Raw genomic sequence first — 1,153,433 nt, 5'->3', positions numbered from 1 at the left:
TATAAAAAAAAACGAATCATAATTAATTATAATCTGGTTGTCATCCTGCGCAGACTTCTGTGATTGTTGCTTCTTATCAGGAGCTAACTCTTCAGTGAAGGTGTCAGAGTGCCAATAAAAGTATCTTGCTGAATAAATCTGGGCTCATCATGAGCAGCACTTTGTGATGTTTGGTTCTTATCTGGAGCTAACCCTAAAATTGCTTGTGTTTATACAAAGTATGCTGCTGAACGGACCAGGGTATTATCAGAGGCACAGCCCGAGTATAGCTGAGTATTATCAAGAGCAGCTCGGTGATAGAGATTTGAATTACAAGGAATAGAATGGCTACTGGCATGCAACAATTGATGAGCACATCTGGAGACATGATAAGGCCACTGCGAATGTCGGAATCAAAAATTGAAAGAAGCAACTTGTAATTATGAGATCTAAAATTTCAACTGTTGCTGATAGTAAATGATGGATCTAGTGTGTAGCTCATAGGGTGACCAGATTTATTTTAAAAAACCGGGAGAGGCCATAGACATAGAGGTAGGACTATAGTAAACACAGTCCTACATCTATGTCGCTGGCCTGTCGCGGGGGTGGGTGCTGACAGGCACACTCCTCTCATTGGAGGAGAGCGGCCAGGGAGGGGAAGGAGGAGGGAGGAAATAGGAGCGTGAAAAGCATTCACGCACCCATTGACGCGCGAAGAGTTGCGCCGGGCCCGATTTTGGGATTTCAGAATCAGTTCCCGTCGAAAACCGGGACCGTAGCCACCCTCCCTTCCAATCCCGGGATGGGGTTTATAAAATTAAAATACTCCCGGGACAGAGGGAGATTTCCCAGGACTGTCCCAGGAAAACTGGGACGTTTGGTCACCCTAGTAGGTTATGCTGGCAAAGAAAGTAATTCAAGAAAAATTCTCATTCTGGCACTATGTAACTTGACTTTGTAGTTTGTGAATCCCGCAAAATGTCTGCCGTTGGTGAAGTCTTCTGATTTGATTGCCGACTCTCCCATATTTAGAAATAACTTCCAAAACCAAAAATCGTAATAGCGACATGGAATGACCATAATGCTGACCTTGTCTGGAAATTGGAGATGTTATATTGCTGAGCCTAATGTCACTTATGCTCTGTAATGCACTTTGGTTTGAGGTGTAGTTTCTCCAACATGCTCATCTCCACAGGGACCCCTTTATCATATATATTACGAACTAGGAATTGCATGTTGCGAAATTAGTCAATTACAGAAACTTTAATCTTTGTGGATTAGTCAATGTGTCTGTTTTTATGACATTGTTCAAACAACTACATCCCAAACACGGGAAAGTTCCTTATTTAAATGGTGTCATCCGGTCTGTCGTCTGTTCCTCATTTGCACGGCGGAGTGCAAAAGGGAAGGGGGGAAAAACAGGCATGCACGCTGGTACGCTGCCCTTTATCACTCAGCCGTACAAATGAAGGAAATGACGTCCGCTGGGGTGTGCATGGCAGGCCTTGTTTACAATGGATTCCTACAGAGTCTGCCAGCGGGTGCAAAAAGCCAGCAGACTCCATAGGGTCCCCAGATTTTGCGCCGGCATGACAATCCATTCCATCACAAATGCTGGAGTATTTCTATGGCGGCGGAAATGTAGGATCCACCATACAAAGGAATGAAAATATGGAGCACCGTAAATGAAATGCATAAATGCCTTACTCACGGCTCCGCGCATGTCATTTATGGTACTCCAGGAGCAAAATGAACTCTCTGGTGAAATATTTACTCTTATGTATACCCTGTTTTAATAGCAGTGCTTCCTAATCAGACCCTAGCAGCCAGCTTAGGAAAGACTTCCCCTTTAAAGAAACAAAGTTGCAACCTTTTATAATGACTGGAGACCCTGGAAGTACATTGATGCTGAGGGAAACCTGTGTTATTATGAGCCCTCATGTGCACACCTTGGAAGCCCTTTGGATCCAAAGTTGTCTATACAATCTGAAAACCAACAAATGAGCTTGATTAAGATTCGGTGGTTGTTAGGCTGTGCTTGCCAGCGCCCCTCTATATGTGTAATTGTCTGATTCCTTTGTGTCCTACTGATTGGTACTGAGTGCTGCTTACCACTGGGGAAGGCTAACAACCTGGGCCTTATAGCAAAGAATGTGAAAGAAAAGTCCCCCGTTAAGCGCAACTCACAAATAATCCATGTCATGCGGTTTATATATTGGTCAGATTTATACGCAAATTCTGTTATTTACATCACAAATTACAGTGGGTTAATAACTCTGTGACTTTAACATCCTGAAATGTTGGTTTAATGTGCCGCCAACTTGTATGCCAAAACGTTTCGCCCATTGGGCTTTCTCAAGGCGGTTTGTAAATAATAAATCTAATCCTTCATTGCTTAGATCTGGTGTGTTCTTGACATTCCCTTTTTTGCTGTTTTAAGTCTAGTTAAAGTTTCGCTGCCTTATATCCTTCATGATTTGCATGTGCTTGTATTCGTCTGTGCCATCATTGTTAATATCCTGCAGTAATCTGCTTCATTTCTATGTTTGTCTTAAAGTCAGGGGTTAAACCCCCGTCCTGGGCTGCGGCACGTTCAGGAAGTGGCTATGTGTCGGTTTACAAATGAACGTCTCCCACTCCTGTTAACATTGCAGCAGCTACGAATTTGCAAATACCGCATAATGAAGGAGTTACAAATAAAACAGTTTCACATGCTTACACAAGAGGTTCATTGTTTTACATTTACATAAAGGGAAAGTAAAGGCACCCGGAGTAAAGCAGGTACTGACAACAGAGGCTCTTGAGGAAGAGAAGAAGACCTCACACTTGTATAAAGCAGTTTGTAAATCCAAAATGGTAGCAGACCTTAAAGTAGCTGTAGGCCAACCCACTTCCAACTCACATGATCCCAGGCACATAGCCCAAACCTAACACAGGACAACCAACACTACACAGGCGAAATACACATCCCTGAGTACCACCTAATAGGAGGAGGGACCACACTATAAAAAGCAATCAATTGAGTTTGGCAGGATGTTGGATTTGAGAAAGAACTGGAGGAGGCTGGCAAGCGAAAGGACTTTTAAGAAGAGAGCGCGAGGTTGGAGTAGAGAACTAGAGGTTATAGAATCTCAGAGAGGCAGGGGAGAGAATACATACCATCAGGAGAAGATATTTAGAGGTTGTATGGGGAGGATTGAGGAGGTGGGATGAGGAGTTGGTTACACCTGGAGAGGGCGATATTGAGGATGTTAAAGGAGAATGGTCACCTGCTATGAAGGAGGAAAGGATGTTGGAGTAGAGTAGAAACATTACCATCTGGGGGGATGAGTGGGCAAAGCTAGAGGAGGGGATAATTAGGCAGGAGTACAACTGCCACTGATAGCAGGACAGTTCCAGTGGACGAGGTCAGTACAGGGCAGACTTCAGAGGTGTGAGGAGACTTGATACAGTCTCGCCAAGCGTCAGGGGGTTATGTCATATACTGTTAGGAGGGGACTGTCGCATGGGGACTGCTGCAAGGACTCTTAACTCTCCATCTGTTCTCATTCTACTTAATCTCTGCTCTGCATTTGATACGGTCAACCATTCCATCCTCATAAAATGGCTCCACGATACCCTTGATATCTCTGAGCGGGCACTGGACTGGCTGACCTTCTTCCTCTTTGACCGTCCCACCCAAGTTATCCTGTGCTCTTTCTCCTCCCCCAACTCTATCTCCACCTGTGGCGTTCCCAAGGGCTCTAACCTTTCTCCCTTGCTCTTTAGCATCTATCTTGATCCACTTCCTCACCTAATTTCCACTTCTTCCCCTTTCTTCCTGTGTTATGCCCCCAATGATCTCCGCCTCAATTTCAGCAAGACTGAGATCCTTCCCATTGGGACTCCTGCTCCCTCTTTCTTCCTTTCACGCTGGCCACACTTTATGAGCTCTCCCCCTTTTCCTTCTTCTGAAGCCAGAAACCTCAGAGTCACCTTTGACTCCTCGCTTTCCTTCCTCCCCCAAATCCAGGCCCATGCCAAGAAGGCCCACTTTCAACTCCACCGCCTCAAAGCAATCCTTCCTTTCCTCACTTTCCCCCAGAAGCTCAATGTCTCTAGAGCTCTGGTCTTTGCTAGGCTGGACTACTGCAACAGCTTCTACTTTAATCTACCCTCTTCCTCTCTGCACCCCCTCCAGTTTATCCAGAAGAGGGCAGCAAGATTTATCCTTGGCCTCAAGTCCAGGGACCGCATCTCTACAGCCCTAAAATCACTCCACTGGCTCCTGGTCGCTGCAAGGATCAAATTCAAATCCCTCTGCATCATCCATAAGGCTGTCTGGAGCCCGGGACCACGTTATCTACTTCTGGCTCTCACCAAATACTCTCCCTCCAGATCGTTACGCTCCTCCGGCGGCAACTATATGCGTGTCAAGCACTTCTCTAAACAGCGAGCTGGTGGCCGATCTCTTTCCACAGCTGACTCCCTCCTCCGGAACATCCTCCCCTTCCTCTCCATCTTGTGCCAGATCTCCTCAAATTCCGGAAGCTACTCAAGAATCTCCTTTTCACCTTTGCTTTTCCCCTCTCCCTCCCTTGCTAAACCCCGCCGTCACAAGGATTGGTGACCAGGGACCTTTTGTGTCCTTCTGGGTCCTGGCCTGCCCCCCCCCATCGCTTTTCAGCCTCTGCCCACTCAGACACACCCCTGTAAACCATTTCTGCACCACACACACCCCTAAGTTAGATCTGAACTCCGGCTGCATGTACGCTCCCCTAAATCCAACATGCAATCTCACCCCTGCGTGGTGACTCCTATGCGCAAGTGTCTTTACGCCTGCCTTCAGGTGGCGTATAGAATGATGGCCATGCGTGGGCATTTACCCGACGAGAGGGTGAATGGATGGATCCCTGAATGCATCTCGTTCAGTGCATTTGTGGGTGTGCGATGGACTGCCTGCGTGATGTCCTTCGTAATGCCCACATTTTCCCTTGTTCTTCCTCATTTTCCTAATTCCACCCCCTACTCTGCCCTCTGCGCGATGTCTCGCACAAGGCACTTGGCTGCTCGCCGACACGTGACGAGCCTGCGCTAAGACGTGGCAAAGTACACAAAAGTACTGCACAGTCGATTCCATGAATCAACAAACGCTGTTTCACGTGCGGTTTGGCGTGCAAAGCCCCTATTTACCGCGCAGAAAATTCCATGAAAAGGCCCATAGTGTGCAAGACGAGCCCAGATCTTGTAAGAGATTATTTGTTTTGAACACAATTCATTGCTGGAGACTAAGGGCCCGACCATAGAATTTTTTGCACGGTTCAAAGTGGCTTTGCACTGCTAAAAAGTGGCTTTGCACTGCCGACACAAACCTTGATTCCTGGAACTGTGCAAAGTGTATTTATGCAGTGCAAATTCCGTGAAAAGTCACTTTGTACTGCAAAAATGACTATGCGCTGACGTTTCACTGAATAAATACATTTTGCACTGTTTTTTCACTACATGTTGGTGAGTGATTCACGAAGAGAAAAGAGTGTAGCCAGAAAATGAGTTTGTATCGTTTCTTTTCACTTCAGGGTGAATCCCTGCTTGGGGAGTTCAGACTAACACCACCAGTGCAATTCCAGCCACTTGAGTAGTTCACAGAAGAAGCGTGAGGCTAGAGGGCAGTTCTACCACGGGCTGTATTTCCACTGGGAGAACTATACTATTAATTGCAGAAATATTGAAACCGCATCGGGGCACCACCGGGCCCTGCCCCGAACGGGGTAACATCACATTGGCTCATGGAGTAACTACCACCTCTGTCTTTAAAATCGATCCTTGCACATTGATTAACCCCTTCCCTGCTGAACGGGGGTGTATATGTGAAAGGTTTTAATAGAAACACATGTGGTACGCATGATACATTATTACACCATGAGGCCGCGTTACCCACATTTTACTCCTATGTGCTTTCATCGTTTCATCGCGCCTTGAAACACTTGTGTATAGGCGCCTTATAAATGCCATATCATATCTCATCACATCTGTGTCATCCAACCTAGATATACAAGCCCGAAAGAGGTGGCAGTTTTGCCTGTACAATGTACATGTTTGTTGTGGGCAGGAAAGTCCTCAGTAACACAGCCCCCATTTCTCTTTAGTTTGGGCTATTGGGTGCCGCTTGCGACACCGATGAGCTGAAACTATTGCATTGGAGGCCATATGAGGAGGGACACAGAGTGTATAGGTGTTTTTGGTTATGTGACAACCCATTGGCTACCCATGGCCATGCTAATCCCTATGGCCATTCCCACCCATTCCTGCCTCTCTCCACCCAAAACACCTCCTCATGGGAACTCTTTGAGCTCGCTTTAATCAAGCCTTACCATCAGGATTTGCATTCGTAGTGCCTGCCAGTGTTTGTTCAAAGCAGTCTTCTGAGAGTTAATGGCTTCATTGGAGTTGTAAACACACTACTGGCATAATACAAATGTCTTACCAGGCCTGGCTTCAGCCACTCCGTTTATAAGCAATCTCCATGTCCTTCCCTGAAGTCCCATTAAAAACAAGCATTAGCAAAGCCCACATGTTTGGCTTGGGCATACGTGTTAAGCTTTTGCCAGGCACTGCTAATAGATGCCCAGGTACTCGCACTATTTTGCACCTGCTGGCATCAATGGTCAGTAAATACTACCACATCAGTGCATGGCAAGTGTCTATATCATGGTTACACAAAAGCCTAAACCGTTGGCTTTGTCAATGCTGGTTTTACATAAGCAGGAGGGGACCCTAGACAGTGGGCGTTTACAAAGTCAAAATAAAAATGTGCTTTTTAGTTCTTCAATATGTCAAACATTCCCCCGACCCTGCACGCGCTGCAGCTGACAGAATTTGGCTCACTTGCCACAACCCCAGGGTCAATACAACTGCATTATTCATGCCCCCCGCCCCCACCGGAACTTCTGCGGCTGGAAACACAGGCCCTGGCTCCTGTCCTGCTTTCATGAGTAGAACAGCAGATTACCCGTGATAATTCCTACAGGCAGGCGATCTTATCACACAATTTATTTTGTGGTGTGGCTTTAAGAGTTAAAATGATGTTGCTGTAAAAGCAGGCTTTTGTCGGACTCGCTTTACTTTGCATTCTCGGGCTTCGTTTCCATGCAGGGTGTGGGAAGTAAAACTACATTTATGCTCTTTTTGGCTTAAAACGTGCATACTGAACTGTTCAAGTAATTGGTATCAACTGCAGCTCAGAAGATGTGGGGCCAAGTGCCTTCATTGGAGAGGTGGTTACATTCCCAGCTTCATTGCTTTTCCAAGGTGTGTGATCCTGGGTAAAAATGTAATCTCACTGTTATTTAACTACAAACATTGGGAGACTCTACAAGTGATTAAGTTAACATGATTAAAAACGCCCCCTTACATTGGTCCAGTTTAATGCTTTCTGGCAGAAAATGGTGCCCCTAGCACGCTCTGTTGCTGGTGGCTCCTGTTATTATGGCCCAGAGTCTCGTTACTCTAGTACCAGGGTAGCCTCAGTCCAAAATCTCTTGATTTGACAGGATTCAGAGATTCTAGTATAGTGGACAGAATGCATCAAAGCCAGCATTCCTTTGGTAGCCACTGATATTACCGAACAAGTAATAACGAAAAACATTTTTATCGAAACATTATTACTCAAACAATACAGAATTTCTATTAAATATATATATGGGGCAGGTAAGTGGTTAAAACTGGTGGGGAGGGGTTTGAAGTGGGGTTATAAACACAGGGTAAAGGGGGCTTGGTGGGACCCCCTGAAAAAAAGTCAGTATTTTTTCATGAAAAATGTTTCGTTCAAAATGTTTTCGTTATTTTGCAATTCACCAGCATGTCTTGAGCCAGGCACAGTTTTACCCCACAGGAGAAGCGGGGATGCTCTTCCCCGTGTCCTACTATGCTGTGTCACTGTGCACCTTATAGCACCACCTCTGCCATTTTCAGGGTCTCTAAGAGCTCCGGGTTCTGCAGGAGGTAGGGTAAGGGCCTAAGCTAGGAGCAGAGAGGCCCGAGCAAGGTTGCTTTCTTGCAATGTTGATGTGCGCAGATCTGAAAAGGTGGGGCTGCACGTGGTGTGTACGCTTCAGGCATTTTGCGAGGCGTCTTGAGCAGTGGTTAATGTGCACGCCAGGTGTCTAATCCCAATTATTTAGCTGGTGTCTCAGGTGTCTGGCGGAGTGGTGTTTAAGATAGGGTGTTGGGCTTCTCAGCTTGTTCTTTCTACGGTTGCACGAATTCATGTGTGCACCACGTGGGCATAAACTGAAATGCTAAGTGAATTTTGATAAAAGGCCTGTTACTTGTGTTTTTTTTTTGCAAACTAAAACCCGACTAGTTGTGCAATATTTTTATGAAATGTCAGCCATGTACATGTCAAGTTTAGGCTTCAACCTTTAGGTAACAATTTTTCCAAATAAATACTTGATTGGAAATAAGTTTCCTAACATTTGTGTATCAAAATAAATCTTTTTTTAAAAAAAAAGTTTTAAAATGTCTGTGTGTTGAAATCGGTAGACCGGGGCCATACATGTGTACTGTTTGCATTTTACTGAAGAATGCACAGTCCGTTTAGTTGTTGTTGAAATTGACTAATGGTAATTCGGTGGGGGGGAGGGGCGGGGTAGTGGTTGGGCGCCAAGTGATTGTGCGTCTCCTGGGACCAAAACTATAAGGCTGCCCTGGAGCTAATCATACATCAGTGTGAGGGGTTCACCCTAAATTCATATATGCAAAGGGTCCCCCTAGTGTCGCCAGTGCATCGTTTGCCTTGGTGCACAGCCCGAGAAATGCACAGGTTTCCTTTGTAAATGAAGCGACATGTAATAATCGGGCATCTGAAAACGGCTCATTTCTGTGCTAATTTTAGATGCTTGATTTCTTTGTGAATCGAGCCCATTGTGTTACTGGCGTTGTAATCCGGCAAAGTAAACAATCTTAGTCATTACCAGCCACCTGGCTGCTTATGGTGACATATGTTTACACATGTTCTTACATGGTTAGTTTAGCCTGTTATGCTATATTATATTAGGTTATTTCATATGTAATGCTACTGGGATTCATTGCTATGTTTTGTTTTGTTGTTCTGTTATGTTGCTGCCATTTGCATGGTCTCCAGCTGCTCTGGCAGTTCTGTGTTGTGCAATGTCATATTAGGTTATGTTGTGTTGTGCTATGTTATGTTACCGAGATTCATGCTGTATTTTGTTTAGTTATGTTATGTTGCTACCATTTGCATGGTCTCCTGGTGCTTGGACATATCTGTGTTATGTTATGTCATATTAGGGTTATGTTGTGCTGTGTTGTGCTAAGTTATATTACTTGGATTAATTGCTCTGTTTTGTTTGATTGCTGTTATGTTGCTGCCATTTGCATGGTCTCCAGGTGCTCTGACGGATCTGTGTTATGGTATGTCATGTGCTGTATTGTGCTATGTTATGTTACTGGGATGCATTCCTCTGTTTTGTTTGCTTGCTGTTATGTTGCTGCCATTTGCATGGTCTTTGGTGCTCTGGCAGATCTGTGTTATGGTATGTCATGTGCTGTATTGTGCTATGTTATGTTACTGGGTGTCATTTCTGTGTTTTGTTTGGTTGTTGTTATGTTATATTGCTGATATTTGCATGGTCTATGGGCGTTCTGGGCGTTCCGGCAGATCTGTTTTACGTTATAATATATTAGTTTATGTTTTCTTACTGGGATTCATTGCTTTGTTTTGTTGGGTTACTGGTATGTTATGTTGCTGCCATCTGCATGGTCTCTAGGCACTCTGCGCATTTAAAGATGGGGGAGGTGGGATGTGTGGGTTGGCTACTAGGAAGAGAGGGAGAATCCTAGATAGCAGAAGTACCTGGTTACTGTGTGTGGGTCTGTTTCTAGATAGCTTTGCTGTTGTGTTTGTGCATGCAGGTCAGAAGCACCCGGCTACTGCTTATGGGTCTGTTTCTGGATAGCGTTGCTGTTGTGTTGGTGCATGCAGGTTAGAAGTACCCGGCTAATGCGTTTGGGTCTGTTTCTGGATAGCGTTGCTGTTGTGTTGGTGCATGCAGGTCAGACGTACCCGGCTACTGCATGTGCGTTTGTTTCTGGATAGCGTTGCTGTTGTGTTGGTGTGTGCAGGTCAGAAGTACCCGGCTACTGCGTGTGGGTCTGTTTCTAGATGGCGTTGCTGTTGTGTTGGTGCGTGCAGGTCAGAGGTACCCGGCTACTGCGTGTGGGTCTGTTTCTAGATAGCGTTGCTGTTGTGTTGGTGCATGAAGGTCAGAAGCATCCGCCTACTGCTTATGGGTCTGTTTCTGGATAGCGTTGCTGTTGTGTTGGTGCATGCAGGTCAGAAAAACCCGGCTAATGCGTTTGAGTCTGTTTCTGGATAGCGTTGCTGTTGTGTTGGCGCATGCAGGTCAGAAGTACCCCGTTACTGCGTGTGGGTCTGTTTCTGGATAGCGTTGCTGGTGTGTTGGTGCATGCATGTCAGAAGTACCCGGCTACTGTGTGTGCGTCTGTTTCTGGATAGCGTTGCTGTTGTGTTGGTGCATGCAGGTCAGAAGTTCCCGGCTACTGCGTGTGGGTCTGTTTCTGGATAGCGTTGGTGTTGTGTTGGTGCATGCAGGTCAGAAGTACCCGGCTACTGAGTGTGGGTCTGTTTCTGGATAGCTTTGCTGGTGTGTTGGTGCATGCAGGTCAGAAGTACCCGGCTACTGCGTGTGGGTCTGTTTCTGGATAGCTTTGCTGGTGTGTTGGTGCATGCAGGTCAGAAGTACCCGGCTACTGCGTGTGCGTCTGTTTCTGGATAGTTTTGCTGGGGTTTTGGAGCATGGAGTTCAGAAGTACCCGGCTACTGCGTGTGTCTCTGTTTCTGGATAGCTCTGCTGGTGTGTTGGTGTGTGCAGGTCAGAGGTACCCGGCTACTGCGTGTGGGTCTGTTTCTAGATAGCGTTGCTGTTGTGTTGGTGCATGCAGGTCAGACGTACCGGGCTACTGCGTGTGCGTCTGTTTCTGGATAGTTTTGCTGGGGTTTTGGTGCATGCAGGTCAGAAGTACCCGGCTACTGCTTATGGGTCTGTTTCTGGATAGCGTTGCTGTTGTGTTGGTGCATGCAGGTCAGACGTACCCGGCTACTGCGTGTGCGTTTGTTTCTGGATAGCGTTGCTGTTGTGTTGGTGCATGCAGGTCAGAAGTTCCTGGCTACTGCGTGTGGGTCTGTTTCTGGATAGCGTTGCTGTTGTGTTGGTGCGTGCAGGTCAGAAGTACCCGGCTACTGTGCGTGGGTCTGTTTCTAGATATCTTGGTTACTGTGGTTAATGTGTGTGGGTCTGTTTCTAGGTGTTGACAGTTTCATGCCTTATTGATATAATAAAGTTGTGTATTTGAACATAGAAGGGTAGTTGACCATTGTCAGCTCTTCTTTATTACACAATGAATTAACTTCTCTTTTTGGACATATTTCACTTTATATTAAGTGTTCCTGTACAACGTAGTAAACTTGGGGTAGCACCGCCGCTTTTAATGCAGGGCCACAAAACCTATTAGCAGTCTTTTTGCAAGTACCCTGTCAATATTGCTGCAAGTGTGCTTAAAGGTGCAGCGGCTCTAAAAAAAATAACTTCTCTGGAAAATTGCATTGATTAAAAAAGATTACACAATTATTTAACAAAACAAAATCAACTTGCAAGACATAGACAAAAGCATTCAAATGTACATGACTTCAAGAAGTTCAATGCATTGTGTTTGTCTTGGATGGCGGGTGCGGTGATGCCCTTGAGAAGATGTCCAAAGTGCAAGCTTGCTGCAATGACGTCCTCGTGTGCAAGCCTGGTGCAATGATGTACCTCTGTGTAAGACTGGTGAAACAACGTCCTCCTGAGCAAGCGTGGTGCAATGACGTCCTCCTGTGCATACCTGGTTCAGTGATTTCCTTCTGTGCAAGACTGGTGCAATGTCGTCCTCCTGTGCAAGCCTGGTTCAGTGATTTCGTTCTGTGTACGCTTGGTACAATGACGTCCTCCTGTGCAAGCCGGTTTCAATGACGTCCTTCTCTGCAAGCCTGGTTCAGTAATGTCCTTATGTGTAAGCTTGGTGCAATGATGTACCTCTGTGTAAGACTGGTGCAACAAAGTCCTCCTTTGCAAGCATGGTGCAATGGCGTCCTCCTGTGCAAGCCTGGTTCAGTGATTTCCTTCTGTGTACGCTTGGTGCAATGATGTACCTTTGTGTAAGACTGGTGCAACAACGTCCTCCTGTGCAAGCCTGATGCAAAGACGTCCTCCTGTGTAAGTGTGGTGCAATGATGTACCTCTGTGTAAGACTGGTGCAACAACGTCCTCCTGTGCAAGCCTGGTGCAATGATGTACCTCTGTGCAAGACTGATGCAATGACGTCCTCCTGAGCAAGCGTGGTGCAATGACGTCCTCCTGTGCAAGCCTGTTTCAGTGATTTCCTTCTGTGTACGCTTGGTGCAATGATGTACCTCTGTGTAAGACTGGTGCAACGACGTCCTACTGTGCAAGCCTGGTACAATGACGTTCTCCTGTGTAAGCGTGGTGCAATGATGTACCTCTGTGTAAGACTGGTGCAACAACGTCCTCCTGTGCAAGCCTGGTGCAATGATGTACCTCTGTGCAAGACTGATGCAATGACGTCCTCCTGAGCAAGCGTGGTGCAATGACGTCCTCCTGTGCAAGCCTGTTTCAGTGATTTCCTTCTGTGTACGCTTGGTGCAATGATGTACCTCTGTGTAAGACTGGTGCAACGACGTCCTACTGTGCAAGCCTGGTACAATGACGTTCTCCTGTGTAAGCGTGGTGCAATGATGTACCTCTGTACAAGACTGTTGCAACGACGTCCTCCTGTGCAAGCCTGGTGCAATGATGTACCTCTGTGCAAGACTGATGCAATGACGTCCTCCTGAGCAAGCGTGGTACAATGATGTCCTCCTGTGCAAGCGTGGTACAATGATGTCCTCCTGTGCAAGCCTGGTTCAGTGATTTCCTTCTGTGCAAGACTGGTGCAATGACGTCCTCCTGTGTAAGACTGGTGCAACAACGTCCTCCTGTGCAATCCTGGTGCAATGATGTACCTCTGTGTAAGACTGGTGCAATGACGTCCTCCTGTGCAAGCGTGGTACAATGATGTCCTCCTGTGCAAGCCTGGTTCAGTGATTTCCTTCTGTGCAAGACTGGTGCAATGACGTCCTCTTGTGCCAGCCTGGTTCAGTGATTTCCTTCTGTGTAGGCTTGGTGCAATGACGACCTCCTTTTCAAACCCAGAGCAATGACGTCCTTCTGTGCAAGCCTGGTGCAATGTCATCCTCCTGTGCTAGCCTGGTGCAATGATGTACCTCTGTGTAAGACTGGTGCAACAACGTCTTCCTGTGCAAGCCTGGTGCAATGACGTCCTCCTGTGTAAGACTGGTGCAACAACGTCCTCCTGTGCAATCCTGGTGCAATGATGTACCTCTGTGTAAGACTGGTGCAATGACGTCCTCCTGTGCAAGCGTGGTACAATGATGTCCTCCTGTGCAAGCCTGGTTCAGTGATTTCCTTCTGTGCAAGACTGGTGCAATGACGTCCTCTTGTGCCAGCCTGGTTCAGTGATTTCCTTCTGTGTAGGCTTGGTGCAATGACGACCTCCTTTTCAAACCCAGAGCAATGACGTCCTTCTGTGCAAGCCTGGTGCAATGTCATCCTCCTGTGCTAGCCTGGTGCAATGATGTACCTCTGTGTAAGACTGGTGAAACTACGTCCTCCTGTGCTAGCATGTTGGAATGACGTCCTCCTGTGCAATCCTGGTTCAGTGATTTCCTTCTGTGTATGCTTGGTGCAATGATGTACCTTTGTGTAAGACTGGTGCAACAACGTCGTCCTGTGCAAGCCTGGTGCAATGACGCCCTCCTGTGTAAGCGTGGTGTAATGATGTACCTCTGTGTAAGGCTGGTGCAACAATGTCCTCCTGTGCAAGCCTGGTGCAATGACGTCCTCCTGTGTAAGACTGGTGCAACGACGTCCTCCTGTGCAAGCTTGGTGCAATGATGTACCTCTGTGTAAGACTGGTGCAACAAAGTCCTCCTGTGCAAGCATGGTGCAATGACGTCCTCCTGTGTAAGCGTGGTGCAATGATATACCTCTGTGTAAGACTGGTGCAATGACGTCCTCCTGTGCAAGCCTGGTTTAATGAGGTCCTCCTGTGTAAGATTGGTGCAACGACGTCCTCCTGTGCAAGCCTGGTGCAATGATGTACCTCTGTGTAAGACAGGTGCAACAATGTCCTCCTGTGCAAGCCTGGTGCAAGGACGTCCTCCTGTGCAAGCCTGGTGCAATTATGTACCTCTGTGTAAGACTGGTGCAGCGACATCCTCCTGTGCATGCGTGGTGCAATGATGTCCTCCTGTGTAAGCGCGGTGCAATGATGTACCTCTGTGTAAGACTGGTGCAACGACGTTCTCCTGTGCAAGCCTGGTGCAATGACGTCCTCCTGTATAAGAGTGGTGCAACAACGTCCTCCTGTGCAATCCTGGTGCAATGATGTACCTCTGTGTAAGACAGGTGCAACAATGTCCTCCTGTGCAAGCCTGGTGCAAGGACGTCCTCCTGTGCAAACCTGGTGCAATTATGTACCTCTGTGTAAGACTGGTGCAACGACGTCCTCCTGTGCAAGCGTGGTGCAATGACGTCCTCCTGTGCAAGCCTGCTTCAGTGATTTCCTTCTGTGTAAGATTAGTGCAACGACATCCTCCTGTGCAAGCCTGGTGCAATGACGTCCTCCTGTGCAAGCATGGTGCAATGATGTCCTCCTGTGCAAACCTGGTTCAGTAATGTCCTTATGTGTAAGCTTGGTGCAATGATGTACCTCTGTGTAAGACTGGTGTAACAACGTCCTCCTGTGCAAGCCTGGTGCAAGGACGTCCTACTGTGTAAGACTGGTGCAACGACATCCTCCTGTGCAAGCCTGGTGCAATGATGTACCTCTGTGTAAGACAAGTGCAACAATGTCCTCCTGTGCAAGCCTGGTGCAATGACATCCTTATGTGTAAGCTTGGTGCAATGATGTACCTCTGTGTAAGACTGGTGTAACAACGTCCTCCTGTGCAAACCTGGTGCAAGGATGTCCTACTGTGCAAGCCTGGTGCAAGGACGTCCTCCTGTGCAAGCCTGGTGCAATTATGTACCTCTGTGTAAGACTGGTGCAACAACGTCCTCCTGTGCAAGCCTGGTGCAATGACATCCTACTGTGTAAGCGTGGTGCAATGATGTACCTCTGTGTAAGACTGGTGCAACAACATCCTCCTGTTCAAGCCTGGTGCAACGACGTCCTCCTGTGTAAGACTCGTGCAATGACGTCCTCCTTTGTAAGCCTGGTGCAATGATGTACCTCTGTGTAAGACTGGTGAAACGACATCCTCCTGTGCAAGAGTGGTGCAATGAAGTCCTCCTGTGCAAGCCTGGTTCAGTAATGTCCTTATGTGTAAGCTTGGTGCAATGATGTACCTCTGTGTAAGACTGGTGTAACAACGTCCTCCTGTGCAAGCCTGGTGCAATGACGTCCTCCTGTGCAAGCATGGTGCAATGATGTCCTCCTGTGCAAACCTGGTTCAGTAATGTCCTTATGTGTAAGCTTGGTGCAATGATGTACCTCTGTGTAAGACTGGTGTAACAACGTCATCCTGTGCAAGCCTGGTGCAAGGACGTCCTACTGTGTAAGACTGGTGCAACGACATCCTCCTGTGCAAGCCTGGTGCAATGATGTACCTCTGTGTAAGACAGGTGCAACAATGTCCTCCTGTGCAAGCCTGGTGCAAGGACGTCCTCCTGTGCAAGCCTGGTGCAATTATGTACCTCTGTGTAAGACTGGTGCAACGACGTCCTCCTGTGCAAGCGTGGTGCAATGACGTCCTCCTGTGCAAGCCTGCTTCAGTGATTTCCTTCTGTGTAAGATTGGTGCAACGACATCCTCCTGTGCAAGCCTGGTGCAATGACGTCCTCCTGTGCAAGCATGGTGCAATGATGTCCTCCTGTGCAAACCTGGTTCAGTAATGTCCTTATGTGTAAGCTTGGTGCAATGATGTACCTCTGTGTAAGACTGGTGTAACAACGTCCTCCTGTGCAAGCCTGGTGCAAGGATGTCCTACCGTGTAAGACTGGTGCAACGACATCCTCCTGTGCAAGCCTGGTGCAATGATGTACCTCTGTGTAAGACAAGTGCAACAATGTCCTCCTGTGCAAGCCTGGTGCAAGGACGTCCTCCTGTGCAAGCCTGGTGCAATTATGTACCTCTGTGTAAGACTGGTGCAACAACGTTCTCCTGTACAAGCGTGGTGCAATGACGTCCTCCTGTCCAAGCCTGCTTCAGTGATTTCCTTCTGTGTAAGATTGATGCAACGACATCCTCCTGTGCAAGTCTGGTGCAATGACGTCCTCCTGTGTAAGCGTGGTGCAATGATGTACCTCTGTGTAAGACTGGTCCAGCAACATCCTCCTGTGCAAGCCTGGTGCAATGACATCCTCCTGTGTAAAACCGCTGCAACAACATCCTCCTGTGCAAGCCTGGTGCAATGATGTACCTCTGTGTAAGGCTGGTGCAAGATGTCCTGCAGTGCAAGCGTGGTGCAACAACGTCCTCCGTTGCAAGCCTGGTTCAGTGATTTCCTTCTATGCAAGACGGGTGCAATGATGTCCTCCTGTGCAAGCCTGGTTCAGTGATTTCCTTCTGTGTACGCTTGGTGCAATGACGTCCTCGGGTGCAAGCCCAGAGCAATGACGTCCTTCTGTTCAAGCCTGGTGCAATGTCGTCCTCCTATGCAAGCCTGTTTCAATTACGTCCTCCTGAGCAAGCTTGTTGCAATGTCGTCCTTTGGTTCAGTGATGTCCTTCTGTGCAAGATTGGTGCAATGACGTCCTCCTGTGCAAGCCTGGTGCAGTGACGTCCTCCTGTGCAAGCCTGGTGCAATGATATACCTCTGTGTGAGACTGGTACAACGACGTCCTCCTGTGCAAGCGTGGTGCAATGATGTCCTCCTGTGCAAGCCTGGTTCAGTGATTTCCTTCTGTGTACACTTGGTGCAATGACGTCCTCCTTTTCAAATCCAGAGCAATGACTTCCTTCTGTGCAAGCCTGGTGCAATATCATCCTCTTGTGCGAGCCTGGTTCAGTGATGTCCTCCTGTGCAAGCCTGTTTCAGTGATTTCCTTCTGTGCAAGCCTGGTGCAATGACGTCCCCCTGTGCAAGCACCGAGCAATGATGTACCTCTGTGTAAGACTAGTGCAATGACGTCCTCCTGTGCAAGCCTGGTGCAATGACGTCCTCCTGTGCAAGCCCAGAGCAATGATGTACCTCTGTGTAAGACTGGTGCAATGACGTCCTCCTGTGCAAGCCTGGTGCAGTGATGTACCTCTGTGTAAAACTGGTACAACGACGTCCTCCTGTGGAAGCGTGGTGCAATGATGTCCTCCTGTGCAAGCCTGGTTCAGTGATTTCCTTCTGTGTACATTTGGTGCAGTGATGTACCTCTGTGTAAAACTGGTGCAACAACATCCTCCTGTGCAAGCCAGGTGCAATGACGTCCTCCTGTGTAAGCGTGGTGCAATGATGTACCTCTGTGTAAGACTGGTGCAACGACGTCCTCCTGTGCAAGCCTGGTGCAATGACATCCTCCTGTATAAGACTGGTGCAACAACGTCCTCCTGTGCAATCCTGGTGCAATGATGTACCTCTGTGTAAGACTGGTGCAACGACGTCCTCCTGTGCAAGCGTGGTACAATGATGTCCTCCTGTGATAGCCTGGTTCAGTGATTTCCTTCTGTGCAAGACTGGTGTAATGACGTCCTCCCTTGCCAGCTTGGTTCAGTGATTTCCTTCTGTGTAGGCTTGGTGCAATGACGTCCTCCTTTTCAAACCCAGAGCGATGACGTCCTTCTGTGCAAGCCTGGTGCAATGTCATCCTCCTGTGCAAGCCTGGTTCAGTGATGTCCTCCTGTGCAAGCCAGTTTCAGTGATTTCCTTCTGTGCAAGCCTGGTGCAATGACGTCCTCCTCTGCAAGCCCGGAGCAATGATGTACCTCTGTGTAAGACTAGTGCAATGACGTCCTCCTGTGCAAGCCTGGTGCAATGACGTCCTCCTGTGCAAGCCCAGAGCAATGATGTACCTCTGTGTAAGACTGGTGCAATGACGTCCTCCTCTGCAAGCCTGGTGCAAAGACGTCCTCCTGTGCAAGCCCAGAGCAATGATGTCCTCCTGTGCAAGCCTGATTCAGTGATTTCCTTCTGTTTACACTTGGTGCAATGATGTACCTCTGTGTAAGACTGGTACAACGACGTCCTCCTGTGCAAGCGTGGTGCAATGATGTCCTCCTGTGCAAGCCTGGTTCAGTGATTTCCTTCTGTGTACACTTGGTGCAATGATGTACCTCTGTGTAAGACTGGTGCAGCGACATCCCCCTGTGCAAGCCTGGTGCAATGATGTCCTCCTGTGTAAGCGCGGTGCAATGATGTACCTCTGTGTAAGACTGGTGCAACAACGTTCTCCTGTGCAAGCCTGGTGCAATGACGTCCTCCTGTATAGGACTGGTGCAACAACGTCCTCCTTTGCAATCCTGGTGCAATGATGTACCTCTGTGTAAGACAGGTGCAACAATGTCCTCCTGTGCAAGCCTGGTGCAAGGACGTCCTCCTGTGCAAGCCTGGTGCAATTATGTACCTCTGTGTAAGACTGGTGCAACGACGTCCTCCTGTGCAAGCGTGGTGCAATGACGTCCTCCTGTGCAAGCCTGCTTCAGTGATTTCCTTCTGTGTAAGATTGGTGCAACGACATCCTCCTGTGCAAGCCTGGTGCAATGACGTCCTCCTGTGCAAGCATGGTGAAAGGATGTCCTCCTGTGCAAACCTTGTTCAATAATGTCCTTATGTGTAAGCTTGGTGCAATGATGTACCTCTGTGTAAGACTGGTGTAACAACGTCCTCCTGTGCAAGCCTGGTGCAAGGACATCCTACTGTGTAAGACTGGTGCAACGACATCCTCCTGTGCAAGCCTGGTGCAATGATGTACCTCTGTCTAAGACAAGTGCAACAATGTCCTCCTGTGCAAGCCTGGTGCAAGGACGTCCTCCTGTGCAAGTCTGGTGCAATTATGTACCTCTGTGTAAGACTGGTGCAACAACATCATCCCGTGCAAGCGTGGTGCAATGACGTCCTCCTGTGCAAGCCTGCTTCAGTGATTTCCTTCTGTGTAAGATTGGTGCAACGACATCCTCCTCTGCAAGCCTGGTGCAAAGACGTCCTCCTGTGTAAGCGTGGTGCAATGATGTACCTCTGTGTAAGACTGGTCCAGCAACATCCTCCTGTGCAAGCCTGGTGCAATGACATCCTCCTGTGTAAGACTGCTGCAACAACATCCTCCTGTGCAAGCCTGGTGCAATGATGTACCTCTGTGTAAGACTGGTGCAATGATGTCCTCTTGTGCAAGCGTGGTGCAACAACGTCCTCCTTTGCAAGCCTGGTTCAGTGATTTCCTTCTATGCAAGACGGGTGCAATGATGTCCTCCTGGCAAGCCTGGTTCATTGATTTCCTTCTGTGTACGCTTGGTGCAATGACGTCCTTCTGTTCAAGCCTGGTGCAATGTCGTCCTACTATGCAAGCCTGTTTCAATTACATCCTCCTGAGCAAGCTTGTTGCAATGTCGTCCTTTGGTTCAGTGATGTCCTCCTGTGCAAGACTGGTGCAATGACGTCCTCCTGTGCAAGCCTGGTGCAGTGACGTCCTCCTGTGCAAGCCTGGTGCAATGATGTACCTCTGTGTGAGACTGGTACAACGACGTCCTCCTGTGCAAGTGTGGTGCAATGATGTCCTCCTGTGCAAGCCTGGTTCAGTGATTTCCTTCTGTGTACACTTGGTTCAATGACGTCCTCCTTTTCAAACCCAGAGCAATGACGTCCTTCTGTGCAAGCCTGGTGCAATATCATCCTCTTGTGCAAGCCTGGTTCAGTGATGTCCTCCTGTGCAAGCCTGGTGCAATGACGTCCCCCTGTGCAAGCACAGAGCAATGATGTACCTCTGTGTAAGACTAGTGCAATGACGTCCTCCTGTGCAAGCCTGGTGCAATGACGTCCTCCTGTGCAAGCCCAGGGCAATGATGTACCTCTGTGTAAGACTGGTGCAATGACGTCCTCCTGTGCAAGCCTGGTGCAGTGATGTACCTCTGTGTAAGACTGGTACAACGACGTCCTCCTGTGCAAGCCTGGTTCAGTGATTTCCTTCTGTGCAAGACTGGTGCAATGACGTCCTCCCTTGCCAGCTTGGTTCAGTGATTTCAATCTGTGTAGGCTTGGTGCAATGACGTCCTCCTTTTCAAACCCAGAGCAATGACGTCCTTCTGTGCAAGCCTGGTGCAATGTCATCCTCCTGTGCAAGCCTGGTTCAGTGATGTCCTCCTGTGCAAGCCAGTTTCAGTGATTTCCTTCTGTGCAAGCCTGGTGCAAAGACGTCCTCCTGTGCAAGCCCAGAGCAATGATGTACCTCTGTGTAAGACTAGTGCAATGACGTCCTCCTGTGCAAGCCTGGTGCAATGATGTACCTCTGTGTAAGACTGGTACAACGACGTCCTCCTGTGCAAGCGTGGTGCAATGATGTCCTCCTGTGCAAGCCTGGTTCAGTGATTTCCTTCTGTGTACACTTGGTGCAATGATGTACCTCTGTGTAAGACTGGTGCAGCGACATCCTCCTGTGCAAGCCTGGTGCAATGATGTCCTCCTGTGTAAGCGCAGTGCAATGATGTACCTCTGTGTAAGACTGGTGCAACGACGTTCTCCTGTGCAAGCCTGGTGCAATGACGTCTTCCTGTATAAGACTGGTGCAACAACGTCCTCCTGTGCAAGCGTGGTACAATGAAGTCCTCCTGTGCAAGCCTGGTTCAGTGATTTCCTTCTGTGCAAGACTGGTGCAATGACATCCTCTTGTGCCAGCCTGGTTCAGTGATTTCCTTCTGTGTAGGCTTGGTGCAATGACGTCCTCCTTTTCAAACCCAGAGCAATGACGTCCTTCTGTGCAAGCCTGGTGCAATGTCATCCTCCTGTGCAAGCCTGGTTCAGTGATGTCCTCCTGTGCAAGCCTGTTTCAGTGATTTCCTTCTGTGCAAGCCTGGTGCAATGACGTCCTCCTGTGCAAGCCCGGAGCAATGATGTACCTCTGTGTAAGACTAGTGCAATGACGTCCTCCTGTGCAAGCCTGGTGCAATGACGTCCTCCTGTGCAAGCCCAGAGCAATGATGTACCTCTGTGTAAGACTGGTGCAACAACGTCCTCCTGTGCAAGCCTGGTGCAATGATGTCCTCCTGTGCAAGCCCGGAGCAATGATGTACCTCTGTGTAGGACTAGTGCAATGACGTCCTCCTGTGCAAGCCTGGTGCAATGACGTCCTCCTGTGCAAGCCCAGAGTAATGATGTACCTCTGTGTAAGACTGGTGCAATGACGTCCTCCTGTGCACGCCTGGTGCAATGATGTACCTCTGTGTAAGACTGGTACAACAACGTCCTCCAGTGCAAGCGTGGTGCAATGATGTCCTCCTGTGCAAGCCTGGTTCAGTGATTTCCTTCTGTGTACACTTGGTGCAATGATGTACCTCTGTGTAAGACTGGTGCAACGACATTCTCATCTGCAAGCCTGGTGCAATGAATTCCTCCTGTGTAAGCGTGGTGCAATGATGTACCTCTGTGTAAGACTGGTGCAACAACGTCTTCCTGTGCAAGCCTGGTGCAATGACGTCCTCCTGTGTAAGACTGGTGCAACAACGTCCTCCTGTGCAATCCTGGTGCAATGATGTACCTCTGTGTAAGACTGGTGCAATGACGTCCTCCTGTACAAGCGTGATACAATGATGTCCTCCTGTGCAAGCCTGGTTCAGTGATTTCCTTCTGTGCAAGACTGGTTCAATGACGTCCTCTTGTGCCAGCCTGGTTCAGTGATTTCCTTCCGTGTAGGCTTGGTGCAATGACGTCCTCCTTTTCAAACCCAGAGCAATGACGTCCTTCTGTGCAAGCCTGGTGCAATGTCATCCTCCTGTGCAAGCCTGGTTCAGTGATGTCCTCCTGTGCAAGCCTGTTTCAGTGATTTCCTTCTGTGTAAGCCTGGTGCAATGACGTCCTCCTGTGCAAGCCCGGAGCAATGACATCCTCCTGTGTAAGACTGGTGCAACAACGTCCTCCTGTGCAAGCCTGGTGCAATGACGTCCTCCTGTGCAAGCCCAGAGCAATGATGTACCTCTGTGTAAGACTGGTGCAATGACGTCCTCCTGTGCAAGCCTGGTGCAAAGACGTCCTCCTGTGCAAGCCCAGAGCAATGATGTACCTCTGTGTAAGACTAGTGCAATGACGTCCTCCTGTGCAAGCCTGGTGCAATGATGTACCTCTGTGTAAGACTGGTACAACGACGTCCTCCTGTGCAAGCCTGGTTCAGTGATTTCCTTCTGTGTACACTTGGTGCAATGATGTACCTCTGTGTAAGACTGGTGCAGCGACATCCTCCTGTGCAAGCCTGGTGCAATGATGTCCTCCTGTGTAAGCGCGGTGCAATGATGTACCTCTGTCTAAGACTGGTGCAACGACGTTCTCCTGTGCAAGCCTGGTGCAATGACGTCCTCCTGTATAAGACTGGTGCAACAACGTCCTCCTGTGCAAGCGTGGTACAATGATGTCCTCCTGTGCAAGCCTGGTTCAGTGATTTCCTTCTGTGCAAGACTGGTGCAATGACGTCCTCTTGTGCCAGCCTGGTTCCGTGATTTCCTTCTGTGTAGGGATGGTGCAATGACGTCCTCCTTTTCAAACCCAGAGCAATGACGTCCTTCTGTGCAAGCCTGGTGCAATGTCATCCTCCTGTGCAAGCCTGGTTCAGTGATGTCCTCCTGTGCAAGCCTGTTTCAGTGATTTCCTTCTGTGCAAGCCTGGTGCAATCACGTCCTCCTGTGCAAGCCCAGAGCAATGATGTACCTCTGTGTAAGACTAGTGCAATGACGTCCTCCTGTGCAAGCCTGGTGCAATGACGTCCTCCTGTGCAAGCCCAGAGCAATGATGTACCTCTGTGTAAGACTAGTGCAATGACGTCCTCCTGTGCAAGGCTGGTGCAATGATTCACCTCTGTGTAAGACTGGTACAACGACGTCCTCCTGTGCAAGCGTGGTGCAATGATGTCCTCCTGTGCAAGCCTGGTTCAGTGATGTCCTCCTGTGCAAGCCTGTTTCAGTGATTTCCTTCTGTGCAAGCCTGGTGCAATCACGTCCTCCTGTGCAAGCCCAGAGCAATGATGTACCTCTGTGTAAGACTAGTGCAATGACGTCCTCCTGTGCAAGCCTGGTGCAATGACGTCCACCTGTGCAAGCCGAGAGCAATGATGTACCTCTGTGTAAGACTGGTGCAATGACGTCCTCCCGTGCAAGCCTGGTGCAATGATGTCCTCCTGTGCAAGCCCAGAGCAATGATGTACCTCTGTGTAAGACTAGTGCAATGACGTCCTCCTGTGCAAGCCTGGTGCAATGATGTCATTCTGTGTAAGCATGGTGCAATGACGTCCACCTGTGCAAGCCTTGTGCAATGACGTCCTCCTGTGCAGGCATCGTGCAATGACGTCCTCCTGTGTTAGCCTGGTGCAATAATGTCCTTCTGTGCAAGCCTGGTTCAATAATGTCCTTCTGTGTAAGCCTGGTTCGACATTGCTCTCTGTGCAAGACTGCCGTGATGCTGCTCTCTGTGCAAGACTGGTGTGATGATGCTCACTGTGAAAGGTTGGTGCACCAATGTCTTCTTGTGCAAGGCTGGTGCGATTATGCCCCCTCTGCAAGCTTAGAGCAATTATGTCCGTCTGTGCATGCCCAGTGCGATGATGCCCTCTGTGCAAGCCTGGTGTGAGGATGCATATCTGTGCATGCCTAGTGCCCTCTGTTTTTATCCCTGTGTGATGATGACGTTTTTCCAATAATGGCCTGATGATGCCTTCTGTGCATGTCCAGTGAGATAATGCTAACTTTGTAAGCTTCCTGCGATGATGCTCCCTGTGCAGGACTGGTGTCAGGATGCCATCTGTGCACGCCTGGTGAGATAAAGCCCTCTTTACATGCCTTGTGAAATGATGTCCTCCTAGTGAAAACCTGGTGCAATTATATCCTTCTTTGTAAGCCTGGTGATGACACCCTCTATGTTATCCCTGTGTGATGATGCTCTTTTGCAAGATTGGTGCAATGGAGCTCGCAGTATATGCCTGGTGCTATGTTGCCCCCTGTGAAAGACTGGTGTGAGAATGCCATCCGTGCATACCTGGTGAGATGATGCCCTCTTTACATGCCTTGTGAAATGATGTCCTCCTAGTGAAAACCTAGTGCAATTAAGTCGTTCTGTGTATGCTTGGTGTGATAACACCCTCTCTGTTATCCCTGTGTGATGATGCTCTTTTGCAAAACAGGTGCAATGGAGCTCACAGAATATGCCTGGTGCTATGTTGCTCCTGGTGCAAGATTGGTGCGAAGATGCCATCTGCGCATGCCTAGGAAAATGATACACACTGTACAAGCCTGGTGCAATGATGTCCTCCTATTGCAAATCTGGTGAAATGATGACCCCTGTGCAAGCCTGGTGTGATGATGCCCACTGTGCAAGACTAATGTGTTGATGCTCACTTTGTAAGCCTGATGCAATAATGGCATCTGTGCAAGAGTGATACAATGATGGTGTGTGTGCTTGCCTAGTGAGATGATGCACACTGCTCATGCTTGGTGCAATGATTCCCCCCTCTGCAAGCCTGGTCTGTGGATGCCTGTTGAGAATTGTACTAGTGAGCTGGTGACCCCTGTGCACGCGTAGTGTGATGATGCCTATTGTGCAAGCATGGTCTGTGGATGCCTTCTGTGCATGCCTGCTGAGAATTCTTCTGGTGAGATGGTGCCCACCTGTGCAAGCCTAATGCAATGGTGCCTACTGTTCAAGCCTGGTGCAATGATGCTCCATGTGCAACCCTGTGAGATAATGCACATTGTGCAAGCCTAATGCAATGATGCCTATTGTGCAAGCCTGGTGCAATGATGCTCCACGTGCAAGCCTGTGAGATAATGCACACTGTGCAAGACTGGTGCGAAGATGTCCATGTGCAAGCCTGGTGCAATGAGGCTACCCAGTGGAGGTCCACTGCAGAGCGCTCCTGTATTGCTTTTTAGAATTTTTACAATGGTGTACAACTCTCAAAAAATCAGGTTACTTCAGATATGTGAGCTTCCCAGGGTTCTTCTTTAAGTATTTCAAATAATATTAGGTTATGCTATGTTATGTTGCCTTGTTTCGAGCCTCCTCATTGGCTTAGGGGCTTCCACGCCCCCCGTCGGGAACAAATGCAGGCACGCCAGTACGTCCACGAGAATACCGTGTGGTATGGCTCGGAAAAGAGCCAATCCATGTGTAGTATTTCCCATGGACCGAGAGTGCTGGATACTAATTGGATGTATACAAATCACTATGTCTATTGTCTACATTTTAAAGGAGGAATTAAGGGTAATAAAAACACATTGCAGCAGGCTCGATCCATGTGGTGCAGAAACAAGGAAATACTCAGCCATAGCGGCGTCACCATGATCGTCAGAGACATGTGTGCAGTAGCACTTTTTGGGCGTATCTATGCACAGAATGGGATTGCCAAATTAAACAATCGTGGACCCAATAACCAGATAGACAGAAAGAATCTGTCAAAGTAGTACTTTATTATCACATCAATAAAGTAGGGCAATCTGGCGAACAGCAAATTGTAGTTCATGCACTCACACTTAAGTTTTGATCATACAGAGGTCTTATACCCCAATGTGCGTCAGCTACGACGTTGTCTATATGGCAAATAATAAAACCTACCCGACAAGGGGATTGGTTAGGGGAACATGTCTACATATAGAACATATAAGTGTTACTGACTTTATTGGCTGCCCCTTGTCTTGCGGGCAAACCTCGAACTTCCCTCTAACTACGTATAATACATATTATAGCAGCATAACAGTAGCGGATTGGCCTATGCAATATTGTATGCTCATCGTCACATAGGCTCTCCAGATAGGTTGGCATACTCTCCCAACCTTGGACACTCGGCTCACTAGCCGACTAGTAAACAAAACGAAACTCAGGTGCAGAGAACAACGTCAGACCACCGCCCACTTGCCCAATTAGCTCTTCCATCCCTCATCAGCCAAGCCTTCAGCCAAGGCTTTTAACATTGTACTTGACCGCGCTGGATGTTCTCTTCTCCGGAACATTAAGGGAGTGTAGGTAGATTGCTATCTTTGGCCAAGGCTTATGAATAGGCCTTGTTTTCGAGTCTTGTACTATGTGTGAAGAGACCATAATTTAGTCCATTTCGCCCTTTTGTTTAGTGCTATTTGATTCGATTATTTCAGGTGTCATTACCCTCTTTGGCCTCTGGAGATCTGGTTGCTCTGTCTCACATAGGCTTTTCTGCAGCTCTAATTGATCATACTTGGCACTCATAAATGTTCACTCATTTACTTAATCTAAGAGAAATATGTCCTGTGTACATTGCTTATCCTCTGTAACTCCCTTTGTGCCCTTCAGTAGCTTTTCGCTGTGGCATCCTTGAACTCTGGCCAACAGCTATTCTTGGTTTATGCATGAATTTGTTTTCCCAGCTTCTGTCGGGTCTGCAGTTCTGGTCTCTCACGTCTGAGCTCTTGGCTTACTATCATTGAAAGACGGCGTCCATTTTTTCAACATGGCCGCTCTACCATGTTATATTTTCCTCTGTAGCAAACATCTATATGACTCTTCTACCTGGCGATTCTGAGTATACTTATTAGTCAGCTGGTTACTTTATCTTCTTTAGATATATGATTAATTCTTACTTGTGTGCATGTTACTCTGTTGCTTCAGTTATATCTTCCTTCTTTGAGTATTCTTATATCATTTTGGTTCATCTTTATATCTTCTCCTTATGACATCACTTTGCACCTGGCAGATTCTATTTACAGTTCTTCAATATTCAGTGGTGTCTGCAATTCTCCTGCTGCCACTTCAGTAACAGGGTACATTCGACATGGCTGTCTGAGTGCATAACGTCTCTCATACACTCAATGCAGCATTGGGATGATACCTGGTCGCATGTACAGTGGCTTCCTGTCTTTCATCCAGTATGACGGGAAGTGGGGGGGTGGAGCCTATCAGTGACGTACTTGTCTGCTCCTTTACACCTGCTGGCCCGACTTTCTCTAGATCCCTGATGATCAGAGGAACTGGGAGAATAGCATCAATGCAGGCATTTGGCCACTGGAAATTCTGCCTGTTTAGGTGAAAAGCCACCAGAGACAGTTAGCTCTGAGCTGAAGAAGGAACATTCCATCTCAGATTGGCCACCAAGGAATTATGAGCCAGCTCAGCTACCGGGTAGACTCAACTCACTGGGGTACCGGGCACTTTGGCCTCAACCACCACCGCTACCCACTGAAGGGGAAGCAGTGCACTCAATAGGAAGCAGGGCTGGCTTCAGGGCCTTTTAACCTTTTCAACTGAAATGGGCCCCACACATTGGGGGGCCCTTGTGATTCTGACAAAGCAAACGTAGTCGCTTTTCTAATGTGGAGGTTGAGGGTTTCAGCTCCTCTCCCTGCAGATCATAATAAATATGTTAAACAAAGGGGGTTCTGGGAGTCTCTCTACCTGCACGAACACAGGCCATTGACCTGTTCTTGGGTGGATGGCCCCTGGGAGAGTATCAACCAATTCTTTAGCTTACTGTCCCTTTCACAGAGAAGAAATATCCCTGCATATCAGTCTTTGTCCTGTCCATGGGCAGTCCAGCACCAAAATGCTAGGCAATTCTCCTCTGAACAAGAGTACCAACAGCAACCCCATACAAGTGTTTCAGCCTTGTTGGGCATGATCAGTGAGGTGGAGCTGTGCTTCTCTGAGAACAGTGAGCAAGGGATCCACGTCTGGATTCCCATGGCAATTTAGCGTGAGACCCAAAGTTACTTATTATGCAAAACAAAGGGTGTTCTGGGAGTCTCTCTACCAGCACAAACACAGCCCATTGACCTGTTCTTGGGAGGACGGCCACTGGGAGAGTCTCAACCAAGTCTTTAGCTCACTGACCCTTTCACAGAGAAGAAATATCCCTGCATATCAGTCTTTGTCCTGCCCAAGGGCAGTCCTGCACCAAAATGCTGGGCAATTCTCCTCTGAACAAGAGTACCAACAGCAAACCCATTCACATTTTCAGCCTTGTTGGGCATCATCAGTGAGGTGGAGCTGTTCCTCTCTGAGAACAGTGAGCAAGGGGTCCATGTCTGGATTCCCCTGGTAACTTAGGGTGAGACCCAAACAGATTCACACAGATGACACCCCACTATCCTAAACGTATGTGTGTGTGCGCTCATACTTCATGCCACCCCTGTATAAGTCAGTGCCCCACTTGGGCCACCCCAGTCAAAAGAGTCTGGACACGCCACTTGTAGGAACATCTCCTCTCTTGTGTTATTTTTCAGGTGCTGGAGATTACATTTTTGAGTCGCTCATTTCTCCTGTGCACTTTCTTGGTTAGGAAAGGCCAATTTAGAAAACCTTGCAAATTTCAATTTAAGATATGGTCACTTTAAGACTTGTGCCCTGGTATTAAGAACAGTTTGGTCAGGAATGTGGATGCAGAAACGTTTGTTGGCACGATGGAAACACAGTCTACAGTCACAAAGATAATGATTATATGAATTTATCATCAATTTCTGTGTTTTTGCCAACTTGGCAGCACTGTCATGACGTTCGTGCTGTCGCTGGAAGCTTTGTCGAGACGTTATATGCAGGTGATGGTACAGAAAAGTAACGTGATGGTAGACGCTGCACTGCTGATCCATCTCAGCTAATTTTCCTTTCTTCCATTGGCGTACACACTGCATAGTCTCCAGCTTTACAGTTACATATCCGAAATGTCACTCCATTGTGTCTGTATTAGTACCGTCTGTCTTAATGCTCTGCTTTTGCCTCAGTCACGTTCACTGGGCGTCTATTCACTGCATCCTCAAACCTTCCCGTACAAGAATGAAAATCGAATGTGATGCCTGAGTGTGACGAATTGACTTCTGCCCTGCAGGAGTGCAAGGATGAGTAGAGGTTAAAGGGCTCACTCGGCCCTCACATTTCTACAAACCAAGAGCCAACACTATTTTTGGTAATGTGGGCCGAGGGAAGGCTATATTGTCAAGAGGGATGTGAATGTGATTCAGTAGCAACCCAAACAGCGAAGCATAACAGTCCAAAATAAAGGAATGTGCAATCAAGGTTCTAACAAAATATATACAATTAAACACACCATGTACAATAATAACTAACTAGAAAAACACTTCACAAAACCCACCACTGAGGAAAGAACACAGAATAAGTAAAGATAGATGATGCAGCACTCAGGGTAATGAATGCAGATAGAAGATGCAGAACTCTTCCTACTTGACAGACCAGTGAGTGCTTTGGTGCTCGCGGCTGCATTTTTTGAAATTTAACTTGGAAAAGTCCTTTGCAGCCCCCAGGCCTCTCGTGTGCTTGCATTTCCCCACAGAAAGCCCTTCCTGTGTTCCCCTCCACCTCCCGCCTCCCTGCCCGCCCACCGTCCATGATTGGCTCCCCACCAAGTTCATAGGGGACTTCTCCAGGGCAGCCCTCTGCAGCGAAGGGCCCCAAGGCAAAGGGCGACTCCTACAGAGGCGGCTCCAGATCTTGTTTGCAGGTGTCAGCAGGGGAAGCTATTGGCCAGCCATCAACCAGCATCTACTAGGACCAGTACAGTAGGAGTGGCCTAGAAGCCCATCCACTGTCAAACTCCAACTTAACCTACAGCAGTACAATAATACTGCAACTAATTCACCCTCTCCCTCTTGCCACCTCACAGGACTTTCAAATCTAGCTGTACCCTATTTCAAATTGCATTGTCTGGTATTCAAAATGCATTGTTGACTGTAGGCCTCTCTCCCACTATACAGGACCCTCAAACCTAGCTGTACCCTATAAATTGCATTGTTGGCTGTAGGCTTCTCTCCCACTATACAGGACCCTCAAATCTAGCTGTACCCTATTTCAAATTGCATTGTTGGCTGTAGGCCTCTCTCCCACAATACAGGATCCTTAAATCTAGCAGTACCCTATTTCAAATTGAATTGTCTGATATTCAAATTGCGTTGTCGACTGTGGTCCTCTCTTCCTCTCTTCCACTATACAGGACCCTCAAATCCAGCTGTACCCTATTTTAAATTGCATTGTCTTGTGTTCAAAATGCATTGTTGACTTAGGCCTCTCTCCCACTATACAGGACCCTCAAATATAGCTGTGCCCTATTTTCAAACTGCATTGTCTGATACTCAAATTGCATTGTTAGCTGTAGGTGACACAGTGATTGTCAGTTACGCCCATTAGAACAATTCTGTAGTTAACTAGCTCTACCCTTCTTCACACCACATAGTTTGTTTACTGCAGTAAACCTCTTCCAGGGAGACCCACATTAGGGACAGCCACTGGAATATCCCAATTATTTAACCCTAACAAACCTCCCCTACCTTACCTGAGACAGAGACTGAACAAGCCAGCAATATCAGCTGACAAGACCACCAACAGACTGAGCCCAGACCTGTATCGGGCAATCCCCCACACCCAGTACAACACCACAAGACAGCCGGACCAAAGCAAAAACCAACTCAGCATCAACAAACAGAAATAAAAACCAACAAAAAACGCTAAAGCTCAAAATGCAGTGCAAACTAACTGGACCAAAGGAAAGACAAAGAACAAAAAGACCAAACACAACTGAACACCACCGAAGACCCACAACTGTAGAACACACTCCCACAGACGGGAACGACAACAGAACCAACGCTGATAGAAGAGAGAAATCCCTCTTCATAATTCCATACCTCGCAAATAACCATTCACCAGAATGAGCCAACCCAACGTACGAATCAACAAAAGCAGACAACCAAACACAACCACGCAGAAGAAGAAAGGACAATGCTAGAAATAACAAGAACATAATTGACGCACTGACTCCTTACATCACCAAAACAAGAGGAACTTCCACTCGACAGCCACACATTTTTGAAGAGGAACCTGATGAAAACAAAAACCCAAGACTGAACCTAGAAGAACTCTTCGACGACACAGATACAACTGTGCCAACACCTCAAAAAGAGACCAATCTGGAAGGAATTCACAAAACCACTCAGAAAACAACACCGACAATAAAACACAAACCAAACTACACCTTAAAAATCCACTGCAACATAGTAAACGCAAGATCCATGTCAAAACAATAAACAGATCTTTCACCTTCTCTGCAACAACGGCATTGACATACTATTAATCACAGAAACATGGCTGGACGACAACTACAAAATCACACTCTAAAGCTGCCTCCTGACCAACTTCAAATGCCTTCCAGTAAACAGGAAAAAAAAAAGAAGTGGCCTCGCAATAGCATTCCAAGGACAACACAAACTAAAAACAGACGAACCTCTCAACATCATCAACTGCAAAACCATGGTCATACACCTATCAGCGAATCCAAAAACCAACATCACATTAATTCTGGTTTACAGACCACCGACATACGATGTAACCTTCGTCGACTACTTCATAGAAGTCATCACCAACATAGCCATCAAGCATGAACATCTAATAATCCTGGGTGACTTCAACATTTGGTTTGAAGAAAAACATGCCAACTCCCAAAACTCACTAATTGAACAACTAACAACCATGAAACTACAACAGTTGGTCAAAGGGGCAACACAATCTGCAGGACACACCCTTGACGCAATCTTCGCCAAAGAAAAACTTATCATCACGTCACCACCGATAAAAATACTGTGGAGCGACCATCTCATCATCCCATTCGTGATCACACTACCAACTCAAGTCCACATCCAGCCCCCCAAGCTCACAACCATCACTAAAAGAAACTGGAAAACCGTCAAAGAAATCAACCTAATGAAACAACTGGAGATGACCAAACCCTCAACTGCAGAACTAGAGCTGGCTGACCTAGACAGGATAGCAGAGCTACTCCACAAATGGATTGCTGATACAATTGGAAACATCACCCCGAAAAACCATTGACCCCCCCTCAATAAAAAGGGCAATGACAAAATGGTTCACCCCGCAACTAAGCACCATGAAAAAGGACAACAAGAAGATGGAATTGGGAAGAAGGAAAGAATACAACCAAGACAAGAAAATACTGTTCCAGAAACAAATCCACACATACAAGATCGAACTACAAAAGGCCAAGAGAAGGCATTATGATGACAGAATCACCAATGCCACTAACACACAAAAAGAAATGTTCAACATCATTAAAGAAATGAGAAACCCACCCGATTGCCACAACACTCCAACTCCCTCTGAGAAACTTTGCAACGACATGGCAGACCATTTCAAGAACAAAATCAACAACATCTGACAAATCATACAGAACAGACCAACCAACCATAACACTCAAACAACCAGACCTAACGAAGAGCCACAGCACAAACTCCAAACCTTTCCTGAAATATCAGCAGAGGCAGTCGCCAAGCTGGTAAAACACAGCAAGAAAGCAGGATCACACATGGATCCCTGCCCCCCTGACATCTACAAATCAATCCTCGCACAAGTAACGCCATCAGAATATTACAGAAACCTCCTAAATCTCTCACTCACAACAGGAACTTTATCAAGATCCTTCAAATCAGCATACATGAAACCGCTTTTAAAAAAACATAAGTGGTGATGTGGAAGACCTCTCCAACTACAGACCGATTTCAAACATTACCTACCCGGCAAAACTCCTAGAAACATACGTATAAAATGAACCCAAGAACATGTAGAGAAACACCACCTGCTAGACCAAGTCCCAGTCGATTTCAGGACAACAAGAGGAACAGAATCGGCACTACTATCCATCTTAGATGACCTAAAACCAAACGCTGACTCCAACACAACCTCAGCTCTGATTCTGCTCGACCTCTCTGCAGCCTTCGACACAGTTAGACATGTAACCCTAACCAAAAGATTATAAGATATAGGGATAACGGACATGGCACTACTCTAGAGCAAATCATTTCTAGCAGACAGAAAAGAAACCATATGGATAAAACCCTTCAAATCTACCTCAAGAGTTACCGATTGTGGAGTACCACAGGGATCCTCACTAACACCACTATACTTCAACATCTACCAGTAATCAGAATCTTCAAAAAATACAAAATTGCATGCTACAACTACGCAGATGACACTCAAATCATCTACAAAAAAATCAAAGGCACTCAAGCCAATCACTCAACCCTAATTGATTGTCTAAAAAAAGTCTTTAACTGGATGAGAACACCACCTACATTCCCTGGCCGACGGAAATGGGAATTGCGCCAACACCATCTAAGGTAGTAAAAGTCCTGACAACACCCTAACCTTAGAACCACAAATAAATACAATAATCAAGAAATGCTTCTTCCTCCTTCACACAACACTAAGAATCTTGCCTTTCCTCTCCACCCACAAAACACTCACAATCGTCGCCCTCATCATGTCAAGAATCAACTACGCAAACAGCCTCTACCTCGGGATGCCATAATACCTCCTGGAAAAACTACAACGGCTCCACAGGACTGTGACTGCCGACCACTGCCACATCTGGATGGAGTAGCGTTGGTTGACCGATGCCGCGTATGGACTGGATCGTGAATGCTATCACAGCCAGATTTGGATGGAATCACAAACACTTGCATGCCCCGCATACAGACAGGTTTGATGGAGGTGATAGGGGGCCGAACTTGGACACAGTTATGCATTTGGGCGGGCGTCGTGTATGGAAGGAATCGTGGGTGTCAGCCAGTGCCGGATCTGGATGGAGATGCAGAGATGTTCGAGCGCTGCACCTGGAGAGAATGTGGAAGTTTAGCACTTCGCTTCCAGGCTGCAATGGCAATTAACCAATCCACTAACAATTTCTCCCCTCTGCATATACCTCTCAAACTCGCAAACAACCAAACAAACCACACATAGACTTGTACAACAGCACACGACAGCTACCTACCGGAAAATACCCCAAGCCCAGCAAACGTTTGTTATCCGGGTTGAGGCTGCCAAGCACACATCACTGCTCTCTTGCACTTTACCCCGCTTATTCCCACTAACTCACTCCCCCCTCCCTTTTTAGAGCTGCCAGAGTGCCAGGGGACCACTCCGGAGGTGAAAGTGTGCGGTAAAAAATATCCTTTAACATTAACGTTAACATTAACATGAATCAGTGGTGAATGGCAAGCAAACGCAACAATGTTCTTGAAAAATATGCAAAAAAGGGTCAAAAGTGACTTTACAATTCTGTAGGGCCCAAAAATGGACCAACGGGGCATTTAGCAGTCACTAGTACATTCTTTGCAGTTCTTGGAGGTTAAGCAGCTACAAACTAGACTTCTCTGTGCCGATGGCAGCGTCGGCTCTAGTCACGGATGCAGCAGTCGCGATGGCACAGCGGCAAGCTGGTGTCGGGTCGTAGTCGAAAGGAAGGTGTCTGCGGTCTAGAATCATCTACTCGCCCGGTGCGGATCAGAGGGTCCCCAGGTTCAGTCGGCAGTCGCAGTTTGATGGCAGTAAGCTGGTACCAGGATGCGCAGGTGAGTGGATTCTATGCAGAGGCTCGGAGGTTGCTCTTCGCGGAACACTAGGGTCAGGTCGGTCAAGTTCCTGGGGTGGCGTGAAGAAGCTGGTGTTTTGGACGGCGGTTCGAGCAAGGCAAGGCAGTGGTACTTCATGGTTCGAGCCAGGCAGCGACTTACATTTGCTGGTGTGGTGGTGAAAGGAGTCGAACAGCGGACATCGGTTCAGTGAACAAGTGACAGCAAAGGGCAGCATTGAAGAGTCTTGTGTGATTGCTCATCGTCGAGTACTCTTGAGTCATGGCTCGGAGTGGGTCCTCATCGACAACAGGGGCTTAGGCTGATCTGGCTTCCAGGTGCTGTGAGTCTCACTCCATGGTCTCAAGGGCCAATGTCTGTACTTTTCTCAGGCTCCCAAACATGGGGCAGGCTGGCACACAACTTCAGGGAATGAGCAAAACAGTGATGCCCTAGGAAACAGAGCGGGGGCAGAGAGGTAGGCATATGGTCCAGCAGCAAAGATCAACCCAAATCATTTCTAGGGATGGTTAGAGGACAGAACTGCTATCTGCCTTGGAACAGTTGCCTCCACATCACAACTGGAGGACTTTAGAGAGGTCTGCTCTCTCAGCAGGGTCCAGAGAAATCTTCTCAAGTGATGACCCAAAGATGATTCCCAAGATGATGCAAAGAAGTGGTGGGAGACCCCTTCTTTTATAGGAAAAAGTCTACAGGTAAATGGATTAAAGCTAGCCTGCTTTAGGGGTCTAATTCCTGCTCTGAAATGTGTTGACGTTGCCATTATAATGTCACACCCAAAGTACTTTGCTTTCACAGGAAGTGGAGAGGACAGGAAGGAGAAAGAGAAGCAGAGAGAATAAAGATGGCAGAACCCACCCAAAACTTTACAGATCCATCTCTGGCTCCACTAATGCTGCCCCTTTCCTTCTGAATAGGATCAAAGGCCTTTAGAAATGCAACCCCTGGTGTGAGGCCTGGCTGTCTGTAAATGGGTGTGCATCTAGGTTACTGTTCCCAGGTCAGTGCCCAGTGGGGTGGATATCCTGGGGAAAAGGTTGTTACCTGCCCTTACAAAGGAACACAGAGAAGCAATTCCCGAAGGCAACAGTCCTTTCAGTGGACAGGGGTGGGCCCTGTCTGGGAGGAATAAACCTAATCCTTCCACAGCTGAACTGTACCTGCAGGGCTGACACATGTGAAAAATCAAATTGGATGTGGCTGTAATAATTATGGGAATACCATTCATCATACTCTAACTCGGGTATGGCTTATGTTTAAAGAGTATTCTGCCACCAGGAGGTAGACCCATAATTTTAGGGTGTTTGGAACAGGGGTGCATATTTTAAATGCAGCTCATGTGCTGCAAAGACTCGGGTGTCACTGCAGCTATCAAAAAGGCACTTGTGACCTTTGAACTTGCCCTGTGCCACTGGTAGAACAGGTGCTGCGAATCAGGATACTGATGCAGCAGGGCACAGGCACATACTATGCTTTGGCATGGAACTTATGAAATGGGAATCTGATTAGCACTCCTGCATAATTCTATTATTTAATAAGTATTTTAAAAGCCATGACTTTCACACCCTTGCCAGATGGCAATCCATCGCACTGAGCCGCTCTCCCTCAAGATAAGACATCAAGTTCTAGGAACACTGGAATTCTTAGTATGGACTGAAAGGGGCATGGCCTAAATCAAGTGAAGGACTGGGAAGGACACAGCCATCGCTTGGTGCAGGACCCAAGGAGTCGACCATGGACAAGTGAAGGACTGCGAATAGCTCAGCCATGACCTGGTGAAGGAGTGTGAAGGGACACACCATGGCGTGGTAGAGGATTGGAAGGGAAAACGGCCCTAGCCAAGTAAATGACTGTGAACGACACAGCCATGGCCTGGTGAAGGATTGAGACAACGCCATGGCCAAGTGAAAGAGAGGGAAGGGCACAACAACCCTGACCTAGTAGAGGACTGGAAGGACATAGCCATGGGCTGGTGAAGGATTGGAAGATACTAGGCCATGCCCAAGTGAAAGACTGGGAGTTCACATCCCTGGCTTGGTGGTAAACTGGAAGGGAAAACACCCATGGCCTGATGGACGACTGGAATGGGGATATTTTAATAGCCAAGTAAAGGACTGGTAAAAACACAGCCATGGCCTGGTGAAGGATTGGAAAATACAAGATCATGGCAAAATCAAATAATGGGAGGGACACAGCCTTGGCCTAGTGGAAGATTGGGAGGGACATGGCCATGGCCATGTGGAGGACTGGGAGCGACACAGCCATGACCTGGTGGAGGACTGGAATGGACACAGCAATTGTCTGGTGGAGGGCTGGAAGGGACACAGTCATGGCATAGTGAAGGACTGGGAGGAACTCAACCATGGCCTGGTGGAGGACAGGAATGGACACAGTGATGGCCTGATGGGGGGCTAGAAGTGAAAAAGAAATTGCCTAGTGGGAGGATGTAAAGGAAAACACAAACAGTGTTTGGTGCAGCACTAGAATGGACATATCCATTGCCTCTTAGATGCAGGAAAGGAGCATATACAGAGCCTAGTAGAGCATTGGAAGGGAACACAGCCAGGGACAGATTCAACACCTGATTCTGGTCAGAGACAATAAGGAACACAACCATTGACAGGTGACTGAATGGGGGGGACACCGTCATGGCTTGATGGGGGATTGATGGGGCGAAGGCCTGGGCTAGTGGAAGACTGGAAAGTGCACATCCATTACCGGTGGAAAACTGTAAGGGACACAGTCATTGCCTGGTTGGCTGGGGGTAAGTTCTGGAAGGGACTCCACTGCCTAGCGGATAGATGGAAGGGACACAGACATTGCCTAGTGAACACTGGAAGGGGCACTGTCATTTTCTGGTGTAAAGCGAGAAGTACCATAGACATTGCCTAGTGAATAGCTGGACACAGACATTGCTTGAGGGATTGGAAGAGACAACTGACTGCTGGAGGTCTGACAGGACACATCCAGTATTCGGTGGAGGGGTGGGTACCGAAAGGTACAGAACTATTGTGTGCTGGAGGGATGGAAGGGACACAGATATTGTGTGGTGAACACTGGAAGGGCATTCTTCTTATTGGTTGTGGGTTGGAAGGAGCACAGGCGTTGCCTGTGGAAGAGCGGATGGGTCTCAGCCATTGCCTGGCCTACAGACATTGCCTGGTGAAAGATTGGAAGGGAATCATCTACTTATTGATGGAGGGTTGGAAGGAGCACAGGCGTTGCCTGTGGAACAGCTGAAGGGACTCATCCATTGACTGGTTGTGGCCTGTGACAGGAAGAGTGGGTCCCTACCATTGCATGGTTAGGGTGTGATGGGGTGTGGTTGGAAGAAACTATGTCACTACCTGAGAAAGAAAGCAAAGGAACACAACCTTTGCCTAGTAGGCACTGTAAGCAGAGAACAGCCATTGGAAGGGATTTGTCATGAAGACCAGACCAGGCCCAGCAGCCCCGGAAGCAGGCATCATGCCACTTGGAGCATGCCCAAAAGCCCCAGTTAGGGGCTGTTTTGGTACAGTCCTGGCGCCTATGGCGCCAGGCTCATAAAGATAAAGTCAGTCCTGGCGCCATGGGCGCCAGGCTCATTATTGATAACTTACCTGAAGCAGACCATGCTGCATACTCACCTGAGGCAGACCATGCTGCATGAAGACTCAAGCCAAATGAGGCTTAGGAGGGACTATTTTACTGAAGGGACTATTTGTTACTTGGGTGGGGCTGTGGAAGAATACTTACCTGGATCTTCTTCCAAGGCTATTTAAACCACGCCCGGACAGCCACACGTGCTTCAAGTTATTCTGCATGCTGCAGCGTAACGCTCACCGTGTTTTCAGCCGCTCCAGACAAAAAGGATACAGGTTAGAACAGGAGTTTTAACTTTAATCCTTACCTGAATCCTGATCCATTTCGCCACGGAACTGAAAGGCAGAAGTCTTTGAAGCATTACTTCGCATTCCTACGGCGCTGCGCTGAACTCACCTGCTTGGCGGTACTTCAGCATTCCATCACGCTCTCTCCATCTCGCGGCCGCCCTCCGACACCTAAGGAGACAAAGACAGAAAGGTGAGCAAGGGGATTCTCTAAGGCCATACAAGCTACCCCCAAGGACTTACCTGATTTACCACAGGAGGTACTCACCTCATTTCGGGTCGGCGCAGTCAACTCTGCTTCATCGCTGTACCCCGGCCCCTAAGGGGAGAAAGCAAGGACAATACCAGTTACCCCCCACAAAACTTACCTGATTTACCACGGGGGTCTCACCTCATCTCGGGTCGGCACAGTCAACTGCTTCATCGCCGTACCCCGGCCCCTAAGGGGAAAAACACAATAGACTTACCTGAATGTTACCGAGTGCCATTTGGAAATCTTCGAGTGGATTAATCGGCAACCTGCAAGGAATCGGATAGAGTGAAGAGCAGACATTTGAACTCTTATGAACAATTGGACTTTAGAGTCAATACTGGAACTCACCAATTCCTCTACGCCAGTGAAGTAACTGGTCATCAACGCGCCCCTGCGGTCGACGCAGGATGGAGAGCTCATCCTTCCAAACCATCAGGTGAGACTAAGGAGTGGACATCAAGAGTGATCAGTGGGAAGACAACGGGAGTGGGGAAGGTGGGTTGACACTCAATTCCACGGGTGGTTAATTCCTCTTCTCCTTTGCAGAAGAATATTCTTGCGAGCCGGACACACTAGGCTGAGCGGGCCAGTCCAGTCAGTCATCTCGGCGCTACACGTCACGCTGGTGGAAATAACAGCGGCCCAGTTCCGGTCGACGCCCCCGTGGGAACCAGGTGAGCGTAACAGAACGCGAAGCCTACCCACAAATACCCACCTGGGCGTCATGGAGACCTCGGAAACTGATCAGTTGGCCCAATTATTAGGGGAATTAAGGGCCGAAGTGCATTCCGGCCACCAAGAAACCAATGCCCTCAGGAGGGAACTGATAGTGTCAAAAGAACGAACTGATGAGTTGTCCAGACAACTATTACAGAGCCAGGCTGGACAAACACCTCTACCAGGACTTGGGGCTAGTCCAGCTCCTGTACCATCGAGTAACCCGATGCAGATAAATTTACCCGGAGCCGTTCCTTTGGCTCCGCCTGAACGCTTTGCCGGAGACCCAAAAGGGTTTGCAACATTCATGAATCAATGCCGCTTGCACTTTTTATGTAGACCTGGAGCTTTCCCAAACGATCAGGCCAAGGTAGCCTTTGTACTGTCATAGCTCAGCGGCAGTGCGGCGGATTGGTCCATTCCACTATTTAACCAGGATGACCCGATTCTTCGAGATTTCCAGGGTTTTCGAACAAGCATGGAAAGACTATTTGCCCGACACTCCCGAGGACAGGCTTTGGACAACGAACCTTTATCCCTACATCAAGGTAACCAGGATCTTTTATCTTACATTGCAACTTTCAATAGATTAGTAGTGGAAACCGAATGGTCTGAAGCCAAACGAATCACATTATTCCATCGGGAACTTCGAGGAGAACTCAAAGATGTTTTGGCCCAAATCGTGAACCCGCCTCAAGACTGTGCTGAATATATAGATCTAGTGGTCCAGCTCGATCACAGACTTCAAACCAGGAAGGCTGACCGAACCAAGTTTGAGAACAGGGTGTTGGTTAAAACCCACGTAAGCTCCAAGGGAGAAGATGTCACAGAACCAATGCAAATCGGGGGGGTTAAAGGACCCCTAACCCAAAAGGAGAGAGATAGAAGACGGCAACTGCAAATAAGTTTATATTGCGGAACTACTGGTCATTTTCTTCGGAACTGCCCTGTAAAACCACCCAAGAAAGTTATAGGAGCAGTAGACGAAAACCATGTGAAATCTGACTCGGTAAACGACCACGCCCGGCAAGCGTAGAGGTCCGCTTGCCGAGCTTAAAGAAGGACACTCTGACCTCGCATTTCACCATACCCATGGTCCTTGTAGATACAGAGCAGCCATCACGCATGCACGCGGTAAAGGCGTACGTAGACAGTGAAGCCATAGGAAATTACTTGGACTGGGAATTGGCTACCAGGATGAATCTATCTTTCACCCGAAAGACCACGGCCGATGTTGTCACCACTGTAGATGGAACAGAAATTGCCTCTGAAATTGACCCGTAACTCATTCTACTGCAGAGATGACATTGCTGAGTCAGGATGGGCATCGAGAGGTTATGATGTTTGACTTAATCAAGGCCCCACAGTTTCAGCTGATACTGGGGATACCTTGGTTGGAAAAACATAATCCCTGTATTGATTGGCGAGAGAAGAGACTAACCTTCCCAGAATGTGCTCACACCTGCTACCCAAGGAATACTCAAAACTCAGTCCTGGCCCCAGTAATTCCAGTAGCCATGCAATTACCTGTTGAATACCAAGACTTTCAGGATGTCTTCCAAAAGGAACAGGCAAACACCTTACCACCTCACAGATCGTATGATTGTCAAATAGATCTTGTACCTGGAGCACAACCACCTTGCAGCAGAATCTATGCCATTACGGAACCCGAAAATCTTCATTTGCACCAGTACATAGACCAGTACCTGGCTAATGGCTTCATTCGCCCGTCCAAATCCCCTGCATCGTCAGCTTTGTTCTTCGTACCGAAAAAGGAAGGCGACCTTAGAACATGTATAGACTACCGCGCACTGAATCAGATAACCATCAAGAATCGATACCCACTGCCTTTGATCCCAGAACTACTAGACCAGGTGCAGGATGCTTTTATATACACGAAACTAGACCTTCGGGGGGCATATCATCTGGTACGTGTCAAAGAGGGTGATGAATGGAAGACTGCTTTTCGCACCAAGTACGGACTATTTGAGTACCAGGTGATGCCCTTCGGACTATGCAATGCACCAGCAGCCTTCCAGTTCTTCATGAACGATGTCCTCCGAGAGCTTATCGACGTTTGTGTGGTTGTTTACATCGACGGCATCTTAGTATACTCTTTATCAGAATCTGAGCATGTAAAACACGTCCGAGCAGTCGTAGAGAAGTTACGCCAGCATAAATTATATGCTAAACTGGAAAAATGCATCTTCCACACTACGGAAGTGGAATTCCTTGGATTTATTCTGACCCCGAGAGGAATCCGGATGGATACACGAAAAGTGGATGCCATTCTTAATTAGCTTTCGCCAAGTTCAATCAAAGGAGTTCAAAGCATGCTTGGCTTTGCCAATTTCTACCGCAGGTTTATCCTGGACTTCTCGCACATTGTACATCCCATCACAACACTATTGCGAAAAAATAAACGCTTTGTGTGGACAGAGGAACCTGAAAACGCCTTCCAAGAGTTAAAAGCTAAATTCACATCTGCTCCCATATTAAAACACCTGCGCCCCGAGCTTCCCTACATAGTGGAAACAGATGCATCCAGTTCAGCCATGGGAGCAGTCCTTTCCCAAAAGGATCCCGAAACTAACCAGCTTCACCCAGTGGCGTTTTGGTCAAGAAAACTTTCAGCCCCCGAATTAAACTATGCCATAACCGACAAGGAGCTGCTGGCCATCAAGTCCGCCTTCAAGGCTTGGCGGCACTATCTACTGGGTGCCATACATACCATCACGGTCATCACCGATCACCGTAACTTACAATACCTAAAGACAGCCAAAGCCCAATCTTCGCGCCAACTCCGTTGGGCATTGTTCTCCGCCGAGTTTGATTTTGTAATAACCTATCGACCAGGTTGTAAGAATGGTAAAGCAGACTCCTTGTCCCGGATTGGAATGGGAGAAGCAGAAATAACTTTAGAACCCGTACCCATAATTCCGGAACAGAGAATCCTTGGCCTGACTTCCATACAGACACTGGAGAACATTCAAAACAAGATCCACCAACTCTTTGATTCCGTTGCCCTACAGGACTGGGCAAAGAAAGGTCCAGAGTACTCTGTCATCGATGATTTACCTTATTACCAAGGCCGGCTATTTTTACCGCAAAAGGAACTACAGGAACTTGTCATTTCCCATTATCATGACACCTTAATAGAAGGGCATCCGGGTATTGCAAAAACCGAAGCTAAAATTAGGAAGCAATTTTGGTGGCCTACCTGGCGAAAGGATGTCAAGTCATTTGTCATGTCTTGTGGCATTTGCGCACAAAATAAAGGGCAAAAGAAAAAACCTGCTGGATTATTGCAACCATTAGACATACCACCTACCCCTTGGCATACCTTGTCATTACACTTCATCACAGATTTACCCCCGTACCAAGGTTACAATACTATTCTAGTTATTGTAGATCTTTTTTCTAAAATGACCAACTTCATTCCTTTAAAAGGGATACCTTCAGCTTCAATCCTGGCCAAGGAATTCCTTGAAAATGTTGTCCGCCTGCATGGCTTTCCTTCAGTGTTAATTTCAGATCGGGGCAGTCAATTCATTTCACATTTTTGGAGGAAATGCTGCCAACTGGCACAAATTGATGTTAGGCTTTCGACCAGTCACCACCCTCAGACCGACGGCCAAACGGAGAGGACCAACCAGACTCTTGAACAGTACCTCCGTTGTATGCTACATCAGTCTGAGGGGAATTGGAAAGACATTCTGTGGATCGCAGAGTATGCGTACAATAATTCCGTACACTCAGGAACTGGACAAAGTCCTTTTTTTACCAATTAAGGGCACCATCCTCGAACCTTGGATTTGGACTCACCCCAGCATTTAGAGATGCCTGCAGTGGACCATCTCCACGCTGTTATTACACAAGCCTTTAAAGAAGCAACCATCCATTTGCAAAAGGCTAAGGAAAAATACAAAAAGGATGCGGATCAGCACAGAAGTGAAGCGCCTCAATACCAAATAGGGGACCAAGTATGGTTAGTCACTAAGCACTTACCACTGAAGGGGACTCGGACCTTTAACCCCAGGTATTTGGGACCTTTTTCTGTCAAGGCAATTATTAACCCAGTGGCCGTCAAGTTGGACCTACCTGCTCATATGCGAACCCATCCCGTTTTCCACGTGTCTCTTTTGAAGCCAGTGCAACCAGGAACAAGGCTAACCACTCCACCTGAACCTATCCTCATAGACGGGGAGCCCGAGTTCGAAGTCAAGAATATTTTGGACTCAAAAAGAGTGAGATCAAAACTCTTTTACCTAATTGACTGGAAAGGTTATGGTCCACAGGAAAGGTCTTGGAAACCTAGTGACCACGTGCATGCACCTCGTTTGGTGAAGAGGTTCCATCTGGAATTTCCAGACAAACCATGGCCAAGGGGGAGAACGACTTTAGGAGGGGCCTTGAGGGGGAGTGCTGTCATGATGCCTGCCCCGGAAGACCAGACCAGGCCCAGCAGCCCCGGAAGCAGGCATCATGCCACTTGGAGCAGGCCCAAAAGCCCCAGTTAGGGGCTGTTTGGGTACAGTCCTGGTGCCTATGGCGCCAGGCTCATAAAGATAAAGTCAGTCCTGGCGCCATGGGCGCCAGGCTCATTATTGATAACTTACCTGAAGCAGAACATGCTGAATACTCACCTGAGGCAGACCATGCTGCATGAAGACTCAAGCCAAATGAGGCTTAGGAGGGACTATTTTACTGAAGGGACTATTTGTTACTTGGGTGGGGCTGTGGAAGAATATTTACCTGGATCTTCTTCCAAGGCTATTTAAACCACGGCCGGACAGCCACACGTGCTTCGTGTTATTCTGCTTGCTGCAGCGTAACGCTCACCGTGTTTTCAGCAGCTCCAGTCTTCAGCCACGCCCGCTTCAGTCCTGGGACTCCTGAAACAAGAAGACAAAAAGGATACAGGTTAGAACAGGAGTTTTAACTTTAATCCTTACCTGAATCCTGATCCATTTCGCCACGGAACTGAAAGACAGAAGTCTTTGAAGCATCGCTTCGCATTCCTACGGCGCTGCGCTGAACTCACCTGCTTGGCGGTACTTCAGCATTCCATCACACTCTCTCCATCTCACGGCCGCCCTCCGACACCTAAGGAGACAAAGACAGCAAGGTGAGCAAGGGGACTCTCTAAGGCCATACAAGCTACCTCCAAGGACTTACCTGATTTACCACGGGCGGTACTCACCTCATTTCGGGTCGGCGCAGTCAACTCTGCTTCATCGCCGTACCCCGGCCCCTAAGGGGAGAAAGCAAGGACAATACCAGTTACCCCCCACAAAACTTACCTGATTTACCACAGAGGTCTCACCTCATCTCGGGTCGGCACAGTCAACTCTGCTTCATCGCCGTACCCCGGCCCCTAAGGGGAAAATCACAATAGACTTACCTGAATGTTACTGAGTGCCATTTGGAAATCTTCGAGTGGATTAATCGGCAACCTGCAAGGAATCGGATAGAGTGAAGAGCAGACATTTGAACTCTTATGAACAATTGGACTTTAGAGTCAATACTGGAACTCACCAATTCCTCTACGCCAGTGAAGTAACTGGTCATCAACGCGCCCCTGCGGTCGACGCAGGATGGAGAGCTCATCCTTCCAAACCATCAGGTGAGACTAAGGAGGGGACATCAAGAGTGATCAGTGGGAAGACAACGGGAGTGGGGAAGGTGGGTTGACACTCAATTCCACGGGTGGTTAATTCCTCTTCTCCTTTGCAGAAGAATATTCTTGTGAGCCAGACAAACTAGGCTGAGCGGGCCAGTCCAGTCATCTCGGCGCTACACGTCACGCTGGTGGAAATAACAGTGGCCCAGTTCCGGTCGACACCCCCGTGGGAACCAGGTGAGCGTAACAGGATTGAGTCATTGCCTGGAGGATGGCCGGGAAGAAGTAGGTACGGTTTGGTGTAAGGATGAGGGGATAGCAAGTATTGCCTAAAGGACAAGTAGATCTTAAGCAGGCATTATCTGGATGAGTTTGACATCATTTGACTACAGTAATCCTGGGTGGTATTTAACATAATTTTAGACATATATGGAAAATTCATATTAAAAGCTCAGTATCGGGGAGCCCAAATGGGTGAATGTCCACCCTTGTACATGTCTCATTTAGGTAACGCAAATAGGGTGGAAATCAATACATATAAGACAGCGGCACAGTTTCTGTGAGCCCAGAGATGCCGAAAAGAACACTTGTTACAGCGGATAACCATCAGTAAGACGCAGGTCTTTATGGCACAAGTGTTTGCACATGACAGTTAGCCATATGCTACTGTATTATTTTGCATAATGATGAGAATATCTGATTTTATTCACAGACTCTTGAATCATCCGATCTAAATCTTGTTGGAATATGGAGACTGTACGCTGTAAAGTGTACAACTACTAGTGAATATCTGTACATAGACCAATTGGAAACGTCTAGAAGGTATGTGCGGATATGCAATTTCCTGAAATGTATCCTTTTCAATCCTTAAGTTAGTTGTTTGGGCTGCTGAGCATTACAGTCTTTTGTTTACCGTAATTCTATATTTTTATTTTCTTGTCTACATATCTCTACAGCACAAGTGCTCATTGGCTGCAAATATCTCAACTACTACCCAGTTGCCTGTGAGAATTCGTGGCAGCCTCTATTTTGCGGCAGGTCAGGTATGCAAGTTTTTGGTTTCAGCAATCTTTGGACTTCTAATGATTTTACAGTTGGGTTAAATGGCCCACACATGGTGCCTTGGTCTAATTGTTGACACTTAAAGCAGTGGATAGAGTTGGCACACCCTGGTGGTGGTCTGTCCCCTTAAAATCTAACACCACGATGGAGAGATGATGGTGACGGTCTGTAGACACACTTTGAATTGAACTCTTGGATCACTACGTATCTAACATCACAATGGAGAGATGATGGTGATGGTCTGTAGGCACACTTTGAATTGAACTCTTGGATCACTACGTATCTAACATCACGATGGAGAGATGATGGTGACGGTCTGTAGACACACTTTGAATTGAACTCTTGGATCACTACGTATCTAACATCATGATGGAGAGATGATGGTGACGGTCTGTAGGCACACTTTGAATTGAACTCTTGGATCACTACGTATCTAACATCACGATGGAGAGATGATGGTGATGGTCTGTAGACACACTTTGAATTGAACTCTTGGATCACTACGTATCTAACATCACGATGGAGAGATGATGGTGACGGTCTGTAGACACACTTTGAATTGAACTCTTGGATCACTACGTATCTAACACCACGATGGAGAGATGATGGTGATGGTCTGTAGGCACACTTTGAATTGAACGCTTGGATCACTACGTATCTAACATCACGATGGAGAGATGATGGTGATGGTCTGTAGACACACTTTGAATTGAACTCTTGGATCACTACGTATCTAACATCACGATGGAGAGATGATGGTGATGGTCTGTAGACACACTTTGAATTGAACTCTTGGATCACTACGTATCTAACATCACGATGGAGAGATGATGGTGATGGTCTGTAGACACACTTTGAATTGAACTCTTGGATCACTACGTATCTAACATCACGATGGAGAGATGATGGTGACGGTCTGTAGACACACTTTGAATTGAACTCTTGGATCACTACGTATCTAACATCACGATGGAGAGATGATGGTGACGGTCTGTAGACACACTTTGAATTGAACTCTTGGATCACTACGTATCTAACATCACGATGGAGAGATGATGGTGACGGTCTGTAGACACACTTTGAATTGAACTCTTGGATCACTACGTATCTAACATCACGATGGAGAGATGATGGTGACGGTCTGTAGACACACTTTGAATTGAACTCTTGGATCACTATGTATCTAACATCACGATGGAGAGATGATGGTGACGGTCTGTAGACACACTTTGAATTGAACTCTTGGATCACTATGTAGTGGAAATATGAGTCTGTAAATAGGATGTGGTGGATCACTACAGCATATTACATGTTTATGTTCATAAGATGACTCTGTAAATTAGAAATAATGTAAAGAAGATGTGAGTCATTGTGTTTGTTTATCTGCAGTTGAGCTCCCAAAGAAGGGGAAAAGGTCCCAAAAACGCACTGAACAGTCCATTGATCTCTGAAATATTAAAGAAACACTCCGGGACGAAGTGGACGTCTAAGTGTCAGTCTACAGTCTGCCTTACCAGCCCCACCTACTGCTGCAAGTTTTTGAGTCTTTCTATGCTTGTCGCTGCTGTCTAAACGCTGCGTCTGCCTCACTTCTTAAACATCATTATGTGGACGTGTAAGTGGCAGCCTGCAGTCTGCAGGTGGCTGACCAAGGGGCAGAGGTGGTCTTCCCTCCCTGGCATTCTTTTTTTAAAATTCTGTGGCTAACTTTGTCTACTTCAAAGGGTGAGTGCTGTGCTTGCCCTTCCTGAAGGAACTGTTGGCAATTTGCTTTCTGAATGACCTGGTACCTGAAGTTTTAAAGTTTTTTGTGGTATATTTGCCCTCCACGGCCAGTATCTTTGGAGAGTAAGCAACTCGGAGAGTTCATGATCAAGGGACTGTGGGGCTGCTAACCCAGTGACCTTGGTCGCTGCAGACGGCTGTAGACCAGGCTGTGTAATTGAACTCTGGGGAGCAACGATCAAGAGGATGCTGGGCATTCTGCCCCTTTGATCGTGGTCATACGCTGCTTGGAAAGTACCTTGAATAGCTGGACCTAATATACGCACTTGTACCTTATTCTTGCTATTTATTGATACTTTTGCCTGCTATATTTTACCATCATGAGAGCAGGTCTTAGCAGCCAGGCCCCCCTGTGAAGACCTGTTGGAACGTGTGGCCCCAAAATCTTCAGGGAACTGTAGTAATCTGGCTGCGTTGGAATTGCCCAGGCTGCAACAATCTATACTGATTCCAATAACAGTTATCAATTAACAATGTGAGCCCCGCTCATTGGAAGATTCAGGGCAAACCAGTGCCCCAATACCCAACCAACACCAATGGGGGTCAAGGGGTGGCGGCCAAGGGTAGGAGCAAAGGTAAACATTTGGGGCTGCAAGTAAATGGGTAAAAGAAAGGGATTGAGCCCAAAACTCCAGGCTGACTACCTCCATTTTCCCCTACTGCTGGACAACGCTTCATGGACCACTATTGGTTTAAATCCGTTAAATCAAGTACCAAACTCAAGTCAGTGGCTCTGGATTTGTGTAGTGTCATCCAGCAGACTTGTGACGCATCAAATCTTGGCTCACCTACTGACCTCACCAATTTCATCGACAAATATTCTATCACGAATGAACCTGACGAGCCCGCTCGGCTAAGGGCTGAATCGTCTTCTGATGGTGTGGATCTCCTTGAAAATTGTTATGAAGTTGTCTCACTGTATGTAAATAGTTATGGCCATACGTGCTATTCATAGAGAGCAGGGTGTTTATTATGTATGATGTATATTTCTATGTGGAATGTCACAGTGTAATATAGTTCTGAGCAGGGTGTCGAAGCGTGCCCGTGGACAGAGAATTGTTACTCTTATTGTTGCTTCTATTACTGTTTGCACTAGCCAGCCAGGTGTAAGGTTGGGCTGGGGGTCTGTACTTCATGACCTGTACTGAAAATTCTTAACAGGCGACAATGCACCATAACTTATGGGAGGTCGATGAAAGGATTTGACTGACCCATCTGACGGTTTTGTCTCTGAACATGGTCCTAGGTTTTCATTCGTCGCATTACATGATAATATTTGGAGCAAACTTAAATCTACTTCCCTGCTATTGTTGGAGGTCAATAACAAATTGGACCTTCCTGGCCCAGGTTTGTTCCCTCAGCCAGGGCTGCCTCTTTTGGGCCACTGCAATACTAAATTGGATTCCCCAACCGGGAATGGCATCACTCAGAACGATCTCTGTGAACCAGAGCTGACCAAGCTGATTTATTGGTGGGTGTTAATCAGGCTGTGCAGCCCTGTATGGCTTTGAGGCGACCAGAGGGTGTTGGGCCAAATCCTGTAATTCCAGGGGGAGGTGTGATTATTGATTTAACCAATGAATCTCCCATCCAGGGGCCCATGGGTGGCCAGGAGGTTTCCTCTGAAGGGCCAGTGCCTAAGTGTCCTGTTGCTTTATCACTTAAATCGATCAAAGTAAAATTTGCTAAAACGGCCAAAAAAACCTAATATTGGTCTGGAAGAAACAAAATAATAAAAAAAAAAAAAATTGACCTTGTACCCTCAGCCGACAAATGTTCTGCCAACTATCGCAGAGGAAAAGAGACAGTTGAATGAAATAAGGCAAAAGGTTGACTTCACGGCGCAAATGACCTTGGCTCAGGTTGTCTCCAGGAGGGACTTGAATGGAGCTCCTTCCATCGTCTACCCTGTTGTATCTAATGTGATGCCAACTGGACCTGGGGATCTCCCTTGCTTGAAACTAGCTTTGCTGTGTCTGGGCGTTACCTCTAATTCATCAAAGCAGGGGTGCCTCTCAGGGGAGAGGGGCAACCCTGCCTCTCTGAGAAACCTCAGGGTGGACGTATGTAAAGTGGACAAAAAGTGCTCTGATAAGGGGGGCTTATGGAAGTCACTTGAGCCTCTGAAAGCCATGACATCTGATTGGAAGGTACCAATGGTACCACTGTTGAGTGACGATCTTTGGCAGATTCTGCACTGCCCCAGTGTTTTTCTACCTGACTATTCCAAACTGTGTAGTCCCTCTCTACAGATGGCATTGGATGAGAAACTGGCCAGCTAACTGAATACGTCTGAACAACTGGCCCCCAAGCCGATTGGCGTAGATTTGCGGACAGGCGCATTGGGCAAACCCCCACCCTGCATGTACCTGTCCCTAGCAGCTGAGGTGGGGAACCTGCTGGACAGACTACACTTGGTACAGGGTAATAGGGCTAATCTAACGGCGCGGGATAAAGGGGGCCACAATTAATGTAATACCTTATTCGATCCCTTGGCACCCGGTAGGCGCAATACAGATTATCCAAGCAGGGAAGAAAAGAAAAGTCCAGCGAGGAAAGAGCAACACGCTGTTAGATTCACTTGTGAGCTGAGGAGCAATGCATCGATTTGTTCAAACAGAGGAACCTCTTTGCTGATATTTGGTGAAATTTCCGATCTAGCGTTGCTCTCTTCCTGATATTGAGCGGGCGGCCTTCCCAGATATCTAAAACCCTAAAGCTTCTACTATATATACATTTTAACTCGGAACTAGTAAAGAAGCTGGTACTTTCAAGAAGTGTAAGTTTACAGGAACTTGGATTTGATGTATGCTCGGCTCAACAACAGGAGGGAACAAGAAACGTCTTTCTATCCCAATTCCATGCACCCCACAGAGGTCTGGAACTGAGGGCAACTCAGCTCCCATTTGACATGGTTACTATTCTGGGAGGCCTCCACTCACGTCAACCCTCTGGAGAAAATTTGACCCATAGTGAACAACAGTATGGTCTGAATCCAGAGAAAGACATTTTACTATGTATTACATCTTGGAATACCAGGGGGTGCCACCACCTTCTCACTAATCTTGTTGTCGTCGAACTACTAAAAGTGGCAAGCTGCCTTTGCCTACAGGAGACTTGGCTAACTCAGGATTTGATCTTGGATGGATTACAGACGTTTTCTCAGTTGGCCAGCCTTAGTGGGGGGGGGGGCGGCCTCGGGGGTCTCTTGATTGCGATGGAGTCCGCCCTGAGAATGATAGCCACCGCCTTGGCCGGGTCTTCCATTTGGTGCTATGGCGGTATCCCTAATAGCGAAGGATTCAATCTTTAACTTGCTGGTAGTTAACATCTGCTGGCACAAAGGGATTGCTGATTTAAAACCATTTCTGGATACGATTTCTGAGTGCATTTGTAATTGGTCAAACTCTAACCTCGAGGGGAGAGAGATTGTGGCTGGGGACCTGAACTCCCTGTGCGACTTCCAGGATTTTGAAAAGGAGTTATTAGAAACGTTATCTGATATGTTATCACAGAATTTTAAATCCCAAATGGGTAGGAGCTGGTGCATGGCCCCTTGAGGCATTGGGGCTCCTCCCATTGAGTGGGGCCGACTTTGGTACTGGGTCCAGGATGCACACTTGGTTTAGAGCCAACAGTGCTTCTACACTGGACTATCTATTCACTGACGATTTCTTGCTAAACAGTTGTACTTCTTTCTCAGTCTGAAAAATGATTGGAGTGACAAACAACATTTAAGTAACTATTGGTAACTTGGTGGAGCGTGTGGAAAAGAATTGCACCTCATGAGTTAGGAACGTTAGGAGACCTTCCCATTTCCATAACGATGAGGTCGCAAGGGCCAAAGCCAACATGAGAAAGGATATCAGATGGGTTAAGGCTGCTGTCATGAATTTAGATGATAAACTAAGCTTGATTAAAATAATCAAGCAAACATATAAAAAAATACTGTAAATTCATGAAAGGTATGCTGCTGCAACGAGAGGCAAAGGTATGCTGTCCATTCTAATTGCGGCAGATATGGGTCGTTTTGCTCCTCGATGCAGAATCATGACCTTTTTATCAACACAGTCCAGATGAATGCTGTTTTCGGAATCTCAGTGGGTTGATTATTTGAAGACTATGGGCCTCATTACGAGGCTGGCGGCAGGGGTGCCGCCGGTATTCATTTTTTTCGGCACCCAGAAAGGGCAATTAGCGGGTCATTACGACCTTGCCGGACCCGGTAATTGCCATTTTCTGGGTGCCGGCAAAAATTCTTCCCCATTCCCATTGAGCCCTATAGAGCTCAATGGGAATGGGGAAGGTGGTAGCACCAGTACCGTTAATAACGGAACCGGTGCTACTGTCATGTTCTGCTCGCAGTGCCGATATGGCCACCAGGTCAGACCTGGTGGTTGCAAAGGCACCCACGAGCGGAACTCGTAGTTTGCCGGTACGGTAACAACGGTACTGGCAAGCTTACGGTACCGTTGTTACTGTACCGGCAAATTTGTAATGAGGCCCTATGTATGGCAATGGCCATGGGAATAAGGAAAGTGTTATAGCAATCCTGAGGATTCCAACCTTTGAACACCTATGGTCCTTCACACTGGATAGAGAAAACATTCTTAATCTGTTAAAAAAGTGTAAGAAATCGAGGGCCCTGGGGCCAAATGCACTAACTGATAACACCTTTAAGGCAGACCCAGTGAACGGGGCCTTTTTCTGCAGTTTGGAAGCATCCTTGATACATGCCTAATGCCAGCTTCAAGGGGTTCGGCAATTGTTGTGCCAATATTTAAAAAGGTAATTAGGGCTGAGCCAAAAAATTATCGCCCGATCTTGCTCATTGACCCCGATTGTGAAATCTTTGTGACTCTACTCCTCCAACATTTGGAGGAATTGTCAAATAGTAGACATATGTTGAACAAACTTCAAACTGGTTTCCGTAGAGGTCACTCTACTAATATCAATGGTCTCTTGCTGTGAAGTATACAGGAAACAGCATGGGGTACCAAGGCAAAATATACATTCTTGGTCTCCATTGACCTCTCAGCCTCTTTTGACCTGGTAGATCGGAATCGTCTTTGGTCTAAATTGGCTAATTGGCTACCGGACAGTCTCCTACAGCTACTGATGAGTTTATATCAGAACTCACGTGTTCTGATTTGGTTAAACAGGGAAGGAGATCTCTCTGGGGAAATAAATACATTTACAAGCCTACGACAAGGGTGTGTCTTGGTGCCTTGGCTCTATAACCAATACATGTCAGATGCTGGGAAACATTTAGATATAGCAAGCCCGATTACTCTAAGCGTGGGCAATTGCAAAATTCCTTGGCTGGCCTAGGCAGATGATTTCCTTCTCCTGGATCACTGAAAGGTAGGCCTTCAGAGACTTGTAGCTGTCTTCGCTGCATACGTCAATGAGAATGGGCTAGTTATTAATCCGGAGAAAACCAGGATTTTAGCATTCTTTAGGGGAAGGAAACCCAATAATGTGCATGTATGGTCCTTGGGAAATACTCCAATCAAGTCCAATCCTAGCTTCACTTATTTGGGTTTTCATTTCTGTGCCAACCCAGGACTACGGCAATCTCAAGAGATCACACTCCAAAAGGCAACCGTTCTGCAAAAACAATTGGTGAGGGTAAATAGTAAATGTGGGCGATTTTCACTAAAACTGGCCTTATTATTCTATGAGGTCAAAATCGTCCCAAAACATACCTATGGTTTGGAGATTTATGGGCCCTGAATGGACAACATTTTGGACCAGATAGAGGCCAGGCTGTGGTGCAAAACCTTGAGGGTCCCGAATTCGATCCCAGGGGCATGTATAAGATACAACCTGGGTATTTCATCCCTTAAGGCCAGAATTGAATGGAGTATGTTGGCTTTGTATGCACAATTGATAACTCCAATCCCGGGGACGATCTACGAGGCCCTGAGCCAGTCATTGCCAGGGGGGACTGGAGCTTTGGTGGCTCCTAACCACATAGCTGAATTCGGTGGGAGATATGAAGCTCGCCTCGATGGTATAGCATGTGATAGAGATTGTATCCTACAGAATCCAACCAGAGTGAAAAGAAACTTGTTAGATCTTGATTGGTGCAAAACAACTGACTGCTTCCATGTTTACCCGTTGATGGGTCCTTAAACCCATGAACATAAAAGACGAGGGATGATCTTGCCAATTTTTAAACTATAGGAATATTCTGATGAGTTTACGGTGGAATCTACTCCCTACAAGAGAGATCCAATTGAGGAGGAAGCTCATTACAGTGGATAAAAGCTGTTGTCGGTTTTGTAACTCCGATGCGGAAACAATGAGGCATTTATTGCTTGAGTGTAAGGCCCTGGGGCCCTTGAGAAAGAAAAACATGGAGAGATTTCATGTGCTAGAATCCATGTTGGCTGATGAGTTTTTATGGCTCCGCTGCCTGGACATCCAGTTTCCTCGAGAAGGGATGGTAAAGGAAATAATGTAATTATTCTCTAGGTTAAGTGGGGAGATGGTGCGTGGAGTCATGGTGACGTGTCTTTTCAAAGAAGTGTATTGAAATAAGGTTGTCATTTTGGATTAGATTGGACTCCGCCTGGGTCTCCAAAGCTCGATATTCCCTCCCCATAGAACACGGAGCATGATTCTTGCAATGAATTGAAACCTGCTCCTAAATCAATTGATTTTTTGAGACAGTGTTATTTGCTGGTTTCTGTTTTAACTTGATATGATATGATCGCTAGATATCTGTTTTAATTGCTGCTTCTTCTTTGCTTGCTCTGTTCTATTTCTTGTAAAATATTGATTGTGTATTATTTATATGAATTGAGCTGTTTTTTGTATGTGTATTGTAAAGGTTTGATTATTAACTGTATGCAATCAATAAATACATACATACAAAAAAAAACTCCTGTTGGAACATACGCCTTGGTGGAAATCATCCTTGTGAAGAAATGACAAAAAATGACATGTAAACTATTGTGAGCTGTTTTTTTCAGCCCTATGGTGTGCAGGGGACGGGTGTGTCCATAGATTGTGCACTATTGTGATGGAAATCAATAGTGAACATGTACTGGTAGTGGCTCTGAAGGAATCCAAAAAGGCCGAAGATTTGAAGAGTAGGGATGTAGTTGGCGACAAGTACACCAGATGCAGGAGGTGGATGTGACAAGTACAAGCGTGGCGACCATATGCAGGAGGTGGCAGCAACAACAAGCATACCATGAGTAAGCGGTAGAGGTGGGAGCTGGAGGCAAAAACTAGCCTACCATGTGCAGGAGCTGACTGCAACAACAAGCATACCATGAGTAAGCGGTAGAGGTGGGAGCTGGAGGCAAAAACTAGCCTACAATGTGCAGGAGCTGACTGCAACAACAAGCATACCATGAGTAAGCGGTAGAGGTGGGAAGTCGAGGCGAAAACAAGCCTACAATGTGCTGGAGCTGACTGCAACAACAAGCATACCATGAGTAAGCGGTAGAGGTGAGGAGTCGAGGCGAAAACAAGCCTACAATGTGCTGGAGCTGACTGCAACAACAAGCATACCATGAGTAAGCGGTAGAGGTGGGAATAGCAAGCATACCAATTGCACGAGATGGAGGAGGTAAGAACAAGCATGTCACATGCAAGAAGTGGAGGTGACAACAAGCACACCACGTGCATGTGGTGGAGGCACAACAAGCACACCACATGCCGAAGGTGAATGCAACAACAAGCATGAATAAGAGGCCTGGGTGGGAATAGCAAGCATACCACATGCTGGAGTTGGGGGCAACACAAGCATACCCTGTGCAAGATAAAGAGGAGGAGGCAATAACAAGCATGCCATGTGCAGACAGTGGAGGCGACAACAGGCATGCCATGTGCAGGAAGTGGAGGCGACAACAAGCATGTCATGTGCAGAAGGCGGAGGCGGCAACAAGCATGCCATGTGCAGAAGGCGGAGGCGACAACAAGCATGCCAGGTGCAAGAATTGGAGGCGACAACAAGCATGCCATGTGCAAGAATTGGAGGCGACAACAAGCATGCCATCTGCAAGAATTGGAGGCAACAACAAGCATACTTCACGCAACCTGGTAGGGAAGGAAGGGGATGGACAGTTAACCATTGGAGCTGGCAAATGAGACTAAGGCTGTCTACGGAAATAAGCCCTGGCTGTGACTTAATCAGAAATAGAGGAAAATGTGACTTATAAAAACTATACTCTGTTTGCACTATAACACTTATGGTTGGTATGACACCCTGCGTGTCATCCCAAGTCACTGTTTGATACGCACTTGCGCTGAGTGCTAAGAGGCTTCTTTGTGTAATAAGGGGGTTCGCTTCCACTTTTGTGCTCTTAGCATTGTGATATGGAAGGCTGACGCACCAGGGCCCCAAGCCGTGAAGTATGACAGTATCCTATTGACGTGGTTATCAGATACTCAAGAGTTCAATAAGGAGAGTAGAAATTCCTTTGTCTGAAGGGACATTTCAATATGTATAACTGTTATTTCCTCTGAAATACTTTAATTTAACATATTTCAAACATTCTACAGCAAGATGGAAAGTGCAGGGTAAATGTAATGTTACTTGTCTCGTATAGCTTTAACCATAACAGGAAGTTTAACAACGGATAGCATGTTATACTAATTTACCAATAAAGTGTTTAGGTGAAAATATTCAGAACAATTTAATGTCAGCAACACCTGCATTTGCCCCATTATCAGTTTCCAGGTAGAGAAGGTCCTTACCTTGAACAGGTATTGGGGTTTATCTCTTGTGACAGGGTCATGGGATTTTATCCTGCCAACGGGGTCACGCCAGCACCTAGTATACCCCTGTGTTGATTTGAGTGAATGGAAGGGGGGCCACTGTGGCCGGCTTGCTGGTATACCTGGATCGATTGATCGATATTGGTGCCCCTTTCTTGGTGTCTGGGACTCAGGTCGGCAGAGACAAGGACAGGCTGGCCGCAGGGGTGTTGTGGGTACTGTTGTGGGCACTGGTGGGGAGAGACAAACAAAGCTGCAACCATACAAAAGGCTGCTTTGCCCCATGTGCAGGAGAAAGAGGTTAAAGACTGCATTTCCCAGCAGCCGGCGCCAAAGGACTACAATCCCCAGCATGCCCAGGGACGTTTTGGACCAATCGGGGACCAGGAAGAGAGCGGCCGCCCCATCGCGCATGCGCAGAGCCCCGAGCACGGGGCTTGCGCTTGAGACTCCATGCCGACAAGACGTTTGGACCGGAGCTCCAGCAAAACTACACGCGAGGGGCCCAGCCCCACCCGAGCAGCAGCCCGGCCCCTCGCCCACACGAGATAAGTACTCCACCTTGCTAAGAGCCCAAGGGGATCGAGGGGGAAGTGCAGGGGGGGATCGCTTGCCCACCCAGAGCCCCTGCACCGCTACGAAAAGCTAAGTGGCCTAACTTCGGCGCTAAATGCGCCGGCGGCATTCTTTTGGGTTAAATTAACCTGTGCACGGGCGATTTGTCATTTGGGATGTTTCCGCCTCTTGGAGACCATAGTAAACCCGTGAGGCGAAAACACAGCACTAGAGATACCTACCACAGATTTAAAGCACCAATTGGTCACGAGGGTCTGCAGGAAGACCGCTTGTGCATTTTATCACGTTTGCAGGGGTCTGCAAGAAGATCGCTTGCGTAGCATAGTGCGAAAGCACTATACAGGTCTTGAGGGGGGCATTTTAGTGTGTGTCTGTGTGAGTGGAAGTTGCATGAGGTGAATGCAGACAATGACAGTGGGCATGCTTTAATGCTTGTTAATTTCTTTTAGCTTGGACCATTTGAAAACAACCCTTCAGACGTGCCAAGGACGCGACCGCTCTTCATGGACGAGACACAGAACCAGAGCTAAGTTGCATGCTAACTCCTGTACCGATCTGATGACTTAGGGTTAGGCAGTATAAGAATGTTCTTATGTGCAAAATGGTGCTTATGTATAAGTAGTTAGTAAGGGCTGAGGACACCAGAACAAAAGTGCGCAGCAACCAATCCTTCCCTGCAAAATACCCCATTCCCACCCATAACCTCTACCTCACCCTCAATCCGGTTTACCTAACTCCCTCTACCTATCCAACCATCGAGACCCTAACCCTCCTTCCCTGCTCTGGTCCAGGAAACCCGTGTAAGCCCTGACTTGCGGGCTCCACGACCAAAGTGGGGGTGGTTGGTGCTACGTCGCTCCTGCGCCTTGGATTCTGGACTTCGTGACACTCGGACCCGATGCCCATCAGCTTTTGTCCTGGTCAGGTCTCTTTCACGTGGATCCCAAGAAACTACAGCTACCAGAATACACCAGGCTCCACAGACCCATGATCGGATAATGGCTTCTGGGAAGCAGCACTGTCCAGAGAAAAGCTAAAAGTGCCACAATGCATTTGGGCCTTCCAGACAAGAACCAGGTGCTTTCCTTTTCTGGAGTCAAGATTTAGAACAGGTGGAACAGACTGGCTACACAAATGGAAATGGGTTATTCTTCCCCATTCAGGAGCTCAATGGGAGAAGGAAAACCTGTCCAGAAACCCCAGATGAACTACAGGGAAGCAGTGGGGAAGCGACATCAAACTGGAACTAGTCGGGAACTGCACAGAAATAGGGGAGACCCAGGAATATTCCCCAAACCTTGCCTGGACGTTTCCGTACTTGATACAGGATAAAACCAGAGAACACACGACCTCAGTGACCACATGAAGGCTGTCAGTAATGGAGACTGGAAAGGGGGAGGAGCTAAAGCTCCTTACTGGGGAAATTCCAGCCCAGAGGGGTTGGAGGAGGGAGGAGCTGGGATTAGCTAAAACAGAGATTGGCCCAGGAAAACAGCTGACTGTTGACAAATAGGAGCAAAGAGAATCTTCTAGACTGGAAAGGGAGCGCTATAAAATGCCAGCAGATTCAAGGAGTTTGGGTGAGTCCAGAGAGGAGGGTGTAGCAGGTGGAGGAGGACTTAGAAGAGACCTTTGGAGTGAAGGTATGGTGTTGGGACTGAGAGGGCGGTGCCAGTTTGGTTGTTCTTTGTGTGAGTGACATAGTAGTTAGTTTTTGAGGGAAGAGGTTTGACAGTAGAATAGAGAGTGAGAGATAGGGATGTGAGAGGCAGGAGGGGAGAGGAGAGTAGAGGCAGGGGTAGTGTGAGGAGGAGTGAGATCAGGACAGAAGTGGATAAGAGGAGGAGGGAGTTGGAGGGGAATAAGGCCAGGAGACAGTGTTAAACAGGAGAGAGAGAAAACAACGAGACAGCATGTGGAGAGGAGAAAGCGAGACAGAGAGACAGAGAGGAGGGTGGAGAAGAGAGGAAACAGGCATAGGGAGACGAGAGTGAGGAATTGTTTGGAAGACAGACATCAGGATGAAAAGAATGCCCGGGTGATCAGTATACCATGCCTTGTCGCCTGGGGCCTCCCTTAGGGAGTTCTCTATATAATCCTATTGCCTTTAAGCCCTCCTATAGCAGGTCTAACCGAGACAGTAGGGGCCACCTAGCTATAGAGAATCTGTGCTGTTACCAGACCTGGTGGGACCCACCTTTAAGGATATGATATGATAGGTTATTTATAACGCGTTTAATACCCAGAGGTTTCAAAGCGTGGACTTGGGGATTGAACCTGTGTGGCTCTGTGTCGTCCAAGGCGAGCACATTGCCCCTGAGCTATCCTCCCGAGACGGATGCGGGAAAGGGCACCGGGACCACTTATAGTCTTGGAGCCCCAATTCTCTCCTTTTGTATATATTTTTGTTATAAAAGCTGAAAGCGTATTGGAATTGCCTTGTGACTTACTGAGCGTGACATGCAGAATGAAAAGCACATTATAGCGCATGGTGTCATTTGGAAATGTGTGGAATCATGCAGCGCTCTGCTGAGGAAGAAGCTGCGCATGGGTGCAATCAATGGCTCCCACTACGTTTAGCAAATGACTAATTGCAGAGAAACCAGCTTATGCATGCACGTGCTTTAACCGTGCAGGCAAAACCGCTTCAAAAACATGGCGACTGCAGGTTGAGACGCACTGGCACTAATCACCACCTGCAGCACAGAAAAGCAAAGCTGCAACCCACATCACCAACACAAACTCCAAACATTATTCTTGTAGGGGTTGGGGACTTTTGCGTAATAGGCGCTCTACATGCAATTGATACAATGTCGAAGTATGGGATTCAGATTGTCATGTTGTGGTTACAAAAAGCTCACGACCACTTTTATTTTGCAAGTTTTTTAATAATGATACTAGGGTGCCGACACGTGTTTCGACCACTTGGGGGTCTTTATCAAGGCATGTGGATCGTGTTGAAGAACATGATTCAAGGATAGTCCTGTACTTGGCAATTCGAATGGGCACTGAATAGTGTGTCTGTAGTAATGCGAGCTACAGTAGCTTTGGATTCTCTTTATTCTTTTCCATCAGGGCCTCATCACGAGTAGGGTGGTTTGGTAAAAAGGTGGCAGTAATAGTGTTACAGCCGTATTACCGCACCAGCCACCTATGAGTTGGGTGGAAAGTTGGAGGGTTCAACTTCAGCGCTGCGCTGGAGATAAATTGGTTCCATGTGTTAAAATCGCAGCAAAAATGGCCGTTTACATTGCAGCAAAAAGGCTGCGGTTTTGCCGCTGCAATCCATGTACAGGATGCGGGGGCACCCCCGCAACCCCCAGACCCATTATACCATTTAATGGGAGCGGGGGACACGCCCGCAAGTCTTGCTCCCCTTAAATGGTATATTGGGGTAAACCATTTACCGGGTCAAACACATTTTTTGTAAAGGCGACTTTTTTGACTCGATTTTATTACTGCATACCGATAAATCCACCGACTTTCCACCCATCTTCAGCACAATTACTGTGGCTGAATTATCACCGCAGTAATTGCCCCAAAAATGCCCCAATGAGTCCAATGGACTCAATGGGGCATTGTGGGGGCAAAAATGGGGATTTATACCGCCACTTGTAATACGGCCATGAGTCTTTCTGTAATCAGACACTTACATGCTGTGTCGTACGCGCACTAAGGATATTGTAGCATGCACATGGACTTTTGTAGCATAAGATCAAATTGTTGTGCCACAAACAAATTGTGGCATTTTATAGCACATTTTTGTAAAGTCGGTGGTTACAGAGGTAGACAGGGAGCATGAGTGAGCGTTAGAGTACAAGAAAGTGTGTGTGTGTGTGTGTGTACAAGTGTAACTGAACGCAGGGTGCATTCTACAGAACCAGAGTTTGTGTGTGAGAGAGTAAGGGTGCAGGCACGAGAGCAAGGGTGCATACACGAGGATAAGGGTACATGCACGAGAACAATGGCGCAACAACAAGAGCAAGGGTGCAGGCACGAGAGCAAGGGTGCATACACGAGGATAAGGGTACATGCACGAGACCAATGGTGCAAGAAAAAGAGCAAGGGTGCAGGCATGAGAGCAAGGGTGCATACACGAGGATAAGGGTACATACACGAGAACAATGGTGCAAGAACAAGAGCAAGGGTGCAGGCATGAGAGCAAGGGTGCATACACGAGGATAAGGGTACATGCACGAGACCAATGGTGCAAGAAAAAGAGCAAGGGTGCAGGCATGAGAGCAAGGGTGCATACACGAGGATAAGGGTACATACACGAGAACAATGGTGCAAGAACAAGAGCAAGGGTGCAGGCATGAGAGCAAGGGTGCATACACGAGGATAAGGGTACATGCACGAGAGCAATGGTGCAAGAAAAAGAGCAAGGGTGCAGGCATGAGAGCAAGGGTGCATACACGAGGATAAGTGTACATGCACGAGAGCAATGGTGCAAGAAAAAGAGCAAGGGTGCAGGCATGAGAGCAAGGGTGCATACACGAGCATAAGGGTACATGCACGAGAGCAATGGTGCAAGAACAAGAGCAAGGGTGCAGGCATGAGAGCAAGGGTGCATACACAAGAATAAGGGTACATGCACGAGAGCAAGGGTGCAAGAACAAGAGCAAGGGTGCAGGCATGAGAGCAAGGGTGCATACACGAGGATAAGGGTACATGCACGAGAACAATGGCGCAACAACAAGAGCAAGGGTGCAGGCATGAGAGCAAGGGTGCATACACGAGGATAAGGGTACATACACGAGAACAATGGTGCAAGAACAAGAGCAAGGGTGCAGGCATGAGAGCAAGGGTGCATACACGAGGATAAGGGTACATGCATGAGACCAATGGTGCAAGAAAAAGAGCAAGGGTGCAGGCATGAGAGCAAGGGTGCATACACGAGGATAAGGGTACATACACGAGAACAATGGTGCAAGAACAAGAGCAAGGGTGCAGGCATGAGAGCAAGGGTGCATACACGAGGATAAGGGTACATGCACGAGAGCAATGGTGCAAGAAAAAGAGCAAGGGTGCAGGCATGAGAGCAAGGGTGCATACACGAGGATAAGTGTACATGCACGAGAGCAATGGTGCAAGAAAAAGAGCAAGGGTGCAGGCATGAGAGCAAGGGTGCATACACGAGCATAAGGGTACATGCACGAGAGCAATGGTGCAAGAACAAGAGCAAGGGTGCAGGCATGAGAGCAAGGGTGCATACACAAGTATAAGGGTACATGCACGAGAGCAAGGGTGCAAGAACAAGAGCAAGGGTGCAGGCATGAGAGCAAGGGTGCATACACGAGGATAAGGGTACATGCACGAGAGCAAGGGTGCAAGAACAAGAGCAAGGGTGCAGGCATGAGAGCAAGGGTGCATACACGAGGATAAGGGTACATGCACGAGAGCAATGGTGCAAGAACAAGAGCAAGGGTGTAGGCATGAGAGCAAGGGTGCATACACGAGAGCATTATTGCGGAAAGATTTAGGGCCTGATACATGGATTTATTTGCGCGGAAAATAGTGACTTTGCAGGCCATCCTGCACGCAAAAAATCCCCTCCATCAATTCATGAAATCGACTTGGCAGGACTTTTTTCCGGACCTTGTGGGGACCCAGCGCAGGTCTGGCACATCTCTGTGAGCAGCCAGATGCCTTGCGGGAGATTCCACGCAGAGTGTGGGTCGGGCCGGCGCAGCGTTTAAAATAGGGGGCAGAACATGCATATTCCCTATTCTCCACGCAGAATGAGGAAGAACATGGAAAAAAGTGGGCATGTCGAGGCACGGCGTGCACGAGGAAATCGTACACCCACCACCACGGAAAACCAAGCGTATTCATGGATCTGGCCATGCAACATCACGTTGGGGAAATCATCATGCAAAGCTCCTGATCACACCGCCACGTGAAAGCAGGCACAAGGCCCCAATAGGAATTAGTGCCCAAAGGTAAGGTCTGATCGGGTATTTAGGTCACGTGTATGCAGTTGGGGTGCCGATCACAGTTAGGGGTGCACGTATGCAGAGTAGCAGGGTGCAGCTACAATTTACGGGGGTTTCGCATGCAGATTTATCGGGTACTGACTGAAGTTATGTAAAATGGTACGGATGATACGCATGGTTGACAGGGTGCTGTAAATAGTTACAGGGGACCCCATGCAGTGTCGCCAGGGTTCTGCCTTGGCTGGGGGGTTCGCACGCGGTATTGCGGGGTGGATTACTTCGCCGATGAGGAGGGCTCAACAGTTGATATACATGCCTGTATTTGCTTTGTGGGGGTGCGTGTTATGGGCGTTCCGGCCGCTACTTGTGCATAGGGTTACTTTGCGGTCAAAATTCCATGAAGACGCAGTGCACGCACAGAATGTTTTACAAGCAGTGACGCACAAAGTCGTGTTCGGCGCGGGGGCTTTGCGGGATCAATGCGCACTTTCCCATGAATCGGAACCTAAGCATTTTAACTCCTGATTTCTTACAATTACAAAATCACATTAAGCTGTTTAAGCGCCATGAAGCAATCGCCAATAAATATACAAATAAGTCTTGGGGTCGGGGAGAGTGTGTCTGACTAGTGGAGAAAAAGCAGTAACAATAAAACATGTTGGGCTCCAAGTCCTTTAAAATGACAGCCAGCAATTGCATGATGGCATCATGGCACAGCCTGCATACCTTCAGTACTTGTTCGGATTGGGGTCACTATTCTGCTAGTCATCATTCTGCAGTACCTTTTTCCGCTCCTGTTCCCTCCTCTCCTTTTACTGTTTTTAGCGGAGGAAGGATAGCTCAGAGGCAACGTGTTTGTCTTGGAAGCAAAACAACACAGCGCAACACAGGTTTGAATCCCGATCCCGCACTTTGAGACCACTCGTTGATATTAAGCGCGTTATAAAAGAACAATTATAATAATGAGGGGGTCGCTGGACAACCTTCCCTCCCATTGCATTTAAGACACCTGTTTTGGTGATGATTTAAAAATCAGGATCACAATTATTTTTTTGCAGAAACATAATGGGCCTGATCTCATTAATTCGTCCAAAATGTCCAAAAAAGGACTCTGCACCAATACATTTGCTCCAGGTATGGCCACGTTTGTGACGCACATGGTGTGTCTCTTTTATTCGTGGGTCTGGTTGCACAAGCATACCTGCAAGTCGAGCATCGGTTGTCCAGGTGTTGCTCACATCACTTCCTGCCACCTGTCTCGCCACAACGCTTCCTGTGGCATAGGGTGGTGCCCCCCGCAACCTCCATAAGGCCGCAGCTGCAAAAGTCTGCACTGGATTCCACTTTCAGCTAGACTAAAATTCTTAGTGCTTACAATTGTCTTCGAGAACCTGCGTAGAGTTAGGAATAGGCCCACATTAACCTTCGACAAGGTCCTCCTCGGAAAGTAACACTCTGTGGTCCTCCTTATAAATTTGGCGGTTCAGTAAAAAAGTAGAAGTGACTCCATTACTTTTTTTCAGTGTTACCCGAATTACTGCTGTTTTAACTGCACCGCTCAATTCCGAGTTTGACAGTGGAGAAAACTGAAACATCAAGAAGATAAGAAAATGGCAAGGAAGCCACACAGGAACGTTTAAGGAGAAACATCGAAATGAAATGTTAGACAACCAGGAATGCCTGCAGGAGGGGATGTGGTCTAGACGCTGACCTGGAAATTGGGGATCTGGACTGGAATCAAAGCTTCACCACTTGACAAAAGAATTTCAAATCACTTCCCCAGTGCCTCAGATTGTACATTTGTAAAATGTAAAACAACTGTACAGTATACTGTCCTAACTATATGCACCGCCCCTCCACTAACCCTACTGTGACCATGAAATTCCTGATTATTCAATCAGGCTCAGCTGAACCCCTCACACCGGGCTGTCCTGTCATGCTCATCACCCCATCTTCAGAATCCTCCTTTTACCATGCACATCATGTGTAAAATGTTCTCCTGCTCCACCTTGTAGCCAGGTGAGTGTTATCAAATAACTACAATAATAATAAATTATATGATTGTGAGGAATTCAACCATTCGCATGGTGGGTGTGTACTCACCTGGGCTTTTTTGAAATTTTGAAGGGAATTGATTGATGGTAGATCAACCTCCGGAAAATGTGTTGGGCTAATCCCCACACATTTTCCTATGCTCACTGCACAGCCTACACATAGACCTGTGTACCCTGGGTGGAAACAGCTAGAGGCGCCTTCACCCCTGTCCTATTTAGTTGGAATATGACAGCCAAGAGTACATCAAGCCATCTCAGAAGGAGGAGGGCAAAACCTTCCTCCTGCCATGTCCAACCTAATTAACTAACAAAGGCTCAATGAAGCCGCCCTGCCCTTTGTTAGCTGCTGGTGGCAGCTTTGCATACTAATCAGAGTTACTTCAAGCAGGCCCACGTTGGTCCTGGCTGCAAAGCTTAACAAAAGAGACAGGAACCCCAATAACTGTTGATATGCACTGTGTCAACCTCAAGCCAGCTTCCACCTCTCAGTATCAAGGGCAGTGACCTGTCATGTCTGGGACTTGTGTTTACAGTAGGCAACCCCCACAGGGGAACCCCATTCAGAAGGTACGAGTATGTGGATTGATGGAAACAGAAAGTCTGTTCTAGGTGCAGCTTCAAGGGAGACCTGCTGCTTTCATCAGGAACCACAGAGAGCTCAATTAACCAGAGAGACCCCTTGATCCACAACAGAAAGGAAGATGGGTGTGACTAGGTATTACATGTTTTCACCCCTTTACCTTTTCTGTTGTAAAGCACTCTGGTTATGACCTCAGACATACTGGAGATTGATGGTGGGGACCCAGGATTGGTTCATTAAGGTAGGCTTAGACTACACCAGTCACTGTGGCCCATTTGGCTTTAAAAGAGGGCTGAGTCCCTCCTTTAGAAGATCATCTGAAGACTTCACAAGGAGTAGCAGAGGAACTCAACCTTGTACCCTGGTTGAAGGTACAGTCTGCCTTACAGCTTCCGCCAGTGAAGAAAGGCCTGGCTGTCCAAAGTGGGAAGCAAGATCCATCCCCTAAAAATCTCCCATGGAACAGAGGGAGATGATGAATCCAGAGGACCCTTCGGCAGCTCCAGAACCGGTACCGAGCCAGCACACAGGGTGCCCTGGTAGGCACAGCAGCAAGCTTCCTAAGTGGGAAGTGCCAGAGAGGCTCTGAACCAAACCAAAGAGAAGGCAATTGCCTGCAACACTCTCCTCAGCTTTGGGCCTTCTGCATTAAAGGACGACACAAGCACAGTGAAGAAGCTCAGAGGAGTGCAGCGACAAGCATCAACCAGCGTCCGCCTTAAAGGATATTTTCGAGCTAGTCAAGCCCACTTAGCTGCAGCCGACTGCACCGCTGACAGTTGTTATGCCGCAGTCGCTAAATATCGTCCGAGACGCCTCGACCAGTGCTGCAGACCCATCGACCAGCATTGAGACAACAATACCTTACCCCGAGCTGCCATGTAGCCCAGCCTGCAGCCGTTCGTCCACCCTCGCTGCCCGAACTGCCTGACGCCTGATACCTGCAGTTGTTTCCCGTCTTGAACTTTGTCAGAGAAGCTGCAAAGCACCCTGAAACCGACTCTACACTGTCGAGCACCAAGCACCTCTACAAGCACAAGGTACATTGTGGTTCTGTCCCCCTCGTTCTTTTCCAAATGACCCTAGGGACATTTTACACACATTGCTCCATTTGTGTTGAAACCAAGAGTCCTTGAACTATTGCAATTAATTAATTTACCGACTACCCTCCTATCAGTATCCAGAGTGCATCCCTTTTCATTCTTGAAACTGTATGTCCTCTGCATTCCTTTACTCTGTGGGGTGTATTTTGTAGTGTGTTAGAACGGTCTGTTGTGATATAATAAATTAGATATTTGTATACAGCCTTGAATGGACAGTCCCTTTATCGTTGGTTAATAATTGTATTTTCGCTGTGTTGTAAATAACAAATGACCCATGACCTTGCAGAGATAAGCCTGCCACTCCGTCCACGTTACCAAAATTGGACAAGGATCTTTATAATTTGTATGGGTTTCCAATCTGTTCGGATCCCTTCTGGTGTACTAGAGATGTGGGGCTGATTGATGGTTTAGAAACTGATATTCATCCCGGGATCACTGGTGCCCAGGAAGTTGATTCGTCACAAATGTCATTAAGAAATCTTGTTCACAGACACTTACTGTTAAAACTGACTCGCAGCGGTTTGAAGCGGCCTTTGAAAGTCCAAGACACTATACAAATAAACTATGACGTGGTATTTTGCATTTACTCCACGAGAAAGCCATTATGTATGCTTCAGTGTTAAAAACACATTTTTCAACTTCTGAACAATGCTCCAACTCGAGCTACTCCAGCAAACACCCTGGTACCGCCACTCAATCGAGCCCTAGAATGCTCCTTAAACCTAATTTCTGATCATTTCTTGCCTGGATTGTCGGCTAGATTTATCCAGGTGCTTCTTTCCTAAAAGGCTCAATAGTATTGTTTTGCTATTGCATGGGGATTTATGTTCAACGTCTCCTGTGTTTGAATCCATTTCATTTATTCCACTCAGAGAGACTCCAGGGAATATGAGAAAGGTTACCCCCAGCACTTAACATAATCACGTAAATTAACATTTCCTCGTTTCTCTGTAGAGGTTGGATAACGCAAAGGACATAAAATGTATTTAATACAAATATGAAAATATATTCTTTTATTTTGATCCAAACATACACAGATTGCAACACTGTGGAATGAGATTGTTGTGATATATTCCACTGTATACCGTCTGGGGAGGATAGCTTAGGGGCAACATGCTCGCTTGGAAGCAAAACGAACAACACAGTTTCGATCCCCGGGTCCGCGCTTAGAAACCTCTGTGTATTAAGCATGTTATAAATAACCTATCATATCATATCATTTCCCCTGAAGAAGTTTCATTATAATCATCAATAGAGTTTATGGAACGAAACATGTTGGGCTGTTTGTAGGTGACAAAAAGTGGCCTGTAAACAAAAGATTGATTTCTAGGACAATGCACACAACCATTTCAATAACCAGTTGGGGTGTGGTGTATAGTAAACTATTTCTTGAGTTACATCCGGTTCATCCATTTCATTCCAACTTTTTTTGTTTCATTTTATTTTTGCATAAGTGCTTTCACTGCAATGGAAGCTATTTTTATTTGCATTGTAAGTTTAAGTGATGCTAAATTGTCAGTCATACTACTCTCCGAAGTGAATTGGCATGTATTGAAATGCGGTACAACACTCCTATCTATACAAAATCAAATAAAGAATTGTGGTTCCGACAGCAGACTGTGCACTGTTGTGTTATGCGTGGTTGGAATTGACTAACTTTACCCTCTTTCCTGAGGTCATTTGTTCTTCTCGACAAAACTTTCTAATGTCAGAATTAGTTACTTTTCTTTTTCTTTTAAAAATCCAAGATTCTTGAGGCACAATGTGTACTGTCCAACAAAAATGCTTACAATTAAATCAGCTGGACATTTGATTCTAAGACCAAACCTACGTTGAGCTCCCTGTTTAGCTACAAATGATATTTACTGTAAATCCAGACACCCCCTCACCACAGCCTGGGCCGAGTTCTGGCAAAATCTGAATAGCCAATTGATAACCTGGGCGGGCTCGGCAGTGTTAGATAGTAGGGCGGGAGTTCATTTCTGCTTGTTAGTGGGTCCCCTCTGTATTGTCAACGTAGTCGACCATTCAGCCTGCAGAGGAATTTCCTAAAATAAATGTGCAGGTTTGAGGGTTGGACGGGTTTTGGTGGTGTGGTTGTGACTCTCTCTTCTTATGTTTTCCCTTTCTAGGCACTCCTAGTAAGGCACTGTACCCTCACCCTCATAGAATTTGATGGTTATTTGTAAATGCTCAAGCAGGGGAGCACGGTTAACAAAAGTGGGCCATAGGTGTGTATCCCACAGTATTATCCAGACAAATATTGATGGAACATGGTTTTTTTAGAGCTTTACAACATGTACTCAGATTGGGTTTGTCTCTTGATGAGGAGGGAAGCTTGTTCTAAATCCTGGAACCCAAACTGAAAAAAGTATATACCCCTCCACAAGCCCCTGCACTCTCCCGTAGAATTGAGCCTAAATCTTGGTGGGGAAAGAAACACGAGGGAGGATGCCCGGCGTGGTTGATTAGCAGGATCGCGGGTCACTGTGCGCGTAAGATAGGAAGGAGCCTTGTCGTGAATGCACTTATGTTTAAGGGAGATCTTAGCTGAAACCGGCAGCCAGTGAAGCTGGTGTTAAGTTGGAGTGAGGTGCGCAGGGTAGGGCAAGTTCAAAGCTATCATTGCAGTGTTATTCTGAAGGATCTGCTATTCAAAATGGAGGGATATAGGTAAGCCGGCGTAGAGTGCATTACAATAATCTAACTTTGAGCAAATTATGGAATATGCAATTGCTGTCAAATGATCCTGCAAAAGATAAGGGCAAATCTGTGTAAATAATCCTAGATAATTAAGAGGTACTACTCACAATCTGGTTTATTTCTAATGAAAATTCTAAAATAGGATCAGCATACATGAAGACTTGACCTTGTTAAGACTGCAAAAGGATCAACGCTAGGAGAAGTAAATAATGCAGCTCCAGACTGAGAGTGACGGTGAGGGTAGACGTACAGAAGATCGGTCCTAACAGTATTAAGACTGTGACAGTGATTTTGGATAATTCATTTGGATCGCCCACTCAGCCAACCTTTATCACCATGCCACAGATGGTGGCCTCTGTTCATTATAACTCCAATTGGACGATCCTCCCAAACATGTGGCTTACATGTATGGAACATGTACATTCTTCTTGGCACACAATACATTCCAAAATGCACACCTCTGCAAAAAGAATTGGTTTCCCTTCATCGCATGTAGACTGCATCTCGTTGCCTCAAACTTTTCAATTTTCCAAAACAGCTTTTCTAAAGGTAGCAACTTTTCATTCCCCTGGAATTCATAACGCCACCCAACCTCCATGAGGAATTTCATCCAGGTTGCTCACATGCGACTGCACTGGATGCCAACGCTAAGTCGCTCTACGAATTACTGGTCAGCCATCCACCATTACATCATTAACAACATCCTTCCATCTGAGTTCAACACGACTTAGGTCCTCTCTTTACTGACGGAAAGCTCTCTGGGTTCAGTGTACATGTCACATTGCAGGCCTGCCTCTAGCCTGTGCAGCTGGTGTTCATGGATGAACCCTCATGGAGAATAAAGGCTTCTTGGGCCCTCTTCATGCGGAGTGACCGCGAGTAACCTGGAAGCAAACCAGGGACATGTACTCGACTGGTGCCATGGGACCTCCCTGCGGCTCTTGATATGATCCCTCATTCTTGTCTGGTCATCGGAGCTGTCCGGTAACCATGCACTCCCAAAAGTCTAAAGTATAAGGTTAAGTGGAGGAAAAGTAACACCTCTTCTGTTCCTCACTGTATGTAACAGGTCTGACAGCGCCCTGATGCCTAAGGGTTTAGGCGCTTTACAAATGGAAAAATAAATAAATAAACCCACATTTTTCAACAGCCTTGAAGGTGAAGACTCAAAGTAGTGCCAATCTCTTCTGTCCTCCGACTCTCCTGCAGTGAGGGAACAGAGGATTTGCATCGCCTCCTCTGTTTGTCTGTTCCTCTTCCCCTCCTTGAATACGTCCGTCGTTTTTGTTCTTTTTTAGCTTGGCTGGTGATGCTCAACTTACTTATCCTCACCCTATGTTTCACCCCGGCCACCAAGCATCACATCCAGCATGAGTGCCATCAACACCTGGATGGATCTTGATAGTATGGAAGTGAACCCTTCTAAGAAACACTTACTTTGAGCAATGCCTCTACTTGGCCTGCCTCGCTTGGCTTCAGCCCAATTTCTTGCTCCCAATGTACAGCAGTGATAATAAACCAAGGGCGTTCACTTTCATCGCTCATCCAGTATAGCAAGCTCATACCGGTTCTATCCACTTACATCGCCAGGTTTTTTTCGCCAGGTTTTTTGCTGAATATTTTCAGGTGAAATAACTCATCACATTTTTTTTATTTGTTTATTTGAAAGGTCCACCCCCACCCCAAACCCTCCTTCCATATAACCTAGTCCCTACTGCCCCTACCCCTTACCTCTTATATCCCCTTCCCTACCCACCCATATTTTTCAATTCGATTTTTCGGCCCAAAACTTTCAGCAAAAAAAGCCTGTCGATGTAACCACCTGATGATGCCGAGGAGACTACTGCTCCCACACCTGGACTCTCCTCGCAAGGGTCATTGCCATGGTAACCCTCCCGCCCTTGATTCAAGTCTGCCTACCTCACTGTAACGCACATTCCGGGGAGCTTTTGGTGCTGTTCCCGCACCTGGACTCTCCTTGCAAGGGTCATTGCCATGGTAACCCTCCCGCCCTTGATGCAACTCTGCCTACCTCACTGTAACGCACATTCTGGGGAGCTTTTTGGTGCTGTTCCCGCCCGCACCTGGACTCTCCTTGCAAGGGTCATTGCCAGGGCTTTAAGTGGGCCGGGGCCGAAATTTCGTTTTGAAGCGGGGCCCTGCCGGGGCCCACTAATCTCCCCTGGCAGCCCCGGCCACTACACGAAAAGGCATTTTTTTCTACAGCCTGAAACTCTCGGTCGTGTGCGAGAGCTTCAGGCTTCAGAAAAAAATGCCTTTCCAACATAATGGTGGCGACGCACCTACGAGGCATCCCTTTAAGCAAGGGATGCCCGTGGGCCGGCGCCACCATTATGGAGACAACGTGAGGCCACTGGAAGCAGAGGCCTTGCTTTCTAAATACTGAAGCTCCCGCAGATTCGCGGGAGTTCCATTATTTAGGGAAAGGCCTCTGCTTCCAGCGCCCTCACCCTTTCAGCCTTAATGGTGACGCTGCCCCTCCCCAGCTGACAAGGGGCAGCGCCACCATTAAGGCTGAATAGGCGAGGCGCAATCCCCTGCCAGGTTAGCCTATAGAAAATAAATGTAGAGATCAGCACCCTCTCCCCAAAGGGGAGAGGGTGCTGATCTCTACAAAAGGCTGGCTTCCTGGCAGGGGTGCCAGTAGCTATTGAGCCGAGGCTCGTGGGGGGGGCGTGGCCTAACTGGCCAGCGGGACCCCCGCCGTTAGGCCACGCCCCCTTGATGAGCCCCGGCTCATTTTGTGGTGCCACTTAAGGCACTGGTCATTGCCATGGTAACCCTCCCGCCCTTGATTCAGCTCTGCCTACCTCACTGTAACGCACATTCCGGGGAGCTTTTTGGTGCAGGGACCATCTTTCACCAGTGCTGAATGTCCACCACTGGATTCCAGTTTCCAAGACTGTCCGTTTTAGAATGGCGTGGCCCCCGGGCCATCTATGATAAAGTTTGGAGTAAAGTGGTTTTCAGGCAGTAAAGAAGTAGCTCCCATTGCCAATAGGTGTATTCTTTAGGCAAGTAAAAACATGTACAACTGACATATGTTTGCAATCCTTACGTCTTTGCACCACATCCTTTATAAACATGTACAGATGCATTTGTACCGTAATGGTTTTTTTCCACATCAGCCAGAAATAATGGTGGAGCTGCTAGCTGTGGCGCTGGTACTGCTGACCCACACATATTCCTATGGCTTGTGGGCAGGCTCCTTGTGTGTCTGTTTTCTATTTTGTGTTCATTTTAACTCCCTATATTTAGATGTGGCTAATAATTGACAGAGCCAACTCTCCCAAAGTAGTCCTGTGTGTATGGGTCTTTGGACTGGTGTAAGGCTACATTGTGGTTTGGGTCTCTTTCCTTCCTAATGTGCCTGCATCCAAGCTTGATGTATGCTTCCTATCTTTTGGTTTTGACACACATAAGCAGCACCTTGTGGCAAATATAATGTTACAGTGAAGAGAGAAAAGGGACAGCATGCTGAGAAGCAGTCATTCTCCTTTATCATATTTTATCATCACAGTCCTTCATTCTCCTTCATCGTAGTCATTCTCCATCTCATAGCTCTTTCTCACAATCCCCTTTTTCCACAACCTGTCTTCAGTCCTTCTCCTGTGTTACAATCTTTAATCACAGTCTATGCTTCTGCCTTCTCCTTCCTCATAGTCCTACTTCATCATAGTCTTTCGTCCTATTCAGCATCGTCCTCCTTTGCAATAGTCCTTTGGAACAGTCCTTCTTTGTCTCCTGCATGAGTCCCTCTCCCTTTGGCACAGTCCTTCTCCTTTGTCCCCTGCCCCAGTCCTTCTCCTTTAGAACAGTCCTTTGCCTTTGTACCCTGCACCAGTCCCTCTCCCTTTGGCACAATCCTTCTCCTTTGTCCCCTGCCCCAGTCCTTCTCCTTTAGAACAGTCCTTCTCATTTGTCCCCTGCACCAGTCCCTCTCCCTTTGGCACAGTCCTTCTCCTTTGTCCCCTGCCACAGTCCTTCTCCTTTAGAACAGTCCTTTGCCTTTGTCCCCTACACCAGTCCCTCTCCCTTTGGCACAATCCTTCTCCTTTGTCCCCTGCATCGGTCCTTCTCCTTTGTAATGTAAAGTGGTCTTATACAGCACCCTCCTACTTTTTCAATGTCTTTCCCCCTCATCAGTCAGTATCCTTTGTCACATTCCTTCATCATAGCTCTGAACTTCATCACAGTCCTTCTCCTTCATCACAGACCTTTTCTATCACCATAGTCCTTCTTCACTACAGTCCTGTGTCAAAGTCCTTATGGTACACCACAGTCATTTTCCTTTGTCACAGTCCATCTTCATCATCAGTATTTCCCATTCCTCACAGTTGTTCGTCATAATCATTATCCTTCATCAGTCCTTCATCACAATCCTTCTTGTTTGTCACAGCCTTTCCCCTTTATCAGCCCATTTGCTTGATTGCAGTCCCTCTTCATTAGAGTATGTCTTCTTTATCACAAGCTTTTTCCTTCATCACAGTCCTTTGTCACAGTCCCTATCACACATCACAGTCTTTTATCACAGTCCTTATCCTTTGTCACAGTCCATCTCCTTCCAAAGATCTCATCGCCATTATAAGTCTTTCGTAACAATCCTTCACCTTTGTCACAGACATCTCTCGTCATAGTCCTTCACCTTTGTCTTAATCCTTTGTCACAGTGCTTCTACTGTCACACTCATCACAATCCTCTTTCATCACAGTCCTTCTCCTTAATCACAGACCTTTTCTTTCATGATAGTCCTCCTTCACTACAGTCCTTTGTCACAGTCCTTCTGCTATACCACAGTCAGTTTCCTTTATCATAGTCCATCTTCATCATCAGTATTTCTCATTCCTCACAGTTGTTCTTCATAGTCATTATCATTCATCAGTCCTTCATCACAATCCTTCTCTTTTGTCACAGCCTTTCCCCTTTTTCAGCCCATTTGCTTCATTGCAGTCCCTCTTCATTACAGTGATTCTCCTTTGTCACAGGCGTTTTACTTAATCACAGTCCTTTGCCACAGTCCCCATCACACATCACAGTCTTCTAGCACAGTCCTTACCATTTGTCACATTCCATCTCCTTCCAAACACCCCATCTCCATTATAAGTCCTTCACCCTTGTCACAGACCTCTCTGATTTGATTTGATTTTGATAGTCCTTCACCTTTGTCTTAATCCTTTGTCACAGTCCTTCTACTGTCACACTGATCACAATCCTCCTTTAGCACAGTCCTGTTCCTTTTGTAATAGTCCTTCATCCTTCATCCTAGGCTGCCTGTCTCAGGCAAAGTCTCTGTCAGTCTGAGTCCCCTTCACTCTATCCACCTGCATCACATTGTCTCCCTTTTCTTCTTTTGCCCCTCCACATGTGCCTCTTTGTCTCTCTCTGTCTCATTTTTCTCTTGCTTGCTATCTCTTTCTCTCATCATCATCACTTAAACGAGTAGCAAAAGATATAACACAATACAATTCCATCCCAGAAATATACACTAAAATGACAAAGGGTAAAATGAAATTTGTAAAATAAGAAATAGTTCATGTGAAGGCTTTGAAGCAAAGAAAAGTGTGAATGGAAATTTTGAAAGCATACAATGTGATTGTGACAAATCAACTTCCGGGGCACCAGTGGTCCAGGGATGAATATCGGTTACTAAACCATCAATCAGCCCCACACCTCCAATTCTACAGAAGGGATCCGAACAGATTTTAATAACAAGCAAATTATAAACGTCCTTGTCCAACTTTGGTAACGTGAACAGAATGGCAGGCTTATCTCGGAAAGGTTGTTGATCGTTGGTTATTTGTAACACAGTCAATTATTACCCAATGATAAAAGGAACTTAAATATCTACTTTATATCACAACAGACAATTCTAGCCACACTACAAAATACAACCCACCCTGTAAAGGAATGCAGTGGATAGACAGTTTAGACATTTCCAAAGAAGGAAAAGGGATGCACTCTAGATACTGACAGGAGGAGGCCAGTCAGTATGGTTATAGATCTCAATATGTCTCTATTTGCTTTCTGGGAAGGACGAGGGACAGAACCACAATGTACCCTGTGCTGTAGGTGGTCTTGGTGCTCGACAGGGTCGAGTCAGCTACAGGGCGCTTTGCAGGCTTCAGTGACAGAGTTTAAGATGAGAGTCAGCTGCGGGCATCAGGCGGCAGGACGGTTTGGTCGAGCAAGGCTGGACGAATGGCTGCAGGCTGGCCTATACGGTAGCACAGGGGTCAGGAATCGTCTCCGTGCTGATCGGCAGTTCCGAAGCACTGGTTGAGGCATGTCAGATGTCCTTAAGCAACTGCAGCTTGACAATGGTCGGTTGCAGCTCGAGGAACTAGGCTGGCTCAAAAAATGTCCTTTAAGGCGGACATCGGTAGATGCTCATCAAGGCACTTCTCCCAGCTTCTTCAATGGGCTTGTGTCATCCTTTAAGGTGGACAGCCCACAGCTGTGGATTGGGTTGCAATCAACGGCCTTGGTTTTAGGTTCAGAGACTGACTGGCAGTCACTGTCCAGCAAGCTTGTTACAGAGCCTAGCAGTGCATGCTGTGTGCTGGCTGAGTAGCTGTTCTGGAGCAGCTGGAGAGTCCTCTGGGCTCTGAATCTCTCTTTGTTCCCTTGGAGATGTTTTTTTGGGGGTTGGGGGGTTCTTGCTTCCCTCTTTGGATATCCTGCCCTTCCTTCACTGGTGGAAGATGTAAGGCAGACTGTACCTTTACTCAGGGTCCAAGGTTGAGTTCTTCTTACTGACTTCTTGTGAAGTCTTCAGATGATCTGCCAACAGAGAGGCTTGGCACTCTTTTTAAGCCAAGTGGGCCACAGTGATTGGTGTAGGCTAAGCCTACCTTAATGAAACAATCCTGTAGTCCCTAGCAACAATCTCCTGTATGTGTGAGGTCATAACCAGAGTGCTTTGCTACAGGAAAGGTAAAGGGGTGAAAACAGGAACAAGGTGTGCCTCAGAACTAAAATGGCTGAAACCTTCTCTCAACAGAAATAGATCTGGCCTTGTGATACCAAGCCCCACCCTTCTTCCTGTTGGTTAATCAAACAGTCTCTCTGGTTAATGGATCTCTCTGCAGTTCCTGATTAAAGCGGCCGGTCTCCCTTGAAGCTGCAGCAAGACCAGACCCTCTGGCTCCTGCAAACTACATTCGTTTACCTTATGAATGGGGTCCCCAGAGCGGGGTGGCTTGGTGTACCCATCAGTACCAGACACGACAGCTCACTGTAATTGATACTGAGGGCGGGAGCTGGCTTCAGGGTCAAACAGTTACATATGAAAGGTTGTTGTGTTTCCTGTCTCCTTTGTTAACCTCTGCAGCTGGACCCCAGTGGGACTGTTTGAAGTACTCTCTATTATTATGTTAATCACTGCCACCAGCTGCAGGCCCTAACAGGGCGGATCCATGGAGCCTTTGTTAGTTAATCAGGCTGGCCATGGGAAGGGGAAGGTTTGACCCACCCCCTTGCCCCCTGTGCCTGTAGGCTGTGTCCACCGAGTACATTGGTCTATGCATTTGTTGTGGAGTGAGCATAGGAAAATGTGTGTGGATTAACCCCACACATTTTCCTGAGGTTGGTCTACCATCATTCCATTTAATAAACAATTTAAAAAATCCCAGGCGAGCGCACGCCCACCATGCGGATGCTCGAATTGCTCACAGTGATGTCATGTAAAATAAGTTCACTCTGTTTGTGGTATTTCTACATTGTGCATGTGGGGCCCTGGCTTGGATGGAGGTTTGGAGTATGCATGGAACTTTCCCTCTGTTATTAAGTGTGAAACTTGCAGGCAGGGAATGAGTAGAGCAGTTGCCCAGTTTACCCAAAGATAAATGGCAAGGCATGAATGTTTTCTCTTCCGCAAAAGGGGCCTATGGACTTCATGGCATAAGCTCTTCTTTGCATCAGGTATTTATTTGTATTTATTTATTTATTTATTTGCATTTATAAAGCGCACAAGCAGCCCGGAGCATCGAGGCGCTGTTACAGGAAATAAGCTTAGGTACAGGTTGATGAGCCTCCGTGGGTACATGATGTGTCACATGAGCATACTTGGGTACACGGTGTGTTACGTAGCATGTAGAGGCAAAGCATAATACATTGTACTGATCCATGGTGTCGGCTTGGTTACAGGAGGGAGGAACGTATATGGATACAAGATATTTGGTAGGTTACATAGTGGCCTGCAGCTGGTGGCAGTGATTAACATAATAATAGAGAGTACTTCATGTAGGGCATATCATGTAGGTATAATAAGCCTATTGACATGAATTTTACTGGTAAACTGGTACAGGGTCTGGGTACAGTAAAATATTCTCCTCTTGCTGTAAACAGTAAGTATGCCTTTTGGCACATGCACTCGTATATCAAGCACCCCTGCATTCTATTTCAGAGAGGTACGGGCCTACGTTTTGCCATGTAGTGAAACCATTGTTAGGGGTCACGCCTTTCATCTGTCCACTGGTTGCAGATTTGGTAATTGGTACTTAAAGATGTGCTGTAAACATGGTCGGTGCTCCGCTGAATGATAAAGTGATCAACAATACTGTATGGGTGTTTACAGCAAGCTGGGTAAACTGACAATTTAAAATGCTGGACGTATTTAATAAGCCAGCATTCTAACAGCTGACATAATAATAGTTATTTGATGACCTCTTCTGCGTGCATATTCTTTGATCCGGGGCCATTAATTATGGCAACAACGCAAATGCATGCTTATAAATGTAAAATGCAACGAAGAGCCGCAAAACCCAAACCTATTGGCTTAGCCAATGCTTACTTATGTTAGAATTACTGGTCTGTATTTAAGGCGTAAAAGTGGCCAGTGTGCCGCTTATTTGTGAGGCTGAATACAGGACAAAAGGCTGCAGGAACAACTCTGAAAAACTCTGCTTTAGCAGGGAATCCGAGGCAAAGAGAAATGTTTGCTTGACATTTCTGAAGCACTTATCATGGGGTTAGAATGTTAATGTTAAAGATACTTGTGCAGCGCAGCGTCAACACCGAAGTGGACCCCGGGGGCCCTGTCGCATCTGAAAAGGAGAGTGTGGAAAAAAGGGGGTTTTGTGGAGGTTTAGTAGGGTGTAGTGGGAATAGGAAAGTGAGGTTAGTGATGTTGGGTTGGTAGCTTCCGTTTGGTTTGCACCGTTCGCTGAGCTTAAGTGTGGTTAACGGGTCTGTGCGGACTCCCATGTGCTGTTGTGCTTTGGGTTGTTAGTCTGTTGTTGCAATGCGGTGAAGCGTGTGTGGATTGCTGTGCAGAGAGGCGCTTAAATAAGAGCTCCAGAGCAGTGGCAAGTACTTTTCCGGCACACACATTTCATTTATTCTCCAAGCATTGAGTAAACTGCCTCTTTGTTTAGCTAATTTACATTTGTCCTGTACATGCCTGAGTAAGGCTTAGAAAAAACGCCTATATAATGCCTTGGGTTTTGACTAGGGATCTCCACGCTCTGAGTCCTGGAGTCAAGGTATCTTAATGTACACTGTGGCCCTGCTGTGGCCTGTCACATGTGCTGTGGCGTAGCTCCGAAGCTTGGCACAGCCACCTAGGATATTAAGCTCCCGCGCAGTCAATTTGTTACACAGGTCAGGGCTGCACGATGCCTCGCGTCTGCGCCCATTAGGGGAACCGAGGCTGCGACCCCATTGAGGGCTTATCTCCCTCAGCACAGCGAGTCTTTCCTTTGTGCTTTTCGACGCGCGCGGAAGCAAGGACGCTTCAGGGGACGAGGCGGACAGAATTTGTGAAAGAGGAGTTCAGAGGAGGGTGGGTGCTGGGCTCAAGCTATTTAACGCTGAACCTTAAAATGATTAAAAAAAAAAAAGCATCCCCTTCCTCGCCTGATGGCCATTACTGCCCCTGCCCCCACCAAAAACCTGGCATCGCTCCCACCCTCCCGCTGGGTTCTTTAAACTCCCATAGTAAGAGCGCCAGGGCGCCCCTGCAGTGGTGATAGTGCGCTAACATTAGAAGCGGGCCTGGGTTTGAATAGTTCACAATCCAATGCTGTATATGCACCATTTGGCGGTAATGGTGGAGCACGCCGGCTGCCGCGGGCCACCACCATTAATTAATTTATTTATTTATTTAATGCATTTATAAATCGTGCAGTACACTGGAGCATCATGGCGCTCAGAGAACCATGCTCTTCTCCCGCTACCCTGTAACCAACCACGCGACCCAGCTCTCTTACAGGACCTAAAAGCACTGGTAGGCACCAGTGGGCAAAGCATACCACAGAAGCCTTCATCTATGAGAGCCCATGATCATGAGGCTAGAACGGTTCAGCACCACAATTGAGGGATCATCCTTCTGCATGAGGTCCGCTTGGGCATGCGCGGGAGCAGAGTCGCTGCTGGAAAGAGGCATACGAGAAAGCTTGCAGAGGCCCACTGGGAAATCTCCAGAGTTCCCTATAGACCAGTCCAGCCCTGGTCATGATCCTGGCAACCACTTCTATACACTGAAAGAAAGAAATGTAGACATGGGAGTTTATCGATGTGTCTTCATTAGCCAACAAATACAAGAATAAGAAAAAAGCAACAGAATGGGTAGAAGGATGCCAGAGTAAAAAAAAGAAAAAAAAGGGACAGGGCAACTAACATAAAAGTAGGACTAACTCTTGAAAGTAGCTGTCAAGGCTTTACACTTCAGCAGCGGTTGGAGGAGAAGGGGGTTTAAGTGTTACTGTTCAAATAAACACATATTATAATTAATGTATCACTAATTTATCACAAACTAACACTATCTTAAGTTGTAAAATGCAACATCTCTTCTGTGCGAGCTGTGCCTGCCAGCTATGAAGGGCTACTACCAAACACCGGGACCACTGCTGGATCCAATGGAAACATAAGGGGGACAGAGCTCTGATTTCCGGGAGTCCTGGCAAAACCGGGGCGTCTGGTCACCCTAGTGAGTGCGCGTGAACGCCCATGCACGTAAAAGTCCCTTTCCTGTCCGTGTGGCAAACTCACCAGTTCTCATGCCACGCCCCTTTCTAAAATCTTCATATTGGCGAAGTACTGACCTCTAGCCCTGTCACTCACCTTTTTAGCCTGCACACTGAAAATCAGTGTATCTACACAAATTCAGTAAATGTTTCTTTGGTGAATATTTCCTGATGATTATATCCAACTAAAATACAGTGAAAATCAAAGTGACTATAATCAGGACTGTGGAATCCTAGAGAAAAAAAGTCTCAAAAGTTACGTTTTGCATTGCTTCTCTACAACCAGTAAATATTTCCATAGAGAAAAATGGGAGGAGCTGCTAAATGCTTTGGTGCTTTTAGGGTCTTCTGTGGGGTCTTCTATGGCAGTAAAAGGGAACACACTCCTCTGCTTCCACTCTCGTAGCAGAAGAAGGAGAATGAGGGAGTCCCTGATGAAGAACCCAGGATGTAACACAGGATTTAGGATGGTCACGTGTCTGAAATGAGAGCCCAGCACTGGAACCACCCAGACGGGACTCCCTTTCAGGGGTGGACTGGCCTATAGGGAACTCTAGATATTTCCTGGTCGGCCTCGGCACCCCGGGCCTCTTTTGTGTGGTAGTTCCAAATGTTCCCATAGGTAAAGGGTTGGTCTTGCTGAAAATATGTAATATGGGGCCACTTTGAAAATTATTTCCAGGGCCTTTTGGTTCCGAGTCCACACCGCCTCCCTTTCCCTGACTAGCCTGCACCCCCTGCCTGTGAACCTCACTATTCCCTCTCTCCATTGACTTTCAACTCCACCTGCGATAGTCTAGCCTCCAATTGTGTCCATGCACTTGTATCCACTTGTCGTTCAGCGCTTTCTTGCTCCACAGCTAGGTTTGTGCCGGGAACAATCCAACCCTTATTGAAAAGGGCATGACTACCGAGGTATGGCGGGGTGAGAAGAAGATGCTGGGTGGAGTTAAGACTTGAAACTAAATGCATTAAGAGATTCTCAGCATACATTGCTGACCCCATTAAGAGATGTCTAGATTTGGGGCCAACCCTTCCGATGGTTTACCCTGATTCCTGGTGCTCCGCATGTCTTTGCTGGGGATATGTAGCATGGTTCTCATATACAGCAGATTTATTTATTTATTTATTGGACATTTATATTGCACTTATACAGCAGAAAGTGTTTCCAGGCGCCACAGGACAAAAGGGGAGGCGGAACAGGGGAGGATAAACAACCAAAAATGGTCCTGCGAGGCCGTGTGGCATTCGTATCCTGCAAGTGCAGGACTCAAAGTGCAGGGGGGGGCCCCAGGGCTGAGTCAGGGTAAGTGCTAGGGGAGCCCATCAGTGTCTCCCTAGGTCCCCCCACCCCCGAAGCTCCCCCCACCCCGAAGCTCCTCAACAAAGCACTGGAAGTGCCACACACCAGACCAGCCAGGACCACTATTCGTGTGCAATGTCCATGATGGTCTTGCTGTTGCAAGGCCACGTGCACACTCCGCTCGGTAGAAGATGCATGCTTTTTTAATCAAAGTTTGAATCTTTCACCTAGTGTAAAAACAAGGGGTACAGTGAGTGGCCTCTGGCACCCCTATGTACTAGCCACCAGTGGCGACTGGTGAATTATATTATTGGAGGGCTGTAAATATTTGTCACAAGTATGGAAGAGCGACCAAGTGTATTGAGGGAGCCCAAATCAATGAAAGAGGGATCGGGGGGGCTCTCCCCCTGAGAAAAAAACCTTTCAATAATGGGTTAAAATGGTGCATTATACAGAACACTTTTAGTGAAAAATTAGGTAAAAAGTCAGACAGTTTGCAATTGTTTTTGTTTGGTAACTCATGAAGAAATCCAATAGATGAAAGTCACCAATAGTGTAGAGGAACATTTTCCAATGCATTTTCATGCCTTTCCCCACAATATTCAGTGGTCAAAGTGGGCAGAGCGGTTGGAAGCAGTGCTCCTTTTGTTTTCTTTATTAAGTTTTACCGTTCTTATACTTTTATTTTAAAAAGAACCCCCTCCAGAATGGTTATGTTTTAAAATAAAAGTAAAGTGTAGGAGGAAGTTGAAACTTGCACTTCAGTGCACTGCGCCGAATGTTCCCTTAAACAGCAGGCGTGTTAGTTTGGGGTTTGTATTGCGCATGGGAGGGGACATGGCAAAGTGGTTTACAGGGTTACAGGGAGCGGAGGCAGGCCAGCAGCAACCATAGTTCCACTGCTTCTTTTCACACACTCCGACCACTGACATGTGCCAGTATGAAAAATATGTTCATGCTCTCTGTGCTCATACATTTCCATGTTGGCTGCACCAATATATGCCACTACCTCCTCCTAAGAACATACTCCTTTTGGCATTACCATTAAAAATGCCATACTACAATAAGAAAACATGTACAAACTGGGTCCAATATAGGCCAATCTGGACATACAAATATGCTTATGGTTGCTTTTTCGTAGATGCTCAGTCAACAAATGTAATGCCACAGTAAGAAATAGCTAGACTGGCAGCACCAACATGCCAGTCTATCCATCTAATAAAACATATCATGCTTGCTTTCTTTATCATAGATGCCAGGTACGAAAGCTCAAACGAGGACTGGCTGCACAAAAATGCCAGCCTAGCCACATAATAACACACATCAAGTTGGCTATGCCCATAAATGCCACTAAAATATGCCATGTAACTTAAGGAAATGTCAACATTGCTCCCATGCTCATCGGGCCCACCAGTGGCTCACACACACCGATAATCATATTTATACCCATTCACCCACCAGTCACTCACCCTTACACTTTATCTCACATTCACTCACATGCACCCAGATTATTCACGCTTCCTTCTTCAAACATGCCTCACAACCACATTCATACCCATTCACACACATACCCTGTCTCTCAAAATTCACACACATGCATCCAGGGAATTCACACTGTATTCTCTAAACATGCACTCACAATCCCATTCATACCCATTCACCCACCAGTCACGTGCCCATAAACCTTCTCTCACATTCACTCACACTGCATTCTCCACACAGCACCCTTCCATCCAGAACATTGAGTCACACTCATACCCATTCACTCACCTATCACTCATCCAAACTCCTTTCACAGTCACTCACACTGCATTCTACACAAAGGCACCAGCCAGAACATTCACAAACACACACACACACACACACACAATCACATTCATACCCATTCTATTACCCATACAACTTCTCTCATATTCACTCACGCTGCATTCTCCACACATGCGCTTACTGACGCAGAACATTCACAGTTACATTCATACCCATCCACTCACCCATGCACCTTCTCTCATAGTTACCTATGCTGCATTCTCCACATGGGCATGGGCACCCACCCACCTAGGCACCCACCCACCCAGAGGCATTCAGTCACAATCATACCCGTTCACTCACCTATCACTCATCAATATCCCTTTCATATTCACTCACGCTGCATTCCACACAGGCACCCACTCAGAACATAAACACACACACGTATACATGTTCTCTCACTTTTACTCACAGTGCAATGTTCACCCGAACACCCACCAAGAACATTCACGCACACAATCACATTCACACCCATTCACCCACCAGCCACTCACGCATACATCTCTCACATTGATATTCACTCACACTGCATTCGCAACACGAGCACCCTGGAAATTCCTCCACACACACTTCATTCTCAATGACATGACATGAGCACTCACCACCCATGCATACAAGCACTAAATACAAGCACCATTCACATGCACGCGCACATAACCATACTTACATGCACCCATACCATCAAATACACAATCACAACAGGCACGCAGATACACATACAGGCCTCCGGCTCTGGTGCGGCACACAGACAGGAATCGGGGACCCTACTTACTGTCTGATGTGCGCAGCGAGTGAGCCAGAAGCGGTGCAACTCCTTCGAACCAGCTGCAGTCAGCCACAGCTCAGCCCCCTTACTGAAAGTCAGGGTGATGGCTGGACAGGGCCCCCCTCGACCTGGGGCGGTGAGGTCCTCCATCCAACAAGGGCTGTGGGGGTCCCTGTTATGCCAGTGGTAAACTGTTTCTTTTTGTAACTATTTCTGATCAAAACACACAATATGTGCAATCAATAATTACAAACATAAACAGAAATGCAAATGAATAATGCCAGAATCTGCATAGCCTCTTGCTGTAGGACACGCAGAGGATCTGTTGGAGGAAGACGAGAAGATGCATGGCAGTGCTTGTGGACCAGGATATATATAAGGCAGGTAATTATGTAGTGCCTAAAGGACTGACAAACACCGGGCATTGACCAGGGTGGAACCAAAGTCAACAGAAGAACAAGCTAAGTAGTCTGCTAGTATTAGTAGCAGTCTAGGGCAGGAGCAAGGGCATGGGAAAAGACGGTCAAGGGTCAAGAGGTCTGGTAGGGTAGGACATCAAGGACCTTAAGTCACTGCATAGAGCTTAAGAAATTGCAGAGTAAAGACCAATTGAAGAAAGGCTTACTACATTGTGTCCTGGGCCCTCCCTTTGAGTTACTGACCAGTGGGACAATCCGTATGTGAAGGTCCAACGTGATTTCAGACGTTGTCTTACATGACTGCACTTGATCAGTGTGACTGCACTGTGTGCAGCTATTTGTAGATTATGGCGCTGGCCAGTGCTGAAAATGGAGTTACTATCTCTGGAAATCATACCAGCGGGCAGGGTGTGGGGTGGTGTCGCTGGAGTTCACGGGATATTTTTCTAAGGCCCTCCATAAATAAACATGTCCATTTCAGGAGTTTAATTATTAACACCTGGGAAATAACCCAAGGGGTGGGGGTGTTTCCTATGACGGTGCAAGCGAAGTATAAAAGATGCACACCTTACAAACCTACAACGCTTGTGTAAGTAATTTCAGCAGCGTTCAATCCTAACAAGCATATTCACTTGTATTCTAACCAGAGGTTCAAGGGGTCTAGTGGGTACTTTTATCTTCGAATCCCAAAACAATAGATCTCTTGAGAGTTGGAAATGGTGATCCGGAGACATATTTTGACGGATCCCGGACAATGTCAGTAGCAATGGGTGCCAATCATTTTTGGAGGCAGGTGACACTATAGGAGGCACCGTGGATCACAATGGTGGGCAGGAGGCATGGAATGGAGCTCGCTGCTAGCCAAACACCAGACCCCAGAATGCGGAAGAGACCTCGGCCACCAGAAAGCTGAGGAATCCTCGTGGGATGCCAGCAGCATCCTAGAAACAGCAGGAATCCATTGCCAGACCATGTCGAATCTAAATCTGCCCACAATGGAGCAGGAACGCAAAACCTTTGGGAAATCAGCTGGTGTGATAATTGGTGCCATTTGCCTGTGATAACCACAGCCTAAATGCAAGAAACCAGGGGTGTTGCTAGGTCTGGAAAAGATCCGGGGCTATGCTAATGTCAGGACTGCCGGGACTCGTGGCTAGGTAACCTTTTGGTTGTAGCCCCTGAGATTCTATCCGGGGCTACAACCAAAAGACCCGGGGCTTTAGCCCCTTAAGCCCCCCCCCACCCCTAGCAACGCCTCTGCAAGAAACAAAGCACTATCGTTTGACTTCTTGCCTTTAATCCCAATTTAAGGTGAAAAAGCGTCATTTCACAGCGGGAGAGCAAGGGCCCACATGAAGATACAGTTGCAATCAATGTGCAGGATTTCACTCACTGCAGAAGCGCTGGTTCAGTCACTTGCTTTCAGGGCAGAGGCTGGAAGGAGAGGCAGCCTCCTAGCATTCTGAACAGCCCAAAAGTATGTCCTCTTCTGGATGCCTTTTTGAAACGTGCACTGTGTTGGTTCAGTGTGAGCCCATGTAGGGTTTTGTGTAACATGCCTCCCTGGCAGTGCCAGTCACACCCTAACTCCAGCGCTGGTCAATGAGCCGGATTTTGCTGGGTCCGGTATCAGATGACTGGCCGGATCTCGGACCCGGCCTGTGTCAGCCCCGACAAGTCTTTTACAGAGCCCCCAGCTTTGCTGAGGGAAACTGGGGACTCAGTGATCTAATCTGCACAGTCACCCTTGCTCCCGCCGTCACTCGCGTGTTTGCGGGCACTCATTTCTCAGCCTGTTTCCTTTATTCTGGCCTGAAAGGGACAAACCACGGGAATCAATGGGCCATCACAATCACTGGGGTGAGGGGACAACACTGTTAAAAAAGGCTTTCCACGTGCTGGGCACACTATTGTTTTCCAAATACACATCTTACACTTTCATAAGAAAAAGAAAAAGTCATTTCCAAACTCAAAAAATGCTGCTTAAATTTGCATTTACTAGTTTTCTTTGAAATGTGTTTCTTCTTTTGTCGGACAACCACACAAATACCCTGTAATTTTTGTGCCCCTGCCTGCCTTTTGCGTTTTATTACAGGTTATATTTATAAAGATGGTATATGCTTGCCAAACTGCTTAATCACAAATAAATGCTTCTGGTGTGCGGACAGCAGTAATACGGAAATTAAACTGTGTGTTCATGGGTGCCAAGTTTTGATTTTCACGAGAGCAGCGGAAATACCTCCACTTCCGCCCTAAATATAAGCAGGCGACCACCCAACCCGGGCCCTGGCCAAGCGCCTTTGATTGCACTTGTTATTTTATAAGGAATTGCAAAAAGTCATACGATTAGCCACCATATCTTAATGTATAACATCTCAGCAATGGTCTCTCAACCTGCTGAGCTACCTGGGTAACCTTCTACTGTAAAGCGTGTCTGTGGATCCCTTAATGTACTAAAACTCACTGCATTATCAACAGTATTTTGGGTGGCTGCCATGGAAGCGATTTAAAGTGGAATTGGTGTAGAGTGTGGAGTTAGGAAACAAGCAGCATGAAAGAAATTGCCCCATTTTAAAATTATTATTATATTTACTTTGAGCGGAGCTCGAATGCCAACTCTGCCTCCTCCAAACCCTGGCCCCGCCCTGGCCCTTGTGGGATTCCCCTTTACATTTTTTCTATTTCCACCACTGCCTAACCCTCTTGCTGTGGGGGTGAGCACTGGCTTCTGAGTGCCTTAATCTGGTGCCAAATCCCATCCCACAAACAGGCACACATTCAAACACGTGTTAATTTTACCTGGGTTGCCGTCTCTGGCCAAACTTCATTCAGGGCTGTTGCTTCTGGTCTGACTCCAGTCAGGGCCTGGCCACCGGGCGGGGCTAGAATAGCAAGAAGTTCTCTGCTCGTTGGGATTGCTGGGCTCTTGGTTTCTTAGCAACCACCTTCAGAGAGAGTGTCCCGACAAGGGAAAGAAAGTCTTGCACACTGCGCTAGTGACAGTGTGAGGCGTGTGGGGTCTCCCGCATAGTGGGGGCTCTAGGGGCCCGGGTTATGCCAGTAGGGCCCATGGATGGCAAGTGTGCAGGGAGACAGGGGTAAGGGTAAAAGTGTGAGGAACAAGGGTGGACCAGTCTCAGTGGGCTAGTCAAGGAAAGGTGCCCGAAGGCAAGAGCTGGTAATGGGGTACTGTGCAAGTCTGGTGGGAGGAGGCCCTGGCGCCTGTAAGACTCAGAAGGACAGCAAGTCATAGTAGGGTTGCCTTTAGCAGGGGAGGGGGAGAGGGAAGGAGGAGGAGGAGAGGAAAGTCTTGAGGAGCTTCCAGAATTTAAGGAGAACCAGCTCGTGTGCAAGGTGCAGGGAAGCCATTCCAAAGGGAGGCTGCTGCCGAGGAAATAGATCTACCCCCACTCTCTGCTTGGAGAAACGTTTGGCCTGCAGAGAGTTAGAGCCAAAAGGACTCAAGCAGAGATTGGGGGTAGATCTATTTAGGGAGGGGGAGTTGGATATATAGTGGAAGGCTTGTGGATGATGCAGAGGGTCTTAACTTTGATCTTTGCAGTCACCTGGAGCCAGTGGAGAGATTTTAAGGCTGGACAGATGCAGTCCCTGGGCTTGAGGCCAAGGATAAGTCTTGCAGTCCTATTCAGATGAAAAGCACCAGACCAGAAATGTTTTGGGACCATAGACGAGGGTAATTCATAATTCAGGGACATTTTTACTAAGACTGGGGCTTTCATACAGAATGATTATTTTCACAGCAAGGATGATGGGTGCCTGATAGTAATTTAACGGCATGCACCAAGCATAAAAACCTCAACATGTATATATGTATGTAACATGTCTGCTCCCCGTTTAGCTGCCATGAAATCACATGCCTTAATAGATAAACCAGGAAGAAGATCTTCAGTTAGGTACTGCAGGATTACATGGCACGAAGATCAAGCTGATGTAATACATGCTATGGTTCCTGTCTTCACCAGACAAGAAATTCCATGGAGATATTCCCCGCCCACCTTCCTGGTGACCTCCTGATTGACTAATGTTACAGATGGCCGCAAGAACACCCCAACTCACAAGCACATTTCAAGGGATTTCATTTTCAGAAAAGTCAAGGGGGATCACTAGGGGACTTTCCCCTCTCTCTCTCTCTCTCTCTCTCTCATCTAGTGCGGCCCATGGCCTCCCTAGCCCACACTTCCATCATCCCTAGGCTTGAATCTAGAGATCAGTCTCCCCTACTATCAAGGAAGCTGTCTGTCTGGTTGTGATGGACTAAAGACAAACGCATTCTCTATCTAACTCCCTCTGGGAACAATCTAGGTGTTCCATGAGCTCAGTTCCCCTATGCAGCATAACGTAAGAATTGGCGCTTTCCAGACACTCAGGCCCCACTTGGTCCTTTCATTCCATGCCCTGTTATTCTTTTCCATATGTCTCTCCATCGCTCTCCCTTTCCTCATCCTACTCTGCTCTATACTACTTTGTCCACCGTCTCTCCTCTCTCTTCCTGAAACTCCCTTTTTCATCCCTCCGAAGTTCACCTCTCCACCGCCTAGCTCTTTCTCCGATCTTACTCCCTACTACTCTCTCTCTTTCTCTCCCTCCTCTGCACTACGGCTACACTCCCCTCTCCACACTATTGCTACTATTCCCTCTCCACAGTACTACTACTCTCCCCTCTCCCTCTCAACACTACTGATCTCCCCTCTCCACACTACTAGCACTCTACCCTCTCCACACTACTGCTCTCCCCTCTCCACACTACTACACTCCCCTCTCCACACTACTAGCATTCTACCCTCTCCACACTACTGCTCTCCCCTCTCCACATTACTACACTCCCCTCTCCACACTACTAGCATTCTACCCTCTCCACACTACTGCTCTCCCCTCTCCACACTACTACACTCCCCTCTCCACACTATTGCTACTATTCCCTCTCCACAGTACTACTACTCTCCTCTCTCCCTCTCCACACTACTGCTCTCCCCTCTCCACACTACTGCTCTCCCCTCTCCACACTACTAGCACACTACCCTGTCCACACTGTGCTACCCTCCCCCTCCATACTACGGTCTCCCCTCTCCACATTATTACACTGCACCCACACCTTCTCTAATACTCACAATCCTTTCACTTCCCCAGTCACCTTCTCATTCACTCTCTCCCCGCTCTACATTAGTTTCACTTACACACCTTGTAAGGACACTCAAATCAAAATATCACTTTCTCCCACCAACCAATACCTCATCTTGCCCACTCCTTGAACAATCCTCCTCTATGCTCTTCTACACCGTCCTTCTTCCGCTTGGTCTGTTTGACATTCTTCTACTCCCTTGACCTCACCTGAATAACCCACACCTTCCTGTTTCCTCCCACTTCTTTTGTCTTTCCTCTTCCTCTTCATTGGCTCACTCCCCCACCTGGTTCCCCAGGTCAACTGCTGCCTTTGCTTTCTGCAGAGAATGTCTTACAAGTGAGCCAAAGCATAAAAGAGGTCTTAAGCCCCACCACTTTCTTGTACGGGGGACTGACCGCTTTAGTCAATGGCGCCTACTGCAGTGAGAATCCATTTCAATGCCCCAGTTAGTATGCAAATTAACAAGGGGGGTCCTGGGAGTCCGTCTGCCAGACATTAGTCCTGGTTACAATAGACTTACCCAGATGCTTTCGCTATCTTTCACAGAGAAGAAATTTCCCAAACATATCAGTCTTTGTCCTGCCCTGGGGCAGTCCAGCACCGAAATGCTAGCCAATTCTCCTCCGAACAAGAGTACCAACAGCAGCCCCATACACGTGTTTCGGTCTGGTTGGACTTCATCAATAGGGTGGAGCTGTGCCTCTCTAAGAACAGTGAGCAAGCGGTCCACGTCTGGATTACCCTAGTAACTTAGGGTGAGACACAAAGTTACTTAAATATGCAAAATAACAAGGGGGGTCCTGGGAGTCCCTCTGCCAGACATTAGTCCTGGTTACAAGAGACTTACCCAGAGTATTTAGCTCACTATCATTCACAGAGAAGAAATATCCCAAAAATATCAGTCTTTGTCCTGCCCTGTGGCAGTCCAGCACCGTGTCGAATGCAGGTGTGATAGGGGGCCGCTCTGTGTCCCATTGCAGGCACGCGTGTTGCCCTTGGTGGCGAGCCTGTATTGAAACGTTGCATGGAATGCTCTCCGGTCTTGTGATGGATGCCATCCTTCTATGAGTCTGGGTTGCGAGGGGCACTGGGATTGCTGGATCATTCTGCAGTCTGCAGCTCTTTCGCTGTTTCTCTCCCGGTCGGGCTGCTTGCACGCTCTTCCACCGCTGGGTCTTCTGGGATCTGTAGTTTCCTTGGGGAAACAGAAACAGACTGGCTAGCACTGTGCACGACAGGTATGGGGCCAAGAAAAGGCAGTAGTCCTATCAAACATACAGACGCATGTAGAATGGGAAGGGACTGGGATACTCCCAACTTCCACACCCCACCTCTGGGCAGGTCTGGCTCTGGTGTAAACCCTTGTAGTCCCCCCAACCCAGGCTGAGAGAAGTCCCCACCCCCACCTGGCAGGGTCAGGTAGCAGACTCTATCTCATTAATAAGGTTACCATGGCAAGTGGTAGCTAATCTGAGGGGGGAATAGTCACAACCCAGGATGGTTCAAGCTGCAAAGGAAGGGCATGAGGTGAGCAATAATCAGAGGGGATTTCTATGTAGAAGATGATACCATACTTATACCTGCATAAGGGTTCAGACAGGCAGGCGCTTTATATAGCAAGAACCTAGATGTGAAGCAACAGAGCACCGTGCAACCAGGGGATGCAGCGATAGGGAACAATAATACGGATCCAACGGTAGACTCTTCGGAGAATGTGTGAAAGGTCATGGAGAGTTGGTAGACAGAGGGTTACAGCCACGCTTGATTTGTGAGGGTGTTTGCCAGGGCTCAGCCCCCAGTCAGAGCATCCATCCACTCCAATGAGCAGGTGTGAGCTGTAGCTCAAAACCAAATGTGTCAACACGGTGGGTAGCAGCTGTGGGTGGTGGCAGCCACTGTGGGGAAATCCCTGCCTGCAGTGTCACAGGCGTGCTAGAAACCATTTGGGCACTGCCATTTATTTCTAACAAATTAAACACTGGATATAATGTTTCTGTGTTTCTCTCCAAGATTCCGACCTTCTCTTTATAATCACTTGGACTGGCAATGCCTTTCACTTGGGGTCAACCAGAAGAAAATATCTAATTAATGAGTACTTACTATATTGCAAGGTCCTATGCCTAAATAAATAGTGGCACGGTTGTTATGCTCAATTGCTAAATAGCATCCTGACAGGGCTCGATGGGAAGGCCTAACACCTAAGAAAGCTATTATATGTGGGGTAGTGGGGGCGCAGGGGGGAGTTAATATGAAGATTTAAGTGGGACTTGGTGTAGGACTGCTGGAGCTGCCCACTGGGAGAGGAGACAGGCCCTCAGATCTCAGGACAGGCCGCAGACAGATCAGCACAGGTCTCACAGCTTGGTTTTATGGAACAAATGCAGACAAAAACAACTGAAAGCACAGGGTAATTATACACTCAGAGAGGCCTCCACTTAATATGTGCCAGTGTTTGCCGGTGGCCAACACCGGCACTCTTTTTTCGGGCCCGGCACTTTTTTTGGGGAGATCTGACTGGTCCCAGCAGTGGGTACAGACATGTCTTCAAAAATAAAATATGACAGCAACAATGAGGCGGCGGCCCATGCAGCGATGGCCACACAGTAAATCAACTCCACCAGCTCAGCTGGCCTGAGCACTCCATGATGTGCATAGCAGGCCAGCAGCAGCTGCTGGACTTGCCTTGTTGCGGGGCCCGGGGCTAAGGAACAGAGCCAGAATCCGCCAGCCAAGGGAGGAGATAGGCCGCCGGGCCGGTCCGTGACACTCCTCCGACCCCTGCAGCTCCTATTGCAGCAGTGGCTGTGTGGCGCCGCAGTGGCTGTGCGGCACAGCACGGGCCCAGAAGCAATGAAATGCGCATTGACATCACTGCAGCCAGGCCCAGCATATTTGCTGCTAGGAGAACTAGTACATGATATTACCGGGCCTGGCCCCGGAGACAGCAATGAGCATTCCATTGCTGCCAGGCTAGAAATTAGCATAAATGCTTGTCGGGCCAAGGACCCGGCCCATGGGTGCTGCGGCAGGTGGGTCCTCCTGCTCCTGGAGAGAATCCAACCCACTTTCAAGTACTTTGGCCCGCCCGCATTCCTCCTTTCCCTGGAAGCCGGGGTGCTGTCAGGGGTGATAGGTCATCCAACGTGTGCCGGCGTGGCCCACGTGACTGTCGTGTGTGCCAGCCAGCGTGCGCAGACTCAGTATGTAGAGACACACCCTGGCTGGTGCGCACGTGCCAAGAGCGGCAGCAAATTAATTAAACATCCTTTTTTTTGGGCCAGCCAGTCGGGCCTCGACAGGACCAGTAATCCTCTGCTCCTCTACTCTTGAGTCGGCTCACCGAGTCGGACTGGACCGGTGCCAGTGGGGAAGAGGGAACTAAGGCAGGAGAGCACCAGAGACTAACATAACATAAGTTAACTGTAAAGTTAAATTAACAGCCACGGCCCAATCACGGTGCCCATCCGCAGCTAGGCAAGGCAACACACTTCCACGCACGACGATTTGCTGCAACTCGTTCAATATCACTGTGCGTGCGTCCCCATGGACGTGGGAAAAAGGGAACTAGTGACGACTACTGGTGGTACTGGCTACCTGCAAGCAAATCCTGCTGGCTGCTGCATCCAAAGAGGAGGGAGTGGGATGGACTCAGGCCCGGAGGTTGTCGAGTGGGTTGGGTTGGGGGCTAAGAGGATCACAAACTTTGGCGCAACTAGTTGGATTTCAAGGTTTACAGTAATAATATCAAGAATTTTTTTTTTTTAAAACACATATTTCATAATAACACCACATGGCAACATGTAAATCCTTTATAGCAGCATGTTGTTAAGCCAAAAGATTATCATTGTGGCTTTAATTTTCACATCCTGAATTCCAGCCAAAAGATTATCATTGTGGCTTTAATTTTCACATCCTGAATTCCAGTGTTAAACTATAAATCCCAGAATGCAAGATAATGCCAACCTGAACAATCTAGTTAACTCCAAGGTACTTTCAGTGATTTTAATTTCAGACCTGTAATAAAACAAGTTGTGTAATAAGCCAAAATAGATAACATATGCAGATTATTTGTCACAAAATTCCAGCACGTTGCTATTCATGATGTTTAAAACATTTAATTAGTGACTTGAAGCCACTTTATTGTTTTGCATATCAGGATAGTAGACATCATTGCGTATAAATACATCTTCAATTCAAGAAACAGGCGCATTCTACCTGCACCTGGTGCAAAGCCGACATAGCAGATCTAGTACAAATGTTCTGGGGATGCATCAGAGTGCGGCGTCTATGGGCCGAGGTGGAACAAACATGCAGGAGGGCAGGCATGTCTCGATACGAATGGTCCCCAAACGAATGCCTATTAGGAACTTACCCTAGGCTAGCTAAAATTAAGCATGTTGTGAAACTCATGGACATTGCATGTTTGCTAACTAAAAGGACCATCGCAATCTCCTGGAAACGACCTGGAGGCCCGCAACATAACTCATGGTATGGAGAGCTGGAGCGCTGGCTTGAAGCTGAAACCAAAGCTTGGGAGGATAGTGTCTCCAGATCGCCTGAAGAGGTGAGTATTGCACTGGACACCTGGAAAACAATGACATGGCGTATGTTTCATCCCTCAGACGATAAGCCCCCCTGAGCAACTCACTCCACCGTCACTGGAACTGGCCAGCTACGAACAAACTGGGAACATCTGCTCCCCGCACCTCGTTTTCGCCCCCTCCCTTTCTCCATTCCTTGCCCTTGCCTGGCTCCCCCCCCCCGTTCCGACCCCGCTCTTACTGGACTACATCGTCCACCACCCGGAGATAGTTTTGTTGGTTTATGTTACTGTTTTGTTAATCTCTTTATAATAATTGATACTATAGCATGCCGCTTGCACATGCTGCTGTTGTACCATTAATAAATGCCAATAAAGACATTTTAAAATAAAATAAATACATCTTCAAATGGGCACTTTGTGTTTCTCACTTTAACTATATTTGCAAGTTAACAGGTGTTTTGTGAGCTCTCTTTGAGTTGGAAATGATCCATCATGCAAATGAAAGGCTCTGCCACAGCCACTGAAATGTGTTTTCAACCTGAGCACCTGAATGACCTGCAGCATAGCCAGGGACGCTGCCCTGTGTGGGTCTGCCTAGCTGTGACTTGGGAAACGGGCAGTGCTTGAATGTCCGGCCTAAGGCGATTCTATATTTGGCCAGAAGAAAGACAGGACGTGTTTAAAAATTAAAAGAGCTAGAGGTACGGGGTACTAATGATTTATACTACACTTCCATCTCTGCCCTAACCTGTAAAAATTGCCAGCCCCAGTCCTTAATCTTTCTAAATGGTCAGCTCCTCAGAGTAGTTTAGTTCTCAGTGTACATACGTCAAAAAATCTGCACTCATGGTTTAATTGGCAATAGCACTACTTCAAATATAGTAATAGGGAGCTCTGGCATATAGCGCTTCACAATTTGTTTCTTGGCGCACTCATGGCAACACTACTTAAAGAAATGGGACCTCTAACTAATCTGTATCGCCCATCAATGCTGTGGTATGTGTCTTCCACTCATGGCACCACGCATGTCACTTACATCAATGCAACACCATTGTACACTCGGTGAAGCCGCTAATCCGAGTTCTGTGTCGTGTTGTACTACAGGCACTAGGGGGGCACACACAGAGGACACAACCACTCTTCACCCATATCACTGCTATACAAATCATAACTTCAAAGGGACATAAAGTTCAGCGAGATTGACACTAGCTGTGCCGCCGGCATTAGTGAGCCAACATTTTTTGGTCACTGGCACTTTTTTTTTTATTAAGCACTGGGACGACCCCCTAGATCAGGACAGGCCACAACAGCATTAGCATGAGTCTCACAGTTGGGCTTTCATGCAGCAAAAACGCAGAAAACAACTAAGAACACGGCTGGAGGTGCTCGCTCCAGACAGGCCCCACAACATGAGCAACTGCGCTGTGGATCTAAGACAGGGCTTGAGTCAGAGGCGAGGCACAGAACTCACCAGCAGCAGGATGCAGAGCAAGGTAACCCACCAAAGGGGATTTAAAACAGTCACCGGACCCTAGCAGGCCTATCAGAACTCTCCATGTAGCTAAGGTGCTCTGCCGGGGCACAATCAAAGTTATAGCCCTTGTCATATGCAAAGTGCTTTGTTTGTTAAATGTTAAATGTTAAAGGTATTTGTACCGCGCACCGTCACCAATGGAGTTGGTCCCTAGGCGCTCTGACGGATCTGTAAACGAGAAGGTGGAATGGGTTAGTAAGGTGAAGAGGGAGTAGGATAGTGAGAGGAGTGGAGTTCTGTTGGCAGCTTCAACTCGCTATGCACCGTGTGCTGAGCTTTGGTGCGAGTATCGTATCAATGTAGCTCCTCTTCTGCTGTTGGTGCAGCTTATGTGTTGTTGCGGTGTGGTGAAGTGCGTGCGGCTTGTTGTGCGAGAGATGGATGTGTGAGTTTTTTGAGTGAGAAAAGTATGCAGAATGTTTGAGCTTTTTGGAAAGTGGGTTATATAGCATTTAACATGCTAACATTCACAGTTCCATCTGAGCGTGACACATGTTAACATTCACAATTCCATCTAGGTGTGGCGCTTGCTAACTTTCATAATTCCATCTAAGTGTGGCACTTGCTGACCTTCATAAGTACTAAATAGAAATGAAAATTGCTCCAAAACGGACTCTCTGTGCCATTTAAGACACAAGGGTGTTGGTTACAGTGTGCTAGTCTTAGATAAATTCACAAACAACGTGAAAAAGTTGTAGCAGAAAGATGCAAACATCATAACACTTCCAAACATTGGATGACACGATGCTTAACAGCATAGGGGGGCCTAGAAAATCAAAACATTGCAAATTGGTTGACGTGAGGTGGAAGTGAGAATCCTTGTGAATATGGTTCTCTCTCTCGCACTCTTGCGCTTCTTCTCTCTCTCGCTCTTAGTCCTCTCTCTAATCTCCATCTCACGCTCCTTCTCTCTCTTGCTCTGAGTCCTCTCTCTAGCTCTCTATCTCTCACTCCTTCTCTCGCTTGCTCTGAGTCCTCTCTCCAGCTCTCTATCTCTCGCTCCTTCTCTCTCGCTCTGAGTCCTCTCTCTAGCTCCCTATCTCTCGCTCCTTCTCTCTCGCTCTGAGTCCTCTCTCTAGCTCTCTATCTCTTGCTCCTTCTCTCTCGCTCTCTGAGTCCTCTCGAGCTCTCTATATTGCTCCTTCTATCTCGCTCTCTGAGTCCTCTCCCTTGCTCTCTATCTCGCTCCTTCTCTCTCGCTCTCTGAGTCCTCTCTCTACCTCTCTATCTCGCGCTCCTTCTCTCTCGCTCTCTGAGTCCTCTCTCTAGTTCTCTATCTTGCGATCCTTATCTCTCACTCTCTGAGTCCTCTCTAGCTCTCTATCTTGCTCCTTCTCTCTCGCTCTCTGAGTCCTCTCTCTAGTTCTCTATCTCTTGCTCCTTCTCTCTCGCTCTCAGAGTCCTCTCTAGCTCTCTATATTGCTCCTTCTCTCTCTCTCTCTGAGTCCTCTCTCTTGCTCTCTATCTCGCTCCTTCTCTCTCGCTCTCTGAGTCCTCTCTCTAGCTCTCTATCTCGCGCTCCTTCTCTCTCGCTCACTGATTCCTCTATCTCGCGCTCCTCTCTTGCTCTCTGAGTCCTCTCTTTGGCTCTCTATCTCTCGCTCCTACCCTCTCGCTCTCTGAGTCCTCTCTCTGGCTCTCTATCTCGCTCCTTCTCTCTCGCTCTCTGAGTCCTCTCTCTGGCTCTCTATCTCTCGCTCCTTCTCTCTCGCTCTCTGAGTCCTCTCTCTGGCTCTCTATCTCTCGCTCCTACCCTCTCGCTCTCTGAGTCCTCTCTCTGGCTCTCTATCTCGCTCCTTCTCTCTCGCTCTCTGAGTCCTCTCTCTGGCTCTCTATCTCTCGCTCCTTCTCTCTCGCTCTCTGAGTCCTCTCTCTGGCTCTCTATCTCTCGCTCCTACCCTCTCGCTCTCTGAGTCCTCTCTCTGGCTCTCTATCTCGCTCCTTCTCTCTCGCTCGGAGTCCTCTCTCTAGCTCTCTATCTCTCGCTCCTTCTCTCTCGCTCTGAGTCCTCTCTCTAGCTCCCTATCTCGCTCTCCTTCTCTCTAGCTCTCTGAGTCCTCTCTCTAGCTCCCTATCTCTCGCTCCTTCTCTCTCGCTCTCTGAGTCCTCTCTAGCTCTCTATATTGCTCCTTCTCTCTCGCTCTCTGAGTCCTCTCTCTAGTTCTCTATCTCGCTCTCCTTCTCTCTCGCTCTCTGAGTCCTCTCTCTAGCTCTCTATCTAGATAGATACAAATAGACAACGTGCAACATGTATCAGGGAGCGCTAGGTGAAGAGCAGGGTAGCTGTCCGGGAACACCAATCATTTGCCTCTGTACTTTGCTAGGAGTTCTTGGCGGTATGGGCATTTAGGTTCCTAGGCCCCCATTTATCCTTGTCGTGTTGTGCAAGAGACAGCATTGATTGAGAGGGCGCCATCTTGCCCAGGGGCTTCGCTTGTCTGGGTAAAGTATAACATTTGAAGAGCCGGATCAAGGGGCAATCAAGTTGCGCAGTGGCACCTGGGCGCTGCAGGGTGGCGCCCGCTATCTGCAGGGCCCCCATGTAAAGTGTCGGTCAATGAAGCGTTACATGACAGTGAGCGACAGAGGCGCAGCGACAGAGGCGCAGCGCCAGCGCCTATTCAGGAATCATGCCGCACCATGGCGTTCTGGTATCTAGGAGGTAGTTCCTAGCCATTTTCCCCTTGGTCTTGCCCCATTGCCTCCTGCAACCCGCAAGACCCTGCCGGGCAAGCTAGTAGACCTAGAATGTGTGAGTTGATGGCTGGCAAGGAACACAAAAAAGGCCCTGAGGAAGGACTTGTAATCCACAGAAAGTACATAATACAAGGTCAGGACCAGCTGGTCAAAATTCAAAACATAGTTCCAAAAAATAAGGGTCTCAAAACAGTCATTCCATAGTTAAATAAAAGAGACAATCCCACCAGAAGACTCCAGATAGTTTGACAAATAACTGTTATCTCTGTTATTTTATGCATGTATATTAGCACATAATGACCGGTTTCTAGCTAACTCACTTAGCACATCATGACCGGTTTCTAGCTAACTCACTTAGCACATCATGACCGGTTTCTAGCTAACTCACTTAGCACATCATGACCGGTTTCTAGCTAACTCACTTAGCACATCATGACCGGTTGACATTATGGCCAGTCATCAAATGATCTCATGCCAAATTCCATTATGCCCAGCAGAAGTGTCACTGTAGATGTTCAGCACTTGTGGTTTACAGTCTGCCCACCTTGTACATTATTTCCAGTTTCTTACAGGCCCCAATATCATGCCCTGTTTTCATCATGCTCATTTAACTCATCGTTGCCCGGCATGAGTGGCCCCTTCCAAATATGGTCTGCCTTCTGTTGCTAGTGCCAGGAAGAAAGGAGGCCAGGGGCAGGGTCTACGTACTCAACAGTCAGCAATGCTGTGACCGGTGCAGGCAGGGCATCCCACCGCAGCATCGGCTATGGGTTTGCAGGCTGGATGGGTGGGCTGGATGATCAGAACCAGCCTGCAAACAGTTAGGTCTGTTTGGGGTACACCTCTGCAAACTTCTCTATGGCACCCATACAGGCGTGAAGTACAACCAGCCCACAGGCCCACATATCACCCATCTAATAGCTGCATCTTGTGCTGGTTGCATTAACACTGAAATAACTGAATATGCATGGGTTATGCACCGGTGCAGTGCTGGAATTTGCAACATTGAAATCAGCAGTGCAGCTCCTATCTTTGGGGCCAGTGCTAAGACTAGAATCATTGCATCTGCAATGCTGATTGAAGCACCTCCACAATGACCAACCAGGTCTGATATTCACACCGGTACACTGGCAACATTTGCACCAGTGTTCACACTGGAAATAACAGCATTAACACCTTAAATCCCTTAGTCACCTCTCTGCCTCCCACCTTCGTTTCTTTCCAGCCCCGGGAGTCTGTCTGCGAGTGGGCCGGGGCACAAAGAAATCATCTTTAGCGCACTGTCCAACATTTCCTTTAAAAAAAATATAAAGTGAACCTCAATGTCCCTTCAAGCAAAGCTTTTTCACTGAATGCATCCCTAATGTCAGCCATGATGGGAAGGGCTGGTATGAACTTTTCTTCGCCAGAGCCCCTGCTCTTGAAGACACTTTGACAATGTTGAGTCCATTTGTGATCATTGCACCGTTGGTTAGTCTCGGGAGGATAGCTCAGGGGCAATGCGCTCGCCTTGGAAGCAAGACCACGGGAGCAACGCAGGTTCGATCCCCGGATCCGCACTTAGAAACCTCTGGGTATGAAGCGCGTTATAAATAACCTATCATATCATATGCAGTCATTGTATCAGCCCAAACACTGATGCAACTCCTTAAACTGTGCCGCGCTCAGACCAGCATGAATGTGGCTGTGACGCTGGCCCTGAAACCAACAATTCAGCCCCGCCAAAAAGGACTCCCGGAGGAATGCTAACGAGAGTCTCAGTATACCCCCAGTTTGCACATGATATACAAGGCATACCATATGACATCATGATAGCTATGATTTCCCTTTGACTCAATGGGGTGTCCTGGCATGTTCTGGCACCCCTGGATGACCTTTACCCTTACCCTTTGATCTATCCAGGGGGTCATAAATCAAGAAGTTTGGGGACTCATTAACAAACACAATGGGATGTAACGTTCCCAGAAATTAGATTATCAAAGTGATATGTGCACAATTTATTGAATTGGATTTGGATAACCACCTTAATTGCACGGCATTTGTAATTGTAATTGGTTAGTTATAATGCTCTTAATACCCAGAGGTTTCTAATCACAGACCCGGGGATCAAACCTGTGGTGCTCTTTCTGGGTTTGCTTCCAAGGTAAGCACATTTCCCCTGAGCTATCCCTTGACAATGCCTTTCATAAAATCAACACACCCAAAACCAAGAGAGGACATTTTGTTCTAATGGTGTTTTTGAAAAGGTTTAAAGGTGTGCATGTTTGAAACTCCAAGAACCAATACCAATGTTTTCCCTGGAACTTGCAGTACCAGAATGGGACATTTCCCCTTTAGTTTGTTATTTTTCATCAGGTGATATAGTGCAGTGGTGAAGCGTCCCAAAGTCATCGTTAATTCATAGATTCAAAGAAGACATTCAATGTTTCGCATTTTTGCTGGGGGGGTCCTTCTCCACCCAAGCGTGTACCCTCGACTTGAGCCCTGGGTCTATCCTGCTTTCTGACCGTTGCATGTCTCCTCTTCCCATTCCCTGCCTCCACCAGTCTTTTCTCCTCTTGGTTCTTCTCTTGTCTCTCTCAGTTCCATGGCTCGCCCTACCGCCTCGGCTTCACCCATCCCCCCTTGCCTACTCGGTGCTGCTATCGCCTGCTCTCTTGACTCCGCCACTCTTATTGTGATTGGCCCAGAGGTGGCTCCCTGATGCCGTTGGTACTGCTGGCTTAAATCGTGGTGTCTGTAACCTCGCCTATCCTTTTTCACTTTTCCTCCTTTGGGCCTTCCCTGATCCGTCCCCCTCTCACTCACATCTGCTCCCCGGATCGGGACGGGTTCTGGGTGTCACCAGCAAAGGGGATAATGGAGCGAGCATCCAGTGTGCATGCCAGCTGCTGTTGGCTTTCCCAGCTTTCCCATCTATGCCAGATTTATGATCCAAAACCAGTTCCCTCGAGGGTTCCATGTGATAATGTCCCCTCAAAAATAACGCCGTGCAAAAGAAATCGCAGAAAAATGGCCGTTTTTTTGCAGGGACATTATTAGATGGAACATGCGGGGGACATCCTGCAACCCCCAAACCCTTTTTTTTTTCAAGGGGGCGGGGAAAACCCCTGCATCCACTGCTCCCCCTGTCTCTATATATATGGTCACCTATATAATGTCGCCACTATACGGCGACCATGTATATAGGGATATTATTACCTGATACCCCCTCGAGTGGGTGGGGAATGGTCATAGGAGGCGCCAGTTTGTGGGCACAGAGAGATGTGAGGCAGAACTGGGGGAAGCACACACATATATTGTTGAGATAGAGCACATCATTTGCCTTGGGCACGAGCAATAGGAAGGGACACCGCGAGAAGACAAACCGCATGATTTCATATGGACAGGGGGAGCAGCATGGGCATATTGCATATCCTGTTGAGACAGCACACATGATTTGATTTGGGAACTAGCAGGGGGAGGGGCAAAGACATACCAATCCGCATGGGGGGTTCAGTTTCAGCACAATGCCATACATAGAGTAGAGAGGAAACACTCGGAGATTCCGTTCTGCAAGTCTGTGGCTGCTGGGGGCCCCTGCCCTCCAGTAGGAACCCACAGTACACTGAGGGATGGGGAGGGGGGTGGGCGGCAGCCAGCAGGATGTCCTGTTCTCATTTGTGCGGGGAGCAACACGTGCAATGCGGTAACTGAGCTATATCAGAAAAAAACAACCATGTGCTCACAGTCTGAAACCCTTCCTCCTTGGTATTACCCAAATTGATTGTTTACAATTGTTCGAATGAACAATTGACCGAATTTAAAGGGCCACAATTGACCTTTTCACAATTGACTGCATATATATATATATATCGCTTTGGTAATATATATATATATATATATATATATATATATATATATATATATATATATATATATATATATATATATATAAAAGAGGAGAGGGGCGCACTCCAGTTCCCTGCACAGTAAACCTTCTCAGCTACAGGTGTTCTCCTCCGACCGGTTTCTGTGCCAATACACGTCATCAGGGAGGCTGTCTTAACTTGCAGCTCACAGCAAGTGCAGGTGTTAACACTTAGTGATGATTCTGCTGCAAGGACTTCTGGTAGCTGTAGTCATCAGGTTTGCAAGGAACAAACTCACACCCAATCCCATAAATGGGGAAAGGGGGGGAGTAGCCTACAGTGAGGCACTCCAAAGTTGGGCATATGTTACCCCGGTGCAGCACCCTATAAGATTTCTGAAGATTCCACCCTTCAGAAAACTTGCAAATGTGATGAAAAAGAGGAGAGGGGCGCACTCCAGTTCCCTGCACAGTAAACCTTCTCAGCTACAGCTACAGGTGTTCTCCTCCGACCGGTTTCTGTGCCAATACACGTCATCAGGGAGGCTGTCTTAACTTGCAGCTCACAGCAAGTGCAGGTGTTAACACTTAGTGATGATTCTGCTGCAAGGACTTCTGGTAGCTGTAGTCATCAGGTTTGCAAGGAACAAACTCACACCCAATCCCATAAATGGGGAAAGGGGGGGAGTAGCCTACAGTGAGGCACTCCAAAGTTGGGCATATGTTACCCCGGTGCAGCACCCTATAAGATTTCTGAAGATTCCACACTTCAGAAAACTTGCAAATGTGATGAAAAAGAGGAGAGGGGCGCACTCCAGTTCCCTGCACAGTAAACCTTCTCAGCTACAGGTGTTCTCCTCCGACCGGTTTCTGTGCCAATACACGTCATCAGGGAGGCTGTCTTAACTTGCAGCTCACAGCAAGTGCAGGTGTTAACACTTAGTGATGATTCTGCTGCAAGGACTTCTGGTAGCTGTAGTCATCAGGTTTGCAAGGAACAAACTCACACCCAATCCCATAAATGGGGAAAGGGGGGGAGTAGCCTACAGTGAGGCACTCCAAAGTTGGGCATATGTTACCCCGGTGCAGCACCCTATAAGATTTCTGAAGATTCCACCCTTCAGAAAACTTGCAAATGTGATGAAAAAGAGGAGAGGGGCGCACTCCAGTTCCCTGCACAGTAAACCTTCTCAGCTGAGATGACGTGTATTGGCACAGAAACCGGTCGGAGGAGAACACCTGTAGCTGAGAAGGTTTACTGTGCAGGGAACTGGAGTGCGCCCCTCTCTTCTTTTTCATATATATATATATATATATATATATGGGGTTTTGGGCGGGTTTGGGTTGAGTGGGGGGTTGCGGGGTGTTTCCCCCCGCATATATGTTACAATTGACCTTCACAATTCGGTCAATTGTGAAAAGGTCAATTGTCATTCGAACAGTTGTAATATGAACAATTCGTATACAACCTCCTCCTTGGGCCCTGCTTGGGAAAGTGTCCTACCGCATTTCTGAGAAGCAACAAGATGTTGGTAGCTCGCAGTGTTGGAAATGGACAAAAAGTACTAGGGGAACTCCTCCCCCCCTCCACTTCGCGTGTGGTGGGGCGGTGGGACGGATTTCCACTGGTGTGGGTGGGATTGGGGTCAGATTGTCAGTGGTATGGGTGGGACTGCTGGGCAAAGCTAAGTGTTTAATGATGTGCGTGCTCTGAAAATAGAATGCTGGCTGTTTTGCATAAAAACAAAGTGCATTTTGGGAACAGAAGAATGACCACCAATGTTTCAAACATGTCTATGCTAGTAGAGCATGCAATGCACGCTTGGCATGGGGCTCATTTCCTCTGTCGGAATAGTCACCCTGACAGTTTAATGTGCACAAAGAATGAGGCATATATACAGCTTTGGTGAGTTAAATGGTTTAAGTTTGGGCTGTTGAGCAAAGGATGACTCACAAATGCAGTTTGATTGAGACACAGCAGCCAGGAGACTCGTGAACTGCAGTGAGGGCTTTTCAACTGTTTCAAAGGAAAGGGGCCTCAGGGAGCCCACAGCAAATACCCCCATATTGCATGTCAGCAGTGTAATAACAGGGGCTTACAGTGTTGCTTGGTTACCCCATGTCAGCCACTTGCTAACAAAGAAGGATTCCTAGCTATTCAGTGTTTCATCTCCCTGCTGTCTCGTGATGATTGGTGGCTATTATGTTTATCTCCATCATGATGCATGCCCCCACGCCCCCACAGGTGCCTCAGACTGCTTTGTGCTTTAAGGAAGGTGGGTCCCCAACCAACATGTTGAAATGGACCCCATCCATCTCCAGCCAGGCCTGGAGGGCTTCTTCAACTTGGAGGGGAGGGGGGGGGGGTGTTTGGTCTCGTGTCTACACAAAACAGCACTCCGGCAAGCCAGTTTTTGCGGAAGCGTAGCTCCGTCTTGTCGTGGCCCAATTCCTAACCGGGCAGCACTGGCGTACCAGGGGCCCCACCAGCACATGTCCTAGGAGGGGGCCCCACTTAGAGAGAAAAAACATGAAAAGTATATTTTTTTTTCAGCAAAAACAAAATTCTTTTTGATTTCACTTTGCATTCATAAAGAAATTATTTCTATAACAGAAATAATTTCTTTATGAAGGCAGAGTGACTACAAAAAGAAACTCTCTTTTTGAAGTACAAGGGATACCCCACCCCATGCAATGGAAGACCCTAGGCTGGAGGGCTCCATGTCATGGGGTGGGGAAGCCCTACGACTTCAAAAAGAAACAGCGGGCCTCATTATAAGTTTGCCGGTCTGGGAACGACGGTACCGGTAAGCTTGCCAGTACTGTAGAACCCGGACCGGCAAACTACGATTTGTGCTCGTGGGTGCCTTTCTGCCCACCAGGTTTAACCTGGCGGGCAGAGTGGCACCCACGAGCACAGCATGTTGGATGCACCGTTTCTGCAGCTCAATGGGAATCAGGAGAATTCCATTCTGGTGCCAGCGAATGGGCAATTACCGGGTCCGGCAGGGCAGTAATGACCCGGTAATTGCCAATTCGCGGGCGCCGGACATTTTCAGAAGTTTGGCGGCAGCTTCTAATGACGCCCAGTATCTTTTTGAAGTCACTCTGCATTCATAAAGAATGTATTTCCGTTATGGTTCGGTCCTTAACGGAAATACATTTTTTATGAAGTCAAAGTGACTGCAAAAAGAAACAATTTCTTTATGAAGTGGTAGGGCTCCCCTCAGCCCCATGACGGGTGCGTGTGTGACTGTATGGTGAAAGGGTGCACACTTAAATATAGGTGTGACTGCCTGGGTGTGCCTGCATGGTGAAAGGGTGCACACTTAAATGTACGGGGGGTGTGCCTGGGTGTGCCTGCATGGTGAAAGGGTGCACTCTTAAATGTATGGGTGGGTGCCTTGGTGTGTGTGCCTGTATGGTGAAAGGGTACACACTTAAATGTACGGGGGGGCTGCCTAGGTGTGCCTGTATGGTGAAAGGGTGCACACTCTGCCTGGGTGTGCCTATATGGTGAAAGAGTGCACACGTAAATGTATGGATGGCTGGGTGTGCATGTGTTTATATGGTGAATGGTGTGTGTGCTTGCGTTCAGGGGTGCAACAAAACCTACATTTCGTGGGGCTAACCCTTCAAATGTTGGGAGAGGCGCTAACTTCACGGGCGGTGGGGGAGGGGCAAACTTATTTGTGTGGGGGCATCTCATTTCTTTATGCATTTTAATGTGACTATTCTAGTGCAGCTTCAGTGTTACAAGCAGTTAACTCTCTCCTTTAAGGTTGAAAGCTCCCACTTATGGACTGTTGCGAGAATTGAGTGGTCTCCTCCTATTCCCTCTCTATCCTTCCAGTCACTCCCCTGGCATGCAAGTACTAAACCAACATGACGATTTTAATTGCCTAAAAAATTATGATTTTAATGCAGGTACTAACAGGGAAATGTTTTATGTTAGTAATTGATGGGCTCTTGTTAACAGCGAACCCAGAACCCAGGTGCCGTTTAACATCTTTGTCCTGTTCTGTCCGGCAACTGCTCTGAAGGTCAGCAAGGTCGAGTCAACATAGCCCAACATTTCGCGGGCGGGGAGAGTGCTGAATCCGAGTTAACTCATTGGTGTTGCACCACTACTTGTGTTTAATGGCTTGGTTACTTATTGGTAATCGTCATTACTCCTAGCCCTTTTCTTCCTCGTCCCAGTACTTGTGCATTAGGCACTCTGCCTCATACACAAGTATTGGGATGAGGTGGAGGTACATGGAGGTAATGCCTGATTTAGCTACTTGTAATCTTCATTACTCCTAGTCCCACTCTTCCTCATCCCAGAACTTACCTATGAGTCAAGGAGCCTCATACATAAGCTTTGGGACAAAGAAGAGGGACGTGGAGGTAATTCTGGGCCAAGGAGCTACTTTTGGAGGTTGGGGTAGGGGTGTGAGGGCGAGGGGATGTTTGTGGGGGGGCTGGATTGTGCAACAAATCATAATGGTTGTACATGTCCAAGCTAAGCAGGCATGATATGTGGTATTAGTGGCTAGAGAGGCATTTTGGTGCAGCCAGTCTAGTCATTCCTCAGTTAGGTATGACTTTTTTTAATAACTGGGCATTTCTGATAAAGCAGTCCTGCTAAGTGTAATTACCTGGCTAGACTAGCATTTGGGTTCTGCCAGATTAGTCATTTCTTACTGGGGAATTGTATATTTTTTCTGGGCATCTGTGATAAAATCATATGAAATAAGTCATTTATAACACACCTGTATACAAGTGTTTCTAGGCGCGCCAAGACGCGGGAGGGAAGACAGAGGGAGGACAAGGCAAACAATCTTACTAGGCCTTGTGTCATTCAGATCGTGCAGGTGCGAGAACGAGAAGTACAAGGGGAAACGGAGGGGGGAAGTGCAAGGGAGAAGGGAGGGAAAAACAGAGGAGCAATGGTAGCCCAACAACCAGTCGGTACAGCAGACAGGTAGGTCAGGTAGGCCAGCCGGGGAGGGAGAGAGCGAAAGCAGAGGAGAAGAGAAACATTTTTAGCTGCTTCCGGATCTTCAAGTGGTCCGCCTCAAGTTTGAGAGGGGCAGGGAGACCTTTCCAGAGGGGGGCACCTGCATAAGAGAGAGATCTACACCCCACTCTCTACCCGGGGAAGCGTCTAACCCTTAGAGAGTTGGAGGTAGCTGAGCGAAGGGCTTGAGAAGGAAGGTATTTTGGAAGAGAGCGTTGGATGTAGTGTGGCCCCGTGCCCAGAAAGTTTTTTGGACAATGCAAAGGGTCTTGAACTAATTTGATCCTTGCAGTAACCGGGAGCCAGTAGAGAGATTTTAGGACATGAGAGATATGATCCCTGAACTTGAGGCCAAGGATAAGTCTTGCAGTCCTATTCTGGAGTAGTTGCAGAGGGCAGAGAATAGAGGAAGGCAGGCTGAGAAAGAGGCTGTTGCAGTAGTCCAGCCTAGAGAGAAACGGGGCTCTGGAGCAGAGGCGTTGCTGGGGGGGGGGGGCTAAGGGGGCTATAGCCCCTGGTTTTTTGGTTGTAGCCCCGGATAGAAGCTCAGGAGCTACAACCAAAAGGCTGGCTAGCCCCCAGTCCCGACAGTTAGGACATTGGTGTAGCCCCGGGTCTTTTCCAGACCTAGCAACACCCCTGCTCTGGAGACAGTGAGCTTCTGGTGTAAAGTGAGAAAGGGAAGAGTCCCTTTGAGGAGGAGCGGCTGGTAGTGGGACTTATTGCCAATGTCCTAGATGTGAGGAGAGAAAGAGAGAGTGGAGTCAAAGATGACAAAAGTGTTTTTTGCCTCGCATGAAGGCGAAGGAAGAGGGCCCAAGGTGGGCGGCCAGAGTGTGAGAGGGAAAGCAGGGGCAGGAGTTCCAATGAGATGGATCTCCATTTTACTGGCATTAAGGGAGAGATCGGTGGATGCGCCGTAATCCTGAATCGCAGATAGACAATCAGGAATGAGAGAGAGAGCAGAGGAGTCTAGGGGAGCCTGAAGGAAAGCTGAGTGTCATCTGCATAAGAGGAGAATGTAAAGATCATGCGGGCCAAAGGGGCCAAGAAGAGGTTGAAAAACTAGGGTGAGAGGATGGAGCCCTGAGGAACGCCACAGGTATAGAGAGATGTAGCAGAGAGAAAGGGTCCAAGTTGCACCTGAAAGGGGCAGTCCAAGAGGAAGGTCGTCAGCCACTCAAGGCCTGATCCGTGATGCCCAGGTTCTCATGGAGTTGACTGATCAGGATGGTGTGGGTGACTGTGTAGAAAGCAGCGGAAATATTGAGGAGGATGCGGACAGAAGGAATGCTGTAATCAAGGTTTGAGAACTGATCTTCATGGGTGTTCAGGAGAACAGTTCAGGAGAACAGTTTCCGTGCCTCTGGCAGCTCTGAAGCCAGACTGATGGTCATGGAGACAACCAACAGATTGAGTGTGGCGAGTAAGCAGGATATGGCCAGTTTTTTCCAACAGTTTGCCCAGGAAAGGGGTGATGGAGATTGGGCGAAAGTTTGTGAGACAGGCAGGAAAGGCAGACGGCTTCTTGAGGAGTGGGTGCACAAGGGAGTGCTTAAGGGGAAAGGGGAACGTTCCAGTGGTGAAAGAGTGATTACAGAAATCGGCCAAGGCTGGAGCGAGGGTGTCAATATGCTCCTTGATGGTTCTAGAGGAGCAGGGGAGCACCTGTTTGGACAACACTTTGATAGATCTGACTTGTCTAGAAACCTCTTCAGGTATTGTCAGAGAGAAAGAGGAGAAAGGAGGAAGAGAAGTAGGGCTGGTCAAAGAGGGGCCCAGAGAGGAAGAGGGAGAGGAAGAGGAGATGGGGGACAGGATGTCCTGAGTTTTAGCAGAAAAGTGAGAGAACAGAGCCATACAGAGGACCTGGGAGGGAACAGGAGAGGTAAAGACTGCGACAGAACTGACCAATTACTTGCAGATTTGAAAGAGTTTGGCTGTGTTGTTAGAGGCCGCAGAGACCCGGGATTGAATGTGTGCTTTGATGAGTGTTATTGCTTTGACTGGCATTTTGGTGCAACCAGTCTAGGTATGTTTAAATTTGACCTGGCATGCGTTATTATAATATTACGTGTCTACACTGGTCTACATTGTGCAGCCAGTGGACATGTTTTCATTGTGGCATGGCATTTTTTAATAGCAAAGCATTAATGTTCCTGTGCACTGTTGGTGACTTGCATGTATTGGATTAGTGTTACCCTACAAAACAATAGCAAACACTGTGGCTTTATAGCCAATTATTCTCAGAAAGTGTGCTGTATATTGCATTAAAACACATATTTATATATTTCTCCTAGTGCAGTGTGTGGCATACCTCTTCAACAGCACATTTGTGCATATTGCCCAAGCGTGATAATCTAGGCGGCCCTGAGTCTGGCGCGACCCCTTATTTGTTGCTGAGTTGGGGGGCCCCCGCAGCATGGCTCGCAGGGGGGCCCCCACATTTTGTGTTACGCCACTGCGTAGGTCTGTGTACTTTGAGAGAGGGGGTTCGTACAGCGACAAGGGGAGTACAGTGTAAGCCCCTGTAATGTCAGGAAGACACTCCACTTCTGGTGCCAGTGTTTGTTCCTACAGCCAGGGGCGCTGAGTACACAGGTGCTGCGGGGCAGGGCAATTTCGTGAAAGTCCCCTATACTTACAATGGGACTTTCTTTGTCGCTCTATGCCTGCAGCATTGCATTCCTTTGCTTGGCTAAATATAATCTCATACGTACCTTAAGATATACAGCATAACCTCTCCCAACCAGTGGTTAGCTGCACGTGGACACATGCATTTTAATTGAATGCGTTCCTTGCTGACTCCCCGATTTAGCTGGCCGAAACAGAATGTCATTGAGAAAAGCAATTGGCAGGCCTTGGAAACCACGTGGTATGTCCGACAGGCCGGCTTTACTGCCTCTAACGTCGCATCCAGTACAGGTCTAAGCCTGTCATGTGACTTGTGTTAGGGAGAATTCTCTGTAAAGGCTAATTTCCTAAACCTAGTGAGTCCCCCAGCAGCTTTGCTGGATTTTTGGGGTTTATTTTTTCTCCTGCTAAGAGTGAGACTCTTTTTCTCCCACTCTTAGGCATGATTTGAGAATGTCCTTTGACTTTGTAATGTGTTTTATGGGCTATGTGGTCTTTTACTCCATATGGCTTCATGTGTTTTTGGTAAGTGTGTTACACAGCACCCTCAGTGCAGTAACACAGGGGTGTCATAGTGACCCCCAAACATAGACTCCATACCCTGGGACTGACTACTGTCTCCCAGGGCATGTAAAGTCACCATTGACTTTACTAGTCTTAAATTGTGGACAGAACCAGTACAAACCATCATATTGTGGAAGTACTGGTAGGGGTAATTCGATTGCCCCTGGATCTGTTTTTCAAGGGGGCACTGTCCAGTCCCCCCTTGTCGAGTTTCTGGCTGGTGGCAGTGGTTACCACGCGAAATATTCCACCGGAATATTTCCTATAGGATTTTCCCATTCATTTTAAACGCACCACTTTTTTTGGTGCAATGTTAAAGATACCGCTGGGTTATTTATTTAATATTTATTCCCCGGTTGGGTCTTTTTGCTAGGACTCGGTTTTAAAATGGCGTTCGTGTTCGCCTCTGTAACTCCAACCCAAGTCGAGCCCTTTGTTCCACTTTTGGCGGGATTCTGCACAGAAGCCTCCAAAAGTGGTGCCACTCTGTCTGGGTCTACAGGATGTGTGGGAGGGGGGAATAGGCACCCTGGCCTGAGTTGCCTTGGCAACTCAAGTCGCAGTCTTGTGTGATTGGCCCAGTGGTGAGCCGCCCGGCTCACCACTTCGCATGTTTGATTGACTTGACAGCTAGGCTGATGAATGGGGGTTTTGCTGCATAGAAGCAGGGCTTTGGGGACTGGAACTTCAGATGTCGCCACAGGACCTAAAGAATCCAAAGAGGGTAGAAGCTGAGCAATCTACAACGACGACACCACCGGTGGAGCCCTGCTGTACGAAACTCACCACTTTCCCGACGACAGAGAAGATCTTCTTCCAGGAGAGTCTTCTTCCCTTTGAGCTGGTGGGACCAACCACTTCACCTTTTTCGCCTTCCTGGATCGTCTCGTGGTCGAATCACCTGTGCCAAGCACCCCGGCGGCCGGATAGCCACGCTTCACCACTACCGCGAATAAAAGGGTAGTACCTTTTAACCGGGAAACTCCGCGGCTGGTTTCTTCCCTGGCAGTGCAACAATCTCCAGCTTTCCTCCACGTCGAGATCTTCTCTTCCCCTGGACGAAGCACTGACTTGCACCCGCTGCCAGGAACAACTGCCCCCGCTGGAGCTTTCTCACCATTTCAGGTACTGTGTCCCGCCTGGTCTCCCTTGCAACAGACTGTCCAAGTTGTCCTGTAAATCCTTGACTCTCTATCCTGGGGTGACCTCGGGCCTGTTAACATTACCTTTCTAACTTGATCCAACCTCTTTTTGACTTTCCTGCAAAGACTTTTAGTGCATTTCCACTATGTGATCTTGGGCACATTCCGCCTTGCTCTCTCCAAGAGTGGGCCTGGCATATGAACTTTTTGCTCTACAGTAGACCCTGCCTTTCTTGACTTGCTGTGGTTCTTTAAAAGTGTTGGTATTGTGTGTTTTTCCTATTTCTGCCTTTTCTCTCCCTTTTTAAATAATTATTGGAGTGCCATCTATGGTTACGCGCTCACCCCTGTTTTGCTAAATAAGTGTTGTATTAACCTAGACTTGTCAAATAATTAATTAGGGAGGTGTATATATTTCTAGTGACTGTGTTTGAACTTGCTTGACATATTAGTGCCAGTGTATTTTTACAAGTGTGTTTTTAAAATAAATAATTATATACTTTTATACCAAAGCTCTGGTCAGTGTTTGCTTGTACTACTGTATTTTGAGCCCTATTGTGTATACTCTACATACTGCCTAACTCTTCTTGAGAAAAGTCTGACTGCTCAGCCACAGCTACCAGGTAAATCTGGGTGGTACAGACTGCTACCAATTGGGTTTACTGCTAACACCTGTAGTATTAAACTTTTTGCAGTGGTCCCTAAGGGAACTGCACAGGTTTCTGCCTAACAACTTGCTTTGTCCTCTCAGAGATGCCTGCAGGTTAGACGTCTTTCAATTTCCCTAGGGACCCACAAACTAGCACGGTAGTTCGGGGCTCTGGGGCCCGGATATAAATCCCGCCAGGGCCTTCTCAGCCTTTCCCTAGTTGATAAATTGGACAGAAATACATTACAGCGCGTAGAAGCTGGAAGGCCCAGGCATTATGCACTATAGAGCAACGTGGTGATATTATTATCATTACTGTGCTCTGCGTCCTATTGTGCAGTGGAGCGTCCCAAATGTAGAGGGGTTCCAATTAAATAATTCTCATGGTCTGTATGTATAAGTGTAACCAGAGCCACTATCCAAATCAGGCGCTCTCTGCTCATTGGCCACTCGGAAGTAGAGTCCAAAATCCAAACCCTCAACGCATTCTGTCACCCATATTAATTCCCTTCACTGGCTGCCAGTGGCTAGGCGTCTTCATTTGAAATCTTTAGCTCACAGGGCCTTTTATGCTGCTGGTCCGGAGTACCTACAGCAGAAATGTCGACCCTATGTTCCTGCCCGCGCGCTCAGCTCTGGGGACCGCTCTCTTTTGGCTGCCCCTAAGGTCAGTCGTGCGAGAACCGGAGGCTGTTCTTTCTCGGTCAAAGCTGCTGTTCTGTGGAATGCTCTCCCAGCCTCCCTTCACGCAGTGTCTGGTCACTTACAATTCAGAAAGGCTCTAAAAACTCGACTTTTTTTAACTTCTTTTCTTCATGATTCTTATGCTTTCAGTCATAGCGCCAGGTTGCCTTTTGGTGTTGGTTGCGCTGTACTTCGGTGCGAAAAACTATAACATAGCATAACATTGTAGCAGGCCCCTGGTGGCTAGTGTTTTTCATTAATTTCATTGTGTCCAGGTTAATATCACCTGTCCTCAGGACTTTTTACCGAACTTGACATTGGATGGTCAGAGAGTTCGTGGCTTTGAGTTACCTACCGGCAGTGGGAACCCAAAGACCACCCAAGTGACTTTTCAATATTTTCAGGAGACCCTACTGGGCTTGGTAAGGTCGGGGTCTGGGGTCTGTAGAGATTAAATGGTTTCATTCTCGATAAAAGTGTATTGGGGAGTGGAGAGTGTGAGATCAGGGCGTTTAGCGTGGCAGTGTGCTCTACGGGGTGTTGTGGCAGGGGCATGAGCCAGTCACCATTGTGGAGTAGGTAGGTAATGGCAGAGAGGATGTGGCCAAGACTAACGAAGAAGGTGTTCAACTGGGGTGCTTCATTAGTAGCTGGTTTTGGCACAGCAGACAATGTCGGCAGTAATTTGGGGTGGTGCAACTTATTTTGTGTGATCCTGGGCAAATCATTTAATCTCACCATTCTATTTGCCAAAATTGGGAGGCTTTAGACATGATCAATTTGCAATTTATGCTATTGAATAAAGCTTCAGTTAGTGTATACTAGGCTGCACTATGGCACTAACCATAGCCAGTCCTATATAGCCGACCACAAACCTATTGGCTTCTTGACTTACTCATAGCAATTTCTTTTATATCACTTAATCATTCACACCCTGCAGAAAGGGGTTGGGTTTGGGCCAAGAGACAGCCATGGGGCACCTGGATGGGCCTGCAGGGGCCAGCAGCAATCATTGAATGGGTGCACAGTGGAGGGTGAAGTAGGGATGGTACCGCCACCTCTGAAAGTGGGGTTGGGGCGCTGCTGAATGCGGCGCACTCTGGATTTTGGAGCAGGAAAATGGGGATGGGGCTGCGAGGGGGGACCAACAACATTTTTGGGATGGTGGAGTGTTGAATGTGGAATCTGGTGAAGGGGCATGTCCAGGGCGTGGCTTGGGGTGGCACGTGCTACCCCTGGAATCTGATTGGCCACACCATTATCCCAAACTATGATAATTATATGTGTGTGTGCTCATACTTCATGCTACCCCTGCATAAGTAAGCGCCCCACTTGGGCCACCCCAGTCAAAAGAGTCTGGACATGCCACTGATCTGGGATGAAAAACGAGGATGTCCGCTTAGCTCTGGGACCGGTGCGGTAGGCCACTGGCAGATGCTTGGAACAGGGGTGGGGCTGGAATGCTGCAGCCACAAGCACTTACCTTGTGCAGCAAAATTATCCAAGGTCACAGCCGGTCCATCGCTGCTCCACTCCACCATATCAAGCCATTGAAAACCAACAAAAACGGGAAGTGATTGGAAGACTCCCTGTCCTGCCCAAGCCAATCAATGAGTGGCAGAGCGGTGTGAGAGGGCGTCAGGAAGCAGTCCCCCTGTGCTCTAGCACCTTGTGGCGTCTTTTGTGCTAGATGGAATTAACAATAAAGATTTCAGACCAAATAACTGGACAGACTCAAGGAATATGGCAAACTACTACTCTATTCTCAATTTAATGACTGGCAGACATCAAACTGATGTTCGCACACTCACAAACAAGCTTCATTAAACAGAGGTCTTATACCCCAACGCGTAATTTATGACATCATCCTACATGGCAAACTGTAAAACATATTGACAGTAGGGATTGGTTAGGGGAACATATCTACTTATAGAATACATATGGGTTAGTACTTCATTAACTGCCCCCTATCTGTATGACACACCTTGATCTACCTCTAAATACATAAAATACATAAAATCCAGAACCATCAAGGACAACATTGATATTCTCACCCCTGCCTTGGCTGACCTCTTCAACCACTTGTTTGCCACAGGCTCTTCCCCTCAACCTCTCAAGACTCCCTTGGGAACCCTCTCCTAAAAAAGCCATCTTCTGACCCCTTTTGTATGGCTAACTATAGACCTATCTCTATCACCCATTTCTTCGGGAAACTCATGGAGAAGCTGGTCATTCCCAAATTGACCCTCTACACTGAATTGGCTGGCTGCCTCCATGACCACCAGTCCGGTTTCAGAGGCATGGAAACCACTCTTCTGAATACCTGTGCAGACCTACTCTCCAATCCAATCTGGACTCAAACTCTCCATCTGTGCTGATCCTCCTCGATCTCTCCTCAATCTTTGACATTGTCAAACACCCCATCCTCATAAACCTTCTCCGTGATACCCTAGGCATCACGGACATGGCACTAGCGTGGCCTACCTCTTCCCTCTCTAACAGACCCTCCCACGTTCAAATGGGTCTGTTTCGGTCCTCCATCTCACTCTCTACTTGTGGGGACCCTCAGGGCTCTGTCATGGTTCTTCAACATCTTCCTGGCCCACCTGATCTCCACCTACTCTCCTCACTTGCAGTGCTAAGCAGACGACACACAACTCTCTTTCCAGCTGCCTTCCACTACCTCCCCCTCCTCCTCTTCCTGCCTCATACCTAACTGCCTGACTGCTATTCAGGCAAGGCGCTCGACCAATTATCTCTGTCTCAGTGCCAGCAAGACTGAGATCATTCTCATTGGGACACCTGCTCCCAACTTCCCCCTCACTCTCTGGCCAGACTCCTTGGGTCCCCTCCCCTCACCCACTTGTGAGGCAAAAAACCTTGGGATCATCTTTGACTCCTCTCTCACATTTACAGCAAGCAATAATACAGCAAATACATCTAGTCAAAATGTATTTTTTGACAGAGAAAAGTAATTCAATTGTAAATGAAGAGGTGCAGTATGTATAGTTTTGTTAAAATATTCAGTGGTGTGTGCGTGTGTGTGTATGAGTGTTTGGAGGGGCCACTCTGCAATCACTAGTGTTTTATAGTGACAACGCTTACATATTTTGTGGGCAAAGTCAGTGGTATAGCACAAAAGTTGGGGGCCCCCTGCGACCCATGCTGAGGGGCCCCCATGGCCCCAGCTCAGATACATATCACGGGTCGCACCACACTCTGGGCAAATGTGCTGCTGCAGGGGTACACTGCACTAGGAGATATATATAAATATGTTTTTAATGCACTATACAGCACGCCTTCAGAGAGAAATTGGCTAAAAAGCCAGCACGTTTGCAATTGTTTTGTAGGGTAACACCAATAAAAAAATCCAATACATGTAAATCGTCAACAATGCACAGGAACGTTACTGCTTTAATTAATTTAATGCTTTGCTATTAAAAATGCCATGCCACAATGAAAACATGTCCAACTGGATACACAATGTGGACCAGTCTAGACACGCAATAACATTTTACAGTAAAGCATTCCAGGCCACATTTAGACACACCTAGACTGGTTGTAACAAAATGCCAGTTGAAGCAATAACACGAATCATGGTTATTTTATAACAGATGCCCAGAAACATATACAATGCCACAGTAAGAAACAGCTAGACTGGCAGCACTCAAATGCCAGTCTAGCCAGGTAATTACACTTAGCAGGACTGCTTCATCAGAGATGTCCAGTTAAAAAAAGGTCAAGCCAAACTAATAAATAACTAGACTGGCTGCACCAAAATGCCTCTCTAGCCACTAATACCACTTATCATGCCTGTTAAGCCTGGACATGGATGACCATTAGGATTTATCACACAATCCAGGAATATATTATGTCCACAGGCTTAATCAAAGTGTTTTACAGTGGCAACGCCGGCATATATTGTAAGCCCCTGCATTATGAAGCTAAGCTGTAAAATCCCCCTTTGTACGTGGTCATTTTGCATCTATTGGATTTTTTCAAACTCTTACTTATTGAACTGATTGCAATTTGCATGTGTTCTTACTAAATGTAAAAATGTGCTGCAAAATGTGCCATTTCAACCCACCATTTAAAAAAATATTTCTTGGTGGGGGCCCTTCCAGGTTGTAGTCTGCTCCTTCGCAATGCATGGTTGCACTAATTCAGGGGAAATATAGAGGGTAAATGTCGAAAGAACAAGCGGGTGGATGGCGTCTGCCCACGTTTTTCAGAGGGAATATCCCCCTTGTGTTTTTTCATTTGATTTTTTTAAGTGCTCCACCTTTTTTTAAAATAGAGATTTTGTGGGATTCAAACCCAAGTCTCGAGGCTGTGAGGCAAGAAACCTTGCCCCAAGACCACACAAATCACTCAGCAAATTTTGGTGAAACATTCTTGTTGACTTTCTGCTGCACAGGGCATGTTTTCGTACACAATATATGGCATTTTAGGTGCACATATTTTCTATTTATCGGTCAATGTTTTAAGAAAACCTGTTCTCTTGGGAAATACTTATTAGTCCTGTGAACTTTCTTGAGTTGGTAAAGACATTCTAAAATAAAGTATACATATTTCTTTCAATGTTCATTCACTGCCTGTGACATCACTCCGAAAGGCATATGTTAGAGTTTCCCCCATTTTTTGTATGTAGGAGCCCTGGAAAATAAAATAAGAAATCACAGCCCAGCAATTCCATTGAACTATTATAATGGATGTGCCTCCCCATAGGAGCCCAAGGCCTCTCCTGGTCTTCCGCGCCAAAGGCTGCCTCTGCAGTGGTGTACTGAGCAGGGAAGCGGAGGAGGGGCAGCTTGCCCCCCAGCGGCTCTTTTAGAGCTAGACATGTGGCACTGAGACACCTCTCCCGTTCCAACGGGAAAGGTGTCCCGCTGGCAACACATTGTGGGTGCCAGGCACGGTGTTCCTGCTTAGCACCCTCATTGTCCTGGCACAGAACATTACCATGGGAGCCATTAGACATTAATGGATGGGTGGGGGGGCAATTAGGAGGAACTTGTGTCCTTTAGAAATGTGAATGGGGTGATCAGCAGTGAGAAGGGTGCATGGTGCTGCAGGCTTTATGAAATAATGACTATGGCTTTCAGACCCAAGGGGGATTTGTTAGGGTCGTATTAAGCTGCATGATGCTATTGTGATTTTTGTGAATTGTCTTTGAACTTGGCCTTGCAAAGTATCACTGCTCCTGAGAATAGAAAGGAGTGCGAGCATGTTCTTATCTTCAAGTCTCTGTACTGCTTGCCCATGTTCTATTTTCATCTATCCCATGTGACAAGAGACTGTGTTTTAGCTCCTTCTTTGCATTTCATGATATTAAATGAATAAAATTTGGCACTTATAATGTCTTTCTATCATACTTTAACAAGAGCTTGCCTCGCTTCTCACGTTCTTTGTAACTCCTTGAATAGATAACCAGTTCTTCGCTGCCCCAAACCTTGACACTGGGCTAGACAGCCTTCTCGATCCGTCCTTGATTTTCAGCTGTTTTCTGTGCTGCGCCATATTTTCAGCCCATTTCTTTCACGGGCACTGTGTTACTAATGCTGCAACATCGAATATCCAGATTCTATACATGTATTTATATTGGCGGCACCGCCAACAGTCTATTGACGACTTATAGCCAGCCTTCCTGATTACTTAGTCTACTTGCGTTGTGCATCTGTACAGTTATAAAACAGCTTGTATTTTCTTCAGTGCTCTTCACATGTGAATCTTCATTCTGCACATGAAAGGTTACTCCATTCTTTATTTTGTCCTCAGATTCCATAACGTCTATACATTTTCTTTTCTGACTATTATTCTTAGTGCATCATCTTCACCTCATGTGATGCCACCCATCTTCTCATTCATTCACTTTTACACATCTTCAGGGATCTCTCTTAAGAGACCATCAATTCTGTGCAGGTACTTCTTATAGGGCTTTCTCAATTGATACCTTGTTTCAAAGATCTTTCGTGGTATAGGTATAATTACTGGCGTTGTGCATCTCGTAATTTCCACCTTCCTACATGTAGGCAGAATAGGGGTGGGACTTCTGGTAGAAGCATTTGGCTCCTCCTCTACAGTCCCCCCTCTGGTCGATTCATCGACAACCCCCCCATCATTCTTCACTTCTAGACATCCTCGGCTGAAAAAGTGCTTCTTTGGAGTCCATATCTTCATTACTCCTTTCAGAGAGCTTTTACATGGTCAACACTCCAGGTCATGTGACTACATTGCCCATTCGGGCTGGAGTAAATCCATCGTCCCGCATAATTCTTGTGGTTCCTCGGATACAGGAACTTCGTTCCCTGAGGTGCTAGAATGCTTTCTTCTATATATTTTCTGATTTTTTCATCTGTCAGCTCCTTGGGTCCAAACCCAGACTCGCCATCGATCATGACCTTCATTCCTACTGCTTTCTTTGCTGTCTTCTTACACTGTTCTCCTGATCATACAGAATCCAAACATGATCATCACCAGTAGTTCTCCAAGAAACTTGAAGATATTCGCCATCCATTGTGAAACCCATGAGAAGATCGATGAAAACCAGCTGTCATCTGCAATATCTTCTACTTCATCTTCCATCTTGATGTGCAAGCTTGTTAGCAACGTTATGGCCTCTGTCAAGGTCCCATTCTCATCATCGTGACAAGGTATGAATGTGCAACATGATTCCGCGATTTTGGCACAAATACCTCCATCCATTGCTGTAATCATGTCCAGGACATACTTATTCTTGAGAGTCATCAGTCTTATGGCTATGAATTCTTTCCTGATAGCGTTAAATCCCTTTATAGTAGTGTTGAACGTCTGCAGGGGCTCCCAGTGAGTGATTTGCAAACACTTCTCATTAGCCATCGTCTGGATCCCTGGCACAAAGATAGTCGTGAATGCTGCAGCAGTCTGACTGAACAGCCAGTGTTTATACAGAACAGCATCAACAAATTTTATTGACTTAGCTGAAAAGTAATTCTCCCTTCTTGTCAGATAGAGAAATCCAAATAATCTTCTCTTCCTCATATGAGCATCTGCTTTTGTAAACTCTCCAATGTTCAGGTCACTCTATGGAATCACTAATGCTGGAACATGAATAAATACTATGGAGCACAGCCCTCCCCATTCTTTGGGCAACTTCATATAAGCTCTGGATCCACAAGCCCAGTAGGTATCCATTAACACTACTGTTCTATCCTTCATGCCTGGTACATCGAAAATTCGGCCACCCTGCTGATTCATTCCAACCTTTCTCGTGCCATTGTTTTTGAAACACATGGATGCATTTGCTAGAGGTACTATCTGCAAAGTTCCTCCTTTATCATCGACCCACGTCAGCAACTTCACAATTTTCGACCAATGATGCTTGCATTCATTCTCTGCAGTATCTATGACTGTCTCATAATATCCTGTTAGTGCTAATGCTTTGCATATGATCAGGCCTTCAGCCCATCCTTTTGGAGTCAGAACTGTTCCCCTGATTTGCAGCTGACCTCTTTCCTTGCATCTTTGTATTTCTTCATGGTTCTTTCCTTGACAATTTAGCATTTTGTTTTCTTCTGCTGGTCTGATAGCACAGCGAGTAGAGCGCTCGCTTTGACATCTAAATCCCGGCAGGGTCAAACTCAGCTTTTCATCCTTCCGAGGTCCATTAATGGGCATCACACACCATTGGTAATAATAAGCTGCACTCAGATGCCTGAGGGTTTGTAGCGTTATATAAATGCTAAATTATTATTATTTCTCTTCTGATTCCTGCTCCATTTATTCCAGGCTGTTCATATCTTATCACTCGATTCCTTGTCTCTGATTTCTCTCTTGTTTTTAAATCTTGCACATAGTCATCTTCTCTTGGAGATGTTTTCTCAGTCACCCATACCAAGGATGCTGTTCAGCCCTGGAACTGACCTCTTGTCTGGCAGAGTGCAACGTGCGTCAGGCAATGAGCTTTCTGGACTGTTACTTCTATAGCTATAAATATTTTGGAAGTCCCCATGACATAAGGTATGAGAGCACAAATATTACAACTCTCTTTGGACATTCTCTCTCTACCTTTTCCTGTGTTGATACCACATGTTATTGCCCCAGTGTGCTGTACTGTCTAGATCATTGTTTAATTCATGATCATCTTTCCATGTGCTTCTCTTGTGCCTCCCTTTCACAAAGTAAGTTCTTGCATAATAATCATGAAGCATATCAGAAAGAGTTCTCCCTTGTAACGCTCACCTGGTATCCATGGGGACGTCACTCAGCCTGTTCTGACCTCTTATGACCTCGAACCCTTCCCTGGAGTCTACTCGACTGGAGACTGGGCCTGAAACACAGGATTGGTAGAGTTTAACTCCCTATTGTCTCTGTGTGCTTGAACCCCTTCTTCCCCGGGGACCAACCCTTCCCTTTGATCCACAGCTCACCTTGTTTTCTTGGAAAGTGTGCTCTCTGTCCTGCTTTCAGCACAGGGGCGCGTTGATTGATGCAGGCTCATTGCTGTGCAGTTACTTCACTGGCAAGAGTCCGACAGGTAAGTATAATGAGTCTTTTGAACAGTTCTCTAACTTCGTTCCTTTCCTTCCTTAGATGATGGCCGGCATCCGGGGATGGCGACATGCGGCTGAGATGAGTAGCGGTGAAGGTGACAGAGAGCGCGATGCGAACCTTTCGTATTTGTATTGAACTGAGTTCTTTTTCTGTGTCTTTTAGGTGCCGCAACGTTTTCCGCATGAATGCCGGTTATGAAGAAGAAATGCAATGAGTAAGCGCGGTATGCGGCGCTTCTAGATGTTTCCACGCTAACCTGCAGGGTCTTTTCCCTCTTACAGATGGATGAGAAGTTCCGGAGACAGAGTTCCCCCAGAGCGGCTGGGATTCAGGTAAGCGTTTGAAGCTCGTACAGTCTTTAATAATAAGCGAAGATTTGCTAAATGCTTACCAATTCCTTCTTTCTGTTCTTTTCCCTTTTCATTAGGAAGCAGGGTGCCGGGATGATAATGACACCGCCGAAGATGCCCGCAGAACAGAAGAAGCGATGAATGATGGGCAGAAGTGCTGCAAGGTAAGGCTGTTCCTAACAGTGTTCTTGTTCTTGCAGGAGCTGAGCGCAGAAGAAAGATGCAGGTCTACTGGAGACCGAGCCGAACACAGTGAGTGTCACGCTGCAGGTGCACAAAGCATGTTTCTCAGCCTGGGCATCGCTTAAATAGTCTCTGGGTATCCCAGGTGTCTCTGGGCTGAACCACACCCAAAAGACTAGACTGCACATGCAGTTCTGGGAACCGAAATATGTGGGGGCATCCATCTTGTCCCCATCAATGCACTACAAGTCCTATCTCCAGTGTTATCCTATGGGAGTGAGTGAGTCTGGTGCCACAAGCGCCAAGTCGGACTCCAAGTGGGTCTTTGGAGGGATGGACAGGCCCTTGAGGGCCATGTAGGTGATCATGGCCTGGCTCCAGCCTGACATCTTGGAGGGCTGGGGACATGAGGGGCAGGAATCATGACATCCCTTCAGGGAGAACCATATGAACATTTGTCTCAGCAATAGGCAACCCTTCACGAAGTACTGGCCTTTCAGCAATAGACAATACTACGTGAGTCACTGGAGTGGTTAGAATCAAGGGCACTTCTACTTTGCTTGGACCAATGAAGTGAATGGTATGGATCAAAAGAACCAGGAAAACAAGGATAAATGCTGAGCATGCATATATTATACACCAATACATTAACCTCCACCATTTACGATTCTCTGAACGTTGTTGGGCTTGCTCACTTTCAAAAACAGTACCATTTTCAAAGTTCCTCATTGTGCCTGTATACTGCTTTAAGGAAGGAAAAAACCTTTTAAATCAGGCATTCAGGTAAATCAGGTAGCTGCAGGATCTGTTCAACTATCGCCACAAGCAACCTCCTTATCGCAGTGCCATTTTTAGGATCATGCAGACAATTAAGTATGCTGACACTACGCCCAACAAGAGCAGGATAAGCTTGAAGAATAAATATGAAAAAAGCGAGTATGAGCGTATCAGCATCATCGTTTGTCAGAATCATAGACTCAACCAAACAATTGCGTGGTATGAAAAGAATCAGCGTATTGTTCACGCTTCCAATCTCTTATTAGATGTTGCCGCTCAAGCATTTTCATAACATGTCAACAACTTTCTAAAGTTCATTTTTCAAAGATTCCTGCGGCTCAAGAACTCAGTTTGCACTCTTGCTATAATATATGTCCGGGCCGAGCCACTGTCCAAATCCACACTTGCATTCTTTTTTCAGCAACCTTAGAGCTGTTCTTCCTCGTCATTGAATGGCTCTGCATGCACTGAACTTCTTCTTCCAGTCTTCCTTCCGAATTGATCATTAGGGGTGCGACGGTCTCATCAGTGTGGAGTTGCTGTCGTCCAGATGGATCCAAGCATGTCTCCTTTGAACTTTCAGTGCTGAGGGAGTAACATTCTCCACAATATAAGGTCCAACAAAGCGCGGCTCATGCTACTTTCTGGTGATGTTCCGAATCAATATTGTGTCTCCAGCAAAAGGTCTAGGTACAGGTAGTAGTTCGGAAATTCCGTTTGAGGAATGATCTTCATCTGTGTTCTGAGACCGACCCCCCTGGCACTTGATTGATCTGAAATGACAGAGATACTAGCAGTCATACATGTCAAATATGCACATAAACCATTTCCTAACATTTCTGCAGTCTTCTAGGCATCACTTCTGCTCTTCGAAGGAGGAGACAAAGGCGTTCTCGTTTGCCTCCCTGGGGTGTGAGATGGTGGTCTGACCCAGGCTGATTCCCTAAGGCATATAAGGCTAGGGGTAGGCAATATAGCCATCCCTTCTTCAGTGTCAATTCGAGCTTTGCGATCCTCTCTTTAAGTAGACCATTGAGTCTCTCACATACTTGCGGGTGATAAGCAGAAGAAAACTTGTGCTTCATATTCAATAATCGGCTAATCTGTTCAAATACTTCATTAACAAAATTGGGCCCATTATCGGATCTCAGCACCTCACACACTCCCCATCTTGGAAAGATTTGTCGTACTAAAAACATTGCTGTGTAAGTGGCATCAGGGACTGCTTCGATCCACCTGGAGAAGGGACACAACACCACTATCATATACCTATATCCATTATATACTTGCAGCATATCAACATAGTCAATAAGTAAATGCTGAAAAGGACCATTCGGTCGAGTGTATGCCCAGAGGTAAACCTTTGACATTTGATGCAATTTACTACATAAAATGCAATGTGTTCCAACAGGTTCGGTACAAATCAGTCCTCCACTGTAGTTGCTGCGAGGCTTTCTCTAGTTACAAGCACAGGGTAGTGCAGCTCTTCAAGCGTTACATTTAACAATGCTGCTGGCATCACCAGCTTACCAGTGCTGTTTTCTCTCCATAATACTTTCATGAGGGATAAAGAACACCCCCTTCATTTCCATAATGCTTGCTCCTCCTGTGGTGCACTGCCCTGCATTTCCATCAACTGTGTTCTCGGTAAATGATTAAACCCCTTACTCAATAACATAATTGTGACTACTTTCTCCTTTACATCTGGAGTATCAAAACTTGAAATATCTGGTGAATATGCAACCTTTTTGGCATCTACTTCTGCGGCTTCGTTCCCATGAGTAATAAAGTCAGTTCGCTTAGTATGCACTGTGCATTTAACTATCGCTATGGCTACTGGGATTTGAAGTGCTTTAATAAGCCTGTCCAATAATGCTGCATGTTGCACTGGAGTGCCATCCGCTCTGAGGCAGCCCCCCTTTTTCCAACGTGCTAGTCCTGCATGCACGGTTGATGTCACATAGGCCGAGTCACTGTACACCATCACTTCCTGCCCTGCATGATTTTGGAGCGCGACAACAAATGCTACCAATTCTGCCACTTGTATTGAAAAGTGACACAGTAGTCTTGCACTTGCTACAACCTCAAATTCACTGTTTGCTCTATGTCTCACCACAGCTGGACTAGAATGCCTTTCTCTACTAGCTTGATCGATTTTTGAAGACCTTTCAATAAAAAGAATCCTCCCGCATTCTCTTTTATGCACGGAATGTCATCGTAAAACTCTTTGTAGTTTGCGCAATCATGCACATGCTAGCCTTATGCCATAGGCTCAGCTACAAATGTGGCAGGGTTCACTATTTTACATCTGACTACTTTAAACGCTGCATTTCGATATGATCACCTCATATGCAGAAGCTCGCTGAGATGTCAATGTACCCTTAGGTTTCTCCAAAATAGCAAACAAGGTTTCTCCAAAACAGCAAAAAAATACCCCATTACAATACTGTTAGACTTCTAAATTGTGAGCGCGGCTGACGCCAGTGACTGTTCGCAAGGAAAGTGTCCCTTCATAGCTGTATCTAGAATCCCACTGTAATATGACAGAGGCTTATACACTAGTGTAGTCCTCTGTGTAAGTACTGCTGTCATGACTATCCCATTTGTGTGTGAAAATAAAAAGAACTCCTCAGCATAATTGGGAATTCCTAAAACGGGAGTTGTACAAATTGTTTTCTTCAATTCTTCAAACCCTCCCTCCTTTTCCTCAGTCCATTCAATTTTCTCATTGTTTACCTATCCTTCCTTTAGAGCTTGCAAAAGGGGTCTTGTTGTCACGACTCGCTCCCTTCGCTCCCGTTCCCACCACTTGGGGGCATGATTTGGGGTTCATTCACTACTGGACTTTTCCTTCGAACATTATGCTACAGTGCAGTGATGAAGTGGGAGCGCTAAATCCCTATTTTCCAGGCTACTTCCCTTCCGGATCCATTCCAGGTTTTTGGCAGCCAGCATGCTTCTTTAACCAAATGACTATGCTTCCCAGAATGCCTGGCCCACTGCTCCACCTCCACCCTGTGGAGGTGGAGGATAGGTAACAGCTGTGGCTGCAGGTGCAGCAATCAACACACCCGAGGCGTGTGCTCGTTAAGCAGCTTTAAAAGCCTCAGTCTTACTTCAGTCCAGCGCTGGTCATCGATCGCAGTGTTCCTGTTTTTGACTAGTCCCTGGTTCCTGGTTCCTTGCCTTTGTACCTACTTCCTTGTTCCTGTTTTCTTGTTTCCTCCGCCCTGAATTTCGGATTCATGCGCTAATTGATTTCTGCTCCCTTGATTTCCCTTTTTGTCTTCCCCTGTTTGCAGGCAGCAATTCTCAGTGCTTTCCCCTTTTAGATGCAGCCCAGTTTGTCTGTGTTCTATATTTCTTTGACTCTGTCCTTTGCTGCTGTTACCCATTTGCCTTAGCCTTCCTCTTAGTTTAGTTTCCTGTCTTTTCCTTGGAGGGGTAGGGAGAAGTTTGTATAGGTTATTTCGTTTTTCCCTGCTCCTGATCCTTACTTTCTAGAGGATCCATTCCATGTTTTCCATTGCACTTCTGCATCCATTTCCCATTTGATCATTAGGTGTGGTGTGCGGTGGTAGCTAGCTCCTGTGTGAATGCTTATGTTTTCCCCACTAATTTGTAATCCCTATTCCAACTTAGGTATTTAGTTTTCTGCAGCGGATCACGCTCCGCTGCCTTCCAGTCTCCGCCCTTGCCCTGCGGGCTCTCCACATAGCAGCGGATCACGCTCTGCTGCCTTCCAGTCTCCGCCCTTGCCCTGCCGGGCTCTCCACATTGCAGCGGATCTCACTCTGCTGCCTTCCAGCCTCCGCCCTTGCCTTGCGGGCTCTCCACATAGCAGCGGATCACGCTCTGCTGCCTTCCAGTCTCCGCCCTTGCCCTGCCGGGCTCTCTACATTGCAGCGGATCTCGCTCTGCTGATTCCCAGCCTCAGCCCTTGTCCTCTGGGCTCCCTGCCCGGCAGCCTGCCTCATTCCGGCTGCCTTCAGCCCTTGTCCTCTGGACCTCCCTACTTCTCCCATTGCTGTTATAGCCTTTTCTGGGTCCCAGATTCATCAACAGGATTCGTGGGCTAGCTGACATTCAAGAGGTGTATCTCGTCCTCGTGAGTACAGTTCTTAAGTTCCCTTATGTAATACCATCAAGAGTGTTAGTACACAGATCCTGTCATTGCTGGCCCTCCACGTGGGTTTAGCGCTGTCAGTACCTGTAACAGCAATTGGGGGTAAGGTGCTTGCCGACTTTCCTCGCGGTCAGGTGCTTACCCCACATCCCTTTTCATATATTGGTTTTGATGTCACACTCTATTAGCACTCCTGGGTTCTAGCATACCTGAGTCGTTGTTCCTGGGTGCACATTTCCCTTGCCATATTTGCTGCCTTCGTACTCGCCTGACTAATCCTGACAGTATGACCAGCCAAAAATTCCCATTGAATATGGCAAGTTTAAGAAAGAAAGGCAGCAAGGCCTCTAACAAGTTTGTACAGAAAGCTTCCCCTACATTTACCTGTGACAATCAAATCACTAGTCCTGACTCCAATGAACTCCTTGTCACGAATGGGCATTTACGTGCAAAGTATTTTTCCCATAGGATGGCACATCCTACATGGCCTGCTCCTAGTTCTATCTTTGGTTTTGATCCCGATTCTATGTCAGCACAAGCCTTAGCCGCAGAAAACAACACACTGTTAGACTTATTATACGAGAGTACCTCTGTTGTTGAACCCCATGATTCCAGTTGTGCTTCACCTCAGATAGAACAGTTTCATGATACCAACATAAAGAATGGAGGGATTTCTTGCATAACTTCTGTTTTCTACCCTCAGTCTAACGCATACTCTGTTGCACAGGTACAGACTGTAGTCCCTAATGCCAAGAGGTCTAAAGTCAATAGTTTGTTTAAGGGAAACACAGACCAAGTTGGAAAGACAAACTATAAATCACAGAACCTGCAAGCAGTAGAGGACAATGTACAATCGATGCATATTCAGATTGCTGGTGCAGGATTCAGTCCTGATGCCACTATGCTTCCCCCTGTGCCTACTGATAGTGATGTACAGTTAATGCAGGGCATGCTAAGAGCTAAACTTGAGGAGTTAAGACAAAAACTCATTTCTGCACAAGAGGAAAATAAAACCTTACACTCTTTACTGAATACACCTCAGACTTTATCTGTTGATGTGGAGGAAGTGAACACTGTTCAGCCCCTGAGTGTAGAGACTTTGGTAAACCATGATATTTGTCGATATGTTAGATCTATTGGGAGTGAAGGTCTTTCGTCTAGCACAGCGCTTAATCTAGGCACGGGTTCTAACAATTGTTCTGCTGTTTATCAGGGATTGCAGTTAGCCGAAGAGTTACAAGCCACTCCTTTACCAAAAATACCCTGTGTAGCAGTTTTTCATAATTCTGAGCTAGCACACATACAAGCCTCTGATTCCCAAACACAATCCACAATGGTGGCATACACAGATTCAGTCACTACCCTAGGCTTAGGCCCTGCTCTTGATACAGCTGCTGAGACTGAAGTAGATGTTAAAGCTGATGTTCAAAACAACGTTACCTCTGGGTTCACTCTTTCTTCTGCCACTTCTGATCAATACGAACAGTCAGAGACAGTACAGATTTCATGTTCTGATGGACTCATTCCACAGTATACTGAACCAAAGAACCGTCAGGCGGTTCCTGAACTGTTGATTGATAATCTGCCTCTTTCAGAAGCTAAAACTGAGGAATGGACAATAGACGAAATCCTGATTAACAGAGACTTTACTATGGTGATTCCACTGATTGATTTGGACTTCTACAAAGAAAAAGACTCTGTGTCACCCACTAAAGAAAGGGACTGCAAGGGTACAGCTCAGTCTTTGGTTACTGGTGCCAAAGAGTCTACTGCCCTAAAGGTGCCCTTCATTCCTAAGCCACCGATGGGTCTGTCAACTTCTGAGACTTCTGTCTGTCCTCCTACAACCATTGACTCTTCTATAATTCAATCCACAGCCCTGCCGTCATCTTTGGCACACCTGTCTTCAACCAATGAACCGCAGCCATGTCTGCCATTTACTCAAGAGCCAGTCCCAAAGACCTGGACATGTTTGTATCCAGCAACCGAGATTGCTCCAGCTTGCATGCCTTCAGCCTCAAGGTTTCCCCTGACCTGCCTGTCTTCAGCTACAGTGACTCATCCTGCAGATCATCCTTCAGCTTTAGAGCCTCCGGTAGTCCATCAAAAGAGCATGTCTTCAGTCCCGGAGTATACTGAGTATTTGCCTTCAGTTCATGAGACACCTGTATCCTGCATAGCCTCGCTGCCAATATCAGAGGCATACCTGTCTACATCAAAAGATTCGGCTGTGTTTTCTTCTGCGCCAGCGATTCCTCCTGAATCCCTACCATTTACAGTCGATGAACGTCTAGCCTGCCTTTCTTTTGCTTCAGGAGGAGCACCAGAATGCCTGCCTTTTCCACAAGACGATTCTTCCAACTGCTTCATTTTAGCATCAGTGCCTCCTAAAGATGCAGCATCAGAGTTTGAGACTTTTGCCAGCTCCCGCTTCAGAGTCATCAAGCTGGACCAAGTGGTGAGTCAGAACCACTCACTTGGGTGTGCACAAGGGGTGGTGCAGACCGGCGTATTACCTACAGGACTTGTGCAACAGAATTCCGCCAAGAAGCACCAGTCGGGTGCTAGTAGCCAAAGGAAGGGAATGACTGCTGCAGTTCAAGATGCGTCTGTTATTGCTCCTTCTGCGAGTCTGCCTGAAATACCAAGTACTGCGTCTATCACTCCTATCAGGATGCCAAACATCCCTGCTGTGGTATCCCACGTGAAACAAGGTGGCTACACGACTGTCACCAGGAGTACTAGCCTTGTACAACCCATTGGACTTTCAGGTCTCCAAGGCGTAGAACATGTGCAGTCAAACCTAAGTCACTTTCAACCAAAAGCCTTTTCCCAGATGGATGACAGAAGGAATTCTGAACCTCTACCTCAGCCACCACCTTCTTTAATGGCTGAGCATAAACCTTTCCTGAAGCCAGCATTTTCCTCACCTCCCGCATGTCCACTCTCGGCAGAAAGGCTAACAGAACTTCTACCATTGCCTAAGGCATGTTGCACCAGCCTGCCTCTCTCCTCAAAGACTTATAAGGGTCCACTCCCAGTGACTGAGCTTCCTGGACCTTCCAACTCTGCTTCGGGTCCTGCAAGTCCTTCATGCCTTTCTTCGAACCATGTGTCTCTTCCTCATCAGAAACCACCGTTTCCAGCAGTACCACCTCCAAAGACAAAGCACTCCTATCATGGAAGTCCATCTGCCTTTGTCCACAGACCACCATTTCCATCAGTGCCACCTCCAAAGAAAAAGCGCTTCCATCATGGAAAGAAGACGGCCGTAGGAGGGGGCATACTGTCACGACTCGCTCCCTTCGCTCCCGTTCCCACCACTTGGGGGCATGATTTGGGGTTCATTCCCTACTGGACTTTTCCTTCGAACATTATGCTACAGTGCAGTGATGAAGTGGGAGCGCTAAATCCCTATTTTCCAGGCTACTTCCCTTCCGGATTCATTCCAGGATTTTGGCAGCCAGCATGCTTCTTTAACCAAATGACTATGCTTCCCAGAATGCCTGGCCCACTGCTCCACCTCCACCCTTGCAGGACAAGGTTGGGTGGAGGATAGGTAACAGCTGTGGCTGCAGGTGCAGCAATCAACACACCCGAGGCGTGTGCTCGTTAAGCAGCTTTAAAAGCCTCAGTCTTACTTCAGTCCAGCGCTGGTCATCGATCGCAGTGTTCCTGTTTTTGACTAGTCCCTGGTTCCTGGTTCCTTGCCTTTGTACCTACTTCCTTGTTCCCGTTTTCTTGTTTCCTCCGCCCTGAATTTCGGATTCATGCGCTAATTGATTTCTGCTCCCTTGATTTCCCTTTTTGTCTTCCCCTGTTTGCAGGCAGCAATTCTCAGTGCTTTCCCCTTTTAGATGCAGCCCAGTTTGTCTGTGTTCTATATTTCTTTGACTCTGTCCTTTGCTGCTGTTACCCATTTGCCTTAGCCTTCCTCTTAGTTTAGTTTCCTGTCTTTTCCTTGGAGGGGTAGGGAGAAGTTTGTATAGGTTATTTCGTTTTTCCCTGCTCCTGATCCTTACTTTCTAGAGGATCCATTCCATGTTTTCCATTGCACTTCTGCATCCATTTCCCATTTGATCATTAGGTGTGGTGTGCGGTGGTAGCTAGCTCCTGTGTGAATGCTTATGTTTTCCCCACTAATTTGTAATCCCTATTCCAACTTAGGTATTTAGTTTTCTGCAGCGGATCACGCTCCGCTGCCTTCCAGTCTCCGCCCTTGCCCTGCGGGCTCTCCACATAGCAGCGGATCACGCTCTGCTGCCTTCCAGTCTCCGCCCTTGCCCTGCCGGGCTCTCCACATTGCAGCGGATCTCACTCTGCTGCCTTCCAGCCTCCGCCCTTGCCTTGCGGGCTCTCCACATAGCAGCGGATCACGCTCTGCTGCCTTCCAGTCTCCGCCCTTGCCCTGCCGGGCTCTCTACATTGCAGCGGATCTCGCTCTGCTGATTCCCAGCCTCAGCCCTTGTCCTCTGGGCTCCCTGCCCGGCAGCCTGCCTCATTCCGGCTGCCTTCAGCCCTTGTCCTCTGGACCTCCCTACTTCTCCCATTGCTGTTATAGCCTTTTCTGGGTCCCAGATTCATCAACAGGATTCGTGGGCTAGCTGACATTCAAGAGGTGTATCTCGTCCTCGTGAGTACAGTTCTTAAGTTCCCTTATGTAATACCATCAAGAGTGTTAGTACACAGATCCTGTCATTGCTGGCCCTCCACGTGGGTTTAGCGCTGTCAGTACCTGTAACAGCAATTGGGGGTAAGGTGCTTGCCGACTTTCCTCGCGGTCAGGTGCTTACCCCACATCCCTTTTCATATATTGGTTTTGATGTCACACTCTATTAGCACTCCTGGGTTCTAGCATACCTGAGTCGTTGTTCCTGGGTGCACATTTCCCTTGCCATATTCGCTGCCTTCGTACTCGCCTGACTAATCCTGACACTTGTGTACGAACTATTAGTAAACTGTCACGCTCACCTGATTCCCACGGAGGCGCAGGTCTGGCTTCGAGTGCTGATGCTTCTTCAATGGTGAAGCGCAGGACTCTGAAGATGGACTCACTGGCTCGCAGGAATATTCCCCTGTGCGTGAAAAGGGAGTATTGCCTACTGACGGAATAATGCTCAAGCCTCCCACTCCCTTCCAACCCTCCACGATACCCTTCCTCAATTCCCCGTGATGTCTCACCTTAGGGTCAGGAAGGCTGAGCTCTCCATCCTGCTTCCGATGCAGGGGCGCGTTGAAACCCAGTTACTTCACTGGATTGAGGTTTGATGGGAGTTCAAATAAGCTTGACTATTCAGGTAAGGCGCTGTAAGAGTTCTGTAGCAAGTTCAAAAGTTCAAGCTTAATAATAATGTTCATTGTCTTATTGCAGCAAGCGCTAACGCTTATGTCTTTTTCCCCTTAGGGGCCGGGGTTCGGAATGCCGGAGATATGGCGCCGACCCGAAGTGAAACGTGCAGTTCCAGTAAATGACAGGTAAGTTCTGGATGAGCGTTCGGGTAATGTCTTTGCATTCGCTCATTCAATGTCTTTGTCTTTTTTCCCCATAGGGGCCGGGGTCCGGAATGCCAGGAAGCGGCAGGACCCGAAATAAAATGGGAATTACCCAACAGGTAAGTCTTAGAAGGAAACTGAGCTTTTCCTATTCCCTTCCTTCTCTCACCTTCTGTTCTTGTCTTTTTCTCTCTAGGCTCTGGGAAGTGGCTGCGGATCTGGATGATCACTGCTGAAGATGGAGGTGCCCAGGAAAGGTGAGTGAAATGCAGCGCTGCAGCGATCGAAGCGAAATGCTTTTAAAATGATGTCTTCCCTTTCAGGATTGTCGGTGTGATGTCTCTGTGATGCTGCTTTAGCAGGTAAGGTCTTCTTTCTCTCCAATTCTCTCTTAGCAGGTGACCCAGGATGCTGACAGGCGTGGCTGAAGTCCAGAAGCAGGAGCTGACACGGTGAGCGTCCAGCTGCAAGGAGCAGAACAACGCGAAGCGTGAGTTGCTGATTGGGTGTGGTTTAAATAGCTTTGGAAGAAGTTCCAGGTATGTATCCTTCCACCGATCAGGTATGAATCCTTCCCCGACCACACCCAGGAAAAGTAGTCCCACAGGTAAAGTAGTTCCATTCAGGCCTCAAGAGGGCCTGGATGTAGCAGCATGGTCTGCATCAGGTAAGTGCACATTAAAACACTTGAACACATGTCTAGCTACATGAGCCTGGCACCTAAGGCGCCAGGACAGGGGTCCCACATGAGCCTGGCGCCTAAGGCGCCAGGACTGTGTCCAAAGGGCCCCAGCTTGGGCCCGCTGGCACTTCCCTGGGGGAAATGATGCCTGCCTCTGGGGTTGCTGGGTCGGACCTGGCTCCTTGGAGGTAGGCATCATGACAGTACCCCCCCTCAAGGCTCCTCCCAAGGTTGTTCCCTCCGGGGGTTTTGGCTTGTTCGGAAATCTCCGGTGGAACCTTTGTAATAATCGAGGTGCGTGAACATGGTTACTAGGCTCCCACGATCTCTCCTGAGGTCCATATCCCTTCCAGTCAACAAGATAGAAGAGTTTGGACTTTAACACCTTGGAGTCTAAAATATCTTTAACTTCGGATTCTAATTCCCCTTCAATTTGAACTGGGTCTGGAGGCTTGGACAGTCGGGTCCCTGGTTGTACTGGCTTCAAAAGTGATGCATGAAAAACTGGATGAATACGCATGTTGGACGGTAAATCCAGTTTAAAGGCCACGGGATTGATTATAGCCTTGATGGGATAAGGTCCTATGAATCTGGGATTGAAGGTTCGCGGGCCCTTGATTGGTAAATGTTTCGTTGCTAGCCATACCTGGTCTCCTACTTGGTAAGGAGGAGTTTTACTTCGATGCAAATCAGCGTTTTCTTTATACTTTTTCTTGGCTTGCTGTAAATGAGTTGCAGCTTCTTTGAAGGCTCGGGTTATTGTGGAATGCAAATGATTTACTGCGGGCATTTCCAGGGTCAGAGGTGGATCTAGGTCAGAGGTCCGAGGATGGTGACCATACAAAGTATAAAAAGGAGTTTGTCTGGTTCCAGAATGCACTGAATTGTTGTATGCATATTCTGCGATCCAAAGGATGTCTTTCCAATTTAACTCGGATTGGTGTAACATGGACCGAAGATATTGCTCGAGAGTCTGATTGGTTCTTTCGGTTTGTCCGTCGGTCTGGGGGTGGTGGCTGGTGGATAACCGCACATCGATTTGTGCTAGTTGGCAACACTTCTTCCAAAAATGGGAGATAAATTGACTTCCACGATCCGAGACTAATATGGAAGGGAAACCATGTATGCGAACTATATTCTCCAGAAATTCCTTGGCCAAGGTGGAAGCTGAAGGCAAACCTTTTAAAGGGATAAAGTGGGCCATTTTGGAGAATAGATCCACAATTACAAGAATAGTGTTGTAACCAGCACAAGGAGGCAGGTCAGTTATAAAGTCCATTGACAAGGTGTGCCATGGTGCCGGTGGAATATCCAAGGGTTGAAGTAGGCCGGCTGGCCTTTTCTTTTGACCCTTGTTTTGGGCGCAAATTCCGCAAGACAATACAAAAGACTTTATGTCTTTTCTCCAAGAAGGCCACCAGAAGTGGCGTTTGATTTTTTCCTCCGTTTTAGCGATACCAGGGTGTCCTTCCATTAATGATTCATGATGATGGGCAATAACAAGTTCTTGCAATTCTTTACTTGGCAGAAACAACCGCTCCTGGAAGTAGGGTAAATCATCCTTAACGGTGTAATGAGGACCATTTTGACTCCATTCCAGTAAGGCTGAAGAGTCTAGAAGTTGTTTTACTTGCGTTTGGATGTCCTCAATAGTTTGCAATGAAGTTAGGCCTAAGATTCTTTGTTCAGGTATGATTGGCACAGGTTCTAAACTCGAATTGGGTTCTTCCATGCCAATCTGGGATAAGGCGTCCGCTTTACCATTCTTGCAGCCAGGGCGATAGGTAATTACAAAATCAAATTCCGCAAAGAATAGAGCCCATCAGAGTTGTCGTGAAGATTGAGCTTTGGCCGTCTTTAAATACTGTAAATTTCTGTGGTCCATAATTACGGTGATGGTGTGTCTTGCCCCGAGAAGGTAGTGACGCCAAGCCTTGAAAGCAGATTTAATAGCCAGTAACTCTTTGTCGGTAATTGCGTAGTTGGTTTCAGGAGGAGAAAATTTCCTGGACCAAAAGGCCACTGGGTGTAGTTGGTTAGTTTCTGGGTCTCTTTGCGACAGGACAGCTCCCATGGCCGAACTGGATGCGTCGGTTTCCACAATATAAGGGAGATCTGGGTGCGGGTGCTTTAATACAGGTACAGAGGTGAATTTGGTTTTCAGGTCCTGAAAGGCTTGTTCGGCCTCAAGAGTCCATTCAAAGCGTTTGTTTTTTTCTTTAGGAAAGCTGTGATGGGTTGGACTGTTCGGGAAAATTCCGGGATGAATCTTCGATAGAAATTGGCAAAGCCGAGCATGCTCTGAACTCCCTTCACCGAGCTAGGAGATGGCCATTTGAGGGTGGCGTCCACCTTTCGCGAGTCCATTCGGACTCCTTGTGGTGTCAGGATGAATCCGAGAAACTCAACTTCTGTGGTATGAAAAACGCATTTTTCGAGCTTAGCAAATAGTCTGTGCTGGCGCAATTTCTCAAGAACTGCCCTAACATGTTTTCTGTGATCGAATTCTGAAGAAGAGTACACCAGGATGTCGTCAATATAAACAATGACACAGACATCAATAAGTTCCCGAAGAACATCATTCATAAAGTACTGAAAGGCGGCAGGTGCATTGCAGAAACCGAAGGGCATCACCTGATATTCGAAGAGCCCAAATTTGGTGCGGAATGCAGTCTTCCATTCGTCGCCTTCTTTTATACATACCAGGTGATAAGCTCCTCGAAGATCTAACTTGGTGTACACACTAGCGTCTTTCACCTGGTCGATAAGCTCAGGGATCAGGGGCAGAGGATAACGATTCTTAATCGTTATTTGATTTAGGGCGCGATAGTCTATACATGTTCTAAGGTCGCCCTCTTTTTTCGCACGAAGAACAAAGCTGAGGAGACAGGAGACTTGGACGGGCGAATAAAACCATTGGCTAGGTACTGATCTAAATACTGACGCAAATGCAGGTTCTCAGGTTCCGTAAGAGCATAAATCCTACTACAAGGTAGTTGAGCATTGGGTACCAGATCGATTTGGCAATCATAAGACCGATGGGGAGGTAACGTGTTAGCCTGTTCCTTCTGAAAAACGTCTTGGAATTCTTGGTATTCTGACGGTAGCTGTACAGGGGTGGAAGTTGCTGAGGCTAGACCCATAACTGGATTTCTTGGATAACAAGTTTGTTCACAATCAGGAAAACTTATCTTCTTTGCTCGCCAGTCAATTCTGGGATTATGTGTTTCTAACCAAGGAATTCCAAGAATTACTTGAAATTGTGGGGCCTTGATCACATCAAACACAATTGTTTCCCTATGTCCATCCTGACCCACCAGTGTCATTTCAACAGTGGAATGCGTTACAGGCCCTGAGGCTATTTCGGTTCCATCTACTGTAGTAATGACATCTTAGGTTACTTTCGGGCGGAAAGGGAGCTTAATCTTGGAAGCCAATTCACGGTCTATGTAATTTCCAATAGCTCCACTGTCGATGTATGCTTTTATAGCATGCAACTGCTGAGGCTGTTTTGGGTCCACGAGCACCATTGGCATGACAAAATGCAAGGTCAAAGAATCTGTTTTCAAGCTCGGCAAGCAGACCCCTACGCTTGTCGGGCTAGGTCGTTTCCCGAATCAGGTGTCAATAAATCGTTATCAGTGGCTCCAACCACCTTCTTAGGTGGTTTAACCAGACAATTTCGAAGAAAGTGACCGGAAGTCCCGCAATACAGACAAAGTTGCATTTGCCGTCTTCTCTCTCGTTCCTTCTGCGTTAATGTTCCTTTAACACCGCCGATTTGCATAGGTTCGGATACGTCGGTACTCTTGAAGTTGGCGTGGGTTTTGATCGGTACTCGGGTTCCGTACTTGAACCGATCTGCTTTTCTATTTTGAAGTCTGTGATCAAGTTGAACCACCAAGTCTATGTAGTCTGCGCAGACCTCGATGAAACAATGTGATCCTTTTGTTTTCTGGCCATCCAGTTTCCACAAGCAGTCTATTAAAGGTGGCAACGTAGGACAGGAGATCCTGATTACCTTGTCGTAAGGATAGCAGTTCGTTATCAAGGGCCTGTCCTTGAGAGTATCGAGCAAACAATCTTTCCATGCTGGCCTGGAAACCCTGAAAATTCTGGAGAATGGGATCATCCTGATTTACCAATGGAATAGACCAATCGGCAGCACTGCCACTGAGGTAAGATAGTATAAAGGCTACCTTGGTCTGGTCGTTAGGGAAGGCCCCAGGTCTGATTAGAAAGTGTAAATGACATTGGTTCATAAAGACGGCATATTTCTTGGGATCCCCCGCAAAACGTTCAGGCGGGGCCAAAGGCATGTGTCCAGGTAGATTGATTTGTACCGGGTTATTCAAACCCATTGATGTGGAAGTACCTCCGGAATTAGGTAAAGGAGTGTGCCCTGCCTGGGCCTGCAATAACCTTTTGGCCAGGTCATCTGTTCTTTCCTTGGATAGGATCAGTTCTCTTTTGAGAGCGTTAGTCTCCTGGCGGGCTGAGTGCACTTCTGCCCGTAATTCCCCCAAAAGCTGGGCCAGCTGATCTGTCTCGGAAGTCTCCATAGCGCCCGGGTGGGAAATTGTGGGTAGGCTTCGCGTTCTGTCACGCTCACCTGATTCCCACGGAGGCGCAGGTCTGGCTTCGAGTGCTGATGCTTCTTCAATGGTGAAGTGCAGGACTCTGAAGATGGACTCACTGGCTCGCAGGAATATTCCCCTGTGCGTGAAAATGGAGTATTACCTACTGACGGAATAATGCTCAAGCCTCCCACTCCCTTCCAACCCTCCACGATACCCTTCCTCGATTCCCCGTGAAGTCTCACCTTAGGGTCAGGAAGGATGAGCTCTCCATCCTGCTTCTGATGCAAGGGCGCGTTGAAACCCAGTTACTTCACTGGATTGAGGTTTGATGGGAGTTCAAATAAGCTTGACTATTCAGGTAAGGCGCTGTAAGAGTTCTGTAGCAAGTTCAAAAGTTCAAGCTTAATAATAATGTTCATTGTCTTATTGCAGCAAGCGCTAACGCTTATGTCTTTTTCCCCTTAGGGGCCGGGGTTCGGAATGCCGGAGATATGGCGCCGACCCGAAGTGAAACGTGCAGTTCCAGTAAATGACAGGTAAGTTCTGGATGAGCGTTCGGGTAATGTCTTTGCATTCGCTCATTCAATGTCTTTGTCTTTTTTCCCCATAGGGGCCGGGGTCCGGAATGCCAGGAAGCGGCAGGACCCGAAATGAAATAGGAATTACCCAACAGGTAAGTCTTAGAAGGAAACTGAGCTTTTCCTATTCCCTTCCTTCTCTCACCTTGTGTTCTTGTCTTTTTCTCTCTAGGCTCTGGGAAGTGGCTGCGGATCTGGATGATCGCTGCTGAAGATGGAGGTGCCCAGGAAAGGTGAGTGAAATGCAGCGCTGCAGCGATCGAAGCGAAATGCTTTTAAAATGATGTCTTCCCTTTCAGAATTGTCGGTGTGATGTCTCCGTGATGCTGCTTTAGCAGGTAAGGTCTTCTTTCTCTCCAATTCTCTCTTAGCAGGTGACCAAGGATGCTGACAGGCGTGGCTGAAGTCCAGAAGCAGGAGCTGACACGGTGAGTGTCCAGCTGCGAGGAGCAGAACAACGCGAAGCGTGAGTTGCTGATCGGGTGTGGTTTAAATAGCTTTGGAAGAAGTTCCAGATATGTATCCTTCCACCGATCAGGTATGTATCCTTCCCCGACCACACCCAGGGAAAGTAGTCCCACAGGTAAAGTAGTTCCATTCAGGCCTCAAGAGGGCCTGGATGTAGCAGCATGGTTTGCATCAGGTAAGTGCACATTAAAACACTTGAACACATGTCTAGCTACATGAGCCTGGCGCCTAAGGCGCCAGGACAGGGGTCCCACATGAGCCTGGCGCCTAAGGCGCCAGGACTGTGTCCAAAGGGCCCCAGCTTGGGCCCGCTGGCACTTCCCTGGGGGAAATGATGCCTGCCTCTGGGGTTGCTGGGTCGGACCTGGCTCCTTGGAGGTAGGCATCATGACATAAACACCCATGCTCTAACATAATTGCACAGTCCCCAAAATGGCTGCATTTGCTTCACCGTGTGTGGTTTTACAGTTTTCATGTTCGCCTCAGCTCTTTCCTGTGTGACCCTTTTTCCCTCATGTGAGATCAACTGCCCTTTGTACAACACCTCTTCTTGACAGTACTGTAACTTCTCTTTGTCTGCCTTCTAGCACTTGTCTACTAGTATAGTAATTAACTGGATCGAGTATTGCCTTCACTCATCTTCGTAGTGCTACAAATCAGAATGTCATCTACGTACTGTATCACAATGCTCTTCAAATCAATATTGCCTAGGTTCATCTGAAGGATCCTATTAAAGATTGACGGGGACTCATAGTACCCTTGGGGCAAACTAGTGTGTTTCAGTAGTATTTGAGGGAACAAAAAGGAAGTCAAGTCTTGTGAGTCCTTGTGCAACGGGATTGAGAAAAATGCATTTATCAAGTCAATCACTGTGAAATATCACACTTCTACTGGGATACTTCATAGTATCGTCACTGGATTATGAACTAAAGGAAACTCTGCCTACAATCTGGTTAATCGTCTCATATCTTGTATAAATCTCCACAACCCCCCTTTGATTTTTTGATCGGATACACCGCAGAATTGCATGATGATTCTGACGGTACCAGAATGCCTTGTTCCATCAGTGCTGAAATAATCTTAAAAATCCCCTCATACGCCTCTCAAGACCTGGAGTACTGTCTTGCTTGAGGTAAAATTTCTCCTGGTTTCAACTTTATCTTACCCTCCCCTAGCCCCTTCAAAAGGCCTAAGTCATAGGGGCATGTAGTCCATAAAATGCTTGGCACCTTTTCCAAGTCTTCATCAAAAAATGCTGGGTGCTGCTTCACTATCACCATTCGCTGTGGGATATCTCTTTTCTCTATTCTAATCCAATATGTAATGCTCATCTCGAATATTAATTCATCATCTGTTGGATCATCTCTAAACATGTCATTGTCAGTGACATCATTCAGTCTACACCCTTTCCCAATGACAATCACTGTTCTCCATGGCCTGCCCTCGTCATCTGTTCCTTCGAGCATTGCCATTTCCCCTCATATCATGGCTGCATTTAACTCTAGATGAATAGTCTGTCCCCACTCTGCATCCATCAGTTTCTGTGGTCTGAACAAGAATTCATCAGGTATTCTCATAATCTTTCCCACTAAGCCACGGGTAGCCATGTCAACAGAATGTGTACCCCATAAAGAAAAATGTGTGGTTCCAGTGGCATCCCTCACAAGTGCCATTTGCCCTGTAAATGCCAATATAAATGCACCCACATTCATATAATGCAGTGGTCTTCAAACTTTTTAGGCCTGGGCCCCCCCTGAGCAAAGTTTGGGCAGGCCGGGCCCCCCCAAATGTGGCAGATGGGCAGTATGTAGAAATCGCTATGAACCTTTGCGTGCCGTCACCGCACCCTACTCCCAGTACAGACCCTGGGCTCTCCCCACCCTACTCCCACCACTATCCCAGTGCTGCCGCCCATCCTGCTCCCACCACAAGCCCACAACACAAGCATATAGACATCCATACACATTTAAATAAAAAATAAATCGCCATAAACGTACCTTCTGAAGGGGCCTGCGCGTGGTTGCTAAAATGCCACGCTCCAGGTTGCGCTGCCCGTATATGCGAGGAGGCGCAGGAGCACCTCCTCGCACATACATACATGCAGTGCCCCAGCCAGCATTTCCAATGAGCTATGCAAGGCTGGTGAAGCAAAACACCCGCAGCGTTACATGGCTCAGTGATCATGTGCGGCTGGGGAAATGAACTGTCAAAGGCAAACAGTGTTTCCCTTTGACAGTTCAGCCAGCCCAGGAACACTCCCTCGGCTGGAAAAAGCAGATGAGGGAGTGCTCAGTGTTTCACTGGGCTGGCTCCTCAGGTCCTCCATAATGGGTGAGATGGCCAGTGGGTGGACGCCCCCTCACCCATTATGGATGCGCCGGCAGGCTTGGACTGGCCTATAGGGCAATAGGGCGATGACCATACCAAAAATGCAAAATGCTAGTGTAGGCCAGTCAAAATGGGCCACTTTTTTGGCCAATGTAGGCCAGTTTGAGGAGTTACTTCACTATGCAGCTAGTACTTTTGACCATTGTTGCTGAATAAATATTCTTTAAAGATCACAATTTGTTTACATTTGAACAAGAACAACCCCTTGGGTACTATTCAAACAGTCTGTGACTAAAGGACTGAATATCCATTTGCAACTGCTGGCCATTTTTTCATTGGTGCCTAAGACCGTTTTATGGTCCAGTCTGACCATGTGCGCTGCCCCTTCCCATTTCCTCCAATCTAAAAGAATAAATATATATATATTTTGTTTTCTTTTTTTTTACACATTTCATGCTGGGCTCTGGTGCCCCCCCTGGGATGTGGCCGCACCCCCCTGGGGGGGAACGCCCTACAGTTTGAAGACCTCTGATATAATGTATCCCTGGAGTAGAGCACACTATGCCTTCATCAGTAAAATAAATCGTCATGTTAAACTTTGTCATTAAATATTGTCCTAGAATGTTAACTGGTGTCTGCCGTGAATACAATAATGGAACAAACATGTCACACTCTCCTATGGAAACTGGTAATTCATTAGTAAAAAGGAACTTAACTCGTAGCTCCAGAGAATCCCTGAGCATTCATGGCAATTCCCGATATTGGGTAGTTCCCCTCTCGTATACATGAGCGAGTTGCACCAGTGTCTACCTACTAAAAAAAAAAAGATGTGCCTCCTGTCATCACGTCAAACCTTGGTTCCTTTTGGGGGTCTGGTGTCACTGATAGTACTGAACACAATAAGTCGCCCTGTGAGCTGTCTTATTGTGGATATATACATACCCCTGTACCTGTGAAAGGACTTCCTCCCACCACAGTGACATCCCCTATTATAGGTGTCAATAATTGTCCTGAGTTTTCATTCTGCTGTATCTTCATGGGTGGATGCTGTGACTGCCCTTGTGGTGGATTCAATGGTGCTTGCTTTGTCTGCAATGCCTGTTGCATTTGCAGCACTTGTTCCTGGTAAACTGATCTTGGGCAAACCCATCCCTAGTTTGTGAGCTATATGCTGGAGGATAAGCTGTCCCCACTCTTGAGCATTGCCCATTCTGTACATACCCTTTGCTCCCACATACGCGCGTAATGTGCCCTGTCATCCCACATGTCCAACATACAGGAGGAGCCCTTCTGACTAGCCCGCCTTGGTTAAATCATCCTTGCACATTCTGATTATCATTCTGCATACTCTGAAAACCGCTTTGATTGTTCTGAGACCCATCTTGATTACTCTGAAAACCACACCTTCCTCTATTTACCAGTCCTCAGCCTTGTGGCACAAATCCATTCCCTCCTTGGCCCATCTGGCGCTGATTATTCGCCTGTGATATACACACTGCTTGCTGTATTCCCAGTCCTTCTCCACTTGTCAATACTGCCCTTTCTATGGCCTATTTTGACAATTTATTCTGAACTAACTTGGCTTCCTCAAATTTTCTAGCATCTTCCTTCTTCCTATTTTTCTCCTGTAACAGGTGACAGTGATGCACTATAGTCAACGGTATCTCTTCCCATGGGTTCGCTTCCATTCCCACTAGTTTCTTGGGCTGCCTCTGTACCTGTTCGGGCAACCCCTGACATAAAATATGGTAAAATACTGCCACTGTTTTTCACCATGTCTCGTGAGTTTCAAGAGTACAGTGCTCCTGAATGTCCTGAATGTAAGCAAGCAGATCCTCGTCTTCTTTCATCTTACATGTCATAATTGCACCCATATCTGACGTGTCAGGATACTGCACCCTGAGATCTCTCCAGACATCTGCTCTACAATTATTAAATGGCCCTCCATTGTGCACTATGGTCTGTGCCATGACACTTGAATAGCCTGCTCTCGTCCAAATGTCATCAGCTCTTTCCCCAAAAATGGCTGATAGGAGACCCTTAATGTCCCTTATTGCCAGAGTATTTCCCTCTGTCATTTTCTGTAATTCATAAATCCATTTTCCTGTACCCCCCGTTAAACTATGGAGTTTGCATCTTAAATTATCCTTATCCATTTGTGGCCATGGAATATACTGCGGTCTGGCCCCTCCTTTCTCCAATAAAGGGAACTGCGCGAATCCCAATCCACAATCGGCTCTTATCGTCTGGCTATCCATAGTGGGGACAGTGGTTCCTGATTGCTTTCTACCTGCCAATGACCTCAGTCTGTTCACATATGGCAGTTACGCTCCCTTCTCGCTATACAATCGTCCTCTAGGATGCTCTGGATATGCTACAGGATCTGGCATCCTATCCTTAGGTTGCTTAAATCAGACCTTACTTCCTTGTCTGTCTTCAAACATCCCTCGGGCCACATGCACTTCCTCCCTTCTCCCCACAGAACATTTCTTTCTCTTCGTCTGACACATCTAGCCCCCAGCTGGTATGGCTCTCATCTGATTCACCCTTATCTAAAGTCAGCCTGTCTAAGGACAGAGCTCTATACTCAAGAGTGAATGGGTCTCTTTCTTCGCTTCATGATTGGAAGACCAGGGATCGATTTCCCTTCCCTCGGCTTCCTGATTTGCTACCTTCCCTTAAGTCTTGATAGGCCTTATCAATCCTATCTCCAGTGCTCCCTGTGTCAACATTCTCTTCTAAGGATACTCTAGATGGTCCTGGCATTGCCTCCTTTAATGGAAGAAACTCCTCTATATTTCCCCATTGTATTACTGGACTCGGTTCCATGAACTCCTTCTGAATGCGATCAATATCGCGCTCCCGCTGTCTCCCTTTTGTTCCAATTCTTCGTCTAATTCTCTTCGCTTTCTCGCGTCCCATTTAATCCTCTCCTTTTTCCTGCCTTTTCTCCTCTCTTCTTTAGTTCACTCTTCCTCTTCCCTTCGTCTCTGCATGCTTTTATCCCTAAATTTCTGTGATTCCTCCTCTTCTTTTTTCCTTTCTTGCCTATCTCGTTCTTCGATCATCCCTGCCTGTTGTCATACTTTCATTGCTCCTCCACCCTTTCTTCTTCTGTCCTTTGCTGCTCTTCCTGATACATCTGTTCTCGCCTCTGTCGCTCTTTCTCTTGTGTTCATCCTCTTTCAATCTCTGTTCTCGTTCTGTCTTTTCTGTCCTGTTCATCTTGATTTTCCCTTTGCCTGACTTCCTCGATATTTTTCCCATTGAGCTTGAGTAATATCTGTCCTTTCATCTATTTGTTCTGTACGAGCCTTACCCTATCAGCTTTATCCTTCTCTCCTTTCCCTCTCTTAATCTCTCATTCTATGTTTGATGTCATATCGATCTCTCACTTTTCTCCTCCTTGTTCTGCACGATCTTAAAGATCTCCTCCTTTCTTTTGGTCTCTTCTGGACTATCGTCACTGTTATAAGCAGACAGTTCGTATATCGGATTACTATACCCTAGCGCCACTTTCAGTTCCTTTAACGGATCCAATCCTACGTCTTCTGTACTTTTGCCGTTCACTTCTGGCGAGGTATGGGGAGCAGAAGGCTCAACACCTTCCTCCCTGCACTTAATACGAATCAACTACTCAGGCGGTGGATCCTCTCTCTCCTCTTGGTACATCTTCCAAAGCTCTGAAATAGCTAACCTGTTCTACAATTTCTTCCCCGTGTACGTAGCGTGCAAGTATGTGTTCATGTGTTGAAATACCACATTTGACAGTGATCCCTCTTGCGGCCATGGCATATACATTTTATCTGCTGTGCCCTTTACCCACCACTCCGCACTGTACTGTTTGAGCTTGGGCATGTGCTTTGGCAGTGTCTTGCATAGGGGCATCAGAGGTGTAATATCTCCCATTGTGACGAGTCTCAATTGACTGTCAATACTTATGTTTTACACAGATATTTTTATAAAAACAACAAATATGAGCGTGCTCCCACACTCGCCGTTCAAACCCTCTGTTTCTCAATGACCTCAACCTCCTTCTTGGTAGGCGTCGACAATGACCTTATATAGGCAATAACTTTTTATGTCTATTTCAACTTTACACAACTTATTCTTGTCGTTCTTCAACACCTTTTTTCTATTTCAGAACACACAAACAGACAGAGTAGTCGACTCTTTTATGCTTAAACCACTGTACTCATCTTCATCATCTTGCCTCTAAAATACTCTGTCGAGAGTTTAAATCATCTTCTAACATAAACCTGTTTATGCGCTGCCTATTTTACCCCGGTTGGGGTGTGAGATGATTTCTTCTAAAACTCATTGAGCTAGGAATCCCCGCTCTTCGTCACTTTTATAATCAACCCTGTTAACTTTTCTAAACTACCACAATCCCATCCCCACAATTTGCCATTCCTCTCAGTCTACTCACCATTCACTCGTTCAGCTCAAAGCCTTCGATATCGGCTCCCGTCTCCAATCGACCACTTCCGCCTTCCGTCCGCGAAGCACCTGTAGAAACAAGGTGGGATTTCGTCAAAGAAGGACCCGTCCCACCTGTATTGATTTTTCTTGCAAGAATTCTATGTCGCCCGCTCTACACAGGAAACCCTGCGATCTTCCGGCTAGACAGCGAAGGGTGCTCAATCATCCGAAATACTGGAGTTCTACTTAATCGATGGGTCTTGAACCATCCTATGCTACCACGTGAACCGTTAGGCCCTTTTAAATGAGGTAGCGCATCATTAGATGGATGGGGATGCAGAATCACTCTTACACCAATAACGAGACCAGGAAGGATATGTCATGTCATGTCATGTTATGTTATGGTATGTTACTTGGCATTTGTATAGCACTCTACATATCATTGGTTTGACCTCAAAGCGCTGGTAGGTTGAACTCCAGTCGGGAACCGCAGTTCTGGTCAGTAGAGAAAGATAGTGTCGTAGGGTGTGTGGGTGCACCAGTTATGTGTGGAGCTGATGTAATTGCTGCATCCTAGCGTTAGGTGTGGTGCTGAAGATGCCAGTTGGAAGTGTGCAGTCGGGTGGGTGGACACCTAGACTGGGTTCTGTCTGCGTTAGGCCTGAAGGACGCTTATGTGAGCAACTAGGCCGGAATGTCATGGGATTGCTTTGTTTTATTAGGGTGATGTAGTGTCCATGGGGTAGTGTTCGTGTGTGAACAGCTAGGCCAAATTTATCAGGGGTATATCTGTGTTCCAGTTGTGTGATGGTGTACAGTAGAGAGTAAGCTTAGTGGTGTGATATGATATGATGGTTCATATTTAAAGCACCCGAGACCAGGCACGTGAACAGGATGGCAGGGAACACAGTGACACACAGGCACACAGTGACAGGGGGCTGGTTTTACAGGTGGCAAAGGTAATCTGTTTTATTCTCAATTGTCTAAAACAAGGAGTACAACGGATGTCTCACAGCATAATCTCAACGCATCACATAAAAAATAACACTTTTATATCAAAAACTCATCATACGTGATGTCATACTACGTGGCAAACTAAGAAAACTTATTTAGGATTGTGGTTGCTCTGAACCTCTAGGTATACTTTCTATAGGGGATTAGATTGTGATTGGGTCTCTATAGTCAGATGGACAATGTATGTCCACCCCTTGTGCAAGTCATCCTCAATATTCATTAGATACACAACACACCATTGGCTCTCAAACTATAGGGCTTTTCAATACATGGCCCTCTATAATTTGTTGGCACGCTTGTACCCTTCTGGAATATTCAACTCGCTAGCAGCACACAAGCTGGTACCACAGATTCCGGTCAGTGGACTTGACCATGCCTCCACACCCAATTAGCCCATCATCCATCATCACTCCTGCCTTCTGCCATTTGAATTGTCTTTGAACTTGGCCTTGCAAAGTATCACTACACCTGAGAATAGCTTGCCCATGTTCTATTTCCATCTATCGCATGTAACAGGAGACTGTGCCTTAGCTCCTTCTTTGCAATTAATGATATTAAATTAATACAACTTGGCATTCATAGTGTCTTTCTGTCGTACTTTAACAAGAGCTTGCCTCGCACCTCACGTTCTTTGTATCTCTTTGTATAGATAACCAATTTGTGGCTGCCCCAACCCTTGAGACTGGGCCAGACAGCTTTCTCGATCCTTCCTTGATTTTCAGCTGTTTTTTCTGCTGCTCCATATTTTCAGCCCTTCCCTTTCACGGGTCGTGGCTTACTAAAGTTGCGACACCGAATATCCATATTCTATACATGTATATATATTGGCGGCACCGCCAGCAGTCTATTCACTACGTATAGCCAGCCTTCATGATTACTTACAGGCCGATTCATGGAATTAATGTGCACCGAAAATTTCGGCTCAAGCGTGCGAAAACGTGCGATTCGCAGTGAAAGAGCGAAAATCGCAGTGCAAGTGCGAAAATCGCAGGAAAACCAGCGCACATCGATTCATGGAAGTCCGTGCGCGAGAAAAATATTGGATGTACGCTGAAAAAATGCGCGGCGCACGACGGCGCACAGGTCATCTAACGGCGTGCGCCACGGCCACAGCGAAATCGCACATAGCGCGGCGCACATAACAAAAGTAGGCGGAACACGGGGCGTAACACTCGGAATGGGGAACAACGTGTGAAAATATGGGCGTCACGGGGGAAGTACAGGAGGCAAGTGCGCGGAGCGCCCACACGCTCGCCTACAACACGTATTCATGGAATCGAATAGGGCAAACCAGCGCACGGGCAAAGACGCGCACAGGCCCAAACACGTCTGCCACAAGAATGCAGGCGGTAGCGTCCCTGTGCCTGAAATAAACCTGCGCCAAAATGTGCGCTAACAAAAAGCACCTATATACAGCTGTGATGAATGTCCCATACTGTGGCCCTCTAGGACAAATGACGTGCAAAGGGGTATGCAACAAACACGGACACCTGCTGCGTGAAAAATAGCGTGTGCATGCATTTCGGGGTGCGCGGGAAGTTTCACACGCAATCACAGCAGGCTACGTGTATTCCGGGGTGCACGGGAAGTTCCACATGCGATTACAGCAGGGTACGTATACTTCGGGGTGCTTGGGAAGTTTCACACGCGATTACAGCAGGGTACGTGCACTTCGGGGTGCGTGGGAAGTTTCACACGCGATGACAGCAGGTTATGTGTATTCTGGGGTGCGCGGGAAGTTCCACACGCGATTACAGCAGGGTACGTGTACTTCGGGGTGCGCGGGAAGTTTCACATGCGATCACAGCAGGCTACATGTATTCCGGGGTGTGCGGGAACTTCCACACGCGAATACAGCAGGCTACGTGTATTCCGGGGTGCGCGGGAAGTTCCACATGCGATTTCAGCAGGGAACGTGTATTTCGGGGGTGCCGGGGAGTACTACACGTGAATTGGCCGTGTGGGTCCTCCCAGGTGTTCCCTCTACACCCTCCACGGCCCCTGCAGGCAGCCCACACCACAGGGGACTACCCTGCACCCCTGGTCATGTCCCGCAGGCAGCAAATCCACCATGGCCATGCCCCCCAGCCAACCCACATGTCACCTTGCACTACTGATCACCAACACATGTCTCCCAGCACCCCCACCCCCCAGCATCCAGGGGCACCCTCCACCAGGCCCCCACTCATGTCCCACACATGTCCCCCTGCACCCCCATCCCCCAGCACTGCAGGGCACCTGCCAGCGGACCCCCACTCATGTCCCACACATGTCCCCCTGCACCCCCACCCCCCAGCAGTGCAGGGCACCTGCCAGCAGGCCCCCACTCATGTCCCCCTTCACTCCCGCCCCCAGCAGTCAGGGGCACCCTCCACCAGGCCCCCACTCATGTCCCACACATGTCCCCCTGCACCCCCACCCCCCGCACTGCAGGGCATCTGCCAGCAGGCCCCCACTCATGTCCCACACATGTCCTCCTGCACCCCCACCCCCCAGCAGTGCAGGGCACCTGCCAGCAGGCCCCCACTCATGTCCCCCTGCATACCCACCCCCCAGCAGTCAGGGGCACCCTCCACCAGGCCCCCACTCATGTCCCACACATGTCCCCCTGCACCCCACCCCCAGCAGTCAGGGACACCTGCCAGCAGGCCCCCACTCATGCCCCCCTGCACCCCACACCCCCCAGCATTGCAGGGCACCTGCCAGCAGGCCCCCACTCATGTCCCCCTGCACCCCCACCCCCCCAGGAGTCAGGGGCACCCTCCACCAGGCCGCCACTCATGTCCCACACATGTCCCCCTGCACCCCCACCCCCAGCAGTCAGGGACACCTGCCAGCAGGCCCCCACTTATGTCCCCCTGCACCTCCACCGCCCTGCAGTGCAGGGCACCTGCCAGCAGGCCCCCACTCATGTCCCACACATGTCCCCCTGCACCCCCACCCCCCAGCATCCAGGGGCACCCTCCACCAGGCCCCCACTCATGTCTCCCAGCACCCCAACCCCCCAGCAGTCAGGGACAGCTGCCAGCAGGCCCCCACTCATGTCCCCCGGCACCCCCACCCCCCAGCAGTCAGGGGCACCCTCCACCAGGCCCCCACTCATGTCCCACACATGTCCCCCTGCACCCCCACCCCCCCCCCAGCAATCAGGGGCACCCTCCACCAAGCCCCCACTCATGTCCCACACATGTCCCCCTGCACCCCCACACCTCAGCAGTCAGGGGCACCCTCCACCAGGCCCCCACTCATGTCCCCCTGCACCCCCACCCCCCATCAGTCAGGGGCACCCTCCACCAAGCCCCCACTCATGTCCCACGCATGTCCTCCTGCAGCCCCACCCCCCAGCAGTCAGGGACACCTGCCAGCAGGCCCCCACTCATGTCCCCTTGCACCCCCACCCCCCAGCAGTGCAGGGCACCTGCCAGCAGGCCCCCACACATGTCCCCCCAACACCTCATGACGATCCACAATCATGGTCCCCATGCCCCCTCAATACACCACCCACGCCACCCCAGTCCGAACACACCACCAGGATGACATCCACCCCACCAAGAAATCACCACCACATGATGCATCCCAAATGGCTAGTCTGCACATCAACATATATCCGTCAAACCCACACAATGAGAGCATGTGAATGATAAAACACACATTGTGACATGCATGAAACCAAAGAGAGAATACCACATATTGAAGTACCAAATGATAATGTATAAAACAGAAAAACAAGGGAATGAAATGGAACAAAAGAAAATGGAGATAAGAAATGAAATCCTGCATGTCCAATAAATGAAAAAGATGCATGAAATCCAAATGAAAAGCAATCCAAAAGCAAGTCTGCAAGGTGCAAAAATAATAAAAAAACCATTGATCCATGGAAGAAAAAAAATTAATAATCCAAATCCATTGTCAAACTATTTACAAAGTGAACATCCAGGGTCCATGTGCCCAATCCTTAAAATGAAACCTATGAAATAAAACCCTACCTAATGAAGAACTATATACAAGAAGTGTGGGCATTGTCCAACCGCCCTAAAAAAAACAACAAAAAAAAAAAAAACTAAAGGAAACTTAACCCTAAAGAACTATTTACAAAGGCAGCGGGCTAGTCCGACGGCTCACTTCTGGATGTTCCGGGCCAGAGCATCATCGAACTCCTGCTCAATGTCCCGGAGGCAGTCCTCTTCCATGACTCGAGGGTCCGCAGGGACGACGACATGTTCTCCTCCAACTCCCTGCGGATTGCCTCGAGGCACTCAGCCCGCCTCAGGGCCCTCCGCATGGAGTTCTCCGCCCTGACCATCGTGAGCCATGCCTCTTCCGCCCGCTGCTGCTCCGCATCTATGGCGTGGCCCATCCGCTGCCACACGGAAGACACTTCCCGTCCTGGGTCCTCCTGCCCTCCGGCCGATGCCTGCCCCTCCGATGTCGAAGGCCCTGAGCCATCATGGCTCCCACCTCGTTGCTGCTGCTGCTGTGCCTGTGCTGGTGCTCCTGCTGCCTGCACATCCTCCTCCGGCTGGGGTGCAGTCATTGATGTGGCCACCCCTGCTGGACGTCCGACTCCCGACTGTGGCAGGGATGTGTCCTCCACCAGCCTGGCCGCACAGTCAGAGGCAGCTCCACAGGGCACCCAGGTGACAAATGGGTGTAAAGATGGCAAGGAGGACGACTGGCGCATAGGGTGTTCAGTTGAGGAGGGTGTCGGAACAAGCTCCAGCAAACGGAGGAATCCGGCCTGGGTGACCCGTCCCAGTAGGCCAACGCGGTCAACAAGCCATTCGAGATGACGTGCAGTCTCCTCACGAAAAGAATGCATGTCACCTCGCATGGCCCGTTGACGCAACGCCACACCAGTCAGGACAGGCTCAACCAGTACCTAGATAGCCACGTCCGCAGGCAGAGGAAGGCCAGTTGTTGTAAGCTCATCCCCTGCCTGAAAACGGGTCTGGACATAGGCATCCTTGCTGGTGTAAGATGATGCAGTGCCAGGATCAGGGACAGGATTGCACACAGGCACCTCCGCGGCGGCCTGTGCTGCCTCCTGTCCCTGGTCCTGCACCGCACCACTAGCACCAGTGGAATCCCCACCTCCAGATCCCGTCTCTGTCGCTTGCACGGCCTCCTCCTCCACCAAAGCCCCCACCAACCTGGATGACTCCGTGCCATCTTCCGCTGTCGGGCCCTGTGGGGTCCTAGCTGCCCCTTCTGCTGCCGGGGAGTCCAACTCCGACCTCTGCCTCTTGGACCTCCCCTTGGCAGCTGCGGCCTGGGACGCGGCACCAGACTCCTCACTCCCCGACGAGATGACAACCTGGGAGGGGAGCCGGGCCTTGTGTCTCCGGCTGGCGGTGCGATCCCTGCCGCTGTGCTCTACAGCACCTTCTCCGCCCTCTTCATCAGTTGACGCAGCAGACAGGGAGAAATAAAACACAGGCATCAGGGCACTGTAAAATGGACTCATACACACATGACAGTGGTACATGAGTGGCATTGGCAAACCTCAGACATGTCATCACAATCACCAACACACATGTCATTTCAACTTGCACACATGAGCTATACCACAGCCATATCGCAACAGCCAGCACCATCCATACACATACAACAGCATGAGCAGGCAAAGGTGAGCCAGACATCACATGCAACACAGGGAGTGGACTACACATGCACACACGCCACCACACTTGCATGCATGTGTACACCTCCGCCAACTGTCGCAGTGTTGCGATCGGCATCCATGTCACATCTGCCAATCAGTCTTCCACATCCCCCTGTTGCATCACTGTTGCACCCTTGTCAAATACACACACATGCACATGTACACGGTGCAGATACATGCAGCTGAAACCAACATCCATGTGTGACATCACGACCATGCCTACTTACATATACATTCATTCAAACATGTGTCCTCACACATCTGCATTTGGCATGCAAGCCTACACACACAAGCACCATCCATGTCTCACACATGAGAGCCCTCGCATGTGTTAGCCTCACGGACCTGTACACACACCCCCATACTTGGCCCCATAAAACCACATGTGCAACCTGCATACTACTGGCACACCACCACACGCACAGCTTACAATCAGTATGCATGTACACTTACCGCTCGACTCCAAACCTGTCGGCCTCTCAAGGACCTGGACGTGGAGCGCTGGGGATATGCGTTCCAGGACCCGCATCTGATCTTCCGACAAGTGGCCCCGGCGCCCCTTAGCATCCGCTGCCTTCAAGAGGCGCCGGGCCTTGTTCGGGGTCCTGGACCTGAAGTCCTCCCAGCGCTTCTTGGCATGATGGAATTGTCGGACTGCCACCCCCTCCGCGTTGATGGCAGTCACGATATCCGTCCAGATCCGAGTCCGTCCTTCCTTGTTGGTGCGCAAACTTCCGAAGAGGGCATCATACTGCCCCAGGACTAGCTCCACCAGGACACCAACTTCAGTGGCAGTGAAGCTGGTGCCCCTCTTCCTCTCTGGCTGGGGGTTGCCAGTGGTACCAGATGGTGTAGTGCCCGACATGGCAACCCCAGAGGAAGGAGTGGGTGGGCAACTGGGCCCTGGGGCTGGGCTGTGGAGCGATGGAATCCCAGTCAGGAGTCTTCGGTTCCAGCAGGGGTGGTCACAGCAACAGCACCCCTGGCTGATGTGCAGGAAGCAAATGGCAGGGCACGTGGGCAGCAGGCAGTCAGGCAGCAGCAGATGGCAGGTGGGAGCGTGCTCAGGGCTCTGGGGGACAGTGATTCGGCCTTCTGGGCAGGAGCGTGGTCTTCCGTGTGCTTACGCGTGGCCAGCTTGATACGGAGTGATTTGGCACATGAAAATCCAGCACGTCTGCGTGTAATTCGAGGAAAGGCCCTTAGCAAGCGTGTCAGCACACGTATGTGAATTCATTGGCGCAAAGGCCCTCAGCGTGTAGGCGCGTCTATGATGTTACGCGCACGGGCGTTTTCCATGGCATGTGGAAAAAATAAGCACGTCCGAGTGTCAAAGCGTGTAATTGGTGGATAGACCCTTAGCGCGTACACGCGGAAGTGACGCTCGACGTGTGGGCATGTTTAAAAGGCACGTGTAGGATGCCATTTCCTTGTACGTGCTTTTCGTGGAGAGCGAGTGGGTGAAATCTGTACTTCTTGTCGGTTCACACGGGATTTACTTCACTGCGTTTCAAGTTCGTACTCCCTGTTACCTCTGACAGCTTTTTCTATTTTTGTCTTTTTTCTGGTCCTGTTTCCTCAAACAGCGTACACTTCTTCTGTTGTCCTATCTCCTCAGACAGCGTACAATTCTTCTTTTGGCGGGGGTGTTGCCACCGCGCACACGTGCGTCTTTTTCACACTATTTTTCCAGGCAGACGGTGAGTCGCGCACGTATTTGTGCTTGCCCCGTGTGTCGCGTACCCCTTAAGAGGTCATTCTAGGCTGCGTGTGACACGCATACGTTCATTTTTGTGTTTCTGGGTGCCACAGCGTAGTGCAGGTTTATTTTTCCACGCCTGTGGTCTAGCAGGGGTTGCGTGCACGTTATCTCCCTTTTTTGGGGTGCCTGTGCATTGCGTGACCCGTCATCTTTCCCCAGGGGTCACATACAGCCTTGCTAGAGCACTGGGGTATGAATTCCATCTAGTACCCTACCCCTTTGACCCCCAATTGCCCAGGACAATAGTTTACTGCAACTCCCATACGCACAACAACATCAGTGCCATGGTTGGGAGGCGAGTACGCGGTAAGGGTGGCAAAGGTGGCTGAGCCTCAAGAGGTGGGCGTGGTGGATACGGTAGGGGACGTGGCCGGGACTTGCAGGGTGCCCCTAGCCCCCCATGTGTGGAGGACCAGTCAGGGACACCCATGCCCCCCCTGGTTGAGGGTAACGTGGCTGACACCATCCCTGCTCAGCCCTTGTTGGACCAGCCCATTGTGGCACCAGACCTGGCACAGGGTGACTCCCAGGCTGACTTCCAGGTCAGCAGGTCTAGGCCACTTGTGGCGGTGCACGTTAGTGTCAACAGGCCACGTGGATCAGGGGCAGCTATGTCATCTGCTGCCCCAAGTAGGCAGGGTGTGGAGGCTGCAGGGGCAGCTGCGGCTCCATCCACCCCAGCTCTCACTCACCCAGCCAGGACAGTGTCGGTCCCAGTCCATCCTGCTGACGTTCCCCCTGACTACATCACACTTCAGCTAATGCCTGCACCAAGTCCCATGCTCAGTGTTCATTCCCACACTCCTAGTACACAGTCCACCGGGGCTCCTGCCCCTAGTGTCCAGAGCGGCGTAGGACACTCAGGATCCCCACCACCTTCCAAGCGGAAGAGGAAGAGTGCTCGTCCAGTACAGGCTGATGCCCCAGACACGGCTACACAGTCCGGCACCTCGAGGAAGCCTAGCTTCAGTGAGGCCGAACGTGATGCACTTGTGGAGTATGTGTCCGCACATGACCGGGAAATGTTGATTACTGCTGGGTGCAAGACGACACCTACTCAACGTCAGGCACACTGGCAGACGATCGCGGAAATCATAAGTGCCCTTGGAATCGTGAGGCGCACAGCTAATGATTGCTACAAGCGCTGGAATGACCTGAAGCACAGGGCAAAGAAAAAGCTGGCCTCAAGTCATGCCGCTACTCTAGTGACTGGAGGTGGGTCTCCAGCAGAGGACATTGAACTCACTCCACATGAGTATGTTGCTGGGACCTACGTCACGGAGGAACAGATCCAAGGCGTGGGAGACCTGCCAGATTACGAGGCATTGTCCGGTGAGTGCACATGCATGTATGTGTCATCCATGTGCATGGTGTGTGTGTGAGGGCTTCTGATTGAGTGCCAGGTGAGGGTGTGTGTACCTGGGTAGTCTGGGTCACCCATGTGCTTCATCCAATACATTCTGCGCACCAGGATTTGGGTATTGCAGTATCCCTTCTGGCAACAGTAGACATTTAGCCCAACATCACGCCAGTTGCCCTTGAAGTGTCATCTTGCCACAACATTGTTGCATATTTTTCTGTATTCATTCAGGCTGATTGTTTGCATTCCACCACTTTCACTAGGCATTTCTCAGGCCTATTGTCACATGTGTGACATGGCTATGGTACATGCCATCTGTGTGATGGCATGTGTCATGTATGTGTATTGGACATGCCAATCACAGGCCAATGTGTGATGGCACTGCTAGCCAGCATGCAGCAAATGTGATGATCTTCCATCTTGGTGTCATCAATGTGTGCCATTTGCCTCCCCTTCATACACAGTGACGGTGCATGCATGGGAGGGTTATAGTCATGTGGGACATGTGTCAATGAAGTACTGGTTCTGTTGCTTCTGAGCCCTAATTGTGTGCCATGGTGCTAATGCCTGTTCCCATTTCTTTTCTTTCATGTCTTTGCAGGGGATGACGCACTTGATACTGCTGGGGTTGTGGAGATGGTGCAGACCTAGGAGGGGTCTCAGGGCCGACCGGGCACCAGTGAGGGACGTGGTGTGGTGGTGGGTGAGAACCCACACTTGCTGCAGACCATTCTCTCAAGGGGTGACTCTGGGTGCACCTCCCCCGAGCTCTATTCAGGTGTCGATTCAGATGATGAGACCTATGTGCGGTCGCAGGGAAGTGTTTCTGTGAGGGATTCTGTTCTGTCCGACCCACCTGCGCCAGGGGTAGAACCCTCAATGGGGATGTCAGTGTTGGTATGTGCGCCTTTGGTGGTAACGGATGCAGGGTCACACTCCGCAACATCTGATCCTGTTCCTGGGCCAGCAGATCAGAGGGGGAATGCAGTCCTTCAGCCTCAGGCAGTGCCGGCACAGCAAGGCGCAGTTCGCCTCGCCCCAGACAGGTGTGGTGCCCGCCGACGCGGTGGCCGTACACTACCTGGCAATACTGCATGGGAACAATCCATATACGGTATGGCAAACCAACAGACAGCATCAGCTGAGATGATGGCTCAGGCCATGGATAGGGTGGCCACTTCCATTGTCCCCCAGGAAAGGCTGATGGAGCAACTACAGCAGGCAACAGACTCCATTTGCCAGTCACACAGGGAGGACATGTTGGGGTCCAACAGGGACAGACGGGCGGCACTGGAGACGCTGCGAGAGCCATTTCTATAGAGTCCCAGGGCCACAGGGAAGCCCTGAGGGTGGAACTCCCTCACCTCAGGGTGACTCTTGTTGAGCTTGAGGCTTCAACTGACACGAGGACAGAACAGCAGCTGGGGCGTCTCACACGTACGCTCTCAGCTGAGATGCAGGCAACTCGGGAGGAGGTCCGGGCATCCTGTGAGTTGTTGCATGGGGACCTCCGCACGATTATCCTCCAGAACCAGACCTTCCACACCAGCATGCTTGCTGCCATGGAGGCCCAGACTAGGGCTTTGCGTGGGCTGCCTCCCATAGTGCCACCACCTCCTGATGCAGCTGCAGAGGGTGGGGAGAGCGACAGCAGCGATTCTCCCACAATAGGGTAGCCGCGCAGGCCATGAGCCCATGGAGGTGGTTTTTTTTTGCAGAATCCACACAGGTGGGTTTTGGTGTGCACCCTGTCCTTGGACCTCCTGGGTGGCCTCTCCCCCCCGGCCCATACATGGCCATTTTTGATTTTTGATTTTTGATTTTTGATTTTTTTTTCAGTGTGTTGCCTTGTGTGGCTCCCGTGGGCATCCGCTGTATTGTGGCTGGGCACATGCAGGCTTGTCCTGAATTTGGGTTAGATGCTTGGGTTTGTAAGACACACACCCCTCCTGCTTCCCGTTTCCATGGGCTTGCAAAGGGTGTGCCCAAGTAACATTGACTTACACAGTGACGTTGGACTCCCATGTGCTGTGTGGTCAGTCTGTAGTCAAAACTGTGTATACATTCCTAGTGCATATTGTTGTTGTATTGTACACTGCATGGTGTATTGATATGTGCCTCTGCATCCATCTCATCCTCCTGATTTGCAGGTCCATTCCTCATTTCTTCACAAGGCCGTCTACTTTGGAGATGGAGTCCATGTTGTAAGCAGTGCACCTACACTTTTCGTGGCGCCAACACTGTACAGTTGGAAGTGGTCGAAGTGCTGGCATTATCAGGTAGTGAGACTACACATTTTTTTAAATTCGTACTGTCATGTTTATGGTAGGCTTGAGGTTGTGTAGCTGATTTGTATTATTGCTAAATATTTGCTCATGTGTGTTGTTGGCCCTGCATTACTGTGAGCATTTCATGTGTGGCCAGTTTCCATTAGGGACACTGAACTTTGTGACACTTGTGTCATGTTGTGGGGATTGCTTTGTTTGATCTCACATTGCATGACATGCCATGGTGTGTTGTGTGGCGGTGCCGGGGAGGGGTTGGGTGACATGGCACTGTTCTCATGTTGTATTTTGCAAGTGGGTATTCATTTTAGCTGCATATAAGTGTGTCTTTTGATGACACTGCATTTGTGGTGTTTGTGTAGGTAGGGATGCACACATTGTAACACTTCCAGGAGAACAATATCAGACTGCTATGGTTGTGACAGTTGACTGTCCCTTCATTCATCATCATTGTCTGATTGAGGCATCATTGATTGTCAGATGGTATGGGCCAGGGCTGTGTGCACTCCACAGGGGTGTGATTTCTATGTGAAGTAATTAGCCACCAGCTGCGTACGGGCTGCCTCACCCCGTGCCCTTTCCCCTCCCATGCGCAGCGGGCGTGCATGTGGTTGGGGATGTGGAGGCACCACCATGTCCACAGCCAGGCCCCGGCGTGTTGCAACATTGTGCAGGACACATGCTGCCACTATGATCCTGCACACTACTGGGGGAGCGTATAACAGCTGCCCGCCAGAACGGTCAAGGGAGCGAAAGCGTGAATTGAGCACTCAGAATGTGTGCTCCACTATGCCCCGGGTTGCAATATGGGCTGTGTTGTATCTTACCTTGGGAGGCGTGATGGGGTTCCGAATTGGCATCATCATGTGGGTGCTCAGAGGGTAGGCACTGTCCCCTGGGGAGGTGGTGATGGGTATCATTAGTGGGGTAGTGACATTACTCTGGATCTGACATGCATGCATGTGCAGTGGCATTTATATTCACCAAGCATCCATGCATCCCCATGCCGCACAGCTTCCATGTCCCGGTTTAGGGTTGACATTCTGTAAATGAAGCTGTCGTGGGTAGACCCTGGATAGTTGGCATATACTCAGGTGATGATTCCCTTGGCATCACATACTACCTGGACGTTGATGGAATGCCAGTGCTTGCGGTTTCTATAGATGTGCTCAGATGCCCTGGGGGGACATAGAGCCACATGGGTGCAATCAATGGCACCTAGCACTTTGGGAAATTGTGCCACCCCATAGAAATTCTGGGCGGCAGCCTGCCTTTCTGCAGGTGTTCTGGGCAGGTATATGTGCCTGCGGACTGATGGGCGTGCAGTGATGATGGCCAACACCTGGTGTAGGCACCGTGACTGCGTGGCCTGTGACACCCCCCCCCCCACTATGGCACTTGTCCGCTGAAATGATCCAGTAGCCAAGAAGTGCAGTACATTGAGGACCTTCTCCAGGGGGGTGAGTGCTTGGGAGCACAGGGTGGGTGATGTGAGGTCATCCTCCCACTCACTGACCAGGTCAAGTATTATGTGAGGTGGAAACCTGTACCTCCCATAAACCTGGTCATCAGGCATCCCAAAAAGGCTGGTTCTGGGTGTGAAGATTCTGGCCCTGACTATCCTCCTCCTCCTCCTGCGGTATCCCACGGCCACTGCTGCTAGGAACGGTATATTCATCCTGGCGTATGAGCTTGTTTCTTGTTTGTGCGCACTTTTATGCTGTGCGTGTCAACGTACGCCTGCTTCCTGCGAGTCGACGTACGCCGGCTTCATGCTGGTGTATGTGTTTCTGGATTGGACCGTCTTTTTTGGCGCGTTGTAGGCAACCGTGTAAATCTTCCCGACCACCACAGGAATACATGTAGCCCACTCTCCCAGGCCCAGTCGCGTGTGAAACTTCCCGCGCACCCCTGAAATACACGTACCCAGCCCAATCACGTGTGAAACTTCCCGCGCACTCCAAAATACACTTACCCTGCTGGAATTGCGTGTGAAACTTCCCGCGCACCCCGAAATATACTTACCATGCTGGAATCGCGTGTGGCACGTTCCGCGCACCCCTGAAATACATGTACCCAGCCCAATCGCATGTGGCACTTCCTGCGCACCCCCAAAATGCACGTACCCTGCTGAAATCGCGTGTGGCACTTCCCGCGCACCCCTGAAATACACGTACCCAGCCCAATCGCGTGTGAAACTTCCCGTGCACCCCGAAATACACTTACCCTGCTGGAATCGCATGTGGCACTTCCCGCGCACCCCGTGAAATACACGTACCCAGCACAATCGCGTGTGAAACTTCCCGCGCACCCCTGAAATACACGTACCCGGCACAATCGCGTGTGGAACTTCCCACGCACCCCTGAAATACACGTACCCAGCCCAATCGTGTGGAACTTCCCACGCACCCCTGAAATACATGTACCCAGCACAATCGCTTGTGGAACTTCCCTTGCACCCCGAAATGCACGTACCCTGCTGAAATCGCGTGTGGCCCTTCCCGCGCACCCCTGAAATACACTTACCCAGCACAATCGCGTGTGAAACTTCCCGCGCACCCCTGAAATACAAGTACCCGGCACAATCGCGTGTGGAACTTCCCACGCACCCCTGAAATACACGTACCCAGCCCAATCGCGTGTGGAACTTCCTGCACACCCCGAAATGCACGTACCCTGCTGAAATCGCGTGTGGCACTTCCCGCGCACCCCTGAAATACACGTACCCAGCACAATCGCGTGTGGAACTTCCCACGCACCCCTGAAATACACGTTCCCCGCTTGGCGTTTGAGTTTGGCAGCCCTGTAAACTCATCCAGGGTTAGCGCAGCCCTTTGCGCTGAATTGGGACTTTTGATGGATTTTCCTTGCGCGAGGGCGTTCCTGGGGGCGTAACTGGCGCTGCTGCAGGGTCGCTGCACCACTCTGTGCCACGGCTGGTTTTGTAGGCTAAAATCCATGAATACGCTGTGCGATGAAATGGATTTTATCGCACGCGGCTGGCGCAGTCTATCGCACGGGAACAGTGTGCGCCAGCCGCATGCACCACTTTTGTGCGAAATTCCATGAATTACTCCCTTAGTCTAATTGCGTTGCAGCATCTGTACAGTTCTAAAACCAGCTTATATTTTCTTCAGTGCTCTTCGCACGTGCAATCTTCATTCCGCACATGAAAGGTTACACCATTCTTTATTTCATCATTAGCTTCCATAAGGTCGATACATTCTCTTCTTTGACCATTCTTCATAGTGTGTCGTCTTGACCTCATGTGACGCCACCCATCTTCTCTTTCGTTCACCTTTACACATCTTCAGGGATCTCTCTTAAGAGACCGTAAATTCTCTGCAGGTACTTCTTATAGGGCTTTCTCAATGGATACCTTGTTTTGAAGATCTTTCGCGGATTAGGCATCATTACTGGCGTTGTGCATGTTGCAATTTCCGGCTTCAAACATATAGGCGGAATAGGGGCGTGACTTCTGGTAGAGGCAATTTGCTCCTCCTCTACATAGAGCATAGTTAGTTTGTTATGAAAGCCTAGTTTATTATGTAATGTGGTTTGCTTCCAAGGCATTGCTATAAAGTATTATTTAAGCACATGAAAGCAAAGCACGACCTTAATAAATAACTTTATCAACTAAACCTGGGAAAATGTGCTTAGTTGTTTAAATTGTCCACATAGCTTATGTTAAAAATAAACTTATGATTATAGCGTTGCTCCATATATAATAACAGTGAAATGTAGGTAACTTACAGCAACTTATTCTGAAGTCACTTCCACTGTGCGTCCAAGCATCAAATACTGCAGATGCTCCTTACAATGACCTTTTCTGTGAAGTCACTTTTGTTGGTGCAATCCATATGCAAATGTGGAGGTTTGCATGTAGTTTGCCCCATAGAGCCTGGACAGAGCTTTACTACATGAGTTTCCTGCTTCTCCAAGACTAATGGTCGGGCAGTTTTATTTTTTACCTTGTGTATATGTATTAAAATACCAACTGCCACTAATGTCACCGAAAAAGTTGATTGGGGCTGGAGGTGGGGAGACAGGGCGGGATGGAATCACGTGCACTGCATTTGGGTAGGCGCTTGTTCTTCTTCTTGCTGATAGGTTTTTGTCCATCATCGGTGATTTTTGGATACCGAGGCTTGAGCCTCATTACTCCATCTTCTCGGGTTGAGTATGTATTTGCGGGTTTGTATTCTTCTTGGTCTGTGTGGTCTTGTCACTATAGGGGTAGGGTGACCAGATTCTTTTTTTAAAACAGGACAGGCCATAAACATGGGAATAGGACTAAAGTAAGCACAAATATAACGGTAGTCCTACTTCAATGTTGCTGGCCTGTTGTGGGGCATGGAGGGGTGTGCTCACAGGGACACTCCTCTCATTGGAGGAAAGCGGCTGGGCAGGGACAGGGTGAGGAAAAGGGGTCCATTCACACCCCATTCATGCTCAAGAAGATCCGCTCTGGGACCAATTTCGGGATTGTGAAATCGGGTCCGGCAAAAACCAGGACTGAAGCCACCGACCATTCCAATTCCGGGATGGGGTTTGTAAAATTAAAAACTTCCCAGGACCCCCGGGATGGAGGGCGATTTCCAGGGACTGTCCTGGGAAAACTGGGACGTCTGGTCACCCTACATTTGGGGGGGAGGGGGGCAAAAGTAGCAGGAATGTGTTTGTTGCTCGTCAGCTCTCCCTGCCCCCACTCTCAATTCTGGATACTCTCTTGCGCCACTGCCACTGTTTTATAGGCAACTGTCTTACAGGCTTTTTTTTCTTTAAGTTGTACAGTTCCTATACTTTCGTTTTAAAAAGAAACGTTCGGACAGGGGTCGCCGCAGGGCACACGGCTGATCAAAATGTGCCGGGCGGAGGCAAGACTTCTGGTCTCGGGTTTCTGAACAGGTGACGTCTGCTAAAATCAGTGGCCTTTCTCGAGAGCTTCCTGCGTCCTGTGCGCGCCAGCAGAGTGCTTCTGAAAGCAGGAATGAGCTAATGATGTGCCAGTTACGGCCTCACCCTGACCTAATGGCCGTCTCAGCAACATGCAAGCACGGTGGAATGTTTGTTCAGCCGTGCTTATCACACTGAGGCACAATTGAATTATTGATGTTCTGCTACTGTAGGTATTCTGTGCGGGAGGTCGATAAACAGGAGTGCACATGTAAGAATTAGGGGGACCAGATTTTCACAATAAGACACCGGGAAAGGTGTTATTCTTATCAGTGCTTAAAGTGGGCCGGGGCCTGCCGGGGCCGGGCCCCGGCAGTCTCCAAAAAGTGTGACTGAGCCGGGTCCCTGCCGGGCCCCCGTCCAACCGCAACATTGGCGGAATCGGCCGCAGACGGGAGATGCGCCTGTAATGAAGTCAGGCGAGCCGACAGAAGTGGCAGCCAACCACAGTGATGTTATGACTGGCTGCCACTTCCGTCAGTCATAGTAACTGCCTTTGGTGACCCCTCGCGCGAGAGGTCACCAGAGGCAGTTACTGTCCTTTTGTTTCCCCAGGTTGCCGAGGCGTCTTTAACCCTCGGCGAACCTGGGGATTCCTCGACGTTTATAAAAGATGGCTTTGAAAGTACACATTTCAAGCCATCTTTTATAAAACTTTGCCGATGGACAATTTTGTCCGTAGTCAAAGCTTTGTAAAAGATGGCGTGAAATGTGTACTTTCAAAGCCATCTTTTATAAACCCGAAATCTTTAAAAAAAAAAGATGGCCTGAAAACTAGTCAAACCGTAGGGTATACACACAAATATATATAAATGTTATATATTTGTGTGCGTACCTTACTATGGTTTGTGTACTATGCAAGCCATCTTTTATAAACGTAGAAATATGTTACATATCTCTATGTTTAGAAAAGATGGCTTACATAGTACACAAACCATAGTAAGGTACGCACACATATATATATAACATTTATATATATTTGTGTGTATACCCTACGATTTGTGTACTTTTTAGGCCACGCCCCTCCCACAAGCCACGCCCCAAATGAGGCCCCCCCCTCGATTTCTTACCCCACTTAAAGCCCTGCTTCTTGTTTAGGGTCGCTGTTCAGCGTGTTACACTTGTGTAACCCCCTGTTTTTTTAAGAGCCCTGAACAAGAAAGCCAGCCATTCCGAAAGCAAAGAGCCACATGGCGCTACCCACAACCTAGGAGCATCCATCTAAAAATGAACAAAAAAAGAATGCTTTTGTTTTAAACATTTTTTTAGGAGTAGCAAGGGAGACCATAGGGGTAGCAAGGGAGACCTCAGGGGTTGAGGTTGCGACCCCGGCAACCCCTAAATAACGTCCCCGGGCCACCCTGTGGTGTAAAGTATTTTGCTGGCTCTGTAGCTTGTTACAAACTCCTACTAACATAAAATAAACATACGTGAACCGGCTGGCGGGTCACAACAATTTGGCAAGGTGCAAAACCAAGGGTGTGGGGTCATGAAATTGGTGCGTGGTGAGGCTAAAGACACTTACATTTTATAACGTTCCCAAAATAAATGTAATCAATAATGGAAGAGAATGGACATACTAGCAGTTTCTAAATCTCTTTGTTTACAGTGTGTTTACCTCTGGTTGTCAGAAGAGCTTGCATCTTTTTGCAATCTGAATGCTCTCTAGAAAGTCATCAAGTGTGGAAGTTTCCATACCAATACATATTGGCAACTTCAGTATTAGGGTTATAATTGAAAAAAATAGACACCCCTTTTACTCACCAAATAAAAAATGAAGGCACACCCTAGAGATGTCCTGAGCAACTGGGCGGGTGGGGTTAGGGGAGGAATGGTAGCAGGCCTTTAGAAAAAAAGTAAATGGATAAAGAAAAACCTAGCACAGCCAGTCACTGCTCTCCTCCTAGCTCCAGCCTGAATCAAAGTCCAGGGCGCGGGGAATGGGGAAGGCTCCACGGACTTTGTTGCTGTGCTTGGGGTGCATGCATTGTAGTTGCAAAGCATGTGGGACCTTCCCGATTGTAACACTAAACTACATAGCTAATGCAAGTCAGGGGCTGACCCTCGACACATGAAGGGGACCTAAGCGGGCAACCACCTCACTTGATCCCCCTTCCACCACCACTGTTCCTCAGGCAGGCCTTACATATCCCCTTTAAGAAGAAAAGAAATCACCCCTCCCACAAAGGTTGGCAACGCCTAAAGACTTCCTGTTGCTAGTGCATGGTGCATGACAAGATGCGTGTATGTTGCACCATAATCCCGTGTAAGCCTGGCGCTATGGGTGTCTTTGAGGTGTCAGTGGGCCATCAGAAGGATGGTCCCAGGCAACGGACGACACATTATGGGCCCAGAATGTGTGCCCAGGCATAGCATAACCTGGCATAGCATGGCTTACCATAACATTGTATAATACAGCATATAAAGGCATAAAAGCTGTAGAAATAATCATTTATGTGAGCAAAGACAACTAAATGTAACCTCCTTTGATTTTAATAATGTAAAAAAAAGGTTTTCAGTAGTTTTTGCGTGGACTGTTGGAGAATGTATGGCAACATTCCCCTCTAAATCATTCTTCCTCCCTCCCTAACCAACAACACATCTTTACACATTACTGCAACTCCAAAACAACACATGTTATGTTAAGTGTATTTTATCCCACTGCAATCACAACCGCAATGCTGTTACAGCCCTGAGACCTTGTCCAATAAATAGGGGCACAGCGACCCCACCAGAGATACCTAGACCATGGTCAAGAGCAGTGGTAGTCAAACCTTTTCATACCGAGCCCCCGCTTGAGTAAAAATATTGTTTCTGGACCCCTCACCTAGGGGTTTGGCCCTTCTATGGGAGCCAAAGATGTCCAGGGGGGCTTCCGGCTCTTTAAAACATAAACAGATTACCTACTGCTTATATGTTCAATTGAAAGCAGTCACCTTCATTCTTTTTTTCATATTAAAAACTGTTATCTTAATCTATTTCTAAAGAGCCTGGGAACTCCTTAGACATCCTTCGGGCCCCCTAGAGAGTCAAGCCCCTCCCAGTTTGAAGACCACAAGTCTAGGGTAATTAAGTATAGGAAGGAGGAGCAAAACAATGGAGGCAAAATTAATGAGGCGAAGAGATGACTTGAGTCAGAAAGGAATGAACACGATGGGGAAAGAGGTAGTGTAATTATGTGCTGTAAGCGATATTCAATCAACACTACAGCCAAGTCAATGCCTAGTCTGGGATGCTGAGGAAAACCCTTATTGATGTATTTTTATGTCCAGTTCAGTACTCTGGATGACAACCCTTGTATAACACCCCCCTCCTAGAATACCCCTGACCCCACTGAGCCAAGGAGTAGGTTTGTTTTGCAAATTAAAAGGTTTATTTGAAAATGTAAACAATATATATATATATATATCACACTTCTATAAATAAATTGATAATGGATATTACACTTGTGAATATGAGCAGTAATCAGCAAGAGGTAACTTATGAATAGGAACAGAAGAATAAGATGGGAAAGAATGCTTTATATGGTTCAAGGAAACGCAACGATTAATGAAATGCAGTACAGAAAATAACTTGATATGGCTTCAACAAAAGACAATGTAATCACTTTTCCTTGACAATTCACTCCCCCCCTATGCAATGTAAGAAATGGAAGGAGAGCACACAGTCTTCAAGAATCCCAACAAAATGCAATACGAAATGCAGTTCCCCCCCAGCAAGCTTAGAGGAAAACAGGTAGAGGTTTGAAACACAGGCCCAAAAATGCTTTGAATGTGATGACAATGAAGTGAGAAATGTGCTAAAAATGCTTTTAATTCCCTCTAGATATTCAGGGTGAGTGAGAGATGCTTGTTGGTATTAGTTCAGGCTCACTTTAGCAATGCTCTATGAGTTATTACCAGGTTGCAAACAGATTTTAACAAAGGAAAGAACGGAGCTGCTATTTTGACAAGTGGAGAAATTGAGCCAAAATCGCAAATCGCTGTAAATTACGTATAGGGAGTAGGAAGTCGGTTCTAGGTTCATTGGAAAGCCTAGAATCACAGCTTTAGAATGAAAGTTTCGTTCCTAGCCCAAACGGTTCCAGCGATACGGACGATTTAATAACGGTAGATTTTCGGATTTAAAGTAAAACTCAAAATGACAGGTGACAGCTTGCAGCTTCAGAATTGACAGGTGACAGTTGTGCAGCTTTACATATGACAGATGACACGATTTCTAGGAGGCTGTTCTAATTAGGTTAAAATAGTTTGGATTAGATTATTTTAACTAAGAGATTGGGTTCTGCACAGTTCTGGCGGATACTCACTCCTAATTTTCAAATGAATGGGCCTCGTCACGGATCTGGTCAACTGGACTGGACTGGGCGGTTCTGCTCACAGCGTCTGGGTCAGCTCTGCTCTGCTGGTCTAGCCTCTCTGGATATGGCGGGTCAATCAGGCACCGATTCTGCTCACATTAGTCTGGGTCTGGTCTGCGGTTCCGGCAACAGTTCTTGGCAAAGAATTCAAACAGCTCGCCTGGCTGTTGAATAGTTTGGTTAGGTTTGCTGGATTCTGAAGGCCTGCTGAGAATACTTTTGCTTGCAGTGGGCCTTCTAGGTTCAAAGCTCTGTAGTCTATGTTTAGCTTGGAAGTCTAAGTGTTGGATCTCTGGATGTGAAGTCGTCGGTCAGCATGCTCCGCAGCAAATGGAATTGAATGTCTCTACCTGTCCCAGCAGTCTCTTTTTATGTGTTTTGGAAGTGGGTGTGTGCGTGGCATAACTGAGCCTGCCCCTCTCTACTTGTCATTGGCCCAATTCTCCCCTCTCCCGTGATTGGGGGAATTGGGTTGTGAGTCAGAGTGATGAGGTCTGTTTATGGGTCAGAGGATCCTCCTCTGGTCAATTTGCCCACAAATCTATATTTGATTCAAATACATATTTCCCAGGTACACAAGTGGTTGACATTACATGTACATATGGCACCTTGCTTAAGGTAGTCTCTGTTCCGCCTCTGGTGTTTCTAGGAGTTTGCATTAAAAAATGGCAACTTATTTTCGATTTTAGTGGGTTGTGCAATATGGGATTTTCATCAAAAATTATACAAAGGTACATTTCCCTTCCACATATATCCCAGTAACTTTCCATGTCTCTAGCTTAAACACATTGTCTACAATAATCATAATTAGCGGGGTTTTGCCCCAGAACATGGTACAAATTGGAGTTTGGACTCAAATCGTGAGGGCATTTTTCAAACTAAGACTCTCAAAGTTGTACATTCCTGTCATTTAGTTACAATAAGTTATCACAATTTCTATAAAATATATATTTGTTGCAATTCAACTCCCCAAGTGTTTGGGTCCGCCTCCAGAAGTCTGGGTGGGTCAGTGATCACATATCTCTCCTTGCTGGCAGAGGGCTGTTGACAGGAAACACTCAAAATTAACATGCCCCATTCAACAGAAAGAGCCTTTTGTGTGGGCTCCAGCAGGCTGCCTGGAAGTCTCTCAATCAATCAACAGGGTCATGTGATGTCCTGCCTCCTGGTGTGGGAATCTCTGAGGTGTTAAGAGTTCTCAGCCTCTTGGCCTCTTGGAACAGAAGGTGGCTAAGATTTTCAATTAACCAACAAGCTTTGAAGTCCCTGCCCCTCTTGCAACTCCTAAATACAGTTTCCCTGTCAGAGTTTAGACCGCTAGCGCCACCTTGGGGAATTTGTCGGTACTGCATCCATTTTTGAGTTGTCTTGATTTACTGCATTTCAATAGAGTGGTCTTTTGCTTGATAGTATAGGACCCTTGTTTAACATTGTTTTGATGGCATCCTTACAGTAGAGTGGTGATGTGGAACCCCCCACAAGAAGGTTGTATCTTTGGAGTGGTCTCGTGCCAACTGCGCAGTCTCCTATTCTGGCATGAATGTGGGCGGCGATAGCTCATCCCCACATCCACCCAGTCTATTGATTTAGTTTGTTCTGGGATTGAATAATGGGCGGCAACAGCTCATCCCCACATCTACCCAGTCTATTGATTCAACATGGGTCAAAACCCTTGATAGTGCATATGAACATGCATTGTGCGATGTTGGAAAAATAGACACGATGAAAGAAAATGAAAATGTGATTCCTCGCAGAAATTATCATTTTCCTATGAAGGCATTTTCCCAAAACTTCAGAGAAGTGTTTGGGAAATTAGTGAAGCAAATAAATGGGTGATGGACCAATGTAGTCCCTGATAGCACAATGGAACGTACACCGCCGCAAGACACGTGTCTACACTACATTTCCCTAAGCACTACACCAACCCACCACAGATATGCCAACACAGGCCTCCACAATCTCCTTGCATATCCCTGTGCCAGGCACCACAGACAATCACGCGCAGTTCACATTACCTAAAAGGTACTGTCATGAATCTGGTGGAGTCCACACAACAACCTTACCTAAAGCTAGCCCGTCCGACAGTGAGTAGAGCGCTTATTTTAACATCTGTGCAGAGCCTACTGATGCAGGTTCAAATCCCGGCAGTGCCAAACTCAGCCTTTCATCCTTCCGAGGTCAATACACACCGTGGGTAATAATAAGCAGGGCTCAGATACCTGAGGGTTTGTAGAGCTATATAAATGCAAAATTATTATTATTATTTAAGCCTCCTCCCAGGAAGACGGGGAAAGGCAAATGCTTCCTGGGGGCGGTGGTAGCTGGGAGGATCAACTGAGAGGAGAAGGGCCCCACGGGAACAGGAGGACTTTGTGGGATGAGACTGGAATATCCATGCTGCCAGAATATGTAATGGCTTGCTGTCAGCGAAAGCTTTTATTTTCTCAAATTGATAGTCAGTGGGGAGGGGGGTTAAGACAATTATAACCTGTCATGTATTAGGAGAAAGAAAAGCCCTAGAAAGAAAGGCTTCCATGAGTCCCAGAGAAATAAGGAAGAGGAGTCTTTAAGTGTTACCAAAGTAATCCTTAAGAAATCCCCTTCTCCTGTGAAACCAAACATTTTAAGCAATCCTTATGGTACTCCTCTGGGGATTATGTATAAGGCGAATAATGAAGTTGGTGATGATAAATTCATAGAAAAAGCTGAATTTGGCTTTGTGGACTTCAAGTTCCAGAATTCCCAAAATACTGGGATCAAGAATAGAATTGCAGAGGCACAGGACTGCAAACCGCAGTCAATTAGGACTAATGACCCACACCTGAGGGAGACTGGGAGGCATAAGAAGCTCCCTCAGGTGCAGCCCATAGAGAAACGAAGGTGAAGCAAAGCAGCAGTAGAAGCTGGGGTAGTTTTTCTACATCCACGTGGCAGCAGAAGCAGAACTCAGCTGTGAGCAGAGACACCAGGGCCACGCAAGTGTGCAGAGTAAATGCTGGTCCTGAAAGGGTCTCCTGGACATATGTGTTCAGCTTCAGAGGTCGTGCAGCGGAAAGTGCCCATATTTGTAGTGTTTCCCACTGTCAGCCCAGCACGAGGAGCAGACACTGTGGGAGCCAGGAAAGCTCTAGTACTGGCACAGGAAACTGCAAGGAAGATGTGGCGGGCCGTAGAGGGAAACCGAAGCAGAATACTTGGACGCAGCAAGGTAAATGGACGCGCACCCCAGTCCCAGTGAGTTACATTGTTTCCCCAGAGTGCTCGTAATCGCATGTTGGCCGAGACCAGGAAACTAATCTGTAATGTTGTGAACTGTAACAAAGTAACAGTAAAGAGAAGGAAACCTTTTGAATACTGAACAAATGCGAATCAGGCTAATTCATTTGCTATAAACCAAGCTGATTTCAAGAGACGCAGATTAAGAACGTGATACTCTTACCAGAAAGGTGTGATTGTGTCACTGTGGGGGGATAAAGAGAGTCAGAATCAAGAGACAAACCATCATTGCCAAACCCAAAAGAGAAATGTAACTAGGCAATTGAGAAATAACCTGAATTGCCCAAGCCAGAAGAAGGCAGTTGAGAAGCTCAATGTTGCTCAAAACTATTGCCCTTATGAAAAAGAGGTTGTGAGAGAAAAAGGGCTCCAACCCACATTGCCAAAGCCAAACAAGTGTGGAAGTGGAACAGAATTCCTATCAGCCATTGGTTAATACATAAGGGCAAGAAGGCCGCTCTTTTGAAGGAAGAGGTTCAGAGCGAGGAGAGCTTAACTTGCAGAAAGCGTGGCAACTACACAGGTGTAACAAATAGCATCAGCATGGTTTCTATTTCCCTTAAAGAGTTTCTTAAAATTGAGGTTGTGGAACAAAAGACATTGCTAACCTGTTTGAGGTTGATCTTTACGACAGAGGTACTTACAAGTAGCAGTTTGTCCTGGCCTGGCAGGAGAGTACACCAGGTCAGAAAATGTTGTAGTAGTTTGATCTGTTTTGGCAGGAGAGTACACCAGTAGCAGGGGCGGGTGGACATTAAAGTTGATTCTGCTGCAATAAGTCCACTGCAGTAGAATATCTGGTCATAGTATATATCCCCTTGCAAGTTAAGTGGTATGAGATTGAGACAGGCACAGTGTTACAATAAAATAACTCCAGGTGACTGCCCATGGAACCATTAGCAGAGGAGCACAAAGGGACACCATTTATTTTGCTAAAACATTAGATCTTCCCCATTGTAAGGGAGGCTTTTTTATGAATGAATTATAGCTTCTCCCAATGTTGGTAGATAAAAAGGTGAGATTAAATAATTTGCCCAGGATAACACACTTGATTAAATAGTTGAGCCAGGATTTTAACATGCTCTTCAATTTACCCACTTGACACAACACATTCCGAGCTGTAGTTGTTACAAATATTTAGGTTTTAAATACCTACAATAATACTGTTGTATAAGGAATGCTGACAAAGTATACAAATCGCATATTCAAGCAACCAAAAAATATGGAATTCCTTATAGACCTATGTTAAGGAGAAAGAGAATGTTTTTAGCTTTATTTCGCATCCTGAATGGACGACTAAGGGGATTATGTTAATTATAATGCAAGTCAGAAAAGAATGCCAATACATGTGTTACTGTAATTCTATTTCCCCATCCGCCTCATTTTGCTAAATTTGTTTGGGACAGTTGGGGCATAACGCCCCCTCCACCATACAAATGTGTGTGCATTAACATGAACATGTATTTTCTTGGTGCTCTTAATGAAATGGATTCCTATGGAATCCGGCTGAAATGACACCTCGTAAAACACAGGTGGATCACCCATAAGAATCCATTGCAAATGCTGCCTAAAAAGCACACTTTGCAGGCGGCAATTCAACTTTTCTATTGACGTGGTGGAAAAGTGAGTAGTGAAGGTGATTTCACCTATGTTTTACTCTTCTCTTTTCCACCACTTAGTGGAAAGGAGGAACGTTTCACAGAGAGGACTTTTTGCACGATTATAATTGTTCTTTTATAACACACTTAATACCAGAGACCAGTTTCTACGGGGATTCGTACCTGCGTTGATATGCATTGTCTTTTTTTCGAGACAAACGCGTTGCCCCTGAGCTATCCTCTTAGTACAAAAAGAGCCACTCCCATCTGGAGCAATTAACATGGTAATGAAAATGTCCCACTAAAATGCCAAGAATGCAAAGTATTGCAAGTGTCTAAAGACCCCCCTGTTGACATCACTATAAGGTTACATTATAGTAATAGTTTAGTACAAACATTCTTCTTGCTGTGATGTGCAGTACGAAGAAAATATGAACATTCGGAGCTCTCAAGTGTACCTTGGGTGAGATGAGTTAGAAGTCCATCAAATAATGTTTCTTTACACTTTCGATTCTGCGACTTTTAGTTTTTTCTTTTCCATTTAAAATTGAGGAAGATTACAAGTGCCAGAATTTACAAAAAGGGATTGGATGGCCTTCTCATGCATGGCCACGGGAATCTTGAGAGAGATCTCTGTATTCTGTCATGCATGGCCATGGGAATCTTGAGATCTCTGTATTCTGTCATGCATGGCCACGGGATTATTGAGATCTCTGTATTCTGTCATGCATGGCCACGGGAATCTTGAGATCTCTGTATTCTGTCATGCATGGCCACGGGATTATTGAGATCTCTGTATTCTGTCATGCATGGCCACGGGAATCTTGAGATCTCTGTATTCTGTCATGCATGGCCACGGGATTCGTGAGATCTCTGTATTCTGTCATGCATGGCCACGGGAATCTTGAGATCTCTGTATTCTGTCATGCATGGCCACGGGAATCTTGAGATCTCTGTATTCTGTCATGCATGGCCACGGGATTCTTGAGATCTCTGTATTCTGTCATGCATGGCCACGGGATTTGTGAGATCTCTGTATTCTGTCGTGCATGGCCACGGGATTCTTGAGATCTCGGTATTCTGTCATGCATGGCCACGGGAATCTTGAGATCTCTGTATTCTGTCATGCATGGCCACGGGATTATTGAGATCTCTGTATTCTGTCATGCATGGCCACGGGAATCTTGAGATCTCTGTATTCTGTCATGCATGGCCACGGGATTATTGAGATCTCTGTATTCTGTCATGCATGGCCACGGGAATCTTGAGATCTCTGTATTCTGTCATGCATGGCCATGGGAATCTTGAGATCTCTGTATTCTGTCATGCATGGCCACGGGATTATTGAGATCTCTGTATTCTGTCATGCATGGCCACGGGAATCTTGAGATCTCTGTATTCTGTCATGCATGGCCACGGGATTATTGAGATCTCTGTATTCTGTCATGCATGGCCACGGGAATCTTGAGATCTCTGTATTCTGTCATGCATGGCCACGGGATTCGTGAGATCTCTGTATTCTGTCATGCATGGCCACGGGAATCTTGAGATCTCTGTATTCTGTCATGCATGGCCACGGGAATCTTGAGATCTCTGTATTCTGTCATGCATGGCCACGGGATTCTTGAGATCTCTGTATTCTGTCATGCATGGCCACGGGATTTGTGAGATCTCTGTATTCTGTCGTGCATGGCCACGGGATTCTTGAGATCTCGGTATTCTGTCATGCATGGCCACGGGAATCTTGAGATCTCTGTATTCTGTCATGCATGGCCACGGGATTATTGAGATCTCTGTATTCTGTCATGCATGGCCACGGGAATCTTGAGATCTCTGTATTCTGTCATGCATGGCCACGGGAATCTTGAGATCTCTGTATTCTGACATGCTTGGCCACGGGATTCTTGAGATCTCTGTATTCTGTCATGCATGGCCACGGGAATCTTGAGATCTCTGATTCTGGATAAAACGTACTTTTTGTGTGTAAAATATTGCGGACACCATGCATAAACACTTAGCTTTTTTTCTTTTTGATGCCCTTGTTTTTTAAAAAGGCCCACATATGCCAAGTTACTTCAGCTCTCCTGCTGCCATTTAGATGGCAATGCCCTTTGACGAGGCAGTTGCCAGGCCCTTGTTAAGTGCTGCAGCAAGTGTCCAGCAGATTATAAACCTTTTGCCTCTCCATAAGAAATCTCTGGAGGCAGAGAGGTCAATGGGCCGAGGTGAGAGGGGGCGGAGGACTCTGAAACACAATGCTTTTGTTGCTGGCCAAAGAGAAAGGGCAATCACATAAAAGGTGCAACACAGGTTGCAGGTGTTGCACCTGAAGAGCCACTAGTTAGTAAACCTTGAGCACAGGACACGAGTACATATAGGGGTGTAAATATAATATGCGATGAGGGGTCACTGAGAAACCCACCAGTCAAGACATACACACAGTGGTCGAAGTGAATAAAAAAGAAACTCCTGTGAAAGAAAAGCATTTCAATGACCACCATTATTGTGTAATTGTCCCTCACAGCATGCAGCTTTAGGCAACCTCCCCTTCCAATCACCCACATTTACACGTCTCAAGGGACACACGCATGACTATAGCCACTCACACACACATTCCTGCCATTAGCTGCAAACACTGCTGTGCCCAGGGACGCAGGGACGTTTTTATAGGAGGGCAAAAGGGGCACTTGCCCAGGGCCCCCACCTTGGAAGGGGCCCCACAAGGCTGTCTGATATGAAGAAGTAAGATTCCATTGTTCACCAGTCTTACATAGCACACGTCAGGATATTTTATGGGGGGCTGCTGAGGCTCCAAACCCATTGCTGTTCTGGTTTGACAAGTACATATTGCTTTCTGTGTTGACTGTGGTATACATAGTTTGTGTGTTCCTTACGGCACAACTTTGTGGCATTCTTTCCTTCCTGTGACAATTATGTTGATCATGTGCAATAGGCAACAGTGAAATGCATATTGATAAATCGAGTGCCACAATAGTTCAGAAGTTAGCTCAGTGTGTGAAGCACCCATTGCAGAGTTATTTGTTCATGTGCAAAATTAGAATATCACATTCCAGCAAGGCTGGCTGAGCCTTTCCTATGTCTGAAGTTTATTAACCTGCCTGCATGTGTACTTGGTTTTGTAGAACAACATCTGCTATTATCAGCAATGTACCTGCACCAGATAGGGACTGCTATAAAAACGAACATATCATCCGTATGGTGACGGTCTAGAAATTGGTTTGTTCAGATGGGGTGTTGTAAAACCTAGGCAATCGCCTACAACGATGGCATAAACTGTTAGTCCAAGAGGTGAATAAGTATCCAAATTCAAGACTATGAACCGAAAGCGTTCATGCTTGTATCCTGGATTTGCCAGCAGACGGTACAGTGATCCTGGTCAAATCATCTGATATATCTTACATTACTGTGCTGTCTTCTGTGAGGTTTGCCTTCTTGCATGCTGCTGGTATCGTTTAGCCCATTACTTGATCTTTCTTCTTATGTTGACCATTTGGGTGGAAGGGTTGGTAGACAGAAGAGAGCGGACCAGATGTTGCAGGCCTCAGGCAAGCATATTTTAAGGTCTGCTTGTTTGGCACAAAAAACGGTTTGCTTTTTGGTAAAAGCCAAAGGTTTTTAGGCAGGTTTATAAATGAAAATGTCACAACCCATTGTTTTGGAAGTATGTAAAGCTGTAAAATACAAAAGACAAACCCAGATTAAATGTGTTAAATCACATCGATTGGTATGCTGACACTTATATACTTTCCTTGATGATGAAGAGAATGAAGCTAGAACCATTCCCATTTTGCATAACACCCATCTATAATATTTTGTTTAAAAATTGTCATGTTTGGTAATGTTATTTGTGTACTTTCCAAGTCCGTTTTTATAAAATGAGATTGTTTTAGTTCATGGTAAGAACTGAAAAGATGGCACAAATCCCAGCTTCACCCCTTCACACCTTAACCAATGTGTGATCCTGGGCATCTCATTTAATCTTATATTGCCTAACCTCTCAATATTGCCAGACCCTAAACCTTTAAAAATTGTCAGCCCTTCAGAGGGATTTCCTTCTGATGGTATGATCTTCATAAAATACTTATTCATGGTTTCACTGGCTATAGGGTTGCTTCAACTTTAATAGTGAGCATATTTATATCGCACACCTCAGGCATTTGTTCCTTTGATATCTAATGGCAACACTATTTGAAAACCATACCACAATTCTAATCTCAATCTGTCTGGATAAAGACACCTTTCTGGTAGCTTCTAATCTGCATCCACTATCCATGCTACAGTTTGTGTAGCTTTCACCTTCCTTCCAATTGGTCCCCTCTGTCCATGCATGAGCACTTTTGCATTCCGTGAGGCAGCTAATGTTCTCTGTCAATCTATGGGTTACATGTACCTTTTACATACAGTCTTGCATTAATACTACAGGCTGCATACCTTCCTGGATGTTATTGATAAAAATTGTCCTTTATGTACTAAAACAGTCACCTCTTCGTAGACTGCTAATGTTGGTCTTCAAATGCTACTTGTTTATCATTCTGATTAGAGCAAGAATGAAGAGGGTAAGGGGACTTAAAGGGAGTAAAAATGCTTATTATGCGGCAAGACAGGATATCAACATATAGTTTGTGAGCGCGACGGGTGTGGGGTGCGACCTGTATTCTTGATCCATTCATTTGGTTTGGTGGAACTGGGCCCCACAGATGTCCGTGCCCAGGGCCCCAAAAGTGCTTAAGATGGCCCTGCAGGGACGGACTGGGCCATGCAATTGTCTCGGGCACCAATGTGGGGGGGGGGGCGGATGGAACCGGAAGAAAACTTAGAGTCAACAGAAAACAGAACCAATAAAGTAAACAGCCATGTTTTCAGGTTCCTTTTGAAGGACTCTAAATTAGGCTGAGCTCTTTGAACTGGGGGTAGGTTATTCCATGCCGTGGTGGCTGAAAGATAAAAAGCTCCTTTTACGGCCCTTCTGGTTCTGGTTCTAGGAATACTCAGGAGTTTCAGGTTACTGGATCTTGACTTTGGTTTGGTCCATTATAAATTGTCTAAGATAGCTGGGCCCTGGATACATTTGAGGGTGATCACCAGAAATCGATAGAGCACTCGGGCCTCCACCGGGAGACAATGCAGGCTCCTTCTTGCCTCATAGACATGATCATGGCGCGTAAGCCACGTCACGACTCGGACAGCACCATTCTGTATAAGTTCAAGTCTGTTCATTTCTGTTTTATTCAGGCCTGCCAAGAGACTACAAAAATAGTCAATGTTGGCTCTGATAATCGCTCGATCAACAGTTTCCACATTGGCCTGATTAATAAAAGGCCTGAGATGGGCTAGTAATTTTATATAAAATGTTATATACGAGGGGAGAAAAGGCATTCAACCGATGACAATGCTCAAAAGGACATTTCTTCAAGTTGTAAAAAGGGTTAAAATGACCTAACCAGTCTCTAGGTCCCGAAAATGGACCAGGGGGCAGACATGAGTCAAATACCTTCTGCAAATGTCTTGGGGGTTTCGATAACATCGAACCAGGCTTCTCTGAGTTGACCGTGGTGTCGGCTTTGGTTGCAAAGTGTGGCAGTCTTGATGGTGCAGCAGCAAGCAGGCGTTGAGGCGGGGTCGCATGGGAGAGGAGCTGCAGTCTCGAAGTCTCCACTCAAGCTGTGAGGATCGGGTGGTTACCAGGTCTGGATCAGCGGTTGAATATCGGTGTCGGTCAGGTTGGTACCAAGATGTGAGGCAAATCATTTCCATTCAAAGGCTCAGAGGTCGCAGTTCAGTGAACACCAGCTTCGGGTTAGTCATCTCACTAGAGAGGCAATGGAGAAGCTGGCGTTATGGATGGTGATTAGAGCAAGGCAAGGCCGCAGTATATTGTAGTTCGAACTGAGGCAACAATGTGCGTGTTGAGGTGGCAAATAAGGCTGAACTATGAACGCCTGCAGCCCGTCATCCACCCAGCATCCACTACCTTCACTGGTACCCTCCAGTGGCTCATATTGTCACACCCTGAAGGGATACAGATGCAACACCCGCTTTGGGCGTTTCTTCACTCTAAGAAGTCTAGAAAGCGATGTTAATAAGACTTTCCCCTCAAGAGCGCAGCCTGCAGGAATATAATTCACCTGAGATGCCAGGGGCTTCAGTGAAAAGGCAGGAGCAGCAACAACAGAGCTAGGGGAACAAAGAACACTACAGTAGTTCAGAAAAGCAGCCAGATATGCCAGAATACAGCAATCACCACCCACAATTACCCACTCTTACCTGCTCAGTTAAGAAGAAGGCCAGTAACCTACTTGGAGTCGGAGGGCTGATGATGAAAGTGGAGAGTGAAAAGGATATTCCCAATTCCAGGAAGTCTGTGCAATCCCACCTAACCCGAACGACACGAGGGCGCAACTATTGAGCAGTTCAAAACCAATCCCAGAGAAAATCAGCAAAGCGTTCCAAAGTGTAAATAACCAATCCAAATAGTGACCGTGTAATCTGGAGAGCGTCCAAGAGGTCACCTCAATAGTTAGAGCAGTGTTCCTTGTGATGAACAGGATAGCTTCTATAGTATATCCAGTAGATGAAGGGTTCTGTGAGTTAGTGAGGGATAGGGGGTCAAGGAAATGATTGGAGAGAGCAGCCAGCGGTGACACAAAAGGTGCTTGGAAACGGGAGTCCAGCGTTAGAAAACTCTAAGCTTAATCCCCAATGATAGTGAGATTCACAGGTCCGGAAGCGTCACAACAAACAAGGGCAAGTTAAAGAGCAATCCGATTGAACAGCAAAAGGTTTGGTAGCCGGGGGAAACAGCAGAGAGAATCAGGCGTCTGGATATCGTGAGGACAGAGACTGAAGAATAATCCTTGAAAGCAAGCCGGGTCGAGGAAACAGGTAAGCAAGAATATCAGGATATAACGCTCTCGCAAATAAATAATTAGTTTAGGAGCACCCGTTACGGGCACTGGCAGGAACTAAATACCTGAGTCGCCCGAAAACACGGAACACGTTACGTGTGCATCACGTGATCAGGAACATAGGGTTTGATGGGAAATGTAGTGCGGTAAATCCCATGGACCGAGTGCAACTGCGAGAGTCGCCAGGGCAACCTCCAGGCGGTGACAGGCACCCCAGATATCTACATGCAGGAAACCGGGTCATGACACATATGAAGAGGTAAGCCCCATTTGGGTTTATGTGCACAATTTCTGGCAACATCATGTGTGCGTTCTGCTCAACGGCTAAATTGTATACTGATAATACCTGCCTGCATAATAAGACTGAGATGCCTCTTGTCCTGGGCTAACACATGTGTGTGCACTTGGCACCATTGCGTGTGTTACTTTGTTCTCTTTTCATGAATGCCGCCCTCATCCTCAGCACCAAAGGGCTTCCGAGGGCTGCAAAGGTTGCCAGGGTGCTTCGGTCCACACGAAGTTCCTGATTGGCTGCCCTACCTTCTCCAGGCCAATTACAAGCTGGCAGGTGAGGGAAGCCGGCCCCCAGCCAAGGCCCACACGAAAGGCTGCTGTCTCAACCTGTCTGAGCATGGTGGAGCACCACCCCATACAAACATTTCACTCAGAACTTTCAGCACCGATGGCTCCATGAGAAACTCCACTCGTTTGGTAAGCTACCATGAGTCAGCACGTTACTCCACCTTTCCTGGCCATTAACCCTCCTTTCACTACTTTGTACTCCTGTTTCATACTTATCGACAGCTCACTGTCCACCACTAACAACGTCTCCACCTTGTAATGCTTACCCAAGGTGCCTTGCCTGAATGAAAAGTAAAACAATTTATAAAATCTATTCTAGCTGTTTTCGCCTACATGCAGCCATGCTCATTTTGTGCTTTAAGAATGCCCTGTTTGTTACGCTGACCTGCGGAACCAGACAGGGATGCCCACTGCCCCCGCATCTATTTGCCTTGATCATGGAACCATTCGCCCAACACGTTAGACGGAACAACCTGATCAAGGCTTCCGAGCTGGTCCCTCACACCATAAACTAGCGCTCTACGGGGATGATGTCCTCTTAACCATCACGGACCCCCGCAGCTCTCTACCACAGGCTCTAGCGGAAATACACAGTTATGGTAGGGTCACGGGATTCTCTATTAACTTCAACAAGTCAACAGCACTGGGGATAGGGATCTCCCAGAGAGAGCGAGAGAATTTGATTCCCATGTGCCCAATCCAATGGAAAACGAAGGTGATCACCTATCTGGGGGTCCAGATCCCAGCCAACCCAACAGACACTTATCACGTAAACTTTCCCCCACTCTTTAAGGAGCTTGAAACGGACCTGAAACGCTGGGCGACACAGGAAATCTCGTTAATGGGTCGGATCACAGCAAGTAAGATGAACCTGCTCCCGAGATTTCTATACGCATGCTCTGCCCTTCCTGGCGCGATCCCGACTTCAGCGCTCCAAAAACTGCAGAGAAAAATGCTCCAATTCATCTGGAATGGGAAGAAGGCTAGAATCCCCAAAACCACGTTGCTGGGAAACGCAAAACTTGGAGGCATGGGGTTCCCGGACCTGCAGAACTACCAGATGGCAGCCCAACTATCCTGCATTCAGGCATGGCAAACAATCACCAACCGCTCCAGGTGGGTGGATCTGGAACAATCGCGTTTGGCTCTTCCCCCTACGCTTTCTCCCCCACGTTCCCCCAGCGACAAGGTAGCAATGACAAGAACTACTGTTGGCTACTAGACACACCATTACCATCTGGGACAGAACTCTGAGGCAAAAAAAGATTCCAGTACTTAACCCCTCATCCCCGGTGTTCCTAAACCCCACCTTTTCACCTGGAGCAGCTCCCCAGAATTTCAAAAACTGGATTGCGGTGGGTGCTGGAGTCCTTGTGGCATCTCTTCGAAAGAGTGCGGTTGTCCGCCCTCGAACGATGCAAGGAACTCTTCCAACTACAGGAACAAGACAGGTTCACATATCTCCAAATGCGCCACTGGTGCTCCCACCCACAAACACGCCAGGCAGTAACTCCCCCCCCCCAACAGCAATAGAACTAACCCTCAAGGACCTACCAACATGGGGCAGAATTTCCATGCTATACAAACGCCTTCAGAGAGACTTTCTTGCTTTCAGGACTCGAGCTATGGCACAATGGGCACAATGGGAGGCAGACCTGAGTCACCCTGTGGATGACCAGGCTTGGGTTGCCATTTGGACCCGCGCACATTCATCATCTGCATGCGTTACAAACAGAGAATGCGCCTACAAGATCTTACTTCGATGGTACTACCCTCCCCTTCGTCTCCATCACATGAACCATACTCTGGATCCAGCCTGCTGGAGAAGATGCGGCCTCATAGGATCCTTTTTTCATATGTGGTGGACCTGCCCCAAAGTCCAAAGCTTCTGGAGACAATGCTTGGGGGCCATCGCCGACATCACACAAACTGTACTCCCCTTGGACCCTGAGCCTATCCTCATGGGCCTCCCGGTCCCCGGGACGTACTCAAGGACGGGCCCCAGGTCTAAGCTCCTGTCCCAATGTTTGCTGGTGGGTAGAATAGTGGTGGCTCGCACCTGGAAATCCGCAGATGGCACCCTCCTACCCCTCTGGTGGGCGAAGCTATGGGATGTGCTGATAGCAGAAAAAGTGACGGTGGCTAGAGCGGGCCTCCTCCACCGCTTTCGGAACATTTGGAACCCTGTTCTTGACTATGATAGAGACTTTCCAGCTCTGACGTACAAACCCCAACTGGCCAGGAAAGACCTGGAAAGCGGAGGGGCCCCACAGGAGCAAGAATGAAGGAGGGAACCTCTGAGAGACCTGATAAACTTGTGTAGGGTGGGGAAAAGTGAGATGTTGGGCTTTTACAATAATGCATTTTAATTATTGATAAATATCGACACTGTTATTATCCTGCCTTTTTAAAAAATAAACATGTTAAATAAAAGAATGCCCTGTTTGAAAAACAAATCTAGGTGTTTTCACCTCCTTGCAGCCATGTTCGCTTTCTACTTTAAGAGTACCCCTCATGTGGGTGAGACCACCCTTAAGTGCTCACTACTTACTTAAACAGCAGAGGGAATCAGGGTCTGGATATCGTGAGGACAAAGACTGAAGAATAATCCTTGAAAGCAAGCCGGGTTGAGGAAACGGGTAAGAAAGAATATCAGGATATAACACACTAGAAACTAAATAATTAGTTTAGGAGCCCCTGTTACGGGGACAGGCAGGAACTAAATCCCTGAGTCGCCCAAAGACGCGGAACACGTTACGTGTGCGTCACGTGACCGTGGACAGAGGGTTTGATGGGAAATGTAGTGTGGGGAATCCCGCGGACCGGGTGCAATTGCGAGAGTCACCAGGGCAGCCTCCAGGTGGGGACAGGCACCCCCAGACTTCTACACGCAGCAAACCGGGGCATGACAGTACCCCCCCACAAAGGATGCCCACTCCTGCGGTCACGTAACCATTCCAATCAAAATGCACGCAGGAGTCGGGGAGCGTGTAGATTGGAGGCCGGTTCCCTCCTCCGGGCCATAACCCTTCAAATCAATCAGGTAGGATCGCACTCCGTGAGGTAGGTGGGTTTCCAGTATTGCATGCACTTCATATTCGTCCTCCCCCCGTACAGAGATCGGAGCAGGAGCAACAGGAAGCTGGGTGCCAGCTACAAAAGGACAGAGCAAGAAAACATGAAAAATGGGGTGTATCCGCCAATGAGCTGGAATGTTCAAATGGACAGCAACAGGAATTAAACAGTGTAGGATCTTGTAAGGACCTACATAACAAGGCAATAGCTTCTGTTTACCCCGAATGGCGAGGTGTTTAATTGAGAGCCTAACGCGATCACCGCGGGCATAAGAGGGAGCTGGTGAACGACGTCTGTCCATCTGTAGTTTTGTCCAGGACTGTGCAGTTTGTAGATGAGAAATGACTGATTCGTGTATGGCAACAAGAGAGTCCCTCGTGGACTTTGCTGCAGGGACCCGGTCTAAGGAAGGTAGAACAGGGGGAAGGATCCTCGGGTGTAATCCATACAAGGCATAAAACAGAGAGCAACCTACTGACGAGTGTCGGGAGTTATTGTATGCAAACTCAACGGTTCCCAAAACCGATAACCAGTTTGATGTTGTAAGCACAAGCAACGGAGGTACTGCTCCATGGTGCCATTGGTACGTTCGGTATGTCCATCGGTCTGTGGGTGGTAGGCCGAGGACAGCCGTGCATCTATCCCAAATGATGGGTATGGGGATGCCAAAATCATGAGGTAAATTGGGAGCCACGATCGGATATCATGATCGTAGGTAGACCAAAGAAACGTACCACATGATTGAAAAACAAACTTGCCAATAGCGGGGCAATAGATATACCAGGGCACGGTATGAATCGTGCCATTTCTTTGAACACGTCTACCACCACGAGTACAGATGACATGCCCTTGACCAAGGGTAGTTCTACCACAAAATCAAGAGTGACCGTATGCCAAGGATGCAGAGGCAGGGGCATATTCATCAAAAGACCTACGGGTTTCCCCGGTTGTCTCTTACACTGCATAAATATAGCACATTTGGAGACATATTGTTCAGTATGCTTCTTCATACCAGGCCACAAGCACCATCGGTGCAGCATGTCATAGGTTTTGGTTTGACCCGGATGTGCCGCTAACTGGACGTAATGTGACCATTCATGGGCATTCAGTTTGGTTTGGTTGTCTGGAAGGTACAATAACCCATGAACATAGGGAAGACCCGTAACAATTTAGCACCCAAAACTTCGAGAAATGAGGCATGATCCCTGGCCCACTGCCGCAATCTGTCCAGGAGTGATGCAGAAACCGAACATACACAAACAACTGAACCTGAGGGCAAAATTGGCGATGCTGGTTTTTGGGTGTCTTAATCGGTACCAATGTGGGATAAGGCATCCGCTTTTCTATGTAAAGGCCCAGGGTGAATGGTTACTGTGAAATCAAACAGCATGAAAAATAAATGCCAACGTATTTGTCGGGCGTTGGTGCATTCAGCATGAGACAGTGCCTGGAGGTTCCGGTGGTCGGTATACACTGTTACTGGGTGTCTTGCCCCCAGGCGATGGTGTCTCCATTCCTTGAACACCACTTGGATTTACAGTAGTTCTCTCTCCATTATTGTGTAGTTGCGTTCAGCTGGTGACAACTTTCGGGAATGGTAAGCCACGAGATGTAGATGTTGCGTAGAGGGACATATCTGTGAAAGGATGGCCCCCATCGCAATAGCGGAGGAGTCTTCTTCCACTATAAAAGAGAGCTACGGGTTAGGATGCTGCAGAACAGGAGCGGTAGTAAAAGCTATTTCAAAGCTTCGAATAATGACTGGGCTTCGTGGTTCCAAAGGAATGGAACTTTGGGACTAGTAAGACGGGTGAGTGGAGCTACAATTTCATAAAACGAGGCGATGAAACGCCTATAGAAATTTGAAAAGCCCAAGAAAGACTGAAGAGGTTTCACTGAATCTGGAATAGGCCAGTCTAATACCGCCTGGACCTTGAAAGTACATATGAGCACCCCTTTTGCGGATATCTGAAATCCCAGGAACTCAACTGAGGATGCATGGAATATGCAGTTTTCTAATTTAGCATACAGAGAGTTCTCACGCAGACGTTGCAGGAAAGAGCGGACATGCTGAATGTGTTGTGTGAGCGAATCTGAGAATATCACGATAACATCCAGATAAATCACTACGTAACATTCTAGCATGTCTCTAAAGATGTCATTGACGAAATGCTGAAAAGTAGCTGGGGCTTTACAGAGCCCAAAGGGCATAATGCAATACTCATAGAGCTCACAGAGACCAAACTTTGTTTTGAATGCAGTTTTCCACTCACCCTCACTTCGCATCCTCACCAAACTGTACGCACCCCTTAGGTCTAATTTGGTGGAGATGGTGGAGGATGTCATTTTGTCGAGTAATTCCGTGATGGGGGGCAAGGCGTATTGGTTTTTAACTGTAACCTTGTTCAAGGCTCTGTAATCCACATAAGGACACAAATCCCTCTCCTTCTTTGGAACGAAAAAAATTGGAGATGCTGCAGGGGACCGAGAAGGTCGGATGTGTCCCAAACGCAATGCGTTCTCCACGTTGTTTTAGTTGTTTAGTTGGTCCTCGTACTCCTTTAGAAAGTCCTCTTCTTTTAGGGTCAAGGAGTAAACACGGCCATGAGGTACGACTGCTCCAGGTAACAAATCAATGGGACAGTCATAACACCGATGTGGTGGGAGTTTTTCTGATAGCCCCTTGTCGAATACATCGGAGAACTCCCTGTATACTTATGGGAGCTCTGGCTTAGGGCTATTCAGTGTGGCATTAATGGAGGGGATGTTGGCCACCAATGCCAGACAAGGAGACAGGGCTGTCAAATCCTGGGTTCGAAGACACTGTTGGATACAAAAAGTGGAGGAGAACCATACCGTATTTTCGATCCAGTCAATTACAGGGTTATGAGTCTATAGCCAGGATAGACCAAGAATGATCCCGAACTGAGGAGCAGAAATGAGGTCAAAAACAACCTGTTCAGTGTGGCCTTCCGTAGTAGACATTTGAAGCGGACCCGTCTGTTCTGTTACCCATCCGGATACCAGACGAGAACCATACCGCATGCACCTCCTCAGGTCTTAGGAAACACGGGTAACCCATGGTGCTTTGCTAATTGTATGTTCGTATAGTTACCACTAGCCCCTGAATCGATCATAACCGGGTTAGTGAAGGACTCAGTACCAGGGGTCGTGAAGCACATAGCAAGGTAGATATGTGAAAAGGGAAGGCATTTGTCTGAGCCATCCACCTGATGATTCATCCTAAAGGCTCGGCTTAAGGATGAGTCTTGGTGTTTCCCGCCGTCTTGACTGGTCTCTTGGGACATACACGGATGTAATGGCCTGACTGGCCACAATAAAAGCATAGGTTGTTGACCATACGCCTTTCTCATTCGGCTTTTGTTAGCGGACCCCTGATTGCCCCTATTTTCATGGGTTCAACATCTCCTACCAAGGCAGGAGTGGCCGAGACTGATTTGGACGAGGAGCAAATGTTGGGGAGACGGCGTTCACCACGTCTTTGCCAAAGCCAGGCATCGACCTGCAGGACCAGGTCCAGTAGTTCAGGGAAACCGGACGGTATAGCGGGTACCACAGACAGCGTGTCTTTTAACTCGTCTGAGATTCCCTTATAGAATACGGCCGCCTTCTTTTGTTCAGGCCACATGGTTTCTGCTGCTAGTTGATTAAAGCGAGCAAGGTAGAATGAAAGGTCTGCTTTGCCTTGGTTGATAGCAAGGAACTCAAGATCTGAGGTTTGTGCCTTATATCGCATGTCAAATACACTGTTCATAGCCTGAATGAGGGCATCAAATTCGTACAGGGCTGGGTCATTTGCTTCCAACAACGGAATAGCCCATGCCACTGCGGTTCCTCCCAAATAGGAAAGAACAAACGCTGCTTTAGTAGTAGCATCTGGGAACGCCAGTAGCGACAAAGAAAATGCAGACGGCATTGATTCACGAAAGTCCGGTAGGGTTTGGGATCTCCCGAAAAGTGCTCCGGCGGGGCCAAAGGGAAAGGCACAGGAAGTACAACTGGCTCTGAGCAGGTGTTTGCGCCTGGGGTACAGGAGGAGGTGCTGCGAAAGCAGCATCACCAAACTCCTCATTGTGAGACAAAAGCTGCACAAAACTCTGTAGCACGTCCATGCGTTTATGGAGTGTTGCATGGGCGGATGCCATGGCGGTGCATAAAGCAGTAAATGCCTGCATCAGGGCAGCCATTGGATCGACTTCAGGATCCATAATTGACAGGCAATAATAGGCTCCTAAATCTGTCACACCCTGAAGGGATACAGATGCAACACCCGCTTTGGGCATTTCTTCACTCTAAGAAGTCTTGAACGCAATGTTAATAAGACTTTCCCCCCAAGAGCACAGCCTGCAGGAATTTAATACACCTCACAGGCCAGGGGCTTGAATGAAAAGGCAGGAGAAGCAACAATAGAGCTAGGGGAACAAAGAACAATACAGTAGTTCAGAAAGGCAGCCAGGTATGCCGGAATCCAGCAATCACCACCCACAATTACCCATTCTTACCTGCTCAGTTAAGAAGAAGGCCAGTAACCTACTTGGAATCGGAGGGGTGATGATGAAAGTGGAGAATGAAAAGGTAGTCCCAATTCCAGGAAGTCTGTGCAATCCCACCTAACCCGAACGGCACGAGGGCGCAACTATGAGCAGTTCAAAACCAATCCCAGAGAAAATCAGCAAAGCGTACCAAACTGTAAATAACCAATCCAAATAATGACCGTGTAATCAGGAGAGCGTCCAAGAGGTCACCTCAGTATGCAGAGCAGTATTCCTTGTGATGAACAAGATAGCGTCTATAGTAGATCCAGTAGATGAAGGGTTCTGTGAGTTAGTGAGGGATAGGGGGCCAAGGAAATGATTGGAGAGAGCAGCCAGTGGTGACACAAAAGGTTCTTGGAAACGGGAGTCAAGCGTTAGAAAACTCTAAGCTTAATCCCCAATTATAGCGAGATTCACAGGTCTGGATGCGTCACAACAAAAAAGGGCAAGGTAAAGAGCAATCTGATTGAACAGCAAAAGGTTTGGTAGCCGGGGGAAACAGCAGAGGGAATCAAGCGTCTGGATATCGTTAAGACAGAGACTGAAGAATAATCCTTGAAAACAAGCCGGGTCGAGGAAACGGGTAAGCAAGAATATCAGGATATAACGCTCTGGAAACGAAATAATTAGTTTAGGAGCACCCGTTGCGGGCACTGGCAGGAACTAAATACCTGAGTCGCCCGAAAACGTGCGCATCACGTGACCGCGATCAGAGGGTTTGATGGGAAATGTAATGCGCGTACCCGCGGACCGGGTGCAACTGCGAGAATCGCCAGGGCAGCCTCCAGGCATTGACAGGCGCCCCAGACGTCTACATGCAGGAAACCGGGGCATGACACATATGAAGAGGTAAGCCCCATTTGGGTTTATGTGCACAATTTCTGGCAACATCATGTGTGCGTTCTGCTTAACGGCTAAATTGTATGCTGATAATACCTGCCTGCATAATAAGACCGGGATGCCTCTTGTCTTTTGCTAACACGTGTGTTTGCACTTGGCGACATTGCGTGTGTTACTTCATTCTCTTGTCATGATGGCTGCCCTCATCCTCTGCACCAAAGTGCTTCTGAGGACTGCAAAGGTTGCCAGGGTGCTTCGGTCTACACGAAGTTTCTGATTGGCTGCCCTGCCTTCTTCAGGCCAATTGCAAGCTGGCAGGTGAGGAAAGCCGGCCCCCAGCAAAGGCCCACACGAAAGGCTGCTGTCTCAACCTGTCTGAGCATGGTGGTGCACCACCCCATACAAACATTTCACTCAGATCTTACAGCACCGTTGACTCCATGAGACACTCCACTTGTTTGGTAAGCTACCATGAGTCAGAACCTTCCGCCACCTTTCCTGGCCATTAACCCTCCTCTCACTACTTTGTACTCCTGTTTCATACTTATCGACAGCTCACTGTCCACCACTAACACCATCTCCACCTTGTAATGCTTACCCAAGGTGCCTTGCCTGAATGAAAAGTAAAAAAATAATACAATCGATTCTAGCTGTTTTCGCCTACATGCAGCCATGCTTGTTTTGTGCTTTAATAATGCACCCTTTGAAAAACGAATCTAGGTGTTTTCACCTCCTTGCAGACATGTTTGCTTTCTACTTTAAGATTACCTCTCATGTGGGTGAGACCTCCCTTAAATGCTCACTACTTACTTGTCCCTCGCCTTCTCAGTCATCACTGCATGACAGCCTTACTAATAATGCCCCTCACTCACTGAGGTTAGTCCCGGCCACTCTGTACAATCATACCCATTTGAAACATATGCTGCCTGATGTAGCCCCTGTAACATGAGGTGAGGCTTTGTCAGTCTGTGTAATCTGACCTACTTCACTTATATGCTGCCTGATGTAGCCCCTGTAACATGAGGTGAGGCTTTTCCAGTCTGTGTAATCTTACCTATTTGACCTATAGGCTGCCTGATGTAGCCCCCCATAACATGAGGTGAGGTTTTGTCAGTCTATGTAATCTTACCTATTTGACCTATATGCTGCCTGATGTAGCCCCCCGTAACATGAGGTGAGGCTTTGTCAGTCTGTGTAATCTTACCTATTTGACCTATATGCTGCCTGATGTAGCCCCTGTAACATGACGTGAGGCTTTTCCAGTCTGTGTAATCTTACCTATTTGACCTACATGCTGCCTGATGTAGCCCCTGTAACATGAGGTGAGGCTTTTCCAGTCTGTGTAATCTTACCTATTTGACCTATAGGCTGCCTGATGTAGCCCCCCATAACATGAGGTGAGGTTTTGTCAGTCTATGTAATCTTACCTATTTGACCTATATGCTGCCTGATGTAGCCCCTGTAACATGAGGTGAGGCTTTGCCAGTCTGTGTAATCTTACCTATTTGACCTATATGTTGCCTGATGTAGCCCCCCCCCCCCGTAACATGGGGTGAGGCTTTACCAGCCTGTGTGTACACACCCTTTTTTCATGTCTGTAAACATATGCGTTTTCTTGCACTAATATACCATGCACTTTCTGTAACTAGTGCCTAGATGCCTCAGGGATTTGTGCGCTGAAGGAAATGCAGAAAATAAATAAATAGAGAAAATAAAGGGTAGCGTTAATGGGTCCTGCTGGACAGCTCAGCAGCAAGATGCGCTCGAATCACGGTTCGATCAGGTAATTCTCGACAACACAGATCTCCACTGTTCTGGCTTGCAGGTGCTGTGAGTCCCACTCCAGGATCTCCAGGGCAAATGTCAGTCCGTTTTCGGGCTCCCAAACACAGGGGTGGATGGCACACACCTTCAACTGTGGATTGTTGGTCAATTGCATAAATGGGAGCATACTGAGGTGCATGCAAGATAACATGTCATGGAATAATAGAACGGTTATCACCGCGCTACACCTATATATGTATGTCATGCAACAGAGCGCAGTAGTACACAGGATCTGTTGTTCGATGTTGCAATATGATAAGAGCAATTTCTTCTTCATTAACAATGATGCCCATGTTGTGTAGGGTATGGTTAACCCCATGATTCCTGCAGAAAGTCAACACATACCTTATATGTGCACAAGTGATCTCCAATTGATTAGGAGATAAATACACCAGAAATTGAATGACGAGTAAGAATGGTGGTGCTTCCATTTTATTTACAAACCTATAGGAATGTCAAATTCAGGGCTCGTGATAATAAGCTCATAGATATAAATCCTGACAAAATATGCAATTTGTTAAAGGGTCTTTGTTCTTTTATGTGTTTCTATCAGGGATGACCCTTCCTGTAGATTTCCTTGAAGTCTCTCATTGGTTGATGTACGCACCTTGAAAGGACCGGCAGCACGGTGAGGTCCTAGGCACTGGGTGGCTGGCAGAGAGATAGACTTCTGTTCCAGCCATAGTGTTCACCCTCTGTGGTCCCTGGGGATGTATTGGGAGCAGAACTTGTTTCTGCCTTCGGAACCTCTGCCTTTACTCCACAACTGGAGGACTTTATAAAGGACTGCTCTCTCAGCAGGGTCCAATGAAATCTTCAGGATGATTCCAGATGAGTCCAGATGATTCCAAGAAGTGGTGGGAGTCCCCTTCCTTTATAGAAAACATTCCCCAGGTAATTGGACTAAAGCTAGCATATTTCAGGGGTCCAATCCCTGCTCTTGAAATGTGTACACGTTGCCATGATGATGCCACACCCAAAGAGCTTTGCTCCAGAGGAAGTGGAGGAAAACAAAAAGGTGATGGCTGGAAGGTTTAGAATTAATCTTAACCTCTGACATTACTCTGGGCAACCCTCCAGACCATCGCTGTTCAGCCTGCCAAGGCATTACAGAAGGGAAAGATCATATGCAAAACAGGCTTGGTCCCACCCCAAAAGGGGCTGTCCAGCCCGAACTACTTGGTCACATGCCTTCTGCACGAGATCACAAGCATCCCCAAACATGTTACGGCCTAGTTAGACAACATCAGTGAGAAGTAGCTTGGGTCTCTAGGCCCAGCAGGCTCCGAACCCACGTCTGGGCATACCCGTCCCACTCGGGGTGACTCAAGCAAAACAAAAAGGTGATGGCTGGAAGGTTTTGAATTAATCATAGCCACTGGCACATCTCTGGGCAACCCTCCAGACCATAGTTTGTCAGCCTGCCAACCCATGACAGAAGGGGAAAGACCATATGCAAAACAGATTTGGTCCCACCCCAAAAGGGGCTATCCAGCCCGAACTGCTAGGCCACATCCCTTCTGCACAAGATTACAAGCATCCCCAGACATGTTTCGACCAGAGAATGTGGAGGGACAGGGAAGAGAAATAGAGGCAGAGCGATCAAGCTGGCGTTAACATCCAAAACTATCAACAGCCTTTAAAAATGCATTGCCATTGTATCAGGCCTGGTTCTCTGTGAATGGGTGTGCTTCTTTGTGCAGTAGCCCCTGGAGCATACCAAGTGCTGGATGGGATTACCACATTAACTGATTTCAGGCCCAAATAAATGGACAAACGCAAAGAATATGGCAAAATACTACTTTATTATCAGTTCAATAAAGTAGGGAAACCTAGCGAACAAACAAATTGTAGCTCACACACTCTTGAATAATTTTCAGTTACACAAAGGCTTTATACCACAAGGTATGTCAGCTATGACGTCATCCTACGTGGCAAATAGTAAAATCTATCGGGGGGAGGGATAGGTTAAGGGAACATATATACCGATAGTTTAGTTAGGTGTTTGTAACATCATTGGCTGCCCCTTAGCTAGCAGGGACACCTGGAGCAACCTCTAACTCCATATGCACAGATAATAGCAGAATAACAGCAGAGGATTGTATTGTATTCAGATTTGTAGAGCGCAAACAAAGACCAAAGGGCATCTAGGCCCTTGACCAAAGCAGGTGAGGATGGTTGCGAAAAATGGGACCAGAACAAGTGTGACTTCAGGTTCTTTCGAAACTGGAGATGATCTGGAATGTGGCAAAGATTAGCCCGCAAAGAGTTCCAGAGCATGGGGGCTAACACAGAGAATGATCTACCTACAGCCCGAGCCCGATGAAATCTAAGGATACTTAGCAGGGACTGGTTGGAGGAGCGAAGTGATCGCCTCGGGGTATAGGGAGTGAGCTTTGACCTTAGGAATTCTGCGCCAAGGCTGTGGTTTGCAAGGTGAGCAAGATATACGACTTTGAACTTGAGCCGGCTCCTAATAGGAAGCCTGTGCAATAGACAGAGTAGATCTTTGGAATGGGACAGTGTGGGGGCTCAAAGGGCAAGGTGGGCAGCTGAATTCTGAAGAGTGTGTAGGCGCTGCACCACAACTTCAAGTTGCCCAAGATATATACCATTACAGTAGTCAACAGGTTAACATTGAAATGACAATCTTAACCTTAGCTTCCAATGGAAGGAAAGGTAGCACTTTTTTTTTAGGACTTCGCAGAGTGCGGAGTTTTGAGCTTCTCTGGAGCCATTGGCCATACGTTTAATTCCCAGGCTTTTTACAGTGTAAACAGGTTTGGGACAGGAAAGCAGTGAAGATGGCCAGTAAGTGGCTTCTGCAACAATGCATAGTCCACTGCTGCATAGGCCCTCATGATTGGTTGGCACTCTCTTCCAACTTTGGACATTTGGCTCGTTAGCAGCACACAAGCAAAACGAAACCCAGGAGCAACATCAGACAACTGCCCACTTGCCCAATCAGCCTACCATCTCTCATAATGCAGTCCCTCGTCCAAGCTTCTTCTTTGTAGTTGAACCTGCTGACTGTTCTATTCCTCAGCACTTTAAAGGGAGTGAAGGAGCATTGCTATCTTTGTCTGGAGCTTTATGAATAGGCTTTGGTTTCTGGTCTTGCACCACATGTGATGAGACCATGATTTTGTCCATTTTATCCTCCTATTTAGTGCTATTTGATTCAACTATACTGGGTGCTTTTACTCTCTTTTGCCTCCGGAGACTTGGTTGCTCCGTCTTGCATATGGTTTCCATATCTTTAATTGTACAATACTTGGCACTCACAAATGTTAACTGGTTTGCTTAATCTAAAAGAAATATGCTATACGTATATGGCTTGTCCTCTTTGACTCCTTTTGTACCTTGCAATTGCCTTTCACTGTGTCATCCTTGATCTTTACCCAAATATAGTATTTCAGTGTCTATCAGCTCTGCAGCCTTGATTTCTCTCCTCTGGTCTTTAGACTACTATTATACGAAACCGACATCCATTTTGTCATCATGGCTGCTTTACCTGTGTTATATTTTCTACTGCAGCAGGCTTCTATATATCTTATCTACCTTGCGTTTCTGAATATATATATATCTACTGCATCTCTTGTTGCTTATCTTCTAACTACATATATGATTTCTTCGTATTCCCATATTTGTTTAATTTGTTACTCCGGTCTCATCTTCATTCTTTAAGTATTCGTATATCGTTTCAGTGCGTCCTCGTCTCTTTTCTTCATGATGTCACTGTGTTATGTAATAATTGTGTCCTGTCAATATATGTCTGTTTAGTTGTATATATTTGTTTTTAGATATCCATGTGCAGCATTTTGAAGCCAAGTAGCCTTCACAACAGCATTTGTCCCTAAGAAGGGATCATGTGTCCTAAAGAAAGCCTTAAACCTTCACCCATGTTTTGAGAAACTAAAAAAGGCTGATTGGTTTCTATAATAAGGCTTGAAACAGAGTTTTACTGTCAACACTGTCATTTGGGGGCTTCTTGTATATATATAAAAGAATGATCTCCCAAACAAGTCACCCTTAGGTTACTAACATCACCCTTATTTCCTTTGCCCGTGGCCAAGTGATCTAGAGCAGTCAAATCAGTAAATTGTTATGAAACATCCACATGAGTTTGTTTGCTGTATATGTGCTCTATATGCGTTTTAGTTTGACCCTTTGGGTCCGTTTTTTATGATGTACTATTTTGAATACATTTTTGTATATAATTTCAGACACCTGACCACTCCATCCTTGATATTTGTTTGACAAGATGGTATAATCACTCTTTTTGTTAACTTTGGTCTCCAACCTATTGTGCAACATCAAAGGGTAGCTATCTGTGGCATTCCTGTTCTTTGTTACTAGCAATGTCCTCTCCCATTTAGCCCCCCTCAAAAAAGAGGACCCCCCCATGTGCTCTTTGAGTATATACATATTTGCAACATAGCCACATAATATATATGTAGATGCTGAAAAGGACCATTAGGTCTAGGGATTGCTACTCACACTGTGTGCAAGGTCTGCTTGCTGTGAACGTCTGGCAGACAATGCAGTTCACAATAAACTGTGCAATGTGTTCTAACAAATTTGGTTAAAACCAGTCTTCTGCAATCATGGCAGCAATATTCTTTCTGGTTGTATGCGCAGGATAGTGAAGCTGATCCAGCGCATCTTTCAATAATGCTAGAGGCATAACTGTCTTTCCAGTGCTATCTTGTCTACAAATATCCTCATTGGGGATAAAGAACACCCCCGTCTCTGCCACAAATCCTGCTCTTCCTATGGGGCTCAACCTTGTAGCTCAATTAACTGTACAATGGGTAACATATTAAAACCTTCCTTCACCATCAAACATCGCTCTAATATTTGCTTAACATCTTTTACTTCAAAATCAGAAATATGTGGAAAATGAGCTGCCCTTTTGGCTTCAACATCTGTGGGTTCCTTACCAAGAGAAATCCTTTCTGCCCTCTTAGTATGGGCTGCGCATTTCACCACGGCAATAGCCAATGGGAGCTTTAGTACCTTAATAAGCTTGTCCAATATAGACGCATGTTGCATCGTGTGCATAGTGGCAACCCCTCATTTTCCAATGTGACAATCCTGCGTGTACGGTTGACCTAAAAGCCCTCAGACTAGAGAAACGAAAAAAGGAACAAATTTGTAGACAAAACCCCACTGACAGCAACAAGCTGATCCTCAACAAAATAGTCTCTACCTACAAAAATGAAATCCGCCTCGCCAAACAAGAATCCTACAATTTGAGAATACTGAATGCCAAATCCAGCACTAAAGAATTGTTCACCATCCTTAAAGAGCTACAGACTCCCATCCCGGTCCCAGACACCTGCAAGAAAGACAAACAATGGTGCACCAGCATCCAAAATGCCCTTTCTAATAAGGTTGCAGGCCTCCAAATCAAAATTAACAAGAAAGAGAATCTATCCAAGGCCAAACCTAACAACACCCCCACACGCACCATCCCTCAACACCCTCCCCCCAACCTCCCCACTCGCTTCAGCTTCTCCAAAGTCTCCACGCTAGAAGTGGAAAAAATCATACTCGGCCTCAAGCCCTCTAACTGCCAAGGCGACCTATGCCCACCTCAAATCATCAAAGACGCGGCCAGGGACCTATCTCCATTTATCACCAAACTCATCAACGCCTCCTTCTCTTCTGGTACCATCCCCAACAACCTCAAAGAATCCTGGGTTCTCCCCCTACTAAAAAAACCCACACTTGACCCAGCCATACCCACTAACTGCAGACCCATCACCACCGTCCCCTTCCTACTAAAAATCCTCGACAAGAAAGCCTTCAAATTCAAAAATTCCTTGAACAAAACCACCTCCTAGGAGTCCGGCAATCAGGATTTAGACCCCAACACAGCACAGAAACCGCACTCATCGACCTCAATGCCCAAATTGACACGCTGAGAGATAATGGGAAAACTGCCCTATTGCTCCTCTTAGACCTCTCTGCAGCCTTTGATCTTGTTGATCATAAAATCCTATGTAGCCACTTAGACTCGGCGGCCCACTTTTCCCAAGAAGCTATAGGCTGGATTACATCATTCCTAAGCAATAGATCCATGCGCGTCTTCTCCACCACAGCCTCTGCTGATCCCATACCCATCACATGCGGGGTCCCTCAGGGGTCATTTGTCTCCCCCACACTGTACAACATGTTCACTAAGCCCCTGTTTAATGATTTCGACGGTTTGGGTATCACCTACACTAATTATGCTGATGATAGCCAAATCCTCATCCCGTTGACGTGAGATTACAACACGGATTTGGCCTTGGTGAACAAGGTGTACCTCATCATCCATGCATGGATGGCCTCCCACAGTCTATGCCTGAATGATGACAAGACCAAACTCATCATCCTAGGATCAGCCACGAACCTAAACAAACTGGACCTCAACTACTCCAGCTTCACCATTGACGGCAAACCCTATAAAGGTAGCCAAGGAAGTGAAAACCCTTGGCATCTATCTCGATTCCACCCTCTCCTTCCGTAAACAGGTCAGCTCCATGGCATCCACTACAGCCTACACCTGCAAGCTTATACGCTCTGCCAAACCCTTCCTCTCCACCCAAAGTTGCATTACTCTAGCCAGGGCTCTCATACTATCTAAACTGGACTATTGTAACTCCCTCTATGTAGGCACCAACAAACAGATTATCAATAAAATCCATATCCTATAGAAAAATGCTCTTAGAGCAGCGCTTAGCTTCCCTAAAAGAGAACACATCTCGAATACTAGGAAAACCCACAACTGGCTCACTACCTCGGACAAAATCCTGCTTAAGGTAGCCTCCCTCACCCACAAATGCCTTAACAACGCAGCTCCCCGTTATCTCTCAGACAGAATAACCAGATACATGCCCAACAGACACACCAGAAATAGCAATGCTAACCTGCTCGCTGATCCCATATTCAAGCGCATGAAAATGGGCGGCAACAGCTTCCAGGTTAAAGCAGCCCAACACTGGAACTCACTACCACCCTCCGTCAGAGCACCTCAAACCTACCACCAATTTAGGCGTAACTACATCCATTGGCTTAAGAACAAAGACCAATAATGAGAGCCAATAATGACACCATGCTACTACTGCACATTTGTTCAACCTGTAACTATGTCGTAATGTTACTCTGTATCCTTGTAACTGCTTCTACTCACTGTAACTGTATCTACTCACTATGCATAATAATGTAAATAATGTACAGTATTGTAACTAAGTTGAGAATATTCTTGTAATGCTTGTGCCCTCATACCTTCTGGTCCGGTGCGCCATATAAATAAATAAATAAACAAACAAACAAACAGACATCACATAGGCGGAGTCAGAGTACACTGTCACTTCCTCATCCTCATATCTCCAGAGTGCGGCAATAAGAACCACTAATTCTGCAGCCTGTGCTGAACAATGTCAAGGCAATGTTGCACTTGTCACTACTTGAAATTCACCATTCTTTTTAACTTCACTACTGCTGTTCCAGTATGTCTTTCTTCTGTCATTTGAACCTTTTTTGACGAACTGTCAATGAATAGAATGTCCCCTCTCCGAGAGCATTTTCTCTAACAATATCATATCTAATATCATCGTAAAAATCAGTATACGTTGTGCAGTCTTGTACATAGGCCTCCTTCTCTACTGGTAGTCCTATGGATATTGCTGGATTCAATAGCTGATGCTCTTTGTGTAGTCAATGTGCTTTTGGGTTTCTCCAAAATCGCAAATAAGGAATGTTCAATGAATAGCGTTATTGAACACCCTATTGTAATACTTGCAACTTTTTCAATCCCGAAAGTAGCAGCAGCTAATGCTTGTTTGCAAGGGAAATGTCCTTCCATTACTGGGTCTAATATCCCATTATAGTAGGCTAATGGTTTATGTCCATGTCCTAATGTCATTTTCTGCTTGAGTACTGCTGTCATCACTTCTCCATTAGAATCTTCGAATCCTTCAGTCATTTCATCTGTCCACGCTATTTTACCTTTATCTATCTGTGCTTCCTTAAGTCCTTTTAAAAGTGGTTCAATCTATGTACTGTAATAAAAAACCCAATCCCTGCAATAATTACATAGGCCTAAAAAGCGTTGCATTTCCCTCACTGTCTCAGGTGTTGGAGTTTTCTTGATCGCTTCTGCTCTCTCAGGTGTCACCTTTCTCCCCTCTTGAGAGATTAATTTTCCTATTTACAGGACTTCTTCCTCTCAATATTGTAGTTTACCTTGTCTACCTTGTATCCTTTCTCTGCTAGTACTGTCATTAATTGCACTGAATCCTCTGTTCATCTTTCCTCTGTCTCACTGCACACTAATATGTCATCTACGTACTGAATTATTGTGCTCCCAAGTTGTACGTTACCTAGATCCAATCGAAGAATCCCATTTAAGATCGATGGGGACTCAAAGTACCCCTGCGGTAATCTTGTATGTATCCAGCGCTGATTTCCCTATGAAAACAAAGTAAAATCTTGTGAGTCTTCATGAAGGGAAATTGAAAAGAAAGCGTTTTTTAAATCTATGACTAAAATATTTAGCTTTGGCTGGGATATTGCATAATATTGTAGCTGAATTCGGATCCAGCAGAAACTCTGCTTCAACAATATTGTTTAGAGGGCATAGATCCTGAATAAATCTCCACAACCCACCTGTTACTTTCTTCACCAGGTACACAGCAGTGTTACATTAGGATTCTGATCCCACCAATATTCCCTGCTGTATTAAAGCGGAAATGGTTTCAAATATACCATCATCTGCTTCTCTGGCCATGAGGTACTGTTTTGCTCATTGCAAAATTGCTCCTGATTTGAGCTCTTTTTTAACTGCTCCTGCTCCTCTCATTAGACCCATGTCATATGGACTACTGCTCCATAAAATGCTTGGCACCTTTTCTAAATCTCCCTGAAAATAGTCTGGTTTCTTTTTTACCAAGGCAATTCTCTGTGGTATCTACCTATTTTCCACTTTGATCCAATAAGTGAGACTAATGAAATACTAATTCATCATCCGAATAATCATCTCGGAACCATTCTTCATCTGTCAAGTCTGTTAGTCTGTATCCTTCACCAAGAGCTACTTCCTTTACTTTACTGTACTTTACATATTTGTACCATGCACCTGGAGACCCGGAGGCTTATGGGCGCAAGGCAGACAACAAAAGTATAAAGGTCAGAGGAAGAATACAGATTAAGATAATATAATGACAAAAATACAAGACTATCTGAAAAGCATCATCTTCAGTTTCTTCTTAAAAATGCAATATCCTTTTCGGTGTCCAGTCAAATGGTCGACAGTGATTTGGTCGACAGACAATTGGTCGACTGAATTTGGTCGAATGCCAAATGGTCGAATTTTTTTTTTTTTTATATATATATATGTGTTTTGTGGGTTTTCGTGTGGGGAAAAAAAATAAAAAAGAAAAAAACGGGGGTTAGGGGGGGGGACCCCCCCAAAAAAAAAAAAAAAAATGGGTAAAAAAAAAAAAAAATTCGACCATTTGGCATTCGACCAAATGGTGTCGACCAAATTGTCTGTCGACCAAATATTTTCGACCATTTGACTGGTAACCATCCTTTTCCTCTCTGAGATCTGGAGGAATTGCATTCCATGCCTCAGGGGCTGCAGCAAGAAAGGCACTCTTACCAACTTGTGAAAGTGTACATCTACGCTCCTTCAACTGATGTCTATTGTTGGATCTCAGGGTCCTAACCTTTACTTCAGTCGGCAGTGCCTCACTCAAATAAGCAGGGCTACAGCCTGCTAGGCATTTATGCACAGAAACAAGGCGAATATTTCCTCCATACAAAAATACTTTGGGGTCTAAAGGGACCCCTCGTAATGCCTTTTGGCCTGTAAATGCTAATATAAACTCTCTTACAGTTATGTAGTGTATGTCTGGAGTGGACCACACTATCCCTTTGTCAGCGAAAGATATTGTCATGTTTAGTTTTGTCATCAAGTCACGTCATAATATGTTAACTGGTGTCTGTCGTGAATACAATAGTGGCATAGACACATCATGGTCTCCTATGGAAAGTGGTAATTCAACAGTAAAGGTAACCAAACTCATAGCCTAAGAGAATTCCTGTGCATTCATGGTGATCCCAGACATTGGGACATTCCTTCTCGAACACAGGAATGAGTTGCTCCTGTCTCTCCAACGAACAAAAATGCCTAGTCTTCGATTGTTACCCTGACCCTTCGTTCCTCTTGTGGGTCTGGTGTCACAGATAGTACTGAACACATCGAGGTGCTCTGTGGGTTCTCCTACTGTGGTTATAAATCCATCCCTGCACTTTCAAAAGGATTCACTCCCACTACTGTCACACTCCCTATCCTGGGTGTTGGTATTTGTGGGGCTCCTATATTCACCTTTCATTGTGGCACTGTTTCTTGTTGTATCAGAGTGTACTGTGGTTACTGTGTCTGTACTTGTTGTGTTTGCATAGGTGATTGCTGTGGTTGCCCTTGTGGTGATGTTGTTTGCAGCAGGATCTGTTGTATTTGCTGTATTTGCTGCGCACATGTCTGTTACTTTAGCATAATACTCCTGCAGTTCTATATTATACTGTGGAAAATAGCCCATTCCCCCTCTTGGAGCTTGCCAGTTATGTTGCATGCCTCCTCTACTACTAGACGTGCAGGACATATGTCCTATTCTCCCACAATTCCAGCACTGTCGTGGCTATCCTCCATTAAATCCTCTTCCCCTCGAGGGTTTTGAAATCTGCCTTCGTCCTCTAGATCCATTCGCTCTACCTCATGGCCATAAACTGAACACACCTTGATCTATAGGTACCCTGCATTGCTTGGCTGCGCTGGCTGTAATTCATGTGTGGCCACGCCTTCACCACTTGTCAGTACTGCTCCTTCTATAGCAAACTTTGACAATTGTTTCGGAGCAAACTTTGCTTCCTCCGATTTCTATTCTCAGCTTTTTTCTTATTATTCTCTTGTAATAATCGACAATAATGTACGATAGGCAACTATATTTCTGGTCATGGCTTCGCTTCCATCTCTACCTGTTTCTTCAATTGCCGGTGCACTGTCTTGGGCAGTTCCTGACATAGAATATGATCAAATAATGCTACTGTTTTATCCCACGGTTTCCTCGTCTCAAGACGCCAGTGTTCTTTAATCTCCTGAATAAAAGCATCAGGATCTTCATCCTCACCCATTTTCCTTGTCATAATCGCACCCATGCCTGATGTGTCAGGTATTGTACTCTAAGCGCCCTCCATATGTCTGATCTGCAATTTGTAAATGGCACTCCGTCATGTCTCGTCTTTTGTGCTGTCACACTCATATCCCGCTCATCTCCAAATGTTGTCAGCTCTCTACCCTGAAATAGCTGCTAGTAGGCCTTTTAAGTCCCACTGCTAACGTAATTCCTGCTGTCATTCTTTCTAACTTATAGATCCATTTTCCCACACCTGCAGTCAAACTTGGTAATTTACATTTCAATTTTTTTTTAAATCCTTTTGTGGCCATGGTATATATTGTGGTTGTCCTCCCCCTTTCTCTGATAATGGAAATTGCGTAAATCCTGTTCCACAATCGTATCCACCTACGCTCCTTGTCTTCCAGTTGGGGCTAGATTCTCCCGTTCATCTTCATCCTGGCAATTACCTAAATCTACTTACATAAGGCGAGGATATATACCCTGCACTATGCAACGGTTATTGTGGTTGTTCAGAATATGGTGTAGGTGCTGGTGTTTTTTCTTTTTGGTCTTCTACGTCTACCCCTCTTTCTATGTTCGGATCTACCAAAAAGCCACATGCGCCCTCCCTTTGCGCTCCTTCGCTTTCTTCCCTTTTTTCATCTGACATCACTATACCCCAACTTTGACATCGTCAATACCATTTCCATCTAATTTGAATATTATCTGTCCTCCCATCCACTCATTCTGTACTATTGTCACTCCACTAGCTCTGTATTTCTCTTCTTTTTTTCTTTTTAGCTTTTTCTTCTAGCTCTATATGCCTGTCCCTTCTTTCATCATGCTCTTTATGTTCATCACGTGTAGACATATATTTACATTCTTTATTTTTGCTTACTTCCATGTAATCTTCACTACTATAAGTGGGGGGTGCGTATGTTGGATTAACATACCCCACCGCTGCTTTTAACTCCTTTAGAGGATACATTCCCTGTTTATCTTCAGATATACTATCGTTCTCAGGAGGAGGAAGAGGAGCCGAGGGCATTATGTCCTCCTCTTTTTGCTGATTGGGCATCCACTCCTTCTCAGGTGGGTCTTCTCTCTCGCTCTGACACATTTTCCATATCTCCAAAACTGCTAGCCTTTTCTGTAACTTTTTCCCTGAATATGCAGCAAGAAAGTATGTTGTCATATGTTGCAATACACTTCTCGATACATTTCTGAACAAATATTTTACTACTACTTCTCGATAGTGAACCTTCTTGTGGCCAATGCATGAACATTTTGTCAGCTGTGCCTTTTACCCACTCGGCATGATATTTCCTATTCTTAGGTGTGTTTCTTGGTAATGTTTTGCACAAGTGTAAAAGGGGAGTGTCCCCCATGATGGCAAGCCATTTTTAACTTGTGTACGAGCGTGATACAAATAAAATATCATATCATATCATCAACTGTCAATAATTACCAGTCATTTTGTAGTCTGTTATTACTGTGATCAATTATACCACAACAATCAATTCGAGCTAGCACCATCAATTGCTGCCCATTTCCCAAAATATCATTCAAACAATTTTCAAGATTACACAATGATATCCACTTAATTTCGTTGTTTATAGTTCTATCAATTCATACTATCCTGCTTTGATTATTGATCATCAAAGAATCTTATTTTATTCTATTGTTTTCTCAACTGCTACCCTCCTATGATTGATTGGCGCTAATCTCTCGATTTTTAGGGTCCGTTAACCAGTCAAATGTTTTACTATCATTCTATAGTTTCAACCTAGAAGCTATATTATCACAACTAATCCAAAACATGGCAACGTATTACACTAATATTAAAATGTTTTAAAATTGCACAATAATTTCTCAATTTTGGAGTGTGTTATTTTACACATGTTTTTTCTTCTACTCTCCACAGGAAACTTTGCAGTCTTCTGGCTGATGGTGGAAGACATCAAGAATCCGAGGGTCTGGATCTTGAACCACCCACACTGTTACTAAAATGTGCAGTAGCACCTGGAACATAGCAAGTGCTGGACGGGATTACCACAATAACTGATTTCAGCCAAAAAGTAACCGGAGAGATCAAAGAATATGGCACAATACTACTTTATTATCCATTCAATAAAGTAGGGAAACCTGGCAAACAAACACATTGTAGTTCACACACTCTCAAATATATTTCAGTTACTCAAATGCTTCATACCTCAATGTACATCAGCAATGTCGTCATCCTAGGTGGAAAATAGTAAAACCTATTAGGCGGAGGGATAGGTTAAGGGAATACGATATGCCTATAGCTTATTTAGGTGTTAGTAATATCATTAGCTGCCCCTTATCTAGAAGGCATGCCTGGAACAATCTCTACCTACGTATAATGCACATAATAGCAGAATAAGAGAAGCGGATTGGCTTCTGCAACAATGTACAGTTCACTGCTGCATAGGCCCTTATGATTGGATGGCACTCTCTTCCAACCTTGGGCATTCGGCTCGTTAGCAGCATGTAAGCAAAATGAAACCCAGGTGCGGGGAACAACGTCAGACAACTGCCCACATAGCCAATTAGCCTACCACCTCTCATCAGTTAGGCCCGCAGCCAAGGCTTCTTTGTAGTTGACTTTGCTGACTGTTCTCTTCCTCTGAACTTTAAAGGGAGTGAAGGTACATTGCTATCTTCGTCTGGAGCTTTATGAATAGGCCTTGGTTTCTGGTCCTGCACCACGAGTGGATACCATGATTGTGTCCACCTTATCCTCCTATTTAGTGCTATTTGATTCAATTATACTGGGTGCTTTTACTCTCTTTTGCCTCCGGAGACTTGGTTGCTCCAGCTTCCATATGCTTCCCATGCCTTTAATTGTACAACACTTGGCACTCGCAAATGTTTACTCCTTTGCGTAATCTAAGAAAAACATGTCATACATACAAGGCTTATCCTCTTCGACTACTTTTGTGCCATGATGTTGCTTCTCACTGTGGCATCCTAGATTTTTCACCAAACAAATATTCTTTGTTCTTGCACAAATTTGTATTTCAGTGTCTACAGCTCTGCAGCCTTGAGTTCTCTCCTCGGCTTCTAGCCTCCAATTATACGAAACCAACACCCATTTTGTATCATGGCTGCTTTACACATGTTATATTTTCTACTGCAGCAAACCTCTATATATCTTATCTACCTTGCGTTTCTGCATATATATATCTACTGTATCTCTTGTACTTATCTTCTATTCTACGTATATGATTTCTTCGTATTCGTATACTTTTGTTTACTTTGTTACTTCAGTCACATATTCATTCTTTAAGTATCCGTATATCGTTTTAGTGCGTCTTCGTCTCTTTTCTTCATGACGTCACTTTACACCAGTCAGACTTTACTTATAGTTCTTCTATGTCCAGTGGTGTCTGCAGACTTCCATCTACCACATCAGTTCGAGGGTACATTCGGTACGGTTGTCTGAGCACATAACGTCTTTCATATATTCAATACGGTACTGAGATGATACCAAGTGTCATGCACAGTGCTTTCTTTCTGTTATTCCAATATTATGGAGGTGAGGAGGTGGGCTCCATGAGTGACGTGTACATCTCTTTCTCTATATCTTTGTTTCTGTTCCCAAGCCAGCATCCAGTGGAGTGGCTCTCCTGGGCGAAGTGTGTCACCTGCCCTTTGTAAGGGAAGCATGGTATCACAAGCATAGACTGACACAAAAGAATTAAGTTATCAAAACCTTTATTTAATATTTGTGGGGTTGGAAAACTCCTAACTTGCCCTAATACTAAGATGGGAGTAGTCTCAACTATCAAAATAAAGTTCTAGTGAGTCGTTTAGTCAAAATAAAGATGGCCTATACTAAAAAACCTAATGCCTGCCCTAAAAAGGAAAAATAGTGTAAAAAAAACTGCTGAGCAACTTCTGTTCCCCATGTTTACATAGCACGGGGTAAGGTGTACACTCTGCCTGGTTGACACACTTTGGCTCTGATTGCAAGGATACAGTTTTCAATGTGGACCAAGGCGTACTTAGCCTTTGAAATTAATATTCCTTGTTCTACAGTTCAAACATGACTTGGTTTCTTCTTGTTTCACAGTTCAACAAAGTTCCCAATATTAAGATTCACATTGCAATTCTTGGTTGGTCTCCCTCCGTCGGACTCGGACCTCTCAACCACAATGCTTAGGGGCTCCCTTGCCCAAGTTTCTATCATTAACAAAAGTTTCTTTACACATTTTTCCTGTTGAAGACTTTCAAATATGCAAAGCTTTGTCAAATACCTCTGCAGGACCACTTCGACTTTCGTTCCCTTTTTAACTTTTAGCTCCTCTCCCAATGCCTCTTAGTGCCTGTAGTTTCAAGCTTAAAATTTCCATTCAATCTTGTACTCTTTTGGTTTCCGTCGGGATCACTTCTTCAATTTAGCGTTACAAAGTTCATTTCACATATCTCACATTTCTTTCACTCACTTTGCTGCATTTATGAGATCAAGACACGTCGCTGAGACTTTGGACTGGGCAATCTTTCTCTGCCGGACCACTCCATTACTCTGTATCTCTCCTTTCCCAACTGGACTACAAGTCCCATAAGGCCTTGCTCGTGCCTCTTTATCTTTGGTGCCTTTCGCCAACCAGACTCTTGTTTCATTCACTCACTCACCGGTAGCGTTCAGGCTTTCCACTTCATCAAGCTGGTTTGTGGGCAAGGCCTTGAGCAACAGCCTCTCTGCTCCTCTCTAACACTCTTGTTTACCCAAGAGGAGAAGGGCCCATTTCCTGACACAAAAAGGGATGCTTTTTCCAGCTCCTTGGCTCCACATCACAAAACCTTCTAGCCTCTTGTAAGCATGGTTGTCCCGCCTGGCTTTCTTTTGCTTTCGTTTGCAGCTGAACAGCCCCTCGGCCTTCCGTGCTCCGCTGCCTGGTCCTTTTCAGGCCCCGCTGAGCTGCTCCTTCTCGTGTCAAGCCTTGCTCCTTGAGTGATTCTGATTTGAGTAGGAATCCTCTGCCAGAGCCAGCCTTACAGCCTCCCTCCTTTCTTCCCAAGAGAAACTGCCTTCTACTCTCTTACAGGCTCCTTTTAAACACCTGTGAGAGGTTAATGTGCTGCAGGTGTGTGGTCAGGGTTGGGCCTGCTTGACCTTGCCTGTCCTCGTTTACCTGACAGCCTGGTGTCAAAATGAGAGTATGTCCCTCTTTGTCTTAGTGTGTGGTTTCTCAGTACTCTTCATCCTCTCAGTTCCTTTCATCCTCGTCCCAGCGTTTGTGTAAAAAGGGGGCAGTGGGGTTGGGGAGTCAGAGTATCCTAAGAAATAGGATGGGGTAGGGGTGTTGAAAAGGGGGAAATACCACGTCCACCCCCACTCCCCGAGGACCCCTCACCCAGGTGATCCTCCCGCACTGGTCCACCCCTAGGGACTGGTTCCAAAGGCGATGGCCATGCCCTGGCCACCTGGGCAAGACATTCCCGGGGACTAGACGGTGAGACACCCTCTGGTTTCTCACACCTTACAAAGGAACAAAGAGAAGCAATCGCCCAAGGCTAGTCCTGTCAGTGGACAGGGTTGGGCCTTGTCTGGGAGGAGTGCACATAACCCTTCCACAGCTGAACTGGACCCACAGGGCTAACACATGTGCAAAATCAATTTAATGTGGCCGGGATAACTCTGAAAGATGCTGACCACCATAGCCTAACTCAGTTATGCCCTATATTTACAATTGGATGTGCCACCAGGACATCATCTTCAGGGTTATGTCGTTTTTGGAACAGGGGTGTATATTTTAAATGCAGCCCCACTGCTGCAGAGACTTGGGTGTCACAGCAGCTGTCAAGGGGGCACCTGTGGCCTCTGAACCTGCTCTGTGCCACTGGTGGAGCAGGCGCTGCAACTCAGGATACTGCTGCAGCAGGGCACAAGGACATACTATGCTTATGGCATGGAGCTTCCGAAAGAGGAATCGGATTAACAGATCTCCCTTTCAGAGATGTGGTTACTCATATCATTTTTATTATTTATTAAAAATCAAAAAGGTCAGGGCTTTCACACCCTTGCCAGATGGCAATTCATCACACGCCCCCCAGCCAAAAAAGATGAGACTCACCCTTCTAAGGGCCAGGCTCATCCTCAAGGTGAGAAAATAACTAAATGTCATCTGCACTAGCATGTTGAGGTACAGACCCAAGCAGCAGGTCCTTTGAACTCTCTGTAGAGAGATGTCCCAATGCCCAAGCTCTAGAATCTTCTCATCGATGTCCCAGTTTATTTCGAATCCCACCTGAGAAAGGTAATGAGCAACAACTAGGCTCAGCTTCAGTCCACTCCAATTCCAATTGTACAGGTTCCTGCCTGACCTCTATTTCCCTGCCCATAGTCTTGGAGTTCTAGATCAGGGGCCCGGCTTGAGCCAGCTTTCCTGCGCTGGAATGTGTTTTGGCAGGCAGAGGCCTGCTGAGGGTTCTGTGGTGTCTGCACAGCCACAGAACTGACAGGGGGCCCTGCGATGAATCCAGCAGAGTCATCACTGATTTCCCCTTGGTGACCTCCTAACGTGTGGCAAGGGGAGGGCAGTCGCTGCCTAATCCAACCCTGGGGGCAGCTACCTGAGGGCAGGGGACAATTGCCAGGGGGTGGTGTTGACCCCATCGGATGAGATGCAGTATGTACCCGCTTTCCCCTGAGGAAGACTCTATACTACCCGAGACCTTAATGGCTTACTATCACCTAGCAGTTTCACCCTATAGTAAAAATCAGAAAAGCTTTCCTTTACATTACTCTCGTCAGGCTCCTATCTATGATTCAAACACTCATAACTCCTACATAACATCTTCTGGTTTTGATGTGTCTTTTTGTGAGACTTTTGAACAACACCGACCAATAAACTCAGTAACATCTATGGACTTTCACTCCCATAAACCCTCAGGTACTGAGACGAGAAGGAAGGAGTTCATGCAAAGCTTGAAGTCTGACAAGTCTGACATGCAGGGTAGTTGTTTTGTTGGATCAAAAGTGAGCGGCACATTGAAAAATGGCAGAGGCAGTGCAGGAGTGCACTGTGCTGGAGAGGATGAGGAACCCCGTGTTGGGGCTCCTGACCACGAGGTATCAAGACCGGTGTGGCGAGACGGGGAGAGAAGCATAGGGGAAGGAAAACCATGGAGATGCTGCAGGCCACACAGAGACTCCTGGAAATACGACCGCATAGGCAAACAGTGCTCTCCGATCCAGGGAAGCCTGCAGTTGCTCGTGAACCAGCATCGGATGCTGACAGAGCATCTGCACATTCCCGAGGGGGAAGGAACGATACCATGGAAACACAAGCATGTTTAAAAACGCAAAGAAGGCACGGTGGGTCTACCACGCGCATGCTAGCAAATGTTTTAACTGTATGAAATTGCAAATGACAGGAAAATACAGAGCTTGTTTAAATACAACCAAGCAAAAGCACGAGTTCAAATAAGAACATTTGAAAACGAACAAAACAAAGTGCTGCAACAAGTCCCAGGCAGGTTGTGGATGTAATAGATGTCAATGGGGGAGAAAGCGAAGCAAGTGCCATAAGCAAATATGCTGAACACCTCAGGGTATGTGCTACGGTGATACAGTGAAAAGAACAGTGACACCAATGAGAGGTCCTGGCAGAGATCTCTGATGAGAGGTACAACGGGGACCTGAAGTTGTATAAAGAGTTTTCCATTGTGGGAAGATACCTGGCAGAGAAGTATACCAGGAGGTCTGAGAAGCCTGTGAACGATACCCTGGCAGGGGAGTACACCAGGCATCTGAGGTTGTATGAAGAGTTTGGCATTATGGGAAGATACCTGGCAGAGGGGTATACCAGGGGATCTTAGAAGCCTGTGAAAGAGACCCTGGCAGGGGAGTACACCAGGCACCTGAAGTTGTGTAAAGAGTTTGGCATTGTGGGAAGATACCTGGCAGAGGAGTATTCCAGGGCATCTGAAAATCCCATAGAAGGATTCCTGGCAGGGGAGTATACCAGGCCATCTGCAAAAGTAGTAGGAAAAGCTAAAGAAAGACTGTTATGAATGTATTGTTTGAAGTTAAAGAAAGATTTTTATGGGAATAATTGTTTGAACACAAACTTGTGAATTCAGTACCGCAACACAAAGGAACTGTTGGATAAAAAAGACACTTGGTACAAAGAAGCTGTTGGGTAAAGAGACAGTTTTGACAAAAAGGGGCTGTTGGGTAAAGCGACAGTTTTGACAAAAAGGAGCTGTTGGGTAAAGAGACTCTTTTGACACAAAGGAACTGTTGGATAAAGAGACACCTTTTGCAATCCTACTCAAAATCCCAGGGGAAGGCAATCCCCTCTGGATCCAAGGATCCTTCCTTCGACACCCCTTTTTGTTGAAACTAACCTTATATTTTTGCTTGTGAACACTTTTTGCTAATATCGCGTAATAGACATTTCCATGCACTCTTCGATGTTTTTTTTGTTTCTAGTGGGAGGGGCAGCTTACAATGTTTTGGACAGAAGGACAGCTTTGAAGTTACTGACTACTTGACACAAACAGATCCTTCATTTTAGTTTTCCAGGTAGGGAGAATCCTCTTTAGAATAGGGATAGAGGGGCATTTTTCCAAACCTTTTCTGTTTAATAAGATGTCTGCCTTTAAGAAGAAAAAAAACCTTTGGGCCCGCCTCTCATTTCTGTTGCTTTTCTTCTCTCACGACCACCTAGCCCCAGGTAGTGGATGTAAAGGGGTCTGGTGTGCCTCTCCTGTCCAGATGAGGATGCCTCAGGGCCTTCGCCCTCAAGGGCATCCTCCTGTGCTGCTCATCGAGCTTGCGTTCTAAGTACTGCCTCAACTATGTCTTGGTCTGGTTGGTTATTTCCTGAAAAACACACTACTAGAATGGAGTTATTGACTGCAACACAGTGCATGGAGGTGTTACCCCTCGAACTAAGCTCTACCATGGCCAGGGGACAGTAAGTCAAACCATCAACCCCTCTTACTGGTTCTTTGGTCCTGGAATGTACTATCCTTCCTTCACCCATTGTCGCCCGACAGCTATGATACTCGCAGCATTATCCCGTAAAGCAGGAGACTTTTCCCCATTTATGGACACACTGGCCAGACATATCTGAGTATTGGTGGGACCTGGAGCCCTCTCAAAGGATTCAGGACAACAAGACTCAACTCTTAGTATAGGGCTGTACTACCTGAGTATATGGTAGCGCAGACAGAGCAGCCAGGCCTTTCTTACCAGGGAGATGTGAGCTGTAGGCAAGTACACTGAACCCAGTTAGTAATGTACATCAAAGAAACAATTACACATACATTTATATTAAAATATAGATGTATTAAACTTACACAAGAATCACTGGTAAATACTTAGCACAATAAACCAACACACATAGGTATAGTTTACAATACTTTCAAAAGGCCACTTCTTAGTTGGTAGTTGCTGAACGTGCACAATTGTTACAGGATTTTGGCAGGTCTCTTGTACTATCAGTAATAATGCGCACCCACAAAGTAATACAGTCATTGCATTTAGTCAGCATACACAAATAAGATGGTGATTTTTGGCAAGGAAAACAGCGGGTTAGTGTTATCCTAGCAGAGCTTCGGGTTGCAGAGGCAGTTTCCCTGCACAGCAAGTCTTTTAAAGTCCAAAACGCAACCCTAGCTAAAAGGCAGTTCGGAGAGGCTTAAAGTCTTGAAAAGCAGGAAAAGTCGAAAGTTCCTGTAGATCCTTTCGAGCCTATAGGAAAGAAGATACAAGAAGACTTAGCCAACGTTGGAGACCCTGTTAAAGTACTTGCTTAAGCGACACAAGCAGCGGCTTGAGTCCAAGGTAAGATAGGGTTGCCCTGGACACCTCTACATTCACTCTAACACTCTACATTGACTTTCTGGAATAAGGTAAGCAATACCTTTTTCCCCACAGTACCTTAGGTTTGAAGAAAATGTTCGTGCTGGATGCTCTGCGATGTTGCAGCTCTGGACCCGGCCTCCGGATTCCTTGGTCTGATGACTGAAGGCAGGAGAATGGATGTGATCTCTCAGCAACAGTCTCTAGGGAGGACCTCTGGCATGGCGTTCATCAACTTCTTTGGTCACTCTGTCGTTTTGGTGCCTTTTCTGCAGCACCAGCAAAGGACATGCTTCGCCTGGTCAATCTTCTTCGGGTCCTGCACTTGGATGAGGGTGTCTGGACAAGTTGGATTGGGTCTCTGTAGTGTCCTTGAGGGCTCACCAAAGACTTGGAAGGATTCAGCCTTTCCACGATGATACACCGAAATGGGCAGCATGTCTCCTGATATTGGGGTTCCGCAGCTCTGGAAACTCACAGGACCTCGGGAGATGACTCAAATCAAAGTTCGCCTTGGGACGGGTTGTTCCCACCAGTCAAAGGAAAGGAGTCGCCCTCTTGGGAGTTCCTCTGTTACACAGAAAACCTGGTCAGGACATTAGTGGTCAATTCACGGTGTTGCAAAGGGTCTGCAGGTGTCTCTGGTCGTCATCTTCTTCAGCTACTTCAGCTCCCGGTGGTCAACTACCTCTTCATCTTTCAGGATCAGACTTTTAAGCAGGAAACCAGCCAATCAAACAGACATGCAACATTCAAACTTGGGGGGTTTTGGCAGTCCTTTTAGGACAGCCAGCCGCCCAGTTTGAACTGGATTCTCGCAGGCAGGCTGGAAGACAAAGGGCTGTAGAGTTTTGGCCTCCTCCCTTGCTTCCTGCCTTCGCAGACACTCTGGAGCCTGGGAGAGCTTGACCAAGGTCTCCCGCCAAAGATAACAATCACACAAAGTAATTTCCTACCCTGGAGGGCAGGGGAAATAGCAAGAAAGGACAAGAAGCAGGAAAATGGCAAAAAGGAGGTTGGGGGGCAATTTTGGTAAAATGGGCACCCATGGGGGCCTTTACTGTAGCTGTGAAAACATCCTGCAGCAAAGGTGCAACGAATTTGTAAAAAGGTTCACTGACACCAGCCATTTAAGTTACGCTTGTCCTTGTAATAGAATTGTTACAGTGTTAGTGAGAAAGGGGATACATAGTATCTCCCCAGCACTCCACATAAGGTGGGGTGTGCTGGTTTCTCCTTACAAAATGTGGAGGCATGGAAATACCCTTTCTACCCTTGGGAAATGTAGTTCTCACAAGGTTAGCCTGAGAAAGTAAAAGGGGAGCCCCACAGGGTAACCCTGTAACAATAAAAAGGTATATATTAAAAGTTGTCAAAGACGATACCATTAAAAGGACACTATCGAGAGTCTTAGAAATGACACCCAAGAAAAGAGTAAAAGGATCTGTGAATGTGGAAAAAGATTCCCACTAATTGAGGTATAGGGAAAAATAAGTTCTGGGGTTCTCACAAGTGAGGTTGATTTAGCACTATGGTTAAAATCTTACCTAACAGTCCCTCACTCTTCTTTTCTGTGGGCTCTGACAAACTACAGGACTTGGTTTTCCCTTCCTGTTTTTGGGGGCCTTCCTTTGAGAAAGGGCCAGAACCTCTGTCATTACCCTCCTTGTGCTGGTTATCATTTCCCTTGTCATCTGAATTACATGAATGAGCCTGGCCATGTTACTGGACTTGAGTGCTCACATACCTGTCAGCAGCCTGGGTAAGCGCACTAGGGTCTGTGATTGTCATGTCCACTAAATGCGACTGTGGCTCCATCTCACATTTTTCAGGGATACTCTCACAAGCAATCAAATTGAACATGCCCTGGAATTTGTCAACTTTGTAACCCATAAATCATCCGTTCAGGTATTTGAGAGATTGATGAGCAAACGCCTCAAAGGTTTGTCCTGCTTTTTCGGTGACCCCTCTAAAGCTCCTGCGGTACTACTCGAGGATGGTGACCTCCATTTTCTAATAAATGGGCTGTTCTTCAGGTACCAACTAATTAATAACATCAGTACCAGCCGTCACTAAACGGCTCATTAGGGCTTCACCCCACAGCTCTACTTCCACATCCTGCATGCGGAAGGCAAGCCACAGGCCCTCAAACCGATTGATTATGTCCTTCCCGATCTCATATGGAGGGACTAAGTCCTTGGGATTGCAGTGCCTAGTCTTCCCTTGAGTGCCACTATCAGAGGTACTCCCTTCCCCATTGGTAGACCTCCTTTCTTTCCGGGAGCACAAAGTCCTGCTATTTCTGCTCCTCCAGTGCAATAGCAGCTTTCTGCTTTGCTCTGTTAGGAGTCTCAATCCTGTACCTCCACTGTTACATCTGGCTCACTCCTGTACCTTCACTGTTGTCAAAACGAGCTACCTCCTGTACGGGCTACCTCCTGTACCTTCACTGTCAAAACTGGCTATCTCTGGCACCTTAACTATTAAGAATCTCAATCCGGTACCTCCACTGTTACATATGGCTCACTCCTGTAAATTCATTGTCAAAACTGGCTACCTCCTGTACCCTCACTGTCAAAACTGGCTATCACTGGCTCCTTAACTATTAAGAGTTTCAATCCGGTAGCTCCATTGTTACATCTGACTCACTCCTGTACATTCACTGTGAAAACAGTCTACCTCCTACAACTTCCCTGGCAAAATTGGCTAGCTCTTGCACCTTAACTATAAAGAGTCTTGCACTGCACTGTTACAGTTGGCTCACTCTTGTACCTTCACTGTCACACCTGGATAGTTCCAGCACCTTCACTATTAAGTGTCTCAATCCTGTACCTGTACTGGTACAGTTGGCTCACTCCTGTATCTTCAGTCACAACTGGATAGCTCCGGCACCTTAACAGTCTCAATCCAGTATATCCCTGTTACATATGGCTCACTCCTGTACATTCACTGTCAGACCTGGCTAGCTCTTGTACCTTCCCTGTCAAAACTGGCTAGCTCTTGCATCTTAACTATTAAGAGTCTCAATCCGGTACCTCCACTGTTACAGTTGGCTCACTCCTGTACATTCACTGTCACAACTGGCTAGCTCTTGCACCTTAATTATTAAGAGCCTCAATCCTGTACCTGCACTGTTAGAGTTGGCTCACGCCTGTACCTTCACTGTCACAACTGGCTAGCTCCTGTACCCTCCCTGTCAAAACTTGCTAGCTCTTGCCCATTAACGATTAAGAGTCTCAGTACAGTACTTTCACTGATACAGTTGGCTCACTCTTGTACCTTCACTGTCACAACTGGCTAGTTCCAGCACCTTCACTATTAAGAGTCTCAAACTGGTGCCTCCACTGTTACATCTGGCTCACTCCTGTACATTCACTGTCAAAACTGGCTACCTCCTGTACCTTCACGTTGAAAACTAGATAGCTCTTGCACCTTAACTATTAAGTGCCTCAATTACGAACCTGCACTTTTACAGTTGGCTCACTCCTGTACTTTTACGGTCACAACTGGCTAGCTCTGGCGCCTTCACTGTTCAGAGTCTCAATCCGGTACCTCCACTGTTAGAGTTGGCTCACTCTTGTCCATGCACTGTTAAAACTGGCTATCTCTGGCTCCCCTTATCTATTAAGAGTTTCAATCCGGTACCTCCACCGTTACATCTGGCTCACTCATGTACATTCACTGTCAAGACAGGCTAGCTCCTCTAACTTCCCTGTCAAAACTGGCTAGCTCTTGCACCTTAACTATTAAGAGTCTTAATCCTGTGCCTGCACTGTTACAGTTGGCTCACTCTTGTACCTTCACTGTCACAACTGGATAGGTCCAGCACCTTCACTATTAAGTGTCTCAATCCTGTACCTGTACTGGTACAGTTGGCTCACTCCTGTATCTTCAGTAACAACTGGCTAGCTCCGACACCTTCACTATTAATAGTCTCAATCTGGTACCTCCACTGTTACATATGACTCACTCCTGTACATTCACTGTCAGAACTGGCTTGCTCCGGTACCTTCCAAGTCACAATTGGCTAGCTCTTGTACCTTAACTATTAAAAGCCTGAATCCTGTACATGCATTATTACATCATGCTCACTCCTGAACATTCACTGTCAAAACTGGCTAGCTCCTGCACCTTAATTATTAAGAGACTCAATCCTGTTCCACCAATGTTACATTTGGCTCACTAGTGTACATTCACTGTCAAAACGGGTTATTTCTGTCTCCCCTTAATTATTAACAGTCTCAATCCAGTATATACCTGTTACATATGGCTCACTCCTGTACATTCACTGTCAGAACTGGCTAGCTCTTGTACCTTCCCTGTCAAAACTGGCTAACTCTTGCCCCTTAACTATTAAGAGTCTCAATCCTGTACTTGCACTGATACAGTTGGCTCACTCGTGTACCTTCACTGTCACAACTGACTAGCTCCGGCACCTGCTCTATTAAGAGTCTCAATCCTGTACCTGCACTGTTAAAGACGGCTCACTCCTGTACTTTCTCTGTCAAAATGCCTACCTCCTATACCTTCCCTCTCAAAACTGGCTAGCTCTGGCACCTTCACTGTTAAAAGTCTCAATCCGGTTCCTCCACTGTTACAGTTGGCTCACTCCTGTACATTCACTGTCACAACTGGCTAGCTCTTGCACCTTAATTATTAAGAGCCTCAATCCTGTACCTGAACTGTTACAGTTGGCTCACGCCTGTACCTTCACTGTCACAACTGGCAAGCTCCTGTACCTTCCCTGTCAAAACTTGCTAGCTCTTGCCCATTAAAGATTAAGAGTCTCAGTCCTGTACTTGCACTGATACAGTTGGCTCACTCTTGTACCTTCACTGTCACAACTGGCTAGTTCCAGCACCTTCACTATTAAGAGTCTCAATCTGGTGCCTCCACTGTTAAATCTGACTCACTCCTGTACATTCACTGTCAAAACTGGCTACCTCCTGTACCTTCCCGTTGAAAACTAGATAGCTCTTGCACCTTAACTATTAAGTGCCTCAATTACGAACCTGCACTTTTACAGTTGACTCACTCCTGTACCTTTACTGTCACAACTGGCTAGCTCTGGCGCCTTCACTGTTAAGAGTCTCAATCCGGTACCTCCACTGTTACAGTTGGCTCACTCCTGTACATTCAGTGTCACAACTGGCTAGCTCCGGCACCTTCACTATTAAGAGTCTCAATCTGGCACCTCCACTGTTACATCTGGCTCACTCTTGTACATGCACTGTTAAAACTGGCTATCTCTGCCTCCCCTTATCTATTAAGAGTCTCAATCCGGTACCTCCATTGTTACATATGGCTCACTCCTGTACATTCACTGTCAGAACTGGCTAGCTCCTGTACCTTCCCTGTCAAAACTGCCAACTCTTGCACCTCAACTATTAAGAACCTCAATCCTGTACCTGCACTGTTACAGTTGGCTCACTCCTGTGCATTCACTGCCAGAACTGGCTAGCTCCTGTACCTTCCCTGTCAAAACTGGCTAGCTCCTGCACCTTAATTATTAAGAGACTCAATCCTGTACCACCACTGTTACATTTGGCTCACTACTGTACATTCACTGTCAAAACTGGTTATTTCTGTCTCCCCTTAATTATTAACAGTCTCAATCCAGTATATCCCTGTCACATATGGCTCACTCCTGTACATTCACTGTCAGACCTGGCTAGCTCTTGTACCTTCCCTGTCAAAACTGGCTAGCTCTGGCGCCTTCACTGTTAAGAGTCTCAATCCGGTACCACCACTGTTACAGTTGGCTCACTCCTGTACATTCAGTGTCACAACTGGCTAGCTCCGGCACCTTCACTATTAAGAGTCTCAATCTGGCGCCTCCACTGTTACATCTGGCTCACTCCTGTACATTCACTGTCAGAACTGGCTAGCTCCTGTACCTTCCCTGTTAAAACTGGCTAGCTCTTGCACCTCAACTATTAAGAGCCTCAATCCTGTACCTGCACTGTTACAGTTGGCTCACTCCTGTGCATTCACTGCCAGAACTGGCTAGCTCCTGTACCTTCCCTGTCAAACTGGCTAGCTCCTGCACCTTAATTATTAAGAGACTCAAATCTATACCACCACTGTTACATTTGGCTCCCTCCTGTACATTCACTGTCAAAACTGGTTATTTCTGTCTCTGGCTAGCTCCTGCACCTTAATTATTAAGAGGCTCAATCCTGTACTTGCACTGATACAGTTGCCTCACTCGTGTACTTTCACTGTCACAACTAGCTAGCTCTGGCACCTGCTCTATTAAGAGGCTCAATCCTGTACCTGCACTGTTAAAGATGGCTCACTTCTGTACCTTCACTGTCAAAATGGCTACCTCCTATACCTTCCCTCTCAAAACGTGCTAGCTCTTGCCCCTTAACTATTAAGAGCCTCAATTCCGAACCTGCACTGTTACAGTTGGCTCACTCCTGTACCTTTGCTGTCACAACTGGCTAGCTCCAGCACCTTCACTATTAAGAGTCTTAATACTGTTCCTGCACCGTTACAGTTTGTTCACTCCTGTACCTTCACTGTCACAATAGGCAAGCTGCGGCACCTTCACTATTAAGAGTCTCAATCCGGTACCTCCACTCTTACATCTGGCTCACTCCTGTACATTCACTGTCACAATTGGGTTGCTACGGTGCCTTTACTGTTAAGAGTCTCAATCCGGTACCTCCACTGTTACATATGACTCAGTCCTGTACATTCACTGTCAAAACTGGCTATCTCTGTCTCCCCTTAACTATTAAGAGTCTCAATCCGGTACCTCCACTGTTACATATGGCTCACTCCTGTACATTCACTGTCAGAACTGGATAGCTCCTGTACCTTCCCTGTCAAAACTGGCTAGCTCTTGCACCTTAATTATTAAGAGCCTCAATCCTATACCTGCACTGTTAGAGTTGGCTCACGCCTGTACCTTCACTGTCACAACTGGCTAGCTGTGGCACCTTCACTATTAAGAGTCTCAATCCGTTACCTCCACTGTTACATATGGCTCACTCCTGTACATTCACTGTTAAAACTGGCTACCTCCGGTTGCTTCCTGCTCAAAACTGGTTAGCTCTTTCACCTTAACTGTAAAGAGCCTCAATTACGAACCTGCCTTGTTACAGTTGGCTCACTCCTGTACCTCCACTGTCACAACTGGCTGGCTCTGGGACCTTCACTGTTAAGAGTCTCAATCCTGTACCTTCACTGTTACATCTGACTCACTCATGTACATTCACTGTCTGTCAAAACTGGCTATCTCTGGCTCCCCTAATCTATTAAGAGTCTCATTCCATTACCTCCACTGTTACATATGGCTCACTCCTGTACGTTCACGGTCAGAACTGACCAGCTCCTGTACCTTCACTGTCAAAATGGCTACCTCCCATACCTTCCCTCTCAAAACGTACTAGCTCTTGCCCCTTAACTATTAAGAGCCTCAATTCCGAACCTGCACTGTTACAGTTTGCTCACTCCTGTACCTTCACTGTCACAATAGGCAAGCTGCGGCACCTTCACTATTAAGAGTCTCAATCCGGTACCTCCACTGTTACATCTGGCTCACTCCTGTACATTCACTTTCACAATTGGCTTGCTACGGTGCCTTCCCTATTAAGAGTCTCAATCCGGTACCTCCACTGTTACATATGACTCAGTCCTGTACATTCACTGTCAAAACTGGCTATCTCTGTCTCCCCTTAACTATTAAGAGTCTCAATCTGGTACCTCCACTGTTACATATGCTCATTCCTGTACATTCACTGTCAAAACAGGCTACCTCATGTACCTTCCCGCTCAAAACTGGATAGCTATTGCACCTTAACTTAAGAACCTCAATTACGAACATGCACAGTTACAGTTGGCTCACTCCTGTACCTTCACTGTTACAACTGGCTTGCTCTGGCACCTTCACTGTTAACAGTCTCAATCATGTACCTCCACTGTTATAGTTGGCTCTCACTCCTGTACATTCACTGTCACAACTGGCTAGCACTGGCACCTTCGCTATTAAGAGTCTCAATCCGGTACCTCCACTGTTACATCTGGCTCACTCTTGTGCATTCACTGTCAAAACTGGCTAGCTCCTGTACCTCCCCTTTCAAAACTGGCTAGCTCTTGCACCTTAACTATTAAGAGCCTCAATCCTGTACCTGCACTGTTATAGTTGGCTCACTTCTGTACATTCACTGTCAAAACTGGCTAGCTGCAGCACCTCCACTATTAAGAGTTTCAATCTGGTACCTCCACTTTTACATCTGGCTCACTCCTGTACATTCACTGTCAAAACTGGCTATAACTGTCTCAATCTGGTACCTCCACTGTTACATATGGCTCACTCCTGTACATTCATTGTCACAACTGGCTTGCTGCGGCACATTCACTATTAAGAGTCTCAATCCGGTACCTCCACTGTTACATATGGCTCACTCCTGTACATTCACTGTCAAAACTGGCTAACTCTGGTAACTTCCTGCTCGAAACTGGATAGCTCTTGCATCTTAACTATTAAGAGGCTTAATTACGAACCTGCCCTGTTACAGTTGGCTCACTCCTGTACCTTCAGTGTCACAACTGGCTAGCTCTGGCACCTTCACTGTTAAGAGTCTCAATCCTGTACCTCCACTGTTACAGCTAACTCACTCCTGTACATTCACTGTCAAAACTGGCTATCTATGGCTCCCCTTATCTATTGAGAGTCTCATTCCATTACCTCCACTGTTACACATGGCTCACTCCTGTACATTCGCTGTCAGAACTGGCTAACTTCTGTACCCCCCATGTCAAAACTGGCTATTTCTTCTACCTTAACTATTAAGAGTCTCAATCCTGTACTTACACTTATACAGTTGGCTCACTCCTGTACCTTCAGTCACAACTGGCTAGCTCCAGCTCCTTCACTATTCAGAGGCTCAATCCTGTACCTGCAATGCTACAGTTGGCTCACTCCTGTACCTTCACAACTGGCTAGCTCTTGCACCTTAACTATGAAGAGCCTCTATTCTGAACCTTCACTGTTACAGTTGGCTCACGCCTGTACCTTCACTGTCACAACAGGCTAGCTGCAACACCTTCACTATTAAGAGTCTCAATCTGGTATCTCCACTGTTACATCTGGCTCACTCCTGTACATTCACTGTCAAAACTGGCTATCTCTGTCCCCCTTAACTATTAAGAGTATCAATCAGGTACCTCCACTGTTACATCTGGCTCACTCCTGTACATTCACTGTCAAAACTGGCTATCTCTGTCCCCCTTAACTATTAAGAGTCTAAATCAGGTACCTCCACTGTTACATCTGGCTCACTCCTGTACATTCCCTCTCAAAACGTGCTATCTCTGTCCCCCTTAACTATTAAGAGTCTAAATCCGGTACCTACACTGTTACATCTGGCTCACTCCGGTACCTTTACTGTTACAACTGGCTAGCTCGGGCACCTTCACTGTTAACAGTCTCAATCATGTACCTCCACTGTTACATCTGGCTCACTCCGGTACCTTCACTGTCACAACTGGCTATCTCGGGCACCTTCACTGTTAACAGTCTCAATCATGTACCTCCACTGTTATAGTTGGCTCACTCCTGTACATTCACTGTCACAACTGGCTAGCACTGGCACCTTCACTATTAAGAGTCTCAATCCCGTACCTCCACTAATGAAACTACTTGGTTCTTGGAAGCAGCCGCTGGGAGCCATGAGCTGGATTGCAATGTAAACTGGAGCTGCGGTCATGCGAGTAGGAAATTATCCATCATTGATGTCACAGGGGAGAATCTATTTTGAATCGATTTACCAATTTTATAGCTGCGTGACCATGCACATTGTTCAGACACACATGAATGGATTTCGTCATTGTACAGAGTACAGTACTGTAATCACAGCGCATGGCAGGAGGCGCCATACAGACATAGGATAACACACACGTGAGCATCGATAATATCAATGTTCAATCACTTATTCTCTGTTTCCCGTGAAGTTTCCAAAGCACGTGTTTTATTGTAAGGAGGTACATGGAGTGACAGCAGGAGTTGCACAGAGTGACCGTTTCTACGATCCTGACAGACGTGTTGGGTGTCTTAGAATTGTGCCAGCTGTGCCACCCCACACGCTCCGAGACCAGTGCATTTTCCCTGCTGCCACCCCAGTCTTCCCAGCTTTTCCGCCTCTGCCTTTTGTTTGCGTGGACTCAGTTTCTTGCCAGGTGCATAAATCACAACTGATAGATAAAACATTACAGCGATCAACAGTATTGACACAAATGCCACTCTTAATACACGTGCGTAGGTTTGTTTGCCAGTTCATTGATACATGGGAAAAGCTGTGAGAAATGAGTTACCCATCTGGTGCGCCCAGGCAGGCTCACAACCACGGCCTGACCTTAACATGGCGCTTCCAACCACGGCCTGACCTTAATATGGCGCTTCCAACCACGGCCTGACCTTAATATGGCGTCCCTAACAAATATGATCACACGATTACCCAAACACTCAGTGTTGCGCCACCTATAATCTAGGACAGTGGATATAGAAAGAAGCTCAGCCTACATGTGTATGACTATGCACCCTTTATACAAATGCACGCCCAGGGATACAATTGGCCTTCAAAACACAACAAAATTGTAAAAACATCTTGTTTTTACTTAAAAAAGAAAAAAAATGTTTGGACTCATGTTTAACAAGATGGAAACTGAAAGCTTTATTGTTCCTTCTTCTCTGTCCCTTATTTTAAAATAAGCTTTGAGTTTCCCTCTTGAACAGTGTAGGTTGAGCTTCTTTCTATCCTCTGTCCTAGATAGGCACCCGTCACCGCGTACTAGGGAAATTGTGCACCCATGAGGGAACGACTCGTTCTTTCTATAGGGTAAGAGGTAGTGACTTCTCAACACCAGATACATTTAAAAGATTTGTTCCTTTATGTGTCATAAGTCTACTTAAGAGCTTTAGAAAGAATCAGAGTACCTGATTGGCCTTACGTTAGTGTGCGGTAACTGATAACTCCACCTTGCCCTTACTACTCTTACATACTACATAGCACAACATACCTAACACAACATGTGTAAAGCACCCTCTTGGCACCAGATGTTATTTTCTGTGATGTATACCGCGCATCACTGCTATTTGCATCGCTCCAGGGCATACATGCCAACATTCCGAGGCACCTGGGAGGGAGATTTCGTCCGCGAAATCGGGAGACATAAAGTTTCCAATTGGAATGAATTGGGGCTGGAATTATTTTAGGCGGGAGAACGTGAAAAATAGCAACATTTTTCACATAAAAATCGGGAGTCTCCCGCCTGAATCGGGAGGGTTGGCATGTATGCCAGGGGTTCTGGTAGATTGAAAAGATAGGAGGGGTGGGGGCTAGGTGTGTGTGGAGAAAATGCAAAATGGAGAAAATGCAAGATAGATGTATTGCTGTGGGCATTTAAGAAGTGCCCAGGGCCACTGGGTGTGGGTCTGTTACTAGGTCACAGAGCAGTGATAGGTGTTGTGGTGTTGTGTCCCTTTAAGGACAGGGAGCCCCATTGAAGCGCCAGTGTGACCACCATGGGCGGACAGGGTGCCCACGTCTGTGGATGTCGGCTGGGTGCTCCCCGAAGTCCTCGGGCTGGCCTGTGAGTTCGCGAGCCAGCCAGCAACTGTTCAGGCCAACGTGTCTGCTGGGTGCCCCCAGGTCTACACAATAATATGTTTATTGTTATCCAAATAAATGGTGATCATTTCTATGCGCCGCAAAAGGATAAATGACTGAGTGAACTTGCTGGGAATCGAACCCGTCGCCATGAGATCAATCACAGATCCCTGTAGAGGATTTATTTGTCACGCAAGCCACACACCTTGGTGATTACTGGAACCCTGGAAGACAAATGTTCCAGTTTATAAGTCTTATTTCTTTAAAGATTAACTCTGCGCATGTTGTACTCCACTAGCACCCAGCATAGCCTGTATTTCCGGTTTTTTTAAATTACTCTTTGTTTGGGCTCGTAAATACGGGTACTAGTGAACGCCAACAATAAAGACAACATTTCCCACCAAACACTAAACCTGTCAGCTGGAAGGACCTTTTTCTCTGCTGAGGGCTCGTGGGACTTGGAAGATAATTATTTATTTATAAAGGAATTAAGCCAAAGAGCTTTACATATTTACATACAATTATCCTCCAACCGAAGTTGGTACTCATTTATTGAACTCGGAAGCATGAAAGGCGGAGATGGGACTCGAACCTGAGACCTGCAGCTCACAGACATATTGCAGCGAACGTGTAACTAACTGAGCTATTAGAGCAGCATGAAAATTGTCTATCTCTGTAAATCAAAGGAAAAAAAAACATTCCCTAATATCCTTTCTGGAAAATATATAACCTTACATTGAAGACATATGTGGAAGGAGATTGCCTGTGTTGCTGCAACCTCATTCTATGTACAATCTTGGTTTCATAAACCAACATCAGCGTGTATTGCTGCTGCAGGTGCCACTGTCGCTGCTGCAGGGGGCACTGTTGCTGCTGCTGGGGTCACTGTTGCGTGCAGGTGCCACTGTTGCTGCTGCAGGTGCCACTGTTTCTGCTGCTGGGGTCGCTGTTGCGTTCCAGGTGCCACTGTTGCTGCTGCAGGGGCCATTGCTGCTGCTGCTGGGGTTGCTGTTTTGTTACAGGTGCCACTGTTGCTGTTGCAGGGGCCACTGTTGCTGCTGCAGGGGCCACTGTTGCTGCTGCAGGTGCCACTGTTGCTGCCACTGGGACCGCTATTGCGTTGCAGGTGCCACTTGCCGCTGCAGGGGCAACTGTTGCGTTGCAGCTGTAGTGAATCTCGCTGCTACTGGTTACAGGTCCAAGTTGTTTATTTATTAGTGTTAGTATTTTTATGTGGGAAGTTCTGCCTGGAGGCTTTTGTTCTTCTGCCAGCCCCCAGCCGTGAACTCTACGCTACAGTTTAGTGCCCGTCTGCCACTTGACCAGTCATGAAAGGGTCGTTTTGTGTCTTTAGCTCCCCCCGTTGGTATATATGGAAACCATTCTATCTGACTAGTTGCCCTCTATCTTCTTGAGAGCAATAGAGTGACTCCAGGGAAGAACCATAACTGCCTTCAGCTCAACAAAAACATAACGGTAATCTCACTGGGCTGCCCTATTATTGACTTGACGTGTTCCATGACTTTCAACCGCCCTTGTAAGTGCCATGGACCAGCCCTCTCTCCAACTCTAATCTCCACTGAAACCTGCTGCGTTCACCCTGTTCTGCTTCCCTGGTGGTCAGATGTCTAAGACCTGCCGCCACCTGTCCTCCACCACAGATGTTGGCTTCCTCCAAAAGGCTTCTCCAACAATCGATGGCAGAGAGAGAAGGCCGGCTGTTATGAATAAAGGCTCTTGTTCTTACCTTTCTTGACTTACCTCGTTGTTCCCACAATGGCAAAGGCCTCTGTCTCTTGCCTTCGCACACAACCAGTTCTACTCCACCCATACCTGAAGGGCCGCCTCAGACCACCGCCTACCTTCTCCTCCATACAAGGTGAGCACCTCCATCTACTTCAGGGTGATTCTCCAGCTCCTACGCCTACCTGTGGCTCCCTTGTCACAGTCCTTGTTGCCCATCTGCTCTGTCCGTTCAGGACATTCTACTGCGGGCCCAGTCTCTACGCCAATCTCACCATTGGTCTTCAGCAACCCTCTGTTTGGGCCACTGGCTCCTCAGGTCTTCCTGAGCCGTCCTACCTGACTCCTACTTGGTGCATCCTCCTGCATTTCGCCCCCACCCTCCGCTGCACAACCATTGGCATTCAAGTGCTGTCCTTGCGTGCACCATCAGTTCCTTCGCTGCCCCGCTCAAGGGCCTGTGTCTCTGCCCGGCCTCCCGCCCCTCACAAGCGTGTTGTTTCATTGGAATTGTAGTTCCTCTTGCAGTTTACCTTCTGCCAGCACTGGTTTTCTCAGCATCTCCCACTCTCAGGGCAGGCCATGTACCTCAACCCTATAGTTCGTCTTGCAGCTCCTTGACTACTACAGCAACCCTGTTCAGCTCCCTCAACCTTCAGAGCCTGCCAGCACTTCACCTTGATCACTTTCCTCGAGCGATCTGGCTGCAGCTCATGTTTCCAGAGACAGTGTACCCTCTGTGTATCTGGAAACCACCAACCGGGAAGATGCCCTCCTATTAAAGAAGATGGCCGCCAAGCTCCTCAAGCACAAGACTGCGCCCATACACTCACCCTCACTAGTGGAGACGTGAATGTCTTTCAGGACCTAATCGCCTACTGTGCAGCAAAAGTTGAGAAATCGAAATTGTATGTACTTCCCTTGCACATCACTGAAGTATCATATTGAATAGGAACTGTAAACTGCCATGTTTGAACACTGTTTTTTGCTCATGCAAGGCGAAGGCTGTAGCGTGTACTGTGCATGTCTTTGCAAAGAAGGCCCTCGCCTAGCCTGTTGGAATGCACACCTTCACATCTCTTGCTTCTGATGTGTTTCCCTTTTGGCATATGTAAGCGTGTTTTAGGCTTGCACTTTCTTAGGAAAAGCAGTACTAGTAGGCGGAAGTCGTCATATTGCAAGTGCTCTCGTCTGCTTCAAAGTACTTGAAAATCTTTAAGGAGTATATTCACTGTGACTAACTGAATTACGACAGGTTGACCTTTCTAACATTAGCTAACATGAAAGAACGCAGCTGGTGTAAAAGGCTTGTATAATGAGTCTTTGTTCTCCTAGCAAGAGGAGTTCAGTGAGCAACCTCGACCTTTTGGAACCACCCCTTTCACTTGAGAGCATGTGTTCCTTTGGGTATAAGAGAACGCGCACTAAGGGAAAGGGAACTTGGACCAGGGTCTCGTTCTGCTTAAGGTCTGTTCTCTTGTTGCTTTTTACTAATAAATTGTTCACCAATTCCTCGGATTCGTGAGTGGTCATTTCTCCGCCACACTTCCTTGACAAGCACTACCTGCCTAAACTCAGAGTCACTATGGAACCCCACCAGTTCTTCACCAAAACAAAGAAGAGGGGTGAGTCCATCAAGGAGTATTTCACCCCTATGTCCCCAAGGACCATTGGGTCAGAACAGCACTGGACACTGTGGACCCATTTGGCGCCATTCGCTGCAAGAACTGTTTTGCACTGGTGCCCACTGACTATTTCTCAAAGTGGTCAGAAGTTAAGTTGGTTGAGAGTGCTGATACCACAGCCGTCACTTACCTCATTGATGAGGTCTTTACAAGTAAGGAACCCGAAATTGCTTGTCACCGTCAACGGCATGTAACTGACATCCAAGGAGACGGTGGCCCTTCTCGATTCCTGGGAAGTCACTCACCATACTGTGGCTCTATCATTTCTACAGACAACGGACTCGTCGAGCGTTTCAAACGTGTTTTGAGCAAATACGTCCAGAGAGCCCTGTCCAGAGGTCTCTATGTTCTATGCTCAGGGAGAAGTGAAGAAACCTGTGACCTGGTACCTAAGTGTTTCTCAGCCACAGGCCTCACCTGAGAAGTGTTTCGAGAAGGTGCAGAGAAGAGGTAAGGCCTGTCTCCCCGAATAGACACCCAACCTCTCTGAATAGGTACAGAGGGCTGGTGGAACTCCCCGGGAGCACAACCCATAACAAGGGAAAAAAACAACAGAAGTTGAAAAAACTCTGTGTGCAGATGATCGTGAAAGATGGCATGCAGGTCCCGTGAATGTCCTTAGACAGGGACTGAAGAGCTTGGAAAGCAGTGTAAGAGACTAGGGACTGCAAACTGGAATCAGCAGACGAGCATGGGGACCAAGCAGAAGAAAGGCAGAAAGCAGAGCACCAGGAAGCACAGGAGCGAGGAAACAGAGAGCCCGGAGGATGGCAAGGAAGAGCAGGGAGGAACGGAGCGTATGGCAGCCAGGAGTAGCAGAGCCGTTGTTCCATTTTGGAATGGAGCACATCCTGTACTGACACCAATGCTTTCAGACAGAAGAAGAAGGGGACAGTCTCCAAACCAGGGGCCAACAAGGCAAAAGTCAGACAACGTACTGCACTCCATGACCAAGGTGTCCACTTTCCCCTCGCAGAGAGCAGAGGTTGCATGTGCCTGGTGGTGCACAATTATGGGCTGTGGTGGGGAAACTCAGCTCCTCGAACTGTGCCCAACGATCCCCAAGCGGCGAGAGGCAGTATTGATGAAGTCAATGCCAAAGCTCTCTGCGATCGCTCCAGAGGTATCAGCCAACCATTGTTTCATATCAGTGACATTATCAAAGTCAGACTCCCAGGTCATACAAAGAAGGGCCAGTGGGAGTCTAAATATAACTCGCCCCTCAGAATCACTGAGAATCACTGAGAATCTCAGGTCGGCTATGAGCATCGAGGACAGCAAAGCGTGGAATGTTAAGAGGGCAGCAAAGTACCCAAAGCTACTCAACTAGCTTGCATTATCACGGCCATTCCAGCTTTAATCCATTTGACCTCTTAAATACCCCACCCACAGTGCTGAAAATGGAAAACATTGACTCTGGGAACTCCCCCTCCTTTGGGGGCAGGGGAATATGTGGGCAGGGCTGAGGGGCTGAACCCAAGCCCAGGTCATGCAACACCCTATCTCTTCAAGGAACCCAAGCCTGGTGATTTGCATAAAAGCAGAGAGCATTTGAGGAACATATGAATGATTTGATATTTGAATGAAAGTTTGCCTCCCTGCTCTTTTCATTGGTCACAATACTCACCCTAACAAATAAGTGTCTGTAAATTGCAAGACATATATACCAGTTTAGACAGCTTATCCGCTTATCAACCGGACGTGAGGCTTTGGCTGTTTCTGCACAGAGCTCATACTTCTTGTGCCCAGTCTTGTGTGAATAGAGCGGCGGGGGGATAACGGGGTACAGCATGCCAAACTGCTCTCCTTCTTGTGGCTGAACCCCAAAGAACTCGCCAGATGCACCCACCAGTATGTGATATCCGATCGTTGGAAGACCTCAGATCCATCTCATCCAGAATCAAGAGTGATGCACAACTCCATTCCACAGTGGTTCCGGGACCGCCTTCGCCAGCAATGCCACGCTGCTCTGGCCCTGTTATCCCCACCGTAACCTTGTTTTTGCCTTGTCACCCTTGCCTACTTTTATAGCTTTTTCATTCCTTAGTTATTTTCCAGTCCCAGGTCCCTCACTCCCTGCTCCTCTCAAAGGAGGATGATGTGTCCTGTCCTGCACACCCCTCTCGCCCACCCTTTTCTCTTCTTCCTTTCACACTCTCGACCATGGGCGGAGGCAGGCATGGCTTGGGAGGGCTGAACCCTCCTACTTTGATGCAGCAGTCATCAATCTGCTTTGAGGCCAAGGCGGGCTCAGATGGCAAAAAGCGGTCACATTTGTCACCCCGGAGAGCGATGTATTTACTTACTTTTAAACATGATATGATGATATGGCATTTATAACGCGCCTATACACAAGTGTTTCAAGGCGCGATGAGGCAAGGGAGGGGGAACAGAGGGAAGACGAGATAACGATCCTACTAGGCCTGGTGTCATTCAGATCGCGCAAGTGCATGGGAAGGGGGTAAACAGACAACAATCTTACTAGGCTAAGTGACATTGAGATCGAACAAGTGCAAGAAACGTTTATACTTTAAGTAAGTAAATACACCGCTCTCCAAGGTGAGAAAATAGTCTTTTACTGTGACTGACTATATGCTGAGGACGACAAAAGCCTGCCCAGGGGATGATATCAATAGACCCCCTACGTGGAAGCTAAAGGCTTAACTGCTGGGCTCAACCTTTAGTTGGCCCATGAACCCATTGATTAGCTTTCCTTTGTTTAACTAAATAGCCTGTGAGATGCAGAGGTGTAGCTTTTTTGTTTGTGTGTATGTGTGGGCATGTATATATGCATGCATGTGAAGGTGTGTGTAAGTGCGTGTTTGTAGGTGAGGGGGTGTCTAAGTGCATGTGTATGAATACATGCATTGCAAATGGTGTACATGGATGCAAGTGTGCTTGTGAATTAAAGAAGCTGTATGGGGATGTGTGTGTGTTTGTGTGTGCTAGGCTCGGACTGGGGTATAGAATTCTCTTGGGCACCAATGAAAAAGTGACCCACAGTTGCAAAAGGCAATTCATTCCTTTTGTGACAGACTGTTTGAATAGTACCCAAGGAGGAGTTTTTTGATAAAATGTGATGCAAATTGTACATTTTAAAGAATATGTATCCAGCAACACTGGTCAAAACTACTAACTGCATAGTGAAGTAACTCATCAAACTGGTCCACTTTGGGCCAAAAAATGGCCTTCTTTGACCAAAAAAACGGTCCCACACTAGCATTGTGCTTTTTTGGAGCATGGACATTTTTTGACAGGGACATGGCATGCTTTACTGGAATTTTTGGGCAAGGCAACTTGGGTGTTATGTGAAGGAGGGGTTGCAGTAGGGGAAGGGTACTGGAATGGGGCTGGCTGGGTCAGTCTATGGCATTTAAAGTTGTACTTGCATTAAGGATACAGCCAGCTATGTGAGTATTCATACACAGGTCGGGAGGGTGAGGGCGGGGGCTTTGTGCAGCCCGTAAAGCGATACTGTTGCATGATATTTTCTACTGGCATTAGGGGGCAAATACAACATGCTGAGTGTTCATTTATGGGGGATTTGTGCAATGATCATTTTGTTATTTATATAGCACTTCCGCAAAGCACTGTACAGAGAACATATTTATATTAAAAGATCACCCAATCGAAGTTGGTACTCATTTATTGACTTCAGAAGGATGAAAATCAATCGTAGTGGGCCTGGCTGGGACTTGAACCTATGGCCTGTAGAGCACAAACAGATTGCATCAGCAAAAGCTCAAACCGCTGAGCTATTGTACCAGCTAACCAGCAAAGGCATGTTTTCTTACTGTGGCATGGCTTTTTTTTTAGCTGGCATTAAGGGAAAGCCAACAGAGCATGTTCTTACGTGGGGATACAGCATATATTGGCAGAGTCAGCATGAACAGGTTTTGTCATAGTATCATTACTGGTATCATGGGCAAAGCAAACATTAGTATTTTCTGATGTGGGAACACTGGCATATATAGGTGCGACAATGGACGTGTTTGGACAGAATCAGTAGGAAAAAATGTTGTACACTTCCGGGGTACTAGCATACAGTGGGCAAAGGCCTTATGAAAATGTGTTTTGAAAATGCTCCTGGGCACCCTACAAAACCGATTGTGAACTGTGTGACTTTTAACCTAATTTATCACAGAAAGTGTCCTGTAAAATTCACAATTTCAACCCCTTGTTTAAACATTTTTCTCTGGGAGAGAACCCCTCTGGACCCACCTGGATTGGTTTGCTCTCCCTCGCTACGCTTGGTAGCTCCTACGGATTCGGTCGGGGGCAGAACATGCCCATTTCCCTCTTCGGGCTCCCCTTAGGGTGAGCCCTACAACATTAGCTCAGGGCCCCACTTGTTACATAATCCTTGTTTTGCCTCCGGTGAGTTGGGGCTGAAAGATGCATCTAATGGGCCAAAGGAAGGCGTAATATTTACACAGCCGACTGGGCTCGGGGTGGTCAACAACAGCGAAATAGGTTTAATGACCCCACTCACTATCAGCTTTCAAAACTTACATGCAACCCCCTCCTCCCCCCGGCCCAAAATGTTGCAGCTGGCTCTGCCCCTGCTCGCGACTGCCATCTTCCTGGAACCTCCTGCTAGATTCCCCAGAGTGTTCCCTGACAGCAGAGAAAGGAGGGTGGCTGTTATGAATAAGAGTTCTTGCACTTACCTTTCCCGACTTACCCGTTATTCACACAAGGACACAGCCAACATCTGCCCGGGGCCGCAGTTCCTTCACGCAATCCTCGCTGTGGTCTGTTCATAGTTTCCACCCTCTAGACCGTCCAGAAAGCTCTTTGGGGTTGCCAAAAGGATGTGTGCCCCATTAGCCAAATCTATAAATAAAATGCTTTACTTGCTTTTTAACAGCATGACCTTTGCCCTTAGGGGTTTGGCAATCCAGCATGGCACCGAACTTCTAATACGACAATAATATGTATGGTAGTGTTTTTAGAGTACTCTCTATGTAGCAGAGCCAGACATAGGCGGTACAGGGGAGTAACTTTTCATTATGTGTGCATAATTCGCTCCTGGGATCCCTCGGGTTTTCGCAAGCAATTTCATATCTCTTGTGTAAGTTGTAATTGTCAAAACAGAGACTCTCCACTTTGCACTCAGAGGCAGGGCCTGGAATCTTCCTTCACTTGCAACTGTGACCACAATTGACCTGTAACTGACTCGAGTCACAGACAATAACCACAGGCAGGCAGTGTGCAGTTGCTTCCCTGTGTCATAGGATTAGTGAAATTAACTAATGGAGGGTCAGGTCAGCACGTGGGTGCATGGAGACTCATGTGCGGTGTCTCTTGTTTTTTCAATGCAGGTTTTCACTTCCTAGGAACCACTATGGGAAGTGTCTGAAATAAATACATATCAAAAATAATCAGGATGAAAGATCCTACAAGCGATTTGTCATTCTGAATGTTGATATTTATTTCAAAACAACATGGAACATTTTTTGGTGACTCAATAGTTACTTTACAGTACTTTCGATAAGAACGAAGGTTTTTAGAGCACAACGGACAAGGGTGATTATATTCAGTGGTAACACAGGTCAGTGTCGACCTCAGAGATATTGAGTCACCAAAAAATGTTCCATGTTGTTTTGAAATAAATATCAACATTCAGAACGACAAATCGCTTGTAGGATCTTTCATCCTGATTATTTTTGATATGTATACATGTACCCACCTGGGTAAATCAGGATTCTGCCAGGCGCCCTTATTTTCTACGTGTCTGAAATAAATACTAGAGCTTTCGCAGTATAGTCATTTTCATTCCAGTGACTCTGCCCACCATTGATAGCTCTTGCATGCTTCATTTGAAAAGGTTGTCTTTGATTTCATTTATGGCCTGTGGATAGTTTGCATCATACAAGTCTCTCGCTCGCACCATAAGCGATATCTCCAGATACCGAATGGCTGTGGTTGCCAACTTAAACAGAGAGATGCCTAGTAAGCCCTGGAGTTCTTCATGTCCCAGGGATGAATTCAGTGGCTCGCATTTATCAAGATGTATTTTATACCCGGAAACCGCTCTGTAGTTTTCTAAGAGCTCAAGCGTCGGTTGGAGCGATTCTCCCGGTTTAGATAGTGCTAGAAAAATATTGCCTGCATACTGCACTATTTTGTGTTCAGACCCTCCATAATTGATCTCCTGAATTTCCTTATTGCCTCTGTCAATGGATCCACCAAGAGCGCAAAGAGTAGGGATGAAAGTGTTGCGCCTGTCGTGTACTCCTGCTTACCCGAAAGCCCTGGGTGTCATGATGCCTACCCCCGGAGCACCAGGCCAGGCCCAGCACCCCCGGAAGCAGGCATCATGCCCTCGGGTAAAAGCCCAGCGGCCCCTTATAGGGGCTCTTTGGCCTCAGTCCTGGCGCCTTTGGCGCCAGGCTCATGTTGGACATCAGTCCTGGCGCCATGCCATTGGCGCCAGGCTCACAAAGGGAGGTGTTTTGTGCACTTACCTGATGCAGACCATGCTGCACGCTTCAGGCCTCCCTGAGACCTGAAAGTGACTATTTTTTCATAGGGACTATTTTTTCACTCGGGCGTGGCCAGGGAAGGATACATATCTAGTTGGGGAAGGATACATACCTGGGACTTCTTTGGAGGCTATTTAAGCCACGCCCAGACAGCAGCTCATGCTTCGCGTTGTTCTGCTTCCTGCAGCTTAACGCTCACCGTGTCTGCTCCTGCTCCTGGACTCCAGCCACGCCCGCCTCGAACCTGGAAGACCTGCAAGGAAGGAAGAGAAGAGAAAGGTGAAAACCAAGGACTATTTCAAATTTCTTACCTGCATCCGGAATCTTCTCGCCAGCATCCCTGAAGAAAGACTTCCATTTAAAAGCATTGCGTTTCTCGCTGCAGCGCCACGCTTCACTCACCTGTCCTCGAGACATCTCCCGGCTCCATCGCAGCTGTCAGCATCGGACGCCACATCTCTGCACCTAGGGGAGAGAGGAAGAAACAAAAGGTGAGCAGAAGGAACACAGAAGGAAAGCCTGATTAACAGCCATAATACTTACCGGCTTTTCTTCCACATTTCGGGTCGGCGCCGCCCCGTTGGCAGGTACCATACCCGGGCGCCTACGGGGAAAGGACAGGAGACATTTCTGGGGATTGATAAGGACATTTAGAGGGATCGCCCTCATCACTACTCACCTCGGCAGTTTAACCCCTCGACGCATCGCCTTCATTCTGCACCTGAAATAAAGGACAGATCACAGGTTAGAAAGACAACATAAAGGGGGCCTCACTTGAACTTTGAACTTTCATACTTACGGCGCATCGCTCAGGAAAGTCAAGTGGATTTTCCCAGCGCCATTCTGAAAACCAGTGAAGTAACTGGACGAACGCGCGCCCCTGCACCAGAAGCAGGATGGAGAGTTCATCCTTCCAAACCATAAGGTGAGCTTAAACCGGGGTTTGGAGGAAGTTAGAGAGGAACGAAGGGGGAAAGGGGGGAGCTAGCACACTATTCTGCAGACTGTTAATCCCCTTTCTCATCTGCAAAAGGATATTCCTACGGGCCAGGCAAGCACGATTTGGAGGTCCTGTCCAATCGGTGTTCCGGGTCCTGCGCATCACGCTAGAAGAGGCCACAGCAATCCAGACTAGACCAGCGCCCCCGTGGGAACCAGGTGAGCGTTACACTGGGAGAACTGACTATTAACCACCACCTTTCCTGTTAGAGTGTTGTACAACTCAAACACCCCCGTTATGAATTGCTTGCCCAGTCTGAATTTATGCAGCACCACTCACAGGTAGCCCACTCCACCCTGTCAAATGCCTTTTCAGCATCTAAGGCTATTAGCATGGCTGGGATCTTTTTAATATGTGCAATATCAATAAGATTTATGACCACCTGGTGTTGTCTGCCGCTTGCATCCCTGTCATAAATCCTGATTGGTCTGTCGTCGCCAGGGAGGGCAGGACTGATCAAGCCTGGTCGCACGTATCTTGGCATACAGTTTCCTATCGCTGTTTAGTACTGCTGTGGGACAGTAAAACGAGCAATGACTTGGGTCTTTGCCCTCCTTAAGAATCACTGAGACCCTTGCTTCTTTTATTGATCCCGGGACGAGAAAACATCTCTAAATTGTGTTGAATAATGCGTGCAGTGGTCCCAGCAGCACACTGAAATAGGTATTGTAAATTTCTGGGGCAAACCCATCTGGCCCTGGTGCTTTGCGTGAATTGAGGGAGCTGATGGCTTTTAAAATCTCCTCCTTTATTAGTTCCCCGTCTAACCTCTCCCTTTGCTCGGTCGTCAGTTTAGGTAGATTTAATCTGTTTAAAAAGGCTTCTATCTGCTCAGGCTCAGGGAAGTCTGATGTGTATAGATCCCTGTAAAAGTCATCAAATAATTTGCGCTTCTCACACTCCGCAGAGACGTAGCCTCTACTAGGAGTCTTCATTCCTCCCACCACCCTCTTATTGGTCCGGGCCTTCAGCTTCTAGGCAAAGCAGTTTGCTCGCCATATTCCCATGCTCATAATATAGCTGGTTAGTTTTTAGTAGGGCAAATTCTGCTTTATTTACCTCGATCAAATTGACCTGGCTCCTGATTGTTTGTAATTTCCGGTAGATCTTTTGCGAGACAGATTCCCTATACTGCCCTTCCAAGTCTTTTTGCTGCGTCAAGAGGTTCTCCCTCTCTAGCGCCCATGTTCTACAGAGCCCCGCTCCCTTCGAAATCATCACACCTCTAATATAGGCCTTGAATACTTCCCAACGTGTCGCTCTGTCCCCCTGGGCATTCTCTTGAAAGAAACAGGCAATCTCTTCACCAATCTCTTCTTTGCACACTGGGTTGGTAGGAATGGAGGTGTTGACCCTTCAGTAGGGGGATCTGTGTTCCCATGGCTGCAAATTCCATGTGATGATAACTGGGGTCTAGTCTGAGAATGTTACTGCGCCAATCTCTGACGCTCTCACCCTGGCTGCATAGTTTAATCCCACCATGATATAATCCAACCGCGAGTATACCCTGTGCACATGCGAGTAGAATGAGATCTCCCGCCCAATAGTATTCAAGCTTCTCCAGCTGTCTACCAGCCAAGCCTCCTCTAACCCCATAATGAGTGCTTTGGATGGTTGTGTTGCTCCCATATCCGTGCTTCTAGAGACATCCCAAGTGGGGCCAAAGGTCAGGTTGAGATCTCCTGCCAGCAATATATCACCAGATGCAAACCCATCCAGCTCTTTAAACACTGCACAATTTATTTTGGCCCAAGTTTTCGCTGAGTTGCTTTGTGTCCTGGACTAAGTCAACAATTGATGTATTAAGTTCTTCAGCGCTGGACTTCTTCTCCACCTGAAAAGACTTCGTGTGTGCCTCCTTGAGCTTGGTTTTAAGGCTCTGAAGGCAGTCAATAGGTTCCACCTTGGAGAGCCCTGCAGGCGAACTCTGCGTTGTTTTCTCCATCACTTCTTCCGTTCTTGCTGGTTCTGCACCCTGTTGCGCGGATTGCTTCACTTCTGCTACCTCCTCTAGGGCAGCCCACAAGGATCTAAGAGGAGACATCCACTATCTTAGTGGTTTCAATGGAGATACCTTCCTTCGGGAGTGATTATCGTTCCTGGGTTTGTCTGCTGTCGCCACCAGGGCACACGTGCACTTGAAACACCACTCTGTAGGGTTACTTCATCCGCACAGCCACTTTCTGTCCCTGCATCCGGGAACCAGCTGTAGCTACTGTGTGCAGTTTACGCTTTGCTCCACACTGCTGGACAGTTACCAATGTTCACTGCACTTCACTGCCCAGAGAAATTATCTTGTCTAGAAACCTCCTGAGGCTGGAGTCCTTCAGAGCGTTCACTGCTGCACTCATGCCTTGTTACACTGAGGCAGTACTGCTGAAGACTGCTTAGTGTTCGAAGGGTTAGAATCCTTGGAGCTGCATGAGGGCTGACCACCGTTGTGATGCTGTTTGCTTTCTGCTATTGTTAGATATTTTGTTATCTTTTTTTTCTCCAGACCTGACTTTCCCCTGCCGTTGCTGCCTTCGCCTCACCACCGCTTCAAGCTCGCTTCTCGCTCTATCCCCAGGGTGGGGGTACAAGCCTCCAGCCCCCGTGGGCTGCCCCATGGAACCCGCTGTTGCAGTCATTGATATTGTTAAGGGCACTGATTTCGAGGCCCTGGGCTGTAGTGCCGGTGTCCCTGTATAGGGCTACTCCCCCCTCACTGGTAGACTCCATAACCACTTCTCCCACGCCACACCACACTTGCCTGTAATCATTGTGGCCTACAATCACTGTGGCCGCTGTGCGGTCTGGCACTCTCTGGTCACCGGAAGTCTGCTCACACGCAGCCGCGCGGTCGGCTCCAGCCTGCTCTCTGCTTCTCATGGCCTACTGTGGCGGACAGGGTTGTCCCGCTTCCTTGCAATCATTTCTGCTGGCAAATACACAGTCGCTGCTGGAGGGCTATCTGGACACAGCTCTCATCTGCTTAAATGAGATGCGGGCAGAATTTGCGCTTTTTCAGCACCTGCTCTCCTGATGGTATCGGAGCGGCTAATTTAGGAGGTCATCTTCGGCGGCTCTTAGCCATGCCCCTCGTATTTTTTTCAATTAAAGTTTAAATCTTTCACCTAGCGTAGAAATAAGGGGGCAGTGCCTGGCCCATGGTACCAAATGTACCAGAGACATCTGTGCATGGCCAGCAATAGAGCATTGTTGATACCATAAGAAAACATATCCATGCTGGCTCTGCCAGTATCTGCTAGTATCCCCATTTAAGAACATACTCGTGTTGGCTTTGCCCTTATTGCAAGTTAAATATATCATGCCACAGGAAGAAAGCATGTTATTGGTGGTTGCTCATTTGCTTCCCACCCCACCACGTAAGAACACTCCTCATGTTGACCTTCCCTTAACATTAGCAGAAAATGCAGTACCACAGTACGAAAACATCTTGTTGCTGCCTGCACAAATACCCCCCCACATAATAAGACTCATGTTGACTTGACCCCTAATGCTAGTAAAAAGAGCCATGCCTCAGTAAGAAAACATCTCTGTGCTGGCGGCACAAATACTCCCCCTGCACTCGCACCCCACACCATGTAAGTACAATCATCTTGGGCGGATAGATCAGGGGCAACATGCTCACCTTGGAAGCAAGATGACAGAGAGCTACACATGTACGATCCCCTGGTCCGCGCTTAGAAACCTCTGGGTATTAAGCGCATTATAAATAACCTATCCTATAATGTTGACTTTGCCCAGGGCCTTACGTCAGTAAAAAAAAGCCAAGCCACAGTAAGAAAATATCTCCTTGGCTAACTGCACACACTCCCCCAAACCACAAAAGAACACTCTTCATGTTGACTTTGCCCTTAACACCAGTAAAAAATGCAATGCAGCAGTAAGCAAACATTTCCTGACTGGCTCCACAAATGCCCCGCCTGTTTCCAATTTAAGAACAGGCATCATATCGACATGACCTTGTCCTTAAAGTGAGGAAAATGCCACCATACCACAATAACAAAAATGTGCAAGCTGTCTGCCCAGGTCCAGCTGACGATTTGTCAGGTGTCGTGTGGGCCTGCATCTTATCACAAGGGCGGGCAGATAGTGGGGAGCTGAAATGCTGAACAGTCCACTGAAAAGCTAGTAATTGCTCTTTGTCAGCAAGGTGCAAATGCAGATGAAACCGGAGTAAAAAGCAGTGAGGTGATAGCAACGCTACTGGATGCTGGCGCCAGCAAAGACAACCTGTAACGCGGGTGCGGCGAAGCCCACATTTAATGTCTTGAATTAGGACAGCAGTCAGGAAAGGCTGTCTGCACCATGCATGCATCCATGCATAAATCTAATGCCATGAACTAAAGAAATATGTTGCTGTGTAGCTATATGGCCAACAACGGGGCAGCTGCTTGGGGACTCCCTCGAGGCCCATTTCAAGTGAAAAACCTGAAAGACTGTGCCACCGTCTCTGTGTTTGCCCCATTGAAACCCTGATCCATTCCCCCTACCCGTAATAACACTCATCAAGTTGGCTTTCGCCAAAAGTGCAAGTAAAACATGCCATGTCAACAATGCTCCAGTGCTCCTTTGACCCCCAGAGCCTCACATGCACACATAATCACATTCATACCCATTCATCCACCAATCACTTAATCATACACCTTCTCTAAAATTCACTCACACACGCACCCAGAACATTCACACTGCGTTCCCTACACACATACCCAGAATATTCACACTGCGTTCTCTACACACGTAGCCAAAGCATGCACATGGCACGCACACTCACATCCATAAATAAATACACACCATTCACATTCCCAAAAATATACATACATACACATCTGACACACACACATAATACACCCACATAGACATATAGACATTTTAAAAATGCTTTCTTACCTATTTTCGACCCAGCTCTGGACTGTGAGACTGGATGCTGTCTTCACTCAAAGCCTCTGGCTCCCGTGCTCCATGCAGACAGGAACCAGGAAGCCTATCGAGCTTCCTGGTTCCTGTCTGACATGTGCAGAAGAGCCAGAGCCAGAGCACCACATCCCTCGCCGCAAGCCAGTCGCCAGCGCTCGGCTCTGCCCCAGCCCTAGCCAAGAAGTTAGTCTGGGTGAGGGGTGAGACGGGACCCCCCCCCCCCCGACATGGAACATCTGGGCTTCCTGCACCGCGGTGACTGCAGGGACTCTTCCCTGCTATGCTAGTGCTTTTGTCTCTATTTACACAAACTGTTGCCCTTTTCTGTCTTATGTTGTGTTTAGATTTGGAACCCAACCTATTAACAGGTTTGCCAGTAGAATAGCGCAGTGGGTTAATGAAGATGCTGCAGAGCGTTGTGTGTCACCTGAAAGTGACAGGTTCAAATCTGTCCTGCTCAGCTCAGGGATCCATCTTTTTCAGGATATTATTGGTGATCTATTTAGCATTTCATGAAAATCTCTGCTAGTTTCTAAGCACTCCATTGGGGATCGAATTCATGTTGCACAGCATCGTCCTGTTTCCAAGGTGAGCGTGTTGCCCCGTTGCTCCTGGATAGACCAATGGCATAGGTGACGATAGAGCTTGGAATTAAACCAAACGACAATGACTATTAGTACCTACAGGAGAGGCACCAGGAAGTCAGCTGGTCAGGAATGCAGTCTTTATAATCCCATCATCGCAGCCCATGTTCCATGCTCGATATTCTCTTTCTGCCCCTTGGCCCTGCTGCTCCCCGTGCACCTCCTCAAAACCCGTACCACCCCACATCCCTGACTCAGACCGGCACCTACCTGATACTTGTGTCTTGTGCAACTGCCAAACCTCTGCACGACCATGCCCCCCTCCCCTCACCACCATGAAACAGTTATCATGTAAGCCATGAGCAAGCCAGAAGCCATTTCCACAGTGGCCATCTTTCTTCTCGAGTTTACACACAATTTAAATGGCCCTTGTCACTCTGGCTATTTGGCCAGGGGGTGCCAATAGCATTAATGCTGAGTATTGGGGCTGTACCAGGTGGTAATGGTGTTAAGATGGTCTGGAAAACCCCAGTTTAAGCAGAGCACAGGAGGCTGGGAAATCCCGAACTCAATAATGGAAATAGTCAAAGTGAAAGGCAAAACCCGCTTTATTAACAATCCACATAAAGCAGGCACAGAATACAAGCATTAAGAATCTCGTATCTCTCTCAGAGCTCTCAGAAGAAACACGTCATGATGACGACATAACACTAGAAAACCTATGGGGTGAGGGGATTGGTTAAGGGAACTGACTATATATGTATAATATAACGGTTAGTATTTTAATTGGTTCTTGCATATCTGGTGGCTCCTCCTAGGACCACCTCTAAATTGGTAATAGTGAATAGATGCCATCTCTGAAGCAGATGACTGGTTAATAACACATTTACTGGGCGACTTGACTTTGGAGGTTCTGATTGGTTGGCATTCTACAGACCAACTTTGGGCAACTGGCAGGTCATCAACACATGAAGCTAACTGGGAGTAGGGGGAGAGATGCCTTTGATCTGCTTTCCTTTCAACTAAAAAAATATACTATCCCTTATTCTTAGGCCAGGAGCCAGGGTGATTCCTCTGTATTTGGCCTTGCATGGCGCCTCTCCATCCGGGAATAGGCGTTAGGAGTAAGGCAGAATGCTATGCTTCCCGGCACCATGTGCTGGAATTGCCCCTCTTTCTGATAACACTGGTAGAACCCGCTGCTGTATGTTGTGAGCTACCCCCTGTTCACCCACAACTTTTGCCTGTGCGGCTTCATGCTGTTTCTAATTTTTGTTTTCAGCTTCCTCCGTCTTTTGGTATGCCCTTCTGGTCCTCGCCATCTCAAAGAGACTTCCTCTTGTTCTCCAATATGGCGTCCATGTTCTTTTCACATCAGTGCTAGAAATGGAAATGATTAACTGTGGGATCCCACCAGTGGCAGCAGGGGAGGGAGGCAAGGTTTGGGGAAGATGTTTCTCAATTGGGGGTATGAGGGTTCTGAGAACTACCCCCCAATAAATAAGCATTTCCATTGCAGGAATTTAATTGGAGCGTTTCCAATAATGTTACAAGCACCGAATAAAAGGTGCGCATATTTGAATCATACAAAGCTGTACTTAAATAGTTTCTGCAGAATACAATCCTAAAGTATATTCTCAAGGTTCGTAACCAGACGTTGCAGTGGTCTAGTGAGTAATTCAGTGGAATTTGGACCCGAGTTTGAAATACGACTTTGGCAATACAATCAGCTCTATTAAATTAAAGGGTGCAAATATCTTTCCTGGGTCCAAGATCCAAGAAGACATTTTTTGCTATAACCAGGATCCGGGAAAATCCAGTCCAATGGCCAGCAAAGGTTGACAGGGCATCCATCTTGGAACGCCTCTTCCAGATTGTTAGCCACTTTTTTCCATGTTCACTCAAAATCACATTCTTAATCAATTTTCACTCAAATTCGAATAGTTTCTTTGACGGGAACCATTCAGACATGTCATGTCAATCCTTTTAAAGGACCATTAGGCAAATGATGCCTCACTATTTTTATTGAGTACAGACACAGAGGTGTGAATGTGCAAACAATGTCACAGCCCTTCATGTGCTGTACAGACAGACTTTAATCTGGTTGTTTGGTGGGGAGTGGTGGGCTGAGCAAAAAAATATTTAGAATGTGCAATGACATGTCTCTGTTCTCCCCTGTATTTTGCAGTTGAGAATCATTGAGCTGGAACAAATAGTTCACAAAGTTTCTATTGGAAAATGGTATTTTCATTAGGGGTTTATTGATTTGCCGATGACCTGTGTGAGTAATCTGAAAACTACAGTTCCAATCCAATCCCACAAATTCCCAATCCAAGTAATATAAGTAAATGGATTAACATAACTTCTGCAGACATCCCAGGAAGTTGCAAACCCGGACCAAAATAGCTCAGGAGCTAGAGTTCCTGCAGCAAAGGACTGTATTCAGCCTGCAGGTCAAGGTTATGAAGCAGTGCGCCAGCGGTAGAGATGTGCTTGTGATATCGAAACATAGGATACCCCCCAACTGTCTCATGTTGCCCAAATGAGTCCCTTTGAATTGGGTTAAAGTGACAGATGTTCTTTACTAAAGAATGTGGCTATGGAATAGAATTATTTTCTTTAAACAACATGCCTCTGTCTGTGGCAGCAGTAATATTCCACCGAAACCTTAGGGAGTTACAAAAGGTGGATATTGATGTAATACAAGTTTACAATTAAGAAACATGGACCAAATGCATTTACAAATGAATCGGATAAGTAGAATAAACATGCACGAGCCAATAAAAAAATCTGAAAATCAGCACTGTCCCTTCCCTATAGGGCCATCCGAGAACCATGGAGGACTCAGTGTTGCCGATATACTTTTAGCTGCCATCTTTTTCCATGCCCGAAAACACCACACACATATACGCCACCCGAAAAAACAAAGAAAAATCTATAATCTATCTATTAATAAAAAGAAAATGTTCAAATGTCTCATGTCCACTCAGTAACACGGGTAGAAAGCATGGTTTCAGCCTCCTGAAGGTTTGTTTTCAGTAGCACTTCAGCAGTTAGCAGGGTCCACATTGATGCCATCACTCCTTTTGTGCCTTGCTGGAGCCAGAAGGTTCAACATGGGCGGGCCCAATAGGAACATCTGAAACTATGAGTAGACAGTCTTTGCTCACAGTGCACGCACGCACGCACGCACGCACGCACGCATGCATACTATACTTTTGAGCTAGTATTTTGGGATACTCTTAGGTCCTTGGGCCCTGCCCAACAAGCAACACCTATGAATACACAAAAATACAAACTGTGCTGTTATTGAACAGTTGATTTTCTGATAATGTATTCCTTTCATGGTTTACACAAACATCTTCTGTAGACAAGAAAGAAGAGAAATGCAATAAAGAATGGATGTACATATTTTAAAGTGTGATTTTCTTCTCTACATAACTTTGTTTATTAAAAAGGCAACTATTTGGCTCTGTATTAAGCTCCGGCTGAACACTTGTCCATCTATTTGGTATTCGGCTGAATTCTTAAATCTATGATTCGGCACACCGCGAATGAAAATGCCAAACTATATCACCCGGCTGTGCAGTCTGTTACTAATAGTGGTAATACCACAGTCAACACATGGGATATAGTGCCTGATCCTTGCTAATTCGCCCTTATCTTCGGCTGCGGGCACATAACTCCCACTATTGCATGCATCCGCGGACAATACAGCGTAATTATGGCAGCTTTTTTCTCCCCAAGCAATCTTTTTATTATATGGTTCGCTAGTGAGGTGCGGGGGACGTTAAAGACAGGCTGCACCTGTATCAGACTCTGTAAATATTAAAATATTTCCAACCAATATGTTTTTTCTGGTAAGCACACATTAGATGCTAACACTTCTGAAAGGCTGTTGTTTTAAGTGACCGAACCTCTTGTGTCATCATTCTGTTTGCATACGCATGATACAGGATTAGCTCGTGGTTACAGGCTCCAGTTACAGAGCGTACAATGCAAAGAGTGTGGTGGTTTACAACTCTTTCCGCATAAGGGTAGTCCCATGCCTGCAAGTTGCATGGGCTGCTGCAGATAGTATGCCTTTATCAGTCTAAATCACACAGCTTTGACTCTTAGCTTCCAAGGGACACCTATGCCAGATAGTAGCTGTCGCAGCAAGCGACCTATATGGTCTTGAATGGGAGCAGACACATATATGAGCTCTTTGTGATTTCATTCTTCCCCTTTAAGCAAGCTTTACCTTTTCTATGGCTAGTAGGGTATCCTTCGTAGTTCCCTGTTCCAGTGACCTGGGAAGGGGACCCAGTCAGGGGCGTTATGATATGATAGGTTATTTATAACACGCTTAACACCCAGATGTTTCTAAGAGTGGACCCTGGGCTCGAACCTCTGGCGTTGCGTGTCGTCTTGCTTCCAAGGTGAGCATGTTGCCCCTGAGCTATCCTCCCGAGACTTTGCTAGGTTTGCGAGTGTTGCTAGGTCTGCAAAGGTTCTGGGGCTATGCTAATATCTAGACTGTTGGGACTCAGGGCTAGATAGTTATCTGGGGCTACAGCCAAAAGCCCCGGGGCTATAGCCTCCCTAGCGGTCCCCTCACCCCGCCCCAGCGAGGCCTCCGGACCCAGTTGTTTAAAGTGTCTTTAGCACAGCCATATGTGCTCCTTCGATTAGGCTGTGGATACGGGCAGTTCTGGTTTCATCTTAATGTGTTATCTTGTATTTTCCTATCTGTGCGCTGGGGGTTCCCTGGATAAAGAGAAATGCCTGATTCACATTCCTCAAACACTCTCCAAGCAGCTGCATCTTTAGGTAACACTTCCCAAGCAGAGATAAGCATGTCTCTTCTACTAGCAGTTCATTTATCCTCTAAGCACTGTGTAAACAGCTTACAAAATGTTCGCTGTTTATTTCGCTAATTTACATTTGTTGTGCTCAATAGATGCCCAGGCAGAGCTTCGTAAATGGTATTTTAAATGCAATTTGCTTGCTTTGGCAGCGCTTAAGAAAAGGCTTTCATTTTGACGAGGGATGTTGAGCGATGTGTGTTAAACCGCTGTTTCATTCCACTGATGGACTGGCACCCGTGCAGGGAAATTGAAGGAGACATACTGTGCTCCTTTACATGTGTTGATCTCTTACGTCGATGCTGACTCAACCGGAGAGGTCTGTTTGAATGAGCCAAGTATTACTTCTTCAAAGTATTTGGAAACACTTATTTTGTAATGGACTCAGAGACCCATATTACATAAATGAACTGAGTTAATACCACGTGGTAACAATGGGAACCAGCTGGCCGCACACTACTACTACGCGGTAAATACAGCGACCATATACTGGGCAGTGGCGAGTGAACCGCCCCATCCGTTGGAATTCCTACTGAGGGGGGCCACCACTCGTTCTGTTCAGTTGTAGAGATTACATTTGCCTGTGATTTGTTGGGGGCAAGCCATGAAACTCCATAACACTTGCAGACCTGGGACTAAGATGTTGGGAATGTCAGTGCGAATTTCTCTACATGAGAAGGCTACACATCGCCACCTCCACTCACAGAAAAGTGTTTTCTTCCGGAACTCCAGAGGCTTGCTGGTCAGAGGGGGCTGGTGAATTCTTTTATTGGAGGGGTGTAAAGGTTTCCAACGTATATCCGGGAGTAAGTGAACATATCGAGGGTGCCAGAACCAACGAATGTTGGTTCGGGGAGGGCTGTATACTTGGTGCAAGTAAATAATGCCATGCCACAGTAAGAACTTATTTCAAGGTTGGTAGCACCAATATAGGCCAGTACAGCCACCTAGGAACACTCAGCATGTGGGCTTTACCCTGTAAGCAGGTATAAAATGCCATGCTACACTAAGAAAACATGTTCAGACTGGCTGCACCAATGAAATAACATTAATTATGCTGGCTTTACACTTAATAGCAGTAAAATGTGTTATACTACAGTGAGAAAACATGTACTGGCTTCAGCTGCACAAATGCCCCCCCACAAAAACACACACAGAAGACCACTCATTACTCCTTAGGCCTAGTAAAAAAATGCTATTCCACGGTAAAAAAGAAAATCCAGACTCCTTGCAACAATGTAGGCCAGTCTAGTCACATAATAACATATTTGCTTTATCTTTCATGCCCAGTAAAAGAAAATACCATGCCAAAGTAAGAAAATATGCACTAATGTAGGTCCATCTAGCCAGCAATAAAATATGTTCTGCAGCCCCCAATCAGAGGCCCGCTCCCCAGTCAGGCACACACGCTTTAATTCATACACCCTTACTCTCTTTTATTCACATACGCATACCACATCATACACATGCGTACCCATACCGCATTCATGCATGTTAGGCAGAATCCTGTACAGTGCCCTTAGGGACCATTACACACAATTAAGACTACAGGTGGTAATTCAATTTTTACCTTTGGTACAAGCCTGTACTACTATGTTAAAGTGGTAGCAGTAGCGGAGCAGCCAGGCTTATCTGAAGAGTATATGAGCAGTAGCAGAGATTACACAAAGGGACCACAATTACTGTGACTCAAGCAAACACTGACTCAAGGTTTCAGGTAAAAAATATAAGTACATTTATTTTTAAACTGTTTGTTATAAACACAACACTTATATTGATTCAAAACCACACGTAAAATGTACTACAACCAACCAATTCGCTTTGTACTGTATAACTTCAAGGTAAGTACCCTGTCTTTTAACAGACTGGTGTTGTGAAACAAAAGACGTTACCGGGAATACATTTGCGATCACTTTTTGACAGTAATGACAGTTCGGTCTTACTAAAGAAACATGTATCCGTGGCAAGAAATGTTACCGGGGAAAAACACACTTAGCACCTGAGATACCCAGAGAGAGTTGGGAGCAAAAATCATAGGCAATACTTTTGTCAAGGCAGACAGAATCAGAGAACACTCATGGACAGAAATTCAAGAGTCAATAGGCCGGAGCCAGTGTCAAGTGGAACCGGGTTCCTGTTGTCGAGGATCACACAGTCGGACAGTTCACGATTCAACGTAGCCAGGAGTACTTAGATATTGTCAATGGAGGAAGCAAAAGTTATAAGAAGGAGGGAAGATAAGGGCAAGCCTTGTAAGAGGAGAAAAAGGGCTTCATCCGATTTCCTCAAGCAGAACACAGTACCTTATTGAATAAAGAAGCTGGTGCCACGGCAGTTGTTCCTGGTAGTTTCCTGCAGACCCATGCTTCCTGGAGCTTAGGCAAGAAGGAGGAAGTCTGGAGGGGTCTGCACCACACAGGGCTGAAGCCGGCAGCAGCGACGGCGAATAAAAGGTGCGCTCCTTAAAAACAGGAGAGGCTCTTCAGATGGCTATCCGGAACACTACAGCAGTGTGCAGCAATTTCGACCACGAAGAGTATCCTCTGACTGTAGAAGATGAGCTGGTTATCCCCACCAGGTTCAAGGGAAGAAGACTCCGGACTGGATCTTCTCTGGTCGACGATGGGTAGATAGCTCAGGACTGCAGTAGGGCTTCACCGGGACGGGATAGTTGCAGCAGCCAACTTCTTCTCCGCTTCTCTTCAGTTCCTTGTAGTTCCAGTGACGACTCTGACTTCTAGCCCAAGAGTCCTGCCTTTTATGCGAAAATCCCCCATTCACACAGCCTGGCTGTCAATCACGCAGCATGGGGGTTGTCCAGCCCGGACAACCACCTCAGCCAATCATGGCGAAGTGCGATTCGGGTGTCCTAGGATACCCTGTGCAGGGGGTGACTACACTCACATTCAGCCCATCTAGACACCCAGGAGCCTAGAGGAGGGCTTCTTGGCAGAAGCCCGCCAAAGACAGTGAACAAAGAAGGCAAACCTGGTTTGCCGCACAAAGTAAAACACAAGAAGGACTTTAACAAAAAGAAATGGCGAATAAACCCGACCGGAGCCAAAAGAAAAAGTATTTGGTCAAGCGGGTTTAAGTTTGAGGCTAATATAATAGCCTACAACAATACCACGTTTATATAGTATAATCGCGGTAGAAAAGTTAGGGTAGATACCACTGCCACCAGCCAAGTCTAAATGTTAAAAGAGCGAAACAATGCTCTAGGAGGTACAGATAAAAACGGCTAAGAAGTAACCCTTTCCAATACTCCATGTAAGATAGGGTGTACTGGATCTGTGGTTAAATGACTAAGTAAAGTTAATGGCAACTTTACCCTTTTCTGGGGGACAGTAGTCAGCCCCAGAAATGGAGTCGGTGGGAAGTCTAAAAGATAACCCTGTGTCACTGCACTGAAGGTGCTGTATAACACACAAAAGAAGGGGACTACTGAAGTGGTGTACTCCAGAACCCACAATCACAAAAACAGAGGAAATACACATGGCAAAACATGGGTAAGAGTGGGAGGAAAGCTTACACTCCTACCAAGTGGAAAAAATAACTCCAGAAATCCAGCAAAGCTGCTGAGGTACTCACTAGGTAAGGGAAATTACCCATTGAATGAGAATTCTCCCTAACACTCGTCCCCCCCAGACTAAGATACAGGAGGATTTAATCCACTCCAGGATGGTTCTCATACCTCTAGTCAGTTACAACCATCCTAGAGAGACCATCAGCATTTTGGTGGTGACGTCCTGCTCTGTGCTCAATAGAAAAATCAAATCCTTGCAGGCAGATTGACCATCTGAGTAGCTTTGGGTTTTCCCCTTTCATTTGCATCAGTCATCCCAAGGGTTGGTGATCAGTCTGAATGATGAAGGTAGATCCATACAAGTATGGTCTAGACCTCTTCAGTGACCACACAATAGCAAAAAATTAACGTTCTATTGTTGCCCACCTTGTCTCAGGATCCTTTAACTTCCAGCTGATGAAACAAATGGGGTGTTCCCTACCTTTCTCATCCAGTTGACTAAGGACTGCAGCTATACCTACATTAGAAGCATCGGTTTGTACAATGAAGGATTGGTGATAGTCAGGAGCTATTCGGACTGGAGCTTGACAAAGGGCTTTCTTCAGACCTTCAAAGGCTTGATTGCACTCCTCATTCCACCTGACTTTTTTAGGGACTTTGGGAGAGCAGATGACATTCAAGGGAGAAGCTATGGTCCCATAGTTCTCTATGAAGTTCCTGTAATACCCAGTGAGACCTAAGAAGGCCCTCACTTGGGTTTGAGTATTAGGGGTGGCCCAGTTTTGTACAGCTTGTACTTTGCTAGGAAATGGCCTTATTTCACCTCCTCCTACCTCATGTCCAAGGTAGACCACTGTATTCTGACCAATGTGACATTTGCTTACCTTTATGGTCAGATGGGCCTGTTTCAGAGCCTGCAATACACAGCCTAGGTGTTCAATATGTTCTTTCCATGTAGGGCAGAACACTGCAATGTCATCCAAGTATTCCATGCAGATGTCCTCCTTCCCATTCAGATCTTGATTGAATTGACCATCCTCTATGTAGCAGGTGCATTCTTTAGTCCAAAAGGCATTAACTTGAATTGGTAGAGGCCAGCTGGGGTGGAGAATGCAGTTTTCTCCTTGGCATGGTCTGTCAGGGCTATTTGCCAATAGCCTGACGTTAGGTCAAATATGCTGAGGTACTTGGCTGCACCGAGTCTGTCCGCCAGGTCATCTGCCCTAGGCAAAGGATGGGCATCAGTCTTTGTGACTGTATTTAGAGTTCTATAGTCCATGCAGAATCCCAACTCCTTGGATCCTGCCTTTGTACAAGCACAACTGGGATAGACCATGGGCTAGTAGAGGGCTCTATAATTTCGAGATCAAGCATCTTGTTGACCTCATTCCTTATATTAGTTCTTACATTGTCTGACATTCTGTACCCCCTGCTTTTGACAGTCAAACAGTCACCAGTGAGTATATCATGTTGGCCCCAAGGGGTCAAGCCTGGTGAAAGTGAGAACAGGGAGGCAAACTGATTTAATAGTAACTTGCACTCATCCCGCTGGTCAGATGTGAGACTGGAAGAGAGATTAACTCCTTCCACTTGCTCATCTAAAGGTAAGCCTCTGAGGAGGTCAGGCAGAGGTTCACTCTCCTCCTCCTCCTCCTGAGCTGAAGCTAGAAGCAAAGCTCCTATGTCAGGTCTAGAGACATAAGCCTTCAAATGGTTGGTGTGAAAGGCTCTGGGAGCCTCCTTATGATTGTCTAAGTCCACCAGATAGTTCTCCTCTCCAGGTTTACCCACAACTTTGAAGGGTCCTATCCATTTGTCCTGCAAGGCCCTCTGCCTTGTGGGGACCATAACAAGAACAAGCTGGTCATGAGTAAACTCAACCATGTTAGCCTCCTGGTGATGCCAATGTTTGACCTGTAAGAGGATTCAATTCAACACTACAGCTAAGTCAACGTCTAGTCTATAATACTGAATGAAAACCCTTATTGATATATCTTTATGTCCAGTTCATGCGTTCTGGATGACTACCCCTATATAACACCCCTCTCTTGGAATCCCCCTGACCCCACTGAGCCAAGAAGTAGTTCTGTTTTGCAAGTTAAAAGGTTTATTTGATAATTTAAACAAGAGATGTATATATCACACCTTATAATAAATTAATAATTGAATAGCACACTTAATCTGATATGATAAAGATTAACAACGGAGAATCTGGCACTAACACACTTCTTTATAATCACCAATGAGTTGACATGAAATGGATAAGATAGCACACTGGTAAATATGGACAGAAGAATAATGTGGTAGAGAATGCTTTATAGAGTTCAAATGGATGCAAGGTTGAATGAATGAAATGCAGTATAGAAATACTCAATATGATTTCAACAAAACAATGTAATCACTTTTCTCTGGCAATCCCCTCCCCCCCTTGATGCAAGGCAAGGAAATGGAAGGAAAACACACAGTTCTCAGAAATGCAATCAAATGTGATTCAGTTCACCCCAGCAAGCTTAGACTACAGAAGTTTGAAAACACAGGCCCAAATTGCTTTGATATGTGCTGGCAATGAATTAAAAAATATGCTAAAATGCTTTTGATTCCCTCTAGAGGTTCAGGGTGAGTGATATCTAGTTAATATTAGCTCAGACTCACTCTTGCAATGATTCAGGGATAGTTTTTATGAGTCAAACGATTTTCTGGCAAATGGAAGGCAAGCAGCAGCTGATTTTACATGTGGAGAAATTTGCAAATCGCGGTAAAATTCGCGGATGCGTGTTTCACGATTACGGCAAAACTATATGCGGTTCTTAGTGCGATTAAAAGCTTAGATTCTCAACTTTCAGATGAAAGTTACTGCAAGTCTCTAGCACAAACGGTTGCGGAGATATGAGCGATTGAATAAAGGTCGTTTTTCAGATTTGAAATTTTAAAAGCTCAAAAAGACAAGTGCAGCTTGCAACTAGAAAATGACAAGTGACAGCTATGCAAATGACAGGTGACAGTTAGGAGACAGTTCTACTTAGATTAAGCTAGATTGAATTAGATGAATTTAAACTAAGAGCTTTGGTTTGGTACAGTTTGGCGGTACTCACAAGAGATTTTAAACAGGAAGGCGGCTTTGTCACGATCTGGTCAACAGGTCTGGACTTCGGACGGTCTCTGGGCACAGCGTCTGGTCTCTGGAACTGCTCACAGCATCGGGGTCAGCACTCTGGATACAATGGCTTGGTCTCTGCTAGGCACCGGTTCTCTGGGTCGAGTCCTGCCTTCTCTTTGGATATTTCTGTCACCGGGTTCTTGCAAAAGTTCTTGGCAAAATTCAGACGGCGTCAGCCGGCTGTCTGAAGAGTTCAGTTGCAAAAAGATTTTTAGGCCTGCTGACAAATACTCTTGCTGGCAGTGACCTTTTTGGTTAAGGTTCTGAAGTCTCTGTTTATCTTGGAGTCTAAGTGTTGGCTCTTTGAAGTTTGATGGAGGTAAGTATGGATTTTTCCGGCAGAGCTTCCAGCGGCAGATGGAATTGAAGGTCCCTATCTGTCCTGTCTGTCTGCTTTTATGTGTTTAGAATGTGGGTGTGTTCTAGCATCACTGACCCTACCTCTCTCTCAGCTTCCAATTGGTCAAACTTCCATTTCTCATTTGATTGGGGAAGGAAGTGTGTGTCAGCGTGATGTCATTTTATGGCTTGCAGAGAGTCCACTCCTCCTGTCAACTTACACACAAATCTAGATTTGAAACAAATACATATTTGCAGAGGTACATATTGTTTTAAAATCATATGCACCCATCATGCATTACAGGAGGTATACCCTGTTCAAACTCTGCTCTTCCTGGGAGCTTGCATTCAGAAATGGCACATATTTCACTTTTTAACTGATTTTGCAATTTCTGACATTGACCCAACTTTACATACATGTGCGCAGGGAGTATGGACATTAACTGATGAAGTTTCAGATTTTTAGCATGCATACATTTAGAGTAATATCCACTTTTCCGCTGACACCCCCCTGAACATACCACCGGTTCTAAAAACCTCTTAAACTGTGGGCAGAAAAATCACAAGAATTATGGTATCATTTATAAAATTTTCACATGTCCGCTCTATGAATGATCCATCTTTTTAAAGTTATGTTCTGGCTCCAAAGGGGTGTGGTTTACCCTCAGCACAAGGTTGAATTTCTGGTTTTTCCAGTTCTGCCAAGCCAGCTTGCTCTCACAGGCAGTGCCCCTCCCAGCTTCTGCCAAGAGGAAGCTACATTTTACGACCGCTGTAATAAAACCTTTGCATGAGTGAAGACAGGCTTTGTTCAGAGCTCCTGTAGAGCACAGGTAATTCAATTATCAGATAGATGGCATATTCTTAGTGTGAGCAGCAAAAGGGCAGCTAGGCCTGGGAACACAGCTGTGACTCAAGTTTCACTCCTGATGGGGGTAGTTGTCAAGCAAAATCAAGTTCCTTAAGCCAGACTTTCAGCTAACTGTCATGTTTTTTGTTGCTTTTTAAATTAACTTGCAATTTTACACATGCAGCTAGAATGCTGATTCTAAGTTTAAACTATGACATTTAAACAATTGCAAAGGCATGTGACACCAAACATAGGTCACTCATTTAATCTAAACATTTTCGATTTTAGTGTCTTTAAATCCAGTGCAACTTAAACTGCTGACTCCATAGCTCAGCCAGTTTTGTTATAAGCATGGTTCTGGGCTCTTCATTTCCCAGATTTTGTAAGCACACAAAACCTCATTCTGCCAAATGTCTGCTGGTGTTCAGTGAATATTTTGCACATGTTGCAATGTTTGAAAATAGGCATTTTGAGCCTGCCCTCAGAGAAACACAGGGTGGTTTTAAACTGCCGGCTTTTGGATAGTGGTGAGTACTGGTACTGCACCCATTTTTGGGATTTAAGAAAATGAATTCCCAACAGTTATGGGTTTGCTTTTGGCAATCAGCATTGCCATTCCCAATGGTTTCAGACTACTGTGTGGGTAGTCCAATGGTGGTTTTAGGCAGTTTCCTTCTGTGCCCATAACATCGGCAAAAATGAGTGGCAGCCTATTCTTCATGCATTTCCCTGTGCATTTTCTGGGAAGCTCTGGCCATCATGATGTTTTCCATGTCAGTACTGCACAGTTTTGAGGTATGGCTCGGATGCATGGGTAAATACATCCCACAAGCCCCCCTCTTGCGATGGCCATTCTATTTCACGATGGGACTCGCAAGATCTGGGATGTTTCCTCATCTTCTTCCTATAGATGGCACAGTTCAGCATCTTTTCCTCCATCCGGTACTGGTCGATCGGTTCTCCTCGCCGGTCCTGATGGGAATATTGGGCGGTACCCCGGGCCCGTTGCGTCTCTGCTCCCGGTCTCCGGATCGTCCTCCTTGGTCATTCTCCATGGTTTCATCTCTCCTAGGATGATAAAGCAAAAGCGGCAATACCTGCTCATAGACGTTTTTCCACCACTGTTGAGATAGTGGGGCAGCATATGCATTTCATCATAACGAAACATTACATTCTTATTTTGAAAAAAAACAGTATAACTAAGAGACAGTTTCATGCAAATCACAATATTTTAGAGACTAGATGTGGTATGTTTTATGATTGGAACTGAATTAGTCTGAGACAGTACCCGCTAGGATTCCAGAGGATTCCTCCAGTTGTTGCAGAGTGTGCCTGGGATGGCAACATTTCAACTGGTTTATGTGGACCCACTTGTCTTCTCCCTCTGCCAAAGGACCTTTGGGGATGTGGATTTTGTAGGCCACAGGGGAGATTTTGTCTATGATCTCGAATGGTCCCTTCCATGTAGGCAAAAATTTGCACTGCTTGGCCTGGTTCCTTTGGAAGTTGTATAGATAGACCCGGTCTCCCACCTGATATTCCTTCCTGGAAGTTTTCAGGTCATAATGGGTCTTCATGCTATCAGCTGATCTTTCTAGATTCTGCTGAGCATAAGCAAAAGCATGTTGGAGGTGTTTCCTTAAATTCTCCACATACTCATGAGTAGTGGAGGCATTTATCAGTGTCTGCTCTTGGGTCCTGTAGAGCAAATGCTGAGGAAGCACCATCTTGCGCCCAGTCATCAACTCAAATGGTGACATTTTGGTTGCAGATGAAGGGGTAGATCTGATAGCCATTAGGACCAGAGGTAATCGGATATCCCAACTTGGCCCAGAATCTGCCACAAACTTCTTTAATATGCTCACAATTGTCCGGTTATATCTCTCTACTGCCCCAGAAGAAGCTGGTCTATAAGCAATATGCAGCTTTCTCTTGACCCCCAGTATCTCTCACATTTGTCATTACTTCACTGGTGAAGTGGCTACCTCTGTCTGACTCAATCCTTTGAGGTAGACCAAAACGGGAAAAGATGTGGTTAATCATCAAGGCAGCTGCAGTTTCTGCCTTGCAATTTGGGGCTGGGAGACATTCCACCCACTTGGTAAACAAGCATGTCACAGTCAACATGTACTTATTCCCCCTAGCCGAGCGAATCACAGGGCCTACAAAGTCGATTTGTAAATCTGACCATGGCAGTGTCATCCCCCTCTTTTGTAAAGGCGCGCGGTGCGTGAGGGATGATGGCTGAAATTGTGCACACACAAGACACCCCTTCAAATATTGGTCGAGGTCCTGCCCCATGTGTGGCCAGTATGCAACCTCTCTTAAGATTTCCAATGTTGTGTGAAACCCCCTATGACCGGCGGTGGCCGCATCATGGGCGTGACTTAACATCAGGCTTCGGAATGAGGTAGGAACCACCCACTGATCGTGGCCAGCTTTGGATTTCCTTACCAGCAACCCGTCTTGGATTCTGAACATTTTTGGACATTTCATCAACACTCTTAGGTCCTCTTCCCCAGTGTAATCGGTATCCGTCAGGGGAAAGTTCTCAGGGTCCTCAAGGTGCAGGTAAAATTTACCAATTATTGGATCCCCCTTCTGAGCGGTAATCAAATCAGCATCAGGGGTCTCCTTGCTCCATTGTGCAATTGAAAGGTCGTTGTGAGCATTTGTCTGGGACCTAGTGATAGCAGTGACCTGGATTTCCCCCAACAGGGACTCAATCTCAATTAGACCCCCTTGGATGGCCCCGGTTTTGGCCAGCTGATCAGCTAAGTCATTTCCAGTTTTGTCTGGTCCCTCTACTTTGGAATGACCCTTAATCTTTTTCCAATAGATGGTCATCCCATTCGAGGTGACCAGATCATCAATGTTTTGGATCAACTTCCCATGTTTCAAGGGTTTGTTGTTAGCACATAACATGCCTCTGGTTTTCCAATTAACCAGGTGCTCCACGAACCCGTTCCGTACATAATCCGAATCTGTGATTATGACCAGTTTGTGGAGTTGATGCTGGACAGCAGTGAGGATGGCCTGATGCACAGCCATCAATTCTGCCACCTGACTACTTCGGGGACCAATTTTGTTTCCAGCGGAGGGTTCTGGGGACTCATTCACCCATGCATTCCCTATGCCGGCCACCAGTTCTTTCTCCCCGTTGTTGTCAACATGGTAAGAGCATCCATCCACATAGACAGTGGGCATTCCCTCACACTTGTCTTCTTCAAAGACTTTGTGTGGGGAATTAAGGTATGCCTCCATGTTGTCCTTGATTTTGAGACTTTCGTCCTCGAGACAGTTTTCTCTGGCACAATCATGCAGGTCAGCCAGACCTTGCGCGAGGGGACTCTTCTTGTTTTGGCCATATCGGACCTCCACAGGAAAGCCTTGCATTGACAGAATCCAGGAGGTAATTCGGGAATTACTCACATTTCCGGCCCGGATTCTGTCACTTTGGAGATATTGCAGAGGCTGGTGTGGAGTCTCCACTATGATGTGTTCCCCCTGGATAAACGGGCGGTAATTCTTCAATGCCCACACCGTTGCCAGGAGTGCCTTCTCACAATCGTTGAATTTCTCCTCCACAGAGGATAAAGTTTTGCTCGCATAGGAGATTACTTTATTGACCTGGTCATGCTTTTGGTATAATACGGCCGTCAAGCACGTATTAGAGAACCCTGTCTCCAGGAAGAACTCCTTGTTTCTGACAGGGTAAGCTAGGCAAGGCGCTTGTGAGAGGCTTCTCTTGAGTTGTCTTACTGCCTCGGATTGTTCTGGACCCCATTCCCACTTGACCCCCCCCTTTAGGAGATGAATCAGGGGTCTGGTGATCTCTGCGTAGCCCTCAATGAACTTTCTGCTGTAATTAGTCAGTCCAAGGAGGCTCCTTAGTTCTCGCAGAGTTGTGGGGTCTTTCAGTTTCTGAAGTGCTTCCACTTTCTTTTCCTGGGGACAGAGACCCTGAGGAGTAATCTCATGCCCCAAGAAATTAACACGGGTTCTACACCACTGTGCTTTCTGAAAGGAAAGTTTTGCTCCGGCGGCCCTCAACTGTGTCAGAACATAACGGATCTCCGCTATGTGTTCCTCCACAGATGAACTTTTGATGAGGACATCATCTACATAAGCCAGGTTACCCCTCGCACCCAGGTCGGGCATGGCCTTATGTAGGAAAATGTTGAATTCATTGCCGGAGTTGAGGTATCCGAAGGGAGTCCGGGTCCATGTGTACTGCTGGCCCCCAAAGGTAAAAGCCAGTTTGTATTGGTCCTCCCTGCTGACAGGCACGGTCCAGTATCCATTGGTCAGGTCTATTCCAGTGAATACCTGTGACCCCTGAATCTGGGCCAGCCCTTGGTCAATGTAGGGCAGAGGCCATCGGGAAGTATGGACCCGTTTGTTGAGCTCCCTAAGGTCGGCGCAGAGTCTCCACTGGCCGTTTGGCTTCAATATTCCCAGCACCGGATTATTGAAGGTGCTGTGGACGGGACGGATTATTCCCCGGGACTCAAGGTTCTTAATTATTTCGGTAAGGGACTCCATTGATGCGAGAGGCAAGCGATATTGCTTCACAAACACAGGAGTCATGCCAGGGTCCGTGGGGATTGTTGTTGTGTGGATGTCAGTGCGACCACAGTCATATGAGTCTACCGCAAAGAGATCTTGGAAATCCAAGAAAACTTGTTTCAACTTTTGCTTTTGTTCCAGAGTCACACAGGCATCAGCTAGGTTGACTCTCTCTTCCACCATCTGCCTGAAGCCTGGAAAGACTTCTGGTTTGGCTATCTCCGCGGCCTCCTCCAGCTGGGTGGAGAAGTCCCTGGTCAGAGTGCTGATTTGGACCGGAGGCTTCAGGTGGGCAAGGCAGCCTTCATGAACCTGGAAAATCACCTCATCCCTCCTGAATTCACAAGTCACATCTTCCTTACCATAAGGGCAGGAAGTGTACACCAGGAAATTCCCCCCATGCCGGGTAAAAATCCTGTCTGGTGTTGTATTGTCATCACTGCCACTGTCAAAACAGTCCTTGGGGATTGGTCCTAACAGTTCATTTCCAAGATCAATGGAGAAATGTCGGTCATCAACCGCCATTCCAATAATGGTGCCTGCGGCTGTTATCCACCTCTATTGGAATGGTGTCATGTTCTATGTTGATTAATGGAGTTGGGTTTACCCCCAACCCTTGCTGTTGGAGAGAAGCATTTAGATGTATGTAAGCATCAGGGTTTTTCAACTCTTGTCCCCTTTTGACTTTCACTTCCAGGGAGAATTGTCGGGTCCTTTCTGGGATGGTGACTTCCTCTTTAACCTGAATTTCAACTGCATAAGGTAGCAATTGAGCTGACCTAAATGCTTTTTCTGGATCATCAAAGCTCATGGGATTATCCGCTAATCGGGACCAAGCTTTGAAGTTTATTAGGTCCAAACTAATGGCAAAGCGATTGAGAATGTCACTGCCTAAGTAAAAGGCGGCAGGGACGTCTCGCACGACCCAACAATTGTGGACTATGCTCTTGTTGCCAATGGAGATTTTGAGCATGCACCTGCTTGGCAGGAGATGTTTGGAATTAGGTGCTTCCAGGTCCATTTCCCATTTGTCTATCAGTTTGAAGGTGGGAATGGCTGGATCCTTTGGGAGTTGGCGAAACATGGCTTCGCTGATGAAGCTCTTACCATTGTTCACGCACACTCGAGCGAGAACAGAGTCCTTCCCATCATTTAACTGAACAGGGATGAACAACTGCTCTCCAATTTGCTGAATATCAGCCAGGCTCTGAGCTGATTTCACATCTTTCTGGACTATAGGAGTGGGAGTTTCTGATTGTGGATTAGTATAGAATTTCAGAGTGTTTCCTTCCAGCGTGGAATACCACCTTAAACTGGAAGGAAGGTTGATTTTCAGAAATAGAGAGGACCCCCCATCACCAGTCTGTTGTCCTACGGCTATTACTGTCACGTCTGGAATCTGGTTGTTCTGGAAGTGAAATTCTACTTGGTCAGATTTTTGTTCAACCATGTGGCATGTGCCGTTTAAACTAACATGGTTGACATTCTGTTTTAATTTTATTGGTCGGCTAGTCTGGGTCCAGAGGACCTCGTTTACACAATCTATTAGGGGTGACAACCTTCTCAGGAGGTCATTCCCTAGTAAACAAGGGGTGCCCTCCGGGGTCACAACTATGACCGGGTGTTTCAACTTATGTCGCCCAATTTTAATGTCCAAGTCTGCAGTCCCCTCAACGGGAATTTCCTTCCCGTCAAAGTTCTGTAGTTGTCCAGGAAGAGAGGTGAGAGGAATTTGGTAATTCTCTCCCCTTCCTGCATTCAGTTCGTCAAAGGCCCTTCTGGACAGAAGGGTAGCTTGAGATCCAGTGTCCACCAGTGCCAAAATTGTACCCTGCCCCTGTACTTGTACCGGGGCATAGTATCTTCCCTCCTTCTCAAGGGGGCACAGATAATGTACGTTTTTGGACAACTGGTGGGCTAATTTTCTGGTTTTGGACATCGCTAGCGAAGAGATTTGGGCAGAATTCTGTGGAGAGCCTTGGGAATCTGAAAGAAAAATTTGGCAACTGGAGATCAGAGCCATTTTGGGTTCCCCTGGCTCCGGTTCTGGGCCGCCCCCCCCTTTTTGGAGGCAGTCACCAGGATGGGTTTGAACCAGGGGATTTTCTTGCTGTTGGTTCTGGGATGAGATGGTGGGCGGCGGTAGCTCAGTCTCCACATCTCCCCAGTCTGGATTTGCATCCCTAGGGACCAATTTTTCTTTGGGAGTAGTTCCCCCCTCTCTGAAGGAGAAGATCCTTTTCCCAGGATCCTCTGGGGATCCCTCTCCCTCAAATTGGAAGATCTGTACCTCCTCCTCAAACTGAGTCTGTTTGGGTCTTTTGTTTCTCCTGCCCCCCCTCTGCTCCTTAGGAGGCAGACTTTCAGGGGCAAGAGATTTTGTTTCCGGTTCCTGGGTTTCCAGGGGCTGTTTACAAGTGAGGAAGGAAGCTTCCTCCAAGGCTTTACACCCCCCTTCCCTTTGTGCCTCCTCCCTGGGAACCGGTGAGTTATCGGGGTGCTGCCCCTGTCATTGTTCTGGGGCACCAGGTCCAGAGTTGGGTGCGTTCTGCGCTGGCACGCCCGTCTGAGGGTTCTGCTGAGCCCTCAGTATGTGACCCAGATCCCGCGCCATGTTTTGAACCTGGCGCTCTAACTGGGAAACCCGCTCAGGCTGATACGGGGCCCTGTTTTCTCCCCTGTGCTGATCCCGGGAAGGGTAGCTGTCCCTCCTCTGGTAATACCCCGGGTTGGGAAGATTTGGGTACCCCTCCACCCTTGGCCTCCCCTCTCCCGGATTCAGTGGTCTGGGCTCAGGGAATTGGGGAAAGAAGGATGGATGGTTTTGGGGCTGAAAGTCGGGTGGATATCTGGGGAAAAAGTTCTGCCCAGGGTTTAGAGAATTTCTGCCCTCCTGTGGGAAGTTGGGAGGGAAGTTCCCTGGGTTAGGTGCTTGGCTGGATCCCCCCCTTGGGCTGGAGGAGTCCACACATAACCCAGGATGGGTCGATTTCCCTTGTAACGGGGACTTACATAATCAGGAGAGCGAGGGACCCCATTTGTGGGGCTGCCTCCCTGGCTCCCTGTCTGTGACTGACCCGAGGACCTCCTGGGCCTAGCATTATTAGGTGCAGGTAGCTTTTTAGGCCCCCCCATCTCCAAATCCAAAACGGGGGTGACCTTTACCTCTGCCACCTTGGCAGCAGCAGGGGTGCTGTTGGCTTTGGGGTTTTTCTGGGCATTACTTTTGCTATCTATCGGTTTCTGCACCTCATAGATCTGGGTAGCCTGTTCAATGACCCAGTCTAAGGATCTTTTCTCGTGAAAATCCCTCACGAGCTGGGTCATGATGTATTTGGGCAAGGCATGAAAAAATGTATTAACGAATTCTCGACTGTCTGTGCGCACCCTTCTGGTGGTCTGCGCAAAAGCACGCTTTAACTCCTGCACAAATTCTTGTGGGGCCTGATCCTCCCCACATTGCAAATTGTAGGCCGCCTTGCGAGCCTCTTTAGGATTTCTGTGAACAGAAAAATGTTTCAAGATGGCCGCCTTATAGGTGGACCATCTTAAATGATTTTGGTCCTCCAGCCCCGCAAAGAAACTGGAGTATTCCGGGGAGAAGGTCCACTTTACATATTGAATACAGCTTTGGCTGTCCTTCAAATGGAAAGTCTCCATCATTTGTTCAAACAACTCTAAGTGCTCCCAAACAGAATACTTAGCGTTCTTATGGTAAGGCGTGATGACGCTCCTGAGCGCCTTAATCTGCTTTAAGGGGTCCTTAAGCAAGGCCCTTTTTGCCTTATTGGCCTTTTTGGTTCGGGTAACCCTTGTCCATTCGTCCTCGGACTCAGAGGCACTGCTCCCAGAGGTTCCCGTCTGTTCTTCCAGGTTTTCCCGGATTCTGCGAGCCTGGGAATGGCTGGCAGAATGTGGGGACCTGGTCTCCTGTGTCCTGCGCAGTTCAGAGGAGTCTTCAGATTCCTCCTTGCTGCCAGGATTTGATGGGTACCCCCTCCACTGACCTAACTGGGCAGAGGTTTTCAGGATGCCCTTAATGGGCCTACTCTCCTGGGGTTCCCCACTGAACTGTACTGTACTTGGGTGCCCATACCCGGATGCCCACCCCTCCATTCCTGAGTGGTACTGGCCTATGAGCCCCATACTCTTAGCTGGATAGTAATCTGCCATCCCTGTGGCCCTGTGCTCATGTGCGCCAGGGGACATGGGGGTGGTAGAGTCCAGGGACTGGGGGAGATGAAGGCCCCTGGTGTTAGGGCTCCTGCGGTTATGGTCAGGAGTCTCTCTTTCCCAGCGGACCTCATCTCTATCCGCCCCTGCTCCCTGTTGCAATGCAAGAGCCTGCATTTGTGCTTTCAGTTCCTCTGTTAAGGCCTTACTCGACTCTATCAGTTTCTCCTGCATCGCTACCTGTTGCTGGAGCCTCTCATTGTGCTGGCAGAGAGCCTCATTTTCCCTCTGTGCTTCCTGGTTGGTCCTGGAGAACTGGGCCAGTCTTTGCTGCAGGAGGTTTACCTCCTGAGCTGTGTCCCTATTGGCCTGCTCCTTTCTTGCTAGAGCATCCTCCACCCTCCTGGTGTGCTCTAACAAGTTCTGGTTTTCTTTTTGGAGGTCACCCAGCCCCTGGAGGGCCAGGTGATTTTCTTCCATTTTTCTTTTTAAATGGCAGACTTCCTGGCCTAAGGTATCCCTTTCCTGACTAAGAGCCTGCATCTGTGCCGCCAGGTCGTCCCTTTGCCTTTGGAAGGCACCAGCATTCTGGCACTCCTGATCAAACTCTGCCTGGGTATCCAGGTCTTTCAGAATTAGTTTGTTGCTCTCTGCCTTCACTCTATCTAGGTGGCCTTGCAGGGTGACTACCTGCTCAGCACATACCCTGTTGAAGTCCAGTTGTTGCTCCAGCTTTTTCTGGTTTTGCAGTAGGGAGTCCAAACCTTCTTGGTATTCCTTCTGCAAGGCCAGAAATCTGGTATCCTGTTCTACCTTTTCCTGTTGCAGCACATCCATATCCTTCTTTATTTTAATGATGTGCTGCCTACTATCATCTTCTGACTCCTGGCTCCTCTGCAGCCTCTGCTCAGAAGAGACCAGGTCAGATTGGACCTTCTCTAACGCCATCTGTTGCCTATTTGCCAGATTTTGGCTTTCAGCACATCTATCCTGCATGTCTCCCATATATAGGTACAGGTATGCCGCTATCCTAACAATCTTGTCGTGTTCATCTTTGGCCTTAGGAGCCATATATAGTTCACTCCGGGCCACATGTAATGGACCCTGATCTCTCCATAAGTCTGACCCTGTTTCAGTGACCTGTCGCGTGATGGCCTGCAACCAGGCATCCTGGCCCTGCTCAGCCCATTCACCTCTCACAAATAACTTATGTAAGAAGTGCTCTCTGGCTATTTTCATGTCTACTAAGGTCGTCATTCTAGAGATTGGTCTCTGTCCTGACTTACAGAAGTTTGTATTTTATTTTTGCAGAACAGAACTTTTCTTGGAGTGTCCCTTTTGAGGAATGCTTCACAGCGTAATGCAGCGTGGTGATCCGACCGGATGTATGTATCCCGTCAGTTAGCACACTGTATTAAGCTGCACAAGTGGTATTCTAACCCAAACGTCCGGCCGAGCCCCCAGTTTGTAAGAGGATTCAATTCCACACTACAGCTAAGTCAACGCCTAGTCTATAATACTGAATGAAAACCCTTATTGATATATCTTTATGTCCAGTTCATGCGTTCTGGATGACTACCCCTATATAACACCCCTCTCTTGGAATCCCCCTGACCCCACTGAGCCAAGAAGTAGTTCTGTTTTGCAAGTTAAAAGGTTTATTTGATAATTTAAACAAGAGATGTATATATCACACCTTATAATAAATTAATAATTGAATAGCACACTTAATCTGATATGATAAAGATTAACAACGGAGAATCTGGCACTAACACACTTCTTTATAATCACTAATGAGTTGACATGAAATGGATAAGATAGCACACTGGTAAATATGGACAGAAGAATAATGTGGTAGAGAATGCTTTATAGAGTTCAAATGGATGCACGGTTGAATGAATGAAATGCAGTATAGAAATACTCAATATGATTTCAACAAAACAATGTAATCACTTTTCTCTGGCAATCCCCTCCCCCCCTTGATGCAAGGCAAGGAAATGGAAGGAAAACACACAGTTCTCAGAAATGCAATCAAATGTGATTCAGTTCACCCCAGCAAGCTTAGACTACAGAAGTTTGAAAACACAGGCCCAAATTGCTTTGATATGTGCTGGCAATGAATTAAAAAATATGCTAAAATGCTTTTGATTCCCTCTAGAGGTTCAGGGTGAGTGATATCTAGTTAATATTAGCTCAGGCTCACTCTTGCAATGATTCAGGGATAGTTTTTATGAGGCAAACGATTTTCTGGCAAATGGAAGGCAAGCAGCAGCTGATTTTACATGTGGAGAAATTTGCAAATCGCGGTAAAATTCGCGGATGCGTGTTTCACGATTACGGCAAAACTATAGGGGATAGGAATGCGGTTCTTAGTGTGATGAAAAGCTTAGATTCTCAACTTTCAGATGGAAGTTACTGCAAGTCTCTAGCACAAACGGTTGCGGAGATATGAGCGATTGAATAAAGGTCGTTTTTCAGATTTGAAATTTTAAAAGCTCAAAAAGACAAGTGCAGCTTGCAACTAGAAAATGACAAGTGACAGCTATGCAAATGACAGGTGACAGTTAGGAGACAGTTCTACTTAGATTAAGCTAGATTGAATTAGATGAATTTAAACTAAGAGCTTTGGTTTGGTACAGTTTGGCGGTACTCACAAGAGATTTTAAACAGGAAGGCGGCTTTGTCACGATCTGGTCAACAGGTCTGGACTTCGGACGGTCTCTGGGCACAGCGTCTGGTCTCTGGAACTGCTCACAGCATCGGGGTCAGCACTCTGGATACAATGGCTTGGTCTCTGCTAGGCACCGGTTCTCCGGGTCGAGTCCTGCCTTCTCTTTGGATATTTCTGTCACCGGGTTCTTGCAAAAGTTCTTGGCAAAATTCAGACGGCGTCAGCCGGCTGTCTGAAGAGTTCAGTTGCAAAAAGATTTTTAGGCCTGCTGACAAATACTCTTGCTGGCAGTGACCTTTTTGGTTAAGGTTCTGAAGTCTCTGTTTATCTTGGAGTCTAAGTGTTGGCTCTTTGAAGTTTGATGGAGGTAAGTATGGATTTTCCGGCAGAGCTTCCAGCGGCAGATGGAATTGAAGGTCCCTATCTGTCCTGTCTGTCTGCTTTTATGTGTTTAGAATGTGGGTGTGTTCTAGCATCACTGACCCTACCTCTCTCTCAGCTTCTAATTGGTCAAACTTCCATTTCTCATTTGATTGGGGAAGGAAGTGTGTGTCAGCGTGATGTCATTTTATGGCTTGCAGAGAGTCCACTCCTCCTGTCAACTTACACACAAATCTAGATTTGAAACAAATACATATTTGCAGAGGTACATATTGTTTTAAAATCATATGCACCCATCATGCATTACAGGAGGTATACCCTGTTCAAACTCTGCTCTTCCTGGGAGCTTGCATTCAGAAATGGCACATATTTCACTTTTTAACTGATTTTGCAATTTCTGACATTGACCCAACTTTACATACATGTGCGCAGGGAGTATGGACATTAACTGATGAAGTTTCAGATTTTTAACATGCATACATTTAGAGTAATATCCACTTTTCCGCTGACACCCCCCTGAACATACCACCGGTTCTAAAAACCTCTTAAACTGTGGGCAGAAAAATCACAAGAATTATGGTATCATTTATAAAATGTTCACATGTCCGCTCTATGAATGATCCATCTTTTTAAAGTTATGTTCTGGCTCCAAAGGGGTGTGGTTTACCCTCAGCACAAGGTTGAATTTCTGGTTTTTCCAGTTCTGCCAAGCCAGCTTGCTCTCACAGGCAGTGCCCTCCCAGCTTCGGCCAAGAGGAAGCTACATTTTACGACCGCTGTAATAAAACCTTTGCATGAGTCAAGACAGGCTTTGTTCAGAGCTCCTGTAGAGCACAGGTAATTCAATTATCAGATAGATGGCATATCCTTAGTGTGAGCAGCAAAAGGGCAGCTAGGCCTGGGAACACAGCTGTGACTCAAGTTTCACTCCTGATGGGGGTAGTTGTCAAGCAAAATCAAGTTCCTTAAGCCAGACTTTCAGCTAACTGTCATGTTTTTTGTTGCTTTTTAAATTAACTTGCAATTTTACACATGCAGCTAGAATGCTGATTCTAAGTTTAAACTATGACATTTAAACAATTGCAAAGGCATGTGACACCAAACATAGGTCACTCATTTAATCTAAACATTTTCGATTTTAGTGTCTTTAAATCCAGTGCAACTGAAACTGCTGACTCCATAGCTCAGCCAGTTTTGTTATAAGCATGGTTCTGGGCTCTTCATTTCCCAGATTTTGTAAGCACACAAAACCTCATTCTGCCAAATGTCTGCTGGTGTTCAGTGAATATTTTGCACATGTTGCAATGTTTGAAAATAGGCATTTTGAGCCTGCCCTCAGAGAAACACAGGGTGGTTTTAAACTGCCGGCTTTTGGATAGTGGTGAGTACTGGTACTGCACCCATTTTTGGGATTTAAGAAAATGAATTCCCAACAGTTATGGGTTTGCTTTTGGCAATCAGCATTGCCATTCCCAATGGTTTCAGACTACTGTGTGGGTAGTCCAATGGTGGTTTTAGGCAGTTTCCTTCTGTGCCCATAACATCGGCAAAAATGAGTGGCAGCCTATTCTTCATGCATTTCCCTGTGCATTTTCTGGGAAGCTCTGGCCATCATGATGTTTTCCATGTCAGTACTGCACAGTTTTGAGGTATGGCTCGGATGCATGGGTAAATACATCCCACAGACCAGAGCTTAGCCAGCCTTTCAAGTTATCACTTGTCTCTGCCATCATGTGTGACATTCTCCTCTGGAGACCTATCACATAGTCAGTCACTCTGACTGGCTTGGGGGAAGGAGCACTCTCCAACCCCTCCTTAATCAGGGCTAAAGGGCCTCTGACTGGATGGCCATAAAGAAGTTCAAAGGGACTGAATCCTACTCCCTCCTGAGGGACTTCTCTACATGCAAAGAGAAGGCATGGCAATAGAAGGTCCCACTTTCTTTTAAGGGGTTCTTCTAAAGCACCTATCATGCTCTTCATAGTTCTGTTAAACCTCTCCACCAATCCATTGGTTTGGGGATGGTAGGCAGTTGAGAACTTGTAGGTGACTCCACAGGTTTTCCATATGGCTTGCATGTAGTGGGACATACAATTTGATCTCCTGTCAGATATCAACTCCTTAGGAAAACCTACTCTGGTAAAAATACCAAGTAGGGCCTTAGCCACAGCCGGAGCCATAACAGCCCTCATAGGTATGGCTTCAGGAAACCTAGTGGCATGATCCACTACAACCAGGATAAACCTGTTGCCTGAAGATGTGGGAGGGTCAAGAGGACCACCAATGTCAATCCCAACCCTCTCAAAAAGAACTCCTACTACTGGGAGAGGCACCAAGGGTGCCACATTCTTGGCTCCACTCATGCCAGAGGTTTGGCAAGTGTGGCAGCTTCTGCAGAATTTGTCTACTTCTGAGCCCATTTTAGGCCAGTAGAAGTAAAGAGAGAGCCTTTCCTTGGTCTTATTAAAACTTAAGTGACCCGCCAAAGGTATCTCGTGGGCTAACTGCAGAAACTGGAGTCAGTTCACTAGAGATACTACAAGTTTTTTGCAGTCTCCAGGGGTTGACTCAGGTGTTCACTGTAGAAGAGGCCATCTTCCCAGTGCAACCTATACTTCCCAGGCTCAGTCCCATTGAGCTGAGAAGCTGCCTGTAGGCGAAGACCTTCCAAGGTAGGACACTCTCTTTGTCCCTTGCTGAAATCTACCCTGTTTGGCCCACCTTCTGCCAGTAAAGACTGCAGCTCAGGATGGTCAACAGGGTTAAGATCTCCTACAAGAGTAAGATCTTTTTCTATATCTGATTCCTCAGTATCTAGCTGAACCATACAGGGTTGAACCTCACACTCAGCCTCAGCTGATGGAGGAGACACAGATGTGACCTTGGACAGCCTTGGAGATGTCCTTCTTGGCACAGGAGTGCTTGCTGGTTTCTTGCTGGCAGACCTGGGTTTCCCCTTTGTCTCTTTCTGACCTACAATAGCAGTAAATAAGTTCTGTGGACTTGGGGTGATAGTTTCCTCTATCATGTCCCCAGGAGAGCCTCTCAAGGTTCTCTCCCTTGCAGACCTTGTGAGCTCTTGCTTCTTTCTGTTGGGGTTCCTGGGGGTACTAGACACAACTCCAAGAGTTTTAAGGTCATTACCCAGCAGGACCCTCCCAGGTACGTTATTCTGCACACTTACAGGTATTCTGACAGTCATCATTACACTGGATGAGAGCTGGTAACTGGGGAACCATTTGCACAGGGCCTCCAGCTAACTTGGTTAGGTGTTTGGGTGCCTTAGCAACATCCTCCACCTTGAAAAAACATTCATCAGCCACAGTTATGCTGGCTCCAGTGTCTCTGATGGCAGGGGTTTCCTGGTCATTCACAAGTACACTATCTTTGTAATACTCTTTAGTATTATCTGGGATTGAGTTATAGACATCTAAGTTCTGTTGTTCCCAAAGACACAAGGACACTAAAGAAACACTAGCTGAGACACTCATGGCTCATCAGCTAGCAACTGAAAGTTTTCACTGGCCATGGGTACTTCATTCACCTGGGAGAAGGCTAAGGAGGCAGTGTGGACCCCTGAAGGTTTAATATTACATCTGGGATCCCCTTTCACATGGTCAGGTAACCCACAAACAAAGCATTTTCCAAATGCTCTCTGGAATGGAGCTTTGTTCTGACCTCCATCTGGTTTGGGACCAGATGGTACACTAGCCTGATTTGGTTTCCCTTGTCGCTTACCCTGGTTATGTTTGGGGCCCTCTTGTGGATTGGAATTATTGGAATTCTCTTTGTTGTCTTTCTTTGGCTGCTTTCCCTCATCCCTTTTCTGAGTTACCCCAGAATCCTTGTGAGTATCCCTGTTGACAACCCACAAGTCAGCAGCCTTAGCTAGCTTCTTGGGATTTATCTCCTTTGAATCAGCCAAGTGATGTCTAAGCTCAGGGGAGCAGACATCAAAAATAGACTCCAGCATTACAAGATTCCTCAAACCTTCTTAAGTGTTCACTTTGTAACCCTTAACCCAACCATCTAAATGTTTCAAACACCCAGGTAGCCCAAGGGGTACCATCATGCTTTTTGAGGGTTCTAAACCTCTTAAGATACTGGGGAGGGGTCTTCCCAAATCTAGCTATTAATGCTAGCTTCACACACTCATAATCCTGTTTATCCTCCTCCCCCAACTCCATTACAGCATCACTTGCAACAGGGGGAAGCCCAGAGAACAGCCAGGGAATCAGCTAATTCCCTGAGATACCTTGAATCCCATGATTGTACTCCAACATTGCTAACCAATCCAAAACATCAAGTTTAGTCTCATACATACCAATCATTTCCTTTGGCATACGGGGTCTCTTAGGGCTGTAAGACCTAGAAGACTCTGGGAGAGAAGCATTTTCTACTATTTCTTCATCTCTAGTTCATGATTCAGCTCCATTTCTCTGAGCCTTAACTCTTGATGTTTGAGGGCAGTTTGTGCATCAATACGTTTCACTTCCAATTCAAGTCTCATTTTCTCAAGTGCAATAAACTCAGGAGTAAGTGTAGGACCTGTGGGGGTCCTTGTGGACAGAGGTTGTGCCTTCTGAGCAGGCAAAGGAGTTGTAGGGTTTCCTAACAAGGACTCATCTACTTCTTCTAAAGTAACACTCTCAGAATCAGAAACATGAGTATCCACATTTGCTGGAGGGGTAGGCCGTTCTGTCCCACTCTCCAGACTTTGTTTTCCTATTAACTTTGCAATCAATTCAGATTTCTGTCCTTTACCAGAGAGACTACTCTCCCTACACATGGTTCTCAAAACCTCAGCAGTGTAGTTTAAGAGACCCTCTTCAGTGTAGCTTTCCATATTTGACATGATTTCTCAGTTAAATAGAATTATTGGTGTTAGCCTTGTGGTTAGTTGAACCCAAGCAATAGCAGCACTCTAAGTGTAATCACTCTACTTCCAAATCCTCACCGCTGTAAACCAGTGTTAGGCAGAATCCTGTGCAGTGCCCTTAGGGACCACTACACACAATTAAGACTACAGGCGGTAATACAGGTTTTACCTTTGGTGCAAGCCTGTACTACTATGTTAAAGTGGTAGCAGTAGCGGAGCAGCCAGGCTTATCTCAAGAGTATATGAGCAGTAGCAGAGATTACACAAAGGGACCACAATTACTGTGACTCAAGCAAACACTGACTCAAGGTTTCAGGTAAAAAATATAAGTACATTTATTTTTAAACCGTTTGTTATAAACACAACACTTCTATTAATTCAAAACCACACGTAAAATATACTACAACCAACCAATTTGCTTTGTACAGTATATCTTCAAGGTAAGTACCCTGTGTTTTAACGGACCGGTGTTGTGAAACAAAAGACGTTACCGGGAATACATATGCGATCACTTTTTGACAGTAATGACAGTTCGGTCTTACTAAAGAAACATGTATCCGCTGCAAGAAATGTTACCGGGACAAAAACACACTTTGCACCTGAGATACCCAGAGAGAGTTGGGGGCAAAAATCATAGGCAATACTTTTGTCAAGGCAGACAGAATCAGAGAACACTCATGGACAGAAATTCAAGAGTCAATAGGCTGGAGCCAGTGTCAAGTGGAACCGGGTTCCTGTTGTCGAGGATCACACAGTCGGACAGTTCATGATTCAATGTAGCCAGGAGTACTTAGATATTGTCAATGGAGGAAGCAAAAGTTATAAGAAGGAGGGAAGATAAGGGCAATCCATGTAGGAGAAGAAAAAGGGATTCTCCCGATTTTCTCAAGCAGAACACAGTACCTTATTCAATGAAGAAGCTGGTGCCACGGCAGTTGTTCCTGGTAGTTTCCTGCAGACCCATGGTCCCTGGAGCTTCGGCAAGAAGGACGACGTCTGGAGGGGTCTGCACCACACGGGGCTTAAGTCGGCATCAGAGACGGTGAAAAAAAAAGGTGCGCTCCTTAAAAACAGGAGAGACTCTTCAGATGGCTATCCGGACCACTACAGCAGTGTGCAGCGATTTCGACCACGAAGAGGATCCTCTGGCTGTAGAAGATGAGCTGGTTATCCCCACCAGGCTCAAGGGAAGAAGACTCCGGACTGGATCTTGTCTGGTCGTCGAAGGGTAGATAGCTCAGGACTGCAGCAGGGCTTCACCGGGACGGGATAGTTGCAGCAGCCGACTTCTTCTCTGCTTCTCTTCGGTTCCTTGTAGTTCCAGTGGCGACTCTGACTTCTAGCCCAAGAGTCCTGCCTTTTATGCGAAAATACCCCATTCACACAGCCTGGCTGTCAATCACGCAGCAGGGGGGTTGTCCAGCCCGGACAACCACCTCAGCCAATCATAGCAAAGTGCGACTTGGGTTTCCTAGGATAACCTGTGCAGGGGGTGACTACACCCCTCCCTCACATTCAGCCCACCTAGACACCCAGGCGCCTAGAGGAGGGCTTCTTGGCACAAACCCGCGAAAAGACAGTGAACAAAGAAGGAAAACCTGGTTTGCCGCGCAAAGTAAAACACAAGACGGACTTTAACAAAAGGAAATGGTGAATAAACCCGACCGGAGCCAAAAGAAAAAGTATTTGGTCAAGCGGGTGTAAGTTTGAGGCTAATATAATAGCCTACAACAATACCACGTTTATATAGTATAATCACTGTAGAAAAGTTATGGTAGATACCACTGCCACCAGCCGAGTCTAAATGTTAAAAGAGTGAAACCATGCTCTAGGAGGTACAGATAAAAAGGGCTAAGAAGTAACCCTTTCCAATACTCCATGTAAGATGGGGTGTACTGGATCTGTGGTTAAATGACTAAAGAAGGTGGCTATTGAAGTGGTGTACTTCAGAGCCCACAATCACAAAAACAGATGAAATACACATGGCAAAACATGGGTAAGAGTGGGGGGGAAGCTCACACTCGTACCAAGTGGAAAAAATAACTCCAGAAATCCAGCAAAGCTGCTGAGGGACTCACTAGGTAAGGGAAATTAGCCATTGAATGAGAATTCTCCCTAACAATACACTCTCTCATTCACAAGTGCATCCTAACACCATACATTCTTTCAATCACACACAAACTTGCAGACACAAACACTTGCATGCACGTATGCATACACACATTTGTTTACTTACCTGCAGCCGCTGTATGTACTCCGGCTGCAATGATGACCCTCTGGGTCCCATGCAGCACATAACAGGAACAAAGGAGAAGAGAGAGCTTTCTGGGTCCCGAGAGCATGGGTGGTGGAGCTGGAGTGCCTCCTTCATGCTGCCTCTGTACGCCTGAATGTGCGGTGACATGCAAGAGAGACCCGCTATGCGCATTGAAGCCTGCAGTACCCCAGTATGCATCCCCACTGTGCCATGGCAAGACTAGGGAAGCAAACAAATGGTACGGCCTATTTGTCATGTACGTTGGATACTGTAAACTGTCAAAGGGAAATGTTGTTTCCCTTTGACAGTTAAAGCTAGCCCAGGAGTGCTTGCTGCAGCTGGGGGGTGGAGGGGCCGCTCAGTGCTTTCAGTCGGCTAGCTTGGCTCGTTCATAATAAGTAGCGGGTCAACGCCTTGTCACCCATTATGGACGAGCGGCCCCTACTTGGTGTAAATGTGACTGCTGAACCGAAAACCTGCGCTTCCCATTTTTCTGCTAGACCTGGAGGAGGAAATGACCTTGTGTAATCCGCCCTCTAGCTACATTTTACCCCTGAATATAAATATATTCTGCCCGGCATGAAAAGTACCTCATACCCTGACATACAAGATTTGACATGTCATTCTGGGATTTGATACCTATAGATTGAGATCCAAAGGGATTATGAAATTTTTAATTTGGCATTAACTGCTCAAGGAGTCTGACATCTTTCAGTGATTTCGCCTGCTCCGCTGCTGAATGTATTGTTCTGATCATATTTATCACACTGTATCTGCCAGAGCAGCACCTAGAAACAAATCAGTCTTTAAAGAGCTTAGCACCGGAAATGTATCTCTTTCTGATCAGTCAGACCAGATGCTGGTTAATCTCCTTCCAATTATTAGTTATTTAACCATTGGCCAATACCAGACACAGCATGGCTGATGCTGACCAGAGAACTACCACACCACCAACACATACACACCTCTACAGTCCCTGCATGGAGGACACTCTTCAGAGTGTAGAGTAGCATGCTGTGCCCAATGTTAGATTCTCTCTTGCCGGTGCGCCGGCGGAAGAGAGAATGCATGTGGCCCCGCGTGGAAGGCCCGGGTGGGGAGAGCAATGACAAGCACGCGTAGTAATGGTCGTGCCCGGAACTGCCTCGCTCATGGCGGGGCAGGCCCTTCATTTACAGGCGCCTTACGTCACTGCGCTCGCGGGACGTAAGGCATACATAACAACCAACACAGCACTTAAATACCTTTCAGCAAAATGGACATCATTTCGTGAGACGAGATTTGTGAATGGCTCTTTATAAGACAGCCCCCCCCAGTCAAATGAAAGCCATTTCTTTAGCACCAATTAAGCAAACAAACTGTTCTTAAAATGCCTTAAGTAAAGATTTACGTAGCCCGAGCCAGGCACGTATAGGACACGAAAAATGTAAATTAGCTAAATACTTAGAGACATTTTTATTAGCATTTGTAAGCAGCCAGCGAACTCAATGCTCGAATAAATTAACTGCTTGTAGATGAAAAATGCTTATCACTGCCTGGGAACTGTTATTTGAACATTCCAACTGCTTCATAAGTGCTTGAGAACGGTTAAGCAAGCATTTCGCTTTGTCTAGGGTCACTGATAACACTCATCGTCTGCATAGGTGGTCAGGCTGCAATTGTTTTGCTATTTCTGCTTGCATTACTTTTATGCTGGCCTCTGGCTGCGCGGAGGGACGACAGTACAAGTCTTTAGCGCTGTGACAAGGGAGACATTGACGGGAGAATTGAAAGGGCTGTTTGTTAAGCATTAAAACCACTGCTCTGGCAGTAGGGTGGGGGTAGCACAAAGGGAGACGTACGAAGAAAGGATAGCAATACACGGGATTCCAGGCCTGGGATCGACATAATTAAGCAAATGGCAAATGATTGCACAATCACAGTACACTGTAGCTGATTAGCAAGCATTGTTTTTAGTACCATGGACAATAATTTCGAATTAATTATGTGCCACTTCACTTTGATTTTTCTGGGGGAGAAGTTTTCGATTTCTGAATTTTAAAGGCGAGAAGCCACAAAGACTGATTTTGTATATGTGTAATCACTTGCGGTGCACAAACATGCTGCCCTGTGGCTGAGAGCCAGTTCTGGAAACGTGGGCGGGACCCTGCTCAACACAGGGAGGTCGTCAAGCATATCGGCAGCAGCGGGCAGGGGAAGATGTCAGAGGGTTTACTCTGTAAAATTAAGAAATACTCCAGCCCCCTTAAAAAAAATAGAGAGTAACAATTATGCATGTGATTGCCCCTGCACTGCTGTGTGGATGTGTTCAGACCAAAGGCATCAGCAATGCACGCCACAAACAGAAGCCCCTACCATTGTGTTATTCTCTGATGCCCCTCCCCCACCCAGCAGATGGCTCCTCCTCAACGTCCTTGTTCTGAGCTGGCCTTGGACTGCCACGCACTTGCTCTCTGTGTCAGCTGCTGATCACCACCGCACTTACTGGCTCCCCTTCTTTAAAGTGGCTGCCGTCTTTCCATGCCCAATGCCACTGTTGAGCCACAACACGCAATCAGGTAGGTTACTGCAGCTGTGTTTATTAAGTATACCATACAAGCCCCAGCTCCAGGTCATCCACTGCTCTCCAACCCTTTAACTGTTCTCACTGGCCTCACACTCTGGTACCCTCACCACATATCATTACTAAACATTCTAGTTGCCACGGAGCAGGTAATACATGACATACAGAAGATACAACACATCTCCTTTCCTTACAATATACAGCTCTATATTATATTTCTATTCTCATTACAGTTAAACTATATGCAAACATTGGCACATGAAAGAATAAGTACAACTCTCTTTAATAATCTCACCTGGAGTATGTAAAGCAAAACAAAATTAAGGCAACTTATATTTGTAGAACTCTTCTCAAATTCCACACCTTTCCGTTCTCTAATCTTATTGCACCACTCAATACTTCCTTGACTCTTTCTGGAGGACCATAATGGACACATTATTATCCTTCACCTTCTCCACCTTCAGCCTCACCACGTCCTTCCTCAAACACAGCTCTGTTGAAATACTTAATGTGATACTGTTCCTTAGCCTTCTCTTTCACCTACACCCCCCTTCCTCCTACTTTGCTAGCACACACCCAGACTTCGCACAGGAGCTCCGTAACCAAGGAGCACAATCTTTGGTACTTGCCTTTCTTCATCTCATTTCAAATAGCACAACATCTGTCGTGGCATGTGGTGCAAACCGTAATGCCTCAACCCTTTACCACATCTCCCCCTTTACCACATCTCCTCTTTCCAAACATTCCCTCTCACATCAGCAACTCTCACACCTTCCATCAGACATCTATTCACCCTTTCCACAACACCATTGGTCTGCGGATGATATAAAGCCATCCGTTGGCGCTTTATACCATGCCTCGTGTGCCATATCAAAAGATAACGTCTGCTTTACAAGCAAGCAAACACTACTCCCGTGGCAAAACCCTGCTGCGGCCAAATGGCTCTTACCACTTCCCCTATTCTAAATTCACAAATACAATACCAACCAATGTATTTCTGTAAAATAGAACCAGCTACATGTGCTGTGACAGAAAAGAAACAGCTATGTCCCTGTAATGAGTAAAGGTAGTGTACCTGAGACGAGGAAGCCCTACGGGAATGTCTGGAATGCACATGAGAACCGTCACACATGTTCTAGTTCTTTTGCCAATAGAGAAACCAACTGGAGAATAAAAAGGGAAGTAGGATGAGACTTCGGACAAAGCAGAAGCAGTTCGGAGCAGAGAGGTTGCAGAAGTAGATGGCTAAAGAGAAATTGGCGAAAGCAAACAAATAAAGAGAGTTGAAGGCAGAGTTCCAAGAACAACCGAAACCGAGTCACAAATACCCAGCCTGATTCAGGGTCTCCATAGCAAACGATAGATCGGGGGAGACATAGGAGGTGTTCATGTGAGTAACCTGCTGGACTAGAGACACTGCTGAGGCGAGACAACAGAACCTCGCGGGTGTCATAACTGCAAAGACCTGGGTCGAGAATGCAGAGCCACGCGGATGCCGAACTGTGCCACTGCACAGCAGAGGAGAAGCTCCAGAGCTGTGGAGCACGAGAGGGAGCGGCAGGCCAGATCTTCAAGATCGAGGCATCAGTACAGAAGGCAGGAGGCAGAGGTCCATTAAGAGACTCTGGGAACAAGCCGAACCCTAGCAAGAGCTCTGAGCACCTGTAACAGGGTGCTGGCTGGAAGGGAGTGATGAGAGAAGCAGTCCTTGGCAGGCAGGTGAACCAAGGCGGCCATACTCTGAAAAGGCAACAACAATACAAGGGTATAGCCATAACCCTTTGAACTGTGAAATGTAGGATGAACTGAGCGCCATTGAGATGGGCCAAGTAAAAGACGCACATCCATTACATTGGGACTCTTGCTAGCTAAAGAAGTACCAGTGAGAAAGTGATACATCTTTTGTGTTATGAAACATTCTTGAATGATCCTGGAAAACAAAGGAAACCTAAAATGACTCAGAGGGGGGGGACAAATCACCTCCTGAACGTTGTGGAACTTTGTTTTGATACCACCTTGTTTTCATTGGACCTTTATGTTGAACCACACAACACTGGGCAACTCAGGAACCATCGAGGGCTTCTCCCTTGCGTTCAATCCCTTTCCTGAGTCGTTACAACCTGAACATGCTTTCAACCTATCTTCCATAAGCCTGTTAAAACCAGGTAACCTGTAGTCCGCTCTCAGAACATCCTTGGTTTTGGTTATTCCAATATAACCCTCATGTGCCATATATATGTTAATCCTTCTCTCATGGACCTATATATTAAATCATCCTCTACACTGAGCTCACTTCTCACATGCCAAAATGTCCTTTGCTCTTCACACAACACAGCCTTCCTCCACACGGGATCCCATCCTCGTCACCAATATGTTGAGTCACGACACGCAGTCAGGTAGGTGACTTCAGCTTTGTTTATTAAGTGTGCCATACAAGCCACTGCTCCAGTTCATCTACTGTTCTCCAACCCATCAACTGTTCTCACTGGCCCCACTGTTCTCTCCCCATGGACCTCACTGTTTGTTACCTTTATTTTGAATTTCTGTTATTCCCTCCCCCCGGACCTCACTGTATTTTTGTATTTGTATTTTAATATATTTTATAACCACTTTTTACCAAAGCACTTCACAGAGAACAATCAGCAGTACAATAAAATCAGCATAGAAAATTGTGTTTGAAATCAACCAGTAACAATCAATCAGACAGGTGACTGACGTAAGTGACTTTTTAAGGAAGAGCAAAACAGAGAATAGGAGGTTAAAGAGCAGAGAGATAGAGGAAGGAGGTTCCAGTGAAGAGGGACCAGCAGTTGGAAAGATCGAAAGCGAGATTGTGCACAGGGGGCACGAGGAACAGTAAGTAGGAAAAGTCCAGCAGAGTGAAGAGGCCAGGTGGAGAATAGAATGAGAGAAGAGTAGCAAGGTAATCAGGGCCAAGACCATAGTGAGATTTGAATACTAGACAGAGGAAGTTGAATTTGAACTGAAAGTGAAAACAGTGCCATCCAAGAGAGTCAAGAGAAGAAGAGATTGAGTCACGGTAGGAAAGCAAACAAAGTGAACGAATAGAGGAGTAATAGATTGATTTAAGAGGGCCAAGGCGAGAACAGGGAAGACCAAAGAATAAAACAGAGCAGTAGAAAATTTGAGAAAAGACAAGTGAGGAAACCAGGAGCTTAGTGGCATGAAAAGTGAGAAAGGGTGAATTTTACGAATGTTGTAGAGGTGAAAACGACAGGCACGTGAGGTGAGCGAGATATGGTGGGAGAAGGAGAGATTAGAGGCAAGGTAAAGACCGAGGTTGCTAGCAGCAGGAGAAATCAAGAGATTAGAGGGAGGAAAAAGGATAGAAGGAGGATGAGATGGGGTGGAAGAACATTAGCAGGTAAGAAAAGGACTTCGGTCTTTCTGGCATTTAGGGTAAGAAAAAGAGAAGTCATCCATGACTTAATGGCAATAAGGCAGGATGAAAGGGTAAGATGGATATCAGGTGTAAAGGATGAGAAAGAGCTGAGTGTGATCTGCGTAGAAGTGATGTGACACTCCGAAGGAAGAGATAACAGGGGCAAGAAAGGAGGTGTATAAGGAAAAAAGAAAAGGACCGAGAACAGACCCTTGTGGGACTCAGTGATCGAGAGGGAGAGAAGGAGAAATATTGCCACCCCAGGATACAGCGAAAGTTCGATTAAATAGATAAGATGAAAACCAGGATAGTACGGTGCCACGAAAACCAAATGAGGAAAGAGAGTCAAGAAGCAAAGAGTGGTCCACAATGTAAAAAGCAGCAGAAAGGTCAAGAAGTATAAGAACAGAAGAATGTTTTGAGTAATGAGCAGTGAGAAGAGAGGTATGTACAGAGGTCAAGGCGGTATCAGTGGAGTGACGGGACGGAAACCAGAATAAGTGGTGGGAAGAAGGGATAGATCAGAGACAAAAGATGACATTTGTGAATAGACAATATGTTTGAGAAGCTTGGTTAAGAAGGGTAGTAAATAAACAGGGCGAAAATTGGAGGCAAGAGAAGGATTTGCTGTAGGTTTCTTAAGAATAGGTGTGATGGTCGCATGTTTAAAGGCCGATGGAAAAGTTGAGGTAGCGAGGCAGATATTGAAAAAGGAGGTGAGAAAGGATACCAAAAATACTTGTTACCTTTGTTTTAAACTTCTCCTGTTGACTCCCTATGGACCTCATTGTTTGTTACCTTTTTTGTAACTTATCTTGTTCCCTCCCCCGGGACCTCTGCTTGTTACCTTTCTTTTGAAATTCTCCTGTTCCCTCCCCTGGACCACACTGTTTGTATCCTGCGTTTTAAACTTCTCCTATTCTCTCCCCAGGACCTCACTGTTTGTTACCTTTGTTTTAAATTTCTCCTGTTCCCTCCCTCTGGACCTCGCTGTTAGTTACCTTTTTCGTAACTTTTCACGTTCTCTCCCGCTGGACCTCACTGCTTGTTAGCTTTGTTTTAAACTTCTCCTGTTCCCTCCCTCTGGACCTCACTGTTTGTTTCCTTTTTTGCCTGAAAAGAAAGGCGTTGTATCTGCTGTTTTCAGGAAGGCCCTTTAGACGATGGACAAAGGGCTGAAATAATGATTTACTGGAAGGCAAAGTACATGGCCCCATTTATTGAGTTTAAAACACAGTCTGCCTGTTTATTATGTAATCTGCGAGGTTTCAGGATATGCTTCTTGGGTAGACCCGTGTAGACTGAATTGCAATAGCCCAGGGGCAGTCATATGAGATGGAGGAGACCAGGAGATCCTCACATACTGATCAGAGTGCAGGGCAGACTTTTTAAAGATGCGACCCTCTCCCAGTTTACAATATGTTTTGCCAGTGCTTTAAGTGGGGTGAGAAATTGAGCGGAGGGGTGGGGGAGCTGGAATGAGGTTGTGTGGCCTAAATTATGGACGTGGCCTAAAGTTTCCCCAGCACTCAATAAAAAAGAAAAGTTGCTGGATTACTATTTTTTTTATTGTCTCGGCGGTGACAAGGCAGTATTGAATTGGACTGTAATGTTTCATTGGTGCTCAATTAATTTTGTTTCATTCAGTAGGTGTGTCAAGCAATCAACAGAATTAATTCAATAAATCCCATCACCGACGAAATAGCACAGTGTGATGTGACACTAGCTTGTCATCAGAAGAGCTCGGGTTCGAATCCCAGCACAGGACAATTTAAAAAAGTGCTTTTCCTGGACAACACCAAAATCGAAGTAGTGACCAACTTCAAATAACTAGTGATACAAATGGACAGTTCCAGACAGAAAGGAGCCTTCAAAAACAAATATGGGAAAAAACAAAACGCCTGACCTCCCAAATGAGAGCAATTAACCGAAAGTTCGGCAAATTTTCTCTAACACCGGCATTATACTTTTATAGAGCCAAAGTAGTCCCGGCTTTGATCTATGGCATAGAGGCTTCGTTATACTTTCCACGCAACTTCTGGTCAAAAGCCGAAGGGCATGTGTGGAAAACGGTGCCGAGTTTACCAAAATCATCGCCTATCCCGGCCATCAGGAGAGAGCTAGGGCTTGTGTCTTTAGCATCTATGATAGACCAAAGTGTGATGCGTCTATATAGAAGAATAATTATGTTAGACACACTACCCATCTTCAACATCATACGGGACGAAATGGAAACAGGCAATTGTGCGGCCCTGAAACAGTGGACCAAGGCTAGAAAAGACGATTTGGCAAAAATACAATGTTCAGAAATAGACCAGAAAGAAAACCCAGATCGGATCAAAAGGAAAACGGAAGAAATGGACTGGATCTTTACCATGGAGAAAGCCTCAGGCTACAAACTCTTAAATCACCTACCGCCAACATTTAATAAAGCGAAACAACCACTGAAGTACTGTGTAAAGTTTCCGGATAAGAAACTGAGAAATTCCATCATGAGAGCAAGACTCAACTTGATGCCAACCATGGAAATTCTAACAATCAGAGGAGACTTATCCGAAAAGCGGTGTCGCCTATGCAAAGAGGACTCATCCATTGAAACGCTGAAACACATCGTGATTGATTGCGAAATTACAAAGAAAAATAGAAACATCTACCTCACCCCGTTGGGGGAAAATCTTTGGATTTTTGAACCAGATGAACTATGGAAGAGACTGATCTCCGGCGAAAACACGAGATGGACCCAAGCTCTGGCAAAACTTATTGAACTCACTTTTGACCAGATAAACCGTAATAGATCAGACGGAAAACCTGTTATGGGACCGGAAGCGGATTGAAGCGAGTGGAAAGTAAAGGGTGTTCAAGGTTCTTGACCTGACAGGCTAGTCGGGCGAGGTTCTGGACTTTCAGTCTCCGACTTCGAGTTTTGGTCTTCTAGACGCTGGGAAATGTATGTGTTGCAGTGTTTGGCAGCACTCTGAAGATAATCTGAAAATTTGACAAAACTTAGTTAACTGAGTAAAGTTCAATAAAATTTTTTTTTTAAAAAGTGCTTTTATTTATTTTCCCGAGCTAGGGATTCCAAACCGAGCCCTGCCGTGACAAACCAGTGTTGCAGCGCACTGTGCTATTTCATAGGTGCACAAATTCTTTTGTTTTACACAATAGACTGCTTGACACATAAAGCCAATTATGGGCCTTTATATGTCAAGCAGTCTATGAATGAAACAAACGAAATCCACCACCTAAGTAATAGCCCAGTGCACTCACCAGCAGTGTGCGGTACGAATCCTGTGCTCAGAACAAGAAATAAAAGTGGTTGCTTTGGCTGTTTGCAGTAGTATGAGCCTCGGCTCGATTGAGAGTTCGGGAGACTGACAGGACTCAGCCCCAGCAAACGTAAAGCCCTGGGTTTTGCACACCACCATCTGTTTCCGCAATCCCTCGGGTGTAGAGGGCAGCCACCCCGGAACACTGATGCAATGTCCTCATCCAACATGTTGTCGCTGTTATATTCAGTTAATCCGGCCTGTCGCCATATGTAACAGTTTGGAAGGACGGAGGGTTGTGCATTCTGGTGTCTTGTGATCATTCTGAATAGCACTTTGAGTCAGGTATTTGCTTGCTCTTCTGGTTTCAGTCCAGTTTCCATCTTTCCCGATGCCCTGCTAATCTTTGCTGTGTCCTCATTTCTTCCTGACTCTTATTTGTCTCCCAACCAACTACTTGTCATTCTCTTTCAGACACAGCTCTCTCCAGCCCTCTACATCAGCTCCCCTGGGAGCCTATTCCTTCAGCTGCAGCACAAGCAGGGGTGGACTAGCAACCAAAAGAAGCCCTGGAAATAATGTTCAAAGTGACGCTGTGACCAGAAGGGGTCTCGCCCACTAGTCCCCAGGGATCTGTGATCCAGGTGTCCAGGACACGGACATTGCTTTTGGATTCAGTTCCGGGGGTGGACCAATGTGGGAGGATCACATGGGTGAAGGGGCCTTCTGGGATTGGGAGTGGGACACCGGATGGTAAGATGCAGTATACCCTTCCTTGTAACACCTTTACCCCATCCTACCAGGTAGGATATTTCAGCACTCTGGCCCCCCGTCCCATTTCACAACACAAACACTTACTCACCGACAGCCCGCTCGAAGAGAAAATAGACTGACACCCGTGTACCTGATATGTCCCAATACTGAGGTCAGGCAATTAACGAAAATCACTCACACCTGACTTCTATTACACTTCCGAACACGGATAAAAGGCAGTGCACGAGAGCACACTCTGAGCGAGGCAAAACACACAAGGAAACAGCAGTTACGAGATGGCAGTTTAACGAGAGAAGAAAGATGGCGAAACAGAAAGGGATCGCAAAGAGGGATAGGCCCTTGACCTTTTTGACAAGGAATCATTGCTTTCATGAGTCCTCGAGATTGGAAAGCGCAAGACCAGGAAAACAGGCTGAAGAATCCTGCATTGTGTGTCAGAGATACCCGGGACCCTCACGTGTCAATAATCAAAGTGGGAATAATTATCAGCCACTGTGGTACTGTCCTTGGCTCCAGAACAAAGCAACGTCAGTGAAATCAACACAGCCGGTGAGTTGGGGAGACCGATACAGGACCAGTCTGTGTTAAAGCCAAGGTTGCAAGCAGCAACATTGTATGGCGAGTGTTGGAACGAACATTGTTAAAACGTGTGTGATAATAGACGCGAGTGAAGTTAAACTGCTGATGAGTGATTGAACTGTAAAGCAAGCTACTATACCTTTGACAGAGTGATCCGGCACCGCGTGGATGCACAATCGAAGGTCTCTTTAAGGTATACAGCTGAGGAGTAACAAAAGTAGATACATTTGATCCAAGCCTGGCAGAGGGAGATCATTTGAAAGTGAACGAATAAATGTGAATCAAAGTGGTCCTCCAATGGGTCAAGCTAAATCCTGCGCACAGTCTAAAGTCTTCGATTTTGATGAGAACATTTAGAAAAATACATGAGTCTGGTACGAGCCTGGCAGAGGGAGACCATTTGAAGATATTGTGTAGAAGTGGGTCTGAGCCCAGCAGAGAGGGGCCTGGAGTGAACAGTGAATCACCCAAGAAGGTTGTGTGTTGGAGTGGGTCTGAGCCCGGCACAGTGTGAGTTGAAAATCACCCAAAATGTTGTGCATGAGAATCCTGAAGAGAAAGGAACTGTTGAATGTTTGTTTGTCGCATCAGGCCCTCTGAAGTAAGAGACTTTGAACGGCAAAAAGACGTCGGTATAGAAGGCCCTGATACTGAGATTTGAATTGCATCCTCGGGCTAGAGAAGACAGAGACTGTGCTAAGCTTGTGTGTGCCGCCTTGTCCCAGGCTGAAAACGTGGGGAAGGGAAGCCAATGGCTTGAATATCCTGACATATCATTTCTTGAGCACTTTACTTTTGCATAAGATTGTTTCCCACAATATTTTTATTTAGAAGGATTGGCAATAGGTTTATTAGTATAGGCCCTTTTATTTTGACAAGACACTACTAGGACTGTGTTATTATTTGATGGTCATAGCTTGCTTCCATCTTTAGATTTAAGATTAGATAGGCGTTTTTCAGACCCTTTTGAAGTGGTATCCAGTCATTTTATTGCAAACAAAACAGAGTGGTACATAACAGAGCAGACAAAAACACAGAAAAGATTAAATAAATATATAAAGGGTAGTGGGATAAGGGGTTAACATGGGTCTGGATGGGGTCATTGGCTTTAAAAGGGTGCAAAAAAAGTAGGCTTGCTGGGACACCCCCCCCCCCAACCCCCGTATTCTGTCCACAATTAAATTTACCACTCTGTAATTGTGGTCGGTAAGATCACATATAATGGTTGAAGTTCAATAAACACCCTTGAACTGTGATCTCTTGGTGTCTGTCTCACTGTTTGATATCATGGCTTCCTTACAGCGCATATTGCACATTTTCAGCAAGCCAAACCCTTTTTCTATGGGGAATAAATTAGGTTACCAGATAAACGAGGCCCAGGGTGCAGAGGCCTCTGGGGATTCTCCAGAGTTCCATATAGGCCAGTACACCCCTGAGCACAAATCACAGTTCTCAGGGTCTGCATCTAATTGAGGATTTGTATATGCTTAATTTTACCATTCCTTTTCTCGGATGCAGCCCTATATATTTTGCTGTAAGCCCAAATAGACACTATGACAAAGTGTCTGAACACATTATTCGAGGTGGTAAAGGTCATATGGATTACATGTTTTCCATAGAAAATGTCACAAAGTTAGACTTGAGATCACAGCAGCCCACACCCTAAATATTGTCAGCCACCCCACGTGTAAATCTCTAACCAGTTGGGAAGGATTCACTCCATCCCTTGGTGAAGGAGTCATTAAAGAGGTTTAATAATTATTATAATGAGGATATTAATGGAGCATGAACCTGGATGTTATTTAAACATTCCAACTGCTCGATATGTCCTTGAAAAAAACTTGAGCAAGCATTTCTCTCTTTCTAAGGTTTAAGACGTTAAAGAGGTTTGGGCGGTCCACTGCACCAAATGCCGTAAAGGAATCTAGCAGGATGTTTAGGCAGTCTTCTCCTTTGCCACAATTGTGCAGTGTCTACTAGGACCAGACTGGAGGTGGACTCTGTGCTCCAGAACCTTTTGACAACCACTAGGTATTCTCAACGAAGGTTGTTCTTTGAGATGTGTTGAAATGAGCCAGGAAGGAGAGGCCATGATGTGGCAATAGGTGTTTGAATCAAACTGATCACGGTAGGTTTTTTAGAGGGATAATTTGTCCCACTTGTAGACAGTTTGGGAATTACTTGAAGCAAGTGATTTCTTAATAAAATAAGGCCAGTGGCCACAGCACCCCGGCCCTCAGGGAACTGTACTGGCTCCCGGTGCAAGCACATACCACCTTCACATCCGGCTGCATCATTGACAAGGCCGTAGCCCAGTTAGTTCCCTGTTTATTTAGCTAATTCACATTTTATATTCCCTATACATTCGTGGGTAGGACAGTAAACCCTTCAATACACATTTTGGAAGCAGTTTGTTTGCTTAGTCAGTGATTAAGAAATGCCTTTCACTTTGGCAATGGATGGCATTCCCAAGCACAGAGGAGTATAGGCTCAAATGCCTTTAGAACAGCACTAAACTAGTGAAGATCTAGGACTCTACACCACCAATGGTGTCATCCCACTAAAGAGCACCCCAAAGTTTATATTCTATCTCCCAAGTTGTTCACCATTATTGCTGAGTACTTGCCTAGCTGGTACCCACAGTACGCTGACGATACCCACCTCTACATAAAGATCACAAGAGAACCAGACATCAGATCCTTGCTCAGCGCTCATGGTGTATCCAAAACTGGATGTCTGTCCACTACCCGAAGCTCTACATCCTGCTTTACTGGTCTTGGTCTTTTATCCCCATTCAAACCGTGATGGTTGCATCCTCAAAATTTGGATTGGGCAGCTCTCTTGTCACACCTAGTTAGGGAAATTTCTGGTGGTCGGCAGAGCCGTACCCAGGGTCCGCAGACCTCCAGCTCTCGGAAGGCCCCAACTCCTTTCGTGTCCCAAAGAAGTAGAGGGGCCACACAAAAGCAATTAGTTACTGCTGGTTATTACAAGAAAACAGGGACAAATACGTGGAGCGTACGTTCCAGGCAACTTCTCATCCTAGTCGGGTTCGTAGGCCCTTTTTGTAGCTGAGTGACGTAACAAATTGCGTCATCTGCGAAAGCTCATCCCCAAACCCATCGCCACTTCGGGTTGGCTCCTCGAGTGGTAGGTTTAGTATAAGACCATATAGTGAAAGGGTTTATTAGTAGAGTAGAGGTCAGGTGGTACGCTTGATTCGTCTCTAAACATTTTTACTTCTAAAAGGTTACATGGAGAGAGTTAGTGATTGGTTGTATGGTAATGTCGTCAGTGGTTAGCCCCCTGTGCCCAGATTGGTCCATCAGCGAGCCACCAAGCCTGGGACCATCGTCGCCCCCAGTCCGCGATGTACTTGGTGTTTGCAACAATGTATGACTATGTGTCAGTGGAAGACAATGGACAGGTCCTGCTACTGCCATTAGAGCGCTCCTTTCCCATCGCCGCCGGTGTCTGAGTTAAGACTTTTTTGCAAGCGGGGTCCCAGACGTGGGACACCAGTGCTTCTTCAGTCTTCGAAAATTGGCGTTGTATCAGGTCGGCCCGGTCACGTGTTGAGAGACCATGGCTGAGGCAGAATTATGGGGATTTCATTTGTATTTTGCTTTGGGTCATCGCAGCAGTGGCAGGAGTCACCTTGGCTTGGAAAGTGCGGAATGTGGATTGCAACATTGCAACCTTGGCTGTGGTGGCTCCAGCCAGGGGCTGTTCTGCATGCTCAGCACCATGTGGCTCCGTACGAGCTGCTCCAGGCTTGTCGACTCTGGTTTGAGGCCTACTTCGGCTTGGTTGCATATTGTGGCATAGATTCTTTAAGGCAAGGGGGTGTGGGGATCCTCAATGGTTCCATGTACATAGGTCCGTTTATAGTGTCTTGTCTCCAGGGTAGTAGCATGAAGCCTCTGCAAGCATATTAACAAACTCTTCTGGCGTCTTGCATTTCTGCAAAGCGATTGCTGACCTATGTGCAAAATAATAACGATGTACATATGTGAGTGTACATGGTCCGCTACGTCATAGCACTGAGCTTGTTCTTCATGTGGGTTGGTGTGTCTCTGATCCAGGTGCATGGCAGCACATGTGTTTCTGTCTGTTGTGGCTATGTCGTTGTGTCATTTCTAACAATGGTAGTTTAGGTTGTGAAACGTTTAGTCAAGCTGGTCCATGTGATCGGTCCCAGCAGCGTCTTGGTTTCCACCCTGTGCTTTGGGTGGGATGGGGCCTGGTTTAGCCGGTGGAGCAGGATCATGATGTGCGTTGGCACCCGGGACAGTGGGAAAGGGTGTAAATCCGTGTGGCCGGAGGTTCTTTGGCTGTGATGTCATTTTCCAAAGTTTGTATGTGGTTTGGGGGAATGGACCGTCCCATTTCTCCTCTTCAAGCTGCTAAATCACAGAGTTTGGTTCTCGACAGATATTTGCGGCTTGAACTTTACAACATAACTTTTCGATCCAAGTGAACCAGCTTCAACATTGTCTGCTGAAAATGTTAACGGTTTAGCCAAGTCAGGTCATTGCCAAGGAGTCAAAACCATAAAGAACGAAATACTTGACTATGCAAACCCCCTCCTAACAAGTCTTCCCAAAAATCATCTTGCACCAGTGAAACCGCTTCAAGATGGAGCCGTACTCCATCCCTCCAGTTGCCACCGCCCTTACATGGATCACTATAGAAGCCCAATAGGCTTGATAGACAGCCTGCCTAGCACAATAAGCCATCACGATAGTCCCCAAAATACCTGGCTGACAATGTTGTTATCTTTGAATGCTGCAATGCACTCCAGTTTAAATATACTATTTGAGTGGAACTTTCAAAAGCAGGAAACTTTCAGTCAATACTTTTTGGGCAGTGCCGCAATGATATGGTTCTTGCAGCCCCAAATGTTACCCTTCATCTACTCCAGGAAACGACCGAAGACCCTTTAATTCAATTAAAAAAACTGTCACACAGGAGCAGCGTATACCACCCAACTCCTATGTAAGAAAGTTGCCATAGACAGGGGCCAGCAAGCAATAGTTATTGTTACGTATCCAGGGAGCCACCCCCTTGGGACTAGGGAGGTAAGAACGCTAAACACCATCTAGGGGACAGGACGAATGGGATCTCACTGTATGTGATGCCCCGCTTAGAGAACAGGAAATCCCTAGGTTATCCTCTCTAATCTCAAGCTCTCAGTATCTTTGTTGGCTTGTGATAATTTAAAACTTCCTGTACCAATGACTGGTATGGTTTCTGACCCTCTGTATTCACTGTTCTCGCTGGGAACGAGAGAACAGTGGATAGCCCCGCCCCCTAGCAGAGGGAGACATAAAGAGCCAATTAAAGCAGGAAAAAATAGACCTTCAGAGCCAAAGAAGCTTGGAGGCCACCCACAGGGAAGTGTGGCAGGACAGAGGGAGCATATGCCAATATTGAGAGACCAAACCACCGTCGAGCCAATGCAACGATCATAGCCCCTGCCAGGCCTGAAGAGTGCAGATGAGCAAATACCGGCCGAGGCGTCGACAATCAGCATAATGAGAAGTCATCACTGAAATACCATCAGAAGTCAGTGGTAAGAGAGGGCAAGCAATGCTGACGCAAAACACCTTGGAGAAGCCAAAGAAGCAGAGCCACTTTGGTCAAACTCACTGACTCTCCCGAGGAGCACTGCCTGGAAACCAGAGGTATGCAGTGGGAGGACGGTGACGAGGTGAGAGAAACAAGATCCCACGGCAGGTTGAGAGAAACAAGACGCTAAGGTGGATTGAGGCAAACATGACCCCAAGGCTCTATGAGAGGAATGAAACTGCAAGGCACGGTGAGAGAGACAAGACTCCAAGAAAGGGTGAGAGGGACAAGATCCAGAGGTGGGGTGAGAGAAATGAAACCCTAAATCGGTCTAAAGACAAGGAAGTCCCCAGGTGGGGAGAACGTAAGGAGCTTCCTTGGTGGGGAACACAAGGAGAACACAAAGAGTGGGGATATGGGTCAATAGTCCCCAAGTAGGAAAGAAAATAAGTGACTGAGACAAAACCCTGGTGGGTGAGAAGAAAGAGAGATCAACCATAGACTGGTAAAAGCAGAAAAAGTTTGAAGAGACATTCAGTGTACTTGGTTGAACTGTGCATCTGGGTGAGGAACCTCTTTTGGATTAAGAGAAACCAGGGTGGGGTCAGAATCCAGCAACTGTTCTTATGTTTGGGCAAGGGCACTACTCGTACCTTTGTGGAATTTATGTTTTCTTTTGTAGTGGTAGGAACAGAACTCAGGTTAGCATAGGATTCTGGACTGGGGATTTTTCTTGTTTTGTATGACCACCTGACAGGCACCCTTTTACCTTTTCCTTTATAGAGGAAGACAGAGAATCCTAGGCTTAGGGACAGCTCAGGCCTTGTGTTATAATAAAGAAACAATCAGCCAAAATGCCACCCTGTCTGTTGCCTGATTCTGATCTACCACCCTATCCAAATGTTTTGGAACATGAACCCTCACCATTAGTTAGGCTGGCTCGGGTTGATAGGAGTTGTAGTGCAAAACATCTGGAGAGCCAAAGGCTACAGACCCATGCTCTAGATAATTCCAAATGGCTTTATCCCCACAAATTGCAAAGTTGTAAGTTACGTTGCGGTAGGTTTCATCATGCAATTTTCATTTATTTATTTTAAGCAGTGGACTCCATATACACCTGTTCCCTCCTAATACCTACCCAGTCCCCTTTCCACACCCCTATACACTCTAAATATATCTATCCCCTCAACAAAATATACCACGGTGTAACTTAACACTTTGCAATTCGTGGGAAGGAAGCCACAGAATGTGGCTATAGACACACTATAGCTGGACTCGTCTAACTTTCTATCTCCTGATAAACGATAGCTCACCTTAGCCCTGTTCCAACATCTCACACCTGCTCTTGTGCAAAATCTCACTCCGCTCATCCTGCACCTGCCTCCCACCTCTGACATCCACCTTGCACCCATTGCCCTGAATAAACAATTGGATTATCCAACCATATCTGTCGCCAGTCTTTCTAGCTATTATCTGTCCTTGGCTTAACTTCTGAAGTCCTCTGGGATATCTCCCTTCCTACCACCTTTTTTCTAGTGCCAGTGTATTCAACTTTTCTCTTCCCTGAACCTCCATCTCTCTGACCTAGAAAAGGGTCCTAGAGCTAGCCAGATGTTGCTTGCTAAGTATGCATTATGTTAGGGTCCATGGTCCATATATATCATACATTAAGCAATTGATTAATTCTGTCACGTATTTTTATGTTATGTTAATTTACTTTTATACTGCGCACATCACCACCATAGTGGTCGTAAAGTGAACTGTCATCCCACCCAGGGTGTAAACTAAATCGTGGTCTGTGTATTGAAAAGGAAACTAGGAAAAGGTAAGCAGGAAATGGTAAGGAGGAAGAAAGTCTATGAACAAAACCGACAGACATAGGTCACAAACTAAATGGAAACATAACACAAAGTTGGGTGATAGTGATTGCTGGGATGCATGTATGGGGTTAGACCAAAAGAGGGCATGAGAAGAATCAAGAACTATTTATACTGGACAATTCACTAGTCACTTAGCAGCGCATTTTTGGTATGTGTGCTGGCCTTGAGATGTGCTCAAGAGTTCCTGTGAGTTGTGGTGGCATTAAAAAACAGGTATTCGTAATGAGTTCCAGCATAAGGAGTACTCAAGAGACCTAGTAACGCTATGCCTGCTGACGAGAGGTGCCAAAGCCAAGGGTTGGCTGTGTCCTGAAAGAAAGTGGGGTGGTAAACAAAAGGAAAACATGACAAAGAATCTACCCATCCGAGTCATACTAGGATAGCTTCCAGTGGAGGGGAGAGAGCGAGTGTGACAAGAGTAAAATAAAATAAACACTTGCTGTAGGGGCCCAATGGACATTCTAATGAACATAGAACTTTGCTGTGCAGTGTTCTGGCTCGATGCAGTGGTGGATTACCAGAGAAACCCCAGTGACCATTCCTGAGACGGGAGCATGCTCAGTGGCAGCTGATAGTACACTATGCCTGTAGGTATTCCTTTACATTGGAATTGACAAACTTCACTTTAAACATAGTATAGATATTTGGCACATCTCTGCTTAAAATGGCAAAAGGCTAGGCCAAAATAAGCCAACAAGTGACCGTACTGAATAGCATTGCCTATGACAGCATTACGTAGCACTTTGCATCATTGCATAAGGAATAGCCCTCCACTAGAAAAAAGAAAGGCACCAAAAAGCATAATCTGAGTCCGACGGTAGCAGCGCTGTGTTCCATGACACATGGCAGCAGAACATAGCATGGGCGGGCTTCTCCGAATACCGCTATTTTACAGCATTGTATAAGAAGGACATGTGACAGAAGGGATAAAAACAGTACCCGACAGAATATCATAACATGGAGAAGATGGGCAGACTGAGATAGGAGTGGCAAACGATAACCTATGAAATGTCAACCAGTCATATATAATGATGTCCACACATCATTCTGCTATGAGTTAAACGGGATGTGCAGTGTCACAAATTCTCAGTCTGGCTAGCATAGCTGATGATGGGTAAAATGTCATAAAAGGTATGTATGCGTCAATCTGATCCCTAGTTAACAATCATAAAGAAGATAATATCGTATGAAGGAAAACAAACTTATCTCCTGTCGAACAACTATATATACATTCAGTGTAGTCAAGGAAAGCTAAATTGAACAAGCCCAGTGCAATAAAACCTCCCAAAACTCAGCAAAAAAGCCCCAGTTGAAGCAATTCCAAGGTAAAACAATGCAATGCAACAAAACCCCTGAAAACTGGAAAAAGAAACTCCAGCCGAAGCGACGTCAAAGCACTGACCCGACGGCACAAAACATCCCGAAGCCTGTCAAGCAACATACCCGCGCCACCTCAATCACGATGCCCCCACCACATGTCTCCTTCAGTCTTGAAACTTGTACCTTAACAGTACAAGGAAACCTGTTTTATAACTTGACTCCCCTAAATGGAAGGTCCCTTTAAGAAAGCAATAGGTCTAAATCCTTGTTTTGTTTCTGCTGCTCCTTACTTTCTTGCATTCTGATGTCCCTAGGAGCCTTGTACAGGCTTTATAAAACTTTATAAAACTGCACAAATAAAAAGTGGCTTGCCAAAAATATTGATATGTATAGGGGTGGATGGCAAATGTCTACGAATACACACATCTGACTTAAATGATGTGTTACTGTTTGCACCTTTTAAATGTTTCATCCACTGTGATTTGCTGAAAGGATAACATTCTGTGTGTGCCCGAGTTGCAATTGGTTTCCTGTTGACAATGTAATATAAAGTGTTTCACTAATTTAACCCGCCCCCCTTCTCTTACAATCGCCAGAGCAAATTTAGACCATAAAAATGGCAGTAGTCAATTACAGTTGCCACCATTCCTACTGACACCTCACAATTTAGCTGGACATGACCCAGTGATTGGCCAGGGACAAAAACAACTACACACCACATCACAATCACAGAATTGCCAGGAACCAATGAAAAAGTGCAGTTTGCTTTTAAATCTTTTTCCGTTTCGGGCAATGTCACAGGTCCAGTGTGTTTAATGTTGCAGCTACTAATTTGGACCTATAGAACCATACACGCCAACCCTCCCGATTTAGGTAGGAGACTTACGATTTCTTATTTTAAAATATTGCTATTTTTTATTTTCTCCGACCTAAAATAATTAGAACCACAATGCAATCCTGCGAGAAAATGAATTACTCCCGATTTCAGTGGTGAAATCCCCCTCACAAGTGTTCGAGAATGTTGGCATGTATGTAGAGCACACAAGCATTCCTTGGGGGGGGAGGGGAAGGAGGCCTCCTGCAAATAACCTTTACTTGCCCATGCACGGTCACTGAAGGTAGTCCCCCACCCCCAATCAACCCTCCCAATTCAGCCTGGAGACTCACGATTTTTCACGGTCTCCCGCCTAATATAATTCTTTCCCCAATGCATTTCTATGGAATAATCTTTTCCGGATTTCACAGTTGAAATCTCCCTCCCAGGTGCGTTGGAATGTTGGCAAATATCTCATATCAGTGTGCAATGGTATCCAGTATGAGCTGGCAGGCAGAGATAGCTGGAGTTGTGCCCCCCTCCCCCGTTTGAAGTGTTAGTCGTCCAGGCCCCAAAGTTTTGGTCTAGTTGAGCCTTGAGCGTGTGTATAATGGTAATTGCAGTTATACATATAATCACAGTGAAAAAAAAGAGAGTGTGGGTGTAAAATGTGTGGTTGGGGTGCTAGTAAAGGGGGGGTTCGAAAGGCAAGACATATCTTTGGTTGAAAAATGCTACACGAAGAAAATGGGAGGGAAGCAGGGGGAGAAGAATACGAGTAAAGAGGGCATGGGGGAGGGGGATGCACAACTGCAGCTATCTCTGCTAGCTCATACTAGATCCGCTGCACACTGCTCCGACCTGAGAGCTAGGCCGTAATCTGCCATCCACGTGCGTTTGGAGATTTGAGGGTTTTTTTTTTTTTTTCGAGAGAAAAGCAAAACAAAATGAAAGAAAAAAAAATGGATCTGAAATGAGGCGGGCTCCTGCAGAGCGAGAGAGAGAGAGACCGGGGGAGTCGCCGGGCGTCGTTAGCTGCTGCGCCTGCCTGGGGAGGGACGGCAGAGGATCCGTCAGGAGGGAGCCGAGCGAGCGAGGGCTGGCTGGCTGGCTGGGGGAGGGGACCTGCAGCCCGTCTCCTGCCTGCCTGCCTGCACTTCCGCTTCTGCCCGCCGCCCGCCGCCAGCGAGAGACACGAGTCCTGAGCGTCCGCAGAGCGCCGCACACACAGGTACGCGGGAGAGGGGCCCCCGCTGGGCACCCCCCCGGGGGGCTGCCTGGAAGGAGGGGGCGCTGGGCGTACAGGCAAGCGCACACGCGGTAACATGGCCCGGCGAGGCAATGCTGGCCGATCCTGAGAACTGCGTGGCTGCGCCTCACGTCACGCGGCTTCTGGATCCTTCTGCGACCCTCAGGCGCGGGATTCCCGCCCAGCGCACGCGGCGGGCGCCTCCCTCAGGGCCCCCTGACTGACTGACTGCGACATGTCGCACCTGCAAAGCCAACCGGCCTCGCGCTATTCTGAGGTCCATCACATCTTGGCTCGGGTTCAAAAGTGCCACATGATGCCCACATCTCGACTGCAGTGCCACGAAACGGCAACATGGGAGGAGGGAGCGCTATGTAGAAAGTTCTGAGTACCCATTTGGAACAACCCAGATGTTCTCTTTCTCTCCCAAATTCCCTAAAGTTTGGGGGTAATGGACTAATTGTATCCATTGTAGGTTGCTGCCCAACGAGCTGGTGAATTGGCCCTGAGTAAAGTGCTCATCTCAGTCTGCATTAAGGGCACACGTTTGAGTCCAGCAGGGCCTACTCGGATCGATGAATTGAGTCCAGCAGGGCCTACTCGGATCGACGAATTGAGTTCATTACATTGGGGAATAATGAGTATTTGGGGGGGTTCGGCAGAACACAGACACTATGTGTAGTTATGAGTATGCGGCGGCAGGTGTTAGTATTCCGGGCTCCACTTGTGCACTCCCCTACGCGCCTCGTATGACGTCCATTTATTTGGATCACGTCATGATGTGGCCCTTACCATGTCCCCTAAAGAGACCATACTCCTCCTTTTTCATAACGTTAAACAAACCAGTAAAACTTCAAATAAAAACAACACACAAATATCACTCATTGGGTATATTCCAGTACTCTGCCACTTTTCTAATTGTCAAGCACACAGTCCTGTAGGTATGGTGGGCATCCACTTTCACAGGATATCTTTGGTTGTCACACTTATCACCGTAGGTCAATTTCCTTACCCCTAGCTGTACTGGGACCATCTAATTGTCTATGGACCTAAAATCATCCCTCTCAACACCACCAGTGAGCTGACCCTCTGGTACTTCATCTGCTAAAATTCCACACTTCAGAAAAAAACACAAATTCAGTGTCACTGTATCACATCCATTCGATGTCATCACCATCAATCCCATCGCATCTACTACTTGAAGTAGGTCAGGTTCAGAGGTCAGATAGTTTCCCTGCCAGCTGTCTAGACTTCACCAACACCTCATCTCCTAATGCTAGTGGGTATTCGCAGCCTTCTCCTTGCAGTCTTGTCATCATTGGCCCTTCTCCTCTCATCGGCCACTGCCTGATCTTCAATCTCGCCAGGGACCTGGGTCTCTGCATCTGGGAAGAAACCTCAATGACACCTCTGCAATAATGCTTCAGCCGTGGGCACTCTTGTTGAACAATGAGGTGTGGTGCGATATTCCAGTATGAACTAATATAACGCTCTTTTGAGGCAAGTCCACAGACCATGTGCGATCCTGAAAACCTATATTCAAAGACCTCATAAATATTTCAGTATCCCTTTTTGCTCTGGGCCACACTGGTGTTGTTTTCCTGTAATGGATTCCATGTTTTTGCATGACTGACACAAAACCTCACTGAAACAGGGTCCCCATTGTCTGAGTAAACCTCACCTAGTAGACCATGGGTTGCAAACACCTTCTCCATCACCTGTATGACATCCGAGAGGACGCTGGAGATCACAAATTCCACCATGAGTATTTAGACCATTGATCGACAATGAGCAGAAAGTGGGTGTCCCTGCTGGTGGAACCTAAGTCGGTGTACTACCTCCCATGGCATACAACTGCATGAAATTGACACAGTTCTGGGTTCCTTCTGCACGGAACAGCAGCCTGACACCACACAACTTTTTTACTAACTCTTCTATGCGCTCTTCCAGCCCAGGAAACCATTCCTTCATCCACAGGGGAGCCTTCGCATTGGCCGTCCGCTGATGTCCATGGTGAGCCAAAGTGATGACTCTGGGAATGAGCTTGGATGGTATCCCAATTCGGAATCCCCTTAGTAGCAACCCCTACTCTGTGAAAGACGAGTCACTCTTGACGTGTCACAACTGCTCCAATGACCTCCATGCATTCTCAGCGCTTATCCAAGCTCTCCAGCACACACTTCTATCGCCTTTCGTGATGGCAGTCTGCATCACGTCGAAACTCATCATTCTAAAATGCTAGTCTGAGTTGCACAACTGACATGGAGTTTGGGATGTTGCTTTCAGAGATCATCCTGACAAACTCTTGTCTTGTGACAAATCAATTTCTGGGGTACCGGTGGTCCAGGGATGAATATCAGTTTCTAAACCATCAATCAGCCCCACACCTCTAGTACACCAGAAGGGATCCGAACAGATTGGAAACACAATCAAATTATAAAGCTCCTTATCCAATTTTGGTAACGTGGAGCTAACGGCAGGCTTATCTCCGCAAGGTCGTGGTTAGCTGCAAGACAGCAAAAATACAATTAATTGCAATAGTTGAAGGATAATTCTTTTCAGCACAAAGGGAGCACTGGATCGTAAAATGTCTCTAAGGGCCTTTGGAGAAGGACCAGGGGGACAGAACCACAATGTACCTTGTGCTTGTAGAAGTTCTTGGTGCTCAACAGGGTTTCGGCTGGACGGATAGCTGCAGGCTAACCTACACATTGGCTCAGGGTCAGGAATTGTCTGTGCTAGCTGGAAGGTTTGAAGCACTGGTTGAGGCATCTTGGATGACATTAGCGACCGGGGTGTGACAACAATCAGCGGTGTAGTCGGTTGCAGCTCAAGGGGCCCGACTGGCTCGAAAATGTCTTTTAAGGCGGACGCTGGTTGATGCTTGTCAATGCACTCCTCCTAGCTTCTTCACTGAGCTTGTTTTGCCCTTTAAGGCAGACCGCCCAAAGCTGAGGAGAGACCTTGGTTTGGTTCAGAGACTCTCTGGCACTTCACACCTAGGAAGCTGGCTGCCAAGCCTATCAGGGCGCGCTGTGTGCTGGCTGGATACTGGTTGTGGAGCTGCTGGAGGGTCCTGTGGATACAGTATCTCCCTCTGTTCCTTGGAAGATGTTTAGGTAAGGGATTTTACTTCCCTCTTTGGAAATCCTGGCTTTCCTTCACTGGCGGAAGCTGAAAGGCAGACTGTGCCTTCAGCCGAGGGTCCAAATGAGTTCTTGTTACTCTTTGAGAAGTCTTCAGATGATCTGCCCAAAAGAGGGGCATGACACAGTGATGGGTGTAAGCTAAGTCTACCTTAATGAACCAATTGTGGGTCTCCACCAACAATATCCTGTATGCATCAGGTCATAACCAGAGTGCTTTTCAACAGAAAAGGTAAAGGGGTGAACACCTGTAATAAGTTCCACCCATCTTCTTGTCTGTTGTAGATCAAAGGGTCTCTGGTTATTTGAGCACTCTGGCTCCTAAACATAGCGGCAGGTCTCCCTTGAAGCTGTAACAAGACCAGAGTTGTGGTTGCTGCCAAACCAAAAACTCGTGCCTTTTGAATGGGGTCCCCTTGTGGTGATGACTACCATAAATACATAGTCCCAGACATGACAGGTCACTGCCCTTGATACTGAGAGGCGGGAGCTGGCTTCAGGTTGACACAGTGCATATCAAAAGTTGTTGGGATTTTCCTGTCTCTGTTAACCTCTGCAGCCAAGCCCCATGTGGGCCTGTTTTAAGTATACTCTCAGTATTTTAATTGCTGCCACCATCTGTGGTGCTTACACAAAAGGACAGGGCAGATCCATGGAGCCTTTGATAGTTAATTAGTCGGGCCATGGCAGGAGAAAGGTTTTGCCTTCCCCCTTCTGAGATGCCTTGATGTACTGTTGGCTGTCATATTTCAATTCAATATGATGGGGGGACAGCGCCTGTAGGCTGTGATGTTCCATTTTCGAGCATGCAAAAATATTGTCACTTATGTTGATGGCTCCTTGAATGCCGGCCAATGCACTCCAAACAGTATTCTCTGCCATTGTGGAAATACCAAAGTTTTACCGCTTGTAATCATATAGACACTTGTATGTGGTGAAGTTTGTTATGTAGTGGGACGCTGTGCGTAGGTGTGACGAATCAACTTCCGTGGGGCACCAGTGGTCCATGGATGAATATTGCTGTCTAAACCATCAATCAGCCCCACACCTCTAGTACACCAGAAGGGATCCGAACAAATTGGAACGCATTACATTCCAATCCTCCTTGTCCAATTTTGGTAACGTGGACGGAACAGCAGGCTTATCGCTGCAAGGTCGTGGATCGTTGGTTAGTTGCAACACAGCGAAAATACAATTATTACCCAATGATAAAGTCAAGGTTGTATAAAAATATCTACTTTATTATTATTACAACAGACAGTTATAGCACACTACAAAATACTGTCCACCCTGTTAAGGAACACAGCGGACAGACAGTTTCATGAAGGAAAGGGAGGCACTCTGGATACTGATAGGAGGATAGTCGTTTAAGCAATCAGTCTTAATGGTTAAAGATTATTTGGTTTCAGCACCAATGGTGCAAGGGGTCGTAAATGTCAAAAGGACCTTTGGAGAAGGACCAGGGGGACAGAACCACAATGTACTTGGTGCTTGAGATGATCATGATGCTCGACAGCGTTGAGTCGGTTCAAGGATGCTTTGCAGCTCCTGCAACAGAGTTCTTCGGGAGACAGGTGCGGGTATCGGGCGGTAGGCAGTTTGGCAAGAGAGGCTGGATGGACTGCTGCAGGCTGGCCTACACGGCAGCTCAGGGTCAAGAATTGTCTCTGTGCTGGTTGGCGGATCTGGAACGCTGATCAAGGCATCTTGGACGGCTTTAGTGGCTGCAGCGTGACAACAGTCAGTGGCGCAGCATGTCGCGTTCGAGGGCTTGACTGCCTCGAAAAAAATGTCCTTTAAAAAATGGACGCTGGTTGATGCTTGTTGTGGCTTGTCCTAGCTTTTACGCAGGGCTTGTGTCGTCCTTTAAGGCGGATGGCCCAAAGCTGAGGAGAGTGTTTGCATGCAACGGCTTTGTCCTTTGTTCATAGACTCTCAGGCACTTCCCACATAGGAAGCTTGCTGGCAGAACCTAGCAGAGCACGCTGTGTGCTGGCTCAGTACCAATTCTGGAGCTGCTGGACAGGTCCTCTGTGTCTGGTATCTCCCTCTGTTTCCTGGAGATGTTTAGGTGATGGAACATGCTTCCCTCTTGCAAAATCCTGGTCTACCTTCACTGGTGGAAGATGTATGGCAGACTCTTCGGCCAGGGTCCAAATGAGTCCTTCTTACTTCTTTCAAAGCCGTCGGATGATCTGCTAAATGAGGGGCTCAGCCCTCTTTTAAATCCAAATGGGCCCCATTGATTGGTCCACGTTAAGCCTACCTTAAGGAACCAATCCTGGGTCCCCACCAACAATCTTCTTGCGTGAGGTCAGGACCAGAGTGCTTTGCAACAGGAAAGATAAGGGGTGACAACATAAAGTCCCACCCATCTTCCTGTCTTTTGTAGATCAAAGTGTCTCTCGGGTTAACTGAGTCCTTTGTGACTTGATCAAAGCACAGGTCTTCCTTGAAATTTGTGACAAGAGCAGACTTTCTGTCTCCCTTAAATCAACTACTATTACCCTCTGAAAGGTGTCCTCTCTGCAGGGGTTGCCTGCTGTAAATTGTGGACCCAGACATGCTGTTCACTGCCTTTCATACAGAGGGGTGGGAGCTATCTTCAAGCTGACACATTGCATATCCAAGAGGTTTTAGTCATGCCTCCCTGGTCTGTTCTGCGACCAAGCGTGTCGCAGGCCTGTTTCAATTAACTCTTATCAGTGTGCGCTGCCACCAGCCGATTTAGACAATAGCGAGGCAGATGCATGGAGCCTTTGATATTTTAATTACGCTGGCCATGGCCGAAGGAAGGTGTGATACTTTTGATGTACCCATGGCTGTCACATTCCAACTGAACATGACCGGGAGGACTATGCCTCTAGGATGTAGGATGTGCCCCCCACCCCCTCCGGAGTATATATGACTATGTGTTTGTTGTGTGGTGAGCAGGGGAAAATGTGAGCGGATTAGCCGCTCACATTTTCAGAGGTTGATCTCCCATCATTCATTTTCATTTAAAAAAAACCCAGACGAGTGCACACTCCCATGCAGATGATTGAATTCCTCACAGTAGGACCAGCTGATGGTATAGCCCTCAGATCTAGCTTGGCGAAAGATATGGGCCTCCTGCAGATCTTCAACCACGTCATCAGTCGTTAGCGTGAGGTACCTCTCCCTTTTATCACCTTATTGGGAAGGAGCATGTCGACACAGATGCGGAATGCGTTTGGTTGTTTAGGCTTTCGTACCACCACAATCGATGAGACCCACGTGGTGGGACCATCCACAGGCTCGATGATATCCAGTTCTAAAAGCTTTTCTAGTTCACATGAGACCTGCTCTGAAGTGGAAAGGTATGCGCCGATGTTTCAGGCTATCGGCTGGACTGTCTTGTCAATATGAAGATGAATAGGCCCTATTTTCATCATGCCACTTCCAAATAATATGTCCTGGAATCGCTTGATGAGTGACTGCACATTCTCTGTACACCCCAAACACGAAGTTCACTATTCTCAATGCCTCCGCCGTCGTGCAGCCAAGTAGTGTTACGTCGCTCACTTTTTTCCCTAAGAACTTGACTTTGATATTCCCTCCTTCGCGTTGTTCCGCCGTCACAATCATGCCCTCTATGGGTAAGGATGTCTTCCCACCAAAACTACAGATGTGCATGCAGGGATTGTTTATTGAGGGAGGATGACCTAGAGCAGTGTATTGAGAGAACGCCATTCCTTCACTGATGCAGGAATGTCTGTTATTACTGCAAACTATATATTTAGGCTGACGTTTCTTTTTCTTTCCAATTTCAAGTACACTTGAGATGAAGAAAACATCTTCGCCAGCTACCTGCTCATCTTGCTTTTCAGCTGGCCCAACCTGCGCGATCTTCTGCTTTTGCTGCTGATTACCCTGTTTTGGCTTTCCCTTGCCTCTCGAGGGCGTGGCCGTCACCGGGGCAAGGCACACTTTCGCAAAGTGATTAATCGCCTACAAATATGACTCTTGGCAGGGCAGTTACCCGCCATACCCAGATTGTGGGCATATGGGAGTACGCTCTGTAAGATTGCCATTTTTGGGTCCGGTGCCTCTCCTGAATACTCTGCTGGGCTGTTGTCTACCCACTGCGCATACTTACTCCAGCTTGTTGGTCTTCATTGCGGTCACCCTGACCTCAGCCAACTCGATTGACCGACCAAGCTCCAATATTCTCGCCAACGTGATACCAGGTTTCCACAAGATCTGCCTTCTAATCTTCACTGAAGAGTACCCTCGGATGAGCTGTTGTCCGACTTCCTCATTAGCCACGGCACAGGAAAACGTCAGCTGCCTCAGCCTCCCATGAAAGACATCCAACGTCTCCCTTTCGTTCTGTTTCGCCGACCTCATCACAAACCTCTCGTAGTCAACTTTGACCATTTGTATAAAATATTCTTTCAGCGCAGCCGTGGCTGCGGCATAGGAATTGTCTATTGGCTGAAGAGTAAATACCTTGTGAACTGCCGTGCCCGCAGAGTAAAGCAACATGCACTTCGTGGCCTGATCGTTCATCTCCCCTGTGGCATCAAAGTACATTTTGAGCCTCTACCCAGAGATTCCAGTGTTGGCATAAGCTCGAGGGGGACAATCAACAGGGCAAGTGACCCTTGCTGACCGGGCATCCTGCCAGCACCCGGTGCCTCTTCATCTTGGTTAGCCATGTTGTCATATGATGCTTAGTGACCACTTAAACTTGTCAGCATTTGCACAGGGGTGCCGAACACTCTAGGATAGTTCTTAACCCTTGGCAGAATCGGTTCGGTCCTAGCAGCAAGTTCACATTGGCGTGGTGCACGTTCAAGATTTGCACACAGAAATGCTGAACGCCCTGGGTGAAACAACAACTCTGCACTAAGTATAGAGAAAAAATGATGCTTTACAAGGCGCACAAGCACTCCTTTCTGGTGCCGCTACCTTTGCCGGCACTTTCAGGTGTACCTGTAATTTCGGTTATCCAGGGTTGGGCTTCTGTTTCTCTTTCTCAATTGGGAGCACACATGCTGTGCTGATCATCACTGTTGGGGCACAGCAGGCCACTTGTGCAGTGAGCACCCACAAGGACATGGGTACACCACGCTCACTGCCACCAGGCTTGGGTGAGTGCACCCGGAACTTTGCATACCGCTGCTGGCGAAGAAGCCGCCCACTGGGTATGTTCGGGCCATGACCACTGTCCCAGTCGAAGCAACCACCTCGTCGCCATTGTTGGGGATGGGAGGGCTCGGGGAACATCGACACTGTGTAGTAATCGGTACACGGACACAGATGTTAGGCGCCTAACATCTATGTGCATCACATGACGCCTATTTATTGGAATCATGTCATGACGTGGTCTGACCACGTCCCTTAAAGGACCACACCAAGAAGCAGGTGACACTGCAATGAAGCACAGTATAAAATGGATTGGTGACAAATGGTCATCTGTTTAGGAAGACGTGAAACCTAATAGTCCAATCTCCAAAGATTGGACTTGTGTGGGGGTTCCGTGCAGTAGAGTAACTTTGCTACACCCATGTTTCCATGATGATTGCACTAGTAAAAATTTCGTCAGGAGCGGATGTTTTTTCAAACGTGAATCCGGACTAATTTCAAGCCCTTTCCCCAATTATTGAAAGAGTGGAGGTGTACTAGCAATTAACACAAGTCGTACAATATGTTGGGAAGGATTTGTAGGAGTTACAGTTTAAACATCGCCAGAATGGCCATGTTTGGCTGGTGACTTTTTCATATAAAACCACCAAAAGCTTTGCCTTTCATAATCTACGGTTGATCGAAGAACCCATTTCAGAAGTGTTGTAGTGTGCCATTTACAGTCAGTCAAAGTTTGCTCCGATTACATTTCAAATTGTTAGACTAACTTTTTTTAAAAAAATGTTGTAACCTTTATTTAAGTAGACAGGTTGGACCAGGTCTCATGACCCTGAGATTTCAAACAATAAACATACATGTAGTCTTGGTACAGTTAACACACATAGCTTACATTGCGATTGTCTCTGAGTCAAGTCCTTGCTGTGACTGTATCGAGGTATGACCGGAAAGGTTCCAATATGTCCCTTGGTCTGCTCACGGCCGGCACAGGCATAGCGTACCCCACATTTTTTTCTTTTACAAATGTCAGATCTCTTATCCATTCAATTGGTGTGGGCACATTTTTCAATTTCCATATAAGTAATATACACTTCTTTGCCACAATACACAATATATTAAACAGTTTACGTTTTAATGTGGAGATTTTCACAATATCCCCCAGCAGGTATTTTAGTGGGATTAACGTGGGTGGAACGCCAATCATGATATGCAGCGCTGTCGCTACCTCTTGCAAGAAACGCGCCACCGCTTGACAGGCCCAAAACGTATGATACAAATCTGCACCCTCTGTCCACATTTCATGCATTTATCTTCGATGGTTGGAGAGAAGCGTGCTACCCTAACCGGGGTGTAATGCAACTGATTCAAAACTTTAAATTAAGCCTCAATCTTGAGTTTAAAGCAACTTCCCTCGTCAGGAGGCAGCACCTGCGCCACTTCATATCATCAAAGCTCCCCCACCAGATCTTTCTACCAGATAGACTTAACTTTAATTTTAGTGGGCTGAGCATGCTGCACCACCTTGTATAATCGTGCAACCTGGCTCTTCTGTCTTACCCTCAAGTGACTTCCCCAATACATTCACCTGAATCTGGCTCCTGTGGGAACGATGGCCATCTGCGGCGTGCTTCTGCTCTGAGACTGTAACAACCTAATCAGACTCACTCCCAGATTCTCATTAAATTCATCTTGTGTTACAAACCTGCCCCTGGAAATAGGTCTCCTAGCACCATCTCTTTACCCGGGTCCCAGGCATTTTGCATGTATGCGTCGTAAATGGGGGGTGGGGGGATAGGGAGCGAGGGGCAATTGAAGAGTCCAATTGATCTGTTACATGGGACCGCTATTTCTAAGCACTTGAACAGTCAAGTCCATGCCCCTACTGTCGTGCGCCCTGAGTCGTATACGCACAAGTCTTTTTATCAGTCATCCAAGATGACCGGCTTGAGGTCTGTTGGGGCAGCCCTGTAACGCTGCATGTCTATATGTATTGGTTTGGGTGTCGTGTTATACCAGAGGCAAACTTTTAATAAGGTAACATTACCAGCAGGACATTGACATTTGGCCTAATCTGGTTTAACAGTGACATCAAACAAGGGAAAAAGGCTGCCTTGAAGGGATTTCAGACATTATAAAAGTGCACACTACGAGGCATAATTTAAGTCTAATTTACCAAATATCTTCTTGCCACATAAGTGGTAGAGGAACAAGTAGAAAAAAACCACTCCATTCTGTGGGTGGGCTTATTTAACAACCTAGAATTGAATGCAGAACTTCCCCAGCTCATGTAGTTTTACTGACCCCAGAATCTTAACATGCAATTCGCATATGGGAGCGTATCTCTTGTTTTCAAATGGATGCATTCTCTATGTGGCTGTTTCACCTTCCTCGTCACAAGCCAAGCACAGGAGAAAATGCAGTGTAGTTATGGGCTTCAACTCCCTCCTTGCATTGCATTGCAATAAATAATCATTGGTGCAATGCAAGAGCATTACTAGCGATCTGTCTAAAATATGTTTATATTGCTCCACTCGTCCAAAGGCTTCGGGGCGCTCACAAGACGGACTGAACATAAAACAAAAAGAAAGTTGCGTGAACAACTCTTGCAGGAAAAAGGACGTGGACCAATCTAGGCCTCTAATCAACTCGTTGTCTTAGTGCAGCTTTTTGTCAAAGAGGAATGTTTTTAGACATTTTCTGAATAGTCGAGTAGAGACGCAGCCTTTAATGTCCAATGGGAGCGAGTTCCAAAGAGACGGGGCCCAAGCATTAAAGCTTGCTCCACCAATCTATTTTAATGTTACGTGTGCCTGTTCCAATATTAACCTGTTATTTGAATGTAGGGACCTGTGAGTAAGTGTTCTTTTCACTCTAGAGGCGAGATATCACTGTGCTTCACCCATCAAGCATCTGAATGCGCTGTTCGATCGGGAGACAGTGCAGTTTCCTGCAGGATGCCGAAACATGAGATCGAAGATCAAGCCCACAGACAGCTCGAACTGCACAATTTTTGCGAAAATTGAAGCTTCTTAGTGCTGCCTTGCGATGTCCCTAACAAAAAGACTTTCACGGTAATCCAACTTCATGTTCACTATGGCCGCCACAATCCGAGCCCTATTAGATTCTGAAAAATAGAGATGAATCTGCCACAGCAAGTGGGCATAGTATGAACACGATGATTTTAAGTAGGAAATATGTTTTTGAAAGGAGATGAGTAGTGTCTTTACTGAGTCTGACACTGGGATAATGTTCCCATTTATCTCAAAGCTTTTATATTGTATGTCTAGTTTTTTCAGACTTTGAGGTGTGCCAAGAATAAGTAGCTCAGTCTTCGAATCATTCAAAGCCAGGGAGTTCAAGGCTATCCATTTCTGGATTGCCTTAAAGAGTTTAACACATTCTATGTCATCCTTGTAGACCCCAGATACCTTAAATACTATCTCGGTAATATCTGCGTAGTTGGCCAATTTTACTCCCAAAGACCGCAGAATATCGGATAGGCATTTAACATATATGTTAAAAAGGAATGGAGATGAGCATGACCCCGGAGGCCCACCGCATGTTAGGCCTACTGTCCAGGAATTAAATCTTTCTTTAATACAATATTGAAAAGATATGTCTAAATGATGTATTATTCACACATAGGCCACAGTTAAAATAGGAAACTAGTGTTTACTTCTACAAGTAAGCCTCTTCTTTTAAATTGTCATTGTGAATGTTGAAAAGTATGTGTTTTATTTATGACAAATGCAAAGTGCGTGGCTTCGCTTTAGATTTCTCGATCACAGTCCTGTGCTGCATTGAAGTCAATGTGACATGCTGTTGTCTCCTTAAATGAAATGGTAGCTTTTCATATTTTATGAAACAGCATTTTCATGCACACAGGTCTTTCTCAGGCACGTTTTCCTTCACTTGAGCACCTGTCCATTTTTATTAAAGTTGAAATAGGCCCATTTTTGTTTCTTCACTAGGCCTTATGTCGGAAATCAATGTTTGAACTGGCCTGCATATTCAGATGGGTTTTAACATCAGCTAGCTTCATTCTCACAATCGGGCCTTGTATGGCCTCGTTGTCTGTCACTCGGGGGGTAAATGTACACCCCACAGAATTGTATGGAAATGTCCCTTCAAGGCTCGCCAGTCGCAATGTGTTCTCAGCACCAGTGTTTGTGGAGGGCTGACGCGCAGCCCTCTAGTCTTGAGGGCATAGGGGGTGTCAAATGCATGGACAGGCAAGAAGCAAGACCCTTGCTTTTCGCAGCCTGGCCATTATACTGCATGCAGGTCTCGCTAGTGAACCCAAGGACACAAGTGTAGACCATGCAGGGAGCATGATGCGACGAGCAGTTTGCTGCTTGCAGCCTGCTCCTGGCATTTCTTTTGTCAATCTGTCCTATTGTCTGTCGGCACAGTTCTGCTCATGCTGCCTTTACAATTAGAGGAGTGAGATAACATGTAAATGGACGCTAACCAGATATATAGTTGAAAAGATGGTCTTACGCAGTGGTGTAACAGGCAATATGGGGGGCCCCCCTGCGAGCCCAGCCAGGACACACTCCTGGCCGGCCATTGCGAATGATGATCATTTATTGGACTTTGTATTTCATTGAATTTAAGAGCGCCTTTCGCTAAAGGCACTGATCAAAGAGTATCCAAAAAACAGTACAATTCATAATGATAAAAATTGAGCATAGCTCCAAGTTACATCAGAGGAGAGAGAAAGCAACGAATTTAAGAGACAAGAGAAGATGGAGAGTAGAATTTGAGATTTGTTTGAAAGATGCAAAGAGATGAGGTGGAACGAAGTGGGAGGGGGAAGTGTGTTCCAGTGTTTAGGAGCGATAAGAGTAAAAGAATGGAAACGAGACAAAGCACAGGGAAGATTAGGAACAGTTAAAGGAAAATGGTTCTGTGATTGTAAGGAGCGTAAGGGGACATAGAACGAGAGTATGACGGGGAGATAGGGCGGGGTCAGGCCATGAGTGCATTTGAAAACGATCAAAAGAAAGTCATACAGAAGACGAGATTCGAAAGGAAGTAATGAGATTGTGAGTAGGGAGGGTGTGATGGAGGACCGGGGGGCTAAGGAGAAAAGGAGATGAATTGAGGAATCGTAAATTGAACGAAGAAATAGAATGCAGAGGAAGAAGGTGGGAGGCAGGGAGACCAAGCAATACCAGGGAGACCAAGCAATACAGATGAGCGATAGTCAATGTGGGAAAAGACGAGAGAAGCAAAGGAGTTTAGTAGCGTGAAAATAAAGATGGGGCGAGCACCACAAATGTTAAAAAGAGCAAGCACAAGAGCGGACAATGGGAGAGGGGGAGGGAAGGTTCAAAAGTAATGCCCAAGTTGCGCTCTGTTAGCAAAAAGGCGAGAGAGGATCAGGGGACGCAAAGGTGGGAGAAATAATAGATGAGGGAAAGAACAAACCTCTGTTTTTGAGGGATTAAGATGTAGGAAAGGAGAAGACATCCAATTCTGGACAGCAGAAAGTTAGCTTGAAACAGTAGTGGTGCAGAGCAGAATCCAAGGAGGAAAAGGAGATAAAGATCTGGGTGTCATCGGTGTACAAATGAAAAGGGAGATGAAAAGGGAGATGAAAGGTATAGATAAGGGCAAAAAGAGGAGCAGTGTAAAAGGAGAAAAGAAGAGGCCCGAGTACTGAGCCTTGAGGGGTCATGTGGCTGCATGTGCACGCTGCATGCTGTACTAGGTAAAAGATGCAAGTATGTGTTTTAGTCAAACCTTAAATCTTTGTCCTAGCTTATAAAACAAGGGGAATGTGGCTGGCTCCAAATGTACCTGCCAACTCTGCACCCCCCCCCCAAGAACATGTTTTGAATTATTTGTATTGTTATTATTGGAGTATTTATTGAGTGCGAACATAGCTTCAGGCAGCAACAGAGCCATTTACAATCATAGGGATAGGTGAAAGAACACAGTGAAGGAAATAGGGAGCAGGGAGCTGACAACAGGAGAGGGGATGGCGGGCAATTTGGCAGCAAGGGATCTACAACCAGGAGTGTGAATATTGGGGAGCAGATCACCAGTCTCGCGTAGGGTGGGGAGTTGCGGGTGTGTGGACCTAGGTATTATGTGGGAGCCATTCCTTCAAGAAGAGGGTCTTGAGCTCCTTTATGAACTGTAAAAGTAAGAGGGCGAGTCTGATGTTGCCAGAGAGTAGTTTCTTGAGTCTTTGGGCATTGACTGATATGGACTGTCTCCTGGTTCTTTCATTCTCAAAAAGTTGAAGTCTGCAAATGTTCTTACTTCTGGTGGACCGTAGGCTTCCGGAGATGCTGAGTTTCTCAGGGAGATCGCTTGGGGACATCAGTGTGACAGCCTTGTAGATGATGCAGCAGGACTTTAAGATGATTCAGGCTTACAGCGGGAGCCAGTGCAGTTCAATGAGGGTCTGCGTTATGTGGTTGAATTTGCAGAGCCCTTTGATGAAATGTGCTGTGCATGCACATCTCAGATGTGTCATGGTAGTCACAGGATGACCTTCCAAACGGGGATTTCCACCATCCAGGTGGGAGAGGACCAAGGCTTGGACAGCAGATCTCGCGTTGTTTTCTAAGATTAAGGGCTTGGTAAGTCAAAGGATAGAAAGTTGGGTTAAGAGAAAGCAATGGGCTAAACTGGTGCATTATATTGTTCAATTTCAGCAAAATAATTAAGATTTGTTGACCAGGAGCAAAAAGCAGCTGCTGAGTATCGGGCATCGCCCATTAGACAGGAGCTACCTCTGGGCACCCAGGAGCTAGTATATAGTGTACAATAGCAAACTAACATTTTTCCTATTCTGTATTATCCAATACATTGTAAATGTGCCTTTATGTGAGTCCTTCATTCAATCTTATACACATTCCTAAACCTAAAGGACAGTCAAAAATAGCTCCCGGTGCTGTTGGCTTCAAGCTAACCAGGCTCTCCTTGGCTGGAACAGGAACGAAATAGCTACTGGCAATTTTGAACCCTGCATAATATGTACACCCACATACAGTGTACAGATCTGGACCGCATTTGCAGTTAGCGATATATCAGTAATTGATTACTCGTGCCCAATGTGTTACCCTAAGCTTTATCGCATTTCTGCCATTGCAACATCACGCAGAAGGGTTATAACCCCTTTTTGCACGCAAGTTTTATTTCCACAACTGTAAAATGGCAACACCACATTGTTCAGTCTATATAAATTTCACACTTTGAATTGCCCAGGAGGAGAAAATTGCAATCCAACTTTTGAAACCAGAAGCTGATGGAAGATACCAATTGATGGCAATCTTTGCACCTAAACTATTCAGCCGAGTTGCCGCTTCCAGGAGGGACATGTGGACATGTTTCAGATTTGAAATTACTTCCGAGAGACATTGTTCCAAGTCGTGAAATAAGAATTTTATTGTTATCCATAACCATGGTGCCTGCCCAGCTTGTCTCTGTGCACATGTTGATGTGACAACTGGAGTGCCTTGACCCTCATTTTAAGGACTGTACTCGTCTTGTATTTTTCGAGATATGTTTCCAACCTGATGAAGGCTTGGCCTGTTTAGAGAAATGTTGGGCCTAGCGCCGGAGCGTGAGTAGTCGACCAATGAAGGGACATCTGTCCATCTAAAGGACCAGCACATTTTTTTTTTGCCCTAGTGATGCATTTACACATACGTGTTCATTGTGAATTGTAAGACTCATGAGATTTTTTTTTAGTTTTTTTTTTTTTAGTTCAGTAGGTTGAGTTTGAGTGAGTGTGTGTGTGTGTGACTGACCATGATTGAGTATATATGCAATAACTGTTAACTCTATTGACTTTTGCACAAATGTTGTCACATAGCAATATCTTTGATTGTTTGCATGCTTTATACTATACCAATACAATATAACAATATTTATAATTATCACCTTGTGTGACGTTAAATTTGAAAGAATCACTTTGTTGACATTTAAATATGGTATGGGAGAGTATGACTATTGTATTGAACACATACAAACATGCATGCTTGTGATGCAACACCCTCGCACGCACACACATTTACAAAAAATATGTTTTTCTCTCCATAATTCCCCACCCTGAGGGTCTCCTCTCCAGCCATCCCTCTGGCTCCCATGCTGTATGCAGACAGGAACCAAGAAGCAGGGAGAGCTTCCTGTTCCTGTCTTGCGTAGTCTCGCGCTGCAACCAGAACGGCAAATCATTTATTTCTGAAGTAATTCCGAAATTATCTCGTTGTGAACCAGAAGGGAAATAATTTATTTCCCCAAATTACTTATTTTTCAAGTCTGAAGCCCCCTCCCAGAGTCCCTGCTACGCCAATGATCCTATGCTATGTTAATTCAATGAATCAATTTTGCACCCTCCATTGCGTGTCCATCGCAAGATGAATTTGATTGCACTGCATGTCCTGCCCCACTGCCGCTATGGGGGACATTCTCAAAACCCCTGCCCAATCCTCGCTCCGTAACCTTCCCTGATACCTCCACTCCCCCAGTCGCTTGATGTCCCCCTCCCAGGACCATCACTCCCTGCTTCTTTCTTGCCTCTCCTACTCCTCTGCTGATCCGCACAGTCCTTTTTTTGACCTCCAAGCTTTGTGCAGCGGAAGTTTCGCACAGAATTACATGGCGTGTGCCAAAAAAAAAACATTAAGGCTTTTCCTAGGAGAATTGTGGTTCACGTCTTTACAGGCAAAAGTGGAGTGTCCATTCCATGTTCATGGTCCTGATAACCTACACTGTGCTGTAAAATCGCTAAAGATTTCTAGACCATAGCTTCCAAGGAAAGCGCAGTGCTGAGCGTTTAAACAGTCTTCTATGCTCTAGATGAGGGATTTTAAAGGGGATTTCTTTGAACCCAGGTAGCCACTTTTTGCCAGGGGGTGCGGTCTCGCCTACGGATCCTTTTAGTTAATCTCCCAATGGAAAACATACGGTTTGAGAAAGTTGCTCCATTTGAAAGCGCACTATTTCACAGAGTCTGAAATTGACGATTTCATGGGACGGTTGGAGTGCAGCCGCATACCTGGACATTTCACTTAAGTTTGAATGCTCATTGAGCTGCGAGTACCGGACGTATAGGAAGATGCTTTTCCCCCGCTGCCCACCTGGGAGATTGCAATATCACCACTTCTATTTTAATCTGGTCTGACTCTCGCCTTGCACTCCCCAGTGGACGCGCTCTGTCACTCACCATTGTCAATGCCATCTAAAGCCCCAGCAGACAGCTAGAAATTGGAGTCTAAGCTGCATGACAGTGGCCATCTTTAAATAACTGTGAGAAGTGGGTCTTGTTCAAACAGGTACTGCTACTGAATTGAACGAGTACAAAGCCCAGAAATTGAAAAATAACTCTCCACTATACACTCATTAGCAGTTGGCTATGTTATAAAAACTAGACCTGTTCTCTCCCGAATTAGTAATTCTCTCGCTCGACCAAAGAATGACCATATTGGATAAATCCTGGATCAAAAGAATAAGGAAAGACACAGTCAACAACCAGAGTCCTTGCCGGCTTTGTAGCAAAGGTAAAGGTAAAAGAACGCTTACATCACAATATCTTGTCTGGAAGTTGTTTTTGTTTTGGGGCTCAGGGCTTAGTGTGCCATTAACACATCAAGGCTCACTTTTGAATAACCACTAAGGTGAAGTGCACCAGCCCATGGATTAATAAAAATCGTGAAAGGACTATTCCACCCGGAACCTTCCAATTCTGTTAATTAATGGAAACAGAAAAAGGTCTACCATATCAGAAGTGTTGAAGATTTCAGAATAAATACTCTTTAAGATTGTATTTCCACATCATGTAATCGAAACCCCTGAAAATAAATCGGCACCCACAGCCTGAATATTTAATGAAGTATTCATCATCTTATCTCCAGTCAGAAGCTACTTTCTCCAACTAAATGTTCCCTGCTACTGACCCTCAATTGCAGGGTTCCACTAGACTTGCTCTGCTGGGGCCTTCTTGACAAGCGTCATATGTACTGCCAACTTCAACTTTTGAGAACTTTTTACTGCAGGGTTCTGCAACCTTCAACCCTACAGATGTTTTGGAAATTAGCCCTTTCTTTTTGGCTATGCTATACAGGAGTGATGGCATCTGTTTTCCAAGACATCGGGAGAGCCAAATGATACAGTTCTACGGGAGAATTTGAGCGATAAATCATTAGATTGTGTCCCCCGCCCCATTGGCAATTTGGGAGGGAAATAAGACACCGGCATAGATTGTCAAATCACGAGGTTCCCTCTTAATTAAGGGGTAGTTGGCTCAATGTCTTCCATAGACTTCAGTAGCATCACAGACTCTTAAGATGGAGGGGTGTGAATGAACTCGCATTTGAGATCCTCCAGCACACTTGCTACTCCATACAGGTTACAGTTTTGCCCCCATATAATTTCTTCAGGGAGACTCTTAAAGCTGAAATAAGTGAAGTAGATCAGTAAGCCAATGAACCAGCCTACACACAACTCCCTCCAGGATACGGTTTCCTCGGTTTCATCCAAAAAGACTGAATTGAAAAGACCTACCCAACCAAAAGTCCGAAATAAGGTACTACCAAATGTTCTACCTTTTTAAAAGTTTAACTTTTGGTTGGTTAGGCCTTTTCAATTCGGTCTAGGGCTGCGGGGTTGTCCCCCAGCCCCCTGCTCACTATACTACATTGAGCAAGAGATGCGGGAGATACCGCCGCAGCTGACCCAGGGGAAAAAAAAAACCTCCTGCTGAAAGGGAACCGGCAAGTCAGAGGCGCGGTGAGGGTGTGTTGGGGGGGGTAGGGTGGTGAGGGCGGCGGTTTGGCCAAGTCTGAAATTTTCTGGGGAGAAAAGACTGAAGGTTATTTCGAAAAAAATAATCTTCAGTCTTTTCTCCCTCTGAACATTTTTACCTCGGTCATTCAACCCCAAACCGGTTTCCTTCGTGCACATCCATCCAGTGGACCCATTATTTTTGCATTACCTAAAGTTACTTCACTGTCCAGAACCCATGGCTCCCTTACAATGTGACAGGGGAAGGTTAGAAACATAGGTACCCCAGCATTGAAATCCTTTACCGTCCCACAGCAAATAAAAAAAATAAAAAAACCTCTCAAACATTCCAGAGCATTCGCCTTCAGGTAACCTCCCCTCATAGTCGATCACTTTCACTCCATAAACAAACCCACATGATGTGCCATTCTACTCACTGGATCTATGACACTTCTCACATGCCTTCTTAGACATCAATATATTCATAACCTTGGTTATGGTCATAAACTCATGGGCCCGCCTTAATCTGCCAGCTTGTTTATCAACCGCAGTGAAACGAGCCAAAATGAAAAGGATTTGACCAAACATTTCAGGCATTAATAGCATATAGAACGTTACTCCAGGATATATTCAATACCCAATCCACTCCCTCCTGGCTCCTGTACTACTTTCTACTTGTCTGAGAGTGCCTTATCTAGACCATCTATGACGCATTTATCCCTTTTCAAGAAGGGATATATTCTGAACCCATCCTTCTCTGGCCATGCACTTAAGGTGTGGAAAACTCTCCCACGTGAACTGCAGTCTGCCCCCTCGGTCCCAACCTTCTGCAAAGAACAGAAAACTTTATTTAAGAATTGCCTTACAGCTAGCACACACCTTTCCTAATTTCTCGCTTTATCCCCCCCCATGAAACCATCTGCTCTGTACCCCTCATCCTCTTTCACATTCTGAACAGCGGCCCAGGTGAATCATGTTGGTTTCCCCTTGATCTCTTACTCCGCCACCTTTTACTTATGACTTCACTGGTAGCATATCCATCGTCTTCCATATTCCTGCATTACATGTCTATGACCTTTGCGTCCAAGTGCACCATTCTTCATATACCCAGGATCTGCTTAAGTTACCCATTGACCTTCAGCCTGATGCTCTCCCAATGATCCTTTTCTGCCCTCCCCCTATGCCTTCTGCCCCAAATACTGATGGCTTTCCTTTGAGCATGCTCTTCATCTTCCGCTTATACTTGCTTGGAACCCTATCCCCGTCATTTCCCCCATCTGCATTTTTTTGGCATCTGATCTAGCATGGACATCCCATGTCCTCTTCTTTGAACCCTCTCAAACCTGCCTGCTTTCTTTTGGTCTCATCCTCTCCTACCTACATTGTAGCCAGCGTTTGGGTTGGCATCTTATAACGTTACCACAGTACTGTGAGTTGCGGTCTGTGCGTCCATTGGGGTTAGTCCTTAGTCGGGTGTTGTCGAAAAAGCCATGTTTTGAGGGATTTGTGAAATTGGAGAATTGTGGGGGCATTCTGAGCTGATACTGAGTCGAGTTCCAGAGTGTGGGTGCCCGAAAAGAGAAGGATTGTTTGCAGGTCCTCCTGTGCGGACGAGTCTGTGATCAGATGTTGAGAGAACGCATTGGGGACACCTAACCCCCAACAGCCTGGAAAAGGCTCAGAAACGTGTGCAGAGCCATGGCTTTAGAAGGGCATACTTTGGAGAGTGAGCGAAAGATGGGGGTCCCCAAAAAGTATCAACAAAGCCCTGAGACCGAACATGGAGCCCCCTCTGCCTCTCACAAAAAGTAATCCGAACCTATACATGCCCACCTTCAAAAGAGCCAAAGCGGGCGGCTACAGCTTCCCATTTTAGCTCCTAAACAATGGAATGTCCTCCCTATCACCGTTCGGAATGAGACCTCCGACCTGGCTTTCCGCAAAGCACTCAAAACAAGACTCTTTAACTAGTCCTCATCTCACCCAGGTTCACCCAGATTTCTGCTCCAGGAATGTATTATTCTTCTCTCTGGTTCCCCTGTAACCACTGAACCGCCAAGCCCCTCTACCATTGAAACTTTGTCACTAAGAACTACCACCTGTCTGGTATTGGGCTCACTGTAATCACGAGCCACAGACGGGCGGGCTGTCTTGCCATGCTTTCTTTCATTCTGTATCCTGAAACTAAGTAAGTCCCGATTGTAACAGCGCCACGATGCCTGAGGGCCGCTTGGTGCGCTTTATAAATGTAAAAAAGAAAGAAAGAAATAGAAGGCTGCTGCAAATACAAAAGGCACTCAGACTGAGGCCCTGACAACCTTACCAGAGAGGAGTGTATACTAACCGGGCCTGTCCCCGAAGCAATATGTTCTGACCCTGAGAAACCCCCAAGGGTGAGCTCAGTTTGCTCTGGACAGGTGTACTCTTTTGCCACTGGGACCAATTTTAAGGAGAACATGGGAGGATGGAACCCTGTGAGGCTGTGATGTGTCCTGCTGGAGGCTTCTTTCTATATCTCACGCTGGCTTTGGCCAAAAATGTGAAGGGTGTGATGGTGGCAAGGGAAAAGCACTGGAAATACTTTCGGTCTCCCCAGCAGACAGAACGGGCTGAGAAAGAATAGACCCCCGTAGGTGGGAAGAATACCGTTTTAGTCAAATGGCGCAAAGGAGATAATGAGGTGGTAGTCGAGGGGCCTTTATAGAACGGTTGTAGCGTTGTGGGGGTGAACAAGGCAGTGGAAAGAACAATGTCCTAAGGTTCTGCCTAGGGGACCCTCTCCTAAACTGGAACTGAGGCCAACATTCGATACTCTCGATAATGTAGCGGGAAGAACACTTGGGTTCACTTCCGCCCCTCCCCACACCCTCTTGACAAATTTCCTTATCAATGTAAGTTGGCCAAAATAATGGAATGGCGACCGTGCGCTGTGACCGCCCTCCTATCTCCCCTGGCACCAACATGATATTCTAATCTCAAAAATATGTATTTTATTGGTGTGAAAGATCACGAATAACATGTACCAGCAGCTTTTGTTGCTGAGTTGGGCTGTCCGCCTTCAAATAGTGCTGAGTGACAGCATTGTATTGATTGGTGTGGCAGTCATAGCTGATCACCTAAACGTTACATTAAACAGAGTGGGGGTCTAGGAGGTCACCCTTGTTACACCCCACATCAGCGCTAGAACAGTGGCAAAAAAAGTGACCAGCCCTCACTTTTTTTGGTGCAAGAGAACTAAAGCAAACATTTCTAGTGGCACCCCAATTATCATCCCCCAATATCACCCCACAGACTTATTAATGCCTTCTCCCAATAATCGGTGATTATAACGAATATAAAATAAAGAATGCATTTTTAACAAACAATGGACAAATACTGGATTCTTAAAACAAATGTGTGGTGCGTTAAGGGTTTAAATCTCGTGGGGAAGGGTTTGGGGAGGAGTTTTAAACATGGGGAAACGGGGTACTTGGGGGGGGGGGGGGACGGGGAGGGGCGCACCCCCCCCAACCATTATTTGGTATTATTTTTATTGTTTTGGGTTCGGTAAAAATTCATTATTTATTCATTAAAATCACATAGAACCGCTTTTCCCGTAGTTAAAACCTTGTGCATCCATACTGGGCTGCACGGATCAGATGGGCATGGTACAGGATTGACATTATTACCCCATTAGAAACATATTAATTGGGAGATCGGAAATTGGTCAACCTTTCTCGGGGAAGGGAAGTACCCAGGCTAGTTTTTTTGTTATTTTTCAGGAGTAGTAATACCAGTGCTTTAAGTGGTGTGGTAAATAGAAGGGGGTGGGGGGATCTTGTTAGGGGGTGTGACTTAAGTACAAGGACTTAGACCATGCCCTCTCCAACAAGAGACCATGCCCCTCCAGCCCTTGAATTCAATGAGCTGTGGTCAAAGAAATGCCTGTGGGGGTCGCTGACCCTCCCAGGTAACCATTTAACCACACAGCTCCTTGAATTTATTTGTTTATTGAGCTTTTGTTAGGAGCTTCTACAAAAAATGGTGCCGAATGCAATGGGCTCCATGATGTCTCCTTATTCCGAAACAGGAAGAGGGCTGTTGGCCAGCCTCTCCTTTGTTTCTGAGTAAAGAGCTACCGTGCAGTGGAAGCCCTTTATCCAAGCCCTGGGTGCAGTTCTGGAGGGATGCTTGTTCCTTCAGGTCCAGTGGTGCTGCAGTGGCGTCCTCTGGCTTGTGTTTTTATTGGGTATTTTAGGGTGAAGCTGTAAACTCCATCACAAATATCACACTGGCTGAGTCTGGCTGCTCTTTGGTTAGTCCCGAGAAGGTCCAATTAATTTTTTTATGCATTCGGCTCCTGGGAGTGAATAAGACCTTGCGGGGGCTGGAAACAAATTGTTGTTTGCCATTCAGCCTGTGGTAGGTCAGGTATAGATTTGGTTCCAACTGATTCACTTTATTAAATTAAAGAAGAAATGCCTCTCCTATTCCTACTACTACAATGAAGGTACCCTATTCTAAAAAATAATAAAAGGGTGTTTGTTAGTATATCTTAGAAAGGTATAATCCTTGCGCTCCGTCCAAACCTATGCTATCACACTAACTGAACCTACCACTAATAAAGGAAGGCAAACGTTGGCTTGGAGAAGTGTCCCTACTCCCCACTTTTTGGCTTTTGCTGATTGGTGCTTCTCTTTCTCTTTCTCTCTTTCTCTCTCTCTTTCTTTCTTTCTTTCTCTCCCTCTTTCTCTCCCTCTTTCTCTCCCTCTTTCTCTCCCTCTTTCTCTCCCTCTTTCTCTCCCTCTTTCTCTCTCCCTTTCTCTCTCCCTTTCTCTCTCCCTTTCTCTCTCTCTTTCTCTCTTTCTCTCTCTCTCTCCCTTTCTCTCTCCCTTTCTCTCTCCCTTTCTCTCTCCCTTTCTCTCTCCCTTTCTCTCTCCCTTTCTCTCTCTCTTTCTCTCTCTCTCTCTCTCTCTTTCTCTCTCTCGCGCCTTGTTTATTCATGAAGATCAAATGTCTCTAATGGCTAATTGTTGGAGCTTCAGACCAAAGCTTATTCATACAGTTCAAAATCCAAGCCCCTTGCTTTCCTCCAGATAAGGAGACTCCTGACCCCTTTTAACAAAGTCTTATTCAAAGCAAAGTTGTTATTTTCTTAATTCTGCAAGTCCTTTAGCTCCGGTCCACCCGCTCTGAGTGTCGGTCTCATTTTCGGTAACCCCTTGTGGGTTTTTGGTCTTGCTTTTAATACCCTCAGAATATTCTCTTGTTAGTATTCGGTAACCCCTCATTGGTTATGTTTAGCTTCGCCCCTTTGGATGGTTATTTTGTACTTGGTAACCCCACATGGAGTAGCTCCTTGTGGGTTGTGTTTGGAATATTCTCCTCTCTTGTCGGTATTCAGTAACTCCTCAGGGGTTATGTTTGCTTCGCTCCCTTGGAGGGTTGTTCTGGCTTGTTGATATTCGGTAACCCCATCGTGGGTGATTAGCTTCACCCGCTTGCTGTGTTCTTCTCTCAGTATTTGGTAATCCCTTGTGGGTTATGTTTAGCTGCACCTCCTTGGAATATTCTTCTCTCTGTAGCTTCAGTCCCTTGGATGATTTTTCTGGCTTGTTGGTGTTCGGTAACCCTTGGTGGGTGGTTTAGCGACACCTCCTTGGAATATGCTGTTACATCCGCAGTGGGAAGTGACGTCACAGAAATTGATCCTATCCTAATGTGAAATATGCACATTTATTTCCGTTTTTTTTCCAACGGAAGGAAGTGCACAGGACAAATGAGCATTTGCGAAGAGAGAATAGAATTCCCCAATGACACTGCTTGCTAAGTAAAAAAGGGTGTGCACATGTTTAAGAATCTGTAATAAAGCGTGTCCTTTATAGCAGAGGTTCAGTGCAAGACATTTTACAGCATCATGATAAAATAAAACGAATGCACTTGTCAGACCTAGCAACTGCGCGGCCTGGTTTCGAATCGCAGCCACAGCAGATTTTCTTTTTGTAATTACTTGAAAACACACGGGGGACGCAGCCCGCTCTCTGAAAAAAGTCACCGGACACTGTCCACCCGCGCGGTCCCCAGACTTGTGCCCTGCTTTCTTCTAGACGTTCTTCCCAGGCTTTAAGAAACCTATTCATCCCTATTGGAAACCGAGCACAGTTTAGTTCCCGAGGCAAATTCCAGAACGGTGTTCGCGTTTGAAGGGCTTTTTTTCTTAAAATAGTGTGTTTTAGTGGCACAATTGAGGAAAGCTGAGATCATACAAATCCACGTGGCTATATTGGTACAAACGCGGAGACTGTTCATGCTCCTAGAAGAATGCTGGTGCATATCTGCTGAGGAAGGAACACGGGCAAAGGACCTGTTCTCTGGAAAGAGTTCCTGCCGGGGGTCTTCACCATGCTAAGTTCCCTGCTCCTTGCATCTGTAGGGTGTTGTTACAGTTGTGGGAATGTTAGAAGGCGCGTTTCTAGAGCACATTCAGGACTTTAAGTGGTAAGGGTCTTGCTAGATTAAAGTCCCGGCAAAGCTGCTAAAAGTCCACCAAGTGGTGTCCCTATTTCAATCTGATCTGTGCACTAAAAGTGGGAGCATGAACCATGGTGAAAAGGTTAATCTGCACCAGACGCCCCTAAAGAACGAAGGGCCCCCTCCTCCCCAGTGACCAGGATGATGAATGTTCTCACTTATACCCATCCCCTGATAAGCTGTCACGTCCACGCATGCTGTTTTCGTGTAGTGACGTTTACACGTGTAGAACGTGCACTTGTGCCAATAAAGAATATTTGAATCTGTGACTCCAGTGAAGTAAGTGGGGAGATGTCAGGGTGCTGGAGAAGGAAGTGATAAAGAGGGCGGCCCACCCGTCTAGTAGGGGGAGGTGGTGGCCCTCCTGACCCTGACCTGGGCACAGATCGAAGAACATCACCCAGCGCGTTTTTCCTCTTCATTCCACTTAGACCCATGTCTGTGATTTGTTAGCTGGAATTCTCGTCCATTTTGGGAAACGGTGCTAAATACGTGACCCGTTCTCTTGCCTCTCGGCCCAGTACTATGTAATGGCGCACACAGACATGGGAACAACAGCAACCGTGAGTAGGAACTCTTGGGTGCCATATTCTGTCTCTGCGGGTGCCCCTGCAGCAATCTGGAGTATATCTACTGGGGGTAGGTGGCGGGTGCACTACCAATGGCAGGAAGCGGGGCTGATAAAACCTTTCCGGCTTCTCAAAGGAACCCATAGAGAAGCCTAGTGGGAACTGTGGCCTGCGCTGGCGGGAGGGCTGGCATGCACTCCTTTCAAGTCCTGCCAGTTCTGCGAACGTTGTGTGCTCTTGGGCACATTTGTACTCTCTGTAGCCTTCAGATAGGTGTTTCAGTGTTCCAGAAATTAAGTATATGAAAGCAGATGAACTCAGTAACTAACAAGAAATAACTTCAGAATCCAGTGAGTGGAACGTGCATGTGCTAGCTGTAGTTTTAAATGACACATTTTATTGGAACCATTTTATTCAGATGTCATCAAATAAGTAAACCTACAATAACTTCAACATAAAAAAACCTAACCCCCCTAAATTCACCAATAATTAAACCAACCCCCCCCCCCCCAACCAACCAACCTACACTATAAAGTCCAAACCTAAGATCTGGGGGGAAAGGGAGAATAAGGAACACGAATACATAAATTAAACATACTTGACCACAGCTAAATTCAGATATAAAGAAAGTGCCAATCTATATATGCCCTTGGTTATAAAGAGCTCAGTATCAGTGCTTAACCCATTTCTAAGTGCTCCCTATTTTGACAGCCGTGTGCCACAGCGAAACACGGTACCATAACTTGTGGAGGATCACACAGCGCCAAGAAGGTAAAGCTGGGATTTTAAACCCAGTGCACTATAATCCTCTGTGACAATTTAAATACTTCCTTGTGCCACCACATCCTTACTCAGGAAGTGCACGTCGCTGCGAGTGGCCAACTGTGGGAGGATCTATGAGAGAAACAAGAGGCTGATGTCTGGCTTTCCCAGTCACAAGGTGACCACTGACCTACACAAATTGGTTCCGAAATCAAACACCTGATCTAAGGTGTATAAAATGAGACCATATTTAAAACGCATGGGCATACGCAGGAGCAGTGCGGTGCTGGCAAGAGAAATTGATGCGCCCTGGCCCAATAGAAGATTGGGAGATCGCATCGGGGATTCCCAGCAGATTGGATATGACGCTGAGAAATTGATCATGGCAGAACAGCAACCTTGATCGCCCTGTGCAAGGAGGCATGATACACGTTAAGTACTATAGCAGAATTCCTGTGCCAGGAAGAGAAATGCCATTGGTATGGCGGCATCTTATGGAAGGCGCTGCCAGTGCTTTATGTTGGGTGAGAAATAGAGGAGGTGGGGGGCTGCAACGCCGGAATGTCTAAATGAAGTGTCCCCATCACATGACAATAAAAATAAAAAGTTGCCCGGTTACTTTTATAAAACATTTTTTTATTAAATATTCCCGGGTTGGGGATTCACCCGAGCCCTTCCGGTGACAAGCCAGTGTCGAATTGCACTGTGCTGTTTCATTGGTACTCAATTAATTTTGCTTCGTTCAATAGACTTTGGCAAGCAGTTAGTTTAATGAAACCAATGGAACCCAGCACCTACAAAATGGCACATAGCGATGTGACACTGGTTTGTCATCAGCAGGGGATCGTTACGAATCCCCAACACTGGACAATTAAAAAAAAATGTTTTAATTGTCCCATGCTAGGGCTTCCAATTTGAGCCCTGCGCTGACAAACCAGTTTTGCAGCACACTGTTCTGTTTTGTCACTAACTCCAGTAATAGCACAGTGCAATGTAACACTGGCTAGTCACTGGCAGTGTGCAGGTTCGAATCCTGCACTCGGAACACAAAAAAATGGTTATCGGCGCTGTTTGGTGTAGTGTGAGCCCCGTGCATAACGAGAGGTGATGGCTGGAAGGTTTGGAATTAATCCTAACCTCTATCATTGCTCTAGGCAACACTCCAGACCATTGCTCTTTTGTTTTGCTATACTCAACCCCAAAAGGGACGAGTATGTCCAGACGTGGATCGAGGCCGAAACATGTGTCCAGATGCCTCAAGGCTTGGCGCGCTTTATAAATCAATACAATACAATGTCTGGGGATGCTTGTGGTCTCGTGCAGACGGGATGTGACCAAACATTTTGGGCTGGACTGCTCCTTTTGGGGTGGGACAAAGCCTGATCTGCATATGGTCTTTCCCCTTTTGTAATGGCTTGGCAGGCAAAGAACGATGGTCTGGAGGGTCACCCAGGGCAATGCCAGAGGTTAAGATTTATTCGAAACCTTCCAGCCATCATCCCTTTTGTTTTGCTATAGTCGGCCCGAGTTGGACGGCTATGCCCAGACGTGGGTTCCGTGCCTGCTGGGCCTACAGACCCATGATAATAGTGACTGATGAGACCCAACAAGGCCAAAACGTGTTTGGGGATGCTTGTGGTCTTGGGCAGAAGGGATGTGACCAAGCATTTTGGTGTGGACTGCCCATTTTGGGGTGGGACCAAACCTGATTTGTATATGGTTTTTCCCCTTTTGTAATGGCTTGGCAGACAAAGAACGATGGTCTGGAGGGTCGGCCAGGGCAATGCCAGAGGTTAAGATTAATTCGAAACCTTACAGCCATTACCCCTTTTGTTTTGCTGTAATGTGAGACCCGGCAGAGCCACAGCTCGATCGAGGTTTTGGGAGACTGCCCTGGACGCTGCTCAAATATGATAGCGCTGTTCAATAGGACACACTGCTGTCCCGAAGAGAGGAGCTTCCCTGTTTCGGCAATATGCTGACCACTGTAACGCAGTGACGTTTCATTCGAATCGGGGGCACCTGATGGAACAGAGAGTTTCCAAACATGGCACTCTGGCTTCAGTTATCCCACAGTGCTCCACCTGTACTATGGGCTGCCAATAATAGTCAAACACAACATAATATAGCATAACACAATGTACCATTGCATGCTCGTGTGACTCAAAACAGATTATGTCGAAAAAAACGGGATGGCTGTGGGAGTGGGGGCCTGGGAGGGCCAGGAGGGAGGATAAGTTGTAGATATAACGAAAAAGGAGCCTTAATAGTGAAAAATGGCCGTTGGTAAGAAAATCTAAATTTGGAAGGAAAAATTCAAATGAAACCTAAGAATGGAAAGAAGTGTTAGTCCAACAGAGGTAGGTAGGTGTGTGTGTGTGTATTCACACATGCATGAAATAGTAATGTTAGTGTACAGTGTTAAAGATATGTATACCATGCACTATCCCCGGCACTCTGGTGGATCTGAAAGGAAAGGGGGTAGGATGGGTTAGTGGGGCTGAGTGGGAAAAGTGCAAGAGAGCCGTGATGTGCTATTGGCAGCTTCAGTTCGATTAACACTATTCGCTGAGCTTAGGTGTGCTTTTCAGTTGGTAGCCGACGTGTGCTGTTGTGCAAGGCTATGTGTGTGTGTTTTTTTGTTGTTGTTTTTTTTGTCTTGTTGCAGCGTAGTGCGGTGCGTTCCATTTGTTTTTTTGCTTTTAGAGGTATGGTTGTGTTTAGTCAGAGTTTGAGAGGTGTGTGCAGAGGGGTGAGATTATTTAGTAGGGTTGGTTAGTGACATCATTATCTAGGTAAGGCGCATGGTTATCTTCACAATTCTGTCCAGATGTGACACAAGGCTAATCTCTGCAGTTCCGGCTAGATGTGACGCAAGGCTAATCTCCGCAATTCTGTCTAGATGTGACACAAGCTAATCTCCACAATTCTATCCCATTCCTACTAGCTCAAATGCAAACTGCGGCTGAAATAACACAATTGGCATGATGCAAAGTGTGGTCAGCTTACATAATGAGGCTGAATTTCAAGATGGCTACCAGTGAGGTAAATACTGACTATGGTGGATAGGCATGCATAGAAAGCTGACATAGTGGTGTACTTGCGAGGTGATGTTGCCATGTCACTGTGGGTACATGCATGAGACTATACATATTAGAGAGGTGAGGCCGTTTAGTGGGGTGCAGTGATGGCTACACCCCCTGTCTACAACACACTTAACTTGTCAGTCACTGCTGGTTGACGGCACCAGGCTTCCTGCTTCCCCGGCAGACACACTCTGGAGCTGCTACTGTAGGAGCTGTCCTTTTCCTCGGGGCCCTACACTGGAGGAGCTGCATGGGCAGAGGGGCTGCCCATGGCGCTGTACTAGTTGGGAGGAGGGCTATGGGAGGAAAACTGACCCACAAGGAAGCAGGCGGTGGAGAGTGAGATTTGAGCACAGGGGTGCCGAAAAGTTTGAAAGGAAAGCCCAAGGAGGCAAAGAGGAGGACAGGGGACACAAGGAAAGGGCTCTCACTCACCTGCATTCCAGATGGAAAGATGAAAACAAGTGGGAAGGTGAATGCATACATGAAAATATTAGTGCACCAATAATAATAATGTTGTACATATGGGATTGTTCATGCATGCACAAGAATGTTAGTCAACCTGTATTAATGGTAGTGCACACATGGAACTATCCAATCGTGCACGAGAATATTGGTGCTCAGAGGTGATGCTCATGTAGATGTGGGATTAATTAATGCATTATACAGGAGAATTGTACTACACATATTATAGTGCACACATGTAGCATGCAATGTTAGAGCACCTGTAGTAATTTTATTGCACCTGTGGTACTATTAATGCATGCAGAAGGATTTAAAAAAATTGATATTGTTTGTGCACATGTGGGATTTATTATTGCCCGCGAATATTAGTGCACTTATAATAATGGTAGTGCACACATGTCGATGCATGCACAAGAATATCAGTGCACCCTTGTAAAAAAAAGTTGGTGCACCGCACGTGGAATATCTTATGTAGGTTTTAGGAGTTGTGTGGTACGACAGAGATTGCCCGTATCGCCAGTTTTGTTAAATGCTGCCATTACTTTGTTGAAAGAGGCGTGATCGTGTTTGAAATCTACCAGTAGCAACAGCGACATTACTAGCCGAAGTTGGTCGTTTGCGATTGTGTAATTTTCGTTTACTCCTGGCTGTTACTGAACTAGATTTGAACGTGTTTAATTGAGAATAAATGCTGTCCCAATAGAAACCTGCCATCTTACCACCTTCATTTAGGGAGCCAGGGCGTCTAACCTGCGCCTAAGATCCCAAAAAAGAACTGCCATAAAAGACCCACACCTAGCATCATGCCTCACACAGGGCTTTAAGTGGGCCAGGGCTCAGTCCTGGCAGTCTCCAAATAATGTCCTTGAGCCAGGGCTCTGCAAGCACTCTTCCCTAACTAGATTTGTTACTGCAGTAATGTAAATAAAAGGTTGTGTGGCAATAGTCCTATTAGCTAGTAGATGTCACTATCATCCTTGTAAAATGGCAATATCAGTTGAAGGTATTTCGTGTTCGATTCTTTTCAAACATGGAAGGGAAATTGTAAGAGAATACATTGTTTGATTTTTGCAACGCGATGAATTAAGCAATTCTCATTGAGAGCGCCTCGAGGCTGCCCTTTTGTGGTAGCGGTGTGCAGTATAAATCAATATAACATAACATTACAAAGTACATAAGAATCATGGATTTCTTTCAAAACTGTTTCATAGTGCCCTTCCCTATTTTGAGGAGAGATTCTGTTTTATATTCGAGTATATTTATTTGGGTCAATATGTTTGCAGCACATTAATGATATAATAATGCATCTTTTATAGTAGGTCTTGATCCCTTTCGATGCACGTGTGAAAAATGTATTTGGCCTGCTTGGTCACTCCATGGATTGCATAATTCCACCTCCTTTTAAAGGTTTATTAGCTACTTAGTTGAGGTTACGACAAACCCTTTTTAGGCCCAAACCACCAAAATATTGTATCATGACATGTTGGAGGCCCCCCTCGATTTCTTATCTCCACTTAAGCACTGGACTCGCTACAACACAAGACCCATACCTGGCGTCCTGCCTTCCCAGCTCCCCATTAATCAAAACCCATACCAGGTGTCCTGACACTCCACCCCACCCCCTCCTCGCCCCCACCCCCCCCCCCCCCCCGACAACACAAGAGCCATACCTTGCATCCTGCCTTCCCAGCTCCCGACAAATCAAAACCCATGCTAGGCGTTCTGCCACTCCACCCCCACAACAAAGTTCCCATACCTGGTGTTCTGCCTCCCTATTCCCCCACCCCCTCACAACAATAGACCCACACGCGGCATCCTGTCACTCCACTCCTCCCCCCACAACAAAAGACAATACCTGCCGTCCTACCCCTCCTAGCCCCACAACAATAGAGCCATACTTGGTGTTGTGCCTCTCGAGCACCCCAAAAATCCATACCTGGTGTCCTGTCTCCCCAGACTACACAACTCAAAACTCATATCTGGCGTCTTGCTGAACCATCTCCCAAGATGAACAACCCATACCTGGCATCCTGTCTCCCTATCCCACACCACAAAAGACCCTACCAAGTGCATTGACCTCCCCCTCACCCTCCACAAAAAAAGGCCCATACCTGGTATCCTGCCTCCCTGACTCATGCCTGGTGCCCTGCCATTCCACTCCACCCACAACCAAAGAGCCATTCCTGGCACCCTGCCTCCCTTACCCCCAATAAAAGACCCATAATTGCTGTCTTGACCCCTGCGCCCTCTCTACAACAAAAGGCCCATATCTGACACTCTGCATCCCTATTCCACACAACAAACACCCATACATGGCGCCTTGCCCCCCTCACCGTCCACAAAAAAAAGACCCATACCTGTCGTCCTACCCCCCACCCCGACCTCCCACAATCAAAGGACGTATACCTGGCACAATTTCTCACCAGCCCACGCAAAAAGACCCCATATCTGCTGTACTGCCGCCCCAATACCTGGTGTCCTGCTACCCCATCTCCCCTCCCAATAAAAAAAAGACCCCACACATGGTGCCCTGCCTCACTACCCCTCCCCCCAATAGACCCATGTCCGGCGTTCTGCCACTCCACCCTACATCAAAAGAACCTTGCATGACGCCCTACAAATCAAAACCCATACCTGATGTCCTGCCACTTCTCTGTCCCCCAACAAAAAAAATGACCTATACCTGGCACCCTTCCCCTTCTAGACGCCACATCAAAAGATCTATACCTGGCAACCCAATGGTGGCAGATAAGACACACTGAGATCAAATGCTTTTCCAGGATCAGCCTGGGTTTGAGCCGGGCTGCACTTCAGCCACTAGACCGAATCTTTTCTCAGCATGTTTTAAGTGGCGTCTTTAAAGAACTAATATTACAGCAATTAAAGTTGAAAGGTACTCAAAACACATTCTAAATTAAATAAGGCTCTCGTATTTTTTTCTTTCGCAATTTGCATGTGTACTCGTCAATTGTTTTTTAAATGTTTTGGTATTTATCCACATTTATGTTTTGCTCAGTAAAAAAAAGGATACTGGCATTTGTCTACATTTCTTAAAATGAAAAATATAGCGCTTTGATGCGTGTATTGGGGGGAGCACAGAGCTGGGTCCTTGCAGATCAACTCAAGATCCCTTTTCACCTTGAAAACAAACGGCTGCCCCTGCTTTGGCACCTGAGCAGAGCAGCATCTCTGCAACCATTTCAATGGAAAATACAGTCCATATTTAGCCTCTCCATTGTATTCTTTTGCACACCCACTGGCCTGCAAGGCATGAGTGACAACAGGAAAGCCTAAGCAATTACACATTTTCGTTTTTTTCTGTTTTGCAAATACTGAAAGGAAACCGGGCGATTACTGTATATTACTGCAAAAAATCAGTAAAAACAAGACACCTGACAAATGAACTAATCCTTATGTTTAGCAAAAACGTTGATTAAAAGTTATATTTCTCCATCCGGCATGGAAGACTGCAAGTACCAGAATTCAAAGTAGTGACTTCCTAAAAACTCGCCTGGATGTTTGCAGCTGTAGCTTTCAAGACTGAAAAGCAGAGCCATGGCCACCTGTGTTATAATCCTAGTTTGACACAGCCATGTAGTTTATTATGGCTAAAAGATCCTAAAAATAAGAATACATTTTTTTGTGCTAGTCAAACTGCCAGACCCGGAAATAAACTACACCGTTTGAAAAAAGTGTGGTTTATTGTGTGACTCGACGGTTTAATTGTCTTCGAAGGAGGCAGAGATTGGTTAGTCTGTCGAGTCGTGGGGGCGCTTTCAGGTCCAGCAATGCCTTTGAAGGTGTTACTACCCAGCTCGCCAAAGAGCGCTGCTTTTGCTGACGAGGAAACCCCCCTTCCCCCGGTTGATATGCTGCTGAACAAAGAAACGTGCAGAAAATATATTTCGGCCCCTTTGCGGCACGACTCTTCTGACTGTTGGTGAGAGCGAGGGGCCGAGGGCACCAAATATTTAAGGACCTCCATGATGGAAGCCCTATGCTGGGGGTTGGAGAGGAAGCGAGGCCGCTACTGCCCATGCCCCAGGGCTAGCAAGCAAGGCTCGGCTTTTATTTCAAGAGCCAGTGGCTTGAAACTCGAGCCAAGCTCAGGGTCCACCTCTAATCGCAGAACTGCTGTGATGTTGCTAACGCATTATCCCTCCGCTCGATTACTGCAATGACCTAGAACTTATTTTCCAAAAGGAAAGGCTGAGCAGAATCCAAAACTTAGATCCCAAAGATCTCATTAGATTTCCAGCGCTGTACCGGGTCCAATTCGATTCCCTTAGGGCCCCTGTGCCTCAGCTATTGATGCTGCATGGCACCCCCAATAGTGGCGCTCCAGGAGCTACCTCGGGACTGGGAAAAGCAACATAAACATGGTGGAACTAATGTACCCATTCCCGTGCGGCGAGCAGCTTCTGTACTGGTCGCAGGCCCAAAACGCCTGCCGGCAGACTGATCGCTATTGATGCAATTATTATTTTTAAAAACCTGCGGCACTGGAGGCTGCACACGTGCCCTGACAGTGTAAAGCTGGAGACACAGTAACATCTGCCACTTATTACAAACTGTGCCCGTTACAAACCACCACCAAATTTAGTATTACCATGATTGCCAACTAAGGGATGGCAATATTCTGTTTCAATGGCTTTTTTTTTTAAAAAAAAAGCAACTGCATGCTGCATCACTCCCTTTCCATACTCCCTGATAATGGGTCTTTGTTGAATTTAAAGCTGCCACAGGAGACAAATGACCTCCGCTCTTAGGGCCTTTTTAGACACCAGTTTTTAGTTTTGGCTATCAGTGGCGCTAAAGCTCTACCTACAAGCCAAAACTATTGCATTACAGTACAGCTGGGGAGAAATAGCATATATTAGGAGGAACACAAAGCTTGGAGGTGTGGTTTGGTTATTTACCCTCCAATTGACTGACGATGGCCATGCTAATCCATATGGCCATTCCCATTCACGTCTTGCCGCTTTCCACCCAAAGCCCATCCTCCTGGCGATCTCTTTGAGCTAGCTATCTCAAGCCGTACCATCAAACTGTTCCCTCGAAGTGCCTGCCACTGTAAAGTAGTCCTCTGAGAGTTAATGACATGATTGGAGCTGTAAACTTGCTACTGGTGTAATGAAATCTCTTGAAACCAGGACTGCCATCAGCCACTCTATTTTATAAGTACTATTAGTGTCCTTCACTGAAGTCCTGTTAAAAACAAGCATTGGCAAACCTAACATTTTTGCCTTGTGTATATTAGGCATTTGCCAGGCACTGCCATTTTGCAGCTGCTAACATTGCTGGCCAGTTAATACCATTACGGCAGTGTCTGGCAAATGCATTCCCCATGCCTACACAAAAGCCAAAACTGTTGGTATTGCCAATGCTTGTTTAATGTTGTGTAAGGTACCCCAGACCTGTCCGCTCTCACGAATATACCTATACTGACAAATCACACTTTGCTGACATGAAATTGTGAAACAACCAACCCCGGCTTGGAAACAATCCCATACTAGGTGGTTGGGAAGCCTCCAATAGCAACAGCTATCACCCAACCTCACAGGACTGGCACCCGAGAAGAGCCCATACTGCGAAAGGGACAAGCAATTGAGGAAAGTTGCATTTTGCAAATGTAACGTAACATAGCATAACATAACACACTTAGCTAGTATTGCTTCAAATTGCTACAAATAACCCTTCTCATTATCTCCTTGGAAAAAGAATTTTATTAAAATCCGCATTAGATAGTATGAAAAGCTGCCTCTTGTTTAAAGGGACCTGTGCTCTGTGAATTGAGCGCACGGCTCATTCGCGCGTCATCTTATTACTATTTGCGATGTTTAAAAATGTCTCCCGTGCGCGGAAGACCGTTCCATTAACCCATCCCTTTCGTACGAATGAGTGTGAACGTTCACATAGCGCATCTAGGCACTGTTCTTGTGGCCGAAGATGGAGGGTGATATTGGCAAGAAAAAATGTGCCTTTTTTAATTGCTTCTAGAGGAGGAAGTGAGAAGCAGTTAACTGCAGATGTCCCTGCTGCTGATTCCAAAGTTTTATTTTAAGGACCGAGAACCTTCCGTCGCCTATAGATGTCTCAAATCTATCTCCACTATGCCTGCATACATTCATCGAATAACATTCCAGCCCCCCTCACCCTAATGACTTCTACACTTGACTTTGTCGCACTTCCACCCCAGGGCTGTTTTTGGCCATTACTTGATTACTCTGAATCTGCCTTCCTTGACCACGGGAAAGGTTGCCTGACTTGTACCTACAGTCACTTGGTTTATGTTTGTTGTAATATAACTAACCTGCGAGCCCCAGAATTTATGTAATCGGTGGTTCTTTAATAAAAGCTTTACTCACATAACTGTCAGCGCGGATCTTGGATAAGAACTGTAAGTAAGCCGACTACTCTGGCGTGTAATCTGACACAATGCTTCCTATTGCATATATTTTGGGCTCACTGCACAAAATCCCAGACTGCTTGAAGTGGAAAAGTTTGCTTTCATGTGACAGGCCACAGCTTACAAATGCAAGGTAACCTGGATCCCTGGCCTTACAGACTACAGATCAAATAACAATCGCCAAAACTATTAAAGAATTCATCACTTCCTGCCCCTTGCTCCCTCCCCTTCTCCTCCATTCCTCTCAACCTTCATTCCAACTTTATCCCTGAGGCAACTCCAACGCCCCTCCTTCTTCATAACCGTTCCCCAACTGTAACTTCCCCAGCCTGTCACACCGCCACTATCCGGCCCCATATAAACAGCCACCCCACATCCTCCAACATCATCCCTAAAAACAAAAGGGGAACTTCAAAAGCCTCCCCGACAGAGACCAAATTAAAGGGCGGGAGGGAGGGGGACGCACAAAACGCCATCAAACGTTGCTTGCACCTAAACCTTCCCTGCGTCTTTTAAACCCCCAGGAAAGGGGTCACGCTATCTGTGCAGCACCCAAAAACACCCCAGGAGCCCCTCATTGGAGTCACTGCACAAAAATCCCAGACTCGCTTGAAGTGGAAAATGCCACTCCTAATGTGACGGGCCACAGCTTACAAATACACGCTAACCTGCCTCCCTGGCCTAACAGATTACAGATCAAATAACAATCAAACATTTAATGAATTCATCACTTCCTGCCCCTTGCTTGCTCTCTTCCCCCCCTTCATTCCCACTTTCTCCCCCCTCTTCTCCCCGAGGCCATGCCCCTCCTTCAATACCTCTTCCCCCTCTTTGTACCCACCGGGCTAGCCTGTTTGTGAAAACAGCGCCACCCCCTCCTTTACTGCACTACTACTCCTTTCTGCTTCCCCCAACCATCCTCCAAAGGGCCACAACCCTGGCACCAGAAAAAACCCTCCCCTCAGGTGTTCTTTCCGCCCGCCCAAACCCCTCTACCTCCACCCCTTTATGATAGCTTTCTCCACCAACCTAACGCCCATCAAATAGTACTGGTTCCCCATCAGTGACAAATTAACTCCATCCTCATGAAACAAGTGAAAAGCCACTCATCTGATCTCCGGGTGCCCAAGCGTCTGTACCCCAAAGTCCTGCAGAACTTCAACAGCTTCCTGTTAATCTTTTTCCTTGTCCTTTATTTAATTTATTTATTGTGCCTTTGTTAGGCCCCTATACAATAAGTAGATTGTTTCAAGCACCCACGTGGCAACAGTGATGGAACGTGGGATTGAAACAGTATATAAAATGGAGGATAAAGACAAACCTACTATGACTTGTGAGTATTCAGAACATGCAAGTGTAGAGAGAGAAGAGGGGCGGAGGGAGTGGGGATGCACCACCCCCTCCTTCACAGCTCCCCTCCATACCTTCGACTCAGTCCAAACCAAAATAACCTCCCCTCTTCATCTTCTTTAACAGCGCCACACCAGTCTCCCTAACCAGATGGTTCTCCCCCCGCATGTAACACCAGAGCCGCCGGGACCCCATGAAGTTCTCTCATACCCGCCAGTTTAGGAAACATTTTAACACAGCCATATCATAACTACACCCTAACTAGGGACCGAAAACCCTGTTTGCCACATATTTTCCCTGCCCATTTTACTATGGAGTGTCTGCATATACATATCTGAGGCAATTCAGCACTCCTCCGAGCCAAATCTAAAAAAGAAAGAAAAGACCATGAGCCTCCCCTCTTATGAACACCCCCACCCCAGCCCTTTGTTTCCTAAGAGCCCCCTTTTCACAGATCTCTGATGTACCCTTTATACTTTGCCGATCTCCAGCGCCCCGAGCTCTTCATCTTCTCTTCAGACAAACGAAGCCTGCTTCCTTTGGACGCCGCCCTCATCTTGAACGAATGAGTCCCTAAATCCTCCGCTTTCTCCCACCACAATTGGAGCCCTCCTCATCACCCCAAAACCTGAGCAGCCGTCACCCCCTCAATGTTTTCATGCTGAAAAACCAAACCCTCCCTTCCCCTACATCTCTCCTGTCACAGTACTACCCGTATTCAAATGCACCCAAAAACCCCTGCCCAACTGATCTGTCTTTGATTGCACATTTTGATAACCACGCTGTCCTCCGACAGACTGACATCCCTCCACATCAGTCACCCCCCCAAAGTAGCAACTCTGACACCTGAAATGTCCCAAAAAACAACCATATACAACACGCTGAAAACATGTTCTTTCCCACAGTGAGCAGCATATCCCCTCAAGAACCTGGGACAACCTCCTTAAAAGGACCAATGACACTGGCCTCCTTCCGTCCTTCCCCTGTTCCCTTGCCCATCCTTCCAACATCATATGTGCCTTTTCTCCCCCATTAGGCTGAAAACCCCAGAACCACTTCCTATAAAAAGCAATGCGGGCCAGCTTCCCCGCTATTGTTGCCCTGGACCATCCCCTACCCACACAGCTAAATATAAAGGTTGATCACATCCTCCCTTATTCTCTCCTCTGCAACCTCCAACCCCTTCCAACAGCATGCCCCCCCCTCGGAAACGCCAACCACGCTCTCTTGTTTGCAGCCCCGAATGCTGGAGCCAGTGAACCCTCTACTAAATGCAGGGCTCTTAATCTCCTAGCTGCCACAGCTCCTCCAGGGTCTGGTGCCCCTACTCCTCTGGTTCCGGTGTCAGCCCACAGAATCTCTGCCACTGAAAACGAGATAATGCATCGGCAATTCTGTTATCCTGCCCTGGCATGTGTGTCGCCTTAAACAACACATACCATTTCAGGCACTTCAGCACAAACTCCCTCGTTAGCCTAGTTACCCTCTGGTGCTTGGCTGATTGCTTGTTCACAATGTTAACCACTGCTTCGTTACCCTTCTTGAAATTCACTTTATATCCGCAACCCTCTGCCCCACAGGTCCATCGCCACTAGCAAAGGGAACAATTCCAGGAAAGCTATGCTCCTTCCTCTCCCCTTCCACTGCTCAGGCCCTCTGTGCACCATCTACCCCTCCAGTACACACCAAATCCTCCAGCACCTGCTGCATCAGAGAAAACTTGCACCTCCCAAGCGACTGGGTCCCCTTGCAACCACATAGGCACACCATTAATTTCCTTCAGAAATATCAGCCATACCCTACAATCCTCTCTGGCAGCCCCTGAAACTCTGATGTGGGTGCCTCGCCCCTGCCATAGAGCGGGCCATATTACTACAAAAAGTGCGACCTGCAGTCACAACCCGACAGGCAAAAATTGAAGTGCCCTACCAGTCTCTGCATGTCCACCAGCATCATTTTATGCGCTGCTGCCGCCCTCTGCAGCAACTGTACCAGCTTACTCACCTTGTCGCCCGGCAAGCGTGAGGTCATGGCTACGGAATCCAGCTCAATTCCCAGAAAAGTCAGAACCACTGCCAGCACCTCAGTCTTATCGACCCTCAAACTGCATCAAAAATCCTTGATGCACCAGCAACAACCGAAAATTAGACTCGATGTCACACTTGGTCATAAAAGCACCACACCCTTTCTTCCTCACCAAACCCACCGCCTGATACACACTTGCTTAGGACACCCCACAATCCTTCGGGGCAATGAAATCATTCACGGGCATACCCTCTGGCAATGACAAGTGGTGAATCAACGTGAACTCAACGGCTACTTTTATTAGGCACAACCCCAAGGGGGCACCACAGCAAATACGGAAATGGCCAAACCACCCTTTCCTCAGCCACCTCCTTCTGCAGCTTCGCCCTTGCCATCTCTGTGTTCTCCCATGCCGACTTCAGGATTTCTGCCCGCTGCCGCATCCTCGGCCCCTGGTGCCCCAACCTAAAGCCCTCCCGGAAACCCACACCCAAAATTCTAGCCCCTTCCCTATCTGGGCAAAAAACAGCACCATTCCTTCAAAGCATCCACCGCTGGAGTATAGGCCTTTCACCACCAACCATGACCCCGGTCCCCTCCTTCTGTCTCCTGTCACAAAACATTGCGTGACGGGACGGCATCCTGCACATCTGCTGCACTCATGTCTAAATTTGCACACTGGCCTCGAGCAACCCTCTTTATTAAAGGCCCAGCAGGCCACTGATGGCTGTCTCCTGCCTCCTCCCCCACCCCATCTAAGGCAGGCAACCAGAAAAGGGCCATTAAGGCACAGTTCAACCGATTGCTGTATGAAGTGTTTGGGCTGGGCGTGTGGGCGTCATCCACAAGTCCATATCAATCTCCCCCCACCCCAACTCCACCTGCTTGACCTCACCCTACCTCACCCAAGCAAAACCTCAAAAACTTGTAAACGCTTTCCTAATGACATCCATTTATTTAAACAAAGCTACACACCTCTCTAAGTACTTCTCACAGTAAACGCTAGCGTATATTTTAAATGCTGATGTCCAATTGTCGATCATGACCAGTACCGGTGGCCTCGCCGCCAGCTCCCACTCCTCTTCCTTCGACCCCTCTTTAGCTCTCACTTCTCTTTGTAAAAGCTTGATCACGTCTACAAACTCTCCAGCCCAAAATGTTTCCTTTTGTAGACCCCATCAAATGCATGCCCAACGGCTTTGTAATACTCATATAGGGTAGGCTCTTAGCCTTCTGTGAGTTTGCTTCCATACCTTCAGTAGGCACCTCCTGCACCACAGGATTTGAGACTGTATCCGTCTGTACTTAGATTGATGCTACACCTGTCACAACCCCGCCTCAGGTATGCCAGCACCGCCTTTGTGTGCCCCCCCACTTTGCCTCCCAATCTGGCCCATGCCACAGTCCCTTCCCTGCTCACCTCTTGCTGCCCTGTCCTCACCCATCCGCGTTACCCTGGCCTCCACACCACTACTCCTCATTTTTCCCTCAACGGGCTCCTACTGCGGGAACAAAAAATATCAGCAGAGACTCCAGCCTATCTTTACTGCATTCTCCCCATACTCCCAGGCCCAACCTCCCCTTCAAACATCTCACCACGTCGTCCCCCTTCTCTCTTCTGACCCACTCCCCTTGGTCCATCACCTCGCACACCAACCAACCTTCCTAACCCCCCTTCATCTTCCCCAGCCATTTACCAGTCACGTTGCGTATGCGTGCTCGGGCAGATCCTTCTCGGGACAACACGGGACGTCCACCCCGATGCTCCTGTGTTGTCTTCTCGCCAGGGCCGCAGCAGCCCCTTCCTGCACCTCTTCCCGGGCGAGGTGTTCCCTCCTCTACCATGTGTTCCGTTGTGCTAGGGGCCATACGACAACCTTTAAGCTGCCCACTTCTTGCCGGACGGACTGCTCCGAAGTCCTCTCCTTCCTCCTCCTCTGCTGCCACGTGGGAGGGCGTGCCTTGCCCTCATGCGAGGAGGTCGTCCTGTAACCCCTGTCACCGCCATCTACCGGGGAGAGTGTCCTCCTCCTCCCACCTGCACTCTTCTGCAGGCATTTCCTACATTTTCCCCCTCTTTACCGCTGCCCCCACTTGATCCGTCCTTTCCTCACTGAAGCGCCCCACGCCCTTTTCCGCTCCAAACCTCCCTCGCCCCTCCACCTCCCACATCTCCAGACCCACACCTTAAACCCCCACCATCTGCTTCCCTGCTCCTTGCCGCCCTCCTAGGCATGTCCACGATGCTCCTCCTGTCCCCTTTATCCCAAGATTCCCCCCTCCCCTCTGATGAGCTACAAGCCACCACAGCCCCATCCAAAGCCACTCAGCGCTGTGGTATCCTGCCACCGGTCCCCTTATCCCCCGTAATGTCCTGCACTGCCCCTTCTAGCTGGACTTTAGACGCCCTGCTGATAATGCTCAGCGCCTCCCGCAAGGCCTGGGCATCCACCACACTCCCCAACATAACTCCTAGTCTCCAATTCTTCCCCCAGTAAAGTATTCAAATGAACCTGCCGCAGTGATCCCCACCCAACCTGTGCAGACCAAATCAACCGGCCGCCTGACCTGCTCTAGCACAAGAAAGGTCCCAATAAACCCTGTTTTTTTTTTTGTTGCCCCCCACTGCGCTCGAAGCAGCCCCCCCCCGAACCCCACACTACCAAATGGCCATATCAAATAGACATGGCCCTACACCAGAGAGACCCCACTAGGGGCACGCCTGCACGTTCACCCTACTAACTCTGCTTCTCCTTGTTCTGGTTCCAATTAATTATATTATCCTTTATTATTTTCCTATCCTAGTGGCTTGTTTGTTATTTATTTAAAAAAAATGTGTATGTTCTGCTCAGGCCCCCACTTTGGCCCTGCAGTTCATACACTGACGAATCCTGAGCATGATCTGCACACCACACCGTCCCCTGGTGGCCTTGCTGCACACCACACTCCCCACAAGGACCGGAGCAGCCGGCATGATCCCCTGCCCCCAACGTACACTCTGCACACTCCGACGTCACCACAAGGGCCCTCCTCACACATGCCCGACCACTGGCACCCACCTAAGCAATGCAGCCCGCCTAAGACCGGGAGCGGAACAGCGCTAGAATTCCCCTGCGTTCCACACCACCCAGCTAAAGCGAACACTGCCAGGAGCGGCCCTGTGACCTAAAAGGACCGGCCCCACCACCCAGGTAACTGAAGGTGGGGCTTCATTTACAACATCACCAATAACATATATTTATTGGTGAATCTCTATAATGTTTTTTTTTTTTCTGTTGGTGGGCCACCAGCAACCCCCCACTTTCTTCACCCCCGCAACCACCAACCGCTACAACACCCAACAAGGCCCACACGTCAGGGAAGGCACAGGAGCAGCAACTGGACGCACGAAACGCCACCAGTCGTTGCTTGCTCCCGAATCTTCTCTGCCCCTTTGCAATCCCCCAGGAAAGGGGGCATGCTATCCCCAGGCCACCTCGCTGGCCTGTGCAGTGCCCAAAACCACACCGGGGCGGGGGGGGGGGGACTCTTGCACATCCCCTTTCCCCCCAATCCCTCCTTCGCACCTCTGTATTGTACCTGATGGCCTAGTATGTTTTTCCCAGGTGTTCTTAAGTGACTCTCCCACCCACGAGTTACTACATTATAAAATTCAAAAATAAATAAAGTAAAGGGGAGCAAATAATAATAATAAAAAACATGGTAGAGCATTTAGTTCTAAGAGTCATAATTGATAGGTTGCCTTCCAATTGCAGATCTGTCCCCAGAGAACGTGCTCAGGCAGCCTCTACTGCATACATCTCACGCATTTATTCACTTAAGTTTATTTGCCCATCCCAGATATGAAAACATTCTAATACACGTTGAAGCTTTGTGAACACACATAAAGCTACACTTTTTTGAGCGTGTCCCTTGTCCCATTCCACCACCTCCTTGCCCTCCCAAACTCCATTTCTCTAACACACCACTGGGAATGACAGATGTTGATGATTAGGAAGAATTTTGATGAGCGCAGGTTACGCAACTGTGGGTAACTTACTCCAAAACGTACACCAGTAGAAAAGTTGCAAATCCTTTTGCGAATGCTTTGCAAGTCCTTTTTATACATTTGTATTTCGTAACTCGTGAGTAAGTGAATTAAGTTAATGACTGGGGAAAGCTGCCAGTGTCCGCCCAAGGCTGGCTTGCAGATGTCTCAGGGCTTCCTGTAAATAAACGTATGCACTGAGCAGAGAATTATGTATTTATAGCGCCACCAGCAGCGAGTTGAGTTTCCTCTTGTTAGTGGGGACATGATGACTCTTTATTGCGAGGTGCCCTGAAAAGTAGCTGCCACTCTTAAGACTCAAGAGTGTCTTACCTAGGAAACCCGCCTTCCAGGGACCTGCCTAAGTCAGGGCGTCGGCTGACAGTCACCCCAGGCTCGTAGGCTCACAAGTACAAATGGTGTTACTTTTCTTCCTTCCCTCCTTTTGGAAGCAACAGTTCTTTGCCGTAAGCACATGTTTATCTTCCTTGAAGATGACTCAAGTTTTGTACCCTAGTGGGGCGATGGAGCGCACAGGACATCACTCTGCACTGCGATTTCCTAGCCATTATACTTTCATTGACTGTCTAACCCAAATTTAACCTATCCGCCTTATTACGGGTGCATGGAAAATTCACTGAATTACTCTGTCCTACTCAAACTACATTGGCTTCCTCACCTCTGCAGGATACTGTTCAAGACTGCAATGTATCGCCGAAAAATCAGTCACAAATAGGCTTTTTCAACAACACCTGACCAAGGACTAATCCCAATTATTACTTGGCGATGATCAATGAGCTTGTAAAAAGCAAGCTCATTGGCCCTCACGCAGGCCTTATCTTGCTGAGAAGGCTCCGAGCACCTCCAGTGCGGAGTTCTTTCTGGGAGTGGCCGCCATGGAAATGGAGAGTCCCTTCACCCCTTCCCTGGTGGCCATTTTCTTTATTTTATTTTTACATTGATTTCAACGGGCGCCCTGATCCCTGGCGGCCTTATTTTGTTTTTTTTTCCCCTCAAATCAAGTAATGGTCGCCGCGCCGTTTCTCGACTCGAGAAACATTGCCATTTGTAGCCCAATACAACATGCCGGGGTACTTATGGCAATGGAACCTGTTGCTTCGCTCAGGCTTCTAACTGCGGCCCCAGGGGCATTACTCGTCCAGTAATGCCCCCTCCCCGGGTTCCATTGCCCAATGAACGAACAAAAGGACACACAAACCCCAACTCACTGTACTGCCCTAATGTTTAAAGATGCCAGCCCAAACGCTGGCTATCCTCTACCTGTACAGTGCTCCACCGCTTATAGCACTGTACTGCTCTCGAGCTAAATCCGCGCTTTAAACAATAAAATAAAAATAAATAAAATAAAAATGTTGGTGCTGGACATCCCATGTGGGCGGGACAAAGACTGATATGCAAATGGGTATTTACCATCTGTGATAGGCATAGCGAGCAAAAAGCAGATGGCTGCAAACTCTCAAAGTGGTTAAAAATCATTGAACAGGTTATCATGCCGTGTTCTTTCCAGAGGGGCGCCTGCTACCTTTTTTGTAAAAAAATAAAAATGGAGTTGCCACAAAAAATGGATGTCGGAAGCATCAATATGTCGGTGTCAGGGACCTTCTAGGACAGATGTTTGCTATCAGTTAGTGGCTTTCTAGATGTGTTGCAGTAAGAGCATAAGGTTGCTGGCACCTGTCCATAGATTGTAATTATAATGGGATAAACAGGAGTGAAAAACTGCTCCTGGATATCTAGCATTAGCCAGTTACCAGGAGCTACCAGGGAGGGACATGGAGGTACCAGGGCAGGGTCAGGAGCTAGTACATAGCGTTCCGCGAATCTAAATTCCACGTAAAATGGTAAAATATAATTTTGTGCATTAACTATGACTTCTTATATTTTAAATGTTGGATGGGCCTGTCCTGGTATTCATGGATTATCCCAAATGCAGATGTGTACGTTTGTTCTGCATCAATTGACCTGGGGAGCCAAAAGTCGCTCCTGGTAGCCATAGCGTCAAGTTAAGCAGGCTCTTCTAGGCTACAATCAGGATCTAAATAGCTCCCAGCTACCTTCAATTTCGAACCTTACCGGAGACCCTAAGCAGGTGGTCTGTGCTCTGTTTGCATTGTGATAGAGCCGACTCTGTTGCCCATTGGTGTTTGCTCTGCTCGGCAGCTCTTGCTGAGGCTCCAGTGGGCAGAGACGCTGTCGGTGTTTATGCTGGATACGAATGTCATTCTTGAGCTGTCAATCAGGTTGGCGTCCTGTTGTTACAACTCTCTAGTGTTTTCCTGAACTAGGATTGATTTCTCGAGCTGATCCCTAGTGTACAAGTAATGTAAGATTAGTTGTAGCCTACTGTCCATGCTTTGGTTATTAGGTGACTGCGGATATGCAAGCATCGGGTAACATAGCTCAATGGGTTAAGGGCTGCAGTCAGGGTTCTGTATAAGGTGCGACAAAGGCTAAAGGCAAAGATAATCCAGCCAGACGTTGAGTCTTGTTATATCAGATCAAATGAGTAGCATTGGGCTAGGGGGGGTAATCGTAGCTCACGTGTTTGCTCAGCAGGTGATATATTTTCTTAGGTGTGTGTGTGTATGTATATATCAATAAAAAAAACTGGCGTTCGCATCCAGGGAGATCTGCTCAGTCTTTGTCCTTGTGAGGTGGGTCATGCTTAGTGGCCATGCAACTTTTCAGTGTGGGCTATTTAAGCTGAAACTATTCCAATGGAGTACAGCTAGTGGGGAATTGATCTGTGAGGAGGGACACAGCTTGAAGGTGTTTGGTTATTTACTCCCGCCACCCCCCCCATTGATTGATGACCCATCACCTTTCCCGCACTAAGCACATCCTCCTGAGATTTAGTTCAGATTGCTCTAACAAGCAGTAATATCAAACGTTAGCCTGCCGGTGTTTTTTCTAAGCCGTCTGCTGAGAGCTGATGGCTTTATTGTAGCTGTACATAGCTTCTGATGTCGTAACCAAGCCTGCCTTCAGCCACTTGATTTATGGCTCTTCTGTGCACCCAAAACCTGCAAAAAACAATACATGACAAAGCCAACAGTTTTGGCTTTAGGAGGTATAAGATGAAAATTTGCCATGTACTGACATCGTACGCTAAGGTAATCGCTCCATTTCCCAGCGGTTGCGATCTTATGTCCAGGTAGTACTATTATATGAGTGCATAGCAAATGCCTATCCAAAATCCTGTTGGCTTTGCCAATGCATGTTTTCCCATGCCATAGTGGATGCTCCTTCACATCTGTATTGCAGTGTGTCAAATTTCAAATTTGTACTCGCCTTTGGCAAGTATGAAAGGTTATGCTGCAGGTATGGAGAGTACTGAGGGGGTGAGTGACTTTGTATGCTTGGTTAGAAGCTTACAACTTGAAATTGTTTCCCCTCAATTATATATGTTTCATTTAAAAAATGTTTTAACAAAGGGACGTACTGTTTGAAGCGCAAAACAAGAAAACCCCACATTTGCGAGTTAAGGTTCCTAAATCAATCACAACTCTGCCATTACCATCCACTGCTCTCGACACCTCTCGCTGTGCTGCTTGATATGGAAAAGTGGGTCCTGAAAATGATTTCCACTTGAGCCTTGTTGTGGTCCTCCAATGCAGGGACGGCCCAAGGATTTGCGGGACCAAGTGTGGCAAATGAAGTGCGTGGCCCTTTCATTTGCATTTGATAACATCACTGGATGTGACATCACAAAAATATTGCCACTACGTATGTAGGCAGCAGCGAAAACATGGTAATCTGAGAGGAGAATTTCCAATAACTACACTGGCAAAGTATAAAAGGCGCCCACCTTTTAAGCCCAATAATTTATAATGAAATATTCCAAAGAAAACAAAATCCAAACATGAGACGTGCGTTTTAATGGCACTTTTATGTGTTCTTGTGGGTAAGCGTCTGCATTGGAAACATGACAACCTGGTGTGGAATCCTAGTAGCTGAACACGTGAGCAAGCACACTCTTGTCACATCCTTGGTAAATATTCATGGCTCACTTGCATGCTTCATGTATAATGTGAAGAAAATGTTCCATTCCACTTCAACTCTTTTTGGCTTGGTAAATATAAACATGTGGACATAAGGCAAATAGCTAAAACGGTTTTCTGCAATATGTTTAATTGTGCTGGAGGAAGGCAAAGATTGTAGACAACTAACTGCTGCTGTGCATGTGCTTTCAAAATAAATATTCCCCTTTGCCGTTCTCAACACAACAATGGTTTCTTGAATAGGCCATCAATAGCAAATTGCACCCACTTTAAACGCTCTGCTTTAAGAAAGAAAGTGATCAGCTGAGGCCTGTAGCGCCTATTGGCCCGCTGGGAGGTGGGTGATGTTTGTCTCCCCAGAGTCACAGCAGGAGGTTGACAGGTGACAGTTGCCTCCTATTAGATACTCAAAATTATGTTTGGTAGCTCTAATGTCGTTTTCGGTTCGCACTAAATTTGCAAATTCACACTAAAAGAACAATTCTAATTTGGCATTACTCTTTTCCTTCACAATAGAAACACTCTTTTCTACACGTTTTGTCAAATAGAAATAATACTTTAATAATCTACTAAAAGCATTTACATTTTGGATAGTTTATGGTTATTTCCCACATCCACATTTTTACAAGGACTCTAATGGTGCATAAACATAGATGATCACTTTGTTTAAAACATCTTTATCTTAATTCATAAAAACGATATTTCATCTCTGTTCTCTATTTTATTCCATCATACATTCATAATTTCAATCCTTAATTAACATGCATTCTTCTTTTCTCAACCTGCTCCTTTCCTTCTTGTTCTATTGCAGTTCAAACTATTTAGGACATTTTTCAGGGTTATATGTTACACCATCTTTACAGTCCCTCAATTGTTCTGTTGTGTTGTCTCATTAATTGGCTTTATTTTGAAACAATTTGGCTCATTAACTCTTGTAGCTTCCCACTTTATTCGATCTTCCTTTTATGAGCTGTCTTGCCCAAATAGTGTTTACCTGCAACAACATTAACAGGTTTCAATTTCCATAATCTAAAAAACCACTTCATTCTTAGTTTTTTAATCACTGCTCATTAGTGTCGGGAGATCAATTCCCTTATTTGTGGCTTATTGTGCGGCACAGCTCTATTTGCATGAATCGACTATGGACCGTTGGAAATTATTCAAAGCTTATTCTTGTTCCGGCTTTTTTTACTTTGTTGTGTCTTCGATTTATTCTACACACTACCCATGACTCGCCACTCGGTTTTCTTTTCAATTGCCCTGAAAAATAGGCAAAGCGAAAACGCGTGGGTTTTGAATGGAGGGTTAGTTAACTTAGCAGGTAAATATTGTTGTTCTCCAATTCATATGTTGCAGCATCATCTATATTTACTTGCTCTGACTTTCTTTTTGGCATTTTTTATATACATCTTCATATAACCAACTTGTCGGACTCATTTGCTCAATAAAGAACATATTTTTTATTATATATATAGTTCTTAACTCAACATTATGTTGGGTTTTGGATCACACAGGGTCCTAAATTGTCCTGTTGATCTTAGGTGATCATTTGCGTGCCTCGCGTGTGTTTTCCTAGCTGCCTCGCTAGATTCCTTGTCATACGAATGGATAATGGACAAAATGAGGGATAGCTTGATGTTGTCTTAAAAATCATGGGCATTCGCTCGACTGTATGCATATCAGCTCAATTCTCTTTTCTATAGTATGGGCGCTTTAATATTTTTAAGTCTCACATTGGTAGCAGTGTATTTACTTTCCTGTTTGTTCACGCTTCGCTTTCGTCTCGGGTCGCGGTCCCACTTCCGGTTTCCCGCATCAGCCCATGGCTTTCTCATATGCCTTCCATTATGCGTTCTTATTACTATGGTTCCGGCGTTGCGTGGCTGTGCGTGTTGACGTTAACAGGTACTTCCTTCTCATTTTGTTATTATACGCTTATCGCCATTGCCTAGGCAACCCGCTCTTTGTGTATTCCTCAGTTATTCAAACAAACCCTTTTCTTCGGCGTGTTGTTTCAATAGTTATGTCCAGATGCTCTCACCTTGTTATGCGATGCAATACTCATATTGGTTGTGTTTTCCATTGTCATTTATACAGAATTTGCATAAGCTCTTATCCGGTAAAATTACCTCTGCATTCCCTTATATATTTAAATACTGATCTCTATAGTCTTTGGGTCTTTTCTCTTATGTTAATTGACTTCTGGATTTACAGCCTCCGTACATGTTTAGTCGTCCCTCTCATTAAGTCCTGTTTCAATACTCCTAGTTAGAAAAATAAACTTTCTTTTTGTAGTAAATCTTCTTTTGTCCATATTAATTTCATGACTTTTTTTAATTGGTACACAATTGTCCATGTTAGGTCCTCAGCTTTCTGTATAAATTCGATAAAATGCCTTGCTAGAGGTCCAGTATGTATTCTTTTTTTTTTTTTCATTTCATGCAACTCTTATGGTCAGTGATGCATGTTTTAATTTTCCTTTCCGTCTTCCCTACGTATAGCGTGCCACATGGGCACCATATGGCGTACATTACCATTTTTGAGTTGCAATTTGTCAAATTTTGCTGGTTCCATGGTTTTTCATGGCCTAAATCTACCTGTGTGCTTTTCATAGTTTGTTTACAACATGTAAAATTGCCACATGGGAAATCCCTTCAGGCTCAATATACTCCAACTCTCTGTAATGGTCGGTTGTTTTTGTATTTGAACTCTAATATTTTCTCATTATCTGGTCTTTTATTGTTTTACTCCTTTTTAAACGCAATTTTTGGTCTCCTCAAAGGGAATTTCCCTTTCCCCACTATTTTCCAATTATTGTCAATGACTTTTTTTGATCGGATTTGAGAGGTTCGCGTAAGTGTTGATGAACACTAGTTTGTCTTCGTGTTCGTTACTTTTCAACTTCACGTGATCTAAAAGTGCTTCTCTGTTACAATGTGTTCGTTTCATCGATTTCTGTGTTAGATTTGGATGGTATCCCCTTGCCTTCTCTTTCATAATCTTCTCGATTAGTACTATTCCTTTTTCATCGTAGAAATTGCCCCAGTGCTAACTTGTCCCACACGTGACGTGGGTGAAAGTTGTTATAGTGCAAAAGTGAGTTCTTATCCGTCGGTTTGTTGTATGGTTTTACATACAGTTGTTTTTTCTCCATATCCACTTTGATCGTCAAGTCTAGATAGCCAGGTCTTCGGTATAGGCAAAGCTTAGATGTCTGTTTTGTCTATGTATCCATTCATGGAATAAGGCTGCTGCTTCTTTATTGCCTCTCCACAGAATAAGAACATCATCTATATAGCGCCCCCCTGCGCGTATATGCTTTCTGAAGGGATTGGTTTTGCTATATATCGAAATCTTTTCAAAGAATTCCATGTAAAGATTTGCAATACTCGGAGCTAGTGTTTTGCACTGCCCTGGATCTGTTTATAAAGTTTCCATTGAAATGGAAATGATTCTGTTCGGGCGATCTGTGTGTACCATAAGATGAAGGACAAAGGAGTATTGGTATTGGCTCTTGCAATAAGAAAGAAAAGGGAGCCAAACCTCGAGGGAGAACAGCCAGTTTTGAAAAAGATTTGCCGGCAAGCTTTCCCATCAACATGCATGCTGGAGCATGTGCCGCCTGTGTGCTCAGAGTGTACTGCAGCAAGCTTATGGACTCTGAGTGCAGCGCCAAGTGCAGCTGCACATGCTGCACACGCCAAGTGCCGGGCCTGCTCCAATGAATTCAGAACGGACCTCCATCAGTCTAGTTTTCCTTAGATGCGTTTCTGCCTCATACCCTGCAGGAACTGGCGGGGGGAGCGGGCATGGGGCATGCAAGTGTCCTTTTCTATTGGCATATGTCACGATATGAGCCGTTTATGGTGGGGGCTGTGCTTTGATGCTTGAGAACCTTGTGGGATGTGGTTGCTTTGCGCTGCAACCAGAACTTCCCTTTATTCAATCAATTTCAAGGGGTATTAAACCCGTTTTATTTTATTTCGCAACATTATTTATAGAGAATTTCCCAGTGCATGCGTTTCTTTCCAGCCCCGGGAGTCTGTCTGAGAGTGGGCCGGGGCACAAAGAAATCATCTTTAGCGCACTGTCCAATATTTACTTAAAAAAAATATATAAAGTGAACCTCAATGTCCCTTCAAGCAAAGCTTTTTCACTGAATACATCCCTAATGTCGGCCATGAAAAGGAGGGCTGGTATGAACTTCTCTTCGCCAGAGGCTATGCTCTTGAAGAAACTTTGACAATCTCGAGTCCATTTGTGATCATTGCACCGTCTGTTAGTCTCGGGGTTGGGGGGGGGAAAGCCCGGGGGCAACGCAAGACGACTCGGAGCAACACAGCGCTTAGAAACGTCTGGGTACGTTATAAATAACCAATTATAATTATAAAGCTGTAAAGAAGGGTGTTGCGTGTTTGCGCTCATACCTCAACGTCCAGCTTGTTCTTTATAGCTTTTAGCTACCATATTGTCTTGGGGAGGAGGGATTGCAGTGTTTGGAGATTTTTGTTCTTTACGTTATAAGAAAGTGTAATTTTCCCTTGAGCCTGGATCAAATGTAGCAGTTCTTACAGTCCTAAGTATCTGCCCCAGGCACCCTAAAAAATAATTTTCAGCCAGAATTCTAATTCGTTGGCTATTTGTGCCTTGCTCTCTCAGGCGCTGTCAACCATTTGCAGTCCTTGCATCACAAGATTGTGCTCAGCCGATCCACTGACAGCCAAACGTTGCCCACCTGTATGCTACTAGTAATAAGAAATCAAACAAAAATGTTTCTCCATTTGTTGTCAAAATTGGTACACACCCCTTCCACCCCGCAGCACAAAAAACGATCAAATGTTTGCTTACTTTGATTTTGTCCGGGACGCAGGGCTCTAGGTCAGATTTGAAGTGGGATTATTTAACTCAATATTTTTTGTTATTGGTAGTACAAAATATATTTGGGGGAGTAAAAAAAAAAACCTATGCCCTATGGGGTTATTTAGGTAAGTAAAAACAAATAACTGAAACTCGGGAGGATAGCTCATGGGCAACGCGCTCGTCTTGGAAGCAAGACGACGCAGAGAAACACAGGTTCGATCCCCGGATCCGCACTTAGAAACCTCTGGGTATTTGTTGTAAATAACCTATCATATCCATTTGATGCCTTTTTTGCAGTAACTCAAATTGTCATGCTGCGATGGGAAATGCATTAATAAGTCCCAAATACCATCTTCATCAGGTGTTGGGCAACAAACGAGGAGGAGAAACCACAGTGAGAGTTCAGCCTCCAAGGCTGGCCTGAAGGAATGCATTGCTGTGATGTCTTATCCAACAGCTGTACAACTACAATAAAGGGTCGTTTTTAAGACTTAGAAAGCTAACGCTTGTTTTCATTGCAGCATAATATTTTTAGTGAATACCCCAAAAAGTATACCAAAACCAAAAAAAGTATACACTTGAACATCTTTTTTTTTCAAACTGGACTGCGTGGCAACAAACCTTTTCTGCACACCTGTTTGCACCCATTAATTCATGAAAATAAAAGGCTTATTTTACATTCCCGTTCCTCTTTAGATCAGCCAGTAATAGCATTACATCTCGTTCCTATGGCAGCACTCTCGGTGCCCCTGATACAAACATGTCCACATAGCTGAGTGCTTGGACGGTGGGGGAAGGCTCCCTCCTCTGACTGTTGTTTCCTAGTTTGTGTTGGCAGTATTTGGACTCGGGAGCATGTGCCTGTTTTTAGAGATGAAAAGTGGCTGGTATGCCATCAAATGTTCAATCGTATTGCATCCTCCAGCTAAGTATTACATCTCACCAACTTCATTTCCGCACCTCGGACACTTTGATGTTCCCTTGCATAGATTGTAATCCTTTTTTCGGTGAACATTAAAGTTGATTGGAAACAAGAACATAATGCTTCTTAACGTAGGCTGTATACTATGTTGATGCCTTTGTTCATTGTAGCTTCCTGTTAGTGATCTTCACTGTTTTCGAAAATCCTACAATTTCCAATCAAATCTTCTTTGGTTTTAAAAAGTGATTAATTTTCTAATGTTTAAAGTTGCTAATTGGAATTTTCAATTGAGGCAGCAAACTCCATAATCGAATATCACCTGCCAGAAAATACTTTATTCTTATTCAGACTTTAATTTACTCCCACCCGTTGTATCATCCTCCTTCAAAAACCTAGGATGCCCCATTAGCTCAGACCTGACCCTCTTGCACCACACATCGATGCCGTCTCCAGATCATGCACCTCCCATCTCCGCATTCTCAAGCAGATCGTATCCTTTCGTACCTCCATAGAATCTTTGCAATGATGGCCATCATCCTCTGTCGCCTCAATGACTCCAATTCCGTCTATCTTGGCGCTCCTGCCTTTCGACTCCGAAAGCGTCAACGGATCCAAAACTCTGCAGCAAGACGCCTCCTTGCACGCTCCCCTAGAGATTACATCTCCCCTGCACTCCGGGGTACTCCACTGGCTGCCCATCAGTCAACGGGCCTCCTTCATGTGCATTACCCACCGTGCCATCCACAAGAAAGGCACTGAATTCCTCCAAAACAAATGTACTTACTATCACCCCAACCGACTCCTAAAGTCAGGTTCAGCACACCTACTGGTAGTCCATCCCCCTTTCAAGAACTGCAGACTTCTCGGTCCTAGCACCAACCTTCTGGAACTCCCTCACCCTCTCCTCTTTCTCATACAGGATCACCTTGCTTTCAGTTCAGGAAGGTCTTAAAAACTTGGCTTTTCCCACCCGCATCCTGAACCCGCCCTCTCTCACACTCACTGATCAGTGGTTGGCACCACCTCCTGCACACCCGCTCCCCCCTATAAAATTCTGCTTCTGCCTTTCACTTCCCCCTGAGTCACTATCGCCCCTTCCATCAAAGACCGGGTACGGCGGCCAGCGGAGTCAAGAGAGAGTCCGGTATCTCACACTAGATATGGGGGGGCAGACATTAGGTTGAGGGTGGGCAAAGGATCGCCTTAAACGCACCTTTTAAGATGAACAATGTTGTCACAACTGGACTGTTGTGGAGGAGGGCAACTAGCTGCTTTTGGATTGCTTTGAAATGGGCAATGTGTCCTACCCTGATGCATTTGAGGTTGGGCAATGTCGGTGCACATGGACATTTTAAGGTGGGAAATGTACTGCAATTGAAAGGACCTGGGGATGGGCAATGCATTGCACTTAAATTAACACTGAGGGTGGGCGTGGTATTGCACGAACATGGATGTTGAGAGTGAATATTATTTTTGCGCCTAGATGGAATGCAGGAGGTGGGCAATGTTAACTGTAAAGGTAACTTATTTATTTCTTACGCACGCTGCACCTTTGGGACTTATCCAAAGGCACTGCCTGCTTTCGCACACATCTGCTTTCACATATAACTCAAAAAACACCTTGCACAATACCCGTGCCATACCTTTCACAACAAAATTCAAACAGTTGGATAGTGTTGCACACAGCCTCCAGTCTAGTCCTCTAGTGTACCTCTCTCCACCCATCCACATGGCTTTTAGACATGGGTGACTAGCAGGGACTTGGCCCTCCCTCATAGCTTTAAAGGCCATAATGACCACATGCATAATAGCACTTCCTAATTTCCCATACTTTGGACTTTGGTCCCTCCGGGGGCGTTCAACCTACAGTGCGTTGGGAACATACCCATGGTGAAAGGCGCTATGCAATGACAAAAATGAATGAATGAATGGTTTGTCTTGAAACCTGTCAAACACTGTAGCAGAAACATGCATCCATTTCGACTAAACATCTAGAGGAAAGAATCTGAGAGATTAAATGCTTCAATAAAGTTACTCTGAGATAACTATGGCAGAAAGATGTGGCTTTTCTCTTGTTAGTCCTGGGATCCGCTCTTTAACGTTACTGACCATGAAAGCCCCTCAACCTGAAGATTATTGCTATTAGCATCACAGGACCTTTGTCAAGGCTGCTAATTGCCCCTCCCCCCTTTTTTAAGGGCCATCCCCGCCTTCCCTTGCTATTTCTATTGGCACGAAGCGGGGGCTTGTGCAAGGGAGCGAGGAGCAGGCAGAAGCTAACGGATTAGTTTGGGAGTGTGGTGGTTCATAGAAGAAGGACTTTGGCAGGGGGGGGGAGACGGGCCATGGGGGGTGGGGGCACGGCTTGTGGGCTGCGGCACTGGTGAAAATGTGGCCGTCACCCTTGGCAGAGGCGCAGATGACTATGGAGAACATGGACGGTCCCTGATGGATTCCGCCTGCGTTTTGCGCCGACTGATTCGGCAGCCGTTCTTCCTGGGGTGCTAATTATGCATGCCACATTATATAAAAAATGAAGTGGTAATAAAAACGCGTAGTCCGAAGCTTAATGCTGCCTCCTTTCCTATAGGTTCCAGCCCCTTGGGTATAATCTTAAATGACTTTAATTTGAAAGTCTGTATTTTCCTCATGAACTTTTGGTTGAATTGACCAATTACATATACATATCGTTTAAAGTGGATATAATGGCTTGGGCAAGTTATAAAAAGGCCATCACTGAGAGGGAAGAGGAATTGGGCAAGGACATGTGAAATCAGCTTTTTGTGGTGGTTTCTGCGAAGGATTCACGCAAAATTCTGGGAAGTGGTGAACTGTGGCTCCCGGTACAGTTGGAGTAATGACAGCATGGCCACTACTGTTGGGGATGTCGACTGGAATAGCTATTCTTCTATGCTTTATACAGCATCCTCTCTACCGTATATAAATGGCGAATTTAACGATGAAGCGTGCATATTCGAAAAATAGTGGGATCTCCGTGGCGCCCATAGTGACAACCAATGGCAATCTGCAATTTTCGGTAGAGGAAGTTACTTTAGCGAACTCTAAACCAACTCGCGATCGAAGCCTGGGTCCAGATGGTATTTCGGCTTACCTATTTAGAAACCTCCCAGAACTCTGGGGAACAATTGTCATAATTGGAATCCATGCTCTGCTACATCAGGATGTCATAGCATGTAAGTGGAGGCAGAAATCCGATCTATAAAGAAGGAAAAAGGGATAGTTCTGCAGCCTATGGTCCAATCTCACTTTTAGATACATATTTTAAAAAAATTGAGTGGGGCTCTTTTTTGACGAACTAGAGCAATGGGTTGAAGAAAATAAAATGTCATTTCCAACTGGGCTTTCGGACGTATCTGGGGACCTCGGAAGAGGCACTGAACCTAGATTTCATAGTGGCAAACTCTCTATATTAAAAAAAAAAAAAGAGCCCATTTACTTGCCATTCATGGACCTTTTGGAATGCGTTTGAAAAGGCCGTTGGGTCCAAATTATGGATTAGAGTACTATTACTTAATTAGACCAACAAAATATAAAATGCTGTAGTGCTCATTTATCAGGGAATGGAATCTTGTGTCGAAAGTGGAGGAAGGGCCACTGCGCATCATACATTCAAGTGCGAACTGGGGAATGGTAGGGGGGCGTTTTGGTACCCCTGCTCTTTTCTCTATATTCCCTGAATTCATACAGTGTTTCTTTTGTAACAGAGGCACCCCATCTCCCTTACGTAACCCACATCTCTACCCTCCCAGCATCCACACCCTACTCCCCTAACCCTATAAACACATATGTCATTCAATCAATCTGTTTATTCGGATACAATCCATAAAACAATAACATGACAACCAAGAAACATGTATAAAACACTTTAAAAGAAGTCCAAAAATATTGCATACAATGTAATTGCAGGAAATCCGAGTGCGCGCCTAAGATTAGTTGGCATCGTCCAACAACCAAGAGAGTGCCCATCTTCAAAAAGTAAAAAGAGCCACTCAACATTTAACAAAACCTATTTCTCTCAGACACGGGGTACCCGCGTTGTCATTCTTATATGGTCATATGCAGAGCAGAAGAAAACAAAGTGCAATAGATCTTTGACAGAGAGACCACAGGGTAAACGAGCACTTTCTTCCAGGCTACCTGACCAAACAGCCTATACCACACTCCGGGGTATACAGTAAATCTGACTGTGGTCTACAGTTGGCTTTATCTTGACTTCCCAGAATTGGAAACAAAGATTTACCAGTGTAGTTTATGTTGACGATAGTTTTGATGGGCTGCGCTTGGAGAGCCTTACAGAAATGAATGAACAAATATACATGCTTCATGAAGAATTGAGATTTGATGGCCAACCCTTCTTAATCTGTTATCCCTGTGTATCACAGGTCAGGAAGGCGAATTAAAATCCCAACCATACTTTCGTAATCCCGGTTGTGAAGAAATTGGATTTATCTGGGAATTCGTTTTCATGAAACCTTACCTGGCTCGAGCCATATTGAGGAGCAGCATTTAAGAATGAAGCAGGCTTTTGGAAGTGTTGTCCGAGTCTCAAAAATGTGCACGTCCTAACCAATGAATATGATACTAGAAGTTTATAAAAAGAAAACCTTTTCGGTAGCCAATTATGGGTCTTCTCTTTGGAGATTTGCGAAATAACTTCCCTACAGATTACGCAAAACGAATTTATTAAGGCTCCCACATTCTTTACCGAAGCTTGCAGTTCACTAAGAATTAGGGCTGAACTTTGTAGAGGAGGACCTCTCCCTAAAAACAGCTCTACACTGGCTGAGGATATAGTGTAACAAAAAGGCCAACTTAACTCTGGGAATTATTAAGTCTCTTCTTTGTTAATCTGGGGCATTGTCTATACCTTGCTTATGATATATTAAGGCATCTCATACCAAGGGTAATACCCCCTGGCACTTTGCGAAACCGCTTCTTTAAAACAGAGACACGCTAACACACTTGAAAAGCCAGCTAATTTACCATTCGAGGGATGCACAAGAAGGGACGAAACTTATGAGAGTGGCGATGTGGGTTAGGGAGGGGAGATGGGGTACCCTCCATAACAAAAGAAAACACTGGTCGAACTTTTGTAGACCAAAAGTGCACACAAAAATGCAGTCTTTCAAATGAGTGTTTCAAAACACGTAGAAACACTTTAATAATTACATTAGTGATTTTTCAGATCCGTCGGACGGTGTACACATAACCTCGGACCACCGCCATGCATCCAATCTGGTTCTCATTCAGGAATGCAAGTAGGAGAGCTCTTCCCACCTATTGAATCTCTTTTACTTCTACAGTCGGTCCGATAGCTCAGAGAGTTAAGCCTCTATGGTGCCCCAGTAATTCATAAGTGTGAATCACGAAATGGCCAGCTCAGCCGCTCATCCATCCAAGATCAAGAAAGAAGAGTAACATTAACTTGGCTAATAGGAACACCTGTTTGCAGTGCAACACAATCTCAAAAGGTGTCTTCAATACCTTGAGATGGGCTTTAGGCCAGCCAGAGGTGTGGTAATTCATCAGTATGTCTGCATTGATGTATTAAGTTATTTCGTGTCTTACAGTGATGCTTATGTCATTTGCATGAAATCGTGGCACTTGGGTGAGAAAGCGGCTGTCTGTGTTGGTTGCCCTCTTGAATGCTTGGCTTATAGGAAGCGTTGCACCTCGTTAACCATGCTGTAGTAGAGACCTTTCGTACTGCCAGATCAACAATGGCGCTCCTCTGTACTCCGTTATGTTTAATATGCATGTTTTCCCCCTTAAGTAGCTTATTTGCACCTCCTGTAATGTGTTGAGTTTTTCCACTTTATATTTAAAGTCCTGAGTGCTATGGATTTTCAGTTCAGTGCCTGTTGGGCTGCTATTAGAAGCTGCGGGCACCTGCTTTTCAGTTCAGTGCCTTTTGAGCTGCCATCACAAACTGGGCGCTATCACTTTTCAGTTCATTCTCTTAGGGGGCACCAGCAAAATATCTGTGCTACCACATGACGGTTCAGTTAAGGCCGGGGCCGGGGCTGCGATCAGGAGCTGTGTGCTACCAATTTTCTGTTCCTGTTTAGACGCATTCTAAAGGCTGGGTGCTACTTCTTTTCAGTTCAGTTCCCCTTGAAGTTGCTATCAGAAGCTAGGGGCATGTAGCATAGAAGAGCATTTTGAGAACATAAAATTGAGCACAGTTCGTTATTTTTGACAACGAAAGGGCTGTAATTCTTGTCATCATTGAGTACATAATGCATTCTGAGCTTAGTGCTCATTTCAATTTTTAGAACACTCAGCCTAACATTAATGTGTGGTGACCAATGAACTATGTATACTCATTTAACGGCCTCACGATGAGCAAAATGGCTGCGAGATCTGTCGCTCCATTGTTGCCCTCTGGCTTTTCTGCTTCCTGTTTCTGGAGAATTTTGGAAGGGGATTGTCTGGATTTCAGTTTGAACATGCTGAGTCCTCAATGCACAGGCAGTTGTATTACAAGTAGTGGAATCTCCACTTAGGCATGGCCGATATCCGTTACATTTGCCCCCGCTCCATGCGTGATTGACTGCACCTGCTTATACTGTACTGTAAAACATCTGAGATCCTAGCTTGCCCCTGAGGTTTCTGATCCACCCCACACCCCCAAGATGAACTCATTTCTGCCTTTGCCAGCTTTGAGTTCTTGTATAGACCTACCCCACTGCTGCCCCCTTCCTTGCAGGCCACCGTAGTGGCAGCAATCACGTCCTCCCTCCTTGATCACGAGCTTCCGACTGTGGCACCTGTGATGCAGGCACAGCCCGTCAGCCCCTCTCTTCTCCTTTGCTTTCAACTGTGTCCACATCGCTCACTCCTTCCACGCCCTTCACCGGCTACCCGAGGCCGGAGCTCAGTGTTCCTTCCACCTGTAGCTGATGGCATCTTCCACATGCTAGGCCTACCATTTCTGGCCCTGAATTTGGTACGCTAGTCTACAAGGCCATACTAGCACTTCCGCCTCTCTGCCCCCACCTAATTTTCTCAGTGGGAACATGGAAAAAATAAGTCTGGAAAAATGAAGACTACGAAGAATAAGGAGGTGAAAATTACTTAAGCTATTTATAAATCCGTATATATGACGTGGAAATCTATTTCCCTCCCTTACACTATCACATCAATTGTGATTGTACACCACTTCGGGTCTTAATGCTTAACAAATAATCAGTATTGAGCACCAATTCCTTTTTGATCAGAATTTCATTTTTATGCTCACATTCTTTTTAGTTTTTCGCATAAATTGTGCAAGACAATCACATTCATATCAACAATCTCATCAGCAATCAACAAAAACGCTCTAAAATGTGTGCATAGGGGTTAGTACACAGTGACTTTATCAGATACAGTACACCGTTTTCTACAAACGGGTAAGGACAACATTTTGTAATTTTCAAAAAAACGATTACCACATTGTTCCTCTACCATGGGAGGTCAAATAACACAAGATTGACCTAGTCAGATTGTTTACCTAGGATTACGTTATACAGACACTAACCTCTTGTGGTGTTAGGACCGGGATGTTTCAGTATCCTATCTGGAAAAAAGAGAACTAGACCCAAAGTATTTTATAGTCATATGCTGACACGTGTTTCTGCCCCTCTTAGGCTTTTTTCCTGGCGTTCTCAGATTTGTTGGGTCTTCATCCGGACAAGAATATTGCTTGGGGTTGAACTCGAGCTGGAGTACCCCCAATTGTTGGTAGACACTCTTTAAAAACGTCAAACACTTTTTTTACTACTAAAAATCATTTTAAACTGTGGTTTTTTGAGCCTACAGAATTATAGTCTTTGGCAGGTTAGGGGTCTACTAACCTTAGTCTTAGCACAGGATGTTTAGGGATTTTAGATCGAAATCTTCTGTCTTCATAAAAATATATTAGAACCACACTCATTACATAGCCCATTCATTTGGGTTGTCATATTGCTCACCTGCCCCAGGAGAGTGGCTCATGCGTTATTCGTGTAGTTTTACTTTTCTAGGTGTATGTCCTTATGCATGAATGGAAAAAAACACAGAAAAAGGGCTCTACTAACTGCGAGATACTGCATACATACAATCATTTTTTGGTCTGTGTACCACTGACCTGGGTTTTGCAAACAACACTTGCGACGAGAATGCAGCTGCCCGATCACCACTCCTGCGATGTTCTCCAATTCGGGTGCCACTTCTTACTGGGTTTTGTTAGCTCTGAGAGACAGAAAACATTGAGGAGTGATCACTCTACGGACCCTACCCCACTTTCTTCCTGCAGCGGATGTTTATAGTGTAGTTCGCAAGCCATGCCTTAGCCCCCGCAAGTCCTTTCCGACTCGATACAGAATGTTCATAAATCTACAAATTAAAAAAGCAAAAGTAACCAAACTATAATATTTCATTTAAAAAAAATCATAAAGTAGACTGAAACAAAAAGAAAAACGTGTGGCCTGGGGTAGCATGAATTTCAGCAGGTAAAGAGGACGGACGAGAGTGAGAAGTGTCCTTGAAACGATTTCACCCGTTTAGTAAATTATAGCTTCGCTGATGGGACTAGGTAAATGCCAAAGAGGGACTGAGATGAGCTGGGTGGGCACAAGTAGATTTACCACCATACTACTAAATAGGTAAGAAACCAAACATAAATATATATATGCTGTTTCCCCAGTCTCCCCCCCCCTTTTTTTGCTCTGCACATACCGTGCAGGTTATTGTTATTATTAAAATAATTTTTACATTCTTCACATATTGTGTGAGCATTGTGCATTCTTTCTGGGGGTCCTCTCCCCTTTTGGGATTGTGGGACCCTTTTGGATCCATGCTGAGTGCGGTCCGCCTTTCTTCCTTCAGTTTCTCTGATATATATATATATATATATATATCAGAATTTCCTTTTTATCCGCAAAAACAAGTAAAACAATACCCTCGGGTCGATAGTGTTTCTGTTAACGTTCCTTTAAACGTAAATTGAGTTGTTTTCACTGCTTCATTTCCAGGTCCAGTTATGACTGCTGGCATCATTTAATATAGAATGTTTTTGTTGCTCTGTTTCTCACCCTTTTAGACCCATGGCAGGGCGGCTTTGTTTCTCTGCCTTCACTGTGGCTGCCGCCCTGTCTTGTAAGCACGTTGCATTTCATCCGTCTCCCCTCGAACCACGAAGCCAATAGTGATTGTGTTGAACACTTTCTGTGTCCTAGAGGCCAGTTGGAAATGGCGACTGTAATTCTGGTTGAGTTGGACTCTCTATAGCAGGAGCACTTATTGGGTTCATACTGTTGGTGACACTTGACGAGAGTTCACAACATGTTACAGTAAAAATGAAGCCCTGAATCTTTTGGACAGTAAAATGCGACTTTGTCGGGGAAAGGAAAATGTAAAGGGGGGATGGTCCCAGCATTAATGTTCAACTTCAATTCCTACCTACAGATAAGTTTCCTCTCTCCTACAATCCAACCCACTGGGCGGATTGGTGCTAAACATACGGGAGTAGAGGTTATCTGGTCCAGAACGTGTGCGTTCTCACATTATGTGAGAAGCAGTACAGAGTACTTTTTTGTTTTAATTTTTATTTTTTTAAATCTGTCCAAAACCCAATTGGCTATTTTGGCCCATTCACAGGCAAGCTGGGTGCAGGGTTCGTGTGCCATCTTCAGCGTGATCCTGGCTCATGGACCCAGCAAGCGGCAACATGATTGGTTGCTGCCAATAGTCAGTCTTGTTGGTTGACGGAGGGGCAAACGTTTAGACTGGGCACCATTGAGGCGGACAGACTTTGACACGTTCTGGCTTGTAAATGGAAAGGGCCTTGTTGTATTTGTATTTATGTTCATATAGCGGTTTACGCCTGCCTTTCCCTGCAACCTTCCCTGCACGCATGGAATGCTAGGAGTGACTGACATGGAGTGTTGTGTGAGGGAATATTATCTTCTGAATGGTTCTGAGAGTGTCAGTCGGAAGATGGGGTGACTGGGGTGATGTGTATCTGTAATCTGTACCCGAGACTGGAACTTCAGTGAAGATGTTTCCTGTTCCTACACCAGTCTCATTGTCATCTCTGGCCAAGATGACGTTACAACAGCCCTCTTGGGGTTGGCTCGACCCGAGGGAGGTCAAGGGCAAGTCCATGATGCGGCATATTGTGCCACAAAATAAAAAAAACAATGTTGGTGGACTAATCCGTGTGCCACCACCTGTTCAAAGGGCTACATATGACCTCAGCCTCGGGTCGCAACACAGACAAGATTGGTTGGCCCTAACCCACCTGGAGGCCCATGGGCCACCAAAAGGGCCATTGTGGTCACTGGACTCGGTTCACTGTGCCAGCGGCGTATCTCAGATGGCAGTTTATAGGGGTCAGAATTTTTATCTCATCTATTGGTCCTACGTTCGCTCAACAACTTCCATTCTTATGTCTGACTTTGGTAGTCCATTTATTTTTTTTCCTGTTCTTTTTAACCTGTTGGGTAAAATATAAAGTTTGCTCTGACGTGTCTAGAACTAGTGGCACAGAGCTTTCTGGTCCACTCCGGATTAAGTTGTATAGCGCCAATGGACAAAATTCTTGGACAATTTGTAGCGATAAACAAGAAAAGTTCACCAGTCAACTCTGTCACTGTAAAAAGAATCCTAACTAGGTAACTGTCGTGCACTTCTCATGGCGTATCTCTTGTGCGGACCCTGAATTGGGGTCTACACACTTTTTTTCATGTTCGAAGCAGCTTTTAGGCAAGGCTGCAGGCCATGCAAGTGGGACTAACTGGGTGTCTTGTGGGTTCTGGGGTCACTGTGCCCGCTGGACCTGGCTGGAGCCCAGACACAGTGGCCACTTTCGTACAAGAAGCCTGTGGTCATGCCAAGTCAGTGGGTGTGAGGGTTCAGGGTCGAAAGGCACGCCTTGGTCCAAATGGGCAATGGGCATGACCAAAGGCCCAGGGAGAGGGCTTGTAGATGGCAACGGCCTTGCCCTGGACAAAAAAACATTGAAATTCAGTGAAAAACACAACTTGGCAACCTCCGTGTACTTTCACTTGACGGCGGCAATGAGATGTACGTATCCAACTTCACACAGGACTTTACCAGCAAATAGCTAAGGAAAAGGGCAGTGCCCCAAACTGGCTAGAGTCCATTTATATTTCATGTGACAGCCAACACACACAAAAAAGAAACTGAAAAGACTATTTGAATAGCCTTCTCCACAGGAGAGTCCACACGCGTGGGCCATCAACGATACTGTATAGCGGACTCAGAGTTATCGTTGTTTTAGAGTGCCAGTCCAAACCGGTGATGTTTTAAGCGCCTGCTTTGTTGTTTTTCACCGCTATCATAAAGTTACTTTAGTCGATTTTCTTTTTTTTCTTTTTTTTTATTGGATTGAATTTGAGTTCAAATGATATTATTTGCCCAAATTCAGTAGGGCGGTGGGCCTGTGGGCAGGGAGCTTTCAACCCTGGTTCTATGAACATCGGAGCAAACCTTATTTTTAACCCAGAATAGTATGATAAACTGTCCCTTGGGACGTGCTGCTGGCACCATGAAACCATTCCCCAAACTGGTAACCTTACAGAATGCATATTCAGAGGACTGTATGTCACCAGGGCCAGCATACTCCAGTCCTGGGTTTTATTTTACTTCAGTTGTAGTTTGATCCATTTTATTCAATGGAAGTGAACCAGGACTGCTTCTTCCAGAATGCAATGCGATTCCGTACTGCAGCATGAAGCTCTGGGCGACATGGAGTCATCTGGTAACCTTACCTTGATTTATGTCCTTGATTAGACACAAGTGAAAACGCAAATACACCAGACGCCTACAGTGACTGTGACCTGAAACTTGGAACACCATAGGGACTTCCTTTGAGATACGAAGGGCATTTACGATGGCACGCTTTTGTAGGTCTTCATCGTGAATAAACTCCCATCATGGGTCCTGGCCCTTGCTGACTGCCACCTAGTTTGTAATCTGTTACCATCCCGTGATGGCAATTTGTTTCTGCTTTTAGCATTAATCCCCTTTTGTCTGCGACCTATGCCACCATCTGCCAAAGACAGGCCACCGGAGTCTATGGCCACTGAATTTCATGTGCCATGAAACCTCTCTGTGTTGGCATTCGGCAAATAAGAGACCGTGTTTTCACAGGGTAACCTATCCAGACGCGGCTGGATTGGGGTGAACTATGGGGTTGATTGGCCATTAACTTAGTTTGGGAAGCCATTTTATCTTTCCAGGGAAGGCATTTATTAGTTTGGGCTATTTATAGGCCGAAATTATTGCATTAGAGTACAGCTAGAGAGGAATGGCATATGAGGAGGGACACAAAGCTTGATGGTTTGTACGCTTATTTACTCGCCCATTGACTGGCCATGCAAATCCCTATGGCAATTCACACGCACTTCCTGCCCCTCCCCGCTCACAAATACCTCCTCATGGGAACTCTTTGAGCTTGCTTTTATCAAGCCGTATCATCAAACTGCGCACTGAGGTACCAGCCAGTGTTTTTTCAAAGCAGTCTGTTGAGAGTTAAGGACTTACTTGGAGTTGTAAACCTGCTACTGGTGTAATAGGTCTGTCTTCAGACACTCGATTTATAAGCACTATGCGTGTCCTTCACGTAAATCCTGTTAAAAACAAGCATTAGCAAAGCCCATAGTTTTGCTTTGTGTATACGTATTAGGCATTTTCCAGGCGCTGCTATTAGATTCCCAGGTACGCACACTGTTTTTCACCAGCTACCATCAATAGTCAGTTAATACCACTACGGCTGTGCCTGGCAAGTGCTTTTCTCATGCCTACACAAAAGCCTGTTGGCATTGTGTAATAAAGACGAATGGTAATCAGGTAAGTTCGTAATGTATATCTTTATTGTCTCTTAGGTAACATCTTAGGTAACATGGAAGAGACCCTGGCAATCCCACCCGGCAGGCAAACTTCCAACCGTCACCTCTCGAGCCCACACACGTCATCCCCCACACCAACATTCTGACTCTAGGAAACGCGCGTGTACTCCCACCAGATAAACAACACTAATTACTACACTTCTCCCCCCGATATTTTCTTTGAGACAAACATTTCAAAATGCACAACATGTGGCCACCATGCTGTACACTCGACCTCTAACGAAAAGCACTAACACCCCTACACCCATTATAAGACACGGGTTAGAAAGGTGCAATAAAGACCACTCTTGGATAAATAAAACGGAGCGGCTAACCGGCCTTACCGTATCCTCGTACCCAGGTGATCCAACCATAACTACAACAACCAACAACCACCCACAACGTACAACATCAACGAGATGGGAACCCACAAATACCAGTTCAATAAACTAATTTCCTTACCGACATCAACGGGACTTAAAACCCTCTAGAACAAAAACAACAAAAGGAGCTCTACCGCCAAACCCCGAGCTACCCCTCGAGGCTCAGGCCTGCCACACCTGACATACCCTAAATCTCACACTAACCAACCTACCCTTCCGTGCAAACTACACCTTCTACCCCATGCTATCCCCCCAGGGCCTCCAGCCTGCCACACCGGAGCACTAACTAACCTGTCAATGGACCCAACTGGCCATCCACAACCCACAACAGGCACAGCACTAAACCCGAGATACACCAAAAGGAAGTATAGAACCCAAATCCACTGGTACACCAAAAGAGAACTAAAAATAACCACTGAAATCTATCTAGCAATACACACCATACACCTCCCGTATGGCCCCAGGCCACTGCCGCCCAAAACAACCACACACTGTGGTAAATTTCCACTAAATATGACACTGGACCACTGCAACACCATCACGCCCATAGCCACCCCCATGGCCATCACACTGCTGCGACACCACTCACACCATGGCCCCAGGCCACTGCCACCAGCTCTACTCCTCAATCGTAACTTGCGACACTCACCACTCACACAGTGACCCCAGGCCACTGCCACCAAGACTGCTAACTCAATTGTAACCCCGGGCCACAACTGAAAACGCCTAAACCGCCTCAATAAAAACGCCAACGACTGTGCACACAAATTACCCAGGATGGGCCCACCTGGCTGCCCACCGTGTTCCAACACAGAACACTACACAGTCGACATATTGGCAAGAAACTCACTCAGGAAGTACATACACACGTACTCCCAAACACCGGAATGCACTTAACACGCATCATGCATTCACATGAAGTGCATTGCATACACCAAGTCCATAAATCCCATTTCATAAGTACATGGCCCTCCCCTACAAAGAAAACATGAGATAAACACACTACATGAATGTATTCCAAAAGTTCATGAATCTCCTTTATGCTGAGAACCTCCGCCCACCCCTGCAAACGAACACATAAAAACGCTGGCATGAACGAATCCAAAAATTCATAATGTCCCATATTATGAAACCTTGGCCCTCCTCTACAAAGGAAAACTTGAAATAAATGCATTACATGACTGTTCCAAAGGTCCATAAATGTCCATTGGTCTGAAAAACTGCGCCCTCCCCTGCAAAGGTATACATGCAATAAACACATTACAGGAAAAGATACAAGGAAAAAATCATGAGACCATTCACCCCCTGCAAAGAAAATATTTCACTTAAGCAGCAAACAATAGCACATATGACAGGACCACAACACGTACTATACAGTCACTCATGCCATACAGCCCCAAACAGGAACAACTACAACAGAGGCCACTACACAAATACCCTCACACACCCATCCAGGCTCAAACACAACACAACCATTAATCCTCACACAATGTAGGTCAGGATCGAATTCTTCCAAAATGGAAAGAAATGAAGTACATCTGTCACAGTACTCCCCAACGTGACAATCCTCCATTCCACATGACACACAAGTACGGTCACACTTCTTTTTAGGGAGAGCACAGTACTTGCCACGGCCGTCCACTTCTAAAGACCTCTGTCGTGGAGCCTGATGAAGCCCCACGACTTCCTCCACGACGTGACCAGACTGACTATCTCCACTCCGATGCCCTGGATGCCACATGTCGTTGACTGCGCGGCACCCATTCGAAAACACCATTTGGGGCGAGGGCTCTTCGCGGCACATGGAAACCCGAACTGACACTGGGGCACCAATGCCACATGCCCCCTCCATCGAGCACTCCTTGGCCGTGCACTTTATCTGCTGGTTCGCCATGATGCCCGAAACAAAAACGTTTCCACCAAGCACCCGAAAACAAGTGTTCCACTATGGGTCAGGAAGGGACATAGCAATATCCGCTGGGATTGCCCAACTCCTCCTAATGGCCACGCGCCACCTGCTGGATTCTAAAAAAAAAAACACCAGGCTTGGCGAAATCCACCGCTGCTGCTGGCCGCCTGCGACGACGGCGCAGGGCCGGTTTGGTAAACAGTCCCTTCTTGTGCAGTTCAGACTCCCGCCATCCCAACAGAGAGCCTCTGCAACCTAACAGGAGGCCGCCCGCTTCTGTACCTTGTCACAGGTGACAGGGAAGGAGCTGGGATTCACCAGGCTACCGGCGCACCAGAACCCCGTTGGCACCTAGGCTCTGGGCTCACAGCCGTCGCTCACCGACCCTCGACACCCCGGGTCTGGACCCAGGGGTACGCTCTCCCGTTGCAGACCACCGCAGACAGCTTCCCTGCCACTCGACACTCTGGCTCTGGACGCAGGGGTACGCTCCCCCACTGCAGACCACCGGAGCTCTCCAGCCGGCTATGGCTCCAGTTTGCTCCAGTCCTGTAACTCGACGCCGGCACTTACACTTGGTGTAGCCACACTGGGGTTCTGCCCGAGCCAAAAGCAGACCAACACTGCCCCTCCCAATGGCCCGGCGACCCCCCGGGTGGGATTTCACATCGGAGGGCAGTGTCACCTTCTTCGCTGCTCCCTCTCCAGCAGCCCCAAACCTCGTCGCCAGTGTAATAAAGATGAATGGTAATCGGGTAAGTTCGTAACATATGTCTTTATTGTCTCTTAGGTAACATCTTAGGTAATATGGAAGAGACACTGGCAGTCCCACCCGGCAGGCAAACTTCCAACCGTCAACTCTAGAGCCCACATACGTCATCCCCCACACCAACATTCCGACTTTAGGAAATGCACGGGTACTCCCACCAGATAAACAACACTAATTACTACACATTTCCAATGCTTGTCTTTTATGGCGGCAGGAACATGTATCTTTCTGGGAGAGGCCTGGAACTTTCTGGGGAGTCTGATCTTTCTATGGGATGGCATGGGTCTTTGAGGTAGACATGGTGTGGCATCCTGATGTGCCCAATTGAGCCCCCAGCAGTGTTCTGGTACAGCAACATCTTCTTTAAATTTAAGACATTAAATGTGCACTTTGCAGCGCACACACTACAGGTTGCCTTTGCTGGTGCATTCAGGTCATCACCTCGGCTCTCCCAATATCCAGCAAACGTTCTAATTACATATATGCCTTACTACTCCGGTTTCATCTGTATGATCTCTTTGTCAACAAAGTGCTAAACCGATTTGCAGTGTGCATTTAGTGTTTCAGCTCCCTCTTGGCTACCTGTCCAGGGATAATCAGCACCTTTTAACACCTTGCCACGTTCCTATGTCGCCATTATAATTTAAGCACCCTAAATACTGTGGCAGACCAGAAGGAGTCGAACTCATAGAGGACATGTCAAGGGAGTTTAATCAAAAGTAAAAGTACAAATGCCTTTCTCTAAGAAGGATTCCCCTACCTAGCAAACTAAACTAAGGCTGCTGGCCTGTCATCCAAATACTACCTATAACCTTTAGAGAACCACAGAAAAGTTGTCAGTGCCCCGTGCGTCAGGTGTAGGCTTCACCTGGTCCAATGCCACTTGGATATCTCCCCAAACAGTTATTCTGGTTTCAAAAAGAAAGGGGTCCATTAAAGATCGCCAGAAAGAGGTGCTCACTTTCCCCAATAATAGTTATTCATGTGAGGTCAAAGTCGTACTCTTTTTACCAAGGGGTGGGAGGAAGGCTCCCTTTATTCTTCCTTCACCAACTTGTTTGTATTTCCTTTAGGATTGAAATGGGTGAACCCTCCAAGTTCTTTTCTGCTTGTGATTTGCTATATCCCTTGCTTTTATAAGATCTTACAGGTTTTGATATTTCTCGTCTTGTATGTGTGTGTGTGTGTGTGTGTGTCCCTGGCCTTTGCCAAATTTCAATGTTCAGCTTACTAGGGCTCTCCTGGCCCAGATTGCATTCCAACTCTTTTGCTTTCTCGTTCCTCCCTCTTCCCTGGTACCTTCTCCCCTCTTGGAGGTGCTGCTGAGGGTTGGCGTCTGTTTCTCTCTTTAGTGAAGGATTTGTTCATCCATGTTGCTCTGGTCTCCCCGTTTGTTGAAGAACCCCTGACCCACCACAGCTGTCTCGTGGTTATGCCACAAGGTGGGACGGATCGGCTCTTCTGTCTCTGCCCCCCTCGGCTGTCTCTGCATTTCAATGCTGAGCAGAGGACTCGTTCCTCCATATTGCTATCGTCACCACGTACGTTCGAGTGCCCCAGGCCCACCACGGTTGTCTTGTGGTCATGCCACCAGGTGGGGACGGCTCTTCTGCCTCTGTAGCGGTTACTCCGCCACTCTTGTTGCAGGCCTTCCCGCATCCTTCTCTGCTCGCTCAGCTTCACGCCAAGGCTGGATCCCTGTGCGGTGCGGCTCTACCTCTTCATGACATTCCATCAGTGGCTTGCCGCTGCGTATGATTCTCTCATCCTCCTACAGTGTTCCTCGTCGTTTTAAGTTTGCTTCTGTGTTCCAAAGGGTCGTGTTGTTCCTCTGGCTTTTGTGGGAAATCCTGCATTACATAAAGCCAACGAGATGGAAACAATGTTACTGTTCATGGAAGGTAATACAGCAGTAATGGCAAGCTTTTCAGTTTCTAAGTAGGCGGACAGTGTTTTTTCAATAGGGAGTTCCTTGCGGAAATGGGAGTCCATCTAGGGAGCTTTTTGCTTAGTTGCTTCACCTCCCAAGCCTCAAAGGGGGTGGCTACCCCCTGGGGATAAGGGACGAATAGTCCAGATTCGTCACCATACTCAATTTGTCCCAGCTGTAGGCAGGTGGCCCCAAACATCAGGTTGAAATGTTCCAGCAAGAGCCCTGAGTTCTCTTCAGCCGGCCTTTTGGTGGTTCTGTAAGTGCTTCCTATACGTTTTAACTATTGGCATGGTTAATGAAGGGATGGGATGTGAGGAGGGACATACGGGAGGGCTTTGTTTCACTTTTTACCCACCCACTGACTGCCGACCGCTCATAACCATACTAGTCTCTTTAGTCATTACCATACACGACATGCCCAGCCCACACAACACCCACAGCGTGGATCTCTTGGAGCTGGCTCTGGGCTTTTAAGGAAATGCCACTGCAATTTTTAAGAAGTCTTCTGAAAGCTAATGGCTTAATTGTAGTTGTAAAACAGCACCTGGTGTTATAAAAATGTGTATTAACCAAGTGTGGCTTCACCCACTCCATTATAAGTAATGTGTTTCCTTATCTGTTCGTTGCACTAAATTCCTTTAATTAAAAAAAAATGGCAAACCCAGAAGTGTTCGCACTTAGTGTATAGATGCAATATAAATGCCAAATAAAATAAATAAGAACTTGTGTGGGCATTAGATAGACATTTGCCAGGGTCTGCTGTAGTATGCCCAGGTAGTAACACCTTTTGCTAAATGCTATCGTCTTCTGGGACGGGTGAATATTGTGTGTAGAAGTACTACGGGTCGGGAAAATGCATGTATTTCTTGAGCTATGCGTCCTTTGTTTCATGGGTGGGCACAGACCTTTTTTGGTTTTGGCATAGATCTTTCTGGAGAAGGCATTGATGGGGGTCGGGGGCGGGGGCATGGCCTTCACTGGAACAGGAACTGAATACTTTTGTGGGGGATGAATAGGAGCAGAACGAAATCATGGCTCTTTATTGGAGATGGCCTGTACTTTTAGTTTGGGCTATTAGGTGTCACTTGTGACACCTATAAGCCAAAACTATTGCACTGGAGTACAGATGGGGAGAAATGGCATGCGTGGAGGGACACACAGCCTCTGCGGTTATTTGCCCATCCATGGCCCTGCTAATACCTATGGTCATCCCACTCAGTTCCTGCACATCCCGGCTCAAAATACTCTGTATGGAAACTCTTTGAGGTCACTTTGTTCAAGCCTTACGATCAAACTTTGCACTCTAAGTGCCTGCCAATGTTTTTTTTAAGCAGTCTTTCAAGAGTTAATGACTTGATTGGAGTTGTAAACCCGCTACTGGTGTTATAAAAATCTCTTAACCTTCTGCCTTCAGCCAGTCGGCTTATAACATGCGTGTCCTTCGCTGAAGTCCTGTTAAAAACAAGCATTGGTAAAGCCAACCGTTTTGGAATGTCTATGATTATTAGGCATTTGCCATGTACCCCTATTAGATGCCCAGGTACTCGCATCATTTTGCACCTGCTACCATCAATGGTCTGTTCATACCACTATGGTTGTGCCTGGCATGTGTCTTTCCCATGCCTACACAAAAGCCCAAACCGTTGGCATTGCCAATGCTTGTTTGGGTTGGGCAGGGAATGTCAGAAAGATCTTTCTGGTGGAACTCGCTTACTCTTTAAAGAGTATCCATGAGCAACTCTTTATTAATATTAACATGCCACCCACTACAGGCCTTCTGAGAGACTCAAGAAATGCAAGCCTTTACAGGATTTACAAATGTAGACGGTGCCAGCAAACCGAGCCAATTTAGTCTTCCCCTTTCAGCACTCGATGGCCCTGCTTAGCTCCGATTTGCCTGGGGTGCATTGGCCCTTGAACAGAGCAGGTACTCTCCTACCTGTCCCACAGCATGAAAGCTTCCAGGGCGCGCCGGTCCGCTTATGTGGTCACTACACCCACTAAGCCAAGGACTGCTGCAATAGAGACAACACCGTACAATCGTGCATTGTTGGTTAGCATAACCAAGTACCTGTGACTCTTAAGAAACCACCTCTCTCCTACAGCCCTCATGATAAACCGATATATGTTTACTACATAGCTGAAGTTTACTTGCGAGATATGTAGCTCACTGAGTTATGTGCTTGCTGCGGATATCTGTGTTGACACTTCAGATCCATTGTCAAAGTCCCAGAAGGGCCAGCTCAGCGGTTGATAAATTGTCTATCCTTAAAGTGGCTGATATTAACACAGACGCTGCGAAGCAGAAAGCAAGGACTACCTCTGCGCATTGGCCCAGGGCAACGTGTGGCAGAATATGCATTCATTACCTGGTGACGGAGCCATTTTTTTTTTTTTTTTTTTTAAACTTTTATTTTTTAACAGCTTGGTAGGACAGATACAGGTGAGCATCAAGAGCATGTAAAATCAAACAACTTAATACAACACAGTCTCATAGAACAGGTCGAGGGTTCACCTCGCCGACAAGGGGGAGCAGCAGAACAGTGCAAGACCCGGTAAAGGGCCATTCAGGGGAGAGCTGGGGGTCAACAAGAGGATGGCTCTGGGGATGTAGGACCTGAGTCGGTGTCGGGAAAGGACATAAATGATCGGAACCTCAACCAGATGTCTCTGGGCCTAGAGCAGGCGGGCTGTTGTACCGCCCAAGATTCCTCCGTGTCGGAAGCCCAAGTAACCGCTCTAAGCCACTTTGCATGTGTCGGAGTGGTAGGTCGAAGCCAACAAAGTAGTATCGCCCGAACAGCCAGAAGCATACAGAGGCCAGCCAGTCTTCTAGAATCTTGATGGAGGTCGGGAAAGTCATGGAATAGGCATTTCATTGGGGTAGGGGGATGGGGTGGTCAAGAACAGACGAGATGGTGGAGCAAACGTCGTCCCAGAATTGGGTAAGGCGGGGGCATGACCATATCATGTGGAAGTAGCCGGCTCCATCAAAGCCACACCTAGGGCATCTAGGGGAGGAATTATTCGACATACGATGTAGTCTGGTTGGGGTATAATGGTATCTATGAAGTAGCTTAAATTGAATTAATTTAAATCGGGAGTTGAAGGAGACCCTCTGAATACGTGAGCACATATGGGACCACCGTTCTTCGGTCATTTCCACACCAAGGTCAGACTCCCACGCAAGCTTCAGTTTAGAAAACGAAGGGGGCGATCTGGATTGTAACAAGGCGTATAGTCTGGAAGTTTTTCCCCTCATTGGGTAAGGTGAGGTCAATTCAGTGATCGCTAGTTCATCCGGCGGCAATGCTGGGAAGCAAGGGTACTTATGTTTGAGGACTCTACGGAGGGATGAATATTGAAGCCATACTGAGGGACGTTGTCTGAGGGACGGAGGGAGGTCAGGCCATTCTATGAAATTACCATCTACAAATATGTCTCGGAGCAATTCAAATCCTGCCCCTGCCCATGTGCGGACAACCGAAGGGGGAACCTGTGGGATTCCCGGGAGAAAGTTCCAGATCGGGAAATTACCATGAAAGGGATGGGTGGTGCCCAATACTTGCCAAGTTTTGGATAAAGCCAGAGATGCGCACCTCACCGGGTCTAATGAGCCTGGTCCCATTGGGATAGGTGTGATCACCAGGGATCTAATATCGCGGTCACCAACCGATAATCTTTCTAGCCTGACATGGGGAGGGGGGTCAGATATGTTGAACCAATGTGCAATGTGTTGGAGCTGGGCCGCCAGCCAGTACTTGAGAAAGTCAGGCGCACCGAAGCCACCCACCTCCATCGGTGAAGCAAGAGTCTTGAGCTTAAGGCGGACTGCACCAGAATGCCAGAGGAAGGTGTTGAGGGTTCGTGTCAATGACTGAAAGAACTCACCTCCCGGCCACTGTGGGATATTGGCGAATCTATACAATAGCTGAGGGAGTACCACCATCTTCAGTATTCCAACCCTCCCTGCCAGTGAAATAGGGAGGTTGTTCCAACCCTGAATCTTTTGCGTAAGATTTGTAAGGTATACTAGATAATTCTTCTCGAGAACCCGATCAAAGTGTCGCGACACCACTACACCTAGGTATGTAACCTCAGATTGGGCCCACGTGAATCCAAGAGTATCGGGAGGGGGGAGTGTGCTGGGGGTGAGCGGGAAAAGAGTTGATTTAGTGCAGTTAACCGTCAGGCCAGAAATACGGCCGAAGAGGACAACATCCTCCAAAATTGGGGCAAGGTTGATCTCAGGGGAGCGAATAAAGAGTAAAGCGTCGTCAGCGTATAGGGAAACTATATCCGAGACCCCGTCGGTGCAAAGGCCTCTATGGGAATGAAATTGGCGAAGCATGTCCGCGAACGGCTCCATCGCTACGGCAAATATTAATGGAGAGAAGGGACAACCCTGTCTAGTACCTCTGGCTATCTGGAAAAGAGAAGAGCAGCGGTCCTCGGTGCGAACTCTGGCCACTGGGTTTGAATATAGTAGCTTGACCCAGGAAAGAAACGTGGGGCCGAATTTGCATTTGTTGAGTACTCGCCACAGATAACTCCACGAGACGGAATCAAAGGCTTTTTGCATATCGAGGGTGGCGGCCACTGCGTGGACATCCGGACTCACCCTGCTTATAACATTGAAAAGGCGCCTCAGATTCATGGAGGTAGAGCGTCCCGGAATAAACCCCGCCTGGTCAGGGTGAATGATATGTGGCATGAAGGGGGCCAGGCGTAAAGCCAGTAACTTAGCATAAATCTTGACGTCGCAATTGATTAACGAAAGTGGACGATAAGAACCGCATTGAGTGGGGGATTTACCCGGTTTTAACAGGACGGTAATAGTGGCTTCGCGGAGCGTGGGGGGGAGCTGACCCGCCATCAACGATTCCTCCCAGAGCGCGACCAACGAGGGAGTAGCAAAGTCTTAAACCGTTTATAGAACTCAACCGGTATACCGTCAGATCCCGGGGATTTGCCTGATGAGAGGGAATCTATGGCCTCCGAGAGTTCCAAGGAAGTAAATGGGCTCTCAAGGGCTTCGATGGTGTCGGGGGGAAAGAACCGACAGGGGAAGCTTGTCCAGAAAGACATCTATTTCAGCTATGGAGGCTTTATCTGCGTTAGCATACAGGGACTGATAAAAGGAGAGGAATTCGGAATTAATATCACCAGGGGAGGTGGCTAGGGATCCGTCAGGTCTCTCAACGCCAGGAATGGGTGGAGCACCAAACTCACGGCGGAGAAGCCTAGCCAGGAGACGAGACGGGCGTTCACCCTCACCATATCTCCTTGCCATCCCAGGGTTGTCGAGAAATCTCTGCTCGCGATCCGCAAGAGCGCGGTAGGTGTCTAACTCCGTGCCGATCAAGGCAAGGGTCTCAGGAGTTTGATTTAACGAATATTGGGCCTCCAGCTCGGACAGTGTGGCTTCGCTCTCGGCGATTTCCCTACGGATGGTTCTGAGGATGCCATTTTCTTTAGAGAGGGCGATGCCTCTGATGTAGGCCTTAAAAGTTTCCCAGAGGGTGGCCTGTGATGAGACTGAACCAGAGTTGATCTCAAAGAACTCCTCAATAGCCGACTCCAATTCCGAGCCGAAGACCGGGTCGAGGAGGGAGAGTGGTTTCATCCTCCAGTGTCTAGTACGGTCGTGATCCGGGCCCCAGGATAGGGTAATGGTCACTGGTGAATGGTCGGAAAGAGTCCTGGGGAGAATCGACAAGTTTGAAATGCTTCTTATGAATATATCAGAGACTAGCCATCTATCAATGCGGGAAAAGGAATCATGCACCGAAGAATAGAAGGAGAAGGTGCGGGAGTCGGGGTAAAGAAGCCTCCATGCATCAAATAGGGCCAGGCGGGGAAGTGAAGAAAGTGCAGCATATGCTGCCTTAGTGAGGTGATGGGGGCGAGAGCCAGATCTATCGAGATCCACCTCAAATATTGTATTAAAGTCGCCCCCCCAGAGAATGGGCACCAACGGGAATCCATCCAGAAGGGACGCAAGATGTATGAAAAATTCGGGATCATCAATGTTGGGACCATAGATATTAAGTAGGATCACTTCCCTATTCTGCAGTATGCCATGAAGCAAAACGAATCTGCCCAGAGGGTCTATTGTCGTGGCTATGGGGATATATCTGATACTCTTATGAATTAGGGTCATAACCCCCCGGCTTTGTGTGGAGTAGGAGGTATAGTACCTCTGTGGTCCCCATACTTTAGCGAACTTCTCACAGTGCTCAGTTACCGCATGTGTCTCCTGAAGAAACAGGATCTTAGTTCCATGTCGTTCAGCCTGAAGCTGTAGTAGTCTCATTTTCTTGAAGTTCCCCAACCCCCGCACGTTCCAACTCAGGAACGTAAGGGTTTCCTCACCCGACACCCCCGAAGCAGACATAGAAAAACACAGGTGGATGGAACAGTGCCCCCCAAAAGTGGACCCAATTGTTGTCAGGATCATGGTGACATAGATCCCCTGGTGCTCTGAACTCTACCCTCTCCGAAACTACCAAGCCTTTTTTAACATAAACTCCCCTACCCCCCACCCCCACCCACATCCCTCCCCCAATCAGAGAGATGAAAGCCCCAAAGACAACAAACCCAATCCAAAACAATGGCATCAACGCCTGGGGGGCCTGTGAGTCGGCCTGACGGCGGAGCTCCGTACCTTAAGGCAATTTGAGGATAAACATAATGCCTGGCAATAAAGGCGGGACACATATGGGGATGGCCCCGCGGGGGGGGAGGCAGGCATGACCGTCCATAATGAACCAATTTAACGGGATTACTAGGGGTTACTACGGAGGCTCACAACCCACACCAACAGATGCATCGCATAGAGAAAAAACAAGGACATGCACATTTTCTGACACAGTGACCACTGGAAGAGGCAGACGGCATCACCCGGGTCCAGGAGCCCCTGCGAGGACGCAACCAGGATTGGCGGCACGTTGTGAGACCAACCGGGTTTTGGGTTAGGACTACGTAGTGCCGATTCCACAATAAGAGCATGTCGCGTTTGACTAAAAGTGGAGCGTGTGGGCCAATGAACCAAGACCCAAGCAAAGGCAGGGATTAATGCAAGTGTGGTTTAGCCGGGAAAATGTTCATCCATAAACTTAGAAGCTTCCTCCGGTAGCGTGAAGAAATATACTCGGTTCGCATGCTCAATTCGGAGTTTGGCGGGATATAGCATAGCGTATTTGACCTGGAGGTCGCGCAATCGTCTCTTCACCGCCAGGAAGGATTTGCGCTCGCGTTGGACCGCCATCGAGAAGTCCGGGTATAGGTGGATTCTGGCTGCGCCCAACAAAAGGTCTCCCTTGATTCTCGCCGCCCTGAGAAGGGTATCCCGGTCGCGGAAGTTTAAGACCCTGGCTATTATCGGGCGAGGAGGAGCGCCAGGCCTGGGCCTCGCTGTAAGTGCTCGGTGGGCTCTCTCGATTGCAAATTGTGAGGAGAGTTTTGGGGAATCGAGGAGTCGGAGAAGCATGCTCTCCACGTAATCTTCCATGGGTTCTTGTATGCCATCCTCCGGAACCCCGATTATACGGAGGTTGTTGCGCCTCGAGCGGGACTCGAGGTCCTCATTCTTCTTCTCCACCTCTTTCAAGCGTGTGGATAATGTGGAGACCTCCGCCCGGAGTGAGCCCAGACCATCCTCAGCGGTACCCATACGCGATTCGATCTCAGTCACACGACCATCCGTCCTCTCCATGTGTGCCTTAATGGAGGATATCGTACCATTCATGTCGTCTAGTTTACTATGTATTGTGGTGAACCCTTCCCGGATGAATTCCATCATTTTCTGAGAATCGGATGGCTCCGGTTCATGTGCAGTGGATGGTTCCTGTGAAGGCGTCTCAGTACCAGCTCCCCCCGGAGGTTTAGCGAACATATTGATAGAGGATTGCTTCTTTCCCGTCCTCGTTGACATGATGTCGGCGAAAGTTGAAGTCAGGTCCGGAGGGTCGGAGGGGGAGGGAGGGAGGGAGGGAGGGGGAGGGAGGGAGAGGGAAGGAGGGAGGGGGAGGGAGGGAGGGAGGGAGGGAGGGGAGGGGTGAGAGACGCCGGGAGAGAGCAACAGGGCAGCAGCCGGCTAGTGACAAGAGATGCAGTGTTGCCGGGCCAGGGGCAGGAGTGTCGTCCTGGCCAGCCGATGTATGTGATGGTCAGTGATCCACAAGTATACCTCCGGGAGCCTGAGGAGGGAAGGGCCGAGGAGACCAGCTAGAGAACCAAGAGGGGCTTCCGGTAGCCGCTGAGTTGCGGTAGGACAGCCAGGCGGGCAGCCCTCTAGTTGACCAAGAAAGCGAGTATGACCGGAGTCAAGGTGGATCCTTAAGGAGATTCAGGGGTCGGGGTGCACCTCGGCACCGCGGAGTGACCAGCAGTAGGCAGGTAGGAAGGAGCAGGCGCCTCCCGCCGGCTCCCGGCCAGTCTATGATGCAGGTTAATGGGCCCGGGGAACGGGGCAGCCGGGGAGGGTATCAGGATGCTGACAGTCTGTGTTTACTGCCCCAAGCTTGGCGCTGCGCTTAAGGGCAAGAGAGGGAGTCCAAAGAGCACAACGCCGGGCCAGCGCACCTCAGGAGCGGCTCCACTCCAACGGAGGCCGCCTGCCAATACGCTGTAGTCCGCGGGGACCAGGGGCACAACTCACCGCCCGGGGCCAGGAATCGCGGTCCAAATCGGCACACCGCCCAGGATGGGGCGGCGGAGCGAACGCTCTCGGATCCCGTGAGGTCCAGGGCCCGTCAGCCGCCCTCCCGAGAGGCCGTATGAAGCGGGCGCGCAGGGCGGGAAGAACGCCCCTCCCCCAACTGGAGGCCGCGAGCGGCGGGGCTCGGCCGCAACTCCCCGGAACTCCGATGGGGGTCGGAGGAGGCACCCGCTCCCGCTCAACCCGCAGGGGGCCGAAGCTCAGCGGCAAGAGAAATCCAGGGGACAGGACGAAGCCAGCAGGGTCCCCGACACACCAGCCTTCCCCTCCGCGGCTTAGATGGTGAAACGCCAAGGCAATCAGGAGGATTTCAATAAAAGGAGCGCCTCGCGGCACGGAGCTGATCAGAGGGCGGCCATCTCCATCGAGCGCAACAGCGCCCCCCCGACGGAGCCATTTTTTAAAATTTATTTATTTTTTTATTATTATTTATTGAATATAGTTGAAATTACATCAACTTTTTCAATTTTTTCAATTTATACAGATTAGAAAAATTCATGAACAATTCATAAACATAAAATCTAGTTAAGAAAACCATATAAATTCATAACATACTGTACAATCATCATCATTCTAGGTTCAAGGCCTGTAAAAAATTAATCGTTGCAATTCTTATACTCATACATTCAGTGGCTGCCAAGGCGACCCATCTATTTTTTGGATCAAGTTGTGCAAAGTATGCAAAAAGATTAACAAAGTGTAATTTTCTTAAAGTACTAAGTGCCGGACATTCCAATATTAAGTGTTGAAGAGATTCTACAATCATAACATTTTTACAGAACCGACACCAGTTAAGGTCAGAGGAGATTTGTTTCCTTCTTGTTTTAACCTCACGGGTGGGCCAGATGTTAAACCTCAAACGAAGAATGGCAGTTCTTAAAGCAGCAGATGGTGCTAAGCATAAATAAGACCCAATGTTTTTAAAACGTTTTGGGCCAAAGATTGTAGAATCAAAGTCTTTATAGGTTAGACACTGAGTTCTGGTGTCAATCCAGCCCATCATATACACCTTCTTCTTCGCTTGCTCTGGATGAGCAATAAGGAGTTCAAGTGAAATGTCGGCATGCACCATGATTGTTAATATTTTCGTAGACCAGTATTTCGGAAATATTTCTGTAGAATTGAGCAGATAGCTTGAAATGGTGGATAATGTGGAGTTACCATATGTAGATAATAGACATTTGCGAAATAAGGCACATAGGCGCCAGTTATATAATGCACTTAGAGAAATTATTCCCAATTCATATCTTATTAACACACCAGGAATACATTGAGGTAAATTTAAAATTGCACGCCAAAACTTGGCTTCTAATAGATTCAGAAACCCTACGGGGACAATTAGTGTTTCCAGACCATAAAGGATGGTTGCTACGACATTCTGGTCCCAATAAGTAATGGCCGCTTTGATGGAAAATGTACCATATTTAGAAGTGATTACTCGTGTCTGACAGATTGCCGTGGTTAACTTCTGCTTAATTTTATTTAGATGTGAGTCTAACGTTGGGCTGCCCTCAAAGATAAGGCCCAAATAAACATAATTTGGTACCGTCTTTAAGGGAGCCCCCTCGATCTGCCAGTTCATTAAGTGTTTGCGTGAGCCTTTAGGAACATACGCGACAATTTGTGTTTTACTCGTGTTTACTACCAATTCATTTTCTTTGAAATAAGAGCATAGAGCTGACGGAAGATTGCGTAAACCACTTGAAGTTTTTGATACCAACACAAGATCGTCCGCATACCATAAGGCACAGATTTTTACATTGTTCAATTTAGGAGCATCAGCGATTACTTTGCAAAAAATGTCACGTACATCATTAATGAAGAAATTGAATAAGGCAGCTGCTAAAATGCACCCCTGTTTCAGCCCTCTATACATTGGAATTGGGGTTGATAGAAGCCCCTCAGAGTTTAGCCTTACATAGACCTTGGTTTGTGAGTGGAGGGCAAAAATAATGTCAATAAGAGTAGATGGGCAGTCCGCTTTGATTAACTTATCTATAACTTTTGGTCTTGAGACCGAATCAAAAGCGGAATGAAGATCTACGAACGCAAAATATCTGGCTTGCTTCTTATGAATTGCTTGTTGTTTTATAGCATTTAAAGTAATTAAATTAGCCCCCGTGCCTAGACCTGCCACGAAACCAGTTTGTGCTGGGTCAAGTTGATTTACTTTATTCGACCAAGCATTAAAATCTCTTAGCACCAGTCTCCAAAAAGTTTTCCCCGGCACGTCTAGTAACGTTATTGGACGATAATTTTTAGGATTCATTCGATCACCTTTTTTATAGACCGGAATGATTACAGAAGAACGCCATGATTGCGGAATATTTTTCGTTTGTAATATATGATGAAAAGTATTATTCAAGATTAGTGCCCACCCTGTTATGTTTTGTTTGAGCATTACATTGGTCAGCCCATCCAGGCCTGCCGCTCTAGATGATGAAGAGGCTTTGATAAAGGCTTGAATAGCAAATCTTGTACAATGTAAACAACTGTATACAACGTTACTATTGTAGTTATAGTGATTCATCATAGGATCGTCGTATAAGGACGAAAAATGTGTAACCCACATCGATTCAGGTACGCCATTGAGCTGCACATGATCTTGGGATGAGATGTTACATTTCTCCAGCATGGGGTCTGGCATGGATTCACATGCTCATGAATATTCCCCGTCGTCAGGCTGAGAATCCTCGGTAAAGAAAAAACCAGTATCAGTTTCGTTTCTGATCTGTCTTTCGTAGTAATAACCAATCACTGGTCTCTGCGTCATACTGACCACAGCCAATGACTGCCCTCTACCTAAGCACCGCCTCCGGCAGCCATCTTCAGATTTTTACCGCACGTTCATGTGTTGGGATCCTCGTGCTATTGCTCTCGAGAGTTAGTGCTATTTTTTTTCATGTTTTTTCTCAAAAACTTCGTTTTTCGGTCAAAAGAGCCTCAAGCTCCACCGACTCACCATCCGATCAACGGGGACCCGTTTCGGATTCGTCTACGCCCCTCAAGGGTGAAGATTTCGTCGAGCTACGCTTTTAGAGGACTCCAGAAGTTTCTCAGGCCCGGCCATGGCCCAGGAGAAGGGAAGCTCGACGCCCGGAAAGCTGTTCAGGGTCTGCCCTGGATGCCAGCTGCAGAACGTCTTCAAGGAGGACGAACACTCTTTTTGTCTTTACTGCCTACATGAGGACAAGACGCACGTGGAGAAGGACTGTGCGTTTTGCGGCAACATGTCGGAGCGGACCATGAAGGACCGCCATCAACGTCTCGCCAACTGGCTAGAAGGGAAGAGCCCGTCCGGCGAGAAGAAAAGGAAGAAATCCGAGCGGTCTTCTAAGACCTTTGAGGACGCCCCGGCGACGGGGGTCCAACATAAGGCCAAGCACCGCGAGTCCGCTGGCACCGGGAGCGCCGAACGGTCGGGCTCTACGGGCGCCAGGCAGGGCGCACCCTCCCCGGCACCATCAACCACGAGCCAACGCTCTGGGTCGGGTAAGAGGAAGGCCGAGCACCCGGCGAAGCTCCTGGAGAGACCCCGGTCGAGCTCGAAGGCGGAGGGGGAGCGAGGCAGTGTCCCCCCCTCAAGGATAAGGCGGTGAGCGCACCTAAGGTGGTGAAGGCCTTAATCCATCCGGCCAAGCCCTCTATCGAAACTGTCGCGGCGCCCTGGCTCAGCCTGTGGAGGCTACACCAGTGGTGGCGACCTCGGGGCTCAGAGTCTCCCTGCCACCTCGGAGGGAGTCCTCTTTTGTGCCCATCGATAGGACCCCCGTGAAATCCCCCGTGGGGAAGAAAAAGGGGGGGCAGGGCGTCGTAGATTCGGCCTCAACCTCGGAGGAGGAACTGGTCGAGGTCTTAAGCCACGGCCTCAGCGTGGAAGAAGACCGGCCCGTCGGGATGGATCCCGACGCAGGTGACGACGACATCGTCGAGGGTACCGACGGGGCCCCTGATCGCCCGTCGGATTTCCCTCTGCCAGCGCCGCGAGACAACTCGGCGGCCATTTTGTTGGCTATACAGTCCTTGTGCTCTGAGATAAGGATGAGACTACCGTTGCCGACGGAACCTCTCCCGTCGGGGGACCCAGAACCGGGACCTTTTGGTGTCCCCCCTACCAAGAAAAGAAGGATCCACCCTCCACCTCCTTTTCAGCCGTCGCGCCCCTTCCAGCCCTCCTCCCCGTCCACCCGAGGGGATGATACGGGGACTGACACGGCAGCGACGGGTACGGACGACGAGGTATACGATGAGGATGTACCGTCGTCGCCTCCCACCAGGGCTTCTCCTCCCGACGAGATTGGATCGTTCCACTCAATGATCGCCAGGGCATCCGAGCTTTTCCAACTCTGCCCTGAGGAGAAGAAGAAGGAAGGTTTCCTTTATCAGCGGCGCGAGGCCAAGAGGAAGACGGTCCTCGCGGTGCCTCTATTGGACGACATTTGGGATGAGGGCCTCACCCTCCTCAAGAACCCGTCCACGACGCCAGCTAGAAGAGACCGGTACGAGAAAAAGTACCGGGTCCCGGACACGGCCCCCCTGTGCCTCCGGGCGCAGCCTACTCCGGACTCCGTCGTCTCCGCGGCGGCCAGGAAAAAAGCGGGGGGGGGTGCGGCCTCCACATCGACTTCCCCACCGGATGGCGAGGGAAAGAAATTGGACGCTATGGGACGCAGAGTCATCTCGTCTGCAGCAACGACGATTAAAGCTGCCAACGCCTTGGCTATCGTGGCCCGATACGACAGGGAGCTCTGGTACAAACTGGCTCCCCTGCTGGACTTCTTGCCGGACGACAAGAGGGCAGAGGCCCTGGAGATCCTGCAGGAAGGTGAGATGGCTTCGGACCACGCCATTACCGTTGCGACGGACATCGCCGACACTGGGTTCCGCCAGTTGGGCAACGGCGTTTGCCTTAGGCGGCGTGGATGGCTCAAGGCTACGGACTTCCGTCAAGACGTTCAGACCAGAGTCCTGGACATGCCCTTCGATGGGAACAACCTGTTTGGGAAGACGGTGGACGATTCCCTTCAGGCCATTAAAGCGGACACCGAGACGGCCCGGGCCCTTGGAGTTCTGCAACAGCGACGGACGCCCTTTCGGAGCAGCGGAGGCAAGGGTGCCTCCAAAGGTTCCGGCGGCGGTTTCTCCTCCTACCGTCAAGCGGCCCGCTCATCATCTCAGGAGGCCTACAGAGGACGAGGCAAGCCTGGCGGACCCCGCCGTCGTCGCCAAGGACAAGGCGCTAAAGCCTCGTCGAAGCAGGATTGAACCGGCCGGGGGGTCGGGCCCCCACCGAAGCACCCCGGTGGGAGGCCGGCTGGCGAGCTTCGTCAGCGTGTGGGAGTCCATCTCCACCGACCGTTGGGTGCTGGACGCCTTGGCCCGGGGCCACGCGCTCGAGTTTCAAAGAAAGTGTCCGCGCGTCCCCCCCGTGGCCAGGAAAGAACTTCACGTCCCTCAACTTCTCCTGGAGGTGAAGGCGATGCTCAAGAAGGGCGCCATCAAACTCGTCCCAAAGAGGCTTCGGGGCTCCGGAGTCTACTCGAGATACTTCCTCGTGAAGAAGAAGACGGGGGGATGGCGCCCCATCCTGGACCTGCGGCGTCTGAACAAGTTCATCAAGACGCAAAAGTTCCGGGTGGTCACCCTCCAGCACGTCCTGGGTCAGCTGGAGGAAGGAGACTTCCTGTCGTCGTTGGATTTGGAGGATGCCTACTTCCATATTCCCATCTTGAAGGGGCACCGAAAATTCCTCAGGTTTGTGGTCCAAGGGCGGCATTACCAGTTCAAAGCCCTCCCCTTCGGTCTACGGTCGGCACCCAGGGTGTTCACCAAGTGCCTCGCACCGGTGGCGGCTCAGCTGCGCCGCGAAGGGATCCACGTCTACCCCTACCTGGACGACTGGCTCATCCGGGCCAAGACAAGGGAGCTCGCCGTGGTTCACACGGCAAGGACCGTCCAACTTCTCACGGACCTGGGATTCTCCGTGAACTACGCCAAATCCCACCTGGTACCCGCGCAAGACACTCTGTTTCTGGGAGCGAGGCTCAACACAGTGTCCCTTCTGGCCTCCCCGTCGGAGGAGAGGACCAGGACCATCCTGGGCAAGGTGCAGCGGATGTTGGTGGCCGACATGGCCAAGGTGAGGTCCATCAAGTCCCTCCTCGAAATGATGTCTTCCTGCATCTACCTCATTCCCATGTGCAGGCTCCGGATGCGCCCGTTACAGGAGTTCCTGGACGCGCGCTGGATCCAAACGACGGGCAGCTTCGAGGAAAGGATCACACTCGACGAGAGTTTCCGACGAGCGATCCGGTGGTGGGGCACCCGCGCGCATCTGACGGCGGGCATGGACTTCCAGACCCCAGCCCACCAGGAGACAGTGACCACGGATGCCTCCCTGGAAGGGTGGGGAGCGCACACCGAAAATCTGCACGCAAGGGGCCTTTGGCTCCCGACAGAGAAATCCTTACATATCAACGTCCTGGAGCTCCGTGCAGTGTTTTGGGCCCTCAGGTCCTTCCTTCCGTCCCTCAAGGGCAAGGTGGTGAGGATCTTCACCGACAACACCACCACCATGTTTTACATCAGAAAACAGGGCGGAACCAGGTCCCCAGCACTGTCCAAGGAGGCGCAGGACCTGTGGCATTGGGCAGTCGCCCAAGGGATGTTTCTGGTGCCGTTTCATCTGGCAGGGATAAGAAACACCATCGCCGACTCACTCAGCAGGGAGCTGCGCTCGTGCCACGAGTGGGAACTACGGCAGGATCTAGTGGATCGCCTCTTCCGACGGTAGGGCACACCCCAGATCGACCTGTTCGCGACGGCGACGAACTCCAAGTGCCGGAGGTTCGCCAGCAGGTTTCCCCAGGCGAGGAGCATGGGCGATGCTTTCTCGTTCCCCTGGGAGGGCCTGTTCCTCTACGCGTTCCCTCCTTTGCCACTGCTAATCCGGCTCGTCAACCAGCTCAAGAGGTCACGGTGCAGGATGATCCTCGTCGCACCTGCGTGGCCGAGGCAGATATGGTTCCCGGACCTTCTGGACTTGTCAGCGTCCCCGCCAATCAAGCAGCCGGTGGACGCGGATCTGCTCTCCAGGGAAGGAGGCGCCATCCTCCACCACGACCCGAAATCGCTGAACTTGCAGGCCTGGCTCCTGCAGCGCTAGAGTTTGGAGGATACGACATACCGGCTGACTGCAGAGAGGTTCTTGCAAAGGCCAGGGCGTCCTCGACTCTTAAATGCTACGGACACAAATGGGAGAGGTTCTCTGTCTGGTGCCACGCACAGAAGATTAACCCTCTACGGATTACGGCTCCCCAAGTTCTGCCGTACCTGCTGACGCTGGCTAAAGCTGGACTGGCACACGCGTCCATCAAGATTCATCTTGCTGCGATCTCCCGATACACCAGAACCACGGGACGGACGTCCTTGTGGTCTCATCGTCTGGTGAAAGAGTTCATGAAGGGACTGTTCAGATCGTTCCCGCCGGTGAAGGCTCTGGCCCCGGCGTGGGAGCTCAACGTGGTGCTGACCAAGCTCATGGGACCTCCATTCGAGCCTCTGCACTCGGCCCCGTTGAAGTTTCTGTCGTGGAAAACAGCGTTTCTTGTGGCCATCACCTCCGCACGACGGGTGGGAGAGATCCAGGCCCTTTCCTGCAAGGCCCCGTACTTGACTTTTCACGACACGAGGGTAGTGCTCAGGACGCACCCCTCCTTCATGCCCAAGGTACCGTCGGACTTCTATCTCAACGAACCCTTGGTGTTGCCTGTATTCTTCCCGTCGCCTTCGTCGCCGGCTGAGAGGACTTTGCACTCGCTGGATGTGGCTAGAACGCTGAAGTTCTACGTGGACCGCACGAAGTGTTTTCGGAAGACGTCACAACTTTGTGAACTTTGGACCTGTCAATCAGGGGAAGGCTCTCTCGAAGGCTTCCATTTCCAGATGGCTCTCCGGCTGTATCATGTACTGTCATCGGTTGGCAAACCGACCGCTGCCCGGCCGTCCGAGAGCCCATTCCACCAGAGCGATCGCAGCTACCACGGCGTTCCTTTCTGGTGTGCCCCTGCTGGACATATGCAGGGCTGCTACGTGGAGGTCGACGCACACCTTCACGAAGTTCTACTGCGTCGATCGGGATTCCAGGGAGGAGTCCAGGGTCGGCCAAGCAGTGCTGCGCAACCTGTTCGCCTGAGGTGAGCCTGGTGAGGAGGTAAGATGCTTAATGTTGAGTTTGATGCAATGCTTAATGTTGAGCCTTTGCCACCTCCCGTGGTTGTGCATGTGTGTACTGCTATGTATTCTTTATTCATGAGCATGTGAATCCATGCCAGACCCCATGCTGGAGAAGGAACAAGTTACTTACCTGTAACTGTTGTTCTCCAGCATGGGTCTGGCATGGATTCACATGCGAACCCTCCCGCCTACCCCTCTGCGGCTCTTCACTTGGTCATACTGCCTCTTCACGTGCTTCCAAATCTGAAGGTGGCTGCCGGAGGCGGTGCTTAGGTAGAGGGCAGTCATTGGCTGTGGTCAGTATGACGCAGAGACCAGTGATTGGTTATTACTACGAAAGACAGATCAGAAACGAAACTGATACTGGTTTTTTCTTTACCGAGGATTCCCAGCCTGACGACGGGGAATATTCATGAGCATGTGAATCCATGCCAGACCCATGCTGGAGAACAACAGTTACAGGTAAGTAACTTGTTCCTTATTCAACAGCTCCCAGATCAAGGCTGAATTTTTACCACGGCAAGCTGATAGAAAGCATTCACTATCTAGTTGATACAAAGTAGCTCTCCTTGCTCGAACCCAATTTCGATATCTCGAAGAAGCAACTTTAACTGCCTTAATTCGATCAATTATGGGTAATTTCTGATAAATTCTGATCTCTCTTCTGTAGGCTTTCTTTCGTTCGTTCACAGAGAGCTAGATCAAAGCCATGAACATATCTTTTAACTGGTTTACTATGAGCAGGATAAAGATTCGCGAAGGTGCTTAAGATATCTATATAAGAACCAGGCTTGTGTGAGCTTTGATTTTTTAGAATAGCATCATTCAAGGCTAGTAATTTGTTGGCAGACCATTTGAATCGATTTCTGCCATTGTTAACAGATAGAGTTTGTTTATAGTACAAAGCAGTTTTCATGTGGTCACCACTTTCCACCGCCCAAAATAAGGCTAAGAGGTGGTGATCACTGGATATCTGTTTGATTATAACAAATTTGCTAGTGTTCGTAAATATGGAATTAGATACAAAGATATAATCGATGGTAGATTTGGAGGAGCCTCTTTCCCAGGTATTCATAGGTGGAATATCACCTATGATTGCACCATTTACCAACTTTAAACCATGATCTTCCATAAAGGAATTCCATCTTGCACCTTCCCAAATCCAATTCCTCTTATTCGAATGAAAACAAGAAAAGTTCAAATCACCCATTAACAATATTCCTGAGACATTCATTTGATTTGAGATATGTTCGAAAATACAGGAAAGAGCATCATAAAAGCTGTCATCGGTAATGCCTACCGGGTTTCTATAAAGATTAATAAGTGCGTATGTCTGTGAGTTGAAAAGAATCTTAACCAATTGTATGAATTTATTTGGTGTTTGCCAGAGGAAGATTTTCAAACCCCTGCTCACTTTCACTGCTACTAACAACTCAGCTGTGTGTCTACCTTTACCACCATGGGCTGCTGGCAGTAAACTAATCTCATGATCGTCCCATATAGGGGGATTTAATAACCAAGTTTCTTGTAGGGCTACAATATCGTAACTATTCAAACCATTATCTAAATTCCACTGCAAATGAGAGTAACCTCTGGTATTCAAACTAGCAAGTGAAAGTTGGTTGGTGGAGATGGTTGCTCGTGGTTACGAACGGATGTTGGGTCCCACATTGGGATCTGATGACGATTGGTTGATGAAATAATTGCAGGTACATGAGGGTTCGAAATTAGTGCCACCAATAGGCTTATTACCATCAATCTCCTCAGATTGCTGTCGTGCTGGATCTTGAGCTAACAAGAAACCAAGATTAAACAATTCCATTCTGGCGTGCCATAGTGTATTACGAACAATACCAGACTTTATCCAAAGCCTAACGATGGAAAGATTCTTGTCGCAGAGAAACTCAACTTGGTTCTCATCTGATGAAGAAATGGCTTCCAGTCCCTCTATATCTCCTAATATGTTGAAGACACTGGCACGACATAAATCGTACTTTGGGAAGGACCCATCACGACATTTCAGGATCAGAGTATGATACTGGTTAAGTTTCTTTGAAAATGCAGCACTATCGTCATTTATGTAGTGTTTACTACTGCCATTGCGTATATTCATGTTACTCCTGTTTCTATCTTTAGGTGGATCTTGAAGGCGCTGACTATTAGAAGAAAGAGGCATGATTTTCGTGCAATTATCTGATCTGTTTTTGAAAGCTCGGGTATCATTTTGCGAGTTTTTATTAACATTATGTATATGAGGGGGATGTTCATGTGGAGCTTCAGATAGCACTTCTGATATTCTATTAAGTAAATAGGAATCCACCACAGTTCTTAAAGCACTTAAACGATCTTCCACTTTCGCCATCGGAGCGAGGGGAGGAGATAACTTGACCGCACCTGTCGAAACGACACCATTTTGAACAGCTAATGTCGTTAGTACAATCGGGCAAGATTGTTTTGTATGTATATTATCAGGTTTGGATGTTAAAAGAAGTACCAGCTCATTCAAAGGATCATAATTAGAGGATGACTTGAGAACTTCTTTTGGGATACCTTGAGGGGGAACAACCTGAGAGGGAGGAGGGATGTCTTGCAAAGCTTCATCTACACACGAAATGCTAGCTATATCGACTAAGTCGGTATTAGTTATCTCATTGCCTATAACTGGCGAACCAACATCACTGTGAGTGAGAGATTTCGTGACATCTGAAGAAAGATGTATTTGAGGTAGTTTTTTTAAATCTGATAGAGCTTTTTTATTTCTTTGTATAACTTTAGATGACAACAATTTTATTTTTCTATTATTTAACAAAGATCCTCCTATCTTTTGTACATTTTGGGTAACGCCCCCACGAGATTGACATGGTATAGATTGACCCACAGTTCTCATAGGAGAATCAATACTAATCCAAGATTCGTTATGTTTTACTGTGTCATCTTCCTCAACACATTCAATAGGTCGAATAATTTTAGCAAACATTGGTAAAGCTGGCGTAATTGTTAGAGGATCTTGGATCATACTCTCCAAGTGTGAGATACGCTGAATAATAGATGGTCCTGAGTGTACATTTGAACCTTGATAAGCTGACAAATTGGATTCAAGCTGTACAATTCTTTGCTCCAGATTTACTAACGAAAGCTCTTTAGAACATTTAAGTGAGGTGTCTCTCATCCAGTCACTTATATGATGTATCTTGTCGGTTTGAACAGCTAGCTTCTGATCCAAGGAGTTAAAAAGCTTGAATAGAGTAGACATAGTAGTGTTAATAGCCCCCAAGGTGACTTCTAATAGGACAGGATTTGGTAAAGTTACAATTGATTGTCGTTTCTTATCAGAGGTTTGACAGCGACGAGGGGTAGGTTGCAAAAAAGAGATCTCCTCATCTTGTCTTGTTGAATCCATGGAACAAGCTTGTGCATAGTCAGTCATGATCGAAACTCTTGAGCTTTCAAGGTCTCTACATTCAGGGGGAATTTGTGAGGGGGATGAAGGAGACTTGTTATTAGAGACTTGTCCCACGTCTTCAATAATTACTGAAGCCAATGTAACATTCTCAGACGGTGAATTTTGTGCTGTTTTTTGGTTTTCATTTGTCATCGCATCAGAGTCTAGAGGTGACTCTTCTAAAACGGTGGAGAAAATTTGCATAGGTTTAATAATTTTAATAGGCGAATGAGGTACAGTTAATAAAGTTTGATCTGAGATGGAAGAGCTCAAAAGAGGAGCAGGTGCCTCATTATTTAAATTGGGAATTTGTATAGGGATCAAAACATTTACATCACCATTAGGTAGTAAAGGCTCTGCAGGGATCGATACAGAAGAAGCCAAATCGGTCAAATTAGAGATTATTGAGACGTGATTTTTTTTACATAAAAATTGCGAATGTCATTTGGATTTTTATTGATTGGAGTTAAAGTGATGTTTTTTTTTGAGGTGCGAGTGCGACTTTTGGTTTTTTCCTGTGATTTAGGAATGTTTTGATTAATGGGAGTTTGAGAGAGCAGCGCTGAGTCCGGTATATTAGGCATGATAGATGATGGAGTAATTATCAGGTCTCTAGTTATCTCTGATGGCATGCCTGTTTTTAGGGTGAACATAGAATGATATATAAAAACACTTTCTTTATTGAGTTAAAACACTATGTTGTCTTTAAAATATGAAACGACAACCTAATATATTGATGACCTTGATATCTAGAGGATTCCAAAATTCACCACAGTGCTTGGTTTGGTAATCTGGAATAATTGATAACGTTGGTATCGAACTGTACCTTAGGTGGGGGATTCTCCCTTGTGACCAGCCGCACAACAGCCAAATGGCTTGTCCCCGCCAGGCTTAACGCCGCAAGGGTGGTTAGTCCGTGAATAAAAGGACCTTCAAAGTCACGTGATCCGTCACGTGACCGCAGTCAGGTCGGCCTCCTCCAGGAAGCAGAAGGGACCTCGGCAAGAGCCTCGCTTGCAGTGCCGAGGGAGCAAAGTATGCTGGAGTAGCAGCCGTGGAGCACAAGCGTTTAAACAGAAAAACGCTCCTTCAAGCAGTATGAAACCGGTAATGACGGAGCCATTTTAGCAGCAGCGGGTGTAGTCTTTTTCTTTGTTCGGAGTGCAGAGGTGTTCATAAGGGTGAGGCGTGTGTGTTTTCATATTTAAGAGTTTCAGAGCTGGGGTGCAGTCTAATGCTGGGCTTATCTGTTGCCCTGAGCCAGTGCTTTAAGTGGGGTAAGAGATTGAGGGGGGGGCTCATTTGGGGGCGTGGCTTGCCTGGTGGGTGTGGCCTAAAATCCGAAGGCGTGGCCTAAAGAAGAGCATGTACAAATTCACACGGGTGGTCTTGTCTACATACTGCAACACTGCTGGTAGAACCAAAACGTGTGTTCCTGTGCAAATCATTTAATTGCACTGTTGAGGGTGAGGCTGTTTAAAAAGAGAGAAAATTGACTGCTTTTAATATAAAATACAAGCAGTCCCTGCATTCGGGGAGTGGGGCCTACCAACAACTTCTTTCTCAGGGGGCTCGACATAAAAAAATGTGTATACCACTGCCATTGCCCAAGGCCCCACGCCTTCAGGTTTTGCGGCCAGAGCAGGGTTGCAGAGCACAGCCCCTGAACGTGGGTGTGCTGCCGACAGGGTACGGTGACAGGTGGAAGATGTTGGCTACGAAAGCACACTACAGGGGACCCTCATATCCCCCCCCCACCCCAACAAGCAAACAGAAAAGTTTACAAATGGTTCTGTCTTTAAATACACTGGGGTGTCCTCTGGAGTGAAGGCCGCAATGCCTGCTCACGGGGTGCTGTGTAAGAAACAAGACGGTTATGACAGTGTGAGGAAGAGAGTGTGTGAGCAGGGAAGGAGTGGGGCAGAGGCAGTGTGTTCTGCTATAATGGCCCCTAAAATAACATCCCAGGCTCCCTCCCTCCTCTTCCTTCCTTCCTTGCCTCCCGCCCCCCCCCGCATTCCCTCATAAGGCCTCCCGCCCCCCGCACACCCCCATAAGGCCACCCACCCCCCCCCGCATTCCCTCATATTCCCTTATAAGGCCTCCCACCCCCCTCCCGCACTCCCTTATATTCCCTTATAAGGCCTCCCACCCCCCTCCCGCACTCCCTTATATTCTCTCATAAGGCCTCCTATCCCCCCCACCCCCATTCCCTCATAAGGCCACCCACCCCCCCCCGCATTCCCTCATATTCCCTTATAAGGCCTCCCACCCCCCTCCCGCACTCCCTTATATTCTCTCATAAGGCCTCCTATCCCCCCCACCCCCATTCCCTCATAAGGCCTCCTGCCCCCCCACCCCATTCCCTCACCTGTCCCTCCTGACTGTACTTATTCTGACATCTGTCTCTGTCACTGCCCCCCCCTGCCCCTGCATTGTGTCCCTCTCCTGCCGAGCGCTGCCGCCCCCTGGTTTTCCCGCTTGCACTGGAGTTCCGTCATGGGGTTAATGGGTCAAACAGTAACTCCCTTTTGTCTCCACTCCTGTTGTACCTGTTACTCTCAGCCCTACACTGTAAATGGCACAACAGGGAGTGGAGACAAAATGGTGGGTGGGAAGTGGCAGCCAGCCCCAGCTTCTTGCAAACTCGTTTGAGAGAAGCTGTGACTGCCCTGCACTTCTGTCAGTCACAGCTGCCTGCCTTGATGATGGTGGGGATCCTCTCACGTCGCGGCTGCGGCTGTGGCGGGACAATGACCCGCCATCAAGTGGTGGGACCGGGAGGGCCCCAGCAGGGCCCTGGCTCAGCCTCACTTTTTGGAGACTGCCGGGGCCCAGCCCTGGCAGGCCCCGCCCCACTTAAAGCACTGCCCTGACCCTTTATGAACCCGTTCCTCTTTTATTGCCTGTCTCTCACCCGGGCGCTTTTCACTCCTGTATTGTTCAGCGGCATCTTTACCCATTTATGTCACAATCCAAACACATGCTGTTTTTGAAATATCCTTTCCGGGCCCATTTCTAGGGTCTGGCGAAGCTGGCGGCTACCCAGGGCGCCAGGTTAGAAGTGGTACCGCAAAGGCGCATGTGGCTCCATCTCCTGCCTGATGTTTTTACCCGATTAATATCCAAATGGGGCAGTGGAAGAGGGTAGGAGTCTGCTCTGGCCCGTCGGCTTCAATGCCACCCCTACATGCAGTCAGTATATATTTATTTATCACCCGTCCCCAGCATTAGTCTAAATGGATGCTAGGTGTGCACATGTTAACTGTCCCCACACCCACGTGGTGGGTGTTGCGTGGACTGAGGGGGTGGGGGCACTGACGGTCCATAAGACGATACACCCCGTTTTGGTGCCGCTGTTTCACCACGGGCTGGTTTGGCGCAGCCTTTTTTCGGCATGCCCATTTTGGCGCAGGAGCCTTTCTGGCGCTATCGATTTGGCGCGAGGGACGTTTGGACGTGGCTGACATTGAAGCCACAACTAAACAGCCTGGTCCCAAACAAAATGGGTAAAAAAACACCCAAACCAGCCCACAGCGAAATCAGTCGGGCACTATGGTTGTTACCGACTGTGCTTTCGGTGCAACTGCTGTCTACGATGAGGGCACTTTCCCTCTAGCGCAGCATCAGGACACATAAGGGCTCCTCGCCAGGCACAGCACTAAAGGCCAGAAGCGCCGCGGCCTACTTTCTTTTACAGCAGGCGTCATCACCCGTGATCCGCAAGTTGCACAGCTCCAGAGCATGGGCTCTGCATCGCAATACCGCCGCGGGTTCAGTTGAAACGAAATTGTCGCTGTCAGCCCAAGGCAACCTGTGCATTCCGTATAAAATGCCAAGCTGTGGCAGATTTGAAACGTAACCCGATGCAGAAGCAGGCAGTCATGCTGGCCAGTGTGATAAACTGCCCTACATGGAAGAGCTGAGAAAAGTCATCTGTTTAACCCAGACTTTTTACTGCAGTGATAGTGTTTTGAATTAGATCACTTTCCAGCAATTCTCTCCGCGCACCAACCTCCTCGTACAGCCTGCCGGCTGCCACAAAGCTTTAACAGGGTCTTCATCGCATAGTGCAAAGTTTCCAAGGCCACACTTTTGAATTACCGAGCTGCTATCCACGGGGGCACAGTTTGCCACAGATGTTTTGGCAAGGAGCACAGGTGATGCCGACAGACTAATGTTCTCGGCAGAATCACATCCTTGAACTTACTGTGTCCTGTGCGAGCACGGGACTGCAGTCCGCTGGGAATCCAGTGCTCCTCCACCAGACTGACTCTTGAGTCGGGCAGTTTTATTTGACATATCAGTTTTATTTATTCGCGAGCCATCAGGCACAGCGCCCTTAGATTTAGATAGTAGATTATATTTAGTTTTCAATGTATTACGAGACGGCATGTCAATTGGGGAACTGAGAGGCAAGGGTTATTATCGCCCTGTGCAATACGCGTGCTATGGTACATTGCTTCTAAAACTAAATAGCACTTATTGTCACACGATATGGAGAATAGCATGAGATTAGGATCCACATGTGTTTTCGCTCCCTCACTGCCCACAGGACCCGCAGGCGGGCTCCACGAGTCAACGCTTCGTGGTGCACCCCTTTTTCTGACCATATCCCTCGCGCGAAAAGTTCCCTGTGTCGAACCGACCCAGCGCCGAACTGGGCGCGCCCAAATATCGCGCTGAACTCGCCACGCCAAATCGTCCTGCTCTGCCATAAGAAGCCAAAATGGCGCAGATAATGGCAAGAAAAGCCAAATAAGACTAAAAAGAAAGCGACGTGAGAAGTTCGTGGTAGCAAGAGGCGGCGAAAAGGCAGAAAGGATGAGGTTAGAGACTGCTGAAAGATGAAGGGCATGAAAACAGAAACGAAGGAATGAAAGGAGGACATTGAGAAAGTTAACGACAAGGAAAGAAAGGAAAGGGATAAAGGAAAAGGAGAGTATTAAAGCGCGCGAAACACTTGAGGAAAAAAGCAGAAGCAGCAGAAGATAAAGGACAGAAAAGCGGGGAATCGAAAAAGAAAAGGTTAGAGTGGAATAAAGAAAAGAAATTGGAGGGAGGGTACATTGAAGGCGTACTGGAAAGAGGACAGCAAAGTGGCAGGGGAAGAGAAGCAAATATGTACAGCAAGGAGGGCATAGCGGGGTGCTAAAGGAAAAGAAGAGGGGATGTAGAGTGAGTGGTGATTGACAAGTGAGGGAGCAAGAGAAGATGGGTTACCTAGGCAGATGGTGAGATAGATACAGTATTCCCGAGTGTGGATGTGTAGTGGGTAGCGGGGTGGTTTGGAGGTGAGATGCTCGCACACTGGGGAATATTTCTGTTTGCCCTTGACACCATGTTGCCTTCAAACTGCCCTGGTCCTTTTCTACGATAAAGCTATATATTTCTCACCTGATCTGGTGATCCTTTATCTGGGCGGATTTCCAGATGCATGTGTTGGATGAACACCGCGGGTCACCCTGTGTCTACACTTCTCTTCCCTCTTACTCACAAGCGGCCCTGGCACTTTGCCAGGCCAGTGAAATTGGGAGACGTGGAGGTGGGCCAACTGCGCGGGGCAACTGTAGGAGGATGCACCTCCCTGGCGCTGGGCGGGAGGGTGACTTCACTGGTAGGTGCCTCCGCCCGGCACCAGAAGTGTAGGGCTTGGGGGTCCCAGGCAGATATAAAGAGAGGGGGAGCTATGTGCCCGCCCTCTTTTCTCCACCTGGAGCCGGTCTTCTGCTTGGTAGCGTTTTTCGTTCTGGTTGGTGATTTTCCAGCAGTACAAACAAGAGTACTGTTGTGGGTGGGGGTAACGTCTGCGGGCTGTAGAACAGGTTGAGGAGGAGTGCAGGTGTTGGCATAATCCGAAGGGGACATCCAAGAATTCACAGGTTTCTTCCACCGGGGGCGCCTGTAGAAGGGTTGCAACATTTCTGAATATGTATGCACGATTGATGGGCCGCATATCTAGGGTGGGGATTCTTTGACGTGAGTGTTCCATAGGAGGGGGCACATCAGGGAAGAGTCATTGTGGTTCTGATGGTGTCCAGGGCTCAATGGGTCAGAGGTCAGGGTGTGGGGCCGTATTTGGTCTCGAGTGATGCGCACGAGTTCTGTTCTGGAAGGGATGGGGAGTGCCCCTGGCCTGTAGGCCAGTGGCCCTGTAGGTTGGAGCACATTGCAATTGATTGAGCAAGGGGCTCAAACTTTTGGGTCATGGAAGATTTATTGCTGATTTACATTAGGGCTCTTGGTTCGGCGCGGACCAGATGTCGGGCCTGGGGCTCATAAAGCTGTCCTCACCGGTCTGTGCAAGGGGAGAGCGGGTCTGGGGGTCTGGTTAGTTTAGGGGTTCACATATTTCCCTCAGGCCCGTCCAGGAGCATGGCTGGGCGATTGCGCCAGACAGCTCCCACACTCTAGTATGTAATTATGAGGTAATTGATGATGTAATGACAATGCAATTGATCTACTACCTCCTCTTCCTCCTCTTTCATTCCTGATTGCCTGTCTGCCATTCAGGCATGGTGCTTTGCCAACGATCGCTGTCTTAATGCCAGTAAGATGGAGATCCTTCTCATTGGGACACCTGCACCCTCCTTTCCTCCTACTCTCTGGCCACCCTACCTGGGCCCTCTACCCGCACCATCCTGTGATGCCAAAAACCTTGGGGTCATCTTCCACTCCGCTCTCTCCTTTACCACTTACATCATGGACCTTACCAAGAAGGCCCACTTCGAGCTCTACCTTCTCAGACGCATTCTCCCTTTCCTCACTTCACCCTAGAAGCTCAAGGGGGCTCATTAGAAGTTTGTCGGTAGCCTTGCCGGTAAAACCGCAGACTGCCACTAAACTTTCCATTTTTTCTGGCGCTTGCAAATGGGCAATTATCAGGTAATTACGGCCCTGCCGGACCCGGTACTTGCCCATTCACGGGTGCTGAAATGGAATGCTCCCCATTTCCATTTGAGACCCATAGGGCTCGATGGGCATGGGGAGGTCGGATGCACCGGCACCCCGGTGCATACGACATGCTCTGCTCGCGGGTGCCGGTACGGCCGCCAGTCAGACTTGGCAGCCATAATGGCACCTGCGAACAGAGCTCATAGTTTGCCGGTCCGGGAACTTCGGTAACGGCAAGTTTACCGGTGCCGTAGTTAACGGACCGGCAAACTTGTAATGACCCCCAATGTCTCCAGAGCTCTGGTCCTCTCTAGACTGGACTACTGCAACAGCCTCTTTCTCAATCTACCTACGCCTCCACCAGCTAATCCAGAATAGGGCTGCAAGATTTATCCTTGGCCTCAAGGCCAGGGACTGTATCTCTCCAGCACTAAATTCTCTCCACTGGCACCCGGAGGCTGCAAAGATCAAATCCAAGACCCTCTGCATCATCCACAAGGCTTTCTGGGGCCTCGGACCATGCTTTCTCCAACTTTCCCTCCCTAAATACTCCCCTGCTAGAGCCCTCCGCTCCTCTAACTCTGATTGTCAACCGCTCCTCCAAGCAGAGAGTGCGGGGGAAGGCCTCTCTCTCCTTGGCTGGTTCCTCCCTTTGGAACAGGCTCCCTGCCCCTCTCAGACTTGAGCCGGACCTCCTTAAGTTCCGGAAACTGATAAAACTCTGCTTTTCTTTACCTCTTTTTCCATTCTCTGCTAATGCACCCCACTGCCGCTGAGACTGGTGGACTTGTCCTCATGAACCTCACAGTATACCAGGTATTTCTACCCAGTTGAAACCAGCATCCCCCTAACCCCCACTGCACTGCCCTTGTGGGCCCCTGCTTGGCGGCTCCTCATCCCACCCTTGGGAGTCACCTGCACTAGCACTTTGTCTGAAGCCTCCGCCTTGGCTCATCTTGGTACTTCCCTCCCGATACTCCCACCAGCATTTTCTATTCCTTGCCCCCCCAATCCATCGCTATCTCCTGCACTTCTCTTCCCTGCACTTGCACGTCCAAATACCACAAGGCCTAGTACGACCACGACTGTATATTTACTATTTTGCCAATGTTTTTTCTCTCCCTTGTTCCTTTCCCATTTACCCTTGTGGTACTTTGAAACACAATTCTGTTGTATAAGTGCCTAACAAATGCTCAATAAAATAAAAATAAGATAAAATAAATGACGTAATTGATGATGTAACCATCTGATGATGTAATTCATGTATGGCCTTGTCGCATTTTGGTGATGTAAGATATATAATGAATGTGGCCTAATGCCTTCAAAAATATGAACATTGGTGTTTGGTGTCCCTCACTGGCCCTTCAGCCTGCGTCGCCCACAAAAGCTGCCCTGGCACTATGCCAGGCCAGTGGATTAGTCAGTCGTGGAGGCGGGTCAACTGGGAGGGGCACCTCTAGGTGTAGGCACCACCCGGGCACCTGGTGGTAGGACAACGTCACTGGCAGGCAGAAGTGTAGGGCCTAAGGATCCCAGGTGGGTATAAAGAGAGGGGACACCTTCCCTCCGCCGGGATAGTCGTTTTCCCACCAGCACACTCTTTAGATCAGCAGGCGGAGAGTGTTGTGGTAGGTTAGAGCACATTGCATTAGAATGAGGAAGGGGCTCAACCTTTTGGGTCACTGGAAGGGAGATTTATTGCTGATTTACACTAGGGTCCTAGGTTCGGCGCGGAACAGTGAGGTGTTGGGCCAGGGGATCATAGAGCGGTCTTCACCAGTCCTTGCACGGGGAGAGCGGGTCTGGTCGGTTTTGAAGGTCACATATTTCCATCAAGCCTGTCCTGGAGCGTGGGGGGCGATGGCTTCGGACACCGCCCACGGTCTAGTACGCAGTGATGACGTAATTGATGATGTAATGATGATGAAATTGATTCCATAACTGTCTGATGATGTAATTCATGTAGGGCCATGCTGCATTTTAGTGATGCAACAGATATAAAATACGGCCTAATGTCTTTCAAAATATGAACATTGGTGTTTGGTGTCCCTCACAGGCCCTGCTACCTGCATCGCCCACCTTCATTGTGTGACTTGAGCAGTGCACGAGTTTCGTGTCAGGGCGGAGGCATACCCATAAAAAGTGAGGAGCAGTGGCTGAACCAACCGGGATGAAAAATCCCAGCTCTTTGACACATTCTGTATAGATCTATATAAATCTCATGTGAGATACACATACACATATTTTATACATGTGCATCCGAGATATTGTCAAAAATAGATGGGGTCTGAGGCACAGGCCTGAAAGGTGGCTTGCCCACAATCACAGAAGTTTAGGGTATCACTGCATATTATTTCCACCAAAAATATCGCTGTGTATGTGGTGGTCTGGAACGGCCATAGGTGATAATTTTGGGGGGGGGGGATAATTTTGGGAGCGGAGGTTGCAGGGGTGTCCTGCACCTTTAAAAATAATGCAGGGGTTGCGGGGGTGTTCCCCGCTGGCTCCATGCGTTAATATTGCCGCAAAAATATGGCGATATTTTTGCATGCCAATATTTTTGTGGGGATATTAACACATGGAACAAAGTTTAGTGATGTAGAGAAGCGGGGCCCGGAACTTATGTCCACTTGCTCCCATTTCCAAATAAAAATATATGATAATTGACACTCGTTATAAGCCCTCCTCCTGCACAAATAAATACATATTTGCCAATATCCCCATCTTGTTGTTCAGCAAATGTCCATTGAGTCCTGCTTTAATTTTTTACGTTTGGTACCTGTAGTCCCGGATTTGTAATGTGAAAAGCAAGACTGCAAGTGTTTTCCGAATGACATAGGCATGTTGGCTTGTATTTATATATTGTATTTTGTATACAGGGTTCGAACTTGAGGTTCGATGACAAGGAGCTAAAACTAGCTCCTGGGTGTCTGGGATCACCCTGTAGGCAGCAGCTACTGCAGCGGAACCAGGAGCTACCAGAGCTGCTCCTTTAACTTTTTGTCCATTTTGTGTGTTTAAAATGTATATTGGATGTGTTCTAATTCTTCTTTATGAATTTTGAAACATTATATCAATTATTGAATTCTTCTTTATTAACATTCTGAAATACTCAGTTAATGTCACAATTGCATGTTTGGAAGGCACCAGTTGGCCCTAAGAGTCAAAAGTATCTCCTGGTTAGGGGTGTCACGGTATTCGTTTTATGACGGTACGATAACCTTCTTGCCAAATGACGGTATATCATGGTTATCGCGGTATGGCAGGTGGAGTTAACTGAACTTAACAAATATTTTCTAAAAGGTCATAAATTGACAGATGTATCATCACAAACAAAACCAGGCACCCAGGGCCAGAATTGGGCTTTTCAACATAATTTCCACTGAAATGCCTTGCTTCAACCAAACACAAACACACGTGGGAGGAGGGGGTGGGGTGGAGGCCTGCTGCAATTGGCAAAGCAAACTGAATAGCTTTTCTTAAGTGGTCATTTAGGCTTTTTGCTTCCCCACTGGCTACTGGTGAAGATGAACATGTTGCCATCTTGATAACCTGCATGCCACAGATCAATGGAGGCTGATGGTAGTATACGCTTGTGCGCGCACACACACACACACACACACACGCACACGCACACGCACTTTCTCTTTACGTTACAGCCTTTAGTTTACTTGCGGGCCAAAAGGTGTTCAGTAATCACTGACATGTTACCCTTTGGTATGGCATTCAGAGATGAGTGAATTTCGCAGTGTGACTTATTATATGTAAATTCAATGATAGAACCAGGGAAATCCCCCATTGTCATATGTTTAGAGAACATTATCCATTATAAATATATAAACCCCAAAGCCGCCACCCGAAAGTAAACCCTTTTCCTTCTTGGCACTGTATCTATTCTTCCTATTGCTAACATATTGATTTTGTGTAAGGCACGTGTGGTTTATGGAATGGCATTAAAAACTGCTCCAACTGAAACTACTTGGCAGATGGCACATCCAACAGTGCAAAACCAAGACTGTGCAGCAATTGCTTACTGCAGCCTTTCCAAATCAGATTGAAAAGCACACTTAACGGTATGAACGGTATAACGGTATAAACAATGTGACGGTTATTATTGTTCAATTAAGTGGTTCACGGTATCTGTAACGGTATACCGTTATACCGTTACATCCCTACTCCTGGTAGCTGTTGGATTCAAGCTAAGCAGGTCTACTATGGTAGAAGCAGAAGGTAAATGGCTCCCAGTTGCCCTCAGTTCCAAATCCTGTGTATAGAAACAATTAACATTCTATCCTTGTTTAACAGCGGAGTGGAATGACCCTGCCCTTAAGCTATCTGTGTTTGGTGTTCTCTGTTCTATCCCAACCATTTACACATCTCTTTCTGTGCAGTAGAAAATCAGACCGTTTTTGACAGTATAATGCTCCTGAAAGTGCAGTAGAGCAGGGGTTGGCTCAGTCGGACACCAGGATTCTGGGCTGTAACTGCCCAACCTTCATTTCAGTGGCATTGGCATGTTGTTAATTCTCCCAGCTCTGCTCCGCGTCTGTCTCACATGGGCCCTTTTTGTACATGTGTGAAAATGTGATTAAATTATCTGGCCAAAAGCAGACCCTGTGCAGTGGGTGCAGGCCAGTTAGTGCCATGGAATGCTGGGCAGAATGCCCGAATATAAGGCCACATTCCAGAATAGCTGAATGCTGCTCCCCATCATGCCAGGCTAACTGATGCAATCTCTGTGCTCTGCTGCCATACCTCCCACTCCCCTGCCAACAGGGTGCTGGACCCAGTTCTGAGGGATCCCTTTGTTCTCTGCCTGCTTCACCCCTGCTCAGAGGACCATGACCATACTCCAAGGAAGCAGGGTGGGATCAAAGGCAGCTCTGCCACCACAATGGGGAAGTCTCTCAAAGGGATAATTACTGGAGCCTCTTTGATCATGCAGACGTGGTGTATATGGGAGCTTAAGGGAGGACCTAACCCCAGAAGCAGGGTCCTGCCATCTTGGAAACGTTTATGCACCCCTTCCTCCTATGCCCCCTCCCAACTTCCTGCAGACATGGCACTCTGGGAATGGACATTGGAAGGCAAAAGCTCTTGTTACAACAGTTGAGAATTGTCCCTTGCAGAAGGGTTGAGATGGACCATCGTCTGTGCCTCCCGCCTCCTTAGTCAAATCATATTTGGACTCAAAAAGGATTTCACTGGATCCTTAATGGGATACCAGTATGCCCAAAGTCCTCTGCCATTGGGGTAAAGATAAGGACTTCAAAGGAAGACGCACGTCCCAACCGGTTTCCCCGTCGAATGCACTTGAAGGGGGGAAGAAGCAAGTCCAAGTGCCCCCCACCCCTTTCACCCATTGCCACTTCAGAGGAACACTTGGGACTGACCTGCTGTTGGTAAGCCACCTGCTACCTACTGAAAAACTCTGCCTGCTGAAAGTAGCAAACCAACAAAGGGTTCTCTGGCAACTTGTGGCTGGCAAGGGCTTGTTTCCTCTGAGACCCTGGACCAAGTCTTTGGGCTCTGTTTCTCACTACAAACTGTTCAACTGCTCTCTTCATTTCTGAGCCCCTACTGAACGGAGTTGCCCTTGACATTCTATGCTCTGAAGCCACTTTGAGCCCTTTCAAGCCTGTTCTCCAGCTCATCGAGCTAACTGCCGCTGCTGAGCCGCATTGCTTCGTTGGACTCGGTCGAACTGGCTCACCAATGCATTTAAGTCAACGTGTTGAGACACCGCTGAACCGTAAGTACATACACATCACCTGTTTCCAAGCTTCTTTTGAGTCTCAAACAGAACGCTGCTTGTTGAAGAGTACAGTATTTTCCTCCCATTGTATCAACTCACTGTCTCGGTGCCGACTCCACCACTGGAAAAGTGCCTGGCTCGACGCTGTTGAGCCCAAAGAAGATTTAAAAGCATTCATATTCGTTCTGCCCCAGGCCTGGTTTACAAAGCCCTATTGACAATTAAAACTCCAGATCTTTTTAAGAAACATACAGTTGAACTTTAACTTTATTACAAAGACAATTGCTTGCATACCACCGCCTTCATTCAGAAGTGTGCATACCCTGTGTATTTCTTTACAAGGTTGGGTTGTTAGTTTTTAATGTGTTTTGTATTTTTAGTTTATTCAAGACTCCTTTTTTATTTATTTATTTGCCATTTGTATAGCGCAAAACCACTGACCTTAGGGCTTAAGGGCGCTGACATACACAGAACGAACAGAGGCTAAAAGCCACAAAAGAGAGTACAGGTGCAGAAGATGTGACGGTAGTACTAGGATAGTGTAGATCTTCAGTCCTTTTCTGAAAACTCTATTGCAATTTTCAGCTCTCCCTTTCAGGGGGAGATTGTACCAGGCCATAGGTGCCGCAGAATAAAAGGCTCCCACCCTAGCCTGCGTCAGTCTGCAGGCCTGGACAGTTAGCTAGGAGTGGCTATTTGATCTGAGACTGTATTTACTCATCTTAGGCCTTAATTCCTCATTAAGGTAGATGGGACCAGAAATTTTCATACAGTTGAAAGAGATGGACGGGAGATGAAAGAGAGTTTGTTCCTTAATAGGGAGCCAGTGAAGCTCCCTTCTCGCCTTATAAATATGATCTGATCTCTTCTCGTCCAGAACAACCCTAACAGCGTTGTTCTGCACCACCTTCAAACTGTTGACTTCGCAGTTTGGAAGGCCGATCAGGAGACTACTACAGTAATCTATCCTAGAACTTATCAGTGCTCTGGCTAACGTTTCCCTACTGGTTTGTGAGAGAAAGGGGTGGGCATGAGATAGCAGTTTAATATAGTAGGAGGACGAAGCCACCAGACTGCTAACCTGCGCCTTCATGTTGAGATTGCTGGCAAAATAGATGCCCAATGTCTTGACTTTTCGCTTAACCTTTATAACACAGTCATCAATCACAAGTTGGGAATATAGGTCTTCTAGTTTGTGGATTTTAAGATCAGTACCCACAAGCATAAGTTCTGGCTTGCTTTTATTAAGGGCCAATCCATTGGAGCACATCCAGCTTTGTATGAGAAGGTAAATTCTATTGATATTAATTTCATCATCCGAAAAGACACCCGTAATAGGGATGATACACTAGGTGTCATCGGCATAGTTTGTAAGCTCTATGTTGTTACTATCCAAGAAATCCAGAAAGGGCACTGTAAAGATGTTATAGAAAATAGAAGAGACATGCTTCCTGAGGGACTCCTTTAGTCATATCCTTGGGGTTAGCATCTGTCAGATTGCTACTCACTCTCCAATGGCGGTCTTTCACAAAAGAGGCAACCCAATCAGCTGCTGACGCTGAGAAACCCGCCTCCTCCCTCAACCTGGATACCAACACAGTATGGTCTACCAGGTCGAAGGCGGCAGATGGGTCCAACAGCATCAGCATGCTGGGGTCGCCTTGATAAGACATTTTCTTTATTTTGATACCACAGTATTGTTGTTGGTTTGGATACTTCCTCTCAGACCGCTTTATAAGACTACAACATACCCAAAGAGGTGAAGGTGTTATATACCATTGATGTTGTGCATGTTATGCTTTTGATCACTGCTAAGTAGTATTGTGTGGCTCAGTAGAGGTTTCGAAACGGCTACACCTCTCTCTACTCCACTGACCAGTAGTAACTGTCACAGTGGCGGCCCTAAGCCCTCAATAAAACCCTGCTTTCATGGCCCTTTCTGGTTCGGCCTAGTGGAGCCCATACTTGCCAACATGCCCCATTTCAATCTGTAGGTGCTTATCCAGTCTGGTTTTGTGTAGGTGCTTATTCAGTCTGGTTTTGTGTAGGTGCTTATTCAGTCTGGTTTTTTCTTTGCATTCTGGGATTTGTACTTCCACTTTTCCCATTATAAAACTGACTACAAGTCCCAGAATGCAAAGAAAAAAAACAGGACTGGGTATGCACCTAAAGATTAGAGTGGGTCATGTGGCAAGCAAGCACAGCTTTCAAAGTCCTCCCTTCTCAGGTTTGATGACACTTGTAGTTATATTTCACCATAAACTCCGGTCTTCAAGCACTAGAATGCAAAATGGTGGCAGCCTAAAAGCTTCCCCTTTAATATCTCAGTAAACTGTCCTCTGGGTTGCGCTTTTAAGACTGAACGGCACACGCCTTTTGATAAAGACACCTCTTTGCCTGCGCTTCCGTCAGTCTGATACGGACATGCACGTTGATATGCATGAAATTAAATGATGCAGTCTATACAAAAACATGAAATGGATTACACAGCTTTGCAAAGTTTGACAAAAAGGCCTTTTATTCAGCGTCGCATTTGTTTTATTAGAAGGAAAACCGATATAGTGGATAGAAGTAATTGGCAGACCACCAGCTAGCGGAAAGCCACGCAACATTCTCAACGCGGTACATCACAGCGCTGAGGAGAAGCCGGAGAGGCCTCGGCAGCCATATTGCAATACAAAGATCTCGGATTCTGTTTCTTTGGGTTTCTGGGGAAAAAATGAGGAAATCTCCAAGTCCCAGAATTCCAAGGAGAAACATGACTGGGTGGCCTTTTCACGTATGGCCACTGGAAACTTGGGAGCTGACCAGTACCTAAGCAGGGTAGTGGATCAGGGCAACCATCTCTGCCCTCCACTGAACTGACCCAGGTTTGCAGATGAGTCTTCAGTTCTCCCTCCCCACTATCTCTTCAACCGCTCACTTCCACCCAAGGAGCAAGCCAGGTCTGATCCCCAGACGACGTCAAGCCTGGCATTGAAGTGATTTCTCTAGCCAGGCGACATCATTTGAGATAGCTTGGTAGGTTAAGTCACGTGCTTGTGCATGCCAACATTGTCCAATCCGGAGAATTCTACTCCAATCCTGGCTTTTACTCTGCATTCTGAGACTTGTAGTCTTCGTTTTCACCATCATAAACTCGGGACTACAATTCCCAGAATGCTAAATTAAAACGAGGACTGGCGCAGCGTAACTGGAATGAATCATGTTGGCACATATGTGTGTCTCAGAATTGTGCGTGCAAGCTGCAGCTCCAGGCCCAATAAAATAGCCTTGAGTTAACGCACATGTAACGTATATATGCCTTTAATCTGCAGGTTACTGTCAAAATGGCTCCGTGAGTTAAGTTGCTAGCTTTAGAGTACTGCGCGTAAAATTGGACCTGGTGGTGTTCCATTCTTCTGAAATCATAACAAAAGAGAAACATCGATTAGGGTAATACTAACGCCTGTTACTTACACGGATATCAAATCAAAATAATGTGTTTGAGCAGACGCTCTCTCTAAATCAATGTATATAATTTCGGCTTCAGCGTGAGTGCCATTGACTTGCCTGCCTTGGCTCTGAGTGCTTGCAGCTATTGACACGACCACGTGGGAGGCTCCTCTGCATCTCGCGGACAGCTGTAAATGCCAGGGGATTAAAGACCCATTTCAAAACCCAATTATCTGCAGCAGACGCTAATTTCATAGACTGCAAGATACACAACGCTATCTAGCTAGTACTCGTGGCTCAGTTACTATATTGACAGGTGGGTGCCTATGCGATTTTTCTAGTGGTCTGTAAAACAGAGGATTATTTTAAATCTTGAAAATTAAACATTGACAAACATTTGCACTCAACAGAGCTGGACAAATTTGTGGTGAAATGCCTGAACTGCAGACTAGACTGAAACCCTGGCTTCACGACTTAACCATAATGTATGATCTGTGCAAATCATTTAATCTCCCTGTGCTTTAATTGCCAAATGGGTATTGCACAGCAGCAATGAAAGCCTTTGCGGCAGCCACATTTAGGGGCTGTGGGCCTGATTTACGAAAGTACTTTTCAGTGGGGGAAAATACCCTCGAAAAACGTTTTGCATACCAGGCCCTGTGCTTTTATGTAGCCAGTGTACATGAGCTAGTGAAAGGTAATCCATTTTTGCGATATTGGTGCCCACTCCGCTTGAATTAGTTCAATGAAATCAGCTATTTGTTCGTATTGCGTTGATCTTGTAATGTTGGGGCTGGGTTGCATTGAGAGGCATGCAGTATGGGTGTCAGGTGCATTGTAGTGTTCAGTCTGGGTGCTATATGGTATTGCAGGAACAACTTCACATTAGAAGGTTTATGGCTAGTGGAGTTATTCTTTCAGTCTTCGTGAGCTGTGGATGGGACCAGCGTTCCACCAGCTTCTTTCATGGACCAGAACAATCATGGGCGCAACTCGTGCCTGATTTTGTGATGCACCAACCAAACCTTTCTGCTTTTTACACTTTTTTCAAGCACATTGCTTGCCTTCCCTGACTCCACCTGTACCCCTGCCCCCTTGCTCATGCCACTCCCACAACCCCAAAGGAAACTTCCCAGAGAACACATTTGCCATTTCCAGCACCAATTTGGTGTCTGTTGATACTAGAGGTTGTGTAATTAGCCTAGTAAATGGCACACACTTTGCAATTATTTTACCAGCTTCCAGAAGGCTGCTATCAACTACAACAGTGGCATTAACCCACCAGGCAGTTTTACCAGCCTATTTTTCCTTTACAGTACTGTAAATGGGATTTAAGGAGACTGGGTTGTCTGGTTATCCAGCTCAGCGTGTATATTCAATATTGGAGGTGGTTTCTAGAAAGGTAACTATATTCGATACCTAGATCAAGAAAACATATTTTGTAGATTTCATCGGAACGAGCACGCTTCCTTCTTCAGTACAATGGACTGAAAGCAAGTTTGCAGTTCAACAATGTGAGTCCTATCACCTATTGACTTCTAGCAGAATTGTCTGTCTTCTTTGATCATGGAATTAAGGTAACGTTCAGAATTACCTGAAGCCAATCGAGACAAAGAAGGACGTTTGTTGAATATAGTCATTACAGGAGATGCTAAAGTCTTTCCAACATACATTCAGGCAGAAAGGGTGGTTTGCACTGGTAGTTCTGTTGTGGAATACTGCCCAAGGGAAGAGTCACTCCCTGTGAGGTTCCACTTGCCCACAGGGATGGTCTTGTGGAGCTGGCTCACCTCCCTAGCCTCAAAGGGGGTAGTTCCCCTCTGGGGAGAAGGGATGAATGGTCTAGATTCGTCAGAGTGCCTGGATTTCAGATGAGTCCTTGTTTACACATGACATAAAAATGGTTCTCCATCCTGCCTTCCTGGAGTGTAAAGAAAAGACAAACCCACTGAAATTACTGCACAATTACACTAACTTGATTAAAAAATAATAAATGAGCAGAAACAAGGCTCTCGTGTTGTCCCGGGTAAGGGTTGGGATGTGTGACAAAATAACCACTGTTCTCCAGGAAAATCCAAGTTGGTGAGACCCCACTTGTGGATTGTAACTTTCTCCTTGGCTATTCTGACTCTACTTCCTGCTTCTGTATACCTACACCAAAAAGCTAACCCCCACAGAGACTTCCTGAGCCCTGAACAAGGTAATCTTTCTCAGAGGGATCAAAGTGCCTGAAAGGGATCCAAATGGTTTGATTTTGATTTGATAGGTTATTTTTAACGCGCTTAATACCCAGAGGTTTCTAAGCACGGATCCGGGAATCGAACCTGTGCTGCCCCATGTTGTCTTGTTTCCTAGGCGACCACGTTGCCGCTGAGCCATCCTCCCAAGACTTTGGGTGAAACCAGTTCAGACAACTGAATACACAAAGGGCACTTTCATGAATGAGTTACTGCCCACCAAGCTGACAACAACAATATATCAATAGGTTTTGATCAATATAATTGTGGCGTCCTAGAGATCACCATGTCATAACTAGACATGGCTTATATTTAGCTTTGTCATTTGCCACCAGATTGTGGGTTGCACCATTATATAATTGAATGTATGCTAGATTGCCCTCAGTTGAAGGTAGATCCTGGCATGCTGGAATTTTGGTTCCAATATTTGCTGGCAGGAGTGCACTTCTTTTTTTAAAATTCTTTTTTAAATTTAATTGCATTGAAATATTTTACAGAATTTAAAGAAAAACCTCCATTAAAATCTTCTTCTTTAAGTCACTACAATTAGACAGAAGTGGATCGAATTAACTTTTTTCTTTCTTCTCATACTTGTTTTCATTATTTCATGATCATTCCAAATTCAGAGACTTCAGAAACAATGACACTCCAATCACACCTCGTCTGTTATTTCCACCTGTCAGAACAGTCCAGAGGTCGTCTAAATCATATGTTCAAAAGTTTTTCATTGGGTCCACAAGGAACCTATTTCTTTCTGTTTTCAGGCCTTCACATTCAAGTATTAAATGTCTGCTGGTTTCAACTTGAAAATTTTCTTCACAGTAGCGACATTTGTTTGATTGGACCTGATTTCGTATCCCTAAAATCTTCATTTGTTTTCACCTGATTTAACCAAAATCGTAGAAATGTTCTACTCAGATTTTTTCCCGAGTATTGTTTTAGATACCCTCTTACTTCGTTAAGCTTCATTGGTGTAGTCGGAAAATTTGCGATCAGGGAGTGTTTGCCACTTCCAAAGTGTTGATCCAGTCAGCTTCAAAACGTTTTTTCGAGACTTTGTCTGGATTTCACAGCAGCATTTCTACAGACAAGTCCAGTTCTTTTAAGATGTTCAAGTTGAGCTCTTCCCAATTTTCTAGCATCCGATTCTTCCCACATTCCATCTCCTTTTTGATTAAATCTAACACTTTAGACCTTGGAGCGTTGATCACTTTTCTGTATAACATTAAGGTAGCTCTCACCTTGGTGGCCAGCAAAGATGACAAACATAATTCCCTTCTACTCAGGGGCATAGGTATCGAGTTTGACAACCCCAACACACCTCTCAATTTGACTGTTATTTTGAAAAACCACAAGACAGCTGTCGTGCGATGTTGGACAGCGCAGCAAAACAAATTCATGAACCATATATTTTTTTTAGTAGGGAGCATTATGAATGGGGGTGAGGTGGGGGGTCGGATTAGCAGACCTCTCTGAGCTACCAACATAATATTTTACAAACATAATTTTTTATTAATAAAGACCTAAACAGCTCAGACTACTACACCCTCGTAGCTGGCATTCCATCACAGGATGTTTTGAAGATGCAGATTTTTCACTCCCGTCATTCTGTACTCTTTGACAGTCTCGCTAATGGGCCAGCTGGAGATGCCCTTCTCTAGGGCGATCAGTTTTAACTTCACCTGCTGTTTGATACAGTTATGCGTCTTATTGTACATGAATAAAAGTGCAATTCCCACATAAACTTAACATGCATTAAGTTGCAGAAATCCACTGTTTCAGTGTGAGACTGCAGGGTTGCCTTCTGAGAGGTTGGGATTGGAAGCAAGAAAAACAGTGCAATTGGTTTAAAAAAGCCAGCCAGAAACATGTGATCTTGGTGGGCATTTGTAGGCAGCTTGCTTAAGCAATCGTGTGCTACCTTGACCTCACTTAGTGAGGTCAAGGGACCTGCATGCTTCTGCTCATTTGAGCTTTGATGGTTGGGAGATATCCTTCACTGCTCAGAGCAAGAAAATCCTTCCCTGGCCAAGCCTCCTGGAGTGCAGCTCCTCTGATGCTAATGGCCATGTAGTTGCCCTCTGACAGCAGACAAAAACCCCTGGACATGGGTGGACTCCTAATCAAAAAGAGGCCCTGGAAATAATGTTCAAAGTGCCCCCATAGTACTTTGAGCAAGCCCACCACCTTTCCTAAAATAAAATGTGGTCATAGAACAGGAAAGAGGCCCATGATGCAGAAGCCCATGATGCAGAGGCTCACCGGTTGCCTGTAGGCCAGTCCACCCATGCCCACTTTATCCCTAGCACCTCTGGAAAGTCTTTCTTGCTTGGGTTGGGGGCAGCCGAAGCCTGCTTTGGCTGAGCCGGGCTGCCCTCTAGTGCTGGGCCTCGGTAGGTAAGGCCCAGCACTAGAGGGCAGCCCCAGCACCCTGCTGCAGTCGCTACCCCTCCTGTTGCCTTCCAGGCTCTTTGCAATGCCCTTGCCTCTCACTTCATTTCAAAAACCCAGGACATCCTGTCCACCCTCTTCACCCACACCCCTCCTCTCCCCTCTCCATCTGTGCTAGCAGACCCTCCTTTAGCCACCACCCTTCTCTTCCTTTCCTCTTTTCTCCCCTGACGAGGTCGCTAGACAAGTCCGATCTATGAAAGCCTTGTCAAAACGGGTTTATCCCTGTTCCTCTAAAACAATCAAGGACCACATTGACACCCTCGCTCCAGCCCTTGCTAATTTTTGCAACCACTCCTTTGCCTCAGCATCCCCCCACCCCTCTGAAGCACTCCCTTGTGCATCCTCTTCTCAAGAAACCCACAGCTAATCGTTCTTGTCCAGCTAACTATCGCACAATTTCCATTACTCCCTTTCTGGGCAAACTCCTGGAAAAGTTGTCCATCTCTCAGTTTAACCTTCATTCGAATTCTGTTGGCTGTATCCATGACCACCAGTCTGGCCTCAGAGCTGCCAGAAGCACGGAATCTGCTCTCCTGAACATCCGTGAAGATCTGTTCTCCACCCTTGACTCTAACATTCCCTCTGTCCGGATCCTCCTCGATCTCTCTTCTGTCTTCGACACAGTTAACCATACCATCCTGCTCAACAGTCTCTGTGAAAACCTGGGTATCACTGATCAGGCTCTGGCCTGGCTGACCTCTTTGTTCTCTGATCAACCCTCCCAGGTCCAACTTGGGTCCTTCCTATGATCTATCTTCCTCTCTACCTGTGGTGTTCCCCAAGGGTCTAACCTCTCGCCCTGGCTTTTCAACCAATACCTGGCAACTCTCGCCCACTTCATTTCCATTATCTGCTCAAATTTACAGTGCTACTACACTGACGACACTCAACACATTTTCAGGCTGCCCTCGGCCAGGCCACCTCCTCTCCCTCTCTGATTGCCTAACTGCCATTCAGGATTGGTGTGCCGCCAATGATCTTTGAATGCCAGCAAGACGGAGATCCTCCTCATCAGCACACCTTGATCATCCTTTCCCCTCCCTCTCTGGCTGGCTTCCCTTGGCCCTCCTCCCACCCCCACCTGCGAGGCTAAGAACCTCGGGGTCATCTTTGACTCCACCCTTTCCTTCTCCGCCCACATCTGAGGTCTCAAAAAAGTCAAACTTCCTACTGCACCTCCTCAGAGGTACTCTGCCTTTCCTTTCCTTCCCCCAGAAGCTCATGGTATCCCAAGCTCTGGTTGTCTCTAGGTTGGACTATTGTAACAGCCTCTTTTTAAATCTACCTGCCTCTACTCTCCGCCCTCTGCAACTAATCCAGAACAAGACTCCAAGACTTGTCCTTGGCCTCAAGCCCTGGGATCGTATCTGTCCAGCTCCGAAATCTCTCCATTGGCACCCAGTGGATGCAAGGATTCAATTCAAAACCCTCTGCATTGTCCACAAGGCTTTCTAGGGGCTGGGTCCAAAATACCTTCAGCTATCATTCCCTCTCAAGCTCTTCGCTCCTCTACCTCTAACTCCCTCAGGGTCAGTCATTTTTCAAAGAAACGAGCGGGGGGTAGATCTGTCTTCAGCTGGTGCCTCCCTCTGGAACAGCCTCACTGCTGCTCTAAAACTTGAGGAGAACCATATCTGGTTCCGGAAGCACCTCAAGACCTTCCTCTTTTCTTCTGTCTTCGCTCCCCCTCTCCCCTGCTGATCTTTTCTCTCTTGGCACTGTGCACCTAGCCACCCTCTGTCCTCCGGGCCCAGGTACCTGTTCACCCTGCCACCCTCCCGCACTGCCTCTGGGCCACCCCTTGCACTGGGGTCTGTATCTGTACCAATACACCCCCCTCTTTTTCTTCCTGCACTTATCAGACCTACCCTGTCTGCTGCCTTAAACCTAGCACTTGCAAATTGCTGGCTACCCTACCACCGTTTGTTGCCTTTATTATTTATTTATTTATTATTTATCTGTTTCTCCTCTGCTTTGCACTTTCCACTGCTCCCCCTTCCATGCACTTTTCCCCCTCCCCCTCTTCCATGCACTTGCGCGTTCTCAATGTCACTGGGCCTAGTAAGATCGCTGTTTTGTTCTCCCATGTTCCCCTCCCTTGTCTTGTCGCGCTCTGAAACACTTGTGTACGAGCGTGATAGAAATAAAATATCAATATCAATATGGGTGAGGGGCAGCCGAAGCCTGCTTTGGATGTCCCGTGCTGCCCTCTAGTGCTGGGCCTTGGTAGGTAAGGTAATGGATGCCATAGGGTGAGTGAGTGACCAGAATGTCACCATCACTTTGGACCCAAACAAGTCATAAAATCATATTGTGGTCTGGACCTTAGAACTGTGTTCCGGGACTAAAAAACCTTCGTTAAAAAAAAGCAGCATAAGACGGGTGGCATGTTTATTTCGTACACTCTGAAACACACAGCTGTAACTAAAGGAGTGGCTTGACAGATGTGGATCTATTACAAAATATAGCTTAAATTAAATTGAGGGAAATATATTTATAGAAATGCGTTGGAGAGAAAATATTCAGTAGCCAAGAACATCGACTAGAATAAAAAATTATATTATTTTAAAATCTAATAAAAAAGGTCCATATACCGGTGAGTAAGTTCAAAGTGTGAATGTTCCTCCTGCGACGTAGAGATGCATGCAACCTGCCATCCCAGAAACTGGGCTAGTGATCCTTTCTGCAGCTTCGGCGTGTTACTGCAGGGCACCGCTGCCCTCACCGAAGGAACAGAAGAGCTCTGCACCTCTGCCCCAGCTCAGAAAGCTGAATAAACTCCCAATTTGCCGCTCGTATGTAAAAAAAAAAAAAAAAAAAAATGTGAAACCCGCCTCCTAGAAGGCACATTTGAACTAAAAGGTTTTCCTTCTAGTAATTCTGTGAAATACTCAGTGTGGCGGTGATGTCACAAAACTGCTCCTTTCGGGTTACAATTGAGCCGGGGGCAATAAAGGTTAAGTTGCACCGTGGCACAAGTGGCAGCACGTGGAAAGGACGGTGACTCTTCACCGATGGAGCCCCGTTTCAAGGCTAATGATTTTCGAAGCATGCGGATCGGAAGATTGGTGGCTGGATGTTTCTGAATAAACCATAACCACTAGCATTGCTTTAATCAATCCGGGAAAACATAATTTTCAAACCATAAAAAAGGCCAAGGAGTGCTCCCCTTAAATCTCTGGGTGTCACTATTTACAGCTGGATCTGGGAGACTGGTTGGTGAGTGAGACCCCCATGTAGGATGGGCTGGGTTCAGGTTAGTACAGCTAGACATGGGGAGTGGGCAGCAGTGTGTGGACACTCTGCCTGACAGGCCCTGTGATGGGAACGTTTACAGGGTTGTCATGGGCAACGGGATTCTGGAGTAGTGGGGTTGGGGGTCTGAGTTTACAGAAATTAGTGGAGAGTAAACGTTGGGACACTGTACAATCTTGCTGCCCCATAAGAAGATGGCTGGGAAAAGACAGGGTAAGGTTAACATCCCAGAGTGGATTGGTGGCTCTGTGCTGATGTTTTCAAGAAATCTCTTAAGGCTGCTCACAACAGACTTCCCTCGCACGATCATTGGCTTTTCCTCAGTCCTTGCACCACCTAGACGAGTGGTCGGCACCATTTGGCTGGCTATGTATTTTGGACTACAACTCCAAATCAGCCCTTGCCAGCATGGTCAATGGTGAGGGAATATGGGTGCTGTAGTCCAAAAGATCTGAAGAGCCACAGATTGCAAACCTATGACCTAGATGCTCGTGGGTGTTCAAACCCCAAAACCCAAGGTGTACATACCAATGTAAGCATGTGGTGCACTGTATGGTACCACACGTGGACAACTGTAGTTTAATCGCTAACTAAGGGGGCAGTTTTTATCCCTTTCACGTGGTGGCTAGTTAACAGGTAAGTGGGCACCAAGAGTATATACAGCTCAAGAAGGCATTTCCCCATGTTTAATCACAGCCGTTAACAGCCGTTGCCTCCAGAATTAGAAAGAATAGAACTATTTTGGGTGTTTGGCCGTGATTATTGACATCATCACACCTTTCGTTGGGGCCTCATTCTCGGCTGAAATCCCTTGACATAGGGGGAGGCGCACTTCTGGTGATGAGACGATAAAGACATTGGAGGTAAAATGTAACTGACCCAAATATTGAAAACTGAGTTTCGAGACGCAGCTAGGGAGACATTCTTTATCTCTAAGATGCCTCAAAATTGCAGATGCTGTTGTGAGGAATTCAATGGTGGGTGTTTGCTCGCCTGTTTTTTTTTTTAAATGTTGAAATGAAATTGAATGGTGGTAGACTTGCCTCAGGAAAATGTGTGCGGCAAAAATGCTGTGGCTTGACCCGGTAAAGGTGTACCCCATTATGCCATTTAAGGGGAGCGGCAGGTGCAGGGGTGTCCCCACTCCCCTTAAATAATATGATGGGTCCAGGGGTGGCAGGGGTCCTCCCCGCATCCTTTACATGACTGTGGTGGCAAAATCACAGAATTTTCGCTGTGATATTTTGTATTCACTGCCATTTTTGCCACGATTTTAAGACATGGAACCAATGTGTGGGGCTAATCCGCACACTTTTTCCTAGGCTTACCGCACGAAATACGCATAGACCCATGGACTCTGGGTGGACACTGCGTAGAGGCGCCACCCCCCCCTTCCCCCGATGTCATATTAAGTTGGGATATGACTGGAGCAGTACACAGTGCATCTCCAGAAGGGCGGAGGCCTAATCTTTATACCCCTGCCATGGCCAGCCTTATTAACTAACAAAGGCTCCATGGAACTACCCTGTCCTTTTGTTGGGCCCTGCAGCTTGTGCCAGCGATTTGCATGCCATTCATAGTATAATTCAAACAGGCGCACATGGGGGCTGGCTGCAGAGGCTAATAAAGGAGACGGAAAACCCCACCAACTTTCGTATGTAACTGTGTCAACCTGAAGCCAGCTCACGCCCTCAGTATCGATTGACAGTGAACTGTCATGTCTGGGACTGCATGTTTACAGTAGTCCTCCCCGTGGTGGGACCCCATTCATAAGGTATGAGAATGTGGTTTGCAGTGGGCCAGAGAGTCTGGTCTCACTGCAGCTTTAAGGGAGACCTGCCACTTTAATCAGGAACCACAGAGAGCTTTGTTAACCAGAAAAACCCTTTGATTCACAACAGACATGAAGATGGGTGGGACTTGGTATTGCATGTTTTCACCCCTTTACCTTGTCTGTTGCAAAGCACTCTAGTTTTGACCTCACGCATACAGGAGATTGTTGGTGGGGACCCAGCAGTGGTTCATTAAGGTAGGCTTGGCCTACACCAATCCCTGTGGTCCATTTGTCTCTAAACGTGGGCTTAGACCGTCTTTAGGCAGGTCATCTGCAGACTTTGCAAGGAGCAGCAAGAAGAACTCATCATTGGACCCTAGCTAAAGGTACAGTGTGCCTTACAACTTCTGCCAGTGAAGGAAGGCCAGGATCTCGAAGAGGGAAGCAATATCCCTCCCCTAAATATCTCACAGGGAACAGAGGGAGATACTGAATCCAGAGGACCCTCCAGCAGCTCCAGAACTGGTACCCAGCCAGCACACAGCATACACTTCGAGGATCCGCAGCAAGCTTCCTAGGTGGGAAGTGCCAGAGAGTCTCTGAACCCGAAACCAAGGACAAGGCAGCTGCCTGCAACGCACTCCGCAGCTTTGGGACGTCCACCCAAAAGGATGACACAAGCCCAGTGAAGAAGCTGGGAGAAGTGCCTTGATAAGCATCTACCGCCCTCTGTCTGTACATTTTTGAGCCAGTCGAGTTCCTCGACCTCCAACCGACTGCAACGCCGACCGTTGTCAAACCGCAGTCGCTTAGATATATCAGAGACGTCTCGACCAGTACCTTAAAACCGCTGATCAGCACTGAGACAATGATTCCTGGCCCTGAACCACCGTACGTCCAGCTTTGTTCACCAAACCGTCTTGCCGCCTGATACCCTCTGCTAACTCCCGTCTTGAACTCTGTCACTGTAGCCTCCAAAGGGCTGTGAAGCCGACTCGACCCTGTCGTGCACCAAGAGCACCTACAGCACAAGGTACACTGTGATTATGTCCCCCCTGGTCCTCAGCCCACCAAATCCCCATCCTCTGTGGCGTCACACAAGGTTCGTGCGTCTCGCTGACCTTATACAATATCTTCACAAAGCTATTGTTCGACCGCCTGGACAACGTGGGTGTCACATATGTGTTAACCTGCCGAACGAAACCACTGCTATGACTAACCAGTACCTTAATGCCCCTGCACTATGGCTTGAACACTTCGCAAATAAACCTACACCTAACCAACCCTGTTCACCTTGCCTTAGAAATAAGAGATTAGGACCCAGATTCCTCCGCCATACTGGTCTTATTAAGAATCCTTGTCCATTCCCTAACCCGTCTTCTCCTAGCCTTTGTCACCAGTTACTACCCACACTCATCACGAAGACTAAGCACAACATTACTATCCCAGTATGTAAAGATGTACAGATTAAGGGTGTCTTTGTCAACACCAGATCCCTTTCAGCACATGCACTTGACATGGCTGATTTGATTAAGAGTCAAGATCTTGACTTTATAGCTATATCCGAGACCTGGCTACATGCAGCCTCAGGCCCTGCACTCTCCCTCGTGATACCACCCGATTATTCCATCATCAGATGCGAACGCAATACTGCACAATCTAGAGGAGGTGGAGTCGCCTTTATTCATAAAAATTCTCATGGTCTGAGAGTTATACCTAATATAAATATTGATTCCGCTGAGCTACTGTCGGTCAAACTACCACTCTCTCCCAATCAAACGGCTACTATGCACCTTATCTACAGACCGCCTGGCCCTGCTAGTTCCTTCGTAGATGAAATCACAACTTTACTTGTGGACAAATCTAAAACTAAATCTCAAATCGTCCTCTTAGGGGATCTCAACTTGGGCCACCAAGATCGCTACGATCCGACGGCATTAGACTTCGCTGATACCTTAACTGACCTTGGATTAACCCATCACATCCAAGAACCTACCCATATCAAAGGGAGGACTCTTGACTGGTTAGCGGATGTTAATTGCAATGTTATTCTACTATCCAATTCTCCTTGCATATGGTCAGACCATCATATTATTACTTTTAACATTGATGCAGTCCTCCACCCTTCACCTACAATTGCGCCTGCCTTCCCAACTAGAAACAAGAGGGACATAACTAGAGATCAACTTCTCCCTCTTATCCTTCCCACCCTTAATAAAGTCACAGATGCATGCTCTGATACAACTATCTTAGCTGACACATACAACCATGCTATGCTAACTGTATTACATGTTATCGCTCATATTAAACTCAAGAAACCAAAACAGCACAGTCACTTGAACTCATGGTTCACGCCACAGTTAAGAGTGCTCCGTAAAGCTAAACGCAGCACTGAAACCCTGTGGAAAAGCCATCCTTCTGATGCCCACAAGGACAGCCTTATCCTAGCCTCCTTGAATTAGAAAGAGGCTATCTTCCAGGCTAAAAAAGAGTCATACAATAATCGCATTATGCAAGCAGACTCAAACACTAAAGAACTATTCAAGATTCTAAAGGAACTCGAATCACCAGCTATGCCTCTAGATACCTGCACCAAAGATAGTAAATGGTGCACTAACATACAGTCAGCATTATTGGATAAAATTGCATTGCTCCAAGCTAAAATTAAAGTCAAACAAAACCGCCTGCAAACAGATAAACCTCAGGTCACCTCTTCCAGCGACTTCACTCATGCTACACCTATTACCTGTCACGATCTGGACTGATCCCAAGGCTCAAGGATGGATCTGGGCCGAGAAACTAGCTGCGTGGCACACGCCCAGGCTGTTGCCTGTGTAGCCCCTTCCAAAATGGCCCCCGGGACTGGATAAGTCAACAGAATTCAACATGGCCGCTAGAGGGCGATAATACAAGATTCCCTGATGGTCTAGTGGTTCTGGGGGGGCCCAGGGCTATATAAACCCTGCCCTGGGCCACACCCAGTGCTTAGCGCTTTCTCCGGCTGCCAGTGTGACGCTTGCCTGCCTCGGAGCTCCTCGTGTTGCACTACGGATCAAGACATCCTGAAACCAGCTCTGCACTACTGGTCAAGATCAGTTCAGCACGGACCTACGCGACGTGAGGCAAGATCCATTGAAACACTTACCGGAACCCGTGCAGACCGCAGACTTCTTCCGGCTCTGTTTCCTCATCATCCGCTGGATTCTCCTCGCGCCTCTGCTCTCCGCGCACCGCAACATCTGAAAAAGACACAAAAGGGCATAAGAGTAAACGGAGATTGTTGCAACTGATCTCATCCCGCCCACCACCCACGCATTACTTACCAAAACAGCTGGGCTCAGGAAAGGCGCTGCAACCTCCGTGCCGACCTTTTGACACACCGTGCCTGGGGGGAAAAAGCAGAAAGACATTAGAACACTTGAACATTTATCTATACGGAAAGGTGGATAGAGGGTGTTGCAGCTGGACTGGACATTCCACTGATTTAGTGGAGCAACTGGTCATCCACCTTGCCTCAGTGAAGGAACTGGGGTGAAATAGGACCAAACTGGTACAAACCTAGTGAGGAAACTGGGCATCACCATTTAAGAGCCAGTAACTACAAACTGGAAAGACATTGGTGTAGACGGCTGGAGGTGCAACGCAAACCAGAATCAAGTCTTCCAGATCACTCCTGCCTCTCTGACCACTGGGTGTTTAAACCTGCAGTTAGCAGAGGGGAGGGAGAGTTTTGGGCAACATCAGGAGGCGTGCACAGACCGAACCAGCACTCGCCGACAGACCGGACCAGGCACTCCGGCAGGGCCCCAGAGGTATGCGTTACATTACCAAATGATTCTCCTTCTCTCCTCTTACTATTGAGGCAGTGGAAGATATCATAAACAAAATCAAACCTTCTAACTGTCAAGGGGATTCTTGCCCTGCTACCATAATTAAGGAAGCTTCACGTGATCTCGCCACCTTTTATCACAGCCTTCATAAATGCATCCTTCAAAACAGGCACTGTCCCGGACAATGTTAAGGACGCTTGTGTCATCCTTTTGAAAACCATCTGTAGACCATAATATACCAACAAATTACAGACCTATTACCACAGTCCCTTTCATGCTTAAAATTCTAGATTGCGCGGCCTATCTCCAGATCCAGGAATATGTTGAAGTTAACAATCTCCTCGGGTTGAGATAATCTGGTTTCCGCATTAGGCATGATACGGAAACGGCCTTGATCGATCTTAAAACACAAATTGAGGTCTTGAAAGACAATGGGAAACTAGCCATGTTATTACTACTAGATATCTTTGCTGCCTTCGATTTGGTCAATCACCAAATCTTGTGCCAGCACCTTGGATCGGCCGCCCACTTTTCTGATTCTGCCACTGCCTGGATTAGTTCCTTTCTTTCCAACAGATCTATGCAGGTCTTCTCTCCCTCTGCCTCTGCTCTACCCTACACTCTACAATGGGTTTACTAAACCACTCTTTGATGTTGACTATCTGGGTGTCTCATACACTAACTATGCTGACGACACCCAGGATACTCATCCCTATCACAGGAGATTATACAGTTGACACCAAGTCCTTGAATGACATTTACCTGGTTATTCAGGCTTGGGTGGCCCAACATGAGCTCTGTCTTAATGATGAAAAGACTGAGCTCCTCATATTGGGTAACACTCAATGCTTCAATAAACTAGACCACTCCTTTAAGGCCTTCATCATTGATGGTAACCTCATAAAGGTATCTAAAGACACAAAAACATTAGGTATCTATCTTGATTCCACCCTATCCCTGACCAGACAAACCAATGCAGTGCGGTCGGCCTCGGCTTACACCTAGAAACTGATCTCTGCCTGCCAACCCTTCCTGATCTTTGAGAATTGTATCACCCTGGTGAGAACTCTCATTATGTCTAAGAGAGACTATTGTAGCGCCCTCTATTTTGGCACTAGTCAGTCCAATATTAACAAACTACAAATCACACAAAATAATGCCATCAGAGTGGCCTTAAATATTCAGAGAAACCAACACATCCCTGACATCAGGTTCAACCTACATTGGCTCCCAGTCAAGCATAGAATCTTGCTGAAAATCCTTGCCCTGATGCACAAGTGTTTAGCTAACAAGGCCCCTCCCTACTTATTTAAGCGCCTTACCCTTCACACTTCTGCCCGCCCCTTGAGAGCGGCCCAAGCACACAGCCTCTCCCTGCCTCGATTTAAACGACAAAAAGCTGGGGGTGTGAGCTTCCCTATCCTGGCCACCAAGCTTTGGAGCTCCATACCTAACGACATCAGAACTGAGCCTTCCATCCATTCTTTCAAAAATAAAACGAAATCTTGGCTCTTCCCACAAACTATCTGATTCAGCCTGCATAAACAGTTTGCTCATCCCTAACTTTGAGTCATAGATCTTATTGCATTATGGTCTCTGTGTATGATCTGTTTCTTACTGTTTGATGCCTTATGGTCCTTCTGGCTTTATATATATAATGTCTCTGTAATTAACTGTTTTTTGTTCTTTCTGTATTAGTTGATACTGTAACATCTGTTCTTCAAGCTTATGCACCCTGATGCCTGTGCGCCTGGTGCGCTTTACACATAAAATAAATACAAATACATACACTAATTATGCTGACGATACCCAGTTCCCGTCTCCCTATCAGGATGCTATGAAGAGGACTCCACACGGATTAACAACCTCTACCTGGAGATCCAAGCCTGGATGTCAGAACATGGCTTATGCCTTAACAACGAGAAAACCGAGCTCCTTCTCATTGGCTCCCAACCGCGGCTAAACAAACGAGACCCCCCGTTATGCCTCTATCAACATAGATGGTAACCTAATCACAGTGGCCAAAAATCAAAACCCTAGGGGTTTACTTGGACTCCACTCTCTCGCTCAGAAAACAAGTAAACACCACAGCCTCCTTCACGGCCTACACTAACCAGCTCATCAATGCTTGCAAAGCCTTTCTCTCACCTGCCAGCTGCATTATTCTAGCCAGAGCGCTAGTGCTCTCAAAAATCGACTACTGCAATACTCTCTTCCTTGGCACCACAGAGCGCAATCTGAACAAACTACAAGTGCTTCAGAACAATGCCCTCAGAGCAGCCTTCAGTATCCCGCGGCACTCACACATATCCAGCTTCAGGCAAGATGCCCAAACGCTCCCGGTTCGAGACAGAATCACCTTAAGATCTCTCGTTATCGTCCACAAATGCCTCTCTACTGACGCCTCCAAGTACCTGGCAGACAAGTTCAACAAGCACACATCAGCCAGACCAACCAGAACGCTGTATTCCCATTGCCTAGCCATCCCTAAATTCTCCCTAAAAAAACTCAGGCGGATCCAGCTTCCCAATCCTCGCTGCCAAGCTGTGGAACGCTATACACATGAACCTTAGAGCTGAACCTGCCTACTGGACGTTCAGAGCAAAAACGAAGTCCTGGCTTGCCAACAAGAATGCCCCCACGGTCTGACTTACTAACCAATGTAGTCTCCCCTGTGTCCATCACTTGACCACTCTGTAACCCCGTCATATGCACTTACTGTTATCTTGTTGTATGTCCATAATTTTCTGTAACCTGCTCTGAGTCTCCGGCGCCCAGTTACCTCAGGGTTTGGCATGCGATATAAATAGAGAATCTAAACTAAACTTCTCTGATGGCCCCTAGAGAAATGTTTAAACCCATTGCTCCCTTTGTGCTGAAGCCCAGTATCTTTAAACTGTTGGATTATTAACTATACCGACCGCCCCCTGTCAGTATCCAGAGTGCATTCCTTTTCTTTCTTTGAAACTGTCTGTCCTCTGCATTCCTTTACCGAGTGGGGTGTATTTTGTACTGTTGCTAGAACTGGCTGTTGTGATAATAAAGTAGATATTTTTATACAACCTTATAATTGGGTAATAATTGTATTTTCGTTGTGTTGCACTAACGATCCACGATCTTGCGGAGATAAGCATGCTGTTCCGTCCACGTTACTAAAATAGGAAAAATGAGGTTTATAATTTCCTTGTGTTAACAATCTGTTCGGATCCCTTTTGGTGTAATAGGGGTGTGGGGCTGTTTGATTGGTTTAGAACCCGATATTCATCCCTGGACCACTGGTGCCCCGGAGGTTGATCCGTCACCACTGTGCTATACAAGGCAACATTACATAGGAAAGGGAAGATTGTGATAGATGAAAAGATGGTTGTCACCTGTCATAGCTCAGGTGGCTTCATATAGAGTGTGATAAAATTAGGGCACATCCAGATTAGTGCACCATTTCTTACTTGCTCAGAGTGAATTCTCACTTGCCTTTGGCTAGTGGTGAGTGCACATTTTGTGGCCCAGTAATGTTATAAGTTACCTTAAAAAGGGAGCGATGCCCCCAGCAGCATTACAAAGGATTTTCTGGATGCATGGAGTTGAACCCTCTAGGAGTCTAGGCTATGGTCCGGATGAACAACTTTGGAGTTAAACGGGGCCCGTTCAAACGCTGGTATGATTGAAGCCTGCCTTTCAACCTTTTTGCAAAGCTGGTAAGATAGCTCCTTGCCTTCAAGTCTCAGAAACCTACCGCTCAGAGTTTAGATTCCTGGCCAAAGTGACTTGGCTTACCAACTAAGCTTGGCTGATCAAACGTACTATCGGAATGGATTACATCAGCTCTTGATGAGAGCTAAGAGAGAAGTTAGTTTATGGTGTACGGTTTATGAGTAACCATTCTGGTGTTGGTGGGCAGCGTATTCAGGTGCCTCGCACCACGGCAAGATGAAACCTGGCAGAGACGACTTTACACAAACCATCACAGCACATGTGAAAGGGTTGGCACCATGCATGTCCACGAGTCGAGGAACAGGCTGCACCAAAGCTGACAAGCATCCTCTTTTCAGATTGGTAAAAGGTACCAAACTTTACTGGATGATCAGTTTCCGGCTAGGGTGACCAGGTAATTTCTTTTTAAAAACCGGCCAGGCCTTAGACATAGAAGTAGCACTAACATAAATAAAAATATAAATATAGTCCTACTTCTGTCGCTGGCCTGTTGCGGCGGTGGGAGGGGGCGCGGAGGGGGTGTGCTCGCATGCACACCTCTCTTATTGGAGGGACGTGGCAGGGGAGGTTAAGGGAGAGGAAATAGGGGCGTGAAATGCTTTTCACGCCCCCATTCGCGCATTTAGAATTGCACCGGGACCCGATTTCGGGACTTCGAAATCGGGTCCTGGCAAAAACAGGGACCTTGGGCAAATGAAAAAACTCCCGGGACGGATGGCGATTTCTCCGGACTGTCGCAGGAAAACCGGGACGTCTGGTCATCCTAGTTTCCGCACTTATATAGAGTTGTGGATGCATAGCTTTACACTACAAGAATCTACTCCATCTAGCAGTCTCAAGAGTCATGTGATAGATTGAACCTTGGGTCGTCTAGCATGTCCCATTGATCCCAGCGATGGAGTAGTCCCTTATTTGAAACGGACTCTTCTCTAATTTACTGTGGTGTATGCCCACCCATACATCCCTTTACCACCTTCTGCGCTGTCACCATGGACCAGAATTGTATGTGGAGAGGGGGAGGTAAGACGGGACCGGAAGATTGATTTAGCTGGGCCGCTGGGTTTCGCCCTTGTGTATAATAAGGTCCGAGGTAGAAGAGAAAATGCCCCCCTCGCCCCTGCTGTGACATGATAGAAGTTGCTAATGAATTCTATCTTCCTCTGATGTGGCGTCTTAGCACGAGGAGACTACATTTTGAAAAGAAAAAAGTTGCACATGGCTTACATAGGGAGCTACACATACGAGGGAGCACTATTACCAACTAGTTCTGTCACCGCACTACACAGCCTCAAAGAGTAAAACATTAAAACGGGATGCTTGCTAAATGCTACCCATTATGTAATGGTTAACTGGCGGCATAGGCCAGCACAAGCTTGTGTCTCTAGGCCTAGCAGGCTCGAGACACAAGCTACACCTCACTGATGATGCACAATGAGGCCAAAACATGTCTGGGGCTGCTTGTGGTCTTGTGCAGAAGGGATGTGACTAATCCGTTTGGGCTGCCCTTTTTGGGATGGGACCAAGCCTGTTTTGTATATGGTCTTTACCTCTTCGTAATGGCTCAGTAGGTGAAGAATGATGGTCTGGTGGGTTGCCCAGAGAGCTGCCAGGGGTTAAGATTAATTCTTAATCTTCCAACCATCACCTCTTTTGTTTTGCTCTGCAATCTGGTTGGGCAGCCTTACGCCTTGATTCCGTGAGTTAAACTCCATATGCCGTTTTAAAAAAATATATATGTTCATGCCTGGTTGCAATTTTTATTCCCACGACCTAACGTCCTCAATGGCCAAAATAGCATTGTTAACCAACATGGAGTCGCCTCTCGCTTCCAGGATTGTTGGCAAGTTGGTAGCTCACAGGTTATCTCTTTTGAAAGGTGCTCTTCTTTCGCCGCAATGTACACACATTTCTTCTGTGGCTTGGCGTTTCCAAGTGTGGCATTATCCGATCATGGCCAGAGAAAACCGATTAAACCATGTTCTTCCCCTGTTCGCTTCGTTTCTGTGATTGATAACATGAGGTAACACAAGGGTTTTCTGTGGGCAGTGGTGAAACTAGCAGGGGGTACTTCCCTGGGCCACAGTAATAGGTCACTCGAAATCATCAGGGTTAGTTTTTCAGGGGGCTATCTAAATCTGACATAACCATTTTCTTGGGGAATTGTAGAAAATGGTATGATGGTGTGCTTAGCTAGCTGGTTCAAAACTAGAGTGGCACTATTTGGACTGGCCTGACATTGACAGGGGTGATTAGCCGAGGCAAGGTGAGACTGGCTTGTCGGTGTGGAAATGGGCATGACAACTGCCAGACTGGCACAGTGACCTCAACTCGCCGGGCAGATCTGAGGGTACTGTGCCACGGTGTATTTGGGCAGCAACTATGTCAGGTAAACAACCTATTAATGGAAACACCCAGGAACATGTTAGCAACACTTTGCTATTGTCAACAGGTCAGTGGATTTTTGTGTGCAATACTCCCATGTACTTTGGAATGGGAGCCTGTCCTGTGGTGGCATTCAACGTGGCTGAGATTGCATATTGTAAAATACGATCAACATTTCCAGAACATAAAACACTGACACAGCAACAGTGGAGTGCAGCAAAATAGCCGGGCACAATATTTCAAACTGGTGTAATATCTTGCGGCAATCAGTTTGATCGAATTTTCCCCACTATGGTAGTGGCTTTCTGTGATGTGGCACAAGAACATTTTGCTTACTGTGCATCCAGTGTTTATTTCGTGGCAGAAATTTCCAATGGGGCACATACATGATTTGCTGCTGTGAAATGCCCCTGTGTACGGTGGCAGCCCTCATTGGTATTGGCATAGCTCAAGCATTCATTCTTAAATTGCCTGTCAACCCTGTGGTGCTTTTCCATCCAATTTCTACCGAAAATTGTGCTGCAAATGGCCCCATTTTCACTGATTGTTTTTACACCTCCGTTGAAGGGAAAACCTATAGAGGTTCCCATGAACTGGGGCATCTGTCTCGCTCCCGCCAATTCAGAATCAATGTAGCAATGTGTCGGTATCCGAATGCCTTAGAGCAGCAGTATTCAAACTGTGGGGCGCGGCCATGCAGGAGGCTGCGGGGCTGAGAGGCCGGCATGAAATCTAAAATGAAATGGCTGAAGCATGAAACTGTCTCAGGCACCAATGAAAAAGTGGCCCACAGATGTAAATGGATTTTCATTCCTTTAGTCACAGACTGTTTGAATAGTATCCAAGGGGGTGCTTTGTGTTAAAATGTAAGTAAATTGTGATATTTAAAGAATATTTATTCAGCAACAATGGTCAAAATTACTAACTGCTCAATGCTCAAAATTTAACTGCATATTAAAGTAACTCATCAAACAGGCCCACATTGGCCAAAAAGGTGGCCCATTTTAAATGGCCCACACTAGCATTTTGCATTTTTGATACATGCATTGCCCTATTACCCTATAGGCCAGTCCGAGCCTGGCGGCTCATCCATAATGGCGAGGAGGTGCCTACCCAGTGGCCCCCTCGCCCATTATGGAGGAGCTAAGGAGCCAGCCCAGTGAAACAATTAGCACTCCCTCAGCTTTTTCCAGTTTATAGCTCATTGGAAATGCTGGCTGGGGCACTGGATGTCTGTATGTGCTAGGGAGAGGTCCTGCACCTTCTTGCACATACGGACAGAGCAGCCTGGAGCAGGGCGTTTCTGCACTCACGCGCAGGCCACTGCAGAAGGTATGTTTTTATGTTCATTTTTTTAAATGTAAACGTGTATGGATGCGTGTATGCTTTTGTTACGAGTGAGTGTATGGTGATGGATGCTCGTGTGAATGATAGTGATTGCTGTATGAATGTGTGTGTGTGTTAGTTTGTTTTGGTCCGTTGAGCTGACTTTGGCACGTGGTGGATAGAGGAGTGAAGGAGGGTTGTAAAACAAAGGCATTTTAAAAATGCTTAAATGCCTTTGTTGCACAATCCCCCTACACACCTGCCAAAATCAGCTCTCCTTCTGAGGCGCTGTGGAGCCCAGGGGAAAGGGATGGTATTTTTCAACTAGATTTCCATCATAGATGTCCATCCAAAAATTCCATGTTTTCCCCCTTGGCACCCCAATGCCTTGCATACACACATAATCACGTGATTGTGTTAGGCCCAGTGGGGCTCAGAGGACAGGTGTCCAGTAAAACATGTCATGCCTGCCCCCCGGGGCCTCCCAGCACCAATTGCAAACTGTTTGGCTGTTTACCCATTTTTTTTTAAGGTATGCTCTACAATGCAACATTTGAACCCATTATTTTAGAAATAAATCACAGGGAAAACCCCCGAACTCCATTTGATTGGTTCAGGCTCCCTCACTGCGCTCGAGCGCTTAGGCTTTTATGGGGGAAATAGTTATGCCCCCCCATTTCAAAAATTCACCAGCCGCCACTGTCCCTCGGACTGTGTTGGGAATGGGATGGGGCAGCCCAGGGACTGTGGTGGGAGCAGTATGGGTGGGAACCATGGGATAGTGGTGGGAGCAGGATGGGGAAAGCCTCTCGTGTGATGGGGTGGGGAGAGCCCAGGGACTGGGTAGGAGTGGGATGAGGGAGCCCAGCGACTGTGATTGGAGCTCGTGGGGGCGCCCAGGGACTATATGATATGATATGATATATGGTTTGCAAAGGTAGCGGGCACCCCTCTCTCGATAGAACAAGGCTTGATAACCTGTTCAGTGGTTATTAACCACTTGAGAGTTCGCAGCCACTGCCTTTTCTCACTGTGCCTTTCACAGATGGGAAATATACATTTGCATATCAGTCTTTGTCCTGCCCAGGGGCAGTCCAGCACCGAAATGCAATGGCAATTCCAACCTGAACGAGAGTACCACCAGCAACCCCATACACGTGTTTCACCCTTGTTGGGGATCATCAGTGAGGTGAAGCTGATGCCTCTCTAAGCACAGTGAGAGGGAGGCCATGTCTGGTTGCCCCCAGGAGACCTAGGGTTACCAATCCCAGGTTCCTTGAAATTTGGTTTGCAAAGGTAGCGGTCGCCCCTCTCTCGATAAAACAAGGCTTGATAATCTGTTCAGTGGTTATTAACCACTTGAGAGTTCGCAGCCACGATATATGATATATGATATGGCATTTGTAACGCGCCTATACACAAGTGTTTTCCTATATTGGGAGTAGGGTGTGGTGACAGCACGCAATAATGGTGACAGCCTGGGAGGATAGCTCAGCAGCAACGTGCTCACGTTGGTAGCAAGACGACACGAAGCAACACAGGTTCGATCCCCGGTCCGCTCTTAGAGACCTCTGGGTATTAAGCACGTTATAAATAACCTATCATACATACTGTCCATTTGGCACTTTTGGGGGGTCCTGGCCTGTCCAAATTTTGCTCCGGGTGGGGACTACAGCCAAAAAAGTTTGAAGACCACTGCCTTAGAGTAAAGCACCTAGTGACGTACCTAAATGTGCTAGCAGTGCGTTTTGGAGAAAGGCAACCCATTAGTGATGGCATGGCTTCTGCGCAGTCCTTGCCCGCAAGCTGCAACTGCCAATCTTCAGTCGCTCCTCCAGCTCCTGTTCCATCTGGGACTGTCGGTGAACTGGCGGAAATTGTCTTATGGTTGTTCAAGATCTGGTTTTTCTAGGTTTCTGTTGGGATACTGTCGGTACCAGAGTGTTCCTGACGGAGGACAGAATTGCAGACCTGTCAAGCACTTGCCAGCTATTCTTACAGTCCTCTCATATGTCGGCCTGTGGTTGCGGAGACTCCTTGCCCTTATGGCCTCTTGCTTGCTAGCTCTACCTCTTGCAGGGCTGAAATTAGGCACACTCAGCATGCTCTTTGAAGCTCCTGGTCTCAGGCTATGGACCCAGACTCCAAGATGATTTCAGTTCCATTCTCTCGGTGGGAACCTTCTTCTAGGAACCCCGCTCAAAGGTCACAGTTATCACAGACTCCTCCCTCCTTAAGTGGGGAGCGTTGCAGGGTCACCTCGAGGTGGACGCTCCAAGACAAGCGGTCCCATATCAATTACCTAGAGCTTCTGGCAGTTTTTCTAGCGCTTAAAGCTTTTCAGCCACTTATCAACAGTGTGGTTCGCATTTGCACAGATCATTCTGTATCGATGTTCTACATCAACAAACCGTGGGGCACCAGGTACCCTCCGCTGGTGGATCTAGCTATCCAAATTTGGAATTGGGCAATCCAGCACAATGTCTGGCTTCAGACAGTGCACATTCTGGGCCACATCAATGTTGCCGCTGACTTCCCCAGCCGCCAATCTGCGGCAAGTTACGAGTGGGAGATGAACACAGATGTTCTCACCAAGATCTTCCAGCAATGGGTTGCTCCAGTGGTGGACCCCTTTTCAACCTCAACTAACTGGAAACTTCCTCTTTATGCTTCCAGGGATGGGCTCGGAGTGTCTTTCTTGGGGCACACTCTCGAGATCCCTTGGGACAACATGAAAGCTTACTCCTTCTCTCCTTTGCCACTGCTGCTTCGGTCGCTCTGGAAACTCGGGAAGGCTTCCAACTGAACTCTCCTCTTCATAGCTCCTTGGTGGCCCACCCGATCAGGGTGCCGCAGATTCCTAACCTTATTCACCAGAGCAATCACCAGTTGTGGCACACCTCCCCACAATCCTTCAGCTTGGCGGCCTGATATGAGTTCCGGTCCTTAGCACCGTTTGAACTTTCAGATGATAACGTGCGCATAATTCAGGTGGCACGTAAGCCTTCGACTAGGGCTCTGTACAAGAGCAAATGGCTTTGTTTTTGTCATTGGTGTCTAGCTAAACGGTTTGATCCCCGGCAAGCTTCAATTAACTGTGTCTTGTCTTTTATATCAGACCTTGCATCCTCTGGCATCCATGTCTTATCATGCAGTACATACCTATCCGCCGTTGCGGCTTATCTGTCTAGACAGTTGCTCTTTTTCACTGGCAGACCCAGTCATCAAGAGACATTTTGCAGGTCTTCTTCATCTTTTTCCTCTGATTAGGCCTCCTCACCCAAAATGGGATCTGAATGTAGTCCTCACTGCTTTGCGTCATAAGTCTTTTGAACCTATGACCACTACCGAGCTCAAGTACCTTTCTTGGAAAGTGGCCTTCTTGATTGCTGTAACGTCTGCGAGAAGGATAAGTGAGCCTCAAGCTCTCTGTCGAACGTCTGTTCCTAAAATTCCAAAAGGATAAGTTTGTGCTTCGCACTCATCCTTCTTTCCTTCCCAAGATGAGTTCCACTTAAACCAGTCAATATCTTTACCAGTTTTCTTTCCGAACTCGGTCTCCGATGCCAAGAGGGTTTTACACAACCTAGACATTGGACGAGCTCTGAAGTTTTACCTCGACAGAACAAGCGAACTTGGAAGTTGTTCACAACTCTTTGTGACTCAAAAGGGAAACCTGCCTCGAAAGAGTCCATCTCTCGTTGGATAGTTTCATGCATCTCCCAGGCCTACAAGAGTCAAGGCCTTTATCCCCCAAAGGGCATTGATGCACATTTGGTCCGTGGCAAAGTGGCTGCTGTTGCCTTCCAGAAATATGTGCCTTGGGAGTCCATAGCCAAGGCTGCTACTTGGCTTCCCCTTAGGCTTTTTGCAGACATTGTCTTGACTGGAGCTCCGGGCCTGCTGCCCAGATTGGCCAGGCAGTTCTTAAGAAGTAGTTCTAAATAAGTGAAAAAAGAGATTTCTGCACCCATCTATTACTGCGCCACAGTGGAGTTCAGGTATCAAACAAAGCTAGTTTTTCTTAGTTCATCATATATTTATTGGTGGCCCATAAAGATGACACGTGTTTCGGCACCCTAAATGTGCCTTTTTCAAATCTCGGCATTAAAGATTGTTTGATATACTATCATCTGAGTACACAATACATCCTCTATTTTGCTAAATGGTCCTTGACCTGGTTATAGTCCAGGACTGAAGGGCGCTGTGTGGGATGGAGCTCAGGAAGGCGGGGCTACGATCACATGCGGTGGCCCTGTGTAAAAATAGGACAAAACTGTTATTTTGTTATGCTTACAAAGTACTCCGGTCCCGTCCCGATGCATGGACTGTCCCACAGATATGGAGGAAAGGGGACTATGGACTAGGAGTAAGGTAGTCACTACGGTGAGTAACTTTGTCATTCCCTGCCTCAAATAATACTAAGGAGTGTCTGGATGTCAGTCTAAAGCAAAGAGGCCACTGTCCTGTGTCCAAAACCTACTTGCGACCTTACACTAAATACACAACTAAAGAAAACGGTTGGTCTTCATTCCGAAGAATGGTTTCTTTCTCTGGGATGATAGCTGAAAGTTCATTTCTCAGTGATTTAAGACAGATACAAATTCCTTGGATTCAGGTTCCAAAAAGGCACATAGAACAGTCTCGTATGTTCACAATGTCAGGGGAAGGACCCTCATCTCTGGATTACTTTTGCAAGAACCACAAACGCCAGGGGATGTGTCTCACCTCCCTTGGTCTTTTCCAAAATGCTCACTGTATTCACAGCCTCCTGGTTCACTATCCTAGCAGGCACTGTGACTATAACAAAGGTTTTGTGTGTAGTTCTTTATTGGATGTGGTTCCCAATTCCTTCCTCACTTTTCCTGATTCTTAATAGTTTGTATCTGGTACGCTATCCTGACCGATATTCTTGATGTTGGGTCCCAGACCCCTGTGGTATTGGCTTCACTCTCTTGGGTACCAAGCCCCTTTGGTTTCTTGATTTCGGGTTCCAGGCCCCTTTACCTTTCTACCTGTTCACTATCCTGCCAGGGATTCTTATTGTCGGGTCTCAGACCCCGGTGGTATTGACTTTCATCTCTTTTGGGACCCAGTCCCCGTTGGCTTCTTTCTCGGTACCCAGACCCCTTTTGGCTTCTTTCTCTCGGTACCCAGACCCCTTTTGGCTTCTTTCTCTTGCCTTTTGGCTTCTTTCTCTAGGGTCCCAGACCCCTTTTGGATTCTTTCTCTTGGGTCCCAGACCCCTTTGGTTTCTTACTCTCAGGTCCCAGACCACTTTGGTTGTTTGCCCTTGGGTCCCAGACCCCTTTGGCATCTTGCTCTCTTGGTCTGGGCAGCCCCAGTCTTTCACGATCACAGGGACTGCCAGGAAGAAGATGGCTCTGGAGGATGCGGGTCCCGACCCATGTCCCACCGCAGCATTGTCCCTCAGGGTTCCTAGCAAGCCTTCTGGTTTTCCAACCCTCCTCTGGTTGCTCACCGGTCTCTGGCGGCTGCTTCTCGGTCGCTGGCCTGATTTCGTGGACCTCCTACTGCATTTGAGTTCTGTGGCAGCTTCCTGCTTTCGGGTGTCACGTCCCAGGCTGACCATGCTCTCCAGCTCTCTTGATCAGCTGGCGCTTTGTCTTACTGCTTACAAGAATGTTTAGATTTGAAGGATTTGAAAAGGTTATTGTAACAGAGAAAGATCTGCTTCTGGTTATTTATGAGATGTTTAATCCAATTGGAGCAACTGATAAATTATCCATGATAGATTTATCACCATCTTACCATCATATTGAGTTGCTCCAAGAGTCAAGAAAATACACTATTGTTATTACTCCATTAGTGATGTACCACTATTTGGGAATGCTGTTTGAGTTAGCCTCGCTGGCTGCAGTATTTGAAAGGATGTTTCACATGTTAGGTGATATGGAAGGTGTAAAGATATTCCAGGATGACCTACTAGTATACGGCCAGAGCAAAAGGCAACACAATTATTGTGTAAAGTGTTAAAGAAGCTGCAGAGTAAAAGGTTGACAGTGGGACATAGTAAACAAGGAGAATTAAATTAACTAGGATATACATTGTCAAATAAATGGTCGATATAGACCAAAGGAGAACATAATGCAGGTGGTGTGAAAGCGCCATCAGAGAGGCATAAGGAAACTTGCACTCGATTTTAGGATTGCAGAATATTAGAATTAAAATACGTTTATCAAGGGATTTGCTGAGCTCGTGCACCCTTTGAGGGGAGTGAAAAGTGGCACAAGTAAACTACCATTGGCAGGAGGATTTGGACCTGGGAGAAACATCTAGAATTATGGTGGATGCTAGTTGCAAAGGGCTGGGGGCTGTGCTTTCCCCAAATGGAAGGAGATCAAGAAAGGATTATAACCTTTGCATCAAGAGCAGTCACTGCCACTGAGACAGGTTATTCTGTTATCGAAAGAGAGTTGTTAGCTTGTTGTTGGGGAGCAGAATATTCCCATCCGTTAATTTGGGGAGAAGTTTATCACAAAGGCGTACCATAAGCCCTTAGTAGAAGTTTTGATTGTTCCAGCTATGTTTAAAGATATCCCCAGAATTGCAGGATTAGGGTTAAGATTGCAAGAATGCAATTGCCAAGTAGAGTATTTACCTGTTAAGAGGAATAGCAGATTGTCTTTGAGGAAAATAAATCCAGGGAGAAGGATGACCAACTGGAAATGGAAAAAGGGGGAGAAGGTTTGTTGAGTGCAATAAATAGTAACGTTTGGGAAATGCAGCGGAAAAGATATAACATTCTTAACACAGTTGATTGGGTCAAAAAGTGGTGGCTGGATAAGGACCCGTTGGATGAATGTTATAGAGGATACTACGTGGTTCAGGAAGAGTTGACAATAGAAGGAGATTGGTTGATGAGGGGATGTAAGTATTATACCTCCTGTTCAGCTTAGAGAAGGCCTTATCCAGCTTACTCATGAAGGACACCCTGGAATTACTATAAACAAAAGGAAGGTTAGGGAGAGGTACTGGTGGCTGGGAATGAACGGAAGTAGAACGGATAAGGTATTGCGTGCCATGTGTGAATTGTGACTCAAATATCTCTCTACATGCAAGTTACTGTTGAGTCCACATTTAGGAATAGACCTTCTATGGATGTATCGAGGGTTAGGGCTGGGTAACAAATTCTTAGTAGTTCTAGTAGATACATTTTCTCTGTGGCCTGAAATTGCACGTATGGACAGAGTAAACTCGAGCAACATAGTGACATTCTTAGACACAATTATTAATAGAGCATGGAGCCAAGAATCTGTATTAAGTGATGACGAACCTCAGTTTGTGGCAAAGGAAAGGAGGCAATTCTGTTATTAGATAGGATTTGTTTGGAAGTTTACTTCAGTGGATCATCTTGATGCCAATGACATGGTGGAGAGAATTAATCGAATAGTGGGGAATTGCATTCAATAAGCGTTGGCTAATGATCTTGCCTGGAGAAGAACACCAAGTGACATGGTGTTGAGTATGCGTGTAGGGGCAGATAACCGAATTATAAGTTCTCACTCGTGGCTGACTGAGAGACGAGGAATAAAAAGAAATGAATGAAGGGTCTGTAGCTGGCAAAATATTGGTAACGCAGAGCAAGGAATACCATGGTAATTGTTTCCTCCTAATAAAAGAGGGAGTATTTACAGGAGTAAAGTTGGAGATTATGTCAAAATAAGGGGGCGGGGGGAGATCAGAAAAAAAGGCAAATCTTTTAAAAAACAGAAAAAGGCAAATCTTTTAAAAAAAAAACGCCATAAGAGTGGAGGATGGGACTGTGTGGAATTTAAATGATGTGGTGTGTGATCAAATAAGAGGTGGGATGAACACAGCCAATGAAAGGGCGGTTTAACAAATGTAGTGGTATAATTTCGGTAGATCTATTCAGTGGGGAAGGAGCAGTGTGAAATGCGAATGGAAGGGGGTGAAGAGGACGGAAACTCTGAAATAAAGGAGACACTCGAGAGTTGGAGATAGTGACTTGGAGTGCAGAAGCAAGAGTCTGAGAAGAAGGACATTTGCAGGGAAATTCTGAGTCTTCGAGATGTATGCGTACGAAGGGAAAAAAGGAAGGGAATTTCTAAATAGTCAGTCTTAATTGTGTTGTTTAATTTTTATGTTTTGTTTTCCACGTGGCTATAGGTAGATATTCATAATTGCTGTTAAGTATTCATTGTATGCAAGAATGAATGTTCATGTAACTCCTCTCATAAGAAAGAAAATGGAAGGCAAGGGGATGTGTAGTGATAAGTTGTGTAATGATAAAGAGGCCATTGGAATGTAGGATATGTATTGGAATGCTGGGTCCAGGAGAGTTCTGCAAGTGGGTATGAAGCAAAGACGGCTGAGGTGGGGAGAGACGAGCGCTTGTGGAGAGGTGACCGCGCATTCATACTTGATTAAATAAATTGCAGTTGAAGTCACCTGCGCGTCAGCCCCCATACATCACTCTCCTCCTCCAAAAACAAACTCTCCTCCAAAACTCTGTACGCTCACAAAATGCTGAGGCATTGCTTTAATATGTCCACACTTGCATCACATTATCCAACATCAGTACTTTGACGGCATAGAAAATGTATTTAAAAAGTACCCGAGTCCAAGTATGTGAGTTTTAGAAGCAGTTGGCACACATTTGCCTTTCCCCCGCGCCAAGATCCCATTCACCTCATTCTTTTGCCCTTGTCTTAACTTGTTCAAAGTAGATGGCTGAATTGCACGGGGAGGGGGACTACATATGTTTGTGGCTTTAAGTCTTGCTTTGAATTAACACTTTTAGTTAACAAATAACAGCAGAGGGCAAGTCCCAAAATGTGGGGCCTCATTAACATATGCAATGGGATGCAACGTCACCAGAAATGAGCATATCATGGTGAAATATGCACATTTCATTGAATTGGCTTTGCAAACCTATAACAAATTGCACAAGACCAATGGTACTTGCCTTTCATAAAATCAGCACACAAAAAAAACCAAGAGAGGATATTTTCTTCTAATAGTGTTTTGTTACTGCCGTCTTTCTGTAACAACTCATTGGTTCTTTCCCTCCACCCCTCAAGCACTCCCTGGTGCACCCTCTCTTTAAAAACGCTGTCTGCTGACCCCTCCTGCCTGGCTAACTATCACCCTATCTCCACTACCCCCTTTATAGGGTAACTCTTGGAGAAGTTGTTCCTCCCCTAACTGACCTTCCACACTGATCTTGTTGGTTGCCCTCATGATCATCAATCTAGTTTCCGGCATCCAGAGGCACTGAAACTGCTCCCCTGATCACCTGTGAAACCATGACCGCAAATCTTGACTCCATCTCTCCCGCTGTTCTCATTCTCCTTGATCTCTCCTATGCCTTTGATATGGTCAACCATTCCATCCTCATAAAACGACTCAGGGAGACCCTCAGCATCACTAACTGGGCACTGGTCTGGCTGACCTCTTTTCTCACTGACCACCCTCCCCAGTTGCAACTGGGCCCTTTCTCTTCCACCACCTCCTGCTCTACCTGTGGTGTCCCCCGGGGCTCTATCCTATCGCCATGGCTCTTCAATATCTATATTACCCCTCTTCCTCACCCGATTTCCTCATTCTCTACTATTTTCCAGTGTTATACCGATGATGCACAGCTTTCCTTCAAACTTCCCTCTACTATCTCCTCTTCCTCCTCACTGATCCTTGACTGTCTGTCCGCCATTCAGGCATGGTGTGCAGCCAACAATATCTGCCTTAATGCCAGTCAGACGGAGATCCTTCTGATTGGGACACCTACGCCCTCTTTTCCTCTTACCCTCTGGCCAACCTCTTTGGGCACTCTATCCCACCATCTTGTGAGCCTAAAAACCTTGGGGTCACATTTGATTCCGCTCTCTCCTTCATCCCTCACATCATGGATCTCTTTTTCAAACTCTTTTTATTAGTGGAAACACACGAACAAGGCTCGTCATCGCCTACAGCACACGTTTCAAAACAGATTATCAACGTCATGAATATAGCAGTTACACATGTTTACATAGATTTGTCATCGTCGGAGGACAGGTTGCATAGGTAAGTTCTAAAAGGACCCCATATGTCTTTAGGTCTGCAGGCTGTGGGTCGGGTCATCACATATTGTTCTTCTGATTCATTTACATAGGTCAGTTCACATAGAAATTGGTTTGTACTGGGGGGGCAAGCATTTTTCCCCTTAAGGAGGATACATTTTTTAGCAACTGTGCATGCAACATTGAACAATCTTCTCAATTTCTATGAACATTTACCTATGTCCCCAAACAGATATTTTTGGGGCTTCAGGTCTGGGGGGGGATCTGTGATTTCCTCAAGCATTACAGCAACTTCTTTCCAAAAGTTCATCACCACACGACATTCCCAGTACATGTGAAAGTCTCCTGCCTGTGGCATATTACATTTTGGGCATGCATCCGACGCAGTGGGGGTGAATTTCGCAATTTTAATTGGAGAGTAATGTAGTCTGTTAAGTATCTTGAATCGGATTAGCCGCAGCCCAGCATTCAGGGAGACCTATTTAGTCAGGGAACAATATCTATGCCATTTCGCGTCTTCAATGTGTGTCTGTAGGTCTCGTTCCCACTTTTCTTTCACCCGGTGTATCATGGGGGTGTGGGCTGGGACCTCCGTGTATAATCTAGATATACCCAGGCCTCCTGTAGCGGTTACCATCTGTAAACGGGTGTGGCTGGGGTTTGTCCGGGAATAGTGGCCATTTCTTCTGGAATGCTGCCCGCATGCAGTAGTATTGAAGTGTTATGAGTGGCCCACCCCCAAACGCTCTAGTTATTTCCCCCAGAGTCGCAAACTTGCCATTCATAAACATATCACTAATTTTAATTTCCATATTGGGGTCCCAGGCTCCTTGTATTGCGCTGTCATGTGTGGGGGGTATACCAGGGTAGTTCCAAAGAGGTACCTCTGGGTTGTACGGTCTTTCAATCTGCAATCTTCTATATATGGCCTCCCATGCTCTAATCGTACAACTGACCGGGTTGTATTCGCAATTATCCTTGTACTGTGTATCGAATATGACAGATTGGATGTTAGTGAGATGTGTGGTGAATTCCTCTATCAGTGCATGAGGAGTCTCTTGTGCAGTGTCATACCAGTGTTTTGCAAATTGTGCTTGGGGCCACATAATAATAGAGTTCAAAATCAGGAGCCGCTACACCGCCCGTGGAATATTACTCAGTCATCTTCTCCCAGCCAATCCTGGCCGTCTTCCCGTTCCAAAGGAACGTCACCACCATGGAGCGAAGCTTAGCGAAGAAGGATCTGCCCGGCCATATGGGGATATTGACGAACAAGTAAAGCAGTTTAGGGAGGATTACCATTTTAAGGACCACTACTCTACCATATAAATATAACGGCAAGCTACCCCAAATCTGTAGCTTTGTGGTGATGGACTGCAGTGCGGCTTCATGATTGTCCAGGTATAAAGTGGACCTGTCTCTTGAAACTAGGATACCCACAATCTTATATGTTGATCCGACCATTTGAGACAGTGTAGCGTTGCAGGGCATTCAATGTTTGGCGTGAGCAGAAATATTTCAGACTTGGCTCTGTTAACCGTGTACCCCGAGTACTCGGCAACATTTTTTATTTCCGCCATTATGGGAGCTATATTTGCGTTAGGGTCACGGATATATAATATGGTGTCATCGGCATATATAGCGAAATCAATTGAACGGATCCCTTTATGTTTATGCCTTTATCAGTGTGTCTCAGTCTAATCGCAGCTGTCATTGGCTCTATGGTCAATGCAAACAGCAGGGGCGAAAACGGACAGCCTTGTCTGGTGCCTCTACCCAACAGGAAGAGTGCAGAGATGGACCTGTTTGTCAGAACACGAGCTCCCGGCTCGGTGTATAATAGCTTAACATATCTAATGAAGCCGGGCCCCACCCCAAACGCCTCCAGCACCTTTAGGAGATAGACCCAGGAAACCGAATCGAAAGCTTTCTCAGCATCTAGGGATATTGCGGCAGCGCTTCTCTTGGGGTCTATTTGTGCCATCAGCCCGAAGAGCCTACGGAGATTCAGGGCTGTTGACCTAGCGGGAATGAACCCATTTTTATCGGGGTGGACTAGCGAGGGAACCGCTGGTAAAAGTCTATTGGCCATTACTTTAGCGAATAGTTTTGCATCTGTGTTTATTAGTGATAGGGGCCTGTAGGAGGACACATCTTGTGGCGGTCTCCTCGGTTTAGGGAGCACTGTGATCACCGCCTCCCTCATGGTCGGGGGCAGAATGTTGCATTCAAGGGATTCTTCCCACACTTGAAGGAGTATCGGGACCAGTTCCTCACGGAATTCTTTGTAAAATTCTGCCCCTATCCCATCAGATCCCGGTGCCCTACCCGATGACAACCCTTTAATAGCTTCCACCAGCTCTTCCGCAGATATCGGTTCAACAAGCGCCAAGCGATCTGCCTCTGCAAGTTGGGAGAGGTTGAGAGCAGCGAGGTAATTTACAATGTCTGTGGGCGATTATTTTATCTTGGTTCGAGTACAGTCTGGTATAGAATTTGACAAATTCTTGGTTTATCTCCTCTTCCTTTAGGAGTATGTCCCCCCGTGCCGTCTGTAAGATAGTTATTTGGTGTGGTTTCCTATCGTGTTTGAGGAGATTAGAGAGTGTCCTGCCGGCCTTGTTACCTTCCCCGTACCTGCGTGCACGCACGGGGCAGCCACGTACTGCACTTCTGTAGATGTGTATGTATATCTGTTAACAGCTCCATGTTCTGTGTTCGAGTATATCTCCCTTCCAATACCTCCAGCTTATTTTCGATGTCCGCCAGTTCGGCGCAAACGCTTTTCAGCATACCAACCGACTTGGACATCAGCACCCCCCTGACCCACACTTAAAATGATTCCCACACAGTGGAGTACCTGTTTACCGTTCCCACATTGTGAAATATTCAGCTATCTCGACATGTAGTGTTTCCACCACCCCGGGGTCACCCAGCATACCACTCAGCATTCTTCATCTACGAGCGGGACAAGGTGTGTCCTGGATTTTAAATTCTATCATCACTGGGGAGTGGTCAGAGAACGTACGGGGCAAGATTTCACAATTCTGCAGCGCAGGGGACATGTTCGATGTGACAAACCAGTAGTCTACTCTGGACTCGGAGTTGTGTACCGAGGAGTAGTAAGTGTATCGTCTGTCTCCAGGGTGAATCATAAGCCAGGCATCTACCATCGACAGCTGTGTAAGGATATCACTCAGGGTGAAGGTTGTTTTACTGGGGGTTCTAGTGACCTTGGAGGACCCATCTAATACAGGGTCAATTACCACATTGAAATCCCACCCCATATCACATTTGAAAGCCCATTGGCAGCGATCAGTTGGTACATGTTTACATAAAATGAAGGGTCGTCCATATATTGGGCCCATATGTATTAACTAGAAGTATTTGCTGGCCAGCGAGCCTGGCCCATACAACCACATATCTTCCTTGCTGATCCACCTTATGCCCATCTGGGCAGAACCCCAAGCTTGGATGTAAAAGGGTGATTATACCCCTGGCCTGCGTGGAGTAGTCTGTGTAGAAACGCTGAGATCCCCATTTGGGCAGTATGTGTAAGTTGCTGTTCCTCATCATATGTTTCTCTTGCAACATTAATATCCGAGGGCCATGTCTGGTAACATAATTAGCAATTTTTCTGACCTTAACCTGGTTATTCAGACCCTTGACATTCCAAGTAAGCAGTTTTATTATTAGCCCGTCACCAGTGCTATGTAGCTGCAAATCTTTCTGATTTCATGACCCTTGATATAGTATTGTATGCGCCAGCCGACCAGCGCCGCTCCAAATGCATCCACTTTTTTCTTTTTTTTTTAACTTTTGTTTATTTTAAATCAAGGCAGGATGGTAATTGCACACATTACAAGCAATGCTTTTTCAGGCATGTTGATCCCCAGTCCTTTTTCCCCCACCAGGCTTCCTACCTCTCACCTCCCTCTGTCCCCTCCACCCCTCAGTTTTGGAGGCGGAATTTTCCCTCCTGGGCTACCCAGTTTGCGCCTTAGCGTCTATGTGTCTTCCTCAGGGCTCTCTTGGTTTTTCAGGATTCATCGGGCCCTGATAGGTTTATAAGTCGGGGCGGGGAAGCGCTGGTCGTATTCAAGCACTGGGCCCCAAATATTCTGGAATCGATGGAGAGTTCCCGCCTGTGCTGCCGTCACCTTCTCCGCAATCAGAATGTTCCAGAGTTTAGTCCACCATTGGGCTATGTGAGGGCCTTCTGGGGATTTCCAGGCACGGACCAACACCGTTTTCCCCGCTAGTAGGCAGTGTGTCAATAGTTTCGATCTGGTCCCGGAGCACGGGTAGATCGCGGGGATCGGAGCTCCCAGCAAAACTGGTTCTGGTTCCAGAGGAATCGCCATTCCGGTAATTTGTGTTATGGTCTCCAGGCATATCCTCCAGAACTGTTGGATCTTTGGGCAAGCCCACCACATAAGGAAAAAGGAGCCTGGGTGGCCACATCCTCTCCAACAGGAATGATCCACTTATGGGTTCATGTGGTGAAGTCGAAGGGGCGGGTAATACCACTGCAGCAGCACCTTGTACGCACATTCCCTGTTGGTAATGCAGGTGGATGAGGTGTGTGTTCTGGTCCAGATGTCTACCCAGGTTTGGCTCTCTTTTGGATGACCTAGGTCCGCTTTCCACTGGGCCATACAGCGGGCCTTTGTGGACAGGAAGTCGTTTAAGAAGCGCCTGTACAGGGTGGATACTCTGCCCCGGGTCGGAAGGTCTCCCAGTGTGAGTTCCAAGGCGGTGGGAGGGCGTGTTGCTGCTTGCAGAGTTTGGGGGTGTGAGCACCAGTGGCGTAGTTGGATATTGGTGAATCTGTCCCTTTCCTGGAGTTGGAACTTCTCCTTACATTGGTCGAAAGTGAGGGGTATCCCTCCCATATATAGCTGGTCTGCATCCACTTTTTTCTTAACATTAAACAACTTGATAACCATAGTCAAACCATAACCTGGGTCACTCTTTGCAAGGTGATCAAAGAACGACCAATTCCCCTTCCCTCGCTTTGCCCACCCACCCTCATCGTCAACCCCAACTCGACGATGTGCCCAAAATAACTCTCGGATCATTCCAGGGGAAGCCGTGTTGCATCACATGGCCGCCCAATCGTTCCACAACTCCGTCAATCATATAGAGTGGAGCCGCCGTGTTCAACGAACTGCCAGGGCTGTGGCCCTGTTGGTATAACAGTACAGACGGTGCACTGCTAGGAAAGTACCTTAATCCTCTGGCATGGGCCTGTTGTTTTGGGCCGGTCTACCCCCTCTAGGTGGAAGGGGTATAGAAGATTCGATGTAATGTGTGGCCTCAGCTGGAGACTCGAAAAAATGTGCCCTGCCTGCATGCTGAATCCTCATCTTGGCGGGGAACATTAGAGCATATGGTATCTGCCGATTCCTTTGGACCTTTGGATTCTCTTTACTGGTTCGTAGGATCTTCTACTCGCCTGGACACCAGCCGGGAAGTCAGGGTATATATGAATCCGGTTTCCATCGTGTTGTAGTGTTCAGCCTCCCTAGCCATACGCAGGATTGAATCCCTATCCCTATAATTGAGGAGCCTGGCAATTATTGTGCGTGGCGGGGCCCCTGGTTTAGGGACCGGGGCCAGTGTGCGATGTGCCCCCTCGATCAAGACGTGTTCAGATAATGCATCCTGGCCGAATATCGCCTTAAGGAGCAGTTCAAGTTGTTTTTCCATTTGGCCAATAATATCCACACGGATATTATTGCGTCTGGATCCGGATTCGAGGTCTTCGCACTTATTTTGCATTTTGGACATAGTCTCTTTTAGTTGGGTGATATCCTGACTGGTGTGCAATCGCATCTTCGTTGGTGCTTATTCTGTGTTCTGCTTCAGTTACACGAGCACTCTCTTTGTCCACCCTGGCCTTCAGGGAACCAATGGTGGACACAAAATCATCAAGCTTTCTGTTGACGGCCTGGAATCCATCTTGCACTATAGTTGTTAGCCTGTCCTCTTTCTTGCTGTTCTCCCAACTCGGCCTCGGTGTTGTTGATGGGTTTGTCCGCCACAGTAGATTGTGTTTGGCTGACTGTATATACATCCATAGGGCCTTTCTTTTTGTTGCTGGGGGTCTTGGCCGCCTTGCCAGTTTTTTGAGGTTTCCCCATATTACTGTCCGTGGTATGCTGTGCTAAAATATCTTTTCCCTGGCCGTGGCATGTGTCTACTTTCTGCAAGTTCAAGCCCCGCACTCCGCCTTATCGCCGTGCCAACAGCGATGGACTGTATTCTCCCACGCATTACCAAATAACGCTCTCAATAGAATGGTTCTAAGGAGCACTTGAGTATTGCCAGTGTCCAATGCAGCTATCCCGCCACAGAAGGATCCTTGTCTGTCTTGCCCTTATCTGCAGAGCTGCGCTCCGATCAGGGGGTAACCTCAGGGAAGTCAGCAGAGGATGTAAGTGGGGCATGCAAGCAGAGGAGGGCTGGCAGAACCCGCACCACGATCGTAGCACAGGTCAGCGGGTAGCAATTTAGTTAAGCGGGAGCACAGCCTTTCTCCGGCATCGTATGGGGACCGGGTGCCGGCCGGAGGTCTCGGACGCGGGCTCGACACCCGCTCAGTGTTCGTTGAGGCGTGCCCAGTTGTGCAATCGTTCCAGGCTGGATCGGCAGCCGGGTCCACTGTAGATGCTGACCTCGGCTACCAGCCGTATTGTCTCCCCAGAGAGTCGCGTATGCGGGGGGAGGATCAGAGCCCTGGTGTCCAAGACAGGCGGGGCCACGACCCCAACAAGGATCTGAGTCAGCGCTTCCCCCAAAGCAGCACGGGCAAGCCGTGTCATCCGGGCGGTGAGTCGCCGGGGCCTCTTACCTGATAATGGTGTCGGAGTCCCCCGTCTTTGGGTGCGCCGAGGGCAGTCCTCAAATCCGCCCAGTTCCTCTGCACGGGGTAGCCGCTGTGTCGCTCTCGACCGGGGCGCCTCAGGGTGGTCAGGCTGCTGGAGTTCTTCAGTAGCAGTGTCGTGGAGTAGCGGCGCCAATCCTCCCGTACCGGCAGGGAGCCTTCCAATACTCTGCGCCTAGCCCAGAGCACGGGCCGGATCCACAGGCCCCGCCCACCTCAGCCCAGCAGCAGGCCGCTACAGCGGTCTGCAGTTGTTAACGCCCGGAGCTCTCAGGCGGGCCGCGTCCGCAGCATCGGCCGGCAAAATCTCCGACCTCCACAACTACAGAATTCCACACTGCAGCAGGTCAGGATGTGTAGGGCCCACAGACGGGTCTATAGCGCTTCTGCACCTGAAATCTGGAGTGCAACGGCGGCTCCGAAAAGGTTTAATTAATTGCAGGATTTTATGACGGAGCGGGAGCTCGTAATTCAGGCGGCCATCATGACAGTGTGCAACAGCGCCCCCCCTCACATCATGGATCTTACTAAGAAGCTCAACTTCCAGCTCCTCTCATGTGTTTTTCCTTTATTCATCTTCCCCAGAAGCAAGTCTCCAGAGCTCTGGTCTTCTCCAGGTTGGTCTACTGCAACAGCCTCTTTCTCAATCTCCCTCTTTCCTCCCTACTCCCCCTCCAGCTTTCCCTCCATAAATACTCTCCTGCTAGAGCCCTATGCTCCTCTAACTCCAACTCTGACTGTCAAGCGCTTCTCCAAGCGCAGAGTGGGGGGCAGGTCACTCCTCAGCTGGCGCCTCCCTCTGGAACAGCCTCCCTGCCCCTCTCGGACTTGAGCCGGACCTCCACAAGGTCCAGAAACTGCTCAAAACCCTGCTATTCTCGACTTCATTCCCTCTTTCCCTTCCCTGCTAATCACCCCAGCAAAAGTGTGCATGTTTTAAACTCCAAGAATCAATAGCAATGTTTTCCCTGAAATATGTAGTCCCGAAATGTTTCAGTTCATCTTTAGTTGTGTGCTCTTTTCCATCAGCTTGTCTGGTGCAGCAGTGAAGTGCCTCCACTGCGAACCTGGCCACCATGGTTCGAGGACAGGCAGTACATTCAGAAGTACGCAAAAAGACGAAATGTTTCTCATTTTACACATAGCATCTAAAATACCAATGGGGATGGCGGCTGCCCACTAAAAAAACAAGTGGGTGGACCTCGTGTACGCTCAACTTGAGCCCTGAGTCAGTGATTTCAAAAACATATATTGATATTTTCCCATGCATATTTTCCATAATTCACGTGATTCAATAGAATTAACCCCAAATTACGTCATTTCCATGAATTGCAGATTACAGCTGGTGAAAGCCTATAATTAATTAATGCATATTTTACAATGTTGACCAGTCTCTAACTGGGTCACCGGGATTTGAACCTTTGTTGCTCCGACTTGTCTTGCTTCCAAGGCAAACACGTTATCCCTGAGCTTTCCTCCCTGCTGGTATTTATAGTAACTTTTATTATGGTACAATAATGCTCTCTCTGGCTCTTGCGAACATGTTCAAACCCCCTACAGCCGCCCTCGTGCATTATCGTGGCATCGTGTATGGGATAAACTCTTCCAAATCATACATCAAAAGGATAATGAGGAGTTCTGCGACCATGAAGAAGCAGACGGTCTCAGGATAAGTGCCTTTTTATACAGCGGTTGCACTCAAGAGTGCCTTGCAGCAATCTTTCCATGGACTGCTGGGGGTCGTTTATTTGGAGTACCCGGTGTGGTTTTGGAGAATATTTGTAGACTCTTTACTGTAGGAATATTAGGATCTGGCTTTGTATTTTAAAAGAAGTGATAACATGCGCATACGTTCTTTCTCGCCCGCAGTATGCTCGTCCAGTCCACTGAAGGAGCATTCACTCGTCTAATGACTCTTAATTACCAGGGAAGAATAGTTCAAAATAAAGGAATCTGACATGCAAACATTCCATTAATTAAGTGTTCCAATGGCAGCTGGTGATCTGTTCGAGGAGCCGATTTTGCACTCAACGCCTGAAAGACCCTAAGGCAATGGTGTCAAACAAAAGCCCCACGGGATGGATTAGACTACCCGTCCACCTCCAACCCCCCAAAGCTCCTTTAGCAGGCCCTATACATGGGCAGTGCGCATTTCCAAGAAATGAACCCCGAAAGAGAAGAACAAAGGAAAGGAACCTATGTTGCAGTGGCTTAAGTTTTCGAATCCTGAAGGAAAGCGGCTGTTGCCAGCATCGGATTCTCTGCAGATCGTCTGGAAGGCCCTCCAGACACGCAATGCAGTGACGAGTGAAAATGCAATCCACTAAATGAACACAGAGAAACAGTCTCCTTGGAATGAAGCAGCTACTCTCGTTTGACCAAATGCCTAACGGCATTTGTTTATGCAGCCACCTGTACAATTGTGGCACCATTCGTAAGGAGATGATTGCTCTGAGCTCAGCGAGATAAACAAAAGCACACTATCAAACATCACTGTTGCCTGGAACACACCGTTACAAGGATGGCATGTCTAATACTTGTTCAATGACTGAATTAAAGATCAATGTGCAAACATTATTTAATTATCAACTCTCATCAGGGGAGCCGATTTACGAATTTCCGGGTTGGGGTGGGGGGCGAATACAGGAAGTGACATCACTGGCAGTTATATGACTGCAAATTTGCATGTAGTCGCCAATTTGGTGCAGCGGCGCGCAGTGGAGTGTGGGGGCGCGCGCAGTGCAGCGCAGAACAGTGGAAACATTGGCTAGCATGTACTGCATATACTAAAGTCAAGTAAGAAGGAGATTTAAGCCTTCGCGTTGCATTCCAGGAAGCCATCACTGCCTCCACTCCACCCCTCTATAATCATCCAGGTTGTAGTAGCTCTCCCTCAAAAGGCAGAGCAACACAACTAGGATGGGAGAAGGAAATGCTTGCTAAACAGAAGGTGCAGCTGCAAGGTGGGGTACCACCACCACCAAAAAAAAGTTCCCAATTCAAGGGAAACAAGAAGTAAAGACGTTTCCCGATTAAAAACTACCAAGCAAGATGTGTGTGGTGCCATAGTTCAGTAAAACATCAACAATTCAAACTTACAATAGTGCTGCTGTAGACTGGCCAGCCACAAGTGGCATTTGCTAAGATGTTACCTCTGGCTAACCAGATGGAGTTAGGGATGTAGTTTAATCTTAAACCTTTGAGTGGACCCATCAGATGTTCTGCTGAAGTATAATGCAATCCTGGCTGAAGTATAATGTGTGGTATCAGATTTGGGGGGGGGGTAGCGGGGTCGGAGAGTGTTAACTGCTTTTAACATTGTAGTTTACAAGAAATTCTGGTAAAGTAGTGTACAACGTTAAAAAGCAGTTACCCAGGCTCACCCTGCACCCAGGTGATGTTTGCGACTGATGGAAGCACTCGCGTCTAAAAGTTGTAGCCATGGTTGTCTCCATGTTTTAAAAACTCCCACTTTCCTGGTTTTCAACATTCATTTGAAACACCCCTTATTCAAAAAATAAAGGAGTCAGTAAAAAAAGTACACCCCACTTATGCTTAATAATGTCTTATCTTCCAAGAAACAAGCATACACCTAATATGTCAGGGACTGCTATTAGAGGCTCTGGTACCCGCACCATTTTGCACCTGCTACAATCAATGGCCAGTTAATACCACTATGGCTGTGCCTGGCAAGTGCCTTTCCCTGCCTGCACAAAAGCCCAAACGGTTGGCATTGTCAATGCTTGTTTGAGGTTACTGTAGACGGATGAAGAGAGAATTAAAGTGTACAAAATAAAAAACGGCATTCACCGAAATATTCCAAATTGCTCAAATGACAGCAAACCCTATCAAAAACACAACTCTATGTAGCGACACGAAATGAGGTGGACCATAGCCATAGCCATGTGGCCCTTCCCAGATGTTGCCCATTGCGATCAAAACACAGGACTGGGATTACTGGAATTAACAGACAGCTTTAACATTAGCTTTAGCAAAGCCAACAGGTGTAGCTCCTTTGCCAGCACAGGCTGCCCAACCAAGGGTCCTGGAAAGTGCCATCATGGCTGAAGGACGGGAAATGCCATCATGGCTGAAGGACGGGCACTGGAAAGGAGGGCATCAGCCACGTACTCCGATATCCCCCTCCTTGGTCCGGCTTTGCAGAAATGGTCATCAACTGCAAGGAACATTCTCCATTCCCAGCTACTAATCAGGTGCTTGCACAATTGTCAATTAAACTACCTAGATGTTTGCAATATTGCCAAGAAGGAATGGCAACTGACCAGGAACCTGGGCCATGGACAATGGTTTCCAAAAAATACCTAGGAACTTGCTCCATTGCCATCAACTGCCATGGCTTTCACCCTAATCGAGGATTACCATCAGCTGCCCAGGTATCTACTCCATTGCTAAGGATTGTGATCAACTGCCTAGGTATTTACCTCTCTGCCATCAAATACCTAGCTACATGCTCCATCAATAAGGACTGAAAAACTGCCCAGGTACTTGTGCCACTATCATGGATTGCCATCAAAAGCCCAGATAACAACGCATTGCCATCAAATACCTAGGAAAGTATCCCCTTTGTTGCAGATGAGCCTTTAACTGCCCAGATACCTGTCCAGTTAAAGCCATTAGTGCATGCGTGCATGCCTGACACCTACTCTGCTGCGAGGGTTTTGTGCGCTGCTATAAATGTAGAAAATAAAAAGGTCATAAGGAGGAACTATTACTGCAGTGCAGCTCTAAAGGCCCCAGTGTTCATATACACAAAATCTCAAACAATACTGAATCCCCCCTATTTTCCCTGCAGCACTGAAGGGTGATTTAGTTTGCACTGTAAATGAAAATGCACACGCTGTGTCTACAGGACACAACCCTCTTCCTACATTGCTGGTGCTGTATTTCCTATTACTGGGGCCCATGTATAAGATTCATGGTGCCTACGGATTTTGGACACATTACCGGCACAATATTGGATAACTAACGTGGTCCTGCTGAAAATAGAATTTCCCAGCAGTGCTGGAGTGGAGAACGGTTTTCCAATGGATGCAAGTACATAATGTGTGTCTGTTCTTATCCCAAATGTATTGCCCAGTAGATAAGGGGGGCCATCCCAGCACTGAATTCCATGCATACTTTTTCCCTGTAGCCACCGGCATTTAAAAGTGAAAGACGTGCCCTTCCTTTTTTCATTTAAATGATGTCCAGCACTGTTTTTTTTGTAGCTCATTTAACCATCTGATGAAGAAGACAATGGCACTTTAAAAGCTTGTGTATTTTACCATCTCAGCATAAGATTTTCATTTAATCCAATAAGACGGTGTCAAAACAAACTTGAATTGCGTGCCCACCTTTCCTGTCAATTCTCTGGGCACCGTTGTTACGAGAACAATTGCTTTTGTACACAAACGACACAATTAAAATATTAAAAACATACAATAAAAAACCTGTGGGTGCAAGTAGTGAGGAATGAGATGGCCACAAATGTAAAAAGAAAAAAATAACTTACTTGCTGTTTTCCGACAAACGTGCTGCTCTCTGCTTCGCTGGCTGGAATAGAGTCTGCTGCTCCTGCCGCTCCTGCCTTAAACACGGGCGAACCGGAAGCAAAATACAGAAGCTTCCGGTAGCCCCTAAGCCCTCCCCTCCAGGACCATACACCAATGTGAGTCCTAGAGGGGAGGGCTTAATCGGATATTTTCGCGCTTTTACCCGCCGGAGAGAAGTGATGCAGTATCGATGGAAAGGGCAATCGATGCTGCATCACTTCTCTCCGGCCCGGGGGGGGGACTCAGCCCCGACTTGATTTGCCTGGGGGGATGGGGGCGGGCCCTGGAGCCTCCCCGTACTCGCCGCCCTTGACTCTCATTCCTTCAGAGTCTAGTGCAACGTTTTTGGTGCAAAGTAATTTGCATCATTTCTTTAAAAAAAAAAAGTGCTTAAAAAGGTCACCTTGCTTGAGAAACTCAAACTGTAAACATATGCCACTACAGTAAATTACAGTTCCAGTTTGAAATCTAGCTCATGCAGACCGGTACATGTTTCAAGATGGTGCAATTTGCACGGACATTTTCTCGTGTGTTACTGGCCCCTGTATTAGGATCAGTGATGGAATGGCACACATTTAGATTTGCCGGTGTATCCTTTTTCTTATACGGGGTGCACAATGATCTGATGTACACAGAAATTATTTTTTGCAGTGAAATGGCCCTTTGTACTGTTGGTTGCCACCAGAAGTATTGCAATACTCTTGGCACTGTGCACCTTGCCACCCTCTGTCCTTCGGGCCCAGGTACCTGCTCACCCGGCACCCTCTTGCACTGCCTCCGGGCCACCCCTTGCACTGGGGTCTGTATCTGTACCCATACAGCCCCCCCTTTTTCTTCCTGCACTTATCAGACCTACCCTGTCTCCTGCCTTAAACCTAGTACTTGCAAATTGCTGGCTGCATTACCACTGTTTGTTGCCTTTTATTATTTATTTATTGTTATTTATCTGTTTCTCCTCTGCTTCGCACTTTCCACTTCTCCCTCCTTCCATGCACTTTTCCCCTCCCCCTCTTCCATGCACTTTTGCGCGTTCTCAATGTCACTGGGCCTAGTAAGATCGCTGTTTTGTTCTCCCTTGTTGCCCTCCCCTCCCCTCCCTTGCCTTGTCGCACTCTGAAACACTTGTGTACGAGCGCAATAGAAATAAAATATCAATCTTTCAATTAATATGCCAAGTGTTTCCGTTCAGAAGGTTTTGCAATCCAGTGTCATTTTTGTTCCAATTTCTCTTGAAATCAGTGCTGTAAAGTGCACTGCTTCAACCTAATTTATTTTTTATTTCTTAGGTGGCAGGACCACACTAAACCTTCTTGAGTGGCTCATTTCACTTGTACTAAAGGCTTTAACATGCCACCAGCCAGCACTGTATTATTGAGGTTTTAGATTTTCATGGAGCCAATGGTGTAGTTCACGACCGCCGCTTTATTTATTTAAATTTTTTATTTTTGTTCAGAGAGTTACATCGAGACTGAACTTGCCAGCAAACAGCGCATTAAAGCAACCAATACAGTACAAGGAAGTACACTTATCAATTTACATATGCCATATTGTGCACGTGTGTTTAGGGAGGCAAAGATGCATTGTTTTCTTCTTCCGGGAGCATGTTGCATAGATAAAGTCTGAACAGTGCCCGTATGTCTTTGGGTTGGCATGCCGTTGGTAGGCTTATTATAAACTGTTCCTCACATTCGTTGATCATTGGTAAGTCTCAAAAAGTCTACCCTCTTAGGGGCTTCCATGGATTTCCAGCATTTCAGTATGTTACGCTTTGCAACAACACATGCCACTTTAAACAAATGTCTGGTGGCTTCCGCCACCTTGCCGATATCCCCAAATAGGTACTTCCGTGGAGAGCGTGTGGCTGGAATTGTGGTGATGTCTTCAAGGATTTCTGCCACCTCCCCCCAGAATTTAGCCAGTACATATGGTACGAGTCTGCTTTAGGAGCAACGCACTTGGGTCATTTCCCAGTATGACCTTCATTTCCCAGTATGACCTTCTACAAACTTAGCCAGTTTGACAGGGTATAGTGAAGTTGGTTTTGTTTTTAAATTGGATCAAGCGCAGCCCTGAGTTCATAGAGACATGTTCGGTCAGATGGCAGTACCTCAGCCAGGTGGTTTCACACAGTTCTACCCCCAAATCCTGCTCCCAGGTCTCTTTAATGTTGTTCCTCGTCTTGGAGTGTGTTTGAATTAAGTTGTATAGTGCAGATACACTCTTCCTGTGCCCACCTGTTTCTGTGATGGCACTGATACATTCGTGTATGGGTGGTTCTGCTGGGAATGAGGGGCATTTAGCAGTTAAGGCGGGTTTCATTCTGTGAAATTGAAATTGTTTAAGGTACCCTCCACCCACTGCCTCAGTAAAGTCCTCTAGTGCACAAAATTTGCCTCCGGGAACATGCCCTGCATCTTAAACTGTTTCTCCAGGTCCCATGGCCCTTGTAGTGTCTTATCAAATGTGGGTGTTATACCAGGGAAGTTCTATAATGGTATCGCTGGGTCGTATGGGGTGGCAAGATCAATTCTCCTGTAAATCTTAAACCATGCTCGTGCAGTAGTGCTCACGGGGTCATATTCGCAGGGGTCTTTCTGCTCGGGATCAAACATCACTGCTCGTAGATCTGAGGGGGATGCCGTGTATCTTTCCAAGGGGATATGCGTTGCTGTATCCTCCGAGTCATACCAATGTCTAGCAAAGTGTGCCTGTGATGCTAAATAATACAGTTCGAAATCAGGCGCCGAGATTCCTCCCTTTGCGAAAGGTTATGTCATTTTGGACCATTTCAGCCTTGCCGGTCCCCCCACAATCCCCACACCAATGTTTTGGTTAATGTGTTGAGTTTTGTGAAGAATGTTCTGCCCGGCCAGATCGGGATGTTACAGTAAAGATATAATAGTTTGGGGAGCACCACCATTTTGAGAAGAGATATTCGACCGTAAAGAGAGATGGGGAGTTTGGCCCAAAGTTACAGTTTGACGGAGAGGGATTGTAATAGTTCCCCATGGTTAACAGCGTATAGTGTGCTTTTTCTCTTGATACCATGATCCCCAAATAGCGGACGCGCACAGGGGTCCTTTTAAACCCCTGTATGTTGGACATGCCTCTAGTGTTAGGAGTAAACGGGAACAGTTCAGATTTGGATATATTGATTTTGTATCCTGAATACTCGAAGAACCTCTCGATCTTCGCCATGATGGGTGTCGAGTTTTCCTCAGGGTTTCGATGTATAGTAGAGTGTCGTCTGCATACAGGGAAATTATTTGTGGTGCCCCGGTCATTCTAAGACCCCTGTGTGCATGGTTATGTCGCACGTAATCAGCCATAGATTCTATTGGGAGTGCAAATAGAATGGGGGAGAAGGGGCAGCCCTGCCTGGTACCTCTGCCTAGCAGGAATAATGGTGACATAGTTTGGTTGGATAGTACCCTGGCACCTGGGCACGTATAGAGTAGTCGGACACATTTTACAAAGTATTGTCCTAGCCCAATTCTCTCGAGAACCAAAAAAAAGGTAGGACCAGGAGACAGAATCGAAAGCCTTCTCAGCATCTAGCGACGCTACAACCACATTCGCCCTTGGGTTTATTTGTGCCATCACTCCGAATAGTCGTCTCAGATTTAGGGCCCTGGACCTAGTTGGTATGAAGCCGGCTTCGTCAGGATGAACCATTATGGGCATATAGGGCAATAGTCTGGTCGCCAAACTTTTTGCAAAGGTTTTCGCGTCTGTAGTAATAAGTGAGAGGGGTCTGTACGAGCCCATGCTATGTGGGGGTTGCCGGGGCTTGAGGAGGACCGTTCTCACTGCCTCGAGTCCGGCAATATTCCCCGTTCCATTGCCTCTTCCCAAACTTTAAGCAGAGCTGGGGCTAGCAAGTCTTGGAATCCTTTATACAGTTTGGCACCTAGACCGTCAGTACCAGGGGCCCTGCCTGGGGTTAACCCTTTAATCGCTTCTGTTATTTCCTCAAGTGATATGGGGGTGTCCAATAGCATTCGTGTTTGTGAGGTCAGAGTTCGTAGATTGAGTGTATGTAAATAGTCTGTTATCTCATCCTTTGATTTGGTGTCTTGGTTGGAGTATAGTGTCTTGTAGAATTCGGTAAACATAGCATTGATGTCTTGATCACGATTAGTTATGTTACCATTGGGCGTCTGGATGGCAACGATGGGGGGGTATGGTGGCTCTCAGCCTTGAGCATCTGAGCCAGAAATTTACCGGCTTTATTGCTTTCCCCATATCGTCGGGCCTGGGCAGCCATGTACTGGTCCTCCCGCTCTGCATGTTTATTAAATTCACCTAATGTCGTGTGTATGTCAGAAAGGGCTTCTCGAACTACTCGAGTTTGAGTACACCACCACACATAGTCTTCGTTCGTGCTGATCCTGTTCTCCGCGTCCGTGATACGCACGCTTTCCTTATCAACTCTAGCCTTCAAGGAGCTAATTGTTGTCACAATATCATCCAGCTTAACATTTACTGGCAAGAATCCATTTTGCACCATAGTCATGGTCTTCTCTAGCGTCGGGTGGAACCTCAGCCTGGCTGTCTGAGTCCATTGGTGTGATGGCAGGCGACCTGTGGGGTTGGGAACTTGCAAAGGAGTCCATTGGGCCGTTTTTTTTGGCACCTGTGCCTTTCTTCTCATGGCGGCCCATGTGTTACCGCTGTTAATCGAGAGTGGGTTGTGTTCTCCCACATCTCGTGATGTTATGGGACCTTTTCCTTCACTTAGTCTTGTCCGGGTGAATATGGTGTCTTTTCTATATGTTCAGCCCCGCTGGGTCTAACCGTGATAGGGTTTGCTGCAATTGGCCGCAATGATAGTTAAGTCTAGTACTGATGGGTCATGCCTCACGGGCCCCTCCTAGTCGTTGCCTAGGGTCCATTATATTTTGGGTTTTAACACTCGGGCCAGAACTCTGCACGCTTCTTGGTTGAAAGGAGTCGTTCAGTTCCTTCTGAGGGTAGGCCTGTATATAGTTTCAACCCACTTGCATGGGTGGCTTATCGCGCGTGCCCCCTACGGCAGCCATATGTTCAGCCACCCTGTTGCCAAAACGTTTTAAGGTGGCTTGGGCCTTCTGCAGCGAATATGGGGCCCAAATCTGCAGAGCTCAGTGTCCCAATGTGGATTTCTTGGAAGTACGTAGCGTTAAGCCAGGGGCCTGCTTGGGATGGGGCCAATGAACATTGGATATTGGAAACTGGGAGGCTAAGACATCAGCCGCAGCGTGGTCACTCAATGTATTGGCTTGGCTTGGGCTTAAATACTGTCTGCGAATTATGTGACCCCTGGGCCCCAACTTTAACAGACATTACCGGGGCACACATTCATTGTACCGAGTCCTACATCCACGTGTGGCTGTTACGGGGTGATTACTGCTGCTTGGGTTGTCTCCCCACACGCACTACAGGGCCACAGGGTGCTGCCTATCCGGCGTTCTCTCCTTCCCCCTCCGTGCAGGGCCCGTATCTCTTTGCTGTGGGTGGGCCTCGTCCGCTTCTCCACCTCACTGGTGGGTCCGCGGTCAGGACGGCTCCTTCATCTGCTCCCCCGCGGCCTTCCAGGGGGGTACGGGTGGCCGCGGGAAGCCGGCCGGGGGTTAGCAGCCATCTCCGCGCGGTCAGTGGCACTCCCACCAGAACGTAGATGCGGGGAGCAGGGGGGCCTCCTCCTCTCGTCCCAGGATCTGCTGCGCACCGGTGGAAGGAGCCCCCTGGGAGATGGTGTTGGCAGCTGGGGTGGACGGGCGCATCCGCATCAGTGGGCTGGAGGTAGCACCCCTCCCCCAAGCGGCCCTGCTGTGATCTTGCAGCGCGGCGTGGCTCAGGTCTCCTGCAGATCTGTGCAGGAGATTGTAGACAGCGGGTCATCCCGCCCCTTCTTAGTTCGCTACGAACTCTGCAACGGGGCTGCGGTTTTCCCTCAAAGTTGCTCCAAGTATGCAGTACACGATGAGGCTTCGGGCCAAAAGGGAATTTGTTGTCTTCCTGGCCCCAATCAGGATTGATTTAGTATCAGGATATTCAGGGGATCGGAGCTCTCAGCTCAGGTGGCCATCTCGATTGCACGCAACAGCGCACACCTCCGCATGACCAAAACATCTTAAATGATCACTTCATCACTGCCTCCCAAATTTAAAAAACATTTTATCGAACAGTCCTCATGCTAAGAGGAAAATAAAAGCTGTTGTTTTCTTGTTGCTGCAACCTTCTAAAGGTTTTTTCAGAGTTATCTGTGATTTTGCCTCCCCGACACCCGATTAAGAGTCATTCAATATTGAGAAAACTATACACAGTCCGGCATTCTTGCCCATGTGGGACAACTTGCTTAGTGTACATGTAATAAAATGTTATTGTCATTTGTATAGCGCCTTTCACCATTGGTTTGGTCTCAACACGCTGTAGGTTGAACGCCCTCAGGGGCCCAAAGTCCAGGGGGTTTAGAATGCGTGTGTGCATTTGAGCCAACAATTAGGTAGGGGTGGCCAAATCCCTGCTAGCCACCTATGTCGAGCTGCATGTGGATGGGTGCAGAGAGGTAGCCTGGAGAGTATGCAAGAGCAGGCGAATCATTGTGTGCGCAGCTAGACCGAATTTTTGATCGTGGAGAGATAGCTGCATTTTTAGGGCAGAGGCGTTGTGCAATGTGTCTTGGAGTAGTGTATGATAGCACATGCCTGTGGCAGTTCGCTGTGCCGTCGGCTAGTTTCCATAAGCATGTACTGTGATACATACCTGTGTGTCCTGGCTGGTAGTTTGGTTGTGTAGATGCATTGAGCCTTCATGTTTATTTTTGAGTGCAATAACCGAAATGTGCGTCGGCTGGTCACTCGCTGTAAACAAGATGACATCATGCAAGGGCTATGAAAACAAACAGCAAAATATGTCTTGCTGCTCTATATTTTCACAGTATCACTGAAGTCCTGTAGCTCGGTTAATGTATATGTTTGTTTATTTAACGCCTGCTTGTGGCCTAAAAGTGCCTAATTAGCTTCACATCAACAGTTACCAGGAGCTACTTCTACCTCCCCAGGACCACTGGTGTTTTTGGAAAGGTGTATGAAAGAGCATTCGAAAAACAGAATAGCGGTGGCTGGATGGTTTGCGTTACTCTGGGCAACCCTTGTAGAGAAGACACAAGCGACACCTCACTGATGACGCCAATGAGGCCGAAACATGTCTGGCGTTGCTCGTGGTTGTCACAAGCCGTTCGGGCTAGACTGTCCATTTTGGGGTGGGGCCAAGATTGATCTGCATATGGTCTTTCACCTTTCTGTAATGGCTTGGTAGGCTGAAGAACATTGGTCTCGCAGTTTGCCCAGAGCAATTGTCAAGTGGCACAGCGAGTAGAGCGCTCGCTTTGACATTTAGTGCAGAGCCTGCGAACGCAGGTTCGAATCCCGGCAGCGCCAAACTCAGCGTTTCATCCTTCCGAAGTCGATAAATGAGCACCACACACCGTGGGTAATAATAAGCAGCGCTCAGATACCTAAGGGTTCGTAGCGCTATATAAATGCCAAATTATTATTATTATTATTATTATTATTATTATTATTATTATTAATTGTCAGTTATGTTATGTTAAAGGATATTTATAGGGTTGTGGGGTCAGGATTCATTCATAGCCTTCCAGCCACTAACTTGCAGTTTTGTAAAAGAGCATTATATCCCATCTAGAAAGCATGTAAAGAATAATTATGGAAGCAAAGTTCTTGTTTGATGCTCACTTGCTATGATTCGCTCAAATGTGTACAGCGCGCTGCTTCCCTTGATCTAGGTCCGCACGAGCAATAAAATAAATAGAAAGGAAATAATCCTGTGTTATATCCTTTTTAGACGTTTCAGATCTTTTCACTTGGCGCTTTAACAATGTGCACTTTGACGCATGCACTTTATTAATAACGACCCTTAGTAAACGCCTGTATTTGGGTTGGAATAGAGGATGCCCATTGGAGGGTATATAGCTGTAAAGAAAGGGTGTTCATTCACGAGTCAGAAAGCCAAAGAGAGAGGCGTTTTCTGTACAGAGTTTTACATGAAAGGACTTTTGGGTAAATCTCATAGATAAATGCCGCTGGGCGGAACTGGTGGTTTCACTTAGCCTTCAGAAAGCACTTTTCCTATAAAAACACAATGATGCCGCATTGCTGCTTAGCCGAAAATGGTAAAAAGATGTCATGTCTTCTCTGTGACCATACTGTTTATATGTTTTGGACATGCAGGTAATGTGGCTGCTTTAATAATCAAGAAATATACATGAAACCCTGCTGCTTGGTTCATCCAGGGTCACATGGCAAGACATAACTTATCCCTATAATGTCCGTGTTCTATTATTCGTTACCTCCTATACAACCGAGACTATGATATGCCAGAGGCAGTATTCGAAAATGGGCGTCGACACAGGGCGTGCCAGTAATACTATCCCTTGTGTGACGTCCAGTGTACCCAAGATCCCTCACGCGTCTAGGATCCTCAGATTGTTTTTTTCCACCATACTGGTCGGAAGCTTCTTGCGGAGTCCCCTGGCCTTAGCCATACTTTTGCTAAAATTTAAAAATATTAATCTATTGACATCCTTCCCCCACCCCAACGTCGAACTTCGACACTCGACGCCGGCTGGAGAAGAAATCGACCGTCGGCTGCTGCACGACGGATTTGGGCCTCGGAAGGCTGCTGGCCTCAGCCCGGGCCTGGTAGGCCGCTGGCCTCAGCCCTGCAAGTAGGGAGAGTGGGGGGTGGTTCATACTCTACACTCTTGGTATATAGGTACACCTTATACATTTCCTACACTTAACAGCCCGCTGCCTCAAGGTGCGTATGGAGGGTACCCCTTTTCAATTCTGCCCCAAGTGCAACCGCAAATACCCTTGGGTCGACAGGCACGCCACGTGCAATCTCTGCTTGCTGAGGGACCACCCCGAAGCGAACTGCAGAGCGTGTAGTAGGTTTAAACCTAAGACACTTAAGGACCGTTCGACGAAGCGTTGGGCCCATCACGCCAGGCAGGCGGCCATGTCAGCGGAGGGCGCCTTAAGCGATGGCAGCGACGCCGTACTTTCGGACGGCGAGGGCATTACGGCGTCGAAAGACAGCTGAGCGCAGGTCCCCGACCTCGGAAGGTCGTCCGGCAGGGCGGCTATGGTGAAGACCCCCGGCGACGCAAGCGCTTCACATACTACACACACTAAACACACTAAGTCCAACCGAGACTCGACGACGTCGAGTTCTCGGAAAGAGGCACAGACAGAACGGTCCGATTCGGTGTCCTCTGGGCGCTCTCGATCAAGATCGCCGCATGACTCCAGGCAATCATCCACACTTGCCAAGAGTGCCTCGCTCCCTAGGCTAACAGAAGTTCGATCGTCGGAAGACGAAGACGACTTCCACCCCCAGGCTGCGCTCCAGGAGGCTGAGCCTGCAATTAAAGACGGCGAGGCCCCACGCTCGAAGGACAGGGACACCTCTCCCGATCCTCGACGCCAGGCGTCGAAAAACTCCGGAGCCACTAAGGGACAGGGAAAACATTTTTCTACGCACGGGGAGGGGGGGAAAACAGCAGAAGAAACTACCTGTACATTCTTCCACACCTGTGAAACACTCCACCCCTCCTAAACAGACAGACAAGCCCAGGTCTGCTGATAGGTCCACAACCAGCAAAGCTACTCAAGATAAATCCCATAGACTTGCTGAGAGAGTCATTCCCAGTTCCAAAAAATGGTCCAGTGAAGACATAGATAGGGTCATGTCAAGAATGTCTTCTTCGACTGATTTTTATGATAAAAATCCAGAACATTTCCTCTCGTATGATCCTCAAGGGGCCACACCCTCAGGCTCTACTGATCCTATCCCCCCGAGTAAGAAAGCCCGGTTTGAAACCCCGATGAGGTCTGAACCCTTCGAGGTACAACCTTACGCAACACCATACTCGCGGTATCAAGGAGAAGCTTCCTTTTGTGGAGACCAAGAATTTGGTATGATAGAAGAGCAAACCGGGACGGGCTACTATGGGGATGATGAGGACCAGGAAGAAGAAGAGGATGACCCGGAAACATACAGAGTAGATTCCCCGGTAGAGAACGCAGCCCCGGTTACCGACTCCCCGGTCGATAACCAGCCCCTCCTAAATGAGGTTCTCGCTCGCGCAGCAGAACATTTCCACATTGACACCCACGGTGTACAGGAGGAAAGGGACTTCGCAGAAGAGTTAGTGGGAGAAAGGAGGCCGGTTGCCCAGACCATCCCTATCCTTAAATCCATTCAGCGGAGAATAGATCCGTCCCTGGTGAACCCAAACCTCACCAGAGCAGTCAATCCCAGGGTTGAAAAACTTTTCAGGGCAGCTCAGTCTGACCCTCTCTATATAAGAGGACATCTGAAGCCAGACTCCCTAGTTGTTACCAACACTCGTAAGAGGGCTGGAACACCCTTGTCTTCGTCAGAAGCTCCTCCCGACAAGGAGAGCAAGAAACTATACGGTTTCGGCAGGAAGGTAGCCTCAACGTCCGCCTATCAAGCAAGGATTGCTAACTCCACCACCCTGTTGGCCAGCTACAACTGCCATCAGTGGGAAGAAGTCGCGGCTCTCATAGCCTCTGCTCCTGAACCGTTAAAGGGCCAATTAGCTCGGATTTCCGCAGAGGGTAGAGCCGTGTCTGGTTGCATTTTGAAAGCAACCTTCGACGCCGCGGATAACGCAGGCAGATTGATAGCAGAAGGTACTGTTATCAAGAGACATGCGTGGTTACGGCAGTCTGGTTTTAAGGCAGAAACTCAGGCATCATTGTTAGACAAACCGGTGGAAGCCGATCTGTTGTTTGGTAAGGCGGTCGAAGACGCACTGAAAAATGCCAAGGACGAATACGAGACACTCAAATCCCTTCGCCAGTTAACCAATAAACCCCCTAACCAGAGAGGGAATAGTAATTTTCGTCGCCCACGCGGCCAAAATTCCCAGAGAGGGTCTAACTATTCCCAGGGGCAGGGTACACAGTGGAACAACAACCAACAGTCTACCCAGGGTTACAGCAGAGGTAATAGGAGAGGTCGTGGTAAAGGCAGAGGCAGCCCCAGCAAGGGAGGTGGCACGCCTCCACCAAAGCAGTGACGCTCAGTTCAGGGTCCCTTCTCACGCAACCCCAGTAGGGGGACGCATTTCAAACTTCACCCAGGCTTGGGAAGGGATCACATCAGACAGATGGGTGCTGTCAACAGTATCCACGGGATATTGTATAGAGATACTGCAGCGTCCCCGGAACCATCCTCCACGACAAAGAGTACACTCCTTAGAACATCAGAAGATTCTCCTCGAGGAGATCGCCATTCTTCTACAAAAGGACGCGATAGAACTCGTCCCGGGACAACAGGTAAACAAGGGTATTTATTCAACTTACTTCCTTGTGCCAAAGAAAGACTTGACAATGCGCCCAGTATTGGACTTACGGCCTGCCAACAAGTATGTCAAGCCCCAAAAATTTTGTATGACCACACTACAAGAGGTAATCCCCCTCCTAAAAAAGGGGGATTACATGGCAACCTTGGATATGAAAGATGCTTATTTTCATATTTCCATGTTCCCAGCGCACAGAAAGTACTTGCGCTTCAAGGTGGACAGTCGGCACTACCAATTCAAGGTACTGCCCTTCGGGATAGCTTCAGCACCAAGGGTATTCACCAAGGTACTGGCGGTGGCGGCTGCACACCTACGCAGGGAGGCAATCCCAGTGTACCCTTATCTGGACGACTGGCTCATAACGGGGGAAACCCCAGGAATTTGCAGGACAAACATTCAAAGGACTATCGACCTCCTCCACGAGTTAGGCTTCTCAATCAACGAGAAGAAGTCAAGCCTGGTGCCAAGCACCTCAAAACAATTCCTAGGAGCAATCCTGGATACCCAGCAGGGGTTGACCTTTCCTTCAGAAGAAAGAATTCGGAATATACTACTGCAAATTCCGCATTATCAGTCCGGTCAACAAATAACGGTACGCAAAGCAATGCGTTTACTGGGCATGATGGCGTCATGCATTTATCTGGTCCCCAACGCGCGCCTGCGCATGCGTCCCATGCAGGAATGGTTGGCGAAAGTGGTCTCAGGCAAGTGGTCAGTGGGACGATCTAGTGGTCGTTTCGCCAACACTGGTACAAAGCCTTCACTGGTGGACAAGAGAAAATCTCGCATAGGGGAAACCCTTTTACGATCCAGAGGTACAGGCAGTAGTCACTACAGATGCATGTCTGACGGGGTGGGGAGCTCACCATCTCCACCACACAGCTCAGGGTCTCTGGTCTCACTCAGTGGCCAAGAACCACATCAACCTGCTAGAGCTTCTGGCAGTATTCAGAGCGCTTCAGGCGTTTGAGCCCCACCTACTAAACCTGTCAGTGCAAATCCGGACGGACAGCACTACAGCCATGTTCTACCTGAACAAGCAAGGAGGGACTCGCTCGCCAAATCTGTCCAAGCTTGCCCAGAAAATCTGGATATGGGCACTCAGACGGAACATCTTCCTGTCATCACAACATGTTCCAGGGGAGCTCAATTCCCTAGCAGATGCTCTGAGCAGGGACTCCCTCCTGGAGGAACACGAATGGGTCCTTCACAGAGAGGTCGTAGAAGATCTCGTCTCTCAGTGGGGTTTCCCCACTATAGACTTATTCGCCACAAGCGAAAACAGACAATGCCCAGGATTTGCATCCAGGTTTCCCCCAACCAGACTCCCAGGGGAACGCCCTGTGGATGAACTGGTCAGGGATGTTTGCGTACGCTTTTCCACCAACTCCTCTCATCAGGAAAGTGGTGAACAAGATGAACAGAGAATCGATGACGCTCGTCCTAGTTGCTCCCATGTGGGCAAGACAACCCTGGTTCCCACACCTACGCCGGATGGCGGTGTGCGAGCCCATCAACCTACTGTCCCAGCACCAAGGTCAAACAGTGCACCAGCAACCCAACTCAATGAACCTGGCAGCATGGCTCCTGAGGTCATAGAGTTTGGACACCTCAATTTGCCACAGAGGTGTATGGACATCCTAAAAGAATCTAGGAAACCAAACACAAGGCACTGTTACTTTGACAAGTGGAAGAGGTTCGTTATCTGGTGCCAGAGTAGACAAATCAACCCAGTTGATTGCACCCCTTCCACTATTGTTACATACATGCTCCACCTGCTAGATGCAGGATTGGTTTTTAACTCACTGAAAGTACACCTGGCAGCCCTCTCGGCTTACACCACTTCCCATAGCAGGTGTCATGGTGGAAAGTACCAGTAGTTCAAGCCTTCATGGAAGGAGTAAAGAGACTTCAGCCTCCTATTTCAAACCCACCGCCAGGGTGGGACCTTAATGTGGTGCTAGCCAAGCTCATGGGCCCCCCTTTCGAACCCATGTATAAAAGCAGTCTCAAACACCTGACTTATAAAACGGCCTTCTTAGTAGCTATTACTTCTATAAGAAGGGTCAGTGAAATTCAGGCTCTGTCAGTGCAGGATCCCTTCTTTACTATCCATAAAGACAAACTGGTTTTACGCACACACCCTAGGTTCTCACCTAAATTTATATCCAAATTCCATGTAAACCAGTCCATCGAGCTTCCGGCTTTCTTCCAGAACCCGCAAAGCTCGGCTGAGGTGAAACTACACACCCGAGATGTGCGTAGGGCGGTCCTCTACTATGAAAATAAAACAAGACCGCTAAGGAAAACAGATCAACTGTTTGTCTCCGTAGCTACAGGCAGAGAGGGGGATCGCGTCTCTAAAGGTGCTATCTCGAAGTGGATTATTAACTGTATCCAGCTGTGTTACTCACTCTCTGAAAAGACTCTGCCTTTTACGCCAAGGGCCCACTCTACTAGAGCATTGGGGCCACTCTGGCTTTCATTGCAAATGTTCCCCTTGACACCATTTGCAAAGCAGCTACTTGGAGCTCTATTCACACTTTTACTCAGCATTACTGCATTGACACCCATTCCAAGGCAGATACACAAGTGGGACAAGCGGTTCTAAGACACTTATTTGCTCATGACCCTTCTCACATCCCACCTCCTTCTTCTGGTACTGCTCGCTAATCTATGCACAGCATGTGATCTAAGCAGATTCCACAAGCCTCAGAAGGGATACATTACTCACCGTAATCGTATTTCTGATGCTTGTATCTGCTTAGATTCACATGCGACCCACCCTTCCTCCCCTCCGAGAGAAGGCGCATGATTGCTTGTAGTCTTACCTTTCTGTCTATCTGCTTGGACTATCTGTACTCACGCTACTCCTCATGCTACCTCATGTCATAAAAAATACAATCTGAGGATCCTAGACGCGTGAGGGATCTTGGGTAAAGTGGACGTCACACTAGGGATAGTATTACTGGCACGCCTTGTGTCGACGCCCATTTTCGAGTTTCGAAAAACAAACTGTAATACTCCGCAGCTTCCACTAGATGTCGGCCTATGCACAGCATGTGAATCTAAGCAGATACAAGCATCAGAAATACGATTACGGTGAGTAATGTATCCCATATATATATATATATATTTTTTTTTTTTTCCAGTAGGACCACTATATATCCTAAGCCAACAGCTCCCTCTAGCAGAGACCACAGGTGAAGCGACTGCATCGGACAAACCTACTGGGACAAACATACATCTGGCCTTTTATTATATTGTTAGATTGGATACTGTGTACGAGCAGAGCGGACTCTTGGCCTGATTTACAAAGCGTTTCACAATGTGATCCCGCCATTGTAAAACGCTTTCTAAATCAGACCCACAGTCTGTTAAATATCGATACATTGCATAATAGTTACACCTATTCTTTGGAAACGTGAAAGAAAAAACATGATATCTAATGTAAGCACGAAATAGACGAGTTACTATTATTCCATTTAAGGGGCAAGTGTTGCCCACCAAATCAAAGGGATTTTATTAAGCACTTTCTAATAAAACAAACTGCTTTCAAAATACATTTCAGCATGTATTCATCCCTACCCAGGCATGTATACCGCACGAAAAATGTAGAGTGGCTAAATAAACAGAGCACAGTTTACTCAGTGTTGGGCAAGACTGTCTGCAGGAACCCTGTGGGAGACTACGCCAGCCTTGCCCTCTTGGCAATAGGTACCCCAACATTTGGTATAAGTCTGTACTACACAAGTTGGTACAGTAACTGAGCAGCCAGGCTGATCTCAAGAGAGCTCCATGTGAGCTGTAGGGTTGTAACATAGAGATTCACACTGACATGTATTCAAATAAAACTTATACTCAAGGTTTCTTGATAAAATAATGATTTGTTAATTTAACAGTCAGTTTTAAAGAAAGCCTTCTTTAGAAAGGGTCAATATTTAACAATAAAATACACTTCAACAATTTAGTAAGTAGATACACTTTTGGGATGGCACACAGATACTTCCTACAGCCTGAGGTGACTTCAATGGCTAGGATACTGTGGACATTGATATGTCACTTTTACACTTAATGCAACACTGAGGATTTGGGAAAAGGAAAAGGTTAGGGAAGGGAACAAAGGTTAACATGTTTCTCAAACAGGTAAACCGTTTTCAATCCCCGAATGAAATATAGGTTAACTCTTTCCCAGCTGCACAAGTAAGGTATGTATGACTTTTTGACGGGACAGTTAAACACAAAGTCAGTCTTCGGGGAGGCAGGACAGCCAATGTCAATTGAGCAAAGTCTAGGAGAGCTGAGGCACTTCTTGAAGATAGCACAAATGTCTTGCATAATATTAAAGAGAGGTTTGTTGTAAAAAATAATCACTGTTGGGCCACAAGCTGGGAGGCTTGTGAAAAGCAAAGCTGCAAGCAAGTCTGCAAAGGGCAGCCAATGCAAGTCTCCAGTGAGAGCAAGCAAGCTACACACAAGAGGTAAGTACCCCTAGTAACAAAGTACCTTGAGTCTGAAGAAAATGTTCCAGCTGGCTTCTGTTACTGTTGTAGTCCTGCAGATCCTGTTGTTCCTGGGCCTCAGTCGTGGGGACAAGAGGGAGGACGTCTGGGGTCTCCTGCACTACGATTTGAAGGTCGGCGGCAGCAATGAGTAAAATTCAGATCAGATACACTTCATGGTTTCAGCTACTTGCAAGTAGCACAACCGCGGTTCTTTAACACCTTGTGGACTTTTCTTGTTTCTGGTGTCCAGCACTCTGTTGAGGTGACTCTGGCTTGGTTAGTCCTGCTTCGAAGGAGTCTAGAGGATCTTCCTGGAGCTCGGGTCTGGCTTACAAACGATGCACTTGATTCTGGTGTTCCTGCCCTCTGGCACTCGGTTCCAGCAGCAGCGAAGAAGTACAGCCAGCAGGGAGAGGTGTTCCGGTCAAGTTTGTCTTGGGGCTGGTTCCACCAATCCAAGGGGAGAAGTCGTCCTTAACGGGCTTCTCTAGTCGATTAGAAATTCAGAGCTTCAGCACTGCAGCAGGGCCTCACCGGACAAACAAACGGTCCAGGAGGGTGCAGCAAGCTTCTCTTCCAGTTTCTTCTTTGGTTCCTTCGTCCAGTGGTCGACTCTGCCTTCCTTGCAAAAGACCTCGCCTTTTATGCAGGTTTCTCCCATTCATTTGCAGTCTCGCTGTCACTCACACAGCAGGATGTCGTCCTCCAAGGACCGCCAGCCGGCCAATCACCTTCAGGTGCATCCCTATAACAAAGGAGACTAAGCACAGGGAGTTTCGGGAACCTCCCTCACTTCCTGCCCTGCCAGAAACGCTGAAGCCAGAGGTGGGCTTCACCAGTAAATCCCGGCAAAGACGAAACGAACAAAGGTACCAAACCAGGTTTTGCGCGCATAGTAAATCTCAAGAAGGACATTTCCAACAAGAAATGGCGACAAAAGAAGGCCAAATTTGACAAAATGGGCACCCATGGGTGCAATACTGCAGCTGAGGATTTAGCCTGCGGTAAAAACGCTTAATGGTAGGAACATTAAACCACTGCCACCAACCATTAATTGTAGAAAGAGTAACACAAAAATGTTACATGAGAAGGTAGACAAATGGAATATTAACTAATGATAATGATGTGTTATTTATATAGTGCCTTAATCCAAAGCGCTTTACAGAGCACATATTTACATACAATATCACCCAACCGAAATTGGTAGTCCTGTATCGACCTCGGAAGGATGAAAGGCTGAGTTGGCCTTGCCGAGATTCAAACCTGCAACCTGCAGATCACGCTCAGATCGCAGCAGCGAGCGCTCAACCCTCTGAGATATCTTACCGGCATAACTAACTGCCCCCGCCGCCCTCCAGCACTCTATGTAAGATAGTGTGTGCTGGGTCTATAAAGAGGAAAAGGAAAGGAAAGTCAATTACTCTTGGAAACAGTTTATCCAAGAGAAGGTATTTAAACCGTAGCAGAAATCCAAAGGATTTCTCTGTTACACTGCACTGAAGGTGCTGTGGGTCACAATACAAAAAGATGATGCCTATGGAGTTTGTCAGACTCCAAAACCAAAAGAAACACAGGGTTCAAATCAGAATAAAATGCATGAGAGACTGGGAAAAAGGTCTTATTCTCTCCAGAATTAAAAATTAAAGTCCTAAAGTCCAGCAAAAGAGCTGGGGGTCTGTAAGGTAGAAGGAAATTAACACAAAAATGAGAATTCTCCCTAACACTCGATGCTTAAGAGAATAAATGAACAGCTTCTCGAGAAGAAATGCTCATTACTGCCCGAGAACTGTTATTTAAACATTGCAACTGCTTGATCAGAGCTTGAGACACGTCAAGCGGGCACTTCTTTGTACTGGCCCTGAACTCCACACATAATGTGTCCAGCAGAATAATGCATTGTATGTCCTACTTGACCAGGTTCAGCTTAATGAAGGTAACGTCCTTTATTTTTAGTATTTTATACTAGCAATTGCTTTACACGAAAACGTTGATGCATGAAAGAAATAGATTAAGTCAAACAAAATATTTTTTTAAATGCTCTCGATTTGATATTTCATTAATTGCACCAGTCAGATACGTCATACTGCAGAGAAGATGTGCAAAGCTAAGAAGAGTGTGCCATGTTATAGCGCTGCCTGTTATGCGAGTCAAACATAGCTGAATGCATTTCCGGAAGTGCAGCCATCCATGTTAAGTGCTGCGCTCAATCCACCAGTGCTGATTGCAAGTGTCTGTGTGTGTGTGTTTGTGATTTTTTTTTTTTTTTATAACTTCTTTGAGGACAAAATGAAGTTGGATGTCCTCCTTAGAAATTCAAGGGGGTGGAGTTTCTCTCCACTAAATGTTTTATGACTAGAGAGGGTCAGAAGGGGCCTCCTTTTTAAGCACCAACGTTTGAGCTTTCTCTACTAAACGTGGGACTGTTGCCTAGGCGTGCACTTACAGCTGTACTGCCAGTTCCAGAGTTTGAAATGTAGCACACGGCGCGACATTAAAAAGATGCCGTACTTAAAAACATAAGTCCAGCAGGAACACGGCTTTCATGTTTCCCTTTACATCTGAGGTTTTTAAAAAAAATGAATTATGGGGCCTGTAGTCCTGATTTTAAAAGAGAGGGGGTTGGAAGCAAAACGACCAGATCCAGAATGCAATGTATAAAATCGGGACTGGATGGACCCCTGCACCAGGCAAGAACCCCATTGGCCTGTCTCCCCTTCCACATGGCCCTCGCCATCCTTGTCCTGTAATCGCCCCTACCCCATAAGCAGTCACTGGAGTGTCTGGCCAGACATCCTGCCCCCGCCGCCCAGTCTGGTGGGCTTTGCTGCTCAATACCCCTCCGAGACGCTCACTGACAATTTTCCAACACAAAAGCTGGAGTCTTTTGTTTCATAATATCTCTTAAGTGTATAAAGACCTATCCCTGATGTTCCCCCTAGAAGGCGCCTCATAATTAGTGTCAATCATGCTCACTAGGTGGATGTAATGGCAAACTCGGAGCGTTGGCTTGGTTGCTTCTGAAGTGCTTAGACTACCCTGCTCCTATTTCAAGGCAATCTGAGGCAGTGGGGCCAGGGGAGAGGGAAGGAGGAATCGAGAGAAGTGTGTCGATGAACATGAGGTTGATTTCTTGGTCATTTGCGTCTTTAGGGAGCCCTACTGGAGGCTCTGCATGGCCCTGTTGGATACGGTGCATGCAGGGGACCTGTTGGATACGGTGCATGCAGGGGACCTGTTGGATACTGTGCATGCAGGGAACCTGTTGGATACTGTGCATGCAGGCAACCTGTTGGATACTGCAAATGCAGCCGGCCTGTTGGATCCTGGGATCCTGCTTACACGGGCTGGGGTCTGTTGGAGCCTGTCTGAGTGGGCGGGGTGCCAATTGGATAGGGTGCATGCAGGGGTCTTGTTGGATCCTGCCTGCATGGAGTGGTCTATTGGATTCTGTCTGTATCGGAGGCCTTGTTGGATTCTGACTGAGTGGGGGAGGGGGGTTCTGTTTGATACTGCATGCATGGGGAGGGATTTAGGCTACTGCCTGCATGGGGGGCTGCTGGATACTGCTTCTGTGGAGGGCAGTGGTATTCTCCCACCGGGGGGCGGGCACAGAGGGCTGATGGATACTGCGTGCAAGGGCATGGCCCTGTTGGATACTGCTTGTGCTGTGATTGTCCAGTTGGACCCAGCCTCTATGGGCTTTGCTGGATACTGGCTTGGTTGGAGTCTGCATGATGCTCTGATAAATGCCAGCTGGGGTTACAGTGGTTCCTGGTAGGCTATTTATTTATTTCATTTATAAACCGTGCATGCAACCTTGAGGCATTGAGGCTCTGTTACAGGTTCAAGTCAAGTAGTGGAGTTGTCATACAATCAATGTGAGTCAAGTAACAGGCATGTGATGGAAGAATTTACAAAATAGTAACACAGTTGCAGTAGAATGTCATACAATCAAGGTGATTCATGTATCAGGGATGTAACAGGTGCATTTAACACTGTTGCATTGCATAGAGTACAAGGTTGTACATGATGATGATATACAGTATGGTGGAATTGTGGGGTTGTTCATCTGAAGTGGCAGATTAGGTGAAGAACTGCGTTTTAAGAGCTTTGCGGAAAATCCAATAGGATTTCTCCGCCCTCAAGGAGGGACAGAGGGAGGTCATTAAGGTGGGGGCAACTTGAGCCTCCGGCTTTGCATCTCTTTATTTTGGGGATGATGAGTCAATCAATGTACGGGGCCTTCATAGGTCTGCTGGAGTTAACTTTAGTGATTCTTTGGGTGAGATGGGGGTGGGAGGTGCTGAGTTGGAAAGGCAATTGTGGGCAATGGAGAATGTTTTAAAGGTGATACGCTCCCAGATGGGGAGCCAGTGCGCTTCTCTCCTGGCTGTGGGTGAATATCAGCTTCTTTAATTTGCAAATGATATGTTATGCATATTATGCTAGAACGTTCTTGTAATGAGCCAAATCACGCACTGAGGCTTGTATTGGTGATGGTGTATTGTGTCTTAAGCATGGGTGTACAAACCATGATGTCAGGAGGAAAAATGGTAGAGGAAATGGAGACAGTGCATGCATAAATTCAAGTGATGCCTGTGTCAAGAATGACTACAAGATTGTGACTTTATCACATAGGTTCTTGTGTCTAAGTCTTCGAAGTAGTGCAACTTATTGGGCAGGATTTTAATTTGTTGCATGGTGGGTGTGAAATAACCACCAGACTTTGCTTCTACATTTAGGCCTGTATTCATAGAACTGTACAGGAATGCAAAATGGCATTTGCTAACGATGCCAGGACTTGGAGAATATGATCCAAGAGCTTGCACAAGCATATACATTGTGTTATTTTGATTTATACTGCACACCGCTACCACCCAAGGGCAGGCACCAGGTGTTCACGTGGCTCTGCAAGAGAGGAGGGCTGGATGTGTTAGATGATTGGATAGGTTCAGAACCTGGAGGAACCTGCGCCTATGAGCGTTATTTGCATGTGAGATTTCGATCTGGGGGCCCTGTGTGTTGTAACCGTAACAGTAGGATTTGGTGCCTTGTATATGTGCTAATGTTTGTGTTGGTGTGTGTGTGTCGTGTGATGTTCGAGTGTAAAGTGGTTGTGCGCACTGGTTGGCTGTATCCATAAGGGGGTCCAGAGATGCCGATGGCTGTTAGTGGTATGAGTAATTATATTGTTGGTGTGCATTTGTGTAATGCTGATGGATTTATGGACTATGTGCCGGGGAGTGCCATCTAGGTTTGCTTCCAGCATCTTCGAGAGACGGTAGGGTGCGAACCTTTGAGTGATTCTTGGTGGGTTTATTTGTAGTGTGGCTAGCCCCTAGTCAAGTGTAGTGGCGTGAGTAATGTTGGAGAAGCAGGAAGGGGAAAAGTGTTAGTCTGTTGGTTTTGGTGAAGCCTCTGGTGTGAGTCTTCGGTTGCCGCTTAATAGTATCTACCAACGTTCTTGGCTGTGGCTTGTTGGCCCATCACGCCTCATCTCTAGGTCACGGAGCTGACTTCCCTGCCTATTATGCTGGCCGTTGGGTGATTGTACCTTGTGTGTTCCTGGTTGCTCATTAGCTTAGTCGTGGGCGTTGGGTGTGTACCTGATGTCCAGTCGGTTGCCGAAAGGGTGTGCAGCTGGAGTTCTAGAAATAGGGAGGGGGGATGCTCAGCCGGGTGGCCTTAGTTGTGTGTGGGCAGGTTAGGGTGGCCCTGGTTATGGTTGGGCAGGTTGGGTGATGCTTGGGTTTTAATGGTTTATCGGTCTCAGTTTACTTGAATCATAATTGCGTGTGGGTGTTATCCCCAAGTCCTTCCTTTGGTTGGGCTGCCTTGTCTTCCTTGATCACTCTGGTTGTTGTGCACGGTTGGGGTGGGGGTGGTGCGGTGTCCCGGTCCTTTAAGATATTGCTGTTTAGATATTGTTGTTTTGTCTCTATTTGTAGGTCGTCGCTTGATAATAGGTCCCTTCTTGTCTGGTAGCAGATCGATGCAGAGTGTTTTGAATTTTAATGAGCTTTTTTACTTGTAGCCAGTGTAGGCTCTTCAGAGCTGGAGGGAGAGATGTGGTCTCTTGTAGAATCTTGGCTGCAGTGTTTTGCACCCTTTGTAGTTTCTTTTGGGAGTCTTTCCGGCTTTCCAAGGTAGTCTGTTTGTGTAGTCGATTCTTGTAAGTATTAGAGGTATGATTGTTAGGGCTCTGTAAGGAAAGGAGAAGAATGGGAGTAGTCCTCTAAGTAGTCTTGGGTAGAAAAATGTTTTCGTGATTGCGCCGACTTGCGGTTTCAGGGATAGTCCGTTGTCCATGAGTATTCCTAGATAATTTACTACGTCGGAAATCTCTACTTGTGTTCCCTTGCCGGCCGGCAAGTAGAGTTGTGGGTTGGCTGTGTTGATTTCTGTGGGTGAGCGCATTATTTCCGTTTTTGCCAGGTTCAGTTTGAGGTTGTTCGTTGTCATCCAGTTGTAGATGTCTGCGAGGCAGTTGTTGAGGCAGTTATTTTGATCCTGGGTCGTGGTCGTCTTTACTATCGGTTGTGTTTCGCCTGCGTAGTTGTAGGTGGTGAGTCCATGGGGTCGAATAATTTTCATCAGGGGGCACATTTAGATGTTGAAAGAAGGGGGGAGTGGCTGGATACATGTCATACTCCGCAGGAGAAATCATTCGTGTTTCAGATGAATGGTGGTAAGTAGGTTATTTTTGGTTTGTGAGGATTGAGGTGTAAGCCACCTTCGTGCAGATTCCTGTATGCCACATTACATCCAACATTTTATTAGTGCTGCGTGGCTGATTGTGTGTCGAAAGCTGCAGATATGTCCAATCGTATGGGTGTTATTGCCTGAATTTACTTTCATGTGGGCCAATATTGATAGGAGCGCTGAGTCTATTCCTCTCATCGATCTGAAGCCAACTTGTGACCGATCGAGTGTTCCGTTTGTTTCGACATATTGAAGTAGGATCCTGTACAGGGTTGGTGTCCTTGATCAGTGTGGCGAAGGTTTCTTCTGTGATTGAGCAGTTGAGTTTTGCTGTGGTCTGTATTTCGTCCCTTGCCTATAGTACAGGGGCTGTGGTTGTGTTCGCCTGGGTTGTGTTGATGGTCTGGGATTGTTTCGATTTTTGATCTCCGGTGGTTGGTGATGCTTGTGTCGAGATGACGGATTTCTTGCAGGATGAGGTGTTATTTATCTCTTTGATTCCGAAGAGTTCTTTATGTCAATTGTTTGCTGATTCAATTCTTTTGCTTTGAGTACTGTTGATTTCTATAGTCTGACGGCCAATTGGGCGTCTTTGGTATTTTATTTTGTCCTGTCAGTTGTACTGTTCTCTTCATGTTTTTTTTTCATTTTGTGGTTGGTTTCTTTGAGTTCTTTGAGTTCTTACGTGTACCATTTTGTGGCCATTTCTAATTGTCAGATAACAAGGTTTCTGTAAGAAAGAGCACGCCTGTGGCCCCTTTGCTTAGTAGGTCATGGATTTCTGAGTGTTTTGCCATGGATCTAATGTTGAGCAGGCTGTTGTGTAGTTTGATTTTTCTTGTGGGTTGTTTGTTCTCCAGCATGGGACTGGCATGGATTCACATGCTCATGAATATTCCCCGTCGGCAGGCTGGGATTCATCGTTAAAAGAAAAAACAGTTTCACTTTCATTTACAAACTGTATTTCTCATTTAAACCAATCGCTGTCCTCTGGGTCATACTGCCCCATCCAATGACAGTCCTCTCCCTATGCCCCTCTGGCAGCCATCTCCAGATTTGGTAAGCACGCAAATTGGCAGTATGACAAAGAAGAGCCACAGAGGGGTCTCAGGGAGGGTTTGCATGTGAATCCATGCCAGACCCATGCTGGAGAACAATAGTTACAGGTAAGTAACTTGTTCCTTCTCCAGCATGGGGTCTGGCATGGATTTACATGCTCATGAATAACGAATACATAGCAGTACAACATTACACAACCACATGAAGTGGCAAGTCTCAACAGAAGCAATCAACTCTTACCTCTGGAACAGACTCGCCTCAAGCCAACAGGTTGCCTAGTACTGCTTGGCTGACTCTGCCCTCCTCCCAGGAATCCCTGTCTATGCAGTAAAGTCTCGTGAAGTTGTGTGTGGACCTCCACGTAGCTGCCCTGCAGGTGTCCAGCAGGGACACACCAGACAGGAACGTCGTCGCAGCGATCGCTCTGGTGGAGTGGGCTCTCTGATGGCCGGGCAGCGGTCGGTTCGCCAACCGATGACCGTGCTTGATGCAGCCGGAGAACCACCTTGATATGGAAGCCTAGGACAAGGCCTTCCCATGGTTCACAGGACCAAAGTTCACGAACAGCTGTGAAGTCTTCTAAAAACTCTTTGTGCGAGTCAGTTGATACGCCGGGGCAGGAGGCTTCACCGGCGAGAAAGATCGAAACAGTCCTTTGAGGATTTCCTTGATGAGTCGGTGTGACCAAAGTGAAGTTCTTCCTGGAGACCTGGTGTAGCGGGAGATAGCCGCCAGATGTACCTTGATCAAGGCATGTGCCAGTCCGGCCTTGGCAGATGATACCAAGTTTGGAAGAATCTGCGGGGCTGTGACCCTTAAGAGGGGTAATCTTCTGAAACCGGCATCACGTAGCGAAACACTTCCACTTTTGACCGTAGCACTTCAAAGTGGAGGACGCCCTGGCCTCATCAAGGACCTCCCTACAATCTGCAGGCAACCCATACCCTCCAAACTCCTAGGGCTGCAGGAGCCAATCCCTTGGGTTCAGCGATCCTGGGCCATGGTGAAGGATTGCACCTCCTTCTCTGGTGAGAAGATCCAGAACCACTGGCAGCTTGACCGGAGGCGACGCTGACAGGCTGAGGAATGTCCGGGTACCAGATCTGCCTCGATCACGCCGGGGCGATGAGTATCATCCTACATTGACACTGTCTGCGTGTATTGATGACTCGTAGCAGGAGAGGCAACGGAGGAAACGCGTACAGAAACATGCCTTCCCACACGAGGGAGAACACGTCTCCCAAGCTCCCCGGCTGGTGGAATCTGCTGGCAAACCTCTGGAAATTGGAGTTTGCCGCCGTCCCAAACAGGTGATCTGGTGCCTGCCCCACTTGACAAAGATGATGTCAGTCTCTTCGTCGAGTAATCCGATTAGTTTGATTGTAGGGTTGTTTGGTTTAGGTTTGTTCCTGCTCGTGAGTTGTGTTGGTGCCTGTCCTTTGTTTCAGTCTTTGGTGATGTAGGGTGTTAGAAGGTAATGGATTCAAAATTGTCCCTGATTCCTGTTTGAGTATTGTCGATTGTGTTCTGAGTTGGTTAATTAATTGTTATTCTGCGTTTGGCGTCCCGGTGGGGTCTGTAGTTGTTTTGCTTCTTGCCTATGGGTGTGTTGCTGGTAGTCAATCTTTACTTACAAAGCAGTCATATGTGGGGAGGTAGAGAGCGATGTAGTCTGTCTTTACTCTGTTCTTTCTATTTGTCCTCAGGCCGTTGGGCCTTTTCTTCACCAAGTTTTTCGGGGTTGTTTGATCTTGCTGCTCTGCACCTACCTGTGCGGCTGAGTTTTCTTTTTTAGTTCTGTTGTCCATTGTAGCTTCTTTGTCTTTCTTATGACGCGCGTGCTATTTCAGTTGTGGGATTGATTCCCTTGGGCGGTAGCCCTCTTTGATTGGTAGATTTCCTTGTCCCTGGGACTAAGTATTCACTGTTTGTGGTTGGTTATTGGTTGTAGTTGATGAGGTTGTGGAACCAGGGGTTCTTTACCCTTGTGGTTCGGTCCTTTCTCGGTTTTCCTTTGTGGCTCTGTGTGGTTTTTGGTGTCCTTTTGTGGGAATATCGTGGTTGTTATTGTAGTGGGATCACCTCTGTCTTGTTCCGAGGCTTGGCTTTGGCGTTGGTGAGTCGCCTGGTGCTGTTCGCGCTAACTTTGGGTGGTTGGGTTTGCGGTGGTTGAGGTGAGTAACCGTTCAACACCTCTGAGTGGGCGAACTACGGCAGTGGGCTTTAGGGGTTGGCTATGGGGCGTAGATCTTATTGATGCTTATTAATTAATTGGCTGTGGGTAGGAACAAGTACCCCTAAGTGACCAGCTTGTGGTTCTAATGCAGCAGTGGATGGATGACCCCTAGGATTGGGTCAATGGAGGAAGGGCCACCCCTGGGTTTATGGCACTGCAGTGGAGGGGGAGACACCTAGAATCGGAACTAAGTGCCGGGGTGGGGGTACCTGGAGTGGGAGGAACCAGTGATGGGAGACAAGCGTCTAAACTGGGATACAACAATGAATGCAAGGCACCTAGCTTTGGGATACCTGGCAAGTGCGAGGAAAAGCCTAATTAGAGACACAACAGTGAAAGCAACAACTCCTTGTTTGGGATACCTGGCGAGTGGGAGAAATGCGTAATCAGAGATACAACAGTGAAGGCAGCAACACCTAGTTTAGGTGTACATGCTTAATTGATGACACAACTGTGAAAGCAAAAAGGCATATATTTGGGATACCTGGCACGTGGGAGAGAAAGTCTAAGTTGGAGACAAAATAGTAAAGCAAAACGTCCCAAACTGGTACACAGCGGTAATTGGGAGCTACTTGCTTGCTGGCTAACCTCAGTGTGATAAGTTATGTAGGAAACAAGAGTGGTTGGTTTTTGGAATACAGTAATTGCTGTACTCCCAACCCAGACAACACTTCCCTTAAAAATTCAATGCAAAGGTGCTGCTGGTTGACGGCTGACTTCAGGGGAACACGGGCAAACACAGGTGGAGCTGTTTCTTCAGGAGTTGTCCTTTACCTTGGGCCCTTAGCTGAGGGCTGCCCAGGCACGGAGGCTGCACTGGGTGTTGGGACTGAAGTAGGCCAGAAAGGCCCAATAATGGAGCTCAGGGGTAAGGGGAAGGGGGGAGGTCGGGGAGGCAGGATCACAGAAAAGGGGCAGCTGGAGAAAGGGCGCATGCTAATGTGAGGTGGAGGAAAAAGGGATCAAAACTATTTAAAAAATAAGTGGAAAGCGGGTCGCAGACCCAGAACTTACCTCTGCCCTTCGGGCTGGAAGATAGTGGTTCGGAGGCAGGCAGGGGGACAGAGGCCCTCACTGGGCTTGTAACAGGCTGTAAGGTCCAATCAGGGAGCTCGGGCGGCAGGGAGGCAGGAACACAGGAGAGGGTGCAGGGAAGGGGACAGCAGGAGAAAGTGGGCATGTTGGTGCGAGATGGAGGCAAAAGGGACAACTATTTAAAAAGAAGTGGAAAGCGGTTTGCAGACCCAAAATTCACCTCTCCCTCCAGCTGGAAGTGTGTGTGTGTGAATGAGGTAGTTGGACGAGAAAAGGGGGGAGTGGTTTGTCTGCATTACTCGCTTCAGAAAGCGGGCACTGTACATTTATTTGGCATGCAGATGACTGTTGTGCAATAGAGAATATGAACAGGGGGGGTGGAAAATACAGGGAGAGAGCCGGGGGCAGGGGTGGGGGTTCATTATTTGAGTCGATCCTAACGTTTCAGGTGCATACATTTTGATGCTTACAGATCTTTGTGCTACCTGCATGAATATGTCAAAATGGTGGCATGGTCCGGTCAGCCTACCATCTTTACGCAATTGATAACATGAGTACCATTTAATTGGGTAAATGGTAACATCTGTTGTTTTTTTTTTTTTTTACAATGCTTTGAAGAAATATAAAAGCGCAATCTGGAGCCTGGCCGGGAAAGCGTGTACAAGTGAACATGGCAATGAAAAAATAAATCTTCTTCAGCGTATAAGGACTCCTGTCCGAGGCCCATGTGCCTTGAGTGCCAGCCCACCCTGCAGTGAAATGGTGACTGCACCACTAACCGCTGGTTCTTACTCTGTGGCGAAGACCATCTGATGTGCACCCTCGCTGCTGGCGTTAGCATTTAGGGGTGCACAAGGAGGACTGAAAAAAGACTTGAGTAGGGAGAGGAGAGTCGGGAGCGAGGCTCATTCGAGGACGGGTAAAGTGGACAACGCTGTGCTACTGTATTGGCCGTGCATTCAACAACAAAAAGAATATTTCCGAGTCATCCCAGCTGGTATCTAAGGGCGTGGTCCCCGGTTCTGTGTCACGTTTTCGAAAAGGCATTCATTTTAACATTTCTTTTTGACCCTCCGTTTTGAAAACCCTTTTTTTCAATTTGTTTGGGGGGTTGCTGGGCTTTTTGGAATATGGGGAGATGCGCCCTGCATGCCCCATTCATCTCAAAACCACTACTCCCAAGCCTGCCTACCTCTTTTTTTTTTTTAACCCCTCATACCATGTTATATAGAAATCAATATATGGTTCCCGTTTCTCCCCACTTTTTCCGTTTCTCCCCCCTTCGATTTCCCCTCTTCCCCCCTTCTGCGCTCCGTTCCTATTTTCTGCCCCGGGCTCTTGCACTTTACCAATCAGCAGGGCAGCAGAAACGATACCAATTCAAAAGGAGCTTAATTTAGGGTCAGGCAGTATTGTATAAACACTAATGAGTCATTTTTAAGCAGAGGCAGATTGGCCAGTTATGCATTATTTATGCTCACCCCCCTCCCCCACGGGTCAATTTTGAAATATCTGTCACGCTTTCATTGTCCTTTGTACAGTTTGGGTTCTTATACTTTTTCAAACCCAAATTTTTGGTAGGCAGGTCAGCAAAAGCCTTGGAATGTGCTACAGAGTGCTGCAAGCCCCCACCCCCAAAAGACGCATACACAAATTAATGATATGTTATGTTAAAGGTTCTTATACCGCGCACTGTCACCACCTGCGTAGTCCCTTGACGCTCTGGTGGATCTATAAAGCAAGAGGGTATGGGGGGTGTAAGTTAATAGGACTGAGCTGGAGAAAAGAGCAAGGGAGCTGTGATGTGCTGTTGGCAGATTCAGTTCGGTTTACACATTTCGCTCATCGTAGGTGTGACTTTCAGTTGGTAGCCGTCATGTGCTGTTGTGCCAGGCTGTGTGGTTTGTTTCGTTATTGTGGTGTACATGGCACATCCTTTCAAGCAAAGGAGTGCCAAAGTTTATGTTTAATGCTAACTGTTGCAGAAGACGATGCACAATTTAGAACCCATGAGCCCTGGATTCTAGTCTCAGCATCCAAATGGTGTGATCCTGAGCAAAGCACCTTATCTCTCTCTGCCTCTGTTCACTTAATCTGGCATCATTGCTAGTGAGTAAAATAGTGGACACTGAAAGAATCGAGTGCTTCATGCAAATTAAAAGCGGGGTTCTCCGCCCTCCGTATCATTGACAGTGAGCTATAATGTCTGGGACTGCATGTTTACAGTAGGCCACCACAGTAGGGGGACCCCATTCATAAGGTATGAGAATGTGGTTTGCAGGTACCAGAGAGTCTGGTCATACCGCAGCTTCAAGTGAGTCCTACCGCGTTAATCAGGAACCACAGACAGATCCATTAGCCAGAGGGACTCTGTGATCAAAACCAGACAGCAACATGGGTGGGGCTTAGTATCACAAGTTCACCCCTTTACCTTTCCTGTTGCAAAGCACTCTAGGTATGACCTCATACATATAGAAGATTGTTGGGAGAGAACCCAGTATTGGTTAATTAAGGTAGGCTTAGCCTACATCAATCACTGTGGCCCACTTGGCTTTAATAGAGGGCCGAACCCCTCTTTTGGCAGATCTTCTGAAGGCTTCACCAGAAGCAGAAAGGTGGTCTCATCCTTGGTCCCTGTCTGAAGGTACAGTCTGCCTTACATCTACAGTCTGCCTTACATCTTCTGCCAGTGAAGGAAGGCCAGGCTTTCAAAAGGGGAAGCAAGATCCCTCCCCTAAATATCTCCCAGGGAACAGAGGGAGACCCAGAATTGAGAGGACCCTCTTGCCATTCCAGAACCGGTACCCAGCCAGTACACAGCATGCCCTGCTAGGCCCTGCAGCAAGATTCCTGTATAGCGAGTGCCAGAAGGTCTCTGAACCTACAACCAAGGTCAAGGCAGCTGCCTGCAACACACTCCACAGCTGTGTCTGCCTTAAAGGACGACACAAGCACATTGAAGAAGCTAGGAGAAGTGACTCGAACAGCATCTACCGACATCCGCCTTAAAGGACATTTTCGAGCCAGTCGAGTTCCTTGAGCTTTAACAGACTGCACCGCTGAACGTTGTCAAGCCGTAGTTGCTAACATCTGAGACGTCTACACCAGTCCTTCAGAACCGTTGATCAGTACTGAGACAATTACAGACCCCGAATCACCCGTTTAGGCCAGCCTGCAGCCATTCGTCCAACTAATTTCGGCCAAACCGTCTTGCCGCCTGATGCCCGCAGCTGACTCCCATCTTGAACTCTGTAGAAGAATCCTGCAAAGTGCCCTGAAGCCGGCTCGACCCTGTCGAGCACCAAGAACACCTACAGCACAAGGTACATTGTGGTTCTGTTCCCCTGGTCTGGCCCCAAAGGCCCCTTGAGACATTTAAGATCCATTGCTCCCTTTGTGCTAAAGCCAAGAAACCTTAAACTGCTGTGGTTATTAACCATACTGACTACCCTCCTGTCAGTATCCAGAGTGCATCCCTTTTCCTTCTTTGAAACTGTCCTCTGCATTCCTTTACCGGCTGTGTTGTATTTTGTAGTGTTGCTAGAGCTGTCTGTTGTGATATAAATTAAGTAGATATTCTTTAATCAACCTTGACTGGACGGTCCCTTTTATCAGTGGCCAATAATTGTATTTCGATGTGTTACAACAAACCAATGATCCATAACCTTTCAGAGATGAGCCTGCTGTTCCGTCCATGTTACCAAAATTGGACAAGCTTTAAAATGTGCTTGTTATTAGAATCTGCTTGGATTCCTTCTGGTGAATTAGCGGTGTGGGCCTGATTGATGGTTTAGAAATAGATATTCACCCCTTGACCATTGGTGCCCTGGAAGTTGATTAATCACATATGCAGAGTGAGGAAAACCCTTTTTGGTTTGTTAAAATGTAGCCTACGCCATGCCCAGAAGCCAGCTTTCAATGTTTTTGTATGAACCGCACATTGTCAAGCCGACTATGCATTGTAGTACAGATTGGGAGGAGGAATGACCTATGAGGAGGGACATGGTCTGTAGGTGGTGTTTGGTTATGCTTGCCCATTGCTTGCCCATGGCCATGCCAATCCATATGCCATTCCCTTCCCACCCGTTCCTGCCTCTGCCCTCCCAAAACACTTCTTCATGGGAACTCTTATAGCTCGCTTTATTCAACGTCTTGATTCACGTCTACCCCTACCTGGACGATTGATCGGAGCAGTGCTCGACACATCCCTGGGGCAGTGTTTTCCTCCCCAGGTGAGGGCTCTTCACATTCAGCAGATGGTACACAAGTTTCAACGTGCCCAGAGTCTCCCGGCGTTCGAGTTCTTGAGGTTGCTCGGTCTCATGGCATCCTGCATTCTTCTGGTGCCAGAGGCCCGGTTGCGGATGAGATTGCTGCAATGGGCTCTCAAGATGCAGTGGTCACAGTCCTCCGGCAGGATGTCGGACCCCGTTCAGGTGCCGCCCTCGGTCGCTCAGGACCTTCTGTGGTGGGCCGACGAAGGCACTCTGATGAGGGGGGCTCTGTTTTGGCTACCCCGGCCGGAGGTGACTATCGTGACGGACGCATCCCTCACGGGGTTGGTAGCTCATGCCAACGAGTTGACAGTCAGCGGTCGTTGGTCTCCGTCGGAGTCCAGACTCCATATCAATCTGTTGGAGCTGAGGGCCATCCGGCTTGCCCTGAAGGCTTTTCTGCCAACTGTGCGAGGAAAGAATGTCCTGATTCTGACGGACAACACAGTGGCCATGCACTACCTCAACAAAAAGGGGGGCAGGGTCACTTCCTCTGTGCAGGGAGGAGATGCAGCTCTGGTTCTGGGCCATCCAGCAGGGAATTTCGATCTAGGCAGTTCATCTGGCCGGAGACAAAATCGAGACGGCGGACGCTCTGAGCAGGCAGAGTACGATCTCTCACGAGTGGGAGTTGGCTCAGGAAATTCTCCTAGAGATCTTCGCCCTTTGGGGGACCCCTCAAGTGGATCTCTTCGCCTCCAGTGTCAACCGGAAGTGCGAAAGGTTCTGCTCACGGGAATTTCCTCCAAGAGGGGCTTTAGGAGACGCGTTCATGGTAGAGTGGTCCTTCCCACTGCTGTACGCGTTTCCTCCAGTCCCCGTCATCCCGCAAGTGTTGCAGAGGTTACGGAGGTTCGGTTCCCGGATGATCCTCATTGCTCCGGCATGGGCCTGGAGGACGTGGTACCTGGACCTTCTCGACTTGTCCATCTGCCCTCCACATCGTCTTCCCTACCGAGACGATCTGCTCTCACGGGAGGGGGGTCAGGTTCTCCATCCAGAGGTCAGATCCCTCAACCTTCACGCTTGGCTTCTGAAAGTTTGAGGTATAAGGATTGGGACCTCCCTGAAGAACGTGATGGAGGTGTTGCTTTCAGCCAGACGGCCGGCAACAAAGTCCCTGTACCGTTGCCGTTGGAGAAAGTTCTGCGACTGGTGCAGGGTTAAGAATGTGGATCCTTTTTCATGTGACATTCCTGTGGTTCTGTCTTTTTTGCTTTCTTTAGCCCACAAGGGCTTGCAAATGGGTACCATTAAAGGTTACCTGGCGGCGCTGTCCATATTTAAGCGCTCGTCTAAGGAGTGTTCTTATTTTAAAATCCCTTTAATTTCTCAGTTTTTGAAAGGGCTCACTAATGTGTTCCCTCCGTCACCTTTCCAGGTGCCCGGCTGGGATTTTAACCTTGTTCTTAAGTTTCTAATGGGTGCTCCAGTTGAGCCTTTACATTCTTGTCCTTTGAGACTGTTAACCCTTAAAACTGTATTTTTAGTTGCGGTCACTTCCGCTCGCAGAGTGAGTGAGTTACAGGCACTTTCAGTTAAGCCACCCTTCACTGTGTTTCATAAGGACAGGGTTGTCCTTAGAGTTCGTCCTTCCTTTCTTCCGAAAGTGGTGCCAGAATTTCATTTAAGCCAGAAGGTCATTCTTCCGGCATTTCATCCTCCTCCGCATCCTGGTAAGGAAGAGGAGAGGCTCCATAGGTTGGATCCTATGAGAGCTTTAAATTTCAACATTTCACGCATGTCCTTGGTCAGAGTGGATGATCAGCTCTTTATAGGTCATGCTGGAAGGCGTTTGGGACAACCTGTTACAAAGCAGACTTTGTCTAGATGGATTATCTTGGCAATTTCTGAATGTTACCGCTTGGCGGGTAAGGACCCTCCTGTAGGCTTACGGGCCCATTCTACTAGGGGTATGGCTGCCTCTACTGCACTGCAGAGGGGTGTTTCTATTCGTAACATCTGTGAAGCAGCCACTTGGGCTTTGGTCCATACTTTTCTTCGACACTACTCCCTAGATTCTATCTATGGGCAGGATCTGGCCTTTGGCAAGGCGGTCCTTTACTCTGCAATTTGATTGGGCATTCTAAAATTCTATATTCTATATTCTTTTTCCCCTCCTCCATACGTTGGTACTGTTTTGGGAGTCTGTCATAGATATGGAATATGTCGCAGGACCCAATCCCCTCGAAGAACAGGTTACTCTCTTACCTGGTAATGTTCTTTCGATGGGATGGTCCGATGACGTATTCCATATCGCTCCCACCCTGCCTACCCCGCTACAGAATTTCTTATGCGATTGCAGCTTACGTTTCCGCAAGGCTTTCTGTGGTCATACTGGCAGAAGATTGGTGCCACGCGTTCTGGGGAAAAAACTACAACAGAGGCTACGGCCGTCGCGTGTCCTACTTATAACATCCGGTGACGTCAGCTCGACGGAGGCCCTGGAGGACAGCGTATCAACGTCATCGACGCAGGACGCAGAAAGATTTTCCGAAGCAGCACAGCTGTGGTGATTACTGTCATAGATATGGAATACGTCGTCGGACCATCCCATCGAAAGAACGTTACCAGGTAAGAGAGTAACTTGTTCATCACCTAGGATGCTGCCTTAAAATGCAAAGGCTTCAGGCAGACAAATATTCAACAGATTCTTAACGAATAATCCTGCACGAATACTTCAGAGAGATTCTTTTGGATGCAGTAGACCACATTTATTAACAAAATGAAACAAGAACTTTGTATTCAACATTTCAATTTCACATTTAATTAATAGGTCAGGTGGACCATTCCAATCTGCAATCCCTTAGTGAATGGCAGGGGAGTGCCCGCCATCCCCGCCCCAGGAGGCCAAAGCCAGTGGTTCTGCACCAAATGCCTGCTGATCCCGCTCCCCCAAGCCCTCTGGCCCCATACAGTCCAAATCCTTCAGACGAGTGTTTGTCACTTTCACCGGCAGACCGCAGGCACCGGGGCCCTCTGTGGGGCAAATCGCCTTCCTACAAGTCCACCACCAACTGTATATGCCACCACTGTGGCCACTGTGATGAATCCAGGGAATTCGTCCCTTCTTCCCAAGGGCGAAGGCCCTCCCTATCTGTGAGGCTAGGGAGATGAGTCCGCTGCGCAACACCCTCCCTATGGGTCGAGGCAAGTTGGACCTCAGTAGGTGAGACTGCCCCCTCTGGGCACAAGGACTCCCATTCCTGTGAGGTACTCTATAGGCCATTTTCCCGTAATGCATATATTGCACTATCAGAGGAAAAGTACATTGTGAAATCCAGAGATTTGGTTGAAGAGAAAACCATAATAAGCGAGCACGAGCAAGAAAGAGAAACAGTTTCTTTAAAGAAAAAAACCCCGTCGAGTAAATTAGGAGAGGATAACACGCTTAGGAGAGGCGAGGTTGAGAGAGAGTGTAAACATGGGGAAGCCCCCTGACATCCTCACAGCTAAGAGTGTGACCACGATAGCTTCGTGGTGGGCAGTGTGCCTGTATAACAGGAAGAGGTCCGTTGTCCTGCAGCAACACCTGGTCGACGAGAGGCACGAGAGCGGGACGCCGCTGGACTGCAAGAGAGAATGAGGCGGAGCCAAAAGGAAGAGCACAAGCAAGCACTGACCCTCCAGGCATGTTTTCCTGTCAACCCAGAGGTAACCGGAAGAACAGAGAACTGGGAGGCCACTGGGGTATCACTCGTCCCAGTGAAATTGCCGAGATATGGAGTGGAAAGCTGATACATTGGAACTGTAACAATGTAAGAGAGTCCAGAGTAAATCTGTAAAAGAGACTAATAAGCATTGGGTACAAATACCCTGGGTAGAGGGGGAGAAATCCCATAAGACAAGAAGTGCAGAGTGGAAAATATTGGGAAGAGAATCTTATGAGTGTGAAGTAAAGACTAGCAGGGTCTATAAGAAAGTCTATAGCCCAGCCGGTTTTAACTTTGCATTCTGAGACTTGTAGTCCTAGACTTACAATGGGGAAATCCAGCAATACAAGTCCCAGAATCGAAAGTTAAAACCAGGACTGGACTAGCATCTCCCAAGTGGAATGGAGCATCTTGGCATGTACGGTATTTTGTAATAAATCGAAAACTCTTCCATTTTTGTTGGGTCCTTCTTCAGAACCTCCTTTTTAGAAATGTTCCTTTGTTACGCACACTTCTGAGGCAACGTGGGACCCTTTTCTAGGGCTGTCCCACAAATACTGTTTCATGATGTCTTCGGGAACCCGAGCCCCTCGCCCCCCGCCCCTCGCCCCTTTTAAACCATCTGATCTCAACCGCTGAAACAGTAAGTTCTCACCTGATTCCCCAGGCCCCATCAGTCCATGCGTAGGCCCTGGGACCCCCAGCCCAGCTAACAGTGCTTTGTTTTCAGCACTCTACTCATGCGCCTACTCACTCCCACTCCTGATTGGTGGTCAACCCAGGCACGTGATGCTGGGTCCTACGTAAAACCGAACTCCCCAGTGCAGTCTTGAAGGGCAGCCGGCGGAGGGCAGATAAGGGCACGTTCCCTCCCTGTATGCCTGGTGTCCTAGCCCTGCATGGCCCCTAGACCTCTGTCTACAGCTACCTTCATGTAAGAGACGACAGTAACCCACTTGCATTTTGCTTTTCTAAGTTTCCCAATGTGGGTTTGTGCTACTTTGAATCTCACCACACTTGCATTTGGCCTCCCAGAGTATTTACCTTAAGAGGCTTGCTACTTTGTATCCTGCCACTGTTCTATTTTGCCTCCCAGAGTATTTACCTGTATAGACCTTCCAGGTTTGTATCTCTCCACTGTTCTATTATAGCCACACTGGCACTTAGCCTCCCAGATGTATGCTACTTCACCCTTCCCCTATACACAGCATCCCGTAGAATACAGCGAAGTCATAGGAAAAATTAGGCCCAGCTATTCACATAGCCACACACCCCTTGCCTTTGAGATGTGCGTTATTTCATTAATACCTTGCTCTAGACCTACATGACCCTCCACGCCAGCGTGCTACAACCCATGGACTACAACTGAGTCCCACGAAAAATGCAGGCCAGCTGTTCACATAGCTTTTGACACTTTTGACACTACGACAACTTTGACACAGCACTCGTCCTCTCCCCTTTGAAATATGGGCTGATGTTAGAGATTTAACCACTCTCTACCTACCTTCAATTTCGCTATAAATGCATGCATTTTATTACTCCTTTCATTACAGTTTAACACAGACTACGGTCTACCAAAGTGCGTTCCTCCTACACAGCACTTCGAGGCCATACCAGAAGTCGCTATACAAATATCACCTAACCATAACATAACACTGTGCATGCGCTCTCCTGCAAGTGGTTAGAAATTGCAGTGGGCGAACATATTTTCAAAATAAAAAAGGGACAGGCCACCAACCCAGAAGTAGGACTAGAATTTGACAGTGGCTCTCAAGGGAACTGTTGTGCAGAGGTAAAAGGGATGTGGGTTGGGGATGTTCATGAGGCACTGACCCAAGAGCAGGGTCAGGCCAGAGCCCAAGCTTTGACCCAAGTAGCCTGAGCCCCGTCGGGATCTCCCGGCCCTACTCACCATTGACTATGCTGACCCAAGAGCAGGGTCAGGCCAGAGCCCAAGCTTTGACCCAAGTAGCCTGAGCCCCATCGGGATCTCCCGGCCCTACTCACCATTGACTATGCTGACCCAAGAGCAGGGTCAGGCCAGAGCCCAAGCTTTGACCCAGGTAGCCCAAGCCCTGTCGGGATCTCCCGGCCCTACTCCCCATTGACTATGCTGTTCCAAGAGCAGGGTCTGGCCAGACCCCAAGCTTTGACCCAGGTAGCCCAAGCCCTGTCAGGATCCACCGGCTCTATTCACCATTGACGATGCTGACCCAGGAGCAGGGTCAGGCCAGAGCCCAAGCTTGGACCCAGGTAGCCCGATCTCCGTCGGGATCCACCAGCTCTATTCACCATTGGCTATGCTGATCCAAGAGCAGGGTCCGGCCAGAGCCCAAGCTTTGACCCAGGTAGCCCAAGCCCTGTCGGGATCTCCCGGCTCTACTCCCCATTGATTATGCTGATCCAAGAGCAGGGTCCGGCCAGAGCCCATGCTTTGACCCAGGTAGCCCGAGCCCCGTTGGGATCCACCAGCTCTATTCACCATTGACTATGCTGACCTAAAAGCAGGGTCGGGCAAGAGCACAAGCTTTGACCCAGGTAGCCCAAGCCCCGTCTGGATCCACCGGCTCTATTCACCATTGACTATGCTGACTCAGGAGCAGGGTCAGGCCAGAACCCAAGCTTGGACCCAGGTAGCCCAAGCCCCGTCGGGATCTACCGGCTATAGTCACCATTGACTATGCTGACCCAAGAGCATGGGCAGGCCAGAGCCCAAGCTTTGAACCAGGTAGCTCGAGCCCTGTCAGATTTTCCGGCTCTACTCCCCATTGACTATGCTGACCCAAGAGCAGGGTCCGGCCGGAGCCCAAGCTTTGACCCAGGTAGCCCGAGCCCCGTCAGGATCCACCGGCTCTATTCACCATTGACTATGCTGACCCAAGAGCCGGGTCAGGCCAGAGCCCAAGCTTTGAACCAGGTAGCTCGAGCCCTGTCAGATCTCCCGGCTCTATTCACCATTGACTATGCTGACCTAAGAGCATGGGCAGGCCAGAGCCCAAGCTTTGAACCAGGTAGCCCGAGCCCCGACGGGATCTCCCGGCTCTACTCACCATTGACTATGCTGACCCAAGAGCAGGGTCGGGCAAGAGCCCAAGCCTTGACCCAGGTAGCCCGAGCCCTATTGGGATCTCCCAGCTCTACTCCCCATTGACTATGCTGACCCAAGAGCAGGGTCGGGCAAGAGCCCAAGCTTTGACCCAGGTAGATTGATCCCTGTCGGGATCTCCCGGCTCTACTCACCATTGACTATGCTGACCCAAGAGCATGGGCAGGCCAGAGCCCAAGCTTTGAACCAGGTAGCTCGAGCCCTGTCAGATTTTCCGGCTCTACTCCCCATTGACTATGCTGACCCAAGAGCAGGGTCCGGCCGGAGCCCAAGCTTTGACCCAGGTAGCCCGAGCCCCGTCAGGATCCACCGGCTCTATTCACCATTAACTATGCTAACCCAAGAGCAGGGTCAGGCCAGAGCCTAAGCTTTTACCCAGGTAGCCCGAGCCCCGACGGGATCTCCCTGCTCTACTCCCCATTGACTATGCTGACCCAAAAGCAGGGTACGGCCAGAGCCCAAGCTTTGACCCAGGTAGGCCGAGCGCCGTCGGGATCTCCCAGCTATTCTCACCACTGACTATGCTGGCTAGGGCTGATCATATGTGTAGTTAAAAACATCTAGAGCGCCAAAGAGTCCATATTTGTTTTGAGCCGCCTTAATCTGCACATCCACCTCCAAACCCCACGCCGCCCACCATTGATTGTGTACCTGCATTCAATAAAACAAAATAAAAGTAAGCTGTTCATGGTTATTGATTCCATTCCCATGTTAGCTGCTGTTGCACTACATTGCAATTTAAATCTCATTGTGCGTAGTAGCAACCAAATTGCTGTGTGAAGAATGAGTGCAGGAAGGGCTGGCACGCAGGCTTGCTGTGCGACTTTGAGTCTGTAGTGGGAGAATTTTCAAAGATCTCGTGACGCTCCCTGTGAAGTGAAAGCTGTTCAGCAAGTTCCCATTACTTTGCATTCTGGCACTTGTAGGCCTACCTTTAGAGTGGGATAAAAACATTACAAGTTAATTTACACAAATTGAAAATGATATAAAAGCCAGAACCTTTTGAGCATCACATGTGGCCGCTGATTGTTAAAAAAAATAGTAGTGCGACTGATCAAGTAGTGACATTCATTGTAGAAATTGGCCAGTAGTTTGTCAACATCTACCATGTGTTGGAATTCAGCTTTTCCTCCTCGCGCGTCGATTGTGATAGAAAAGAAAAACGTGCTCTTCTGATGTCACTTCCTGGGGTGTTGCACATGACGTTGCTAATGGATCCCACCATGTAATATTTATAGATGGATATAGACGCCCACTCTACTGGTGGCAAACATTGTGTAGTGCTGGCATCCACTGGACGTTAGTTATCTGTAGGACGCCTAAACAAAAGGGGAAACCCACCCACTTTCTCAGAGTGAATGTAAAAGTTTATTTTATGAGGACAAGGGGACAGACGGGAAGTTAAACGTGGTTGAACAGGGTCCACTGCCCAGATGTATCCCAATTGTTATGATAATAAGATCTATGTTAAACGACGCATCCATGACTGCGGATGCAAAAATATTGCATTTTTACAACTATTTTATGCGAACATAGATGCGGAATAGACCCACGTAGCCCTCTTCATATCCTCCCATCTTTAATCCAACTCACCCACCCCATCTATATATTTGCATAAAAGCATTGCTAGAACTGCAATGTTTTCTACCTCGCAGTAATGGTGTGTGTTCCTTTCTGGTGATACCATAATAAGAAAGCCGCACAGGTTGGTAGACCCTCTTCTTTTCCCCATTACAAATTGAAAGATGTCTGATCCCTTCTCCCTGCAAAACGGTATTCTGGGTCAATTCTTCTTCCATATTTATACTTCCTGTTAAAGAAGACCTCCTTCCTGTGGCAAGGCCGGTTCTTTTTGCCTGGACACCAAGTGCGGGCAGGGTCCTGGGAAATATTTTCAGAAAAAAAGAGAAAGCTGGCAGGGCACATAGTGGAAGCGCAGTGTCTGGGTGGAGCGAGACCACACTGTGCTTGCGAAGGATACACCCAGGTCTGAAATGGGCTTCTGTGGCAGGGCCTGGAGTCTGGATTGTCCCCCATATCCTACAAAATTGGAACAAGGGGCTGAGAAAGATTCCCTGCAGCGCTAGCCACAGAGTCCACAATGCTCAGTCTTGTGGGCCAAGCAGTGCTTCCTGGAGATGGCGTGACTCTAAAGGACCCCACCGATCACAAACTTCATTGAAAAAGGTAATTCATAGGGTGCAAGACGGCAATGAGATCAGGGGTATACATTACCCACATAACCAGGCCATCCCTAATAGTTAATTTACTTGGCATTGGATGAAGGTAATGATCGCTTGGTGAATTACCAGATGATCAAGAAGCAAGTCGATTGGATGTCAAACCTGGCATTTGGCAACCTGAAGGTCACCTTCCTGGTGCCTTGTGCCACTGTGTTTGGGAGATGGACAAGAGGGTTTCCAAAGGAGTGTAATCTAGATACATTTCTCTGGGAAACAGTAGTTCGGAAAGTAAATTGACGACGTCTTGAAGTCGGCATTCGAGGGACGCCGGAGGGCATGTACCTTTCAATAGAAGCAGGAACCCAATGTCTCCACGCACCAGTCAGGGTGTTCGGCAAATGCTTCCATCAACAGACATGAGCAGACGGGGAGAAACAAACCTTTGAATTTGCTTTTGAAAACTTGCCAATGTTTAACCATCCATCCGATTCCTCCCACTCGACTATGCCATGGGAACCGGCTTAACGGAACCTGGGTTAGGTCGTCTGCCTGTCTGTCTTTTACTCTTCCTTTCTGGAAGGATCGGATATTGGACGCATGGGCCATTGAGCTGGTCATGCACGTACATTAGTTAGAATTCTTTGAAATGCGGGCAGACTTTTAGTGGTTGACTTTGACGCCTCAGAAACAAAGAGGGAAGCATTGATCTAAGAATTTGGATCTACTGAAGTAAAATGCCATTCTGCCAGGTACTCTGAAAGTGGCGAAGGACTCCAGTAAGTGGAGACCAGACTTGCACCAGTACGGTACCCCTTTTATTGGAAAACCTAATTGCTCTGATCCCCAAGGGGGGTCTTCATATGCTGCTTAGATCTAGAAGTCAGATTGCAATCTGGCTGAATAACCAACAGTTCCTTCATTTGGCCTTTTTTTTGGGGGTGACTACTTTCAGTGCAAGGCCCTCCCATTCTGCGGCAGATTAGCCCCAAGATGCTTTGCCAGGGCCCTGGCCCCTATCATGGGGTTGGTGGGATTCTCCATTCTCAGAGGGTCTTATTGTATCACAATTCGATGACTGATTAATGCAAGGAGGGTCTTCTCTTGGGGCAGAAAAGAGAATCAGGCTTGTCATATTTTTATAAGACGTTGGTCTACTCCTGAATTGTCATTCATTGCCTGGCAGAATCTCAAATACACAGGGGCATGATTAAGGATGGATGTGTGAGAATGCTGTTGATCCTAGAGGCAAGAGTAGCCAGACTCTGCAAATAACTGAGTTAGCTATTGCAGCAATTGGTGGAGGAACGATGGTGGCTGAGGCTGTAGGGTTTCAAGGCACAGCCTTCCTGAATGTGGGATTGTGGGCCTGACTACACCTGTGGCTCATGGTGTCCCACATTCCACTGATCACCATCCAACCCGGGTTTGGATGCACTAATCACATATCAACAGAAACTCTAGGACACTATCCTGTGGTGGTTGATCTGGGGCCATCTGGTCAGGGTTCTCTCTCACCCCTCCCACCCCTTCAGCTGGTTGTCAGTATGGATGGGAACTGACTTGTGCTGGGTGCCAAATTATCTCGATGAGAAAAAGTTGATGCAGTAGTCAATGATCCATTCCTATTGAAGGACGCCAGGAATCTCCTGCCCTGGTGGAATGGACGCGTTGATCCTGTCCTCGACTATCAGTTTGTAAATTCAAAGGAAGAGGCTATAACACGTTTAACTAAATATGGATGTGTCTATTGTGGGGCAACCGTCCATGCTGCAGTCTTACCATAGGCATGGGATGTTCTTTCGGGTCTTTGCTGGTGGTTGAAGGGCTATATGCATTCTCTTGTGACCAGCTCCAGATTCTTTTCTCCATCAAGGGTTCGGTGTGAGGTTGGTATGCATGCAAGCTCCTGGCATAGATTTGCTCTGACTAGACTAACGGTTAAGATTATTCTACCACCATGTGACCTTCCATTGTTGTGGAAGGCTTTACAAGTGTCTCCTTGTGCTTCTAAGGTATCCCTGAATTGTGTGTGTTACACGGTTTTGTTTTTGGTAGGGATAACTTTGTCTAGGTGCCTGGGTGTACTCTGGGCACTTATGATTTCTCAACGTTACTTGAGGGATGGGGGGTAGGGAGGGTGTCCCGAGACTTGACTCTGCTGCAAACCAGTCCATCCTTTTGTGCCAAAGGGATTGTCGGCATTTCATATTTCCCAGGAAATCGTTCTGACTATTGTCCAACCTGCAGGCAGCAGGGGCTTTGTCGCATTGCTGCCTTAGAAGCTCCTGTGCCTTTAAGACAGTGGTAATAAAACTTTTCTGCTGAGCCACCCCTTGAGTAAAAATTGTTGCGCGCCCACCAAATGCCATTTCAGCTTACATTTTATATTTAAAGCAGCTACTATACTCCCTTTTTGAAGAGCATCACACCCCCCTCACACCGGCCATCCTTTGTGTCCCCTTAGGAGGGCCAGACTCACAGTTTGAAGACCACTGCTTTAAGGGAATCAATAATGGGCTGCAGAGCCATTAGCACCGGTTTGCTCGGTTCCAGAAATCTATCCAAAGCCACATGGGGAAGGCGCGGGATCTAAGACCGAAAACATGAGTAGTCAATCACTCCCAACACAAGGTTTCCACAAACCTACTTCTAAGGTCCTTTTATCGTAGGGGAGTCTTCCACAAGGGTCAGAGCAAGTGGGACTGGCAATGAAAAGGACTAACCAACGCCAAGTCCCAATTCAAAATTGCAAGCTATTTCCAGTGGTAAGGCCCATCAGCCAATCCCCATACCATCTGCATAGGGAGATGCATTTGACTTCGGATAGGCCAAAGCCAGGCTGAAAGGAGGAGTTAAGACCCTATAAAAAAGAGCATTTGGCAGAAGGCAATGAGAATCCATAGAATTAGCTCATTTGGCGACGACTGGTCAATACTGTAAAAAGGATAGGTGGCCTGCTAAGAGACTCTGGCACTGATGAGAGAACCACCCAGGGGGCTCAGGTAAGGAGGATATTACGTGCTAGAGGAGCCTAGGAGGGTTGGAGGAGAAGACCCAGATGGATGACATAGACCCAGATGGCTGACGGTTGAGAGAGACCCAGGCGGCTGAGGGGCGAGAAAGACGAAGAAAAAGAGTCTATGTAACAATGCAGAACCGTGAGTGAGAGACCGACTCAAATGGCTATGGGGGGGGGGAGACTGACTCAGAAGGCTGTGGGGGAGAAAAGGAGACCCTAGAGCCGTGAGGGTGGGGGACAGACCCGAGGGAGGAGGCGACGAGGGGGGAAGAGACATGGGGAGACAGTGGTAGAGAGAGGGTGTGAGGGAGGGAGAGTGAGAGGGATTGGAGAGGCACCGGTAGCTGGGGAGTGAGCGATATCCAAGTGGCTGTGTAGAGAGTGGGGGCATCAAGGGGCTGAAGAGAGCGAGCAAAAGAAAGCTATAAGGCGGTGAGATTGACACCTAGGAGGAGAGGTAGAGAGAGAGAGAGAGAGAGAGAGAGAGAGAGAGAGAGAGACCCATGATCTTGGGGGTTGGGGGAAGAAGAGTGAGTGAGAGAGAGTGAGACTCACTCTCAAGCGGTTGGGGAGAGGGAAACACAGGAAGTTGGAAGCAGTGATTAAAGAGGTGGTGCAAGAGAGGCTATGGAGGAGGTGGTGGGTTGAACCACAGAGAATGGGGGGGGGAGAATGCAGCCCTTACTGTAGCAGTTCATAGATAATTGTGTAACACTATGTCCTATAATGTATTCATTTCCCAGGTTAAATTCCATTGCTAAAAACATCTGCACCAAAGTTAAACAGTTTCAAATCCTGGCTATTTCTTTTGTAGGACCAATACTGACTGTATGCAGCTATTCTTGCACTCAATACGTTCTTTAAAGGCTTTTAAACTGACCTGCAATGAATAGGGAAATGTAGATTTTATCTAAGGGATACATTACCTGTGTTGAACTGATATGTTGGCTGATGGGCTAGGCTTTCAAGTTCACCTCCTATTTCTTGCCTTGAAGAGCCTGGTTAACTTTAAAGCAACAGCTACCAGGAGCAGCTCTTGGCTCCTCTGCCCAAGTGGCATTAACATTAGTATTTCAGAATGTCTAATAAACAAGAATTGGAACACTTCTATTACACATTTAAATACAATGTATCATACCTAATGGACAAAAAGTAGCATCTCCTGGCTCCCCTTTTGTAGCGCATGCCAATAGGGTGATGCACCTCTAAACACTTGTGTACAGGCGCGTTATAAATGACCTATATGATGCCAGACACCCAGGAGCTGGTTTTAGCTTCTGCTCATCAAATCTTAATTTCAAACCCTGTAGTGAGAAATGAAACACTCGTCTGCTCAAACATCTGACTATCGCGAGATGCCGCCAACCAGGAGGAGAGACCGTGAAGCACGGAAAGCACGAAGGAGACTCTGAGAAGGCCAGCACGGAGCAGAGAGCATTCCGCTCCCAGAGTCGAGATGACAACGGGATTCCTTTGCCCAAGAGCATCCAAACTGTAATGGGATGTTGGCAGACAGTGAGGCGAACGCAGGAGGCAGCGTCCATGCCGCCGGTCCAAGGACCGGGCAGGAGATCTGCGAGGTGAAGACACAGACCCTGAGATGCCCTCAAAGCATACAGAGTAGTAAAGAGACCCCAGGAAGAACCGGACGTGCATCCCGGGAACAGACAAGGTAACAGAGTTGCAGGAACTGGTAGGGTGTGGAAGGTACAGGAGGCAGGAACCCTGTATGGACATACGAGTCATCTTCCGCATGACAGTACTTGGCAGGGACGTGAACTAAGTGGGCCAAACCAAAGAAGATAAACTGGACCCAAACCAAGATAGTGATGCAAGGCATCTTCCTTGTGGCAGTACTTGGCAGGGAGGTGAACCAAGTGGGCCAAACCTAAGAAGAAGCATACCGAGCGAAGGGGGGGGTCATTCCCCCTGTTTGTAAGAGATTGCTTTGTAATAACTAGGAAAAGGCAGTCATTCCTCTGGATTTTTGAGACTGAGAACAAATGCCATTAGAAGGGAGGCATTCTCCTGGCCCATCAAGGAGATATGGTGTGGAACCTTGACCGTAATCCTGGAGACATTCTCCTGGGACCAGAACTGGACCACTTTATTCCTTCATTTATAGTGTAAGGGACAGAAGTAAGGTTTTCCTGTCACTGGATGGTTGACACTTTTACTTTTACAGACATCCTGACAGTCACCTAACATCTTTAGTTAAGGCAGGGAATCCCCTCTTAGGAATAGGAAAAGATAGGTTTTTTCTTGCTTTATTTAAATAAAAGTATTTAGCCCCAAATATGCCACCTTTGTGTCAGTGTCCTTCCTTCTTTTGCGCCCTTACATATGGTGTCAGCAATGGCATTCTAGTGCACCTGATAAATAGTGTAGGGACCCGAAAGGGCATGGCCCAGGCAGACAAAGAGTTACCACCTATAGTTTGACTGGGAGTAAAACCAAGTCTGAAAAGACCACCCCATTTATATACTAGGAGACCACTTTAACATCTCCCTTACCAGAAGACTCTGAAAGTGGGGAAGAGACAAAAAATCCTAGCCAGGAAAAACTTGGGAAACCCATAGAAGCAAGGCTTAACCCATCTCCTCACAGGGCAGATCTCTCAGAGAAGTCAGAGGAGCAATTATTAAAGGGGGAACATTTGGAACACCAGTGTTGCCCAGTAACATCTAGTGATTGCTCAAACGCATCTGAATCAGACCACGAGGACGAAGGCCTGAATACAAAATACTTTGTCCCAATAGCTGGGTTAAAAGACCTTTTTTGAAGTCATGGAAGCCATCGTCTTGAAACAATTAATAGTTTACCTCCCTCTCTCCAACGTGCGGTTTTACAACTAATTAAACCAACGTTAAATAGCGCCATTGAGACTGCACAAGCACCTGCAGATGTGACCAAACGACTAATGTCTAAGCATAGAAGTGAGGATATGCGGAGGGATCACAAAGGTAATCCTAAAAAAATGTATATAAGGATATATATCCTTAAATATATTATCTAACTTCGGAGAAGACCGCCAACACTTGAGAATCAAAGAAGAGGAAAAGAGACAACCACCTTTTTAGGGAAAGGGCTTGACAAAACATGAGGAGTGTACGTTTTGTATGACACTGTCTCATCTGTTTCTCCTGTGGTGCTAGAGGACATGTGGTTAAACAGTGTCCTAAAAATCAGAAGGAAGAACCCATGGAGATAGTGTGGCTAGCAAAAGAGGATCCCGGCCTAGAAGTAGTCCGTAGTTTCTTCTTTCTCTACTCCCTTTCAAACCCATTAGAGTTAATGGAACCCCTGTATTTGCCTTAATAGATTCCGGCAGCAAGCAAACCAGTAAGAGCAGACCTGGTCTATGCTGACGAAATACACCTGGGAAGACAGACCTTTGTCCACGGGGACCACGGGGACCAAGATTTATACCCCAGAACCTCAGTCATTCTTAACATCAGGGGTAGGGATACTATAGTAAACTCTGCTGTGGTGCCCGGACTACCAGAAGAAACAATTAATGGCCCTGATTTTCCCACATTAAAAGATTTAATAATTGAACTTAACCGGGCCCCAAATAAAGATTCCCCTTTTGACACTTGGGAAGAGGAAGGGTTTAAGCTCCATTTCCCCTCTGTATACTCAGTGTCTTTCTTTGCCTCTTTGGCCGGGGGCTTTCTCTTTCTCTTCCTTCCCCTCTTTGGGTACACCTATCTCCTGGCTTAAGATTGTCACCATTGCTGCCTTCCTCATTTCTTTGGGCATAGCTATCCCCCCTTGATGGATATTTCTCTCACCTCTCCCACCCCTTCGGGCGCAATATACTCCTCTTACCAACGCTTTCTCTCCATCTTCGCACCTGTGGGCAGAACAGTCCCCACTTGTCAAACTCCCTTCTATCACCTTCTGCACCCGTTTGTGTGCACCTTTCACCACTCTTCAACACTCTCCAACTAGCATCTTCTTCATCTCTTTGGGTATAACTATTACCTCTTCAGAGACCTCTCACCTTCATCCTCCCTTTGTCTCTCGACCACTTTCTTTATCTCTTTAAATACACATACTCCTACGTCCCGTCCCCTTTCCTCCATACTTATGGGACATCTCTCCGTCCTGTGGGACGGGACCGGAGCACTTTGTAAAAAGCAACCAACATTTTTCAAAAAATGTGTCCTTCCTCTCTTTCTTGCGTGGGGCCCGGCAAGCGGCCGTAACCCCGCCCACCTTGGATCCGTCCCGCGCATCGCCCATCAGTCCTTTTCTCCGCTTGATCGGGCCGGACACACTTGCATCCTCGGAAGATTTTCTTCCCTTTTTTCCTCTCTGGCTCTCTCTGGCGTTCGTTTACTAGTCTGTCTATGTCTTTCAAATTAGACTTCCCAGATTGTTCATCGTGTCACCGTCGCTTCGCGATGGCGGATCCCCATCCTTTGTTTAGAGTGTTTGGGTCCGGAACACCGTTGGGACTCCTGTTTTTACTGTGACTCCCTTTCGGTCCGGGCACTTCAACGTCGGTTGGAGCAGTGGGAGGAGGTGTTCCGACAAACTCCTGCTTTGCATTTTCAGGCATTCATCGACAAGAAGAAGAGAAGAAGAAATGCCCGGTAAGTTCTTTACTTTTCAGCGCACCCCGACCGGGGGATACCTTTCCAGGTTCCTCTCGGTTCGGGAGGGGCGTTGATCGCTCTGTTACCGGGGTTCGCCCTGAGGTGCCAGTTGGGCCTAATAATTCTACCAGAGTTTTCTCTGAGGGTCTCCGTAAGGGGCCTGTGAACACCGGAGTACACTCCGAGGCCCCTCATGTGGGGGCTGTTTGTAAACCCAGTTCTACTGAGTCGTGGGGTACCAGAGTTTGCTCTGAGGCCTCTGTCGGCTTCCCTCAAAAACGAAACCGGGGTAAGCCCCCGAGGCCTTGGCTGGGCTTGTAGTTACCGAGCGGATGTTCGAGGCCCGCGCAGAAAAGGCTGTTACCGGGCCTGGGTCCGAGGTCCCTCGTACAGAGGCTAAAGCTACCAACAGTTCTGAGAGGCCAGTCAAGGCTTTGTGGGTGAAAGCGCACCGTTCCCGCTCTTGTGGCAACACCAGATCTGTTGAGGGGGCAAAGAAGCAAAGTTCTTCTTTTACCGGCAGTGCCGAGGTCCTTCCTTCGAAGGCTCATTTGGCGGTTGGTATGTCACGAAAACATTCCAGGCCTCATAGTACCGGCTTGGCCGAGGATCCTTATGTTAAGGCTAAGATTAAGACCCCTGATCCATCGATGGGGACCCCTGCCTCACGACCACGGCGGCCATTTTAGGTGCTACCCCTACAACTACGCCATCGGCTTCTGGTGTAGGGCTCGGTCTCTTGGGTGAACCTAAGGTCCCTTGTGCGCCTCCTTACCAGCCGGTTTATGATTGGAACACCCGGATGCCTCTTCCGCACAATGTTTCGTTGCCAGCGGGGGCGGCTCCTTTGATTTATGTGGCTACGTCGTTGGAGGGGCACCCTTCCCCGTTACGTCCCTGGATTTGTCCACCTCATGAGAGGCCTCCTCAGGTCCCGAAACAATCTCCTGAGGATGCCTTTTTCAGTAAATTTCAAGCGCTTATGCGCACCGACCCCATGAGGGAATATTTCAAAGGGCTTTTCAAGGAGATATGTCCACCGGCGCCACCGGCTCCACCTGTTCCTCCGGTGGTTCCGCCGGCGCCTCCCTTGCCCGTGGTGCCCCCTCCTGCTCTCCCGCCTTTGCCTCCATTGTCCCCAGTGGACAAGGCAGTGCCTGACACGGCTCAGCAGGATCCTGACCTGTCAGATGACCCTCAAGACGATCAGGACAATGAGGACCTTCCCCGCTCTATCAGAGCCTTTCATGACCGGGTACTGGACATGATGAGTTTCTTAGATGTTCCGGTGCCTGGGGCACCCGCTCTGCAGGAGGGTGTGCTTTCTGGGGCGTTCACCCTGTCTGCTTTGGAGCGCACCGGCCTGTTCCTGCAGAAGGACGTTCTGGCCGAGGTCCGAAGAGTCTGGGAAAAGCCACACTCGGGACTTTTTGTCAATAAAAAGATTGACGCGAGGTACTGGCTGCATTCTTTGGAAGAGGTGGCCCTGTCGTCTTGTCCGCCTCCCTCCGCCACAGTGGTGGCTGTGGCCACCTTGCAGTCTAGGCCTTCAGCATTCTCTTTCACGACGGCTACTCAGGTTCTGGGAAAGGAGGACAAGCTCCTCGGCTCCCTCGGGAGGAAAATATTCGCCAACTCGGCCTTGCAGCTCAGGCAGGCCAACGCTGAATTGATATTGGCAGGAGCTAACATGCGGATGTGGAAAGGTCTGTCGGAGTTTGAGGAGCACATCCCGGTCGAGAAGCTGGAAGATTTCAAAGGAGGCCTTTCCGATGCCAGGGTCTTGGCCCAGGATCTCCTGGAGGCTGTGGCTCATCACGTAGACACCTCGGCTTGGGGCCTGATGCTTGGGGTTGATACCTCACGGCAGGCGTGGCTGCATGTCACAAAATGTTCTAAGGAAGTGCAAGACAAGGTGTTGGACCTTCCCTTCGATAGTAAGGAGCTTTTTCATTCTTCTACTGATGTAGAGCTCACCAAAACCAAGGATAGCACTCAGACGGCTAAATCATTGTCTGTTCTGGGTAAAGCTCCTTTCAAATCCCAGAGACCGTTGTCGTAAAGTCGACCTTACTCTGGTTTTAGGGGCTTCCTCGACCGCAAATCTCGCAGAGTGGATACTCATGCGGTGAATAACCGCCGTAGACAACAGCGTACGCGTTTTTTCTCCCGCTCCTCAGCCTTCTCATCAGGTTCAGGTGGCTCAGGCACCGATAAGCCTGTGTCATGAGGGCTGGAGGCTGGAAGTTTTGGTCCCGATGGAAGCACCATTAAACTACACATTACGGCACCTCCAGCGCCGTTCTAGTAGTTACGTTTCGGAACGTTCATAACGAGGTTAGCCACGCCCCCTCAGTGCGTTGCAACTATCTTTGTTTCCTCGCTCCACTGTAGCCTTGGACTTCAGTGCTTCCAGCGTTTTCCAGCCTCGGATTTCTCTCCCCTCCTGTATTGCCTTCCCATCTGATTCCCATCCTCTTTGTCCTCCTGACTTTCAGCTCCTTTCGTTCATTAGTAATCCTCTGGGTTACCTTCCGTGTTATTCCTGTCTTCCGCTTGGTCTATCTCTATAACTTTTCTTGCTACCGGCGTTTTTCTGCCGTCCTTACCGTCTTACCGACTCTGATTCTTTCCCCCTGCTCTTTCTCCTGTGCTTACTTTTTTCACGATATCCGGTGTTCATACCTGTCTCTAAGTTTCCGGTTTCATAACGGCTCGGTGAGTTTTTTCCGTGGAGATTGGGGGTATCCTTTCTCTTGGTCCATTTTCTTCCTTCTTTTCTTATTCCTTCTTTTGTTTTCGTGTTTTTCTTCAATTATACTCGCTCCGTCTGTTCGGCTACTTGTAGCCCCTCCTCCTTAACCTCCTGGGTCACAGACTTACCTTCCATCTGGATATCCGGTGCTTTGTGAATCCTTCAGCTCCTGGTTATACAGTCTACATACTTGGGAAACTCCTGCCCAGCCTCTACTACTGAACATTCTAGGAATTCTCCGGCTCAGCCTAGTTTAATTACTGTTTGCAGAATCTCAAGACCAAGACTTCGGACACGCCTCCTCTTTCGGTTATCAGAGTTGAATACTACTGGGGTTTTTTTATGCCGCTGGCTTTTTTCCCCATACCGGGCTGTAGAGGAAAGGTGCCATAAATTCTTGCAGTCTGTTTCCTAACAGCAACCATTGTGGCACATTCCCGAAACAGACCCTATCTCTTCTTAAAAAAAGGGTATTCCGAAGAGACAACAGAACTACCCGGATCGGAATTATCCTCCAGTGAATCAGACACCGAGATACAGGTGAGCTCCACCACTGACAGATTGCAACGCCTAAAGATGGCCACGGCAGAACAAGTCCAGGAGCTAATAAACGCTGTACAGAACTTTTCCATCGAACTGCAGGGAGTTAAAGCAGAGAACGCTGTTCTCCGTCAAATGGCAGTCGCCAGAGAAGCCCACCAGACGGATTTACCACCATTGTCCTTGGCAGCAGGAAAGTTTGATGGCTCACCCAAAAAGGTTAAGGAGTTTCTGGATGCTTGCATGATATACTTTACCTTCAGACCTGCTACCTATGCTCTTGATCGCACTCGTGTGGGATTTCTCATATCCAACATGATCGGAAATGCCCTTGCATGGGCAACCCCGTTGGTCACGTCCAACAATCCTGTCTTACAAGATTATAACGCCTTCACAACCCTGCTACGCCAAACCTTTGAAAGACAAGAGATCGGATTTTCTGCCGGAGAAGCCTTGTTTGATATTAAACAAGGTTCGATGGACTTAATGTCTTATATTTCTCACTTTAAGAAGCTGGCGGCGGAAGTGGGCTGGCCAGACACAGTACAATACACGGCATTCAGAAGAGGTCTGCACGACGACCTGAAAGACGAATTGGCACGAGTTCCTAGACCAGCTACATTAACCGACTTGTACACTTTAGTCCTGCAGATAGATTACCGAATTATGGAAAGACGATTTGAGAAAAGAAAAAACCGAACTCTTTCTATCCCTGGACCGTCACCTATTTCCACCCCGGGGTCACATCGCTCTAACGAAGAACCCATGCAGATTGGTACGACCAGGGGTCCTCTTTCAACTACAGAAAGAAACCGACGGAAGGAAAAGGGCTTGTGTATGTACTGTGCGTCAGAAACACACCTCCTCAGGGATTGCCCGGAGGTTCCCCCGAGACGTCGGGGAAACGACGGACCCCGGTCTTAGAAGGAGCCACTTACCGGGGTTCAGTAGAAGGCTCACATTGTGCTCAGACATCAGGAGAAGACACCCGACTTATGGTCCTTCAAGTGTCACTCCAGTGGAAGAATTCCCCAAAGAAAAAGAATGCCTTAGCCCTCATCGACAGCGGGGCGGCTGGTAATTTCTTAGACATCAATTGGGCTAAACAAGAAGGAATTCACCTGGTAGATAAGACAGAGGAACAAAAGGTGGAAGGGGTGGATGGCCGTCCCTTATGTTCAGGACCTATTGTTCAAGCTGCAGTCGACATCAAGGTAAACATCTCTCTCCATCAGGAAACCCTTACCTTTGATGTGATAAGAGCAGCACATTTTCCCATAATATTGGGAATCCCTTGGCTCCGTAAACACAATCCTGATATTAACTGGTCCCTCAACACCTTAAAATTCGAATCTGAGTTCTGCTTCCGACACTGCTGCTCTTCTAATCAGACGGAAGCAATTGTTATCTCTAGCCCATCAGGAACTTCTAGTTCCCTTCGAGTTCCTAACATTCACCCCATTTTTCATGAGTTTGCTGATGTGTTTGAAGATAGAATACCCAAAGATTTGCCTCCTCATCGATCCGAAGATTGTGCTATCGATCTCGTTCCGGGTACTACGGGTCCCTTTGGACGTATGTTCTCTTTGACCTTCCCAGAAAAACAAGCATTGAGGACGTATCTAGATCAAAACCTCCAAAACGGATTGATTCGTCCTTCCAAGTCTCCAGCAGGGGCTTCCTTATTTTTCATAGCCAAGAAGGACACAAGTGAACTACGCCCGTGTATAGACTATAGGGGCTTAAACAAGATCACAGTCAGAGATCGCTACCCAATGCCTTTGATAAAAGATATCTTGGAGGCAGTTGAAGGATCATGTATATTCAGCAAGCTAGACCTTAGGGGAGCTTATCATCTCTTAAGGGTCAAGACGGGGGACGAATAGAAGACGGCATTTCGTACACCCTTTGGGTTATTTGAATATCGAGTAATGCCATTTGGCTTAGTCAATGCCCCAGCAGCCTTTCAGAGGTTTATGGATCATCTTTTTGCTGATCTCTTATTTGTCTCGGTTATAGTATACTTAGATGATATCCTGGTCTTTTCTGGTAGTCCTATTCAACATCAGGGTCATCTCGCTGAAGTTATGGAACGCTTGAGACGCCATCAACTCTTGGCTAAACCGGAAAAATGTGTGATTGCAGCACCTTCGGTTCCCTATCTAGGTTTTATCCTATCGGAACATGGTATCAAGATGGATCCCAAAAAGGTCTCAGCTATTCTCTCCTGGCCAGCCCCCTCTTCGGTAAGGGAAGTACAGGCCTTTTTGGGTCTTTCAAATTTCTACAGACGATTTATCGTCAACTTTTCCGAGCAAGTTCTTCCGATAACAGCTCTACTCAAGAAGGATGTTCCCTTTATTTGGAATCACAACGCAGAACAAGCGTTTCTAGGATTAAAGAAGGCGTTTTGTTCGGCTCCTATTCTCAAACAGCCAGACCAACGAAGGCCCTTCGTGGTTGAAACTGATGCATCGTCAGGGGCAATAGGGGCTGTTCTCAAACAAGAACACGATGGTAAGGAACACCCAATAGCCTATCTTTCTCGCACGCTTACGCCTAGCGAAAACAACTACTCTGTTATAGAGAAAGAGCTTCTGGCCATTAAGCAAGCATGTTCGGACTGGAGACATCTTCTCCAAGGGTCAAGACATCCATTTGAGATTCGCACGGATCATAGCAACCTCAAAGTGCTACAACAAATGGAGTGTAAGAATACTCGACAAGCCCAATGGGCTTACTTCTTTGCCCAATATGATTTCTTTATTACCTACCTCCCGGGCAGTAAGAATGTCCTAGCGGATAGTCTATCTCGTAGCCCTTCCAGTTGGGGGAATCCACCCTTTAAGGGGGAACTTTTGTTACCTGAGGTCCGAATTGTTCATACAATCTCAGGGTTTCTACAGGACATTAAGGAAGCAACTCCGGTTGCTATACTACCTCTTTCCAAGCCGGTTCAGGAGCAATTAAGCAAGAAGGAAGGACTGTGGTTCTACAAAGGAAAGCTTTTCATTCCCAACACCAAGCTACAGTCACGAGTCCTTCATTGGGGTCATGAATCACGGATCGCTGGTCACAAGGGCCTAACGGCTACTTCCGACCTGGTCAGACGAATGTTCTGGTGGCCGAACATGCTGTCTGACATTAATTTATATGTAGGCTCTTGTCCTATCTGCGCCAGGAGCAAGGTTCTGACGTCAAAACCTGCTGGTTTATTGCACCAACCTAAACTCCCCACAGCTCTGTGGGCACATGTTTCTACCGACTTTGTGGTAGACCTCCCTAAGTCCCAAGGATACTCAGCAATCATGGTAACCATAGACAGCTTCAGTAAGATGGGCCATTTCTCACCGCTGAAAGGAGTGCCTTCTGCACCAGAGATGGCGCAGGTATTTCTAAGGGACATCGTCCGACTCCATGGCATCCCAGAAACTATTCTTTCGGACAGAGGTTCCCAGTTCACTTCAACTTTTTGGAAGACCTTATGTGATCTACTGGGAATAGAACGGGCCCTTACTTCAGGTTACCATCCACAGTCCAATGGACAGACGGAACGTCTCAACGCCACTATGGAGCAGTATCTTCGCTGTTTTGTTAACGAACAACAAGATAACTGGGTCTCTCTTCTTCCTATGGCCGAATTTTCTTACAACAATACCTTCCACTCAGCGATTAAAATGACGCCTTTTTTTTGTGTGTTTGGTCATCATCCTCGTTCTTTTCCCCTGAGTAATATTCAGGCTTCATGTCTACCCACGATAGACTCTCTCTTGGAAAACATTGCTAAAACACAGAAGAACTCTCTTATCAACCTACAGGAAAGTAGAGCTCGATCTAAACATCAAGCTGACACACATCGGATCCAGAATCCTGACTGGCAAATAGGTGATAGAGTCTGGCTCTCAACCAGATACTTACCTCGTTGGACACATCCTTCTAAATTCTCTCCCAAATATCTGGGCCCTTATACCATCACTGCTCGCATTAATCCTGTGGCTTTCCGATTGAAACTCCCTTCTCAGCTCAGCAGAATTCATCCGGTCTTCCACTCTTCTCTGTTGAAAAGGTTCATCCCAGACCCCCACCGCAGGAAAAGAAGAACTTTTCATTTAAAAGACACTAATCCCCAGGCAGACGAATATGAAGTGGAGAGGATAATGGATTCAAGATACTACAAAGGTCGACTCCAGTACCTAGTGAGATGGAAAGGTTATTCTCATGCCGAGGACTCTTGGGAACCTGTGTCTAATCTCTCAGCTCCCAGATGTGTACGACAGTTTCACACCCTTTATCCGGGTAAGCCTGGGGTCGGTACCCCAAGAGGGAGGCATACTGTCATGAGGGCTGGAGGCTGGAAGTTTTGGTCCCGATGGAAGCACCATTAAACTACACATTACGGCACCTCCAGCGCCGTTCTAGTAGTTACGTTTCGGAACGTTCATAACTAGGTTAGCCACGCCCCCTCAGTGCGTTGCTACTATCTTTGTTTCCTCGCTCCACTGTAGCCTTGGACTTCAGTGCTTCCAGCGTTTTCCAGCCTCGGATTTCTCTCCCCTCCTGTATTGCCTTCCCATCTGATTCCCATCCTCTTTGTCCTCCTGACTTTCAGCTCCTTTCGTTCATTAGTAATCCTCTGGGTTACCTTCCGTGTTATTCCTGTCTTCCGCTTGGTCTATCTCTATAACTTTTCTTGCTACCGGCGTTTTTCTGCCGTCCTTACCGTCTTACCGACTCTGATTCTTTCCCCCTGCTCTTTCTCCTGTGCTTACTTTTTTCACGATATCCGGTGTTCATACCTGTCTCTAAGTTTCCGGTTTCATAACGGCTCGGTGAGTTTTTTCCGTGGAGATTGGGGGTATCCTTTCTCTTGGTCCATTTTCTTCCTTCTTTTCTTATTCCTTCTTTTGTTTTCGTGTTTTTCTTCAATTATACTCGCTCTGTCTGTTCGGCTACTTGTAGCCCCTCCTCCTTAACCTCCTGGGTCACAGACTTACCTTCCATCTGGATATCCGGTGCTTTGTGAATCCTTCAGCTCCTGGTTATACAGTCTACATACTTGGGAAACTCCTGCCCAGCCTCTACTACTGAACATTCTAGGAATTCTCCGGCTCAGCCTAGTTTAATTACTGTTTGCGGAATCTCAAGACCAAGACTTCGGACACGCCTCCTCTTTCGGTTATCAGAGTTGAATACTACTGGGGTTTTTTTATGCCGCTGGCTTTTTTCCCCATACCGGGCTGTAGAGGAAAGGTGCCATAAATTCTTGCAGTCTGTTTCCTAACAGCAACCATTGTGGCGCATTCCCGAAACAGACCCTATCTCTTCTTAAAAAAAGGGTATTCCGAAGAGACAACAGAACTACCCGGATCGGAATTATCCTCCAGTGAATCAGACACCGAGATACAGGTGAGCTCCACCACTGACAGCCTGCCAAATGAAGGTTTTCCACGCTCGCACGAGACCCCAGTGGGAGGACGCATTGCGTCTCATTGGGGGGCATGGCAGACCATCACAGAAGACAGGTGGGTCTTGTCAGTCGCTCGAGCGGGCTTCCGCTTACCTTACCCCCTACCCCAACCCTCCTTTTCAGCTGTCGGGCTCGCCCTCCCTCAAAGCCGAAGTTCAGAAACTTCTGGACCTCAGAGCTGTGGAACCCGTTCCCTTTGGGGGAGCGAGGGGAGGGCTTCTACTCCCGGCTGTTTACGGGGCCCGAACCCAACCAGGCTGGCCTGCGGACCATCCTAGACCTTTCCCAGTTCAATCTTTTCCTACCCCAAGAGAAATTCAAGATGATCACACCCAGCCAGATTCTCGCTCCTCCTTGCAGATGGGCGATTGGCTCAGCGTTGTGGATCTTTAGGACGCGTAGATGCATATCCTGATTTGGAACCCACACAGGAGATATCTCCGCTTCTCTTTGGGAGAGGAGCACTTCCAGTTTCGAGTGCTTCCTTTTGGCCTCAGCTCGGCGCCACGTGTCTTCACGAAGATGATGTCGGTGATTGCGGTCTATCTTCGTCTCCAGGGTATCCGTATTTGGACGACTGGCTCTTACGCCGTGGTGCGCCCCGAGGCCTTGCTGGGGCTTAGTGTTACCGAACGGATGTTCGAGGCCCGCGCGAATAAGGCTGTTACCGGACCCGAGTCCGTGGTCCCTCGTTCAGAGGCTAAAGCTACCAACATTTCTGAGGGTCTGGCAAGGCCTTATCGGTGGAGGTTGTTTCTCACCTTTCCTGCTCTTGCGGCAACACCAGATCTGTTGAGGGGGCAAAGAAGGAAAATTCTTCTTTTACCGGCAGCACCGAGGTCCTTCCTGAGAAGGTTAATTTGGCGGTTGGTATGTCGCAGAAACATTCCAGGCCTCATAGTACCGGCTCTGCCGAGGTTCCTTATGTTAAGGCTAAAGTTAAGGCCCCTGATCCATCGACTGGGACCCCTGCCTCACTTCCTCATGTACCGCAGTTCCCCTCAGGTGATGACAAAATGGCGCCCGTTCCCGCCACGACCGTGGCGGCCATTTTGAATGCTGCCCCTACAACTGCGCCATCGGCCTCAGGTGTAGGGCTGGGTTCTGGGCCTTGTGCGCATCCTTATCGGTCAGTTTATGACCGGAACGCTCGGATGACCCTTCCGCACAATGTTTCGTTGCCTGCGGGGTGGGCAGCTTGGGTTGATCTGTCCATCCAGATATGGGAGTGGGCCATGCTTCATGGTGTCTGGCTGCTTGTGGTGCACATCCCGGGCCAGCTGAATGTCACAGCGGATGCCCTCAGCCGGCGGAAAGTGGTCAGCTACGAGTGGGAGTTGAAGGCGGAGGTCCTCTCATGGATTGTCTCGCGTTGGGGCACACCGGAGGTGGACCTCTTCGCTACGGTGGTAAACAAGAAGCTTCCTCAGTATGCCTCCAGTGGGGGGCTGAGAGCCTCCTCTCTGGGGGATGCTCTCGAGATTCCATGGCACATGAGAGCGTATGCCTTCCCGCCTCTGCCTCTAGTTCATCAAGCAATTTGGAAGCTGAAGAACTCTGTGAACTGTTCCCTTCTGCTCATGGCCCCGTGGTGGCCGGCCAGTTTTTGGTTCTCAGAACTTCAACACCTGTCGGTGTTTCCGCTGATCAGGTTACCAGTAACCCCAGATCTTCTTCATCAGGGGGAACAGCAGAGGTGGCACCCCTCCCCACAATCGCTCAGCTTGGCGGCATGGTGCCTGAGTTCAAGTCTTTAGAGCATCTTAACTTGTCCACGGATAACATGCGTATTATCCAGGCAGCCAGGAAACCCTCGACCAGATCCCAATACAGGAGTAAATGGCTCAGGTTCTGTCACTGGTGTTTGGAAAAACAGTTGGTACCAAGGGTGGCTACGATTGACACGGTGCTGCCCTTCGTGTCCTTCCTAGTAGAGTCGGGTGTTCACGTTCTGTCATGCAGAACTTACCTTTCAGCGGTTTCCACTTATCTTGCTACAGACCAATGCTCTTATTCTCTGAGTAACCCATTGGTTAAGAGGCATTTTGCAGGCTTGACACGCCTCTACCCTCCGGTTCATAGTCCGCACCCGCTGTGGGACCTAAATGTAGTCCTGACGGCACTGTGTCATAAACCTTTTGAACCCATCGCCACGGTGGACCTCAAGTACCTATCCCGGAAAGTGTCCTTTCTGGTCGCCGTTACGTCTGCGAGGAGAATGAGTGAGCCCCAGGCCTTGTCGGTAGAGCATCCTTTCTTAGTCTTTCACAAGGACAAGGTAGTCCTATGGACACAACCGGCCTTTCTACCGAAGGTGGTAACTGAATTCCATCTGAATCTATTGATCTCCCTACCGGTCTTTTTTCCGAACCCTGCCTCAAGAGACTGAAAGGGTTCTGCACTGTCTTGATGTCGGAAGAGCTCTTAAGTTCTACCTCGACAGGTCCTCCGAGTTTAGGAGTTCTCAACTTTTTGTGACCTTCGGTAACCCTCAGGGTAAGCAGGCGTCTAAGGCGACTATTTCTCGGTGGATCGCCGCCTGCATCACGGAGTCTTTCACCATCCAAGAGCTGAAACCTCCTAAGGGTATTCATGCACACCTGGTGCGGGGCAAGGCAGCCACGGTTAATTTTCAGAAATATGCCCCTGGGAGTCCATCGCGAGGGCAGCTACTTGGGCCTCCCCATCTGCTTTTGTAAGCATTATTGTCTTGACATGAGCTCAAGAGCTGATGCTCAGTTTGGTCAGGCTGTGCTGAAGAACCTGTTTCAGTAAAGGGGTATTTCCATCCACCCGTAGTTCCTGTAAGGAGTGCTTGGGAATCTCCCATAAGTATGGAGGAAAGGGGACGGGACGTAGGAGTATAACCAGGTTACTCACCATAGTGACCACCTTACTCCCAGTCCATAGTCCCCTTTCCTCCATACGCCCGCCCGCCGTCCCCTCTAATAAGGTTCCTCTGTTATTGGTAATAGGTCTCTGACCTGGCGATAGAAAAGGACTGATGGGCGATACATGGGGCAGAGCCAAGTTGGGCGGGGTTACGGCCGCGTGCCGGGCCCCGCGCAAGAAAGAGAGGAAGGACACATTTTTGGAAAAATTTTGGATGCTTTTTACAAAGTGCTCCGGTCCCGGTCCCTCTCCCCATAAGTATGGAGGAAAGGGGACTATGGACTAGGAGTAAGGTGGTCACTATGGTGAGTAACCTGGTTATTTCCACACTCTCCAAATCACTCCCAGTATCACCTGTTTCACTCTTTTGTGAGGCTTGTCACCACTTTCCCATTCCCTATTCTGCTCGCCTTCTTCAGTCCTTTTTGGGTACAACATATTCACTTACAGGCCTGTTCCGCTATCACCTTTTTCACCCCTTTGGGCACATCTTTCCTCACACTCCAGGTTTGTTTCGCTATCGCATGTTTCACTTCTTTGGGTTCTCTCCCACCTCCCAATTTTACCCCATTTGACCACCACACCATCGCTCCTTATCACCAGTCCCAGTTTTGTTGGCTCTACAGTCTGGTCATCTTGTCTCTCCTCCAGCTCCTAAGCTACAGTATGGCCCATCCCTCTCGACCTCTCCCCAAGCCTGCAGGACTGTGCTTCCCCTCAGGGCACCCCTGCTCTCTCCTCCAGCCTTTCCAAAACAGCTCTGGTCGTCTTCTGCCATAATCCAGCTCATTCTCCCACCACTTCCAGCCTTGGTCTGAGCCTTCGGCTTCTTAATATAGAGCTGTAGCCCCGCTTCTCAGCCTCTCACTGGTGAAGTTGTGTTCAGGTGTGACAGTTGGGATGGGAATTGGCTGTTGGTCTACTGGAATTTTCTACAGCCCTGCTGTGGGATTTGTAATTGGCCCGTCCCTCTACTTTGGTGGTGCCTTTTCTGTCTGACACACCCAAGTCATGTCTTCCAAATCCTGCCTTGATATAGGGGATAGAGTGTATCTCTTCAGGCAGGCGGTGTACGTATGGACTACTGGCCCACCCCAGAAGATGGCTCTCCATTCCAATGTAGGACTTGGGGCTGGCTAATCTTCCTCTTTATTGGTCATGCACCTTGGATGATCTCCCTGATCCCATCTCTTCCTGTCTATTCCCTAATGGAGGCTTTGCATGATCGATGACTCTTTGAATGAGTTTCCCTTCCCAAATTAGGTCCTTGACATTTCGGAACCGATATAGCCAGAATTCCATGTTGACTGCCAGGCTGGAGGTTTCTCTGCTGTGCAGAGCTGTCTTCCTTGTGATGTTCTTTCCGAGCTAATGTCCTTGAATGTCATCCATTGAGGTGTTTTTCACAATTCTTAGGGACCAGTTACTGCACCTCTGTCTAGCCCAAAGTCCTTGGAAACTGTAGCAGAGTGAGGATTTCTGAGCACCCTGTTCTTCAAGAGGAGAGGAGCGGAAGGAATTGGACCAACAACTTCAGGAGGTTTGAGAGAGAGAGAGATCAGTGGTAGGACTTTTTCCAGCAGCTCTATTAAGGATTAAGGCACCGTGGGATTAGAACCGGCATTCCAGAGCATTGCAACTCTATTATCTGCATTGGTGCTGAAGAACAAAATACCAGCATCCGCAGAGTCAATATTCCGTAAAGTCTGAACTTGTGGAAGTGAACCCTTGATTAAAAATAGTGTGCTTGAACCTAAGTTTGCTGCTTAGCATCTGCTTAGCTGACCCTCCGCTGAAGAAGTGTGATCTGCAGGAGCTCGCGCTCTGCATCTGCTGCACATCATATACAATCTATAGAAGGGGAACATATATGCATGGACTTTCACGCCCATCCTCCGGCATCCCATATGCAATGCTTTGATTCGCTCACGGGTACTTTGCTGTATTGTATTTTGCTGCATGATGTTTGTAATGTTTGGCTGTGTTTTTATGATGCTGTCAGGTCCTGCTACATCTGGGGCCAGTTGGCATCTTTGTACTAGTTTTCTGTGGCTAACCAAAAATTCATTTTTATACCCTAATCTACACCCACATGCCCATTGGATAAACTATAAACTGCTTATGTCTCAGAAAACAGCATCCATTCGGCCTGTGTGGAGCTAGGTGGTGAATAATGTGGGTTCCGTGAACATGGGATGCTGGCAGCTTTGCATAAAAACAAGGTGCCTTTTGGAACCATAAGGATGACCACCATTTTTTCTAAAATAAGTGCCATAGTAATTCAAATGTGCATTCCTTCTGAGCATGCAATGCACACTCGGTATGGTGCTTATTTTATCTGTCAGAATAGTCACCATGACAAAAAAATGCATTAGACATACATATACAGGTTTGCACCGTTTCATGAGTTTGGGATGTCCTAATGTTCTTCAGGAGATGACAGAGAGCTTCCTCAACTTGGGAGGGTGTAGATGTGGGTGGCGTGAGGGTTTGGGCCTCAGGTCTACACAGAACGGCGCTCCGGCAAGAGTTTTTGCCACAGCACAGATCCGTCTTGTTCCGGCCCAGTTCCTTCCCTGGCTAGGAGACTTAATTTGGTGTTAGCACCGGGAAGCCATGCTGGCCAATCGGGAGCAAGGTTTTGTTCAGAGGCAAGTCCATGTTTGAAGCTGCTGGCTGGTGGCTCGTCCATCCCGCCGTCTCCCCTCTCTCCCACCCCACTTGATCTATTCCCGAAGCTGCACTCCACAGGCCGTGTTGTCAATGGTTGGACCCCTGGTTCTCATTGGTGCTCATGCTATAGAAATGTAAGATGAGCTCTGCTCGGACCAGTCGCTTCTATGTGATGGTGGTCCTGCTTTTGCCTCGCATACACAGAGTCCAAATGGGCTCCAGTAGCGTGATTGGTGCCGCATATGTTTCCCAACACTTAACAGACCCTTTTGCACCACAAACCCTTTGCCTGGGAGCTAATGCCATAACGCCCTGTTCTTTGGGCCGTTCCACGTGGTATCTGCCCATGTTACTTACCACCTGGTACCGGCTGCAGCAAATGGCGTTAATGCTTTATTAGAACGCCCAAACCTCCGTATTTGACTAAAAACTGCCCCGGAAAGATGATACAATCCATTGGCCAGGGTGAAACTCTGGAATGCGCCCACATACCGCAAACCCTCTACTGCAGTCCTGTAGCAAAAACCGGTTGGCTTATCTTGTAATTAAAGTACTACAAATTAATGTATAGACTCAGCAAAGTAGGCAATATTGCAAAACGAATACATTTTCCTTATCTCATGTATATATGTTAATTGGCTAAATTTCACGGTCAAAAAGCGCTTATTGCTGCTCTGTCCTATTTATTTTCGAATTGAAAGTATACCCAGAGCCAACACCCTCTCTTCAGCCTGTAGGGACCGTAAATCTGTTTTCATCAGTTTTATTTTACTGGAATCCCCCCAACTCATAATGTAACATAAAGTGGTCTTGTATAGCCACCTACCAGAAAATCAGTTGCAGCCAAGATCCTCTGGGTGAATCACTGTTTTGGAAACGACACGTTCCAAAATAAAATCGCCGTCTAAAAACCATAATTGTTCGCTTTGCTAGTGCCATGCCAAGCTATATTATATTTAACCATGAGTGAGTTGTTTTTTATTGCATGCACTGCAACTTGGATCACTTGTAGCAACTCCAAATGCTGACAGTGAGGGCACATTGAGATTAAATGATTGCCCACGATCCACACTTTGCTTAAGTGGTGAAGCCGGGATTTGATCCCAGTTTGCAATGTAGCAATGTAGGCACTACACCTCTTCAAAGCTCTAGTTGGTACAGGTGTGTGTTCATGTCTGACTTATGAGGGCGAAAATAACAATCTGCCTTTTTTAGAGATGACTTTGAAAGTGGACCAATCTCATAACAAACCAACTTCAGAAAAATAATTCTTGTTAGAAACAGGTTGAGCAAAAGAACAAGAGTGATTCTAGGTGTATGCTCCCCATCCATAATTGAGTACAGCAGGCAGGTCATGCATCCATGCAGGGAGGTCTGGTAAAGTCTGATCTGAGGTCGTCGCGGGAACGGACATGCAGCAGAGCTGCAATCACGCACCTTATGCAGGCTACCATTGTTATTATTATTGTATTTATTGAGTGCGGATCTAGGATCGAGAAGTAACAGAGCGCTTTACAGAGAGGTATGCAACAGTACAGATGCATAACAGAGTGCTTCACAGGGGTATGCAACAGTACCGATTCATAATGGATCGCTTTTCACCATGCACCGGGACTTACCGCGCAACTTTCATTGTCAGGGGATCCAACAGCCCACTGGACAGATGGCTCCAGGAAGCGCGCGGTGCTGTGCGACCGAGGTGGCCCCAGGTAGCACAGGGCACTGTGCTAGCAAAAGGAATACCCACGTTAAGCACTGCAATGCCCGCTTCGGAAAGCCTTGGCTGGGGCAGAGCTTGCCTACGTGGCTAAAAGGCTGGTTGCACAGGGCACCTTGGATCCAGAGTGTCAATTATTGGCGGGGCTCAAGCCCGATGTGCCCATACAACCTGGTGTCTGCGCTGATCAGTAGTTAGGACGGCAGGTAGAGCCCCACCACCACCTCTTTTTCAGCACAGGAAAGTTGCACTGAAATCCTGCCCAAGTGTATTCTTTTGCACACAGCTACAATGAACTTCCACTAGCCCGCCCAAACTGTTTGTAGCTGTTCACAATCACTCCTCATTTCCCTGCTCCCTCCATATTATCAGGCCCATGACAGACGCAGCGCCACGGGGTAGGACTGTACCAGCCCCTATAACTCCCTGAAAACAAGCACATCCTCCCAATGAAAGTAAATGGGGAGAACCAAATACTCCCAACAAAAAACCCGGAAGCCCAGGGAGCCTGCCTCCACCCACACAGCTCCATGATACATCCTTGAATCAGTGGCACCAGCAGAGCCTGGTCACAGGAAGGAGCTCGGCTGTTATTTCTGCCCGATCTAAAGAGGAACTTTAAGGTAAAAAGCATCATCATCATCTGTGAATGTGCACGCTTTACCCGGTGCCAAGTAGCATTGCTTCTCGAGATACAATATATTTGTATTCTTCTAAATATAATCTCCCAGAGGTTTGGTAAAGGAAAGGTGATAACCCAATGCTGGGCAACTTTGTAAAAGGACACTAGACAAGTTGATAACCTGAACAGAGTATACAGAACACTGACCGGAATGCATTAACAGAATGAACATCAATATGCTCTTTTATTTAATCATGTAAACTTCAGAAGAGACCCAGATCTCACTGAATGAGTCCTGCTTGTTATTAATGTTAAGAGACCTTCACAGAAAAGCCCAAGTTCATTCAACGTCCCTTGTTTTTCTTTTTCGTGCTCTTTGCCACCAAGTCCCCTTAATTCCCAGCCCTTCGTTCCCATTGGTCTTTTGTGCATTTTACACAGGGCAGTGATGAGATCTAGGCGATGTGGGCATGTTCTCTCTGTACCGGTGCCCATGTGCATTCTGCTAATCCTCGCATTGCTCAGCGTAATTCATTTCACAAGCACGTGCACATGATTTCCTTTCGGTGCGTCCCACGTCCAGCAGGTGCTAACTTTCTTCAGGTCCAATTTCTCAATATTTAGAAATGACCACGAAGCCCTCGAGTTTGGCATCATTCACAGGTCTGGCTCGGGTTACTGCTAGTCTATGCTTTCCACTAGCTCTCTTCCAAATCTTCCTGTCTGACCAAATGCTTCACGTTCAACTATGCGATGCTTTCTCTGCTTGTGATTTGGTTTAAGCCTTAGTTCAGGGGATCTGAAAGCTGTGGCTCTTTAGAGGTTTTGGACTATGGTATCAATGTCCCCTTGCCATTGTCAATGCTGGTTGGGGCTGCTGGGAGTTGTAGTCCAAAACATCTGGAGAACTAAGTGTTGCAGAACTGTCCCTTAGTTCAATGATCTGCTAATATCTCCTCCCAAAGGCTTCTCAATGACCAGCTAATATCTCCTCCCAAAGGCTTCTCTATGACCAGCTAATATCTCCTCCTAAAGGCTTCTCAATGACCAGCTAATATCTCCTCCCAAAGGCTTCTCAATTACCAGCTAATATCTCCTCCCAAAGGCTTCTCAATGACCAGCTAATATCTCCTCCCAAAGGCTTCTCAATGACCAGCTAATATCTCCTGCCAAAGGCTTCTCAATGACCAGCTAATATCTCCTCCCAAAGGCTTCTCAATGACCAGCTAATATCTCCTCCCAAAGGCTTCTCAATGCCCAGCTATTATCTCCTTCCAAAGGCTTCTCAATGCCCAGCTATTATCTCCTTCCAAAGGCTTCTCAATGGCCAGCTAATGTCTCCTTCTAGTGGCTCCATATGATAAATCCTGTTTTTTGTTTTTGTTTTTTAATTGGTCCACATTTTTTCAATAACAAAAGACCAACATTTCTTTATTTGCCAGAGCCTGCTCATCCAAACCCCCCGTAACACTGTATGCCGACCGAATCCTAATTCCCAAAGGCAGACGGGCGAGCGGAGGAGGCGCCAGCTTCCCGTTCATTGCTGAACCTTGCAACTGGGCCTTGCGCAAAACCCTCAAAACGTAGCTATTCAATGAAGTTCAGCTCGTATGATGTGATTGTCACTTTAAACTGTATATACACAACTTCCAACTGCAACTTATGAATAGGATTTCTGTATCCGCGCCACGATACCCACGGGCTGATTTACGCTTTGTAAATGATTTTTTTTTTAAAGTGTGCTTGATTTTCCCCTAAATCAGTATATCTGATAGTCATCGCTTTCTGTCTTTACGGAGCTATTGGCGGGCGGATCGATTCCTGCACAGAGTGAGAACTGTGAGTTCTTGCAGTGGGAGAGCTACCGCTCTGCATCACGTCAGTACCCGGGTGTTGGAATTTTCTTTCTGGCGGGGTAAGAGTCTTGTATGCTCTAATTTCACCCGAATACAAGGATAGAAACTAAGAATCTCTCTGAACGCCATATGTTTTGTATGATTTATCAAAGAGAAGCAACTGAACTGTTTATATTCGCAAAACATATTTCTGCACCGTTGTAGATACCACGAATGAATTTGGCGTATTATTGGGCTCTCTGAGCTACATGTTGGCTCTGACAAAACTCTGTTCCTACAACGGATTGGGAATTTTCTTTTGAATCGCCATATGCTTTGTACTGTTGTACAGCTTTTTGTTTTCTTGCTTTAATTTATACATGACATTTTGTTTACCTGTTCTTATTGAAATTACAGTTCTGTTGTTCTTGGCTGTGTTAATGTCACGAGGACAGGACCTAGATCCATGGATGTGCTGTACTAGACTAATATAAGCGAAGTAATTAGCGAAAATTATTAACCTGAAACTACTTATCACTGTGTTCTATTGAGATAGCTGTCTGCCACTGGAGGCTCCCTATCTCGCCAGATCATGAATTATTTTGGGATTACATTCCTTTAGAAGTGCAGTACAGGGCTACCGACTGGCAACATCCGGTGTGTGTTCCTTGTGTTATTTACTGAGCTGCTTCCCATAAACAGTCCTAGTGAGTGAAATGCCTTTAGGCTTCACTGAAGCAGCTCCCAGTCTCCCCACCAGCAGCCACTAAAAGCCCCTTTCAATGCACAGTAAGAATAGCACACAGTGTGGGAATTGGGGAAACGTGCAACTTGAAAATTTACTGAAAAAAAACATGGGTACACTGTGACTCTCAAAAAAGTGATCTGAAGCACTGGAGTGAAAGGAGGCTAATTAATGCCGCACTCCTCCCGCCCCCTTTGAACTAGCTGAAGGAAGCCAGTGTAGAGAGTGATGCCTGAATGGAGGAGGATTGGGGGGGTGAGAGCTCAATGGGAGCGCACTTCCTTTAAAGTGGGGACCTGAATCTGTCGCAGTACTAAACAAGTGTGAAAGTAATTAGTAAACCTGTGCTATTGCATGGCAAATTGCCAGTGCTCTATGATAACATGTGCCTTGATCCGTTATGCAGGCAGTGGGTTACCTTCAGCAAGTCTACATGCAGGAATGTTGGAGCGGTAACCTGCGGCATTTACCGCCATTTTCCCAGCACTTTGTCAGGGTCTAAAAAATAATAAACCAGCTTTTATTGCCATCATAGGCATGGCTCCAGATGTGATTTTCAAAGTGGGGTATTTTACTCCCTTTTTTTTAAAGTCCCCAGTAAAACATTTTATTTTACTGTTGCCGTGCTCTATTGTTTTTTTTAAGGCAGTTTAAGGGTGCAGAAGGTGGTGACTGACACACAGGTGGCATAGTGGTTGGCAAAGACTTTTATTCTTCTTGAAAAAGAAAGTTAAAGGCCCATCTATCACTATTTCCCTCCCTCAACTAAAGACTAAAAGGGATCTCTTAGAATGTCCTTTTAACTTAAATGTCCAGCTTCCTGTATCATAATCCCTAGTCCTTTCCCTCAGATTTATAACCAAATGTAGATTAGGCTAAACTGTTCATTTCGCAGGAGAATGGCTGCCGCCTTCTGGGTTTGCGGGCACAGTTCATTTCAGGTATCTCAATAGTTCTCACCAGGTGGAAAGACTCCCTGTCCCTGGTTGGCGTACTCTTAACACAGCAAAGTGCGAACCGTGTTCACCAGGGGGAAAGCCTCCGTTCCCTTGTTTGAAAAGTTATTTTAACTCCTGGTAGTCAGAGGCCAGAGGAATGACTCCCTTCCCCTGGCTGAAAGCTTGTTCTTACTTCCGCCACTTGATATCCGTAGGATGACTCCCTCCTCCTGATGCTTTGCACTACAATGTACCAGTCACTCTAGACCCTGGGGGAATTACACCCCATCCCCTGGACCCTCCAGTGTCTCCTCTGTTCAATACCATATAAAGTTCCAACTGTGATTGAGGCCCAAACCCAGGTTCCTCTTCTTTGACTCGACAGACCTGGGTCACTAACCTGTCAAGTACTGCCACATGGAAGAGGACTTGTGTGTCTTTCTGGATTTGGGTCTTTGAACCGGGCTTCTCTTCATGGACGCTGCATACTTAGTTGACAACCCTGCCAAGTACTGCCACAGGGAAGCTGACTCGTATTGTTCTCTTGGTTAGGGTTACTGTCCCTGGTATCTCTTATTCCTTTTATATATTGGCCCTACACCCTTCTCTGGTGGTCAGTGGGGTTCCCCCATCCACTGACGCAAAGAAGAGACGCTTTTAGGTAGGTCTGATACACCTGATGGCCAATCTGGGTATCCCAACTGTTAGGCGAAGGGAGAGTCTTTAATGCCTGCTTCCCTTCTAACCCCAAGTCACCTCTCTGTCTCCCGTATCTCCCTTTACCTTCACAGGGATGTTGGCACGTCGCAGAGGATTCCAGGGACCAGGGTTTGCCTCTCCGCTGCTTCAGGTTTCTCTCAGCATCTTTAAGGATAGTGCGGCTTACCTCTGCGTGGCTCGGCTTCTCTGTGGTTCTCTCTGCATTTGCAATGGCAGCGCAGTCTCCCTCTCTGCAGCTATGCCACATTTGGTTTCTCTCTGCGTCTGCCTGGTCAGTGCGGTACATCCTTGCGTGTTCAGCTTCTCTCTGGCCTTTGGGATTGCTCCTCCGGCACCAAAGAAGAAAGGGTGCAGCGGCTGCGCAGTTTCCTCTGTACTCCTCCTTCTCTGGTCCCCCAAGAGTTCCCACAGCTGGGAGTTCCCACAGCTGCTGCCTGTCGCGGCTGGAGTCAACAGGGATCTTTGTCCCTCTTTGGGTTTTATATAATGTAGCCAGTTCCCAATCAGCTTGCTGTAGAAGTCCTTCATCTCTTTGTTGTTTTGTTCTCGATACTGGCGCAGGGCCACCTCCTAGCAGTACTTGTGTGGCAAGCCATCTTCATGTTTCCTACACTCTTCGTCGTCATAGTACTTTCAGGTTCCCTATATTTCACCTGACAGCAGTACATAGGTTTACTCTTTACAAAGAGGTTATTCGAGGAAAATGAGGTTACAGTGTGTGGGGGTGTTTTTGATGTTACAAGGGCTGCTGCCTATATAGGGATACTCATTCCTGGAGGGGCGGGGGGCTCTCCCCATGAGATCCCCCTGCATTATACCACCCCAGGGGGACTGTCGGTTAGCAGCATCACCATCCTGGCCTCGTGGGAAGTGGCTCCGCCTCAGGAAGAAGTGATGACACCTAGTGCTTTGTCACAGCAAGTAAACCTGTATTTTAACTATAAAACTAATATCACTTTGTAACCCATGCTTCTTTACACCTAGTAACTTGCGCTAATAAAACACGCATGCTAAACGTTTAAGTTATTCTTTGCACCAGACAGTAATAATATTAGAGCTTGCGTACCTTTGAGCTGCTGACTTTATCTGTGCAGCTATGTGGTGGGAAGGAGGGGACGGGTGTTTCTGTGGGTTTGCACATTTTTTGTGGCAAGTGTTTTTACTTCCTGTTAATTTTTGTTGGGAGTGTTTGCCTATTATTTGGGAGTAAAAGAGTATGGTTTCTGGAGGGATCCGGTACAACTAACCTCAGTGGCAGTTTCATCAAATGGTTTGCTGCATTTCTTTGTGGGGGTGGGCAAGCCGCCTATCGCCCCTCTACGCCACCAACTCTCCCCCACCTGCACTACCCTAAAATCCATTTAAAATTGTACCCTTATCCAACACTTACCCCTATAACATACATTGAAAACAATGCAGTATAATGACCATGCACCAAATGTGAGTGGAGCAGGTGCCAATTATAGGAGAAAATCCTGAAGTTTCATATTACAGAATAATGTTTGTATTGTGAAGGCATCATGAAGCAAGACACAGACAACCGATTCAAAGTTCAAAATCAAATGGTTTATTAAATCAAATGTCAGGATAGTTGAAGGCTTAACTTGCCCAAGCTAAGGTGGGATTTCCCTACCTGAAAACTTAGGAAAGTTCAGCAAAAGAGTTAAACTTAAGTACGTCTGTGTCCAAAACCTATTCTTGCCCTCACAACTAAAGCTAAACAATGTGTAGGGATGTCAATAATCAAAGAAATGAAGATCAAAATAAAGTTCTGAGCTTCCCCCAGCTCCCCTTTCCCAAGTCCAAACAGTTCCACAAATCCTTGAGGTTCCCTTCCCCAGGTTTTAGGCAACACAGTTCAAAAGAAAAAGGGTCTTGAGGCTCCATCCTCGAGACATTTGCAGTTCATGAAGTTTCATGGTTCCCTTCCCCAAGACTTCAACGTAGCAATTTGTACTTGTTTCAATCTCTGTGTTCAACACAACTCCGGCAACACAACTCCAGGTCAACCTGACCCTCCTGGATTGCATCTATATCTCCCTTATAACGCTCCTTCTTGGTTTGGTTCACAATGAATCTGGCGTTAACACTTTTAGGGCTCCCTGGTCTAGGCGCAGTTGTCAGACCACACGGTCCACCCATCACAGGCCGTGCAACCAGGAACCCTGGGATCTTCAGCCTACATAGGTTCTTCTGTACTTGTCCCTGTGTACAGATTCACATTCACGTAGCTTCTCCTTTGTCGGCCTCTTGGCATTATATGCAGGTTCACACTCTCCTGGCTTCTCTTGGTTAGCCTCTTGGCTTTGCCATAACGCGTCACATTAAATGTCAATCTTTGGGCTTGCGGCACTGTATCCATTCATAAAGTTCACTTTCTTCCTTCCTCACCTTTGTCATGTTCTTTCATACGTGTGCTCTTATTTCGTAAATTACTTTCAAATGGGAACTCTTCCTTTTGACTTTCATAAGCTAATAGCTTTGCCCACAAAGGTTTTATGCTGTTAGTTTTTCAATATGCGTGATTTAACTTTACTTCTAGTTTTCGTTCAGTTCGGTGTCCAATATTCGTTATTTAACTTTGCTTCAAGTTTTCCTTCCGTTTGATATTCACTATGATTTATTCAGTACTTTGTTACTCATGCGTAGCCCCTAGGAGCGCCCCGGCTTCTAATGTCATTTCTCTGCACTTACCGGTCTTCGGTGGTCCTCTCCGACGGCCTTGCTGTTTCCCGTCTCCTTCGCCGGCTGTCGTCCGTTCACAGCGAGCCCCACTCGCTCTATGGGTGCTTCCTTACACACACCGTCAACACTGCGGCTCCTCCACGGATGTGGATGGCATCATTCCTTCTTTGCTCCTTGCCCGCTGCTCCAGCTGCACTCTCCCGACCACAGAGGCTCCCACACCTGCGCGAGTCTAACGGGCCAGCTCGCCCTGGGCACCACAGGTCCTCTGGGACTTCTGTCGGCGTCCTGGCTTCCTCTTGGGTCCCACCACAGCTGCCTCTTCACGTGCAGGCTCCCCTGCTGGTCTCTCCCACATAGGCCTCCCTGTTGGTTGTCCTCTTGCTGTTCCCTGTCTCACCTCTTATACACCTGCAACCACTTAACAGGTTGCACGTATGACTTCTCAATTGGATTTTCCTGACTAGTTAAAGGGACATGCCTGACCATCACAGTACTTGAAAGGCATCTTATCTTCCTCGTCCCAGTACTAGAGTGATGAAAGGAGTTTCTAGTGGTCATTACTCCTAGTCACCTCACCTTCGTCCCAGTACTATCATAGGTAAAGTGTGGGAAAATGAGGGGAGATGGTTTACAATAGCCCATAAAGGCCGGGAGAGGGTTAGGTTGGTTTTCAATAAGGAAAGTGGGATACCATGTCTCGCCTGTGGGCACCCCAATCACCAAAGACCCGCCATCCAGGAGGATTCTCGCTCGCTTCTCCACCTCCAGGGTCCGGATCCAAAAGTGATGGCCATTACATGGCCACCTGATGATAAGAGTATCCTGAGGGAGTAGTAGTGAGGATGCCCTCAGGTTTTTGACAGTATTCTGAGATGAATTATAATTCCTTGGTCCGGTGTTAAAGCTTGGCCATGGGGAAGGGATGAGCTGCCCATTTTGCACGCCACCTATCCATGGGTTTTCCAGGCACCAACTCATCCTCTGGAAGTCTGGGGGAAAGAGGGAGAAGCCCCACTGCTGGCGAGGTGGGCTTCATGGCCCCCTTTACTATGGGGAGCAAGAGATACCTTGATTCACCCACGTGCCCCGTCATCTACTGCTCTACTGTACAACTAGGCAGTTTTCACTTTGACAAATCAGTTTGACGTTCAGAGCTGGCGGTGCGGCCCTGGAGAAGAATGGAGTATCCCCCCATGAAAATTGTAAACTCCAGCTCAGTTTCCGCCGATGGTACTGGGTGGACTCTTTCACACAGCTGTTTTTTTCTACCAGCGTGAACCACCACCTGTGACTGGTTGGTTTCTTTAGTACACGCTAAGAAACTCTTACGGTACCCTCATCTATTAGCTGTGGTCTGCTACCACCTGTTTAGTAAGGAGGCAATCGACACCAGAAAGACAAGTCTTCTTGCACTCTTAAATAATTTCCCAATTTTTGTTCAATTTCTCTGTTGCCTTCCTTTTGCGGTTGCCAGTTTCTGATATCATCAAGCCTCAGCCATAGGCTTATTTGTCCCTGAAAATGTCCTGTGACGAATCATGGAACTTTATCCCTTCTCCACAAGGGCGAGCCACCACGTTTGGGACTAAAGAGGTGAGCCTGCTAAGCAATATCCTCCCTAGGGAACAGGGCAAGCAGAATCCGACGGGGGGTGACGCCCCTTAGGGGACAGAGACCCCAAGATGGGATCTATTTATATCTCCGTCATATCTCGATTCCTCATTGTTAATGGCATACCCAGGGACTGACCAAGGTAATAAGATGCAGGGCCCTTTAAGACAGGCTGGTGTCTTTTCTAAGCAGCAACAGTGCCAATCGTTATGGGTGAAAAAGAACCAATCAACTTTCCCTTTTGGTTCAAGGGACGATCATAAGGCTCTCTGAAGAAGCACTGAGAGGAGGGAGAGAGCTGAAAGAGGATCCGCTTTGCTGGGGGCCCCCAGCAGGGAGGAGGACCCGTCCTAGGAGAAGGCGGAGTTAGCTGAACCCTCCTCTCGTCCGGCGGGGACCATTGTAGAGGGGAGAGGCCCGCGGAACGCCACAACCAACTGAAGGACGCGCAGGTAGGAGTTGACGCCTGACCCCCATCAGCCACATAGGGGGAACAGTGAAGCCTGAGCCACATAGAGGAAGAAGCCCGGGAAGCCCTTGGCGTGACAACGCCATTCCAGAAGAATGCCTCAACATATAAGGTGTTCATGGAACCAGAAGGCAGGCTGGCAAACCCATGAACCTCAGGTGGGGTGAAACAGCCAGAAGCCCTAGATGGGTTTGTATTGAGACAGAGCTCAAGAAAGGCTAGAAACCTGTGCGAACTGGGTGAACGGGCATGATACCCTATGCAGGCGTAAGCTAACTAGAGGCCCATGAAGGGTGTATCGTGAGACACTCGGGTGACGATCCACACATGCCGCGGTGAGAAAGCAGAAAGCCCACGACGGGCTGACAGACTACACAAAAAGGGGGCGAAAACAACTTGGGGAGTGTGCGAGCCGAGAAGTCGGACCGCTTTTGAGGAGATGAGACAGAGTACCCCAGGAGGGAGTGGACGCTATCAAGTACACTGACGGCCTGGAGGGCAAGATAGCCTATGTGGGCTAAAACACACCAGGGACAACGTTTTCAAGACCAAATAAGAGATGAACTTTGTGATTTGATACGAGCACTTGCCCTAGACATGCCAAGTCTCCCGCAACTTGCGGGAGTCTCTAGCAGAGGGATATGCTATTTTTGCCTTTCTCACGCCTAAAATAATTCTAAACCCAATGCAAGCCTATGGTAAAATTAATTTCCTCCGCCTTCCTTGACTAAATCTCCCTCCCAGATGCTTCAGAATCTTGGCATCTATGTTGTCCAGGGGTCCCGAACCGCAAACTGTAGCAAAATAGAAAGACAGAAAAGGAAAACCAAAGACACAACTGGATGGCAGTCAGAAATCAAACACCTGAAGCCAAGTATAGCGAGAACCAACTACTTATGCAGAAGTTTGTTATGTCCATTATTAGTGTTAGGATAGCATAGGTTTGGACAGAGGACAGAATCCTGATGAGCAGCATTTTATTAGTTTCTTTTGAAGTTGGGGAAAACCACCATCATAGTTGTATGGTCAGTTGAAGTTTTCTTTTTTCTTTAATAAAACTTGTGGAACCAGGGGCAACGCCGAGCAGCAGAGGTTTGAAACCCGGTTCTGCGCTTAGAGACTGGGTTCTATATGGCGCTTCATACCGGAGTCCAATTACATGTTTTATCATCTGCAAGTGCCATTGTTAAATTATCATTTGTTAAAGATGCAACATTCTGGACTGCTATTCACTGGGGAATGGTAAGTGTAACCCCCTGCTGGCGCCACTTAGTAACCCCACCTTTTGAATATTCCTTATGAGAGTTTTGCTTCCACTGATGTCATGTTATTAGTTGTTTTTAGAGTGCACATTTGCAGTGTATTGGCCTTAAAGCACTGAACCTTATCTGTGCAGAGTATTATTATGACCCTATTCAGGGCGGCAGCCAGACCATGGTTTGTGCGTTAACAAATAAACTGGGCCAAGAGAGCGGAAAGTGGAAAATTGGGAAAAGTCGGTGAGACAAAAAAAGTACAGACTTAAATCACAACATTCAGGGAAGTTAAAGCCAAAGAAAGAGTGATAGTGATTTGTTCAGTGTTTTCACCAAAATTGTAATTAAAAGATGGGACGAGAGCTTCCCCTATTGGCTGGCAGAATCTTCATGGGGTCCATTAGTAATGTGGCTGTTGAATAGCATGAAGTTATGTTCTGCCAATCTAAACAGTGGACTCACAGGAGGCTATGCCTTTGTCAAACCATATCATAGTCATTTGGAGAGTACCATCCAGGCTAAGCTGCATTGAAATTCCAAGGTATCTGCACGTGTTGGCCAGGTAAGCTGCCCGTGTGCACATGCAGGGCCCCCACTCAGGATTCAGGTTTGGTGAAACTAGAGACTATCACATTCACGGGATCGGAGAGCGACTACCACCGGCGTCCTGGCCGTCTATACTTGATACTGACCATTGTTGACATAAACTTTGGAAGCCTAAGCTAGAACTCCATGGAAAAGGCTAAGCTGCGTCGCAATCTTTGAAAAACCTGGAGTGCCAATGCCCTGATAAGATGAGACCACCAGTCTCCTTGCCAACAAAAACTGCTTCCTTAGATCTCCCTCACTGTTCAAACTATTGTTTTCCAAGTCCTCTGTGACTGGTCAGGCATCCTACATCAGAATTGTACGAACGGACCGAAAAAAAAGGTCTGACTGCACAAAAAGTCCAAAAAATGCATACCACCAAAGGTTCAAACACCAAATGTTCGAACCTTTGGTGGCATGCATTGTAGAGAAGTAAAAAAATAGTTTTAGATTTATTAAACCTTTTGAATTGCAAAGTCCAAGGAGGGTTTATTGTGTTGCTGCTGTGAAGTGTGTGATTTATTTCGTTTTCCACAAGTGTCTTACCCTCAGTTGCCATCAGGAAAGCAAGTGCAGTTTTGTTTGTTTATTTATATAGCGCACCAAACCCAGAGGTATGTAGGCGCAGTTACAAAGTTGCTTAGGAAGTGGAACAACGCTACAGGTGGAGCATACAGACAATCATTTACTGCACATTATAGTTACAAGATTACAATATAGCAATTTATGAAGGAGGCATGGTAGTTCATTTTATACATCTTGAGAGACGAGCCATGTTTTTTTTTTTTTGAGCTGTGGAAGGAGGATTCTGATCAAAGGGCTACGGGCATGGAGTTCCACAGTTTGGCTGCCATAACAGGAAAGCTTTCTCTACCTGCTTTTTGCAGCTTATATCTAGGAACCTTCAGACAATGTGAGTGTAGAGTTCTGTTGGGTCATTCCTTTATGTTTTTAGCAAATTTGTCTGCTAAGTGTTTAGGGGACGAGTTGGAGAGACATTTGTGAGTGAGGGTTAATGATTTGAAACTGATTCTGTCCTTCACTGATAGCCAATTAGTGTTACGTCTGACAGCTGAAATGTGCTGCCTTCTCGGAATGTTAAGTGCAGTCCTTAGTGCATTGTTTTGCAGTATTTGCAATTTATTCACGTTATATTTACTTGAGCCTAAGTATAAGGCGTTGCAGTGGTTTATTTTACATAGGATTAATGCTCTAGCCATGGTAGTGCAACTAGTTGTCAAGAGGAATGGTTTGCAGGCATCGATTAATTTGCAGGTGTATGTCGTGGCAGAAGCTGTGGCATTCACTTGTCTGTTAAGATTTAAGGCTGAGTCGAGATAAAAGCCCAGGGTTTTTACCTCCTTGGATACTTTAATATTATTGTCGTCATTATTGAATCTGGTTGCTTAATTTGTTCAGTCTTACTGTAGAGCCAACGAGGAGGAGGAAGACACAGGCCATGATTAGCCATCCATGCTTTGATAATGAGGTAGGTTTTGTTAAACAAGGTAATGTCGTGATCACCAGTGGTGGGGATGAGAATCTGGGGTTCGTCCGCGTAGTTGGTGTAGGTGACACCCAGATTGTCAAGGTCATTGAAGAGGGGCATGGTGAAAATATTGTATATCGTGGGCGAGACACATGACCCCTGCAGTGCTCCACAGGTGATAGGTGCAGGCTCGGCTGATACATTTGAAGAGAAGACCCTTATGTTTCTATTGTCTAAGAAGGATTGTATCCAGGCAGTGGCTTTGGCGGAGAAGTGGGCAGCTGAGGTCAAGTGATTGCAAAGGACTTTGTGGTTAACTAAGTCAAATGTTGCCGAGAGACCCAGGAGGAGAAGGAGGGCAAGCTTCCCTTTGTCCTTTATCACGTCCATTTGGTTTTTCAAGTCTATTAACGCGGATTCTGTACCGTGTTTGGTTCTAAAACCAGATTGTCGCAAGCCAAGGAGATAGTTGTTTTCGAGGTAAGCCTGTATCTGTGGGTAGGCTGTCCTGTCAAGAATTTGTATTGGGGTACATTTCTCCCCTTTCTGCAGGAGTCTACATTTTCTCTTGGCGCAGGAGTCTACATGGCTTCCCTCTTTATGCAGGAATCTACAAACATACCCTTTTCTCAGTGCAGGAGTTAAAACATTCATCACTTTTGCACAGGAGTCTATATACATTCTCCCCCTTTTGTGAAGGAAGTTACATTCTCCCGATTTGTGCATTTTTCTGTATTCTCAATTTTTGTGCGGGAGTCTACATACTCTGCCCATTGGTGTGGTCGTCTGCATACTCTACCTCTTTGTGCTGGTGGTCTACATGCTGTGCCCCTTTGTGCAGGGCTGTCTATACGCTCTGACCCTTTGTGCAGGAGTGGTCTGCACATTTTGCCCCCTTTGTGCAGGAGTGGTCTGCACATTCTGCCCCTTTGTGTGGTGGGGGTTCTACACACTCTGCCCCTTTGTGCAGGAGTGGTCTGCACGTTCTGCCCCTTTGTATGGTGGAGGTTCTACACGCTCTGCCTTTTTTTGCGGGGGCGTCTAGAGGCTTTGCCCCTTTGGTGATTGACATGATCTAGGACTTTTTATCGCAGACCAGGATCCCTCTTACTAAAAGCCAACAAAAAACCTCAAACCTCCCAGGTTTTTGCCCAAGTAGGCAGTAATTGAAGGAGGAACTGACCCTGTTTGCAGAGGGAGAGAAATGGGTGGATGCCTGTTATTTTTAATGAGGACCTCCGCAGCTGGTTGTCTATCCAGAATAGACCTCTTGCAAAAAGAAAGATGTCTCTCCTGTCCCGATATGACTGAGAATTGGGAATGTCTATAATGATCTCCACTCTAGGCTGGGAAATGGCGGGAAACTGTTCGATGTCTGAAGTGGCATTACCTAAGCTCCCCTTTCTGAACCACATATTGGTGCTTTCGACGGATCCCCGGCAGCGGCTGGCACTAGGGCGAGAGCAGAAAGTAGCAGAACTTAGAATCTTCTCCTGATGATGGACCCAAAACATGTAGAGAAATAAATAGTTTGTTCTCTGCACTTGAGGATTGTTGACAATTCGTGAAGGATAAAAGAAACAGTATACATTGAGAAACAAGAGAAGATTAAGAGTGCACAGCCCACGATTGAGTTTAAACCAGCGCTTTTGCAACCTAGTGGAATTCCTGAGACCCTGGGCAATGTGCCCCCCCCCCGTGACATTGCCATTCCACCATTATTGCGCATCTCTCGGAACAGCACAAAGTACCACTGGCTCACCGTCAAGTCTTCCCTTGGCAGGAGGTGGCTGGGGTGTGAGCACCAACAGGACAAACCAAGAATTCTAGGTCCTGTCGATGCTTTCAATGGGGTAAAACAGTGCGGGTAGTCACCATGGGGGCGTGTGAGGCAAATGTGTGCCCAGCAAAAAGCGAATGGTCCTGTTGCCTTGCAAGTGTGCAGCCTCGGGCACCATGACCGCCCACCAATCACACTGACCTCATCAGACACAGTTACCCCTCCTCCCCCTCACCCCCACTTCCAGGCATAATCTACCCGCGGCCTGCTTCCACCCCCACCCCCCACGCCCTCATCAGGCGCAGCAGCCTTCAAACCTAATTAGGCCCAGTCTCTCCAGTGAGGGCCAATCCGAATGTCAGATGCAGTCACCCATCAGGCACAGTCAATCCCAGGCTGGGCCGCCTGGACAAAACCACTTGGGGCGCCATTACCCACCCCCCCACCCCCATTTCAGCTCAGGGGTGTCTTTCAAGGTCTCCCCTGAGCTGGCGTGGTGCTGCAGACGCCCTATTGAAATAAGCATGCCCGCTCTCGGGAGTGAAGCGCATTTCATCACACTGGGCACTGATGCTTTCGCATTGGCACCTATTGAAATCGTTCAGCCCCTTCACCCCCCTACATGACCAGGGGTGCGCAGGGGCACCGCATTTTTGTTTTGATGCCCGGGTGCTCGCCCTACAAAGGCTGGCCCTGACCCCTGGTGCTTCAAGTGGCCCAGTTCCTGACACAGTACCCAAGTGTTCTCTCACTAGAGCCTTGGGGGCAGGTACCATGGGGGCATAAGCACAGCAACATTTTAAAATGTTTTTTTACACCGAGGTCAGAAGAGCAAAGGGGAAATTCTGGAGAAAGGTGAGCCTTTCCTCCATAAATCTTCTAGGAGGATATAGTTTACTATTCCAACTCCATGCCTTTAATATTTAGGGAAACTTTCTGATTCTGCAGTCCCAAAGGTGCGACCTTTGAGAGAACTCGAAGCCCCTGGCAGGGCTGAAAACGTGGCCTCGAAATTGGGCCCAGGAACACCCCCGGACACCAATCTCCCCGTCTCGGGTGGCTAGCTCGGGGGCAAGGTTCTCGCCTTGGAAACAAGACGACACGAAGCAACACAGGTTCGATTCCCGGGTGCGCACTTAGAAACCTCTGGGTATTAAGCGCGCTATAAATAACCAATCATATCATCCTGACCATGAACGCCTCCCTCCTCCCCCAGGTGCTGCTCCCTACAGCATCAGGGCTGAACTTGGGGCGCCTAGAAGCATGAAGCATAAAAAGGAGGCAGCTCACTAATCACTGCCGCAGGTGTTTGGGGCAGGCAGCGAAACCGGGTCATCAGGGTGGTAAAGTGACGATTCTTTAACCTACAGTGCCTTTACTGGGGTCTGCTTCTGCCAAACAATTGCAGGACTTTGAGCTCCTGTGACCTCGTGTGCAGGTTTGGATGCCCAGAATTTGAATAAAGTATAGTCTTGCTGCCTCCTCTCCAAAAAAAAAATACAACGCCTTAGGTGTCTTGAGATCATCAAATACACTTTTATATACACTACTAAACATGATTATAAAAAGGAAAATCCAAGTAAAATGTTTATAAAGCTAACGCAATTGCCCTCAATCTGGTGGGTTCACAGTACATTTTGTCCTTTTAGTGAGGTGGGTGGAGCTATGCAAATTTTGACGTCTGGCCTATGGGAGTGGCACAACGCACAAGTGACCCTTGAGCCCGCTGTTAAAAGTTGTCATCTATGCACTGCTGAGTGTCGTTATTAATAAGGAAACCTTTTCTTTTGTTGAACGCGTCTTGCCTTTCTTAGAGAAGTTGTTTTTCAATCTTTTTTTCTTTGATATGCAGCAAATGGAGCAGTGTTCCAGTTTTATGGCGGCCAGGAAGCAGTGGAATACTGACAGTGTGTCACAAGTTGCTCTGTTTTGGTGGAAGAGTGTTTTCTTGTTCTGAAGCCAGTACAAAACCACCTTGAACTATCTAGGGTGACCAGCGTCCTGGTTTTTCTGGGACAGTCCGGGGAAATCGCCCTCCGTCCTGGGATCCAGAGAGTTTTTTTAACTTAAAGAACCCCGTCCCAGGATTGGATTGGTCCCGGTATTTGCCAGATCAATCCTGAAATCGAAGGGCCCAGAGCAACTTACTGCGCGTGAAGGCTTTTCACAACCCCGTTTCCACCCCATTCCCCTCCCTGGACGCTCTCCTCTAGAGAGGAGTGTGCCTGGAGCACACCCCACACAACAGGCCAGAGACATAGAATTCGGGCTACAGTCATATCGGAGTCCTGTTTGTGTTTTACTGTAGTCCCACTTCTATATCTATGGCCTGTTAAATCTGGTGACCCTAGAAATATCTGACTGGGACAGGAAAATTCTAATCCGTGCGGTAGATGCATACTTCTGCATCAAGCACTTTAACATCCTGAACTATCTTACAGGGATTATAACCTATTTCAATTGGAGTTTTTGACTACACCCTAATTAAATTACATTCAACATATATTTTTAAATAGCTTTTGTTCTGTTCCATGTCAGAGATGAAAACTTGACTTTCTCCATTATGATATGATATGGCATTTATAACGCACCTATACACAAGTGTTTCAAGGTGCGACGAGGCAAGGGGGGTCAAAGGGAGGACAGACAACGATCTTACTAGGCCAGGTGTCATTCAGATCTCGCAAGTGCATGAGAAGGGGGGAAAGGAAGAGTGCAAGGGGGGAAAGTGCAGTACATGGGAAGTGGAATAAATAAGATAAATAAAATACATAAAAAACAGGCAAGTGCAAGGAAGTGCGGACAAAGTGCTGGAAATTGGACTGAAGGGATACAGAAAACAGTCCCCAAGTGCAGAGGTTGCCAGGGAGGCAGTGCAGGTGGGCAGTTGACAGGGCCTGGGCCAGAGATCAGAAAGGTGGCCAGGTAAAGTGCAGTGCAGGAGTTCAGCAAGGGAGGGGAGGAGAGAAAGCAGAAGCAAAGAGGAAGGTTTTGAGGTGTTTCCGGAACCGGAGGTGGTTCTCCTCGTGTTTCAGGGAGGCAGGAAGGCTGTTCCAGAGAGAGGCCCCTGCCGAAGAGAGTGATCTGCCACCAACTCGTTGCTTGGAGAAGCGACTGACCCTGAGGGTGTAGGAGGCCGATGAGCGAAGAGCTCGAGAAGGAAGGTATTTCGGCCCCAGAACCACAAGGCCTTGTGTACAATGCAGAGGGTTTTGAAATTAATCCTCGCAGCCACTGGGCGCCAGTGCAGAGATTTCAGTCCTGGAGAGGTACGATCCCTGAGGTTGAGGCCAAGGACAAGTCTCGCAGTCCTGTTCTGGGTAGGTTGCAGAGGGCGGAGAGTGGAGGCAGGAAGATTTAGATAGAGGCTGTTACAGTAGTTCAGCTTGGAGAGGACGAGGGCTCTGGAGACGGTGAGCTTCTGGGGGAAGGATAGGAAAGGAAGAATACCCCTAAGGAGGTGCAGCTGGTAGTGTGACCTCTTAGAGACGTCGGAGATGTGAGGGGAGAAGGAGAGTGCAGAGTCGAAGGTGACCAAGGTTTTTTGCCTTGCAGGTGGGAGTGGGAGAAGGGCCAAGAGAGGCCGGCCAGAGAGCTGCAGGGAAGGAGGGAGTGGGTGTGCCGATGAGTAGAATCTCAGTTTTACTGGCATTAAGGCAGAGGTCATTGGCGGCACACCAATCCTGGATGGCAGACAGTCAGAGATGAGGGAAGGAGAGGAGGCGGAGGCCGAGGTTAGCCTAGAAATGAGCTGGGTGTCATCCGCACAGCACTGAAATTTGGGACAGAGAGTGGCGATGCGGTGGGCAAGGAGTGCCAGGTATTGGTTGAACAACCAGGGAGAGAGAGGTTGGATCCCTGGGGGACACCACAGGTAGAGAAAAAGATGTCGGAGAGGAAAGACCCAAGTTGGACCTGGGAGGGTCGGTCGGAGAGGAAAGAAGTCAGAGCCTGACCAGTGATGCCCAGGTTATCAGGTTACCACGGAGACGGTTGAGCAGGATGGCATGGTTGACAGTGTCAACGGCAGAAGAGAGATCAAGCAAGATAAGAACGAACGGGGTGTTAGAGTCAAGGTTGGTGAGCAGGTCTTCACGGATGTTCAGGAGAGCAATTTACGAGCTTCTGGCGGCTCTGAAGCCAGACTGATGGTCATGAAGACAACCAACAGATTCAGTGTGGAGATTGAGTTGGGAGATGGCCAGTTTCACCAGGGGCTTTCCCAGGAAGGGAGTTCTGAAGATTGGGCGATAGTTAGCTGGGCAGGAGGGGTCGGCAGAGGGTTTCTTAAGAAGAGGGTTCACAAGGGTGTGCTTCAGGGGGAAGGTAAGACTCCAGTGGCAAAGGAGTGATTGCAGAAATGCGCCAGGGCTGGAGCTAGGGAGTCGATGTGATCCTTGATCGTTTTTGAGGAACAGGGGTGAACCTGTTTCGACGAGACTTTCATAGATCAGACTTGTCTAGAAACCTCATCTGGAGAGAAAAGGGGAAAGGTAGAGAAGGAGGGAGGAGGGGTGGCAGCAGAAGGGCCAGAGGAAAAGCTGGGAATAGCGGGAGGCGGGTGAGAGGAAGAGAGTGAGGACAGGATGTCACTCCTTTAGTTACATAGGCCACAGCACTTTAAAAGGCTCCTTAAATAAATTACAGGCGATTCTTAGATCATGCTAGACACTTCTAGACCCCCTTCAAATATTTTTTTTAGGGCTTGATAGTTTGCCACTTAAAGGGGCAGGAGGATAGCCTAGGGGCAACGTGTTAGTCTTGGAAGAAAGACAACGCAGAGCAACAGGGGTTCGAATTCCTGTCCCGCTTCCAGACTGGTCTCCAGTATTAAACGCGTTAGGAAAGATTAATTAAAGCGCTGCCCTCCCCTTTAAAGCATGCCCCCCCTCCCTTCAAGTACAGTATTTACATCCCCAATCAGGCCCACTGTCCCTCCTACGACATCCTTCCCCCTAGTCAGGCGCTGTCGCACCCTTCAACTATAGTCAATTCTCTAGGCACAGGTAAGCCATCTGAAGCATTTACACACACACCCCACCACCAATAAAAAAAGAAAGGGAGTGACAAATGAAAGAAAAGAAAATGTGATAATAAAAAGAGGCAAAGATTTATGGCGAAGAAGACCCCCACTAGTGTATTGTATTATATTGTATTAGTCATTTTTATAGTGCCCTTTCCCATTTGTATGGCCTCAAAGCGCTTTGTGGTTGGAACGCCAGTCAATGTTCTAAGAGGTTTAATTAAATGCGTGTGTGCATTTTTGCCAGGTTAGGACTTGGGTGGGTTGGCTAGGCTCCAGTAAGCAGCCTGGAAGTCAGGCACGTGGGTGGGTGCTGTTGGTGGTTTAGGATAGAGTGCTATTGCTGAAGAAGTGATGTGTGCCCAGCTAAACCGAATGTTTTCATTGGTAGTCGTTGTATACTAATGGTAGAGGTGTGTCGGGGGTTTCAGTGTGGACGGCTGTGTGTGCTGCTTGACCGGAATAGCATAGCCATAGCTGCATTCTAGGGTGCATGGATGGGTGGCTGTTTCTGTGGCCACATATGTGGTGTAAGGTATGCGTACTGTAGGCTTGTATGGAGTTCAATGGCGGTGTTTCTTTTTCTTGATCCAATGCAATTGGCTGGTCTTGCTATTCGTGGTCTCCCTGGAATGAAATTCTGAGTAGTGGGAGAGGGGCCCGGAGGGATGAGGGGCTGGGGAGTGAGGGGAGGACGATAGTTTGTTACAGTGTGCCGCTGCAAACGCTGCCGGCCCACGTGGGATATTGGTGGATAGGTGTGTTGTGTTTGGGTCACCGTTTCTGTGTGCCCATTGAGAATGTAGAGTGGTGAGAGGTTTCAAGAGGAGTGGGGAATTCCAGGTGATAGTCTATATTGTGAAAGTGCAGGGGTATTGAGTTCCAGATGATCGTTGCTTGGACGGCGAAAGAGGATCTGCCGGGTCTTGAAGAGTTGTAATGTGCGACCACTAGGAGAGGTGCGGTGCAAGATCTGAGAGTTCTTGGGGGGTGGGGTGGGGGTTGGTAGCGAGTAACTTTGTCTCGAAGGAATTTCAGTACGTTGTTGTGAATGGCCTCAGTGGGTGATGCACATGGCTTTAAAGGTAGTGCGTGTACCAATAAGGAGCCAATGGAGGACTCTTAGTGTAGGGCTGATGTTTTCTCTGAGAGGTAGGTTAATGAGCAGGCGGGCTGCAGCATTTTGGATTCTTTGCAGTTTCCTCAAATGAAATGCTGGTGCACCTAGGTAAAGGCAGTTTGCGTAGTCTAAACGGGACAGGATGATGGCAGAGAAATAGGTGTGTGGAAGGGCGTTGAGAGAGAGAGAGAGAGTATATGTGTTGTATCCAGACAGAGCTAGGATGGAAGCAGAGGATTAAAGGATGGAGATCTAGTTTTTGCATGTAGAGGAACAACACAAACAGGGGGAAAGGGTGTGCGAACGGGAGCACGGAAAGTAGGATCCAGTGCAGAAAACATTGCACTAACCAGAGTGCAGTAGCACATTCCATACGGTTACGGTGCGGCAGAGGGACCCATCATGCGCTGAACTCTCGTGCCTTCCAGGAGGCACCATGCAGCACCCCCACAGCTCATGGGCGCTGCTTATAATTGATCAAATTTGCTCATTTTGAGCCAAGCCTAAATGCACCGTTTTATTCGAGTCTTCAGGAAGGACTAGAGCATTGCTCTCCCTTTTCCATTCTATTAGTGGTACACTGGAGGATCGAGGAGGTGGGTTGACCCAGGAAGATGTCCGTTGTTGGCTCATGCCACACTCTAAAAGGTGTTTATTGCAAAAGTTGGGTTATCAGCTAGACAAGGGACATATACTATGCACGGGTCTGCAACAGATGGCTCTCCAAGGGTTTTGCACTACAACTATCATCACCCCTGGCCAGCCGAGTGAATGGTGAGAGATCATGTAAGTCATAGTCAAAAACCGATGGAGAGCCGTAGTTACAGACCTGACTATTGGATAGTGAGGTAGGCTGTATATCTCGACAATCAATTGTCCGGAGTTCACTTTATAATGCCAAGCTAGAGTGGCACTTTTAAAAAACACCTAGATGGCCGATGCTCTGGGATGATCTGAGACACTGGTCTCCACGCCAGGAAGAGTGCTCTTGTTTGCACTGCCCTGCTAAGCTAAACTTTGGTTTTCTGAGTTGAGGGGGGGTGGCAACCCAAGGTGCCTCAGAGGTCAGTGAGGCATCCTGCGATGTGTTTGGAGATGTTTGAGCCTGTTTGTTTGAACCTGAAGTGCCTACAATGCTTTGAGCAAAGCCTGGCATTGTGCTAGCAGGTTCCTAAAGGAGAGCCTGATTTGCATGTGAGCTTTCCACTTTTATAATGGCTTGGCAGGCATGGGCGTAATTTTAGGGGGGGGGTCTTTGTCCCCCCCCAACTTTCATGGCACACTATTTTGTCCCCATTCATTTGGCTGGGGGCACCTTTCCTTCAGATGTCATGTCCCCCCCAACATTTTCCGCAAAGTTACTCCACTGTTGGCAGGCGAAGAACGATGGTCGGGAGGGTTGCCCAGACCAATGGCAGAGGTTAAGATTCATTCAAAACCTTCCAGCCATCAGCTTTTTTGTTTTCCCAAAAGAATGGGCCAGGCGATTCAGACCGAATGGAGGGATGTGTGGACCGAGGGGATTGTTGTAGGATCTAGAGCACAGTAGTAAGATGGCATTGACATCACTGCGTCGGCACCAGGTAGGTTTTGCACCACACCATGATCTGGTGGTGGAGTAGAAAGACAAATCACCAATGCTCAGGACTCGAATATCCTCTAGCACACTCGCATTTTTAGGAGATTTGCATGGTACTCTACCTTGATGGCAACTATGGGGATGGTTGAAACGTTTAGTTGACATTTACTGCAAACAAACTTTGTTTCCAATAAATGTTATGTTGTTATTTGGCATGTATATAGCGCTCTATATATCATTGGTATGACCTCAAAGTGCTGGTAGGTTGAATGCCCTCGGGGACCGTAGTTTAGGTCAGTTGAGAGAGTATGGTGTCGAAGGGGTGCTTGGGTGCACCAGTTAAGAGTGCAGCTGATATAATTGCTTGATGGTAGCTGCATTCTAGCATTAGGTGTGGTGGTATTGGTTCAATGTGTGCAGTCTGGCGGGTGGACACCAAGACCGGTTTCTGGCCAGTGCTCCAGATAAGATTTTGAGGTGGGAGTATTTTACTCTCTATTTTTAAACTTTGAGAGTAAATGTGATTTTTAAGAGGGTAAAAATGACTTTTCTCCTTCGCAAGAGAGTAAAATGTATGCGACATCCAACCGACGTTGAAAAAACTGTATGGATATCATTACTATCCGGCAGCTTTCTGCATTGTGAGAGAATACACCTTTCATTATTTCTGGCCATTTGATCTCTCCTGTATATATTTAAATGTTGAAATCGCACAAACCTAGCCAATTATATAGTAAAGCAAGCATGAATTTGTATTGTGTGTTTCGAGATTCGATAGCAGAATTTTCTTTAGATGTTTAATGAAAGTCCTAATTTCCTGGAGCTATTACTACCTAATGGTATGCCAATGTATGATGCAACAGCGCAGAGAGGCAAGGACTCCATGCTAAATTCTATATCTAATCTAATGGTCAAGTGGTTATTTATATAGCTCTTTTGGCAAAGCGCTGTACATAGAACATATTTATCACAATTACCACCAAACCAAAGTCGGTACTCCTTTATCGACCTCGAAAGAATGAAAGGCTGAGTTGAACTTGCCGGGTTTCAAACCCGCAACCCACAGATCACGCAGAGATTGCAGCAAGGAGTGCTCAACCGGCTGAGCTATTTTATTGGCCAACATCCTTCAGAGGTTGGTTAACGGAGTATTGACTGAGGTATAATGATCACAATACCTAGATGTATGACGAACCATTTATGAAGCGCTACATAAAGTTAAATACTTATCTGGATTATCACAGGAACAGGTTTTGCTGAGTTTCTATTTCAATTACCAATGTAACTTTCATTTGTTTGTTTTTGAACAGTGCTTGCACATTTGAGTGTCAGGTTTTGGATGTTTTATTTGTAGTGTTGAAGATTTGAGAGGCTAGAACACCTGTGATCAGTGTAATGACAATTGCCCTTGTGCAAAGACTCTGCTGCCACTGACCATTTATAGTAATGTACCCCATTGACTGCAAGGTTAAATGGATGTAAACTAGACTGTGCATAGTCATCATTTTACACACTGTTTTTATAATTAGACTGTAAATTAAATTAGAAGTGTAAAAATGATCTGCCTCTGCATGCTTATGCACATAGTATAGAAAAATACAATTGTGCAATACTGGTTTGCTTTCACTGGAAAAAAGCATAACTTGATTAAAAAATTCTCAATTGCAACTTAGTTTTCCATCTTATTAATCATACAATCCTAAAATTCTAGGAAAACATGCACAGTGCTTCTGAAGCTGAATGGAAATAAACTATTCCTTTTATCAGTGTGCAGTTTATTTTTTGAAAGTCTTCAGAGAAATACATTCTGTTTCAGAGGTGGCTTGCAATTACTTCCATGTAGATAAAAATCACAAGAAGCCTTCTGGTTTCTGTCAAGTAACCTGCACTGCCCTCTGCTCTAAACCTGTGTGTAAATGTACCCAGGAAAATAATAAAGCTGGCGTATTTACAAGATTTTCATGCATAAAAAGGGCTGGTACTCGCCTTATCTGATAACCTGGTTCTGGCTCTGTTAGGCCTGTGGGACGCTTATGTGTGCAGCTAGGCCAGTGTTTTTGTGGGGTATAGCTACGTTTTATTAGAATGATGAGGTGTTCATGGGATAGTGTTCGTATGTGAGCAGCTAGGCCGAATTGATCGAGGGGTGTAGCTGCACTCTTAATTGTGTGATGGTGTAGAGTAGAGAGTAAACATAGTTATATGACATGATAGTTTATATATGCAGCACCATTCACAATGTGCTTCAAAGCGCTCCATGACAAAGGAGGGAACAAGGGAAAACATAACACTCCTGCAGGTCATGAACAACAAGAGTGTGGAGATTAGCCATTGCACACGGCCTAGCGACACCCCATACAGTGCTATTTCCAGGACATAGACGGCAGGGAAACTGGAACAGATAAGCGATTACCGCAATAGGCCTGACATCTCAGGGGAATCATACGAGTAGATGGCGAACTCTGCAAAATACTCCTGTGACATGCTCTACAAGAACCAACCGGGACAAGGCCCTCCGCCAAGCTGCAGCCTTTGGAGCTAGTTTGTTCACCAGCTCTTGTTCCAGTGTCTCTTCAGCAGTTCTAGTTGTGGATGTAAACCCTTCCTTCCACTGATGTGTATGGAGCGGCAAGATCTTCAGAGTGAATCGCCCAGGAGTGCCACCATGAGGGGTCCAGTAGCCATGTAATCTTTGACCTCTGGCCACAGTCTCCCGGCCGTCTCCCTCATTGTGTCCTATTGTAGCGGCCATTCCTACAGAGCGATCATACACATTTGCATTCTTAGTGCAGCAAACCATAGAAGTTGAAAACAAGAAGTCTACTAAGCAATGAGTAAGGTTTTTAATGAATTGTGAAAACCAGCATAATTTTGGGTGAGAAAAAATGAAAGGGGCAAAGACAAAGTAAAGTGGGTGCGAGAACAGAGAAGGCGTTCTTGCCTTTTCTCAGTTTTCGGGGGTCGTACTGCCACCAGGAATTTCTGAGGTAGATTAAAAGAGAGGTCTTGGATGAGTTAGATCAACAATGCCCGAGTACCTTGAGCCTGATTCGCTCCTCCTAAGGCATCCATTGAAAGACTAGGAGATCCTCTGCATTGGAAATCATTTGAAACTTAAGGGCACTCGCATTCCAACCTGGAGCCAATGATGGTCGTGCCTGAAGCAGTTCTGAATTGGTAAGGAAGTTTTGGAAAGACCTTGGGACATGTAAGATGAAGCAAGAGTCTGAGACCGTCTTGACTTGGATCTCAGGCATTCACTGTCTGACAAGTTTAACTTGAGCAGGTCAGGTGCCTGTGTCATTTGGCTCAAAGTCTGGACCACAACTTTTTTTCCTACCACAGCAACTACTGTGTGTTCATGTTCACTTTAAGCAAATTGGACTCGATATTCAAGACCAGATAGTCAATTAGCTTAAAGTTGGCTACGGAGAGACATAGTACCTCGTCCAACATTGCTGACTTGGGTGTAAAAAAGAAAAGTATCAGAACCAGGCAAGTTTCAGCAAAGGCTGGACTTGCACATTAAAAACAATGGGTGTTGGGAGAATTCCTAGGGGTACACCACATGTGAACAGATGTGGCTGTGATGAGAATGGGGGAATAGGACCAGCCTGGGATGAAGCCAACCGGAAAGACTGCTTTCGTGCGAGTGCTAATCCAGCCAGTCTGAACTCCTGCATCTGAATAACCTGGCCAACTGAGTCCTAAGGCGTAAGCATGGGAGGACATGGGTTCCGCTCCTAGGTGTCCAAAACTGAGATAGTATGGAAACACAGAGCTCTCAAGTTTGCCAATTCAATGTGTGAATGAGACATGCAGTCCATTTTTTCTTGGAATTATGGAATTTATAGTTCTTTTGTTCATTTTAATTTAGGGACTACCAATCCAATAATTCCAGGGAAACAAATTTGAGCTCTATGGTTGTCTCTCACACATGGAATAGGGAAGTTTGAGATCTCTGGAACACGGACCTGCTACACTGGCCAAAACCAGTTTACTGGCTGTCAGACAGAATAACGTACAGTCTTTTTCTTGTAGTTTACACTCAAACGAGAAGTAGAAAGATAGTTGCAAATTGTGTTGGCTGGAGTTTCATTAAAGACAGTCGAATGCGGAGGTGGTGTGGGAACCAAGATGTCTTCAAAGTCGCCAGAAAACTAAAGCCACAGGGTCCAACTGTGTATGGTCAAGTCTCATTGCGGCCTAGACTTGCCTGACCTCTGCCCCAGCCAGCCATACTTAAAAGACTCAGGGAAGCTTGGCTGGGTAGGATCTCACTGACTTGCATTATATCGAGGTTCCCGTTAACATTAGTGATAAACCTGTGTTTTCTACACTTTTCACCCACATTTTGATGTAGTTCCTAGTTATCAAAATCCCCCAGTTTCTATCAGTTTGTTTGATAGTTACTTCATTTATTAACTGCAGGGGGCAGACATTCAAGTTGCCAGCTACTAGCCAGCCGTAAGATTAGTCACCCGCCACCTCAATCCTGTACATACACGCAGCACACCATTTCTTACTCGCCAAAACTCACTAGCCAATGGCTAGTTGCGATTGCACATTTTACACCCTGTTAACTGTAAACACAATTATGAACCTTGCATCCCACAACACCTCTGGGGGAGTCCAGCCTTGAGCTTGGCCTGTGCCACCTAAAACGAGGCATGGAAACGGCAAGGAGGCTTTTGGCCTTTCTGCGAGAAGCTAACCTGGTGCTGTGGGGTTCCACCTGACTTATCCACCTTCTTTTTCACATACCCAAGCGCAGTCTTGCTACACTACTTCTATCCCACCCCTTTTTAGTACAGTTCAGCCAGGGAAAGAACGTCCTCCTGAAATTTTGTTCCCTTGAATTCCCATCACCCCCCATTATTTCCCCGGTACCAGCTGGCTGGTGGGGGGCTGAGGGCTCTGGGTTAACTGTTCAACCTCATCCCCTCTGCTTTAGCTTCTGGAGCCAAGGGTTAGTTTGGAACCTGCAAGTGAGTGCCACCCTTGGGCATGAGATGTAATGGTGTGTGATGGGAGGAGTGTTGCCAGACCTTGGTAGATGCAGACTGAGACCAGCCAGGCCCCTTCACATTGAGTGGCTTTGCTGGATACACGTTTAGAAAGGGTGATATGATATGGCATTTATAACGCCCCTGTACACAAGTGGTGAGGGTGTGTGATGCAAAGAGCAGGCACAGAGGAATAGTGGAGATGTAATGAAGCCAGGGCAGGTATGGACCAAACATTGAGGTATGGATGACAGCGGGCAGGTTTGGGGGCTCGGGGTGGGGGGTGTGCAATGAGCATTTTTCGAAAGGCACTTGGCCCAGTAGTGAGGGGATACGTAGGCACTATAAGACGTGACGAGGGCCGTCAGAGGCATGTATTGGCGGTGTGGATTATTAGAGAGAGATGAGACCTCAGCTGTGCTTTGTGGAATACTACAGGTAGGCTGCTGGTACAGATTGGCAGTGCGAAATTATACAAGTGGGTGGGCGTGATTATGCGACAGTGGGGCGAAACAGAGGGGCAGTCATGAGGTAATATAGGGCCTGTGCGGGCCAGGAAGATATCCCAAGATATTTGCTGTAACGAAGGTTGGGGGGGGGGGGGCAGGGGGCGGCCACACTGAAATGTTACAGCCATTGTTTATAAATAGGGCAAGGGTCAGAAAAGCATAGAGCAAAGCACAAGCCTTTGCGGGGGGGGGGGGGGGGGTCCGCAGCCTTTTCCTATGGCGGGGGAGGGGTCTTGAAACTCCAGCATTTAACCTGGGTGGGTGTGAAAACTGCAGCCATAGCCTACGGTGGCCATGTGGGAGTTAAATGCAGTCTTTATCTGAAAGGGGGGTGGTGGTGGTTGGGGGTGTTCTGACCTTAACCTGATGGTAGAAATGCACGCGACCTTGAAACGGGGGGGGGGGGGGGGGGCTGTGTAAGTGAGCATACCGCCTTTACCTGACAAACAGGACGGGATAGCAGCGGCGGGGGTGGGGGGGTGTTGAGGGCATGCGACCTTGTAGGGTGAGCTTGACGAGCTACTATACTAGTTGGTGTATTAATATATGGGGGCCGTAGAGGTGGGGGGCAGCCAGGTACTTCGAGGACAGAGGGGCTGGGGGAGAGCGTTGTGAAGGGGCAGAGCTGTGCGAAAGGGAGGGGGCTGGAGGGGAGGCGGGTTGCGGGGAGAGAAGGGCCGTCAGGGGGAGGGAGGAGAGCTGCAGGGGAGGGGGGAGGAGAGCCGCAGCAGCACTTCCGCTTCTCCCCGCCGGAGAGAGACACGAGTCGAGGCCCAGCACCGAGACACAAAGAGAGGTGAGGCCCCCACCGGGGGTGGGGGGCAGAGCGGAGCCCGTCCTGGGGGAGAGGTGAAGTGGGGGTGGTGGTAGTGCCGAAAGCATTCTCGGGGGACGAGTGTGCACCCGAAGGTGAGGGAGAGCCTAGCATGCAGATGAAGGAAAGCAGCCCCCCTGTAAATGAGGTCTCTCTGCCTCCTGTCGCCTCCTCCCCATGCAGCAGTGGGGGCAGCGGCCAGGGATGCCACAGCCATGCTCAGACGATGAAGTAGAGTGCGGGGGGGGCTCCAAATGAGCATAGCCACCCCCCAATAATCTGCTCCACCGGGTAGCAAGCTCTTCCAACCCCCACCGTACATGGCGACCAGTGCTTAAGGAGTGGGGGCGCCAAACGAAAAATGCAAAGATGCATATGGGGGCGGGGGCCGGGGGGGGTGTAAACGGAAGGAGCGATTAAGGACGTGTGTGTGTGTTTGTGGGGGGGCGGGGAGGGGGTGGAGAGGGAGAAACGACTGGTGAGAGGAGAACAAGGGCAGTGGGAAATCCGAGGGGCGGGGGTGCGCAGGGGAATTCTGCTAGTGCTGACACTATGCACACCCTGCATGCTACATGTGAGCCCCTTGACAGCCGAGAGAGCTCCCCACTTACATCCCTTACAACGCTCGCCCTTAAAAACAGGAACGACCCCCCCACCCCCCCCGGCAGCCATTTGAGCTCAACCTCTACCCCCAGGAGACAGTTATTTGTCCTTTGCAGCTGTGCACTGGCTCGCAGCCATCCCTTATAAGCCCAACTTGCAGCCAGCGAGGCTTTTCATCCCCTGTACCCCCAATGTGCAACCAGCGAGGCTTTTCATCCCCTATGCCCCCAATGTGCAGTCAGCAAAGCTTTTCATCCCCTATGCCCCCAATGTGCAGCCAGCAAAGCTTTTCATCCCCTATGCCCAAATGTGCAGCCAGCAAAGCTTTTCATCTCCTATGCCCCCAATGTGCAGACAGCAAAGCTTTTCATCCCCTATGCCCACAATGTGCCGCCAGCAAAGCTTTTCATCCCTTATAACCCCTAACTTGCAGCCAGAAAAGCTATTCTGTTCCCTCCACTTGCTTGCAGCCTGCGAGGCTCTTCTGCTCCCTCCACTTGCTTGCAGCCTGCGAGGCTCTTCTGCTCCCTCCACTTGGTTTGCAGCCTGCGAGGCTCTTCTGCTCCCTCCACTTGCTTGCAGCCGGCGAGGCTCTTCTGCCCCCTCCACTTGCTTGCAGCCGGCGAGGCTCTTCTGCCCCCCCCTCCACTTGCTTGCAGCCGGCGAGGCTCTTCTGCCCCCCCCTCCACTTGCTTGCAGCCGGCGAGGCTCTTCTGCCCCCCCCCCCACTTGCTTGCAGCCGGCGAGGCTCTTCTGCCCCCCCCACTTGCTTGCAACCGGCGAGGCTCTTCTGCCCCCCCCACTTGCTTGCAGCCGGCGAGGCTCTTCTGCCCCCCCCACTTGCTTGCAGCCAGCGAGGCTCTTCTGCCCCCCCCACTTTCTTGCAGCCGGCAAGGCTCTTCTGCCCCCCCACTTGCTTGCAGCCGGCGAGGCTCTTCTGCCCCCCCCACTTGCTTGCAGCCGGTGAGGCTCTTCAGTCCCACTGAACCTCATCCATCTCCAACATCTCAGCCCTCCCTTGGACAGACCACCACCTCATCCAGTTCACCATTCCCACCTCCAACAACCGCAAGTCACCCTCTTGCGCACCACCTGCTAAAGTCAGAAGCTCAAAAAAATTAACCTGTGGAGCAGCTGTGGAGTCCCCCAAGGATCCTGTACAGCACCCACCCTCTATAACCTGTTCACCAAACTTTTGTTTGACCTACTGGACACTCTAGGCATGGCCTACACCAACTATGCCGACGACAACGCAAGTGCTCCTCCCTCTCACTGGAGACTGAGCAAGATGAAACAGCCCTCCACCAAATATACACTACCATTCAAACTTGGATGGCAATCAATGGCCTCTGCCTAAACGGGGACAAAACTGAGATTATCACCCTAGGTCCCAAAGAAATCCTCGCCAAACTTAACAAAAAATACACACATTTCTCCATCGAGAACACAATTATACCAGTCTCTACCTCGGTAGTAAAGACCCTTTGCATATACCTAGACTCTACTCTCTCTATGACTAGACGGGTCAGTGCCATCTCCTCGGCCTCTGCCCACACCACTAAACTTATAACGGCAATCAAACCTTTCTTAACCGCTCAAAACTGTCTGTCAATAGCCAGAGCCACAGTTGGAGCCAGACTTGACTATTGCAATGCCCTCCTGGCAGGCACCTCCACTAATAACATTAACGGGCTCCAAATAACACAAACAACGTTGTTAGGGCAGCTCTACAAATCCCCAAATTTGACCACATATCCCAGGCAAGACGCAAAGCTCATTGGCTCCCTGTCAAGGAAAGGATACATTTTAAAGTCCTCACTCTCACGCATAAATGTATCAATCATGCCGCCCCCTCATACCTCTCTGATACACTATCCAAAAACACCTCCACATGACCCAGAAGAAGTCAGCATGCTAACCAACTCCGTGTCCCATCCATAAAAAGAGCGAACACTGGAGGCATCAGCTTCCCCCACATAGCTCCGAAGCTTTGGAATGCCCTTCCCAATGCTCTCGGAGCAGAGCCTTCCCTTCTAACATTCCGCAAATCCCTTAAAACCACACTCTTCACATAACCCCCTTACTCTACTTCTGTCTACCACTTTAAAGAACCTAACCACCGCAAAATATCTGCCAGCGTACTATCTAGAGCTGCTTTTCCCCCTAGATAAGAGTTTAGAACACACGCTATGCCTGATCATACTATGTAACCACAATATATGTCACAAACTTGTAAGAATCTATGTAACCACTATGAATTCCTTTGTATCCAGAAATGCTCACATGTAACAGCGCCATGATGCGCCTGGGCAGCAGCGCGTTTTAAAAATGCAAATGAATAAGTAAATACCCACTGGCAGCCTGCGAGGCTCTTCTGCCCTGTGCACTTGCTTCCAGCCTGCGAGGCTCTTCTGCACTGTCCACTTGCTTGCAGCCGGCGAGGCTCTTCTGCCCCCTTCACCTGCTTGCAGCCGGCGAGGCTCTTCTGCCCCCTTCACCTGCTTGCAGCCGGCGAGGCTCTTCTGCCCCCTTCACCTGCTTGCAACCAGTGATACTCTTCTGCCCCCTCCGCTTTCTTGCAGCCGGCGAGGCTCTTGGGGAGGCTCTTCTGCCCCCTCCGATTGCTTGCAGCCAGCTAGGCTCTTCTGCCCCCTCCGCTTTCTTGCAGCCAGCTAGGCTCTTCTGCCCCTCCACATGTTGCAGCTAGCTAGGGTCTACTGCCACCTCCGCTTGTTTGCACACAGCAGAACTTTTGCTCTCCCCTGCCCACCTCCCATCGCAGTCAGCCCAACATTCCCACGTTCAGGCCTGGCTAAGTATCTACATTGCTGAGTACTACCTGAATTCACTGGTCAATAAACTCGGCTTTAAGGGCTTTCAGCAATAACTTTGTCATAGTTTTCGTGATGTGGAACTGCATGTCCCTAACTGAGTGAACTCTGAGTAAACAGAATGCCATGTGGGTGTCTCTTGTGTAGAGGTCTGAATGGCCCAGGGCTTCTTACCAGACAATAGTCTTGCTGTAGTGTTTGGGGTCACTGGAAGAAGAGATTTTCTGTTTTGGCCGGCTAAGGCAGAGCGAGTTGGATTAGTCAAGTTGGGAGTTGATGGTTCCCACTTCCAATGTAGAGCAACCGCAGACACCACTAGAATATCTTCAAGGGAATTTATTCAGCAAGACAAGTATCCCAATACCGAAAAGCTATTAAATCAATCTGTGAGTCAACACTTTTTGCATTATGCGCTTTCTCAGGCCTCAGAATAACACTTGCATGTATTAACAGATCATGCTAAATCTTAAATTCTGTGTTTCCTTGTCTCGGTAGCAGCCACTTTAATCTGTCCAGAAGTACAGCATAAATCAGGCATCCAAATCGCTATGCTGAGTAATTGGTGCTGGGGAGATATGCAGCAGAAGTGGTTCCAACAAGCCAATTTGAGTTTAATGATCACTACCCTACCCCCCTCGTCCCGGGGAAACAGCTGATGTCAAAGGGCTATGTGGGTCTGCCTTTTCTGATATTTATATTGCCATCCTGTTAACTGTGGAATCTTATGATAAGGTGGTCAACTTCTGATGTAACCAAGCTACTACCTGCTCCCCAAAGTATCTCCTGCTTTCCTGGATGACCTGTTTCAACTGCGTCGATGGTCACAAACGATGATCTGTAGCCAGTGCACTCTGGTATTTTTAATGTTACTAGTGAATGGCCTGTCGTTGGTAAGGCCGACAATGTGTTCCCATGTCTGGGTGTTATCCTCAAACCAATGGGTGGACCGATAGGGCCAACCTGCTTGGTGGCAGTATTTTTTTTTATGATGCTACTAATGGGAGGTGGCGGGTTACGTTTGCTCAGTATATTTCATTGCTGGATTTTTTTTTTCTCAGTGATCAAGTATCAGGCCATTCTCTTATTGCTGCCTTTTAGTTAATCCTTACAAGACTGTCCTGGATAATCAATAAGGTAGTTCTAATAGTTCAGCAACGGCCTATGACACCTATGCGTAACCTGCGATCGCACGTTGGCATGCCGGCTGGTCAACTTGGCTAATTATCATTCTGAGGTCGATCGATTTGGTGACTTGATTATCTTCTTCAAAAGACATTGTGGTTCGTGCTACATAAACAGTAAATATTAGTCTCAAAGAAGCATTGACGCTCCTCTACATCAGGGATCGAAATAAAGGTACAATGAGTGGGTGCTCCTAGGTGTCGTGCGTAAACTAGGAAGTTTATACAGAGTGTGTTGCAATCTAATGTTCACTTGAGAAGCAAACTATACATTTTTGGCCATTATATATGCCCCGTTATGTGAGACCTTAAATGGACTTTTGTGCAGACAGCTTCTTCAACCACCTAGGATTTTTTCGACACCAAAGTATTTCTCTTAACACAGGAAGATCTGCGTCCATGTGGTTGACGTCAGCATCTGAGCTCATTGCCCACAGGTGGTAGCAGAAATGAAATGGCTCTGTCCACGTTTTGTGTTCTTTATCAAGATGTCCACCAGGGAGCGAGTGGTAGAGTCCATCTAGAAGCACGCTGGCACGACCTACCCATCCAGCTACCTTCATGGCCATCTTGACTGTACAATGTGCTCCGGTTACTTGGAGACATTTCACGCTGTGAACTGCATCCCAGATGAGGTCCCCATCCTATGAGGAATTTAGGATCCTTATAGAGTCCCCAAGGAAGGAAATTGATCGACTCCAAGAAGGAAGAGCGTGTCTACCACATGGTTACTCCTTAAGTGGACACGCGGATGCTTTGGATTTTAACTCCAATGATCCCTAGCCAGGATAGTCGGCAGTGAAGGATCATGGGCTGGCCATATAACTAATAACCATGGCTAAGCGAAACAAAAGGATCAAGGATAGGTAAGCATGCCAAACCAAACCCTACAGACTGTTTGAGCTCATTAGATAATGTCAAAGAAACTTCCAAGTGCTTGATGAATTACTGCAATGGTGACGCCTGCTGCTGCTCCCCCTATCATTAAATGCCAAGTAAGTTTGCACTGAAGCATTACAGTATTTCTCCATGCCACCCTCTCTGCCTAATCTGCATAAAAAAGTGCATAGGCACCAATGTTTCTTCTATGCTCACAAACTGGAAACTTAGTATCTCTAAAGGGTTTTATGTCAACCGCTCGCTATCCGGAAAGAGAGACTCCATAAGTGTTCAACTAAACCCTGGAACAGCCTCCCTGAATCTTGAGGAGAATCATCTCTGATTCAGGAAGCACCTCAAAACCTTTCTCTTTGCTTTCTCTCCTCCTCTCCCCTGCTGATTTTCCTGCTGAAACTGCACTGGTTACCTGGCCACCCTTCGATCTCGGGGCCCAGGTCCCCTCCCCTGCCAGTCGCACACGTGCACTGCCTTTCTGGCAATCCCCGCACTTGGGGACTGTTCTCTGTATCTCTACAGTCCCACTACCAGCACCTGACTCCGGATGTCTGCACTTACCGTTGTACTTGCCTCCAGCTGGTCATACTTTTACTTATTGTTATTTATTCTTGTTATTCTTTGTTATTTATTCTATTAATCCCATTTACTGCACTGCCCCCTCCCATGCACTTGCGCGATCTGAATGTCACCTGGCCTAGTAGGATCGTTATCTCGTCTTCCCTCTGTTCCCCCCCTTTGCCTCGTCGCGCCTTGAAACACTTAGGTATAGGCGCGTTATAAATGCCATATCATATCCTGACTAATGCCCGGAACTTGGCAAGACAGCCCTTGGGATGCCATTTGAAGCAAATTGTAAGCTTTGCTAACAGACCCTGCATGATATGGATGAGAAGAGTCCAAATGGGCTAGGAAGCTTTTCTGATGTGCCACGTCACGCTTACGCCTTTCTGAAGATTTGGGTATTATGCCGCGCCAGGGGTATCCAGCCCACAGTCTGCGGAGGAATAAAAGGAGCAGGCAGAGGATGGTGAAGGGGGTGTGGGACAGGTGGAACAGGTAAAAGGGTTACAGTGCTGTGGGAAGACTGTTTTGTGATGTTAGGAGTGTGTCGGTCCAGCTAGGTGGGCTATATCTATAATGAAGGTACCCATGTCTTAAAGTATTGGGGATCAATGGGACTGTTTTTCGAGACAGATTTGCAGACTATGAAATTAGTGCATAGGTGCGGGGGGGCAGGGGGACTCAAGGTCTGCTCAGGTCAAACCTTGAAGGCATAGTGGTTTATTTGCCCAAGAGGCGTCCTCCAGAATATTAATTATGGGACTACCATCCCTGGGGGCTGAGTGTGACCTAGCTGGGGGGGAGTGGGTGTGGGGTGGTTGAGCAGCGTGAATGATTGCATGATTACTGCTTGTGGGGATGGAGTGCACCTTTAAAGCTTCTGGTGGTGGAACCATCTACACAAGAACACGCTGAAGACCGAGGACCATTTAACAGCCTGCACATATGTTTTCGCCTCTTTTCCCAACCACCCAACATTGTCTAACCTACACTTTTATTCATCGTTGCCATGGTGCCTCATTTCACGCGTGGCACCTTCAACCAGTCCCAGGTTCTCCCAGTCTATGCTGGGATCTGTAGGCCTGTGCTTGCAACCAGAAAAAGCAAACTACAAATCCCACCATGCACCATCTGAAGTTATCACCTGGCAGCAGTGGTTCTCTGTCATTCTCGTTATATAACCCGTTACTAGCAACACTGTCTAGAGTGTTTAATAATCCCCACCCATAAACCATTTCTTCTGCCTGTAATATGCAGTATTAAAAAAACGAATGATGCTAATTACGCGGTCTGTACTTTTGCATGCACTAATATCTTTTTAACCTTTTATGGTGCATTTTCCTTTTTTCCCAACGCATCAAAGGCTAGATAGCCGCAGTGTGGGGGATACCTTTCCCCGCTTCAGAAGAACGAGCTGGTGTGCGCCCACCACCTCACAACACTTCAAGTTCGCCTCTTTGTTGCTCTTTCATTCGAGCGTGGTGTTATGCCCCCAAAAAGGGGTGTATCGAAAGCTGCGAATTTATCATAACCACTGGCGAATGCTTTGGCCAGCCGTCCACTTAAAGGTTTTTTTTTTTTTTTTTAAGTCGGTCTATACCGTTACGGGAAGGGTTATAACTAAAGCAACATTTGTCCCACCCCAAAAGAGGCAGATCAGACTGAACTGCCAGGTCACATCCTTCAGCACACATGGCGGTTCGACTCCTGGTGCAGATCCTACCACCTGGTTCCAGGGGGAGGTGGGAGAGGGTGGTTGTCTCTGAAGCAGCGTGGCTACGGGGAAGGACAGCCCTTTCTCTACCCCGGGCGCCCACCTCAAATATACACTTTGTAATCGATGCTAACCAATTTCAACCGAGGCAATTGAATACCCTCTCCGCCAGCTGTATGTTAGGTCGTCTGCTAGGTGATTATCCCGAAAATAACGCATCGAAATGAAAACCTAGAAACCAAAAGAGTTGAAAAGATGTAGACAATAATGTCCAATCAAATAACCAGGAAAAGATGTCCTGGAATTGTTCGAGGCACGCCTCGCTGGATATCCGAGAGCGGTGCTCTTCTAACCCAAATCGATTTAGCTGCAATGCTTGGACCCGCAGAGTTGCCTCCCATTCCGGACTGTGATACGCTAGAAAACACTGCGCTGTTAGTTGAACATGCCTGACTAAAACGATACAAATTGGCTGTAACAATCCCGTTTAATTGGGGTAGTTTCCAATAGGCGGCCGGCCCGGGTGGAGACTGGGGACCGCGGTGGCGGCTGGGAGGCGCTGTGGCTCAAACAGTTAACCCGTTTCATGAATGTGCTGAAAAGCTCAGCAAGTCATATTTTTAGCGTCCTCTGGCGCAGATGGAAAAGGCGCGCTTTTGTCGGAGCTCGCGTGCTCCCTGCCACAGCGCCGGCTTTTGTAGCCTTCTGTGGTGGGGGCCCTGGTTTGTTCCACGGGTTTTTTGTGGGCAGTTTTTTACATGTTTCGGGAGGATAGCTCGGGGGCAACGCGCTCGTTTTGCAAGTAAGACGATGCGGAGCAACACAGGTTCGATCCCCGGGTTCGCGCTTAGGAACCTCTGGGTATTAATCGGTTATAAATAACCCAGCACAGTCATATTTCCTGGTGCCTCCAGTGGGGGTGGAGAGTCTTGAAGGGAGCGTGGCATAGACTGGACTCTGTGGGCCTGGCGCAGTGGGAAATCAATTTAGATTGGACACTGCAGTCAGGTGCAGGATTCGGATAGTCCAGCACCCAGTCAGTTTGATTGTCAGCCACGACGGAGTACTGTAGGTATATAGTCCTTTCAGGCGCCTCTGCCACACCAGAGTCCACACATTAAGGAATTAATCTTCTAAAATGACCCTCAGCCTCACTGCACAAACACAGCAATCAATCGAGGGCTCAGCGGACCCCAAAGCAGCACATGCACCATCTCCATAAGAAACCCTTATTTATTAAACTCCCTTGTGCATCCACTCCTCACTAAAGCAGCAAGCGCCTCGAGGGCATTTGGTTCACAGAGCCTGGCTGCGCATGTGTTCTATTATTCAGAGCCAGTCTGGATTACAGGATGATGGGTTGGTTTACGGTACAGCTTCAGTGAACACAGTCTGTTAAAGGAACAGCATAAATGGGCATTACCTGGGAGCACAGGCACGAGAGACCAATCCCCAAAGGACCGAGGTTGCTTTCCTGAGTCTCATATAGTTAGTTTTTTTAATCTTAGTCGATGTCATTTGAGTAAAGTCTAGTGCCTCCTCGTTGGGGACGTATAGCGTTCTGATCATCGGCGCTAAAAGGCTTCCATTGGAAGAGCTCATTTTTAGGGCTTTGCTGAATCTAAAGATGTCTGTCTCTTTCCTTGTGGTCGGCAGGGCATTCCCTCACGTGGGTCCTTGGGTAGAAAGCATCCCTGCTTAGGGTCAAGTTTTTGATCCACAGAAGAAACCAGGGTTTATTGCCAGGGAGGATTTCCTGTTGGCGATACAGCACCCGGTAGTTTGAGTGACTGTATTTATATTTTGAAGGCCTCAAGAGTGTCGTATAAGATCTTACTTTGATTCTATAGTCTTCCGAAAACCAGAGTGATGGTCTCCTTGGTCTTGGCCTATGAGTCGTTCCAAGATATTGGGGGTGGAAGGGCATCTTTTTTGGATATACTAATGAGAAGACCTGGTCAGTGAGATGAAACGGAGTTTCTTGTCGAGTGCCGTTCCTAGGATTTTATTCCCCTTTTAGTTGTCTCCTGGGGTTTCTTTTAGTCATTAATTGAGCAAAAATGTTCGTCCTTGGTGTCTTGACTTTTACCTCTTATCAGACGTTGCGTAGAGTTAATTTAATCCGACTAAAGCTACGTATTCAAGTGTTTATTTTATGCTGTGGATAGTCTTGTTGGTTCCTAATCCTGGTTGGAATAGTGTTCGAAAGGGGATGGGATGCCATTGTAATTCGTGTAAGACTTCTCATGTTGGCGCACATCGAGGGCTTTTCAACCTTATTCTAGTCCTGTCAGCAGGTACTTGAGACCTCGATATGTTTAATTATAGAAATCAAATCTTGCAGATACAAAAGCATTGAGTATCTGTACTTCATGGCTATAAAAAGTTTCCAGATTGATTGCCGATGATCAAATCACATCTGGACCAATTTGTTAACTTGGTTTGTCGGAAAGTTAGAGAAATTAGTCCATGACCAGGTGTAAGCATTCAGGCCAGCGGGAGGAATAAAGTATAATCCGTAATCCGGTGCACCTAGTAGCACAGCAGGGGAGAATTTCCTTTGTTTGTGTTAAATTTCAATCTTTGTTTCTTTGTTCCTGTCCCGTATCAGTCGTATCCAATTTGAAACTGTAGACCGATGTTACATCTCTGTCCAGGCGTGGAAGGGCTTGGATATCATTGGCACAGCTATAAACATCCTTTCGGAAAGGATGTAGTAATTTGGCGATTGGCTAGCGAAATAGACGCGCCTATGCAGGGCCTGCAGAATCTACTAGACAACTCACATGGTTGAGGAGACTTTGATGAGATAAGTACCATTTGCACAGTATTCCACTTTGTTGGCCAGTATCTGAAACTTTTATGCAAATGGTAAATAAGTTTCACTATGTTTGGGTGGCTGCTTTGCACCAATTCTAAAGTGTGCTTATGGTGCCATGTACCATTTTACAGAAAGCACTAGTACATTTGTTTTGTCATCCGACACCATGGGGCTGGTGCATTTCTCCTAAGTAGAGTATGTAAACTATTCTGAGGAACTCGCCCTCAGGTCTAGAGCGATTTTAATTAATTCACGTGGCCTGCATTTGGAACACTGTAAGTCACCCCGGTAGCATGAGACTCAATATTGCCATGGATTGAGTTCCGCCATCTACAAGTCCCGGGTGCAGTTCAGGTCTGTGCCAGAAATGCAATGAGTAGCCGCTCCATGAGGATGGTAGGGCCGGTGGTGTCCAAGGCATCTGATGGATCGAGTCATATGAGCACTCCCAACACCTCCGCTATCCATCCTCCTCCTGATGCCATCCAACGCGCATGTGACCACAAACGCTGTGCAGTAGCCCGGCCAAAAGCCACACTGTTTGTCGTCCGGAATGTTTGCGCTTTCTGCATGATTATTTAGTTGCTGTACAACTAGATATTCTATCATTTTTTCCCAAGCGCTGTGGTCTGGACATCTGGGGGCATTTGGCTGGATTTTACCGGTTTGTCCCTTACTTTTTAAGGAGAAGGGGGCAGCAGACCATGCTTGGCTGTAAGCGTGCATGTCCTTTGGGGGTTGCCGGGTGGTCATTTATGAGCACTCCCAGAGGTGAAATGGAATGCATTATCTTTTCGGGACCAGGGGTAGATCCAGAGGATTTTGTTGTTCAGTTGAGGTTACTATTAACAAAGTATTAAAATGTGCTGGCTACACAGCTCTGTCTCAGCAATAGGGAACTTCATAATTAGGACTCGGGGAAAGTTATGTGCAAATCAGCCTGGACTGTGTTAAATGTATCCAAAAACAATTGCTTTATCATCACAGCGGGGTTTGGAAGATGTGGTATTGAGTTCAGAGAAAGGTTTCAAGTTCTTCAAAAAATGTATTTATTTAGGTTTCTTGTAGTGGACCAGAGGTGTCACTTGAGGGGCTGTTGGGGGTGCTGTAGCCCCTAATCATTTGGTTGAAGCCCCAATAGCTCGGGGGCTACAACCAAAAAGCTAGCTAGCCCAGAGTCCCGACATTAGCGTAGCCCCGGATCTTTTCCAGGCCTAGCGAAACCCCTGTAGTGGACCCATGCAGTCTGATCGCTTCAGATTGCAGGGTCCAAGAGGAGGCAACCAGAAGTGACGGCAGACCTTAAAATGCCTGTGACACGGTCTTGAGGCGACGTCAGACGCGCGTGTAGTTGCCTTTTGTGCTAAAGGTAGGAAAAGCAGTGCGTTCCAGAGGGACATCAAGTTGTTGTTGCTTTTTGAGAATCGGATCACTTGAAGGGCAGAGGACGAAGATTGTAGGGATCTCTCTTCTTGGCACAGGTTCCAGTGAGTTGCTTCAGCTGATCGGTCCCTTGGTCATGGATGGGCTCAGTGGTTCAGGCAGAATATCTTGAATTTGATTATGGGCTGCTCTTTAGATCTGTTAGCTAAAGAGACTATTGGTCTAATGGGCGTTTTAAGATGTTTGACTCATTGACGCGTTCTAATGGGTGTGGTCCGAGGTTACCCAGTATGCTTGGCCATAAGAAGGCTGGACTGAAATATCCACTGTATAACTAAAAGCATAATCTTTCTTTTGCAACCGTTAAAGGTCTTGGGAGGATAGCTCAGGGGCAACGTGCTTCCCTTGGAAGCAAGACAACATGGAGCACCATGGGTTCGATCCCCGGGTCCGCGCTTAGTAACCTCAGGTTATTTATAACGCGCTGAATTCCCAATCATATCAAAGCAGAGCACTCGCAATCAGCAGTCGTGAATCGTCTTAACAAGCCCAGCACATGAGTATTGGCTTTTGTTGTTTTACACATATTTGCTGTCATTTCAACATAGGTGATAAACGTGAATGAATTAATTAACCAATGAATATAGCAGGTGCCGTATGTGTTAAAAAGCAAAGGTGGCGAAGCAGAAACCCGAGCGACTCCATCACTAAGCAGGAAAGGCTTGGCACACAATTTGACATGTCTGTCAAAAAGGATTGTATTCCTCCGTGTGCAGGGACCTCTTGTGCCATTGTGAGCTTCAGTCTACTGGTTAAGATCATCTGGTCGGCTGTATCGAAGGCCGCTGATAAGCCAAACGGTGGCACCATGTGTTGGAGTTGTATCACTGTAAGATTCGCTAACGCCCATCAATGTGGTTTTTGGAAGTATCAGCTTTTCTGCTATGTGTTTGCAGGTGGAAACTGGCTTTTGAGGGTGCAGGCGATTCATGCCTCTTTGTAGAGAGGCACTGCGTTGTTTAATGCATACAGCATTCAAGGTTTATGCCTCTCAAACAAAATGAGCGGTATACATTTCAAGCTTCTAGCTAGACATATTAAGTCAATTACACTCTCAGATAACCATCTGCGCACAACACACCACTTCGTACTCGCCAGCGTACGTTTTGATTCCCAAAATTCCAAGGAGAGCAGTTGATGGATTTCTAGCATCACCTTGTTGACCTTTCCTCCGAAGGAAGCATTGTTCTCTCTCAATACCAGTTCCTCCAGGCTCCCAATTGCTTTGTTTTTCAGGGAAGCCACGGTAGTCAGTGCTTTAAGTGGGAGGACGATTTGAGGGAAAGCTCTATTAAGGGGGCATGGCCAATGTGCAGGGGGGTGAAACTGCTTGGCAGTGGGAGCCAAGCAGGAGAAATGGGGTTTACTGCGATCATTCCTTTTGGTGCGCACCCCTCTGCTTGTGTTAACTGCAGGCTCAAAACCCTGTCGGCGTGCTGCTTGCTGGGGTTGGAGCCTGTGATTAAGAAACTAAAAGAGAGGGATGCACACCAAAAGCAATGATGATTGTGTCCCGTCTCTCCTTTTGTTTTACAGGAGAGGTGCCAAACCCCTCAGGCAGACCTTTAAACTTTACTTAGCCGCCTGGTTAAAGGGATGTCCGTGGGGGACAGTGACTATGATTAAGAAACAAAAGGTGATGCAAAGACACCTGTCCTAATTTTTGTGTTCCTGTCTCCTTTTTTCTGATCAGAAGTGCCGCCCCCTGCAGGCAGCCCTTTAACCTTGCGGCACTGTGGAGTGAAAGGAATGCTTGAGGGGATTGGAGCGCCTTGGACTAGACTGGTGGAGCTGGCAGAGCCTGGGTCAGGAGTACTTTTTGGAGACCACCAGGCCTCTGCCCCTGCCCACTTTAAAGCCCTGATGGTAGTAAAGCAGAACATAAAAGATAACGGGCTAGTCTGGTAGTGGGGTTACCGAGCAGATGGGTGGGCCACGCTGAGAACTGGAAGGCTGGCAAGCGCCTATGCGGCAGGTGCTTGTGCGTTCATCCGTCCTCGTCATGGGAACGCTAGGGTTAATTTGACCATGACGTTTTGGAGCGGGAATCAGTTTTAAGAATCGCCCCTGCCCTCCCCCAGTGGTTGATAAGGCTCACACAGCACGTAACAGCCCCCACAACGTGTGCATAATACACATTGGTGTGACAATAACCTGAAGAATGGGACTATTTGCTGGAGTTTTGTCTGCAGGTAGCTGGTAAGACTGCCGCCAAGTTCTACATTTTTGACTCTCCAGCATAAATGGTACCACAACACAGCGTGTAACGGTTGAGGAATCCCATAATGTCAGAGGGCGAAGTGTAACAAAAAAACACTAATTGGCAATGCTAACAGTTTGGGCTTTGGTATAGGAATGGGGAAGGCACTTGCCAGGGACTTACATAACGCTATTAACTGTCCATTGATAGGAGCATGTGCAACATGTGAGTGAGTGGACATGTAATAGCAGTGCCTGTCAAATGCCTAATACTTATACACAATCCAAAAAAGCCAAACTGTTGGCTTTTCCAATGCTTATTTTGAACAGGACTTCAGTGAAGTACGCTCACAGTGCTTATAAATAGTGGCTGCAGGCAGACCTGGTTTAGATATCTGTATTACACCAGTAGTTGGCTTACAGCTACAAATAAGGCATTAACTCTCAAAAGACTGCTTTAAAAAAACACTGACAGGCACTTTGAGTGCGACATTTGGTGGTACGGCTTGAATAAACCAAGCTCAAATAATTCCCATGAGCAGGTGTTTTGGACGTTGAGGGGCAGTGCTGGGTGGGAATTGCCATAGGAATTAGCATGGCTATGGGCAGCTAACGTATGGGCAAAAAACCAAACAAAACCATCAAGCTGTGTCGCCATCATATGCCATTTCTCCCTAATGGTACTCTAATGCAATAGTTTCGACATATAGGTGGTGCAAGCTCCACTTAATGGCTTAAACAAAGTACTTCTACTTCTCTCTTGGCAATGGAGGAGGTTATATGGAGTGGTTGTATAGGAATATGTGTGGCGGGGCATTTTAGTGGTGGGTAAAGTGCCACGCGTGTGGATTGCCAAAAGCAGGGATTACTGGAATCTTTTTTATTTTTTGTTTAATTTCTTTATCAAATCCGTTTGTTGCTTTTTGTCCTAGTGGTCTGTGTTCTAATGCTCCCAGACTGTGTAGTGTTTGGCTTTGTGAAACCTTAGTAAACTGCGCTGGGGTGGAGAAAAAGGTTTGCGTTTTATGGCTGTGAGGAGTCCTAAATGTGAGGCTGACAAATCTAAGGTTTTCCAAAAGATGTAATTTTATTACATTTAAACAGTTGGATAAACTCCTCACTATCCCTACCTTGAAGAGATTTCCATGCATACAATAAACTAAATGAAACACTCTAACAAAGGATATCTGACCCTCAAACTTATACATACAATAACTCAATAATGCATGGCAGTTCAAAGGCTCACAATTATAACTTCTACATTCACAATATGACCACAGTCTCTTCTTATAATCTGGGTGAATTCCCTTTCCCCAGATCAAACAGGTTTCTGCTCCACAGTACAAAAAGAAACGAGAACATCCTAACAAAAAAAGCAATTCTTTGACTCCAACATGACAATCGAAGGTTCCAACACTGCACCAGTTCAACAAAACATTTCTTTCTCATCTTGTAATAAGCTTCACAATTCTCTTCACATAAACAAAGAATATTTCCTTAGATTCTCAGTAGCAAAGTAAATTGTCTGTTTCTGGATGCTTTGCCACAACTTATTATTTCTGAAGATATATAACACTTCTGCAGCAGTTTAATACAGTTTTTTCTTCAGCAATTAAAATCTGTCAGACTGACTTGTTAACACCACTTCACAGCACTTTGCCATTTCTACCTGGTTTACTCTCATGCCAAGCCTACTACTTCAAAGATTCGCTGATCGTGTATACTCTCCTGCCAGAACAGTATTTCACAAACAAGTGCCTCTGGTTAAGATCAGCTTATAACAGCGTTGCAGTGTTCATTAATCGGGCTTTAAGCAATGCTTTTGGGAAAGCAAGATTCACATTGGTGCTCTTTAGCACTTTTTTGCACTTTCCAAAACCTCTGCAAGTTATGCTCCTCTCCTTCTGAATAATCTTTTCCAGAAAGGTAGCCTCCTTGATATCTTGTTGCCCCACTGTGTTAACAACCAAAGACTGACATGGATATGCTTTGGCAAAGTGGGTTTATACCAGCTTTTATTGTATGCTTTTTCAAATATGGGCAATAAGCTTTACAACACTTGGAACTTGCATTAGTTCCCTCCTGCCTTTGGCAATATCTGTTCTTTTTAAATTGCCTTGTTTTGGCTTTATTTAGGCTCGGGTAAAGGTTGTCTGTATTAGGTTTTAAAAACATGGCTCCATCTTGCATCTGGTTTCTCAATAAACTTGCATGCTTAAAGATAATCATTTGGCTGTGGAAAATAGTTTTTCCTTTGGTTTCTAATAGTTCGGTATTGAAAATTGCCTGCGATTTCACTTTCACTAGCAAGCAAGTGTTTTCTATTATGCAAACGCCTGTATTGAGTACATAAGCAGCCTGAGCGCTCTGTGGTCACTATCTGCTGGTGAACTCAGCGGGTAAGGTGTGCGCATCCGACTCCCTTGCTGCTCACAGGCACTCTGCTTCAATGGCACCTCACAACCTAACAACCTGTTGCATTTTGTTTACCACCGCCCGCGCCACTTGCAAAAGGAGCTTCCTTCATTCCGGAGGCTCTCTGGTGCTCGCCGGACATCGAAGACAGCCTGGTGGGGAAGAAAGATTTCCACTCTTTTGCTTCCCACTGCGCAGCCTCTGGAAAACAGGTCTTCAAAGGGAAAGCTTCCCTTTTTCACGCTTCCTGCTGCGCGACCTCTGCAATTTAAGACTTCTGGAGGTAAAGACACTCTCAGGACCAGCTACTGTTCTCTGTTCAACAGTGGTCCCAGCGTCTTCTCCTTCCTCCAGGTTCTGCTTCTGCCGCTCACTCCCCACTGCTCACTAATGGCCTGCACCCGAGGTGGCCTTTTAAGCCTCGCAATCTCACACAGGTGTGAGTCATTTCCACGAACAAGCAGCCCACTTCTACAGTTTTGTTCATTAGCCCTCTTCTTCGTCCCAGTACTTCGGGAATTATGGGACTTGAAGTGCCCAATAGTTTTTCTCACTTCTTCTGTTTTGCAATAGGCAATTAGTAGGTTGGGGTGTCAGGGAAGTTGAACAAGGGTTTTTCCCATTCCTCCTGACCTGCTTTTCCCCCTCATGTGATCCTCCTGCAGAACACCACCCCCAGGGTCGGGATCAGAAAGTATCTGCCTTTCCCTGGCCATTTGAGAAGGGTCCCAGGCCAGGTTTCATGGGGGAAATCATTGAGGGCAGTTGTTACAAATTCATGAGAAGGGATGATAAGAGTTGGCCATTAAAGATACCTTATTTTGTTGTGAGCCCTCATGACATTTGATAACGGTGCGCAGCAATATACCCTCATCATGTCAAGAATCGACTATGCAAACAGCCTCTACCTCGGAATACCTCCTGAAGAAACTACAACGGATCCAAAATACAGCAGCCAGACTACTCCTCAAACTATCCAGAAGAGACCACATCACTCCTGCCCTAAAAACACTACACTGGCTCCCTTTTAAAACTGCGCATCACCTTCAAAATAATGTGCATAACATCACCTTCAAAACAATGTGCGTTATGCGTCAGTGGACAAGGAGCAGAATTCCTACGAAAGAAAATATCAATCTACAAGCCAACGAGACTCCTCGGGTCTAGCAACAAAATCCACCTGGAACTAAAACCATACCTTAAGAAAACTTGGAGGCACTTCCTTCTACCACTTAGCCGCAAAAACCTGGAACAACATCCCAAAAGAAATAAAACATCAAAGATCACCTAAAATTCAGGAAACTATTAAAAACATGGCCCTTCAACACCACAGACTCAAACTGAAAACCGAAACAACAGAAAGAAAAAAGAATGACTAAACTTAGTCGGTTCTGGGTGTTGTCAGTGTCCTCTTAAACTCCCACAACACCTAGACAGGTGACGCCAAGTCAAATGGAACACCAGCGACACCCATTAAGATAAATCAACAACCCCAGCCAACATCCTTGCTCGCCCCATAGTTGCTACCAGGTACCACACTGTTATAGAATTGCCTAAATGTTAGCAATCCCCACACTCAAACTGAGTTGTGGACATTAGCAGGTACAGTGGCCACATGAGTGGGAAAAGAAGACAGATAAGGTTATAAAGGAAGTTGATGGAAGTGGAGGCCAGATGTGAAGGGAACTGTGAATACCAGACAAGGCCAGATCAGGACAGAGGCGCAGAAATGCTCCCACACCCCATCTGGGCAGTTACGCAGACCCAGCGCCTCACTTTAAGACAGAAATACCAACTAACCAATCCACTAACAATTTCCCCCTCTGCATACACCTCTCAAACTCCAAACCAAACACAACCACAAACCTGCAGCACAACAAACCGCACAAACTTCACTACATTGCAACAACAGAACAAAAACACACACATAGATTTGCACAACAGTGAAAATTGGTATTTAGCTTCTTCAAAAGTAGAGAAACCCGTCATTTACCATTTTTCTGAAAATCCTGTTACGGGAGGTGGAGAAGGGGGGTGACTGTCTTTTGAAGAATAACCATATCACACAACCTGAAGATGTTGGAAAAGTAAAAATTCACATTGTAAATCTTCGCTATGAAGTAAGTTTCCGAACTGCAACTTAAAATTGGTAATGGGGAGAATCCTGTATTTGAGAGCAAAATTGTCATCCCTTCCGACCTAGGCACAGTTGCCAATTCCCTAGCAGATCTTGCATCCAAAATGTTCTCACAATGGAATGGAGAAATCTATAGAATGGTTATGTGTGCATGCCATTTTAACACCAAAGAATCAATAAGATACTTATTAATTCTTTCGGAGGCGTCTAAATGGAGTACAAATCTGTAAACTCAGTGGTTCAAAGGGATCACGCAATCCACAACCCTGTTGAGTTCTTGAACACTTTAAATCCTCCTGGTCTTCCGAACACAAACTTCTTCTCAAAGTGGGAGCACCTGTTCTTATTGCGGAACCTCAGCCCACCTAAGCTCTGTAATGGCATCAGATTGCGAGTGAAAGCTCTCAAGTGAAATGTGATTGAGGCTACGGTGCTCACCGGTTCTGGCTGTGGGGAGGAATACCTCTTACAGCTTTACAATATCTGTTTGAACTCAACATACTTCAGTTTCCCTTGAAGGTCTGTTTCACCATGACCATCAACAAATCTCAGGGGCAGACTTTAAAGGTGCAGCATTGACCTAAGGGGAAACTGCTTCTCACAGGGGCAGTTTTACGTGGTCTGTTCCAGAGCGAGCTCAACTAACCTAGCACCTGAATGGAGAACACTATTGTACCAAATCCCAAACTCCACGCGAACAACAGCTAGTAGATTATAGGTGCACAGGGTTCCAAATTGCTGGGAGCTATTTAGCTCTTGCTGGTAGCCTAGAAGACCTTTGTTAGCTTGAAACCAACTGCTACTTGTAGCTCGTCTGGTCATCTGGTACCTATCAAATATACATATCTGATTAAAACTTACAATATTTAAGAATGTAAATAAAGAAAAATAAGGACCTGTCTACTACAAGCTAAACATAATGGATCATAATGTGCAAAAAAGTACAGTTTAGCTCTCCGATTTGTGGTGCACTGTGTACTTGCTCTTGGTTCCTCAGCGGCAGCTCCTGCCCACTGGGTGATGCCTGACACACAGGAGCTGGTCTTACCTCCTGTTCATTGAATCTTAATTTCGAACTTGACTCAAGTGTAAATAAAACTGGTAGCGCAGCAAGGTCTGCTCTTGCAAAAGCCTAAATTGGGTATAAGGCCATTGGAAAGTATTTTTGCATTTGCATTTTGTTTATTGGTGGCAACTAGTGTCGTTGCAAGAAACGCCACAAGACACTCATCAGAAACTGGGTAATTCTGCATTAGATAGTGTGCAGCAGTATGGGAGTTGGTGGGCAGTATAGGTTCTATAAACCAGGCACTGAACACTTATTACCGATTGTTTAGTCCGGGAGGACTGTTTGTAAGTTCTGACTTTGTATGTAGCGCTATAATTCTTTAAAGTCCGGCCTCTTGCACTGTACATGTCATGGGCGGCGATGACCTCGCCGCTAAAGTGGTAAGAGTAGATGTGTGTTTATAGTCTGGAGTAAATTAGCATTGTAAAACGCGCATTAATACCTAAAGGTACTCGAGCTAAGAAGTAAGCTGTTTACTTTAGCCTTCGGGAGGCTGGGGGTATCAGCCATGGGTTTTAAGAAAGCAGCATAGTCCCAGTGCTTCAGATAAGATTTCGAAGCTGGGGTATTTTACTTGCTAATTTCGGAAACTGGGTGTGAAAGGGCATTTTAGGGGGGTAAGCGTATTTATTGTAATCCATACTTTTGTTAAATTGAGCAATTCTTGTGAACAAGTGACTGTACTTCTTTCTAGCCCTTTCTAAGATCATGAAATCCGAGCGCAGAGCCCCTCCTTGGGGCACCCCTAGGCAAAATGAAAGGCATTTCGTAAGTAGGCAAACTGCTACCAAAATGCCTTATTTAATCATTTACTCAGACCTTGCCAGTCATGCATAGGGCTTGAAAAATGTAAATTAGAAAAATAAACAGTCGGCGAACATTTACTAAGCGGTTCACTTGATGTTTACAGTATATAGGAACTGCTTGCAAGGGAAATTCTTGTCTGTTTGGGAACCATTATTTAAACGCTGAAACTGCTTGATAAGTGCTTGAGCAATATTCAGCAAGCCTGTCTCTTTGTTTAGGGATGTAGCGCACATCAAGGGTCAGGGATCCGCTTACTATTGCTCCCTAATAAGTCTTTTTGGGAGTTTTATTCTGATTTTAAGGAATAATGAGGACATGATCATTGATTATCTGGAGCCATGCATAATGTTTTATTTTGTGCTTTAATGCAGAATCCTATCAATTCTGATGGCTGTAATAATGGGGTGATATGACCCAAGAGAAACAGATTACGGCCTTCCGCCCAGGTTAAGGACTCAAGGGAAACTAGGGTCCCTTAATGCAAGAGGCGGGCTGTTGTGGGCGGTCTTCCCCTGTGTAGATCCACCATAGATCGCCATTAGGCCCACCCACAATTAGCACCTGTGTTGTTCCTGGGTGCTTATGGCGAGTATAACTGGTAAAAAAAAAGAAATCTTTCCTTCATGTCCGGCGCTGCGCTCCATTTTCGGATTCCGTTTTCTGTGTTGAGGACATTGACATCATCAACATGGAAATGGACCCCAAAAAGGGAGCGTGGTGCCGCACCTGAAGGTAAGATTAGCACTTCATCTGTGGCTCACCCATGAGCTCGGACTCCCAGCACTTACCACCCATTTCCTTGCTGCACTTGCACGTTCTGAATACTCAGAAGGCGTAGTAGGTTAGTTCCTTCTACCCTTTTCCCCCTCTGCTTTTAAATATTGTTTTTAATGGGTTTTTTTTCTCCACCCTTGCTCCCTCCCTGCCCTGTGGGCACTTAACAGTATTTTCTTATTATAAGCGCATAACAAGCAAACAATAAATAAGAAGTTCTACTTACCAGTGGCATCCCGCGCAGGATCTACATGGTTGTGGCGGGAAGGGAAGGAGGAGCGGGGAAAGAAAGGGGTCTCTGGCCAACAGCACTTGGGCTGCTTGTGACGCGTGCTTGTACTGGACAAAACAGCCTGCCCATCCCCTTGGAATTTAATGGTTTTCAAAGGATCAACCAGTGAAGGACTCAGTTGCCCCCCCCAGCCCCCCCCCCCCCGCAATTCAATCTTTGGAAGTGATGGTAGGCCCACGTGTCAGAGATGAACGCTTAATTCATGAGCTGACCACTCGGACAAGAGCATCCTCTAGTCAGAAGACATTTTTTTAAGTTAAAACTTCTACCAGTTTACCTTATTTAAGCCTGGACCGTCACTTCTAACTACCTAACCATCCAAGCCCGGATGGCCCAACATGGTCTATGTGTCAATGACGAAAAGACGGGGCTGCTCCTCATAGGCTCACAATGTCTCCTTAAAAACCTTTAATATTGATGGCAACATGGGTGTCCAAAGAAGTGAAAAATCTCCCTTTCTATCTGGACTCCTCTCTCATCTCAGCAAAACAAGTGAACGCCACTGCGTCTTCAACAGCATATACTTGTAAGCTCATTAATGCATGTAAACCCTTCTTATCATCTGACAGTTGGATTACTCTGGCCACAGCCCCCATCATAACCAGATGAGACTATTGCAGTGCCCTATATATGGCCAAAAATTCCCAAAACATAAACTCCAGGTACTGCAAAATAACACCCTAGTAGCGCCACTTAACATCCCGAAAGCTACTCACATATCCACTATTAGACAGAACACCCATTGTCTACCGATTCAAGAACAAATTGATTTCAAAACGCTTAACATTGACACACAAATGTCTCTCCAAAGCTGCGTCCGCTTATCTTGCGAATAAAATGCTCAGAAAGGAGTACGCGCTCGGCCAACATGAATCTGCTAACCAAACCCAGATTTAAACTAAAAAAAGCTGGGGGCAACAGCTTCCCCACAATAGCTGCGAAACAATGGAAGGCCTTACCAGCTAAACTAAGAGCAGAAAACTCTTTCTGGACCTATCGCAAACAATTGAAAACTCACCTCTTCAACCAGGGGTGTGCATGATAATAACTGGAACTACAGGACCTGCTCAGGTACAACTATGTAAGTACCATGGTATAGGCGCATATCTGGGACTATATATTTACAAACTAACAACGGTACTATGTCTATATGCTTCCCAGCAGCCTAATCTACACCTGGTAAACAACCTTGCACTCTGAATTCATGTAACCATATATAACTAAGTAAGAAATGTACAGTCATAACTTGGTACGAACAGCGCCCAGATGCCTACGGGTTAGGCGCGCTAAATAAATAAATGTACCAATGCCCTCCCAGGCATGTGTAGGACACAGCACATTTAAATTTGGTAAATAAACAGTCGGTGAACATTTTCTTAAGCACTTTATTCCATGCTCCTAGAATAAATAAACTGATTGTAGGATTGAAACTACCACTGCTTACAACTTCTTAAGTGCTTGTGAAATATTTAGCAAACATTTCTCCTTCTCTAGGGCAACATAAGTATATCATTCTGAACTAGTATAGAGTACATCCTAAAACCTGGATGTAGGAAGTACCACTTTTAAGAGCGGGAGAGGAAAAACACGTTTTTCCAGCTATGGGAGTCCTAATTGACTTCCACAGAGTGGGCGTCTTGTGAGAAAGAAGTGGTCTCGCATAAATAACATCCAACACAATAGTGGGTAGTTTTTCGGTCTGATACACTCCTCCGACACAGACTTAAAGCAGTTATTAAAAAGAAAATACGGCACCGGCTTCGCGAGTTATTTTAAATGCTGCTTAGCTGCACCTATAGACAAAACACCAACTTGCGCTAAAAGCGCCCCGCCGCCACCAAGTACATTTATTTGAATCCATGAAACTCTCCTGCTAAGAAGGTCTACTTTATTATTTTTTTTTTTGTCGTAAATCCCTGAAATCTGTCTTTTTCCGACGTCTGATGCATTTCAGCAGGGGGTTAAACCTGTGATTTAGTGCCTTAACTGTGCCAGATGCATCAAGTTAAGCAGCTAATGTATTTCACGCCTCACCTGGATTTTAGGGACGTGTTGAAATGCTAGAGTGGCAAGGGGGTAATTGTCTCTTTAAGCACCAAACGCTCTCCCTGAGCACTCCTTCACTGCTCTCGGCGTTCCCTGAAAAGCCACGCTAGCTTGCTTCGTACACCCACACCGGGGCATCGCAATCTTTTTCCCAAATTTAGTAGGACTGGGTTTGGTATAATTGATTAACCCCTCCTGCAATATTTAGGGAGAAGGGACTAGCTCATTTCCGCTTTTTACTTCACTTTTGGAAGCATTATGTTCCCAGGATGTCCAGTGCCCCCAGAGGCACCCGTCAGCGGCAGCAAGTGTGCGGCACTGCCTCCCAAACTCACAAGAGTACAATTAAGTGATTACTACTCTGAGAGATATTGAGTAAAAGGATGAGGTATGCTTTAACCTCGGAGAGCAGCTACAAAACCGTGAAATGACAGTAACACAGTAAAACTAGTTTAACTCTGCTCTCAGCCCTACAGATAAGGGGGTGGGGGTGTACCAGCCACTTTTACTCACAAAAAATCCACAAATACTCCGACGAAATAAAAATAGGCAGTCAAAATACTCTGAATAAAAAATAGGAAAAAGACACGTCGAATCTTGCCGTCCTGCTTCCACCCACGCAGCTCCATGGATAGGTTGGCACCAGTAGTGCACGCAGTACCACAGGAAGAAACTACGTCTTAAACTGACTGATTAGAAGACGTAAACGTGTATCTTTTAATGTGCATGAATAACCAGATGCAAAGAAATAAATATTACAAAAACATTTCTGTTTTTCAGTTAACATTTTTACTCGCTCATAGCATACTCTCATTGGGAATTGTATTTACATTTTTACTCCTTAAAAAATTATATTACCCCAACTTTAAAAAAAAAAGAGAGGTAAGATACTCCCACTTCCAGATCTTATCTGGAGCCCTGTCTGTCCGCATCCGACCTCGCACTTAGACGTGTGCAATAATCTGTTTCTATATTATTCTGTTGTGCAGAAACTGATGCACTAGAAAGTGAGGGGGCTGCAGCCTGCGGCTCTCCAGATATGTTTACGACTACAATTCCCACAATTACTCTCCATTGGCTGTACTGGCTAGTGCTGTTGGGAGTTGTAGTCCATAATATCTGGAGAGCCAAAGGTTGCAGACCCCTGCACGAACTGGGAACTTGCCTGCTTTTTCCACTTACAAAATCTTATGATCCCTTGGTAACTGATATAAATCTATTAAGGCAGCCATTCATTTATTTTTACTAAACTGGCGTTGGCAACTTGTATTCCTTGTGCGGGCCAATAAGATTTATCATAATTCCTTGAACTGCTTCAATTGTGCTGTAATTCTAGCACCAGGAGGATATTGGCAAACCTCCCACTTTTGATGTTAAATTCTGTGTCCTAGCTCATGCTGCGGCTCTGGCACTCCTTTACTCCTCCTTCTAGGATGGTAATTGAAATAGAAAGAGGGCTAATAATTTTGTGTGTACACCGATCTCCACCAACAGAATGAGAGGTTATATGTCATTTTACAGACAGAAAATTCAGAGTGGTACATTTCATTGCAACCAAAATAATGAAACATATATATTTTTCATCTTTACACCAACCCAACCCCAACCCGACCCATTTTAACCCCTTAGCCCACTAGCCTATATATATTTAACATTTTCGGTGTTATGGTCTTCATGACATGTACCAATCTGATTTGTTTTTAGTAAATTGACTGGGTACCGAATCATAGAATGCTTCTTATTGCTTAGATTGTGTTGCTTTTGGACAGGGTGACCAGATTTAAAAAATGATAAGAAAGACCCTAGACATAAAAGTAGGAGTTAGAGTTAACAGTAACTGCCATGACCACACATTAGTATTGGGGAAAAGAGTCTGGAGGGGAGAAGTGAAAGGGGAGGCGGGCATAGGTCCTGTCTTTCCCATAAGCATGTTTAAAACAAAAGGAACTTTAGTTTTGATTTCTATTTCAGATCTGGTTATGAAGGCCTTGACAAAGCGGTCTCAGAGAATGCACTCTGCTTTTAACGGAAAGGTTGTGGGTTTGAGTCCACCTCTCGACAGCTTCGTAACTATAATGAGGATAATTTGGTTTAGTTTTGAGTTGTTCAGTAAATGGCGACTTATACAGTTGCACCTGCGATTATGCCAATGGTCTCCCACTCTTTAAAAAAAATTCCACCCAAAAAATCCAGTGGCGGAGGATTTTTAATAAAATAACAAGGTCAGAGGGCCTAATTCCGTACAGTTGCGGCGAAACCGTGGCGTCTGATCACCCTATTTTGGAGCATACACCTTTTGACCTCGTTCTCGGGGGGGATAAGCAGGGCATATAGTCTGGGTTCAAATAGCTTTAAAGCCCATGGGAGCAGACATTAAAGGGGCCAGAAACTGTTCGCAAAGGCTTTTAACTCGTACTCCAGCTTTTAGCAGCTGGTATAGTCCCATCTGTGGAACCACACTATTCTTGGACTTGAATAAAATATATTAAATTTGTAGTACGTAATTCATTTTGTTTTTGTATAACCTGCTCAAAAGTTACATTGCTTGTGTATAATTGACAAAAAAGCCATGGAAATGACTTGTCCCTCAAAGTAGCCCGGCCTTAACATTATTGTCATTACCCAGACCGCTTTCGCTCCAAGAGGCGATGCACAGGACGAACGCGACACTTTACGAATCCTTCAAAATGTAACCGTAGTGATGTTTCATATTGGGTCCCAGTTAAAGCTTCTGCTTATAAAATATTCATTTTTATCTCTGTATGTGACATGTACTGTGCACATACACACATAGAAACACACCTACACTGACATCCATACACACATCAACCACATGCACCAAACGAGCTCTGGCCTGTTGACCACCAACGCCTGGGCGCACACCAATACCCAGAAGAACACTGGACACGCTCCATTACCCAGAAGAACACTGGACACGCTCCATTACCCAGAAAAACACTGGACACGCTCCATTACCCAGCAAAACATGGGACACACACCAATACACCAGCAAAACAGTAGACAATGCACCATTAAACAGAAAATCACTGGACACACGCCAATACCCAGCACAACACTGGACACACGCCAATACCCACACTGGGGACACACCAATAACCAGCAAAACGGCAGACACTCGCCATTACCCAGAAAATCACTGGACACACGCCAATACCCAGCAAAACACAGGGACAAGCACCAATACCCAGCAAAACACTGGACGCACGCCAATACACCAGCAAAACATGGGACACGCACCAAAACCCAGCAAAACATGGGACACGCACCAATACCCAGCAAAACATGGGACACGCACCAATACCCAGCAAAACATGGGACACGCACCAATACCCAGCAAAACATGGGACACACACACCAATACCCAGCAAAACACAGGGACAAGCACCAATACCCAGCAAAACACTGGGCACACTCCAGTATCCAGCAAAACATGGGACACGCACCAATACCCAGCAAAACATGGGACACGCACCAATACCCAGCAAAACACAAGGACAAGCACAAATACCCAGCAAAACACTGGACACACGCCAATACCCAGCAAAACACTGGACACACACCAATACCCACACTGGGGACACACCAATAACCAACAAAAGAGTTGTCACGCACCAATACCCAGAAAAACGCAGGGACAAGCACCAATACCCAGCAACACACTGGACACACACCAATACCCACACTGGGTACATGCCAATACCCAGCAAAACACTGGACACGCACCAATACCAGCAAAACACTGGAGAGACACCAATACCCAGCAGCAAATTGCACACTAATCACCTGGACACAGGAAACCGCTAATTTCCCAGCCTACATCGTACAGCCAATGAACTGGCAACTTTTGCCCCATGCGCACTAAACACATTAGGGCCCCCACCTTTTTTTTCTTACATTTATTTTATTTTTTTGTTTAAAAAAAAATTACCTTTTCACAATTTAAAACCACCATTACAAACATACATTTCATTCGTAAAAAGAAAATTTAAAAGGAAAAGGGATTTTCTTTTAATTAACTGACTTCATAAATTAATACAATAAGAATACATAAAACTACAAAGGATCTTCCAGGTTGGCTATCTACTCTCCGAGAGCCATTACTATAGCATAAGTAAGGCCTTGCCTGGGCGTGCATGTACTGCATTAATGAACTGAAGGTTACATTCAGGTTTAAACCATCATAAAGCCCCCAATTCTGTGTGGTCATTCCTTTAGACGCCATCAATGTTGGTGGTCTGCGCCTTTTGATGCGCCGTTTACAGTGGAAGACGTTCAAGATGGTAATATTAGGACAGGGACTAGGAGCGCAGGGTGACTGGGATTGTGGAATTGACACGTGGATGTGGAGTTCTGCCTGGAGCACGAGCGGTGCAGGGCAGCAACTCTCGACTGTTCATTTTTTTTTAAATTGCAATGCACGTTTTTTAAAATGTATGCCTTTTTTAGAATAGTAAAATTGCCCAAAAAATATATTTGTGTAATGGATAGTTAACTCATAAAAAAAACAAGAAAACACGGATACGTATATTCTTTCTACTGGTTTAAATTGAAATGCTTATCATAGTCTTCAATACGTTTTGATTCTAGTGCCCCTTTGATCAGAATTTCTTGTAAAAGTTCATTTGAAAACATAACTGCGAAACTTTCAACCATTCCTAGACACGGGCCAGCGTTATCTGATTATGTTCATTTATCGACATGGATTTTTTGATTGTTTTTTCTGTCGAATTTTCTTCAATGAAAGAAAGAAGATCGGGCATTTTGGGCTTCCCCACTTATTAATCTAACACTATTCCCGACCCCCACCCCTTATATACCCTTCCTGACAGCCCCCTAGTTTGTCGATGAATGGACTTCAATCATTATTGAAAAGTACTACATTAAAAATGAGTCTACAAAAAGACACCGAGCTTTGGACCCGTTGGGTCGTTTTGTGGCCTGGAATTGAATGCCCCTTAAGAGAGAGCACTGTGAGGCGGAGATGACCGCAGTGGTATTGTGGGCGGCGGCAGCTGTTGGTGGGTGGGTTGTGTGTTTGTGTGTGGGTGGCAAGCGATATGGATGGGAGGTCGGAGGCGAACAGGGGTAGCCTTATTCAGTAGTGGTGATTAGTTGGTATCCCAGGGCTTTAAGTGGGCCGTGGCCGAGCCCGGACAGCCTCCCTAAAAGTGGGGCTCAGCCGATGCCCCTCCGGTCCCATAATGCTGCAGCAGCACTTTTTCCCACACCACCACCATGATACGAAACAATGTCACTGACCGCGTGCCAGTCACAGCGCCGCACAAACTGGAACTTCCTATCATGACCTGCGAGAGAAAGTTCCAGTTTGCGTGATGCTGTGGCTGACACTGCTGTGGCAGCCAACAGCATTGTGGCAGGAGGAAAGCCCAGTTACTGTAACTTCCTCTCATGACCCCTTGCGAGGGGTCATGAGAGGAAGTTGCAACCCCAAGCCCGGTGCGCCATTTTGACTTTGTCTTGCCTGCTGCGCCTGGAGAATAGCGGAACGTATCTTTGCACATTTATCAGTAAGTCACTTGCTGATAAATGTGCAAAAAAAAGGAAAGGGTTTCCACGGTTTGCATATAAACCAATATTGCGTTGAGCAAGGACAATGGCACACTACCTTTACACGTACATTTGATTTTTGTATCCGTCAGTTTCTCTTTATGTCACGGTGAGGGAAAGCAACTATTGAAGGATAAAGAAAATGTACGTGAAGAGCTAGGGTGGCATTTTTATTGCTTAATGCAGTGTTTGTTTATATGCACACAGTGGATTGTCTTTGGCCACGCACATCAAGTTGTAGACCACGCCCATCAGTCAGGCCACACACCCAAATGAGGCCCCAACCACCCCCCCCTTCAAATTATACTCCCACTTAATGCACTGGGTAACACCCCTTTCTACCCACTATCTGAAAGTTAAGTTAAGGACTAAATGAGGTTATTTAACAATGAGTAGAAGGAATTATAAAAAAGCATCTGTAAGCAGAGGTGGGAGAGGAGTGGGGCGGGTGGGGTGTACAATGTGCAATTTAACAGTACATGTTATTATGGGGAATCAGGCAAGAGGGGGATCCAACAGGGGGCTCGAGCAATGGTGCACTTGTCAATGTTTTTAGTGCAGTGGTAGGCAGGTCAGATTTTTCTGATGCTCAGTAGGTTGTGCCTTGCAGCGTTTGTGGGGTCGGTGATGTATTGTTGGGAGTTATGGTCCCTTTTGAAGAGGTGATTAGGGTGGTGTACCTTGGTGTGGGGATGGTATGAGGTGGACAGAGAAGGGATTAAGGGGAAGAAAGGAGGGGTTGGAGCATGCTGTGCCAGTTGATATATTTTTTCTCATAGCGCACCTATACACCAGTGTTTCAAGGCGTGACGAAGGGAACTGGGGGTGCAAGAACGATCTTACTAGGCCCAGTGACATTGAGATCGCGCAAGTGCGGGGGAGTAGTGCCAGGCGAAGAGGAGGTGGAGCAAGTGCGAGACATAGGATCAAACATTGAAAAATAAGAAGTGCGGCCAGCAGGTGGCAGTGCAGGGTTAAGTGCAGAGATAAAAGTTAGATAAGTGCAGGTAGGGGGGGGTTGTAGGGTTGCAGATACAGCCCCAAGTGCACGGTTGCCAGAAGGCAGTGCAGGTGTGCAACTGGGAGGGCAGGGACCTGGCCTGTGGTTCAGAGTGTAGCCAGGTAACCAGTGAAGTGTCTGACGGGAGACCAGCAAGGTAGCGGAGGAGAGAAGGCAGAAGTAAAGAGGAATGTCTGGAGCTGCTTCCGGAACCGAAGATGGTTCTGCTCAAGTTTCAGAGAGGCAGGGAGGCTGTTCCAGAGGGAGGCGCCAGCCGAAGAGAGAGTTCTGCCTCCAACTCGTTGCTTGGAAAGGCGACAGACCCTCAAGGAGTGGAGGGGCGAAGAGCTCAAGTAGGAAGATACTACAGAAGGGAAAGCTGAAGATTTGGTCCCAGGCCCCAGGAGGCCCTGTGGACAATTCAAAGGGTCTTGAACTTGATCCTTGCAGCCACTGGGAGCCAATGGAGAGATTTCAGTGCTGGAGAGATGCGATCCCTGGGCTGCAGGCCAAGGACAAGTCTTGCAGTCCTATTCTGGACGAGTTTCAGAGTAAGTGGTAGGTAAGTAGAAGAGGCAGGGCCAGGGGTAAAGATGGGAAAGGAGATTATCTGTGGAGTGTCACTGAAGTGTCGGGTGCAGTAGTGGTCAAGGAACAGTGGGCTAAGGATAGATGGCTGGCACCTGAGGTGCTCGTATTCTAAATGATGCAGAATGAATGGTGGTCTGGGAGGAAAGAAGCAATGTAGTCAAGTGCTCTGTTTTAGATGGCAAGCTGGGAGAGAGTAAGGAAAAAGGGGAAGTTAATGGGTCATAGGTCCCTGAAGGTTCATGCAGGATTATGATCGATGAGTTTTGAGAGCTGGGACTGGTAGAGTTAACAAGGTCTCTCCATGTCCTGACTTTCTCCGTGCTCTGACTTTTGACTTGACCAGGTTGGGCTTGTGCATGTGAGACTGTTGATTATTCTTGAAGCCCTTATCCTCAGTTAATTACTTGGATTTCTGTATTGGACTTTCTGAACCTTAATCTGTGCTTCCCCCAAAGTTGACATTTTTGGTTGGAGGGGGGTGCTATATGTTTCTCGTAGTAACCCATTTGTGTTCATTTTATTTTGGATTTTATTGCTTATAGCGCAAACATAGCTTTAAAGCAGCGCAGTGCTTCAGAACAGGGTTGTGCCAGTGTTGGGCTTGGCATTTTATACAGTAATGCAGTACTGTTGGTGGAGGGAAAGAGGCATTTTTATTCATCCCTTGAAGAACTAGACCTTGATGTCTTTGGTCTTTCTGAGACATGGTTCACAGCCAGCTCTGTCATAATCTCTGACACTCTCCTCCCTGATGGCTACAAGAATCTCTCCACACCCAGATCCTCCCGGTCCGGTGGGGGGGGTAGCCCTGATCTTTCCTGAGTGGATTCCTACCTCTATCATTCCCACTCAGACCTACTCCTCTTTTGAATGCCTGGTCTGTAGGCTTACTCTCTGGCCTACCCATTCTCTTACTGTGATCATCATCTACCGGCCTCCTGGTCCAATCACCTCATTTCTCTCTGAGTGGGCGGATCTCTCCTCCTCCCCCCTCCTGGCCTCTACCACTCATCTCCTCCTCCTCGGTGACCTCAATATACATTTAGACTCTCCTTGTTCCTCCTCTGTACTCTTCCGTGACTTCTGCGACTCCTTCTCCCTGTCCGTCCACCCCTCTGGCCGACACACACTGCAGGGCACACACTCGATGTCTTGATCGCCTCTGACCTCCCCCTCTCCATCCCTCTGACCACTCCTCTCTCCTGGAGCAATCACTCCCTCCTCTCCACTCATCTCATCTCTCCCTCTCTTCCCCCCCAAGCCTACCCCAACACTGCCACCTACCTTCTCGGACATCCGACCCATGAAGCGTGTCAGTTGAGGCTTTTGCTGCTGCTTTCTCTCCACCCCCTCCACCTCTGGCTGTCTCGCATCCTGACACAGCCTTGTCTCTGCTCTACTCAATTTCTGATACTCTTGATGCTCTTGCCCCTGTCACGAGGATCCGCTTGAAGTCCAAAGCCAAGTGCAATTCCTGGTATGACTCTGACCTAGCTACACTTAAACGTAAGTGTAGGGCGGCTGAGAGGAAATGGAGGGCTTCCGGTTCATCCTCTGAAAAACTGGCCCGTCGCCTGCTACAAAAGGCAATACGGACTCTCTGAAGGAGAGTCCACATTCAAGCTTGTGTCTCTGCGGCATCTAAGAACTCGGCCAAACTCCTTAAAATCTGCAAGGAGCTGGCCAACCCTGCTGCATTCTCTACCCCCTCCTGTTGCCTCCCAGGCTCTTTACAATGCCCTTGCTTCTCACTTAATTTAAAAAACCCAGGACATCCTGACCACTCTCTCTCCACCCGACCCCTCTTCTACCCTCTCCATCTGTGCTTGTTGACCCTCCTTTAGCCACCCCCCACCATCCTTCTCGTCCTTTCCTCTTTTCGCCCCTGACGAGGTCGCTAGATAAGTCCGATCTATGAAACCCTCGTCAAAATGGGTTCATCCTTGTTCTAAAACCATCAAGGACCACATTGACACCCTTGCTCTGGCCCTTGCTGATGTTTGCAACCACTCCTTTGCCTCAGGATCCTTCCCCTCCCCTGTGAAGCACTCCCTTGTGCACCCTCTTATCAAGAAACCCACAGCTGATCCTTCTTGTCCAGCTAACTATCGCCCAATTTCCATTACTCCCTATCTCTGCAAACTCCTGAAAAAGTTGGCCATCTCTCAGCTTAACCTTCATTCCAATTTTGTTGGCTGTCTCCATGACCACCAGTCTGGCCTCCGAGCTGCCAGAAGCATGGAAACTGCTCTCCTGAACATCCGTGAAGATCTGTTCTCCAACCTTGACTCTAACATTCCCTCTGACCTCATCCTCCTCGATCTCTCTTCTGCCTTCGACACGGTCAACCATACCATCCTGCTCAACCGTCTCCGTGAAAACCTCGGTATCACTGATCAGGCTCTGGCCTGGCTGACCTCTTTCCTCTCTGATCGACCCTCCCAGGTCCAACGTGGGTCCTTACTATCATCTATCTTCCTCTTTACCTGTGGTGTTCCCCAGGGGTCTAACCTCTCGCCCTGGCTTTTCAACCAATATGTGGCAACTCTCGCCCACTGCATTGCCATTTTCTGCTCAAATTTCCGGTGCTATGCTGACGACACTCAACTCATTTCAGGCTGCCCTCGGCCACCTCCTCTCCCTCTCTCATCTCCGATTGCCTAACTGCCATTCAAGATTGGTGTGCCGCCAATGATTTTGTTTCTGAATGCCAGCAAGACAGAGATACTCCTCCTCATCGGCACACCTTCCCCATCCTTTTCCCTCACTCTCTGGCCAGCTTCCCTTGGCCGCCCTCCTACCCCACCATCTTTGACTCCACTCTTTCCTTCTCCGCACACATCTCTGAGGTCTCTGTAAAGTCAAACTAGGGGCATTGCAAGCTCTGTTGGGATTCAAATCCAGATGTGAGGTGCAAGAGCCTCCTGAGGTGTGGAGTTTAGTCGCCAGGTGTTTTGGTGTGCCGTTTGAGACTGCTTTGTAGGTGATACATGCACTTTTGAATATGATCCTGGCAGGATGGGAGCCAGTGACTCTTGCGCAGTGTTGGCCAGAGGCGGTCGAATTTGCGGGCACCTGTTTTAATGTCCTGTGGGCCACTGACCTTTCGGTACACTTGAGTGTCATATGTGTACTCATGGATGGCTATGTTCGGGTCATTAAGGAGAGTTCCCAAGGGATCCATGTATTGATTGGGAAGAGAATGGAGCCTTGGGGCACACCATACATGACTGGGTGTCGGTTGGATCTAAATGAGCCCTTCTGTATGACCTGGTGCCTACCGGGTAAGTAGGATGCAAACCATTTTAGTACAGTTCCAGAGAAGGCAGCTGTGGGGTCCAAGAGGACTAGTGCACATGAGTCCCTGGTGTCAGTGATTCTGAATGCATCATCCACCACTTGGATGGTTGCAGTCTCAGTGCTGCACTTGGGGTGGAAGCCAGACTGGTAATCACAGTGGCGGTTAAGCTGGTCAATTTTGGCAAGAAGTTGTCACAACTACTTTTTTCAATAAGCTTCCTGGTGAGCTTGAGGTTTGTAATGGGTCTGTAGTTGGCCACGTTCTCTGGGTCAAGCACGTTTTTGTTTAGAAGGGGCCATATGAGACCTGCCTACAACATGTCTGGAAATGAACCTTGAGGGAGGCATTCACAATACCGAGGAGTGCGTTAAGTGCTGAGGCAGCGAGTTGTTTAACGGTGGAGGCTGGGAAGAAGCCGTCTGTGTAAGTAGTGGGTATGAGTGAAGCGAGTGTCTGAGATTCTTAGGCGAGTGGTGGGTGAAGTCATATTGAGGAGGGCAGTGCTTGGGAGTGCAGGGGGTGGCTTGCAAGGCTCTATATGGTTTTGAAGCATCAGTGCGATCTCTGATGTTATCAATTTTGTTAATGAAGAAGCTGTTTATTCCATTGCTTTTCTCTTGTGAAGCTGGCACCTCAGGGACAGGCGTGAGCTTGGAGTGGTGCTTGAGTACTTCAAATAATGCTTTGCTCCTGTTCGAGGCTGCCTCAATGGTGTAAGTATAGTAAGCACACTTGGCCTCACATATCATGAGTCTCAGATTGGGTACGCAGGGCTTTGAGGGACAACAGATCTTCTAGGCTGCGGTCCTTGCACCACCACTTTTCAAGGTATCTGATGGAGTGTTTGTTTTGGGAAAGCTGTGGCGTGTACCACGGCGCAGATGCTTTGACTTCGGTGCAACTAGACTTCGGAGATGCTTGGGCATCTACTAGTTCTCTGGTTCACATGTTGCTTGACTTTCATTGTGACAGTTTCTCTGGATCCTCAGTTCATTTCTTCTCAATGGTTCTTTTGTCTTGCTCTTCTCTTGTTTATCTAATTTATTATTAATTTGACTATTATTGTACCAATTCATTCCATTTTGTAAAGCGCCTTGGTGTAAGGCGCTGCAAAATAAAATGTAAAATAAAGTACAAGTGCCATTTTTGTGGAGTGATGGCTGTGGCACCCAGACTGGATGGGTCACAAAGATTATGGTCATCAAGGTTGTTAGGATATTTGGAAATGAGGAAGGACTGGTCAATGGTTGGCCTGGTTGTCAGGGTAGGCATTGCATTTATTGAGGATGGGGGTAGGTACTGTGGCTAGCGTTGAGAAATGGTGAGGGTCGGTAAATGCATGTAAGGGGGTGCCTAATCCTTGATGGATTGAGGAGCATTTATGGTCCACAGGGACGCAAGCTGTATGGTCTTTCTGGAGAATAGGAACTAGGAGAAAGTAGGAGTGTTTTAAAGCCAAGGAGGAGGTTGCAGGTGGTAGGGTAGGGTAGGGTAGGGTAGTTTGGATGTCAGAGGATAATTAGAGTTTGAAGTCCTTAGCAGACAGGGGGGATGGCCGAGTAAGTATGGGGAATCGGCAGGAGTACTCTGCGATTAATACCCGAAAGTCATTACTGGTCGCGTTGCTCAGGGTTTTGTTGGTGAGTTTGTCAAATATGTGCTCTTGGTCCAGTCATGAACAAGCATAAGAGGCGGGTGAGCTCTTTACTGCAGCTGAAATGTATGAACCTGATATCTGGGTCTGGAGAGAACAAACTCTGCAAACCCCATCAATGTGGCAAGACATGCGAGTAGTGTTGCACGGACAATGCTACTGAAGGCTCCGCAGTTTGCAGTGTGCAATCCAGAAACGGTTTGCTTGCTCTTTCGGGTCTGAACCCAGATGGGCAGTTGTTCAGCAGCCCCCCATACTGTTCTCGGGCCCACATTCCTTCTTATCGTGATCCTTATGAAGGGGTGGGGTCGTTTGGGACCAGATTTGGTTTTATTAAGAAGTGGACGTATTACGCCCGTGTTGGAGAGTTGAAGGCAAGCCCTTCCTGATGAGAGAGACATTGACGATTGGGAGGCGGGTCCGGAGCCCTAGACACTGATGGGGCGTGGGAAGGACGTGGTGTTATGGGTGGGTTTGTGGGATGATGGAAGTCTTGGATGTTGGCAATGCTGTGTGCAGGTTCCTTATTGATGACCGCCCTCGCGTCTTCCTTGCAGGCCGTCGCACCGCCCGTGGTTGCTGGTCTCGCCATGTCGGATGACGACTCGAGGGCTAGCAGCAGCTCCTCTTCATCCATCTCCTCCAGCCTCCAGCAGCAGATCGAGCGCGAGCCACCCAGCGTCAACGGTGCCCCCACCCCACCCAAGAAGAAGGAAACCAAGAGCAGCATGAGCAAGAATTCCAAGCTGCTGTCCACCAGCGCGAAGAGGTGAGTGTGCTTGGATGACTGGATCCCTACAACACTTGTGAGGGGTGGGGATCGAAGCCTGGACAGGCCTGCTCCCCATATTAAGCATTATGGAGCACCCACCCTAGACGGGCATTGTAATTCACTATGTTTCGTTACTTGGTAGTGCGTGGCCTCGCAAACAAATGTCCATGCCACGCTGAAATTTTCTTGTGCATGTTTTGCTTTGCACCAGTGCTTTAGCTGGAAAAAGTCATGGTCCCTGGCTGGGATTCACAGAGAACTGGAGTCACCCCCAGCAGCAGAGCCCTAAAGAAGCTCCTCGTATTCACACCCTCTCCTCCACCCACATGCCGGGTCAATGTAACTTTTTCTGGCTATGTTGCATGTTATGGACTTGCTCTCCAACCACATTGCTCCCACTTCTACTGCACCCAGGTATGGGTCCCTGTCTGGCCCTGTAGTTCTATAGCCACCTCTATGGACGGTCACAAACCTGATATGGGCGCTGCAACTCTCCTCTGACACCATCCCACCCCCGCTCCGCAAATACCCTGTACCCACATGGGTGCATAAAGGGGAATGTATTCCAGGAATTGCATTTATAGAGGTTTGTTGTTCCTCTGGGTGTGCACCTGTTCAGCATAGCGCCAAGCAGGTGCAATATAGGAATTTCTCCGTGGTGTCATATGTATAGCGATTGGGTGCCTTTTCTCCCCACTCCCAATGCCTGGGTTTGGAACTCTCAAATGTGCACTGCCTCAGCATGGTGGGATGCACCTAGAAGAGCCTGCAACCTTTGGCTCTTCAGATGATTTGGACTACAACTCCCATCATCCCTAAACAGCATAGTCAATAACCGGATATCATGGGGATTGTAGTCTGAAACATCTGGGGAGCCAAAGGTTGAAGACCACTGTTCTAGCTCCTGGGTGCTTAGCTCCATGCAGATGCAGTGCGTGCAATATTTTGCATAGGTGCCATGGGTAAAATGTTGGTAGCCCCTCATCCCCTCCTTCGGGTGCATACCTAACCGCCACCGGTTGGATACTTCAAGGCAGGTGCAAAGTGTTCTTTCACCCCTGTGCTATGTGTATGGAGTTTGGCGGCTGGTTGACTAACGCCCTCCAAGCCCCCCACCGCCGCCCCTCTATTTGCACATTATGGAATAACTCGATCTTTAGGCCTGTCGATACTCCACCACGATTAAGTAGTACTTCCCTGGGTGTCAATAGAGTATGGAAGCCCCCACCTATACTCCCCTTCTGTCTCGGTCTTCCTGTGCCCAGACCAGGCCTGCATTGAGGTGGGCTGAGACCCCAAACCACTGTCTTCTGTTTGCTTTCCGATGGTGTAAATGCCCTCTTTCTCTTCCTGCAGGATCCAGAAGGAGCTGGCTGACATCACTCTGGACCCGCCCCCTAATTGCAGGTGCGTGGGTTTGTTTCACTCCATTGGGTGCTGGAGCACCTGCTTTATTTATGGCGATGGATGTAAATGTGTGTTTGGGGAGGCTAGGCTTCCGCCATCTATGACTTTGCCTGTAGCACCCGTTATTGGCCCTGCTCACTTACACTTGGGCCTCCCTTCTTTCCTACCTCCCCTTAGTCTGGATAATGTATTCCACCTATCCCTCCTCTTGCTGCTTTTCATATCTGGGCTAGCATTTTGTACTGTGTACATGGCCGCAGTCATATTTCTATTTTAACTGCTATTCAGAGGGTGGAAGGTTTAAATACTGTGTCTGTTTGTTTATACTGAATTCATGTGATCAAGCTACAAGTCGTAGTGAAACGCGTCATCGCCGAGCATTTTCCTTTTTCTGGCTGGGCGAGGGCTGGAGGTTTCCACATGGGCTTTTAACGTTTGTAAATTAATAAAGAAGAAATTTTAATTTGAACCTGGTTGCAGTAAGTTCTGTGAGAACATAAGGATTGACTTCAACTCTGGCACAATACTCCGGGAGTGCGGCTCAAGACTGCACCGTGTAGATGGTGCGGAGGATTGTGGATATATATATATATATATATATATATATATATATATATATATATATATATATTTTCTGGGGCTTGTCGAACCTTCAACGCAAGGTCTCTTGAGGGCTAGGCGGTGGGTCGGACGGACGGCTGTTGTTTGGGGGCTGAGGTTATTGGCGTCTGTGCAGGCGCTCGCATGTTCTGGCATTGGCCTGTATCAAGTAAGTGTCTCCCTGTGCTCTGCTGATTCTGTGGTCTGTTACTTTATATTTAAGTCACCAAGCAAAGTGACTCCAGCCCCCACGCCCCCCCACCCTTGTTGCACATCCAGACTCACTCTGGCGCTAATCGCTCGTTGGGGGTCTTTAAGACATGTCCCAACGTTGCCTTGGCCTGGAATAGTGGTATTCAAACGTGTTTATTCCTGAGCCCCCCCACGTAAAAATGTTGTTGCTGAGCCCCCCATTGACAACATGGTTTCTGCCCCCCTAAATGTCATATTTGCTTATATTTTTTATATTAAAAGTAGTCGCTGTACTCCCTTTTAGAGGAGGCCTCGCACCCCATGCCCTTTGAGAGGAACTTCACACCCCCCTAGACATCATTCAGCTCCCTAGGTGGCCCAACGCCACAGTTTGAAGACCACTGCCTTCAAACCTCTCATGTAGGTGTGGTATGGCTGTGGTGGGACCAGGTGCAGGGATGTGTGCCCCGTGGGTCCATGCCTGCTGTCGATGTGAGGCTGCTGAGGCGGAAAGCCTGCTCTTTGGACGAGGCTGCAGTGGGGTGTCCCTCCTGTACCAGTGGGACCCTGCTGTGTTGCCTGATATATTGAACGGCACGCTACCTCCGAAAATGTGCTCTATGGAGGCAACAATGCTACGCCCACTTTCTTCGGTCCCACTGCCTCCACTGCTGCCTAACAGTGGCGGCGTCAGGAATCAAATTTAGGGGGGGCACAGAGGGGGCCAAAGACAAAAGTAGGGGGGCCGCCTATGAAGGGGAATGTGACGTCGCAAGCACTCCTGCAGAGAAGCTTTTGCGCATACCAACTACCACTGCACCTTCCCTCCCATCAGAATGTAGGCAAAAACCATTAAGTCACTAATGACCCATCATTCACAATTTTGTGTGCTACATTCTGATCGGAGCGGCTGGTCTTGACAGCAGAGGGATTGTTGATTGCGACCCTGTGTGTGTGTGTGTGCCGTGCGGGTGAACACAGCAGTGCAGAGTGAGTAGCCCAGCTGATGTAGGAGGGGCCCAAGGGAGGGCGGGATTTCAGAGTAGGGGCCCAGGCCCACCCCCCTGACCACCTCCCTAGCGACTCCACTGCTGCCTAACGCCACAAACAACCTTTCCAATGCACCTACGTGTGGTCCTTCCCAGGCTCTTGTCAAGCGCTCTGCACCAACTAATCGAGGGCAGGAGTTGGAATACTAACGTGAACACCCTGAGAATAATGCATACTTGCCAACATTCTGTGGTCAAAAAGATGTAGGATTTTTCAAGTTTCAAAAATAATACTGAGCATAACCATAATACACCATGTAACCATTACATCACAGGAAAATACAAAACATACATTGTTGGCACTGCTGGAGCATTCTAAAATACACAACACATCAAACAGCACAACATGGAAAGATGTTAAAATGTATAATTACGAATGGTAAGTTAACACCAAATTCAATTACCTAACTTCACAGAAGGTAATCACATAAGAGCTTGGTAGGCAACGTTTGCCACTGCTCTGTAGCAGCAGCATAGACAATACATATGTATTCCTGCAGTGCAAGATGAATAACTGAACAACATGGAGACTGATACCCTCCTCAGTCCGATATGCAGAGTCTGTGTGATGGTCTGCCACTTGACTTCACCTAAGGCCTGTCGCAGCCAGACTGCAGGGCAGAGTCATGTAGCTGTCAGGTCACTGGATTGGTCTGAGCCTATCACTCAAATTAATCACTTAACCCGCCCACCGCACAGACATAATAACTAATTGTTGCATTCTTTATCTTTGTGCCAGTCTCGAGCAGCCTGCCTTAGTCCCATAAATTACCTGCCCCTGTAAAAAGCAGTAGGATCTCTCGCCCAAATCTGTAGGCGGTAGGACTGCTTAAAAAGCAGTAGCCTACTGCCTAAATCGGTAGGGTTGGCAAGTATGATAATGTGTTGAAAGGCACTTGCTAAAGAGCCATTACATCAAGTTGATCGGTCTGTTGTGGATTTAGGCCTGTTTTTATTGGGCAGCCCTGGATCTTTTTACCTGGACATTTGACCCTACTGTGCGCACGGTCTTCTGTGTGACATGGGTAGTTTGCAGAGCTGGTCTGAGGCATGGGCAGTCTCTGCTATCGCCCCGGGCCCCGCGCTCTTGGTGGGGAGAGGGGTACTGTAGGAGGGGTTATAGCTACATGCTGCCATGAGTATAAGAAGTAAGGAGGGCTGGGCTGCTTCCAGCCACAGGGCTTTTCTTTGTCCCTGTTTACCGAGGCCGTGCTGTTGGCTCCCAACCACCTCTAAAGCGCTTCTAGAGACAAATCTCCCGCCCACCTCCCCAGCAGCCCATCAGACTCGTGGGGGCTCAGAGGGCTAACCCGGCAGCCCATCAGACCCGTGGGGCCTCACAGTTAGGGTAATCACGTTCTTTGTTTTAAAGTAATGGTCCATTTAAGAACCTTTTGTTTTGGGCAAGGGGGTTGGAAAGGGGCATTTGTTTTCCGAAAGCACATATGAGTTGCCGCCCAAATGTGTCTACTTTCAAGACAACTAAAATATGTTGACCAAAAAGTTGTGCACTTTCTCGATAGTATTCATATGTCCGCATTTGTTGTGGTAAAGGAATTTTTTGGGGAGAATGTCACATTTGACCCTCATATAAAGCATGCCTTCGTCAAACGAAGTAAAAGGTGACCATTTCATATCTTTTGTTATGATTGTCTTGAAAGAGAGCCTATAAGACATTTTTTAAATACTTTTGTGGAATTGCATTCTGGTATTTGTAGTTTTCAAGATGGTATGAAAATAACGCAGCTTTTGTACTCCTTTTTGTTTAACATATTTCTCTAAGGATTCCTGTGTTGCTGCTGGAGTACTTTATGATGTGTGTACTTTTCAATTCCGATTTTATAAAGCAGAGTATTGTTGAAAGCCAAACGTCGATTGAGATGGGTTGTCATTTACCAGGTCAATGGATGTGGGAAGAGAGGTTGGCAAATGTTGCTAGACTGAAGATGTTCTACCTGGCCCTGTGCTGATTTGCAGGGTACAAGTTGGGTTTACATGTGGGTTGACAGTGCCTGCCTACTTTTTTCACAGTGCCGAATCCATCCCTTCCTTTTTGAGGCCAGCATGCAAAAAAGCTTGTTTTCTCGAGTTTCCGGCCACCAGGATGTGAACCCTCACAAAACCACATGGAAGTGTCTTCAAAGCACTGTCTTGAATTGGTATTTTGCTTTCCATAGAATATTTCAATCTAGATTTTTGGGTTATAAATTGCACACCTTTTATACTTTTCCAGCAGTATTCTAAGAAAATCTCCTCTGGCGGTTTTCTCCTCTCGCACCCCCTCCCCCCCTCCACCCAGTTTGTGAAAGACGATGCTCATTTCTATTTCGAATGTTCTTCTATTAGGAAAGGCATGTTGAATTAAATTAGTGTTTTTCAATTTGGGATAAGATCAGTCCCTATGCGTTTGATCCCCCCCACACTTCTGGACTTGTGCCCTATTAATTTAATGATGTTTGAAGACCGCGGCACTGCCTCAGTATCTTTCTGGTAAATAGGCTTTGTTACGATTGCACTATCCTGCAGCAAAAGCACTTTGCCCTGTCTGGCCCAGGGCCAATCCCTGCCCTCACCCCCTTGGAACGTGCAGCCACATTAGGTATGTTTGGATTACCTACCGGTGATCATTCCTCTTTGTCTTGCTCCTTCCTTGCCACAGTACTTTCTTTTGAGGTACCCACCTCTACAAATAATTCAGCTTACTCGGGCTGCTGCTCCAAAATTAGCCTCACTCCCGATATCACTACAACCGTAATATTAACGGCTAAAATTCAGCTATTGTATGACATGATTTTCTGCGATGCAGATAAAGTGGCCCCTCACATCTTTAGCTGCCTAGAACCCCAAACATCCTAGAGCCAGCCCTGGTAGTGTGACGGGGCTATTGTTGCTTGGCACTGGGACCACAGTACGGCAATGCTGGTGTGATGTCTGCTGTGTGGTGTGAACAGCATGCTGTTGTGGTCTGGGACTCTTAACTGTGTCTGTTAGTGAGGTGTGAAGTTGTCTGCCTTTTTTTGGGGGGCCGGCGTGCAGTCATTGCCTGGGCCGGTCTGTGCCTGGCCTTGTTTGTGCGGTATGTTACAGAGGGCCGCTCCTCCCAGGGCTCGTGCAGTGTAACATGTTTGGTGATACGTGGTACACCTTGTCCCAAGCTGTTAGTCAGTTGCCAACTGAAATGACTCCTGTGTGTTTTCAGAGCAGACATGCGGGAGGGAACCCGGCCTGAGCATGGTCTAGCCTTCCGGAAGTGGATCTGCAGGGTTGGCAGGCCTCACTTTTGTTATTCAATAGATGATTGATGTATTAGTTTGTGCCACTGTTTTTTCCAAGGTGCTTTGTACCCTCTAGTCAATCCGTCGCGTCACAAATAATGACTTTGGTTTAATGTAATTTGCAAAACTAGCGCTTCGGGCTGCGCAGTTTGAGGGTTAACAGTGTAAAAAGTTGTTTTCATAATTCTCTTTCTATACCGCCCTTTCGTTAAATTCGGAGCACCTACAGCAATAAAAAAGAAATAATTCATGGAGACTACTGCTGCCGATTGCTTCCATCAGGCAATCAGCGAGGGGCCGGCGTGCATCACATACGTGTACCCGGAAACCCTTTTTGTTTTTAAGGTGCTGTGATTAGTCATAGATGTATTCAAAAATCTGTTTTGACTGATGTAGCATGCGGGTCTGATGCAACATCATGTGCTACACACTTTATGGATTTTATATATGTATTAAAGCGCTACCACGTGCTAATCCACATGCGTACAAACGGCGTTTGCACAACTCAACTTGCCACTCAGATGGGCACATAGACCAACCACACAAACCTGTTTGCCAAAGGGGCGTTTAATTGCGCGTGAGCTCATAAAAGGAACCCAATCAGTACTACTCTTTCCATCCCTGTCTGTTATGGCACCTAGAGATACTCCTCAGTCTCCAGCTTTACACTCCACAGCCTAGGCTTTTGGGAAGTTTTTTTGTTTTTCTGCCTGTTGCTTTTCCGTAAGGAACGTGTTTGCACTACGTAGTTCTGATTTACAAGGCCTTGCACTGGAGCAAGTCTATATCCCTGCATTTTCTCGGATATGCTCGTGTGCAAATGCAATTCACAAAGGTTTGCTGAAGGGCTTCTCAAAGCATCTTTCCTTTTTCCCATGTACTACACTGCCCCCCCCACCGAGCCCCGCACTTTCCTCCTTCCCATTCACTTGCGCGATCTGAATGACACCTGGCCTAGTAGGATCACTGTCTGCCTTCCCGCTGTTTCCCCCTTCTTTGCCTCGTCACGCCTTGAAGCACTTGAGTATAGGCGCGTTATAAATGCCATATCGTATCATCTCCGGATTTTCTCTAGTTGTATGCTTTGTGAATCGGATATATGGTAGGCAGCATGTTGCCACCTTTAGATAACCATGCGTGTCTCTTGATTTGCTCCACTGCACATCTTTTCGAGCTTAAAATGCAATGCCCATTGAATTCTGTTAACAGAAGCTATTTCTGAGCAGGATTTTCACTACGCCTCCTGAGGACTCCCAAATATGGCTACTACGGTGCGCCAGAAACATTGGTGCCCTTCATTTTTGAGGTGCCGCTAGAGACAAGGCACCAGTCTTCTTCCCCTGGAAGTGAAACCGACCCGAGAAGAGCATCTTTGGGTACTACTCCCCTCCCTTAGAGCAAATGGAGGTTGGTCATCCGGCACGTGCATATGGCTCCACTTTCTTCTCCCCTCGCCCATAATGAAAAAAATGTGTGGCCATGCCTCATTAACCACAGGCGTTCGATTAGAACAGGGGTCTGCAACCTTTTGGCTCTCCTGGTGTTTTGGATTACAAATCTAAACCAGCATAGTCAATGGTGAGGAGATCCTGGGAGTCGTAGTCCAAAACACCTGGAGCCACAGGTTTGCATATCCCTGGATTACAAAGACCACGATGGACGCAATGTGAAACGTTTTCTTTGAGCAATTAGAAGCTGACATTTTTGGAGGCAATAGGAACATGACTAATTTCCTGGACGCACATGAAACTGGCATTGGACTTTCCACTAGGCAAAGCGGTGGCATGGCAACATGCCAATCTGCAATTGTGAAAGTGGCACTGCACATTAAGCTTCGTTCAGACTTATTTGAGAGCACTATCCCATATTGTCTCGAGAGGATAGCTCAGCAGCAACGTGGCCGCCTTGGAAGCAAGACGACATGGAGCAACACAAGTTCAATCCCCGGGTCCGCGCTTAGAAACCTCTGTGTATTAAGCGCGTTATAAATAACCTATCGTATCATTCCAGCAGCACCTTTGACAGGATTGCGTTTACTTTCTTGATACTAATGTCTTGCTCTGACCTGTACGGCGTCTCGTCTCATTGCTCCCAAGCAAGATTTGCGCTATAAAAACATAATACAAAAAAAGTCTCTTGTTGGCAGCACCCATGAATATGTGAGTATTACTCACACAGGGCCGTAGGTGTAGGGGTGATATTCCGATGCACAGTATTTAACACTGGTGTACTTCTAATTTCTGATACAATGTATAATTTCCTCTGACATAATTTTTGATTTCTGTTTTGGATTGGGGCGGTTAGTTTATTTTTATTTTTTGCACGTGGCAAACTACCTGCAATTTAACTCCTCGGTACCAAGTTTTAACTGTTTACTTAAAAAAGAAAATCTACATTAAAAAAAGTGTCCCCCGTCGGCAATGTTAAAGGAGCGGTTACACCCCCGAAACCTCAAAATACTGAACATGGGTAGCAGGGGGGCATCCCTATATTTTGGAAAGTATGCAGGAAAAGTGCACCCAAAGTATGCTGGAAAAGTGCACCCAAAGGTCAAATCACACATGCAAAAAACCAGCAAATGTTGAATGCGAACAAATATTTTCGGACAAATTGGCTAATTTCCATTTTCCCCCAGTGTAGTGTTGGCAGACTGTATCCCTCTGCTTTAGAGATGTGGTACACATAAGTGTCTACTGTGTGTTACTCGTGGATACCACAGGGCATAACGGAAGACGTGGAGATGTTTTCAAGGGGAAGGCTTGGAAGAATAGCTATGGGGGAAGGTAGCCAACTCGAAAAGGGAAATCCCGAGAGAACAGTAGGTGGAAGGAGGGGTAAAGCAGGTTCAGTGAATGGGCATCATCTAAAAAGCACTTCATGTGCCGAGTCCACTCCTAATTTAACTTTGTCTCCTGGACATCTGACCGGGACAAGGCTCTGTAAAACACTCAGACAACGTTTTTTTTTTAAGTGTCCTGAAACTTTATTTAGGACTTTGTCTTTTGGAGGAGGCGGTGGCCTCGAGACTGCTACCGGGACAATCCATGTATTGTGCCTCTTTCCGTAGTGTTTTCTCCAGTACGACACTGTGGCAAAACCCGCAACTTCCCCATTTGTCCAGGTTCTGTTGTGCTTTTTGTGGGTAGGATTTCTCCCTATTACCTGGGTGCTCCTAGGATTTCTTGACCCCCTAGCCCCTGTGAGTTCTCAGTGGCTGTAAGATTATTTAGTTGGGCTGGTTATCTTCTAGGTGCTCCCTGGATTTGTACTGCAGCCCCACTGCTAGCTTCTCCTTGACTGTTCTTCTCGCGCCCTGGTTCCAGCCAACCTTTGGGTCCAGGTCCAAGGCGGGCTCTCTGGTCTAATCTTTCCCTTTAACCTCCCCTGTTCACTTGTATGGCTTAATTGCCACACCTTCTATCTAGCTGGCTTCTCTGGCTTAACCATCTTGGGGTCTGACTCCCTGCTACTTCTCTTCCTCTACTCCGTGTAATGCAACTCTCTCTGCAACGATGACCTAACACACTTAAAGTCAGAAGGTGTTTACCTTTCTTCATATGGGTGCTGAAAGTGGTCACAATGAGAGATCCTATTTGTTGGTCCATTTTCACATTAGTGGGTGGTTTTGTCGTTGGCCGATCACTACTGGTTTCCCCTTCCCTGCCATGCATCTTACTTTTAGACTCACTAGGCGTTTGTTGCATTTAATTTACTAATGAGAATTGGCCGTTGCTCTGTCGTCTGAGATGATACAAGGCCTGTCCGCCATTTTGGGATTAGGCAGCAGTGTCGCGGCCTCCCACAGACTCGACATCTCACCCTTGTTAAGCTGTAGGTATGGTCCCTTATTTTCAGCACCCTCTACCTCCCCCGGGGGTGCACGGAGGGTCGTTTTGCATGCGTGTCCTGGTTGCTGCAGGCATTCTAATTTGACTCGGCTTCACACTCAACGCAGGACTTGGGAACCAGACAAGCGTTGTTCAGTGAGTCTCGCTCTTGAGTTGAGAATGGGCTCGGAAATGTAGTAGTAAATCGCCTGCTTGCCGCATCCTTCCACCCCTTGCTGGTTTATGGTTTTTCCCCGGTCTTTACCAATTTGCTGACTACTGTGTTTACCCGATGGAGGACTTGGGGTGCTCTGGAGAAATCTCCATGTTCACCTCGAGGGGGTCACAGAGTGGGTGGCTCCCCTGGCCCCCAGAGCTCCCCAGTTTCCATCCTTGGGTGAAGCGACTTCATTGCATGTGCCTTTGGTGTTTACCTAAGGCACACACGTTTCTGATGGTGCCTGCATGATTTGCTGTTTTGAAGAAATGTGTAAAGTACGTCTCCAGTCAGGTAAGTTAGTTACTAAGGTTTATTCCTTTTACATCTCAGGTCACTCGGGCATACGCAAATGACAAGCGGGAGACCCTGCCACACCCAAGCACATCCCAGCTCATAAAGCAAATTGACCCGCAGACGTCATGGGCCCTGCATGCCACAACACTGCTTCCCCTCCCTTACACAACACCAGGGGAGCACATCTCACAGAACCATAAGTCCCTACTACCTCTAACACTACCACAGTGTGGCCCCAGGCCACTGCCACTGACGACGAGAACGAACAGGCTTGCCAAACCGCATCAAAGCGCATAGAAGCACTAAATGTAGGTCCACCGGACACCTACAGCACATAAACCTGGCCCCAGGCCACTGCCACCGACAACGAGAATGAACACGCTCGCCAAACCACATCAAAGCGCATAGAAGCACTAAATGTAGGTCCACCGGCCACCTACAGCACATAAACCTGGCCCCAGGCCACTGCCACCGACAACGAGAATGAACACGCTCGCCAAACCACATCAAAGCGCATAGAAGCACTAAATGTAGGTCCACCGGCCACCTACAGCACATAAACCTGGCCCCAGGCCACTGCCACCGACCACGAGAACGAACAGGCTCGCCAAACCACATCAAAGCGCATAGAAGCATTAAATGTAGGTCCACCTGGCCACCTACAGCACATAAACCTCAACCAAAAATAATTGCCCTCCACTAGGAAAACTCAACTAGGCCCACCCGGCCACCTATAAACCCTGGACCGCTACCAAAACCATGTTACACACATACGCTACAATGACGTACCATCTGGTGCCTGCAGACCCTAAACTGCACATAAACGGTTGCTCTCCTAACCCAACAGTGGGCCCACCCGGCAACCCACGCAGATCAACCAGCTGACGTAGGCTAAACACCTCACGCCCCGCCACAAAAACACCAGCAACGCAGATGCGTACATACCCCTTATCTCACACAGTACACCGAGCATCGTACATACCCCTTATCTCACACAGTACACCGAGCATTCAGGTACCACACAGCTGACCCTACTCGAACACCACCAGTGTCACAAACTGACCCTACTCGAAACATTACAGTGCCTCCCCACTAAGGAAACACGGAAAGCACATGAACACACATCCAAACTAAAATACCTAATACGGTACGTCCGTAGAAGTCCATTTCCCCGCTCCACCTGTTAGAGAAACACATGAAAGAACACTGTCCTATAGAACATCCAACCCTCAAGTCCGTCCTTCCCTGCCTGTAAAGGAAAAACACAATACAAAGGTGCAAACAACCCCATACTGCCCACGAGTCCGTCACCCCTCCCCCACCTGGAAGGGAAAACACCAAATAGAGCAATATTAAGTAAACACCTATATGTAGCAGAACTAAACATTAAGATCAGGGCCACCACATATACACGCCATACTGGCCCACACAAAACTGAAACGGAGGCCACAAACACCCTCCTACCTGCTCTCATACTGGCCTTTCATGACACACAACCCAGTCCGCTAAACTTACTTCCACCAACGTGAGGTCATTCATCCTCACATAAAAATCGTATAGTTCTGGATCAAAACTTCTCAGGGTACGGAGTAAGGAATCGCATCTGTCGCAATTACAATCCTCTTGACACCCCTCAGCATCACACACGGGACACCGGTGCATTCACAATTTCTTTCCATGTTCATATACTTGCGATCTTGTACAGATGACCTCTTACTTGACGCCTTCACCGTAGTAACCACAGCAGTTACGCCACCTGGCTCGGGCAAAAAGCAAGCAGTCTCCCCAAACTGTTCAGGGCTGCACTCACTCTGGACGTCCCATAGATCCCCATTGCTGCCCAGACACCGCCACGACACAGGTGGGGGCCTCCCCATTTCCGACATCTCCTCTTCCGGGGCGGGAGCTGCCGACCAAGTCCTCCCGCACGCACAAATACCCGGCTTGGATGGTTCAGGGGGGCCAGTGCAGTGGCTGCCTCAGGTGGTTCCTGGGAAGTCGGAACAGTTGCTGCTTCATACCCAGCACTACGCACAAAATCTGTTTGAAGAAACGTAGCTTCATCGTCCATCCTAGGCGTCCTTCAACTCTCGAAAAGACACCGGGAGCCCCTTCCTTGTAACTTCTACACATGGCGGCCACACACAATGGAAAACCTAGTTACAGGCAGAGGCTGCAGCGTGACACACTGGACCCCAACTGCCTCTCGTCCATGGCCGATACGCCAACGCAACCAGGACACTACCACCAGCTGCAGTGCCGATTTCAAATTCGCCTTACAGAACGCGGCAGGCGCGACACCTTCACTGGACCCCCGGCTACAGCTCGACTGCTGGCCCCCGGCTACAGCGCAGTTCGCCCTGCCATGCAACTATTTTGACACCTTGCGCTGTCTGATCCCACAGATTTTGACAGCCGGCAGACCCCCAAGACCATGACACCAGTCTTGGTGCTGGCACCGCCGGGTGGGATGTTGGACGACGGAGGGCAGTGTCTCCACTACAGCATTTTGTCCCCTCTGTGACGAAATCCCATCCACATCACCAATGTAACAATCTAGTAAAGTACGCTTCCAGTCGGGTAAGTTAGTTACTAGGGTTTATTACTTTTACATCACAGGTCACTCAGGCATACGCAGATGACCAACGAGAGACACTGGCATCCCACCCGGCGGCTCACAACTGTCCTCCCGTGGAACGCCACCCCGTCACCAGCCCACACGCGCCCAACACCACGCGCACAACTCAAGTAACACATTACTAAAAAATGCTCTGAATTACAGTGACTCACAAGGCTGCTGAAGTATTGGGAAAATCTTGCGTTTCACTCCACAACGGACTGTAAAATCCTATGGGGGTTTTATCAAATTTGTATGGACCACTTAGTCCCATTATTTTCAGCATTTTTATGGGGAGTGTATCACCTGCACCTGGGGGTCTCTCTGGGTTGCTCGCTTTGCCTGCTTGCTTGATCTTTGGCCAAGGATTTACACTGCAATTGTTTTGACACTTCACCGGTCACAACTAGTCCCTGACAAAGCCTCTGGGTAAATAGTTTGCCACTCCTATGGTAACCAAATGACACTGGTGTACTACTTTCCAACCCCTACAGTAAACAAAAGCCTAGGACTGAAAGTCTTGGTTAACTTTAAGTTTGGTTTGGTTTATTATTTATAATGCGCGATCATACCCTCGGGTAACAGGGCGCATCAGTTACATGGATATGCGAAGCTTGGTTAAGTGAACAAATTGACATGACACACAATGACTGGTGGAAGGAAAGACTAGAATTGGAGCAGAGGTGCCAGTGACCTGGACTCCTAATCCCTCTGAAGCTCTTTGACCCATCCTTTTTCCATCTGTTTTTGGATCTGGGCAGAACATAAGGTATCAGTAGAAGAAACGCAAACTGAGTGGACCTCTACAGATCAAAGCAGTGTCGGAAAGCTAGTTCTGTCTTTAAGGCCACATCCTTTCTGAAAGTGCATCCTCTTCCAATAAACTGTTTGAAGGGCAGGTACTTCCTTATAATTGGCCATGGAACTACCTACCGATTATTTATTTTCCACTTCTTCCGAAACCCAGCTGAGTCTGCGTCTTACTACACTATACACAGGATATTGCGTCTGCCTCCTACTCCACCCTGGCTGGCCTCCATGGGCCCCCTTCCCTCACCTTCCTGTGAGGCAAAAAACCTTAAGGTCTTGACTCCATTCTCTCCTTCTCACATCCCAGACCTTGCCAAGAACTTTCAACTCCACTCCCTCAGAGGCTTTCTCCTTTCCTCACATTTCCCCAGAATCTCATGTCTACAGAGCACTGGTTCTCTCTAGGCTGGACTACTGCAACAGTCTTTCTCAATCTGCCTTTTTCTTCCCTTTTCCCTCTTCAACTAATCCAGAAGAGGGCTGCAAGATTTATCCTTGGCCTCAAGCCCAGGGACTGCATCTCTACAGCCCTAAAATATCTCCACTGGCTCCCAGTGGCTGCAAGGATCAAATTCAAGACCCTCTGCATCATTCACAAGGCGCTCTGGGACCCCGCCACATCCAGCGTTCTCTCCCTAAATAACTCCCTGCTAGAGTCCTTCTGTCCTCTAGCTCCAACTCTCTGCAGATCAGATGTTTCTCCAAGCAGAGAGTGTGGGGGCGGGGGTAGATATTTCTTCTGCAGGAGCCCCCCTTCTGAACGGCCATCCTGCCCCTCTGACTTGAGCCGTTCCTCCTTAAGTTCCGGAAACTTCTAAAGACTTTCCTGTTCTCTCTCCCCCTACCCTGCTAATGTCCCCCTGCCACTACGACTGTTCCCTTACAAGCATCAGGCCTTCCTTTTCCAGTCTACCTCAGCTCCCCTAAACCAGCCCTTGCCCTCTGGCACACTTGCCTGACTGGCCTGCATCTGCTGCACCCAGTCCTCACCCCCCACCCCCTTTCCCTTATCCCAGCTCTTCCGCCCTGACCTGCCCCCTGCCCTGCACTTATTGTCACTGCAGTTGCATGGTCCTAGTAGGACCATTTATTGTTGTTTCTCCTCTGTCGCCCCACCCCCAACCCCATTTGCGTTGTGGCACCTGGAAACACTTCCGTAGATGTGCCTTACAAATGTCCAATAAATACATTTAGTAAATGCCCATTAAGTGTTCGAATGAAGGGGGCTGCTTTGTCCCACCTTCCGTGATCATGGGACTCACTCTTTCAAGAACTGATTGGGACTGATTGGGATCATGTTCTTATCTGTTCTACATTTCCACTAAATTGTGTCGTCCGTTCTTCCCTTTCAGAGCCCATGCACTTATTCTAGACCCACCTATCACTCGATCTTTTAAGAGTCTTTTTTAAAACGGGACGGGGAACCGGCCATGCTGAATGTGTCTCTGGGGTAAGGAGTAATTCCCTTACATAACGCGGGACCATAGAGAGCTTGTGTGCGCACCAACGCTGCTTAAGCTGCAGAACAAAGAGTGACGCAACAGATTTTTGGTTAAGGGATTCCATTTGTATCTGTGCTGTTTTGAAGGACTTCTGTTGGATTGCCACGAATAGTAAAGGATTTGCTCTGGGATTGGAAATTAAATGTATGTATTTATCGGACATTTGTATGTTGTTTGGGATAATGATCCCCCTTCTGTCCTGTCATACATGGGCGAGGTCACCCCATATCTCCTGCCCACCCTATATCTACGGTCCCCATCCTGCTCTAAACACCCCTCCAAACGCTTAACCCACAAGCCCAAAATTCATCAATCATTTGCATAGTCAGGAATGTTCTTGTGAAAATGCAATTGGTGAGCATTAACTGAGACACGTATAGGCATCCGTACCAGCCTATTATCCAGCCCTTTGGTTGGAAAGGTCTCCCTTGGTTTCACTCTCTAGGCCAACCTTTGTAAAGAATTGCTGGTGAAGTTTGGAAACTTCCTCAGGGCAATAACCAGCAGAGACCGGGATCGAAAGTGCTGGGAGCCATTTAGTGCCTGGTTAGCTTGAAACCAACAGCTACCAGGAACTACTTTTGGCTCCTTAGTGCAACTGGTGACATACAAACATGCCTGTGACATTAACTTTGTGTGCTTGGGAATGTTCCTTGATGAGCATTAGAGCACACCCAGAAGACATTTAAAGCATAATGGAGTATGCATAATGGACACGGTGCAATTAAGGTTTGCATCTCGTCTGTAAGTTAATTTGCAGCCTGTGATGTACTCGCTCTGAGTTTATGCCAGACGCCCAGGAGCTGGTTTTAGCTCCTGCTCATTGAATCTTAAATCCGAACCCAAAGAGAGGAGGTGGGACTAATCTTATGTGATTGGTTACATGAAACGAGGGAGCTGGCACTGTGTGGAAGGGGTGGGAAAACCGGTGGAGGACTAAGAGCCCAGGTGGGAGGACAGAAGCCGAGCCAGACAGAGGGCACTTCTGTGGTTTGATGTTGTATCTCGCCCTGGCAGTGCCACCTCATTGAGATCTGAATATGTGCATTCCTGACTGGTATTTTTACCCTTTGCACTGCAGGCTCTTTATTGCGGTGTAAAGCTCCCTACATAGTCCAGTTTTATGAGCGCATGCGTATCGGACACATTGCCTGCTCCGCGTCCTACTCCACTATATTCAGAAAGCAACTGCTTGCTGAGCAGTAAGCGGGCAAGAAACAGCGATTCGCAGTTCAGACACCCAGGCGTTTGCGATTCGCCTCGCAGTGGATCCGCTCCGCAAGGAAGGAAGCTGCTGCAGAGAGGTGCTGTCTGACCTGAGCAGCTATTTCAGCGCTGCACCCTAGGGATCGTGCCTGTGTTGTCATTATTGCATTTGCCGTTTGTTATTGCTGCCGTCGTGAATACCTGCCTTGAGGGAGGAAGAAAAACATTTAGCGCCGCAGATTCAGCGACTGTCACCAGGGTGTCTGCAGCTTGATAGTGGCTGCCTGTGAAATGGCCTTTGCAGACCAAGTTTATGATAGCAGCGCAAACAGCAAGTGTAATTCAGCAGAAAAGTCTGCGTTCAAAAATGGGTAGAGTGATGACTGGTGATGTCCAGCGGGTTAAGGGGTGCCTTCTAAGTGAGTGACGTTTACAGGTCTAGGATGCTGTTTGTCCGCTGTTTACACATCGTCAGCAGACGCCCAGACATCCGCCGAGCAAACGATGCCTGGGGGTTGAATGGCCTCTGAAGGTCAGCTACGGGCTCGGGAATGTCTGAAGTGGAGCAGCCTCTGCCAAGATGCCAGGCTGCACTCTTAGGGTGTCTGCATGAGAGGGCGCCTCTTGTTCGAGCTGTGCATGTTGCCTGCTGCAGCGAGTGATTAGGGCATTGGACGCCATGCTTAATCACCAGGCAAGGCAATCTTGCCTATTAGAATTTTCTGATTTCACTGAATTTCGATGGGTTTGAGTTCTGAACTGCATGCCTTTGATTTGACAATAGCTCACAACACAAAACGAGATGTCTGTTGGCTTTTTAAATAGTCTATGTTCATTTCTCAAATCACTGGTACAAATTGTGTTTATTGATCGTGGAGCGATGCGGGGTGCTGAGACATCCCGGCTGCAATTTGAATCTGCGTCTATCAAGTCAAGCATGCTTCTCTACGCCTATGCCCAACCCACTGGGCTATACTAATAGCCTGCAATGCCACTCGTAGATCCTACTTTCATTTTTTAAGGAACGATCATATTACTTTTAAATGCATAATGTTTTTCTCCCCTCCCGCCCCCTCGTGTCTTCTCACCTCCACTGCCTGCACCATTGCAAACTCGCTTCTGGCCAAGGAAGGGTGGGAGGAAGTACTTATTTCGTTTCCTCCAAGGAGAGGAACTGTTTCTGTCATTGTGTCCTTCCCACACCTCTTTGGTAGCTGTCTCGTTCTGTAACATGGAAAAATACCAAGTTTGGCCTATTTCCAGTTTGAGCTTACTCCTACAGTTAATTAATACATTATTTAATGTATGTGTGAGGAATAAATCCTTCTAGTGTTTGCTGGCTGGGAATGCACCATCCTAGGGTGGTTTTTGACTTGAGCCCAAAGTTACAATGAAGTAATAGTACTTAGTAGACCAGGCTGCCTACGCCCATTACCCCTTCTAATTGCACCGAGATCAATATCCAGTGTAATATACACTGCAAGCCTCCTATGTTTTAGTTTTTAAACAAAAAACGTTTTATATTCTTTTGTTCAGAAAATTCAACAGCCAACACGTGTTTCAGTCACTTCTTGGCCTTCCTCAGGGCTATACTCTTAGTTCATATGGATCACGCCAAATAAGCTTGCATTGATTCTTCACAATCTAATGGTCCCTGAAATAGACTGTCATCTGCTGTGTGTGAGAGATATGCCTGTCCCAGAAGCCTGCTGCGGGTACCTAACGGTAGTACGGGGCCATAAACTGCTGTACATTAATACACAATGTCTATATCCACCTGGCATAAAATGTTCCCATCAGAAAGCATCTGGAGAAATGGGGGATTCCCACATTTGCAACCTGCTTGTTTTATATTTGAACACACATCCTTTCTGATTGGAAACTCTTATAACATTTTTTTGTGTGCATGTTATTCCTGATTGTGTTTTTGTGTCTCCACTGCGCCCCTCATGCAACGCTTCCTAAAAGTTTTGGGGCAACACCCGTTTACAACGGTGTAGTGCAATCGTGTCATTCTACCTGTTCAGTGATTCACCACCTGGACTGCTGTGATGAGAATAGGAGATTTAATCATCACCCCAGCACCCATGCAGGGCAATTGTGTGCAATCGGGGCACATCCACAAGTCAATGTTTTACATGTCTGGTGGAAGAAGGCGATGGCGACCTAGGAGATGGGGCCCAAAGTTGGGTGTGGAAATGGAGCACATGGCGCATGACTCCGGTCTGATTTTGGAGGCCCTTTATTGCAGCAGAATTTTGGTGGTGGTACATTTCTAGAAAAACGACTTTTTCTGCATGGTAGAGGTATCTGATAAATTGATGCGTCGCAACATGTTCTGGTTTATTGCTTGTGTTATGCTATATTAGTTCCCATTTTTAAAAAATGGTGTATTAGTAACACCTGTTATTACAGCGCTTAGAACCTAGAGTCTGGCATGAAGCGCTTTATAAGAAGACAGTATTTTGGGATTATAATAGCAATTTCTTTAGTAGGCTATTGAAGCCAGTGAGAGAACTCAGCAGGCTAATGCATTGACTACAGAGGTCTGCAAGTACTCTGAAGGTTACAAGGTTGACATTCTGGAGGGTCGCAACAGCCTAAATGAGTACCACTTGTCTTTTAATGGTGAACCCTGTAAGGAAGGCATGGTATCGACACTAAGACAGACATAAGTAACCGCAGTTCAAGGGCGTTTATTGAGCTTCCACAAGGGTGCGATAAACGCCTATTTTAAACCTATATCTACAGATGGGAGCACCTACGACCATCAAATAATAATGCTGCAGTCCTAGTGGAGTCTTCAAGTTAAAAGGGCCTACACTAAATAAAAAAAAACTATTGCCAATCCTTGCTTCTAATTTACAAATGATGTGGGGTGATGTTCATGAAAAAAGTGTTCACAAAGTGATGTCAGGATGCTCGGGCCATTGGTCTCCCTTTCCCATGTTTTCAGCACGGGACAAGGCGGTTCCCTCCAGCAAAACACACACTCTGGCTTCTGTGGCACGAGGATACAGTTCCATTTTCACAGTTCAAGACCTACTGTGTCCAAGTCTCTTTGTTTCTTGCAAGTCTGTTGACTCAGGGTCTGGTATACAAAAACGACACAAAAACGTTATTTTCCCTTGCCAGTATACACGTGTTGGCTGACATATTCAAATTGTTAATTAAAACATTTTGTAACAAATTTTGGAAACCATGATACATTTTTTAACTATACTAATCGGTGCAAGATATTTCCGGGGTCCAATACTTACTAGTCAACACATGAGGTGTGGGCAAAGCCTCCCCCTCCCGTGATATGATCTGATTGGTTATTTATAACGCGCTTAATACCCAGAGGTTTCTAAGCGAGGACCTGGGATTCGAACCTGTGTTGCTCCGTGTCATCTAGCTTCTGTTGCCGCTGAGCTATCCTCCCGAGACTTGCTGCAGATCAAATTTTGATACAATATATATCTATACGTCATGTAACTAATCACCCAGTGCTTTGCGAGTTGATTTAGCCTCTAGAGCCCAATCCCTCGTTTATTTGTATACTTCAGAAACTGGGCGGGGCAATCTTCCAGGCTCCTGCCCCTCTGTTCAATCCCAAGGGTGGTCAGGCGTGGGGCTCAAGTAAGCGCAATATGCCAGTGAGAATGACCAAGTGATTGGATTTAAAGATAACATGCACATTTAGTTATTTTGTTAATTTTTGTATCTAAAGCCCAGGTATATGATAGAGCATCATCCTTTATGCAAACGCGACCTCCAGGGGACCAGGCAGTAGTTCAGTGTACTACAAATACTTCCACATGAGAGAGAAACCATATATTTCTGTTCATTATAACATTATATGCCAGTGTAAAATTATTTTCACGCTGGCTGCACCAAAATATGCAAATATTCCCTATATGAACATACTCCTGTTTGCTTTGGGCACAATGCCAGTAATGATACTATAAGAAAAACTGTCGATGCGGGCCATGTCTTATATGGCCGCATCCCTAGATAAGGACATACTTCTGGTGGCTATGCCATTAAGCATACCATGCCACACTAAGAAAGCCTGTCCAAAGTGGCTGCACAATATGGGCCAGTCTAGACACATAATAACACATATCAGGCTTGCTTTACGAGAGCTGCCCTGTAAAAAATGTGGCCGATTGTGCATTATGTTTTTGCTAGGCAGAGAGGTGAGGGAAGCCTTTCTTGAAGCTAGCAGCTTTAAGGTTTTGCTGCATTTGCGCAAATACATTTTTCTTCATGAACACAGTAATAACGCCTCAAGTTTCAGGAAAGGTTTCCCTCACCTCTCTACTTAACAAAAAGCACGTGTGTACATCTATCCTCTCAAGGGGTGCACGTAGGCTAACATTTGGGGGGGGAGGTGGGCTAACCCTCCAGATGTTGAGAGAGGCACGAGGCACTAAGTTTCAGAGACTGGGTCGAGGGGCAAACTTACTTGTGTGGGATATCTAACCTCTTTACACATTTTGAGACTGGTCTAGTGCAGCTTCAATGTTGCAAGCAGTTAACGCTCTCCTTCACATCTCAAACCACACACTTGGAGCAAGCGGTGAGAAGGAGTGGCTTCCTGTGTCCTCCCTCCCCACACACCTTTCCAATCACCTCCCTGGCATGCAAGTGCTAACCCCCACATCACAGTTTCAATTGCCTAAAAATGTATGCATATGAATGCAGGTGCTGACAGTGAAATGCTTTACCTTAGTAATTGCCTGGCCTTTGTTAACAGCGATAGCCCAACAATTGGGGGGTTTGGGTGGAAGTGGGCGAGAGCCCGATCAGCTCAATGGTGTTGGGCCACCGAGGGAGAGGGAAAGTGCGCCACAGTCACCACTTGCCTCTGCAGCGGGTCCGTGCAGGCCCCCACACCCTAAGTATGAAGGCATGAAAAAGAAACTAGAGCCCCACAGGAATCTATATTTTGCTGTAAAGCTAATAATTGTATGCCAGGTGTACTTGATTATGCCAGGTGTGACCTTGCATTCTGAGGTAATGCAAGCTTATACCCAGGAACACCCTCATGCTGCAAACCACGCCATGCTGCACGCCTGCACATGCTTTTGCTGGTTGAAAGCAAGTTCTTGCAGAAAAAATTGCTTTGAATTTGTACAATACCAATAGTTCATATTGTGTTGCGCGTGTAATACTGTGTGAGGGGGGGTTAGTGCTCCTTGGAGTGCTGCGCTGGTCTCTTTGGGGGTTGGGAGGCACTCACTGGGAAATTAATTTTATGTTTTGGGGTATTTAAGCAGTGGAGCACTTTACAACCAGGGGTTAATAGGAAGGCAGTTAAGTGGGCACACGTTACAGCAGGGCAGTAATACATTACAATTAAGCAACAGGAGCAGTAATTGGGGGGGGGGGGATCATGGGGTCTCCATGGTGCACGAGGAGGGTCTTGAGCTCCTTTCTGAAGTGCCCGAGGCTGGGGTGCACGTCCAGTGTTGATGCTTGTGGATCCGCAGTTTGGGGCATAGATCGAAAATGCCAGTTTCTGGTTGTGTATTTTTGCATCACTAGTCTGGCCAGGTACTGGCTTCTGATGGGGAGTTGGCCACCAGAGATAGTGACCTTGTTAGCTAGAACGGAGGATGCAAAGTGGAGGTCCTGCAGGGTGCATAGTCCACGTGAGAGGGCGCCACTGCACCTGTCATGTGAATTCCCACCGAAAAGGTCAGAAACCGGAAAATCCACTTGAATGTTTCAAAGTGAAAACTCAGGATTTTGCAGGAGCTCAAGTAGGAGAGCTCCTGGTCAAGGCCTCGCCCCGGAGTTACTGAAACTGGAAAGAATTCTTCATTTTTGTCCCCATTTGTTTTTAGGCCGGTGTACCCGATGCAAACAGCAGGACTGACTAAATGCATATAATTTAACGCACAAACGATTTCCCTTTTCAAGTACGCTTGAAAATATACTTGTATTTTTCTCTGCAGCTAGGTCTGGTAAAATGTGTGTTGTCTGTGTGTGTGTCGCTGTGTGTGTGTCAACTCGGTCATGTGGCATTTCATGATCTGAAATCTTCTTCAACCTGGTATGGGAGAGTCCCATTCGCAGGGCCACGAACAGCCACCACAAAATGCCCTTGGAAGCAGTGACATCGCTAGGGGGTCCCTGGGGTCCCCAGGCCACCCCTCTGAAATCCCCCCGTCCCTCTGCGATCCCTCTCCCTAAGGCGAGCAGTGTCCCTGTTCTGTGTTTGTGGTGTTATTTGTGACACTTACTAAGGCAAATGTCTGCATATCACACAGCAAATGCTCTCCTTTTGTCTCAAAGCTAACAGTGATCTTGGTATGCATTCTGTCATCGGTATGAACATGAGCACGAACCACTTCTCAGGTGCTCCTGCCAGGCTTCTGCACAGCGAGCTCCATAGTGTGCAAGCAGCTTGCAACCCCCCCCACCCCATCAGAATGTAGCACACTAAACTGCTAATGATGGGCATTTGTCACTGAATGGTTTTGTGCTTGCATTCTGATGTGAGGAGAGTTACTGTGGGGTGTGGGTAGTTGGTGTGCACAAAAGCCTTTCTGCAGGATTGCTTGTGACGTCACACATTCTTTCATAGGCGCCCCCACTTTTTTCTGTGCCGCCCCTACTTTTGTTTTAGGCCCCCTCTGTGCCCCTCCTAATTTTGATTAACACTGCAGGCTTCCCATCAGACTTCCAGGGGCACCTCACTCACCTACTCAGCAACAACATCAAAGGATCCTCCAAAACCCTCCTTCTTGGAGACCTGAACCTAGGACCTAATGACCCCAAGGTCAAAACTGCTGCCACCCTTGCCAAAGAACTTAGTGACTTAGGATTCACACAAAGAATTTCCACCCCAACTCACAAAGGCCGCTAACTCGACTGGGTCGCAGATCATAACTGTCTCACCACCATCACAGCCAACCTAGCACTACCATGTACTGACCACAACTATATTAAATTCAACCTGTGTATCACATCTAGCCTCAAAAAACCCTCATCCGCCCCTCCCACTCAAGCTAGAAGATCCAAAAAACTCAACGCAGACAATCTACGCCCATATCTTAACATCCCAGTACTTGCCCACCCGTTCTCGGATGACCCCAACGTCCTAACGGTCATCTACAAAAACACACTATCCAAGGCATTTAACGCCATAGCCCCACTAGAAAACAAAAAAGGAAAAAAGACGCTAATTCCTGGTTCATGGAAGAACTACAATCTCTGCACTCCCGCAAAAGAGAGGCATCAAAAAACTGGCAAACCAACCCTTGCGAAACTACCAAGAATTGTTTCAACCTAATCTCTCACCAACACAAAGATGCCATCACCAAAGCCAAATCTGATGCCTTTAACGCTCGAATCACTCATGCTAACTCGCGATCTAAGGAAATCTTTGCCATATTTAAGGAACTCGCCTCCCCCCTAACTCTCCCGATGAGATCACCAAAGATGAAGCCTAGTGTGCCAGTATTCAAGCGGCCATGCTTAATAAAATTAATCTTCTGCAAAATAAAATTCAGGACCACTACAATGCTCTACCCCGCAACACTAGGGTCACTCGGACTCAACCCACGCCTCCTCCCAACAAGCCCCTTTTCTCCTTCAGAGACATTTCAGAACTTGAAGTCAATAACATCCTCAAAAACCTAAAACCTTCTACATGCAAGCGAGACATTTGTCCTTATAAACTCATCAAGGACTGCGCCGACAGCCTTGCGCCCCTACTGACAGACTTCATCAATGCCTCATTCAGAACCAGTATCATCCGCACCAGCCTTAAAGAGGCCCGGGTCCGCCCCCTCCTCAAAACGTCCACACTAGACCCCACCCCACCCAACCTAACAACTACCACCCCATAACCACCGTGCCCTTCGTCAAGATCTTGGACAAGGCAGCCCATTGCCAAATCCAACAATTCCTTGAAACCCACTCCATCCTCGGAACCAGACAATCCGGCTTCCGCAAAGGACATGGTACAGAAACTGCCCTAGTAGATTTAAAAAAACAGATAACACAAATCCTGGATAAAGGAAAACCAGCCCTCCTGCTACTCCTAGACCTTCACTTCCCACCTTACCCAATCGGCAAACTTCTCCAAAGAAGCAGCACTCTGGGTCACCCCCTTCTTCGAGGGTAGGGCCATGAAGGTCTTCGCCGACACTGCCAACGCAGCACCCACCACCATCCACTGTGGAGTCCCGCAGGGCTCCTGCACAACTCCCACCCTATATAACCTGTTCACCAAGCCTCTCTTCGATAAGCTTGACACCTTGGGTATTGCCTACACCAACTATGCTGACGATACCCAGGTACTCCTACCACTCTCTGGAGTATACCACATAGATGCTGAAGCTCTGAACCTAATTTATGCCACAATCCAGGCATGGATGGCAGCCAACGGCCTCTGCCTCAATGGAGAAAAGACCGAAATCATTATATTACGTCTAAAAACAACTCTAGCCAAACTCGACAAATCATACTCCAACTTCACCATAGACAAAACAACCATCCCTGTGTCTACTCTGTGAAGACCTTAGGAGTTTACATTGACTCTACCTTACCCATGGCAAAGCAAGTCGGCGCCATCTCGTCCGCCTCAGCTTACACCATCAAACTTATGAATGCAATAAAGCCATACCTCTACAAACCCAACTGTCTGTCCATAGCCATAGCAACCGTCAGTGCCAAACTGGACTATTGTAATGCCCTCCTTGCAGGTACCTCAGCTAAAAACATTAACCGACTTCAAATCACGCAGAACAATGCTCTAAGAGCAGCACTCGGCATCCCTTAAAGAGACCACATTACCCTTGCTAGACAAGAAGCACATTGGCTCCCAGTAAAAGAACGCACTACATTCAAAATCCTCACCCTCACTCATAAATGCCGCACCCACACACCTATCTGAGACCATAACCAAATCCACCTCCACACGCCCAATCAGGACGCACTAAGCCAACCTATTGCACACCCCGCACATAAACAAAGCCAGAGCAGGTGGGCTAGGCTTCCCATATATAGCATCCAAGGCAAGGAACTCGCTACCTGATGACACCAAATCAGAGAACTCCATCTTCGCCTTCCGAAAAAAACGAAAAACCACCCTCTTCAACTAATCCCACTCCATCTCTTATGCAAATGTCAACGCAACTGCAGCCAAGAATGTGATCATTAACTAAATGAAAATCTGTACTATGTTCTGTAACTAAGATCCCAGCGCCACGATACCCCCGGGCTGTTGCGCGCTCAACAAATGCGAATAAGTAAATATGAAATACATTCCTGGCGTCGCCACTGCTTGGTAGTAGCTAAATGCTCTTAAACAATACCAACATACCACCAGAAACGAGTTTGAGGCTTGCATTAAATCACAGTAGACAGTCATGAAACAATAGCTGTCGCTTGCCCTCATCAAATACTAAATGCAATCCGACAGCACTTACGTTACTTAATTGCCAACAAGTACTAAATGACACCAGCGATGACTCCATGCCCTCCAACGACAAAGCAGTGTCATCAGCCGATGACTGCGTGGCATCTGACAATTAAGTGACTTCCAACATCTCGAGGAAATGACTAAATACACTGAGCCATTAACTTGTAAGAGGATTCAATTCAACACTACAGCTAAGTCAATGCCTAGTCTGGGATACTGAATGGCTAAATAGTGAATGCAGTAAAGAAATTAAATATCCTCGAGCGGTGTGTACTTTGGTGCCATTGGGCAAGAACTGAATGTTGACCATCACTAATGGCATAATGTGGCCAATCAACCTGGTCATAAATGAATAAATTATTGCAACTTCTAGGCCTAAAAAGGCTGCTCTACCGATCCTTTATGAATGCCCAGTCCTCTGCACTCTGGAGCCTGGTAATGAACCCTCCACCCCCTTGTAAGACGGACACATCCTGCACTTTGCCAACCTCCCCCGTAGCACTGGGCAGGCTGGCCCACAGAGCGCCACTGCTCCTCGTGCTAGTACTTACACTCACCTCCATTCGCTTTCTGATTCCATCCCCCATCTGTACACCATCCCAGCTCCTCCAGTTTTAAACCCAGTCTGGTCTTAACACCCACCTGGGTCACCGCCCAGTTTAAATCACGCTCCCTCCTTCCCACTGATCTGAGATCTTGAGCTCCATGAGCGTGGCCCCCGAAAACCACCCTCTCCGGTTCAAGCGTTGTCCTCAACCTGCGCCTGGGTGCAGTCTTAGAGATTTTAAACCAGTAAGTGGACACGGTGGCCTCTCGGAGGCACATGATTCCTGAATGGAAAGCGGCTCGGAGACCCAGGTGCTTGCATAATGAATCGCCTCTACTTAGCAAGATGTGTGAGGAGGAGGAGGAAGTACTAAATGGATAGTCTGCAGGGATGGTGGAAGCGATTTCTCTATAGTAGGGGGGGGGCTGTGCCTGCCTTATGCTTGTAGCATAGCTTATTGTTCACCCTGGACCTGAGGGGGAGCCATAAAGAGTTTGACAAACAGCAATACGTGTAAGTATGTATCTAATCATTGATTATACTTAAATGTTCTCGTGATCTTAAGTTTACAGAATGCACCAGTAACCCCTGCTCATTGCTTGAAGGTCCCTTCTAACCAATGTTCCATCTATGCCTGTAATAGTTGCCCCTCAGTAAAATCAGTGTGCCTAAAATCATTGTGCAACAGTGGAGGAAAGGATAGTACAACCATTAAGCCACAGTTGAGGAAGAGTGCCTGTAATACTTGCCCAACAGTGGAGGAAAGGATAGTATAACCATTACGCCACAGTTGAGGAAGCGTGCCTGTAATCCTTGCCCAACAGTGGAGGAAAGGATAGTATAACCATTACGCCACAGTTGAGGAAGCGTGCCTGTAATCCTTGCCCAACAGTGGAGGAAAGGATAGTACAACCATTAAGCCACAGTTGAGGAAGCGTGCCTGTAATCCTTGCCAAACAGTGGAGGAAAGGATAGTATAAACATTACGCCACCATTGAGGAAGAGTGCCTGTAATCCTTGCCCAACAGTGGAGGAAAGGATGGTATAACCATTACGCCACCGTTGAGGAAGAGTGCCTGTAATCCTTGCCCAACAGTGGAGGAAAGGATGGTATAACCATTACGCCACAGTTGAGGAAGCGTGCCTGTAATCCTTGCCCAACAGTGGAGGAAAGGATGGTATAACCATTACGCCACAGTTGAGAAAGCGTGCCTGTAATCCTTGCCCAACAGTGGAGGAAAGGATGGTATAACCATTACGCCACAGTTGAGGAAGCGTGCCTGTAATCCTTGCCCAACAGTTGAGGAAAGGATGGTATAACCATTACGCCACAGTTGAGGAAGCGTGCCTGTAATCCTTGCCCAACAGTTGAGGAAAGGATAGTATAACCATTACGCCACCGTTGAGGAAGCGGGCCTGTAATCCTTGCCAAACAGTTTGAGGAAAGGATAGTATAACCATTACGCTACAGTCGAGGAACCAGGCCTGTAGTCATTGCCCAGCAGTTGGAGAAACCGGCCTGTACTTATTGTCCCTCGTTTGAGCAAATGGGCCTATTAATTGTTGCCACACTATTATTGAGATATTGGGCCTGCTAGCACTGCCCACAGTTGAGGGATTGGCTATGCAGCCGTTATCCACTTTTTAGGTGTAGGCCTATGGCGGCTGTCGCACATTTGTGGAAATGGGCCTGCAACCATTTGCTGGTGTTTGAAGAAGCAATCTTGCACTAATCGCCCAGTATCCAGGCTCGTGGGCTTGCCATGAATGCTTCTTGCATCAAACGAGAAAGCAAGTGCTTGAACGTACTTCGCTTGCAAATGACAATCTGAAATTCTGCCAATGTGTGTTTTCCTCTGCCTTAGTGATTTGGTGGGATAGTTCCGGAGGTTAGCCACCTGCTGTTGAGCTTTGGAAATGACCAGTTGAATTACGGGTGGGCCTACTCGGCCTAACATCGTTCCAAGTATGACCACGTAAATTAATTCCTGTTTTATACACCGAATTAAACTGTGCACTTGTGCTATTGAAGGCTATGTAAACCTATAAATAATGCTGTTAGTTAATATTATCTACCCACTACCCACAGCTTGCAAACCAAAGTGGCAGCACTTTTCTAAAAGTGAGCGCCTAATTTTAAAACTCTTTTAAACCAATGTAATCTCTATAAGAAAACTTTTGGCAAGACAGCCACATTTTTTACGAATTTACTGGTAATGGATCGAACATGTCCAACGTGCTGTGAAGCTTTTATTTTGAGAAATTCCCTTGGTTTGTTTTGACATTTTTTTTAGATCTAAATTCTTTCAGCCAGCAGCCCCCCTTATTTAGTGATGGTTGCACTTTACAGTTTTTTATTAGGGTGGGTTTGTCTAACCACGGGGTCGCCATGGAAGGGGCAGAGGGCACTGAACGCTAAAAAGCACATCACGTTTCACAAAAACATCCCACAGGCGCTGGGTGCATTGGAACCACACCAGAAATCTATCACTGCTCTCTAAGGACATTTTCTGCAGCAAAAATCATGCTTTCCAGCTGATTTGCATACCCACAATGCTCAGCGGCTCTGAACTGGAGGTGCACTTCAGGGATGGCTGCTGGGTGGCACTGGCATGTGAGGATAAATGGAAATGGCTATTTTATGCACATCTCGGGCCATGCTTCCTGATACGCACCATCGCATTGATGGCAATCTTTATTGTGTATGTGGAACGGGGCAAAAATTGAAGTTGCAAGCAATGGGCCAGCCATGAAAAAGTTACTCGCCACCTCAATTCTATACATACAGCAGCACACCATTTCTTACTCGCCAGGACTTGAATCTAATGGCGAGTGCGCATTTTGCACCCTGTGTTTAACTTTAGTAGACATTTATACTGTGCCTAGGTTTTCACAGTGCTGAGGTTTGGCTGATTTAGTGGCGTATTGCGCCCCCATTTTTGGGATAAATATACCCCATTCCGACGAAAGTAGAGCATAAAGGCCAAAGGATTGAACCGGCATAGGAATCGAAGGATCGATTACCCCCAAGACTAAACTATGTGGTGAAACGGTGGGAGCTCATTTCAGAACCCACTTCTCCTGTATCCACAGTTTGCCCCTAGCTGGAGACTTTTACACACCCTGGGCCAGTCACGGCTATTGGTGTCGGCAGAAGGCTATGGTGACATTGCATGCTTTAGCCAGAGCCATCCATTGTACATCTTAACTAGCATCACCATTTTCGAGATATCCATAACTGGATGACAACTTGAGGGAAAATGGGGTCACTGCAATGAAAAGTTGGAGACGCACAAGACTGCATCCCTTCTAAGGCAGAAGACCGTCTGGCTCAGACCATCTTTGTGTGTGAATCAGAGTAGGTCTTGGTCAGGAGTGCTACGAAACCTACTTTTCAGGGCTTGGGGGGGGGGGGCTAACTGGTTATGGGAGGGACCACTTTAGAAATGGAGCTGGGCAAACTTAGAGGCTGCGCCCCCTGTGTTCTATCCCAAGGATTGTCTGGCGGGGAGCCCATATATCCTACACCCCCCTTTCCCACCTGTCCCTCGCCTATCAACCACTTGCACCTCCTCACCTCACCCTCTACCCACCAGAATCAGCTACTCAGTCCAGAAGGAGACACAAGCGAACACACGCACACTCATTTACATGCACACACTGAAAACACGCACACTCATTTATATGCACACCAAGCCCCCATACATCATACTCCTTCACACACTCATTCATACAGATCCTTGCACACATGCATACATACATAATGATCTAACATGCAACACACACTGCTGGTTTCCGAAAAGGCTTCCTTCGCCTCTCTGCCTAACAAAAAGCAAGTGTTCACATCAGCCCCCTATTCCTCCCCAGATGTGAAAGAATGCAGAACATTGTTGTATGTTCACCTGCATCCTTGCAGAGGAGGCTGATGTGTGCATTTCATTTTTGTAAGTCGGTGTGGTAAAGGCAGCCTTTCCTGAAACTAGCAGCTTAAAAGTTTTGCTGCGTTTGTGCAAATAAATGTTTCTGCACGAACACAGCAACACTTAAATGGTGCAGGTTTTGCTTCTCTCCCCTCTCTGAGTAACAAAAAGACCCGCCCCTCAGCTCAAATTTCGGAGAGGGGGGGGAGGGGTCTGAAGCCCAGCCAGCTCAATGGAGTTGCACGCTTGGTCTCGGTCGAAACACGTTGACCACCAACCACTAACAGGATGTCAATAATTGCAGTGCCGACTCAACATTTCATCTATATGTGGACAATAAAATGAGTATGCTTGAGTCCGGTAATTGTTACATCTGTTTTTGTAAAACGCCACGAAGTGGCAATAATCTGTAGTAATGAGCGCTATGAAAGCACAAGTTATAATTTAGAGAGCGACCATCATTTCAGCAAAATGAGCAGATGTACTTGACCAAAGACTGTCCGCCTGCATTAAGTTTAAGGTTGCAATTGCTCACAGTTGGTTTAGGTCCTGCATGCCATAAGCTGAGCTATTTCAGCCTTTCATCCTTCCCAGGTTGATGAGCGACCACAATTGCTGCTTTCTAATGTGATGTCCAAATGGTCACTTTCATTTTAATTACAGCAACATCAGTCTTTTGGCCCATTTATCACTCCCAGCAGACCCTGGCAAACTATTTCTTGGAGTCAAGTCTGCCTGAATTTTACCGTTCGGCTCTTGCAATTGCTAAATGTATTGGAATCGGCACGGACATGAGCCCAAAAATCCCCAGCTCCTCCAGGGATTCGTTCCGGCTGTCCCAAGCTGTTCAACAGGATCGTTAAATGGGTGGTTATTATGCAGCAGTCTAGTTTGCCGATAGTCCCCTCTGTCCAGTTCTCTGTAAATCCACCTCCCGCACAGCGGTCACTCCTTGGTGCAAATATTACTAACTCCTAAATCACTGACTATAATCCCAAACCCAGGGCATTAAAATCTCCTTCCAGATGGCCGATGACTGTTGAAGGGTCCCTCTTAAACGTTGGCTCATGCTTGGCACTATGTAATCTTCCAAACCGGAGCTTGGAGGGTGAACTAGGGCATGTGGGGATAGTGTATTGGACATTGACCGCCACCATGATGGTACTTGCTTGGTGCCCGGTGAGGCAGGTTCCTCAGCATGGGTCTGGCATGGATTCATATGCTCATAAATATTCCCTGTCGTCGGGCTGGGAATCCTCTGTAAAAGAAACAGTTTCACTTTAGCTTTAAAACTGTATTTTTTCTCTTCACTGTCCTCTGGCTCATACTGCCACCATCAAATGACAGTCCTCTCCCTAGGCTCCACTCCTGGTGGCCATCTTCACATTTGGTAAGCACGTCAAGTGGCACTATAAACCAATGACCACAGAGGGGAAGGAGGGAACGGAAGAAATATTTGCATGTGAATACAAGCCAGACCCATGCTGGAGAACAATAGTTACAGGTGAGTAGCTTAAACCTTCTCCAGCAATGGGGTCTGGCATGGATTCACATGCTCGTGAATAACAATTACACAGCAGTACATATACACAACCACTAGGAAGTGGCAAGGCTCAACAGAAGCAATAATCACCCCTGGATCAGACTCGCCTTAAGTGAACAGGTTGTGTGACACCGCTTGGCTGACCCAGGACTCTTCCCTGGAATCCCTGTCGATGCAGTAGAACCTTGTGAAGGTGTGCATGGACTTCCACGTATCGGCCCTGAAGATGTTGATCAGGGGCACACCAGAGAGAAACTCTGCCGTTGCTGCAATAGCTCTGGTGGAATGGGCTCTCGGGCGGCCCGGAAGAGGCATATTAGCCAGTCAATGACTGTGCATGATGCAGCCAGAGAGCCACCTGAAGATGGAAGCCTTCGGCAAGGCCTTTCTGTGATTCAGATATCCAAAATTGACGATTAACTGAAGTTTTCCGAAAATTCTTGGTACATGCAACATAAAACTTCAAGACACGAGCAACGTGCAGCGAATGGAATGCACTTTCCGCTGGCAATGACGGATTTGGGAAGATGACAGGCAACACTAAAGGCTGACTGAGGTGGTACTTCGACAGCACTTTCGGCATAAAGGTGGAGTTTGTCCGCAGTACCACCCTTGTAGCGTGGAAGGATAAGTACAGCTGTTTGCAGGACAGGGCCTGGATCTCCACGACCCACCTGGCCGAGGTGATCGCCACGAGGAAAGTAGTCTTCCATGAGAGGAACATCAGGGGGGGCAGATGCAATGGCTCAAAGGGTGCCCCCATGAGTTTAGTCAATACTACATTGAGCTCCCAACCTGACAACTGGGACTTTACCGGCGGAAAAGTCCTGAAGAGGCTCCTGATGAACTCCTTGACGATTCCGAGAGACCACAGCGAAGGCCTACTCAGTGTCCTGGTGTAACGGGATATGGCGGCCAGTTGCACCTTGATAGAGGCGTGAGCCCCTCCAGCCTTGGCCACGGAAAGCAGGTGTGGTAGGAGCTGTGGGGACCGGGACACGCAGGGGAGTGATCCTCTGCGCTCGGCACCATACAGGGAACCGAGAACTGCTCCATTTATGGCTGTAGCACTTTATATGGAAGCTGCCCTAGCTTTGGCAATGATGTCTTTACATTCTATTGGCAAAGAATAATGTCCATATTCTAGGGCTGAAAGAGCCAGGCTCTGAGGTTCAGCGACACTGGGTCGTGCTGTAGAATTACTCCTCCTTCTCTGGCGAGAAGATCGGGAAGTAGCAACAGCCTGATGGATGGTGCCGTCGACAGGCGTAGCAGATCAGGATACCATATCTATCGCCAGAGCGACAAGTATTATCCTGCAGTGACACTGCTGAGCGAGTCTGCAATGGTGTTTTTGGTGCCCGCCAGGTGGAAAGGGACGAGAAACCTGTTGTGATGAATGGCCCAGAGCCGCAGCTCCTGGGCCTCTTTGGAGGGAGCCAGAGAACTGATCCCGCTTTGGTTCTGGATATAGAACATGGTAGTGTTGTCCGTGAAGATCCGTTAGCGACGGGAAGGACTGGTGGACCCAGAAGACGGCCCGAAGCCCCAGGGTGTTGATGTGAAGAGCCTTTTCTTCTGGCGTGTAACTGTCCGGTGTGGGCTCCCCAACCTTCCAAGGAAGCATCTGTGGTGACCATCTCCTGGTACAGAGGGACCTAGAATGGAGCTCCTTCTCAGGAGTTTCTGGATGCAAGGTGGCTGCAGGTCTCATCTGCAGTCTGCAAAGGTGGATGATGTTGATGCAGGATGACCTCATGCCCAGCAGCGACTTGACGGCTTGCAATGTAGCTGACTGCGCAGCTAACCGACGCTGTACTTTACCCAGGATGGCTACCACCCTCTCTTCCAAGGGCGATGCCAGACATGTGACTGTGTTGAGTCAGGCTCCCAGAAATGGTGTTCTGCGATGACTTCAAGCAGGACTTCTGATAATTTATGGAAAATCCCTGATCCGTCAGCAGATGGACAGTCCTTGCTGTGTGTTCACTTGCCAACGCGTGGGAGCGGGATCGGACGAGCGATCATCCAGATAAGGTATGCCCTCGAGACGAAGATACGCTGCCACCGGAGCCAAGCACTTTGTGAAGATCCTTTGGGCCGACTTCAGGCCGAAGGGGAGCGCCTTGAACTGATACTGATACTGATGTTCGTGGTACAGGGACAACACAAATTTGCAGCATTTCTGGTGGATGGGGGTGTGATGCCAGGAAGTCCCTTTGTTCCAGGTGGCAGAGCATGTGCTGCAACATGACCATCCTGCACTTCTGGGACTTCTAGTACTTGTTGAGGCGTCTCAGGTACAGGATCGGCCTCCACCCTCCTGTCTTCTTTCGGACCAGAAAGTATCTGGCGTACACCCCAGAGCACCAGAGGTGCTGGGGGACGGGCTCTATTCCCCCCTTTTTTAACATGGCGTGGACCTCCTGCAGCATCTATGCCACACGCTGTTCTTGTCGCACCACAGGGGGAATACGAGGACACAGTAATTGCAAGGTGTGCCCCTGTCCTAGAGCATCCAGCACCCATCTGTCAGTGGTGATGGTCTTCGACACGCTGAAGAACCTCGCCAGCTGGCCTCCCACTGGGGTGCACAAGTGAGGGCCTATGTCCATGGCTGGTTCAGGCCTGTTTCGGTGTCCAGTCCCTACTCTGCAAGCAGCGCTGACTCTGTCCTCTGCTAGCATGTGCCAGTTAGTGACCTCTATACGCCTTTTGTGTCGTAGAGCAGGACGGTTGTTGATAAGGAGTGTTCTATCCCTTGGAGGACCTGACTGACTTTCCTCTCGAGGAACGAAAGGATGACGACAAACGTTGCTGCAGGGTATCCAGTGAACGTGCCGTCTCCGTGTTCATCTTGATCACTTGCAGAGTCTTGTCGACGGTCTTGCCAAAAAGGTTCTCACCATCAAATTGCATGTCCAACACTTTGGACTTAATGTCCGGTCTGAAGTTGGTGACTTTGAGCCATCCCAGCTGCCGAAGAGACACTCTGTTGACCATCTGCTGGAAACCTGTGTCTGCGGTGCCCCCTGCCACTGCGTTGTCCGAGGCCACTTCCACTTCCCCTTCCTGGAACAGAACCAGAGCTTCCACTTTCTTATCATCGGGTAAGAAGTCCAGAATAGGGCCCGGTTTATACCATAGTTCCTGGTCATAGTGGAACCAAATGTCCAGGGCGCTAGCAGCTTTAATGCTGCTGGCAGTAGTGTATATGTTCCTTTTCCCCATCACGTCCAGTTTCTTCCCCTCCTGGTCCGGAGGAACCATGGAGGAAGACGACTGGTTTGCCTATCATTTTCTGGCTGAGGCTGAGACCACAGTCAGGTAAAGACTAGGACCTCAGGCATTTGGGAGGGGGCTAGTCCGGGACCCTGTATTTCTTCTTGAGCGTCTCCTGCTCAGTTGGCACGGTGTCAGGGTCTTCATCAGGTCCAAGCCCTCTTCTCAGAAATCATCCAGCAAGGGGATGGACATGATGGTCTTCCGCTCAGACTCACGTCTTTCGTAAAGGAAACTTTCGTTTTTAGTCTCCTCCGGTACCAGATAAAGGCGCCAAGTTGAAACGAGCAGACTTCATCCGTGGAGAGGCCCTGGGGGTAATCCGTGCGCATGGCTCCCCGTCTGCCGGTACAAAGTCATCTGCCTTGTCAGTGCCTGTGGTCGTAGCCGCTGTATCAGTGCTCGTGTGCATTGCCAGATCCCCAGTCAGCCTCAAATCCCAAGGTGGGGATGGAGGCAAAGGTACCTGACGCCTTGTGCCCGGTAGGTCCTTTGCCTTGCGCTTGCCCCGGGGTGGAGTCCCAGCTGCGGTCTTGGAGGGCTCCTAGACAACGCAGGGCCCGGTGTGGGAGGCAGCATGTTCTGGATTTCTGAGACCAGAGTGTGCAGCGTTGTCAATATGCCCAAGGACATGTCCCTCGGTTGAAGCATGAAAGGAATGAGTGATGGAGGTTCAGGACTGATGCGTCTTCTTTGGCGAGGCGGTGAACCGGGCTCCCTCCGTGGGGGGACTGGTTCATGACCCCCTTCGTGGTCCGAATAATAATGTTCGAGCAGATCATATTCGCCCTCGACCAAGCTGGTATATAAACCTTCACCGGCTTCTCCGGGACAGTCTGCGGGCCTTTACCCTTCGTAGGGTCGGCAGGTGCCTTACCCCTTCCCCTCTCCGGAGAGGTCTGGGGCAGAGTGACCAGGGGAGCTGTCCCCATTCCAAGGGCCTTCGCAGGCGCTGCAGCAGCCACCTCATGCCTTGGGGGAACAACACTTGAGGAGTAGCTGTTGTCGTGACCTTGGACACCACCGTTGTGGCCAGCCCCCCTTTCGACGAAGTGATGGCTCTCGACGAGGTCTTCGACAGGATGGTCGGAGCCTTCATAGACACCACTGACAAAGTCGTTCTGGCCCGCTGAGCTGCCGATTATGATGGTGTCGCCGAATGGGGGCAGCAAAGTCACCTTTCGATCATTCCTTCAATGCCTTATCCGCCGATAGTAAACCTAGTTTTGACGGAGTGAAGGACTTCCTCTTGGAGGGAGCACCCCTCACAGGTAGGCTTGCTGTGGAAGTCTTTGTGACAGCAACCTTGTCCTTCCCGCACTCAGGCCCACGGCAAACCCAGTGGGATTAACGTTGTGCATTTGTTGTAACTGGAGGGACAGCCTCAGAACGGGCAGGACAGAGAGGCTAGCGTATAGTTATATACAAGAGGGTGGTCCTGCCTTCAGACATTTGGGATTGCAATGATTTACATGCAATGAACATTATAAAACCTCCAGGTTTGAACAATACAACTTATGCTTCTTTTGAAAAGAAGGGAAATTATCCAACCACTGGACTTATAATATAGTGACCTTTTTTAATTAGGCTACATGTGTAGTTTTGAAAACTTAAGAAATACACAAATGCAGAACCTTTTCAATCAAATGAATTACAGTTTTCTCAAACAAAAGCAGCAATGTGAAAACAAATATATAACAAATATATAAACACAATAGTGAAAAAAGCACTTTTGTATTCAATGCATTTAACAAAAGCAAATAAAGTCAGCGTTATAAATATGAACACTCTTTAGCCCATATATAGTTCATAATGAGTCTATAAAGCAGTAGGGCTGGTCCTCTGTAAAGTGGACGGTGATCCTAAAAGAGGTAGGGTCTGTTGTAGCCTGGCTTAGAAAGGGATACCCAGTTGACTGGTCCGGGCTTGAGCACCCTCCATATTAAAAAGTGTGGGTCCTTGTATAATATTGTTGATTTGTTCTTCCGAAAAACTGAGTATATGTTCTATAATGATTTAGGAGATAAGCAGAAGGTTACAATGGAGGGAGTTAGGGGGGCAGGGGATCCTATATGCAAGGATAGTTATTGGTGACTTTCACGGTATAGAGATCAAAAATCTCATAAAATTACAGGGATATCCAATTTGAATGTCCCTATTATAGCTGCGCTATATCTACACGTTGTGCAGCCTGGCCTGCTTTTGGACCACTGGGGGTGGGACGTCCTCAACAGACCTCAACCTCTTTTCAGTGGGAGTTTATTCCTGGGACCGGCTGGGTGAAGCATGACCATGCCCTGAAGCAGAGTCGGAGGCCTTACCCGATTTCAACCTGACCGCCAGCCTGCTGTAATGGTCTTTCTTCGTCTTTTTTGAAAATTCCTGGCAGACCCTGCTTGGTCCGGATGCAGGCAATACAGACATTTGGTGTCAATCTTTGACATACACATTCCTCAAACCACACTTTGCGCAGTTTTTCGTCGGTCATGGTGAAATGAAGCGAAGGGCCTTCTCGAAACTCGAAGATCCGTGATGTAGTATCCCGCTGCCGGTAGTAGACCTCCGGTCGAACGATGAGACAGAAATCGGTCAAAAAATATTCAAAATATGTCGCAAAACACTCGACATATGAAAATTAGCTCGGGAGAGCAACCAGAGGATTCCCAACACTGAAGCATACGGGAAATATCTGAAGATGACCACCAGAGGTGGAGCATAGGGAGAGGACCGTCATTGGATGGGGGCCGTATGAGCCAGAGGACATTGATTGGTTTATAGGAGAAATACAGTTTTAAAGCTAAAGTGAAACTGTTTTTCTTTTACCAAGGATTCCCAGCCTGACGACGAGGAATATTCATGAGCATGTGAATCCATGCCAGTCCCATGCTGGAGAACAAGAGTTATAGGTAAGTAACTTAAACCATTCTGTTCATATGCTTTGGCTGCCCTTGTGTTTATGGGCCCCCCATGTTGTGAGTTGAGAGTGAGATTGGCAGATCTCAAGTCATTCCTTGCATTCCTATCCTTTGGTTTTCTTTTGACTTACTCCCTGAAGAAGTTGCCACCTGGCATGGTTTGCTTCAGTTGTGTTGGTTCTATGTCATTTCATCGCAGGTGAAACCATCAAATTTATTTTTTATTATTTTTGGGGGGTTCCCCCCAGACCCTCAGTTTTTATTGGTATTTATTCCCAAACACCCACACCATATATATAATTTACTAACTCCCCCCTAAAAAATCTGATGTAATTTTTCTAAAAAACAAATTACGGCAAAAAACCCTGTGAAAAAACATCCCAAGGACGTCGTACCGTTGTGTTTAAGCTGGTCCCAGAACACCTGCCTTTCTGGATGGGCGTGCAGGTGTTGTGTTAATAAGCTTTTATGCCTACCGCCACCGTAACGGTCTTGGGACGCTGTTGAACGGTGCCGAAATTGCCTGCTGGAGTTGTAGCTTATTGGATAGTTCTGTTAAGGCCGGGAGCAGCAGGTTTTTGAAGTTTGCGGAGAGTGGCTTACGTTGGCAGGTAAATTGGGGGGCGGATCTCTGGTAGCACCCTTGTACTTTTAGGGTGTGGGTGGGCATTTGAGGAGAGGATCTTGAGGTGGGCTGAGCAGCTGATTTGGAATGAGGCCAAGTCCCGGGCATTGGCGTTCTACCATGCTGTCGTCAAGGCATGGTGTTGTGTTGAGGGGATGTTTTGCTGAGCGAATGATGCAGGTGCTTCTTGTTTCAGCATTTCTCTTGTGTTTAACTGCCATTGGTGTGGCCTAGAAGCACTATCGCGACTGGACTGACAATGCATTACACAAGCAAGCGAAACGCATTGCAAAAATAAACCGAAATAAGGGAGGTGACTGCAACTTAAATGTTTACATTCTTATATCCTGGATGCTGCTAAATTGGTTGTTTGTAGGCGCTAGATGAGATGGCAGAGAACGCGGATGGATGATTGGAGAGCATTAAGCATTGTAGTTATCTGCCGTACAGCACACGCACGGCTGGGCCACCTCGCTGAGTATGCTGTAAGTCTTTTGGCACCAGCTGGAGCAGTTTGAAACCTGGTCACTTGCTCCAGCGGTGAAAATACCGGCAGCTTCGGAGGCCTCGGCAGACCTGCGCAGGGAACTGAGGCAATGCGGATTCCAGTTGAGCTCCAGACCATTCCTATGGGGATGCTGCAGAGCACTTAAAAACGATCTACAAGCGAGCAACGGGCCTTGGGGAACACTGCGGACAAAAACATGACCGCCATGAAAGAGAGGATGCTCCATAACGAAACCCAGTCCTCCTATTTCCATAAGCCATTACAGTGGAAGTCGGTCGGAGACGAGAGGAGAGGGCAGGGGCAGTGCAGCCACACAATAGGTTATGGTGACCAGACGTCCCCAGTTTTGGCAGGACTGTCCCAGAATTAGGTGCTGTGTCGCAGTTTCTCAAGATTATTTTTCCAATGGAAAATAGTGGTTCTGGTTTTTGGTAGTAGGTCTTAATATTTGGCAGGCAGGAATACACAATCTCACACAGAAGAAATGCTTCATTTTACAAATGAAGATAGTGGTAGTTTGTGATTAATTATAATATGTGTTTATTCCACCAGTCCTCCAACCGCTACTGAAGTGTAGTGCCTGGACAGCCACTTTCAAGAGTTAGTCCTATTTTTTTGTTAGTTGCTCTGACCCGGTTTTTTACTTTTTAAATCTGGTCACCCTACAATAGGTAGAGGGAAACCAAGGGGCTATAGTACCAATGAATGACTGGGTTCAAAGCCGCCTGAATGGTGGATCTGCAGTGTGCCCCTAGCCCTTAAATTTGAAATACTGTGTGATCGTGTTGTGTTCAATATTAGGCCTAAGAATACCTGCCATTTTGACATTTAAGCCTCCTTTACGTCCTGATGATGGGCTGTAGTGAGTGCTTCTGAACAGTTTTCAGTACCAAATACTTGGTTACGGGATGCATGTGAAGGAGCGAGCAAAGGGGAGATCCCCTTGCCATGCGAGAATTTCACTCCTGCAGTCTCATTGGATAAACATGCTTTATAAGGCGGCCTTGCTTACGTCTGAGCGTCTGCGCTGTTGCACATCTCCTGCTTCAACAACGACCCTACTTTGCCTAAGAACTGGCATGACAACAAGCTGGGTCAAAGGCTAAAGACCAATGCAAATGACCTAAATGTACACCGCCGCATTTAGTGACTTGTTTAGAAAGCAGGTGCTCATAACCTCGGGGAGAGGTGGTCTTGAGAACTGTCTGTGAGACATTTTTCTTGGTCATGGTGTTTATTTTGGTAATGACTCCCCTGCGTTTGTGGTGGTCAGGGAGGAGCCTTGGTTGCTTGTAGGTAGTGTTTGATGTTCGCCATTACGCTCTCTGCAGAAGATGGCCGGTTGCCCTGGCAACACCGCGGTTATTTGACGTGCTGACTGACAAGAGGCAGAGAGAGCGGGCATGAAAGGGTTAGGTGGCACAGTGGTCTCGAAGACCAAGTGTTGCATGCGGGCAGAGAAGCACGCCATTCTCACTCGCCAGACCTCCTTATTGGTTTCTGGTAGTGTCGTCTTGCTTTCCTCTGCTGCACCACATGGTGCCACATGTAACCATGTAGAGTAGGGTGGTACTGCCCATCACCTGGCTTGATGTGCCACCTGAAGTCCTCAATTGCTCCGTTTCTGGTTGAATTCAAATGGTGTAAAGAAACCCACTTGCTCAGGGGCGAGGGGCTTTCTGGTTGCTGTGAAGTTTTGCAACACAGACCCGTCCGTTCGGTGAACCCTTCTCTCATTCCAGGGAGGGATGTGAAGGAAGGGTGACTCGTCTCCTGCTCAATTTATGCAATCTGCCCTTTGTCTCTCCTCCCCCAACATGTGGACCCCCCCCTCTCGTTCCACCAATGCTGCCAATCAGTGTGTTGACAGTGGCCGCAGTGCTTTGCAACAATGATAGTGTTATCAGATTTCAGAGCAGTTCACTGATAATGGGCAGCCCCCCCCCTATGTTTACCCCGGTATCTGCTGACATGGGCCCCCTCCGTTATGGTAATCCCGAATGGGGGGCGGGGGGAGTGGGTACTCCATGAAAGTTTCCTGCTTTGCGCTCAGTGACCTTGTCTTTCTTTCTGTTTTGGTCTTTGTTGTAATACTTTTCAACTGTTCTGCTAGGCCCAGCAATTGATGGAACATTGCCTCGAGCGCAGTTGGGCAAGCCCCTCTTCAGTAGTCCTTTTGTATGAAAAAAGTCAACATCTTGTTTAAAGGAATGGTTCGCCCAAAATTTTTTATTTCAAAAATAGATGGGCAATATTTAAAAAAAACGATTGGCATTTTTTTTTTCTCGAAGTCCTTATGTAAAATTTTGAGCAATTCATGCTCAAAGATAGCACATGGGGGCATCCATTTTGTGAAATGGATGCCCGCCGCTATGCTCGCTTTGGCTTTTGCGGCACTAATGAAGGAAAAGCCAGCCAGCTGTAGTAAACAAAAGCTACCACTGGGTGGCTTTTCCTTCATTGGTGCTGTACGCGGAGGACGGGGACCAGAGACTACAGGCAGAAAAGCTGCATCTCGGTAAGTGCTATTTTTTAAATAAAAATAAACACTAGCTGCGTTTTTTTTTCTAAGTTTTCCGGGCTGGAGGAGCCCGGAAAACTTAGAAATAAAACTGCAGCTTTAAAAACGTTGTATTTATGTTTGCGGTAGCTTTTGAAGCGACCGCAAACATAAATACAACGTTATTGTGTTTGAAAACGCTGCGGTTTTTCTAAGTTTCTCAGGCTCGGAGAAAGTTTGGGCGAACCATTCCTTTAATTGTGTGAAGCTGTGACAGCCTTTCAAATCCAAATCCCTACCACACCCTGCAGTGCATGTATTCATTATTTTCTAATGAAAACGTAAACTAAATACAAACCTTCGCTCGAGACACACTTTATTTTGTGGCACAGCACCTGTTAATTGCTCAATGCATAACATCTGCGTGTCTGTTTAAAACAATGATAAAAGCATGTGACGTGCCAACCCTCAATTTATAGGAAGGGTAGGGGGCCGGCGTGTAACGCCATTGGGCTAATCGGACTGCAGCTCCCCCAAACCCCTGAAATGTGAGCTGAGGGGCGAGGCTTCTGTTTATAGCTTTTTGTTAAGAGAGGGCAGAGAAACATTTTCTGAAACCAGCAGCTTTACATTGTTGCTGTGTTTGTGCAGAAAACTGTATTTGCACAAACACAGCAAAAGTTTAAAGCTTCTAGTTTCAGGAAAGGCTTCCATCGCCCATCTGCCTCAGAAAAATCAAGTGTGCACATCAGCAGCCCCCTCCCCATGGATGCCAGCGAACATATAACAATGTTCTATGTTCTTTCACATCCAAGAGGAGGGGGCTGATGTGCACAATTGCTTTTTGTTTGGCAGAGAGGTGAGGAAGCCCTTTCTGAAAACTGGCAGTGTTATAGGGTGTTGCATGTTAACTCATTATGTATGCATGTGTTCCTGGAGTGTATGAGTACATGCTGCATGGAGGGCTGGGTGCTCATGTGAATGTGCAAGTGTATGGTGAATGGGATGTTTAAATGAGTGAGTGTATGTGTGGGTGTGTGGTCTTATTTGTAATGCTGGGTCGAGGGGCTGATTCTGGCGGGTAGAGAATGGGAGGTGGGCGGCAGCATGAGCGTATTCTCAGTCCTATTCCCCATGGACCCTCTAGACAGGTGGCCAGGGAAAGGCCAACGGTTTTGGATCCTGCCCTTGGGGGTGGACAAGTGAGAGAGGATCATTTGAGTGAAGGGTCTTTGGGGATTGGCATGCCCCTGGGAGACCTGGTAACCCCATTTTCCTACTGACACCCAACCCTTCCGCTGCCTTTATGGGTTATTGCGAGTCACATTCCTTAACTTCCTCCTATATAACCATTGACAATACTGGGACGAAGAAGAGGTAACTAGGAGTAATGAAGAATAGGTGATTTTACCAATCTGGCACTTGGACGAAGAGGCGGTTTACTGAGAATTGTATAGGTGAGGCATGTCACCTTAATGAGGGTCAGGCAGGGCTGATTTGCGCCCGCAGCCTGAAGAACTGCAGGTGTACAAAAAGCCCAATGAAATGATGTTGGAAGGAGAGGCAGTGGTGAGTGAAGCAGCAGCAGAGATTCCAAGAGGAGCAGTAGGGAGCTGTATATTTGCAACACGCCGACGGATCACGAGTGTGCGACCCAGGAGTTGGGACTCCTTGGAACTGAAGGAACACTGAAAGAGTAGCCGTGCAGGGAGGCTGTCCCTTTTTCTGGTTTTCGAAGTGCTCGTTCTCCTGGGGTCAGAAGCCGACCCAGGAGCGCCTGAGGGGCAGAAGGTGGAGCCCTGAAACCGTGAACAGAAGGCAGAGAGATCTGCACTGCGGGAATCGCCATAGAAGCAACCAGCGAGTTTCTATGTGAAAGGAAACCCGGTATGCAAATGTTTGATGTTAGGTGGAGTATTACAGTGTATCTGAGTGGTCGCAGGTAAATGAAAGCACATTTTTCAACAGTCAGTGCTGGGCACGTTTATAAAAGGCAATTTACAAAGATACAAGTGTTAAATGAACGGAATGAAACCTTAAACCAATATTAAATTCCGAACCAAATGAAAAGTTTAACACACACATCTTCACACTGAACTGAAAACAAACTTTATAAATAATCAGAACTATTACCTGTGAAGAAAACAAATGAATGAAGCTTTAAAAATGTACATGTGCTAAGCTCAAAAGTGAAGGCGACTTTAAATGCAAGTACAATTCACATCTGTTGAAACTACAAGTCCATCAAACATTTACGCACTTGCACCTTGACGCGTCTGTTTGTGCTAGATGGAATTACAATAAATGCTCTCAAACCAAATGGGCCAGACCCAAAGAATATCGCAAAAGTACTACTTTATTGTCATTTTAATAAAGTAGGAAGAAATTACAAACATCAGACTGATGCAAGCACACTTGGATAGCAGCTTGATTACATGGCGGTTTTATACCCCAATATTCCGTCATCTATGATGTCATTCTATGTGGCAAAATACAAAACCTATCGAGGGAAAGCATTGGTTAAGGCAACATATCTACTTGTAGAACATACAAGGATTAGTACATCATTGGCTACCCCTTAGCTGTAGGGCACGCCTTGAACTACCTCTAAATACGTAAAGTACTGATTATATTGGACAAAACAGTGGATTGGTCTATGCTATATTGCACATTGGGTTGCCCCTCAACCCCACTGTTTGGTTGGCATACTATCCCAACCTTGGACTTTTGGCTCCACAAAAAAGAATGTAGGTGGTTTAATCCTGTCGGACTACTCCCCATTTTCCCAATTAGTCAATCGTCTCATCAGTCGGCCATAAGCCAAAGTCTACCATTTGTAGTTGACCTTGATGCCTGCTCGATGCCCTCGAACATTCAAGGGAGTGTGAGCACATCACTATTTTAGCTTGAGGCACTAATGATTTACGTCAAGGGAGTGGTCAGAGCACTTGGAACTATTGGTTGCTGCGCCTAAGTTCTAGTGAGATTCCGGGTCGGTTTGCGCTAGCTGCTGGTTTTTAGGCACTAAAGGGCTAGTGCTCTAATGCCCAAGTCTGGAATAAGTGTTATTTCTAAGCCGTCTGAGAGCTAATGGCTTAATTGCAACTATGAATGTGCTACTGGTGTAATAAAAATGGCTTTACCTATGATACCTTCAGCCACTTGATTTATATTTGTTCCTTGAACTGAAGTTCTGTTAAAAACAAACGTGGACAAAGCCAACAGTTTTGTCTAGTGTGTAGGTATTGTTCTATATGGAGCAACTCTATAGTCAGTCTTTATTTAAATAACAGCATGATATTAAAGTTCAACCTAGAAAGTGCGTCAAATATCATCAGTGTGCTAAAGTTGAATCTAGAAAGTGTGCCGTAGTTTGAACTTGAAAAGTGTGCCTAATAGCGTCACTGTGCTAAAGTTGGATCTAGAAAATGTGCCTAATAGCGTAACTGTTGTATAGTTGAATGTAGAAAGTCTAATAGCGTCACTGTGCTAAAGTTGAATCTGGAAAATGTGCCTAATAGCGTCACTGTGGTCTAGTTGACTCTAAAAAATGTGCCTAATAGCGGCACTGTTGTATAGTTGAATCTAGAAAGTCTATCTAATAGCGTCACTGTGCTAAAGTTGAATCTGTAAAATGTGTCTAATAGCGTAACTGGTAGTTGAATTTAGACAATGTGCCTAATAGTGTCTCTGTAGTATAGTCACTGTGCTAAAGTTGAATCTAGAAAATGTGCCTAATAGCATAACTGTGGTATAGATGAACTTAGAAATTGTGCCTAAATGTACGCCCCCTGTCCTGCTCTCGTGCTTGATCACAGGCGCTTTACTGATAATCACCATATCAAACTACTACGTTTACTCTCCTCTATACTCCATCATTCAAATACAACACAGCTGTACTATGACACTTTCGGTCTAGCTGTTCTCATAGTTAACATGACCCCATTAACTCCACATCATCCTAATGAAAGACAGCTAGCTGAGCACATTCCGGCTAGCTTAAGCGTCTCTTCAGGCCTAACGCAGCCAGAACTCAGTCAGTGTATCCACCCTCCAGACTGAACACATCCAACTGAGTTCCTCAGTACCACACCTACCGCTAAGAAGCAGCTTTCATGCAACAACCACACCAGATGCACACATATCCGGTGCGCCCACGCACCATACCACACGCTATCTCTACTACTGAACTGCGGTTCACGAGGGCGTTCAACCTACCAGCGCTTTGAGATCATACCAATGATACACAAGGCGCTATACAAATGCCAAGTAACATAACATAAGTGGGGTTTGGTTGGGCTCCTATCTAACTGGCGCTTGCACATATGGTTCTAAGCATCTTGTAGTTGTCACATATCCTGGGCCACCAGACCCTACCGGATTGAGATGCATGAGACAGCCTAAGCAAAGCCTTGATAAAGACCGTCTGTTGGTCGAAACACGTGTCGGCCCCTATGGTGATCAAATTAACAATTGAAAATACACAATGGTATCAGAGGAAATGAACGAGTGGACTCATTACACCGTATTATGTTGAACAATGAATGAATGACAACTACAAGATGCTTATACCATATGTGCAAGCGCCAGTTAGGTAGGAACCCAACTAAAACTTACTAATGAATAGCCATTGTTTTCGACTTCTGAGTCACATGTGAAGAGACCACAAATTTGTCAATTTCAGCCTTCTGTTTACTATTTGATTTAATTATGCAGGGCGCTGTTGCTCATCTTGTTCTCTAGAGACGTGCTCACTCTTGTCTAATATGAACTTTTTATACTTTTAATTGGCCAAAAGTTTGGCTCTAACAGATATTTTCTTCTTTCATTTAAGAATGTCCCATGCTCAGAGCAGATACATATACTTCTTGTGAAATAGCATCCTTAACTCTGGGCCAACCTTGACTGAGCGTCGGGTCTGCACACAGAGCTGTTTTTCCACGTGTCCTGATTCTACAGCCTTGGTTTGTCTCAAAGGTAGCTTGATTAAGTTCAGTGTGAGCCTGCGTCCGTTTCCCTACTATGGCCGTCCTTGTCACGTTATATATTCCTCTTTAGCAAGCTTCTATACGCTTTCTTTCTACCTTGCGTTACTGTGTAGTTAGTTGTCAGTAAGTTACTTCATCTTCTTTAGATCCGTGATTACTTTTGCTTAAGGTTCATGTTACTCTTAGTGCTTGAGTTACATCATTATTTTTATATTATTTCAGTATAGGTTCATATATCTTCTTTATGATATCACTTTGTCCCCTGCAGATTTCTTAAATACGTCCATAATATTCATTGATGCATTCTGAAATCTTGGCAGGCGACTTCCACACTTTCAGTGCGAGGGTACATTCTGTATGGCTGAGTGCATAACGTCTCTCATACACTCAATGTGGTATGGGAACAATGCAGAGGGTCCCATTTATTGCTCTTCTCCAACTGTTCCCGTATGACCGCGGTGAGGGGCGGTAACTGGCGAGATAGTGTCTACCTGCTACTCACTTTGAACTAAAGAAACCAATGCACATTGAACTCTAAAGTGAACAGAACCATAACACTACCAGAGAATTCAATATATATGGGACTCCAAGGTGAATGGAACTTTGGAATTGAACTTTACCAAGTGATTCAAAGAAAAGGACGTCAAACGGAGTGGAAGAAATTATAAATAATAAAACATACTTGGAACTCTGAATGAACTGCAACTTGCATCAATATCTTTTGTACAGAGACCAACAAGGCTTGAGTGTGGCGCAGATCTTAAAGAAAACTAAGAAAATACCCAAAAAAAGTGAATCTTGGGGAAGGGAACCCTGATGTTGAACCTGTTTTTTGACTTGAGGACAAAGTCTCAAGATGTTTTGTATTTGGGGAGGGAACCCAGAGTTCTGGTTAACTTTAAATCATCCCGATCTTAAGGTAATCCTTGGACTGACTTTATTGGACCCGTTTTATACTTGGGGAAAGGACGCTGAAATAAAGCTGTGAGTTGAACATGGCTACAAACTATGTTTAACACTGTTTTGTTGGTTGCTGACATCCCCACACTTTATATAGATGAGTTCTGAGGGCATGTATAGGTTTTGGACACAGATTCCCAAGTTGAAATATTTGACTTTCCTTAGTTTTTTGTTTCGGTAGGCAAATCCCACTATAATATAGGCCTTTCTCCATCCTGACTTTTTAAAGTTAGTAAAGCATTTTTGTTCATTCAGAATCTGTTGTCTGTGTCTTACTCTAAAATGCCTTCACAGCATCCATAACAAAGTAAACCTGATATGTCTTATGTGACTAGAATGTCATTTTGGTGCAACCAGTGTAGACATTTCTTCCCCTGGCTTGACATGTTCTACTGGGATGGACATATTTTCTTATAGTATCATGGGGAGCAAAAACAAAAAGTACTACCACTGGTTAGCGTTTATAGATCGTAATAGTGATCACATTTTTTATAAAGGCGATTTTAAATCAATTTTCCCACTTACCAACACTTCGTCCAGACACTTACCAAGGATGTGTAACAGATAATATATTTTTTCTATTTGCAATTTAATTTTTATTGAGATTACAACAAGGCCATTTGCAAAGCTAACTATCAGTTCATCAAGTATCTTCAGAATCTCGCTTTACAATTCATAAATTCAAACCGCCACCACTCCCCAACCCCCGACAAATTAACAACTTTGTTTCACAAGGCTTAACCAACGTACATAGGAGCACTTCTCTTCCGCATGTTAATTAAGAGAGAAATGTTCCCCACCCACCTCCATCCCTGCTCCCCCCTCAGGCCCCCCACTGACTCGTACCCTTCACGCCGGGTGATCATCACTGCAGCAGGTGACTCAAAGTTTGCGGGCGGAAAAACCTCTGTTCCCTTTTGTGTACAAAGTCAAGGAATGGAGACCAGCTGCGAGAAAACCATACCATCTTTCCAGTTGTGTGCCGTTAATTGTAAATTGCAAGAATGTCCCAAACTTTGATCCACCAATATGCTGTTGGCGTCCCCCCCCCCCATATGCCCCCGCGTCGTCCAGATCCGCGCCCAAGTTTTGCTGCAAACAACTGTTGTGTAACTGGTCTGCCCTAGGGCCTGAGGATGGATATGTACCATCTTTAGGAATCTCCCCCCAGCAACATGAAACGGGGGCACAGCGGAAGTGACACTTCAGTGATATCTTTGATTCTCGATTTAATTTCCTCCCAGTATGTTTAGATTTCTGCACACCGAACAGATAATATTTACATCACACATTTAATTCGATCCATGTGCAAAGAATAAGACAAAAGTCAGTAAAGATTTACAAGGAAATGGTGAAAACCCAGACAAAATACTCAAAATTTAAAATCAAACCAAGGGATAGGAACACGGGTGATTATAAATTAAGCTAGAAAGAAAGAAAATGATACAACAAGGTATTCGACCCAAAGGGGATGTATTGTCCCCTTATGCCTCATGTTCCTCTATAGAATCCCAACCTTTAGAGTAGGGGGTAAGACATATAGGCGAGGATCATGAGTCCAGTAAAACAAAATCACATTTGCCAATATGAAAAAACATTTGGAAAACAATTCAATAATTCTCAATCCTGGTATTACTCCACAATATCGCGCCGTGTAATTACTTGGCTCCATTAAAGGCGCGATTAACTTTTTATTAGTAAGAACCGCTAGTTTAAGCAGCTAATCATTTATCTCATTTGTTTATCTGAAGGGGTCTTAAGTCACTTTATAGGGCCTGCCAACGTGAATGTGGCTTTGTGATGGTAACTGGGAGAATTGCTTCTAGTTATTATTTCCCCAGTTTTTTCACATTTTGGCAGTATTGGTGGTTAAATCGCCTGCCTCGTGGCAAAAGTTAAGACCCCTTAGGTTATAACTCCCGATCTCGTCCCATATGGGGGGAGGGAGAGGCGCAACTGTCGACAACGAGCAACACAGGCATCTGTGATCTACCCATGGATCTGGAAGAGGGGAGACTCCTCATGTAAAGCTTGTGGGTCCTGTGACTTGATGATCTCCTTTTGCATGTGTGTATAGAGACGGCCAACGCTTTGAAAGAACTGTTGTGTGTCCCCTGGACTGGTGTTGTGGGTATCTCATTTGCAACTTGTCCCGGCCTCTGTTCGCTAGCAGTGCAGTAACTATCATTACTTGCATGAGTATGTTCAGATATGGCAATATTGGCATGTTTTGGTGCAGCCAGAATGGAAATGTTTATACACTGGCATATAATGGTATAATGAACCGAAATGTACGGTTTGTATCTCATTTGGAAGTTGATTCAGGGGCACATTGTACTTCCGCCTGGTTCCCTGGTGGTCACATTTACTTAAAGGGCTGGGCTTTTAATTAGCAAAGCAACTAAATGTGTATGTTATCTTTATATATAATCACTTTGTCATTCTCACTGGCATATCACGCTTTAAAATGTATCCTGATACCTGGGCGCCCACGTAAGAAAAGAAGTGGCGCAGAACGGAGGGGGCGGGACCTCCACGTTTGCCCTGACCATGTTCTGAAGGGGCCCAATAATCTCCAATTAGCCCCCGCCACCCCCCCCCCCCCCACAGCCCTCCCTGAAATGTAGGTTGTGTGGCGCCCCTACTAAGGAGGAGGGGAGGCTGGGAAAGGGACAAACCTTATGTCACAACCTTCAGCCCAGGTGATGTCCTGAGAAGAGATCTCGCAGGGAATGAAATTACAGGTCGGTACCTGTGGGGGAATGCACGGGTTAGGCCTTTTTTAGTGACCCTCTGCGCTCCATCAAAACGAGAAAGTGATGAATACAAGGTTTTTGAAGAAAACCACTAGCATTGCTCGGTCATTAGCGGCAGGATGAAGACTGGCTTGCCGATGGTCAGCCCTCTTCTGTAACGGGGCATAGAAACAAAACATGATGGAATAGAAAGCTATCCAGAACAATGATTGGGGGTATGGGTAATTCAAAGCCTTGCAGTAATCACTTTGTAGTGCTGTCTAAATGGCAAAAAGTGTTACACAAATTCCAGTTGCAATACATCACTCGTTGATTTTGCATCGCTTTCTCCTCCAGAATTAAGTTTCTTTATATACCTACCCTTATTTTATAGGTAACCCACATAATAAAATCTTTGGATCTAATATCTAAAGAGCTTCGGGTGGTTGACGCGCTACAATAGTCTGTGCACAAGCTGCAGGTCACAAGTTAGTATCCTGGATGAGCCAGCAAAGGCTTTAATGATAATCCTGCTGAGGTCGGAGCAGTGCATTCATTTGGCACTTGCTCTCCTGTATGGTGTTTAAGGAGGGGGAAGCAGCAGACTGATCCCCTGCGACTTGAGCCCTAGGGTAACTTTCCCCAGACCCTCAAAAGGCACAAGTGTGGGCAGAAGGAAGCACTCGCATGTCCTGGATGATGGGAGAAAAGCTAAAGCAATGTGTGGAAGGTGTCCAGCATTAGGCAAGCATCTTCATGCCCGAGACCAGATGTCTCCATTCATTCCCCCCCCCCCCCCACGGCCTCCCGTTCATAAACTGGATACTTCGTGGCCACAGTCCTTGTGTTGATGAAGGCGTCGTTAAGAGTAGCAGATTTTTTTCTACACAGTCAAGGCCCAGGCACGCACTCAGCATATCAAAGAATGTCCTATTTAATTAATTTTTGGGGCTTTTAGTTAAGGAGAGAGCCATGGTTCACAAGTAACAGTGCTACGGACAATGATCGAGCTAAGGCACAATTCGCTCGTATGAGTGATGATTAGTACAACTCTACATGGGACTTAAGCTTCTCAGAATCACTTCTGGCAAACCCAGTTATGGAGCCAAAGTAAGTAAGATTCATTTAGTGAGTGATCTACCCAGAATCAAGGGGAAGCCTGGCTGAGCCTCTATTTATGGGTGCAGTTTGCAATGTGGGTTTCACGCTACATTCTATGTTGCATATTTCGTTGTCATGTTCATAAAGTTGAGATGTTTGACCTGTGTTCTGGCTTTTAAGCACACTTCTTTCTATATTTGTGTTTATTTATTTTTTACATTTATATAGCGCACAGACAGCCCAGGGGCATTATGGCGCTGTTACTTGCAGCAAACTTAGTTACATATGCATAAGTTACAACATTGGAACGCAGAGATGTAGTACATGTTATACATAAAAACGAGCATGGTTAGCAAATCCATCATGGCAGGGGTGTGGTGATCCGGCGAACAAGGTGCTTTTCAAGGTTTTGCAGAAGGCGGTGAGTGAGGGTTCAGCTCGCAGGGCAGTGGGGAAGGCATTCCAGTGCTGGGCGGCTAGTTAGGGGAAGCTGGCACCACCTGCTCTTCCTCTTTTTACCATGGGTACGGTGAGAAGGTTAGCATAGGGGGTCCTAGTTGGGCTTGAGGATGAGGCAAGGTGGGTCCTTTGTGATAGGTAAGCTGGTGCGGGGAGGTGAATGCATTTGTGGGTGAGCGTCAGGGCTTTGAAGATGATCCTCTGTTTTATGGGCAGCCAGTGGGAGGCTCTTCTGGCGGTGGTGGTGTGATCTCTTTTGGAAATGCCTTGTGCTGCACGTAAGGCATTGTTTTGAATAACTTGCAGTTTCTCAAGATTTTTTGTGGAGGTCCCTAGGAAGAGAACATTGCAGTAGTCCAACCGTGATCCAGTAATAGCTCTTGCTATATTGGTGCAGGTTTCATTGGAAAGGTAGGGTCTAACTGCGTTGAGGAGTTTTGCATGGTAGGCAGCTGAGGAGGCAATGGAATTCAACTTGTCTGGTCATGGACCGACCTGAATCCAGGTAAACGTCTAAGGTTTTTACTGCCTCGGACACTGGGATTTTGATGGAATCAATGATGAAGTGACTAAACTGGGCGTCAAGTTTTTTGAGAGTGTCGGGGGAGCCTACAAGCAGGAGTTCAGTTTTTTCTGAGTTGAGACAGAGACTGTTAGCCGCCATCCAGGTTTTGATGGTGTTGCAGATGAAGTTAAGGGTCTTGGAGTCAGTGTCATAGTTGCCTGTCAGAGTGAGGAGGACCGGCGTGTCGTCCGCATAGTTAGTGTAGGAGATCCCCATGGCGTCCAGGATGAGGAAGAGGGGGCGGGTGAAAATATTGTAGAGGGTGGGAGAGAGGCATGAGCCTTATGGAACCCCACAGAGCATGATGGTGGGTGAGGCAGTAGCTAGATCAGAGAAAACCTGCATGGTTCTTCCTTGTAGGAATGAAGTGATCCAGGCACTAGCATGGGCGGAAACATTTGCAGTGGAAGTCAGGTGATGGCATAGGACGTCGTGTTCAACAAGGTCGAACGCGGCGGAGAGATCGAGGAGAAGGAGCAGGACGGGTTTGCCTAGGTCTCTTGCATCATCCATCTGGTTTTTAAGGTCGAGTAGGGCGGTCTCGGTTCCGTGTTTGGGGCGGAAACCGGATTGTCTCAGACCTAGGAGTTTATTCTCTTCGAGAAATTGTTGGACCTGCAGGTAAGCTGCTTTGTCTAGAATTTTCAGAAGGAAGGGGACAGTGGTGATGGGCCTTTAGTTGTTGGGTGAGGTGGGGTCGAGTGTAGGTTTTTTTTATGAGGCCTGACCCACGCTTCCTTGAGGGATGAAAGTACTTTCCCTGTGGTGAAGGAGGTGTTGACAAAGGCTGTGAGAAATGGGGCGAGGGACTCTGCGCAGTCTTTGATAATGGTGGCGGGACAGGGGTCTCCTTTGCAGTTGGAGGGTTTGATGCCTTTCATTAAGTTAATGATGTTTAGTAGTTGTGCTTTTGCCAGTATAACAAGTGGGGCAACAAATCCTGCAATGATATGCATTGGAACTTAATAGCTAGGGCACGCTGAGCATCTCGCATGGAATTGAGACCTCGTTAATATGCATGTGATAGAAACACCTACTCTTAGTCATTACTTTAAACCGCCATCTTATTGATCTTCATGCAGTTAAATGTTGTATTCCAGAATAATAAAGTAGAAAAGGCTATATTATGCAGATAACTCCCAGAAGAGTCCAGCAGCAGTCTGAGAGGGATCAAGTCTCCCACACCATGTTAGTCGCCCACAGACAGCTTTTGAAAGGCCTCAAGAACTTCCAGGCAGCCCAGTTCATGCCACTGCTCTCCGAGGGCTCCATCTCTTAATTTCTGCTCGAAAGTTTAATGCTGTCAATGATGTTCTTGGAATGCTGTGACAGTACATATTGCAGTTGCATTGTATACATAGGGGAACCAGGTGAAAATGTCATGCTTTTTGGTAGTGGCAGAAAATTCTACTTCTACGAACAGCATGCCTCCTAATGCTCTCTCCTAAGCACCCATCAACGGCTCCAGCGCTGTACCTGCACGTGTACTTATGGGGAGGGGGGTCCTATGCAAATTACCCCCAGATACACTTAACAAATACCTACTCTCACTCAAAACTGCAAATCACACTGGGCCACGGAATGCTGCACACGCCCTTATATTTTATGCCTGGACCTATTATCCTGTTACCTGCTAGGGGGGTGGGCACGTTCCAAAGTATTCACAACCATCCAGCTTTCCTCTGTATACAATCTGGTCATTCAATGCCTAGGGAATGAATGCATGGTAGTGGTAGTTTACTGTTCTGTGCATGGCTTCAACGCACCCGTTAATTATGGACAATCTCTTTACTGACCACGTCTGAGCCGAAGACATAATTGCATCATGATCAAGGCCAGGATTGTCCAATTCCAGGCCTCGAGGGCCCGAAACCTGACGGATTGTTCAGTGTATCCCTCATTAATATTCGTGGGCAAAAATGTGCATGCATTTACAATCATTGGATGCAAATTTATCTCATGAATATTAATGAAGAATATCCTGAAAAGGCAACATGGACCCTGCCCTCGAGGCCTGGAGTTAGACAACCCTGCTTTAGGCTGTCTGGAATGTATCCTGGCTGCTTCCCCTTTGGAGAAAAATACACTGAGGACAGCCCATCCACAGAAAAATAATCCCTTAGATGGTGATGGTTGTCTGCGCTTTACAAATGGTGCTTAAACTAAAATAAAAATGAATCCACCAGCCCACCTTCTGTGTCTTTACCCAAATTACTATACAAACGGCTGTTTGCAACTATACTCGTAAAACTCTTTCCTAGGCAGCAGCGTTTTCATATTTCACACACAACCACTGTATGTAATATGCCTGCGACTCGCAAGAGCTGTGCCGTTACAGTCCTGTGACACATCGAGTCCCTGTGTAGTTTGTCTTCCACATTAGACAGACGGTGTGTAGCAGCTCTATAATACACACTTTGCAGTGCTGTTACACTTGTGCAATACATGTAAAATACAATTCAGTGACACTCGTGTCACACACAGCCCCCTATAGAATTACAGTTCAAGATCACGTGCACCTCCATCGCATGGTTTCATCACGTCCTTACAGCGGTCTTGTATCTTAACATTAGGTCACCTCTAAATAGTCCTTACTCTCTGCATAGGCTGCCCTGTCCAACACACACGTCTCGAATGCATAGGGCGGGAAGATGGCTCCAGGGCAATGCGTTTGTCTTGGAAACAAGACCACTATAGCAATACAGATTCGAATCCCAATCTTGCACTTAGAAACTGGTCTCTGGTATTATACATGTTATAAAATAACTATTGTAATTATAGCACCGTTACACACCACCATGGAGCGCCTCACTAGAATTACCAGTCCTGTGGGCAAGACTAGGCTTTGCTAATGCTACGGAAACTCTGCTGTTTAAGCTTTCTCCAGACGTACACACTCCATGCAAGTGGACTCGTGCAGTGTGAGCTTCCTCCAGTGCTGTGTTGCTTTGCCATTTGTTTAGAACTTCAGCACTGTGCGCCTTCTATACAAGTATTCTCAGTGCTACAGAATCTTAGCAGTGCTGTGTCAGTGCAATGGGACCCAATTGGGCGGCTCTCTGTTGCTGGGACCCCATTCTCCTGTCTGGGCCTGCGAGAGGAAGGTACAAGCAGGTGAAGAAAGCTGGCAACACAGTGTTGTTGATTGAGGGAAGAGGAGCGGTACGTTGCCCCCTCCAAGTGCCATTTGTCACAAAATAGCCCTTGATAAGAGTGCGAATTTAGAGCAATGACAGCCCCACTTGAAGAGGGACGCTTTGAGCAGATCAGTTAGTGCAGCCTGAAGAGGAGGAAAGCAAACTTTGAGCGGTATTGGTTATGCAGATGCCAGAGGGCTGCCTATCTTTTGAGCACAGAAACCTCATGATGTATTGTATTGGGTTATTTATATAGCGCTCTTTCCCCATTTGTATGGCCTCAATGCGTTTTGTAGTTGGAACACCCTCTGTGACTGTAGTCAATGTGCTGGAGGTTCTAACAGTTTTAGGTTAGGAGATGGATGTGTGCATTTTCGTCGATCTAGGACGTAGGTGGCGGCTATGCTTGACTGAGCAGCCCAAAAAGGTCAGGCGCGTGGGTGGGTGCTGTTGGAGTGCTATTGTTGAAAGACTCGATGTGTGGCCAGCTATACCGAATTTCTTTCGTTGGTAGTCGCTGTATGCTAGTGGCAGAGGTGTTGAAGTACATCAGGTCAGTGGGGGCGGCTAAATGCGCTGCTGGACCAGATGAGCATAGCCATAGCTGCATTCTACGGTGCATGGATGCTTGGCTGTGCCTGCGTCGACAGACGTGGTGTAAGGTATACGTACCATAGGTTTTAATGCTGTTCGACAGCCGCGATCTTTGTCCAGTGCGGGCGGCATAGTCTCATTATTCGTGGTCTCTGGTGCGAGAGTCTGAGCGGTGAGGGCGAGTGACCTTATTGCTGTGTGTCGATTCCCTGGTGTTTGTGTCAGGTAGGAAGGTTGTTGTTCATGGGGCAATAGTTGAATACAGAATTGCTGCACAATAACTTGAATAAGGAGTAGCCATGGTTTCTGCAAGACCACAGACTCAGACTCAACTGGCCCCACTGGGCTTATTCCAGTCTCCAGATTGCCCCACACACTGAAGGTCCCGAGAGGATCGAGAAGGAGCCAAGAAAAACAGAACTATCTATCTGAATCGCTGTGAAAATGCCTCCTTATTCCTTGGTCTTGAGAAGTGGATCTTCATTAAAAGCTCACCTTTAGAGGCCCCCAGACCACGTGTAAAATAGATGAGTCCTTTTGGTCATTGCAGTCATTGCCTCTTATTGCCGTCCTTTTCAACTCGACCAATGGTCCCTAGAAACTGACTTGCTTCTGCCGCATGTCTTGCTAGGCTCTTCCTCTCCAGGCATTAGCAAAAAGTCTGAGCACTTTCTTGAGTGAGGTTCTAATTCATCATGCATTGTCGAAGTAGTCATAAAATAGCAGCAACGTTTCTACCAAACCATGGTGCTCATTACGAGATTGGTGGCATCTCTGTGGTAATACCACTGGGATACCCTCAGGTATTACCATTACCAGCACATGGTCTGGCAGTGTTGCCTCCAGCGGTGATATACCGCCACATTACAAGTGGCTGTTTGGCGGTGTAAATACCATTTTTATGCAGTCCATTAACACCACTCTCGACCCTGAACCATTCAAAGCCTCAACTGACCAGTGTCGCACTAGATAAAAAGAGAATAGATATTACCAACCCAGTCCCACACCCAAAGAAATTCAAATCCAAACAATACTCACTATGAAACAGCGGGGTCAGCACAGCACCAACAAAGCGAGTCGGCCCACGAGGAACCAGATTCAACCCAACCCACAGGGATACAACTCTTAACGGAATCAGAAGTACCTGAATCGGGATACAGACCCCACTAGCCCAACCCTCAATCTTCTGCATACCTAAACCACACAAAGCCACACAACCATCTCTCTCCCAGCAATCCTCACGCACTTTACCACACTGCATAATCCTCACCTACAGCACTCAAGGTCTCGCCCGATTCAAAACTAGCACCAAAGCCCAGCACTCGGTGTATACCGAGCTGAAGGTGCCAACAGCACATCAGTTCTCCCACTCTCCTGCTCCCCTGCTCCCAACTAACACTACCCGCCCTCCTTCCTGTTTACAGATCCGCCAGAGCGCCTGAGGACCAATTCCGTTGGTGACGGTGCGCTATAGAAGTACCTTTTAACAATAACATCATTACCTACGGCGGAATTACCATGCAGTAATTACATTGATTTTTGGTGGTTAAATGGAGAATATACCACCAGCATGAAGCTCCTCCTAAAACCTTCAGAATTGCCACTCAGTAATTGCACCAGAGGCAATTCAGCCAAATGGATAAAACATTTACTTCCATTTTTCCTGCACCACCAAACCTGTAATGAGGCCCCATTGCCTTGCAGACCTTTGGAGGTTCTGGCACAACTTTTAGACGATGCAGCAAGATTCAGTGTGGCTGTACATAAAGATTCTGCTATTGTAGAAGTTACTACATCATCCTTTTACCATTTCACAGAAATTAAATGTTATTACACAGATTTAAAGAGATGTCAAATATTAAGGCATAGTAAGAAGAGAAAAAGTAAACTGCTGCATTTATTGTGGTTTCTTAACGGGGGATAATATACATGTGTATGTATTTATTTATTGGACATTGGGTATGTTGTAGAAAAAATATTCTTGTAATACTTTATGGTCCATAAGATTTTGCCATTCCAATTGCAACATTAGTTTAGGAATGGTAATGGGTTTTGCCCACTGTTGGATGTGCATGCTCCGTTATCCCCTTACGGTACTATGCGAAGCAATGCACTTTTGCGTCACGCATCCCGTCGTAGACTTGAAGTGGTGTAAGTGGGGAACTCTTTGTGCAGCGCCGCCCTAAATAGGCTCTTCCCAACTCCACGACAGACCTTATGGACATCACTACCTGTGTTATCCCCTCACCCGAAACATTTCAACAGTGTTTGCTCCCCTTGATGTCGAGGTCCACTGGAGCCATGCTGGCGAGGAAGGAAAAGCAGGAAAGTGCCTCGACACTGTAAACCTTCCCCCACCCTGCCAGGTTCTCGGGTCACTCGGAGGGGAAATGGTAACCCCATGTATTCTAGAGTTTGATTGGCCTCCTTGGAGTTCAATTATTTTATACTTGTATATCACTTCATATGTTTACAGTCGTATCAGTTCACACCTTCCGCTAAACCACACGGTCCCTAGTATGATGATATGAGAGGTTATTTATAACGCGCTTAATACCCAGAGGTTTCTAAGCGCGGATCCGGGGATCGAAGCTGTGGTGCTCCATGTCGTCCAGCTTCCAAGGTGAGCACGTTGCCCCTGAGCTATCCTCCCGAGACTAGTAAGTAGTAACCGCACGACATTGGATAGGCACTGCTCTTTGTACATAGAGAGAACCCAGGTTGTAAACATTGTTTGTAGAGCTGACCCATTTTCTCCGCTCGCACCTTTGTTACATAGCAGAAGGCACAAGCTCATGCCACACACCCTGCACTCACAGATTACACAAACGCTATTGTACAACACTTCTTGCCATAACAAGGAAGCTACATTTAACGACAAAAATGTGAACTGCAGCTTGCCATATAATTCTCTATCTCCTCAAACACAATCCACCCTGTTTAGTTCATCTGCTGCGCCCATCCACACGCCATTCAGACATGGGTGACTAACAGGGTCTTGGTCACCCTTGCATTACTTTAATGGCTGAAATGCACACATGCATAATAGCGCCTCCCAAATGTGGACTCGGGTCCCTCGTAGGGCATTCAACCAAACAGCACGTTGGGACAAATATTACGGTGAAAAGCACTATGCAAATGGCAAAAATGAATGAATGTAGCATTCTGTGTTTGTTTGGCAGCGTTATTCAGTTGCCAAGTGTGGGCGGCTTCATTGGAATGCGCATTGTGCACTAAACCCTAGGATGTGAACCTTTTAGTGTGGTGAGCAGTCTATAGAGACCCCAATGGGTATTTGGACCATCCATCCCGGGTGGCCGCGCCAATGTCCTGGTGTGGTAATTCAGGCATCTGCCACTTCTTGAACCACAGTGTAGCAAGATGATGTGACATCTACAGGAGGCGAGTAGCTACAGGGTCAACCAAGGGGGGGGGGGTACAGGGTCAACCATCAGCAAATCACTGGGAGACACAGCCTAAAGGGAGGGCTGCCTAGGAGGAAAATGACAGACGGGCAAGACCCAGTTGGGCCAGGTGGAGCAGAAGTACAGTGAACGAAGTACAGTGAACTAACACATTGGAGCAAGAGAAGATGTAAGACTAGGTGTGCACTCAGCCTTACAGATAAGGGGTGTAACAGCCACTTTTACTCTCTCAAAATCGGAAAATACTCCCCAAAAAATAAAAATAGGGAGTAAAAATACTCCCAACCTAAATTGGCAAACCGACACACATGACCTTGTGCTCTTAATTCCACTTACACAGCTACATTGTTAGACTTCGACCAGCAGCACACCACAGGCAGAAATTACTATTATTACTGCCTGATCGGAAGAAGTAAACCCCTTTCTTTTAATGTGCATGAAATTATTATTACAACATTTCCGTTTTCCAGGTAAAAGCTATTTTTACTTTATTATAAAAAAATACTCCCATTGGGAATTGGACACTTTTTTATTCCTGTAAAATATCATTTTACTCAACTTAAAAAAATGGGGCATACAATAATCCCACTTCAAAATGTTACCTGGAGCACAGTATGCAGTGTTGAATAATGGTAGGGACAATTTAGGGCGCTGTCCCGTACCTGATTGATGAGTGGTCTCTGTCCATGGGTGTAGCATGGTAGGTTGCAGGTGAATAGGTGTCACCCCCATGCCAGCAGTCAGGAGTGCCAGCAGCTAGTCCTAGTGCACGGGTTGGGTCATATGACCCTCTGAGAACCTGTTGGGAGATCCATGCGGGATCCTCGCGGCATCCTTACCACTACAGCAAGCAATGCATAAGATCACATAATGTGACTCCTCGGTAGCAAGTTTCTGTTCCAGGGCTCTCAGAATGGCCTTTTAAATGCTGCTCGGCAGGTCGGCTCTGAAACCTACGGTACCTCTACTGTGACTGGGTCCTCTTCACTTTCTTAATCTGTCAATTCACTTGTGGAGTATCCAGAATTGATAGATGCACTTAAATTAGAGGGGGCTCCAGACACCAAACAGTTGGAGAAGCTTATGAAGGGTATTCAGGGCCATGTGTCTCCTGAATCAATAAGGCCTCAATGCAGATCAATACGCATCCCCGTCTTCGCCCCTGGGTCTGGAGCCAGTAGTTTGTTTGTTGCAATCCGCTTTATGGTGACAGTATTGCGGTAGCACTGAACCGTAGCATGCAGCGACCTCATCAACAGATCCAATTTATTTCCACCTGGATTTATTTCAATATTCCTGTTGTGTTCATAATGTTCTGTTTAAATAAAAGATGCTCTATGCAGAGACAAAGCGTCGTTTACACGTTTTTCATAACAATGTTTTAGATAAGGCACAGCGAGAATACATGTTTTGCTCAGGACTGCTCACTTCAGCCAAGTGACGGAGCAGGGATTTGCGACCAGTCTGCGATTGAAGCGCTTCACCGCGTACCTTCTCGGGTGTAGAGGTGTAGTTGGTAGGAGTATGCGTCTGTTTGGCTTATAGGCACTCGTGTTTTACAAAAAATAAAATTGACCAACAGTGCAGAAATCCTAATGCAGCATAACCAATATACATCTTTATAGAAATAGGTTCAGCAAAAACAGTATAAGTGTAGCCCCCACCCCCCATGGAGAGGAATACAAATGTAACTATGCAAAGTAATATAAGCTTACAAATACATTTTTAAGTTGGCAAATGTGCTCTCAACACTTAAAGCCCCATAATAAAGGAGACTGTCATAAGTTTACTTGTTTGTTTGTTTGACACAGGAATCATTATTCAAGTGTAGTGTGAAGAAAATGTAAAATTCTGTATAGATGCAGGCCTTTCTGATGTAAAATAGCTAATGCCCCCTTCAGTTCCCTGACCATTGACAAAGAGCTGTTATTTGTTTAAATGCCCCATGGGAAGTCTCGTGAACTTTGCTGCCTGAGCAGCATGTTCTCGCAGACATCCTCTGATCACTGCAGAGCGAAGGCAGCTGGCACAGCGCATTTCATTGCAGCCCTGACCATTCCGGAAGTTTTATGCTCTTCCCTGGAGACCTGGAGAAGAGAATGCAAACCCGGAGGCTCCGGAAAAACCCAGAGGGTTGGGTAGGTCTGCTCTTAGCATGGGTCTGTTCTCTTTGGCCTAGCTCTTAGCATGGGTCTGTTCTCTTTGGCCTAGCTCTTAGCATGGGTCTGTTCTCTTTGGCCTAGCTCTTAGCATGGGTTTGTTCTCTTTGGCCTAGCTCTTGGCAGGGGTTTGTTCTCGTTGGCCTAGCTCTTGGCAGGGGTTTGTTCTCGTTGGCCTAGCTCTTGGCAGGGGTTCGTTCTTTGGCCTAGCTCTTGGCAGGGGTTTGTTCTTTGGCCTAGCTCTTGGCAGGGGTTTGTTCTCGTTGGCCTAGCTCTTGGCAGGGGTTTGTTCTCGTTGGCCTAGCTCTTGGCAGGGGTTTGTTCTCGTTGGCCTAGCTCTTGGCAGGGGTTTGTTCTCGTTGGCCTAGCTCTTGGCAGGGGTTTGTTCTCGTTGGCCTAGCTCTTAGCATGGGTTTGTTCTCTTTGGCCTAGCTCTTAGCATGGATTTGTTCTTTTTGGCCTCGTTTTTTGCAGGTTTTATTCCCGGCCTAGCTATGAACCAGGGTTTGTTTTCTTTGGCCTAGCTCTTGGCAGGGGTTTGTTCTCTTTGGCCTTGCGCTTTGTATGGGTTTGCTCACTTTAGCCAAGGTCTAAGCAGTGTTTTATTCTTTTTTGGCCTAGGCCCTAGTAGGGGTTCAACCTAGCTCTTAGCATGGGTTTGTTCTCTTCGGCCTAGCTCTTAGCATGGGTTTGTTCTCTTTGGCCTAGCTCTTAGCATGGGTCTGTTCTCTTTGGCCTAGCTCTTAGCATGGGTCTGTTCTCTTTGGCCTAGCTCTTAGCATGGGTTTGTTCTCTTTGGCCTAGCTCTTAGCATGGGTTTGTTCTCTTTGGCCTAGCTCTTAGCATGGGTTTGTTCTCTTTGGCCTAGCTCTTAGCATGGGTTTGTTCTCTTTGGCCTAGCTCTTAGCATGGGTCTGTTCTCTTTGGCCTAGCTCTTAGCATGGGTCTGTTCTCTTTGGCCTAGCTCTTAGCATGGGTTTGTTCTCTTTGGCCTAGCTCTTAGCATGGGTTTGTTCTCTTTGGCCTAGCTCTTAGCATGGGCTTGTTCTCTTTGGCCTAGCTCTTAGCATGGGTTTGTTCTCTTGTTCTCTTTGGCCTAGCTCTTGGCATGGGTTTGTTCTCTTTGGCCTAGTTCTTGGCAGGGGTTTGTTCTCTTTGGCCTAGCTCTTGGAATGGGTTTGTTCTTTTTGGCCTAGTTTTTTGCAGGTTTTATTCCCGGCCTAGCTATGAACCAGGGTTTGTTCTCTTTGGCCTAGCTCTTGGCAGGGGTTTGTTCTCTTTTGCATAGCTCTTGGCGGGGGTTTGTTCTCTTTGGCCTAGCTGTTTGTATGGGTTTGCTCACTGTAGCCCAGGTCTTAGCAGTGCTTTATTCTTTTTTGGCCTAGGTCCTAGTAGGGGTTCAACCTAGCTCTTAGAATGGGTTTGTTCTCTTTGGCCTAGCTCTTAGCATGAGTTTGTTCTCTTTGGCCTAGCTCTTAGCATGGGTTTGTTCTCTTTGGCCTAGCTCTGAGCATGGGTTTGTTCTCTTTGGCCTAGCTCTTAGCATGGATTTATTCTCTTTGGCATAGCACTTTGCAAGGGCCTAGCAAGGGATTATTCTTTCTGGCCTAGCTCTAAGCAGGGGTTGTTTTGGCCTAGCTCTTAGTATGGGTTTGTTCCCTTTAGCCTAGCTCTTAGCATGGGCTTGTTCTCTTTGGCCTAGCTCTTAGCATGGGCTTGTTCTCTTTGGCCTAGCTCTTAGCATGGGTTTGTTCTCTTTGGCCTAGCTCTTAGCATGGGTTTGTTCTCTTTGGCCTAGCTCTTGGCAGGGGTTTGTTCTCGTTGGCCTAGCTCTTGGCAGGGGTTTGTTCTCGTTGGCCTAGCTCTTGGCAGGGGTTCGTTCTTTGGCCTAGCTCTTGGCAGGGGTTTGTTCTTTGGCCTAGCTCTTGGCAGGGGTTTGTTCTCGTTGGCCTAGCTCTTGGCAGGGGTTTGTTCTCGTTGGCCTAGCTCTTGGCAGGGGTTTGTTCTCGTTGGCCTAGCTCTTGGCAGGGGTTTGTTCTCGTTGGCCTAGCTCTTGGCAGGGGTTTGTTCTCGTTGGCCTAGCTCTTGGCAGGGGTTTGTTCTCGTTGGCCTAGCTCTTGGCAGGGGTTTGTTCTCGTTGGCCTAGCTCTTGGCAGGGGTTTGTTCTCGTTGGCCTAGCTCTTAGCATGGGTTTGTTCTCTTTGGCCTAGCTCTTAGCATGGATTTGTTCTTTTTGGCCTCGTTTTTTGCAGGTTTTATTCCCGGCCTAGCTATGAACCAGGGTTTGTTTTCTTTGGCCTAGCTCTTGGCAGGGGTTTGTTCTCTTTGGCCTTGCGCTTTGTATGGGTTTGCTCACTTAAGCCAAGGTCTAAGCAGTGTTTTATTCTTTTTTGGCCTAGGCCCTAGTAGGGGTTCAACCTAGCTCTTAGCATGGGTTTGTTCTCTTTGGCCTAGCTCTGAGCATGGATGTATTCTCTTTGGCATAGTACTTTGCATGGGCCTAGCAAGGGATTGTTCTCTTTGGCCTAGCTCTTAGCATGGTTTGATCTCTTTGGCCTAGCTCTTAGCATGGATTTATTCTCTTTGGCATAGCACTTTGCAAGGGCCTAGCAAGGGATTGTTCTTTTTGGCAAACTAAGCAGGGGTTGTTTTGGCCTAGCTCTTAGTATGGGTTTGTTCCCTTAGGCCCAGCTCTTAGCAGGAGTTTGTTCTTTTTTACCTGGCTCTTAGCAGGGGTTCTATCTTTTTGGCCTGGCTCTTTGCAGGGGTTCTTTCTTTTTGCCCTAGCTCTTAGCAGGGGTTTCTTCTTTTTGGCCTAGCTCTTTGCAGGGGTTTCTTCTTTTTGGCGCCTAGCTCTTGGCAGGGATTTCTTCTTTTTGGCCTAGCTGCTCTTAGCAGGGGTTGATTCCTTGTGGCCTAGCTCTTAGCAGGGGTTTGTTCTATTTGGCCTAGCTCTTAGCAGGGGGTTGTTCTTTGTGGCCTAGCTCTAAGCAGGGGTTTGTTCTTTGTGGCCTAGCTCTTAGCAGGGACTTGTTCTTGTGGCCTAGCTCTTGGCAGGGGTTTGTTCTTTGTGGCCTAGCTCTTAGCAGGGACTTGTTCTTGTGGCCTAGCTCTTGGCAGGGGTTTGTTCTTTGTGGCCTAGCTCTTAGTATGGGTTTGTTCTTTGTGGCCTAGCTCTTGGTATGGTTTTGCTCGCTTTGGCCTAGCTCTTGGTATGGGTTTGCTCGCTTTGGCCTAGCTCTTGGTATGGGTTTGCTCGCTTTGGCCTAGCTCTTGGTATGGGTTTGCTTGCTTTGGCCTAGCTCTTGGTATGGGTTTGCTCACTTTGGCCTAGCTCTTGGTATGGGTTTGCTCGCTTTGGCCTAGCTCCTAGCAGGGGTTTGCTCGCTTTGGCCTAGCTCCTAGCAGGGGTTTGCTCGCTTTGGCCTAGCTCCTAGCAGGGGTTTGCTCACTTTGGCCTAGCTCTTTGTATGGCTTTGTTCTCTTTGGCCTAGCTCTTAGCAGGGGTTTGTTTGCTTTGGCCTAGCTCTTAGCAGGGTTTGCTCACTTTGGCTTAGCTCTTAGCAGGGGTTTGCTCACTTTGGCCTAGCTCTCAGCAGGGGTTTGCTCACTTTGGCCTAGCTCTCAGCAGGGGTTTGCTCACTTTGGCCTAGCTCTCAGCAGGGGTTTGCTCTCTTTGGCCTAGCTCTCAGCAAGGGTTTGCTCTCTTTGGCCTAGCTCTCAGCAGGGGTTTTCTCGCTTTGGCCTAGCTCTCAGCAGGGGTTTTCTCGCTTTGGCCTAGCTCTCAGCAGGGGTTTTCTCGCTTTGGCCTAGCTCTCAGCAGGGCTTTACTCGCTTTAGCCTAGCTCTCAGCAGGGGTTTTCTCGCTTTGGCCTAGCTCTCAGCAGGGGTTTTCTCGCTTTGGCCTAGCTCTCAGCAGGGGTTTTCTCGCTTTGGCCTAGCTCTCAGCAGGGGTTTTCTCGCTTTGGCCTAGCTCTCAGCAGGGGTTTTCTCGCTTTGGCCTAGCTCTCAGCAGGGGTTTTCTCGCTTTGGCCTAGCTCTCAGCAGGGGTTTTCTCGCTTTGGCCTAGCTCTCAGCAGGGGTTTTCTCGCTTTGGCCTAGCTCTCAGCAGGGGTTTTCTCGCTTTGGCCTAGCTCTCAGCAGGGGTTTTCTCGCTTTGGCCTAGCTCTCAGCAGGGGTTTTCTCGCTTTGGCCTAGCTCTCAGCAGGGGTTTTCTCGCTTTGGCCTAGCTCTCAGCAGGGGTTTTCTCGCTTTGGCCTAGCTTTCAGCAGGGGTTTGCTCGCTTTGGCCTAGCTCTTAGCAGGGGTTTGCTCGCTTTGGCCTAGCTCTTAGCAGGGGTTTGCTCGCTTTGGCCTAGCTCTTAGCAGGGGTTTGCTCGCTTTGGCCTAGCTCTTAGCAGGGGTTTGGTTTTCTTTGGCCTAGCTCTTGGTATGGGGTTGCTTGCTTTATCATAGCTCTTGGTATGGGGTTGTTTGCTTTAGCCTAGCTCTTAGTAGCGATTTGTTCTATTTGGCCTAGCTCTTAGCAGGGCTTTTTATTTTTGGCCTCCGCTGACCTCTGGGATAGACCTTGAAGAAAACATTCAATAAAGCAGATTAAGGAAAAAGGCCTTTTTTTTCTCTTCACGTTCCTGGGTGTCAGCAACTGCTTCTTGAGCGGAATTCTCGTTTATCCGGCTGCCTCCTCGCTGCTGTAATTGCTGATGAAGTGAAGCAACAACATAATGTAAAATGAAGGCCGCCTTTTTGGTTCTGCTTGAGGCCAAAAGCTATTGCAGTGCCATTTCGAGATGTTTTCATGTTCTCTTGAGCTTCAGCCGGGAGTCTGGCGCACACAATGTTCGGTCCTGGATTCGTTGGTGTCTCAAAACCTGTTGTAATTCCTTAGTTTGTGCCATTAGTGGTAGGGTAAAAACAGTTGGCGCTCCGTTAAGGACGTATTTCGAATGTAGTTTCTCCTCTTCCGGGTGTTGGCCTGGAGGAACAGTTCATGATACCCTCTAAGCAGGTTTGGCGCACCCACATTTCTGGCCCATACCATGGATCCATCTGTGCTACTTACTCATGGGATAGACATAGAATCTGGGCTGGCAGAGCTTGCTCCTATGGTAGGCGGCGGAGTGCAGACTGGATGGCCTGACTGTCTTTCGTTGCCACTGTGGTTAATTTCCTGGTTAGTTTCACAGGATAGCAGGATATTGGTGCAGACAACCTACTCTTGCAGGGATAGAAGTAAGGGGGGATTTGAGGATGTAGGGTAAGAACCTGCCTTTTTGCAACCGAACCAAATTTACTGGTTCGCCAGAGTTAGGATAGCAGAAGAGAGCTCAGTCTGTGGAACAAGGTCTTTGGTGTGACTTTTCTTAACCAAGAGAACACAATTGAATGTAACAACAAGGGTTGTCGTTGGGCAGACGGGTCCACCAGGAATGTCCCCAGTGAGCTGTGGTAAGAGTTGACCACGGAATGAGAGTTGGGAGGTGATTAATCTGGCCGGGCCGAATAGCTGAGAGACGAGTCCCAGCAAAGGAGCAGGAGCTGAGAAGCTCGGCCAGTCTGCTTGGAAAGCCACAGGGAATAGGTTGTTCTTAGGGGGCGGCCTGGGCTTGTCCGTCACCAATCACGAGTTTCTTTGGTAAGCGAGCTGGGTGAATGTCTGACATTGCAATCTGTTCTGAACTGCTGAGTCTGTGGGCTGTCGCGTCGTGCTGGCCAGGGATTGAACTTCGTTTCAGGTGTTTCTATGGGGATTGCGCCCCTCAGCTATATCAGTATACGGTGAAGGAGCTAGTGGCTGCTAAGCCCTCCTAATGGGTCCCTCCAAATCCCAGCTGTACTCTACGCTCCATCTTCTGAGTAGTAGTCGGTGGTTTTTTGACTGCTGCCCAAAACGAGACTTGCAGAGCCTCTGGCATCAAAATGTTCTTCGCCACTGTTGTGAACCCTAATTTCCCAGGTGACCACAAAGTCTCAGGAGTGATTTAGGGCTGCATGGCAGAGGCCTCTTGCAGACTAGCCTAGATACCCCACCCTGCTCTCCAAGAATTGCCCAAAAAGCACTGCGAGAGATCAAAGGGCAAGCAGGGATCGTGAAGGTGGGACCTCTCCTTCTCTAGGGTCCCTTCAGGTATAATGCTGAGGAAAGTCTGACCACCGGTGCTCTGCTTTGTACCCCGTCAAAGCCCCCCTTTTGTCTCCCCTCCATTGGTTCCTTCATATTGAGAAGGCAAAGAAATTGAGTGCCCTCTGTTTGGTCCACCGGGACGTGCAAGGCAGGGGGTCCCTTCATTTCTTAGATCTGCAGTGACTCGCAACCACCCTCCCCCTCCTCTCTTCCAATAACCAGCAACCTCTGGCAGTCGAGCGCCGTTGCCACGCTCTAATTGGTCGCTCCTTTTGATTCCTGGCACCTGCATTATAGCTCAGAGTTTAGTGACCCTTCATAACCTGGACAACTTCCTCGCTCTTCCTAGTTCTCTTAAAGCTTTTCTCGTTCTCACTAAACCCTTGGTCTCCGTTAATTGCCGTGTATATCCCCCTCTCGCTCAGCTCCTGCCTGCGGTATGCAGTGTGTATCCCCCTCTCGCCAGCATGACTGAGATTCTGCCTGCGGTATGCAGTACGTATCCCCCTCTCGCCAGCATGACTGAGCTCCTGCCTGCGGTATGCCGTGTGTATCCCCCCTCTCGCCAGCACGACGGAGCTCCTGCCTGCGGTATGCAGTGCGTATCCCCCTCTCGCCAGCACGACTGAGCTCCTGCCTGCGGTATGCAGTGTGTATCCCTCTCGCGCCAGTACGACAGAGATTCTGCCTGCGGTATGCAGTGTGTATCCCTCTCTCGCCAGCACGACTGAGATTCTGCAGTATGTAGTGCGTATTCCCCCTCGCCAGCATGACTGAGATCCTGCGGTATGCAGTGTGTATCCCTCTCTTGCCAGCACGACTGAGATTCTGCAGTATGCAGTGTGTCCCTCTCTTGCCAGCACGACTGAGATCCTGCCTGCGGTATGCAGTGCGTATCCCTCTCTCGCCAGCACGACTGAGATTCTGCCTGCGGTATGGGGTGTGTATCCCCCTCTCGCCAGCATGACTGAGATTCTGCCTGCGGCATGCAGTGTGTATCCTCCTCTCGCCAGCACGACTGAGATTCTGCCTGCGGTATGCAGTGTGTATCCCTCTCTCGCCAGCACGACTGAGATTCTGCCTGCGGTATGCAGTGTGTATCCCTCTCTCGCCAGCACGACTGAGATTCTGCAGTATGCAGTGTGTGTCCCTCTCTCGCCAGCACGACTGAGATCCTGCCTGCGGTATGCAGTGCTATCCCTCTCTCGCCAGCATGACTGAGATCCTGCGGGTATGCAATGCGTATTCCCCTCTCGCCAGCACGACTGAGATCCTGCCTGCGGTATGCAGTGCTATCCCTCTCTCGCCAGCATGACTGAGATCCTGCGGGTATGCAATGCGTATTCCCCTCTCGCCAACACGACTGAGATCCTGCGGTATGCAGTGGTTTCACCACCATGCTATGGGACGAGTAATGTATGGTAGCAACTATTGCATAAGGATGATGGGAGCACGGAAAAGGCAGGGCTCAAAGTCGCACCCAAATGTAGCACTTTGCAAAATTAGATGGGTGAAAAAAACAACTTAAAACCCAGACCCTATTCCCAAGTGCTGCGTCTGCACCGCCCACTGGGCAGGGTGGTTCTAATTACTGCAGGCTGCTTGGTGCGTATTTTTCAGAGGGGCGGTTGCTGCACACTTAGCCGGAGTTTGACCTTAGAGGATGGGGGCGGGGAGCGCGGTATAGTCTCATCGTACAATGGTAGCTCAGAGTTCAATTTTTGGCTGCTCCTTCTTTATATTACTGCATGTCTGCATGTACCCCTGTCGGGGTGGTGGTTATTAGAACCAACCTGTTAGTAATCATCTGTAAACACAATCACAATCTGGGCTTTTTGAAAAGTGATGGTTCTCTGCAAATGGGCTTCAGCGCAGCGAAATAAGCATTGGCAAAGCAAATGGTTATGGCTTCCTTAACTGGGAAGCTTTGTGACGTGCAGGCCTGTTTCTAGGGGCGGGCAAACTGGGTGACGGCACGGGGCACTGGTGGTGGTGGTGGTGAAGGGCGCAGCAGGCAGCCTGGGAGTGGAGGGGATCTTGGACATGGAGGGGGGAAGAGGAGAAAAGCCTGCCATAACTTGTCCATCTACCTCCCTTCATGCAGCCAATGGCTCTAGCCAGAGGCTTTTAAAGAGGGCTCCCACCTCCTAAATAGGCATCTCCTTGTGAAACTAAACCTTCATAAACACTGGGCACTTATGATGGACTGAAAGGGCTGCTTATTTTTTTCTTTTTGCTGGCTTAATGAAAAGGGCCAGAGAAAAGCGGCCGTAGGGGCAGGAGTGGGATACAAAAGTAAATGAACAATGTAAGGCGTAATATGGGATTAGATTATGGTATTTTAGCAGGCCCCTATACACTGAAATTATTGCATTAGAGTAGAGATATGAAGAAATGCCATATGAGGAGGGACATAAAGTTTGAAGGTGGTGTGTGGGTTTTTGACCACCCAGTGACTGCCCATTGACATGGAAATGCCTATGGAAACACCCACCCCGTTACTGCCCCTCCCCACCCAAAATATCTCCTCATGTGAACTCTGAGCCAATTTTAATATAGCCTTACCTTCAAACTTTACACTGAGTGCCCTCCAGTGTTTTTTCAAAGCGGTCTTTGGAGAGTGACATAATTGGTGTTGTAAACCAACAACTGGTGTAACGAAAATGTCTTAACCCATGTCTGCCTTCGGCCACCACATTTATAAGCAATGTGTGTCCTTCACTGAAATCCTCTTGGCAAAGCCAACAGTTTTGCCTTCTTTAGAAGTATTAGGCATTTGCCAGGCACTGCTAGTAGATGTCCAGGTATTCACCCCCATCTTGCACCTGCTACCATCAATGCCCAGTTAATACCACTACTGTAGTGCCTGGCAAATGCCTTTGCCATGCCAAGGCATGAATTCTTTTTCAAAAATGGATGAGCAGAGTTTGCTAATTAAAGTTGTCTTCGCAAACACACCACTTTGATTTGCAATGTTGTACTCCTATTTGTAATGTCACCAGAAGTGATTTGTACCCAATACACAAAATGAGCAACAATACAGAAGTGTTATTCATCGCTGAAGTAAGGCATTGGAGATGTGAGTTAGGCCCTACAAATACATTCTTTAATATTCAGCTTGACCTGCAAGTAGAAAAGTTTACCTACTGGACCTAAGAGACATGCACTCGACCCATGTCAACAGATGACCATTTAAATGTGCTTTCTGTAAAATGGTGCATATCATCACAACCCCACTTGTTTGCCACACTGCTGCCACCCAGAGGCCAGCCATGAACATTGAAACTTTTATTTGACATGTACGGCAAAGTTTTTTTTTTTTAAAGTTCAAACATCCCCTCCAAATGGTATTTGCCATTCATAAAATCTACTCGACTATGCAAGTGGGTGAAAAGACTTTGTGATCCCTGGAGGAGTGTCTGTAAAATGTAAAGGGTTATAGTGAATGGACACAAAAAATAAATAGAAATGATTTAAAAAAAAGCATCTCAAAACCTTCTGGCTGTCTCTCTCTACGGAGGAGCTAATATATAAGAGAATCATAATCGTAGAGTAAATGGAGCTAATGTATGGACTCAATGAGACTATTCATCACTACTTTGCGTAAACTTCTAGTTAGCTTTGTGTATTCATTATGTAAAAGGAAAGAAAGTAAGAGCAAGCAGAGTGGATTGTGTAGCAGTCGGAGAACTCTGCATACTAGGTCGAATACTGTAGTTTTCTGTCATTTCACTATCAGTGTATCTGGTATAGAGCAACAGATTGATGAGATAGAATGTCAAGGAGTATTGGATCGGCTCATGGTTTCGCAGAAGAATCCACCCAGCAGGTTTCAGAACTAGGTTTGCCATAAAAAGCATTTGGCCATGTGTTCATGTACATATTCAAAAGTGTTCAAATATGACACACCTTCCTCGCCATAATGAAATGGAGTTGCCATTATGAAATTTAGATACACTAACCTAAACTTGGCTGCAAAGCATGGAGACCATGCAGTGTTTTAAAGTAGCAATACTGTCTTAATGCATTATGTAACTTATGTTTTTAGGACTAGAATTGCATGCCTGTCGTAAAATAGTTAACACATACTGGTCTTTGCCAGACAGGATATAGTTGGCTAAATAAAAGTATCATCCCGATTACTTCTAGTTTTTAATTATTTTAAAAAGAAAACATGTATTTGTGTCTAGCACTGCCAGCCTTGATCCAGAGGATTATGATCAACTATTGTCCAATTGCGGGTCTCCCCAGGCCGGGAAAAGTCCTGGAAAAGGTGGTCACAAGTCAGTTACAGAATTACATCGAAGATGGTGGTTTTCTCCATCCCCTACCGTCCGGTTTTCGCCCCAAGCATGGAACTTAGACGGCCTTGTTGGCTGTATGGGAGGAGTTGCTTGAGGCAGGGGATGTAGGTAAACTATCCCGGCCTGTGATGCTTGACCTATCCGCTACTTTTGAGATGGTGGACCATGGGATTTCGTTGGACCGCCTGAAAAATCTTGTGAATGTAGATCCCTGCGCCCTTGATTGGTTTACCTAATTTCTTACTGGCCGTAATGTGTACAAATGGGTGGCTTTCTATCTGAAGTTCTTCTTCAGTGTTGCGGCTTCCCACACTATTTAATATATATCTTCACTCTCTAATGCCCATTCTAGAGAAATATCATCTTCGATTTTAATTCCTACACTGATGATACTCAGTTATACATTAGGCTTGATGATATGGAAGATGCCATTGCTGTGGTGAGCAAATTAACGGAAGAGATTGGAATGTGGATGGAATATAACTGGCTGCAACTTAACCGAAAAAAACTGAAGTGATTTTATTTGGTGCCAAACTCTTGCTTGGAGGGAAAAGCTGCCCCCCAAATTCCCAGTTCTTGGGGACCAGTCTTAAATATGCTACCAAGCTAAAAAAAAAAAATCTTTGCTGTATCTGGCAGATGATCTGGACTGTAATGGTCAGGTCTCAGCCAAAATACAGTCAGATTTGTATAACATCCGTCTCTTATGTCAAGCATTACTATGTACCTGACACCGACCGTGCGATGGTTGTGGGAGCTCTAGTCAACTCTAAATTAGATTACTTTAATAGACTCTTGGCCAGAGCCCCGGCCAAACAAATTCACTGCTTACAAAAAGCACAAAACACAGGAGTAAGACTAGTCTTTGTTAATATTGATATTGATATTTTATTTCTATCACGCACATACAAAAGTGTTTCAGAGCGCGAAGAATACGCCAACTTCAGGTCTTCTGGCTAGCGGTGGAAGACTGCATAAAATGTAAAATTGGGTGTCTGGTAACGGGCTGGCGCCAATTTATTTAATAAATAATCTGAAGCAATATCACCTGACCTGGGCTTTAAGGTCGGAAGATCAATGTTTACTCACTATTCCTAGGACCAATTGTGTTTCATGAGGAGACCGTAGCTTTTCATTTGCTGGACCAAGATTATAGAATAGCCTCCCACTGAACTTAAGGTCAAATTCCTTATTAGTCTTTAAAGCAGGTCTAAAGACCTACCTGTTCAAGTAGGTATGTTGCTCTATGGCTCTCTATGAATCTCACTGGCATTTATATCTACTTATATCGCTGATCTCTGCTCCTCCGCTTATGGTTCCAACTACGCCAGGATACGATTCAGTTTGTTGTGTGCATGATACAAATACATTTAATCAAATCACTGCTACACAGTCCTTTGGCACTACAAGTGGATGAAATGGTTGCTGCTGTGCTTTCATTAAAAATGGAAACTTAAATAGCTAACTTTGCTAGCCAACTGGCAATTTAATTAGTAAACTTACAGAATTGCATAGCAAATTGCTATGCAACCATGCCTACACAAAAGCCCAAACTATTGTCATTGCCTATGCTTGTCTTGTTAGTGTGATGTTTCAGGGCAATCAAATGACCAACTTCATGTCTTCTGAGTTTCTTGTCGAAATTGTTTTCTGGTATGTTAATCCAGTTGAAACAAAAGACTACAGAATGCATTGCTCTGTTAACGAAAGCCCAGGACTGGAAATATGTGCTCAGGCAAAATGGAGTCTCCTTGCCAAACTATGCGCTTTCCTTTCTTTCAGTTTTACTAATTATGGATATTAACAATGTTTGTACACATTGGTTGTTGCTGCCCTTTAAGTTTAGCAAAAGGGTCAGGTTTTGGAAGCATTGAAGGGTTGAGCACTGAGGAGATTGCACTTAAGGGGAATTTTTAAGGTTATTATCCCAAGTGATAATGATCCCTCCCGAGGTCTATGAGTATATTCGCATATAATGATGGTAGCAATACATGTTTTGGAGTTTTAGTTACTAAGTAAAAAGAAATGTTACTTTAATAGTGAGTAAAGTAAATATGCAAAATGAGTTGGTACATTAAATGAGGCTTTATTTTATATTTAAATAACAAGGTGTCTTGCATTTTAATTGCATATTTGGTTAAACTGGGGTAGTTTTTGCATGAACTTCCATTAGGTGTCATGTAAAAGTAAACCGTTTCTTAATGGAAAAGTGTAAGTATTTTCCCCATGTTTTAGCTTTCTCTTTGGTGTGTTAAATAGGATGTTGCGGAGAGGAAGTGTCTTGTTAAAAGAGATCTTGCCTGGAAATTGCATATTTGTTTCTAGGTTTGCTTTTGAAGACAGAATGTTTAGAATGCAGATAATACCCGTGCTGCACTTACTCGGAGCATTACTGCCCTGTTTCTCTGTCCCTCTCCCTGGCACTTCTCCCCCCCTCCCTTGCCACTTGCACTTCTGGTTCTCGCACTTGCACGATCTGAATGGCACAAGGCCTAGCAAGATCGTTTTTCTTGTCTTCCCTCGCTTGTCTTGTCCCACCTAGAAACACTTGTGTACAGGCGCGTTATAAATTACTTAAAATATCATACCAGTAGTTGACTGCTGTGTGAACGTTCCAAATGGCTGAGAGGAGGGCATTAATTATCTCCATGTGCTAATAATGCTGTATTAAGATGAGACTTATGTAGGGTCTGGCTCTTTAATATACAGCATCTCGATGCCATGGGTTGCATGTGCACTTTATAAATTAAATAAATAATACTTTTTTTGGGGTTTGGGATCAGGTAGGCCCGTTTACTTATTTATTGCTTTTCTTATTTAGAGTCATGATGGAGGTTTTTCATGTTTTGAAGGGGGCAGGCAAGCGTGCAAGCATATTTTTGGATGAGAGAAGGTGGGGCGGGGGCTGTAACACCTGTGAGAAATTCGACCATCCGCACAGTGGGTGTGCGCTCATCTGGTCTTTTTAGTGTTTTTTTATATGAAAGTGAATGAGGGTAGGTCAACCTCTGGAAAATTGTGTGGCTAATCTGAACACATTTTCCTATGCTCTCCGCATGACATACACATAGACCTGTGTAATCTGGGTGGACAAGGCCTACAGGCGCAGTCCTCCTTGTCACATTTTGTTGGAATGTGACACCCAGTAGTACATCAAGGCATCTCAAAAGGGGCAGGGCAAAATCTTCCTCCTTCCATGGGCAGCCTAATTAAATTACAAAGGCTCCATGGATCCGCCCTATCATTTATTGGTCCTGCAGAATGGTGGCAGCAATTAAACATAATTAGCATACTAATAGAGTATGCTTCAAACGGGCCCACATGAGGCCTAGCTGCAGAGGTTACAAAAAGACAGGAAAACCCCCAACAACCTTTGATATGCACTGTGTTAAACTGAAGCCAGCTCCCACCCCTGAGTATCAAGGGGAGTGAATTGTCGTGTCTGTTGCATGTGTTTACAGTAGACCAACCCTGCAGTGGGACCCCATTCAGAGGGTAGGAGTATGTGATTTGATGGAGACAGTCTGTTCTCGCCACAACTTCAAGGGAGACCTGCCTTAAATCAGCAACCACAGAGAGCTCAATTAACCAGAGAGACCCTTTGATCCATAACACATAGGAAGATGGGTGGGACTTGGTAGTACATGTTTTTACCCCTTTAACTTTCAAGTTGCAAGGCGCTCTGGTTAAGACCTCCCGCATAACATAAAATTGTTGGTGGGGACCCAGTATTTGTTCATTAAGCTAGCCTTAGCCTACACCAATCACTGGGGCGCATTTGGCTTTAAAAGGGGGTTCCACACCTTTTTTGATCTGAAGCCTTCGTAAGGAGTAACGGGAAGAACTCATTTGAACCCTTGCTGAAGGTACAGTCTGCCTTACAGCTTCCGCCAGTGAAGGAAGGCCAGGATTTCCAAAGAGGGAAGCAGGATCCTTCCCCTAAACATCTCCCAGGAAACAGAGGGAGATTCTGAATCCAGAGGACCCTCCAGCAGCTCCAGAACCGGTAACCATCCGGCACACAGCGTGCACTGCTTGGGTCTGCAAGCTTCCGAGGTGGGAAGTGCTATAGAGCCACTGAACCAAACCAAGGACAAGGTCGTTGCCTGCAACACTCTTCTGAGCATGGGGCCATCCACCTTTGACGACACAAGCCCAGTGAAGAAGCTAGGAGGAGTGCACCGACAAGCATCAACCAGGGTCCACCGTAAAGGACATTTTCAAGGCAGTTGAGCCCCTCGGCTGAAACTGACTGCACCGCTGACTGTTGTCACGCTGCAGTTGTTCACGCCGTCCGAGACATCTCGGCCATTGCTTCAGACCCGCCAACCAGGACCCCCAATTCCTGACACCTGAGCCACCGTGTAGGCCAGCCTGCAGCAGTCCATCCAGCCTTGTTCGCCGAACTGCCTGCCTCCTGATACCCGCAGCTGTCTCCCTTCTTGAACTCTGTCACTGATGCGGCAACGTGCCCTGAAACCGACTTGACCCTGTCAAGCACCAAGAACTTCTACAAGCACAAGGTACATTGTGGTTCTGTACCCCGGGTCCTTCTCCGATGGCCCCTAGTGACATTTTACGACCCATTGTTCCCCTTGTGTTGAAACAAAGTATCCTTGAACTATTGAGATTAATTACTTGACTGACTACCCTCCTGTCAGTATCCAGCGTACATCCCTTTTCCTTCTTGAAACTGTCCTCTGCATTCCTTTATAGGGTGGGTTGTATTTTGTAGTGTGCTAGAACTGTCTGTTGTGATAATTTAGTAGATATTTTTATACAACCTTGACCGGACTGTCCCCTTTAGCATTGGGTAATTGTATTTTCACTGTGTTGCAGCTAACCAGCGATCCACCTTGCTTCTTGTACATCCTCTGACAAAACTGGCCTGCCACCTGCTACAAAGGCAATACCGGCTCTCTGTCCTCACCAAGAAGAGAGCTCATATCCAAGCCCGCATCTCGGTGGCATCTAATAACTCGGCTGAACTCTTTAAAATCTGAAAGGAACTGGACAATTCTGCTGCAGTCTCCTGTCCCTTCCCAGGCCCTCTGCGCGACACTGGCTTCTCACTTCATCTCTAAAACTCAGGACATCCTGTCCTTACTCTCCTCCTCTCCCCTCCATCCCTATACTCCCTGCTCTTCCTCTGGCCCTTCTGCTGCCACCTCTCCTCCCTCCCTTCTCTGCCTTTCCCCTGTTCTCCGCAGAAGAGGTTTCTAGACAAGTCCGATCTATGAAGTCTCGTCAAAATAGGTTCACCCCTGTTCCTCCAAAACCATCAAGGACCACATTGACACTCTGGCTGACCTTTGCAACCACTCCTTCGCCACTGGAGTCTTCCCACCCCCACTGAAGCACTCCCTTGTGCACCCTCTTCTTAAACCCTCTGCCGATCCCTCCGGCCTATCCAACTATCGCCCAATCTCCATCACTCCCTTCCTGGGCAAGCTCCTGGAGAAACTGGCCATCTCCCAGCTTAATCTCCACACTCAATCTGTTGGTTGTCTTCATGACCATCAGTCTGGCTTCAGAGCTGCCAGAAGAATGGAAAGTGCTCTCCTGAACATCCGCGAAGACCTGCTCTCAAACCTTGACTCGAACACCCCCTGTGTCCTCATCTTGCTTGATCTATCTTCTGCCTTTGACACTGTCAACCATGCCATCCTGCTAAAGTGTCTCTGTGATAACCTAGGTATCGCCTGTCAGGCCGTGGCGTGGCTAACTACCTTCCTCTCTGACCGACCCTCCCAGGTCCAACTTGGGTCCTTCCTCTCAGCTATCTTGTTTTCTACCTGTGGTGTCCCGCAGGGGTCTAACCTCGCTCCCTGGCTGTTCAAGCAATGCCTGGCACTCCTTGGCCACCGCATTGCCACTCTCTGCCCCAACTACCAGTGCTATGCAGATGACACGCAGCTCATTTTCAGGCTATCTTCGGCCACCTCTTCCCTGTCCCTCAATCTCTGACTGTCTGTCTGCTATCCAGGAGTGGTGTGCCGCCAATGACCTCTGCCTTAATATCAGAGAGACTGAGATTCTCCTCATCGACACACCCACTCCCTCCTTTCCTGTAGCTCTCTGGCCAGCCTCTCTTGGCCCTCTTCCTGCTCCCACCTGAAAGACTAAAAACGTGGGGGTCATCTTCAACTCAACACTCTCATTCTGCTCTCACATCTCGGACGTCTCTAAGAAGTCACACTACCAGCTGCACCTCCTCAGAGGTATTCTTCCTTTCATCTCCTTCCCCCAGAAGCTCACTGTCTCCAGAGCTCTGGTTCTCTCCAGGCTGGACTATTGCAACAGCCTCTTTCTAAATCTGCCTGCTTCTACTCTACGCCCTCTGCGAGACTTATCCCTGGCCTCAAGCCCAGGGATCGTTTCTCTCCAGGACTGAAATCTCTGCACTAGCTCCCAGTGGCTGCGAGGATTAAGTTCAAAACCCTCTGCATTGTCCACAAGGCCTGGGGCCTCAATACCTTCAACTCTTCCTAGATATCTTCCCTCTCAAGCTCTTCGCTCATCCGCCTCCAACTCCCTCAGGGTCAGTCGCTTCTCCAAGCAACGAGTTGGTGGTAGATCTCTCTCTTCGGCTGGGGCCTCCTCTGGAACAGCTTCCCTGCCACCCTAAAACTTGAGGAGAACCATCTTCGGTTCTGGAAGCACCTTTAAAACCTTCCTCTTTGCTTCTGCCTTCTCTCCCCCTCTCCCCTGCTGAAGTCCTGGCCGATACTGAGACTGCACTAGTTACCTTGCCACCCATCTCATCTCGGGCCCAAGCCCTGCCAGTTCCACCCTTGCGCTGCCTCCCTGGCAACCCCTGCACCTGGGAACTGTTTTCTGTATCCCTACAGTCCCCTTACCAGCACTTATGTCTGCACTCACCCTGCACTTGCCACCAGCTGGCCGCTCTTTATTTATTTTGTTATTATTTATTATCCCATGTACTGCACTTTCCTCCAACCCCGCACTTTTCTTTTCACCCTTCCCTTGCACTTGCGCGATCTGAATGACACCTGACCTAATAAGATCGTTGTCTGTCTGTCTTCCCTCTGTTCTCCCTCCCTTGCTGCGCCTTGAAACACTAGTATAGGCGTGTTATAAATGTCATATCATATATCATGACCTTGCAGAGATAAGCCTGCCGTTCCGTCCACGTTACAAAATTGGACAAGAAGGATTATGATTTACTTGTGTTTCCAATCTGTTCGTGTCCCTTCTGGTGTATTGAAGGTTTGGTGCAGATTCATGGTTTAGAAACCGATATTCATGCCTCGACCACTGGTGCCCCGGAAGTTGATTTGCCACAAGTCCCAACAACAGAATGAATATAGAGTAACAAATAATCGGATGCCTGCCCCTTGTTGGTTCGTGCTTTCCTGTGGTTTTTCTCAGAATAGAGGCTTCAGCAGAACATGCCATGCAGAGGAGCGCTAGACTGTTATCTGATCTGAGTAAGGGAATTATGATAATACATCGAGCTTTTGTATGATATATTTTATTTGTATCGCGCTCATCATCACGTGTTTCAGAGCGCAACGAGGCAAAGGAGGGGACCAAGGGAGGACAAAACGATCTAACTAAGCCCAGTGACAGTGAGAACCCACAAGTGCAGGGGAGAGGGAAGGGAAGGGGGGGGATAAGGGAGAGGGGTGAAGAGTGCTGAGCAAGGGATAATATCTCGCTTAATGCCGTAGACCATCTTCTAAGCACGGGCCGGGATTCGAACTCGTGACGCACACTAACTACATTGTTTTGCTTCCAGGACCTAAGCTAATAAAAAATATTTTCGTTTATGCAAGGCGTGTTCGAACAACAAAAACTTACTTTTAAAATTTTAAATGTATTTTTTACTTTTGTAAAAGTAAAAAAAAAAAAAGCCCCAGTCTACAATTTTAATACCTGGAAAAATCCTTTTACTCCCATCAAAAGTAGGACTTAAAATATTGTCACTCTTGTCTGGATCTCTGATCAGAAGTCAGTGACCGTGCCCTGGGAAGCTGCCAACCTCAAGGTTTTAAAAATTAAATGAGCCTCTCACCTAATTGTCATAGCATACTGATTGAAGAGTGGTCGAAGGGTGCTGACGGGTGTAACGGAGCGAGTGCCACAACCTCTCCTCTTAATATGCTGTCTTCCACTAAGGACCCCAGGACCAATTCTATGTCCAGATGGCTGGCGGTTAAGCGGTCCGTTATGCATCTGTACTGTTGTATACCTCTGAAAAGCGCACTGTTGCTTCTCTGAGCCTGGTTCGTGTTCCAGAAGTACCATGATTATGATGATAATAATAATAGTACGCTTCCAGAAGCACCCTACAAGCTTGCAAATAAATGGCGATTGAGGAATAAGTCTATATTGCAATTAATTAGTTGGGTTGAAGGGAAGACTTTGAATGGCTGCAGGTTAAGCAGCGGAAATGGGAGCAGAGGCACTCCAGCCTAGAACTTGCAGGGTTGCAATGGGACGGATGTCGCTGACTTTTGTTGGTAGACTGGTTCCTTAATATACAGGCTTAGGTTATCATCAACTTTAACATTTTAGAATTACAGCCAAGTGATCTATCAAACAAAACTTAACAATTTAACATCCAAAACCCTAACCCAAAGTACAAACATATAAACAAAACATAAGACACAGCAGATACACTCCCCCACAATAGGCTGCCTGCCCCCTTATAATATTTCTAAGTTTAATACTTAAACACTCTAATCTATCATCACCCATAAAGTTCATTAAAAGGTCTGCACAATTCCACATACATTTCTTCCGGATCTATGTGATCACTGAGACCACACATAATTGCGACGGCCGAAAATGACGACTTTTTTTTTTTTTATTAAACCCTCTTTGCACCACATAGATATGCGGGGCGAGACCCCCGCACCCTCCCATACTACTATAATACCCCTCACATATATATGTGGTGTAAGGGGGGGTTTATTTTTTAAAAAGTCAGCATTTTCGGCCGTCGCAATTCTCAGGTCGACATTTTTGTACGATTCCATTTCCTCCCTATGTTGTCTATGAAACATCATTTTTTCAAAGTCTATTTGCACATCAAAGAGTCAGCCTTCAACAAGCAACGTTTTCCTTGTTTTCCACACTTTTCTGAGTTGATTGGGGAGACATCGGGCCTTGCATTTATAATAGTGTCTGTGTTTAGGCGCATAACTGAATTGTGTAAATCAACAGGTCCTCTGTTGACAAAGAATTGGATCTGCATTATAAGGCACTAGAAATAACCCAAACTGAGAATGTAGTGGGCCAAATTGAAGAGGTGAAAATACTTACATTTAAAAGTTATAGAAACGGAAAAAGAGACATTTTAAAGTAAGATTACAAGAACTTAATGGGTTTCATTGTTTGCACTAAAAGAATATTCAGACCAAAGGTACATGGCTTATTTGCTTGTTAGTATTTGGGGAAACACCTTGCGGCATTCGGGCCTACCTCATCCGAGCACTCCTGCCTTTAGCCGTTTCCATCCACAATGCCATACTTTTAAATTGGCGGTAAGCTCCCCTCCCCATGCCGGATCCCCAAGCAAAAACCCAATGTTGTAGCGCCCCCCCCCAACTTACAGGCTCCAAGCCATACTGCTGTTGGTACGAAGTGTTTCCTTTTTTAGTTTTATTTTTATTTTCTGTTTTTTACAATGTACTTTTGCAGTCCTCGATTTTAGCTTGGTTTAAGTATGTTATTTTTGCCCTTTTTATTTCTGTATTTTTAATTTTTGCAGTTATTTTTACTGTATACACAACCAGTGACAATGTTTGCCAATATTTCACGTTTAGCTTCTGAGCACGTCACGTCGGCTGTAAACCATTCAGGTCCGACTTCCATGTGAGACCTTCTGAACGCCATAGCTCAAAGGCCCGGAAAACTGTGAAATGTTATGTTGGGTCAGCGCTCGAAATTAAGATTGGATAAGCAAGAGTTGCATTTAGAAGTGCTACCAATAGCATCTGTGAAAGTTGATTATAGAAGTGTATCCAATAGACACTCTGGAAAGTTGCATTTAGAAGTTTGCCCAGTAGACGCTCTGTGAACATTGCATTTAGAAGTGTACCCAATAGCCTCTGTGAGAGTTACATTTAGAAGTGTGCCAAATAGCCTCTCTGATAAATTGAATTTAGAAGTGTACCCAATAGCCTCTGTGTGGAAAATTATGCTTAGAAGTTCGCCCAGTACCCTCTCTGGGAAAGTTGCATTTAGAAGTTTGCACATTGAAAAGCATATAACCCATCATATCTCACCACCACGCTTACTCTCTCCTTTACATCACCACTCAACTAGAACACAGAGATACGATGACACCATTCGGTATAACTGTTCTCATACGAACATCCGCCGCTTACTCCACATCATTCTATGTAAACACTGCTGGTCTCACACCCCCAGCCAGGCGTTTTCCTCAGGCCTAACGCAGCCATATCCGTTCCGGATAAATCCTGCCAGAACGAACACATTCTCCTGATCTCTCAACCACCACACCTACCGATAGGAAGCAGCTATTACACGAGTACCGCACAAGCTGCACACATATCTGGTGCTCACACGCACCTTTTGACTCTCCCTACTCTCTCTACTGATCTGAACTTCGGTTCCCAAGGGCGTTCAACCTACCAGCGCCTTCAGACCATACCAATGGTATATAAGGCGCTATATAAGTGCAAAATAACATAACATAACAACAGATAAAAGCTTAAATTCACGTAAGTGTTTGTTCAGCATCAGTTGGCCTGGGGGGCCAAAAACGACTCCTGGTAGCTAACAAGGCTCTTTAGGGTTACAAGCAGGAACTAAATAGCTCCCAGCTCCCCTCCATTTCGAACCCTGTAGGTCATGAGGCATTTATGCTGTAGTGAGTCGCCACTGAAGTAGTCCAAGAGCACCCTGGCCTGTCTGTAAATTGGCAAATTGTACCCACGCCAGTGGTATCCAGATTTAGTCTGCGGAAGGAAAAGGAGCAGTGTAAGAAGATGGGAAAGAGGGAAGAGAATGGGAGGGAAGCTGTGAGGAAAATGTTTTATGCTAGCGTGGGTGCATTACCGTCCTGTCAGGTGGACTACAGTGCTGTAATATTGAAAATAAGGGGATCCTTCGTCAAAATTAAAGGCTTTTCTTAAGCACTGGCTAAGCCCCATTTATAAGCATTTACTAAGCCCTTCATAGGCATGCAAAACGTGGGGGGGGGACTCTCTACCAGCACGAACACAGCCCATTGACTCGTTCTTGGGTGGATGGCCCCTGGGAGAGTCTCAACTAAGTCTTTAGCTCACTGTTCTTTTCACAGAGAAGACATTTCCCCACATATCAGTTTTTCTCCTGCCCAGGGGCAGTCCAGCACCGAAATGCTAGGCAATTCTCCTCTGAACAAGAGTACCACAGCAACCCCATACACGTGTTTCAACCTTGTTGGGCATCATCAGTGAGGTGAAGTCCCAGACCCCCCCCCCTGTTTTGCATACCAAGTAACTTTGGGTCTCACCCTAAGTTACCAGGGGACTCCAGACGTGGACCCCTTCCTCACTGCTCTTAGAGAGACACAGCTTCACCTCACTGATGATGCCCAACGAGGCTGAAACACGTGTATGGGGTTGCTGTGGAACTCTTGTTCAGAGGAGAATTGCCTAGCATTTCGACGCTGGACTGCCCCTGGGTAGGACAAAGACTGATATAGGGGGAAATGTCTTCTCTGTGAAAAGAACAGTGAGCTAAAGACTTGGTTGAGACTCTCCCAGGGGCCATCCACCAAGAACAAGTCGATGGGCTGTGTTCGTGCTGGTAGTTTCCCAGACCACCGCCCCCCTGTTCTTCATAGGCATGTATAGGACACGAAAAGTCTAAATCTGCCAACAGTCAGTCAGTGAACATTTTTGTTAGCGTATTATTTAATGCTTTGAAAATAAATGAACTGCTACTGTAGCAGATAGCTCAGTGGGTTGAGCACTTGCTGCTGCCATCTATTTGTGCTCTGCAAGTAGCAGGTTCGAATCCCGGCAAGGCCAACTCAGCCTTTTATCCTTCCGAGATCGATAAATGAGTACCAAATTCTGTTGGGATGACGATGATGTATGTAAATATATCCTATGTACAGCGCTTGCGCATAAGCGCTATATAAACAACAAAGTATCAAATCGTTATTACACGGGAAGCTCTTCTCACTGCCCAGGAACTGTTATTAAACACTTCAACATCTTCATAAGCGTCTGTGACATGCCCTGAAACTGGTGAGATCATTTGGACTGCTGGGCAACACCGTCCCCATGGATTTGTATGGCCATGGACGCAGCCTCGGACTGGGTGCCCCCACCGCAGAGGCTGCTGTGTGCTGGGTGCCCCCAGCCACTGTAGGTGTATCCGGTGTCACGGCCGCCGCAGAGTGTCCCCCTTCGGTCCGCCATCCATGATGTGGAATTCCGGTGCTCCAGGTGCCATGGGGTTCCCCCTACGGTCAGCCCACTGCATGCCTGCAGAGCGGGTAGCAACAGTGCGGCCTGTCCGGAAGACACTGGGCAGGCCGCTAACACTGCCTAGTTTCACGTGTCACCCTTTTTGTACAGTCTAAACAATAGTGCAAACTGTGCCAGAGTACTGTATATAATAGTAGCACTCCAATAAGTGCTCCTAAATTACCATATAAATCACCATGGCAACTTGTACGGCAATGGTAGCACTGCGTATTTGGTTGTCCTTTGACACCAGAGCACGCATGCAAGGCCACGCCTTTGGCAGCATGGCAACTGGCGCCATGTTCATGGATTATTTTCAACTTGCTTATGGTGCCAGCTGGCACAGAGGAGAGGTAGGGGAGTTGGAGCAATATCATGGGTGGGTCCTTGCTTGGCTTTTAGGAGCGAAACATGAGCTGGTAAAAAGAACCAGACCTGCTGTCCTACCTCCACACCCTGCCCCGACACGGAACAGATAGCCCACTTTTTACAGAGAAGAGGTGTTGGGTAAGGAACTCGAATCACATTAGAAACCAGCCTGGCACATATATGATCGTTATGTTAAAGAGTAATTGTCGTATTTTTGTCTATCCAGAATGGAAGAGTACGAGTAGCAGAATACAACTGAACTTTCAAAGCCTTGGACACGAACAAAAAAATACGATTGTGACAAGGTCACCTGCTTGTAGTCATTATTTTTGTAGTCATGTAGCTTTTTATTATGCATGTCAAATTCCACAAAACCCAGCCCTTTTTGGTCATGTCAAGCATGGAAATAAACTAGAGGAATTAAAACGGTTCCATGTTCATTTTTCGCCTGTCGTTTTTTCGATGGGTTTTTTGCCCATTTTTTTCCCATGCTCGAATAAACCCATTGAAAAATGTTCCATTTTGGGGGGGGTCCCTCTTTCCCTATTAATTTAACGCTATTACTGATCCCCTTTACACCCCACACCTTTTTATAGCCTTCGCCACACTCCCTGTGTTTTCAATAGGTTTTCTCGAGAGAAATACATTCGGCAAAAAACCCATCGAAAACATGACTGGCAATGAATGAACGTTGTACCTTTTTAAAACGGAGATATTTTATGTCCATTAGTTGTCTTGGAGGAAGGTACATTGTGTAGTTAACTGGAGGTGTGGAAGAGGGACGCTATCACCTATGCATTTCCTCATGTCTGCTGCTGAGGAGTGTCCCCTTGGGATGCCCTGCTGTTTACATCAGGACATGTGATTAAATGAGTTGCGGCTGTGCTGAGAGCTGGGACAGAAGTCCGCTGTCGCCTGCCCCAGGCAAGCAAGATCTCTTCCCTCGGTGTGCGGCGGCTTGGGTTTTCAGGGTCAGTGGTTTGCAACTAGAGTTGAGCGCGAGCCAGCCTCTTGGCACGATCAACGCCCAGCTCACCCACCTCCATCTTAGATGCCACGAATTGCTTGGTTACAATGAAAGGCCTTTATTAAGCACCTAGTAATCCTGCAAACTGCTTCCAAAATGCCGTATTACAGAATTTAGTAAGCCCCACCCAAGCATGTACGGGACACGGAAAAACGAACTGCTAACTAACGAGCGTTTGCTAAGCGGTCTATTCCGTGCTCCGATGAAAAGAGGCCTGCTTCTCACTGCTTGGGACCCTTTCTGTACAAATATCAACTGTCTAATTCCTCTGTGTGCACAGTTTACTAAATGTGCCCCCCCCCGCCCCCCCAGGTCTGCTTCAGTGGAAGTCTTGTGTGCACCCCATTACAGAAACAAGGCACGATGTTCCGCGGATAACCCAGTAGTACCAGTTTAAGGGACCACGCTTTGCCCTGGTGTCGCTCTGCTAGAGACTCTGACGAATCAGAAGTTGGCAATGAATTAATACAGGCCATCAACTGAGTGTGGGTTCATCTCGGACCTTAATCAAGAATGCTTTCAAATGCAAGGACCACTTCAGATTTTCATTTCAAAGAGTCTTTTTAAAGCACTGATAAGAGCATGCGCCCCCTGCCCCCCCACGCACATTTATTTTACCCTGAAAGTCCTAAAGGGCTGATTGAAAGACACGTGTCTGCTGTTTTGTAATTATTCCAATAAGCTATTATTTTGTGTGCATAATTAGGGAGAACGGCCCTTGTTGGTTGGCCCATTGCGAAACATCATACACTCAAAACCGCAATGACAATTGTGTACATTGTGAACAGGTGGTGAAACGCTCTTCAGTGCCGGAAACGTTAGCTCGGGGCCAGTCTCCTTTTTATTCGAGGTACCTTACTTGATGTGAAGAAAACTGTTTTCTGCCTCTGCTTTGTGTGTCTCAATGTTAACACCGCCCCCGTTTACATGCAGTGACCATGACCTGGGGATGTGTTGCCTCCTGGTATCCGCACCAGAAGCTGGCTGGCATTGGTGGGGGGAGGGGGAGGCTGATTTTACCACTCAACCTCGGTTTATGTCACATTTGGCCTTTTGAATGGGTCACCGGCATTTATTCACCCCTTGTCGAAGGTCCTTGTGTGCAGAGGTCGAAATAAGTCGGAGGATAGCTCAGGGGCAACGTGCTCGCCTTGAAAGCAAGACGACACGAGCACCACAGTTCTATCTCCGAGTCCGTGCTTAGAAACCTCTGGGTATTAAGCACCTTATAAATAACCTACCATAACCTATCCTATCATATATAACTAAAAAGTACGATATTCCTCTGCTGCTTGGAAAAATCAGCCCTCTTCCCTTCTACTTTTTGTCGTCTGGAAACGCCGTTCCTAGAAGGCAGGCGAAGTGGTGTTTTTTCTTTTTTTGTATTTTTGCAGCTCTCCTACTATGAAGTGAGCATTTCCTGCCGGACAGAGGACCAGTATGACATCTTGCTTCGCTATCTTGCAGACGGCGGCTTGTTTTTATTTCATTATCATGTGTGTGCGTGTCCTTAATGGGTGGGTTAGAGGGGTTCCTCTAGACCTTGGCATGTCCCTTAAGGGTGAGGCTGTGGAGGGTGCATACGCTACGTGCTTTTGTTGGGGGGGGGGGCAATGACTGAAATTAATGGTGGTTGTTTTGGGCATTTTCTTTGGCTGTTTCTCTTGTTTCTTTCAGACTTGATGGGACACAGTTGTAGAACAGTTTTGAGGGATGAAGTGAGTCGTGGTGGGGCCCAGGTATGGAGTTTGCATTGGGGAAAGAAAGGAGGCTATGGCGTAGGAAGGGGAGGGGAGGGGAGGGGCAGGGTGGGAGCAGGGTTGAGAGGGAGCATATTTCCACTACTTTGTAGTTTTGGCTCTTGGGTGGTGCCGAAGCTCCACCTATAAGGCAAAACTTTTGCATTGGAGTACAGTTATTAGGGAGATGAGCAATGAGGAGGGAGACACAACTTAAGGGTGTTTATCCACCCTTTCACTGCCCATTGCCACGCTAGACCCTAGCCATTCCTTTGAAATTCCTGTTCCACCCAAAATGGATCCTTTCGCGATCACTTTGAGCTAGCTTTATCAAGCAGTAACATCAAACCTTGTGCTGTCACTGCCTGCTAGTGACATCTCAAATCAGGCGTCTGAGAGGTCATGGCTAAATCTGAGTTGTAAATGTTTTACTGATGTAATTAAAAATGACTTCATGCTCGGGAGCTTGCACCACTTTGCCGCTGCTACCGTTAATGGCCAGGTAGTGCCATCATGGCAGGACCTGGCCAATCAATGCCTATCTCATCACTAGATAAAAGCCAGCATTGTTGTCATTACAGTGCTTGTTTTGTGCACGTTGAGCCCTGGTCATTACTTATCTCTGAAGTAAGCCAGCCCGAGGAGTGGTGTTTGGGGCAGGATGCAATATGCAAACACCATGGTGGATGTACACATCTTTGAAACATTTTATGCTGAGGGTTACAGAATCTGAGGTTTCTGGGCTGTGTATTTCCTAGTGGGCGACAACACCAGCTGTGAATCCTGTTCCATGTTCCTTGTACCAGCCAATGCTGTTTTATTAAATCCCTGGACACTGGCATGTGACTCTGGCTTCATATTATTTCATTGATTGCATTCTAGGTATATTCCAGGCTCATGGAAACCGGCTACCTCCGGCCCCCATTATTTATGGGTATTTGGAACTTTAATTAAAAATATACTTCAGCGGCCTTGCAGCGCTGCAGAGGTATATCATGAATTTAGGGTGGCAAGCTCCTCAGTGAACGATTTGCGCCACTGGTTCAGGGGTGAATTTGATCCACACGTGCCCGTCTTACGGTAGCATTATGATGTGGGTGAACTATTGCCCAGTTGAATGCCATTCCTCGTGGCCTATCCAAATAGCTGCCTTAGAAATTGTGAGGCGATGAATGGTGCCAATGGGCAAATTCCCAATGCTGATAACTCCAATCATGGCAAACATTGGTGAAATGCTGTTATTTCATTTTTGGTCTGTAGTTAAAGTTAATTAAAGGCGGATTTAATAGTAGAATGAAAGATCTGCCTGGCTTGATGGGCTTATTTTGTCCTGCCACCAAGCCAAGGGCAAAATGGCGACACACAGATTTAGAGGGCATGCCGGTGGCCCATTTGGTTAGATTCCTCCACCTGTATTTCGGACAGAGCCCGCTTTGTTGAGGGTATAAGCTGAGCTCTCCTGCAGCCATTTTGAAAAATATGCAAATTGAGGCTGAGCGAGGGACAGTGAAATGGACCTGCTGGATCGGGCCAAGTTGCTGAGCGCTACTTGTCGTACAACATTTTTTCTTAATGTTTTTATTGTTTTTAAGGTGCTGGTAAACTGGCTGTGCTGCAGGTAGGTTTTTGCTTTCTCGCAGGGTGAGTCTGTAAATAGGCCTGGATCTGGATTTGTTGTGGGGCCTTCCGAAATGCAAGTATCGTCACCTGGCAGTCCCGCCACCATTCTATCTATTTGGGCCCTTGGCGGGCGCTGAAGAAAGTGTAAACAGAAAAAATCCGTATCGGGTCTATTGCTCGACCAAAATGTAGATGGTGGGTTGAGATCAGGCAAATACTGGTGGGAGTGGGGTAGGGGGAGGCAGTAGAGTGGATAGACATGCATCCACAAAAACATGTAGCTACTTTGGCTCTGAAGCATGACCATAAGCCGGACATTGATGTGTTCGACAACACTGAGTGGACTGTGGTGTCCTCTCGCTGCTTAGAGTCTGCCAGGCTCTGGTCTGACTCATTCGAAAGGTTCCATGTTTTATTTTCTCATTTTAAAGGCTGCACACAAAAAAAGACTGATTTTATTTCGGCTGATCTTGTACAGCCTTTAAATGCAGAAGTAGCACATCTCTTGGTGGGGGGGGCTTTCATCCCACCCATCCCCCTGGGAATCTGTGGTCCCGCCCATCCCCACCCACTCCCACACTTGCCGGATTTATTTGCAATTGGGGAGTTTAACCCCTCAATCCCCCCTTCCCTTGCAAACATCCCCCCTTAACCCCTTCCCCAGACACACTCAAACACAGGCATGCACACACTCACGTTTACCCACCGCCTCCCTTCCACGCCACAAACCTGCCCCATCTCTCCTACAAACAGACTGACACCCTCTCCCAGAATCTCAAAACACTTACCTTAGACGTCCGCATCGCTCCTTTTCCGGCACGCCCGTGCCGGTCTGCCCCTGCGCCAGAGTGGTCTTTCTAAATCAGTCTTTTAAAAATGTGCTTTTAATACAGCAGATTTTTTTCCTATCACCATTCGAAATGGTCATTTATAGGAATACGATGATTTCCACTCAGTACTCCAAGCCAGCACTGGAAGGTTCTAAAATAGCCACAAACCACTTCCTCTACTCCTTTTTTAGACCTTTTGAAGGAACTCTTCTTCTATCCCTTTATTTTCATTTTATGCTCTAGTTTTCAAGAAAAGTTCCACATCAATTACTATTTTACAAATAAAAATATAAACTATTATCCTATGTCAACAATATATACATTCCTGTTAATACCATCATATACATTCAAAACCAATCCTGTGTGCACTTCCCTGTTAGTAATTTATCATTATTTATCGGTTAGTTACGTAATGTTAAAACTACCTTTTTAGTTCTTTAAGATACTACTAAAATAAATCCCATATAACCTCATGAAGACAAAAATAGAATCTGAAGTGTTTTAGGAAATATGAGATTCTATCTCATTCTCGATTCCTAAAACTCCCCTAAACTTTTTTCTCAGTTAATAAAAACCTCTTCTCTTTTTTTTCTTCTAACAGTTTCAATTTAGACACTATTCCAAAAATGCACAATGGGTTAAAATGAGCTAAGATTGCTTTCTTGTCATTTATACATTCCCAAAACTCCTCACTATGGATCAAGTTCAGATTCCAAACAAAACGTCCAAAAATGTTCTGATTTTCTCTGTTTCACGACAATTTACAAATCGGTGTCTTGGGGGTTGCAACACAGTATTGCAGAATCAGCAGATCACAGTAGGTGTCATACTCTTTGAAATTGGTCCCAAAACGACTAAGCAGCTCAGATAAGTCGGTGCCCTCACCTTGGCTCGGTAGCATTTCTGAATATTTGGATACAGCTGTATCTTCGTTAATTGCTGATTTTCCATATGGTCCCATTTTAATGCTTTCGTTTTTATATCTTTAAGTATCCCCTTTCAAACCACTTCAGGATTTTTCTTTATCCCACGCAAAAACCTGCTACTTTATACATTTAATAAATATCCTATATGCTTCTGCATAACTACCCAGGATGCTATCCTCACTATTAAATGCCACCATATTGAATGTGTTTTTGCTAACCATATTGGTAGCCAGATGTACATTTTTCTTACCACCAATACACTTTCTAGGGATGTCAAACCAAGTTCCAGTCTTTCCTGATATATTGGCACGATTTGTTCTTCCCAAAGTCTCCATGGGCATCTCAACCATTTTTGGGAGTAATGACAATACCATAAAGAATTCTAGGGAACTCTTCATTTGAAGAGCCTCGGTGGTGCCGCTGCGTAAACCCTCCCATATTTCTAATCAAAACCCCTGAAAGCAGCCATTAAGGCGCTGGCTTTAGTTTTCTTTTTCTCATTACATCATCCTTCTGAAGAATACATTCCATACCAGAAAACTAGATAGAAAATTGGAGATGACAGAATGTTTATATTTTCTTGGTGCCGTTGCATATGCTTAAATTACACATTTCTTGGGCCTCCCTAGTATATAATTTTACTTTTTTGAAGGGTTCATACTTTTATTTTTTTTAGATATTTTCCAACTATATTGTCAGCGTATGCCAACCAGGAAATATGAAATTAGCCTAACTTCGGAGGAAAGTTAGACGTCTGCACCAGAACCTGTTCCAAGTCTGCAAAGTATAAATGAAATACACTGGGCCAGAACACAGCCTTATTTTAGGTCACAATTGGTTCTAATTTTATCAGTAAAGGTACCCTGCCACTTAATCTTATTTGCATCTGGGTGTCCGCATAAAGCAGAATGTTTAATTTGTACAAACCGATTATCCATTCCGGCGTCGCCAACTGTTCCGACAGCAATGTGCTGGCCACTGTCGTGTCATCCGCTGCCAAGGAGTCCAACAAAGCTGAATGCCACAGACTATTCCACCTGCTTTTTTGTCATTTTTAGTGTATTTTTACGAACCAGATATTAATTTCGTGCCGCGTCCACGCTGAAAACCTGTTTGAAGAGAGGACAAAATATTCTTCTCTTCTGTCCAATTGCTTGGGCTTCCAGAAGTCAACCAGCAGACATTTTGCTGGAGTCCTCCTTAATGGGTGATAAGTCAGTCGCACCTGGGATCTTGCGTCCTTCTTGCATGTTGGTACTCTGTGTTTCAGGAATGTTGAGGGTTCTACGCTATTATTTTTCATCGAAATATTGAGCAGCCCACCAGGACCGGGGGCTCTGTGGGTTTTTAGTTTAACTTCCCCCAAGGTGTTTTCATAGCTAAATGAGCCTTCTCATCTATCCCTCATATTTAATTTTGGAGCTCATATCCTCTCCTTATCCAATAGGAAGGGATTGCTAAGGTTCTAGGTTAAAATACCGAAGCTGTCAACCATGCATCCTTCTATGCCGAAGCTGACAACCATGCATCCTTCTATGCCGAAGCTGTCAACCATGCATCCTTCTATGCCGAAGCTGTCAACCATGCATCCTTCTATGCCGAAGCTGTCAACCATGCATCCTTCTATGCCGAAGCTGTCAACCATGCATCCTTCTATGCCGAAGCGACAGCCTCACATTTTGAAAATGTCGAATGCATTCATTTTACAAGTGGCCCCCACTTTCCATGTAATGGAAGCGAGGGACACCCCTGCAACTCCCGAACCATGCCTAATCCCCCGCTCGGCATTGTGGGACTCACGATTTTCGTCCATGCCGAATGTGCACTAAACGCGGATTCAGCATTTTTTGCAGCATTTTCTGGGAATACTATTGCTAATTTATCCACGCAAAGTTTTGGCCCCAATGGGATTAGTCTGTAAAAATGGTTTTATGAGTAGTGTGTTCCCGTAACTGCATCATCTATAGGGCTGTGGCATCCCCTTTGCCAATGATACACATCATGTGCGTCCTTTTAAAGATGGTGGCCATCATGGACTTGAATATGAACACTCCATCCAAGAACCCTCTAGGTTAGACGTAAAACGCCCATCCAAGCCTCCACTCTTGGGTTTCATCGTGGCGGCTCAGTTGCTCTTTGCAGAAACAGCATCAGGGTTATCTCAGGGCACTTTCTCCCCTGCACGAGGAGGGTTGGGTTTGATAAGTAGGGGCAATGTTGCCTTTTGATTGTAAGGAAATGGGCAGTGTGCGAAGGCAAGTTATTTTTGTGGCTAGCCCTTTGGGACTTGGCATGGGTGTGCCCTGAGGTGGGCAGACTGCTGCGTACGTGGTCGATAGGATATCGTAGTAGTAGTCCGTTTGAGCATTGTGCATAGGCGCACAGTACATCTGGGAAGAGGGTGCCGTTGACCCCGTACTCTTTGTACTACGGCAGCAGGAGAGCCCCTTTGCTTCTGAGGATATTCTCCATGTTTTGTATAGGGGCGACCAAAAAAGAAAACGATGAAAAGCTTTGCTTGTGCGCTTTTAAATCACTCAGTGTGACACGGCTGCATGCATCTTTCCAAATTCGCAAGTACTGCTCACTGCAAGGTAGGAAGGCCACCTCATGCATGTATGGACTAGCTGAGCCTCAGTTGCGCAGTGGACAGGAAAGTGCTGTGGCAGGCGCAGAAGCTGTAGGGGGAAGGTGGAGATCCAAAAGCGAATGCAGGGGGAAGACAGCTCAGCAGATTGGGCAACTGCTGCTGAAATGTCATCAGTTTAGACCTGCCTGCTGCAAAATCTGCTCCAAAATGGGTTGTTTCGACCCGGGGATGGCACGGCTCCCTCGCTTCGCTCGGTGTGGGGCTTTCTGCCCCTGTAGTGAATGTAGTGAAAATCAAAAGTTGGCACCCATGAAATGGTAGGCTGTGTTGAATGTATGTGGCTAATGGTACATGCTGTGCGTCAGGGCCACAGGTGCGCTCCAAACCTGTCGCTGCTGTTTTGTTGTGTATTTTCCACGCAGCGCGTGTGCCTGCTGCAGTGTACATTCAGGTTTTTCAAGCTTGTCACTGCGAGCAGGTGCATGGCTGAAGGAAAGGGTGTGCCGCTGAAATATATCAAGTGGGCGGATATTTTCAGGTGTCGAGCCTGGGGGCCAGAGGTGCTCAGATTGTGGTGCTGTGGTCTTTATTGTTTCGGTTCACACACGCACGCACACACTTCACGTGAAAAATGCATCTGTGCTAACTAGTTACCTATGAATTGCTCTGTACCTGCCCGTCATGTCACTGGCGTAAACTGTGATAGAATGGGGTGGAGGGGGCAGGGGGGGGGGTTAATAGAGTAACATTGAACATGCAGTGGCCACCCTGTGGTCATGGAAGTGGCAGTGTAGCCTTACTGCCCGTTTTGGGGTGGGACCAAGCCTGATTTGCATGTGGTCTTTCATCCTTTGGAATGGCTTAGCAGGCGAAGAACGATGTTGGAGGGTTGCCCAGTGTAATGCCAGAGGTTAAGATTAATACTAAACCTTCCAGCCATCACCTCTTTTGTATAGCACGGACATGCGCGGTTTCCCCCTCCCTCACCCGGGCAATATGGCACAGAGATCTTGCTACCTAGACTGGTCTTTATATATATTTTTTGTTTATTTCGGAACTTATTTATTTAGTTTACAATCACACGAAATTAATCATTATACAGTTGCTGTGAAATTGGGTTGTATTATGTTAATGTGTTAATTTTTATAGCGCCTTAATTCCGAAGCACTTTACAGAGCATATTTACATGCAATATCACCCAACCGAAATTGGTACTCATTTATCGACCTCGGAAGGATGAAAGGCAGAGTTGGCCTTGCCGGGATTCGAACCTGCGACCTGCAGATCACGCTCAGATCACAGCAGCAGGCGCTCAACCCGCTGAGCTATTTTACCGGATGTTGGAAGCAATGTTATAATCGGGATACAAAGAAGCTTGGTCTTATTCCAAGCCAACTTTACAATCGTTAGCATGCAGCAGCAACAAACCTACAGTTGCAGAGGAAAAGACGCCTGCCATCTCTTATCAATGTACCCTCCATGATGAAACCTAAGACCTACTGAGCTCAACTTCCAAACGGCTCACACGTCCCAAAGGTTAGTATGTCTTTGGCAACCTGTGTGTGTTTCGCAAGTCCTAAGTTTGAAACCTGATAAGACCGCACAATGGGTTAACGCAACTAGTGCAGCAATCTGTGTAACCTGCTGGTCACACATCCAGTTACTGGTCCGATACTGACACGGGTTTCTTGCTGGCCTGGACTTGTAATTCCCTCATATCACCTGGAGAGGGCGCCCGGCTTGTTTCCCAGCACCAGTAATTTATCAACACTGCCCCCTGGCATCACTTTTCTCGCTTCAGATGTTCTCCGGTCAGTTGGAAGCAGAGACTGTTTGTCTATGCCTTGGGTTACCCACGCTAGAGGGCACATTGCAAAGACACATTTGATGGCGGGCACGCAGGCACACGGGGCTGATCGATTGATCCGTTTTTGCAACCTTCTCTATGGTACAACGTTTATTGACCAGGAGGCGGCTGAAATGATGAGTTGGTGCCTTGTGAAACACTCCCGTGCCTCCCTCGCCTGTTGTGGGAACATTTTATTCTCCCAGAGCAGTGACATCAAAGGCACACCTCTACTCTGCGCCTCTAATACCGAGATATCACGTCCCTACCGCCCCCCACCTCCCCCAAAGCGCACAGAATTGTTTATATTACAATGGTTCTTTATTTCTTCTAATGAGCCCCCAGCCGGGAGAGGTGTGAGAGTGAGTGCCCAGATTAATCGCTCTAACATCCCCTCTTCTGCTTCCAGGAGTGCAGTTCCGTGACTGCACGGAGCCCTCACCACTCCCCACTGAACAGATAATCTTCAGATAATGGGTGTGAAAGACTGTCTTCTTTACATCTCAACATGTTCCTGTCTTGCAGGTTGATGGCGTCTGGCCTACACTTGGCTGGGACGATAGCTCGACGAATTAAAGCACATGCTGCAGAGCCCGTTTCATCTTTCCGGCCAGGGTTGATCGGGAGTGCTGTTAGGGTATCAGTAATGCTCGCCATTTACTGGCGTGCGAAGTCACGCGGCTACAGGAACGAGGGCTCTATAAAAACGAAGCACTGAGTGTGCAGTCTTCAGCCACTTCAAGGCACTGTGTATTTAAACGCCGTCCCTTGGGTTCATGGGTGTATCTGTGTGAGGAGCGAGTCCTATGAGTGATTGCTAAGGGTGGGTGGGCTGCGTTTGGCCACTCTAGGTCGTGCTCTGGGTGTAGGGTGGGGCTTAGGGCCACAGGGTGGCTTGATATTGTAGCGTGGATGGTGGGTAATGTTGTTCTTGAGTCCACAGCGTTGTGCCATCCCATGTGCTAGAGTCGAAAGCTGCTTTCAATGGTCCCATAAACAATGGACGACTTTCCATGTATTTAGGCAGAAGACTTGGGGTCTGTGTGAATATGTAGATCCCACCCTATTTGCCCGGACTTCCATCTGCATCATTTCACCCCTTGTTTACCTCACAGACCTGCAGCGGCCATTCTGGTACTACCCGGCACTATGGTGAAACTCACGTGCGCTATTCCCAACAGGCCAGCATTCGGCAAGGGTGACCTCGCGGTTTTGCAAGTCCTAGGTTTGAAATATTGGGTGCAAGTGCTTAGGGTACACTGGTGTAGCTGTGGCCTACGTGGCACGGGTGGTTCCCCCAGGTCCAGGGGAGCCCCAGCTGGTCCTTCGCCGAAGGCGTGGGAAGGAAGTGTTCCGGCCCTGCTTTGCTGCGTCGTACTGGAAACCAGGAAGCTCTTTCTGTTAAGAAAGACAAGGTTTTCTCAACAGAACTCCACCATTTCCCGCTTGGTGCTCGACGGGTGCCCTTGTCTTATTTTGAAACACTGGAAGCCTCCAGGTTCTCTCTCCTCCCAGTTCCGTTCACTGTTTTGTATTTCCAGGACTCCCCAAAGTCCTCTGGACCTCTGTCAGGCTTACTTTAGCAGGGCCTCGGTAAGGTGTCTGACCATTTGAGTTTTGCGGGCTCCCGTAACCTTCACCTTGTGTCCCTTAATTTCCCAGGGCTATCCAAAGCCCTGTGGCCCTTTGATAGGCTTGTGTTATCAGGGCCTTTGTAGGGCATCTGCAAATACAGGTTTTCTGAGCTCCTGTAACCCATGTGGTTTTCCCTACCTTTTGTATTACTGTATTTCTAGGACTCCCCAAGTCCTCTGGTCCTCAGTCAGGCTTGGCTTCTTGGTCGGTCAGGACGCCACCCTTCCGGCATCATGCTAGTGATACGCTCGCTCTCCACGCTACCGCTGGCTCCACAGTCTTGCGTGGCTCCGCCTCTCCAGGAGTTCTTCCAGTCAGAGGCTTGCCTGTGCGTAGGATTCTTACTCCTCCATGCAGGGCTCCTCATCTTTTTATGAACGTCATCACAAGCGAAAGGGTCATGTCGTTTCTCTTTGACGCTGAAGTTCAGGTCGGATCCAGTATTACCTGAAGCCAAAGAGAATGAAGAGATGTTTCTATTTGATGGATTTAAAACGTAGCAACAGTCTTTCCAACTCCCATGTAGGCAGTCCATGTGCTCTGGAATAGGAGTTTCTTACCAGAATCGGAGTCCTTGTCCCCAAGCAGGGAGTCGCTCCCAGTGAGGTTCCACTTGCCCAGACCCGCAGGGAGGGTCTTGCTGAGCAGGCTCACCTCCCTAGCCTCAAAGGGGGTGACTCCCCACTGGGGAGAAGTGACGAATAGTCCAGATTTGTCACAATAACCATAATCCCTTGCAGGCCAAGTAAATTATATTGCAATATGTACTTCTCCACCTATAGGGTAATGTAAACAATGCTAAATTAGGACAAGCTAAGCATTGAGTGCCTACTCAAAACACTTTGAATGCAAATACATATTTGAGTTTTCGAATGCATTAAGTTGCAAGGGTTCCTTTTCAAACCTCTTGAGTGACATGTGCAAAGTATAGGGATGAAGTTAAACAACCAAGTAGCCTGCATCCTTCTAGTAGGCATCTGATCTATGCGCTGACAGATGGCACTGTACGGAGTTAGATGCTTGAAGCATATAAACTAGATCATACATGTATGGTCACAACAAATCTGACATATAGCCAGAAACCATAATAATCTTATGAAACGATAGTTTCATGAGATCCATGCAAATGACATGCAAAGTGTACTAGCATATGATTTAACACCAAACACCACTGTTGCGAATTGTATGGCACAAGCCTACTGACTTGATCATAACATAAGTTTGACTACAAATGTCTCCAAGGCTTATGGCTAACCTACTGATATAGAGTGTGAAATGTTAATCAATTGTACTCTCTTGAAACAGATTAATCACACAAAAGTTAACAAGTTTTCTACCATATGTGAACATTAACATGAGAACCAATTAAATATGGTCATACAACCCACCCGTTGAAATATGGTGTAAAATGTGAATCATGCAAGAATTGACACTGTTTCTGCCTGATGTGAATATTGACATGGCGTTATATTTCAATATAGTTGTACCGAATAGAATTAGAGGGTAGAATTTATCATCTGACCACTTTACACTAACATCTAAATGTAATGTTTAGATAGTACCCATGCAACCGTACTTGGGCAGAATTAGATATGAACCAAAACATGTTTCACAAATATGCACAGTGCCTTAACTCCACCTGCAATAAACTGCAACAGGCATTGACATAACATTAGTGTGAAGCGCTTCAATTGCAGAATTACAAAATGGCCACAACGGGAGCCATATTAAGAAATAAAACCCAGCGTGAGCTCAAGAAATAAAAAGAAAATGACGTCCGCATGCGATGACGTCGCCGGGGCTGTTGCGTCATCACGTTTGCGACTGCGGTGCAATTTTTTTTTAAATAAAGCTGCGCCGGGCACAGGGATCTGCTTCCACAGCAGTCCACGTGTGCGCGGCATCATTTAAGAATACAAGAAAGTTAAGTGCATGCATACTTTATAAACAAGCTCATGCAGCCCACACTTTATCAGAAACCTAGCTAACACTTGCAATGTCCATTTATAGGACACAAGGACAGAAGACATGGCTGTTATGTCACATGCCCGACTACACAAGGTATCAATTTGATTACTCATTTCATCACTGCCCTAGTAGAATAGATCATTTGCACTTTCCATACAGAAACATATGGATAATATATCTCGTGCTCTAGGTCTTGCAAGAAAATCCTAGGTCTAGAAGCCAGACCATGGGAAATCAAGCTCATGCACAGCTTGCTAAAAGCAGCACTAGTAGAAATCTAGACAACACGGACAGGCAAATCAAGTTTAGTTTGTGGCCACACAACAATGATATGAAAAAATATCTAGATGATTATAAGGTGTGTTTTTATTTTATTTTTGGAAGAATTTGGTCCGTGAAGAACCCAACATTGAATTACATGCACAATGTTTGTGTAGTCTAGATGTCGACTGAATGTATAAACTATATGTGAGTTGCTCAGGCGAGGTCCTTCCAAACGCCATCCAGAGAGAGTTCCCACACCTCACAGTGCGAGTGAGGATATTTTGGCAACGGGGCCACAAAAATGGATCCCCCGTCATAGAATAATCAACAAAGATTTAACATATTTTACCGGTGCCCACTCAACCAGGTTCTTTCCCTCATTCTTCATTTAACCTTTTTGAGGGTGTAGTCTGTATTTAGTATTTTTTAAGGTTATGCTTGCATAGTTGGGTAATGTAAATAGGCTAGAGCAGAATAGCAACACTAGTTAGTATTATTTGGCTTCATTAAGAGAGAAAGCAAATGCCAGGTAAATACTGTGGCGTGCACTGATCAATTCTTGCAAAGGTGGGAATTGCCTGCGTGCACGGCTAAAACTGATCTGAGCGGCACCCAGAAGGAAGCTGGGCAGGGAACATTGGTTGGCTCATGGAGAGGCTGCTGACAGCTGCGGCTAGTACTTTAGAATGAGTGCTCCCTAGACATGCTTGAATGTGATCGCATTGTGCATGGGGCCCATCTGAAACGTGTTTCCTTTCAGATGGGCTGTGTGCGTTTGACAGGTTGGTTCTTCACAATGCTGCATTCTGGGCACTAGGCAGATGTGGTACCTCAGGCCGCAGGTGTTGAAGCAGCGCTGTTGACTCCTGGTCCCCAGGCTCCAGTTCCATGGACTCCCCCCAGGGTGACTCCAGCGAGAAGGAGCCCCCCACCTGTGGATCGTTGTTGCATCAGCCTCTGCCACCAAAGACTAGGATGCTGTATGCCCTATTTCAGGACATGGTGTGTGCTGCGCTACATGTATTAATGGTCTGGGGCGCGCGACCAGACGAGGGCCGTATGGTGGAATTGATTACAAAATGTTGCAGGAAGAAAAATAAAACATTGCAGCAAAAAAAGTACTTTTTGCATAATGTATGCTTAATTAAAATAGGAATTCACAGCTGCCTAAAATATCAGAATGATAATGTGGATGTCCTTGTGCGGTCTTGTAAAGCATCCATTATAGGACATCCTCTCTTCTGACCCCCCGCCCTCCTCCTACTCTCCCCCTCACTCTAAAGCCTTCATCTGCCCTCATCAGTCCTCAACCTTCACCCCTCCTCCTCACACACAGTCATTTGTTGTCCTCCTGCGTCATCCTTTCTTCTTCAGCCATCTGTAGTCGTCCTCGTACCTTAATGCTGCTTTTCGCAACTCATGGATCCGTCATCACTACTCCTCCTTAGTTCCTGACCCTCCTGCCCACTCACCGGTCCTCGGGCCAAAATCACCAGTCCGTGTATTCATACTCCAGAGCCCTGATGACTAATCCCATCATTTATTTAGTGGGTACTTATAATGCGCCTATACACAATGTATTTCCAGGCGCAACATCCGTTCTTCTCCTCACACCATCATTCTCCCCTTCGCTAGGTTGACCAGACGTCCTAGTTTTGCCGGGACAGTTGGCCTCCGTCCCCCTCACAAGTTATTTTTTTTAATTTAAAAATCCTGTCCTGGTATCCAGGGTAAGAGAGGGTGACGGTCCCAGTTTTTGGGAAAGGGAGCAATTATAAAGTAAATAACAATACACAACTCTTAAGAATGTTGATGTGGCGGGTGGGGGGGGCCTCGAACCCCCAATCTTGCACCTAACAGCCTCACTGTGCTTACAGACCAGTTGGTAAACGAATGGACACCAAGGCCTCTAATATGTATCTGAGCAAAAGCTCTATTTTAACCTTATAACCACGGTCCACACCAGCAAATTATATGCAGGCGCAGTGCTGGAAATACTGTTGATCGAGGGAGGGTGGATTTGGGGGAGGTTTGCGGGGTAGGGGGAATGCAGGATTGGGAGATGGGCGGTGAGGGTGGTAGCCATTCTTTTATGTTGTTGATAGTCCCGGTTTTTCGTATTTAAAACCTGGTCACCCTACTCTTCACAACTCGTGTAAAGCTTCTCACGCTGCAAGGCAGGGAACACAAGTCAACCTCACAACACCGGAGTACTTGAATTATGTGAGACCAAACACTGTACACCGTTGCAGGAATACAGTAACTTTAAAATCTGTTGAGTGAGGATGTCCAATGAGGATCTCCTACAATGGGCCCTAGTGTGTCCCAGAGGCGTAGTCAGGATTGTCTAACAAGAGTGGCCTGAATGAAATGTAGTAATGCAGTACGGCCCACCGCAGTGACATGAACATCTGTAAATGCCCACACAGCGCTGCTGAGTGGGCATTTAGAGATTTGGGTGGGCCTTGCCCGCTCAGGCCCTACCCTGTCTACACCTCTGATGTGTCCTTTCATTTCCCCTCCTCACTCAGCAGATCTCGTTCTAGTATGCTTCACATGAATGTGTCGCATCTCTGATGGTATTTCTATTCATGTAATTCAAGAACACTGATGGCATTCAGATACATCTGTGTTTATTGTTCGTAATACTTTCAGAGATAGAAGTTTATGTTTTTGCATCTGGGGAGCGTTGCATGAGTTTTGAAGAGGCGCATATAGGTGTGCGGTTGACTGCAGAGAAGGAATGAGGAGAGGAGCGATCAAGGAGCGCAATCCTAATAACCGGGGAGGAGCGATCCTAATTACCGGGGAGGAGCGATCCTAATAACCGGGGAGGAGCGATCCTAATTACCGGGCAGGAGCGATCCTAATTACCGGGCAGGAGCGATCCTAATTACCGGGCAGGAGCGATCCTAATTACCGGGCAGGAGCGATCCTAATTACCGGGCAGGAGCGATCCTAATTACCGGGCAGGAGCGATCCTAATTACCGGGCAGGAGCGATCCTAATTACCGGGCAGGAGCGATCCTAATTACCGGGCAGGAGCGATCCTAATTACCGGGCAGGAGCGATCCTAATAACCGGGGCGGCGCGATCCTAATAACTGGAAAGGAGGAATGCCGATAACTGGGGTGTGGGAATGATGACTGGAGTGCGGGACTGCTAACTGGAGGACATGGAGTGTAGGATTGCTGACTGGAAGACCTAGGGTTAGGATTGCTGGATGGAGGACATGGTCGCAGGGGGATAGGATGGCGGACCTGGGCAGTGTGGGTAGTAGGATTGCTGACTGGGGCAGTGTGGGGCATAGGGTTGCTGACTGGGGTGGTATGGGGCATATGATTGATGACTAGGGACTAATGGCTGAAGATGGGAGTAGGATTGCTGACGGGGAGGAAAAATGCTGACTGAGTAGGGTTTGCTGACTGGACAGTATTGTTTGCAGACTGACAGAGGACGGGAGAATTGCTGACTGATGACTGAGGATGGGAGAAGCATTGCCGGAGTAGGAATGTGAACTAAAGAGTAATAGTGAGGAAAGACGCATTGGTTGTGAAGAGGAGCGTTAAAGTGTGAGGACTACTGATGACTGAGGTGGAGATCAAGCATGACATGTTAGAGGGACACTAGATAGTGTTGTAAAATGTACAGTGTGCGATGTCTGGCCCTGGTTTTGTGGATATTGGAACCTGACTTTTTTTTCCTGTCTTAATAAAATAGGTGACCTTTTGTTGTGCCTTTTTGGCTGTATTTTGAAAATGTTCTGGCACGTTTGAAAATTGTAGATTTTTTAATTTTCTTTTTTTCGTGATGTCCGCAAAATTGATAGAACTTGCACTGCACATTAACCGCCTCAAACCAATTCAATACTCAAAACAAAAACTTGGCGGATCTGCATTCTCCTGCCTAGCCATACAACTCTGGATCCCCCTCACAAAGGAAATGATGCTCTGATCTCTTCTGACCTTCCCCTCTCTGTCCCTCTCTCCACTCCTCTCTCCTGGAGCGATCACTTTCTCCTATCCTCCCACCTCACCCTGCCTACCCCACAGACAAAGCCACCCTCATCATTGCCACCCACCTTCTCGGTCATCCGAACCATGAAGCGCGTGTCAGTTGCGGCTTTCGCTGCCACCTTCTCGCCCCCCCCCTCCCTCTTCGGCTGACTCCCATCCTGACACAGCCCTCTCCTTGCTCCACTCTGCTATATCTGATACTCTTGATATCCTTGCCCCTGTCATGAAAATCCGCCTGAAGCCCAAAGCCAAATGTAACTCCTGGTTTGATTCGGATCTCGTCACCCTAAAACGCAAGAGCAGGGTGGCAGAGAGGAAATGGCGTGCTTCATGTTCATCCTCTGACAAACTGGCCTGCCGCCTGCTCCAAAGGCAATACCGTCTCTCTGTTCTCACCAAGAAGAGAGCCCTTACCCAAGCCCGCATCTCTGCGGCATCTAACAACTCGGCTGAACTCTTTAAAATCTGCAAGGAGCTTGCCAACCCTGCTGCAGTCTCTACCTCTCTTGTCCCCTCCCAGGCCCTCTGCACTGCACTGGCCTCCCACTTCATCTCTAAAACTCAGGACATCCTGTCCTCACTCTCCTCCTATCACCTCCCCCCTCTCTTCCCTGCTCTTCCTCTGGCCCTTCTGCAGCCACCACTCCTCCCTCCTTCTCTGCCTTTCCCCTTTTTTCTGCTGACGAGGTTTCCAGACAAGTCCGATCTATGAAAGTCTCGTCTAAACAGATTCACCCCTGTTCCTCCAAAACTATCAAGGACCACATCGACTCCCTGGCTCCTGCCCTGGCTGACTTTTGCAACCACTCCTTCGCCTCTGGAGTCTTCCCATCCCCCCTCAAGCACTCCCTTGTGCACCCTCTCCTTAAGAAACCCTCTGCCGACCCCTCCTGTCCGGCTAACTATCGCCCAATCTCCATCACTCCCTTCCTGGCCAAGCTCCTGGAGAAACTGGCTATCTCCCAGCTTACCCTCCATGCTGAAGCTGTTGATAGTCTCCATGACCATCAATCTGGCTTCAGAGCGGCCAGAAGCACGGAAACTGCTCTCCTGAACATCCGTGAGGACCTGCTCTTGAACCTCCACTCCAACACTCCGTGTGTTCTCATTCTGCTCGATCTCTCTTCTGCCTTTGACACTGTCAACCATGCCATCCTGCTCAACCGTCTCCGTGATAACCTGGGTATCGCTGGTCAGGCTCTGGCGTGGCTGACCTCTTTCCTTTCCAATCGACCCTCCCAGGTCCAACTTGGGTCCTTCCCCTCTGACATCTTTTTCTCCACCTGTGGCGTTCCCCAGGGATCTAATCTCTCTCCCTGGCTGTTCAACCAGTATCTGGCACTCCTTGCCCACCGCATCGCCGCCCTCTGCCCCAACTTTCAGTGCTATGCGGACGATACCCAGCTCATTTTCAGGCTACCCTCGGCCTCCTCCTCTCCCTCCCTCCCTCATCTCTGACTGTCTGTCTGCTATCCAGGAATGGTGTGCTGCCAATGACCTCTGCCTTAATGCTAGTAAGACTGAGATCCTACTCATCGGCACACCCACTCCCTCCTTCCCTGCAGCTCTCTGGCCGGCCTCTCTTGGCCCTCTTCCTGCTCCTACCTGCAAGACAAAAAACCTCGGGGTCATCTTCGACTCCACACTCTCCTTCTCTCCTCATATATCTGACGTCTCTAAGAAGTCACATTACCAGCTGCACCTCCTCAGAGGTATTCTTCCCTTCCTCTCCTTCCCCCAGAAGCTCACTGTCTCCCGAGCCCTGGTTCTCTCAAAGCTGGACTACTGTAACAGCCTCTATCTTAATCTGCCTGCCTCCACTCGCCGCCCTCTGCAACTCATCCAGAACAGAACTGCGAGACTTGTCCTTGGCCTCAAGCCCAGGGACCGTATCTCTCCAGGACTGAAATCTCTACACTGGCTCCCAGTGGCTGCGAGGATTAAGTTCAAATCCCTCTGCATTGTCCACAAGGCCTTCTGGGGCCTAAATACCTTCAACTCTCTCTTCCTAAATATCTTCCTTCCCGAGCCCTACGCTCATCCGTCTCCAACTCCCTCAGGGTCAGCCGCTTCTCGAAGCAACGAGCTGGGGGTAGATCTCTCTCCGCGGCAGGGGCCTCCCTCTGGAACAGCCTTCCTGCCTCCCTGAAACTTGAGGAGAACCATCTCCGGTTCCGGAAGCACCTCAAAACCTTCCTCTTCACTTCTGCTTTCTCTCTCCCTCTCCCCTGCTAAATTCTTCACCTAAACTGCACTGATTCTGCAACTGGGCCACTCTCACCGACCTCGGTCCTGGGCCCAGTCACTCTTCACTTGCACTGCCTCCCTGGCAACCCCTGCACTGCGGGACTGTCTCTGTATCCCTACAGCCCCCCCCCCAGCACTTGCCACCAGCTGGCCCTATTTATTTATTATTTTATTTCTATTCTACTTATTTGTACTGCACTCCCCCCCCCTCGCACTTTTTCCCTTCCCCCCTACCCCTGCACTTGCGCGGTCTGAATGACACCTGGCCTAGTAGGATCGTTGTCTGTCTTCCCCTTATTCCCCCCTCCCTGCCTCGTCACGCCTTGAAACACTTGTGTATAGGCGCGTTAGAAATGCCATATCATATCAGAAATGCCATATCATAAATAGGTTCAACAGAGCACCACCCAAATGTCAGGAAGCTGCTAAAAAATCTGGCCCTAGCAGCCAAGCTGAAGAAAACTTATGAGCGACAAAATTCACCCTCCACATAAGTTGAAAAAAAAACACGGAAAGGGGCCTCCTGAAACCAACAGCAAACGACATGGACAAAGTTGGCCAACCTTGAATGTGGTTACAGTTGGTTGGAGTTGTCTGGGTCGGGACTTCCTACCTACCGCGCACCTTTCTTTAGGGACAATTGGTAAGTCAGCCTGCAGCCTCGCTCCTTGTTCGTCTGGGGACCACCTCCAGGGTTCCCAATTGGCTGAATGATTAGGTGGGATGACAAACCTGCGGATAATGAAAGGCGCTGGGGGGGATTCAATAGTCCAAGAATATAGCAGTTACGCTTAGGTATTGGTTCATGGTCAGATCAGAGGAGTCGTATTGGTGCTTATAACTTTTTGCTCTATTATTGCTTTTGCAATTCCACAAGGCAAATTAGAAACATCATAGTGGCAGATAACGCCAGTTGTTCAACATTGGTGAGTGCAAACAGCCGACGTGCGTTTCGACCTAAGTCTTTTTCAGGGCCAATTGAGTAGTATGGTGTGCTCTGATTAGGGCTGATAGCTGGTCCTCCTGTGTCCGGGTGCCAGTGGGGCTGATTAGCCTGATCTGGCGCCGCGATCGGCGGAGGGGAGCGTTGATCCTGTTTCATGAGGATTGCACACCATACTACTCAATTGGCCCTGAAAAAGACTTGGGTTGAAACGCGCGTCGGCTGTTTGCACTCACCAATGTTCAACAACTGGCGTTATCTGCCACAATGATGTTTCTAATTTGCCTTGTGGAATTGCAAAAGCAATAATAAAGCAAAAAGTTATAAGCACCAATACGACTCCTCTGATCTGACCATGAACCAATACCTAAGCGTAACTGCTAAATTCTTGGACTATTGAATCCCCCCAGCGCCTTTAATTATCCGCAGGTTTGTCATCCCACCCAACCTTGAATGTGGCCACGGTCCTGCGCCTAGCCGAATTTGATGCAGCTGTGAACTGACCCTACTAAAAACTCAATATTCTGCATACTCCCACTAAAGCTCTAAACAAAACACAACCCTACCTCTAACGCACCACAAACTGCACACACGCCACAAAACACAACTGGAACCAAACGCAAGCACGTACAAAGCACACATGCACAATCACCTCAACATCACATGACGACTATTTCTTTTATTTATTGCATTTGTCGTACGCCCAAACCCATGAGTGTCACGGCGTATTTACAGACATATTAGCATGATTAGATACAGTAGCAATCAAAGCAAGTTACAAAAGCAATCCGTTACTACATTTGGCAAAATACTATATAATTGGCATCCATGGGTCCACAGAACAGACATGCTGATGACGAGCCAGGTGCAAACGGTCTAGAATTTGTAAACCACGTTTTTAAGTTCTTTTTGAAACATTGGTGAGGGGGCTCATTTCTGGCGAGTAATGGGAGCATATTCCAGGTTTTTGGAGCCATTACTAAAAAGCTGCTACCCACTGCTCTAGAGCGTTTGTAGCATGGGACAGAAAGGTGGGCGTATTTATTGGATCTGAGTGTTCTTACTGTCTTGTTAAACGAGACAGTATTATTGAGATATGAAGGTGCCTTCTTAGCGAGACATTTGTGGGTGATACACAGAGCTTTGTATATGACTACCAATCAAAAACGCACCAACGCTCAGTGACCGATTCCTCCAAACTTGAAGCTACCAACAGCACATCAAAGCTCCCTTTTCATGCTCCTTTCCCTAACCCTTCTTCCATTGCAGTTCGACCAGCGCACCAAAAAACCACCCAAGTGGCAGCAGTGTGCGGTACAAGACTAGATGAGCTGTGCCTTAGCGGCATTATCTGGCTGGCCATTGTGTCCAACACTTTGAAGTAATTGACTGCTTAACTTATTTTCCTCCAATCTTCTGTACTTGACTCTCTCTGCCTGGGCCAGGATGTCCTTCAATTTCAAATGTTTTCAATTGAGAGCCTAATTGGCCCTTGTTTCTTTTTTATTCTGCTGTGATTACAGCGCTCTGGTAGCGCACCAAGGCAAGGTTCCTCGCTGCAAAACCAGTAGTGAAATGTAATGTTATAGCGCGCATCGGTAGGTAATGCCGCCTCGCAGCTCTGTAGCATTTCCAACACGTGTTAAAGCACGGCTCTGGATTCTGGCACACGTTGGTCGGAATGCAAACGTGTAGCGCAGAAAGCCAACGAAGTGGTGTGGGCCTCATTGTATCCAACCAGTGGCTTTCCATCACGTGGCATTGCGTCTTTTACATGTATGAGGAGTGGCAACTGCGTAGTACCGGGGCGGGAGGAAGGAAGTAGTTTACCATACTGCCTACCTTGATTGCTATCTCTAGATTGTTGGGTGGTTTTGTGTCTACTTATGGGCAGTTAAGTCTGATAGCATGTGACCAGCATCAGACCCCAGGCTCTCCTTCGTTTTAATATTGCATTCTGGGACTTGTAGGGCTGCATTTCTAGAAATTGATGACTGGCTCCCGAATTGAATGAATAATGTTGATATATGTTTGAGTTTAGTGCTGTTGCTGAAAAACCTGGTGACATCAGTTTGCGCGCTGGTCCAAGAATTGAGGCCTCACCAGACATTGCACCATTTTGAGCTGCACCCCACAGTTCCTTCGTTGAAGTAGGGCCAGATTTGATGTTTCCCCCTGCTGGCTGATCCCCAAGCCTGCAATTGCTTTAAAGTAGACCCTGACCTTTTTTTCTATATAGTCTTTGGTGTTCGACTGGTGACACAAGAGTGTTGTCAAATCTGGAGTATGCAATTGGTTGAGGGACACATTGGAATGCTGGGAGTACATTGCTAACCGGACACGACTGTCCTTGAGTACTGTACGCCATTGTTCTTCCGCTGCCATGTTCACTTGCCATCAAATTCTTCAAGACTCTACACGTCTCCATTCAAAGGACCGCACAACGTGCAATAACACCCTGGGAAATATTAGACACGCCATACCACCAGCTTTAAATGACTCTTCTTTTTCCTTTTCTTCCTCTGATAGCTTAACATTGCATTTTACAATTTTGAAGGCTGACTGAACAGCCAAAACCTATTGTAGCTTGGAAAAGAATTACAAAAACACGAGAAACCGGTTCTGGAGTGTCAAAAAGCAGTCGTGATGCTACCAGAAGGTGTTTTAGCCTTCCTTAATTGGTCTATGTGTCTCCATCAGTGTCAGAATTGGTACGGTGGGAAGGCAAGAAGAGAAAGCCGACCACCCCCCACTCCAGTGGCTGACAACCTCCTCCCTTGCGGCCTCTGGGTGACTGTCTGCTGCAGCTGTCCCACTCTTACCCCTCAGGACAGTCCGTAATAAGTGGTAGTCTGTGGATGGGAGGGGTTATGGGGTAGGGCACTGGAGTTTGATTCTCCTTTGAACCCAATGCATTATGGGGCATGTAGTTTTGCATTGTATGTTGACTGGGTGAGGCGGATTTACAGATAACCTGCACACTCCCGCCTCACAACTTTTTCATAATCTGTCATTAAGAAGGGCTAAGATTTTTTTTTTTTATAAAGTAACAGCTCTCGCAACGCATTGGTACTGGTCGACAACAAGACCTGCAACTGGAATCTAGACTTTCTTTTCAGCACTACATCCACCACAATGCAATCTGCTGGACTAATTGGCGACCTTGCTCCGACCCATATACCTTTTGCATCTCCCTGCTGCTGTGATGCTGGCTAGCATACGTCTCCCGCTGTGCACTGTATTGGTACACTGGAAGGGGTGGAGCACAAATCTGCACTTTATATCCTTCTCGCACATGTGCACACTTCAGAACTACCTGGTGAAGACGATTGCAAGCTACCTGGGAAGTTGCACCTTCCATGTCGCCATGCGGTCTGAGATGTTCTCATCACATCCCATCCGAGCAGGCGTGCTTCAGGGATCGAATATCGGACCCTTCCTGTTCAACCTCTTCCCCAACGACATCCCAACAGATCGCCACAAGACCGATCTGGTGCTGTATGCAGACGATGTTGGTCATCTCCCAGTCATTCAGTGAAAAGGAAGTGGTGAAGAACCTGCAAGCTTCATTGGATACCATTGCGACGTGGTACAGCGACTGGCGGATAGAACTCCACACCAGCAAGACAACAGCAACGCAGTTCACCAGAAAGAAGATCAAGGAGCACCAGCACATCAGCCTCAACGGGGAAACAATCAAATGGGAGAGCAGCAGCCGCTACCTCAGTTTAACCCGGACCGCAAGCTCAACTGGGAAAGCCACATCGAGAATACTCAGCAGAAGACAACAGGAAAGATGGCAGCGCTGTACCCACTCCTGAAGACCAAGTCCATGCCTCTCCGGACAAAGATCAATGTCTACAAGGCGATCATCAGGCCAACCCTGATGTGTGCCTCCTCAGCATGGATGACCTGCTACGAGCGACACCGGAAGAGTCTTCAGATAGTCCAGAACAAGGACCTGCGGATATCATCTGGCGCTCCAATCTTCACAAGGATAGCAGACCTTCACAGAGACCTGGACATCGAGATGTTGGATGAAATCTAGCGAAGCGGAGTATGAACTTCTGCCAAGGACTGGATCAGAACCCGAAACCTCTGATCAGAAGACTCGCTGCCACCACTGCAAAGCCCTTTGACCGCTACCCGCGGCCCATCACTGCGAAGACCCTGTGAAACCAGCCCTACTGTGACAAGACCACACAGACCAAGAAGAATACAAACCCACTACTACATACTCAACCCGAGAAGATGGAGTAATGAGGCTCAAGCCTCGGTATCCAAAAACCACCGCTGATGGATAAAAATCTATCAGCTAGAAGAAGCGCGCACACTCCTCATCAGGCAACGGCAATCCGGGCAAATAAGACCTCCGTTGCTTACATCATCCCCGTGCAACCCTCCAGCAAAATAATGCACTGAACTGCAGGAGCGAGATTGGAATGTAAAATCAAGTGGTATGCACGGAACGTTGGTGCGAATTGCAGTGCGCGGTGGGGAGCTCACGTCTGGGGGCTGTGGGTGCTTGCGCCTGGAGGCTGAATGTGATTGCGCCTGGGAGCGGTGGGGTGTGGGCGGGGCGAGGGCTGTGGGTGATTGTGCGTGGGGGAGGGGCGGATTGACTGCACCTGTAGGCTATGGGTGATTGCGCCTGGGAGAAGTGGGGGCGGGTGGGGGTGTTTGCGCCTGGGAGAAGGGGGAGGGAGCGAGAAGGGGGCGATTGTGTGCCTGGAGGCTGCTGATCAGGATTGGGAGCTGGGGTGATTGCACCTGAGAGCAGAGGGGCTGTGCGTGATTGTGCCTGGGGGCTGTGCGTGATTGCGCCTGCATGCTGAGTGTGATTGTTCTTGGGAGCGGGAACGACGACGGGAGCTGTGGGTTATTGTGCTTGGGCGCCGGGGTTGGGGGGGGGGTGACTGTGCCTATTGCGTCTGTGGTTGATTGGGGCTGTGGGGTGACTGCGCCTGGGGGCTGAGGGCGATTGCGCCTGCAAACAACTGTGCATTTGGCTGGCACAATGGAAAGATTAAGTAGGGTGACCAGATAAAGTAAAACAAAAAAAGACAGGCCCTAGAAGTAGGACTACAATAAAACGGCAGTCCTACTTCTATGTTGTTGGCCAGTTGCACGGGGCGGGGATGTGCACACAGGCGCACCCCTCTCATTAAATGAGAGCGCCAGGAAATTTACATGCAGGTAGAGTTGCGCCGGGACCCGATTTTGGGCTTTCGAAATCCGGTCATGGCAAAAACCGGGACCGCAGCCAGCCAGCCAATCGCCGGACGGGGTTTGGAAAATGAAAAAAAACTCCTTGGACGGAGGGCGATTTCCCCGGACTGTCCCAGGAAAACCGGGACGTCTGGTCACCCTAAGATACCTGCGGCCAGATTACCAGAGATTTTCACTAGTATTTTCACTAGCGCACAAAAGTGGAGCAAATGAATTTAGCACCAGTTTTGCTGCTTAGATAATAGAGAATAGAGCAAACAGGTTTAGCCCCAATCAGTATTATCTAGAACAAGTGTCACTGGGGGACATTGAGGCAGGCTGTTTTATTTTCTATGCTGTGTGACATGAAAAGAAATATTGTAGGCACCTTTTTGTTATATGCTAGGCAGCAAATGTAGTGCAAAAACAGCCTGATTCATTTTTGCCCTAGTGCAAACAATTTGAGCTAATATGGATTATGAAAAAATCTGTTCGCTCCATTTTTCATTATCAAAGCATTTGCTCACTTGTTAGCACCAGTGCAAATCTTGGATAATCAGGCCCCTAGGAGTATACCTCACTGAAATGTGCAGTGTGTGTTAGACATGTGAACTTGTAATGTTCCTTCTGGACTGCGTTCTGGACTGGGGGGAGGGGGAGATGTATTCTGGTGCAAGCACTGCTTTGTGGAGGTGCGGCCGAACGAAGTTTTCTTTCACTTCTGTTTCTCCCACTTGAATTTTTTTGACTCTCCTTTCTTTTCACAGCTGCCCACCTTCTTTATCCGGCACCAGCAATTGTCGCAGACCCCTCAACAGCTCCCCCCACACCCCCTGTCCTTGTATCAGTCGGTTTCCATTATAGAATGGAGCGCAGAGCTACAGCTCTGTGTACAAATATTCATTTACCCAGGCAACCAGTGCTTCATCTCTGGGAGTGTTTGCCAGGGCTCAGCCCTGGCATTTATTTTAGAGCCCTGGCTATTACTGTCTCAGACTCATTTTATGCAGTTTTGATAGTTGGTGCATCCATCAACCACAATGAGTAGGTGCAAAATACTTTGACACTGTGCACAGCGGCTATGGTTGATGGCTGCAGTGGAGCCCATCCGCAGTGTCACAGGAGTGCTAGAAAATAGATGGGCCCTGGCACTTCTTTTTTTACAAATTAAGCACTGTGGAAAATTTGCAGGGAGCATGAATGGGGGTGGGGGCCTGAAGGGTACATTTAGATGTTTGCTTGCGACCACTTGGATATTTTCAAGGTACTTCAGTGAAAATTGGGGGGAAATCGTCGTCTACTTTTTGGAAGTAGTAGAGCATGTAGATTTGGAGGAAGCGTTAAGGTAGCTCGGCGAGTTGAGTGCTCGCTGTAGAGCGGTGCGGATCACAGGCAAGACTTCCTGAAGGGCAGACGACTACCAAGAGACCATGAAAATGGAAGAAGTTGCATCAAATGAAACTCAATAGCATAACCATACTATTCAATCAAACGCTCAGTCGTTTTGGCGTAAGCTAAGTGAATACCAAAAATACTTGGGTGTAATGTAGGAATGTTTGGAGCGATTATCGTGGAGACCGGGACAGCCTTTTAAGGAGATTTGGAAACACTCTGGGCGTAACTGGAGCTTTTGGTGGAGGCATTTGTGCAGCAGTGCATGCTGGCAGATGCCCTGCAAAGAATTTACCTTGGACCATGTGGTGCAGTCCTGGAGCAAGAGGTTTGACTGCAGAAGAAGGCAGCGACCAGAAGGAGTTCTGGACATGCAAATGCCACACCCCAGGGAGATGTGCAGAAAGGTGAATTTCAAGGCAAAATCTGGGGGATTTGATGGAACTTCAGGGAGATGTTGAGGGCATTGCGGGCCGATTTTGTGAAAACGCCTGGGGCAAAATAAATCTTTGCTGCTTGCAGGGACTAGTATAGATTAGCAGGGAACATATTGAGATGCTGAGGCTGTGCTGGGGAGATTCCATTCGATCATTTAGAGGGCATTTCGCCGAGATTTGAAGGGACAATCACGTGCATTTGGTGCTACTGTCGGGGATATTGAAGATGTAAGATCGCTCAGTGAGTTAATTGCTAGCTGCTGAGATATTTGTGGCTGCGGGGTGACTAGCTAGAATCTCACTAGGCTCTTAACAGGGGGCAAACTTGTGGTAGCAGGTGCTATACAATATTACCTAGATGGGGCATTATGTAGCTATGACGGAAATGTCTGGGGCATTTTAGGGCAACATTGGGGGTGTTTTAAAGTCGGATGCTGCTCCCTCGGGTTCAGCCCGACTTTGGCTCTTAAGTGACCCCGTTGCTGATGTTAAAAGTGATTCAGTGTGGGTCGATTGTTAGCTTCTAATGGAATTGCTGGTTTACATGCATGAAAATGCAAACAAAGCACTTGGTGAGCAACTTACACCCGAAAAGGGGCAGCTTGACAGCGCAGAGACGCCCACTGTGTGCAGAAGCCGTTACCTGTGTTTGAAAGGCTACTCTTTTAGTTGGCTGCGTAACCTGCGTTAGAGCGCCTTGAGTCTATGCGAAATGGAGTGGTGCACTGTGTCAATCCCATAAACCTAACCTGTGAGTATCTGTCCCTGCTTACTTGGCATGTACTGATTGTGATGGTGTGTGCCTGTGTGTACACTAGCATCCGTGCCTGATGCCAGTGTGTGTTTTTAGTAGGTAACCTCTGCGTCTGTGCAACCATGCCTGGATATGTGTGCGACTGTACCTGTGTGTGCGGCAGTATCTGTTTGTGCATCCTGTGTGCGCGGCAGTATCTGTGTCTGCATCCTATGTGCGCGGCAGTATCTGTGTCTGCATCCTGTGTGCGCGGCAGTATCTGTGTCTGCATCCTGTGTGCGCGGCAGTATCTGTGTCTGCATCCTGTGTGCGCTGCAGTATCTGTGTCTGCATCCTGTGTGCGCGGCAGTACCTATGTGTGCATCCTGTGTGCGCGGCAGTACCTGTGTGTGCATCCTGTGTGCGCGGCAGTATCTGTGTCTGCATCCTGTGTGCGCGGCAGTATCTGTGTGCCTTAGCATTTGCCACAGTGCAGTCTGGGACATATGTACCAGTTGAAGGGACGCCTTTGTACTGAAGAAGGGGGCATTCTGTGCTTTGCAGTTTTACTTTTTATTTTTTTTTAATTGTGATTTTTATTATGCTGTGGTTTGTAATTGAAACTTCTCACACAAACAAACCATCAACACATATACAATACAACCACACAGGTAATCAATTAAACAATTATCACATCCTAAAACGGTCACAACATTCATAAAAAGGCAACGTCCGCTAACTCCATCTAAATTGCTCTGTGCCAAGCTAAGTAACATGCTTCAATTTGAATATTCGTCTGTTTACATTTTTTGTTGGGAATCTATACAAAGCTATTGTTTTAGAAACGCTGTTTCCAATAATTAATAATGACCACATATATTGAAGTGGTAGCAGTGCAGGGTGACCAGATAAAAGATTAAAAAAAAAAATAACGGGACAGGCATTAGACATAGAAGTGGGACTAAAGTAAACACAAATGAAACTATAATCCAACTTCTCCAGCATGGGGTCTGGCATGGATTCACATGCTCATGAATATTCCCCGTCGTCAGGCTGGGAATCCTCGGTAAAGAAAAAACCAGTATCAGTTTCGTTTCTGATCTGTATTTCGTAGTAGTAACCAATCACTGATTTCTGCGTCATACTGACCACAGCCAATGACTGCCCTCTACCTAAGCCCCGCCTCTGGCAGCCATCTTCAGATTTTTACCGCACGTTCAAGTGTTGGGAGTCCTCGTGCTTAGCTCTCGAGCTTTTACTGCGTGTTTCGCGCTTTTTCAGGTGAATTTTCACATTTTTTCGGTTAATCGAGCCTCAAGCTTCACCGTTTCTACTCCCGTTAATGGCTACCCGTTGCAGGATTTACCTACGCCCCTCAAGGGTGAAGATTTCGTCGAATCAACTTCTTGGAGGATTCCAGAAGATTCGCGGCCTACTTCGAGATGGCCCAGGATGTGAGTTCGTCACCCGGTCCCAAGCTGTTTCGCAGCTGCCCTGGATGCGGGCTGCAGAATGTGTTTAGAACATTCGCGATGACTCTGTCTTCATGGGGACAAGACTCATGTAGAGAAGGACTGCCAGTTCTGCAAGAACTTGTCGGAGCGGACCATGAGGGACCGTCGATCCCGTCTCGCAAGCTGGTTGGAGAAGGTCTCGACGGGTGAGAAGAAGAAGAAAGGGACGGAGTGGGTTCTAAGTCCTGTGCGGGCGCCCCGGCGACGGGGGCCCAACACCAGGCCAAGCACCGCGAGTCCGCTGGCTCCGGGAGCGCCGAAAGGTCGGGCTCTTCGGTCGCCAGGCAGGGCGCACCTTCCCCGGCACCGTCAACCACGAGCCAACGCTCCAGTTCGGGGAAGAGGAAGTCCGAGACCCCGGGTAAGCTTCGGGAGAAGCCCATTCCGATCTCGGAAGAGGGGGAGCGAGGCGTCGCCCCTCCCCCGAAGGAGAGGGCCTGGGACGCACCTAAGGTGGTCAAGGCCCCTACCCAGCAGGCAAAGGCCTTTATCGAGGCTATCGCGGCGACTCTGGCCAAGCCGGCAGAGACACCGCCAGCGGAGACCGCCTCCGGGACTAGAATTTCCCTGCCGCCAAGGAGGGAATCCTCTTTTCAGCCCATCGTCGTGGCCGCCATGATGGAAGAAGCGAGGGGGGGCACGGTGCCCTCCTCGAGCTCGGAGTCCGCCTCGGAGGAGGAACTGACCGAGGCCGTGAGGAACCTCGAAGTCCAATTCGAGAAGGTTCGATCCCGTCAGGAAGATCCTCGGGAGATAACCGAGGAAGACGAGGATGGTGAGGAAGAGCGGCCTTCCCTTCCGGCACAGCAGGATCCTAGGCCTCAGGATGGCTCGGCGGCCATTTTGTCCGCCATCCAGTTCTTATGCTCTGATATAAGGACGAGATTCCCACGGCCCAGGCCGGAGGACCCGCAACCTGGCCCGTCTGGAAGTCCTCAGAACAAACGACGGAGTACCCAACCCTCTCCTCCGCTCGCCCCCGTAAGGCCTACAGTTCCCTCCTCATCCTCCCACGAGTCGGGAGATGACGGTGCGTTGGGCTCGACGACTGGTTCTGAGGGCGACGACGACGACGGAACGGGTCTCCCGTCGCACGGGCCTCGCCGCCCGACGAGATTGGCTCATTCCACGCCATGATCGCCAGGGCGTCCGAATTGTTCCAGCTCTGCCCGGAGGAGCAGAAAAAGGAAGGTTTCCGCTATCAGCGCCGGGAGGCCAAGAGGAAGACGGTCATCGCGGTGCCCCTAATCGATGACATCTGGGAGGAGGGCCTGTCGGTTCTCAAGAACCCCTCCATGGCACCAGCCAAACGGGACCGGTACGAGAAGAAGTACCGGGTCCCCGAAACGGCTCCCCTGTGCCTCAGGGCCCAGCCAATGCCAGACTCGGTCGTCTCAGCGGCGGCGAAGAAGAAAGCGGCGGGGTCAGGAGCCTCGACGTCGAATTCCCCGCCGGACAGCGAGGGAAAGAAGTTGGACGCCATGGGGCAGCGGGTCATTTAGTCGGCGGCGACGACGATCAAAGCGGCCAACGCCCTGGCGATCGTGGCCCATTACGACAGGGAGCTCTGGTTTAAGCTGGCCCCCATATTAGACTTCCTGACGGACGACAAGAGGTCCGAGGCTCTGGAAATACTGCAAGAGGGCGAGGTGGCGTCGGACCACGCCATAACGGTGGCAACTGATATTGCCGATACCGGGTTCCGCCAGCTGGGCAACAGTGTTTCCCTACGACGATGGGGTTGGCTCCGGGCGACCGACTTCCGTCAGGACGTCCAGACCAGGGTGTTGGATATGCCGTTCGACGGCAGCAACTTGTTCGGGAAGGCGGTGGACGAATCCCTCCAAGCCATAAAAATGGACACGGAGACGGCTCCTCGTCTCAGGAGGCCTACAGGGGTCGCGGCAAGCAGGGAGCGCCTCGCCGCCGTTGGCAAGGTGGCCAGGGTGGCAAGGCCACCACCTCCAAGCAGGACTGAACCGGCCGTGGTCTCGGGCCCCCACCGAAGCACCCCGGTGGGAGGCCGGCTGACGAACTTCGGCGTGTGGAAGTCATCTCCACCGACCGTTGGGTGCTGGATACCCTGGCAAGAGGACACTCTATCGAATTCCTGAAGAAGTGCCCTCACGTTCCACCTGTGTCCAGGAAGGAAAATCACGTCCCGCAACTGCTGTTGGAAGTACGGGCGATGCTCAGGAAAGGCGCCATCGAGCTTGTCCCGAAGAGGCTCAGGGGCTCCAGGGTATACTCGAGGTACTTCCTCGTCAGGAAGAAGACGGGCGGCTGGCGCCCCATCCTGGACCTTCGTCGTTTGAACAAATACATCAGATCACAAAAGTTCAGGATGGTCACCCTACAGAACGTACTGGGACAGCTGGAGGAAGGCGACTTTCTATCGTCGTTGGACCTGGAGGATGCATACTTCCACGTTCCCATCCTCAAAAGTCACCGAAAGTTCCTCAGGTTCGTCGTCCAGGGACGCAACTACCAATTCAGAGCACTGCCGTTCGGATTGAAGTCGGCCCCCAGGGTCTTTACCAAGTGCCTAGCACCAGTGGCGGCGTGGCTGCGCCTGCAGGGGATTCACGTCTACCCCTACCTGGACGACTGGCTCATCCGCTCAAGGACGAGGGAACTCGCCGTCGAACACACTGCGAGGACCGTCCAGCTACTCACAGACCTGGGATTCGCCATAAACTACCCAAAGTCCCACCTGGTGCCGTCGCAGGTGGCCCAGTTTCTGGTAGCGAAGCTCGATGCAGTGAGGCGCCTGGCGGCCCCGTCGGAAGAACGGACGAAGACCATTCTAGGCAAAGTGCAGCGCCTGCTTGCCACGGACGTGGCCAGGGTGAGGTCCATCAAGTCCCTCCTGGGGATGATGTCCTCTTGCATCTACCTGGTGCGCCTCTGCAGACTACGGATGCGCCCTCTTCAAGAATTTCTCGACGCCCGTTGGATGCAGGCGACGGGCACCTTCGAAGACAGGGTCCCCCTCAACGAGGTGTTCCGACGGGCGATTCAGTGGTGGGGCGTTCGAGCGCACCTCACGGCGGGCAAAGACTTTCAGACACCGGCGTACCAGGAGACGGTGACGACGGACGCCTCCCTGGAAGGTTGGGGCGCCCACACCGGAGATCTCCACGCAAGAGGCCTCTGGCTCCCGGGAGAGGCTCCTGCACATCAACGTCCTGGAACTCCGAGCCGTGTTCTGGGCTCTCAAATCGTTCCTCCCGTCGCTCAAGGGCAAGGTGGTGCGGATCTTCACGGACAACACCACGACAATGTTTTACATACGGAAGCAGGGAGGCACCAGATCCCCAGCCCTATCCAAGGAGGCACAGGATCTGTGGCACTGGGCGATCGCCCAGGGGATGTTCCTGGTTCCTTCCACCTGGCAGGAGAAAGCAACACCATCGCCGACTCGCTCAGCAGGGAGCTGCGCGCGTGTCACGAGTGGAAACTGCGCCGGGATCAGGTGGATCTACTCTTCCGACGATGGGGCAAACCCCAAATCGACCTGTTCGCAACAGCGACGAACTCTAAGTGCAAGAGGTTCGCCAGCAGGTTTCCCCAGCCGAGAAGCATGGGCGATGCGTTCTCGTTCCCCTGGGACGGCCTATACCTGTATGCGTTCCCTCCGTTGCCGTTGCTGCTTCGACTCATCAGCCAGCTCAAGAGGTCCCGGTGCAGGATGATCCTCGTCGCACCGGCGTGGCTGAGGCAGATCTGGTTCCCGGACCTTCTGGACTTGTCAACGTCCCCTCCCATCAAGCTGTCGGCGGACGCGGACCTTCTCTCCAGAGAAGGAGGCGCTATCTTCCACCACGACCCGGCGTCGCTGAACCTGCAGGCCTGGCTCCTGCAGCGCTAGAGTTTGGAGGCTACGATATACCGGCCGATTGCAGAGAGGTTCTTGCAAAGGCCAGGGCGTCCTCGACTCTCAAATGCTACGGTCATAAGTGGAAGAGGTTCTCTATCTGGTGCCGAGCACAGAAGATCAACCCCCTATGGATTACGGCCCCTCAAGTGCTGCCGTACCTGCTATCGCTGGCAAAGGCTGGGCTAGCCCATGCCTCCATTAAGATTCATCTGGCGGCGATCTCCAGATATACCAGAACCACAGGACGGACGTCCCTGTGGTCCCATCGACTGGTAAAAGAGTTTATGAAAGGACTGTTCCGGTCGTTCCCGACGGTAAAGGCCCCGGCGTGGGAACTTAACGTGGTGCTGACCAGGCTCATGGGGCCCCCATTCGAGCCGATGCACGCTGGCTGCACCAGGGCATATGATTGCTATCCATGGGTCTCAGGGCAGGATCTTGCTGCACGCTGGCTGCACCAGGGCATATGATTGCCATCCTTGGGTCATAGGGTAGGATCTTGATGCAGGCTGGCTGCACCCCCAACAATTGTCGATGTGCCAGTCTTATTATGGCGTTGCCTCTCCATACGAGGTTGAACCTAGGATATTATGGAAGCCCTTTGGCATGCGAGTCTGTCCCATTCGAATTAATCATAATCACAGGCAATTGCTTCTGGCAGCATTTCATTGCGTTTGTTATCACACTGTGCCATTATGGAAATCGGACTTGGTCACTTCAGTCGAGTTGGGTATCTTCCCATCCCCGGAGACTGCAAGCACCCCTGGACATGTGTTGGCCTTTTTGCTGGTCATGCACAGTCAGTTCAGGACCCAAGTCTCTGTGTACTTGTGACGCTTGGGGCGACCTTGCAACACTAAAGTAATGGGTGGGGGAGGCATTTAATTAATCATTATCACTGGCAAGTGCTCTTGACAGCAGTTTGTTCAAGATAAACACCTCTAAAAGATGTTCAGCCGTCGCACATTTTACTCTATCCAGGGCTCATCGGCGTGATGCGGTGTGCATATTTAAAGAGAAGTAAAACGTGATTGGGTGCTTTAATATGTCCATGTTCTCGGAAATTCCCAGAAAATATAGCAAGTGATATGCAGTAGAAAATTCACAGTTGACCAGGATCAGAAAACCCACGCAGTGCCTTGTGCCCAGTGCCGGCCCCAGGTCTGCCAGTGCCCTGTGCAAGATTTCACTGCCAAACCCCCACCCACATTCTGACAAGCCCGTCCGGGCATTACTGAGCCCTGTCTGAGACTCCTCTCTGACTTAAAAGATGTGTTTGGTTGGCACCTAAACAAAGGCGCTGCAGTTACTTTTGTTAAACCTATCTCTGTCATCAGCAGCCCATTTTTATGAATGTGTAGGCAATAAGAACCGCACTGGGACATTTACAAATGAAAGCCCCTGCTACCTTCCAACTATGTGCATCAAATACCAATCAACAACAAACATCATCCGAACATATCTGAGCCCCCTGATGTTCTTGTAAAGTGTGTTTAAGGGCCACATGGCTTGATTCTTTAATGGGCAGATACTTAAGTTTGCATGACACTGAGCTTGAGGCAATGGTCGAGTGGTGAAACGGATCGAGTGATGGAATGGATAAAGGATCGAACAGATAGAATAGTGGGAACGAATGGAACTGACGGAACGGTTTCAACAAATGGAGTCCATGGAACGATGGGAACAAATGGAGTGGATAGAACAGATGGAGCGGATAGAACTGATGGAGTAGATGTTACGGGTAGAACTGATGGAGTGCATAAAATGGAGGGAGATCATGGAACAGATGGAGTGCATGGGACGGATGGAGTAGATGGAATGGAACGATCAAATCAAGATGGCGGAACGGATGGGGTTGATAGAACAGATGGAATGGGCAGAACGGATAGGGTGGGCAGAACCGGATGGAGATGGCCGAACAGTTTATATAGATGAACGATCGAATGATAGAATTAATGGAATGACTAATAAACCAAATAAAGAACCAGGCGAAATGTGTGAACAGACGAAGCTGATTGAACAGACTGAATAAAACAGAATAAATGGTTCAGATGTGCGCTCGATCTCGAGCACCTACTGAAAACCACCATATCACATCACCACGCTTACTCTCTTCTATACACCACCACTCAGCTAGAATACAGCGATACTATGACACATTTGAAATAGCTGTTCTCATACCAACACCTGCCACATACTCCCCATCATCCTAACTAAACACAGCTGGCTGCACACCCGCCAGCCTAGGCGTTCTCCTCAGGCCTAACGTGGCCAGAATCAGTCTGGTATCACCCTGGCAGAACGAACACATACTCCTGATCTCCTGACCACCACACCTACCGCTAAGAAGCAGCTATCATACGAGTGCCACACCAGCTGCACACACACATCCGTTGCTCACACGCACCTTATGACTCTCTCTCTCTATACTGACTTGAACTACAGTTCCTGATGGCGTTCAACCTAACAGCGCCTTGAGATCATACCAATGGTACATAAGGCACTATATAAATGCAAAATAACATAACATAACAATGTGCCCTTGTTTTGCTGCTCCAAAGGGGCGCCCTTGTGCGGCACACCTTGAGCAGCACTGCTTGTGCCCAGGTTTATAGTGGTCATAGCCTAGAAAGCACACGGCTGCGTATTCCGCTACGACACACCCACATCCCCGGTCCAAGTTACAGGCTTGCAAGACTTTAATGGAAACCTTCCAAGAGAGCTTATGAGCACTGAGAAACCTCTCGGTGGGTGTGCCTAAGAGGGAAGGAGAAATCTTCACTGTTTTGGGACATACTATATTACCCTCTCCCTCACTCGTGCTTTCACTCACTTGCACTCTTGTACCCTCTCAAGCTATCACGGACTCCCTATAGAGCTGAGAGAGCGAGGGGGGTAGGGTCAAAGCCAGGGAGTCTGGCCTAGCTCCAGGAGCTAAACGTGAGTCGAGTTTAGTGGCAGGGTTGGGGGTGGAGGGGAGATAATGCACTGGTAGTGAGGATACGGCCAGCACACTTTTTTGTGGTGGGGGTACCTCATCTTTGGTGGGGGGATGTGGGTGGGGCCGAGGGGCATGGTCCCAGGTCAGGCCACACAATACAGTATCTCTTCATAGAACCCAATCCTGTTAATTTGCATGAAAGCAAAGAGTACTATGGGTACATTAGTATGTCCAGAATTTTACATTTGAAACATGTCTTATTGTGATTCAGTAGAAACCCTTTTGAGCAGATAATGGAAGTTGGGCTCTGCAGTTTTAATTGGTATGCGCGACTTTGGCTGTTAATGCATTCAGTTGCCCAAGTCGAGTCTACTGAAGTCTGTTTTTTAAACGTGGGTTGCTTGTGCATGTCAAAACTCACGACAGTTCTCGCTGAGAGTATCCTGTTCTGAAGCCGAATTGCTGCAGAGTCTTCTGAAGGACACCTGCTCGTTGAAGCGAGGGTCAGTGTGTCGTGGGCAAGTCCCTCGGTCTAGGGACAGGAGCAGCAAGGCATGTTTTGCCGGAACTCTGCTCTGGCAAGGCATGTTTCGCCGGAATCCTGCTCTGGCCTAGTTCCTGCGCTGCACTTACCTTTAAATTTGCTGCTGCACACTGACGCTGGGAGTGTCTGTGTGGGACCGGAAGTCGCGCAGTTGCACTCCTGTGCATGCCATCGGTAGTGTTTTGTGACAAGTTTTTCTTTTTAAACAAATATTAATTTTGGCCCGGGCCAGCGCCCACCCTTCTCCTGCACCGCACGCTCGTCCACTTTAACATGCACAGACAATTTCTCAAATAAATGTACGTTTCCAAACAGCGGAACCTTTATTCAAAAAGCCGTCCGTAGAAAGGAACAGAGTTGAAACTTTCCCGTTGGGTTCATAAATGAAAGAGATAAGAATCCAGTTGCGCTTTCACTAATTACAATTGTATTTGTTTGATGATGGGTGAAAATGACCGTGTTCACTCTGTAGGTTCTTCAAGTTTTTTTACTTTATTTTGATGCCTTTTAATTATGATGTATATTCGCTATTGTCTTTAGCAATTCTTTGGAACCTATCCTTTATTAAGCTCATTAGGTTAATGGATCAAATATGGAGAGAACAATTGAATTGGTGATCAATCAGTTGTTTTTCCTTTCTTCATAAAGTTATGGATCCTAAATTCAATATGATTGGCTTTAATGTCGTTCAATTGTTGTGTTAGATCCTTATTTCTTTTGATCCTTGTTCCATTGCATGACTGAATTGTCATTCAGTTTAGCTTTAATGTCATTCAATTATTGCCTTTGGATCCTTGGTTCAGTACATGAATTACTGCATGATTGAATTTAATGTCATTCAATTGTTGCCTTTAGATCCTTATTTCATTGCGTGCCTGAATTAGTTGTCATTCAGTTTTTGCCTTCAATTTGTTTACTCTTGGGTTCTTGTAGTTTATGGATCCTTAGTTGAGTAGATAGTTGGATAGGATATCAATCAGTTTCTGATTTCTTGATTGGTAGGTAATGATAGCTTTGTATTCTTGCTCGTTGCTTTGTAGGTAGTTAGGATTATACTGTCATTTGGTGGCTTGTTGATGGGTGCAAAAGTTGCCCCTACTTTTTTATTGTGATTTTGCTCCTCATTTTGTGGTTTGCTCCTCAACACGCGTTTCCCTGCCTTATGATATGGCTGTTCATCAGGAGGTGCATGATTTTTGTTAGATGATATATTGATACTTTTAAGTTTTCAAATGTTTCTTGGGAGAGGCCCAGGATGATGATTTGTTCTTCCGCAGATGTCTCGATGCAGTGACTATCGTCTGTTTCTGGTAAGTTTAGGAGATCTACTGTTTGTTCCACATGCTGTACTGTTTGGTCTGATGACAGATTTGTATTGGAAGGTTGTTTGGGTTTCATAGTATGCAGAAAGTGTTTCTGCAATTTTAGCTTTCTGCAAAAGTGATCTAGATCCACAGTAAAGTAGTCATTGTTTGTTGGGCAGAAAGTCAAGCCTTTGGTAAGGGCTTAAATAAGGTGTGGTGAGAGCTCCTTTTGAGTTGGGTGTTATGTTGACCACTAGGTCTTCCGTGGGGGACGTTGGTTTTGGGATCGTGTTTGAACTCCTTCTGGTGTTTCTCCTTGCGTTGTTTCGTGTTCCCCCTTCTGCCCATCCTAGTCCTCCCGAGTTTGGTGTTTGAGTCGACCTGTGTGTATACATTTCTGAAAAGTAATTTCCATCGTACACACAGCATGGGTGTGCACAGGCTGTAACGGCTGCACAATCTCTGTTGTGCTGAGTTGTGGGTCAGGGGGTTGGGCCTTAAGTGGGGCCGCCCTGGCTCTCTTCAGAAAGGGCTCCGGAGCCGGGGCCCACACAACCGACTAGCCCCAGCCAGCGACACGTCAGGCAGTAGTGTAGAGGCTGCACGGTTGCATGAGCTGCCTGCAGGTGCCAGCACTTCAGTTTAGAAAAAAGAAAAGGCAGGTGCAATCGCGGAGTGTGGGCTGCCTGATGGCCATGTACTCTGAAAGAGGAGGAGGGCTGGACTGCCTGGTCTCTCATTTTGTTTCCGAGCAACTTGTCATCACCCAACTATTTGCTCGGAAACAAAAGGAGAGACTGGGCACTCCAGCCCTCCTCCTGTTTCAAGTACAGACCCCAGCAGCAGGTAGACCTTTCATTCAAGGAGCCCGTGGTTAAAGCAGGCTCCTTGAATGAAAGGACTGCGTGCGAGCTGGGACACACTGGTGTCAAACCTTTTTGGTGCTCCCAGCTCCTTTTGTTTTAAAGGAGGGGCTGGGCGCATCAAAGGTAATACCAGCTCCACCTCTTTTACCTGCCGCGCCCCCTGCCCTGATTCGAGGGGGCGTGGTTATGTTAGGGGGCGTGCCCTTAGGCCACACACCCTAACTAAAGCCCCCACTCGATTTCCAGTCTCACTTAAAGCACTGGCCATGGGACTAGTCTATTGTGTATCCAGCACACTAAATACTGCACTATTTCTATGCTCTCCCTGGCACAGCCTGACGCAAAACAGTAAATGCTGTATTTCTGGGTCATATTTTTTAGTGCAAACACCCTGTAAATAATGCTCGGTTTCTGCCAAGTTTATAGTGTAGGAAGTCCAGCTTTTATAGTGACGTGTAATGATAGAGCATTTATAAGGCGCCTGTACACAAGTGTTTCAAAGCGAGGCAAGGGAGGGGAAACCGAGGGAAGACGGAGATAGCGATCCTACTAGGCCAGGTGATATTGAGACCGCGCAAGTGCAGGAGAGGGGGGCAAGGGGAAACGTGCAAGGGGAAAGGGGAGGGGGCCGTGCAGTACATAGGGTAACAAACATATAAATAAAGACAATAAGTAATAAAAGTGCGGCCAGTTGGTGGCAAGTGCAAAGGGTTAAGTGCAGACCAAGTGCTAGTAGGGGCTGTAGGGATACAGAAACAGTCCCAGAGTACAAGGGTTGCCAGTGGGGCGGTGCAGGTGTGCAACTGGCGGGGAGGGGACCTGGGCACGAGATCAGAGGGTAGCCAGGTAACCAATGCAGCAGTTTCAGATTCAGCCAGGAGATCAGCAGGGACGAGGAGGAGAGAAAGCAGAAGCAAAGAGGAAGGTCTTGAGGTGCTTTCGGAACCGGAGATGGTTCTGCTCAAGTTTCAGTGCTGTTTGCAGACGGGCACACTCGCTCTTTCAATCTTTTGCTTAACAAAGCCAGGCACACACACTTCGATCGTGGTGTCCATTAAGGACACCCACAGATTGTAATTTCTGCACTTAATTTGTGTCCCGTCATGCTACCCTGTATGTTTGTAAAGCGCTTTGTAGCATGGAATGGGGCATTTAAGTGTCCTAGTGCGCAGAACTTTGTTTCTAGAAAACGGCCTTCTGGCATAACCTACAGTGCAGCAGTGCACTGCAACATTCTATAAAGGTGAGCGTAAAATAGGTCATTTCAGTAAATAGTGCTGCACGCGTCACAGCCCCACCTAGCAGGGCGCGGAGTACGCGGGTGCTCTGGGGCTCGGGCACCCCCTGGCAGAATGAAGTCTGGGCTCAGCCCCCCCCAGGCCGCAGAGAAGAGAAGCAGTATGGATGGCCCTTTGTTCCATCCATACTGTGTCTCTCTGGCGGCCTGTGTGAAAGCAGGGTAAAAAACGATGTTTAACAATTGAGGGATGGATGCAAAGCAAGAGGCTTTTGTTTTGCATCTGTCCCTCAATTTCTAAAAATCGTTTTGGTTTGGGTATACTTCTACATTTGTGCACCCGGGTGCACGGATGTAGTTACACCCAACCCACAGATGTAGAGGTACACCCAGCCCAAAACGATTTTTAGAAATGGAGGCATAGATGCAAAGCAAGTCTGTCCCTCAATTTCTAAAAATCGTTTTGGTTGTATGCGTACATCTGTGCACCCCTTCTGTCAAGAGGAGTGCACAGATGTAGAGGTAGGAAACAAACCGGTTTTGCAGAACAAGTCAAAGTCCACAGCGCTTGTACACTGAAGAAATTAGGGAAGCACTAAAGCTGCAGGTGGCTGAGGGGTGTGGGAGCACTGCCAGATGGGTGCCACCTAAATGAACACAGACAGTTCTCAGTCTCACTGCGCTGAACAGTGCAATAGTGACAGGTGTTCAAGTAATTCAAAGAAGGAGGGATTTCTCATGAGTCCAATGAGTTTAATAACGAAGTAGCCTGACACGTGTTTCGAGTCATCACCGACTCTTCATCTGAGGCTAAACATAATGCACAACATAATGATGAACAAACATAGTACAGCACAACATAAACAGTTTGATGAAAGTCGTCCATTGTGAAAAAAAATCAATAAAATATTGATAAGGACATTAGTAAGGACATTCAACCAAAAGGGCAAACACGTGCAGGTAGGCCAAAGGGAACAGCAGTTACAGCATATATATTAAGATAAAATCAAATAGCAACAAACGAAAATGCATCCACGCATTATAACTAACTCCTTGCAACTTGTCTGTTTCTTTATCCGTGTTTCTTACATGCATCTCCTAACCTATGGATTCTCGATTCAATTCAATCCCCTCCTAATATGGTACTGTGCCAATCCTATTTATCTATTATTTTTTATTATTTTTCGTTTGTTGCTATTTGATTTTATCTTAATATATATGCTGTAACTGCTGTTCCTTTTGGCCTACCTGCACTTGTGTTTGCCCTTTTGGTTGAATGTCCTTACTAATGTCCTTATCAATTTTTTTTTTTATTATTTTTTTCACAATGGACGACTTTCATTCAAACTGTTTATATTGTGCTGTACTATGTTTGTTCATCATTATGTTGTGCATTATGTTTAGCCTCAGATGAAGAGTCGGTGATGACTCGAAACACGTGTCGGGTTACTTCGTTATTAAACTCATTGGACTCACGAGAAATCCCAAGTAATTCAAAGAAGGAGGAACACCTGTCACTATTGCACTGTTCAGCGCAGTGAGACTGAGAACTGTCTGTGTTCATTCAGATGTAGAGGTACACCCAACCCAAAACGATTTTTAGAAATGGAGGCACAGATGCAAAGCAATTCTGTCCCTCAATTTCTAAAAATCTTTTTGGGTTGGATGGATTTGTACGTCTGTGCACCCCTCTTGGCAACAGGGCTGCTATAATTGTAATACTATGCTTTTGTTGAGGCAATGCTAGTTCATCTTAGTGGGGCTGCTATACTTTTGATGGGACAACATCAGCACTTCTCAGCAGATTTATTTATTTTAATTGGTTATTTATAATGCACGTAATCCCCAGAGGTTTCTAAGCGCGGACCTAGGGATCGAAACTGTGTTGCGCGGACCGAGGGATAGAACTTGTGTTGCTCCATGCCATCTTGCTTCCAAGGCGAGCACGTTGTCCCTGAGCTATCCTCCTGAGACTCTGAAGATCTGAAGTACATTTAATGATAGAGAACCAGAACTATTGAGCAAGTCTGATATACTCTTCATCATCAGCATATTTCAACACTGTCCTAGTTATACAAGAGCTAATATATTTAAAGGGATGGAATTACTCAGAATGTAGCAGCACTATTCAATAACCCAAAGTGCTTAAGCATAGTTAATGTGAAAATACTACACTTCTCACCGTTGGGACAGTACTGCCACTTCTCACAGAGGCTTCTACACCTTTGATGGGGCAGCACTGATCCAGCCTACTGGACAGCTTCACGTTTAATGGCACTTCTCAATAGAACTGCAATACTTCAATAGGAAATGACCAACACTACCCCACAGGGAATTGCATACTCTTGATGCCACCGAAGCAGCACATCCTCCCCCCACCACAGCTGCTTTATTTTTAATGGCACAGTGCGTGTACTTCTCAGCCACTCTGCTTTACATTTAAACAGACCAAATTGTCATTTCTCAGCAGGACTGCAACACTATACCATTGTGTTCTGTATGTTGAGTGCTTCTTCACTACCAATGTGGGTTCATGGCACTCTCCCAGTGTCTAAATAGTAGATCTGGCTACATTCAACTGGCAACAGGCATGCCCCGAGCTGCCTGCTGTACATAAACTGCAGCTCAGAATGATGGGGCAAGGGATAGAAGGATCGAGCCTGTAGAATAGCAGAATCAGCAGAGTCTTAAAACCTGCTCACTCATTCTGGAGGGAGGGGCCATGGGGCAAAATGAGCCTGATCCCACATACAGGGGGTTGTTACCCCTTTATCTCTCCTGAATGAAAGAATGAGCTCTCTCAGACACAAGTTATCACCCCTGCGCACACAATGAATATGGTATGGATCTATATAGATCGATAAAACTGGAGTGATAATGTGTTTTAACAGAAATATAATTGTCTTCCCAGATGGGAGACTGTCTCCATTAATATACAAGGGGTCACTGAGATGAGCAAGAGTGAAACTGTACATTCAGTTGTGAGATTACCAGCAACGGGTATACTATGCTCCAAGGAGTGAGATGCCCACTCCCACTCAATATATCACACTGATTAAAGGTGTGAGGCCCTTCCTGAATGCTTGCCCAAAGAGCCTTGGCCAGAGTTTCACACAGAAGAAGTGAGCATGTAATCCGGGGTCTGCAGCCCACGCACACGCATGGGATTCCCATATGCCCACTTGCGAGAGTTGCCCCAAATTAGTGAGATTGTGCTCCAAGGTAGGAGGCACACGCACAGTCTTTGCTCTGAGGTTTGAAACACGTACAGGGTGGGATGGCATTTCATTCTCCCATCCTAGTTGTGTTGCTCTGCCTTTTGTGGGCTGCTACAACCTGGATGATTATAGCGGGGTGGCGTAGGGGCAGTGTTGGCCTGCTGGAATGCAACTGGAAGGTTTTAACCTCCTCCTTCTTTCTTGACTTTAATATATGCAGTACATGCTAGCCAATGTTTCCCCTGTTCAGCAGACCCCCACCTCCTTCGCACCAAGTTAGCGAATACGTGCAAATGCGGTCATATAACCGCTGGTGATGCTACTTCCTATATTTGGGCACCCCCGGGAAATTCATAAATTGGCTCCGCTGCCACCTAGTAGCCATCCTTGGAAGTTCACCTCCAGTCCAGAGCTGCAAAGCACTACCAGTATGCATCCATTAAATGAAATGCTTTTATTTTTACTCCACAGGAGATTGTGTTGTCCTAAAAGGCAGCGTTCTGCCGTATACAGCTTTCAGTCAAAGACCAGCAACTATCATGGATGCAATTAGCGTATATTCGTTTCACCCTTAACAGCGCGCGGCGCAGTCCACAGCCTTGCGATGGGAGCCTTGAGGCATGTTTACCAAACACTATCAAAATTCTGGTTGGTTTTAAAAACTGCATTACACAAAACCCTCTTACCTGTAATGTGAGGGTAAAATAAGCAATGTCAATTAACAAGCTGCACACACGATACAGCGCCATCTGGCAGCCATCGCTGCAAGTCCACTTCAGAGCCGCCACTCAGTTTCAGATGTTACTGTAAATTGTGCCTATCTTGAGGTGGGGGCTATTTAATTTTTTTATTTGTGTATGGTAAAATAAACTTCAACCTTTTACAAAGCAAATTTCTATTCAAAACTCAATACATTTCTTAACATCATCAAATTCAATTACACCATAAAAACAGTTATACAATTAAAAAAATGTAAGATGCAGTTCGACTTCATCCAAACCCTAAAACTATTATATGCAAAATAAATCTTCTATCATATTAACATTGAGATTTCGTATCTTCTCTTTCATTTAGGGCACAGGTTCAAACCTCTTAAGAAACCAATTTCAGCAATACATACAGTACAACCAAAATACATAAATATGACTTCTTTCAGAATCTTCCTTAAAAATATAGTGCGGTGGGAGCTATGTTTGTGGTTGGAGTGTGTTGTGTAAGTGGCTAATTAGTAACTAGATTCGCATTTGTGGGGTTGAACTAGTGCATGCCTTCTGCGAGCCAGGAGCACGCGGGAAAATAAGTGCGACTCGCGATGCCATTACAGTGGCATCCTTTGCATCGCAAATGTGATTTTGGGGCAGAATTGAGTGCAATGGTGCATGATAGCGTGCAAGATGTGGGCAACCGCATGTGGTGCATGGCCGCACCGATTAGCCGCATGCAGAGATGCGGTCATTTGGGCTGAAATCTGAGGAAGACGTACTGTGTTTGTGAAACTCGACGCATACTCTAAGGCACACAAGACTTTATTCATAGTAAAAATCTGTTTCCGGGTGCGCACAGTGTGTGGTGTGTGGTGCGGTGCATCAAGGGTTATGCACTTGCGAGAGGTGTCCTTTGGTAAAGGGTCTATTGAGCGTTTGTGAGAGCTTCTATTGGGCCTATCAAGTCCAGAGCTCTTCATTCTACTTCTTCTTTTAAAGGTCCCATCCAGTGAAGTGTTCTTGTTTGAATCTTTTCAGGGTACACCAGTTAAGTGCTTCACCATTGTGCAATAGGTCGCCCAAATCTCCTCCCCTCCCCGCCTCTTGCCCCCCTCCCTGGAACATGTTTTGTTCGCTGCACTTTCTGTGGAGGGCCTGGGAGCAGTTTAGTTTAGTTTAGTTTATTATTTGTAGGGCGCGCCAGGCCCTGGAGCATCAGGGCGCACAAGACAAGAATATGCTCAGCTTTGTTACAGGTACAATTACATAAACATAATACATTCTGTCATAAATAAAATATATACAGGTACATGTGCATGGTCATAATGCAGTATACAATAAGCAAGAATGAGCAGGGCTGGAGCAAGGTCGAGACAGGAGGTGATCAAAGTACAGGAATATTCACAATGTGGAGGTGATATACAGTGGAATAGGTACAGTAATATACAATGGAGTAAAATACAGAAAGTGGTATCAGAACTGGGGCATGCAGGTGGAAAGCTAGTAGGGACAGTCAGGTCAAGCAGGTCGGATTAGTTAGATGTCATTAGCTCTCAGCCACTTGGTCAAATTCTGCCTAAATTTCGCAAAGGGCTGGGGTTCTCTTATGTCATGTGGTAGGGAGTTCCAAAGCTGTGCTGCTTTGACTGCAAAGCTATTTCCTCCAATAGTGGCACGTTTAAAGCGAGGGACATAGAGGCAATTTGCATTGACCATTCTTGTTGGTCTAAGTGAAGTTCTTAAGTGTAGCCTGTCCATGAGGTAGGGTGGTGCCATGTTATTGAGGCACTTGTGAGTAAGGGAGGCAATTTTAAGTTGGATTTTGTCCTGAGTGGATAGCCATTTATATTCTCTTCTTATAGAGGAGATATGCTCTTTCCTGTTGATCTTAAGCGCAGCTCTCAAGGCATTATTCTGTAGGACCTGGATTTTTTAGCAGTGCTGGCCTCAGTTGTGTTGGGTGCTGTAATGTGTAATGTCTGGGCTAATCTTTCTCCCCGTCGTTTCTCTCCGAGCCACCGTATATCGGACACACACATTTTTTGGTTTAAGGGTGAAGCCCCTTTCTTGCCCCATCTTGCACTCTTCATGGCGCTTCCGGCCTTTATGGTCAGGAGTCGCTAGATCTAGACATGGCGGCGGGTAAGGAGAGTTTTGGGGGGGTACTGGAAAGGGGGCAGTGATGGAGCAGCGTGGAGGCGGGAGCCGCCCTACTGGTAAGCGGCATAGCAGCATCTTTGCTCCCTAAAAATACAATAAGGACCAGCGGAAAGGAGCCTGCCGTCTTCCCACCCATGCAGCTCCACGGACCTGGTCCCTTCAGTGCTATAAGCAAAGCAGCAGTGCCAGAGGAAGGGGCCTGCCGCCTTCCCACCCGCGCAGCTCCACGGATCTGCTCCCTTCAGTGCTATAAGCAGAGCAGCAGTGCCAGAGGAAGGGGCCTGCCGCCTTTCCACCCGCGCAGCTCCACACATCTGCTCCCTTCAGTGCTATAAGCAGAGCAGCAGTGCCAGAGGAAGGGGCCTGCCGCCTTCCCACCCGCGCAGCTCCACACACCCGCTCCCTTCAGTGCTATAAGCAGAGCAGCAGTGCCAGAGGAAGGGGCCTGCCGCCTCCCCACCCGCGCAGCTCCACACACCCGCTCCCTTCAGTGCTATAAGCAGAGCAGTGCCAGAGGAAGGGGCCTGCCGCCTCCCCACCCGCGCAGCTCCACGGATCTGCTCCCTTCAGTGCTATAAGCAGAGCAGCAGTGCCAGAGGAAGGGGCCTGCCGCCTTTCCACCCGCGCAGCTCCACACATCTGCTCCCTTCAGTGCTATAAGCAGAGCAGCAGTGCCAGAGGAAGGGGCCTGCCGCCTCCCCACCCGCGCAGCTCCACACACCCGCTCCCTTCAGTGCTATAAGCAGAGCAGTGCCAGAGGAAGGGGACTGCCGCCTTCCCACCCGCGCAGCTCCACGGATCTGCTCCCTTCAGTGCTATAAGCAGAGCAGCGGTGCCAGAGGAAGGGGCCTGCCGCCTTCCCACCCACGCAGTTCCACACATCCGCTCCCTTCAGTGCTGTAAGCAGAGCAGCGGTGCCAGAGGAAGGGGCCTGCCGCCTTCCCACCGCGCAGCACCACACACCCGCTCCCTTCAGTGCTATAAGCAGAGCAGCGGTGCCAGAGGAAGGGGCCTGCCGCCTTTCCACCCGCGCAGCTCCACACATCTGCTCCCTTCAGTGCTATAAGCAGAGCAGCGGTGCCAGAGGAAGGGGCCTGCCGCCTTCCCACCCACGCAGCTCCACACACCCGCTCCCTTCAGTGCTATAAGCAGAGCAGCGGTGCCAGAGGAAGGGGCCTGCCGCCTTCCCACCCACGCAGCTCCACACATCCGCTCCCTTCAGTGCTATAAGCAGAGCAGCAGTGCCAGAGGAAGGGGCCTGCCGCCTTCCCACCCACGCAGCTCCACACACCCGCTCCCTTCAGTGCTATAAGCAGAGCAGCAGTGCCAGAGGAAGGGGCCTGTGCCGCCTCGAGCAGCAGTGCCAGAGGAAGGGGCCTGTGCCGCCTTCCCACCCACGCAACTGCACACATCTGCTCCCTTCAGTGCTCGAGGAAGGGGGCTTTAATAAAAAGGCACCCTGTTCGGAAACGAAATCTTATTGTAAAAGTGCATTGTTTAATTAGCGTGAATTAATAGGTGCAATATTACAAAAGGGTCTCCGTTTTAAAAATGACAAATAGGTTGGCTTGGCTAAAAAAAAAAGTAAGTATTTTTTGACTCCCTAAAAAATAATTGTACTCCTAACTTCAAAAATAGGTAGTAAAATGGTCGCACTCAAAATCTTATTTGGACACCTGGGAGGAAGTGCACACCGAACAGCCAAGTGTGTCTGTGTGTGTGTGTAGATAGTGCTAGTGTGGGAGTGAGGGTAACAGAGGGTCAGGTAGCTGAGGGACTGGGGTAGGCTGCAGAGGTGATGTTTAAGGTAGGTAATGTTGGTGGGAGTGAGGGTAACAGAGGGTCAGGTAGCTGAGGGACTGGGGTAGGCTGCAGAGGTGATGTTTAAGGTAGGTAATGTTGGAGGGAGTGAGGGTAACAGAGGGTCAGGTAGCTGAGGGACTGGGGTAGGCTGCAGGGGTGATTGGTTTCACCCTGTGTTTGTTGAGGTAGGTAGTGTTGGTGGGAGTGAAGGTAACAGAGGGTCAGGTAGCTGAGGGACTGTGGTAGGCTGCAGAGGTGATGTTTAAGGTAGGTAATGTTGGTGGGAGTGAGGGTAACGGAGGGTCAGGTAGCTGAGGGACTGGAATAGGCTGCAGGGGTGATTGGTTTCACCCTGTGTTTGTTAAGGTAGGTAGTGTTGGTGGGAGTGAGGGTAACAGAGGGTCAGGTAGCTGAGGGACTGGGGTAGGCTGCAGAGGTGATGTTTAAGGTAGGTAATGTTGGAGGGAGTGAGGGTAACAGAGGGTCGGGTAGCTGAGGGACTGGGGTAGGCTGCAGAGGTGATGTTTAAGGTAGGTAATGTTGGTGAGGGTAACGGAGGGTCGGGTAGCTGAGGGACTGGTGTAGGCTGCAGGGGTGATTGGTTTCACCCTGTGTTTGTTGAGGTAGGTAGTGTTGGTGGGAGTGAGGTTAACGGAGGGTCGGGTAGCTGAGGGACTGGGGTAGGCTGCGGAGGTGATGTTTAAGGTAGGTAATGTTGGTGAGAGTGAGGGTAACGGAGGGGCAGGTAGCTGAGGGACTGGTGTAGGCTGCAGGGGTGATTGGTTTCACCCTGTGTTTGTTGAGGTAGGTAGTGTTGGTGGGAGTGAGGGTAACGGAGGGTCGGGTAGCTGAGGGACTGGGGTAGGCTGCAGAGTTGATGTTTAAGGTAGGTAATGTTGGTGGGAGTGAGGGTAACGGAGGGGCAGGTAGCTGAGGGACTGGGGTAGGCTGCAGAGGTGATGTTTAAGGTAGGTAATGTTGGTGGGAGTGAGGGTAACGGAGGGTCAGGTAGCCGAGGGACTGGGGTAGGCTGCAGAGGTGATGTTTAAGGTAGGTAATGTTGGTGGGAGTGAGGGTAACGGAGGGGCAGGTAGCTGAGGGACTGGTGTAGGCTGCAGGGGTGATTGGTTTCACCCTGTGTTTGTTGAGGTAGGTAGTGTTGGTGGGAGTGAGGGTAACGGAGGGGCAGGTAGCTGAGGGACTGGTGTAGGCTGCAGGGGTGATTGGTTTCACCCTGTGTTTGTTGAGGTAGGTAGTGTTGGTGGGAGTGAGGGTAACGGAGGGTCGGGTAGCTGAGGGACTGGGGTAGGCTGCAATATTGATGTTTAAGGTAGGTAATGTTGGTGAGAGTGAGGGTAACGGAGGGTCGGGTAGCTGAGGGACTGGGGTAGGCTGCAGAGTTGATGTTTAAGGTAGGTAATGTTGGTGGGAGTGAGGGTAACGGAGGGGCAGGTAGCTGAGGGACTGGGGTTGGCTGCAGAGTTGAATGGTTTCACTCTTGTTTATGTTTTGGAAACTGGTGCATGCTGACCTCCTAACCCCCTTGCACCCACTCCCACCCCCGGTAAGCTTGGCAAAGTAGAACCAGCGGAAGGTGGCTGCTCCCACACACTGCCACACCCACATTCAGGGAGGGAATCCACTTGACCACCAATTTCCGAAAACAAACTAAGCGCGGCTGATATTGGCCTTGCATTACACCCACGATCAGTGAGGTTTGCTTCCCGTTATGCCCTTGACGCTTTCTCGTACGGTTCAGCATCAGTACTGCCCGCACTCCTAGAGCTGCAGTCCCTTTAGCCAGACCTAAATCCAAAAGCAATCATTTTAAACCATTGCTCTACATTGTGTGTCTGGGTCATTTAGTTTGGAAAAATACTGCCATTGAATGTGGATTTCGAGGACTGTTGGTTGCAGTAATGCGCCATCTACATCTGTTGGATTAATGACCGGGTCCTGATGAAGAGGAGGAATAAGGCTTTGTCGAAACACAGATCTGGTTTGCAATATTGTTACTAAATGAGTCCAGTCCTCTTTTGTTTAATATAAACAAGGACTGTATGACATTTGCAGCTAATAAAGCTCAGTGGGTTATGTCTATGTGCAACCTGCAGGTCACAAGTGCAGGTCTAGACGGAGCGAATTTTTTAGGCTTTGAAGGTACAAAAAAAGATGGGTCCCCTTGAGGTGGGGGTGGGGTTGGGGATGGGGCGGGGAGGGATGTCTGTTTTTTTTAAACTATTAGATGGTTAGGTCAAGTTCTATTATGTTGCGGTTTCATTATAATGTTGAGATTTCATTACGTTTTGCTTTAAATGTCTTTTCAAGCGACTTTGAAGCATGTAGCAACCACCTAAACGCGCACAAACAAACCTCCAGAAGGTAGACCTGGAAATCTAATAGTTCTATGTGATATTTTCAAGTGTTGGCGGCCACACACCAAAAATGATTCTTTAATTTATTTTCTTCGCCGATTTGGTGCAGCCTTTAATACTTCCCTCGCCCACTGTCACCCACAACCAAATCGAGGGGTTCCAATCCACCGACCACCAAATCCCCATTTGCTTCCCTGCCAACTCCCTGCCATAAACATTCATACACAAGCCCACCCTTCACTCACCCACCCGCAACCCCTTTCAAGCAATAAAAACCGAATGACACTCGTACACCTCTCCCTGCCCCTCCCCTCCCCATCACGCTTCAAACATTCCCCCTTCCCTGCCCCTCCCCTCCCCATCACGCTTCAAACATTCCCCCTTACGATGTACACAGACACACTGAAAAACACTCACACTTCTGTCACATGCCCGTGACTTCACTCTTCCCAAACCCGGCAGGGGCATGGCAGTTATTATTATAATTGTTCATTTATAACGCACTTAATACCAACAAGTGGTTTCTACGCGCGGGATCAGGATTCAAACCTGTGTTGCGCTGTGTTGTCTTGCTTCCAAGACAAACGCGTTGCCCCTGAGCTATCCTTCCTCCCTCAGTTTAGAAACGCTGCTCTGAGCGGTCTGGGGCCGGTCTTTCTAAATCAGTCTTTTGTTTTCGTTAAATGAAATACATTTTTACTGCACACCAATCTAATCTGTTAAGTAGACCATATTGACCTAACATTTGCATGACACCCTCCATTAACAGGACATAGTAACTACAGCCCAGGGTGAGCAGGCTAGTCAAAGGATGGATTAAGTAAACTAGCTCCCATATGTGCCATGCCTCAGCCTAAGAGAATTCCAGCCTCTCACACCAGTGTAAGCATTACTTTAAAGGCCCTAGCAGGACTCTGAAAGCCCCAGAAAGGCAAGACTGAGCTTCGGCTGCCAAGGAAGCCATGGTCGAAATCCCACCCAGTTAAATGTGACCATATTTCCTTCCAGCTTTCCCATCTATATATCCTGCCCGTTTGTGGCTTTTTGGGGCTTATTGGAGTAAGAAGAGGGGTTTTGTGTGCTGCATTTTCTTGGACATGGCTTCAACAAAAACGACTACACACAGTGACCGTGCAGGTTATATTTATAGAGTCCAGAAAAGTGCTTGTGTTCGATTGGGAAACTTCAGTTTGCATTCGGTTGTTCGTAGAACTGCAGCCTTTGGTTGCAATTCAATCTCTTGTGTGGACGTCTGTTGACTGATGACGGAACTGCCTTAAAGGTTGAACTGCGTCCACCCTCTGGAATCTGTGGAAGGATGTGGGGTACCATTCAAGTCTGGTTTTTTTCTTGGAGTATTGCGACTTGTCGTTTGGGAAAGAAACGATTACTCTCAGAATTCAAAGGTGGGGGGGACAGTACTGGATGACATGGCAGGGGGAAACTAATCATAAACGTTCTGTTTATTTTCTTATTAGCAACGGGGGAGGGCGCTCGGCCAAACAGGTGGCTAGTGTAGTGCCCGCAGTTTCCAGCATTTTCCCCGGTGGCACCATCTTGATTCTGGGAGGCAGCGGTGAGCCTCTCCCTGTTACCTCACCATGTTCCCCACCCCCTAAAACAGCTGCTTCCTTTCCCAATACCTCTCCCTCCCGCCCCACTTACCTGCTGGACCAGAGCTTTGTGATCAGGTCCTGACGCTCTGACCTGTGGCCGCCGCCATAGAAAGGGAAAAGGGATTGTCCCTTTTCCATTGGGGCGGCCATCTTGTTTGCTTTTTGGGAGATTGGGCTCGCACAATAAACGCGGAGCTGATCTGCTGTAAAAAGATTAAAAAAAAATGTAAACTATTTGCACCCAGGGTGAGAATAGCCATCACCCCCTTGTCTGGTGAGAACATGGCCGGTAATGGCCTTCGCCTAGGCTCGGGACGGCGGCCCGTTACCGGCCTTGTCCATCCCCCGACTTGGGGGGGGGGGGGGGGGTTATTGCTATATTAATAGTTGAGATAGCGATGTAAAACTTGTGGTGATCGTCTTCAAAACATTATGAAATAGAGAATTATTATAAAATAAAATCTTCAGCAATATCCGTGACGTAGCCAGGCTGTGGTCTGAGGGGAAAAGGGCTGCTCCAGTCCCACTGGGCACAAACTGTGACAGTAAATACAGGACAGGGGGTGAGTGTGGAGTGGGAATCTGCTGCTGTGCTGGGGTAAAGTGTAATACTGATCACTGCACACCCTATACATGTTCAGGGCCCGCCCTGGTTTGCTGGTACAAAGCAGATCCTGCACATTAAACATATAAATACTAAATAATAACACAATATGCTGTTGTTTAGTGCCCGAAGAGTGCTTCCTGACTGTTAATTACCAGTTAATTCGGTAATGATTTCTGTGTTCACCATAGCTCAATTTATTTCACATGTTCACCTTTCTTTGGGGAATGTGTTGCTCCTGTGCAATAACCACATTTTAAATGCATGTTGAGTGTCACGCTGGCTCAGTGTGTTGAGCAATAGTTGCAGAGATGGATCTGTGTTCATATGCTTACATTACAGCTCCTGGCAAGGCAGATGTGGCCTTTTTTCCTCTCTCTCGCTCTTTGTCTCTCTCTAGGAGTTGGATAAACTTGAATACATAAACTGAGTTTATAGTAACTCTTTCCGTGCCTCTACGACGACGAACACCCGTGCCAGAAAAGGATATAGGATGTAATGAAGCACAACGTCAGTATATGGTGCAGGTCTACACTTTGGGGTCTCCTAGTGCACAGTACTGTGATTTCTTTGGTGGAGGAACGGTTTTCCTTCTCACATTCTGATGGCACTGTTTTTTTCCACTTCTGCTGTTTTTGTCATAAAGGACATTTCGGTGGAAAGACAAGAGTTCACCAAAAGTCACAAGCTTTTAGGAAGCTTATTTTAGGGTCTGCGAATAAAACGTTTTTTCCTGCAATTTTAAAGGATTTTCTTTATCATAAATAGCATTCTGCAAGTTTATTTCAAACAATGACTACAAGCAGGAAACACTTCACATATGTTCTTTAACTGGACATTACTAAATTACAGTAGACGACCCAGATAAGCGGTTTTACTTTCTCAACACTTCATTTTCCAACACTTGTAGTCCTTTCATTTATGATGGAGAAAATAAAGCTACCGCCAATCTCCTTTTGCACAGAATGTAGACATATTTTTTAAAACATATTGTGCTGGCGTATGCGATTTGTGTACTTTCCATGCCAGTCTACAGAACATAGTAATATTACTAGTTGATGAAAGTCTAACATTCACAAATTATTGCACCGTGGTGTTTGCCAACAATTGGGAAACCATGTTGTCAAGTGCCAATATTGCAGACTGGGCTGCAAGTGCACGATCCTGGGCCACTCATTCAATCTCATATTGTTGACCTGTCAAAATTGCCGGTCACTAATATTTCTAAATTTTCAGCCCCTAGAAGTAGATCAGTTCTCAGGGTAGGCCTTTCAAAATATTCACACTCCCTGTTACGGCTGTAGTTTTGCTTCATGTATAATAATGTTGACCATTGGTATTCAGATCACTAGAATGTGTTTCCTGGCTTATTCATGGTAACACTACAAAAGTGTGTGGCCTCTTGTAGCCTCAGTCTATATTTAGGTACACGCACCTTTCTGATAACTTCCTCTTTCATTGCTATGGCATGTCACATTACTCATAGCTTCCAATGTTTCTCCCCCAGTCACGATTCAGTTCAGCAGTTGTACGGTCTGTTAAGGGGCTGATCTGAGTTCTCTACCCATGCTGGGGTATGTGTACTTTTGTCCAGTGGGTACCGATCCGTGGTCTGCATCTATACTGCAGCTTATATGCCTTCCTTGTGGCTGGTGTTGTTCAAGTGTGTCCAGTGCCTATGCTAGAGCACAAGTAACCTTGTGTGCAGCTAATGTTGCTCTTGCAATGCCACTTTATCGTATTCTCTTTGCAGCATGGATGATGTGTTTAAGGGAACTTTGAGTGTGTTCCCATTTTAATTGCTACCAAGGCAACATTTCAAGCTGTGGCTTGTGATTGTGATGAAGGTGAGGGCCCTCCTATTTATCTCTGACTTAAAGGGGTCAGACATAAAGTCACAGAAAACTGAGGACTGACCAGGAGAGAAATAAACTACCAGACCCCCCATCTGCACCAGTGCTCTGCCTTGGATAAAATGAAATCGGTTCACCAATGTCTGTGCCTTCCAGGTATGCAAATGGAGCCTGGGTAAAAGGAGTACACATCGTGTGAAGTTTTTCCCTTCTCTGACTGCAGGATGTTGGTTGTTCATGCTACAATGGACAAGTATGACCAGAAACTGCACATCTATATTAAGAGTCTTTTCCCACTTTGAAAGAAAGTAATAAAAACATCTACAGAAAGACTGTGTAGCTAAATAAAGCACACATAAACCCCAGTAATATCCATGGTACCCCCAGCTCTAACCCAAGCAGGGTGTTTTGACTGGCCATTTGTTGGAAGGCAGTCAACACCTTTTAATTATAGATTTACAAAGGTCATACTTATTATACATAGTACCAAAGCACTTGCACACGTCTTTGACTGCAAGGAGACCATCAAATGTTGGTCTGGGGTGTATGTTTGAAAGATGTATAGCCATCCATGGGGTAGTTTGCAGTGAGGGCATGTTGTGCCATGTCAGGTTTGAAATGATAAACAGTCTAGCTTTCATATTGCATTCTGACACATGTAGCCCTGCATTTATAATATATACAGGTATACAAAATGGCATGCAATGCAAATGGCAGGAATTATGGACTAAGATGTGGCCGCTCTCTTTTGGCATGTTTTTAAGAAACTGAGTGTGCATGAAAGATGTTGAGTGAGGAAACAGGATTGTGTTTTTTCTGCATTTCTACCTTTTAGCAGGCTTTTGACTTCCCGTATTCCGCAGTAACCTTACATGCATTTTACTGCTCTGTGCCAGATGAGAAAACATGCATATGCTTGAATTCTGGCAGGGCAGTTCTTCCTGTTTTGTTGGGTGATACTAGCATGCATTATTCATAATGTTATGAAGCTACTGTTACTCGCTATGATGTGTGCACAGGTCTCCAACCTTTGCTAGCAGGATCTGCATGTGATTAATGGCCAATAAGCAAGAGATAATGGGGTGGTGACCTTGTGAGCAGGTGAATTTGTGCTGACATTTTCTGTGACTGTGTACTTTGTTGGAGATATTTATGCAGCAACAATCGATGCAGGAAATTCTTATGCTCCCCATTCGATAACGCCACACCAATATTCCTTTTATGTTCAATTTAGCCCTTTCTGTGATTTCATATAGAACCACAGCAATCCCTCACCTTTTAGCAATAGATAACCCAAGAACCAAGCCGTATGAATGAATAGAAAAATTAATATTTGTTCAATCACAAATCATGCCACCTCACTCCGTGGCCTAAATGCTTTTCTTTCCTAACAATTCTCTTTTTGCACAAATTGAAAACACTATTTGGTTCAGAATCACACAGATCGCAGACCCACCACATGTACTGTCAAACTTTTTGCATGGGGTTCATGTTTAATAACATGTAGCACCTTGAAACATTCCGGATCATGTGCTTGGTAGAAGACTTTACATGAAGGTTAATTTAAATTATATGCAACCCTTTTCTATCTGAAAAAGCTATTTCACACATGCAGCACTCTATTTAATCTCCCTGCACACTTGAAAATGCTAGCCGTGTTGGAGCACGACTGACTTTTAAAAACAAAACACTTTTTAGTTCTATATGTCTCGTTACCCATTTTTCCCACTGTAACTTGGGCACCACAGATTAAATGTGCACACTTCCCTTCTACCACTCTGCTTGGAAATGGTGTAGATCTTTTGCCTTTTGTTGGATAGTTGTGCTCGCCCCTGCATCCATGATTTCAACAAGGGTGGTTTATACGTTTCCGTATAAACAATCCAAGGAAGATTTCATTCAATGTGTTTTATTATGGATAAAAAAAAAACAGACTACACAAAGTTCCACTTTGTCAAAAAAGGAAATCCACTACCATTTTAGCACATACCCAATTCATGCAAATTGGTCATGGCTACAGAACCCAGCCAAAATAATGTGAAAGATAAAAAAATGAGCATGTGGAAACCATGTGATGAATGTATTCCTTTAAGAGGTTATATGCAACAAAAAAAAGTGTAAATTACAGGGCTAAAATAACTTTGTTTTATAGAGTTGCCTTTAAATGTGCACAAATCATATAACCACCCAACTAGACAATATATATACATCCTTATATAAACATGTTGAGCAAAGAGAGTATGGTTGTAGTGAGAGGCGTTCATAACTGTGGTGACCTGCCGCCCATCTGCCTTTTATGAAGGAGCTAGTATCCCAAAGAAAAGCTGAGAGCAGCTCACAGGAGCTCTGCCTCTCTGCAGGTATCATGCATTCTAGTTCATGGCCAATCAGCCATGTCTGGTTTGCAAGTACAGCTCCCCCAGAGATAGTGGGGGCCCTAGCTTCACAAGCGTGATTTAAAAGGACAATGATGACTTATCGTATGTTTTATACTGCACCATGTCCATGGTCTCCAAGCACGCTCATTGTGGGCACTGGCATCAACAAGTGTTTGAACAGTGGCAGCAGTACATATTGTGTGCAAAGGCATCATGAAAAGGTGTTGACGACCATGCACCCATCAGACCTTTCCATATATTACCTTTCAAAATTCCTTGTAAGTTGTATGCTGTTTTGGCCAATTCTTTGCAAAAAAAAGTCCTGATTAAATTGTATCCTTTCATCCAAGTATTGAAAGGCTGACAGTCCCCTGGCAGAATTTGAACATATGCATACAGGTTTCACAAAGATCTCTGTAGGTCTACAGGTTTGTGTACATGGCCAAAGGGGATCAACCCTATTAATTGTTCCCTCATCCCATGGCCCTCCTCCATGTTCTGTTTAGTACAGCACTCTGTTACTTAGTAGCTATGTTGAATCTATGTAAATCATATACATAAAAACCACTGCCTACACCCAGTTGCTTCATCTATAGTTTTGTTTCATGAAACAGGCCTAAACAGAATGTGCAAATGATGTTCTTTAAGCCCTGGCATTGTTAGCAAATATGCTTTTACACTCCTGTGTAGTTTAAATGTAGGCGGACAAGCACCAGAATGCAGTTGCAGCGAGTAGTTTTTTGCCATTAGCGCTTTACCTTTCTTCTTGCAAAGCTGAGACTCGCACTGATCATAATTTGTTACACACACTTAGTTGTAGCTTTATTCTCCCCATTTTGAATGAAAGCAAACAATTACCAGCATGCAAATAATGCTAAGCTAAAACACAGTAAGATCATGAAACTATCACCAGCCCCCAACTTTGTTTCACATGTTATATGCAGATTTGTACACCTCTGCTCGTTCCAATCCGCCATCATTTGCACCTCTTGATGCCAAACTCGATTTTCCTGTTCACTCGCAGGCCACTATACCGATCACTCCAGGCTAAGCTGAGACCCTCCCTCCGCCCCCCCTCCCCCCTGCCAACAGCCTTTAGGAAGAGGCACGAGGACTTCAAACGCCAAAATAAACACTGTGCTCATTTTGGGGTCTGATTCCAGTGACTGGGACGCCTCAGGAGAGCTACCAGTTGCTCGTGATCAACGGTTTGGAGAGCCTGGATGTAGTACATTTGACTCCAAAGCCGATTTCTTGTGAGGTGACTCTTCCTCCCCCGTCTTCTCTCCTACGGTGTCCCGCAAGACTCGGCACCTATGGTGCAAAATATGCACTTGCCACTAGCCATTGGCTAGTGATATTGGACTCTTGGCAAGTAAGAAATAGTGTGCTTTGTGTATGTACAGAATTGAGGTGGTGAGGTTTTGTGGCTGGCTAGTACCTTGCAACTGAAATGTGTTCCCTTTGCTAGTCCAGTTGCTCTTTCCTATTTATACTATTCCTCTCTGTTCCTTCATTGAATCCTTCGTTTTCTTCCCATTTCTACGCAGTCAATTCCCAGATCTCCTGTCTTTCTGCTGTCCAAACCTGGAGGTCGTCTTACCTCCTGCATCTAAACCCAGCTAAAACTGCTATTCTTTTCTTCCCTCAATCCTCTCCTTCCCTCGTACCAGCTTTATTGCCCCCTGTTTGCTACCTTTTTCTTCCTCCACACGTGACCTTGGAGTCCTTCGATTCTTCACTTTCCTTTTCCTCTCATATCTCGCACCCTTTCCTGTACCAGTCACCTTCAGAACATTAGCTGTATTTGTTCCTTTCAGTCTTTCCATACTGCCAAAGTTCTCCTCACTTCCTCAATTTTCTCTTGCCTCGATTACTTTTCTTCTCTCCTCTTTGGTCTACCTCCCTTACACCGCACCCCACTGTGCTGTCTTTAATTCTGGCATTCGTCTTTTTCTATTCCCCCTCATTCTTCTAACGCTCCCTCTCTGCGCCTTCTTCCCCACAAGCCCTCCTCGTTTTCCATTTTCTCTGTATAGTCTTTAAATGTTATCATGGTCTGTCTCCCCCTTATTCCCCTCCCCGACCGCTTTCTGACCAAGCGTTTCACATGTGCTTCATGTCTCTTCGTCTTTAGGGTTCTCAGACTTCTCTCGCTCCTATTCTTCAATTCTCTGTCATGCCAAGTTATACATTCCTTAACTTGACTGGGACAAGTATGATCTCTTGCGTCCCAAATTGTACTTTCATTAACTTAACTGGGGGTGATTATGAAAAGTCACATCTGTTGCCTCCTGGGTCTTCGGTTTCCCCTTTACGTGTTCTTCACAGGGATAGTGTCACCAGGCTCTCTCCGCATTCAGCGTTTGCTGTGCTCTCAACCTGCACGGCTTCCTTGTCTCCTTCAATGTGTCATCTGTACTCTCCTCGATGGACATCTGATTCTTCGGTTGTCAGGACGGTAGGTAGTTCCAACCGCGAAGTGGTTTTGCCATTGTTTCGGGGTCCACAGTTCCACCACAGGATTTCCGTTGTCACGCCACTCTCTACTCGCCGTCTGTCTTTTTCTCACTCTGGTTCCTAGAATGTGGCACATCCAGCGTTCTGCTTGCGGGTTTCTAGCAGTTTCAAAACTTGCAGGTTTTCTCAGTCTCACCTCCCCTCTCTGGTACTACGTCGCCATGGGCTTCCCTGGCTGACGTTCACATTCCTCTCTGCTCGTGGTATTTCTCTATGGGTCAGCTTCTTCGTCTCAGTTAAATGAAGTTTTGAAATTTAGAGGGACATGCACTGTTTCTTGATGAACGTAACAGATGGCTGTTCTCTCTGTATGCAAGTCTTGGTATAATGTTTCCAAGGGTTTTATAACAGGATATCATCTTCGGAGCTCCTCATAGGAACGGGAGTCCTTGTCCACAAAGAGGGAGTCTCTCCCAGTGAGGTCCAACTTGCTTTGACACCTAGGGAGAGTGTAGCGAAGCAGGCTCACCTCCCTAGCCCCACTGGGGCTGAGGGGCCGCCCCCTAGGGGAGGAGGGACGAATTCCTGTGATTTGTCGCACCCTGTCCCCAAACTTTGGAACTCCCTCCCTTTCGATGCATGTTGTTGCTCTTCTCGCGTCATCCTCCTACTCCTCCTAAAAGCCCATCTTCGTTCTACTCTTTCTTACCCCCAATTTTCTCCTCTTAATTGTATTTAACTAGTTAAAAGAATTTGAAGGCCTAAAATAGCTGAAACGTTCCCACTGTCTGCGAGAGCATACGAAAGAAAACGCAGAAATAAAATAAATGCATAGCTGCTTTTAGTTGGGATGTGCAGGCAAACCAGGCAGGAAATCCTTGCGACACCACGAGTAGATGTTATGTTGTCTCTATTTCCCATTATTATTATTATTCAGTTCTTGGTAATTAATATAACCTTTTTGATACAGAACAATAAACTAAAAATATGGTTGAAAATCGAAACGTCTGCTTATGTTTCAGAGCCTGGACTTGGTGCCCACTCTGCCAGTCTACAGTCGTACCTTGGCATGGTGATCTTTTGATGGGCATGCACGCTGAAGCCTGCATTGTTGTGAATTCCGGGAAAGTCTCTTGATTCGCTTTTCTTGACCAGCCGAGCCGCTTGAAACCATTAAGCGCGATGTCTGCAGCATGCCCATGCGAAATAACTAAGAGTATGCTCAGCGCGCTCCCTAAAGACACTGATGTTTCTTTATCGCGACATATGACCTGCAAATCTCTTTTGGATTCACCTATTTATTGAACAATAAATCAAATTTGACAAACCTAGACAATATATTGCATATATATAGCCCTCCCCTAACCCACAGTGTTAACGGAACAATCATTTACAACTCCCCAAACTTCCCCAAATCTGTTCATGAAGCTTGCTTTTCTCATTCCTGTATAAAAATCACCTGTTTCATCGTGACATTTTGCTGTGGCTAATACAAAAAGCCACACCCCTTGTGTGTTTGTATTTGTTTTAATGAAACCGTTTATAGCATTTACCCACAGGTATTAAAGGGTGGAAGTGTTTAAAAAAAGAAAAAAGTTGGCAAATGACGCTCTTTTCCCCCGTCGGCCCCCCCACACCACCGACCCCATACTCGCCATCATTCCCCTTCTCCCAGTTGAAACCCTTACCTGGGCCCTTCCTTCCCTTCACATGACACTACGCTCAATCAACCTTGCACGGCATGCAACTTGGTGCAGCCTCCCTTTTCCATTTACCCATCCATTCTCAGCTCTTACAGAGCATCACGCCCATGACCACACGCAGCAGACCCCCCCAACCCCCCCGGACTGAGCGTTACTTATGTCACAAACCGTTTATTCAAATAAACCAAGGAAACCTGGTACCTGAGAGATGAGGCAGTGCGCCGCGAAGTGCTCTGGTTCGGGTCCCCAGCAAGTTAAAAACAAATAACAAACGGGACCCTAACCCTCCCATCCTGGAACAGAGTTCCAGGTCGCAAAAAGTAAGGGAACGATGATGGATGCGGCCGAAAATAAGGGGACGCTGTACCATCTAGTTACCTCCCACTTTGACCTCTGGGCATTAGTTACTTTAAGAAAAGCTATGATCTGTGACTTTTTCTCCCATCCGGCCCTGCTGGACTGGTCCTAAATGGAGCAGAAGAAAAGACCGGAAGTATTCATTGTGGTTACTATGTGCAATTGTACAGTGTTGGCGTTAGGAATGGAAGGTGTGTGCTAATTATTCTCGTGTGCCGTCACAAGAGTAGAACACAGGTCATTTAGTACTTTGGTAGTCATCGTGGGTTATTTAGTGCATTGTGCTAGTCTGTATACACCGGCCTCCACAAAACGAATACTACAACTCTAGTTAATATTAATTGTAGTGTTCGCTTTTGGTTAGGTGGTGCTTACAAAGTCAGTTGTGGTCTCGGAGAAAGAAGGCTTCGGATCCCTGCCTGGATTGTGCACTAGACCTGTGCAATCAATGTGCCTCTGTTCCTCCTAAGTGCTTGCATGAAGTGCTATCTTGATTTATTATGTCTGACATTGTGATCTTATTATTTTTCTTTGTCTTCATCAATAACACCATTTTTCCCGCGTTTTCAGCGCTGGCCCAAAAGGCGACAACATTTACGAGTGGCGATCAACGATCCTCGGACCCCCAGGCTCGGTCTATGAAGGAGGGGTGTTTTTCCTGGATATCGCTTTCACACCGGAATATCCCTTCAAACCACCAAAGGTAAGAACCCTTTTCTCCTAATCGCAAAACCTTCTGGTAAAACCCCCTTGCTGTGTTACATTTTTTCAATAACGCAACAAGATAATGCTGCAAAGCAAGAAACAGAACACTCAGCACATTGCCTAGTGTGCTGAATTGATGGAGTGCCTTTCAGTAATCAGGTTTTTTTTCCTGTATCAAATCCCACCCCTAGTTACAACCATATTCATGCATGGTGAAATATATAAAAAAACAAGATGAACACATGTACCACAACATTTCCAGTGTATAATTTATACTGTTTTAATGCTGTAAAAAGTTGCAAACAAAAATTACCATATGTTGAATAACAGAATTAAAAAACGAAACAATTATACATCGAATCGTAAACATGGAGAGGGGAGATGAAACAATTATTTACATCATTCATCAAACATATGGTTACACATAACCAAGGTTAAAGAATAAAGGAAACGGATGCTGATAAGTGCAAGTGTGAACAAACGAAAAGCCCAATGCTCAGAATAAGGGGAAAGAGCAAGAGAGGAAAAGCTCCTCTGATTTTTTTTTTTAAAAAAAAAGGGAAAGAAAGGATAAATGAAACCGTTTCATAGTGACAGTTTCATATGTTCAGATTTGAGCAACAATCTAAACAAATCAAATAGAGGTTGGAAATCCCTCAAATGTCTAGTAGTATACAATTTATTTCAAAATTAGTCTAAAGGTTTTTTTTTAAGAAAAAAAAGTTTTCAGAGATCCTCTCATAAGACTCATATAAGGGAAACCCCCACTGGGTGTTACATTTTTTCCCCATGAAAAATCTACTCTAGTGGCGGTGACTATTCTTTGCTAGGGACATTTGCATGTATTTAAATGTTATGAGGTAGCGTCGAGTGGCTAAGCCGCTAGGCACCTGTAGGTATTTCAAAACATTTGAGAGCCATGGAAACCTTTGTGGAATGCCACAAATATTTTGGCATTATAATTGTTTTTATAACGCTGCGAGTAGTTTCTAAGCGCCAATCGAGATTCAAACCTGTGTTGCGCTGCGTGGTCTTGTTTCCAAGACAGTCCTGAAGCCCCTGAGCTATCCTTCCATTGGAGAACAGCAGTGCAGGGGACGGAACCCGCCTGAGAATTGGTGTTCCAAAATAGCAAGGTGAAAGGCGAGGAGTTCATGTTTCTTCTTTTCTGGTTTTGGTCTGGAGTTCCTGAAACCTATGAAGAAATGTGCTTGTGTCGCTTTATTGCGGTAGAAGGAAGTTTGGAACTTGTGCGAGAGGTGAAATGGAACAATTATTGCAGCAGAAATAATCCTGCCACAGTGGAACCATGATGCACGGTGTAGGCCACGATTTTCCAGTGTACAAGGCTTCCTGCATCTCGCCGCTGCCTCCTCCTGGGGCACACGACTTATGTGGGAATGAAATGAGATTCTGGCAAGCAGGAATTTCACGTTGCATCTGTGAAGGTGGCAAGATGCGCAGTGCTGGCATGTGATTGCTTCCATCATAGGGGCTGTGCCCATTGTGGCAGAATTCTGTCTTCAGAGTTGGCAGGAAGCCGGATGGTCACTGCAAAGCTTTCCCACATACTGCAGCTGTGGCCGGACTAGCATCGGGGACAAGCTGCCCCTTGTTTTCTGATATGTTGTGACTTGCACCTTTTTCCTTACCCTAGTGCAAAGCCATCATCTCTGCCATTTACCAATTCTAATAGGGCAGCAAATGTGGCCCGTTAGTTCCCATCTCCTAAATGAAGTAGAGTCCTGTGAATGGGTAAACACAATTGGCATCTGCGTGTGGACACAATAGTGGAAGATGGTTGCAGGGACGTCATTTGACCAAAATGCCAGGGGTATCGGAAATCACATCGCATGACCCTTGACCTCTGATGACATCACAGGAAGTGATGCCATTTGACCCTCCCTCAAAGTGACATCACGGGAAGAGATGGAACACAACCTCTTACCCCTTGACAAAACAGGAAGTGGCATTGTTTTTAAGTACACTACGATTGATATGGTTACAATATCACTGTAATGTGATATACATTTCATACAAGAATGAATCACCATATGTATCATTAATATCAGTGTGTATAGGCCCATGTTAACAAATTACTGTGAATGCAAGCAGACGTTCAAGGCCAAATAATAATGATGTGTTATTATGTAGCACTTATGCTTAAGCGCTTTATATAGAACAATTATACACGCCATATGACCCAACCTGTGTTGGTACTCATTTATAGACCCCAGAAGGATGAAAGGCTGAGTTGGCCATGCCTTATTTGGACCTGCAACCTGCAGATCACACACATCACTGCTCAAAGTGTTAAACTTGTGGAATGCCCTGTTTTTGTTATAAGAGGCCTGAACAAGAAAGCCGGCCATTCCGTAACAAAAGAGCCACATGGCGCTGACCACAACCTAGGAGCATCCATTTAAAAAATAATTTGAAAAAATGTTTTTGTTTTAAAATACTTTACAAGTAGCAAGGGAGACCTCCGGGGTCGCAGCTGCGACCCCCAAATGACGTCCCTGGATGGTTGGTGGTGGAAACATTATCAAAATATATGGCTGACCCAACAAGGCGCTTTCGCCAAAGCGCCGCACGTGGTTTTAAAATGGTACAAAATGAAATGCGTTGTAAAGTACAAAGGAAAAAAAAGAAATGTGGACATAAAGGTGGTAGTTTTTGAGAGACGCGCACAATGGAGAGTGGGAAGAAATAAAGTGGATGTAAATAGGAGGGCAGTCCAAAACTTGGGTGAAGACTGAAAGAAACATGATGAGATTGTCCACAGGGGTGCCTAGGAACCAAACGCAGGATCTTAGACTGAGATTGCAGAGGACGAGAGGGGGGAATATACAGAGAAACCAAGGAGTAGCAGTAACCAGTTGCAAGCCCATGGACACATTTAAAAATGATGCAAAGAAAGTGGAATTGGAGATGAGCTTCAAAAGGTGACCAACGAAGTGAGAGGAGGGAAGGGGTAATGAAGAACAAGAGAGGGGCAGCAGAGGGTGTGAAGAGCAGATTTAAAGATGGAACACAGAGGGGCCATATGTGAAGCAGAAAGACCAACCAGAAGACTAGAACGTCAAGGGGGGACGGGACTAGAGTGGTGGAGTTTAGTGGCAGGATAGGTGAGGAAAGGAAGGGCTTTTTTTCGAATATTAAAGAGTTGAAAGTGACAGGACTGTAGCATGGGAGGTAAAGGAGAGAGAAGAATCGGAGTAAAAGCCTAAGTTACGGGAAGAAGGTGAGAAGGGAGGAGAAACTGGTAGAGAAATGAGGGGGGCAGTGTAAGCAGGGAGTGGAAATGTAAGTTTTAGAAGCATTACAATGTAAAATGCACAAGTGCATCCAAGGTAGGATGGAAGTAGACATTCATAAATAGAGGAGTGTAGAGTGGCAACACAAAAGAAGAGACCATGGCAGACAAGGAGGCAGTGTATAGTGAGAAAAGTAGAAAGCCTAAGACTGAACCCTGGGGGACTCCACGAGCAAGAGGAAAAGAGTGGGAATTGGATCCACCTCAATCAGGAAAATAAATGGATCAGAGAGATAGGACCTAAACCAAGACAAAGCAGTACCAGAGAAACCAAGAGTGTATATTGGAAACGCAAGTGCAGTGGTCAAGAGTGTCGAAGGCCGATAAAGGTCCAGAAGAATTCGAATGGAGGAACATTTTGAGTGCCTGGGCCATAGAGTCTTAGAAACAGATGGAGGCACTGTTTCGAAAGAATGAAACGTGTGAAAGCCTGATTGAGATGGTGGAAGAAGATCAAGATAAAATTATGTAAATCACCCATTCTAAGATTTTAGCGAGGTAGGGATGCAGGGAAATGGGACGATAGAAGGTGCAGAGGTATCGAGAGTTTTTTTTCTCCAATAGCAGGTCTATGACAGCTATTTTAAAGTCAGCAGGAAAGATAGCTGAGGAAAGAGCAGGATTGATCAATAGGGTCAGATAAAACAGTTAAAGTGAAAAGAGCTTAGTAATAAGAGTGGATTGTATGGGATCAAATAGGGAGGCAGTATGATGAGCACGCTCAAGGTACAGGGCAGTATCGGATTCTGATATGGGGAGAATGTTTTATGTTTATTTTTCTGATGCTTGTTAATCTGCTTAGAATCACAAGCTGTGCATATAGTCTGACAACTAGTGGTAATTGCAGAGTATTGTATCTTTCTTTCGAGGATCGAAAGGGGATGTAGACATGGGCGCGACTGTAACACTTTCCGTGACGTGTAACGTACCCAAAATCCCTCACGTGTCGAGGACCCTGCGATTGTGCTTTTTCTGCCATGGGGGAGCCTTCTGACTATCGTGAGTGAGTACAGAGAGAGAAAGGTGTAAGATGTCTGTTCCTTCTACTCCATGAGGGGATGAAGGGTGTGTGCATGTGAATCTAAGCAGATACCATCATCGGAAATGCTATTACGGTAAATAATGCATGTCTTCTGATGCTTGTTAATCTGCTTAGAATCATATGCAGTGCATACACTAGCGAGGAGCACCCAGTGATGATGGTGGGATGTGTGAAGGAACAGTAGAAAAGAGATGTGTTGGCACCTGAGAGTCAGACGTAGAGTGAGTATCTAGGCAGTAGTGTTTTGTAAAGGTGTGTACAGAACTCCAGGTTGCTGCTTTACAAATGGACTCAAGAGGAACATTTGCAATGCATGCTATGGAAGCCCCAGTGCCCAGAGTAGTGTGCTGTAGGGTTGAAGGGCAGATCTCTCTTAGCAAGAGTGTCGCACAGTGTGATGCAGTTTACGATCCTCTTTGGGATGGCTGATTTAGAGACAGGATCCCCTTCCCTACCAGCTGCCAGTGAAACGAAAAACTGGTTTGTCTTTCTTAGTGGTTTAGTTTTTCCCAGATAATATACCACAGCTTTTCTCACATCAAGTATGTGGAGGCTTTTTTCTGCCACTTTAGTGGGGTTCTGGAAAAAGGTTGATAGTTCTATGGATTGGTTCACATGGAACTTTGAAATAAATATAGGCGCAAACTGTGGGTGAGTGCGCAGAACCACCTTATCCTTGTGAATTGTGACGAATGGGTCTTGAATTGAAAGGACCTGCAGTTCACTAACTCTCCTTATTGAGGTTACCACCAGGAAAGCGGTCTTGTAAGTGAGTGTTTTAAGGCTAGCCTTATGCATAGGTTCAAAGGGAGGTACCTTTAGTCTCAGTACAACATTCGGGTCCCATCCGGGAGCTGGGTTAGAAATAGGGTGATTAAGTCTTTTAACCCCTTCCATAAAAGCCTTGAGCACTGTAATTTTCGACCACAAAACCTTTTTCTGAGACGTGGTGTAAGCTGAAAGTGCAGCTAAATGGACCTTTAGGGAATTGAAAACAAGACCTGAATCTAGTAGGTCAGGTACAGGACAATATGTGTTTAGCCGTCAATGGGATTGATGCTATTGGAATTGTACCAGATGATGTAGCGTTTCCATTTGTTGGATTAGCAATGTCTGGTGTTCGGTTTTCTTGCTTCATGCATCTTTGAGGAAGTTGGAGATGTCCGAACTCCATGACCTCAGGAGCCAGGCAGCTAAGTTTGCAGGCATGGGTGGAGTGTTTCCCCTTTTGTCCTGTGACAGTATGTTGTACGGGCATGGCAGCTTCATCGCAGATGAGACTGACATTGGCATAAGATGAGAGAACCAGGGTTGGCGTGCCAACATCGGGCCACCAGAATCATCATGACTGGGTCTTGGTGCATTTTGTGCACTAACTTGTTGAGTAGTGTAGTCGGTGGGTGGAGTGGAAGCATAGCAGATAAAATAATCAGAAATGCTGTTACGGTAAGTAATGCATGTCATAACGCGCACGGTCGCCCTAAGGTGGCATGACGCGAGTATCGAGGCCACCGGAAGGGCTAAAAAAGCCAGGTTTTAAGAAGATGACAAAAGGTTAGATGACAATTACATTCCAATGTTTGGCCGCAGAGACAGAGAAAGCACCCCAATTCTCAGACGACGAAACCTAGGAATGGCCACGAGGAGATCACCTGATCGAAGAGTGCGCCCTGGCAAATAGGGCTTAATTTTGTCCTGCAAGTAATTGCCCCCTTGATAATATGCTCTGTGCACCAGTAAGAGGGCACGTAGTACTAGGCTAATATGGGCCTGTAAGGAGTAGATGGGGCCACCCTAGCAGCCAAGTTCTGGAGATGTTGCAGCCGGAGGATCGCACCCAATGGCTGGGCCAAGAACAGGGCGTTGCAGTAGTCGATATGACTAATGACAACTGCAGATGTGGAGAAGAGGGAAGATGAACGAGGAGCAATGACCGAAGATGAATTTTCAGTATATGAAGAAGCCGAGCAAACATGTGCAACCTTTGACATGAAGATGCTTGCAAAACCGGAGGGAGTAAGGGAGGAAGACAGCGAGGGATCCAGGGAAGAGGCAGAAAGGATGCAGTTAAGGATTTGAAAAAGACGTTGTGGATGAGGAGAATAGGAGACATTAGAAAAGTACTGTTTTTTTTAGTGGCAGTCGTAAGAGGTGTGAATAGAGGAGAGCGCAGAAAGATCCAACGCCTTGCCAGAATGAACCGCCGTGCGGTAGTGTTGGTAAACATTTCTGTAGAGTAATCAATCAACGCATTCTTTTTGTAATTAACTTTGAAGGATTTCCTATAAAGTTTTATTTTGAAACCAAACCCTAGATGGGCAAGATGATGCATTGCATTTTACTGTAGATTACACACCAAGCTGCGGCACTACTGTTACTGGTAAGTAAAGTTTTGCTTTCGTTCCCTTTAGGTCTCTGGTGTAAAGAAGTGCATCCAGTGATCACTACTTTAAATTGTCTCCTTAGTAGATTATCTGTGTTCTTGCAACTTCTTCTTGAAATAAGATTGTTTAAATAATGTATAATTGATAATTTATTATAAAGCAATATGTCAGTCAATTTCTGGAAACTGTTATTATTACTAATACTACAAAAAAATTGAGCTACTTCAAGATTACTACCACTGGCGAGGCCAAGTTAATTTTATAAGCAATTGTACATAAAGTATTAATGGGGAAACTGTTAAAAAATGCCAGTGTTTTTAGAGATGTGGTTCAGTAGCTAACACGCTAACCTGGAAACCTGGCCTCCACTTGACCAGTGAATCCAGCAAAACTGCTTCATTTGTGTGACCCCTGTACCTCAGATGTAATAACCGTCTCTAATATGTTTTTAGTGCTGTGCCAGTGATATATGCCCCCATGCCCTTTGCCCACCACATCATATTTGTAATGCTGGCTCCTCTGTCCCTCACCCACTGTGCTGCTTGATGTACAGCATCTAATTATTCTACACGCCTCTTCCACAATACATCCTTTTTACTACAGAGGTCTGACGCCCATTGAAGCTAAGGTGGTGCTTGATCAAATATCCTAAAGACTACTGACCTAACCAGGTATTGATTTTCTTTTGCAAATATCGCAGACAAGAGCCACAATTTGGGAAGGTGCAGAGAGGCTGTAACTACTTCTGGACATGTATTCCGAAATAAGACCATATGTTTTAAAATGTATCCAAAAGCTGTTTTTGTATTCAAGCATTTTTCTAAGCATCGTCTGCATGAGGCAAGTGCACAAAAATGAGATCATGTTTAGGCACTACATCTTTTACATGAACTAGGGCTTGTAACGGTTTGAGAGGCCACCCTAGGCAGAGGGCGTTCCTTCCCTCCCCAAGCAAAGTGCTGCATAATAAATGGTTAATGTCAGTTCTTCTATTCAGCCCTATTTCCACCTCATATCATCATGCCCCTTGGATCCCTCCCCCAGAGCTACCAATGAGCCAACAACCAGGGCCGTGCTCAGGAAATATATTTATATTTATTTGAATTGGATGTGAGGGAAATCGCACTAATGTCAAACACCACTTTATCCGTGGCACAACACAATAAACTTCTCAACATAAATCACACAATTGGGTTGAAAAGAACACAAATCACAATTCTTTATTTTCCCCTACCTCACTTAGCCCCACCGCTTCTCGGCTATCAACTCCATCATCCTCTCCTGCCTGGACTATGCAAACTGCCTTTACCCCGCATCCCAACTATAGAAACTCCAAAGTGTCATGATGCCTACCTCCAAGGAGCCAGGACCAACCCAGCAACCCCAGAGGCAGGCATCATTCCCCCCAGGGAAGTGCCAGCGGGCCCAAGCTGGGGCCCTTTGGACACAGTCCTGGCGCCTTAGGCGCCAGGCTCATGTTGGACCCCTGTCCTGGCGCCTTAGGCGCCAGGCTCATAAAGCTAGACATGTGTTCAAGTGTTTTAATGTGCACTTACCTGAGGCAGACCATGCTGCTACATCCAGGCCCTCTTGAGGCCTGAATGGAACTACTTTACCTGTGGGACTACTTTCCACCTGGGTGTGGTCGGGAAAGGATACATACCTGATCGGTGGAAGGACACATACCTGGAACTTCTTCCAAAGCTATTTAAACCACGCCCGATCAGCAACTCACGCTTCGCGTTGTTCTGCTCCTCGCAGCTGGACGCTCACCGTGTCAGCTCCTGCATCTGGACTTCAGCCACGCCTGTCAGCATCCTGGGTCGCCTGAAAAGGGAGATAAGAGAGAATTGGTAAGAAAGAAGACCTTACCTGCTAATGCTGCATCACGGAGACATCACACCGACGATCCTGAAAGGGAATACATCATTTTAAAAGCATTTTGCTTCGATCGCTGCAGCGCTGCATTTCACTCACCTTTCCTGGGCGCCTCCATCTTCAGCAGCGATCATCCGGATCCGCACCCACTTCCCTGAGCCTAGAGAGAAAAAGACAAGAACACAAGGTGAGAGAAGGAAGGGAATAGGAAAAGCTCAGTTTCCTTCTAAGACTTACCTGTTGGGTCATTCCCATTTCATTTCGGGTCCTGCCGCTTCCTGGAATTCCGGACCCCAGCCCCTATGGGGAAAAAAAGACAAGGACATTGAATGAGCGAATGCAAAGACATTACCTGAACGCTCATCCAGAACTTACCTGTCATTTACTGGAACTGCACGTTTCACTTCGGGTCGGCGCCATATCTCCGGCATTCCGAACCCCGGCCCCTAAGGGGAAAAAGACATAAGCATAAGCGCTTGCTGCAATAAGACAATGAACATTATTATTAAGCTTGAACTTTTGAACTTGCAACAGAACTCTTACTGCGCCTCACCTGAATAGTTGAGCTTATTTTGAACTCCCATCAAACCTCAATCCAGTGAAGTAACTGGGTTTCAACGTGCCCCTGCATCAGAAGCAGGATGGAGAACTCATCCTTCCAGACCCTAAGGTGAGACTTCACGGGGAATCGTGGAAGGGTATCGTGGAGGGTTGGAAGGGAGTGGGAGGCTTGAGCATTATTCCGTCAGTAGGTAATACTCCCTTTTCACGCACAGGGGAATATTCCTGCGAGCCAGAAAAGCCAGAGTAGAGGGGCCCTTCCTGTCCATCTTCAGAGTCCTGCGCTTCACCATTGATGAAGCATCAGCACTCGAAGCTAGACCTGCGCCTCCGTGGGAATCAGGAGAGCGTGACACAAAGAATCCGAAATGCGGCAGCACACCTGCTCATTAACCTTCCCACCAGAGATCACATCAGCCCTACACTGAGAGTTTCCACTGGCTCCCTATTGCTCAATGCGTCACCTTCAAAGCCATGTGTATTAGCCATCGCGCAGTCCAAAACACTGGCCCTGAATTCCTGCGAGAGAAAATTGTCCTTTACCAACCTTCCAGGAATCTCAGATCTCGCAATGCATTTCGCCGGTTTATGGTCATTGCATCGAATTCCTTGCATCTAAATGCATTTGCATCGAAACCCCTGTTTTTTACCCTTTTAAAAACCTGCTGAACAAAAATTAACCCTTTACCCCCAAAAACATGCATTCAATGCACATTTTTTAGATGCAATGGCGTTAGATGGAATAACCAGATACCCATTTCGCCTAGTGATCCCACCGCAAAGCTTCATAAGAGTTGGCGGCTTCTCCTTCTCCGTCCAAGCTCCAATCATATGGAATTTCATCCCCCTACGCATCCGCAACATCGAAAACCACCTGAAATTCAGAAAGACCCTTAAAACCTGGCTCTTCCCAATACTTGCCTAACCCACTGCACGCTGTGAATACTCCACTAATAATCTCCTCTGCTTTTCGAACTCCAGGTAAGCCAGCAGCTTTAGTTGTGGCTCTCCTGATCGACCAACATCCCACCCATAACAACTTTCCAACCCTACAAGCACCCGAACTAAGCCAGCAGTCTTCGTTGTGGCTAGGCTACACTCTCCTCACACACACACACAGCGAAACCCTGCCACAATCGACATGAGACAATTTTGAGATAAGGGCCCTGGCTAGCAGACGCACATCATGAACTATTCACTGCCTCTGTTAACCCGCAACACTCACCCTGGGAAGCTCCCACCACTAGCAACCCTCTCCACAACCCTATCTCCCAAGCTAGGCCCAAAAAGCCCTTGATGACAGTTATATCACGGATACTTACTATACAATAGGCTGTAACGCACAGCCTTTTATGCCTAGGCCCCCCTCCACCTACACAAATCGAGAGGTTGCCTCCTCCGTTTTGCTCATTTTATATGGTGACCCCCAGCACCGCGAAACGGGGCCTCCTGCCGGCCGTAGAGGTTCCTCAATTTAGGCACAGCCTCTCGTGGCTTACTATATGACGAAACATACTCCAGGGGGACACCTGGGACTCGCTACTCAAGGATTCTCTTCTTAGGCCTCTGCTCTTATGGCACTGTTAGTGTAGGCTGTAGCTTGGTTAGCCTTGTACTCAATTGCATTGTCAGGTGTAGGCCTCTCTCCCACTATACAGGACTCTAGAATCTAGCTTTTCTTAGCCTTGTTCTTAAAATTCACTGTTGGGTATGTATAGCTTGCACCACTAGCGTGGACACAGGCCGTAGGCACGGCCAAGCATCCATGCATGATAGATGGCTAAGCACATCCGGCCTAGTGCACACATAGCCGTCCACACTGAAACACCTGACGTACATCAACACCTCTACCACTAGCATGCAGCGACCACCATCCGAAAGGAACTTGGTATAGCTGACCCACATAAACTCTCTCAACAATAGCAATCTATGTTTAATCATCAACAACATCCACCCATGTGACTGTCCCCTCTAGGGCTACTTAACCGAGCCTTACCAGCCACCAAAGTCCTAGAACGGCAACGTGCACACACGCATCTCCAACGACAGACTACGGTCAGCAAGGGCATTCAACCAAGGGAAAAAGCACATTGAGGCCACAGAAGTGGGGAAAGAGCGCTATATAAACAACAAAATACAATACAAATTTCACTAAAAAAAATAAACTGATCAATAAAAACAATTAATTAAAAGGCGAGCAGTTGGGTTTATAGTTTGGTACAAATGCATATGGCAATTACCCAAACTTTGGTTTAAAATAAACACAGGGCTATTTAGCGGTTTGTTTTCAGTCCACCCGCGAATAATGGAAATGAGCTTTGTTAATTTTTAATTTTAACAAAATTAAATTCACCCGTTGTGGTGAGCCAAGGGGAATTAATGAAATCAATAATTTTAGTTAAATAGCCGAAGGATCTACAGTTTTGCACCCTGCGCCTCATTATAAAGGGAAAGGATTTAAGGTCAGAAGATTCCCCCACCTTTTGGTTACAAAGGGCTCAAGCCTACTTACATGAAAACCTCTGCTTAAAGTTCAGTAAGGCCAGGTGCATAGCAGGACCCTCTTGGAGAACAGGGCAGGGGTCTGGTTACTTCACTCTCAAGGGTGGCCCCATCTCTTCGCCATAGGACCCAGAGAGCTCTTTAGGCATCCCCAGCAAGAGACAGCAGCAATAGACTGCTCCACCTAGAGGAAATTAAAGCAAAATGTCTTTTTAGTGTTTTCTGGCAGCGTTCGGATGGTACATTTCAGCAGCTCTCTCCCTTCCTCATGGTGCATCCACTTTGTATAGCAGCGATGACACCATCAATTTACAATCTTGGGGAATACCCTGCAAGAGTTCTCGCTCCCAGGATTGGACATTTAGCCTTCTCTCTCCTCCCAACTCCAGCCCTTCTCTAAGGATTGTTTTAAGAGTCTGGAACAGACACATTGCACCTTCCATTTGAAATCCTCATTTGTTCTCATGTCAAATATTTGGCAAAAACGAGCTATGTTGCAAATCTTTGTAATTTTACTAGTAACTACCATAATATATATTTTCTGCTTCATCTAATCGGGGGGAATTTAATGAAACAGCCTGGTCCGCACCATGTTGCACAGCCATTTGGCAGTTTTCTGGAGTTAAAAAAAAAGCATTAAGAACATGCAATTTCTCCAGCATGGGGTCTGGCATGGATTCACATGCTCATGAATATTCCCCGTCGTCAGGCTGGGAATCCTCGGTAAAGAAAAAACCAGTATCAGTTTCGTTTCTGATCTGTCTTTCGTAGTAATAACCAATCACTGGTCTCTGCGTCATACTGACCACAGCCAATGACTGCCCTCTACCTAAGCACCGCCTCTGGCAGCCATCTTCAGATTTTTACCGCACGTTCATGTGTTGGGATCCTCGTGCTATTGCTCTCGAGCGTTAGTGCTATTTTTTCGCGCTTTTTACAAAAAACTTCCGATTCTTTCGGTCAAAAGAGCCTCAAGCTCCACCGATTCTACATCCGATCAACGGGGACCCGTGTCTGATTCATCTGTGCCCCTCAAGGGTGAAGATTTCGTCGAGCTACACTTCGGAGGACTCCAGAAGCTTCTCAGGCCCGGTCTCGGAGATGGCCCAGGAGAAGGGAAGCTCGACGCCCGGAAAGCTGTTCAGGGTCTGCCCTGGATGCCAGCTGCAGAACGTCTTCAAGGAGGACGAACACTCTTTCTGCCTTTACTGCCTTCATGAGGACAAGACGCACGTGGAGAAGGACTGTGCGTTTTGCAGCAACATGTCGGAACGGACCATGAAGGACCGCCATCAACGTCTCGCCAACTGGCTGGAGGGTAAGAGCCCGTCTGGCGAGAAGAAGAAGAAATCCGAGCGGTCTTCTAAGACCTTTGAGGGCGCCCCGGCGACGGGGGCCCAACATAAGGCCAAGCACCGCGAGTCCGCTGGCACCGGGAGCGCCGAACGGTCGGGCTCTACGGGCGCCAGGCAGGGCGCACCCTCCCCGGCACCATCAACCACGAGCCAACGCTCTGGGTCGGGTAAGAGGAAGGCCGAGCACCCGGCGAAGCTCCTGGAGAGGCCCCGGTCGAGCTCTAAGGCAGAGGAGGAGCGTGGCAGTGCCCCCTCCCTCAAGGATAAGGCGGTGAGCGCACCTAAGGTGGTGAAGGCCTTGATCAATCCGACCAAGCCCTCTATCGAAACGGTCGCGGCGGCCCTGGCGCAGCCTGTGGTGGCTGCACCAGTGGTGGCGACCTCAGGGCCCAGAATCTCCCTGCCTCCTCGGAGGGAGTCTTCCTTTGTGCCCATCGATAGGACCCCCGTGAAACCCCCCGTGGGGAAGAAGAAGGGGGGGCAGGGCGTCGTCGTAGAGTCGGCCTCAACCTCAGAAGAGGAGCTGATCGAGGTCTTAAGCCACGGCCTAGGCGTGGAAGAAGGCCAGCCCGTCGGAATGGACCCCGACGCAGGTGACGACGACGACATCGTCGAGGATACCGACGGGGCCCCTGCTCGCCCGTCGGATTCCCCTCTGCCAGCGCCGCAAGACAACTCGGCGGCCATTTTGTTGGCCATACAGTCCTTATGCTCCGAGATAAGGACGAGGCTACCGTTACCGACGGAGGAACCTCTCCCGTCGGGGGATCCAGAACCGGGACCTTCTGGTGTTCCCCCTACCAAGAAAAGAAGGATCCATCCACCACCTCCTTTTCAACCGTCGCGCCCCTTCCAGCCCTCCTCCCCGTCCACCCGAGGGGATGATACGGGGACTGACACGGCAGCGACGGGTACGGACGACGAGGCATACGACGAGGATTTTCCGTCGTCGCCTCCCACCAGGGCCTCTCCGCCCGACGAGATCGGATCTTTCCACTCCATGATCTCCAGGGCTTCCGAGCTTTTCCAACTCTGCCCTGAGGAGAAGAAAAAGGAAGGCTTCCTTTATCAGCGGCGCGAGGCCAAGAGGAAGACGGTCCTCGCAGTGCCTCTGTTGGACGACATTTGGGATGAGGGCCTTTCCCTCCTCAAGAACCCTTCCACGACGCCAGCTAGAAGAGACCGGTACGAGAAAAAGTACCGGGTCCCGGACACGGCCCCCCTATGCCTCCGGGCGCAGCCTACCCCGGACTCCGTCGTCTCCGCGGCAGCCAGGAAGAAAGCGGGGGGGGGTGCGGCCTCCACATCGACTTCCCCGCCGGACGGCGAGGGAAAGAAATTGGATACTATGGGGCGTAGAGTCATCTCGTCGGCAGCGACGACGATTAAAGCGGCCAACGCCTTGGCTATCGTGGCCCGCTACGACAGGGAGCTCTGGTACAAGATGGCTCCCCTGCTGGATTTTCTGCCGGACGACAAGAGGGCGGAGGCCCTTGAGATCCTGCAGGAAGGTGAGGTGGCCTCGGACCACGCCATCACCGTGGCGACGGACATCGCCGACACTGGGTTCCACCAGCTGGGCAACGGCGTTTGCCTTCGACGTCGTGGATGGCTCAAAGCTACGGACTTCCGGCAGGACGTCCAGACCAGAGTCCTGGACATGCCCTTCGACGGGAACAACCTGTTTGGGAAGACAGTGGACGATTCCCTTCAGGCCATCAAGGCGGATACGGAGACGGCCCGGGCCCTTGGAGTCCTGCAACGACGGACGCCCTTTCGGAGCGGCGGAGGCAAGGGCGCCTCCAAAGGTTCCGGCGGCGGTTTCGCTTCCTACCGTCAAGCGGCCCGCTCGTCGTCGCAAGAGGCCTACAGAGGACGAGGCAAGTCTAGCGGACCCCGCCGTCGTCGCCAAGGAGGTCAAGGCGGCAAGGCCGCGTCCAAGCAGGATTGAACCGGCCGTGGGGTCGGGCCCCCACCGAAGCACCCCGGTGGGAGACCGGCTGGCGGGCTTCGTCAGCGTGTGGGAGTCCATCTCCACCGACCGTTGGGTGCTGGACGCCCTGGCCCGGGGCCACGCGCTCGAGTTTCAAAGAAGGTGCCCGCGCGTCCCCCCCGTGGCCAGGAAAGAACTTCACGTCCCTCAACTTCTCCTGGAGGTAAAGGCGATGCTCAGAAAGGGCGCCATCGAACTCGTCCCAAAGAGGCTTCGGGGCTCCGGAGTCTACTCGAGATACTTCCTCGTGAAGAAGAAGACGGGAGGATGGCGCCCCATCCTAGACCTGCGACGTCTGAACAAGTTCATCAAGGCGCAGAAGTTCCGGATGGTCACCCTCCAGCACGTCCTGGGTCAGCTGGAGGAAGGAGACTTCCTATCGTCGTTGGATTTGGAGGATGCCTACTTCCACATTCCCATCCTAAAGGGGCACCGCAAATTCCTCAGATTCGTGGTCCAAGGGCGTCATTACCAGTTCAAAGCCCTTCCCTTCGGACTACGGTCGGCACCCAGGGTATTCACCAAGTGCCTTGCACCGGTGGCGGCGCAGCTGCGCCGCGAGGGGATTCACGTCTACCCCTACCTGGACGACTGGCTCATCCGCGCCAAGACGAGGGAGCTCGCCGTGGTCCACACGGCAAGGACCGTCCAACTCCTCACGGACCTGGGATTCTCCGTGAACTACGCCAAATCCCACCTGGTGCCCGCGCAAGTCGCACTGTTTCTGGGAGCGAGGCTCGACACAGTGTCCCTTCTGGCCTCCCCGTCGGAGGAGAGGACCAGGACCATCTTGGGCAAGGTGCAACGGATGTTGGTGGCCGACGCGGCCAAAGTGAGGTCCATCAAGTCCCTCCTCGGGATGATGTCTTCCTGCATCTACCTCATTCCCATGTGCAGGCTCCGGATGCGCCCGTTGCAAGAATTCCTGGATGCGCGCTGGATCCAGACGACGGGCAGCTTCGAGGAAAGGATCAAGCTCGACGAGAGTTTCCGACGAGCGATACGGTGGTGGGGCACCCGCGCGCATCTGACGGCGGGCATGGACTTCCAGACCCCAGCCCACCAGGAGACTGTGACCACGGATGCCTCCCTGGAAGGGTGGGGAGCGCACACCGAAAATCTGCACGCAAGGGGACTCTGGCTCCCGACGGAGAAGTCCCTACATATCAACGTCCTGGAGCTCCGTGCAGTGTTTTGGGCCCTCAGGTCCTTCCTTCCGTCCCTCAAGGGCAAGGTGGTGAGGATCTTCACCGACAACACCACCACCATGTTACATCAGGAAACAGGGCGGAACCAGGTCCCCAGCGCTGTCCAAGGAGGCGCAGGACCTGTGGCATTGGGCCGTCGCCCAAGGGATTTTTCTGGTGCCGTTTCATCTGGCAGGGATAAAAAACACCATCGCCGACTCACTCAGCAGGGAGCTGCGCTCGTGCCACGAGTGGGAGCTACGGCAGGATCTGGTGGATCGCCTCTTCCGACGGTGGGGCACACCCCAGATCGACCTGTTCGCGACGGCGACGAACACCAAGTGCCGGAGGTTCGCCAGCAGGTTTCCCCAGACGAGGAGCATGGGCGATGCTTTCTCGTTCCCCTGGGAGGGCCTGTTCCTCTACGCGTTCCCTCCCTTGCCTCTGCTAATCCGGCTCATCAACCAGCTCAAGAGGTCACGGTGCAGGATGATCCTCATCGCACCTGCGTGGCCGACGCAGATATGGTTCCCGGACCTTCTGGACTTGTCAGCGTCCCCGCCGATCAAGCTGCCGGCGGACGCGGATCTACTCTCCAGGGAAGGAGGCGCCATCCTCCACCACGACCCGAAGTCGCTGAACTTGCAGGCCTGGCTCCTGCAGTGCTAGAGTTTGGAGGATACGACATACCGGCCGATTGCAGAGAGGTTCTTGCAAAGGCCAGGGCGTCCTCGACTCTTAAATGCTACGGACACAAATGGAAGAGGTTCTCTGTCTGGTGCCACGCACAGAAGATTAACCCTCTACGGATTACGGCTCCCCAAGTACTGCCGTACCTGCTGACGCTGGCCAAAGCTGGTCTGGCACACGCGTCCATCAAGATTCATCTTGCTGCGATCTCCCGATACACCAGAACCACGGGCCGGACGTCCTTGTGGTCTCATCGTCTGGTGAAAGAGTTCATGAAGGGACTGTTCAGATCGTTCCCGCCGGTGAAGGCTCCGGCCCCGGCGTGGGAGCTCAACGTGGTGCTGACCAAGCTCATGGGACCTCCGTTCGAGCCTCTGCACTCGGCCCCGTTGAAGTTTCTATCGTGGAAAACAGCTTTTCTTGTGGCCATCACCTCCGCACGACGAGTGGGAGAGATCCAGGCCCTTTCCTGCAAGGCCCCGTACTTGACTTTCCACGACACGAGGGTAGTGCTCAGGACGCACCCCTCCTTCATGCCCAAGGTACCGTCGGACTTCCATCTCAACGAACCCTTGGTGTTACCTGTGTTTTTCCCGTCGCCTTCGTCGCCGGCTGAGAGGACTTTGCACTCGCTGGATGTAGCTAGAGCGCTGAAGTTCTACGTGGACCGCACGAAGGGTTTTCGGAAGACGTCACAACTCTTTGTGAACTTTGGACCTGTCAATCAGGGGAAGGCTCTCTCGAAGGCTTCCATCTCCAGATGGCTCTCCGGCTGTATCATGTGCTGTCACCGGTTGGCAAACCGACCGCTGCCTAGCCGTCCGAGAGCCCATTCCACCAGAGCGATCGCAGCTACCACGGCGTTCCTATCTGGTGTGCCCCTGCTGGACATATGCAGGGCTGCTACGTGGAGGTCGACGCACACCTTCACGAAATTCTACTGCGTCGACCGGGATTCCAGGGAGGAGTCCAGGGTCGGCCAAGCAGTGCTGCGCAACCTGTTCGCCTGAGGTGAGCCTGGTGAGGAGGTAAGATGCTTAATGTTGAGTTTATGTGATGCTTAATGTTGAGCCTTTGCCACCTCCCGTGGTTGTGCATGTGTGTACTGCTATGTATTCTTTATTCATGAGCATGTGAATCCATGCCAGACCCCATGCTGGAGAAGGAACAAGTTACTTACCTGTAACTGTTGTTCTCCAGCATGGGTCTGGCATGGATTCACATGCGAACCCTCCCGCCTACCCCTCTGCGGCTCTTCACTTGGTCATACTGCCACTTCACGTGCTTCCAAATCTGAAGATGGCTGCCAGAGGCGGTGCTTAGGTAGAGGGCAGTCATTGGCTGTGGTCAGTATGACGCAGAGACCAGTGATTGGTTATTACTACGAAAGACAGATCAGAAACGAAACTGATACTGGTTTTTTCTTTACCGAGGATTCCCAGCCTGACGACGGGGAATATTCATGAGCATGTGAATCCATGCCAGACCCATGCTGGAGAACAACAGTTACAGGTAAGTAACTTGTTCCTTATTCCCCACCTTCCTAATTTTACCCTCCACCAGTTCGCCCATTTTCAGATCAGCCAGAAACCTATTTTAGATGGCCATAACAGTGCCCCGAGTCGCAGGTCGATACGTTTTATATCCCTAAAATTTCCTGGAATTTACCTAAAAAAAAAAAAAAATGACACATCAAGAAAGTACGACTTTTGGTTGCCGAGAAAAAGGCTGAAGTTATAAATGTCCTTCTAAATTAATAGTACATTTTCATGTTGGGCAAATGGGAGCTCTGCTTTCTCCAGGCCATTTGTCTCTTTGTTGTCTGAAGTTGGTTGTTTGCAGATGGTAAATTCCAGGGATGCACCAGCTAGAGCCATTTGGCCTGCCCTGAGCTGGGCTTTCAGAGACAGCGAGTCTGGGGGACACTTGGTTTCCAACACTCTTAACGGCCACACTTCATTGCAGTTGCAAACATTTGGGATGCACAAACCTGGCTAGCAGTGGGGGAAGCCTTTGTGAAGTTTGCCCAGAGGCCCACCATTTGTCATTGGCGGAAAAGAACCCGCGCATTGAATTTGTGAACATCAGCCTTGATGCATTGACATAGTGTGTTTTCAGGGTCCACTTTGCTTTTGCGCAGAAGCACAGAGCCGTTTCTTTTAGTCATTGATAAAATACACTTTTAATTATCTGCTGTTCGGTTTTCTGCTGAAAAGTGAGTATGAATTGTTGCAGTGCACCACCTTTTGATGGGTGGCGGTTGCAGTGAAAATGTTGCATTTATTTCTCAGCCTGTGATGTGCTTTCCAATCTGCACTCCGATTACATTGTGTTTTGACCTTCTGTGGATTTCCCTGGCAGAAAGACACCTTTGCAAAGCCGTTTTGGTGTCGGTGTGTTTTATTTTATTTTTTTTGTGAAAGGGACTATGGAATTTCTTCTGCTTTCGTGAATTAAAAATGCTGTTTTTCCTTTGGTAATGGCAGGTAGGTCTTATTTAGTTGATCTTTCAGTTCCATTAGTTTGAAGCCTTTGATTACACCGCACAGGCTGTGGGTGTGCGATTCGCTTTCCTAGGTGACCTTCACTTTGCCCTTTTTTTGTTAAGGTCTAGTAACCCCTTAGCAGTAATTCGTTAAGTAAATCGAGATGAGGCTTGAAATCTTAGCACATCTTTGCTGCACTTTTAGTTCTGGAACTGCTGCACGCAAGTAAATGTGCACTTGTCATAAGCGACTGAGAATTTCCCCTGGGCGAGTGGGAAATTGCATGCACATGGAGAGTTGGCAACCCGCCCACGTGATCAGCGTCCACATGCATCTTCTGTGGGCATATCCCTTCGTGGCTCACTATGGCAAGCCAGTTGTGGAAACAGGCAGTGGATCGGACTTTGGTGATCGCGTGCTAGGCTCTGCCCTGCGTTGTGACCTTCTGTCACCATGCAGTGGAGTGCCACTGCATGGTGGGGGGAGGCAGAGGTTAGCAGGTGATCGCTGAATCAATTGCGGAAGCACTAATGCCAGCCAGCCGGGAGGTCCTAAAAGTTGGCTTATAAGCATGGCTGGGGCAAGTGACCCATGCAAGCATGCGGTGTAAGGAGGAGACTGAACAGGCGAGCTGCATCTCTGGGATTGTAAGTGAAAGCACAGCCATTGCTGGTCCTTGATCCTGTGCAAGCACCAGTTGGCAACACCCCCAGCCATTGGCGCAATGCTCCGAGGTAGAATGCACAGGCCTCTGTTGGAATTGGTGGTGGTTGTATTGGCTGGTGCAACTGGTCCAGGCGAGGGGAGTAAGGAGGATGCAGAGCCCTGTCCCCATTTCTGCCAAACTGATCTGTAAACGGCCCAAGTGGCGTGTTGTAGTCGGTATTACTCGGCGTGGGAAATGGTCTGGAACCAGATCGAGCTCCGGCAAAGTTAATCTTTCCGGAGCACTGCACAAACACCGCTCCATCTCGAGGCCCGGGGCTAGCCCAGGGAACTCCCAGGGTTGTTCCTAAGCGGAGCTCTCGCGACGAACAGCCTAGCAGGCTCGGCAGGCACACCAGACTGAATGCAGAAACGGCCTGGAGAGAGTCTTCCCATCCCTTTCAGAGACTGTCAAAATGTGTTTATATCTTCAATTTACTCATTTTTTTTGTTAGGGGGAGCGGCGTTCTGACCAATGGAGAACGCAAAGCACAACTTCTGTACTCAAAAGGGTATCTGGCTGAATCGCAAGAACGGGCCTCATGAAAAATAAAAATGTGATTTTTTTATTTTTTTTTATTTTTTTTTATTTTTTTTTTTTTTTCCAAATTGCTCTTTGCTTTCATGCAAATCGCCAGTCTCGGGTACCATGAAGAGATGGGGTGTTTCGTGACATGCCTGGGCCACACCCCACAAACCCTGTCCCCCCTCACCAGGAGGGCATTCCCAGAGTAATCCGCCCACCCCATTTCCAGCACTGACATTACTGCACACTGCACACTTTGTAACTGGTCCCAATTTTAGAAGAGTGACATAATGAAGATTGCCCATGCTAACTGCACTGGTCAGTCTTGATTCTATTAAAGACAAGGCAGTGTTGGTGGCAAATTAAAGAGTTAAGCATAATGCTCGCCTCCGTCTTGTCATAGAATGATGTGCTCAGGGTCACATAATTTGGTCACTTAAGGAAGCTAGGATTTGAACCTAAACTCACTGGTCCGTCATCCGGCATTTAAGCAGTGAAGACAATGGCCAAGTGTTATTTAGTTTTTATATATCCGTTATTATTGCGGTCACTGTTAATGCATAGACCATTTTGCCACATAGTACAGTTGTTCAAAGAGGTGCAGTGATTGGCTCAGAATGTGGGTGATGTGCAGCGGACAGGACTGGAAGCAGCGTCTCATCGTTCCAAATTCTAGATCTCCTCCATCAACTTGTCACAAAAATACATCTCTACAGCAAGCAAGCAAATTGAACACCAGCAAGTCCCACCCAAGTTCAGTTCATTGTGCCATTGGATCATTGCTGGCACTAAAACTGCACCGTGTACGTGGCTGTTTTGGTGCACTTTCATGATGCACTAGCCTTTGTTCACAAATGAGGAGGTTCGTAGCTTGCATCATAAAATGTTCCACCCTTTAATCTCATTATCCATGCATATAGCGTGTACCACAAACTACATTCTCTGTGCGTTATTCCACTAAACCCACTGCAGTGGTCCCTCAACACAATCCGATGTCTTGAAATACCAAGAAAGGAGAACTAAGAGTCCCAGGTTCTCTCTCTCTCTCACTCTCCCCACCCCCCAATTAATCCATCCCGGATGTTCAATTGTCCCAGGAGGATAGCTCAGCGGCAACATGCGCGCCTTGGAAGCAAGACGACACGAAGCAACACAGGTTCGGACTGCGCTTAGAAATCTCTGGGTGTTTAAGCGCGTTATAAATACGCAACTAAGACAAAAAAAACAATTATGCAACCAAAAAACAAACAATTCCTGTAACAACGCCTCGATGCCTGTGGGCTTTGTGAGCGCTTTAAAATGTAAATCATCTAATTTTCTAACTACTTTTGAAGCTGTAAATTTTGCCATATTCCACTAGAGGGAGCCCAACCCTATAGAAAATATCTGTGCAGCAAAGGCTTGAAGTGATGGAAACGGAATGACATTTGTTTGTACCGTAATGTTGACTTTCAAGCGTACTCATGTATTTTAATGTTCTTGAGAAGAATGCTTTAGATATTTATTTGAACCACACTTTTATTGTGTTCTCGAAATGTACATTTACCCCTTTATTTTAAAGCTATTTTGGTGATATTTAATTTTAAAAAACTACCATGCGAGATGCCCCTTTTGAGTGCACAGGTCACTATAGTTCTGAGCTAGCGCTAGCATATTCATGATCTCTTGGCGCTTCATCTGTGCAATGAAATTGACGTGTTATAGATTCCACCCTCGTTTGCCTCATTTCATGTTTTTTTTTTCCTCATCTCGTTTCCAGGTCACGTTTCGGACGAGAATCTATCACTGTAACATCAACAGCCAGGGGGTGATATGCCTGGACATCCTGAAGGACAACTGGAGCCCGGCCCTGACCATCTCCAAGGTGCTGCTGTCCATCTGCTCGCTGCTCACAGACTGCAACCCAGGTGAGCCCCATACCCCCCCCCCCCCCCGCTTCTTCAGAGCCAGTTGCTAGAGCTCTTGGCATAGAGCCCGGAGGTCTGGAAACCACGCTTGATCACAATTTAGAAGCCTAGACACACGGCGTAATCTCTCGGTCACTGAAACCTGCTCCCTACGTGCGCCACCTCGGGGAGGGAGCCGGGTGAATGACTGGAAATCAGGGGCTTAGCTCCAGGAAACACCTGGACAACTGATGGCTGTCTTTTGGGAATTGGTGTTTGCGTCGTTGACCCCATTGTTGCGATACACTCGGAACACTATCGTAGTGAGGTGAACTGCAATGTTTATTAAGCACCACTTGCGAGGCAGGGCAGCCGCAGACATCTCTGCCCCACCCCTAACTGCTCTCCTGGCGTAACAGCACCTGGTAGCCTCAAATGAACTGGTCCCAATTGCAATGAACAGGCCGCGTCATACTGCTATTGCTAAAGCACAGCTTTTGCTTTCCATGGCCTCTTGGCGCTTTGCTCCCTGCCATGTAGTGTTTGTGAGGGAGGTAGGCGGGGTCGTGGAAGCGGCGTTTTCAACTGTTAGGATCCCGCGACACAAGCGGGTGGTTACCACCCTTGCCCAAGTGTGGCATATGATCGAGTTTACTTTGGGTTTTGATGACCCTCCCTAATTCACCCATTAGGCTTCTGTTCCTCCGTATTGCTGGTGGCAGGGAGCGGAATTGGAGTCTTTGCCCAGTTAGATCGCACTAGGGCATGCTGTGTTGCAATGGCCAACCCACCATGATGCTGTTCCACTGAGAGGCTAGGCCTCAAGTACTGGATGGGTAAGCGCTTCCCTTGTCATAGCCCATAAAAATGCTTCATGGTGTGTGCGTAAGGTAGGGTGGTCTAGGATGGTCGATGACTGCACAGAATGCCAGGCAGAGTGTAGACTGTTGCTAAGGGGTGGCAAGGAGCTCGTACATAATGGCAAATGCCTGCCTCGCCCAGCCCCAGAGAACAATTCTTGCAGCTCTTTCTATTTTTTGTTATCTTGCCCTTCACGCACCTATCGGGCAACCTTGGTATTCACTGGTACCGGTAAACATTCCATGATGTCTACAATCCTCCAAAACAAATGACTAGCCTTTCCTACCAAACCCAACCAAGGAATAGTAGCCAACTCCGATTACACCAAACGCTCTTTGATAGGTTTCTAGCATCATTCTCCCCGCAAAAGTGAAGCACAGAGCAACTCCCTCCCACCCCATAAAAATGATCCTCGTTTAACGGTCGCTGCAATAGATATTTGCCAATTAATTTCCCCCAAACTTACAAGTGCATACCTAGAACCCATTAAATCTATGAACCCCGGGAAACTCCTAAATAACTGCCATAAACTACCTGGCATATGCCTCCTAAAGGTACCTGGCATATCTTACATCTTCTGCTGAGCAAAATAATCATGTCCCTCGCCCCTAGCTCCTTCAGACCGCCAGCAACATTTGTATAATTGCTGCCCAATCCAGTTAAACCAACTCTTGTCATTTCCTGATCGCGCGAACAGAAACCACGCCCTGCCCATATTTCTCTGCACCCCATAGTTTCCCGCTTCCCTCCACAGTCCGGGATCGCTGGCGCTCCACCTTATCTCATTGTGGGGTTCATTGGGGGGGGGGGTTACAGGGGTTCCTGTGTGGCCCTGTGCATGCTTCATCAGCCCCGCACAATTGCAGCATGAAGAGGGCGTAGAGAGCTGCAGCCCCTGTCCCTGTCGCTGTGGCAATGGATACTGTGAAGCCCCACTCCCCAGACCTCTGCCACTCTGCACCGAATGCCTTGGCTTTTTTCAGTGTTTTCACATCTCGCTCTAGACTAGTGTCTAGCCTGCTGCCACTGCAGAAGCGGCACGTGCTAGCATATGAGCACTGGGGCCACCGTCCCTGTCGGACACTAAAGACCCTAGTCTTGTCTATCCAGTAGTCAGATTCCTAGTCCTGGCACCTTTTGGGGCGGGGAAGTCTTCTGAAAGCATTACGCTCAGGGAGTAGTATGCGGTTATGGGTCGTGGTCGTCATCCTTCGCAAGTGAGCGCCGCAGACCAAGCTTTTGCATGGCTGCATCTTTTTCTTTTCAGTTGAGGATAATCCTTGTTCCTACCTCCTTTTCTTGGGCAAAGGAGGTAGGACGACCTCTGGATTCTCGTAACTTGAGATCACCAACCTACCTGGATTCAGCCTTGGATGCCGGATGGAGGCAGGCACCATCCACGGTGAGAGCACGTTCTCTACGTCGGGCAGTCTTTTTCAATGGTCCCACTGCATCTCATGTAGGCCTTTCGTATGGTAGACCACCGTCTCCTCTTCCACATCCTTGCTGGCTGCACGGGCGACTCCTTGCTTAGTTTGCTGTCTTCATCTGACGATGGTCCTTGACCAGTGCCCTGTGAGGTCTCTCAGGGATTTATTTTACTTCGTGTTTTTTAAAGTTGGGAGTAAACATGCAAGTCTAATTCCCAATGAGTGTATTCCCAAGCGAGTAAACCTGTTTTAAATGGAAAACAGATTTTTTTTACTAATGAATTTTCACCTTAAAGGTACATGTTTACGTCTTCCGGTCAGGGAGCTATAATAGTAGATTCTTCCCGTGGTACTACGTGCACTACTGGTCCAAGACTATCCATGGAGCTGTGTGGGTGAAAGCAGGGGCACAAGGTTCTACGTTTCCATTTCCTATATTTTCTTGGCAGTATTTTTACTCACACTTTTTTGGGAGTATTTGCCTATTTTTAGGCAAATACGCACAGCTTTATCTGAGTGCCCTCCCCCACTTCCATCCGGGCCGTGCAGGTGAGTGGGTGAGCCCCCCAGCCTCCTTAGGCCTTGAATCCACTGCCTGTTACCCCTTTAGAGCCCCCAGCCCCTCCATACCCCCCAGCGCAGGCCGTGTCTTTCCCCGCGCCTTTCCTGCCTCCCCTTGTGCCCGCCCTCGCTCCCTCCCACCATCCCTGATAGGCTGCCTTGATTTCTGTGTGTTGCTCCCACCTCGACCTGCACGCCAATTCCATCCGGGCCGTGCAGGTGAGTGGGTGAGCCCCCCAGCCTCCTTAGGCCTTGAATCCACTGCCTGTTACCCCTTTAGAGCCCCCAGCCCCTCCATACCCCCAGCGCAGGCCGCATCTTTCCCCGCGTCTTTCCTGCCTCCCCTTGCGCCGGCCCTCGCTCCCTCCCATCAGTCCTGATAGGCTGCCTTGATCCCGACCAGCTTTCCGATTATTTTCCCGCCCCCCACCGTGATTGGCCACTTGACAGACAAATCCGAAATCCCCAGGACAGCCCTCTGCCCGGCAGCCCCTTGCGGCTAAGGGCCCGAAGGCCAAGGGCGGCTCCTACATTGGCGGCTCCAAGTTGTTTCTGCAGGTGTCCACAGGGGACGCCAGGGAAGCCAACAGACGCCAACAAAAACCATGAGTGTGGCATGGGTGGAGAATAGAGCAATCACTCTACTCCAGAAAACCCCCGCCACTCTATCTTACCTACCAATAACATAGTGTGCCATAATACTAGCATGTCCACACTTAGATAGAATTATGAATATTGGCCTGCGTCGGATCTAGATGGAATTGTGAATGTTAGCATGTCCACACTTAGATAGAATTGTGAATGTCAGCATGTCCACTCCTAGATAGAATTGTGAATGTTAGCATGTCCACTCTTAGATAGAATTGTGAATGTTAGCATGTCCACTCTTAGATGGAATTATAAATATTGGCCTGCGTCGGATCTAGATGGAATTGTGAATGTTAGCATGTCCACTCTCAGATGGATTTGTGAATGTTAGCATGTCCACACTTAGATGGAATTATGAATGTTAGCATGTCCACTCTTAGATGAAATCGTGAATGTTAGCATGTCCACTCTTAGATGGAATTATAAATATTGGCCTGCGTCGCATCTAGATGGAACTGTGAATGTTAGCATGTCCACACTTAGATGGAATTATGAATGTTAGCATGTCCACACTTAGATGGAATTGTGTATGTTGGCATGTCCACTCCTAGATAGAATTGTGAATATTGGCCTGCGTCGCATCTAGATGGAACTGTGATTAGCACGTGAAAGTTGCATTTAGAAAGTGTGTCCTATAGCCTCTCGGTGAATTTAGAAATGTGCCCAATAGCCTCGCTGGTAAATCGAATTTAGAAGTGTGCCCAAGACCCTCTGTGAAAGTTGCATTTAGAAGTGTGCCCAATAACCTCGCTGTGAATTCAGAAGTGTGCCCAATAGCCTCTCTGGTAAATGGAATTTAGAAGTCTTCTCAATAGCCTCTCTGGAAAATTGATTTTAATAGTGCGCCCAGTAGCCTGTCTGTGGAAAATTTGAATTTAGAAATGTGCCCAATAGCTTCGTTATAAAAGTGGCATTTAGAAGTGTGCCCAATACCCTCTGTGAAAGTTGATTATAGAAGTGTATCCAATAGACGCTCTGTAAAAAAATGCATTTAGAAGTGTGCCCAATAGCCTCTCGCGAAAATTGAATTTAGAGCTGCTCCCAATAGCCTTTTGAAAATTGATTATACAAGTGCGCCCAGTAGCCTCTCTGTGGAAAATTGAATTTAAAAGTGTGCCCAATATCCTCTATGAAAGCTGCTTTTAGAAGCGTGCCCAATAGCCACGCTGTGAAAGTTGCATTTAGAAGTGTTCCCAATAGCATCGGTGAAAGTTGATTATAGAAGTGTATCCAATAGACACTCTGGAAAGCTGCATTTAGAAGTGTGCCCAATAGCCTCTCTGCCCAATAGGCTCTCTGGTAAATTGAATTTAGAAGTGTGCCCAATAAACCTCTCTGTGGAAAATTGTATTTAGAAGTTCGCCCAGTAGCCTCGCTATGGAAAATTGAATTTAGAAATTCGCCCAGTACCCTCTCTGGGAAAGTTGCATTTATTGAAAGAGCATATAACCCATCATATCACACCACCACGCTTACTCTCTCCTTACATCACCACTCAACTAGAACACAGAGATACTATGACACCATTCGGTATAACTGTTCTCATACCAACATCCGCCGCTTACTCCACATCATTCTATGTAAACACTGCTGGTATCACACCCTCAGCCAGGCATTTTCCTCAGGCCTAACGCAGCCACATCCGTTCCGGATAAATCCTGCCAGGATGAACACATTCTCCTGATCTCTAAACCACAACATCTACCGCTAAGAAGCAGCTATTACACTAGTACCGCACAAGCTGCACACATACCCGGTGCTCACACGCACCTTTTTGACTCTGTTCTCTCTCTACTGATCTGAACTTCGGTTCCCAAGGGCGTTCAACCTACCAGCGCCTTCAGACCATACAAATGGTATATAAGGCGCTATATAAGTGCAAAATAACATAACATAACACAACATGGACTGCCTGACCAGCATCCAGTCCTGATGCCCCCATACCCATCAAACTACCTCCTACAAAAAACGAATGGGCTCTCCTCAAGCAGAAACCCAAACCTCACACTGCAATCCAACTGTGACTTAACAAGGTGGACCTCTGTTATTTCACTGCCAAATACACCCACCCACCCATACCTGTGCTAAACAACTTTCATCACTGATTCACAATTCCGCTAGCCCAAAGTTCCTCATACCGGCTGTCGCGCTTCCGAAAGATCAAGCCTTATATAGCCCTGTAACAAATCGATTTCTGGGGCACTAATGGTCCTGGGATGAATATCGGTTTCTAAACCATCAATCAACCCCACACCTCTAGTACACCAGAAGGGATCCGAACAGCTTGGAATACAAGTGAATTATAAGACCTCCATGTCCAATTTTGGGAACGTGGACGGAACAGCAGGCTTATCTCTGCAAGGTCGTCGATCGTTGAATAGTTACAACACAGCGAAAATACAATTATTACCCAATGATAAAAGGGACTGTCCAGTCAAGGTTTTATAAAAATATCTACTTTATTATTACTACAACCGACAGTTCTAGCAGACTACAATTACAACCCCCAATGTAAAGGAACACAAAGGACAGACATTTTCACAAAGGCGAGGGATTCACTTTGGCTACTGACTGGACAGTAGTTGGTAAAGCAATCAGTCTTGCTGCTACTCACCAAACCAAGGGTTCCAGAGAAGCAGAGATGAGGGCCAATTCTGAGACAGGTTGGTCTTGATTGAAGAGCCTGGGTTATATCTTAACCCAGGCCTCCTCACTTTGAGGGAAACTCTTTTTTTTTTTTGTTGTGATAAACCCCTTTGCGGTAGAAGAAATTACCCACCAGAGGAACAATTCACACAAAAGGGTGGGGAGAAGCACACCCCCAGTATTCCAGGCTGCAAGAAAAGACACAAATAATGAGCACACAATAAAGCATTAACAACCCCTAAACAGGAAAGGAAGTTCACCTGCCTGGGCGCTGAATACTCGGATGCGAAGTGTACCAGAACGGCCTTCCCTGAAGGACCTAAAGGACAGTGGTGAAAATTACCCCTTGATAGAAATGTTGTGAGGAAAAAAACTACAATAATAAGAGGCCCTTCCTTACCAAGTGCAAATTATCTGAAGTGGAAGGTGAACTGAATCCAAACAACGACCAGGACAAAATAATAAACAAGAATGTTAGTATGGGAAGCTATGCCCGACCAGCACGAGGGCCACACTAGAGCCGGGTTGGTGCACAAGACGTCTGCAAAGCGTCCTGGATGTGCACAGTGTCTTTCAAGGCAGTCCTCCAAGAATTTGTAGATGCTGAGTGTCCAAAATAAGAGTTCTGGTAGACACAAGGCAGTGATTCAGGTGATAGTGACAGTGTATTTAGTAGAGCGCTGGATTTGCAGAAAGAGTAGACCAGCCGGAGATCGGAATTAGGAATTCCAGATATACCAGGAGTACTGGCAATCAGTGACGAGGCAACCCGAGAGACGAGTCTAGGAATTCTCAAGAATGCCTAACGGTGCCGTGCAAACAGGCATTTATAACATGAGTAATTAGCCTAAAGCGGCAAACGCACATCAAAATGCTGGGGCCAGAAGCAAGGGTAGTCCGTACGGAAGCCAAGGTCAATAATCAAGACAAGATCTTTACTAAATATTGAGACCGGAGTTAAGGCGTAACGTACCTGGAGCCATGTCCGGAGATCAGATGCAAAGCAGGAGCCGAAGACGGAAGACAGCAAGCAGTCCATGACACAAGAGCAGGATGGAACCAGAAGAACGGTCCCAGAGTGCCACAAAGGGCCAGAGGCAGAGACAGTCCGTAAGGTCAGGCCGAGTCAAAGATACAGGGAATCAATTGGAAGTCTCAGAATAACTAGGATCGGAAAGTCGCTACAATCAGAAGCAGCAAGCTTTTAAAGTATAGCTGGCAGAGGGGCCGACGGCAGCAGTCAGCTAACTTTGCGCGCCTGCGATAGTGTTGCTGTCGTTGCCAAGGCAACTGTCCTCTGCCTCGACAAGGTAGTTGCTGCCCGCTTCCAGGGCAGCTTCCATCGATGGTAAAAAGGAGCTGCAACATGTCGTTTCCATAAGCTATGTTTTCTTGATTGGAGTGGTCGGAAAGGCAGAGAAACAGGAAGTGTAACACTAAATATTCAAGGTTATTTTGTTTCAACACCAAAGGGGCAAAGGGTCTTAACTGTCTCTCGGGGGCTTCAGAGAAGGACCAAGGGGGGCAGAACCACAACGTTACCTGGTGCTGAAGAAGTTCTTGGTGCTCGACAGGGTCGAGGCGGTTCCATGGTGCTTCGCAGCCCTTGAGACAGTTAGTGGCGGGAGACAGCTGCAGGTACCAGGCGGCAGGCAGTTCGGCAAGCAAGGCTGGACGGACCTCTGCTGGCTGTCCGGTACGGCGGCTCAGGGCCTTGAATCGTTCTCTCTGCTGCTTGGGTGATCTGGAATGCTGGTCGAGGTATCTCAGACGGGTCTGGTGGATGTGGTTCGAGGACCCGATTGTCTCGAAATTGTCCTTAAAAAGATGGATGCTGGATGATGCTTGTGTGGCACTCCTAGCTTTTTCGCAGGGCTCGTATCCTTTCATGGCGGATGGCCCAAAACTCAGGAGGGTGTTAGCAGGCAACTGCCTTGTCCTTTTTCCAGAGACTCTCCAGCACTTCCCACCTTGGAAGCTTGCTGTCAGAACCTAGCAGGGCACTCTGTGTGCTGGCTTGGTACCGGTTCTGGAACTGCTGGACAGGTCCTCTCAGTCCAGTTTCTCCCTCTGTTCCCTGGGAGATGTTTAGAGGAGGGGTCTTGCTTCCCTCTTTGGAACTCCTGGCCTTCCTTAACTGGCGGAAGATGTAAGGTAGACTGTACCTTCAGCTCAGGGCCAAATTAGCGCTTCTTCTTACTCCTTGCAAAGTCTTCAGATGATCTGCTAAGTGAGTGGTTCAGCCCTCTTTTAAAGCCAAATGGGCACCAGCGATTGGTGTAGGTAAGCTCACCTTAATGTACCAATGTTGTTGTCCCCACCAACAATCTTCTGTTAATGCATGAGGCCAGGACCAGACAATGGGGTGACAACATATACCCAAGTCCCTCCCATCTTCCTGTCTGTTGTAGTACAAAGTGTCTCTATGGTTCACTGAGCCCTCTGTGACTTCCCCCTTTTTGGAATGCTTTGATGTACCCAGGGCTGTCACATTCCATGTGACTGACTGGGGAAGACAGCACTTGTAGGCTGTGTCTTCCCAGAATACAGGTGACTGTTTGGTGCGGAAAGCAGATGAAATGGGTGCGGAATGGCCGCACTCATTTCTCGGTGGTTGGTCTCCCTTCATTTTATTTTAATTTATCAAACAATCCCCGGCGAGCGCACTCTCCTTGTGCGGATGGTCGAAATTCTCGCAAGCCCCCCAGTTCCACCCCCACACAAGTCTTTCTTGGACAAGAAGATGGTGCAATTGACATCCTGACGTCTCCCCAAATCCTTTTTGTCCCCCACTTTTTCATGTTTCTGCCCCACTCCTTTTCTGCGTCCCCAAGTTTTACCACTCAAACCACACTTTTTCTCCACATGTTTCCCATTTCTTGACCACACCCTCCTCCCTGGCATGCAGTGTCTACAAGGACCTGCATGCCAAGTCCACCAGTAATCAGTATCTGGAGAAGCCCACACCACCCAAAGCTTAATGCTAGCTAGGCTAAAAACCACTGGCATGGAAAAGCAGAAAGGGGCAAAAGCCTGCCGTGAGTGTGTGCACTCGGGATCCCCACTCTGCCATACTAGAGTACCACCCACCCACTATTGACTTAAGAACTCAAGACTTTCAGTGTCTACTGCAGCACCCACTACGATCCATTCCACAGCGATGTGATGTCACATATTACCACCCATAGCCAAGAAAAGTGGTGTGAAAGGGACCAATATTCTCATCTATACCAGTCCCGTTGCTACAGGGCGCCCTTGTGCCAGCCAGTGATGCATTACTCGTGGCATGTAGCACCAGTGCAACCACCTCTGGCCCGCTAAACGCCATGGTCAAAGGACTAGCACCTCCCCTTGTCTTCCCGCTGGAGCCCTATCCTGTTCCGCACCCACTCTTTGCAGCCCTTGGTAGCAGTTGCTAACACCTCACCAGTCCACACTGTGACACCCGCTAACCTAGAACCACAGCAGAGCCATTAATCTGATAAACCACAGTGGCAAAAATGATTGGTCCCATACTCCTGTGGCTTCTGCCGGTCTATTGGTATTGCCCTTGCACCAGCTTGTCTAAGGAACGCATGGTGGCAACAGTAAAGAGAGACACACATGATCACAGTTCAAGGGTGTTTATTAAACTGTATGCAGGTTGAAAAAACGCCTAATTTAAACCTAAATCTTAGATGGGACAAGCGTTGACCATCAAATGAAAAATAAGGCAGTCCTATTGGTGTTGTCAAATGAAAAGGGCCTATACTAAGAAAAAAAACTATTGCCAATCCTTACAACTAATACAAGAGTGTTGGATAATATTCAGGAGAAAGAAAGAAGTATTCCCAAATGTCAGGATGCAGTAGCCTGGGTCTCCCTCCCCCATGTTTTGAGCACAGTGTTAGGTAGGTTCTTGGAGCACAGTACACTCTCGAGCTTCCCCAGCATGAGTCTCTTTCCTTCGAGGACCTGATGTATTCATGATAACTAAATAACCAAGGAAGGTTCTTTTGAACATGTAGTTGGGATGATTAATCTTCACCCCCACGCTCAACTCTCGGCCCATTTTGATCCACAGGAGTACATTGCTGTTCTGTCCTTTTGGTTTGACTACCGCTGTGCGCTCTCGGCACAGCCAGGGTTTACCACATCGTCCTCGCTACCCCCACTCAAGCAGTTATATCATGAAGGAGTCAAGAGACTGCGGCATGTCTGCTGCCCACACACTAGCACCACTGCACACCTTAAGATATGTTGCCCAAAAACACCAAACATGGCAGTTGGCGATATCCCCTATAAGGTAGGCTATGTAAAATTGTTTGCGACCGGATCGCACCCATTCCAGAATCTTCTAAGGTTTTCCAACATGAATAGACCTTGAGTTCAGCAAAGCCATGACGATCTCGGAGTTGCTCCCCCACATCTCTGTGCACTCATCCCACCTTGGGATTCCAAGAGGATCGCACCACCCCCTCATAAGTGCCATAAGGTTCTGTTACTGTGCACACTAATAAATGCTGCATCGATTCCAGTGCTTCCATTAATCTGATCCCGGCGCAACTTTGCACAGCACTGTAATGTGGCATATTCCAATGATCTAGATATCGCGTGAGGGCGGAGCACCGCGACTGCTAAAGACAGAGGAGATCCTGCACATGTCTGGGATCATCCAAAAGCAAATTGTTATTCCCTCCAATATACCCCCAGCCATTTCAGTGCAACCTATTCCAAATAAAACCCCTCCCTGTATTTTGTATTAATTTAAGAATGGAGTATATTTTCAAAAAGAAATTACTTGGAAAGTAGGCAATAACAGAGTGCAGAGGCCCTCCTAGGGTACGGCGCCTTTACAAAAGAGCACTGTTCTATTGACTAACAGGCCAGGGTTGAAGGGTTAAGAATACGAACCTAAACCAGGGACTCAGCCATTACAATATTGAAATGCCCATGAAGTTCACCATCTCCCAAGGCCACGCACCACCAGAAGCCAAAACATGGCCAAGCAGGGAATTGAGAACTGCAAGAGGGAGAAGCTAGAATACCGGCCTCTTCTGCCTATGCAGATCCTCTTTGGAACATTTTACGAACACGGATCATACTGGCCCTTGATATTGCACAGTTCAAGAAGAACCTGAAAGCCCTCCTCTTCAAAGAACGATGCAGATCGCTGCACTCAACCATACGGTTCCCCAGCTGACGCCGCACTATCTATGCACCCCAGCTTCTCTGCGACTCCTGCACTCTACTCTTTAGCCCCTGGGTGATGTGGCCCCTATGTACGTCATTCTGTTGCGTCCCGCGTAGATTTGTACTTCATAGATGGCATACATCTGTCTCTCTGGGTGACCAATGCTTTTCAGTTAGGGGCCCTCGTCTCTGGAATGCACTGCCAGCTGAACTACCTTTTTCCCATTTGTTCTACTAATCTCTGTTCTGGTTAAGGTTTCTAGTGGCCATAGGAATTGAACATCTGCGCAGTGTAAATTCCAAATCAAATCGACCAGTTTCAGTCGGGCAGGGGTTGGGGGGGCATGGGTCCCGAAAAAAGAGGAAACCAAGGCATAAAACAAAGATGCATTAAATATAGGCAGGGGAGGAACAGTAGGAGCAACACTTTTGGTCATGAGGAGAGGTCTTTCCACCACCCCTGGTTCGTGAGGAGAGGTGCCCACCCCCATTTAGCAAGAAAGGCAGACTAGGTTTAAATTTGGTGAGCGGGTTTGAGGTGAAATGGCCCCAAACTGTTTTGTTAAAATGTTTTCCGTTGTGGCTGCATTGAGGTGTTCTTGAGGGCAGGGGTCTTTCACTGAAGTATCATACAGCAGAGGTAGCAATATCTTATACCTAGTCCAGGGTGGAGGACCTGCAATACAGGCACGGAGGCAGGCTCTGTGCATCAATGCCTCCATAAGGCCGATGTTTGTGAGGTAGTTTGTGAGGTAGTGGTATCAGCTGACAGAGAAGTTCCTCCCAAGGAAAAGCAGGACTACTGTCTAAGAAGCAAAGATTGCAACCATCTAATGGATTTCTGCAGCCTTGGATGCAAGTGATGCTGTCGGCGAGCCCTGGAGTTGCAAACCATCATTTGCATACGACGTGCAAACGACATCCCTTTAAAAAGCTGATCCCCTTTGGGAGAAGAGCTACCCAAAGCCTTGCAGTGAATGAAGGCCAAAAAAGACAGGTGTTCTGCAGCAGTGGGCACACACCGCTGCCGATAAAGCGTGTGCTGGTGAAAGGGTTTCAGTATTGTATTCCGTGCCCTTACCTCAAAGGTGTCAGTCTGTCACTCGTCACATATCTTTTTCTTTTAGTGTTTTAGGATTGTTTTATAGCACTATTTATGTTGCTTTGAAGAATGTCGTATATAAATCCAGTCACGTTAAGAAATCGGCAAGAGAGCAGGTAAGCCTTTGTGGGTAGTGTCACTGGGTTTGCAATTAAGGTTGGATAAGTAGGAGCTAAAATCTGCTCCTGGGTATCCAGCATTTGCCAGTGACCAGGAGCAACCACTGGGAACAAGGAGCTACTACATAGCATTCCAGAAATCTAACTTCCACATAATAGTGTGTCCATTGTTGTCTAGAGGTGTCCTAATGTATCGTAATGTTTAATACATTCTACCAAATGCACATGGATAAATTCATATAGGTGTGTTTGTTGGCATCAGTTGGCCTGGGGAGCCAAAAGTAGCTCTTGGCAGCTGTTGGTTTCAAGCTAACCAGCCTCTTCTAGGCTACAAGCAGGACCTAAATGGCTCCCAGCTCCCCTCATTTTCAAACCCCTAGTGGTGATCAGCCGCAGCACTAACATACCACTGCATATTCACTCTTCCAAGTGGTTAATCCAGAAAGGGAACTCTTATTTATACAATATTAGGTCGGCTGGGTTCATGACAATGCGTGTTAAAGTAGCTCACACAAATGCTCCTATTCATTACTGTTGCAGAAAAATGCCCAGTTTCTCGTATGTAAAGTAGTATTATATAGCACTATGGTGGCATTGTAAGATAAGAGGGTTGAGGGTGGCTGTTGGTGGGATTGAATTGGAGGCACATGCAGCCCTCTGTGTTGAGTGCAGACGAGAAAAATACCGGATTCCGGTGTGCCAGATGAAATTGGATGAGGGTAGGTCAACCTGTGCAAAATGTGTAGGGCTAATCTGCACACATTTTCCTATGCTCACTGCATGACATACACATAGACCTGTGTATTCTGGGTGGACTCCGCCTACAGGCGCAGTCCCCCCTTTCACATTTAGTTGGAATGTGACACCCAGGAGTACATCAAGGCATCTCAAAAGGGGGAGGGCAAAACCTTCCTCCTGCCATGGCCAGCCTGATTAAATAAAAAAGGCTCAGTGAATCCGCCCTGTGCTTTTTTGGCCCTGCTGGAGGCAATGACGCATAGTGATTTAATTTAAGCAGAACCACGAGAGGCCTGATCACACGGTTTTCAAAAGACCAAATAAAACCACACCTTTGATATGCATCTTTGCCAACCTGAAGCCAGCTCCCGCCTCTCTATGACAGTGAGTCGTCATATCTGGTGCATGTGTTAACAGTAGACCACCCCCGCAGAAGGTAGGAGTATGGGATTTGGAGATAGTCTATTCTCACCACAACTTCAAGAGAGAAGTTACCTTTAATCAGGAACTACAGAGAACTCAATTAACCAGAGAAACCCTTTGATACACAACAGACAGGAAGCTGGGTGGGACTTAGTAGGACATGTTTTCACCCCTTAAACTTTCCTGTGGCAAAGACCTTTGGTTATGACCTCACGCATAACAGAAGATTGTTGGTGGTGACACAGGTTTGGTTCATTAAGGTAGGCTCAGCCTATGCCAATCACTGGAGCCCATTTGGCTTTAAAAGAGGGTTGAGCCCCTCTTTAGGCAGATCATCTGAAGACTTTGCAATGAGTAACGAGAAGAACTCATTTGGACCCTGGCTGAAGGTACAGTCTACTTTACAGCTTCCTCTATTGAAGGAAGGCCAGGATTTCCAAGAGGGAAGCAAGATCCCTCCCCTAAACATCTCCCAGGGAGCAAAGTGAGATTCTGAATTCAAAGGACCCTCCCAAGCAGCTACAGAACCAGTACCCAGCCAGCACACGGCGTGCCCAGCTAGGGTCTGCAAGCAAGCCTACTAGGTGGGAAGCGCCAGAGAGTCTCTGAACCAAACCCAGGACAAGACTGTGGCCTGCAACACTCTCCTTAGCTTTGGGCCTTCCGTCTTAAAGGATGACACAAGCCCAGTGAAGAAGCTAAGAGGAGTGCATCGACAAGCATCAACCAGTGTCTGCTTTAAAGGACATTTTCGAGTCAGTCGAGCCCTCGATCTGCAACCAACTGCACCGCTGACTTATCACTCCGCAGTCGCTAACGTCTCCAGAGGCGCCTCGACCAGTGCATCAGACCGTCCAACCATCACTGAGACGATTCCTGACCCAGAGCCTCCATGCTGGTGTACTAGAGGTGTGGGGCTGATTGGTTTAGAAACAGATATTCATTCCTGGACCACTGGTGCCCCGGAAGTTGATTTGTCACAACGTCACATTTGGATATGTCTATCCAGAAGGGAGAGCCCACAATCTGATCAATTACACCAATCTGGGGCTTGGATAGCTACTGACATGGGGTGGGGATTGATATAGAGGTACCCTTCGCCAGATCCCTTGGACCCACGCATCCAACCTACATGACTGTATATTAGAACATAAACTTGTCTTCCTAGTCCCAACTGAAACCTGGCTGCACACCGCATTGGGCCCACAGATTACACTAGCCATCCCAGCTGATTACACCCTCCTCAGACCCGACCGCACAGATGCTATTGGTGGAGGAGTACAGTTTACAGATCACCAAGTGCCACCAATAATCCGGACATAGACCTACCCCTACTAATCACACCCACGCTGAAACCCTACACGAATTACGTTCTCCAAGGAGACTTTAACCTAGGTTTCAACGACCCACAAGATAGGAAAGCAACAGCCTGCCACAAAGCATTCTGTAAAATGCAATTCACTCAAATAGTGACGCCCCCACCCATTCCAAAGGAAGAATCCTTGATTGGATACTTACCTTGAACACCACAGTCACCATAGCAGAGATCCTTAAAATGCATTGGATTGACCACTATCCTAATCTACTTTCGAATAAACCTCAAATCAGAACTAGTAACGAAAATGCCTAGCTTTGTACCCATCCAGGTCAGAAATGCTCGTAAACTCACTCCCGAAAACCTAAACCCGTTACTTAACAAATTACTGAACTCCAATCCCTCAAATGACATTAATACCAAAAACATCTCGGACCACTACTGCCAATGCCTAAAAACTGCCATAGATGAAGTAGCCACACTCCAATCCAAAATACCCAAACGCAGCTCCCCATGTTTTAACGATGAACTAATTGAACTTAGAAGGGAAAAAAGAGCCCTAAAACACCTAATCAGGAAAGACCACTCTGCAGAACTCAAAACCAAACTGCAAAATATCTCCAAAACCTACAAACACAAAGTACTCTCTTACAAAGCCAATTAACTTATCGGATTGCCACCGCAGCTTCAAATACTAAAGAATTATTTACTATCATCAAAGAACGTGAATCCCCCATACAACCCATCAGCTCCATTGCCATTAGCAAAGTATGGTGTACCACCATACAGGATGCTCTAGCCGCCAAAGTGAACACTCTCCAAAGCAAATTAGCTGCACAAAAAGAACTCCTTATGTCCACCAATACCCCCCCACATCCCCTTCTCACCACCACAAGAACGGACATATCGGAATTTGACTTCCAACAAGTTACAAATGATCAAGTCCTTAAAACCATAGCATCCCTTAAGCCATCCAACTGTAAAGGTGACAACTTCCCGGCCAAAGTAGTTAAAGACTGTGCCAACATCCTATCCCCCACCAACTTTATGAATGAATCCTTTAAATCCAGTGAAATACCAGCATCCATCAAGGCTGCATGGGTTACTCCCCTACTTTAAAAAACCCACCCTAGACCCCACCAACCTGACAAACTATAGACCCATAACAACAGTACCATTCCTTCTCAAAATCATTGATTAAAATAGCCTACTCCCAAGTGCAAACCCATCTAGAACAAAACCACATGCTAGGTGACAGACAATCCGAATTCCGGCCCAGCCACAGTAGGGAGACAGCCCTTCTAGATTTAAAAAACCAGATGGATTCGGGCAAACTAGGCATCTTATTACTGTTGGACCTCTCCGCTGCATTTGACTTGGTGGACCACGACAAACTATGCCTCACCCCAGCCACCAACTCCCACTTCTCTAAGGAAGCCACCAACTGGATAAAATCTTTCCTATCGGACTGTACTTCAAGAGTGGCCTTAGGAGAAGAAGCAGCCGATCCCATCCCTGTTCCTCTGGGAGTACCACAAGGCTCCTGCCTTACTCCTACGTCCCGTCCCCTTTCCTCCATACTTATGGGACATCTCTCCGTCCTGTGGGATGGGACCAGAGCACTTTGTAAAAAGCATCCACATTTTTTTCAAAAATGTGTCCTCCCTCTTTCCTGCGCGGGGCCCGGCACGCGGCCGTAACCCCGCCCATCTTGGCTCCGCCCCACGCATCGCCCATCAGTCCTTTTCTCTGCACGATCGGGGCCCGACGCACTTGCATCCTCGGAAGACTTTCTTCCCTTTTTCCCTCTCTGGCTCTCGCTAGCGTTCGTTTACTAGTCTGTCTGTCTTTTAAACTAGATTTTCCAGACTGTTCATCGTGTCACCGTCGCTTCGCGAGGGCGGATCCCCATCCTCTTTGTTTAGAGTGTTTGGGTCCGGAACACCGTTGGGACTCCTGTTTTTACTGTGACTCCATTTCGGCCCGGGCACTTCAACGTCGGTTGGAGCAGTGGGAGGAGGTGTTCGGATGGACTCCTCCTTCGCATTTTCAGGCGTTCATCGACGAGAAGAAAAAACACCCGGTAAGTTCTTTACTTTTCAGAGCACCCCGGCCAGGGGATACCTTTCCGGGTTCCTCTCGAGCCGGGAGGGGCGTTGATCGCTCCATTACCGGGGTTCCCCCTGAGGTGCCTGTCGGGCCTAATAATTCTACCAGAGTTTTCTCCAAGGGTCTCCGTAAGGGGCCTGTGTCCACCGGAGTACGCTCCGAGGCCCCTCCTGTGGGGGCTGTCTGTAGACCCAGTTCTACTGAGCCGTGGGGTACCAGAGCTTGCTCTGAGGCCACTCTTTCGGCTTCCCTCAAAGACAAAACCGGGGTGCGCCCCGAGGTCTTGGCTGGGCTTGAGGTTACCGAACGGATGTTCGAGGTCCGTGCCGATAAGGCTTCTACCGGGCCTAGGTCTGAGGTCCCTCATACAGAGGCTAAGGATACCGAAAGTTCTGAGGGGCCGGGCAAGGCCGTGTCGGTGAAAGCGCACCGTTCCCGCTCTTGTGGTGACACCAGATCTGTTGAGGGAGCAAAGAAGAAACTTTCTTCTTTTACCGGCAGTGCCGAGGCCCTTCCTTCGAAGGCTCAGTTGGCGGTTGGTATGTCGCAGAAACATTCCAGGCCTCATAGTACCGGCTCTGCCGAGGTTCCTTACGTTAAGGCTAAAATTAAGACCCCTGATCCATCGATGGGGACCCCTGCCTCACTTCCTCACGTGCTGCAGTTCCCCTCAGATGAGGACAAAATAGCGGCCGTTCGGCGGCCATTTTAGGTACTACCCCTACAACTACGCCATCGGCCCCTGGTTTAGGGTTCGGTCCTTCGGGTGAACCTAAGGTCCCTTGTGCGCATCCTTACCGGCCGGTTTATGATTGGAACGCCCGGATGTCTCTTCCGCACAATGTTTCGTTGCCCGCTGGGGCGGCTCCCTTGATTTATGTGGATTAGTCGGTGGAGGGGCCGGTGTGGCACCCTTCTCCGTTACGTCCCTGTATTTGTCCACCTCATGAGAGGCCTCCTCAGGTTCCGAAACAATCTCCTGAGGACGCTTTTTTCGGTAAATTTCAAGCGCTTATGCGCACTGACCCCATGAGGGAATATTTCAAAAGGCTTTTCAAGGAGATATGTCCACCCGCGCCTCCGGCACCACCCGTTCCGCCGGTGGTTCTGCCGGCGACTCCCTTGCTCGTGGTGCCTCCCCCTGCGCTTCCGCCTGTGCCACCATTGTCCCCAGTGGACAAGGCAGTGCCTGAAACGGCTCAGCAGGATCCTGACCTGTCAGATGACCCCCAAGGCGATCAGGACAATGAGGACCTTCCCCGCTCTATCAGAGCTTTCCATGACCGGGTGCTGGACATAATGAGTTTCTTAGATGTTCCGGTGCCCGAGGCACCTGCTCTGCAGGAGGTTGTGCTTTCTGGGGCGTTCACCTTGTCTCCTTTGGAGCGTACCGGCCTGTTCTTGCAGAAGGACGTTCTGGCCGAGGTCTGAAGAGTTTGGGAAAAGCCACACTCGGGACTTTTTGTCAATAAAAAGATTGACGCGAGGTACAGGCTGCATTCTTCGGAATAAGAGGCCTTGTCGTCTTGTCCGCCTCCCACCTCCACAGTGGTGGCTGCGGCTACGTTGCAATCCAGGCCTGCAGCATCCTCCTCAGCGACGGCTACTCGGGTCTTGGGAAAGGAGGACAAGCTCCTGGACTTTCTAGGGAGGAAAATCTTTGCCAATTCGGCCTTGCAGCTCAGGCAGGCCAATGCAGAATTGATTTTGGCGGGAGCTAACATGCGGATGTGGAGAGGTCTGTCTGAGTGTGAGGAGCACATTCCAGTCGAGAAGTTGGAGGATTTCAGAGGAGGCCTTTCCGATGCCAGGGTCTTGGCCCAGGATCTCCTGGAGGCTGCGGTTCATCACGTAGACACCTCAGCTAGGGGTCTGATGCTTGGGGTTGATACCTCGCGGCAAGCGTGGCTGCATGCCACTAAGTTCTCGAAGGAGGTGCAAGACAAGGTTCTGGTCCTTTCATTTGATGGTAAGGAGCTTTTTCACTCTTCTACTGATGTAAAGCTCACCAAAACCAAAGTTAGCACTCAGACGGCTAAATCATTGTCTGTTCTGGTTAAAGCTCCCTTCAAGTCTCAAAGGCCGTTGTCGCAAGGTCGACCTTCCTCGGGTTTAGGGGCTTCCTCGACCGCAAATCTCGCAGGGTGGATACTCCTGCGGGGAATAACCGCCATAGACAACAGCGTATGCGGTTTCTCTCCCGCTCCTCAGCCTCCTCATCAGGTTCAGGTGGCACCGCCACCGATAAGCCTGCCAAATGAGGGTTAACCGCGCTAGCACGAGACCCCGGTGGGAGGACGCATTGCGTCTCATTGGGAGGCGTGGCAGGCCATCACAGAAGACAGATGGGTCTCGTCAGTCACTCGAGCGCGCTTCCGCTTACCTTTACCCCCTACCCCACCCCTCAACCCTCCTTTTAAGCTGTCGGGCTCACCCTCCCTCAAGGCCAAGGTTCAGAAACTTCTGCACCTCAGAGCTGTGGAACCCGTTCCCCTTGGGGAGCGAGGGGAGGGTTTCTACTCCCGGCTGTTTACGGTGCCCAAACCCAACCAGGCTGGCCTGCGCACCATTCTAGACCTTTCCCAGTTCAATCTTTTCCTACCCCAAGAGAAATTCAAGATCACGCCCGGCCAGATACGCTCCTCCTTGCAGATGGGCGATTAGCTCAGCATTGTGGATCTTCAGGACGCGTACATGCATATCCTGATTTGGAACCCACAAAGGAGAGATCTCCGCTTCTCTTTGGGAGAGGAGCACTTCCAGTTTCGAGTGCTTCCTTTTGGCCTCAGCTCGGCGCCGCGTGTCTTCACGAAGATGTCGGTGATTGCGGCCTAACTTCGTCTCCAGGGTATCCATGAGTATCCGTATTTGGACGACTGGCTCTTATGCCGGGGTACATCCCGAGGCCTTGGTGCTACCGAACGGATGTTCGAGGCCCGCGCGAGTAAGGCTGTTACCGGACCTGGGTCCGAGGTCCCTCGTACAGAGGCTAAAGCTACCAACATTTCTGAGGGTCTGGCAAGGCCTTATCGGTGAAGGTTGTTTCTCACCGTTCCTGCTCTTGCGGCGACACCAGATCTGTTGAGGGGGCAAAGAAGGGAAATTCTTCTTTTACCGGCAGCGCCGAGGTCCTTCCTGAGAAGGCTAATTTGGCGGTTGGTATGTCGCAGAAACATTCCAGGCCTCATAGTACCGGCTCTGCCGAGGTTCCTTATGTTAAGGCTAAAGTTAAGACCCCTGATCCATCGACTGGGACCCCTGCCTCACTTCCTCACGTGCCGCAGTTCCCCTCAGGTGTTGACAAAATGGCGCCCGTTCCCACTACGACTGCGGCGGCCATTTTGAACGCTACCCCTACAGCTGTGCCATCGGCCTCAGGTGTAGGGCTGGTTTCTCTGCCTTGTGCGCATCCTTATCGGTCAGTTTATGAGCGGAAGGATACCCCTTCCGCACAATTCTTTGTTGCCTGCGGGGTGGGCACCTTTGGTTGATCTGTCCATCCAGATATAGGAGTGGGCCATGCTTCATGGTGTCTGGCTGCTTGCGGTGCACATCCCGGGCCAGCTGAATGTCACAGCGGATGCCCTCAGCCGGCGGACAGTGGTCAGCTACGAGTGGGAGTTGAAGGCGGAGATCCCCTCATGGATTTTCTTGCGTTGGGGCACACCGGAGGTGGACCTCTTCACTACGGTGGTAAACAAGAAGCTTCCTCGGTATGCCTCCAGAGGGGGGGCTGAGCGCCTCCTCTCTGGGGGATGCTCTCGAGATTCCATGGCACAACATGAGAGCTTACGCCTTCCCGCCTCTGCTTCTTGTTCGAGCAATTGGGAAGCGAAAGAACTCTTGTTCCCTTCTGCTCATGGCCCCGTGGTGGCCGGCCAGTTTTTGGTTCTCAGAACTTCAACACCTGTCGGTGTTTCTGCTGATCAGGTTACCAGTAACCCCAGATCTTCTTCATCAAGGGGAACAGCAGATGTGGCACCCCTCCACACAATTGCTCAGCTTGGCGGCATGGTGCCTGAGTTCAATTCTTAGAGCATCTTAACTTGTCTACGGATAACATGCGTATTATCCAGGCAGCCAGGGAACCCTCGAGCAGATCCCAATACAGGAGTAAATGGCTCAGGTTCTGTCGTTGGTGTTTGGAAAAGCAGTTGGATCCAAGGGTGGCTACGATTGACCAGGTGCTGTCCTTCGTGTCCTCCCTAGAAGTGTCGGGGGGTTTACGTTCTGTCATGCAGAACTTACCTTTCAGCGGTTTCCGCTTATCTTGCTATAGACCAATGCTCTTATTCTCTGAGTAACCCAGTGGTTAAGAGGCATTTTGCAGGCTTGACACTCCTCTACCCTCCGGTTCGTAGTCCGCACCCGCCTTGGGACCTCAATGTAGTCCTGACGGCGCTGTGCCATAAACCCTTTGAGCCAATGGCTACGGTTGACCTCAAGTACGTGTCCTGGGAAGTGTCCTTTCTGGTAGCCGTTACGTCAGCGAGGAGAGTGAGTGAGTTCCAGGCATTGTCGGAGGAGCACCCTTTCTTGGTCTTTCACAAGGTAGTCCTTCGGACGAACCCAGCTTTCCTACCGAAGGTAGTGACCGAATTCCATCTGAATCAGTTGATTTCCCTTCCAGTCTTTTTTCCGAACCCTGCCTCGGAGGCGGAAAGGGTTCTACACTGCCTGGATGTCCGAAGAGCTCTTAGGTTCTTCCTGGACAGGACTTCCGAGCTTCGGAGCTCTTCCCAACTGTTTGTGACCTTCGGTAAGCCTCAGGGCAGGCCGGCGTCTAAGGCATCTATTTCCAGATGGATTACCGCCTGTATCACAGAATCTTTCACCGTCCAAAAGCTGAAACCTCCTAAAGGAATCCATGCACACCAGGTGCGAGGCAAGGCAGTCGCGGTTGCTTTTCAGAAGTATGTTCCCTGGGAGTCCATCGCTAAAGCGGCTACTTGGGCCTCCCCATCTGATTTCTGTAAGCATTACTGCCTCGATATGAGCTCTAGAGCTGACGCTCAGTTTGGCCAGGCTGTGCTGAAGAACCTGTTTCAGTAAGGGGTATTTCCATCCACCCATAGTTCCTGTAAGGAGTGCTTGGGAATCTCCCATAAGTATGGAGGAAAGGGGACAGGACGTAGGAGTATTACCAGGTTACTCACCGTAGTGACCACCTTACTCCTAGTCCATAGTCCCCTTTCCTCCATACGCCCGCCGTTCCCTCTAATAAGGTTCCTCTGTTATTGCTAATGGTTCTTTGACCCTAGGATAGAAAAGGACTGAAGGGCGATGCGCGAGGCGGAGCCAAGGTGGGCGGGGTTACAGCCGCGTGCCGGGCCCCGCGCAGGAAAGAGAGGAGGGACACATTTTTGAAAAAAATGTTGATGCTTTTTACAAAGTGCTCCGGTCCCGTCCCACCGGACGGAGAGATGTCCCATAAGTATGGAGGAAAGGGGACTATGGACTAGGAGTAAGGTGGTCACTACGGTGAGTAACCTGGTCAATCCCCAACACTATACAATGCATATACAAAGCTACTCTTCGCCGCACTGGATGCCATGGGAGTAATCTACACAAACTTCGCTGACGACACACATACTTATTCACATCTCAGGCAACCTTGAACAAGACACAGCTCACATAAACAAAATGTATTCCCTTGTCCAAAACTGGATGGTGAATAACAGTCTCTGCCTAAACGGAGAAAAAAACGGAGATCCTCATAGAAGGTTCCCCAGCCAAACCTGGCAAACTCCGTCTCGACTACACCTCCATCCTAATACATGGCACGCCCATCACCATCTCACATAAAATCAAAACCCTAGGAGTCCACCTCGACTCCAACCCCACCATGAAAAACCACATTAACGCCCTAGCCCCTTCCACGGCCTACACAGCTAAGCTAATAACGCTCAGTAGACACCTCCTCTCCACTGAAAACTGCTTGACACTAGCCAGAGCCCTTAAAATCACTAAACTAGACTATTGCAATGTCCTACTGCTAGGCACCTAAAACAAAAATTAACCAAACTACAACTCGTACAAAACAAAGCCCTTGGAGCAGCTCTAGGAATAAACAGAAGAGAACATATCTCCCAACACAGACGAGATGCCAACTGGCTACCAGTACAAGCGAGTATAAAAAAAAAGTACCACAAAACACTCATGCATCTCCAACACAGCCCCCACCTACCTCAATCATCATCTCCTGCAAAAATTCAACCAGAATCTGCAGATTCAGTGACAACTTACAAACCTCCACATACCACGCTTCACCACCTCTCGAGCAGGCAACTCTAGCTTCCCTATAGCAGCCCCACGTATATGGAACTCGCTCCCCAACCACCTCCCAACGAAAGTTATTTTCATAAGTTTAAGAAACAACTAAAAACCTGGCTATTGATCAAATGCTAAACACCCAAGCAACAATTAATAATTTGTGAGTACTGTGCAACTGAACCACTTAGCTTGTAACTTTTGATTAAGATGTTTGAATAAGATGTAAGAGAACCATTATTACATGTAACCTAATTCCAGCAACACAAGAAGTATTTTCCATTTACAAGATGTCTGTACGCCGTGATACCGAAGGGTTTTGGCGTGCAACTAAATGCAATAAATAAATTAAAAAATAACCCCATTATGATTGGTTTAGCTCACTGTGAGGTGGATTTGTGTGTGTGTATAGGTCGAATTGGTAGGGGATTTTACAGAAGAGTCGGTTAGTTGGGGCGAAGAGGGGAATAGCCAGAGTACATGCAGCAGGGAGAGTTAATGCGTTGGGGGGGCCATCCTGGAGGCAGATTTCTGGTCATCACCCAGGGAGATGGTTCGGCCGGTCGGTTAGGAGAGTACATGCAGCAGGGAGAGTTAATGCGTTGGGGGGGCCATCCTGGAGGCAGATTTCTGGTCATCACCCAGGGAGATGGTTCGGCCGGTCGGTTAGGAGGGGCAAGTCCATGCACAACGTTACAGACCAGCAGCAGGGGTTTGAAAAGGGACGGGCTGTTGTGGTTGATTCTGTAGCTAATCCCACAAGTCGGATCTTGAGTGTTGAGGATAAAAGAGGCACCCAGAACGCCTCCAACAAGGGGCACATGCTTACAAACGAATCCTTAGTCTGTGGTGTCAACTTAACTTTGAGTGGCCTGTTACTAAATGTGTCCTATTTTTTTCTCCATTTAGAGAAATCTGATCTCGCTGTATCTGGCAATTGGAGTGCACTTGCTGGTTCTGGCATCCCATCATAGAAACCCTTTTGCACACACATTATTCGGGTTACTATGGGTCATTGTTTAGAACTTGAAAGGGGGGGGGTTCTTCTTTTCAGACATCTTTCTCCCACTAAGCAACCTACGGGCATATTGTTCAAAATCATTGGAATCCCTCTTGAGCTCAAGCACGGATAACTGTGGTTATGTGAAATTTGCTAATGTTTGCTGTCTTGAGGAATGTGATCTGCTAATGTGTATTTGAATGGGAAATTGTGGAGATCTGGCAGTCCTTACTTCAGCTGCTGCAAATCTGCCAACGTATGCCAACTGGACCCTTATGGATTCTGCCAGTGTGAGGTAACCTGGGCTCCATGCACTCATCACTGTCAACTGGGGCATTATTAAATCTGAACAGGTGTGCCTAATGGGGACACATGGAATCTGACCAGGTGTGCTATCTGGGGAATTCCAGACTCTGCCTGTGTGGTGCTAACTGGGCAATTATGGCATATGATTGCTTGCCTCTCGAGGCATTTTGGAATATTGTACTTGCACGTGTGGATTTTGGCAATGTATGCTAACTGGGACATTAGGTCAATGGGCCTAGTGTGGCGTATTTTATGGGATTTCCCGGAAACTGGCAATGTGTAGTATGGGATAAATAATGCATGCTTTGTGCATCATTTTTTAACCCGGTAAAGCAGAGCAATTGGGACATGGCGTAATCTGGTAATACATGCTGGCAGGGTTGCTCTAGAAGGTTGTGCGCGTGTGCGCGTGCAGGCAGTCTAGAAATAAGCCGATATGTGCTGTAGTGACTAGGCAATAATGAGCTCATTAGAGGCGGTTATGCAGAACGATTCTCTTTAGCCATGAGAGTGGGCAGGTGCTGTGATTTGATTTGCACTCTGGGGCTTTTATGTTCTGTGGCAATTGTGTGCAAGCATGGGGCTGCCATGTGCCGAGGGTGGGACATGTTCACACAAAGCAGGGTACTTCCCTTGATTTTGGGGGAAGGGTCACTGGATGACTGGCGCTGATTGGTCATTGTCTGGGACTGGCAGAGGACTGAGGGGGTCACTGTGTGGTATTGATGGTGATTATGGTGGAGTGCTGCTACTGATCTGCAGCTCTTAAAAGCTTCATTTGGCCATGCACCTCCAGCATGCTTCAGAATTCTTTTGGAAACGCATCCGGTTTTTATCAATGTCTTTGGAACAACGTGCTTCAAAATGCAGCCAATTTCCCAACATTTCTTCCAAGAATTCTTTGGGGGGTGGATACAGATCGTTAAATCTTAACTTGTGACAATTCTCTTAAAATGCTCCATTTTGCACGATATTTAAATGTCAATGGGAGGCAACCCCCAGTCCTCTGCTGCAAGTAGTGACCTTTAAATCCCTCTGTTTACTACTGTATGGTTTTGAACATTGAGACCAGTCAACTAGTTTTTCTTAAATGTTATGTTATTGATATTTTATTTCTATCGCACTCGTACATAAGTGTTTCAGAGCGTGACAAGGCAACGCAGGGGAACAGGGGAGAACGAAATGATGATCTTACTAGGCCCAGTGACATTGAGAATGGGCAAGTGCATGGGAGAGGGTGAGGGGGAATGTGCGGAGCAAAGGAGAAACACATAATTAATAATAAATGAATAATAAAGGCAACAAACAGTGATGGTGCAGCCAACAATTGGCAAGTGCTGGGTTTAGCAGCAGACAGGCTAGGTCTCATAAGAGAGGAAGAAAAAGGGTGGGGGGGATGGACTGTATGGCTACAGACACAGACCCCAGTGCAAGGGGTGGCCCGGGGGCAGTGCGGGAGGGTGGCAGGGTAAGCAGGTACCTAGGCCTGGAGGACAGAGGGTGGTGCACGGTGCCAAGAGAGAACAGATCAGCAGAGATGAGGTGGAGCGAAGGCAGAGCAAAGAGGAACATCTTGAGGTGCTTCCAGAACCGGAGATGGTTCTCCTCACGTTTTAGAGTGGCAATGAGGCTGTTCCAGAGGGAGACCCCAGCCGAAGACTGAGATCTACCCACAGCTCGATTTTTTTAAAAATGACTGACCCCGAGGGCGTTGGAGGTAGAAGAGCAAAGAGCTCGAGAGGGGAGGTATTTACAGAGGGATATCTGAAGGTATTTTGGACCAAGGCACCAGAAAGCATGTTATGTTATTTGGCATTTATATAGCGCTCCATATATCATTGGTATGACCTCAAAGCGCTGGTAGGTTGAATGCCCTCAGGGACCATCGTCCAGGTCAGTTGAGCGAGTAAGGTATCATAGGATACTTGGGTGTACCAATTATGTGCGCAGCCGATGCAGTTGCCTGAGGTAGCTGCAGCCTAGCATTAGGTGTGGTGGTATTTCATATCAGTTGAATGTGTGCAGACTTGGGTCTAGCTGCGTTAGGCCTGTGTAGGACGCGTATGTGTGCAGCTAGGCCGGTTTACGCGGGGTGTAGCTGCGTTTTATCAGAATGTTGAGGTGTTCATGGAGAAATGTACGTATGTGAGCAGCTGGGCCGAAATTGATCGAGGGGGTGTAGATGCGCTCTTTCATACACATTCATCACTGGCATTTAAGAGCATAAATTAATATTGTATATCTTCATTGTGATTAATATGTAAGTGTATGGCACAATGATAGCTATACAGTGTTTGGAGGGAAGCTTGGTGGTGCCTCTCTCCAGATTTTGTTAGGCCTTCTCAATCACTTGCGTATCACACCTTTTTTGCTTTAACATCAATGTGGCCTGCTTACAGACTTAAGATACGCTCAAAGGTTGCTTTGAAAAAAGTCAGTTTAAGCCCTTACTGATCCAACAATATGATGGCAAGAGTGTTAAAAAGCGTGCACGTTTTTAACAGACATCCACCTGCAAAAATGTGGTTACAGGTAAGTAACGTCTTACGTAGAATGCTGAGAAAAAACCCTCCCATAGGGTCAATTCAAGCATTTTAGAAAACAAGCATGTGGTGTAATTTTCCTCTTGCCCCTGCCTCTACTCCTAGTTGTTTACACTATCTCTTTCCCCAGGGCCGGAAGCAACCATCTCTTCCCACCAGAACCCCCCCCCCCCCCACCCCCCCGCCCCACACCGGTCTTTTTGTAAACTGTAGAGCCGGCAAGACTGCTAAGTGGACTGATGCAGAGTTAATGCGAGTAATCCGATGGGCACAGGATTAAAGCCTATGGGGTCCTTCAGCCCCTCACCCTTCTGTAGTTGATAAAATAGGTAACACTTGCGTTGAGTAATAGCACCGGTTATCATTGCCTAAAGACAATTCTCATAGTGATGTTTGCAAGATGAGGGTACCGAATTACTAAATGTTGAATAATCTTTTTCTCTCGTAACAGCTGACCCACTGGTTGGAAGCATCGCAACCCAGTATACGACCAACCGGGCAGAGCATGACCGATTGGCCAGGCAATGGACCAAGCGATACGCCACATAGACTGGACCTCGCCGAAGGCTGGATGCTCGGCGTCTGTGATAAAGAGCTGCTTCTAAATTTGATGGGGCGCAGGGGAGGGATAAAGGTGGCGTGAGGAATGGGGGTGGGCAAAGGGTATTTCTATAACAGATTTTATTCAGTCTTTTTATTTCCTGAGTTTTTGTTGTTGTAACTTAAGGTATCTTGCTACGGAAGAGAGTTAGGACCCCTTATAGCTTTTGTTTTAAAGCAGTTTGTTCTGAACCGTTTATTGCGTACAGAAAAATATGTAAAGTTGTTGGTGGCAAGCAGGTCTTATTTTTATTCCGGTGTTGGGCTGCAGGCCCGGAATGTGTGAACGCAGAGTTGGCCTTTTTTTGTGTACAGGAACTTTTCATTTTTGACATTCACACAAACCTTTCCAAGGAAATGCAAGTGCTCGGTTTTTGTAATAAAAATGAAAAAAAACATAAATAAATGATACTTTTTTTTTTTTTGCTTTTTCCTTGGTAAGAGGGTATTGCTGTTTCAGAGGCCGTCATCCCACATTACATCACCGGAGGAAGTGGGTGTAGATTAAACTAGTTATTTTTGTTTTCCTTTATTATATTTGCCAATCGACTTTATTATGAAAAGATTAAATAGTTTTTTTATTGAAGATGCGTGGGCACATGTAGTAAAATACCTTGAGCTGTATAACTGTAAAGTTGTGGCTAGGAGTCTCTCGGATTCGTTATATGTTGCAGGCTACTTACGCCTGCATTTGTTACTGTGCTAATAAAAACTTTAAAATGCCCAAAAGAATGTCACTGGTGATTTGGATTTGAAATGCCTTTTCTTGTCCGTTTTATTTTGCAAGGTGGGGCTTTCAATTGCAATGCATTTGATTTATATAACACGTGTCGGACGGCAACCTTCCACTCATGGTCTCTCAGATTGTTTTTCAGTGCAGTGCTTTCTGATAAGTTCGTCCTGCAGTGGTGCGACAAGCGACTATTTTTCAACAGCCAAACAGCTTTCGCTTTTTTGTAAGCATGGGATAGGCATTTGTCAGGCACTGCCATAATAGTCCTATCTAGCCATAATCCGTGCTCGGCAGGACAGATTGCCTTCATGGTGCGCACAGACTGTGCCTGCATCACTCATCCCACCCACCCCCCATTTAGTTTCCCTTGTTTCCCTGGCAATCTGCATGGCTGGCTTGTGCCAAGTCCGTCTAGTTTTACCTCTTGCTCTTTGTGCGGCATGGAAATGCGTGGGGATCTGCTACCAGAACGTTTGAGAGTATCTAGGCACAGACAATGCGTGATCCATTCTACAACGTATTCTCGGTGCACTGCTCATCTCGCGCAGTGGGAGATGTTTAAGCAGCTGTCTCCTCAGACTTGGAAGTAGACCAAGTTCCGAAAGGAAAATGAATCCCTTTTTCCTCCGCGCCTTTGCCCAATGGCATGAGTCGCTGGCTCCAAGAAGGTTTCTCGGCGACAGATGGCAGCTATCCCGTGTTTTGGAATCCGTGAGTTTCCCCATTGCGGGGTTAATTCTGCTTTTTGGGATAAGGGTTCTTCTCTTACGAGCCTGGTACTGGAGTATTGTTCAAAGCAGTGCTTTGGGGCTCTAAGGTTTAGAGAGGGCCTAAAGCTCAGATACCTTGTCCTGGGGAACCAGAGGTTCTCATTCATGCTTACATATCAACCTGCTATTTTATCCTAAAAGATTTTGGCATGTGATGTAGGTCCCTCTTGTCACGGACTCCAAGGATCAGTCGGGCCCCATCCAAGTCCCGCTTCGCAGATTCTCTATCTTTGGAGTAGCAGGCCCCTTCAGCAGTATGGCCTGAAAATAAGGTCCCAGGATCACTTTTCCCAGACCTGCAGTTGCAGACATTAGCACACCCTTAACTACCCGCGTTGACCCGCATCACTACTGACACATTAAACCCTTGTTAGAGCACTTTGCCTCTAGTTCAGACTCTGTGAAGTACCCATGGTGCTCAGAGATGGCCACAGACACAAATGCTCAAGTTTCAAAAACCTTTAACATAAAAAGGGATGGGATGGTTACTGCCTAACCGGCCTTGCCTCTATAATGGGAGTGATCTCAACCATTAAATTAAAGTCAATCAAAAATAACGATGTCATGTCAAAAACCAAGCTTGCCCTCACTGTTCTATAACAATGTGTATGGAATTGACAAAAAAAGGAGTGAATCAAAAGAAATGTCACGGTGGCGCTGCAGTGCCTCTGCAGCGCTCTTGCCTTGGTCTCTCCGCTAGTAGTGTAGCTGTCCCACAGCTCCCTTCCCCAAGCGTAGGATACACAGTATTGAACAAAGTTCCGTAGACTTAAACAGGTTACAAACGGTTTCTCAAAAGTTCTTCAAATTCAATAGTTCGCAAAAAAGTTACTTCAGGTTACTAAGAGCTCTCTTCCTCCTGAAGCCCTCCTTGTTACCTTCTTTCAGGAAACTCATAATTCACAGTTCACAACTGAAAGGGGTTACAAGAGTCTCTCTTGCTCTGGTTTCTTCCGGGGTTTCCTTCTCCTTCAATCCCGCCACTTAGCAGTTCAATAGTACTTCACAATGGGATTCCCTCCCCCAACAATTCAACTCCTCTCCCTTCTTCTTGGTACTAGAGACTTTTTACAGTGCACACTATTATTTTAGCCCTACCCAGGCTTTTAGGACCATGCCCCCGGCACTCTAGTTCAGTTCACAAACTTTACATACCTTCTAGGGCCTTTCACAGCATGTCGGCGTACACACACTTTTCTTGGGGTCTTAGCTCGCTTTTCCCCTGTTGCACACCTCGTCTTCACTTGCTCTCTACTTAGCTCCTCCTTCGAGCCTCACACAGCTCCCCTGCACTTTCGCAGAGCTGGTGTCAGTTTTCACAGTTTAAAAAAAAAAAACAATTAGTAAATGTATACTTGGCTTTTCTTCCTTTCTCACTCTGTGCCTCTTGCACATTTATTTTGATGGAATTTTGAAACTTGCTGTCATTCACAGCGCAAGTCCCAGAATGCCGTTCATCTCAGGCGTTTCCATTTTCTGGCTCTTTCCTCTTGTTGTTCCCCAAACAGCAAGTCCCAGAATGCCTTTCACCTTAACCTTTATGCTTCATTCCGCCGTTCCAGCAACACACACGCGCTTAGTCTGTTCCTCTCTTTGTCTGGTCACGAGACTCAACCGGTTAACTCGGCACTGGTGGGCAGTTCTTCTGGAATTTGGGTCGAGGTCCGGGTCTCTCCACCTGCCCCACCTGCCCCTCAGACACCTGGGCTTCCTTTAACATGCCCAGGGGAAACTAGCATTGCGGCAGACACAGCCGCCAGTCTTGCAGTCTTTCTTCTCTGGCCCTTGGGAAACACGGCTCCTCAGCTGCGCTGCAGCACCTCCCTGAGCCAGCGCCTCGCCTTTCCATTCTCCACAGCTTCTTCTGCTTCCTCCTGCTTCTGGACTCTCCAGGTCCTTTTTGCAGTTGCAGCTTGCTCAAAATGCTGTTTCTGGCTGCTGCTTTTATACTCCCAACTAGAGTAAAGTGAAGACAGATGTGTCTGATTGTGCTTGATTGCCTAACCCTGACTGGCTTTATTAATGGCACTACCTAGTGATGGGGGGAGGGGTAAGTAGTCTTCCCTCTGCAAGTTAATCGGAGGTAATCTCCACTGCTCTCAGTATCCTCTTCGTCTTCCCAGTGCTTATTTGAAATGGGGGCAGGGGGAGAGATGGAACAGGACTCAACACATGCCATGAAAGTGTTGGGAGCATCGGTTTAATGAGAAAAGGGAATTGGGGGGGGGGATACAGCGTCTCTGCAAGGGGGTTCTCAATCCCTCCCCCTAAGTCTCCTCCTCCCAGGTGATCCTCCCTCGCATATCTGCCCCCAGGGTCAGGATCTGAAAGCGCCAGCCTTTTCCTGGCCACCTAAGGGGAGGCCTGTGGGGGGAAAACAAGTGAGAACACCCTCGGGTTTCTCAACTCCTGCTCGGACAAAAAATACTCTTTATTCTTGACCACGTTCCTGAGACTCATGATATCTTCCACCTTTTCCTTCTCGTGCCTTCCTGAGCAACGTATCTATCCCTCGTCCTCATCCCAAATTCCTAACTGACTGTTCTTCTACTTGCCACTACTTAATGTCTATCATACTCCTTTGGCTCTCTGACAGGCAAAAGCAGGTTGACGCCATGAACTGTGGCAGCAGGTGCTAAAATAACGAAAGTTAACATGATACTTTGGCAGACTCACAAGTCTGACCAATACAAAGCCAGTGACGTGCTTTGTGTCCTTCAGCACTCTGCCCAGAAGCACAAGCCTACCTAGGGTTTTATTGTAAAAAAATACTTAAGGTAACCATGATCTTGTGGGCGCTATTGCAAGACATACAACCACTGCCAAATGTTGTTGCGAACCCTAGGGAAGTAAAAGGAAGGGCCTTGCCGCCTGTGTTTTCTTGGTAGGGCTATAACATGCTGAGGAACACCATGACACTGTGGCACTCTCACCTCTGGCCAATGCTGAGCCAATGGCATGCTTTGTGTCCTTAAGCTCTTTGCATAGAAGGACACACCGAGTGGTTGGCCAAGTAAAATAAATAAAATGTAAAAAAAAAAAAACCTCCACTTATTGGTAGCCACCAGTTGTTTCAAAGGATGTGCCATCACTCTCCCACCAAAAAGGACCCAAATGTTCCCTCCTCTGGCCAACACAGAAAGCCAGTCTTAATTAATGGAGGAATGACACCTCTCAATCGAGTCCCTTGCCTTTGAAGACCCAGGGCCATGACTTACAAAAGAGCGGCCATTTACAGTTTCAAATCAGTTAACCCGAAGAGCAATAGAAGACCTCACACCCAGAAACGGTGAGTCCAGAGCAGAGGGAGTGTGTGAGTGCATTTGTGATTGTGTGTGAGCGTGTGCGCATTTGTGTGTGAGACATGCTACTTTTGCAGTGCTGTTTCTGCTGGGTTGCACCATAATTTGTGTGGGATGCCTAGCAATGGCATGTTTTGCCATGTGCCTGCACTGCGCTATATTATCTATACCATGCCCGGTTTTGCACTGCTACACTCATTTAGATTTGGTTCTGTTATGCTGTGTTATGTCATGTCTTAAGCTTTAGAAACATGCTGGGCTCAATATGTTTTTTCCCAAAGCTAAATGACTGCAACTGTATGTACTCCTTCACTCCTTCGGGAGATAGGGGGCAGTGAGTGGAGAATATGATTTTGTGTTTCCTTTTATAAAGGCTGGATAGGTCATGGTATATTATGTTGAGGTTTTATTATGTTTTGCTTTACATGTCTAATTTTTGAGCACCTTTGAAGCTGCCACAATAGGTAAGCTACTCCCAGCAGGTAGCAACCCACAAAACACAAATAAAGGGTAGACTAGAAATCTAATCCTTGAATTAGACCAGAATTTTAGCATTATGCCCTCTATTACCAGGACACAGCTACTGCAGTCCACGGTGAGCAGGCTAGTCAAAGGCAGGATTATGTAAATTAATTCCATGGGTGAAATACCACCCTCAGTTAAATGAACCTATATTTCCTTCTAGCTTTTCCATCTATAGAACCTGACTGCTCCTGGCCGGTCGGGGTTTAGGGGAGTAAGTAGAGTGGCTTTGCACGCTGTGTTTTTTGGGCATGGTTTCTACATGCCTTGGCTCACCAGGGCACTGTGGAAGGCTCCCATGTCTGACCACGGGTAAGCCAAAGACAGATTTGGTGTTCTTAAGCGCCTTGCGCATAAGCCAAGGGTTTTGGTAACCATGACATAAATGAAACAAATAAGTGAGGTTTTAGCTGACTTTTCAGGTAGCTGTTGAAAAAATTTGCAAATTCGGGAAATAAGTATATCTTTGCCACCTGTGTTTTTCTTGACATGGCTTTAACATGCCCCAGCTCACAGTGCAGTGAGTACATTCCTGATATACCCCTGGCGCAGTGGCCACCTCTTCTCCAGCTAGTGCTCCTTGCGGCACTGCACTCCATAGAGTACAGTGGAGTCCCATGATAAATTCGGTCCGATTGTACAAATGGCTCCTCCACCTTCCTGAGCTCCTTATCCTTATCCTTTGCTCCTCCAGATGTTCTATCCCACTCTTCCTTTGCCTATCTGACAGGCAAAAGCACTTCGATGAAATGAACTATGGCAGAAGGCGCTATACAAATGCAAAGTAACATAACATTGTGTCATGTTATGCCATGTGGTATGTCTATAGCGCCTACCACCATTGGCATGGCCTTGAGCGCTGGGAGTATGAACGTCCTTGGAAGACCATACTAGGGGGGGATTGAGAAGTGATGAAGGAAGTTGTGGAATGCGTGTGTGCATTTATAGCCATATTGAAGGTAGGGTCTAGGTCCCTAAAAGCTGTCCATTAAAGGGCGCAGGAACGAGTGCTGAGACAGTGTCAAGAGTCCGAGGAGTCATGAGTCAAGGGGAAACCTGTTCAAGGCTGGACCAAATTTTGCATGGGATTCAGCTGTATTCTATTGAAGGAGGCACTCGGGCTGAGGGTGATGTAAGTTTGGTGTGGGTGTAGTCAGACAGTTTGTATCGCAGAAGTATGGTGCTGTGCGGACCGAACCAATCATAGGGAACGGCTGTATTCCTGAGATGCAGTGCATCAGGGTCTATTGAAGGATGGAAACGTAGTTGGCTTTCATTCATGTGTAGCATATCAGATAGGCATGTTTAAGAAGCACTATGTCTCAAATAAATACCTGCCTCGTGTTGGTCCAATTTCCCCGGTAGGGGGTGGGCGATGGTTCGCACCCAAGTGTGATCCGTGCTAAGTCTGAGCAGGTGTCGTTGGCAAGAGACAGGTTTTGAGAGCCTTCCTGAAGGCGAGGTGGTCCTCTATGCAGTGGATGGTGAAACGGGTTTTGGGGGGTGAATTCCAGATGGTGGGTGCTTGGACTGAGGAGTCACCCACCCCCCTCCGCCCATGCGTGTCGATGTTGACACTGGAGTGACGAGAAGTGGTGCTAAGCCTGATCTGAGTTTTCCGATTGGCCTGTAGCATGACTTTATTCTGCAGGTATTCCGGTCCTATATTGTGAAGAACTAGATGAATGATGCACATCGCCTTGAAGGTGGGTTGTCGGCTGATCGGAAGCCAGTGAAGGACCCGGAGGGCAGGGTGATGTGTCCTCTGGGACCTAGGAGGAGCCTTTTGGCTGTGGTTTGTACTCATTCTTATCTGCTATGTGGGGGCCTGTAGGTATAAGGCGTTAGTATAGTCTAGGCATGAAGGTATGATGACAATGATCCCCGAGACCCTGTGGAAATGTCAGGTAGGGAAAGAGGCGGCAGTGGATGTGAGGTATGTAGGTAACTGCATTTGATCATGGAGTTGTTGTGATAAGGTCAGGTTAGCATCCCTAATGCATCTGATATATTTGACAGGTTGAGTTGTTGGGAGGTGTGCTTATGGAGAGCGGCTAACAGGTGCGTTGAGGTAAGAGGGCGGTCTTTCCACAGAGCATGATCTCGGTTTTTCCAGGATTGAGTAGGTGGTGCTTGGCCATCAACCAGTGATCGATTTCTGAGAGACATGTAGCGAAATCAGAGGAGGCAGAGGGGGGATCAAGGGGTGTCTTTGGGATTTTGAAGATGATTTGGGTGTTGTCTGCCTAATTTTAGCACGATAGGCAATGGGATTGAATGAGTGTGGGAAGGGGGCTCAGGTAGGAGGTTGAAGAGGAGAGGGAGGCACCCTGAGGCACTCCATGGACGACTGGGTTGGGAGCCGAGCAGAAAGGGGGAATGTGTACCATTTGGGATCTTTGTAGAGGAAGACAGATATTCAATTCAGGGCTGAGTCCCTGATGCCGAGTGTGTGAGGTCTGTCCGTGTGGATGGAGTGGCTGATGGTGTCAAATGCTGCCGAGAGGATTAGGGTGGCGCAGCCATGGAGTCTGTGTCTCTTTTGAGATCATCCCAGAAACAGACTAGGCAGGATTCAGTTCCTTGTAAGAGTCTGAAGCCGGATTGGGCGGAGTCGAGGATCTGGTTGGATTCTGAGAAGAGGCAAATTTGGGAGTTTGCCTCTCTGTTAGTTAATTTAGCAATATATCGGTTGTTTGAGATGGCTGTGTAATTGGTTAGGACAAGAGGGTCGGGGGATGTCTTTTTGAGCAGGGGCTTGATGTGGGAGGTTTTGAATTCTGCTGGGAAGGTGCCAGAAGTGAGTGATGTTAGTGATGGATCTTGCATATTCACCGGTACAGGTAAGGTAGAAGTGGTGAAACTGAGGTTTGTAGGGGAACCTGTGGTACGGCAGAGTGATAGTAGGATGAGGAATTCTAGGTGGAGAAAAGGAGGTAAAGAGCAGTTTGGATGAATTTAAGAGAGGATGGAAATGTGTCTCCAAAGGGCTTTGTTGTGGACGTGGTCTGAGAGGGGAGTCGTAGGGATAAGGTTTTGTTGGTTGTGTTCCTGGTGCATGGGTTTGTTGAATTTGGCGATAAGCTTTAAGTCCCCTTGAAGGTTCGCTGAACTGGAGATACTGTTCCAGTAGTAGGATTTTTTGGCTTTGCGTATTTCTGCCCGTTTCAGCTCGGCAGCGTAGGCCAATCTTTTGGGAAACTTTGGGTCTGTCTGCCATCTGCGCTCTTGGATGTGATGTAGTTCTGAGATTTCTTTTTGATAGTTGTGAGCCATCTGGGAGAGAGAGATTGTCTGTTAGAGAAGGCTCTGGGGCGTGGAGGTCAGAGAAGAAAAGGTAGCTGCCAGGGAGTTACTTTGACTTGGTTCTAGAGGTGGGATTGTGGCCCCGACGCTGCCGTAGGGGTGGGTGGATCCACACAGGACATGGTGAAGGGGATGGCAGAGTGGTCAGTCCAGACAGCTGGTCGTGGTGGCAGTGTGGTAACGAGAATGAGGTCTGGTGAGTTTAAGATTGCATCTAGGGTGTGGCCAGCAGAGTGGGTAGGTCCTGGGTCTAGCTGCATAAGTTGCAAGGTTTCCAGATTGTCCAGTAGCGATCGGGACTCATTTTTGTGTGGGCTGTTGAACCAGATGTTGGAAGTCGCCTAATACTGTGAGGTGGGGGTGTGTGATGAGGATGGCTGTAAAGGGGTTGCTTTGGGATTCTGCAAAGCTTTTATTGTAGCTCGGCGGTCAATATATGAGACGGAAGCTGCGAGGGGACGAGCATGAATTTTAAGAGGAGAGCTTCGCAGATTGTGTTGCAGACTTGCTCATCCGAGTACGAGTTGGAAAAGGGATGATTTGTGAATGATGGCAATGCCACCTGGCATGCTGGTCCTATTCTGCACAATACGTTTGTATCCCGGGGGAAGGGGTTCATGGTGGTCTTGGGGAACCAGGTTGGGGCATTCAGATGAGATCAGGTCATAAATGTTGGGCCAGATTTCTCAGCAACAAATCTGGCTTTGATGAGAATTGCACTTCAGACTTTAGTTTCTGTGAGGTCGAGGGGTTCCTGGTAGGTGCTGGTGGGAAGAGGCGATGATTCCGGAAGAGTTGATGAGGCGAGAAAGGATGAAGTCTGATGCAGAGATTGTTGCAGTGGATAATGTCAGGGGAGAGGTCTGGCTATCGGGTGGTAATGTGGCTGCTAGGGGTGAGTGTGGATCCAGGAGTTAAGTTTAGTGTCCCTCGTGTGGGCCTGAGGTTGGCTGGTGGTGGTGGTTCTGTGGTGTAAGACGGAGGGTGGGGTCTGAAGGGTACCGAATTGGATTTCCTGTCGGGCGGGGGGGGGGCGAGGGAGGAGTTTGATGACAAGTCTTCTAGAGGTGCTAGGTGATTGTGCTGTGAGGGCTATTTAGGAGGTTGAGTTGTGATGTTATTGGGTTTGATGGTGTGGGGGAGGAGGCGAGGTCGTAGGTATGCAAGATAATCTTGTGTCTGGGCGAAAGGCAGGGAAAGTTATGCTCGATCGGCATAGCGCGGGAGGCGCAGTATCTGTTTAGGTATTTTGGTGGGTTGCTGGGCATGTGGGTAATGGTTGGGGCGACTGAGCTGGGGGAGGATGCCAATAATTCACATAAGGTGCTTATGATATGATATGATAGTTTATTTATATAGCGCCTATACACAATGTGTTTCAAAGCGCTTCAAGGCAAGGGAGAGAACAAGGGAAAATACAACCACATTCTTACAGGCCATGAACAGTAAGGATGTGAAATTAACTATCGTACTCGGCCTGAGGACATTTCAGATAGTGCAAGAGCTAAGACATAGATAAGGAAGGGAGGGGAAGAGTGGGAAAGAAATGGAAACAGACAGGCGGCTACCATACTAGGTCTGAAGACATTTCTGGTAGAGCCGGAGAAAAACAAAAGGTTAGGGAGAGGGGTGCAGAAATGGAGGGGAGGAACAAAACAAGCGACTATCATACTAGGCCTGACCACGTTTCAAATAGTGCTGGAGGGAGGGGGGGGAACAGTAAGGGGATGGGGGAGCGACAGACGAGGTTGCTATCATACTAGGTCCAGGGACAATTCTGATAGAGTAAGTGCATAGAAGAAAGTAAGGGGAGGAGGGGAAGAGATAGGAAAAGGGGGAGGGGAGGACAGAACAGAGAGTAAGTCAAAAAGAGTGGAGAAGCAAGAGTGGAGAGCGAATACAATAGCAGAAGTCAGTAGTAACACATAATGTTAGAGATGCAAAGCGTGGATCAGAGTGGTGTAATTGCGGTGTTGGACAATAGGGGGTGGCAGTGGATTGGTGAAAGGAGGTGTAGGACTTGTGGGAGGGGACGAGCTGGGAAGGCAACTTGGAAGGGGGCAGCTGGTAGGTCATGGCTTCTCGCGAGTGGTAGCGTGGGTGGTGGGTGGATCTAAGTGTGGTGCCTGGCCGGTTGAGTGGAGGCCTGTCTGTAGCGCTAGTTGGCGCCTCCAGTTTTGGAGCTGTTAGCCAAAGCGGGAGGTGGCAGAAAATAGCGATGGCTAGATTCAAGGTGGGAAATCCACACCTGGAGCACTGTGGGAAGAGAGAATGCAAGTGTGGCAAGACGCAGCTGTGGCTAGATTCAAAACAGCATACCCACCCAATACAACACTGAAGGAAGAGGAAATGTGGGTGTGGCACGACACAGCAGTGGCAGATTAACGAAGACTTTCGTTTGGAGCGTTCTGGGGATGTATGTGTGGCCGAATATAAACCATGATTGTATTTGGTGTAAGAAACTACATTAGGAACAATCTGAGAAGCGCAATACCAGCATGGTAGACTACGGCGGTGGAAAGATCCAATGACCACGTATGCTACTGGTGGTTACAAGAGCAAACTGGTGCACTTGCATGGGCATATGATAGCAGTGTCTGGCAAATGGCCGAAACAAAGTCAAGGCAGCACTGTGCAAGCACACATCCTTGCAGCAAACACCTCCCAGGCCGTGCTGTGAGGGTACCGCCAAGGGTCTTGTTCTTCTAGTCAGTTGGTTTAAGTTAAAAAGGACTTGGGAGCACTCGTGCCCCTCTGTTTGCTACTCTTCTCTGATGTTTTAGGCTACCAGACCCCCAACTCCTCCAGTACGATGGCTGCACATGCATAGTCTAATTCAGTGGTCTGCAAAGTTTGTCCCTACAGGTGTTTTGAACTTCATCTCCATCAGCCCTAGCCAGTATAGTCAATGGTGACAGATCGTGGGCACTGGAGTCCAATAGATCTGGGGAGACACAGGTTGCAGACCTCTGGTCTAATTTAAGAATTGTCACTGCACATCATGTACTATTTTGCATTGCAGATCGAGTGCGATCAGTTCCTGAGCAACTTGGGAGAATATATGCACTGAGATGACACTTAATTAACCAGGGGTGCCTTAGGCACAATATAAATATATGCTGCATGTGTGCGATTACATGGTGCCTCCTCTGAAACGGGCACTGGCTGCCTTGGGGGCAACCGGTTCAGAAATGCTGCACTAGTTACATAGTAACCTGAGTAAAGAATGTGATTGGCTGTTTTGGCCACCTAGGCTTAGGCTCCCAATGCCCTATGTGTGAGTGCCCCTCAGAACAGTTCCATTAAGTCAACTCACTAATCCAGGCGCCCCTCTTGCCAGAGGAGTGTGGCAGTGGCTTTTCTGCCCGCGTCTCGGATTGTGGCGTGAAACAGATTTGCTGTGCCACAAATGGTCCTGCGGCACTGTCCCGTCCTCCAGCAGTCACCGCTTTGGGATGTCAAAACGATGAGCTCCAGTACCCCAAGAAGCAGCACTATGAGGTAAAGCTGCTTTGAGGGGGGACACTGATGAGGAGCATATCTTCAGAACCTTGGTCCATTGAACAGATGTGTCGGTCTAGTGTTGTGCCGCTGGGGCGAGGTCTAGCACTGTCCTGCCCAGACCATTCTTGTTACCAGGAACTGATTTATTAAAGGGTGGATGGGACAGCGGGCGGTGATTGTGTCATCTCTCCTGCTGTTCCAGCCACCTGATTGGCTGAGCGCCCTTCAGCAGGTGCAAATGCAACCTATTTACAATTGGAACATGTCAACTATGCATAGTGAATATAACTAGAAATGACATTACATAAAAGTAATTGACTTTACAACAACCCACTCTTCTCTCCATCCGGCATTTGCTGGCCTTGGAATTCAGGAAATCACTCTCGAATGCATGCATGTTCTCCTTGTTGTTGCTCTACAAGAGTGCTTCCTCTGCCCTCAACACTTCACACCCTCTGACTTGCTCGGTCAAACTCTGTCCTTTGGGTTCTCCTATCATTAAAATCCTCTACTCTATTCCTTTTCACTCATAATGTCACAACATGCACCTCAGATTGCCTCCCACTCCCCTTTTTCTCACGTAGATCACTTGCACCCAGCCTGCTCACACTTCCCCCAAGATACACTATTTTGGGGTTGTTTTTTAGTGACCACTAGCACTGCTACCAGCCCTGTTACCACGAGTATACTGCTTAGTATCTGGAAAATCCAGGCCCTCATCACCTACCATTACACCAAAACCCTTATTCTAATTCTGGTCATCGGTTGCCTTGACCACTGTGCTAGCCTCCTCCCTCTCCATGCCTTCTCGCAGCTTGATAACATACTCCACTTCACCACACACACACCTTCTACAATCTCCACCTCCTTTGATGCTTCTCCCACTTCTCAAAACTGTGCCCATGCCGAGTGGCTCTCCATGAAGGATATTTCCCTTTTTAGCCTGCCTGCTTATAATCCATTCTTGGGCTTGCGGCCGCCCCATCCCTATACAGCCAAAACCATCTTCCACTCACCTCCACTCTCACCCACCTTAATCTCGCCACTCACAGCCACCATGCACATCCTCTCGCTTCCACTCCTTACCGCCACGACTGACCTGGAGCTCCACCTGGTGCACCCTTCATATACCAAAACCTTCCACCCCCATCACAGACAATCCTGTCTCTAGCACCACTGCATAGATCACCTTCCTCTCCCTATATAATCATTCTTCTATTGTATTACTGTCTGTCCTGGTTTATGGATAATGGCCAGTCATCCGCTCACTATTAAAAGGAATATGCTGCAGGAATTCCCTGATGAAGGTTATTACTGCTGTGTTTTTGGTGGAAACACCTGGTCTCGCAATAAATACAATTTGTACCTTATTAAGAAAATCCATTGTGTTCGGTTATAAAGTACAAATTTAGTGTTCCAACCCGTTGTTTCCCAACATGAACTGTAAACTTGCAATATTCCCTTCCAATGACCCTAAAACTATTTTTTAAAAAACCTCTGACAGTGCCATCTTGCATCATACAATGCCTGTTTTAATGGCATTAATCACTTTATCCCTGTTTCCAAATATAAATGCCCGTGGTCGCGGGGGCAACACCAATTTGACAGATAGTGTACCCTATCTGGCATGATCTGCCTCCTGTTTTACTGAAGATTGATGGATGGAAAACCTTTAAAATGACCATAACCACTGCCAATCACCTTGGACAACCTTGTTATTGTTCTATAACTTTTATAAGGCGCAACTCGCCCAAAGTGCGCAGCAAGTCAGAGTAAAACAAAGCAGAGAAGTTCAAACCAGAGAAGCATAGAAGAGAAAAATACAACTAACCATCAGAGTCGAAGAGAAAAGTTTTAAGGGCTTTTTTAAAGGACAATAGTTCATCACAACAGTGAAGAGGAGCATGGAGAGGATTCCACAGATGCAGTGCCATGGAATCAAAACTGATGCCACCAAAACGCTCAAGTTTAAATCTGGGTGAGACCAGATTTGGAGAAGCAATTGACCGTGAACGAACAGGACGAGCATGTCTAATTCGATTTGTACTGTATACCGGCACATTCTTGTGAAGACATTTGTGGGTGAGGAGTAGGGCCAGGTATGTTATACAGTGTTTGACAGGAAGCCAGTGCAAAGCGATACGGACCTTGGGCACATGATGTCTTCTGGAAAGGCCGCTAACAGCACGCACTGCATTGTTCTGAGCAAATAGAAGCATTTTCAAGTTGGATTTAGAGGTGCCTATGTTATGTGGGTGGAACCAGACAGGACACATGGAAACTGTATAGGTCCAGTTTATTAAGAGAGACGAGCATACGACCCCCAGCAAGGGAAGCAGTCACCAACTACCCTTGGTGGAATCTCTACAGTTGTAATTATACATTCCACATCTGAACCTTATGATGCAACCACCTGACAACAGTAACTATGATACAACGCTGGCAACAATGAACAGCAGAACAATAATAAACATCATGGTGATTTGATAACCCTAAAGGTACACAGTGATAAAACACATACCACCATTAACCCTAACAGCCAGCCAAAAGGCAGTTCCCATAGTCAAGTTTAGAATTGACAAGGGCAACTGCAACGGAGGCAGTATTGCCATCAGAAAGGAAAGGTTTAATCTGCCTAATGAGACGAGTAGTATAGGCACATGATGCTTTCACCTGACTAGCATGTTTCTTATTTAGTGACGAGTCAAGATAAACTCCAAGGGGGGGGCCTGGCCAGCGGCGAGGCGATGTAGACGTGCGCCTCCATCGCTCCTGCGGCCGTCCGTGAATATCCTGATCAATCAGCCTGAATCCGATGTTTTGCAGCACCAAAAGACCACTGCTGATATTGCACGCCCGATCACAATTCCAGCTGAAAAAATCGTTCAGAACCTTGGACGCAGTCCTGCACAAACGGCCTTCGGAAAATCGTTGTGGAGCCCGAAGAAGTGAAACCAAGATGGCCACCCGCCGGGACTTGCCCCGACACGCCTGATACCGAGGAGGCCGACACAGCGGACAGCCCTGGGTGAGGCCGTGCTGGGGGACCGGTGGTGATAACAACATACAACTTAACCGGGGCTGCGTCGCCGGAGCGGTGCGCCCTGGTGGACCGCTGGGGATCCCCGGCGGGGGAGGAACGCGAACACGGTAACACGCTGCCGCCAAAAGTGTGCGATCCCCTCTCGTCCCATCCCGGCTCTGCACTGGAGGCGACATCACGCCATCGCAGGCCAGACACCATCGCCCTCGCCCCCTGACTGGTTGGACTACGTGCCTCGCAGCCGTAGCGGACAGGGGGGCGCATCGGGGTGCTTTGGGGCTGTCATACAGGAGAAGAAGTGCGGTTTGGCGATCCTCGGAAGCGGCCTCGCCTCCCGCAGAGGTCCACCGCGGATACAGATCCCACGACACAGCGCGCACATCATAGTACCAACAGCCGAGCCAGCCGGAACCACTCTCTGGCCCACTGGTGCCTCGACGAGCTGACGCCCCCCTGAACGGGTGAGCGCTTGCCCCCCCCTGGTCCCAACAATCGTACTGTGGGACGCCTGACAGTGCACCGCTCCATTGGCCCGCAGAACACGGCACTACTGAAGGGAACTCTCAGAACCCAACGAGAAGCTGCACACTGGATCAATGTTAAATCCCACCCGGGACAAGGAGAGGCCCGAGACAAGCTTATAAACTGACTGCAAGTGTAGAAAACACGTGGAATTAAGGAGTCGACGGCCCCCTCGCCAAGAAATTCACGACCCTAGGAAGGCATCACACCCTGGAACACCCACTGTGAATCTCCCTGGACGACAGCCCGCACTCTCTGGATACCGCGACCCTGGAAAGAGCCCTAAAAGCCTCAACAAAAGTCAGAAAGCCCAAAACGTTGTTACAGGAACTGTTGAGATACCCGCTCCTAGCACCTGGCAGCCTAACCTGGGGGAAACGCTTCTCCCACCACCACCCAGTGCCATCAATCCATCCAAAAAACAACTGAGACCCACAACGCCACGGCGGAAAAGAGCTTACCCCCGAAACTGGCAGAACCAGCGACCATCATGGGCAAAGATAAACCCAAAAAACTCGCCGTACAACACAAAATGGATCAATATACCACACCAACCACACAAAACCAAGAGGAGCCTGAACCGACCACAGATGCCCCCAACCCAGAAGCAGCAATATTGCTGAAAGATGTCATGGCAGCGATAGCCGACTCACGTGCCTCCATGGAGCAAAAAATAGACGGTATAAGCATGGACGTGTCGCTCCTCCGCCACGATCTACAAAAGCTGACATCTCGCAGAGGGGAAGCGAAACAACGCATCTCCAATAGCGAAGATGAAATGCGCACCCTACAACACCAACTGGCCAGCGTCAAAACGTTGCTTAAACCACTGACCAACCGAGTGGACGATAGTGAGGGCAGATCAAGGCGCAACGTCGTCAGGATTCTTGGCCTGCCCGAAAACACAGAAGGGGCAAACATGGAAACCTTCCTTGAACAGTGGTTCACGGACATGTTTGATGCCAACGCCTTCTCTGAATCCTTCCCAATTGAAGGGGCACACCGCATCCCCTCCGGGAAACCAATTACGGGTGCACCTCCCCGCACCGTAATTGCCAAGTTTCTCAATTACAGAGATCGTGACGCGTTACTCCGGAGAGCAAGAGTCAAGGGCACACTGACTTACAACGGCGCAAAAATAGCTTTCTTTCAAGACTACACAAGGGAAGTCCAAAAGGCCAGACAATCCTTTGATCAGTTAAAGAAACAACTACAAACCCTGAACGTCAAATACGGCCTCTTGTTCCCAGCACAGCTCAAAATATATTACAAAGGGACGACAGTTCACTTCGACGATCCGAAACAGGCCCGGAATTGGGCAGAGCAACACATTGAGGGGGACTGGAACACCCCGAGCAACAATAGGCGGTGGAAATCCCGGGTCCGCCGGGACCGGAACCCACAGCCACCACAACAACCACCTGAAGACCCCCATGCTGAGGGAATGGGGTGACCATGGATAGCATCTACCGAACAATGACAGTGCGACAGCATACACACGTCAAGATTGGAGCAATAGGACGGCCGCGGCAAAGGTGGGCCCCCCTATAAATAGTTAATTGTTTAATCGCTGGCCACTAGGACCAGCCTTGGTTGTTGTGTGAAATTTAGGCGACAGGTACTTCTAGTTGGGAGGAGTATGGGGAGGGGGATGGGACAGTTTATTGTTATGTTCACCACCACAAGGGTCCTGGAGAGTACACCCACACACCATGAGAGGGTCCCACACACCACAAAACGAACACCACTACATCCACGCTCAATGTGTGACAGCGCACTTAAGGCCCCGAATACACAGACCAATGTCACCTAACAGTAATGAAGTCAGGACCCTCAAGTTCCTGACTTGGAATGTTAATGGCCTGGGTGGAGGAATCAAGAGACGACTGGTCATGCAGGCACCACATGTAACCTTTTCAAACGCACTAACTACAGTCTGGCGGTACACACAGGCTATACCATGGGCTCCCGTGGCGTCCTCATACTGGTACACAAAAGGTTACCCTTTACCCTTAAAGTCAGACAGGACCCTAATGGGAAGTATGTATATATTACAGGAGAGCTGTGGAATCGGACCATAGCAATGCTGGCGGTTTACGCGCCACCGGCGCTTCTACCAGCACTCATAGCTGATATCGCGTCTATAATCACGGAGGATGAATCTGACCTGCTGGTCACTGGCGGGGACTTCAATGAAGTCATGGATATAGAAACGGACCGCACACACTTGAGAGGGAGGAACCCGGCCAACCGCACCAGACTCGCCACCTTCGCCGCGGTGTTAGGCCTACATGACATGTGGAGGGACCTTCATCCTGACACAAGGGAATACTCATTCCACTCTGGGGCACACGCCTCACTATCATGCTTGGATTACTTCTTTCTTCCTGCACCAAACATGCATAGGGTCATAAACGCAACTTTACTACCCCGAGGCATATAAGATCACTCCCCCCCCCCCCTGCTCATTGAACTGCGCTCAACCAGACCACGACCTCCACCCACATGGCGTTTGAATAATTACTACCTGGGTTTCCCAGAACTCCTAGAACAGATGCAAACGGCTACCACAACGTATTTTGAAACGAATGTTGGTTCCGTTGACGATCCAACCATAATATGGGAGCCCCTTAAACCAGTGCTGCACGGCGAGGTCATCTCCTGGACCGCTGCACATAGGAAAGAACACCAAAAGGAACTCCTCGAGGCCGAGCAATTAGTCACGCAAGCCAAGTCAGACCACCTAGCTCTCGACCAGCCCAGCACTCGCCGCCAGTTAACCCTAGCCCATAAACGCCTCCAGAACGTGGCCCTAAATTGTGCCAAGCAAGCTCATCGAACAATGCGAGCTAGGATATACGAAACAGGAGATAAAGCAGGCAAAATACTGGCATCGCTGGAAAAAAGAGACGAGGGCAATCGCCAAATTAGAGCGATCGTAACAGAAAACTCAGAAGAATTAATGAATGATAAAGACATAGCTGAAAGCTTTGCCTCCTACTATGCTGAATTATACAGATCTCCCGAAACACCTGCAAACACTGACATACTGAATGAAATCACCCTTCCCACCCTCACCCAAACACAACAAACCCTGTTAGAGAAGGATATCACAGAAGAGGAGCTGGTAACAGCAATGTCCCAGCTTCAAACTGGGAAAACGCCAGGCCCGAACGGCTTCCCGATAGGAGCATGGCGAAAAGTGGGGACGAATGTAATAGCCCCGCACCTGTTGCGAATGTTCCAACACGCCAAATCCCGAGGTGCTCTCCCCCCAGACCTCCGGCGAGCCACGATAGTGGCGATTCCGAAAGCGGACAAACCACCAGACCGCTGTGGTTCATACAGGCCCATCTCCCTTATTAATACTGAGACCAAAATTCTCGCAAAGGTACTTGCCAACAGACTGCAGCAGGTAATAACATTACTGATACACCCCGATCAATGCGGATTTATGCCGCAAAGATCCATCCGTATGAACATACACAGGCTACACTCAGTACTTGAGAGAGCTCCCGCCCTCCAAGGCCCCTTAGCATTGTGTTAAGTTTTAAGTCTAATGCTTAAGGTGGTTTGTATGTCAATTCCCAATGTGATTGTATGCTCATGTTATTGTGAGAATGTTTGGATGGAATGTTATCAGCTGAGCGTACTGCAAGGTTCTAAAACATTCAGTTGGGACCTGGGGCTAAAGGAACAGGGGACCGGGGGATGCCTTTCCTACCTAATCACTTAACCTCTTATGTAACTTAACGTTTTGTGTCAGCATATTAAAGACCCTTTGAATTTCACCCACGACTCGGTGCACCTTGGCGATCTCAAAACTTTTCCTAACCAACCACCACAATGAAGGCAAAAACCAACCATCCACACCACAAACTCCATCTAGCTGCAAAGGTAACCAGAAACCAAACTTAAACACACTACTAGTCTGAAGCGGCCCACCACAGACATCATACTTGGGGATCCAGCCCTCAACCATACTACAATCCGAACCATAATCCACAGACAACACCAGCCTACATCAATCCACCATTCTCCAGGTGATGAACACGAATCCTAGGCAGGAATGCCAGGACCAACAATAGCAACTGAATACAAATTGGTGCCAGAGCACCCTTCCACAATTACTTGACTGGAGATGTCCAGACAATAAATCCCTTAACAGGAAAATCTATTTTTAGATTTTTTTTTTTTTTAAACTTGACCACACTCTCCACACCACTGCACGCTTAACCAACTCACATGTCATATTTACTAAACAGTCGAATTCAGCTTTAAACATGGTCATAATATATTTTGAAAAAGCCTTTGATTCTGTGTACTGGGATGCTATATGGGTGGTGATGCAACGGATGGGCTTCGGGCCCCAATTCATAAGTTGGGTTCAGCTATTATGAGTCCCCGGAGGCAGAAATGCGAGTCAATGGGTGGCCCTCGAATCCCTTCACGCTGGGAAAGGGGACTAGACAAGGGTGCCCTCTGTCTGCAATGATCTTCGCGCTGGCCATTGAACCCCTGGCGATATTGTTGCGTACATCTACGTCTTGGACAGGTTTTCAATTGGAAAGCGACTGGGAAGACAAAGTTTCCCTATATGCAGATGACCTACTTCTCTACGTAAAAGACTCACACACCGCATGCCCCGTAATAACGGAATTACTTGAAAGATATGGGTCATTTAGCGGGCTACGAGTAAACTGGTCCAAATCGACACTATTTTCAATTGATAAACACAATTTTAGAGCCCCACCAGATTGCCCATACAAAATTGTGACGGATCAGTTTCGGTATCTTGGAGTGCAGGTCACCAACGACTTAAAAGAATATGTAACCAAGAACCTCCATCCAATAACGATAGGATTTACAGAAGATGTCCGCCATTGGGTCTCCCTTCCACTAACTCTACTAGGCAGGGCCGCATTGTTTAAAATGATGGCACTTCCCTGTTACCTGTATATACTACAGAACGCCCCATTATACATTCCGAAGGGAGAGTTCCAGAGAATCGACCGCGTGTTGAGGAAACTGCTATGGTGCAATGGACACCCTAGCATTGCACTGAGCATCCTCCAACGCTCGGTGTGGGAAGGGGGGATCGGCCTCCCGCGCCTACAATCTTACTACTGGGCCAGTAAAATGGCCACAGTCAATGATATGTTACATGGCGATACATCACTGCCGCACAACAGGGTGGCGAGTGCTGGGGACCCAGGCAGTGCCCACCTCGAATGTCTCTACCGGGCAACGAACCCCAGGAATCCCCAAACCATGCGGTCCCACATCTCACGAATCTGGGAGGAGACACACAAATACATAGGCTGGGATGCGAAAATCACCCCCTTACAACTATTATGGGGAAATAAGAATCTTCCTGAACTGAACAAACTCCCGGGATGGCACCAGTGGATAAACCAGGGAATCACCACGGTTGGTGACGTAATTGTTGACGGCGGGCTGGCACCCTTCGAGCACCTAATTACCCGCTTCCACCTCGCACACACGGAACACTAACACTACACACAAATGCGACACGCACTAAGACCCCACCTCGCAGGCCTCTCAGACATGCCCGAAAGCACTCCCCTTGAAAGAAACATAGTCCAAGAAAGAATCAACACCAAAATAACATCCACTATGTATGCTGTTATAACATCCTTTGCCACCACTGAATTGATGAGTCTTAAAACAAGGTGGGAACGGTATGTTGGTGCCATCCAACCAGAGGACTGGATGATTAGCCTAATGTACCCACGCGAGGTAGTGATTTCCGCCAGACTCCGACTCATACAATTCAAAATCCTGCATAGAGTATATTACCCTAGGGTTGCACTCCATAGATGGGGAAGGGCTACCGACCCGCTCTGCCTACGATGTCAAAAAGAGGAGGGCACCTTCTTTATATTATGGAGATGTGATTGGATCCAACAATACTGGCAACAATGCTGCGATGAACTCGCACGAGTAATGGGGAAAGAGATTCACAAAGATCCGAAAGTACTGCTACTCGGGATGGAGGTTGAAGAAGACCTGTCCAGATACGAAAAACTGTTTCTGTCCACAGCCACGGCACTAATCAAAAGGAACATTGCGAGACTGTGGGGTTCAGCATCACCCCCGCAATACGAACAGTGGGTTGCGGATGTGGACATGTGCGTTATGATGGAACGCAGAGTATATGCAGGCAGAGGCTGCCCAAATAAGGTGGAAAAGATATGGCAGAAATGGGAAGCTATGCAGTGAATCAGGTGACCGCATGTACATAACTTGATTTAAGCGATGTAGGATATGACCTGGAAGATCCCTATATGAACGATGGTGTTGCTCCCGAGACCCAATTCAAAGGTGTGAACGATTAGTTGTTAAGGGTCCGTTGACCCCATTGTAATGTTTGTTGTTATAAAATGTGATTAAAAACAAACAATAAAATGTGTTATTAAAAAGAAAAGATAGACTCCCAGGGTCTTAACCCAGAGACTGGTCTTGATGGAGGATCCTGCAATATCAAAGGCTGAGTATCTAGGATCCAATTTTTGCAAACGCTTTCTTACCCATTGTGTTTCTGCCAGCCATGTGATTACAGAAGGAGAGAAAACGCCTACAAATCAGACTTTGTCCCACCCCTAAAGTTGTGTGACATCACTTTTGCACGGCACCTCTGGAAACTAAAGCAGGGACGTCATTTGAGACCTCTAAAATAAATGTTTTAAAAAAAAAAGGTTTTTTTTGGAATGCAAGCTCCCGGGCTGTGGCCAGCACCATGTGGCCCTTTACGTCTGGGGTGGCTAGCTTTCTTGTACAGGACCCTTAAAAAAATAAGAACAGGAGTGGCACGAGTCTTAACACTTTCAGCACCGACCCTAAATATGAAAGAATAGGAATACCAAACAATGTGTCTTTCTGGAATTCTATACAATAATTGCTAGACTCGTTAAACGTTTATTTCAGGCACACTTCAGGGGGTGAGTCACTGATTTAGTCTGTTCTTAAACGCTTCAACTCAGTCTGTCATCCTTCTGAGGTTGATAAATGAGTACCAACACAGGTTGGGTGATATTGGGTGCATATTTGTTCTGTATAAAGCGCTTAAGCGTAATTGCTAAATAATACACATCATCATTTGGTCATGGACGTCTGCTTGCACTCACAGTAATTTGGCAAAATGGGCCTATACACACTGGTCTTAACGATACATATGGCGATCCATTCTTGTATGAAATGTAAATCACATTATACTGATATCGTAACCATATTTTTTGTAATATACAATGCTATGTGATGCCACTTCCTGTTTTGTCAACAGGTGAAAGGTCATGTTCCATAGCTTGCCGCGATATGACTTCAGGGTGGGTTCAAATGACATCACTTTCTGTGATGTCATCAGGGGTCAAGGGTCGTGTGATGTCACTTCCGCTACCCCTGGCATTTTGGTGAAATGACGTCCCTGAACTAAAGACCTGTTTCGGCATCACTGGGTATCCTCATTGGGATGTATTTTAGGAATCTAGACAAAGCAAGCGCATCCAGTGAAATTAGTGTGGTCAACACTTCTCAAGTTCATCTGCCATGCTTGCCTGCTAGAGCAATGTGCCCGCTGACTAGTCCCACAAGAGTTTTAGAACACTGTTCCATGGAGTGCGCACTGCATGTTCCGGGAGGCCTATTATATAGAGATTTGTTCCATATGGACCGTCCTACAACAACCTATCCCCTTTCTTTGATGACCCTGATCCTGTGTCTTCAATTTTCAGATTATGTCCTCAAAATATGATACCCGCCATTCCACTTCACTAGCTTATGACATAATTTATCAACATTAATGGTGCTGAGGTTTCTTATAATTGGTATTATCCTGATTGCGCCATACTGATATATATTAATTTTATTCAATAGTAGATAACTGCTCCTTATATGTGATATCTTTGCTGTGGTATCTTTATCCTCAAGGTGAGACCCAAAGTAGTCAATCTACACATGAATTGTTTTAGCAAACATAGTTTAATTCCTGCTCATCAATCTTGATTCTCTACACGTGTTTCACCCTCTTAGTTCCATGGGGCTCATCAGGAGAGTATCTTGGGGTTCTTTATTTGCTTATAGACTTTCAATAGTATTGTTCTTTAGTAGTCGAAAATCAATAGTTCCCAGATTAAGGAGACCTTAAAGTAAAATTCCAGAGGGTGTCAGTCACTGGAATTTAGGTTGCAGATTTTAAACCTTCTTGAAAAATGAGGATCCAATTGTCCCCAGGATCTGATAATGGCGCTGACTTTTCCTTGGACCGATTCCCTAGTCTCCTGAATGGCTTTCAATACCTTGGCTGGTTTGTCAGATTTTCAGCTCCAGCTATGTTGGGCCCTTGGATAGCAAGTCCTTGTGTTATGCTGCCCCTATTTATGCACCCTGGTTCCAACCATTAACCTGGCCTATCAGAAGGGGTCCTATCACCTTCCACACTCCAGCACCGATCAGTGGAGTGCCTCCGCTTAATCAGGCTGGCTCACAAACCAGGAGCAGGAGTTAAAATCCAGACTGTTCCCTGGTCCCCGTAATCAGCCCAGTCATCTGCTGCCACCTTCATCCGTACGGTGTCACCAGAGGGAAAGCATCGATGCTCGCAATTTCTCCGGTGATCAAGTCATTTTCCAACTCTGTAGGAGTGGAATCTGCTCCCCTAGACTTGTATTGTCATGCAAGGTGGACTATAGATGTTGATCTCCAGAAATTAACTAAACTTTCAGCTGCTCACAAGGGTCAACAGAGAGCCACTTTCATCATTATGTCATGTGCAATGAATCCAATTATTGGGCAATTTCAAGATATTTATTTTTCGTAGGGGCTCTAGGACTACAGACCAAAACAAAAGAAACCGGTTTCCCCCAAAACATGATCATGGCGACGTGGATCTTGCCAGAGACGAACAAAACATTTAAGCTAAATGCACCATGGTATAGAGCGGTTATTACATTGCCAGGGGCCTCTTGACCGGTTTTGGCAGTTGAACCCTTAAAGGCAAAAAGGTAACAAACAACAAACGACGAGACCAATTAAAAGATGCCACAACAGATAGGAGCATAGGGCTTTGAAAACCCCCAAGACTGTACTAGAGCGCTGTTGGCTAACTTTCGATGCTCACATACCCCAAATACCATTGTGTTTACAGTGCAAGCATAGCTTTATCAAGTCCGTCTCAAAATCGGGCCTGCCCACCACACTGCTGGTATCTGTATCAGGGGAGCTCTTTTTATTATCCTTGGCCCCCAAAATAACCAAACCCTATTGTGTCATCGATCAGGCGGAACACCCAATGTCGGGAAAAGAAATCACAAATTCGATGTTGGCCGAAAGATGGAGACTGATTCCTATTTTTGGAGCTCCTCTTGTCCCCAATATAGATACCTGAAGATGTTGGTGCCACTTAAGCACTCCATGCATGAACGACTACCAGCAACAAGGCACACTTTCAACACCAGGAGGAAAGTGCTGTATCTAGTGCCCCTTTAACTGAAATTGACATTCAAGTCCTGGATACAGCTTTGATGCAGACAGAAGTTTAATTAAAAGTTTCTTTTGCAGCATCAGACTGAGGGCTTTTTCCTACAATGCAATTCAAGTAGACGACGAATAATTTAACACGGATTTTAGACCAAAGTCCACGTTTGCACTCTGCAACTCAGAGTTGCTACCTGAGACCGTTGCTTTTGAGAATTCACTCCTGAGAACTACCAGCCATTTTTTCTGAACAGAGGGAATACTAGGACTAAAAGTACTAGTAGGCAACGTAGACCACTACAGTCGGATCAGCTCAGATCCCTCTAAAGAACTGAGACACAGGATCCAAGAGCTATGCAACCAGATGATTGAAGAGGGTTTTCTCATGTCCAATAAAGCCCCCTGTGCAGAATTCAGATGGGTTTTTCGAAATGTTTAATTAAATGGAATGATGGTAGACCAACATCAGGAAAATGTGTGGGGCTTATCCACACACATTTTCCTATGTAAGCCACACACATTTTCCTATGCTCACACCATGACTGTAAGAGGATTCAATTCAACACTACAGCTAAGTCAACGCCTAGTCTATAATACTGAATGAAAACCCTTATTGATTTATCTTTATGTCCAGTTCATGCGTTCTGGATGACTACCCCTATATAACACCCCTCTCTTGGAATCCCCCTGACCCCACTGAGCCAAGAAGTAGTTCTGTTTTGCAAGTTAAAAGGTTTATTTGATAATTTAAACAATAGATATATAGATCACACTTTATAATACATTAATAATTGAATATCATACTTAATCTGATATGATAAAGATTAACAACGGAGAATCTGGCACTAGCACACTTCTTGATAATCACTAAGGAGTTGACATGAAATGGATAAGATAGCACACAGGTGAATAGGAACAAAAGAATAATGTGGTAGAGAATGCTTTATAGGGTTCAAGGAAATGCAAGGTTGAATGAATGAAATGCAGTATAGAAAATACTCAATATGATTTCAACAAAACAATGTAATCCCTTTTCTCTGGCAATCCCCTCCCCCCCTTGATGCAAGGCAAGGAAATGGAAGGAAAACACACAGTTCTCAGAAATGCAATCAAATGTGATTCAGTTCACCCCAGCAAGCTTAGACTACAGAAGTTTGAAAACACAGGCCCAAATTGCTTTGATATGTGCTGGCAATGAATTAAAAAATATGCTAAAATGCTTTTGATTCCCTCTAGAGGTTCAGGGTGAGTGGTATCTAGTTAATATTAGCTCAGGCTCACTCTTGCAATGATTCAGGAATGATTAGCAGGTTAAACGAATTTCTGGCAGATGGAAGGCAAGCAGCAGCTGTTTTTACACGAGGAGAAATTTGCAAATCGCGGTAAAATTCGCGGATGCGTGTTCCGCGATTGCGGTAAAACTATAGGGGGTAGGAATGCGGTTCTTAGTGCGATTAAAAGCTTAGATTCTCAACTTTCAGATGAAAGTTACTGCAAGTCTCTCGCACAAACGGTTGCGGAGATATGAGCGATTGAATAAAGGTCGTTTTTCAGATTTGAAATTTTAAAAGCTCAAAAAGACAAGTGCAGCTTGCAACTAGAAAATGACAAGTGACAGATTTGGAGCTATCAGGCAGTTCTACTTAGGTTAAATAGATTGAATTAGATGAATTTAAACTAAGAGCTTTGGTTTGGTACAGTTTGGCGGTACTCACAAGAGATTTTAAACAGGAGGGCGGCTTTGTCACGATCTGGTCAACAGGTCTGGACTTCGGACGGTCTCTGGGCACAGCGTCTGGTCTCTGGAACTGCTCACAGCATCGGGGTCAGCACTCTGGATACAATGGCCTGGTCTCTGCTAGGCACCGGTTCTCTGGGTCGGGTCCTGCCTTCTCTTTGGATATTTCTGTCACCGGGTTCTTGCAAAAGTTCTTGGCAAAATTCAGACGGCGTCAGCCGGCTGTCTGAAGAGTTCAGTTGCAAAAAGATTTTTAGGCCTGCTGACAAATACTCTTGCTGGCAGTGGCCTTTCTGGTTAAGGTTCTGAAGTCTCTGTTTATCTTGGAGTCTAAGTGTTGGCTCTTTGAAGTTTGATGGAGGTAAGTATGGATTTTTCCGGCAGAGCTTCCAGCGGCAGATGGAATTGAAGGTCCCTATCTGTCCTGTCTGTCTGCTTTTATGTGTTTAGAATGTGGGTGTGTTCTAGCATCACTGACCCTACCTCTCTCTCAGCTTCTAATTGGTCAAACTTCCATTTCTCACTTGATTGGGGGAGCTAGGTTGTGTCAGAGTGATGTCATTTTACAGCCTGCAGAAAGTCCACTCCTCCTGTCATCTGTGCACCCAAATCTATATATGATCAAAATCCATATTTCACAGTTACACAGTTGTTTGAAATTACATATACATGGTGTGGCTGAATTTAGCCATGTCTCTGTCCAAATCTGCTGTTTCTAAGAGCTTGCATTCAGAAATGGCAGATAATTGACTTTTTAACTGATTTTTCAATTTCTGACATTGACCCAACTTTACATACATGTGCGCAGGGAGTATGGACATTAACTGATGAAGTTTCATATTTTTAACATGCATACATTTAGAGTAATATCCACTTTTCCGCTAAAACCCCCCTGAACATACCACCGGTTCTAAAAACCTCTTAAACTGTGGGCAGAAAAATCACAAGAATTATGGTATCATTTATAAAATTTTCACATGTCCGCTCTATGAATGATCCATCTTTTTAAAGTTATGTTCTGGCTCCAAAGGGGTGTGGTTTCCTCTCAGCACAAGGTAGAAATACTGGTTTATCCAGTTCTGCCAAGCCAGCTTGCTCTCACAGGCAGTGCCCCTCCCAGCTTCTGCCCAGAGGAAGCTACATTTTACGACCGCTGTAATAAAACCTTTGCCTGAGTCAAGACAGGCTTTGTTCAGAGCTCCTGTAGAGCACAGGTAATTCAATTATCAGATAGATGGCATATCCTTAGTGTGGCCAGCAAAAAGGCAGATGGGCCTGGGAACACAGTTGTGACTCAAGTTTCACTCCTGATGGGGGTAGCTGTCAAGCAGAATCAAGTTCCTTAAGCCAGACTTTCAGCTAACTGTCATGTTTTTTGTTGCTTTTTAAATTAACTTGCAATTTTACACATGCAGCTAGAATGCTGATTCTAAGTTTAAACTATGACATTTAAACAATTGCAAAGGCATGTGACACCAAACATAGGTCACTCATTTAATCTAAACATTTCGATTTTAGTGTCTTTAAATCCAGTGCAACTTAAACTGCTGACTCCATAGCAGTTTTGTTATAAGCATTGTTTTGGGCTCTTCATTTCCCAGATTTTGTAGGCACACAACACTCCATTCTACCAAATGTCTGCTGGTGTCCAGTGAGTTTTTAGATGTGTTGCAATGTTTAAAATAGACAGTTTGAGCCTGCCTTCAGAGAAACACAGGGTGGTTTTAAACTGCCGGCTTTTGGATAGTGGTGAGTACTGGTACTGCACCCATTTTTGGGATTTAAGAAAATGAATTCCCAACAATTCTAGGTTGAATTTGGCAATCAGCATTGCCATTCCCAATGGTTTCAGACTACTGTGCGGGTAGTCCAATGGTGATTTTAAAGCGCTTTGAAGCTAACCGGCGCTACTGTTTTTCCTTTGGCAACCCATTTCCCTCATGGCAACCCGGCCTTTCATTCTCGCACTGGTGGGTGACAAGTGAGGCAACCATTTTGGTGTGCGCACAAACTGCGCAGCTTTCCTGGATTTCGGCGCACATGTGGGTTTTCTGCCATCTTGAATTTTCTAAGCCCACAGCACCAAATGTTGTGGCATGATAGCTTAAACGTGGGTCAGGACACCCAACAAGCCCCCCCACGCGACTGCACTTTGAATTTGAGTCGATGGGGAGTCGCGTGCCCAAGGGTTTTGACACACGCACCGGTCTGTCCGCATAATCTTCTTCCTCTTCTGTAGATGGCACAGTTCAGCATCTTCTTCTCCATCCGGTACTGATCGATCGGTTCTCCTCGCCAGTCCTGATGGGAGTATTGGGCGGTCCACTGGGCCCATCGGATCTTCGTTCCCGGTCTCCGGATCGTCCTCCTTGGCCCGTCTTCAGGTTTTCTTTCTCCTAGGACGACAAAGGAAGAGCGGCAATACCTACTCATAGACGTTTTTCCACCACTGTTGAGATAGTGGGGCAGCATATGCATTTCATCATAACGAAACATTACATTCTTATTTTGAAAAAAAAACAGTATAACTAAGAGACAGTTTCATACAAATCACAGTATGTTAGAGACTAGATGTGGTATGTTTTATGATTGGAACTGAATTAGTCTGATACAGTACCCGCTAGGATTCCAGAGGATTCCTCCAGTTGTTGCAGAGTGTGCCTGGGATGGCAACATTTCAACTGATTTATGTGGACCCACTTGTCTTCCCCCTCTGCCGAACCGCCTTTGGGGATGCGGATCTTGTAGGCCACAGGGGAGATCTTATCGACGATCTCAAAGGGTCCCTTCCATGTAGGCAAAGATTTGCGCTGCTTGGCCTGGTTCCTTTGGAAGTTGTATAGATAGACCCGGTCTCCCACCTGATATTCCTTCCTGGAAGTTTTCAGGTCATAATGGGTCTTCATGCTATCAGCTGATCTTTCTAGATTCCGCTGAGCATAAGCAAAAGCATGTTGGAGGTGTTTCCTTAAATTCTCTACATACTCATGAGTAGTGGAGGCATTTATCAGTGTCTGCTCTTGGGTCCTGTAGAGCAAATGCTGAGGAAGCACCATCTTGCGCCCAGTCATCAACTCAAATGGTGACATTTTGGTTGCAGATGAAGGGGTAGATCTGATGGCCATTAGGACCAGAGGTAATCGGATATCCCAACTTGGCCCAGAATCTGCCACAAACTTCTTTAATATGCTCACAATTGTCCGGTTATATCTCTCTTCTGCCCCAGAAGAAGCTGGCCGATAAGCAATATGCAACTTCCTTTTGACCCCCAGTATCTCCCACATCTTTGTCATTACTTCACTGGTGAAGTGGCTACCTCTGTCTGACTCAATCCTTTGAGGTAGACCAAAACGGGAAAAGATGTGGTTAATCATCAAGGCAGCTGCAGTTTCTGCCTTGCAATTTGGGGCTGGGAGACATTCCACCCACTTGGTAAACAAGCATGTCACAGTCAACATGTACTTATTCCCCCTAGCCGAGCGAATCACAGGGCCTACAAAGTCGATTTGTAAATCTGACCATGGCAGTGTCATCCCCCTCTTTTGGAGAGGCGCACAGTGCGTGAGGGATGATGGCTGAAATTGTGCACACACAAGACACCCCTTCAAGTATTGGTCGAGGTCCTGACCCATGTGTGGCCAGTATGCAACCTCTCTTAAGATTTCCAATGTTGTGTGAAACCCCCTATGACCGGCGGTGGCCGCATCATGGGCGTGACTTAACATCAGGCTTCGGAATGAGGTAGGAACCACCCACTGATCGTGGCCAGCTTTGGATTTCCTTACCAGCAAACCGTCTTGGATCCGGAACATTTTTGGACATTTCATCAACACTCTTAGGTCCTCTTTCCCAATGTAATCGGTATCCATCAGGGGAAAGTTCTCAGGGTCCTCAAGGTGCTGGTAAAATTTACCAATAATTGGATCCCCCTTCTGAGCAGTAATCAAATCATCATCAGGGGTCTCCTTACTCCATTGTGCAATTGAAAGGTCGTTGTGAGCATTTGTCTGGGACATAGTGATAGCAGTGACCTGGATTTCCCCCAACAGGGACTCAATCTCAATTAGATCCCCTTGGATGGCCCCGGTTTTGGCCAGCTGATCAGCTAAGTCATTTCCAGTTTTGTCTGGTCCCTCTACTTTGGAATGACCCTTGATCTTTTTCCAGTAGATGGTCATCCCATTCGATGTGACCAGATCATCAATGTTTTGGATCAACTTCCCATGTTTCAAGGGTTTGTTGTTAGCACATAACATGCCTCTGGTTTTCCAATTAACCAGGTGCTCCACGAACCCGTTCCGTACATAATCCGAATCTGTGATTATGACCAGTTCGTGGAGTTGATGCTGGACAGCAGTGAGGATGGCCTGATGCACAGCCATCAATTCTGCCACCTGACTACTTCGGGGACCAATTTTGTATCCAGCGGAGGGTTCTGGGGACTCATTCACCCATGCACTCCCTACGCCGGCCACCAGTTCTTTCTCCCCGTTGTTGTCAACATGGTAAGAGCATCCATCCACATACACAGTGGGCATTCCCTCACACTTGTCTTCTTCAAAGACTTTGTGTGGGGAATTAAGGTATGCCTCCATGTTGTCCTTGATTTTCAGACTTTCGTCCTCGAGACAGTTTTCTCTGGCACAATCATGCAAGTCAGCCAGACCTTGCGCGAGGGGACTCTTCTTGTTTTGGCCATATCTGACCTCCACAGGAAAGCCTTGCATTGACAGAATCCAGGAAGTAATTCGGGAATTACTCACATTTTCGGCCCGGATTCTATCACTTTGGAGATATTGCAGAGGCTGGTGTGGAGTCTCCACTATGATGTGTTCCCCCTGGATAAACGGGCGGTAATTCTTCAATGCCCACACCGTTGCCAGGAGTGCCTTCTCACAATCGTTGAATTTTTCCTCCACAGAGGATAAAGTTTTGCTCGCATAGGAGATTACTTTATTGACCTTGTCATGCTTTTGGTATAATACTGCCATCAAGCACGTATCAGAGAACCCCGTCTCCAGGAAGAACTCCTTGTTTCTGACAGGGTAAGCTAGGCAAGGCGCTTGTGAGAGGCTTCTTTTGAGTTGTTTTACCGCCTCGGCTTGTTCTGGACCCCATTCCCACTTGACCCCCCCCTTCAGGAGATGAATCAGGGGTCTGGTGATCTCTGCGTAGCCCTCAATGAACTTTCTGCTGTAATTAGTCAGTCCAAGGAGGCTCCTTAGTTCCCGCAGAGTTGTGGGGTCTTTCAGTTTCTAAAGTGCTTCCACTTTCTTTTCCTGGGGACAGAGACCCTGAGGAGTAATCTCATGCCCCAAGAAATTAACACGGGTTCTACACCACTGTGCTTTCTGAAAGGAAAGTTTTGCTCCGGCGGCCCTCAACTGCGTCAGAACATAACGGATCTCCGCTATGTGTTCCTCCACAGATGAACTTTTGATGAGGACATCATCTACATAAGCCAGGTTACCCCTCGCACCCAGGTCGGGCATGGCCTTATGTAGGAAAATGTTGAATTCATTGCCGGAGTTGAGGTATCCGAAGGGAGTCCGGGTCCATGTATACTGCTGGCCCCCAAAGGTAAAAGCCAGTTTGTATTGGTCCTCCCTGCTGACAGGCACGGTCCAGTATCCATTGGTCAGGTCTATTGCAGTGAATACCTGTGACCCCTGAATCTGGGCCAGCCCTTGGTCAATGTAGGGAAGAGGCCATCGGGAAGTATGGACCCGTTTGTTGAGCTCCCTGAGGTCGGCGCAGAGTCTCCACTGGCCATTTGGCTTCAATATTCCCAGTACTGGATTATTGAAGGTGCTGTGGACTGGACGGATTATTCCCCGGGACTCAAGGTTCTTAATTATTTCAGTAAGGGACTCCATTGATGCGAGAGGCAAGCGATATTGCTTCACAAACACAGGAGTCATGCCAGGGTCCGTGGGGATTGTTGTTGTGTGGATGTCAGTGCGACCACAGTCATATGAGTCTACCGCAAAGAGATCTTGGAAATCCAAGAAAACTTGTTTCAACTTTTGCTTTTGTTCCAGAGTCACACAGGCATCAGCTAGGTTGACTCTCTCTTCCACCATCTGCCTGAAGCCTGGAAAGACTTCTGGTTTGGCTATTTCAGCGGCCTCCTCCAGCTGGGTGGAGAAGTCCCTGGTCAAAGTGCTGATTTGGACTGGAGGCTTCAGGTGGGAAAGGCAGCCCTCATGGACCTGGAAAATCACCTCATCCCTCCTGAAGTCACAAGTCACATCTTCCTTACCATAGGGGCAGGAAGTGTACACCAGGAAGTTCCCCCCATGCTGGGTAAAAATCCTGTCTGGTGTTGTGTTGTCATCACTGTCACTGTCAAAGCAGTCCTTGGGGATTGGCCCTAACAGTTCATTTCCAAGATCCATGGAGAAATGTCGGTCATCAACCGCCATTCCAATAATGGTGCCTGCGGCTAGAGTAATACTCTTTAAGTCGCTGTTATCCACCTCTATTGGAATGGTGTCATGTTCTATGTTGACTAATGGAGTTGGGTTTACCCCTAACCCTTGCTGTTGGAGAGAAGCATTTAGATGTATGTAAGCATCAGGGTTTTGCAAAGATTGTCCTCTTTTAGCTTTCACTTCCAGGGAGAATTGTCGGGTCCTTTCTGGGATGGTGACTTCCTCTTTAACCTGAATTTCAACTGCATAAGGTAGCAATTGAGCTGACCTAAATGCTTTTTCTGGATCATCAAAGCCCATGGGATTATCCGCTAATCGGGACCAAGCTTTGAAGTTTATTAGGTCCAAACTAATGGCAAAGCGATTGAGAATGTCACTGCCTAAGTAAAAGGCGGCAGGGACGTCTCGCACGACCCAACAATTGTGGACTATACTCTTGTTGCCAATGGAGATTTTGAGCATACACCTGTTTGGCAGGAGATGTTTGGAATTAGGTGCTTCCAGGTCCATTTCCCATTTGTCTATCAGTTTGAAGGTGGGAATGGCTGGATCTTTTGGGAGTTGGCGAAACATGGCTTCGCTGATGAAGCTCTTACCGTTGTTCACACACACTCGAGCGAGAACAGAGTCCTTCCCATCATTTAACTGAACAGGGATGAACAACTGCTCTCCAATTTGCTGAATATCAGCCAGGCTCTGAGCTGATTTCACATCTTTCTGGACTATAGGAGGGGGAGTTTCAGGTTGTGGATTGGTATAGAATTTCAGAGTGTTTCCTTCCAGCGTGGAATACCACTTTAGACTGGAAGGAAGGTTGATTTTCAGAAATAGAGAGGACCCCCCATCACCAGTCTGTTGTCCTACTGCTATTACTGTCACGTCTGGAATCTGGTTGTTCTGGAAGTGAAATTCTACTTGGTCAGATTTTTGTTCAACCATGTGGCATGTGCCGTTTAAACTAACATGGTTGACACTCTGTTTTAATTTTATTGGTCGGCTAGTCTGGGTCCAGAGGACCTTGTTTACACAATCTATTAGGGGTGACAACCTTCTCAGGAGGTCATTCCCTAGTAAACAAGGGGTGCCCTCTGGGGTCACAACTATGACCGGGTGTTTCAACTTATGTCGCCCAATTTTAATGTCCAAATCTGCCGTCCCCTCGACGGGAATTTCCTTCCCGTCAAAGTTCTGGAGTTGCCCAGGACGAGAGGTGAGAGGAATTTGGTAATTCTCTCCCCTTCCTGCATTCAGTTCGTCAAAGGCCCTTCTGGACAGAAGGGTAGCTTGAGATCCAGTGTCCACCAGTGCCGAGATTGTACCCTGCCCCTGTACTTGTACCGGGGCATAATATCTTCCCTCCTTCTCCTCAAGGGGGCACAGGTAATGTACATTTTTGGACAACTGGTGGGCTAACTTTCTGGTTTTGGACATTGCTAGCGAAGAGATTTGGGCAGAATTCTGTGGAGAGTCTTGGGAATCTGAAAGAAATATTTGGCAACTGGAGATCAGAGCCATTGTGGGTTCCCCTGGTTCCAGTTCTGGGCCGCCCCCCCCTTTTTGGAGGCAGTCCCCAGTATGGGTTTGAACCCGGGGATTTTCTTGCTGTTGGTTCTGGGATGAGATGGTGGGCGGCGGTAGCTCAGTCTCCACATCTCCCCAGTCTGGATTTGCATCCCTAGGGACCCATTTTTCTTTGGGAGGAGTTCCCCCCTCTCTGAAGGAGAAGATCCTTTTCCCAGGATCCTCTGAGGATCCCTCTCCCTCAAATTGGAAGATCTGTACCTCCTCCTCAAACTGAGTCTGTTTGGGTCTTTTGTTTCTCCTACCCCCCCTCTGCTCCTTAGGAGGCAGACTTTCAGGGGCAAGAGATTTTGTTTCCGGTGCCTGGGTTTCCAGGGGCTGTTTACAAGTGAGGAAGGAAGCTTCCTCCAAGGCTTTACACCCCCCTTCCCTTTGTGCCTCCTCCCTTGGAACCGGTGAGTTATCGGGGTGCTGCCCCCGTCATTGTTCTGGAGCACCAGGTCCAGAGTTGGTTGCGTTCTGCGCCGGCACGCCCATCTGAGGGTTCTGCTGAGCCCTCAGTATGTGACCCAGATCCCGCGCCATGTTTTGAACCTGGCGCTCTAACTGGGAAACCCGCTCAGGCTGATACGGGGCCCTGTTTTCTCCCCTGGGCTGATCCCGGGAAGGGTAGCTGTCCCTCCTCTGGTAATACCCCGGGTTGGGAAGATTTGGGTACCCCTCCACCCTTGGCCTCCCCTCTCCCGGATTCAGTGGTCTGGGCTCAGGGAATTGGGGAAAGAAGGATGGATGGTTTTGGGGCTGAAAGTCGGGTGGATATCTGGGGAAAAAGTTCTGCCCAGGGTTTGGTAAATTTCTGCCCTCCTGTGGGAAGTTTGGAGGGAAGTTCCCTGGGTTAGGTGCTTGGCTGGATCCCCCCCCTTGGGCTGGAGGAGTCCACACATAACCCAGGATGGGTCTGTTTCCCTTGTAACGGGGACTTACATAATCAGGAGAGCGAGGGACCCCATTTGTGGGGCTGCCTCCCTGGCTCCCTGTCTGTGACTGGCCCGAGGACCTTCTGGGCCTAGCATTATTAGGTGCAGGTAGGTTTTTAGGCCCCCCCATCTCCAAATCTAAAACGGGGGTGACCTTTACCTCTGCCACCTTGGCAGCAGCAGGGGTGGTGTTGGCTTTGGGGTTTTTCTGGGCATTACTTTTGCTATCTACCGGTTTCTGCACCTCATAGATCCGGGTAGCCTGTTCAATGACCCAGTCTAAAGATCTTTTCTCGTGAAAATCCCTCACGAGCTGGGTCATGATATATTTGGGCAAGGCATGGAAAAACGTATTAATGAACTCTCTACTATCTGTGCGCACCCTTCTGGTGGTTTGCGCAAAAGCACGCTTTAACTCCTGCACAAATTCTTGTGGGGCCTGATCCTCCCCACATTGCAAATTGTAGGCTGCCTTGCAAGCCTCTTGAGGATTTCTGTGAACAGAAAAATGTTTCAAGATGGCCGCCTTATAGGTGGACCATCTTACATGATTTTGGTCCTCCAGCCCCGCAAAGAAACTGGAGTATTCCGGGGAGAAGGTCCACTTTACATATTGTATACAGCTTTGGCTGTCCTTCAAATGGAAAGTCTCCATCATTTGCTCAAACAGCTCTAAGTGCTCCCAAACAGAATACTTAGCGTTCTTATGGTAAGGCGTGATGACGCTCCTGATCGCCTTAATCTGCTTTAAGGGGTCCTTAAGCAAGGCCCTTTTTGCCTTATTGGCCTTTTTGGTTCGGGTAACCCTTGTCCATTCGTCCTCGGACTCGGAGGTACTGCTCCCAGAGGTTCCCGTCTGTTCTTCCAGGTTTTCCTGGATTCTGCGAGCCTGGGAATGGCTGGCAGAATGTGGGGACCTGGTCTCCTGTGTCCTGCGCAGTTCAGAGGAGTCTTCAGATTCCTCCTTGCTGCCAGGATTTGATGGGTACCCCCTCCACTGACCTAACTGGGCAGAGGTTTTCAGGATGCCCTTAATGGGCCTACTCTCCTGGGGTTCCCCATTAAACTGTACTGTACTTGGGTGCCCATACCCGGATGCCCACCCCTCCATTCCTGGGTGGTACTGGCCTATGAGCCCCATACTCTTAGCTGGATAGTAATCTGCCATCCCTGTGGCCCTGTGCTCACGTGCGCCAGGGGACATGGGGGTGGCAGAGTCCAGGGACTGAGAGGTATGAGGGCCTCTGGTACTAGGGCTCCTGAGGTTATGCTCCGGAGTTTCCATTTCCCAGCAAACCTCATCTCTATCCGCCCCTGCTCCCTGTTGCAATGCAAGAGCCTGCATTTGTGCCTTCATTTCCTCAGTTAAGGCCTTACTAGACTCTATCAGTCTCTCCTGCATCGCTACCTGTTGTTGGAGCCTATCATTGTGTTGACAGAGGGCCTCATTTTCCCTCTCTGCTTCCTGGTTGGTCCTGGAGAACTGGGCCAGTCTTTGCTGCAGGAGGTTTACCTCCTGAGTCCCATCCCTACTGGCCTGCTCCTTTCTTGCCAGAGCCTCTTCCACCCTCCTGGTGTGCTCTAACAAGTTCTGGTTTTCTTTTTGGAGGTCACCCAGCCCCTGGAGGGCCAGGTGATTTTCTTCCATTTTTCTTTTTAAATGGCAGACTTCCTGGCCTATGGCGTCTCTTTCCTGACTAAGAGCCTGCATTTGTGCCGCCAGGTCGTCCCTCTGCCTTTGGAAGGCACCAGCTTTCTGGCGCTCCTGATCAAACTCTGCCTGGGTATCCAGGTCTTTCAGAATCAGTTTATTGCTCTCCTCTTTCTCTCTATCTAGCTGGCTTTGCAGGGTGACTACCTGCTCCGCGCATGCCCTGTTGAAATTGATCTGTTGCTCCAACTTTTTCTGGTTCTGCAGTAAGGAGTCCAAACTGTCTTGGTGCTCCTTCTGCAGGGCCAGAAATCTGGTATCCTGGTCTGTCTTTTCCTGTTGTAGGATGCCCATATCCTCTTTTATTTTAATGATGTACTGCCTGCTGTCATTTTCTGACTCCCGGCTCCCCTGCAGCCTCTGCTCAGAAGAGACCAGGTCAGATTGGACCTTCTCTAACACCACCTGTTGCCTATTTGCCAGATTTTGGCTTTCAGCACATCTATCCTGCATGTCTCTCATATATAGGTACAGGTATGCTGCTATCCTGGCAATCTTATTGTGTTCCTCTTTGGCTTTAGGAGCCATATATAGTTCACTCAGGGCCACATGTAATGGACCCTGATCTCTCCATAAGTCTGACCCTGTTTCAGTGACCTGTCGCGTGATGGCCTGCAACCAGGCATCCTGGCCCTGCTCAGCCCATTCACCTCTCACAAATAGTTTATGTAAGAAGTGCTCTCTGGCTATTTTCATATCTACCAAGGTCGTCATTCTAGAGATTGGTCTCTGTCCTGACTTACAGAAGTTAGTATTTTATTTTTGCAGAACAGAACTTTTCTTGGAGTGTCCCTTTTGAGGAATGCTTCACAGCGTAATGCAGCGTGGTGATCCGACCGGATGTATGTATCCCGTCAGTTAGCACACTGTATTAAGCTGCACAAGTGGTATTCTAACCCAAACGTCCGGACGAGCCCCCAGTTTGTAAGAGGATTCAATTCAACACTACAGCTAAGTCAACGCCTAGTCTATAATACTGAATGAAAACCCTTATTGATATATCTTTATGTCCAGTTCATGCGTTCTGGATGACTACCCCTATATAACACCCCTCTCTTGGAATCCCCCTGACCCCACTGAGCCAAGAAGTAGTTCTGTTTTGCAAGTTAAAAGGTTTATTTGATAATTTAAACAATAGATATATAGATCACACTTTATAATAAATTAATAATTGAATATCACACTTAATCTGATATGATAAAGATTAACAACAGAGAATCTGGCACTAGCACACTTCTTGATAATCACTAAGGAGTTGACATGAAATGGATAAGATAGCACACAGGTGAATAGGAACAAAAGAATAATGTGGTAGAGAATGCTTTATAGGGTTCAAGGAAATGCAAGGTTGAATGAATGAAATGCAGTATAGAAAATACTCAATATGATTTCAACAAAACAATGTAATCACTTTTCTCTGGCAATCCCCTCCCCCCCTTGATGCAAGGCAAGGAAACGGAAGGAAAACACACAGTTCTCAGAAATGCAATCAAATGTGATTCAGTTCACCCCAGCAAGCTTAGACTACAGAAGTTTGAAAACACAGGCCCAAATTGCTTTGATATGTGCTGGCAATGAATTAAAAAATATGCTAAAATGCTTTTGATTCCCTCTAGAGGTTCAGGGTGAGTGGTATCTAGTTAATATTAGCTCAGGCTCACTCTTGCAATGATTCAGGAATGATTAGCAGGTTAAACAAATTTCTGGCAGATGGAAGGCAAGCAGCAGCTGTTTTTACACGAGGAGAAATTTGCAAATCGCGGTAAAATTCACGGATGCGTGTTCCGCGATTGCGGTACAACTATAGGGGGTAGGAATGCGGTTCTTAGTGCGATTAAAAGCTTAGATTCTCAACTTTCAGATGAAAGTTACTGCAAGTCTCTCGCACAAACGGTTGCGGAGATATGAGCGATTGAATAAAGGTCGTTTTTCAGATTTGAAATTTTAAAAGCTCAAAAAGACAAGTGCAGCTTGCAACTAGAAAATGACAAGTGACAGATTTGGAGCTATCAGGCAGTTCTACTTAGGTTAAATAGATTGAATTAGATGAATTTAAACTAAGAGCTTTGGTTTGGTACAGTTTGGCGGTACTCACAAGAGATTTTAAACAGGAGGGCGGCTTTGTCACGATCTGGTCAACAGGTCTGGACTTCGGACGGTCTCTGGGCACAGCGTCTGGTCTCTGGAACTGCTCACAGCATCGGGGTCAGCACTCTGGATACAATGGCCTGGTCTCTGCTAGGCACCGGTTCTCTGGGTCGGGTCCTGCCTTCTCTTTGGATATTTCTGTCACCGGGTTCTTGCAAAAGTTCTTGGCAAAATTCAGACGGCGTCAGCCGGCTGTCTGAAGAGTTCAGTTGCAAAAAGATTTTTAGGCCTGCTGACAAATACTCTTGCTGGCAGTGGCCTTTCTGGTTAAGGTTCTGAAGTCTCTGTTTATCTTGGAGTCTAAGTGTTGGCTCTTTGAAGTTTGATGGAGGTAAGTATGGATTTTTCCGGCAGAGCTTCCAGCGGCAGATGGAATTGAAGGTCCCTATCTGTCCTGTCTGTCTGCTTTTATGTGTTTAGAATGTGGGTGTGTTCTAGCATCACTGACCCTACCTCTCTCTCAGCTTCTAATTGGTCAAACTTCCATTTCTCACTTGATTGGGGGAGCTAGGTTGTGTCAGAGTGATGTCATTTTACAGCCTGCAGAAAGTCCACTCCTCCTGTCATCTGTGCACCCAAATCTATATATGATCAAAATCCATATTTCACAGTTACACAGTTGTTTGAAATTACATATACATGGTGTGGCTGAATTTAGCCATGTCTCTGTCCAAATCTGCTGTTTCTAAGAGCTTGCATTCAGAAATGGCAGATAATTGACTTTTTAACTGATTTTTCAATTTCTGACATTGACCCAACTTTACATACATGTGCGCAGGGAGTATGGACATTAACTGATGAAGTTTCATATTTTTAACATGCATACATTTAGAGTAATATCCACTTTTCCGCTAAAACCCCCCTGAACATACCACCGGTTCTAAAAACCTCTTAAACTGTGGGCAGAAAAATCACAAGAATTATGGTATCATTTATAAAATTTTCACATGTCCGCTCTATGAATGATCCATCTTTTTAAAGTTATGTTCTGGCTCCAAAGGGGTGTGGTTTCCTCTCAGCACAAGGTAGAAATACTGGTTTATCCAGTTCTGCCAAGCCAGCTTGCTCTCACAGGCAGTGCCCCTCCCAGCTTCTGCCCAGAGGAAGCTACATTTTACGACCGCTGTAATAAAACCTTTGCCCGAGTCAAGACAGGCTTTGTTCAGAGCTCCTGTAGAGCACAGGTAATTCAATTATCAGATAGATGGCATATCCTTAGTGTGGCCAGCAAAAAGGCAGATGGGCCTGGGAACACAGTTGTGACTCAAGTTTCACTCCTGATGGGGGTAGCTGTCAAGCAGAATCAAGTTCCTTAAGCCAGACTTTCAGCTAACTGTCATGTTTTTTGTTGCTTTTTAAATTAACTTGCAATTTTACACATGCAGCTAGAATGCTGATTCTAAGTTTAAACTATGACATTTAAACAATTGCAAAGGCATGTGACACCAAACATAGGTCACTCATTTAATCTAAACATTTCGATTTTAGTGTCTTTAAATCCAGTGCAACTTAAACTGCTGACTCCATAGCAGTTTTGTTATAAGCATTGTTTTGGGCTCTTCATTTCCCAGATTTTGTAGGCACACAACACTCCATTCTACCAAATGTCTGCTGGTGTCCAGTGAGTTTTTAGATGTGTTGCAATGTTTAAAATAGACAGTTTGAGCCTGCCTTCAGAGAAACACAGGGTGGTTTTAAACTGCCGGCTTTTGGATAGTGGTGAGTACTGGTACTGCACCCATTTTTGGGATTTAAGAAAATGAATTCCCAACAATTCTAGGTTGAATTTGGCAATCAGCATTGCCATTCCCAATGGTTTCAGACTACTGTGCGGGTAGTCCAATGGTGATTTTAAAGCGCTTTGAAGCTAACCGGCGCTACTGTTTTTCCTTTGGCAACCCATTTCCCTCATGGCAACCCGGCCTTTCATTCTCGCACTGGTGGGTGACAAGTGAGGCAACCATTTTGGTGTGCCCACAAACTGCGCAGCTTTCCTGGATTTCGGCGCACATGTGGGTTTTCTGCCATCTTGAATTTCCTAAGCCCACAGCACCAAATGTTGTGGCATGATAGCTTAAACGTGGGTCAGGACACCCAACATGACAAACGCATAGACCTGTGTACTCTGGGTGGACACAGCCCACAGTCAAAGTCCGCCCATCATATTTAGTTGTAATGTGAAAGACAGGAAGACACCATGTGATCTCCAGGCCAACATTCCCCTGCCATGGCCAGCCTGATTAGCCAATGGATCCACCGTGCACCTTTGTTAGGCCCTGCACCTGGTGGCAGCGATGAACATACAAACAGACCCACAAGGGGCCTGGCGGTTAATAAAGGAGACAGGAAACCCAACAAACTTTCACATGTAACTGTCAACCAGAAGACAGTTCCTGCTCTCAGTATCAAGAACAGTGAGCTGTCCTGTCTGGGACTGCTGTTTCCAAAAGACTCCATAGATCCACCCTTGTCTTTTTATTTAGGCCCAAATTTCACTTCCTTTGCCTTGTCCTCAAATTACACTATGGACTTGCTCCTAGTTACCTTGCTGTGCTTTTATCTTTCTATACTCTGTCTTGCTCTCTGTGGTCTTCCTCACTTTAGACTTGTGGTTCCCTGTCCTCGGTATGCCCAGTCTCGTTTCCGATCCTTTCACCTTCTTGCTCTCCTTCACTGGAACAATCTTCTTTTTCTCCATTCTAGCACTGTTTACTCTTTCGAGCTGCCCTGAATACCTACCTTCTTCAACACCCCTGAATGATTGCTACATGGATTTAATTGTTCAACTGCTTACCATTTTTTTACTGTACCGTATCTTATTAAAATGTTCAGCACTTTGGCTTAAGGCGCTTTATAAAACACACATAAAATACAAAATGCAAAAATTAGCCCAGTGGTACTGGCCCCTAAAAAGACCAGTGGTGGGAAAATTGAAGTTTGTTTTTTTGTGGACTACAGGGGAGCTTAATTCTGTAATGAAGACATATGCTCACCCCATTCCTAAGGGCAGATGAGCTCATTGACGAGCTTGGTGCTGCCAAGTTCACGAGTACCTTTAACCTCATGGCAGGGTACTGCCAGGTCAGCTTGACAGATCAAACAAGTGAGATTGGCTTTCTCCACCCCAGAGGGACATTATCAGTTTACTGTGATGCCCTTTGGATTGAAGAATGCCCCAGCTACTTTTCAGAGGATGGTTAACTAGGTTTTGTCTGGACTGGAAAACTTCAGTGTCGTCTCTTTAGATGACATTGTTGTATTCAGGTATCGCACCTGAAACAAGTGCTTCAGGCGCTGCAGAACACAGTCTGACCATCAAGGCCACAAAGGGCCAGCGTGGGGCACAGTGATTTACCTAGGCCACCGGTCAGTGAAGGCAAGAAACAACCTGTGGGAACTAAAGCAAAGCCTGTGAAGGTATGGGACATCCCCACCACATAGACACTGGCAAGAGCCTTGCTTGGTCTCACAGGGTACTACTGTTCGTTCATTAAGAGGTATGGGACCATTGCCATGCCCCAGAATGCTGTAACTTCGAAGAAAATGACTAGTAAGGTAACTTGGACCACCGCCTGTCAAACCTCCTTTCAGGATTTGAAGGCTGGTTTGTGTAGGGCCTGAGTTCTGAAAGTGCAAGGCTGTGATCAGGAGTTCATTAACCAGACAGACAACTGTGATTTCGGGATTGGAGCAGTGTTGGCGCAGCGAGGGGTGAGAGTAACCTGTTGCCTGCATTAGCAGGCGTTTGACAAAAAGGGAAAGGAACTGGGCCATCATTGAAGAAGCTTACAGTGTCATGTGGGCAATGAAGATGCTGAAGCCCTACATCTTTGGGTCCCACTTGACTATGCAAACGGTCCACCAGCCTCTTAGATGGTTAATGGCCACGCATGGGGAGAACCCTAATATTTTGCGTTGGGCCATATCCCTACAGGGATTAGATATGGACATCCAGCACAAGCCAAGCTCCCAGCATGGAAATGTAGATGGCCTAACCAGTACTTTCGCCTATGTGGCCTACCAGACCCATCCGCGTGGTGGGCGTGCTCTCCCCTGGGCTTTTTGAAATATTTGATTAAATGGAATGATGGTAGACCAACCTCAGGAATATGTGTTTGGCTAATCCAATCTGGCTAGGCACAGACCCCCTTTCTCTGCATAGACCTATACAGGTTTCTCAAATTTAGCAGGGGTTCTGTCGCCAAACTGCATTGTATTATACTTGGATTGCATTGATAGACCTCTCTCCCACTACACAGGTCTCTCAAATCTAGTTGGGTTTTGTTCCCTGATTGCATTATATGTTATTTAGATTGCATTGATAGGCCTCTCTCCCACTACACGGGTCTCTCAAATTTAGTTGGGTTGTGTTCCCTGATTGCATTATATGTTATTTAGATTGCATTGATAGGCCTCTCTCCCACTACACAGGTCTCTCCAGTTTAGTAGGGATTCTGTCTCCAAATTGCATTGTATTATACTTAGATTGCATTGATAGACCTCTCTCCCACTACACAGGTCTCTCAAATTTAGTTGGGTTTTGTTCCCAGATTCCATTGTATGATATGTAGATTGCATTGATAGGCTTCTCTCCCACTATACAGGTCTCTCCAGCTTAGCAGGGGTTCTACCTCCAAACTGCATTGTATGATATTTAGATTGCATTGATAGGCCTCTCTTCCAATATACAGGTCTCTCAAATTTAGTAGGGGTTCTGTCTCCAAAAGGCATTGTATGATATTTAGATTGCATTGATAGGCCTCTCTCCCACTATACAGGTCTCTCAAATTCAGCAGGGGTTCCGTCTCCAAACTGCATTGTGTGAAATTAAATTGCATTGATGGGCCTCTTTCCCACTAAACCGGTCTCTCGGGTCTGGTTGGACTTTGTGTCCAGATCTCATTGTGTGATACTCAGATTGCATTGAGAGGCCTGTCTCTCAAATCTAGCAGAACTTCTGTGGCTGGATTGCATCAAGAGAGTAAGTCCTAGCTGGGCCCTCAAACTCACTCCTCAACTAGTACATGTCCTCCCTGAACCTACACGGCTAGCTCACTGCGGTGAACCGCGTTCAGGGAGACATCCACTGTGCAGGACTCCCAGATCTAGCTGTGTCTGGTATGGTGCTTCACTGCTTCAACTGACCCTCAAATCTAGCTGTGTTTAGTCTGATACCCTGTTGCTCCCCTAGGCGTGGGCCTCTCTCCCACGGTGCAGGACCCTCGAGTCTAGCTGTGCTTGTTATCGTGCTCCACTGTTTCGGCTGACCCTCAAATCTAGCTGTGTTTGGTCCAGTACTCTGCCGCCTTCTTGGGCGTAGGCCTTTCTCCCAATATACGGGGCCCCTAATCTAACTGTGTTTAGTTCGGTACTCTATTAATCCCGGAAACCCATCACTACCTAGCTTAATTGAGTCCTATACCACCAGACCATTTAAGGCCCATAACCCTCTCCGACAGTGCACCCTTAGGAAACACACCCTACCCACCGACAGAAATGACAGACTGAGCCAGAGAGCTCCCTAGCATATCCAGAGAAGGAAAAACCAAGATTACTGCACCTGCACAACACAGCATAGAGGACCAACTACTCTACTACGCCTGAACCCTGAACTAAAAAATGGCCCGACGCAGAGAAAGAGAGCAAGCTCGTGCAACAAGGGACGCGCACACACATCACCAACAGAACCCAGAAGAAGCAGCCTCATTGGCAGGAAACACGCCTAACAGTCATAACCAGAACAAACTATGTAAGAGAAAAATCCTTCTACCTCACACCTTACCTCGCGACAACCACGGAACACCGACGCCTCAACACGGAAACCTCAAGACATGCAAAGAATTTCCCAAAACACCCCGAAAAAAGACGGGAGCACTCAACAAGAGTACAGAGTACATCACAAGAACAGAGGGGTACCATCGATTTCCACAACATCCCATACAATACGACGAAGCCCCGACAACCAACAATGCTACCTCAAACCTAACAATCGGACTCAATGAAGAAGCCATCGCTGATCTTCAACCAAGCATCATCACAGTAGAAGCACCACGATTGATCAGCCCTGCTATCAACCTATTGGACCGCTTCAATGAAGAAGCAGCTGTCACTGTTCTCCTTCCTACCAACATCAATGCAGAAACACCACGACCGGACAACTACAAACCTGAACAACGAATAGCCACAAAACAAAATCGCACCTAGAGAATCCACTGTAACTTAATAAACGCAAGGTCAATGGCCAAACATTCAACCGAATATACGACCTCCTATCAGAAGGAGGCATAGACAGCCTACTTGTAACTGAAACATGGCTAGCCGACAATTACAAGATCACCCTCAACAACTGCCTGCCTGAAAACTTCAAATGCATCCAAGCAAACAGGAAATCCAAAAGGAGGGGCGGGGGCATCCACAAGGAAATCCAAAAGGAGGGGCGGGGGCATCCACAAGGAGCAACTGGCCATCAAAATGGAAGATCCACTAAACATCGATAAATGCGCATCCTTAATACTACGGCTATCAATAAACCCCAAAACAAACCTGAAATACATACTGATATACAGACCACCAACCACGATGCAACTTTCATAGACGCCTTCACAGAAGCAATCACCATCCTAGCCATCAAGTACAATCATTTGATCATCCTTGGAGATTTCAACATCTGGTTCGACGAAGAAACCACAACCACACAAAAATCCTTAACTGCCCAACTAGCAGCCATGAACCTACAACAACTAGTCAAAGGAGCAACACACTCAGCCGGGCACACACTTGATGCAATCTTCGCCAACAAGGATCTCATCACTACGGCACCCCCAATTCAAATACTCTGAAGCAACCACCTCATGATTCCATTCATAATCACAACGGCCGCTCCAACAAAGAAGCAACAAGAAAAACCACCGATCATAATGAAAAGAAATTGGAGAACCATAAAAAACTCCAACCTAACCGAGCTCCTGGAATTCAGCAAACCACAAGCAACAACCATGGAAGAAGCTGACTAGACAAAAAAGTTGCCCTGCTCCATACCTGGATCGCTACAACTCTAGATGACATCGCCAAAGAAAAGCACGTCACCCCATCACATAAGAAAACAGCAAAATGGTTCACCCCACTACTCAACGCCATGAAAAGAAAAAAACTAAAACTAGAATCTGAATGGAGGACCAACACCACCACTGCAAACAAATTGAAATTCCTGCAACAGATCCGCTCATATAAAAAGGAAATGCAAAGAGGAAACACTACGACAACCGAATCTTCAGAGCACCAAACGCACAACAAGAACTCTTAAAAATCATAAAAGAAGGGGCTGCAACAACACGCCAATTCCATCGAAGAAACTATGCAATGACCTAGGAGACCACTTCAAAAACAAAATAACTTCCATCCAACACACCATACAAAACAGACCAAGCGATCACACCTCAAACCCCATCAACATCGACGAGGAACATCCAAACAAGCTACAAAGCTTCCCAGAAATATCAGTGGTAAACCAAAGCAACAAATCGGGCTCTCCAGAAGACCTCTGCCCCCGGACATATACAAAACAATTCTCAAACAAGGAACCCACATGGAATACCACAGGAATCTCCTCAACCTCAACAGGTAAAGTACCACAGGCATTCAAATTGGCTTACATCAAGCCGCTACTCAAAGACACAACAGGAAACGTAGAGGACTTATCCAACTACAGACCCATTTCCAACATACCCTACATGTCCAAACTGCTAGAAACGTATGTCTAAAAAATAACCCAAGAATTCATAGAAAAGCACTGCCTACTAGACCAGGGACAAGTTAGTTTCAGACCGATGAGAGGAAAAGTATCAGCTCTCCTCTCAATGTGGGACGACCCAAAAATGAATGCAGACTCGCACAACAGTACTGCCCTGATTCTCCTTGATCTATTTGCAGCTTTCGACACTGTCAACCACAACATCCTCATAAAGAGATTAGAAGGACTAGGAATAACAGACACCGCCCTACCATGGATCAAATCCTTCCTAACAAACCAAACCGAAACCGAATGGATGAAACCTTTTAAGTCCAAACCTAGACTCTCCACGTGCGGAGTACCACAAGGTTCACGTTTCTCCCCGCTTCTATTCAACATCTACATGTACCTATTAAACAAACTCATCAAAAAATACGGCCTCACATACTACAACTACGCCGACGATACTCAAATAATCTTCAACATACAAGACACCCGAGAAGAAAACACTACACTACAGAATTGCCTTTGTGATTGTGGGATGTATTTACCCATGCATCCGAGCCCTACCTCAAAACTGTGCAGTACTGACATGGAAAACATCATGATGGCCAGAGTTTCCCAGAAAATGTACAGGGAAATGCATGAAGAATAGGCTGCCACCCATTTTTGCCGATGTTATGGGCACAGAAGGGCACTGCCTAAAAACCCCATTGGACTACCCACACAGTAGCCTGAAACCATTGGGAATGGAAATGCTGATTGCCAAAAGCCACCTAGAATTTTGGGGAATTCATTTCTTAAATCCCAAAAATGGGTGCATTACCAGTACTCGCCACTATCCAAAAGCCGGCATTTTAAAACAACACCAGATTTTACTTTTTGTAAAACTGAATAAATGAACCCAAAACAGGCCAAAGAAAGACTTACTGAGAGGTGGATCCAATGTAAAGTTATATTCTGAAGTGACTTGAAGGTTTATAACAAGACTGGCTGAGCTGTGGATTTCAGCAGTTTAAGTAAATTTGGACTGAAAGACACTAAAAATCTAAATGTTTAAAAGAAATGAGTGACCTATTTCTGAGTGTCACATAGGTTGCAATTGTTTAAATGTCATAGTTTTGAACTTAGAATCAGCATTCTAGCTGCATATGTAAAAAATTGTCTTGACTTAAACTGGGGAACAAAAAGTGACATTTTATCTGAAACCTGGCTTAAGGAACTGAATTCTGCCCACCAGCCACCCCCATCAGGAGTGAAACTTGAGTCACAGCTGTGTTCCCAGGCCTATCTGCCTTTTGCTGGCCACACTAAGGATATGCCATCTCTCTGATAATTGAATTAAGGGGAGCCCCCACAGAATACAGGAGCTCTGAACAAAGCCCTGTCCTGACTCAGGCAAATGTTTTATTGGCGGGAGTCGTAAATGGAGCTTCCTCCTGGAAGGACAGGGGAGGGGCACTGCCTGTGAGAGCAAGCTGGCTTGGCAGAACTGGAAAAACCAGAAATTCAACCTTGTGCTGGGGGGAAACCACACCCCTTTGGGGCCAGAACATAACTTTAAAAAGATGGATCATTCATAGAGCGGACATGTGAAAAATTTATAAATGATACCATAATTCTTGTGATTTTTCTGCCCACATTTTAAGACGGGTTAGGACCCAGTGGTATGTTCAGGGGGGTTTTAGCGGAAAAGAGGATATTACTCAAAATGTGTGCATGTGAAAAATCTGACACTTCATCAACTAATGTCCATACTCCTTGCGCACATGTGTGTAAATTTGGGGTAATATCTGGTATTGCAAACCAGTTAAAAAGTGAAATATGTGCCATTTTTGAACCCAAGCCCCCAGGAAGAGCAGATTTGGACAGGGTATACCTCCTGTGATATGTGAAGGGTGCATGTAATTTTAAACAAATGTGTACCTGTGCAAATATGCCTTTTGGATCAAAATATAGATTGTGTGTAAGTTGACAGGGGTGGGTTCTCTGTACCATAAACAGACCTCATCATGATGACACTTCATTTCATTCCCCAATCAAGTGGAAGCGGATGAAGTGGCCAATGGCAAGTGGAGAGGGGTAGGGTCTAGTGATGCTGCACACACACCCATTTTAAAAACAGATAAAAGCAGACAGACAGGACAGATAGGGACCTTCAAATCCATTTGCAGCTGGAAGCTCTGCCGGGAAAATCCATACTTTACCTCCATCAATCTCTAGAGAAAGCTGTTCAGAAAGATCCAGACTTCAAATCTATCAATATCCAGAACCAGAGCTGACCCAGACCAGCAGAGCAGAGCTGACCCAGATCACTGAAGTGCAGAGGCCAGACCAGAGTTCAGTCTAAAACCTGACCAGATCCGTGGCGAGGCCCATTTAATTCAAGAATATAGTGTGAGTACATAGTAGAACTGTGCAGAACCAATCTCTTAGTTAAAATAATATAATTCAATCGATTTAATCTAAGTAGAACTGCCTCCTAACTGTCACCTGTCATTTTCTAGTTGCAAGCTGCACTTGTCTTTTTGAACTTTAAAATTTCAATCTGAAAAACGACCTTTATTTAATCGCTCATATCTCCGTGACCGTTTGTGCTAGAGACTTGCAGTAACTTTCCTCTGAAAGCTGAGAATCGTGGCTTTCCTACGAACCTAGAACCGCATTCCTACCCCCTATAAACGCACTCGCGAATTTACCGCAATTTGCCAATTTTTCCACGTGTAAAAATCTGCTGCTGCTTGCCTTCCGTTGCAAAAATTCGTTTGCAACCTGACAACCATTATAGAGCATTGCTAAAGTGTTCCTGAACTTATTCAAAGCATATACCACTCACCCTAAACCTCTAGAGGGAATTAAAAGCATTTTAGCATATTTTTACTTGATCGCCAGCACATATAAAAGCATTTGGGCCTGTGTTTTCAACTTCTGTAGTCCAAGTTGCTGGGTGAACTGAATTACATTTGAATTGCATTTCTGAGAATTGTGTGCCTTCCTTCCATTTCCTTGCATTGCATAAAAGGGGGGGTAAATTGTCCAAGAAAGTGATTACATTGTCTTTTGCTGAAATCCTATCAAGTGATTTTCTGTACTGCATTTCATTCAACATTGCATCCATTTGAACTCTATAAAGCATTCTCTATCACATGATTCTTCTGTCCCTATTTACCAGTGTGCTACCTTATCCATTTCATGTCAACTCCTTAGTGATTATAAAGAAGTGTGCTAGTGCCAGATTCTCCGTTGTTAATCTTTATCATCTCAGATTAAGTGTGATATTCAATTAATTTATTATAAAGCGTGATATATATATATATTGTTTAAGTTATCAAATAAACCTTTTAACTTGCAAAACAGAACTACTTCTTGGCTCAGTGGGGTCAGGAGGATTCCAAGAGAGGGGTGTTATATAGGGGTAGTCATCCAGAACGCATGAACTGGACATAAAGATATATCAATAAGGGTTTCCATTCAGTATCCCAGACTAGGCGTTGACTTAGCTGTAGTGCTGAATTGAATCCTCTTACAAATTGGGGGCTCGGGCCGGACGTTTGGGTTAGATCTATCACTTGTGCAGATTAATACAGTGTGCCAGCTGACCAGATACACATATCCGGTCGGATCACCACGCTGAGTAACGCTGTAAAGCACTCCTCAGAGCAACGCTCTAAGGAAAAGGTCTGTTTTGCAAAAATAAAATACAAACTTCTGTAAGTCAGGACAGAGACCAATCTCTAGAATGACGACCTTAGTAGACATGAAAATAGCCAGAGAGCACCTCTTACATAAGCTATTTGTGAGAGGTGAATGGACCGAACAGGGCCAGGAGGCGTGGTTGCAGGCAATCACACAACAGGTCACTGAAACAGGGTCAGATATATATAGAGATCAGGGTCCCTTACATGTGGCCCTGAGTGAACTATATATGTCCTCTAAGGCCAAGGATGAGCACAACAAGATTGCCAGGGTAGCGGCATATTTATATTTACATATGGGAGCCATGCAGGACAGATGTGCTGAAGGCCAAGATTTGGCGAGTAGGCAACTGCTGGCATTACAGAAGGCCCAATCTGATCTGGACTCTTCTGAGCAGAGGCTGCAGAGGAGCCAGGAGTCAGAAAATGAGAGTAGACAGCACATCATTAAAATAAAGAAGGATATGGACATCCTGCAACAGGAAAAGGCTGACCAGGATACTAGATTTCTGGCCCTGCAAAAGGAGCACCAAGACAGTTTGGACTTCTTACTGCAGAGCCAGAAAAAGCTGGAGCAACAATTAGACTTTAACAGGGCATGCACGGAGCAGGTAGCCACCCTGCAAAGTCATCTAGATACAGTGAAGGCAGAGAGCAACAAGCTGATTTTGAAAGACCTGGATGCCCAGGCAGAGTTTGATGAAGAACGCCAGAAAGCTGGTGCCTTTCAAAGGCAGAGGGACGACCTGGCGGCACAAATGCAGGCTCTTAGTCAGGAAAGAGACGCCTTAGGCCAGGAAGTCTGCCATTTAAAAAGGAAAATGGAAGAAAATCACCTGGCCCACCAGGGACTGGGTGACCTCCAAAAAGAACACCAGAACTTGTTAGAGCACACCAGGAGGGTGGAGGGTGCTCTAGCAAGAAAGGATCAGGCCAATAGGGACACAGCTCAGGAGGTAACCCTCCTGCAGCAAAGACTGGCCCAGTTCTCCAGGACCAACCAGGAAGCACAGAGGGAAAATGAGGCCCTCTGTCAACACAATGATAGGCTCCAGCAACAGGTAGCGATGCAGGAGAGACTGAGAGTCTAGTAAGGCCTTAACTGAGGAACTGAAGGCACAAATGCAGGCTCTTGCATTGCAACAGGGAGCAGGGGCGGATAGAGATGAGGTTCGCTGGGAAAGGGAAGCTCCGGAGCATAACCTCAGGAGCCCTAGTACCAGAGGCCCTCATACCTCTCAGTCCCTGGACTCTGCCACCCCCATGTTCCCTGGCGCACATGAGCACCGGGCCACAGGGATGGCAGACTACTATCCAGCCAGAAGCATGGGGCTCATAGGCCAGTACCACCCAGGAATGGAGGGGCGGGCATCCCGGTATGGGCACCCAAGCACAGTGCAACTTAATGGGGAACCCCAGGAGAGTAGGCCCATTAAGGGCATCCTGAAAACCTCTGCCCAGTTAGGTCAGTGGAGGGGGTACCCATCAAATCCTGGCAGCAAGGAGGAATCTGAAGACTCCTCTGAACTGCGCAGGACACATGAGACCAGGTCCCCACATTCTGCCAGCCATTCCCAGGCTCGCAGAATCCGGGAAAACCTGGAAGAACAGACGGGAACCTCTGGGAGCAGTGCCTCTGAGTCAGAAGATGAATGGACCAGGGTTACCCGGACCAAAAGGGCCAATAAGGCAAAAAGGGCCTTGCTTAAGGACCCCTTAAAGCAGATTAAGGCGATCAGGAGCGTCATCACGCCTTACCATAAGAACGCTAAGTATTCTGTTTGGGAGCACTTAGAGTTGTTTGAGCAAATGATGGAGACTTTCCATTTGAAGGACAGCCAAAGCTGTATTCAATATGTAAAGTGGACCTTCTCCCCGGAATACTCCAGTTTCTTTGCAGGGCTGGAGGACCAAAATCATTTAAGATGGTCCACCTATAAGGCGGCCATCTTGAAACATTTTTCTGTTCACAGAAATCCTCAAGAGGCTCGCAAGGCAGCCTACAATTTGCAATGTGGGGAGGATCAGGCCCCACAAGAATTTGTGCAAGAACTGAAACGTGCTTTTGCGCAGACCACCAGAAGGGTGCGCACAGACAGTAGAGAATTGATTAATACATTTTTTCATGCCTTGCCCAAATACATAATGACCCAGCTTGTGAGGGATTTTCACGAGAAAAGATCTTTAGACTGGGTCATTGAACAGGCTACCCGGATCTATGAGGTGCAGAAACCGGTAGATAGCAAAAGTAATGCCCAGAAAAACCCCAAAGCCAACAGCACGCCTGCTGCTGCCAAGGTGGCAGAGGTAAAGGTCACCCCCGTTTTGGATTTGGAGATGGGGGGGGCCTAAAAACCTCCTGCACCTAATAATGCTAGGCCGAGGAGGTCCTCGGGCCAGTCACAGGCAGGGAGTGAAAGAGGTAGTCCCCCCCCATTGGGGTCCCTCGCTCTCCTGACTATGTAAGTCCTCGCTACAAAGGTAACAGTCCAATCCTGGGTTATGTGTGGACTCCCCCAGACCAAGGGGGGGGATCCAACCGAGCACCGAACCCAGGGAACTTCCTTCCAAACTTCCCACAGGAGGGCAGAAATTTACCAAACCCTGGGCAGAACTTTTTCCCCAGATATCCACCCGACTTTCAGCCCCAAAACCATCCATCCTTCTTTCCCCAATTCCCTGAGCCCAGACCACTGAATCCGGGAGAGGGGAGGCCAAGGGTGGAGGGGTATCCAAATCTTCCCAACCAGGGGTACTACCAAAGAAGGGATAGCTACCCTTCCCGGGATCAGCCCAGGGGAGAAAACAGGGCCCCGTATCAGCCTGAGCGGGTTTCCCAGTTAGAGCGCCAGGTTCAAAACATGGCACGGGATCTGGGTCACATACTGAGGGCTCAGCAGAACCCTCAGATCGGCATGCCGGCGCAGAACGCACCCAACTCTGGACCTGGTGCTCCAGAACAATGACGGGGGCAGCACCCCGATAACTCACCGGTTCCCAGGGAGGAGGCACAAAGGGAAGGGGGGTGTAAAGCCTTGGAGGAAGCTTCCTTCCTCACTTGTAAACAGCCCCTGGAAACCCAGGAACCGGAAACAAAATCTCTTGCCCCTGAAAGTCTGCCTCCTAAGGAGCAGAGGGGGGGTAGGAGAAACAAAAGACCCAAACAGACTCCGTTTGAGGAGGAGGTACAGATCTTCCAATTTGAGGGAGAGGGATCCTCAGAGGATCCTGGGAAAAGGATCTTCTCCTTCAGAGAGGGGGGAACTCCTCCCAAAGAAAAATGGGTCCCTAGGGATGCAAATCCAGACTGGGGAGATGTGGAGACTGAGCTACCGCCGCCCACCATCTCATCCCAGAACCAACCGCAAGAAAATCCCCTGGTTCAAACCCATCCTGATGACTGCCTCCAAAAAGGGGGGGCGGCCCAGAACCGGAACCAGGGGAACCCACAATGGCTCTGATCTCCAGTTGCCAAATTTTTCTTTCAGATTCCCAAGGCTCTCCACAGAATTCCGCCCAAATCTCTTCGCTAGCGATGTCCAAAACCAGAAAGTTAGCCCAGCAGTTGTCCAAAAATGTGCATTATCTGTGTCCCCTTGAGGAGAAGGAGGGAAGATACTATGCCCCGGTACAAGTACAGGGGCAGGGTACAATTTTGGCACTGGTGGACACTGGATCTCAAGCTACCCTTCTGTCCAGAAGGGCCTTTGACAAACTGAATGCAGGAAGGGGAGAGAATTACCAAATTCCTCTCACCTCTCTTCCTGGACAACTGCAGAACTTTGACGGGAAGGAAATTCCCGTTGAGGGGACTGCAGACTTGGACATTAAGATCGGGCGACACAAGGTGAAACACCCGGTCATAGTAGTGACTCCAGAGGGCACCCCTTGTTTACTGGGGAATGACCTCCTGAGGAGGTTGTCACCCTTAATAGATTGCGTAAACAAGGTCCTCTGGACCCAGACTAGCCGACCAATAAAATTAAAACAGAGTGTCAACCATGTTAGTTTAAACGGCACCTGCCACATGGTTGAACAAAAATCTGACCAAGTAGAATTTCACTTCCAGAATAGCCAAATTCCAGACGTGACAGTAATAGCAGTAGGACAACAGACTGGTGATGGGGGGTCCTCTCTATTTCTGAAAATCAACCTTCCTTCCAGTCTAAAGTGGTACTCCACGCTGGAAGGAAACACTCTGAAATTCTATACTAATCCACAATCAGAAACTCCCACTCCTATAGTGCAGAAAGATGTGAAATCAGCTCAGAGCCTGGCTGATACTCAGCAAATTGGAGAGCAGCTGTTCATCCCTGTCCAATTAAATGATGGGAAGGACTCTGTTCTCGCTCGAGTGTGCGTGAACAATGGTAAGAGCTTCATCAGCGAAGCCATGTTTCGCCAACTCCCAAAAGATCCAGCCATTCCCACCTTCAAACTGATAGACAAATGGGAAATGGACCTGGAAGCACCTAATTCCAAACATCTCCTGCCAAGCAGGTGTATGCTCAAAATCTCCATTGGCAACAAGAGCATAGTCCACAATTGTTGGGTCGTGCGAGACGTCCCTGCCGCCTTTTACTTAGGCAGTGACATTCTCAATCGCTTTGCCATTAGTTTGGACCTAATAAACTTCAAAGCTTGGTCCCGATTAGCGGATAATCCCATGGGCTTTGATGATCCAGAAAAAGCATTTAGGTCAGCTCAATTGCTACCTTATGCAGTTGAAATTCAGGTCAAAGAGGAAGTCACCATCCCAGAAAGGACCCGACAATTCTCCCTGGAAGTGAAAGTTAAAAGGGGACAAGAGTTGAAAAACCCTGATGCTTACATACATCTAAATGCTTCTCTCCAACAGCAAGGGTTGGGGGCAAACCCAACTCCATTAGTCAACATAGAACATGACACCATTCCAATAGAGGTGGATAACAGCGACTTAAAGAGTATTACTCTAGCCGCAGGCACCATTATTGGAATGGCGGTTGATGACCGACATTTTTCCATAGATTTAGGTAATGAACTGTTAGGGCCAATCCCCAAGGACTGCTTTGACCGTGACAGTGATGACAATACAACACCAGACAGGATTTTTACCCGGCATGGGGGGAACTTCCTGGTGTACACTTCTTGCCCTTATGGTAAGGAAGATGTGAGTTGTGACTTCAGGAGGGATGAGGTGATTTTCCAGGTCCATGAGGGCTGCCTTTCCCACCTGAAGCCTCCAGTCCAAATCAGCACTCTGACCAGGGACTTCTCCACCCAGCTGGAGGAGGCCGCGGAGATAGCCAAACCAGAAGTCTTTCCAGGCTTCAGGCAGATGGTGGAAGAGAGAGTCAACCTAGCTGATGCCTGTGTGACTCTGGAACAAAAGCAAAAGTTGAAACAAGTTTTCTTGGATTTCCAAGATCTCTTTGCGGTAGACTCATATGACTGTGGTCGCACCGACATCCACACAACAACAATCCCCACGGACCCTGGCATGACTCCAGTGTTTGTGAAGCAATATCGCTTGCCTCTCGCATCCATGGAGTCCCTTACTGAAATAATTAAGAACCTTGAGTCCCGGGGAATAATCCGTCCCGTCCACAGCACCTTCAATAATCCGGTGCTGGGAATATTGAAGCCAAACGGCCAGTGGAGACTCTGCACCGACCTCAGGGAGCTCAACAAACGGGTCCATACTTCCTGATGGCCTCTTCCCTACATTGACCAAGGGCTGGCCCAGATTCAGGGGTCACAGGTATTCACTGCAATAGACCTGACCAATGGATACTGGACCGTGCCTGTCAGCAGGGAGGACCAATACAAACTGGCTTTTACCTTTGGGGGCCAGCAGTACACATGGACCCGGACTCCCTTCGGATACCTTAACTCCGGTAATGAGTTCAATATTTTCCTACATAAGGCCATGCCCGACCTGGGTGCGAGGGGTAACCTGGCTTATGTAGATGATGTCCTCATCAAAAGTTCATCTGTGGAGGAACACATAGTGGAGATCCGTTCTGTTCTGACGCAGTTGAGGGCCGCCGGAGCAAAACTTTCCTTTCAGAAAGCACAGTGGTGTAGAACCCGTATTAATTTCTTGGGGCATGAGATTACTCCTCAGGGTCTCTGTCCCCAGGAAAAGAAAGTGGAAGCACTTCAGAAACTGAAAGACCCCACAACTCTGCAGGAACTAAGGAGCCTCCTTGGACTGACTAATTACAGCAGAAAGTTCATTGAGGGCTACGCAGAGATCACCAGACCCCTGATTCATCTCCTGAAGGGGGGGGGGGGGTCAAGTGGGAATGGGGTCCAGAACAAGCCGAGGCAGTAAGACAACTCAAGAGTAGCCTCTCACAAGCGCCTTGCCTAGCTTACCCTGTCAGAAACAAGGAGTTCTTCCTGGAGACGGGGTTCTCTAATACGTGCTTGACGGCAGTATTATACCAAAAGCATGACAAGGTCAATAAAGTAATCTCCTATGCGAGCAAAACTTTATCCTCTGTGGAGGAAAAATTCAACGATTGTGAGAAGGCACTCCTGGCGACGGTGTGGGCATTGAAGAATTACCGCCCGTTTATCCAGGGGGAACACATCATAGTGGAGACTCCACACCAGCCTCTGCAATATCTTCAAAGTGACAGAATCCGGGCCTGAAATGTGAGTAATTCCCGAATTATTTCCTGGATTCTGTCAATGCAAGGCTTTCCTGTGGAGGTCAGATATGGCCAAAACAAGAAGAGTCCCCTCGCGCAAGGTCTGGCTGACTTGCATGATTGTGCCAGAGAAAACTGTCTCGAGGACGAAAGTCTAAAAATAAAGGACAACACGGAGGCATACCTTAATTCCCCACACAAAGTCTTTGAAGAGGACAAGTGTGAGGGAATGCCCACTGTCTATGTGGATGGATGCTCTTACCATGTTGACAACAACGGGGAGAAAGAACTGGTGGCTGGTGTAGGGAATGCATGGGTGAATGAGTCCCCAGAACCCTCCGCTGGGTACAAAATTGGTCCCCGAAGTAGTCAGGTGGCAGAATTGATGGCGGTGCATCAGGCCATCCTCACTGCTGTCCAGCATCAACTCCACGAACTGGTCATAATCACAGATTCGGATTATGTACGGAACGGGTTCGTGGAGCACCTGGTTAATTGGAAAACCAGAGGCATGTTATGTGCTAACAACAAACCCTTGAAACATGGGAAGTTGATCCAAAACATTGATGATCTGGTCACCTCGAATGAGATGACCATCTATTGGAAAAAGATCAAGGGTCATTCCAAAGTAGAGGGACCAGACAAAACTGGAAACGACTTAGCTGATCAGCTGGCCAAAACCGGGGCCATCCAAGGGGATCTAATTGAGATTGAGTCCCTGTTGGGGGAAATCCAGGTCACTGCTATCACTAGGTCCCAGACAAATGCTCACAACGACCTTCCAATTGCACAATGGAGTAAGGAGACCCCTGATGCTGATTTGATTACCGCTCAGAAGGGGGATCCAATAATTGGTAAATTTTACCAACACCTTGAGGACCCTGAGAACTTTCCCCTGGCGGATACCGATTACATTGGGAAAGAGGACCTAAGAGTGTTGATGAAATGTCCAAAAATGTTCCGAATCCAAGACGGTTTGTTGGTAAGGAAATCCAAAGCTGGCCACGATCAGTGGGTGGTTCCTACCTCATTCCGAAGCCTGATGTTAAGTCACGCCCATGATGCAGCCACCGCCGGTCATAGGGGGTTTCACACAACACTGGAAATCTTAAGAGAGGTTGCATACTGGCCACACATGGGGCAGGACCTCGACCAATACTTGAAGGGGTGTCTTGTGTGTGCACAATTTCAGCCATCATCCCTCACGCACCGCGCGCCTCTCCAAAAGAGGGGGATGACACTGCCATGGTCAGATTTACAAATCGACTTTGTAGGCCCTGTGATTCGCTCTGCTAGGGGGAATAAGTACATGTTGACTGTGACATGCTTGTTTACCAAGTGGGTGGAATGTCTCCCAGCCCCAAATTGCAAGGCAGAAACTGCAGCTGCCTTGATGATTAACCACATCTTTTCCCGTTTTGGTCTACCTCAAAGGATTGAGTCAGACAGAGGTAGCCACTTCACCAGTGAAGTAATGACAAAGATGTGGGAGATACTGGGGGTCAAGAGAAACCTGCATATTGCTTATAGACCAGCTTCTTCTGGGGCAGTAGAGAGATATAACCGGACAATTGTGAGCATATTAAAGAAGTTTGTGGCAGATTCTGGGCCAAGTTGGGATATCCGATTACCTCTGGTCCTAATGGCCATCAGATCTACCCCTTCATCTGCAACCAAAATGTCACCATTTGAGTTGATGACTTGGGCGCAAGATGGTGCTTCCTCAGCATTTGCTCTACAGGACCCAAGAGCAGACACTGATAAATGCCTCCACAACTCATGAGTATGTGGAGAATTTAAGGAAACACCTTCAACATGCTTTTGCTTACGCTCAGCGGAATCTAGAAAGATCGGCTGATAGCATGAAGACCCATTATGACCTGAAAACTTCCAGGAAGGAATATCAGGTGGGGGACCGGGTCTATCTATACAACTTCCAAAGGAACCAGGCCAAGCAGCGCTAATTTTTGCCTACATGGAAGGGACCCTTTGAGATCATCGACAAGATCTCCCCTGTGGCCTACAAAATCCACATCCCCAAAGGTCCTTTGGCAGCGGGGGAAGACAAGTGGGTCCACATAAACCAGTTGAAATGTTGCCATCCCAGGCATACTCTGCAACAACTGGAGGAATCCTCTGGAATCCTAGCTGGTACTGTCTCAGACTAATTCAGTTCCAATCATAAAACATACCACATCTAGTCTCTAAAATATTGTGATTTGCATGAAACTGTCTCTTAGTTATACTGTTTTTTTTTTCAAAATAAGAATGTAATGTTTCGTTATGATGAAATGCATATGCTGCCCCACTATCTCAACAGTGGTGGAAAAACGTCTATGAGTAGGTATTGCCGCTTTTGCTTTATCATCCTAGGAGAGATGAAACCATGGAGAAGGACCAAGGAGGATGACCCGGAGACCGGGAGCAGAGACGCAAGGGGCCCAGCGTACCGCCCAATATTCCCATCAGGACCGGCGAGGAGAACCGATCGATCAGTACCGGATGGAGGAAAAGATGCTGAACTGTGCCATCTACCGGAAGAAGATGAGAACAACATCCCAGATCTTGCGGTTCCCACCAGTGAAGGATCAGATGGCCACCGCAAGAAGGGGGGCTTGTGGGATGTATTTACCCATGCATCCGAGCCCTACCTCAAAACTGTGCAATACTGACATGGAAAACATCATGATGGCCAGAGTTTCCCAGAAAATGTACAGGGAAATGCATGAAGAATAGGCTGCCACCCATTTTTGCCGATGTTATGGGCACAGAAGGGCACTGCCTAAAAACCCCATTGGACTACCCACACAGTAGCCTGAAACCATTGGGAATTGGAAATGCTGATTGCCAAAAGCCACCTAGAATTGTGGGGAATTCATTTCTTAAATCCCAAAAATGGGTGCATTACCAGTACTCACCACTACCCAAAAGCCAGCATTTTAAAACAACACCAGATTTTACTTTTTGTAAAACTGAATAAATGAACCCAAAACAGGCCAAAGAAAGACTTACTGAGAGGTGGATCCAATGTAAAGTTATATTCTGAAGTGACTTGAAGGTTTATAACAAGACTGGCTGAGCTGTGGATTTCAGCAGTTTAAGTAAATTTGGACTGAAAGACACTAAAAATCTAAATGTTTAAAAGAAATGAGTGACCTATTTCTGAGTGTCACATAGGTTGCAATTGTTTAAATGTCATAGTTTTGAACTTAGAATCAGCATTCTAGCTGCATATGTAAAAAATTGTCTTGACTTAAACTGGGGAACAAAAAGTGACATTTTATCTGAAACCTGGCTTAAGGAACTGAATTCTGCCCACCAGCCACCCCCATCGGGAGTGAAACTTGAGTCACAGCTGTGTTCCCAGGCCTATCTGCCTTTTGCTGGCCACACTAAGGATATGCCATCTCTCTGATAATTGAATTAAGGGGAGCCCCCACAGAATACAGGAGCTCTGAACAAAGCCCTGTCCTGACTCAGGCAAATGTTTTATTGGCGGGAGTCGTAAATGGAGCTTCCTCCTGGAAGGACAGGGGAGGGGCACTGCCTGTGAGAGCAAGCTGGCTTGGCAGAACTGGAAAAACCAGAAATTCAACCTTGTGCTGGGGGGAAACCACACCCCTTTGGGGCCAGAACATAACTTTAAAAAGATGGATCATTCATAGAGCGGACATGTGAAAAATGTATAAATGATACCATAATTCTTGTGATTTTTCTGCCCACATTTTAAGACGTGTTAGGACCCGGTGGTATGTTCAGGGGGGTTTTAGCGGAAAAGAGGATATTACTCAAAATGTGTGCATGTGAAAAATCTGACACTTCATCAACTAATGTCCATACTCCTTGCGCACATGTGTGTAAATTTGGGGTAATGTCCGGTATTGCAAACCAGTTAAAAAGTGAAATATGTGCCATTTTTGAACCCAAGCCCCCAGGAAGAGCAGATTTGGACAGGGTATACCTCCTGTGATATGTGAAGGGTGCATGTAATTTTAAACAAATGTGTACCTGTGCAAATATGCCTTTTGGATCAAAATATAGATTGTGTGTAAGTTGACAGGGGTGGGTTCTCTGTACCATAAACAGACCTCATCATGATGACACTTCATTTCATTCCCCAATCAAGTGGAAGCGGATGAAGTGGCCAATGGCAAGTGGAGAGGGGTAGGGTCTTGTGATGCTGCACACACACCCATTTTAAAAACAGATAAAAGCAGACAGACAGGACAGATAGGGACCTTCAAATCCATTTTCAGCTGGAAGCTCTGCCGGGAAAATCCATACTTTACCTCCATCAATCTCTAGAGAAAGCTGTGCAGAAAGATCCAGACTTCAAATCTATCAATATCCAGAACCAGAGCTGACCCAGACCAGACCAGCAGAGCAGAGCTGACCCAGATCACTGAAGTGCAGAGGCCAGACCAGAGTTCAGTCTAAAACCTGACCAGATCCGTGGCGAGGCCCATTTAATTCAAGAATATAGTGTGAGTACATAGTAGAACTGTGCAGAACCAATCTCTTAGTTAAAATAATATAATTCAATCGATTTAATCTAAGTAGAACTGCCTCCTAACTGTCACCTGTCATTTTCTAGTTGCAAGCTGCACTTGTCTTTTTGAACTTTAAAATTTCAATCTGAAAAACGACCTTTATTTAATCGCTCATATCTCCGTGACCGTTTGTGCTAGAGACTTGCAGTAACTTTCCTCTGAAAGCTGAGAATCGTGGCTTTTCTACGAACCTAGAACCGCATTCCTACCCCCTATTTACCGCGATTTGCCAATTTCTCCACGTGTAAAAATCTGCTGCTGCTTGCCTTCCGTTGCAAAAATTCGTTTGCAACCTGACAACCATTATAGAGCATTGCTAAAGTGATCCTGAACTTATTCAACGCATATACCACTCACCCTAAACCTCTAGAGGGAATTAAAAGCATTTTAGCATATTTTTACTTCATCGCCAGCACATATAAAAGCATTTGGGCCTGTGTTTTCAACTTCTGTAGTCTAAGTTGCTGGGTGAACTGAATTACATTTGAATTGCATTTCTGAGAATTGTGTGCCTACCTTCCATTTCCTTGCATTGCATAAAAGGGGGGGTAAATTGTCCAAGAAAGTGATTACATTGTCTTTTGCTGAAATCCTATCAAGTGATTTTCTGTACTGCATTTCATTCAACATTGCATCCATTTGAACTCTATAAAGCATTCTCTATCACATGATTCTTCTGTCTCTATTTACCAGTGTGCTACCTTATCCATTTCATGTCAACTCCTTAGTGATTATAAAGAAGTGTGCTAGTGCCAGATTCTCCGTTGTTAATGTTTATCATCTCAGATTAAGTGTGATATTCTATTAATTCATTATAAAGCGTGATATATATATATATTGTTTAAGTTATCAAATAAACCTTTTAACTTGCAAAACAGAACTACTTCTTGGCTCAGTGGGGTCAGGAGGATTCCAAGAGAGGGGTGTTATATAGGGGTAGTCATCCAGAACGCATGAACTGGACATAAAGATATATCAATAAGGGTTTCCATTCAGTATCCCAGACTAGGCGTTGACTTAGCTGTAGTGCTGAATTGAATCCTCTTACATGATATATTCAACTGGATGAACCTCAACCACCTAAAAATCACCCCAGGCAAAACAGAGATAATGGTTGTTTCGAAAAAGGGAGAAGACATCAGCTACATCCCGTGGCCAAGAGAGCTCAGTACCACTTCAGCACCATCAACTGTAAAAAACCTAGGGGTCCTGATGGATAACAACCTCACCCTAGAGTCACAAGTAAACGCTCTACTCAGGAAATGTTTCTTCCTCCTGCGAGCAGCAAAAAGGATCCTACCGTTCCAGTCGTTCGCCAACAAAACACTTACCATCATCGCTCTGATCATAGCCAAAGTAGTTTACGCCAATAGCCTATACCTGGGCATGCCCGAACGACTTCTAAAAAAACTAAAATGCATACATAATGCGGCAGCCAGACTCCTCCTCAAGCTACCCAGAAGAGAACACATCACACCCGCGCTAAAAATACTACACTGGCTACCATTAAAACAGCGAATAAAGTCCATGTGCATCGCGCACAGAGCAATGCACAAACAAGGCGCAGATTTCCTTAGCGATAAACTACGCCTACATCAACCGACAAGAACACTGGGATCAAGCACCGACTTCCGCCTAGAACCAGAACCCTGCAACAGAAGAAAACTCTGAGGATCCTCTTTCTCTCACCAGGCACCGGAAACCTGGAATGCCCTACCTAAGAACATACGAAACACAACTAACCACCTTGCATTCAGGAAACTCCTCAAATCATGGCTCGTCACAGCGTAAAGACAACAGCGACGCACTAGAATGCCCATCCTATTAAACAACGATGAAAATAACACCAACCTCGGTCACTCCCAAAATGGACATACATAGAACCCAAAGAACAGACCCCACGACAGACCATAAGATATTATGGGAAATAGCCACAAAAGGAGGTTACCATAGACTGATCACATGCTCAGACCGAGACAAAAGCCCTAAATGACTGATCTACTGCCTCCCGGCCGTACCATATCCAAACCACCAGCAGACACAGATAGAAGTTTGTAAGAGGAGACCACAACACCTGCTCCAACACCCAAGGAAGAGAATAGACACCCAACCCACATTAACCAACCCATCAGCATTAGAACACCTACAGAGCTCGCTAGAATAGAACAGCAAGTGCATCGCACCTACTAAATCCCAACCCACAACACTCGCCACACTTGGACAGAGCTCTGAATGTCAGCATGTTAAACTTCATACAACCCACTAACAGAAAACTCTGCATTTCTGCAGACTTATCTCACACAACCATCTCTCGCACAACAACCTGCATGCACTTCACAACAACACATAAGCCGCACCAACAGCACACGAGGACTGATATCGATCCGATACTCGCACCAAAGCGCAGCACCCGGTGTATACCGAGTTGAAGCTGCCAACAGAACACTACTCCTCTCACTATCCTACTCCCGTTTCACCTACTAACCCATCCCACCTTCTCGTTTGCAGATCCGCCAGAGTGCCTGGGGACCAACTCCGTTGGTGACGGTGCGCGGTACAAATACCTTTAACATTGAACATTTTCCGATGTTCACACCATGACAAACGCATAGACCTGTGTACTAGTGGACACTGCCTACAGGCACAGCCCACCCTGTCATATTTAGTTTGAATGGGACAGCCAGTAGTGCACCATGTCATCTCCAGGAAGGGAGAGGGCCAACCTTCCCCCCCGCCATGGCTAGCCTGATTAACTAATAAAGTCTCCATGGATCCACCGTGCTTTTTTGTTGGGCCCTGCAGCTGGTGGCAGTAATAAACATACTAAAATAGGGTACTTCTAACAGGCCCAAATGGGGCCTGGCTAGAGAGTTTAATAAAGGAGACAGGAAACCCAACAACATTTCATATGCAACTGTGTCAACCTGAAATCAGCTCCCGCCCTCCGTATCAAGGGCAGGGAGCTGTCATGTCTGGGACAGCTGTCTACCAAAGGCTCAGTAGAACTCCTGCTCTTTTTCTGGCCCTTCAGCTGGTGTCCGTGATTAGCATACCAATAGAGGGTACTTCAAACAGGCCCACATGGGGCCTGACTACATAGGTTAACTAAGGAGACAGGAAACCCAACAACCTTTTCTGTCAACCTGAAGCCAGTTCCTGCCCTCAGAATCAATGACAGCAAGCTGTCATGTCTGGTACTGTTGTTTACAGTAAGCCATCAGGCTAGGGGCCGCCATTGAAAAGGTATGAGAATGCGGTTTGCAGGATTGAGTCTGGTCTCACTGCATTTTCAACAGAGATCTGCCACTTTAATCAGGAACCACAGAGAACCATTAACCGGAGAGACTCTTTGATCAACAATAGACATGAAGATGGGTGGGACTTAGTATCACAAGTTTTCACCCCGTTACTTTTCCTGTTGCAAAGCACTCTGGTTATGACCGCATGCATACAGGAGATTGTTGGTAGGGACACCAGGATTGGTTCATTAAGGTAGGCTTGGCCTACACAAATCACTGTGGCCCATTTGGCTTTACAAGAGGGCTGAGCCCCTCTTTTGGCAGATCATCTGAAGACTTCACTTGAAGTAACAAAGAAGAACTCAACCTTGACCCTGGCTGAAGGTACAGTCTGCCTTGCATCTTCTGCCAGTGGAGGAAGGCCAGGAGAGGATATCAAGAGGGAGGCAAGATACCTCCCCAAAACTTCTCCCAGGGAACAGAGGGAAGGCTCCAGATCCGGTATTAAGCCAGCACGCAGCGTGCCCTGCTGGGCTCTAAAATCCAAAAAGGAAAATATCTTTGTCGTCTTAATTTTAATTTCCAAAGTTCAATTATTTCTGCTTGCAGATATTTATTTTTGTAGCATTCACACAAGTTGGAATCAATGTTCAATTCTGTTATTTAAATGTTACAGTTTCACTATAAACAAGTTTCAACATCTTAATTTTGCTTTATTCTTTGAAGTTGCATTCACTCCAGAACGCCACATAGTTTAATTTAAATGTTCTTTGAAGTTATATTCTTTTATTGGAGTATTCTTTGAAATTGTATTAATTTCAAAAGTCAACATGTAGGGATTTCCTTATTTTTGATATTGAGTTCTCTTGTTGTTTAGAAAGCTTTGTTTCAGTTCTGTGTTTAATAATTACAGATTTAATTTGTTCAATTTCACTTCATCCATTGTTCAATGTTCATTTGTTTCACTTAAATTGAATTGCCTGGTGAGACTTTTGAAAATGTGTTTCTTGACACACTTGACCACTCTGACACAAGTATTCTTAATAGTTTGGTACTTGACCAGAAAGGACGAGAGACCTTCGGAAAACATGCTCAGTTGAGACACGGGACCACCCTGATAAAAAATATTTCTGATTCACCGACTTTACATGCTCGCGCACAGGGGTTCACTTTTCCTAGAAATGCACGGGTCACTCACGGGACACTGACAGTTAGGGCTGCGGATGACACATCCCTCTGTATTCAGTGTCAGGACTTCACCTCCTGCCCCTCAGACACTCCGGTGTTGCTCGTACAACACTGGGGAATGAACACTGTGAGCAGAAAGGAAGGGGACAGCCTTCCTGCCCGGCTCCCTTCACCTCGCTCAGTCGTCTGCAGGGATTTGCATCTCTCGCGCTGTGCTTCCATGAACCACCTTTCTCTGTGGCTCCCAGCCTCTTGGCGTCCTGCTCCCATCTGGTTCCCCACTGCTTGTGCCGGCCCCCTTGCTGCTTCTGCTCTCTCTCTCTCCTGGTACGCCCTTTCTCTGTGTTTGTCATCTTCTCCCTTCATACACCTGCAGCCCTTCAAAATGATGCAGGTGTGCTTCAATTAAGTTTGCCTGACTCTGCTTAACGGGACATGCCTGACCCTCAAAGCTGAAAACAGGCTACTTCCTCGTCCCACTATCAGAGTGGTAAAGAGCATACTCTTCATTGCTCTTGGTTGCCTCTTCTTCATCCCAGTACTGTCAAATGTCATTTAGAGAGAAATTAGGGGAACTAGCTTATAACAGAAGGTTGGTGAAAGGTTGGGCTGGTTCTTAACGGAAAAGGGGATACTGCTTCCCAGTCCCCAAGGACCCTCCACCCAGGTGATCCTCCCTTGCTTTTCTGCCTCCAGGGTCTGGATCCAATAGTGATGGCCTTTCCCTGGCCACCTGTGTGGATGATCCAAGGGGTTTGGGAGTGGGAATACCCTCCATTTTCTCACATAACACAATGGCAGCGTTTTATAGTTGCCATTTTTTTTAATCTGGTCGGGCTCTATGATCTTATTGGATGGGCTTGTCACCTGGCTCAACCAATGCAATCTCGATCCGGTGTTTACCTGCAGCTCAGTAAGAGATTTCCTTCCTTTTTCAGACTTACTTATAGGCCACTAAGCAGGTCATCTACACACCAAATTGTACAGGAAGTTGACAGACCGCAACACACTATTGTTTTACACAAGCAACACCCCAAAGCACTGAAAGACAACTTGCCCGTCAGACAATTTTTGTACCTACAGCAAACTGTACCCTTTTTAAGGATTATGCAGAACAAGCACAGGTATTAACATCTAGGCTCACTGAGAGGGGTTACCCATGGAAGACAGTGAAACATGCTGCTAAATTAGCCAATAGAGATGCTCTCTTGGTTCCCAATGAACGGCATTCGGATTGAGGTAGAATTGTATGTGTCGCTACTTCTTCTAGACACACTACTTGCATTAAAAAGCTTGTGAGGAAATATTGGCAGTTGATCACCAACACAGGCTGCACAGCAGGTACACAACATTTTGCTCTTTGAAGTGTTAAAAACCTCAGAGACAGACTTGTGCATGTCAAATTTGTCCCCACAGGGGAGACAGCGGTTCAGAATACCATTCAAGCGGCCTGGACAGCCAAGGTAGTTCTGCTAGCTGGTCACCACCTGTGCGGTAACTGTGTAATGTGTGTGTTCCTTCACCACCACCACCATTCGGAAGTTTTCCATGGTTCATTCCATTGGACATTAAGCAAGTTTTCGAATTGCAATTCCACCAATGCTATTTATGCTATCAGGTGCCCATGTGATCTTTTCTACATTGGCATGATGACTAGAAAGGTGTAGGTGAGGATCTGCGAGCATCGCAGTAGAATTAAAAACAATGTCTCTGCACCACTAGTACATCATTTTGTGGAGCACAACCATGGGCCGGACAAATTTAGATGACTGGTCCTAGATCATTTGAAGCCAGATCTTAACGGGTGCTCGATGGCAACCTCTCTATTGAGAATCAAACACAAATGGATTCACTGGTTGAGGACCCATGAACGTGGCCTCAATGATGGTTTGCGATGCTCTCCACTATTGGTGTAAAGATCACGAGCTAGCTGGGATGCAAAATTCATCTTTGCAAACTTAACCTGTATGAACCTAAATGATTTTCCTAGAGTTGTTCCTTTCTGCGTGTCGGTGCACCTTGAGAGGACATGCAATTTCGGCAATTCCCACCTTATTCAAATAAACATGGAGACTACATACCCTGTTGGGCTGAAGTTTTCTATGCTATTTTCCAATCAAAGATGGTGGCTCGTGTGGACAATGTCTGTGGATCTCTGCCATCAGCGCGTGCAGGGAGAAGATCACATGGGTCTTCCTGGAAAGCTGCTCACATATTTTGATTGCATGTATTTCTTTTGTTAACAGAACCTTTCCCTACCCGAAGCTGTGTTCTTTGTCCATGAGGTTTTGTGAAAATAGTTAACTCAAGCCAAAATTAGAGTTGGCCTGTATACACTGATCCATTTATCTACATATACATTGTCCTCCATGAACTGGCATGCCCGATGGGTGGAGTTTCTCACCATGGGCTTGGAAATTTGTTTTCATGTGGCCTTGAGAGGTAACGAGATAGGAGTAGCTACTGTTGTTCTTGGTGATTTTAAGTTCTGTATTTTGCGTTTACTGTTGGTGTTTAGGTATGACTGAGGCATGGGTTATCCAGTTAGGGGTAGGGTTATTTATTGTGCATTTTGTATGAGTTTTTGTTTCTCTGATCACTTTGTCATGTGTTAAAATTTGTATGAATATTGACAACCTTTGTAACATATAAATTCTGTCTTTAGTGCTTGTGGCTATTTGATGAATTGAGTCGTTGCACAATGCTGCCACAGAAGGAGCCTGTAAAGTGGCCCCTCCTGCTTTTGATGGAGAGTGACACTCCGGTGAACCGAGCTAGGGAGTGCCTTCTGGGATCCTAGATCAATGAGTAAGTGGAACTATCCACTGGACGAAGTGGGTCCCCCAACACCTGATGGAGGTGGGAAGAGGGAGTCCAAGTGTGGCGAAGAGACCTACCCAGTGAAGTCTTCAACACAAGACGCATGGGCAAAGCCCACATGTCTCTCTTCCACTGCTGAAATGCTAACTGAAACCTTTGAAGGAAAGTTGCCTATGGCAAACCTCTGTTAGAACGCTACATGCAAGAATTAAGAAACGAGAACAACCAACCTTAACAGGACCCACTATTTGGAAAGGGACACCCAGGGCCAGTTTCAGTCCTCTTGGCTACAGCTGGGACACTTTCACGCAAACCAAGAGTGACAGTGGCCCTTTCCCAGAACCTGTAGCCTTGGAGTGAAAGGTCTGCACCACAGTAGAAATTATGGTAGCCAGTTACAAACATGGCCACTGGGGAGAAGATGTTAAATGTCAGCCATCGCAGCCTATTAAAAAAGCAGGTTGGGGCCTTCACCCACATTCGGAAATTGTGCAGTCATAAATGTCTTCTTCAAACCAATCCTGGTTCAAGGTGGCTTTACTCTACATCTTAGAAATAACCTTCATCGCTATAACCAGTGTGTCATCCTGTCTATGATGTTCAGGGAGGCCTTGTACTAAGAACATACAACACACTGAGCTGCAATATCCCCCAAGTATTGGAGTTTTTCTGTACCACATGAATTCTGAATTGCATGAAGCCCCCAGAGGGGCGAGAAGCTGCAGATATTGCATCAAAGAGATAGCTAGGGGGAGGGGCACCGGCACATTAGTAAGGGGTCTTCAGATGGTGGACACAAGAAGACCACAGAATTGTAGCGAATGTAGAGGGCTGTGCTTGAGGCACAAGACCCAGGATTTGAGGCCATTCCACCATCTGGTATTGTTCGGCAATGATGTGAGGTGGGGGAGGGTGGACCACTGTAGCCTAGAAGCTTTGAAAAGTTAGAATGATCCCATGCTCGCCTCACCACCTGCTTCTTCAAATCTCTGCTGTACTGACTTTGGGAGATGGGGGCAACCAAAGCAGACCTTGAGAGTTGAGCATCTTTGGTTTCACTGTGGATTTCTGCACACCTTGTGGTGTGTTGCGCTAGTACAGTTTAGCAAGATGGGGGTGTTTTCACTAAGTGCTTGAGAGGCGCAGTGTGAGATTACCCCCGGCTGTGCTCTTGCACAATAAAAGCTGATGACTGGAAGGTTTAGAATTAATCTTAATCTCTGGCATTGCTCTGACCAACCCTTCAGACCATTATTATTATCCTTTGAAGCCATTATGAAAGTGGAAAGACCATATGCAAATAGGGCTTGGCCCCACCCCAAAAAGGGCAGTCCAGCCCAAACTGCTTGGTCACATCCCTTCTGCATGAGACCAGAAGTATCCCCAGACATGTTTTGGCCTTGTTGGGCCTCATCAGTGAGGAGTAGCTTGGATCTCAAGGCCCAGCAGGCAAGGGGCCCACATCTGGGCATACCCATCCCACGCTGGGTGGCAATAGCAAAACGATAGAGGTGATGGCTGGAAAGTTTAAAATGAATCTTAACCTCTGGCATTGCTCTGGGAAACCTTTCAGACCATTGTAATTCACCTGCTAAGCCATTACAAAAGGGGAAAGACAATATGCAAATCGGGCTTGGTCCCACCCCAAAAGGGGCAGTCCACTCCGAACTGCTTGGTCACATCCCTTCTACACAAGACCACATGACTAGACATGTTTCGGCCTCATCAGTTACGAGTAGCATGGCTATATAGGCTAAAAAACAGTGGCTTGGAATGTTGCCCAGAGCAGTGCCAGTGGTCCAGATGTATTCAAAGCCTTCCACCCATCACTTTTTTGGTTATAGTTTGTCTCCCTGTGTGAGAGCGGGTATGCCAGATGTAGGCCCCTTGCTCTCTGCGCCATAAGGAACCAAGCTGCCCCTCACTAATGCAACTTGTCTGGGTTTGCTTGTATTTCCATACAGAGGAGACCTGGTGTTGCAGTTCGGTGTGGGCTGCTACCAGCGGTGGCAGTACTGGACTGACTTGCATATGGGTGGATCCCTTTTGCAATGGTGAAGATGGGCTAAAAAAGGGTAGTGTGGAAGGTTGCCCAGAGCTGTGCCAGTGGTTCAGATGAATTCACAACCTTCCACCTATCACTTTTTTGGTTTTAGCCCGGCTGTGGTCTCTGCATCCCAGGACATCAGCACCAACTACGAAGGGAACTTGATGAAATGTGAGCTTGCATTGAGCAGGGTTTGTTTGAGGTCTGGCGTCCTGGTGTTAATGGGGGTCCATGGCAACGGAGCTAGCCCAGCTCAAGGCCCTTGACCATGGACCACCAAAACGGCACATTAAAGTGCCTGCAGGTTTGAATGCTATAGAAAACTTAAATGGTTTTCCTGCTCACTTCTGTTATCCGCTATCAGCTACAGGTAAGAATGCCCTAAGCAAGAGAAGAGTTCCCTAGGACATTGCCAACGATTAGATCAAAATCACAACCCTAATTTAATGCCTACGCCTACATAGACTAGAGCCCCAAACCCAACTTCAGGAACCACCACACCCACTTCCGGTGGCCTTAGGCTGCCAGAATTGCCCCAGGTCGGTGCTAGACAGGGGATAGGGGGCGCAGAAGGAGAGTATGGACCGAAGGAGAGGGAGCTTGAACCCTACTTGGCTATGCTTGCCGCTAAGTCACCTCATTTCAATGGGATGTTTTCAGTGGAACAGAATGGTGAGGAATGGTGGAAGACTGTAGCATAGCATTGCTTGAGGATTATTCCAAGACCCTTTGGGGCTTGAAATAAACAATCAAGCAGGCCTTCTCCTGGCCAATCCTGGCTATGCACCTCTGGGAAGAGAGTCAGGCTTTTGATGCACAGAGGTCAAGCTGGCACTTTGGGAATGTTGAGGGAGCAACTCTGTGGCTCTGCCAGAAAAGGACCCTCTCGTATGGGACGGAATCTCCAAATCTTCGTTGTCCATCCAAGTCCAGGAAAACGCTTATAAGATGCTTCCATTGGTACTTGACCCCGTAAAGGCTTCATAAAATAGCTCCTGTGCTGGCGCTGTTCCAAGAGAAGCAGAACCTTCCTACATCAATGGTTGTAATGTTATTCGCCTTTTTAAGGCAACAATCCTTAACAATATACCTCTGATTACACAGATACAACTTCCATTGGATCTTCACATTTTTGGGGGGACGCTAATGAAGAACAGGTATTGATTAAGGATGGGCAACATCAAACTTGATTTACTCAATGCTTAAACGCTGCTAGAGTATCTGTTGCAGCTCGTTGGAAATCATTGGACACCCCCAATCCCCCCTCTCCCACCGATAGGTGAATGGGAGGCCCGACTATGGATCCTCACTGTTGCTGTAATAATGTCCATGGCCATCAAGAACACTAGGCCAAAATGTATCGCAAGTTGGTCCCCCTTCTTTGAATGTGGTGATGCCAATGACCGCCCGGATATTAAACATCGCCCACAACTCAATATCAACTCAATGTCAATAGGCACATTCACATTTTACTAGAACACCCCCCCCCCCGTTTGTTGAAACAAGACTGTTGATGACTCATTCCCTCCAACCTCTCCTTTTCTCCTTTACTTCAATGTAAAGCGTATACTCGAATATTCTAAGATGACCTTATATCCTCCCTTTTATTAAGAATGAATGCTCTAGTTCAGGAGTTGGAGTTGTGCCCAAGTAACTTTATTATCTGGCTTTGAGGTATAATAGCCTAGCTGGAATGTGTTGATTGTTTTGTTTATTTTGAATACTTTGCTATACAGATTTAAATTGTTGCAGCGGTTTTGAGTGGGAGTAGGTAAATATTACTTATTTGCTGCCCTTCCTTCCTCTTGTCTCGATCTGTTATGAAATATTGTCTGATTTCGAGGATTAGATAATATATTACATTTAAAAAAAAGAAAAGGACCTTCTAATAGGTGGGTAGAGATGGCACCGTGGGCACTTGCCAGAGGGACGCTGGGCTGGCGATAATACAAGACTGCAACCCCAATACCTTGGTCCCTGAGAAATGAAGATGCAGCAGGGACCAAGCTGGTCCAGTGGCACAGTGGGTAGAGCGCTGCTTTGACATCCGTGCTGGGTCTGCTAACGCAGGTTCGAATCCCAGGGCCGAACTCAGCCTTTCATCCTTCCGAGGTCTATAAATGAGCACCCACACCGTGGGTAATAATAAGCAGCGCTCAGATACCTGAGGGTTCGTAGCGCTATATAAAACTATTATTATTAGCAGGGGGGCTTTTCTTGGCTGCTTCGGTTTCCTTCGTTTATTCACAGCACCCGGGGTCCCTTAACAGCTGATCCTGCCTCTGTTGCTGCGGTCATCAAATGTAAAATGGGCAGGTTTCCAGACAATGGGCCTGCAGCTCCATTGCTGCCATTGGCATATGGTGGTCAATTCGGAAATTAAATATTAAAGTGTTAAAATAAAAAAAATACGTTGAAAAACAAAATTGGAAAGCTTTGTAAAAACAAAATGGAAATAATTACGTAGGAAGATGTACGAAAATAAAGGGATGCAAACCTTTTTAATATTAAAAGCATTTGCGCAGTGCCGCACTCATGCATGCAAAAATCTAAGGCAGAATTGGTACTACATCCGGAGGATGGTCTTTGTGAGCCACCGTAGAGGTTCTGCCCATCGCCATAGTGCAGGCCTGCACACATGTTCACGCACTGAAAAGAAGCAGGGAGATTACGAGGGCAGTGAGCAGAACATACGTCTCCTCTGTGCTGCGCTGCAGTGGAAGGAAAGCGCACACTCTGAGCTGCATGTGGAATGATACAGATGTCTCCTGCCAGAGGTGTGGGGGTGGTGATCAGATAAGAGCATACCCCTCTCGCACCCGTGGCTGCTGTGAGCTTTAAAGGAGCTCCAAGGAGGCAGGGGGAGAGGGAGTGGGGACGAGAGAGATTACAAAAAAGGGTCTTTCTGCAGAAATGCAGCCATGTCCACATCATAGGGAAAGAGGACATTCTAGGTTGTGTGTTAAAATGGGGAGAGTCACCTAAAGCTGTGAGGATAAAAGGGGCGAACATTGAGCAGTGGAAATGAATGCAGTGTGGGAAGGTGCCCTCTCGGTGTAAGCTGCTGTTATGGCAGAGATATCTAGTCCAGTGGGGCGTGCATCAGGAGCTTCAGGGGCAGAAACATGTTGTCCCTCATGGCAATGTTTTCTCTTGAACCAGCCTCTGACTGTGCCATTGCTTACATACAAAAAGCATCCCCACCTGGTCAAATATATTTAAGACCTGCCCTCAGATACTAGCCAATGGGAACTAAGGGGCCAAAGCAGGAATGATAGCTCAGTGTGTTAATTGCTTACCTTGCTGTTCACAGGGTCCAAACATGGCCTCTGCTTACGCCACATTTCATCATTCTAAGTCGATTATTTAAGTACAATTATATTGGGTAGTGGCCATTATTAAATGGCTTGCAAAGGGCAGAAATCTGATAATAAGACTGACGAAGGTGAACACTGCCTAGTGTCTGCTGCCAACATGCACAAGATTTTATATAAAATGAAGTGGCAGTCTGCCAGTGGCTGCTGGAATAAGCCCCGAGGCCTGATGAATGCGGCGGGGCAAAGAATCCAAGTCCCCGGATGACAAAAGTCTGCATAGGTGAGACGAGCCGTGTGCACTCTATCCCTACGACAAAGCGCCCCCTGCTGGCTGAGCACGCAGAACGACAGAGAGCTCCCTGCCGGCTGAACACACGGAACGACACAGCGCTCTCTGCCGGGTGAACACGCAGAACGACACAGCGCCCCCTGCTGGCTGAGCACGCAGAACGACAGCGCTCCCTGCCGGCTGAACACGCAGAACGACACAGCGCTCCCTGCCGGCTGAACACGCAGAATGACACAGCGCCTCCTGCTAGCTGAGCACGCAGAACGACACAGCGCTCCCTGCCGGCTGAACACGCAGAACGACACAGAGCTCCCTGCTGGCTGAACACGCAGAAGTGCACTGCGGTCATGATTCAGCAGAAATGTTGCGTCGTGCCACTTCCAGTGGTCGAAGTGTATGAAAAGAAGTAGTGGAACTGTTCCTTGCTGGCCTGCCCCGCTCCCCACACACCCCATCACCACACCTCCCCCCACACACCATACAAACCCCCAAACAAATGCGCCTGCTGTTTAAGGGAACGCTCAGTGCAGTGCAAGCTTCAGCGGCTTCCTACACTTCTATTTTAAAACAAAACCATTCCGGAACGGAAATAAAGACGCAGAATAGAAGCAGCAAGTATGCTGTAATCAGGTCCTTGGTATCAGGCAAGAAAACCAAATTTCGGACCCAATGAGAATTTGGATGCTATATCGAAGAAAACTGTGTAGTGGGGCCTCTGATGGTACACCGTAACCAGGCTCGCGGCGTGATGCAGCGCTAAGAATGGTATTAGGGCTGCAGGGGCACTCTCCCTAGGTTTCTTTTATAGCCCCTGTTTTAGAATTTGGTCTGTTTTAGTAAATCCATGTTTACCGGGCCTGGTTATGTTAAAGAAAAATGTTTCTTAGGGCAATTGACTGAATAATGTATCTATGCTCCCAGGTCCGAAGACGGTTACAGAATGGCACTAGGGTTGCAGTACACTCGCCCTATCTCTTTAAGTATTGGACTGTTTTAACACCTTTTTATGATCATGTTTTTTATTTGTATGCCTGTACCCATGTCTTAATTCTTTTTTTATGATCGTATGATGACCTTTGATGGCCGAATAAAGTTGACTGATTGAAAATAAAAGTAAAGGAACAGTAAAACCTAATTTTATAAAAAAGTAGAAGAGCACCGCTCCCAAATGCCCCCGCCCACTTCGGCCACTGACCACTTCTAAAGCAAGTGCATTCACCTAAGCATATGCACCATTTTGACTTAACTGAAAGGGAGCTTTCTCCTATTGCTGGACAGGAATAAACAGAATGAGAAGGGAGTAAATGGGGTAGGGCTTGTGCCAACCGGAGGGAACACCCATCAAGCGATTTAGGACGAGGCCAATAGGGTTTCCACAAAACAACTAGTTTACAAACCGACTGAGCATGAACACATTCTGAAGAATCTAGCACCCCATCTCCCATACGCTGCACCCCTTTTGGCACCAAGATCACGCTACCTCCTTTCAACCGAAATTGGCGTCTGTGGGACTCTTAGGCTGAGTTCAGGTTTTTTTTTCTTCATACTTCATGCCCCAGCTGACCTCATAACCTTCACCATGACACTGCCATGTTCTTTCTCTCTAACCCTATATGGCTCTTTATCAAAAGTGCAGCTGTCTGCAGTACCTCTTATACAGGGATGGCATTGGGGCCTTTCAACTTTTTCAAATGAAAGTGACTTCGAGCCTCGGGGACCTCCCAGCAAGTGCCCCCATGTTGCCAGTCAGCAGTCTTTTAACACTTTAATATATTCCTTTATATATTTCATTACGGGACGTTAAATGTGTGCTTAGCAGAGCTTGCCTTGCACGCAGCCCCTTCCTGACAAAGAATGATTGATAGCTTTTGAGCGGCCATTTAGTGTTTAAGCTCCCTGATGGCTGGCCGTCTCGTGATAATCGGTGGCTGTTAACCTCATCTTTGTGGCCATTTTAATATATGTTCATGCCCCCACCCAATACTTCAGACTTTTATCACTCTAAAAAAAGGGTGGTAAACTCTCATGTTGAAATGAGCCCCCATACATTTTCAGCAGGGCTTGCTCTTATAACCAGCCTAACCATTTCGATGGCGTCCCGTTTTATCACCACCCTAACATGGAGCCCATTGTCATTAACTTACTTTTGCATCAACCCCCTATGGCCGATACACCAGAGCAAGATCCCACACTTCATCTCCCTGGCAGACCATGGTGTCTCCAGGAATCAAATATATGGGGGGCCACCTATAAAAGCACAATGTGTTTGCTTTTCCCAAATTGACATGGGCAAAGTAGTTCGAAGTGGCCCGGGGGAGGTAAACATTGTGCATTTATACAGCAAGCAATTCTGTTGTATATATCTTGATGTTACCGATATTGTCTCATCCTATATCGATATTGAAAATTATATATTGGTATATCTCCAAAATTTGCTATATCGCCGAGCACACACACAGCACCAGTTAAGTTCACTCCTGGTTTTGACCCTTCATGAGCAATTTGTTTAGATGTTGCCTGTGGTCATTTTCTGGTAAGGGACACCTGCCTTTTTATGCACTTTGGAATGATACAGTGTCCATATTGTGTCTCGATCACATCTGCTGTAGTGGGCCTTTCACAAGTGTGCCATTAATACTTACAGTTCCAAATGCCTTTTTTTGTATCTCGCATCCGGCTGAGGGTGTTTTACTGGAAGGTCTGTGCAGAACGCAATTGGGGCTGCGGGTTCTTTTCGCAGCAGTGTCTTTGTGTGGACATTTTATAGTGCAAATGTAGCAACAGCACTGAGATGGGCAAGTGAACTAGGAGCACAGTGTGTGTGAGTGTGCGCGCTATAACAGCGGTCAACCAGCAACAAGATATAATCCTTTAAAGCAGTGTCTTCTGAAGTGATGGAGCCACTCTGATGTCTCGAGGGCAGTGTCTCCCTCTCTGGCCAGAAGAAAGCAAACATGCTGAGCAAAAAGCGTGCTAACGTGCAAGTGACAGCTGGGAAAAGGAGGACAGCAGATTAGATCAGAGCCCTCTGCTTCCCTCAGCGGACAAACCCTTGTCAGGAGTGATCTACCCGCCAAGACCCCTATTTGAATTTCAACAATCGCCCCATTGTTGAAATTTAAATTGGGGTCTTTTTCACTGTGCCCACACTCACTCGGGTAGAGCAGGGGCAGGGCTTGCCTTTTCACCTAGCTGTGCATGCGTGTGCATGCATGTAGTAGCAATGGCAAGCCCTGGACTCCGACTGCTGACCATCACCCCAGTGCTGCTGTTCTGCGTGCACCTTTATGGTGCGTACTTCACTGCATCTGCCGTGCCTGTAGCCAGCCCCGGCGGCAGCATTGAGACCCTATGTATTGCAGCCCTGAGTGTGTGCAGTGCGGGCGGACCACAGGCAGCACTACAGAGAGAGTAGCCCAGGTAGGGGCACAGAGGAGTATCCAGCATTGCAAGAGTGTGGGGGGGGGAGTAGAGAGACACAAACAAATCCTGCTACTTTACCCCCCCCAAATGTACGCCCAATTCCATACGGTCTCATTTGTGCCCCCAAACCGCCTACGCTTGCTACATTCTACTTTCTTTGGTAACATTAGTGGCAGATGGCATTTCAAAACCCAAAAAAATAAAACTAGAATCATTACAGATGCCGGAAACTCATCTATAGATGGCTCTGTCAAGGCGCTGTGGGCAAAATACATGCAGACCTCCTAATTTGCATATGGATTGCACCAACAGAAGTGACTTCACAGAAATACATTGCAAAGAGCATCATCAGTCTTTGATACTTGGAGGCACCATGGAAGTGACTTTAGAATAAGTTCCCATAAGTAAGCAAGTGGCAAATAACTTTGTGGTGCAAAATAGCTATATTGCACTATTATATATGGAGTAACTCTATAGTCATTGACATTTATTTTTTGAAATAACAGCATGATATATTAACATAAGCTATGAAGTGAATCACTTACAGAGGTGCAGATAAGACACAGTGGGCCTCATTACGAGTCAGGCGGTCTGGAAATACGGTGGTGGTAAACCCGCCGCCACTATTGTTTCCAGATCGCCTGATCTCGAGTCCTGCAGGCGGAGGTGTCATTCCCGCCAGGTCTGACCTGGCGGGTTTAACACCGCCCTCCTGCAGGCGGACGTGGAAACACCGGCACCATCACGAGATGGTGCCGGTGTTTCTACTTCCCCATTAGGGATGTAACGGTATAACGGTATACCGTTAAAGATACCGTGAACCACTTAATTGAACAATAATAACCGTCACATTGTTTATACCGTTCATACCGTCAAGTGTGCTTTTCAATCTGATTTGGAAAGGCTGCAGTAAGCAATTGCTGCGCAGTCTTGGTCTTGCACTGTTGGATGTGCCGTCTACCAAGTAGTTTCAGTTGGAGCAGTTTTTAATGCCATTCCATAAACCACACGTGCCTTACACAAAATCAATATGTTAGCAATAGGAAGAATAGATACAGTGCCAAGAAGGAAAAGGGTTTACTTTGGGATTTATATATTTATAATGGATAATGTTTTCTAAACATATGGCAATGGGGGATTTCCCTGGTTCTATCATTGAATTTACATATAATAAGTCACACTGCGAAAGTCACTAATCTCTGTGGGTATTCCCTGCTGCCATACCAAAGGGTAACATGTCAGTGATTACTGAACACCTTAGAGAGAGAGAGAGAGAGAGAGAGAGAGAGAGAGAGAGAGAGAGACTCCATTGATCTGTGGCATGCAGGTTATCAAGATGGCAACATGTTCATCTTCACCAGTAGCCAGTGGGGAAGCAAAAAGCCTAAATGACCACTTAAGAAAAGCTATTCAGTTTGCTTTGCCAGTTGCAGCAGGCCTCCACCCCACCCCCTCCTCTCCACACGTGTGTTTGTGTTTGGTGGAAGCAAGACATTTCAGTGGAAAGTATGTTGAAAAGCCCAATTATGGCCCTGGGTGCCTGGTTTTGTTTGTGATGATACATCTGTCAATTTATGACCTTTTAGAAAATATTTGTTAAGATTGGTTAACTCCACCTGCTATACCGTGATAACCATGATATACCGTCATTTGGCAAGAAGGTTATCGTACCGTCATAAAACGAATACCGTGCCACCCCTATTCCCCATTCCCATTGAGTCCTATGGGACTCAATGGGAATGGGGATGGGGATTTTCCGAATTCCGCCTCCGGAATTCCTGGGTCACTGGGGTTGTAATGCCCCGGTAATTCCGGGAATCACGGAGACGGAATGGTAATACGAGTCCAGCGGTAACCGAGCCAGAAAAACCGGCAGGTTACTGCCGGACTCGCAATGAGGCCCAGTGTGATTAAATGCTTTGTCCAGGATCACACACTTTAGTTAACTGAAATCGGGATGTGGACAATTTAAGCAACTGAGTGCAGCTTCCCAAGTTTAGCTGATATACTTATTTATTAAGGTTATACTTCGCATTTCATGTTCCTAAATAATACTTTATTTATAGCAATGCCTTGGAAGCAAACCACATTACATAATAAACGAGCCTTTCATAGTAAACAAACTATACACTACATACATTGTCCTAGAAATATGTTGAGCAATAAGAGTAGGGATTTAGTTTTATTCTCCCCATTCTGCATGCAAAGTCATAATAGCATCATGTAGATTAATGTAGCCTAACAAACCCCATGGGTTTTAAAGCCATCATAATTTCATAAAGCATGCAACATTTCTCACTTTTGATCGCACCCGCCCATTCCCATTCTAGAGGTCCATGCTAATAGCCCCCCCCTGTCTCCCCTCCCATCAGTGCCTAATGGCTCCCATTGAAACTCTATTGACACAGAGCAACGTGAGAGCTCCTTGGGACATTGGGCCTCATTACGAGCTTGCCGGTCTGGATACAATGGTACCGTTGTATCCGGACCGGCAAACTCCGAGTTGTGCTTGCGGGTGCCTTTCATTCCATCGGGTCTGACCTGGAGAATGAAAGGCACCTGTGAGCACAGCATGTCGGATGCACCGGCACAGTTAAAAGTGGTGCCGGTGCAGCCGACCGCCCCATTCCCATTGGGCTCAAATGGGAATGGGGAGCATCCCATTCCAGGACCCGAGGATGGACAATTGCTGGGTCCGGCTGGGCCGTAATGACCCATTCGCGGGTGCCGGATTGTTTTGCAAGTTTGAAGGTAGCCTGTCTGTACTACAGGCAAGGCTACCTCCAAACTTGTAATGAGGCCCAAATTGTCTTGGCAGCGGGCCACCTCTCCTATTTGGAAAGAGGGCACAGGATTTCAGCTCAGGGGCCGGCCTCCTCTTGGCCTACCCTAGCGACGCCCCTGCTGACCAACCCAAATCCCCCTCCTTCCTGACCTGCCTCAATTCCCTCCATCTAGCGCCTTGTTTCCCCCGCCCGACCCCCCTCCACACACACTACTCCTTTTTCACCTTCATAGACCCTGTTCTGGTTGTTCCCAATGGGCAGAAAACACGGCGGAGAACTGCCAGCGTGTAAAAGTCTATATTACATCACTGGTGATGTATTGGCGAGTATATGCAATTCCAGAAATAACCACTAGATGGCAGGATAATGTTCAGTATGAAGCTCCGCGCAGTTGATCAGGTCACGTCTATTTTAACAGGTCATTAAAACGTGTTCTCTGTTGTGCAACTGGAATTAGTTCTTCTAAGACACCGCAGTTTTCTCTGGACCATCTGAAAAAGGCTACCACACCAGTCCACCAATGACAGACGCAAAAACTGGCGCACTGTCTCATGGGATGCTCTCATCTCAGCCTTTACATGAGGAAGGCGTTAAATCTCCTCAGAGGCCACCTGTGTGTTGAACAAAGAAATAAACCCTTCGGAAAAAATGTCCACGCTATGCTCCACACACTAGCTAGCCGTGCCCCATAAATCACCCCTCGGCCCCAATTTCCGAGGCATTGGCAGTCTGTGCGGTGGCTCGCGGCCCTGCGTGGGCCCCGCAGGCACCAGTGCCTGTCTGGACTATACCATGGAATATTGTTTTAAAGAGGGGCTGTGCTGCCGCTGTGTACGAGGCCCGCTTTTCTATTTGAGTGAGGTCCTCGGATGCTGTGGCCCCTCAGACGCTGCAGGACCCCTAATTACTGCTCATCACTTTCTTTCTTCTAGCAGAGGATGTTAAGGGCGAGGGCTTTACAAGGGATGGCTCATTTAATAGACACTTGTTTTGAAAGCACATTCTTAACATTCCGTTTTCCTCCCATACACCCCACCACTGTGGCGCGTTGGTGGAGTGAGCGTTCCCTCTTCCGTCCCATCCGTTCCTCCTCCGGCTTACTTGGATCTTCCTTCTTTTTCTACCTTTGAATTTCAGTACTCGCTCTTCCCCTTCGTCTCTTGCTCGATCATCCTCCAGGACCTGTTTCTACGAGGATCTTGGCTCGCTTCTCCCTTGTTGCTCCATCTAGACCAGGGTTATCCAACTCCATATCACATTTTCACGATACCCCGCATTAATATTCATGAGATAAACTTGCATACGATTCTAAATGTATGCCCATTTTGTCTCATGGATATTAATGAGGGATGTCCTGAAAATCTGTCGGGTCTCGGCCCCCAAGGCCTGAAGTTGGAAAACCATGCTCTAGACCAGGAGTCTCCAACCTTTACGTTAGCTAGAGCTGCTTGTAGTGGAGGCCAACAGTGGAGAGATACTAGCGGGCAATATCGGGGTGGGGATATTTATAAACCTCTGAATTTTTACACATTTTTTTGGCCCAATTATTTCCCCTCTTTAAACAGATGGAATCACATATGCCGTCACGATTATATTAAGAACTTCAAAATCCTCTTTGTTGCATCATTATTTATTAGAAGCTGTCTCAAAAACACAGATATTTGTTGGACTACCACACAAATATCCTGTAATTTCTGGGCCCCTTCCTTTGCATTCTATGCAGGCTTTCTACATGCTGGGCACACTATTGTTTTCCAAATGTGCATTCATAAAAAAAACAAAAGTAATTTCCAAATTGAAAAATGCTGTTTGCGTTCACTAGTTTTATTTGAAATTTTTTTTGTCAGACAACACACATACTCTGTTATTTGTGTGCCCCTCTGTGTTTTAGCACAGTTTATATTTATAAATATGTTATATGCTTGTAAAACTGGTTAATCACAAATAAAACAGCAGTTTTTAGGAAATTAAACTGTGGGTTCATGGGTGCCAACTTTTGATTTTCACTACAGGGGCAGAAATATCCCCACCTCTGCCCTGAATATAAGCAAGCAACCAGCCCAACCCATACCCTGGCCAAACACATTTTATAGCACTTGTTTTTATAAGGCATTGCAAAAATCATACGATTAACAACATGTAGTTTTGAATATATAACCTCTCAGCATCGGTCTGTCAACCTGCTGAGCTACCCTGGTAGGCTTCTACTGTACTGCGTGTCTATGGATGTACCTGTGCCATGGAAGTGAATTAAAGTGTAAATGTAGTGTTGAGTTTGGAGAGAAGCCACATGAAAGAAATTGCAATTTTTTATATTATTATTTTGAACATTTCCAGACAAGCGGCAGTGCTACTGTGATAGTTTCATTGCATAGTCACAATGATCCTGTTTCTTCCCCAGCCCCTCCGTCATCTCTGGCAAACAAGAGCAACTTGCTTAAGCAAGACAGTGTCGTGGGGGCGCACAAGGCCAACCGTGGTACTACAGGTGGCCTGCCGAAGCAGAACGTGATATTGACATCTTGTCAGTGAATTTACAAGCAGGTCCATGTGGCACAGCAGCCAAGCTCCTGCCCGCAATTGGGACGACAAGGGTTCGGATCCTGTACACAGAAATTAGCAGCAAAGCACACCATAAAATAATTGAACTAAAAAAAGTGTTTATTTTTCGGCATCTGCAGCACCGATCAAGTTACTAGCCGCCCGCGATCGACCATTTGGCGACCCCTGCTCTAGACCTTTCACTGTTTCGCTTGGGTGACTTTAATCTTCACCTAACCCTGACCCGTGCCTCTATTCCCCTTTTGTCAATTCTTGATTCCTATCATCGCTCGCACATTCCTACCCCTCCCTCTAATAACTCAGGTTCTTTGCTCAATGGTGTAGCACAGAATTAGGCGCCACCTGCCCCTGAGAGGCCTGCTGAGGGGCCCACCCCCAACTCTGCAACATATCACTGGTCGCGCCACATTTATCAGTCTTGCGCAATACGCGCAAACGTGCTGCTAAAAGGGTATACCGCACACTTTACTGGGAGAAAGATATAAATATGTGTTTTAATGCAATATACAGCACACTTTATGAGAAAAATTGGCTAAAAATCCAGAGTGTTTGCAATTGTTTTGTAGGGGAACACCAATCCAATACATGCAAGTCACCAACAGTGCACAGAAACATTAATGTTTTGCTATTAAAAATGCCATGCCACAATGAAAACATGTCCAACTGGCTGCACAATGTAGACTAGTGTAGACACGTAATAACTTTACAGTAAAGCATGCCAGGCCACATTAAGACATGCCTAGACTGGTTGCACCAAAATGCCAGTGGAAGCAATAAGACTCATCAAGAAGAGAGCACACATTGAAGCCCACGTCTCTGTGCCTCTAACAACACAGCTGAACTAATTAAAATCTGAAAGGAACTGGTCAAACCTTTTGCATCTCTACCTCGCTTGTTCCCTTCCAGGCCCTTTGTATGGCTCTGGCCTCTCACTTCTCAGCTAAAACTCAGGACATCCTATCCTCTATCTCCTCTTCCTCTCTCGGCCCCCTGTTGGATATCTCTTCCTTTCCTCCTCCTCCTCCTCCTCCTCCTTTCTCCTCTTTCTCTCTGACAACACCCAACAAAGTTTCTAGCCAAGTCTGATCTATGAAAGTGTCGTCCAAACAGGTGCTCCCCTACTCCTCCCGAACCAACAAGGACCATATTGACACCCTCACTCCAGTCTTGGCCAATTTCTGTAATCACTCTTTCGCCACTGGAAAGTTCCCCTCTCCCCTTAAGCACTCCCTTGTGCACCCACACTTCAAGAAGCCATCTGCCCATCCTACTTGCCCAGCAAACTATCACCCAATCTCCATCACCCCTTTCCTGGGCAAGCTCTTCGAAAAGCTGGCCATTTCCCAGCTTACTCTCCACACTGAATCTGTTGGTTGTCTACATGACCATCCATGACCTTCAGTCTGGCTTCAGAGCTGCCAGAGGCACGGACACTGCTCTCCTGAACACCCAAAGATCTTCTCTCTAACCTTGATTCCAGCATTCCTTCTGCCCTAATCCTCCTTGATCTTTCCTCTACTTTTGACACAGTCAACTACACCATCCTGATCAATGGACTACATGAGAACCTGGGCATAAAGGATCAGGCCCTGGAGTGGCTGACCTCCTTCCTCTTGGACGGCCGCTCCCAGGTCCAACTTGGGTACCTTCTCTCCACACCCCCCTCTACAAATGTGGTGTTCCCCAGGGCTCTATCCTTTCACCCAGGTTTTCAAACCTCTACTTGACCCATTTTGCCCACCTGATCTCTACCTTCTCCTCTAACTTTCAGTGTTATGCAGATGCCACTCCACTTTCCTTCAGGCTCCTCTCCTCTCATTCCCGACTGTCTATCCGCGATTCAGGATTGGTGTGCCTCCAACGATCTCTGCCTTAATGCCAGTAAGAGAGAGATCCTTTTCATTGGGAGCCCTGGCCCTACTTTCCCCCCAACACTCTGGCAAAAAACCTTGGTGTCATCTTCGACTCCACCCTCTCTTTCTCTCCTCGCATCTCGGACGTCGTCAAGAAGTCTCACTAACAGCTGCTCCTCCTCAAAGGGACTCTTCCCTTTCTCACTTTCCCCTAGAAGCTCACTGTCTACAGAGCCCTGTTTCTCTCTAGGATGGACTACTGCAACAGCCTCTTTTTCAATCTGCCTTCCTCTACTCTACGCCCTCTGTAACTAATCCAGAACAGGACTGCAAGACTTATCCTTGGCCTCAAGACCAGGGACCGTATCTCTTCAGCCCTAAAATCCCTCCACTGGCTCCCAGTGGATGCAAGGACCAAATCAAGACCCTCTGCATTGTCCACAAGGCTTTTTGGGGTCGGTGGCCACACTACATCCAACGCTCTCTTCCAAAATACCTTCATTCTCAAGCCCTTCCACCAGCTACCTCCAACTCTCTAAGGGTTAGACGCTTCTCTAGGCAGAGAGTGAGGGATAGATATCTCTGCAGGTGCCTCCCTCTGGAATGGCCTCCCTGCCCCTCTACAACTTGGGCGGACCATCTGAAGGTGCAGAAGCAGAGCCTCTGATTTCACTCTGTCCCTCCCCTGCGGACCTACATGTCTGCTGTACTGACTGGTTGATTGGCTACCCTCAGAGTCTCATGGAGTCCAGGCTCTTTGTTGGTCAGTCACCCTTGCACTGCCTCCGGGCCTACCATGCACTTAGGGGCTGTTACTGTAACCCCACAGTCTCTTGTTCTCCTTGCACTACCCAGAGCCGCACTGCCTTGGCTGCACTTACTCGGAGCAATACTGCCCTGTTCTCCCCTCTTCCTTGCACTCCCCCCCTTTCCCCTTGCATTTCTCGTTCTTGCATAATCTGAATGACACAAGGCCTAGTAAGATTGTTTGTCTTGTCCTCCCTCTATCTTCCCTCCCTTGTCTTGTCACTCCTAGAAACACTTGTGTACAGCCGTGTTGTAAATTACTTATATCATTTTATCACAGATGCCCAGAAAAATATACAATGTCGCAGTAAGAAACGGCTAGACTGGCAGCACCCAAATGTCAGTCTAGCCAAGTAATTACACTTAGCCTGACTGCTTTATCAGAAATGCACAGTTAAAAAAAGGTCATACCAAACTGAGGAATGACTAGACTGGCTGTACCAAAATAACCTCTCTAGCCACTAATACCAAATATCATGCCTGCTTAGCTTGGGCATGGAAAACCATTATGATTTATCGCACAATCCCGCCCCCCACACATCCCCTCTCCCTTTTACACCCTACCCCAACCATCAGCTCCTTGGCCCACAATTACCTCCACGCCCCTCTTCCTTGTCCGAGAGCTTACGCATGAGGCTCCTTGCCTCATAGGTAAGTACTGGGATGAGTTCGAGTGGGACTAGGAGTAATGAAGATTACATGTAGTGAAGTCAGGCATTACCTCCATGTACCTCAACCTCACCCCAGTACTAAACACAAGTACTGCCTCATACACACGTACAGGTAAAAGTAAGAATAGGGCTAGGAGTAATGACGATTACCAATAAGTAATCAAAGCAGTGTACACAAGTAGTGGCCTAACACCATTGAGTTGACTGGGCTCCAGCACCCACCCCTAGAATTTTGGGCTACGTTGACTCAACCTGGCTGGATTACAGAGCAGTTGCCGGACAGGACAGAACACAGATGTTAAACAGCAATTACTAACATAAATCATTGCACGGTTAGTGCCTGCATTCAAATGCCAAATTTATTAGGCAAATTCAGTCGTGATGTGGGTTTAGTACTTGCATGCCAGGGGAGTGATTGGAAGGGTAGAGAAGGAACAGGAGACTGTCACATTCTCACAGCAGTCCAAAAGCGGGTGCTTTCGGATTTAAAGGAGAGAGTTAGCTGCTTGTTACATTGAATCTGCACTAGAATAGTCTAATTAAAATGCTAAAGAAGTTAGATGCTCCCACAAAAATAACTTTGCCCCTCCCCCACTGCCTGTGAAGTTAGCGCCTCTCACAACATTTGAAGGATTTGCCCCCAGAAATGTAGGTTTTGTTGCGCCCCTGAACACAAGCACACACACCATTCACCATATACACACAGGCACACCCAGCTATCCATACATTTAAGTGTGCACCATTTCACCGTACAGGTACAACCAAGCAGCCACCCATACATTTAAGTGTGCACCCTTTCACCATACACTTACATAGGGAGCCACATATACACTTAAGTGTGCACCCTTTCACCATGCAGGCACACCTAGGCAGCCACCCATACATTTAAGTGTGCACCCTTTCACCATACACACACACACCAAGCTACCCATAGATTTGTGTACACCCTTTCACCATACACTCACATACGAAAGTAGGGTTGAGGGAAGCCCTATTGCTTCAAAAAGAGATTATTTGTTTTTGAAGTCACTCTGACTTACTTCATAAAGAAATTATTCCCGCTATGGACCGAACCATAACAGAAATAATTTCTTTATGAAGGCAGAGTGACTTCAAAAATAAACTATTTCTTTTTGAAGTCATAGGGCTCCCCCGACCCCGTGGCATGGAGGCCTACAGCCTGTGGTCTTCCATGTCATGGTGTGTGGGAGCCCTCATATTTCTCAAAGAAAGTTTCTTCTTGTAGTAACTGCCTTCATAAAGAAATTATTTCTGTTACAGAAATTATTTCTTTATGAATGCAGAGTGGATTAAAAAATAAACAAATACATTTGAAAAAATATGTTTTCCCACCCCGCAAACTCCTCAAAGCAGAACAGGCTGCCCCACAGACTTCTGTGCTGACCTGAAACATCATGTATGCTGTTCATGGTGGTCTGCTGCAGCAGCGCGCCAAGCGCTGCACTTGGCCAAAGATGTAGCTAAGCTTTTACATCTTTCCTATAGAGTCTCAACAAGGGGGCAGTGCCTGTCCCAGGGCACCCAACCGTACCAGCCGCCACTGGTGGGAGGATGGCCAGCACCTGAGGGGGTGCTGGCATTGTACCCCATTGAAGGTCATTGGCAGTAGGTGGAGAGGCATTAACATCTTCAACAAATTAATGCAGGCTAGGTTTTTGTCCCCCGAGCAAATATTTACAGGGTACACTGTCCAACAGAATCTTTTTCTCTAGGGTAACGCATGAAACAATCAAGAAAAAAAATTCCACTGCATCAACAGTACACAGGAGAATTAAAACTTTTTGCAATGCCTAAATCACTTTCATGATATGTGTAAAGCGCCTATACAACAAGTGGCGTTTCAAGGAGCCACAAGACAAAAAGGGGAGGGGAACAAGGGAGAAAACTACAATAACGGTCATACCAGACCTTGTGACATTTGGATCGTGCAAGTGCAGAAAAAGAAGTGCGAGGGGGATGCAGATCTGAGCAAAACAAGTGCGAAGGGGAGGAGTAGGGGTGACATGCAGATGTTATGGGGAGGCCAAAGGGCAAGTGCCATGGAAAGCTGGTAAGGGGATGGGGCGTTGTGGCAGGACTGGGCGGAGGGGGCCTGGGACCCTCTAGTACTCAGCAAGAACCAGACAGCCAGTCATAGAGAAGGAGGAAGGAGTTAGCAGGGAAGGTGGGAGAAAGGAGGAGGAGAAAAGGAGAGTCTTGAGAAGCTTCTGGAACTTAAGAAGATCCGGCTCAAACCTGGGACGGGCAGGGAACCTATTCCAGAGGAATGCTCCTGCGGGGGAGAGAAATCTACCCCACACTCTTGGCTTAAAGAAGCAACAGATTTGCAGAGAGTTGGTTCTAGCAGACCGAAGTGCTCTAGCAGGGAGTTATTTAGAGACAGAGTGTTTGATGTAGCACAGTCCCAGGTCATAGAAAGCCTTGTGAATGATGCAGAGGGACTTGAATTTGATCCTTGCAGCAACCGTGAGCCAATGGAGAGTAATTATGGCTGGAGAGATGTGGTCCCTGGGTTTGGGCCCAAGGCCAAGAAGTAGTCAAGCCTAGATCGGACTAGAGCTCTGTAGATATTGAGTTTCTGGGAGAAGGTGAGGAAAGGGAGAATACCTCTCAGGAGGTGCAGCTGGTAGTGGGTCTTCATTCATGGTCTGCGATCTGAGGAGAGAGAGGAGTCAAAGATGACACCAAGGTTTTGGCTCACAAGAGGGTGAACGGAGGGGGCCCATAGAGGGTGGTGAAGGTACGCCCGTGAAAGCTCACACCAGAAGGAATACAACCCACTAGGGAAAAAAAGGCCAGGAAATTGCTTGCGAGGATAACAAGTTTTAATCGCACAAAGGTAAAGGTGCAAGCAAAGGGCTCTGCTGCTCGAGAATGTTCCTCCAGACCTCATGAACAATACATTATATGGGCACACAGCGTCATCAATTACATCATTACATATATTCGAAACTCACAAGACTGGTTGGTGAGGCCCTATGCATGGGCCTGTTCCATAGGGCAATGAATGGTTCCTGTTTCGTCTGCTTGTCACTTCTCACGTGAGTTCAGCTGGGCTTATCTCCCCAGGGACTGAATGTCAGGCTTTTCACATGTTGCCGTATCAGGGTTACTAATGTACAATACTACTACATCATTATGGCATGCACCTGGGAAGCCTGGGGACTAGCACAGGGGGAGGAACATGGTCATGCTGAGCCACACATTCTCTGCTCTGTTCATATCACACTCTACATACCCAAAGCGTCCACCCTCGTTTTGAGCTATCACTTATTCCTCCCTGTACCTCATACTACAAAGGGTGTATTTATGGGATAAGGTGAAATTGTCATGTTCGTTTAGATCTTTTCTTGCCATTGGCTTTATTGCTGGTGGTCAGAGGTCGCCCACTTATCATGGAATGCAGGGATTCTTGGACTGGGCCAGGGGTGGGTGTCATTACTCCTGGTGGGCTGGGTGAGTGTTTGAGGTCTAATGTTGGCCTGGCTGTGATGAATGTGCACGGCAAGGAGCTGTAAGTGACTTCAATCCAGCACCCCAACTGAGTCAATGCTTAGTATGGGATGCCCAATGGAAGCCCTTATTTATATATTTTTATGTCAAAGTTCTTTAAATCTGGATGATGAACACTTACATAATGCCCCTCTCTTTGGATCTCCCCGACCTCACTGAGCCAAGAAGTAGGTTTGTTTTGCAATTTAAAAGGTTTATTTGAAGAATTGTACAATATATATATCACACTTTTATGAATAAAATAATATCTGAATAGCACACTTATGAATATGAACAGTGATCATCAATGGGTAATATTACAATATCAACAATCTCTTTAATCAGTTAGGAGTAGGAATATGAGAATAATGTAGCAGAGAATATTTTGTATGGTTCAAGGAAATGCAATGATGGGAAAGAATGCAGCACAGAAATAAACTTGATTGATATGATTTCAATCAAAAGATAATATGATCACTTTTTCCCCTGTTGTTACTCACTCGCCCACTATGCAATATGAAGAGATGCAAATGAGGGCACACAGGTTTCAAGAATACAATCAATAATGCAGTTCAATTCCAGTTCCCCCAGCAAGCTTATAGAAAACAGGTATGATTTTAAAACAGGCAAAAATGATGCTTTTGAATGTGATTGCAATGAATGGGGAAAATATACTAAAATGATTTTAATTTACTAAAGGAGATTCAGGATAAGTGAGAGTACTTTGGATTGGTTCAGGTCAACGCTAGCAATGATTCATGAAGGATTATCAGATTGAACACGAATTTCAGCAGTTGGAAACAAGAGACAGCTATTTTGACAAGTGGTGAAATAGAGCTAAATTGCAATTCGCGACAGTTACATTTCGGTTCTAGGACGTGCGGTTCAAAAGTTAGAGGTTTTTGTGAAGGTAGATTTTTCAGAAATAAAGTCAAGATTCAAAATGACAGATTGCGCTTTACAGATTAGGAATCAATATGGACTTATACTAAGGGCTATGAAACTACAAGATACCCAATGGGACAACACCAGAAACGGGGCACCTTCCGCTCTGATTGTTGTGCGTCAAGACACTTGAAAAAAATATCAGCGCATAGATGATTATCGCTACAATTTATCAAACATTATGTGGAGGAGAGGAAAATTTAGGATAGACAAAAGAGGTTCTATAATGCAGTTCTGGATGGGTTGAAATGGTTGGAATAGGTTACTTTAACTAAGAGATTGCTTATGTACAGTTCTAGACTGGATACTCACTCCTATGGCTTTGGAATGGAGTAGGCCCCGTCAAAGATCTGGTCAAGGGTTTGGCTGGGATTCTCTCTCGCCACCGGACAGGTCCGAGTTCTGCTCTCAGCACTGCACTGCGGTCTGCGCGGTCTCTTGTACTGGATCTGACAGGTTCTGGATACAGCTCTGCTCTCTGGGTCTGGATCTGGGTTCTAGCACAGGGTTCTTAGCTAGAAGCAGAACAGCTCAGCCAGGCTGTTGGATTTTGGTTAGGCCCCGTGGAAGTTTAGGGGGTTAGAATCAGGTTGCAAAAGATTCTGAGGCCTCTGAAAAAGGTTCAGCTTTTAGGACTCTCTGATTCAAGGTTCTAGAGTTTGGTTCTAGAGCCTCTGTCTGGATATTGCCTGGATCTGGTCTGGATCTTCTTGAAATCAGTTGAGTAGTGGAAACATGTATTCCTTGTCTGTCCTCAGCAGTCCCTATTTATGTATTTCCAAAGTGGGTGGGGAAGCTGATTCTACAATGCCCAACCCTCTAAGGATCTGATAGGTTAGAGGATTTCCTGTCCCCTGATTGGAGAAAGGATCATGTCATCCTGTGTCATCTTTATGGTTTAGGGGAAAACACTCCCCTTTGTCTCTGTACAGCATATCTTATTTTTCATAAAACACATATTTACAATATACACAACGTGTTAATATTACATACATTACATGACAGATTGCCTAAGGTACATTTCTGTTCAACTCTCAACTTCCTAAGAGCTTTGGTTCAGAAATGACCACTTTTTGCGCTTTTGGTGGGTTTCTCAGTATTATTTCTGCACCAATTTTTATCCATGCATACACCCCCCATCTGAGCACATTTCTGTAATTTTTCAGGTTCCTGGCATAAACATAGTAGCTACAATATAAATAATTCCGGGGGTTGGTCTCAGAACATCGCACAGAGTCCAGCTTAGTCTTCAACTGTGATCGAATTTTTCATTTTAACAATCTCAAAGTTTCACATTTTTGTCAGTTCAGTGCAATTTGTTGTTAGCATTTTTCTAAAACATACATTTGCTGTGCTTTCTGAATCCACACAAAGGTTCGTCTCCGCCTCCAAGGTCTGGGCTGACTCAGAGGTCACATGTCTCTCGTTCCTGCCAGCAGTTTGTTGTTCGTCACACCCGAATTAGCATTTTCTATTCAGCCCAACAATTCCATTGTCTGCACTAAGAGCAACAGGCCAGGGTGCCACTCCCAGTTCCTTTTGACACCAGCCTGTCAATCTCTTAGCCAAGGGCAGGGGGAAGTCTCCTTTGTCCAGGGAGAAGGTGTGGAATTTGTTTGAACACAGTGTGGGAAACTTTAACTCTTAACCCAATGTCTAAAAATTGTCTTTTCTTATAATATAATTCTCATTTTTAACACATAAAACAATTTCTTACTTCAAGCCTATTCAGAATATAGTTTTAAATTGTATCCACCTCTTAGGCTTCTGATAGCAAGTCTTTCTTTGGCATAGTTTGAGCTCAATGTACAACTTTACACAAAATGGTTTTAAAACGCCGGCTTCTGGTAGAGGTTAGTAACAGTATTACACCCATTTTTGACAGGTTTCTTCCAGCAAGCAATCCTCAAAAGTGGACTTTGTTCAGATATAAATACACTTCTGTGGACCTTATATTTATTTAGATTCTTGCGGGAGAATGATGTTGACCACCCACCAAGAACCTTGGATCTTTTTGGGTGGTTTGTGAGCCATGATTTGTGCAAATTTGACACCAATTAAAAAATAGATTTTTGAACCCAGCTCTGTTTCTTTTGCAATGATTTTGCTCTGTGGGCAGCCAAATGATGGGTTTTGGCAGTGGTCTCCTGTGTTACCACTGACATAGGCAAAAGTAGATGGTGGCCTATTATTCAGGTTTTCACTGCGCACTTTCTGGTGATTTCTGGCGAGCAGCATGCTTTCCGGCGGCCATTATGATGTTTCTGCTGCCAGCAATGCACAGTGATGTTGCAGGGCTTGTATTAGTGGGTTAAGATATCCCACAGAGCCTGGTACTGTATCATGGCCTGGCTGGGTGCCTTCCTTCTTTGGATAATAAGTAATTGCAACATTTAAGGAACAAAGGGACGTTACTATGAGAATTAGCAGCGCAGGCTCATCTGCCCTCAGCGTTTGTGCCTGTTCAGATTTCACTGCTGGGCCTATGTTTACAGCGCAGCATGTAGGACTGAATGTGTCTCCCATAACTATAAAATGGCGTCTCGTTGTTTGCGTGCACTAAGTCTATGCATCTATAATTCCTGTGATATTGTATTCATTTTGGGTTTCTTAGCACAGCCCTTTCGCGCCTGGCACTACGCACGTCTATCTGTGGGACTCACCTCAATATAAAGCGCATAGGGGGTCGGTATGGCTCATTTCCTCCCAACAGGGGCCAGAGGGAGGAAAGGTGGAAGCTGGGGTCCCAATGGAAAGGCTCTCAGCCTTACTGGCATTAAGGCAGATAGCATTGGCAGCACACCATGACTGAAATGACAGTCAGGGATTAGAGAGAGGGAAGCTTGAAGGAGAGCTGCGTTTTATCTGCGTAACACTGAAGTGAGGAGAGAAAGACAAGATCAGAAGAGCCCAGGGGCAAGGTAGGTATTGAAAAGCCACGGCGAGAGGATAGAGCCTTGGGGGACGCCGCAGGTAGAGAGTGTGATAGGGGAGCGAAAAGGGCACAGTTGTACCTGGGAGGGTCTGTTGGAGGAAGGTGGTCAACCAATCCAGAGCCAGACTTATGATGCCAAGGGTGTCACAGAGCCGAGTTATCAGGGTGGCATGATTGACCATGCTAAAGGCGGAGGACAGATTCAGGAGGATAAGAACGGAAGGAGAGTTGAAGTCGAGATTAGAGAGCAAGTCATCACGGGTGTTCAGTAAAGCATTTTCCATGCCTCTGGCAGCTTGAAGCCAGACGGATGGTCATGGAGACAGCTGACAGAATCTGAATGTTGGGTCAGTTGGGAGATGGCAAGCTTCTAGAGGAGATTGCTCAGGAAGCGGGTAGTGGAGATAGGGTGATAAGGGCAGGAGGGGTCATAGGAGGGCTTTTTAAGGAGGGGATGCACAAGGGAGTGCTTGAGATATTATGTGATGTGGCATTTATAACGCACCTGTACACAAGTGTTTCTAGGCAACAAGACAAGGAGGGAGAAACAAAGGGAGGACAAAATAACAATCTTACTAGGCCTTGTGTCATTCAGATCGCGCAAGTGCGGGCAAAAGGGAAGGGGAGAAGTGCGGTTAACTCACAAGTGCAATCAGCGGGGGGCTCATAAGTGCAGAGAGAAGGGACTGCAGGGCCGCAGATACAGACCCTTAAGTGCTGGGGAGCCCAGAAGCAGTGCGGGGGCAACTGGGCATGAGTTCAGAGGGTGACCAGTGCACGGAGCAGTCCGGTGCATCAACAGGGCAGAGGAAGAGAGAAAGTGGAAGCGAAAAGGAAGGTCTTGCGTTGCTTCCGGAACCGGAGGTGGTTCTGCTCAAGTTTGAGAGAGGCAGGAAGGCTGTTCCAGATGGAGGCCCCAGCCGGGGAGATAGATCTGCCCCCAACTCTCTGCTTGAAGAAGCATCTGACCCTCAGAGAGTTGGAGGTGGATGAGCGGAGAGCTTGAGAAGGAAGAGATGTTTTGGAAGATAAAGTTGGAGGTACAGCGGACCCAGGCCCCTGAAAGCATTGTGGACGATACAGAGGGTCTTGAAGTTGATCCCTGCAGCCACAGGGAGCCCCTGAGGAGAGGTTGAGGGAAGGAGCCAGTGGCAAAGGAGTGCTTACAGAAGTCAGCCAGGGAAGGAGCAAGGAAGGCAATGTTGTCCTTGATAGTTCTAGAGAACCGGGTGAGCACCTGTTTGGAGGAGGGTTTCATAGAGAGGACTAATCTAGAGACCTAATCCGGTGCTATGGGAGAGAAAGAAGAAAGTGGGAGGGAAGAGGGGAGTCAAGGGAGCAATGATAGCTGGGGATGGAGAGCGGTAGAGGAGAGTGAGGACAGAATGTCCTGGGTTTTGGCAAGAAAGTGGGAGGCCAGAGAGGTACAAAGGGTCAGGGGTGGAAGTGTAGATGTGGAGACTGCAGAAGGGTTGGCAAGTTCCTTGCAGATTTTGATCAATTTGCCAGATTTGTTAGTGGCCCCAGAGATACGTGATTGGACCTGAGCCCTCTTCTTCAAGCAGATGGAGAGTCTGTATTGCCTTTGGAGCAGGCAACAGGCAAGTTTGTCGATGCGTCTGAAGCCCGCCACTTCTGCTCAGCCACTCTACATTTGCATTTCAGAGAGGCTAGGTCAGAATCATACTAGGTGTTACGTTTGGAGGTAGGTTTATTTGGATCCTCATGACGGGGCAAGGATATCCAGGGTGTTGGTGATCGAAAGATGAAGATTAGCAAGGGCAGAGTCAGTATGGACGTACAAGGCAGGTCTGCGAGGGGGGAGGAAGGTGGCAGCAACTGACACATGCTTCATCAGTCGGATGATGGAGAAGTAGACAGGCAGTGCCGGCAGAGGCCTAGTAGGGTGACCAAAGAGATCCAGATGAGAAGATAGGAGGAAGTGGTCCGACCAGATGAGAGGCGTAGTGAGACGGTTGGATATTGGAATGTCAGTGGAGATGAGAGCGGCCAAGGTATGTCCAGCAGAATGCATCGAAGGGATGAATGGTGAGGGAAAGAACGTCACAGAGGCTGCAGAAGAGTCTAGATGCCTCGGAGGAGTCAAGGTGACTATTGAAGTCACCAAGGAGGAGAGGTTTGGAGGAAGAGGCAAGAAGGGAAGAAGTGAGGTCAGACCACTCAGACTGGAAGAGGGTGATCGGACCAGGGGTACTGTAGATGGTGGTAAGAGTCAAGAAAAGGGTTGGAGAGATGCCGAGCCTGCAGACAAACTACTCAAACGAGGAGTAGGACTGAGTGGGAATGATAGTGGCAGGGACCCAGTCAGTGAAGTTCAAGGCCACTCTGCCTCCAGACCAGTTAGGCCTGGACTTGGAGAGGATCTTGTAACCCTCAGACAGGAGTGTGTCAAAAGCCATGACAGAGCTGGCAGTGAACTACTCCTCAGTGAGGGCAACAACACCGAGGTCAAAGCCTTCGAGGCGGAGACATATTTCAGAAGCGTGTTTGACGGCAGAGCGAGAGTTGCAAGGTGGACCAGATAACCAAAGGAGGAGGGGTACAGGGATGTGGTATGCCCATCAGAGGGGGATAAGGAGCAGTGGGGGTGGCCACCGGACGAGTGGTGGGAGAAGGGAGGAAGTAGATGAGACACAGAATATGCCTGTCAAGAAGGAGAAGGTTGGGCTAAGAGCCCTGGGCTATACAGTGCCATTGTGATCGACATTAATGGTGCACCTAGAGGATGAGAAACCAGCCAAGAGTACTTCCCATCTGGTGCCTGCATTAATGGGAGACAAGGAGAGAGGACAGAGCCCATAGGTGGAGTACATAGGTCAGGGGAAGGAGTGACAAAGAGGATGTCAGTGACAGTCTGCCTGGAGGAAGCATTGACATAGGTGTCAAGAGATGAGCAGGCCTGGGTTGGAGACCAGGAGATTCTTTTTGAACTTTTTCCTTCCAGGCTTCGAGAGGGAGGGGAGGATAAGTGATAGAGTAGCAGTTAGAATAGATAGGTAAGACGGAGAGCACTGTGGCTGGAGGGAGAGATGGTAGGAATAGAGATGTAAGGAAAGAGGGGGATGAGAGCTGCACAAGCATACGGAACTCCCCAGGCGGCCTAGTAGCAGACAGATGATGTATGGGAGAAGCAGACGGTGTCCATTTCCAGGCTCTTCAGGCCCTTGTGCCACTGGAGCAGATGCACAGATGCAGCAGTTGACGGCATTAGGTACTTCAGTCAGTGATGCCTTTAGGTGGGTACCTTTTCTCTCCAGTGAAGGACTCAAGGAGGAGACAGAGGGCTTTGACAGAGATGACCAATGCAAAGAGTACGAAACATTGCTGGGATAGTGATCCAAAAGTCCCTGGAAGATGGGAATATGCCAGGAGGAACAGAAGCAGGGACTGGGCAACTCCAACAAAGAAGGTTGCAGTAAAAGGAAAAGCCCAACACATACAGGGGCAGGCTTGGGCGAGAAAGGGCCCAAAAAGGACCAGGTGAATCACTCCTTCCTTTAATGCAACGAGTATTGAAGCTGCAGTCGGTGGACAAAGTCGGCCACCACGTTGAGAATGAAAGAAAGTTGCACAGATAAGAGCCAAACACACGTAGGTGCAGGCAATGACGTGAGGGGCGCCAACACAAGGCAGTACTGCTTACTTGATGCAAGAACTGGAAAAGTAAGGGAAACTCTCCACACTCCATGCGCTTTGCGACCGAGGGAGAGGAAGTAGGCTGGGCTGGGCCTCCGACGATGGAAAGGGAGGAAAGCCTCCGAGGCCGGAGCTGCAGTGAAGAATGACCCCCACGAAACACACTCTCTACTTCACCTGGAGCCCCTGCAGCCCAGGCACAGCGCACAGACTCACCGAGTCATCCCCCTCCACCAGGTATCACTTCAAAGCAGTCTGCCAATGCACCAGAGTGGAGAGCCTCCCTCCCCCCAATCACTGCACCAATAATGGCCTCTTACTGTGGGCTGTGTGGTCTGCAGGGTAGCCCATCAGTCACACTGGTCATGCTGGGGTGATCACCGATAATCTCCACTTTACTGCTTTAGGTAGGAAACACCTGATCCACTAAGAACACTGAGCCCCGGAGTAATGGCTGCAGTGCCCAGGCTCCCCGCCTCACTGCCACTGCACAGCCCCAACTGTGTGGCCTTACCGCTGGGTAAGGTTCAGTGATTTAGCTTCCTTTATATCGCCGCAGTGATATGACAGCACCTGCTTCTTATTCGCCCTCTGCACAGTGTGGTCACAGACAAATCTTCTGCAACGCATGCGTTGTTACATGCAACACTAAAAAGGAGCCAAGCAGCAGCACCTTTGCTATGAATGTTGTGCTCCTGCTGCAGCCAACCCTTGCTTGTACATTGTGCTGACCACTTCCCTGGCTGAAGCATCATGGCTCACCGACTGGACCCCAATTTTAAATCGGAAGGCACAACACTGGAGTGCAGCTGAGTGCTTATGTCCTGCACACGTCCCTGGCCCTTTGGTGTGTGGAAACGTCAAGTAAGCAGTTTCAATGCAAATATTTATTGAAATCAAGGTCAAATGTGGAAAAAAAAGATTTCATATGGTGTTTTCTTTCAAGTGTAAAGATTATCTTAGATAATGTGTTGTTGGTGCACTGCGCTGTGCCTCATTGCTCTTCAGTCGCGGTTAGGGGACATTAGAGACTGAGTTTGTAATGGATCTCCGTACTGCCTTCATTTATCTTATACCAGCTGCTCGTTCAGAGTGTGTTCTCTTCTCTTTCGGCAGACTGTACCCCAGTGCATAATAAAGAAATATTAAAAAATAAAGATTATCTTGCCAAGGGTCTGCCATTGTTTAGGTGTGTCTCCATAATATGTCCTTTCAAGGTGATGGGTGTAGCACTGCAAAGTTCCAAAACATGCACATTCTTGGAGGCGCTATATGGGAGAGCCTAGCACACAAGTGACCTTTGATCCCACTGGAAAAAGTTGCCATTTCTGCTATGCAAGTACAGATCACTGTAAATCGCGTCATGAAGCTGCAATCACAATCAATTCCTCCTTTTCTCCAGCCAAACACATGCGCTTGACGTGTCGCTCTTAGACTGTGCAAGCATGTGCATGCTTTATCAATCAGTCACACAGGGACTGACTCAGACACTCCTAGGCCGGTGCAAGGAATTTTGCTGCCTTAGGCAAAGTGACCTTTCAACATCCTGCCTCCTTCCAGCCTGTACTGCGCAGTGTTATCAAGTATCACAATGCCGCGTCCATAAAACTTAAGGGGCTCTCTTCTGAAGTGCGCGATCGACCTACCATGACCCTTAAAATAATTCCTCCTATCTAACACATTGGAATGGAAATGTCCCATTTTGAAAAAGTGGAAATGGGTTGAAAAAAGATTTAAATTAATATTAAATATGAAAAAGAGGACAATAAGAGTGGAGTAAAAAACGTTGTTCTTCTGTTTCAATGGTTGCCGAAAGATAACATAAAAATACCCACCACCCTCCTTATATTTCTATATTTCATGGAGAGGCATCCACGCCCTGTATCAAGAGCTGCCTTCATTAAATGTACTTAACATATGATGGATGCAGGCTTATTTGGCAATGTCTGGGTTACCTATTCAACTCCTTTCTGACGAAAGGAACCATCGCGAAATCAATGGCAGAGTCACTAATGATTCTCGTCCACAAACCAGGGAAAGATCCCAAACTACCATCCTTATACAGGCCAATAACGTTAATGAATAATGATGGGAAAATATTCTCGAAGGTGTTAGCGACGAGGTTAAAAACACAGCTTCCAGATATAGTAGCCCGAGACCAAACAGAATTCAGACCAGGGAGGGGGACACATAACAATATTAGGCGCACCATAAACCTAATAGAGAGCGCAGGCAGGCTGGGGGAAGGCATGCTGGTCATCTCATTGGATACGCATAGGCATTTGATCTAGTGGACTGGGGCTACATCCGGAATGTGCTGTCGCATTGGGGTTTTGACCCGGGTTTTGACCCGAATTTCATTAAATGGAAGATGGCCAATTATCAGGCCCCTACCACACAGCTACGGGTTAATGGCAATAGATCAGAAATAATGCAGATTTCCAGGGGAACGAGGCAGGGCTGTCCCCTAGCGCCCCCGGTCTTTCCCTTATCTACCGAGCCATTCTCTAACAGGATCTGGCAAAACCCATAGACAAAAAGACTCACGGTGGGGTGCCATGAACACAAAGTTGCGCAATACGCGGACGATGTGCTGGTATCCACGACCAGGCCAAACATCTCTCTGGGCCCCCTCTTGGAAGAGATCGAGGAATTAGGTAGTGTGTCCGGGTTTAGGGTGAATCTGGATAAGTCGGTAGTAATGGCAATTAACCTGACAAAGGAACAAAAAACAGACCTTAGTCCAGCACTACTGATTCCCTGGGCGGTCTCTGCGATCTGATACTTGCGGGTTCAGATCACCAGAGACACTTCCCGTATATATCAAAGTAAATTCCCTCAACTGCTCAGCGAATTCAGGCGCGACCTAGAGCATTGGAAAACACAAGAAATCTCCTGCTCGGGCAAATAGCGCAAATTAAAATGAACCTGATTCCTAGGCTACTTTACCACTGTGCGGCACTCCCAGTACATATCCCAGAAAACGAGCTACTCTCCCTACAGAGAACATACAAAAATGTATCTGGGGGGGGGAGAAACCCAGAATAGCAAAGGAAATCATGCTCTGTGGGAGGGTTCTGGGTGGTTTGGGAGACGCGGATGTGTCGAGATACTCACTGGCAGCGCAACAACCTCATGCCTTTACGTGGGTTCGATCAATAGACCAACAGCTCTGGAGACAAATAGAGGAGGCTTGGTGTCTGATCCCCGTGGCTGATCTCCCACACTTACCGACCCTAAAAACCCAATATAGGATCCCTTACAGCAACAATTAACACAGCACAAAAGTGGAAAGCAGCGGCTAGGAAATGGGGTTGCAAGGGCACGCTAGCTCCACTCACGCCACTCTGGAACAACCCGGAATCCACGCCGGGAATCCCCCCACTTGGCTTCGCAGCATGACATGAGGGAGGGCTGCAAAAACGAGCAGATTTCCTAGAGGAAGGCTCCCCGATTACCTTTGAGAAGTGTAAGGAAAAATTCAAGGTTGCAGAAACAGAGAGGTTCCATTATGCCCAACTACGGCATTGGATCTCGCACAGAACAGTTAGGGAAAAGGGGGCGAGGGATCTGACTGCATCAGAGACCACCCTTTTATTAGCAACTCCTACAAGGAAAATATCCACGCTCTACCACCTTCTGGATAGAACAGACCCCTCCAAAAAAGAAAAGTATATGTTGGACTGGGAGAGGGACCTCGGCCGAACAATAGATATAGAAGAGTGGGGCAAAATCTGGACCAGGCTACACAAAAGCACCCAATGCATCTCAAACAGGGAAAGGGGGTATACATTCTGTTATAGATACTACGTCACCACAGATCAGCTAAACAGAGCTAACCCGGACATCCCCCCCAATATGCTGGTGCGAAGTTAGGGGTACCCTGTTTCACCTCTTATGGTCCTGCCCAAAAGCTGAGGATTATTGGGAGAGGTGATGGTCCATATTAAAGCAATCACTGGACTAACAATTCTGTGAGATCCTGGAATAATTCTCCTGGGGGAAAATGGGGGAGGGGTATTCCCACTCTCGGGGCAGCTGGCTCGCCCGTGCGCACACCTCCTGCCAGCCGCGAAAATAGCAATGGCCAGGTTAAGGAAGAATGCAGATGGCCCCCTGTCCCTCTCTGGTGGTCAAAATGTTGGGAAATCATAGTGACAGAGAAGATAACAGCTCTGGGAATTTGAACTCTTTCCTGAACACATGGGCAGCCTTTATGGACTACTCCGGAAAATACTCGGGACTCACCAGAAGGCCCCCACTAACATGCTGGCTGCAGGGCTGAGCGTACTGTAACTCTTATGGAGAGGGTAGTGGGGAATCAAGAACGTTATGTCCCGAGGAGGACCTATGGAGTACCGCCCTTCCCTTAACATTCTGGCTTATAGATATATGCTATGTTGGTGTCAGTGTATTTTGTTTCTGAGTTATTTAATAAAGTGTATTGCTGAAAAATAACATGTGGTCTGAAAGGGATGTCCATGAAATATTCTAATGCAAAACGTCCAAACGAGAAAAAAAACAATAGTTATTTGAATGCAAATGACTTTCGGTTTTACTCTGGACATTACCTGAAACTCACTCCCACCCACTTACTTACCTGTTGGCGACACACCTCGTTGTGTGCCGCCGTCTCCTTCATCCCTCTGTGACACCAGCCCTTCACATACGTCCTCTTTTTTAAAACTTTATTTTGAGTTGGACTGGATCCTTGTTGTGGCCTGCATGTCACACAGCTTTCTGGAGCAGGCCCCCTTACAGTCTGAGGTATTATAGTTCATTTGGAAGCATAGGCGCCCAGTACAGGGGGACACGTGCCCGCATTCTCCTAGAACAGGGACATGAGTTTACGTTTACCCCTTGAAGATTGTGCAACCATTAACCTAGATTAAAAAATCTGAATTCAGTGACCTCTTCTAAGTCACTCCTGGCTGGCAGGGCTTCTGGCTCCTCTCTTGTCGTTTTCAACTCTTTAATATTCCGAAGGCTTGCTGCTTCCTCACTTTACAAGCTTCTAAATTTCTTATCACCTCTCTAAACATTTCTTGCCTTTTTTACTGTTCCTGCTTACTCTTGGGTCTCCCTGCCTATAGGTTGCTCCTCTTCATTCCATCTACTCTTCTATTTGTGTTCTGTTCTCTCTTTCCTAATGACTCTGTTGTCTCCACTGCTCTGAACCATCTTCATTGGTTATCTTTTGATGCTCCTCTCCTTTTCAACTTTCGATGTCTCGTCTTTACATGCTTTTATGATTTTGCTCCTCTTTATCTTTCTAGTCTTATTTCTTTCTATTCTCTACCGCATGCTCTTTGCTCACAATCTCTCTTCCTCCTTGTCGTTCCTCATCTTCTCTCTGTTCCATCTTTTTTCGGCTCCTTCTCCGTTTTGGCTCCTAAGCACTGGAACGTTCTCTTTTCCTCTCTGATCTCTGTCTAGTTTTTATCTTTAAATCTAAACTCAAAGATCTCCTTTCCTTATGATTCTTTGAACTGAGCCACCCATTTTGTACAGATTGTTGTATGTAGAGTGCTTAGGCGCTGTATACATTAAATAATAATGACAATTTGGCATATTGCATCATATAGTTATACATTTCATTGATGACTTTGCTTTTAAGGGTAAGTCATAAAATAGACCAGCTGGCCGCTCTAGAAGTTAATCTTCTGTGAAGATCCCATGCATTTAATTTTCTTGGTATGCCAGTTTGTTTTTATAAAAATATCACATGCAAGAAACCCAAATGTGGGGGAGAGCTAGCTTGCTCAGAGTTGAAACTCAGCCCATCTTGAAGTTAGCACAATATAGGGCTGAATACCTGTAACGCTTACCTGGACTCCTCGGGAGCGTAATACCTCCCCAGCCTGTGGACCCGATACCTTGTAGCCTTTAGGATTCTTTTTCTCTTTGAACAAAAAAATGACAACAATAGAAATGCTATAACATCTATTAACTGAGATAATACTACATGAGATGTGTATTCCCGTATATCGCTCCCTTCTAACTCTAGGGCTGAATTCCCTTCTCACCTGTGTTTTATTATTGTGGAGCTCTCCATCCTGCTTTCTACCGGGGCGTGTTGAGATGGAGAAACAATGGTAACTTGGGTTGCTGATGAACTCTATAGCTTCTTGCCTTGAAATGTCTATTCTTTTAAGAATGAGTCTTTGGGTAGGTCAGCAGGTGAAGATAGTGTAATCTTTAAGGGCTTGAATTGATTTCTACATTGGAGAGCTCTCTCTTTCTAATTACTTTAATCTTTTTTCTCTTTTTCGCAGGTTGTAGGAATTCGGGAAAAGAATGATGGCTGCGGATGGCTGTGGAGTTACTCAGGATGAGAAAACACTTTAAAACGTAACTTTGCCTATACAGAGTACCTGCAGCCTTCAAGGTGGAGCGCGGTAACAACTGTGAGGTGAAAACCTGAAGAACCTTCAGGTACATAAAACGCTTATAAAATGTCTTCTCTGTTAAACTGTTAAGTTTGATATTTACTTAAATACCTCTTGTGTTGTCTGCAGGTTTTTGGAAAGCTGAGGAAAAAACCTTCGGAAGATGCGGTGGCTGTAGAAGAAACTTTGGACTGAAGATGCTGCAGCTGCGAGCGAAAAACTGCTGACTGAAGATGCTGCGGCTGTGAGTGAAACGTCTGACTGAAGATGCTGCAACTGCCAGCGACTAAATGTTCTTAACTGAAGATAACAGCGTCAGAGATAACTTCTGTTGCGTAAGTCTCTTCTGTGAACTATGATACTCTGTAGCTTTTCCAAAAACTAATGTCTCTATTATCTCCTTTTTTCACAGGTTCTGTGAGGAGAAATGCTGGTAGTGTTACCCACTGTCAGCGGAGCAGACGCAAAGCGCGCGATCAAGCAGAGGTGGGGCTTAAGTAGCTCCCTATGCAAATATGAATAGAACCGTGCTGCTACTTGTAAGTGGGTTTTGCGGTGGCCATGTTAAGTGTATGAAATTACTGTTGAACATAACGGGAGGCTATGGAAGTAGATGCTGTGGATATTGTAAATGCCATATGTGCCAAGCTAACACCCACCTTTCATCTGCTGATTGATATAATATGCCCTGCCTAGCCTGAATGCCTGAATGAGGACTATGCTCACTGACTGGGATCATGACAATACCAGCATTATCTAAACAAACAGAACCATTGCTTCTTTTTATTTCTTTGTGCATAATTGTTATCATTGAACAATACCTCTGAAGATTTGAATGATGTAATGCATTGCAGAATACACTCCACTTATCAATACACTGTGCTGCATTTACAAATAGGTTAGTTGAGAAGATTACAGCAGAATACATTGGCTGCATGCATTGTTTGACATAAATATTTCTGCTGATTCAAATTGCACACATGGGCCTTTGCTTTTCCAACGCGACAAGCCCAGTTCTCCTGTTTTCAGTGCGGTCTCTCTAGGGAGCAAGTGACCGTTGAAAAGGTTACTGAATAAAACTCGTCCCAAGTCCTCCATTTCAAGATGGATTACAGCCGGCATCTCTTTCTGCCATCAACAGGCCAGCAGGCCACTGCCGAGCATGGCCCTGGTGCACTACACCAGAACAGTGGCTGCAACTGCTGCTTTTCTCTTTGGAATCGCACTGCACATCTGCCATGATCCGTGCATACATTCACCATGTTGTATTGTGTCGACAGAGATTCTGCAGAAAGGTCTAGAGTCGGCCAATCGGTTCTGCTAAACCTTTTTGTGTGAGGTTAGTAGTCCTCCAGTGGTAGGTTATGCTGGGAGCTTGCCTCTGCCCATGTTTATTGTTATAATACTGATTTGTAATCTATTCACAGCATGTGAATCTATGAAAGATCCAATGCTGGAGAAGGAATGTTACTTACCTGTAACTCCAGTTCTCCAGCATTGGTATCTTTCACAGATTCACATGTGACCCTCCCGCCTACCGCACATGGCTCATCTTTTGGCTCTTACTGCCACTCACGTGCGCTTGCCAAAATCTGAAGATGGCCGACAGGGGAGGAGCTAAGGGAGGTGTTCCTATTGACTGTGGGCAGTATGACCCAAAGTGACTGAAAGTTTTCATTTAAATGTAACCTGCTCTATGTTACAGAGGATTCCCAGCCTGACGATGAGGAATATTCACAGCATTTAAATCTATGAAAGATACCAATGATGGAGAACCGGAGTGAGAGGTAAGTAACATTCCTTCCTTTTCCAGGATCATGGGGTGCAGCAGAGTGGCAATAGGAGTTCACTTCATTTTTCCAACAGTGTAATCTGGGGCTCTGTACAAGCCTTTCAGCTTCTTTCCCTCCGAAAATCTGCTTTGTCTTTTTTTTTGTGCCTCTAATCAAAAATAATTACTATGGTCTAGCTTTTAAAAACAACATTTTGTGGAAAGAAAAATGTGAATTTTTTTATACACAACTATTTTCTCCGGTCCTGAGGATGTGTCTGCATTACCTTGCTGTTCTGCCAGAAATGTGAAATTCATAATCGTGGAAGTACATACCATGGGTATAACTTATCTTCCTGTTATTCACTTAATACAATGGTGTGACATTTATCAAAAACTGTATTGCTAAAAGACATACTGGATAGCTTCAGAACCGGATCAGGCAAAAGGCCCAGGATGGTTGACCAGTTCTAACACCCCAGAGGTCCCTCGGAATGGGGGTAGCTTTGTTGCTGTCACTATGTGCACCACTTGTTGCAGAGAACATTGCCTCAGTGTTGACTTCCTGACTGTGTAGAGGTCACTCCATTGGCCCTCCCCCAGGTCTCTTCAGGAGGCTCTCTTTCTGCTAGATCCTGCTCCAAGCCAGCAAGCAAAGTCACTTGGATTGCATCCAGGGACCCCTCTGAGACATTAAACTCCACTAAGGCCCTAAACCCATGGGAGGAAATTGGCACATAAAAGGGTTCTGGAACCAGGATGGGATTCCTTTCCATTGAGGATTTCTCTAATGAATTACCTCATTATATTGGCTGATGTTGCTTGAGTGCATCAATAAAATTCAATGTATTGCTGTTAGTCTCTCAGCAACAAACATTCGTTATTTTCTGAACTGAAGGGTCCAGCCTGTTCCTTTTTTGTACCAGGGTTGTTGGAACCCATCACTGGCATCTTCAGGAATCTGATGTTGTCACAATTGAACCGATTTTCTCCTAAGAAAAGAACCTTCTGTTGACTCTGTCATGGTTTCAGGATTTAAAGAAAGCATAACCTCCATCTAGCGCCTTAGATAATCTCTCTAAGGAAATCACTATCTTGGGTTGAACATGTGCACTACCTTATGAGCAGCAAGTCCTTACATCATGCTTGGAAACTGTCACATTTCTATAGAATTCTGCCATTTAATTTTCAGAGTTCCCGCCTCTGGGCAAAATGCAGGATATGTTGTTGGTAGTGAAGGCAGGATGCATAGTGTCAGGTGACATCATAGCCACATCAGTAAATGTCTAGATATCTCTACACATACTTATTTACACATCCTGTGTAGTAGGAGATTGGGTCTAACTGTTGTCGCAGGCTGAGGCACCACTGGCAATTCCGGGCCAAGCGGCTTCCAAAATACTCCCTCCCTGCTTGTGCACATAAAACATTGATGCGGTGTTGTTGGTGTAAATCTGATCCACCTTCCCCGCCAGGAGGGGAAGAAAGGACTTCAGGGCCCAAAATATCACCTGTAGCTCCACCGGCTGATGTGCTGACTCTTTTCTTCCTCCGACCAAAGGCCCCTAGTGTGTTGGTTCTGATAGTGGGCGTTCCAGCCCTCCAGTGAAGACTGCGCCTAAAAGCCGGTGTTAGGGTGGCAGTTGGTGCAACTGTAGCCGGCAGTTGGTGATCAACAAGATGCATGATGACAGCATCCCTAGCAGGGATTTGCAGTTGTGGACTGGTGTCATTTGGGCCCTGCTGAGATAGCGTACCTTTTCCAGAAGAGCTGCCACCCTTTTGTCTGAGGGCCTGGAGGTGCAGGTGCGGGTGTCGAGTCTTGCTCCAGGATAGAGTGCCTGCTGCGATGGGACCAGGCACGACTTGGGGAAGTTGATGGAGAAACCCATTAGTTGTAGACACTGAATGATGGTTGCAGTGTTGGCCTCTGCCAGCAGATAGGAGGGGGCTCTCAACAACCAGTCGTTTAGATATGGGTAGCCGTGGATGCTCCTCTGCTGCAGGTGCGCCACCACTGGTGCCAGGCATTTGGTAAAAATAGCAGGGCTGACCACAGGCCGAATGGAAGGGCCTTCAATTGATAGTGCACTCCTGCCACCACGAAACATAGGTAGTGCTTGTGTATGAGCGGAGAATAGGGATGTGAAAATAGGCGTCCTCTAGGTCGAGGGACGCCAATAAATCTCTCTGTTGTAGGATGACCATGTGGAACGTCTGTGTCTTGAGGATCTTGTTGAGCAACTTTAGATATAGTATAGGCCACCACTCTCTGACTTGCTGTGCAGTGATTTCTTTTTCTTACAAGGAAGTGTGCTTGTGCCCACATCGTCCTTTTAAACTTTCTCCACTGCGCCCTTTAGTTTTAGAGCTCGCACTTCCTGCAACAAGAGGTGTTGCAACTTTTCTGGTTTGTGTGTGGAACGTCCGATGGATAGTTGAGTGGCCCTGCTGGTGGAGGGATAGCACCCATTCGTCGGTTAGGATGCTTGCCCATTCTTCGATGAACCTTGACAGTCGTCCTCCCACCGGGGTGCTGAAGCGGGAGGGGGGTAAGGGATAAAATAGGGTGGGTGGGTGGGTTGGTTGGTTGGTGGGATAATAAAACTCGGTAAACAGGGGGTTGTAAATAAAAAGAGAAAAATAAATCAACATTTCTTTGTTATTTAAAATTAGTTTTAAAGGTTTTGCATTATTTATAATCACATGGAACCATCATGTCGTTTGCCGGATTGGCCTCTAGATTGGGAGCAGCCAACCCTATATGCTTAAAATCGCTCCATTCTCTAGCTGGCGAACTCAGTATCTCCAATGCCCACTAGACCGTGATGGCATGGTCTGCTGCCAATTCACCCTCATGGAAGATATCCACTGCCTCCTTTTTCTTGTCTTCAGGAAGAAACTCTGGCAACGGACCCATTTTGTACCATAGTTCACGGTCGTAGCCTGCTAGTATGGCCTTTGCATTTGCTGCTTTGATAGTCGTGGCTTCGGTGGTAATAACCTTCTTGCTGAAGGCACCGAGGCGTTTAACTTCCTTGTTCGGAGGGAAAGAGCAGGACGATGGGTTAGCTGACCTTTTCCTAGCCGCTGCAGAGACAACAGAGTCTGGTGTGGGTTGGGTGCAGAGGCAGGTGGAAGTGCTCTCCAGGGCCCGATACTTTTTGACCAACCGGTTATTTTTTAGCCAGAGCAGCAGCCGGATGTTCCGAGGTGACTAAGCCATCTTCCCAGTCGTCTTCTCACTGCAGGATGGACATTACAGATGGCCTGCTCTGCTCTCTGCGCCGATACAGCACACTCATTTCGCTGCTCTTCTGGGGCAAGGCCGAACATCTTGGTCGCTCTGAACATGAGCGTGTGAAAGGCCCCAACCTCATCCGGAGATGAGTCCCTGAGCGGAATGTCATCCGGCTCCCCATCACCTGTGATAAAATCATCAAATTCATCTGTGTGTGACGAATGCTTGTCAACCACGTCATCCAACTGGTCAGTGTCAGTCCCAGTGTCAGACAGCCTTTGCGGTACTGGCTGGTGTCCACCCCTTCAGGGGGGGCGTGAGATGTCATCCACCTCCCTGGAGAGCCCAGGGACATATGCATGAGGACATCTATGAGGCATTGGAACCAGGGCTGGTGCAGGCAGCCGTTGATGTAAGGTTGCCACTGGTGTGGCCAAGGTGGATAAAATGTCCAGTGCTATATTTCTTTGTGGACGCCGTACTGGAGCTGGCTGGATTACAGGCAAACTACCCTGTGCCTGGGATTAATGCAGAGGAGGTCAATGTGGCAATCTGATCAGGCTTGCCTCACCCAGCGGTAAACTTGATTGCTTTCTGGGAGGCGATGTGCGTGGTGGCGACGAAGGCGGTGACATGATGGGCTCCTCTACACCCTGCGATAGGGAATGGTTTGTATCTGATACAATAGTACCTCCCCATAACACAGTTACCGTAAGGTTAGGGTATGAAGCTTGGGGACGAGCTGTTAAAGCGGATACTGCTGATGTGGGCAACATTAGTCACAATTGCAGTGGTAACCACCCGATGAGAAGATGCACTTTTTCCTGTCAACAAGGTTATTGATGATGGCGTAGCAGCCGTGGACGTAGATGCTGTCAAAGAGGTTTACGATGATGTAGAAGTCATGGTCATCAACTGTTTTGGAGATGACGTAGTAGTTCTAGTCGTGGATGATGGCGGCTTTGTCGACGGGATGCCGGTGGACAGCGTCAACTGCTTTGGTGCAGATGATCTAGAGGAAGGCTTGGTCATCGACGATTATATACTTGCCCCTGATCCCGACGACAGGCCAGCTTTTGATGCTGAAGGCGAAGAGTGGCCCCCCAGAGATGGATGTGGGCTTATATGATGTTGCATTCCTGGGGCAATGGAAAAGGCCTTGGCCTTCCTTTTCGACACCTCATGGGCACTGACCTCGGTCCTTGTGTGAGGATCTTTGTTAATCGCCTGAGTTTTCTTTGTGTCTACTTTTGCTGGTGGCCTGGATCTCTTACCAGAGGTGGTTCGCTGGGCTGTACTGCCCTGCCGTGACGAGGCAGGACTCCGCCCTGAAGCAGTCACAGGCCCGGCAGATTTTGCATTCCTTTATAACATGGTGCGGATGACAGCAGTAGAGTCAGTAATCATGATGATCCTCCACGTAGACGTTCTTTCGTCCACAGCATGCACATGCCTTGTACAGGCTCTTCCTTGTGGATTCAGCCGCCATGAGGTAGGCCCAACTGCGCAGATGAACTTCGTCAAGATTACTGGCGGTGGGAACGGACTATGGAGCTCGTACTGTCGCCGCCAAAGCCGGTAGTTGAAAATATATATTTTTGTAGAAACATGTGAAAATCTAAGTTTTAATCGTAAAAATGTTGAAGAGATGATTTTTGAGGACTCCTTACACTAACGTGAGGTAAAAAATCTGAAGATGGCAGACAGGGGAGGAGCTAAGGGAGGTGTTTCTATTGGCTGTGGGCAGTATGACCCAAAATGACTGTAATAGAGCACAAAAATGACAATGTTTTCAGTTTAAGTGTAAATTGCACCAAGGTTTCCCAGCCGAATGACAGAGAATATTCGCAGCATGTGAATCTATGAAAGATCCATTGCTGGAGAAACCTGGCTGGCATAAACAGGCAGTGCTCTACTTTCACTTTACATGTTAGCCGAACAATAACAGACAGCAATGGTCTGTAATGAAATGCATGGCTTTTCGAGTATTATTAACATCACATACAATTACAAAAATGTAATCAAGAATCTTTTCCACTCCAGGTTTTCCCCAATGTCATATATATTGGTACTATTCTAGGCGGAGCACTTCAAATGGAGCCAGCGCCTGACTCGCCTTTCACATACTGACTAGGTAATGCACCCCTAGAAACTTCAGGAATTTGAATTCACCAGAAGAAAACGTATAGGTGATTAAACAATGATATTGCAATATGTTCTGGGTCCCTCCTAGCCATAACCTTATTGCTAGGAAACAGGAGTCAACCCTCTGTGCTAAAATAAAAGAACAATAAAAGCTGTCTTCCAAATATGGTAGTCATAGGTTAAAAAGATGTATGTAACAAAACAGAAGTCTGGGTAGTCTTTCTTTGAGGGGCTGGGAGTAGGAGAGGACGGGTAAATGCAGGTGTGTCTCGAAAAGATGTTTTGCAACAGTATTCTGTGAAGAATATCTTCTTGGAATTCGATAAGTGGCTAGGAGTGATTTGCAAGAGTCACTGGGATACAAGATTAAGCCAGGTTAAGCAAAATTGATAATACATCATTACAAGGGCACTTACATCAATGAGAGTTTCATAGACCAATGGCAGAACTGGAGCTATTGTTTTTTTATACTGCCAAAAAAAATAATCAGACAAGGCGGTCCCCCATTGAGGATGACCCACGACCCCACCCGCCCCCACCCCCAGGCACCCAACCCAAGCACACATGAAGCACAGAGATCCACAGTGTGATGCACTACCTCCCGAAGAAGGCTGCGTAAATGTGGAGTTCCCACTTTATGGTGGAGCATAGGTCAGCCTGATGAGGTTGAGACTTCTTGGCACCAGAAAGATGTAGCTCAGATGTTGAAGCTTACATTCACAGTTCCAGGGCAGCAATACAGCAAGTGAACACCACCCTGCTTGTGAAGGCGAAACCTCACAGTTGGTTTAAACAACTGAAGGAGGAACCTCTTCTCCTGGAAAAAAGGAAGGAAGGCTTTTAGCACCCTAACAGATACAATCGAACAAGAACATTTATTTTTTCATAGTCTTTGTGGAGACATCATAGAACATCAACTGACAAAAAGCAACAACTCACCTGTTCTCTGAGAGACTTGTAATGGTGTACAATATACAAATGATGGGGACGATACCCAGGTTGTTCTCGAGCTGAGCGCTAAGTACGAGCATGAAACTGCCATGAATGAAATCTACGACACAGTCGAGGCTTGGATGGCAGACAATTCACTTGCCTTGAACTGCGTCAAAACTGAGCTCCCGATCGTGTCATCCAGATCCCCTCTTAATAAACTGGATCCGGCCTATGCCAATTTTTATATTGCCAGCAACATGATCAATGTACCCAAAAAGGTCAAGACACTAGGTGGCATTCACGATGCTGAAATGACTACGAGACCTCACATCTCTTACATCTGATCCTCCTGTGGCCTTATCTCCAAGCTACTAAATCACATCCACCCATTTCTCTCTGTCAAGAACCGCGTGTTACTAGCTTCGGCATTAATACATTCCAGACTTGACTATTGTAACAGCCTGCTGGCTGGAACGGCACTCTCAAACATGCAATAGTGATAGGTTGAACAGAATGGCGCAATTCGTGCCATCTATGGCATGTCAAAATACCTCATGTTTCTGCTGCTCGGAGGACATTGCATTGGCTACCAGTTAAGCGCAGGATCACTCACAAGGTTCTCACACTGGCCCTCATTATGACCCTGGCGGAGAGGGGTTTACGCCAGCGTAATGCATGGCGTACCTCTCCGCCAGACTACGACATTCCGTAGCGCCATGGTGATTTTTACGCCTGCTTTTTGCAGGCGGAAAAATCCATGGCGCTACGGGACTTGTTGTTAATTACGCCACCGTAATTTACGGTGGCGTAATTAACGCCTTCCCCACTCCCATTATACCCTATGGTGCAAAAATGGGAATGGGGAAGGGTAAATGGGGATTGGGGACTTACCGCCCCGCCAACCTCGGAATGGGGCGGTAAGTCCGCCAACCCCCATGGCGGTGTTGGCAGCTCTGCGCCATGGTCCATGGTGCAAATTGCACCATGGACCTCCGCCAGGGTCGTAATGAGGGCCACTGTCTTTTAAATGCCAGTTTAACTCCCGCCCAACATACTTAAGGATTGTGTGAAGGCCCACACACCAGGGAGACAACTCCAGTCCTCCGCCTACTCTACCCTTGCGCATCCTAGATACAAGCTGGCGCCTTTTGTGGGGACATTGCTTGATATTCAGGCCCCCTTACACTCGAATACACTTCCCAGGCTTAAAACGCCTGGCTAACAATCGTGCACTGTTCAAGAAGCAAATCAAAACCTACCTGTTCAATCTTAACCCAGGTGAAATACGGCTTTGCCCCGCCTACTATCCCTGACCACTGACCCGCTACCTACTAGGTCTTTTTATGTGTGCTCTGAGGCCCATGCCATGTGGCGCGTTATAAATATTTAAATAAATAAAATTAAATAATCTGAGTGTATAATGCAATTTGTGTCTCAGACCTCAGCTAAGATTGGAATCCAGACACAACGAAGAGCTCACTCATAAATAATGCAAAGCGTACAGCTTTACAGTGTAGGAATCCAATAGAATCACTGCCTGGTGAAGAGATAGAAGGCTTTCCAGAGACGCAAAGGCCTGCTCTACCTTTGTAGCCATGATCACCTCAAAGAAGGATAAGCACAAGGAAAAGAACTTGGGGTGTTTCAACCAACAGGACCAGCTTGAAAATTGTTCAATCAACAAATAAGTTTGCATCAGCACGGACGCGAGTTGGGCAGGTGTCCCTGCAACAACACTTTACGCCCTTTAGCCCATTTATAAACAATTGGAATCTGTATTTACAGTTGTTATGGTCAGATTTACTATCTATGGGAAGGTGTTAGGGTGTGAAGGAGGCACTCCCGGTCTTGCTACAGCAGTGTTGGAACCAGGGACGGCTTATCCATAATGGGCGAGTGGATGTTGACCAGCCAGTACCCTCGACCAGTACGGAGGAGCCGCACCAGCCCAGTGTAAACACTGAGTGCTCCTTCGGCTGCTTCTGCAGCTAAGGGAGCCCTCACGGGATGGCTTAAACTATCAAAGGGAAACATAGGAAAAGCGCATTCAGAGGTGCAGTTCCACAGCCTGCATCCCAAACGATCCATGCAAGGCTGGGAAAGCAAATCTCCCCCGGCCATGTGTGGTCCATTGGCCATGAACAATGGGGAACACAACTACATTTCCATTTGTTTCCCAGAGCACATGGCCAATGCACCATGCAAGGGAGATTAGCTTCCCCAGCCTTGCATGGCCCATTGGGGATACAGGCTGTGGAATTGCACCTCTGAATGCATGTAGGGGGTGTTACTGTACCTCCCTGCACATTCAGATGGCATGGGGGCGGTGCATTAGCATTGCTCATATGTGCATGCCTTTTTTTGGAACCTATTTATGCTGCATGATATTTGTAATGGGCACCTAAGAATAAGCAAGCATGATGAGTGTTATTATATGGCCAGACTGCCATTTTGTGCAGCCAGTCTAACCTTTTCTTACTTTGGTATGGAATTTTGTTACTGGGCATATATTATAAAGCAAACAGGATATGTGTTATTACCTGGCTAGACTGGCATATTTTGGTGGAGATAGTCTAGCTATAATTTCTTACAGTGGTATAGCGTTTTTTACTGGCCATTAAGGGTACACCATACATAAGTGTTATTATGGATCTACGTTGAAAAACCGAATCCCAAAAGCTTGAGTTACAAAATTGCGAAGCCCATTTGTTTGCATTTTGTAACTCAAGCTTTTGGGATTTTGTTTGTTTGGCCCATGCTGTGCATTCAATGTATGCGGGGACAACCCACAGCCCATAATCCCAAACTAGGGGACAGAGACGACACCCTACAACCTCTGCTCCCCTTGTTTCGGTATTATGTGCTTTAGTCTTTTTGACCATGCCAAATGCTAACCAAGTGCACATTTGGCTTTTTTTATTCAACCTTTTTGGCCGAAACGGTTATTACAGGTGTAGACTGGCATACATTGGTACAGCCAATTTGGGCATGTTGTCATATTGTAACATGGTATTTATAATGGCAAAGCCCACATGAGTATGTCCTTACATCAGTGCTTGCTAACCGCCTAAAATGGGTGATACCCATGCTGATCCATTCGGATCAGACGGTTACCCCCCGGGAAAAAACATGTAGTGAAATCTCTGAAGGCTCCACCACGTGGTGGACCGGACGAATCTCAGACGAGGCTGCTATATAAAATATCCCAGAGCTACAGTGAAAACTGGACAACACATCTCAGAGGTCTGGAGGATACACAGAGGAACCAAGCAGGGTTGCCCACTGTCACTGATGTTGTATATATTGGCACCCGGAACCGCTGGTGGTTTTCTTTAGAGCCGAGTATGGAGACACAGGGATAGACATCGACTGAGTGGTGCATCAAATTTCGCTGTACGCGGACAACATGCTCCTTTTTGTGGAGAACCTGCAGGAAAACCTATCTTGCCTGCTAGAAGCAATCGATGCGCTCCCTAGACTTTCGGGGATAGCTATCAATAAAGAAAAGTCCTCAATATTCCACTTGGCAGACCTAAGATGGGTCTCTTCGAACCAACTTTCAGATCTGGGCCTCATGTGGGCACCGTGCTCCTTCCGATATTTGCGGATAGAACTGCATCATGACACCGCAGACACACATAAAATCAACACATGTGCAGCCCTTGATAGGGCACAAAAAGCTATGGCCTTTTGGGGGATACTCCCGCTTGGAATGATAGGCAGGGCGCCCCTCTTAAAGATGGTGGTACTGCCACATGTTATATTACTTCACAAACCTCCCATACAACATATCCAAGGCCTTCTTCACACAGCTGAACACAATAGCACAAAAGTTCCTGTGGGGGGGAATTGTAGGATTGCCATGACGACTCTGCAAAGAGACCATGAAGCAGGAGGCATATGAGTGCTGGACTTTGAAAAGTACTACCTGTCAGGACAATTGCAATTTGTGGTGAAATGGCTGGGGGAAGAGACAATAGACAAAACTCTTCCAGCCGGCACTGAAATTATACTATTTGAGGGAAGTGCCATGGATCAATAAATCTCTGATCAAGACTCTAGCAAACATGGTCAGACTCGCAATAACCCTGTGGAGCAGGGCATGGAAACTCTAGGGGATGAAACATCCCTGTCCGATACAGATCCTCCTCGCAGGGTGTGTAGGCCCGGACACAGGAAATTTGCAATATACTGATCCCAGTGGGAGGCCAAGGGAGAAGCACAGATAGGGGATCTGAGGAAGGAGGGACAATGGGCGGAATTTCTAAACCTTGCAGAGGACCAAGATATACATGGAGGCCAGTTTTTCTACATACCATCATGATAAGAACAATCAAAAAGAGATAGGCAGAATGGCCAGAGGAAGACGACACAGGAGGCGTGGGGGAGGAGGAAGTGTTGGAATCGTGGCATGACATATCAGAAGGGGGGACACACGGCCTCCAGACTATATGAACAGTTGTTAGAATCTAACACCACGCAGGTGCCGCAAATGAGAGAACGCTGGGGAGGGGAGCTCCAGAGGCCCTTTAGCGAACAGGAATGGGCTAGAGTGCTGAGATATCGCAAAAAAAGTGTCCAGGAACGCAAGATTCAGACAAGCGCAGTTATACCTTACGCACAGGGCATACCTTACACCCAGAAGAATGACCATGATGAGACTGGCAGAACCTGGTAAATGCCCCGCTGCTCTGAGAAAGAAGCAGACATGTTGCATATGTTTTGGACTTGTCCAGTGATAAGGATTTTCTTGGAGGGAATCAAGGAGAAGGTGGGAGGGGTGGAACCCAATTGCAAGCATGGAATCCTGGGCCGTACTTATTGGGCCTCTTTCCCAGAGGAGGCAAACAAAGGACACATCTGGCCAAAATGAAGGATTTGGTGTGCATCTTTGCCAAACGCTGCATAGCAATGGCATGGAACTCCGGTGCAGGTACAAGTATAGACTCATGGTGGTCTGATCTACAGAGATGGGCAGTGGCAGAAGCAGTGGTGTGGACAAGAGAGGTGCAGAGGGGGGAGGGGAAAAGTGGGCAAAAGATACTGCCATGAAACTCCCTAATGCAAGACCTATTTGGACAAGGGGCAGAGAGCAGCACAGGTAACCCTAGGAGAGCAGAGGAACAATAACTAGAAAACAGAAAGATGTACGTCATGCCCCCTAAATGGGTCGATGCGCAAGAGATATGGACCTCAGACTGAGCAAACGGACAGTGGTGGACCAGGGCAGCACGGCTGCAGAATTGCTCCATGATGAGAAAGAAAGAAAGTGGAACCCGCGAATAAGTGCTGGAGTGACTTCTATGTTTGTTATTTGTTATAGAACAATAAAGAGTAAAAACATTTTTTTTTGAAAAGAGTATTTCCTTACATGGGGATACTGCCATATATTGGCAGAACCAGCGTGAACATGTTTCCCTATAGTATAATTAACGGTATTATGCGCACAGCAAATATGGCTACGTTCTTAAATGGGATTACTGACAGTTATTGGGGCAGCCAGTATGCAGATGTTCAGGGACAGCCAAGGAGAACATGTTTTCATGCTGGCACATATTGGGGGCAAAGGTATCATGAAAGTGTGTTGGGAAATGCTACTGCGCACTGTTGGTGACTTGCATCTATTGGATTTAGTTCATTAGTCACCCTACAAAAACCAATTGCAATCTGGCTTTTCACCTAATTCTTAGTGTGCTGTAAAATGCACCAATTTAACCCATTATTCAAAAAAGAAATTGGTTGGTTCAGGCTCCCATGCTACGCTCAGTTGCCCTGCCATATTTGAGGGAAATATTATGCCACTCAAGTAAAAAAAAAAAAATGTACCAGCCACCACTGTAGGAAACATAATGAGATTAACATTTAGAGTCTCGTAGAGGGCTTTGTAGATATGGATGAAAAAGTCTCTTCCAATACATGTTGGCAACATGGCGATATGGGCATGTTCTATAAGACTTCATAGCGGATGGTCACATGATAAGCAGGGTTTAGTGTGGAAGCAGGGGCGCAAGGTCCCTCCCTGGCGATCAAGATTTCAGCTGACTTAATTATTCTTAAAGAAACCAAGTCAAATATCAAAGATTCTAACTGAGCATGACAATCCTCCATGTCCTTTCCTTCGGATTCTAGTCGGTTCTTGTGCCGTTCCTGAACGTGAAAGACTCAGATCCCCGACATGGCGCTAGTTAACAAGCAGAGAGTGCAAGGCTGTTGAACTGAGAAGCAGAGAAAGCATGGTGCTGCATAGTGAGGGACATGCCAAGAGCATCAGGGCCTTTCAACCTTTTCAGTTCAATGGGCCCTCAAGCCTCAGGGAGGCCACCATGTTGCCAGTTAACTTTCCTATGACACAGCAAAATACACTTTGCATTCATGACTTTTAATGTGCGCATCACAGTGCACACATTACTAGCTGCATTTGCTGGAGCCCTTCAGGTCATCGCCTCCCTTGGCAGTACATTTTTACTCTGGCTTCTCTACATTAGCCCCTTGCTGACAAAGGATTAATAGCTTTACAGTGGACGTTTAGTGTTTCAGCTCCCTGCTGGATGGCTGACTCGTGATAATCGGCAACTATTAATCCATTGCTGTATTTCTTCATCTACATCGTAATGTGTGCCCCCCATGGATTCCACAGGCTGTTGTTCTTCACTCTAAGCAAGGGAGGTCGCGAACCATCATGTTGAAATGGGTCTCCCTGAGCCGGGACATCTTCAGGTGGCCCTGCAGAGAACAGAAGGTTACACACGGCACATGTTACAGGAGTGCTAGGGGATTCAAAAAATACTCTGCGACTTCTGAAGCAGCAGAAGAACTGCTGCGATATTGAAAATGAGAGTTTGGAGTGATGGCACTACAGTGCTGAAAAACATGTTGGGAGGCAAATGTTACCTCATACATAGCGTCTGCCCCTCACCCGCAACAATACTCGCTGAGACAGCCATTTTGCTCTTCTCCCCCACAGGTACAGCAGGGTTTTGGAACAATGTGAACTGAAGATGGCAAAAGCATTCAAACTATTGTAACAGTAGAAAAGCATGGATTAGACACAAAGTAAACGTGCACTCCACATGAAGAACATGTACAATATGTATTATATGCATTAAGACATAAAGAAAATTAACATAGCATCCACAGACATGATGATCAATGTATAAGGTGAGTACAACATAAACTATATGGAAATATACCCCACTAACATAGAAATAAGAAAGCAGCTATCTTCTTAAAAATGGAAGTCACAGCATGTCTCTGAATGAGCTCATGCCTCAAAGTTTCAGGAACACTCAAAAGGCTGAATCCACATAAATACATATTAGTACAGAGTTCAGACAGTAGCTGGAAATCAGTGCCACGGTTAAAGTGAAATGAGGGAGGATTGGTACAGCAAAATGAAGGCACAAGCAGTTCCCAAGATGCAAACCGTATACCTTCTGATTAAAGTTTTAGAAGAGCACAAACAACCTTTGTTAGCCAGGTGCAACAAACATTAAGTGTCCCCAGTGGTAACAGAGAACACGACACACACATTATTATTAGATGAAAACTCAATAAAGAGAAGGTAAATCTATTCCATACATGCTCCCATCTCACATGACCCTAATTGGAGAACACTGGCCATTTATTAGAAGGAAACACTGATAGGACACCTGCCGTACTCTCTAAGCGTGCACGTATACACGCGAGCCACACAAGGCGAAGTACAAAGGGATTCCCCGGTCTCATGGCCTAAGAATGAGGGATGGTACATTTTAATTGGAGGAAGAATGTTCCAAGTCCCCCTGTTTGTTTGTTTGTTTGTTTATTTATTTATATTGCGCACCAGACCCTTAGGTTACCGGGCGCAGCAACAAGTATATGCGAAGCTTACAATGTTACAATGTTATATAAATGAATTTACAATATTACGCCATATTACACAAATTACTAGAATGTACAGATAAAGAGTTGCCGTATTTACATGAATGTACAGTTAACAATATACATGATTAGCAGTAATAAACATAAAGGTTGATGTCGCGTCGGGGTGCATTAGGTAGGACTACGCTTGTGAGTGTTCGGGTGTTAAGTCATTGTTGGCGATAATGTGTTTGATAAGGTTCCTTCTGAAATGGGGGAAGGGTTGGTCAGCTCTAAGGTTAGGTGGCAGGGCGTTCCACAGGTTAGCAGCTTTCACAGGGAAGCAAACGCCACCAATTTTGGCAAGTCTGAATCTAGGTACTGCCAAACAATTGGAGTTGGCGAGTCTCATGGGTCTATTGGAAGTTTTTCTTTTTATTTTGTCCATCAAGTAGCTAGGAGCAGCATTATTTAAGGCCTTATGGGTTAATGAGATCATTTTTAGCTGGATTTTATTCTCAGTAGAAAGCCATTTATGTTGCCGCCTAGTCGAGGAGATATGCTCCCTCTTTCTTATTCCTAATGCAGCTCTGAGAGCATTATTTTGTAGAGTTTGAAGTCTTAGGGTAGTGGCTTTATTGGCGCTACTGTATAGGGCATTACAGTAATCAAGTCGGGAAAGAATTAAGGCTCTAGCCAGGATTAGGCAGCTGGTATTGGACAGGAAGGGCTTGCCTGCTCTGATCAATTTACAGGTGTAAGCAGTGGTGGAGGCTAAGGAGTTTACCTGTTTAGTGAAGGACAGGGTAGAGTCGAGATAAAAACCAAGTGTTTTTACTTCCCTCGAGACTTTAATGACATTTCCGTCTATGCTGAAGGCTGAGTAATCTGGGCCCAATTTGTTAATATTGGCTTGTGTGCCCAGAATGATCAACTCTGTCTTATCATCATTCAGGCAAAGACCGTGAGTGGCCATCCATGCCTGAATGATGAGATACACTCTATTCACCAACTCCCCATCCTCACTGTGATCCCCAGAAAGTGGGAAGAGAATCTGTGTATCATCTGCATAGTTAGTGTAGGTGATACAGAGATTGTCCAAATCATCGAACAGAGGTTTGGTGAATATATTGTAAAGGGTCGGAGAGACGCAGGATCCCTGAGGGACACCACAAGTAATGGGTATAGGGTCAGCTGCTGCCGAAGGGGAAAAGACTCTCATAGTTCTCTCACTCAGAAAGGATTCTATCCAACTGATGGCTTGGGTGGAGAAGTGAGCGGCAACGTCCAGGTGTTTGCAGAGGACTTTGTGGTCCACAAGATCAAACGCAGCTGAGAGATCTAGTAGGAGGAGGAGGGCTGTCTTACCCTGATCTCTCAGTTCGTCTATTTGGGCCTTTAAGTCAATCAGGGCTGTTTCCGTTCCGTGTAGTGGGCGGAAGCCAGATTGTCTAGATCCTAGTAGTTTGTGCAGTTCAAGGTAGTTTTGAATCTGTATGTAGGCCACTTTGTCCAGGATCTTTAGCAGAAACGGAACTGTGGTGATTGGACGGTAATTGGTGGGGATGAGAGGATCTAAAGTTTGCTTTTTAAGCAACGGGAGCACCCAGGATTGTTTTAGGTTAGCTGGGATGATACCTGTGGAGAAGGATGCATTGACAAGTTTGGAGATAAATGGTGATAGGTCTCTGGCAGCGTCTTTTATTAGCTGTGCTGGGCAGATGTCACCTTTGCAGTTGGATGGTTTGAGGGTGAGGATGATTTTTTCAATCTCGAGTGTGGAAGTTTTGGTGAAGGAGAATTTGGTATGTTGAGGCATGTGGATCGCCTTAGGTGGTGACAGTGTAGGGAGTTTAAGCGATTCTTTTTTAAGTTGAATTTTGTTTTGGAGGGTAGTAATTTTATTAGTTAGAGCATATTGGATGTCAGAACACCAGGTCTGATCTTTAGTGCAGGTGTCTGGTATGGCAATAGGTGACTCAAGTTCCTTTAGGATGGAGAAGAGTTCCTTCATGCTTGATTTGGAGTTGGCGATGCGATCGTTGTATGAGTTTTTCTTAGCCAGACAGACTGCGTTTTTGTATTGACGGGAGATAGATATTAGGTTAGCCTTGTTCTCAGCAGTTGCACATATTTTCCAGTTGGATTCATATTTTCTCTTGGTGAGACGTAAAGCCTTGAGTTCGGGCGTGAACCATTTATTTAGATGGGCTTTGGGTTTACTTGTACGCATTTTAAGTGGGGCAATTTTGTCCAGAGTATCAGTCATAATTTTGTTATACTCGTGAACTAAAGTGCCGGGGTCTAAATTGTCAGGCAAGGCGTTTAAGGTTGGAAGAATAGCGGGTATGACATTATCTATTGTCATATTCTTTTTGTTTCTTGTGGGGCATGAGGGTGCCATGGGGACGACTGTAGAGGATGGTTGGGAGGTTAGGAGGTCAAAGGACACTAATGAGTGGTCAGACCATGATAAAGCTGAGATAGAGGAGATGACTGTAGTACAGTTAGAGTCAGCGACCCAGTCTAATATTCTACCTTTCGTATGGGTAGGGTTGTTGACTTTTTGGGAGAACCCTAGAGAGTTAATAGCTTGGGAAATAGTCGCGGCATGCACATCTGTTTTGTCATTGAATCCTAAGTTAAAATCCCCTAATAACAACAATTGAGAGGTGGTTTTAGCATTGAGGGTTAGTAACTTGTGTAGATCCTCTTCGAAGGTCCCAAGTGGGCCTGGAGGTCTATAGATTAGGTGAATAGTTAGGGATTGATTATTATTTATAAGGAGTTTAGCAGTGAGGGCTTCACAGGATTGTAGCGTTAGTGCAGGGGCTAGTCTTAGTGAGAGGCTTGATTTAGAGATAATGGCAATTCCGCCTCCGCGGGTGCCCTCTCGGTCTTGTCTACATATAGTGTAGCCGTCAGGTATGGCTAGCATGAGTGAAGGGCCTGCTGCCTGGTGTAGCCAAGTTTCAGTTATAGCAATGAAGTCCAGGTTATTCTCAGTGATTAGATCAGCTATCTCAAGGGCATGTGCAACTAGTGACCTGGCATTGAGAAGTGCTCCTTTATAGGAATGTTCCTTAGTTTCCTCTTTGGTATGTGTAGGATTAGGAGTGTTTTTCGCGCTGGATTTTGTCTTGGGCACAGATATTTGGGTAAGCGTTGAAGCTCGGGTGTGGTTAGAAGCGTAGCCTGTATTGCCAATTTGATGTTTCATTTCAGATTTTGTAGGAAGGAGGAGTCGTCTAGGTGTCTCATGGAGTTTGTTAAGTCTAGCGCGTAGTTTGCTATTTCTATCGTGGGTGGAGCTAGGCTTGGAAGTGTAAACTAGTGGTTCTAACAGAGTTTGGTGTTTAGAGTCAGTGTAGGCATGAGTGTTAGTAATAATATCTGGTGATATATGTGATAGAGGTGCATGTGAGTATAGTGGGGTTTCTGTGTAGCTGCTTAGCTTGCTAGTAGCAGGAAGTGTAGCAATAGCCATGATGCAGTAGAAGCTAAGTAGGCTGGACATTGTGCGTGACTGGTACTTAGTTTGGTGGGTAAGTGGTTTACAATACAATGGTCTCTGGGCGACCATAAGGCACTACACAATATCACAGTGGTCTCTGGGTGACCATAAGGCACTACACAATATCACAGTGGTCTCTGGGTGACCATAAGGCACTACACAATATCACAGTGGTCACTGGGCGACCATAAGGCACTACACAATATCACAGTGGTCACTGGGTGACCATAAGGCACTACACAATATCACAGTGGTCTCTGAGTGACCATAAGGCACTACACAATATCACAGTGGTCTCTGGGTGACCATAAGGCACTACACAATATCACAGTGGTCTCTAGGTGACCATAAGGCACTACACAGTATCACAGTGGTCTCTGGGTGACCATGAGGCACTACACAGTATCACAGTGGTCTCTGGGTGACCATAAGGCACTTCACAGTATCACAGTGGTCTCTAGGTGACCGTGGTGCCGGTGCTATTATCAAGTGACAGCATATTGCAAAGCAGGGCAAGAGTATGGTTGGTTGGCTATAGATTGTGCATTGAAATATTTTTGTTGCGGTTCAAGAGCACAACGGTGCATGTGGGACCTTGGACGTAGCAATGTTGGGAGGTGCTAGATCAGGGCTCTAGCTCGAAGGTCGGGAATGGAATGTGGAGGAGGGGGCAGTATGCTTACCCTGTAGGTGGACGGCAAGGGGTCCTGGCTCTAGGCTCGACGGTGTAGACAGGCTGAGGACAGGCACAGTGCCTTTGTGGGTGCCCTCGTTGATTGAAAAAAGAGTACGTTTTTCATTGTCCAGGTGGTAGTCTATCGGTTAGAGAATAGAAAAATTGTGCAGGGGGGGTGGCCACGCCGCGCTCCCATGCGCGTAACAGGCGCAGGAACAGGCCTTTGTATGGCCTTAGTGCTGGTCGCCGGCGAATCCGCCTGCCGGCGGAACCAGCTGGAGTAATCGAGGCTCAGCCTCGGTTTCGCGCCGCGCCCGGCATGGGCAGGTCAGGCGCTGTATGGGACAGGGTCAGGCAGGCTCTGTCCGTGTGCCCGCTGGAGCCTGGATCCTCTGCTGGGCTGGGGGGGCTCCTGCCCTCACCCCTCGGCGAAGGGAGATGGAATGGTGTTGGCGATCCTACTCTGTTTGGCTCATATCCTCACAACCTGCCAAGTGTCCAAGCTTATTAAACAATGTGCCGACCTATCAAAATCCTTAGAGACATGCCACCCATCATCAAGTAGGATGCCAACCTTTGTCGTGCATATGATGTAGTTTAACCTTTATCAATATAGGGGTGGTTCCAGGTGAAACCTTCAGAAACGTGTAACCCAATGAAAATGTTTAACCTGTATGGAATCTCTATGTAGTCCAACCCACTAACCTATCCCCGTTCCATGTAGGTTTTGTGAACTGAGATTATGTTATGACATCATTAATAACACGTTTGCAGTACTTAAGCAATTGTTTTCGAGAAGTATGTTGAGAGCAACAAGACTTTAATGCTTGTATGCTGTCCCAGCAGTGTTTCAATGCTAATAAAGTTGTGTTTTGCCTGTGCACTTTGTCTACTCCGTCAGAGTCCGGTGTGGATTGACTTCGTTTTCTCTGGGTTTACCTGGGCCTTTCAGGCCACCTTAACATACGCGTGAATGTTGGAAGGGGTATAATATTGCTCATATCCAGTGCTGGGAATTGACAAAAATGACTGGGTAAACTGTCCCATGGCCATCCCCCCCTAACTACTCTTGCGGTGTGGTTTGGGTATAAGGTGGTGGGGGATTGTCAGCGCTGTGGGTGGGACTGAAGGGTAGAGCTAAGTGTCGAATAATGTGGGTGTCATGAATAGAAGATGCTAGCTGCTCTGCATAAAAACCAAGTGAATTTTGGGAACATAAGAATGACCACCAATTTATCAAACATGTCTGTGATAGAAATTGAAATGTGCATTCCTTCCGTGCATAGAATGCACACTTGGTATGATGCTCATTTCATCTGTCAGAACGGTCACCCTGACAGTAAATGGGTGCAAAGCATAAAACATGTATACAGCTTTGGACCGTTTCATTTTTTGAGTTTGTGCTGTCCAGGTGAATAAAGGACGACTGTCCGATGCAGTTCGTGAAGTCTGACTGGGACTCCAACCTCACAGCGTTCACGAGACTCGTGGCAGTCAGGGGAAGATATTCCTTAACTTTGGTGGGGGAGTTTGGGTCTTGGGTCTAGTTGGAACGGCACTCCAAGACAATCGTTGCTAGAGCTGCGTTCAATCTTGTTCTTGCCGAATTCCTTCCCTGCAGTCATTTCTCCAAACAACTGATTTGTCGATAGTAGAAAGACTAAGGGAGTTAAACAATGACAAAATTGGTTCTGGTTCCACAAGGGCACCTACTATGCAGATCTGCTGAGTTAGCAAATGCGGGCATGTCGCCAGGGAGTTCCAAATACCCTCCTTTAATGGGTGAATAGGTGCTGAGTTAACACGAATAGACGCTCTCAGATGGGAAACGACTACTCAACAAACTCAGGGGGCGATAGGGGGTTGTGGAGACTTAAGGCAAAGGTAGAAATGAGAAAGCAGATGATGTATGGTGTCAGAAATAATATCAACCTACATTGATTCACTTAACACAGCACACAGGAGACATGAACCCACACTTCAGGAAATAATGTCAGTACTCGCGAGCAATCCTGCCAATTCTTCTACTCAAATAAGCAGTATTGTCTCAAGGGTGGACAATATCCAAGTTAGAATGATGGAGTTGGCAAGCAGAGCTAGAGATGAAGAGAAACCTATCACTGAGGACTGATAGAGGTCTACAACCACAGATATAGAATTAAAAAGCACTTCCACATATTTACGTTTATTTTGAAGGTAGATTGCATAGAAATAACATATGGCTAAAAGGCCCGATGGAAGGACTGGAAACCGACAACATGGAGACACGCATGGAGGTGCTGATCATTGAACTATTTCCCACTCTCAAGATATTGGACTGCTGGAGACGAGAGGAGGCGGATATGTCCTGAAGTGTTGCAAAGGCAGATTGAGAATTTGGTACGTTGGATGCATGAAGGGATCAAGAGTGTGCTCCGGCAAATCTGGCAGTTTCGTAGCTTATTTGCCTGGCCACCCTGTACAATGTACTCCAGGGCAAACTTCAGAATGTTAATGAAAATCTGGCCAGGGTGGGGGCAGGGGATCTTTTGTGACAATTTATCTTGTTGGTGGAGCCACGAAACCCATGGATGACCTGGGCACATCCTTAAAGGTAAAACATAAATGGGGCACGAAAGGTGTGATGCTTCAAATGCTTTGGTAGGACAGGCCCTCCCCCTACTTCCCTGTTAGATGTTCTTTTGGTACGTTTTCTGCCACAGGAGTCCAGGCTGGACCTTCGGCACTGCAGCTCTTCATCTTTAATGTATTGGTGAACAATACTATGGCACCCATGGCTAGGGGTACACCTTGGTACCCCTTATATGTGTTTTGGGCACCTGTGTGCTGCCCCACGGAACAGAGTATGGCCTGGTGGCAGCTACATGCTTGCAGTGGCTCTGGGTCTCCCCCATTTTGGGACACCCAGACTCTACTATAGGAATCAGTGGATTCCTGAACAAAGGCAAGATGGCCACTGAAAGCCTCATAGCTCCCTGCCTTTCTCTTCCTGTTTCTCAAAGTTCTAAGAAGCCCTGGCTTTGTCTCCCTCCCCCTGATTGGATGTTGGGATGAAAGACAATGTGCCTCTGGGACTGCCCCGGTTCGACAGGTAAGAGCCTTCCCAGAGACTGCTTCTTTTGGGTACACCCTAGGGGTGGGAATGGGGAGAGGAGTCAAACCACATTCTGCGTTGTGGGGTGTCTAATTTTGGTTGTGTGAACAAAAGCAATGGGTGATGTCTCACGGAACAAAAAGGACAATATTTTAAATTAAGGACTCAAAGAGGTAGAAAGGAGTGGGATAGGTCAGGAGTCATAATATCCAATTCATTTCATTCTTTTATTAATATGAAATCATAAAACGTAACCAATCTTCATTCAATCATTTCGAAAAACACATGGTAAACCAGACCAGTTTATCACAAATGATATAAACGTATTTCAAAAAAAGAGTACAAAAAAGTGCCACAAGTGGTATGTACTGTGGAGATATACACGAGGCAAACAATTCCCTTGGCCTTAATGTGGAACATGTATAACGTCCTCTAAATATCATTAAAGTGCTGAATATCCAATTTAAAGTCAACTAGAGGTATTCTAAAAAGGAAAGATGAATACCAATCGTATAATTAGCAAATATCCCTATATATTTAGTTTCGACTACCAAGTCATCTAGTTTTGGATCAAAACTGATGATGATGATGATCTTCCTTAGGACAAAGCAACATTTTACAGAAACAAATATACATATGAAGACATAATATAGTGTTGTTATCTGAAAAGTATTTCTTTTTCTTTCATTTCTTTAACACCATCCTGAAGTAAGTGCATAAAACATATTCCTGATTTCCTCTTGATTCGGGTACAGAGGATAACTTCGTCCTCCAGCCAAAGGTGAGCAAGATAATTAGCAATTTATCTCTGTCGTTTAATAGGGGTCAACCTGGACCACCTTTCCCATAAGGCTTTTCCCTTAAGCGAAAAAAAGACCATGGAACCAGCCACCAATCCCGGCGCCGCAACCCCAGGCGTTTCTGGGTATGAAACGGAAGGCGTAGCTATGTGGTAAATCCAAAGTCGCAAACTCGTCGTCTCATCGGCATAGGTGTAACCGCGTGCATGCAAGAAAGCGTCTTGCGCTAATTTTGGTTGTGTGTCACAATGCCTGTGGTCTGCCTGAGCCAGCTCGGTCTGAAACTGGAGCAAATGCAGTGTGTGCTCTGATAAGGCTGGAAGTTGGCCCTAATATGCAGCCAGTGTTTTGAGTGTCTGGTTTTGGGTGAATGGTCTGAATGCCTGTGGGCCTGATTGGCTGCTGCGTGATGAATGCACTAATAGGTGATTGGCTGACTGAGCCTAGCTCAGTCTGAGTGAATGGGGGAATCTAATCTGTGTATAACAGAATACAGAGCGCTTACCTCTGTATCAGAAGCTTGCAGTTTTCCTGGAAGCGGATCTTGAATCCAGCTGAAGCAAGAAGTCTGCTGCTGCAACGCTTCTTCGAATCCAAAGGCTGCTGTGCTGATTTAAGGACTGATCAAGAGAGGACATTGTGCAACTGCTGTTCTTCAAGTGTCCTGGAAGCCAGTCCTGTGTGCCTGCTGTCCAGCAGAGTTATCGTCATGGGTCCTGAAGAAGAGTGACCAGACATCTTGAGCACAAGAATTCCATCAGTGTCGTACAGGGTCTGGAGGGTGTTTGTGACCGTTGGAAAGCCAGACTGCAGTGTATTCGCCCAGAAGAGGGGGTACCCTGGCATAGTGCTGCCCAATGCCTGGAGCTTGCCAAGTTCCAACCAACCGAAGAAAACTTCAAGTGGCGATGCAGGCACAACATCGGTCCACTTTTCCATGGCTGAGGAGTGTCTCCGCCTGCAGAGAAATGCCCGCGGGAGGGTGGCCCGCAGAGACGTCCAGTGCTCGAGTCAGAAGTCATCCTGTCGTCCGTGCTGCCGCACCGAAGAACCGAGTGGCAGCCAACTGCGAAATACCGAAACTCAACACCTACTTCTGTCACTGCACCCGTCGTCACTGAAGGTCATCGCCAAAAACCAAATGACTCATCACCAAGCCCTGGTGAGGTCCACAGTGAGTTTCAGCTTCGTGGAACATCCACATCCGGCGTAGCAACCAGACCAAGGAGACCACAGTGACAGACATTCACTGCTGCCTTTCCGTCACTGCTTGGATCCCTTCTCCTGCTCGACAGCAATGAACAAGTGACTTCTTCCAGAGGGGGTCCATCCTCGAGGGGCATCTTCAGGTAAAGCGGCGAGACTCCACCATTTCGCCTTCCGAGTGTAAGGAAGGCATGTTATCAAAGCAAGACAGACACAAGTGATCGCAGTTCAAAGGTGTTTATTAAACTGTAAAATGGGTGAGATAAACGCCTAATATAAATCTAAAGCCAAGACAGGAGAAAGCTACAACCATCAAATAGTAATAATACAGTTCTAGTAGTGTTTAGTCAAATAAAAAAGGCCTATACTAAAAAAACAAAAAAATATTGCCAATCCTTACCGCTATGCTACAAAATAGTAAGGGATAATGTTCACAAGAAAAGAAAGAAGTGTTAACAAAATGATAAGTCAGGATGTTATGGCCGGGGTCTCCCTTGACCAAGGTTTTTAGCACAGGACAAGGTGGGCATCTTGAGCCCAGCACACTCCTGGGCTTCTGGCACAAGCTTACTGTTCCTTTTCTCTATATCAGGGCCTTCCAAGTCTCAATATATCAATATATCAAGTCTCTTCTCATGCAAAGTCTCTTGCTTCAGAGGGGCCTGATATCCCAAAACCCACAAAACAAAAACAGTTCCTTCTAGTAACCTTCCCGTCAAGTGACTATCCTTCAGCCAAAACAACAAAAGTTCCTTCTGTTAACCTTCATTTAGAGTGATTATTATTCACCCTTGGATCCCACTCAGCCGGGCTCCGATCCTCCTCTTAATGGTTAGGTTCCCTCAATCGGGCACAGACCAACCATTCACTGTGGATATCCATCAGTCGGGTTCATAATTGTCGTCACAATGTTGCTCAGTTAGCTTCTTTACACATTTCTCTTGACGCATCAGTCGGGTTCACTATCGTCTTTCATTCAATTTCCTTATTTGTAATATTCAAAAGTCTCAATGTCTTTTTAAACAACCACCTTTTGTTAGGTCTCCCTCATCCGGCTCAGACCTTCCACTGCATTTGCCAACTTTAAAAAAAGACTTCCGAAGGGCGATCACGTCTCGCTGGGTCACTTTGTTAGCCTATGACAAAGGCTTGTCTATGTACAACAACAAGTTTGCATTCCCACAGTTCACAATTTCTACAACGTGCGAAGGACTTTTGATTGTACAAAGGTTTTGGCTTCACCCTTGTATGACCACTTTGACACCTCACACCGGACTTCTCTATGGTCTCTTGGTACTTGTAGTTCCACTATTTTATGGTTCAATACTTTCCTTGTTCAAGAAAGGGGTACCAGCCAGAGATCTTCTAATGAGCACCCACGTGGCACGGGATCACTATCTCTGGTACCAAGTTCATTCACAAAGACCTCTGTCTCTTAATCTTCCTAATGGTGCCAATGCAAACTTGAGTCTAACACAGTCCAGCCCACTATCATGTTCTTACGACTCACCAGCTGTGCTGAACTTGTTGGGGTTTCTTTGGCCTCTGGACTCAAGGACGGTACCACAATGGTAACTGCATCTGCCCGCCCTGGCACTCAGTGCGGAAGGGTTCCATGTACCGCTGACATCCATCACACCATTCGCCAGCTGCAATTCCTGGTCTTATGTTTCTTTCATCGAAGTCTGTGCGGGTCTGTTTTGAAAAGGGCAAGGGCAACTCCTTCCATGACGTTTTTTCAGGTCTTGCTGCTTTTCTCCTCTGTTTAAACTGCCGTCCTGGAATAGCTGCTTCCTAGTGCGTTCGGCCTTGCTCAGTGTGTACTTTTGTGGTCTGTCTTTTACCCCAGTGGGGAAGGGAAAGGGCAGTCAGGTGTGTGTAGTTGTTGGTAATTGCCTGGCTCTGCCTGGCCCTTGTGTTGGGACATGTCAGGTAAACGGCTCTGATATTAGTCCGTTGTTGCTCACATGGTGAGAAATCGTTTGTGTAGGGGGTGGGAGGTAGAGTTTCAACGTATCCTGCTGGACAGGATAGGGGAAAAGGTGTCAAAAGGAAGGGGATGCCACGTCTCACCCTTTGGTGTCCCACTTCCACTCCCCAAAGATGCCCCATCCAGGTGATCCTCCCGCACTGGTCCACCCCCAGGAACTCGATCCAACAGCAATGGCTGTGTCCTGGCCACCTGGATGCCGGACTAATAAGTGAGACACCTTCAGGTTTCTCACACCAGGCACCCAAGGTACTGTGACGACGAAGAGGGGCTTTCACCCTCAGGGGCCATCAAAGCAGATCATTACTGAACATTTAAGGACTGGGCTTTAATCTAAAAGCAAAGTATAACATACCTTTTTATTGTAGGTTGCCCAAGTGGGGGAGCGGGTGGGCAGAATTGCATGTTATCCTTTAAAGTATTCTGCCAGTGTTCTAGAGTAATTACCTGCATTTCAACAGCCATAGTCTTGAAGTTAAACAGTGCATAGTCATTTTAGTGCATTTTCTTACAATTACCAATTGGTGCATTATTAATAAAGCTAAGAATAACCGTGGTACCACATAGTACTGTATAGATTGTATTAACGGTTGAAGTACAGTTTCCCAGATTACAAAGCAAGTCTTATTTATTTGTACATATTGTGACAAATCCCAAGGTGTTGTCACTGCTTCCATGGGTGAAGACCCTTCCCATGAGACCAGTGAAGGTCTCTACCAGATAGTCCCCCTGGGGGAGTCACTCCGTGGGTGGATCTCATGAGGAGGGAAGTCCTCCATGAGACCAGCGACGATCCCCTTGGGAGAGCGCAGTATTTACCACCATCATCCATTCACCCCACTCAGGGCACTCTGGTGACCTGACCTCTATGTATCTGTAGATTAGAGGATTCCATTCATACAGAATATACTTGAACAAGGAAAAGCTAGAGTAAAATACAATCACTGATACAAAGAAGATCAAGCAAGGAGGCAAAAGCCCACCGAGGATCCAACATACGCGGTACAGTCTGTCGTAGACCGCTTCAGTGATAAAAAGTGAAGAATTACTAGATGAAAAGTGAAGCTAGCCCCGGAGCAGAGACTTGGCAAGCTATCCCCTGGAGGAGCGAGGAACCAGTCGCTGGTTCCATGGCAGGAGACCAGACGTCATCAAGGAAGCACGAGAATCCTTAGAGGCCCACTGGAAAAGGAGCCTGCCCAGTGACTGGGAGAGAAAAGGCCTGACCGGTTAAGCCGAAGCAAGCAGAACACAAGCAGCAGGGTACGTGAGAGAAAGTGTACCGCTGTGCAGCCGCCGAGGACAGAATGCTGAATGCGGCAGTGAAGAAGCTCTGCGCTACTCCCAGGACAGACCGGGGACTGCGACAGCATTTCCCAAAGGGAGGCAAACGGTCAGCTTGTGGGAAGCATAGTGCACAAAACAAGTTAAACAGATACACACCAATATCCTGAGAGACAGAGAGCAATAACAAACTATAAAAGCTGGAATGAACTTTGTAAAACCTCATATGATATGATAGGTTATTTTTAACACGCTTAATACCCAGAGGTTTCTAAGCGCGGACCCGGGGATCAAACATGTGTTGCTTCGTTTTGTCTTGCTTCCAAGGCGAGCACGTTGTCCTTGAGCTATCCTCCCAAGACCTTTTTTTAATGATGAAGAGTACCTGGCAGGAGAGTACACCAAGTCTATTTAATGTGGCACGGAGTAAGGCTGGGATGAAGAACCCACAACAACAGCACACCAGGGTCTGGGACCCATATGAAAAAGCAGAGGGATAACAGACAAACTATAAAAGCTGGAATAAACCATACAGAGTATCCTGCGTGGAACAGTAGCTAGCAGGAGAGTACAATAGGTATGTTCAGTTAGACATTGAGTAAAGAAGCGGTAGAGAACCTATACCAGCAACACACCAGGGTCTGGGACCAATATAAAATTAGGCAAGGCTGACAAAAGCCAAACACACGGGTAAAGCACTCATATTAAATGCACAAGCAAGGGGCTGGTATCCATAGCAAGTTGGGGAAAGCCCAAAAGAACAATAAGGGGTCTGCAACCCAAACAGAGGAAACGGAAGTTGAAGAGCAAGTCGGGGAGACCAAGAGAGATCTGGGATTCATGTAAGAGGTACAAGAAGCTGAATAAAGGGGTCTAGGACCCATTACTAAAGAAAGAGACACTTATTCGACTTAGAAGTTCTACGGTTAAGTCTGGCGGGGTAGTGCACCAGACTTAACGCTGCAAGTCTTAAGTTGGAAAAGGAACAAGCAGATGGGCCTTTCTTGCCCGATACAAGGAAAGTCTATTTTTGGGAAAAAAGAAGGTTTACCGTTAACTCTAGCAGGAGAGTGAACCAGAGTTAACATTACGTTTGTGAACTGAGGAGAAGAGCAAGGGGAAGAGGGTTCCCGGTGATACTTGGATGTTGTGTTTAAAGAATCAACCATTGAATATCTTTATCAAGAACTGAACACTATATCCAGAATGAGACAAGTCTTCTTCTGGATCAAGAAGACTCCCAGTTTTCCTTAGTTAGTTTAGTCTAAGGGACGGAAATAGGTTTGGACACAGGATGGTGGATACTTTGTTACAAGACATCCTGACCTAGTCATTAGTGTTTCTGTTGAGGTTGGGCAACCCCTCATAGAAATAGTGCAAGATAGGTTTTTCCTTTTTTCTTCTTGATTATAAAAGCCAACAAACATGCCACCTCTGTGTCAGACTCTTACTTCTGCAGGCTTAGAATATTCATCTAAACCTTAAGTTATTTAATAACAGAACTTAAGTGGCACATAAAGTGCGTAGACATTCCTTTGTGGGAGCTTGGGGATTTACAGTACCTAAACACCAGCCTGCATTACCTCTTTGTGAGTCTCATCCTTGGTTGCTCATCCACTACTACTATTTGAGAGCCTTGGCTGGGGTGCCTCTGTGCCTCTACCCCAACCATATAGTGGGTTATTGGCACAGACACCAGCCTCCATCCTTTGCAAAAGGACTGAGTGGGTGGGGGAGTTTGGAGGGGCAGTGGGGAACTGTAGAAAGAACTGATCCCTCACAAGGCTCTGTCCCATCAATGAGAATGCTCAGTTCTTCCCTTGTGCCTCTATGGCAAAGTATATGGGAGACCGGTTTGTCTGGCCACAATTACAACCAAGTTCATTTTCCTTACAGCAGTGTCTACGTGCCTAAATGCAGAGTTTGGGATGAATGATCCAATCTGCCCTCCCCCAATAAGCCGGTCCTAGAATTTGCTCACCTACATAGAGTGAGCTGGAGGAGTAAATCTCATGGATCAAACTATGCTGCATGATTGAAGCAAACCAGGATGGCACCAGAAGTAGCCCAACGAAGGTGCAGAGATTCATTGTGGATCACATCTTAACAAAAAAGATACAAGGATGTTTGTCTAGTTGAGGAATCTAAATAAAATCAATTTATACACTAGCCCAGTGGAACAGAAAGCCTGGACTGGGGGCTTGAAAAACACAAACGGATTTGTCTGGTCGAGACATGCGATTAGTCCATATTCATCCTGCAGACCACAGGAAATGGGTATGGATTATTCCACATCTCAGTGACCACCTTCATCACATCAGCATGAAGAACATCCTGGTCCTTTTCTTAAAGGTCCACAAACTGAAGAACAAGTCTCCAAACCACGACCGGGGTGAGGGAAGAAGGTGCAGTATATTATTGCCCCATCCATATCATTCACCCACTGAGGACAGCATGAGAAAGCATATCTTAGAAGGGGAATCATCACTGGCCATCAATCTAATATGGCTCTGATAACTTGTGACCACCATAACCAACTGCCGTCTTCTGGGATGATGCAGTGGTGTAGTCTTCCACACAGGATGCAGGCAGAGAGGTAAGTGAGGAGGAGGTGCAACGGCCAGCACCACGGGAAGAACATGGACCAAGAAAGAGGAGGCGCGTTTTGAAGTCTAAAGTAGCCCACCATATTCTGTCAGGTCGGCGGATCAGACCATGTCGTATTAGTGTACTGAAATACCTTTGTGGCTGTTGAACATTCAGCCCATTTAGAAACCCATGGTAAATGGGGATCCCACATCTCTCTATGGTGTCCTCTATGTAAACCGACAATCGAACCTGCATTGTAAATGTTTGGTGCCCTCCTGAGGCACCTGATGCACCACAATGCCAGCACTAAGTCTAGACTACATGAACAGAAGTACACTACTGGCAACAAAACAGATGAGACTATTGTCCGGGCCAGCATTCAGCTCAGACGCAGACGTGTTGTTTCATGAAAATAAGGTGAATTTGCCAACTTCCCTGCACTTAGTCGCAAAAACACTGATTGCTGCACTTCCAGACACAGAGTGGGACCAAATAAGGCTTTAAAGACTCCAGGCCACTTATTCAGAGTATGAAAAACCTAGACTAAATGGAACTAGCCTGTAGGCAAATGGGACTGTGGCACGATGGCAAAGTCAGTCAAGGCAAAGGAGCCTCCCATCCTCTTTACCAAGTCTGGTTTATGTGTCAAAGAAGCGAGACCCAAATAAGCAAGTAATCCAGTGATGGGAAGAAGGTAAAAAGGTCTTCGATATCAATTGTCATTTTATGCGTCTCTGTACTGTGTGACCAATGGAAGCATCATTGTATATCTAGTCAGCTCTCATGGGCTCCGAGCTCAACTGGGAAATTTCTGGTGTCATGCTTTTGAATGGGAAGCAAGGAGCAGGCCCCTATAGTTTGCCTTTTATGCACTGCGGACTGAGCGCCGATAACTTTATCACCAACTAAAACAGAGTTCATCCTACTAGGGTAATGCCACTATGCCAACTTAGACCCAGACAAAGCTTTGAAATTAAACCGTCTGTCCCAGTCTCTTGCCCCACACAAAATACTCCACCATCAAGGGCAACCTCGCTTATTTTATTTTACCTTTATTTTTTCATTTGTGCAGCGCCCGGACTCGGAGGGATCACAGAGCTTGCACAGGAATTATGAGAGCAGACAGTCAAAACAATACATGGCAGAGGGAAACCTAAGATAAACAGCATTGAGCCAAGTTAAGCTTATTTGTTGAAAATTAAGGTTTTTAGAAGTTCTTGAGAGTGGTGGCTCATTTCTGATGTGGTTGTGGAGAGTGTTCCAGAGGGATGGCACCGTAACGCAGAAGCTGGAGCCTCCTGCTTGCATGCTGATGATTCTGGGGCTGAGTAGAGAATGGCTGGACGAGGCCCGGGGGCATCAGGTCACTGATTTAGTCGCAATGCAGGGGATCAGGTAGGAGGGTGTGTTCTGGTGAAGACATCTGTGTGTTAGGACAAGTGTTTTAACATTAATTTGTGCTTTTATGGGTGGCCAGTGCGCTTCCATTCTGGCGGTTGTGATGTGGTTGAAGAGGCTGAGGTGTAGAGCAGCTCTTAATGTCTTATTTTGTAAAAGTTGAAGCTTTGCCAAGTTTTTGGAAGAGGTATCGGAAAACAGCAAGTTGCAATAGTCGAGCTTGCTACAAATAGTGGAACAAGTGAGGGTAAGGCGTGCGAGATAAATGTCCTGCTCAGGGAGAGGAGCTTGGCAGTGTAGACTTTGGAAGGGGCCAGCGCGTTAATGTGGCGGGACCTGTTAAATAATGTATCCAGTAATACGCCCAGTGTCGTGATGTGTTAGGAGACCTGGATGGTGGTTCCATCAATCAAAAAGAAAGAGGAATAAGAGTTGAGGGATCTTAGGCAGTGAAGGGGCGGGAGGGCCACAATCAGTAGCTTGGTCTTATCATCATTAAGGCATTGGTTGTGGGCTGCCATCCAATTCTGAATAACACTATGTTCGGTTGATCACTTTCGTGTCCTGGGTGCAATCCTCTGTGATCGGTAAGAGGACTTGCGTTTCATCAGCAAAGTTTGTGCATGGGATCCCCAGGGCGTCGAGGTGGTCAAAAAGGGGTTTGGTGTAGGTATTGTACAATGCTGGAGAAATGCAAGAGCCTTGAGGGATGTCGCATGAGACAGGGCTGGGGCCAGCAGAGTAGTCACCTATGAAATCCTTGGATGTGTGCTCGCTCTGGAAGGATTTGATCCAGTAGACGGGCTGGTGGGAGAAGTGAAAGTTCAAAGGTCAAACGCCAGGGGGGGGGGGGGGGGGGGGGGGATGCAGCAGAGCAGCAGCGACTGCAGACGTAGATCTTTGGTGCTCCGACAGGTCGAATGTATCCTTCCTGTTAAACATCCGGTTTAATGCTGATTGTTAACTGGCTCCAGTTACAAGAAAGTGCAAGGGAAAGGGCCGGTGGCCACCAGCTGCAATCTTAGAGCAGATGGGGGCCGGGAAGCGGGTGAAGAGATGACTAGAGATGCGGCCGATGGTGGGCACGGTGCTGTGGCTGCTATATTGCTTAGTGCCGCAAGCACTTTGAGCCTGCAAAAGTGGGCAGAGGCACAGGGAGGACTACAACTCAGCGGGGTACCAGGAGACACGTCACTGGGGAGCAAAGTGGGGGACTGGTGAATACCCCACCCCTATCACAACATGGCGAAAGAGAAAGGCAAGAAAAACACACAGCAGAGCAAGATCGACCAATTTGAAGTCAATAATTTTACCGCAGTGCAGTCCACCACAAAGAGCACTGCCGGCATGGAGAATCCGACCCAGGATCCAGCCATCTCACTAAGTGACACGATTGGGGCTATTGTCGAGTCCCGGTTCTCGGTGGAAAGAACATTTTGATTTTTTAAATAATAATAAAAATAAATCGACTGGCTTGCCTCAGATCTCCTTTTTGAGGCAGGACGTCCACAAATTGTCTTCAAGGGTAGGAGAGGCAGACAGCAGATATCGGACACAGAAGATTTTTATTAAAAAATTGAGAAATAGCTAACTGGTCTCGCACAAACTAAAAGTCCTGGAGAGTAGGGCGGAGGACAGTGAGGGGAGAGGAGGCAGAAAAATCTCTGTATCCAGGGGTTGCCGGAGAAGGTGGAGGGGCCCAGCATGGAACTGTTCCTAGAGCAGAGGCTCGCAGAGCTAATGGCGCCAAAGAAACTCTCCAATTCATTTTCTGTGGAAAGGACCCACAAGGAGGCCTGTGCGGGAGCCCACCCACATACTGTTATTGCAAGGCTCTTAAATTTCAGAGAGGGGGATGCCCTTCTGCAGATGGTGAGGGGTAACTGGCCCGATCACATACAACAGCTCCCGTATTGGTTTCTTACCCGACTACACGGGAGGTGCAGCAGGCACAATAGTCCTATGACTCCATCAAGCGAAAGCTGCTCTCCAGCGGAATGAAAAGTCCCCTTTTTTCTTCTAGCAACTGAAAGCATATCACGGAACGAAGGCACTCCTCTTCAGCATGCCCATGCCACAGGAGGCATGTGAGTGGTATGAAACTAGCATTCAACAGCACATGGCCCACACACCGCGCAACTAGAGACAGAACTAGTGCCCTCGTCTGCCTGCTGTTTTTGCAGAACCCACCATCCTCAGAAGATCTTAGCAGGACCCTGGACTGAGGGCAGGATGAACTTGAGTCGACTGGTGTCGCCAGACCCCCCGATGTAGTGGAAATCATACAAATTTAATGTTGAAGCAGCTTTAAGACACTGGCCTCCAGACCGTGGGAGGTTGGGAGGGAGGCCCATGTTGGGTTCTTTGCTGTACAAGCGGCTGCTCCGCTCATGGTTGTTTTATTTGTCCCGTGCAGGTTTCGCACAGGCCCTGGGCAACAGGTGCTTCAGTTAGGGAGAAGCACAGGGTGGGGGAGTTGGGGACTTTTTCTACTGTTGTTGGTTTCACATTGCTTGGCTGGAGCGGGTGGTTATTGGGGCAGAGGGTGCAGGTGGTGTCTCTTATGTAGGATTTATGAGGGGGTAGGACCCCCAGTGGGCAAGGTCCGGTATATGCACCTAGCAGAGGATGGCACAAGATAAGGGGATCACGTTTTTAATGTGTAATGTGAATAGGATGTGCTCGGCATCAAAAGAAGGCTAATACTGCAGTTCCTCAATAGGCACTTACTCGAGTTTGCCCTCCTCACTGAAACCCACCTGGCCGGATTGTGCTGTAGGCTTATTCGCACATACTAGAGAGTGGCTTTTCACGCCGGCTTCGCAAGAGGGGCGAGAGGTGCCTTGATCATTCTGCACAGAAGGGTGCCATTCTTGGTCACAGCGGTGTGGAATGATGCTGGGGGAAGGTTTGTGTTAATCCGGGGGAAACTATGGGGAGTCATATGGGGTATTGTAGCGATGTACGCACCTTCTCTCCTTACGCAGGTCTTACTTGGTAATCTTCAGAAGCTCATAGTGCTGGGGGAGGCGGACAGATGGATCTTGGGGGGTGGGAGGAACATTTTAAAGGACTTGATGGACACGAGTCTTGATAGGTCTCACATAGGCAGTAGGAATCCAGAGCTCCGCACCAAACAGTGCTCCTTTGTCAAGGCAATGGGCTAGTTGGATACTTGAAGATGCCTACATGCTGGGGATGCCGGGTACTCTCTCTTCTCTGGGGCTCACTCTTCCTTATCCAGGCTAGACTATTTTTTCATCCTGCTGAGCGACAGCCATAGGCTGATCTTGGCACAATTTCTAGCTAGGGGGATCTCCGACCATTCTCCATTATGCTTAAGAGTGGCCATGAGTCACTCGCACCCACGTGGAAGCTGAACTCGTACTATTTGGGATTCCCTGAGTTCACAGAGGCACTAGCGCATCACACACACAGGAATACTTATCCGTGAATGAGGGATCACCGGCTAGTCCAGTTATGGTTTGGGAGCGATACACAAGATCCTAGGTAGGGAGGCAATCTCATTTGTGGCGGCACGGCAGAGGCAACATGCACTGGTGGCCGGGGAGGCAGAGGCGGCCTCAGAGAGAGCGGAGGCAGACTTGGTTGCCTCTGGGTCCCTAAAGGCACAGCTCAAGTTGCGGATAGCCTAGGAAACCCTCAGGAATGTAGCAATACACAACGCAAAACAGGCACATTGGATTAAGCATAGCCAGATTTGTGAGGCCGGGGACAAAGCGGGAAAGATGCTTGTATGTCTGGAGAGAAGGGAAAGGGAAAGCAGGCATGTCTGAGCCCTGCAGATGGATAGAGGTGAGGAGGAGATGAAAGACACAGATATCACACCGGTGTTCGCAAGGTATTAGGATTCCCTGTATAGTGCACTGTCTTGCCAACTGGGCATCGGGGAGCCGAGGGTGATCGATCCGGTGGTTTCTCCCACAGTTGACAGCTAGAAGCAGATATTTTGAAAGAAGAAATAGTAGCAGCTATCACCCAATTGCAATCTGGGAACTCCCTGGACGCTTATGGCTTCCGTGTGGAAGATTGGAAGAGACTGAGGAGGCGGTGGTGAGGCCACAGGCTATTTCAGCAGTGCAGGAGGGATGGTTTATTGCCAGATGGTGTGAATAAGGTGCACATAGTAGTCCTTCACAAACCGGGAAAGCCACTGGAACTTTGTGCCTCCTACAGGCCAATATCGCTAATCAATGGGGAAGCGAAAATCCTTTCACGGGTCTTGACAAATCGCTTACTGAGGGCGATTGGCTGCCTGGTCAATCCGGATCAGTACGGGTTTATACCATCCAAGTCTACTCGCGTGAACCTGTGCAGGGTACAAATGGCTTTGGTTCAAGCTCCCACAATCCCGGGCCCGCTGTCTTCATTGTCTGTAGATTTTGAAAAGGCGTTTGATTCTGTCCACTGGGAACCATGGAAAGCATGGGCTTCAGGGAGAACTTTGAGCTGGATGCGCTTACTATACAAATCGCCAGTTGCAGAAGTGCTTGGTGGGGAATGAGACAGAGTTGTCCCCTCTCGTCCTTGCGATTTACCCTTCAGTGGAACCGTTGGCAGTACAGCTTAGGTCTAGCAATGAGTTGGCGGGCTTCAAGTGGCCCTTGGGAGACGAGGAGAGACTATCTCTTTATGCGGATGACCTACTGATATACATGGGCAATCCATCAGTGTCCTGTCACGCTGTGACGAGGATATTAAGTGACTATGAAGGTGCTGGTGGCCTCAAGATCAACTGGTAAAAATAAGCCCTCTTCCCCATAAAGGGCAGAGATGCAGCACCCCCACAGGATTGCCCGTATCTGGTATCCCCGACAGGCTTCCGGTATCTTGGGATCCAATTGGGCTAACATCTCTCGAAGTTTCTCGATTTGAATCTGAACCCGATCATTGACAAATTCAAATTGGATGTCTTGCATTGGCAGTCTCTTCAGCTGGGCTTGATGGGCAAGGCAGCCCTTTTTAAAATGATATCCCTGCCCAAGTTTCTTTACGCGCTACAGAATGCTCCACTTCCGCATCTAGGAAGGTCTTTAGCAGAATAGATGGGGTGCTTAGGGAGCTTGTTTGGGGTGGGGTGGTAAAAAAAGCTTGCATTGCCCTTAAGACTCTCCAGCGGTCGGTTTGGGAGGAAGGGACTGGCCTATGCTGTCTGCAGCAATATTACTGGATGACGCAGTTAGGAGTCTTGAACAACTGGCTGCACAGTGACCCTGGGTTGCATCACTTTGTATCTGAACGGGGAAGCATTGGCGGAAGTACCCCAGTGCAGGTTTTATATGGAAAGAAGAGTAGAGGGGGGCTCTCCCACTTATGTCGAAGCATGTGCAGCAGGTGCAGGAGGGGGCAAATGCGCATATTTATAGGTGGGGGAGGCCGACACTGAGTCAACCCTTGTGTGGCAATGCACGTCTCCCGGAACTCCATAAGATGGTTCACTTTAGACACTGGGAGATTGGGGATTCGGAAACTGGCGAATGTGGTAAAGGGGGATGGTCTCCTTCCCTTTGAGGCGCTGCAGGTGAGGTTTTCCATTGGTGGTGGCAAACACTTTAGGAATATACAGCTGTTGCACGCTGTGAGTGCCCAGTTTCCTCTCTTGAGTGAGTTCCCACAGTGTTACCCACCTGTGTGACTCGAGACAAAGGTCACGTCAACGTTATATCAAGTAATATATACATATGGGGCTCAGGGACTGTCCCCCCTCAAGGATAGGTGGGAAGGTGATGTAGGCTCTGAAGAATGGGTGGAGGCCTTGATGTTTCCTCTGGATATTGGCACGTCAGCCAGGCTTCACCTTATACAGTATAAGATTTTGCACATGGTCTACTACTCTTGCACCAAGCTTTGTGGGTGGAACTGGGCTGACGACGATTGTTGTCCACGGTGTGGAAGGTAGCGTGCACATTTCATCACACCCTTTGAGATTGCCCTCGGGCAAAACTGTTGTGGGGGAAGTGCCTTTGAAAGCTGTCAAATGCACTATATGTGGCAGTCCCTAGGGACCCAAAATGTGTAATACTTGGTAGGTATATGGGGCGAGGAGGGGCTTTCAAAGTACAAAAGGACATTAATGGCAGTCGCCATGGGACTAATAAAGAAAGTTAGTTTTATATTGTGGGGGTCCCCGGACTGTACTCCGATGGATCGATGGGGGGCCGAAATGGACATGTGCATGGCCCTGGAAAGACGTGTGTATAATGATAGGGGGTGCTGTGCATGGCCCTGGAAAGACGTGTGTATAATGATAGGGGGTGCTGTGCATGGCCCTGGAAAGACGTGTGTATAATGATAGGGGGTGCTGTGCATGGCCCTGGAAAGACGTGTGTATAATGATAGGGGGTGCTGTGCATGGCCCTGGAAAGACGTGTGTATAATGATAGGGGGTGCTGTGCATGGCCCTGGAAAGACGTGTGTATAATGATAGGGGGTGCCTTATGAAGATCTGGGGTAAATGGGAGGAGAGTGTTAATGGACTAGCACTGAAGCCGGAAAGGTGTGTCAGGTTCATGATGGACTTCCACAGAATGCCCAGCAATTTATGTTCTGTCAAGTTGTTTGTGTTATGTCAAGCAATGATGGTTATGTTCTCATTGTTCTTTTTTTCCTTTTCTTTTCTCTTCTCTTTGATGAAAACAATAAAAAAAGGGTGCATTAAAAAAAACCACACACAAGGACAAAAGCTGCAGACAGGTCTAGGAGAAGAATAGCTAAATTGCCTGAGTCGCGGGTGAGCTCAAGTTGAATTTTAAGGTCTAGGACGGTAGTGCAGTGCGATTGTCTGCTGCCTAGAAGTTGGTGGTGTTCAAAGTAGTTTTGAATTTGGGAATATGCTACGCGGTCAATGATTTTGAGAAGGAAGGGGGCGGTGGTAATGGGTCGGAAGTTGGTGGGGAGTGTAGGATCAAGGGATGGTTTTTTGATGAGGGGGAAGACCCATGTTGTTTTGAGGCAGTTAGGAACATTGTTAGAGCGGAAAGAGGCATCGACAAGATCAGCTAGGGTTGGAGCAAGGGGACAGCACAAGGTCAAACTATGTGGGCCGGGCCGGCCTCACTTCTGCAGTTTAAAGGTTTGAGGTGTTGGACTGTGGTGGAGATGTCCTCAGAGGAACTGGCTGTGAAGTGGAATTTGTGAGGGGTGTTTGCAGGGGTAGGGAGGGATGGTTAGGCTGGGGGCGTGAGAGGGTTTGGAAAGGAGAAGTTGTTGCTTGGAATGGATTTTGTCTAGCAGTTTGATAATTTTGTTTGCGAGTGCCGCTTGAATGTGGAGCACCAAGTTTTGTCAACATGAATGAGGGATTGGGTGGGAGCTGGGTGTTCCAGTTCTTGGAGTATGGCGAATAGCTCTCAAGGGCTAGAGCTGGGTATAGTGATTCTTGTACTGCAGGAGTTGGCTTTTGTTGCGTTTTTAACGGTTTTGGCTGCAGTGCGGAATTACTCTAGGTTGAGTGGTGTGGGATGTTTTCTCCAGACGTGCTCTTGGGCACGCATTAGCCAGCGTAGGGAGCTGAGATTTTCTGTGAACCAGGTGTTGGTTTTTCTGCATGGTTTGGGTGTTTTAGGTTTGAGCGGTACATGTTAGTCGATGGTCTGTATGAGGGCTGTGAGGATCATTGAGGCTAGGGCTTGTGGGTCATCACGTGAGGTCATGTTCTTGGAGAGGTGTGTCACCAGTGTGGGGGCTAGGCAGGCTTCAGTGAGTCTACGTGTGTTGCAAGAAAGGGTGGGCGGGAGTCTAGCATCTGGTTTGCATGGAGTTTGGGAATGGGTGAGGCAGATTAAAGAAGGCTTACAATACCTATGACACCAAGGCAACTCAAACAGCATTGTACCAGCTTCAAAACCACTCTCCAGGCCCCGTTTCTCTCGCACACATCAGTGACAACACCAAACTGGCTGGCATCGCAGCAGTCATTCAGGCCTCTCTGAAAGCAGTCCAACATGCTGAGTAATGGCACAAACAAATTTGCCTGCATCACCCCAGTAAAATGAATTCATACTGGTTTGAAGCATCAGCTTCAGGGCAGACGATTATTTAATGAATCATTATGTGCTTAAGCCCATTTGCATCAAAGCGCAATACCAGAGTGCCAAAACAGATAAGGGAGTGGCAGTATAGCAAATACCAAGATTGAAGAACAAAGCGTAAACTTTGAGGCGGTAAATATACATTAGTCACTCAATTAGAGAGTTGCTTTTATGTAAAGAAATTCAGCGAATACAGTTTTCAATGTTTTCCTGAAGGATAGGAAGGAAGGTTCAGACCTCATGGAGGTAGGAAGAGAGTTGCATAATGCAGGTGCTAAGGCCTGAAATTATTTACCACCCGTACGGATGGGTTTGATGCATTTACTGAGTATTTTTATTTACTTTTTTGCATTTATTATGCGCACAAAGCCTTGAGGCATCTAGGCGCTAATTACAGAAAGTGCAAGGTGCATTACAGAAAGTGTGAAGAAATTATGTGGTTACATTGTAAACGTAGGTGGAATAGGCATCACCTCATGGTACGGGGGGCTACATCAGGCATACAAAGCCGCATAGAGTCAAAATAGCTAAGTGTGCATAACTGAAAAACCTCACCTCATGGTACAGGGTCTGCATCAAAGATACAGAATAGCATAGAGTCAAAGTTGGTGATTCATAGTCAGGCAGAAACTTGAACATAGCTCAGGCCCAGAGGGAGGGGGTCGGCAAAGCACCATCAACATCGGGATGTACACCAGGAGTACAATGTATGGCAAGGGATCCATGCGGCGGTGCAACAGTGTTGGCAAAAAAGGGGGTGGGGGAGACAGCAAGGCTGGACGGATTGATGGCACGGGGAATAATGCACAGACTTCGAAAACATGGTGACAAGGCACATTAGAGCCTGCGCTGGGACTCTAGGTAGCAAGAGGGGTAACCGCAGGGACTAGTGCTGAGGTAGGGTGGAAAAGTGAGAGCCATGAGTATGAGGATAAAGCGCCGGGCTTTCTAGTGTGAGAGAGACAGGACAGTGCTGTACTCAGGAGTCACGGAGGAGGCCGACACCATGTGGGGGAAAAAAGGGCTGTGGCCCGCACACCGGCCACGGCCGGACAGGCACAGACAGACCTACAGCCTTTCCCAGCGCCCTTCCGAGGTGGAATGAGCCGGCTTCACCTGCCTGCTGTGGGGAGGCAGAGGAAATGGGCTTAGGCCTGCTAATCAGAGCGGATGGCAGGAGGCACTCCTCCCTGCTCGAGGTAAAGTGCTAGATGGTGGAAGATAGCAGCAGCCATCTTAACAATGCATCAGGCTTCGGTCTGGTCTATGATGAAAGCAAGTGCCACAGAGAGCAGCCCCCTCGACTCCTTAATGGTATGGAGCAGGAGACGCAGGCACAGGTGTAAACTGGCCTACAGCCTTTCCCAGCGGAATGAGCTGACTTTGCCTGCCAGCCGTGGGAAGGCCCAGGAACCAGCATAAGATGTTGAAACCCTGAGCGCAGTGCACGGGTTGTTTGTACTACTAGAGCGTTCTTTGAGATACGGTTGCCTCGTATTCAAAGCCATCACACCTACATAGAACCAGGAGGCAAGGCTCTCCAGGCTCCAAACCCCAAAAATGTGCATGGAAAGACCAGAAAACCAGTGTTCTCCTGCTATGTAACTCAGATCTGGAGCAACCTGTCAACCAGCAGCAGGAAATCTCCATCAATCGAATATTATAAAAAATAACAAACTCCTACTTGTCAGACAGTACCTCATTGGCTCTTAAACACTAATACACTTATACCCTCAACTGAACCGGTGGGGGACATTTCTCGCTTCACAGACAGCTGCATTGCTTACAAGTTAGGTCAGTGATATTAAGATTCCCATACACTTATACCAAAGGAAATGGCTCTCTCAGTTTGCAATTAAATATGATACTACCAAAAACAAAATAGCCTTCACGCAAGACTTCCTGAACTCAACAAAGATATGGTGGCATTGTACTAAGAGATGTCACAATGATCCACCCCGACTAACATTAGCCAAAAGTTGAATTGAAGGTGGAACTTTAGGTATTTGTACCTACAAGTCACAGGTACCAACTATTTATACCATATGGATACCAACTTTTCCCACGCCCGCCCATTCCTGTACTTTGTAAACTGAACCTCACACCGCCTACCACTGTCTATCATAGCAACCTTAGAGATGTCCCGCTTTCTCTTTCATTCAGCTGCTTTCTAAAGCAGTGTTGCAATATTGAACACGTCACTATTTTAGAAACACAATCTGAATAAATCACATTTCTTATAAGAAATTAAGTTGTGAAGTTCAATACCACCACTTTTATTATAAACATACCGAAATAGAAGACCTAGCCAATATACACAGGTTGGTATTTACACAGCTATATTGTGAATGATACAAGATACTAACCGCAGCAAAGCAGTAAGCAGCTGAAAGATAAAAAGTGGTTATTAGTGGAAAGTGGCTGTCAAACGTATTCTAGATTTTGTTTTGATCCTTCGACAAGCACGGAGTTCTACAGTCGATTTACGTGGTTGGTGTGGGTCGATGTTGATTGATGCATTAGTAACTTGTGGCTCTCCAAACATTTGTGAAGCCAACCACTTGGGTATACCATACATCATTACCGAGCACCACCTCTCGCACCCAAAATGATCCATTAAACCAGCGTGGCAGTGGTACCGTAACAGCATAAGCAGGTTCCAGCAGCAACGCCTCTGGTGCAAAAGGTATCTGAATAAGCAACGGGCTTCATTTTCTGGTGCAGTTGATTTAGCTCACGCCCAAAAGAAGTGGTTCATTGCCCAAACCTTGATCACATTGAGGACTATTCACGAACCACAATGCCGAGGTACTTTGTAACAAGTCTCCAGAGTGTGAGGAACAGTGCCCGTAGAGAGTAGCAGTCTCTCTGTATCCTTTCATCCCAGCTACAGATGTCATCAGTTGTCGGATGTGGTGTTGGTCTTGCTTTTTCTCCCAGGTAGTGGGAAGGAAGATTTGCTCTGAGATTGGGCCAGCTTACTGGTCAGGAATGTGAATGGCTCAATCAGGGTCTTTCGCTCCGTCACCGTGACTTCCCACAGTCTTACTTTCTCAAACCTTGCCCACTGCTGCACCATTTCAGGGTCTACTTGTCGTTGCTCGACGAGGTCAGTTTTGTTCCCCAAGATCACTATGCTCACCTACACGAGAGGGGAAAACGCAATACAGTGTCATTCCAATTTGGGACACCATTACATTAGGTCACATTTGAAAGCAATGCAGACTATCATATTTCTATACAGAAAAGACACTGTTCTGTGAGTAAACCTTCAAAACCAAACCCAATCTTAAACATCTATTATCATTGAGACCACCTTTTTGGAGATGGTGTAGGATTCATGGTAGTGGTTTTCAAACGTTTTCATGCGAAACCCCCTATGATTAAAAATATTTTATGACGGGACTACCCAAACACCATATCCGCTTATCTTTCCTATAAGAGGCAGTCCCCGTCCTCCATTTTCAAACATCATCACAGCCACCCCTCCTGTACATCCTACAGGCCACCCTCTAGAGGGGCCGGCCAGTCAGTTTGAAGAACAAAGATTTATGGTAACCTGAGAAGAGTGGATAGTGAGAGGTGGAAAGCTCCGTACTTTACCCACGATTTAAGCAAGGTTCTAAATCAGGGGTGTCAATGCAAACACCCTCAGACTAGCCTTCCTCCGTACTTATCTGGCTGCATAATACTTATCTACTAACTAAGGTAAGACAATCCTTTACGCACAGGATGATTTGGGAAGAGTGTCAAAATTAGCAGTTCGCATTGCATCTGGGCTCTTAACGTAAATTGGCTCAGTTGAAATGAACCAAGACTACACATTTCAGAATGCAAGGGTCATTAAATGAAAGAAATACACAAAAGGGGACCTTAAAGTAGGTTCTTACACCCTGTACGTATGCCGAACGTATTATCAAACAAACCAAGTACAGGCAAGGTTTACTGGATAGAGTGGATATGTTGCTACTTCATAACCTATTAGGCTCTCCAACCATATCTAGCTCTCCCCTCCGAGCTGTTACTTTTCCTAGACCTCAGTGGTGTACTGCCTATTTAGGATGAGGGGACAGAGAGAGGCTGACCGTATTTTAAACTACAAGGTTAAAAAATCAAGGACATACAGATGAGGATGTCGAGAGTTCTAGCAGGAAGAAAATATTATTTTAATATTCCTGTTCTAATGAAAAAAGTAATACAATTATAAAACTGTAGACAAACAGTACACATAATGTTAACACAGGGTTTCCGATTAGTAATTGGATATCCCTTATTATCACTGGGGCCAAAATAAGAAGGTGAGTGCAGGGAATGCAAACCTTTCCCCTACGCCCCAAAAGAAACTACACCACAAGATACCAATCATAGAAGGCACAAAGGGAGCTCCACCATGGGGAGAACCAAGCAAAGGAGGATGTGTGACAGACACAGTAGAGACATTAAAGTTAAGGTTGATGTGTGTGGAAGCAGGCAGTGTTCAGGGTGAGGAGGGGCTGTAAAAAAAGATCACAACATGGGATTTACACCAGTCAGTGTTCAGAATTTCTAGATTGGCGACGACAGTCACCCCGGTGCCAATGCACAATAATACATTAATATTACTTCTCTTAATGTAGTATTCCTTCTGCCTCCAAGTGCAGTAATAGTAGGCGATCGCCAAGCTGAAGCTTAATCATCCAGCACTTTAGCTGCAACAGTTTCAATGACGTGCTTCAGAACCAAAGTTGAACAGAGAGCATTTCTCCAGCAACATAGCGTACCAGGGCTCAAACAGCTAATAAGCTCACTATTACCTCAATATCTCAAGCATCCAGTGCTTAGATGCTACACATGGATCCATTTGTTCTGTTAAATGCTTCAGCTGGTCGCATTATCAAACGGTACGACACAAACACGTCATATTTTGAATACTATAGGTAGTAAATATATGCATGACTTCATGAGCATCAAGTGAGTTAGCCAGATAGCTTAGAATGAGATTCCTAGCCCTGAGGCAATGAGAGGGATAATGCTGGGTGCCATCAGATTCACTATTGCATTATTCATCATAGAGAGTCTAGATGTCAAAAGATTTGGTGATGAAAGCCTTCACTATCCATGCACTCACAGCTGCGTCAGAATAATCAGATGCCTGGGTTATGTGATGAATCAGTGATGATTCCTCCCAGAAACCTGGCCTGGGACCCTTCTCATGTGGGCAGGGAAGGGCAGACGCTTCCGGATCCCGACCCCAAGGCTGGTGTACTGGGGGAGGATCACAAGGCGGCGGGGTGGGCGGGAGAACTTTCCCCATAACTTCAAACTTTTAATGGCTATTTGTACAACATTAGAAGTCAGACAGTCTAACCTTGTTGCTGAGGGCTACAAGTCCCATAATCCTATAAATACTGGGACAAGGAAGAGGGCTGAAGAGTTATGCTGTAGTATTAGTCAGGCAATTAAGCCCGATAGCCCACACCTGAGGGAAGCAGAGTGGCTAAAAAAGGCCCCCTCAGGTGCAGGCAATTGGAAGGAGCTGGAACTGTGGCTGGAGTGAATGCAGTAGTAACAGAGGTAGAACGAAGAAGGCACCGTGTTGGTAATCCAGGCAGAAGTAGGAGAGCTAAATGGACGTTGGGACTCTGATGCAGCAGATTTCAACTGCCTGTCCTGTGAGGGTCCTGTTACCCTCAACTCTGGTGTGCAGAGGCTGCGCAGCGGAAGGTGTGCAGGAAGGCTGTCTTTCCCCATGTGCGCCTAATTGCAGAGATTGCGCAGCAGGAAGTGTGTCGGAGACCGTGGTGAGGAGTTGCTGTGAACCTGTGGTTCTCAGGAGCAAGAGGAGCTCCTTAATTAAGTGGCCGGACTGGAGATGCCTTCAACAAGGAATGGTGTGGGTCCCAAGTGAAGCCAGACATTGTACAAGTCATGCAACATACAGAGAAGGGAACGCAGAAGCCGGTGAGTCAAACCTGGCATTCTTATTCAAAGGGCGACCGCTGCCGGTAACAATATCCAGCTAAATAATCACTTGCGTAAGTGCAGAAGTGATGAGAAGTTGTTCATGGAGTCTTAACAAAGGGACACTTGAATTGTAGCGCCTGCGTGTGATCGGGTTTTCCCTCTTTCACTTGCATGAAGAGCAAATGCTATGAAAAGCAATTGTTAAACTTACATCTTTGTAAAGCACACAAAGAAGTGGTCGTATGTGTGAAATTACGATTCTGACAGGAAAAGTGATCTCTGAATCAATATTAATGCAGTAAACAATTGCTAACATAGAGAAGTTAAGTGTTTAAGCATTGTATTTGGAGTTGAAGACAGGAGGCATTGGACAAGGCAAGAGTGAATCAGGTATTTCCCCATTAAGACTAAAAGTAGCCTTTCCCAGAGAACCGTCTAAACAGCACTGTGAGCCAAATGGAACATCAGCATTGCATAAAATACATGTGTGCAGGCATTACCTGTAGCAAAGAGTGGCAAAAAAGCTTCTGGGTAATTGTTCTGACTAACAGTAAGCAGAGAGACAAAGGCAAGTTTGGGAGAGGGAAACTTTACTAATAAACATTCTTTGAAGTTGATACAAGCTACATTGCCAAAGATCGCAAGAGGAAGAGAGAAGTGTGTTCATAAGGCACTTCTAGGTTGTTATTGTTGCAGACCGATAAGAGTGGCAAATAGGCTGCCCTCTGTCCTAAGGAAGCTGTGGTGGTAACACAAAGTACTGAAATGGTGGTGGTGCATTTGGTTGCCAGTAGATGTGAGACTTCAGTAGCACACATGAAGGTTTAACACTATGAGGAGTAGACCCTCATGGTACATTCTTGTAGAAGTTGAAGTGGAAGTACAAGTGCTGTGAAGTCATCCTGACAAAGATACCTACATTGACTATTAATCTTGTAAAGAGAGACGTACCAACTGTTAACCAAAAACTCTGTTTTCAAGAACATTAACAGTAGTTGCATTTCCTTTGAATTGTGGAAATTCTTCTTTAACAACTCCAGGTTGTGGCAAAGCATAGTGGCCTGGAATGACATGAATGCTATTTTGGTGAAGTGGAAAGTCTTATCACCAAGAGGACAAACTTTTCTATCATTGGAACTTTGGTTAACAAAACCTTACTTTGACATTGAAGACATCAAGAACTGAACTAAGACCATTTCATACATGGATTTCCTTGTTTCTTTTTATTGAGCACTGCAGTTGAGTCTTCCTTGAATCCTGGGGAAGGGAGCTCACCCAGGTTAGTAAGAGAATATCAAAAGAGACTGTTGTTGATGTTATCTGAATTGCCATATAGTTTTCTTTTGCATATTTGATGTATAAGTGTGAGGGACAGACATCCTGTGTTCGAGGGTTTCCCTTACGTTTTGATAGGCAGGGAGATCCCAGGGATAGTGAGGCATTTGATATCAATTTGATAATAAAATGCCATATTTTTAACAATCATCCAATAGTTGTCTGCCTCACATTGCTGACCCCTCACATGTGGTGTCAGGAGTCGGATCGGACTCAATTGATATAAATTGGGGAACCCTCAAGTTTGAAAAACGTACCAAAAGAGTTTCAACCCCCACTATAGCTACTGAAAATTCTATTGGGTTTGATATTTATAACAGTAGTGGAGAGTTTATTCAAGCAGTGGAAAGAGCTTTGATCCCCACAGATTTGATCCCGATTACCCCCAAGGGTACCTATGACCGCCCTGCCTCTAAGTGAGGCCTGGCCAGGCGATATAGACTAGACGTGTTTGGAGGGGTGATTGACTCCAACTATAGACAAGATGTTAAAATGTTAATGCAAAATAATGAAAGACGGCATACCAAATCAAGTCTGGGCAAAGAATAGCACAGGTGATATTGGCACGTGCTCCTTTTGTTCTTAAAGCCTGAAGAAGTCAAGAATTGTGAACAAACTGGAAGAGGAACTCAAGGGCTTGGACAGGCCAATTAAACCACACATTCCAGTGCATATAGATAAGGAAGAAGAAGTTATTCCTGACTTAGCTTTTTCCCAGCATAATGATCCTTTGCTAGCAGAACCTTTTAGTCGGGTAACAAGTGAGGAAGAAGGTAGAAAGAAAGGTGGTCCATTTTCTTTCACCAAAACAATGTGTTACTGTATAGAGGGGATATGGATCCCCTCTGGTAAACCCAGAACTCAGATTGCGATACATAGGAGTCATAAAGACATTGTAATGGATATGGCTCATGCTTATTTGGCTAAGGGACATTAGGGTATAACAAAGACCCAAGCACAAATTGTAAACAGATTTTATTGGCCTAGCATTTATGCCAATAGCAAAAGTTCATAGGCACCTGTGAGCTTTGTCAAAAGACAAGTACTAAAATGCAGCCACCTGCTCCTTTAAAACCTTTGATGTTCCCTTTTCTCGAATTGGGCTGGACATAGTAGGACCATTAGACATTGAAACTGGGTAATAAATATATCCTGGTTATTTTAGATTATGCAACCACGTATCCCGAAGACTTCCATTTAAGTAATAATAATTCCCAGCAAATTTTGAAGCATTTATTACCATTCTTCTCCGGGAATGCGTCCTCAAAAGAAATTCTAACTGACCAAGGTTTTACTTTTATGAGTAAACTCAGCGCTGAAGTAAAAGATAATCTTCAGGTTAAAACACCCCAAGAACCGCGGTTTATCATCGCCAGACTGATGGGTTAGTTGAAAGTTTCAACCAACCTTTGAATGCCATTCTAAAGAAATGGGTTGAAGCAGACAGAAAAAATTGGAATGTCATGATACCTTGGGCCCTGTTCGCCATCAGGAAACCTCCCCAGTCATCCACTGTAGTATCTCCCTTTGAGTTGTTATATGGCGAAGAACCCCGAGATGCGTTAGACATGTTGCGGGAAACCTGGGAAGAGAGGTAAAGAGCCACTATTCCCTTATCTCCAACAGCCCAAATGTGGAAAGAACAAATTGCAGCTGTGAGGAAATTAATCAGCTTAATATGGTTAAAACTCAAGACATCAAAAGGAACATTATGACAGGAAACAGTGATAAGATCCTTCTCCATGTGGCAGAGAGTGTTGGTCCTTCTTCCCTCATCAGATAATTAGATGCTATCTAGGTGGCATGGACCATATGAAGTGCTTGAACAGCTGGGTCCCTATAATTATAAAATATCACAGCCTGATCGAAAAAATAAAAAAACAAATCTTTCGCCAACAGCCTACGCGATTCACTAGCAGCCATTTTAGTTGACCATCCTGCACTCGTTCCTACTGGGAGACTATAACATCTGGTTCAACCTCCCCAACAAATCCATGACTCTAGCCCAAATCAACAGCCTAGAGGCACTCAACTTCAGGACCCACGCATACTGCTAGCCACACCCTCAATGCCATTTTCAGCTCTTCCAACCTCATCGCCACGTCCACCCCAACCCCTAATCTGGACAGACCACTCCGCCATACCTTTCTCTCTCCTCACACTGCTCCACCCCAAAGCCATCCTCTACCCCTACATTTCAGTTCCAGTGCTGGACAAGGTCATGGTATTACCGGACATGGCCGAGGCACTGCTAAGGGCCATCCCTTCACTCCTGACCACAGCTAGACCCTTACTCATAGAGCTCTTCAACTCCTGGCTAAACTACTCCCCAATTCCCCTAACCCCTTCAAGTCCACTCCCTCCCACAAAGGACCTACCCCGAAATGGTTCACCCCCACCTAAAGACTCTAAAAACCCATAACTGCTCTCTTGAGCGCAAATGGCAAGCTTCCTGAACCCCGCAAAGTAAAACAGCAGTCGCCCACCACCACAGAAATTACAAATCAGAGATCCGAAAAGTCCAAAAAAGCCTATTACAATAAAAGGATCCTGAACTGCCACAGTGGCAGCAAAGAGCTCCACAGGATCATCATAGAATTACTGAACATGCCCTGGACCGCAGACCTGACTGCCTCCTAACAAATGCTGTACAACTCCCTGCCTGAACACTTCCACAAATCAGCATTAGACAGGACGGCCATCCTCAACACCAAACTCTCCATCCTGTCCACCCACCCTACACCTGCTCTTCCAGATCCAACCATCAACCCCTTCTGCCCACCGCCGAGAACCCTTCTTTCTACCCTATCTCAAGCGAGGAGTTTGTGAAACTACTATTAGTCAGCCGACCCTCCGCCTCCCCCCCCCCCCTTCGACCGGTCACCCGCTCCTCGCCTCAAATAAATCTTCACGCCGACCTGTGCAGGAGAATTGACAAGGTCCACTCTTAACAACTCCCTCACCTCTGGCAACGTCCCAGAATCCTTCAAAACTGTGCATGTCACACCTCTGCTTTAAAAAGCTTCCCTCAACCCTCTCCTACCGATCAACTACAAGTCAATCTCCAACACCCAATTCCTGGCAAAACACATCAACCGCGCTGCATACTCGCAGCTCAATGCTTTCCTGGAATCTAACAATCTCCTAGACCTCGCGCAATCAGACTTCCATCTGCACCACAGAACAGAAACCATGCTGATATCTCTCTGGGATTACTTCAAAGTCACAGGGGAATCAGAAGGATTTGCAGCACATTCTTCTTGACCTATCAGCAGCATTTGACACCATTAACCACGTGATCCCCTTTGACAGACTGCACTCTTTAGGAATACGAGATTCAGCACTCACCTGGATCACCTCATTCCTCACTAATAGACAGCAAATCACCCATCTCCCCCCTTTTCTCTCCTCTGCACGCCCAGTAAACACTGGAGTGCTCCAAGGCACCTGCCTCTCTCCCCTTGTCTTGAACTTTTACTTGACCCCCCTGCCCAGAATCATCCGCTCACACAGCCTCACCTGCTATAACTATACATATGGCACACAAAACATATTGAGAATTCCTCATCGACCACCTACCCTCGCACTGACCTAGCAGCAGGTTGCACAGATAATGACCACTGGATGACGGCTAACCATCTCCTTCTGAACCCAGGTAAAACAGATCATGTTATGCAGCAAAACTGCTCAATTTCCCCAACCGACTCCCTGGCCGCCCTCGGCCGGCCTCCTCCCCACCCCCAGACCACCACCACTGTTAGAAACATCAGCGGCACAATGGAATCGCACCAAACTCTGTATCAAAATCCTGCAATTTCCAACTTAGGCTCCTGAAATGCATCTTCCCTTACTTCACCTACCCCCAACAGACTGGCTGCAATTATGTCCATTGTCATGTCCAGACTTGACTATGCAAACTCACTCTATCTGGGTGCACTGTGTAAATCAGAGCCCCTAAAGACAGCACAGTCCTTTATCTGGTATTTGCCAATAAAGAGGTGACAAAGAGGATGTGGTATGCAAAATGCAAGGTAACTCAGTTTTTATTAAAATTCAAAGCTGGAGGAAAAACAAGACCAACAGACAGGCTCTCACTCAAGGTTCTCCAACGTTTAAACAGAAAACAGCAGTTTATATACTAGAAAGGAGTCACTTCTGATATCATGATCACCAAGTTTCAAAACCCTATCTCTTACTGTTCATTGGCTCTCCTTGCTAAGCTACATATATTTCATACATGTCCCATAAGAATGATTGGATAAATCCCTATCTAAGTAGGTCCCACGCAATAGACATCCCACTAAATGTGCTACATCACAATTATTAAATATCATTGGTTGGCACTAAAACTACTTTGGGGGTGAAAAGGTTACGTTATCGGTTGGAATGAAGAAATATGGATATAGATGAGAGGAACAAGCATGTTGCTCTTTCTTCTTCAAGGAAATGGCCCATGTTATCGCAGCTATTACATCTCTTGCGTTTTCTAAGGCTTCTGTCCTTGCGAGCCTGCCAAATTCCAGCCCTCCCTGTCTTGCACAATAGACACGCCATCTTGCCTTGGCACATTATGAATAACCTGAGTTATGAGTCATTTCACTTTGGCTGCGTTTCAGGTTTTTCTATGTGCATTTATTATTATTTTAGCCACATCTGTGCCTTTTTCATTACGCCTAGCCGGTTGCTGGGACTGAGATCGGTCAGCTACTAGGATATTTCAGGGCAGCTCCTTCCGTCACATGGACTTCAAAACACTGTGCCATGTTCATGAAAAACTCCCCTTCGGTTCCCTCGGCCTTCAATTTCCTTTTCACTAGCTGTCACAGCCACTGCAGATTTTCTCAGAATTAACTGTATTTCTATTAATAGCGAGCTTAGCTATGAAACCTTCTTAACTGCGTGTTTACCGATTCCTGGTGCATGCCTGTCATATGCCATCCCTTCCTATGTCTACGCAGCATCCTTTGTCTACCTGCAATCTTCTGACCTACTTGTGTGATGAGTCCCTCACTGTGTACACGCTTTCCGGTCACCTAATCTATCCTACTTTAAAAGCACACTATTTGTGCAAATGATTTCTTCATGTTAGGAACCGTTTCCTACTTGTGTAGCAGAACAAGCTGTTCTTTATGGCAGCTGCATTTCCAGGAGTGTTTAGAGAGCAATTTCAAATGTGTCCTGCCTCACCTTATATTTTCGTTTCTTAGGAGGCAGGTAGGTGGGCAGAGCTTCAACAGGCACTCCAGTCAATAAATGCCTCTCTACACTACCCCCCGCCCCCTCTGGCCGAGTCATCAACCATTCCTTCATTGGTTTCTCATCACACAACAGCCATCCCTGGGCAGCCACTCTTTGCTGACCCCCCTCAAGCTACCTCCTTGTGCTGCGTATGCATTTTATCCAGCGCTCAGTGTAATAGTGGGTAGTAGAACTGGATGACTCACTGGTCACATGTAAAAGTAATCGTCGTCATCAGTTTGAATGTACTGATGTATGGTGTAACCCACATTAACCATTATAGTCATTTGGAGTTCCTTTATGCATTTGCTTATTACTATTCTCAGGATGCCAAAAGTTACGGGGACCAGTACCAAGATTTCCAACAGTAATTTGAATGCATCTGTCAGCCAGGTAGGCATCCCGGTGAATAGGTAACTGAACCAGCACTCGTCCTCAACATCATTCACTTCCCTCCTCCATTTTATCATGCCGCTCTTGCAAGGAGTATATGGCATCTGTCAAGGTCCCATTCTCCTCATCATGTGCGGGATTATACGTACAGCAACATGGCCCTATCTTTGTGCATACTCCTTCCTCCATAGCTGTGAGGAGGCCCACAACATCTGTTCTGTATGGTCATCAGTCTGACATCTCTTAACTCCTCCTTAATGGCACTGAAAACTTTCACTGTGGGATTAATAGTTTGTAACAGTTCCCATGTAGTTATCTGGATCCAGTGTGCATTTTCTGCCGCTTGCAGGCCAGGCATTAGAAAGGATGTGAAGAACGTTGTTGTTTTACCAAATGATGTATGCTCTTCTGATATTTCATCAAATGCAGCATTGGCCTTCTTGGAAAAGTAATTAGTTATTTTCATGCACTTTAGGTCTAGGGATCTTGTCTTCCTGTTGTGCGCCAACAAGGGAAAAGTCCCAATGTCAGCCTCATTTAGTACATTCAGGGAGGCATTCAGTAGTACGATTGTACATATGCCACACCAGTTTGGTGGAAGCTGCATGCAATCTCTTACACTGCAGGCCCAGTAATGGTCCACGAGTACAGCAGTGCCAACGTTTTTATCATCTCTATTGGTGTAGCCAGCACTACCTCTGCTCTGCACCCCATTATTCCGTCAACCCATCCTCCCGAGGAGAATACTTTCCCTTGTATTTGCCGAGCATCTCTACAGATTAATATTTGATGACCAACTATTTGTAAATCTCCTCTATTTGGGCCTTATAATGTGTACTGGAGCACTTTACTTTTCATTCTCATATTCTCCATCATGTGGGCCTCTTTTACATAGTTATCGATGTATGGAAATTCTGACCCTGTGAAATACTTTATTATGGCCGATTGTCCTTGAAACTGTCCTCATGTCTGGCACACTGTGAGATGTACCAAGCACTGTGGTCTAGATTGAAGTACGTCTTGAGATATAAATAATCGAAAAGGCTGTCATGGCATAGGGGATAAGTGAGCAAACAAAACATCTATCACTCGATCTCCCCACCTGCTCTATTGACCTATACCAAGAGTTTTGTTCCATATTTATGGAGTCATCAAAGTATCTTTTCATGTAATATTCATCGTCTCAAATACTTCTCCCGACCCTTACTTTCTCCACAATTGGCCAAAATACCATATCCTGCTCTAGCTGAAAATGTAACTGTTTTTGTACTTCTTCACTAACGCTATGCCATAGGGACATTTATTTTCTCATAGTCAGTCAAATGCAGTGTTAGATGGAAAGGAAAACAGAAGAATCAGAATAACCATAATGTCAACCATTTGTAAATGTATTCTACAGCTTATTGATCAGGGTTTTAGGAACATACTGATAACGGAACATTTCTACAGATTACTTATTACTTTGCAATATGAGTGAGGCGAGCTGTATAGTCTTTCAACAATAATGATTATTGAAAAAAGTAACTTTCTTTCAAAGCATTTGCAACCAATGATAATGACAATAAAAATTTATTTTTCTTCAAAATAACTTCCACCATTATGTAGTACGTTCATAAAAACATAAAGTGTAAAAATAGTGCCCCCCCCAAAAAATATTAAAAAAATAGACCTGTATACTAGACTGGTCAGCATTAATGTTCCGCACGTGGTGCAGCCTAAAGTTATGTTTCCTTCATTCTCGAGTTCCTTATTTTTGTCACGTTCTTGCTCAGCCTGCACTTGGGCTCTTGTTCTGGGTCTGTTATCGTTCTCTTCTCCCTCTGGGTACTGGTAGCTGGGCAGGGAGGCGGCACACTTGTATGGTTTTATATCATTTAGGTGGACCCAAACTTTGCGGTCTTGCTGCTTCACTGATGTGGGAGTAAGTCACAACATAAGGACCCGTCAACCTATGGTGGTGCCACTTACGCACGTAATTGCAGCACAGCACAAGGTCCCCAAGAAATAATTGAAGAGGTGGGATAACTGTGGCAGGATTCAATTCTGTCTCGTTTTCTGTGCCTTTCGCGATACCCCCTGCCTTTCCTTTACGTGTCGAGAAATGACAAAGGCATTTAGTCATGGACGGCAAATAGTCATGCAATTAATTACCCAACACAGTTTCAGCGCTCTGGGCATATGGCTGCATGCGCGTTGGCAGGGAAATTGGTGTATGCATTCTGCAGCCTGTCACCAGCTCACGAGGAGTCAGGTGATGGCTTTAGCCTGGCTGACTGCATAGGGCAAAAAGTCATTGGAAGGCAGTACAGCCAGTCCTTATGCAGTGTGTCGTGCAATCTTGCTATGTTGTCTTTCAAGAGGCCATTGAGGCACTCTAAAACACCATTCGCTTGCGGGTGATACTCCGAACCGAGCTTATGCCTAATGGGGATGTGATTTTTGTAAAGAGCTCATTTGCGAAATGAGGTCCATTATCCGATCTCCGCACCTCACACACTCCCCATCGGGGGAACACTTCGTCTACAGGGAATTTTGGAGCTGATATGGCATTTGGGTGGGCGCATGATCCTGTTTCTATCCATCTGTTTACGGGACACACAATCACATATTTGTACCCCCTGCATGTTTGGACAATATCAATGCAATCCACATGGAGGTGTCTGAATGAGCCAGTTGGACGGGGTATTGTTCCTCTCAGGGCCTTAAGTGTATGGCCTGATGTATATTTCTGTCAAGTTGCACAGTTAATGACATTTGCCACATGTCTGTGCAGGTTGGGCATGAACCACTCACTGGAAATCTACCCTGCGATGCACTCTTGGGGAATATGTGCTGGATAATGCAATTGCTCCAGCGCTACTGTGAGAAACTCTAGTGGCATTATAGGCTTCCCTGTGTTTCTCTGTCGCCAGAGTAGATCCGTGGGGCACAATAAACAGCCCCACTTTTCCCACAATTCCTGCTCTTCTGGTAATACTTGTCCTTGTATCTTAATTAACTGTGCTATTGGCAGTATATTGTAACTTTCATCATTTTTGCATGTGGTTTCATGCACTTTGGTACCTCCACTATGTCTGCAAATATGCTGCACGTTTGTCCTCTGTCTCTGCTGTTGCGTTTTCACTGGAAATATCGGGGCCTATGGTGTGTGCTAAGCACTTTACCACAGTGACCTCGGTTGGTTTGGATAATGCAGGAATCCATTTTTCTAACAGTGCGGCAGGCTGCACGGTCCGCACGCAGGGAGCCCCTCCTTGTCCACCGTGATAGTCCAGAATGCACGGTGGACATCATGTAGGCAGAGTCAGAGTACACATTAACTTCCTCATCCTCATGTCTCTCTAGTTCCATAATCATTGCCACTAATTCTGCTGCTTGTGCTGAAAACAGGGCAGGTAGCATTATGCTTTCAACAGTCTCAAACTCCCCCATTGTCTTTTGCTTACTACTGCCGCTCCACTCATTCTTGTCCCTGAACTCTGGTCTATTGTTGCACTGCCATCAACACAGACCTTTACTCCTGGTTTCTAAGGCCACCTCCTTGGCACAAGGTATCTCCTCATTTATCAATTTATTTATATATTTTGGTATTTGTAGAGCGTGCTAAACCCAGGGGTATCAAGGCACTTTGATACAATCAATAGCTCAGTTTGACATGAAAAAGAAAATCAAAAAATCATTGAGAGATCTTGGGTGGTACAGGATGGAGTCGGGGTATGGTCGGAAATGCTGTGGATCTTGGGAGAAAAGCAGAGTTGTAATGCCCAGTACAAGTGTTCAAGTCTCAAGGATGGTGTGAGATTGTTCCAGCTCTTGTCGGCGATGACCAGGTAGATGGCTCCACCAGCACTTGGATGTGGAATCTGGGGGTGTTGAGTCGATTCGTGTAGTTTGAGCAAGTAAGTCTGGCATTTCAGGTTTTGGTGAATTTGGATGTAAGGCATCTTGGGGAACAGTTTGATAAACATTTGTGAGTTATAGGCAGAATTGTGAATCTGATGAGCTCTTTGATGGGAAGCCAGTGTACATTTCTTCTAGCTGGCGAAAATGTTCTCTTTTTTGGCAATGTTGGCGTTGTTTTGTATGACTTGTAGCTTGTTGATAGTCTCAGCTGAGGTGCCTGCAAAAAAGGGCATTGCAGTTATCCAGCCTGGATTCTATCAGTGCCCTTGATATGGTGAGGCAACTTTCTGAGGAGAGGAACGGACGACAAGCACAGGCACGTTTTGTTATGTATGCTGCTGACGTGCCAATGGCATTGACTTGCCTGGACAGTGATAAGGTGGAGTCTAGCTATACTTCAGGGGTTTTGACTCGGCTGGCTATTTGGATAGTTATGCCATCAATATCAATGTATTTGTATGCTGGGTGGAGTCTGTTTAGGAGGGTTGCAGAGCCGAATAAGAGCAGCTCCATTTTTGTCATCATTGAGGCATAGCATGTGTGTTGCCATCCATGCTTGGATAGTTTGGTATACTTGTATCAAAGAGTCAGAGACGGTGGTGTCGTCACCGGTGATGAGTAGGAGTAGCTGGGTGTCGTCCGTAGTTGGTGTAGGAGATTCCCTGGGCGTCGAGTAGGTCGGAAAGTGGCTTTGTAAAGGTATTGTATGTAGGAGCCTAGTGGGACACTACAGGTCACTACAGGTGACAGGGGTAGGGTTGAATGAGAAAGTGGCGGAGAAGACTCTCATTGTTCTGTTTGATAAAAAGGAGGAGATCCAAGTGGTGGCTTTGGTAGAGAATTGGGCTGAAGAGTGATGGTGCTTGCAAAGTATTTGGTGTTCCACCAGATCAAAAGGTGGCTGAGAGGTCAAGCAATAGGAGGAGGGCAAGTTTGCCGGCGTCTCTGGATTCATCAAGTTGATTTTTTAAGTCAGGTAGGGCGGTTTCCGTCCCATGGCCTGGTCTGAAGGCAGTTGGATTCCAGGTATTGTTGGATCTGCAGATAGGCTGCTCTGTCTAGTATTTTCAATAGTAATGGTCCCGTGGTGATGGGGCGGTAGTTGGTAGGGATATGAGGGTCTAGTGTGGGCCTTTTCAAGAGCGGTAGAACCTAGGCATCTTTTAAGTTAGCTGGCACAATGCCTGTGGAGAAGGAGACATATATGAGGGAGGAAATTAATGGCGCTCAAGCTTCTGCCCAGTCTTTGATGACTGGAGCAGGGTAGATGTCTCCTTGACATCTGGACGGTTTGAGATCCTTTATTATTGTTCTGACATCGCTTTCTGAGAGAGGTTTGAACTGAAATAGAGGGACGGTGGACTTTCTGCCTTGGGGTTTCAGGTGAAGAAGGTTGTTGGGAGCAGGCAGTATGTTTAATTATTTGCTGGATTTTACCTTGAAGCATAGATATCTTACCCATTAAGGCAAGTTGCATGTTATTACACCAAGTGGTGTCGTTGGTGCAGTTGGTATTTGGTGGGGCTGGGGATTCAAGGTCACAGAGTATGGTGAAGAGCTCCCTGGTACTGGAATTAGCTTCTGCAATTCGCGCGTTATATGTTAAGCATTTTGCTTGGAGGATGGTGTGCTTGTAAGCTTTAGTTGTGGATGTAAATTGGGTTTTGGTTTAGTTGATTAGAGTTATTTCTCCATGAGGTTTCAGCTTTGCGTTTAGCGGTGCACAGATTTTTCAGGTCTGGGGCGACGTGGGCACAGGCTTTAGCTTTCCGGTTGGTCAGCGGGGCAATTGTGTCAATGGCAGTGGTCAGGGTTTGGTTGTATCTATCAACCAGGATGGTAGGGTCGCTGATGTGTGTCACGTTCTAGGAGAGGTTTTAAGAAGGGCAGAATGCTTTCATGGGTAATGTTTCTAGAGTTTCTTGTTTGTATGGCGGGCAGCGGAGGGGAGCATAGTGTGCTGTGCAGGTATCTGGAAGGTGATGATATTGTGATCTAACCAAGGGCAGGATACATTAAGAGAGAATTGTGATGCTGCAGTTTAGGTCAGCGAGCCAATCTAGGATTCAACCTTGCGGGTAGGATGTGTGATGCGTTGTGTGAATCCAGCAGTGTCCAGGGTGTTGGACAGGGAGTGGGCTTTAGCGTCAGTAGTGTCATAAAGGCCCAATTTTAGGTCTCCAAGGATTATGATTTTAGAGGTAGGTTTGGAGTTAGCAGAGAGGATCAAAGAGATGTCATGTTCGAATGAGAGTAAGGGGTCAGGGGCCCGGTAGATCAGGTAAATGTGGCTGCAGACTCTAAAGTGGGTACCATCCCATAGAACAGGTGATCGGTTTGGGAGGAAGGGACTGGCCTATGCTGTCTGCAGCAATATTACTGGATGACGCAGTTAGGAGTCTTGAACAACTGGCTGCACAGTGACCCTGGGTTGCATCACTTTGTATCTGAACGGGGAAGCATTGGCGGAAGGACCCAAGTGCAGGTTATATATGGAAAGAAGAGTAGAGGGGGGCTCTCCCACTTATGTCAAAGCATGTGCAGCAGGTGCGGGAGGGGGCAAATGCGCATATTTATAGGTGGGGGAGGCCGACACGGAGTCAACCCTTGTGTGGGTGCACTTCTCCCGGAACGCCTTAAGATGGTTCACTTTAGACACTGGGAGATTGGGGATTTGGAAACTGGTGAATGTGGTAAAGGGGGATGGTCTCCTTCCCTTTGAGGCGCTGCAGGTGAGGTTTTCCATTGGTGTTGGCAAACACTTTAGGAATATACAGCTGTTGCACGCTGTGAGTGCCCAGTTTCCTCTCTTGAGTGAGTTCCCACAGTGCTACCCACCTGTGTGACTCGAGACAAAGGTCACGTCAACGTTATATCAAGTAATATATACATATGGGGCTCAGGGACTGTCCCCCCTCAAGGATAGGTGGGAAGGTGATGTAGGCTCTGAAGAATGGGTGGAGGCCTTGATGTTTCCTCGGGATATTGGCACGTCAGCCAGGCTTCACCTTATACAGTATAAGATATTGCACAGGGTCTACTACTCTTGCACCAAGTTTTGTGGGTGGAACTGGGCTGACGACGATTGTTGTCCACGGTGTGGAAGGTAGCGTGCACATTTTATCACACCCTTTTAGATTGCCCTCGGGCAAAACTGTTGTGGGGGAAGTGCCTTTGAAAGTTGTCAAATGCACTATATGTGGCAGTCCCTAGGGACCCAAAATGTGTAATACTTGGTAGGTATATGGGGCGAGGAGGGGCTTTCAAAGTACAAAAGGACATTAATGGCAGTCGCCATGGGACTAATACATCATGGGACTAATAAAGAAAGTTAGTTTTATATTGTGGGGGTCTCCGGACTGTACTCAGATGGATCAATGGGAGGCCGAAATGGACATGTGCATGGCCCTGGAAAGACGTGTGTATAATGATAGGGGGTGCTGTGCATGGCCCTGGAAAGACGTGTGTATAATGATAGGGGGTGCTGTGCATGGCCCTGGAAAGACGTGTGTATAATGATAGGGGGTGCTGTGCATGGCCCTGGAAAGACGTGTGTATAATGATAGGGGGTGCCTTATGAAGATCTGGGGTAAATGGGAGGAGAGTGTTAATGGACTAGCACTGATGCTGGAAAGGTGTGTCAGGTTCACGATGGACTTCCACAGAATGCCCAGCAATTTATGTTCTGTCAAGTTGTTTGTGTTATGTCAAGCAATGATGGTTATGTTCCCATTGTTCTTTTTTCCTTTTCTTTTCTCTTCTCTTTGATGAAAACAATAAAAAAAGGGTGCATTAAAAAAAACCACACACAAGGACAAAAGCTGCAGACAGGTCTAGGAGAAGAATAGCTAAATTGCCTGAGTCGCGGGTGAGCTCAAGTTGAATTTTAAGGTCTAGGACGGCATTGCAGTGCAGCGATTGTCTGGTGCCTAGAAGTTGGTGGTGTTCAAAGTAGTTTTGAATTTGGGAATATGCTACGCGGTCAATGATTTTGAGAAGGAAGGGGGCGGTGGTAATGGGTCGGAAGTTGGTGGGGAGTGTAGGATCGAGGGATGGTTTTTTGATGAGGGGGAAGACCCATGCTGTTTTGAGGCAGTTAGGAACATTGTTAGAGCGGAAAGAGGCATTGACAAGATCAGCTAGGGTTGGAGCAAGGGGACAGCACAAGGTTAAACTATGTGGGCCGGGCCGGCCTCACTTCTGCAGTTTAAAGGTTTGAGGTGTTGGACTGTGGTGGAGATGTCCTCAGAGGAACTGGCTGTGAAGTGGAATTTGTGAGGGGTGTTTGCAGGGGTAGGGAGGGATGGTTAGGCTGGGGGCGTGAGAGGGTTTGGAAAGGAGAAGTTGTTGCTTGGAATGGATTTTGTCTAGCAGTTTGATAATTTTGTTTGCGAGTGCCGCTTGAATGTGGAGCACCAAGTTTTGTCAACATGAATGAGGGATTGGGTGGGAGCTGGGTGTTCCAGTTCTTGGAGTATGGCGAATGGATCTTAAGGGCTAGAGCTGGGGATAGTGATTCTTGTACTGCAGGAGTTGGCTTTTGTTGCGTTTTTAACGGTTTTGGCTGCAGTGCGGAATTACTCTAGGTTGAGTGGTGTGGGATGTTTTCTCCAGACGTGCTCTTGGGCACGCATTAGCCGGCGTAGGGAGCTGAGATTTTCTGTGAACCAGGTGTTGGTTTTTCTACATGGTTTGGGTGTTTTAGGTTTGAGCGGTACATGTTAGTCGATGGTCTGTATGAGGGCTGTGAGGATCATTGAGGCTAGGGCTTGTGGGTTATCACGTGAGGTCATGTTCTTGGAGAGGTGTGTCACCAGTGTGGGGGCTAGGCAGGCTTCAGTGAGTCTACGTGTGTTGCAAGAAAGGGTGGGTGGGAGTCTAGCATCTGGTTTGCATGGAGTTTGGGAATGTGTGAGACAGATTAAAGAAGGCGTACAATACCTATGACACCAAGGCAACTCAAACAGCATTGTACCAGCTTCAAAACCACTCTCCAGGCCCTGTTTCTCTCGCACACATCAGTGACAACACCAAACTGGCTGGCATCGCAGCAGTCATTCAGGCCTCTCTGAAAGCAGTCCAACATGCTGAGTAATGGCACAAACAAATTTGCCTGCATCACCCCAGTAAAATGAATTCATGCTGGTTTGAAGCATCAGCTTCAGGGCAGACGATTATTTAATGAATCATCAAAGCGCAATACCAGAGTGCCAAAACAGATAAGGGAGTGGCAGAATAGCAAATACCAAGATTGAAGAACAAAGCATAAACTTCGAGGCGGAAAATATACATTAGTCACTCAATTAGAGAGTTGCTTTTATGTAAAGAAATTCAGCGAATACAGTTTTCAATGTTTTCCTGAAGGATAGGAAGGAAGGTTCAGACCTCATGGAGGTAGGAAGAGAGTTGCATAATGCAGGTGCTAAGGCCTGAAATTATTTACCACCCGTACGGATGGGTTTGATGCATTTACTGAGTATTTTTATTTACTTTTTTGCATTTATTATGCGCACAAAGCCTTGAGGCATCTAGGCGCTAATTACAGAAAGTGCAAGGTGCAGTACAGAAAGTGTGAAGAAATTATGTGGTTACATTGTAAACGTAGGTGGAATAGGCATCACCTCATGGTACGGGGGGCTACATCAGGCATACAAAGCCACAGAGTCAAAATAGCTAAGTGTGCATAACTGAAAAACCTCACCTCATGGTACAGGGTCTGCATCAAAGATACAGAATAGCATAGAGTCAAAGTTGGTGATTCATAGTCAGGCAGAAACTTGAACATAGCTCAGGCCCAGAGGGAGGGGGTCGGCAAAGCACCATCAACATCGGGATGTACACCAGGAGTACAATGTATGGCAAGGGATCCGTGCGGCGGTGCAACAGTGTTGGCAAAAAAGGGGTTGGGGGAGACAGCAAGGCTGGACGGATTGATGGCACGGGGAAGAATGCACAGACTTTGAAAACATGGTGACAAGGCACATTAGAGCCTGCGCTCGGACTCCAGGTAGCAAGAGGGGTAACCGCAGGGACTAGTGCTGAGGTAGGGTGGAAAAGTGAGAGCCATGAGTATGAGGATAAAGCGCCGGGCTTTCTAGTGTGAGAGAGACAGGATAGTGCTGTACTCAGGAGTCACGGAGGAGGCCGACACCATGTGGGGGAAAAAAGGGCTGTGGCCCGCACACCGGCCACGGCCGGACAGGCACAGACAGACCTACAGCCTTTCCCAGCGCCCTTCCGAGGTGGAATGAGCCAGCTTCACCTGCCTGCTGTGGGGAGGCAGAGGAAATGGGCTTAGGCCTGCTAATCAGAGCGGATGGCAGGAGGCACTCCTCCCTGCTCGAGGTAAAGTGCTAGATGGTGGAAGATAGCAGCAGCCATCTTAACAATGCATCAGGCTTCAGTCTGGTCTATGATGAAAGCAAGTGCCACAGAGAGCAGCCCCCTCGACTCCTTAATGGTATGGAGCAGGAGATGCAGGCACAGGTGTAAACAGGCCTACAGCCTTTCCCAGCGGAATGAGCTGACTTTGCCTGCCAGCCGTGGGAAGGCCCAGGAACCAGCATAAGATGTTGAAACCCTGAGCGCAGTGCACGGGTTGTTTGTACTTCTAGAGCGTTCTTTGAGATACGGTTGCCTCGTATTCAAAGCCATCACACCTACATAGAACCAGGAGGCAAGGCTCTCCAGGCTCCAAACCCCAAAAATGTGCATGGAAAGACCAGAAAACCAGTGTTCTCCTGCTATGTAACTCAGATATGGAGCAACCTGTCAACCAGCAGCAGGAAATCTCCATCAATCGAATAATATAAAAAATAACGAACTCCTACTTGCCAGACAGTACCTCATTGGCTCTTAAACACAAATACCCTCAACTGAACCAGTGGAGGACATTTCCCGCTTCACAGACAGCTGCATTGCTTACAAGTTAGGTCAGTGATATTAAGATTCCCATACACTTATACCAAAGGAAATAGCTCTCTCAGTTTGCAGTTAAATATGATACTACCAAAAACAAAATAGCCTTCACGCAAGATTTCCTGAACTCAACAAAGATATGGTGGCATTGTACTAAGAGATGTCACAATGATCCACCCCGACTAACATTAGCCAAAAGTTGAATTCAAGGTGGCACTTTAGGTATTTGTACCTCCAAGTCACAGGTACCAACTATTTATACCATATGGATACCAACTTTTCCCACGCCTGCCCATTGCTGTACTTTGTAAACTGAACCTCACACCGCCTACCACTGTCTATCATAGCAACCTTAGAGATGTCCCGCTTTCTCTTTCATTCAGCTGCTTTCTAAAGCAGTGTTGCAATATTGAACACGTCACTATTTTAGAAACACAATCTGAATAAATCACATTTCTTATAAGAAATTAAGTTGTGAAGTTCAATACCACCACTTTTATTATAAACATACCGAAATAGAAGACCTAGCCAATATACACAGGTTGGTATTTACACAGCTATATTGTGAATGATACAAGATACTAACCGCAGCAAAGCAGTAAGCAGCTGAAAGATAAAAAGTGGTTATTAGTGGAACGTGGCTGTCAAACGTATTCTAGATTTTGTTTTGATCCTTCGACAAGCACTGAGTTCTACAGTCGATTTACGTGGTTGGTGTGGGTCGATGTTGATTGATGCATTAGTAACTTTTGGCTGTCCAAACATTTGTGAAGCCAACCACTTGGGTATACCATACATCATGACCGAGCACCACCTCTCGCACCCAAAATGATCCATTAAACCAGCGTGGCAGTGGTACCGTAACAGCATAAGCAGGTTCCAGCAGCAACGCCTCTGGTGCAAAAGGTATCTGAATAAGCAATGGGCTTCTTTTTCTGGTGCAGTTGATTTAGCTCACGCCCAAAAGAAGTGGTTCATTGCCCAAACCTTGATTACATTGAGGACTATTCACGAACCACAATGCCGAGGTACTTTGTAACAAGTCTCCAGAGTGTGAGGAACAGTGCCCGTAGAGAGTAGCAGTCTCTCTGTATCCTTTCATCCCAGCTACAGATGTCATCAGTTGTCAGATGTGGTGTTGGTCTTGCTTTTTCTCCCAGGTAGTGGGAAGGAAGATTTGCTCTGAGATTGGGCCAGCTTGCTGGTCAGGAATGTGAATGGCTCAATCAGGGTCTTTCGCTCAGTCACCGTGACTTCCCACAGTCTTACTTTCTCAAACCTTGCCCACTGCTGCACCATTTCAGGGTCTACTTGTCGTTGCTCGACGAGGTCAGTTTTGTTCCCCAAGATTACTATGCTCACCTACACGAGAGGGGAAAACGCAATACAGTGTCATTCCAATTTGGGACACCATTACATTAGGTCACATTTTAAAGCAATGCAGACTATCATATTTCTATACAGAAAATACACTGTTCTGTGAGTTAACCTTCAAAACCAAACCCAATCTTAAACATCTATTATCATTGAGACCACCCTTTTGGAGGTGATGTAGGATTCATGGTAGTGGTTTTCAAACGTTTTCATGCGAAACCCCCTATGATTAAAAATATTTTATGACGGGACTACCCAAACACCATATCCGCTTATCTTTCCTATAAGAGGCAGTCCCCGTCCTCCATTTTCGAACGTCATCACAGCCACCCCTCCTGTACATCCTACAGGCCACCCTCTAGAGGGGCTGGCCAGACAGTTTGAAGAACAAAGATTTATGGTAACCTGAGAAGAGTGGATAGTGAGAGGTGGAAAGCTCTGTACTTTACCCACGATTTAAGCAAGGTTCTAAATCAGGGGTGTCAATGCAAACACCCTCAGACTAGCCTTCCTCCGTACTTATCTGGCTGCATAATACTTATCTACTAACTAAGGTAAAACAATCCTTTACGCACACAATGATTTGGGAAGAGTGTCAAAATTAGCAGTTCGCATTGCATCTGGGCTCTTAACGCAAATTGGCTCAGTTGAAATGAACCAAGACTACACATTTCAGAATGCAAGGGTCATTAAATGAAAGAAATGCACAAAAGGGGACCTTAAAGTAGGTTCTTACACCCTGTACGTATTCCCGAACGTATTATCAAACAAACCAAGTACAGGCAAGGTTTACTGGATAGAGTGGATATGTTGCTACTTCATAACCTATTAGGCTCTCCAACCATATCTAGCTCTCCCCTCCGAGCTGTTACTTTTCCTAGACCTCAGTGGTGTACTGCCTATTTAGGATGAGGGGACAGAGAGAGGCTGACCGTATTTTAAACTACAAGGTTAAAAAATCAAGGACATACAGATGAGGATGTCGAGAGTTCTAGCAGGAAGAAAATATTATTTTAATATTCCTGTTCTAATGAAAAAAGTAATACAATTATAAAACTGTAGACAAACAGTACACATAATGTTAACACAGGGTTTCCGATTAGTAATTGGATATCCCTTATTATCACTGGCCAAAATAGGAAGGTAAGTGTAGGGAATGCAAACCTTTCCCCTACGCCCCAAAAGAAACTACACCACAAGATACCAATCATAGAAGGCACAAAGGGAGCTACACCATGGGGAGAACCAAGCAAAGGAGGATGTGTGACAGACACAGTAGAGACATTAAAGTTAAGGTTGATGTGTGTGGAAGCAGGCAGTGATCAGGGTGAGGAGGGGCTATAAAAAAAGATCACAACATGGGATTTACACCAGTCAGTGTTCAGAATTTCTAGTTTGGCGACGACAGTCACCCCGGTGCCAATGCACAATAATACATTAATATTACTTCTCTTAATGTAGTATTCCTTCTGCCTCCAAGTGCAGTAATAGTAGGCGATCGCCAAGCTGAAGCTTAATCATCCAGCACTTTAGCTGCAACAGTTTCAATGACGTGCTTCAGAACCAAAGTTGAACAGAGAGCATTTCTCCAGCAACGTAGCGTACCAGGGCTCAAACAGCTAATAAGCTCACTATTACCTCAATATCTCAAGCATCCAGTGCCTAGATGCTACACATGGATCCATTTGTTCTGTTAAATGCTACAGCTGGTCGCATTATCAAACGGTACGACACAAACATGTCATATTTTGAATACTATAGGTAGTAAATATATGCATGACTTCATGAGCATCAGGTGAGTTAGCCAGATAGCTTAGAATGAGATTCTTAGCCCTAAGGCAATGAGAGGGATAATGCTGGGTGCCATCAGATTCACTATTGCATTATTCATCATAGACAGTCTAGATGTCAAATGCTTTGGTGATGAAAGCCTTCACTATCCATGCACTCACAGCTGCGTCAGAATAATCAGATGCCTGGGTTATGTGATGAATCAGTGATGATTCCTCCCAGAAACCTGGCCTGGGACCCTTCTCATGTGGGCAGGGAAGGGCAGACGCTTCCGGATCCCGACCCCAAGGCTGGTGTACTGGGGGAGGATCACAAGGCGGCGGGGTGGGCGGGAGAACTTTCCCCATAACTTCAAACTTTTAATGGCTATTTGTACAACATTAGAAGTCAGACAGTCCAACCTTGTTGCTGAGGGCTACAAGTCCCATAATCCTATAAATACTGGGACAAGGAAGAGGGCTGAAGAGTTATGCTGTAGTATTAGTCAGGCAATTAAGCCCGATAGCCCACACAAGAGGGAAGCCGAGTGGCTAAAAAAGGCCCCCTCAGGTGCAGGCAATTGGAAGGAGCTGGAACTGTGGCTGGAGTGAATGCAGTAGTAACAGAGGCAGAACGAAGAAGGCACCGTGTTGGTAATCCAGGCAGAAGTAGGAGAGCTAAAGGGACGTTGGGACTCTGATGCAGCAGATTTCACCTGCCTGTCCTGTGAGGATCCTGTTACCCTCAACTCTGGTGTGCAGAGGCTGCGCAGCGGAAGGTGTGCAGGAAGGCTGTCTTTCCCCATGTGCGCCTAATTGCAGAGATTGCGCAGCAGGAAGTGTGTCGGAGACCGTGGTGAGGAGTTGCTGTGAACCTGTGGTTCTCAGGAGCAAGAGGAGCGCCTTAATTAAGTGGCCGGACTGGAGATGCCTTCAACAAGGAATGGTGTGGGTCCCAAGTGAAGCCAGACATTGTACAAGTCATGCAACATACAGAGAAGGGAACGCAGAAGCCGGTGAGTCAAACCTGGCATTCTTATTCAAAGGGCGACCGCTGCCGGTAACAATATCCAGCTAAATAATCACTTGCGTAAGTGCAGAAGTGATGAGAAGTTGTTCAGGGAGTCTTAACAAAGGGACACTTGAATTATAGCGCCTGCGTGTGATCTGGTTTTCTCCTCTTTCACTTGCATGAAGAGCAAATGCTACGAAAAGCAATTGTTAAACTTACATCTTTGTAAAGCACACGAAGAAGTGGTCGTATGTGCGAAATTACGATTCTGACAGGAAAAGTGATCTCTGAATCAATATTAATGGAGTAAACAATTGCTAACATAGAGAAGTTAAGTGTTTAAGCATTGTTTTTGGAGTTGAAGACAGGAGGCATTGGACAAGGCAAGAGTGAAACAGGTATTTCCCCATTATGACTAAAACTAGCCTTTCCCAGAGAACCGTCTAAACAGCACTGTGAGCCAAATGGAACATCAGCATTGCATAAAATACATGTGTGCAGGCATTACCTGTAGCAAAGAGTGGCAAAAAAGCTTCTGGGTAATTGTTCTGACTAACAGTAAGCCAAGAGACAAAGGCAAGTTTGGGGGAGGGAAACTTTACTAATAAACATTCTTTGAAGTTGATACAAGCTACATTGCCAAAGATCGCAAGAGGAAGAGAGAAGTGTGTTCATAAGGCACTTCTAGGTTGTTATTGTTGCAGACCGATAAGAGTGGCAAATAGGCTGCCCTCTGTCCTAAGGAAACTGTGGTGGTAACACAAAGTACTGAAACGGTGGTGGTGCATTTGGTTGCCAGTAGATGTGAGACTTCAGTAGCACACATGGAGGTTTAACACTATGAGGAGTAGACCCTCATGGTACATTCTTGTAGAAAATGAAGTGGAAGTACAAGTGCTGTGAAGATACCTACATTGACTATTAATCTTGTAAAGAGAGACGTACCAACTGTTAACCAAAAACTCTGTTTTCAAGAACATTTACAGTAGTTGCATTTCCTTTGAATTGTGGAAATTCTTCTTTAACAACTCCAAGTTGTGGCAAAGCATAGTGGCCTGGAATGACATGAATGCTATTTTGGTGAAGTGGAAAGTCTTATCACCAAGAGGACAAACTTTTCTATCATTGGAACTTTGGTTAACAAAACCTTACTTTGACATTGAAGACATCAATAACTGAACTGAGACTATTTCATACATGGATTTCCTTGTTTCTTTTTCTTGAGCACTGCAGTTGAGTCTTCCTTGAATCCTGGGGAAGGGAGCTCACCCAGGTTAGTAAGAGAATATCAAAAGAGACTGTTGTTGATGTTATCTGAATTGCCATATAGTTTTCTTTTGCATATTTGATGTATAAGTGTGAGGGACAGACATCCTGTGTTCGAGGGTTTCCCTTATGTTTTGATAGGCAGGGAGATCCCAGGGATAGTGAGGCATTTGATATCAATTTGATAATAAAATGCCATATTTTTAACAATCATCCAATAGTTGTCTGCCTCACATTGCTGACCCCTCACATGTGGTGTCAGGAGTCGGATCGGACTCAATTGATATAAATTGAGGAACCCTCAAGTTTGAAAAACGTACCAAAAGAGTTTCAACCCCCACTATAGCTACTGAAAATTCCATTGGGTTTGATATTTATAACAGTAGTGGAGAGTTTATTCAAGCAGTGGAAAGAGCTTTGATCCCCACGGATTTGATCCCGATTACCCCCAAGGGTACCTATTACCGCCCTGCCTCTAAGTCAGGCCTGGCCAGGTGATATAGACTAGATGTGTTTGGAGGGGTGATTGACTCCAACTATAGACAAGATGTTAATGCAAAATAATGAAAGACGGCATACCAAATCAAGTCTGGGAAAAGAATAGCACAGGTGATATTGGCACGTGCTCCTTTTGTTCTTAAAGCCTGAAGAAGTTAAGAATTGTGAACAAACTGGAAGAGGAACTCAAGGGTTTGGACAGGCCAATTAAACCACACATTCCAGTGCATATAGATAAGGAAGAAGAAGTTATTCCTGACTTAGCTTTTGCCCAGCATAATGATCCTTTACTAGCAGAACCTTTTAGTCGGGTAACAAGTGAGGAAGAAGGTAGAAAGAAAGGTGGTCCATTTTCTTTCACCAAAACAGTGTGTTACTGTATAGAGGGGATATGGATCCCCTCTGGTAAACCCAGAACTCAGATTGTGATACATAGGAGTCATAAAGACATTGTAATGGATATGGCTCATGCTTATTTGGCTAAGGGACATTTGGGTATAACAAAGACCCAAGCACAAATTGTAAACAGATTTTATTGGCCTAGCATTTATGCCAATAGCAAAAGTTCATAGGCACCTGTGAGCTTTGTCAAAAGACAAGTACTAAAATGCAGCCACCTGCTCCTTTAAAACCTTTGATGTTCCCTTTTCTCGAATTGGGCTGGACATAGTAGGACCATTAGACATTGAAACTGGGTAATAAATATATCCTGGTTATTTTAGATTATGCAACCAGGTATCCCGAAGACTTCCATTTAAGTAATAATAATTCCCAGCAAATTTTGAAGCATTTATTACCATTCTTCTCCGGGAATGCGTCCTCAAAAGAAATTCTAACTGACCAAGGTTTTACTTTTATGAGTAAACTCAGCGGCTGAAGTAAAAGATAATCTTCAGGTTAAAACACCCCAAGAACCGCGGTTTATCATCGCCAGACTGATGGGTTAGTTGAAAGTTTCAACCAACCTTTGAATGCCATTCTAAAGAAATGGGTTGAAGCAGACAGAAAAAATTGGAATGTCATGATACCTTGGGCCCTGTTCGCCATCAGGAAACCTCCCCAGTCATCCACTGTAGTATCTCCCTTTGAGTTGTTATATGGCGAAGAACCCCGAGATGCGTTAGACATGTTGCGGGAAACCTGGGAAGAGAGGTAAAGAGCCACCATTCCCTTATCTCCAACAGCCCAAATGTGGAAAGAACAAATTGCAGCTGTGAGGAAAATAATCAGCTTAATATGGTTAAAAATCAAGACATCAAAAGGAACATTATGACAGGAAACAGTGATAAGATCCTTCTCCATGTGGCAGAGAGTGTTGGTCCTTCTTCCCTCATCCGATAATTAGATGCTATCTAGGTGGCATGGACCATATGAAGTGCTTGAACAGCTGGGTCCCTATAATTATAAAATATCACAGCCTGATCGAAAAAATAAAAAAACAAATCTTTCGCCAACAGCCTACGCGATTCACTAGCAGCCATTTTAGTTGACCATCCTGCACTCATCCTACTGGGAGACTATAACATCTGGTTCAACCTCCCTAACAACTCCATGACTCTAGCCCAGGTCAACAGCCTAGAGGCACTCAACTTCAGGACCCACGCATACTGCTAGCCACACCCTCAATGCTATTTTCAGCTCTTCCAACCTCATCGCCACGTCCACCCCAACCCCTAATCTGGACAGACCACTCCTCCATACCTTTCTCTCTCCTCACACTGCTCCACCCCAAAGCCATCCTCTACCCCTACATTTCAGTTCCAGTGCTGGACAAGGTCATGGTATTACCGGACATGGCTGAGGCACTGCTAAGCGCCATCCCTTCAATCCTGACCACAGCTAGACCCTTACTCATAGAGCTCTTCAACTCCTGGCTAAACTACTCCCCAATTCCCCTAACCCCTTCAAGTCCACTCCCTCCCACAAAGGACCTACCCCCAAATGGTTCACCCCCACCTAAAGACTCTAAAAACCCATAACTGCTCCCTTGAGCGCAAATGGCAAGCTTCCTGAACCCCGCAAAGTAAATCAGCACTCGCCCACCACCACAGAAATTACAAATCAGAGATCCGAAAAGTCCAAAAAAGCCTATTACAATAAAAGGATCCTGAACTGCCACAGTGGCAGCAAAGAGCTCCACAGGATCATCATAGAATTCCTGAACATTCCCTGGACCGCAGACCTGACTGCCTTCTAACAAATGCTCTACAACTCCCTGCCTGAACACTTCCACAAATCAGCCTTAGACAGGACGGCCATCCTCAACACCAAACTCTCCATCCTGTCCACCCACCCTATATCTGCTCTTCCAGATCCAACCGTCAACCCCTTCTGCCCACCGCCGAGAACCCTTCTTTCTACCCTATCTCAAGCGAGGAGTTTGTGAAACTACTATCAGTCAGCCGACCCTCCGCCCCCCCCCCTTCGACCTGTCACCCGCCCCTCGCCTCAAAGAAATCTTCACGCCGACCTGTGCAGGAGAATTGACAAGGTCCACTCTTAACAACTCCCTCACCTCTGGCAACGTCCCAGAATCCTTCAAAACTGTGCATGTCAAACCTCTGCTTTAAAAAGCTTCCCTCAACCCTCTACTACCGATCAACTATAAGTCAATCTCCAACACCCAATTCCTGGCAAAACACATCAACCGCGCTGCATACTCGCAGCTCAATGCTTTCCTGGAATCTAACAATCTCCTAGACCTCGCGCAATTAAACTTCCATTTGCACCACAGAACAGAAACCATGCTGATATCTCTCTGGGATTACTTCAAAGTCACAGGGGAATCAGAAGGATTTGCAGCACATTCTTCTTGACCTATCAGCAGCATTTGACACCATTAACCACGTGATCCCCTTTGACAGACTGCACTCTTTAGGAATACGAGATTCAGCACTCACCTGGATCACCTCATTCCTCACTAATAGACAGCAAATCACCCATCTCCCCCCTTTTCTCTCCTCTGCACGCCCAGTAAACACTGGAGTGCTCCAAGGCACCTGCCTCTCTCCCCTTGTCTTGAACTTTTACTTGACCCCCCTGCCCAGAATCATCCGCTCACACAGCCTCACCTGCTATAACTATACAGATGACACACAAAACATATTGAGAATTCCTCATCGACCACCTACCCTTGCACTGACCCAGCAGCATGTTGCACAGATAATGACCACTGGATGACGGCTAACCATCTCCTTCTGAACCCAGGTAAAACAGATCATGGTATGCAGCAAAACTGCTCTATTTCCCCAACCGACTCCCTGGCCGCCCTCGGCCGGCCTCCTCCACACCCCCAGACCACCACCACTGTTAGAAACATAAGCTGGACAATGGAATCGCACCAAACTCTGTATCAAAATCCTGCAATTTCCACCTTAGGCTCCTGAAATGCATCTTCCCTTACCTCACCTACCCCCAACAGACTGGCTGCAATTATGTCCATTGTCATGCCCAGACTTGACTATGCAAACTCACTTTATCTGGGTGCACTGTGTAAATCAGAGCCCCTAAAGACAGCACAGTCCTTTATCTGGTATTTGCCAATAAAGAGGTGACAAAGAGGATGTGGTATGCAAAATGCAAGGTAATTCAGTTTTTATTAAAATTCAAAGCTGGAGGAAAAACAAGACCAACAGACAGGCTCTCACTCAAGGTTCTCCAACGTTTAAACAGAAAACAGCAGTTTATATACTACAAAGGAGTCACTTCTGATATCATGATCGCCAAGTTTCAAAACCCTATCTCTTACTGTTCATTGGCTCTCCTTGCTAAGCTACATATATTTCATACATGTCCCATAAGAATGATTGGATAAATCCCTATCTAAGTAGGTCCCACGCAATAGACATCCCACTAAATGTGCTACATCACAATTCTTAAATATCATTGGTTGGCACTAAAACTACTTCGGGGGTGAAAAGGTTACATGTTATCGGTTGGAATGAAGAAATATGGATATAGGTGAGAGGAACAAGCATGTTGCTCTTTGTTCTTCAAGGAAATGGCCCATGTTATCGCAGCTATTACATCTCTTGACTTTTCTAAGGCTTCTGTCCTTGCGAGCCTGCCAAATTCCAGCCCTCCCTGTCTTGCACAGTAGACACGCCATCTTGCCTTAGCACATTATGAATAACCTGAGTTATGAGTCATTTCACTTTGGCTGCGTTTCAGGTTTTTCTATGTGCATTTATTATTATTTTAGCCACATCTGTGCCTTGTTCATTACGCCTAGCCGGTTGCTGGGACTGAGATCGGTCAGCTACTAGGATATTTCAGGGCAGCTCCTTTCGTCACATGGACTTCAAAACACTGTGCCATGTTCATGAAAAACTCCCCTTTGGTTCCCTCGGCCTTCAATTTCCTTTTCACTAGCTGTCACAGCCACTGCAGATTTTCTCAGAATTAACTGTATTTCTTTTAATAGCGAGCTTACCTATGAAACCTTCTTAACTGCGTGTTTACCGATTCCTGGTGCATGCCTGTCATATGCCATCCCTTCCTATGTCTACGCAGCATCCTTTGTCTACCTGCAATCTTCTGCCCTACTTGTGTGATGAGTCCCTCACTGTATACACGCTTTCCGGTCACCTAATCTATCCTACTTTAAAAGCACACTATTTGTGCAAAAGATTTCTTCATGTTAGGAACTGTTTCCTACTTGTGTAGCAGAACAAGCTGTTCTTTATGGCAGCTGCATTTCCAGGAGAGTTTAGAGTGCAATTTCAAATGTGTCCTGCCTCACCTTATATTTTTGTTTCTTAGGAGGCAAGTAGGTGGGCAGAGCTTCAACAGGCACTCCAGTCTATAAATGCCTCTCTACACTACCCCCGCCCCCTCTGGCCGAGTCATCAACCATTCCTTCATTGGTTTCTCATCACACAACAGCCATCCCTGGGCAGCCACTCTTTGGTGACCCCCCTCAAGCTACCTCCTTGTGCTGCATATGCATTTTATCCAGCGCTCAGTGTAATAGTGGGTAGTAGAACTGGATGACTCACTGGTCACATGTAAAAGTAATCGTCGTCATCAGTTTGAATGTACTGATGTATGGTGTAACCCACATTAACCATTATAGTCATTTGGAGTTCCTTTATGCATTTGCTTATTACTATTCTCAGGATGCCAAAAGTTACGGGGACCAGTACCAAGATTTCCAACAGTAATTTTAATGCATCTGTCAGCCAGGTAGGCATCCCGGTGAATAGGTAACTGAACCAGCACTCAGCCTCAACATCATTCACTTCCCTCCTCCATTTTATCATGCTGCTCTTGCAAGAAGTATATGGCATCTGTCAAGGTCCCATTCTCCTCATCATGTGCGGGATTATACGTACAGCAACATGGCTCTATCTTTGTGCATACTCCTTCCTCCATAGCTGTGAGGAGGCCCAAAACATCTGTATGGTCATCAGTCTGACCGCTCTTAACTCCTCCTTAATGGCACTGAAGCCTTTCACTGTGGGATTAATAGTTTGTAACAGTTCCCATGTAGTTATCCGGATCCAGTGTGCATTTTCTGCCGCTTGCAGGCCAGGCATTAGAAAGGATGTGAAGAACGTTGTTGTTTTACCAAATGATGTATGCTCTTCTGATATTTCATCAAATTCAGCATTGGCCTTCTTGGAAAAGTAATTAGTTATTTTCATGCACTTTAGGTCTAGGAATCTTTTCTTCCTGTTGTGCGCCAACAAGGGAAAAGTCCCAATGTCAGCCTCATTTAGTGCATTCAGGGAGGCATTCAGTAGTACGATTGTACATGTGCCACACCAGTTTGGTGGAAGCTGCAGGCAATCTCTTACACCGCAGGCCCAGTAATGGTCCACGAGTACAGCAGTGCCAACGTTTTTATCACCTCTATTGGTGTAGCCAGCACTACCTCTGCTCTGCACCCCATTATTCCATCAACCCATCCTCCCGAGGAGAATACTTTCCCTTGTATTTGCTGAGCATCTCTACAGATTAACATTTGATGACCAACTATTTGTAAATCTCCTCTATTTGGGCCTTATAATGTGTACTGGAGCACTTTACTTTTCATTCTCATATTCTCCATCATGTGGGCCTCTTTTACATAGTTATCGATGTATGGAAATTCTGACCCTGTGAAATACTTTACTATGGCTGATTGTCCTTGAAACTGTCCTCATGTCTGGCACACTGCGAGATGTACCAAGCACTGTGGTCTAGATTGAGGTACGTCTTGAGATATAAATAATCGAAAAGGCTGTCATGGCATAGGGGATAAGTGAGCAAACAAAACATCTATCACTCGATCTCCCCACCTGCTCTATTGATCTATACCAAGAGTTTTGTTCCATATTTATGGAGTCATCAAAGTATCTTTTCATGTAATATTCATCGTCTCAAATACTTCTCCCGACCCTTACTTTCTCCACAATTGGCCAAAATACAATATCCTGCTCTAGCTGAAAATGTAACTGTTTTTGTACTTCTTCACTAACGCTATGCCATAGGGACATTTATTTTCTCATAGTCAGTCAAATGCAGTGTTAGATGGAAAGGAAAACAGAAGAATCATAATAACCATAATGTCAACCATTTGTAAATGTATTCTACATCTTATTGAACAGGGTTTTAGGAACATACTGATAACGGAACATTTCTACAGATTACTTATTACTTTGCAATATGAGTGAGGCGAGCTGTATAGTCTTTCAACAATAATGATTATTGAAAAAAGTAACTTTCTTTCAAAGCATTTGCAACCAATGATAATGACAATAAAAATTTATTTTTCTTCAAAATAACTTCCACCATTATGTAGTACGTTCATAAAAACATAAAGTGTAAAAATAGTGCCCCCCCAAAAAAATATTAAAAAAATAGACCTGTATACTAGACTGGTCAGCATTAATGTTCCGCACGTGGTGCAGCCTAAAGTTATGTTTCCTTCATTCTCGAGTTCCTTATTTTTGTCACGTTCTTGCTCAGCCTGCACTTGGGCTCTTGTTCTGGGTCTGTTATCGTTCTCTTCTCCCTCTGGGTACTGGTAGCTGGGCAGGGAGGCGGCACACTTGTATGGTTTTATATCATTTAGGTGGACCCAAACTTTGCGGTCTTGCTGCTTCACTGACGTGGGAGTAAGTCACAACATAAGGACCTGTCAACCTATGGTGGTGCCACTTACGCACGTAATTGCAGCACAGCACAAGGTCCCCAAGAAATAATTGAAGAGGTGGGATAACTGTGGCAGGATTCAATTCTGTCTCGTTTTCTGTGCCTTTCGCGATACCCTCTGCCTTTCCTTTACGTGTCGAGAAATGAAAAAGGCATTTAGTCATGGACATCAAATAGTCATGCAATTAATTACCCAACACAGTTTCAGCGCTCTGGGCATATGTCTGCATGCGCATTGGCAGGGAAATTGGCGTATGCATTCTGAAGCCTGTCACCAGCTCACGAGGAGTCAGGTGATGGCTTTAGCCTGGCTGACTGCATAGGGCAAAAAGTCAGTGGAAGGCAGTACAGCCAGTCCTTATGCAGTGTGTCGTGCAATCTTGCTATGTTGTCTTTCAAGAGGCCACTGAGGCACTCTAAAACACCATTCGCTTGCGGGTGATACTCCGAACCGAGCTTATGCCTAATGGGGATGTGATTTTTGTAAAGAGCTCATTTGCGAAATGAGGTCCATTATCCGATCTCTGCACCTCACACACTCCCCATCGTGGGAACACTTCGTCTACAAGGAATTTTGGAGCTGATATGGCATCTGAGTGGGCGCATGATCCTGTTTCTATCCATCTGTTTACGGGACACACAATCACATATTTGTACCCCCTGCATGTTTGGACAATATCAAAGCAATCCACATGCAGGTGTCTGAATGAGCCAGTTGGACGGGGTATTGTTCCTCTCAGGGCCTTAAGTGTATGGCCTGATGTATATTTCTGTCAAGTTGCACAGTTAATGACATTTGCCACATGTCTGTGCAGGTTGGGCATGAACCACTCACTGGAAATCTACACTGCGATGCACTCTTGGGGAATATGTGCTGGATAATGCAATTGCTCCAGCGCTACTGTGAGAAACTCTAGTGGCATTACAGGCTTCCCTGTGTTTCTCTGTCGCCAGAGTAGATCCGTGGGGCACAATAAACAGCCCCACTTTTCCCACAATTCCTGCTCTTCTGGTAATGCTTGTCCTTGTATCTTAATTAACTGTGCTATTGGCAGTATATTGTAACTTTCATCATTTGTGCATGTGGTTTCATGCACTTTGGTACCTCCACTATGTCTGCAAATATGCTGCACGTTTGTCCTCTGTCTCTGCTGTTGCGTTTTCACTGGAAATATCGGGGCTTATGGTGTGTGCTAAGCACTTTAGCACAGTGACCTCGGATGGTTTGGATAATGCAGGAATCCATTTTTCTAACAGTGCGGCAGGCTGCATGGTCCGCACGCAGGGAGCCCCTCCTTGTCCACCTTGATAGTCCAGAATGAACGGTGGACATCATGTAGGCAGAGTCAGAGTACACATTAACTTCCTCATCCTCATGTCTCTCTAGTTCCATAATCATTGCCACTAATTCTGCTGCTTGTGGTGAAAACAGGGCAGGTAGCATTATGCTTTCAACAGTCTCAAACTCCCCCATTGTCTTTTGCGCTTACTACTGCCGCTCCACTCATTCTTGTCCCTGAACTCTGGTCTATTGTTGCACTGCCATCAACACAGACCTTTACTCCTGGTTTCTAAGGCCACCTCCTTGGCACAAGGTATCTCCTCATTTATCAATTTATTTATATATTTTGGTATTTGTAGAGCGTGCTAAACCCCGGGGTATCAAGGCACTTTGATACAATCAATAGCTCAGTTTGACATGAAAAAGAAAATCAAAAAATCATTGAGAGATCTTGGGTGGTACAGGATGCAGTCGGGATATGGTCGGAAATGCTGTAGATCTTGGGAGAAAAGCAGAGTTGTAATGCCCAGTACAAGTGTTCAAGTCTCAAGGATGGTGTGAGATTGTTCCAGCTCTTGTCGGCGATGACCAGGTAGATGGCTCCACCAGCACTTGGATGTGGAATCTGGGGGTGTTGAGTCGATTCGTGTAGTTTGAGCAAGTAAGTCTGGCGTTTCAGGTTTTGGTGAATTTGGATGTAAGGCATCTTAGGGAACAGTTTGATAAACATTTGTGAGTTATAGGCAGAATTGTGAATCTGATAAGCTCTTTGATGGGAAGCCAGTGTACATTTCTTCTAGCTGGCGAAAATGTTCTCTTTTTTGGCAATGTTGGCGTTGTTTTGTATGACTTGTAGCTTGTTGATAGTCCCAGCTGAGGTGCCTGCAAAAAAAGGGCATTGCAGTAATCCAGCCTGGATTCTATCAGTGCCCTTGATATGGTGAGGCAACTTTCTGAGGAGAGAAACGGACGACAAGCACAGGCACGTTTTGTTATGTATGCTGCTGATGCGCCAATGGCATTGACTTGCCTGGACAGTGATAAGGTGGAGTCTAGCTATACCTCAGGGGTTTTGACTCGGCTGGCTATTTGGATAGTTATGCCATCAATATCAATGTATTTGTATGCTGGGTGGAGTCTGTTTAGGAGGGTTGCAGAGCCAAATAAGAGCAGCTCCATTTTTGTCGTCATTGAGGCATAGCATGTGTGTTGCCATCCATGCCTGGGTAGTTTGGTATACTTGTATCAAAGAGTCAGAGGTGTAGTCACCGGTGATGAGTAGGAGTAGCTGGGTGTCGTCCGCGTAGTTGGTGTAGGAGATTCCCTGGGCATCGAGTAGGTCGGAAAGTGGCTTTGTAAAGGTATTGTATGCAGGAGCCTAGTGGGACACTACAGGTGGCGGGGGTAGGGTTGAATGAGACAGCGGCGGAGAAGACACTCATTGTTCTGTTTGATAAAAAGGAGGAGATCCAAGTGGTGGCTTTGGTAGAGAATTGGGCTGGAGTGATGGTGCTTGCAAAGTATTTGGTGTTCCACCAGATCAAAAGGTGGCTGAGAGGTCAAGCAATAGGAGGAGGGCAAGTTTGCCGGCATCTCTGGATTCATCAGGTTGATTTTTTAAGTCAGGTAGGGCGGTTTCCGTCCCATGGCCTGGTCTGAAGGCGGTTGGATTCCAGGTATTGTTGGATCTGCAGATAGGCTGCTCTGTCTAGTATTTTCAATAGTAATGGTCCCGTGGTGATGGGGCGGTAGTTGGTAGGGATATGAGGGTCTAGTGTGGGCCTTTTCAAGAGCGGTAGAACCTAGGTATCTTTTAAGTTAGCTGGCACAATGCCTGTGGAGAAGGAGACATTGATGAGGGACGAAATGAATGGCGCTAAAGCTTCTGCGCAGTCTTTGATGACTGGAGCAGGGTAGATGTCTCCTTGACATCTGGATGGTTTGAGATCCTTTATTATTGTTCTGACATCGCTTTCTGAGAGAGGTTTGAACTGAAATAGAGGGACGGTGGACTTGCTGCCTTGGGGTTTCAGGTGAAGAAGGTTGTTGGGAGCAGGCAGTATGTTTAATTATTTGCTGGATTTTACCTTGAAGCATAGATATCCTACCCATTAAGGCAAGGTGCATGTTATTACACCAAGTGGTGTCGTTGGTGCAGTTGGTATTTGGTGGGGCTGGGGATTCAAGGTCACAGAGTATGGTGAAGAGCTCCCTGGTACTGGAATTAGCTTCTGCAATTCGCGCGTTATATGTTAAGCATTTTGCTTGGAGGATGGTGTGCTTGTAAGCTTTAGTTGTGGATGTAAATTGGGTTTTGGTTTAGTTGATTAGGGTTATTTCTCCATGAGGTTTCAGCTTTGCGTTTAGCGGTGCACAGATTCTTCAGGTCTGGGGCGACGTGGGCACAGGCTTTGGCTTTCCGGTTTGTCAGTGGGGCAATTGTGTCAATGGCAGTGGTCAGGGTTTGGTTGTATCTATCAACCAGGATGGTAGGGTCGCTGATGTGTGTCACGTTCTAGGAGAGGTTTTAGAAGGGCAGAATGCTTTCATGGGTAATGTTTCTAGAGTTTCTTGTTTGTATGGCGGGCAGCGGAGGGGAGCATAGTGTGCTGTGCAGATATCTGGAAGGTGATGATATTGTGATCTAACCAAGGGCAGGATACATTAAGAGAGAATTGTGATGCTGCAGTTTAGGTCAGCGAGCCAATCTAGGATTCAACCTTGCGGGTAGGATGTGTGATGCGTTGTGTGAATCCAGCAGTGTCCATGGTGTTGGACAGGGAGTGGGCTTTAGCATCAGTAGTGTCATAAAGGCCTAATTTTAGGTCTCCAAGGATTATGATTTTAGAGGTAGGTTTGGAGTTAGCAGAGAGGATCAAAGAGATGTCATGTTCGAATGAGAGTAAGGGGTCAGGGGCCCGGTAGATCAGGTAAATGTGGCTGCAGACTCTAAAGTGAGTACCATCCCATAGAATAGGTGATTTTTGCCGTGTTCGTTGTCATAGAGGGACGCCCATGACTTATTTTTAGATCAGGTTGTTATGACTGTGTGAGAGGGTAAGTTTGACTGTTAGTAAATTTCTGGATTGTACGATGTGGGTATTGGTATCTGATAGCTAGGGAGTCCTTGGCTATAATAGCTACTCCACCTCCTCTCCCACATGGCCTGTCTTTGCAGAAGACGGAGTAGTTTTAAGGAAATGCAACAGAGTGCACGGCCTGAGGCTGCGTGAAGCCATATTTCCAAAATGCCTAGCAAGTCTATGTTATTGGCTATAATCAGGTTGGCAATGTTCAATGCATGGGCAATTGCAGATATAGCATTAATGAATGCTCCTCTAATGGAGTGTGATTCCAGTTTAGGGTATTAGGGATGAAGAGTAGTTCTGGTGAGCTTGGCTTGGGCTGTGGAGGACCTGGCCGTACCAATTGATTCAGGCAAAGTGGTCTGCGTAGGAAGCGTGGGTGAGTTTCGAGTTCCAGGCGAGGAAGGCAGGCAGGGGTCTTTCCTTTAGTAAGTAGTGGTGAGCAGTGGTGTAGCGTTGTTACGGGATTGAGGTAGCGTGAACCCATAGGTGAACGTGGCAGGCCCAGTACTATCATGATAGTCTGTGTATGTAGTTTAGTGATAGCAAATCCAGTGCAGGAAGATGATTGTCTATGTATTTTGCTGGATTTACTAGATGACATCTAACAATCTTAACTGATGAATTTGTTAGGATGACTTCATTTCCTGAGGCCCTCTTTGTAGTCAATGTACTTTTAGGCTTTGCAAGTATTGCAAAAGGTGTATATCCCACGTATCTTACTGAGCAGCCCATTGTCGCAGCAAAGGACTTCTCAATTGCAAATGCCTGCGCAGCCAAAGTTGTTCACCTGGATAATGACCTTTCATCGCTGGGTCTAACAGCCTGCTGTACTCTGCCAAGGCTTTATGTCCCATCATAGTTTTCTGTGTGAGGACAACTGTCATCACTACTCCATTGCAATGGGAGAATATAAAACATGCTGCTTTGTAATCTGGGATTCCCAATACTGGTGCTGTACTTATGACCTTTTTTAGTTCATCAAATGCACTGCTCATTTCTCTTGTCCACTGTACGGGATCTTTGTTTTTCTATGCTTCCTTTATTCCTAACAGTGGTCGGATGTATGAGCTGTAGTCAAATACCCATACTCTGCAATAATTACATAATCCCAAAAACTGTTGTACCTCCCTCTCTGTGTTTGAACACGGTGTATTACTGATGGCCTCTGCTCTTTTAGGCGGAACTCTCCTCCATTCTTTTGAAATTATTTGGCCCACATAAAGTACTTTTTCCTGACAATAATACATTTTCTGTTTGCTAGCTGAGAAAGGATACAAAGTTGAAATGTCAATAGCTGCACTGAGTCATTTCTGCATTGTACCAGAGAGTCGCTGCACACAAGCAAATCATCTACATATTGTATGATGGCACTGGGAGTTTGTATATTTCCCAAATCCATCTGCATCCCCCTGTTAAACACACTGGGGGATTCACAGTACCCCTGTGGTAGACGACAATGTTCCAGTTATACTCATCTATAGGTAAATGCGGTTAAATACAGCAAATCTTCATGAAGGGGTATGATGAAAACCACATTTTTCAGGTCATTGATTGAAATGTGTGGCCATGGGAGGTATTTTACACAATACCGTGGCATGATTAGGCGCCACCTGAAATTCAGGCTCAACAATGTTATTCAAGGGGCGCAAATCTTGTATAAATCTCCACTATCACTCCCAGTTTCATGAGTGCATTTATTGGTTCATACCCTCATCTGCTTCTTTGGACATTGGATACTGTTTCACTCTAGGTAAAATTTTTCTTTCTTCAATTTTATTTTTACTGCTCCAATCCCTTTTAACAACCCCACAACATATGGACTGGTCGTCCATAGTGTGCTGGGTACCTTTGGCAAATCCTCTTCCATAAATGATGGTACTTTTGTTGCTAGTATTATTTGTTGTGGCACCTCTGTATACTCTACTCTCAATTGACATGGTATACTTATCTCAAACAATACCTCATCATCGGAGTCGCTGTAGTCAAACAACTCGTCATTTGTCAGCTGGGTCCATCTATGTGATGCGTCAAGTGATACTACTGCACGCCAACTCACTGCTTCCTCATCAGTGCAGTGAAAAATCACTGTCCTCCCTCATGACAGCCATCTCTAGCTCAATTGTAACCAGTTCCCCATTCAGTTACATCTGTTGGTATATGTGTTCTGAATAAAAACATATGTGCGTAGTCTCAATAGATGTCCCTTAATGCAGGGAAACCATGTGAACATCACTTGTACTCCATAGCAAAACATTTTAGGCTCCACTGGTACGCCACTCTGTACTTTCTGCCCTTAAAAGGCTTGTATGTATACCTTCAATGTCTGGAAATGTATGCCTGGTGTAGATCATACTATACCATCCTCTGTGAATGATACTGACATTTTGAGTTTGGCCATAATGTGTCTTCCCAATATGTTAACGGGTGTCTTCTGGGAATACAGAAATGGGATAGCTACCGTCTGGTCTCCTACTGTCACAGGCAAGCCGTCCATGAAAGAAACCAAATTTGCAGCCCCTGAAAAGCCTTGAGTCTCCATGAATATTTCTGACTGCAGAGCCCTTCCCTCTCTGACACAGGATGTTGTTACCCCAGTGTCAACTAAAATGGAAACCGTACAGTCGCCTATAGATACTCTCGGTTCCTGTTCAGGGTCTGTGGTTACTGATAGGATAGGGTACATCAAGCTATTCTGTGGGCTGTTTTATTGGGGATACATGCTCAGTCCTGTCCCTGTAAAAGGGTTCCTGCCCAACCACTGTCACTCTTCCCATCCAGGGGGTCTGCGTCTGTGGCAAAATGTTTATCCGACTGTGCACTGCTTGTTGTGATTACACTGCGTTCTGTGCTTGCTGTGGTGTCAACGTCTGCTGTGGTTGTTGTGGTGCTATCTGTGGCTGCTGTGGTTGTTGTGGTGCTATCTGTGGCTGTATCGGTGGCTCTTGTGGTTGCTGCATTGGTTGCACCTGATGTGGTTGCATCTGATGTTTGTGTGTAGTTAGAACCACCATAGTCTTGCTGTGGTGCACCATATGGTGCTGGATATGCCACCCCCTCTTTGCCCATACTGCATTGCACCTTTCTTCATTGCTCCTCTTTTCACACTTGTGAAATGTGTCCTACTTTCCCACATGTCCAACATACTGCCCCAGGGACCCCATAACCCCTGAAGCGTTTCTGTCCCCTATCCAACACTCCATGGTGCTCCAAATCCTCTCCCTCTGGGAGCAAATACTCTTTCTCTTCCACCCATGCCGATCTGTGACATGACCGCTCCCTGTCCAGTATTTCCATTGCCTGCATTTGTCAATACCGCTCTTTCCATCACCATTTTGGATAATTTCTTCTGCACCAATTTTGCCTCTTCCCTCTGCCTTTCTTCTATTTTCTTTTGATCCTTCTCCTGTTTTGTTTTAACCTATAGTGATGGGCAATAGCCAATTGTACCTCTGACCACGGTCTCATTTCAATCCCCACAATCTTTTTTTAACTGTCTCTGTACTTCTTCAGGTAGGCCCCGACATAAAATATGATAAAACACTGGTATATTTGTATCCCAATGGTGCAAAGTTTCCAAACGCCAATGTTCCTTAATGTCTTGAATATAGGCAGCAGGGTCCTCAGTAGGGCCCATCTTCCTAGTCATTATGGCGCTCATGTCAGATTGGTCAGGAAATAGCACCCTATGTGCCTGCCATACATTGGATCTGCAATTATTGAATGGTGATCCATCATATTTGGTGGCATTTTGCTCTGTCACTGCGGAATAGCCTGCTCGCTTCCACATGCCGTCTGCCTGGTAACCGAATATGGACACAAATAAGCTTTTCGTGTTCCCTATAGCTAATGCTATCCCAGCTGTCTCTCATTTTAGCTTGTAGATCCACTTGCCCACTCCTGCTATGAGTGATGGCAGTTTATCCAAGTAATTTTTGTATGTCTGGTTCCATGGAGTATAGTGTGCCACCCTAATCCCTTCTGGAGCAGTAGGAATTGCGTTATTCCTTTCTGGCGTGAAGGTGACGCTGCGCAAGTTCTTCTTTTCCTGTCTCAGCGTCGCTGGCATTCTGGCAAGTCTTAACAAATATGGCGATCTATGGCCTTCACTTATAGGGAGCACTGATGTGAGGGGTGGGTATAGGCTCATATTTTACCCCAGCAAATCTGCTATCTCTCCTACTGCTGGTCCTTTGGTATCCATTGGTGGGGCTTGCACTGCCTTCTCTCCATCTTCATCAATGTCTATCCAATCTGTCACTTTCCCCACTCCCGTCATCCTCAAGTATGAGATCAAAACTCAATCCCTCAACAGGCTCCCTTACATATATTCCACTTATTACTTCTGGCAACACGTCTCTGCCCCTGGTCTCTGGGGTTACTGTCCTACTTCCTTCTCCCACATCTCTGGCATCATATTTCTGCTCACCGTTTGGCGCATCTCCTTCCTCATTTTTTCAATCTCTTACTTTTCTCAGGTCATTCTCCTGTTCTTCTCATTTGGGCTCCGAGTCATGGAATCCAGAGAAGAAAAGGTGCAAGTGCCACGTGCCGAGAAGGAGCGTGTGCCAGCCATGGCACAAAGAAACAATTGCACGGCGTGCGTATTCATGGATTTCCCAAGGTATCACTAGTCATGGCGCAAGGAACATTAAGCGGTGCAAGGAACATTAAGCAGCGCCAGTAACGCCCCCAACACGCCCCCACGCGCAGTAAAAAGCTAGCAAAATGCCTAACACAGCACAAGCCCCCGCGTCATCCCTGGTCCAGCATACAGCCCCCCCTAGCCAAATCGCATTAAAACTTGGTGCGGACGGAGTACTACGCGATTTGGCTGGTGTGCATCCGGGGTATGTGCTGAGTTTCCACGCGATTTGGCTGGGGTCCGTCTGGGGTGCAAATGTGAAATCAAATGCCAACACATGGTGCACACTCGAACTACACCCAAACACCGCTTATGCACACCAGACCATGCCAGACCATGCCCCGTGCAAATCAAAGTTAAACATGACACATGCCGGCATGTGTGCACACACATGAACATAGGTCAACATAATGTAGAAAAAAAGAGGGGGTGCGGCGCGCACTCTAGTTCCCAGGTTTGTATTCCTGCTGCAGTTCAGTTGCTCTTCTCGTCCAAGCACTTTCATGTCTCTTACAATCTTCAGGGAGGCAGTCTTTTCAGTTGTTCAGGTCATTATAATGGACACAGAATGGAATAATGAAGCGTCAAACGTTTCCAAAATGGCAACCAAACACCACTTGGATAAAAGTTCTGAAAATATATTAAAAACCATTATTGAAATCATACTCATATCCATGAAATAAATTGTCCATGAAAACAAACAAAGTAATCTTCTCCAAATAAAAAAACCAGTGTCCGCCCAAAAAAAGGTAAAAAATCCAAAATGAGGTCCATGTCCTAAATGAATATCCAAATGAAAATCACAAATAAAAAGAAATCCATTAGATCATGGGTAACACAAACAGAACAAAAAAAAATCCTGCTATGTACAAGTAGTATACCATTGCCCCAAATGCATAACGAAACAATTTTTAAAACACTCCACAAAATGTGATCACAGAAACTAACTATATACAAAAAGTGGAGAAAATAAATGAAACTTACACCTAAAGAACTATATACAATGGCAGCGGGCTAGTCCTTCTCACCATGCTCACCTCATAGTCTCGGCCAGGGCATTATAGAACACTGCGTCCACTTCCCCTAGGCGGGCCTCCGCTTCCCCCTCGAGGGCTTGCAGGGACTCCAACATGCTCCTCTCAAACTCCCTGCAAGTCTCCTCGAGGACCTCAGCCCGCCTCTCTGCCCAATGCAGTGAAACCTCTGCCCTGGCTATGGTGAGTTTTGCCTCCCGTGCCCCGCTGCCGCTCTGCCCCAATTTGCTGGCCTAAACGCTCCAACACGGAAGACATCCTTTGGGTAAGGTCCACGTTTGCCTCCTGCCTGATCGCCGATACCTGCCTCCCTGTGATTGAATGCTCAGAGTTCTGTAGCCTACTCCAAGCCTGCTGCTGCCAAACAGCCCGGTGCCTGCGCCTCAAGGACAGCTTCCGGGATGAGGACAACCCCGGGGGCTGTCGTGCACGTGCCCTGCTCCTTGGTGCCTGCTCTTCCTACATTGCCACAGCTCCTGTCGCAAGCTGGATCAGCGTGACAACCACCTCTGCTGATCCAACTTCAACTTCAGACTCTGGCAGGGATGTGATCTCCACCAGACTGGTTGCCGGGGTTGGGACAGGTACACAGGGGGCCCTGGTGACATCTGGGCTGGAAGACCGGGAGGACAGGTTCAATCCACGGGTCCACAACTAAGACATATTCCTGTAACAGCGCCTTTATGCCACCGGGCTGTGTAAGGGCTTTAAAAATCCAAATAAATTAAGACGGCAGGGAGGACGATTTGCGCACAGAGGAGGAAGATGAGGAGGGGGTTGCAGAAGTGGAGAGCCCACGCACCCAATTCGAGACCAGGAAATGTGCTAGCCAGTTCACGAGACGCACAATCCCCTCGTGATGACATGCAAGCCCCAGATTGGAAGCCTGCACATCATCACGAATGGTGCCTGTACGCTTCATGATACCAGCTAGCATCGGCAGGTATTGGTGTTTTTTCGTTTGGGCGGAAACATCCACCACCCGCGGATGTGTCCGACCTGTGGCATGCCCGCAGGTGCATACTGGTGCAGTCGCAGTCCCAGGGGCAGGATCAGTCACAGGCCCCTCCAAGGCGACCTGTACTGCCGCCTGCCCCAGAGTGTGGACTGCACTAGTCACACCCACGTCATCACCGCCATTAGGCCCCGTGGGCTGGGCTGATGCGGCCTCCTCCCCCTCCACCAACCTCGATCTCCCCACTGTCTTCCGCATCAGATTTCCCCTGTGCTACTGCACCTGTCCCTCCCACTGCCGAGGAGCACACAACCAACTTCACCCTCTTGGGCCTCCCCTCAGCAGCAGCGGCCGTTGTCTCCGATGCGGCACCAGTCACCTCGCTCCCTGAAGATGATAGGAGCTGGAAGTGTGACTGGGCCTTGCGGCAGTGCCTGGTGGAGGCATCCCCGCTGCCTTGCTCCACAGCGCCTTCTCCGCCCTCTTCTTCCATCATCGCTGTGGATAGGGAGCCATGGAACACAAACATCAGGCAACTGAACATATGTTGATTTGGCACAAAGCAAATGTACCTGAGTGGCACTGTCAAAGGTCACAGCCATCATCACCGTCCACAACACAGAGGTAAGTGCAATTAACACACATGACAATCATGTCTGGCATTCTCAGCAGACAATCACATCCTTGGACAAGGCACTGTCAGCACCTCAATATTGTGCATTCACCTCACATGCATCATGGGACATACACATCTCATTCACACACGTCAGCTGACCGTCATGAAGCAGGCCAATTTGGCAGCATGACTCAATCACACAATCTAATGCTCAAGTGACAACCATCCCAGAGTGTTGGCCAGTCACACACACACTCTTCAGATACATGCCATATGCTCCATGCATGTTCATGATGTTGCCAATAGCACCCATGTGTGATACCTCTCACATGGCCAGGTACAGACACATGTAATCAACCATGTGCACGTCGTTACATGCTGCCGCGCATCACACATTGCTACACAAACACCGTTGATGTGACAAATGCTTGAATGGACTCACATGAAGCACTGTCTAGGACATGTACACAGACATCTGTACAAGAGACATACCAGACATAAGGCAAAGATGCACACGCCAACCATACATCAACATGCACATGCCCGATGGTGGGCAAGTGCACATGGACACTTACCAGTCAACTCCAGACGGAGTTACAAATCCATGATTTGGGCGTACAGCGCCGGGTAGAACCGCTCCAGGACCCGCTTGTTGTTGGTGGTGGACAACCGGCCCCGGCGCCCCTCTTGGTCCATGCCAGCCTTGAGGAAGCCCCATGCCTTGTTGCAGGTCCTGGCTTTGAAGTACTCCTAGCGCTTGTGGACATGGATGTAGTCACAGAGTGCCAACCCCTCCGCGTTGATGGCACTCACGATGTCCGCCCAGATCTTCCTCCGTCCTTCCTTGCCAACTTGCGATGGTCCGTAGAAGAGGGCATCATAATGCACCAGGACTTGCTCCACAAGGATGTCAACTTCCCTGGCTGAGAAGCTGACAGCTCTCTGCATCGCTGCTGGGGGGTTGCCACTTGCCTCCGATGATGTTGCTTCAGACACTGCAACCCCCGAAGCAGGTGTGGGTGGGAAAGGTGGTCCTGGTGCTGGGCTGTGGAGCAGTGGTCTGACTCGTCAGGAGTCTTCTGGATCAGCAGAGGCGGTCACAGGTCCAACGACAGGAGCACTGGCAATGGCTGTACAGCAGGCAACAAAATTGCAGGGCAGGTGGGCAGCAGGCACACACAGTGGGCAGGCAGCAGCAGATGGCTAGTAGGAGGCAGCTCAGGGCACTTGGAGGCAGGTAAATTGGCTGGTAGGCAAGAGCGTGGGTCTTCAGTGTTACTCGCATGGCCAGCCGGAAACAGAGTGACTCTGCACGTGCGGAAAACAACGCTTGAGTGTGAAATCAGAGGAAAGGCCCCAAGCGTGTAACTTACGTGGCACGTGCTGAACGTTGGGCGTGACGTTCAGGATTGGGATAAAGTAGTGTGTAGGAGCGCATCACACGCTTGCCCAGTTTTAGCGGATGGATGTGTGGCCTTTGTTTGCACGCAATCTCTTCACTATGAGCAAGCCTCTTGTTTTGGTGGGGGATTGCCTCCACGCACACGTGGCTGACAGCGAGTGGCATATGTATTTTGCATTCTGTGGGTGCCCCTGTGTGTCGTGTAACCCATCACTGTGGCTTACGTGTCCTTCGCGTACGCTTTTTTGTGTTTCTGGGTGCCAGTGTACTGCGTTAGGTTTTTCCTTTACGTGGACTGCTGAGGGGTCACGTACACGTGTTTATCATATTTGGGGTGCCTGTGCATTATGCAATCCATTTATTTTTCACCCGGGGTTACATTGAGGCTTGCTGGAGCACACTGGTACGTTTAACTTAACGTACCCTGCCACCTCACTCAAATTGCCCAGGTCAATTGATAGCTGCACCTCCCATTGCACTAATCCATCAGTGCCATGACTGGGAGGGCAACTAGTGGGAAGGGAGGAAAAGGTGGCGGAGGGGGCCAAGGTGGCAGAGGTCCATGCAGGGAGAGACATGCCCCCCACCCAACAGGGTCAGGGAGATGCAGGGGCAGCTGCAGCACCCACCACCCAGCCTCAGGGGCCCCCAGCCAGCCCTGTAGTGGTCCCGGCCCAGGGCTGCAGAGACCTAGTGGCGGATGTCCATGTCCCTAGGGGAAAGAGATGTGTGGTGCAAGGACCTGGCACCAGCACCAGGGGAGAATGATCACCAGTGTCATCTGCTGGCCAGACCAGCAAGGGTCAGGAAGCTGCAGCACCCACCACCCAGGCTCAGGGCCCCTCAGCCAGCCCTGTAATGGTCCCGGCCCAGGGCCGCAGAGAGGTAGGAGTGGATGTCCATGTCCCTAGGGGCAAGAGACATGTGCTGCAAGGACCTGGAACCAGCACCAGGGGAGCAGGATCAGCAGTCTCATCTGCTGGCCAGACCAGCTAGGGTCAAGAAGCTGCAGGGGGCAGCTGCAGCACCCACCACCCAGGCTCAGGGTCCTTCAGCCAGCCCTGTAGTGTTCCCGGCTCAGGCCCCCAGAGACCCAAGGGTGGATGTCCGTGTCTCCAAGGCCAAGAGACGGGTGGACAAAGATCAAGCCACCAGCACCCAGGTAGTCACAGCATCAGTGGCTGATGCCCCAGCCCAGTCCACCAGTGCTCCAAACCCTACTGACCCAAGTTGTCCCAGCCATTCAGGGTCTGCACAACCTTGCAAGAAGGGAAAGCGTGCAGTAGGCAAACAGGCTCAGTCCCGAAGCACGGGACAGGAGACCCACACGTCGAGGAAGAGGAGCTTTAGTGATGAGGAACTCCAGATCCTCCTGGGCTATGTGCAGGAACAAGAACATGACATGCTTGCACGGGCAGGGAGCACACATACGCCTGCCCAGCGTATGGCCCACTGGCAGTGTGTCGCTGATCGTATGAGCGCCTTGGGCATTGAGAGGCGCACAGCTTCTGAGGCAGTGAAGCGTTGGAATGACCTCCGGCGCTGAGCCAAAGATAAGCGGGGTGCCAACTACGCCTCTACTCTGGTGACTGGAGGTGGGCCACCACAAGAGGATGAAGAACTCACTCCACATGAAGAGATCATTAGTGATATGATTGATGTGGAGCAGATCCAAAGCGTGCAAGACCTGCCAATTTATGAGGGAATGTTTGGCGAGTGGTGATGTGTGTGCGTCCAGGACATGTGTCTGTTGCTTGGATGAAGTGTATTGATTGTCTGGCAGTTCAGCCATGGGTGAACCATGTCATGGTGGACTGACACGTGCTTGTTGTCCTGCAGCCTGCATACACACGATGTGCTGCACACTGTGACAAACCCCCATCAGCACACCTGCTCACTCCTTCCATGTCACTCTCTGTCTGGCCTCTCTTGGCCCTCTTCCTGCTCCAACCTGTGATGGCGGATAGCCTGTGACAATCTGCCACTCCACACTCGCTTTCTCTCTGTGCATTCTGACGTCTCTGAGAGGTCACCCTGTCAGCTAAACCTCCTCAGGGGTAATCCTCCTTTCCTCCCTTTCCCCCAGAATCTCACTGTCTCCAGAGGACTGGTCATACCTATGGTGGGGTACTGCAACGACTTCTACCAAGTTTTGTGTGCTTGTACTCTATACCCTCTGCAACTCATCCAGACCTGGACTGTGGGAATTGTCCTTTTGTCTTGGGGCCAGGTATTGTATCTCCTTAGGACTGTGATGATGGCACTGGCTCCCAGTGGCTACGACTGTTCATTTCCAATCCCTCTGCATTGTTCACAGGGCCTTATGGGTCCTGGAACTGCAGTTCCTTCTAACTCCATCTTCCACATTCACTTCCTTCGAATGGGCTTTGATCATCCCTTTCCTACTCCCTCCGGGTCAGTTATTTCTCACGTAGGAATTAGTTGGTGGTTAATGTATATCTTCTGGCTGTGGGCGCCCTCTGGTACATCCTTCGTGCCTCAATGGAACTGGAGGTGAACCTTCTACGGGTCAGGAGGCACTTCCGATGCTTCCTCATGTGTGGTGCTCTCCTCCTCTCCCCTGCTGGGGGGTCCTGATATGATATGGCATTTGTAACGCGCCTATACACAAGTGTTTCAAGGCGCGACGAGGCAGGGAGGGGGGAACAAGGGGAAGACAGACAACAATCCTACTAGGCCAGGTGTCATTCAGACCGCGCAAGTGCAGGGGTAGGGGGAAGGGAAAAAGTGGAAGGGGGGGGAGTGCAGTACAAATAAGTAGAATAGAAATAAAATATTAAATAAATAGGGCCAGCTGGTGGCAAGTGCAAGGTAAGTGCAGACAAGTGCTGGGGGGGGGCTGTAGTGATACAGAGACAGTCCCGCAGTGCAGGGGTTGCCAGGGAGGCAGTGCAAGTGAAGAGTGACTGGGCCCAGGACCGAGGTCGGTGAGAGTGGCCCAGTTGCAGAATCAGTGCTGGTGAAGAATTTAGCAGGGGAGAGGGAGAGAGAAAGCAGAAGTGAAGAGGAAGGTTTTGGTCCTGGATGACAGAGAATACACTAGTCACCTGCCAACACTCTGATCTTCAACACGGGCCTCTGAGCCATAAGTTGAACCTATGAACTGCCTCCCCGCCATCCGCCACACTTGGTAACGGTTTACTGTATCCCTACAACCCTCTTCCAGCAATTGACACCTGATGTCTGCACTTACAGTTCCACCAGCCCGCCACATTTTCATAGATATTCATGTTGTTGTATTTAATTTGTATGCCGTTCACATGTACTGCACTGACCATTACCACTTACAACCACAGGGATCCCCTTCAAGGTGCATGTTCACTTGCGTGATGTGAATGTGACATGGCCTCATGGGATGTGTGTGTCTGGCTTCACTGTATTCCACCAACCTTGCATCGTAGCACCTTGTGAGCCTTGTGTGTATTGAGTTAGTGAGTTACATATCATGTCACATCCATTCTACATGTCTCTGGGACAGCAGTTCCGTCTCATGCAGTTAACAGTTCAGGCATGGCTATGCTACATGGCATATGTGTGTTTGCATCATTGCTGTTGGTGAATTAACTATGCCAGTCAGGTGTTCATGGGTGGAGCAGGTGCTATATTTAGCCCTTCCACACACGTCCATGTCTGCTTTCATGCTAGCCTTCACTTGCATTGACACCGTGTACGTGTGGGAGTTTGTGACATGGCAGGTTGATGTGTTGCATGACGACACTGTGATGCCCATGTGTGTGGGCTAAGCTATTTACATGGCTCTTTATGTATTTTTCTGTCCATGTGCAGGTGATGAGGCACTGGGTGCAGAGGAGGAGGTGGAGGAGGTACAGGATACTGAGCCGTGACCAACCACCAGTGGAGGACGTGGTGTGGTAGCCAATGAAGATCCACTGGTGCTCCAGGTCATCCTGGACATGACTCAGTCTGAGTCGGCCTCTGAGGAAACCTATGGCTCTGGTGGGGAAACAGATATGGAGACCTCTGTAATGTTGCAGGTGAGTGCATCGACTGTGGGGGCTGTTGTATCTCAAACGTCTGAAGGGGGTGACGACCCCTCACAGGGCCAGTCACTGTTGGGATTTCCGCCTGTATTGACTCCTGGCCCTGGGCCAGCTTATCAAGGGAGGGATGCAGTCCTGCAGCCACAGACAGCGCCATCACATCAAGGGCCAGGTTCCCTTGGCAAGGGCAGGCGTGGGGTCCGCCAACGCGGTGGCCGTGTGTTAGCTGGCAATACAGTGTGGGAGCAGTCCATGTATGATGTTGCACAACAACAGGCTGCTTCATATGAGATGTTGACTCAGGCATTGGATAGGGTGGCCAATTTCATGATACCCCCAGCAAGACAGGTGGAGCACCGTCAGCAGGCATTGCGGTCCACATGCCACTCACACAGGCTGATCATGGTGGCCAGCAACAGGAGCCGACGGGCAGACCAGAGGGATCTGCACGCATCCTTGGCTGCAGAGGGTCGGCCCACAGGGAAGCCCTGAGGTTGAAGAATAGGTCCCTCAGGACTATACTTGCTGCACTCGAGGCAGCCAGCAGTAGACGGTCTGAACAGCAAATGCAACTGATGACTCGTACCATCACAGAGGAACTGCGTGCATCCAGTGAGGTGTTGCATGGAGACCTCTGAGCCATCATGTTGCAGATACAAGCATCTCAGTCCCGCATGGCCACTGCCATCGAGGACCAGACCAGGGCTATACATAGTGATCCTCCCTTGCCACTACCACATTTTGATCCAACACCAGAGGGTGCCGACAGATCCATGGTAGCCGTGCAGCCCATTAACCCATGGAGGGTTTTTTATTTCTCTCAACATCCACACATGTGGGTGTTGACGTGCACCCTGCACCTCCTCCCTCCTGGGTCCCCCCTCAAACCTCCATGGGCATTTTTGATGTTTTTTTATTTTTGTCTATTATGTATTTATGTGAGTGTGTTGCTTTGTGTGTCAGCCGAGGGCATCCACTGTAGATTCCAGCTGAACCCATGCAGGCTTGTCTCGTGTTGGTACCCTCCTTGTTTGGGCCTTAGGGTCCAGACACATATGCGACTCCACTTCCCCTTTCCATGGGTTTGCAAGGAGTGCAGTGTGTGAAAGTAACTTACACATTGGCATTGGGCTTCCATTATATCTGTGGGCAGTCTCTGTCCCTTTTTGCTTGTACATTGAGATCCATCCTTTGTTCAAGTTCCATCTTCATGTATTGGCTTGACTATCTTAATTAGTGTTGGCCTTCCTGCTGTATCCGATTCCCTGCCCCCTTTGGTTAGCAGTGCCACACAGATATACAAGGGTGCCATGTTCAAGTCACGACACATTGAGGGACAAGTGCAATTATGTATGGTCACGGTCAGACAGATTCACTCTTGGGTCCTGTGCATCTGGTATGTTGTACTGAGCAATTGATGTTCCTGTGTACATTGTTAGATTGAAGATTGAGATTGAGATATTTCTGAACTTGTTCTGTTGATTGTTTAGAGCTTTGTGACACTGGTATTATGTGTTGGCCATTTATTTATCTGTTTGGGAATTGCATGCCATGGCATGGTGTGTGGGAGGGTTTAGGGGACATACCAGAATTCAGATGTGTACTTTGGCATGGTGTTAGTGGAATACTCAAGGACACATTCTCATCGTGTTAAGGTTGGGACAAATGATTGACCCTTTTTCATCATCGACTGTCACCTGGAATGTGACAGGGCTGGGTGCACTTCGCAAGGGTTGGATTTTAGGTGAAAAATTGTGCCACAAGCTGGGTACGGGCAGCCTCGCCACATGTCCTTTCCCCTCCCATGCACAGCCGCTGTGCAGGTGGTGAGGGATGTGGGGGCACCACCATGTCCATGGTAAACCACGCCGTGTTGCAACTTTGTGCAGGAACCATGCTGCCACAATGATCCTGCACACTACTGGTGGTGCATATAGTAGCTCACCACCAGAGTTGTCAAGGGAGCGGAAGCGTAACTTGAGCACTCCGAATGTGCGCTCCACTATGGCCCTAGTTGCAATATGGGCTAGGTTGTATCTTACCTGTGGTGGTGTGGTGGGGTTACGTTTTGGCGTCATCATGTAGGTGCTCGGAGGGTAGGCACTGTCCCCTGTGGAGGTGAGATGGTTTGTCAGTGGTATGGTTTTGTCTGTGCAAGTCATGCAGGCATTTGCAGGGTATTTGTACTCACCAATGAGCCATGTGGTGCCATGCCTCCCAGCTTCCAGGGCCCGGTGTAGCGGTGACATTCTGAATATGAAACTATCATGGGTGGACCCTGGATAGTTGGCATATACAGAGGTGATGATTCCGTTGGCATCACATACAACCTGCATGTTGATGGAATGCCAATGCTTGCGACTGCGATAGATGTGCTCTGTGGCCCAAGGTGGACGTTGGGCCGGATGGGTGCAATTGATGGCACCAAGCACTTTAGGGAAGTGTGCCACCCCATAAAAGTCCTGGACTACGGCCTGCCTTTCATGTGGGTGTTCTGGGCATATATATGTGCCGGCGGACAGAGTGGGGGTGCAGTCATGATTGCCAACACCTGGTGAAGGCAGCGTGACTGCGTGGCCTGTGAAACTCCCCCAACTATGGCAGTTGTCCGCTGAAATGCCCAGTGGCCAAAAAATGCAGTACATTGAGCACCTTTTCCAAGGGGCTCAGTGCTTGGGAGCACAGGGTGGGTGATGTGAGGTCCTGATATGATATGAGGTGGAAACCTATACCTGCCATAGACCTAGTCATCAGGCATCCCAAAAAGGCTGGTCCTGGGCAAAAAGATGCGTGTCCTGGCTATCCTCCTCCTCCTGTGATGTCCCACAATTACAGCTGCGAAAAATGGTACATTCAACTTAGCGGTATACGCGCATTGGCTTTTGCGCGCACTTCTTATGCATTGTTTTTAGTGCACAGTGACGCTTATGCCAGCTTTGGCATGGTGGACGTGTTTCCGGATTAGCGTGTCTTTTTTGCGCCCCGGAGGGCCCTGCTCGGTTCTATGAATACATGTTGTTAACGCGTGTGTGGGCGTTGCAAGTATTTTACTGTGGTAACGCCCACATTTACGCTTTTTGTTGCTCCCCATTCCATGTGTTCCATCCACTTTTTAGGTGACTGTGCTAGATGGTATGCGCTTTCGCCGGGCATCTAACGCAAGGCGTTCGTGGTGTTGCAGTGATGTGTTGGACCCGTGCGGATTCAGTGCAAGTTCCGGGTAAGCCACGCGCAATGTGTTCCTTCCTACTCATCGCCACACCCACTCCCTCCTTCCCTGCAGCTCTCTGGCCTGTCTCTCTTGGCCCTCTTCCTGCTCCAACCTACAAGGCAAAAAACCTTGGGGTCATCTTCGACTCCACACTCTCCTTCTGTCCTCCCATCTCTGACGTCTCTAAGAAGTCACACTAGAAGCTCACTGTCTCCAGAGCCCTGGTTCTCTCTAGGTTGGACTATTGTAACAGCCTCTATCTAAATATGCCTGCCTCTACTCTCCGCCCTCTGCAACTTATCCAGAACAGGACCGCAAGACTTGTCCTTGGCCTCAATCCCAGGGATTGTATCTCTCCAGGACTGAAATCTATGCACTGGCTCCCAGTGGCTGCGAGGATTAAATTCAAAACCCTCTGCATTGTCCACAAGGCCTTCTGGGGGCTGGGGCTGAAATACCTTCAACTCTCTCTTCTTCCTAAATATCTTCCTTCCCGAGCTCTTTGCTCATCCGCCTCCAACTCCCTCAGGGTCAGTCACTTCTCCAAGCAACAAGTTGGTGGTAGGTCTCCCTCTTCGGCAGGGGCCTCCCTCTGGAACAGCCTTCCTGCCTCCCTTGAAGCACCTCAAAACCTTCTTCTTTGCTTCTGCTTTCTCTCTTCCTCTCCCCGGCTGATTCCTGGCTGAAACTGCACTGGTTACATGGCCACCTTTTCTGCTCACAGGCCCAGGCCCCGCCAGTTGCTCACCTGCACTGCCTCCCTGGCAACCCCTGTACCTGGAGACTGTTTCTGTGTCCCTACAGCCCCCCTACCTGCACTTATGCCTGCACTTACCTTGCACTTGCCACTAGCTGGCCGTTTTATTTATTCTTATCCTACTAGCCCATGTTACTGCACTTTCCCCTCTCCCTGCACTGTCGCACTTTTCCCTTTCCCCCTTCCCATGCACTTGCGCAATCTGAATTACACCAGGCCTAGTAGGATCGTTATCTGTCTTCTCCTGTTCCCCCTCCCTTGCCTCGTCGCGCCTTGAAACACTTGTGTATAGGCGCGTTATAAATGTCATATCATATCGTATCATATCCATGAATCAACAAACGGGCGCTTGCGCGCGATTTGCACGCAAGCTCCTGTTTTTCGTCGCAATTTTATTCCATGAAGCGGACCCTTAGTCTCCTTACATACTCATCCATTACTATTACCTCTCTGTTCCTGCTTTGTATTTCCTGCTGTTCTCTCTGAATTTTCTCTGCCGCTTCTCTCTGTTCACTTGCTCTCTCTGTGCATTTTGCTCTGTCTCTTCATGTGTCTCTTTTCTGAATCCCTCCCTGGCTGCTTCATTCATTCCGTAATACTCCACTACCTTCACACTGCCTTCCAGATAAGGAGCGTATTTTGCATTTTTATGCACTTAATCCTTGTGAATATGGCATCATTCTTTTTCCTATTTGTAGCTAATCTTGGCAGCACCCCATAATCATGGAGTTCACTGCTTACATCAAACTTTGTTGAGTCATGATCTGTTTAACACTTTCCTGTGTTGGTCATTTCCTCTAGTGGAAGCGTACCATAAACTCGCCCCCAAAGTCACTGCGACTTAGGGAGCGTACAAAATACCGACTCCCATTACTGAGCTCAAGCAGAGCTGAGGTTGCGGGGGTGTCCCCCGCTCTTCTTGGGCGCAGTTACGGGAGTCAGGCTGCCCCCCACTTACCATTGCTGTAAGCAGGGGACAAGATAGGTGAAGAGAAAAAAAAAAGAAACGCACCCCGCGGCATCAGCTCTGCCCCACGTTAGTGGGAGGAACTTACGCCGCCGTGATAGAGGAGTGTAGGCGGCACATAGAGGTGTGCCGCCATAAAGGTAAGTGGGGTGGGATAGTAGGGGGGTTCAGGAAGGGTAATGCAGGTCGGGGGATGCGGGCGGAGTGATCTATGTGATCACTGCGCCGCGCCATAAATGGTGTCAACATTTTGGTCAGGGCAGTTACAGGCCGCGCAGTGATCACATAGATTCCATCTAGCGAATACTTTTATAGTCTGTCAAGTGTAACACTTGGGGAAAAAAAGTGTTTTTCACTTTGTTTAAATGCTCAGATCGTCTGTGTTACAATGTTATTTAAGAAGTTTGCATCACTAATGTGCATTGCAAATTGCTTTGACACTTTAGGAAGTTTCCTTAGAATTAGCATTCTTATTGAGCCCGATTTGGAAGATTGGTGTAGGACAGTGTAAAAGTGGGTTCTAGCAAGTGCTGCATTTTTGTGTTTATTGCTGCTGTTTTCATTGGTTTTAACAGAGGACGCTCTGATGAAGTATACCTTTTTCAGGTTTACTAGTGATTTGCATAGACATTTCATACTATGTTTTCTGCACATCAATTACATGTAATGGCTTGACGTTTCTGACAAGTTTTAGTGTTATGAGAGCCTCACAGCAAGCAGCGGTTTGGCAATTCTCATTAAGAAAGGCTTTTAATGTTAAATTAGTAGATATGTTTGGTATAGTTTTAAAATATTGAAAGTGTTTGCATGTGTGAGTCTGTGTGAATTCATGCATGAAAGGGCACATTCACTTGTTAGTCACAGCAGAACAAGCAAGGAACGGCTGGATGTGTTCTCTGAACGTTACATTTACTATCCCTCTGTCCCCTGCACTGGGCAGGTATAAGTCATACAGATAGGGAGGGTGAAAATCTACCATGATGGATGGACTTTTATATAATTGTAATGAGACATTAGCTGTCCTTCCCCCATCAGGACTACCCATTACTTTTTAATGAGACCAGGTCACCACTTCCCAAAATTGCTGTATATATTTTCAGATGGGTTGACTGTATGAGTACTTCTCAACAGCTCTGCTATATATTTAGGAACAGTACCCTAGCTTCATCAGCAGAGCTGCCAGTTGAGACAATGTGAACTATTCACAGCAGGGCTAAAGCACATTTAGTGCCACCATAACCAGATTTCTTAGAAGGATTGCTACGTTATGGAATAGTACCTGAACTGTTGAACAGTGGCATTGTAATGATGCAGTACCAACATGTCTGCAATTTTAGTATGTAGCTAAAGCACTGAAGAGCTAAGCTCTCCCCTCCATTCTCCTGAGGTGGTAGCATGCACACTGGTGGACAGTGTGAGAAAGATTGCATTGCTGTGGTAGGCTTCAAGCTATCCTGCTCTCAGTATTGCACTTTTCCTAACATTTTATTCTCCAATATCTGACTATTGCATGACACTGCCATATATTAGTACCTCTATAAATCTCCTGCTTCAAGTGCAGGACTGTTCATTGAAGAGGTATGGAGCTTGAGACAAGCCAGTTATTTCATGTAAGCCATGCATGGGACTGCCAATGCCCCAACTATGCACGTCTTTCAGAATCAAAAGCATTTCAGAAACCTTAGTTCAGTGGGTTGATGAACCTGCCACACATATCAATGTTTCACATGCGGTTTCTAAACCTTTCAATAGCTCGGTGAGCTCATGCATCAGCATGACGTGATATGTTTTTAAGATGGAAATAAAAGGTTTGAAGTGTAGCAGAAATTACTTCGCTTTCCGGAGGGTAAATGTTTGATGTTTCAGAACTCTCACATCTCATCAGTGCTGCCATACTTGGTATTCAGTGCAGGTAAAGCATTTGCATGGCAACAAGTTCAGCATCTGCTGATAGGAAACTCTAAATCAGCAATTTCCAGCCTAACTTCCAGCAGCACACTGGCATACATTTAAAAGGAACCACCCCCTAATTTTCAAACTGAACTATATCTATACATGGAAAATGCATATTCAGCTTGTATCACTTATTATTGCTATGCCAAATTCCAAATAAAAAAGGAGAGGAAGAGCAATTACGAACCTAGAAGACACAGGACAACAAAGGGACGAAGTTGGGGCAGTCAGAACAGAGAACATAATAGAAAGGAGGAAGAGCCAGAGTAAAACAATGCAAGAGAAAACGGAGGAATTAACATGAGCGAGAGGCACTGGAGTTAAAGCAAGACAGAGGAGAGAAACAACAATAATAGTATTCCGAGACAGGATATGCAGAGCGATACACAGCAAGAGACCACAACAAGAAGCATGGAAACCCTCAATAGTGAGAGGTAGAGAACAAAGTGGGAGACAGGGAAACAAAATAGCAACAGGGAAGGTAGAGCCATAATGGGAGGAAGAGGCCATGAAACATAGGTAAAGAGGCAGCAACAGTCAGAAGGGAAGGTCATAGAAGAGACGCTATTAGAGAAAGGGACTTATTTATCAATAATAGTTGTTATATGGTTCTGTAGCAATAGTACATTCTTACGAGGTCCCGTGTACTAATGGCAGGAAGATGCAGCTGGATAGCACACACCTACAAGTTATTGCGTGAGCGAGCATTTTTGTATTTGAAGCCAGATAACATGAAATACGACTATTGTTGCTAATATTTTCCAAGCGTTTAACTTTATGCACACATTGGATGGATGTCCAACACCTTTTACTCTCTTGCAAAGGTGAATTCCGATTGTTAACTCTCTGGAATTTGGATTCACTCGCCAAATCTCAACATATGGAGTAAAATACTCCCACCTCAAAATCCTATCTGGAGCACTGCCTTGACAATAATCGTCTGTGTCTTTCCCATCCAGTTTGATATTTCCTCCTTTCCATTTCTCTGGTTCAATCATTGTCTCCCCCCTACCTTCATTACCTATCGGTACACTTCTCACTCTTTGACCAATTATCTGCATGCCTCTAACTCTCCAGAGCTCCTCCTTAGCTTCTCTTAGCTGAGTTTCTACGCTATATAGCCCTCTATTCTCTTCCTCCTCTTAGCTGTGTCTCTAAGCCGTGCTTCATTCTCCAGACACTTATGTTGCCTTTTTTTTTTTTTTTTACTACTTTTGGCCTTCTCCTTCTGTCATCACTTTGATAATCAGGGGAGTCTTATCTGGGGTTACTCTATCCCAAAGCTGCAGGTTGCAGTGGGTATATTCCTGGGATGGTCGGGGCTGGAGTGCTCTCCTCATAAAGGAGGCGGTACTGTGGACTGTGTGTAAGCGCCTGTCTCCGCTGGTGAAGGCCGGGCTGTTGGCTGTGATTGAGCGCTCTCTTCAGAGGAAGGAGGCAGTGGCATCACTGTGGGCTGCTTGCGCTCACTCTCATGCACATTAAGCATCCATTATTTCTTAGGCCCCTCTGTCGCTTCCTCAAATGCCTTCCAGAGCTCTAATGTAGATAGCCTGTTCTTACGCTTCTTGCCCATCTGTACGGCATGCGAGTATGTGCACATGTTCTGGAGTACATCTTTCGAGTGGGTGCCTTCTCTTGGCCATGGCATATACATCTTGCTAGCAGTCTCTCAAATCCACTCACTGTGGTACTTGGTAATTTTGGTACTATATCTAGGGAACGCCTTACAAAGGTTGGTTACTGGAGCATCTGACATGGTGACAACTTTTAAGCAGGGCACAGCTTGGCACTAAGCAAATGACAAATATGAACAATAAACAGATTACCAATACTGAAAATGAACCTCTTTCCACAACACATACTCCTTGCACGCTCGCACGCGCACACACACAAACACACACACACCCACACACACACACACACCCTCCCCCGCACCCCTCACGCCAAATATACATAATCAGATAATCAATTTTCAGTGTTTGAGGCCACACCTTAATACTTCAATCCTGCTTCTACGTTACACCAGCAATAACAACTCACAACTCTAAACCATACTTTCCATCATCAATCTCCTTCTGACAATAATATCTGCTATGCTCACAATGCACAAGGCCCTCGAGGAACATCGAGTTGACTGCGTCAACGCAGTCAGCCCTTTGCTGAAAAAATATTCTGAAACAGCTGAAGCTGGATATTGGAGATATCAAAGATGAGGAATACGAGGGAAGACACAATCCATTCGAAAGTAGCGAGAGGAACAATGGAGGGATAGAGATGGAAGGGTCAGGGTGAATTGAGTAAGAGCAAGAAGAGCAGAACAAAAGGAAGAGTGACAGACAGAGGAACAACAGAATGTGGAAGGATGACAAAAAGTAGGGCCAGAGTTTCCGGAAGGCACAAACCCCTTATGCTACATCGCATTGGACATCTTAGAGCAAGGACACCCTAGATTATTCCCACAGGGAGCTTCAGATAAATAAGGCATTTACAGGACATCACTCTTAGCTAGGCAGTTTTTAGATGGGAGACACATCTGGGATTAGGGAGAAAATGGCCTTCATTAGACGAGAGAGGGACGGTCCTTGGTGAGCCTCCGTTCTATTCTAAGAATAAAATCCCTTGAATTGAATTAGGGTGTTGGTGTGTTCTTGAGGTCATTTGTGACACCCTGTGATTAACTGCAACGTGTTAGCGCTGTAAGGAATCGGTCTGCACCCTCCCCCTAATAGGTTTAGTACGTTGATTTATTTATTTATTCATTCATATTTGTAGACCGCGCAACAGCCGAAGATATCGTGGCGCTTGTTACAGTGAGAGAAACAGAGCTTAATTACATGTAAAAACAGACATACGTATTGTATATTTGTATAGGACAGTTTACATTGGACTTAGAGAGGTGAAAGATGAGAAGGGGTGGGAGAGTAGTTCATTGAAGAGTTGTTAGTTGAAGAGTGCGGATTCAAGTTTTTATGAATGGCAGGGAGAGAGGTTTCTGCTCCATGACCAGTGGGGAGTGCATTCCAGAGCTTTGGTGCCAAGTACGGGAAGCCTATCCCTCCTGCTTTAGCCCTGCTGATGCGTGGAACGGTGAGTTGATTGGTGTAGCATGTTCTGGTGGACCTGGCTGTGATAGATCTGGATATTGTGTCTGTGAGGGTGCAGTAAGGTTAAGGCATTTGTGTGTAGTAGTGAGGATTTTAAAAAGGTAATGCAGTCTTTGACTGGGAGCCAGTGAACTGTCTGCCTTGCATGTGAGATGTGGTCTCTTCTTGGGATACTTAGAGATGCTATTAATGAGTTGTTTTGGGTGATTCGGAATCTGTTTATGTTTTTTATAGATGTGCCAGCTAGGAGAGCATAGCAATAGTCGAGCTTAGCCCCTATGGTGGCTCTGGCTATTGAGAGACAATTGTCCTTTGTTAGGAAGGGTTTTATGGCATTAATGAGTTTGGTCCTTAAGGCGGTGGCAGAGACAATAGCGCTGACTTGTTTGTTCATGGACAGTGTGGCATCAATGTGAACCCCAAGTGTCTTGACAGAAGATAGGACTGGGATGATGCAGTTGTCAATGCTGAAGTTGGAATAGAGACAGTCTACCTTAGATAGAGTGGTCTTTTGGCCAAGAATAAGAATCTCTGTCTTGTCCCCATTGAGGCATAAGCCATTTGTGGCCATCCATGCTTGAATGGTGGAATAGATTTGACGTAACGCTGTTGCGTCTTGGTCATATGTGCCCGTTAGAGGAAGGAGCACCTGGGTATCATCAGCATAGTTTGTATATGCGATCCCAAGTGCATCGAGTTTATCAAAAAGGGGCTTGGTAAAGAGATTGTATAGAGTAGGGGCAGTACAGGATCACTGTTGGACTCCGCAGTGAATAATAGTGGGAGCTGCATTTGCTGTGTCTGAGAAGACTTTCTTTGCTCTACCTTCAAGGAACGAGGTGATCCAAGAAAAGTGCGCTGCTTGCGTTAGGTGTGCGGTGAGGGTCTTGTGGTCCACAAGATCGAAAGCCGCTGAGAGGTCTATAAGGATTAGGAGGGTGGGCTTGCCTTTGTCCAAGATTTGAGTGATTTGATGTTTTAAGTCCAGCAGGGCTGTTTCGGTGCTGTGCCCTTTGCGGAATCCAGACTGTCTTTTTCCTAGGATGGAGTTAGTTTCCAGGTATAGTTGGATCTGACTGTGAGCGGCCTTGTCTAATATTTTAAGGAGAAACAGGACAGTGGTTATGGGCCGGTAGTTATTAGGCTGAGAGGGATCTAGCGTTGGCTTTTTCAAAAGGTGGCACACCCATGCCTCTTTAAGGCTTTCAGGGACGATGCCCGATTTAAATGACGCGTTGATGAAGGCAGTCAGGAGTGGAGCAAGGGGCTCGGCAGACTCCTTAATGATCTTGGGGGGGCATACATCGCCCTTGCATTGCAACCGTTTAAGGTGTTTAAAGAATATCTTTCAATTCACATTCTGAGATGTCTTTGAAAGCGAATTTAGGGAAGTTGATGGTTTTGTGGTTGGGCAGGGTCTGTGTAGGTTGGTTCTGGTTCAGCAGGGCTTTATAATGGTCTTGAATTTTGTTTTGTAAGAGGTCTATTTTTTGGAGCATAGCGGCTTGTATGCTTGTGCACCATGCTTCATCTTTAACGATCTCGTCAGTGCAGATAGGACGAGCTGTGAGTTAATTAAAGATGGTGAAAAGTTCTTTAGATTGGGAGTTGGCGTTGGATATTGAGCGATTATACGCTTCAGATTTGGCAGTGAATATAGTATTTTTGTATTTTAGGGCAGCTGCTTAGAAGTTTTCTTTAGAGGTGTCATAGGGGTTAGTCTGCCAGCTTTTGAGAGCCTGGCGTTTGGTAGTACCCAAGGTTTGGAGCTCTTCTGTGAACCAGGAGTTTGCGTGGAACGACGTTTTCTTTCTTGCCTTCAAGTGGCGCCACAGAGTTAACTGCGTTAGTTAGTGTGTCCTTATATATAACAGCTAGGATGTTGGGAACTTGCAAGAATGGAGGTGCTAGGCAAGGGAGGTAAAGATAGGGTCAGAGGTTATCAGCAGTTAGATTTTTTGTGCTTCTTGCAAGTGTGGCAGGGGCATGTGTGGTAGTTTGGGTGCCGGGGGGTATGGGGACGGTTGTATGCAGTTATGGTCCGTCCACGGGTAAGCAGTGTTAGAGGTGATGGAAGAGGCACAGTTGTGGTCAACCACCCAGTTAAGGGTGCGGCCATTGGAGTGGGTAGGGCTCAGGAGTTTTTGAGTAAATCCCAAATCGGCGAGGCCCTTAGTGAGTGATATGGTGGTTTTATCATTGGGGCCATAGAATCCTAGGTTAAGGTCGCCTAGGAGTAGAGTTTTGGTGTTTATTTTTAATATTTTCACTGATTATGTGAGAGATGCGTCCCTGGAAATCTGCAGGGAGTCTGAGGGCCCTATAAATCACGTGAATATTGATGGTGTTTTTAGGTGATAGTGACAGCTTAGCTGATAGGATGTCTGCGTTACCCTCCCATGAGTGAGGGATGGGCCTGAAGGATAATGTGACTTTGAAAATTAGTGCTACCCCCCCTCCTATTTTAGAAAGTGTATCCTGTCTGAGGATAGAGTATCCTACGGGTAGGGCTAGTGTGATGGCTGGGCCAGATGCCTCATGTAGCCATGTTTGCTCTGTAATGGATCACTGAGTGGCACGTACAGTTTGCAAATAGGCTATTTTCGATTGATGCAAAGATAGGTACAAGCCTCTAGGTGGCAACTCTGAGAGCAGCAATCAATCGAGGTTAATGTGTGTATACAAACAGTGCCGAGCGCGGCAGCTCAGTTATTTATATAGGTACATGTAACCCAGTTCAGTTGTTAAACCAGCGGCAGAATACCTGGTGAGATCGTCGGTAAGTAGCGCTACTTTAGCAAAATACAGACTTTGATAACGATAACAGTAGGCTGCTCAGCTAATCATATGCCATCATCTAGAATCCATGGCACATAGATGTAAGGACGCAATGTAATGTAGACACGTCATGTATGAGGTAATAATAACGGACAGTAGTTCACTTTAGTCAATGTACAAGGGGCACTACCATCAGGAAACTAAGCAGAAACACCAGACGTTACGAACCAGAGTGGTGATGGGTGTGAAAACCACTTTGTTTATATAGCTCAGTGTGCTAGGAGGGAGTCTTTCAATGGGATTTTACACTGTAGGAGGTGGGAGATCCGTAGACAGCTGTCAGGTTTGGAAGCCTTTTTATTTTGCCTCCAAAAAAGTTTAGCACAGATTATAAAATTAAATATTTACATGACTTTCGATAAGCACGAAAGTAGACGGACAGACGTTGTTTAACACAGGAAATACAGGTGAGTATCGACCTCTTTCTTGTCGAGGTACAATTTGCAAAGTAATGCACAAGTATACAATACAGCTAAGTGAGAACATAGGATTGTTGACGAGGTGCAACCCAAGACTGTGGTACGTCCAGGGATCTAAACAAGACGGTGTACAAAACACTATCTATAAACACATTAACACAGGGGTTGTGTCACAGAACATCGACACTGGAGTGTTTCGGCCATGCAGTGCTGGGTAAGAGCTCGAGGTGTAGGTGGCCTTCATCAGGATGATCGCTGATCTTGATGCTGTCCGTGTTGGTAATCTGTGGGGGAAGGGATAGCTGTAAGGATCTCAGGGAGTCATTAATCAATTTAAGTATTACTAAATAATGGCCGATTAGTGCCTAAATACACTGTTGGTGTATCCGAGGGTACAGTTTACCGTCTGCTAAAGTTGCAGCGGGGGTGCTGTGCTGGAAAGTCCTTTAAGGAGTGCCGGACTGAAAACCCATTTCAAAAGGTAACATGGGATGACGTGGAAAATTCAGGTCATAGGGCCGGAAACTGGGCCTGAAGCGTCTGGGAGCTGAGAAAAAGAAGGTCAACAAACTGTCATTTTTCTCCCCAGATCTAGACTATGTGGGTCAAGTAATGTCTTAAAGATCCATCCTGCGTGGGATTGTGTGGGTTGGGTATATGAGTGACCCAAGGCCAAAACACCAATGGTGGGGGTGTCCGCAATGTGTGGTGAAAGTGGTGAGGGTAAAAGCATCATGGAGTGCGCAGTGCTGCGGTGGGTAGGCAGTATGCAATGTCGGAAAGTGACTGGGCAGTGAGTAGAATCCATGGAGGACGTGCAGGCATTTATCCACAAAGCTACTTTAGTGTTTTAAAGCGCGGTGGTGAAATCAGATCTATGGCGTACCGCCAAGTAGTGACAGAAATGCTGTGGTATTGCGCCACTAAATGGTGTGCTGGAGACAAGCATGGTTTTATCAGGTGCTGCCATTGTGATGAATAAAGACAAAACCCGTGAACTGTCAGGAACATGTATGGGAGCTATGCACGGTGTTGTATCAAAGTGCGGCCAGAACGTTTTAAAATAACATGGAAACAAGCAACACCAGTGACCCCATTATCAGAATGTTTAAAAGGAAGAGAGAAACATGTCTAATGCCTGCGGATTGCGCTCTCGAAACACCCAGACTAAGACCTGCATCAGTGCGGTCGTGAGGGAGTACAGGACGTGCCCCCACCCTTGCCACAAGACCGCAGAGTTGGGGAAAGGGAAAGGGAAACTTACCGATGCGTGAAGATTTCAGCTGCACTCCTCTCGGCAGTGGTTGCTGGAGAAGGAGTGACAGTGCAATTCTTAAAAACACACCATTGGTAATGGTTCTAGCCAATGGGGTGCTGGATATGTGCAGGAGTAAGCACATAGCCGGGGGTAAAGAGACTGCACCTGCCATAGGTGGAGAGTCAGCCAATGGCCTTACAGCACAGTGTACTTGAAAAAACGTACCTGTGATACTCATGGGTATGCGAAATGCAGAGTGCTGCAAATCTGCCTGATGCCATGGAAATGCATTTTGGATGGTGGAAGGTTCATCATGGGTAGCGGCTAGGCATTCCCTGATGGTATGAATACACTATGATGTGCAATTATAGGAGTATTGTCATAAGAAAACATAAAAAATAAAAACTAAGACAAAATGCCTCTATCTCACAGGGCAAATGGAAATAATGTTGTTAGGTGCATGGAGATGCATGCAGAGCGCTATACGCCTGCCTGAATCACATGGGTATTAATGTTGGAGGGTAGGATGCTAATGGGTAGGTGCTGTGGTACTATCAGCTCCTGGTATCGTGATTGAACATGAGGTTGTAATTTTACCACCCAGAGGTATTGCAGAAATGAACAACTAAAATGACAACAAGAAACCACCACAATCCCATATAGCAAACGCAACTGGTGTTATTAGATGCAAGTACATAGATGATAGGACACAAAAACTGTGGTAATCAGGGTGATAAGTTCATAGTGCATCCTGTCTTTCAACCATAAATAGTGCAATTGGGTTACTAGAGTGGCATTTCTAGCAACCTGGCTTCACATGGTGATCTTGCTAGTGGGGATGGATGCACAGCTAGAGGACAAACACATGTGAAGGGAGAATGCCAAATGACTAGGGACTGCTGATATAAGTCCATGGAGTGATCTCAACGTCCACAGTGTGGGCGTAGTCCACCTGTCTGGGTCTAGGTTCAAGGGACCTCAGTCCCGGAAGGGTTTCCACTCAACGGTGAGATTTAGGCCAGTTTTGACTGTATCAAGTTTATGGACCCATTTTAGTTCCAGCTTAGTGAGGGCTAAATTAATGTCTCCTCCTCTTTTCTGTTGTTGGAGTTGCTGCAGTTTAAGGACCCATTTTTGTTCCAGCTTAGTGAGGGCTAGATTAATGTCTCCCCCTCTTTTCTGTTGTTGGAGTTGCTGCAGAACGCTGCACCAACTCCAACAACTGAAAAGAGGAGGAGACATTAATCTAGCCCTCACTAAACTGGAACAAAAATGGATCCATAAACTTGATACATTCAAAACTGGCCTAAATCTCACCGTTGAGTGGAAACACTTCTGGGATTGAGGTCCCTTGAGCCTAGGCCCACACTGTGGACGTTGAGATCACTCCATGGACTTATATCAGCTGTCCCTAGTCATTTTGCATTCTCCCTTCACAGGTGTTTGTCCTCTAGCTGTGCATCCATCCCCACTAGCGAGATCACCATGTGAAGCCAGGTTACTAGAAATGCCACTCTAGTAACCCAATTGCACTATTTATTGTTGAAAGACAGGATGCATTATGAACTTATCACCCTGATTACCACGGTTTTTGTGTCCCATCATCTATGTACTTGCATCTAATAACACCAGTTGCGTTTGCTATATGGGATTGTGGTGGCTTCTTGTTGTCATTTTAGTTGTTCATTTCTGCAATACCTCTGGGTGGTAAAATTACAACCTCATGTTCAATCACGATACCAAGAGCTGATAGTACAACAGCACCTACCCATTAGCATCCTACCCACCAACATTAATACCCATGTGATTCAGGCAGGCGTATAGCGCTCTGCATGCATCTCCATGCACCTAACAACATTATTTCCATTTGCCCTGTGAGATAGAGGCATTTTGTCTTATTTTCTATTTTTTCTTATGACATGGCTCCTATAATTGCACATCATAGTGTATTCATACCATCAGGGAATGCCTAGCCGCTACCGATGATGAACCTTCCACCATCCAAAATGCATTTCCATGGCATCCAGGCAGATTTGCAGCACTCTGCATTTCACATACCCATGAGTATCACAGGTACGTTTTTTTTCACATACACTGGCTCTAAGGCCATTGGCTGACTCTCCACCTATGGCAGGTGCAGTCTCTTTACCCCTGGCTATGTGCTTACTCCTGCACATATCCAGCACCCCATTGGCTAGAACCATTACCAATGGTGTGTTTTTAAGAATTGCACTGTCACTCCTTCTCCAGCAACCACTGCCGAGAGGAGTGCAGCTGAAATCTTCACGCACCGGTAAGTTTCCCTTTCCCTTTCCCCAACTCTGTGGTCTTGTGGCAAGGGTGGGGGCACGTCCTGTACTCCCTCAGGACTGCACTGATGCAGGTCTTAGTCTGGGTGTTTCGAGAGCGCAATCCGCAGGCATTAGACATGTTTGTCTCTGCCTTTTAAACATTCTGATTATGGGGTCACTGGGGTTACTTGTCTCCATGGTTTGTTAAAACGTCCTGGCCGTACTTCTCAACAATACCATGCATAGCTCCCATATGTGCAGGCATGTCTCTGCCGTTTAAACCTTCTGATAATGGGGTCACTGGTGTTGCTTGTTTCCATGGTATTTTAAAACGTTCTGGCCGCACTTTGATACAACACCGTGCATAGCTCCCATACATGTTCCTGACAATTCACAGGTTTTGTCTTTAGTCATCACAATGGGAGCATCTGATAAAACCATGCTCGTCTCCAGCACACCATTTAGGGGCGCAATACCACAGCATTTCTGGCACTACTTGGCGGTGCGCCATAGATCTGATTTCACCACCGCGCTTTAAAACACTAAAGTAGCTTTGTGGATAAATGCCTGCACGTCCTCCATGGATTCTACTCACTGCCAGTCACCTTCAGATATTGCATACTGCCTACCCACCGCAGCACTGCGCACTCCATGATACTTTTACCCTCACCACTTTCACCACACCTTGCGGACACCCACACCATGGGGGTTTTGGCCATGGGACACTCATATACCCGACACGCACAATCCCATGCAGGATGGACCTTAAGACATTACTTGACCCACATAGTCTAGATCTGGGGAGAAAAATGACCGTTTGTTAACCTTCTTTTTCACAGCTCCCAGACGCTTCAGGCCCAGTTTCCGGCCCCTATGACCTGATTTTTCCGCGTCATCCCATGTTACCTTTTAAAATGGGTTCTCTCAGTCCAGCACTCCATAAAGGACTTTCCAGCACAGCACCCCCGCTGCAACTTTAGCAGATGATAAACTGTACCCTCAGATACACCAACAGTGTATTTAGGCACTAATCAGCCATTATTTAGTAATACTTAAATTGATTAATGACTCCCTGAGATCTTTACAGCTATCTCTTCCCCCACAGATTACCCACACGGACAGCATCACGATCAGCGATCATCCTGATGAAGGCCACCTACACCTCGGGCTCTTAACCAGCCCTGCATGGCCGAAACACTCCAGTGTTGATGTTCTGTGACACAACCCCTGTGTTAATGTGTTGATAGTGTTGTGTACACCGTCTTGTTTAGATCCCCAAACTTACCACAGTCTTGGGTTGCACCTCGTCAACAATCCTATGTTCTCACTTACCTATATTGTATACTTGTGCATCACTTTGGAAATTGTACCTCGACAAGAAAGAGGTCGATACTCGCCTGTATTTCTTGCATTAAACAACGTCTGTCCGTCTACTTTCGTGCTTATCGAAAGACATGTAAATATTTAATTTTATAATCTGTGCTAAACTTTTTTGGAGGCAAAATAAAAAAGCATCCAAACCTGACAGCTGTCTACGGATCTCCCAACCTGATTTCTAGCATTTTGTATACGGGTATCCTCCTGGGCAAATCAGTACTCCGCCAGGTGCCCTTTATATACTTCTTGACTACAGGAGGTGGGCAAAGTCATATCCAAAGTCTCAGGAAAGTACCAAAGGGGGGTTGCTTACTGGGCAGTGTGGGTCACAACAGAGGTGGATGAGTGCACAGATGGCAGTATCACAAGTTAACAATATCCTGGCCCTGTCCTCTGTCAGCTCTAGACAGGCTCAGGACAAGAAGCTGCCTTGTTGTGTGTGCCTTAGTGGGTGGGCCGGTGTTCGCTTGCCGTCGGGGGATTTGATGCAGGTCAAAACACCAGCCCTGGTGACAGACTACTAGAAACATGTAGCACAGTCTATATACCTACGTAGAGGCATGAGCCCTTTGATTTGTTTAGCTGAGTAGGCTTCAGGACCCAGTTCTCACCTCCTTTTTGTCTCGATACTTGTCAACTTCCTTTTTCAGCATCTCAACTCTTCTGAAGGACTCGAGGCTGTTGATGCTATACACCAGAACAAAGCCGTCCGCAATAGAAAAGTAATGTTTGGGCAAGTCTAGACCCTCATGGAGACCACGGGTATCATACAGGCGCAGTTGCTCCCGTACTGCACGGTCTGTTTCCACTGAAGCAATGTAGACATCTTCCTGCGTTTCGCTGGCTTCCATTCCTGCCAAAAGGTGGGACGAATACAACAGTTAAGATTCAACATCTATTGTACAAAACCTCAACATTAGCAGAAGTAACAAGATGCTGGAACTGTCACAAAGAATCCTTATATGTATTCTCCTTCCTATTTCTTGCATAAAAGAATAGAATTATCAACAGTACCACCTGGCAAAGTTCTTCCAACCCAGAAGAGTGGAATTAGGGAGTCAGAATGTGTGAAGGGTATTTTAGATTGATCCATTACATACATATTAGCAGCTGAGAGACAAAGTGATGAACTAAGTTTGTTGATTCACAATAAGCGGTACAATATGAAGGATTCTATCAATCATTGGCAAGTATTGCATTCCGTCCAGTGATCACATATCAGGAAAGAGCCGAGAGGATAACGAGCAACAAGGTCTCATAATTTAGAGCATGCTTTTTTCCATTTAAACAAAGTGTGGAGTGGGGGTCCCTAACCACCAATAGAAGCCTGCAATCCATGTTTTCTTTGTTTTTCTCACTGCTTCCAGCTCTCTAACCAATCAACAAGTGTGCATGCAGGATCTAAACACCTTCAAAATGCTTCCTTGTAAGGGACCCTTTATGAGGTGTGTACACTGGGCAATGAGATAAGGACAAGCTGAGTACAGGAATGGCCAGGTGAGCCTTCCTTCTGCTCCCCCCCACACCCACCGAGCCTCAGCACAAACTCTAATAGCATTAGAGCGGTTACCATCAGGCTCTCTTTAGTGAAAGTGACCATTGTACTCATTACATGCATTTCGCTAGTGACCACTTACTTGAGCTGCAATCACCAACTAAACAACAGAGCCCTCTGGTTCATGCTCAAACACATCATTAGCACATGGATTCAATTATACACTCATTTCCAACCAATCAAAATTGTCAGAAGGCAGTCAATCTCTGATGAAGACATCATTCCAAACATTCTCACATGACCAACACCCTGACAAAAGCACAGAAACAAGTGTCTTCAGCTGTTTAAAAGGCAGAGGGGAGAATGTGCAATTCAGTTCCCCAAATTAGCACACAGCAATGAAAGACAACATGTGTTAAGTTTATTGATACCAAATGATGTTCATTAATAAATTACATGTTGAATTGGGTGCGCTCATTTTGTTTCCGGACTGATAAACACATCCACTTTCAGTTAAACAATGCCATGCGTCAGCAGCCTTCAAGACCTCGGGAAGGATCATCATCACTTGGGATAACTATCCCTTTTCAACTTCCTGCCAGGGGTGCTGGTCATTAACCCACGACAATGACCCCTCTTTTGTTCATGGGGGCAGGTTCTGATCATGCAATAGTAACCCCTCCTCTATAAGGCCTAAGCATAATCCTTCTGCGCTAAATATGGGACAGACAGAGAGACATAACTAAACTATGACAGCATAAAGCGATGTAGAAACAAAGGGCTCCGTTTACAGCCCTGGCTATTTGGCGCATTACCACCAGTAGTAATTGCTGTTACCGTCAAAGGTAATATAAGAGGCACAACGCCATGACAGTTTTACTGACATCTTGAGGTAGTGAATGCAGATATTTAATTACCTGCATCTGTTTTTCAAATCTGCATACTTTATTTCTGAATTTTTAGCATAGTCGCATCCTGTTCTTGAGCATGGAAATAGATTATGTGCATTGTCATAAGGCCAATATAACCGTTTTTGTTGTTCTACTTTTGGATTCCCATGCCCATGCGGCAAACAAAAAAAAATCTTGCCTTGTTGTGCCTGAAAACACCAGTGTATAGGCGCCATACAAATGTCCACTAAATAAAAAAATAAGTAGCGCATCACTGTACAATTTTTCATAACGCAGAGAAGGTCATTGTGCAATGTTCAGAGCATTACAGTGCAAAAGTGTTAAGAAGGCAGGCATGAGATATGCCCACATTTAGGGGCGGAGAGGTCTTAATTCAGTCGTTTGTCTCCTCCAGTCACAAAAGGAAAAACATTTGAAAACTTCAGGAGGGGAGCCACCAGGGGGCACCAAGATGTGCTGAAGCATCTCTGTCGGTCTCCTCCCCAGGGCGCCTAAAAAGGAGTCTGAACCCCCTTGAACCACCAGGAGAGGAGCTCCGACCCCCCCCCCGGAAGTGTGCGGACCCCCCAGGCACTTTTTGAGTGAACTTTCGTTCGTTGGCGGAGTCGAGACGCCTGGGATTTGAGCTTGCTACGCTGGCCGGGGGAGCTGTGTGAGGACCGTTTCCCGCCGGCGGTTTCGCAGCGGTTGAGGACTGGTCCCGGTGGGGGAGGGGTTCCCGGCCCTCCTGTGGCTAGCGTGTATTGGCATTCTCGCTGGAGGACGGTGAAGATCGCCGGCTGGGCTTGCCTCCTCTCCACCCTGCGGCGGCCCAGTGCCTTCTCGCCCCGGCGCTCCGAGTGAGCGGGTCCCTGGCGTTGGATCGGTGTCATGGCTTTGCGAGGGATGTGAGGGGCAGGAGCGCAACTCCTCACTGGACCCGTTGCCGGAGTTGTCTGCTCCTGCCCTGCTTTCCCGCGGGGGCCCGCCTTGATGTCGCAGCCATGGGAATTGTGCCTGGAGGGGGCGGCTGCTGAGGGCGGGCATCAGTAATCCTGGAGCCGCAGAACTGATGAGCCTCAGCCGACGTGGGATCCCTGCTGTCGGTCGTCCGGTGAAGCTTGGCAGCACTTGCATCGGCTGTGTTCCTCCCCCCTCCCGGAAAGTGACTGAGGCGTGGCGCATAGTGTAGGTCGGGCCGAGGAGTGCTCCGGCGCAGAAAGGCGGCTTTTCTTCTCGCTGCTTCGAAGGTTGGTGTCTGAACAGCGAGGGAGCCGATGCCCCGGGAGTCTGCTGTTCGACGAGGTGGTGGTGTTGACTGTGGTGGGGGCGTTTGGGGCGAAGGCTGCCTCTCTGCTCCTCTGGGGATCGTGTGCTGTGATCAGAGGAGCGGGCTGCCGGGCCTATGGGAGAGCTCTGACGAGGCGTGCCCCTTGGAGCAGAAGTCTGGTGGAGGAGTTGGTGAGGCACGGCGGCCCTGACGCCCGCAGCGCAGTAGGAGGCTTGGCGCTGGGAGCGGGTAGGGGGCCTGTGGGGCTTGCAGTGCTTTCCTGCTATACTGTGGTGGTGCAGAGAGGAGCTGCCTAAGGGCCCAACCCAGGCTGCAGTGGAGAGTGAAGTCAGGGTGGACTCAGTCCACGTGTTCCTGGGTCGCCTCAAGGAGTGGGGTGTCTGCTCTCGCTGGAGGATTGGAGGTGGGTGAGTGGTCCTCCCCCTGAAGACTCTGTTGGACTGGTATCGAGCTGGACATTGGTGCTGGTGCGATTGGTGGGGGCGTTTTAGGCCATATGAGCCACTGCTCCAGGAGCCTGCACTACATTGTTGGAGTGTCCAAGTGAGTGGAGGTGTGAGGCCAGCCGGTCCGGGAGCGGGCCCCATTCCAGCCGCTCCTGGGGTTTCTTTGTGCTTGTGTCTGGGGTGCCTTCTTGATCCCCCTTGAATGGACTGGGCGCTGACCCTACAAAGATTTCGGAGAGTGGAGGTGGAGGGGGTCGGGGGGGGTGTGGGGGGGAGAACACCATGCAGGCCGGGGCTCAGTTGGAGGCATCAGAGGCCCTGTCGGCGAGTCGCAATATGGCGGTTCTGCTGGAGGAGATGAGGGGCTTTCGAGCAGAAGTCAACAGACGCCTGGACTCTCTGGATAAGAAGGTCGACGCTGTAGAAGATAGAGTTCAGGCACTAGAGGCCAACCAGTCATCGGCAGACCTATTCGAGACGCAATTTGATATGAGGCTGGCTGAGCTTGAGAGGCGGGAGGAGAAGGTTTCCCTCAAGCTGGACGACCTAGAAAATAGGGAACGTCGCTCCAACTTGAGGTTTTTTGGTATGCCGGAACTGGAGGGGGAGTCCCAAGCGGACATTGTGAAAGGGGTCAAGGCGATTGTGAGTACTCTTATTGATGGCGAGAATACCAGTGAGCCCACAATCGACAGGGCCCACAGGGCCGGGGGATGTGCGGAGGAGCCTCATACGGTCCTTGTGAAATTCCATTACTATGTTGAAAAAGCCAAGATCCTGGATTTAGCACGTAAGAAGGGTCCCGTCGACTGGAAAGGAGCTCAAATTAAGATTAATCAGGATCTCTCGGCGCTCACCTGGTTCGACGGCGCCTTTGTGGCCCATTGACGAGATGGTTGTAGTCTAAGGGGGTCCGTTACAGATGGGGCCATCCATTCTCTCTTGCCTTTGAGCTGGATGGCTATACGTATTCTCTTTCCTCAGAGGCGGACATTCAGCGGGTCTCACAGGAGCTGTTGGGAGACCCCCCTTCAAAGGTTGAAGTCGTGGGGGGGAATAGATCGGGCGGAGATCGCCCTGGCCCGTCGGGTTTTGCGGGTCGGCGGCGTGTGCGGGGGCACAGGAAATTCAGGAAAGTGGTGCCCCCGTCCCCGGAGCAGCCTACGCCCTGACTTTATCGGTGTAACCTTTTGGGCTGGTTCTTGGAAGGAGTTCTGAGGGGCCATTTTGGTGGTCTCTCCTTGGGTATGACTGCTCCTTGGGCTATTTGTTCATTGCTTTGTTTCTAGCTTTTGCTGAGGTGTTTGGGGTGGGAGGGAGGTGACCTCAGGTGGGGGTGTTTGGGAGTTATTGGTTATGAGAGGGGGGGGCTCACAATGTTAATTGCTTTCATGTTGTGGGAGGCGCCTGGGTGGGGGTGATTTCTGGTGGCCTGGTGGTGCGGCAGTGAGATGCTGCAGTCTTTCCAGGCACTTGGGGGGTGGGGGTGAGAGGGTATTGTGGTTCTCGGGGTGGCAGTAGGGTGGGAAGGGGAGGTTTGCAAATTGTTCTTTTGGTTTGAGGGGTGTGTCCAGGGTTGTCCGGGTTTCTGTGGGGTAGGGGTTCTAGGGGTCCTTTTTTGGTCTCTTCAGGTGCGAGTGAGCAGGGAGTGTGGACATTTAAGAGTGGTCCTCTTGTGGGAGGGAAAACATCATATGGCCAGTCAAATGGGTGACTCTTTGCAGAGGTTGCTGGTGGGGTCCCTGAATGTGCAGGGGTTGGATTCCCCTACGAAACGGTCCCTAGTGGTGAGGGAATTCTCTAGGCTTAAGCTGCACTTTTTGTTTGTCCAAGAAACCCACCGGGTTAAGGGGAAGGAACCGTTGTTGCGATCTAAAGCTATTCAGTCTTTGTTCCACTCTCCGTATGGGGCCAAGAAGAGGGGTGTCGCTGTGTTGATTTCCCCCAAGGCTTTCTTTGTTCCAAAGGCCCATCAGTCCGATCCGGAGGAGCGCTGTATAATGGTAAGGGGTCAGTGAAGGGCAGGTTGTTTACCCTGGTAGGGATTTATGCCCCGAATGAGGCACAGGATCTCTTTTGGGAAAAAGTAGGGGAGAAAATTCGGGGCTTTGCGGAGGATGCACTGATAGTTGGGGGGGGATTTCAACATGGTTCTCTGTCCGGATAAGGATAAAAAATCCCTCTCCCCCTGCCCTGACCAGCGGGTTCAGAGGAAGTTGGCGGACTCATTTCGGCGGACCAATGAAATGTTGGGTTTGGTAGACGCGCATTCTGTAGAGGAGAACTGTGACCCCCTCTTCACTTTTTATTCTGTGGTACACAAAGCGTTCGATGATAGATCTCCTTTTGGTGGATTCCACATTGCGGAACAGTGTCATTAATTTCGGTGTGGAGGTAGTCCCGTGGTCGGATCACAATCTAGTTTGGGCTACGCTGGGGGTTCCGCCGGCGATTCTAGCTAGGGCGAGGTGGATATGCAACGATAGCCTGTTGCTAGATAAGGAGCTTAAAGAGTCTCTACTGGGTTCAATTAGGGAATATTTCCTTCTTAACGACAGAGGGGAGGTCAATGTCCAGGGAGTGTGGGATGCATTTAAGGCCACCATAAGGGGCGTGCTCATAGAGATGGGCGCGAGAAATTGAAGCTGAGGAAGCGAATTGCTAGCATTCAGTCGGGAGGAAAGTTAAGATCTCAGATGGCGTTGTGAAAATGGGTGGAGCTTCAGAGTCTTAAAGCTAAATTGTCTGCCTTGCTAGTGGGACAAACGGAGAGAAAACTGGCATTCTTGAAACAGCGGTATATGGAGCGGGGGGAAAAGGCGGACCGGGGGAAGGAGTCTTGCAGGATGATAGGATAGCAGCGCAGTTTGGGCATTATGAGAGGCTTTACGCGTCGGAATATTCTGGGGACGGGTCCGATGTAGATTTATTTGTGGAGTCGCTGCACATCCCTCGCCTTTCCGCGGAGGGTGTTGACATGTTGGAACTCCCAATCTCTCCCCAGGAGGTGGCGGGCACTATTACCTCATTAAAGAGCGGTACGGCTCCGGGGGACGAAGGATTCACGGTCCGGTTTTAGAAGACGTTCTGTTCGCGGTATCCCCTTTTCTGGCTAAGATATTTAACGCTGCCTTGGACTCTGGTTCCCTGCCTCCCTCTATGATGTCAGCTCTCATTGTAGTGTTGCTGAAGGATGGGAAGGATCCCGACCAATGTCAGTCCTATAGGCCCATCTCACTGCTTAACGTAGATGTCAAGATTCTGGCTAAACTCTTGGCGAATAGGCTGTCCAGATATCTCCCCTCTCTGGTTCACGGCGACCAGGTTGGATTAGTTCCTGGCCGACAGGGGTCGGATAATGTGAGGAAAACCTTGGGGCTAATGCACGAGTCGTCGAGGCTAGATAAAGGAGGCCTATCTCTTGTCTGTGGACTCTGAAAAGGCCTTTGATCGAGTTGAGTGGCTAACCATGGAGAGGGTGTTACGGAAAATGGGCTTTGGGGACAATTTTTTCAAGTGGATCGCCGCGTTATACAATGGTCCCTCAGCTAGGGTGTTGGTTAATGGTTGCATGTCACTGGGATTCTCGCTTTCTCGGGGTACGCAGCAGGGATGTCCCCTGTCTCCTCTGATATACGCGTTGGCAATGGAGCCATTAACCTTCGCAATTAGGGCTGACGAGGGACTCTCGGGGGTACGATGTGGGGACCATGAATTAAAATTATCTTTGTTTGCGGATGATATTTTAGTGTATCTGACAAACCTGCGCATGGCTCTACCGCGGCTGTTGGGTCTGATCCGCCGGTTCAGGTCCTTCTCTGGGCTAAAGGTTGAACTTGTCTAAGTCCTGTATAATGCCTATGGGGGGGGGGATCTGGAACTTGAGGGGAGGAAGGAAGTGTATTGTGTGCGAGGGGAACGGGATTCCATCAGATACTTGGGCATTACCATCTCTAGGGATCTAGGTAGGGTGTTTGAGCTCAACTTCCCTCCCCTCCAAGCCAAAATCCAGAGTGATCTTTTAAGATGGGCCCCCTTTACCCTTTCTTGGTTTAGTCGGATGGTGGTGATTAAGATGAATATTCTCCCACGACTCCTATATCTTTTTTTGTCTCTTCCTTGTATAGTGCCGGATTCCTTCTTTGCCTCTTTGCAATACCGTGTCCTTCGTTTCATATGGAATGGGAGGAGACCCAGAGTGGGATTGACTACCCTGACTCTCCCCAAGTCCTTTGGAGGTCTTGGTTTGCCGCATTTTAGAGGGTATTTCAAGGCAGCTCAATTACAGGTTATGTTGGAGCACTTGAGGGACGATTGCGAACATACTGGACGTATGTGGAAGATGTTCAGGTTCATCCAAGAAAAGTCAGGGACTTCCTGTGGGCTCCCCCGAATTCTATTCCAGGGGCAGTCAAGTCCCATCCTGTTCTTGCCGTTCTTTGGTCGGTCTGGAAGCCCTCTATGGACAATAGGCCTCTCCCATCCTGGCCCTCTCCCTTGTCGTCCTTGTGGGGTCCTCCGATTGATCTGGGCAGGAAGGCGTTCCGAGAAACGCAGTCCTGGTCCGACCAGGGGTTGGAGAGGGCTGCCCAGTTGTTCAGGGATGGGTCCTTCTTGGAGTATGACCAGCTGTTGGAGGTGTTTGAGGACAAGCCACCTACGGTTTTTGAGTATCTGAGGCTGAAGGGAATCCTTACCCAGACGCGCTGGGTTGCCGACCTGTCGCACCCCTTAACCCCGTTTGAGAGGGTTTTCGCAGAAGCCAAATCTAGGAAGGGATCCCTAAGATTTATAATGTGCTAATTTCTTCTGATTTAACAGGAAGGCAGTCTTTCAAGCATATCTAGGAGGAGCGGTTGGGCTTGTCCTTAGACGATCAAACGTGGCAGTCTGTGTTTAGGGCAGTGTCTCCTGGAGGGTTATATATGGCGGCGATGGAGCATAATTTTAAGATTTTGCACTCCTGGCATTGTCCTCCGGTGGCCCTTTCTAAGATGTTTGTGGAAGCGGCCCTATGGTGCCCCAGATTGTGTTCCAATAAAGGCACCTGGTTTCACATGTGTGGGAGTGCCCAGTTGTTTGCCTTTACTGGGCGGAGGTCCTTAGTTGGATAAAAGATATATTGGGGACTTGTCCTTTCTTACATCCGCTTGAGGTCCTTCTGGGCACTCCCTTACCCGATAAAGAGGTGGGTTCCTTCTTGAAGGTAATGGGGGCCATGTTGAGGGCGTGAAGACTGGCTCTGGCTCAGAAGTGGAAGAGTCCCACAGCGCCCTCTAAGACAGAATGGTTCACCAAGCTAATTGCCATTTTTGAGTATGAGAAACTCTCTGCTATTGCCCACGATACTATGTCCTCTTTTTTGCAGGAATGGACTGTGGTTATTCTTAGTACAGACTGTGAAGCCTTGAAATTATGAGTTGCTTTGTGGTTCTATGTGTTGTCACCGGGGAGGGACAACTGATGCTGCTACCAAGGAACATGAGCTTTAATATGTGCGGGGACCCCGTCACCAGCTTGGCCTACTGTACTGATGCCCTTGGTGGATCGTCCTTGCTCTTAGCTTCTTGCACCGGTATTTCTTGGAGGCCTAGACAACCTGAAGTTTGGGGGGGGGGGAATAGGGAGGGAAGGGGTGGGGGAGAGTGGGGGTAGCTGTCGGGTGGAATCTGTTGTTTTTCTTGATTTAATGTCTTTGGGGGAACCTGTTTATCTCTTGTTGAAAACTTTCAATAAAAATAAAGTGGAAAAAAAAAAAAGACTTGGAGACGTTTTACAAAAAAACAAACTTAACCTTCACCTCTTGAGTGAAGGTATTATAAGGCAGCATTCCAACTTGCAATCACGCAGTAAATTCCCATACACCTGCAATGTAGTAGGTGGTATTAGGGTACCTATCAGGTCAATGTTAAATTTGGCGGGTGGCCCGCCCCTTTGCCCACCCCAACCACGCCCCCTTCCTTGGTCCTGCCCCTTTGATATACATTTAATACACATTTTATATAAATTTGATAAGAACCCCAATCATTTTTTATAGCAATTTGATGATCAATTTTGATATAAATTTGATATAATTAATACAAATTTGATATACATTTTATATAAATAGGTCTAAGGGCGGTTCTAAGGCTATGACAGCGCTGGCGGGGGGAGGGCTTATAACGCAGCTATATAGCTTTTGTTGTAGGCCTGTAAAAAACAAGTGCTTCCCAGGGGATTTCCAGCGTGGTATCCCGGATGCAGCGATTATGAACTGCTACAGTTATGACAAGGGGAAACAACCCCCAGAAGTTCCGACGATTCCAATGATAGTTATACCCCTTATTGTCTTATGGGGGAATGATGAGATGGAAAATGCTTAGGATTTGAAGGCGTATCGCAAGGCCCGGGGAGCTCCTCGAGAACCTGGCTACACTCTTGCAAGCCCCCGCTCATTGTCACAGTTATGGGCCATACGTGTAAATAATAAGGGTACCTGTCAACCAAACAATCCTTCAAGTAAATAATACAACTGTATTTTAAAAAAATGGATCTTGGTGGTGAGGTTACAGCAGCACTAGTCGGTTAGCCCAAGTAGTTCAGACCTTCTTCAGGACAAAAACGGGTGTGGAACTTTCCTCACGCTCGTAACAGATATTGGTGGAAGATGCCTTCACTAGTTTCTTTCTTCAATATTGATTGTTGAGGGTGGCACAAGCCATAGTAGTGAATCCAAAGTGCTTCAGTGGGAAGTATACAGAGGATGTTGTTAATGGTGACCCTTCAGTCACCCTCCGCTTGGGGAAACTTTTCTCCTTCTGGCAGAAACAGCAACGTGGTGGGGGTCTGCTGGCTCCTTCTCCACAGGCCTCGTCGCCAGCGAAAGAAAGCTGCTAAACACACAAGGTACACTTCATGGGTGTTTATTCATCAAGAAATATAAGGCATTATCAGACCCCCACACTTCCTTCAACCCCTTAACCACTATTAAATCTAAACATTCCATCCCTGGGCTTGAAAGCCCAGATTCTATCTTGCAATTCCACATTCTACCAAGCACGCCCATTGCAACAAAAACAGAGACACATGTTGAGCTCTAAACGCCTTGTAGAAAGGATGCCCTTAATACAGCCGCTAACGGATCAAGGGTTGGGAAAGGGGCAGAACTATGTATCTAAAACATTGTGGGCTATACAATCAGCGAATAACCCCCTTCTGAAAATGAATCAGTTTAGCTGGAGGTGTCCGATGTGTGTTAGAAGCACCATTGAAAAAACAGTTTACAAGTGGGGGGATAAAGCATATCAAAGACAGCATGGTAGAGCAACATGCATGTGACTTTGTAAACTGAGCTAGGAGGATTGAGAATGTATAGGTTTTCATATGTATTTGCACTTATTTGCAGGAAATAGAAAATTAACACCTGATGGAAAGTGATCAAATTAAAGTGAAACCTGCCATTGCAGGTGTACAAGTTACTTCTTGCAACCAGATGTCACTCAAATTCATCATGAATAACTCTGAATATTTAAAATAAGGAGGGGCAAGGGGAACTTTTCAGTAGCAGGCATCCCCAAACAGTGAGAGCCTTGTCCAAACTATTGCACAGTGTGGGTTACGCTTTCTTTACAGAAAAAACATACTGGCCGGTAAAAAGTGTACGGATTCAATGTCTGCAAAACAATGCATCAGCGGTGCCCACCACAGCCTAGACTTGATGTCGAATGCACCAAATTGTTGGACAAGTTTGCAAAGAGGGGCTACCCACATTCTGTTCTAGAGGAAGCCAAGGAGAGATCATCCAGTGTGAGTAAGGAACTACTCACACCTAAGATTAAGAACAAAGAGACACCATTACTCTACATTTCGAAGTATTCTCGTCAGTTTCCAAGTGGGAAGAGCAATTGAAAGACACTGGGGAATTCTCCATAATGACCCACTGCTCGAAAAACTATCCAAGACCCAAATGATGGCCTTTAAAAGAGGCCAAAACTTGAGAGACAAACTAGTAAAAGTGGAGAAACCCCCTAAAGAAAAACAGCTGTTTTTGCAAACAACAAAAAAGGGCACATTCCCATGCTTGGGATGTTCCCATTGCAATAATGTAATTAAGGGGCAAAAGTGTAACACATCCCCAGTCGGGCAAGAAATATAAATTGCAAGATTACGCTACCTGCATGTCAACAGGGGTCATTTACGCAATTAAATGCCCTTGTGGGAAACTGTATGTGGAGCATACAGTGGGGTATGTTAGGAGAAAAGAGGGTGCGAGGCGGGAGTTGGAGGCCAGGATTGGGGAAGCAGAGGTGGAGTTAAGAACAAAGGCTCACAAAGAACCTGGAGGGATTTGAAAAAGGCCAGAGCCGCCCTAGAAACGTTACTTGCTGACGAATCTGCACAACTCCTTTTACGGAGTAAGCAATCTTACTATATACATGGGGACAAAGCCAACCGCTTTTTAGTGGCTAAATTGAGGCGGCAGAAAGCCCGGAATCATATTGTACAGCTCAGAGACCGGAATGGGAACTTGGTGAGGGGGGAGAAGGAATTGGAAGGGGTTATGCTTTCCTATTACACCAACATTCTAAAGGGGGAGAACCTAGAAAAGGAAGAACAGGTGACCTTCTTGGACCGGGTAACTCTGCCACAACTTAGTGAGGCAGACAGACTAATGCTGGAAGACCCCATATCAGTGGAAGAAGTGGGGGAGGCAATAGGGGCATTAAAGGGTCATAAATCCGCAGGCCCGGATGGGTTAAGTAACGTGTACTATAAAAACCTTCAGACCGATCTTGGTAGGCCCTCTAACGAATTTGTTCAATTCTATCAGGGACTCTGGGCGAATCTCAGGAGATATGGGCTGGGCCACCACGGTCCTCCTGCTAAAGCCGGATAGGGACCCCTTGGATTGCTCCAGTTATCGCCCCATCTCACTATTGAACGGGGATGCAAAAATCTATTCCACTGTATTGGCCCGTAGGTTAGCAAGAATCCTCCCCAAAATAATACACCCGGACCAGGCGGGCTTTATGAAAGGGCGGCATACATATGACAATATACGCAGGGCCGTGGATACGATCGAGTGGGGGCGGAGGACTGGGCAGAGATTCTCGGTGTTAGCATTAGATGCCTCTAAGGCTTTTGACAGCTTGCACTGGCGATATCTGCAACTTGTCCGAGAGGATTGGGTGCGGACCGGCATTTATACGCAAGGTGATGGCGAATTTTGTGAACCCGTCGACATGGCTGATGATCAATGGACGGCTCACAGACAGCATTCCTATCCGTAGAGGCACGAGACAGGGCTGCCCATTGTCCCTGCTGATCTTTGCCATGGCCATGGAGCCGCAGGCAAAACGAATCCGGGCTGACCAGGGTATCCTAGGGGTGGAGGTTGGGACGGATGGTCCTCAGAAGGTGGCCCTCTACGCAGACGACATCCTCCTGTTCATGAAGGACACGACAAATTCCCTCCCAAGTTCTATAGAGTTGCTGAATAAATTAGCTGAAGTTTCGGGGTTTCACATTAACTACTCTAAATCTAAGGCACTTAATATTACAGAGGCTGCCGAACAGGTGTCAGAGTGGGAGATCCATTATCCCTTGAAATGGGAACAGAAAGCTATAAAATACTTTGGTGTCCATTTAACCCCCACTTACAATAGGTTATATGGGGCTAATATCCCAGGCCTTTTGAACTCCTTGTCGCAAGACCTTAAACGATGGGATTTGCAGGAACTGTCGTGGCTGGCACGTATAGCTGCGGTCAAGATGAACCTGCTTCCCAGGTTTTTGTACGTGACCGGTGCCCTGCCGATACGTATACCAAATCCAGCAATTAAAAAGCTGCAGGCAGATGTGATGTCCTTCATCTGGAAGGGAAAGAAACCGAGGGTTCCCAAGAAAGTCCTATTTAGACCGCAAGTCCTTGGGGTTCTGGGGGTTCCAGAATTCCGCAGGTATTTATGGGCAGCACAGGTGGCCCCCATGCTACAATGGCCACCTAGGGACAGTCAAAATAGGTGGGTGATCTTGGAGAAAGCAGCCTCAAGGATGCCCCAGGAACACTTGGGCTTCCTCGCAAGTCGACATAGAGAGAAAGGAGGCACATTATTGGAGTCTTCCAGGGCCACCTTGTGGTATTGGGATAAAGCACTATGGGGGAATAAGGTGGGGGTGGGAGGAGGCCCGCTTACCCCGGTAGCTCATAATCCAGATTTTACACCAGGTTTTCAGAAAAGTTTCTGGAAGCAGTGGGGAGGGAAGGAACGGGCTCTGGTACTAGGGGACCTGTATTCGGAGGGTGAGCCGTAACTTTTGAAAGTTGTAAAGCAAAATTCCAGATACCGGAGACAGAACGTTTCCATTACGTCCAACTCTGATACTGGATCACCAATGGGAAGGTAAGAGAGAGAGCTGTAAGGGCTTCCCACAGTGCTGGAGCTTACGGTACAAGAGGGAAAGGATGAGAAAGGGGTGTCAAGACTGTATAGGCTGATGGGGGGAGCAGACCCAGAGGAGATCCTTCCATACATGCATAAATGGGCTGAAGATGTGGGGGGACCTATCTCGGGGGAGTCATGGGACCGCATATGGCATCGCACTGCCAAGGGTTCCAAATGTACATCAATTAAAGAGGGGGCGTACAAGCTTTGCCTTCGTTGGTACATGACACCACAACTAATGCACTCCATCAATGCGGACTATTCCATCCTCTGTTGGAGGGGCTGTTGGCAACCCGGGGACTTAATCCATATGTGGTGGAGGTGACCGGTGGTGGAGATCTATTGGAAGGAGGTTCTAAGTCATATAAAGGAGATAACCGGGACCCAATTGCCATTTAACCCGGTGGTCGTCCTGTTGGGCGATGCAGTGGAGGGGAGCTACGCTAACTCTGGATGCAGGGCTGGCCTCATCACTCACATGCTGAGCGCAGCAAGAATCACCATCGCGCAGGCGTGGAAGAATAAACAAGGGCCTGTGGTGGCCGCATGGTGGGTTAGACTCTGGGGGGTGATGGCCATGGAGAAAGTGACAGCAATTGCTGAAGGCTCCTACTTTAAATACATCAATACATGGGCACCGCTACTTGAGTTCATGGACGACAGGGATCAAATGTACTTTAAACCCAGGTTGCTTCCCAATGTCTCTATCCTGTAACCGGGGACGCCTGAGTAGCAAGAAGGTTTGGGTTTGGAGGGGGTTCTTCTAGGTGGTTGGTGGTTGATTGTAGATGCTATATTCCACACAAATGTTAAAGTGTTATTGAAGCGGTGGGAGGGTTTGGGGGTGCGAGGGAGTTGTATTGTTGTATTAGTTAAATCTCAGCAGCAGATTGCATCCCTGATGAGAGTATTTGGCGAAAAGGACGCTGGCGTCATCATTATTTGTTACTCTTTTTGTTACACGATCACTTGTAATTTGCTCTGCTGAAAATAAACACAGTTGATCAAAAAAATTAAACAAAAAAAATGTAATTAGTCCGGGGTGTGTTGGCCGGCCCACTGATCACAATTTCTTGTTTATGAGTATCTGATATGTTAATTTCATGTACATTCATGAACACAAAAGACCCAGAATACTCTTATAACACGATCTCTACTGTGGCCAGAGTGTAATTCTTATACACGTGCAACAAGGCAAATCACTATCACCTCCCCCAGCCTAGCCACTTAAATAACTAACAGGGTTACAATATTATTCATTATTTTTACTTCATTTTACAATAACATTAGATCTAACTAATAATAACAGTATGTTGATGTAAGTTTACTAATAAACTTTTGCGATGTTCCAAGATGGCGCCCATATACACACCTTCAAGATAGCACCGTGTACATAGGGACCCTGAATAGTCCGTTTTCTATGTTTATGAACTCGCATACAGACAAAGATGGTCTAGGTATGCTCTGTGTTTGCTGACAACTAAGAGGGTTGGCAGGGAGATGAGGAAACCCACCGCAGAACGGACGAGGAGCGCATCCATCTGTTTGGAGCACGCGTGACCTCGGGGAGTAGCACAAAGAAGAACGAACATTTTTTGTCTGCGATCGTGGATTTCCACATTAACACTGCGGAGGTAAGCAGTAGTCAGGGAAGACAATTATGTATTTACTCCCAATGTAGCCCAAGAGGGGCTTTTTAGTAACATAGCTCACTCCTCTATCTCGTTATTTTTATTTTTTTCTAGATAGAATATCACAGATGATCCTGTGTTAACAGTGCCTGCTACGCCAGGATTTCCAAGCAAAGACGAGTCATAGCCCTCTTACTTTCTTCAAATCTCTCAACTTGAGAGGTAAGCCATTCTACTATTCACAGCGTTTTTTTCTAACACAGCAGTATATTTTTGTTTTGTACTTTCAAAGTCCAGTCACTTGGGTAAACTCGCTGATATCACATGCTGTAAGGGGCCAACAGTTTTATTCACCATGCATTTTTGGAGATTATACAGGATGTACAACATCACAGGGATTAAGGTTGCGCTACTTACAGATATATTCCCCATTTCTTTACTTTAGGTGCTCCACACTCATGAGAGGAACATTTTTTCTAACCGGTGTGTGAGGAAGTGGAACACACCATTTCACCATATTCAGGAGAAGACACAAACTCCACTCACTCTACATTCAAGGTATGCTTTCTCGAAACATGATGTCGCTCTCATAACTATATGGTTTCTTAACTGATTGATTTGGGACGTGTAGTGAGTATACCAGTGCACACTGGCTACAGTAGAGGCCTCTAATATATTAGAATAACAATGACTATCATGTTACAATGTCTTTTGAATTGTGCTCAGAATGATATATCGACACATATACGACTAATTGGCAATGTTATGTATAGCTGATTATACTTTTGTAGATACATGATGTTCATGTGAAGAACACAGGATTGAAACAGTTTTCATTTGTTTATGTTTTCCAGTTTAAACTACTTGGCTCAAGAAGAAGGGATGCTCATCCCGAAACGCGTCAGCCACTTTTGAATTGTATACATGGATTATCATTGCTTATCATCATATTCTGTTGACAGCTAATTTGGCTTTTGCATTTTAAGTTTTAATGGTAAACTAATTGTGACTACAATTAAAATTTCTTTGGTTTTTTACTAGATGAATGATCATTTTTGTTATTCATAAAACGTATATACTATTGAGTTATAACAACCAGCTTATTTGACTTTGATGAACCATCTGTTGATGGATTTAAAATAAAGTGCACGGGACGGGAGGGCTCCTACCTTTGGATCCTCTTTTCTTTTTCTACATACATGTTATAGTGATCCTGTGCCAGGGTCACGTTTCCTCCCCCGCACCTGAAAATAATGACAATGCATTACTTACCGTAAAAGCATTTCTGATGGTTGTATCTGCTTAGATTCACATGCTGTGCATAGGTCCGACATCCAGTGGTCACTGCGGAGTATTGCATTTTGTTTTTCGTAGTCGAAAAGGGGACGTCGACAAGGCGTGTCTGTAACACTATCCCTATAGTGACGTGCGTTGTACCCACAATCCCTCACGCGTCGAGGTCCCTCTGTTTGTATTTTTCTGCCCTGAGGGAGCCTTATAGACGTGAGTGAGTACAGAAAAGAGAGATATAAAGGAAGTCTATGTTCCTTCCATCCGAGCGGGGAGGAAGGGTGGGCGCATGTGAATCTAAGCAGATACAACCATCAGAAATGCTTTTACGGTAAGTAATGCATTGTCTTCTGATGTTTGTTAATCTGCTTAGAATCACATGCTGTGCATAGACTAGCGAGCAGTACCCGGAGTTGGTGGTGGGTTATGAGAAGGAACAGTAGAGAAAAGATGTCTTAATACTGCCTGTCCCACCTGGGAGTCAGATCTAGAGTGTGCATCTAGACAGTAGTGTTTTGTAAAGGTGTGCACAGAACTCCAGGTAGCCGCTTTGCAGATGGACTCAAGGGGAACATTTGCAATGAATGCTATGGAAGCCCCAGTGCCTCGAGTGGAATGTGCTCTTGGCTTGAAGGGTAGTTCTCTCTTAGCAAGAGTGTAACAGAGAGTGATGCATTGAACAATCCATCTAGATATAGTGGATTTTGAGACCGCATCTCCTTCTCTTCCTGCTGCCACTGAGATAAAGAACTGATTAGTCTTTCTCAGTGGTCTGGTTCTTTCCATGTAGAACATGACAGCTCTGCGTACATCTAGTGTATGCAGACTTTTTTCTCCCGAGCTGGAAGGGTTTTGAAAGAACGTTGGTAGTTCTATAGTTTGGTTTACATGAAATTTCGAGATGAATTTAGGTGCAAACCTTGGGTGTGTGCGTAGAACCACTTTATTTTTGTGAACTGTTACGAAGGGGTCTAGTACAGAAAGAGCCTGTAGTTCACTTACTCTCCTAATGGAGGTGATAGCTATTAGGAAAGCAGTCTTAAGGGTGATATCTTTAAGAGTTGCCTTGTGCATGGGTTCGAAGGGAGGGCCCATGAGTCTGGAAAGTACCACATTTAAGTCCCATCCGGGAGCTGGGTTAGCTATCGGAGGGTGTATCCTCTTTACCCCCTCCATGAAGGCTTTGATAACTGGTATCTTCCACCACGACACTTTAAGTTGGGAAGTGGTGTATGCAGAAAGTGCCGCTAGGTGGACTTTAATGGAATTGAACACTAAACCTGAATCCAGTAAATGGGTCAAGTATAGAATAATGTCAGTAGGAGAGCAGTCAACTGGGTTGATGCTAGTACCTCTACACCAGATAACAAATCTTTTCCATTTGCTAGAATAGCAGTGTCGAGTATTAGGTTTTCTGGCTTCCCTGAGGATGTCCATACATCTCTGTGGGAGTTGTAAATGTCCAAATTCTATGATCTCAGGAGCCAGGCTGCTAAGTTCATGGTCTGAGGGCATGGATGCAGTGTCCTGCCCTTGTCTTGTGACAGCATGTTGTACGGGCAGGGAAGTTTCACTGGGGGAGATAGGGACATCTCCATCAAGTGAGCGAACCAAGGTTGCCGTGCCCACATTGGGGCCACTAGTATCATGGTAACCTGCTCCTGGTGCATCTTGTGCACCACTTTGTTGAGAAGGGGAGTCGGGGGAAAGGCGTAAACAAATTTCCCTGACCATTGAATCGACAGACCGTTCCCCTTGGACTGGTTCTGGGGGTACCTGGAGGCGTAACTTTGGCATTGTGAGTTCTCCAGGGTTGCGAACAGGTCTATTTCCGGGAATCCCCATTGCGTGAAGATGTCTAAGACGATGTCTTCGTGCAATTGCCATTCGTACTCTTCGGGCAGGGGGAAGTTTCTGCTGAGTTTGTCTGCTAGCAGATTGAGTTCCCCTGGTACATGTTGTGCTAGTAGGAACATGTTGTGTTTGAGAGCCCACTTCCATATATTCTGGGACAGCTTGGACAGTCCTGGAGAGTGAGTGCCCCCTTGCTTGTTGAGGTAGTACATGGCTGTGGTGCTGTCTGTGAGGACCATCACTGTCTTTCCTTGTAAGTGTTCCTGAAAGGCTTTCAGTGCTTTGAACACCGCTAGTAGTTCCAGCAGGTTTATATGCTTGGATGCTAAACTCGGAGTCCACACTCCGTGTGCCGTCTGATGGGATAGGTGAGCCCCCCATCCTGTAAGGGATGCGTCTGTGGTTAGAGTGGCTTCCACTGCGGGTGTGGCAAAAGTTTTCCCTAATAACAGGTTTTCTTTTGGCCACCACCGTAGCGAGAGAACCAAGGCCTGCGAGACCAGCACTAGATCGTCCCATTGTCCGCTGGCCTGACACCACTGGCTGTAGAGCCACTCTTGCATTGGGCGCATGCGCAGGCGCGCGTGAGGTACCAAATAAATACATGACGCCATCATCCCTAGCAAGCGCATTGCTTTGCGTACCGTCACCTCTTGGCCTGCTACATAATGGGGAATTTGAAACAGCATGTTTTGGACCCTCTCGTTGGAGGGGAATACGAGGCCGTCCCTTTGTTTCGAATTAGAGCCCCTAGGAATTGTTTGGTTTGGCTGGGGTCTAAGCTGGACTTCTTTTCGTTGATGGAGAAGCCCAGTCGGGACAAAAGGTCTACGGTCTTTTGGGTATTGGAGAAGCATGTTTCGTAAGAATCCCCTGTTATGAGCCAGTCGTCGAGGTAAGGGTATACCGGGATGGATAATCTGCGCAGGTGGGCCGCTGCCACTGCCAGTACTTTCGTGAATACCCTTGGTGCAGATGCTATCCCGAAGGGTAGTACTCTGAACTGGTAGTGTTTGTCCTCTATTTTGAACCTGAGGTATTTTCTGTGCGATGTCAACATTAAAATATGAAAGTATGCATCTTTCATGTCCAGTGTTGTCATGTAATCCCCTTGTGATAACAGTGGGATTACCTCCTGTAAGGTCACCATACGAAACTTTTGGGGTTTGACAAATATGTTCGCTGGGCGCAGATCTAATACAGGGCGCATGGTTAAGTCCTTTTTGGGTACAAGGAAGTACACTGAATAAATACCTTCTGTTACCTGTGATAGGGGGACGGGCTCTATAGCTTCTTTCTTCAGTAGTTCTTCCACCTCTTGGAGAGGTGTTGCGGTGTCATGCGCCGGTTCCGTGGGGGTTTGTACTTCGGGGAACCGTTGAACTCGATGCAGTATCCGTGGGCTATGGTGGATAATACCCAACGGTCTGACGTGATTCCCTCCCATGCTGAAAGGAACGATGTTAGCCGGCCCCCGACCGGTGATGCATGGGAGGGGACCCGAATTTTCGGGTCATTTGCTGGTATTGGGCGTGGAACCTCTGGGGCTGGAGCCACGACCTCTTCCTTTGCCACGGCGTTGGCCTCTTTGACTGAACTGGGTGTTACCCTGGTTGGTGGGCCAGTTGGAGCCAGAGTAATATTGTTGTTGTTGGTTCTGCTGCTGTCTTTGGCCACGAAAGGAGCGTTTATTACCATAGCCTCGCCTGTTAGGGGGCCTAGAAATTTGATGAAGAGTCTTGATGGTATCAAACTCTTTTTTAGCATGTTCTAGGGCCTCATCTACTGCTTTCCCAAACAGATGCGTCTGTTCAATGGGTTTATTTATGAGGGAGGCTTGGGTTTCGGGCTTAAAACCTGAATTGCGTAGCCAAACGTGGCGCTTGAGAAGTATTCCGTGCACTAGGGAGCGGCCAGCCGTCTCAGCGGCATCTAGGGAGTTCTTAACGATGCCCTGGTTTACCAGTGTGCCCTCTGATATTATAGCTAGCAGGCGAGAACGCAGAGGTTCAGGTGCTTCCTCTGCTTCGCTGCGCAGCTTGTTCCACTGTGCATCTGCATAGCTAGCTAAAAGTGAGTTGTTATTAGCAATTCTAGTAGAGAAGGCGGCGGAGGTGGTGATTCTCTTCCCCAGTGCGTAGAGTTTTTTGCCTTCTTTGTCTGGAGGTGCTTCACTAGTGGATAGTGGCACCCCTGCTCTTTTTCTTGTGTTGGTAACCACAAGGGAGTCCGTAATAGAGTGTCTTCTGATGTATAAAGGGTCAGAGGATGAAGGGCTGAAGAGCTTTTCTATTCTAGGGTTGACCCCTCTTACTAAAGCTGGGTTAGTAAGGGAAGGAGAAATTCTTTTTTTAATAGAAGCCAGGAGTGGAATAGATTGGCTAACAGGGGCTTTTTCTTTGATGACTTTTTCTACAAAGTCAATGTCTGGAAGAGTTTCCCCTGTATCAATCTCAAAATGCGCTGCTGCCTTGCGCAATAGTGCATTGAGGGAAGGTTGGTCATCTATGGGAGAGGAGTTCCCATGTGAATCCTTGAGAGGAGAAGGGAGAAAGGCATCAGGGTCTGAATGTACTGATGGGGATTGCCAAGGCTGCACTGACGGTGAATGCCAGGGCTGCGAGGTAGCTGTATCCTTTTCAAACCCTGTAGGAGTGGTGTAAGGATCTTCTTCGAACCCCTCTTCCTCAAGTTCTACCTCTTCTTCTCCACCCAAACACTCCTCATCTTCTTGGAGGTATTGCTCCTCCTCAGTGAGGTCAACCAGCCTAGGAATCTTGACTCTAGGGTCATCCTGTGGCCATTCTCTTTGTCTTTTGTGAGTGGGTGGGTCTTGGTTTCCTAGAAACCTTTCCATTTTCTCCATGCAAGAATGGAGTCTTTCAAGGGTCTCATGGGGTACCCCTGAATAGTCTAGAGGGGGGAAAATAGTGTTTTCGCCTTCGAATCGTTTCGACGCTCCCACAACGTCGACGAGAGGTTCCCGTCTCCTTCTGAAAAGCCTTCAGGTAGTTCGGAAGCGTCCTTTGGAGAAAGGGGCAGTTCCTGGCTACTTTTGTGTTTTTTCGACGCGGTATTCGACGTTTGTTTCGTCGTCCGCGTACGTTCGTCTTCGGCGACAATTCTCGCTAGGCTCTCGGCCACGATTTTGTCCGTCGAGGGCTTTGGTGTCGACGTTGTGTGCGTTGCGCGTTGTACCTCGACGGTCGCTCTATGGAGCGTTGCGTCGGATGTTTTTGGGGTAGCGCCCGTGTTAGATGGAAGCCCAATCGCTGGTCGCGGCTGCGTTTGCGGGTGGGGCTTGTGACCTTTACGGTCTGCGGTAGACGCCGGAGTGCCCTGCGTCCCCTTCGGCGCTGATGGATCCTTCGTTCTCGACGAAGAAGAGCCGTGGGTAATGTGTTTAGCCTTATGGGGTTTGTGTGCGTCCTTGTCGCCGGGGTGTTCATCCCCATAAGCAGGGCGTGAGCCGAGCCCGTCGGGGCCGGGGACGGACGACGAGGAGCGGGAGCGCTCCTTCTGGGGGTTCATGACTTCCGTAACGGACGTCGAGTTATCGCACTCCTCGTCACTTTCAGTAACAGCGGCAGCAGGTGAGGAAACTGACTTCGACATCGCGTAGTCCGCCCACCTCTTAACCCTACGTTCTTTAAGAGTCCTGGGTTTTAAGAGCTTGCAGGCTGCGCAGCTGTTCTCTATGTGATCGAGGGGTAAGCAACGATTACAGAGCTTGTGCTTATCTTTCCAAGTATATTTGCCCCTGCAGCGTGGGCAAAACTTAAATGGTGTCCTCTCCATAGCTGAGGCAATAATAGCTGGCGATAACAACCCCAAGGGAAAGAAAAGGGAGAAAGAAAGACATTCTCAAAGAGAAGAGACAAAGTTCTAACCCCCACTCTCCCTACTGTAAGTTGGCCGTCGAGGCCAGGCCACGTGTTCGGCAGCGCCGAAGGATCTCCTCCGCTCTTCCTCTCCGTCGAAAATAGTTCGGCGGAGAAACAGCTTCACAGCTAACGTCGAGGGGGAGGGATCGTTACCAGTATATTAAGTTATGACAAAAGGACCGAGGTCCGTGGTAAGTATAGCAATGTCTCTCTAGGAGCTCCGCGAAAGGCGACCAGAAACTGGGCGGAAAAAAACAATCTGAGGGACCTCGACGCGTGAGGGATTGTGGGTACAACGCACGTCACTATAGGGATAGTGTTACAGACCCGCCTTGTCGACGTCCCCTTTTCGACTACGAAAAACAAAATGCAATACTCCGCAGTGACCACTGGATGTCGGACCTATGCACAGCATGTGATTCTAAGCAGATTAACAAACATCAGAAATTAAATTACATAGAATTTAGAAAATTGACCTGTCATACAAAACACAAGGTAGTACGCCTACGAATCCTTTTCTCACCACAGCCTAGTGTTACACGTATGAATAAAATACCTTTTTTTTTTAAAATCAACAAGCGGTATGGTTTATTATACATAATTAGGACAATATAATAAAGAACCAGCTGTTTTATGAACTAACAAATATTTATAAAAAAGACATTTAATACAGAAAAGAAAAAAGGTTATACTTGCACAAACAGATCAATGCTGAAAGTAAAAAAGACCTAACACAAAGGAAAAACCAACGCTCAGACAGCCAATTAGGAGGGATGCATATCTTGCATGACCTAGATGATCCAGCGGAAGAAGCGGCAGGGTCAACGTAGAATTGTGAGGGGGTGGGTAAAGCTTCACACCAAACACATTAGCCATAGCCGAGCTTCAAGCCATGCTTTTATCAAACACAATGCTGAGGGTCTTCTGCAGAGTATTTGTGCTAAGCCCCCATTACTTTGTATCGAGCACAATACGCAGCTGTGTAGACCTGGGGGGTGTTCCATGCATCCCCCTGTACAAAGGACTGTACCAGCTCTTCCAAACTGTCAAAATGTACTTTGGCTGCATTGTTAACATTACACATTATGCCTTTCACTTTCATACCGAAGGTGTCTAGACATGTGCGATAGGCGTATGTTTTGGGACCCATACAAATTCCACAATGTATTCGCCGGGGGCTAGCTCTAAAGTTTGATTCCCCTAAATAATGTCTGGTGCGCGCATCCCTGGTCGACATCCCCGGGGTGGCTGAAAAATAACAGCATTGATGTTGTGATACAGAACCTGCTCTAGCAATTGCTCCATCACATCGTACAGCTATAAAAGTCTGTGAGCTGTTGTGAAAGCAGCTATGAATATATTGGGGTTGTCGGAAGTTGCTGGATACTCCGCCGCATATCGCCAACATAAAAAAAAGTTTCATCATCTATGAACACACAACTGCTCACATCGCAATAATTATCAAATAGAGAAGCGTGATGCACATCATGGTCTGTGACGAGGGCTTTGTTTGGCAAATTGACTCTGCGCAAACTTGCTCCACAACGAGTGAAGGCATAGCTTTGCCAAAAGTTGTGCTCAATGTGTTCCATACACAAACGTACACCCTGAGCTTTATAATAATCATAATCTATCTAGCCTGTTTAGTGGCATCGTCCACACACCATGCCAGGCAGCCAGGGGATTCTTGTTTCTGTTATAGGAACATCTGAATATAACCACAGAAGAGTTTAGAGGGTGACAGTTTCAAAATGCCATACCTTGTGTATGCGCCCCAAGTGATGGAAAGCGGTCTGTAATTTGATCGTACACCAAGTCCCCATCAGCCTTTACTCTTCATCAGTAAGACCCGGCCTGCTTTGTCTCGACACATGCGTTGCAAATCAGAAACATCACCTTAATGTTGCCTCTATAGGACACCACTGGTAAGTAAAGACTGCAGGGTGGGTAGACATTGCACATGATCAGACCAAAATACTGGTCTATATATCCAATATTTTCACAGATGATCTTGGGATGCCCGACAGGATACAGGTGGTTGTCATTCACATAGGGGTATAGAGTGGTAAAATCCAAGAGCATTCGTACGACCACTGTACAGCACATCTTGCGGTTGGGCAGTTTGTTATCTTTAAACGTCCCACTTTTACACTGTTTTGCACCATCCCACGCCACTCATGCAGCCAGATACTGAAGACACGAACACCCCGACTGGTTAGGAAATTCTGTATCAACAGGGTGGGTCTATACAGCTGCTCATAAGTAGTAACCAGTAAAGTTTTGAAACCCCTGGTTGGATGACATTCAGGACACCTGTGATAAAAGCAGCTGTTGAATTCATAGGCTATTTCCATGCCCTGAACAAGAGAATAACCGTCCAGCCAATATTGACCATAGCGTTTCTCACCATAGCCAGTTAGGACGTGCTGTATAGCGATGTTTTCGGTTACTGTGACATATAAGAGCCATTGAATAGACGCTGTGGAATAACGTTTCTGCCACCCATGGTCTGAATCCTGGGGCAGCAGCGCAATAGTTTCAAGTTTTAGATACAGTTGTCAGTAGATCTGCGTACAACTAACAGAGTCATACTTTAAAAGGATCGATATATGACACGTGTAAGCCACCCTTTACAGGTGTTTCACGATGGGTCACTTGAATGATTCTGTCCCTGAACAAATTATAAGCTTGTCTTAAATGTTGGCATCATCTTGACAGGAGGCCCTTAACACCTGATGAAAGACAAACACACCACATTCGTTCGAATTGTACCACCACCATGAACTGGTCCAAGTTCTGCACAGCCAGATCATAAAATCCGAAAGCAGGTGGTTGTTACATTTCAACCATGGCCTCTTAAATCTATGTTGGGCATCTAGTCTGATGGGTTTAATCGAGTCACAGAGTATAACAAACACTGATATACGTGCAAAAGCTCTGAAAGCCTATGAAGAGCTGGGTACTCCGATGAACACACCTGTAGGATGTGTACAGTTGGCTCTCTCTGAGGAGTATTTCGATAGACCCATCAACATACTCTAACAATGGGGTGCGGAAGCATTTCCGGTTAACTGATAAAATAGTCAGAAACACTTTGTATGTTTCACATGACAACAACCATTTCTACGGTAAATCCAATCTAGTCCTGGGGGCACGTAACCTCTGTAAGCACTGCCACCACATTTTCAATAACAAACCTAGATGCAGCTGCTAGTACCTCCGTCGCTTGTGTTTAAGAAAAGGGTGTCAAATGCTTAAGGAGAAACCGTCAAAATGTCTGCAGTGCCACTCCTTTGCGAGGTTGCGGATATGTCTAGACATGCACATTCAGAAAGCGGCAGTGGGTGCCATTGTGTGCGAACTGCGCATTGACTGCCCCCATGCAGGAAATTCCTCCCTGAAAGGCACAAGCGTAGCAGAATAATATGTTGGGTGTGCAAAGTGTAAGAATGTACCCATTACGCTCACACCAGAATAAGTACACCCCTCTAGGGAAATAAGGCTAAAAGTCTATCTTGTAAGGATAACAAGTGTAATCTTACAAAATGAGGATGGTAGCAAAGGACTGCTGCCTGAAGGGTCTTCTCCTGTCCCTCTTCCGTTCCTTCCCGACAAAGTGGTGCCAGGCAGGGGTTTATATAGTCCTTTCTTGCTGTAGTGGTGTCACTGGATGTGGGCCATGGCTTCATCCCAATCCGTCGTCCTTCCATAATAGGGATGCTTCAAACCCATCTTTTCTTCTTCATCAGCAGTTTTGCCAGGGCATGCTGTTCTTCATGTTGCTACCTTACAAAGAAACACACTGCAGCTCTGCAGACTTTTACACACCTTGAGGCCTAGCCACAGCAAAAACTAAACATTTATTATACATAATTTTCATTCATGCTTATCCATATTTCACTCATCCTGCTAACGTTATCTGGGCCCTGTAGGTTCCACCCCACACTTGATACTTATAATTTGCCTCATTCTGCATTTTGTCGCACAGGAGCATGTAAATCCCATTTTTAGCCTGCATGGACCCTTGACGGACAGTAAACAGCTGGTGAGTCATTTTGTGTGTTCTGCCAGTGCTAGCTTTAGTGGCGAAAGCGGCATTAGTCCATTTTTAGCCCAGGCCACATTCCTTCTGGGAAGGAGCTTGACGACTCCATAGTGCTAAAGATTTTAGAATGCCTAGGATCTGACTTTACAAATCTATCCAGCTAATAGTTAATTGTGCCTGCCTTTTTCAGGGCCTGCTCATGTCTGTGTATGTGATCATACTTGCATGAGAGAGCCTTCCCTGTGCCACTTCTCCCCCCCAGTCCACTATGGTGCCTAAGAGAGGTCTTGGCTAACTCTAAAGCGCTTGTTTTGTTTGGAGGACCCTGGTTCCTTCCCAACATTCCCCACTTTCGTGACTTCTACAGTAACTAACTCATCCCCACCCGACATATCTAGAACCCCAAAAATATCAGTTTGAGTTTTGCTGTTTATTGTATGGCAAGGTGTTTTAGATCCCCCAATTGATATCATCTTTGCACTATTAGGAACTATATTGACACAACATCAGAGACCGAATTGGCACATGCAGAAGAGGACCAAGAAGAAAATAACAAGCACCAGTATTTTTTACTGCCGAACCCAGCCATGACAGGACACAATTAAAGGCAAGCGATAGCCAATCCGTGTTCTGAACACCACGTTCTTTCTTCATTTGAACACCTAGACTGTGCATCGCCTCGATGATGTGGGATAGTGACCAATTCCCAACATCCTCCATGTGTGCAAAAGTGCAGGAGCTGCTTCCCAACCTTTTACACACTCCTTCTATGGCTGTTAACAGATCCACCATGCAGCGGTTTTGCATCATCATGAGTCTCAATGCCTGGAGCTCTACTTTGATGGAATTGAACCCATTCTCTGTGTCATTGGCTAGCTGGACTAGTTCCCATCGGATGACCTGAACCCACTTGGCGTTAGCAGCTGCTTGTACCCCAGGAGCCAAACAAGATAAAAAGAAAGTCTCTTCTGAGCTAAAAAGTCAATACTTGTCAATGAGCAGCGTGGAAGAGTCTTTCGAGACATAGTTCGATCTCTTCTTTCTTCTCAGCTGTTGAAATCATTCTTTTTCTGGCAGCATATGAAATTCTTGTGTGATCTGCAAGTTTCTTTCAGCTTCTTTGGGTGCTAGAGTGGCTGTTGGCACCTTGACAGGCATTTATTTTCCCTTTAGGTGTCCTTCCGGGATTACTAGTAGTACTGAATGCAGGGTGGCCAGTGAACACTTGCCCATCCAGGAAGGTGGGAGGTGCAAGTAGGCTTGTCGGCCACAAACCCAGTAGTAATAAATTCCATCAACGCTGCCGTACCTTTCGTCATATCAGGGATCACAAGAGGGTGGTTGCACTGTGTGTTTGCGCCAACAGGAACTGTTCCTTCATTGCTAAAACAAAGTTCATAGTCCATATCTCTATGTATTCGCAGTGGCTTCTCCATTGTTGCAATCCATGTCAGCATTGTGATGTATTGGGACCATATCTGCGCACACAGTCTCTACTTGGGCTATTGTTTCTTTGACTCACGCCATTGCAAGGTGTGTGCCTGGAATGTGTCCTTTATCCTACTAGTGCAAGACGTACCAGGCATTGTGCCTCAATTGGGACTGGATGTGGAACAGAAATCTTAGGAGCCCCTGACGCGAGCGGGATGAGTGCACACATGTAACAGCTTTCATTTATCGAATTTTTTCCAACAGTACGCATATCGGAGTACCAGCTATTAGATGATTCAGAATGCTAAATGTCAGAAATGACATCAAAGCCCAACTCCTTATATAAATCATACGTCATTCGTACTTCCCGTTTTATTCATCGAAGAAAACCTGTAGCGGTGGCTGGCGAAAAGTGTGACATTGTTTGATTTTATATTGTTCATAGACATACTCATACTAGCATTATGTTCCAACTGTCCATCCCCCACCCCATATAACAGACACACCTTCACACACGAACAGTGTCACACAATACAATATAATACTAAAAAAAGCATAATACATAATCCCTCGAACAAATTAAATTAGTTTTAACATTACCCCCACATAACAGAGAGGTTTGAACATGTCGGTCAGGCATCCTTGCTTATGCCTGGAGAGAGAGAGGAGAGTGAGGAGAGTGAGGAGAGTGAGGAGAGTGAGGAGAGTGAGGAGAGTGAGGAGAGAGAGGAGAGAGAGGGAGACAAAAAAAGACCCTTTTCCGCACTTGGGTCGACCAGTTTCTAGACCTTCAAAAATAGAAATAAAATAGAAAAATATACAAAAAATAAAAGAAAATTAAAAAAAAAAATCACACCACTCTAGCATGGATCCTTTACTAAACGTCTTCTTCATCAATTATGTTCTTACTCTGTCAATTGAGCTTTGCCTTTTATCAGGTGCTCGTCAACATCTGAACGATGCACCCAATATTGTAACTCCTTCACGCGGACGGCGAGAGGCTTATAGAACACCATCTCATATGGCCCTTCAAACCTGGAATTGTTCCATTGATGCACAAAGTTTTTTTACGTAGATCAGCTCCCCAGGTAATAATGGTGTAGTTGTGGCAGATATGTTTGCAGTTGCTATCTCTTCCTGTGTGTCTTGTCCTTCGTTCCTGGGTGGCTCAATCTGTCGAGAGATATATTTGATAGCATGTATTATTGCTGTTATATATTCCCTAAATTACTCTCCTAGTACGGTTGATGCTTGATGTGCATCTGACACTTTCCTCACAGGGAATATGGGGGTTTGCATGCGCTTGCCTGTGACTATTTCATGTGGTGTCAAATGTTGGTCCTTACTAGGTTTTTCTTCAAAGTGGAACACAATTTCGACAGTTTACTCTTCAAAAGCCCATTGATCCTCTTCACAATGCCTTTAGCTTGAGTCTGGTAGATGGAGCACTTTCGATATATTATGCCTAATTGAGCTGTGACATGCTGAAATAGCACATAAAAAAATGTGTGCCATTATCTGATCTCAATACTTTGCACACGCCCCATCGTGGAAACCCCTTTCTGACCAGGAACCGTGCTGCACACTTCGCATCTGGGTGTGTACATGGTCCTGCCTCCTTGAAAAGGGGCAAACCACCACAATAAGGTACCTATATTCATTGCACCATTCCCCCATATCTGCATAATCTACATGCAGTTCATGGAACAGCCCCATAGGGTGAGGCAATGTACCTCAATGTCCAGAATGCCAGACAGTGTATTGCTTTTTTCAAAATGCTCTCCTGGAGGTTTGGTACAAACCAGTCTCCTGATTATCTGCCACAATATGTTGTTTTCAACTGTGGGAGGGGAAATGTAGTTGCTCAAATGCCACAGAGAGTACTTCTTGTGGCGTCGCCACCTTCCCAGAACGCTCATGCCTCCACAATAAATCAGCGGGAGACTGGTTGCATCCCTTCCGCAACCATAGCTCCTTTTCCTCCTCACACGCTTTCCCTGGCAACTCTATAATCTGTGATATGGACAATGCTGTGTATGGAATTGTAGTCTCGCTTTCTACAGGGTGGTTACTATACACTCTGTTAACATTGTCTCTGGGAGATAGGCTGCCAACTTGGCCACCTGGCCTGCAGCTGCATTGCCCTTAGAGATTTCATCCGTGGCATTAGTATGGGCAGCACATTTGACCACTGCCACAGCGGAGGGCCATGATAAGGCTTCAATCAGTTCTTCCAACAGCCTTGCATGCTGCACTGGGGAGCCATCTGCCCTCCAAAACCCTCTCCTCTTCCACCGAGACAGACCCGCATGCACTGTTGTCGTGACATTTGCAGAGTCTGAGTAGATGGTGACACACTGCCCTTGAGAGGCTCGCAATGCCTCAATGAAAGCGACAAGTTCCACTGCCTGAACTGAATAATGCACAGGTAATCTTTTCATGATCAGAACTTCAAACACCCCCTGCCCCCTTTACCGCGCATCACTGCCGCCCCTTTATGCCTCTGTCCCATCCCCTGGTCAATTGTTGATGACCCATCAACACATAGTATCTCTCCTTCTGTCAATGCACGGTCTCTAGCTTCAGATTTACCCTCCTCTTCACCATTGTATGTAGTACAGTCATATGTTTCAGGTCATCATCAGTGGAAGCCTCTGTCAAAAATGTGGCGGGATTCACCGTCCTACACCAGACTATCTGAATATGAGGTTTGGATATTATAATCTCATATGCAGAGGATCTCTGAGTTGTCAAGGCCGTATTAGACCTTTCCAAAATGGCGAATAGTGAATGTTCCACAAACAAGGTAACAAACGCAGCCACTGCGAGTGCTTGTTCGCATGCGAACTGTCCCTGCATGACTGAGTCAAGCTTCTCACTATAATATGCCACTGGCTTGTGGCCCATTGTGCTCTTTTGAGTCAATACTGCTGTCTTGAGCCGTCCATCAGAGTGGGAAAATAAACAAAACTCCTGTGTATAATCCAGAGTTGCTAAAACAGGGGCCGTGCAAATAACTTCTTTCAAGACCTCAAATTGTCTAGTCATTTCTTCAGTCTATTCCGAATTACCATTTTTCTCTTCTGTCCTTCTCTGAGACTTTGTAACTGCAGCCTTGTGTAGGCTACATAGTTTAGGATCCATGCCCAACAATAATGACATAAGCCCAAAAACTGCTGCATTTCCTTGACAGTACTGGGCACAGAGGTGGCGTGTACTGCCGCTGCCCTAACTGGTAATTATTTCCCTGTTTGCAGATATAACTTGCCCCAAGTATGGTACCTCCTGTTGACAGTATTGTAGCTTTTTATCTGCCTTGTACCCTTTGTGAGCCAGCAATTGCAATAATGCTATAGAATCCCTTCTGCACTGATGTTCATTTTCACTACATACCAGCAGATCATCCACATACTGGATGATTGTGCTAGGCACCTGAATATTTCCCAAGTCGACATGCAGTACACTATTGAAAATACTTGGACTTTCACAGTACTCTTGAGGCAATCGCATGTGCTCAAAGCGCTGTTGACCATGCGTAAACGCAATGAGATACCATGAATCAGGGTGGAGTGGCATAGAGAAGAATACATTCTTCAGATCCACCACTGTGAAGTACACCGCTGTCTTGGGAATGCTACATATGATTGTCGCTGGATTATTAACTACCGGAATCTCCTTCTGCACCACGTCATTAAGAGGACGTAGATCCTGGATCATCCCCTTGTTGCTTTCTTGACTGGGTATATGGCCGTATTACACAGGGACGAGAAAGGCACAATGATCCCTTGCTCTAATAGAGCCTGAATGGTGCCTTTTATCCCTTCCATGGACAACAGGTACTGGTGCACCCTCGGGAGTACTGCTCCTGACTTCAATGTAATCTGTACTGGGGGCACACCTCTCAGTAATCCAACATCATGTGGATTAACAGTCCATAATTGTGCTGGCACATATCGAATGTCCTCCTCAAAAAATAAAGACGGGTTCACCACTGCCATCAGGGGGCACTGTACAATCCTATACTGGATCCATGATATCACAGGGGATGCAGATTTCCAAAATTATCTCCCCATTTTGCTGTGATCAATTAACTTCTCATAAGTCATTTCCTTCAATTGTACTGTCGGGTCTACACATAATACTGTGCGCCACTCGCATCCATCCCGGTCCGTTCCAATCAGGACTACGGTTTTGTCTGACATTACTAGTCCTTACATATCTAATGGCAATATTGTCCCCGCCACCACCTCGGGCGGCACCATGGGTCAGAAAATATAATCTGTGGGCACTCGCCAACATTTTATCGCAATTTGAGGCACTGCTTTTGTTAGTACATTGATGCCATAGACAAATATGTCTGGGACCACAGGAACTACTGACTCCCTTACAATTACATTGATTAATACCATTGCTTGAGCTACACGCATCCCTGGAGTGGAACCCACTACCCCTTGATCTGTGAATGATATAGTTACATTTAGCTTATTGAGCAGATCCCTACCCAACAAGTCAACAGGGGATACAACAGCGGGGCTCGTACTACTGTCCCTCCCACTTTTATATCCAGCTCCTCAGTGTATGAAACCATAGAAATAGCCCCAGAGAATCCCCCCATTTATAGAGTTTTACCTGATAATGGAAAATTCTGCTCCATGATGCTTGATTTAGTTGTACCTGAATCTACCATAAATATAAATTGCTTGTTTCCTATTTCCGCCTCCACCCAGGGCTCCTCTTTAGGGCGTGCAGTTGTCAATAGGTTTGGACACGCGAGTGCTCTCTGTGGGCTGTCCTAATCGGAATATGTATTTGTTCCAGGGAATGACAAAGGGCCGCCCCCCACCATTGTAACTCTCTTTGGAATGGGGCACCCATAACCCCTGTTAAAAACTGTGTTCCCTCACCCTGCTGCGGTTGTTTCTCATGTTGCCTTTGCATTCAGCCCCATAACGGAACTGATTTTGACTCCCTCACCCAAATTGCGGGTGTCCCATTCCTTGAGGCCCTTGGAATTAGTGCCCTGGAGGTGACGGCCCATAATTAAATCCCATCCCAGGCCTATTCCTGCATTCCCTTGCGACATGCCCCCATCTCCAGCAGTAGCAGCACTCTGCTGTTCCCAATCCTCCACCCCGGGTCCCTATCCCACAAAGCCTCCTCAAAATCCTCCTCTTCCCCTTGGTGCTCCTTCATACTGCCACTGTGGGTTGGGGTACTGTCCACACTACCCCATTGTCCCGGCCCTTCTTCGGCCCATAGTGCTGCAACTGTGGCATTCACAATTTGTTGAGTGTCTCCTGTCCTTCCCCCCTGAGCCAGTGCCATCACCAGTGCTTGGATGACAACCTTATTTAGTTTCTTTTACACTAGTTTTGCCTCGTCCATTTGCTGCTTCTGGGCGGTCTCCCGGTCCCGCTTCTTGACTCTCTTACAATGGTGGACTATTATACTTTTGTATCTCTGCCAACCCTTTGGCTTCAACTCCCACAATTTTATCTAGTGCCTTCTGGACCTCTTTTGGTAATCCCCTCTTTACGATAAAGTAGAAAAATTGTACCGAATGGTCCCATTGCCCTCCTATCTCAACTCTTCACACTAACTTAAGGATACACCTAACTGGGTCCTCATCAACACACATTGTGCACTGCATTAAAGAATGTAAGTCAGGAGTATCTGGGAAATATTTCATAGGGCCTCCCATACCCTCACCTTTACTTCATTAAAGGCCGCTCCATCATGTTCATTTTCTGAAAGACTTATCCCAGGACACCCAGCCCTTGTCCATACATCCCCCAGCCTGGTCCCCAACTATGGCGGCTAGTAAACTCTTAAGCTAAAGCTACCCCTGTTGTCTTTTTCTCTAATTTATAGATCCATTTACTGGCTCCGGCTGTAAACTGGGGGAGAGCTTTAATCAAATTATTTGGGTCCATTTGAGGCCATGGCACATACTTTGTTATCCCTACTCCTTTACGTATAAGAGGCGTCTGCATGTCCATTTACTTTTCAACCCTTTTAGTATTTTTCTGATCTTGGACTACCACCATTAATTCTGGTCTATTTCTTGCACTATCCCTTCTCGCTGCCTCCTATCCTTGATCTCTTTCTTGACCTGCCTCTTCATTATTTCTACCACCTTGATCTTCCTGTTTATTTTCCCTTGCAGGTTCAGCTTCTTGTCCCAGAACCGTCCATACCCTCTCCCCATCATCTTTTTTTGACACAAACTTTTTTTATTGCCCCAGGGTTGAATCTAACCAAAAATCTCCTGACTTCAATCCCTTATTTCTGGTGGTACCTCTTCAGGTTCTTGTAACCTGGCCAACCTTTCCTGCAAAGCTCTTGACTTGTTGTTTATATCTGCTTGTGGACCCCCTGGGTACACTGATGCTACGGGCATGTCAGCGCTTGTGGTTGGGTTATATGGAGGTGCAAAAGCTCTTGAGCCCCCCCACCCCTTAGTTGCTAATCCCGTTGTTGACATTTTCTCTACCACTGGAGGCTGTATACCCTACTGCAGGTTTAGGCGTTACGGGGTATATCCCCTTACATTGGATCTCTTTTTCATCTTCCTGCTCTTCCATATCCTCGAATAATCGCCAGAGATCTAAAATCCCTTTTCTTTTTTGTAATTTTTTTCCCCCCTTATATTTTGTTGCAAAAAAGATGGATATTTTTTCTAGCATGTTTCTGTTATGGGAGCCCTGATCTGGCCAGGAGCAGGACGTCCCCCCTTCCTTTGTTTCCATTATCCATTGTTTATGATATTTGTCTATCCCTTCACAATACAGTAGCAGGGCCCTATGCATGCGCCTCATTGGGGTTTCTTCCCACATAATGTTGCACGCGTCCCTAATGCTTCACGTAGACCTTACTGCTATGCTGCGCATGCTGCTGCTTGTTACACAAAAATACAGATCTACCCACTTTCTCCCCCACCCTCTTTATTCTTTTCCACTCACACCGCGATTCATCCATCTTCCTTCCTTTTTTACTACAAAAGACCGCAAGATAAAATATAAAAAGATAATTGACTAAAATCCAGGCCAATTCCTTATACCGATCTACTATTTTCTTTCCTTATATCCTTGTAGTACCACCTTCCCAGCTTGCTTTACATGCTGAGGATCCCATTGCTTTTATCGTCATAAATGAATACTGCGTGACACTATCTTCTCAACCTTTTATGGCTGAGGATCCATTACCTCTCATTCTTTATATGGCGAGGATCCCTTTCCTCTCAGTCTTTATACGCTGAGGCTCCGTTTTTCTATTATAAAAAATAGAAAAACGGAGACCGGCAGGGGGCGCGGAGCATGATGGAACTGTAATGCTCACGCTCCATCTACCCCGCAGGCCCTAGAGCATTTTTCCAATCCCCGGCTGGGAGTTTGGAATTGAGCCGAGGGAGACCTGCGCCTAAGCAGCCCCCCCCCACTGCACAGGACTGGGGCCCCACTCCAATGCGGGCCCGGAGCGGGATCTCCAGTGTAGGCCGCCAGGGGACACCCGCATCCCAGTGCAGTGTGCACCCAGAAGACAGGGGGCCTTCCGCGCTACGGACTTGCCGGCCCCCCAGAAGGTTGCGGGGAGCCCGGACCACGGCGAGCACCCGCCGCACCAACAGAGAAGTCACGAAGGTTGGGCGGGGAGGCCCTGGCACACATAATTTGGAGCAGCGGACACAGACACACGAACATGGCCAGCGTGAGCTGTCGCGTATCACGGGAGGCAGAGAGGAGCCAGGCCTGGACCCCCAGCCAAGAGTTCTACGTCGGAGCAGGCCGGAGAGGCGGACACCCTGCGGGACACCAGGCGACCCTCACCCAGACTCTGCAGGGGGCCCCTCAACCGCCCCCCCATAACAGTGATCCTCAACCGGCGGCCCGCATAAGGAGGTGCCATCTGAGGAGGAACCCGGACTTGGGGTGTCGACCCCGGGAGCGTGTGCGGACACTCGCCGGGCCCCGACACTCACCCAACTGAATCGAAAGAGGCGGCAAAGTGAGGAGGTCACGGGGGGGATTCAAAACAGGGAAGATATAGGGGTGAGGATCTGCCCCTCTCCCGCCTCGGCCGGACCTTGTTAGAGCCTAACCAGGGTGAACTACCTACCTGGGGCTGGGGACGACACGGCCGTCCCATGTGGGGGGGCCTCTCTCTCCCCCCGCACCGAGTAGCGGCTACCCACCAGGAGGGGAAGGGCCCGGAGGCGGGTGCTGGTGCCCCCACAACGTCCAGGGCCAACACAAAGCCCCACCATCAGGAATGCGGCTGCCGTCGAATGAAGAGGGGCTGGGACCGCAGAGGGGAACACTAGAGCCCGCTTTTGCGAACTTTGAGAGGAGCACCACGCTGAGGTGCACCCAGATAACAAGAACCTGGAGCAGATTACACCTACCAGGGCAATCCTCTCGCTCTAACGTTTCCATCGGTTACACATAGCACAGAGTGAGGCCCAAGGAGTCGTCATGTCCAGAGGAGGTATTCCCCCCCCCCCACTGCAGCGCTCACAAAAGACGATCTCAAGGACATTCTCCAGGAGATCAAAGCAATTCGAACGGACATACAGGCCTCAATAGTTCACCTCAGAGGGAGAGTAGATACCCTAGAAGAAAAAATGGAGGGAATGGAAAATAACCACCTACAGACCGACCTGCTGGACATGAAATATGAGGCGAGGCTAACGGACCTAGAAATGAAGGAAGAGGACATAACCCTGAAGATGGACGATCTCGAAAACAGGGAACGCCGAAACAACCTACGCATTATGGGCGTGACCCAACAAAGAGGTGAGACACCGGCGGACGTGGGGAGGAAAGTCCAAGGTCTGATAACTCAACTCTTCACAATAGAAGGGGGTAAGGAAGTCCAGCTGGAAAGAGCGCACCGAGACGGGGGTGGTGGAGGAGAAGGCCCCAGGACGATCGTGGTGCGGTTCCTCCGCTATAGGGAGAAAATGGAGGTTCTGAAAGGGAAAAAGGCTTGGGAGCTTCATCTTCGAAGGGGATACAATCAGGATCTACCAGGACCTCTCCACCTTCACGTTCACCCGCAGAAGAGAGTGCTGCCCGCTTACCCAATGGCTCACCAGCCAGGACATTAGATATAGATGGTCCTTCCCATTCGCCCTCTCCTTTAAACAGGCCGGTGTAGACTATAGAGTGACTAGCGGTAAGGAGGCCTCACAAGTGCTGCATGTGCTCAAGGAGAATGCTCCGGCGGAAGGAAATGAGGGAATACAAGCATTGCCAGAAACCAGAAGGCAACTGGAGGGCCCCTGGTCCACAAAGAAGACAAAAGGCAGGAGAAAATTTAAGAAACCAAATACCCAGGCGATGAACGCAGGAGAGGACTAGGTGCACTATAGACATTGTGCCAGGACGTGCAAAACCTATGGCCAAACATCCCCGGCCGGGGACACAAAGTTAACTAGGGGGGTGGCGGTGGATGGACATTCTCTCGCCCTGGTGGCTTGCCCGTTGGCAAGCGTCATGAACAAGGGGAGTGGGGGGAGGGAGGGAGAGGGAGTTGGGGGTTCTTGGGTTCAGCAGGGATCCAGCTTTGAAAAAGGGACGAGACATTTAGGATGGGTTCCCTCAATGTGAAGGGACTTAACTCCCCAGCAAAGCGCTCCCTTCTGGGGAGGGAATTGAAGAACAGTTAGGGGGGAGGAGAGGGCCATCCCTGGGACATATGTGGGTCAGACTTTCTGGGCATCTGGCAAATCAAAGAGAGGGGGCGTAGGAATTGTTCTCCACAGGAATCATAAACTTACAGCGATAGTGAGCTGGGGAAGGGAGGACGGAAGAGCCATTGTGGTATCGGGCAATTTGCATAGCTCCAGAGTCACCCTGGCAGCCATATATTGCCCTAATGTGGGCCAGATGGAATTCACTCAAAAAGCACTGGGAGAAGTGATGGCCAAAGTGGAGGGGCTTCTGCTCCTGGGTAGGGACTTCAACATGTGGGCTGACCGGGAGTTGGACCATAGCGGGAAGACCATCCCGCCGGGCAGTAGAGGGGGAAGATCCAACGGGGGGTTCCATGACCTAACGTGGGAGCATGGGTTGGTGGACATATGGAGGGAACTACACCCAATTAAGTTAGGATATACTTTCTATTTCGCAGTCCATGGCACTAGGACGAGAATAGATTGTATACTCACAGGACACCAGCATTTGAGCCGAGTAGACTCTTGCGAGATCCGCCTGGTCAGCTGGTCAGACCATGACCTGGTCTGGTCAGATTTTTGCTCATCAGGCCTCAAACCCAGGGAATCCCTATGGAAATGGAATGACTTCCTACTCAGAGACGCAGTTTTTAAGGAGGAGATGATTACGGCAATCAGAGAATACTTTGGGCTGAATGATACAGGGGAAGTCAGTCGGGAGACAGTATGGGAGGCGGCGAAGGCCACCTGGAGGGGCAGGCTGATTAGTGAAGGGGCATCCAAAAAGAGGGTTAGGACCCTCCTGGCTCACAGATTGAGGTCAGAGATAATTCAACTGCAGAGATCAGACGGGAAAGGAGAGGAGAGGGACCTGGACTCTGCACGAGGGAAGAGACAAGAACTGAGGGAAATGGAAATGGGCAAAATCGTATCGGGCTTCCAACATCTGCGCCAAAGGTACTATGAAAAAGGCGATAAGGCCGATGCCATGCTGGCAGCTAAACTCAGAGGCCAATGGGCGGAAAGATGGGTGGCAAGAATTGGGAGCCGGGACGGTATGGAGAGATCTGACCGGAAGGCATAGCTGAGGAATTCACTGGCTTTTATGAGTCACTTTACGGGAAGGAAGGTGAGGCAGAGGGGGGCGCACTTGAGGCATACCTCGATGGGGTCACCCTCCCTGTCCTCGGAATCCCAGAAGTGTCTGCCTTGGAAACAGAAGAAGAGGTGCTTAGAGCAATATCTGGGTTGAAGCTGGGTAGGGCCCCATGGGAGGATGGGTTCACTGCAGGATTCTATAAGGCCTTTGCGGGCCACCTGGCGGGGTTCCTAGCAGGTCTCTTTTCCAACATCATGGTGTCAGGGAGGGCTCCCCCATCCTTTGGTAAAGCATTAGTCACGGTGATCCCTAAGGAGGGAAGGATCCGGCAGACTGCCGGTCCTATAGACCAATTTCTCTCCTGAATGTGGATGCCAAGTTATTCACCAGGATCATTGCCACGAGGCTGGACGGCGAAATGCATGGTTTTATCCACACCGATCAAGTGGGCTTCATACAGGGGAGACAGGGGGCGGACACCCTTAGAAAAACTCTACATCTCATAAGAGTGGCAGCACCAAAGGGCGATAACTCAGTCCTGGTGGCCATTGACGCGGAGAAGGCGTTCGACCGTGTGGACTGGGGTTTCCTTCATGGAGTATTCAAGAAAATGGGCCTGGGTGAGGGGATCCGGCAGGCTATTAAGGCCCTATATACGACCCAATCCGTCAGAGTCACAGTGAACGGGCGCTTGTCACGTATTTTCAGTCTTCAGAGAGGGACTAGGCAGGGTGGCCTCCTCTCCCCGCTCTTGTTCGCCATGACTATGGAGATACTTGCGGAATACCTCAGAGGTTCCCCGGGAGTACGGGGTATTGATGTGGGAGACCATACCTTTAAACTTGGCCTCTACGCAGACGATATCCTGCTACACCTGAGAGAGCCCACCAGCTCAGTACCAGCTGCTCTGCAGGTGATTGAACAATTCGGAAGGTTTTCAGGTTTTAGGGTAAATCTAGGCAAATCCATGATCTTTCCCCTTTACACCTGACACAGATAGAAATTTAGAGGAACTCACTCCGCTTGGTCTCCAGATCTGCACAGAGGGGATAAAATACCTGGGGATCAACATTGTTAGACCCAACGAGGACCTGAGTCAGCCAAACTTCGCTCCACTCTTTGATAACTTATTCAGGGACATGGAGGGCTTGGGAAGGGGACAAATATCCTGGATGGGAAGAATAAATGCCATAAAAATGAACTTTCTCCCCAGGGTGCTTTATGTGTTTCAGATGCTTCCACTGGAGGCCCCAGAAAATACAATACTGTGCACAATGTGGAAAGCGCTAGCAGGTAAGGGCTGAGCCATATCTGGTCCACGCCAGTGTTAGAAGAAATCCCACACCATGAACATTACCAGTTCTGGTTTGACACGGGACTCTGTAGGGTCGGCCAACTAGTGAGGGAGGACACCTTCATGAGCATTCAGGAACTCGAGGAAGCGCTGGGAATTGGTGTGCTCTCCACCCTCTTATACTTACGACTTAAGGGAGTCTTGATGAAACCGAAACTAAAGCCATGCATACAAAGAAAGCTCACCCCCGTCGAGAAAATCCTAGATATCCATGTAGAAATGAGGGGGCTCATCTCCCTCCTTTATGGAGCACTTATGAACCCCCGGGAGGGAACAGCGAGAAGCCTGAGAAGAAAATGGGAGGGGGACCTGGGCTGTGAAATTGGGGATGGCCTCTGGGGGCGACTCTGTAGCAGAGCATTCAAGACATCGATCTCATGCCAATATAAGACACACACCATCAAACTCCTCCACAGGTGGCAGTACGATCCAATCAGACTCTCCAGGATGTTTCCTGACGTGATCCCTGTGTGTTGGCACGGCTGTGGAGAAACAAACAATTATTGGCACATGTGGTGGTCATGCAATAAAGTACAAACCTACTGGTCAGAGGCCCTCAGCTGGCATAAGGAGGCGGGGGAGGGGGTGTATCCATTAGACCCAGTCATTTTGATATTCGGGCTGCAACAAAGAGATGAACATTGGGAAAAACTCCCACACTTGACACACTCTCTACTACTGGCAGCCAGAGCCGCTAGAGCCAGAACATGGAAGAGGGACGCCCTCCCCACAAGGAGAGAATGGGTGGCAGTGGCCAAGGATATCGATTTTATGGAAAGACTCATGGCAGCGATACAGGGCTCTAGCGCACAGATAGAAACTGATTGGCTACAAATTATGGAGGTGTTTGTCAACACAGGGGGAGCGACCTGAAGCTCACACGGGCTCCCGACCTGGCCCACAACTTGCCAAAGTACAGAATATATTGCCATTGATTTAGGGAAGTTGGCTTGTTTCCAACTTTCCGCAGCCTGGTCGGAGCTACCCACATAGATACACCACGGTCAGCAGGTGTCTGTGTCCCGAGACAATGGATTTGGGGGAGGGGAGAATACATCGGCAAATGGGGGCTTCCTTGTAATGTTCATGTGGGCTTGGGCCCAAAGTTGTTGACTATAATATGCTCCGTTTTCTTTAAAAATCAAATAGAATTTAAATTTAAAAAATAAGTAGAAAAACCGAAATATGCGACAATTTCAATACATAACCCACCTCCTATCCAATCTATACCTTAACACATCACCTGAAATCCTATCTAATCTATACCAGAACACATCACCGAAAGTTCTATTCAATCTATTGACCTCAGACTTTATCCATTCATACCAACATACTGTCATACATAAATGTCCCCTTCTTATCTCTCAAAAGAATCTACTTACATGTGCGTGTTCACTCTTGTTTCCTACGTTACGAGTTCCCAACACTGGCGCCGGTCTTTCTCTCTGGAGCCATACCCTGCTTCAGTAAGCAGAGAGGATTTCTTTTAAAATGGCTCCTACTAAAACCGCTGAGGAAACAAGTGTTCTTTTATTTGGGGGGCGGTCACTGTAGATTGGCATGACTCCTGCCTGGTGACTAGGCCTGGGCCTTCGCAAAGTACGGGGGAAGAACCGAGATCACGTCGGGGTCACCACTTATAAGGGTGTCCCTATTACACTCACGCCAGCTTACACCCCTCTAGGGAAATCAGGCCAAAAGTCTATCTTGTAAGGTTTAATCTTACAAAATGAGGATTGTAGTAAAGGATTCTGCTGCCTGAAAGGTCTTCTCGTGACCCTCTTCCGTTCCTTCCTGCCAAAGTGGTGCCAGGCAGGGGTTTATATAGTCCTTTCTTGCTGTATTGGCGTCATGTTACACTTCGTTTAATCGAACACAAAGTGTTCTTTACAAACTTAAAGGAGAAAGGAAACCTCCTACCTGGAGCAGAGACAATCGTAGAAAATGCTAGGAGAATCCTCCTGGGTGCCCTCTGCCTACCTGTTTAGGGAACTTGCAAGTGAGAAGGGGGTTTCCAGGGAAACCCTCTGAGGAAGAAAACCCTGATGGTCGTGGTGTTTAGATGTCACCTCCCCTAGGATGCTCTGTTGGACGGTTGTAGATTTAGAGAGTGTTTTTGGCCCCTAGCGCAGTGAGGTTCTGTGCAACCGCAGGAGCTAAAGATTCAGAGATAGGATTTGAGGGTGGTGGCTCCACTACTGAAAACCATAACAGGTAGATTCTTGCATACCCAAATGGATGTAAGATGTGAAGTTGTAAGTGCTGAATGAAGCCGGTTTGTGCAGTAAAGGATCCCTGGAAAGGTTGAGTAGCGCTTTATGAATGAGAGAAGAATGGACAAAGTAAGGCGATATAACCCTACGTCTACCCTGTCTTAAAGCGTGCTTCTAATTCCTTCCTTTCTTTCTACCTGCATTAGGAGCGGCCGATAGCCGCAATGCTGTTCTATTTTCTGCTAAGCGTTCGCAAACCTCCGGGTTTGTTGAACGCGAGAATGGTTGTCGTGAAGACAGAATGGCGTCTTCCGTGGAACCTGGTAAGAGCTGCAGCAAAATTAACATTATGTGTGAAACAAGAGAACAATTATCAGAGCTTTTCCTAATGTGTTCCTACCCATGCCATAACGTACTTCCGCTGGTGTAAGTGTTGGGTTGTAATCAAAGGAATAACTGAAGTCACGGGAGACAGGGTGACTGCTAGACTGGAACTGGACAGGACCTAATAGAATAGGAGAAGCAACAGGGTTAGAGGAGAATGTTAAGGCAGGGAAAGGATAAATAGCAGAGGATAAAGCACATTAGAACAAACTCAAGAAAAAGAAGCCTTTTGGAGCATAGCAACGCGCTGCAGCCCTGTTGTGGCAGCTTGAGAAGCATTTCTTGCCAACAGAGATGGAGTCAGCCAGGAAGAGGCAATGCCGGACACTGGAATGATGCATGGTCTCGAAAGCGTCATCTTTGGAGAGCCCACAGATATCAGACCAATGCTTCTCCACCTCTGCCATATGGACCATTTGCGCCTGCGGGCCATAACATGTCACTGGATATGGGTCATGGCTTCATCCCAATCCGTCCTTCCATAATAGGGATGCTCTAAAACGTTCTTTTCTTCTGTTATCAGCGGTCTTCACAGGGTATGCTGTTCTACATTTGCTACCTTACACATAAACACACTGTAGCTCTGCAGACTTTTACAAACCTTGAGGCCTAGCACCAGGAAAAATTAAACATGTATTATACATAATTTTCATTCATTCATATCCATATTTCGCTCCTCCTGCTAATGTTATCTGGGCCTTTTAGGTTCCCCCCACAACTGATACTTAAAATGTGCCTCATTCTGCATTTTGTCGCATGGAGCATGTAAATTCCATGTTTACCCTGAATGGACCCTTGACAGACAGACAGCTGGTGAGTCATTTCGTGTGCTTTGCCAGTGCTCGCCTTAGTGGCGAACACGGCGGAAGCACCGGTAGTCAATTTTTAGTACCTGCCACATTCCTTCTGGGAAGGAGCTCAACGACTCTCGTACTAATGATTTTAGAATGCCTACGATCTGACATTACTATAATCTATAAAGCTAATAGTTAATTGCGCCTTATAGTAAAACATTAACTGCGTTTTTCAGCGACTGCCAATGTCTGTGATTACATTTGCATGGAGAGCCTTCCCAGTGTCCCTCTTCCCCCCCTAGTCTACTATAGTGAAGAGGGAAGATCAGAATATGCCTTCTGTCCCAAAAGACCCTCCAACCGGAAGCACCAAAGACAATATGGCTGCAGAACACATTAGCTCACATCAATGCCTACTGCCCCTACGATGGACAACTACCACAAAAGATACCCTCTCAGCAGGCCCTACAACCCTGCAGCAGTAGCCAGAGTTGACGAAGATACACAAGAAGGAGCTGGAAACTGCTACATGGACAGAATCCACTAAAGCACAGAGAAGCCAACCCTCAAGTCCTTAGCTATGTCGTTGTGATGTCTCTATGTCAGACATGAAGCACACATGTCATACGCACATTCGGGACACTCGCAAACGCAACTATACGAAGAACACACTTGTGCAGCTCTAGGAGTTAGAGGACAGTGACATATATATACTGTGTGCACGTTTATTATTTTGCTATTAGGCTTGCCACAGCAACGGAGGAATGCAAGAAGGGCTCATGTAAATGCTTGCAGATGCTTACATGCAAATAACCCCATGGTACGGCAGGAGCACTCGAGGGACCGGACAGCCTTGACGCACTAACCTATGGACACTATGGAAGACGTATATAGTAGAAGCCAGACCATGGCATAGGAAAATCTAGTAGGCCACGAAAGTCTTAGAGAAACCTCAGGCCTCACAGAATGCTGTGCAAGCAGAACCTACCGCGGGGGGGTAAAAGCCACTGCCAAGGTTGCAATGTTGCAAATGACATTCCTCACGCTGAACCAGAGTAACACCGGCTGCAGGAGAGGCGCGCTCTCTGACAAATACAGAATCATTCAGAGCTCCTGTGCTCTCAAAGTGGTCTCCAAGCACGTGATCCAGCAGAGGTGAGGAGGAGCCAAGAATTGGTGGCTGGGAAGAGCAAACCATCTCACGGATCAGACAATGGTCGCAACAAAGATGTTACACTCAAGCTACAGTTCTGAGTTGGGAAAGGAGTGCTCTCATGGCAGTTCCGTTTTACACATAGTTATGCCGCAGACACATTGTTGCACATCACCAACACATAGTTGCACATGCACCATGAACTGGTGTCTAGCAGGCGGGAAACTATGTTTGTCCCAGGCTTGGGGTCCCGCGGCTCAACCAATCAGAAATCATGGCCTTAGGGGTGGGTAGCTGGGGTCACTGACCACTCACAAAGTCTGCATACTGTAACAAATGGTATCAATTTTCGGGGATGGTCCAAGCCTAACACCTAATGCAGCCTTTTCCAATAATACAACTTCTATACAGGCTCCTATATGGGAACTACCACTCAGCAACCTATCCGGAGTGGAGTTAGGTTATGGAGAAGGGCCTAGAATGTGACGCAAACTAAGACGTCACATGACATCAAAACTGGCCTGCGAGCCAGAATGCGGCGAGATGTGCCTGCACTTCGTCCCTCCATACAGGTGATCCATGTTTTTGCTGGCTTTAATAAACATCAGTTACACCTTGCTACTTGTGACGATCTTGCATTCTTTTGTGCAGAGGAAGACGTTAGGCCTTCTGTGAGGTCAGCATCCGCTTACTCCTAGAACAGCTCTGCCTGCCTGGGGGTCCACCCTAACAAGTTGGATGCACTGCTGAGATCGTTTGTGATGTCAGCCCGACCAGAAGCTGCCTACTTAGCCGTCGGACCAGGAAGGCTGAAGGACCTTCGCAGGAATTGCGAGATAACCGGACAGCGCAAATGGAGATAGGCCGTTGGGAGCCGTCTTGAGAATATATCCTGCAAGCGGTCGGTGTGGTGTCCATGCAGACCAGAGGGGCGAGACGAGCCGTTGACAGGGAGCCAGCAGGCGAGCAGCGTTGACAAATGCAGAACATAAGTAGCGGTCCACATAAAAAGCGACGTGTTATGTAGGTGGGTCCCATGTATGTGGGAGGACGGAGGTGTAAACTGTGATCAATATTGGTAGTGAAGTTGTGGTAGCACGTGCATGGTGGTCATGAGCAGAAGTAGAAGTCCCTTTGCTATGTTTAGGAAGCATTCAGGTTGCGAGGCAAAGGGTTCCGGCGATAAGCAGGGACTGTAGACTCGACAGGCTTACATACATACATATATACACACACACACGTGAACAAGCGCCGAGTGGTGCGCGAAACGCGTTGTGTCTAGCGGGATATATCCCATGGCGTCCCGATTCTGTTGATTTTCTGTCACAGACCTACTGCTTGACATTATGCTTTTTTAATAATAAACAGCACGTTATTTACTATGAGCCGAGTCAGATTCTTTATCTTTCTGACCCTCAAAGTGTAGATTATTTTTTCGTCTGGAGTGTGGTTTGTATATATAGATAGATATATATATTTTAAGCGTTAGCTGGAGCTATCCTAGATTGCAGAAGGTGCATTAGCTGGTTAAATCTCCTGGAGAAAGGCGTTTCACACGTCAGGCGACGCAGCAGTGCAGTTAATCATGAGAAATAAAGAGTATACTCCAACCCAGAGAGGTGGGAAGACAGCTGTTGGGTTTTGGGGTTTGTGGGTTCTCGGTGGGGGGTTGAAGCAACAGGTTATTGTTCTGTGCACACGCAAATTGTCTATTCATCTGTTCGAACTTTAGCGTCACCCATAGGTCAATGCATAGGACGGTGAGGAGCTAGCATTGAGGAATTGAGATTGGTCGAGAGGTGAACCAATGGCGGTGCGTGGAGGGTGCATGCACACGATTGAGGTGGTGTGCTGGACAACAACAGCGCTGGTGAAGGCGGAGCTGTACGCAGAGAGCCGTGTAAGGTGCAGAGCCACTGAGGCTCGTAGTAAACTAAAGTGACAAATATTGCATTATAACCTTTCTCCCTTGACAGCGGAGTATCGAAAACCTCGACTAGTGGTCAGGTGATAAAACAAAAGTTATGTATTCGTACAGTGGGACGGGACCTATGTATAGCAGGGCGGTAACACCCATACAACACATTAGTAAGACCCTGCCCCAGTATAAAGATAATATAGTGAAATATAGTATACAGTGGTCCAAAAGCACGGAAGAGAAAACAGCAAGGCCATGGCCACCTAACGGCAGTTTCTCCAAGGCCGTGCTGCAATTACTATTGACCCACTTACAGAGCACCTACAAGGGAAATAAATTAACTAACCGCATGAAAATAATTGAATTATGGTTTATGTTCCAGGAGGACAGGCCATGGATGATGAGCCAGCAGGCGGTAAAGGAGGCTGGATCGGATCCTTCCGCTTCGCCTATCATAACATCCGATTACGCAGGAGGAGGAGCAGGGCACATACCCATTAAGAGAACTAAAAGCAGCAGAGGGATACTCAAACCCTACATATAAACCACCCCCATACGCCAAAAGCGAACAACAGCGAGGCAAAGGGCAGGCGGACAGCAGCTCTGAACTCAATGAGGAGGGGCTGCGGCGCATGATAACACAGTTCACAGGAATAGGACCAGAAGAATGGATAGCTGCACAGATACTACTGAAATTAAAGAGGGCCACAATTGGGGCAGCAGAAGGTACACCAAAGGCAATAGAAGGCTTGGAGTTGGGACAAGGGTGTCATGAAATGGCAGCTAAGGTAGAGGAGGAGGAGCAACCTTATGGGGATGAGGAAGCAAGACTAGAACGGGAGGACATGAACGGAAGAGAGAATTAGCAAAGGTACTAGCGCCACGGGAGCAGGGACGAAGAGAGCACATGCCAATGTTAGAGGGGGACCGAAGGGGCATAGTGGAGAGGGACACAAGGGAGGAAAGGCAAAGGGAAGAGATGAAGAAGAAGAGGGAGGAAATAGAGAAGGTGAAAGAAGAAGAAAAGGAGAGGGAAATTGCAGTATGGAGGAAGAAAATATTATTGCAGGCAACACGCAAGTATGAGGAGAAGCGGCTGAAGCAGGTGAGGTTGGAAAGGCGAACAAGGGAACGATACTGGGAGCGTGAAGACACGGGGCATTCCAACTGGTAAATGATGCAATTAAAGTAGAATTGGAAAGGAAAAGATGAGATGGTGAGAAACAAAGAGAAAGGGAAAGAGCAGATGTACACAAGGGAGGGCCAGTAGGACACGGCGCGGCATGCCTGGGGGTGCTAGAGGAGAATGCATGCAAATTAACAGACATTGATCTTAATGCACCACACAACCCCAACCTAATCACATGGAAATTAAACATTTCAAATGAGTGCTGTAGCCACATGGAAGAAGAGTCCGACCAGGACGACTACCATTGTGACAAGGAAAGGGAAGGGCCCAGCAAACTCTACCTAACAAGGACAGGTGAAGGGACTTCGTGGCAGTGCAGGTCACAGGAAGAGAGGGGTGGAGGACACACCACTGAAAAACCAACCCAAGACTTAGCAGAAGGGGTAGCCCCACAGACACTATACAACAACAGACTAAGGGACCTCCCAGGGAGTAGGAGGGACGGGACAATGATTGCACAATCCAGGGGACATTCCTGACCAGGAGGTGACTTTCAGGGGCACAGGACACACTACAAAGGACACACGGAATAGAGCCAATAGACATATGTGCAGACACTGAGGACGAGAGAGGGCCCATCGAGGTCAGGCATGACAAACACCGAAGGAAAGGGCTGCATATTCACAGATGCTTTTATTAGAAAGGGGAGGGACCAGACCACAGTACGTGCCCTGGAAGCACACAGATAAGGAAAATATTAAGTGCTGATTGCCCTCACTAAGTGGAGGAGTTGGGAAATGGATTTATGAAATGGAGAAATCAACTGCAGGGCACAGACTGGCAGTGGGTGATGTCAAGGGCTTGCTGGTCTCTTTACTGGGTGACACAGCTGATGACATCTGACCACCCAAAACACAGAACGGGTCGCCATTTGCAAATTGCAGAGCCGCACTATGGCAGGCAGTACGGACAGAGTACCCCGACACGTCAGACATAGGAGCAATTACGTCTCGCAAGATGCGTGATGACGAGGATCCTGTTAATTACATCCAAGAGATTCATGACATTTGGCGCCTCAAAACTCAGAGCCGTGGGACAAAATGATTGCAATCTTTTACCATGGATTACCTGAGCCAGTACAGAAAAATCTGAAAAAACTGGTAGGGATGGAAACCAAGGCCTGGCCGAAATACAAATCACCATAGTGCACCATTGCAGGTTATGGCAAGAAAGGGTAAAACAGAAGGCAGACAAAGCAAAGTTAGTTCAAAAGAAATTGTCAAAATACGCACTAGAAGGAGCGTTAATAACAAGCCCGAGTCCACAGACACAAACAGTGACTTCTCAGCCACAGCCTCCGTTCCAACCATGGCATCAATACAGCCCCATGCAACAATACGTGACACCCATGGGGGATAGGATACATGGGATGGAGTGGTTACCAACAGAATTACAGAGGGAGGGCAGGTTTCCAAAGGGGGTGGGGTTTGGACTACTAGCTCACCAACCCTCAAGGGGGTTTCGGGGATACCCACAGCAAATGTTACAGGGACCAGGTGAGGGAGGAGGATTCCCATGGCAAGAGAGGAAGCCACCCCATTGCTAGACCTGCAGGCAGCTAGGACACATTTACCGTGCATGCAGAAACAGGGGGGCGCATCAATGGTGGGGGAGCAGGGCTACCAGGGAGGGTAGAAGGGCTACCAGGGAGGGTAGAATGACTACTACACTCCAAACATGCTGCAACAAGGACGGGTGCAGAACACCTAGCAACAGATATCACTGCCCCCACAGACACAGCCCCAACAAGCATCACCCATGACAGAGCCACCCCAAACAATAGTTCCTCAAATGCCAGCGCCACTGCCCCAATACTTACCGGCAGCACAACAGCTAAAACAAATACAGGACCATTTCCCAGAACCCATAGACACGATGGCAACGGTACCAGTACAAAGGATGGGAGGAGTTACCATAGCGGGTAACAACCTTTACACAGGGTACGGGCTAGCTCTGTTCCCTCAATAGGACAGCCCACAGACGAACTTGCTGTGTCCCATCCTGTCGGTCACACCCAATCCTGCGGCGGAACCTCGCATAAGGGTGGCGATAGGCGACAAAACCTTTTCCATTCTTGTTGACACTAGGACGACGAGGTCATGTATTCGGGACGGGATATTTGCGTTGTCAGGAATGCCATGAACACTCAAGGATTCTCTGGGGCTCGAGCAGTGGTTGCCTTTACTGATAACATCTCCTTATCTGTAGGAGATCACGACTTATCTTTACCCTTACTTTACGCTAAACAAGCACCTGTAAACATATTGCGAGGCGACATAATGAGCAGACTAAACATGTCCATCTCATTCACAAATAAGGGTATAGTATTGCTCCACACCAGGAATACATATGCTCACTGTAAGACAAATTGTTCAGGCATATTATGGAAATATGGTACAGAAGGGGGAGCCAACCGACCCCGAACTGTTCCAGTACGGGACAGACATGGCCCTTGCATGGTTGCCATGAATTGCAGGGAAGGTACGGAGGAGACCAGGCGAGTACCTATTCAGACCAGACACACCATCAGATGAGACAGAAGGAACAGTTGTATCTATAGACATTGAAGGGGTTGTGGCAAGAGAGGATTGGGTTGCAGTACACACAATAGATGACTAGGGCAAGGCATGGAGGGAAATAATTGCAGTTGCACAAGGATGCAGACTGACACACGTGACAGATGAAGAGCTGTTTTCAGAAGACAGAGGGGAGGCAGAAATGATGTTGGAAATGAGTGTGTGCTTCTGGTTACACATCACATACAGAGGAGTTGCACAGAAAATGGCACTGGCACATGAAGTGCCACCACCATTCTGGGAAGAGGATCTGGCCAAGGTACCCGACAACCTATGGATCACAAGTTCCTATGATGTGGGGTGTGAAGATAAAACTGAAACCTGCTGCAATACTACCAGGGGTAAAACAATACCCCCTGATGAAAGAGGAAGATGAGGGCATTTATGAAACAATCAACGCCCACATTGAAAGAGGCATTTTGGTACCATCAGAATCACCATGGAACACTGCAGTGTACCCTGTATGCAAAGCAAACCCGAACAGGGGAGTCATGGCTTTTTATTCAGGATTTACACCCTCTTAACCACATTGTAGAAGCAGAGTATCCTGTAGCAGTAAACCCCACAATGATCCTATGTGGCATGCCAGCAGAAGCAACCTGTTTCACTGTTATTGACCTCAAAAATGCCTTTTTCTCAGTACCATTACACCCAGACTCACGAGATTTGGCCAGCTTTGTGAACCATAACAAGAAATGGAAACACACTAGGTTGCCACAAGGGTACTGTGAGTCACCATCTATATTTAACAGAGTAATACAGATGGATCTAGGGAATGTCCGGACAGAAAGCACAGTTTTGCAGTATGTAGATGGCATACTTATCTGTAGCAAAACCGAGGAAGAATGCAGAAAAGACACAGTACACATGCTCACAGTACTAGCAGAAAATGGGTACAATGTAGACAAGGCCACTCCAGTACTGTCAAAAGTTAGTGCTATATATTGGGCAGTTAATATCCAAAAACGGTAGGCACATTGCACCAAAAAGAACCCAGACAATACAGAACATACCACAACCTAAAACAGTGAGGGAGCTGCAGCAGTTCATTGGGTTGTGTAATTATTACAGAGGATGGGTTTTTGACTACAGCACTTACACATGTCCACTTCTAACTGCCCTCAAGGAAGCACAAAAAGGAGCAGAGCCACTGGGTTAGATGAGAGAGATGACTGAGGCATTCAACGCGCTGAAAGAAGCAATATGCACAGCTTCAGTGTTAGGGACACCAGACTACAAAAAGGAATTCTTCCTGTTTTCACACGCCGATGGTGTGTTTATGAAAGCAGTACTGACCCGAAAAACAAGCATAGGCCATAAGCCAATTGCTTATTACAGCGGACAACTTGCCCAGGTAATGAAAGGACATTTTCCGTGTGAACAACACTTGGCTGCTGCATCTTTCACAGTAGAAAGGGCTTCATCAATAACAATGGGATGCACAACGACCCTTTACGTCAGGGTTGTCCAACCTTTTTGAATGTGGGGCTGAAGCATTAACTTTTTGTCACCCGGTGGGCCGGCGAGCCAAAAGTGAACACCCTCACCCAAAGCAAAATATTCAAAAGCGATGGTGTGCGACTTTGACACAATAGCATCACAGGCATAGCCAAGCAGTCCCAAAAATAGCTTTTGGTGTCGGGGGCAGTGATCAAAGGTTCGTTTCTTGTGATTTCTTCCAGTGTATGTGTGTTGATATTTCTCTGAAATAGTTCGGGCGACCGAGCGTAGCGAGGGAGCTATAACGATCTAGGGAGGGTTTGAGATTCTTTTTCCAAATATGGGTCTGAAATTGTGCATATTACAGCAGAAAAAGTGACCAAAAAGCCATAAGTTTAGAATCAGTTCTAAAGGGGAACAGGTACAGTCCATGCCACCAACAGCAGACAAGAACACTGTAGAACACAACACATTTTAATGATCAATGTGTCCACAGTGTAAGACAGCAGTGTCACTGATGTAACACATTGGCATGCTGGTTGTGCCCAAAATATGCCTCTGTAGCAACATGTCTATGCTGGCTGTCCCCAATTTAGGCCAGCATTGTCCTCTACAAAGCATGATTGATGCTGCCTGGGCATGTGCAGTGTGCCCAATACATATGCCAGCTTATCTCTGTAATACATATTAATTACTTCTGTGGTAATGAAAGAAGCATAATCCAATTCCAGTGGGCGCCTGAGGCGGTAAAAGTCCTCCGCCACGGCCCGGTTTATTGGTCGGACCCAACATTGCAGAAATAAATAAATTAATCATGTCCACGGACCCGACAAACATTTGATTTTGATTCATTTCTTACGCGCACCAAGCAAGCAATTGCATTTGGGCGCAGGTGTTAACTATATGTTATATGTTTAGCTGTGGAGGCTTAGGGTCACCATGGTTACTTAAGTTCATTTGAATAGGAATGTTTTTATTTCCTTTCTGAACGTTGCCAGTGTAGTGCATGAACGAATGCCACAGCTGATTCCACAACTTGGGGCCGAACACGGAGAACCTCCTGTCTCCTTTAGAGGTGTATTTTGTCCGAGGGACACATAGCATGAGTTTGTCTCCTGAACGGAGGTCTCTGGTAGGGTAATACTGGTGGATTCTCGTGTTCAGGTATCTGGGTGCGAGTTTGTGGTAACATTTATAAACCAGACACGCCACCTTGAATTTAATACGGTCCTCCACCATCAGCCAGTGGAATGCTTTCCGAGATGTAGAAACGTGATCTCTTTTGCCCAGGTGGGCAGTTAACCTCACTGCCACATTCTGGGCCTTTTGTAGTCTTGACATTTGTTTCATAGGAATCCCTGTCATGAGACTGTTACAATAGTCAAGATGGGCATTTACCAAGGCTCCCACCACCACTGGCTGATCTTGGGGTGTTAAAAACAGAAGTACGTTCCTAAGCAAGCGAAGGGCATAATATACTGCTTTTATTTTTGCCCCAAGTTTTCTTGCCAGATGCAACCAAGATTTTTTACTTTTCTAGAGAACGGGATGTTTTCACCTAAGATCTGTGGAGTTATGTAACATTGAACAAATAAATAAATTGGGCAGGGGAGCCGACTTATGAATTTCCCGGGGGGTGCCCAAATATAGGAAGTGGCATCACCAACAGTTATAAGACCGCATTTGCACGTAGTCGCCGACTTGGTGCTGGGGGCGGGGGGTGCAGAATAGTGGAAACATTGGCTAGCATGTACTGCATATACTAATGTCAAGTAAGAAGGAGGTTTAAGCCTTCCAGTTGCATTCCAGTAGGCCAATACTGCCCCTACTCCACCCCTCTATAATCATCCAAGTTGTGGTAGCCCTCAAAAGGCAGAGCAACACAACTAGGATGGGAGAACGAAATGCCATCCCATCCTGTGAGTGTGTCAAACCTCAGAGCAAAGACTGTGCGTGTGCCTCCTACCCTTGAGCACAATCTCACTAATTTGGTGCAAATCTCGCAGGTAGGGGCATGGGAATCCCATGCATGTGTGTGGGCTGCATACCCCGGATCACTTGCTCACTTCTTCAATGTGAAACTCTGGCCAAGGCAGTACTGTCCCAATGGTGAGAAGTGTCGTATTTTCACATTAACTATGCTTAAGCACTTTGGGTTATTGAATAGTGCTGCTACACTCTGAGTAATTCCATCCCTTTAAATATATTAGCTCTTGTATAACCACAACAGTGTTGATTTATTTTGATGATGATGAAGATGTTAGACTTGCTCAATAGTTCTGGTTCTGTATCATTAAATGTACTTCAGATCTTCAGAGTCTCGGGAGGATTGCTCAGGGGCAACCTGCTCGCCTTGGAAGCAAGACGACATGGAGCAACACAGGTTCGATCCCTCTGGGTATATTATGTGCATTATAAATAACCAATACAAATAAATAAATCTGCTGAGAAGTGCTAGGGCCTTGTCAATAAGAGTGTAGCAGCTCAACTGAGAAGTGCTGATGTTGTCCCATCAAAAGTATAGCAGCCCCACTAAGATGAACTAGAATTGCCTCAACATAAGCATAGCATTGCAATTATAGAAGCCTGGTTAGCAAGCTAACTGAGGAGTACCAGCATTGCCCCATTTCAAATATGACAGCTCTAGTAGAAAATAGATTACACAGCCCTGCTGAGAAGTGCTGTTACCGTCTCTTTAAAAATACAGAAGCCAGTTAGCTCTGCACCATTAGGCCCTGCAAGTACTGTGCCATTGAATGCTATTACACTGAACAATGTCAACAGTATGGCAACGTCCATACTGGGTTGTGTGTGATAATTCTGCATTTTGAAGAACAAATACTAAAAAGAGATTTATTTTGGCCGATTTGTGTGGTCAAAAGGCTGAATTATCACATTCTACTGCCCACCCACCCCGCTAAACACCCCCAAGAAGGTGATCCCACCTCACCCCATACTACCACCCTCTCCCACGCTGTTACCTTGCTTAGAATTCAGGGGAGTTACCTCCCTCAACGCCTCCGTCCCCCGCCCATAGCATAGCATTCACCCTCACCACATACACATTCAGAAACCTGAACACAGTCTAATTTGCCTTCTCCCTGCCACCTCCCCCCACAGATGCAATGCAAGAGGGGTGCACATATGTACAAATACATCCAACCCAAAAAGATTTTTAGAAATTGAGGGACAGACTTGCTTTGCATCTGTGCCTCCATTTCTAAAAATCGTTTTGAGTTGGGTGTACCTCTACATCTGTGCACCCCTCTTAGCAAGAGGGGTGCACAGATGTACAAATACACCCAACCCAAAGGGATTTTTTAGAAATGGAGGGACAGACTTGCTTTGCATCTGTTGCTCCATTTCTAAAAATCGTGTACAAATACACCCAACCCAAAACGATATTTAGAAATTGAGGGACAGATGGAAAACAAGAGCCTCTCGCTTTGCATCCATCCGTCAATTTTTAAACATCGTTTTTTACCCGGCTTTTACCTGGGCCACTAGACAGAGACAGTATGGATGGAACAAAGGGCCATCCATACTGCCTCTCTTCTCTCCGGCCTGGTGGAGGGGCGGGGGTGGGCGAGCACCTGCGTACTCGGCGCCCCAGAAGCCGGCCCGGTTTATTTATTCAATGTTTGTCGGGGCCACGGACCCGATTAATTTATTTATTTCTGCAATGTTGGTCGGACCCAACATTGCAGAAATAATTAAATTAATCGGGCCTCGGACCCAACAAATATTGAACAGATAAATAAATGAACTGGGCAGAGGCAGTAACAGTCCTCTGCCACGGCCCGGTTTATTTATTTGTTCAATGTTTGCCGGGTCCGTGGTCCCGATTAATATATTTATTTCTACAATGTTGTTTCGACCACCATTGCAGACATAAATAAATTAATAGGGTCTGCAGACCCGACAAACATTGGGCAAATAAATAAACCGGGCAGTGGCCTGTTACTGCCTCTGGTGCCCCCCGCCCCTTTTAGGGGGCACCAGAGGCAGTAACAGTCCTCCGCCATGGCCCGGTTTATTTCTTTATTTGTTCAATGTTATCTGTACAGCCTCGCGGGCCACATGAAATGGTTTGGAGGGCCGCATTGTGGCCCGCGGCCGTATGTTGGACAACCTTGCTTTACGTGGAACATGCCCTCTTTGCGATACTGCATAAGCCAAAGAGCACACTGACAACACAAAGAGCATCAGGGTATGAGATTATACTATTAAAACCAGAATTGAAGATAGTAAGATGTAAAACTGTAAAGCCAGCACTATTCATGGCAGATGTCTACCAACATGGAGAATGGGCTCGTGACTGTACAAAAATCATTGAGTTCTTAAACTAAGACACACAAAGTAGTGGAAGATGCACTTGAGGAGGGGAGGTAAGAGGTACAGTGTATTGATGGTTTTACAACTATCAATCAAAGTGATGGGATCAGGACAACTGGAGCTGCTGTAATGAGATCGTTTACCTCCTCATTATTCAGCACAAGCAGCAGAACTAGGGGCAGTACAAAAATGTGAAGGGAAGAGGGTGAGAGTTTACTCAGATAGTGCTTATGTAACCTCAACAGTGCATTCAGGATCGGCAAGGTGGCTCAGAAAAGGGTTCAGGAGGGCGGATGGGACTCCAGTACAGCATGCCCTATTAGGAGAACTAATCGAAGTAATAACATACCTACAGGAACTAGCATTGGTGAAGTGCCAAGCACACACCAATGGGGAGAATGCCATCTCAAGGGGTAATGAAGCTGCAGACTATAAGGAAAAATGTGAATTTTTCAGAGAAGTGTGGGACTTGAACAAGAAGCAAAAGCAAAGGGGAGGGGTGAGACAGGTGCTATTGAAGGACGGATACAACTACTTACCAGAAACTCAGATAATGGAGCTGCAGGCAGCTGCACCAAGAGATGAGGAAGAACTTTGGGTAAAGAGAGGATGTTCAATGTCTCCTACCAACGCCCTATGGCGGCAAAACAACACAGAAAAAGTGGTCATGCCACTTGCGTTACTGAAAACAGCATTAACACAATTGCATCATCCCACGCACCCAGGAAAAGAGGTCATTGCAGCACGCATTGGAGAATCGTGGTTCTGTCGCGACCTAAACGCACATGTAGCATTCTTTATCAGCAACTGTTTGATGTGCCAGCAGTTTACTGCAGGGCACACACAGTTGTGAGAGGAACCATACCTAGACCTGAAGGCCTGTTTCTGACCCTCCATGTTGACTATGTGGACATGATCCAAGTATGTCAAGGATACCGCTACATGATCGTGGTGGTCTGTCCCTTCTCGAGATGGCTAGAGGCTGGACCATGTTACCATGCCGAGGCCCTCCAAGCTGCAAAAGTTTTGGTCCGGGAAGTATTCCCAAGATGGGGCGTTTCTGAGGTCCTACGGTCTGACAATGGCCCTCACTTGGCCAATGAAATGTTCCAGCACATCACTGCCCTTCCAGAAATAAAACACAAATTTGCATGTGCGTACCACCCGCAAGCAAACGGAATTGTGTGAACGCCTCAATGGCCTCCTCAAAGAGAGCACATCAAAAACCCAGCAAAGCACCAAGAAGAATTGGCTCCACTGGCTGTCCTTGGCATTGTTCGAATTGCACAATAAGCCTGGGTCCGACCAGCATTTAATACCCCACGAGGTGGTGACAGGACGGCGCCTGCACCCCCCGTTGGTTCCGCACACAAGAGCACTGAGGGAATGTGAGAATGTGGCTGAAGTACTAGGACAAGAGATATTTGAGTACGTAACTTCACTTGTTTCTAGCACCTCTTTTTTTCTCTTGCCAGATACAGCAGACACAAGGGAGGCCGGAACACAACATACAAAAAGATACCAACAACCAGGAAGTACACAAAGAACCAGCTGTGCGAATTCGGGACTTTTGTCATCCTGAAGAATTTTACACACCCCTTTTCGAGGCGGTCATTGAAAGAGCTGTAAAGTTGCAAGGGAAGTTTGGAACCACCTGCAGGACGTCAAGCCCTACAAAGCATCAGCGTCACCCCAACACTCAACTGCAGAAATCGACAGGGCTAATGCTGCATCAACCAACGATCAACGAGAAAGCACAAATGTCCAAAACACGAATGAACTAGAGACTACGGACCACCCAATGGTCAGGTGTTCCCAAGCCTCAAATTCCCACAGCAACATTGGTGCAAATTGACCAGTGAGGAACATTTCCCCTGTCCCAAAGACATTCAGTAATTGAAATATTACCATGCCCAAACTTCCTCCCATGAACTGGAACAATTCTGACTAATGCATTCCAATAACCCGATGTAACTTGTCCATTGAGCACATGAGTTTGTGCTACCGACTACAGCAGTAACACTGTCTTAACATGTCTCCTTCCTTACACATGCATGGTTTTGCGACTGTTGATGTAAAGTGTTATAAAATTGTTTGATGTTCCCATATTGACCGCCCTGAAGCGTTCTCCAAACAATTTGTCCATGCAATAAGAGTACCCAGACATTTTAGGGCACGATCACCTGAGATTTACTTCCTAGTATTCATAGAATACCTGGCACAAGCATACCCACAAATTGAACAAAGTGCATACCCTGTCCTCCCCACGCTCTGAAACTGATCTATACAGAAGAATTGGGAAGAGATATTTGCATGGGCACTTAGTGATTATTTAGTTCACGAATACTAAAATAATAAGGCTTTTTATCACGATTTTCAGGCAGGCAACTTTATCATCTCATCAGCTGCTTAACAGCAGCGTAAGTAATTATGGTAAATGTAATAAAAATGGTTATGTCTGCTTTGTGGTTACTGCTATCCACTGGGCTCTTCGCCACTGTCCTCTGACAGCTATATCTTGCTTTGCATGTTTCCGCTGGCTACAAATTACACGAAGGGAGTTGATGGTAACCATTAACAGTGAACGGGTTCAACGCAATAAAAGAAGAGCTCAGAGCAATAAAGTTGGTGGCGCTACAGAACAGATATGTTCTAGATTTCCTCACAGCCATGGAACAAGTTTGAGCGAAAATGCAGAGGTCCTGTTGCACATTTATATCTGCCAACGACGAGAATAACGGAACACTCTCAGATGCAGTAGCACAATTGGCCCAGATGCACACAAAGATGGATGAAGAATCGAAGGAGTACAGGAATTGGTTCTCCCATCTTTGGTTGTGGATGCCTTCCTAGCTGGCTGACGGCCTGATACTGGGAGCAGCATCCTTGTTATGTGATGTTATTTTGCATTCGTATAGTGCCTTATGTATCATTGGTATGATCTCAAAGCGCTGGTAGGTTGAACGCCCTCGGGAACCGCAGTTCAAGGAGAGAGAGAGAGAGAGAGAGAGAGAGAGAGAGAGAGAGAGAGAGAGAGAGAGAGAGAGAGAGAGAGAGAGAGAGAGAGAGAGAGAGAGAGAGAGAGAGAGAGAGAGAGAGAGAGAGAGAGAGAGAGAGAGAGAGAGAGAGAGAGAGAGAGAGAGAGAGAGAGAGAGAGAGAGAGAGAGAGAGAGAGAATGCTGTGTAAGCAGCACCACTGCGGCGGGAACTAAGCCACTGCCAAGGTCGCAGTGTTGCAAATGACATTCCTTGCCCTCAACCAAAGTAACACTGCTGCAGAAGCGGTGCGCTCTCCGACAAATACAGAATAATTAAGAGCTCCTGTGCTCACGAATGTGGTCTCCAAGCACGTGATCCGGCCGAGCTGATGAGTAGACAAGAATTGGTGGCTGGGAAGAGCAATCCGCCTCACAGATCAGATAATCAGATAATGGTCACAACAAAGTTGTTGCACTCAAGCTACAGCTCTGCGTTGGGAAATGGAGCACTCTCATGGCAATTATGGTTTACACAGTTATGCCACAGACACATCGTTGCACATCACCAACACATAGTTGAACATGCACCATGAACAGGTGTCAAGTGGGCTAGGACTAAGGCTGTTCCAGGCTTGGGGGCTGCGGCTCAAACAATCGGAAATCATAGTTCTAAGGGTGGGTAGCTGGGGTCACTGACCAATCAAAGTCTGCATACTGTAACAAATAGTAACAGTTGTCGGGGATGGTCCAAGCCTAACACCTGATGCAGCCTTGTCCAATAATACAACTTCTATATAGGCTCCTATATGGGAACTACCACTCAGCAACCTATCCATTTTGGAGAAGGGCCTAGAATGTGATGCAAATTATGACGTCATAGGTCATCAAAACTGGCCTGGAATGCGGCGAGATGTGCCTGGACTTCGTCCCTCCGTCCATGTGATCTCTGTGGTTTGTTGGCTGTAATAAACCTCAGTTGCACCTTGCTACTTGTCTGGACCTTGCGTTCTTTTGGGAAGAGAAAGGAGTTAGGCCTTCCTTGAGTTCAGCATCAGCGGACTCCTAGCACGGCTCTGCCTGCCTGGAGGTCCACCCTAACAATAGCACCTAAAAGAGGTCTTGCCTAACTCTAAAGTGCTTGGAGTTTTTGGGAGGACCTTGGTTCCTTCCCAACTAAAGTAACCATTGTCAACACGAATGAACACCCGTGTTATCTGACGGCTGGTAGACTTCAAAATAAAACCAAGGATTACATAGTGTATGATGGAGGCCCACCAAGTGAATGCAACCCACGACCCGAACTATATTTATGTCCGGCATCTAACAGGCGACAGTTGTTGGGGAATTTAAGGGGTACTCATGTGTGGCTGATTTAATGAGTACTTTTGTAAAAAGCAAATTCACGGGCTACACATTTTTAGCTTATAATGCCAAAAGGTACAACGGCTACTTTATACTTCGACAGCTGGTGCAGAAGCGAATTCAAGTGAAACCTATCACACAGGGTGCTAAGTTCATGGCTGTGCTTGTGGTACCTTTACAAACATGATTTATTGACTCCATGAACTTTTTAGCCATTAAGCTCAGCAAGCTCCCAGAAATGTTTAGTTTCCCTGGTTCAAAGGGATTTTTCCACATCTGTTCAACATGACTGTTAACCAAAACTACGTAGGCCCGATTCTACCCCCGGATTAATACGAGGTTCAATACATGATGTCTAGCAAGAACTACCAGTTTATGGCGTGGTATAAGTCGAATTAACGTGGCTTGTTTGACTTTTGCCAGAAATTAAGAAGGGCCTACTGTCAAGAAGAAGACGTTTTAAGACAAGCTTGTAATTTGTTCAGGGACGGGATCATTCATATGACCCGTTGTGAAACACCTGTAAAGTGTTGCCTAGATGTGCCATACGTCCTTTTGAAAGTATCACTCTGGCTCGTCTTTGTATGCAGATCTAAAGACAACTAAAACCTAAAACAATCACGCAGCTGCCACAGGATTCGTTCCATGGGTGGCAGACACGTTATTCCATGTTTTCTATTCAGTGGCTCTTATATGTCGCACAAACCAAGAACATCGCTATAGAGCATGCCCTAACTGGTTACAGTGAGAACCTCAGTATTGGCTGGACGGTTATGCTCTTGTGCAAGGCGGGGAAACAGCCTTTGAATTAAATGGCTGCTTTTATCAAAGGTGTGCCAAATGTTATCTAACCAGGGTTTTCAATACTTTGAAGGCTACTACTTATGAGCAGCTGCATAGATGCACCCTGTTGAAACAGACGTTCCTAGTCAGTCGGGGTGTTCGCGTTATCTGGGAGCATGAGTGGCGCGAGATGTATAAAAGTGGGGCATTTTGGGCTATTTTCTTAAAGAGAAGAAACTACCCGACCTCCTTCAGCCCGGAGATGCATTGCACATTGTATACAAATGCTTCAGAGTCAATGTCGCATCTCCAATGGTGAGCAAATACACTACTTAGATTTGATCAGTGTGGATATAGACCAGTATTGCAGTCTGATCAGGTGCAAGGTCTACCCACCAAGGTCTTTACTTACCCGTGCTGCCCTATAGATGCGATAGAAAGCTGATGTTTTTGCTTTGCTGCACATGTGTCGAGACAAAGCAGGCCAGGTGCGGGCACACAGATGGAGAGCGAAGGCTGACAGGGACTTGGTGTTGTAAAGAAGTGCTTGGTACCAAACAGTGAAGACAGAGAAGTGATCACAGTTCATGGGTGTTTATTGAACTTTAAATGGGTTGGATCAACACCCATCTAAACCCAAATACAAGGATGGGAGCAAGCTACCACTATCAAATAATAATAACGCAATCGTAGTGGAGTCAAAATAAAAGGGCCTATACTAATAAACCAATTTCAAATCCTTATCTAAATACAGAATGGTGTGGGATAGCCATGTAAGCAAAATATAAATGTTCAAGAAATGATATGTCAGGAAAGTTGAGTAGTTGGTTTCCCTTTCCCACATTTTCAGCACGGGGCAAGGCGGCCCGTGCGGGCTTGGCACACACTCTAGCTTCTTGGCCACGAGGTAACAGTTCCAACACATAGGAATCGGGGCCTTCCGCCAAAGTCTCTCACGCAATGACAGTCTCTTATTGCCTAGGGCCTGATGTAACAAACAAAGTACAAAAGATCCTTTCCTTTGTCAAGGTTCTCACATTCAGAAGGTCAAGATTGGTCACCCTCCTTCGTGCTGGGACCACTTGTCCGGGCTCGGACCCCTTTTGTACAATGCTCACAATTCACAATTTGGTCTCCCTCATCTGGGCTCGGACCATCTTTCCACAATTATCATAATTCACAATTTGATCTCCCTCAAACGGGCGCGAACCATGGACCCCGTCCTCCTTGCTCAGATCCCTTTTTCACAATGCTCACATTATGGTCTCCTTCAAATGGGCTCGGACCACCGGTGCCCGCTCGTCCAGGCTGAAATCCTCTCTATATTCAAATCGAAGACTTTCGAATGTGCAATGGGTTTTGCTTAAACTGTCGCTGGCCCACTTCGATTCATTTTACACAATTATACTTCACATTCATCTTGTACTTTCATTTCTCTTGTCTGAATACCGTACAGAGATCTTCGATTGAGCACCTTCATGGTGCAGGGCCACTGTCAATGGTATCGTTTCCTTCCTTCGTAAGTTCAAACATTCACCAGCAATTTAGCTTTACTCAAGGTCTCTCATCACACGCATTTAACAATGTTAATTCGTTTTACAATGTTGCCGCTTGCAATTTTGACTTCAACACAGACCAGTCTGGCACCCTTCTCCCCAACTCACTGGCTGCGTTATTCCCTAACGTTTGTTTGTTCTTGTAGCCAACGATGATAACAAGGCGCCTGCAGCTCCTCCTCGCCTTGGTCAGTTACGCTGGAGGGCCCTCGATATTTCCGACACACAATGCAGGATTGTTCAGCCTGGTTTTCTGGTTTTAGGCATTCTGCCTTGAAGGGCTCTTGAAAGTAACCGCTTCCTGCGGAAAAAAGGCCAAAGGGTTTGCCCTTCTCACAAACTTCTCATGCCTTGCCGTCTTTCTCCTCTCGCTCAGCTGCCGACTGGAACCTGCTGTACCTTTGTGTGATTTGCCTTGCTCAGAGTGTGCTCTCGTGCTACGCCTTTTATCGATGTGGGGAAGTGTAATGGAAGTCAGGTGTGAGTGATTGTCGACACTTTTCTGACTTTGCCTGACCATGATATTGGGACATGTCAGGTAAATGGCTCGGGTGTGAGTCTGTTTTCTCTCAAAATGGGCTGTCTGTGTAAAAGTGTTCATGCAGGAAAAGGGGCTCGAGTCTCTCAATGTCCCATCTAGTTAGATGGGGAAAGTGTTACAGGGAAAGGGATATCGTGTCTCAACATCCGGTGTCTCACTCCCATTCCCCAAAGACCCCTCACCCAGGTGATCCTCCCACATTGGTCCACCCCCAGGATCTGGATCCAAAGGCGATGGCCATGCCCTGGCCACAGGAAAGCGAGAGATCCGCGGGGACTAGCGGGTGAGACACCTTCTGGTTTCTCATAATGTACAATCAAATTATAGACAACTTTGAAACAGGGCTATCACCTGGGGCACAGAGTCCTACAGATAAGGTGCGTATCAGGCCTTGTTACGGACAGAAATCTTGTAAATAACACCCTTTCAATTCTTCCTTGTGTACAGCTTACACAGGCCATTTATGGCAGCACCCCCATAAATCATGGAGTTTACTGGTGAGAGCCTGGCCAGCAGCAGCTTTCAATTACATTTTTTACTTTAGCAATACACACAATTCTTTGAAAGAATAAATCCTGGTCTGTTTATGTTTTCAACACTCTCCTCTGTTAATAATTCTATCACGCTAATACTCTGAGTAAGGCAGAAGGGAATTTGTGTTTTGTTCACTTTGTTCAACTGCCTGCGTTTTGTAGGTTACAGTGTTATTAAAGCATTTTAACTGATGAACATGGTTTTCACATTGCTTTAGGACACATGTATTGTGTAAAATGAAGATTCTCTTAAACTAGGGCTGCATTTTTGCTTAATTTTCCTTTGTTTTAATCAGCTTTAATAGAGGCTGTGCAGTTGCAGTAGCATGGGCATTTCATACTTTTTCTTTTCATCACAGAAGCAGGTCATTTGTATTTAATGGCTTGGGGTTCTTGATGTCTTGAAGTTTTAGGAGAGCCTCACAGCAAGCAGTTGTTTAGCATATGCGAGAAAGAAAAGCTTTTGGTGTTATTATAAGGAACAAGTTACTTACCTGTACCTGTTGTTCTCCATCATGGGTCTGGCATGGATTCACATGCTCATGAATATTGCCCGTCTCAGTATCAGTTTCGTTTCTGATCTGTCAGTTAGTAGTTGGTTAGTAGTAACCAATCACTGATCTCTGGGTCATACTGCCCCCAGCCAATGACTGCCCTCTCCCTAAGCCCCTCTCCTGGCAGCCATCCTCAGATTCGGTAGCACGTAAAGTGGCAGTATGACCAAGTGAAGAGCCGCAGAGGGGAAGGAGGGAGGGTTCGCATGTGAATCCATGCCAGACCCATGCTGGAGAACAACAGTTACAGGTAAGTAACTTGTTCCTTTTCCAGCATGGGGTCTGGCATGGATTCACATGCTCATGAATATAAGAATACATAGTAGTATACACATGCACAACCACGGGAGGTGGCAACAGGCTCAACATTAAGCAATACAACAACTCAACATTAAGCATCTCTTACCTCCTCACCAGGCTCACCTTAAGCAAACAGGTTGCGCAGCACTGCTTGGCCGACCCTTGACTCCTCCCTGGAGTCCTGATCGATGCAGTAGAATCTTGTGGAGGATGCGTCGACCTTCACGTAGCAGCCCTGCAGATGTCCAGCAGACAGGAACGCTGTGGTAGCAGCGATCGCTCTGCTCGAATGGGCTCTCGGATGGCCGGGCAGCGGTCGGTTTGCCAACCGGTGGCAGTGCATGATCCAGCCAGAGAGCCATCTCGAAATGGAAGCCTTCGAGAGAGCCTTCCCTTGATTCACAGGTCCAAAGTTCACAAACAGCTGTGATGTCTTCCGAAAACTCTTTGTGCGGTCCACGTAGAACTTCAGCGCTCAAGCTACGTCCAGCGAGTGCAGAGTCCTCTCGGCCTGTGACGAAGGCGACGGGAAGAAAACTGGCAACACCAAGGGCTCGTTGAGGTGGAAGTCCGACGGCACCTTGGGCATAAAGGAGGGGTGCGTCCTCAGCACCACCCTCGTGTTGTGAAAAGTCAAGTATGGAGGCTTGCAAGATAGGGCCTGGATCTCTCCCACTCGTCGTGCGGAGGTGATGGCCACGGTAAATGCTGTCTTCCACGACAGGAACTTCAATGGCGCCGAATGCATAGGTTCGAATGGGGCCCCCGTGAGCCTGGTCAGCACCACGTTGAGCTCCCACGCCGGGGCAGGGGCCTTCACCAGCGGGAACGATCGGAATAGTCCCTTCATAAATTCCTTCACCAGGCGATGAGACCACAAGGACGCCCGTCCTGTAGTTCTGGTGTATCGGGAGATGGCAGCCAGATGTATCTTGATGGAGGCGTGAGCCAGTCCAGCTTTGGCCAGCGACAGTAGGTACGGCAATACTTGAGGGGCCGTAATCCGCAGAGGGTTAATCTTCTGTGCACGGCACCAGACAGAGAACCTCTTCCACTTATGTCCATAGCATTTGAGAGTTGAGGACACCCTGGCTTTTGCAAGAACCTCTCTGCAGTCAGCCGGGATATCGTATCCTCCAAACTCTAGTGCTGCAGGGGCCCAAGCCTGCAAGTTCAGCGACTCCGGGTCGTGATGAAGAATGGCGCCTCCTTCTCTGGAGAGAAGATCTGCGTCTGTCACCAGCTTGACTGGTGGGGACGCTGACAAGTCCAGAAGGTCCGGGAACCAGATCTGTCTCGGCCACGCCGGTGCGACGAGGATCATCCTGCACCTGGACCTCTTGGGCTGGTTGATGAGACGGAGCAGCAACGGCAACGGAGGGAACGCGTACAGGAAGAGGCCGTCCCAAGGGAACGAGAAAGCATCGCCCATGCTCCTCGGCTGTGTGAACCTGCTGGCGAACCTCTGGCACTTGGAGTTCGTCGCCGTCGCAAACAGGTCGATCTGGGGCTTGCCCCATCGTTGAAAGAGCCGATCCACCTGGTCCTGGCGTAGTTCCCACTCGTGGCACGAGCGCAGCTCCCTGCTGAGTGAGTCGGCAATGGTGTTTTTTATTCCTGCCAGGTGGAAGGGAACCAGAAACATCCCCTGGGCGACGGCCCAGTGCCACAGATCCTGGACAGGGCTGGGGATCTGGTGCCTCCCTGCTTCCGGATGTAGAACATCGTGGTGGTGTTGTCGGTGAAGATCCTCACCACTTTATCCTTGAGGGACGGAAGATACGATTTGAGCGCCCAGAACACGCCTCGTAGCTCCAGAATGTTGATGTGGAGAGACCTCTCCTCCGGGAGCCAGAGGCCTCTTACGTGGAGATCTCCAGTGTTGACACCCTTCCCTCCAGGGAGGCGTCCGTCGTCACCGTCTCCTGATACGCCGGGGTCTGAAAGTCCGTGCCTGCCGTGAGGTGCGCACGGGCACCCCACCATAGAATCGCCCGACGGACTCCTCGTCGAGCGGGATCCTGTCTTCGAAGCTGCCCGCCGCTTGAATCCAGCGGGCGTCGAGGGACTCTTGTAGCAGACGCAACCCAAGTCTGCAAAGGGGCACAAGGTAGATGCATGAGGACATCATCCCGAAGATGGACTTGATGGACCTCACCCTGGCCACATCCGTGGCTAACGGGCGCTGCACCTTGCCCAAAATGGCCTTCGTCCTTTCTTCCGACGGAGATGCCAATCGCTTCACTGTATCGAGCTTCGCTCCCAGAAACAGTGCCACCTGCGACGGAACCAGGTGGGATTTGGGGTAGGGTAGTTGATGGCGAATCCCAGTCCCGTGAGCAGGCGGACGGTCCTCGCTGTGTGTTCGACGACGAGTTCTCTTGACCTTGCACGGATTAGCCAGTCGTCCAGGTAGGGGTAGACGTGGATCCCTTGCAGACGCAGCCATGCCACCACTGGTGCGAGGCACTTGGTGAACACCCTGGGTGCCGACTTTAATCCAAACGGCAGGGCTCTGAACTGGTAGTGACGCCCCTGGACTACGAAGACGAGGAAGTACCTTGAGTATACTCCGGAGCCCCCGAGCCTCTTGGGGACAAGCTCGATGGCAACCTTCTTGAGCATCGCCCTTACCTCCAACAGCAGTTGAGGGACGTGATTCTCCTTCCTGGCCACGGGAGGAATGCGAGGACATTTCTTTTGAAATTCTAGTGAGTGTCCGTGGGCCAGGGTGTCCAGCACCCAGCGGTCGGTGGAGATGGACTCCCACACGCTGACGAACTTCGTCAGCCGGCCTCCCACCGGGGTGCTTCGATGGGGGCCGACACTATGGCCGGTTCAGTCCTGCTTGGAAGAGGCCTTGCTAACTTGGCCTCCTTGACAACGGCAGCAAGACCCTCCTTGCTTGCCGCAACCTCTGTAGGCCTCCTGGGACGAGGAGCGGGCCGCCTGGTGGTACGTAGAAGAGCCACCGCTGGATCCCTTGGAGGCTCCATGTCTGCCTCCAGAGCTCCGAAAGGGCCGCCGTTGCTGAAGGACTCCTAGGGCTCGGGCTGTCTCTGTGTCGGTCTTGATGGCCTGGAGGGACTCATCCACCGTCTTCCCAAACAGGTTGTTGCCGTCAAACGGCATACCCAACACTCTGGTCTGGACGTCCTGGCGAAAGTCCGTCGCCTTGAGCCATCCTCGTCGTCGAAGGCAAACTCCGTTGCCCAGCTGGCGAAATCCGGTATCGGCAATGTCCCTTGCCACCGTTATGGCGTGATCCGACGCCACCTCACCTTCCTGCAGAATCTGTAGGGCCTCCGCCCTCTTGTCGTCCGGTAGGAAGTCTAGCAGGGGAGCTATCTTGAACCAAAGCTCCCCGTCGTAACGGGCCACAATCGCTAAGGCATTGGCCGCCTTAATCGTCATCGCCACCGAGATGACTCATCATCCCATGGAGTCCAACTTCCAACTTCGCCGCTGCCGAGACGACCGAGTCCGGCGTAGGCTGGGCCCTGAGGCACAAGGGGGCAGCGTTTGGGACCCAGTACTTTTTCTCATACCTGTTCCTTTTGACGGGTGTCGTGGAAGGGTTCTTCAGGATAGCCAGCCCTTCGTTCCAGATGTCGTCGAGCAACGGTACTGCGAGGACCGTCTTTCTCTTGGCCTTCCGCCGTTGGTAAAGAAAGCCTTCCTTTTTCTGTTCCTCAGGGCAGAGCTGGAAGAGCTCGTATGCCCTGGCTATCATGGTGTGGAAAGAGCCAATTTCGTCAGGCAGAGAGGCCTGAGGGGGGGGGGGTGATGAAGGAATGTCCGTTGTCAATCATTTGTAAGTATTCCTTTATGCAGAGAACTTAATTTATCTGAACCTGCAGATAGTCATCATAATGAAACCCACATCAACTTGAAAAGTGTGTTGAATCTAGACGATCGTATGGTAAAGTTAAATGGTTCAGAAAATGCTAATGAGGGTAAGATTACTGGACATTTGCCCTGCCACACTACGGTAAATAGTAAGAAATGCATTAATATGTTGGGCCTGGAAGGCAAGCAAGAAATTCTAGGCGATGCACGTATTAATAGAAGATATTTTTTGGATCTTCTATATACTATTCCATCATTGAGGATAATTGCGTCTAGTGATATTGATTGTATTTCTTTGGCTCCAACTAATAATTACCGTATGACATGTCACTTATTTTCTGAACATGTGCTGAAACTTATCTGGTCTTTTAGAAGGGAACTACAGGAAATGGGTTTCTTGTTATTCACATTTAATGATGAAAAATTGGCAGGTGAAATCCTGTTTGATAATCAAAAATCCGTACTTTCTGAGCAAAATACAAATGGAGAATTGTCATCCAGCACAGGACATCAAAAAATGTGTATTTCGCAGCTATTAACGAATGCTCGAACAAATAGAGAAATGGCGTGGATTGAACCACTATTGAAAACGATATTTGAGGCAAGTCCTAACTTATTTACCCCATAAGTAAAGGATAAGACAGTACTTACAGTACTGTCATGGAACTCATGTGGATTTAAAAACATTGAGACTTGGCTGCCCACTCTTGTTAAATTGCCATCAATTTTTATGTTTCAAGAAACAATGAAAATTGAACCACTTGCTATCCCCGATTATTGTTCTTCAGCTAGTAAAGGGGTTGAAGGAAGACCTTTTGGTGGGTTAACAATTGCTGTCAGTAATACCATCGCCTGCAATATAACTCTGGTATACTCATCCATACATGTTATAGCGGTCTTCTTGAATCCAAACAAACATGACAAAAGGATTATTTTAGTTATTAATGTATATTGTAATCATTTGAAGTATAAATTGTTGGAGATACTTGATGATATAGATTGTTGTTTTGACCAAGCGTCAACACTATACCCCGAATATAACATTATTATGGGTGGTGATTTTAATTCAAATTGTATTGGAACACCAGAGTATTATAAAGACCACAAACAGGCAAATTTAAATAGCTCTAAGAGAGGAACTACATATCGGAATTATTTTGATGACTGGGGTATGTCGTTTGTGAAGTTCGCTATGGATTCTAACAATTATACTTGGAAAAGGGGTGATACTACATCAATGATTGATTTCTTCTGTGTCTCTGATTTGTTGTTACCATGCATTGAATCTGTTATAATTGGGGACATTATTTATAGTGATCATGCCCCCATTACTCTTAACACTTCCATGGTCACGAATCAATGGCATGCTAATCAGTGCTTGCAAGCCTTAGAGACGAAAAGAGAAAATACATCACTTAGATGGAATCCTACCTTATGTAAGAGATTAGTGGAGAATGTTTCAAACCATCTAAAACATGAGGTCAATCCTTTAATGCCGGAATTATACTCTATAGAATGTTTAAATCAGATGATAAATGAGTGTATCAGAGAAACTCTTATAAAACTTGGAATAAAACAAGCTTCTATTGTGACAAATCACAAATATAGATTTAATTATAAGATTAAAATTCTGAAAAGAAATAAAAATCGTGATATACGAAAGCTAGAATTAGCGAAACTACCTCTTAAACTTTACTTACTAAAAAAGAAGAATATAATCCAAGAATACAAATTTAATGTAAAGGGAGTACATATAGAGCAATATAACAAAGAAAATTGTGAGATGATCAAAGCTATTTGCAGTAGAAATTCCCGAGATATTTGGGTTGCCCTAAAAAAAGGGGATACGGCGGATTTATGTAATGAATCTTTAATCAACGCTGAAACTTGGATAGCTTATGTTAAACTAAAATATGAATTATCAGAACGCTTTGCAACAAACCAAGATGAAGTAGAGGTATCATTTACTGATACACAATTTGTATGGACTACTTTTGATATTATGTGGGCCATTAAAAAACTATCTAATTCTCGTGCCCCTGGCCCTGATGGGATTCCATCTTGCGTATATAGGTCTGATCCAAATTTTTGCAGTATGATCCTAAAAATCAAGTTTGAGAGTATCTTAATGAGTGGCACTATCCCGTCTTCATGGGTTACTTCCATTCTTATTCCATTGTATAAAAAGGGTGACCCTCGAATGCCCGAGAATTATAGACCAATATCGTTAACAGATGCGGCGGCAAAAGTGTTCGCTTATAAGATATATTCGAAATGCCAAGTGGGATTTAGACGTCAAATGGGAACAACATTAAATGCAACTATAATGAAACATCTGATTGCCGGAGTGAATAATAATGAACTGAGCACAATTTATATTGCATCCATTGATATGTCTTCTGCGTTCAACACTGTTGTGCGCAATGTTTTATGGACCAAAATGCGTAAGTTTGGAATTCCGGAATATTTGATCTATTGGATCAAGAAATTCCATACCAATACATCTTGCAGAATACGTCTAACTCAGGGCGGGTCTTTAACTGAACCAGTGCAACTTCATCTTGGTTTAAAACAGGGCTGCAATTTTGCAGCCCTGCTGTTCAATCTTTATCTCTCTGATATAGATAAACTCTGGGAATCCACACTCATGATACCAGCAAGGCTTTGCTCACTAAGAATACACTGGTTAGCCTTTGCAGATGACCTCATCTTTTTCGATTTAACTCCTGCTGGTCTTCAGGCCAAGTTAAATATTTTCACAGATTTTGCGTATGAACATAATCTTCGACCTAACCCATCCAAGACATGTATAATGATTTTTAAATCAAATAAGAAACTCAAAAAGTTCAACTGGAATATCGGGGGGACTCAACTGTGTGAACTACAAGAATCGACTTATTTAGGATATCGCCTGAGTAGTGCGAATAGCATAAACTTATGGGTGGAATATATAAAGATGAAAGCCAGACCACTATTAAGCCAGATGAAATTTATCTTTCATAAGCTGTGTAAGTTTTCAATGATTCCGCTATTAGAGTTTCTTAAATTGAAGGTTGAGCCTATTATTCTATATGCCATGGATATTTGTGTCAGTAATTTGCATGGGCAACTTGATTCCATACAGGGTACTTTAGTGAAGAGAGCTTTATGTTTATCTATATCAATCCCGAACTGTGTCATTAGACATGAGTTGGGACTGATTTCCTTGTCCACTAGGTTTACCTGGCGGGCTCTCTCAAACTATTCTAAAATTCTTAACTATCCTGATAATTCTTTATACCAGGATCTTTTTGAATTTACAAAGGGGTGCTTATCCAGGTCATTCACCAGCTACCTTGAAACCATGGCTAAAACTTTAATTAAATTGGGCATCGATAATGATGATTTGCTTATACGTCCTAACTATGTTAAATATAAATTGTTTGCGAACGACTGGTGTAAAACTCTGGATGAAATATCAACTTTGAGTACCTATAAGGAATATGCAAAATGTCTTCACAAAAGAGATGATTGTTGTGATTATATAGCGTTGTTCCCGTGTAATAAAATCAGAATGTACTACATGAGATTTAGATTAAATCAATTTCATACTCTTGAACGAACAAGATTCTGGCGAACTGTAGGAACTAATCTAGGCGTCACTAAATGTCGCTTTTCGAGGTGTACTGAACAGAAGGAGACTCAAACATTTGATTTTAGAATGTCCACATTTTAGAGATATACGTACAAAGCATTTTCTACGTTTCATCAATATAAATTGCGAAGATTGTATGATATCTCTTTGGACTCGATTGATGCAAGGAAATGAGAGAGCTTTAATCTTTGCCTTGGTTGAGTTTTTGAAAGTAATTGAGAAAGAGATTTCGTTATTTCAGTGTTAAAATCTTGTTTTTATTGGGCTATTCTCATATAGAAATTGTGTTAATGCTTTGTGCTATTTTTATAATTTTAATGAGATGTTCTGTATTCTATTTGGTTTTCCAAATTTTTCTTTTCTGTATTTTCCTTTTTTTCCTTGTTTTGTATTACTGTGCTATTTTGTAAAGGTTCTTTGAACTATAAACAAATTAAAAAAAGAAAAAAAAAAAAATGTCCGTTGTATCATCGCCACCGTCATCGTCCACCCCGTATCATCCCGAGGGTCCGGCGAGGGAGATGAGGGGTCCACAGGCCTTGTGGGCACGAAGGGCGGTGCGGGGTGGACTCTCCTCTGCTTGTTCGGAGGGCTTCCTGACGGTCCTGGTTCTGGATCCTCCGTCGGGGTCCGTGGTAACCTCGTCCTTATCTCAGTACATAAGGATCGGATCGCCAACAAAATGGCCGCCGAGCTATCCTGGAGCTCGGGCAATGGCTGCGGTGGGCAGGATGGCTGCTCCACTGGACCCTCGTCGTCGCCACTATCTTCGATCACATCAGCAGGATCCTTCCCCTGGGATCGAACCTTCTCGAACCTCTCATTGAGGCCTTTCACGGTTTCCACCAGATCCTCCTCAGAGTCTGAATCCGAGTCCGTAATGGCCACTGCCCCCCCGCACCTCTTTTTCCACCGGGGTATTCACAGGGGTCTTAACGATGGGCTGTAAAGAGGATTCCCTCCACGGTGGCAGGGAAACTCTGGGCCCCGAGGCCGCCTCCACTGGCGTAGTCTCTGCCGGCTTCACCAGGGCCGCTGCGACAACCTCGATAGAGGCCTTTGCTGGTTGGATCAAGGCCCTCACTACCTTAGGTGCGTCCTGGGCCTTTGCTTTGGGGGGAGGGTCATCGCCTCGCTCCCCCTCGGCTCCCTTCAAGATCGACCGGGGCCTCTCCAGAAGATTACCCGGGTTTTCGGCTTCCTCTTCCCCGAACCAGAGCGCTGGCTCGTGGTTGATCGTGCCGGGGAAGTCGCGCCCTGCTTGTCAGCCGAAGAGCATGACCTTTCGGCGCTCCCGGTGCCCGCGGACTGGCGGTGCTTGGCCTTCTGTTGGGCCCCCGTCGCCGGGGCGCCCTCACAGGACTTAGAAGACCGCTCAGACTTTTTCTCCGCCTTCTCACCTGCTGTGCCCTTCTCCAGCCAGGTGGCGAGGCGGGAACGACGATCTTGCTTGGTCCATTCCGACAGGTTCTTGCAGAACGCACAGTCCTTCCCCACGCGCGTCTTGTCCTCATGAAGGCAGTAGAGACATCTCGAATGCTTGTCCTCCCTGAATACATTTTACAATCTGCATCCCGGGCAGCTCCTGAACAGCTTGGATCCGGGAGTCGAGCTTCCTTGTCCTGGGCCATGTCCGTTGAGGTAGGCCTCAGATCTTCCGGAATCCTCCAAGAAGCGTAACTCGATGAAAACTTCACCCTTGAGGGGCGTAGAAGAATTCCGAAACGGGACCCCGTTATCGGAAGTAGAAACGGTGGAGCTTGAGGCTCGATTAAACCGAAAAAATGAGAAAATCTCCTGAAAAAGCACGAAAAAACGCAGTAAAAGCTTGAGAGCTAAAGCACGAGGATTCCCAACACTTGAAAGTGCGGTAAAAATCTGAGGATGGCTGCCAGGGGAGGGGCTTAAGGAGAGGGCAGTCATTGGCTGTGGGCAGTATGACCCAGAGATCAGTGATTGGTTACTACTAAGAAAGACAGATCAGAAACGAAACTGATACTGATACTGATTTTTTCTTTTACCGAGGATTCCCAGCCAGACGACGGGGAATATTCATGAGCATGTGAATCCATGCCAGACCCCATGCTGGAGAAATACAATCGCAATTCCCCCACAAGGATGGGGCATGACCCCGGTCTAAATGGATCAATTCATAGCCCTCTGGATGGCCTGGGAGAAAATGGGAGCAGAGCTGTCCGACAGCAAGGTCTCTGCGAGGCACAAGATGTCAGGGTATAGACTTTGCGGAAACTCATAAACAGAGGTGGGATGTGCCACCAAAGAATGTGTATTTAGCAGGTAAGAGCTAGAAGAACAAGTTACTTTCTTACCTGGTAACGTTCTTTCGATGGGATGGTCCGACGACGTATTCCATATCTATGACATGTAATCACCACAGCTGTGCTGCTTCGGAAACTTTTTCGGCGTCTGCGTCCTGCGTCGATGACGTCGATGCGCCGTCGTCGAGGACCTCCTCCGACGTCATCCGATGTGATAAGTAGGACGCACGACGCCCATAGCCTCAGTTATAGTTTTTTCCCCCAGAACGTGTGACATAAGTCAACTGCCAGTCAGACACAAAGCCTTGCGGAACGTAAGCTGCAATCGCAAAAGAAATTCTGAAGCGGGGAAGGCAGGGCGGGAGCGATATGGAATACGTCGTCGGACCATCCCATCGAAAGAACGTTACCAGGTAAGAAAGTAACTTGTTCTTCGAGGGGATTGGGTCCTCCGACGTATTCCATATCTATGACAGACTCCCAAAGCAGTACCAAAGCAAGGAGGAGGGAAAGAATTTAGAATGAAAATGTAGAATAGCCAATCAAATAGCAGAGCAAAGGACCGCCTTGCCAAAGGCCAGATCCTGTGCTCGGATGGAATCAAGGGAATAGTGACATACAAATGTATGTACTGAAGCCCAGGTGGCTGCATCACAGATGTTGCGAATAGGAACACCCCTCTGCAGGGCAGTAGACGCAGCCATACCCCTGGTAGAATGGGCCCGCAAGCCAGCCGGTGGGTCCTTACCCGCCAAACGGTAGCACTCCGAGATGGCCAAAATAATCCAGCGAGACAAAGTCTGTTTCGTCACAGCTTGCCCCAAACGCTTTCCAGCGTAACCAATAAAGAGTTGATCATCCACTCTGACCCGGGACATGCGTGAAACATAAAAGCTTAAAGCGCTCCTAGGATCAAGCCTATGGAGCCTCTCCTCTTCCTTACCAGGATGCGGAGGAGGATAGAATGCCGGAAGAACAACCTTCTGGGCCAAATGAAATTCCGTCACTACCTTCGGAAGAAAAGAAGGACGAACTCTAAGGACAACCCTGTCCTTGTGAAATACAGTGAAGGGAGGCTTAACTGAAAGTGCCTGTAACTCACTCACTCTGCGAGCGGAAGTAACCGCAACTAAAAACACAGTTTTCAGAGTTAACAGCCTCAAAGGGCAAGAATGTAAAGGCTCAAACGGAGCACCCATAAGAAACTTAAGAACCAGGTTTAAATCCCAACCGGGTACCAGGAAAGGTGACGGAGGGAACACATTAGTGAGCCCTTTCAGGAACTGTGAACTCAAAGGGATTTTAAAGTAAGAACACTCTTCAGACGAGCGCTTAAAGATGGACAGCGCCGCCAGGTAACCCTTAACGGTACCCACTTGCAAGCCCCTGTGGGCCAAAGAAAGCAAAAAGAAAGCAAAAAGGACAGAACCATGGGGATGTCACATGCAAAAGGATCCACATTCTGAACTCTGCACCAGTCACAGAACTTACGCCAACGGCAACGGTACAGAGACTTTGTTGCCGGCCTTCGGGCCGAAAGCAACACCTCCATCACGTCCTCAGGGAGGTCCCAATCCTTATACCTCAACCTTTCAGAAGCCAAGCGTGAAGGTTGAGGGATCTGACCTCTGGATGGAGAACCTGACCCCCCTCCCGTGAGAGCAGATCGTCTCGGTAGGGAAGACGACGTGGAGGGCAGATGGAAGGTCCGGGTACCACGTCCTCCGAGCCCACGCCGGGGCAATGAGGATCATCCGGGAACCGAACTTCCGTAACCTCCGCAGCACTTGCGGGATGACGGGGACTGGAGGAAACGCGTACAGCAGCGGGAATGACCACTCCACCACGAACGCGTCTCCTAAGGCTCCTTCTGGAGGAAATTCCCGCGAGCAAAACCTTTCGCACTTCCGGTTGACACTGGAGGCGAAGAGATCCACTTGAGGGGTCCCCCAAAGGGCGAAGATCTCCAGGAGAATCTCCTGAGCCAACTCCCACTCGTGAGAGATCGCGCTCTGCCTGCTCAGAGCGTCCGCCGTCACGTTTTCGGCTCAGGCCAGATGAACTGCCGAGATCGAAACTTCCTGCTGGATGGCCCAGAACTCAAGCTGCATCGCCTCTCTGCACAGAGGAAGTGACCCTGCCCCCCCCTTTTTGTTGAGGTAGTGCATGGCCACTGTGTTGTCCGTCAGGATCAGGACATTCTTCCCTCGCACAGACGGCAGAAAAGCCTTCAGGGCTAGCCTGACGGCCCTCAGCTCCAACAGATTGATATGGAGTCTAGACTCCGATGGAGACCAACGACCGCTGACTTGTCAGCCTGTTGGCATGAGCTCCCCATCCCGTGAGGGATGCATCCGTCACGATCGTCACCTCCGGCCAGGGAAGCCAAAATGGAGCCCCCTTCATCAAGTTGCCTTCGACGGCCCACCACAGAAGGTCCCGGGCGACCGAGGACGGCACCTGAATCGAGTCCGACATCCTGCCGGAGGACTGCGACCATTGCGTCTTGAGTGCCCACTGCAAAGATCTCATCCGCAGGCGAGCCTCTGGCACCAGAAGAATGCAGGATGCCATGAGGCCGAGCAACCTCAAGAACTCGAACGCTGGGAGCGTCTGGGCATGCTGAAACTTGTGCACCATCTGCTGAATGTGAAGAGCCCTCACCTGGGGAGGAAAACACTGCCCCAGGGAAGTGTCGAGCACTGCTCCGATGTAATGGAGCCGCTGTGTTGGCGTCAAATGGGACTTCTTTAAATTGAGGGAGAAGCCCAGCCTGTGAAGGGAGCGACAGGTGACCGATAGATGATCCAGGACTTGCTCGGGAGAGCTCCCCCTGATCAACCAATCGTCCAGGTAGGGGTAGACGTGAATCCCCCCTTGCCTGAGATGCGCTGCCACCACCACCATGAGCTTGGTGAAAACCCTCGGGGCGGAGGTCAATCCGAACGGCAGGACCCGAAACTGAAAGTGCGAGTCGCCAACCGCGAACCTCAGGTACTTCTTGTGCTTGGGATGGATCGGCACATGGAAGTAAGCATCCTTGAGGTCGAGTGACACCAACCAGTCCTGAAGCTGAAGGGCCTGGAGGACTTGAGAGAGAGTAACCATCTTGAACTTGTCCTTCCTGAGGAGTTTGTTCAAACCGCGCAAGTCCATGATGGGTCTCAATCCCCCGTCTTTCTTCGAAACCAAAAAATAAGGGGAATACCATCCCTTGTTCCTCTCCGCTACAGGCACCAGTTCTATGGCGCCTTTCTCCAGCAGGGCTTGAATTTCCTGCGCAAGGAGCGGATCCGGACTCTGCAAAGAGAGGTTCCCCGGTGGATTGTCGCGAGGCCTGTGCCGAAAAGGAAGACAGTAGCCGTGGGTTATGATCTCCAGAACCCACACATCTTAAGTAATGGCTTGCCACTCTACAAGATGCTGCGCCAGCCTTCCCCCAACCAGCGAACCATGGGACATGGCCTCACGACTGAGTGGGAGCGGCTGCGGCGTTACCTGAGGGCAAAGAGGCAACTGCCCGAGCGGCCTTGGCACCACGGGTACCCTGTCGTCCACCTCTGGTACCCCTGCGTTGGCCTCTTTGACTGCCAGCTCCTCTCGCTTTACTGAAGGATGAGTAATAGCGAAAGGAACCACCCCTCCACTGCTGTCCCCTGGGACGAAAAGGCAGAGGTTGGCGAACTGCAGCGCCCAACGACTTCGCTGCAGCTTTTGAGGTCTGCAACCTCTCAAGGCTCTCGTCAGCCTTGCTGCCAAAAAGGTGTTCACCATCAAAGGGCATGTTGAGGAGCCGGGACTGCACATCAGGCGCAAACCCCGACTTCCGCAACCACGCAAACCTGCGTATCACGGTGCTCGCCGCCACGGACCTACTGACGCATTCAGCAAAGTCCAAACCCGACTGAACGGACTCACACATGGCATCCTTACCATCCTGGACCATAGCAAGGAATCCATCCCGTTCATCCCCTTCGGGAACATGTTCAGCCGCCAACGCAACACAGTTCCACAGAGTGTGCGTGAAACGTGACAAGGCACAAACGGAGTTGGCCGCCTGAAGCGCCATACCACCAGAAGAAAACACTTTCTTCGCCCAGCCATCAAAACGTTTGTCGTCCCCATCAGGAGGGATGGTAGGGTACGAGGCCTGCTTCGCCGGGGCCGTGGCCGCCTGCACCACCAAACTCTCCGGAGTGGGGTGCCTGGTCAAGTAGCAGGGGTCGCCACTGGCTGGACGGTATTTTCACGACAAGGATCTGCCCACCGCCGGGAGACTCTCCGGAGCAGTCCAAGCCGCCGCCACCCTTCTCTGTAAAGCCATATGGAACGGCAGAACCGGGTCAGTTGGGGGACCAACATCAAGGATGTCTGTCAGATCATCCTGCACAAACTCCCCTGGGGGAGCAGACCATCCCAAGTACTCAGAAACCCTAGCCATAAGGCGCCGGTACGAGGAATCAGCATGAGAGCCAGGCTCAGGCCTACAAAACTCCACCTCCGGAGAGGTGTCCAGTCCACTGGCATCATGCAGTGACTGTCTCAACTCGTCAAACTGACTATGGCCCGAGACAATGTCATCCGGAACCTGACTAGGAACCAGGCCATCAGAATCCTCATCCGCCTCTGAAATATAGTCCAGGTGGCGAAAAGAAGGCACTCTAGAGTGCTTGCTCTTAACCAGAGCCTTCCTAGGGGGTCCACCCGTGCCCTGGGGTACCTCCGACACGAAAGGCGTCGATGGCGTCGAGCGAATCGGCGCCAGCGTCGAGAGAACCGGCATCGGCGCCGAGAGGATCGGCGTCAGATGCAGCGCCTCCAGAATCGGCGGCGTCGACACAGCCCTCGAGGCCGGAGCCCCGAGCGTGTCCCTCGACGACCTGAGCGTCGACAGCATCGACGACTTCCTCGGAGCCAGAGCCTCGAGAAAGCCTGTCGATGCCCTCGACGCCACAGACGCCGAAGCCTTCTTCGAAGACCTCACAGGTGCACACGGTCTCGAACGCGTCGAGGACCGGGACCTGGAACGGGTACGTCGAGAACGAGTCCCCTTGTCCGAACGGGACCTCTCCCGTGACTCGTGCTGACCACTCTTGCGAGCGGTGTCTCTCGACCTCACACGACCGACCCCACTCGGGGGCGCGGACGGCTGAGTACCCTGCGACTCAAGAATCGCCAACATCTTCTTCCCGAAGTAAGCCCATTCCTCCGGCGTCGCACGGCCCGAGGTGTAAGCGACGTGCCGGGCAGAGCCCTCCGAAGAGGACCTAGAAGACGACCGATGTCGGCGCTTCCGAGAATGCCTCGAAGAGGCAGAGGAGTGGCGAGACCGACTCCTAGAAGGAGACCCACGAGACTTCCGACGATGACACGGAGAGTCACCCCTCGAATCATCCGTCGAAAGCCCCGCAGACTTCGACTTCCGGGGCTTGGACACCCGACCTACCGACAACTTCTTCTTACGTTCGCGTAAAGCTTTGGACGTGAGCGACTGGCAGTCGATACAGTCATCCGTGTCGTGGGCCTCCCCGAGGCACCAGAGGCAGGCGTCGTGCAAGTCCGTCACTGACATCTTGGACCCACACTCCCCGCACTTCTTGAAACCCGGACGCGGGGTCGAAGACGAAGTAGAAGACATCTTCAGAAGGATTTTCACAAACGAACAGGTTCGAAGAACCGAGAAGAACAGAACTCCAAAGAGTCGAGGCGTTCAAACCGAGAAACACGAAGCAACACGTTCGCGGAAAAAACGGAACTGAGGCTATGGGCGTCGTGCGTCCTACTTATCACATCGGATGACGTCGGAGGAGGTCCTCGACGACGGCGCATCGACGTCATCAACGCAGGACGCAGACGCCGAAAAAGTTTCCGAAGCAGCACAGCTGTGGTGATTACATGTCATAGATATGGAATACGTCGGAGGACCCAATCCCCTCGAAGCACATTTACCCATATTATGATCAGTAGTATAGAATAATGGAGGAGAACAAAACTTAGGAGGGAGTACTGAATAGGTGCAAGCTCTAACAAGGCCTGCCGAGTGTAGCTTATCAGAGGAAGGGCGAGTGGCCCACCATAGCTGTCCGTGGCCTGGACGGGAACAGACGGGCTTAACTTGGAAGCAACTTCGGCGCTGCAAGTTCAATCCTGCTGTGCTGTTGGGGAGGCAATGACTTATATACACACATAGTACTAGACCAGTCCCCTTGTGATGTCACGGAAATAGAGGAGGCACTCCCTGATGGAAATGCGTGGGTGTAGGAAAAGAAAATAGGACTACCAACCCGAGTATGAGCCTCAGAGTCGTAACAGGGCAGGCACCCTCTAACAACATTGTGATCAATGCTACAAGGAAAGAAAAAGAACAGGAATCAATAAAAAACGTGACTAAATAATATCACCAGCGAGTGGTGTGCATGCAAAGAATGCGACGCCCAGTCAAGCGCCGGGTTGGGCATAAACCCGAACCTAAAAGGAAATAAAAAATAACTGTGGCTGCTAAAAACAATTAAAATCAAAAGCACAAAGACGCCGGGGGCAGAAGCCTGATCCTCTGCCTAATATTTTGCACCATTTTTCAAAATGTTGCCCAGGCGCCTTTGAAAATCCTTTGTAATCCTAGCTTGAAGGAGCGTTATATGAAAGGGGACACCCGTCCCAAACAAGTCTGGGTGTGGAGCAGCTTGAAAAGGCTCTTGTTTTTGAACCGGTCAGTCCCAATCATTGTAATAATTGGGAGGTACAGATCTTAAAACCCTTAACCCCACTGAAATTGCTTCATAGGTTTTTGTAGATGACGTTTAACAATGAGAAAAAAGATAATCTATACCGGATAACGTTTCCAAACCAAGGCAAGGCGATAACTTGAGGGACATGAACTGTGCCTTGGTAGTGTGAATTTACCCTTGTGGATGCCAGGTGAATTTAAAAGAGCAACTGGACCATAACATTTGCCATTACTTGAAATATTTGAAAGGCCACCATCGTCAGTAATCTGGGTGTACCCCAAGACCTTTTTAGTTTTGGCTATAATGTGGTGCTTTAGTGACACCTATATAAGAGAGATGGCATTTGAGGAGGGATGCAATGCTTGCCAGTGTTTGGTTATTTACACGCAGTGCATGCATAAACAATACAAATGTTCATCACTTACTGAATAATATATTTGATAGGCTTATTTCGGTTTCAAGACAGCCTTGTATGTACTTATTCATGGATTAAGATGACACTGGGTGTGAACATCACTGTGCCCTCCAGAGCCTGAAGCCAAATCTTTGTAGAATTCTTGTATCCCACGAAACCCCCACTACTTACCCACTCAGGGACTTTACCCCTTGCGTGTATCAGTGTGGAGGTCATCCACTTCAAGGTATTCAATTGACACGTTTGTCATACACGACGCACTGAAAGAACCAAAATATTCTCTACATTGGAATCTGATGACAACAGAACTGTTAATTGTGTGCAATGCGGCAGGGTGGACCCAAGGCGACGGTTCCCGTGGATACGTGTACAGGGTGTTTCATGCTGGTACAATTTGGGCGATTTGGAGGGAAGGAGCGGACATGAAGGGAGTCACCACGTGGCCCTCTCGTCTGAGCCACATATGGGCTCCAGGCGTACGTGAAGAAATCCCTGACCATGCCAGATTTCAATCATGGTACGATGCAGGTTTTGAGAGGGTGGGACAATTGTGGAGAGGTGGTGTCTTTCTCACGATTACTGAGTTTGAGGAGGCACTGGAGATTCATCCGCTACCGGTCTTCCCTTTCCTGGAGCTGAAGGGCACTCTCATGAGGAAGGAGTGGCGTGGTAAAATTCAGAAGGACCTCACTTTTTTCGAAAAACTTCTAGATACAATGTCTGGGACCAGGGGTATGATCTCCAATATGTACAGAGCGCTCTTGGATGCATGGAGGGGGATCAACTGATAGCTTAAAACACAGGTGGGAGCGAGATCTCGACAGGGAACTGGATGCAGAAGTATGGACCAGTATTTGCAAGGGAGCCTCACAAGATCTATTGTGGCGCAATATAAACTACACGCTTATGACCCTTATAGATTGTCGAAAATGTTTCAGACAAGGAGCCTATTATGCTGGCCTCAGTGTGGGGAGAGGGCCGACTACTGGCATAAGTGGTGGGGATGTCCCCAGGTCAAAACATACTGGAATGAGGTACTGGATTAAACAGATAGATGGGATCTCCAGGGATGCTAGATCCCTCCTAATACTGTTTGATCATTTCACCTTCACAGTCTTTGAGGCCAAAGTAAAGGGTTTTGTGACCCCACTGCTTCTTGCCGCAAGGGCATGCTTGGTGATTAAGTGGAAGGCGAGCCAAGTCCCCAGCCAGAGAGAGTGGGGACCGATGTCGCAACCAACATCTACACAATGGAGCAGATACCGCCGGCCACCACGGGAGAGCAGCCGAAAATGAGGTGATGTGGAATGACTTTGTAAATGAATACTTGCCTAATTCCTTGCAGAACGTTGGGTAATAGAAATGTTGGTGGATATTACGGAGAATGTCCTTGTATACGCTCCATACAATGTGTGGGCCTGGGCAACCTGAGCTCCGGGACTTAGCAGTCCCGTTACCACCTGAACCGGACTTTGGACGATGATAACACGGAAGTTGTACTTTATACAACAATCATAGGCACTGACAACATGCGTCGAATTCGGAGATGAAACTCTGCTCGGGGAGGATGGAAGAGGAAGGGAAAACGAGTTGGGAATGTACATTTTGTGTTTGAGGTTATGGGTTGTTGGGGGTCAAGGGTGATAGTAAAAATGTAAACATGTTTTGACATGCTCCGATTATAACTGTAACTTACTTTGTTTGATGAAACTCAATAAAACCAGAATTTGAAGAAAAAAAACAGGGGGTGAGGAAGAGGGGTGTGGGAGTGGCGTTATTGTTGATGAAAGAATTACGCATTCTATACATTGGAACATATAAGGGGTCCCTAAAAGGAGATAAAACGTATCTGCTGGCCAAGATATAGCTGGTAATGGGGCAATCTGAAGAATGATAAACAGAAAAGGAAATGAATGCATCTATAGACGTTTAAGGAGTCTGTGTAAAGGCATACAGGGTGTATTGGAATGCACAATTGAATGCATTCCCTGCTAAGGATTTGTACACCACACTCCACAAGCTTCTTTCGCCTTGACCAGACTACCTCTTGAACACAGCACGGTTTACAAGTGGTCACAAACAAGTGACAGTCCACTGCTTTCTCACAGGCCACTTAACATGTGGCAAGCAAGGTACCACCACTGCATCCGCAGCCAGATGAAGAGTCCAACACAGGGATGAGTTGCCAAGAATGAGCCAGTCATAAAAAGTAACTTGTCCCCTCAATTTTTCACATGCACACCATTCCTTACTAGTTAATTATCACTCGCCAATGACATGAGGCGGGTGCACATTTTGCAACCTCACAGCTCAGTACTACACCCCACTACTATTCAAGATCTCTTAAACGCTTAGTAGGGTTCCACATTAACATCAACCAAACATGTGCATTCTGTGCTCGTGAGAGAACGCCACAGAGACCTAAATGTCTTTATTCCACGCTTTATGCAGCAAAATATAACCTTCTGACCCATAATCATGTCAGTATAGTGTTAAACAGCAAAGCAGCCATGCCGTCCTTGAGCTGGCGGAACAAATATGCTTTACGACATTCAATATTCATCTGCTTATCAATATCATTCTGTAGACAAATAAAGACCCACCTCTTCACACATAGCTTGGGCAAATAATTAACACTGGTCAGGCCTGTTGTATATATGAAAGACTCACTAGGCTCCAGTTGACACCCCCGCCAACTTTGTAAATAATTTATTGCCAGCTGTATACTTATAAAAATGTTGGACATATGTAACCATTGAAAGTATGGAGTGTAGCATGCATGGCCAACTTTGTAAATGCTGGCAATCTATAAAATACTAAAACAAAATCAGCGGCTCAATTGTGCATGACATGCACACGTATTGTGCATGTCATGCACGTTAGCCATTGTTTGCAATATGCGTCTCCCTTTGCACAACACGTGCACCTTTGTCTGCAGTTGCCTCACTTAAAAATAAATAAAAGGGTGGTGGGGGTGTCGAGGAGAGAACGATACAAAACAGATACAGAAGAGACGACAAACATACTGAAAATAATCTTACCAACAGTATGGTTGCCATACAACAGCTGCTCAATAATGGCAGTTTTTCCAACTGAAGACAGACCACAAACCACCACCTTGTATCCTTTACCCATCTTCCGTCACAGAGGCAGGAACAGCAAAGAGGCCCTGTTTCACAACAGAAAAAAAGATGAAGGAACACTTCTAATCATGTGTCACTTGGGGGATCATATCAAATTATTGGGGACAGCAGTTCCCGGTTATGCCTAGTTAAAAAGAACTTTGAAAACTTTGCTAACATCTAAAAAGGCAATGAAAAGTGGTATATCAACAATTTTGCAAAACACTTAAGTATTTTAGAAATATAATGGCAGCATTAAAAAACTTTTTCGATACATAGGCAGTCAGTAAGTTTTGAAAGTTTGACCACAGAACAGGAAGCTCACAGAGGTAAAAGATAAGTTTTGGATCTGTGAGATCGATCTCTGTAGGTGCGCTAGTCTCCACCCTAAACTGATCACAAAGGTCATATCCTATGTGCTCAATGTAAGCGTTTGGCAGCGAGATAATCCAACTACCTCAAACTTCCCACAAAGTTTGTAGATACATGTACAAAAGAGATTATGCTTCGGGAGAGTATCTCACGCTCATAACCAGTATTTTCAGTGTAATTCTTTAAGTAGTCCAACCATATATTACAATTATCTAATTCATGAAAAGTGTACTATTTATGAATACTGGCTGGCTTTTTACTCATCACTGGAGAATAAATACTACACTTTTCATGAATTGGATTCTTGAAATATATGGTTGGACTGCCAAAAGAATTACACCGAAAAGACTGGTTTTGAGCGGGAGATACTCTCCCAAAGCATAATTTCTTTTGTAAAAGATAAATTGCAGATTGCAGATTCCAGGAACAGCTGCAGACTAGGCAACCTCCAAGCTGGCAACTATGGAGGAGGACACCAGTGGAAATCCAGGAGCAGGCTCGGGAAGCAAAAGCCCTTGAATACCATTTACGTTGTCAGGAAGACTCTTACCCAGTCAGAACTGGGTCCCATTCACACAAGAATGGCCATTTTGCTATAAAAAACACAGTAAGTTCTTAAAAGAAAAATGAAAAGGTCACAGATTTAAATTCCTGAGCCATTCTGTTCTTTTTAAAAAGATAGCAAATGGCCACGAATTATGTAAAAAGGCTACACAGCAGTGCAACGAAAACAAAAATGCACAGACGCCGGACTGTGATTCGGACACTTTCTGACTGAGGAGATTTACACACGACCTAAACGGATCAAAATAGCTGCTGTCACGATAGATACTCAGGATAGCACATAAAAAAGCAGTCGCATTACTCAGACACTTGGGAAAACGTCTTCCCGAGTCAGAACGGTACTGTGGGGCAAGCTTCAACAATGTTACATTGTCCTGAAAGTACCGTTAATTGCAAGGTCCACAGCTCACCTAGTGTTATCACATCTAAGACACAGAACGAGAATGTGGCTGTTGCACATGCCAATCTGGAAACACATATTATATTACACAATACACATACACAACTCCACTCAAGAGGATCCTCTTATAGAGTCAGAGTAATTACGAATCAAGAAGATATGACAATGGCATCCAAGCTTAAATGCTTACTGCTAAATACTAGATCCCTAGTAAAACATGCAGTTGAAATGGCGACATATATAGTAGTTTACAAAATAGACCTGTGCGCCATCACGGAAACCTGGGGTCATGAGGCTGCGGGTCCTTCCTCATCGATCATAATCAAAACCTGCCCTCCTAAGCTATTATTTGTATTTATATATTTATAGAGCGCCGCAGCCCGCAGGCATCAGGGCGCTAACAAAAAGACACCGGACAACATAGGAGAACAGGACAAGTGGAACGGTTCAGTCAGATAGTGGGGCAGAGCTTGGTTGAGCAGAAGTTTACTTAAACAGTGCAGTTTTCAGGTTTTTTCTGAATTTCAAATAGTTTGGCTCAAGTCGGAGACCTAGTGGAAGTCTTTTCCTTTTGATCGTGGCTAGGCTGGGGAAAAGCTTGACCCAAGCCATTGGTTTTATTAGTTTGTCAAGTTTTAACCAGCCCTTTATTTTCCGATTTTAACGTCCGGTTGCGTACGTAGGGGCCGATTTGTTTTTGACGTAGTCTGGGGCAGAACCATTAGAGACAATGATTAACAAGAGACAGATTTAAAAGTGATTCGGTCTTCGATAGAGAGCCAGTGGAGGGTTTTTCGTTCTTCGGTAATATGGCCCCTTTTAGATTTGTCGGTGATTGTCCTTTTGGCATTATTTTGAATGACTTCGCATTGCATAAAATATTTCCGTAATCTAGTCTGGATAATATGATAGCTCTAGCAATGCTGGAGCCGTTTTGTTGGCTCAAATGGGGTTTGATTTGTTTTAACAGTCTTTGGTGGTATTGGCATGTCCGTTTGAGGTATGCCACCTGTGCTTCTGCTCCCAGGGAGGCCTGCAGGTATACACAGAGAGTCTTCACTTTTTCTGAGACCCTAACTGGTGAGTTTTTAATATTAAAGGTTGCATAAACTGGATCTAGTTTTGCTCGTGCTTGAGGGGAACCAAACACCAGGAGTTAATTTTTCCCTCCATTGAGGTACATCCAGTTGTCTTCATCCATGCCTCAATGGAGTTGTAGACCGAGTCAAGCCTACTATTGTGCATGGTGTGGCAGCCAGTTGGTTCTAGTACCAATTGCGTATCATCTGCGAAGTTGGCGAAAAATATGCCCAAGTTGGTCAAAAGGGTACAGAGACAGCGCATGTAGATGTTAAATAGCAACAGTGAAAAACTGGCTCCTGGAGGTGGGGGGGGGGACACCACAATCTACCTGCTAGGGGGCCGATGTGTGGTCACCCCATTGGATCCTGGAGCTCCTATTTTCCAGGAAGGAGGCTATCCATTCTATGGCATCTGGTGAACAATTGCCGACTTCTCTAGGGCCTCTCGGAGCTTCTGATGATCTAGCAGATCAAAAGCTGCCGAGAGGTCCAACAGGATTAGAAGCTATTTGTAAATTCATCAAACTATCTTTTACAGAGGGCTCGGTGCCTCAAGACCTGATGAAGGCTTGGATAACCCCGATCTTGTAAAAACCTGGGTTACCTGTTTATTACCCTCTTAATTACAGGCCTATCACCAACCACAAGCATTTCCTATTAAAAATCTTAGACTGTGTGGCGTACATTCAAATCGCACCGCATCTCGACAAACTTTCCATCCTTAACAATCACCAATCTGGTTTCAGACAACGCTTCGGTGGCGAGACTGCGCTACTTGAACTTAAAGCCAGGCTAATGGACAGGATGGATGTGAATGAAGCTACTTAGCTGATGCCCCTGGACTTGTCGGCGGCCTTCGACCTGGTGGACCACTCCATCTTGGTCACCAGGTTGAGGGAGGTTGCCAACTTCTCGCCCGGCAGCGGTCCAGTGGACATCATCCTTCCTTAGTAACCGTGAGAGCAGAGTCTTCTTTGTGGAGGCAGTGGCCCCACCCACTGCCTTGAAATACGGAGTCCCGCAGGGGGCCTGAGTTTCCCCTTGTTTGTACAATATCTTCACTGCTCCTTTTTTGATCTTCTGGTTCAAGAAGGGGTGATGTTCACAAACTATGCGGACGACACGCAATGTGTCATACCCATCACCGGGATTCATCATACTGATGAAGCACAACTTAATAGGATCCATGCCATTATTGAATGGTGGATGGTTGTTAATAATCTGGCCTGGAATAGGAATAAGACCAAGCTACTTATGGTTGGAACGCCTAATACGATTAAGAAACTTGGCACTGCCTATGAAAGCTTTTATATTGGCGATTCTAAAATCTTTCTGCAGAAGGTGGTCAAGACCCTAGGAGTCATTTTTGATCAACACCTGAGCATGAATGCCAATGTGGGGATCTTGGCATCGTCATCTACCTGCTATATTAAGCTCCTTTCTCATCTTCAACCTTTTATTACCAAATCTATTGCGAGAGCTATTGTGGGGGCTAAATTGGACTACTTTAGTAGCTTACTTGTAGATTGCAATAGTCTTCAGGTTGTCCAGAACGGGGCAGTGCGTGTGGTGGTTGGTCTTGGAAGAAGAGACCATGTCTCAGCTGAGAGACGCGCTCTGCATTGGCTCCCTGTCGAGTCAAGAATCCGGTTTCGGTTGTTTACCATCACACAAACGTAGACTTGGTCTTATGCCGGCCTACCTCCAGGAGCTCCTAACTGAAAAAACGTAAAGGAGAGTTTTGAGATCTAATAACCAGGAGCAACTGAATATTCCTAGATGAAGGACTGTGAGAGCCTCAAAAGGGAGCCTTTCATCTTGCAGACCCTAAAGCTTGGAAAGACTTACCAAAGGAACTTAGGTGTCTAAAGTCAACAGATCTCTTTAAGAGTATATTAAAAAAACTGACCTGTTTGCCTAAACTCGCCTTTTAGAGCCGAGACTTGCCCCATAGCTCCTGCCCACACTGTTCCCTGTTTGTTTTTGCATCTGTTGCACCCTCAAGCCTACGGGTCTATGCCCTGTGCAATACAAGTCTAAAGTAAAGTAGAGAAAACCAAAAACCAAACAAACTGCGGGTACTACCAGTTAACAAAAAGGACAACAACAAAAACAAATTGTTTTCGGACTCAACACCTTGTATGTCAAATTACCAGCGAAATCGCTGAAGCAGGATCTTGTCCACTCCAGAATCTGGACTGAAAGGGGATGCCCTGTCTTTGGCAAAAAGCTCAGGGTCTTCCATGGTGGTTTCTTACCATGCAAACTATCTGGGATGACCTGAATCCTGGGATATAGGTCAATGACTGTTCCAGCTATTTACCTTTTACAATTGTAGTCAACTGAATGCCCAGGAGTAACCTGCTCGTCATTTTGGTCCCAACTGTCCGTAGACTGTTGGTGCTGCATTTGTTCATGTTCTCCTCTGGGCACAATTCCTGGATGGTCCCATGTAGAAAAGCCCTGGGATTTCACTGGTACGCCTGCCTGGACTGCGGTGAGTGGCCATCACCCAACAAACAATATCGATATTACTGATTTGCTTGCCTTTCACTCTCTAAAGAATGTAGGTCAAGGGGGAGAATACATAAGTTAGACCAGGTATTGCCCCCTGGTGAGGTTTTGGTATCAGGGACCCGGGAAGTCTGGACTGGACAAACTAACTGGAAAGATGGAGTATAAACTTAGTTCATAGAACCCTTACATGCCTAGCGATAATGGTGTTTGATCATACGGTGAAGTTTCTACAGACCCTCGTAGCCCCCAAAATGTTCTGTTGATCCGGGAAGTGGGCCCAGCTCTAAGTGCATCCTTGTCATTGACCTTTATGTGCATGCGAAGCAAGTTGTGCGACATTAAGGGTTCTCCATAAACAAAGGTGCGTTGCAGGTGTCCACCAAGTTCACTGTGCCCTTTACTAACGTGCGACACACAGGCCAGGAGCTGTTGATGCATGGGTACTCTGGGGCGTCAATGTAGCAGGTATCCCTAGGACTGTGTGGGGGAAAAGGGGCAGAAAAAGAAGGAAAACACTCTTTTGGGGGCCCACATAGCGTCCCCTAATTGCACTTTTTAAAGAGATCAGCATTCTAGTGAACCAAAGGCAGTGCTAATTGTCTCTCCTAGCCTGCTTTAATAAGGTAGCTGGGTTGGAGAAGGAATTTGTGACTGGATGGGCGTGGATTCTAATGAATATAATTAAATGATTCAGCATGCATGGCAGGGAATTCATTTGGGGGTTTCCAGGAGTAGTAGCCGCTCCCTCTCCAACCCCTAGACCTGTCGTTGCTACCCCTGGGCCACTGGACCAAGAGGCAGTGCCAAGGGCAGATATCTGTGTTGCACCTGAAAAAGCAACTGAATGTGTCACCTGGAATCTAGATCGTGTTAGCTGGAGTAATAACAGTGATGCAGGAAAAACCATGAAGCTGCCATCACAAACAGGTTGGCCGTCCATTAGTGAAGAATGCCTCAATGGTTGGGTTCAGAGGTGGGGCTGTCTGTGCAGCTCATACTCAGCACTGTAGCAACAGGAATGGCATGGGGCTAGGTCTAGCTAACTGGGAATGGGTAAGAGCAGCCTGCAGTACTCAGTAACAGCACAGCATGAACGCAAATCTCTGTTTCTCGTATGCTTTGCACATCCAGTGAGCCACTGGGCCTGTGGAGAGAGGGGCGTTTACATTAAATTGCCCACAAACCCCGCCCCCCCTGCCTTTGAAGTAAACCATCTGATGCTTCCTCAAGCAAAAAAAAATATATACATATTTGCAGGGGTCAAGACCTAAAAATTCAAGTGGGGGGACTCATCGACAAATGCAATGTAGCGCCAGAAATTAGTATATCAAGGTGAAATATGCACATTCAATTAAATTGCCTTTACATAACCACCCAAATTGCACAGGACGAATGGCATTTGCCTTTCATAAAATCAACACACACACGAAACTAAGAGGATATTTTCTTCTCATAGTGTTTTTGAAAACGTTAAAAGGTGTGCATGTTTTAAACTCCAAGAAACAATACAAATGTTTTCCCTGGAATTTGCAATACCAGAATGGGACATTGCACCTTTAGTTTGTTATTTTTCGTCATGTAATATAGTGCAGTGGTGAAGTGTCCGGCCTACAAGCCTGACCACTGCCGATTCGATCCCAGAGGTTGGCTTAATTCAAAGAGGACATTAAATGTTTCTCATTTTAGCTGGGGTGGACGGAGTCCACCGGTGTGTACTCTCGACTTGAGCACATTTGGAAGGATTGCTCAGGGGCAACGCACTTGCGTTGGGAAGTAGAGGATGCAGTGCCCTGTCCTGTTCCAGTGTGTTGTGCCTTTTCTAAGGGGGATGTCATGGAGCAGCTGCAGCAGTTTACATTTTTTTTCTAAAACACCTGCAATTACTGTGACCTGCAAGACATCCTCCAACACGTCCCGTCTGTATCCCATCTAACAAAAAGAAATGTCAGCTACTTATCAAATAAGGCAATGTTAGAGCGCCAGGGCACCACTTCGGCGGTGACAGTGCGCAGTATAAATATCCTTTAACATTAAATGTCTGCGATTGGTGGGTTAGGCCACTTCGAGATGCACTGGCAGTGTGCAGTTTGGCACGCCTGCTTACAGTCACAGTAATTTGGTAATATGGGCCTATACACACACCGATATTAACGCTACATATGGTGATCCATATTCATTCTTGTATGAAATGTATATCATATTACAATTATATCGTAACCATATTTTTCTTTGTGTACTGAGGAACAATGCTATGTGATGCCACTACATGCTTTCTCATAGGGTGAAAGGTCAGGTGCCATCACTTCCTGTGATGTAACCTGGGTCTGGGTAAATTAGATAGCTTCCTGTGATGTCATCCGGGGTCATGTGATGTCACTTCCGCTACCCCTGCCATTTTGGTGAAATGATGTCCCTGATGGACGTCAATTTATTTGAGCCTACTTTTGATACACCTTTAGTGGAGTCTTTTTTTAATTGCTTATGGGGCAGATGTTTACTTTAGAGTCCCTAAGAGCACCCCCACCCCATACTTAGTAAGGCAGAAGCACTTTTAAACCCATTATTTTATTTGTTTGGGTTAATAAATCAAACGCATAAAAGCAGAAGAAGATGGAGCTGAAGATTTCTCTGTCTGAAAGGAGATTAAGTGCCTCATGAGGAAAGACATTGAGTAACACAAGAGGACCCAGAAGAAGCACTGGGTCCAATCCCGTCCTCCAACGTACTCTTCCTCCTCTGCGTCGGTCCCTTCGTCAGTGGATTCCGACTCGGACGATGAAGCGGAGGGCAAGTACCTGGTCAGGGATGAGATGGACACGGTAGTTGATCAAGTTTGGGATGTCATGGGATTTTTAGATCCTGTTTAGGGGGCCGGCTCCTCTGATTCCAAGATCGACAATATAAGCATACCCCTAAACTGGGCCCTCCCTAGATTCCGGACATCAAGGCAAAGTTGTTGCATGAATGGCAGCACCCTGAGCGCATCTCCAAGGCCCGGTTTTAACCGTTGAAAGGTACAGACACTTTCCTACCGAAAGTAGTGGCGGTGGATGATATCCTGGCCACTCTCGTAGGCGCATGACAGCGGATCGCGATTCGGTGGGCCATCAGGCAAACTCTGCTCTACAAAATGCCCATGTGGGCTCCTATCTGGTGCTCTGTGCTAACATCTATGGCTCTTACACTGCAGAGACGGTGTTGGGTGGTGAAGGTGCGGATTCTGCTCCAGTGCTCACCGACATGCAGAAGCAAGTTGAGCTGCTTTCTGACCTTTTCTTCGACGGGTACAGAGCACAGCCATGGCCATGAGGGGCTTGTGTCTCCGCCCATTGTCATTTACATGAGGGACTGGAAGCTCGACAGATCCCAGAAGGCGGCCGCCCTTTGGGGACACCTTGGAAGATAAAGTCCACAAGGTGTTTGGTGCTGACAAGCATGCAGATCGGTTGTGTAAGAAGTCTGCCCCTTCCACTGGTCGATAGTTTTCGGGGTCTGGGGCTCTGGTGGCAAGTCTGGCTATCTTCTTTGCTCCAAGGGATTTTGTCCTCGTGCTGGTGCTTCGAAGCCTGCAGAGCCCCGTCAGAAGTACTGACAATCACTGTTTGCCTGTTTGAGGTTAGCTCCGGCATAATTTTTTGGCATGGGAAAGGTGGGTCTCTGACATTTGAGACACTGGGACGGCTACAGTATCGGCTTTTGACCTCGACTACTCTACCCAAGGACAGTGTCAGGCTCTTGTCGAGCTCTTTCGGAAGAAGGCCATTGTGCGCGTGCATGCCCAGGTGCCAACAGGGCATGGGTTTCTACTTGAGGGTCTTCCTGCTCCTGAAGCCCTTGGGAAGCTCCACCTGATTTTGGACTTGAAGGCCTTCAATGCCTCTGTGAAGGGTTCCATGTGTTAAGATCGTGACAAAATGTTTCGTTTTTGCCGCCGCCATGCATGTAAAGGATGCAGGGAACACCCACGCAATCCCCAGACCCATTATACCATTTAAGGGGATCGGGGGGACACCCCCGCAACTCCCGTTCCCCTTAAATGGTATAATGGGGTACACACCTTTACCAGGTCAACCCACAGCATTTTTGCCGTGATTTTTTGTAAAGGCAACATTTTTTCAGTGATTTTATTCCTGCATACCTTTGTGAAGGGGGTTTGTTTTCGGCTGGAGACGCTTCAGAAAATTTCTCTGGTGGCCGCTGTGGATCTCAAGGATGCCTATTATCATATTGCCATCCACCCATCCAATAAACAATACCTCCAGTTCTCTGTGCGAGTGTGGGGGCCCATTTTCAGTTCAGGGTCCTTCCTTTTGGATCGAGATCTGAGAGTTTTCACAAAACTGGTGCCTCAGTTGCATCTGCTGGGGGTGGTTCTAGCTTTTCCCTTATCTCGGCGACTGGTTGATTGAGGCGGACCTCCGGTGCACTGTTCACGGCCATCTTCTCCGGGTCTGTCCGGCTCTCTGGGAATGGGGTTTCCCGATTAACTGAGGAAAATTACATTTGGTCCCATCCCAGGAACTGGTGTTCATCAGGGCTCAGTTTTGCAGCAGGCAGGGGAAGGTCCTCCTCCCCTGGGCGAGGGCTCTTCGGCTCTAGGCAGTCCATGCCTGTTGTCCCATGGCATCCCTGGGGTTCAGCACAGGATCTCCTGGTGGTTCAAAAGCACATGGCCGTGTGTGTTTCTCTAGTTCCATATGCGCCCCTTGTCCATCTCCTGCGGCACTGGTCGTCCCACCTACCAGTCTATCGATTGCCAGAACCCAATTTCCCAGTGGTTGCGCGTGTCCTCCCTTCAGAAGGGGATGGACTTAGTTAATCACTCACGGATCATTCTTACAACGGATGCCAGCGGTTTCGGCTGAGGGGCAGCTCTCAGGTCTCTGACAGTGCAGGAATGGTGACACTTGGCTGGGCTCCGTCGGACCTCGAATTGGAGGGATCTGGCAGAGATTTACCAGGAGCTCCTGTGGGTCTCTCCCTGCCTGTGGGGGCGTGCGGTGCTGGTTCAGAATGACAATTCTACCGCCATGGCCTATGTCAACAATCATGGGGGGATCCGGGTCCCGGAACTCTCTGGCGGGATGTGAAGGAGCCTAGGCGAGCATCACCTGCTGTACCTGGAGGTGGTTGACATTCGGGAGGGTGGACAATGTAGTGGCGAACAGCCTCAACAGGGTCTTTCCCAGTTTGCAGGAGCTGCTGGTGTCGGACAGGACGTAGTCTGGGATCTGTCAGAGGTTCAGGACTCCTGTGTTGGACCTTTTTGCCTCCCCCTCCTCAGCCAAGGTCCCCCGGGTTCTGCTCCTGGTTCCCAGCAGCAGGTGTTTGGGGGGTGGCCACAGAGTGGCCTCAGGGTCTCCTCCTCTATGCCTTCCCTCCCATCTCCCTCATCCCCTGGGTGGTGCAGCAGATCAGACGGTGTTCCTCGCTGGTGATCCCGGTGGTTCCATTTTGGCTCTGCAAGGGTAGCTCCCATCCCTTCTTGGCCTCAGGGTTCCGAAGGGGCGGGGGATTCTTGGGGTGGCTTTGTCCCCTGCAGGCAAGTCAAGAGTTCGGGCTCCCTGTGGTCCGCTGGACAGCTCGGCTCTTGAAAGGCAGAGGTTGACGACTTTGGGTTTTTCGGCACTGCTGGCGGAAACTGTTCACCACTTTAGGAGGCATAGAACTTTGAAGGCTTATGATGGGCACTGGGCTCATTTTCTCAGCTGGTGCAAGGAGTCTGGTACCTCTCCACTCCCCCCCCAGACCCCTGGGTTGTGGGGTTCCCGCTGTTCTGCAGTTTTTGCGTGAATGGTTCGATAAGAGGCTGGTAGTTGCCTGTGCCCAGAAGCGACTCAGAAGGCCCTCAAGTAAGGTTCGGGGGTTCCCCTGCAGGACGAGGGATTGGTGTGCTGTTTCCTTAGAAGCATGGCGTCCTTTTGGCCCCCACAGTGTTAGGGTCCCCCCCCCATGGGACCTGCCCCTGATCTTGCATTTTGTTCAGTTGGCTCCCTTAGAGCCTCTTGACTTCACTGATATCAAAACACCTCACTGACAAAATTGCCTTCCTGGTCACGATTGCATTGGCTCGTCAGTTGGGGGAAATTGGGGCTCTTCTCAATCATAACTTTTCTCTGGGTTCTCCCTGATTCTCTGGTTTTGTGGTGTGATCCCTGGTTCTTGTCTTAAATTGCTTCGAAGTTTCATTTGTCTCAGGATGTGATCCTTTCTTTTTTCTTTCCAGACCTCCTGTCCCCAGAGGAGGTGGCTTGGCACTATTGATGTCCGGCGGGTGGTCTTAGCGTATCCTGCAGGGACGCAGGCTTACCGGCAGTCTGACAGCCTTCTGGTGAATTTTGGGGGCCTCTGGGGCGGTTAAGAAGGAGTTTGCGGTTTCCAGTGGCTAGATTATGGCGGTTACCTCCATGGCCTTCCTGGCTTCCGGTTCCTCTGAGGGTCCAGAGGCATGGCAGCAAAGCTGATGTTTAGGGTGCAGCTCTGCATGAGATTTGCAGGACTGCTACTTGGGCAGATCCAAATACCTTTATATTATGTTATATGAATGTATAACGTGCATGTGTACCATAGGTATATTAGCGCGAGGACAACACCGGGAAAAACAATAAGCAACCAAACTAGGAGTCAAAACAAGTTGGTTTTGAGAAGATAAGGTTCTATGTTCATTCATCCCTGGACATTTTCGCACAGTTTTTTGCCGAAATGTTTTCGACCAAATAACTAATTGAATTTCTTTTTTTCATTTCTTTTTATTTTTTTAAATGGGGGGGGGTTACCTCCACAAACCTCTCCTTCCCTGTTATTTATTCTCTATCCTCCCACCACCGCTACCCCTTATATGCCCTTACCCAGCCCCACATATTTTTCCATTCGTTTTTTCTGCTGAAATCTTTCATCTTAAAATTCAACGGAAAAAAAAAACGGCCGATGAATGAACGTTGTACCATTAGGTGTATGCCTAAGATCAACTGGCATAGAATTCCATAGTTTGTTCACTACTACTGAGAAATCACGAACCCAACTAAGCTTCGGGCTCACTCACTACTGGCTCAACGTTGGTAACCCCAGGGGTGGTTCATTTGGGGTGGGGGTGCCGTCGGTGGCCCAGCTGTGACTGTTGGTTTCCTTGCACGATACATTTTGGTGTTATTGCATTGATCCTTGGTTGGCATGCTTCATTGGACCCTTCCACTTCATACTGGCTTGGGTATACCTCATAGATTAGTACTGGGATGAGGAAGAGGGACGTTGAGCTAATGCTCCGATTACTTACCAGTAATCTTCATTATTCATACATGGAGCCGATGAGCCCTACTAGCCACACACCATTGTCCTCCCCGTCGTCCTCCCTTGTGCCCCTGCAAAGTGTCCTACACGCAGCCGCACCCCTTATCAAGGGTCTATGCAAATATAACCACATCATCCCGGCCCTCATAGACCTACACTGGCTCCAACTGCACACACTAATCACCTTCAAGTCTTGCTGCATCATCTATAAGGCAGTCGCCCTCAAGTCACTTGGCTATCTCGCTGAGAAACTCAGCATCTTCGGCAGACAGCACACCAGCAGAAGCCAGGACATGTGCAGACTTGAAATCTGACGCTGCAAAAAGGACCAGAAAACAAGCCTTCTCTGCCTACGCCCCAAGATTATGGAACCTCGTCGCGGGCAGCATCAGACTTTCCCTCACGCTCCTACAACTCAGAAAAGAACTCAAGGCCCACTTCTTCAAGGTGTCTCTCCTCAACACCTACGCCATCACGTCCCCCCCACGCAACAACTGACTTGCTAGACGCCATCCACCCCTTTCCTCCCCACCAACCTGCACAGCTGTACCGCTCCCCTCAGTCCCTCAGTATCCTACCCCTGCTGTATATATGTTCTGTTACCTCTGAAAAGCGTTCTGTTATGCATCTGTACTATTGTATACCTGGGTCCGCACTCAATAAAAATACATAATATTAAATACCACAATAATAATGACGACTCCTAGTCCTACTCTTCCTTGTTCACGTTCTGCCGACCCTCTGCACCCTCCCGTGGTCTGGACGGGCCCATGAGCGGTCTAGACTTGCAATGAACTGAGGATTGTGGATAAGTAGGAGGTATATACCTCCAGAAGAAGGAAAACAAAAATGGGAGTCGGAGCATAATAACGAGACAAGTAAGAGTATGACTAGGAGTAATGAAGATTACTGGTAAGTAATCAGAAAATTACCATGCATTTAGTGCTCCACGTTTGTATTGTATGTAGGGGAAGAACACAGGGACTTTGAAGGTCTGATTTCATGGCCCTAAACATCCGTTATGCTGAAGAACCGGTGAAGTCTCCAACTCGTAAAGCACTGCAAACGGGAACCAGACACTGCAACAGAAGGCCTGCATGTCAATAAAACTGACCATTTGTCTCAGATGCGCGATTCTAGGATTTGAGGGCCACCCTAATTTGTGTATGTATTGGCATTGCCGAAGGGGACAAGACCGAAAATTAAATCATGAGTATTGACATCAATACGTCAAGAATATAATAAAAGACAAACAACATTATGATCTGCTTATGAATGATCACGAACATTATAAACAGAGCAAAACGTATAGTCTTTTAAACTCTGGCTTAAGACCATTTTCAAAAAGTGTGTACTAAAAAAAATGGAATCACAACAATTATAGTATTTTAAAATCTGGGTTAAGGCTATTTTCAAAAAGTGGGTACTAAAAAAACGGAATCACTTTATGGACTAATCCTCAAGGTCACACACTCCTGTGTTTTCCTGAATCCTACATTTCAGGAAGAACCCGAAAGACTACTCTTCAAAGAACATCTCACCAGTAATTTCACTGAATCTATTTTTCCACCCTCAAGAGTGACTCTGTTCCCTGCCCTGTATACTCCCTACCCATGCCAGCTCCCCTGTACCACCTGGGAGCTTCCCCTTCATACAGCACTCTGTTGCTTTCAAGCTAGGCTCAAGCTTTATACATTTCAAAGAATTGTAAAAGCTGGTATTTCAGCCGTGTCTGCAATTTAAGTCACCTCTTAAATCTGGTTGGTAAAAACATACATATGTTTCAGATTGGTTTATTGCACATCTTTTACAGATATCAGAATGGGAAAAAAACACCACACCCCTGGTCTAAAAGGATGACTTTAGAGACCATCCTGGTGTCATCTGATGATCATCAAACTACACTAGAATTAATTCCCACATCATCAGACGTCATCACACTTCTAAAGTCATCAGCAAATGTCTCAGAATGGTGGGTGATGATGTGGGGATGAGTTTAGGATGACCTAATGAATATGCTATCATCCCTATTTTAGAAAACTCTGTTCCTGATGCTTTTAGGATGACTTGCTGATCACTTCAAGAGATTGCACGTTTGTCCCTGATGATTTGGGGACGATTCTGCGATGACCTGCCGATTACTTCAAGGGCATTGCCATGAAACATGTTTGTTCTTAATGATTTGGGGATGACTTACTGATTACTTCAGAGCATCAGAGTGTGTCGGGTGATGTGAGGACCAATACAGATTATCATTCCACTTTCGCTTAGTTACACTTATGCTGAATGACCCGCCACTGTGGCAAGGGTAAAGCTTGAGACTATGTTGGGGCAAAGTGGAAGAAAGAGGCCTACACATAGCATTCACACCCTGGGTGAGAATCCTTTGCCAGCCCAGCCAAAAGCAGGCACCCAGCAACCTCACAATCCCCAATGTGGCATTGGTAAAGCTTGAGACTATGTTGGGCCAAAGTGGAAGAAAGAGGCCTACACATGGCATGCACACCCTGGTTGAGAATTCTTTGCCATCCCAGTCAAAAGCAGGAACCCAGCACCCGAACAATAAATACATTTCCAGGCTGACTTGTTAGGTATGAATTGGTGTAATCCCACTGTGTGAGACCCCACAACACTTATCTGCTTAGTATTAGGTAACCCACCTTTTGGTATAGGTCTGTACTAAACAAGTTGGTAGTGTGACTGAGCAGCCAGGCCTATCTCACAAGGGATACATGCGAGCTGTACAAATGAAATGCATAAATACAAGTAGCCAAGTAACACTTACACTCAAGGTTTCAGTTATAAATAGTTATTTATTTAATTAACATCAATTTTTAAATAAGCGTTCTTTAGAAAGGCAATTCATGTTACAATGTAAATATATTTTCAAATAACTCTTCAGAATCAGAGCAAGTTAGTGGATCTTTGCATATGCTTCTTACACAATTCCTACACCCTGTGGTGACTTCAATCACAAGGACAGTAATGGCATTTATATATCACACTAGTTATACTTTGCAGATTCTCAGTTTGCAGAAAGGAAAGGTTTAAGGAAAGAAAAAGGTTAAACAGGTTCTCAGTATATGTGAGGACAACTAAATCTTCCAATGACATAAAGACAATCCTTTCCCAGCAGTAACAGTCTAAAACTAGTTACCACATATGAGGGTCAAACAATATTAAAGTCAATGGGCTAGAAGAGTCTGCAGGGAGCCAGTACAGCCATATTCAATTTGAAACAGTTTTTGGAGCTGAGGCACGTCGTAGAATCAAAATTCTTGCACAAAGTTAGAGAGTTTGTTAGAAAATCACTTGTGGAGTCACAAGCTGTTAAGCCTGTGAAAACAGAGTTGGAATCAACTTTAAAAGTAAGCCACTGCAATTCCCAACTGAGAAAAGCACGGCTGCAAGACAGTGAGGTATGTATCCCAAGTTTAAACAGTACCTCTGGTTTGAAGAAGAGTGGTCCAGCTGGCTTCTGTCCTGCTACAGCGATGCAGACCCAGTGTTCCTGAGCCTCAGTTGTGGGGACAAGAGGGAGGACATCTACAGGGTTCCTGGGGAGGTACTTGGGAGGTCATCGGCCGCTACAGGGGTCCAGTGGAGTTAGTCTCTGGGTTAGTTGGTCCCACTAACCCAAGGGGAGAAGTCTTCAGTCGCGGAGCTTCTCTGTCTTATTGAAAAAAGGAGTTTCAGCACAGCAGCAGGGCTTCGTCAGCACAGCAGCAGGGCTTCGTTCACGGTTTTGTTAGTCGGGAGTTTCTCCCAGTGGTCGACGGCCTCTAGTCCCAAAACCCTCGCCTTTTAAGCAGGTTTCTCCCATTCATGCACAGATTGCCAGCCAGTCAATCAGGACTGGTTGCATTCAGGCATTCCTAGAGACAAAGGACAGGGGAGTGTCGAACCCTCCCTCACATCCTGTCCTTCCAGACACATTGGATCCAGAGGCAGGCTTCAGGCTTGAAGCGCGCCAAAGGCAAGACAAACAATCTGTTTCGACGCACAGAGTAAAACCCAAGAAAGACCTCAAAAACAGAAAATGGCGAAAAAAGAAGAAGAGGGGCCATTTTGATAAAATGGCCACCCATGGGTGCTATACTGCAGCTGAGGGTTCAGCCTGCAATAGAAAAGCACAATGATAGGAGAGGGCAACATAAAAATGTTACATGAAAATGTAGGATAAGGGGCTACTAGGTAAACCTCCCCAGCACTCCACATACGATGGTGTGTGCTGGACCCAAAGAGGAAAGGTAAGTAAATTCAATTTCACATTACTATTCTTGGAAACAGTAGTTCATAGAAGAAAAGGTACTTTAAACCTTATGAGAAATCTGAAGGAATTCTCAGTGACACTGCACTGAAGGTGCTGTGTGTCACCGTACAAAACGTAGATGCCTATGGAGTTTGTCAGACTCCAAAAACAGTGGAAAAATATCACCCAAATCAGGTCAACACATGAGAGTGAGAAAAAGGTCTCACTCACTCCAGGGTTATAATTAAAAAGCCCTACAGTCCAGCAAAAGAGCTGGGGGGTCTCTAAGGTTGAAGGGAATTAGTACATAAATGAGAAATCTCCCTAACATGACTGCAATAAATGGCAGTATTCACATGTACTCCTTCACACAGTATGCACATTTGCTTTGCGCAAAATCTAATAATCAACAACCATAACCAAAGGTACCTCTAGTCTAGGATAAAAAAAACAAAAGAAAAACACATAAGATCCAAAAAAGCAATAAACAAACAGAACCACAAAGCCCCACCAACCGAGGTCTAAACTACCCACAACCTACCAAATACAAGCAACAACAAACCACAAACAGCAAAGACTAAATCCAAATGGCCAGTAAAAATACCAATCAAAAGAGGACGCCCACTAAGAAACACAACCCACACATCATGCCTCGCCACAAGAAAGACAAATTTAAGCCAGAAAAGACAACAATAATAAGTAATCCCAAACCCCTCGGGAAGGCAATGACCAGCATGATCCCACCCCTAAAAACACAACAAACATCTAAGATGGCCCAAGGAGACATAAAAATAACAGAGCAAAGACAGACTGCAATGCTCGCGCCCTGTCCACAGATGACAAAGTGGTAAACAAAGAAAAGCACCGCAACAACAAACCGACAGCCAACACGCGTCACAAATACAGACCCAACCAGGACACCAAACAGAACAAGCCAACTAATAAACCATCCCAACCCGGTCTCCACCATGGACAATAACCCAACCAGAACAAGGAACAAATTGGAATACATCACACTCTACACCCCCTATATCACCAAGTCTGGAACAACAGAGGGTTAGCTACCCGATTTACCATGTGGAACAAACCAACCCCGCCATGAACCTCATCGGTCTACTCCACAAAGAGACGGGCCAACTAAGAACCACCCCAACCACAAGACTCATCTGGGAAAATAACACCTGGAACGGAAACCCAACCAACAACACACCGGTCACAACAAACAATACTAACAACAACACGAAAGGGAAATCAGGCAAACTACACTGCATCCTCCTCAAAATTAGATCCATGACAAAACACTCAACAGAAATCAATGACCTCCTAAGCGAAGGAGGCACAGACGTGCTCTTCCTTACAGAAACCTGCCTATCAGACAACTAAAAAAACACCACTAACGAAGCAATGCCCGACAATTATAAATGAATACACGCCAACAGAGAAAACCGAAGAGGAGGCGGAATCGCAATTATACACAAAAATCACACCTGAGCATCTCGTATCATCACAACCAACACGGAAGACTATGAATCCATCCTAATCAAGATAGAACTCAACAACCAATCCAACATAGTATTCCTCCTGATATACAGACCATCTTCTTACAACTGTCTCGGGAGGATAGCTCAGGGGCAACATGCTTGCCTTGGAAGCAAGCAGACACGGAGCAACAGAGGTTCGATCCCCGGGTCCGCGCTGAGAAACCTCTGGGTATTAAGCATGTTATAAATAACCTATCATATATTAACCCATCATAATCCCAACTTTGCAACAAAATTAGCGGACGAAGCCGCCATGCTATCAACCCACCACAACACCCTAGGTGAAAGACATCCTACCGATACAAACATAGATACAACAGAAGACACACTCAACAATTGATCAACAAGTCCCTTGACCAATTAGCACCAGCTAAAACATTCAAAGCAACACCTGGCAGCAAAATGGTTCACAGAAGAACTGAAAAATCTCCAAAAAAGCGATGGCAAAATGGAAACAAAATGGAGAGAACAATGCACCAGACAAAATAAAATACCAAAGACAATTCAAACGGTACAAAGCAACAGTCCTCAAAAGCGCCACAAAAAAAAACTCAACTACGCCACAAGAATAGAATCGGCAAACAAGTCACAGAAAGAACTCTTCAAAATCCCCTGAGCTAAAAAAAAACCTCTTCCAGCAAAAGTTCCATCACCCCAACACAGACTTTTTGACAAAATCACCAACCACCAGAGAGCAAAAATAGACCATACAGGAGCCCATCAACCTAGCAGGGGCAAATACAACCACTGGACCAGAGACACGAGACAAAACACAGATTCAAGCAAAACTCATCTGCCTAGAACCAATCACAGAAGAAACCTCCACCACACTGAATAAGGACACCAACCTTGCAGGATCTCGAAGGGACCCCTGCCTCCTGGACATCTTCAAAGGAATCCTCAAACACAGAACCCCAGCAACACGCTCCCGGACCCTAATGAATCTATCACTCAAAAGAGGAATAGTACCGTCCTCCTTCAAATCAGCATATATCAAACCACTGCTCAGAAAGCGCAGAAGACCCAAGCAACTACAGACCGATAGCCAACCTGCCCTACCCAGCAAAGATCCTGGAGAACCACATCTACAAAATCCATCTGAAACACATTGAAACAAACAGAATACTCGACCAATCACAAGGTGGCTTCAGACCGATGAGGAACAGAATTGGCACGTCTATCAATATGGGACGACCTGTAAATAAATGCAGGCGGCACCCAATCAGGCCTCCTTCTATTGGGCATTTCAGTGGCTGTTTATGTATGTCAGAACAAGCTAAAGATCAATACTACAAAAACTGAAATATTGATCTTTGAGAATCTAAAAACAAGCTGGCAACAAAAGGGCACAAGACAGACATGGCATCTAAATCACGAGACACTGCAACTGTCCAAAAGCGTGAAATATCTGGGCATGATCTTGAATTCCAGCATCTGCGACGAACCATGGGTAACAGATTCCAAGCGCAAGTGTGGCCAGTTGGCCTGCCAAGGCCTTGTGATACATAAAAAATATGGACGCTTCTCACTGCAACCACTTCGGAATTTCTATATACAGAAAGTGTCTCCAATTCTGGCATACGGAGCCGAAAACGCGTTTGGCTGTCCGTCAACTCACTGGGCCGTGTTAGAACACATGTTCTGGACCAAAGCACTAAGTCTTCCACCGGGAATTGCTACAGTCTGCTTACGTTATGAATTAGCCTTAACATCATTGCACGCCAAGATATGTTGGAACCAACTCTCATTGTTTCGGAAAACGAGAGTAGAAGAAGGAATCGTCCAATTTCAAATTTTCCATCATGCCTCGCCTGAAGGGCCAGGTATTCTGCCGCAATGGGTAAGACGTTGCGAAGAGTTGTTAACAATGTATCACATCACCCTGGAAACCTTACTCACAAACCCCACAGCAGCCAAAAAGAAAGTATGGCGTGGGGATTGGATAAATACATGCAGCGAACGTAACAACGTCAAAGCGATGAAAGATTGCCCCGCTGAAGCAAGAGGATATGACATCCTCCAAAAATATCTAACTCGATTTCCTAATCCAAAAGCAAGAAGATCATTTATGCTCTTTAGATTAAATGCAATGAAAACTAAAGACAGAATTGGTCATTGGGCGTGTAATACACATATGATCCCAACCTGTCGGTTGTGCAAAAACGAGCTAGAATCTCTCAAACATCTAGTCTTGTTCTGCGCTGCCTTGAAAGACGTAAGATCAATTCACCTGGGACGATGGAATGAAAATAATTTATCAGCATGCGCGGACGAGTGGTGGCAGACCATGTGGAACGGGCAAGACATGAAATTAATTATACCTTTGACCTCCTTCCTGGCAGTGATAGAAGAGAGACTAAAAGACAATAATGAGTGATTAAACGTCGGCACCATTCCCACTGTACACCAGGCATTAAAGAAAAGCGGAGTAACGCTTGAACACGAGACTATAAAGAAGAGGTCATTTGGGAGAGACTTGAAATACCCAATGTAATTTTTAAAACTTTCATATGTGTTGTAAAACATTTTAAAGGTTTGAATTTAAACCAATAAAATAAAAAAAAAAAAAAAATTTCAGTGGCTTTTGACACTATCAGCCACGCAACACTAATAAAAAGATTGATGGAACATGGCATGCAGGAATCCGTACTAAAGTGGATTACCTTGTTCCTAACGAACCGAACCAAAAGAAACGAACTACCACCGTTCACCTCAAACACCAAAAATATATCCTGCGGAGTCCCAGTGGGTTCCAGTCTCTCCTCTCTACTTTTCAACATCTATATGTGCCCACTGATGAAAATCATTACCACCTACAACTATGCAGACGACACAACTGATTGTGAAAACAAACAGAACAAAATAACCCTCAACAACTGCCTCACAGACATATACAACTGGACGACAACGAACAACCTCAAACTGAATCCGGCAAAAACTGGAATAATGCGCTCATCCGCAGGGTTCGATGGAGGGAACCCACAATTGGACTGGCCAATCAGCATGGGAAGGCAACCAGAGACTACCAATGGAGTAAACAACCTAGGAATACTAATGGACAACGGACTATCACAGGAACCGCAAGTCAATGTAATCCCCAAAAAATGCTTCCTCCTATAACTATTCAGATCCCTGATACTAACAAGAATTACTTACGCAAACAGCCTCTACCTAGGAATGCCAGAAAGACTCACCAAGAGACCCAAATGGGTGTAAAATACAGCAGCCAGGATCCTACTAAAACTAAACAGAAGAAACCACATCACTCCAGCACTGAAAAAAAAAGCGCATCAAATTCAAAGCACTCTGCATCGCCCACAAAGCATTGCACAGATAAGGATTGGAATTCCTCCAAGACAAGATTAGCCGGTATCGCCCAGGAAGGGAACTAAGATCCAGGAACTACCTACTAAGAAGGCAAAAACCCACGAAAAAAGGAAATCATCTGAACAGCGTTCTCACGTCTAATTGCTAACACCTGGAACAACATGCCCAAAGTAATTAGAAACGCAGAAGACCACATCACCTCCAGGAAACGGCTCAAAACCTGGCTATTCGGTAGACAATGACAACCCAGAAAGGACACCAGCAACAACACCACCACCACAGACAAACAACTAGAGAGGAGACTAGAGGGGTCAAAGAACCGCAAACAAGAACCTGGCCAGATAATGTCAAGCGGCATCCAAAGGGCCGCCCCAGAGAGACACAGCGAACTGACTGACTTTACTAACCCTCTTTCCTTCCTGCTCCTCCTACATAACTGACGGCTTTACACCAGATCTTGGTCTAGCCACACTCAAACATACAGAGAACCATTACTATGCCAACATCCAGAGTCAACCACCCACATAGCCAATACCATCTAAAATGCAATACCACACCAAGATGCCGGACTATCTTACAGCTACGACCACCTGCGACTCAGCACACGACCAACCCATCATAACCACACAACACTAACACCAACACAAAACAATAGCATACACCCGAGGTATGGAATCTTACTCATACAGTTACAATACGCGAGGCCCCTCACAAGTGACCACATGCAAAACACTCACAGACTCCAGTTCCTCCTGGTTCTGAACCTATCCTCTCACCCTTTTCCCCCCCACCCCACTTTTTTGCAGATCAACGTGAGCGCCTGGAGACTGCCCCTGGATGGTAGCAGTGCAGTACAAATCAACTGAACACGACTTAATGCCAGAAATTATACTATAAGAAATCATGCACATCATGGCTCTGCCTCACACTTCTCTTGGCTTTGCCTTTAAAAATGTCCTGTCACAGCAAGAAAACATGTCCAAACTGGCTGCACAATGCAGGCGAGTCTAGATGCGTAATAATGCTCATCATGTTTGCTTTACCCTAGATACCCAGTGGTAAAAGCCACGCCACAGTAAGATATGGCTTTACTGGCTGCCCTAAATGCCAGTCTAAAACACATAATAACACTCATCAAGTTTGCTTTGTCACAGAATCCCAGTTAAAAAGAAATGCCATGCCACAGTAAAGAAAAAGAATGGCTAGACTATGTGCCCCAAAATGCCAGTGCAGCCACATGAAAGCACAAATCATCCTTTCTTTAAAAAAAAAAAAAAAAAAAAAAAAAAAAAAAAAAAAAATTAAAAAAAAAACAGCCTTTTGTACTGGCATCTATACTGGATACCCATTATTCTCAGATGGTTTCAAAGATGGCCACTGAGGGGAGAGCAGCGTGATCGTGGAGCTCTCGTCCCCCCCCCTCCCCGGGTCCAAAGACAATAAAGATATATGAAAAGAGTCTTCCTCAGGGGAGGATTTATCAATGTAGGCTGCAGTGGTGGAGTGCAACAGCCCGGATCGCTGGGGCAGTTCGGCAGAGGCGGGTGTGCGTCGTCGTCTTCGCAGTGTCTGAGGTGCAGGGGCAATGCACCTGTGGCCAGTGCAGGCCAAGCTGAGAGACACGCTCGCAGACCACGAGCAAGAAGAACCACTTGGGGAGACCAGAGCGGCTGTGGATCCAGTGCGTCTGCAAGGTGGGGTGGCAGAAAGCAGCTGCTGTCGGAGCCTGTCAGGAAGGAGGTGCCTGCGATTTTGGAGGCCCACCGGTGCTGGATTCATGGTGCAGGGCTCCCCTGCTGGCGAGCACCAGTGGGAAGATCGAGGCGGGACCGAGCTGCCCCCGTGCTGGCAAAGCAGCGCCTCATCGGAGAGATCAGGAGGATCCGGAGGGGCCATGCCTGTTGTCCAATGCTGAGAGCTGTGCAGCGGAGAAGAGCATCCGGAGCGGCCAAGAGGCACGGGAGGGGCCGTACAGCGAAGAGGCAGGAAGGCGGCAATCCCGAGGGGCTCGACTGCCCCTCGCCCCCCTTGGCGGAGAACCATCACAGGTCAGCGTGCGCCCTGTCCCAAGGAAAGGGTGCAAGCAGGCAGAGGCTGGCCAGTGCAGGCCTTGATCAGCAGCTTTGAGCAGAGTGACGTTGAGGAGTGGGGGAGCATGGCGTGAGGGACCCTGCCAAGCTTTGAAGCCAGCACTTTTCAAAGAAGACCAGGGGAGGCCCTGTGGTGTTATAGCCGGGGCAGCTGGAGGTCCATTTGAAATACATTTTTGATTTTAGATTGGCATGTAGTGCCTTAGCCAGCGCACCCACATCTAGAAGCACAGCAAGTGAGACAAGGAAGCAAGAACCACACCAAGCATAGGACAGTGACCGGTGGGGCCCTGGCCTCCCCAGGCCAATCCTGGGGCCGAATAGAGGGATAAAGAGTCCATCTACATCCGTGGTGGGCAAGGAAGAATAAGGGAGAGGCCATTGGTCGGGCTCAGGGCAGAGTGATCCTGGCACCAAGGCCAGGAGGATGGTCATTTGAAACCCGAGGAGGAGGACAAACAGTGGCTCAACTGCACTCTGTTAGAGGGGAGTTCCAACCCCCCCACCCCCGCACAGTCAAGGGCGGACCAACAAAGCGGCAGAGGGAGGAAGTTCATACGCCCTGACAAAATGTCTAGAAGAGGTCCGAAGTATGCAAAACAATATCAGGGAGAAGAGGAGGGGGCAGGCCCCCCAGCCCCATCAGACCTGCCCACGCAATATGTCCAAAAACAAGGGGAAGGACATGCAAGCTGCCCCAAGTCTGTGAAGAAACCACAGGAGGGCAATCTGCAGGGACGCTGGCGCAGAGACAGCAAGGTACCAGCTGGGGGAGATCAGGGGCCTGGGGCGTGAGAGGATTTGGGGGTGATGGCAGGCATTGCAAAAGATTAAGTGGTCACCCAGGAGGTCCTTCGCCAATGCTTTCAGGATTTTGAGGACAAGATTGCGAACACCATTCAGTCACAGTTGAGCATGATGCGAGCAGAACTGTCCCAATCGTTGCAAGAGGTGAAGGGGGACATAACGAAACTAGAGGAGCTGGAGACAATACATGTCTGCAATCATTAGCCTGCGCAGGTATTATCAGGGCAGTTTCTAGTCCATTTGGTGCCCAGGGCGAAACACTAGAATGCGCCCCCACCCACCCGCCCTGCGTGCCACTCTCAAACTACACTGTTAAGTAACTCCTACCCAAGACCAATAAATCACTGCTAAACAAATTAAATCGGCTTTATTATATCATGATTCAAGAACGTTGCAGTAATTCCTTGGACAAAGCAGAGTACACAAACAGTATATACTACTTTAAAGTTTTGTGTCAATTTTGTGTCTATGTTAAGGGCATTCTCCTTGACTTTGCTGCTGCAAAAGCATTTATTACTGCTGCATAATCTATTCTCAATTGAAAGTATTGCAAGGGCTGGTTGACTCCTATCCCATTGTGGAGTATGTCTTTATCAGTTTCAATTTACTAAAGCTTCTCTCACCACTTGCCACTGTAATTGGAATTGTTAGTAAGAGCCATGGCAACCCACACATTTGGAAATAACCAATGTGTTTTTGTATGATGAATGATAAATGTGCTACAAAACTTCAAGGGGCATAATAGAACCCTTCTGAAGTGATGGCTGGATATGTCTCAGTTCCTCAGGCAACTGGGAACCATCAATATCAGATTTTGGTGCACTATCACCACCCTTTGCTAACAATTGCTCCAGGTCAGTTCTTCTTTTCCAGGCAAGAACTTTATGTTGTATATGAAACCCCAGCTTGTATTGTGTGCGCAGACAACTGGGAAAAGTGCTGCTCAAGCGAAGTAGTTATGGCGTCAATCAGGATATAAAATATAGTTACTTTAAAAAGTTGTTCTTTATTCTCAGGGGTCTCATCCTGAGTGTCATTCGCTAACATTTTCTTTTTTTTGCTATGCCGTTTTGTTGCCTTAAAAGTAGGGTCAACATCTAAATGTAAGGCTCTCTCTTTTGCTGTTGGTACAGCAGACTCAAAACCAACACTCCTATAACTTTTGACAAAGCCAATGCAGTTCTTAAGCAGGTCACTGTAGGCCAGCAAATCAATTGGTTTGGACTGCATGGATTTGCTCACAATGGTGCACCTGAAATAGAAGGTAATACCACACAACTAAAGTACAAATAAAATTGAAATCTTCCAAGTGTAAAGCAAGGGACTTAGCCTCCAAGGACAATGTTGGGTCATTCACTTTTTCTTCAATGCTCATGAGTGCTGCGTTTATCTCAATAAATTGATTGAAAAATGCACTGAGGTATTGCTCGAGAACTCGCGCTTGGACTCCTTTGTTTACCCCAATTATGTTTGCACCATTATCATACCCCTGACCACAGCAGTTGTCCCATCTCTAGACCGCATTCTGACATTTCAGAATACAGAAGGTTTGCAAGTTCTTCACCAGATGTGCCGTCTGCGGGGAGATACCCTATAACGTATTCATTCACAGAATGTCTTTGCCTGTAATATCCACAATTCTTAAAGTGTTCAACAGTTGCTCGGTGTGGCTAATATCTGGAGTACAATCCAAAATAACAGAAATATTTTGCAGCCTTCACCCTTTGTAAAAATTTTTTTTATTACTTGAGACCCTATTAAACTAAATAGTTCATTCTGAATGACATTTCCTCAAGTGACTGGATCTCTTGTGAGGTCAATCGATGCAAATGATACATCAGGATTGGATCAAATTTCCCTAGTAGTTCAACAAGGCCTAAGAAGTTTCCATTGTTTGGAATAAGTAACTTGTTTGAAGAGCCACGAAATGCCAAATAATTTTTGGACAGAAAGCCAACAACTGACATAATTCTTTCAAGCACAGCCCGCCAACACTTGGTCTGCTTTTGATCTTGCATGAGAGAATCAATACCAACATGTCCTGTGAGGCACCTTTCAGCATCCACCCACTTGCCACTGGATTTGGTATGTTCGGGGAGACACTTTGTGCATCTTCAAACAGTTACAAATACGTTTCCAGTTATTAATGCCATCACTACCGAGTTTTGATTTTGGCATAGGTTCAAAAAGCCTACAGCAAAAACAGCAGACTATCAGTCAAGATAGAATATTGCAGCCATGGCCTGGAGACCGTTTCTTTGTTAGGTAATACCCTGAGCACACAAGAAGACAATTGCCTATTTTTGTCATCCCTTGGGTATGACTAACTAGGAGGTGGCGTAGCCTGTGGCCCTCCCATTACAATTTGATCACACACAGGCATTGATTTGGGCAATAAAGAAATGTTTTCAAACCAACACGTTTAGTGTCTTGTTCCTGTTGGTCATCATTGCCCTATAGTGCTTGCGTTCTTGAGGCCTCATCTCTTGAAACTTGTAGCATGTCCACAGGCAGTAACGGTTCCTCAGGTATGCCTGTTGCCTGGCCTTGGGGAGGGCGCTTATCTACTTCTTTGGAAGTTTAATCTTCCCTCCAGAAAAATGAAGACAGTACTTGGCACTTTTGGTACCTTGCACCATTTGTTTTTTTCCCGTGCCAGTTCTGTGCTCCAGAAGGTCTTATTGGTTTTGACATTGCCAGTAGGTTCAAATGCCTGAAGTAAAAGAAATAGCCAGAATGTATAGCCCAAAGGAGTTCCGGGCAGAGTTCCAGTCTGCTCCAGTCCCTGGCTACGAGAGGACGTGTGTGCTGCCTCCTCTGCTTTCCTCTGCTTTCATGTTTTCGGCTGAGGCTGGGCTTTTGGAGAAAACAAGCCCAACCTCCATAAAAACCCCTCTGCCGCGCGGAGCGCGCGCGGAGTTCCGGGCAGAGTTCCAGTCTGCTCCAGTCCCTGGCTACGAGAGGACGTGTGTGCTGCCTCCTCTGCTTTCCTCTGCTTTCCTGTTTTCGGCTGAGGCTGGGCTTTTGGAGAAAACAAGCCCAACCTCCATAAAAACCCCTCTGCCGCGCGGAGCGCGCGCGGAGTTCCGGGCAGAGTTCAGTCTGCTCCAGTCCGCTCCGGGAGCTGGGCCTGTGGGGGGTGACTCCCTGACTCACCGCCTAAGAGTGGTGTACGAGAACTGTACGAGAACTGCCAGGACACAGAGGTAGGCGTTTAACACCCTCTCTTCGCCCTCCTGTTCCTCCACTGTTCCTCTTTTCAGGACTTGATTTGAACTAACCTGTTCAGGACATATTTTGAACAGATCTGTGCTCAACAGAAACCGAACTGTGTTTGACAGCCACAGAAAATAGAAACGAGTGCGGGTCATAAACGTGAGGCCTGATCCTCCTCGGGCCCCACTCGGGTCCACTCGGCCAATCCATCTCAGCTGCCTGTTATCACTCCCACCGTATCCTTCCGCTCCCCACCCTATTTCACCCCATTCCGTCCCACCCTACCCGGTCTTTCCCTGCCCCTTCCTCTTCCCTTCCCTTCCCGTCCTCGTGTCGGCCCTTCGTCCTGTCCCGTCCCACCCTTTCCCACCCTTTCCCCTCCCTTCTCTGCCCCCCCCCTTTCAGCAGCCTCTATTCAAGATGGACGAAGACTCTGATCAACGATTATTAAGGAGTCATATGAAAAGGACTCCACTTACCTCGACCCAGCCTCCTGCAGTCTTAACGAATGGCCTTCCCCAAGATCTACGACAACGCTCATCAGCATCAACCGATGATGGCCGCCCCCTCACCGCTTCGGCGAGCGACCCAGGCTGTGTGGGAGCCGGAGGGCCCCCGCCAGGGGGTCTGAGGGTGGCCACATCGATGACGGGCCCCGCGCCCGGCGCCTGCCGCCAGACTTCTTCGACTACCATCTTAAAGCCAACGGCCACTTGTGAAGCGCCCAGCACCCGGGACGTCACGGGTAAACAGGCACCAGCCCCGCTCGGCACAGAAGTGCCGAACTCCACTCCGCGGACCATCAATTCTCCTGAGGCTGAGATTCCCCGCAACCGGCAGAAGAGCCTGCTCCCCCGGACCACCACGGCCCAGGTCCACCTGGCCCAGGAAGCCCAACCGGGCTCACTTGGCGCGGGCGGCGCCACTGTTCCACGGAGCCTAACCATATCAAAGGGGGATGAAGAGCCTGCCCTACACCTGTCCCCTTGCAGGTCTACCTCGCCTCTGAGGGCAACGACCACTGTGCCCCCCGCAGACCCAACTGGCTCTCCGGTAAATGGGGCCTACGACGTCACGCCAGCTCACTCCGACACTGATCCTTTACTTGTGAGTGCCTTTCATGAGGAGAGTCTGGACTTAGACTCTGACCTCTCCAACGGCACACTGGACAACTCCGGCTCCAAACTTCCCATCAACCATCCTGCAAAAAAATCAACGTATAGGATTAAAAGCAAACTGTCACACAAGCCCATGGCGGCGGTAGCCACATCCGCCAAAACGCTTCCGATAAAGAAACATCAAAACCCAACGTCTGGCTCTTACAAAACTAACAATCAGCATAAAAGGGGCATTCCACAGCAGACACAAAGGAAAAAGGGCCACGCAAAACTCGCTCTATCCACCCCGCGTCTGTCCAATGTTCTAATGAATTTTTTCAAAACACAAGGAAAAAGAAAACTGCCCATTGACTCTGAACTATCAGACGCGGAACTCCTGGAAGCTTTTGACGAGACCTCTCCACTGCTCAAATCCACGAAAAGCCCAGCTCCTACTGTGCCTCATTTATTCTCAGCCGAGCAAAGTCTGCCTCTAAGTCCTCCACTTCTTGGTCCCGCATTGGACGCACAGACCGAGTTTCACCCGGGCTCTGACGGCCCATCTGCTGACACTCTGGTCGGACCTTCAGACCTGCTGGCGAGGCCTCAACTACCACCCTCCCCGGGGCGGCTGGTGTCCGCGAATGTAGATCCAACAAATACCACCAGATCGTCACTTAAGGGCTTTACGGACATTCTAGAGCTATTACAACCAATAGCAGGGTCACATAGAGAAGTGCTTCCCCACCTGCAGGCAAAGCCCGTTTTAACTCTTGCCTCGCCCAAGTCCAGTCATCCAGTCCCTGCATCTCAATTCTTTTGCCAGGACGACCCCATTTTCGAACCAAGACTACCAGCTTCAAGATCATCGTCTACGCAGGACGTCGGATCCACCAATTCCACTCGTAGACACTCTCTGGCGAACCCCATATCTCTGGGAATTAGAGACACACCACTGAGGACGGGAAGAAGACGGGACCTTCCTCCATCGCCCCATAAAGAGTCCCCCAACAATAGAAAGGATCTGACCACAATCATGTCAGCCATAACCATCGCCATGGCCCCATTCTGTAAGCTGTATGAAACGCTAAGTGACGTCTCAAAAGACAACACGGCCATTTTGGCGAACATTCAGTCTAAACTTACCTTCTTAGAAGGGTACATAACAGCTATCGATTTGAAGTATGACCTAACACACACAACAAGTCAGGAGGCAGGTTCTGGGTCGCCCATGTCCACAGCTCCCTTATGTTTGAAAAAAGGTTTCGCCCCAAATATACGATCACATAAATCAACTCAGACCTCTCCTCTGATAAATCTTAACGACTCGGTCACAACATTTGCGAACAAGCGACAATCATCGTCAAGTTCAAATACGACCATAACTAAGAAAGTGCTAAAATTAGCCACGTCGGATCAACCATTTGGCCTAGCCCAACAACGGACCCAACGAAAGGACGAGTTGGGAGTGCTGCCGATCAACCGCACTTCAGACGTGGGACCCTCTGTTTGTGGGCTTACTAGAGCGACCTGTGTAAGGGACCTACCCAAGGCCCTGGTCCTAACAGAAGATCCCTCAGACTCAAGTCTTATACTGATGGAATCATCTGACGACGCTCAAGCAGTGCCTGAGGCGGGCATCTCCAAAGGCATTCCGCAATCATCGCCGCTTACTGCAACCCTCAAGCACTCAGAGGGCCCCCACCTTCAACCAGTGACGACTCAGAGCCCCATTAAGCCCACTCAGGGCGTCGACAATATAGACCTTCCAAGACACTCGACGGTCACACAAAGAAGTCCAAGTGCAAAAACTAGATCAGCGAGATCGCCTGTGTCAGGCACCTGCCCATCCCGACAGCATCCACCAAAACAAGCTGATAATACGAGGGCCAACCCCACCCGCATCTTCAAGCTAGAACAAATTTCTAGCAAAGACAAATACATCATTCTGAACAGAAGAACGGTACTAACGATAATATCGTCCTTACCGTCCCTAAAGACTCTAAACTCGGCTGACTTTAAGTGGATTGAGCCTTACCACAGAGACAACAAGGCTAAAGCCTATCTCCACATTTACTCCTCTGCAATACAAGATATCTGCCGCCAAGCCGGGGAAGACTTAAAAGCCCAAGGTCTGTGGATTTCGGAACTACCAACTAGGGATCCCAAGCTCTTTAACAGAGAAACACACCATAATAAAGGAAGGTCTGGTGCCGTTACTCCATCTAATCGACACGACAACCGTAGAACTGAATTGAAATCTCACTTCATACTCTCACCCGGGACATCGAAAATGTGCCTAGATTCATCCGCCCGCTCGACACGACCAGTCTGTGAACATTCCGAGCTAAACTGGTCACCACAGAAAAGTCAAGCTATTAGAAAACAAGACTCTGTTAAAACACGTCCGTCCTATTCTCAAGCCCTCAGACCACGCCGGGAGAACAGAAAGCTTAGCTGGAGAGACCAGTCCCCGCGAAGAGTCCGGCTCAATTACAGCCCCCGAGCCCAACGCAAACCATCTTCGTCGACGGCTAGTGCAAACTCGACAACTGCACCTGGCCCATGGGAACGGATAAAAGAGGCCCTATCATTAAAGCGCTCCAGATAGCAATCATCAAAAGAATCCGATACTCAACTCCACCAAAAGCCCTTATCTTTGGCCTCCTGGAACACCAGAGGGCACTCCCATCTAACCGATCATAACGCTGTAGACCTGGGTCAATTTGACATATTTTGCCTCCAAGAAACATGGCTCCAGGATAAACCATCTATGGATGGTTACGAAATTGTGATTTCGCCAGCCGTTAAAGGCCGACTAGGCCGTCCATCAGCAGGCCTTCTGATTGGGATTCGGTCAGATCAAAACCTGAAACTCATTAAAACAACGGCAAGATCCTATGAGGTGTTGGCAGTCTTAATTGAATGGAACCCGGCACACGATGCCTTGACATCACAAGCAAAGCTGCCCTCATCCTTACAGCTCGCTCTGCTCACTACCTACTGGAATCCACAAAGGTCTTCGACATCGCTTTTCTGTCAAGCTATTGCTGAGGCAATTGATGAGATCCTTAATGAATGGAACACCCCCTACTTACTTATTTGCGGGGACCTTAATGCGAAATGCAGTCTACCACAAAACATTCCCCGAAACTCGACCACTGTTACAGCAGCGGAGCTCAGGGGCCAAGCTTGGATGACCCTGATGACATCAAGAAACCTGCATAACACCGCCTGGATCTTAAAAGACCAACCACAGCTTCCGACTTGGGAGAGAAATCATTCTTCAGCTACTTTAGACTACATCTTCGCCTCCCAAGCACTGTGTGCAATTATTCAAGATTTTCGTGTAGTCAAAACCCTACCAAGCGACCATAATATGCTAACAGTATCCTGGCCTTCGACTGGCCGCAGTGTACAGACCTACTCGGCACAGGTCGAAACGAATCCCCAACAATCGCGCCTCCGCTTGACATCGTCTAGCATCAGAATGATCACGCAACAGTTTGTCTCAGACATCTCGTCAGTAACAGATTGTGCTTCATCACCAAGGCCAAACTACCTACCTATGCTTCTCAAGCACATGCATCAGGTGAAACAACGGCCGGTGTCCGCCATAACTCATACCCATCACTATGATAAACAAATAGCATTGAGGAAAAAAGCACTGAGATTACTCAGAAGACGCGCCAAGGCGGACAACACCACTGCTGCATGGGCCCGATGGAAAGACGAAAATACAATCTATAAATCATGGATAAGAGCGCGCCGAGCGGCACTCTACCAGCACGACGCGGAATCCATGACGAAAGTTCTAATGTCGAAAAAAACTGCAGACTTCTGGTCCCTGGTAAACGCCTCTCATGGTAGTACAACTTCAACCTTGATCAACGCTGTCCCGGAACAAGTCTGGGTCACATTTTTCACCAATCTTTTTGCCAGCCCGCCCTCTGCCACCAATACGTCTTTTGATACTACGGCCGCCCCATGGATTGACCTGTCAATTCCAGCAGACATAAGTGCGGCCATTCTAAAACTAAACTCGTCACGAGCCCCGGGCCCAGACGGATTGACGAACATAGACCTAAAGAAACACCACCTGGAATGGTCTAGCTTCATCAGTATTCTGTTTGACCACTGCCGATTCACTAGAAAGATTCCAGCATCTTGGTCTAAAGCAATCGTCATCCCAATTTTTAAGCAAGGAAGCAGGGAAGCGCCTGAAAATTATCGTCCAATCGCTCTACTGGATATAATAGGCAAACTTTTTGCGTCTCTCCTCTTGATCCATTTCAACCGATGGGCGAAACTGGCCCCCTGCAGTGACCCGTTCCAACTAGGCTTCAAGAAAAACGGCGGCACAGCACTAAACATCCTCATACTCACTATTCTGAAAGCCAAAATAAAGCAAGGGTCCCCCACAGTTTACGTGGCGTTCATTGACCTCTCTCAGGCATTCGACAAAGTGGAGAGATGCAAACTGTGGAGAAAGTTGGAAAACTGGAACTGCCCAAAAGATGTGCTACTACCAATAATAGCCCTTCATACCAACAATAGACTCAGCGTCCGGTTGAACAGACAGGGAGCACTGTCTAAAGAAATCCCCGCTCATAGAGGAGTCAAACAAGGCTGTCCATTAGCCCCGGCCTTGTTCGTGGCTTTCCTGGGGGACTTTAAAGACTCGGAAGCCCAGGTCCGAAGCTTCCCGCCAAAGCTTGGCAAAAGTTCACTTTCACGCCTTCTCTACGCGGACGATATGATTCTGTTCGACCAGACCCCGATCGGCCTCCAGCGGCAGTTGGATAACTTAGAAACCTACATGACCACCAATAATCTCCAGATCAATCAGTCGAAAACGAAAATTATGATCCTCTCCAGATCGGGTCGCTCCAAGAAAAAAATACGACCCTGGTCAATCTGCAAAACCAACATTGAAGTGGTCTCGCACTTCAAATACTTAGGAGTGACTTTCGACGGCTCCTCGCAGGAACTTACAATGCAACAGCGCATGTGGTCTAAAACCAAACAACTTACATCACAACTAAGAGCGATCGACAGAAAATATGGCAAATTTTCGCTAGTACCGGCCATTAATTTCTATAAAGGTAAAATGGTACCGACCCTGACCTACGGCATGGACGCTATGTTCACTGTTCCACCCACACTGTGGCGATCTTTGGAAGCCTACATTTGGAAATCACTCCTAGGCCTACCCACCGCCATTCCAATCGAAGCTATTAGACGGGACCTGGGCCTGGTATCTCTAAGCGCCACCGTCAGTGGGTCTTCATTGGCCCTCTTTAGGAAGACTCTTATTAAGGACGACCTGCCTATCGCCAACATCATCGCCCAAGAACTTGACTCATCGAACTGCAAGGCCGTCAAAAAATGGACCCTCCTTCAAAAAACCAAACTGGAAGATTTGCACTGCACTTTAGACGACCTGATCTTAAACCCGCAAAGAGTCAGTGAAAAATTGAAGCTACAAGATTGGATCAACACTTCTGACAAAGCGGCGGCAACTAAGTTTCTCAATCATCTTCCTCCGACTTTTAATAAACTGAAACTCCCAATGGCATACTGTTTGAGATTCCCGGACAAAAAGCTGCGCACTATATTTCTAAGAGCGCGCTTAAACCTGCTTCATACGCGGGAAATCCTAGCAATGAGAAGGCTGGCGTCCGAGACTACATGCAGACTGTGCAAACTTCCGGACTCTACTGAGACCGTGCGCCACCTGCTCTTAAACTGCTCTGCTTTAACTCAAATTCGCACAGCGTTCCTATCTCCCCTATGGCTGGACTCGATACTGATTGATGAACAAACATGGTGGTATCGCTTGATATCTGGCGAAAAACCCCGCTGGGCTGTTGCGACAGCCAAAATATTGGAGGCTGCTTTCAACAAAATCAATGCGGCAACCTAGGTTGTTGAGACTAACACTGTACACGACATGCTCCGACCTCTTTGACATTCTTGTAAAAATCTTCCTCTTTGATTATATGCAAGTAATAAAAAAAAAAAAAAAAAAAAAAATTATAACATGTTGCAATATTCTTGCTACGAATAATCCAAACTCCCCAAAAACGTTTTTTTAAAAGTATTTTCAGTTTAAATGATGCATTGATTGCCAAGCAAAGTAGCAGTAAGGAGGCTCCATTCTAAAGGTGCCGAGTTGAAAGTGGGCCAAATTTGGATAGGCTACCTCATTGTTATGCTTGAACTAAAATGGCGCTGGTGCACAGTGCATTCTGGGAGCGCTCGGAGCAATGATGGATATTTACTTCATGCCGCAGTGAAAAGCTGCACACATTTTGCTGAGTGTTAGATTCACGGTGTTGAGGAAAACATGCTTTCCAAACCTGGTATGCGGTCATGGAAATTTCTGCTGGGAAAGCTAACTTTGTTATGGTTTGTTACTGTTCTCCGTGGAGCGTGTTTTTAGAGGAGGGAGGCACTCTGCTCCTTGAGGGTGGCTGTCGATTGACCCAGCTGGCAACCGACGGCTGCTCATCAACTGCGCAAGTGCCATTTCCAGAAGGTTCGAGAACTGCCACCCCTTTTCGGAGTGTGTATATATGTGGAAACCCAGAGGTGGTCAGGTGAGACTTCAGCCGGAGGACGATGCTTACGTCCGGCACTCCTGTGAGCTGTGGTGCTCTCGGCCTGGCTGTTCCCGGGGTCTTCCAGCCACTTCTGGGCGAGATGAGGAATCAAGTTACGCTCACGGTGATGTATTTCCTTTTGAATACTTTGCTTCTTCTGTGATTTATGTCTATATTATTTCTGTGAGTTATTTCTATGTTATTACTGGTTGCTTCTAAACTTGGAATAAATAGCCGTATAAGTGCTGATTATCTTCTAAGAGTGTGTGATTGTGAGTTATTGCGTCTTTCTGCTTTCAAAGTATTGGCTCTATAATTGCATTGGTGATTTATGTTTTTCCGTGCACTCTGGGGAGAGCAATACATTTTTGGCGTCACGAACAGGATGCTTGTGTTGAGTTGTTCCGAGTATTCAATAATCTGTTTGAACGTAGATAGGATTCGGTTATCTTGCAAGTGAAAGTAAGTGGGTAGTGAAGTTGTTGAGTAGTGAAGTTTTTCCTTTGCCGGTGTGTGCGTGCCTGTGGGAGTGATTGCAGTGTGGAGAGAAAAGATATATAGATATAAAGAGGTTTTGTTTGCATTAATAAGTAGTTTATTCAGGAAGAAGAGCGTTACCGCTGGCGGTGACTGTTCTGCTGTTGTTATTCCAGGCTGGACTAAGAGTCCATATGATAAGTTGGCCCAGGCGTGGGCATGTGGTGCAGGGCTAAGTGAGACATGGGATCAAGGATTGGAGATGCCGATCCGTCTGATGTAATGGCATGCTTGCAACAAGTTCCAGTAGAACGTGGCAGAGAATGTGCTGCATTCGGTAGGCGAGGTTGGGTTCTGTTGCATGCTTATAGGAAAATACATCAAATGAAGGTGGAAATGAAAAATGAGGTTTTGCGATTAGAGAGAGAGTTGGCTGCAGAAAGGCAGACTGCGTTAATGCAGCAGATTCAAATGAAACTGTTTAAAGATCAGGCTGACACATATCAGGCTGTGGCCGGGAGGGCAGCAGTCAGAGTAGCCCGGTATAAGTATAGGAAAAGACGGGGAGGGGTCAACAAAAGAAAGGGGGCAGCTGTAATCGCTACCGCTGGTGTGGACTGGGATCCGGGTAAGTGGGATGGTGATATTTTTGACTCAACCAGTCTAGAAAGTAGTTCCGCAAACGAGTCTGACCCCAAAATGGAAGTGAAACAGAAAACAGTGGCGGCTAAGCCCGTTAGTAGACGGCGAGCCGGACCCCACCCGCAGAATCCTGCTGGCGGAATGGTGGATTTAACCACACTGGAGGATTACACACAGGTGTGCGTCGGGGGATGGATCTGGAGTTGGCGTGGGTCCCCAGTCATAGCGGCATTCTGGGAAATTAGTTAGTGGATCTGGCGGCGGGTGAGGGTATGAGAAGGGAAGCGGTTGATGTAAGGTTGCCTTTGAGTGTGGATGAGACAAAGGTAGTGATGGTGAGGCGGGTCATGGATGAGTGGCAGGAGAAGTGGGTGAGTGGGGTAAAAGGTAGGTGGATGTTTGGTATTCGTGAGAAAGTGTCAGTAAAGGTGGATCCGGGAAGTCTAGAATGGAGGAGGGGGGAGGAGGTGATGCTGAATCGATTGAGAATAGGACATGTGGGGCTGAATGAATATCTGTTTAGAGTTGGGAAACGAGAGTCGAGGGAATGTGCGGTGTGTGGAGAGCCTGAGACTGTGGAACATTTTCTGTTAAGGTGTGAGAGACACGCTGTAGAGAGAGAATTGATGAGGGTTCGATTGTCTGCGCAAGGTGTGGCTGAGTTGAGTGGGAAGGCTTTGTTGGGAGGTGACGGGGTGAGTGGCAGGAGGAGGAGTAGTGTGTTGTTGGATTTTGTGAGGCAGACAGGGCGGTGGGAGGAATTGTGAGTTTTACGTAGGTTGAATGCTGAATGGTGGATAGGTGCACATCATCCAATTGGATGGGGAAGCGCCTGCGTGGGTCCGCCCACGTCTACTCTAATTTAAAGAAAGAAAGGATTACACACAGCAGGAGGTTGGGGAAATTATTACCCGTTTGAGGCAAAAATCAGGGGAAGCTTTATTGATATGGATGGTGAGATTGCTAGATGGGGGTGCTGCAGGATTGTTGGTAGATTCTACGGATTCACCACGTTTTTTACCCATTGTCAATTGACACCAATGTACAGGAGGTCTTAAGGGCAGGACCGCCCCCTGACGCAAATGGTCAAGATGCACAGGTGTCTTTGTTGCACCTGGTAGCCCAAGCATGTAACCGTAAATACCCCATTACCACAGATTGGCCTAGCGAAGAAACAAAGTGGTATATGTTGAGAGAGGCAATTCAAAAAGTCAGAGAGCATGCTATGAAAGAGGCTATTCACATAGATGCTCCTGATCATATGGGAGCCGTGCCGCTCTCAGTTTCTACTCGAAACATGGTGATTAGAACTGCGCCACCCGCATACAAAAGTGTCATTATGACTTTGCTCGTAGGTATGACGGGCAAAGCTACTGATAAAGCAGTGGATGCCATTCGGCAACTTGCAGATTTAGGGGAGTGGGATAAGAGCGATAAAAAGCCACGGGAGAGAGAGGGGCGTAGTGAGAAGAACCGAAGGCAGGCGGCAAGATAGCAGAGACTCCCGAGTGTCCCGAAAAGACATGTTTTTGGATTTGTTAAAAGATGGTGTGCCACACGAAGAAATTGATGGCATTGAAACCAGAGTAATGTATGAATTATACAAAAAACGAGGACTTGCAGCCAAAGAGCGCTATAAACAGGTTAAGAAACAGGTAGTCACCACGCCACAGGGGGACACCTCACCGTCTGCTCCCCCTGCGGAAGAACAAGACGAAGGGTCTATGGGGACACCTTCCCCGTACCAGCCAACATACGCTGATTCGAGAAAGGTGGCGAGTGCGATGTTAGAGGCGGAATCGAGTCACACTCATTCGAAGTTTGACTAGGGCTTCGGCCAAGCTCCGGCAGAGTCTGCTCGCATAAAAGTCGATAGGCAGCCTCATGTTGATGTTAAGATTTTTTGGGGGCCAGGAAATTCACAAGGGGTGCGAGCATTGATAGACACCGGGGTGGAGGCCTCTTTGATTCATGGCAATCAAACACGATTTAAAGGCAAACAGTTTACTATTACAGGTCTAGGGGGAAAGGAGACCCCCACAGTACAAACGAAAGTGGAGATGAAAATAGGCAATTTGAATAGGCAGAAATACCAAGTGTTGATTGTCCCGATACCTGAATATATAATTGGCTTTGACATTTTAGAAGGGTCAACCTTGGGACTTGGCAGTAAAACGTACCAGTTTGGGGTGAGTGCTTTGATCTGTACACCCATTACCGTAGGCAAATTGAAGATGCCCCCAGTGCAAGTGCCGGTGGCAACCAAGCGGGTAGCAATGAAACAATAGCGCATTCCTGGGGGGCACAAGGAAATTTCAGACACCATCAAAGAGTACGTGCAGGCGGGTGTATTACGCCCTATTACCACCGCATGGAACAATCCTCTGTGGCCCATTAAAAAGGGAGATGGGTCGTGGAGGATGACGGTGGATTACCGGGAGTTGAATAAACACACTCCTCCCTTAGTGCCCGCAGTCCCAGATGCCATTACCTTGATTGAGAATGTCCAAAAGTTTGAGGGGACTTGGTATGCAGTGATCGATTTAGCCAATGCATTTTTCTCTGTGCCAATTGCTGAAGCGTGTCAAGAGCAGTTTGCATTTTCGTGGAGTGGACGTCAGTACACTTTCACGAGGCTACCTATGGGGTACATACATAGCCCGACTATCTGTCACCGGCTGGTGGCAGAGCACTTAGACAAGATACCGTGTAAACCTGACATACAAATCTCTCATTACATTGATGATATTTTGATTCAGGGCAAGGATGAGCACAGTGTGCAAAGTCAGTTAGATGTAATTATGCAAGGATTGAAGAAGGAAGGGTGGGAGATTAACCAGAGTAAAATTCAAGGTCCAGATGAAACAGTGATATTCCTAGGGATTCAGTGGCATCATGGGCATCGAGAAATGGTGCCAAAAGCCCGACAGAAAATACTTCAATTCACAACTCCAATGAACAAAAAGCAAGCTCAGCAGTTTATAGGGCTGTTTGGGTTTTGGAGACAGCACATTCCCCATTTAGGGCAGATATTGGCCTCCCTCTGCAAGGTGACACGAAAGAAATATGAGTTTTAGTGGGGGGAGGGGCAGCAGAAAGCCTTTGACTGGCGAAAGACACCGTGCAGCAGGTGCTTGATTTATGGCCATTGAAGGAAGGCGAAGTGGAATTAAATGTGTCTGTACAAGACAATTATGCTAACTGGAGTGTGTGGCAGAAACAAGACAGGAAACGTGTGCCATTGGGGTTTTGGAGTCGTAAGTTGCCCAAATGCTGGTAACTCATACACTCCGTTTGAGAAGCAATTGCTGGCGTGTTATTGGGCCCTTGTTGATACCGAGCAAATGCCGGGGGGCCATGATGTATTAATGAGACCAGAAATACCAATCATGCAATGGGTACTGAGCTCTCCTAAAACGCATAGAGTAGGACATGCTCAAGAAGCCAGCATAATTAAATGGAAATGGTATATTCAAGACAGAGCCAAATCAGGGAAGGGTGGAGTTGCAAAATTACATGAGCAGTAGCCAACATACCGCCCTGAGATTACATACCACCGAAGTGCCTGAAAAACGTGAGTCTCCCGTGAAATGGGGAGTACCTTACAGCGATTTGCCCGTGGAGCAAACAGAGCATGCTTGGTTCACGGATGGCTCAGCTCGATATGTGGGAACTGAGCGGTACTGGAAAGCAGTGTCGTACAATCCCAAGACAAAAAAGATGTTGACAACGTCAGGGAAAGGGAAGAGCAGTCAGTTTGCAGAGCTTTACGCAGTTCACCAAGCACTGAAACAAGAGACCCCTGGTCAATGTTATGTGTACACAGATTCATGGTCAGTGGCGAATGGATTGGCAGTGTGGTTGCCAACTTGGCAAAAGAATGGGTGGAAGATTCATTTTAAAGAGTTGTGGGGGAAAAGAACTGTGGCAAGATATTGCAGAAATGTTATCACAAAGTGAAGTCACTGTATATCATGTGGACGCGCATTGTGCCACAGACTCATTAGAATGTTGGTTTAATTCTGTTGCAGGCGAACACACCAAGATTTCATCTGTGGATGCAGAGGCTCAGGAAGACGATTTGGAGGGTTTGGCCAAATGGGCTCATCAGAAATGTGGGCACCTTGGAGAAAAAGCTACTATCAGGTGGGCACAAGCTCGAGGAATCAGTCTTCCTTTAGAAGTAGTGAAAACGATCATTTTGCAATGTCCAGTGGGCCAACACAAACTGCACAGACCTATCCCTCAGATTGTTCGAGGTACATTGCGAAGAGGAAAATTACCAGGTCAAATTTGGCAGATTGATTATCGGTCCCATGCCAATCAGTAGAGGTTGTCAGTATGCATGCACTATTGTGGATACATACTCAGGATATTTGGTGGTTTTGCCGGGCAAACGTGCAACACAACTGAACACCATCAGGTTGTTAGATCAGATCATACTACATTATGGAGTGCCTTTGCAGATTCAAAGTGACAATGGGTCACATTTCAAAGGCAAATTAATTCAGGAGTATTGTCAGGAAAAGAGCATCGAGTGGTTGTATCACGTACCTTATTATCCAGCTGCTTCCGGGTTAATTGAACGAATTAATGGGTTATTGAAAGAACAGTTGCGCAAATCTGGACATGGCAATTTGGCAGGCTGGCGTGATCGTGTGTTTGATGCGGTGTAAGTATTAAACAATAGACCTGTGAATGAGCATGAAACTCCTTTGATGCGACTAATGACTCCTACTTTACAGGTTCAACTCAATTCAGTCAGAGAAACACTATTGTACTGGGAAATTACTCCGGGTTCTTTAGCTCCCTATCGAGCAACTCCAGAGTCAGCAGGGGTAGATTTGCATTTCCATGAAGAAATCAGATTAGACTCGAGAGGGATGGTTGTAATTGAAACAGGGATTGGAGTACAAATTCCCCCAGAGCATATGGGATGGATTGCCCCTAGATCTGGCCTAGCATTAAAGGGAGTTCAAGGGTTGGGAGGGGTAATTGATGCCGATTACCAAGGCGAGATTAAAGTCATCCTAATGAATAGTGGGGACCAACTGTTATCGATCCACAAGGGTGATCGAGTGGCCCAATTGATCATTATTCCTGTTAAGTTGTCCATGATTAAGAAGGGGGAGCCTCCTACAGTGTTAACTACCCGTGGGGGTCGCAGTTTTGGCTCTTCAGACAGTATGGTACCGGGTGCAAAGGTGTGGGTGGAAAAGCCAAGTGGCCCACCAGTGCCTGCAGATGTCATTGCATCAGGCAAAGATCAAGGAGTTTTAGTCATGGAGCCTGGTAGAAAGAAATGGCAATATGTGCCCGCAGACAAATGTTACCCGAGAGAGTGATGTGCAACACTGATATCTCTTTTCTGGGTTTGCCTTGTAGATCCTGTGTCTGGCTGGTGTAATTGTGGTACTAAATGTACTCCTTTTGGGAGAGTTAAACAGCCTGCTGCTACCAACGGAAAATGTCACATCTGTGCCAGTGATCAAGTGGATACTGATAGTGATGAATAGTGTTGTCCCAAAGCAGCCTCATGCCGATGCAGAAAAGCCAGCCAGACCGAAGATATGGATTCGTGAAATGCAGCAAACACGTCAGGAGCAAGTGAAAACAACCTTGATGCCAGTCATGCGAGAAGCATTTTGAGGACGGCGAAAATATCCTATGATCACCCAGACGGAGAATATGTGGATATATCTGGCACAGCAGGTGCTCAACATATCGCACTTCTGTCTTACTGATGTGCCCAATGCTGAAGCTTTACTGACTACGTGCTTAGTAGCAGTGCCAACGCCTGTTCCGGTTTTAAAGCATATCTTCGGCGTCACACACAATGATTCTTTGGTTCAAGATTCGGATATTAGGCAATCTTTTTCCGTCTATGAGTACTGTAGGTTTTGCCAAGAAACCGATCGCAAATGGAGAAATTTGACACGTGTTATTACTTATAATATAACCCAAGATGATGTATGTTATTTCATGACATGCAATGCACAAGAAATTGGCAAATGCCAACAGATCGATTTAACCAAACAACACAATCATACAAGGTTTGAGCAGCGACTGTGTTCGCGAGTGCCGCGCACATGCACCAGTGTAAATAATACTGTGGCTTGTAATCATACAGGGATAGCTGCCAGTCATTTGAATCATGTGAAACTTCCAACAGGATGGCTCTTTTCATGTGGCAACATCACATACACTTATATTCCAGCTAACATTTACGGAGGTCCATGTGTTTTAACTCGATTAGGACTAATGATGTTTCCTTTACACCCAGCGATAACTCGAGGTAAACGGTCAACTTTCGAATCTGTGGGTCCATCTCCTGATTGTGATTCACATGTACACTTATCAGAAGCTGAGGTTTTAGCATTAACCCTTTCATTAGTGGGAGTTTGGGGTTAAGCTGCTGGGGGTTACAAATCTTTGATGAAATTAGCATGTTTAGTAGTCAAAAGCCTTAATCATACTTCTCAGAAATGACTCCTTGATAGTCAAGTTATTAGAAAAGCAACTTTGCCGAACAGAGCTGCTGTTGATTATCTATTGGTAAAGCATAATTTAGGGTGTAACGCATTTGAAGCTATGTGTTGTTTTAATCTAAGTGACCATTCACGATCCATTAAAAGTCATATTCGAGGTTTGAGGGATTTCATTTCTCAAGTGTCTCAAGATCGTACTGGAAATTGGTGAGATTGGTTATTGTCATGGATACCTGATATTGGGGGTACTTTACGTTACGCTTTTGCTTGCATTTTCATTATATTAGATATCATAATAGCTTGTTGTTGTTGTATTCAATGTATTCCCAATTTAGTCTTAATGTTTCGTAGGATTCAGAGACCGGCTCCTTTGCCACCAGGCTATGGAAGGTAAATATCCAAGGGTGGAATTGTTATGCTTGAACTAAAATGGCGCCGGTGTGCAGTGCATTCTGGGAGCGCTCAGAGCCATGATGGATATTTACTTCATGCCGCAGTGAAAAGCTGCACACATTTTGCTGAGTGTTAGATTCACGGTGCTGAGGAAAACATGCTTTCCAAACCTGGTATGCGGTCAAGGACATTTCTGCTGGGAAAGCTAACTTTGTTATGGTTTGTTACTGTTCTCCGTGGAGCGTGTTTTTAGAGGAGGGAGGCACTCTGCTCCTTGAGGGTGGCTGTCGATTGACCCAGCTGGCAACCGACGGCTGCTCATAAACTGCGCAAGTGCCATTTCCAGAAGGTTCGAGAACTGCCACCCCTTTTCGGAATGTGTATATATGCGGAAACCCAGAGGTGGTCAGGTGAGACTTCAGCCGGAGGAGGACGCTTACGTCCGACACTCCTGTGAGCTTTGGTGCTCTCGGCCTGGCTGTTCCCGGGATCTTCCAGCCGCTTCTGGGCGAGATGAGGAATCCAGTTACGCTCACGGTGATGTATTTCCTTTTGAATTCTTTGCTTCTTCTGTGATTTATGTCTATATTATTTCTGTGAGTTATTTCTATGTTATTACTGGTTGCTTCTAAACTTGGAATAAATAGCCTTATAAGTGCTGATTATCTTCTAAGAGTGTGTGGTTGCGAGTTATTGCGTCTTACTGCGTTCAAAGTATTGGCTCTATAATTGCATTGGTGATTTATGTTTATCCGTGCACTCTGGGGAGAGCAATACAATCATGCCCATACCTATTTGAACAAACATTTCATGCATTTGGACAAATACGATGTCTGCCAATTCCTAACACTGGCTGACAGGTTCCAGTTCACCATCTCACATTGCAAGTGTCAATCCCTCTCTCAACCAAATACGCTGCAACCCTACTAAATAAGGCTTTGAATTGGCATATGGGGTAAAAAGGAAGTCTGGAAACTCCACTCATTACCATGAACTGCACTAGGTTTGTGTGAGGCAATAACTTTTGGTTCAGAGAAAGGGCTGCTTGAATTAGGACCATATGGCATGTCGTTTACATGCTTTCCTTTCAATTACATCTCACCAATGACCTCAAACAGGTCAAATCAGGTCCGATTGTTAAGCCATTTTTTGGAGTGCTATTTGTCATTTGAAAGTCAATTTTAAAGTGATGGTGATTTGAGATAGTTCTATTTGTGTGGAAGGAAAGGGCAGAAGGTCTCGATCACAGCCTCTGACTCATTTCACACAGCCATACAGTGGAAACATCATACTTATCTACAGTACAGATGCCAGCCTCCAGATCAAATAGGCAGGCAGCATATGACCAGAAACTCAATCGATCTAAAACAATATTCCTCAACTGAATGGTCTTTGCTTTGACCATTAAGAAAGCGAAAACTGAAATGGGAAGTGTGAGGAAGTGTTCTGCTGTGCCTGCTTTGGAGAATGCAATTTTGTTGAAGTGCATCATTGCTACACGGCTCCTTTAACAGCTGTGCTACTTTGAATTGGAGGAACTTTAAAAAGCACAACTCTCGCAAAAGCGAAGCGAAAGTGTGAGGAAGTGTTCTGCGGTGTTCCGCGGGGGTGAGGAGCGGTGTAGGACCCAAGGCGAAGGAATCCTCCTCGCCCAGAATCAACACGGTAAGCCTGCTCTCCTCTGACCCTTTCCTCGCATATATCTGCAATTGCTATCACAAGTGGATATTGTTTATTTCCAGACAGTGGAAAAGTGTTTCCTTTCATTTAGTGACTTGTTCCCGATGGAAAGCACTCCCAGCAATTAGTGCTTTTCCTTTTCAATACACACCGCATACAGCTTGCAAAAGGAAAAACAATCTTGCTTCATATTTTTTTCCTGCACACTTTATGTAATTGCCATCCACCGAAGCTGCCCTATGTTGTTTTAATTAGTTAACTGTCATTTCGGCAATTGGACTAGGTGCAAATTGTCTTTGGATTGATTCAAGCCAAGACTTTCCTGTAGAAGACTCGGCAAGTGACTGTGGAGGTAGTATTCCACTTTGAGCCACGCTTTGCCTCATCTTCTACAAATAACCCAAATACACCAATTGCATGCAGCCGTTTTGTATACTCTGTGTAAGCTGCCTTTCGTAACTGAAGCTGCCTTGCAATCTTGCTTAAACTAAACAGCCGAGTGGCGCAGAGAGGCAGTCTTGCAGTCATGCCAGGCAAGACTGCAATGATGGCCACCCCACCGACTCCTCCTCTACCTTCAGAAGACGACTTAGACGACGTTGCTTAAGGAGCTCTCACTCCCGCACGGAGCCTCCAATTGAAACCATAGAACTAACAACAGAGCCACAGCAATCATCCAAAACTCCTATTAATATGCCTCCTGTTGTGGAGAGCATTGAAGGCCACGCGAGTATGGAACACCATACACCAACACCTCTCACAGACTTTTGTGATAACCATAATGTTTCAACACTGTGTGCTGAACCATTTATAAACTGTGCGAAGGATCCCCTTCTGGGCCAAAGACTAACCTTGAGCGAACCTTGTGGCGATGTTCCCGCCTTGATGGAGCAACCTTTCATGGCCCCCGCGCGGACTTCTGCTTGTCCTGCCTCGCCTGGAGCTCTGCCATCCTCCGGAGGAGGGTCGGCGCACAATGTCTGGGCGGGTGGGAGTGAAGTCCCTGCCTGGTGCTCTTGGGCTGGGGTCAACTCAGGAGGGCGAAGCATTTGGGACCCCGGCGGGAGATCCAGGATATCGCGGGGCGGATCCCCGTGGCGTGGGGACCGTGGGATCTCCCTCGCAGCTGGCGCCAGGAGACGCGTATTCCGTGTCAGTCAAAGAAGCGAGGAGCTTCCAGGATTGGGCTCCGCCTACTACCGTATTAACAGTAAAAGCCCTGATCCACAGAAAACTAATAAACATTAAACTTACTGAACCAAACAGACTTGTTATAAACGACGACAAAGTTACATCATCTGCAACTCATCATGAAGTGGATCCAAGTGATCCCCAAAATCAAAAAAAAAGCCAGAGACTATCGAAGAAATTGAGGCTTCACACCACAATATTAAAAAAACAACTAAACCATCCATGCGGCTAAGGCTCTCCCAAAAGCCTGGCAGCAATAACAAAGCTGGCCGTGTGGGCCAAAATTCTACAAGAAAGGCTTCAAAGAAAACCCAACCCCGCTCAAATTATTATCAGATTTCTTCTGTAAACATTCTAAAGCAATACAAGAAAAGTGTCAAGAACTAACGGATGCAGAGATTCTCAAAAGCAGTACATGACAACACACCACCACGCAACAAGCGCAAGCTGGCCATTGCTACCGGAAGTCCGCTCTACCATCACCCAGTGGCCGTGACCACCTCAACCAGACAATAAGGACAAATGGCAATTTATTGGAAAAACACAGCTCACTTTCGCTCTCTCATTGAGTGCCTCCTCAACCTCTGAGTCAGAATCGGCTAAAGCCTTACTTCCATGCACTCCTTAACATCTTCGAAGTCCACTGAAGAGATAGGAGTGCTCGAACATCCAGAATCTTCTAACAGTAATGAAATTGAAAACGATCTACAAGAAATGAGACCCTCTCTACAAGAGAATGTGGGTACTGAGGTCATCATGACGCCTAAGAGGCCTAATCCAGACCCCACTCTTCTGCTAAAAAACCTCAACCCATATTAGGAACCTGACCCAAACTCATGATGATCAACTGATACTAGATGACCGAAAGAAATTGGATGAACAAAGTCCTCTACCAGCCACCAACCAGCCAAATGATGGTTCTAATGTTCCACATGGAATCCCTCTTGGCAAGAAGCCCCCTACTCGGGCAACAACATCCTCACAAAGAGATCTGACAACAAACCGAAAAACCAATGATATCCCTACCGAGCCAGTCAACACCATGGATCCAGTGGAAAACTCAATAGATTTAGCTCCAGAAAGGGCAAATAAGGCCAATGAGGGAAGTATGGGAAACCTCTCGGAGAATAACCACACCCAGAAAAAGAAAAACAAACGCCAATTTGAGACATCTCAGGATACTTACAGCTCCCCTCGAAGATTTTCCTCAGATCAATTTAATACAATGCCGCCCTTAGGAGGTACACCATTAACTCCTCGGCTATCATCCCCAGTATCATCACCAGTAAAGACTAGACTATCTTCTCAAAGCTCAGCAGCAGCCAAAGAAACACCATCCAAAAAACCAGACATGTGTACATTGATGTCGGCAATAACTACTGCCCTAACGCCCTTTACCAAATTGTACGAGACTATCGGGGATGCCCTTGAAGACCACACATCAATTCAAGCAATGATGTTAACCAAACTGATCTTCCTTGAAGGTTATATCATGGCGTTAAGAGTCAAAAATCAAAGTCCTCATATCCATCTCCGGACCAACAACTACCCTTGGCCCTAAATTCACAAGAAGCCACATCAGACCTGCGACACTCAACTCAAACCAGGGAAAACTTCAAGTCAGAAGGTACTCAAACCCTTCCTTTTATAGATCTAACAACAAGTGATTTCACCAACTGCAAAGCCCTTAAAGGAATGGTTCTGTCAGAAATATTATTGTCCCTGTGGTTCGGCCATGTGCTTTTAACCATAATTCGATCGATCGTACACACATTTCCTATGCACCTTACCCGAGTTTTCGTCTCTTGAACACATGCAAAACCAGGCAGCAGGGCACGGCTATCTTGTGATAATCTTTCTGCATCACCCTGTGTGACCTGCGTTTGCGGCACTAAATCATATCCCTCGCCCCTGAGCCTGACATCACCAAATCATTTATATTCTCCGCCTCTCTCCGTGACGTTGCTGGGCAGCGTTGCCAAACGCGCCCAGTCTTCACCTACGCGACTAGACGCGGAACCCGGAAAACAACACACATCGTCTCACAGCACGTCACAATTAGGAATATGAAACTGTACTTTACCAATTGTACAGTCTTGCTTTTTCCTTTTAAAGTACATTTATTTCACATTAAATGTTTCGATAACATTTGGCGTCTGACAATCATAGAAAATGGAAAATATGTTTTCTTTGCTCTCCTTCCATAAATCCGCAAATGTTTATCGTGAGTCACGCGCTGTTCCTTTTGGGTACACAGGTTGTTCGTTTTGTCTAAATGAAACACTTCGGTCGCTCGGTGAATTGCAAGGCTGGTGCATCAACTTGGCACTAGACCACTCTAAATGTTGTTATGTTGCTCCTAATCGCCGGTACCGCGTACGGACATATTGGACCTTGTCTGTCGTCCCAAAAGACGGTTAAGTAGATCCAGTGATTGACATGTAGCTGCAGCTGGTGGTTGAAGAATCCATCGGTCGGGGTGTGGAATAGATGACAATCGCAGATGTACCTGTCTGCAAAAGATAAAAATTGAAGTGTGTCTCAGTAGCCGATCTTTATTACAATGAATCATTTCCTTTTAGTGCAGAGGTGACACAATGTGAACTGAGAGAATACAACATGGAATATCAAAGTACTCTGCTATTTGCTTCCGAGGCTAGTGCGATCGAGAATGTTGAGCTCTAAACATAATGCGTAAACTGGGGCAAGAATTCGAGGTGCAAAAACAATGTAATGATTTATTAGCGTAGAGCCAGGGAGAAACGAGTGGTGGTCTACATGCGTCTCGGTGCTGGCCTGCCCATGTGCCCGGTAGATAGCCCAGCACACAACGGTTGTACTAGCACTTCATTGCAATATGCCACACAGAATGAACAAGTACAATGTGAACCAGCAATAACGGTAAGCTATTCGTTTTTCGACTAGTTCTGGTATGAAATCGTCTGGTATGAAATCGTTGGGGGCCGTCACTGCTCATTTTTCGTGGCGCTGCTGAGCTGCAGGGGAAAAATTGCCAACGACAGAATGCCCCCTATTCCGAAATTATAGTCGATGTAACACATAAAATGAGTCAAAATGTGTCTAGTGATAGGCCCACCTCTGCTTATCTCATGGCCTCCTACCCCATGGGATGTTTTCAGAGTCAGTACTTCTTGCGTACCTAGAATGTTTTGTGGCCTAGGTCTAATCCCTTTTGTAGGACGAACAGATATTCAGCTTTGTGCGGAACTTTATTGCAAGTCAACTGCCAAAACCCAAATATTTTTAAACACTGTTATCCATTGGTCATTAACACGAAAAATGAAGGTCCCACAGTATCTCGACTAAACTGTGAAATTTGAAAGCAATCGTAATAATTGTAATATATTTTTAAGAAAAGCACTGAGGATAGATTTCAAAAGAGAAATTGCATACTTTATTTGTACAGTTTATAGAAAACAATTTTGAAAAAATAAAAACAGACGGTAATCATTTAAACCGGGATTTTAACGATTTAACAAGCTCTGCTTTGGGTGGAGCTGGCAATGTTTTGTGGCAATGTATGTGTGCGCTGAACAGATTTGTGCGCAATTCCATGAGTATGCATCTCGACGACATTAACAATAAGATCTTTCACAAAATCGAATTCCATTTTCTCATATACTGGTTTGACAACCCATTTTTTGCTTCTTTTCGTAAAGGCCATAGTGTAGCGAAGCATCCCTAAGTTTCCGGTAGTCCTAGATTGTTCCTGGCCTACATTCTCGTTATGCGCCAATACCGCAAGTAAAGTCCTACATTTCATCCCTTGGATGCCAAAATGCAATCTCTTTGGTCTGTACTTTAGGCACATATTGTGGAACACCGCCAAATCTCCTATGTGACAGAATTCTGAGTCCCTTAAGATCTCTTGATAGAGTTTTATCAAACACAATCTTCTCAAGGGCTTTGTGTGGAGGTGAAGATGGGATCAACCACTTCTTCTTCCGTGCCTGCTCTGGGGACAAAGGGCCATGTTCACATTGGTGGAAATTTTGGTTTTCTGTCCAGTGGTGAACGTTGGAGCAGTGGTGCATTAGTGACCACCATTTTTCCAGTAGAATTTCCACAGACCCATCACATGCATTTGAGCTCCACCAAAGATGGTTGCTGAAAGACTGGGAACATTGCGAAATACCTTCCAAACATTTTTTTTTTCCCTGCAGCTGAGGTTTTTTTATTGATTGATTTGGTAACATGCCATACATCAAATTGATGTTTAATATTTGGATACTGCTCTCTCATTGTCTTGGCTATTGAAACTTGTCTGTCCTTGGCTATGAGGTCGATTTGCATTCCCCTCGATTGTAGATCTTCCAGTGATTTTATAAAACCAAGTTTCTCCATGGCCACCGAGGATTTACATTGGGACACCTGCACGACCACCGAACTCACAATTTTCTTACTTTCCATGTCCTGAAGATGGTAGGTGCAGTACTTTGCAGAAAATCCGGGGCTGTCACACTGTCCATCGCCGGCTAGCCTGAACCGTTTGTCGGGGAATGTACTTTGAATAGCCAATTGTTCAATTTTCCAAGCATCACTAATGGCAGGGAATTGATAATCACATTGGTATTTGTAGTATTGCGTTTTAGAAATGAAATGGAGTCCCACAAACTGAAAGAAACTGGATAACTTTGTGAAACTAGAGCCACTGAAAAGTAAAGCTGCTGCACACAGTAGATTGCTAGCTGGCAGTTTCCCCAGCATCGTTTGAGCGGACCATGAAAATGCTTTATGTGACTTTTCACAGGTGGCATGCATTTTGAGGTTACTGCCTTGTTTTAGACGAGTCACGCTCACCAATGGTTTTCCACATACTGCCACTCCCACTGAATGCACACATTTCAGCATCTTTATAATCTCCATCAAGCTGCTGTCGAATACTATGTATTTGGCCTCTTTTATTATACTGTCATCTGGCAACACTGTTGTTTCGGACTGAACCGTTGTGGACATATCAGCCAAAGCGGACATACTATAGTCGATATCTTTGTTTTGTCGGTCAATAGTGTTGATGCTTCAGTTTCTGTCATTTCAACATCTGTTACTTGACCATGGATAGGAGAAAACGTCAATGTGGAGTGTTTTTTGAGTGTCATTTTTTTGGCGGGTGTCGATTGTGTCAAGTGCTCCTCTAGTAATGTTAAACTATCATCTATAAATTCAATTTCACCTTCCTCTGGCGGAGCAGGCGCATTGTAGCAATGATCCAAGAACACCTTGCTGGAATCGCCGATCATATTAGATTCATTTTCTGGCCATTGGACATAGGCATCTCGAGTGTGAACACGACACGCCTCAATGAATAGTTCCACCATGGTGAAATCAGTTTGGCAAGCAGCATCTGTCATTTGTATCGCTGTCTGTGTCTGCATAGTCTGCACTCCATCGGGCAACTATAGGACAGATAGGAAAAGGGATGTTCAGTGTAAATCCAACATACAGTGTTGTACAATTTACATTAAAAAAAGCATATCATGAAGGCCTTAGCACAAAACTATTGTCAACAATATAAAGTGTTTATAACTAACCTTATTTTTATTTCTTTTCTTTGAAACCTTCTTTACTCTAACATCAGCAAACTGGCGCACCGACTCAGATCCACGTTCCTCTGGTTCAATATACAGATCTTGTATACATCCCTACAAAAAATAGTATCCATTTAAAATAAGTCATTGGCATAACACATATAATTAGACTGACTTTCTTTCATTAGATGGTACTGTCAGTACGCATACCTCTGGCTCCGGATCAACTGTAAGATCTGGTTCCGGAACAACTACAAGGGATAATGTAATTGTAGAGGACGCTGCAGCATCTCCCTGAAACACAGTGCTTGCATTAGTAAGGTCGAAAAGATTGGAAACTGGACACGCAATTCGGAAAGACGTCAAAGGTACATATCAATAGTAATGTAGGAATGAAACATTGTGTAAAACAATTACACAATATGAAAATATGATCAGATTATCTTGTCCTATTGAGCTATTAAGACCCATACCACTGGCACCGGATCGACCAAGAGGGATGTTGTAATTGTAAACATGAAAATGGTTACCCTTTAAATGTGCTCCAGCGCCCATTGATATGAAATCCTTAAAATGGAAAAAATCACATGACTTCAATTGGAAATTGATATTACTCAATTTATCTTGAAAACGTTGCCCTATGGTGATTACACGTGTTTCGACGTATCCAACGTCTTTTTCAAATCAGGGCTACATAATTCATAAATGATAAATTAATTTACAAGTCAGATATTGTAATAGGCAAAAAAGCACAAATTAAATGATCAACAAAATGAAATAAAATAGCCATTAATGTGAAACACAATAATTACGAATCATTGTACATTCAGTCAAAGTACAAAGAGAAAGTAGAAAGATATTTGAGAACAAATGGCCATGTTCGGGAGGGGGAGAGGGGTAGGAGGTTTGTGGGAATTAGAGAAAGATCACAAAAAAGAAAAGAAAAAACAAATAAGGTAATGCAAAAATAGGTGAGATTCATGGGTCAATCAAGTGTAATTAATTCTAATCATATACAAAAAATAATTAAATATCTTACCTATTGTTAACCGTGAATGTATATATAATGGTCAGCTTTCATGTACGGTCATGGGATAATCCCAGCTACCTGGGGGGAAAAAAATACCCATCTACAGTCAGTTCGGTGATCATTTCATGATGTAACTTAAAAAGGTTTGTAATGCAGAAACTCTTTAAAGCCGTCTCTGAGTTTTCCATGTCCAACTTCGTCTATGGGTGCTAATAAACATAACATATGGCGGGGGTGTCTCCTTCTTTAATTTAAAACACGGGAAACAACGCTGATCTCTCTGTTGTTCTACAATTAATTGACCGAGACTGTATTATTCGGTTGACTTGCCTTTCTGTTCATGTGCGTGGAATAGAGGTTCACATAAGAATCATGACATGATTTTGAAACAATACTGTTTCGTCAAATACGGAAGGTATGTTTGGTAAGGACAAAAACCACGAGGGTCCGCATGTCTGTATTTCATATCCTATGCCTGAGGGGGCTGCTCTTGCTGTTAGACTCACCTAAGTTGTTCTGTTATTTCTTTCCGTCCGCGTTCCGGCGTGTCCGCCCTGACCCTGTCTGTTGTATAAACTGGTTTCTAGGCAACCAGTCCTACTACTGTTTCTAGCTTTGGGTGCCATCTTTTGGGCTAAAGTCCTCGTTTCCCAATGTTACTTACGTACTCCGTCCTCGTTCCGGCGTGTCCGCCCTGGCCCAGTCCTACTACTGTTTCTAGCTATGGGTGCCATCTTTTGGGCTAAAGTCCTAGTATCCCAATGTTACTTATGTACTCTCGTTCTTTCTGATATCGATTGTCAGTGTTTCCATTCATGTCGGTTGTACTAAAATTGCCAAATGAAATATGGAAATATAAATGCTCCTGATTCGAAGAGTCATTTTAGTAAAAAATATGTAATATATTGTGTCATGTACAAAAAACACACTCGTACTAATGCAGTTATCGGCCTGGCTTGTTTAACGTGATGGTCAGTATACGGGAAGTGTGATACATTGATTAATGGTTAATAAAAGTAAAAACGAGACTCCTTGTGTTTCATATTAACATGCAATACTATCGAGCAATTGTAAATCTGACTTCCACAAATATTAGTTAAAACATGGCATCCTTAACATTGTGAATATCCTGTTTGTTGAGAGTAAGCAAAAGTGTCCTATTGTCGTTATGTACTAACTCTTCTGGGACCTTGGGTTCCAGATTCAAGCAATGTTGATGGTTATAGAAAAGAATACATTTCATTGTCTGAATTGAGACCTCTTTCCACAGTACGGAATTTGCAGATCAATTTGGCTTCCTCTTGTCGCAATTTCAGCTCATGGTTCCCTCCTCTTGGTCCCAAGTTCACTCTCTTGAGTCCGGCAAATTTTAAAGTTTTTTTGGTGTCACCTTGATGTTCCTTTTGCCAGTGTTGAGCCAACGGTGAATTTGTATTAGGATTCCCAATGGATGAAAAATGTTCTCTAATCCTTGTTCTCAGTTCTCTGATGGTGCTCCCTATGTAGATCTTATTGCATCCACAAATGATGGTATATACAACATGTTTGGTTCGGCAATTGATATGTTCAACAATGTTAAATTTAGTGCCATGTTGGTCTTCAAAACTTGTCAAATTGTCCATCGCATGTTTGCACATCGTGCAGGTCCCACATTTCCTGAATCCCTTCGTTTGTTTCGGTAACCAAGTAGTAGTACCCTCTGGTCTTAGTTCTGGAAGTAGAGATGGGCTCAGTATGTTCTTGATGGTTCTCGCCCGTTTATAGATGATCAGTGGGTCATTTTTAATATAGTTTCTGACATGTGGATCCAAATGTAAGAGATGCCAATGTTTTTTGAGGATACTCCTCAAAATTCCATTGTTTTTACAGAATGTTGTGATGAAGCTGACTTCTTCCTCTCTAGTATTAATTTTGGGTTTCGTGATTAGAGTCTCTTTCCTATTCAGTACTTTGGCTTGTATCTGTGCCTTCAAAATAGTCTTGGAGCCATATCCCCTAACCTTGAATCTTTTTGACAGCAAGTGGCATTCTTGTTCAAATACCTCTTGTTCTGAGCAATTGCGGCGGGCCCTGACGTATTCACCACTTGGAATATTCTTAATAACAGAGTTCTGATGACAGCTGGTTGCGAATAAAGTTGAGTTGGCCTCTGTTTCTTTCCTGTAAGTTTTGGTCATCAATTGATCTTTTTTCACATAAATGTTCAAATCTAGAAAATCTATTGATGATTTGCTGTAATTTCCAGTAAATTCTATCCCCATCTGGTTGTTATTGGCTCTGTTCATGAATTTTTCTAAATCAACAGATTCTCCTTGCCATATCAATAGAACATCATCTATATATCGAACCCACAGGATCACATGTTTTTGATATGCTGCGTCATTGTAGATATGCTTATCCTCGTACATTGCCATAGTCAGATTGGCGAGGGCAGGGGCAAATTTCACTCCCATCGCCACACCTCGTTTGTCGATAGAATTCCCCATTGAAGATGAATACATTATTTTGCAAAGTCAAAAGTACCATTTCCTTAAGCATATTGACCGATTGGAATTTAGATGCGGTCTGTGTAGAAAATGTGTAGTCTATTGTTTCAATTGCCGTTTCATGTTTAATTGATGTGTATAATGACTTCACATCCCAAGTGGCTAGGACGTAATCAGGTTCCCATTTAATCAGAGCTAATTTGTTGATTACAGAAGTGGTATCCCTCAAATACGCTTTCGTTCGGTTGACCAGCGGACTGAGTATACTGTCAATAAACTCAGCCATGTTCATGGTTGCCCAGTTAATTCCACTTAAAATTGGTCTTCCTTCTGGTATTCTCTCAAAAGTCTTATGAATTTTGGGTAAAAAATATATTGTTGGTAACGTTGGTTGTTGCATATATTCTCTTCATCTGTTATAAGGCCTTGTCTGTACCAATTAGTGATAGCCTCCCTTAGTTCAGTAGAAATGCCCTGTTTAGGATTTCCCTCAAGTTTGTTGTAACATAAGGGGGTGTTGAGGTGGTTCATAGCCATTGTTACATAATCTTGCCGGTTCATAACCACAATTTTTCCTCCTTTGTCCGCCGATTTAATGGTCAAATTTTGATTTCGTTTCAGGTCCAAAAGTGCTATTCTTTCTGCTCTGGTCAAATTGTCATAATCATGTTTGATGCCATTTCTGTTGCTCTTTTTCTTTTTTGTGTTTCTGTCCATGTGGTCATTGAGATCTTTGGTAACGGCTTGGTAAAAAGTGTCCACAAGGTTATCTGGGGTTAAGTTTGGGGTGAACTTAGATCTCACTTTTAGGTCCCTTGTTTGAATGCTGGTTTGTTGTATCTTCAGATCATATAATGTTTCATGAATGGGTCGTTCTATTGTATCCTGTAGTGTGCTCAAAAGGTGAATATCTCTTATATCTTTGATTGTGTGATCACTGTCTTCAATATCTGGTTCTTTAGCCTGGAACATTGGGACTTGCGTTGCAAAAAACTTTTTAAGTTTCAATTTCCTAATGAACTTGAACAAATCTGTGTGTACATTTATTGGGTCCAAATTGGTGGAAGGGGCGAAAGAAAAACCTTTATTCAACAAAGTAATGTCTTCCATTTTTAGATGATGATCAGACAAATTAAGAACTAGGTCGTTTGCTGGTTCTTTCTTGCTGCCTCTTTCGCTCCTGCTCTTGTTAAACGCCTGAAATCTTCTAAGCCTAGAGAAGATTTGCGGTACAAATTCGTAAAATTGGAACGAGCATCTAAGAAAGAAATAGACAAGTATTGGGAGATTGTATCATTAAAAAATTATGTAACCAAAAAACAAATACCAAGAGGTCTAAGGATTCTGATTTTTCCGGATTTCACCAAAGAGGACGATAAGTATTTAGCAGACCTATGGGAACAGAATCTTAATCATAGCTCCAATACCATGCTGGAACTATTAATTGAACATGCCTCAAGAGAACACAAGAGAATAACGGAGCAAATAGATATAATCAAAAAAGAAATCATGGAGGCAAAGGCCCTAGAAGTAACAAAAGAAAAAAACTACCATAAAATGTTTGAAATTATGAAGGACTACCAGGACGAAATTAAATTAAGAAAAATGCGTAAATTTTTCCGTGATAACAGGGATTATGAGGATGACAAGGTGTACACTTTTCAAGAGAAATATAAACAATTTACAAAGCCAGTATCAAGAGAGAGCACTCCTAACACATCACCAGGCAGTTCGGATGCAGAATCAGAAGGGGATCAAGCAAAGGACTTAGAAACTCCAGTAAAAACAATTGAGGGACAAGGTTTCCTCAATCAAATCAGACGGTACAAGAAAAGCAACAGAAATAATTCACAAAAACAGGTGCGTTTTTTATTACCCCAACAGCCTATTCCGCATTCTCAGAATATAGGAGGAGGGGTCAGCGGGGGAGTGGCCGACACGGGCAATCTAGACGCTCTAGAAGATTTCAGGCGTTTAACAAGAGCAGGAGCGAAAGAGGCAGCAAGAAAGAACCAGCAAACGACCTAGTTCTTAATTTGTCTGATCATCATCTAAAAATGGAAGACATTACTTTGTTGAATAAAGGTTTTTCTTTCGCCCCTTCCACCAATTTGGACCCAATAAATGTACACATAGATTTGTTCAAGTTCATTAGGAAATTGAAACTTTAAAAGTTTTTTGCAACGCAAGTCCCAATGTTCCAGGCTAAAGAACCAGATATTGAAGACAGTGATCACACAATCAAAGATATAAGAGATATTCACCTTTTGAGCACACTACAGGATACAATAGAACGACCCATTCATGAAACATTATATGATCTGAAGATACAACAAACCAGCATTCAAACAAGGGACCTAAAAGTTAGATCTAAGTTCACCCCAAACTTAACCCCAGATAACCTTGTGGACACTTTTTACCAAGCCGTTACCAAAGATCTCAATGACCACATGGACAGAAACACAAAAAAGAAAAAGAGCAACAGAAATGGCATCAAACAGGATTATGACAATTTGACCAGAGCAGAAAGAATAGCACTTTTGGACCTGAAACGGAGTCAAAATTTGACCATTAAATCGGCGGACAAAGGAGGAAAAATTGTGGTTATGAACCGGCAAGATTATGTAACAATGGCTATGAACCACCTCAACACCCCCTTATGTTACAACAAACTTGAGGGAAATCCTAAACAGGGCATTTCTACTGAACTAAGGGAGGCTATCACTAATTGGTACAGACAAGGCCTTATAACAGATGAAGAGAAAAGTTTACTGGATATGCAACAACCAACGTTACCAACAATATATTTTTTACCCAAAATTCATAAGACTTTTGAGAGAATACCAGAAGGAAGACCAATTTTAAGTGGAATTAACTGGGCAACCATGAACATGGCTGAGTTTATTGACAGTATACTCAGTCCGCTGGTCAACCGAACGAAAGCGTATTTGAGGGATACCACTTCTGTAATCAACAAATTAGCTCTGATTAAATGGGAACCTGATTACGTCCTAGCCACTTGGGATGTGAAGTCATTATACACATCAATTAAACATGAAACGGCAATTGAAACAATAGACTACACATTTTCTACACAGACCGCATCTAAATTCCAATCGGTCAATATGCTTAAGGAAATGGTACTTTTGACTTTGCAAAATAATGTATTCATCTTCAATGGGGAATTCTATCGACAAACAAGAGGTGTGGCGATGGGAGTGAAATTTGCCCCTGCCCTCGCCAATCTGACTATGGCAATGTACGAGGATAAGCATATCTACAATGACGCAGCATATCAAAAACATGTGATCCTGTGGGTTCGATATATAGATGATGTTCTATTGATATGGCAAGGAGAATCTGTTGATTTAGAAAAATTCATGAACAGAGCCAATAACAACCAGATGGGGATAGAATTTACTGGAAATTACAGCAAATCATCAATAGATTTTCTAGATTTGAACATTTATGTGAAAAAAGATCAATTGATGACCAAAACTTACAGGAAAGAAACAGAGGCCAACTCAACTTTATTCGCAACCAGCTGTCATCAGAACTCTGTTATTAAGAATATTCCAAGTGGTGAATACGTCAGGGCCCGCCGCAATTGCTCAGAACAAGAGGTATTTGAACAAGAATGCCACTTGCTGTCAAAAAGATTCAAGGTTAGGGGATATGGCTCCAAGACTATTTTGAAGGCACAGATACAAGCCAAAGTACTGAATAGGAAAGAGACTCTAATCACGAAACCCAAAATTAATACTAGAGAGGAAGAAGTCAGCTTCATCACAACATTCTGTAAAAACAATGGAATTTTGAGGAGTATCCTCAAAAAACATTGGCATCTCTTACATTTGGATCCACATGTCAGAAACTATATTAAAAATGACCCACTGATCATCTATAAACGGGCGAGAACCATCAAGAACATACTGAGCCCATCTCTACTTCCAGAACTAAGACCAGAGGGTACTACTACTTGGTTACCGAAACAAACGAAGGGATTCAGGAAATGTGGGACCTGCACGATGTGCAAACATGCGATGGACAATTTGACAAGTTTTGAAGACCAACATGGCACTAAATTTAACATTGTTGAACATATCAATTGCCGAACCAAACATGTTGTATATACCATCATTTGTGGATGCAATAAGATCTACATAGGGAGCACCATCAGAGAACTGAGAACAAGGATTAGAGAACATTTTTCATCCATTGGGAATCCTAATACAAATTCACCGTTGGCTCAACACTGGCAAAAGGAACATCAAGGTGACACCAAAAAAACTTTAAAATTTGCCGGACTCAAGAGAGTGAACTTGGGACCAAGAGGAGGGAACCATGAGCTGAAATTGCGACAAGAGGAAGCCAAATTGATCTGCAAATTCCGTACTGTGGAAAGAGGTCTCAATTCAGACAATGAAATGTATTCTTTTCTATAACCATCAACATTGCTTGAATCTGGAACCCAAGGTCCCAGAAGAGTTAGTACATAACGACAATAGGACACTTTTGCTTACTCTCAACAAACAGGATATTCACAATGTTAAGGATGCCATGTTTTAACTAATATTTGTGGAAGTCAGATTTACAATTGCTCGATAGTATTGCATGTTAATATGAAACACAAGGAGTCTCGTTTTTACTTTTATTAACCATTAATCAATGTATCACACTTCCCGTATACTGACCATCACGTTAAACAAGCCAGGCCGATAACTGCATTAGTACGAGTGTGTTTTTTGTACATGACACAATATATTACATATTTTTTACTAAAATGACTCTTAGAATCAGGAGCATTTATATTTCCATATTTCATTTGGCAATTTTAGTACAACCGACATGAATGGAAACACTGACAATCGATATCAGAAAGAACGAGAGTACATAAGTAACATTGGGATACTAGGACTTTAGCCCAAAAGATGGCACCCATAGCTAGAAACAGTAGTAGGACTGGGCCAGGGCGGACACGCCGGAACGAGGACGGAGTACGTAAGTAACATTGGGAAACGAGGACTTTAGCCCAAAAGATGGCACCCAAAGCTAGAAACAGTAGTAGGACTGGTTGCCTAGAAACCAGTTTATACAACAGACAGGGTCAGGGCGGACACGCCGGAACGCGGACGGAAAGAAATAACAGAACAACTTAGGTGAGTCTAACAGCAAGAGCAGCCCCCTCAGGCATAGGATATGTAATACAGACATGCGGACCCTCGTGGTTTTTGTCCTTACCAAACATACCTTGCGTATTTGACGAAACAGTATTGTTTCAAAATCATGTCATGATTCTTATGTGAACCTCTATTCCACGCACATGAACAGAAAGGCGAGTCAACCGAATAATACAATCTCGGTCAATTAATTGTAGAACAACAGAGAGATCAGCGTTGTTTCCCGTGTTTTAAATTAAAGAAGGAGACACCCCCACCATATGTTATGTTTATTAGCACCCATAGACGAAGTTGGACATGGAAAACTCAGAGACGGCTTTAAAGAGTTTCTGCATTACAAACCTTTTTAAGTTACATCATGAAATGATCACCGAACTGACTGTAGATGGGTATTTTTTTCCCCCCAGGTAGCTGGGATTATCCCATGACCGTACATGAAAGCTGACCATTATATATACATTCACGGTTAACAATAGGTAAGATATTTAATTATTTCTTGTATATGATTAGAATTAATTACACTTGATTGACCCATGAATCTCACCTATTTTTGCATTACCTCGTTTGTTTTTTCTTTTCTTTTTTGTGATCTTTCTCTAATTCCCACAAACCTCCTACCCCTCTCCCCCTCCCGAACATGGCCATTTGTTCTCAAATATCTTTCTACTTTCTCTTTGTACTTTGACTGAATGTACAATGATTCGTAATTATTGTGTTTCACATTAATGGCTATTTTATTTCATTTTGTTGATCATTTAATTTGTGCTTTTTTGCCTATTACAATATCTGACTTGTAAATTAATTTATCATTTATGAATTATGTAGCCCTGATTTGAAAAAGACGTTGGATACGTCGAAACACGTGTAATCACCATAGGGCAACGTTTTCAAGATAAATTGAGTAATATCAATTTCCAATTGAAGTCATGTGATTTTTTCCATTTTAAGGATTTCATATCAATGGGCGCTGGAGCACATTTAAAGGGTAACCATTTTCATGTTTGCCTTTTTTCTATGGAGTAGAGGAATCCAAGACTCCTGGGTTACCCTAGCTCCATGCGACCTTTTCAAATTAAAGTACTGCACAACCAAAAGGGCGCAGAGTTCTAACTGAGAAGTACCTTAAACAGATTCCTCACACCATTTCAGTATGTTGTAATTGTAGTTGACGCTTCAGCATCTCCCTGAAACACAGTACTTGCATTAGTAAGGACGAAAAGATTGGAAACGGGACACACAATTTGGAAAGACGACAAAGGTACATATCAACAGTAAAGTAGGAATGAAACATTGTGTAAAGCAATGATACGTTGAGAAAATATGATCACATTATCTAGAATTCCGTGCATAATAACAGTCTGGAACAGAATAGCTAGGTAAGATTACCTGATACGCGCTCGAAGTGGTTGATGACTCCCGGCAAGACATGGATGTGGAATCTTGTTCCTTCATATTCAGTGGATAGTCATAGAGTGGTAAAAGGAACGTATTATTCGATTTAGAAATTCCAACATTACAAAATGGCATGCAAGGAGACTGAATACGAGAAAATTACACTTATTGAAATGCATAATATAGCATAGTTATCCGTCCCCATAAATAATTTTTCTATGTGGGTTCTACAAAACAAGGACTGATGTTTAGCAAAATAGTCATGATTTCAACAGCTATTCAATCACATGAATATGGAAAGTACTATAAGTGACATTTAAACCAAAAATTACAGGCGTAAAGCTAAATCCGGAAGCGTGTCTCACCTGTGGCGGCATTTTCCCAAATTTTCTCGGAATAGCATTTCGGAGCAATTTCCGAGATGTTCTCGGTTGATTCCTCTTTGTGTACAAGGATGTGTCGTACATATCTGGGTCGAAGTGCAGGCTGCAGATGCGGTATTGATGACCCCCCTTGTACTCCAAGACTTGTTTGACTCTACTTTCAAGCTCTTCCGGTGGATATCCGCAACGTCTGAACCATTCTCTTATTCGATCAACATTCTTAGGGAATACATGCATTGTAATCCCTTCGGATTTGTTATGGGTCTTCGAAGGGCAACCGAAAATAGAACATGCAGGCATTGTTGTAAATTCTGCAAAATAAAAGTCAACATTATTAGAAAATTATTTTGCATAAACATGTGAGAAATAATTAATTGGACCATACATTGTTCATTGCACGCTTTCTTTTGGGCACCACAGCAAAACCAGTGCAGCATGTGCGGCTGTATTATGGGATAAATTGCAGAAGCGATTCATTGATGTGTTGAAAATCAGAACATTTTACTTGTCCCTTGAATGTACTATCGTGCATGAAAAGGAAACATGCTTATATTATAGACAGAAAGAAACAAAAATAATTTATAGCGGTCGTACTGGTATCTGTTCACACAGGCTACAAGCAACGAAGTTAGCTGACCAGAGCACAGAAACGAGTCACAGAATACTCAAAGAAATACAGCGAGAGGGATGGAAAAGAAAAACTGTTGTGTGTTGTGAAACCCTCTGTTTATACTCATCGAGGAAAGAGGCTTCCTGCCGTCTCCATGGTGACACGTCATTAGCTGAGGCGCAGAGAATGTTGACACGAAACGTGCTTTGGCGTTGTGAAATGGGCGGTACGCGTCTAGTGATGTCAGGCTCAGGGGCTGGGGATATGATTTAGTGCCACAAACGCAGATCACCCAGGGCGATGCGGAAAGTGATAAGATTATCACAAGATGGCTGCACCCTGCTGCCTGATTTTGCTTGTGTTCAAGAGACGAAAACTCTGGTAAGGTGCATAGGAAATGTTTGTACGATCGATCGAATTATGGTTAAAAGCACATGGCCGACCCATAGGGACAATAATATTTTCTGACCGAACCATTCCTTTAATCACTAAAGATACTGAAGGAGCAAAATCGATACCTAGTGATAAACCAACATTAGAACCTATCTTCCACCAGCTGGAGATAGCCAAAGGTAAATCGCCGCCATCAATACCGCTTCTAAAAATTCCAACGGCTCAGACAAACCCAAAATCAACCTCTAAAGAAGCCCCAGACTCCCAAACAAAAGACATCAAGATAATCAGAAGATTTCTTAGACAACGAAGAGCTGATGAACATCTCACAACACTTAACAGTACTATAAGCTCTCATTGTGAGATCCAAGAAAATTCAGCAATCCAAAAAGTGATCTCCCAACCTCCATTATCTAATAACGATGACACCGAAACCCCAGAATCACCATTCCTTACTCTCGAGGATCGAAGACGTCTTTTGACCACAAAATGTAACATCAAATCTAAAGTCCAGGCCCACCACCTAACTACCTCTTCGAATCCAATAAAGAACCATCGAAACCTCGACATAGGAAAGCGGGACACATCCAGATACCACTCGGAGGCGATTCACAATTACCGGCGCCATAGGAGAAACTCAGCTTATCGATCCGCTGAGCGATCTAGAAGGCCCCCAAACCAGAACAAGAAAAGGGATCCTCACGGGATACCTATAAATCAAGGACAGACATGTACCAAATAAAACCTCAAAGAAGGCTACAAACCAGATGGATACTCAAGCTATAACATATTCCTGGTAATCATTAAGACGTTGTCCTATATAGAAGAGCAGTAATTGAACTATTTTACCATATTTCGAAACTACGCTCTGTAAAGTCATCGGACCTCCAAAATGTCGACCCAAGCCACCAGCACTAAGACTATCCCTCATTTATACATTACATCCTCCACTGTAAACAATCTTTTAAGAGCAGCGGCCAAAGATCTTCAAATTATGGGCAATGACTTAACCTGATCTTCTAGGAAGATCAAAGACAGTAGACAATTAGAAGGAAGACAGAACTTGGAAACTCACCAAAAGAATAACCGATTTAAAATCAGTCTCGCCTGTCCATTATACATCATCCAAGAAAACAACTTATTCAGTGGTTAGTGCGATCCACTCCATCGACCACCACAAAAAATTGACAGTAGTGAGACCAAAAACATCGGATTGGTCCTCTAACCTCGCTCATCATAATACTCCAAAAGTAAATAAAAAAAAGAGTTCATGAAATACTTCCTAATTTAAGTTCTCAAGGAGAGGATCTACACACAGAGTACTTCGAAAATCTTAAGGAACGTCCAGAACGATATTTGTTCCACAACAAGATCACAATCAGGCCTCTCACTTCAGACTATGTGGTCTTGGCTTCCGAAAGCCTTGAAGATTCAACGCCAAAAATAGCCACTCGAGTCTAAAGAACACAACCCTACGAACGACCTGTGTCTGGCAAATGATCAAGATGTTATCAAGATGTGCTCATGGAATACCCGGGGATTTCTACATTTAACAGTCCTGGGCACTATAAATCTGGGTGACTATGATATTATATGTCTTCAAGAGACATGGCTAACCCAAAGCCTTATTCTAGACGGCTATGAGATCAACACAGCTCCAGCCAAAAAAGGCATCACAGGACGCCCCACTGCAGGCTTACTAATCGCAATGGACGTGGACTTGCGTGCATCCAAAAACTGAAAGAAAACCAATTCATGCTGGTGGTGAAGCTAAACTGGACAACAATTGACATGGAGAAAAATAAGACCCTTACAAAGCTTGTTATTATTATCAGCGTTTATTGGAACCCTGTTGCTATTGAATCTGCAAAATTCATTAATATGATCGAGACTGAAATCGACTGGATTCAAGTAATTTATCAAGCTGACCACATCGCAAAATGTGGTGATTTAAACAACTGCCAGGACAAAATCGAAGACAGTAAAAGAAAACCCAAGAAACCGCCCATTGATCAAAGGGCTACTCAATGGAGGAAGCTAACGAAATCAAGATCTTTCTCCAATCTTGACTCGTTCTTTAACAATCCTAATAGACCGCCGACCTGGGAACGAGCTAACTCCCAATTGATCACATTTTGTGACACGATCTCGATTGCCATTAATAACATCTTTTGACGCCTGCAAGTGACCATAATCTCTTACAAACTACCTGGTCTTCAAGTCCTCTAAGCCATCCACCAGTGATTTCATACCTTGAGTTAAATAACCAAGGAACAAGACTCAGAATGACCGATATGGCCATCATCTCTCTAACGGAGGCTTATAGAGACTTAAAAAAATGTGAAAGCTGCATGATGGTGGATTACATCCCGCTACTAAACACTTATAAAACCCCACAAGGAAAGAAGAAGCCACCTAAGCTACAACAAAAAAAAGAGAGACTTAAGAAGGATTGGAAGACAGGCATTAAAACTAGATCCTAAGACTGCCTCAAGTACCATTTTGGAGGCACAGAGAATCTATAAAGCATGGTTGAGGGCCCATCGGACCATATTATACCAACAAGACGCGGAGGACATTCTCAAAGCTATAAATGACAACCATGCTAGAGATTTTTGGTCCCTACTTCATTCAACATCTCCAGGAGTCCTTCCGTCTCAACAGATTTGAATAGGGGAATCGACATGGGAGACCCATTTCAATACCCTCTTTCAACTTCAAAAATTTTCTAATGTGGCCAGTAGTAGATGTGACTGCCCATGGATACGGTTTGACAATAAAGATAATATCTTCGACCTAATAAGAAAATTAAAATCATCATGCGCTCCAGGACCGGATGGTAGAACAAACCTCGATTTGGAAACTCACCCTGAAGCCTGGTCATCTCTTCTAAGTATGCTCTTCACACGCTGCGCTGATTCAAAAACCATTCCACCATCATGGAACTCAGCGAATATAGTCCCCATTTATAAAAAGGGAAATAGGGCCGACCAAGCTAATTACCGCCCAATAGCCCTCTTAGACCCAATAGGAAAGGTTTTTGGTTCACTCCTCCAACACTTCATATCATGGGCTAATAAAGCCCCCTGTAAAAACCCCCTACAAACAGGGTTCAAAAAGAAAATTGGCACGAACGCGAATATACTCACTTTGAGTATCTTGAAAAGTAAGATCTTAGAAGGCAGCCCTAGAATATTCGTCGCCTTCATCGACCTTACCCAGGCGTTTTAGCGAGTCGACCGTTCTAGATTGTGGCAGAAACTCTCCTTTTGGAAATGCCCAAATGAAATACTACAGCTAATTAAAGCTTTGTACTCCAATACGACTATGCAAGTTCGTTTGAACCAGCAAGGGACTCTTTCAGCCAAGATCAACACTGCCATAGGTGTGAAACAGGCTGCTCTCTGGCAACGGCATTGTTTTGGACTTATCTAGGTGATTTTCAAGAATCAGAAGTCAATACGATGATTTCCACCAAACTTGGAGGTGAACAGATCAGTCATCTGCTGAATGCAGACGACTTGATCCTCTTAGATCACACCCCAATAGGTCTACAACGGCAACTAAACAACTTACAGCAATACATGGCGGAAAATAACTTGAATATGAATGAAGAGAAAACGAAAATGATGGTAATTGAAAAACCAACCAAAAAGAACGAAAACATCTCTCTTCATCTGGGTACAGCCATAGTGGAAAGAGTCAGCAACTTTAAGTACTTAGGTGTTTCCCCAGAGAGCATGACGAAAGAAAAAGCCATGCAGGAGGTCCTTTACGAGAAAACGAAAAAACTGAAGGCCCAGGGGAAAGCCACTGGTATCAAATATGGTCGCTTTTTGACAATCCCGGTCAGAGACTTTTATAAAAAAAGGTGGTCATACCATCTTTAACCTATGGCTCAGATGCCATGCCCAACCTTCCTCTGGAGCTATGGTCTAAATTAGAAGCAACCTTCTGGAGATCAATCTTAGGTCTACCGAAGTCAACTCCAGTTGCGTTGATTAGACGTGAACTTAGCCTCTCATCATTGAAAACAACAGTAGACTCTAACAGCATAATGCTATACACGAAATGTATACTGAAAGACACTCCATACGTCTATCGACTGATAAATCAAGAATTGTTGCTTGGATCCTGTAAAATGCTGTCTGAATGGAAAGCAGAAAATGTCGCCCTCTTACATTCAGTGGAAAGCAGTGAAGATGAGTTGGTTAATAACCCAGTAAGAATCATAAGAAAGATCAAAGAATTGGACTGGATAAAGACTTTAGAAATGGCTAATAAAAACAAACTCACAACTCATCTTCCTCCGATCTTAAGAAATTGGATACCCTATAAACCTACATCAACTTATTTCCGAACAGATCAGAGTGTAACTTCTTCATGAAAATTTGTTTGAACTTATTGGAAACAAATGAAATTTTAGCCATCAGAGGCTTAGCTCTGACAAACTGTCGTCGTCTCTGCAAATCCACCACGAAGAAGCAAACCATCCGCCATCTGCTCATGACATGTCCGGCAACACGAGAGATTCGCTCTTTATATTTGAATGGTACCATTTCAAACCTTACCCTTTTGGATGAGGAGAATTGCTGGCAAAAACTGATTGGAGAAGACAGACCGGCATGACTATTGGCAAAAGTGAATATTATGCAACACATTACCAAAGTGATGCTTCCAACACAAACCTCGATCTAGCAACTGTACCTGTGAACTAACGTTAGAGCATAAGATTTTTCTCTTTTCACAACAATGAACTTTCAAGTTTCTTTTGTTCCCTTTTGTAAAAAAAAATCCTATGGATTAGACACAATAAAACATTTTTAAAAATAAAGAAATGGAACAATACGCAGGTGAGGAACCAGAACACCACAGAAGTGCTGACGAGCTTCGTTAAAAGGCCAGAGTGAAGTAAGGGGCACTAAGGTAAATAAAAAGCAGGGTGTGGCCTGAGGGAAAGAGCATCCCTCACTTCACCTAGGACCAACTTCCCACATAGGCTGCAGGTCACTACAGCCCGACTACTGGAACATCTATGAGCGTTCACTTTTCAGTACTAGAGGGTGCTCTGTGCCAAAGGAAAGTACTGGTCAGCAAGCAACTCTTCCGACGAAACATCAAAAGGAAGCATTCAGCTGATGTGAGCACGGAGGACTGAACTCGATTTGATAGAGTCCTCCTGCAGCCCTGGAGCTTAGCTAATTTGCGCATTCCTGTGTGCATTTCACAGCAAGTGTGATGCAGCGGCCTCTACCCACTCCTGGTCACAGTGCTATCTCCCAGTTACATTTCAACTCCTCCTCCTCCTGCGCATCACATCTACCCCTACTCTCAGCTCTATTCCATCTCACTCTTGACCTTTAACCGCCCATTGCCTCATCTTCTCACATTTAATCTCTGCCCCCATTTTGCTTCCCAAATACAGCCGATATTTTCCTCTCTTTCGTTCCCCCTTTCTTAATCTCGCTTTCCTCACCTTTTCCTTGACCATCTCATTTTCTGTCCCACTTTAATCTCTTTCACTCGGTCTGCATGGCCGTCCTTATTTGAGCCATACACGCGCTGGGCATAAACTCTTACAGTGAAAGACACCTTACATTTGATCACTTATTAAATGGCAGAAACCCTTTTAAATAGAAGTGGAACCCATTCACTATACCATCCGTCCATCGCACATGGCCTTCAGGGGCCTGTGTAGAATGTTTCAAAGTAATTCAACCCACAGGACAGAATCTCAAGTAGTCCAATTTCTGGATTGAAATAATAAACCTCCGATCAGATTTCATTCTGGTACTTGTAGGCCTGTTTTACATAACCTTTACAGGATTGCAAAATGAAATGCATAAAAATGGCAGCTCCCTGTGAAAGTGGATTAGAGAGTGCTTCTTCTGCCTATTTTAAAGAAACAAGAGTGGGAAAAAAAGCATGCGACAAAAAGTGGGCATTGGTCTCACTGCATTACTAGTGGTCTAATATTCACACTTCAGGGTTATTTTGTATGCAGATTACTGTTGTGCAGCAGACAACATTTACATCTGTCCATGCGAGGGGCTCACCCCATAGGGCCAGTCACACATGCATGTAAACCTCCAGAGATCTTTGCACTGCCTGCATTTTCGAATTCTGTCCAGAACCTTCCTGCCCATCATCCTTGCCCTGCCGATTTAAGGAGTACAATTTTGCTGTTCTAAACAATGAAATAAAGAAATTGTATTGTATTGTATTTTGGTTTATAACGCGCCGGTCGCCCGCAGGCACCAGGGCGCGGGGCATATCCATGTTAATTCATTGTAGGGCGAGTTTTAAACTATCCTGACATGCGGGTGTAATACAGGTTTTTTCACATGAAAAGGTGAGTTTTCAGGAGTTTCCTAAAACATAAGTAATTCTCTACCTGCAGTAGGATTGGTGGTAATTTATTCCAGCGGATTGAGGCCATGACTGGAAAGGATTTTCCCCCTCCATGTGCGTGCTTTGCTCTGGGAACTTTCAGAAAAGCCTTGTTCTCTGATCTGAGGCTCCTTTGGGGCATGTACAGTGAGAACTGTTTTTTGAAGTACTTTGGGGCTTCTCCATAAACACATCTGTGTACTATGGCCATAGATTTGAAGAGTATTCTTTCTTCCACCCTTAACCAATGTAGGGATCTTCTCCCTGTTGTAACATGCTCCCTTTTTTAATGTTCTTAATGCTGCGAACTGAGTCGTTTTCCATAACCTGACACTTTTGAAGTTCTCTTTTTGAGGCTCCGATCAGTAGGGCGTTACCATAGTCCAGACGTGACAGTATGACTGCTCTTGCTATGGTAGCCGCATTCGCCTCATTATAAATGGTCTTATGGCTCTCATGAGTCGCATATAATATGCATTGTTTTTCTACCAAAACTCAAACTTGGATCTTGTCCCACGGAACAGAGCATAAGGTAACAAAACGTCTCATCAAATATATTCCACTCGGTTTATTGGGAACTTTACCATAGGCCCACGTGTACAAAGTGCAGGTTCACCCAGTTGAGAAATCCTAGCTGCACCACTGCAGCCAACTCAGTACGAGAAAGGACTCCCACCAGGACGAAGAACAATTTGCATGGGGATAAAACTTCAATGGAACCATGAAAAGAAGTGTAAGTTATGTTATGTTATGTTATTTTGCACTTATATAGCGCCTTATATACCATTGGTATGGTCTGAAGGCGCTGGTAGGTTGAACGCCCTTGGGAACCGAAGTTCAGATCAGTAGAGAGAGAACGGAGAGTCAAAAAGGTGCGTGTGAGCACCGGGTATGTGTGCAGCTCGTGCGGTACTCGTGTAATAGCTGCTTCTTAGCGGTAGATGTGGTGGTTTAGAGATCAGGAGAATGTGTTCGTTCTGGCAGGATTTATCCGGAACGGATGTGGCTGCGTTAGGCCTGAGGAAAACGCCTGGCTGGGGGTGTGATACCAGCAGTGTTTACATAGAATGATGTGGAGTAAGCGGCGGATGTTGGTATGAGAACAGTTATACCGAATGGTGTCATAGTATCTCTGTGTTCTAGTTGAGTGGTGATATAAGGAGAGAGTAAGTGTGGTGGTGTGATATGATGGGTTATATGCTCTTTCAATGAGCACACTTCTAAATGCAACTTTCCCAGAGAGGGTACTGGGCGAACTTCTAAATACAATTTTCCACAGAGAGGTTTATTGGGCACACTTCTAAATTCAATTTTCACAGAGCGTCTACTGGGCATACTTCTAAATTCAATTTTCCAGAGAGGCTATTGGGCACACTTCTAAATGCAGCTTTCCAGAGTGTCTATTGGATACACTTCTATAATCAACTTTCACCGATGCTATTGGGAACACTTCTAAATGCAACTTTCACAGCGTGGCTATTGGGCACACTTCTAAAGCAGCTTTCATAGAGGATATTGGGCACACTTTTAAATTCAATTTTCCACAGAGAGGCTACTGGGCGCACTTGTATAATCAATTTTCAAAAGGCTATTGGGAGCAGCTCTAAATTCAATTTTCTCCAGAGGCTATTGGGCACACTTCTAAATGCATTTTTTTACAGAGCGTCTATTGGATGCGCTTCTATAATCAACTTTCACAGAGGGCATTGGGCACACTTCTGAATGCCACTTTCATAGCGAGGCTATTGGGCACATTTCTAAATTCAAATTTTCCACAGACAGGCTACTGGGCGCACTATTAAAATCAATTTTCCAGAGAGGCTATTGAGAAGACTTCTAAATTCAATTTACCAGAGAGGCTATTGGGCACACTTCTGAAATCACAGCGAGGTTATTGGGCACACTTCTAAATGCAACTTTCCAGAGTGTCTATTGGGCACACTTCTAAATGCAACTTTCACAAAGTAGCTATTGGGAACACTACTAAATTCACAGCGAGGTTATTGGGCACACTTCTAAATTAACTTTCACAGAGGGTCTTGGGCACACTTCTAAATTCGATTTACCAGCGAGGCTGTTGGGCACATTTCTAAATTCACAGAGAGGCTATAGGGCACACTTTCTAAATGCAACTTTCACGTGCTAACAATCACAGTTCCATCTAGATGCGACGCAGGCCAATATTCACAATTCCATCTAAGAGTGGACATGCTAACATTCACAATTCCATCCAAGTGTGGACATGCCAACAATCACAGTTCCACCTAGATGCGACGCAGGCCAATATTCACAATTCCATCTAAGAGTGGACATGCTAACATTCATAATTCCATCGAAGTGTGGACATGCTAACATTCACAATTCCATCTAAGAGTGGGCATGCTGACATTCACAATTCCATCTGAGTGTGGACATGCTAACATTCACAATTCCATCTAGATCCGACGCAGGCCAATATTCATAATTCTATCTAAAAGTGGACATGCTAACATTCACAATTCCATCTAAGAGTGGACATGCTAACATTCACAATTCCATCTAGATCCGACGCAGGCCAATATTCATAATTCTATCTAAAAGTGGACATGCTAACATTCACAATTCCATCTAAGAGTGGACATGCTAACATTCACAATTCCATCTAGATCCGACGCAGGCCAATATTCATAATTCTATCTAAAAGTGGACATGCTAACATTCACAATTCTATCAAAGAGTGGACATGCTGACATTCACAATTCTATCTAAGTGTGGACATGCTAGTATTATGGCACTCTATGTTATTGGTAGGTAAGATAGAGTGACGGAGGTTTTCTGGAGTAGAGTGATTGCTCTATTCCCCACCCATGCCACACTCACGGTTTTTGTTGGTGTCTGGCTTCCTTGGCGTCCCCTGCGGACACCTGCAGACACATCTTGGAGCCGCCAATGTAGGAGCCGCCCTTGGCCTTCGGGCCCTTAGCCGCAGGGGGCTGCCGGGCAGAGGGCTGCCCTGGGGATTTCGGATTTGTCGGTCAAGTGGCCAATCACGGTGGGGGGGTGGGAAAATAACAATCGGAAAGCTGGTCGGGATCAAGGCAGCCTATCAGGGCTGGTGGGAGGGAGCGAGGGCGGGCACAAGGGGAGGCAGGAAAGACGCGGGGAAAAGACGCGGCCTGCGCTGGGGGGTATGGATGGGCTGGGGGCTCTAAAGGGGTAAAAGGCAGTGGATTCAAGGCCTAAGGAGGCTGGGGGGCTCACCCACTCACCTGCACGCCCGGATGGAAGTGTGAAACACTTGTGTACAGGCGTGTTATAAATGCCATATCATATCAGATGGTCCTGCCCCGAATCCGAACTCTAAACAAATGAAGTTCTCCAAACTGCAGAAAACAGTACCAAGTTTCAAACCTGTCCAATTAAAACAAACAAAGAAGAAAGGTTGCGGCTGAAAGTGCCAAGAACAGCAGCAACATCTAATATACGCTTTCAACTCTGAGAAATGTTTCTGGCGTTTAGAATTTTTTTGGGACAGAACAGAGTGGAGCTACATTCTGCCATTTAACAATTCAGGCGCGGACCACATTCTAAAGGGGAAGCAGAAACACAGCAAAGCAATTCCAATACACGCACTCGATCCAACCGAAGCAGGTGTCTACAGATTGGAAAAAAATCTGGGCTAGTAAAGTGTAAAAAAAAAATATATATATATCCCATTTACCCCTTCTTGTCCAGAACGCACTCTGAACCATGCAAACTACTGTTTAAGCACCAGCTGAACGCTTTGTACAAAGTTTCCTACAATGTCAACAGAAGCATTGGGCTGTAACTACCTTCTTTCTGAGTAGTTCTGCATGCAAGCGAGTCGGGGAGGCAGGCCTGTTTCTTGGTCCAGGCGAGGCGGCAGCTGCCCGGGGCGCAATAGTCCCGGTCCCTGGAGCCTCTGGAGGGTATCAAATTCCCCAGTTTGTGGGGTGGCGCATTTCCATGGGAAAAGTTCTGTGTGTCAGGTGCTGGCGCTGCCCTGACATTACATGATTCAGAGGCTCACTCTGACCACTTCGCGTGGGGGGAGGGAGGGTGGCGGTATATGCACAACAATGAAAACAATTGAGGTCCCCCTGCAGCTAAGAGCAGCTTTTCCCATCACAATGCCAGCAGGAAACTGCTAATAGTGGGCCATTAATCACTGAATGGTTTCTTGCTGGCATCGTGAGGGGAGGTTCAGTGGGGAGTTGGCGTGCCTTGCAGGGACGTACCGTGGGCCCCGACACGGTACAAACAGAGACCCGTTTCGGCCCATGGTGCGTGCCTGAAAACCCATAAAATGGCCAAAATAATAGTTTAAAGCGGCGCTATTCGTTCATGCTGCTTCTTTGCCAAACTTTATACCAATTACACTTTAGACCACTTCCATGGCACTGGTGATGAGTTACTTCATTATGCTGATAATAGTTTTGACCAGTGTTGCTGAGTAAATATTCTTTAAGCCACATCCCAGTTTATTTATTTATTTATGCAATGTTTGTCGGGTACATGGACACGGATAATTTATTTACGCAATGTTTGTGGGATATCTGCATCCGACAAACGTTGCATACATAAATATACAGATACCCGACAAACATTGCATGAATGCATAAATAATCCGGGTCCATGTATCCTTATAACAAGTTAGACTTTACTTTATCAAAGAATACACTTGATTCCCATTGAATGAATTTTAAAGTGATTGTTTATTGGATTCAGGAGTCTCCTTGTCATTGCCCTTTTGGCTTAGGTTGCCACCATACCCCCTTCAGCATCTTGTGTTCTTTGTTGGTTGTATATATTGCATCCTGTGCCATATTAATGGTCTCTTGGTGTGCCCAGTCCTCATTATCTGCAGCATAAGTGGGACTGGGGCATACAATTGCCTTGGGCACCAATGAAAAAGTGGCCCACCGTTGCATATGGCAATACATTCTTTGTGTGACGGACTGTTTGACTTTGGGTAGGAGTTGCTGAACAGTGTAGTTTTCGACTGGCACGTGGCGCGCGGGGTGCAGTGAGAGTGGTGCGCGGGGTGCAGTGGGCGTGGCACGTGGGATGGGGTGTGGGCGCATTCCTAGTTTCGCCCTGGGCACCAAATGGACTAGAAACTGCCCTGCGGGGAGGCAATGCAGTCTTCTTTCTTTGCGCACGGGTCCAGGTAAAAAACAATTGGACTGCAGGGGCGAGAAGCCGGGAACGCTCAAAGGCAGCCGTCTTTTTTCCTCCGTGGTGTGCTGCTCCTGCTGGATGACAAAGGCGGGCGGCCACCAGGAAAGGGGCCCTTTTATGCCCCCATCCCAAGTGGCATGAAAGTTCAGAGAGCCTCGGACCTCTGTAACGTTACGCAAGTAATATGTGACTGTCAGTCAGCAGCTGCCGCTACTGTGCTGTGGCTACTCTCCCACGGCAATCGTGCCCCACGCCCAGGGAAATGTTGCCCTCCAGGGACCAGGGAATTGCACCCCAGGCCGCTGCCCGCTTCACCCAGGTCAAAAAACGGGCCTGATTATTATATGTAGTCACTTACATCAGAACAGGGTCTGTGTAATAGCTGCACAGCAGTTAATGCGTCTGCGAGCATTCCAGAGCCTGAACCGTACCGTAAATGAGCTTCGGAGCAACTCCTGTGTCTACAATACCAACAACAGGCTGCCCTGTGTATTTTCAAAACTAGATGTTTAGAAAGTCACATACTTACACTGTTTAATTTCAACATGTGATAAGTACCAGCGCTGGTCATTGGGCCGGCTGTCACCGGATCCGGCAACAGATGTGTAGCCAGATCTCGGGATGCGGCCAGCAGCCCCAGACCCCTGCTCTGCGCTGCGGAGAATGGAGAGGGAGGAGGAAAAAAAACACCCGCAAGCAAACTATAACTTGCTCTGGTGACCCAATGCAAGAGAAAGTTACAGTCCTCAGCCACAACAGGGTCCTCAGCCGCAACCCGGTGTATTTATTTATGCAATGTTTGTCAGATACATGTATCCGACAAACATTGCACAAATAAATAAATATACAGGTTTCCAACAAAAATTGCATAAATAAATACCCCTATTAATATCACACACGATGCAGCCAGCCAACTGCTTTCAGATGGGAGCTGCCGGAGCTGTGCCGGGTGTTGTTCAAGTAAAAGAAAACGGTGCTTGTGGCGAATAGAAATCCCCCTGTTTGAATGGTACCCAAGGGTAAGTTCATTTTTTATAAAATGGGATGCAAATTGAGAATTTTAAAGAATATTTACTCCGCAAAACTGGTCAAAACTATTATCAGCATAGTGAAGTAACTCAGCACCAGTTCCACGGAAGTGGTTTCAAGTGGAATTGATATATAGTTTGGCAAACAAGCAGCATGAAATAAATAGCGCCGTTTGAAACTATTATTTTCAAACATTTGCATTGATAGCAGGTCAACTTTTGGCTCCTCCCCCACTAGCCCGCCTCCTCGGCAACCGCCCCCCCCACCCGTGGTATTCCCCACCAATTATTTTCCATTTCCACATGTGATAAGTGCAATAAAACGAATTGCAGCTTCAGCGGGCATTCCCAGAGGTTGCAAAAGAGCTCTTCTCAACAATATTTCAGAGTACGTCTGAGTGAATGGATGCTAAAGGAAATGCACGGGAAATTCACCGCAAGGGCTGGACCCCACGCACTCACCTGGCGCCGCCTGGAATCAGGACATGAGCTTCTCCCTCTCTGACGGGTAGTGTCTAGTTCCCATCAGAGAAACGGACCTTAGCAACGCCCCGCCTCCACCGCATCACGTGGCCTGCCCTGCGTCATGTGGCTAGACACGTTCACGTCGTCATCTTTTTGGCACGAGCGGGAAGGGAAAGACACGCAAGAGCACGAGGGCACGTGGGGGACGCAGCAGGAAGGGAAGGCGTTGCAGGAGCGGGAGAGTTTCCTCCGTTGCAAATCACATTTCCTATAGTTTATTGTTATTTGGTGCTTGAATTTGTTTTATGCTAAGTTTTAATGTTCTCATGCATGTTCATTGTTACTTTAATGCAGAGTCACACTATTGGGGAAGGGGTATTTTTGGGGTTTGTAATGTACATCAGTGGTGAGATTTACTTAAAGTGCAGGCGGATTCAGTTCTTTTTTGGGTTTTCTCATGCTGATGGGCGATTTGCCAGGGTGAGATGCATAGCTCTCAACTCACACACTTTTGGCGGGTGTCACCCGCCTTGTAAACAGCTGACTCACCCGCCAAGCCTCCAGCATGCCCATTCGTTTCAATGGGCCTCTCACCCGCCAAAACTAAAATCGGGTGTTTTCACCCGCCTTTGCGACACTAATGGTTGAGAGCTATGGAGATGTGTTTTGTGGAGTGGGGCTGGGCACAGCGCGTTCCTCCCTTCCCAATGAGACTTCCGTTGTACCAGTGAACAGTACAGCGAATAGTTAGTTATCCTCCACGGAGGGGAGGAGATGGGGTTTGGAGGATTTGTTATATGCAGCAGATAGGGATATGTGTTTTATGCAGAATTTCCAGCATAACAGTTCAGTTATTTTTTTCTCCTGCAAGGAGGGCTATTTGGCATTCACCGGGGAGGGGGTTGTTCATTTGCCCCTTTGTCATGTCTGGCAGAGAAGGTTAAAGGGAGGCCTTATATAGCTTTCATTATCAATCACACATTTGAAGTCCCTATGAGACCCGATAGCATTATGTTTGTTTAAAAGTTTGCTGATACTTTCTAAAATGCCTTTATGACGTCATGACGTATTCCACGTATTTCTGTTAAGTTGTTGTGGCGTTTTCATGTAGAATCACGGAGGAAGGACCATTCCATGCCTTGTACGGGCAGGTATTTATTTTTTATTGCATATTTATAAGGCGCTTATACATCTTGGAAGCGTTTTGAAGCGCCATGTATATTTAGGTGCCGCTGGGTTTGTTTTTCCTATTTTAATTTTGGTTGCAGGAACAGCGGATCTTTGTGTGTCTTGGCTGGTATTATCCCCATTCCGGCTCTGCCCACTCCCAACCAGAAGTGATTTGTGGCCATGCACGCCGAGGGAATTTCAGGGCAGATCTTTTTTCAAAATTCGGCTGCCAGCAGCAAGTCGGATTATACCCCATCTTTATCTGCGCAACACAGCTTTCACTGTTAAAACAGCAATGCACTCATCCATTTGGAAATTAAGCCCCATGTCAATCCCATTTTTACCACAGCTGCATGCTTGCTTCTTTTTCTGCACTGCTGCACAGGCTCACACGGGCTTTGATGCCTCTGGGGCTGCCGAGCCCTCCTGCACTGAGGAGGATATATGTGCCAACACCGGAGCGTGGGACGAGTGCAGCGGCAGCCCGGGGTTCTGGAGGAAGAGCAACAGGCAGGGCTGAAGTCCCTTTGGCATGATTTCTGTAACTT

At 47.0% G+C, this 1,153,433-nt stretch overlaps 2 protein-coding genes across 6 annotated transcripts; one reads left to right on the top strand and one right to left on the bottom strand.

The window, feature by feature from the left end:
- The first annotated feature begins 291,790 nt into the window (after nucleotides 1-291,790).
- Nucleotides 291,791-773,576, top strand: LOC138570181 (ubiquitin-conjugating enzyme E2 E1). 2 transcript variants are annotated; one of them, XM_069648862.1, is made up of 6 exons: nucleotides 291,791-292,063; nucleotides 572,999-573,210; nucleotides 574,570-574,620; nucleotides 722,356-722,488; nucleotides 744,875-745,022; nucleotides 772,696-773,576. In XM_069648862.1, the coding sequence occupies exons 1-6, from the start codon at nucleotides 291,806-291,808 to the stop codon at nucleotides 772,791-772,793; spliced, it is 900 nt and encodes a 299-aa protein (XP_069504963.1). In that variant the 5' UTR covers nucleotides 291,791-291,805; the 3' UTR covers nucleotides 772,794-773,576. The 2 variants fall into 2 exon arrangements, with proteins under 2 accessions (XP_069504963.1, XP_069504964.1); XM_069648863.1 differs by lacking the exon at nucleotides 291,791-292,063 and adding an exon at nucleotides 536,393-536,498.
- Nucleotides 773,577-920,411: 146,835 nt separating this feature from the next.
- On the bottom strand, nucleotides 920,412-1,151,816 carry NKIRAS1 (NFKB inhibitor interacting Ras like 1). 4 transcript variants are annotated; one of them, XR_011303416.1, is made up of 5 exons: nucleotides 1,151,713-1,151,816; nucleotides 1,075,520-1,075,647; nucleotides 990,769-991,010; nucleotides 942,468-943,243; nucleotides 921,160-921,293 (listed from the first exon to the last, which is right to left on the bottom strand). XR_011303416.1 is itself a non-coding variant. In XM_069648859.1 (5 exons), the coding sequence occupies exons 3-5, from the start codon at nucleotides 1,075,611-1,075,613 to the stop codon at nucleotides 943,001-943,003; spliced, it is 579 nt and encodes a 192-aa protein (XP_069504960.1). In that variant the 5' UTR covers nucleotides 1,075,614-1,075,647; nucleotides 1,148,290-1,148,431; nucleotides 1,151,713-1,151,777; the 3' UTR covers nucleotides 942,354-943,000. The 4 variants fall into 4 exon arrangements, 3 of the variants coding, with proteins under 3 accessions (XP_069504961.1, XP_069504960.1, XP_069504959.1); XM_069648859.1 differs by lacking the exon at nucleotides 921,160-921,293 and adding an exon at nucleotides 1,148,290-1,148,431 and having other exon boundaries at nucleotides 942,354-943,243; nucleotides 1,151,713-1,151,777; XM_069648860.1 differs by lacking the exon at nucleotides 942,468-943,243 and having other exon boundaries at nucleotides 920,412-921,293.
- Nucleotides 1,151,817-1,153,433: the final 1,617 nt, after the last annotated feature.

The sequence above is a fragment of the Ambystoma mexicanum genome, chromosome 2q (genome assembly GCF_040938575.1).
Source record: "Ambystoma mexicanum isolate Mex_15411 chromosome 2q, UKY_AmexF1_1, whole genome shotgun sequence".
NCBI lineage: Eukaryota > Metazoa > Chordata > Amphibia > Caudata > Ambystomatidae > Ambystoma > Ambystoma mexicanum.
Note: the sequence above shows the minus strand (reverse complement) of the source record. Positions and strands in the feature narration are given on the sequence as shown.

Bases quoted from the DNA above. Each gene is read 5' to 3' on its own strand.
- LOC138570181 (XM_069648862.1), top strand. From the start codon at position 291,806: ATGAGGCGGGCTCCTGCAGAGCGAGAGAGAGAGAGACCGGGGGAGTCG. The intron at 573,211-574,569 runs GTGAGTGTGCTT...CTCTTCCTGCAG, and splicing joins CTGTCCACCAGCGCGAAGAG to GATCCAGAAGGAGCTGGCTG. The intron at 574,621-722,355 runs GTGCGTGGGTTT...CCGCGTTTTCAG, and splicing joins GACCCGCCCCCTAATTGCAG to CGCTGGCCCAAAAGGCGACA.
- NKIRAS1 (XM_069648860.1), bottom strand. From the start codon at position 1,075,613: ATGGGTAAAGGATACAAGGTGGTGGTTTGTGGTCTGTCTTCAGTTGGA. The intron at 991,011-1,075,519 runs GTAAGATTATTT...ACCTTTTGGCAG, and splicing joins GTATGGCAACCATACTGTTG to GAATGGAAGCCAGCGAAACG. The intron at 921,294-990,768 runs GTGAGAACTGGG...CCTCTCGTGTAG, and splicing joins AGTATCGAGACAAAAAGGAG to GTGAGCATAGTGATCTTGGG.